General features: G+C 37.3%; 16 protein-coding genes, 2 long non-coding RNA genes and 4 other non-coding genes across 41 annotated transcripts; 10 read left to right on the top strand and 12 right to left on the bottom strand.

Moving 5' to 3' along the window:
• Nucleotides 1-16,448: 16,448 nt before the first annotated feature.
• LOC131438517 (diuretic hormone receptor-like) lies at nucleotides 16,449-94,050 on the bottom strand. Of its 3 annotated transcripts, none has more exons than XM_058608607.1 (13): nucleotides 93,502-94,050; nucleotides 66,445-67,622; nucleotides 55,101-55,300; nucleotides 54,941-55,034; nucleotides 54,757-54,855; nucleotides 48,239-48,319; nucleotides 41,851-41,933; nucleotides 41,671-41,781; nucleotides 41,031-41,216; nucleotides 33,456-33,586; nucleotides 33,118-33,156; nucleotides 17,266-17,358; nucleotides 16,449-16,916 (listed from the first exon to the last, which is right to left on the bottom strand). In XM_058608607.1, exons 2-12 carry the CDS (start codon nucleotides 66,749-66,751, stop codon nucleotides 17,316-17,318), a joined length of 1,374 nt encoding a protein of 457 aa, XP_058464590.1. In that variant the 5' UTR covers nucleotides 66,752-67,622; nucleotides 93,502-94,050; the 3' UTR covers nucleotides 16,449-16,916; nucleotides 17,266-17,315. The 3 variants fall into 3 exon arrangements, with proteins under 3 accessions (XP_058464590.1, XP_058464591.1, XP_058464592.1); XM_058608608.1 differs by having other exon boundaries at nucleotides 54,757-54,850; nucleotides 55,105-55,300; XM_058608609.1 differs by lacking the exon at nucleotides 33,118-33,156.
• A 5,354-nt stretch (nucleotides 94,051-99,404) lies between these two features.
• LOC131438513 (potassium/sodium hyperpolarization-activated cyclic nucleotide-gated channel 2-like) lies at nucleotides 99,405-106,926 on the top strand. Its single transcript, XM_058608602.1, has 9 exons — nucleotides 99,405-99,639; nucleotides 104,740-104,889; nucleotides 104,966-105,099; nucleotides 105,170-105,339; nucleotides 105,398-105,731; nucleotides 105,789-105,982; nucleotides 106,041-106,484; nucleotides 106,544-106,592; nucleotides 106,648-106,926. Exons 1-9 carry the CDS (start codon nucleotides 99,416-99,418, stop codon nucleotides 106,815-106,817), a joined length of 1,869 nt encoding a protein of 622 aa, XP_058464585.1. The 5' UTR covers nucleotides 99,405-99,415; the 3' UTR covers nucleotides 106,818-106,926.
• On the bottom strand, nucleotides 106,875-108,189 carry LOC131438520 (thioredoxin-like protein 1). Its single transcript, XM_058608614.1, has 4 exons — nucleotides 107,937-108,189; nucleotides 107,718-107,874; nucleotides 107,549-107,659; nucleotides 106,875-107,488 (listed from the first exon to the last, which is right to left on the bottom strand). The coding sequence occupies exons 1-4, from the start codon at nucleotides 108,029-108,031 to the stop codon at nucleotides 106,991-106,993; spliced, it is 861 nt and encodes a 286-aa protein (XP_058464597.1). The 5' UTR covers nucleotides 108,032-108,189; the 3' UTR covers nucleotides 106,875-106,990.
• A 14,843-nt stretch (nucleotides 108,190-123,032) lies between these two features.
• Nucleotides 123,033-124,814, bottom strand: LOC131438514 (bifunctional coenzyme A synthase). The gene is made up of 2 exons (XM_058608603.1): nucleotides 123,969-124,814; nucleotides 123,033-123,907 (listed from the first exon to the last, which is right to left on the bottom strand). The coding sequence occupies exons 1-2, from the start codon at nucleotides 124,656-124,658 to the stop codon at nucleotides 123,077-123,079; spliced, it is 1,521 nt and encodes a 506-aa protein (XP_058464586.1). The 5' UTR covers nucleotides 124,659-124,814; the 3' UTR covers nucleotides 123,033-123,076.
• Nucleotides 124,815-125,105: 291 nt separating this feature from the next.
• Nucleotides 125,106-126,527, top strand: LOC131438521 (non-structural maintenance of chromosomes element 1 homolog). 2 transcript variants are annotated; one of them, XM_058608616.1, is made up of 4 exons: nucleotides 125,106-125,319; nucleotides 125,381-125,473; nucleotides 125,529-126,007; nucleotides 126,064-126,527. In XM_058608616.1, exons 2-4 carry the CDS (start codon nucleotides 125,425-125,427, stop codon nucleotides 126,178-126,180), a joined length of 645 nt encoding a protein of 214 aa, XP_058464599.1. In that variant the 5' UTR covers nucleotides 125,106-125,319; nucleotides 125,381-125,424; the 3' UTR covers nucleotides 126,181-126,527. The 2 variants fall into 2 exon arrangements, with proteins under 2 accessions (XP_058464599.1, XP_058464598.1); XM_058608615.1 differs by having other exon boundaries at nucleotides 125,106-125,473.
• Nucleotides 126,528-132,093: 5,566 nt separating this feature from the next.
• Nucleotides 132,094-133,231, top strand: LOC131438522 (non-structural maintenance of chromosomes element 1 homolog). Its single transcript, XM_058608617.1, has 3 exons — nucleotides 132,094-132,288; nucleotides 132,363-132,844; nucleotides 132,908-133,231. The coding sequence occupies exons 1-3, from the start codon at nucleotides 132,177-132,179 to the stop codon at nucleotides 133,022-133,024; spliced, it is 711 nt and encodes a 236-aa protein (XP_058464600.1). The 5' UTR covers nucleotides 132,094-132,176; the 3' UTR covers nucleotides 133,025-133,231.
• Nucleotides 133,232-133,634: 403 nt separating this feature from the next.
• LOC131438516 (NADPH:adrenodoxin oxidoreductase, mitochondrial) lies at nucleotides 133,635-135,754 on the top strand. The gene is made up of 5 exons (XM_058608606.1): nucleotides 133,635-134,139; nucleotides 134,199-134,355; nucleotides 134,415-134,630; nucleotides 134,685-134,856; nucleotides 134,914-135,754. Exons 1-5 carry the CDS (start codon nucleotides 133,931-133,933, stop codon nucleotides 135,603-135,605), a joined length of 1,446 nt encoding a protein of 481 aa, XP_058464589.1. The 5' UTR covers nucleotides 133,635-133,930; the 3' UTR covers nucleotides 135,606-135,754.
• A 3,362-nt stretch (nucleotides 135,755-139,116) lies between these two features.
• LOC131438519 (UPF0605 protein CG18335-like) lies at nucleotides 139,117-158,574 on the bottom strand. Of its 2 annotated transcripts, XM_058608611.1 has the most exons (7): nucleotides 158,335-158,574; nucleotides 153,613-153,639; nucleotides 152,064-152,202; nucleotides 151,704-151,997; nucleotides 151,353-151,524; nucleotides 139,417-139,657; nucleotides 139,117-139,246 (listed from the first exon to the last, which is right to left on the bottom strand). In XM_058608611.1, the coding sequence occupies exons 1-7, from the start codon at nucleotides 158,400-158,402 to the stop codon at nucleotides 139,177-139,179; spliced, it is 1,011 nt and encodes a 336-aa protein (XP_058464594.1). In that variant the 5' UTR covers nucleotides 158,403-158,574; the 3' UTR covers nucleotides 139,117-139,176. The 2 variants fall into 2 exon arrangements, with proteins under 2 accessions (XP_058464594.1, XP_058464596.1); XM_058608613.1 differs by lacking the exon at nucleotides 153,613-153,639 and having other exon boundaries at nucleotides 158,335-158,566.
• Nucleotides 158,575-163,009: 4,435 nt separating this feature from the next.
• On the bottom strand, nucleotides 163,010-196,676 carry LOC131438525 (uncharacterized). 2 transcript variants are annotated; one of them, XR_009230944.1, is made up of 3 exons: nucleotides 196,547-196,676; nucleotides 196,262-196,479; nucleotides 163,010-163,255 (listed from the first exon to the last, which is right to left on the bottom strand). It is a non-coding gene; the product is annotated as an uncharacterized LOC131438525 (long non-coding RNA). The 2 variants fall into 2 exon arrangements; XR_009230943.1 differs by lacking the exon at nucleotides 163,010-163,255 and adding an exon at nucleotides 196,141-196,261 and having other exon boundaries at nucleotides 196,325-196,479.
• On the top strand, nucleotides 165,533-166,541 carry LOC131438524 (MIP18 family protein galla-2). The gene is made up of 3 exons (XM_058608619.1): nucleotides 165,533-165,654; nucleotides 165,707-165,849; nucleotides 166,148-166,541. The coding sequence occupies exons 2-3, from the start codon at nucleotides 165,732-165,734 to the stop codon at nucleotides 166,498-166,500; spliced, it is 471 nt and encodes a 156-aa protein (XP_058464602.1). The 5' UTR covers nucleotides 165,533-165,654; nucleotides 165,707-165,731; the 3' UTR covers nucleotides 166,501-166,541.
• Nucleotides 166,505-168,077, bottom strand: LOC131438518 (mitochondrial inner membrane protein OXA1L). Its single transcript, XM_058608610.1, has 3 exons — nucleotides 167,881-168,077; nucleotides 166,808-167,822; nucleotides 166,505-166,743 (listed from the first exon to the last, which is right to left on the bottom strand). The coding sequence occupies exons 1-3, from the start codon at nucleotides 167,944-167,946 to the stop codon at nucleotides 166,577-166,579; spliced, it is 1,248 nt and encodes a 415-aa protein (XP_058464593.1). The 5' UTR covers nucleotides 167,947-168,077; the 3' UTR covers nucleotides 166,505-166,576.
• Nucleotides 171,570-173,077, top strand: LOC131438523 (sugar transporter SWEET1). The gene is made up of 3 exons (XM_058608618.1): nucleotides 171,570-172,313; nucleotides 172,376-172,495; nucleotides 172,556-173,077. Exons 1-3 carry the CDS (start codon nucleotides 171,858-171,860, stop codon nucleotides 172,664-172,666), a joined length of 687 nt encoding a protein of 228 aa, XP_058464601.1. The 5' UTR covers nucleotides 171,570-171,857; the 3' UTR covers nucleotides 172,667-173,077.
• On the top strand, nucleotides 182,090-183,078 carry LOC131438527 (uncharacterized). Its single transcript, XR_009230945.1, has 2 exons — nucleotides 182,090-182,357; nucleotides 182,415-183,078. It is a non-coding gene; the product is annotated as an uncharacterized LOC131438527 (long non-coding RNA).
• On the top strand, nucleotides 196,478-198,575 carry LOC131438515 (gastrula zinc finger protein XlCGF57.1-like). Of its 2 annotated transcripts, XR_009230942.1 has the most exons (3): nucleotides 196,478-198,029; nucleotides 198,098-198,328; nucleotides 198,449-198,575. XR_009230942.1 is itself a non-coding variant. In XM_058608605.1 (2 exons), exon 1 carries the CDS (start codon nucleotides 196,552-196,554, stop codon nucleotides 198,016-198,018), a length of 1,467 nt encoding a protein of 488 aa, XP_058464588.1. In that variant the 5' UTR covers nucleotides 196,478-196,551; the 3' UTR covers nucleotides 198,019-198,029; nucleotides 198,098-198,430. The 2 variants fall into 2 exon arrangements, 1 of the variants encoding a protein (XP_058464588.1); XM_058608605.1 differs by lacking the exon at nucleotides 198,449-198,575 and having other exon boundaries at nucleotides 198,098-198,430.
• A 2,630-nt stretch (nucleotides 198,576-201,205) lies between these two features.
• Nucleotides 201,206-373,880, bottom strand: LOC131437298 (serine/threonine-protein kinase mig-15). Of its 14 annotated transcripts, none has more exons than XM_058606554.1 (19): nucleotides 373,838-373,880; nucleotides 372,634-373,289; nucleotides 328,375-328,440; nucleotides 253,613-254,300; nucleotides 249,656-249,767; nucleotides 249,362-249,590; nucleotides 244,817-245,053; nucleotides 243,462-243,482; nucleotides 237,840-238,204; nucleotides 231,995-232,196; nucleotides 231,592-231,630; nucleotides 224,681-225,598; nucleotides 216,068-216,193; nucleotides 206,547-207,272; nucleotides 206,308-206,463; nucleotides 206,065-206,235; nucleotides 205,845-205,994; nucleotides 205,559-205,768; nucleotides 201,206-205,499 (listed from the first exon to the last, which is right to left on the bottom strand). In XM_058606554.1, the coding sequence occupies exons 2-19, from the start codon at nucleotides 372,700-372,702 to the stop codon at nucleotides 205,326-205,328; spliced, it is 4,659 nt and encodes a 1,552-aa protein (XP_058462537.1). In that variant the 5' UTR covers nucleotides 372,703-373,289; nucleotides 373,838-373,880; the 3' UTR covers nucleotides 201,206-205,325. The 14 variants fall into 14 exon arrangements, with proteins under 14 accessions (XP_058462537.1, XP_058462536.1, XP_058462535.1 ...); XM_058606553.1 differs by having other exon boundaries at nucleotides 373,585-373,876; XM_058606552.1 differs by having other exon boundaries at nucleotides 372,634-373,876.
• Trnav-aac (transfer RNA valine (anticodon AAC)) lies at nucleotides 263,822-263,894 on the top strand. The gene has a single exon. It is a non-coding gene; the product is annotated as a tRNA-Val (tRNA).
• Nucleotides 276,593-276,665, bottom strand: Trnav-aac (transfer RNA valine (anticodon AAC)). The gene has a single exon. It is a non-coding gene; the product is annotated as a tRNA-Val (tRNA).
• Nucleotides 373,881-378,828: 4,948 nt separating the features above from the next.
• Nucleotides 378,829-772,964, bottom strand: LOC131437353 (calcium uniporter protein, mitochondrial). The gene is made up of 7 exons (XM_058606628.1): nucleotides 771,918-772,964; nucleotides 664,341-664,422; nucleotides 414,167-414,395; nucleotides 398,468-398,573; nucleotides 391,468-391,569; nucleotides 391,196-391,399; nucleotides 378,829-391,128 (listed from the first exon to the last, which is right to left on the bottom strand). Exons 1-7 carry the CDS (start codon nucleotides 772,068-772,070, stop codon nucleotides 390,793-390,795), a joined length of 1,212 nt encoding a protein of 403 aa, XP_058462611.1. The 5' UTR covers nucleotides 772,071-772,964; the 3' UTR covers nucleotides 378,829-390,792.
• Trnah-gug (transfer RNA histidin (anticodon GUG)) lies at nucleotides 717,165-717,236 on the bottom strand. Its single transcript has one exon. It is a non-coding gene; the product is annotated as a tRNA-His (tRNA).
• On the bottom strand, nucleotides 735,043-735,114 carry Trnah-gug (transfer RNA histidin (anticodon GUG)). Its single transcript has one exon. It is a non-coding gene; the product is annotated as a tRNA-His (tRNA).
• Nucleotides 772,965-784,220: 11,256 nt separating the features above from the next.
• LOC131439167 (bifunctional heparan sulfate N-deacetylase/N-sulfotransferase) lies at nucleotides 784,221-941,137 on the bottom strand. The gene is made up of 6 exons (XM_058609864.1): nucleotides 940,568-941,137; nucleotides 929,144-930,147; nucleotides 860,127-860,330; nucleotides 789,559-791,404; nucleotides 789,143-789,495; nucleotides 784,221-786,026 (listed from the first exon to the last, which is right to left on the bottom strand). The coding sequence occupies exons 2-6, from the start codon at nucleotides 929,845-929,847 to the stop codon at nucleotides 785,924-785,926; spliced, it is 3,210 nt and encodes a 1,069-aa protein (XP_058465847.1). The 5' UTR covers nucleotides 929,848-930,147; nucleotides 940,568-941,137; the 3' UTR covers nucleotides 784,221-785,923.
• LOC131439168 (leucine-rich repeat-containing protein 15-like) lies at nucleotides 910,967-912,788 on the top strand. Its single transcript, XM_058609865.1, has 2 exons — nucleotides 910,967-911,551; nucleotides 911,615-912,788. The coding sequence occupies exons 1-2, from the start codon at nucleotides 911,529-911,531 to the stop codon at nucleotides 912,552-912,554; spliced, it is 963 nt and encodes a 320-aa protein (XP_058465848.1). The 5' UTR covers nucleotides 910,967-911,528; the 3' UTR covers nucleotides 912,555-912,788.
• Nucleotides 941,138-941,792: the final 655 nt, after the last annotated feature.

The following is a 941,792-nucleotide window of genomic DNA, read 5'->3' as shown; positions in this document are numbered from 1 at the left end:
TTCGTCCACGCTTGGCGAGTAAATATCAATTCTAATCTATCGTTTTAGAAGATGACAGCTTCTGGTTTGTGGATACTCTTTCAAATCGCTATACAGTTTATATTATCGAGACGGTTTTTACAAGTGAGTCATTGAAATTAATATCATATTAATTCCTAACTTAAATTTAAAGATCCTATATGGCTACAAATGATGTGTTATGGATTATTCAATTCACGAATGAATTTGAACATTGTATTGTTTATTGCCGTTTATGAATTTGAACATTGTATTGGTATTGCCGGGCGAGAAATGCTTAAGGAGTCTAAGTTTTGGTCCAGTTTTATCAGTTTTATTCGATAAAACTACCACAGAACGAGATAAGCAGCAAATCAGTTATTTCTGTTTTAGTTTGTGATTTAATAAAAACATCCTATACTGTTTATCAGGGCCGGTGCAAGAGGTGGGTATGGTGGGTAGTAATCAAATTTATCGAATGCTTGTACTCAAGGTAGAGCAAGGATGTAAAGATATTCAATAGAAAGGTGAGACCTTCAGCCAGAGGAGTTTAGCTTTAGCATCTCATCAATGCAAATCACTCGAGTATCTGGTATGCCGGAAAGTACCTTTTTAACCATTTACTATCCGGACCGGCAAAAGAAAAGTTACCAGAAGTTGTCACTTTCTGTTTGCGACGGCATTCTCATACACAATGAGTTCCTCACTGTATGGATATTTTTTATCTATCTCTTTATAGCTATAAATTCGTCTCCTCTGGTAGAATGTGAAAGTTAAGTTACTAAAAGATTTCTGCTTGCTCAAATGAACCTTGGACGTCTCACCTTTCCGTTTTATATCTTCGCATAAATAAAATCACTCAACATCTTTTGACGTAGGTCTACGCCTTTGTTTTCGATACCGGAGTGCAAATCAAAATACAGGAAATAAAACCGTACAAACTGTGGTCAGATTTTTTATTGTTTACATCTCAACCATTATTTAACTGATTATTGATATATTTTACATGGAAATATTTCTACGCATCGATTCGAGTAGATAAATCCATATATTTTAGGTAATTGGTGAATAAAAGTTCAATTCAATTTGCATTTTCAGATTCAGTATCCAATCGACTTACACTCTGTGCGGTTCGATACTGCCGTAGAGAAGGTTGTTATTGTACAAGAATGGGTCCAGATAAACATCATTTTTTGAGCAAAATGCAATTGAATCGTTCTTGTACTTTTCGATACCATACTTATAGAATGATTTGCCAAGGCTTCAAAATTTTTTGATGGTGCTTTCCTTTTCCAGATAGTCGATGTTAATTACACCTCGAGCATCTAAAAACTGACGTCATGATTATTCTAGCTACATGTTACATTCTCAGCTGGCTTTCCCCGTCTGAATGCTGATATGACTCCGAAAAATGATGGATCCATGTTTCGTACACTGTTTCATACCAACGCACAAAATTCTTTTTCATTGCGACTAAACAGTGCCGATCACAAACTTTGATGTTGCGTTCATTTATGACGATTTTCAAAACTTTATTTTTTCCAGATGAATGTTTTATTTCGCCATGTTCCAAATCAGAATACCACAAATCTTTATTTTCAGTAGATCCGGGTAACATTTCTCAAACCATTTCTGGGCTGGCACGGTTTTCTCCTTTTAAAAAGCAATGTTTTACCAACACACGGAATTCGTTATTTCCATTTTTTTCAGAAATGAATATGTAATGTCACTTATATGTCGGTAGGTACGATTGACGAGAAAATTTGACATATGTCATCTGAAGGTTGGTACTTTCGAAAAATGAGGTTAGTTTGACATTACAAACGTCATCTCTGGATCAGTCCCGGGAGTCAGTTTTGAACAATGTGTTATAGATATCAGCGGTTATTTGTAGATTTGTTTTGTGCGCCGTTCGATTCTCGCCAGACACATTTTGATCGAAAATTCTCAAAGAATGATTTTCGCAGACACAAACAAGTTTTTGCGGAATACAAAAGACTGCTGATTTAATATTCAAAACAAATATTGGCAGTGATTTTGAAACTAGCTGGGTAGTTCTACGTCAACAGTTCGAACACAATAGTTTTATGTCGTATTTAGTTCTTAAATACGCCTTATTTTGTTTCGAAACAAAGTACGGAAAACGCTTCAAACTTCTAATTTACGCGATTTACGTTATGTCGAAACAAAACATTATAAAAAATCGACCTTACGCTTTTAAGGGATAAATATTATTTCAATAATATCGTTCTTCACGGTACGAAAAATTACCCACCTGGGCATAACGTGTTTCACCGGCCCTGCTGTTTATGAAAAGTGCAGTCGAAAACTAAAACCGATTTCTTCTTCACACTAAGTCACTCGATCAGCTACCAAAAATTAAGATTCACTTACCTTTTATTAGCTTTCCAATAAAATAGCATCAATTGTTTTATTATGACGAAGGCACAAGTTGGAAAAAAAACATAAAACTCTCATACAAAAATACTGAAACAATGTTGTTAGAAAAGTTTTACTTTGATTTGCATCAGAGTTAAAAATTTGTGAAATTTTCCATTAAATAATGATAGAATAATGTAAAATTCGAATTATAAACCTAGAATTAGTGCTTCAGAATGGTTTTTGTAAACATTATTTGAAAAACAAAATGTTTTTTTTTATATATCACTTTGATTAACTGGCAGCGCGGAAAATATAAACTTGGCACCAGCGTTGTCAGGTCATTTTTCCAAAAATCTGTATTCGGCGCAAAAATCTATCTGTACCATATCGGTAACAGAATCCTTTCTACAGGAAAATGTCAGTAAAACTCATTTTGGCTAGCAAAAAAATGTCCCACTAAAACCTATTCTCATGTTTATCTTAGCTAAAAACTGTATCTGTATTTATTTGTATGATCCATAAATTATCGGTATTTTGGGAGTACATATCTATATTGTGGTATAGAGGTCAAAAATCTGTATAAATACCAACAAATCGGTATACCTGGCAACGTTGCTTGGCACAGCCAGCAAATTGGCACAGCTGGCACAAAAATTGTCACATTAGTGGTAGTGTGGCATGCCTCATGTATCACACCATCAAAGTTATCAGCTGGTAGCTACGTCTTTATTCCGAAATCACATTGAATCCGCATCTCGAGGCGTTAGACTATACATGAATTTCATGAATGAAAATTAATTTCGAGGTTGAAGGTTCTATAATGCGAATACTTTGAAAGCATACAGTGTTGTAAAACTACATTTTACGAAGCATATTCCGAAAAGTTATTATTTTACGGAGTAAATACTCTGTAATGAATTTTCTCCGAGTTTATTTCGTCAAAAAATATTCATGCGCATAATAATACTTAACATTCATGCGCATAATAATACTTACATAATAATATTTGATCCTTAAGAGGTGGTAACCCTAATAAAACTACTGACAATTTTAATTATACCAAGAGAAGGGGGCAATTCCAATCCAAAATTTACCTGAAAGCATTTAGGGCATGTTCAGGAGTGTTTTAGTTCTAGATGCATAATTTATGTCAGTTACAAAATTTAAATCTGGATTTTATAACAAGAAAAACTGGCAGCCCCAACAGTGTTTTACTCGTGTTTCAAATATACAAAAAATAGAACATCCTCATTGAACATAACTCAAAATTGAGTGACACATCACTCAAATCCATATATTCAAATTTTGACATATTGTTCCAGTTTATGAATTTGAGTAATCGCAACTCAAGCCATGAGTTATGTTCAAAGAGCGTGAACGGCATCGTAGACCAGTTTTGACAGAAGAACTGGTCGAATAAATTTGCTGGGTTTGCTGGGGACACGTTTGTTCAAGTTTCTGTTCTATTATAGATCTTCCATATAGAACTTTTAACTGCTGAATTTGCTCTTAGGATCCAAAATAAATCCCTGAAGCACAAACAAAAAACGTGTTTTGGTTTAGTTGGGACCACTGTGCACTGGAATAGGGGGAAAAGTCGCTTACACAAAAATATTTATATATACTTTAAAAATGGACGGATTTCCACAATCTATGTCTTATTTTAAGGCTATTACCGTGTAGAATTTAGGTCCCAAATCATATTTCGTTTACAAGGCCAACTGTGACAAATATTGTCAAAAAACTGCAATTTTTCACACACAAAAATTGTGTAACTCGGAAAGTAATCATCAGATCCATAAATTCAAAATACAAGAATCAAAATTTTGGACCAAAATTTAGGAAACTTAGTTTACTTAAATTATAATGATGGAACTGAACTCATTTTCAGAATCCAGGCTCCGAATTCGGCTATAGAACTGAATTCCGAACTTGAATTCCAAGTCTGTATAGAGAAACTGAACTCAATTCCAAGCAGGTTCTGAGTTCTGGAAATGAATTCTCATGTTCACGAATTGAATTATAAACCTGAGTTTAGGAATTAAATTCTGCTTCAGAAATCATTCCAAAACTCATGTTTAAGAACATTTAGTTCTAGCATTCAGATCTAAAATTCATATAATGTTTTGTTACAGAAATCTCAGGTTGAAATCCAAAATCAAAATTCTGAATTCAAATTGCGAAAATAAACTAAGGAACTAATTTCAGTTTACAAAATTGATTCCATGGTAGATTTTTAGACTGGATAAAGTCCTATCTCGTTGACCGCTAAATGTCGGTAAAATTGGTGACACTATTTCTAATTCGTTTACCGTTACGTCTGGTGTGCCACAAAGCAGTCGCCTTGGACCTCTCCTGTTCCTGCTTTACATCTACGAATTCAAACTGTTTAAAATTGATAGTTAAAGCGGAGCTAAATTTCTTCAACAACGACTTGATACTTTCGGAAATTGGTGTCAGGTCAACAAGATGATACTAAATACTTCAAAGTGTTCTACAATAATGTTCAGTTGCAAAAAGAAAACAATAATTTTCATCCTTTCATCCAATCGCTTCTTGGGACCGAGTTAAATAGAGTAAGCTGCATTAAAGATCTAAGAGTCCTACTTGAAAGCCATTTTTTGCGATCATATATCGTTTGTAAGACATGCAAACAACTCGGATTCATCTTCCGAATGACGAAATCATTCAGTTCCCTCAGTTCTTGAGTTTTCTGCAGTTGTGTGGTCACCTTATTACCATAACGGGGTACAACGGATTGAAACTGTGCAGCATAAATTTGTCCGTTTTGCCTTACGTCGGCTGCCTCAGAGAGACCCCCGTCTAATCTAATCCAATCAATCTAATTGGACTTGAGTTGCTTAGTGATCGGCGCAATGTTTCGAAAGCAATCAGACGCAGAACTCTCCAGAATAACCCTTGTCTTGTATTTAATTATAATTATTTAATGTTTCATTTGGAACAGATAATCTGTCGGTACAAAAGATGAGGAGGCTTTATGCCTACTGGAGAGAGAGTGACTTAATAAGTATCATTTCCAGTGGGTTTTGCCCTGCTCCAAATAAATAAATAAATAAATAAGAACAATTTGAATTTCTTTTGAAAGTTTGAACTGCCCGCTTATGATTCTTTTCACTTTATAGATATCAATTTCTTTAGATCAGAAGTTCAACGATTGTTGTACCGATTTCAAACACGAGATACCGTATATAGTACAATTTCCAGCTTCCCGCCGATGACGCGACGAGAGAGATCCGAATTTTCAAGGTGCGTGCGCAAATTGTTTAAACTCCGCTGTTGGTCTTCCGGCTACATCTTGGTTACGATAATTCCGGCATCTTTTTACGAATAGCTTCGCGCAAATGGCGCATAACACTCAAATAGTATTCCTTATTGACAGTTTGGCCGGTCGTAAGAAATTCGGAGTGCACCACACCTCGATAATCAAAGAAAACTGTCAAAACTGCCGTCCTGGACGTGATTTGTCGTCAACGCATTCTAGACCCTCTTTGAACAACTTGTACCAAACAAAACCACTTCGATATGCAATTATCACCGAAGGCCTTTTGTAACATGGTGAAGATTTCGGCAACAGAAATTTGATTCCGCATGGAACTTCATTGTTGAACAATATTCATTGTAAAACTCACCGATTGCACTCTTAATACTTCAGAAATACAGACATGTACTAAATACTAATGAATAGTTTGATGTGACACTCGGCACAGATGTCACTGACAGTCATAACAAACAATGAAAAAAAATATTTCGACGAATAAGGTTTCCGCAAATTTGAATGTTAGTTTAAATGAGGTTCGTTTCTTTATTTTTATGGAAGCTGTTCGTCTCGACCTAAACGACAAGATGTCGAAGGATAATTTATTCGACCAATTTTTCTCATTTCTCGAAACGGCTTTCGAGGAACTCTGACTCAGTGGGAAAATTGTCCAGCTTTACAAACAAACTCTGGCAAACGTGAATAGATCAATTAAAAACTGTTTCTAATTGAACTGAAAACTCGTGCTACTAAAAACTAAGTTGATTGTTCAGAAACTCTTGTTCAGTAAAAGAAACAATTTCTCTAAGTGCCACCGCAACAGTTGCACACAAGTTTATTGCCAAACGCGCGAAAGAAATTGTTGAATGCTTGATCCAAACTGTAGCAGTATTTCACTGAAAATAATTCGCACGTTAGAATCCTGTGCAAAGCATTTGAACTACATGTAGAACACATGAAATTCATGAAAATATACATTTATCTCAAAAAATGAGTGTAAAAACTGTTGATATTTAGGAAAAATCATGTTAAGTTTATTTGAAATGCACATCAGAACGATAAGATATATCATTACCTTTAGATTCTATATGAATTTCATGTGAATGTCACCTTGCTATTTGCAATATTTGCACATACATTTGTGCTGTACTCATTTCCACTAGAAAATGAAGTGTTTGACACGTGAAGTTCAAATCAATAGCACAACACATCACATCTAAAAGAAAAATACATCTGCGCTGTCAGTGAAAAATAATATAGTCTTGAATTATAGTGAATTAACACATGAAATCTTAAAACAAATCGATTTGGTTATGCATTGAATTGAAAAAGCATATTAAATTGAAGATTCATTTACATATAAATCTATCATGCAAATTTTTATCAGTGTACGTTGTCGGTATTCCCCTCCGGAATAGTCATGGCTTGCTTAGTACCGAATGTTAAGACAAGCTTTGTATCTACATGGGTTCCCCTGAGCTTCACCGATTTCTACCAAGCAATAGATCGGGAAAGGTAGATAGCTTTAATTGTTAATTCGGTTCATAATTCAATAAACTCCTGACAGTGTTAGCTCTCGGCGACAATTTCCCAATCACGCTCGAGTAGCAGCATATGGCATAACACGTTCTGATCATAATAAAATATATTATACGAATGTATTTGCTTTTGGTCACCTACACCGGAAACGGTCATCAAATTTTATTGATATGTACTATCAATGCGCATTTTGTTCGCTTCATTGGCGTTAATTCGTTTCAGTGACCCTACAAAAGGGTGGAAGTGGAGTAATAATTATTTGAAGAGCAATTGGTTTTAGTCGGTGCGTGATTTCCGTGTTTTTTTTCGATAATAACTTCTCATACAGTTTAGCGAAAAAATCAGAGTGTTATGATGTTATTCTATTTATAGAAAATCCTTCAACAATCCACTGCAAAGCATTGCTTTTCATTAGTTGTTTACACTTTATGCCCAAGAGTAAATATTGCACACCCTCACTTGATTTGAACCATCCGCAAATTGCATCACACTTGACATAATCAAATTGTTCCTCTTATTTACCGGGCATTCAGCGAGGCTTGCATCGACGCTCAAGCGCAGACGGAACGGGGAATGTGCGGGTTTTGCGGTTGACGTCCAGTCACCTCGGCTCAAGTAGAAATAACTTGGCCGTCCTCCGAGAAGGGGTCCGCACAGGCAGGGTAGGCACTTGACTATCCCGGTCGATGAGCAAATATTTGACATACATGTGTTCCTGCAGGCATTAGTGCGTCTAGCTAACTGTTTACACTCATCAAAGGGTAGAATTAGTCAGACGAGCCGCACCTAAGCCTCGACCAGTCAACAGCAGGAGAGAAACGGTCAGCTAATGTAAAGGTTCAACAAATATTGCACTCAGGACTGTTCTCGATGATGTTCGATTTCATGGGAATGTGGAAAATAATACACTATAGAGACAAAAGCCGACACTAGCGAAACTTTCAGTCTCTTTCGGATGTTTGAATTGTGCTATTGAATTATATTTCTTAAACTTTGCTTAACATCGGTGGTGGTGAGTTCAATTCGTTAGCGTACGTTATCGCATTTTTTTCCGTGCGACGATTCGTCAGCAAAACACTTTCTTGTGCCCTTTGAAAAAAACGTAGCAAGCTTGATTTTCGGTAGTAAATGCCACATCTGGATCACGTTCCTGTCAAAAGAAGAGACTTTACTACACTAGAGTGACTATAATCAGAGTGACGGCAGCTGTTCGTTTGGAATAACAGCTACCAGTTCCAAACGAGCAAACCAGCTGTCAATTCAATGTAAAGCTAATGGAATGTTTTAAATTGTTGCCAGCATTACGGATGAGAAGTCGTCACTCTGGTTATAGGCACTCTATACTACACAACAACTTTCGAACATGCTACAAACTGTAATATTCACAACATGAATCTCGGCAAAATAATTGCCGAAATTTGCACCGCCAAGTAATCATCTTGGCAGAAGATAAAACTGCGGAGTCTCGGCTAAAATTTGACAAACGTCAGTAATTACCGAAATTGTCAGCCAAAAGATCACTGTCTATTCGGTATAACCTTTACTGAATGTTCGGAAAAGCAACGAAGAGAAATGTATGAATTACTGAGCCTAATAGTAAATATTCAATTGAGGATCGAGTTTTCATTTTATTTCCGTTTTAACATACAAAAAATATGCACTACATTACTCACAATACAACCGTAAAATATGCAATGCAGACTAAACGCGGAATGACTCGACATGTTGGTTGACATGTCGTTGAAGTTCTTCGACATATCCTACAATGCGGCTTCCCGACAGGTAAAGTAGGATCTGTAAGGAGCTTTCTATAAATAATCAACAATACTCTCCATCTGTACAACATCTATTTTGGCCCACTTTAGGATTTATTTTATTTTGGCCCACTTTTTAAAAATATCCACCAAATGTTGAAATATCTTTGAAAAACACTTCCGCAATAGGTGATTCAATGTGATTAGCTTCAAATTGATGCAATATAGCTTACTTAACATCAATTAAATTCATAAAGTTTGTTAGGTGGGCCAAAATATATGAAGTGGCCGAAATACCACTGTTATCCTACAGCTCAGACAATTTTGTATCAATTATTAATATTAATTCACCATTTGACTGGAAATATTTCTAAGCATCGATTTGAATGTATCAAGCCACGTAGCGAGCAGTGTCCTATTTTGTCAGCTACCGTCAGGATTTCCCTTACGGAGACGACGGTTTTGAAGGAGTATGCGATATATCAGTTGGAAAGCATCGCTCTGATTGGTCAATTGATGAAAAAGCGAAGCTGTAAGGAAACACTGCTAGACAAAAAGACACAAAGCGCTAAAAAACGATTTGAAGCTATAGTTGGTTGTGTCATGCGAGTTCGGATAAAATGCTTTGTTATATCGTTTTCACCTGAGGTTCTGCAAGTATTCCAAGGTAAATTTTAAGTACCTAAATTTTTTTTTTTAATTTAAATAAGATGAGCTCGATTGATCATCGAAATCAGAATGGTAGTAATGGTAGACAACTTAACTCTAAAAAAAATAACTGCATGCAAACAAAACATGAATACAAGCTTGGCGAAGAGTAGCTTAAATATCGAAATCCGTTACGGTAGTATGCATGTAAGTATAATTGCATATATTTGGGCTATTGATGAAACTTCGTCGGATACAAGACAAACAAGGTAAGCAGACCCTTGGTGCCCGTGTTCGATGTTGGTTCTTAAAACACTGAGGTCTTTTTTCACGCGGGGGATACTTACCACGTAAAAATACTGCAAAAAAAAACTGCGTAACTTTAGGAATCTGCATAAAAAACCGTGTAGCTTCGGAAATCCTCCTAAAAATCAATATTTTAATTTTAGTTGGTTTGACGTTTTGCCGCCTAAATTAAAATTTGACGTAAACCTGGAAGGATTTGACCCGACCTGGAAGGATTCGTAGTGTCAGTAGAATCGTAGCACTAACCATGCAATGGTTCTGTACACTCTAAATCGGCTGGTCTGTTGAAACAGAAGGTCAAATTCCACTACAAAAATGTAATACCAAGGCTTTGCCTTTTTGGTTTGACGTAAAGCCGCCATAACTAAGCTCAGTTTTTGCAATGATTGAGCGAAAACATATGTTGGAGAAGCCCAATGAATGAAAAACTAAAAGAAAAGATTATTTATTGGAAAAAGAACTCGAACCTGCGTTCTGATGCATTCCATTCCATTAAGGGCTGAGGACAGTATCGTAAAGTGGTAGGTTTTTTGCTATTTTCCCGTTTCAAATCAAATTTTCTTGGAAACGGTGCAGAATATAGAAAAACCCACCTGACAATGTCTTCAAAATTTTCGTTAAGAATATTCTGTGAAATTTTCAGAATGCTTTATTGAGTTTAGCGGTCGTGTTGTAGGTTTTTCTGGCTGAAGAACTGCTGAAAATTGGAACGCTCGGAAATGCATACCTTTACTTGTTCATCAAATATCTCGGCTTTGAAGGCTTGTATCATAAATCTACCGTGACAAAGTCTAGATAATTTAGTTTAGATGCGATTAGTACATACAAACATATATGTTATCGCGATAAAAATAAAGTCTTGTATTTTTCTGTGAAACAAAGTCAGTTTCAATGCATTCACCATTTTTTTCGCTTTGGTTTCCTGATAGCATTCTGGAAAAGGAGAGAGAAAAAAAATTGGCTCGACAAGGCTGCCAAACACACAGACATTAAATCTTTGTGTAAGTTGAACATTTTTTCATTGTTCTTTGGAATCCATGTAATGTCCAACCCATACGATAGATTAATGTGATAAAACTTCTCATCAAAATAAAGAAACGTATGCTGGCAACCCGGTACAGTTTGCTCATATACGAGAGAGTACAAGAGAAATACGATGCGCAAAGGGAATTGAGCGAGCCACGTGGTCGATTTAAAACTCAACACGTGACCCTCTGTCCTCAGACCTTAAAGAAGGTAACAAGCGATTATAAATACACTTGCCTACTCAGTACTTGAACGAAAAATAGGTATAAAGCGAGGAGACTAGTGTTTGATGGACAGAGAAGATGTGTGAATGTATGCGACGAATGTATCGGTCAGGCGACGGTCAGGATGTAGACCATGTTCGATGTACGTTCTACCATGTCTGATTGGCGTTTTACAGTGAGATTCAGAGTGGTGAAATGGTAGCGCGTATGCACGGAATGCATAAGAACGCAGGTTCGAGTCCTGTCTGAGCATTTCTATTTCCAATAAATCATCTTTTCGGTTAGTTTTTCATTCATTTTGCTTCTCCAATACACTGAAGTCTTTTTTATGCGAGTTTACGTACCGCATAAAAAAAACCGCATAACGCCGAAACTTTGCATAAAAAACCGTAGAAAGGAAACCACATAATTCTGAAAATTCGCATAAAAAACCGCATAACTCTGAAACTTTGCATAAAAAAACCGCATAACTCTGAAAATTCGCATAAAAAAAAACTGCATAAAAAAGATCCTAGTGTATATGTTTCCGCGCAGTCATTGCAAAAACTCCTTAAAATAGCCTCGTAACAAACGCATATAAAAAATCGCATGTAATAGATTAATCGAAGAAGACTCTCGTGTAATCATGCATTCAAGAGCAAGGCAATTGGTTGAACTGTTTGATTGAAAATATCAATCATTAGAAATTCTGGTTACCTTGTTCCTAATCAATAGCTCGAACAACCCCATGGGGCTGTTCTTTGTAGTTTTTTGCCTTTACTACGTTTTTCACTCCCCCTTCCCCCGACTCTTCTTCATCTCGACGACAACTAAATAGATCTTTGTCGTTCTTTGTCATTTCGTTCCCATACCCTCTTTCTTACTCCGTTCTCCACAACATCTCTATGTTTCTTTCATTTTCTTCCGTAACATCACCATCATCGCCCACGGAAGGCCGCTCCAGTCGATCACCAACATGCGGGCCACCTGCCGGGTCTTCGTAGCCGCGCACCCACAGGAACAAACGGATACGGCCACCATCGAAGTATCCACACCATCTGGATAATCCCATTGTAAGATTTAACTAACCAGCTACTACCGACAATATCAACGTCGTAAGCGAAACTGAAAAGCTATACGAACTTTCAGAAGATCGTGCCACTCGTGTCGATCCTTGCTCTTCGGATTACACCTTCGAAAGCAAAATTAAACCAGCGACATGATAGACATGCAAGGAAGACGTGAGAATCTACGATCTATCCAGTAGGTATAATAACTACAAATTGTTTTTGGTTATTATTTTTAATTTAATAGGATAAGAGCTAAGGCACACTGCCTTAGCTCTAAGGTACCGAGGGCATTTCTTAACAGCACTGAGGCCTAGAATAATTTATTAATTTATAATAATATTGTATAATTCCCATTGTCGTGTGCTGATCACCGCAAATCTCGGCTACCAAGTGCCACTGTATGGATTTATATGCATCAATTATTCAATGAACAGGTATGAGCTCTGTATTCAGTTGAATAACCGATGTGCTCGTAATCTAATGTTTCTCGGTCCAAGTCGCGCTGCTGCTAACGATCTTTGGTTTTTTTATTTCGTTCGAAAGCAAGCCATGTAATTTTAAAATCACATAATTTTGCATATTCTTGAAAGAAAATTTGTGTAAAATTCGACGCTCCATTTAATGTGCATCTTATAAGATGTAAAATCACAAGATTTTTCGAACTGTGTTGGTAAAGACTGTCCCAGAAAGTATGGACGCAATCAAAAACCGCTGCCATTTCGCAATGGATCAGAATCTGTCATTTTTTATGGCTGCGTCCTGTTGTTTACACTCTTCTCTAACCACTTGTGCAGTTGTTCATTCGTTTTCATTAGTTTGTTTCGAAATGCGTGGACTTTCAGCAGAACAACGTCGAAAAATTGTGTACAAACTTTGCACAGAACGCGGACTGTCACTGAGAAAGATAACAAAAATGGAAGAAGTAAGTGAAAAGCCGTGCGAAATGCAATCAGGAAGTTAGGTGAGGATAACACCTTTGAGGATAAACCGAAAACGGGTCGAAAAAAAGGTCCTGCTAACCCTCAGTTGGATAAACGTATACTGAAGGCGTTCGAGCAAAAGAAGGAGGTTTCAGTTCGGAATGTGGCCAAAAAAGTGAGCACTTTGAAGTCAAATGTTCTTCGTGCTAAAGTACGTTTGAATCTTTGAATCTATAAGAAGCAGAAAAAACCAAAACGTAGTCCGAAACAAGAAGCATCGATCAGGCCGAGGGTTCGAAAGCTGTACAATACGTTTCTTGCTGGAATTTTGAACTGCATAATCATGGACGACGAAACCTACGTGAAACTCGATTACAAATCCTTGTCGGGACCACAATACTATACGGTGCGAGAAGGGCAAGTGTTAAACCAGTTCAAGACATCGATTTAAGTCAAAAAAATTGGTAAGAAAGCTATGGTTTGGCAAGCAATTTGTAGCTGCGGTAAGATTTCGAAACCCTTCATCACCACTGCTACAGCCACAAGGATCCTGTTGTCTTCTGGCCAGATCTTGCTTCTTGCCACTACTCGAAAGCAACGGTAGAATGGTATACTACCAAAAATGTCACTTTCGTCCCAAAAGACATGAATCCACCAAATTGCCCACAACTTCGACCAATTGAGGAATTTTGGGCATTAACGAAGGCACATCTTAGGAAACATGTCTCGGCAGCCGAAACCATTCAACAGTTCGAAAAAGATTTGAAAAAGGTGTCAAAACTTGTCGCCAAGAAGTCTGTACGGAATTTAATGAGGAACGTTCGCAAGAGTGTTATAACTAACTGTATGAGAAAATATCAACACAATGAAACACATTGTGTGAGAAACCGTCGTGGGCAGAATGTGACAACTTCTCGTAACTTTACTTTTGCCGGTTCGGACAGTAAATGGCAAACGACCTTTGCCTTTACTTTCTGACATATCAGAGACTCGGATAACTCGTATCGCTAAGATGCCTAAGTTCGACTCCTCTGGTAGAAGGTAAAAGTTTAGATACGAGAAGCCTTCTGCTTACTTAAATGACCCTTGTCACGTCTCACTTTTCCGCACTTTATTCTTCAAATCCTTGCTCTTCCTTGAGTACTATGGCTCTATGATTTCATATTCTTTCTCCTCTTTTAATCTCTAGTTAGTTTGATATCGTTAAAAAACCGAAAAAAGTAAAAAATACTGACTGACCAGAAGTCATAAATAAAAAAGTAAAAAGTTCGCAAGAAGGTGCGCCAGCTAGTCTACAATGGCTAAGTAGCAAATGTTGAGAATAATATTCTGTTGTTGTAGTCTAATATTATCAGTATATCGAATAAAATTTGATTATCTAACACTTGTGAATTATTTACAGCGAAATCAAAGTGCGTCCATACTTTCTGGGACAGTCTTTATGTTCGCAGAGGATCAACGAGCTCTTAGTGTTTTCGAATGAAAGGAGCTAAAGACCATCTATAGCGGTGTACAGATGGAAGACGGAACGTGGATACGGCGTATGAATGTCTTTTTACCAATTTGTTTTCCTTATTAGATACTGACCACCTTTGAAACTATGTTTACAAATCAAAAACAAATTATTGATCATGTCTACTGTTTAATTTTGATATTTATTTCTCGGTTGTTAAAATGACACCAATGCAAGAGTAGCAGCGTTTTAAAGTGTTGCTCTCCTATAGCGAAAATCCAAGCTACTCGCACGTAAAGTAGTCGAAATTGATGATTGTGACAAAACAAACTGTTGCTAACGTTTTTCGATTGACAGGAAGACTGAATCGGGAGGGTTCGTTTACAGGGTACAGGATGATAAAGTCTACATATGAAATGTCAGATTTTTAAGACTTTAAGCTTCCTGAACAGGACTATTTAACCCCTCAACGCTCAAGGGAAATATGTTTCCCTTTTATAAAAATCGTTATAGATTCTTCAATTATTATTAAATCGATGTTTTTTTTACTGAATGTTAAAGAACACTTATTTACAAGGCGACGAATGTGTACAAAAGAACTATCAATCTTCATTGCACTTAAAAAGTTTGTGCAAACTCACGTACAGAAAATAAAACTCTTGTCTTGTCCTAACATATTTCGTCCTGGACATCTTATGGTCGTAAAGGGGTTAACGGCTACTGGCAGAGAGATTTTCAAATATCTTGAACCAAGGAAATATCGCGTGTAGCGAGTCATCTGTTCCAATGGCGACATTGAAATCACTACCGGAATCATTAAGGGCTGTGGACAGTATCGTAAAGTGGTAGGTTTTTTTTGCTATTTTCCTGTTTTAAATTAAATTTTCTTGGAAACGGTACAGAATGTAGAAAAACCCACCTGACAATGTCTTCGAAATTTAGTTGAAAATATTCTGTGAAATTTTCAGAATGATTCATTGAGTTTAGCGGTCGTGTTGTATTTTTTTCTGACTGAAGAACTGCAGAAAAATGAAACGCTCGAAAATGCATACCTCTACTTGTTCATCGAATATCTCGGCTTTGAAGGCTTGTATCATAAATCTACCGTGACAAAGTCTAGATAATTTATTTTAGATGCGATTAGTACATAAAAACATTTATGTTATCGCGATAAAAATAAAGTCTTGTATTTTTCTGTGAAGCAAAGTCAGGTTCAATGCATTCGCCATTTTGTTTGCTTTGGTTTCCTGACATTCAATCTTTGTGAAAGTTGAATATTTTTTCATTGTTCATTGGAATCCATGTAATGTCCAACCCATACGATAGATTAATGTGATAAAACTTCTCATCAAAATAATAAAATGTATGCTGGCAGCCCGGTACAGTTTGCTCATATACAAGAGAGTACAAGAGAAATACGATACGCAAAGGGAATTGAGCGAGTCACGTGGTCGGTTTAAAACTCAACACGTGACCCTCTGTCCTCAGACCTTAACCAAAAAAATTATGTACCGGAGCATCTGGACAAACTTTTGTGTTCCATTCTCTTTTGACCGGAACTGTCTTCTCGACATCATGGAATGGTATTCCTTGAACAACGTCCTGCTCAAGAAATTAACCCTCCAGCGAATTGCAGCTCAAGGAAAACTATCAAGATTAAGTTCTTCTGGTGAGGGATGATACCAAGGATGCAGTACAAAGCTTGATGGGAAGAGTCGCATACACTGAGGTCTTTTCTACAAGGTTTTTTAAGCGGTTGTTTGTTTACGCGGATTTCCGAAGTTACGCGGTTACGGCATGAAACGTCCAGATCTGGTGTTATCCCGAAATTAGGCTATATGACGATTTCTTTCCATAAATAAAATACACACAATAAGAGCTAAACATTTATTAATGGAATCATTAGAAGTACAGAAACTTTGGTATAAATGTATGATGTTAACTGAACCGTACATTGTACAGAATAACGACTGAGATTATCATTGCGTACCACTGATTTCGATACTTTGCTAGCATTTATTTACAGCTGATGTTTTCACCAGAAAAAAAACCCTGCTCACGAAACATCTATTCTACAAATATTTACAGTTTAGCTATTTAATGCAATGATTTTTTTTTCACTTCAAACGACTCAACCGAGACGCACGGGAACCTGAGTTAGGTAGAATTTGATTCTATATCAAAAACACATTCGAAAGGCACTCGATTCTGCCGGAATCCGTCCGTCTCAAAAATGTCTTCTAATACGTTACTAATGTTATAGCATCTTTCAATACAATACAGCTAGGACAGTCTGAGTGCATCCAACCATTACTTAATTGTGCTCCACCAGATGCCGCTTCTGAAAAAGAGAAAACAAAATGAGCAAATTATTTGCTATTCTTTACTGTACTTCTCTCACTCGGTAGAAATTTTATGTGAGGAAAAAATTCGCAATAATTGTTTATCTATCTTTCCGGTATATCAAATCTAACAATAGTTGCGATATAATACCTAATTGGTAAGTTTCCGGAACGTACGATTCAGTGAAACGAATCGAATAGTGGAAGATCATGTCAGAAATCAAGCGTCAAGAACGGTTTGCCGATTAAAGCAGGGTGATGCGCTCTCTAACTTGTTGTTCATTGTGACGCTTGAAGAGGCGACATGAAGATTCGGTGGGTAAAGCAATGGTTGCTGGGGAAACTTACTTTTATTGATGATGACCGGAGAAGCCTACTCGGAGCCGCTTTCGTTCTCATTAGCACTCCACCAGAACCAAAGGAGCAGTTGTTGTGGTTAAACTATGGGAGTAAGCAAAGATACAAAAATAGACAGTGATGAAATTGATTATGTTATATTGATTTGATTTATATAGTGGTTAAATCAAAAGCTTCTTAGAGCTGGGTGAGATTTTAGAGCAATACATATTAATCGAGATAATATACCGTCTGATGAGTCCCGCATTCAATCGCAATTCGAATATAATCGGAAATATTGAACAAATGTTGGTTACCAATTAGAATGCAATGGTGCAGAGTGCAGAGCCGCAGGGTAGTGGCCAACCTGCAGCCCCCAGGGACCGTATGATGTGTTCAATTCATGTGGTTTCATGAATGGAATCCAATGGGTGGTATGGTGCATTTGCTTTGGAAACATCGACTCGAATCAACTAATGGTATTATTATGTTAAATGACTGCTACAGATGTTAGAGCGATTATTGAATTCGTTTTCAATAATATTCGGATTGTTTTGCATTCACCCGAAAACCTTTGCGGATTTGGCTTTTGAGAGAGTTTTGAAACCATTTCTAAACAAACAGTGCAATCAAACTAAACTACAGGGTGATTTTTTAAGAGCTTGAGAACTTTTTTAAACAATAAAACGCATAAAATTTGCAAAATCTCATCGGTTCTTTATTTTAAACGTTAGATTGGTACATGACATTTACTTCTTGAAGATAATTTCATTTAAATGTTGACCGCGGCTGCGTCTTAGGTGGTCCATTCGGAAAGTCCGCTTTTTTATCGACAAATTTTGTTCAGCGATGAGGCTCATTTCTGGTTGAATGGCTACGTAAATAAGCAAAATTGCCGCATTTGGAGTGAAGAGCAACCAGAAGCCGTTCAAGAACTGCCCATGCATCCCGAAAAATGCACTGTTTGGTGTGGTTTGTACGCTGGTGGAATCATTGGACCGTATTTTTTCAAAGATGCTGTTGGACGCAACGTTACAGTGAATGGCGATCGCTATCGTTCGATGCTAACAAACTTTTTGTTGCCAAAAATGAAAGAACTGAACTTGGTTGACATGTGGTTTCAACAAGATGGCGCTACATGCCACACAGCTCGCGATTCTATGGCCATTTTGAGGGAAAACTTCGGAGAACAATTCATCTCAAGAAATGGACCGGTAAGTTGGCCACCAAGATCATGCGATTTGACGCCTTTAGACTATTTTTTGTGGGGCTACGTCAAGTCTAAAGTCTACAGAAATAAGCCAGTAACTATTCCAGCTTTGGAAGACAACATTTCCGAAGAAATTCGGGCTATTCCGGCCGAAATGCTCGAAAAAGTTGCCCATAATTGGACTTTCCGAATGGACCACCTAAGACGCAGCCGCGGTCAACATTTAAATGAAATTATCTTCAAAAAGTAAATGTCATGTAGCAATCTAACGTTTAAAATAAAGAACCGATGAGATTTTGCAAATTTTATGCGTTTTATTGTTTAAAAAAGTTCTCAAGCTCTTAAAAAATCACCCTGTATAATCAATGATGAAGATATGCCATTTTGTGAGATCCGATAATCATATTGACAACACTAGAAAAATATTGTTATGGTGATCAAGACAACAAATTGAAAACTCGATTGTTTGTAACTTTTTGAAGTTGAGCTCATGCTTAAGTTTAGCTTGATTCTAGTTTGCAGTGCAAGGCTATTTATTTTTTATAGTGTAAAATTCATGCTTAGGTGCTAGAATTTTTTTGCAAAACATCACATCCATAAATGGCATTCATTTTCGACGGAATGATTCTTTTGGCGAAACAGTTCTAGATTGAAAGACCCGCTCCCCTTTCAAAACTCAGATGACATATGAAAATGTCAACATTAAAATTGATTTTTGAGGCAACTGACAAGTAGCAGATAACATAAAATAATAAATGACTCGAGCTGCTGACAGTGCGCCGTAAACTGCAATCGAGAAATGAATTCACACTAAAATTTATTGACCCATCATCATCATCATAGATGGCTGTGGTTAAAGCCGGTAAATTCTGTGGCCCAATCTGTCCTCGCTGTCACAACAAATTCGTGCCCCCGGCCGTGTTATCGGAATTACTGTCAACAGCTGGCGCCTCCGACGACTGGATAATCAATCATTTGGTTGTTACCGGTCAGACAATAATTTACCACCCGCTCGGTCGGTTAGCCGGAGTGGTTTTGGCACGCTAATAAAGGTGTGTTTTTCATTGAACTCTTAACTAGATTATTTAGGATTAATTAATTCAATTCGCATGTTTAACCAGCGTGGGTAATTTAATTCTTTCCATAAATAAAAAAAGCGTTTTGTTTCCAATAATCTGGATCAAATGTACCTCAAACAGAATTGTACCTGTCCTTGAGTCTAAAAGTTTTAACTTACTAAGGAAATCATACAGGGAAAAATGTAAGCATTTGATATATTTGTAGGACAAATGACTTATTTCTTTTGACAGTGTTACTATTCCACTGTGTATCCCGGAAAAGCTCAATAGCAAGAGACCCCTCGAGCTGGGTCTCAGGGTCGGCTTACTACTGGGTACTCGGAGGGGCTTCGCGAACAACTATTGTAGGGTACTGTCACCTGTCTGAATATGGGTTGTGAATTAAAAATGAAATGTATTTGGACTAACAAAACGGATTTATTGGATTCACTTTATTTTATTTATTTTTTTCAATCTGTAAGTGTGAGTGTATGTGAGTGCTGTGGGGTTTTCCTGGTACGTACCAATGCTGTTGTTAGGTGAATTGGGATGGTCCGGCGAGCGCTCGCGTGGCTGCTACAGACGGTGCGGTTGTACGGGAACTATGGCTGGCGTAGAATTCCGGTTGGTCGAAATTGGTGGGTTCTAGGTTGAAGTTACGGCTAGTACTGGCGTCTTCCCTCTTTGACGGAGATCGACAGGCCCAGGACGATACCGGAGTGACCGTGCCGAGAGGGGTATGTTCTCCTTTGCAGTTATGGCCCAAGGCCAGAGAACAATCGCTGGTCTTTGACGGGTTAGACGTAGTGAGCATCCAGGGCTCACTAGGCCGAATCGTGTGCTACCTTGGGAAGATTTTCCTTCAGTCCAAGGCGATCAATAAATATACCAAAAAGGTCCTGAACGAATTATTATCACACCTCACAATTTATATAAAATACCACAATCTTCACTGCTCTACTGAACCTCAGCACACGAACGCCAGATTAATTCTGAACCTTTGCTCTGGGTTCGATTGCTCTTCTCCTTCATATTCACTGAAATTTGGCGGTTGTTTTTACCTCCTTCCAGGCGCGAACAATTAGTGTGCCGCGCAATCGTACTTCATCAGCCGTAGAACAGCTTTCCGCCACCTTACATTTTCTGTTATACGCTTCGGTGTTCATTTGTACCCACTGTGTTGTTTTAGTGTTTTGACAATTGTGTTTTTTTATTTATTTAACCCTACTAACCCTAGTTTTACAATTAACATATAATCTAACAATTTTTAAAACATTTTTATTTGACTAACCCTACTAACAATAAACCCATGTATTAACATTTAGAAACGTGACAGTACAAATAACATTTAAACATATAATAAAAATAATCAGAGGACTTTGTAACAAACGGTTACACTATCCCCCCACAACGATAAAATAAATGTGAAGCATTTATTTTTATTTCATTTAAAATACTATTGCTTTTAAGAACATGTAAGGTATTTTTCATAATCAACAATAGGTTTTTTTTTTGTATTACGCGTAGCAGTTAAAAAATTCAAACAAGTCTGAGTGAACGTACAACACTTTAAAATCATGCGTAACTAAAAGCTAGATTTCAAATAAAATTTGCCATAATTGATCACATGTGATTTTAATCCTGTGCTTATACATCACCTTGAACACCAGTGGTGAGATTCTACTACTGTAATTTATTATTTGATCGATTCTCTTATCGGGCAATACCGTCGATGACAAGAATAATCAATTCAGTCTACCTACAATCTTGATCGTATGTAGTTTAGTAACGTGATTCATCAGGCGAGATCACAATGGCGTTTGTTCACGGAACAAAAATATAAAAACTGTGTAAATTATTGGAAGCGGTGAATCAAGTGGAATACAAGATAAGTAAAAATATTTCTGTATCCTAATTTGTTGGGCTGATTGAAACTTTTTATTTCAGGATTCGTTCCCCCAGTTGGCCACCTGGGTAATTAGGAACAACTCCAGAAACATGTAAGTTTCAGGAGGCTAAATTTTATCTGACTCTAATTTGGGTAAGTATTGATCAAGGTTCTCCTAGTAGGGGAAAGATTATTATCTTCGACCTAATTTATCTAATTCGCTTCTGTTCGTGCACTAACAAAAGCTATCATCGGATGTCTACTCATCCTTCAACATTCTATGTTTTTGTGACGTCACTTATAAATTAGACTACATTCAATGTCTCGTTGTCTCTTTTCAGCAATTACATCAAACCAAAGCTAAATATGACGGATAAGATCGGCAGCCAGAGATATTCACCACCCTCGTGAATGAACCTACTTGAGAGTGATATGATGAACTGCTGCGTTATGTCACGTGCTATTTTGATGCGATGCTAATTCCTGAAATGTGATACATAGTATTGTATGTCCAACGACGACCACATTCAGGGTCCTCTTATGACAAGGATATCTCTGTTTATTTATTATTATTTTTTTTTTTGAATATATATATGAGTATATGGATATATGGCTTATTTTTAGTTCGGCAGAAATTCATGACTTGGTCGGATGTCCTTAGCAGAAAATATCCCAAGGTGTTTGTTATGCTCATCCATGAGTTCGTAGGAGCTACTGCCACGCTTTGCAACTATTCTACATGGAGTGAAAAGTGGTCCATACTTCGCATTGTAGTGGTCAGTTGCTGATGATTGGCGGAAATTCCGCTTGTAGACTTTCTGCCCTACTTGGTAAGTTGGCGAAAATTGACGGTGTCTAAGATTATACACTCTTCTGTGCTTCTCGTTACTTTTCTCTAAGTTCTGTTTAACTTTTTCAAGCATTTTTCCACCAATTTCCCTTCTGTACTCATCTCTTCTTTCCATCGATAATTCCCCTTCATCTCTTTCCAAACGATGCTCTTCTCCTTTGACAACTTTTTCATGTCCATACAAAATGCGATACGGCGTATACCCTGTTGACGAGTGCACCGTTGTGTTGAGCATTTCTTCGACTTCAGCAACCCGTGTATCCCAAACTCGTTGGTCTGGTTGCATATATGTCCTCAAGCAAGCATTTATCGTTCGGTTAATTCGTTCAACCGGATTCGTCTGGCTATGATGCCTTGCATTGGGCCAGTGCTGTATTCCGCGCAGCTTCAATAGATTCTGGAACTCTTTGCCCATAAAGGTGGTGGCGTTATCGCTTATCACTACCTCTGGCGTTCCGTAGCGTCTAATCCACTGATCCTCCACCATTCTACATACGGACTTAGCTTCAATCCTTTTGACCGGAATGAGCATTGACCATTTAGAGAATATATCCATTAACACTAATAAATGGCAATTCCCATTCCGACTCCTAGGAAGATTTTGAATAAAATCCAACGCTAAAATTTGGAAAGGTCGATCAGTAAGCTTCTGCTTTCCCATCGGTGCAACTAACGGTGCCACCGAGGGCTTACATTGCTTGCACACGTCACAAGCCTGAATGTATCGTTTGGCTTCTATCGCCATCTTTGGCCAGTAATACCGAATTTTAAGTCGCTGTAATGTTTTCTCATATCCGGGGTGCAAACTATCATCATGCTCCTCCTTTAGTACAGACCTTCGCATGCTTTCCGGCAAACACAGCTTCCATTCATACCGGTAGTCTAGCATATCTGACGCTACCGATACAAACTTGTACAATTTGTTCTCTTCGATCTTGAAATCTGCGAAACTTTCCGGATTCTCTTGAACCTTTCGAAAAAGTTTCGAGTACCAATCGTTCTCCACGGAAACTTCCATCGACTCCATGGCTCTGGACAGGGCATCTGCGACCACATTTTCAGACCCCTTCCGATGCTGGACTTGCATGTCATGCTGCTGCAGAAGAATGCTCCATCGACTGAGTTTGGACGACGGTTTCCACTTAGTGTTCATTATGAATGATAATGCGGATGAGTCCGTAACTAAGGTGAATCTTGCACCCTCGACGTATGGACGAAACTTCTCAATAGCCTCCAGCGCCGCTAAACCTTCTTTTTCTGCGGCTTTCCATGACCGTTGAGGAGTCGTCAACTTTCTTGAGAAATATGCCACCACGTGCTCTTTTCCTTCGTCCTCTTGCGTCAAAATTCCGGCTATAGCGATGTCGCTGGCATCCGTTTGAATTTTGAAAGGACGATCAAACTGTGGGTTGGCTAGAATAGGTGCGGTTATTAGTTTCTCCTTCAGTACATTGAATGCATTCTCCGCATCCTCGCTCCACGATACGACCTTCGGTTTGCCTTTCAAAAGGTCTGTCAAAGGTGTCGTTAATTCACTGAAATTTTCTATGAACCTGCGGTAATAATTTACCATACCTAAGAAACGTCTCAATGAACGCACAGAAGAAGGTCGTTCAAAGTTGACAATCGCTTCCACTTTGTCGGGGTTTGGTCTCACTCCACCCTCAGAAAGAATGAATCCGAGATACGGAACTCGGAGACACAAAATCTCGATTTTTCAATGTTTATTGAAAGGTTGGCAGAATTTAGTCGATTGGCTACTTCTTTCAGACTTTCTAGGTGCTCTTCAAACGTGTTGCTCGCGATCACAATATCATCGAGATACACAAACACGTTTGGCTCCAATTCGCCGTAACCGAGAACTTGATCCATAAGTCTCGACAAAGTCGCTGGACTGTTGACCAGTCCGAAAGGCAACCGAGTAAATTGAAACAATCCCCGACCAAAAACTCGGAAGGCTGTGTACTTTCTCGAAGCAGTATCCAACGGTATCTGCCAGAAAGCTTTCGATAAATCGATGGTGGTCAGAAATTTGGCCGGTCCCAATCTGCCTAGAATTCTATCCTGGTGTGGCAATGGGTAAGCATCCTTCCGTGTCCTATCGTTCAATTTTCTGGCGTCTAGGCACATTCGAACCTTAATATTTTCTCCTCCGTCTTCGTTAACGGTTTTTTTCATAACTGGTACAATCAGCAATGCCCAGTCACTGTTGGATCGTTCCACCACTCCAGATTAGACCCATTTATCGAGCTCTTCATTAACGGTTTTCTGAACTTCCGGTGACCACGGGTAAGGATTTAGCCTAACCGGATCAGCATTCTGATAATTTTCGGTGAATTCTATTGAATGCGAAATTAGCGGTGTGGTATCAAGTCTTTTTCCCTCTTCGAAAACCTTAAATTGCTTTTTCACTTCATCAAGCTGGCTCCTTTGTTCCAAAGTTAGACGGTCATTTCCTTCCATTTCTGCGATTTCTATCTCTAATGCATCAACTACTCGTCCTGGCGGTCCTATGATCGTGGGTTCTATTTTGAATAACCGCCAGAAATTAATACCCAATATCAATCTCCGTTTCATTGAAGGTGCTACAAGGGTAGTAAGAATTTTGGTCTGCCCATTGAACGTGATTGGCAAGTTTACATAGCCTGTTACTTCCAATCTGTCACCCCCAGCAGTCGAAAGTTTAGTTTTGGTACGGTACATTTTTAACTTTAGTCTCTTGACTAAGTTCTCGCTTCCGGTTCCTAAAATCGATACTTGGGCTCCACTGTCCAACAAGCCTATTATTTCTACTCCCATAACTCCAATTTCAACAAACGGTATATCATCGCCTTCCAACTTTAGTTTCAGTTCGCTAACTTCAGAACAGTACGGAACAAACACAGTTGAAGGCTTTGTTGACTGCAATCGGCGACCTTCTACACCGAACTGCGTCCGTTTTTTGCGCAATATGGACATTTCTCTTTCGTGTAATCATGAAACCCGCATACTGTGCAAAACACTGCTTTTTCTCTCAGACAAGCTTCATAGTGGTGGAATTTTCCCCTACAATTAAAACACACCATTTTGTCCGGAATTTTGTAGCTAGCTATCCGCTTTTCTGTATCCCCTTGGCTCGATCCTGGACGATCGTTTTCCTTCTCTGAGAAAGGTTTCCTTGGAACAAAGGGTTTTGTAGTTTCCGGTTTCTTTTTCCAATCTGGCTTTATTTCCCAGCGATTTGTTTTCCACGGTTTTGTTCCAGAGTTCACTTCTCCCTGATGCGACGTGTTTTCCACTTCATGCACATGAGCTATCTTCGACGTGACATCAGTATCTTTGCTACGATACATCCACATATTCGCGGAGTCTAGTTTTCTCCCCCACTGCTTTAACGCTTTCAAATTACGAACTCCTTTTACGACTAGGACATTCTTATAATCATACCGAAGATTCCGGAAAATTATGTCGAATTTTCTTTGTTCACTCGGTTGAACTGCCATGTAACGAAATATTTCCAATACTGCATTATAGTAGTCCTGGAACCTTTCGGATCTTTTCTGTCTCCGTTGAGCAGCCTGTTGCTCATAGTGGAAATCCATATCCGGTAGTTGAAACTCCAGTTTCAGCTCAGTGACCAGCTCTCTCCAATTCCTGAAGTCCTTGTTACTCTTTCCTTCAATGTACCAAGTTCTTGCTTCTCCGGTGAAGAGATGAATGGCTTCATTAAAGAGTGCTCGTTTTCCTATGTTCTCAGCTTCTGCCATGAACTCAACTTCTGCCAAAAACTTATTCAATTTTTTTCCATCATCCTTACCATCATACTTCATCCTCCAATCTGCTACCGACCGTGGCCTCCGCCTCGGAGCACCTGATCTATCGCTGTCGCTGTCCGAACTACTGGTGTTACTACTTTTATCACTATCGCTTATTTGTTTTCTGCGGCTGATTTTATTTTTATAAAGCTCATGTTTTCCGTAATTTTCTGCTTTCCTCTGACGTTTACCCTTCGCTTTTACTCTTTTTCGATGAGCAGTATCTTCGCTTTCTACTTCAGAAGACTCACTTTCCCGGATATCATTTTCAATTTCAAGTTTACTTAATTTTGCTTCTATATAACTGTTCACATGCTCTAATATTTTTTTGAATAATTCCTCACCTTCTTCTGCTTTCTCGTCTTTCTGAGCCTTCTTCTTGGGAGTACTGGTGTTTTTGTTCTTTTCAGTTTTCTCTTTTCCTGTATCAGATCCTAGATGACTTTCATCACTACTAGAATGAGACTCCTGCTCTAAATCTTCCAATTTATCCTGATCTTGCTCACGGATACTCAAATTACTTACATCAACTCTAATTTGTTCCTCTGTCCTTTTTCTTGCATCTGGATCTGTCGATAATAATGTAAAGTGATCACGCAAAAGTTTCAAAGCTGTTGATTCCAACCCATCTGTATCGTAATTCTTTTTTAAACGTACTAATCTAAAAAATAGATGAATTAACCTCGTTTTCAGCACGGGTAATTCTGTTTTTCTAGGTTTCCTGTTATCTAACTGATCGCGAATTTTGGCTAATTTTTCGTCCACTTGATTCAGTTCTTCTTCGCATTTATCTGGTGACTCTAGTAAAACAACGGAAAAATCATTAGTTTCGCGTTGCTCTTTGAGTTTATTTCTAAGTTTCCGTTTTTTCGCATCACCAGATTCACCGCTTTTGAACAAGACCCGACGAATTACAAGCTCATGCTCAACTTCATCTATCAACAAATGTTCAACATTCATCAAACGATATTGCATCCAAAATTCCGAATTCATTTTTTTTTACAATTAACAAATCAGTGAAGAATTGATCAAAATAAATAAAACACGACTACGACTCGAAAGTTAATTATAAATATCAGAATAAATAAATATGTGTGAAACTTTGTTCTATGTCTGTAAAAATTTTCATTCAGGACCTTTGTATTCTGTTTTTTTTTATGGCAAATTTGTAAAAAACCAGCTTTTACTTTAAATATCCGAAAAACTCCACTCTTTTTTTTTTGAAATTTTAACTGCTGTTTCGTTGTTTTCCCTTTGCACGATATCAAAATTCACTGTTACCGTTACCTACCAGGTTCTTAAATGAAACAGTATGCAAAAATTATGCCGTGGGTCGCTTTAGGATCCTACACAATCAGAGAAAGCTGACTGTGTACTCTCCTGCCGCCTGGGAGAAAATCGTCTGATTTTTGCCTTTCTCTATAGAAAGGTATTAGAATTGCTGGAAAAACCGACTTTCGAACGGAGCCTCGGAGACCCATAGTGTTATATACCATTCGACTCAGCTCGACGAGATCGGAAAATGTCTGTGTGTGTGTGTGTGTGTGTGTGTGTGTATGTGTGTGTGTATGTATGTGCACTTTTCGAAGATATTTGAACGCGCTCAATTTTCTCAGAGATGGCTGAACCGATTTGAACAAACTTGGACTCGTTTGAAAGCTACTATCGGGCCATTGATCAAGTTCGAAGATCAAATGGCTGTGACTTTTGGTTCCAGACATATGATGGTATAAGTGACGTAACCGACAAAACACGTTGATTTTTACCGCTCTTGTATATATAAGGGTGCCAAAATTTTGGGATCAACTCTATTTTCGTAAAGTTCTAGTGCTCAAAAGTTTAAGCACCTCGAAAAAAGCCTTCATGCAAAATTTGACCTAAATCGGACATGCTTAAGGGGTGCTGCCCGGTGGTAAAGGTTTGACAATTATCGATCTTGAAAAAGCACCATAGGGGGGAGTACATGAAATTTCCAAAATCGAAAATTTTTTTTGATGCCAAAACTCTTAAAACTGCATAAAACATCGAAATTTAGTGTCATCTCAAAAAAAATTTTTTTTTGAAAAAATCAACTTTCTGGGACTTAGAAAAATTTTCATATTTTTTCTAAGTCCCAAAAAGTCGATTTTTTCAAAAAAATTTTTTTCCAAGATGACACTAAATCTCGACGTTTCATGCAATTCTAAGCCTTTTGGCATCAAAAATTTTTTTTCGATTTCAAAAATTTCATGTACTCCCCCCTATGGTGATTTTTCAAGATATATGAAAATTCCACTAAGTGGACTAAGAAGGCTTTTTTTTAGATTAGCATCACTGATTACAAATAGGCAACGCAAATGTCAAGCACTAATTTGGAAAAATGATGCTGACTGTGTGACATAAACACTGAAGCATGCTTTTGTGAACTACTCGAATCAATCTGAATCAATTAGTTTCGAAATTAGTATCCGAAATTATTTAATAAAATTATGAAATACATTTTCATGAGACTGTTATGAAAGAAGAGAAAGGCATTATCACACCACTAGGTGGATTAAGAAGGGTTTTTTTTTATTCTACTCGGTTCCTCCGATTACCTTTCGTGTGTTGTGGCTGGGTGCCAAGTGTAACTATTTTACTGTGTATCCCGGAAAAGCTCAATAGCAAGAGACCCCTCGAGCTGGGTCTCAGGGTCGGCTTACTACTGGGTACTCGGAGGGGCTTCGCGAACAACTATTGTAGGGTACTGTCACCTGTCTGAATATGGGTTGTGAATTAAAAATGAAATGTATTTGGACTAACAAAACGGATTTATTGGATTCACTTTATTTTATTTATTTTTTTCAATCTGTAAGTGTGAGTGTATGTGAGTGCTGTGGGGTTTTCCTGGTACGTACCAATGCTGTTGTTAGGTGAATTGGGATGGTCCGGCGAGCGCTCGCGTGGCTGCTACAGACGGTGCGGTTGTACGGGAACTATGGCTGGCGTAGAATTCCGGTTGGTCGAAATTGGTGGGTTCTAGGTTGAAGTTACGGCTAGTACTGGCGTCTTCCCTCTTTGACGGAGATCGACAGGCCCAGGACGATACCGGAGTGACCGTGCCGAGAGGGGTATGTTCTCCTTTGCAGTTATGGCCCAAGGCCAGAGAACAATCGCTGGTCTTTGACGGGTTAGACGTAGTGAGCATCCAGGGCTCACTAGGCCGAATCGTGTGCTACCTTGGGAAGATTTTCCTTCAGTCCAAGGCGATCAATAAATATACCAAAAAGGTCCTGAACGAATTATTATCACACCTCACAATTTATATAAAATACCACAATCTTCACTGCTCTACTGAACCTCAGCACACGAACGCCAGATTAATTCTGAACCTTTGCTCTGGGTTCGATTGCTCTTCTCCTTCATATTCACTGAAATTTGGCGGTTGTTTTTACCTCCTTCCAGGCGCGAACAATTAGTGTGCCGCGCAATCGTACTTCATCAGCCGTAGAACCTTACATTTTCTGTTATACGCTTCGGTGTTCATTTGTACCCACTGTGTTGTTTTAGTGTTTTGACAATTGTGTTTTTTTATTTATTTAACCCTACTAACCCTAGTTTTACAATTAACATATAATCTAACAATTTTTAAAACATTTTTATTTGACTAACCCTACTAACAATAAACCCATGTATTAACATTTAGAAACGTGACAGTACAAATAACATTTAAACATATAATAAAAATAATCAGAGGACTTTGTAACAAACGGTTTAGGAGCATACCAACTTTCAGTTAGCTGATTTCCGTATTGTAGTGTTTTTACTGATAAGTTCAACCAAATATTACATTCAACTGCGGCAAAAAGTTGCGCTACATCGAGATATCAGAATGATTCGTATCGAATCTCTAAAAAAAAAGCATTTAAATTAATGAGCTAGCGGTGAAGTTTAATGTTGTCGATCTAGTGATAATAAAAGGCCGATTATTATTCCGAGTTAGAAAATCGATTTTACCTGTGTTAATAGCATAAGATAATTCCAATCTTATACACTACAGATTGTCTAAATTGCATGGAAAAAGTTGCTCTTAAACTGCTTCAAAAACTACTCTGAAAAACTGTACCAAAAAATTGTTCTTGAAAAACTGCTCGGGCGAACTAGTCTAACGAAACTGATAAAAAAAACTTCTCTAAAACACTGCACTAAAAATACTGCTTTGAAACATCTGCTCTAAAAAAACAGCTATAACAAAATGCTTTGAAAATTTACCCTAGAAAAACTTCTCTAATAGAAACTGGCCAAAGAAAAACTACTTCAAGAAAACTACTCTAAAAACTGCTCAAAAACTGCTCTAAAAACTGCTCAAAAACTGCTCAAAAACACTAAAAAACTACTTTAAAAACTGCTCCAAAAAAACTACTTTAAAAAACAGCTCTAAAAATTTGCTCTTAATAAGTTGCTCTTAAAACAGCTCCAAAAAACTGTTCTACAAAGATTGCCCTTAAAAATTACTCTAGCAAACTAGTATAACAAAACTGCTAAAAAAAATTCACTAAAAACTGCACTAAAAAACTGCATCAAAAAAACTTCCCTGAATAAATTTCTCTAAAAATACTGCTTTAAAACAACTAATCTGAAAAACAGCTCTAACAAAATGTGTTAAAAAATTGTTCCTATAAAAATTAACTTAATAGAAGCTAGTCTAAAAAAACTGCTTTAAAACAACTACTTCAAGAAAACTGCTTTAAAAAACTTCACTAAAACTGCTCAAGAAAACTTTACTAAAAACTGCTCAGAAAACTTCACCTAAAACTGTATTAAAAGAACTCCACAAAAAACTACAAGGATCAGCCCATGGGGTTGTTCGAGCCGTTGATGTGGAACAAGGCAACCAAATTTTCCAATGATTGACATTTTCAATTAATCGTCACACTTTTGAATTCGCAAATGCACAAGAGTCTGCTTAGATTGATCCTTATTAGCAATCAACACCGAACATGCGAACCCAGAATATAGACTCTATTTATCGTGATTTGTATTTGTTTCGTAGCCGACGAAATTACATCAATAGCCCAAATGTATGTAATTATATGTTTGTACATGCTTGCGATACAGATATCGATATTTAAGCTTCTTTTCGCCAAGCTTGTGTTCAAGTTTTGTATGCAAGTAGTTATTTTTATAGCGTTTCTCTACCATCCATTACTACCATTCTGCGATTTCGGTTGAAGCGATAAACTTTTTCTCATTATCAATCGAGTTCATCTTATATAAATAAGAAATTAATCTTATGCACTCAAAATTTACCTGGGGCAGTTGTCAATTTCTCAGGCGAAACGACATAACATGGGATTTCATCCAATCTTTCATGACACAAGATCAGGGCATAGCAATTAAAGCTTCAAATCGTTTTATGGCACTTTTTGTCTTGCTTTCTAACAACAACCTACCTCTAGCATGCTACGCGTAGAACTGAAACGTTAGCTATAATTTCGCATCTATTTATAGATTCGCGTGCTTCCCTACAGCTTCGCTTTTGCATCAATTGACGAATTAGAGCGATGCTTTCCCTTTGATATATCGCTTACTCCTTCAAAACCGTCGACTATGGCATTCAAATGCTATGAACATTCAAATCAATACGTAGAAATATTTCCAATCAAATGGTGACATAATATTAATAATTGATACAAAATTGACTGAGCTGTAATTGTTCAAAACCTGACCACATTTCTACGTGTATTTTTCTTGAGTTTCTAGTTTGCATCGCTATATAGAAAACAAAAATGTGTTCCACATTAAAAACTTCTTTAAAACACAATTTGTTCTAAACCAACTTCTTAAAGTAAACTGCTCTACAGAACTGCTCTAAAAATTACTTTAAAAAACTGCTCCGAAAAACTGCTCTAAAAAACTGCTCCAAAAAAGTTCTGAAAAAAATCTACTCAAAGCACTGCTCTAAAAAGTGCTCAGAAAACTGCTCCAAAAAACTGCTCTGGAAAAACTTTGAATAAAAACTACTCAAAAAACCGTTCTAAAACTGCTCTAAAATTACTGCTCAATATAAACTACTCTAAAAACTGCTTTAAAAAACTGTAAAAACCGAGTCTAAAAAAAAATTATTACTCAGTCCAACTGAAAAACAATGCACAGTGCTCCGAAACGGTAAATTAGTGTAACAACATTATTTTTACTATTAAATAGTTGTGTTTTGCAGATTGTGTGTTCACTAAAGTTGTTTTCCATCAACTGGCGCATTTTTTATGAAAGAGGTCATTAGGGTGGTCCAAATGCGGATTGAAAGCTAGATTCTAACTTTTTAGCATTTGAAAATTATTGTTCTTCACAGTAAAGTTGTAGGGAATTTATTTTGAGCAACTTTGCTGAAGAAGCCACTTTTCTAGCTCTTCATTTGATTGAGTTACATCAAACTTTCAGAGTAAAAGTAGAAGTGGACTCTTCAAAATCACTTTTTTATACTATTTTTTTGTTAGCAAGTTTACAAGAAAATCGTCTTCCAAAGAGTTGTCAAGCTAATTATTGCGCACAATTTTGGTAAACTAGGTTAATAGAAACTACTATTAAAATCTTATGATTGCTTTTTCATAAAAAAATTAGAAGGTTAACTAGTTTTTGATTAAAAAAAAACAATTATATATTTTTAATGGTAGCTTATATTTAAAAAAATTGTCAACCAAAATTGTGTACAATAATTAGCTACCCAACTCTTTAGATGACAATTTTCTCGTAAAACTGCTCACAAGAAAGGTAAACTAAAAAAAGTGATTGGCATTGGGTCTTATTAGGTCCTTTTAACGGAAGTTGCTTCGAAGAAAAAAGTGATGACTAGGATGAGCCTAATGTTAACAATTATGAACATCACGTCACAAACATTTTGTAGAAAATACATTTATATTTTACTACAGTGACCGCTAATAGGTAATAGGCCAAATTAAGTGAAGTGAAGTGAAAGTGGAAGTGAGAACAAGTATAGGGGCAAAAACAAAAACACATACACAAAGTGAAAAACCAAATCAACCACTACGACATGAGCTGAAACGATGAGATGAAGATATACTAAACTACTATTCTAAAATACTAACCGTATGCTTTCCGTTCGCGAGCGATGTAAATAATCTTTGCTGATGGAGTTCCGTTCAAATGGTTGACAGTTGAAATTTCATATCGGTTTACGCATTGTTTCCAATGGAAAAAAAATCGACACCAGATGTGATGTTCCCCAACAGGACGATCCCCGACATGGAATGATAGTGAAGTTTCATGCGATTAACGAGAGTCGAATATTTCGAAAAAAATGAAAGGTGATTTGCGAATAGTGGAAATATTAGATTCGTTTTTACCATTATTTGGTACGTGCTTTTTTTTTAACATGCATCCTATAATTAGTACAATCGTGGTGCAATCGGGCAAACAGCCTTACCTGCGATGATGGTTGGAGCCCTTGCGGGGTCGTAGAATATTCCGTTCGTCTCGCCAGCGGTAGAAGTGATGCCGCAAGGTTTGCCGCACTTCCGAGTTGAGAAAACAGTACAGCAGCGACACAACAAAGCCCTGTAGAGTGACGAATAGTGGAATGTCAAATCATGGAAATTGTTATAAGTTTTATAATTAAGTCAGTGAAACACTTCGTAAAAAAAAGAAACTGTCACTTGTTCTTACGGCCTTTTGAAAAAACAACCAAGAAATGATTTTAACTTTTCGGTAAAATTTGCCATTTTTACGGATTGTTATTGCTCATGATATGAACCATTTTGCTCATAGAATCATCAGTAATAGGCATGATCTCATAAGAAGACATTATTCATGATTTTCATAATTTCTTAATCATGGTACCGACAATGGATTTGTATCCGTGTATAAAGGAAGAAACGAAACATGATTCAATCTTGGTAGGCCTGAAAATTTAAAATTTTGCGAACAACGTTTTGAGTTGAACTCAAATCAGTGATGCCAACCCTACGGATTTCTATCTTTTTTACGGATCTACGGAAGCAGGCGCGGCAACTATGGGGGGCAAGGCACTTTTTGCCTCCCCCCCTCCCCAAAATTTTTTGGAGGGGCCATGTCCCCCCAATATTTTTGAAACTGGAATAAATATTAGAAAATATGCTAGAAATATCTTATGATATAACACCTTTTCTGTTATACCCGTAGTTCGTCTCCGTAATCATTCATATTTCTTAACTAAGTTACTAAAATTTTTAAATCCGTTTACTGCAATGTGAAATGTCCTATACTTTACCACTTCCAAAAATTGGTTATTACTGGGATAGTAGGGAAAATGTTTGTGATTTTTACTTGGTTGCTTTTTATTTGCTCTATCCTATCCGTTTTCTTTATAAATATGCTTTATATATTGCAAAGTTCAATGATCTGTAGTAATAATTTTTTGTGCCCCCCAATATTTCATGGAACTTGCCGCCCCTGTACGGAAGAACCTTTTGACATCTACGAATTTTTATTATTGCTTCTGAAACCTCTAGATTTCTCATTGTTCCAGTACATTCCAATGAAAAATAACAAAATACTGGTAAATTATGTCCATAAATATTTGAGATAACCCAAACCGCCAAAGATTCCCCATCGATCACTTAATTTTGGGAGTCTGCATTTGTGGTTTGGAACTCCAAGCTGTTAATTTTACGTGAATATACGAGTATAAGAACACTTGAAACCAACTCTACGGAATATACATTAGCGAAAAGTGGCATCACTGACTTCAATCGAGGCAAGCGTGAAAAAAAAAGATTCTGAGCAACGTGTTTGCGAGTCAGTTTCTTAGATTGTTAGCAACGCTGTTTTATTACGTATGGATTGATCTATTTTAGATCTACGACTAAACCATGTAAATCGCAGCGCTGAGATCTAGTTCTATTTTTCGAACACAAATTGGAAACAGATTTGAAACTGCTCGACGATTTTTTTTTCAAATTAATAAAAATTTGAAACACGAATAGAACACTGTTTTAAATTTCTTGCGTGAGTGTATGTAGCGAGATCTGACAGGCGAAACGTCAAAGCGTCGAATGACATAGCAGAAATTGTCAATGTAAGCAGGAAATGCTTTGCACTGACTAGTACAATATTATTTAAAAGCACTGTAGCTCACTATCATCGAGAAACGTTCTCTAGAAATTTGTGACAAAAATTTATATTGTTTTCGAAATCATTTGTTTGTTTGTTTCTGTTTTGAAACATCACAGTGAGTTGACATAACACCAATACATTAACAGACAAGTGTAGGACAGATTTGAAATCTTCGCGTTGAGACCATCAAGCTCGAGTTTTATTTTTGACAGTTTTAAATTATACGACAGCCTGTCAGTTTTATAACAGATATCCATCACAGCGTTGCGAATAGCCTTAGTTGAAGTTGAATGGGAAAGTCGTTTTAATATCAATTATCGTGTGTATTGTAAAATGGAGGATGCCGACATTTGGGATGTGCAACTTTAACTGACTTAGAGCGTTAAATAATCAATAACACAAGTGTCACAGTAAAGAAGTGGTGTTAGTGAGGCGAGGTGATGATCGGGATTTATCTACGATCGATGTAATACGATCTAATTATTTGAAAACCCACCTGCGATGTTCGTAACATAAACGCTTATGTGTAAAAGAACTCATATATTAGTTATTATTTATATTATTTATTAAAATACCGATTCACAATTAATTTAATTAATACTTATAGTTTTCGTTTCTCAATCTCTAGGCAGCCGGTAGCCAGAAGAGAAATATGCAGTTATTTTAATCGAATTTATATTTGATTATTTTCGCATTTAATTATGCTCTGAAGCTACTCTCATCCTAACAATTCCAAGACAAATTCTGAACTTATTTTATCCTAATCTCCTATCTCATATCTGGCTATCACAGTAGAAACCTAGATCGTTCAACTATCAAGGAGAATTCAGACTTGGCCATTCGAAGTGGATCCGAGATCTACTCAGATTATAAAATTCGTATTTCTCCCGGACAGATTCCTAATTAGTTATACAAACACTAAACGAAGGAATAAAACAGCATATTTAGTAAGAAGATATGTGTGCTAGATCAATAAAAATACACATATTGTTCTAGGGGAACAATTTCATTGCTAGCGAATCATCATATTCTAAAAAAGAGACACAAGACGCGGACAAATTTAGCACACCACACAATCTAGATGACTTAGCACTAGAAAACTCAATTAAAAATGTAAGTTAGAAAAAAGCGTGTGAAATAAAGAAAACTGCAAATAACTTAGTGAAATACTTTCAATGAAAGCCTCGCTAACGAATCACCACATAAGAATAAACGATGAGAAACGCGTATGAATTGAGCTCATCAGAACCAGAGAGATAACACGAAAGAAGCAAAATGTTTTTTTTTTCAGATTTGACTATTCTTAAAAGCTCGAAATAAAAGCACTTTGTCAGACGAAGTGAGAGTAAAGTCAAAAAAAGTTCTGGTAACTAAAAAATAGTAGGAATAGAGAAACTTCTGCAATTGGGACCTTTTACGACTGGGAAGCAAGTTACATTTTTCGTCGCCTGATTCCCCACGGCCTCTAGGCTGGCCCTGTCCGGAGAAAGATAATTAAGGGTTATTTTTTGCAGGCATCTCTTTGGCAACACTGTTTTTGATAGATCATGCGTGAATCGGATCCTGTGTCATTGTCAAATTTGTTCACTTTGGTCTATAATTTAATCATGGATCGACTAACAACGTCTAACATTTGGTGAATGAGAGCTGGAAAAGATGGAGGAAAATCCACTTTTTTCGAAAAATTGTGCTTTCATCGACGAAGCTCATTTGTGGTTAAATGGATACGTTAACAAGCAAAATTGCCGCATCTGAGTGGAGACTAGTCAGAAGCATTGCAAGAGCTACCAATGCATCCCAAAACAGTCACTGTTTGGTGTTGATTATGGGCCGGTGGCATCATCGGGCCGTACTTTTTCAAAGACGACGATTGGCGGAACGGTAGTGTGAATCACCTGCGCTACCGTGTGATTATCGACCGTTTTTTTTTGTCAAAAATAGAACAATTGGACACGCCTGACATATGGTTTCGACAAGACGGTGCCACATCCCACACGGCACGCGAAACAATGACCAATCTGAAAGCGACCATCGGTGAACAGCTTATCTCACGTTTTGGGCCCGTCAATTGGTCGCCTAGATCGCGTGATTTAACGACTTTGGACTATTTTTTGTAGGACCATGTTAGGGCTCATACCTACAAGGATAAACCAGCAACGATTGATGCACTGGAAGCCAATATTGAAGTATTTAGTTGTGAAATACCGGTCGATATAATGGAAAGAGTGTGCTAGAATTGGACCTTGTGCATGGGCCATTTAAAGAGGAACCGCGGCCCACATTTGCATGAAATTATCTTCAAACATTAAATTCCAAAGACCGTTCTATGAATTCCAATAAAGATTCCATAAATTGTCTCGAATTTTTTGTGTTGTTTATTTTTGAAAAATCATATCCTATACCTTTTCAAAAATCACCCTTTAGATTACAAGCCCGTATGAAAAATAAAAAGTTTAGTGTTGACTAAATCAGTACTTCAACAATCTTCCGGACATTACCAAAAAGGTTTTGATGTTACTTTAATTTTTCCTGAAAGAGTCAATCATCATCGCAATGAATTTCGTTTCAAATCTCGAACGATTTCAATCAGTACAATTTCGATTCGACTCAGATTGAGGGGAGGCCCTCCATAACTTTGAAAATATAGAAGAAAGGTTTCAAAATACCAGTAATGAGATTAAAGCAGGTTTTCAAGAGTCGATTCAATCTTCTTTGAGATATTATTGATAGTTCCAATTCAAAGTATTTTGACAATTCCTTTCAGAAATTCATTTTTAATTGCTATGATCGGGCGAAACTCCTACCAAAACTTAGAAAAATGATCTATAAAAGTCACTTTGCATACTTTGTTTTTCCAGAACTCCAGACTGCCTTTTGAAAGGGCTAAACATTTTGAACCAAATTATTTTTTCAAAGAGTTATAGTCGAAAAAGATAAATCCTACAAAAAAGTGTTGTACTAGTGTTTTTAGTAAAATGAGTCTAATTTCTCAATAACCATACTAAAAAATCGATTTTATCGAGTCCTACACTGGAAAAAAAATTGATTTCAGAGATTTGAAATTTATTAACAAAGCAAACCCGTTATTGTTTTGATAGAATTTTGTCCTAAGTTAAGCGATTAAGTTCCCTACCAATCGATCATACATTGCAAGATGGATTCATTCAAGGAAAATAAGTTTTTCAAACGAAAACTATTTCTCGTTCAAACTAAATTTTTAATGTAGTGTTTTTTCATTAAAAATTAAACTCAACTGAGAGTCATAATCGTCCAAGATTACAATAAATCTCAATTTGTGGGAAAATTTAACCCAATACCCTATTTGCCAGTTGCCCGATATTTGCAGAAAATATCAGTGCTGGATAAGAAAAAGTTTTTCCTAGAAAAACTTTTTGCCTTCAAACGCTCCGTTTTTTTTTTTGTTTTTTCTACTCTAATTGTTTGCAAAAAGTTGGTAAAAAATCCTTTTCAAAAGATGTATTCATGTAATTCGTATATTCGAATTCTACTTTGAAAAAAATCGCTTTTCGAAATTCAAAGTTAATTTATAAAAAAAATCACTTTCGATTTCAACAAAACTTTTTCACAATGTAAGGTATTATGTTCCCTTTCAACCATCCATGTATCGGAAGGCGGGCAGTTTTTGGAAAAAAATTGTTTTTAACTAAAACTGTCTGTTGTCCATTACTGTTACTTTTTGCAAATATCGGGCAATCAGTATTTTTTGAAATCTCTTCTCAAATTGAGATTCATTACATTTTTGGATGACAAATACTTTCAGTTTAGTTTAGTTTTCGATAGTAAGACACATTGATTGATTGTGTGAAAATCACTAGTATAAGTACTTTTTTTGTAGATTTGATCACTTTTAGTCTCAACAATTAAAGGAAAAAAATTGTAAAAAAGTTTAGCCCTTTTTAAAAGATAGTCTAGATCAAAGTATGCAATGTGACATCCCTCTTAAAAAAAAACGTTAAACGGTGGTCCTTCGATGGTCCGATACGTTGGATCATTGGTCCAATGAACGTCCAATCAATCGTTCAACGGGAAGTCAACACGGGACCTTCGTTTGCCGATTTAGAAACAGACCGTTGAACTGAATGCCATTTTTTTCGTTCAACAAACCCGGCAGACAGAGGTCCATTGTTGAGCCATTTTTAATATGAGGAGTACATACCTGCACAATACGAGGTCTGTTCAAAAAGTACCCGGAATTCTCATTTTTCTAAAAAAAATATTTATTTATTCGTCTACATCTATATGGTCCCCTTCAAAGTAATCCCCCTAGATATAATACACTTATGCCAGCGTTTTTTCCAGTCTTCGAAACACCCCTGATAGTCACTTTTTGTAATGCTCTGTAGCACTCTCAGCGATTCTGCCTTTATCTCTTCAATCGATGAAAAACGCTGTCCTTTCATGGGTCTCTTCAACTTTGGGAACAGGAAAAAATCACACGGAGCGATATCTGGTGAATAAGGAGGTTGGGGCATGATTAAAGTCTTGTTTTTAGCCAAAAAATCACGATCAAAATTCAGCAGTTTTGGAACGAATTTTGCTGCCACTCGTTTCATGCCCAAAACATTTGAAAAAATATGATGGCATGAGCCAACTGATATGCCAACTTCATCAGCAACTTCTCTAATAGTGATTCGGCGATCATCCATAATCATTTTTTCCACTTTTCCCACATTTTCCCACGTGCTGGGTCGACCGGAGCGTTCGTCGTCTTCAACGTCTTCGGCGCCATCTTGGAAACGCTTATACCACTCGTAAACACTTGTTTTTTTCATAGCAGACTCACCGTAGGCTCTCTGTAACATTTCGCACACTTGGTTACACTTTATTTCATTTTTCACGCAAAATGTAATACAAATTCTTTGACTCTTCAATTCTTCCATTGTTTAAACTAACAAAAATCGCCGATCTCAAAAAACACGTCTACACCAGCCGCTACAAGACAGAATGTAAACAATGAATATAGCTGAAAATTTCACCATACGTTAGGGACATATGTACCAACACAATAAAAAAAAATTTTGACCACCGGACTCTCCAGACGCGCGCAATCAAAAAATTCCGGGAACTTTTTGAACAGACCTCGTACTTCTACTTTACGTAGAATAACAACAAATTTTCTTTGTTTATGAATGTTACACCTAATTTACACACTATTTTAGCAAGAGAAAAACAACAACAAACCGTTCCGGCAAACTGAACGAATATTTCGTGCAGTATGTCGTTCAGCAAGCGCTCAACGACCAACAAAATAGAACAGCCTACTGAGAGGGATTTCAGGACAAAGTCTACACATACATAATGTTTCAATCAAATCTGAGAAAATTAACACCCAACTGCGAATACGATTTAGCGCGAAAGTCGTCATATTTAAGTCAATTATAAAAGGAATAATTTTCAACAAACTACTTTATCAAAAAAACATTCATGTGATTAAATACAGATTTCCATGCGGATGGAAATTAATCGTCATGTTCTGAAACCTGGGTTTTTCTGGGTACACGCCTGGCTATGAACATCCAATTGAAGCAAGCTAGTGCATATTGCAATTGTAATCAATGCTAATATCCTATCCATTCTGACAGGAATTTTCCAATTTCGTTAAACTAGGTAAAAGGTTGTGTATGACACAGAGAATGGTGCAGAAAGCACACAGATTCTCGTAATTGAATTTATTGAATAAATAAAAATCGAAAACTGAATGTTGTTTATTAATGATGTTCACTCAATATATCTCAGCCCCCGTCCATAGGCAACAGGCCAATCCGAGCGGAAATGGGTTTTCCTAGTATCCGCCCAATCCCGCCTTCCTTTTTTTCCGAAATAAAAGAAACACGACCCCACACCTACGACGACATGACATTCAGCCATCTTTTAACCCGTTTCTCACCTGTGTACTCAGCAAGATAGCTCTCGAGACCGCAAAGATCTGACTACTGACGCCCTCGTCCGGTCCGTAGATCACGATAAGATAGGTGATGCCCAGCAGTGGGATAAGTACCAGCAGTGCCTTCGATGCTTTACGGTATTGCCTCGTTTCCACCGTGTTGGCCGAGCGGAGCTTCGTGATGAGAACCTGTCGTTGGGAGCACAGCGAAAAATGGTCAATTGCGTAAAAGAAAGTAATTCTGCTTTTAAATTGTCCAGTTTCGACTGTTTCATAACTGTATAAATCAATAATCGAAGCAAGCCATTCATGACTAGACAGAGTATGTCAAATTATGTGATTTTTTTTCTCAGTGTGTACTGTCAAGCAGAGCAAGACCACAGGAGATAAAGGATTACAAAATTCGATTATAATGTGGAAAAAGCAGCTTTCTTCAATCGAACCGCTTGAAGTGATTTGATTCCGTGTTTGCCGGGAAACTGAGTGGATGCTTATGGCAAAAAAGGGGAACACGCTCCAACGAAGCTGTGGGTTGTGGGTTGAAACGATTAGCTTACTCGGCGGAAATAAAAATCCAATCGAATTCAAAACAGTTGTCGATTGACAGCAAACTGACTTAACGTGGTTTCGACTCTCTACTCACCCACATGATTCGAAGAAGGAACATAAGATTGATGATCAGCACCGCACAGGTTGGTCCTTGGATGATCCAATCGATGTGGGACTCTCGCATCCAAGAACATTCAATTTCCAGCTGATATTAGAAGAAAGAATAAAATGAAAATCCACGTGTCAACGTCGGACCCGAAATTGTGATACTCACTTTTGTTGGAACTACCGGGGGCGGATCCGGTAAATAGAAACACTTTGTGATGGCCCACGCTATGACGAAAATTAAAGGACCCCCTGAAATGAGCAACACATGCTTTTATCAGAATTGAAAGGAGGCGGACGGCGATTGAGTGAAGGAAAAATCCAAGTCGTTTTTTTTCTCCGGGGCTAAACGGTTAAATCAGAGTAGCAGTTTGTTCGTTGTCATGGATTTGCTCAAATGATTTGTCATTCATATCAAACAATGGTGGTAGCAACTGGGGCGAAATTGAAACGGTTGACAAATTACCCTTACAAATCTTCGCTTTGTCTGAAGCAGTGAGTTTTGTTTTTGTACTGACTGTTGGACCAGCATCTGACAATGTATTTGTTGGAAGACGTCTAAAATTTTGAGATTGGAAAACGCTTATTAAATTCCTCTAAGAGGTTGTTCCCTCTATAAATAAAATCAAGATATATAAAAAAAAAGTTATGTCGTTTCGTATGGTTTCATCCTCAATCTAAATGAGCTTCCAAATTAATTTTGAGAAAATGAAAACAGCGATCAAATGGGATACAATAACACAAAATCAAAAATAGAAAAAGACGACAAAAAAATTAATCGTTCATAAAAAAAAGAAAATGGAGACGGACAAAACAAAGAAACGGGTAAACATTTATACAAAACAAATATGACAAACACAACATACAACTAATGCAGTAGAAGAATCAAACAAAAAGATTTTAAAAAAATTGAAAACACAATAGAAAATAGAATAAAACAACAGAAACCAAAGTAATAAACAGTTAAAAAGGACCGACTAAATAAAATGAAACACCTCTGCAAACAGAAAAATAATAGTATAAGATACAACCAATACAGTAAAAAGTAAATAAAAGGGTCTATAAAACGAAAACGCGATAAACAAAATAGGCTAAATGGGAACAAAACGAAGAGGGAAGAGAATCTGGAATCAGGGAAAAGAATGAATAGAAATAGGTTCAAGAAAAAATGGAAAAACGATTAATAAAAAGAAATGACGGAAGTTGGAAAACGAATCTACGGACTAAATATAAACATAGGAAATAGGACAAGAGTATTGAAACTACTATAATAATAAAAGAGGAAAAACTAAAAAACAATATATCAAACCAGAAAGAGGGAAAATGAGAGAATGACGAAAATAATTGTAGCAGACAACGGGAAAGAGCAAATAAGTAATGTATAAAGAAAAATCAATATAAACACACGGAAAAAGACAGGAAAAATTACGAAGGAGTTCTGAGAAAACGGTAAATGATAAATCGTAAAAGATCAAAGAAAGTTAATCGAAAGGTAATAGTTAAAAGATAAAAGATAAATCGAGAATGGAAGTCCGGAAATTTAGTAAAGGTCATAGAAAAAATCCACTACTGAAAAACGAAAATTTAGTACCTAAATCAAAAGCAAAAAAACCGAAAAGGTTTAAACGAAATCAGTACTACGAAAAACTAGTATGAAAAATAATTTAAAGGATGATGCCGAACATTGGGAAATAGAGAAAGTGAAACAACAAAAGACAAAAAAAAAGATAAGAATCGAAATAAATACGAATAAGACAAAGAAATATTGAAACTGACGATCAGAAAATAAAATTTCTAGAGAGTGAGAGAAAAAAAACTGAAAATGGGAGAAAGAAAGAAATTGAAAAAAAACGAAAGAACGATATAGAAATTTTTTAAATGTTAAAAGTAAGACAGCAGAAGATAAAAACATACGGTAGAAACATTGTTAACCAAAAAAAAGAGATAAAATGGAATTTGATCAAATAAAGGTAAAAAAAGAGAGGCGGTGAAAAACGGAAAAGTACAAGAAAAAATTAAAACGAAAGGAAAATGTAGAGAACTGGATAACGTTATAAGTGAAACAAAATGAAAAAAAATACTCCATAATTAGGTTAAAGCCTGGGTTGAATAAATCGACATAAAAAATGCTAAAAGATAATAGGTAAAAAGTCAAAGACAAACACACGGAAAAACAACAGGAATTGCGAAGGAGATATGAGAAAACGGTAAACGATAAGTCGTGAAAGGTAAAATAAATTAAGCAAAAAGTAATAGATACAATGTATAAGGTAAATCGAGGATTGAAATCCAAAAATTAAGTACCGAAACCGAAAGCATAAAAAGGTAAAACGAAATCAGTCCTACGAAAAACTAGTATGAAAAAAATCTAACGGATGATACAGCAAACCGTGAAATAATAAAAGTGAAACAACGAAAGACATAAAAAGAAACGTATTGAATACAAATTAGGCAAAAATATTGAAATTAAAGATCTGAAAAAAACTTATCTTGAGAGCGAAAGAAAAGAAAACCTGAAAACGGGAGATAAAAAAACGAAAGAACGATATAGAAAATTTTAAAATGTTATAAATGGAACAGGATAAAAATATACGGAGAAAATTGACCTAAGTAAAACGAAACGAAAGAGACAAAGTGGAATTTGAACGAATAAGGGTCAAAGGAAAGATAACGTGAAAATGAAAAAAAAAACAGTAAAAAAGAAAAATGAAAATAAAAGAAAAATGTAGAGAACTAGATAACGTTATAAGTACAACAAAATAAAATAAAAAATTATAAAAAGGTGTAAGTTAACAGGTCACACTGGTGATCGATCATAGTTTGGTAAAACAGTGCTGAATAAACAGATATAAAAACCTGTTTTAATCCCCCTAGTGGTGTAATGATGCCTTTCTCATATCAATCATACTATCATACCTATATAATACTGTGGTATTCTTCAAAATTATTTTTCTTCGATTCTTAAAAGAATAATCGAAATAGATTTGTTTGACCGTCTACTGATAAAAACTATCAATTGGAAAAGATTTGAGGTCGATTTAGAAAACTTTTTACGGTTTTTCGCTCTTTTCAGTGATGGTATAAAATTTTTAACACACTTTACCCTATATTTCCGGATCCGGAAGTCGGATCCGGATAAAATTCAGGAATTACGTATGGAACCACAGGAACTTTCGTTTGAACCTAAGTTTGTGAAAATGGCGCGACCGATCTATGAGAAAAGTTAGAACACATATTTTCATTTTTTTGCACATTTTACCCCATAAAGTTAGTGCAAAAAATGTTACATACACACATACGCACATACACACACACACACACACACACACACACACACACACACACACACACACACACACACACACACACACACACACACACACACACACACACACACACACACACACACACACACACACACACACACACACACACAAACACAGGCATTTTGCGTACTCGACGAACTGAGTCGAATGGTATATGACACTCGGCCCTCCGGGCCTCGGTTCAAACGTCGGTTTTCACAGTGATTGCATAACCAAAAAATAAAGCGAAAAAAAAAATTTTCTTCGATTCTCAAAAGAATAACCGAAATCGGCTTGTTTGACCGTCTACTGATAAAAACCATCAAATTGGAAAAGATTTGAAGTCGATTTAGAAACATTTTTAAGGTTTTTCCCCATTTTCAGTGATGGTGTACAATTTTTAACACACTTTACCCTATATTTCCGGATCCGGAAGTCGGATCCGCATGAAATTCAGGAATAACGCATCGGACCACAGGATCTTTCATTTGAACCTAAGTTTGTGAAAATCGGTCGCGCCATCTATGAGATAAGTTAAAACACATATTTTCTTTTTTTTGCACATTTTACCCCATAACTCTTGAACCGAAAGTCGGATCCAAATAATATTCAGGAATTTTGTATGGGACAACAAGACCTTTCATTTGAATCTAAGTTTGTGAAAATCGGTTCAGCCATCTCCGAGAAAAATTAGTGCAAAAAAACATTACATACACACATACGCACATACACACACACACATACACACACACACATACATTTTGCGTACTCGACGAACTGAGTCGAATGGTATATGACACTCGGCCCTCCGGGCCTCGGTTCAAAAGTCGGTTTTCACAGTGATTGCATAACCTTTATATATGAGAAAGGCAAAATGAGTTAAAAGGTAAAAGGTAAAAGGTAAAATGTAAAAGGTAAAAGGTAACTGAAAACTGAAAACTGAACACTGAAAACTGAACACTGAAAACTGAAAACTGAAAGTTTAGTTTAAATGCTACGAAAAACTAGTAAGAAAAAAATTCTAACGGATGATACAGAAAATTGGGAAATGAATTTTTTTTCAACGGCAGAAAATGAGAAGAGTCGTAATAAATACAAAAAAAGTGAAAAAATAATATTGAAATCGACGATCAAAAAATATATTTTCTATAGAGCGAAAGAACAGAAAACCTGAAAATATGAAGAAAAAAAAACGAATGCAAAACAGGAGAAATAAAAACATACGGCACAAACTTTAATATTAACAAACTGAAAAGAAAAAGATAAAATGAAATTTGAACAAATGAAGAGAAATGTAAAGAACTGGGTAACATTATAAGTGAAACAAAAAATAGAAAAATTAAAAGAAAAAGAACAGAACCGTTGAAGAATACAAAAATGAAAAAAATAAGCATATAAATAATAGTATTTTAAAAAAGAGAACAATAAGACACTAAACGAAAAACTCATACGAATATAGAAAACATAAAAGAAGAACTGAAAAAGTGAACGATACGATGAAATCAGAAAGCGAAAAATAATAAAGGAGTACAACTGAACATGAAAGGAAAAGTAAAAAGCAGTATAAGGAACAATGAAAACTGAGGAAACATACTGCAAATTGGGCAAAACTATTTGAGGACCACGAAATGATGAAATTAAAAAGAAGAAGAGAAGAATCATTGAACATTTGAAAAAGAGAATAAGTACATTGATATTAACAAACAGAATAATTTGAAGGAGAGTAACAAGAATTGTATTTAAATGAGAATAACAAGAAACTAAAAGAAAAATCCAATGGGAAACAACTACAAAAGAAAATAGAAGAAAGAGAAGAAAAAAGCGAAATGAAAACAGAAGAAAGATTATTACTTTTATTATTAATATTATTACTATTATTGTTATTATTATTATTATTATTATTATTATTATTATTATGATTATTATTATTATTATTATTATTATTATTATTATTATTATTATTATTATTATTATTATATTATTATTATTATTTTATTTCACCCCGGTTTCAACCGTTAATGGTCATTCGCTGGGGCGATAGGAAAGAAAGATGAAGGTGGACGCGTTGATTATAAGTGAAACAAAAAAGGAACAAAAAAGAATCGTGACGAAATTTATTATTAAAATTAGCAAATCAGCATCTGACGGAACAAAGTAGAAAATGAAGATATATTCAGATGGGTTTCCATAGAGATAGGACTATAATTGAATGCTGTAGCGGCCAAGTAAAGCGTAGCACCCTTGGTTTTTCTAGTCAATTAGGTTGTCTCTTCATAAGTTTTCAAGTGCAAGGTAATTTAATTGCCAAAACAATTTCCCCGGTTAGGAGCTAGCAACGGACTCGAGTCCTGTCACCGTGGCAACATTCTCGCGGTTTTCATTACATAGAATGTCATTTTTCCAATCTGCTTTGCTCGTTAGATACTAATCCAATTTAAAACTAGCTCAAGGTGGCTCTACGTCTTAACATGATTAAAAACAATTCATTAACAGCAAAATAAATTTTTTAAATGAGAACTATAAAAAGCTAAGAAAAAATCTGAGAGAAGAACTATAAATGTGAGAGTGAAGATTAAATTGAGATTAAGAGAAAAGATCAAGGAATAGAAAAACTGAACATTAAAATGGAGGTAAAGCAATATAATAAAAAACGATAACGGAAAAAGATACGGAAAATGCGAAACAGGAGAATGAGAGGCATCGTAAAACATAGTAAACAGGAAACAATATTTTCAAAATGTGAGTCATAAGAAGCTAATAGAAAAAATAACAATCACACAAAAGGAAGAAAAACAAGTCCTTGAAAAATTAAATGGGAAAAGAGATAAAGGAAAACGGTATATGTTATAGGTGAAATAGGCCAGAATAAAAATCGAAAAGAAATTAAACGAAACATGAGAATAAGTAAAAGAAATTTTTAGTGCGGTAATAACGCTGTAGAACAATGATTTAGAGATCAAATTATTCATTTGAATTTCAAAAAGTTTTTCATCTCGTTACTCGAATCTAACATGTTTGAACTGCTGAAGTCGTACAGAGCATATTCATCGTATTCGTAAATCTGCTATCATTGTCCTAGACCAAATGTTTAACGATGCATAATTGATTTTGCTGTTTTATTATTGCATGACATTGTCACAATCCCATGAGCATGGCATCGCAATCAGAAACATTTGGACTAGGAACACTTAGCCGATTTTCACAAACAGACTTCATTAATCTTACCGATCGCAATCAGAGACATTAACTCACCCCAACCAATGAAGGCGTACTTCCGAAATCGTAAATTATCACCGGAGAATGTCTGCACCACTAGCATATATAGATAAAGACCTACGGAAGGAAAGAAACAGACAAACGATAACGGCATCGTCATTAGAGATAGTTATGCACGAGACGATAGTTCCGAGACAGTTGAAATGGTTTGAAATGATGAATAGGAGTTCTCACAGGACCCTAGAAATGCGATGATGACGTTAGTGGTTTGATGATATGAAAGATGCTGGAAGCCAACCAAAGCACACATACGATAATCTCTTCTGTTCTGTGGTGCCTTAATGTGCTGCATATTAATTGGACATTGTAAATTAATTGAAGTTTCTGGTGCTCCTGCTGGGATAATCGCTCTCCCGGAAGCGCTGCACAGAAGAACCATACGATGATCGTAAATTTCCTATATTTGCCATAGAGAGCGACACACGTTTTCTTGGCCCAGTTGTGAGGTTAAGTGTGTATTGGTAAACCTCATTTGAAATTCATGAGATAACATCAAGGCTACTAGATGCAAGTCCTAACTCATCCGGGTCGTCTGCCAACGCATTAGACTGCGTCCTTCGTTAAGGTGTTTCAACTGTATCGGCTGATATCACTGGTATGGATTATTTTTGAACCGTTCTATATTCTTCCTGCCAGCCTTCTATCAAAGCCCGTAACGAGCATCACCATGTCGTATCAAACTTGACTAGCAAATGTTACTAATGGAGAAGCTTCATTCCACATGGGGATTAACCGGCAACTTTCCAGTTTAATGTAGTTTGGCAACGCCTGCTCTTCAAGGTACAAAATTTATTTATCAACTTAGGCTTTCGAACTAGGATGACAATGACAGTTATTAACATCAAAGCTCATCGGTTCATATTTAATGCCTTAATTGAAAAACAAAATTACTGACAATGTGAGGAAAAAACAACACTCCACAGTCCAATGGTGTTCTTTCCGTTCCGCAAAAAATTAATTGCTTCATAATTACTGCATCATAAATCTGCGCTTGATAGCTTACCCGGTCCCGGTTGATAAACAGTGAATTGTTCGACCAATCGAGATCAAGACCGTTCGAACGGGGAGTAATAAGTAAAATCAATTAGACCGGCAGCAGTAAGCCATTAGATTTATCAGCGGACAATGGAAATAAATTCTGAACGAGAAGGAAGTTGATTTTCTTCTGTCGGACAAAGCCAGTCTAAAGTCCGGTTTTGCCAACTGGAGGGTGAGATGTTCCAAGTCGGAAAATTGACCGGCGTTCTTATCTTTGGTTACAGAAATCGAGACTATCAAATTCGAATCATATTCTAATATTATCTATTGAAATTTTTAAATATTTTTGAAGCTTTGATTACCCTTCTTATATAGAATTTCTCTTTGATGCCTGCACGGCGTTTCGGCAATTCAACGACGGTTGTCAATACCAAAATGACACAAAATGTCATCTAGTAACCCGCGAGTTTCCACTAATACTATGTTCACACCTGCAGAAAATAACATGTTTTACCGTTAATAATATAAAGTTAAAACCGAACTGTTCACACTTGGATTACGTTATACGCATGACAGATTGTTTGTTATTGAGTTTGTTTAGAAACAAACTGCAAAAATGTCTACCACGCAGAAATTAAGCACTCTCCAAGAGAGAGAGTTGCGGTTGATCTTTACTTTTTGGGTTCTGGAAGTTTCGTAGTATAGTTTGTAATACTTCGGAATGGGAAAATCTACAGAGAAAAGTTAAAGATTGGATTTCCAGCTTCAAGAGGTGTGGTTTTCCACAATGTATTGGACCAATTAGTATTACCATTAAGTTAATCGCTTATTTCTGTGTATAAAAAAGTCCTTTTTGATCATGCGTTGGTTTTAAATATTCAAATAGTTTTGAGCAGCAAGCGACCAAAAAAGTAATCAAGTAAACAAAAGAACAAAAATGATTGAACCAGTTTCCAGTTTTGTTTTATTATGATTACATGGTTACTTTGATGGAAAACTACTGTTGTTGAACAGCTTGTCAATTGACATAGTCGAAAAGTGACGGAAAATGCTAGCAGGGTTGTGCTTTAATGACAATTATATCAAGTTATTTAGGGAAAACATGTTTTAATATGACGTTTTTGAATATGAAACAACGCATAGCTCGTAGTGTGAACGTGGTATAACTGTTTTCGCTACACACGTTGGCGAGAGAAGTGCAGTATATTGTTATCAAGAAAACATGTGTGTTGGTTGATAGATAAATATCACTAGAAGATTCTGTAAAAAAATGTTTTTTCAGACTTGAATAAAATAAGAAATTTTCTTTGGGTATGATCAAACATTACCTTTTCAATTTGTAAGTTAATAAACAATTTACTTTATTTTGCATCGTCACACTAAATGACTTAACACACTTTTCCCTATAGTTCCGGAGCCGAAAGTCGAACCCGGATGAAATTAAACAACAACCTATGAGGCTATAGGAGCTTTCATTTAAACTAAAGTTTGTGAGAATCAATCAAATAATCTCTGAGAAAATGTAGTAAGCCTCGTTTTAGAGATTTCGTTTAATAAGTAACCAAAATAGCCTCCAAGCTAAATCAGTTTTAAGACAAATCTAGAAGAATTTTACCCTTTTTTTCATCGTCACTCTAAATGACGGCGTGCAATTTCAAACACAAATTGAAATTCAATGAAAACTTATGGGACTGTGAGATTTTTTTCATTTTAGCCCAAGTTTATGAATATCGGTTAAGCCATGTCTGAACAAAATGAGGTACATATATAAACACAAACTCACACACATACATTCAATTTTCTCGGAAATTTCTTACCCGATTTTTACAAACTAAGGAGTGTATCGAAAATAAGCTATCCACAATTTTTTCTTTCAAATTATAATAAAAAACGATATTTTATTCAAACTAAAAATTGACCCTTTATTGTAAGAGGTGAGCATCATGAAAACCAGATGAAATTTAAATTATACCTTCACGAATTTTCGAACTTTTGATCGAACGCTTTTTATCAAGTTCCGGACAAGTCTGGCATCGCATTTTTTTGACGCTTGAGCCCAAATTTTTTTGAACTCCTGCATGTTCCCAGCTGCCTTACCAGTCTTCTTGAAGACCCACTTCACGATTGCCCAGTAACGTTCGATGGGTCGAAGCTGAGGGCAATTTGCTGGATTGATATTTTTCTCAACGTAAATTTCCCTTTTTCGCAAGCCAATTGAGAGTGGTTTTGGCATACTGAGCCGACGCTAAATCCAGCCAAAACAGTGGAGGGGTACTATGCTTTTTATATAAAGGCAGCTATCTCTTCTGGAGACACTCAGATCGATAGATTTCTGCATTTATTGTTCCGGTAGTGTAAAAAAAAGGTTGACTTCAAACCACAGGAACATATTGCTTGCCATACCAGTACCTTTCGACCGAACTTCTCCACTTGAATCGACCTATCCGCATCGCTCACATCCTCCCCAAAGACGACAGTAAAGTATTGTGGACCTGGAAGGGTTTTTGAGTCCTCCTTGTAGACCTGGAAGGGTTTCAGTCCTTCTTCAAAAGACGCGAATACAATTTCAGGGTCCTAGTTGCTGCTCGCTTCTCCTGTTCTACACTTTGATTCGAGATTTTCTGTTTCTTGTAGGTCTTCAGATGATTTCGCCTCTTGATACGCTGGATCATTCCGACACTTGAATCTGCTTTTTTGGCAAAATCATGTATTGTCATTGAATTGTGCTTCATGATTAGAGATACCACTTTCTGGTCTAGTTTCGGGTTGGAAGTACCGGGTTTTATGCCTCTTCCTGGTAGCTCATCCAAAGAATAGTGTTCCCTAAACTTATTAATGATGGTTTTAACACTGGCATGATGAATTCCAAACCGCTTCGTCAATTTCCGCATAGTAATACCCTTCTCACTTTGCCATGTGCCAGAATCTTAATTTTCACTTCCTTTTCAATAAGCGACATTTTGAAAACGCAGAATTTCAACCGCATAAACAAGCAAACAAACGAAAGCTGACAGCCAAACGCACAGCATGCTGTGATCTGAGCATAAAAACCATCACAAATACATGCGTACAACACAAATGTATGTGGATAGCTTATTTTCGATATACTCTTTATAGAAAAATGGGTGTAAGTTTGTATGTTTATAACGCCATAACTTCGGAACTACTGAACGGATTACCATCAAACTTGGTACAAGTACTTCTTGCATTTCAGAGATGGTTTGAGGAGTATTTTTATAGGGGAGGGAACGTAGCAAGTGTCATAAACAAGGGGGGTCATGGAAAAATTTATATAACTTGACACGAATCGATACGTTTTGAAGACCATAGAAACATTTTGCATATCTTAGATATGACTATACAGGGGGTGGATGTAGCAAGTGCTTTAAAAAGGGGGGTGTAATATTTGAAGCAGCATAACTCCGAAACTACTGAACGGATTGCTACCAAACTTGGCACAGATACTTCTTGCTCTTTTGAGAAAGTCATAAGAGTATTTTTATAGGGGAGGGAACATAGTAAGTGTCCTTAACAGGGGTGATCATGAAACAATTTGTCTAATTTGACGAAAATCGATACTTTTTAAGACCATAGAAACAGTTTGCATATATTAGATATGATGTGTACCACATGTACCAATGGTGGGAATCGATTTTTTTTAAATCACAGATACTTTCTACACTCTCAGAGTAATCATGGGTAAAGTTCACTGACAAAAAGGAAGTGTGAGGGAGTGTAGCAAGTGCCCCGTACATGGAAAGTGGAAGGGAAAATTGATCGGGTTTCACGAAAAATTAGTACTTCTTCTCGAGTACAACATATTTCTAGCAACTAAGTGAGGTTCACAAAAATATTCACAAGAGGGAGGAAGAATAAGTATTCTCAACATTGATCTCAATTGACGAAATCATACAATCAAGGGGCATTTTATTATGTAAATTGGGAAAACTGTCGACTCAAGGTGATGGAAATAAGTTTACAACAACATTTGTATTAACTGAATAGTTATTCTATAGATTTTCCTCCCCGGCGAACGAACAGAATGGTTAAAGTCGGGGTAAAATAAATGATATAAAAAGTTATTCTATAGTTCGAATGTAGTTAACATATGATGTTAAACAGCCTTTCGTTATAAAATAATCATTGGAAAACTTTGAGCAATTACGTGGAAATAATGACGTCATAAAAATTTTTATAAACTGAAGGGAGTAGCAAATGTTTATAGTCATGGAAGCCAGAGGTATTGTAGATCGAATGTGACGAGGAAGTATGGAAGTATGTTACAAGCACATATACGTATGAAACTCGGAGGTTACAAAAAAGCTATTTATAGAGAGAAAGGTGTTCTAAATGTTTCTAACAAAAGAGTTCAAATATAAAACTGACCCAATTTGTCGAGAATACCATGAAAATTATGATTATTGTGAGATCTGAGATGCGAAATTTATCATTCGCAATTAGAACATGAACAGAGTATTGTTCAATCGGGTTGCCGTCTAAGTTGTGTTTCATTACAACCAGGACATTTCCGAGCAACGCCTAGTAAATCAGCTAGTATTTCAATAAAACTGTTCCGGCTTCGAGTATTACTAGAAAGTGCGTGTTAAATACTAATGAAAGAACCATTATGGTAAGTCTAGTAGCACTGGTTTTATTCCGCTATACGTCAACATAACTCTGTTAAGTGTGTGTGTGTTTCATCGGCTGTGCTTCTGATATTTTCATATTTTTAAAAGGACCAATCCAGATTAACCTTACAGTAAAATTTTAAATGTGAAACGAAAGGAAACGAGAGCGACCCGATAATGTTTAAAAGTCGAATTGGTTCTAAACTGGTTCAAAAATATCATGTGTTGTCTATCAGTTGGCATTAGGCCCTTTTAAGAAGAATTTTGTACCTGAGACTGTAATAATGCAATATTTTGTTTTGATTGCTATCGCAATCGCTAATTTATAGGACGACTATAGGACCAACGATAGGATGAATAAAAATCCATTGAGATGAAATTAGGAACAGAGTAGTGCACATTTCAGAAGTGTTTTTAGCTGTTTTTCTTAATATTAGTTAATTTTCCAATAAATGAAAATCAGTTCTCAATATAGAACAAGGTAGTGGTTAAATCATGTTTTTGATGCAACGTCCTTACAAATGAGATGAAATAGGGAACCGGGAAACTGACCCAGGGTAGTTTCATCACACAAACACTTTTCACGAAACTGTGTTGATTTCGCACTTAGCAACGGTTGTTTGATAAATAAGTAAATAATTCGGCGACATAAATAATTAGCCCTTTTCGAGCTCTACCGATTCATGTTAATCAAAGTAACCATGAACAGAACAACACCTGAATATAGTCCACAAGCAATTCGATTATCCCTGGCCTCGTGAAGTAAATAGCAGAATGCACTCAGTAATCAAATAATGTGTGATGGTGGCTCGAAACAAGTAAATACCGGTGATGGAATAATGGAAGGAACGAGAATGGATTGAACACAACACAACCGCTGAAACGTACCTTCCACCAGCATCCAGAAGAAGTTGGTCGTACTGAAGTAATGGAAGATGGTGACCAAAAATACGCAGCCCACTAGTTCCTGTTTGGTTGTCATCTGTGCTAAGGCGAGGCACCGTTCGGGCGAAAGTGAACACCAGAATTATTCGCTTTTGTTTGAACTGAACCGAGAAACGTCAGAACCTACCTGCAGAGAGAGTATGAGGATCCAGAGGCCGGATGACATGATGTAGGTCAAGAACAGATTTACATGAATGGTATTTCGAAGACATCGGAGATCCCTGTGGGAAAATCAACGAGAACAAACTTTACTTTGATGTTATCGAACCCTTCGCCTTCGGACGTACGCACTTAAAGTAGATGAGCACCATGACGGCTAAAACCAGTGCTCCTAGACTAATGGTATATCCTACGTAGTAGATCATCGTCGGTAGCTCGATAACCGGTTCGAATTCCGCAACCGTTGCCGTTTCCACTATATGATGACAGGCTTCGTAGTTGGTGTTTTCCCACGTGCCATCGATGTTGCAGTAGCGGGTGGCATTTTCTGGAACGAGTTGAAAAGTGAATGAAATAAAAAACCGAAATTTCTGCTTTTAACTTTTCCTCCTTCAACATGACCCACATTTCGCGTCACTTAATTAAGAGCGATCCTGTCGGCAGAATCGTTAGTTATTCAGCTGCGGTAGATTTCACTCCGAAGCCAGATTGCGTAAATTGACATTCAGCGATGAAAGCTACTCAACGCTCGTGTCAGCAATAAGTGATTTTTTGTCGTGAATATTTTATTCTGTTTCTGTTCGGTCGCTTTGCACCTTGATGAAAGGTTGAAAAGGTACACGGGCGAAGATAGCTCATCTCACCTAAATTCCGGTTAATGAATTTTCCATTCGAGATATCCAGGTTATTTTTAGAAAGGAGGGGGGGGGGGGTGGTGCACGGTTCATTGAGATCATTATTATGATTTAACAACTTTCGTTCCCAGCAGAACGAGCAGAAGTTTCTGTTCAATCGAGAAATATCGACTAATTAGGTGATGCTGTTTATTCGCAAGTCGGTAGTGGGAATTGCCATACCGTACTTTTCGGGTCTTTGAACAATTACTTTCGGTCGCTAGTGCCGTAAACTGTCCTCCTGGCCCACTAACCGTATGTGTCAGCCCGTGTGGACATAATTTTACTCACAGTTGGAAAAATTACCCGAGTCAACATTCGCCAAACGCCATGCGTAACGTTGCCGTCCAAAGCCCCATCCGCCCACAACGAAGAAGAGGCAAAATAAACTACAGTATTTAATTAAGATCAAATTAGATCAAATGGTAATTTTAGGTAACGTGAACCAGCTTCGGACGGAGAAAAATTGTTGACCAACCAATAAAAAAATCCATGCTGGGTAAATTTATTTGCGCCAATAATAAACGTGGTGGCGTCAGGATCATTTCTCAGAGGGAAGCGAGACAGCAAAATTGTAATTGAATTCGCTGAAATAACTTACCGATGTGTTTGATAAATAGGTCAACCATGCAATAGCAATCAAATCAATTAGTTTTATATGTTGTTATCATTCTCTACATGAGAACGTCATTAAAATTAAAGCGACGGCGTGTGCTTACTAATGAGAAATTCATTGGCATGGAGGAAACCCGACGTAACGAGAATACGTGCACCACACAAAAAGGCGTAATGTGAAAAGCGCTTTTGCCGATTAGTGCACATTGAATAGCAAAACAATTTCTTAATTTTTCCATGGCAATCCCAAGCGGTATTGATATTCTTGAAAGATAAATATTTGTAGTTTTAGTTACGAGCGAAGCGAAGGATTGTCAAAACATCTAGTAGTCCGTCAAGTTTTCTTCCTTTTCTCAGTTTGCTGGTTATGACGCCGGTTAATAACACGACAATTCTCAGACTACAACGCACAGTGGTCCGAAACGGGAAATTAGCGTGACAAAAATATTTTCACTATTAAATATTAGTTTTTTATAGTTGGTGTCTTCACAAAAGTTGTTTGCAATCAAATGGCACACCTTTTGACGAAAAAAGTTACTAGGGTGATCCTTATTTAGATTGAAATCTGAAATCTAACTTCCTTAATTGTACTCAAAAATGATTTTGTTGTACAATAAAGTTGTAGGAAATTTTATTGCGAGCAACTTTGCTGGAAAAAAGCACCTCTCTCGCTCTTCATTTTCCCGAGTAAAAATAGGGTGACTCCTGAAATATCACTTTTTTTGTTCTACCTTTTTGTGAAACGTTCCAATGAAAAGTTGTCTTTAGAAGAGTTGTTGAACTTGTCATTGCGCACTATTTTGTTCAACCAAGCTTTTTCATATGAGCTACCAGTAAAATGTTATGATTGTTTTTTCATCAAAAACTAGTCAAGTTTCAAATATCATTATTCATTAGATGCCAGATCGATAAAAATGTATCCTATGCGGTTCCTGAAACGTCATAATATAAGTAAAAATTTAAGAGAAAATTGGAAGGGTGTTATTTTTTCAACTTATTTAAATTAGGTTTAAAAATACCTTCAAAAAACTCAAACACATTGCATAACTCTTAAACGCGTTAACGTATCAACATACTTTCTTCAGCAAAATAATAGTGTCAAATTAGTTCTACAAATGTTCCATACATTGTCCTTTCGAGAAATACTCGGGAAAATTGATGTACTACCCTTGTAACTTTTTTCATCAAAAGGAGCGCCATTTGATTGCAAACAACTTTTGTGAAGACACCAACTACAAAAAACTAATATTTAATAGTGAAAATATTTTTGTCACGCTAATTTCCCGTTTCGGACCATAGTGCAATGTGTGGAATGGAAATTTGTTTAAACACCCACTTTTGCCTTTCTCTATAGAAAGGTAGTAGAATTGGTGGAAAAACCGACTTTCGAACGAAGCCTCGTAGACACATAGTGTTATATACCATTCGACTCAGTTTGACGAGATCGGAAATGTGTATTTGTGTGTGTGTGTGTGTGTATGTGTGTACTTTTTACTAAATTTTCTCAGAGAAGGCTAAACCGATTTTCACAAGCTTAGGCCCGTTTGAAAGCTTTTGTTAGACCATTGATCGAGTTCGATGATCGAATGGCTGTGACTTTTGGTTCCGGAGATATAATGGTATAATAACGTAACCGACAAAACACGTTGTTTTTTATCGCTCAAATGTAACAAATGTAACTTATTGAAATTGAAACTTGTTCATGTTTCTTTAGTAGTTCTAGAATTTCTGCAAAAAAAATTGACTATAACTATAACAATAGTGCAACTTATTAAAAAAATTCCGAACGGCTCACAGTGGTGCGAATCAATAAAAACCCTTCTTAATCCACCTAGTGGTGTGATAATACCTTTCTCTTCTTTCATAACAGTCTCATGAAAATATGTTTCATAATTTTATTAAATAAATTTGGATACTAATTTTGACACCAATTGATTCAGATTGATTCGAGTAGTTCACAAAAGCATGCTTCAGTGTTTATGTCACACAGTCAGCATCATTTTTCCAAACTAGTGCTTGACATTTGCGTTGCCTATTTGTAATCATTGATGCTAATCTAAAAAAAGCCTTCTTAGTCCACTTAGTGGAATTTTCATATATCTTGAAAAATGACATGAAATTTTCGAAATCGAAAAAAAAGTTTTGATGCCAAAAGGCTTAGAATTGCATGAAACGTCGAGATTTAGTGTCATCTCAAAAAAAATTTTTTTTGAAAAAGTCGACTTTTTGGGACTAATATGAAATTTTTCTAAGTCCCAGAAAGTTGATTTTTTCAAAAAAAATTTTTTTTGAGATGACACTAAATTTCGATGTTTCATGCAGTTTTAAGAGTTTCGGCATCAAAAAAAATTCTCGATTTTGGAAATTTCATGTACTCCCCCCCTATGGTGCTTTTTCAAGATCGAAAATTGTCAAACCTTTACCATCGGGCAGCACCCCTTAAGCATGTCCGATTTAAGTCAAATTTTGCATGAAGACTTTTTTCGAGGTGCTTAAAATTTTGAGCACTAGAACTTAACGAAAATAGAGTTGATCCCAAAATGTTGGCACCCTTATATATAAGAGCGGTAAAAATCAACGTGTTTTGTCGGTTACGTCACTTATACCATCATATATCTGGAACCAAAAGTCACAACCATTTGATCTTCGAACTTGATCAACGGCCCGACAGTAGCTTTCAAACGAGCCCAAGTTTGTTAAAATCGGATCAGCCATCTCTGAGAAAATTGAGCGCGTTCAAATACAACGCTTTTTGTCGGTTACGTCAGTTATACAATCATATCTCCGGACCCAAAACTCACAGCCATTTGATCTTCGAACTTGATCAATGGTCCGACAGTAGCTTTCAAACGAGCCCAAGTTTGTTAAAATCGGTTCAGCCATCTCTGAGAAAATTGAGCGCGTTCAAATAGCACGATTTTTGTCGGTTACGTCACTTATACAATCATATCTCCGGAACCAAAAGTCTCAGCCATTTGATCTTCGAACTTGATCAATACCCCGATAGTAGCTTTCAAACGAACCCAAGTTTGTTAAAATCGGTTCAGCCATCTCTGAGAAAATTGAGAGCGTTCAAATATCTTCTAAAAGTGCACACACACACACACACACACACACACACACACACACACACACACACACACACACACACATTTTCCGATCACGTCCAACTGAGCCGAATGGTATATTGCACTATGGGTCTCCGAGGCTCCGTTCGAAAGTCGGTTTTTCCAGCAATTCTAATACCTTTCTATAGAGAAAGGCAAAACGTGGACCTTAACCATTAGCTGCCAAACCGTTATTTTAAGGGCTGAGGACAGTATCGTAAAGTGGTAGGTTTTTTGCTACTTTCCCGTTTCAAATCAAATTTTCTTGGAAACGGTGCAGAACATAGATAAACCCACCTGACAATGTCTTCGAAATTTTCGTTAAGAATATTCTGTGAAATTTTCAGAATGCTTTATTGAGTTTAGCGGTCGTGTTGTATGTTTTTCTGGCTGAAGAACTGCTGAAAATTGGAACGCTCGGAAATGCATACCTTTACTTGTTCATCGAATATCTCGGCTTTGAAGGCTTGTATCATAAATCTACCGTGACAAAGTCTAGATAATTTATTTTAGATGCGATTAGTACATAAAAAACATTTATGTTATCGCGATAAAAATAAAGTCTTGTATTTTTCTGTGAAACAAAGTCAGTTTCAATGCATCCGCCATTTTGTTCGCTTTGGTTTCCTGATAGCATGCTGAAAAAGGAGAGAGAAATAAAATGGGCTCGACAAGGCTGCCAAACACACAGACATTCAATCTTTGTGAAAGTTGAATATTTTTTCATTGTTCATTGGAATCATGTAATGTCCAACCCATACGATAGATTAATGTGATAAAATTTCTCATCAAAATAATAAAATGTATGCTGACAACCCGGTACAGTTTGCTCATATACGAGAGAGTACAAGAGAAATACGATGCGCAAAGGGAATTGAGCGAGCCACGTGGTCGATTTAAAACTCAACACGTGACCCTCTGTCCTCAGACCTTAATGCATAAAGTTGCTTTTAAGAAATTATTTACAAATATATACCGCGTAATTTGATTCTATTCCTAATTGTTCATGGGCTACTTTGACAAAAAATGTAACTATAACTTTTTTTCTGAAGAGATTGAATTTTTTTTTCTTCTACAAAGTTTTAGAACTATTGAAAATAATTTCCTTTGTCGAATATACCAAATGTACAGAGTGTTTTTGTGGCAACCCCCTTAAAATCAGTCCATACTTTGGTAGGAATAATTGAAAAAAATAAAAATCCCATATTTTTGTTTAAGGTAGTGCATAGGTTTGTTGTTTCCTGACAAAGTTATACAACATTTTTAACTATGATAAAACCTTAACAGATCGGCTGAAAAGTTCGTATCGTTTCTATGAGAGGGCGCCACTAGAATTAAATCCATACCATTTTCAGTTAGTACCAACCTTCCAAATATACGTGTATAAATTTGACAGCTGTCTGATTATTAGTTTGTGAGATATTGCATTTTGAGTGAAGCTACTTTTGTTATTGTGAAAAAAATGGAAAAAAAGGAATTTCGTGTGTTGATGAAACACTACTTTTTGATCAAAAAAAGTGCCGCCGATACCAAAAAATGGCTTGATGAGTGTTATCCAGACTCTGCACCGGGCGAAGCAACAATTCGTAAGTGGTTTGCAAAATTTCGTACTGGTCATATGAGCACCGAAAACGATGAACGCAGTGGACGTCCAAAAAAGGCTGTTACCGATATAAACGTGAAAAAATCCACAAAATGATTTTCAATGACCGTAAAGTGAAGTTGATCGAGATAGCTGACACCCTAAAGATATCAAAGGAACGTGTTGGACATATTATTCACGAATATTTGGATATGAGAAAGCTTTGTGCAAAATGGGTGCCGAGTGAGCTCACAATCGATCAAAAACAACAACGAATTGATGATTCTGAGCAGTGTTTGGAGCTGTTATATCGAAATAAAACCGATTTTTTCGTCGATATATAACAATGGACGAAACATGGCTCCATCACTTCACTCCGGAGTCCAATCGACAGTCAGCTGAGTGGACTGCACGCGAGGAACCGAACCCAAAGCGTGGAAAGACTCAACAATCGGCCGGTAAGGTTATGGAGTCTGTATTTTGGGTTTCGCATGGAATAATTTTCATCGACTACCTTGAAAAGGGAAAAACCATCAACAGTGACTATTATATAGCGTTATTAGAGCATTTGAAGGACGAAATTTAAAAAAACAGCCTCATTTGAAGAAGAAAAAAGTTTTGTTTCATCAAGACAATGCACCGTGTCACAAGTCGATGAAAACCATGCTGAAATTGAACGAATTGGGCTTCGAATTGCTCCCTCATCCACCGTTTTCTCCAGATTTGCAACCCAGTGACTTTTTCCTGTTCTCAGACCTCAAGAGAATGCTCGCTGGTAAAAAAATTTAGAAGCAATGAAGAGGTAATCGCTGAAACTGAAGCCTATTTCGAGGCAAAGGACAAATCGTACTACAAAAATGGTATCGAAAAGTTGGAAGATCGCTATAATCGCTGTATCGCCTCTGATGGCAATTATGTTGAATAATAAAAACGAATTTTGGCAAAAAAATGTGTGTTCCTATTAAACGATACGAACTTTTCAGCCGAACGTTACACCGAAGCGAAATATGCATCTTTACGCAGCTGATTTTTACAAATTTTATAGGAAAAGATATGCTCAATACTATAAAAAAATCTAAGTGGAACTCGATGGAACTTTTTTTAGGCCTTTTCAAAGTTAGTTTTAGTTAATGAATTATGACAACCCCTTAAAACTAGTTTTCTAATCATAACTTGTTTCAAGTTATTTTGTCGTGAATACGACTTACTTTACTATGGGGTGCCTTTTCAAAATTTACCCACTGAGAGAGTGATAAGTTTTTGATCGTGAATATCTCTTGTTGTATCTAACGAATCAACATAATTTTTGCTACATGCCATCGGAAATATGGTCACAATTGTATGATAAAATTTTCAGTTGTGTGATATAATCTCAAATAATTCAAAATTAAACTTTTCTGAAATGTTTGGTATAAACGAGTATCAAAGAGGATAATTCATAAGGCGCGTTTGCCTTTCTCGTATTTTTAAAGCTCATAGCTCAGTGATCTGTGAAAAAATTTATATAATCTAACTACCAATAGAATCGAAATTTTTCAACTTAAACGTGCAAAGAAAAAGCTTTGAAGTATTTCAATAGTGCACTATTGAAAAACCTGTCTCATTTGACCCATGTCAACACCAGCCAATCAGAACGCGTTCTGAGGAAGAGAACAAAATATCTGCTGCTGTACAACAAATCGTTCGAGAAAATGTTCCGAACAGTGCTTAATATCGTAGTGAGTTCAACAATTTGGTCCTTCTGAAAGGCAGGAATGAATCCCGTACAGCATCCGGATAGTTTATTTCAATGAAATGCAAATCCGAAATGAAATAATCGGAATTAAAATTTTATATGCTGTTATTTTTATAGCCGTTAGGATCGTCCATTAGTGAAAAAGCTACAGACGAAATCAGGTAAAAACAAACCTCTCAACAAAATTGAATCAGTTTGGATTCTATCGCCACTGCGAGCAGATGTATTTTGTGTCGTTTGAAAAGCTAGTTTCGCTTTCGACAAGAGCGATTAGGTCACACCTGCCAGTCATTTGCATTGATGAAAAAACAACGGTGGAGAGCATTACACAAAATCAGCCGTTCTAATGGCTCTAAAAGTTTTCTAAAGAACTATTAGGATTTCTTGTTCGCAAATCGAAGAGAAATATCCTCAGTTTAGTGCAAATCTAGAACAGTTTGTTTAGATTTGTGCACTTTTCGCTGTGTGAAATTCACAGTAATCGAAATCAAGTGAAGCCTTCGGGGCTGTCCATAAAAGACGTCACGCCGCAAGGGGGAGGGGGGTGTTTCATAAAACGTTACCTTTTGTGACAGAGGGGAGGGGAGGAGATTTTTGGAATGTGACGTGCAACATTTTCAATGAGCGCATTTTTGAAATACCTAATTATATTACTGCTTTGCCCTGTTTCCTGAAAAAATCTCCACAATAAACGTTTACATTCTGTAGGAAAACGTGTATTTGTTGATGTAAAAGCTTCTTCTTGTAAATTCGGGAATGAATGATGCAGGAAATCATTTCTGTTGTGATCAGCAAAAGTGCACGGAGGAGTGAGTAAATTAGCGGAATTAATAAATTTTGCCTAATATGAGTAAAAAAAAGAAAAAGATGCCTTCAAACGGTTTAACTTAAGTTATGCACTGACAATTTTTTCAGTAATTTGATTTTCTAACAATGATAATAGTATATCATAAGAATTTCTCTTATCTGATTCTGATGCAGTTTATTCAATTGTACTCCATTTGAAAAAGGACGGGAGATCAACGATTTCAGATCATGTCATGTCTTATCTTGATCATATGTGATTTTCCTCCACCAACATCAAAGCTTATCGAATCATCCAATGATTGAACTTACATAAATCAAGAATCATTTTAGCTCAAAATCACTACCCATTGTGTGACAGAAGATCAGTACCGATATTGATCGATGTGATTTAAAATTCACTGATCAACTGATCTTCTTCGGCAGTGATCTCGTTTTGATGAGGTTTTGGTCTTGATTTTCTCAGGCCTGTATCCTACACTAAGGAAATATTATTCTTTACCTAAAACAATAATATTTCTGTGTACCCCTAGGAGGAATAAAACAGTTGATTTAAATGTTTCATCAATTCCAACCAAATACTTTGAGTAATTTATATAATTGATATTAATAAAATAATTCCGATGATTTTGTAGTTTTAGGGATATTTTTTAATCTAATGACAGCATGTAATAAATCGGTTTTCCCTCATATTTGTATGGTTTGTCATACATATTGAGATGAATTTTATTTATTTTGAAATGTGACATAGGGGGAGGGGGGGGGTCTTTGCTTCTGTGACGATTTGTGACAAAGAGGGGATGGGGAGTCAAAAATCGTCAAAAAAAGCGTGACGTCTTTTATGGACAACCCCTTCTTTGTTTTTGCGAAAAATGTGGAAAAGGGTAATGCTTGCATAATTCATACAATTGATCAACTAATTGATATTCGGATGTGTTAAGCAACATGTCAGTTGTTTTCGTATTCACGACATCCAGTTATGTCTCTGACATTACCCGCCTTTGATTTTTTAAATTAATTTCATTTTTTTTAAAATAAACACGGCAAATTTTTTAAACCCGACACTCGGCCCTTCTCAGCCTCAGAAAAGTTTTCCAAAGTTTGAACGAATGTTATACCTATTTCTTATATTTATAAGAAAAAACGTAAAACCAATCACCAAGCATGTGTTTAAAAAATATTACCCTATTTAGTTTGAATACCATACGCAGAAGTATCAGGAGCGCCGGTTTTCGCTACGTCAACTCAAACGCTGCGCCTGCTGTGTGTTCGAGACATGCAAAATTCTGCGCTCCTGTTACTTCTATAAATCAAATATATGCTAAATAGTGCAGTGTAAATCGACCAGCTGGAATTGAAACAGCCTTTTGTCGCTATAATCACCAATTGGAATGTGGAAAAAATAATGTTGTTCATATTGACCACCCAACGTGCATCGAAAATATCGCAGTCATTATTTCTCGCGTGCTGATGTCGTTCTGCTCGAATATCACACAGAGTAGTTTTCATCATAGAAAAGGGTAGTTTCAGACTAATCAAGTTTAGATAATTGAAATAAAACCCAAATTCCAACTGCGATTCCTTTCACTGTGCATTCAAACAGAGAAGTAGTATGAAATAAGATAAAGCTTTTAAATTAAAATTAAAAGGAAAGCACCGGTTGCCGTTGATAAACCCGCAGAGCAAGTGAAAAGACGTACACACTCCTGTTGCCTGTCATCATAGAAACCACATACCATGGCTTCATATCAAATGTTGTCTGACAGTCGTCATAAACCTGAATGCGTCCTCGTCCGCCCACGCTTCCAATCGTTTACCGTCTTCCTCCGAGCACGCTTATCCTTTTGTGCAGGAAGACAATCGACACCCCGGACACAGAGGCAGCGTGTGCGTCGTGATAGCAACGCAATCGGGAATTAGCTGGGTTGTGAAAGCGAGACGAAGCGGAACTAAAAACGAGGGCAGGTACGGTATTCTTTGGTAATAGGATTTTAATTTTTCGTGATGGAATAATTGAATTTTTTTGCTTCGAATGGATCAAAGAATGTTACGTTAATGGAGTCCATCCAATTTCGAAGATGCGAAAATTTCGCTGGATAGCATTAGGTCAATCTTGTTTATAAATTAGTTTAAGCTTCGGCATTCAATGGAATCAAGCGTCTAAGAAAAGGACACTGAAAACGGATTTTAAATCAACACAAAATACACGAATTCCTACGTGGTTCGTCGTAAAACTGGCATGATGACGATATTTGTACCAATTCATTGTGGCAACATATTTACAGTTCCATTGCTACGAGCGTTAATGAAATCTAATGGGTAATGCCCACGTTTTGTGTGTGTGTCGAGCAGGCGCGTACCCAGAAAAAAATTTTGGAGGGTGTTTCATAATATATTAATCGATTTCCATATGTATGGAAATATGTATATGACTGTATAATTTTTGGTTATGAAGTCTTTTGCTGCAAAATATTCATTGTATAATTGCCTTGATTATTTAAAGAGAAGAGTGTTCATAATATTATATTTTTTTTTAGTTTTGGAGGGGGTTTGAACCCCTAAAACACCCCCCTGTATACGCGCCTGGTGTCGGGTGTCACAACGAAAGCAAAGCATTCAAAAGACGTAATCTTTTCAAACGTTTAAAAAAGTACCGCTCTTTTTTTCTCTTCTCAGAAGTGAGCTGCAAATCGAGCTAACTAAGCGCGAGCATTTTTCTTTCTTTTTTTGCGGTTGCGGTCAACTTCGTGGGTGTGTAGTAAAGGTTCCGCAAAGTGCTAAGTGATTTGAGAAGATGTCAGATTGATTACAACTGCTTTGCGTTAATGAAGTATTAATGGGATAAATTTTGTGATTTGTGCTGGCTTGCGTATTCGTCAACTAAGTTCTATTTGGATTGAAACTGGAGAAGTGAACATAATTTAGTCATGATGATACACCGAAGCAATTACTCACGTGTGCTGTCGTACTGCACTCCCTGAAGCTCGGAGAAGCATGGCAAAACGGCCAACGTCTCTGGAGGAGTCCGGGGCCAACAGGAAACCTTATCGAAAAACGTCGGGCAGGCAACGTCCGTCAGGGAAGATTCTGATTGACACTGCAAGACACAGCGAAGCCTGACCGATTCATTGCCATTCTCCTCCATTTGTTCCTCGATGGACGAATATGTGTCGTTGCCACAGTCTCCCGAACCAAAACCAGAACCCGTTTCTGTCATCATTGAGGATAAAAATTCCTTCATTCTGTTAACTGTTTCACTCATTAAACACTAACTTTGTTTCATTTGTTTTAGCCCTTCTTACCGGAAAGTACAAATATTGTTCCGGAAAAATAAACTCTGATCTTCACCACTTATAACCTATTAACCACTTGCTTCAACCTGTTGAACTGTTTTCATTTTCAATACACAAACTCGCACAACGCATCCGAATTCATTTTATGCCGGAAACAAAAACTGTCCAACTGCGTATCCGTTCCGATCGAAACTGAATCGAGCCGGGTTTGGCAGACCTGTGTGGACCCGCACCCGCACCCAACTTCCAGCAAGGCTGACACATTCAGCGCGAGAGACGATCATGCGAAAAGAAAACTCGCCCCAGAAGATTCAATGTGGGTGCGGAAAAAAGACCCAACGCGCGAACATCGCGCCACGTTTATGTTTACAGCAACCCCCGCCCCGCCGGTTCCGTTCGCATCCTATTATCGGTTATATTTTTCTAACTTCCTTTAATGTTTACTCTTCCACTGGCACTGGCTACAGCCGGCACGAGACTTGCTACACGATACGAAGTAATATAAGTTTAATGATTATTCTGTCGTTCCTGGCCGTCCATTGTTTTCTGCCTTCGATATCCGACGTGGAACAGCGCACACTTCGACCAGCTGCGTATTCGATTGAACCGAGACGGTTACCATGCGTCTCCACTGTTTTTTTTTTTGGTGTGATGCAGCAATACACGAATGATCGCAGCAACCTGACGATTTCCAACTGGTGGTAATGTAATGATGTTCGTGTCACCACGCACCGGCAACGCTGTGCGAGATGCGATGTGACACTAAATAATTTACCACGCAAACACCATTTGTTGACTGCCCGTGATGTTACTGGCGAAGGTGGGTTATCATTAATTGGCCTGGAATGCACAGGGAAACAAAATTGGACACGTTAAAAATAACTTATTGAGAGTTTTAGTGAAAGCGATATAATTAAGTAGACTGGCCACGTTTAGGATGGGTCCGGGTTATCGTAACAAATAAAAACCTAGGGTGGTACCTTTCGTTTCGTGTTCCACAATGTGACAACCGTTTGATAGATGTTATACTTCTTGTTAGAGACATATGGACTTTATGGAGTATAAGGGCATGTTCAGGAGTGTTCTAGTTCTAGATGCATAATTTATGTCAGTTTTAAAATTTAAATCTAGAAATTATAACAAAATAAACTGGCAGCCCCAGCAGCGTTTTATCTGTGTTTCAAATATAGAAAAAATAGAACGGCAGTGTATAGCAGTTTTAAATTTGACAGTAGTACTGGTCGAATAAATAAAAGTAAAGCGGATTGCTGGGGATACGTTTATTTCAGTTTCATTTACATTATAGACCACCCATATGAAACTTGCAGCTGCTGAATTTGGTCTAAAATTTGGAAACTAATGGCGTCGGCTCTTTGGATTTTGAACATCAAAATCGGGATTTGGTATACAAAGCTTACTTAGAATTCGGGACTTGGGACTTGGGACTTGGGACTTGGGACTTGGGACTTGGGACTTGGGACTTGGGACTTGGGACTTGGGACTTGGGACTTGGGACTTGGGACTTGGGACTTGGGACTTGGGACTTGGGACTTGGGACTTGGGACTTGGGACTTGGGACTTGGGACTTGGGACTTGGGACTTGGGACTTGGGACTTGGGACTTGGGACTTGGGACTTGGGACTTGGGACTTGGGACTTGGGACTTGTGCAGAGCTCATTGTGTACGAGAAAGCTCTCACAAGTAGAAAGTCTGAACTTCTGGTAACTTTTCTTTTGCCGGTTCGGATAGTGAATGGTTCCAGAGACTCAAGTGATTTGCATTGATAAAATGTTTAAGTCGCCTCTGGGGTGAATGTTGAGTAACAAAAAGATTTCTGCTCACCTTTTCGTTCTATATCTTCACATAAATAAAATCACCTAAATCTTTTGACGTAGGACTAAGACTTTGTTTTCTATACCGGTGCTCCAACTCCAAACACAAGAAATGAAACCGATCGTGGTCAGATTTTGAACATTTACATCTCAACCATTTCTTAACAGATATCATTACTGATACTGCTTGAAAATATTTCTAAGCATCGATTTTAGTAGATAAATACATATATTTTAGATAATTGGTGATCCAAACTTCAATTAGTAACGAACAATGTCAAATTTTCCAAACCTTTGTCTTAGATTCCTCCAACAGAAACGACAGCTCACGGCTTCCGTATGATTTCTGCTCTTCAATGAGTACATTCGCATTTAAGAAAATCATCCACAAAACCAAGATTCAGTATCGAATCTACTTACACTCTGTGCAGTTCGATACTGCCGTAGAGAAGGTTGTCAATACATCATTGAAAAAGTTCAGGCACTAACTAGGAAAACAACACTTTTTATCAAAACACAATACAATCGTTCTTGTACTTTTCGATACCATACTTATAGAATGGTTTGTCCATGGTCTCAAAATAAGCTAATAGGGACAAGTAGTCGCTGGGGGCTACGTTCTTGAGAATATGGTGAGTGAGGGAGGACATCGGAGCCCTGTGCGTTCAATTTGGCTTCCATTGACTTGTGTCACGGTGCATTGTCTTTGTTAAATTTGATTTTTTTTCTATTTCATATGAGACCGTTTTTCTCGATTTCGCACTTCAAACGCATCAATAACTCAATGTAATTATCACTTTCCTTTCCGAGATAGTCGATACCTCAAGCATCTAAAAACTGACGCCATGATTGTTCCAGCTACTTGTTGCATTTTTGAATGACTCTCCCAATCAGAATGCTTATACGACTCCGGAGAAAAATGATGGATCCATGTTTCATCCACTGTTTCATACAGACACCAGAAATTCTTATTGATTGCGACTAAACAGTGCCGATCAGCTCTCTGGATCCTTGATTCGTTGTTGCTTTTGTTCGATTATAAGCGAACGAGTCACCCATTTGGAAAAAATCTTTTTCATGCCAAGATTTTCGCGTAAATCTATTCATCTCAGCACATATAATCCACGCAAATCTTTGTTTTTTTATGGATCCAAGCGCAGGTAACATTTCTCAAACCATAGCAGGGCTTGTACGGTTTTCTACCTTTGAAAAGCAATGTTTTATAAAAATACCGAATTCGGTATTTCCATTGTTTTCAAAAATGAATAAGTAACGTCACTCATATGTCGGTAGGTTTAGTGTGTGGGGTGCGATTTACGAAAAAAATTGCACACGAAAATTAGTACTTTCGAAAAATAAGGTTAGTTACAAACGTCATCTCTGGATCAGCGTTATGGACTTTTTGAACAATGCGTTATGGACATCAGCGGTTGAACTGTTTATGTATTTGTGTCTTGCGCCGTTGGAATCGGCTGTCTCTTCGAATTCGAAGAAATACAGGATGATTGCGATCATGCAGTACTGGATGAAGTGAATTTAGCACCTTCCATCATCAAGCCCAACTAACTAAACGGTCAGGGTAACCAAAATTCTCAATGTAATAATTTCTAAAATTCACGGAACACAAATAAGTTTATCCGGAACCCTAAAAACTACGGCCCTTAAATTAAAAAAATATTAAAGCAGTGATTTTGGAACAAGCTGGATAGTCCTAAGTCAACAGTTTCCACAACCCAACAATATTTTATGTCGTATTTAGTCCTGTAATGCGTAATTTTGTTTCAAAATGAAATACCGAAAATGCTTCATACTTCAAATTTTACTGGAACAAAATATTAATAAAAAAAATCGGGACTTGGGACATGAGACTAGTGGTATGTCGCAAGTTACAGGTGGATCGTTTTTCTTAAACATTTCTTTTCTAGCAATCGCGTATGAGTATGTAAAAAAATGGGTCAAGATTTCAAATTGCATCAATATCTAAACTGAAACTAATGAACAAAATAGTAGAAAATAGTAATAGTGAATAAATGGTTTAGCAGATAAAAATCTGCTAAAAATTATTAGCTCAGATCCTTTTGTTGTCATCCTACAACTTATTCTCGGATACCCTTGAAATGAATTAGTTTCTCCCTCCGTGCAAAATAAATGGTTTGCCATACAGAAGTCTTGCGCAATGTTTCATCCAAATCGAAGCAAGTTGATCTTGATTTTGTTACATCTTCTAAAATTAATATCTGGAATTGCTCTACAAATCAAAGGCAAGACTCGGTCCAACAATGTTTCACATCAATAAATATTTTCCAAATACTCCAAATGAATTAATTCAGAAAGCAACCCAATAGTGGTGAGCTAAACACAGGTTCAGACTTTGCAAGATCAGTGCGGGGTTAAATTTTCAATTCACCGTTCTGTTATCAATCTGCAAGGTATAACTTCAATCAGAATCACTAATATAATTGCGGAGATGTACTTTAGTTGTTTTTGGTTAGGTTTAGAGCCAAAATTAGGTAACGACTGCACAGTGGTTTCACACTCTTAATTGATAACTCATTAAAAACGTCGTTTTCGAAGTACAGTATCTTCAGTAAAGTTGCTCAAAATGATAGGCGCCATATTTTGAAAGAAATTATTTATGTGACTAATCCGCCTAAAAGTTAGATAAAAATATTAATTTTGCTCAGGGCCAACATAGGGGCTAAGTAACATCGACAAAGTTGTGCAAAATGTAATTTCAAACAATTTTGCAGAAGGTACTATTCCCGTAACTTGAGTGTAATTCATGATATAATGTAAGTGCCTAAAATCAGTTTTTGTAAGCAACCTTGTATATTTTCAATTTATACTAGCTTTTCATGTTCTACAAAGTTTTTCGTCATTAAAAATTATACAACTATGCCGCTATCATTTCAGTTTAATGAAATAGAACGCTACTTCATGTTTTTTTTACAGAATTCCAACTTGTCTATCATCAAAATGCGCAGAAAGGTGCAGATGAGACCACTTACATATGAAACTACTTCAAAAGAGCTTTCATGCCGTGGTTGAATTACTCGTCTGTGATCGTCTGCAGGCAAGAAATGACCAGGCCACCAGAACCATATGCGATTTTTCCATAATCTCTTCTCGGGTGCTGAAATGCGTTTCACGGAGCGGTTTCTTGAGTCGACCGAATAGGGAAAAGTCGCAGGGAGCCAAATCAGGTGAATTCGGTGATTACTGAATGGTATTCGTTTCGTTTATAGCCAAATGTTCACGGATAACGATGGCATTGTGTGACGGTGCGTTAACGTGGTGCAAGATCTACGAGTTGTTTGTTCACAAATCTAGTCTTTTTCGGCGATTAGCTTCACGTAAACGTCTCATCACACCCAAATAATACATCTTGTTAACGGTCTGGCCTTGTGGAACGAATTCATGATACACAACACCATTTTATTCAATAAAAACTGTGAGTAGTAATGTCGATGGCCTACCGCTTCTCTTATCATCACTCACAGACTCACGAAACTTCTGAAACGTTCGTGCCACTGATAAACGACTGTTTTCTTCAGAGTTTTGCTGTCGAAACACTCTTCTAACATTTGCAATGTCGTCGCACCATTAAAACCGTTTTTAAAGCAAAATTTAATGCAAAATCGTTGTTGGCAAATTCAATTCCCTTTTGAAAAATTGTACAAAATCGAGGACACGCACAATCGCAGATGTACTCAATACAGCTTAATTTTTACAAATATCTAGATATCAAACTGAAAATTTGACCGAATATTAATGACATATGTGGCAACCAAAAAAAATCTAATCGGATGACTGAGAGCACCACACGGTGGTGATTCGGGGAACTTTTTGATCAATGACGAAAAAAATTATAAAAATGCAATTGGGTTAGCACTTTCTTACACCTAACAATATTTACAATGTAGTTTTTGTACAGCAATTCCAGTAATTTACAACAAATTGGGTGGCGAAATCAGGATCGACTAGCTCCGATTCAGATGAAACTTTGCCAACGATTCCATTACGGCAAGCTAATGATTCTTCACAAATGGAAAGAATAATTCGACACAAGACTGATTGTTTTAAAATATGTAAATGTATTTTTGAATGAAATTACTTAAAATCGTTGTAACTACTATTACTATTAGAATACTTTTAATTGTATAAAAAATTATGTACAAAAACTTCAGTTGTAGGAAATGAATTGAGTATTTCATTAAATATACACTGAAGAAATGGAACCGAAAAACCGCTTCTCTACACTGAAAATCATTTCTACCTATTTTTGAGGAGTATTCACTCATTGTCGAGCTCTTCTATCAGCTATACCCAAAATTAGGTCGTTATCTACTCAAACTTTGAGTTGATCGGTAAAAATGGGTAGCGTGCTTTGTTTTAGCATAACTACTTGAATTTTAAATAAGTTATTGAAACCAATACTTCACGAGTAATACTATTGGTGTTTTTAATGTTAAAATATAACTGAAAAATTTACAAATATTTTTCAAACGAAGAGTTCTTGACGAAACAATCAATCTTTTAGACATTGGAGCATGATTTCACAGATCAAAATCAATAAATTAACCGATGTGTTTTTCTCTTTTAGTGTATTTAAACAATGTCGAACTCAGTTTTTGGTTGAATTAACCTTCAATTTATTGTAACTTGGAAATTGCTTTTCCAAGAATTAAGATCTAAATCAAAAATATAAAATTTTCAAAAATTAAATTTTTCACCTTTAATTTTATGAAGAACTAGTTATTAAAACTTTAATGATTTTGATACAATTAGTGTCTTTCCAAAAATGGAAAAATATACAATTGTAATGAAAAAGCCTGATAAATCGACGCTTACAGTCTAAACCAAATAATACCTTGCTCCCTCCGGCTTCAATCATTCAGTTCTTGTCAGTTGATGAGGCTGTGGAAAGCTTCAAACGTTTTCTAAGTTACCGCGTAGTACTATAAGAATGTGGTTTTTCTATCTGAACCACACACATTTAGAAAAATCGTGTAAATTTACGTCTTTATAGATGCACATAAAAGGAGCGTCATGATTCACTTAAATTCACTATTAAAAGCATGTAAAAATGCTATTATTTCGAACAGCACTGTATGCGTGTAAAAGAAAAGCGCTCTCGTTGACATTAGGTTTTTTATCGTGACGACACAAATGAACAAGTATTCATCCTTGACAGTTCAGCGGTACTGTTTACAAACAAGCTTAAACAAAAATCGAAGAGCACATCTAAAACAATCATCTTTACACTTTGCAACTAGTCACTTTTATTTAATAAATCTCAAGAACGAACCGTATTCAATCGTGAACAAATGTTTTAAAACTTTATTTAGGCGATACGGACCGTAAATGGTCTGATCCAATTTGTCAATAAACGAACAAAAGAAATTTCTGTTTACAAACAGCACTGCTGAACTGTCAAAATGTGTTCATCCGATTGAGGTTAGCAGTGACGGTAAAAAACCGTGCGATGTCAGTGCGATGAAAAAAATTACATTAGCTCTTCGTCTGCCTGACCGTTGTGTACTGGTGGTACCATCTATAGTATTATGATGTAAATTCAGCTTAGCCTTTATTTTTTACCATTTATGAGTGTTTTCGTTTATCTTTTTGCCTTAGTGTTTATACTTCAAGACCAAGCAGGTTGCGGCTCAACTCTTCAACGGTAAATCATACAATGTACGCACCATCAGAAAATTATATTTCTCTTTCATGAAAAAACAGTCATTTTCTTTTATTATTAATCACTTCCATGCTTCGATAGCTCAACGGAATTCTTCATCCGATTTGAAAGGCATAAAAAGAACAACAGAAAATTTCTGACAATTATCCAACTATTTTGAATACCCTTGTCAGCGTTACTGACGTGCGAAGTGCGAAAAATCGAATCAATCGATTCGATTCAATTCACTCCGAAATATTTCTTTTGTTGTAAACAAACGAGACGGCTTTTCAGGGAAATGTCGAAGCAGATAGCATTGCGTGTGCAGCCGACTGATGGTGGAAAAATTTATAACCACGTCAAACGACGGAAATCGTGCGGGCAGCCATAAAAAAAGAAGCACATAGCTATAAACAGAGTTTCCCAACTTTTGCTAACCGCAGCATGCCGTGCTTTCCTAACCGTTTAAATGAGTGTGGAAAAAAGTTGCTAATTATCAAGCGTTTGAATGGGTTATGAATGGGAGATATTAGAGAATTTTTTTCGATGAATAAGCAATTACTATAGACCATAGCAGAAAAAAAGCAAAGATTCTGTTTCAGTTTTGGAAACGATAGTCCAGCGATTGCTGAAGATACAAAAACATTCAGTGCATTCATTCTGATCGCGTAAGGTTGTTTGGTTTCACATGTATTTGTATTTGATCAAAGCAACCAAACATAAAGTAGCTGACGGTTGCCCAAATAAAGATAAAACAACGAAAATAAACAGAAAATAGGAACCGTCCTAATTAGTTTGTTTGAATTTTGATAAACGAGTTGAATCAGCCAGTTGGAACACGAAACGATTTACGAAACGATCAACGAAACTCACTGTTTAGCGGTAGAGAGGCAATTGCGTAGGATTGAGTAGATTGTTTAAAAAACATTTCCCTGTAGAACTTTCGTGTCATAAATTCAGTAGCCAATAAAACCAAAATACTAACAGTTCGGCTGAAAAGTTCGTATCGTTTAATAGAAACACACATTTTTTTGCCAAAATTCGTTTTTATTATTCAACATAATTGCCATCAGAGGCGATACAGCGATTATAGCGATCTTCCAACTTTTCGATACCATTTTTGTAGTACGATTTGTCCTTTGCCTCAAAATAGGCCTCAGTTTCAGCGATTACCTCTTCATTGCTTCTAAATTGTTTACCAGCGAGCATTCTCTTGAGATCTGAGAACAGGAAAAAGTCACTGGGGGCCAAATCTGGAGAATACGGTGGATGAGGGAGCAATTCGAAGCCCAATTCATTCAATTTCAGCATGGTTTTCATCGACTTGTGACACGGTGCATTGTCTTGATGAAACAAAACTTATTTCTTCTTCAAAAGAGGCCGTTTTTTTGAAATTTCGTCCTTCAAACGCTCTAATAACGCTATATAATAGTCACTGTTGATGGTTTTTCCCTTTTCAAGGTAGTCGATGAAAATTATACCATGCGAATCCCAAAATACAGACGCCATAACCTTACCGGCCGATTGTTGAGCCTTTCCACGCTTTGGGTTCGGTTCATCGCGTGCAGTCCACTCAGCTGACTGTCAATTGGACTCCGGAGTGAAGTGATGGAGCCATGTTTCGTCCATTGTTATATATCGACGAAAAAAATCCGTTTTATTTCGATATAACAGCTCCAAACACTGCTCAGAATCATCAATTCGTTATTGTTTTTGATCGGTTGTGAGCTCACGCGGCACCCATTTTGCACAAAGCTTTCTCATATCCAAATATTCGTGAATAATATGTCCAACACGTTCCTTTGATATCTTTAGGGTGTCAGCTATCTCGATCAATGCAACTTTACGGTCATTGAAAATCATTTTGTGGATTTTTTTTCACGTTTTCATCGGTAACAGCCTCTTTTGGACGTCCACTGCGTTCATCGTCTTCGGTGCTCATATGACCAGTACGAAATTTTGCAAATCACTTACGAATTGTTGCTTCGCCCGGTGCAGAGTCTGGATAACACTCATCAAGCCATTTTTTGGTATCAGCGGCACTTTTTTTCATCAAAAAGTAGTGTTTCATCAACACACGAAATTTCTTTTTTTCCATTTTTTTCACAATAACAAAAGTAGCTTCACTCAAAATGCAATATCTCACAAACTAATAATCAGACAGCTGTCAAATTTATACACGTATCTTTTGAAGGTTGGTACTAACTGAAAATGGTATGGATTTAATTCTAGTGGCGCCCTCTCATAGAAACGATACGAACTTTTCAGCCGATCTTTTACAAGTTCTTTGAACATAACTCATGGTTTGAGTTGCGATTACTCAAATTCATAAACTTGAACAACATGTCAAAATTTGAGTATGGATTTGAGTAAAATAAACTCGTTACCATGAGTTCTCTCGCATTTATTCTTACATTAGAGTAAGCGTTGAGTTTTTAAACATTTGAGTGAAAAAAATACTTCTTGCAGTTCGGTGCGTTTTCATTCTCGGAATATTCTTATCGAAATAAAGAATGCAAGAATACGTCGTTTTCCATTGCCGTTTCTAGATCCGGTTCTGAAAACATGAATCAACGTCAATCATTTATGTTTTGTGGTTTCAATTATGCTTGGTGAAAAGCGCAACATAAGGATATCAAAATAATTCAATTTTTACTCCAAACCGTTCAAAAAGAAACGGGTTTGAATCACTATTTTGCGCATTCAAAAGCAAGAAGAATAACTTTGTATATGAAAATTAACGAAGAAAAATTTCTTCATTTTGAGAGCAAGGAACTCAAATTTTGAGTTGAACTTACTCAAATTTTGAACAAAATATTTTTTTCTTATTTTGAGTAAAAATTACTCAAGTTTTGACAATTTTGTCCCTTAACGCAAAAATGAGTAGATAGGTGGTAACTCAAGTTTAGAGTACGTGCACTTTTTATGAATTTGAGTGATGTGTCACTCAATTTTGAGTTATGTTCAATTAGAGTGTATAGATCTCTACCGTCTCCGTTGTCTTTACACACAGCCTACACGCTAACCTAATCATACTCACTCGTTGTAGCTAACACATAACTCAAGATACCAACAATAACGTCGTAAAGTTCTGTTTCTGCTTTTCACCTTCAAACTATGTGAGTTTTTTTCATTCATTATTTTCTTAACGAAGGAGACCCCATTTTCGATCGATTCCAGATTTCATACTAGATTTACACGAACATATCATAACCTCACATAACGAACGTCGTTTTGACGGCTACCAGTGGTTTGTTTATTTGTTAAATCTAAACGCGTGTGCTTAGGTATTTAAACCTTAGGTTTGTATATCAGCAGATATCATAAATAAGTTGCAGACATGTGTTTGTTGTAAACTTTTGAAAATCATGTTTTTTGCAGACATTTGTCAAAATCAATATTACTACATCGTACCGTAACATGTTTCAACTTGAACAGCCAAGTAGAGGTTTGAATGGCCAAATTAGTTATCTCACAATCATGTATGCTTCACATGATCAAGAAGCCGCAACAAAAGGAGATAATAATGATGACAACCAATAGCTTACAACTGAATGATGCTAGACATGATTGTTGTGAGAAAAAAAAACTTCCAAGAGTGTCACAAATTGTGCTCAATGATCGATATTTGATTTGTTTCCGCTTACATACTTTCGAAGAGTACAAAAATCGCAAGCGGATGCAACGCTTTCTAGCAGGTGACAACCGACCGGCTACGGTAAATGTTGACTTTTCTTTTATATGTCATTCCAGCTCCAACCCCCGCTGGCTTCGGGAGTGGTGCAAAGTTACTGCAATTCTATCTCCTCCAGTGAGTGCACTTTGCCGTACTCCGGAGTGTGTAGTGACAATATGCTGTCGTTCGGAAGTCCTGTCACTTTAGTTCATTGTGAATTGGTATTGTTATCAACATCGCAATGAATGGGGGCATGTGCTAAGTACAACATACGATGAAGCTCATTTTCTTTCACCATGTGGTCATCTAGCTCAAAACAGCAATGTAGATAGTTGATTTCACTTTTTTCATACTTTACCGGTCGTCATCGACAATGATAGGTGAGGTATCCAATTTCGTTTCCCTTACGGGACGAAGAACACGTCAAAAGCAGAGGAATTCCTTTCGAATTGGAATTGCAGAGCTATTTTAGATTCAGCTTTAACTAAACTCCCTGACCTCACCTGATCCCACATGATACGTTTGACCTGAGTTGACAATTCTTTTATAAGCATACATGCCATCGACAGGTGATTGCTTATTGAAAGTCAACTTGCTACTGCGAAACACAAAGATGAATTTTCGATTTTTTCAACGTTTTTTTTGAGATGTAACACTTTATTAGTTCATGACAACAAAAACAACAAAGCTGCTCAAGAAACTCTTTCGAGTAATTTATATATTTTTTTTTCATAAATACGTTTATTTCTTAAGGCAGTTTACATAACTTTTTCTTCGCTGTAGCATCACTTTTACATAAAATTCCTATCCTAATTTAATTCTAACATAGTCACAACGATTTGAATTTATTAAAACATATTCCTCTTATTACTTAAATATCATCTTAGGTAACTCGTCATTAATTATGAAATCTACTCGAAAATATTATTTGAACCAAACGATTAACTTCTATAAATTATAAAATAAGCTGTTATTTTCAGACATTTTGTTGATAATTTCATAAACTGTTTCGAGTTTGTTTGTATCATTACATAATTTTTGTTCTAATTTAGCTATTGGTTGAACTCATGGACGCAGCTGGAATCAGAACTAAGTATTAAAAGGGGCCTTTATTAAATTGAAACTCCAATTTTCTTTATGAAATGATAAATAAGTTTCATGTATGAAAGGTCACGACAAGCAAGAATGTCTCGAACTGGGACATTGGATAGTCTACCTTGGGTACGCAAAGAATTTATTAGTTAAGATCTGACATCACGATACTCCACGCATATCCAAACGACATGATCAATACCCCGATAACCTTCTCCGCAAGCACAATGATTAGTCTCGGAGAGCCCAATTCGAAGGAGATGTGCATCTAACGTGTAGTGATTGGACATGAGTCTGGACATCACACGAATGAAATCCCTACTCACATCCAGTCCCCTGAACCATGCCTTCGTCGATATTTTTGGAATAATTGAGTGCATCCACCGACCCAGATCATCTTTATCCCAAGAAGCTTGCCAGCTGGCAAGTGTTCTTTGGCGAGACGAGCTATAGAATTCGTTGAAAGCAATCAGTCTCTCATAAATTTCACCCTCAATAGCACCACGTTTGGCTAAAATATCGGCTCTTTCATTGCCAGGAATGGAGCAATGAGCCGGGACCCAGACTATAGTGATTAGATAATTATTGTTCAATATGTCGTTCAGGCACTGTTTTATTTTGCCCAGGAAAAACAGTTCAGTCTTACCAGTCATGTTTGAGCGAATGGCTTCAATTGCACTCAGACTATCTGTGAAGAGGAAATAATGGTTTGGAGATAATGTGACGATTACACTCTAGCTATAATGAACTGCTGCTAACTCTGCTGTATAAACAGATGCAGGTTCTTGAAGCCTGAATGATGCCGAAAAATTATTGTTGAACATACCAAACCCTGTCGCTTCTTCAATTCGCGATCCGTCCGTGAAAAACATTTTCTCAGAGTCAATATGCCTGAACTTACTTGAAAATATTTTTGGGATTTCCGTCGAACGTAGATGATCCGGGATTCCACGCACTTCGCGCTGCATGGATGTATCGAAAAATAAAGTTGAGTCAGGGACATTTAGGAGGCTGACACGGATAGGAATATATCTTGAAGGGTTGATTTCCTGTGACATATGGTTAAAATATACTGTCATGAATTTTGTTTGAGATCGAAGCTCGACTAGTCGTTCGAAATTATTAATTACCATGGGATTCAGCACCTCACATCTTATTAGCAGGCGTGATGAAAGCTCCCAAAATCGATCTTTTAATGGAAGAACTCCCGCTAGAACTTCAAGACTCATTGTATGTGTCGAATGCATGCAGCCTAAGGCAATTCGCAAACAACGGTACTGAATTCGCTCAAGTTTGATAATATGAGAGTTTGCAGCGGAACGAAAACAAACGCATCCATATTCCATCACTGAAAGTATCGTTGTCTGATACAATTTTATTAGATCTTGCGGATGAGAACCCCACCAAGATCCTGTTATTGTTCGAAGAAAATTTACTCTTTGTTGGCATTTTGTTATCAGAAACCTAATGTGTCCTCCCCACGTGCATTTGGAATCAAACCACACCCCAAGGTATTTGAAAGTCAAAACCTGTTGGATCATTCTTCCCATCATATGAAGCTGAAGCTGCGCGGGATCATGCTTTCTTGAAAAGACGACTAACTCTGTTTTCTCCGCAGAGAATTCGATACCAAGATGAACAGCCCAAACGGACAAGTTATCTAAGGTATCTTGCAATGGTTTTTGCAGATCAATAGCTTTGGGTTCAGTAACTGAAACTACGCCATCATCTGCCAATTGTCTTAGTGTACATGGGGTTACTAGACAGCTGTCAATGTCATTCACGTAAAAATTATAGAGGAGCGGACTGAGGCATGAGCCTTGCGGGAGACCCATGTAACTAATTCTGAGTGTTGCCAAATCGCCATGTGAAAAATGCATGCGTTTCTCTGACAAAAGGTTGTGCAAATAATTATTTATAACCGCTGGGAGTCCATGTTGGTGGAGCTTGTCTGAAAGAACATCAATGGAAACTGAATCAAATGCTCCTTTAATGTATAAAAATACAGATGCCATTTGTTGCTTTTGAGCGAAGGCAATTTGGATGTCAGACGAAAGTAATGCAAGGCAATCATTCGTCCCTTTATTTCTACGGAAGCCAAACTGAGTATCTGACAACAAACCGTTCGTCTCGACCCAAGTGTCGAGACGTCGTAGAATAATTTTTTCGAACAATTTTCTGATGCAGGACAACATCGCAATGGGTCTATATGAGTTGTGATTGGAAGCTGGTTTCCCCGGCTTTTGAATGGCGATAACTTTCACTTGTCTCCAGTCAGGTGGAACAATATTTTGCTCAAGAAACTTGTTGAACAATTCCAACAAACGTCTTTTTGCGAGGTCAGGCAAATTCTTCACCAAATTGAATTTAATTCTGTCCAACCCAGGAGCGTTATTGTTACAAGACAAGAGTGCTATAGAAAATTCCATCATTGAAAATGGGTTATTAAAAAAACCATTATTTGGAGGAGATTCCCGTATAATGCTCTGCGTAGGAACAGAATCTGGGCAAACTTTCCTAGCAAAGTCAAATATCCATCGGTTCGAGTATTCATCACTCTCATTGCCCACGTTACGATTCCTCATTCGTCTGGCCGTATTCCAAAGAGTGCTCATTGAGGTTTCTCTTGCCAAACCTTCGACAAAATGTCTCCAATAGCTACATTTTTTTGGCTCGAAGTATGCTCTTGTACTTGGTTTCTAACACCATAAGTTTTTCAAAATTCTGAGGAGTTCCTCCTCCCCGTTTTAGAAACGTCTTGCAAGCATTTTGTTTTGCGAGTTTAGCCTCTGAGCACTCTTTGTCCCACCAGGGGTTGGGAGGCCTTCTGTTAGTCGTTGGCCCAGGAAAGCGTTTAGTTTGGGATTGTTCTGCGGCCTCCAGAATCGAACAAATGAGGAAGTCATATTCTTCAAGTGGAGGGAGCTCTTCCATTGAATTCAGAATACTAGAGATACTACTTTGACATTTAATCCAGTTGATATTTTTTGTCAAATCATATGGAATACTAGCTGAAGTAGCAATGCAATTGCTACTGCTAATTGAGATGATGATTGGTAAATGATCGCTACCGTGTAAATCCGGCAATATTTTCCAGGTGCAATCTAGTCGAATTGATGTTGAGCAAAGAGATAGATCTAATGCACTTGGGCGTGCAGGATCCACACCGTCATATTATTGGATACAATTATTTTAAGCATTATTTAACTGGTCCCACAAATCGATATCTGTTTCCATGAAAATGATTGAATCGCCACTGAAATAATTCATCAAGCCAGTGAGTAAACTATTAAACCGAACATGTGCGTTATTCGTCCCACATGAGATTCAATGATATTTGTCGTTATTCTGCTAAACCTTCGCATTCCAAGTCAGTCCTTTTTAGGATAAACAAAACGACCCCAAAGAAAATAGGGTGATATTTTTTTCTATTAAAATGATGAAATCAATATTCAAATAATTATTCAATGAACACTTCGTTATGTTTCTTTTAAGATTTTAACTGGTGTTGGCTTTGCCTTAATTGGTGACAGTGTCTAGTGATGCTAATATTTAAACGAAGCCCTATTGCGCCACCAACAGTAGTTTTGAACCTATCGCATCGCTGATTTGATATTGTGAAGTAAATTATCTCATTGACGTGTACTGATCTACTTGCATGGGTGATAGTTATTTGACCATACAATTTTGAATAATAAATACTATCAAGTATCCACACAAATCAAACAAGCAGAAACATTATGTTCTAGCAATCTCAAGCTTCATACAAACCAAAACTACCTATACATTCTCTATATTGCAGCATAAATTTTCTAGCCGACGAAGAAATTCGATCAAAACTTTTCCCCAGTCAAACTATCTCTGGTGGAGGAATGAAGCACTCGCATTCGCATCAACAGTATAAAAATCTTTGATTTATTTTTTGTGTCTGCCTTGCTGTTTTTCATCCTTACCGAGAAAATATCTGTTAAGAGAAACAAAAACAAAAAAACAGTGCCTGTGAGGTTTTTATGGTACAACTTTTACAGTTCCTTGAAACGATAGATGGGCAAAAACTGTTAAAACTCAAAGTAAAACAGTTTGTAATGGATAAACCGACGACGATAAACTGAAGCAGATTCTCTGTCTAGTCTAGCTAAGATTGCGTTTGCATATTTGCTTCATTACTTTTTGAAATGATGTACTGAACTAGTTTAGATAGGAACCGGCCAGTGTCTGTGGATTTCTTATCACATTGAAAAGTGACAGTCGGTAGCACAGTAGGCTATGTAAAAATCAGTTCATCAAAGCTCACTGAACAATTGTGTTTTTGCAATATTGTAAGTGCTTATTGCACCACCGAGAGGAGAGTTGGCATCACTGGGAGTAGGATGCTGAGCGTAATTGTTGCTCTGAAAAAAGTCCAATTTCAATGTGTATCAAACAACTTATAAGTCGTTTTCGCTTGATGTCAAACCTAACCCAGTTTCCACCCTAACTGCTGTCAAACCGTTTGTTTGAAGACAGTTTCGAACCTAGTTTCAACGTTGTTGAACTGAAAATCAAGTCAGTTTCGAACCTGATATTTTTTTCTATGCTAGGTTTGCTCAAACCCCCGTTGCTAAGTGCGAATCCAACACAGTTTTGTGAAAAGTGTTTGTTTGATGAAACTGCCCTGGGTCAGTTTCAGTTTTCTCAAGCGAAAACGACAATAGTAAAGCAATTGGTCGAAACATTTATTATGAGTGATAGTGCAGCTGTGGTAAGTGTGTGTGTTGATTAGTGAAAAGTGTTAATTATTGAATAATGCGGATTTGCGAAACTAAAACATATGTTCTAGCGACGGAAACTGCGAATTTACCGTCCAAAATTAAACAATGTTATCCGATCGAAGCACCTTCTGCGTATCATTGTCGGTGTTATCAGATTTATGTTCTCAGATTTATATGGAATGTGTAAAAATTATTTGCAATGTCTTATTATATTTCTCTTTACTAAAACTCGGGCTAGACTAAACTCCGTCGATTATGTGGGGAACGTTTGATAAATGGATCTTTTTTTCTTTGGATTTGACGCTGAGTTTAGGACGCGCGTGTGAAGTTCATAACCGTGCAGATATTTCTTGCTATCGTGCTTTGCAAGTACGTATGTAAATATAGTTTAGACTGCGAGGAGGATTCATTTGATGTTCTATTATTTCAGTGAGGAAGTAAAAATCGACATTCCTTCGTATCGCGTAAGGCGTTGTCGTACGATTGATGGTGATCGAGTGATATCTTACCAGTATTACGGCAGTCTATTGAAAAAAAACAGTACCCAATGAATTGAAAGTATGAATTGATAGCTAACCTCCCGACAGCCGACTGTCCGGAGTTTTACGAGTTTCGAAAGAAATTTCGTAGTTTAGTAGTAGGCACATACTAAAACCAAACGCGATAAAATTGCTACGTATTCTCGGTAGCCGGCTACCCAGAGCAATGAACACATGATAATATTCGATGTAACAAACAACCCCTTCCTGTGATGCATGTGAAAAGTCAGAGGACTCCTCGGTTTCTAGTAGCAACATGCATTGAACTAACAATCTTTCTCTCCTAAGTAGATCTGCATTCGGACAATGTGAAACTACGTGATATTCTCAAGCAAGTTGTTTCAGAAAAACATTTTGCAAGCTTAATTGGTTCTGATGAATAAAAGAGCAGTAACACACGGGTGGTCTCTAATGCTATTAAAAGTGCTTTGTGTGCCACCTGATTTGTATATCTAAAAAAATTAGACGGATCGAAAAAACATTTGATTTGTCGATTACGCCACTTATAAGAAGATATACTTTCTGAGCTTATTCGGGAAAATCGAATGGACAGTATGGTTTGTCGGTTAAGTCACTTATACGATAACAACTCAGAAAACCGTAACTATTAACCATATGCCTTCCAATGGTTCTGATAAGTTTTCAAACGAACTTGAATTTGTCAAATTCGGTTTAGTCATCTTCGATCAAATTAAGCGTATAGAGAAAAGTGTGATTTGTCGGTTACGTCACTTATGTCATTATATCTCCGGAACCGGATTTCAAACGTATCAGTTCCGATATTTTCTGACCTCGTCGAGTTTAGTCGAATGGTATTTTACAATTGGGGTCTCAAACTTTGTTTTGAAGCACTCATGCCTATAAATAAATCAACATTTTTGGTATTAATTGCTACGAAAACTTAAAATATCTACTCACTAGAATGCAGTGCTTTCCAAATAGGATATTTTTTGGAAATTTTTGATTTGATGCTTGCATGTTAGGATTTTAAAAGCATGTTTTATATTTAATGCTATGTAATACTCTAGTCCTGAAAAATACCTAGACCTTTTGAAGCAAAATATTTTGTCATCCGCTGTTAGAATCTGTCCTTCCTGAAGCTTTCAGCAGCGTGTTTTTACTGCTTGTTGTTTCACAACTATTCATAAGTAATTTGAACCCAACATCCTAGTTGCAATCGAAAACAAAACTACAAAATAATTCCATAGGCTTTTGATAAAGATCCAGGAAACAAGACAGATTTCACAGCTGATTGAGCAACGTTACACGTTCATACGTCCAAAGGAAAACGAACAAACAATTCAAATCAATTACTACAATCAACGGTCAACGGCAGTATCGCGTTCAATCATCAGCCGCACTTCGTTGAATTGTCAGACGTCACAACAAATCTCGTTCGGATCGCCATTCGGTAAACAGTGATCGTAGAAGCACTTCTACTGCGGGTATGTAAGGTAATATACACACTCTTCTGTTTGAAATGTCACAGTGATTTGTTGACATTTTGACCGCTGAACTTCGATTGGCACCTTTAGAGCCAATGCATTAAACAAAGATATTAGATTACTTAGTTTAAGTTGTGAAACCAAAAAGAAACCGTGTCTCAGATAAATATGGTAACTGTCACCCTACATATAGCAACATAATCCGTCAGTTAACCCTCTTGTGAGAGACGACAATTTCTCACTTACTTCCAGCATCATCACACCGGTCATTGTAACTAGGTTTCGTCGTACTCAAAAGGCTACTACGATTGCACCACGCTCGGCAGCATTTGAATACTTTGTCCACGCGTATGAATTCAACTATTTTCATTATCAGTGCCAAGTCCGACACAGCAGATCGCACAGGCGTCTGCGATAAGAACCGCTGTTCATTTGATATATCAATGGCATTATGTTATTGCATTATCACATCTCACATCTCACGTTGTGTTTGTTTGGGAATGACTAGAATAGAATGACGTTGATAGAGGGTAATCCATAAACGACTCGGATTTGACCAATCGTAGTGAACTTTGCGCGAACACGAGAAGATGACAGCGCTGTGTTAAGGTGACACAACTCCTGGCTTTTGCTTTGATTCGATCGAACAAAATACTCAATCGAACCGGCAGTTTCATTATTCACATCATCGTCACAAACAACCGATCTGTTTTGGTAAACTTTTGCTTATGATTGCACCTAGCAAAGTGAAAACAACTCCTACGGGAGGAAAATGACACCATCGACAAAGTGAAAATATAGAAGACAAAGTTAGAGCCGGTTCCTCGCTGGTTTTAACTTTATGGGTTGAATAACGGTCATGTTATTTTCGTATCGGCACACTCTTTCAAACAAAAAGATGCTCCTGTGCACCGACAGGAAACATCAAGTTCACCTCGAGAGATAATTCATTTACTGTCCTATAATTATTGTACAACCTGAACCAATATTGCCAACATGAAAGGAAAAAAAGTAGGAAACCATCCGTTAGTTGGTAGTTAAAACAAACTGCTGTTAATAACTGGGAAAGTTACGATCATTTGATTTCCGTGTCTACCGGTTCCGATGCAGGTAAACTTTATCACTATTTTAAATTAAGTCTGGTCATCTGCAATGACCAAAATACAGTTTTTGTATCAGGTGTTGGAATTAATTCGTAGCGTTTATTGGCAAAGTTTTGTGATTTATCAAAAGAGTATCATTACAGAAAGAAAGTGATCAAATGAAATCAAAATAATCATTTTCACGTTTATCGCAGAATCCTAACCAGGTTTGTTAGAAACTTATAAACTCTTCAAAATGTTGAATGATTTATTACTAGAAAAAATAGGATGAAATATTCGTTAATATGAGTATAATTATAGGAATTATGCAATAAATTATCATTGTCAAATCCATATGCCGTTTATGAAGCAGCAACTTTCAAATTACTATGTGTGAAATTTCATGACATTTGGATAAGTCAGAAAAAAGTGACAGCCCTTTAGCTACTTTTGTCATTTTCGAAACAAAGTAGATCCATAACAATTTCGAGTAATAATTTTTCATTACTTCTTGATGAACAAAATACTGCACATACTTATTAATAGCTTCAAAAGTGTTATCCGGACACTGTTCAATTGGAAAGAGCCATTTATTATAGGTTTGCTGAATTTAATCGTGATCGTACAGACATCGATGATGGTAAACGATTTGGCCGTCGAATTTAGGTGGTTACTACAGAAAACAAAAAAGGCGGAAGGGCAATGTCAGAGACATAACTGGATGATGTGAATACGAAAAAAACTAGCATGCGTTTTTCACACATCCCAATATCGATAATCGTACTAGCTGAACGGTTCTGATGGTGTGAATTTCGAAAACTTTCAATACTTCAATATTTTTCATGCATAATTGTAACGGTACCACTATAAAACGAAACAAATATATCAGAAGGCAGTGTGTATACAATTGTACAGGAACATTTGACCATGAGAAAGCTCTATCCAAAATGAGTTGCACGTTTCCTCACAGTCGATGAAAAACAATGATTCAATTCAATGATTCAATGTTTGGTCATATTTACGAATAACAGGTCAGATTTTTGCTTCGATATGTGACAGTGGATGAAAATTGGATCCACTCCGAATTCAAAACGAGCATTATCTGAGTGGACTGCAGCCGATATGAACCACATCCGAAGTGTTCAAGGGTACAGAAGTCAAATGGGTAGGCTTCAGTAAAACCGTTTGAATGCAATAATCAAGAAAAAAGGATATATTGTGACAAAATTACTGTTCCACCAAGATTCACGTTTCGCTGATCGAAAAAACGATCGTCGGTAAGAAATTCAACTCAAATGAAGAAGTAAGTACTGAGTATGAAGTTAATTCCGAGGTAAAAGAAAAATCCTTCTAGAGGCATGACATCGAGAAGAAGGAATGATTGTATTGTTCTTAAAAGGTAAATAAATCGATTTTAGACAAAAATATGATTTTCTTAGTTGGTTACATTTCTACTTGTGAAATGTATGTGAAAACCTGGGTTTATTTGGTTCAGTTGATAAACCTCCATTGTTGTGTCCAATTTGAATGTTGGGTCCGACAAACTTCTTACCTGTGACGCGGTCGGGGGCGCGAAGTGAACTGGTTAGAAGGGTTTTTGTTCCTTCAAAAATGGCGCTGGCAATTTCAAAAGTCTTTGAAATTTTGACGAAAATCTGCGATAAACTAGATTTTCAAAAGTCTGCACAACAAAAAATGTCTGCAGCACTATCTACGAAATCTGCAGATTTACAGACAAATCTGCAGATCTGGCATCTCTGCTCACAACCAAAGTTGGGTTCAGCTCCCAATACACTGGCGTTAGAGCATGCCGCACAATGTGTTATATGACACTTGAATTTTTTTAAGCTCATCACTCTGCAATCACTAAACCGGAGCTCGGATTCGATTCAAACTCAATATCAGTCGATGGGATCGTTAGTGAAAATCGGTTTGGCCACTTCTAAAAGTACCAAAACTCAGGGACAGGTACATATCTTTTATTATTATTAATTACGTCAATACTTAAGCCTTGAACTCAAGTTGTATATGGAAACGCATAGTATTTAGTTCTAATGGCATGTGATATATGATTTTAGCAGTAAATATCATGCGTCTCCATCGGATGATGACAATTTGATGGAGACGTATGGTTTTTAGAATGATTTATTTTTTTAAAAGTCTGATATTATACCCATCCTTATTTTTTTAAATCTTATAAAAATACAGCGTAATGTACTCATAAATGATTTATTTTTGATGTAAAATCTAGACTGGTACCAAAATTGTAAGTGCGATTGAAAAAAATTCGAAAATGTTGAACATTTTCTTTCGCATGAAACACATTTTGAAAAATTCTGAAAAAAATCAGGAAGGTCTCCCATAACTCCTAAAATATTCCTGATTTTTTTCAATTTTATTGCTAAAGAGGTTTTTGAAAAATTTAAATAAAGTGAAAATCAGAAGAACCACCCGAACTCCACCAATATGGCAGGTGAAGGATTAAAATTTTAGGAAAATCATCTCCAATATATCAATTTTTTCTGTTTGAGGGCAGTTTTTATATGCTAACCCGGCTACACCCTTTTTCCCCTTTTATCTTGTAATCGAACTATCGAATCTATTGTTGTGAAGATCGGCTCTGGCAGTCGGATTCGCATAAAAATAAGACGTTTCATTCGAATGTGAATGTTTGAAAAACGGTTTACGTTCTTAGAAAAAAATAAACTTACACTTGACATAAATTCTAGCATGCCGCAATTTCATGGGTGATAACAGTATATTACATCTATCAGCATGGAAAAAAAATACGTCTGTTTTGATGTGAATGTACGTTAATTTAGCAAGTTTACATTAATTTTCTTAGTGTGTAGCTATCTTCGAGAAAGTTCGTGTTACACACAAATACAAAGTGTTCTGTAAACTCCACTGCTAAAAATCAACACTTTTTTTCAAAAGTATTTCTCTACATGAATTTCATGTTTCTAGTCGAACTAAAAGATCAAAGACGCTCCATTTGTCTTTCAAAAGTTTAATTCATAAATGCGAGTGTCATCTCATTTGAAACTTAAGTGCGAACAAGTTGATATCGAATGCTTCGATGTAGTTTTATGACATAGATCAATGTCATAACATGTCAGTTTGAAGTGTCGCCGTATTGATGTATATATATTTTCTCAATAATCCTTATACTCTCTAACAATTAGGTTATAATATGATTTTACTTTAATAAGATTTGAAGTGATTTACACTTGCAATTAAAGTGTCGAGTCATATGCGGCGAAATTAAGTGTGAAACACACTCGGACCAACGTGTCGATTTTTATCAGTGTAATTTGAACGGCTTTGCAACACAGAAAAAAAAACTACCTATTATTCTACTTCTTTTTACTTAATTTTGAGTTCTTTTGAACCTTTTCTTTCATTCGCACCTTCCATAATGAAATTGAGTCATTACGACTCAACTGTAGAGTAAATATAACTCATCTGTAAGTATTTTTTTGCACGTGCCTTACGAAAACTACATAGAGTCACTTTACCTAAAACAGACCCTGTCAGCTTGGAGCTAAATCAATTTTCAGTTCAGCAACGCCATCGCACGGCATTACATTCAACATATCACGTCAATTGTATGGGTGCGCAGTGCTGCTATTTTGGCGCGCACGAATTTGACATTTCTCTCCCATACTTCTATGTACTAGATTCGATGCGAACTCGTCTGAGGGCGTCATGCTCGCAAAAAAGGATGTTGCCAATGATTTGTTCGAAAAATGTGAGAGCTGGATATCTTGTTAAGTTTTTCGTCATTATTTACGGTACTTCCAGGGTCGGTATTCAGGAACCAGCATAACCCAAAACGATTGGTATGACCATAAATTAATATGACAAATAAATTGCAATAGTTTGGAGTCTAACTTTGAAGCTTTTTGGGATTATCATCTTCTATATCGGTTTGAATTTTAAAAACTCATCACCCTGTACTTCCAGAATCGGAACTCAGAATCGGATAAAATTCATCAATTTGGTATTGTCATAAGTCCTTTAATTAGAATTTGGATTTTGGTTTTTGGATTTCGTTTTGGTTTTTTTTTAAGAAAACGATTGAACTTGGAAAAACGATTCGATACCGGAACCGGAGTTCGAAAATCGGTGTAGCCGAAGTCAGTTGAATTCACCTAAGGAGCTCTATAGTTTACATATGATTTAAAATGTTTAAAAATCAGTGTAGACATCTTTGAGAAATCGTAGTGCGAATTAAATTTTCGGGTACCTTCCGAATCGAAAACTGAATACCGCTAAACCTGAAATAATTGGTTATCGACTATCCAAATCTGCAAACCCAATAAACCTGATTAATTTATGTGAAATGGATATTTTTATACTAATCAATCTCCTAAACCGGAACTCGTATCTGACTAAACAGCAATATTTTTATGGCGTCTTAAGACCTTTCATTTGAATCCTTGATGATTCTTAGATTCTTCTACGAGAAAAATGAGTAACATTATTTCAATTTCGGAACCAGAAATCGGATCCAAATGTAATTCAGGAACCTGAGTTTGAGAATATACGACTTTTCATATAAATCTGAGTTAGTAGAAAACGGTTGACCCATCTCCGAGAAAATTGAGTGAAATTATTTATCACACACGCATTTGCTGATCTCGACGAACTGATTCGAATGGTATATGGGTGTTATGTTCTTCCAGTATTTATTGATGTAAATAGTTCAAATTGAATGTAATAGTATAAAAAATCGTGTTTCACGTTGCTCTCAAGCATCGCTTTATCATACAGTGCTCAAAACACCTACTGCTGCATTAGGGGAAAAGTCGCTTACACAAAAAATATCGATATCTTCATTAAAAATAAACAGATTTCAACAAACTATGACTTTTTGGAAAGCTATTACCGTGTGAAATCTAAACCTCAAAACATTTTTTTTTTTAAAACGGATAATTGTGGAAGTTATTGTCATAAACCATTTTTTTTATAAAAGATATTTTTATTCAGGCCTATTTGCGTACAAGCTTTACGTGGCCGATTGAGCTGAGTTTTTAGCTAATTTTTTTTTTTTGTACTGGATCTCGTTGTCACCCTTTTTCTAGGGGGAGAGGAGCTTCCATTAACCTCCTGCGAGGATTGAGGGACAGTTTGTTCGTGGTTCGTCTCGTCATCCATTGTCGTGGTATTGTTGTTGATTTCGTTGCTAGTTGCTGTAGATGCGCCTTGTTGTACATTGTTTGCAGTTGCTGGTTGGTTGGATGGTAAGCTGTTAACTGCAGCTGGTATACTTTGTTCTATAGGGGATACGTTGGATGGTTTCGTTGAAGGGGATGCTTCACTGTTGTTGGTGACTGTCACAGGTGTACTGGGGTTGCTTGGGGTTGGTGTGAAGGAAGCACCATTGTCCTTTGGTATAGTTATCTCCTTGTCCGGTTTATCACATGGCTTACCGTAGTGAACAGCTTTTTGGCAATATTGACATGTGGCCATCTGATTGTCATAGGTAACAAGTGATTTGCACGGGATTCTTGTGTCTTGACCGAAAGTTACATAAGAAGGTATAGGTCTCCTCAAGCGCATGCGTAACAAACGTACGCCATTTAGAATACCGGGGAAAAAACCTTCCACTTTTCTTTTTCGATAGAGAGAATCTCTCCGTATTGGGACATAGTTTTGCGAATATATGAATCGATGACGCTTAAGGGAAGATCATGCACACGCACTTCTACAGCACTATCTTTCATATATACTGGAATGTTGTACTTAATGTTCTCGTGCTCCACATAATGCAAGTTATTATTGTCTTTTGCGAATTGAATTGCATCCAACTCTTTATAAAACTGGATGTGAACAACATTATTTGTCTTATTGCATTGAAGTAAATGCACACGTTTAATGTCAAAATTCATTTGCTCCTTAAGCAAACCTTCAAGTTCTCGTATCGAAGGTCGAATTTTGCATTGCCTGAAGTCAACAACAAGTGTATTCTTTCGTGTCGGCGGTAGCTTTTGTTCGTTTGGTTCACTCATTTTCGAGGTCGTTCTATTGTTCACTACACAATACTGTAATTGGTTTCTTTCGTCCCGAACGTAAGCGGTTTTGTTTTATCGACTGACTTGGATGAGATGTGAAAGCGAACTGAAAAAACAATTTTGACTTAAGACGTATATCGTATAACGTGTTACGGATCTCAAAAACATTGAATAGCGTTCAGACCGACGGGGAGACCTTTCATTTTGATGAAAATCGGTCCAGTTATTTCTGAGATCACGACCTTTTTGTTGACAACACACATACAGACACACACACGGATATTTGCTCAGTTCGGAAAATTTTGCTGAAGTTTGAGCGAATTCTATACCATTTTTTATATTTTTAAAAAAGGTAAAACACAATTAGGGTTGGTATTGAAGTGGATTTCGAAACACAGCAAGTTTGGATCGATCCTCGCTGGGAATACACATCACCATTTGCTTCAATAAATGATTACTTATGTTACCAACAGCTGACTGATTCATGCACGGCACATTACATTTGTTGTGAGTCTATCTCCAGTAGTTGTTGTGAGTCCAGTAGAATGCATTGTGCAGGGTAATGCAAAGTTTAATTCGGAACGGGAACACAAGACATTAATCATTACCTTCCAATGATGTTGAGGAGCTTCCATCGCTGTCATTGGTCATATTGCAGTTTGAAAATCGAACAAAGCATGATTTATGATCATCATACAAAGATTATAACATTGTGACACTCGGTTCAATAATACAAGTTCCACACAGGCGAAAGTTTCAATTGCTTCCTTCTACAACGAAATACGTTCGCGATATCCGAAAAAATATGCGAAGGTCAGCTCGTTAATCCAATTATCTGCCTTCAGAAAGCGATTCCAAACACGGCACCGTACTTCAGTAATCTGCGAGCAAACAAACGCACTCCCCGTGTTTGACTGTTTACCCACCACTGCTAACCTGCGAAGATACTGTGGAGTCTCGAGTTCGCGAATCGGCCACGGACTGTAACAGCACAAACCAAACTGGCGTAGTGGATCAAACCGACAGCGAAAAAAAAAACTAAACCAAATGATGCTTCAACGGCACTGACAAACACTAATTCCTTAGAGCGAAACGACGGACGGAACGCGCGCGCCACGAGATTCACGAGACACGATAGCCCTATATGCAGATTCATCGGCGGCCATCTGGCTACTGATAAGAAACTCGAAGAATGATCTTAGTCTGCCGTTCGCAAGACGGATCACATTCACGCAAAACGGAGCATTGAGCAGAGCCAGGAGAGCGAGAAGCAGGTGTATGTGATTGGAAAATTGCCCCACCTCCACAGATCCTGGACCTAGATTAGGTACCAGAGAACAGCTTCTCGGAAATATGAAACACGCTTAAGCCTTGTTTTCCTCCAACCCAACCCAACCGAATCCAACAGAAACCCGACAGCATTGTGGCTTTTTTGTGGGGTCGTTTGTTTGTTGTAAAAACCACACAAATTTGATACAGAGATTCGGTAATTACTTACAGGTAGCGCATTCGGAGAGCACAACTGAAATTAACATTCAACTACTGGTGAAGCAATAAATATCCAACTCGCTTCCGATAAAAAAATATCCCGCGTATGGAAGTGTAAATAAATAAAAAATATACGGCAGTGCGAGATCAAATTAAATTCGCAAAAAAAACTCAATAAATATATTGAATCAGTATCGAAATACGCATAAAATAACTACATTTACATATGACAGGTTTAAATGCAATTCTTAATATATACATACCATTTCAGTTACAGCCAAAATAATTTGCATCTCGCTTATGATAGCATTCAAACGTAGGAATTTGAAATATGGACATGAGAAGTTTAAAGTGTGCAACTGAATCCAATAATTTTTTTTCCTGCTCCACGATTGATTCTGGGGGATTTAAATTCGCACGGTATTATGTGGAGTTCCGTTCACAATGATAGCAGATCATCTTGATTACAAAACATTTGTGACAATTTTAGCATGACGGTATTAAATATGGGTAGCATGACACGGATCCCAAGACCTCCTGCACGCCCAAGTGCATTAGATCTATCTTTTTGCTCAACATCAATTCGACTATATTGCACCTGGAAAATATTGCCTGATTTACACGGTAGCGATCATTTACCAATCATCATCTCAATTAGCAGTAGCAATTGCATTGCTACTTCAGCTAGTATTCCATATGATTTGACAAAAAATATCGACTGGATAAAATGTCAAAGTAGTATCTCTAGTATTCTGAATTCAATAGAAGAGCTCCCTCCACTTGAAGAATATGACTTCCTCATTTGTTCGATTCTGGAGGCCGCAGAACAATCCCAAACTAAACGCTTTCCTGGGCCAACGACTAACAGAAGGCCTCCCAACCCCTTGTGGGACAAAGAGTGCTCAGAGGCTAAACTCGCAAAACAAAATGCTTGCAAGACGTTTCGAAAACGGGGAGAAGGAACTCCTCAGAATTTTGAGAAACTTATGGTTTTAGAAACCAAGTACAAGAGCATACTTCGAGCCAAAAAAATGTAGCTATTGGAGACATTTTGTCGAAGGTTTGTCAAGAGAAACCTCAATGAGCACTCTTTGGAATACGGCCAGACGAATGAGGAATCGTAACGTGGGCAATGAGAGTGATGAATACTCGAACCGATGGATATTTGACTTTGCTAGGAAAGTTTGCCCAGATTCTGTTCCTACGCAGAGCATTATACGGGAATCTCCTCCAAATAATGGTTTTATTAATAACCCATTTTCAATGATGGAATTTTCTATAGCACTCTTGTCTTGTAACAATAACGCCCCTGGGTTGGACAGAATTAAATTCAACTTGGTGAAGAATTTGCCCGACCTCGCAAAATGACGTTTGTTGGAATTGTTCAACAAGTTTCTTGAGCAAAATATTGTTCCACCTGACTGGAGACAAGTGAAAGTTATCGCCATTCAAAAGCCGGGGAAACCAGCTTCCAATCACAACTCATATAGACCCATTGCGATGTTGTCCTGCATCAGAAAATTGTTCGAAAAAATTATTCTACGACGTCTCGACACTTGGGTCGAGACGAACGGTTTGTTGTCAGATACTTTCGATACAGATGGCTTTCGTAGAAATAAAGGGACGAATGATTGCCTTGCATTACTTTCGTCTGACATCCAAATTGCCTTCGCTCAAGAACAACAAATGACATCTGTATTTTTATACATTAAAGGAGCATTTGATTCAGTTTCCATTGATGTTCTTTAAGACAAGCTCCACCAACATGGACTCCCAGCGGTTATAAATAATTATTTGCACAACCTTTTGTCAGAGAAACGCATGCATTTTTCACATGGCGATTTTGCAACACTCAGAATTAGTTACATGGGTCTCCCGCAAGGCTCAAATACAAAATGAGCAAATACGATCTACAACAGTCTGGAACTTGATCCTCGCGACCAAATTCAATTTGTATTGATTTCAAGCGCTGCAAAGTGTCTAACGAAAACAGCGAACGGAATCTTGGAATCTTGCTAAAAGAACGAATGCATCTAGACGTGTAAATGATGTATGTGAAATACAATTCAACAAGGCTTATGATTCAGTGTATATCATGTTCAAACGTGAACCGGACACATTTATATTCGCTTCGGTTGACAACAAGGTGCACAGTGTCGAGCATGACGACGTTAAATACTAAATCACGTGGTGGATAGTGCCATAGAAGTGCGTGAACATTACCTTTCCTGTACGTCGGTTTACATTACATTCAAGGAAATATGTCACAGTACGGATAAATTCTTTCCATCGAAAGGAAAGTGTACCGGAATTTTTTCTCCTCCGAGATCCGGAATGGCGTGCGAGTGTTACGTAGGCGACTACATAATGCAGTTCCATCATACGTAATTTGAGGTGACGGTGGGAGGAATCCTTTTAAATCGCAGGTTACCTACAAGAATCAGCTGGGCCCCAAGAAAAAGGGTGCCGCGAGATCCAATATAAAAAAATATTTTGACCAACAAAATAACGAAACAGTCGGACACGTGAAGCTTCTATGCAAAAAGGTCTAGATAAAAATATGTATTAAATAGAAAAATAAACGCTGTTGGTTTCAAAATCAAAACAAAATGTCTACTTCAATGATTTACCGAAGTTTGGTTATATAAAAGTTGTTTATTGAGATTTCGGTGAATTAATATTTTAGATTTACTAATTTCGGCAACATGATCGATTGCTATTAAATTCTATAATTTACAAAACCAGTTGAGATGTTTTTTTCTAAATAAAATTTCCCGTGCCGATATTCTATTTTTGGATGGTTACAATTGAATTAGAGTAATTGAAATCACTGATTCCATCAGTGATACCTCTCCGCTTACAAAAACGTTTTTGAGCATAATTAGCCTGAATTTAATTTCCCTATTATTTACTATAACATCATTGAACGAGCACCGAACACCGAATGTTCATGCTTCGACTTTTATAGGTAACTAATTTTCATACCTTCAATCAGTGATGGTCATGGCTTGCTTAACTTTTTGGGTATTATCCTTTCACTCACCGTAAAAGGGTAAACAGATTCTGTGAGCTCTTGTTTGAGAGAGTGACACAAAAAAAAACACACCAGAAGCACAAATCTCAGCTCCTTTCTAATTATTGATGGATATTTTAGGCTTTTATCTTTTTCCAGTGCGTTTACCAGCTGTGGGCTGACAACAAACTTTACCCTGTCTCATTTAAAATTAGTATCAAGGGAAAGTCGAACCACGAGAAAGCAAATACGCGAACAGACGAGGGATTGGTTCAAGCTGAGTTGGATCCAGAATGTACAAAAACTGGGTCAACATCTTTAGACAGCCACTTGGAATAATAATAATAATGTAGATTGGTGTTGAATTACGTTATTTCCCGGCACAAAATCTTGTTTTTTTCTTAAATCACGCTCAGAAACGAATAAACACGTTTCTTTAGTCAACCCTAAAAATCCCAGGCCGCGTTACAACCTTTAGTGAAATAAAATCCTTTTTGGGATCAGTGTGGGGCACCCGTCAATGTGAAGGGTTGAAGTGCCTCAGGCTTTTTTGTGCAACTGGTGGTTTTCAGGTTCAATTTTGTATCCTTTAGTGTGAATGTTTGGGAAAAGGGTGGTCATTAGTACTGAATATATGTGGACACTAGCCGGTCCTGATTCGTCATGATAAAGCATTTTTGATTCCGGCTGACTGCTACTGACAGGCCTTGATTGTGTTCAGAGTTAGAAGAGCTCTTTAAACTTATGACATGATATTTTAACATTCAACCATCCAAATATATTTACGATTGCAGGAAAGTTTCTATGAACCAACTTATACGACACTGGCTAACGGAACGAATTGAAAATTTTCCGCTATGATGGTAACCTGGTTCACTAGAAATGATATCATATTAATATGAAGGCATTTATCTCGGTGCTCCATTTTGTCACTGAAAAAGTTTTGCTTGTATGAAACTCTTTATCTGAGTTTATTCGAGCTCAGCTTACTGAAGAATATTATGTTACCAATTTTTCTAGACACAGATGATAAATGGTTTTGCATCATTCATGCCCTAACTTACCGCTTTCTATTGTACTACAGACTTTTGGCTGACACTGAACTGTCGTCAACTTTACCAATAATACCACACGAGCAGCAGATTGAAAAAAAAATAGACCAAATTACTAAAATGAAATGTGTGGAATTCTGTCACCCGAAGGAACAACTCGAGCCAGCAAATCATTTGCCTAGTAGCTTAAATGGTAACTGATTTCTGCAAATGCACTTTCAACAGCTCAGAGTATTGTGTTGCAAAAGCAAAATAAACTAGTAATGAATTCAAGCGTACCTAAAAGCTAGTCATATCAGTTCTATTTACCTCTCGGATCAGCAAAACACGGACACTTTAGGCGAGCATTGAACCCAGGCTGTCTACTCGATTAACGCAAACTTTATTAGCAGCATGATCAGAATTTAATTTTTTTCGATCGGAGATGCATAATAAAACTAAAACAAGAAAAAAGTTCTAATGTCAAACTTACCAGATTTAAATTTGATATTAGAACTGTTTATTCAAATAAATCTGAGTCGGTTTTTTTGGGGAAACATTTCTTTTACTTTTAGCCAATCGTTCTAGTTTTTTTTTCAATATTTAAATCTCAAATAGATTTTTTTTAACTGAACAAACGATAAACAATACAAACATCACAGAATGGTGACTTACTTTTTTTTAAATTAATTTTGTCTAGTGAATTTAGAACTCATATACGGCTATGATCAATACAGTTTAATCGATGGAACGGACAACAAAACACGTAATCCACATTCCTTGAAAACAAAGCGTGACAACTGCGGCTTCTATCCGTGCATGTCGTCGTGTTTACGCAAAAGCAATTTCGAGTACAATGTAAATAACAGGAAACATTTTTATTCGCACGAATTCCACGTGTCAGACAAACAGACTTCCGCGAATCATAGTATGCGAGCTACCCGGTGCTGTTGTTCATAGTTGCATAGATACACAGTGAAGTTATCTGTCATGGAACCATCTCAGCCATCAGCTGATTCCAGTCAAAGAGAAGAAACCCGTTCAACGATTCAGGGAACGAATGAGGATGGAAGTGAACGAAGTACTTCTAGCAGTAGTTTCCCAGATGGCAGCCAAAAAGTGCCACCGTCGGTATTTGCTAATCACGATTGCAAAATCGGACACAATATCGACCTCTACAAAGCGTTTATGCCGGGAGAAACGTGGCAGAAAAGGTAAAAGAGTACAAAAAAATATTATTGAGTAGCTGAAATCGAATTGAAATGTAATTAATACTTCAACAAATGACTAGGCCTCTTTATCATCTTTATTAATGGGTTAAGAGTTTAAATTGAAATAATCAATGGCTTATTATGAGAACTATGCATCAGAGTCGTTCTAAGATAGTCGTTCGGTTTTGTTAGGCAGCTGGTTCTCTTTCTTTTCAAATGGAGTTCAGATCAAACGAAGCAAATTTTTCAAGTTGAACGTTGTTTCGGTTGTTTCTACCAATCTAAACATTGAAAATTCTTAAATGACAAACGGCTACCTCTAGAAAAGAGATTGCGATCTACAAATTTATTGCTCTTGAGCTGAAAATCATATTTCGTTAAGGAAAGTTAAACCGGCTATGTGTCCCCAGCACAAACAAAGGATAACCCCTAAATGACCATATTCTGGTGTTAAAACGACTAACTTTCATCACAAAATTGATGTTCGCAAATATATTTAAATTGCCTTAGCTGTAACTTCTTCATTTTTAGAACGACAATAATCTAGTTAAAAGGCATTGTTGATTGCCTGCTATTGTTGCAAAACGCGGAAATTCAACAAAGAAATATCAGTTCATTCAGTTCTAAATTAGCAGTAGCGGAGAAAACTGCTTTTGAGTTTTTAATAATTGGCAGTTTCCCTACGATTGTAAGCAGAATCTTGCCGCTTAATTTTCTTTACTTTACTTTTGTTCAAAATAAAAACCTGTTTTAATCCAGCTAGTGGCGTAATGATGCCTTTCTCGTATTACTCATAACATCAAAAATATTACTGTGGAATTTGCAAAAACAACTGTTCATTGAATAGAAATAGGAAAGTTTGTTCGGGCTTAACAATCTCTACAATCCTGTTTATCCTGTAGTTCCCGAACCGGAAGTAGTGTCCACAACAAATTTAGAAATTCCTTATGAAAGACTTTTCCTTTGAACCTATAAGTTTGTGAAAATCGATTTGGCCATCTTGAAGGAAAATGAGTGAGACCCATTGCAGTTTTTTATAATCACCATTTCCAATTCTTCCGAAACCGGATTCAGATGACCGGAATAGCCGAAGTTGGATTCCCAAGTAGCACGTTAAGTTGCTGTCCTGTATTTTTGTACTGATTGTGCAATTTATCAAGTTAGTTTATATTACTATTTAGATAACTGTTGTGTTATGGAGAAAGCGCAATTTTTCTGTGTTGTGCAACATATCTTCAAGTTCATCCGTTATTACGAACATTTATTCACAACTATTGTGCAACTAATACAAAAACTCATGCATCGATCCCATCACAAAGGCATTAATAAAGTCAGCGAAAAAACAATTGTGAAACTCGTGAGAATTACTACGTAATGTAAACAAGAAATGGAATGACTTCTACAAAAACATAACAAACATAATTTCTAATAAATAAGTTTCACATTTGATTTTCAATACAACTTCTCTCAACACAAACATGGATCTTGTAAAATAATCTGCACATGAAAAATGATAATCGCCCTTATTCTGAATAACGTCGTATCGTTTTTTCCCTCGTATTTCATTTGTATTCCCAATAACGCTAGCAAAATCAAAGTTAGCTATGATTCGATCGAAAAATTAATACGTCGTTATTCAGAATAAGGGCGAATCCTACATATTGTAGAATTGATCTTTAGTGTTTTTGTAATTGAAAAGTCGACAACGAACTGCATTTTTATGGTGAAACATGTACTCGTACGGCCGAAAATTTCAAACGCCTTTGAATTAACGTGTTTTACTGATTGTGCACCAATTACAATCTATTATTTTTATTGTGAAAATAACAGTCTATTATTTTTAATGAGAATCATCGGAATGGTGTTTAAAATACATGTATTCAAACATTCTTAAAAATCTCAGTCGATTTTGATCAAACTAATGTGTAATTAAATCTGAAAAATCTCGAAATGAATTTTGCTTGAATATTTTCCAATATGGCATCGATGGTAACAGTGAGTTGAATAGAAAATGGTTCACCCAACGTAATGACATAACAGGAAACATTAACATGTTAATATTTCGGAAAGAAATGCTCTACGTTTTGTTTTTTTTTTTTTTTGTCAGTAATCTTCTAGTTGCATTAAACAACAATACAATTTATTCACTTATCTTAGTGAACCCGACATTTGCAGAACGCACTGTAGGTATTATTTTGGTACGCTCATTTTTTTCGCGAGATGAAAACCGAGTACAAATTATCTGATTGATTTTTGTTTTCATTGCCGTATGTAATGCTGTATTCCTGCAACTTTTATGATAATAATCTCGTGTCTGCAAGTTTTACGTTCAATTCAAACCGTCAAATCTTGCACAACTTTTTTGCAAGTTCTGAATTTTATGTCATTGTTTTTTCTAAAACTGAAGAAAACTGCACACACTGACCTAAAAATTCATGAGGCATCCAAAACTATGCGGACTCAGCAGAAACATATTTTTTACAGCAAGGTTATCAATTCGGCTAATCATTTTTTGCATTGCGGAGAGCATCAATCATTTCACTAATTTTTTTTCCACAAGAGATTTAAAGCAATTTCGACGTATATTGTGTCCGGTACAATTATGACAGCCGTTTGGAAAGTTTTTGATAAGTTGCTCAATTGTTATAGTTACTCCCGTTTCACATGACGATGTGAATTTTTTTGCAGAACTTTAGTGAAACATAAGCAAGTTGGTTATTTACTGCACAATTATTTTAGATGTACTTAAAGTTGTTCTACAGTGATTTTTTCGGTAGTATTGTGAAACTTAACAGTGATAAGTTGCACAACCAATTTTAATATATTTCAAAATCTTTCTGAACATATATAACATAAATAACATTTCTAAATCAATTGTGAAACATCTTGAATGTTCAATAAGTTATATTTGCTACTTGGGTTGTTTGTCAGCAACAAATATGACCTCCAAATTGGAACAGTATTGAACCTAGTTAAACCTAGACTTACTATCTCATGCTTTATTTCGATTAAACCAGACAAAATCTAACAAACGAAGCGAACCTGCGTTTCTATTACTTCTGCATATGTAAGTCAAGCTAAACAGCATGAATCAGCAGCACAAAACATGTAGTAGGATTATTACTTTTATTATTATTATTGACATCATTACACCACCGACACGGTATTACTGCACTATTGTCTGTGAAAATTGCATATTTTTTCAAATAAATTTGAATTCAATGACATTCGTTTTTTCTTTCAATCGCACTTATCATAGAATAGCTAAACTTTTTATCAACCGCAGCACCGTCTTTTACCATAATCACACACCATTAGCAGACATCCGTCACCCTTTCGATTCCTTCATAGCGTGTACGAAATAGAACAAAGCACGCATAGCTTGTTTTGTGTTTTCTTCTTCTTTCGGTGCGGTACATATTGTTATTCTATATGGCGATCTGAAAACTTTGACACTCACCGCCCTGTAACTGCGAAACCGGATGAAATTTCACTGTTAGCTTTAAAGATAATATGAGCTTTAAAAAAAAACCACTTATTTGTAAAAATCGGTTCATGCATCGCAGAGAAATCGAAGTGAGTTCTATTTTTTAAGTTTTTCTGCACCTTTTTCGATGATTCCGGAACAGGAAAATGGACGATCAGTAGTGCCGAATTAAGCTTTTATACCCACAAACTATCAAGCTCTGTAAACTAGAAGATTTTATCAGATAGTATTATGGGATTTGTACCTGTTTTTGACCATTGTTTGTGAAAAAATACTAATGAAATTGGTAATTTTGCACTTATCACGCTTTGATTCCGGAACCGGAAATTGGATCTAGATGAAATGTTCGACAAATTTTTAGGAAACTATAAGACCTTTCACTTGAATCTTAGTTTGTGAAAATTGTTTGAGCTGTTTCAGAGAAAATTGAATGCACACTTTTTTTCTTATTTTCACATATTACCATGTAATTCCGGAACCGGCAGTCAGATTCAAATGAAATTTAATAGCAGGCTATGAGAACATAAAAAAATATACTGAACTAACCCCAAATTATTTTTGAAATTTCTGAAAGCAACGATAAAAACTATTTTTAATCCACCTAGTGTTGTAATGATGCCTTTCTCATATCAAACATACTATCATATATACTGTCCATACTCGCATATCTGTCCCATATCGATTTTCGCCAATTTTGAGTTAGCTTGAAGAATGAAATCTATCCTCAATATACTCTCAGAAATTGCAATAAAAGTTGAGGGTTTGTTCAGTAAAATGTGAAAAAAATATCAACTCATGTCTGTCCCATATGCAAAGTCAGTCCCATTCAGTGCAAATTTCAATGATTTCATTTATTGCAATATTGGAATAGCAAAGGTGTATTACCTATATTTCATGTAATAGTACCATGATTTAGCATAAGGTAGTACAATAAATAAAAAAATTCGGAAATAAAATTTTGATCGTCTTTTTCTCGACATGCCGATTTTCCATATGGGACTGATATGCATGTATGGGCAGTATAATACTGTGGTATTCTTCAAATAGTTTACTTCGATTTTTGAAAGATTAATCGGAATTGGTTCAGTTGCCCGTTTATAGATAATGACTACCGATTGAAGTAGTTTTTTGGCCGATTTAAATTTTTTCCACGTTTTCTATTTCGCCCCTCTAAGTGATGGTATAAAAGTTTTTACACACTAAACCCTATAATTCCGGAACCGATGATGATATTCAGAAGTTTTGTATGGGACTATAAGACCATTGATTTGAATCAAAGTTTGTTCAAATCAATCACGCCATCTCTGAGAAAAGCGAGTACATATTTTTAAATTGGAATTTTTACACTAATCACCTTATAATTCCGAAACCGGAAATCGGATACAGATGAAATTCAGAAGTTTTGTGAAGGATCATGAGACCATTCATTTGAATCTTAATTTTCGAAAATAGATGACGCCATCTCTGAGAAAAATTAGTACAATTGGCTTTCTCGTTTACTTGCACCCTCTCATTCTGCTACTACCGCCAACATTGGACATGAGATAGGAACTTGTGAGCTAGTACATATATTGTAAATAACGATGAAAGCTGAGTAGTGTTATTATTTCCTCTAGGATATCCCGTGTCCTCAGACGCATGAGTTACCTGGACCAGACGAGTGCCTTGAGTCAGGAAGTGTTCCGAAGTGACACTGCCATGAAGCGGGAGATATCCCGTCACATCAGCTTCCATTCTACTACCATTCATCCGTTTAGTTATCTGAGGTGAGTTGCAGAATGACTGGCATCAACCGGCTTCGGTTCGTGCATTTCTTATTATGTATATTCCAATCGAATTAAGATTTTGCTGGGAATGCGTAATGATTGCAACGTTTGCTACCGGACTGATCGTGCTGCCGTACGACATGGTTTACCTGTACTATCCGGATGAGTATAAAAGTCTGTCCTGGTTTAATGTGGTTGTCCTGATGGTTGGTAAGTCTATCTTAGATCATTATTGGTATGGAAAAGTTTTACAACCAATTCGTCGCGTTTTCTCTTCCAGATTTGATCTGTTTGATCGACATTTGCTTCACTGTTCGCACCGGACGTTACGAACGGGAGAACCAAAAGGTTATTCTGGAAGCACGCCAAATAGCCAACGAATATGTCGTTTTCTGGTTCTGGATTGATCTGTTCAGTTCTATACCGGAGTCCTTGTTCTTGCGCTATATGGTAGAATAAAAACGAATGTCCTTGTCCTATCTTATTCACAAAAATTGACTCATCGTAGGTTTCGGCACCAGTTCATCACCATTCGTTTGTCGATTGCTTGAAGAAACAAGAAGTTCACGTTAGCTGCTTCTGGGACTTCTTGAAGCTCTTGTCGATATTGAAATTGCTCCGGCTGAAAACTTTCCTTCGCTACATCAATAACGTATGCAGACGTTTTAGACTTCGTCGGACGATAATGAAGATAACGACGATCGGCACGGTCATCATCATTTCGCTACACTGGACCACCTGCATGATGTTTCTAGTTCCCCGTCTCGTGCAGGGCACGAACCCGGAGGTGATCGACCAGCAATCGTGGACTATGAAGGAAGGTTTGTGGGATGATCCTGCAAGTGCGTCAGAGGTTTATTCGATATGTTATTACTCACTCAAAACGCCCCTTTTTCCAGACATTCGTTACGCTCACTCGTTTTTTCGAACAATTAACTTACTCGGAGGTGTGACGCATTCGATTGACAATTTTATGACAAAAGAGGACATTATTGTAGACATGATGGTTACCATCCTTGGATATATTCTCAAGATCTACATTTTAGCGGAGCTCTTGATTTTCATTAGGATTATGTTCTCCAGTGGAAGCATGGTATCGAATCGATAACTGTTACCTAAACAAAATTCCATTACTCTTTTTTCCATTTCAGTACCATGAGCATCGTCACGATCTCCAGAACTACATTGATCACGAGCAGCTTCCGAAATTGTTGAAAACTCGAATGCTGCAGTACTACAACTACCGAATTGCGAATCTGTACAGCCGGAAGACTATGATCAATCGAGCTACCGGTGATCAGTTTGTTCCCATCATTCGACAGGAAAGATGCGGCGTAATGCTTTTCGAAGTTTCACTTTTTCGGGACACTTTTCCGCCAGAAGTTATGCATAAACTGATGATGGCTCTGGAGTACCAGCTCTACCTAAAGGATGATTTGATTGTGAGCGCAGACCAAGCCCCCGGAAATGCCAAAATGGTTTTGGTGCTGCGAGGCACGGTCGCCATATACACTAGTAATTGGCGCGAAGTTCTTCACCTGGAAGATGGGGAACACTTTGGCGAATATCAGCTAGCTTTGAATGGTCCCGAAATGGTAAGCTGCTGAGATATGGTTCCATACAAAAGTCTAACATTACAAATTCATAATCATAGAAATATTCCAACATTGTGGCGGTGGAAACAAGTGAAGTATACGTGCTAGGTATATCTCACAGTTTTTAGTCGTATGACGCGTTCAATCATAATTATTTTTACAGCGCAAAGTTCTTACATGGAAATTCTTTCAAATTATCCAGAAATCCGGGATCAGATTTCCATTTTAGCACGAGAGCGCTACGACAAGTTAGTTACCCTTGAGAAAAATGTAGTTCTGGAAACTATCGCCGAAGCGGAAACCATTCGAAGAACAAAGAAATTTTATGACTGAACAAACCTTCCACCACCGGGTGATCTGAAAAACCATATTGCACAATTCTGCTCAGTATTTTATTGAATAATTTATAAAAAAAAAGAAACGACTCTGCGCGTATCAACTTCAACCTCGTAACCGTACTTTTCACCACCATCGAACTATCCAGTTGCCAACTCTAGTTTCCTACTTCAGTGACTCTCGCCCTTCTTTCCGGCGACTCGTTGGAAGTCATCCATTTTGGTCGTTGCAATCGGTGACCCAATGAAGGCCAAATGTTCGATAATGGTCGTCTCGTCGCCCGATTGATTGTCCTTCACAAACAGCTGCATATTCTGCACATTCTGGAACTTCACGAAACGCAGTGGAATTGGCGATCCCGCTTCAAGATCCTTTTGTTCCAACACCAGATCTTGCACTGAAACTTGCGATTCGGCCATGTCGAAATCGATAGTCCGTGGTTGATTGATGAAGATTCGTACGTTTTTGGGACCGTGCGAGGGTGGTGCTTTGAATTTGAGGGCACTGATTTTCACCACCTGGTTGAAAGTAATCGATATAATCAGCTGTTCGTCACAGTCCGATGCCAGATGACCACCACTGGAACTGAGAGCGTTCACCATTGGATGGTCGTCTGATTCGTTCAAACATTCACACTGGTTCTTTTGGATGAACGTGCTTAAATCCAGCTGAAACATAAACAATATATATCAAATCATCTACACCATGGCCGTAGCAAATTTGCTCACCATTCCATGGCCATAATCCTCTCCAGACTCGTCTACACTAGCTACGTAATGTTTCTGAATTTTAGCCTCCAGTCCGTTAATGTCTGCTCCTTGCATACGGTCGATCTTCGTCTACAAGGAAATTATTGACAGCTCTGTAGTGAAACGGACAGTATTTGGTTCGACTTACTCTGGCTCGGTAAAAGATAAACGTCGGCATAGCCGACACTCCCTGAGATGAAGCCGTTTCGGCGCATTTGTCTACGTCCACTTTGAGAAAGACACCTTTAGGATATTTCGCCGGCAGCTGCTCGAATAAAGGCGCTATATTTCGACAGGGTCCACACCTGAAATATAATTTCGATATTTTTTTTCAAATAAATCTCGAATGTGGACGACAAACTCTCACCATGTTGCGGTGAAATCAACAACGACCAACTTCCCTCCAGCTGCAGCTAGTTCCGACTGAAAATGAGCTTCATCGTTTATTGCTTTAACAGCCATGCCGTACGTTCACTTTGCGCTGTTTCGCTTTAAAACCTGAATTAAGTATTGGAATACTATTTTCACTGCAAATCCTAACAACCTAAAGAAGATTCAACGATATACTTTACTCAGCACTAAATTCGACCGACCGAGAATGACGAGTATATTTTGGAAAAGTCGGTTGGTCTGTCAATAGCAAACTGTCAGACGGTGAAGTTAGAGGTTGTCTTGATTTCCAAGCAGTTGTCGTTGTACTAAAATACATCAGGGTTGGCAAAGGGCATGCACAGAGATTTGATACAATTTTATTGCAAAGTTCACACGAAATCGCAATGCATAGCATGAAAAGCTGCCCTTACACGAGACAATATTATTGTCAATACAAGGAGTATTGACAATACTTTTATTTGTTTATTTGTTTATTTGTTTATTTGTTGCTATATAATCCATCTGACAATAGGTGTCTTAATGAATAAAGTAAACTAAACTAAAATCATTCAACTTAGGCTAAATTATCATGAAACACAACACGAAAAAGGTCAAGTAGCATACGATAAAACAAATTGGACGACAAATTAAAATCAAAAAACTCAGCGAACCCGTTGAATTGTCGACATATGGATCTAAATGGCTCATGCTGTCGGTATACAGTATACTGTGTTTCAAGGAGCAAGAAATTACGCTGTCGAAGAGATCTTTCTGGAGCATACATATTCAGACGTTCGAGTAATGCGGGACAATCAACAGCACCAAGAAGCAATTTCGCTGCGAATGTAGCTTGAGCATATGTCCTTCTTAATTCCAGGGGTTCAATGCTTAAGAGACGGCAACGATCCTGATATGACGATAGCTGTATGGGGTCGTTCCAGGGTAAAAGTCTCAATGCGTATCTCACAAATCACGTTGCACTGCTTCAATCCTCAATATCCAATTTGAATGATATGGACACCAGACAATCGCGTTCGACTCAAGCACTGACCGTACCAGCGAGCAGTATAATGATCGTATGCACAAAGGATCGCGAAACTCGGAGGAAATTTTAAATATGAATCCCAATTGCCGATTTGCTTTGCAAATAATATTTTCATAGTGAAGTTTGAAGGTTATTTCGCGATCAAGAATCACACCGAGATCTTTCACATGTTCTGTTCGCGTTAGCGTGTGTCCAGCGATTTTGTAATCGAATACTATTGGTGCACTTTTTCGATGAAAAGATATAACACTGCATTTTTCGAAACTCAATTTCAAAAAATTCTTGGTACACCATATTTGAAATGTATCAAGCATTTTTTGCAACTCCAGGCAATTTAACAGACTTTCAATAATTTTGAAAAGTTTCGTGTCGTCAGCATAGAACAAACGGCATTCCGGCGGTAACAGCGTTGATACATCATTAATGAAGATAGAGAACAGTAACGGACCAAGGATACTACCTTGAGGCACTCCCGAAAGATTCGTGAAGGTCTCCGAAGTCGAAGATCCAATTTTAATCCGAACAAAGCGATTCGTCAAGTAAGACTTAAACCATGCAACTCCTCGTGTAGAGATTCCAAGTACCTCTAATTTTTTTAGGAGAATTCCGTGATCAACCCGGTCAAATGCCGCTTTAAGGTCAATATAAACCGCATCAGTCTGCAGGCCACGGTCCATGTTCCGTATACAGTTCGAAGTGAACTGTAAGAGATTCGTCGACACGGAACGATTAGGGAAAAATCCGTGCTGCTGGGTGTCAATGTAATTTCTGCAGCAGACGAACAAGATGTCGTTGACAATGATCTCAAACAGTTTTGAACATGCGCACAAGCAAGTAATTCCTCGGTAATTAGCAACATTGCACTTGTCGCCTTTTTTGTGAACCGGAAACATAAAGGACGACTTCCAACACGTGGGAAACTCACTTTGTTGAACCGAAAGATTGAATAGCATTGGTAACGGGTAACTCAAGACGAATGAACAGCGCTTAAGCACAGACGAAGGAATTCCATCGGGACCAGCAACAAATGATAGCTTTAGTTTGTTCAAGGCTGCAATAACCATATCCTGCGTTATGTATGGCAACTCGAAACTAAATACGTCTCGCGGTAATCCAGCTGTTGCTTTATCAATCTGCATCGTTGTGGCGCATCGTTCATGGAATGCATGCTTGAAATGGTGAGCAAACAGATAGCACTTTTCGATTTCATTGTTGGCTGTCTCATTTTCCAAGAACATTGAACGAGGAAGACCAGTTTCTTTTCGAACTGAGTTGAATGGTATATATAATTTACAAACGACCAAAACAGTTTGGGTTTACGACGAAGGCTTTGCTCAATCCGTTTAACGTACTGAGAATGAAGGAATAGATTGTAGTGACGATGTCTATTGCTTCTATTGTTGAACTGGTGTTTGAAATACGGAGACCGACAATTGCAGTATTTCCGGAGAGCAGCAGAACGAGCACGTTTTAATGCTCGTAAACGAAGATTTGACCAGGGAGGTTTTTGCGGAGGTCGTCTGGCAGTAACAGTACGGGAAACAGCGTGATCTATTACTGTACAGAAATATTCAACAGCTTCATTAACGTTGGTAGAGGAATCGATAGCATTCCAGTTAGTCCAAGAAAGTAGCTCGTTCAGTGCATTGTAATCAGCTCGACGAAAATCGGGATCATGTGAAATGGTGGGCTCTTCATAAACCACTGGAATTGGCAATCTGAATATGACTTTGATTGCTGGGTGGTCAGCATCGAGATTCGTTAGAGGTTCAGTTGGCAAGGAGATAGTAGATAACGGTGTGGCAGATTCGTTTGCAAAAACGAGATCCAGTAAGCGGTCATTTCTGTTGAGTACATTGTTAATCTGACTAAAACCGTGAAAATGCAAACCATCAAAAAGAGTGCTGCATGCAGCAGACATGTGTGAATGCAACGGATCAATGTCCGTAAACCACGCACATTTTGGTAGTAAATGGTAAGGTTGTTGAAAAAAGTAGCACTGCAATGTGAAGAATTTTCAGGAACAGCAGGCTCACAAAAACTATTGTACTCGCCTGAGATAGTAAACTGGAAGCCCCTGCTACCACCGTGTAGTGGAAAGTTCATTGGATTGACGAAAATATTGTCAAAAAATCAAAACTGCTCATCAATCCTACAATACTTTCTCTCCAGAGAGGAAACAGTTATATATGTACAATGACCTTTTCTCTCAATGTTTCAATATTCAGTTGCAATATTTAAAGCTCCAAACACTTGATTTTTTCGAAAAACGCGGACTCAAGTTACCAAGCCAATTGGATTGACGGTATTGACAATACTTTGGATTGACAATAATATTATCACGTGTAAGGGCCGCTAAAGTGTTCAGAAGTAAAAGTGTACTCAAAAGTGCTGCTGCCCTGATCGGAAAGAACATTTATTTATGTCACCACAAAACAATAGTTCTATTTTTACCTGCATTTCATCTCAACATATAATACCGGGAGTACATTTGAAACTAAGGACATCTTCAGAAGTGTTTTAGTTCTAGCTGCATTATTTAAGTCATTTGAATAAATTTAAATTTGGAAATCATAACACAAAAAGCAGGCAACCCAAGCAGTGTTATTCTCGTTTTTCAATTATCGAAATAATATACAACTCCTTGTACCTTGTACCGAAGAAATCGAGACCATGTACCAGTTGTTAAATTTGACACTACGAACTGTTCGAATAAATAAAACAACATGTTGCTCCTCCTTATTTCGGGTTCCACACAAGTAATTTTTTATTGAAATAGTGACAATAGAAAATCTGGTTTGATATAGAAAATATGATTCTAGAAACTACAAAACATGACAATTAATTTTGCTCAGTGGATTAGTTTGTCTCAAGCGACATTTTGATAAAAATAACAAATATTTTGCTTCAGCGTTCCTGTCAAACAAATTTACAAACAATTTTACAGTAAATTCAATTTGAAAAATTAGTTTCAAATAAACGAACTTTAGATGAAGTTATTAATTGTTGCGTTGTTTCAAGAAAACATTAGTTGATTGAAACCAGAAATGTTGTCACCACATCAACAAATAAATGTTTTGGACTACACGAAATTCAATTTTTTACATTACTTCTTTCTGAGCAAATTCAGCAGCTGAACTTCAAAATGATCTATTTTGAATAAATTCTATAAAACCTGCTATTTAAAAAATATATAAACACTTACTAGGGTAAGATGAAAACTGTAAAAACACATTACTGTACCTACAGGGTGTCCCACGAAAACTTTGAAATTTAAAAATGCAATAATAAAACCTGTTTTAAACCACCTAGTGGTGTAATGATGCCTTTCTCATATCAATCACACTATCATATATAATACTGTGGCATTCTTCAAGATAATTTTCTTCGATTCTTAAAAGAATAACCGAAATCGGTTTGTTTGGCCGTCCACTGATAAAAACAATCAAATGGAGAAGATTTGATGTCGGTTTAGAAAGTTTTTAAGGTTTTTCGCCCTTTTCAGTGATGATTAAAAAAAACTAACACATTTTACCATATATTTCCGGATCCGGAAGTCGGATCCGAATGAAATTCAGGAATTACGTATGGGACCACAGGACCTCTCATTTGAACCTAAGTTTGTGAAAATCGGTTCAGCCAACTCCGAAAAAAGTTGGTGCACTTATTTTCACATTTTTTTGCACATTTTACCTCATAATTGCGGAACCGGAAGTCGGATCCAAATAATATTCAGGTATTTTGTAGGGGACCACACGACCTTACATTTGATACTAAGTTTGTAAAAATCGGTTCAGGCATCTCCGAGAAAAGTTAGTGCCGAAAAACGTTACATACACACACAGACATTTTGCGTACTCGACGAACTGAGTTGAATGGTATATGACACTCGGTCCTCCGGGCCTCGGTTCAAAAGTAGATTTTCACAGTGATTGCATAACCTTTCTATATGAGAAAGGCAAAAAACGGTTTGAATGATTTCAATGATTATATATTTATTTGAAAGGTTGATTCATGACATTTATTTATGAAAAATGTTTGGTTTCAACAGGACGGCGCTACGTGCCACACTGTCAATGAAACAATCGATGTTCTGTGAACAATCAGAATCATCAGAAAGGGTGATGTTAATTGGGCTCCGAGAAACTGTGATTTAACGCCACTGGATTATTTTCTTTTGGAAGCGGTTAAAGATAAATGTCACGCCAACCATCCAGAAACAATTGAAGACCTCAAGCACGAAATGCAAGTTACTTTTGATGACATAAGGCCAGAAACAATTGAAAATGTACTCAAAAATTGGGTAGATCAGATTGGTTACTGCCAAGCCAGTTGTGGGGGTCATCAGTAACACTCGTTCGCAGTACATCAAACAACAACTGAATATAGTAACTAGACAGTATCGCCGTTACAACATTTTTCTATATCGTTGCTATATTAAACGTATTGGAATGAATCTTCGTCGAAACCCTAAACGTTTCTGGTCCTTCGTTAACTCAAAAAGGAGAGAGGTTGGCCTTCCGCACTCTATGTACTTAACCGATGAAACGGCCCGCAACGAAAAGGAAAAGTGCGATTTATTTGCCCGTCATTTTAAACAAACATTCAACGAAAGTTCTGCTACACTGATGCAAATAGACGAAGCAGTCACAGATGTGCCTCGTGATATTTTCAATTTCAATATTCCGCTTGTAACCGAAGAAATGGTTAGAGTCGCATTGAACAAATTGAAGTTGTCGTTCGCTGCTGGACCCGACGGTATTCCCTCATCTGTGCTGAAGCGTTGTGCAGGCGCTCTCAGTTATCCACTAGCAAGACTGTTTAACCTTTCAACTCTACAATGTGAGTTTCCTTCTCGATGGAAGTTCTCCTATCTGTTTCCTGTTCACAAAAAAGGTGATAAACGCAATGTCTCCAATTATCGAGGAATAACGTCTTTGTGTGCTTGCTCAAAGCTGTTCGAAATTATTGTGAACGATTCCCTCTTTGCCAGCTGTAGGAACTACATAGATAACGAGCAGCATGGGTTCTATCCGAAACGTTCGGTGTCATCTAATCTCATGTTGTTCACTTCGAAATGTGTGCAGAGTATGGAAGGCGGATGGCAAATCGACGCAGCATATATGGATCTCAAAGCAGCATTTGACCGAGTGGATCATGGAATTCTTCTATCAAAATTGCAACGACTGGGAATCTCATCGATGAGCGTGAAATGGTTCAGATCCTACCTAACAAACCGTTATGTCAGTGTAAAAGTTGGCTCCTCGACTTCAGAAGTTTTCTCAAACCTGTCCGGAGTTCCGCAAGGCAGTAATCTTGGACCGCTGCTGTTTTCGATTTTCATGAACGATTTTCTGCTACTATTACCACCGGAATGCAGACTCTCCTATGCCGATGACACAAAAATCTTTAAAGTTGTCAAATGTCTCCTGGATTGCATTGAGTTACAGGAAATGATTCAAACGTACGTTGAATGGTGCTCAAAGAACTATTTATGTTTAAGTATCGAGAAATGCTGTATCATCTCCTTCCATCGTAAAACTGATCCAGTCATATTCGATTATTTCATTGCGGGAAGATCTATGACACGAGTGGAGAATATAAAGGATCTTGGTGTCATTCTGGATCAAAAAATGACTTTTAGACTTCATTATGACGAAATTTTAGCCAAAGCCAATCGTCAACTCGGTTTCATCATGAAGATTGCCTCAGAGTTTCGGGATCCGTTGTGTTTGAGATCTTTGTATTGCTCACTTGTACGCTCTATACTCGAGTCAAACGCTGTGGTGTGGTGTCCTTACCATGCTCTCTGGAAAACTAGGATTGAAGCTGTTCAACGAAAATTTGTGCGATACGCTCTGCGACTGCTACCGTGGCGTGACCCCATGAATTTACCGCCCTATACCGATCGATGTCGTCTATTGAATCTTGAGCCATTGGAAACACGACGAATCATTGCTCAAGCTACATTTGCTGCTAAACTGCTTTTGGGGGATATTGACTGCCCACCTTTGCTAATGCGGTTAAATCTCTACGCACCGGAAAGATCACTTCGTCAACGCAACTTTCTGCTCCTGGAATCAAGGAATACGGTTTATGGACAGCACGAACCTTTTCGCTCTGTCTGTACGAGATTCAACGAGTTTTTCCAGTATTTCGATTTTAATGTGTCGTCCCGTGTGTTTCATCAACGTCTACTTGACCTTTTTCATATTGTGTATCGTGAAAATTAAATTTAGTGTACTTAGTTCATTAATTTTTATTCATTAAGACAAACTATGTCAGATGAATCATAAGAAACAAACAAATAAACAAATTTGAAAAAAATCACTTTTCATAATAAATTTTATGAATCAATCTTTCAAATAAATGTATAATCATTGAAATCTATTGAACTGTTTCTTTTATTGTATGTTTAAATTCGAAATTTTTCGTGGGAGACTATCGCTTTATATAATTCATCAATATAAAAATATAATCATCCTGATTCTGCAATCCGACGGATTTGTGACACGAACGAATCTACACTTTCGTTCGAGTTCGAATTTTGCATTCTTTATTCCGTTCGACTTGTATGATTCGATCGACTCTCGTTCGGGAAAACTTATTTATATTATTAATTTCTTAGTAAACGAAACCGTCACACTTGTATAAACAAATTAGAATGATTCTAAACCGAATATAAGTAATACGTACGCAAATCGATCGAGTAATGTTCGAAAATTTAACAACTCGAACGAATGATACTCGAGTTCATACCCAACTCGAACTGAATGCAGAATGGAAATTGCACATTCGATCGGAATATTTCAAATCGATCGACGCACAGAATAGCAGTGAATAATTGTGTCTTATGATCAGGGCCGTCGAGAACATAAAAGGGGCCCGGGGGGAATGCCATACGGGCCCCGTTCGCCTAGTGAAAAAAAACAAGACTCTATCTCCAGATTGAATGAATGTCTCTTTTGCTTATGATTTCATCATTGGCAAAAAAGTACGGGTGTGTAATGTCAGAGACATAACTGGATGTCGTGAATACGAATAAAACTGACACACTTTCTTTATACTTCCCAATTCGAATTGGTAACATTGATCGATTGTGTGAATTGTGCAACTTTCCCCTTTTTCACTACTAGCATTTCAAACGATGCGCCTAAACTAAATTACAGATTAGTTACATTAATCATTCTGAAACGCAATTAAATATAATGAATTAACTAGATAGTTCTTCATAATAAAAATGGGCCGTATAGAGTACAGTAAAGCAAAATTTCGCATAATTCTTTGAGAGTATTATTATGGTTCTAAAAAGAACCGAATAGAATTGTAGAATAATGAATTGGACCTGAGTTCAAGAACGAAATTTAGAACCAAGAACAAAAGTTCTGCTTTCATTGACGACTGCTCCACCTGACGATTGAAGTCCAAATGAGAGTTGCGACCTGAGCGTTTGAGGTTTTAAACCACGCAGTAGGTGCACTCTCCGAAGCTGCTGGTCCCACGACGTCTGCTTGCATCCAACGCACAAGAAGAAATGATCGAATTTCGCTTTTTTTTTTTTTTTTTTTTTTTGCATAAATATCTGTTTATTAATCTTATTTTTGTGTATTACATCAACATTTTACAGTACAAGTGTTTTGACCCTTTGGCCTTTCATCTTTGTTGTTCATACGATTCGTTATTAATATTAGGTGTGTTAGTTACTCTTGTTTTACATACTAATGTTTAATCATAATATTTATTTTAATTATTTATAAAATGTCTACCTACTTATAACTATCCCTAACCTAATACGTACAAATTTTGAATTATTTGTATTTCAGAGATTGAGCACCTCTCTTCAAATTTCGTGCAGTATTGTTCGAATTTTTGTTCTAGTATATCCAGTGAGGCCATCTCATGTACTTCACTAGTCCTTGTCCAAGGGGGTAGATTTAGAATCATCTTTAAGATCTTACTTTGAATGCGTTGAAGCCTAAGTTTGTGTGTTCGTGCACAACCCCGCCAAACAGGGACTGCGTATTCAATTGTGGGGTAGATGATTTGTTTATAGACAGCCATCTGATTCTTCAGGCATAGTTTAGATGTTCTACAAATCAGCGGATACAGAGACCTAATGAGTATGCTGCATTTTTGAACGATTTTGTCAACATGTGACCTGAATATCAGATGTCTGTCAAAGGTGAGTCCTAGATAGATAACTTCATCGGACCATTGAATGACCTCATCACCGAATCGTATTCTGCATTCGTCTGATGGAACAAGTTTTGGAGATCTTGAATGTGGAAACAAGATGACCTGAGTTTTTGCTGCATTGATCACAATTTTCCAGCTTGTAAAATATTCTGTTAAAGCGTCCAGACCTGTCTGTAGTTTATTTTTCAGAGCATTAATGACACGACCTTTGTAAAGAATGGCAGTATCATCAGCAAATTGTGACAGAACACCACCACCTGGAAGAGGTGGGATGTCTGATGTGAAAATGTTGTATAGAATGGGACCTAGGATACTTCCCTGGGGTACACCAGCAGGAATAGTAAATCTTTCTGAAAGTGCATTATTCAGAGAAACCTGGAAGGCTCTATCTGCAAGATAATTTTTGATAATTTTAATAAGATACATGGGAAAATTATACCGATGCAGTTTAAACACCAGTCCATCGTGCCACACATTATCGAATGCCTTTTCAATATCCAATATTGCCATGGCAGTCGTTTTGGACACTGATTTGTTTTGCTGGATGACGTTGTTAACCCTTGTGAGCTGGTGGATGGTGGATCTTCCTTTCCGGAACCCAAACTGTTCTTCCAGAAATATATCCTGTTCATCTGCAAAAGCAAGAATTCGCCTTTGTATTGACTTTTCAAACAGCTTGGATAGGGCAGAGAGTAAGCTGATGGGCCGATAGCTCTTGGAAAAGGAAGGATCTTTCCCCGGTTTCAAAACTGGGATAACTTTAGCTAACTTCCACATTGAAGGGAAGTAACCAAGCTCCCAGCACCTGTTAAAAAGTTTAGCTAAGAAGACAAATGAGCGAATACTCAAATGTTTCAGCTCAATGTTGAATGTGTTGTCGAAACCGGGGGCCTTCATATTTTTAGATTTTTTTCACAAAAGCCATCAGCTCATTCGCAGTGACTCTACTTTCCTCAGGAACTAAGCTGTCTGATTGGTCAACCTCAGCTACGCTATCAGCAACGGCTCTTTCATATGGACTAACAATGTTGAGTCCTAAATTGTGAGAACACACAAACTGCTGGCCTAGCGCATTTGCCTTCTCTACTGGTGTGATTAAAGGTATTCCTTCAGCTGCGTCCTGGGGTGACATCAGAGGAGGAATAGGCTTCGGTTTTTTCTTAAGCACCTTCGTTAAGGACCAGAAGGGCTTTGAATGTGGGAGAATTTCTCGAAGCTTTTGCTGGAAGTTCCTGTTGCGAAGCTCAGATATCCTTTCCTGGATTATCCTAGTTAAGTTGTTATAAGTAGTCTTCCTATCTAGGATGCCAGTTCGTTGATACTGCCTCCGGTAGATATTCCGAAGTCGGATGAGTTTCTTGGTGACACTGTCGATTTGAAGAGAGGAACTCGGCATATGTTGTACTGGAACCGTCCTATCACGAGCGACTGTGATTGAATGCTGGAAGGAAGATAGGGCTGCATCGATTTCCATCGGGGAATCAAGTGGTAAATCGATATTAATAAGTTGGTCGGCGATATGTTGAAATTGGACCCAATCGGTGCGATAATAGTTCCTCCGAGGTTGAATAGGCACTGTTTCTGGTGAAGATCCCAACGTCAATATTACTGGAAAGTGGTCAGAAGAGAGCTCGTTGAAGACAACCGGAGAGCTGTCTATAGCGATGTTGCTGATGAATATATCCAAAATGGAATGAACTCCCGATCTGGAAAGTCGCGTTGGTTGATCCGGAGCGAAGATGTTGTATTGTCCAGCTTCGTAATCTTCGGCAAGTACGAATCCGTTTCGATTCTGTCTTCTGTTTCCCCACAGCTCATGCCGTGCGTTCAGGTCCCCAGCAATGATGAATTTGTTTTGTCGTCGAGTGAGCATAGCCAGATCTCGCTTCAATGATGCACACGTACCATCTCGAAGATTGGTTTGTTTGGGGCAGTACGCTGCAATGATGATGATGGGTCCCATCGTCGTTGTAATCTCAATTCCGATGGCTTCTATGAGTTGCAATTTAAAGGCTGACAGAAGCCTGTGCTGAATGGATCGTTTAATGGCAATGGCAACTCCCCCTCTTCTGGTAGTTGCCCTGTCGAGCCTGTGAATCCTGTAATTGGAAATAAAAATAGAAATTTCAGGTTTAAGATGAGTTTCAGTTAAAATAGCAATATCGGCATTCTTCTCTTGAAGAAAGTCGGACAATTCAGCAGTTTTGCTCCTGAGTGAGCAAGCATTCCAATTTACTATAACCAACTCATTATATTGCATATTCGATGATGAATGTGCCTAAGGCGTTGATTTGCTCTAACCGCGTTCTGCAGTTTCGTAGTTTTGTTGTCATTGTTTCAAAAATGACGATCAGTTGTTCAGCAGAGAATAAATCACCAGAGTCATCCTTTGCTTGTGGTTGATTATTGCCCCATCCAGGAGGGATTCTTGAGGAAGATTCTTTTTGAGATCCAGCGGCTGAAGTCTTTGGATTGCTGCGAGGAAGTGGCGGCAAATTCGGAATATCCCTCTTCGGTGGGAGCCGTGGGAAATTAACTTCATCCTTCTGTGGAACATTCTTGCGCGTTGATTGTTTGCGGGACGCCTGTTGTCGAATTTTTGTGAACTCAGCACGTTTGGGACACGATTTGCTAGTAGATGGATGGTCGCCATCACAGTTCACACATTTTACAGCGATGTCATCTAGTAGGCAATCGTTGGTATTGTGTGGTTCGGCACACTTCCCGCACCGACTTTTCATGTGGCAATTCCTCGCTCCATGGCCGTAGTTCAAACAGTTCGTGCACTGTGTGACATCCCGATGTACCGGTTTATACTTTTGCCATTCGATGATTATGTGAAATAACGATTTAATCGTTTTCAGTTGACTCATGGTGATGGAGCCCTTCTCCAGATGAATCAGGTACAGTTGATCTCTAAAATTTTTGTCCGTATTATGGCGCTTCATTTTAAATACCATCAAAGGCTTTAGTCCAGCCTCCGACAGTGCCTGCTTTAGTTCGGCTTCCATCATGTCGGGTAGTCCTCGAAGTACAACCTTCATAGGTTTGTTGGCGGCAATATCGTGTGTGAAGTATTCCGCTTTTGTCTGCTTCAGAAAGCATTCCACTCCTTTGTAGTGGTTCAAAGCCGGAACAGTTATTTTGTAGCCTTCAGTACATAAACGGATTGTTGCCTGTAGTCCTTTGCTGATCAGTGTGTTGAAATCCGAGCGTAGAGTTGGTGGGAAGCCCTTCAGGTAGAAAGGCGGCATTTTTTCCTTCTTCTGCAGTTCCTCTTCGACATCTACTGGCAGATCAGCATATTGGTTTTTACTCAGCAAACGGTCGTTTACCTGTACATCACTTGGCTTCAGACGCTTAGCATCCTTTGGATCCTTCTCGGATCTATGGCGGTTTTTACCCATAGCTTGGGTAGGTAGACAACTGCGAATAAAAAATAAAACAAAATCGAAATTAGTCGTAGTAGGTTATTCGTCTATCCACATCGAGTGTTAGATGACGAATGATCGAATTTCGACCACGGTTCCCCTTTTATACGCATTCAGTTGAAGATATGTGCCTGACTATCTCAAAATCGTCGTCCTTGCGCGAAAAACCCAAGCAAAAGTAAAAAGTTTTCCGCGTTGTTTTCAAATTTTAAGAAAACTTAATTTTTGAGTTGTTTGTGGTTATCGCACACTGTTCAAAATATTATCCTGAATTCCTGATCATATTTTTGATGAAATGGTGAAAGAATTATGTTGCTACCATTAATACAAGTCGAGATATTCGCGATTAAGTTCTGCCCATTCTTCCATATGGCTAATTTTGAAAAGGCGCCCCATAGTAAAGTAAGTCGTATTCACGACAAAATGCGAACGAGGAGGGAAATTCGGAACTGAACTTTCCGGTTAATTTAAGACAGTCAGAATTAATCACCCTCATTCTTGTTTACGGCCGTATGCGATACGTTCGAAAGTATAGCAAATTCGTATTCCCGTTTACGTTCGAATCAATCACACTTTTAAACATCGTACATGCATAAAATCAACGCCCATCCAACTTTAAACTATCAGTTCTGGTACAGATTTGAGTTGTAAATAAAAATCTTTGACATCATTTGTTATTTGACTTGTTTTTTTCACTAATTTTGTATCATCATGTTCGCTTACGTCCGTATCGACCATACGACGAACACATGCTTTCGAACGAATGCGAACAAGCCATTCTTGTTTTCACTCGAACGTGTACGTACGCGATTCCTGTGCAAAAGAAGGATCGGTAGCGCAGGTAGTTTTTTAAGGTTGATTGCAAGCATCAAGGAAGTGACGAATGCTACATAATAAATAAATATCGTACTCAGGACCAATTTTATTCAAATCGGTAAATGAAATTTTCAAATTAAACTTCGTGCTAAGTAAAAAAAGCATTTGAAATAGCAGTCCGATCAGTAGTATCTGCGAAAAATATGTTGCATTTTTCTTGCAATTTTGTCATGTTTTCGATAGCCTACATAATTATTTCATTGGTAAAATCATGCATTTAATATAAAATAAAGCATGTTTACCCATGGCGTATTTTCCATAAAGTACTTGATAGATGCAAAATTGATGCGTAAAAACTTTGAACCTCGCATACATTCAAAGGCTCCCCAGAAAAAAACAGTATTTTACTATACTGCTATGCTTTCTAAATGATTTATGCAAAACACAAATTTATGATTTGATTACAAATCACCTTTAGATTCGAAAACAATGTTGTTAGAGATTGGTTAAACTTTTTTCAATGTGTTCGAACGGTTGATTCGCAACATTAAACTGACGAATCGAAACCACGGCATTTCGTCTATTCGTCCGTAAACGGGAATGGGACGTTCGTACGAATGATGTTCGAATACACGTTTCGTTTGAAACTAAAATGGCATACATTCTAGCGTTTCGCATATGGTTAATCACATGAATTGGACTGATTACATCAAGGCTTAGCATTTATTTTAAGAAGTTTACTGATATTTGAATATTTTGTGGCAAACGAGTCGCGTTCGAATTCATTCGAGTGAAAACAAGAATGGCTTATTCGTATTCGTTCGAAAGTACCCGTTCGTCGTATTGCGGATACGGACGTAAACAAGAATGAGGGTGAATAACTGAATTGATCTCGGAATTATGTCTATTCCAGCATTAAAACAAAGACATCATATTAACAAGATATCCAGCTTTCACATTTTCCGAACAAATCATTGACAACATCCTTTTTTGCAAGCATGGCGCCCTCAGGCGAGTCCATATCGAATCTCGTACATAGAAGTAGGGGAGATAAATGTCAAATTCGTGCGCGCCAAAATAGCAGCACTGCGCACCCATACAATTGACGTGATATGTTGAATGTGATCCCGTGCGATGGCGTTGCTGAACTGAAGATTGATTTTGCTCCAAGCTGACAGGGTCTGATTGAAACCAACTGAAATTTACTCTGGAGAAGATTTTTCGAGTCATGCATCAACGATGTGTCATATCGAAGTAGAAATCAATTTTCTTTTGATCAAGGCGAAAATTCTAACTCGTAGACCCTTGTCACGTGATCCACGAGTCGTCAAAATCGCAAATATGTTTTATGATTAGTTACAAGATTTTTTTTGTTTCAATTATAGATTTTAACCTCAAGAAGAAACTATCCAAACACGTCAAGAAGTTTGTTGTCAAAAGGACCATCTTCAGATGATAGAATAATTTAGTGTTGCATCACTCCTAGCGCTGTCAATATGCAAATATATTTAAATGAATGCCCCTGCAACATAGTTTGTTTGTCGTATTTCCGTTTTTTTCGTGCAGTAATGCAGATCAATAAAAAACATTGCTTGTTGATCACCAAAAGCCATTTTACTGCTAAGAAATAGTGTTACAAATTCAACTTTACAAATTTAGCTCATTTCTCAGTGTGTCCCATATCTTCTCCGCTTGCAGCTGAGAAAACTCCTGACTCCAAGCAGTGCAAAACACTACGTCTGATTGCCGCACTAGCTCGCTATTGCAGATTTGTGCTTGAATCCTTTTGAGGGAATCTTGCTCATTGAGCCCATTTCTCTCGAATAATCGTTTAACGGCTTCTTCCTGCGGAATAATACAGGTCCATATTTCGTGACATTCGGTTTGCCAACCTGCTTTCAGCAAAACGGCTGCCTCCATAATGATGATCTGTTTGTTCTCCTTCTCATACAGAACGGCGATTCGTTGTTTAGCTCGCTCCAGTATCGCGTCCCACAAGATCGTGTTCAGTAAATCCAACTTATCCGGATCCGAGAACACAATCGCTCCCAAAGCTTTGCGATTGATTGTTTTATCATCATTCAAAACAGCTACACCGAAATTGTTCAAAATTGCCTGATAACAGTGTTCACCCGGGAGATACAATTCATGTGCTATTTTATCACAATCAATTACTCCGGCTCCAAGCTTTTCGAATCGTTCAGCCATTTTACTTTTTCCCGCTGCCACACCGCCAACTAGTCCAATTATGTATGGCCTTGGACGTAAATGCGTCCCGATAGTACGCGGCTTTAGGCGAGTTCCTAGAAGATCCATTCGTCGATTACTTGAGCTGATTTTGTCCTCTTTGTCATCTGTGGTCAATTCCTCATCAAGTAGTTCAATAGTATGCACCTGCAAATGATTGAGACCATTTTTCTTTCGAAGTTCGTTAACTTTGGCGCCACCTCGTGCTGTTTCTGTGCTTACAACGATCATCTGTAATTTAAACACTATTAGTTTTCCAAAACAAAATTCATATTAAAAGTAAAAATATTACATCCATATTGGGGTCAGTTGCCGTTGGACCGAACGGATCGCTTATCGGAACTATCTCATGCTTTAGAGTCGGATCAATGTCTCTTAAAAAAGTTTCAACCTCGGCAATTCTTTGTTCTACTGGCATGATCAATTCCCACAATTTCTTGCTTTTTATCATGTTCTCATCCGTTACACCAACAACCAACCGTTCTTCAGCAAGTAAAGCAGCTTGGGTAAGTAAAACCTTATGACCGACATGCAACCGATCGAAGGTACCACCTAGAACCACATTTTTGCACGATTTTTGGATCGAATCATCCACATCGCAATTGTCGAGCGTAAATGGTTTATTGTTTAGCTCAACTACCTCTGATTCGTTATAAAACTTAGAGAAGTCTGCATTAGTTTCACATGTCGCAACGGTATAATCGAAAAAAAGAAAATCAATTTTTCGATTTATTGGTGAAAAATCGTTAGTTTTAAGAGTGCTCACGATGAAACGCAAATCCACCCCTGAACCGAGCTCTATTGGCGAACTTTGGTACACTCTGGCAATAAATTTTCCAAAAGCTGTCGCTCTGATTTTGTCTTTGATTTTTGGATGCAACTGGACGTACAAAGTTCCGAGTGCGTACTTGCGGGTAGCTGCCAAAGTGCTGGCGATGTTTGCCATATGAACTGCTGTTAGAAGACCGGTTTTCGACGTCATCACTGTGGTTTTATGCGTGTTCTTAGAGCAGGCAATGTTGGAGTATCACTGTTTGAACGGATTAGCACTTAATTGTTTGTACTTTCCTTGTCTGGCACTGTTTTCTTTTATGACGTTTGAACATCGGTCGTGGGGTGTTATCAGTTACTGTAGTAATTTGTACTAAAACCAGGGTTCTAAGGAACGGGTGTTTCCCTATAACGGAAATTACAAGTGATAAAACAAATGGCACATAGTCTACCTGTTGGACGATTTGCCATTTCCGGGTCAAGACACTTGGGATCTATTATATGTCAAGACATTTTTACATAAAATATTTAACTGCTCAATATGAGAACGGTTATTTTTGATGTAGCAAAAGTTCAACCCTGAAAATGCAAATGAAAGCTCCTGCAAAGAATCCGTTGTCAAATTTTTCGTATTTAAGTATTTAATTTAAATAATTTTGCGCAACACTCGCACATTAAATTTTGTTTAGAATAACAAGTTAAGGTTTTATCATCAGCTGTTCGAACATAACTTCTTGTTAATGTGATATCTTTGATGAAAGCTTCTTGGCTTCAGTTTATTTTTATTGATAGTTTGCCGGTTTGTTTTGTTTGTGAAAAGAGCGCGTTTTTGTCGTGACATTTGCTGTTATTTTTACTATCGTATCTTAAGTGTTAGTATAATATTTTTTCTGCTACATTGTGTTACAATGCCTTCTGAGATGCCTTACACAGATGTTCATCGAGCGTTCCTGCAAGCTTTGTCCCACCATGGCACAATGAGTTCTAAGCAAGCATACAAAGCGCTACTGGGTGCATATGCCAGATGTAAATATCGCTTACCTAGGGTAAAGTAGGGTTTTATGATATTGACTAATTTAAGATCACGATGATGAGACCGTACCAATGGAGGATCAAGTAGCAGACGTTGTTGCCTCGATTAATAATAAACTGCATCGATATAATCAGCGAGTAAAGTTTGTTCACTTTGAACTGATCAACACCGACTTCTACGTGTTCTGTAATCAGACAGAGTCTGCGATCGATCGGTTGCAGAATTGCTACACAGAATCAGAGCTAAGCTTGTTCCGATTGATGTTACGCGAACTGGCTTGCACTGAGGACAACAAAATTCGACCGATTGCTTGTCTCAATTTAACGACAGAAATTTCGGGAAAGGCAATCAGCATGATGCGTGCCGAGGAGTTACTGGAAGAATGGGAAAAAGCAGGTTATTTCGTACAGCTAGACGGTATGTGGTATTTTGGACCAAGAACCACGGTTGAATTTGAACGGTATCTGAGTCAGAATTTCGAAGAGCAAATGCAAAAGTGTAAGCTGTGCAACGAAACGGTGTTTTATGTAAGATTTACATGAATTGTGATTACCAGCATTTAAATGTTTGTTGTTATTTTCAGGGAATAAAGTGTGCAACATGCCCTTTATACTTCCACAGAGATTGTATGAGAAAGTACCTCAAACGGCTAACCAAGTGTCCAGGCTGCAAAGAAATGTGGTCTTTCCCAGTGTCGTGATAAACCAAGCACAATTATTATTATTTGATTGAGTATTTAGTATTGATGCATGCAGTGTACAAAATTTAACATATATCATAGGGAAGAAAGTAAAATCAAACATTAAACATTCATGATATGATTTGATTTGATATGATGATTGTACGGAAATCGCAGATGTCGGACTACGACTTAACACTCTGAAGTGGTAATGTTGATCTTAATTCATTATGCGAAATCTACCGTTTATTCAGAATGGAGCATTAAATTTGGTTTGATACGACTTTTCAAATGTCAGGAAATAACAAATAAAGTATTCAAAATAAATGGTACTCGTTCGTTAAACATTCTAGTACTCGAGAAATCAACATTACACTGGTTTCTGTTTAAAAAAATGTTGATCCGAAAAAACCTAACCTTACCCAATTTCACACATCGGGGGACGGGTATAGCGTGATGGGTAAGTCGAAGCCCTTTCACGCAGCCCACCTGGGTTCGATTCCCAGCCCCGCACATAGGGTCAGAAAATTTTTCTGGCCCGAAGAGGCGAATGACCTTAAGGTTAAAACCTCTATAATCGAAACAAAAAAAAATTTTCACACATTTCTGAAGATTTTTCATGTTTAATCGTAATTTGCACTAAAAAAAGTAGTAGTAATCACTTTGAAATTGAATTTCTTCTACTCCGAGTGTACTTTTATTGCTGATATCTATTGGTACTATTGAACAAACGATAAAAATGTTGCAAATCACTACAACCGATAAGAAAATTTTCGAAAGAATCCTCCTTTTCTTGGTTCCATTTTTCATTGGCAGGTGTCGCTACCGGTAATTTAGCTTTGCGACAAGCCACCCCACCCTCTCAGCAGGCCGTTCAATTTTGTTGGTTTGTGAGCGCTTGTTGAACGACATATTGCACGAAATATTTGTTCAATTTGCTGGAACGGTTTGTTGTTGTTTTTTCTCTTGCAAAACTAGTGTGAAAATTAAGTGTTACCTTTACATAGAAAGAAAATTTGTTGTTATTCTACGTGAAGTAGAAGTATTGTGCAGGTATGTATTGTTAGTTCAAACAAATAAGTGGAAAAAACTTCAGAAATTCTGCAGTAAAACTAGTCCAACGGGGCTCCAACTCCTCATTTTAAAAATGGCTCAACAATGGACGCCGGGTCTGCCGGGTTTGTTGAACGAATAAAATGGCATTCGGTTCAACGGTCTGTTTCAAAATCGACAAACGAAGGTCCCGTGTTGGCCTCCTGTTGAACGATTGATGGGACTTTCATTGGACCAATGATCCAACGTATTGGACCAATGCAGGACCACCGGTGAACGTTTTTTTCTAAGTTGGTGGTATTAAGTTTGCGTTTTCATTGCGTTACCAACTACCCTCTCATTTTTTCCTGTCAGTACTATTGGCAAATTGTCGTCACAATGATATATAGCGGGCGCTGTTTGTTTAGAGATGATACTTTCAGCAAGAGCTGTCAAATCGGTAGGAAAATTTCTAATTACTCCACCTTTTCAACGATTTCTTTTGAAAACTGGCAAATTCATTTGAAAAATCATAGTAGAAGTTGAAGAAAATGTTTTTACTCTGAGGTGGTAATGTTGATCTTAGTTCATTGGGCGAAATCTACCGTTTATTCAGAATAGAGCATTAAACTTGGTTCGATACCTTTTTTCAAAAGCCTGAAAATAACAAATAAAGTATCCAAAATAAATAGTACTCGATCGCTCTACATTCTAGTACTCGAGAAATCAACATTACACTGGTTTTTGTTTAAAAAAATGTTGATCCGAAAAACCTAAACTTACCCAATTTCACACATTTCGGAATATTTTCTATGTTTTATCGTAGTTTACACTAAAAAAAAGTAGTAGTAATCACTTTGAAATCGATTTTCTTCTACTCCGAGTGTACTTTTATTGCTAATATCTGTTTGTACTTTTGAATAAACGATAAAAATGTTGCAAATCGTTGGTTCCATTGGTGTCAAAGAAATTGGTTCCGCTACCGGTAAATCAGCTTTGCGACAATTTGCCAATACTATTAAAACTATCTGTGGATTATTTCTTTGACGGGTTTCATTCTCAGTGAAATTTTTAACGGGTTTCATTTTCAGTGAGCAAAAAAAAGAAAAAAAAGGTCACCCCACCTATCGTATAGAGACCAAAACCGTAAAGATCTAGCGAGATTTGACAAAATCTAGGAAAATTTCGAAAATTTGGAAAATCTGGCAAAAGATCTGGTTAGTATGAGTGTCTGACGAAACGAGGAAAATCTTACATTTGCCAGACAAATCTGGCAACCTGGCAACGCTGATGAGAACCAACATTTTTGTAACGCTGGGAGCTGTCAAGTTTTTACTCGGTTGCAGAGATGCCAGACATTTTCAGAGAAAATCTGTATATCGGAGTATAAAAAATCTGTATTTATCTGTATTCAAATAAACACAAAACTGTGTAAGATAAAACAAAAAAACCCATCCAACGAGTAGTGTGTAGATAATAACTGCTTTTAAACAACCTTTGTAAAAGAGTACAATAAAAATTCACTTTGCTTGACAGTTTGTTAAACATAGATATATAATCACGGAAGTTCTAGAATAAATAAAAAAGCAAATTATTTGGAATCCCTTTATATATACGTAACGTACCTTCTACTTTATTTATAAATATCTTTTGTCATCAGATTTCTGGCTGAAGCGGAGACTTCGATTAATCCACTTAGATTTTTGTGAGTCTTGACGTACTCCTTTGCTGATAAAATTCCCATCATAGATGCTGTGCTTAACTTATTTCTAATTTTAGACTTATTGAGATTATACGTAGAGAATATCCGTTCAACAGCTGCTGATGAATGAGGTAAAGAAAGTAGAGTTGGAATACCGCGTATCAGTAGAGGAAAAGCTACTTCCCCACTCATGCGACGAGTCGACAACACTTTGTTCCAAAATTCCGGGCCATTCACTAATTCTTTTTCTGTACTCCACTCTTGGATTGTATTCCTAACTTTTCTGAATTCATCATCCAGACTTTGTATTTCATCAGTGTGGAAAAATTGTGAAAATTGTTTTATTAATTATTTTATTACATTTTTCGGGTCGATTATAGCCAAATTCATCAGTACAACATTATTGAAATCAAAGCGTTTATACATTTGATTCACGATTGATGTAAAAAAGTTCATCACATTCATTCGAATATTTTTTACACAAATCTTAGTAAGCTTTTCTTCATCCGAGTATTTATCAATCAGTAATTGAACTTTAGTCCCCAAATAAATTTCGTCCAGCGGGATACAAGTGTGTGAATCGATTTGCATATACTTCTCAACATAATCAGGTTTCACGAAACAATCTAAAATTGTTTTCAAAAGACGGTTTGATTCTTCATGCAGTTTGTAGATTTGAAGAGTTTCTGATTGGAACAATTTGTTCAAATTATTGATTTTGGCAAAATGAATACCATAAATTCCAAGTAAATATGTGTTGACGGATTCGCCAAAATCGTATAAATCTGATTAATTTTTTTAGATTGTCGCGCATCTAAACCAACATCTCCAAAGCTGAAGTAAACCTTTAGAGCATCTAATCTATCCAACACACGCTTGACGACTTGCTCCAAAGCTAGCCAACGAGTGATAGATGGGTGCATCTTCAAAGGTTTGATATTCATCACACTTTGAATATCATTAAACTTTACAGTTCGCAAGAAACGAATAAATTTCTTTGCATACCCATTCTACATCCTCCGGTATATTTTTGCAGGAATGGGAAGCGCAAAGTGCAAACGAGTGACATACGCACTTCAGAACGAACAATTGTGTACAATCATTTTTCAATAATACAGCAACGGATTTATTACCACCCATCATCACGTTCGCCCCATCTACTCCAAATCCGATGAGATTTCGCTTGTAGGGAATTCCATCTTCTTCGAATTTTCCTACAATCAAATTATAGATTGTACATGCATCGGCTTCTACGAGTTCAAATACATGATAAAACTGATCACGAATTGTAAAATCGCTTTTATCCCACGCCTGAATTCTTACAACTAAAACTAGTGCTTTCTTTGCCGATATGTCTGTGGACTCATCTATTAGTAGACTGAATGGGTAGTTTATCATACTCGCCCTCAATTCCTCATCATGTGACCTGCCAAGAATGTATTTGGTTATTGCCGTTGCTTTAGTTCGTTTGAGTGATATATTACTGGCAATTTTGCTATCATTAAACACAGCTTTAGCTAGCTTTACGAATTCTTCCACTTCGGTGGCAGATTTGTTTCGTTCCGCGGCCCAGGCACAAATTTGGATTTCAACATCTTTAAAATTAGTACAAGGACTCAAGTACTATCCCATATTGGTTGATGAAATTTGCTTTTCTAGTTTAACATGGGCTTCTGTGCCTCCATGCTTCACAAGATCACGCAGTCCACCGTTACATTTTATATCTTTACTGCAAATCTTGCAGTAGGCAAAATTTCTACTTCTTGAACTAGAAGCAAGCCATTTTATTTTCGCCTCCCAAGATACGCAGTATTTCTGCGTTGCCCTTTTCACTGGTTTAAAACGTTTCGATGAACTTATATTATTAGTAGCTGCGCGTAGAATAAAAAAAGATATTTTATAGTATGTGGTATCATCATTCTGAATATAATATTGAGGTATTTTAAATAATCACCCAACTATACCTTTCTTACGATCAACATCACAATCTGTATCACTATAGGTTTCTGATGACAAGCAATTACCAGTCACCGATTCGGTACAATATTCTAGAACAAATCAAATAACACGCATTCGAATATCAAAAGACAAGAGTTAGCAAGAGGATATATTAGATTTGAACTATACCAACCATGGTCCCGAGAAATCATCTTAATGCTGGATACAGTTTCATTGTTAATTTTCATGTTTCTATCAGCTCCGCGCACAACCAAATTATTATTGCTATCAAAATTTTCTGAGAACAAATATTCAAATGAAAATTCATTATTTGTGAATATGAAATAATTTTCATTACTATAAGTAATGAACAAATATGATTCATAGATCGTAACAAAACGTGGATAAAAAAAGAAAAGGTAAAAGTGATCAGTTTGACATTTAGAACGACCCCGGTGGATGTTGTCGACCCGCATCGGACCGATCATCGGGCCGATTATCGGACCGATTGAGCACGATATAGGGCCGATTGTAGCGCTTCGATCGGCCCGTCATCGGACAATTCTGCACCATTTGCATCAATCGCGTCGACCTAAAAAAGCTTTATGTTTACATTATGTATCGCTAGAGAAACAGAGCGAAGGAATATCAAACAAGGCATTTTCGAGCCGACGTTTCCCCGATAGGGTGTGCAAGAGTGTTAAACATTCTTTTGTCTCGATCATGGAGGCTTTAACCTTTAGGTCATTCGCCTCTTAGGGCCAGAAAAACTCTGGCCCTATGTTTGAGGTTGGAAATCCAACCCCGATATATCTCATCACCTGAGTATTGGATATCCGCTCTCTGCTTTTGTATATCTTCACTCTTTTGTTCTACCGATACACTATGTAAGCTCGAAACGCAATCAAAAGCTTTCGTGCACGATGCGTCCGATGTTCGAATTTACTGGGTAAGCAGTGCACAACAACTTTACGCTTATCCGTCACAAACTACACCGCAAAAAAGAAACATAAAAAATTTCAACGCTTCAATCGTCGACGCAGTTTAATAATTGTGAGAGAGGAAAAAATTGCAAAATTCACTTTTCGCTGATTTTTTTAAAATCTGTATAAATCTGTATTTTGCATAAAAAATCTGTCATAAATCTGTATTCTGTATCAAATCTGTATGTGCATGTAAAAATCTGTATAATACAGATAAATCTGTATAAATGGCATCTCTGCTCGGTTGTGATCTGCGCTAAACGTACACTCGAGATTCAGTTGAATTTGAATCTATAAAATACTTATATTTGAATTTAGCTTTTTAATTCTAAAACAAATGTTAAAATAAGGTTCGCTAAATAATGACTGCTAACTTTTCTGACGTACATCGAGCTTTTTTGCAGTCATGTGTTCTGCATAGTGTTCTAACGACCGACCGGGCATTGAAGATTTTAATATTATTGCAGGCAAGACGTAAGTATTTAGGTCTAAGCCCCAAAACCTATAATTGAATGCATCGATCAATTCGCGAAATCGTTTTTTATTAGTTCAACCGGACGATCCAGTCCCCACTGAAAGCCGGCTGCAAGAGTTACTAGTGGACATTAATTCTCGTCTGGACCGATACCAACAGAAAATCGCACAATTTGATTACGGACCAAAACCTAAGCGCTATTTGGTGTTTGCAAATCTTTCCGATACTCCACTCGATCGCTTCCAGACTGCTTACCAAGAGGCAGAATTGAGCCTTTTTCGAGTGATCCTGCACGCGCTAGCCAAAGACGACGAGCATCGTTTGGATCAAATCCAGTGCCTCAATTTAACCTCAAAAATAGAAGCCGGACGTTATGTTTCCAAAAGCCGAGCGGAAACACTTATTTCTGAATGGCAAACGCAAGGATATCTAACCATTTTGGATGAGGATATTGGGTTCGGACCGAGATCAATGGTTGAATTCGATCGATATTTAATGAATCATTTCCCGGACCATTTGAGCTCCTGTCGATTATGCAAACAGGCACTGTTCTATGTAAGTGCGAAGTTTTATTACTAAATCTATTGGTGGTTAATGCATTTTATATTCATATTGCAGGGTGTAAAATGTGACCAATGTTCAGAAGGTTTACATAAGGCCTGTTTGAAAACTTATCTCTCCCGAGTGAAGAAGTGCCCTTGTTGTAATAAGAACTGGACCGCAACTTTAGAATAGCAGTAGTAATCAACTGTATTTCTTTATATATCGGTTCAATTTCCTTCTCTTGCTTTCATAATAATTCTAACTAAAAAACATTGATCTTATCAGTGTCGTTTAGGCAAAAATATTGTCATGTTTATTCAGGTTTCAGTTGCATAAGCATAACACCGGGTATCGAATTTGAAATCTTGATTCGGACTTATATAAATTCAAATAAATTTAAGAATGTTTATGTACACGAAATTAGATAATGTATAAACGTTATGAATATTATGTTGTATCGATTCGAAATTATTCCTAGAGAAAGGGTTGTGATACCATTGGTCACCTCAGCTCCACCATGTGCAGGGTAATATTTCATCGGAGTGTATGGTAGCTTCAAAGCATTTATGGTAGATTCGTTATTCATGGTCAATTTAACAATTTATTCAAAGTTTCTTCTACCATGACAGCGTTGTTTGAACTACTTTGTAATTCTTAGTTAGTCATTCGCCAGGGACCTTGTCAATCGTTTCAGTGATGCCATTCGCAGTTATGATAACACAGATTTTGAACAGACTAATTGTAGCGACAAGCTCAAATTTTTGAAAAACTGACATCCCTATTTGAAAGTTGCAAATGTAAATAAACCTGGAACACGTAAAGCAAAGTGTCATAAACAGTTTGCGACCGTTCATATTACTGTTTAGCAATGAATTAAGTAATTCAGGTGCATTGAACGACATGTTCTAATACAAGTGATTGTTGGTTATACATAAAGTTTCATGAGAAGAAATGAATGTTCTATTGTTTACCATTGATTGAACAACCTTCTGGTCGTTTCATGATGGAACATTTTTTCAATGATTAGAAAGTGATGTTTACTATAACTATAGAAAAAACTGTACTACCTCATATCAAAGCACAGGGATAAGACCAATCATGTTGCTCAACTCAAATCCGCTCAGATTTATTAAAACTGGATCAAGCCTGTACCGTTTCGCTCGTTCATTTAGCACGGTTCAAAAGCGAATCTGCATCGTCGGAGCAGGGCCAGCCGGTTTCTACGCAGCACAGTACATTCTGAAACATTTGGATAATTCACAGATTGACATCGTCGATAAGCTGCCGGTGCCATTCGGGCTTGTGAGGTATGAATCGGCACTATACTGGTTTTGTTCAAATATTATGATTTTTCTTTCGTTTCTAGGTTTGGCGTTGCGCCTGATCACCCCGAGGTGAAAAATGTTATCAATACTTTCACAAAGACCGCTGAAAATGGGCGAGTCCGTTTTATGGGAAACTTATCGCTTGGAAAGGATTTCACTGTTGAAGAATTACGAAACAAATATCATGCAGTTTTGCTAGTGAGTATTCGAACATTTCACGATTCGAACAAATTATACGGTGTTTTTTTCCTTTTTAGACATACGGAGCAGAAAAAGATCGCCAACTAAATATTCCTAATGAAACAATGCGGAATGTAATTTCAGCACGAGAATTCGTTGCCTGGTATAATGGTCTTCCAGGATTCGAAAATTTCCGGCCTGACTTAAGTGGTAGTACTCTCACTATATTAGGACAAGGTAATGTAGCTGTCGATGTAGCGCGAATTGTGTTATCCTCAGTCGATGACCTCAAGGTAAGGTGATAGGTAAAGTGTTAGTTATGTTTTTTTCAATAATGGTTTTCGCAGAAAACGGATATAACCGAATATGCGCTAGAGGCACTTTCCCAAAGTAAAATAAAAAACGTGCTGCTTGTAGGGCGACGTGGTCCCTTGCAAGCGGCATTTACTATCAAAGAGCTCAGAGAGATGCTTAAACTTCCTAACTGTAAGACTACCTGGAGGGAGGAGGACTTTCAAAGTATGTCTTTGAATACATGAAAATATTTTTATCTGATATCATACCCAATCGAAACAGATGTAGCCGAATCAATACCTGCACTTCAACGACCCAAGAAGCGGATTACTGAACTCATGTTGAAAAGCTTATCGGAGCAGTCAACATCCACAGGTTCGGTAGGTAGTTTCCTACCCATATTCTATCGGTCTCCAGTAAACGTCATTGGCAATGACTGTGTTGAGGCAATAGAATATACCATCAACAAATTAGTCGATAACAAAGCGGTTTCCACGGATGAAAAAGAAACGATTGGAACTGATTTAGTTTGCCGCAGTATCGGATATGTGTCGACGAATGTTGATAAGGATGTAAATTTTGATGATCGAAAAGGATGCATCGCAAATGTAGCAGGTCGAGTCCTCAAAAAAGCCCTAACTGGAAGCGACAGCACTATTGATGACATTGAAGACAAATATGAAAAGGGTCTGTACGCTTCGGGTTGGTTAGCAACTGGTCCCACCGGAGTTATACTGTCAACGATGAATAACTCATTCGGTGTGGCTGATCTGATTTGCAAGGATTTTCAAAACAATGTCATTCGAGCGACGGAAGTAAAGCCAGGATTGCAGGTAATAGGGCACCAAGTGGTTAGCTGGAATGGATGGAAAGCAATTGACCAGGAAGAATGCAGAAGAGGCACCGAAAAAGGCAAGCCTAGAGAGAAGATTGTTAGTTTAGAGGAAATGTTACGAATTGCAGATGGGAAATAAGCTGTACGTAATGGGGCTATGATTGTATAAGTTTTGTTAATTTTTGCTCTATGAGTCTCCGTTAAAAAAAAATCTACTAGGCTATGGAGCCTAGTCAAACTTTTTTTTCCATATTTGGTGCTGATTCTGATAGTTTTAATAAAACAGTATTTAATGATGAAAAGATGAGTAGTCGTTGTTCACGTATGTTCACTGATTTCTGCTGGAGAATGTTGTTATCGTAACGCTTCATTGAGCAGTTGTATATACATTTTTGAGTGTTTGTGGATTTCTATATTCCGTGCAAGGATTCGGCAAAGTTACCCGAAAATCAAAAGTTGCACGTTTGCATTGAAATATGGACATTTTCCGGATGATGAAAAAAGGTAAGACAGATAACAGATGACATGATAAATTTCCCATGCGGCATTGACTGCAGCTCCGATAACGGTGGACGCGACATGTATGTTCATATTCGACAGGTACTTTTGCACTGTTTGTCCAGTTGTACCGGTCCTGGACAAGCGCACCCAGTGATGTAGCCGCTTCTCCCTCGGTCTTTCTTTCCTTTGATAGTCTGATTGTTGTCTAATAGTTCCAAGATGTTGTAGATGCCGGAACGGGCACAAAGTGCCGCACAATGTCCGTTTTCGACGTCGCAGGGTGCCGTTCTTTAAATGCGCACACTTCTGAACGGAGTTGCTCCACGGATTTTGCCATCACGGTTAGTGTTCGACTGATAGAGCTGTCAACTTTTGTCTGCTGACTCATGGGTTACTATGATTTATGCGGCATTGGTATGTCGTCTTTGCTTGATGCCAAACCTAATGCCCCGTTTACACTTCTGCTGGCTGCCAGCATGCTGGTGTCAGTGTATTGCCCTCCTAGGAAAAAACGTTCAACTGTGGTCCAATGATCCAAAGTATTAGACCAACTAAGGACCACCGTTGAACCTAACTGCTGTTAAACCGTTTGTTTGAAGCTTGTTTCGAACCTAGTTTCAACGTGGTTGAACTGAAAATCGAGTCAGTTTCAAACCTGTTTTTTATATCAGGTTTGCTCAAACCCCCGTTGCTAAGTGCAAAGCCAACACAGTTTTGTGAAAAGTGTTTGCTTGATGAAACTACCCTGAGGCAGTTTTAGTTTTCTCAAGCGAAAATGACAGTAGTTTCGTCAGTGTGAGTGACGATAAACCCATGAAAAATCGGTTTCATCGAAAATAGAAGATGAATCGGAATAATTGAAAACAACCTAGGTCCTAGTCAAAGGCGACTACAGAGTATTGGAATTCAATCTAGAACTGAGTTTCCTCAAAAATCTACTGTTTTACAAATGACTCCAAATCATCAATGTGCGTTGGATGCGGTTAATTTTTTTGTAATTTAACTTTCGCTTGATTTGATACAAAATGTTATAAAATCGAACAAATTTAAATAAAGCAAATGTAATAAAGTCGAGCGAATTCAGTAGCTTGAAGTTTTAAGAGTTTTATATGGGAGATCTATAATAGACTTGAAACTAAAACAAACGTATCTCCAGCAAGCCGTTTTAGTTTTATTTATTCGAACAGTTCTATTGTCAAATTTAAAACTGGTATAATCGTGCCACCGGGGTGGTCTACAAAGCCGTTCTATTTTTTGTATTTTTGAACCACGAGTAAACAGCTGCTGGGGCTGCCTGTTTTTCTTGTTATAATTTCAAGATTTAAATTTTAAAACTGACATAAATTATGTATCCAGAAGTAGAACACTCCTGAACATTCCATAATGTTGTGGTGATTCTATGCTAAGAGCATGCTCAGGAATGTTCCAGTTCTAGATGTATAAAGTAATGACATTCCAAATTTGTATGGAGAATTCATCATTACTGCTCTTAGGGCAGTAGTGTTCTAGTTCTAGATGCATAATTTATGACAGTTACAACATTTAAATCTGAATTTTATAACAAGAAAAACTGGCAGCCCCAGCAGTGTTTTACTCGTGTTTCAAATGTACAAAAACTAGAACGGCATTGTAGACCACCCCGGTGGCACTATTGTCATCTGAATACAATTGGCTGGAAGCCGAAAATTTGTGTTCTTTGGTTCTATTTCGCTGTCAAATGCTGTGTTTAAGCAGTGATCATACGTTCACATTTTCAAACTATAATAAACCACAATTTCTTTTTCTTATTCAAAAAGAGGTCAAATTACTTGTTTTATAGAGAATACTAGACTAGAGTTATATTTATATTGGGTTTGAAGAAACTAACTTTTGACACCAGTGTGGTTTGATTGTATGGTATGAACGTAGCCTTACATATTGTTGACAACAACGCCACCAAAACAAAATGCGGTGGTTTCAGGAACCAGCTTCCATAGCAGGGAGGTGCTGTAGACCAGTTTTAAATTTAACAGAAGAACTGATCGAATAAATAAAACTAGAACGGCTTCCAGTTTCCAATGGGGCTCCAACTCCTCATGTTAAAAATGTCTCAACAATGGACCTCTGTCTGCCGGGTTTGTTGAACAAAAAAAATGGCATTCGGTTCAACGGTCTGTTTCAAAATCGGCAAACGAAGGTCCCATGTTGGCCTCTCGTTGAACGATTGACACCAACGATCCAACTTATTGGACCAACGAAGAACCACCGTTGAACGTTTTTTTTCTAAAAGGGGAACTAAAACATTATTTATTGCATTTTGCAGATGTTAGGGCCGCCTTTTTTAATTGTATGTCAGAATGAAAATTTATTATGTAAATAAGTCGTACTGTAGCATAGATGAGCCGTTTGAAAATCTAGTAATAAAGAATAAAAAGTGTAAGAGAAAGCTTGTCAGTGTTATTCGTACCCTCTTAGAAAAAAACGTTCAACGGTGGTCCTTCATTGGTCCAATTCGTTGGATCATTGGTTCAATGGAAGTCCAATCAATCGTTCACCGGGAAGCCAACACGGGACCTTCGTTTGACGACTTTGAAACAGACCGTTGAATCGAATGCCATTTTTTTCGTTCAACAAACCCGGCAGACAGAGGTCCATTGTTGAGCCATTTTCAATATGAGGAGTTGGAGCCCCATTAAACTAATTTTACTGGAGGATTTCCAAAGTTTATTCTACTTATTTTTTTAAACCAACATTACATACCTGTACAATACTTCTACTTCACGTAGAATAACAACATATTTTCATATATGAAGGCAACACCTAATTTTCACACTATTTTTTGAAGAGAAAAAACAACAACAAATCGTTCCAGCAAACTGAACGATTATTTCGTGCAGTATGTCGTTCAACATGCGCTCAACGACCAACAAAATATAACCGCCTGCTGAGAGGGTATTTACGTCCTTCAGTTACGTATCTGCCATTACACACCCGTAATACCGCTATAACTTGATTGGTCACTATAATCATCTCTTAGAATTTTTATTGAGCCATCGCTCAAGTTCGCACCGAGATGATCAACATGCTCTCTTTTATAAATTGACCTTTTACTATATGTGTGAATACAGAATACTATTGGGTGTCAGATGAATGAAATTAACAAACCAGCGTAAACAAAAATATTTATTTCCAAATATTGTATGGCAATTTTCATTTAACTAATGCATATCTCAAACTTCATAACATTTTTTCAGACACTTTTTAGCATCCCTACTGTCGTTACCGAATGTTTTACCATACCTGCAATCAAAAACAAATAAAAAGTTTGATTTTGATCAAATTCATTTACAATACTGAACAACGAATAACGTAATGTTAGGATCATCAAAGATCTAAATAGGTTAATCGTATCCCCGTGTATCACACTAATGACTCTCTGAAAGGTATTGCTACAATCACTGTGTACTCACCTGAACAAAGCTCCCGGCACATGTCCCATATAGCTGGGTACCAATCCAATATTTTTCATATATATCTGGTGAATTGGTGCACTTGGTTGGCAAGTCCCCGTACCGGCTGGGGCTATCGGAACCCATTCCGTGCTCTTTCGATGTTCGTAACTGTTCGTGAAGTCACAGAATGCTTTTTTCGTAAGTGTTATGTTTGGTTCACCGAAGCGCGGCCATAGGAACGGTTTGTGGCCAGTGTATCCTGCAAGAAGAAATGTCTTTGTGAATTGAATCCCAACAATAACTACTAAACACACGTGTGGCATATGACATTCTACAGCTGATAGCAGTAACTAATATGAAATGAATCTATTCGGTAAAGCTCTAGTTTGCTCCAAATATCAAAATAATACTTTGCTATCGATTAAACAATGCTTCTGACTCCAATACTTTGTTTACAACTAACTATGTGCCAATGCTTGTGTCCATTACGAACTGTTTCTGTATGAGATATTCTCGGATATGTGTTCTAACTTGAAGTTGATCTTTTATAACACTATAATAAATATGTTCAAGGGATAGCGTATTTTGTACAGATTTCTTAACTGAAAATGGTTATTTTCCCTTTCATGTATTAACATTCGATTTACACAGCCTCCCAAACCGCGGCCTAACGATCGTGAACCTTTTCTAGTCCGTCTAGTCTAGTTTCAAAGTCTCTCTAATTGAAACAAAGAAAAAACTGCAGTATACAAAAAACTTGTGAAACGATTGGCAGAGGTTCAGATTCATGAGTTTAAGATGACTCAATCAGACGCAATTCGCGCAAGGTCAACTTCAAGCCCTGATAACAGCAACAGCTTATAACTTTTTTTATAACTTCCAAGACTTTTGTAAAGCTTAGATCCTGTAATAAACGCAAGGTTAATCCATATTCGGGAACAACAGGAATACCCCTTAAACAGTTTCAAGAGCCTTTTTATCCAAGCTTCTTCTTTTTTGAGACCATTTTCAAACAATTTTGAAAAAAGATATAGATAATTTTAAGTGTTGAGCAATTTTAAAATACAGGGTAGCGCAAAGGAACCTGACACATTTTGTTCTCCAGTAACACTGGAACCAAACTTACAAATCGTAACGTACGAGCGATTCTTCAAAAACGAGCTATGAATTAAAACGCGATGACACTCCAGTACTCCGTGATGGAAAACTACTAAGGTAACGGAGGTATTTTGGCCCACTTTGTAAACATATCCACCAAATGTTGTAATATCTGTTTTAATAAATATTTTTTGAAACATGAGTTTCCTTATAGTTTCCTTATATTACATTTTGGTGGGGAAAGGGTTCCAATCAGCTTTTTACAGCCCTGTCCAAAATGTATTCCCCTCCCCGTTAATTTGTATCAGGCCGAATTAGCGCATGCGCGCCATATAAACGCCTCTTTCAATATGAGGAAATTATATTATTACCCAACAGTTTCTATTATTTATTCATGTTGGTTTTCTTACCTTTGGTCATAGTTTATATTCTGTTTTACCTTAATTCCAGTGTTCTATTCAATTGTGTTTCGTTAATGTCTTTTGTTGTCCTTCTATTTTATTTCCATTCCGTACTTTTGCTGATGTTATTTTATTCCCTGAAATGTAAAAGTTAGTTGTATGCAATGGTCTTTTTATTCTTACCGATGTTCCATTTTGTATCTAAGATTTCCTAAGAGTGTTAATTAAATTATTTTCCAATTTTTCAGCTCCACATTTATCACATTTGTTCCTGCTTTTCTTGAGTATCTTATTCTTTATTCCGAATTTCTTGGTTATGCTCAGTAATCCATTTCCGAAAAAAAAGAGAGACAAAATAGGATTAGTGTTTTGTCGTGAATACGACTTACTTTACTATGGGGTGCCTTTTCAAAATTTACCCTCTGAGAGAGTGATAAGTTTTTGATCGTGAATATCTATTGTTGTATCTAATGAATCAACATAATTCTTGCGACATGCCATCGGAAATATGATCACAATTTTATGATAAAATTTTCAGTTTTGTGACATAGTCTCAAATAATTCAAAATTAAACTTTTCTGAAATGTTTGGTATAAACGAGTATCAAAGAGGATAATTCATAAGGCGCGTTTGCCTTTCTCGTATTTTTAAAGCTCATAGCTCAGTGATCTGTGAAAGGATTTATATAATCTAACTACAGATAGAATCGAAATTTTTTAATTTAAACGTGTATAGCAAAAGCATTGAAGTATTTCAATAGTACACTATTGAAAAACCTGTCTCATTTGCTCCATGTCAACACCAGCCAATCAGAACGCGTTCTAAGGAAGAGAACAAAATATCTGCTGCTGTACAACAAATCGTCCGGGAAAAATGTTCCGAAAAGTGGTGAATATCGCAGTGAGTTCCTCAATTTGGTCCTTGGGAATGCTAGAAACGAATCCCTACAGCATATTGATAGTTTCTTTCAATAAATTATGCAAATCCGAAATGAAATAATCGACAATAAAATTCTGTATGCGGCTATTTTTATAGCCGTTAGGACCAGCGATGTCAGATCTACGGAAATCTCCGTAGATCTACGGATTCGACCATTTTCTACGGATCTACGGATCCGTAGGCAAAATCTACGGAAATGGGATTTTTTTCTACGGAAATCTAAATTTATCAACGGAGAACTACGGAAACTAGTTTGGTCTGAAGAGCAAAAAAAAAAAAAAGGTTTTCACCACGAGAGTTTTCGAGAAAAATGCCAATCTACGGAAATGACACTACTACTATCTGGCATCGCTGGTTAGGACCGCCCATTAGTGAAAAAGCTACAAACGAAATCACATAAAAGGAAATCTCTTAACAAAAATTCAATCAGTTTGGATTCTATCGCCCCTGCGAGCAGATGTGTTTTGTGTCGTCTGCACAGCTAGTTTCGCTTTCGACAAGAGCGATTACGTCACAGCTGCCAGTCATTAGCATTGGGAAAAAAAACAACGGTGGAGAGCATTGCACAATATCAGCCGTTCTAATGGCTCTAAAAGTTTTCTAAAGAACTATTAGGATTTGTTGTTTGCAAATCGTAGGGAAATATCCTCAGTTTACTGCAAATCAAGAACAGTTTGCTTAGATTTGTGCACTTTTCGCTGTGTGAAATTCACAGTAATCGAGATCAAGTGAAGCTTTCTTTGTTTTTGCGAAAAATGTGAAAAAGGGGAATGCGTGCATAATTCATACAATTGATATTCGGAAGTGTTAATGAACATGTCAGTTGTTTTCGTATTCACGACATCCAGTTATGTCTCTGACATTACCCACCCGCCTTTTTTTAATGACATCTTTGTACGGCCGGTCATGATGGTTTGACGGGAAAAAAAAAACTGAGAACATGCATTTTTATTTAAATTATATTGACTCTTGGGTCCCATAAGTATTGCTACAGCATGTTCACATTTAGTTGTCTTCAGTTGATCCTTGACAGTGGCAAGGCACAAATCTCCAAATATCAAGGGGAACGTGCCATTTGAGCCAATTTGTTCTGATTCCTGATTCCTGACCCACAATCGAAATGCATCACTACCAATTTGGTACAACGCACTCAAAGGCACGGCATTTGGTACAACGCACTTGTATATACACACAAAAACACATACATACACACACAGTCACACACATACACACATGCATACATACCCACATGTATTCCACACGCAAGCATTACAACATTGAGTTACTATTTCTACTCTGATAGATCCTAACTAAAACTAGTGTGCCAATAGTCATCTCATTAGTAGAGTCACCATGTTATTTTAGCGATCACTCGACTTTTAATAATTGATTTGTGATAAATACAAAGTCTTTGCATCGTCTCTAAGAAGCAATAACGCATAGCAGTAGTTCGGAAGTGGTTCAATACTGCTTTTTTAGCGAAGCAAAATGCTCCAAATTTCATGTTACTTCTGAAATTAATCTATCAAACAGAGATAACAGAGCTCACTATAACTAATGGTTCTCGTATATGAAATGACTAATGGATTTGAGATGAATGGAGGTACCGTTACCCAATTTCTATCTCTTCTAATGATCGATCGTTAGTCCTGAGCTGAAACGGTGGCCTTTATTACCATTCTTGCATGCACTTACTCTTACATTTCACTCACACATCATCTCACCCATCAGGTCCCAAACGATACATCCTCACAATACAAACTGGATGAACATCGTTTGACAGCTATCAGTGGTTTGCCCATTGGTTAAGTCATTATTATTCCGTTCTATTTTACAATATTCTATCTCATACCACAGTAATCCATTGTACACAAACCACCAATAAACGTCAAATATGGACTCGATTCACCGTTCACCTGTTGTCATCGTGTGAAACCCAATTGGGATACGTTCACTCCACTTAACTTCTACTTCTATAACACTGGTTATAGGAACCGGTAGTATGAAAATAAAACATAAAAAGAGCTCAGTTAAGCCCTACCGGCCTCTCCAACCCCGGATGTTGGAGCGTAATGCAATCAACATTTCACTCACAATCGAAAGGTATCATAATATACGGTTTGATACAACGCATACATACATACATGTATAAATATATACAGGCACCAAGGCATACTGACGTACACACATATATACATTCATATACACACATGTGTACATACATATACATATTTACAAATAAGTATTTCACACGCAAATATTGTAACATTGAATTAATAGTAAATTCTAATAGATAAATTCGAATAGATTTTATCTAAATTCATTGTGCCAATAGTCATTTCATTAATAGAGTCACCATATTATTCTATCGATTACTCGACTTTCAATAAATGAATTGTGATGAAATCAAATACAAAATCTTTGCTTCATCTCTGATAAGCAATACCGCATAAAAGTAGTTCAGAAAATGTACGATATCGCTGTTATAGCGACGCGAAATACTCCTAACCTCATCTCACTCTCGAAGTCAATCTATCGAACAGACACAACAGATCTCGCTCTAACCAATGGTTTTCATATATGAAATGACTAATGGATTTGAGATGAATAGGGGTGCCGTCACCCATTTTCTATCTCTTTTATTGGTCGATCGTTAGTCCTGAGCTGAAACGGTGGCCTTTATTACCGTTCTTGCATTCCACTTCACTTATACTTCACTCACATATCACCTCATCCATCAGATCCCACACGAGCACGACACAACCTCACAGAATAAACGTCAAAGATGAACTTAATTCACCATTCAACTATTCCGTTATCGTGTGAAACCTGAGTGGGGTACGTTCATTTCGCTTAATTTCCACTTCACATCGGTAATAAGGGCCGGTAGTATGAAAATGAAACATAAAAAAGAGCTCAGTTAAGCCCTACCGGCCTCTCCAACCCCGGATGTTGGAACGTATTGCAATCAACATCTTATTCAAATCGTTTCATGCCTCACTCAATAAACTCAATAATTAAACTAAAAGTTATAACACATATTTATATTAAATTGTAACAATAATTAATCGTATCTGATGATGTTTGCAATACCGTCAAGCCCATCAACCACGGAGGGATTTTGAGTGAAGCTACTTTTGTTATTGTGAAAAAAATGGAAAAAAAGGAATTTCGTGTGTTGATGAAACACTACTTTTTGATGAAAAAAGTGCCGCCGATACCAAAAAAATGGCTTGATGAGTGTTATCCAGACTCTGCACCGGGCGAAGCAACAATTCGTAAGTGGTTTGCAAAATTTCGTACTGGTCTCATGAGCACCGAAGACGATGAACGCAGTGGACGTCCAAAAGAGGCTGTTACCGATGAAAACGTGAAAAAAATCCACAAAATGATTTTCAATGACCGTAAAGTGAAGTTGATCGAAATAGCTGACACCCTAAAGATATTAAAGGAACGTGTTGGACATATTATTCACGAATATTTGGATATGAGAAAGCTTTGTGCAAAATGGGTGCCGCGTGAGCTCACAATCGATCAAAACCAACAACGAATTGATGATTCTGAGCAGTGTTTGGGGCTGTTATATCGAAATAAAACCGATTTTTTTCGTCGATATATAACAATAGACGAAACATGGCTCCATCACTTCACTCCGGAGTCCAATCGACAGTCAGCTGAGTGAACTGCACGCGATGAACCGAACCCAAAGCGTGGAAAGACTCAACAATCGGCCGGTAAGGTTATGGCGTCTGTATTTTGGGATTCGCATGGTATAATTTTCATCGACTACCTTGAAAGGGGAAAAACCATCAACAGTGACTATTATATAGCGTTATTAGAGCGTTTGAAGGACGAAATTTAAAAAAAAAAAACGGCCTAATTTGAAGAAGAAAAAAGTTTTGTTTCATCAAGACAATGCACCGTGTCACAAGTCGATAAAAACCATGCTGAAATTGAACGAATTGGGCTTCGAATTGCTCCCTCATCCACCGTATTCTTCAGATTTGGCCCCCAGTGACTTTTTCCTGTTCTCAGACCTCAAGAGAATGCTCGCTGGTAAAAAATTTAGAAGCAATGCAGAGGTAATCGCTGAAACTGAGGCCTATTTTGAGGCAAAGGACAAATCGTACTACAAAAATGGTATCGAAAAGTTGGAAGATCGCTATAATCGCTGTATCGCCTCTGATGGCAATTATGTTGAATAATAAAAACGAATTTTGGCAAAAAATGTGTGTTTCTATTAAACGATACGAACTTTTCTGCCGAACTGTTATTTTGCATAATTTTGTAGATTAAGCTTCTAGCTACGAGATTATATCAACTATTGTGTATATGAAAGTTGTAGAGCCGAGCAATAAGCATTATATTTGGTAACGATCGCAAAGGCCTCAAGATTCATTGAAGTGGAGTGAAGCTCCAATTATTCTATCTACCATAAACAATAACTTAAAATTTACTTAAAACAGTAAATTCAAAGCATTGGATAGTGCCAATTTCACTCTAAATAACGAACTTGGATGGATGAAGCATTTTAAAAAATTTGGATATCTTATCTGAATGCCATCCAGGAATCGTTTCATTCTTTTGGCTTGAGCCGCCTATAACTATCACCCTTCTTCTGAATAACGACGTATTGATTTTTCGATCGAATGTGGTTCGATCGAATCTTAGCTACCTTTGATTTTGCTAGCGTTATTAGGAACACAAATAAAATACGATACGTGAAATCGATACGACGTTATTCAAAATAAGGGCGTATGTTATGAAACATCTACAAAATAATAACTCAGAGACATGGTGCGAATTAAAGATGGGCAATTCGCTCGCGAACAGTTCAAAAGAACTAGTTCTTGTGAAATAATGAATGAGGAATAGTTCTTTTTACGAGAACGGTAGTTCTCTAATAAAAAAGCTGATCACGAAACCTCAGGTTCAAATTCGAGGGCCTTTTTTTTTGCTCGCTTAACGATACAAAAATGAAATTTCTCTATTTGTCTGTACAAATATACCGAACGAACGAACGGCTGTGGAGAACGAGTTATTTCAATAGAACTCCGGATCACTGAACGGTTCTTGAAATGAACTATTTTGCCCATCTCTAATACAAACCGACGAACTTTATTCAATCTATGGAACTGCTCTATCAATTAACTACTCTGGACTGGGTTATCTACATCTCCGAGGAAATTTGGTGAAACAAAGCGCCGTTTGATTTAAGGTCTGAGGACAGAGGGCCGCGTGTTGAGTTTTAAATCAACTCTTGTACTCTCTCGTATATGAGCAAACTGTACCGGGTTGCCGTTGTTGTCAGGTTGGATTATCTGTAAATCCGAGCAAAACATCAATGGTGCTTTTCACTCATCGTAGGATAATCACAGGAGCTCGTCCGTTGCAGTTCTTTGGTTCAGAGGTCACTGTGGTCGATCAAGTTAAATACGTCGGGGTTATTCTTGACTCAAAACTGAATTGGTCTGCTCACATTGAATTTAGGATTAAAAGAGCTTGCATGGCTTTCGGCCAATGCAGACGAGCTTTTGGAAAATCATGGGGACTCAAACCCAGATATATTCATTGGATCTACACAACTGTTGTTAGACCAATTTTAGCATATGGATGTCTTGTATGGTGGCAGAAAGGAGAAGTCGCGACAGTTCAGTGAAAGCTAAATCATCTCCAAAGGATGGTCCTAATGGCGATGACAGGAGCATTCACGACAACTCCTACTGCTGCTCTAGAGGCGCTACTGTGCATTAAACCACTACATGTGTTCCTAAAACAAGAAGCATTATCTTGTGCATACCGTCTTAAGGTTACAGGGCTTTGGAACAATAACCCATTGGATTATGCTACCAGCCACACTCGCTTGTGGTCTCAAATGGTTACGTGGGATGAGTATTTACTCGCTCCTAGTGACCTAACTCTCACATGCAGTTTTCCTTTCAAAACATTCAATGTGAGCTATCCTCTTCGTGAGGAATGGTTGTCTGGTTGTCTGAAACGACAACTTGATGAACACATAGTTTGTTATACGGACAATTCTCTGTTGAATGGTCGTGCTGGTGCCGGTGTCTACTGTCGTGAAATGAGGCTGGAGCAGTCTCATTCACTTGGTAGATACTGTACTGTGTTCCAAGCAGAAATCTACGCAATTCTGTGTTGAGTACAATCGGCACTCCAGCAGAGGATCTGTGGTAAACGTATTTATTTTTGTTCCGACAGTAAGGCAGCCTTAAAAGCACTCAGTTCGAATGACTCACGGTCGAATCTAGTGATCGCATATCGAACTCAAATTGAAGACCTCAGCATTTCAAATGCTGTTTACTTCTTATGGGTACCCGGCCATTCTGGTATTACTGGAAATGAATGGGCTGATGAGTTGGCTAGAGCTGGTGCAATGAATGATTTCGTTGGTCCTGAACCAGCTTTACCACTTTCAACTAGTTGGATGAAGCACAAGATTCGTTCTTGGGCTGCATCCAAACATGCCAGCCACTGGCGCAGCTTGCATACTTGCGCTCAGACAAAAGCATTTCTACCAGATTTAAATCTGAAAATGTCAAAGTGTCTACTGCATTTCTCCAAGCATCATTGCAGTATTCTGGTCAGAGCTCTGACTGGACATTGCAAACTCAATTATCACATGGCTACTATTCAACGTGCTGAGTATTATTCATGTGATTTGTGTGAATGCGATGACGGTACTTCATATCATCTGATATGTAACTGTCCCGCATTGACGCAGCTACGTATCCGGGTTTTTGGTTCTCCATACATGGTTGAGTCTGTGTATGCGGAGCTAAAATTGAAGGATATTCTCTCGTTTCTCACCCAATCTGGTAAGGAGCTATAGTAAGAAGGGTTCATCGTTCTTCCTGGAGTGAATGAATCCCTTCTGTATTCACCTTAAATAGGGTTTAGCAGATTGTTTGGCATCCTTTAGGGGGTACCGAATTTACTTCTGCTCGTACATACTGCGAATCGTTCTGCATTCTTCCGGGAGTGCAGAATGGTGTCGCTTTTGTAAGATCTCTAAATCCTCTCGGGGGTTGGAGGTTTTATTAACAGCAGACTGTTCGAGAATTTACTTCTGCTTCCACTAAATGTGATCCTCAGCAGATTGTTCAGCATCCCTTAGGGGTGCAGAATTTACTTCTGCTTTTATGTGTTTTTGTGTCGTCAATTTTTCCCATCCTCCTAGTCCAACCCTTACCATTTCCTTTCAATCCTTCCCTCTTATATATCGAGAAAATGATGCTAAAAACAAATTGATGGCAAGGCACAAATCTCCAAATATCAAGGGGAACGTGCCATTTGAGCCATTTTGTTCTGATTCCTGATATGAGCAAACTGTACCGGGTTGCCAGCATACAATTTATTATTTTGATGAGAAGTTTTATCACATTAATCTATCGTATGGGTTGGACATTAGATGGATTCCAATGAACAATGAAAAAATATTAAACTTTCACAAAGATTGAATGTATGTGTGTTTGGCAGCCTTGTCGAATCAATTCTATTTCTCTATTCTTTTTCAGAATGCTATCAGGAAACCAAAGCGAAAAAAATGGCGGATGCATTGAAACTGACTTTGTTTCACAGAAAAATACAAGACTTTATTTTTATCGCGATAACATATATGTTTTTATGTACTAATCACATCTAAACTAAATTATCTAGACTTTGTCACGGTAGATTTATGATACAAGCCTTCAAAGCCGAGATATTCGATGAACAAGTAGAGGTATGCATTTCCGAGCGTTCAAATTTTCAGCAGTTCTTCAGTCAGAAAAAAATACAACACGACCGCTAAACTCAATGAATCATTCTGAAAATTTCACAGAATATTCTCAACTAAATTTCGAAGACATTGTCAGATGGGTTTTTATATATTCTGCACCGTTTCCAAGAAAATTTTATTTGAAACGGGAAAATAGCAAAAAAAATACCATTTTACGGTACTGTCCTCAGCCCTTAATGCTTGTCACCGTTGAGGCATTTCGGAATCAATATATCACCATTACATCATTTTTGCCTTTCTCATAAAAGCAAAATGACAAACTATGATTCAAATGAAAGGCCTTACGGTCCCATATGGAATTCCTGAATTTCATCCGGATACGACGTCCGGTTCCGGAGTTATAGGGTAAAGTGTATTAAATATTGTAACAAAACCTGTAAAAACTAAACTTAAAACCGATATTCCCAATCTTAGGCTCAAATGAAAGATCGTATGGTCCTACCAAATATTACTGCATATTTTCGGATACAACAAAAATTTACATCGTCATTTTGAGTACGATGGGATTTACAGGTGATTTCTGCTATTTTCGAGAAAAAAATCCAGGAGCGATCTATACTTATGCCATAGCTTGAAAAAAATTTTTTGTCGTTTTGTAACTTACCATAAACTTTTGATTTTCAGATAATTTTATGCACAATGTCCTATATATGGGACAGACTGTTTTTTTACCCCTGACGGGGTTGTTTTGTCAAAAGATATTTTAGTATTTTTCCGTGTTCTAAACCCCTCAAACAGTCGAAAAAAATTTTTCCATCTGTTTTTGAAAAATCATTCAAATAAGGGTTCATTAATCATAAAACAGATATTATAACAAAGCTTCTGACACAGAACTTTTTCAATAAATATTTTTTGAAACATGAGTTAAACTTAAATTATTAAGATTTAAATTGAGTGTTCAACCTTTTCCGCCCTGTTATATACATGATTTGGTTATTATCATTACGACATCATTTGATTCCGCAATTCTGTGATTTTTGTGTAGAGAAAATTTTAAACCTACTTGTAATGGAAAAATCTTATATACTAACTTACTAAATAATACAGAGAGCGGAACAATTTTAACATAACTATAAAACTTATTTGAGACGTTTTTGGAATCGTCTGTTAGCAACACTGCTTCAATGGATTTGTATTAGATTGCGCTACACAAAATAAACAAAACTAAATATTTTCTGTTACAAAAACAGTTTTCCGGAGAAATAAATAGTTTTACGACAACATTCCATATCCATTGCCTTTCGCGTGTTAAATTGAAGGTTATACTATTTTGCGGCTTTACTTATAGAAGGTACGTAAATCTTTATTCGCAATAATTGCTGCAAGAGGAAATCCATATAGGAATGTGTTTGTTGCTAATCAAACGTGTGATGGATGTAAGCTGAAACTGAAATATTTTTTCTCGAGCAGTTTTGAGAAAAGCGGAAGAGTTTTAGAATAATATTTTCGCTTTTCTTGAATTGCAATTTTAAGCAGAATGATCCGATTGATTTATTTTTCAACCATATGGAAGATTTATTGATTAAAATCAGGAAAAGAAGCACCGTAATTTGTTTCTACGCACACATTGTTGACATTACTCATTCGCTAGCAAAGTCTTGTTCCTTAATAACGAATTCCAGAATTGATAGATTCAAACACTCATTTTATGACGATTACTCAGATATCTAGAGCTACTTAGCTATCATATACGCACTAAAACTTGGGAATAATTTTACCTAATATAGTAAACTTCTCTTTACTGCTGTTCTCCATGAAATGCGGAGGACTGTGTCGACTATATGGTAACTCTGGAAGCGGAGGTAGATTTTCCACCGGTACCTCTTTACTAACACCCAATGCATCCGGTCGAGTGGCTTCCAGTGGAAATCGGTAATCGTTTTTCAGGAACTGTTAATAGACAGATTATGGAAATCAATAGACATTATTCTTGCGGGATACTTTTCACGCGTATAAAACTACTATAGCCTAATTGATACTGTGAAACGTGCCCCGATTTTTGTTTTATATAAACAACCATTCCCGTTCTACATAACAAGATTCAGATTGCGTACGGCATCACAACATACCTTCATTCTATCACCATAGCTGAACTCAGAAATAGAAGAAATCGGTTGTGCTGTTCGATGCCTCAGCTTCTTTATCTGGGCTCTCGTTTGCTGGCAATCTCGTTCAAACTCATTCAAACCTTCGCTAGTAACAACGGCGTACCGTCGCCCAAATTTATTCTGCGTCTTTGGAATAAACCCTTCGTAGCCAGGCATGAGTGACTTTTGGTAAGTCACGTCACGACTGTCCATATCCTCGTGGCGAGGAACTATAGTTCCAGTGGCATCGATTTCTTTCAGCGTTGGACGATGTACCTAATAATAATAATGTGAATATTACTTTCCAATTAAGCAGTATAAGAAATTGCGATCGATAGTAACGTGATAATCATCCGTAGAGCGGTCAGAAAGTATCAATTTCTCCGAGTGAGAAACCGTCGGGTCAAGCAGTAACTTATGAGACAACGACGAGTATGTATTCCCTATTCGGTACATCAATTGTGGACAGTAGCCGGTGTAACTGAAATGCAAAAAAATAGTTGGTGTTAGGAAATCTGATCGAACGAAGAACAATCGTTACATTAAGATCATGGCCGTACAGTAATTATTTTTATGTTATTTGAGTTTCTGTTCATTTTTTTTTAATATTTGTGACTTTATTTTATCTGCATATATGAATACTTTTAGATTTCGTTATACACGCAAAGCTCAACTGCATATTTTGCACTCATTTCCCTAGATCGTCGCCGCCAGACCCTGTCAGCTTGGAGCGAAATAAATTTTCGGTTCAGCAACGCCATCGCACGGCATCACATTTAACATATCATGTCAATTGTATGGGTGTGCAGTGATGCTGTTTTCGCGCGCACGAATTTGACATTTCTCCGCCCTACTTCTACGTACGAGATTCGATTCGGGCTCGCTTGTTCGGGAAATGTAAGAGCTGGATATCTTGTTAATATGATGTCTTTGTCACCGCTCAGATCGACCACAGCTTTCATCAAATGATTTTCTAAGTTTTACGTACTGTTAAGATGTCGCTGATACATTCTAACCAGGGTTTGGAATATTCATTCACCGGTGAATGAACATATAGTTTCCATTAGAGTGCCTATAATCAGAGTGGCGACAGCTGTTCGTTTGGAATGACAGCTACCAGTTCCAAACGATCAAACGACCTGTCAATTCAATGTAAAGCTAATGGAATGTTTTGAATTGTTGCCAACATTACGGATGAGATGTCGTCACTCTGGTTATAGGCACTGTAGTTTCCATTGCATTGTGAGCGAACAATTCCACCGCTCACAAAGATGATGCTTTGCCAGCCAATAAGAACCACACAAACAAAACGTTAGTGGAAGCAGTTATATTCCACATATATACAGATGGTACAGTGTGCTGGTATTAGAGTCTGCATGAAGCACAGAAGCCGTGAATATAATTTTCTCTCTAGTGGTTTGAACGTCGTTCCTATTACAAAATAATTCATAACAAGCAACTGTCTTCATGAGGCTGGATAGTGCTCAAAATTAAATATTCAGTTTTCGTCAATAGGCTGATGATTGGCTCTTAACTGTTGAATGTTTCTGCGAGCTCCGATCGCTAATTACTGTTAATGATGACTTTATGCCACAAAAACTGTTGCATATAACTTATTTAATTTGGGTCAAGTTAATAGAGGGTTAGAATAACTAAGAATTATACTTGAATATTTTTTTCTGGGTTTACCGGGCGGGCAGCTGAATAGCGCAGATTCTAAACCGGGCCCATTTGTGGATCCAGGATATACAATCACAATTCCTTGTCAGATGAACTAGTCTATGTTGACCAACTGAACACTGGCGGCCAGGAATTGTGCTTGATCCTTTCACCATGTGCAAAAACGTTGCTGAAATATTTTAAGAAGATATTCAATAGAAATTATACTTACTAAATATGGCTTGATGGTGTATTTAATCTACAAAAGAAAGAGGAAATAAATATATGTTTTGTGTAGTAGAATATGAGTGATGATTGATGGGTGAGTGGATCATTAGTTTGGATCTAAGTAAAAATGTCGAATGTCTGAGCGTCAAGCATACTACAATGTAATCTAAGAGAGAGCTACTTTCAACAAGCAACTAAACTACTACGTGTGGATGTTTCGGGCGCTGTTGCTCACGCCATTTGCGGTTCCAAAAGGTAACAAAGAGTACACGATTCGGTGATCATATAACCAATTGAATACTGCAAAAGAGATCAAATTCGATTAGTAGATCGCTTCTTTTCCTTAGATCAATGTGTAGTATTTGTTGTAGCATGGACAATGCCATGTTTGGCACATTCAGAAAGAGGAACAAATCCATTTTATCGCTCCCATTCTGTGTATTGTTGCCTGTTCTTGTCAGACATTATCCATGGCACCATTAGTGTGCATCCTTCTCCATTGAGTAAGGATACAGACAAGCCCTGGGACCGCGACAGCATCATTCAATCTGTCTCAAGGTTGTGCTAACGCCCAGGGAACTAAGTATTATACTTGAATATTATAAACATGAATAGCAGGAGCGCAGAGTTAGCGATGGTGATCTGACAGTATTAGCAAATATTGCGAACAAACAAGCTCTTCGTCTGCTGGCTGCCAGAGAGAAACTAACTCCTGCTCTCCTGTTACTTCTATAAATCAAATTCCTGCCAAATAGCGTTTCATTGGGTTTAATCGAAATAGTGCATGAGAGTGAATTAAACAGCTGGATAAAATATTGGTCTTGTAATCAATATTTGCATGGAATCTTTTTTCATTGAATTTTCATTGCGTATTGCTATGGCTTATTGAGAGCTGTAAAAACACATGTCCTCGTTACATTTTTTTAATAAACGCTCAAGCGGTGACAATGCACGCAAAATGAATTCTGTATAAACGAATGTGAAGCGCGTTCGGATCTCAAAGAAACATTCGACAGTTAAGAGCCAGGCATCAGTCTGTTAGCGAAAACTGAATATGTAATCTTCATCACTTTCTAGTCCCGTGAAGATAGTTTGCTTGCTATGAATTATGAGGCTAGACGTTCTCTCTTACCGAGAGAAGGAGAAACAGTAGTAGTGGTGAATAATGTTCGCTCTTATCCATTCTCGTACATGGACAGCCATTCCAATAAAAAAACAAGGCTCACGCATCCTCAAAAGTGGCATGGTTCATAAAGCAGGTATATTCATGAATATCACACACCGTAAAGCATATATAGTCATCTTCACTGCTTCGTTTATCCAAATCCCGCTTCTAACTAATCCGAATGCTTGTTCTCGAATCGGTCACGCTTCCGTTGAGATTGTTTGAATTTCCTATTAAATGCTTTCCAAAAATTTTCAAACTTTTTATTCATATTCGAACGAAACCCACTTTCTGCTGCTGTTTTCATTTTTTTCAACGATTTTTGTTGTTTTATCGTTTCGTTCTGTCTTCTTTTTATACCGTGTCCTTGAAGTTAAAATCAGGCTATAGCACAGACTAACACTATTAATAGTGAAAATTCAAGATCCATCAAAACTGTTTTGTATTATGGATATCGAATTACTTATTCCCAACTGCTTATCCAGAGCTATTTCGTGGTCCTTATGAATGCTTTCGAGGATAACTTATATCAATAAATGTAATCGATTTGGCTTCATAGTTTTGATGCTTCATTTCATTTGAGAACAAACTAATTAATATTTCTTTCTTCATGGTATAACCCGCCTCTTGTTTCAGAAACTGATCTAAAGCTGTCTCGACTAATGAGATAAACATAGGAACGACTACCCTATAAATATTTGGATTAGGAAATATCGAAACACAACAACTAGGTTGGTATAAATAACACTTCATTAAAAAGATGCACAATTTCAACTCAAGACGCCGATATTATCCTCAATGTTTTGATCCAGCCGAGACTACGTTGGCGTTAGAAAAAATTACACATGCGGTATTTTTGTGAGCTGTATTACCTTCAGACAGCAAAACAATCATTGGCATCAATCAGAACATGCTATTGCGGTACACCATGCAAAAACTTGTGAGGATTGCGTGACCGCTTCCGAACCAACCGCTGCCAACACATTTGAATGTACTCCCATCAGACGGTTAATGATTTAATGATATCAGCATAGACTGTTAAATGGTAAATCTACTGCTGCGGTTTATTTAGAGTCATGCAGATTAAATACAGAAGTCATATTTTGATGCTGGTCATAGGAAAACATAGTGTATGATTTTGTACGATTGATTCACACATACCAGCTGAATTTCTTCCATACGTGTTAAAGGGTGTAACGATCGAAGATTGGTCAAACATGAATGTGTGTGAGCCGGTCATTTGGCAAGATGCCAAAACCATCCAAAACGGCACGAAACAATGCTGCACACAAATTTCATAGCTGATTGAAAATGAGATGTATATACATTTTATGGCCCAGTCGATCTGTAAAAGCCACGATATATTCCTATGCGAACTTAGACAACGTGGCTGTGTTGGAAAATCTCTGCATCCTTTACCACGCTATCAATCTACACCAGCTTTCACGATCGTACAATGGACGACTTGTTTTGCTCATCGATACAAGTTGGAGTTTAGCTCGATGCACGGTTATTGACGACATTTTCAGCCTGTTTGCGACATTCCGGAAGGAGAGGTTGGGTTTCTGCTTGACCACTTCGTTCGATATTGTTGCAGTCTCTAACATTTGATTTCTCTCCGATCCAATCCACATGGCTGTCGACAAACATTCTCCGTATACTTTTATTGTGTTGGTGACAGTTGATTAGGGCACTTCCAACAATTTTGTCAGCGTGGGGTGCGAGTAGTTCGAATTTTCGCGATGCATGACAGGAACTTGTGAGCTTGGATTCCTGGACTGAATTCGGAAACTGGATCTTGAGCTTTGGATTCTAGATTTGAATTTCAAACTTGTTTTTTTTTATCTGAACCCGATTCTTAGTTTAAGAATTCAGCTCCAGAATTCATTTCCAGTTCTAGTATTCTGAACTAGAATTCTGGAAACTGGAACCCAATTCTAAAAGTAGATGCTAAAACTGAACTCTGGACCTGGATTCTAATCTGAACCTGATTTTAGGTTGCAGATTCTGAATTTCAGTTCTGAAATCAAATTCAAAATTGAGTATAAAAAGAATTAAATATAAATATTAAAATTATATTTCATCAGAGGTTGGATTCTGGAACTGAATTTTGGTACTGATTTGTGGATCTAGATTCTGGTTCTGAATTTCGAAACTGAATTAAAGACCGAAATTTCAGTTCCGTAGTTCAGTTTCATAATTCAGGTCCAACATCAAGCGTTAAAATTTCCATAGCTTTTTGTACTTTGCTCTATAAATCTACACAACAATCATTTTCCTCGGATCGTTTCGCGAGTTAGATTTGATATGAAAACAATTCTAGAATTCAATTCTACAGTTCTGGGCCAGGATTCTGGAAACGGAACTCAATTCTGAAACTAGATGCTGAAACTGACTTCTGGACCTAGACTCTTATCTGAACCTGATTTTGAGCTCCAGAATCTGAATTTCAGTACTGAAATTAAATCCAAAATTGAGTATAAAAAGAATTAAATTCTGTTTATTCTGTTCAGAATTGAGTGTAAAGATTATATTATAGAATTTGGCTCCTGGAACTGGAACTGAATTTTCGAGCTTGATTCTGCCAATAAATTCTGGAATTGAATATTTGGTTGTTATTAAAGCTAGTTTTCCATCTGCGACTGAAGCATGAAAGGAACACCAAACTAAAAACAAAACAATCCTTAAATTGTAGCACCGGTTGTTTTTAGAAAGTGAAAAAAGTGCCATGTTCACAATCTCACGACAAGCAAGAATATCGAGCACTGGGTCATTGGAAAGTCTTCCATTGGCACGCAAAGAATCCATTAGTTGACAAGTGACATCACGATACTGGATGCTTGTCCAAACGACGTGATCAAAATCACGATAACTTTTACTAGAAGTGCTACGATTATTCTCGGTCAGCCAAATACGATAGGCTACCTTTATTAATAGTTTATAATTAGTTGAAGCCAGATCATCATAATTCTTAGATGTTATCCAGCGGGCAAGTGTTCTATGACGAGACGAGCTGTAGAAAAATGAGATGAGTAAGTTGGTGATTTCGCCAGTGAAGACGCAACTCTTGACTAAGTTGTTCACCCTTTTGTTGTTTGGAGTAGAACAATAGACTTAGGACCCCTTTTCTTTTCCTCCAGTTCCCGTAAAATGTTTTCGAAAAAATAACGTTTTCATCCGAATTACCGATTAAATCAATGTATAATAATGTTTTAGTATAAATTTAGCATCCATAACATACGAGTCTAGGGCAGAATGTATTAATTACACTCAAATTTCAGTAAAATCGGTGCCTTGTTGACTCACGAAAAATAAAAACAGCATTTGACGGGTCCCTCTTAGAAATAGAAAATCTATAAATGGTAAACAATATACGATTTAAATAAACGAGTTTGGCATGCGTTTTCAAAAAAAAATTACATCTGTCAGATCTCATAATTAAAGATAGTACATATCATGATTACTATAGTAGAAAAAATAATTGTTCAATGTGACGATCCAAAAACATTCAAATTGTATCATTGATAGAGTTGCAAGTAGAGTTGCTTGTTAGCTATTTACCCTGGAACGTAATGCGGCTCCGGTGTACTGATGTGTCCAACGTTGAGAAGAGGTAGTTTCATTGCCATTTCGTAAACTCTCAAAATACACTTAATTTGAACACAACAAAACAACTCCCAACACGTACGAAAATTTCGCAAAACTTTAATTTGAAAAAGCAATATCTCCAACAACCACGTCAAACCCAAGGCATCAGCCAACTGTGATTCGAAACAATTGCTTCGCTAGTTCATGCCCTGTTTACACTTCTGCTGGCTGCCAGCATGCTGGTGTCAGTGTACTGCTCTCTTAGGAAAAAACGTTCAACTGTGGTCCAATGATCCAAAGTATTAGACCAACGAAGAACTACCGTTGAACGTTTTTTTCCTAAGAGGGCAGTACACTGACACCAGCATGCTGGCAGCCAGCAGAAGTGTAAACGGGGCATCAACAAGCCATCAATAGTCGGTCGTTTGTTATGGTTGCAAATTTACAAACCAAAAAGAACAGAGTAAACTATGCTCCACACAGCATGGCGCCAAATTGCACTTCATTTTCCTGCTCATGCTAACGATTTCGAACCCATCCCACAGTCAAGAGGCGGAAATTTAGGCAGACGTCCTTGGCGAGCCTCCTTAATAACCTTCGACGTCGATGGATATATAATGCGATGCACTTCTAAACTGGTGAACCATTCGAACGAAATTGATAGCGTTTAACCTTTTCCTGCCATTAGAAACCTTGAAAACATCACTGTTGACACGAACGAGAAATCTGTTTCCTGAGTGCAATGCTAGTGTTATCACGGTGTCAACGGAGATTCCGTTAATTCATCATGCAAAGTGGTTCCACTGGCATCAGATAGCACCGTTTCCGGCGGCATAAGCATCATTCGATGTACACAAATCAAAACTGAAAATAATGCCCCAAAACAAATCATCGAACAAGTTCACGGTGCCGTTTTTACGACCAATGTATCACCATTCCCAGTTCTTGTTTTATGTCGATGGGGGTCTATCTATAACCCACGTAAACTCAAACGATGAAAGAAACGATTTTGTTTTGCTTTGGCTCGATAATATCTGAAAAATAGTTCTGGTGAGAGTTGCAGTCAATCTAGAAAAAACGATTCAGTTGAATGTTTCACGTTTGAAAAATTTCTCACATAATTTAGGATTATGACCTAAAACACGACTACCATTCATCCCTAGGCTTTGGATGATGAGCTACAGGGCGCGTACCCCCCTTTGGTGGATGGGGGTGGGAGTCAATTTACACTTCGCGTATTGACAAAGTCGGACCATACCGAGGTCGATCGTTCGCTTATAAATGTAAAAGATGAAAATTATTATGTTGTATGGATCGATCTCGGAGTGGACAGGACTAATACTGCTTGAAATTGACAATAGGTCATTAGGTGGTTTCGAGCATTCTTATGCCTGGAATTAGTCACCAATTTGAATTATCTTGATCCAGTTGGGATTAATGTTAATATATCATATTCGTCCTGAACTTGGTGAATTTAATTCAAAAAGGAGGACTAGTGTTATCAGGAATAGGAGTAAATTGATATCTTATGAACCGTTTAGGAACTTTCAAACCTCTCCGATCCGGTTCGGTATCGGTAATGCTTACAAATTGTCACGACGGCGAAACTGATTAAATAAAGAGTGTAAATACACTCTCAAATCGAGAAAGGTTTGAATGTACTTAGATTTCTCCAACTTGGACACAAATGTCACCTTCTAACTAAGAGTGTGAGATGTGTGTTTCTGGAAGAGAACGGTTCACGTGGACCATTTCATCCAATCACACCTAGTATTTCTTCACGAAATACATGTAGTTCTTATTTCCTGGATGCGTGTTCAACACAAGAAGGCCCAAAAATCAGTATAAACCTAAATTGCTCAAAATGATTGAAAGAAAGAAAGTCAAAACAAAAAACTGACAGAATAACTAAAAGCTGGTACAGAGTGCCTTAGCGCTTATAGAGTTAAATTAAGAGTTAAATGAAGATCACAGAATTTTAAGCAATCCATCCATTGTGTACATAGTGTGACTTTACTGGGCAAGCTAGTGTTAAATGCGCACCCTTACATTATATAATTTAACGAAATCACTAACATCTGATTTTATTTTATTTTATGTGCATCATGAAAAATAAATTAAATGGGTCGTCAAATGGTGAGATAACTTAGTCCTCACAAGTCCCTATCTCATGCCTCCTCGAGCGTCTATGATGACATTTGGTCAATAGAACGGCGTCGACTGGGTGCTATCGCCTTCTGCGTTAGTAGCAGAATGAGAGGGTGCGAAATGGCTTGTAGGTTGAAGCCCATCCTAAAATGCAGTGTTTATCATAGTATATTACAACATATAATTCTGTTGTTTATTACATCATGTATTATTATTATTATTATTATTATTAGAAGAGCGTAACTTACACTGCGACATTAACTGTTATATTGTATCATAGCATACTATTTCATATATTATCGTCTTACACTATTTTATGTTATTATATACTATGTTGTATGGTATTATACTGCATTGCATTATATCACATTATATTGTATTATATTATAATATATTTTATTATATTATATTATATTATATTATATTATATTATATTATATTGTATTCTATTATATTATGTTATATTGTATTGCATTATGTTGTATTATATTATATTATATTGTAGGGTTTATTATGAGTAGTACTACGTACCTCTGCGCAAAATATAAATTTGTTTTCCTTATAAGTTATCATTTTTAAAGTAACTCAATTAAATATCAAGGTCGTCACAAGGTGAGCTTTGTTCTCACTGGTTTCTGTTTCATGCCTACACGTGTGTCTGTGGTGACAAATGGTCTATGGAAGGCATTGATGGCAGAATGAGAGGATGAGAAATGACATATAAATTCAAGTAATATAATATCATAGCATATCGCAACATATCATTTTATTTATTCTATTATTTGTTACATAATTCATTGTACTATATTATATTGTCTTTTTATTGTTATTTTCATAATTATATTTATTGTTATTATTATTAATTTGTCATCAATAATAATAACATATATTATTTTTATAGATGTAGAGATTATTATTGTTATTAGAAGAGAAATATTCTACTTCCTGCAGTATTGCGAAGATAGAAGAGCATAACTGACACTCTACATTAATTGTTATTTTATATCGTGTTTTGTAATATATTATATTATATTGTATGACATTGTATTATATTATAATTAATTAAAATATATTATATTATATTATGTAATATTATATTATTTTGTAATCTATTATATCATTTTACGTTATATTAATTTCATTACACTATGTTTCATTGTATTTATCAATATAAAATATTTTGCACGGGGGCGTAAAGAGGAGGGAGCATCAGGGCATCGGACGAATTGATGACTGGACGAGGAATTGTGGATAGCCAGCCCAAGTCACTTGAAGGAAACTTGTTTCCTTCTGAAGGTTTGACATGAGTCTGACGCGCCCTTCTCAAACAAACCATCAGGCGGGTTCAAGCATGTATAGCGATATGCTTCATCCATGCACTGGATATTATGGTTGGAAGAGCATCTTTTATTCCCGCGGAATACGAGTAAGTGACTCTACTTACGTATCCGCCCAACCCTTTTTGTTCGCTTTTCGGTAACAGCTATAGTAAGAAGGTGAATGGATGAGTCATATCGGGGCTACTGTAAGTCTACCCGCATCCACTGGCAAGTCCTTGAACTGATGGTGGCTTCACTTCACATCACATCACATCACATCACTAAAACACAACTACCATTCATTTACTTTTGTTTGAATAATTTTACTATGGTTTGACTTGTCTAAAATATAATGTGCATTTTTGGTAGTCGTGTTTTAAGTCATAATCCTAAATTATGTGAGAACTTGTTCAAACGTGAATCTTTCAACTGAATCGTTTTTCTAGATTGAATGAAGGTTTTACTAAATTAACAAATATGCCTCGATGCATTTGCGATGGAACGAAAGTACCAGAGATCCAATTGAATATAACTAGCTGTGCAATATACATACAATTCTTTCTGAGATTGTGCCACAGATAAACAGACGTTTCTATAGATGCACATAAAAATAGCGTAACAATTCACTTACATTCATAATTCAAAGTTTAAAAAAATCTGTTTAAATCCACCTAGTGGTGTGATGATGCCTCTCTCATGTGACTTGTATTCACAGCAATATTACTGTGCAAACTGCTTATTGAATAGATACAGTTATACCTTTTACTTGGGCCCTTTGTTCGTAAAAATCGGTGGATCCACCCTCTTAGAAAAAAAACGTTCAACAGTGGTCCTTCGTTGGTCCAATATGTTGGATCATTAGTCCAATGAACGCCCAATCAATCGTTCGACGGGAGGCCAACACGGGACCTTCGTTTGTCGATTTTGAAACAGACCGCTGAACCGAATGCCATTTTTTCCACTTATTTTTTTAAACTAACACTACATACCTGTACAATAACAACAAATTTTCTTTCTATATGAAGGTAACATATATTTCGTGCAATATGTTGTTCAACAAGCGCTCAACTATCAACAAAATAGAACCGTCTGCTGAAAGGGCATTTCGGAGAAAAGTGAGTGAGCCGTGTTTTTGGAGATTTTGATTCCAATTTGCGGTACTTCCGGAACTGTATTTTTGGGACCGGTATAGTCGAAGTCGGTTCGTATGGCCAGCAACTTACATGAACCGGAAGTCAGATCCGGACCAAATTCAGGAGTTTTGTAAAGAATCGTAAGACTCATTTGAATCTAAGTTAAGCCATTTCGAAGAAAAGTAAGTCCCGTATCGGAGGTTTTTGACCACTGTTTCCGGTACTTCCGCAACCAGATTCCAGGGAGCACCTGTTTATGCGATGTGAGTTTGTGTGGTTGTCAAGTAGTCTGACCTGTGAAATAAAAGAATTTATTAACTATTTTTGAGAAATAAACTCATATTTACACAATTTTTTATAAAAACAAACTATTGAATTGCAGTTTTTTTTACTCGCCACCCTGCGAATCCGGAACCGGAAGTCAGATCCATATGCAATTTAAAAATTTTCTATTGGGCAATAGTGGCTATCATTTTAGCCTAAATTTTTTTAAAAGCGCAGTGGCGTACCGAGGAAATTTTGCACCCGGGGCAAAATTAGAGATTTGCTGCTTCACGATGGTTGGTTTAGTGAACAAAAAAGTGCTCCTTCGCAAAATTACGTCGGTGCATGGGTGACCGAATGCTCCACCAAAATCATTGTAGATGTCGCCGTTGCGCACGATAGCCTTTTCAGAAAAACTGCTCTGCCAAACGGCCGTTCGGCCAACTAGCCCCAGGCTAGTTCAAATATTTCGAGTGGAAGTGCAGTGCTTGCTTATGAAAACTTTCTGTACAAAATCCTAATGAGGTTTAAATTGAAAATATTTCACTGCACCCAGATATATGCGCTACGGTTCAAATTGATATTGATGCCATTCGAGGTTATGTAATCATTTTTCGTAATTGAAATTATTGGTTAAAGCAACTACAGTGCGGAATAATCGACCAGACCTATTATTTCAGTACAGAGGCGACAAGAAAAATCAATATTGTCAATCTTTAGGCCATTTCGAATATGTAAAAATATATTCTCAAGCGAAATTTTAAATGTAAATAAATTGATTGAAATTCTAATTAAAAGAAATAAATGTTTATTCTTCTATTCTAATAGAATATACTTCGAACGTTCGAATTTCAACCGCAAATGAATGGAGAATAAACATTCCTTTGTATTGTAACAAATTCATTCGCAAACATCATCGTTTGAACTACAGCGCTATCTCTTTGTCAAACTCTCCTTGAAAGACCAATAAAGCGAAAGGCATTGTTTTGATTGTTATTATTATTACGATCAGTATATCGGTTGAACATTGTTCATTTAAAATTTCTTCTAAAAGTGATTGATAACGTTATAAAGGTAGGATAATGTTTAATGTCTTCAAATTCCTGGTGGTTTAACTTGAGATGCAAAGAGATTCCCACAGTCCAATTTGAACTGTTAGGCATTGACGACTTGAAGACAAACGAAAAATAATCCACTTAGCAGAAATTGGAATTTCTTAATCGAACTTTCAAATAATTGCACACTAGTCGAAAATTTTTTTCAAGACAATCAGCCATTTCGTATATATAGTAAAAGACCTTTATTTCCGTAGCAGCATTGCCTTATTTCAACAGGTTCTGTTGAACGTTAATTTCGAAAATGTTTGTATGTTTGCAAGGCCGATTCACGGATTTAAAGTTTCAGGCACGATTTGCTGCCTAGATCTAGAAAATATTGGATCCTTCAGGAATTCTCGTTTAACAAAATACGAAAAAAGCTGATATTTCAACTCATGCGTAAAATTAAAATGTGCCTAAAACCATATAGGCACTCTAGTACAAGGTAGGAGAAAGTCTTATAAAGCGCCCCTGCCAGCCAAAATGCTCCCTTTCCTTTCTTAAGCATTGAAGACATTTCTGAACCAAAGTTTTATCACTAACACTATCTTTTCGTAAAATCTTTCTGCTATGCAAGTTTGATGGTTGTCGTTTGCAGGAAAGTATGACAAAACTAAAAATTTCATTTGGCAGCTTTTCGATGTAAAGGTTTGCTTCGACTAAATAGATGTTTTATCCGCCATTTCTTTGACATACTGATTATCTCAAAACAGTAACTTTTTTCAAGAAGCATAATGCATCATTGTTGTGGGATAAAATGTCTTTTGTTGTGTGTCATGCCACTGATTTGTTGTGAGACATATTTTACGGCTGCTGGGGCATTATGTCTGAGGCGAGCGAAAAAAAAAGCTAAGAATGTGGCCGTTTTGGAAAATGTGTTTATATCAATCAATTCTCATCTTTTCTATTGGAGTCATTGAAAATTATGTTCCTCATCCGTATTGCAATGAAATACTTACATTCTCGAGGAAAATATATCAATACACTTGGAAATATCTCAATGTTTTCTTAAGGGGGCATATTATAACATATAATATTTGTAGAAATAATTTCAAGTATATTGTAGAAATAATTTCAAGTATACGTACAAATAATAATGCGTTTCCATAAAGCAGTTTCCGAAAGCTCAGTTCATATTCCGGAAAATGTAACGTTGCATAACGTCATACGTATTCTTCCCTGTCGGTGCCGCTGTAACCGAATGAGTACCGCATATGCAGATTGCAAAAAACAAATATACGAAACGTCAACTTCAACGCGGTGCTTGTTTCGCAATCAAATCGATACAGAAATACAATGCGAACTCAATTCTACGCAGTATAATTATTTTAGGTAAGTATATCAATAGAATTTTAAATATAATAAAAAAACCTGTTTGTGTCAGGCACAACGATTGGTTAAAATCAAGAATGAGTGAGCTAGAGAACATCAACCCGAGTGTTTACGGGAAGTGCGAGGACCGTAAGATTACCAAAGATGATGAAAATGAAAAAGTAATTGATCCTTTTGACGAACGAGAAATTTTCGGTAAGTCGTCAGTTATTTGTGCAATTCCGTAATATTAAACAATAAACAACTTATTTGTTTTACGTTTCGCCTTCGGCTCATCACTGCATTAACAGGCTATATTAGACTCAATGTCACCTGGCGGATCAATATTATCTGATAAGCAGACGTAAAGTTACTTCTTTGTGCAAATCACTTCTTATGCACCAAATTACTGGCTTTGATGACCCGTAGGCGAAACGTAAAACCAAAGGCATGTGCACTTCATGAGCACAAGCCGGTACCAAAATCCCTCAATAACTTCTCACTGTTTCCGCAGATCTGATTCGCAACATAAACGATCCAGAACACCCTCTAACTCTGGAAGAACTTCATGTTCTAGAGCAAAGCCTAATAACGGTGGATAATGACCGAAATACCGTGAAAGTGTTGTTCACTCCCACGATTCCCCATTGCAGTATGGCTACGTTGATAGGCCTTTCTATACGAGTTAAATTATTACGAGCTCTTCCGCCACGTTTCAAAGTAGCGGTGGAAATTAATCCCGGCACCCATGCCTCGGAATATGCGGTCAACAAACAATTGGCGGATAAGGAACGAGTAGCTGCTGCCCTAGAGAACACTCATCTCATCGACGTCATCAATGAGTGTATAGCGGTTCCAATGAAATAACTGGTTTTAAACAATAAACTACTTCATTATATTATTGTTAAGATGGTTTTTTCTTATACAAATCGCCTAATAGCGATTACCGTTTCTTAGCATTGATTGCATTCCCTGGAACAGCCGGTCGTGGTACGGTTGGATCGTATTTGTATGTTTTTACCAAAGGACCTTTGCCTGCCTTCTGAAAGACGATCTCATCCGCTCGTGCACGTTCCTGTAATTCTCGAGTAATTTTCATGTTGGTCCACGCTGAAAAATACGTTATTGGTTACAGATAGCTGCGTACATAGATTAGTGTGTCTACAAAACTTACAATCCTTCACGCCTTCGGTAAACTTTTTCTTTTTCATCGGTAATGTTTCGGGCTTATGTACGATGAGTCGGTCGATTTTCAAGAAGTCCCTTACTTTTGGAATTCGTATAAAACCAACTTGCAGCAACGATAAGAAGTTACTACACACCCAGTAGCACAGAATGGCACCCGGGAAATTGATTGTGAAAGGAAAAATGAACAACGGCATCGCTCTTAAAACGTACTTTACGGTCTGCATATTGGCAGCCGACATTCGAGCGCTGTCCGTACCCACTTCAATTGTAAGGAACATGGTGATGCTAGTAATAATCGGTAGGGCGTAAAACTGATCACAAACTGTTAAATCTGTGAACCAGAAAAGTCCTCCCTCACGTAAAGAGTCCACCGGAACATTCGCCATCTGTCGTAATCCCATGAAGAAGGAAATGAAAATTGGAGCCTGGGCTAACGGGACTAGCATATTTTTCAGTGGATTGAGGTTTTTTTCCTTCATGAAATGCACCATCTCCTGAGCGTAACGGGCGGAATCAATTGCGTTTCCTGCTTGTCGTGCCTCAGTCATTTTCAGTTGTAGCAGTTGCATCTGTGGCATATGATTATTCATTTTTGCCGCATTTCGTTGACTAGCAATCACCAACGGAAACAGAAGTGTTCGCACGCAAAGCGTTCCTATCGCAATACAGGCCCACCACGGTAGATCCAAACCGATGTGTAGATATTCCATACAGTTCTGAACTATACCGACCGGGGTCCAACCACCCAGCCCAAGCGAAGCAAACGTAGGCTCTGCACCAGCGACCAACTCAGTGATTTCCGGTGCTGCAGGGATTGGTGGCGGTTCCGGAATTGTGTTTAGCAAACTGCTATCGGAATCATTTGTACTGATATTTCTTATCAGAACTGTTGACGCAACTGGATTGATGAATTTGTTTCGAATACTTTTGTTTGAGAGATTGTAAGAATTATGATTTACGATGTGGTAGCTTCGAATGGTACAGGTCGGAACTACAGAATCCTACGAAAACAAAACATTAGGGTTATGAAACCAACCGGAAAAATACAGCGAGACTTACCTTTATTAAACAAATTCCACCACCTACTGATCGCCTGGAAAGGAATGCTCCGGCTCGCGATAGCATGTTGGGTTATTTGGATTGTTCACGTTTAGATTTATAATGAAAATATGATTATTTTTCCGCCTGGTGTTTCCAGGCAAATCACGCAACAAAACAATCAGATGGTTCAGAACCATCTGTCAAAAAGAATGAATGAAACACTGACACAAGTTGATCTTTAATTTTTCAATGAAAATCTCATTGGAAATCGATCGAGTTAAGACTTGAGAATTTTCGATACTTTTTCAAAGACAAAGAACAACGGATTTGTAGGGAATGTTACATTAATGTAAAAATTTATATTTTTCTACTCTAACGTTTTATCTTCGACATATCTGATAGGGAAGCGAAAGTCTAATCGCGCACCTCTGGTAGTGATGACAACGTTGTTGAGACAACCGCAGGATATACCAACGACACATTTCTCGGTTGATTTTTCATTAGGGCGTATAAGCAACTGACAGTTTCTCTTTGTTTACTTTCTCTTCTATTAATTACCAAGCGGTTTCCACGTTTATCACTCAACTCTTTGCATGAAATGATACCCGAAACTTTCGACTTTCAAACAGAATAGTGATATCAAAGAAAATCTTTTTAATCACATCACAATAATCGAAAGAGAGAGTGATTAAAGAGAAACTGTCACTTGCTTATACGCCCTAATGAAAAATCAACCGAGATTTTCTATGCTTCAGTAACGGTTAGGACACAAATATAAAACGTGGTCACACAAATTCTACTGATAAAGTATAATTAAATCATAAAATTTCGAGATTTTATATTTTCCAGCTGAATAAAATCCAAAATGTTATTTATATTTATATGTTTCTTGAAATCAAAATAAACTTAAAATCTATTTGGAATAAATTTACAGCTTAAAGCTAGATTGAACAACCCCAATGAAATCTCGGTTGATTTTTCATTAGGGCGTATAAGCAAGTGACAGTTTTTCTCTAATCACTCTCTCTTTCGATTATTGTGATGTGATTAAAAAGATTTTCTTTGATATCACTATTCTGTTTGAAAGTCGAATTCTCAAGCGAAAACGACATTAGAGAGCAAAGTAGTCTTATGTCGTTTTCGCTTGAGGAAACTAAAACTGACCCAGTGTAGTTCCATCAAACAAACACTGGGTTAGGTTTGGCATCAAGCAAAAACGACATTACAAAAAAGCTATGTTTCTGTAATGTTTTTTTTTTTGCGAGCCTTCGAATATATACGCGGTTTCAAGTTTTTACGCATCAAATTCTACCATATCAAATGGGTACTTTATGGAAAATACGCCATGGGTAAACATACTTTATTTTATATGAAATGCATGATTTTACCAAACTAATAAATATAAAGCTTATGGAAAACAAGATGAAATCTATCGCAATGCTTTCAATTTTTTTCAATGTTTTTATTTTTACTTTGACGAAGTTTAATTTCAAAATGTTATTCACTGATCTGAATAAAATTGATCTTGAGTACGATATTTGTTCATTATGTAGCGTTCATCAATTCTTTAATATTTTGAATGTTCCTGAAAACTACCCGAGATGCCGATCCTACTTTTGCACAGGAATCGCGTTCGTACACATTCCAGTGAAAACAAGAATGGCTTGTTCCCATTCGTTCGAGAGTATGTGTTCGTAAAGAAGCATGATGATAAAAAATCAGCGGAAAAAAAACAATTTCTTTGCAACTCAAATCTGTACCAGAACTGATGGTTTTAGGTTCCATTGGCGTTGTTCTTATGCATGTACTATGTCCGAAAATGTGATTGATTCGAACGTATCGCATATGGCCGTAAACAAGTAAGAGGGGAATACTATACCATTTCTCATGAAGGAACTATGGATACTTTTTGTCCACGCTTGGCGAGTGTATATCAATAAATTATATTTTAGAATTCTTAAATTTGGTTTGTGAATATTCTTTCAATTCGCTATACAATTCATATTTTCGAAACTGGTTTGAAAAGTAAGTTAATGAACCATTTAGGGGTTAGACTATGATTGTGCTAAGGGCACATAATCGTTTTTACTGTTCTTTACGTTTCGTCTTAGACTCGTCAGTGAAGAGCAGTTCAACTTGAACCGCTAAGCAGACGTAAAGTTAATGCTACTTGCAAAACACTTATTTATTTAGTACCGAAACGCACGTCATTCCTGACGAACGAAAACATTGTTTGCGGCATATACTGGCCGATTCAGGTATGGTCATTTAGGTGTGCTCAGTGCCTATGTTTGTGCTTAGGCCACATAACCGTTTTTACTGTTCTTTACGTTTCGTCTTAGACTCGTCGGTACTAAATAAATCTCGGTTGATTTTTCAGAAGGCCGTAAAAGCAAGTGACAGTTTCTCTTTGTTTACTTTCTCTTCTATTACCAAGCGGTTTCCACGTTTATCACTCAACCCAATGAGACCCAAAACTTTCGACATTCAAACAGAACTGTGAAACCCACGAAAATCTATGTAATCACATCATAATAATCGAAAGAGAAAGTAAATAAAGAGAAACTTTCACTTGCTCTTACGGCCTTCTGAAAAATCAACCGAGAAATGAGTGTTCTGCATGTAGCATTAACTTTACGTCTGCTTAGCGGTTCTAGTTTAACTGTTTAAGTTTGCAATAAGTAGTTCAATTTAAACTGCTCTGCACTGACGAGTCTTAGACGAAACGTAAAGAACAGTAAGTTAATGTCATTTTATTTCCCAACTTAAATTTAGAAATCTTAGATGGCTAAAAACGATTTTTTTGTAGATTTATCAATTTATGAATGAATTTGAACATTCTATTTTTTTTACTTAATCGGTCTTATCCCCTACACAACCCCGCAATTTTTTGCTTTCGTATGTTTCGCCTTATAATTGTACTGTTACAATAATGCAAGCGGCGCATTGTACGTGCGATTATCAATATTCGAAAGTGTGGAAAAAGCATATCATTTTAGTTCGTATTTACGTCATCCAGTTATGTCTCTGACATTACCATGCCACCTTTTTTCTTGCAAAAAACGTGAAAATTTGATGTTTTCTCCATATAAACAAAAATGTATTGTTATTCTACTTGAAGTAGAAGTATTCTACATGTATTTAGTGTTTATTTGAAAAAGGTTGTGCATCTCTTCTGTTATGTACTTCGATCAAATCGGAATATTTCGATCGAATGTAAAAATTTGCATTCTGTATTCTTATCGAGTAATGTTTTTGTATGGAAAACTAGACCGAGATACGGAATGCAGAATTTCGTATCTGATCTTCCAGAATTCCCCAGTAAAACTAGTCAAACGGGCCCCAACCCCTAACATTTAAAAATGGAAAAAATGACGCCCTTTCGAATAGGTCTGTGGAAAAATCAGCTAACGAAAGTCCCAACGTATTGGACCAACAAAGAAATTCCGTTGGAGATCTTTTTTTCTTACAGGGTAACTTCGCCAAATGTGTTACGATAGAACCCATCGTTACCATCCGTTACTCTAATAAGGAAAGCTTTCAAATCAAAAGCTTCTCGTTTGCGTACGACCCCACAATTCAGCATGTTCAACAAGTGGAGGCCCCACGTGATACTGTTTGAAAACAAACATCCGAGGTATGGGGGAATGACAGAGACTTGAATCGAGTTCGTATCACAAACACTCGCTCGAAAATCGTGAATTAACATCTGGTGTCGGCCACATCGTCTTCTCTCGCACACCACTTCGGGTGCAATAATTTGAACGGTTTGATGCGTATAGCGCATACCTACTAACATGTTTGCATATTCGGTCGACCATCAGCCCAAATAATTCTCAATTACGGGTGCAGTGTTTCTTTTACCACCGTGCAAGTGTAAAGTATAATTCAATCTTAATTGTTACATAACACTGCACATCACACAGCAAGCGGCATCGACTAGAAAGATTTGTCCCCAAACCAACCAACTGAGCTGTAACTAGAAACAGCAAAACATGGAACCCTTGGCAGTGGCACTCGATCCGTTCAAGGACACCATCGGTCTGACAGCGGCTGCCATAACAGTGTTGCAGTTTTTTAGTGGTGTATTCGTATTGAACGACATCCGGAAGAAAGGAAATACCGATGGTTTCTCGGCTGGCCCGTTCCTTGGTGGAACGGTGTTCTGTCTGCTGAACATCCAGTTCGGTCAGATGTTGCAAGATGCTGCCATGATCAAGGTGAACTTCATTGGACTGGCGTTGAATGTGGTGTACGTGTGTGTTTTCTACCTGTACTCAGCTGGGTCGGCCAAAACCAAGGTTTGGGGACAAATCGGGATCGCGGGTGCCATTGTCGTCGGAATACTGTCGTACGTACAGTATGAAGATCCGAAGCTGGTCGAGTTCCGCTTCGGACTTATCGTGACGGCAATACTACTGCTCTTGGTCGGGATGCCGCTGCTGGGACTGGTATGTGGGAGGTTCGATTTTTTTCATTCGATAACAGTTGGTGAAGCTTATCTTTTTTCTAGGGAGAAATATTGAAAAACAAGAGTACCGAGGGACTACCATTTCCAATTATTTTGGCTGGTTCAATAGTATCTCTGGCTTGGTTACTGTATGGAGTTGTCCTTAGAAGTAACTTTTTAGTGGTAAGATATACAATTTTTTCATTATCGATTAAAATTATAGTGTTATTTTTTTTGTTTAAGATACAAAATTTGCTTGCACTTGCGCTTGGATTGGTTCAACTAGCCCTATTCGCTATCTTTCCAAGTACACCTACTAAAAGGAAAACCAAGTCGGATAAGAAGACGAACTAAGGCAATTCCAATGTATAGGACTGATTTGTGATGGAACGATTCTGCAATATTTTTACTGTTTGACAATAATGTGCAACGGGACAACTGTTTTAATGATGCGTAGCAATAGTAGAAAAACTAGTATATAAATCGTTAAATATTCATTAAGCAGAAATAATTCAAATGGCTCAAAGCGTTATCCGTTCACGATTCCGTGATTATTTACATAGTTGCAAAAATGCAGAAAGCGATATACACAGCCACTTTTACGGCGTTAGTCATTATTGAAATTTCAATAAAAGTTTCGATATATTAAGACAATAATAAAAACGTAACAATAAATATGTCCATACTAAAACATGTTCATAGTCATAAGATGCTTTTTTAATATTATGAGATGAAATAGTTCAATAAAAACTACATTTTCCGAGAGTTTCTGTATCATGCTGGTTTCGAACGTATCGATTCGAACGTATCACAAACCCGTCGGATTGCAGAATCGGCGATTGTGCGTGCCCTGGATTTTAAACAATTTTCAATTTGCATAAAATTTTGCGTTAAAACGGTTTCAATGGTGCGACGACATTGCAAATGTTAGAAGAGTGTTTCGGCAACGATACTCTGATGAAAACAGTTGTTTATCAGTGGCACGAACGTTTCAAAAGTGGCCGTAAGTCTGTGAATGATGATGAGAGACATCGTCATCGAAAACGAACGAAAACATCAACAAAATAAAAGAATGGATGAACGTAGACCGCAAATCGACTATCAGAGAGATTTTTTTTCTCCATAAAAACGTTTATTTCTTAAGGCAGTTTACATAAGTTTTTCTTCGCCGTAGCATCACTTTTACATAAAATTCTTATCCTAATATAATTCTAAAATAGTCACAACGATTTAAATTTATTAAAACATATTCTTCCTATTACTTAAATATCATCCTAGGTAATTAGTCATTAATTATGAAATCTACTCGGGTATATTATTTGAACCAAACGATTAACTTCTATAAATTATAAAATAAGCTGTTATTTTCAGACATTTTGTTGATAATTTCATGAAATATTCCGAGTTTGTTTGTATCATTATATAATTTCTATTCTAATTTAGCTATTGATTGAACTTATGGTCGCAGCTGGAATCAGAACTAAGTCTTAAAAGGGTCCTTTATTAAATTGAAACTCCAATTATCTTTATGAAATGATAAAAAAGTTTCATGTATGGAAGGTCACGACAAGCAAGAATGTCTCGAACTGGGACATTGGATAGTCTACCTTGGGTACGCAAAGAATTTGATAGTTGAGATCTGGCATCACGATACTCCACGCATGTTCAAACGACATGATCAATATCCCGATAACCTTCGCCACAAGCACAATGATTAGTCTCGGAGAGCCCAATTCGAAGGAGATGTGCGTCTAACGTGTAGTGATTGGACATGTGTCTGGACATCACACGAATTAAATCTCTGCTCTCATCCAGTCCCCTGAACCATGCCTTTGTCGATATTTTAGGAATAATTGAGTTCATCCACCGACCCAGATCATCTCTATCCCAAGAAGCTTATCAGCTGGAACGTGTTCTTTGGCGAGATGCGCTATATAATTCGTTGAAAGCAATCGGTCTCTCATAAATTTCACCCTCAACAGCACCACGTTTGGCTAAAATATCGGCTCTTTCATTACCATGAATGGAGCAATGAGCCGGGATATAGTCTGGGTCTGGGTCTGGGATAATCATTGTTCAATATGTCGTTCAGGCACTGTTTTATTTTGCCCAAGAAAAACGGTTCATTCTTGCCAGTCATGTTTGAGCGAATGGGTTCAATTGGACTGAGACTATCTGTGAAGAGGAAATAATAGTTTGGAGATAATGTGACGATTACACTCAAACTATAATGAACTGCTGCTAACTCTGCTGTATAAACAGATGCAGGTTCTTGAAGCCTGAATGAGGCCGAAAAATTATTGTTGAACAGACCAAACCCTGTCGCTTCTTCAATTCGCGATCCGTCCGTGAAAAACATTTTCTCAGAGTCAATATGCCTGAACTTACTTGAAAATATTTTTTGGATTTCCGTCGAGCGTAGATGATCCGGGATTCCACGCACTTCACGCTGCATGGATGTATCGAAAAATAAAGTTGAGTCAGGGGCACTTAGGATGCTGACACGGATAGGAATATATCTTGAAGGGTTGATTTCCTGTGACATATGGTTAAAATATACTGTCATGAATTTTGTTTGAGATCGAAGCTCGACTAGTCGTTCGAAATTATTAATTACCATGGGACTCAGCACCTCACATCTTATTAGCGGGCGTGATGAAAGCTCCCAAAATCGATCTTTTAATGGAAGAACTCCCGCCAGAACTCATTGTACGTGTCGAGTACATGCAGCCTAAAGCAATTCGCAAACAACGATACTGAATTCGCTCCAGTTTGATAATATGAGAGTTTGCAGCGGAACGAAAGCAAACGCATCCATATTCCATCACTGAAAGTATCGTTGTCTGATACAATTTTAGTAGATAATATTATAAGATTTACGGACGATACGGACGATTTTTTGAACCATTTTTTGCCTTTCTCTATAGAAAGGTATTAGAATTGCTGGAAAAACCGACTTTCGAACGGAGCCTCGGAGACCCATAGTGTTATATACCATTCGACTCAGTTCGACGAGATCGGAAAATGTCTGTGTGTGTGTATGTGTGTGTGTGTGCACTTTTCGAAGATATTTGAACGCGCTCAATTTTCTCAGAGATGGCTGAACCGATTTGAACAAACTTGGGCTCGTTTGAAAGCTACTGTCGGGCCATTGATCAAGTTCGAAGATCAAATGGCTGTGACTTTTGGTTCCGGAGATATGATTGTATAAGTGACGTAACCGACAAAAAGCGTTGTATTTGAACGCGCTCAATTTTCTCAGAGATGGCTGAACCGATTTGAACAAACTTAGGCTCGTTTGAAAGCTACTCTCGGGCCATTGATCAAGTTCGAAGATCAAATGGCTGTGACTTTTGGTTCCGGAGATATGATTGTATAAGTGACGTAACCGACAAAAAGCGTTGTATTTGAACGCGCTCAATTTTCTCAGAGATGGCTGAACCGATTTTAACAAACTTGGGCTCGTTTGAAAGCTACTGTCGGACCATTGATCAAGTTCGAAGATCAAATGGCTGTGACTTTTGGTTCCGGAGATATGATTGTATAAGTGACGTAACCGACAAAAAGCGTTGTATTTGAACGCGCTCAATTTTCTCAGAGATGGCGGATCCGATTTTAACAAACTTGGGCTCGTTTGAAAGCTACTGTCGGGCCGTTGATCAAGTTCGAAGATCAAATGGTTGTGACTTTTGTTTCCAGATATATGATGGTATAAGTGACGTAACCGACAAAACACGTTGATTTTTACCGCTCTTATATATACAGGGTGATTTTTTAAGAGCTTGAGAACTTTTTTAAACAATAAAACGAATAAAATTTGCAAAATCTCATCGGTTCTTTATTTTAAACGTTAGATTGGTACATGACATTTACTTTTTGAAGATAATTTCATTTAAATGTTGACCGCGGCTGCGTCTTAGGTGGTCCATTCGGAAAATCCGCTTTTTTATCGACAAATTTTGTTCAGCGATGAGGCTCATTTCTGGTTGAATGGCTACGTAAATAAGCAAAATTGCCGCATTTGGAGTGAAGAGCAACCAGAAGCCGTTCAAGAACTGCCCATGCATCCCGAAAAATGCACTGTTTGGTGTGGTTTGTACGCTGGTGGAATCATTGGACCGTATTTTTTCAAAGATGCTGTTGGACGCAACGTTACAGTGAATGGCGATCGCTATCGTTCGATGCTAACAAACTTTTTGTTGCCAAAAATGGAAGAACTGAACTTGGTTGACATGTGGTTTCAACAAGATGGCGCTACATGCCACACAGCTCGCGATTCTATGGCCATTTTGAGGGAAAACTTCGGAGAACAATTCATCTCAAGAAATGGACCGGTAAGTTGGCCACCAAGATCATGCGATTTGACGCCTTTAGACTATTTTTTGTGGGGCTACGTCAAGTCTAAAGTCTACAGAAATAAGCCAGTAACTATTCCAGCTTTGGAAGACAACATTTCCGAAGAAATTCGGGCTATTCCGGCCGAAATGCTCGAAAAAGTTGCCCAAAATTGGACTTTCCGAATGGACCACCTAAGACGCAGCCGCGGTCAACATTTAAATTAAATTATCTTCAAAAAGTAAATGTCATGTACCAATCTAACGTTTAAAATAAAGAACCGATGAGATTTTGCAAATTTTATGCGTTTTATTGTTTAAAAAAGTTCTCAAGCTCTTAAAAAATCACCCTGTATAAGGGTACCAAAATTTTGGGATCAACTCTATTTTCGTTAAGTTCTAGTGCTTAAAAGTTTAAGCACCTCGAAAAAAGCCTTCATGCAAAATTTGACTTAAATCGGACATGCTTAAGGGGTGCCCGGTGGTAAAGGTTTGACAATTTTCGACCTTGAAAAAGCACCATAGGGGAGAGTACATGAAATTTCCAAAATCGAATTTTTGTTTGATGCCGAAACTCTTAAAACTGCATGAAACATCGAAATTTAGTGTCATCTCAAAAAAAATTTTTTCTGAAAAAATCAACTTTCTGGGACTTAGAAAAATTTTCAAATTTTTTCTAAGTCCCAAAAAGTCGACTTTTTCAAAAAAATTTTTTTTCGAGATGACACTAAATCTCGACGTTTCATGCAATTCTAAGCCTTTTGGCATCAAAACTTTTTTTTCGATTTCGAAAATTTCATGTACTCCCCCCTATAGTGATTTTTCAAGATATATGAAAATTCCACTAAGTGGACTAAGAAGGCTTTTTTTAGATTAGCATCACTGATTACAAATAGGCAACGCAAATGTCAAGCACTAGTTTGGAAAAATGATGCTGACTGTGTGACATAAACACTGAAGCATGCTTTTGTGAACTACTCGAATCAATCTGCATCAATTGTTGTCAAAATTAGTGTCCAAAAATATATAATAAAAGTATGAAACATATTTTCATGAGACTGTTATGAAAGAAGAGAAAGGCATTATCACACCACTAGGTGGATTAAGAAGGGTTTTTTTATTTCAATTTGGTTGAAAATCACATCAAACAAAATCACATTCCATTTTACTGGCTGAATGCAAAAATTAGATTGGTGCAACCTTTTGGAACCTGTTTCATTATTTTTGAATGCGAAACCCGATCAAAACTTTAAGTGCTAAAACCCAGTTGTGGAGTAGTCGACGTGAAAGTCGTTAAAACATTTTTAGCACTAGAATGGAATGCAAATAAATAAGTTAGTTTATCAAGAACAAATGCTTTTATGCATTTTTGCACTGGTTTTCTTAGGCCTCTGAATCAAGCCTGGAAAGTTTCAGTTCAAAAACCGAAACAAAACATTTACTCTGAAAAAATCGGTAACGGTTGTATCCAACATTTTTAATGCAATGAAAAATCTTGCTATCAGAAACATCCTTTGCAATAAGAAAAATCAAGTCAGCTTGTTGCACATGAAGTTTGTAACCCATTTCCAGTAAAAAAAATGCATTATCCCTGGGTAGTCTCCTATTCTACAAGCCACTAACAGAGTAAAAATCAATAAATTCCATTGATTGGAATAGAAATTATTAAATTAAAATTGCAGGTTAAAAGAACGGCGGGCGATTAACAACTTGGAATGGATTGACGAAAAGTACAAAACAGGTTTGCCTCCGCTTTGTTGTGATCCAGCATCTGTTTACATCTCCGTTCTTTTTTCAAACCACAAACTTTCACCCCAATATTGAAATCACTACAAGATGAATTCGAGTTTCGAATGCGACGGAAACTGTCTCTCTGTTTAGCATTTAATGACGGAAATCGATGAACCAGTATTCTGCTAATAGAGTCGACATAAATTACAATGATCAAACCGAATTCGCCAGAATAGTTTCGCAACTGGATTTAGTGGTAATAATTTACATTTTATTAGGTTGTTGGATAGAATAGGCTAGTTGTGGGAGGATTACGAAGCGTAGGAAGTTGATTAACGTGTTGTTGTGATCACTCGAATAAACGAAAGCTGGATAATATTTTAGTTCTGGAAGTTGAATTCTAGTTCTGAGCAATAACCAAAAAGTGATTGTACACAAAAATATCACATACGGAATTGAAATCGTCCAAGCAAACCGAACACTGAAAGCAATCACATTGAACAACATCAAAATTTATTACTCTGTCGAAGATAAAGAATTGTTCTGCATGCAAAAAATAAATTGAAATTGTTCACTTTGTTTTATCTATCATTTATGTGTAAAAATCAAATGTGAAAATAGTATATTATTTGTGCATCCGCGCATTCTTTTTTGTGCTTTACGTCTGGAATTCAAGCACCGCAAATGACGGAACAGTAAATGGTGCAGTTTGACGGTCATTGTCATGAACGCTGACGGCAACAGTAATGACTATAACAGGTTATCATTAAAAACAACTTGCTCACTCAAAGCTCCTTCAACAATAACGACTGCGGTCGGTACTTGCTGTGATGCTGCGTATGCGTAGATACATCTGTACCTAGTCGTTTACACGTGACGATAGTCTTGAATCGACCCGCGTCACCCCTTCACCGTAATGGGGGTTGTTTCAAAGTAAAGCTCAGATTGATTTGTTGCAAACAGTTGTACGTACAAGAGAATTTACATCAAAACATTTTCCGTGCTGTGATGCCAGTTTGACTATAGAGCGTCTTATCAAAATTCGTCATATGTAAGAATGGGTAGAACTTAATCGTGAATAGTTGTACTAAACGTAACAACATAATTCTTTCTCCACGCCATCACAAACAGGGTCAGCAATTTATGATTAAATTTTCAACAGTGTTAGATAACCATAAATAGCTCAAAAATTGAGTTTTCAAAAATATTTAGAAACAATGAGGAAAACTGTGTTTTTGCATAAAATATTCTTCGGTGTTTCAGTTTTCATGACATTACATGACCGTCGTTTTAAGCGGCAATTTGAGATTTTAATCTCTCATTACTCTGTAATGTCGAAACTGAAAATCGGATCGAATTTGAATCTAAAAGTGTGACAATCGATTGAACATTCCATGATATGTCGAAGTAAGTTCCACTTTAGAGTTTACGGTAATTTAAGGTACCCCCAGAGCCGGTATTCAGGAAGCAGCATAACCCAAACCGATTCGTATGGCCATAAATAATTATAACGAATAAATTGCAATAGTTTTGAGTACAACTTCGAAGATTTTTGGGATTGTCATTCTGTATCTGTATCGGTTTGAATTTCAAAAACTCATCATCCTGTAATTCCAGAATCGGAAGTCAGAATTGGATAAAATTAATTAATTTTGTATGGGACTATAAGTGTATTTTATTTCGAATTTTTGTTTTTGGAATTCGATTTATCCTTTTTTGAGAAAACGATTGAGCTTTGAGAAACGATTCGATGCTGGAACCGGAATTCGAATATCGGTGTAGCCGAAGTCACATAAATTCACCTGAGTAGCTATATAGTTTACATTTATTTCAAAATGTTTTAAAATCAGTGTACACATCTTTGAGAAATCGTAGTGCGAACTAAATTTATAGCTATTACCGTGCGGAATCCAAGTCTGTGTTATCAACAAAGAGGTCGAGATCTTAGAGATGACTGGACTGATTATGATCAAACCAGTCGCAAATGAAAGATCTTCACGTCACCCTGAACGCTATTGAATGGTTCTGAGATCGGATGTTTACTTTTTGAGTTATACGAAGTTTTATGTAAAGTTTTCCAGATTTTTGACAATATCTGTCACAATTGACCTTGAAAACAGAATATGTTTTTAGAAGACTATGCACAGCACCCTTTTTCACGACGTTTCAATTTTAGCACGGCTCGTTTTTGGTAACATAATCCGAACATGACATACGTATTAGAAAGATGGCAGTATTTTCAAATTCGAAACAATTCCATATTTATATTGATGTATACTGCTTGCAACAATAATTGCTGGAAGAACAAAACTTCTTACACCCTTGTACCATTCGAAGAAGTTCGTCGAGATAAGCAAATTTGTGTGTGAAAAATAGTTTCATAATTTTTCTCGGAGATGGCTTAACTGATTTCTATAAACTTAGACTCATATGAACAGTCCTATGCTCCCATACAAGGTTTCTTTATTTCATTTGGGTTCGACTTCTAGTTCCGGAACTACAGGATGATATATTTAATGAAATTAAAATAATGTCACTCATTTTGCCAGTAGATGGCTGAACTGATTTCATTACTGATTAGTGTAAACATTTCACATAATTAGAAATTTTACATAATTTTATTTTTTATAATTCTATTCGAGCCCGGAAGGCACCCAAAAATTTTATGTGGAACGCACTACGATTTCTCTAAGATGGCTACACTGATTTTCAAAAATTTCGAGTCTAATAAAATGGTTAACAATCCATTAGGTGAATTTAACTGACTTCGGCTACCGAATTCCGTTTCCAAAAGTATCGGGGAATAGAGAAGCTAGAAGAAGGCCAAAACGAATTTAATAAACGAAAATTCAAATTAAAATAAACTTATGGTCCCATACAAAATTGGTGATTTTTATCCGATTTCGATTTCCAATTTTGAAATCAAAGTTAGACTCAAAACTATTTCAATTTATTCATCATACTAATGGCGTTTTTCTTTGATAAACACTGGTGGCGTGGATTGCTCTGGTTTTGCACTTTCGAGCAGAAATGGCAATGCAACACCGTCAGAATGTTGCATTTCTGCTCGAAAGTGCAAAACCAGAGCAATCCACGCCACCAGTGTTTCTCAATGAAAAACGGCATAATTCATGGACATACGAACTATTTTTGGTTATGTTGGTCTCTGCATACTGTTTCTGGAAGTACATAAATAATTTCTATCTTCGATTCGTCTTGTAGTTCCAAAATTTTAATGACAATTCATTTAAAGCGACGGTCATGAAAATAATTCCATGAAAACTAAACACAACGAAGAATATTCACGCGAAAAACTCATGGTGATTGCTAAAAAAAGGTATCATCTCACTGCTAGGTGGATTAAGTACGTTTTTGTTTTCGGGCGGGGTTTTGAGATAGTCAAGCACATATCAGACGAAACTAGACGTCGTGGTGGGGACCTTTCACTAGCAGCAACCTTCTACGTTCATTTGTATGGGATTCGGAAACTGAATTCTAAAGCTGAATTTTGGAACTGAATCCAGAAACTGGATTCCGGTCCACCTGAATTCTTAACTAAATTCAAGATTTACAATACTAATTTTGGATTTTGCAACTAGATTTTTATAACTGGTTAACAAAATTCAGGTTCGGAATTCAGGTCTAGAATTGAAGTTCTGTAAATTCTAGAACTGAATTCTCGACAGGATTCCGAATCTGAATTCTGAGCTAGTCTCAGGTTTCAAGTTTAGTTCTTGAATTCAGTTCCAGTTTCTAGATCCTGGACCAGGTTGTGAACATCCATCCATGATCCATGTGAATTCCAGAATAGTGATACGGTGGAGACCCTTTAGGATTTGACGAACATGTAAATATGGAGTGTAACACTAGCTTCGAAAAGGAAGTATGTATATCTCCAAAATTAATCAAACATTGGAAAAAAAATCAAATGGGCTTGCGATACTAATGCTGCCGTTACTTTGAATGAACATTCACCAAATGTAAGTGATCCTTGCTATAAATATAAATGGTCTTCAGTTATTATGTTTCGCCAGCAGTTCGAGGCAGATACCATAGGAGAGACGAAGAACTACGCAATCCAAAGTGATGCATGATCAACGGATACGGATACGTTGAATTTTCTAGTAAATAGGAATATTGGGATTCAAAAGAAGCCTCATTCAAACTGATTTCACAATGCAATAGAGTTTCTTGGCGCAATCGAAAAAAAAAGATACTGGCACCACGGCCATTCCAGACCGTTCCGTACATACCGTCAGCACCCGTTGCGATCGAATACTGAACTTAGTTTGAATTGTGTCGCGACTCCATTCAGATGCTGTAGAGCTTCGTAACATTAAATCCGTGCAGCCATGAGTGCTTTGCGTAGGGTGCTCAAGTTCTTACTCGGTGCTTTCGCATTCGTTGGCGAACTACTCGGCGAAGGGAGGAAGGTGATCTCGAGCAGGGCAATTCGACCTCATCATCGGATGGCGCTTATTGGAGAGTGACGGAAAGTTTGAAAGCATTGCGTGTGAACTTCCTGAGTTGAGCATGATACGACGGTCGTTTAAGCAGTTTAATTAGTCGTGAATGTATTTCGTACTTCCGGAGTAAATTGAGCGATGGAACAGTGAATTAAAACAAAAATATGCTTGAAAGAAAAACGGCATTATATGAATTAGTTATAACAAGAATAAAAATGTTCATCTTTACAATGTACATGCTGTTTCAATTTGTCTGTGAAGCGTCAACACAATCAACATGTATGGTAAAATACCACCCACATACATCATATTTATATGAAACATTCATAAGAGCAAGCAACTTCATCTTATCAAACATAAAATTTGAACGCTTATTCCTATGACGATAGATTTATCGCCAAGTGCTACCGAGATGAATACAAAAATGCGGCTCGTTGACCTCAAATGCAAAGCATATAAACAAACACCTCATATTAAGAATGCATTCATTTCTTTTAACTCACAAGTAAGGTGTAATGTTTAGCACTTTAAGTCCGCATCAAAATGATAAAAACTAATGTTGGCGCCCATTTCTTTATTATGTGTACGGCTCGGAAAATCGAATAATAGTACCTTTGTTTGGAAAACCCGTTTAAGTAGTTTTGAATGCAAATACCGGACAAAAACATTGAGTTCGAAAACCGGACAAAAACTGGAAAACTAAACCAAATGTTTTAATCGGAGTTTTGCATTCAAGAACACTTAAACGGGGTCCCCGCACATATCCGATTTTTGCATTCAGCCGTTCATGCATAAATACCACTTTGTTTAAATATACACTGAAGTTTTTTTTAATAGTATTCAAATAAAGAAATGGCTTGATTAGCATTTTCCGGGTTCAGCTCCAATCAAATCAACTATTATTGACTGGTATGCTGAATTTGAACGTGATCGTGCAAACACCGTTGATGCATTACGCTCTGGTCGACCAAATAAGGCTGTCAATCTGAAAATAGTCTCAAAAATCAAAAAAGTTAAGTTTTGGGAGATTGCTGACATCGTGAAGGTATCAGAAGGAAGTGTATCCGCAACTTCACATGATCACTTAAAAAACAGAAAATTGCATTCAAAGTGGAAGCCACGTTTTTCCACAGCTGGTCACAAATGCAGCGTGTCTCAAGTCGATCTTAACGATGGGTAAATTTCATTAGTTGGAATTCGAATTACCACCGAAACGGCCATATTGGCCATACTTATACCGTTTTCGTTTTTGAACCTACACGCGGACGACTCTGACTCCGAGTAAAACAAACACGTGATACGCGCTCTAAACAACAACAACAGGAAAAATAAACAAACTCGCATGGATGCGTAGTGCGACCCGAGAAAATTTTCAGAGCGGAACTATGAGATTGGAGTCCAATCTTGAGCGACACCAGGTTGCTAGAACAAACATAACAAAAGTTGTTTGGGCGGCTCTGGGTCAGCTCTCGGGCTGCTCTGATCAATAAACGAAAACGGTATTAGGGTGAATCCAGAGTGGGAGCGACAAGCGATGCGATGCGAATATTAAAGGACCGCATGGCGAAGCACGACCGAATTTTGTCCATTTAAAAAAACATGCATGCCACAGTAAACACGATACGTTGCGTAGCGACGAGCGATTTTCAGCGCGACAAGCGACCAAGCACCACGTGTAAAGTTTTTCACGCGATCTACGAGCGAACAGAGGTTGAATTGATTTTTGTCATGACGGCACAAGATAATTCGATTGATGTTGAAGCGATAATCGGTGCTATTTTTAAACGAAATGCGCTCTGGGATCAACAATATCGGAATTACCGGAAACAGGTTCCTGTGAAGAAGTTTTGGAAATATTAGCAACTACTGGTTAGTATAGTCATGAAATTTTTGAGAATTTTTGAGCAATTCTTTATAAAGATGGTGATATTCACCGAATTTTCTACTGTTTCGATTAATGGGATGAATTTCGAACTCTTTTATGACATCCGAAGAAATAGTTGCGTACGCCCTCGGACATAAAAAAAACTCTTCGTCCGAATCCATTCTTTTGAAACTTTAACAACGAATAAAAATGTCAATTGTTTTTCCTCTGGTGCTTTTGAGCATCACTTCTAGTTGTTTTTACTATGGCTACTATGTGGCATTGAAAATTTTTGCGTTACGCATCGCATCGCTTCGCGTCGCTTGTCGCTCCCACTCTGGCTTCACTCTTGTTGTTTTTCATTGATTCCACTCGCTCGGTGCCAGTGTTTTGCCCTGACAGTTGATCAATGAAACAGTTTTGTAAAGTTTGGTTTGCACGCTTGCTGCTCTGAAAAGAAAACGGGTGCAAAATAGTTGCCCGCGAATTGCCCCGAAAGTGCATTTTTTTCGTGCGGTGTAAATCAATGAAACACAGTGCACCTGTTTTGATTGTCCGACTGCACGAAAAGTGCACGAATCGAGAAAAACACTCCACGAGTGTTCTCAATGAAAAACGACATTGGTCTCCAGTAACTATTTCCTGTTAACAGGCCCGTGCTCAGTATTTAATTTCGGGAGGGGCCCTCAGATGAAAAAATAATGTCACTGAAGATTGCATAAATAGATAATGACCCTCATTCTTGTTTACGGCCGTATGCGATACGTTCGAAAGTATATCAAAATCGTATTCCCGTTTACGTTCGAATCAATCACACTTTTAAACATCGTACATGCATTAAAACAATGCCCATCCAACTTTACACTATCAGTTCTGGTGCAGACTTGCGTTGTAATTAAAAATCTTGGCTATCATTTGTTACTTATCGATTGATTTTTCGTTAGGGCGTATAAGCAAGTGACAGTTTCTCTTTAATCACTCTCTCTTTCGATTATTGTGATGCGATTAAAAAGATTTTCTTTGCTATCACTACTCTGTTTGAAAGTCGAAAGTTTCGGGTATCATTTCATGCAAAGAGTTGAGTGAAAAACGTGGAAACCGCTTGATAATTAATAGAAGAGAAAGTAAACGAAGAGAAACTGCCACTTGCTTATACGCCCTTTTGAAAAATTAACCGAGATTTGACTTGTTTTTTTTTTTCGCTGATTTTGTATCATCATGCTTGCTTACGTCCGTATCGCCTATACGACGAACACATACTTTCGAACGAATGCGAACAAGCCATTCTTGTTTTCACACACATGGTGTATTTTCCATAAAGTTCCTAATAGATATGTTAAAATTTGAAGCGTAAAAACTTGTAACCGCGCATATATTCGAAGACTCACCAGAAAAAAAAAACAAGGTTTATTTTCATAAACCAAAATTATCATTTGATAGCAAAAACCCTTCACATTCGAAAAGAAATTGGTTGGAAATCGGCTAAACTGTTTTCAATGTATTCGAACTTTTGATTCGCAACATCAACCTGCGAATCCAAACCACGGCATTTCGTTTATTCGTCCGTAAACGAGAATGGGAATTTTCATAAGTACGAATGATGTTCGAAAACACGTATCGTTCGAAGCTAAACTGGCATACATTCTAGCGTTTCGCATATGGTTAATCACAAGAATTGGAGTGATTTCATCATGGCTTAGTTTTAATTTGAAGAAGTACTGATATTTCAATATTTTGTGGTAAACGAGTCGCGTTCGAATTCATTCGAGTTAAAACAAGAATGGTTTATTCGTATTCGTTCGAAAGTATCCGTTCGTCGTATGATCGATACGGACGTAAACAAGAATAAGGATGAATTTCTGGTGCGCCATTTACCGGCGTTTTTAACAAACACCTTAAACTTTTACATTGGAACTATCATTATTAGGTGTTTAAATAAAATTTGTGACTGTGACCGAGAAAAAGTTATTGTAATACAGCGGTCTAAAATTCCAGGTTTGGAAACAGATAACAGTTCGAGGAGGCCAAATCAGGTGAACAAAGTGGATAGGCAACTAATTGGAAAACTAAACCATTGATTTTAACTATGGTAGCGATGCTCATGTGCTTCATGTAAGGCCTTTTCACTGCGATTCCACTTTACGTCTTTAATCACTTTAGTACTACTAAAGTATACTATGCCAATCCCAGAAAACCGGCATCACGATCGTTACGACCCATTGACCCATCGAGCGACGTTTTTAGTTCATTGTCGAATAATTATTTATTTCTCTGGCGTATAATAATGAATCCAGCCAAACATGTACGTGTGACAATCGATTGAACATTCCACGAGATGTCGAAGTAAGTTCCACTTTAGAGTTTACGGTTATTTAAGGTACTTCTAGAGCCGGTATTCAGGAACCAGCATAGCCTAAAAGAATTTGTATAGCCATAAATTAATATGACGAATGAATTGCAATAGTTTTGAGTCCAACTTTGAAGCTTTTTGGGATTTCCATCTTCGGTTTGAATTTTTCCCTGTAATTCCAGAATCTGAAATCGAAATCGGATAAAATTAATTAATTTTGTATCGAACCATAAATCCTATACTTTGAATTTTTGTTTTTGAAATTTGATTTGGTCTTTTTTGAGAAAACGATTGAGCTTTGAGAAACGATTCGATACTACAACCGGAATTCTAAAATCGGTGTAGCCGAAATCAGTTAAATTCACCTGAGAAGCTGTATAGTTTACATTTGATTCAAAATGTTTAAAAATCAATGAAGACATCTTTGAGAAATCGTAGCGCGAATTAAATTTTTGAATATCTTTCGAATAGGAAACTGAATAATACCACTAAAACTGAAATTTGGTTTATTTGGCTATCGACTATCCAAATCTGCAAACCTGATTAATCTGATTAATTTATGTGAAATAGACATTTTCATACTAATCACCCTGTAACCCCTAAACCGGAAGATCTGACTTATAAGCAAGATGTTTTATATGATATTAAGACTTTTCCTTTGAATCTTAGATCGGTTCAACAATCTACGAGAAAAATGAGTTGCATTATTTTAATTTCGTTTTACATATAATCCTGTGGTTTCGCAATCAAGAGTCGGATACAAACGTAATTCAGGAAACTTGTGTGGGAGCATACGACTTTTCTTATGAATCTGAGTTTGTAGAAAACGGTTCAACCATCTCCGAGAAAATTTAGTGAAATTATTTGTCACACACAGTAAATCTTGCTTTACTCACAATATAGTAGTTCCACTTTTAGTCAAAACACTTTAAAGTATTCACAAAATCTGACAACTGATGCCCCGTTTACACTTCTGCTGGCTGCCAGCATGCTGGTGCCAGTGTACTGCCCTCTTAGGAAAAAACGTTCAACGGTGGTCCAATGATCCAAAGTATTAGACCAACAAAGGACCACCGTTGATCGTTTTTTTCCTCAGAGGGCAGTACACTGACACCAGCATGCTGACAGCCAGCAGAAGTGTAAACGGGGCATGAGGGCTGGTTTTGCTTCAATTCCTGATTCGCTGATTTTGATAACTCCGTCCAGACAATAAGAACAATAAAAGTTTCTGGTGGGCGCATGGGCAATATTGCTAAGTATATGGGAAATCGAAACCGTGTTGAATAAAATACATACTTTCAATTCGTCATAAGATGCTTGCGTTTTATTTGAGTGTAGGGTGGAAAATATTCACATAATTTTTCACGTAACTATTACAGACGCTCATTAGGGCATATTCAGATGCATAATTTATGCCAGTTACAAAATTTAAATCTGGTTTTTATAACAAGAAAAACTGGCAGCCCCAGCAGTGTTTTACTCGTGTTTCAAATATACAAAAAATAGAACGGTATCGTAGACCAGTTTTAAATTTGACAGAAGAACTGGTCGAATAAATAGATCTAGAACGGCTTGCTTGGGACACGTTTGTTCCAGTTTCTGTTCTATTATAGATCTTCCATATAGAAATTTTAACTGCTGAATTTGCTCTTAGATTTTTTATCGTGACGTCACTAATGAACAAGAATTCATCCTTGACAGTTCAGCGGTACTGTTTACAAATAAGTTTAAACAAAATCGAGGAACACATCTCAAACAATCATCTTTACAATTCACAAATTGGATCAGACCATTTACGCTCCGTATCGCCTAAATAAAGTTTTAAAACATTTGTTCACGATTGAATACGGTTCGTTTTTGATATTTACTAAATAAAAGTGACTAGTTGCAAAGTGTAAAGATGATTGTTTTAGATGTGCTCTCGATTTTTGTTTAAGCTTGTTTACAAACAGTACCGCTGAATTGTCAAAATGTGTTCACCCGATTGAGGTTAGCAGTGACGGCAAAAAACCTAATTAGGTTTTTTACCGTCACTGCTAACCTCAATCGGATGAACACAGTTCAGCAGTACTGTTTGTAAACAGAGATTTTTTTGTTTGTTTGTTGGCAAATTGGATCAAACCATTTACGGTCCATATCGTCTAAATAAAATTTTAAAACATTTGTTCACGATTGAATACGGTTCGTTTTTGATATTTATTAAATAAAAGTGACTAGTTGCAAAGTGTAAAGATGATTGTTTAAGATTTGTTCTTCGATTTCTTTAAAATTTGTTTGTAAACAGTACCGCTGAACTGTCAAGGATGAATGCTTGTTCATTTGTGTCGTCACGATAAAAAAAATCTAATAAGCGGCCCTTACACGAGTCATTCATTTTAATGAACGTGCAATGGTGCAGTAATGACGAGATTTCTATCAAATTTGAAATACATCATTACTTAGTCATCTTTAAAAATGACAAAAATAATGCTCTTATAAGGGTCGCTATAGTAACAGACTGGCAAATACCTCTTAGGGAGCCAAACGAACCGTCAAATTCCCATGCTAGAGCATAGGAGTTTTACGGTTCGTTTGGCTCATTAAAAGGTATTCGCCAGTCTGTTACTACCCGCTTGTGAGGAATTCTGGCAACCGTCAGAAAACTGGCTGCATTCCGGCTGCTGTCAAAATTGCATCATTATCTCGCCGTACGTGTCTTGTTTATTTCCCTCCTTTTTCTTTTTTTATTCGACTTTATTTGATACTCGTCAATCCGGCATGTGCGTATAAAACAAATCTTGAGACGAGCTAAATGAGATTGAAATATGGGTATGTTTGGTAGTGAGAAAGCAATGTTATTGACAATAACATTTTCCATGATTAGTATATATGAAGGGCAATAACTTATTGCCTTTCATATGTATCTTTTATTGAAAAAATAAAACCAAGACGCTTAAAATGTAGAACCGATTCAAAACGGTTCTGCCAATCTTGTATGGTAAGAATCCGACTGAAACAGAACCGTTAATAACCGCTAGGCGAAATTCTCTGCCGGATACGGTTGTTGCATTGTTGCCAGACTTTTGTCGGAATTCTGGCATACATAGCCAGCCGTCTGGGGGGAAATCTGCCCGCCGCGTACAAGTGGGTCGCTCTGTACACGCTCATTCAATGTTACTCTCAAGTGAGTAATTTGTACTCACTTTTGCTTATTTAATTCAAATGTCAAAAAGTGAGTAATATTGATTTAGAAGACTGAGTAATTTCTACTCAGTTTTTAAATTGACAACAAGTTTTACTCACAGTGCTTTGAAAATGTTGTGTGAAAATTTACGTTCACTTAACTTTTCCCTTTGTCGGAGGCGGAACCAGATCATAAAGGCACATTATCGAAATGCTTACTATACACCTCAAAGCAATTCGCGCAGGTTGAAGACGATAAGAAAGTGTTCAGTCATATAGCAAGTATTTTATTTATTTTTTCTGTATAAGAATACATCAGAGCATTTCTACGAATGCTGTACAAAAGGTAGGAAGGTAGACGGATCCTTTCCAATGACCGATGAACAGGTAGCGGCTTCCTTCATTCGTTGAATAGAAGTAAGTTAGTATTTGTTTAAAGCAAAAAATTCCATATTCAATCCGAATGATATTGAGTAATATTTACTCCCTCGAACTAATTTTCCTATTGAAGAATCCAACGAACTCTTTTGCGATCGCTGCGCTGCCCAAGTGGCGAGCTTTGAACTAAGCGATGGTGATAATTTTCAGATTTTGCTTGAAGATTCGAACAAAATGCAGGGTTTTTTTTTTTGTGAATCGAATACTAACATACAAAAACGTGTGAAAATTTGGTAAAAAAAATCGATCATTAATGATTCAGTAACTTTCCGTTGAATGTTTGATTGATATTTATGCAGAAATCGTAACATGAAATACCATATTCGAAGAAGTGAGGTTGGGTACTGTTTTCATATCTGGGATATTCTTTGATTTTTGGGTTGGGTTTTGAGATTAATTGATAAATTATGATCAAAAGTTTTATGACTAGTCTATTTACTCATGTTTTATCATCTAAATCAAATCGGTATGTGAACTTAAAATTTCAAATTTCATCCGAGATTGTCAAGAGTATAGGACAATTTGAAATCATATGTTTGAGGACAACACGTGAATAATTGTTTTTCTTACCCATATTTGTAAGGTTTTGCCATATGCATTCTTTCAAATTCAAGTAAATTGAAAACTTCGTCAAAAATTCTTCTAAATACATGGGATAAGTCAAAACAATCACCATAACGCTATCTCGTGGTGACCACGCTGATTGGATTGTTCAATTTGTAGCACTGAGTAAATGTTACTCAGAATTTGACAAATACCATATTTACTCAAAAGTGAGTAAACAAGCTTTACTCACTATAGAGTAGTTACACTTCTAACGAAAGTGAGTGAAATTGTACTCACTTGAGAGCAGAGATGTCTATCTCCTCTGTGTGACGAAGAGCAAGCAAAATTTCTCCCCTCGCACTGACAACTTCAACGAGAGCTCTTCTCTTTCACATTTATACACCACTGTTGTGTAAAGTGCGCACGCATCATGAGTGCGTTTGTTTATTTCCTTTTACCTCTTCCACTGAATCGCACCAAAGTGCTAGAGCATTAGCTAATAAATTCTCTGAGGTGGATGCAGATACTTTCACAGAGGTGTACACGCCGGTGAGCACTCTGCTGTATGGTTTTCGTAGATGAAGCGTGGACACGCAAAATCAGCAAAATAAAACAATTTATCGTAAAATTTTCGGTTTTCCTTGCAAATTTTTCATAGCAAGGCCAGATCTACTCTCTATTAATTGAAGTTCACAGAAGTGTTCGCTCACCATCACGCGCCAGTGGTCACTTGGGTGTATTTAGACGAGAGCGCGTGTGAGCGATTCATGCGAAGAGAATGTGTTTCACTCGCGCCAGCTGCTTTAACCACAAGCACACACTCAAATGCTGTCTATTCGACACTGAGAAGAAGTGCGCTTTCCTCTTTGTGCGGTGCTTCGTATTTTTCATCCTCGGTGTGGCAAAAAACTGACTCTAGCGTGTATCACACTGGTGAAATGCCATCTCTGCTTGAGAGTAACATTGAACGAGCGTGTAGTAACTATGATGTGATTATTTTTTTGAGCGTAGACTTTATCCATCACGCTTAGAAAAAGTTATTCAGAGTTTGAGTACTAGTTACTCATTATCAGTACATGGAAACGTCAAAAATTGAGTAGTTACCTTCAATGATATTGAGTAACTCCTACTCTAAATTTGAGTTTAACGCAAGAGCTTTTGTTATTATTCGCAAGATCAGTTTAAAAGTTGTAATAATAATTTGTAGCAACAATTTTTTGTTAGTGAGATCGCGTATTTCAAGGGTGAATCGCTTAACACAAACGGTGTTGGTTGTGCAATCGACGCAGATATTGTGTCCAGGAGGGCTCCGTATTGTGCTTCAGATTGGAAACGAATATGCTCAAATGTCATTTATGAGTAATAAGTGTCTGATTGATGCCTGAGCATTACTAATATGCATGTATGTATTTTTATGCATATTTGGTACACTCAGAAAAATAGTATGGTAACTGTTACTATATAGAGGGCCAACTTGACCATGAGCGTATAGTGGTTTTCAGCCGACTATGAAATCAGATGATTTCAACAATAGTCAAGTTCATGTTTACTATGAATGGTATCGGCTCTAGAATGGTAATATTGAACAGTGTATTGTATGAATAACTAATACGATTGCGATGGTTAGCCTAACCATGACCGAATATATTTTTTGCTATAACCAGAGTCATGGTATTTTTGACATTTCACTTCTAGTTATTTTGAAACTAAAAGCAGTGGTTGATTAAACAATGCTGAAGATCAGCAAAACATGAGCTAATGTTGAAAAGTTTTATGAATTTAAATTTTAAAATAAGAACAACAAAATAATTTCATTAAACTCTATTTTATTTTCGCATCAAATCAAATGATAATATACCTGGTGAAATATTGTTTAGCATTGCTTGATAGCATCAGTTGATCCAAGGCTCTGTCCGGTGGAGTTTTTCCTGAAGCAGGAATTGGCAGCAGGAAAGAAATTATTAGCCAAGTCCAGATGCAAATCTCGATGCCCACCTGCGATTTTCCGTCGGATTCGAGCGAATTGAAACCGGGAATCAAATGATAATCTTCCTTTTCATCAATCGCTTGATGTTGTTTCTACAGCGACCGATAATGAATAATAAACCGTATACGAGATGTTGATTTCACTGGAAAACATAACCGTTGCCGGAAAATTGTTGAAAAATTAAATTTCAACGACGGAAACTAGTAAGGCTACAAACTTTACCTACCTGTAAGACCTACCAAAGTACACAGTCACAATATAGAATATTTTGTTCAAATCCATCACTGATGTGTTACCCGTGTTCGAAATTTTCTGCTAAATTGTAACTGTATGTGACAATAACAGTACACCCGTTCATTGACAATTTGTATAGTCAGCACAAATGTAATACATAGTATGTTGAAAAACACTATACGATAATGTGCTTCCTACATAAATTCTGTTGATATGGACTACATGAATAGTGTTTTAAAACTTCATAATCGTCTTTTAAACCATGTATCTATTTATGGTAACATTATTATATTGTGAACATGTTTACATGGTAGCGATAACTATTTTGCTCCTCATATATCAAGGCTCGAGAGCAATTTCACCTTACTAGAAATTGTGATTTTAACTATTTGTTCTTATATTTGAGATGACTACCATTGTCAGGATGACTATGCCAGAAAAGTCATTAATCAAATAGTTTAGTCAAGTCGTAGTCTTTGTTGTCTAGTAATTTATACAATACAGATGGTGAATAGTCATATATCATGATTGTTGCTACTATTTAAGCATATAGTTGAAATGACGATGGAAAACAGGCTACGGTTACTATGGTATTTTGCTCAGTGTATATGTGAAATAAAATTTTACTCAAAATTTAATTGCTGGTAACTCTATATTTAGCACATACACAAATAAAGTATTACTCAGTGAATGAGTAGATTTTACCCAAATACCGTTTCCAGTGGAAGAACTCAAATTTGAGTAACTGTGGAGTTACTCTAAATTAGAGTTGTTCCACTTTTTCTGTTGATGAGTGAGATCTCACTCATTTTTGAGTAACTATTTTTAAGCGTGATCATCTTGGGTTGAATCGATGCAGTTTCGCTTTCGCAATTGGCACATTGTCGCAAAACTAAAATGTAGAGGCGCTGCTTGTTTAGAGATGATACTTTCAGCAAGAACTGTCAAATCGGTAGGAAAATTTCTAATTACTACACCTTTTCAACGATTTCTTATAAAAACGGACACATTCATTTGAAAAATCATAGTAGAAGTCGAAGACAAAGTTTTTACTCTGATGTGGCAATTTTGATCTTAATTCATTGTGCGAAATCTACCGTTTATTCAGAATGGAGCATTAATTTTGGTTTGATACCATTTTTCACATGTCTGGAAATAACAAATAAAGTATCCAAAATAAATAGTACTCGATCGCTATGCATTCTAGTACTCGAAAAATCAACATTAAACTGGTTTCTGTTTAAAAAACTGTTGATCCGAAATAACCTAACCTTAACCAATTTTACACATTTCTGAAGATTTTTCATGTTTAATCGTAGTTTACACTGAAAAAAGTAGTAGTAATAACTTTGAAATCGATTTTCTTCTACTCCGAGTGTACTTTTATTGCTGATATCTATTTGTACCATTGAATAAACGAAAAAAATTGTTGCAAATCACTACTGCCGATATGAAAATTTCCGAAAGAATCCACCTTTTCTTGGTTCCATTATTCATTGACAGGTGTCGCTACCGGTAAATCAGCTTTGCGACAATTTGCCAATCTTTACTAACCGTCAGTGAAAATTGTAATTTTTCGCGAGAAAGCATGAGTTTTTATCTGTACTTTGGAAATTCGACGTTGGATTTTAAATGAAAACTATCGGGCAATAAAGCCTACACGCTTAGAAAAAGTTACTCAGATTTTGAGTACTAGTTACTCATTTTCAAATGATACATGGAAATGTCAAAATTAGTATGAGTAATTTTTACTCTAAATTTGATTTTTACGTATCGAGTCATTTTAGCATTACTGTTTCAGCGAACCGTCGAAAAATCGAACGAAAAATTTTGTGATATCATTCCCTATTTTCTATTGCTCAAATTACGTATCTGTGGTTAACTGTGGTTACCAACGAGGTAATTTTGTGGAAATTTTTATGGCTGCAATAATACAATGCAGAAAATATTTGATGATTGACGCTAAAACGGCGAGGAAATTGCGAGGTAAAGATTAAGAAATAATTTTGAAATCTAGAATTAGGAAAACGTTTTTAGTGTTTTCAAGCCACATTAAAAAGGTTGTGGCATTATAATTCATGGACACGCGAATAAAATTGAAAGAGTCATAATTTGAATACCAGCTGGAAATCAGACCAACCTTTCGTGTGCTCCGAGTGTAGTTCACTATACCTAAGATTCAAAAGCCTGAAACGTCACATAGGAAACGCCAATCCATTATTCGTGAAAGATACAAGTCACGAACCAATGATGGTTGATAATAATGAAGCACCAATTTCAAAAAACATTAATGAAGATCATTACTTATCGTGAATAATAAATCCAATGTTTTTAAATCATAACTTTCCTTGGCAGGAATCACTAAAAAAATAAGCGAATTAGCCGCAAATTTACGAAAAGATGTCTCACATCCAGAGGTAGAAGTAAATAAAGCTTCCAGAGATAAAAATGTAAATTATTAGTAGCAATAACACAATTTGCGGTTCGCCTTGAGTTATACATACTGTACTTATATTTAGCGTAAATGCTACAAATATAAAATTTTACTCCAAATTTGAGTGCTAATTACTCTATTTTTGGCACATGTACAAATAAAGCATTACTCAGTAAATGAATAGATTTTACCCAAACATCGTTTTCAGTGGAAGAACTCAAATTTGAGTAATTAAGTAGTTACTCTAAATTAGAGTTGTTCCACTTCTTCTGTAGATGAGTTGGATGCTACTCATTTTGGAGTAACTATTTTTAAGCGTGTAAGTAGCGGTGCCATCAATATGCATCATCTCGAGTGAGGAAGATTCATAGAAGGAAGAAGAAAACATCACACGGTTTCGTACCTGGAATAACATTACGGCAAGGTGAGTCTGTTTTTTTCCTGTCGTTAATAGAGATAATGGCACCTGAGTTCTTATTTTCAGAGCGTGTGATTTTTTCTCAGATAAATGAGTCCCAACTAGGTACGGGATGTCATCGAAGGACTATAGAAGAAAAACAGCCAAGTAGCTCAGTAGCATCTTCCACCACAACAAACGATATTCCAGATCAAAATATATACCTGATTTGTACAGAAAAAGTGTTATTAAAAGTTGCAGGATAAGTTATAATTTGAAGGGGAATCTAACCAAATATGTCCGTCGATACCGAAAAAAAGTCGTTCGTTAGTGATGTATGTGACAATGGAATTCGCAACAATCAAAAGGAACGCCAGCTCAATGTTCATACCGTCAAACGATTGTACAAATGCACTGAATGCGGAAAGAGTTTACACACTCGAATGAATCTTAACCGGCATATGTACCTTCACACTGGCAAGAGTCCGTTCAAATGCACTATATGCGGAAAAACCTTTGTTTCCAACCCTAGATTAAGCACACACATGACTACACATACGGGTAATTATAAGTATACGTGTGACGTGTGCGGTAAAGGATTCGAGCGAAGGTCACGCTTGATAGACCACAAATACAGTCATACCGGAGAGCGGCCATACAAATGCACTATATGCGAGAAAGATTTTAAAACCAAAGTGAATTTAGACTTACATATGATGTTTCACACAGGAGATCTTTCGCATGAATGCACTGTATGTGGTAAAAGTTTTGCCAATAAACATCGCCTAATTGCACACAAATACACACATACGGGCGATTATAAGTATACGTGTGACGTGTGCGGCAAAGGATTTGTGAACAATTCACGCTTGATAGACCACAAGTACAGTCATACTGGAGAGCAGCCTTATCATTGCAATATATGCGAAAAAGATTTTAAAACCAAACCGAATTTCGACGTACATATGCTGAATCACACAGGAGATCGTCCGCACAAATGCACTGTATGTGGTAAAAGTTTTGCACATAAATATACCCTGACTGCACACAAATCTACACATACGGGTAATTATAAGCATAGTTGTGATGTATGTGGCAAAGGATTTATGCACAGATGGCGCTTGGATTACCACAAATACAGTCATACCGAAGAGCGGCCTTACAAATGCACTATATGCGAAAAAGGTTTTAAAACCAAACCAAATTTAGACGTACATATGCTGAATCACAGAGAAGATCTTCCGTACAAATGCACTGTATGTGGTAAAAGTTTTTCCATGAAACATCGCCTAATTGCACACAAATACACACATACGGGCGATTATAAGTATACGTGTGACGTGTGCGGTAAAGGATTCGTGCGACGTTCACGCTTGATAGACCACAAATATAGCCATACGGAAGAACGGCCTTATCGTTGCATTATATGCGAAAAATATTATGCCGATAACAATAACCTAACCCAACACATGTTGCTTCACACGGGTGGTCGACATCAATGTGATGTGTGCGGCAAAGAATACTCCAGGGAATATAACTTGAAATTACATAAACGCATTCATTCATCTGATCAGTCGATTGATCCGTTACCAATCGAACCAACAGATCACGATAGCGACATTCTATCCAAGCAGAAGAACACAAAAAACGAATCTACAGAACTCGATAACATCGACAAGATCGATGAACAAACAAACGCCAATAGCAACAGCGACGCATTCGTTTTACAACCAAACCTACATGACCATGTTTGCAGCAATTAAATTGATCTAGAGTATGTTTATTTTTGTTGTAGAATGCATGGTTACAATCTATAACGACAATTTTTCTGCTATTTTTCAGTGAAAAAGTATCCTGCCACCTTCAGGATGTTATGTCAGATTTGTAATACATACTTTTCTAGCAAAGATCATCTCCATGAGCGTGCCTCAGTTCACGACAGCGTGATATGCATTGATGGATCACCTAACCAGGCATTTGAACGAGCATAATGAGAAAAAACGTTCTCCTGTCCTAGTGATTGCAAATGTGATGTGTGTGGCAGTGAATAAAGAACGAAACCTAAAAATTTTGGTAAATATACCTAAACTCTAAAAATAATTATGTTTTTGTATTGAACAAAAGATCTAAACAATTTTTATGTGCAACCCAAACGGAATTGATAACTACTAAAATTAGGTTTTTTTGTTTTAGGTTTTCCGTAAAATCTCAAAAAATCGGTAGAAGATCGGAAATTGATTTTATCTGTTTCAAAAAGACGTAGAATTTGTTTTTTATTAATAAAATAAATTTTGTGACAACACAAAAATTTTAAATTATTTCAATGGCTTTGTACAATAAGAAATAGAACGTAAAATTATATGAATTTCATATACTAACCCATGGCAAAAAAATCCAACTACAATTCAAAAAAATATATTGCTTGATTTTTGTTTTACAAATAATTATCTTAAACGTTCTCCTGTCCAAGTGATTGCAAATGTGATGTGTGTGGCAATGAATAAAGAACGAAATTTAACTTGAAAATGCACAAACACATTCATACAACTACGACCGTGACGTAGAAAGGCCGGCCGTTCAATTCATTCAAGTTAGTTAGTTATAATTTTATTTAATTCCGGTTTTAACCTTTACGGTCTTTTGCCGGTGGGTTAAGTGCTTAATATATCTCGGTCAAAGAAAATCTTTTTAATCACAGCACAATAATCGAAAGAGAGAGAGAGAGTGATAAAAGAGAAACTGTCACTCTCTTATACGCCCTAATGAAAAATCAACCGAGATATGAGATTTATGTTTCTATTCATACACGAATTCATTATTGTGTTTTTTTCTTACTGGGTCCATTCAATGCCATTTGTACATGTGGGACAAGCCGCCAGCGATGTCAGATCTATGGAAATCTCCGTAGATCTACGGATTCGAACATTTTCTTCGGATCTACGGATCCGTAGACATAATCTACGGAAATTGGATTTTTTCTACGGAAATCTACGGAAATTAAAATTTATCAACGGAGAACTACGGAAACTAGCTTTGTCTTGCGAGCAAAAAAAAGCTTTCCACAGCGAAAGCTTCCAAAAAATGCCAATCTACGGAAATGACACTACTACTATCTGGCATCGCTGCAAGCCGCATCATTTGCCTCATCGTCCACCGTCTCCGTTGTTTCGTTGTAAGGATGATCTGTCTTGTTTTCATTCTGTTTTTATTGACAGTGGTTGATTGTTCAGTTGTCCTTTGTTTATGTCTTTGACGTACTGGATTTACTCATAGTTGGAGTCAGTGCGATACACTTCATTTCAATCGAATATTTGATGACAATGAAATTGATGACCGTTGACTGTCAGCATATCCCTTCTCATTCATTTTACTTTCGTAACAGAAGCACCCAGAATTCATCGTCATTTGAATAACCGTCCCTAAGTCACTTGAAGTTTTGCTTGCTCAGTTTGTAGTGCCAAGTAATCTACCTGTTTCATTGTCTTCACAGTGGGAAGTGAGCATTGAAGAGGCATAAACATCAACTCGATAATGTTCTAAGTGTTCTAAACAAGTTGTTGTGAATTGGAGAAGATTTGTGGTAACTGATCGTCCGGGCATAAATCCATGTTGATCGTTCGAAATATAGCATTTGGCGTTAGCAAGGAGAGCATTGCTAACAATAATTTCAAAAATTTTGGATGCAGCTGAGAGACTTGTAATGCCACGATAATTTGCCATATTCCGTTTATCTCCTCTCTTGAAAACAGGAACTATAAACGTACACAATGGAAGGATTACCTAAAACTCTGCAATCTGTTTTTTTTTTATTTAACGATATATGCACTAAGACACTCTGCACTAGCTTTTAGCAGACCCTGTCAGCTTGGAGCGAAATCAATCTTCAGTTCAGCAACGCCATCGCGCGGCATCACATTCAACCTATCATGTCAATAGTATGGATGCACAGTGCTGCTATTTTGGCGCGCACGAATTTGACATTTCTCTCCCTTACTTCTATGTACGAGATTCGATACGGACTCGCCTGAGGGCGACATGCTCGCAGAAAAGTATGTTGCCAATGATTTGTTCGGGAAATTTAAGAGCTGGATATCTTGTTAATATGATGTCTTTGCTTTTAGTTATTTTGCCACCGTTTTTTTGTGGCTTTCTCTCTTCCAATCATTTTGACTGCTTTTGAGTAATGTGGGTCTCTATTAAGTTTTGGTCTCTCTAGTGTTAAGCACGCACCCAGGGAACAAGAACTACATGTATTTCATAAAGAAATACTAGGTGCGATTGGATGAAATGGTCCACGCGAACCGTTCTCTTCCAGAAACACACATCTCACACTCTTAGTTAGAAGGTGACATCTGTGTCCAAGTTGGAGAAATCTAAGTTCAAACCTTTCCCGATTTGAAAGTGTATTTACACCTGATCAATCAGTTTCGCCGTCATTGCCACTTGTAAACATTAGTACCGATACCGAACCGGATCGGAAAGGTTTGAGAGTTCTTTAACGGTTCATAAGATGTCAATTTACTCCTTTTCCTGATAACACTAGTCCTCCTTTTTGAATTAAATTCACCAAGCTCAGGACGAATATGATATAATAATATTCATCCCAACTGGATCAATATAATTCAAATTGGTGACCAGTTCCAGGCATAAGAATGCTCGAAACCACCTAATGACCTATTGTCAATTTCAAGCAGTATTAGTCCTGTCCACTCCGTGATCGATCCAGATAACATAATAATTTTCATCTTTTTACTTTTATAAGCGAACGATCGATCGATCTCGGTATGGTCTTACTTTGTCAATACGATGTATAAATTGACTCCCACCCCCATCCGCCAAGCGGGGGTACGCGCCCTGTAGCTCATCATACAGAGCCTAGGGTATTGCCACATTTGTTTTACTTATGTATAGGTAGCTTCCCACTTTCGGATGAATGAATAACGTCGCATATCGTTTTGATCACGTTTTATTATAAATATTCCTATTACTGTCTAAGTTTCTTTTATATCATCATACCCTCTTATCGTCGGTTTTCTTTTATTTGTTTATTTTTACCTTCTATGCCTCTGCTGTTTGTATTTTTAGTTTTCTTTTTAAACTCCTACCGCGTATTGTTCTGATGATGGTAATTGAGTAGGATTTTTTTTGTTCTGCCAAACTTGCCCTATTCCAAATTGCTCAATTCGAGCTCCGATTTTGACAGCATGCATTGTTTGTATTGTTTTATTTTCCTGCGCTCCACTTTTTTTTTGTTCGTGTGGTAATTATCGTTTTGTTTGCGGTTTCCATACTGTTTACCACCGCACCGCACCGATTCTCCTTCCAACCGAGCTGTCTGGGTGTGCTGTTTGTTTTCTAATATTGTTTCACCATATAATTACTTTCAATTCGTTTATATATATTTATAATTATATTTTTTTTTATTAAAAGACTTGTGTACTGCACTTGTCGCTTCTTTTCTTTAGTTTAACTTTTGTTCAATAATGGTAGACTGTAGATAAAAATGTGTGAGTGTTCGTATGATTGTGTTCGTGTGTGTGTGTGTGCTTATACTTTCACGATGTTTACTTACAAGCTTATAAAATCCTTACTGGTTTGCGTGTATTGTGTATGTGTATTTGCGAACGCATTCGTTTTCTTTTTCTTGTTTTGTTATTTAATTGAACAAAGCGTGCGACTAGCAATGAAGATATGACAGAGATAAATTTATTTCCTCTAAGAATACTTGTAAGTGTTGTTGTTGTTGTTCGTGTTGAAGGATGGTATGGGTAAGAGTAAATGGTTATAAATATGAGCACATGTGTTTTTGATTGTGGTATAAGATGACGAGTAACGTGTGGGAAAACTGGAGATGGAGGCTATTTTGATGTTAATTCATGTTTTTTTGTGTGCATCAGAATTTACTCGAAAGAAAATGATAATAAACGAATAGTATATGTAAAGGTGTGTAACGATCCTATCACTGTATTTTCTGGTTTTATTTTGTTTGAAGGCATTTCTTTACACGATTAATTTTGCTGTATGGCGACTGAATCCAGCAACACTTTTCCTTATCGTTTTGGTTGGTTGGATCTCATGCTTGATTAGAAAAAAATGTTTCTAGTTTGCTGTCTTAGAATTATCAATCGATTTATTACCTGCTAGTTTATGTTTTTTTTTCGTAACGGTTTTCTACTAAATGAATTCTTTATTTGCTATTGATCGAATTCTACAGTTTTATTGAGTGTTTTTTTTTGCTCGATTTAAAATTGTACGCATAAGATGCAAATGTAGTCCAATGTAAGATGAGATTTAGTGTTCAGACTTTTGCAGTTGAATCTATATTGACCCAAGCTAGAATGTTCTTGTTTTTTGTGTATGTGTGTGTGTTTGTTTCGTAAGTGGGAATATTTCGAGCGCCATCAGTAAAGGTTTCCACAGCTCACTGCTGTGAGTACGGAGGGTATGAGGGCGATAAAAATTGGCATGCATAGATTATTGCACATGTGAACTAGATTTATATAAAACAAAAACATGTCTAGGAAGTGAAAATGGCACTTGTTGAGCATGACAGGAAGTAAGGAGATATTGAGTAGATTCATTCGTTTGCTGATTGTAGTACATGCTTACTGGAGAACAGATTCAAAACAACAGAGTTAATCAAGAACCACATAAAACCTAAAAAAAAGCAATTTTCCAATAATAAACAATTTCATTATACATGTTTGCAATTCGACAATATTGTTCCATATTGTTTGATAGTAAATTGTACCGTAATTGAGTAGTGCGACATGTTACGAAACGAATTGACATTGATTCAATAAAATATTGGAAATATTCAATCGACCCACTCGAACATTTAGTCCGTTTAGGCTGGATTTGAATTTGATTAAGAGTCAATTTACAATCTTAGGATAACATCTAAACATGTTGCAAAACTCAAACAAACAGTTTTCTTCGCTGTTTGTTAGGTACAATTTTCGTAATAAAATGATGTTTTATTTCTTGAAAATTCATGTACCAATAGCGATGAAAACTGCTTTTGCATTTTGCAACAATGGATGTTTTCCTAAGATTGTAACTAGAACCTTAACAGTCAATAAAACAATAACCGATTTATCTAATCTGTGAATCTAAAGTGAAAAATTTTGGGTCCTAGAACATACCAGATGTACCAGTTAATGATACTGCATTATTTCCAGAGATGTCGCTGCAAACAGGGATTAGTTTCCCGTCGAAACATATATTTTGTTTTGAAACCACGTTCCATTAATAATTACAGGTTAGTGTCATGTACGTTTATTGAAGTGAAGATGTCGAAATTCTTGCCAAACAAGAACATTTGCATGAAATATTAATTCATTACTTTGTTCCAAAAAAAGTACTGCTTAATCCCATTGAATCCCTGTTGAAGCTTACGAGGAACATGCTCTATTCGTCGCGACATGTGAACGTTGAATTGAACGATTCAAAAGTGAGGAGTTGAATGTCTAAACAGCGAACGCACAGGTCAACCCAAAAAAAATTGAAGATGCGGAATTGCCAGGATTATTGAACGAACACATTAATTAAGCCCAAAAACAAATAACGGAACGTTAGTCGTCAAGCCATTTCTAATCGCCTATACAACATGGAAAAGATTCAGACGGTGGGAAAATGAGTTACTCATGAGCTGAATGAAAGACAGTAGCGGACGCGAAACATGATGGGCGATTTTGTTTTGAGAAATGAATTAATTTCGAGAATCTCAAGCTCAAGATCAAAGGTCGACCCTGGCCTATCACCGACATTAACTGCAAAAAAATACTGTGAATTCGGCGAGATCAAAAAGGTGTCTTGTACTACAAGTTTCACAAACCAGGGGAAATTGTAAACACTAATCGCGACCGATAGTAAATGATGAATGATGATGATGATTATGATGATGAATCAAGCATTACTCGAAAAACGACCAGAACGAACCGCAAAGCATGAGCAAGTAATTTTGCGGCACGAAAAGGCGTCCGCAATACTCCCCAGGCTTGACTCTTTCCGACTATCATTTGTTTTCATCGATGTATCACGCTCTTGCTGAGCAGCACTTCACTAGTTAAGAAGATGTGGAAAAAAGGCTTCTCGACTGGATCGCTTTAACAGATAAACACTTTTTTCGTCGTGATTTTGCGTGTTGGTGGAACGATGGAAAAAAGGCGGAGCTTTCCAAGACAACTACTTTGAACAAAGTACCTATTATTCAAAAAATCCCACAATATTAACTGGCACAATTGGGATTCTGAGCAAATCAAGTTTTCATCTTAAGGCATGAAGAATGTTGATAATTCACCGCTCTCACTTGAGTGAAAATACTTCAAATTATTTGGCGAATTTATTCTCGATATGCTTTACTACTCCAACCTAAAGCACGATGTTTGCAAAGACGAAAAATTATGAAATTACATCAAACTGAAACATTGAACAATACCTCGGAAAATTTTAACATAAACGGATTTACTCGATGTCAACAAACTGAGCAGGTTCGATTTCGTTGATTGAGTGATTTCGGAGTCAGTCGCATGAAAAGTCGGTCAGAACGAAACTTGGTGTACGTGGAAAGAAGTAGATGTTCGATTGAGTGTAAGCGACTGGTGTGGTGTGGAAATATGTCTTTTTATTGCCTCACCTTGGGATAGGTTTTTTTTTAGTTTTTTTTCAATCAAGAAGCAATTTCTAGAGATTGAAAACCATTTTATAAAGGACTATATTTTACCTTATTCGCTTACTGAATTAGTAGTATAATTACTATATACCTTTATTTTACTTTACACTTTGCTCATTAACACGATTTACTGTCTGTGCTTGTCTGTTCTATAATGATCTTCGTCTGCCTAAAGACGCGTGAAGCAAAAAAACCGAACTTCAACGGACTTATAAAACACCATCAAATGACTTACCTTTTACAGTGTTTTTCTTCTTCTTCTTTTTCTGTTTTTGTTAATATAGGGTAAACGTATTACTCTCACTATCTCGTGCATTCAACTATTTATGAATCTCATTCACACACGACTCCGTGCCTACACAGGAGAATGGGCAAAGGTGAGCATATTCCGCACCTTTACCAGTTGGCCATACCGGGTTTGTTCAGCGTCATAAAGTAGATCTGACAGGACGAACCACCTTTGGCACTGCTGAAGAATACCTTATCGTTCCGCTCGCACAGGAACTTGAGTCGCTGGGCCTTCTTGTGCATGAACACTCCGTCCAGGTGGCCAGTTTCGACCGAACGGATCTGCGATAGAAAAACAAACCATGTAATGTAAGTCTCTCGGTACGATAACAACAACTAACCTCAATTGCCTTGTTGCCCCAGCCCATGATCTGACCGGTACCGATATAGGCGACCGACGTTGGCATTTCACCCCACTGCAGAACAATGTTCTTCGACACGCGACCCATCGTGTTGACGTAGACCCCCTCGTTGTCGTAACAAAGCAGCAACTGCATGCCGTTGGAGTTGGGCAAAGTCACAATGCAGTGTGGCGAAATTGGACCCTGAGTCTGTTGGTGAAAGAAGAAAAATAGTCAAAGGAATTATTATGAATTGGTTATGTTACAATTTGACAAGAACACTTACATGTTTAGGAAGGTAGATATCATAAACGGTAGCCGAGTCGAGGTCGACTGCGTGAAAGCCTTCGGCCGAACCATAGATCACTTTAAGCCTAGTCTGCTCTTCCACGGTTAAATCGACGAGCAGTGGACGGTGCATCAGTTCACCGAAACTCTGAAAGAAAGAAAAAAAACAAACGACATATGTTTACTATTGAACAAATGCTGTGAGCCGTCGATCCTACCTTAAATGCCATAAATTTGTGGTACGGTTTGGGTGCCCAAGCGTAAATCTCAATTGAATCCTTGAGCGCAATCACCAGAAACTTGATGCGTTCATATTTGACTATTTTGAAGTGGACAGCACCCTGCAAATCACCGACGTTGATCCAACCGTTGCGACGTTCCACTTGTTGCTACGTAAAGATACGTAAAGATATTTGATTATTTCTCTTGGCAATTGAATTTATTTTCAGATAGTAACTTACATCACCCATGCCATCGGTTCGAAGAATCTTCGACTTCAGCCAAGACAAATAATACACCCGAACGCGGTTCTTCTTGCCGGAAATTGTGACCAGAATGTTTTGCCCCTCTAGCACTTCCATCTGCTGGAATCGCCTTCGTGATATCAGTTGGTAGACCTAATAGTTTTGTGGCGGGAATGTAATGCAACAACAACATCAGCAACTGCAGCTATTATCTCGATAAACATTCCCGGACTTACCTTTCCCTGTCCGGACCGGTCCAATAGCATAAGACCATTTTCTGTTCCTATCAGCAGATTAACACCCCACAGGGCGGCACACAGGATTTCCGAATTGAAACGTTTCTTGTACTTGCGTATTTCGGGCGTATCGCTGGCAGCATCGTGTGACGTCGGTGTCACATTTACGTTGACGTGGCTTTCCCGTCGAGCCGCTCCGGACCCACCGGAACCGGCACTGAACCCGAACGTGAGGAAACTTCGTTGCTTCTGTTGCAACGCCAGTGCGTAGGGAGGTAACGGTGTGGCAGCACCGATTCCACCGGAAACGGAGTTCAACGATGCCGGTTGTGATTGTTGATGGTGCAACAATGATGGTGGTTGTTGTAGTTGTTGATGGTGATAGGGAGGTAAATGATTGTTATTATTGCTACTATGCAAAAGATTATTGTGGTTGTTTAGATTTCTAATGTTAATCGAATGATTTGGACTATTCTGGTGGGAGGAAGAGGACGAGTTTGATATCGTTGAGTGCGGTGACGAGTTCCCATTGCCACTAACGCCACCACCACCACCACCACCGCCGCCGCTATGCAGTGATGGGTGATGGTTGTTACTACTATTATTGCTACTGCTATGGGTAAAATTGTTATTGCTGTTGCTCTTGTTGATGAGGCCGACGCTCGCGACGCCAGTGAAGGACTTGGATGGTGTGGAATGGGCAGAGGAACTGACGGCTGCTCGGTACTGTTATTTTGGTTTTTCAGTTTTCATTGGTGAACAAGTGGCAGTAATTGGCGGTAGTTGTTGTTGCAGTTGGTTTTATTTTCGTTTTGTTTTTGCGGTCAATTGAAGGAAACCAAAAAATAAATTAGTAAATCAAGCAAATTAACGTAAGCTGTAAACAGTAAAAGAACTATATGCTACATGCAAAATGATGCAGAATACGAGTGTGGTTTGAACATAAAACGAATGCTAAATTGAAAAGCTGAACAAATCAAGTCTAATGATGAATGATAAAGCATTAAGTACAAACAGAAACTTGCCTACATTTTTTTTACAAAACAAATTTATGTGAAAATGTTGTTAGCGTTTTTCAAAAAACTACCATTTGTTAGTGAATATTGTATTCAAGACGAATGCATGTCACTCGTTCAAAATACTTATCGAGAATATTTAAAAAATTTATGAAACAAACTTAGTACTACCAATATCGAAATTTCATTAAGAAGATACAATACAAATTGAATAGCGAAAAACAAGAATCACATAGCAATTCATCTTAATTTCATCGATTCTTAGGCGCGTATAAACGACATTACCCATGACACCGACCGAAGAATATAAACTAGCACATTTAAGGAGCTTTATTGTCTAAGGTTTTCAAACCTGGTTCATATACATGCTGATGAATCAACTGCGATTGAGATGATAATTGAGTATACGCAATGTGACTGTTAAAATTAGAAATTTCTTCACTATCCAATCGTTAGAACTGCTTTGCCATTAAGCTACCCTCGAAATGTAATGAAGCAATATTCTGAGATGAAGCAAAACGTCCGTACAATTACACTAAATGTAGAAACATTGAAAATGATAGATGAGTAAGTCTGTGAAGGTTATGAAGATAAATGTACTCAATCCACCACGCAGTGAGAGGACATCATTTTCTATGACTTCGGGTGTTGAAAATCAGTTTGAAATGACCTATGTTTTCACAAAAAATCCTATTGACCGTTTTACACAGTAAAAACTATTCCACAAAACGGAATCTAACATACGTAGATTGTTATTTATGTATTTGAAGTTGGTAACACTAAATGTTGCCCGGTGGATTTGAGTAAATTCGACAAAAGTTGTTCGCACTCGAAGCACTTCAAAGAATATGGTGGCTTGTTCTTTCGGTATAAACAGACATATCGCTACCGTTGCTTTAGAGGACCGTAAGACAGTCAATTCTGATTGGTATACCACCATTTGTTTGCCTGAAGTTTTTCGTGAAATTAAGAAAACAAACGCAAGACGTTTGAAATCATTCTTCATCACGATAATTCAAGCTCTCACACATCGGCTTAAACAACCGAATATTTGAGCAACCCGCCGTATAGTCCTAACTTGGCACCTAACGACTTCGTTTTCTTACTAAATTTCTGTTTGAGCTGTTAGTAGAATGTTCGGAATGCTATTTGCATCCTTCTTTAGTGTATCGGTTTTATAAGTGAAATTTCTTCCATGAAGAAAAAACTGCGTGGAGAGCGATGCAATAATCCTGAAGAAACTGTTGAAGCGTTTAAAAACCATGTTTTAGGGGTACCTCAAGAAAAGTGGAAAAAATGATATGAAAATTGGTTCAAGCGTATGCAAAAGTGTATTGATCGTCTAGGGGAATATTTTGAAGAACAATTAAACCATTTTCGATCAAATAATAATACATAAGTATCAATCCTCGTATACTCCCTGTGAGCTGTGAGCGAGGTAGGTAGTTTGACTAACGAGTGGATGACAAAACTTAAAGGTACAAAATCCATTTGCTCGCTGGATACTCGCACTGTGGTGGATGTCTCTTTCCGTCTGCTGTACACCGTGGTCACTTGAGTATATTGAATACCAATTAGCTGTTGATTTTGATTCCCCAGTATCTATCAGGTAAACTATCGACGATACATTTTTCGGACCATTTTTGTAGCTGTTGTATCTTGGTGATTTGTTAAAGAATTTACCACATTGAACTTAATTTGAAAACATTACTTCAATATTGTATGCTTGAAAATGGATTGATTTGTCGACGGGGTCGTTTGCATACTGGAATGGGACCGTTCATGAACTACGTAGAGCAAATTCTGGTATTTTTTAACCCCGTCTTCCCACTCGTAGCCTTTCGTAGACTTTCCAATAACTTTTCTTTATCATTAGACTTTTTCTTCGTCACAAAACAATTTTTTTAATCGTTTTTCAGTGAAAGGTTACTAAGTCTTCAGTCAGTGAAACATTTTTATAGTTTACATTCTGTAATAAGATTAAATAAAATCTGATCCAGTACCGTTGTCATAAAGTCTTAGTTATTTAAGATATTCAAGATGATATACAATAAATCTCAAACAGCTTCACTGGATGAACGATAGGAAAGCAAATGTGATTAAAATCACATATTATGTGAACAATCGTTCGTGGGCATACGATTTTTAAACGAGGAACTAAAGGGTGATTTTTTAAGAGCTTGAGAACTTTTTTAAACAATAAAACGCATAAAATTTGCAAAATCTCATCGGTTCTTTATTTTAAACGTTAGATTGGTACATGACATTTACTTTTTGAAGATAATTTCATTTGAATGTTGACCGCGGCTGCGTCTTAGGTGGTCCATTCGGAAAGTCCAATTTTGGGCAACTTTTTCGAGCATTTCGGCCGGAATAGCCCGAATTTCTTCGGAAATGTTGTCTTCCAAAGCTGGAATAGTTACTGGCTTATTTCTGTAGACTTTAGACTTGACGTAGCCCCACAAAAAATAGTCTAAAGGCGTCAAATCGCATGATCTTGGTGGCCAACTTACCGGTCCATTTCTTGAGATGAATTGTTCTCCGAAGTTTTCCCTCAAAATGGCCATAGAATCGCGAGCTGTGTGGCATGTAGCGCCATCTTGTTGAAACCACATGTCAACCAAGTTCAGTTCTTCCATTTTTGGCAACAAAAAGTTTGTTAGCATCGAACGATAGCGATCGCCATTCACTGTAACGTTGCGTCCAACAGCATCTTTGAAAAAATACGGTCCAATGATTCCACCAGCGTACAAACCACACCAAACAGTGCATTTTTCGGGATGCATGGGCAGTTCTTGAACGGCTTCTGGTTGCTCTTCACTCCAAATGCGGCAATTTTGCTTATTTACGTAGCCATCCAACCAGAAATGAGCCTCATCGCTGAACAAAATTTGTCGATAAAAAAGCGGATTTTCCGAATGGACCACCTAAGACGCAGCCGCGGTCAACATTTAAATGAAATTATCTTCAAAAAGTAAATGTCATGTACCAATCTAAAGTTTAAAATAAAGAACCGATGAGATTTTGCAAATTTTATGCGTTTTATTGTTTAAAAAAGTTCTCAAGCTCTTAAAAAATCACCCTGTATAAGATAGTGAGTTAACACACAGTTTTATTGTTTTTGTAATATCTTTCATAACCAATAAACTTTAAAAAAAAACGTAACCACTGATCGAAACGTCGGGCAGTATATAAAAGCCGTTCTTATTTAACAGACCGGTAAAGCCGAAACCATATTTATTGCAAAATTAAAATCAACAAGTCAAGTTGGTTGGTTCGATTTCAACCTCTGGGGTGTATTTTTGGGCAAATGTTTACTTTCGCAATTCCAATCATTTTGATTTTTCAAATCCGTTTTTGGTTGAAAGCTTTCACGTCAGAACAAAATTCATAATTAATTTCTTTATCATTTTATGTTTATGTTAGTACTTTTTTCACTTCGATAGGGAATAGAAGAATGAAAGAAAAAAAAACAATAAAGTCGCCTGTCTTTGAGTATACTTCTACTTGGTCATAGAACTACGGAGTTGTATCTCATTTGATAATCATTTTCACAGTACAGATTACAGTCGACGATGTTTTTAGCCAGTATGTCAAGGTCATTCGACGTGACAAATTGCATTTCTGCTCTCAAGCATCATGCATTTGGTTGAATACGAAATTTCAACTGTCTTTTTGATGAATCGAAGGAAACGCGCGGCCGGCCTATTATTGAACTAAGTAAATTGCTTGAAAAATTGAAAAAAAAATTATGAGACTACGTAGACTTTAGGCAAAACCCCCCGGCCCCCCTCGTAGACAAACGTAGACTTTTGTCAGACCGCCCCCCCCCCCTTTTTCAGAAGTCGCTAATATATACAATTACTACTGCATTCCTAAAAACTACGATCGTTTCGAAATATATGGTTATTAATAAACTTTCTTATAGAATTACTTTTAAAATAAAAGAACAAACGTTCTTCAACAAAGAACTGATGTTCACTCATTCTTCCAGAAGAACCAGTTCTTTTGAAACGTTTGCGAACGGATTGCCCATCTCCATCAATCTATATTTCTCGGTGATTTGAGGGGTGAATCAACTCATAATCGACTCGATGTAACTTAAAAGTTTATACATTTAACTAAATTGATCAATATTATATTATTGAAGTCAGAACTAAACCACTCCTGTTTGACAAAAAAAAATGAAATGTATAATTTTACTTTCGTATTTCAGTGATTATTAGCGATATAAGCACACTATTTCTCCACAAACATATAAGGATTATATTTCCATTTTCCCTTCAATTTTGTTTTCAGAAAGAGGTATTGAATTGATTGTATCGTATCGCTCAGATTGATGTATGATCCTCATGATGATGTATGAACTTGCAAAGCATTAAAGTACTTTCATTCGTGTATCAACTAGGCAAATTTTTACAGTACTTTTCCGTAAACAGAAAGCAAGCGAAAATTGATTAATGCTGTTCCGCTACATCGCTTCATTCATCTGCTCTTAGTCACCATCTATGATGATATGATATTTTCAAATTCGGGAAGCAGTTTTCGATAATTCATCGAAATGACTTTCTAAGCTGTCTCGCTATTACATTACTTTTGTGGAATATTACCTTCTGTTGTAACAGACTTCGTAGCCGATTGTGCGCCAGCATACTTCCGCAAATGCAAAACTATTTGTTTCTTTCTATTTTTTTGCAGTCCTTCAACCTTTTTTTTTTGTTTCGATTATAGAGTTTTAACCTTAAGGTCATTCGCCTCTTCGGGCCAGAAAAACTTTCTGACCCTATGTGCGGGGTTGGGAATCGAACCCAGGCGGGCTGCGTGAAAGGCATCGACTCACCCATCACACTATACCCGTCCCCCGTTCAACCTTATCCACTAAAATAGTTTTTTTCTATCCATCTTTTACACAGTGCGGCCATTAAGTTTCGAGATACTAATCATATCTCAGCAGATAATAGCGCCATCTAGCTTGAGCCTTCCTCTATTTACGTGTCTACATTTCATTACATTCGATTGACAAATGGAAACAAACACTAGAAAAGATCCTAAGCGCAAATGACAGTTTCTCTTTGGTAATTTGAAGGGAAAAAAAATTTTTACCCCCAAATTTATGCTAGGCGCACAAAAACATTTTCATATGTTTACGTTTCGTCTTCGACATAATCTGCTGACGCACTGATGAGTCGAAGACGAAACGTAAACACATGAAATTGGTTTTGTGCGCCTAGCATAAATTTGGGGGTAAAAACTTTTTCCCCTTCAAATTACCACAATCTGTACTGCCCATACTTGCATATCAGTCCCATATGGAAAATCGGCATGTCGAGAAAAAGACGATTAAAATTTTATTTTCGAATTTTTTAATTTATTGTGCTACCTAATGCTAAATCGTGGTATTATTACATGAAATATCGGTAAAACACCTTTGCTATACCAATATTGAAACAAATGAAATTATTGATATTTGCACTGCAAGGGACTGATATGCGGGTACTTTGCATATGGGACAGACATAAGTTGATATTTTTTTCTCAGTTTTCTGAAAAAAACAAACTTTTATTGCAATTTCTGAGAGTATATTAAGGATAGATTGTATTCCTGAAGCTAACTCAATATTGGCGAAAATCGATATGGGACTGATATGCGAGTATGGGCAGTGTACGGCCAGTAAGCCGAAACTTGTTTCGTTCGAGACGTCAGTTCAGACGTTACACTTTTTGTGTAATAAAAAAGTGTCTTGCAAATAGCATTAACTTTACGTCTGCTCAGCGGATTATGTTGATCTATGATTAATTATGATTAATCTGCTGACTCACTGATGAGTCGAAGACAAAACGTAAACATATGAGTTTCTCGATGTTTACTCTCTCTTTCGATTATTACGACCCCATCGGCAATCCCTCTCTCTAACATTTTACATAAAATAAATACTGTAGCCATTAGCTTTTGACCTGCACATATTATTTGTTGAAAAATACAGGAATATGCCGTAAAAATCGAAAGAGAAATTGAACAAAGAGAAACTGTCATTTGCATTTGGGACCTTTTCTAATGTTTATCGAGAAACAACTAGAATGTGACAGTTCTCCCTAAACACTTTTTCATTTGACGTCGAAATTCCAACATGGAACAAAGATACAACGCAAAACTTGATAAAAGTGCATCAGAAACATTCCGATTGATGCAGCTGTTTGTCTTTAGCAATGTCTGATCAGTGTTTGTCTCGAGCAAATGTTTTTATTTTTTTGTGGCACAAAAATTTCTTGGAGGGCCGAATGTCACTAGAGGATGATAAACGTGAAGGAAGACCAATTTCAGCTTTCACATCCGAAATGATTGAAAATGTTCGTGATTACGTTTGTGAATGATCGTAATGCTTCTCTAAAAATTATAGAAAAGGCTTTGAATATCGGCAAAGGATTTGGGCAAAACAAAGGTCTGTGCAAAGTTTGTCCCGCATACACTGACGGAAGAGCAATCGTTGCATCCGCCCGAAATGATCCAAATTTCCTGAAATCAATTGTTGCTGACGACGAAACGTAGTGCTTTCAGTACGATTCAGAAACTGAGCGCCAAAGTTCGGAATGGAAGTCAAAAAAACTCACTATAAGTAAAAAAACGCGAAATTCTCCCTCAAAAATCAAAACTTATAACTTTTTCGATAGCAAAGGCATCATCCACAAAAAGTTTGTTCCAAGTGGTCAAACGTATTCGACCCGAATATCGCGATCCAGAAAAATAAGCACAAATCAGTCATTGATCGTCAGTTTTAGACCCGAAATCTAATGAGTTGGATCACCCACCGTATTCACCTGATTTGGCACCGTGTGACTTCTCCTTGTTTTCAAAGTTGAAGTTGAACTTGAAAAGATGCTTTTTTGAAGATGTTGAGACTATCAACACGGCACCGACATGAGCGTTTGAGGGTGTTTCACAAAAGGAACTGGAGCACGCATTTGAATCACCATTGAATCGCTGTAAGAAATGTATTAAATCGAAGGTAGAATTCTTCGAATAATAAATATGGAAAACTCCAGAAATCTTGTTTATTTTGCGATTTATGGAATCAGTCTCGAAACTTAATGGACGCACTGTGTATCCATTCTTTCTCATCAGGAAAATGAAAGGAAGCTATGGCATAGTACAAATCTCCAAATAACCAGGGGAGCGCGCCGTTTGAGCCAACTGATTGCTGAGAGTTTCTATCTATGCAGATTACTCTTAGCGGAGTAAGCTTCATTATCATTTGGGGAGTCCATACTTTGCCTGATAAGATGGGCTTTGTTTTTTGTGCGAAGGAAATATGAAAAAAAAAAATTTCACAATCATGCCTCAAACTTAGGAAGGAAAGAAAAGGCTAGAAATTCACTGCTAAATCGAATGAGCTTTATACTTTTGTTACTTTTGTGAGCTATCCAATTTCATATATCACATATATTATATGTTTTACGATTCTCTAATCACAACACAAATCTATAGCATTTTGATACATGAAAATAATGTCAGGCAGTAGAGGAAAGGTGATCAAAACTACAAAACAAATTTTCTGATTAGTAGTAAGTATCGAGCTTGTTACGCGAATTGAACCGATGAAACAGTTAGTGTTTTGATAGCGGCAAGAGCCCGAACGGATCTTTACTTACAACCTGGAGCAGAAAAAGAAACAGTTCACAACGCAGCCATCAGTTCGTTTCGAATGGTTGACCCGAGAAAGGAAGGGAATATAACTAGTACAGAAATTTACAATTGATATCACGTTACTATTGCTAAGGAAATAAACTAGATTTTTTTTTCCATAAGTTGCGTTAAAACAAGGTTTTTGCTTGAAAAAAAAAACACTAACATGATGAAAAAATATGTACGAAAAATTGATTACAGTATTTCTCTCAATTCTTTCTCATCTAATTTGGTCTAATACGATTCAAAACAATAGTCTGTACCTGCCCGAAGGTTCGTCCTTTTTATTTTTTTGGTGAATATTGAAATTAAGACTACCAAAATTACTATCCTGAAACAATACCAGTACCAGTGGGCTGGTGTAAACGCGTACCTCGGTGCATATTGTAATTCACACGTGCTGGTTACTTTCACACAGCAAAATACTCGGCACTCATAGTTTAGTAACAAAATAAAGCGAAGTGGTTAACTAATATGGTAAGGTGTGTGTATGGGGTGGTAGTGATGTGGACTGAAGCAACTTTGCGAATCGTACACTGAGTTTGATTTAAGTACACAAACTAGTCGCATTCATCGTAGTTATTTACGATGGCTTTCAAGCATTCGGTTTTCCCGGTGTACGATCCGACATCATTCGACGCTTGGTCTGCAATAAATAGGCGCGTGGGAATAGTCAGACACACAACTCTGCCAAAAGCCAGAAGGTATGATGATAATTTGCTTTCGTATATGGACGCATGTGTTGAGGAAGGACTTGGAAGCGAATGCGTGAGTAAATTTTTTCTTTATTCTAACATGATAATAGTATTGAATAGGAACACTGACCTCTTCGCTGGCGGATTTGTCATGGCGCGGTGGTGTGGCCGGAGATGCCTGACTTAGTAGATCCGGCAGGACACTGCTGGTACGCTGGCCTGGTGTACCTAAACTGCTGTTCTCACCGGCACGGTTCTGCCATGTTTCAAGTGGGATGAAAAATGAGAATAGTGTTAGTTAATATTGATAGTATAATTTCGTTTTAGAATCAGGGGATCACAAATCAACTGTAAACTACTTTATTTTTGAGGTTAGGTCATAGCTAGAAAGAAAAATTGGAAAGGAACTAAACAAACAATAAGCTAATTTTGTGGACCAAACAATAACGGAGCTAGAGAAAGGAATTTGTTGATTATTGCGTTTGGGTTTCGTCGAATTGGATTAGTTTGCTGAAAAGCGCTAGGTGTGTTAAATTAATATTAGATAGTTAGAAGTTGCTTTTTAAGCGCATGAAAATCCCCATTAGTAGAAGATGTTGTTCGGAAAGGAGAAGCACTAGTGTTCAAATATTTTCTGCACAAACACAGGGTTTGCCATTGGTGGGTTATTTTGGGGATTATCGAAGCAAAAGTGATGTGCCACAGTACAAAACAACACTAGAAAAAAAACGATGAAAAAGTCCTGTTAAAAAGTTCAACAAATTGATTAGTCAAGTAGCATTCGTTGATCTGTTTTTGTTTTTGTTGTTCGACAATACAAATTGGTAATACAAATGGTAACGATTCGAAACATTTTCATGTATGTTTGCCACAAGTAAAAAAACAGTAAACGGCGACTATGAGTTCGAGGTTGGCAGGAATAGTGTAGTGAACTGCTAGGACATTTTTTTTTGCATCGCGGTTACCAACCAAGACGACCACAGTCCACAAACCATACGTTACACACACACAACGACGCTATATCCGGTTGAAGTTTTTTTTGTTGTATTCAGGTTAAACTATCCGCGCAAAAATAGTCTGGATTGACACTTTTTGACACTACTTTTCCTTCAGCTTTTAGCTAGTCGGCATACCGGTTAGTAGAGTTGCACACATAGCATTGTTAGTGACGGGAAATAGGTGTTCATCTATTTCCTACTAGAATTCATTCCGATTATTGACAAACACACACAGACACACTTATGTACAGAAGCAACCTATTTACAGTACTAAATAATATACAGTTATGTGCAAAATTTCTAGCAGTCCAGTGGCTCGGATCAAGCCACTGAGATTTTAAATCAATATCCTCAAAATATGCAAACTCAACAATCAATAGTTTACCACAGTTTCTGCAAAAATGAAATAACAAAACTTCATTTTTCTTGAGATAAGAAACGTTTCGTTCCAATGTAATAATCTTTAAATAATAAATTAGATTTTCATTCATTTATAAAATACCATGCAAGTAACTTTACTTCAACAAAAGAGAGTTCCAATGTCAACGTCACTCGTTTCCGTTTTACGACAAAACGAAACTAAAATATCATTTGTATGGAAATGTAGTTGAATTCAAATTCTTATTCTTTCATCAATGTATGAAAAATCTGTGAAGCTTAACTATAAAAAGAGTCTAAAAGTCGAGTAACAACAGGTAAAAATCATTATGTATCGTTTTCTGTCATTATCGATTCTCGAAGCTTCGGTTAAGCATCGAAATACTGCACAGAATACGATTTTCACTGAAAACCGTTAATGACTCCAAGGGTAAAAGAAACAAAGAATACAAGAATTTGTCGTTGACTGGGCATGGATCTCGTTCTCAAAATTTACAAGCGGAATAGTGAGTGACATTGTTTTTACGTCATTTTCGTCTATTTTGATTCAATGAAAATGACTTTTATTAGCCCCGATTGTCATGCTACCTATTGTCATTTTATTCACATTGCAAAAGACAAATTACTTTTCGTCTGCTCTAATTGAAAAAGAGCCGCATTTTATATTAAACTCAATTACCAGAGAGATCAACAAAATAAGGCTGCTCATTGTAATTTTTGCTCAAGTTACAGGGGCTAATTCTAAAAAATCAGTTGGTTGAACAAAACCACGCGTGAGAATGAAATAAATGGTTCATGGAATTAATATATTCACAAGTGAAATTGCCGCATCTGGAGTGAAGACCACCCAAAAGCTACCAATACATCCCAAAAAAGTCACTGTTTGTTGTGGATTATGCGCCGGTGACGATGGACGATATTTTTTTGCGCAAACCCGAAGAATTGAACATGCCTGACATGTGGTTTCAACAAGACAGTGCCACATCCCACACGGCACGCGAAACAATAACTAAATTGAGAGGCGCCTTCGGTGAACATAAAGCAGCAACGATTGACGCACTGGAAGCCAATATGGAAGCATTTGTTCGTGAAATACCAGCCGATATGTTGAAGAAAGTGTGCCAAAATTTATACTTGCGCATGGGCCATCTAAAGCGGAGCCGCGGCTAACATTTGTGGTTTTTTGAAAATCAAATCCTGAACCTCTTAAAAAATCACCTTTAATATTCAATTGTATTTAGTCAAAATACCCCATACATGAAACTACTCAAAAGAAAATTAACGAAACATTAATCTCCAGAGACAGAATGACCAGAACTTCAAATTATCATGCACTCTTAATGGAATAATCCAATCCAACAGCCTCATTTTTGTTATTTTACTGCCCCATTCGTAAATGACCGACACCAGAACAAACAAAGAGAGGCGAAGCATTTTCGTTTCTCATTGAAAAAAGAGAGTGTATAATTGTGAATCGTAATAAATATTCTTATTCATCTATAGGTACCACGATTTGTTTATTCATATCGATCTACTTATCGTTGGATATGGATAAAATGTGAAGTTAAGTTAATGCCGACTTCACTTTATAATGAAAGACATCACTATAAATCAGCATAACTTTTGGATAGTTGTATATTTTGATCATATGTAAACATACACACATAAATTGGATTATCGATCTTAGCTGTTCAAATCTTGGTAACTGGTATTTTCAGTAAAATAACATTTCATCACAGCGGTACCTTAAGGTACTGCTGTCAACAAATTTTTATTTGTGCTGATATATCAGTAGAATGTGAATGTTCGGTAGTTCGGCTGTTCTAAGCTTGTCAAAAGGTGCAAAAATTTCCGAACGAAGCTTAGTGTGTGGAATGAGAAACCGATTTTTTACCGTGAAAACTTTTTTATTATTCATCTAGAGCGATACAGTTGACCCATCGGTCCTTCAACATTTTGATGCCCTTTGAAAAAAAAAAAAGATTTGTCAATGCTTTTTTTCCGTTCCTATAATGACCTCAGCATTCGTCGAAAATTTCTATCCCTGGAGAAACCTTTTCAGATTTGGAATTAGGACCGGGATGTATATTGCAGAAACTTTATGTCTGCCTAGTGGTTTATTTTGAGCTGCTTGGTAACATAACAGTTCTACATAAACTTTTATGTACTGACGAGTCGAAGACGAAACATAAAGTATAAAATGTATACACGTTTATCTTTCTTATCACTTAAGTTGTTTCACTTGGTATATCTGTTAACTGGCAACTAGTGATTTTGCAGAAAGCCATTTTCCGGAAACTATTTCTCCAAGAGAGTCATTCAGCCCGGGAGCGGGTCATTGCGCCGAAAGCCTATTTGCCGAAAGTCGTTTCGCCGAATGCCATTTCGCCGAATAGGTCATTTCGCCGAAAGGGTCATTTCGCCGAAAGGGTAATTTCGAATACATCAAATTATTTTTTTGTGTTATTATGCCTCCTGTATAACTGATGTGTGTCCCGCGTTGGCGGTTCAATGCATAGGACGTCTTACAAGCCAGTTGTCGTATGTTCGAGTCCCGACCTGGAAGGATTCTTGGTGTCAGTAGGATCCATAGTTTTAGCCATGCAATGATTCTGTACACTAAGAATCGGCTGCGAAGTCTGTTGAAACAGAAAGGCCAAATTCCACAAAAGGAATGTAATGCCAAGACTTTGCTTTTGTATAACTGATGTGGCGCAGCCACATAACCGAAGCCAAGATGGCCGCCGACCCGCCGTCGGAAGCGGCGGCCTCTTGCATACAAACCTGTAACCGCCTCGTTTGCCCGGTCTACTCGAAGCTTGGTTTCTTTGCTTGGGTTAGGTCCGAACGAGCGGTAGCGAGGTCGGACAGCACACGAATCAAATCGATGTGGCGAAGCCGCATTAGATATTGTTTTATTTAGTAAACGGAAAATACCACATACATTTGCTTGGTAGATACCTATGGAATTGCTTTGATGATTAGTAGTCAAAAAGTTTCTTTGGGAACTCCGTTCTGAGGTTCATGAATCAATCTTTATTCAAGAAGTACAATTGTAGGTCAATAAAACCAGCGTTAACGTTATCATCTTTAATTTGTCTTTATTTTAAATCGATTCCCATTACGAGTTTAAGACAATTGCAGGAATCGGCGAAATGACCCTTTCGGTGAAATGACATTCGGCGAAATGACCCTTTCGGCGAAATGACCCTGATCCATTCACCCCAAATAATTTCATCACAAATATCAGAAGCGCCGGCTAACCACTGCAATAACGTGGCAAATACTTTATTCAATGATTGAATTAAAAGATGGCTTTCTCGGTCATTTGTTGTTTTTGAAATATTTATTTCGCGTTAACGGCCAACGTTTAGAAGGTTTATTCCTTCATCTTCAGGGCGTTTTGCCTACAAATATTTTTCGTCAAGTAGGTTGAAACATTAAAAATAACCGATGCAGAAACGACTAATCTACAACAAGCACTTCCCACGCACATCGACTCAGATTCGCATCTGATCTCAGTAAAACTTATTCAATGAGTTATGAGCAAAAATATTTTCATATGTGATAATTGGAAATTCTTAGGTTAATAGTCAAGTAGAAATTGTATGCTTTCGAGAATTTGCACCTGGAAAAATCGCATTTAGAGATGGTCGGGCTTCGAACCTGAAGTCTGACCCGGACCGACTGGCTTGAGTCAGGTTCGAATCTAGAATATATGTGTTGGGAAAAAATTACTTTTGGGCTCGGGTAGAGTACGAGTAAAGATTATTTATTTACGATCGGCTACGGGTCGGATTTAAGCTATTACATACCCGACCATCTCTAGCCGCAATCTCAGTTCTTTTGTTTGATAATGGTTCGATTTGTTTTTGTTAATGCTTATGAACTAACGTTGCATGTACTACCTGGACTCCTCGTGGAGCTTTTAGGTGTAGGAAAGTGTGGTTTGACATCTTTTAAAACATCAACACATCAATAAATTTCTTAAATTTTCTATCATTTCGTTGCCCTGCATTGAACATTCCATTTGTTCTCTGTTAAGACAATAATGGGGGATTCCATCGAAGAAGTAAATTTATACAGTGAAATCAATAATCATCTAAATACAATTTGCAACTACTCAATGAGATACAACTTGACCAAGAATTGATAGACAAATGAAATAGCAAAAATGGGAAGTATGAGGTTTGTTCAACGAAAAAGCCAAAACTAAAACACGTCCACGCACAAAAGCTGTCAAAAACTGACTGGACATTCGAAATGGTCGAAATTGTAAACATAAGTGAGTGTCATGAGTATCAACATAACGCCACCAAAAGATAAAAAAAAATAAATGAATCAAATCTGAAAAATACCTCGGATAACTCGGCTTCAGTAGTCATCTCACTAGAATATTTGTTAATAAAGGGTGATTTTTGCTGGTCTTTTTGGTAACACTATTTCTGACAGATCACGCGTGAATCGTGTCTTGTGTCATTGTCAAACTTGTTCATTTTAGTCTATAATTTGTTCTTGAATCGTCGTTTGGTCTATAATTTTATCATGAATAAGCTGTGCCAAAGTTGGAGCAAGATCTACTGCTTTTTTTATGGAGAAATTGTGTTCAAGGAAACGAAGCTCATTTCTGGTTAAATGGATACCTCAACAAGCAAAACTTCCGCATCTGGAAAGAGGACCAGCAAGAGCTACTAGTGCATCCAAAAAGGCACTGTGGATTATGGGCCAGTGAATGGTGAGCGCTACCGTTTGATGATTTACGACATGTGGTTTCAACAAGACGGTGCCACGTCCCACACGGCACGCGAAACAATGACCAAATTGAGAGCCGCTGTCGATTTGAAGTTTATCTCACGTTTCGGGCCCATCAATTGGTCACCTACATCTTGTGATTTAACGCCTTTGGAAAATTTCTGGTGGGGCCAGGTTAAGGCTCATGTCCACAAGGATAAACCAGCAACGATTGATGCACTGGAAGCCAATATTGAAACGTTTTGTTCGTGAAATACCGGCCGATATATTGAAGAGAGTGTGCCAAAATTGGACCTATCGTTCTATCGATTCCAATGATGATTTCATCAATATTTTTGTGTTTTCTTTTTACAATCAAATCCTAATCCTTTTGAAAATCACCCTTTAATATGTCAACTCTGGTACAATCGCCTTATCAGTATGTGTTTGAATTCTTATTTTACTTAAATAATCCTTTGTTAAAGAAGTTTTAAAACACCCAAAAAAAAGTTGTTTGAAACTGTTGCGAGAATACTAAAAATGGATGTTCGATCGTTAATTTTTGGGAACCATAATCGTTTGCAAAAAAAAACTTCATGTGACGTTTTCTAAATAACTCATATATTAAAGAAATAATACGACTTTCCAATTTTCACTAGATCGATTTTGAAAAGGAAATAAATATTTAACATGTATTTGATTTCACCTTTTATCTACTGCTTTGTAACAAAGAGAATACCATAAAATTTAACATTATAACATTTCAAAGAAATTTACCTTTACAATTTTATGATCTAAATAAGAGTCAAAATGCTGCAGTCAATAATGGTGGGTACAACAGGCACTATGAAATAGTAGTTTTTGCAATAACTGAGTGGAAACATATATTGGAAAAACCAATTGAATGAGAAACTCACAGAAAAGATGATTTTTTGGAAAAAGATACGCTAGAGACAGGAATTCCAAAAAATCATCTTTTCTGTGAATTTCTCATTCATTTGGCTTCTCCAATATATATATTTCCACTCAGGTAAGTGCAAAAACTGAACTTAGTTATGGCAACTGTAGGTCAAACCAACTAATATTAATAAATTGTTTAAATTGTACATTATTGATAGAAATTGTTGTTCTGTCCTTAGTCTGAAATCTTCGAATGAAGACGGTGATTATTTCACGGATAGCAAGAGCCAAAAACCGTAGAAATTCATCACGACCTATAACATATAAACTTGTTATCGCCCAGTCTATTCAAAGCCCGGTTTGTATCCTTTAGTTAGGTCCGATCAAGCGGCAGCGATGTCGGAGAGCACACGAATCGAAGCAATATGCGTCGAAGCCGTTTTGCATGATGAAATAATTTCTCCGAATGATACATCAAAGCATTATGGTTTTCAAGGTTTTGGATTTTTGAACCGTTTTTAACCGATTATGACTTCATGATTCGGTGGAATGACCCACGACCAAACGGTTTCTGAGGGGTGATTCGGATGCGCTTTTTGAAGAAAGAATCCTGCCGAAATATGACAGGCAAATTATGTTAAAAAATAGATCATACACGATAAGTCGTGGAGAACCTTTGTAGCAAAAGCGTTTAGAGACCATTAGCTGTGCCACGTTTCCAAATTTGTGCCCAAATTAAATATAACAGTACAGTCACTAATCTTCTAGACCTGTCACAGAAGTGACCCTAATTACCATTCAATAATTTATTCCCCCCATCTCCAATGCGTAATGCATCAGTAAACCGTGGATTAAAACCTGACATTTAATTAAGCACTAGATACACTGAGATTTTTTTTAGTAACAAATACATACGCATACAACAGAAAAACACAAACATGGCGACATACACTAGGAAAGCATACATGACACTAGCGATTGATTGTGGAGTGGATTTATTAGATTCAAATTTAATGCAGTCGATGAGCACACACAGTCGAAGGGCACAGGGATTCAAGCTGAGATAAAGTTCAATCATGAATTATCCGTCCTGGTACTACTGGTACATGAAAAGAAATTTCAAGCGGAGTTTTTTCAGTTTTGCTTCAATTATTGTCTCAAAGATTACTTTGAATTCGATTCAAGATAGTTTCGATTATTGATTTTTTGATTAAAGTTTTATTCCAATAACAATTTGTTGTAGATTCACGATACAATTAACTCAAAACGCAATTTATTTATACTCATGCTTGAAATTCCACTAAATTTAATTTCCGTCAGCTTCTCTATGATACACGGGAGCTATGAAAATCCGAATCTGTTCCGATGGGATGGTATTATGAAGTTACATTTAAGGTTGTATCTTCTACTCGTTAGCTACACATGATTGGGTATGAACAATGAAATGACCGTTAGGCAAAAGGCAACTGTCCGTAGAAAAGCAAGGCTAGCAGAAGCCATCTCTTCACAACCATTGAGTTTCTAGATCTTTTACGTTGGGGCCGCGAGGGGAGGGGAATAGCGTCAAACAAAACATTAGCCATGGGTCGTGAGGAGCAAGGAACTTCGTCATTAAGTCATGATTGGTCTTTGGCACGCGAGTACATTCATTTCAATCGAAGGATCGGTTTGATTTAGACAAATGGATTGATTGATTGATTGATTGTGTGAGCAAGAGGCAATCTGTGGGAGTTTACCTGACTGTCGACCAGTTGTTGTCGAGTTGGTGAATTGCGCACAAAGATCACCGATTCGGTTTTCTCCCGACGAGGTCGCCGGAAATCCAAATTTCGAGCTTGCGGAGTAGCTTGTCGCATTACTGCTTGACCAGGGCTAGATTGCTGGGCAGCACTAGAACCCGTGGCCCTTGGTGGTGTTTGTGATCTCATGTCTTCTCCATCGCCACGTTTGGTAACGGTGAAATCCGTAAGGATTGGTTCCCCCTTCGTTCGATTTCGAGAAAATATGGCACTTGAACGTTGCTGCTGCTGGATGACACTGCTGGACATTTGCTTGCCATTTCCGCCACTGCCGGGGGTAATCTGCTCCCCCAGGATAGCCGAGTGACGTTTGGAAAGTGGAAAGAAATCAGAGTTTTCTCGGCGGAAGCCACGTACAAAATTGAGCGAGAGCTTGGAGTCGGAGTCCTGGCGCTTATGAGATGATTGTTTAAGGAACTGTTGTTGTGGATGCTGTTGTTGCTGTTTGGACGATGAAGACGAAGCCGGACCAGCTTTCCCTGGTGACAGTTGTTTGTGGTACTGCCGGGCAAAGATTTCACTTTTAACGCGTTCTTCGAGCCTAATTTTGTTGTTCATCTCTTCGACTTTTCTTTTCTCAGCAAAGGCCAGATTCGAGACTTTACTGTTTTCTCGTTCCTTGCGGAACTTGTCCAATCCATTTAGTCGACTGCTGGAATCAGCCGGTGACGATGAGGACGATTTATCCGACATGGAGTGACGTTGCTGCGGCTTCGGGCGTTCATTGGACGGGAAAAATCGTTCGAAATCCCAATCTCTCAGCAGGACGGCTTCCTCACTTTCGGACGGAGTGGATCCCGTTGATGTGGATGACGTCGTTGTTCCCACGGACGAACTCGATTTATTGTCATAGTTCTGTTTAGATTAGGCGGGGTTCAGAAGTGATTGGTTTTTATAGCGTTTCATTTTCGAATCGGATTGGTTTTTTTTTGTAAACTGAAAGAAAGGAACTCCACGAGTGGGACACAAGAGTGAATCATCCGATGTGGGAGTTGAATTATTTGGAGGATGACTTTCGAAAGGGGGTGAATGCACTGTGCGCTTTGTGGGGTGGATGAGACTACCAGACTACAGCCAGGCAAATTGAATACTTCTTCAACAAGGCAAGCACTAGCTGCGTTAACAATGAACGAACATATTATCGCAAAACAAACACGAAAATCTTACAAACCACTACCATTTGTACCATACAGTTGTACTTGTGCACAGATCTGAAAAGACATTTACGTAAGTTTCGCTTCGGTTTTGTACACAGGCATTCCACCATTTGCATCTATGCGTGCGCATCGTTTTTTTTTTTGTAGCAGATACCCTTCTCCGAACGGTATATGAACTGACAGATATAAAGGCAATATTATGTGTAAGTAACAGTTTTTTTTCGCGGAATGAAAACTAATTTATTTAAATTCGCCAATGCAACGATTAAACAAGGCTTAATTAACAAGAACATGTGAATGTGATTGCTCCATTTTGTTATATTATTCAGTTGTATTACAGAAAGTATTGGCACTTTTTACACGAGACCCGTTCTCAAGGTAAGTACTTCATTAGCTTCATCAGTAAGGTTATTAGGAAAATTTTGGGTAGTTCGAGAGAGCAGAATTCGAGTAATGAAATGTGAAAGTTTCAAATGTGACGTTATGTTGTGAACCATCTTTTGTTACTGGCTTGTACGTGTAGTTTTTACTTCAACCGGCAAAAAGAAGCAGACATACGATTAGAAAATTGTCGTCAAATTTCCATTGAAAACAATAATGGAATGAAACAATGAAAAATAAACTACAACTCCGATCTGTGGAGCTGCTATGCCATTTGAGCCACCCCGGAGATTTAGGGAAACCAAGAGACAAAGGAGCTATTCAATTTAAATTCGACGTTCGATTTATTTTCGTATTTTTTTATTTGATTTAATTTTTGAATAAGCAGTCTTCATAGCAAAGAGACCAATTTACAACATCAGCACCCAATTTTGACCATAGCACAGTGGGTCAAAAGTTCAATTTTACGCTATTAATTGATAACACGTTAAAACATCGCTTTAGAGGTACAGTTTCTTCAGTAAAGTTGCTCAGAATGATAGGCGTCACCTTTTAAAAACGTTATTGATGTGATTAATCTCCTTGAATGTAAGATATTAGTATTACTTTAGTTCAGGGTAAAGATAGGGGCTAAGTAACTTCGACAAAGTTGTGCAGAAAGTCATTTTTAACAAATTTGCAAAAAGTACTATTTCCGTCACTGAAGTACCTTATGACAAAAAAAGAACCGAAATTTTCATTTTAAAATTCCCGCGCTTGTCCAATCGGTAAACTTTTATTCTCTCAACGTTGGCAACACTTTTATACACATTCTGTCAAATTTTGACGCATATCGTACGATTAGTTTTTGTTTGGCGTCTATACAAAGAAGTTGAAAATTTTTCGTGTGGCGATTTTTATAATGGATGAAAATTTAGAACAACGTGCGTGCATCAAATTTTGTGTTGCAAATGGATTTAAGTGTTCCGAAACGTTGAAAATGTTAGAATAGGCCTTTGGTGAATCGTGTCTAGGAAAAACACAGGCATACGAGTGGTATAAACGCTTCAAAGGTGGTCGTACAAGCTTGGATCATGATGAGATCCCTGACCGCCAAACAACATCTGTCACTGAAGAAAACATTGAATCGGCGAAGCAAATCGTGTTGCAAAATCGTTCTGTACCGATTAGAGAGATTGCTGTGGTGCCAAAAATGCTGAATTTCATTCAAAAACAGCGTCGTGTTGATGTGGCCAAAGAGATGATTTCCAACGCAGATAGTGACCCCACATTCATCGAATGCATCAGAACTGGTGATGAGGTGTGGATCTATGAATATGAGGTCGAAACCGCACAACAATCGACAAAAAATGAAAAATGACTCTATTTCATTAGACTGAAATGATAGCGGCATACTATATTTGAGAAAGTTGTGTAGTTTTTAATGATGAAAAACTTGTTATATCATGAAGAACTCATAAAAATTTAAAATATATGAGTTTTCTTACAAAAACTGGTTTTATGAGATCCTGTTCAGATAATACATTATATCATGATTTCTACTCGTGTTACGGGAATTTCACTTGTTGCCAATTTATTTAAAACGACTTTCTGCACAACTTTGTCGAAGTTACTTAGCCCCTATGTTGATCCTGAGCAAAATAAATATTTTTATCTCACTTTTAGGGAGATGATTCAAATGATGGCGCATATCATTCTGAGAAACTTTGCTGAAGATAGTGTACCTCTCAAATCTGGTTTTTAGCGTGTTATGAATTAAGAACGTTAAATTTAACTTTCGACCCACTGTGCAAAGGTCATTTTTTTAGAAGGGCCAAGGAAAAAAGTCCTTGGGTATTTGCAAAAATAAATGTCCAAAAAACGGTTCGTCCGATTGATTTGGTATCTTCGGTTATGTTCAGGTTCATGTTGGGGCTATATAATGAAAGAATACACTATTAAAAAATTTCTCCTAATTCCTTTGTCTAAATTAAACTTATGAATCCAATATCTCGAAAAATGTATTTTTGACGTTTTCATTTTTTGATATATTACATCGTTTTTGACATCGGTTACAAATTCATTGCACTCTAGGACAAAATGTTGAAATAACGAACAACAAATTTTTAGTCTTTTAAATATATGTGGATTATTGAAAATCGATGAATCCTTTGAAATATTTCTTCTCAATCATTTGTCATCCAATTTTATGAAATTACGTAGTTTTTAAATAAAAAATGGTGCTAATTAAAACGACACTAAAATACACGAGATACCATTTTTCAAAAACTGCTGAATTTTTATTTTATTTCGAAAATAAACCTCAAAATCAATTATCTCATGAAAGATATTTTCGATTGTTTTCATTTTATGATATTTTGTAACTGATAATGAAAGAAGAAGTTTATTGCACTCTAGGACAAGTAGGAGAAATAATGGACAAAACAGTAATAGTCTGTTACAGAGCATAAATTTGTCACGCATTCTTAACGAAAGCATCCAATCCAACAGCCTTATATTCGTTTTTCTACCATCTTCTTCGTAAATCATCGCAGACGAAGCATTTTCGTTTCGAGTACCAATGTTAACGTCACTCGTTCCCCAACGACAAGACGAACCAAAATAACGTCTGCAGGGAGATTCAATCGGATTTCAGTTCTCATTCTTTCATCGTTATAATTAAAATCTGTGACGCTGGTTATGAAAAGTGTCTAAAATATGATAAATCGAAGAAATTACACCCCAGAACCTTTTTGAAAACCAAAAGTACTATAGATACGAGCACCAGCAGGTACAAATCATTGTGAATCAGCACGGTTCTCTGTCATTATCGATTCTCGAAGCTTCGGTTGAACATCGACACTGCACAGTATACGGTTTTCACTGAAAACCGAAAGTGACTGAAAGGGTAAATAAAAGAAAGAACACAATTTGAAACAACTGTTCCGCTCTAGTCGTTGACTGGACAAGGATCTCGATTTTCTAATTTTCGTCTAAATTTAGTCATTGAAAATTACTTTTATTAGAATACGAAATCAGTAAAATATGCTAGTCTTCAGCACTTTTGCATAAAACTTGACGTTTTTCTAGCTTCTTCTGGTTTATTAAAACCCGGAATATTACAGAAATTACGGAAATTGCAGAAAAAAAAACAAAGTTTTCATTTTTGAAACAGCTGTATGTTCAGAATGGTAACAATTAGCTAAATCTCGATTAGCATTTTTTTAATTTGAAATTTTGGCGAAGTTTCGTAAAATTGGGTCAAAAATTATTTTAAACATGTTTCAACAAGTGCAACAATGCAGCTATTTTCAAAAGTTAATTTTTGTCCATTAGATTAAGTAATCTTAATTTAGAGTTTAAAACTTTATCGATTATCAGCATATGAAAAAAAAACAAAAATACATTTTTTTAGATAATCGATTTAAAAAAAATTCATTATGAATGAAATAAAATAAAAATACAACCGTATTTTTTTACAGTATATATTTTCTTCATACATTATAGAGAAGGGGAGTCGAGCAAGTTTTTTTCAAACCCGAATCCAATACCCGATCGAAAATAAAAAACTTTTACCCGACCCGAACCCGAGATTAATTTTTCTTCCGAACCCGAACTCGATTAAAAAATAAAAATCTTTACCCGTATCCGACCCGAACCCGGAAAATTTTTTAACACGAACCCGACCCGTACCCGTTGAAAATGAAAAAAATCGGCACCCGACCCCGACAAAAACATATCTTTTTCTGTACCCAAACCCGACCAATAACCGTTGGGTACTAATACAGTAGAGATGGTCGGGTTTCGGGTGTTTGCACCCGACCAATATCCGTCGTATTGTTTTGGTCGGGCTCGGGTCGGGTACGGGAGCCATTTTTTTTTATTTTCAGCGGGTTCGGGCTAAAAAATTTCGTCAGGTTTCGGGACTTTTTTCGGGTTCGGGTCGGGTACGTGTGAAGATTTTAATTTTTTGAATCGGGTCAAGTTCGGGTTTGGAAGAAAAATTATCCTGGGGTTCGGGTCGGGTACGGGTAAAAGTTTTTTATTTTCGATCGGGTACGGTTCGGGTTTTAAAAATTGCTTACCCGACCATTAATATCATGCAGCCCCAATAATATAAAGCATTGATGAAGACACCAAATAAATCTGATCAACCGTTTTTTGGGAAAAATGTTTTTAAAAAATGTCCACGGAATTTTTACTTAGACCCTCCTCAGTAAGGCTAGAGTCAAAATGGTGAACTGATGAAGTATTGCTCGTATGCAAAATTTGAGCCAAATTTCAAAAGTAGAAAATGTAAATTTTGGAGAAAAAAAATCGTTATTTCTAGAGGAATCACTAAAAACCAACATGGTTTAACTAAGCACCGTGCATGTACACTGTGTACAAACGGGGATGTGCTATTTTCTATCTTGCTCAAAAGTGAAAGTTAACAAAACTTCAAATAGTAAGTCAACTTAAACAGACTTAAAGTACTTTGGTTAATTTATTTAAGTTACTGCACAGCAATTTCAGACACAGTCGAATCCACGTTTTCGTTCGGCACGTCAGTCCATTTCGATGCAATACAAAAGAGTTCTGCAAATAGCAGAAACTTAACGTCTGCTTACTGTCAAATTGAACTACCGAGTTTTGCATTAAGCAATTTAATTTCAACTGCTATGCACTGATGAGTCAAAGATGAAACGAAAATATTGTTAAAAACGGTTTATGCCCAAGCACAAAATTTGGCTAACTCCTGAATGAGAACAAAAAAGTTCCGCAATTAAATAAGTCAAAATTGGTATCCCACTTGAAGAAATTTAGGAACTTAAAAGGAAAATCACAAACATTGTCATTGCTCTAGGCCCGGGAGCCGTTTTCCAATCAATACTCAACACAACATAACTTCACATTTGAATAAGTACAATTATACTAAAGTCCAATCGGTCGTATAAACGATGCAGAGACTCGTTTACCGGGAAAAGGTTTTCTTATACCATGAACCCTAACCTCAAATTCTAGCTACTTAAAAAGGGTTGGGTGTGAACGGGGGCATATTTAACAGAAAGAATACGGCATTCCAAAAAAATTACTTTCCAATAACATAATCAACCAGAATAGGGAAAAACAATGGAAAAATCAAATTGTAGAATAGAACTGTAACGGAAACTTATCATTCAAATAAATACGGCATTGTCTTTTTTTTTTTACAAATGTGTATAGGTATGCTATAGAGTGAGAGGAAGTTGATAAAACGGGAGAAACTTAGCAAAACTGTTTTTTTTTCACGAGCTTTCGAACCAGGGTCTAAATAGTAAGAAATGATGGTAAGAAACATTGGTTTATTACGTTTCGAGTCTCGGAATTTTTCCACTTTACATTAAAAATCTGGGAAGAAGAGAAATTTAAGAGAAAAGAAAAGAGAGAGAGAAACAGAGAAAATCCACTTTTAAAGACTCGCCAACAGCGTTCGGAACGAGGGTTGTTGTGGTAGTGGGCATAATCTGGTGAGTATGTTGTCTTTTGTTTTATTGATTGATTGTGTGTGTGTGGAAAATGTAAGAAAATGAAAGCACGGAGATAACAAATATGAGTGAAACTCAAGAACGGATACTAACTGGAACTAGAGAATAAAGAAAAACGTAATAATATAATAACTATCAAAACAAACACGAATGAGTTGGCAACAATGGTCACGGTCCCTGTTCGGTTCGTACGCCATGACTGGACAAAGGAATGATGAAGAACTTACCCTCTTGATCAGCGTCCGATCGCCCTGGGTATCGTCGTCATCCGGTGTCGGCGGAAGTGGTCGATTGGGGGGTCCACCTCCGCCGCTACCACTGCCGGGGGGCGAGAGTACGCTATTGTTGCTACCCCCGGGGGTGGTCGTCGAAACTGGATCCGACTCGGCCAGCACTCCCAGTCCACCAGGCCTATAGGAGAATTCGGGACTGAACATAATGGAAACCAAAAAACAAAAACAAAAAAGGACGAAACAAAAGACGAAGAAGAAAAACAGAAACGAAACCGAACGAATAGGTGCACGTAGGGTGAAGGTTTTGTTCGTAAACGATAAAAAAGTGACGGGTTACAGAAAAAATAGAACGTGTAGCGACACATGTTAAGTCAAACAAACAAAAAACAGTAAAAGAGCAGGAAAATGTAGACACAAAAAGATGGAATGGTTAGTGATGACGATGTATCGAATGAGGTTTATGTTCGTTAAGAATATGATGTTTCAAGACATATGCAAATTAAAACAGCTATTTTTGTTGTTACGACCAGAGCCGGGTTTGCGGGACATGGACATGCGAAATTTACGAATGGGAATTATTGTTTGATTACTTTCTATTCAGGGAATATGAAACACCCGGCCCCTACAGTGGTAAATCCGGCTCTAGTTACATCAACACGGTTCGATACTTACACAATGTCTCACGAATACAGACTTTTTTCTGAAAGATTTTCCGTAAACATTGTATTATGGTATTCTGATCATTCAAATATGTTTATGTAGCCTTTCGAAGATTTTCAAGAAATAATACATTGTAAAATTTTTGTATCACTTAATCGTAGTTCTTGAAAACTTAGCAAGACGGAAAAATACTATTATAAATATTTTTGTTTCTTTACGACGATTAAATCGAATTGCACTAAATTCATATATTATCAGCGCTTGATGATTTGGGGGGAGTAGGGTCTAACGAATGATAAAAACACTAATTTTTGAGGTTTTTTTTTGCAGGGCTCTCATATAAAAAAAAAAATTAAATGTTTTGCATAATACAAATTCGAACAACATTTTGTAATTTAGGGGTTTTGGTTAAAACCCCATTTATGTGCTGTAGGCGCATATTACCGATTTCAACATTCCTTTACGTTTCGTCTTAGACTCGTCAGTGCAGAGCAGTTCAAATTGAATTAGCTTAATGCAAAACTCGGCAGTTCAATTTGAACCGCTAAGCGACGTAAAGTTAACGCTATTTGCGAAACACTTTTCTTAATTGCGCCGAAGCGCAATGTCTAATCTGACGTCTTGACGGAAAACGCAATTTGGTTGATGTTGAAAACGGTAATGTGCGCCTAAAGCACGAAAATGGGTTTTTAACGAAAAAATGACTGGAAAAACACTGAAAGAATGAAATAGCAGAAATGAAGATTTGCAAAAATTTTGCCAATCTGCCAACTACTGCGGGTTCTCTTTGGGTACACCAATTTTCTCATCAACATAATGGGCTCACATATCATCTTAGTGAGAAACCAAATTTGATTGATGATTACGTATGGAGTATTCGAGTATTCATTTGCAGAAATTAATAATAGTAAAGATAGCAAAATCAAGATCGACTTGCTTCAAATTGAATGAAACTTTGAATGTGTTTCCAGTAAGGCAAAACCATTGGTTCTGCGCGTATTGAGAGACTAATTAACCACGTACATATTCTTACACGGAAAATCCTCCAATCAAAAAATTACGATCTCACAATTTTTGATTTTTGCAGTTGTTGTTTTAACTAATAATTAGTTGATTCAACCAATTTGCTATTTGATTTGCACATATTGAGGTAGTTGAAAAATATATTGTTATTAATGCTGCCTTATGTCAGAAACAGCCCAAAGCAAAACAAATGGAAAATCAACCATTACTTTAGTCAAACGCGTTTCTTAAACATTTTCATGCAAACGAAATTCGCTTATTATAAGTTTGTGAAACTCGTGAAGAGTAAGTTTTGAACGATAGTAAATTAATGTTTATCATAACACTAGTTGTCAGAATATTAATGTGATGATAAATTATCTACACTTTTACTGCTCTGATGTTACAAGAAGAAACGATTGATATAAAAGTGCTATGCACAAAATTGATAGCCGTTAGAGATATTGCAATTAACAAAACGTGTTTAACCAGAACTAGAACCCAGTGAATTGTATGCGTTTGAATTTTGGTCTTACAATCAACTTGGTTCTCCATCGTGAAATGCATGTTGATGAATAAGCATCATGTTATCTTTAAGTCATGTACAAAAATTGAACAAAGTGATTAAATTGAAAATGTTTAATATTCATTCATATCATCTGTTGAAACTGTAAGTTGCAATGGCTCGAATAATAAAAATCAGTGCATTCAGTTCGCCTTTTTGTTCGTAAGTAATATAGTGGTCACAATTAGAAAGTTTCGTTGGCACCAGCACTACTAAAAGACAGTATATTAAAAACAAAAAATAAAAATGGTTTCAGTGAATAATTCATTTAATATAAAGTAAGGGCTTAGAAAGGTTTTATCATACCGCTAGATGGAAGGTAATATCATTTTCAGCTTCATTAAAAATAATACTTGGCTTGATAGGATATGAGTGTGATCCTTTACCGAAAACTAAAAATTAAAAATAAATTTTAGGAACATAGAACCTCATTAGACTTTGAATTGATATACTAGTTTTTTCTCAAATCAGTTACCAATCATAGAAATCAATTAATTGGATGCGTTACTTCTGTACATGACCGCCGGTTTCAGTGCGTAGAAGCACTACGCGCAGAACTACAACAACTTTAACTTTTATTTATAACGTCATATCAGGTGTACAACTTTGCTTCCGCCGTTTTCCGATAGGTGGCTGTACCGGTTGAGGCTGGTTAAAATACAAAGATGATAATGCCTTTCAAGTGAGTGTGTACAGTGCCTAACGAATTGTCATCGCCGTTTCAGTGACAGTTGTTCTTGTTTTCGTATTATTCACGCTCGAAAATGTCTGTTTATGTGCCCAATTCTCGCCATTTGCGGGAAGTTTTACTTTTCTGTTACAAGTCGAAAAAAAATGCAACTGAAGCGCATCGAATGCTTTCAGAAACTTACGGTGATGCTGCTCTGAATAAAAGAACGTGTCGGGTGTGGTTTCAACGTTTTAAAAATGGTAATTTCGATGTCGAAGACAAACATGATGGTGGAAGAGAAAAAACCTTCAAAGATGAATAACAATTTACTACGAGCTCTTAAAACCGGGTGAAACCATCACAGGAGATCGCTACCGAACGCAACTGATGCGCCTTAGTCGCGCGCTAAAAGAAAAGCGGCCGCAGTATCAAGAGCGACATGGCAAAGTCATCATCCAACACGACAATGCTCGGCATCACGTCGCAAAAGTGGTCAAAAAGTACCTGGAAACGCTGAAATGGGAAGTCTTGCCCCACCCGCCGTATTCCCCAGATGTCGCCCCTTCTGACTTCCACCTATTCCGTTCGATGGCACACGGCCTGGCAGATCAACATTTTCAATCCTTCGAAGAGTTGGAAAAATGGATTGCTTCATGGATAGCGTCAAAAAAGGACTTCTTTTTTCGAGCCGGGATCCGAAAATTTCCGGAAAGATGGGAGAATGTTGTCGCTAGCGACGGACAATACTTTGAATAATACATCTGTAAGAACTTTTTCGCAATAAAACTTCAAATTTTGAAAAAAAAAACGGCGGAAGCAAAGTTGTACACCTAATAATATAATATATTATTTATATGAAATATTACATATATTTTTATATATCTTAACATATCGAATTTTCATTTAAAAAAATAAAAACGTATATCAATAAAGAATATTTTATTGTAATATCTAAAACAACTAAAACCGATTTGTTTTTCAACTCACATAACTGTTAAATCAAAAACAAGGTCGGTTGTTGTAACTAAAATCTTTATTGAAATTGAAAGGTGTGTGTCTTGACTAACTGACAGCATCTTTTTTTCAACCAAAAATTTTGCCATCACTTCTGTTGATCGAAAAACAAAAATGACAGTTTGAAAAAAAAACAATCGATTAGTTGTACCTAATTTTTACCAATCAAATTCAGAAAAAAACGACTAATATTTTGGTTGTTTCACGATAGCGAGGGTTTCTGTGTACAGTTGCGAGCATTGCTCAATCATAATCTTTAAGGCCATCGTCCAAGCACCATGCGCGAGGGTGGTTTTAGGAAATTTTCGATGGAAATTTTGAAAAATTTGACAAAACCAAAAACATACAGACCTTTGAAATACTTTTATCTATCTACAGGGTGAAAATGGCTGGAAAATTCGGAGGATTTTTCGAGTCTTATCAAAAATAGATCTGAAAAATGAGTGTTTTTGTGATCTTTCACAATTATCTGGAAAAATAATGCGATGACATAAATTTTTTTTTCAAATAAACCTTATGATGGATACAAAGATTACATTCGGACACATTTTTGGAAAACCTTTTCACGCTTTTCATAGAAAATCCACGAATTTCAAAAATTTCCACGAAATCGGTTATATGAAATTCGTTGATTTTCCATGAAAAGCGTGAAAAGGTTTTCCAAAAATGTTTCCGAATGTAATCCTTGTTGCCAGCATAAGGTTTTTTTGAAAAAAAAAATCATTCCATCGAATTATTTTTTCAAACAATTGTGAAAAATTACAAAAAAAGCTCATTTTTTCAGTGCTATTTTTGATAAGACTCGGAAAATCCTCCGAATTTTCAGGGTGAAAATGCCCTGTAGATAGATAAAAGTATTTCAAAGGTCTGTATGTTTTTGGTTTTGTCAAATTTTTCAAAATTTCCATCGAAAATTTCCTAAAACCACCCGCGCGCATGGTACTTGGACGATGGCCTTAAATTTCTCCAACATTGAAATAAACAACAATAAAACAGTGACAAACAATCAATGTTTCGGTATGACCTGACACCAGTGCAGTAAAACTTCATTCAATTTATTCGAAACCGAATGTGACACACACTGACGATCACTCTACTGCCGTAAACTTTACATTCAACTTTACTGCCGTAAACTTTACATTCATTACAAAAGTCAATCGAAGGGTTAACTTATCTTCAATATATTGTGTTCGAGATCACATATCAGCTGAGATCATCAAATAGATTATGACGCTGATGTACCCCATAGGTAACATGGCAGCAAAATAAACAGAAAAATTGCGAATCAGTGTCTGGCGGCAAAGCAGAAAGTGAAGATATTGACTTGTGACGCGGTGTGTTTTGTATTTCTGTCGGCTGTGTTTCCATAGGGATAGGATTATAATTGAGTGCTGGGGTGGCCAAATAAAGCGAGGCATGCTTGGTTCTTCTAATCAATTAGGCTATCTCTCCATGTGTTGCGTAGTTTAATTGGTAAAACAATTTCCTCGGTTAGGAGCTAGTTAAGAGTTCGAATCCCGTCTCTGCGGTAACATTTTCGCGGTTTTCATAACATAGTATGAAGACATAATATTCGCATGTCATTTCTTCAATCTGTTTCCCTCGTTAGATACTGACCAAAATTAAAACTAACTCACTGTATTATTGTCATACGCAGAAATATTGTCTCTTTCGGAAACATTTTCTTTCGGCGTTATAAAAGTTCATTTCTAAGCATTTACGAAAATTTTTTGTACGAAAACAAAAATCTTTCAATTGACTTTTCAGAGTATTCATGAGACACCGTATCCAATCTCACCGCAGCAGCTACCTAAAAACTAGCACAACTATGGTGATCTATGAGCTGTATGAATGTGTATGTGTAACAGAAACGACCGGTGCGCCCTTTCTTCAGGGTTACACTCGGCATCTGGATGCAGGGTACTTACAGTGGTTTCGGCGGATCGCTGGCCAGCAGCGTGCCGTCGTTACGTGCCCGATCGTTCGGTTCCTCCGGTTCCGAGTCCGAGTCGGAGCTTTCGATGGGATCCAGCGGATTGATTGGTTGAGCGTGGTGGTGATTGTTGTTGTTATTATTGCCAATACCACCGCCGCCACTGGTGCCATTGTTGTTGCCGTTGGCGGCGACGGCGGTCACGACCGGTTTACCACCGCCGACACTACTACTGCTGCTGCTGGACTGCTGCTGTTGCTGCTGCTGCCGATTGTTCCGTGGTGGAGCTTCCGGCTGTGCTTGCTGTGACTGTTGGGAGACGCCCAATTCATTTAGTTGTGCGGCTAACATGTCCAAGTCCTATGCGTGGGTAGGAGTTGGAGAATCGCGTTTGTGATGGGGGGCAGGGTAGGGTGGGTTTGTGGTTTGTGTGTTTTCAGTATTGCGTGAACAGGGTTGGTGGTGATCGTTGAACGTTGAACGGGACGAGGGGCGAGTGTCGTGGGCGGACAAAAGTGAACCGATTAGGAAAACAGTGAATCTTCTGCGACGAGATTACAGTTTTAATTTCAGCCTTTATTTTATGTTAGGTTGACTGATTGAAAGGGTTTTATTCATTGGATAGTTTTGATAGAACAACAAGCACGCGTTAAAAAAATAAAATAGAAATTTTCAAACAAGCTGTTATTCCACGAAAGCCGTTACGATTGGTGGGCTGATGGTACTGATTTTTTAAGCTACGTAACACTGAAATATTCATCATAAGAAGCATTAATCAAAATAATAAAGCGGGAAATTCGCATTTCGAGGGTAAACAAAATCTGAAAGTTACTGCAATTCAAATTATTTGAAGCGATCGAAACAACGATTTGGGCAAGCAACGGATGAGAGGCCATTCTTGGTAAATGATGGAAAGATCGGTTCGTTTAGTTTGGAAGACTCCAGGTGAAAAATAGGTGAAAAAGCAGATGGTGAAAAATCAAATTATTACAGTTGAGGAGACAAATTGAAATTCCGATGGTGAAACTAAATCAAGTATAGGGATGCTCTCTCGTTTTTCTGGTTCATCGTGCAATTTATCGAACAGGAATAAGCCAAAATTTGTTAACCAAACCGAAGGGCGGAATTTACATCCTCTCCTGTTCAAGATACAATTCTTGAAGGAAAAAGTGTACCAAAATGTCATCCCTTCTCTCGCCCGTTGATAGACTGCGTTAAGCCTCCCAATCGATTGTGTTAAATCCGATAGTGACGATGAGCAGAGGGAATGCAAATTGTTCATTGGGTGACAAATAGAGCCGAGCGATGAATCACTGATTGGTTCGTTATACGGTGGGAATTATTATGAACAGGTGAAGTAGCATAAAGGGAAACGGGAACAAAGATAGGCATGCTCTGAATATATCTAGAGCGTGAAATTATGATTGCAAACGGAGAGTACAATGAAACTCGAATATAATCAAGGGAATTGATAGTATTTTGAGAAGTGAAACTGTGATTATTGTCGTTGCTCTAGGGATATTTGTTTTCGAAACAATATATCAAGATTTTAAACTACTAAATAACAATCATAATTTAAATATCTGTTTATTTTCATAGCAAATACTGGAGTGGTGTAAAGGTCTGATAGTACTTATCTAAGGGTTAAAGTCGAGTGTGCATGAAAATATAAATCCATCTATTCCATTGTACTTCGGCGTAACATTCTTAAAGTCTGTACTAGAATTGGATAAACTTTGCCTCTGCTTAGTGATTCAAGTTATACTTCTAAGAAGTGGAATCGTAGTTGAAACTGCTAATGCACTGGTTAGTGGAAGACGAAAGGTAAAGAAAATTGAACGTATTCTGTGTAATTGCATAAATCAGTTACATGTGTAAATGTAACGAATCACACACATTTTTTTTTGTTTTTGTGATGAATTGTTCATTGTACTATGAATTTAATTTGAATTGAGGAAATTTTAGTTGAGTGTTCAATCATAAGTGATGACTTTTCAGCCTTATTATATACATGATTTGGTTATTACCATTATGACATCATTTGTTATCGAAATTCTGTGATTTTTTGTAGGGAAAATTGAATGTTCACAATCTGTAGGCCACCAGTAAGTCTCCACTCGTTTATGTCCGAGACATCAATGAAAAGACAAACGTCTAAAAGTCGATACTCAAATAGAGTCAACTTGGCATCAAAGAACGCAAAGCCATGGCATTACATTGCTTTTGGGGAATTTGGCCTTTCTATTTCAACAGACTTCGCTGCTGCCGATTCTTTGCGTACAGAATCTAGTACTACAATCGTATTGACACTAAGAATCCTTCCAAATCGGGACTCAAACATACGACAACTGGCTTGAAAGACCAGCGCCCAATGTATTGAACCATCAACCCGGGCATCTACTTAGCGTTTTTTTTTGTAAAACTGCAAGGTGGGAAAGGCAGTTTAATTGAAACTCTTAATGCACTGATGGGTCGAAGACGAAACGCTAAGGAAAATGACACAAATGAACTAAAAACCCCTTAATGCGCTTTGCACAGGTCTCTGAAGAATATTTGTTATACATTGTATGTTTGTTTTTTGTGCAGTTTTAGAAATTGGTAGAGGAACAAAGATTGACACATTTAATTTACAGTCAATTTTAAAAATGAAAAATGAAGAGTTCAAGTCATTTATTTATTCATAAGTTAATACAGTATATACGTCACAATTGATCTGCCCAAAGTTTAGGTAGGTGAAGTCAGTTGAGACCCCACTATGTGGTAATTCTTCTAACAGAACTTCGATACTTTCTTCCCTGCGACATTGGGAAGGGTTTCAGAGCACATTGGCTATTCAACTCAAAAGGGTTGGCCGTATGCCGACAGGGAAATCTGTTCTCCATAATGGGAGCGGCTCGAAAAAGCGTCTTACCCGGAGCAAGTGGTTGAAGAAGACATGTGAGACATCGTCGACTAAAACTTAGGTAGCGCCTTCACGAAATGGTAAAATTTCATTTTTAATGACTTAATGCACCATTTACCAAACAAGCAGATGTATCGCGGTTTTTTATTTCAGCTATCAGTTTTTTTTTTATTTCAACGACTTTCATGTCATGAAATTTTAAAATCACACAATATTCTTACACGTAAATTTGCGTGAACTGCGACGCTCAATTTATGGCTTTCGTCCCGCATTGACACCTACGTTTTTAGTTCTCCAGACATGGTTGAATCTGTGTATGGTGAACTAAAATTGATGGATATTCTATCTCACCCAATGTGGTAGAAAGCTGCAGTCAGAGAGGTTTATCGTTCTTTTTGAAGTGAATGAATCTTTACTGTATTGACCTTACAAGTTTAAGCGGATTGCAAGGCATCCCTTATGGAGTACCGAATATACTTTTGCTCATAAATATTGTGAATCGTTCTACATTCTTCCGAGAACGCAGTATAGTGTCTCTCTAAAATCTCTTATAAAATCTCTTTCTCATAAAATCTCTAAATCTAATTTAATCTTATCCTTCTCTTCCCATCAGGAAAATGATGAGAAGCCATGACAAGGCAAAAATTCCCAAATAAACAGGGGAACGTGTCATTTGAACTAATTTATTCTGATTCTGATAGGTGGTATATCGTAATATTAATACTTAGTTCCCAGTCTGTTCTTCTGGACATCTACCATGAAAATTTGAACGTGATTATGTTCAAGATCGCCAAAACACCCGCGCGCGGTGTCCTCAAACGTTTCCGTGAGTGGAGAACTATTGTTCGGAAGTACTAACGAATGAATGGCAACTGAATTGGAAGGTATTCATGACAATTTGAGTAAACTCAGACCTCGCGGATTCGCCGGATAGTTCGCTAGAAATACATCGATTTGGCATGCGATTTTAAACTGAGGACAATTAACACGAGTTTTCATTAAGGATGGGTCTGTGTAAATAAAAGTACCAGCAAAATCCAATTCTAACAATCATCAAAGTTCACAAAGGCTTGAATCTATACAAGATTTACTGACTGAAAAAAAAGCGTTTTATGAAATTATTGGTTGAAGTCGGGGTGAAAAAAATAACATTATTAATAGTTTCAACAAAGCGCAAAAAAACCTATACAGTTATAACTAGAGATAAAGTTATGGTGGAATTTGAAATATTCTCTGAAATTGACGAACAGAATGTCCAAGAGATGAAGTGGAGTATTCCAAGGAAAAATAACTGTTAAATTCAGACTGTGAGCCATTCTAAACTAAATGTAAATATTTGCATTTCAAAGGGTTATTTTTTTGCTGGTATTTTTTTGACAGATCACACCAGAATCGTGTCATGTGTCATTTACAAACTTGCTCGATTTGGCCTATAATTCAATCATGAATCGTCGTTTGGTCTATAATTTAATCATGAATGGACGCGGGCCAAGTTAGAGGTAGATCCACTTTTTTATCGAAAAATTGTGTTCAGCGACGAAACTCATTTCTGGTTGAATGAATACGTCAACAAGCAAAAATACCACATCGGGAGTGAAGACCAGCCATAATCATTTTATCAATTTCTTTGTTTTTTTTTTGGAAAATCAAATTACCTCTCAAAAAATCACCCTTTATTTGAAAATTAGAATGTCAACGAAACTCTTTCCTGGATATTTCACGCGTAATTACTCGTTTAATACAGTTGCAAATTAATGGATCATAATAGAAATATTTGATCCTTAATTTTGAAGATATATTCTAACAAAGAGGAATTCATATGCCATGATTTTATTATGTGGCAAGCAACTTGTGCATGCGGTAGATTGTCAAAAAACGTCATCTCTGACTTTCTCAAATCGGTAATGCCCAAAAGCTTTAGTATCCATATGCCAAATTTAAACCATATCGGACCATGGGTAAGAAACCCACCGGGCATCAAAGTTTTAAAATCGGCAATATTTTCAAACTTTCATAATTCCAGTCCCAGAGCCGATTTTTTTCCAAAAAATAAAACCAGTTTTTTTAATGATACGAAATTTCGATGTTTCATGCATTAATAAGACATCTGACATAAAAAAATGGTACTTGGTACTTTAATGTAGCAACATTGGAACTTCAAATACTGGAGCTTCAAACACTAGAACATTTCTCGGAAAGTTAAAAGAAATTAGGAGTTTTCTATGGGTTCGATTTTTTAGTGTTTCTCCGGGACACAAGATATCGCAATTTTCAGATTATATTCCAAGTAAGTGAGTCTAGTGATGAATAGGACATTCTTTATGGATAGGCAAATCAAGTTTCCGTAATCGAAAACGAACCCCTTTTTAAACCAGGATTTTTTTTCATGCACACTCTAGCTCCTTAACCCATTACACCGTTGGGGCCAGTAATTTGTCCAAACCCCACTGGGGCAACCAGCACGAACCATTTAGAGAATTCAGATCGCTATCAAGCGTGACAAACACACAATACGGGAGGGAGGTGGACAACGTTTTCAAAACACAAGTTCAAAACAAATGAGCAAATGCAACGATTCGGCGAAAAACATGATAAACTAGATGGGCAAATACAACGATAACCGGATAGCGGATAGCATATACTAGAGATAGACAATGATTAAACAGTGAATGACAGAAATGGCGGTAGTTGAAATAGTGAAAAACAATAGCTTACCTCGGGTCGCCGTGGCGGCAGCTGCCGTATTTATTTATTTTTTGCGTGTGTGTAGTGACAGAAGTAGCAGTGGTAGCAGATTGACCATTCGACACATACCAACACGTTCACATTCGACGGTGTGAACATGAGTCGGTGAGTATGTGTGGACAGCGTCCGGTCATTTTTTTTTGTTTTTCACAGACATTGATTTATGTACAGCAAATCAACAAAATTCATTCATCCATAATATGGGATCCCGATCCAAAAATCAACATAGATTCAAGTTTTCATAAAATAGCAAGTGAAATAACAGATGGCGGTGGTAGAAGTTGTAGTAGTGATAGCAATAGTGGTAGTAGTAGTAGTAGTAGTAGTAGATAACAAAGGTGTATTTTCAAACATTTTGCGTGTGATTTTGTTTGTAGCGGCAGCGTGTGTCCCAAGTTTTGCCGAATTGAGGTTGGTTGAGGTTTCATCATCATCACATTTACCAAATTCACCGTGTTCCAGTTTTGTATTTTTTTTTACATTTGTACAGTGAAATTACCGAACACGAAAGATACATAAAAAAGAAAGAGAAAAAGAAACAAATTTTTCACCGAAACCAATTTTTACTGTTTCATGGACGAAGTTCGAAAACAAAACTACTTAATTTTCTTGAAGGGGATCCTGGGAGGTTCAAATACAACAATCTTTGCACTTTGTTATGCGTATTAGAGTGAAGAGCCATTCAGTGCTAGTGTTAACCAGTGCTTTTCATTGAGTGTTTAGTTATCAGGGCAGATTGTTTGTATTTGAAGAAAAAAAAAACGATGCTATCGACATTCTTTGCGTGTGCTTATAGTTTTGGCAAATGTGCGTCATTTAAAGTTCATTGAAGTAATGGGGAACATTAGCGCTTTTCTGTGATGATGGGACTGTATTCTGTTGTAAATCAAAGTATATAATTACCATCGGAGTTTTGTAATTAAGAAAAATAAAAATCTACTACTGTTTACATAGGAATTTAAGCGATAGGTTGAAAAATAGTAGAAAATTTTAGAAACGCTATTGGTCTAGACAAAACACATTAACAGTGTAAACATCGATATATCGCAAGGCTTTCGCGCCATCGAATTGAAATGACGACATAGCAGGAACTAAACAACGAGCAGACGAAGAACAAAACGCTCTAGCAAATATGATCTTTGCATAATGGTCTAAAAAAAGGCGGGGCTCAACAATAAGTAGTTTGTTTTCGCGAATTCCAAGTAATAAGATATAAAGCATTAGACATAATATAGCGCAATTTTGAACAGTTTTGGCCTGAATGAGTGGGACGTTTTTCGGGGGGAAGAGCTCAACGTGCCAGGAAAGGAAACGGACGGACTTACCATTGGTTTGAAAATGTTCTGGGAGTTGCGTGGCGGTTGCTGAGGCGTCTGTTGCTGTGATGATGGCTGCTGGGGTTGTGAAGACGATCCGCTGCTGGATCGTGGCGTCGGTGGCAGTGGCCGGTTAGCATTTGCATTGGCTGGTGGGTCCGGGACCACTATCAAACGCTGAGGTAGAATTGGCCGCGAGGGAGGTCCCGGTTCTTCCACCGGTTGCGCTTTACTCCGCTCGTCCCGCTGGAATAAGATGGGTGGTTTAGTTTCGTTGTTATGTGAGCTATAATTTGTAATATATTTTTAGTAGTTTAGTCGTTCTGACGTAAAGTAAAATGCAGATAATTGGTTTCTAACACAGCAAATCCGAATCCTGGCTGTGTTTCGATACAATAGATAAAATAGTGTTATCTATACAGAGGACAAATTTTATGTATGTTGGTGGTTCAATGTCAGTACGTCAGCATGTTTAAACTCAGCATACCACTGACAAATGATTGTTTTTAATGGAGCAGAGTCTCCATTGCACTTGATCGTCAGAAGGTGAGATAAATGGGTGGTCACAAGTTCCTATCTCATGCCTTCCTGTGAATCTATGATGTCATTTGACCAATCGAACGGCGTCGACTCGGTGCTATCGCCTACTGCGTTAGTAGCAGAACGAGAGGGTGCAAATTGGTTTGTATTTAATCACTCATTTGAAACGCAAACAAAATTAAAAGTCATCCAAATAGGTCAAGTATTTTGGCTATAGGCTAATAGGACACTGAAGTGTATTTAAACCTCTTAATGTGGTTTTAAATTGCCTTTACATATCCAGACTTGTAGTCTACTTGCTTTGATAAAAACCGTATATAACATTCCTTGCATTATTCATTGATTAACATTTTTCATATAATAAAGCATAATATGTTAGATAAGTAAAAATAACTGTTTGGGTGTATATAAAATGTTATTCGCATAATTAGTGTAAGAAAAGAAAATCAGGTGTGTGCAATGTTAAACTGTGTTTCAAGAGCACCATTGTCTGGTTCCGAAGACAGAATATTTGGATACGATTGGTAAGAAACAGGATATAGGATGCAAACTGCTGGTACTGGTAAGATCGGAAAATTTGAATCGTATATACAAAACTGAAAAACATAAACTAAATATGCGTCAATTGCTTGCCACTTGCAAGGGATCTAAAATCTTTCTGTAATGTACGAATCCATTTGATGCAAACAATGCATTGAGGCGGGGTTTATCTTTATTGAACAGATACCTTGGAACACAATTTGTTCTGTATTCGAAATGGGTCATCTGAATTCGATTGAATTAACACTTGCTTGAGAATTTTTTAATACCATTTAAATCTACTATAGATATATAACGTCACTATACACATTCACTATGTATAAATTATGTAGAATGAAACGTCACAGCACAGATACGTATTAGTCAACAATGTATCAGGTACTAAACGCTCAAACACTGATAAATTAATGACTTCCCCGAGTCCTGGACTAAAATTATTTGCATGTATAAACAAAATACATGGAAACATATGTTTTTCTGTTAACTGCTGCCAAACAGTGGGCTTGGGATAGGTTAAACATACACACACCGCAGAGTTTCTATGGCACCTTTCAAGTCATTACTGAGCTTGTAAAGTGATTTTCTTTCATTAAAAAGCAGTGATAAATCAACACACGAAATTGTTCTATTGTTTCAAGATTATCGAGACTAGAGTCGTTTAAATCACTGTAACTTGTGGAGCACACATCAGAATTCCATGAAATTTTGAAGGTTGATACTCATGGAAAATAATACGGAATAATACGGACTTATTGTTCCACATCTTAATTATTATTACAAGACATACTTGAAGAGTCAGGGTCGTTCGCTTGTATCTCAAAGAGGACAAGCAGCACCACGCAGCAGCTTGTGCATATCGGTCGTACATCTATGTCAGGTGTTGGTTTGATTCAGTAATCGTTTGCCCTATTGTGCGTACAGTAAACTTTGTCCGCAATAATTGTTGCTTTCGTCAGCTGTGAAGTTTGTGCTGTGATAAAATTTTTGTGTGTGTGTGTTTTAACTACTAAAACGATTATTTCACCATTTGTTGACGGATTCGTAAACATTTAACTGTACAACATGTATTGAAACGTGCATAATTGAAAAGTCGATATCAGTTGACCTATGTTTTTACGAGCCAATCATAATATGCAATAATGATTTCATCCTTTTGATTCCTTTAACACGGCCAACGGTTTTGAACGTTACTTCACACCTCACATTTCATTTAGTAGCAGCTCAGCTTCGGTCAGTATTGGCATATTGACGTTGAATTCAAATGCAGAGGCGCTGCTCGTTTAGAGATGATACTTTCAGCATGATCAATAGGAAAAATTTCACATTAGTCCATGGTTTTAACGATTTCTGATAAAAACGTGCAAATTCAATTGAAAAATTATAGCAGAAGTTGAACAAAGGTTTTTACTCTGAGGTGGTAATGTCGATCTTAATTCATTGGGAGAAAACTAAAGTTTAGAATGGAGCATTATACTTGGTTCAATACCATTTTTCAAATGCCAGGGAATAACAAGTAAGCATTCAAAAGTAATTAAAGAAGAATAATAGTGCAATTTATATTCGGCTCCCTTCGGAACAACACTTAGAGAAAAAAATTAAGTAAAACTATTCTGAAACTGGTATTTTCAGTTGATTCAAAACATGATTGAGTTGATTCAAAACATGTTATTTTTAGGCGTTGACATACATAATATCACGTGTTTTCATAAAAAAAAGTATTTTTGTCACAGAATTTTTACGAATTACGTTTTTATGAATTGTGTCATATGTGGATTTGCGAGGACGAATTATGTTTAAATTATGTTATAAATTGTTCACATTTTCAACGTATAAACAAGTTTACAACATTGATTGATTGAGACCAGATAATAATTTACCTAGAAAATTAACAGAAAAACAATCATTGGTTCCATTTGTCTGTTGTCCATATCATTAGCATTTTTACAACCAACTAACGGGTGATTTTTTAAGAGCTTGAGAACTTTTTTAAACAATAAAACGCATAAAATTTGCAAAATCTCATCGGTTCTTTATTTTAAACGTTAGATTGGTACATGACATTTACTTTTTGAAGATAATTTCATTTAAATGTTGACCGCGGCTGCGTCTTAGGTGGTCCATTCGGAAAATCCGCTTTTTTATCGACAAATTTTGTTCAGCGATGAGGCTCATTTCTGGTTGAATGGCTACGTAAATAAGCAAAATTGCCGCATTTGGAGTGAAGAGCAACCAGAAGCCGTTCAAGAACTGCCCATGCATCCCGAAAAATGCACTGTTTGGTGTGGTTTGTACGCTGGTGGAATCATTGGACCGTATTTTTTCAAAGATGCTGTTGGACGCAACGTTACAGTGAATGGCGATCGCTATCGTTCGATGCTAACAAACTTTTTGTTGCCAAAAATGGAAGAACTGAACTTGGTTGACATGTGGTTTCAACAAGATGGCGCTACATGCCACACAGCTCGCGATTCTATGGCCATTTTGAGGGAAAACTTCGGAGAACAATTCATCTCAAGAAATGGACCGGTAAGTTGGCCACCAAGATCATGCGATTTGACGCCTTTAGACTATTTTTTGTGGGGCTACGTCAAGTCTAAAGTCTACAGAAATAAGCCAGTAACTATTCCAGCTTTGGAAGACAACATTTCCGAAGAAATTCGGGCTATTCCGGCCGAAGTGCTCGAAAAAGTTGCCCAAAATTGGACTTTCCGAATGGACCACCTAAGACGCAGCCGCGGTCAACATTTAAATGAAATTATCTTCAAAAAGTAAATGTCATGTACCAATCTAACGTTTAAAATAAAGAACCGATGAGATTTTGCAAATTTTATGCGTTTTATTGTTTAAAAAAGTTCTCAAGCTCTTAAAAAATCACCCTGTATAATCAGTTACTAGGTGGGGTGATTTTATTCGATTTGAGTCGATTGGTCGATCTGAATCAGTCGGACGAATAAGGTGAATAGAGAAGTAATTGAAGCCCTGAATCGTTGATTTTAGTCATGGTCGCGAAGCTTGTGAGTGTTAGCGCATTGCAATGCAAGAACAAAATTTTCCCTAGTGTTTTTTATGGCCAAGAAAGTTACTTTTGCCCTCATTAAGTACTTTCATTCTAGACGATTCTTTAACGTGAACAGTAGAGCCCATCTCGTTGTGTTATAATTATGTTTTTTTTTATTTATATTAATGACACTTTACCATCCTTGTGACATTCGTGTCAAGTAATCTTTCATTAAACTAGAGTGCATTCGTAAGATTTGATCCTGTTTTGTAGATCTCCTTAAAAATAAGGTTCAGTAAATTTGCATACTTCTTGAAAACTTACTGCTCACGATGGTGAATAGAGCAAAACAAACTCTTGTCATTAATTTGTAATTTCCTGTTGGAGCACAGGAGCAATATTTAATGCCTAAATATCGTTGCTCTTGGGACAATACTAGTGTTCGTACTAGAGAACTCTAGTTCCCATACACTCACCGGTTGTGGTTTCTGATTGCGGTTCGCATTCGGCGGTTGCTGCTGTTCGGCATTCTGCATCAACGTCCGACCCTCCTGAATCTGCTGAAAGTTCCGCCGTAACGTGTCACCGCCAGGTGCTTGAATAATGGACGATGGTTCACCCGCTGTCTGAACTTCTTCCTCTTCGTTCTCCGAACCCGAGTACCGGTAGTCATCTCGTTCTTTTTCCTGCTTGCGTTTCTTACACCTACAAAGGGTTTAAAGAACATGTTAGAACAAATAACGGTTTATGATCGTTTTTCCAACAAATACCTATCGATATGGTCTTTAAGCTGTATCCGCACTTGTCGTTCCGTGGGCTGCTCCTTGATGAAGGGATGCTTCAGTAACTGCTCCGTGTAAGGCCGTTGGTGATAGTCTTTCACTGTAAGTTAAACGAAGAGTAAAACATTATTAGATAATTATGTAAATTTTTTACTCGCTACAACTATTAAAAACATTGTAATTATATTTATCTATTATCCAGTGAAATTACTATAGAAATGGAACTTCAAGTGTTTTGAAGAATTACCATAGCTACCATTAAGAATTTTTGAATACTATGACGTTTCGTTGATTCGAAATTCAAATGGTATGGCTTCATCTCCTGGTGGAAGCTTGGAAGGATACAATAGATATATGCATAAACTTTACATATGCTAAACGTTTAACATTGTTAAGGAGCAAAATGAGAGCGAAATGCTCACACGAATCTTCTCTACAACAAACGCAACAACAACTGCTGTTTACTGAAGTACCTCAAAATTTGTGTAAAAATACATGTGTGAGTCCAGCTCAGTGTTTTTTTTTTTTTCAATATAAATGCTACCTACACCTTGCGTTTCGGTTGTATTTTACTACTTTACTTACTTTACTATGGGGCGCCTTTCCAAAATTCGCCCGGTGCAAGAATGGGTAGAACTCAATCATGAATATCTCGAGTAAATGTAGCAACATAATTCATTTTAAATGCCATTAGAAATATGATCAGCAATTTGTGATTAAATTTTCAACAGTGTGATATAACCACAAATAACGCAGAAACTAAGTTTTCCCAAACTTTTCGAAATAATGAGAAAATCTCATCATGCTTGCTTGCCTTTTTCGCCGACGGTTGTGAGGTAGTCGGGCACATATCAGTCCCGATTTTCAACTGAACCTACATGAAAGGTTATGGTCGGAAATCAATCATTTATTTCTGTGCTTTACATGGAACAGGACGTCGTGGTCTTCAGTAACAACAAACCGCATTTCGGATGTCGTGGCGAGCAGCCGCCTTCAATCAGTAGCAGCAGGAAAATGAATTATGGTTTAAATTTTAGGATTCTGAATTCAGAACCTGGATTCTGGTCTACCTGAACTGTGGCCCACATGAATTCTGAACTTAATATTAGGTTTAGAATACAGATTCAGACTTTAGTGTTAAAATTAATCAGATTAACACATTAATTTCATAATTATAAACTATGACTCTGCAACTGAATTTTAATTCTGGAACTGGTTTCTTGACTAGATTTTGGAACTGATTTTAGTTCCTTATGTTATGTCCAAGGATTCGCATGTAGAATTCTGATTTGAGATTTAAACCTCAGAATTCGAGACTAAGATTCTGGATATGAATTTTTGATCAGAATTCTGGAATTAGCTTCTGAACTCCAAACCTGAATTTTAGAATTATCTTCTTAACCAAAAATTAATTCCTGAATTCATTTTCAGAATTCGATTCCTAAATTCGGCTTCAGAATTCATTTCTAGAATTCAGAACCTGCTTGCTAGAACTAAATTCAGAACATGGATTCTAGAGCTTTTGGATTGTGGAACTGAATTCAGTTCCTTTATTACGTTTCGGAATTCAAGTCTAAAAATCAGTCCTAGAAATAAATTCGGAACATGGATTCTGAAAATAAGTTCAGTTCCACAATTCTAGAACAAAATTTACAACCTGAATTCTTGATCTTGATTCCGAACCTGGAATCAGGAATCAGAACTAATTGGCTCAAGTGGCACGTTTCCTTAGTTATTTGAAGATTTGTGCCTTGTCGTGGCTTCTCATAATTTTTCTGATGGGGAAGGAAGGCTATGAAGTGGATGAGATGGGAATGGAGATGAGATGGAAGAAAAATGTGAAGTGTATGAGATGGGAAAACAGCACAAAACGAAAAGAAATAAATCGCCTTGCATTCACGAAAGGATGCTGAACGATCTGCAGGTGCCTCGCAATATTCATGAATAGAAGTAAATTCGGATGCCAAACAATCTTCTAAAATCTTTTGTAGTAGAAACAGAATGGATCCTTTCACTCCAGGAAGAACGATGAACTCCTCTGACTATTGCTCCTTACCATGTTGGGTGAGAAACGATAGAATATCTTTCAATTTTAGCTCACCGTACACAGATTCAACCACGTATGGAGAACCAAAAACCCGGAACATGACCAGGATCCTGCAATGATACTTTAAAAAAATGCAATATACATTCTAACATTTTAACTGAACCTGGTAAAAATGTTGTTGTCTGAGCCCAAATTCGCTGCTGTGCCAGTAGCTGGCATGTTTGGATGCAACTCTAGAACGAAACCTGTTCTTTATTAAACTTGTTGGCAGTGATAAAAAAAGGTTTCTGTTTATTATTCTCATTTTCTTCACTATATCTCATTAATGAATTTTGGCTCTTCTCATTAGCAATATGAGTCCTGTCCTATCTGAGTTTGATTAATTCAAAATTCATAACTGAAACATTGCGACACATTTCTTGTACACGAGAAAGAGAAGTTTTCCTGGCAAATAACTCCAGTAATGAGCCGTATGCATATAGATAGTGCTCTTCTTACTTAACGTTGGCCCAAGAATCATTTATTAGGTTTCCACAGTCGTAGATTTGTGCTGATTACACGTAGTGCATTCAACGTAATTATAATAAATTTTTTTACAGCGACAAACATCTCTCGATAAGAAGAATGTTATAAAGTTATTCGTGGAAGTAAGGAATCGTTGTGGCCCAGATAGTGATATGGTATGCTTCACTAATGGAAATTTACCCGAAAGGAAAAGGGACGTAGGGTAACAGATTCCATATTTACTTCTACTGATTCATTCAATACAATATTAGACGAAAATAAAAAGGATCTAATCATATAAATTACATCGACGGTAGGCCGCGTACTCAGTAATGCGACGAGATGTTTTGACTAACAGGATCCATATAGGTACAGTTACCCTATGTTCATATTTCATTTTTCCAATTGTTAAAAGCTTTCAAAGTGTTCAACAAACACAATGATCTAGGACTTCTGGAAGTCATCCAATTCGACGATTCTCGTTACCAGTTTTATTGCGGAAGAAAAGAAGAATTTCTCACCAACAAAATAACTTCAATGAATTTTAGCAATTAGAACCAAATGAAGTGGAAAACCTTTAGGATAGTAATATTGAATAAATATCAGAGAAAAAAATCGTTCAATAAAGCAATAAAAATCGACATATACTAAAAACGTTTACTTATCTCAACGATAACTCGATTCGGAGAACACGCCTCTCAACTCGTTCACAATCAACATATGTTAAATAAGTTATAGTGATTAATGATTATTTAATGATTTCAATTACGCGGCGCCCGAGGGTATCAATAGGTACCCCCTTCCTGTTGCTGTACGATGCGGAATGAGCTCAGCCCGCAGCAGCGACTGCCATGTGGATTAAGTTGGCACCTGCCCGTACCCGTAAATAGCAGGGCAACATCGTAAAATTGTGCAAGTAATGCGCCGTGGTTTTCGGGTTTCAACATGTTCCGAAACTATCCCGTACACCGTAGAATAACAAATGTGGAACGTAGGTAATCTTTTTCCTATATTGAAAGCCGTGAAAACCAAGTTGACGAAATTGTTTAATTTGTTTATATTTGGGACAAACTAATTGTGAATTTGAAGAATTACTATCAACGTCACACGCCGAGTCGAAACGGAAATAATAATAGCAAAATAATTATATTATACTACTTCCCCGTGCTCGGGCAGGCCTGTTGACGTGTCTGGCAGCAATAAAGGAGTGTTTTTTTTACTTTATTGGGATAGCTCAATGTCCGTTCCTTTTTCGATCAGATTATCATTTATGGATCGTAAATTTTACGATAGTGATTCGGTTGCTTTTTAGTGCCTCGGTACGCGGAAGTTTAACCACCTCCGCTAACTCGACAGACAGAAATGAGATTTTTACTGTAAACAATCGCACTCACCTAGCACCGTGTCGATGAAGCCGTGGAATTTCTTCGACCACTTTTTGGACTTCAGTCGGGGCGGTGGATTTCGCGGGATAAGGAACAGAGCTCGCATCGGATGTAGATCACAGAGTGGCGGCTGTGATTCGGCCATTTCCAGTGCGGTGATACCGAGTGACCACAGATCGGACCGATTGTCGTAGGTGGCGTCCCGATTTTCGTCGCATGCAATCACTTCCGGTGCCATCCAGTAGGGCGTCCCGATGAACGTGTTTCGCCGACCGATGGTTTTATCTAACTGTGCTGAAACGCCAAAATCCACCAGTTTCACCTCGGCATTATCCGTCAGTAGAACGTTCTGTCCCTTTATGTCCCGATGTATCACTTTGTTCGTGTGCAGATAGCTCAACCCCCGTAGAATCTCCCGGCAAATGTAGGCGATCCATTCCTCCTTCAAGCTCTGTCCCTTGGTGGATTTGACCAGATCGGTAACGGAACCGGCACCGCAGTACTCCATGACCAGCCAGAGTTGATCGTCCTTGCCGGCCGACGTTTTCTTGATAAATGCACCATAGTACGTGGCAATGTTTCTGTGGTTGGAGTACTTTTTGAGCACGTTGATCTCCAGTTTGATCTCCTCCTCTTCCTCCTCGGTGACGTCCATCACCTTAATGGCAGCGAGTTGTCCAGTCTTTGTGTGGCGACCCTGGAGAGCAGAGAGGGAAGCAAAAAAAAAACAATTAATCAGTAGTGTTCATCAAGATTCAGTAAGATTTATGGGTAAAGGATGAACATGGAAAGATTCGATCGCACATTATTTATTATAATTTTGTATTCATTTTAAATCATCAGGAGCATACAGCACTTGCAGAAGTTCTCGGGAAACCCCGAGAGTTAGTTGAAAGGGTCCTCGGTGACGCGTCCTTCGAAGACGCACTACGACAAAATCACGTCTATTTTCACATAAATTTACAATGCAAAGCATGTAAAAATGAATCATATCATTTTCTTCATGATTGATTCAGCTAAAATTGAAATAAAAAAAGACGCAAATTTTTTTTTTACGAAATCATATCAGGTGTACAACTTTGCTTCCGCCGTTTTTTCCAAAATTAGAAGCTTTATTGCGAAAGAGGGATATGTATTATTCAAAGTATTGTCCGTCGCTAGCGACAACTTTCTCCCATCTTTCCGTCAATTTTCGGATCCCGGCTCGATAAAAGGCGTCCTCTTTTGACGCTATCCATGAAGCAATCCATTTTTCCAGCTCTTCGAAGGATTGAAAATGTTAATCTGCCAGGTCGTGTGTCATCGAACGGAATAGGTGGAAGTCAGAAGGAGCGACATCTGGGGAATATGGCGGATGGGACAAGACTTCCCATTTCAGCGCTTCCAGGTACTTTTTGACCACTTTTGCGACGTGAGGCCGAGCATTGTCGTATTGGAAGATGACTTTGTCATGTCGCTCTTGATATTGTGGCCGCTTTTCATTTAGCGCGCAACTAAGGCGCATCAGTTGCGTTTGGTACCGATCTTCTGTGATGGTTTCACCCGGTTTTAAGAGCTCGTAGTAAATCACACCGAGCTGATCCCACCAAATACAAATCATAACCTTGGCGCCGTGAATATTCGGTTTTGACTTCAACGAAGTAGCATGCTCGGGCTTTTTCATGATTTTCTGCGTTTAGGATTATGGTATCGAACCCACTTTTCATCACCGGTTACGATTCGATGTAAAAACCCCTTACGATTTTGTCTTTGAAGCTCACATACAAATAGACCGCGCTCGATGTCCTTCGGTTTCAACTCGTACGGCACCCAGTTTCCTTCTTTCTGAATCATGCCCAGGGCCTTGAGACGTTTTGAAATGGCTTACTGACTCACTCCCAACGATTCGGGAAGCTCTTCTAGGGTTTGGCACGAATATTCATGAAGCAATGTTTCTAGTTGTTCATCTTTGAAGGTTTCTTTTTCTTCCACCATCATGTTTGTCTTCAACATCGAAATCACAATTTTTAAAACGTTGAAACCACTCCCGATACGTTCTTTTACTCAGAGCAGCATTACCGTAAGTTTCTGAGAGCATTCAATGCACTTCAGCTGCATTTTTTTCTAATTGTAACAGAAAAGTAAAACTTTCCGCAAATGGCGAGAGTTGAGCACATAAACAGACATTTTCCAGCGTGAATATTACGACAACAAGAACAACTATCACTGAAAAACGGCGATGACAATTCGTTAGGCACTGTAGACACTCACTTTAAAGGCATTATCATCTATGTATTATGACCAGCCTCAGCCGGTACAGCCACCTATCGGAAAACGGCGGAAGCAAAGTTGTACACCTGATGTGATATTTTGTCATAAACTAATAAAGGTTTAATGGTTTGAACTTATGTAAAGAGTAAACTTAGTTTTTTTTTCTAGGAGTTCAGGCAATGATAACCTCTTACAATTTATTCCTAAGTTATTGTAATTTTTAACATAACCGGTTTGATTATTGTTAAATTTTGAGGAAAACAGTGTATTTACGAACTCTTTTTTTATGTGTAGTAAACAATGTGTTTGTCGTACAAAGACGTATTTAACTTATTCAAAAACAAAATGAACACGAGTGGTAAAAAAAAAGAAAATTATCTCTACAGACTTGGTCAAAGTTTCGTATTTTATGATATTTAAAAAATTAGTGCACCAAAAATTCTATAACTTGTTAATCGTATTAGTAAGACAACTGAACATTTGAGTAAATAATATTCATAGCTTATTGTTTACGTTTAAATAGTAGTTCCAGCCACATCGTATAAACAAACAATTGTCCGGGGAAAATTTTTAAACTTACAATCCAAATTCAGAAATGTTCCATCGATGCGATTGCTGAAAGGATTGGAATTGAAAATACAACTGTATCCCGTGTGATAAAAAAGTTAAAGGAGCATCTGGGTGCCCGAAGAAAGCATAGGATTCATCGTATAAGAGGTTCAATAGAAATTATAATGGCCAGGAAAGTGGAACAACATTACAAAAATTTAATCCACCTAGTGATGTAATGATGCCTTTCTCATATCTCACAAATTCTCATATGTGGTATACGTCAAAATAATTTCCTTTGATTCATATTCATTGTTTTTCATGATTTGTCCATAAACTAGTATAACCTATAGAGTGAAAAAGTACTCAGGTCAGCTAGGCCATCTCTGAAGAAACGAAAAGAGGTACTTCCGAAACCGGAATCTGGGAACCGGTATAATCGAAGTTGGTTCGAGAAAAGTGACTGGGATCCATTTTTGAGTCTATGGCTACAATCTTCGGTCGTTCATCAAAAACCCAAAAACAAGGAAAGCCAAATTAATGTTTGGCCGTCTACTGACAATGACTACCGATTGGAATAGTTTTGAGAGAAGTTTAGGAATCATTTTACTTTTTATTTCCGGTGCTTCCGAAATCAGAAACCGAGAACCAGCATAGCCGGAATCGGGTTGTTTGATTGTCTATTGACAATGGCTACAGATTGCAATAGTTTTGAGGCCAGTTTAGAAATTTTTTACGTGTTTCTTTTTTCACCGCTTCAAGTGACGGTATTCAATTTTTAACACATTTCACCCTATAATTCCGGAACCGGAAGTCGGATCCGGATGAGACCTTTCAATCTAAGTTTGTTGAAATCGGACACGCCATCTCTGAGAAAAGTTCCTCACTTAATTAGAAGACAGATTTTTTTTCACAAATCACACTGTAACTCCGGAACCGGAAGTCGGATCAAAATGAAACTCAGAAACTTTGTAAAGGAAAATTGTACCTTTGATTTGAATCTAAGTTTGTAAGAATCGGTTCAGCCGACTCTGAGAAAAATTTATTTTTTCACATATCGCCCTGTAGTTCCGGAACCGGAAATCGAATTCGAATAAAATTCAGGAACTTTGTCCGAGGTTACAATACCTTTTATTTAAATCTAAGTAGATGAAAATCGGTTCAGCCATCTCCGAGAAAAGTCAGTGCAAAAAATGTTACACACACATACACACATACACACACACACACACACACACACACACACACACACACACACACACACACACACACACACACACACACACACACACACACACACACACACACACACACACACACACACACACACACACACACACAGAGAGAGAGAAAAACTTCGCACGAAGTGATGGATGGGGAAACCGACGTCGAAACCGACTTCTGTTAACTTTTGGGGCAAGTAAATTTCGCAGTCAAGTCAAAATTGAACTATCGAAATTTGCAAGAAAGAAGTTCCTGATCTGGCAGGCGATTGAGGGACGTGGCTCTTCATTCCGGAACACTTAATGACACAATTTACATAGAAGAGTGCCTTCCGGCACGAGAAAAAAAGTCCATATCTTTCGATTAATTTAGAACATGCAAAAATGATTTTATTTCGAAATTTCGAAAAGCATCCAATTGTACATGCTTTGTTATGTTTGTGAAAAAAAAATATTATCGTAATAATTGTAAATTATACGGCCCATTCCCCAGAAACAATTTTTTGTTGCAATTCATTTGAGGCGACGGTGATATCACAAAAATCAATTAATCATTTAATCCCAAATCGTAATGCTAGCTTCTTTATTGCCATAAGTATACTTACTACTGATTTTTTTCAGTGACTTGTTTTTGTCAAGTACCAGTAACCATCTTAAAATTCAATGAAACTCAATTTGTGAGATTTTGTCTAATTCAACAATCAAATAATTCGCAAAAATTTAGTTTTCTTAGATTTTGAGACGATTCTGATCTCTACTGGTACTCAAGAAAAAAAACCTGTTTTAACCCACATAATAGTGTAATGACGCCTTTCTCATTTAACACTGAGGTCGTTTTTACGCGGGGGATACGTACTACGTAAAAACCGCGCAAGAAAAATCGCATAGCTTCGGAAATCCGCGTTAAAATGCGTAACTTCGGAAATCCGCGTAAAAAACGCAAAACTAAAGAATTTGTATATGCAAAATGTCTTAGAAAATGCATGAAACGACAAGATCTGGTGTAATCTCAACAAAATTTTTGTTGGAAAGAAATTAGTTTTTGGGAATAAAAATTTTTTGAGATTTCCGAGATCGAAATGTATTCTCGAAAAATATCATGCATTTCTAAGACAAAACAAGAAAACCGAATAACCTTGAAAATTCGCGTAAATAAAAGTTCGCGATTAAGTTCTGCCCATTCCTATATAGAGTGAATGGTAAAGTAAGACATACCTTATGATCAAAAAAGAACCGGAATTTTCATTTTAAAATTCCCGCGCTTGTCCAATCGGTAAACTTTTATTCTCTCAACGTTGGCAACACTTTTATACACATTCTGTCAAATTTTGACGCATATCTTACGATTAGTTTTTGTTTGGCGTCTATACAAAGAAGTTGAAAAATTTTCGTGTGGCGATTTTTATAATGGATGAAAATTTAGAACAACGTGCGTGCATCAAATTTTGTGTTGTAAATGGATTTAAGTGTTCCGAAATGTTGAAAATGTTAGAAAAGGCCTTTGGTGAATCGTGTCTAGGAAAAACACAGGCATACGAGTGGTATAAACGCTTCAAAGGTGGTCGTACAAGCTTGGATCATGATGAGATCCCTGGCCGCCCAACAACATCTGTTACTGAAGAAAACATTGAGTCGGCGAAGCAAATCGTGTTGCAAAATCGTTCTGTACCGATTAGAGAGATTGCTGTGTTGTTGGGCATATCTTATGGATCAGCCGAACACATTTTAACTGATGTTTTGAGTTTGAAACGCGTCGCTTCTCGGCTGGTGCCAAAAAAGCGTACACCACGATAATGCGCCGGCTCACACAGCGTTGGTTGTGTCGCAGTTTTTGGCCAAAAACTCAACCAATATCATCAACCAAGCACCGTTCTCTCCAGATATGGCCCCGTGTGACCTTTTCCTCTTCCCCAGACTCAAATTGCCATTGCGGGGAACGCGTTTTGAGACCATAGAGACCATAAAAGAGAATTCGCTGCGTGAACTAAAGGCCACACCTTCGGTGGCCTATAAAACTTGTATGGAAAATTGGATCAAGCGTTGGCATGCATGTATCGCCGCAGGAGGAGAGTACTTTGAAAACAATAATAAAGAAATTTATTAAAAATTGAAATTTTGCGTTTTTTAATAAAACTCCGGTTCTTTTTTGATCATAAGGTATACACGTCAGAAAGCTATGTAAAAACCGCATAAAAAACGTGTAAAAAGACCTCAGTGTACTGATATGTACTAAAGGATTCCGTCAAAAAAAATTATTTCAAACTTGAATAAAAATTAGAAAGTTATTAAAGTTTGGCCATTTTCAACATAAACTCTAGAAACTTTTTGGAGAAACAGAGAATGCAGAAAAGTTTTTTTTTTTTGGAACAAAGTCTACATGTAAATTCTCATTTGTCAAAGAGCAGACACCAATGCCAGTTCATCAGTTTTTTTTTAACGGTTATTTCGTGTTTGAAAATGTTGATTTGAAAGTGAGTTTCAATCTAGCATTGCACGCGTTAATTTTAACTGTTCGATTAACCCATCCAATCGGCGATATTTGTGAATGTTACGAATTTTCTATCATAAAACAAAAAACGAAAAACGGCAAACGTCAGTCCGAAAGTTTACGAATTTTTTAAACGAATTATGAATTCGTCTCTTTGTGCTCAAACTACGAATCCTTTTCACAAGAAGATCTACTTGTCGATTTGGCCGGTATTCGTCGATTTTCACAAACTCAGATTCAAATGAAAGATCTTATGGTAACATAGATCGCCATTGAATTTTATCCCGATCCGACGTCCGGTTCCGAAATTACAGGGTAATATGCACCAAAAAAATGAAAAAAATTGTCACTCAATTTTCTCAGAGATGGCGATTTTCTGATTTTCACAATCGAAAGGTCTCATCGTTCCATAGCTCGCTATTGAACTTTATATTTATTCGAATTCCGGTTCCGGAATTACATGGCAATATGTGTAAATCTATGAGAAAATGCGCACTCAATGTCTTAAACGATTTTTACAAACTAAGATACAAACGAAAGGTCATGAAATTCTTTAAAAAGTCCCCGAAAAGTTGATCCTGATCCGACTTTGGTTCCGGGAATTATAGCGCAACAAGTGAAATTTTTCAATTTCTTGAGGATTTTTTTCACAAGTGATGGCGAAACGAGGGGAAAATTTTTATAAAATGTACTGGTAAATTCATCTGCCGAGCTTAGCACTAAGCAGTTCAATTTGAACTGCTCTGCACTGATGAGTCAAAGACGAAACGTAAAAATAATAAAAACAGTTATGTGCCCTAGCACAAAATTTGGCTAACCCCTAAATGACCAAACTTGCATCGGCAAAAATAGTCGAAAACACGTTTTCGTTCGGCACGTCAGGAAAGACATTGCACTCCGTTGCAAAACAAAAAGTGTTCTGTAAGTAGCAGAAACTTTACGTCTGCTTAGCGGTTCAAATTGAACTGCCGAGCTTAGCACTAAGCAGTTCAATTTGATCTGCTCTGCACTGATGAGTCAAAGACGAAATGTAAAAATAATAAATTCATTTAGTTGGCAGACCTTGTTTCCGCTCCCGAACGCACCGGTAATAGTGGGGAAACGATCCAAGAACGGAACTGACTTCGATATCTCAGCAACGGTTAAACCGATTTTCATAAATCATGATTCAAATTAAAGCTCTCAGTGTTTTAGAAGATACTGTGAAATTTCATCTAGATCCGACTTCCGGTTCCAAAATTATAGAGCAATGGGTATCAAAACTTTCAAACTGTCATACAAAATGATGCAACATTGGTACGCATCGGTACGTGCTGGTACGAAAGAAGAATACGCCAGCGCCTAGCACACAGCGTACTTTGTTCAATTTTGTATAGCGTTCAGGGTTGCCAATTTTAAGTCTACATTAACTTGACATAACTGTTTACAAATTGAAAAGGTGATGATAGTTTATACCAAAGAAAGTTTTTGATTTTATTCAAGTTTGAAAAAAAAATCTTGACAGAATCTTCTAGTGATGTTCTTGAAAATATAAGTTATATGAGAAAGGCACCATTACACAAACGATTTTTTCTAAGCTTGTTGCTCAATAGCGGAGTAGCAGCACACAGGCGATCTCCAGTGCGAACCATAATGCTAAAAACAAAATAAAAGTTAGCTCTGAAATTTTCGAGCATTTTCCAAAACAGATAATTATTTCCCACGAACAAAAAACTATATTCATTATTCAAATTGAAAAAAACCTCGTTGATTTGAAAATAAAACTATCTGTTTATGTAAAAATCAACATTTAATTATCCATCGGATTAGACATTTCGGTGCTATTTCAAAGGGACTTGAGATAAGACAAGGGATTTTTCAAAAACCTGTGTAAATTTGCTAACGTTGGAAACAAAGAGCTTACTACGTTCAAAACGTTCCGCTACGTTTCGGAACGATAACAAAGTTCTCCTGCATGTTATGGAAATATTACAACTACAACACTTTGACACTTCTCACAATATTCTCATAAATGTAAAGGACAACTTTAGGTCCATGTCGTGTTAATCACACGCGAATTTATTTAACCCCAGTATTAGCCGAAAACAACGTTTTCGTTCGGCACGTCAGCAAAGACGTGGCACTTCGGTGCCAATTAAAAAGTGTTTTGCAAATAGTATTAACTTTTCGTCTGCTTAGAGGTTTAAGTTGAACTGTTTATGTTTGCATTAAGCAGTTCAATTTGAACTGCTCTGCACTAACGAGTCTAAGACGAAACGAAAAGAAAAGGAAAAATCAAGCGTGAAGTGAACATAGCATCCAAAATAGTGTCGCTCGCGGTGACATCTGTAATTTTTCGCCACGCTGAATGAGCAAATTTTACACACAGTTCATATGCGAGCCCGTATATCTGTTTTCTGTGGTTGAACTTTACGTTTACTTGGCGGTTTATGAAAAACTGATAGGTCGTCCTTAGGAGTCCAATATAAATTGCTGACGCATTGATGATAATTACATTACATATTATTCAACTTAAAGAATAACCATCAATATGTCAATGACACAGAAACAGTAACAAAATTTTCGATTTCATTCAGAAAAAGAAAAACATATACCACCAGAGTAAGTTGAACTTCCAAACAATTATAGAAATTTAGCAGTGCGCACCGAATGAAAACGAAAGGAGCAAGCACTGCCGATAGATTCAATTTTCTCACTTCATTCAGCTCATTTGCAAAACGACGACCGATGGGTGGGACGAAGTGAAGATTCGCCGAAACTAATCTGAAATCGGACTAATCATCTTTCCCGCAGTGTAAGCGAAAGAGCGAGCCCCGACGGGTTGCCAGCTCATGGTAGCGTAACTCTGCAGTACGTTATAATTATTTCTCTATTATTCCATTGACTAAATGATAATATAAAATTTCACTTTTCTTTTCAATCGCTCCTTAGCCTATCGCTAACCAACCATTCGACGTCTGCTCGTACATCTAGACACCCATCTACCGAACTGCGCCTTTTCCCACTAGGAAAGTGTTTGGCTCAACCGACTCTGGTAACGTTGGTATGGTAGATAAGCGCACCACTCGGGCGGGGTGATAATAAAAAAAAACTTTGCAATCACACAGCTCGCGTAACCAAAGCAGACAGGTAAATGCAACGTGGGAAGGTAAGGTATTGATAATGAATGAAAGAAGTTCAAAAACAATGGGTAAATAATAAGGAATTAACTTTACGGGCCTATGAATAGATTGTAAAGTTCAGTGAAAAAAATCTCCTTTCAACTCATTAAATTGGTTCAGTATACTTTCGAATGGTATTAGTTTTCCTTTAGTTGATTTTAGTACTGTTTTTTTACGCATAGAATATGTTAAGTAGTCGACAGAATATCGTACTTATCGTTCAGAAAAAAAATCCACTTTCAATAACTATGTTGTGGTAATCGTTGCTTTAAAAATAAACTCATTAGCAATGATGGAATTACAGTCTCACATGTAGACCGCACTCTCAACTGCACCGAACTGCAGTAGCTGGTCGTTAGCGGAATGACTGGCATTTATCACAAAGCAAAACATGAAAACTTGGCAGCTTGATTGGCAATGAGCTTGAAACGAGCCAAGCGAAACCAAGTCCAAAAATAAACGCTAACTAACGCTTGCTATCACTTCGAAACACAACACGCACCCGCGGATCAGTGAGTTGCTTTTCAGTGCCTCAAACATCATGTCAGTTTCCGTGGTGTAGTGGTTATCACATCCGCCTAACACGCGGAAGGCCCCCGGTTCGATCCCGGGCGGAAACAAATCTTTTTTTGCAATCGATTTCGCCGTAATTTGCTATGCGTAAATTTTTCTAGATAAAATTACGAGCACAGTAAGTTTTTTTCATGCTTATGAAATAGTTTAGAATAGAAAAGTTATCATCTAAATGAAATTGCTATATATGTAGGGGAATTGTATCAATAGTCATCTCATTAGTCGAGTCAGCATATTATTTTGTTATTATTGGACAATGTTCGACGCGATTGCTCCTATTTTCATCTTATCATTTAAGTTTTTCCATGGGATGAATTGAGGAGCTGAGATGATTGAGGGAGCATTGTCCTTATCATTAACTCCACGTATTAAAACCGCCAACTAGAGTGAGATCTTCCATCAGCGTTTCATACGTTAAAAAACAGAATGAAACACGGTGCGTCCGATTGCATTTCAGCTTCGTTTGAAACAATTATTTCATATCAAGATAGTGGTGATATTGCTTTTGCAAGCCTAACAAAGATGTCGGCACCAAGTACAGTGCAATCAGTTGACTGTAGATAGAATAATAAACAATACACGGAAAGAAATCCGTTACTGCTGTCATGATTAGAAAATCATGAAACCAATCATTTCAACTTATCATGAAACCATGAGCAATAACTCTTCTCCCATGAAAATTAATCATGGTTCGAAAGTGCGTTACTTGAAGAATGCATTTCTTTCAAAGCTCGTAACTCTAGTTTTCTACCCGGATATCACTTTGAACTGCCTCAAGTCATGTGATATATCTTAATAGATTAATGATAAAGCAAAAAAGCGGATATTGAACAGCAAGACCTACTGAAAATGTTTACTTGATCCTGAAAAATATTCATTTAATAATCGTGTTGTTCTACCCACCGCCTGATAGAGAATTAAACATAACATAAAAATAAAGATAATGAACCGAAAATTGACATCATAAGAGACTAAGCACGGCTACGTTTTACATTTGACAAACATCAATATTACATTTTGTTTGAATGTATTCTTACATATTTGATGTGACCATTGTTGCTAGAATAATATTCCGAGAGCTAGCGTAAACCAAAAAATAAATTCGACTGTGAATTTGGGACACCATCTAACGAAAATCAGAAAAACATTTTGTTCAACCACTTTGATTAATTTGGTACATAGATATAACATCACAAGCTGTATTGATTTACCTAAATATTATAAATAGGACGATTTTTTTTTTCAAAAATTTGACATAAAGTTTCTTTTTAAGAAGTTTGATTCACACGTGTTCTTTCATGCAGTTCGTTTAAGTGCTTAAATTCTGAAACACAAAATCAAAACTAAAGCAATGAACGCAACACGTTATTTTAGGCGTCGTCGTTTTTCAAAAACATAATATTTTAATTGTTAATGATTCTGATTAAAAGGAGTTCGTTGTGCTTTTCACTGAATTAATGTTGCAAAAATTAACATCGTTGCAAAAATCACTCAAAACGCCTGAATTTATGTCGCAAAATTCACCATCGTAGCAGAAACACGCCTGAAGTTATACCCAATAACGTCAAGTGCGTTACGTTTAAATTTCAGTGAAATCAGTCCAAATAGATGATTCGAGAAGTTTTAATCATGGTGTATTATCATAACATGAAAATATAATATTTTCTCCAAATCATGACTCGTTTTGCTCATTTCTAGAATCGCAATTTTGCCCGTGTATAATAAGCTACCTCTACCAACGAGATGGTTAAAAATTCTATCGACTTCCAGGATTTTCACGATCCATTTGAAAAAATTCAAGATAACTGATTTCAATAATGGAAACATTCATAATTGCTTTACTCTGTATCTTTATTCGATTGAAACTTCTTCAACGAAATATTGCTTTAATATCGCTTCGTCTCTAAGAAGTGTGAGTCATTTTACCGAAATCAGTCTACTCATTGGCATTGGATATTTTTTTCACTTAGTAAACGGAAAATACAACACACATTTGCTTGGTTGATACATATATCTATGCAATTGCTTTGATGCTTAGCGGCTAATAGTCAACAAGTTGCTTTGGGAACTCCGTTCTGAGGTTCTTTATTCAAGAGCCCAAGAATCAATCTTTATTCAAGAATTACAATTGTTGGTCAACAAAACGGGTGTTCAGTTGTGTTTATTTTAAATCTATCCCAATTATAATATTAAGACAATTGCAGGAATTGACGAAATGACCCTTTCGGCGAAATGGCTTTCGGTGAAATGACATTCGGCGAAACGGCTTTCGGCGAAATAGCTTTCGGCGAAATGACCCTGATCCGAAGCTTGGCCTGGTAGCTTAATTTCTCCAGTTATTACAACGAAACTCAAGAAACCACCAAGTCTTGTATACGCTTTGTACGTGCATATATAGCAGATATACCTTATGATAAAAAAAAGAACCGGAATTTTCATTATAAATTTTCCGCGCTTGTCCAATCGGTAAACTTTTATTCTCTCAACGTTGGCAACACTTTTATACACATTCTGTCAAATTTTGACGTATATCGTACGATTAGTTTTTGTTTGGCGTCTATACAAAGAAGTTGAAAAATTTTCGTGTGGCGATTTTTATAATGGATGAAAATTTAGAACAACGTGCGTGCATCAAATTTTGTGTTGCAAATGGATTTAAGTGTTCCGAAACGTTGAAAATGTTAGAAAAGGCCTTTGGTGAATCGTGTCTAGGAAAACACAGACATACGAGTGGTATAAACGCTTCAAAGGTAGTAATACAAGCTTGGATCATGATGAGATCCCTGGCCGCCCAACAACATCTGTTACTGAAGAAAACATTGAATCGACGAAGCAAATCGTGTTGCAAAATCGTTCTGTACCGATTAGAGAGATTGCTGTGTTGTTGGGCATCTCTTACGGATCAACCGAACACATTTTAACTGATGTTTTGGGTTTGAAACGCGTCGCTTCTCGGCTGGTGCCAAAAAAGCTGAATTTCATTCAAAACCAGCGTCGTGTTGATGTGGCCAAAGAGATGATTTCCAACGCAGATAGTGACCCCACATTCATCGAATGTGGCATAACTGGTGATGAGGTGTGGATCTATGAATATGACGTCGAAACCGCACAACAATCGACCGAATGGCGCTACGAAGGCGAGCCGTTGTTCTAAATTTTCATCCATTATAAAAATCGCCACACGAAAATTTTTCAACTTCTTTGTATAGACGCAAATAAAAACTAATCGTACGATATGCGTCAAAATTTGACAGAATGTGTATAAAAGTGTTGGCAACGTTGAAAGAAATAAAAGGCAATGGAATCTTATATCTGAATTTTCTATGCATTTAAAATTTATATAGAACTTCGTGGTTACTTGAGAAAAAATTACCCTTTCGTCGAAAGTATTGCGATATGGCAACACTTATTTCAAGACACTTAAGTCTTTTTGAGGTGATTTACTTTTTTATGCGAAGTTTCAGAGTTAATTATCTAAAGCTTCAGAGTATGAGTTTTTTAATCAAAGTTTCAGAGTATGCGATTTTCTGCGCGAATTTTTAATTTTCGAATCAGTTCGACAGAATGAGCAAATGTATGTGTATGTGTGTTGTTAACAATGCGGTCGAGATTTAAGAGACTAATCAAACTGGCCGCAAATGAAAGGTCCCTTCGTTAGCCTGAACGCTATTGAATGTTTTTGAGATTTTCAGTTTTTTGACAATATCTGTCACAATTGTCCTTGTAAACAAAATATAATAGCTATGCAACAGGCAACAGATTGTAAAAATCCGTCCATTTTTAACAGAGACATCGATAATATATATTCTCACTAAAACATTTGTAAGATTCTATCCTCGGCAATTGGTATTGTCATATTGCCTAGTGGTAGCTTTCAAAGGAGTGTAAGTTTATCTACCTTATGATAAAAAAAGAACCGGAATTTTCATTTTAAAATTCCCGCGCTTGTCCAATCGGTAAACTTTTATTCTCTCAACGTTGGCAACACTTTTATACACATTCTGTCAAATTTTGACGCATATCGTATGATTAGTTTTTGTTTGGCGTCTATACAAAGAAGTTGAAAAATTTTCGTGTGGCGATTTTTATAATGGATGAAAATTTACAACAACGTGCGTGCATCAAATTTTGTGTTGCAAATGGATTTCAGTGTTCTGAAACGTTGAAAATGTTAGAAAAGGCCTTTGGTGAATCGTGTCTAGGAAAAACACAGGCATACGAGTGGTATAAACGCTTCAAAGGTGGTCGTACAATCATGATGAGATCCCTGGCCGCCCAACAACATCTGTTACTGAAGAAAACATTGAATCGGCGAAGCAAATCGTGTTGCAAAATCGTTCTGTACCGGGCATCTGGGAAAATTGAGCGGTAAATATACGGTAAATATGGAAAATTGAGCGGTAAATACACAACGCGTTTTGTTGATTACGTCACTTATACCGTTATATCTCCGGAACCGAAAGTGCCAGTCATTTAATTTTCGCGCTTGAAACACAATTCAATAGTAGCTTTCAAACGAGCCTGGGCTTGTTAGAATCGGCTCAATCCTCTCTGAAAAAATTGAGCGGTGAAAACCTAACCAAAAAAAGAATATCAAGAAAACATCTGTTAACAGTTTTTAATAATTTGTTCTAAACATGAACTTAAAACCAACACTTGAAATTACAGAGATTAGTGTCTTTTCAAAAATGAAGAAATTAAAGTTAAAGCAATTGACATGAATATACAAAATTTCAAGACCATGATATTCATTTAAACACTAGAATGTAATTGAGATTAAAAACAAGTTCGCTTACATTAAAAATTACAAATGCCTTCTTTCTACAATTAGCCGTTGTTCTGACCACTACATGTGTTCCTACAACAAGAAGCATTATCTTTTACCGTCTTAAGGTTACAGGGCTTTGGAACAGTAACCCAATAGAATATGCTAATAGCCACACTCGCTTGTGGTCTCAAATGGTTACTTGGGATGAGTATTTACTCGCTCCTAGTGACTTAACTTTCACATGCAGTTTTCTTTTCAAAACATTCAATGTGAGCTATCCTCCTCGTGAGGAATGGTTGTCTAGTTATTCGGAACGATAACTTGATGAACACATAGTTTGTTATACGAACGGTTCTCTGTTGAATGGTCGTGCTGATGCTGGTGTCTACTGTCGTGAAATGAGACTAGAGCAGTTTCATTCACTTGGTAGATACTGTACTGTGTTCCAAGCAGAAATCTACGCGATTCTGTGTGGAATACAATCGGCACTTCAGCAGAGGATCTGTGGTAAACGAATTTATTTTTGTTCCGACTGTCAGGCAGTTTTAAAAGCACTTAGTTCGAATGATTCACGGTCGAATCTAGTGATCGCATGTCTAATTGAACCCGACCATTGTGGTATTACTGGAAATGGGCTGATCAGTTGGCTAGCGCAACGAATGATTTTGTTGGTCCTAAACCAGCTTAACCACTTCCAACTAGTTGGAAAAAGCACAAGGTTCGTTCTTAGGCTGCATAAAAACATTCCAGATACTGGCGCAATTTCCAAACTTGCGCTCAGACAAACGTACTTTTACCAGATTTGAATCTGAAAATGTTAAAATGTCTACTGCATTTTTCCAAGAATCATTTCAGTATTCTGGTCAAAGCTCTACTGTACATTGCAAACTCACTTGTCACATTCGGCTACTATTTAGCGTGCTGGGTATTATTCGTGTGATTTGTGTCAATGCGATTGCGGTACTCCATATCATCTGATATGTAACTGTCCCGCATTGACGCGCAACTATGTATCCGGGTTTTTGGTTCTCCTTACATGGTTGAGTCTGTGTATGCGGAGCTAAAATTAAAGGATATTCTCTCGTTTCTTACCCAATGTGGTAAGGAGCTATAGTCAGAATGGTTCATCGTTCTTCCTGGAGTGAATAAATCTATTCTGTATTGAACTTGAAAAGTTTTAGCAGATTGTAGCAGATCTACAAAATGAGATTATCGTTTGTTTCATTCTAAAAAATGGGCCGCAATCTGTCACATACAATAACAGTTATTCTAAATAAAAAAAAATAACAGTTATTCTATATGAAAAACACAATTACTTATAGTTTGCTAGAACTGCACAATTAAAAAAAAATACTTTCATTTGCGTGTCTTAATATCTTCTAAGAGTGAGAACATTATGAACAAAATAATTGCATTTGATTTACAGAATCATAGTCCAGTGTTCAAATGATTATTTTCCATCAAGAATTGGAAGTTTGACGAATAGGGTAACGTGTTCGATAGATTGACTTTAATGGTAAGATGAAAATAGGTACATTCACTTCGAGTTTTCGCGACACTATAACATCAATATTGAACAATTTTTGAACTACTTCTCTGCGATATAGCTTCTTAGAGTCGAAGCGAAGATATTGTATCCAATTTAGATACAATACAATATTTAGATGAATTTAGTTCACCACCACCAAAAGCACAACAATCATTACTGTAAAAATCAAACAAACTAGTAAAATGAAGCGCACATTTCAATTAAACACGCCATTTTCGCAAAAACTGTTTGAAGGGCTAATGGAAAAATATAAAGTTATTTGATGAAATCAGAACCAATTTTCAAAGATTTGCAATCATTACATTTTTATGTTTGAATTTCTATGTCATTGATGTATAAGTTGTGGAAGTTTCCTTGCCTAGAATGTCATTCTTCTCTACCCTGTGTAATAAAGTCAAATGCGTTTTGAGACAAGGTTTCATACATTATTTAATTAAATTCTTGAGTTCAAGTCGGGTTCAGTCTCGAAAACAAACAACAGAACCCAATAGCGTCTAGCTGAAGTTCAAATACCCAATTTGTGTATATTGATTCACCAGATGTAAACCACCCGTCAAAAAGTTGAATTCGTGATTCCATTTCGTTAGATTTGTAAACAATCATCGCTCTGCGTTTTTCTATTATTTTCTCCCTGCAGATCCCTTTTCCTCATGTTTGCTGCACTAAAACTGCACGCACATGAAAGATAGGCGCTCATCTTTGGCGTCGTGTGCCAGCTACATTTGCTACACACGAATGTCATCCAGCCAACATCAATATGTAACTTGATGATTTATTAGAACTGATCAAGCCACTCGCTCATGGTGTTTATTTCAAGATTTTAAGGCGTGGCGGCGTCTTGGCCGAATTCCTGCTCCGGTCTTTCTCCGACTGTGATGACGAACTACTCGATCAACCGTGCAAACGTCACAGAAAAAAACAAAACGCAGTAATGCTCACTGCACCAAAACAACATTTTGCTCGTATACTAAAGCGACGTTATGAAGTTGTCTTTTTCGGAGTGTGCGGTTGTATCGAGTAGATACAAAACAGCTCTCTGCCTAACATAAACATATGTCTTGAATATATTAATATAAATTGAAACAGCTGGCCGCGGTAGATTTTTTTCTGTATTTTGGTATTTGCAAAGCAGCAAGCAAAACTGCAGAAAGCAAACCGGCAGTGCTCGCTCTCTCTGCAGGAAACGGAACGAGGGTGCTATTTTGGGATATACTGTTTAGACTCTTAACCTTTGATTGGCGATGCTTCGAATTAGGCAATTTTATTTCGGAGGCCGAAAAGGCGGACGCTGAACGATGATCACTTAAGCAGTCAAGCAGGTCAGGCTCGGAAATTAAATATCGTATTCGCATGAATAATGGCGGGTTTCTAATCTCTATCGATGAATTATTGCCAGGCACTCGGACAACGACAGAACTGAATCGTTAGCTTCATAATAGTTTCACTGCTACCAAGACTATGAAATTAGAATAAGACATGAAACATTTTTCAAAAAAGTAACACTGTTTGTGTTTGAAAAAACAAATTAAAACACATTGATTAGTTAGTAACTTTTTGGCATGAGAGTAAAAACTGATAACATTTTGATAACAACATTATTTCAATTAACAGTGTAATCTTCAGGCAAGCAGAATTTTATTGTAATTGGCAGCTGTCGGTTATAGTGTTTTTAATAATTTACTTGACGCGGCTCATTCCCTCAAAGCTAAACTAAGTCGGCTTAACATCTTAAAATTTTTGTATAAATTTTAAAAGAATATATTTTTTAATTCTAGTTGTTATCCTTTTTCTAGTCACTATTCACGCCCTTGTGCGTTGGTTTGGTGCCGCTGTTGCTGGCAAGAGCCTTGTCGTGGGGTTTTTCTGACATATTACTGTTATTTTGCCAGGTGCTGAGCTCGTTGTTATCTGAAGCATTATTAGTTTGTACAATGGTTTCAGATGACGATTTCCGTTGATGAGAATGTTTTACTGTTTCTATGTTTAGTCTCAAAATTACTGGCTTTGTTTGAGACTGGCAAAGAAGAGGATCTATTACCTTTGGGTATAAATGGCTTCTTGTTCATTTTCTCGCAGGGTTTACTCTTGTGAAAAGCTTACTGACGATATTGTTATGTTGCTAGCTGATCGTCGTAGGGAATCACCGATTTTCATGGGAGCCTTGTATCCAGATTATCAATCCTGATAATGTCTCAATCGACGTAATAATCGAACGCCCTTATGGATACAGAGAAACGGAAAAAACCCTTCTCAATCCATCTAGTTGCGTTACAATGCCTTTTTCTTGCCATTTAAAAAGTCTCATTAAAACATTTGTAACATTTTATTCTACGCCATTAGCATTGTGAGCTTACCAAATAACCTAACAGTAGCTTAGTCAAACGTGTCTAAGTCTTTCGAAATCGATTCTTTCATCACAAAGAATTTTTCTTGCATTAAAAACATTGGGATTTGTCGGTTACGTCACATATAAAATTACATCGCACGTAGCTGAAATGTTCGCCATAACCCTACCAAATTTGATTGACATTGTTAGCTTTCAAATAAGTTTATCGAAATTCAAGAAAATCACTCGATGAAAAATGTGCAGCGAGTCGGTTACGTCACTTATACCATTATATCTCCTGAACCAGAAGTGATAGCCATTTGATCTTCGAACTTGATCCATAATTCAATAGTAGCTTTCACATGAGTCTAAACTTCTTAAAATCGGCACAGCCATCAATGAGAAAATTGAGCACGTTCTGTCGGTTACGTCACTTATCCCATTATATATCCGGAACCGGAGGTTTTAGCTATTTGATCTTCGAACTTGATCCACAATAGTAGCTTTTGAACGAGCCTTAGCTTGTTAAAATCGGTTAAGCCGAAGAGAAAGGGAGAGAAAAATGAGTGGTAAAAAGCAACGCGTTTTGTCGCTTACGTCACTTATACCATTATATCTCCGAAACCAGAAGTGCCAGCCATTTAATATTTGAAGCAAATGCACAAACTTGAAATCGAAATGTATTTGCTTCTTGAGCAAAATTTATCGTCGGTCGCTACACATTTTACATCAACAACGATTGTATTTTTCACTCGATTGTTTTTCGTTTGTTAGGTTTGCTCTTCTTGATATCGTTTAATATTAACACTATTCACAACAGTATAATTGGCTGTCTTACACTAGATGTGAAAGCCAGCTGTTGGTTGTGGTTGTTGGCACTCGACGATTGTACGTTACCAAAACAAAACCCAGAGGAAAACCTACAACAAAAAACCGATAACCACTGACCCGGTGAAGATCAGGAAAATGTTTTATTGATAATGTTCAAGCATCATAGATATAATCCAGAAAACGCTGAAACGTACCGACATTCACGTGTACAAGGTTCCAAGCTGGAACCAAATTCGAAACACGGTTGCCGAAAACAGGGTTGAAAACCTGCACTGGATTTTGTTTACTGGACCCTGATGAGTCGTGATTACTATGAATCTCATGAAATAATAAGCAAAGCGAGTTTTTCGCTTGCCTTCTAATGGGTGGGGGCCGTTACTGAGAAGAAAAAAATTTTATTAGTCAATAAATCATTGTTTGGCAGGCAATGTGTGGATGCGGCTGCGGTACTTCACGAGTGTCATCAACAGACAAGTTTAACGGGGCGAACACCCCTTCATGCGTCCTTGTAGTCTAAAAGAGATGAGACGCTATTTTTTTCTGGATGTGAATCCTGCCACTACAAGCAGCTGGTATTAGCCTGGTACGAAAACATCAATACCAAAAAATGTTACCCTTCGAAAATCGGCGGAACATCACCCGATTATGATATTTTAGAACATCATGAAGACCACATACCTAAACTCAGCTTCACAAAAATTTTATAAAATGAGTCAAGGCAAAAAACGTATAGCATGTTTGTGATCGAATCCGGACATGTATTTGCTATTTATCCATTTATATTCACATTTTAACAAATGCTACCTATAGTGTCAAGTGTCAAAGTTAGAACTAGTACAAATAAGTGATTGCGTCCGGGGAAAAAATCAGATTTATCAATCAGGTAATCTGCAACATCCTCGATATTAGAACCTAAATTATATAATAATTCTCGATGAACATCAGATTAGGTTATAAGTGCATTTTTTGTATGCTATTTTTTTCGATTATTATTATCCTTCTCTCTATTTGCAGTGAATAAATAACTAATACTATCATCTTTAAATTTGCACATATGAAGTTATTGATAAATACAGGAATATTCCGTAATAATTAAGGGAGAAAGTAAACTGCAATTTGCACTTAGGACCTTATGTAATGCTTATGGAGAATTATTTAACAATATATGAAATTGCAGAAATGGACAACGAAACGTATGTCATAGAAGGTTTTAAGCAGCTACCAGGTTTGAGTTTTTACACTGCCCTGCACAAGGATGCTGTTACCAAATATTTCTGTGAGAAAAAATTTCCGTAATTTAAAAAAAAAAAAACAAACCTTTGAATGGCAAACCATCAGGTCAGGAAAAATTTCTGTTTGTGTCCGGTCGAAAGCAACTGTATGATTTAAAGCAATAAACAATGAAACGTGTGTCGTTTAAGGGTTTAAGAAGCTATCAGGTTTGAGATTTCACACTGCCTTGCACAAGAACTCTGTAGTCGAATAGCTCTGTAAAAATAGGTCATATTTTTTCAATGAAATTAATTTGAATGGCAAGCCATTTGCAGTTGTGTCAGAAAAAGTCTCAATTTGTGTTCGGACGAGAGTGATTGTATCCGGTCGGTACGGAAATCCATACTACCGATAAGGCAGCTTTCCAAAAATTCTCTATACCATACGATAACAAAAATTCGGACAACTTACAAAAAATTCTCAACACAATCACGTAATATTTTCCAGAAAATATGATACGTACAAGAGAATTGCATCACAACTATTGAACATGATTTTGAAGTAAGAACGTACGTCGTAGAAGGTTTCAAGCAGGTACCAGGTTTCAGTATTTGCGCTGTCATGCACAAGTCTCAGTTTGTGACCGGTCGAAACGGAAATTCAGACAAAAATTGTAACGCAATTATTTGAGAAAATATGATTTTTTATAATCGACGACGGAAACTATGTTGTAGAAAATCGAAAGCATGTTGAAATTTCTACACTACCATACAAAGGAATCCTATAACCGAATGTTTCGGTAAAAAATCCAAATTCCCAACAACAAAATTTCTTTGCATGACAGACCATTTGCAACTGTAGCAAAGAAAATCGTTACGGACGGAGCAGTGAACACAGAAATATGTTTCGAAGAGAGATTTAAGAAGTGTACATTTGCATCTCTTATATCCGTAGGTTCGACGGAGTGTGCAGTTTTGATATCAGATTTAACATCAAGCTACTACGCTAAAGATGTATAAAAAAAATGAAGTTTCTGTTGTGAAAGAAACCGATCCAAGAACATGTTCAATGACTCACAATAGACGAAAATGATGACAAATAAATTTCAGCTCAACTTACAAATTATGAGAACGAGAGCCATGTCCAGTCAACGACATAAGCGAAACAGAAGTTTGAAAATTATGTTTTTTTTTCTTTCAGTTATTTTAGGTTTTCAGTGAAAATCACACACTGTACATTGTCGATATTCAACCTAAGCTTCTAGAATCGATAATGACAGAAAACTATTCACAATGATTTTCACCTGTTGGTGTTCGATTTCTATAGTAGTTTTGGTTTCAAAAGAGGTTCTGGGGTTAATTACTTCGATTTATCAAACTTTAGACACACTTTATAGTCAAATGTCACAGATTTTCATTATATCTAATGAATGAGAATTGAAATTCGACTGATTCACCCTGCAGATGTTATTTTGGTTTCGTCTTGTGGTACGAGAAACGAGTGACATCAACATTGATACTCTCTTTTCTTGCAATGAGACGGTAAAAAAGCGAATATGAGACTTTTAGATTCGATTCTTTCATTGAGAATGCTCTGCTTCCAACTGCCTGGAACAAGAAATATTGAGCTACGAAGAAACATTACCTGTTCAAATCTAAACAATAAGCTAATGATATAAAAACTGAAGTATAAACCATAATAATCCATAAATTATATTTTATCCCCTGAAAGAATAAGGAAAATTTGACATGAAATGATTTTTTTGTGAAAATTATCGCGAGTCAAATCAGTCTAGAAGGCAAGCATTTGAAGCATTTCACTAGCCATGCTCAGAAAGACTTTCATGGTACATTTACCAAAACATAAAACACATTCCACTGTTTGAAAGGTGAACTTGAAACTTGAGACAAATGCAATATCATACCACAGTATCACAAGCTAGGAAAATTGTTAGTTTGTTTCCCGTGGCATTTAAAAAACCGGCACAACAAAAATAGCCGCGGTTTTAGTATTTTACTTTTAGGGGTGAATCACAAAAGCACACCCGAAAAAAAAATTCTGTTTCCGCCCGGGATCGAACCGGGGGCCTTCCGCGTGTTAGGCGGATGTGATAATTACTACACCACGGAAACTCCACCGATCGGACAGACCATTTTTCACTTCTTCATCAGCTGTTGTCGGTTCCGATAGTATTTTTAGTTGCTCTGTGTGAGAAGCATAAATTTTCCACTCTTTTACCCCCGGCTGAATGCACGCGCCCGTCTACCCGTCTACACTGGAAGCCGAGAGCGTGGGTTGTGGATATGTAACAGATAGCATTAGCGGGCCCCAACGGAGAATTTATGGTTGACAGTTATGTGCTCTTTCTCAAACTGCAAGTGCGTACTGCAGAAACAAACGAGTTTTGGTTTTAATTTGATTATTTATTACATTTGCAGCGAGTTGTGTTCGGAATTCTCGGTGCTTTTTCGGGGCCCAATTGGGAGGAGAAAATGCAATATTGCTGCATCAATCAATGCGAAGGTCCAATAAATTTTCGATTATTCAAACAGCAGCGTGCAGGCGAAAAACAGTGCAACTACCGGGGAGATTTCTAAGCAAATAATTTATTGAGAGGACTGCAATATCGAGTAGGAAACATTCCATCTAGTATGCTCCAGCTTCTCGCTGGTCCAGATGAGTCATCGTGTAAAATGCGAAAGATTTTATGCACCTGCATGCACTTTACTTCTGTGACCCGTGGATGATGATGACTCACGGAAACGGACCGCCAAGATAGGCGACAAAAGTCGAATGCCTTGCCATGCGGCAGTACGCGTAAAGTCACAACTCAGCATGAATTTGAGACGTTGTTGTTTAGGCGGGCACAGTACGATGCAAACACCTTCTTTGTCTGGTGCAAGATTTTACAAGATTTGTTAGCGCAAAGTTACACAAGATTGGCGGGCGCAATTGCAACTGATTGGGAATTTCCGTTGCGTAATTCAACAACGAGGTTTGTTCTTGTTTGAAAATAACTTGAAAAGTAAGATTATTTGACTATTACTAATCTACTGACATTTTGAACCGGAAATAAACATTAGCAAGACAAAATCTTTAGTACATAGGGAATTTAATATGTCGTGCAGAGTGCTTTTATTTATGTCAAACTGCTGTTCTTCTTAGAGTGGAAAGGAATGTAAGTCCAATACATTTCGATACAAGAAACCGATGATGTGTCACTGGACTGAAAAAGGTTATTAGTCAACGTTCCGTTCGACACTCTGGGCAGCCGGCTACCGAAAATGTTTTGAATTATTACGTTAGTCCATAATCTGTAAAAAAAACTAAACGTAGAAAAAATGTAGAAAAAACAACTGAAATTTCGAACATTCATTTATCGGGAGTGTTGCAAATAGATTATATAAATATTTATTTTTTCCTTATGACGTAGAGTCGTTCGAACCGTGCTTATATAGCGTGTCAAATGAAAGCTGGTCAGTTGAATAAATGCAAACGAGTCGACGACGTTTCATAAAAAACAACAAGCAATAGGTAGATGAAAAGTTCAACTTCACTTTTATTAACAGTAAATTTCAACTACGGTGACACAAATTTCATTTGTCACTATTATGATGTCTCACAAGAGAAGTGTTGAGTAGCACTAACAGTTCTATATGAACTGCCAACGTACTGAAAAATCGAAGACGAAATATTAAAAAACTCAAGAGCGCAAATTTAGAACCATGTTCTAACAAAAGTTAATTAAAATTTAAATATCTGTAGGCAAATAGTGAACAGTTCTTAATTAACTTTATATCAGTATCCAACGAAAAATGTACTAAAAAAGAGTAAAAATGAAAGTTTGCGAGCGGACTAAAACCAGCAACGTTCTCCTAACCGAGGAAATGGCTCCACCAATTATACTACTCTGAATGCGATGCAACACAACTAAAGAAGTGATTGGATGTACAGAACTGCGTACATGTTACACACGTAGTCACGAATACAACTCATCCCAACTGCCCCCGTAGAATACTGATATGGAAATTTACGTTTCGTCTTTAACTCATCAGTGCATAGCAGTTCAAATTCCAGTTAATACTATTTGCAAATAGCCAGCAAGCCGAAAGTTTTTTTTTTTTTGTTTCAATTATAGAGGTTTTAACATCTTAAGGTCATTCGCCTCTTCGGACCAGAAAATCTTTCTGGCCCTATGTGCGGGGTTGGGAATCGAACCCAGGCGGGCTGCGTGATAGGCATCGACTATCCCATCACGCTATACCCGTCCCCAGCCGAAAGTTGTTTCGTCCAAGACATCAGTTTAGACATTACACTTCGTGTGTAACAGCAAAGTGTTTTGCAAAAAGCATTAACTTTATGTCTGTTTAGCGGTTTGAATTGATCTGACGAGTTTTGCATAAGGCAGGTCAATACGCACTGATGAGTCAAAGACGAAACGTAAGCATACAAAATGATTTTGTACGCCTAGCATACATTGAGGGGTAAAAAATAAATTTTTGCCCCTTCAAATTATCACTGATATGAAAGTTTGACTGAGATGAACTGCAAACGCACTGTAAAGTGGCGGATGCAACATAGAAAACGTAAAAAGTAATGGACACTTAGTGCAAGCACAAACATGCACTAATTTTCCATTCAAATTTACAATTTCGGAACTGAGATTAAAAAATCTGAGGACGCTTAATACAGTGCCTTTTGCTTTCTCCTCACTCCATAATGTGCTGTTTTCAATGCAACTAAGAATTGTGTCACTTAAAGTATTTTCGTAATATGGCTTACATCAGATAATAAATGAATACGAACTGTAAACACGTTGATCAATCAAAGACAAAACATAAAAAATCAAATAAATTGCTCTATTCCAAGACTTTAATGGTTTATGTTCGAATGAAAAATTGGTACAATTTTATTTTTCTTTCTACCAACTAAATCGCGACTCGCATGAAGAACGAATATTACAAGAAATGAGAGTGACAAATACACATTGAATTTCAGCATACTGCACTCCTCTTTTAAACGAAGAGATGCATTGAACAATAAATAAGAATAATAACATTCATTATTTTCAAATTTACCTTCATTTTACTTAGCGAAAATAAAAAAAATCAAATCTGATTGATCTTCAATGCAATTCGTGGAAAAAAAGAATATTTCAAGATTCCCCTTTTCCGGAGACGAAAAAGTTTGTTTCGTTTTTTATTTCATACATCCGAATGCCTTTTTGACGGAGCGTAAATTGTACCAATTTGTACAACATACGGTCAAATATGAAATTACTAAGGTGCACTAGCAGTATAGTTTAAACTGCTATGCACTGAAAAGTTGAAGAAACGTAAAAATTAGAAAATCACGTTTTGATTTATAAGAGATATATTGGGAAAGTAAGGGCCGTTTGCTTATATCTCAAAACCGACATACCGTAACACGCCAAACATTTAAAAAGTATCTGTTTATATGTTTTATTAATTGCAATTATGGTACTAGTTTTAAGTTGCATTGTAATTATTACAAAGTTTGATTTTTTTGCTGGTATCTTATTGACAACACAGTTTTTGACCAGATCACGCGTGAAATGTCAAACTTGTTCAGTTTGGTCTAAAATTTAATCATTAATTGACTTACGAACGAACAACGCTTGCAAATTATTAAATTTTACTATCAAAACTCACGTTTTGTTAAGAGATTAGGAGGAGATCCACTTTTTTAACGAAAAAATGTGTTCAGCGAAACGAAGCTCATTTCTGGTTGAATGGATACGTCAACAAGTGAAGACCAGCCAGAAGCATTGCAAGAGCTACCAGTGCATCCCAAAAAAGTTAAAGTTTGATATGCCGGTGGCATCATCGAATCGTACTTCTTCAAAAGCGACGATGGGCGGAACGTTACTGTGGACGGCGAGCACTGCCGTGTGATGATTGACGATTTTTTTTACCTAAAATGGAAGAATTGGACATGCTTGACATGTGGTTCCAACAAGACGGTGCCACATCCCACACGGCACGCCAAATTGAGAGCCTCCTTCGGTGAATAGCTTATCTCACGGTTTGGGTCCGTCAATTAGCCGCCTAGATCGTGTGATTTAACACCTTTGGACTATTTCATGTTAAGACACATGTCAACAAGGATAAACCAGCAACGTTTGACACACTGGAAGCCAATATTGAAGCATTTATTCGTGAAATAACGGCTGATATGTTGGAGAGAGTGTGCCAAAATTGAGCCTATCTAAAGCGGAGCTGCGGCCAACACTTGCACGAAATCATCTCAAAACACTAAATTATATTGATTGTTCAATCGATTCCAATAGAGATTTCATCATTTTCTTACATTTCAAAGTTTTTTTTCAATCAAATCCTATACCTCTTAAAAATCACTCTTTATTATTATTTTCGTTGATGTTTTTGAAAAGATGATGGTTTTTGCGCCCGTTTGGGAATGGCAAACAAACTGTTCAACTCAAATGGATTTTTTCACACCCAGATTGTTCTTTTAAATTTTGTATTCGAAGAACACAGTAATAGTAGGGGCTATTGTGCAACTTTTTGTCGAATACTCAACTTTCAATTAACGAATCGTGATAGGACCCGATATAATATCTTTGCTTTGACTCTAAAATAGTTCGAAAATCGTTCAACGCTGCTGTTAGCACGACACGGACACTCGTAGCGAATGCACCTATTTTCATCCTACCCTTAAAATCAATCTATCGAACAGAGACAGCAGATCTCTAACTAACTCATGGTTTATGTATATGGGATAACTATTGGAGCTGAGATGACTACTGAAGCTGTTACCTTAAATAAAGAAATAATTATCGTGCAACTATTTCAGATGATGTTTCAATTCAGTAATCATTTTCCTATCAGTGCGTACAGTAAACGATGCGCTTGATAGTCATTGCTCCCGCCTGCTTCGAAGTTAACACTGCGATAAGATTTTTTGTTTTGAAAAGCGATTTTCAACGGCTGAAAATAATCGAGATTTATGGTTAGTTCATGGATCTACTGCAATGACATTCAAGACTTTTTTTATTCGAAGATACGTACCGCATACGAAAACATGCATTGAAAAATCAAAGATTTTAAGTTACAAAGCAAAATCTCTCAAATTTAAAAAAGCAAAAATGTTTAAACTTATTACTATGTTTTAACAAAAGTTATTTAAAACTTTAAACACCTGTGGGTAAATAGCAAATAGTTTTTAATGAAGTTTACATCAGTATCCAACGAAAAATGAACTGAAAGAAAGACGCATAAAAACTTAAAATAAGGTCAAAAAAAAAAAAACTTCGGAAATTTGCATAAAAAATGAATAAAGCTTGCTTCAGATAGAATTGGAACAAAGATAATTGCCTGTTTTTCAGTTATTTATTATTGAATTCAAGATCTTTTTTTTATACAAATGTAGCGTTTTCTTCATACTTTTAAGAAAAAATACGGATAAAATTATTCGTCTCGGCTCGTTAGGCGGCGCACACCTTCTTCGTCCATCGTTTCAGCTATCTTATTCCACCAGGTCGTCATCTGATTGATGTCCCTTAGCCCTTGATCGAGAGCCCAGTATTTCTCGATAGGGCGGAACGGGGGGTAGTTGGGTGGGTTAAGGTTTTTCGGAACAAACTGGACTCCTTTCTCTGCATACCATTCTTGAACGACTTTGCTGTAATGACAGCTTACCAAATCTGGCCAAAACATTACGGGATGGTCGAGGAATCGAATGAACGTCAAAACTTGTCTTATTTGTAACGAAAACTTCCGTTTTTTGCCACAGCTGCAAATGCCCTGCCAAATCATAAATTTTCTTGCAAATTTGTATGCAAAAACAAATTTAAATTTGGCTGGAACATCCCCCCGAGCTGTTGTCAGGTAAAATTTTTGACCTGGGATTTGTCCGAAGTCAGCGTTGACATAGGCTTCATTGTCCATCAGAAGACACCCGTCGAACTTAGTCAGCACCTGGTCATATAGTTTCCGAGCACGAATTTTTACCACACTCTTCTGTTTATGGTCCTATTTGGCTGTTTGCTAGCTCGATACGACTTGATCCCTTGCCGGAGTCGAGTTCTCCTCACGGTACTATGGACAGCACCGAATTTTCTGGCCAAATCACGGTCCAACAGATTAGGATTCCTCTTAATCGTCTTCAAAATCTTACCACGCAGTTTCCAGTCGATAGTTCCACTCCGACGATTTGCTTGAGGCTTCCGAATCGTCGTCAATGTTTCCTTGTACCGTTTGATAACGCGCCATACGGCAATTTCAGCTGTTTTACTAGCCTAGCTGCAGACCACCATGGATTTTCCAAATAACTGTGCACAATTTTCTCCCTTCTTTCGGCTTCCATGTTGATTGTTTTCAAAGTACAGTCGATTTGCGGAATGTCAAAAATCATACATGAAGCTGACAAAATTCCCGACACGTGGGCGCCAAGAACTTCCTAATCCGTCCACCAGGAGCGCCACAATATAAACAAAAGTTTGTTCTAATTCTAAATGAAGCAAGCTTTAACTTTGAAAATTCGCATAAAAAACGCTTAACTTAGGAAACAAATTTGTTGTAGTAAATGTCTTAAAAAATTGTAAATAAATGATCTCGAAATTTATTTTTGAATAGCATCCTGTGAGATTTTCGGAATCGAAATTTTTAGTAATGCTTTTGAAATGCATGAAATGTCGAGAATTGGTCTTATCTCGAAAAACAATTTAAGTCGTACCCGACGAAAGATATAAAAAAAATTGATGTTGTTCCAGAGAGTTGATACAAAATTTTTATTTTCAAGATAACACTAGATCTTGACGTTCCGTGCTTCTCTAAGACGAAATAAGAAAACCGTAGAACTTTGAAAATTTGAATAAAAAATCGCATTACATTGAAAATTCGCATAAAAAAGTTGCGTAAAAAAACTATATGAAAACTACAGATTTGAGTATCAATGGTATCGTGATTAATCGTCAAAATGTTTAACTAAATGCTCACAAGTTCCTATCTTTTGCCTTCCCGTGTGTCTATGATGACATTTGGTCAATAGAACGGCGTCGACCGGGTGCTAACGCCTTCTGCGCTAGTAACAGAATGAGAGGGTGTGAATTGGTTTGCATGTAATAATTCATTTGAAAAGCGAAAAGTATGAAAATCTTTCAAATAGGTCAAGTATTTCGCCTTGACATCCCTTTGCTGAAGTGTATTAAACCACTTAATGTGACATAAAATTGTCAACTTGTTTTCATAAGCATTCGCTACAGCATTCCTTGCAAATTCATAAATTAGCATTTTTCATATCATCCTTATAAAATTTGATGTATAAAACAAAATACGTCCTATGAGTAGAAATAACTGTTTGGGTATAATTCTATTATTATAATTATGGTGCTCTATCCAGGAGCGTCTAAAGAAAAAATATTCAGTAGTGTGCACTACCATACTATATTCCAAGGGTGTAATTGGCTGGTTCAGAAAACAAAAGGTTTGCAAGGTTTTGATACGGTAAAAAGTGAAACATTGAATGAAAAATCGAGTATTAGTAAAATTGGAAAATGTTAATTATTCATACTAAACTAAAGAGCATAACCTAAATACCCGTCGATTGGTTACCAATTGAAAGGGATCGAAAGTCTTTCTGTGATGTTTGAATCTATTTGATGCAAACATTTCAATTAGGCGTTGCTGGAATCATATTTTTTTCTGTAAACCGTTGCCGGACTTTGGATAAGTTAAACACACCCTCACCTAACCGTTTAACAATGCTCTAAATTCAACATGATTCAACGGATCACAACAAATTGGGTTCAAAAGTCTTTGCATACGCATGATTCAATGATCAATTTAGTGAACATCACTTTCCAATATACTTCCTTTTAAACAAAATTCTTTTCCGGTTGGTCGGTTAATTACGGATGAGTCAGCCCAAATTAATTTGTGTTTAGAAAAAATCTCTGAAACGCACTGAAGCATGGACGGTTCGGCACCTTTTTCCAGTAACGAGAAAACTCCGCTACAAAGGGAAGTAGACAGACGAAGCCAACAAATGAGAAAACATTTATGAGTGCAATAAAATTAAATCAAATTTGTGTCACTTCATTTTCCTTTGCTGTGTCATTCTGGGCAGTCACAAACGAAGAATCCATCAGCGAGAAAGACTAGGCGGAACATAAAGAGCGACAGTTCAATATACATCCATACATACATACACAAACACGTTTAAAATAGTAGGTACACAATGGCGAGCAACATGCCCGCCACGGTTCGCGCCCATCAGCCAGCAAACTGGAGCGGATTAGGCACGTTGCCGCTGACTCCGGCTTGTCTATATTATAGGTCATTTTGGAGTGCTTGAAGACCTAAATGAAGGGTCGTTATGCGTGCAGCACTAAGTTGACAGGTTCACATCATAATATCTATAGTTAGGCACTGCTTCAAACCCGCAGACTGACAGTTTGTGTGACAGCAATATTAATTCAACTCCCCCTCTGGGCATTGATGGGCGCTGGCGATACTAATTGTGTCGAATAATACAGGGGGAACCTTCGATGGAGGCTTTATTGTTTTTTATTGATCGACGAACAACGAAAACTGTGCTTATTATGAGATTAAAAGAAGCTATCATAGATTGAGAGTTCATCTTTTGGATCAAAGGGATAACCAATTGATATCGATCTATGGAAATAGATCGCCGATGATGACTCACTTTCACTAATCTTACCCATCACCAGAGGGGAAAAGTCAACGACACTATGGTATGGTTGTTCAAACACCAATCAAACAACCGAGTAAATTTTCAACGTGTAATTTTTGATACAGTGTCACGTTCCGGCTACGAGGGACAATCACTAAAGCCTGGTTTTATGCTTTTCGTTTGACTTTGGGTGGAATTTAAAAATTGGGAAACACTTAAATGGCTGCTTATCCACAGTGACGAAAGGATTAAAATGCTACAGAACCCCTCGTCAGTAAACAAACAAAATTAAACAGTCTGCTAAGTTTGCTGCTCTAACATTGATCCTTTCTATCCCCTGGGCATACTTATCGCTGTGTAACGTAATTCATCCACCCCTTTCTAATTTGTTTATCGTTGGATATTGGTTAAATGGAGGTCCAACAAAAATTTCAGGAGAGGCATTGATAGAACTATTGAAAACGTAGTCTCTTAAGAAAAAGGACATAAACTACTAATATTCATAATTGCCAAATAATCTAATCTAAAACATTTGGACTGTATCATTCTTCTTTAGATTTTGTCGTTAACAAGTTGTTAATTATGAAAACAATATTCCTAGATTTTCCAGCACGGTTTTAAAAAATTCAAGAGATTCATAGCATATTTTTTGTTTTAATTTCGGTATTTTAATGGGTGTTTTTAGGAGGTATGTTTTTTCAATAGGGATTACTCTATTGTCTGAAAGTTGTGTTGACAGTGTAATGTGACGTCTCTACTCAGTATTGTTTGGCAAATCATTATGACTAGGTTAACTCCAGAATAACGTGTCCCATTCGAGGAAATTTATTTTCATAACCAGTTTTTAATCAAAACTGTTTATAGAGCACTTCGTGAATTTTATATTACATATAATCGTCCGCCTGAGACCACCATAAAGCACGCAATTACCAATTTTCGGTCTACATTCACTCTTTTGGATGCCAAATTTTCGACAAGAATGAGAAGAGTGAAAATGGAATTGAGGAAAGACGACGCGTTACCGTGAATGGAAATCGTTACAGAACCATGATCAATACATTTTTGTTATAGAATCATCAAGGTATGGATGTGGACGAAATCTGGTTTCAAACAGGATGGTGCCACTTGTCATACAGTGGCCGAAACAATCGACTTATTCAACGAGCCCTTCAACGACAACATTATTTCAAGAAATGGACCGGTGAATTGGCTTTCGCGTTCGTGTGATTTGTGTGAGAATTGGTTTATGTGGATAAACCAGCAACGATTGATGCTTCGGAAAGCAATTGTCATTGCTGAAATACGCCCTCAAATGCTTGAAAACGTGGTCGAAAATTAGATCTCCGGAATGGCCTTTGTGAAAAATAGGCCATATGCCTGAAATTATATTTAAATGTTAAATGTTAAGAAATTATCTACAAAATTAATAGCAAAAATTTGACCATCCCATAATTTGGCATGCGTTTTATTTGAATTTTATAACCACCAAACTTTAAAAAAGCACCTTTCATTTTCCTTCATTTCTTCAACAAAATAATTTTCTTTATTACTTTTTAAACAAAATTGAGCCGTTTCAACACCATCAAAAACCAATTTGCAGAATTTCTGGTTTGCAGAATATCTAATACTTAGTAAATATTTTTTAAATGAATATTCGCTTTTCTCATATAGAAACGCTATACAATCACTGTGAAAACCGACTGTCTGTGTGTAAGTATGTGTGTGTGTGGATATGCGTGTGTGTATGTATGTATGTGTGTATGTGAAAAATAATGTCACTCGATTTTCTCAGAGATAGCTGAACCGATTTTCACAAACTTAGATTCAAATGAAAGGTCTTATGGGCTCATAAATCGCTATTGAATCTTATCCAGATCCGACTTTCGATTCCGGAATTACAGGGTGATATGAACCAAAAAAAAAAATTTAAAAAATTGTCACTCACTTTCCTCAGTGATGGCGTGACTAATTTTCACAAACTTAGATTCAAACGAAAGGTCTTATGGTCCCATAGATCGCTATTGAAGTTTATCTTTATCCGACTTCCAGTTCCGGAATTACAAGGCTAAATGTAGAAATCTAAGAGAAATTGCGCACTCACTTTTTTTGGAAATTTCTTAACCGATTTTAACAAAGTAAGATGCAAATAAAAAAGCTCTTGAAATTCTTTAAAATGTCCCCGAAAAGCTGATCCAGATCCGACATTTGGTTGCGGTATTACAGCGTGATAAGCGAAAAATTTTCAATTTCATTAGTTTTTTCAAAATTTATGGCGATACGAGGTGCAAATTTTCATAAAATTTACTGTTAAATTGATCTAGTTGGCAGACCTTGTTAGTTAGTGGATGTATAAATCTACTTAGGGTCTGCTGCCAAAGTGCCTAAAACGGAACTCATTTCGATTTTTGAGCAACGGTTAAATCGATTTTCACAAATCAAGGTTGAAATTAAAGCCCTCATTGTCCTAAAAGATACTGTGCAATTTCGTCCAGATCCGGACTTTCGGTACCGCAATTATAGGGCGATGACTGTCAAAACATTCAATTGACATACAAAATGATGAAAAACCGGTACGCATCCGTCCGTGCTGGTACGGAAGAAGAAAACACCATCGCCTAGCATACAGTGTGCTTTGTTTAATTTTGTAAAGCGTGCAGGGTTGCCACATTTAAATCTATATTAACATGACACAACTTTTCTTTTGATTTTATTCAAGTTCTTGACAGAATTTTCTTTTGATGTTTTTGGAAACTAACGTTATATGAAAAAGGCATCATTACATCACTAGGTGGATTAGGGGGCGAGGTCTTTTTCTTAGTCCATCGAAATATGATTCCTCGGAGATAAATCTGGGTTAGACTGCCGAGAGCCACGGATGGCACCGGTGATGCAACGAAAGTCGCCAGTGATTCATCGTCGTAAGTTTCGAATACTTGGTGGAGAGGCGTCTCTCGCAGAAATCAAATCTGTTTATGTTTATTCGTTTTTTCTGGTCTACCCAAAGTTAGCTTCTACGGTTTCGAAAAATCTAAACAAGCGGCAACGAAGTCAAAGAAAAAAACCCTTCTTAATCCACCTAGTAGTGTGATAATGCCTTTATTTTTCTTCAAAATAGTCTGATGATATTTTTTTTCATCTTTTAATTAAATAATTTTTTACACTAATTTGGGCTCATTTTTGACAACAATTAATTCAAACTGAATCGAGTAGTTCACAAAAGCTTGCTTCAGTATTTATGCCACATAGTCGGCATCATTTTTCCAACCAAGCGCTTAGTCCACTTAGTGGACTTTTCATAGACTTTTCTAGCTTTTGATGACAAAAGTCTTAGAATTGAATGAAGCGTCGAGATCTCAAAAGTTTTCGAAGTCCCAGAAAGTCGATTTTTTCCAAATTTTTTTTGAGATGACACTAAATCTCGACACTTCATGCTAGCATCCCTTACCCGTATCCGGTTTAGCTCAAATTTTGCATGGGGACTTTTTTTGAGGTGCTCAAACTTTTGAGCTCTACCGCTTTACGAAATTAGAGGTGATCCCAAAATATTGGTACCCTTATATACATTAGAGCGGTAAAAAACAACGGTGTTTGTTGGTTACGTCACTTATACCATCATATCTCCGGAACCAAATGTCACAGTTATTTGATTTTCAAACTTGATCAATGGCCTAATAGTAGCTTTTAAACGAGCCTAAGCTTGTTAAAATCGGTTTAGCCATCTCCGAGAAACTTGCGCGATGAAATAACAACGCGTTTGGTCGGTTACGTCACTTATACCATCATATCTCCCGAACCAAAAGTCGCATGGGGTCTCCGAGGCTCCGTTCGATAGTCGGTTTTTTCCAGCAATTCTAATACCTTTCTATAGAGAAAGGCAAAAACTTATTCTGTTGTTGCTCCAAAATAAATTTCAAGAAATATGAATTATTCTCCAAAAAGGCTTTGATGAAACGACTTCGACGATACGTATAAATCAATAATAATCGAAAGAAAAAATATCTCTGATAATATCTCTGTCGTGCTAGAAATGCACGAAACGTCACGTCACGTTGGTGCTATCTCGAAAAAACAATTTTTTTAGTCTTACTCTCTTTGACTTTTTAAAAGGATTTTTTTTAAATGTCATGTTTGGCATCAAAAAAATAGTTTGATTTCGGAAATCTCAATCCCAAAGTCGGCGTGTAGACAAAAAATTCGAGATAACACAAGATCTCGACGTTTTATGAATTTTTAGGATATTTGAGGACGAATAATTTTTTCTTCAATTAATCAGCGCGCTATATGCCAATTTTCAAAGTTGAACCGTTTTTTATACATTTTTTATTTGAATGAAATTTTTTATGCGAGTTTTCTATGCGCAACTTATATTCTGCATAAAAAAAAAGATTTGAGAGTGATAATCATCTGAATTTGAATTTTTCTCTAATTCGAACAGAGATTCCCTAAAAATTCCAGGTTTTCCAAAGCTGCAAACAATTCCTTCATTTTTCAAGATTTTATTTCAGGAATCAACATCCTAGTTAATCCAAAGCACAAGGAATTGAGTACAACAAATTAATATAACCTACGATTAATGCGTTGGTCATTAATTTAGTTTGGTTCGAACGACCAATATATTTATTGATTTTGAAACTTTGATTTGCAAAATGTGTTGAGGTTTCTTCCGAAAATTTATAGCGTAATGTTTCCTAAAGTATGTGCTTTGTATTGGAAAACTGGTATCAGTTCCTTCGAGAAAACTGAAACTGAACTAGAAAAAGGCTGAAGAGAAAAATAACAATTTTTTCTTTGTTTCGCCTTCGGCTCATGCTTTAAGCAGTTCGAATTGAACTGCCATTGCCACCTAGCAGCTCAACTCAAAGGGCTAACACATGCAAGGCAAAGTCTTGGCATTACATTCCTTTTGTGGAATTTGGCCTTTCTGTTTCAACAGACTTCGCAGCCAATTTGTAGCGTACAGAATCATTGCATGACTAGTACTACGATCCTACTGACACTAAGAATCCTTCCAGGTTGGGGCTCGAACATACGACCACTGGCTGGTAAGACCAGTGCCCTATGTATTGAACCGCCAACCAGGGGACATATTTTGATGAAATTTCTTTACGTTTCGTCAAACTTGCGAACAAAATTACCATTTGGGACAGGACGTCAACCGTATCCCGGATGGGAAATGTTACGGGTCCGAGTTCTGTGCCTGTTGCAATTTTTTCGCAAATTTTCATTTCCTAATATTTCATGCATAAATCGTATTGCCTTTCTCTATGGAAAGGTAATAGAATTGCTGGAAACCCGACTTTCGAACGGCACCTCGGAGATCCATAGTATTATACACCATTCAGCTCAGTTCGACGCGATCGGAAAATGTCTGTATGTGTGTGCACCTTTCAATGAATTTCTCAGAGATGGATGAACCGATTTCAACAATCTTCGACTCGTTTGAAAGCTATTATTGAGCCCATTGAGATCAAGTTCGAATATCAAATGCATTGTTTATTCGTGCTCATTTATCTCAAAGATGGCTGAATCGATTGAAAACCGATTTTTCTTCGAACTAGCAATAATTGATGAACAGTCATTTGTTTTATTTCACGATTCGTGCCCACTGCTACTATGTTCAACGATATTAAGCATCCTTATCATTCTTATAAATCATTATAAATTCCACCTCAGAACATATATCTCCTTCGTACATCATACACATTGTCTTCCAAGCCCCTTCAGTGTTTCAGTACCTCAATGCTCTGAGAAACGAAATATCATATTACGGCTATCTACGGTGATTAAAAAGTAAATTCGATCCCGTTGTCTAGCTTAGGGGCTTTTCGAAACAACCAACTGTTGTGGGAAGTGGTCACACACATTTATGGTAAAGGCTGCCGCGACATTGCAAATCACCACTGCGTAGGTGCCGCCAGTTTATTGGTAACCCACTCGAGGCCGCCCTCGCGCGCTGTCTGTGGGAGGTTGGGTTCACTTGGTTCATGGTGGCGCTACGGACACGGAGTCTGTGGGGATTTTTTTTTCTATTCTTCACCGTTGTCGGGTCGGTATCCTTCGGATTGTGGCAGACGGAGAATGGGCTCGTGGATTACGATAGATTTTATTTTGAAACCATTCTCCGATTCGATTGATTCGCTTGAGCAAGGACTTATGGTTATTATTGTCACGTTTCTGTTTCTCCCTTAGATTTCCCACACAAAATGATCTAGTCACGAATATTTGATTTTGAAACTTAATGCCGTAAATATATTCGGTTACTAAAATTATCTTTCAATTGAAAAATCGTTTTTAAAGTCTACTCTTCAGAATAATTTGTTATTCTAGGTCGTTTTAAACATCGCTTTTTTGTTTTACTTTCACAGCTTTCATAAATAACCCTTTAGTTTATTGCAATGGAGCAAACCACATGGAATGCTTTTGGTGTGTTCCGAAAGAGGATAGAAAGTTACACTCTTCTGAACCTTCGCTCAATTCAATTTATACAAACTCAATTCAGCCACTACTAGCACAGCAGGCGTTCGTCTAATGCAGTTGATTTTCTTGAATAAAGTTCAAATCAAATTACGCTTCTTCGCTTTACCACACCAACCTCGTCGTCGCCCCATTGGTGGAAGTTCCACTAGACGGTTGAAATTTCCTGCACTTTACATTTCCCGCACAGTTTTGTCAGAATTGCTTGGTATGTGGGTATGTGTGTGTGTGGTGTGAGTGTGCGCTAGGCAGTTATCACTATATTATAGTCGAAACTTATCAAAGAACACAAACCACATTTCATGATTTGCTTCAACCGCACTTCACTGAAAGCTAGAAATAGCAAACTGCAGTAGCATTGTCCTAACACGCAGATTGAAGAGAGCTTCACCGATGGAAAATATGCTGCACAGGCGGGCGTTTCTGTTTTTTTTTGTGTGAAATGGAACTAGTCTATATTTGTTTTATGACAAGTTACTCGAAATCGTCTCGCTCAAACTGTTGAAATGTCGCGCTGAATTCCTCTAGTCTCTAGTTGGAAGGCTTTTTGCTTGATCATGATTTTCACAATTTTGTCTCTTTCGTAGGTGAAAAGAATCGCAACGTTTCTCGATAAAGTGGATGGGTTGGATAATGTTAGAAGATAGAGAGTTGAGCAAGAAAGTTCTACTATTCTTGAAATATTTCTTAGATTTATTTTGTTTGTTGTGGTGTAAAGTCGTCTTGAATTGTGTTCTACTTTTATCAGGCTTAAACGAAAAACCAAGACAGAAAAGGATCAACGGATGCAATAGTGTACTCATTTCAAACTGTTGTGCACCGTGAATGGTTAATACCGGGGTGAAATAAAATTACATTAATTTATTTGTTTATTTGGAGCAGGAAAAAGCCCAGTAGAGTTAGTTTCTGTTAAACTTGCTCTCCAACAGGCATAAAACCTCATTATCTTTAGCATCAACAGATTACAATCATCCAAATGATACATTTCACTCACACATAGCATTTATAAACTAACTAGAACTAATTGGATAGTAACCCTAGGAACAATTTTTTGACAACGTTTCGTGATAGAATAATAACTAGATATTTTTACGTAAAATTCACACTGTAGCAGTTTCTAATAAATGAAGGTTTTTTTTAATCCACGCTCGAAATGAAGAAACGAGCAATCCCGTTTACAAGAGAATCTCCCTTTAAGAATTCGTGACGTTTGGCTACGAGAGGCCGAACGTTGTCATGAAGTAGAATTACTTGTTCGTGCTTCTGATTGAATTGTGGCTTTTTTCGGATTCGTTACCTCATGTACTCAGTAATAATGAACTATTACGTTATTTGATAGGTAACACTTTTTGTTCCAAAGATATAGTAGTAAAAGTGACGTAACCGACAAGACACACTTTTTGCTATCCGCATAATTTTTGCCTTTCTCATATAGAAAGGTTATGAAATCACTGTGAAAACCGACTTTTTAGGCGAGGCCCGGAGGGCCGAATGTCATATACCATTCGACTCGGCTCGAAGAACTGAACAAATGTGTGTGTATGTGTATGTAACAAAAATGTGCACTCGATTTTCTCGGACATGGCTGGACCGATTTTCACAAACTTAGATTCAAACGAAAAGGTCTCTTGGTCTCATAGGGTGCTTTTGAATTTTACCCGGATCGGACTTCCGGTACGGGAGTAACGTGGTAAAATGTGCAACAAAAATTACGAAAAAGTGCACTCGCTTTTCTCAGAGACCACTCAACCGATTTTCTTCAACTAAGATTTAAATTGAAGGTTGCTATTGAATTTAATCTGGATCCGACTTCCGATTCGAGAGTTACGGGGTAAAATGAACTGAAAACGTTCAATCGATTTTTTCAAAGACCGCTCATCCAATTTCCACAAGCGTAAGTTCAAATGCAAGGTCTTATAACCCTATGTAATCCTACCAAATTTCCTCTGGGTACGATTTTCGGTTCCAGAATTACAGACTAATAAATATAAAAATTTCATTTTCAGCGACGTGTTTATTATACATGACACGGAAAATTCAATCAAATACATTCAAATAACCGTGTAATTCTTGAGTTGGACAGATTTGGCTTGTTGATGACCAAATACATTGATTTTGGGTATACCGGATCTTCGTTCCTGATTCCGGAAGTATCGGAAAAAAATGATCGTGTACTCCAAACCGGAAATCACTTCAATTTATCAGAAACGGCTGAACCGACTTTCATAATCTCAAATTCGAATGAAAGGTCTTTTGATCTCATACAATTTTTTGAATTTTGCTTGGATATGACTTCCGATTTCGGAGTTAAGGGGTAAAATGTGCAAAAAAATGTGTACTATTAGGTGTACAACTTTGCTTCCGCCGTTTTTTTCCAAAATTTGAAGCTTTATTGCGAAAAAGTGCTTACAGATGTATTATTCAAAGTAATGTCCGTCGCTAGCGACAACTTCCTCCCATCTTTCCGGAAATTTTCGGACCCCGGCTCGAAAAAAGGAGTCCTTTTTTGACGCTATCCATGAAGCAATCCATTTTTCCAACTCTTCGAAAGATTGAAAATGTTGATCTGCCAGGCCGTGTGCCATCGAACGAAATAGGTGGAAGTCAGAAGGGGCGACAACTGGGAAATACGGCGGGTGGGGCAAGACTTCCCATTTCAGCGCTTCCAGGTACTTTTTGACCACTTTTGCGACGTGAGGCCGAGCATTGTCGTGTTGGAGGATGACTTTGCCATGTCGCTTTTGATACTGTGGCCGCTTTTCTTTTAGCGCGCGACTAAGGCGCATCAGTTGCGTTCGGTAGCGATCTCCTGTGATGGTTTCACCCGGTTTTAAGAGCTCGTAGTAAATTGTTATTCATCTTTGAAGGTTTTTTCTCTTCCACCATCATGTTTGTCTTCGACATCGAAGTCACCATTTTTAAAACGTTGAAACCACTCCCGACACGTTCTTTTACTCAGAGCAGCATCACCGTAAGTTTCTGAAAGCATTCGATGCGCTTCAGTTGCATTTTTCTTTAATTTTAACAGAAAAGTAAAACTTCCCGCAAATGGCGAGAATTGGGCACATGAACAGACATTTTCGAGCGTGAATAATACGAAAACAAGAACAACTGTCTCTTAAACGGCAATGACAATTCGTTAGGCACTATACACACTCACTTTAAAGGCACTATCATCTATGTATTTTAACCAGCCTCAGCCGGTACAGCCACCTATCGGAAAACGGCGGAAGCAAAGTTGTACACCTGATAAAAATATGTGTACTATTTTTTCTCAAAGCTAAAAGACCGATTTTTACAAACTCAGATTTAAATTAAAGGTCCTACCATTATATACCAAACTTATGAATTTTATCAGGATCCGACTTCCGGTTTCGGAAATATAGAGTAAAATGTGTTAACAATTTTATACCATCACTTAAATGGGCCAAAAACACTTGAAAATTTATCACCAACTTAGATTCAAATGAAAGGTCCAGTGGTCCCATACGGGATTCCTGAATTTTATGCGGACCCGACTTTCGGCTCCGGAATTATGGGGTGGAAATTTTATACAATCACTTAAAGTGAAGAAACAAAATACGTAAAAAAATCTAAATCAACATCAATCGGTAATCATTATCAATAGACGGCCAAACAAAGCGATTCGAGTTATTCTTTCAAAAATCGAAGAAAATTATGTTTAAGAATACCACTGTATTATATATGATAGTATGATTGATGTGAGAAAGGCATAATTACACCACTAGGTGGATTAAAACAGATTTCCTCATAGTAATCAGTTTTCTAAAAATTTATTTCTCTTTGCTTGGTCACTTATGGGAAAATACACTTGAAATTAAAATTTTCACACACTATTGTTCGCTAGAATGATAAGCATTGGATTCTTTAAATATTAAAGACAATCAGAGCAAACCCTCCTGATGGCAACATTGCTATAAAATACAATTTGAAATAGAACACAGTCCGGATGCTCCACCTGGCATAATTTGGTTTTGCTGATAAATTCGCAAGTAAATTCCTGATTTGGTAAGCGTTTGGCAGATGTGTTTCCGTAACAAATGAGATTCGCTTGAACAAAAATTTTGGGCAATAACGAAAAGCACAATCGAATATCATTTCATATTTGAAATGACTGAGTGGAGACATATATTGGAGAACCAAATGAATGAGAAACTTACTGAAAAGATGATTGGAAAAAATACGCTCAGAGACAGGACTCGAATCTGCGTTGTTAGGCATTCCGTGCATACGCGCTACCATTTCGCCACCCTAAGCCTTGCGATAAACACAGCTATAAAACACGACTAGGTATGATAGAACGTACAGCGAACATTGATGTATGGTAGCGGTCGTGAGACGGCCATGGTGTAGACCATGTTCGATGTACGTTCTACCATGCCTAATCGTGTTTTATAGCTCTGTTTATCACAAGACTTAGGGTGGCGAAATGGTAGCGCGTATGCACGGAATGCATAAGACCGCAGGTTAATCTTCATCTTTTTTGAAAGTTTTTCATTCTTTTGGCTTCTCCAAAATATGTTTCCACGCAGTCATTGCAAAAACTGAACTTAGTTATAGCGTCTTTACGTCAAACCAACTAAAATTAATAAATCGACAATCGAATATGTTTTCTAATCTCATCAAAGCAATCCAGAAAAAGAGTTTTCTAATGTCGTTTTCGCTTGATGTCAAACCTAATCCAGTTTTCACTCTAACTGCTGTCTAACCGCTTGTTTGAAGTTAGTATCGAACCTAGTTTCAACGATGTTGAACTGAAAATTGAGTCAATTTAGATCCTGGTTTTTATATCAGGTTTACTCAAACCCTCGTTGCTAAGTGCGAACCCAATACAGTTTAGTGAAAAGTGTTTGTTTGTTGAAACTACCCTGGGTCAGTTTCCGTTTTCTCAAGCGAAAACGACATTACGTTCAGATTTAGGGTAAATTCCCCAGCGACAGTACGTAGACAAGTAAACCTTTTCCCATACGCATAATTGTTCTACCAATTGATTCACCTTAAAAGACAACCCGATCGAAAAAAAGCGTAGTATAAAATAGATATCCTTTTGCTACCAAGGTGTTTTCAGACACGCTTTTTAATCTATCACTCTGACTGTGACTCATATACAATCATCAAAATCAACATTCCTAAGTTACGTCAAACCTGATACCGTAAAGAAAACAAAAAAAAAAACAAACGCTGTAGATTGAATAAATTTGCCGTCTCTCACAATTATTTCCCAGCAAAGATTTCACCACCCTCTCACCCATCGTTCATTTGAGAGGTTGGTTCGGATGATCTGCTGACGGGGGAACGTGAAAATTCATCTATCAACGGAGGGAACAAAAAAATAATTGCACCAATTCTCCATGAAATCGCAAGCTACGTGAGTTGATTGACGTTGATTTGTGTGGGTGGGAAAATTGCCCGCTCATTGTTGTTTGGGTTGCATTCCGAAGTGAGCCTTGAGTGTACAAAGTGCGGTCTTACTCGAGGAGCTCTTAGCTGCGAGAGAGCCGGAGGGGTTCGGGAAGAAATTTCAAATGCATAGTTATGCGAACAAGTTTGGAGTACTTATAAATTCCACTAAGCCTGTTAAATTCGCAAAGACCTTCGGAAACAAAATTCGAGCCGAGTGTACCTTCTCGAGGCTAGCTGAAAACTTTAACGAAAATATGACTGTGTGGATTCGAAAATGGATTCCTGCTTTCACAGCCTTCGTTCAACCGACCGTTCTGTCATGTTGTTGATGATAATTACCATTTCTAGAATTTCGATACGTCAAAGTCTGCATCCGAAACTTTTCTGGCATCAACAATTCTGACCCATTTTTCTACAAACATCTCCAGACACAGACAGTGGTGATGGAAAATTGAAGCCAACCGTTGATCTTTCCCGTTGCAATAGTAAATTTTCCCCCAAAAAAAAACAATTTCTTTTCGTTGAGAATGAAATATAGCAAAAAAAAACGAGTGTTTTCCGCAGCTCGTCAATCCGTTCCTCTAATGATTTTTAGCGTTTAGCGTAATTATCCTAATCTTTGCAATCAGGTGCTTGGGATGAATTATTATAACACGCGATGCTACCGCATCTCTCGGAGGTTTGATGGGGAAATTTATAACCAAAAACGGAGCAAATTAGTACCAGTACCAGCGTTCGGCGAGTTTTGATTGAGTTGATTAAACAAGAAGAAATTCTTCCCCCGTGACCGACTGATACATTTTGGGAGCTATGGGCATTTCCGCTTGTTAACGTCAATTAGCACTTATCGGCAGAGACGGAACAAGCTTGGGACGCTTTGTGCTATGACTGTGCGGTTATAGATGCGATAATTGAACGAAACGAGATGCGGAAAGTCCGGAAATTTCTGTTGTTCGGTGAGTCACATTGTACCCGGTGTGTAGTTTGCTATTGCTATTTTATCTAAATCGAGAAAAAAAAATACTCACAACTTTGCTTTGCTAAGAATAACAACCAGGGATCTTGCACATACCTGAAAAAAAAGAAAATAAATTGTCAAACGATTGCTAAGTTTGAAGGAATTATTCATAAATCTAATTTATCATTTTTGTAGTATGTTTCGATCGAAAAAAAGCTTTTGAGTAACTTTACCATACACACAAAAAAATTGAATCTTACAGGTGACTTAATCCCTCATACGATGTAATTTATAAAGACCTAATTTGTCAAATGACGGAAAAAGTTCATTTGTAATGAATTAATGTTAGATTAGTATGAATTTTACTGGTTTCGACTGTAACATGCATTCTACTAGCAGGTGTGACTGTATGCATTTAAATGCACCTTTTACCAGCCAAGCAGATGTGTGCTTCTGTGGTTCAGTCGATAAACAGACGTACTTTGTGATCCAATAACTCTCGGTTCAAGTCGCGGCGGTTGCTATCAGGATTCATTTTGTTTTTATTTCAGTAAATTTCATGTCATGGAATTTAAAACCCAATATTGAATGTTCTTTCATGTGAATTTGCATGAGCTACGACGCTCCATTTATGTGCAACTAAGATGTAAAATCACAGGGTTTTTTTTTGAGTGTGTAGTAAAACCTGTTTTAATCCACCTAGTATAGTGGTGTAATGATGCCTTTCTCATATATAATACTGTGGTATTCTATTCAAAATGTTTCTCTACGATTTTTGAAAGAAACTAAGGGATTCTTTGTGCATTAACTACACACTTAAAAAAAATCCCTGTGATTTTACATCTTATTAGATGCACATAAATGGAGCGTCGCAGCTCACGCAAATCCACGTGGAAGAACATTTAAAATTGTGTCTAAAACTCCATGACATAAAATTGATTGAAATAAAAACAAAAATACTGATAGCAACCGCCGCGACTTGAACCGAGAATCATCGGATCGCAAGTACGTCTATTAATCGACTGAGCCACTGAAGCATGCATCTGCTTGGCTGGTAAAAGGTGCATTTAAATTCATACAGTCACACCTGCTGGCAGAACGCAAGTTACAGTCGAAACTAGTAAAATTCAAGCTCATCTAACATTAAGCCATTGCAAATAAAATTTTCCGTCATTTGACAAATTAAGTCTTTAAGAATTACATCGTATGAGGGATTAAGTCACTTGTAAATTTCAAATTTTTCTGGTGTAGTATGAAATACAGAATAAAACAGTGCTTGGCTCGCGTAGGTTATCCTTAAGAAAACGAAATGGGTTCACTATTATATGTACTTCCTGCACTGGAACCCGACAACCGGTTCTTAGAAAAGTGAGTAAGATCCACTTTTGAGCATATGACTACACTAAAAAAAATTGAATTTTACAGGTGACTTAATCCCTCATACGATGTAATTCATAAAGACCTAATTTGTCAAATGACGAAAAATCTCATTTGTAATGACTTAATGTTAGATGAGCTTGAATTTTACTGGTTTCGACTGTAACTGAAGTCGCGGCGGTTGTTATCAGTATTCTTTTTTTATTTCAACGAATTTCATGTCATGGAGTTTTAGACACAATATTAAATGTTCTTCCACGCGAATTTGCGTGAACTTCGACGCTCCATTTATGTGCATCTAATAAGATGTAAAATCACAGGGATTTTTTTAAGTGTGTATTTTCTCCCTCTCTCGTTAATTGAAAACCGGGAACCAGGATAGCCAGAATCGGTTTGTTTAGCTGCCTACTGATAATGACTATCGATTTGTGTAGTTTTTAGTATAATTTAGAAAAAAAAGTGTTTTGTTTCGTCGGCTCAAGTGACGGCGTAAAATATTTAACACACTCCGGAACCGGAGGTCGCATCCGGATAAAATTCAGGTATTCCGTATGGGACCGTGAGACCTTTCATTTGAATCTAAGTTTGTAGAAATCGGATGAGCGGTCTCTCAGAAAATCGATTGCACGTTTTTAGTTCATTTTGCACATTTTACATCATAACTTCCGAAGTCGGATCTAGATAAAATTCAATAGCAAACTATGAGACTACAAGGCCATTAACCTAAATCTTAGTTAAAGAAAACCGGTTTTGCGGACTCTGAGTGCATTTTTAATCATTTTTTTGTACATTTTATCCCATTACCTCCGAACCGGAAGTCCGATCCGGGTAAAATTCAATAGCACCCAATGGGACCAAGAGACCTTTCATTTCATTTTCTAAGTTTGTGAAAATCGGTCCAGCCATCTCTGAGAAAATCGAGTGCACAATTTTGTTACATACACACAGACAATTGCTGAGTTCGCCGAGCTGAGACGAATGGTATATGACATTCGGCCCTCTGGGCCTCGGGTAAAAAGTCGATTTTCACAGTAATTGCATATCCTTTCTATATGAGAAAGGCAAAAAACATTCTGAGCCGGAAATTTAAGGAATGGTGAGCGTAAATCCTCAAAGTAGAAATCTTTTATTTTTTTTAAATTAAAGTTTCTTTAATTAAAATTTGAATTTTCTAAATTTTCAATGAAATTGCAGCTCTTTATATGGTTGTTCACAAAAAAAACAACAGTAAACCATTTTCCACACTAATCATCTAGTTATTTCGGAACCGGAGATCATATCAAGATAAAATTCGAAATTTTGAATCTAAGTTTGTGAAAATCGGTTCGGCCACCTCTGAGAAAATTGTGTACACACACCATACAAGGTGTTCGACAAAAAAAAATCAAATTTAAAAATGCAATATTTAAAAAACGGTTTGATAGCTTTAAATGATTATACATTTATTTGGAAGGTTGATTCGTGAAATTTTCATGAAAAATAATTTCATTTAAATGACCCCAACGGCAGGCTTGGCAGTAGCTAATCCGATCCATCCAATATTTGAGTACATTTTCAATTGTTTCTGACCTTATGCCATCAATAGCAACTTGAATTTCGTGCTTGAGGTCTTCTATTGTTTCTGGATGGTTACGGTTGCATTTATCTTTAACCGCTCCCTAAAAAAATAATCCAGTGGTGTCAAATCGCAGCTTCTTGGAGGCCAATTCATATCACCATTTCTGCTGATTGCTCGGTTTTCAAAGATTGTTCGCAGAACATCGATTATTTCGTTCATTATATGGTACGTAGCGCCGTCCTGTCCAAACATTCTTCATAAATAAATTTTAGTAATCAACCTTTCAAATAAATTTATAAACATTGAAATCTATCAAACCATTTTTATTATTGCATTTTTAAATTCGAAACTTTTCGTGGGACACCCTGTATATTAGCAAGACAAAAAGAAAGATCGATGACTGTATATGGAAGTGAATGTTATTTGCGATACGAGGCCCCACTGAAAACCCGATCAGATGCAGATAACAAAATCATAACACAAGTATATCAACAGTTGATATGTATAACAATTTGTGTTATTTTGAGATTTTTAACGAATGAAAACAGTTGAAAGTTAAAACTTATGATAACAATATAATAACAAAATCAGTTATGATGTTTAATGTTCATTTGCAAGACTCATGATGAAGTTCATTTATTGAAAAAATGAGTTCTTCCGTAGCTTTATATCGAAATATAATGATCAGAATTTCAAATAACTAAAAGAAGAAATCAGATTACTAAATAAATTATTCATTTAATAAAAAAAATCATTCAACAATTTTAGATTGAAACGATGCTAAAAGTTAGTTAAAACTATTGTTATAAATTTCTGCTTTCGAACTTCTGTAGTTATATCAAATTAAATTATAATTGTGATACAAACGTTCCAAAATCTGTTACGATTTGGTTCCCGCTAGTATCTTTTTTGTTATGATTTTTGCTATTTTAACAGCTTACCAGCCAAAAATACGTCTAAATTTATTACAAAATATTTCTGAAATAAATTTCTCCAGTTCTTATAATTCTGTTATTACCATCTAATCGGGAATAGTGCAAAAATAGAACCTCATCGATTGAGCACCGCGTACTACGCATTTTACTCAACCTAGTTGCTTTTTAGTAACTAACTAGTTTTAACAGTCCAACCTTTCCAAGATGGCTCAATTCGTCAGTTTCAAGATCTGCCTCTAACGAGTTTATTTTTCATTTCCAGTTTCCGCTATTTCAATAATGTACTGTTCAATTTGTTTCTTGTTGAGTATTGCTAGAAACGACATTAAGTTGAAATCTAAGACACTCAAGTTACCAATTGATAATCATGTGAAATTTATGAAGAAATTAATTTATTCTCGATATCGAGAAATTGTAAAAAAATAAGTTTTTCTTGCTTTTCTGAAAAGGCGCAGTGACGACATCTATAGTGTTTTTGGTGGAGTATCAGGTCACCCATGTACCGACGTAATTTTGTGTTATCGTTTGTACAGGAGTTTTGTAAAGTAATACATGTAACGCGGATCAATTCACATTCGATTCCTAAAAACGTGATGACATAAACACTTTTAGATTTTAAGATTAAGATAAAAAGAGATTAGGGAAGTTTTTCACGTACCTATATAATACAAAATGGTGCATGCTAATTTTTTTTTCACTATTGAACGTTTTCCATCGATGAATTTTATGTGTTTCACATTTTGTTTTCTCCACATTTGATTGTTAATATCTATTTCCCTGATTTTTATTCAGAAAAATTTACATATGAGGTGTATTTTCATGATGAAACAAATCGTTTTTTAAAAAGTCTAACCAGAAAGTATAGAAATTCCGACAGCAAAACTCAGCCAACCAGCCCCGGTCTTCCCTATATGATTCCATTGTTGTTAAATGATGGTTACTTCTAAACTCCCATTCCACTCGGAACTCGAACATGTGGCAACTGGTTTGTAGGACGAATAATGTTAGTACGGAAACAATTGTCCTGTCTGATACACTACTTTCAAATCTATAAAACTTAATCCAAAACCAAATCATAGTTATGAGTTCCAGTATGCATTTGGACAAATAATCAGGATCACGAAAGTGGTGAATCAAAGAGAATTGAAAAGATTTGAAAATTATGTACCGAAAGCACAAAACTAGAAGTAAAGAGTAGTAATAAGTAGAAAGTAAATGGCTACGTGGTACAACATTCTAGAAAAGGGTCAGGCTCATTCCACCGGAAGCTATTGCACCGAAAGCCGTTTCGCTGAAAGGGTCATTTCGCCGAATGTCATTTCACCGAACACCATTTTGTCGAAAGGGTCATTTGGTCGAATTTTACGATTGTCTTGATATCGTATTGGAATTGATTTAAAATAAACACAAATGAAAGATGATAATGTTTACGCTACTAAGCATCAAAGCATGTGCTTTAGTGTATCTGTATCAAGTGAAAAAATATCTAAGGCGGTTTCGCAACATAGTTTTTGTTCGGGTGGTCTCCGATCTCGTGACCGCTAGTTCAGTACTAACTAAGTCGAAGAAACCTAACTTTGAGTAGACTGAGCAAACGAGGTGGTTACAGGTTTGTATGCGAGAGGCGCCGCTTTCAACGACTGCTTGAAATTTTCGGTGAAATGGATGACCCTTTCGGTAAAATGACCCTTTAGGCGAAATGGCCTTTTCGGCAAAATAACCCTTTCTGCGAAATTAATCTCAGCGAAACTGCTCTTGGCGAAACAACTTTCGGAAAAATGGCTTTTGGGCGAAATGACCCGCTCCCGTAAAAAAAGTATCACCCAAGTAGAGTAAATCTTCACGTTCCTTTATCATTGACTGCTTATAACTGAATTACTAAGTTCCAATCGTTTTTCAATTGGAACTGCTGTGCACTAATAAATCTAAGACGAAACGTAGGGGAAAAAGGAAGTAACGAAGCAAAAGTTAAAAGTGAATCCGTAGTAAAGAGACGAAAATCAAGAGTCCGTAATAAAGATTCGGAGTAATTACTCATGAATACCGAAATAATAATTTGATATTTAAGGAAACCAGTACTAATATGTTTTATTAAATACTAATCATTGTGACTATAATTGAAATACATTAGGGTAAAATATATGGTGGATTGTACAGCGAAGAAAAACTAGCGTATTTATAAAAAAAATAGTCGAACTCAACTAATCAAAAATAACCAACCGAAGCCAATCAGTTAAAAAAAGTCGTGCTTGTTTTAGTGTATTTTGCTAGCTTTGATGTGTGATCCGACGATTTTGTTTATTATAACAGGAGTGGATGTTATTTTTTTCTGGGATAATGATGTGGACTTTAAACTCAAACAATTTTTATTTTTGGGAGCATTCTATCTCAAATGCAATTTATAAAATATATTATACCTTCTCAGAATACCAAGATTAACTCACATTTATCATGCGCTCAAATTACCAGGCGCTCGGAAAATTCTTACTTTTCACACTTGTACACTGAATCATGAATAAGTCCTTTTGATTTAAGCAGGATACTGGAAAGAGCTTGCGTGTACTTGTTTTTACCATGTACATGCTCAAAGATTTAAAACGACTTTCATAAAACAACAACTAAGTGTCATTGAATTCGTTACTAGTCAAAGCAAATCGAGATGATGTTTTTAGTTTTACTAATAATTCCGTTAACAGTTTTAGAAAGTATGGAACAGATAGTATTAATAGTATAATAGATAGTAAGCTAATTGTCGATTATAAGGATTAGAACCGAACAAAAAATTGAAATGGCTCGAAATCATAGTATTATAGAAATACTGTAATATTCTTAACGCGCTGTTTAAAAAAATCAGTAAACCTAGTCTCCCCTGAGAATTGTTACAGCAAAACCTTTTCAGTGTTGAATTACACGTACCACCATAAAGAAAATAGAGTCTTTCTGCAAGCAACCTCCGTACATTTCTCGAGTCACTGATCCCTGCGGCTCCGATCGCCACCACATTGTAACGGTACGCGCGCACTCGTGTCTCATTCTGCCCCCGAACAAATTACCATTTTTAATAAGTCGATTCTATTCAACAGCGATCATAGCCCGTAACAGGCAAAGCTTGCAACGAGGTTGGGGAGAGAAACTGCATGCATTTGGGGCAACGATTGGCACGGAGATGAAATTGATTTTAAGTGCAGATATGCATATTCAAAAACCACCACCTCCTGGTCATCCCATCGGTTGCCACGCGCACACACATTTCATGACTATGGTCGTTAAGCAGTGGGGTCGATCTTTTCGATCGTTAAACGATGCCAAAGATGGGGAACACGACGGCCGTTTCTCAGCATCACGACCAGTTAAAACGACGCCATAAATACTGGGTTGGAAAAGAGATGTGAACGGATTCTAAAGTAGAACGAATGTTCAAAACGAATAACTATTCTGGGATAGTCGATTTAGGCTGTTATGCGATTTTAGATAAACAAGCCCAAACCCATTGACATGCAAACGACATTCCGTTGGAAACGTGTGTATTTTACTGTCGTACCTCGTCCGTATCATCATACGAACAGAGTATTGGCGTGTATGTATTGTTCACAGGGTCATCATCCGTGGACAGTGATGCATTGCCTGCGAAGTATTATTCATAAATCAAAACCAGAGCCCATTGATGCCGGCGAGAGTCTCACCGGGTGACCGTCGTATTCAAGCTCCAAGAAGAATTGAATAAATTCTCATTATAAAACCTACCTTGAATCACTTCTGAAGGTCATTTTATTCTTGAAGTTGAACTACAGTAACAAGCACGAGTATCAGATCAGAGTAGAACCAAAATAAATTCTTTTCTGAGAACTTCACTAGTTTATAAGGAACTTATTTTTGAAAGTGATAGATTGATGACACAATTGTCTAACGTACCACTAAGCGGTGAAAGAGATTCTTAGTTAAAAATAAAATTCGAACCGCAGCGTAAACCCCAGCCCAGTTCTGTCAGTAAGGTTATTTTGCCTAACCAGAATCGAAGTAAGAAACACATAAATGAGCTGGTTATAGCGACATATGAGGTTATTACAGTCGTCATATCGAAATGCATCTCTCGTCCAGCATGATTTTTTCTCTAGCAAGAATTTTTAGTATATTATTTAACTTTCCACTTTCAAGTCTAATCAAATGAAGTAATTGAAATACTGGAGTACTTGTGCTTTGTTTGGAGTATATGTAATCAAATAAGGATCCAATCACTGGAAGGTCAACGATGAGTGAGACATGCACATTGTTTTGTCTGAGTGGCTTCACTATGTTCTTAACAAAAATTTGAAAAGAGGGGAATATTAAATATTAATATTATTATTACGATAAAACAACTCGAAAACAACTTTCATTTTAGCATCTTGTCACAAACACCAGTCTCCCGATCACAATTGAATCTAATTTCAACCACATTGACAAAGGTTCAAAATGGAGACTTAATTGCCTATTTGCCATGTTTTTTCTCTAGTTTTTCTCCGGTTATTCCTTTCATTCGAGCTCTAAACAGTCTTGTGATTCCATATGAAAATCTGAATTACTTCGTTTCCTCAAAGATGGCCTAACCGAACTTTGTAAGTTATTATGTTAAAGCACGGACAAACTTATTTGTTTTCTATCAAGAATCTAAGAAAATCATTTTGGTATTATTCAAAATACAAGAATATGGGTGATATGAGAAAGGCATCATTACACCACACACAAGGTGGATTAAAACCAGTTTTTAGATATGAGATCTGCAGAGTGGAACTATCAGCTCTGCACTTGTTTAGAAACAAACATTTCAAAAGTTTGATATGATATCACTTTCCTGTTTCTTCGGTACGACAGCCTCCTTGTATCGATTATGTGAGTTTTTAAAAGCTATTTTTTTAATTACGCCCCAGCATTCAATATATCATTATGAATTTAGCCATAAGACTTTCAAAGCATTTTCGTGTGATAGTATGAAAGAATATTGTGTATGCGTGTGGATTTACTTGATCGAATATTTTAGATTTAAATAATGCTTGGAACTATGTTCAACAATTCCATTCCACAATGCCCAAAGTTTCATATTCTGCACTGACAATACCACCCAACTCAAGCTCAGAAAGTACGAATTCTCCGCAGGTTTCTATACAGTTTGTTTTCCATATAGTCCAACTAATTTATCTTCTAATCCTTTCACAATTGAGCTGATTATAACAAATGTATGTCACATATGTAGAGAAATGGATGATCAAACAGTCTCAAATGAAACAATGATTGACTTGATTATTTCTACATTCTGCCAACTTAGAACGAAGACAAAGCACGCACAGGACAACAACAAAAAAATATTCCGAATTATAAAGATTGTAGAACGAAGACGATAATCAAATTAAAAACAAATGGCGGAGAGGTTAAACGGTAGTCGCCAATTCATTTCTCATCGCCTACACGTCATGGGGAAGATTTAGAAGGTAGTTAAATGGGTTCCTCGTGAGCTGAATAATAGACCGCATGGAAAAGTGAAAAACGGAGAGTGGAGGCTTGCTTTGTCGGCATGAAACAAAAATTTTACCAGATGTCGATAACGAATAGTTGTTGTGAACGAGACATATTTTTTTTGTTTGATTGATTTTTAAATTATTAAAAAAACATCATACATTTTGATTATTTTACGTTTCGCATTCAGCTCATCAGTGCATTAGCAGATTATGTTGACTGCTAATGCCACCTCGCGGATCAACATAATCCGCTAAGCAGACGTAAAGTCATTGCTATTTACAACGCACTTATTTACACCGAAGTGCTATGTCTATCCTGACGTCCCAGGCGAAAACGAATTTACGACTTTATGGCCGCAAACATATTTTAGTCATTTTGGTTTTGGTACCTCGTGGGTACCGATTTGTGCAGAAGTGCACATGACTGTTTTGATTATTTTACGTTTCGCATTCAGCTCATCAGTGCATTAGCAGATTATGTTGACTGCTAATGCCACCTCGCGGATCAACATAATCCGCTAAGCAGACGTAAAGTCATTGCTATTTACAACGCACTTATTTACACCGAAGTGCTATGTCTATCCTGACGTCCCAGGCGAAAACGAATTTACGACTTTATGGCCGCAAACATATTTTAGTCATTTTGGTTTTGGTACCTCGTGGGTACCGATTTGTGCAGAAGTGCACATGACTGTTTTGATTATTTTACGTAGCACTTCGGTGTAAATAAGTGCGTTGTAAATAGCAATGACTTTACGTCTGCTTAGCGGATTATGTTGATCCGCGAGGTGGCATTAGCAGTCAACATAATCTGCTAATGCACTGATGAGCTGAATGCGAAACGTATAATAATCAAAACAGTCATGTGCACTTCTGCACAAATCGGTACCCACGAGGTACCAAAACCAAAATGACTAAAATATGTTTGCGGCCATAAAGTCGTAAATTCGTTTTCGCCTGGGACGTCAGGATAGACATAGCACTTCGGTGTAAATAAGTGCGTTGTAAATAGCAATGACTTTACGTCTGCTTAGCGGATTATGTTGATCCGCGAGGTGGCATTAGCAGTCAACATAATCTGCTAATGCACTGATGAGCTGAATGCGAAACGTAAAATAATCAAAACAGTCATGTGCACTTCTGCACAAATCGGTACCCACGAGGTACCAAAACCAAAATGACTATCATACATTTAAATCATATCAAAAATGTCGAATGTTGTACCCGAAAATGATGATTAGCGAAAAGCATTAATTTTTTGATTTTATTTGAAGAAAAGTGCTTCAGAGTCGCATAGAATGCTTGTTGAGGCAACGATCTAACGTCTGAATGGTCCAGAAATAATGATTTCAATGTGAGGAATGAAAAAACGTGGAAGACCATCAAAAAAGTTTGAAGATGGCGAATTGCAAGCAGTATTGGATGAAAATGATACTTCTAGTCAACAGCGAATGGCAGCAATGTTTTAAGTGTTGTACAACAAACAATTTCTGACCGTTTTAAAGTTATAGAAGAGGTCCAAAAACGTGCAAATGGGTGCCACATGAATTGAAAGAAAGACAGATGGAAAATTTAAAAAAAAAATAAATATCATGGTTGATCCAACAACATACCAGCAGTACCAGATCGATTTGGCAGAACGGAAATACTCTGTATTTGATGGGATCAGAAAGGTGTGATGTATCATAAAACATCTAAAACCGGATGAAAGCGTTGAAACTAATCGCTGCAGTCAACGATTGATCAATTTGAACCGCGAAATGATCGAAAAACGACAAGAATGGGCCGTAAGATACAGCTAAGTTACTTTGTTAAACAACAACGCACCTACACACAAAGCAAAACCCGTTTAAAATACAATCAAAACACTTGGCTGAGAGCTGATATCTCTCCCACCGCATTCACCAGTCTTAGCCCCTTCCGACTACTATTTATTATAATCGATGGGCCATGCACTAGCTGAGTAGCACTTCGATTCCAACGAAGTCGAAAATTGAGTGTCTGATTTGTTTCAAAAGACAAATAGGGTGAATCAAACCTTTGGACCAGTCCGACAACTTTTTCTAGGCCCAATATTATCGGGTGAGACCAATGCAGGGGACATCCACATAAGTTAGCGGATATTTACCTTCGAACTACAACCGGTTATGATAGTAACATAGACGTCGAAAATGCTTTTTCTATAACCAGATTTTCAACGAAACACATTAGATCAATTGATGACATAAAATATTTGCGAACTACAATTATAGAAAAGATTACATGCCATCATAAAAATTTGTCTTTCGTCTAAGTATCTTTGCTGCTATTGTGGACAGAGCTTAAAATTGTCTCGAATTTAAATGTAAGAATACAATCCAGCTACGTCATCTTCGATTTTTAACTATATCATTCGTAAATAAAGACTATCCCAGAAAGTATGGACGCACTTTGATTTCGCTGTAAATAATTCACAAGTGTTAGATATTCAAATTTTATTCGATATACTGATAATATTAGACTACAACAACAGAATATTATTCTCAACATTTGCTACTTAGCCATTGTAGACTAGCTGGCTCACCTTCTTGCGAACGTTCCTCATTAAATTCCGTACAGACTTCTTGGCGACAAGTTTTGACACTTTTATCCAATCTTGTTCGAACTGTTGAATGGTTTCGGCTGCCGAGACATGTTTCCTAAGATGTGCCTTCGTTAATGCCCAAAATAACTCAATTGGTCGAAGTTGTGGGCCATTTGGTGGAATCATGTCTTTTGGGATGAAAGTGACATTTTTGGTAGTATACCATTCTACCATTGATTTCGAGTAGTGGCAAGAAGCAAGATCTGGCCAGAAGACAACAGGATCCTTGTGGCTTCGAATCATGGGTAGAAGTCGTTTTTGTAAACATTCCTTTATGTGTAATTTGCTATTCATTGAAGCAGTGGTGATGAAAGGTTTCGAAATCTTACCGCAGCTACAAATTGCTTGCCAGACCATAGCTTTCTTACCAAATTTTTCGACTTCAATCGATGTCTCGGACTGGTTTAACACTTGCCCTTCTCGCACCGTATAATATTTTGGTCCCGGCAAGGATTTGTAATCGAGTTTCACGTAGGTTTTGTCGTCCATGATTATGCAGTTCAAATTTTCAGCAAGAATCGTATTGTACAGCTTTCGAACCCTCGGCCTGATCGATTCTTCATGTTTCGGACTACGTTTTGGTTGTTTCTGCTTCTTATAGGTTCGAAAATTCAAACGTTCTTTAGCACGAAGAACATTTGACTTCGAAGTGCCCACTTTTTTGGCCACATCCCGAAACAGGGCGCACCCATAAAAATTGACTGATTCTGAACCATTGCGAAATGGCAGCGGTTTTTGGTTGCGTCCATACTTTCTGGGACGGTCTTTAATCATCATCAAAACAAATGAAGTAAGTGGAAGCATTTTTGTCTCTCACTTCAACAAAAGAGAGTATCAATTCCAACGTCACTCGTTCCCCTATGACAAGACGAAATAAGATTTTATTTGAAAGGGAATTCAGTCGAATTTCTCATTATTTTTTTACGTTAATGAAAATCTGTGAAGTTTGGCTATAGAGTCAAAATATGATCAATCAATTATATTACACTCCAAAACCCTCTTTGGAAATCTAAAATGGTAAAATTCATTGTGTATCGTTTTCTGTCATTATTGCTCTTTGAAACTTCGGTTGAATGTCGATACTGCATAATACACGATTTTCACTGAGAACCCAAAATGACTGAAAGGGTAAATGAAAGAAAGAACACAATTTTGAAACTGATTATAGGGGACGATTAAACAATACAATTGGCAAATTATCAACCCCAGTCCGAAACGTGAATACACTTGCCATTTTCCATCATTTCTTTTTTAAATAAATTTACTCCTTCTAGAGGGAAAAATTACACCAACGCGTAGACAGTCACAGAAGAAAATCGATCCCACTAAATGCACTACCGGATCAGACACAAAGTTGCACGAGGGGTAACCGCAGCCGAAACGTGCCCCGAAATGGCAAAGCAAAGCGAGCAATAAGTACGTACATCCTAAGTGTGTGCGGGATTATACTTTGTGTAAAGTCTGGGTGAAGTATCCAGGCGTGCTGAATATCTTAAAAGCATGGATTAGAATGAAAAAAAAATGGGAACGAAAATGTCTGGAATGAAGCAAATTTAAAACTGACACTCTCACTTTGGCTCTCGGTTGGATGACCGACCTAGACCGGTGGTGCCGGGCCACCTAGGCAACGTCTGCTTTAAAAGGTCGGATACGAACGTCCCAAATTGGTTTCGCCCATGGCTATATCTGCACACCGTATTCGCTGTTAATTACAATGGGCTCAAGTTGAACAATTAATCGCATAAAAAAAATTTCAGACAGTAGACCAAGTAAACACGAACGATATTCAAAATCTTACAACAATATTTGCAACACTCGTCCGTACAGCGATTCGATAGATCTACATTTACCAAAGAAAAACTGTTTATTTCGATCGAATCATTCAGTTCCGTCCTACAGTTCGACGAATGCATCACTCCAGCACAGCACAGCACTATATGCCATTCGAGTTCGCCGGTCCGTAGGCAGAAGACGACCACTTGTCTGCGAACTGGCCGGTTCAGCAGTCCATTAAACTGCGTCGACACGTCGTCATCATGGCTGACCATCGATTGGATTTCCAATATGGAGCGGCAAACGTGGTTTGCGGTCACTAATAGATTCTCGGCTTCTTCGTTCTCATCAACAAATCACTTTTACAGTAACGGATTCACGAGACGAGAGGGAAGGTGGAATGGTTCCAATTATTACACAGTGCTGCACGGAAAGTTGTTTGATTGAATACAGGAACTAAAATTTTTGTGTAATACTGAATGTTAACCAACAGGAAAATCTGCTTTCTTTAATTGAAATCATTGTTGTTGATTTATGTAACTTTTAACTGTTCTGTCTCTTATGAAGATTGTTTAGATATATGAATAATATATTTCGTATTAGTTAAATATACACGCCACTGAGTCATTTCATCGAATCAAATATAAATTAAATTTTATAAAAAACTGAATTTTCAAACAAATTTCCTCTGATTTTATTTGCAGAAAAAGTACTTTCTTGATTGAAATTTCAATTTGTACCATTCTCTACAGAAAGGATATTGTTTGTTGTTTGTTTGTTGGCAAACCGACGTTTGATCGGAACCCCGGAGACCCCTAGAGTTGCATGCCATTCGACTCAACTCCCAGCTGACTGCTAACCTTCCCAGCTGACTGCTATTCCTTTTGACACATCGTACATGGTTCACCTGCAGTTCACTCTAATAATGATCGTTTTGATTCCGAAACAATATTATGGATCCATGTTTCATCCATTGTCACATATCGACACAATAAATCTGATTTCTGATTGATTACGACCAAGTTTAAATTCAACAAACCAATAACGAATGATTCTTTTCGATGGCACAGAGTCCAGATAGCACTATTGAAGCCATTGCTGAGTTAACACAATTTTTTTTTCAGCAAAAAAAAACAATGATAAATTAACACTCGAAACTAATTTGAATTCATTGTTCTGAAAAAAAAAATCGACTTTGTGACTTTTTGGGATTTCTTTAGTGCCAAATGTCTTAGAAATGCATGAAATCGAACATTTTCTAAGTGCCAGAGAGTTGACTTAAAAAAATTTGGGATAACATCAGATCTCGATGTTTCATGCATTTCTAAGACAAAGCAAGAAAACCGGATAACTAAACAAACGCGTAACTTCCGATTTCCGTGTGAAAAAAAAACCACATGATTTCGGAATCCGCGTTTAGTTGATAAAAATTTCTTATTTAGCAAACACTTTGTAGCTGTGGACACAAAATTTAGAGCCAAATTAGAAATGACATTATCAATAAAACCAGATTCTCATCTGTTGGTGACATCTTCTTGATTCGTGACCAAATGAAACTATTGTCCGGCAAGCCATTGGCGTCCATGACTATGCATTCTGAACACCTCGTTCACTTCTAAGCTTAAGGTTTTGTCATCCGGTTCACTGTACCAGAGTCCAGTTTAGGGCTGGCGTTATACCGTAGATGGATTTTTCAGATGGTGCTTCTGCTGAATTTGTATTTTAAGACAATTTCGCTAGTCCTGAGTTTGCTTCAACTGCACTCTCATCACCTTACGATCATAAATTCACACAGTGATCATTACAACCATAAAAAATTCCGTTCAAGTTTGAGGATTCTGCACATTGTAGAAAAAAGTTCTGGTGTGTAATGTCAGAGACATAACTGGATGTCGTGAATACCAATAAAACTGATACTGTTACTTCATACTTCCGAATATAAATTAGTTGATCGATAGTGTGAATTGCGCAAATTTTGCTCTTTTCACTACTAGAATTTGAAACGATACACCTAAACTACAGTACAGATTAGTTACATTAAACTTTCTGACACACAAATATTACGAAATAACCAGAAGAGTTTCTTATGATAAAATAATGGTGTTTCTGAAAAGAACCTTTTATGATGGCGTTCGTTTAGGAGAGTGACGAGTTGAGTTCAAATTCCGATGGATACCGCTGACTCCCGTCTTCTATTCCCAGGATGACGTGTTGTCCGTGAATGCGAAACTGTAAAGGAAGAAGCAGGAGACTCAATGTGTTCTGTTGGGTTCTCCTGCTTCTTCCGCTTGCGGTAACAAGCTTTGTATTGCGCTTGGAGATTCCTCGATCGCACCATAATCAACACGATGACAACGAAAGCCAAATTCGAAATTAATGGCTTCTGAGTCGGTGCTATGCATTTTATATAGCAAATCTGCAGAAAGTTTACTACAAACTACAACTGGTTGAAAAATGGGCCGTATACAGTATAGTGAAGTAAAATTGCGCATAATTCTTCGGGTAAATTATGGTTCTAAATGGCACCTTAGAGAATTTTGATGTCGATTATTTCATTTCGGATTTCAATATTTTAGTAAAAGATACTATCAAAATGCTGTACGAGAATAATTTCTGACATCCCAGAAGAGCCAAATTGTATAATTTTCTAAGATATTAAACATTGATTGGATATAAACGATGTTAAACACTGTTGCGAATTTAGAATTGTGAAAATTGCAAAAAACTGATCAAATTATCTTAGATTTACACTACACTGATAATTTTAATTTTCGATTTACAAAGAAGCAATCTTTATTGTAGTTCTTTAGGTAACATTTAGAGCCATTAGAAGGGCTGATTTTTCATAATGTTCCACATTGTTGTCCATTTTCCGTTGTATTTTGCTCCAATGCAAACGATCACCAACAGGATGATGTAATCGATCTTCTTCGAAGGGAAACAGGCTCTGCGACCTGAGCGTTTGACGTTTTGTACAACGCTAAAGGTCTGCTCTTATTATTGACGACTGCTCCACCTGACGACCGAAGTCCAAATGAAAGCATTGACGACTGCTCCACCTGACGATTGAAGTCCAAATGAAAGCACGACCTAAGCGTTTGAGGCTTTAAACCACGCAAAAGGCCTGCTTTCATTGCCATCTGCTCCACCGGACGACTGAAGTCTAAATGAGAGTTGCGACCTGAGCGTTTGAGGTTTTTAACCACGCAGAAAATGCACTCTCCGAAGTTACTGGTTGATTAAATCATTCCCACGACGTCTACTTCCACCCAACACACAAGAAGAAATGATCGATTTTCGACCACGGATCCCCTTTTAAACGCAGTCAGTTTTTTTTTTTTTTTTTTTTTTTTTTAAAGTTAAAATTAAATTATTAAGATTTAAATTGGGTGTTCAGCCACAAGTGGTGACTTTTCAGCCCTGTTATATATATATATATATATGATTTGGTTATTACCATGAAGACATCATTTGCTTCCGCAATTCTGAGATTTTTGTGTAGGGAAAATTCTAAACCTACTTGTATTGTGTAATGGGGAAAAGGAACTTATATACTAACTTACTAACTAATACAGAGAGCGAATCGATTCAATTGAAGATTGCATCGATTTTTGTCGGAATTTGCTTATAATATTATGTGACATTACATCTAATGGTTCTATATTTGTGAGTCTGTGTAACTCATTTGTACTAAACCAGGGAGGACGCTTCAGAATCATTTTCAGAATTTTATTCTGAATCCTTTGAAGCGTTTTCTTCCTGGTGGAACAACAGCTTGACCAAATTGGTACCGCATAAAGCATGGCTGGTCTGAAAATTTGTTTATAAATTAACAATTTGTTTTTTAGACAGAGCTTAGAATTTCTGTTTATAAGAGGATATAAACATTTAATATATTTATTACACTTTGCCTGGATTCCTTCAATGTGATCCTTGAAAGTGAGTTTTTTGTCATACGTTAAACCTAAGTATTTAGCTTGATCAGACCATGTCAATTCCAAGCCATTCAATTTGAGAATGTGATTATTGTTTGGTTTAAGAAAAGAAGCTCTTGGCTTGTGAGGAAAGATAATTAATTGCGTTTTTGCTGCATTTGGTTTAATTTTCCATTTTGACAGATAATCACTGAAAATATTTAAACTTCTTTGTAGGCGACTGCAGATCACTCTTAGATTTCTACCTGTGGCTAACAGACTTGTGTCGTCACAGAATAGCGATTTCTGACAACCAACGGGTAGATTTGGAAGATCAGAAGAAACGCAGTCAGTTGAAGATATGTGTCTGACTACCTCAAAATCGTTTTCCCTTGCGCGAAAAACCCAAGCAAAAGTAAAGATTTTTCTGTGTTGTTTTCAAATTTTGAGAAAACTTAATTTTTGAGTTGTTTGTGGTTATCTCACACTGTTCAGAATATTGTTCCAAATTCCTGATCATATTTTTGATGAAATAGTGAAAGAATGATGTTGCTGCCATTAATACATTTCGAGATATTCACGATTAAGTTTTGCCCATTCTTCCATATGGCTAATTTTGAAAAGGCGGTTAAAGGCTAAAAAAATTTAACGGTATCCAAATTATCCTTACTGAAAATGATGACGAATATCGTTTGATTTTCTGATAATGATATTGGGGCAGTATTATCACTTCTGATCAGTGTTGCGAAATTAGCTGAGAGTATGGAGAAAATCTCATCACGTTCAACTATTCACTATAGTGATGTTACTTAAACTCACACATGACAATAAATGATCATGCTCACGATTACTAGAACTTATGTTACATGATATTCAATGAGGTGAGTGAAGTCTTGATAGTTGAACCGAATATTAAATTACCCTACGGGGTATTTTTTTAATCGCTTTGATGAATGAATATCGAGTATCGCTATTGTAAAATTCAAGAAGGCGGTTTTCAATCTTTGTAAAATCTATTAACATAATGGATTTTTAAGAATTTCGAAAACCCAAAAGCCGCCATCTTAGATTTCTAAATGACTTATGACATTGATATTCGACACCCATTCATAATATCCAATCTAAACATACCCATAATATTATATGGATTTTGAAATATTTCGACCAGTCGGAAGTCGAAAGAAATCATTTCAAATATGTCTATATTGCATGGATTTTGAAACCACCATCTTGAATTTCAAAATGACTTCGGGCATCTTCAAATTGTATGAATTTTGAAGAATTTCAACGAACCGACAGTTGCCATCTTGGATTTCAAAATGATCTCTGACATCGATATTCGACGCTTATTCATCATACTCTTCATACTCATAGAGCTTAACTCTATTACCTTAATGAATATCATCAAGTTTTAGTGAAAATCGCTGCATGGATGATAATCGTGAGGATGATTTTAAATGATGGTCATTTCATTATCATGTGTGAGTTTATGGAACATCACAGCAGTGATTTAGAACTGGATGAGATTTTTCCCATACTCTGATAGAATGATCATAATTATGACTGATTTTGCAATCATCGGTGATATTTGATTATTTGATATTTTCGCAACAAAGCTTGAGATTTGGCGCCCTACTGTGTACGTTATCTATTTTTGCGGTTTTTGCAATTTCAGGTTTTGGGTTGGTGACTTCATTGCGATTTGGTACGAAACCTAATGCATATTTTTCCAATTCACAAATTGAAGATTGTAGCTAAAAGTTGCTTGCTTATAATTCACTTGCTAATATCAATAAGAAGGTAATTCCCAAATTGTGTACCCTCGATGAACGAAAAGGTATATTGATTCGAGTTTACGTATTTAAAGGTTTGTTTCGGAATTCAACATTTCAAAACAAATTGAACTAGGTCATAAAATTTAACTTCAGACTCTCCATGAATTAGGCAAATTTCCAATAACGAATAATGTTTATCTTGTTCGGGATAACATAACTAATATACACTTACTCACGTTCATTTAAAATGTAGTCATATTCAGTGTTTGCTAATGTATTATTCATCTTTCACGTAGAAATCGTTCATTTCATTCGCTTCAAACTCGATGCGTTATTTTTCCGTGTGAAAAAAATAAATGATATTGTGCAAACAAGAGCAACCATAATCCAATCTGCATGATTGCATTTGCGGCGGCACCGAGACGCGGTCAAATTTGAAAGTCGCAGCGCGGCAATAACAATCTCCGCTTAATGAAAAATAGGTTCAACGGGGCAGCATCATCGAACAAATCCAAACTGCTCAGTGTCTTATCGCAAAATCGGGTGTGGCAAAATGTGGCACCTCAACCTCGAAAGCCTCGAGCACACGACGAACAAACTACAGAAGCGCAGTATGCAGAAAAAGATAAACGCCCGGAGCGGTATGTTCTGTTTTTGCGTCAAGCCTGAGCCATGCGGAGTGGGAACAAGTTTGGCCAGTTCTGCTTATCGCAAAACTTCTTCGTCTTACATGCGCTGCCCGCTGCAGATTATCGTCGGCAATGGGAAACTTGTTTTTCGTGTTTTCTTCTCGCTGCACTTACTGAGGTACTTTCGTATGGATACACGTCCTCCGGTCCGGTTGGTTGTAGCAGCGAAAGGTCCTCTTCCTGCATTTCACTGTGTCGTCGTCGCCGTTCTTTTGCATGTGCTCTGGACAACTTGATTTATCGGGCGGCCAATATCTGGCAACAGATGGTCCGTTGCCTGAGGATAGCAACCTTCGGATCGGATTCATTCTACGCATGTGAAGATCAAGCAAAAGTTTTTCAATAATTTGCTCTCCTTCTTCCTTCGATTGGTTTTTTTTTTAGTTCCGAAAGTCTTGTCATAAATGTATATATTAAAGATTTTCGTTTGTTTGCTGTGCCTCTTCAGCGACTCAGTAGCGATTTATTCTTCACTAATTATGTCTTTCTCATAAGATTTGAGATATAATTTTGATTTTGAAAACTTGTGAAATAGTGAGTTTCATCTGATTCTTGATTCCTCTCAGGTTGAGGATTCGAACGTACGACTACAGATGGTAGGGAATGCAAATCCTTAAACCCGAACCGGCCTCGCACGACAAATTCGTTGGGTTCGTTTTCAAGCTTCGGGTTTAAATACTCAGAACCCAACCGACTCGAAATACAATATTTCATACCCGAATCCGACCCGTAAAACATTTTTTTCTCAGCCCGAAGATTACTTACAGCTCAGTTAACCCACATTACTTAGGCTGACCTGAAATATGCTACTGATGTTTGGTGACAGTTCACTTTCGTGTATCGTTCGATACAGTCATAAACATCTACTCGAGAATAATATAGTGCATGATTACCAGAAAATAACACCAAGCCAATGAAAGAGACGAACATATTTCAACGTTTTAAAAATGGTGATTTCGATGTCGAAGACAAACATGGTGGTGGAAGAGAAAAAACCTTCAAAGATGAACAACTAGAAGCATTGCTTGATGAAGGTTCGTGCCAAACCCAAGAAGAGCTTGCCGAATCGTTAGGAGTGAGTCAGCAAGCCATTTCAAAACGTCGCAAGGCCCTGGGCATGATTCAGAAAGAAGGAAACTGGGTGCCGTACGAGTTGAAACCGAGGGACATCGAGCGCCGTCTATTTGTATGCGAGCAACTGCTTCAAAGACAAAATCGTAAGAGGTTTTTACATCGAATCGTAACCGGTGATGAAAAGTGGGTTCGATACCATAATCCTAAACGCAAAAAACCATGAAAAAGCCCGGGCATGCTACTTCGTCGAAGGTAAAATCGAATATTCACGGCGCCAAGGTTATGATTTGTATTTGGTGGGATCAGCTCGATGTGATTTACTACGACCTCTTAAAACCGGGTGAAACCATCACAGGAGATCACTACCGAACGCAACTGATGCGCCTTAGTCGCGCGCTAAAAGAAAAGCGGCCACAATATCAAGAGCGACATGACAAAGTCATCTACCAACACGACAATGCTTGGCCTCACGTCGCAAAAGTGATTAAAAAGTACCTGGAAGCGCTGAAATGGGAAGTCTTGTCCCATCCGCCGTATTCCCCAGATGTCGCCCCTTCTGACTTCCACCTATTCCGTTCGATGGCACATGGCCTGGCAGATCAACATTTTCAATCCTTCGAAGAGTTGGAAAAATGGATTGCTTCATGGATAGCATCAAAAGTGGACTCCTTTTTTCGAGCCGGGATCCGAAAATTGCCGGAAAGATGGGAGAAAGTTGTCGCTAGCGACGGACAATTCTTTGAATAATACATCTGTAAGCACTTTTTGGCAATTAAGTTTTTAATTTTGGACAAAACGGCAGAAGCAAAGTTGTACACCAGATAGTAAAATTATAAGGAAGGATTTTTTGGATTTTTCGGATTTTTGCTTTATGAATAAGACGTTGCTTTCTACTAAGACACTTTTGCGGTTTCGATGTGGAACTGTTTGGATAGTAATTGATAAAAAATTGTATTTCATACACTTTCTAGTTCCGACTTGGAATCCTTTGACAACCACTACACTCGTGAGAATCAAAAATTGACTCGATTCAATCTTGGACTATAAAGAGGACAATTTTTTTTTGATTCAGAAATCATCACCAGAGTTCTATGAGTTCTTGAAATGAAAAATGAGCAACCTAACAATTAAATGCCTCAATTATTAGAAGGAAGACGTTCGAAATTTAACTTTTATCAGTCCTCAAAGAGAGATCACTTGATATGACGTCAAGTGACGAAACTGAGAATCGAACTACTTAGCGGCCGGGCAAAGCTGAACGGAGGTTCTGTTGAAATTAGTCGTTTTCGGGTTTGTGTTACAAATTCAAGATAGTTTAATTGTTCCGTCCCTGTGGTAAACTTTCCGAATATATTCATTTCCGAATATTTCATTTCATAGATATCTAAATGAACCAACAGAGTGGGGAAGTTGAATAATTTTCTTGCCATTCACAGACGGGCGCAAAGACCACTATCTTTTAAACAACAAACAGAAAACAGATAACAATTATAATACGTCTTAAGTCTAGTAAAACATATTAACACATAAAAAAATATCATTATAACGTAGTTTTTTTCATTTTTTCTGCGAAGTGACGGTAAGGCTTACCAAACTGAAAAATCTCCTTAACAAAAGTTAAAGTTCGTAAGCACGCAGTTATAGGTTCGTTACTTTCAAATATAGTTCGATGAAATTCGTTTTTCAGTAAAGTCGTATTTCGCAAAGATCTGTTTGATACCCTTAAATTAAAGGCTTTGAATTCTTCTTCGGGCTGTAGTGAATCGATTCCATATAACTGGCATCTGTCAGAACATGGTGACAAGTTTACAGGATCCCTCCAAGACTGATTTCGTAATGCCACGCGAACAAAGCGTCTCTGAACACGTTCAAGTTTAAGACTCTACGATATTTGATGCAGACATTCGATCGACCGAAAATCAGGTGATTTTTCAGAAACTAATTGTTCGATTATTACAGTAATTAGAAATGGAATTGCCATTCTGATCGTGCCCTCAAATACACAAGTATTTAAATAACAGATACCTAATTAAGATAAGGGTTCGATAACAAACAACGATAATTTTCGAAAACCCGCTTCAGTCAGCTCTAAGACCCCAACAAAGCTTCAAAACTCCAACTTGCCGTGATGAGGTCATGACAGTGGAATGCAAATACAAGAAAGCCGGTGCATTTCCAAAGCATCAAAACAAATTCAAGGTCAAACAGTTACACATCCGAATAATTTCAGTAACATGAAACAAGAAACACAATGCCAGCGTTCTTCGTATGTGAGCAATTATTTCACTCATGCAAGCACACAGAATCGATCTGACTCAACTCACCGCCGCCCGATCGACGACCTACCTAACTTACACAGCCCGACCATAATCCCGGTACCACTGCCAACACCCATACCCCCCATCCCCGCTGACCCCCCTTAACAGCAGAAGTTGTTCGTTTGTTCGCTCGTCCCATTCTCGTTCGGAGAGAAGGCTTTCTGCTGGATGCGAAAAAAAGGGTATCCTCCTTGGCTAAGCACACATACACGGCACGCCTCACGAACTGGCAGCCTCAGCATTTATGTTATTATTGAACGAAAGATGCGATGCTAAAGTGAGGCTGCTGCTGCGGCTGCAGCTCCGGCTGCCACGACTCTGTGTGTGACTGCATAAGCCGCACGGACAATGAACTCCGCGCTTGGCAAAATACTAGCCCCACAGAAGATGGTGATAATGAGTACAGGCGGTTCGGTTTCCCTACTTATTGCGTTCGCCTTTCTTTCGCTTTCCAACCATTCATTCAACTTTTCAGTTTGGCTACGAGAATCGACTGGGAGTGAGTCTACCTGCTGACTCGTCAGAACAGCTGCAGAGAATGTAAGGCAAAGTTTCGGGATGGATTGAAGAACCGCGTACGTTGTTTACATCAAGTTGTTAGCATTCCACATTCAAAGTTGTAATTTTGTGCCATCAATCCTTTTTTTCTTTCTTTTGTGGCACCACAACCACTGCCACCACCAAAAAAGAGACGTGGCGGTAAAGATGAGAATGTTCACTGAAGGAAAACGTGAGCTGAGTGAGATCTTTTATGGCACTGCTTGGTGTTAAACTGCTGGTGATATTCAATTGTGTTGTAATGAATTATAAAAAAAATGCTAATCGAGTCCGCCATAGTTTTGTAATGAAATCTGAGCATAAAATGATTGAAGATTGGCCTTATGCTAGTTACTTCCGTTTCCGACTTCCGGTTCCGGAGAGTTACAGGGCAATGAGTGTTCAAAATTTGAAACTGTCGTTCGAAATAGGGTTGCTCAAAACTGGTTTCAATTCCTAGTTTATGTTGGTTGATGGCCAAACGGACCAAAATAGACTATATTGGTTTCTAGTACACTTTAGTCTTTTTTGCGCGGATTTTCAAAATTACGCAGATTTCCGAAGATTTTTTCACGCGGATTTATGCGAATTTTCGAAGTTATGCGGTTATCTTGTTTTGACTTAGAAAGGCACGAAGTGTCGAGATCTGGTGTTATTCGAAAAAGATTCTAGATTACACTTAATTTCGACGTTTCATGCATTTCCAAGACATTTGGCATCAAAAAATAATTCGATTTCGGAAATCTGTAATCTAGAAAAAGATCCCAAAGTCAATTTTTTTTCAAACAAATTTTTGTCAAGATAACACCAGATCTCGGTAAATTTTTGAAGACAGTTGACAACAACAATCAAATTTCTATAATTTAGCGGTTTTATGCGGATTTCCGAAGGTACGCGATTTTTTGTGTGTTGTTTTTTAATGCGGTACTTATCCCCCGTGTTAAAAAGATTTCAGTGTACTCGGTTTCGGAAGTAGCTGAAGTTGTGGGAAAAAATTTAAAAATCACTTTCTCAGAGATGACTGAATCGATCTTCACAAACTTGAACTCAAAAAGATTTGCGGTTCCATAGGCTGTTATTAAATTTTATCTGGATAAAGTTCCTGGTTCCAGAGTTACAGGGTGATGAATGCTTAAAAGTTCAAACCGTCGTTTGAAGCAACGATGCAAAAAATGCACAAAATTTGTTAAATTTTGTAATTTGAAGAGAAAGAAAAAAACTATTTTTTACCCCAATACAAGAAAGTCTTACAAGATTAAAAGAAAGCTTCAAATTACATGAAATCTTTACAAGATTCAAATGAAAAGTCATATGGTTACATAGCCTGCTATTGAATTTCATTTGGATCCGATTTCCAGTTCAAGAGTTACAGGGTAATATGTGAAAAATAAAGAAAAAATGTGCACTCAATTTTCTCGGAAACGTCTTAACCAATTTTCACAAACTAAGATTCAAATGAAAGGTGAATGAATTTTTTTACGCGGATTTTCGAAGTTACGTGGTTTTTTCACGCTGATTTCCAAAGTTACGCGTTTTTTTTTTGGCATCAAAAAATAATTTTCGATTTTGAAAGTCGCAAAATGTCCCAAAATCGATTTTCACAAAAAAAAATTTTTTTAGCTTAACAGATCGGCTGAAAAGTTCGTATCGTTTCTATGAGAGGGCGCCACTAAAATTAAATCCATACCATTTTCAGTTAGTACCAACCTTCAAAAGATACGTGTATAAATTTGACAGCTGTCTGATTATTAGTTTGTGAGATATTGCATTTTGAGTGAAGCTACTTTTGTTATTGTGAAAAAAATGGAAAAAAAGGAATTTCGTGTGTTGATGAAACACAACTTTTTGATGAAAAAAAGTGCCGCCGATACCAAAAAATGGCTTGATGAGTGTTATCCAGACTCTGCACCGGGCGAAGCAACATTTCGTAAGTGGTTTGCAAAATTTCGTACTGGTCATATGAGCACCGAAGACGATGAACGCAGTGGACGTCCAAAAGAGGCTGTTACCGATGAAAACGTGAAAAAAATCCACAAAATGATTTTCAATGACCGTAAAGTGGAGTTGATCGAGATAGCTGACACCCTAAAGATATCAAATGAACGTGTTGCACGGAACGACCGAAATCAGCATTTTCGCGAAAAATTTAGTTGATTTGCTGATTTTAGTTAGTTATTTTTTGAGACAACTAAAAAAATCTTACTTTTGCTGATTTAGATTTTTTATTCTCATTCCCTTAATAATAATAAAATATTTGTTGAAATGACTATTTTTTTTAGTTGAATTCACAAATTAAACGTACTGTCATTTCTTAGCTAAGGCACACTTCATATCCAGTCAACTAATTTTTTAGTTGAATTAAAGAAATATAATGTTGTTTTCAACCAATATGAATGGTTGAATTGGCTTCTGCAATCTGCAGCTATATGGCGCCCTGTCACCGAAACGGTAACACCTTAATGACTACTAGCCACTAGATGGCACACTACTGCCGAAAAAAATTCAGACGCGGTTGTCTTTTCTATATTGGCAGGTCTAAATACGATGTTGTGTTGGAGAAAAAAACATAAACGAAACGTAAACATCTTTTTGAATTTTTTTTCTTCTAAATCACTGTTTTCTTCATTCTCACTGAAAACTTTGAGCACTCGGAAAACAAAAACCGAATACAAATAGTACACCGGACGGCGCAGCTCGGAAGGTTTGAAGATACAAAAAAACTTCATCACAATTAGAGTGAAACATTCGAAATTCACTTCACTGTTCCGCGTAAAAACATTATTACGCACAATCGCTTCAAGTGCGCACAAATTCTGAATAAATACGATTTCCACTAACAGTTTACGACATTTTTACATATCGGTTTAGAAATTTAAATAAAGATATATCGAACACATGCGAAAAACATCAAAACAATGTTCAATGTTTCGTGTTGGATTGAAATATTGCTGGTTTATGTCCAGGATATTCGCCAACTAAACACATTCTCTAAAAATAAGAGTTTTTTCAGCAAAGTAAATTCTCAATTTTAACTAATTTTATAGTTATTTTGAAAATTTTGATGTTGAAATCAACTAATTAAAAAACAGTAATACGAATTAGGCGCAGAGCTAATTTCGGTCGTTCCGTGTGGACATATTATTCACGAATATTTGGATATGAGAAAGCTTTGTGCAAAATAGGTGCCGCGTGAGCTCACAATCAAGCCAATGCACCGCGTCACAAGTCGATGAAAACCATGCTGAAATTGAACGAATTGGGCTTCGAATTGCTCCCTCATCCACCGTATTCTCCAGATTTGGCCCCAGTGACTTTTTCCTGTTCTCAGACCTCAAGAGAATGCTCGCTGGTAAAAAATTTAGAAGCAATGAAGAGGTAATCGCTGAAACTGAGGCCTATTTTGAAGCAAAGGACAAATCGTACTACAAAAATGGTATCGAAAAGTTGGATGATCGCTATAATCGCTGTATCGCCTCTGATGGCAATTATGTTGAATAATAAAAACGAATTTTGGCAAAAAAATGTGTGTTTCTATTAAACGATACGAACTTTTCAGCCGAACTGTTACATCAGATATAAACGTTTCATGCATTTCTAAGATATTTGACATCAAACAATTTTTTTTCTTTAGTTTGACGCGGATTTCCGAAGTTATGCGAATTTTTTACGCGGATTTCCGAAGTTACGTTACGAAGGTTTGTTTTTGCGCGGTTTTGTCGTGAATACGACTATCTTTACTATGGGGTGCCTTTTCAAAATTTACCCTCTGAGAGAGTGATAAGTTTTTGATCGTGAATATCTCTTGTTGTATCTAACGAATCAACATAATTTTTGCTACATGCCATCGGAAATATGATCACAATTTTATGATAAAATTTTCAGTTGTTTTCGTATTCACGACATTACCCACCCGCCTTTTTTTAAGCGGTACGTATTTCCCGCGTAAAAAGAGACCTCAATGTAGTTTCCTTAGAACATTTTATCTGAATTCGACTTCCGGTTTCGAAACTAAAAACCCATTTCATGAGTATTTTTCACGAACGATGGTCAAAAACAGGTGCAAATCACATAAAACTGTCTGATAAATTTTTCTAGTTTACAGAACTTGTTAGTTTGTGGACATAAAAACTTAATTCGGCACTACTGGTCCATCCTTTTCCTCCAAAGATAGAACTCGCTTCGATTTTTCAGTGATGCTTCAACCGATTTTCACAAATTTAGCTCCCATTGTCTCAAAAGCTACTGTAAAATTTCATCCGGATCCGACTTCCGGTTCCGCAGTTATAGAGCAATGAGTATCAAAGTTTCCAAACCGCCATATAGAATGACAATATGTACAACACCGGTACGTGCAACGTGGAGAAGAAAACACAACACGAACGTTGTTCTATTTCGTACACGCTATAAAGAAAATGAAACGGTTCCGGAAGTCTGCTACTGGTGTGTGATATTGGTAAAAGACGGTGCTGCGATTGATAAAAACTTTGGCTATTTTATGATAAGTGCGACCGAAAGAAAAAAGGATTTCAATGAATTGAAATTTATTTGAAAATATAAACATACATGGAAATTTCAAGCTTCGCGATGTAAATGCAATTTCCACAGCCGGTAGTACAGTAATACTGTGCCGGTGGTTTAGTGATGTCAATAATAATAATAATCATCATACCACATGTTTTATGCCGCTGATTCATGCTGTTTAGCTTGATTTACATATGTAAAAGAAACAGAAACGTAGGTTCGTTTCGTTTGTTAGATATCGTTTTATTGGTTTAATCGAAATAGAGCATGACATAGTAAGTCTAGGTTTAAGTAGGTTCACTAGGTGTTCCAATGTGTACGTCATTTTTGTTGCTGGAAAACGAGCTGCCTTCGGCTATTCCGGTCATTTGAATCCGGTTTCGGAGGTACGGGAAATAGTAATCTAAAACTGCAAAAAGGATCTCACGCACTTTTCTTCAAGATGGTCAAATCGATTTTGACAAACTCATAGACAAGGATGGCTTTTATCGTATCAAAGAACGCTCACCAGCAACTCTTCACACGATTGAATCAGTGCCATCAAAGAGAGACGGATATCATCGCAACAACAAAAACCCGGCATAGCTCATTTAACATAGAATAGACACCAGTGCGAGAACGAATTTCTCTCGATGACATTTCTGAGAATCAAAGGTTAGCACGCTGCTGTGGGGATCCTCTCTGAAGCAACAAACAGTTGCTTATTCTCGTTTCTCTTTCCGATTCATTTTACTATTGCCGCTTATTCTAACTATGTGCATATAACCTTTGTATAAGTTGTGTCTATGAAAATGTCTGTGAATGCTCCACACAAGGGTTTTGAAATATTGCAACCTAGTATGAGAATCATCAAGTTGAATCATCGATTCGATTTTCTGCGATAATTGTCAACTTGCGATTCTCTCTTGGGAAATTCCTCACAGCAACGATCATTATCAGACTGTAAATTTTTTTAAGGGCCGTGAAATACTCAGTGTATGAAGTGGAGCGAAGAAATGTAGAAAAATTCTCTCGCGGTTCATGCATTGAGAGACTCGAGTTCTTCTAGCATCTTCTACCGGATTGAAAAAGTTGTATACAATATAGATCAATATCGAACAGCTTCTGTCAAATTATCGGCAATCACCAACACTGCTCATAGATTCAAAGAAAAAGTCTTACAGTTTCATACGGAATTCCTAAATTTGTTTTGAGTACTTGTTGTTAGATTAAATTCGAGCAAACTTTTCTATTTCTATTCAATAAACAGTTATGTTTGCGAATTCCACAGTAATATTTATGATGTTATGAGTAATATGCGAAAGGCATCATTTTTTCCTAAAAAGTGCCTATCTTGCAATGTATTGATACGGAACATAATCACCTATTTTGGAACAAAATTTTATCAAAATTAAAAATTACTCGATAAGAATATTTTTTTTAGAATACTTTTTCGAAAGATTTTGTGAAAATAACCAGTACAACACAGGTTTTTCATTTTTAGACAAAAACTAATGGAAAAAATAGTTTGAAGGTTTGGCTCTTTGCAAAAAATTAGTCTAGATCTATTTTGGGAAAACAATTGCATGGTTTGTGGCTTTTTGTAACACAATCTACTTGTCCAGAAAGTGTCATTGAAATCTGAGTTTGTGCTGCCAACTACGATTTGGTACGAAATTGGAAAGCGAAATGGTCATAAAAATGTATAGTTCTTGATAATAAAAGTGTTCTATATTTAAACCGTACCTTATAAACCTGTCCGTAGGTTCCATTTCCGACCACTTCGATAAGTTCGAAGATTCCAGCTGGGTCCTATAAAAAAAGAAGAAAGCATAAACAAAACCGATTAGTACTATATTTTCTTACGATGATTTAAAAAAGTGAAAATCGTTAGTATAGTTAAATATTTCGCACTCGCATAAATCATAGATGCAATTTTCCAGATATTATATCCATTACCATTGCCTGGCTGGTTGGGATAAGTGTTTTTTCAAACCCACCGGAGCTCAATCCATTAGCAACCGGGTCGACGAATGGGTTAGTGCCGGGGTCATAAAATGTGCGCGCTCTGGCAGCAGTCAATCAGTGACGTCACGTGACTTGGTCTGGCAAGAATCGACTAAACCGTAAACTGAAGTGAACACAGTCGGTGAACCGTACTGTTATGAAATTGGATAACCTTGTGATCACTTGTTCTGCCGGTAATCCGTGCTACACAGCTGTACTAAAATTACTTCGCGGTTCGATCGTTTAACTGAACATGCCCTGCTGCTAACTAACATATGCACAGTCAGGTGACCCAGATCCGCCTGGCGTCTGGAATCTACTTCAAAGCTTACGAAATCGGTTAGCTAGTGAATCTAGTAGCAGTCAGTCAGTCAGTCAGCATATGTGCCTGGGTAGTAAGTAATTGACGGGCAATCACTGGCAAATGTCAGAAGGTGAAAGTATGGTGGCAGGCCAGTGCATTGGTCGTCGTCGCAATATCGATTCCAAACAATTTTCCGCGTCTGGCATAACCGGTGAATACGATTCTGTTATTGCTGTTATTGATGATGATGGTCGTGGTGGTGGTGGTGGTGGTACTTCTGACTCTGCCCCTGCCAGTCGTCATATATCGATTACGTAAAGCACGGAACCACCCGCTGAAGAAAATAATGTTGCATCGAACACGGTGAAGAACCCTCCAGGACCCCCGCAAGCTCAACTCGACTCGATAGCCGTCCGTGGCCGGCCACTGAAGACATGTCAGGCGTTGAAGAGTCTTAGGTTAATTTGGCGAAACTTGAGCCTTACCTTAGTGGCAATTGTTATCCGAGTCGGTGTTGCGTGGAAAGCACTGAGTGCGTGATCTCTCCGGGGAATGTTTTCATAATCTACTCCACTGACTATTGATGGTGCAGTTTGTGTGAGTTAAGTCAACAGATTGGAACCGTCTATGGGTACAGAATAATAAACACTCTAATAAATATTGACGCGTAGACGGGCGTTCGCTGATGAAATATTGTAGAACTGAAAGCGATGTTAAATGAACACTTCTCTGTTCGAATTCGTCTCAGTAAACTTGGACGAATTTGTATGCAATAAAAGTCTCTAATTATACAGATGATTTGGGTAAAACCTGCCGGATATTTCAAGGATACAGAATCGATTGCACCTGACGGTTCGCACAGTATATCCGATCAACGCCTGGCAGGAGATGTGTGGGTTAAATCAACAGCGCAACTGGTGTTTGGCATTAGTCCAATTCTGTGTTCGCCGGGCCATCAAAATTCGACTAGGCCGCAAATAATTTGAACACGGTGTGAAATTCAAGATCACTAGACCAAAAAATGTATGGGGAGGGGGGATGACGATGTCGAAGCCGGTGGCAGAGGCAGCATGTGTTGTTTTTTTTTTATTACTTTAATTCGACTCACAAATTAGTGCGCTCGACGGTCAGGGAACAAAAACAAGCCGATCGGTTGCCAGACCGATTGGAAGCCCAGTTGTAAACCGACTCGGATCGAGCATAAATATCCGGAGACAAACAAGGTGAATAGTTGAAACGATTTAAAAAGAAACAAATCAGATTTGAAAATGGTATGCAAATGAAATGATTTCATTATTCCGCTTCGTGCTGCCAGCAAAAAAAAATACCATCAGCAAATCGCAGGTCAAAACTGAGGGCGTTTCGGATCGTTCGAACAATAGCTGCTTGGCAAATTCAAGACAAATTCGACTACTGAATTAATCTAGACATTAGAAGTATATGGTGGGTTTTTTTATTTAAAAATATGAACGTCGTATCGAGAAGACTTTTGTTGATTGAATATATGAAGTTATTAGACTATGTTTTAAATTAATTTGGTGTTCAGTCACGAATGAAGACTTTCCAACCCTCGTATTCACACGACTTGGTTATTAGCATAACGATATCATCTTCATCCGTAGTTCATTGATTTTAACTACAAGAGCAGTTGAATACTTGTTAAGTGGAGGGAAAAGAAAGACTTAGTTTGCTAATTCTGACTGCGTTCATTTTTGTGGGTATTTATAATTTATCTTTTTTTCTTGTGAACGTGAAATACTAAAGACTGTCCCAGAAAGTATGGACGCACTTTGATTTCGCTGTAAATAATTCACAAGTGTTAGATATTCAAATTTCATTCGATATACTGATAATATTAGACTACAACAACAGAATATTATTCTCAACATTTGCTAATTAGCCATTGTAGACTAGCTGGCGCACCTTCTTTCGAAAGTTCCTCATTAAATTCCGTACAGATTTCTTGGCGACAAGTTTTGACATTTTTTTCCAATCTTTTTCGAACTGTTGAATGGTTTCGGCTGCCGAGACATGTTTCCTAAGATGTGCCTTCGTTAATGCCCAAAATTCCTCAATTGGTCGAAGTTGTGCGCAATTTGGTGGATTTATGTCTTTTGGGACGAAAGTGACATTTTTGATAGTATACCATTCTACCGTTGATTTCGAGTAGTGGCAAGAAGCAAGATCTGGCCAGAAGACAACAGGATCCTTGTGGCTTCGAATCATGGGTAGAAGTCGTTTTTGTAAACATTCCTTGATGTATATTTCGCTGTTCATTGAAGCAGTAGTGATGAAGGGTTTCGAAATCTTACCGCAGCTACAAATTGCTTGCCATACCATAGCTTTCTTACCAAATTTTTCGACTTCAATCGATGTCTCGGACTGGTTTAACACTTGCCCTTCTCGCACCGTATAATATTATGGTCCCGGCAAGGATTTGTAATCGAGTTTCACCTAGGTTTCGTCGTCCATGATTATGCAGTTCAAATTTCCAGCAAGAATCGTATTGTACAGCTTTCGAACCCTCGGCCTGGTCGATGCTTCTTGTTTCGGACTACGTTTTAGTTGTTTCTGCTTCTTATAGGTTCGAAGATTCAAACGTTTTTTAGCACGAAGAACATTTGAATTCGAAGTGCCCACTTTTTTAGCCACATCCCGAACTGAAACCTCCTTCTTTTGCTCGAACGCCTTCAGTATACGTTCATCCAACTGAGGGTTAGCAGGACCTTTTTTTCGACCCGTTTTCTGTTTATCCTCAAAGGTGTTATCCTCACCGAACTTCCTAATTGCATTTCGAACGGATTTTCTCTTACTCCTTCCATTTTTGCTATCTTTCTCAGTGACAGTCCGCGTTTTGTGCACCATTTGTACACAATTTTTCGACGTTGTTCTGCTGAAAGTCCACGCATTTCGAAACAAACTAATGAAAACGAATAAACAACTGCACAAGTGGTTAGAGAAGAGTGTAAACAACAGGACGCAGCCATAAAAATTGACAGATTCTGAACCATTGCGAAATGGCAGCGGTTTTTGGTTGCGTCCATACTTTCTGGGACAGTCTTTAACTTATAAGTGTATATATGACTTAAACAAATTGCGTTCTAAACAGTTGGGTGTTCCTTGCGAGATGCTGTAAAGTCACCTTAAAACCGTTTCTTAATTCACCTACTGTGATACTGTTATCCTCTTGCCATTCAAATAGTCTCATCATAAAATTTCTTCGGGTAAGTTACAAAAGTGTACTACGGAACACGCAAGTATCAACAAAAATAAATCTTAACTTGATCATTCATCTCTTTTTAACCTTCAATCGAGCTTAAATATGTCGAAGTCGGTTGAGTTTACTCTGAGCAAATAGTAAGGTTTGGCGGTTACGTCATTTATATAACTATATCTCCGGAATTGAAGGGTTCTGATAGAACGATTTGAATGTGATTTGTGATCACAATGTAGATTACATATGAACCCAAGTTCGGTTTAGACGCCTCCGAGAAAACTGATTGAAAAGGAAAAAAACCGTTTGTCGCTTACGCCACTTATACCGTCATATCTCTGGAGCCACAAGCGTCCGCCATTTGATCTTGTCAAATTCGTGCGCGCCAAAATGGCAGCACTACCTATACAATTGACATGATATGTTGAATGTGATGCCGTGCGATGGCGTTGCTGAACTGAAGATTGATTTCACTCAAAGCTGACAAGGTCTTATAATACACAATAATAGCTTTCAATCGAGTCCAAAAGAATCTAAATAGGTTTAGTTGTTCCCGAGTAAATTGGACGAATAGGTAAAAAAAATTTGAACTAATAATAGCTATCAAACAAGTTCTTGGTTCTCGAAGATGAGAACATAGAGCGTATCGCAAAAAGTGCGTTTTGTCGGTTACGTTACCTATACCATTATATCTCCGATACCAGTAGTGACAGCCTTTGACAACCCTAAGAGTAGTTTTCAAACGAGCATAAGCATGTTGAAATCGCAGGAAAATCTTTGAAAGGTACGTATACCCACATATACACACAAAAGCTAGCGATCGCAGAATAACTAAAATGTTAGTTGTTTTTCTGAATTTAATTCACTAAAATTTGGTACAATCAATCGATTGTTGTTTTAACTAAATTGTCATATTTTATTTTTAGTGTAGGCAGTTTAGTAAAGACACCCAGCAAAGACACACACACACCACAAAGAAGTAATGAAACTTTACAGTTAAGCAAAGACATACACCCTAAACGGAAAATGGAACGTTTCAATGAGGTGTCACTCGTGCAACTGAACAGTGACACACTCCTAGCAAAGTTACCTGTATGCATGCAAGCAAAAAATGCCTCAGTTGTTTCAACCAATGAGTAATCTGAACTCAAGACGCCTATTACAGTGAATATTTTTTACTCAACATTTAGGGGTTTCCTGGTTTGTACAAAACTACAATGATCAGCCCCATGGGGTTGTTCCAGCCATTGATGTGGAACAAGGCAGCCAAAATTTCTAATGATCTACAATCAAATAGTTCAATCAATCGTCACACTTTTGAATTCCCAAATGCACGAGAGTCTGCTTAGATTGATCTTTATTAGGAATCAAAACCGAACACGCGAACCCAGAATATAGACTCTATTTGTCGTGATTTGTATTTGTTTTGTAGCCGACGAAATTACATCAATAGCCCAAATGTATGCAATTATATGTTTGTACACGCTTGCGATACGGATATCGATATTTAAGTTTCTCTTCGCCAAGCTTGTGTTCAAGTTTTGTATGCAAGCAGTTATTTTTATAGCGTTTCTCTACCATTACTAGCAATTATATGTTTGTACACGCTTGCGATACGGATATCGATATTTAAGTTTCTCTTCGCCAAGCTTGTGTTCAAGTTTTGTATGCAAGCAGTTATTTTTATAGCGTTTCTCTACCATTACTAGCATTCTGCGATTTCGGTTGAAGCGATAGCTTTTTCTCATTATGAATCGAGTTCATCTTATATAAATTGGAAATTAATCTTATGCGCTCCAAATTTACCCTAGGGTAGTTGTCAAATACTCAGGCGAAACGACATAATATGGAATTTCATCCGAACTTGCATGACACAAGATCAGAGCATACCAATTAAAGCTTCAAATCGTTTTATGGCAATTTTTGTCTTGCTGTCTAGCAACAACCAACCTCTAGCATGCTACTCATAGGACTGAAACGTTAGCTAAAATTTTGTTTTTTATTAATAGATTCGCGTGCTTCTAACAGCTTCGCTTCAGCATCGATGGACCAATCAGAACGATGCTTTCCCTTTGATATATCGCTTACTCCTTCAAAACCGTCGACTATGACAGGGAAATCCGGTATGGCGGAGATTTTTTGCAGACAAAATAGAACACTGCTAGCTATTAATCAACATTTCAATGATATACAATTAAAAATACGTGGCTATGACTATGTACTCAAATCAATGCGTAGACATATTTCTAATCAAATGGTGACATAATATTAATAATTGATACAAACTTGACTGAGCTGTAAATATTCAAAACCTGACCACATTTCTACGTGTATTTTTCTTGAGTTTCTAATTTGCACCCCTATATAGAACTGTTGGGCGGAGATGGCGGTTCAATTTGAACTGCTTCAACCACTGATGAGCCAAAGGCGAAACGCGAAGAATTTTTTTTACTGTTAGTCTTTTGAGGGCAGTTCACAATTTAAACAACGAAGCTTTAACATCAAACTCACATATGATGTACATTAGAACTTTCAAGATGGAATGTTCACAAGGCAATAAGCAATTTTTACTCCACTTGCAGGATGGCTCGCTGGAAGAGCATTTCTAATTCCGTTTGTAGAAAGTCTAATGCTAGAGATGCACTTATAAAAAATTTTGAATTTTACAGGTGACTTGATTGCTCATACGATGTAATTCATGAAGACCTAATATGTCAAATGACGGAAAAAATTCATTTGTAATGAATTAATGTTAGATTAGTATGAATTTTACTGGTTTCAACTGTAACTTGCATTCTACTAGCAGGTGTGACTGTATGCATTTAAATGCACCTTTTACCAGCCAAGCAGGTGTGTGCTTATGCGGCTCAGTCGATTAACATACGTAATTTCGATCCAATGATTCTCGGTTCAAGTCGCGGTGGTTGCTATCAGTATTCTTTTTTTTTATTTCAAATGAATCATGGAATCTTAGACACAATATTAAATGTTCTACGACGTAAATTTGCATGAACTGCGACGCTCCATTTATGTGCATGTAATAAGATGTAAAATCACAGGTTTTTTTTAAGTGTGTGGATCAATTTCTACCTTCAAATAAAATGCAATTGAATAAACTGCATTAGAAACAGATAAGATACATTCTTATTATATTATTTAATTCTGAATGCTAGAAAATAAAATAACTGAAAAATTCTTCTTCTATAAATATTTTGTTCTTGGTTTGATATTACAATGACAGAATTTTATATTTTGTTGACATTTTCTCATGAAAACTTCGTTATGAACTCTTATATTGAACTAAATAATGTTAATTTCTACCATTGAGATGTTTGGTTTTAATACAAAAATTTGTTATTGTTTCACTTCTACCCGGGAACTGATGTTCAATTGCCATTGAAAATTTTCCACATGAAACGTTTCTGTTGAAATTAAGAGGATTTTTCTTTGCGTTTTGCTGTCTTCGTTCTTAGCCAAGTGACAGCATTTGAATATAGTAATTTCGTTAACCAGAGTGTTTATTACCAAATCATAGGATATGTTAACATTTTAGGTGAAACAATTGCAATATTGTAATTTTATGATTTGCGCGTTCTCCGTGTGTATAAACAATTTTAGAACTCGTCGAGCTGAGTGGAATAGCACATAACACATTATATCCGAATTCCGATTAATAATTCTAGTAAGTTTTCATACTCCAACCTTTCGCAGGGTTTTTTAATGGCTAATATAACAAACAGCGTTAGGCAACCAGTAACTGTTTTTCAAGTAGAACTGTAAAAATATTATTCTGAAAATTGCCTCCATTAAATATCTGATCAATGAATTTGAATTTAGAAAACATTACTCCACTTTGCTTGAATCTAGACATCCACTATCAAGGGAGTAGTTATTAGGGGCCAAAAATTCGAACCATTCGAATTGGTTCGTGGAGATCAGCAAATGTCAAATACACACAGTGTATAATTTTCTCATATGACTGAAATTTGGATTCAAATGAAAGGTCTTGTGGTCCCATACAAAGTTTCAAAGTTTTAAAGTGATATGTGCATAGAAATGAAAATATGTACACTAGCTTTTCTCAGAGATGGCTGAGCCGCATTTCACAAACCTAGATTCGAATAAAAGGTACTAAAATGCAAAATTCCTGATTTTTATCTTGATAACAACTTCCGGTTCCGGAGTTCCATGAAAATTGTTCACAAATTTGTTTATATTGAGCCGCGTAAAATAAATAAATTAAAAAAATCAATTGCTTTGTACTCCTTATCGAACTTGATGTATACCCCACCATTTGTCTTATTCAATTGAAGCAAATGCATATCAATTCAATATCAATATACATTTATTCCCCAAGCAAATCAGTTGCTTTTGTTCGTTTGGTTTGCTCATTTCGAACTGTTCACTACACAATACTGTACTTTTTTTTTCTGTCGTATTGAACGTAAGCGGTTTTGTTTTATTGACTGTCTCGGATGAGATGGGAAAGCGAAATGAATGGACTATTTAACACTCTGTCGAATGAAACCTGTCGGAATTTTGTTCTAATCTAAACATATGGATGCATACGGTACTTGACCAAAAATGATGCTGGAGAAGATCGAACTTTCTACTATGGTATTTGCATTTAGTATTCGCGATTGTACAATGAATGTGAGAATTCTGCCTATTCGAAGAAATATTTAGTAGTCATAAGATATGGTAAAAATACAATCGCCTTGTTAATACAGTGTTACTACAGTATCGTTTTTTTAAATACTCTGTTGAATTCAAATAAACACACATCGCATTCAAGTAGACTCACTGACACGCAGACCAAACCAGTAAAAACGAGTAATGAGTTTGTTGTTTCATTTGGGTAAGCGGATTTGGAAATGTTTATATTTACACGTATTTCTTATTGAATACCATCCAAACGAATCAACACGACGGGTTGTCCGACCGTAAAAATTTACTGCACCAAACGACTGCCTGTATGGAAAAAATGTTTGAGATGAACGATACGCGTAATATGTAGTATCGATTACAAATGCAAATTACGCGATATAGAATTATTTCGATTAAATGTAGAGATACTCTAACCGCAGTCATAAAGCAAATACTTACTCTATTTAAAATCTCATTTCTAGTTTGAAGAGGACACATCCATCATTCTGACATGTTCACCGACGTATGTGCGGCGTATCTTTGCCCTGCTACATCTACTTGTACTGCCAAAATAATTTTCTCATGTGACGGGCCGGCAGCAGTTCGAAAATTATTTCTGCTGGTGACATGTATTACCAACTGTGAAGCAAAGTTTTTTCTTTGTTTAAAAAAATATTTTGAGAAAGTTGGAAAGTTTTCCAAATGAAAAATAAAGAACTTCTTCATTAAATTTACCAAAATAGTTGAATGTTCCCGGTTCCTTTTTCTTTCAATATTCTAAATATTAACGACAACAACGGTAACGCTTATAGAGTCCAATCATTAACAGTATCCAAATCGAAAACTGAGCACCACTTCTGATTTTCCGCATCGAATGAATGAATACTATCATACGCACCATCGTACACATCAGCAGCCATGCCATGCCGCGAAGCAATCAAAACATGGCTACCTACAATCATGCAGTAAAACCGTTATACCATTCTGTCGGTCAGAGTGATGTGTGTGGCTTTGTGCGGCAACCGTCACTTCTCCTGCTTTGTTATTTAAGGAAGCTGTTATAGGTATTTCGTAGCTAGCCCCAGTCGCAAGTGAAGCGTGTGTAAACACAAATTCTTACACGTCTTGCGAAATGATACAGAATTTTCACGATCAAGTTCAATCACATTTTCCGTATGGCGGTTTGTTCGTGTGTCGGCTTACGTTGAAAACATAAAACGCAAACGCAGTGGCATCACTTGACAGTGCTTTGTGGTTTGTATGGTTTAGTCAAGCTACGTTTGATATTATTGTTGATTGTAACCCGGTGTTAAACGGTGCAAATGTTCAACCAGGGGTTGGTTTAAAATGAATGAATTGATTGGTAACAGAGCATTCCGAAAAAACCTCTTTTGAGAATCACGTTGCGCGGTGAACACGATAGCTCGGCGTAGAATTATCTGAAATCCAAAATGTTCATAAATTTACTTAAAGTACGTTACGAGTACGAGTGTGGCCATAAACTTACGGCTCCCACGCTAAATGTCTTCACAAATTCATGAAACATCGAGATCTGGTGTTATCTCTACAAAAAATTGATTGAAAAAAAGTACGGGTGTGTAATGGCAGAGACATAACTGGATTTCGTGAATACGAATAAAACTGACATTTTTTCTTTATACTTCTGAATATCAATTAGTTGATCGATTATGTGAATTGTGCAAAACTTTGTCATTTTCACTACTAGAATTTGAAACGATACACCTAATCTATTCTGAGTCGGTGCTATGCATTTTTTATAGCAAATCAGCAGAAAGTTCTACTACAAACTACAATTGGTTGAAAAATGAGCCGTATACAGTATAGTGAAGGAAAATTTTGCATAATTCTTTGGGTATACAATTACGGTTCTAAATAGTAACATAAAGAATTTTGATGTGAATTACTTCATTTTGGATTTGAATATTTCAGTGAAAGAAACTATCAAAAAGCTGTACGGGATTAATTTCTGGCATTCAGAAGAGTCAAATTATGTAATTCCCTAGGATATTAAACACTGTTGCGATTTTTGCACTGCAAAATTGCACAAAGCTAATTGAATTATCCTAGATTTACACTACACTGATGGTTTTAACTTCCGATTTGCAAAGAAGCAATATTTATAGTTCTTTAGCTAACATTTGGGGCCATTAGAAGGGCTGATTGTTGTCCATTTGGCTCCAATGCAAACGTGCAGCCGTAGGTTGATGCAATAGACTTTCTTTGAAGGGAAACTAGCTCTGTGATCTATGCGTTTCAGGTTTTGTACCACGCAAAAGCTCTGCTCGCATTACTGGCGACTGCTGCTCCCGACGATCCAAGTCCAAACGAAAGCGCGACCTGGACGTTTCACGCTTTATACTCTATTTGTTCTTACTGATGTTGGTGGGAGAACCTCACCCCGACATTCAGTTTCGTCTGAAGCACTAGAAGAAATGAACGAATTTCAATAGAAGTTTACCTTTTATACTCGTCCAGTAGATAATCGGAACTGATATGTGCTTGACAATCTCAAAACCGTCGTCCGGGTGCGAAAAAGACAAGCAAGCATGATGAATTTTCCTCATCATTTTCAAAATTTTAAGAAAACTTTGTTTTTCAGTTATTTATGGTTATCTCACGCTGTTGAAAATTTAATCACAAATTCCTGATCATATTGCCGATAGCTTGTATCAGGTGTACAACTTTGCTTCCGCCGTTTTCCGATAGGTGGCTGTACCGGCTGAGGCTGGTCAAAATACATAGATGATAATGCCTTTGAAGTGAGTGTGTACAGTACCTAACGAATTGTCATCGCCGTTTCAGTGACAGTTGTTCTTGTTTTCGTATTATTCACGCTCGAAAATGTCTGTTTATGTGCCCAATTCTCGCCATTTGCGGGAAGTTTTATTTTTCTGTTATTATTCCAAAAAAAATGCAGCTGATGCGCTTCGAATGCTCTCAGAAACTTACGGTGATGCTGCTCTGAGTAAAAGAACGTGTCGGGAGTGGTTTCAACGTTTCAAAAATGGTGATTACGATGTCGAAGACAAACATGGTGGTGGAAGAGAAAAAACCTTCAAAGATGAACAACTAGAAGCATTGCTTGATAAAGATTCGTGCCAAACCCAAAAGAGCTTGCCGAATCGTTGGTAGTGAGTCAGCAAGCTATTTCAAAACATCCCAAGGCCCTGGGCATAGTTGAGAGAGAGAAGGAAACTGGGTGCCGTACGAGTTGAAACCGAGGGACATCGAGTGTATGTGAGCAACTGCTTCAAAGACAAAATCGCAAGGGGTTTTTACATCGAATCGTAACCGGTGATGAAAAGTGGGTTCGATACGATTATCCTAAACGCAGAAAATCATGGGAAAAGCCCGGGCATACTACTTCGTCGGTGGCAAAACCGAATATTCACGGCCCCAAGGTTATGATTTGTATTTGGTGGGATCAGCTCGGTGTGATTTACTACGACCTCTTAAAACCGGGTGAAACCATCACAGGAGATCGCTACCGAACGCAACTTATGCGCCTTAGTCGCGCGCTAAAAGAAAAACGGCCACAATATCAAGAGCGACATGACAATGTCATCCTCCAACACGACAATGCTTGGCCTCACGTCGCAAAAGTGGTCAAAAAGTACCTGGAAACGCTGACATGGGAAGTCCTATCCCACACCCGCCGTATTCCTCAGATGTCGCCCCTTCTGACTTCTAACTATTCCGTTCGGTGGCACACGGCCTGGCAGATCAACATTTTCAATCCTTCGAAGAGTAGGAAAAATGGATTGCTTCATGGATCTCACAAGAGGACTCCTTTTTTTCGAGCCGGGATCCGAAAATTGTTGTCGCTAACAACGGACAATACTTTGAATAATACAACTGTAAGCACTTTTTCGCAATAAAGCTTTTAATTTTGGAAAAAACGGCGGAAGCAAAGTTGTACACCTGATAGAAAAAGTTTATTGTTGGGTTAAGTACATCAAGAGATATTCGCGATAAAGTTCTGCCCATTCTTGTACAGGGTAAATTTTGAAAAGGCGCCCTATAGTAAAGTAAGTCGTATTCACGACAAAATTACCTGGCAAACGAGTCTAAGTCTTTCGAAATCGATAGTTGTATCTCCTAGAAATTTTATTCCATTGAAAAACACTGGGATTTGTCGGTTACGTCACATATAACATTGCATCTCTCGAAACGGAAATGTTCGTCATTATCCTTTTAAATTTGCTTGACATTATTAGCCTTCAAAGAAGCCTATGTTTATCGATATTTGTTAAGTCATCTTCGAGAAAATTCAACCGATGAATAATATGCGGTTATGGGTTGTCCATAAAAGACGTCACGCCGCAAGGGGGAGGCGGGTGTTTCATAAAACGTGACCTTTTTTGACAGGGGGAAGGGGGGGGGGAGGTTTTTGGATTGTGACGTCCAATGTTTTCAATGGGCGCATTTTTGAAATACCTAATTATATTACTTTGCTTTGCCCTATTTTCTGAAAAAAAAATCTCCACAATAAAGGTTTACATTCTATAGGAAAACGTGTATTTGTTGATGTAAAAGCTTCTTATTGTAAATTCGGAAATGAATGATGCAGGAAATCATTTCTTTTGTGATCAGCAAAAGTGCACGGAGGAGCGAGTAAATTAGCGAAATTAATAAATTTTGCCTAATATGAGTAAAAAAGAAAAAGATGCCTTCAAACGGTTTAACTTAAATTATGCACTGACATTTTTTTCAGTAATTTAATTTTCTAGCATTGATAATAGTATATCATGGGAATTTCTCTTATCTGATTCAGATGCAGTTTTATTCAATTGTACTCTATTTGAAAAAGGGCGGGAGATCAACAATTTCAGACGTAGATCATGTCATGTCTTATCTTGATCATATGTGATTTTCCTCCACCAACATCAAAGCTTATCGAATCATCCAATGATTGAACTTACATAAATCAAGAATCCTTTTAGCTCAAAATCACTGTTTGGATGTAAGGTATCGGTCGGGTGACGGCCAGGATGTAGACCATGTTCGATGTACGTTCTACTATGTCTGTCTGGCGTTTTAGAGTGACTAAAACAAGATTCAGAGTGGCGAAATGGTAGCGCGTATGCACGGAATGCATAAGCACGCAGGTTCGAGTCCTGTCTCTGAGCGTATCTTTTTCCAAAAATTCATCTTTTCTGTTAGTTTTTCATTCATTTGGCTTCTCCAATATATGTTTCCGCTCAGTCATTGCAAAAACTGAACTTAGTTATGGCGGCTTTACGTCAAACAACTAAAATTAATAAATCGTCAAAATCACTACCCATTGTGTGACGGAAGATCAGGACCGATATTGATCGATGTGATTAAAAATTCACTGATCAACTGATCATGAGAAGATTCTCCGGCAGTGATCTCGTTTTGATGAGGTTTTGGTCTTTATTTTCTCAGCCCTGTATGCTACACTAAGGAAATATTATTCTTTACCTAAAACAATAATATATCTGTGTACCCCTAGGAGGAATGAAACAGATGATTTAAATGTTTCATCAATTCCAACCAAATACTTTTGTTAATTTATATAATTGATATTAATAAAATAATTCCGATGATTTTGTAGTTTTAGAGATATTTTTAATTCCAATGACAGCATGTAATAAATCGATTTTTCCCTCATATTTGTATGGCTTGTCATAAATATTGAGATGAATTTTATTTATTTTGAATTCGTGACATGTGACTTAGGGGGGGTTGGGGGTCTTTGCTTCTGTGACAATTTGTGACAAAGGGGGGATGGGGAGTCAAAAATCGCCAAAAAAAGCGTGACGTCTTTTATAGACAGCTCCTTATCCGATTACGTCATTTATACTATTATATGTTCGGAATCAGAAGTGACAGCCATTTGATCTTCGAACTTGGTCCATAATTCAATATTAGCTTTCAAATGAGCTTAGCATGGTTAAAATCGGCTAAGCCAACTCTAAGGAAATTGAACGATAAAAACAACGTGTTTTGTCACTTACGTCACTATCATATCTTCGGAACCGCCAGCCATTTGATCTTCGAACTCGATCAATAGCCCAATAGATTTCAGCTTTCCAATGAGCCTAAACTTGTCAAAATCGGTTGAGCCATCTATGAGAAATATCACATACATACACACAGACATACAGACACACAAATACACACACAGACATTTTTCGATCTTGTCGAACTGAGTCGCATGGTATACAACACTATGGGTCTCGAAAGTCGGACTTCGAATACCTTTCTATAGAGAAAGGCAAATGGTTCCAAGATAACACAAGATCTCTACACTTTGTGCATTTCTAAGACGAAACAAGAAAATCGCAACCTTGAAAATTCGCATAAGAAAATTGCGTAACTTCGGAAATCCGTGCGAAACAAGAAACAAAAAACTTAAGAAAAAAAAATTGTAATTCCAAATCTCTTAAAAATACATGAAATATCAGATCTGGTGTTATCTCGACAAAAATTTGTTTGAAAAAAGTAACTTAGAAAACTAGAGATTTTCGAAATCTGAATTACCTACACATTCAAAGCTCAAAAAGCAATTTTTTTTCGGTATGTAAATAAAAACTCATCGCGTGGCGAAGACCGACTAAAATACTGCTACAACACCCTTGTTGTTTTTCAAAAACAACTGATAGCCCAAAGCAGTCTGCTTACCGGTGAATAAATGAATGAATAACACAGTGGAATGTATAAACAATTTACACATACAAGCATGATTGCTCTTTAGATTCACAGGAAAATTCCTGACTAATCCTAATTCGACATAATTTTGTGACCGAATGGAACAGTGCTTCCTCTCGAGCTGACCGAACTTATTTGCTTACAATGCAAACTCGATTTGAATCTGTGACTACACTGTCACTTAACTACACTCATCAATGTACAATACAAACACAAAAACACTCGAGCCAGAGGGACGTGTGTTATCACGCATTTATCTCTGATGTGACATTCACACATTTCTCGGAAACGTCGTTCGCAGCTATCGGCAATTTACAGAGTGCTAGTTCAAGTGATATGCTGATGACATGCGAATGGGAGAAATGTTGTTTGTTGAAATTTGACGATTCCTCTTTTTTAGACCAAAAAAAAAAACGAACTGATAACATGGCTTTCGTAGTAAAGTTCGTGATAAAGGAACGATTTGTTTGCATGTGTGTGTTTGTAAGAGCAAATTGATGATTGGTTGTTTAATTATACATTTTTGCGAGCTCGTTTTTGGGTTATATTTCTGTGAAACCTTCCCAAGTGCAACATCCCAATGCAACGCATCTGCTGGCAGGGCGACTCGTCACACATCCTCGTTTGAACAACAAACACTTGAGTCTTCCTTCAAAGTGCTCACTCATGCTAGACTACCGACAGGGATCATCATCACCCGCTCAGGCTTGGCTAGACGCCCGACGGGCTGTCAACGGATCCGTCCTTTATTGATAATTACAACACGTACCCACCTACCTACCTACACCAACACACAAAACGCAGCCCGACAGAAAGACAACAAAAGAATATTTTGTACCCAATACCGTCTTCCTGTATCCCACTAATGGTTCGTGGTCTGCCAGCCCTACGGAAAGAAAGTCTGTCGGAGGACCTTGACAATGAAGAATAACTACGTTCGCACCCTTTTTCATCCGTATCCCTGTGGAAGTGGGACTCACATTAGTGGCATCGCCCTTCCGTTTCAAACCCCTTTCTTACCCGAGATAGTTAGTTGCTGCCATCATCAGTTTGATTTATTTATTACTTCCGAATGACGATGCGGTTGATTTATGTTTTGCTTGCATTGATTTTAAAACACAATGGGGTTGCTCATCGTCTAATTGCTGTTTTGGAAAGATATGCACCGATTAACATAAGAAATGAGGAACGTATATCAACAGTGCTTTTAGTCTAAACCTGTGGTCTAATGTTGAACCCGAAAAATCCATCCATTTACAGCTATGGGAAATATTCCCTCCCATTGCATCGTGGTGTGGGAAACCCATGAGCACAATCGAGCCCAACTTTTTCGGAAACCACGGTTTCCCCTCACGGGTGCGAATACAGTTTTCCCAGCCCTCAACCAGGGGGCCCAGGAAAAAAAACAAACGACTACCATTTTTCCGTTATACCAGAAGCAGAAGTGCGATGTGGAGTGGTCGCAATTTGAATTGCAAACAGCGTGACAAAACGAAAATTTTGAAAGGAGGAAAAGATTGCATTTCATTTTTGTGTTTTTTCTACTTCTTCTTCTTCTTTTTTTCTACTGTGGTCGGCATCTTCTTGGCGTTTACGAACGAGCGATGGGATTTTTCTTCTAGCGTTGTTGCGAGGGGACCATTAAATAGTTGTAAAGCCAAACAATGTAGACTGTTCGTAGCGATTGTGGTTCGAGGTTTGTATTTAAAAAATAGAGGCAAAAAGCAACATGATCACGCGTTGACTCGATTGGCGTAGTCTGCTTCTTCTTGTTGGCGGCCTTTTACCTTATCGTGTTGAGCAACAACAAAAAACAATAACAACAACGTCTCGAGCAACAAGAATAATGAACCAGAGGCAGCGCCAAGCTTCTTCGAGACGAACCAACCAACCAACCAACTGTGGGACCGACATTCGTGAAGTAATTAGCTGGGAATAAAAGTTATGACACGATAGTGTGTAATAAAATGAAAGTTAAATTGTGTTCCTTATTACATTCACTTGCTTTTTGACAGCGGGGAAAGCAATGACTCAACGCAAAGCTCGTTGGAAAGGAAAAACGGAAAGATGAAGTGATTTGTGATCGAGTTTTCAATGGGAGAGCTTAGTTCCACGATAGTTTCATATTGTTGCATTTACATAATCATATTTGAAGGTTTGAAAGAATTAGATCAGCTGAAAGGTGCATTTAGAGTATATGGCACTCCCAATCCATATAGTTACTATATGCTATGTACCTGCAAGGGTTCCTAGAGTCAATGTTGGATTCTAGCACTATCCTGCATACTTTTGAATTTGTTGCAATGTCTATTGATACAGAAGATAAAGTTTCGCATAACATTGAAGTACATTGAAGATATACAGGGTCCGGCACTCGAAGTGTAACCAATTAAAAAGGCCATAAATTCAGTTTGGAAAATTACTTTTACTTAACTCAAAGTACAAAGTGTGTAAAAATAATACAAAATTCAGAATCAATTCACTTTTGCTCGATATGACCACCTTTTGCCTTGATTATGGCCTTGAGACGGTCTAAAAACGAATCACAAGCTGCCCGAATGTGACTTGCAGGTGTATTTTGGCCCACTCGCGGATCTGGTGTATCTTTTAGTTCGGACTTTGCTCTCCAAAATGGCCCAAAGAGAATAATCAATTGGATACGCATCTGGTGAATTCGAGAGCCATTGTGTGGACGTGATGAAGTTCGGAACGTTGTTTTTCAGCCATTCTTGGTTCACTCGAGCTTTGTGAGACGGTGCCCAGTCCTGCTGAAACGTCCATGGTCTGCTACCGAAATGTTTGTCTGTCCACGGCTTCAAAGCAACCTCCAGAATACTTTCCCGATAATATGTCGCATTTACCTTGACGCCAGGCTCGAAGGTCTGAAGGGATCAGGGTCATGTCGCCGAAAGCCATTTCGCCGAAAGCCGTTTCGCCGAGTCATTTCGCCGAAAGGGTCATTTCGCCGAAAGGGTCATTTCGCCGAATGTCATTTTGCCGAATGTCATTTCGCCGAATGGGCCACTTCGCCGAATGTCATTTCGCCGAAAGGGTCATTTCGCCGATTCCTACAAATGTCTTAAAATCGTAATGGGAATCGATTTAAAATAAAGACAAATTAAAGATAATAACGTGACGCCCGTTTTGTTGACCTACAATTGTACTTCTGGAATAAAGATTGATTCATGAACCTCAGAACGGAGTTCCCCAAGAAACTTGTTGACTACTAATCATCAAAGCAATTCCATAGGTATCTACCAAGCAAATGTTTGTGGTATTTTCCGTTTACTAAATAAAAAAATATTTAATGCGGCTTCGCCACATCGATTTGATTCGTGTGCTGTCCGACCTCGCTACCGCTCGTTCGGACCTAACTAAAGCAAAGAAACCTAGCTTTGAGTAGACCGGGCAAACGAGGCGGTTACAGGTTTGTATGCAAGAGGCCGCCGCTTCCGACGGCGGGTCGGCGGCCAACTCAGCCGGCGTCGCCTCGGCAGCTTTATGCCGCCGAGCCATCTTGGCTTCGGTTATGTGGCTGCGCCACATCAGTTATACAGGAGGCATAAAAAATAATTATGTATTCGAAATTTCCCTTTCGGCGAAATGACCCTTTCGGCGAAATGACACTTTCGGCGAAATGACCCTTTCGGCGAAACGACTTTCGGCAAAATGACCCTTTCGGCGAAACGACTTTCGGCGAAATGACCTATTCGGCGAAACGACTTTCGGCGAAATGGCTTTCGGCGCAATGACCCGCTCCCGGTCTGAAGTTGGTTACACTTCGAGTGCCGGACCCTGTAGCTTAATTGCTTAGTGAACTGCCCAGGATGTGAGACTTCACGGGTTCGTAAATTTTCATCATGACAGCCCTGAGCCATATGCCATACACTATTAGAATAACAGTAATCGACATATTTAAGCAAACCTACCTTATAACTATGAATTAGTTCGTTGAGGAGATTTAAAAGAAGGGAAACATGTTATGATATATATTTTAAACGAAACGGAAAATTGCACGAAATTGTCGTTTCCGATGGGCAATAGTTTGAATAAAAATTTTGTAATCATTTTTAAACCTTGGAAAAAATGCAAAATAACTAGCTTTCACATCCAATAAGTAAAATTGTCAAATTACACACAATAATATATGATTCAACACACAACTAAAACTATCCTTAAGACTTTTTTTTCCAATATTTGATGCTCTAGGATCTATCAGTCTGTAATCAGATAACATTTTGATGCCAATATTATGGTTTTCGTACCTTTGTCACTCATGTGACGTTTTCGAAATTTACAGAAAACTATTTCACAATTCGGATAGATTCGACCAGAGGTCGGATAAGAATAGAATTCAACAGCAGTGGTCTGTTTTGCTTGGTCGTGGTCTATTCACGACTTTAACAATTTATGGTCATTCGCCGAATAGCATCAGTTGATGGAACCATGGAACCTCCGATCTGAATCTAAATTGGCAAAAATCGGTGAAGTTATCTCGAAGATATCGATGTGATTTTCATTTCGACGACTTTCGACTACTACCAGACGCGTATACAGGGGGGTTCGAAACTCAAGAAATTGTTATATTATGAAAACTCTTCTCTTTAAATTTAAGTCAATTAGAAAATAAATAATTTCCCTCAAACGAATTTTTACAAGTATTATTTACTTGTAAAAATTCGTTTGAGGGATAAATATTTCTATTCGTATGGAACATTTTCGGAAACATCCTCCTAAATTTTTGTCTGAGTCCAAGCAACAAAATTGTTCGTCTTTTGCAAGCTGCAGCATTATAATGATACGTCTTCTAATTCTGCAGATGAAGAAAGCGGTACAGTTTCTGTAAAGCGAAGCACGATCGATAAACTCTACCACTTAACCTGCTTAAATTCATACTAATTCGTGTTGACTGTGAGTAACAAATTCAAAACCACCGTAACTAATTAGCAACAAATTATCCTATCAGCCAATCGGTTTGTTTTTAAGGTTATTTTTTATCTCGCACACCGGGAAACCCGGAGAAATACGGAAAATTGAAATCGGCACCCTAAAGGCAATTTGATAGATAAATAAAAAAATAGAAAACTTCATGAAAACCTATTTCAATCTACCTAAAGACTGTCCCAGAAAGTATGGACGCACTTTGATTTCGCTGTAAATAATTCACAAGTGTTAGATATTCAAATTTTATTCGATTCACTGATAATATTAGACTGCAACAACAGAATATTATTGCCATTGTAGACTAGCTGGCGCACCTTCTTGCGAACCTTCATTAAATTCCATACAGACTTCTTGGTGACAAGTTTTGACACTTTTTTTCCAATCTTTTTCGAACTGTTGAATGGTTTCGGCTGCCGAAACATGTTTCCTAAGATGTACTTTCGTTAATCCCCAAAATTCCTCAATTGGTCGAAGTTTTGGGCAATTTGGTGGATTCATGTCTTTTGGGACGAAAGTGACATTTCTGGTAGTATACCATTCTACCGTTGATTTCGAGTAGTGGCAAGAAGCAAGATCTCACCAAACTTCCTGATTGCATTTCGCACGGCTTTTTCACTTACTCCTTCCATTTTTGTTATCTTTCTCAGTGACAGTCCGCGTTCTGTGCACCATTTGTACACAAAAACGAATAAACAACTGCACAAGTGGTTAGAGAAGAGTGTAAACAACAGGACACAGCCACAAAAATTGACAAATTCTGAACCATTGCGAAATGGTAGCGGTTTTTGGTTGCGTTCATACTTTCTGGGACAGTCTTTAGTGGTATAATGATACCTTTTTCATGGCAATTATGCTATCAGATATAATACTGTGATATTCTTCAAAATAATTTTCTTCGATTTTTGAAGGAATAACCGAAATCGCCTTGCTGGGCCTTCTACTGATAATGACTACCGATTGGAGCAGTTTTGATGTTGATTTGGAATTTATTTTTTAGTAATTTGTTTCGCCCCGTTAAGTGATGGTATAAAATTTTTAAAAAACTTTACCCTATAATTCCGAAACCGGAAGTCGGATCCAGATGAAATTCATAAGTTTTGTATAAAATCATAAGACCATTTTTTTTAATTTTAGTTTGTAAAAATCGGTCACGCCATCTTCGAGGAAAATCAGCACGCTTATTTCCACTATTTGTATTTTTTTACCCCATAACTCTGGAACGGGTAGTCCTATCCAAACAAAATTCAGGAAATTTATATGGGATCACAAGACCTTTTATTTCAATCTAAGCTTGTGAAAATCGGTTCAGCCATCATCTCCTAGAAAGGTTGGTGAACTTATTTCAACAATTTTTTTTTACACATTTTACTCCATATTTCAGGAACCATATGTCGGATCAAAATAATATTCACGTAGTTTTGTATGGGACTACAAGACCTTTCATTTGAATCTGAGTTTGTGTAAATCGGTTCATCCGCTTCTAAGAAATTGGAGTGATTTTCGCTTTGGAGAACACGATAACCTTTTTTTGATTTATAATTCAAGAATTATACGGCTATTTGAATGTATTTGATTGAATTTTTCCACGCTGTGTATAAGAACACGCCCATCAAAATGAAATTTGTACACCTATCAGTTTGTAATTCCGGAACCGGAAGTCGTATCCGGATGAAATTTGATGGGAATATATGGGGTTGTAAGACCTTTCATTTGAATCTAGGCTGAAATTCAATGGGATTATAAGACCTTTGATTTGAATCTCTGTTGAAGATTGAGCGGTCTCTGAGAAAATCGAGTGCACTTTTTCTTCATTTTTTGCGCATTTTACCCCGTTACTCCCGAACCGGAAGTCCGATCCGAGTAAAATTCAATTGCACTCTATGGAACCAAGAGACATTTCATTTAAATTTAAGTTTGTGAAAATCGGTCCTGCCATCTCCGAGAAAATTGAGTGCACATTTTTGTTACAAACACACACACAGACATTTGATCAGTTCGTCGAGTTGAGTCGGATGGTATATGATATTCGACTCCCCGGGCCTCGGTTAAAAAGTCGATTTTCACATTGATTGCATAGCCTTTCTATATGAGAAAGGCAAACATTATAATAGGGTAACAGAGGTATTTTGGCCACTTCATATATTTTGGCCCACCTAACAAACTTTCATCGGATTTTATCGATGTTAAGTAACTCATTTTGCATCAATTTAAAGCTAATCACATTAAATTACCTATTGCGGAAGGGGTTTTTAAAGATATTACAATATTTGGTGGATATTTTTATAAAGTGGGCCAAAAAAAAAATCAATCCTAAAGTGGGCCAAAATACCTCTGTTACCCTAATAGTATTATTTTTCATGAATACCGCGGTTTAAAATTTATGTTTTTTTTTCAACAAATCGTCCTATTTATACATAAATAATATAATTTTTTCATTAGCATTTTGTCTTCGGCTAATCAGTGCTTCAACCGTCCTAATTTTAATGTCATTGGCACATAGCAGATTACTTTAAACCGTTGTCTATTTAGCGATTCTAGTTAAACTGCTAGGTGTCAATGGCATTTCAATTTAAGCTGCTTAGCACTGATGAGTCGAAGACGAAACAGGCAAAAATCGAAAATAATCCCTAAATGTTTATGTAAATCATATAAGGTAGATGTGTAGAGAAATATGATTGTATTAATCAATAAAGCCAGTATTATCAGTTGTATGAAACAAATTAAACGAAGTGGTTAAGCAAGGCAAATTTGTATGACTTCAATTGTGTGGTGTTCTAAATTTATAAGCAAATTCATACTTCAACTTCCTTTAGCTTTCAGAATGGTAGTCTAATAACAATAAAATCAAAGAAACATACATGAACTTAGCGATAAATCATTTGTTGCTAATTAGTTACAATTGATTTAAATTTGTTGTTCAAGTTTTTTTCCACATGAAGTTAACGAAGCACATCTCCTGCAAAGTCTTGGCATTACATTCCTTTTGTGGAATTTGGCCTTTCTGTTTCAACAGACTTCGCAGCCGATTCTTAGCGTACAAAAATCATTGCATGGCTAGTACTATAGATCCTACTGACACTAAAAATCCTTCCTTCCAGGTCGGGGCTCGGAGCACCTCTCCTGATTAAGCTTGAAAACAAATCGAAACTCAATTAATAATTTGTTAAGGTGGTTTTGAGTTTGTTATTAAATTTATTTATTTTTTCACAAGATTCAAACCAATCGGAATTAGTTATGAATTTTCCTCAAGTAGCACATAATGGCAATGATGAATTTGTTCATAAAATAATGAAGAATTGTCAAGATTTCATGAGAAGCTAAAATTATTGGTTCCATAATTTTCAAATAATAACGGTAATGGATGTTTTTCGTGCAGTGTCGGACTCGGACGCTGATCGTGGTGCACATTGTGGTTTAAAATTACCCCAAATCAGTTTGAAAGTGCATTAAACATTGTTGTTCGCCTTTATTTGTTTAAACATTTCAATTAAAATTTTCCCATTATGCTTGGTTTTTGATCCTGCAGAAAATGTCCCAACAATAAATAACTTCTGAAATAGTGGTTTTAACAGATACTGAACAAAGTAACACCAAAATTGCACGCAAGCAGAGCCTCAACGATTTTCTTGTCGTCTCCGCAGGTGACTTGTTTTCCGAAAGCCTTTGAAGGTAGCAATGCTATTGAAGTAAAGTTTGTTTGTTTTTTTTTCCAAACTTTAGTCAACTACTGGGAATTGGCTAGTTGTACATGTACTAGTCGCTATTTCAGCTACTGTGGTATGACGAATAATGAATGCGAATAAAAACTTCTGAGAGATGTTCACGAACGTAATTTCACTGTCCGAAAATAGAATGTGGGGCATTACTCTTGGCCTGATAGCGCTTGTAGTAGGGAGTAGGCTTAACAGTCTCGAATTCGAAGTCAGAAAAGCTCATTGAGAGAGTCCTTCAATCTATTAATCGAACTTCTTAATAGAAAGGTAAATTGGTTTGAAGTAGTTTAATTGACTAGTTTTTCTCGAAGTGCAGTTATTGAATGTCATTAATTTTGCGTTTGTATTGCTTATAAACGTTTCTATTACGGATTTAGTAAAATCTTAATCTTTGGTGGTGAAGATTTCTCTGAAAATTGGCTGGTAAATTAACTAAAGGACGTTTTAAATAATATCTGGCGCGTCGCTGATTTTTTTCAAGAGCTCCTAGTGATCGATTTGGGAGATGGTTTGACAACAGATTGTCTGGGAAGATAATCTTTATAAGTGATCAATGTTTCGTACAATTCAATAACTTTTGAAAAACCTGTTTTAATCCACCTAGTGGTGTAATGGTGCCTTTTTCATATTACTCATAATTACAGGAAAGTTTGTACGGACTTAATCTGACAAACTCTACAAATCCTGTTTACGATTCAATTTCAATTCTTCCGAAACCGCAACTGGAACGGTTTTACTGCACTACCGATTGTGAAAATTGCATTTTTTTTTCAAATAAATTTGAATCCAATGGCATTCGTTTATTCTTTCGGTCGCACTTATCATAGAATAGCTAAAAATTTTATCAACCGCAGCACCGACTTTTACCAATATCACACACTAGTAGCAGACATCCGTAACCGTAACACGCATCGTTCGTTTTATGTCTTCTTCTTCTACCACCACGTATCGGTGTTGTACATAATGTCATTCTATATGGCGATTCGAAAACTTTGATACTCATCGCCCAGTAACTGCGGAACAAGAGGTCGGATCCGGGTGAAATTTCGCAGTAGCTTTAAAGATAATATGAGCTTTAATTCGAAGTGAATTCTATTTTTGGAGTTTTTCTTCACCACTTTGGGTGCTTCCGGAACTGGAAAAGGGGGGACCAGTAACGCCGAAATAAGTTTTTGTGCCCACAAACTAACAAGCTCTGCATACTAGAATAATTTATCAGACAGTTTTATAGAATTTGTACCTGTTTTTGACCATCGTTTGTGAAAAAATACTAATGAAATTTGTAATTTTCCACTTATCACGCTTTAGTTCCGGAACCGAAAGTCGGATCTGGATAAAATGTTTTAAGAAACTATAAGACCTTTCATTTGAATTTTAGTTTGTGAAAATCGGTTGAGCTGTTTCAGAGAAAATTGAATGCACACTTTTTCTCTAATTTTCACGTATTACCATGTAACTCCGGAACCGGAAGTCAGATCCAAATGAAATTTAATAGCAGGATATGGAATCATAAGACCTTTTATTTGAATTTTAGTTTGTGGAAATCGGTTCAACCATTTCAGAAAAAAAGTGTGCAAATTTTTTCCATTTTTTCGGTGTATATCATCCCATATCTCCGGAACCGGAAGTCGGATCGGGATGGAACTCAATAGCAGGCTATGGGACCATGAGACCTTTCATTTGAATCTTAGTTTGTGAAAACCGGTTCAGCCATCTCCGATAACACACACACACACACACACACACACACACACACACACACACACACACACACACACACACACACAGAGAGAGAGAGAGAGAGAGAGAGAGAGAGAGAGAGAGAGAGAGAGAGAGAGAGAGAGAGAGAGAGAGAGAGAGAGAGAGAGAGAGAGAGAGAGAGAGAGAGAGAGAGAGAGAGAGAGAGAGAGAGAGAGAGAGAGAGAGAGAGAGAGAGAGAGAGAGAGAGAGAGAGAGAGAGAGAGAGAGAGAGAGAGGAGGGAGTTGCTCAGTTCGTCGAGCTGAGTCGAAATTTTTTTATGCCGAATCGGCTGCGAAGTCTGTTGAAATAGAAGATCAAATTCCACTACAGGAATGTAATACCAAGGCTTGGCTTGGGTCTCAGCTCATTGCTCCATTCCGTACACTGAAAGAACTGATATTTTAGCCAAACGTGGTGCTGAGGGTGAAATTTATGAGAGACCGATTGCTTTCAACGAATTCTATAGCGCGTCTTGCTAAAGACCACTTGCCAGCTGGGGGATAAAGATGATCTGGGTCGGTGGATGCACTCACTAATTCCTTAAATATCGACAATGGTATGGTTCAGGGGACTGGATTTGAGTAGGGACTTCATTCGTGTGATCTCCAGACTCATGCCCAATCACTACATGTTAGATGCACATCTCCTTCGAATTGGACTTTCCGAGACTAATCATGCTTGTGGCGAAGGTTATCGCGATATTGATCATGTCGTTTGGACATGCGTGGAGTATCGTGATGTCAGATCTCAATTAATAAATTCCTTGCGTACCCTAAGTAGACTATCCAATGTCCCAGTTCGCGACATTCTTGCTCGTCGTGACCTTCCTTACATGAAACTTATCATCAGTCTATTAGAGTATCTTTATCATTAAGTCTATTAGAGTTCCAATTTAAATTTTATTTTATGTTAGACTCCTCTTCCATGAGTTCAACAAATAGCCAGCAATCTTATATTGAATAAAAGGGATGAACTGATACAAACAAACCTGAAATTGTTGTAAGATCGTGTACAAAATAAATGTACTTTATAAAATGTAATTTATAATAGCAAATCGCTTGATAAAAACAGTGTTTAGATTAACTAATGAATACCAACATACTGATGTGATATTCGAAATGTATTAGGTTTAAAGTCTAAGTATTGTGGAAGCCACGGAGAAGAAAAACGTATGTATATTACCTATGAAATAAACGTATTTATTAATAAAATATTTTAGACTTGGATTTGGTATACATTAAAAAAAGAAAATTGAACTGCGACTATTCTTCTCACCAAACAACATTTCAGTTTTTTGTTTTCCTAAAAAAACGAGTTTTTGTTGCATCGATTGGTGAAAATGCTTCGTTTCTGTCATTTTGTTTCGAATGGTATCATTTACAATTCACAGCTCTTATTGCTATAACTGATATCATTAGCAACCGCATATTAGCATAGAATAGTCATCTTATCATATTTGGTACTCTACTTCTTATGCTCGTGAATAATTCCTTATGGTATTAAATTACTGGATTTGGAAAGCCGCAATTCTGATCGGTAAACAATGCTCAGATGAGCTAATTCCCGTGGTTAAATTTTTAGCAGTTATACCATTCACTAGTCGTGTCAACACTTTCACACTGTTGACACTATTTCGCCGCTTACAACCCTTTATGACCAGATAACAATCTTCAAACAAGCCAGCAGCATGAATGAATCATCACGCACCGGTTGGTTGGTTGGCTGGTTGGCTGGCACCACCCGCACTGAAAACTGGTAGACAATTCGGTTTCTCGCGTTCATTACCACGGACTAATCTTGCCCAATTAGGTAACGTTTCTCCAGCTCCAGCTCAGTATGGAGTCCATGAGAGAGCCACGTTACGAATAGCCACGACCGGTCCAGTCCTTTCACAACCAGCACCAGCTTGGATCAACCGAAGACAATAATCCAAACAGCGTTATTTTGATTTATCGTCATTTTGCTATAAACGAACGTATTTTGTTTGCCCCATCGCCATGTTAGTGTTTGTAAACAGAACACTTGAGACGGATGATTGGTCAAAAGTACGCAAAACCAGCAGACGCCAGGAATCACCTCCCACTTGCCCAGCTCTTGCCTGTGTACTCGGATCGCACACCAACACGGACTGGTTTCCGATATTTGCTTCGACCGAGAACACGCTAGAAACAACGGAAAGTTTCGAAATTTTCCTCCATTCCAGGTTGCCACGGCAAAACAGCAAAATTGATCCGAAACAGCGAAACGGAAAATTGTACTAATTGATTGCTACCTGCCTGCTACAATAATAATCCCGCATGCAAACCCTGTCAATTTTTTTAAATTTTAGAATCAGCCATTTTTCGGTGTCCAGGTGCACATTTTATTTGGCAAAACAGTGAGGTAAAGAGGAAATCCTGCTACTGTAAAAAAAACAATAGTTAAAAGGGCTGCAGCAATGTTGATTAGAGCGTGCTGTTTGCTTTGGAATGAGAGCATTAGTTTGTCTCATGTTCAATTAGAATTATCATCCATAATCCATAACTCTCGGTAGTAGATATGTGATTGCTAGAAATTCTGATGATTTATTCTTGTCAATCGAATAGAAAAAGCTCTCGTTTCTAGCGTAACGTATTTCGTTAAAATAATTATGCAACATAGAATCTTTACAATAATGATTCTTTGGTACACAGATGAGGTTTTTTTAAACAAAAAGAGCGACAATTTTTCTACTTCCCAGAATACAGATAAAGTTTTTGTTACTACTTTTTCCAAGTAAATATACAAAATTCTCTTAGTGGCTTATGTTGAGCTGCTGAGTGACGTGGCAGTGCAGCATGAACTGCTATGCACTGGTGAGTCGAAGACGAAACGTAAAACAAAACAAAAATCTCTCCTTCTCTCTTTTTCTGAATTTGTGATTTCAAGGTCCACAATTTGTATTCATCAATGAAAAAATTCCAGGTTTAAGTTGCCTATAGATGACTGTTGTTGTCGGATTATTTTTTGTGCCATTTGTCTATTCCCAAGTTTAATTTGACTTTTAAACCAAATTTTTTCAGATTTTAAATTTTTTTGGCTTTCTCTATAGAAAGATAATACAGGGTGATTTTTTAAGAGCTTGAGAACTTTTTTAAACAATAAAACGCATAAAATTTGCAAAATCTCATCGGTTCTTTATTTTAAACGTTAGATTGGTACATGACATTTACTTTTTTGAAGATAATTTCATTTAAATGTTGACCGCGGCTGCGTCTTAGGTGGTCCATTCGAAAAATCCGCTTTTTTATCGACAAATTTTGTTCAGCGATGAGGCTCATTTCTGGTTGAATGGCTACGTAAATAAGCAAAATTGCCGCATTTGGAGTGAAGAGCAACCAGAAGCCGTTCAAGAACTGCCCATGCATCCCGAAAAATGCACTGTTTGGTGTGGTTTGTACGCTGGTGGAATCATTGGACCGTATTTTTTCAAAGATGCTGTTGGACGCAACGTTACAGTGAATGGCGATCGCTATCGTTCGATGCTAACAAACTTTTTGTTGCCAAAAATGGAAGAACTGAACTTGGTTGACATGTGGTTTCAACAAGATGGCGCTACATGCCACACAGCTCGCGATTCTATGGCCATTTTGAGGGAAAACTTCGGAGAACAATTCATCTCAAGAAATGGACCGGTAAGTTGGCCACCAAGATCATGCGATTTGACGCCTTCAGACTATTTTTTGTGGGGCTACGTCAAGTCTAAAGTCTACAGAAATAAGCCAGTAACTATTCCAGCTTTGGAAGACAACATTTCCGAAGAAATTCGGGCTATTCCGGCCGAAATGCTCGAAAAAGTTGCCCAAAATTGGACTTTCCGAATGGACCACCTAAGACGCAGCCGCGGTCAACATTTAAATGAAATTATCTTCAAAAAGTAAATGTCATGTACCAATCTAACGTTTAAAATAAAGAACCGATGAGATTTTGCAAATTTTATGCGTTTTATTGTTTAAAAATGTTCTCAAGCTCTTAAAAAATCACCCTTTAGAATTGCTGGACAACCCGACTTTCGAACAAAGCCTCGGAGACTCATAGTGTTAGTGTTAGCTGTCACTTCTGATTCCGGATAATAGTATAATAGCATAAGAGACGTAACCGAAAAAACGCGATGATTTTTGACCTCCCAATTTGATCATAGCACATTTTAATTTTTCAATTTTTTCGAAAAATTTTCAACTACTTACAGCTTTCTGTCACAGTCTATACAATTCGTAGAGAGTTTGGAATCCAAATTACCTAGGTTCGAACCAGTCCCCCTGTGGAGGTGATGATTTTACACCAAAGCGTTTTTTTATTATTGCAAGCAATATAGCCTAAACGTATACTATCCTGGGCATTTTTTGCCCAGTTTATTTTTAGCTTAGCTTGCGACAAATTGAGAACAAGTTTTGTTGCTAACCTGAAACATTTTATATCTTATTTAGATATCAGTTTGCATTCGCTGTTAGCAGAGATAGTTTTCTTTTCGATATTATCGGAATTTTGTTTTGCTTTCGATTTTGATTTTTCAACACTTAAAACGACCAAAACAAAAGCAAATTGAGTTATCAGTTCGCATTCACATCTCATCCAAGTCAGTCGATAAAACAAAACAGCTTACGTTGGGGACAGAAGAAACCAAGTACAGTATTGTGTAGTGAACAATAGACCTCGAAAATGAGTGAACCAAACGAACAAAAGCTACCGCCGGTACGAAAGAATACAATTGTTGACTTCAGACAGTGCAAAATTCGACCTTCGATACAAGAACTTGAAGGTTTGCTTAAGGAGCAAATGCATCTTGACATTAAACGTGTGCATTTACTTCAATGCAATAAGACCAATAATGTTGTTTATATCCAGTTCTATAAAGAGTTGGATGCAATTCAATTCGCTAAAGACATTAATAATGTGCACTATGTTGAACACGAGAACATTAAGTACAACATTACAGTATATATGGAAGATAGTGCTATAGAAGTGCGTGTGCATGATCTTCCCTCAAGCGTCACCGTAAAGCTTGTAGGCCTGAATAAAAATATCTTTAAAAAAAAAATTAGTTATCGATAAATCCGAACATCACAACATCAAAATGAGTTTTCTCACACTCTGCTTGGGAATTTCATTCGTTTTCATTTAAATATAAATTGTTAAAATCAGTTCAGACATGTCTGAGCAAATTGAGTGCATATTATTTGCAATTTTTTTGCCATATTATACTGTAATTCCGGAACCGGTTGTCGGATCCGGATAAAATTCAATTGCACTGTATGGGGGAGTATTTGTGAAAATCGGTACCATCATCTCATCATCAGTCAAGTGCATATTTCAATGTAAATACACACACACACACACACACACACACACACACACACACACACACACACACATTCATACGCACACAAACAGACATTTTGCTGTCTAGACGAACTAATTCGAATGGCATCAAGTGAAACTCGAAAAATCTTCATGTATTTCAGTAACTACCTGAGATTTTCGTTCCTATTCTAAAACAATTTCGGTCGGAGTCAATTCTAAATGGTCGGAGGCATTCGTGTTGGCTCGAAGGGCTTACAAAAATGCTCTTCGATCGTCTGAACGAAGTGGTTGGAAAAGCCTCTGCACAAAGTGTCTCTAGTCTCAACGAGGCTAGCAGATTAAATAAGTTACTTTCGAAGTCTAAGGACTTTAATGTCAGTTTTTTAAGAACTTCAGAACACTTGTCTGATGAAGGTGATGTACTTCACTATCTTTTTAACACTCACTTTCCAGGTTGTATGGATCCATCACCGACAGCTCTTCCCGAGACTTTTTCAGGTAGTTACGATTCTTAGGCCCTTGCTCGAAGCGTTGTGACGATTGAATCGGTCAAATGGGCAGTTGAGAGTTTTGCTCCGTACAAGTCTCCTGAAAGGATGGACTTTTCCCAGTATTACTGCTTTCTGCAGTGTGCAGTGCAGTGTGGGTATGAACATTTCAAACATGTTTTGAAGAAAATACTTACTTATAGTCTTGCGACTGGATATATTCCAAGAGCCTGGCAGGAAATAATTGTCAAATTTATTCCCAAAGGCGGTCGCGACACTTATGAGGAAGCGGAGAGTTTCAGGCTTATCAGTCTTAGCTCATTTCTTCTTAAAACAGTGGAACGCATAGTCGATCACTATATCAGGAATGTTAGTTTGGGCGCGCATCCGCTACACGGAATGCAACATGCTTACCAGCGTGGAAAGTCCACTACAACCCTGTGACATGATGTTGTGTACAACATTGAAAAAGCTTTCTCACAAAAGCAATCTTGCTTGGGAGTTTTCCTAGATATTGAAGGTGCCTTTGATAACGTGTCTTTCAATTCAATTCTGGAAGCAGCCCGTGGTCATGGCATACCTTCAAGTATCACAAATTGGATACACGCAATGCTTAGCAATCGACTTCTTTGTTCATCGCTTCGGCAAGCAGAGATTAGAAAGCTGAGTGTCTGTGGGTGTCCTCAAGGTGGTGTACTATCCCCACTTTTATGGAACCTAGTCGCTGATGGTTTGTTAAAGAAACTTAATAACCTTGGATTTCCGACTTATGGTTTTGCCGACGATTATCATATATTGATGACCGGTATAAGCATTAACACTCTCTTTGATTTAATGCAGCAAGCCCTGCGATCTGTTGAGCAATGGTGTTGTCAGGTTGGATTATCTGTAAATCCGGGCAAAACATCAATGGTGCTTTTCACTCATCGTAGGATAATCACAGGAACTCGTCCGTTGCAGTTCTTTGGTTCAGAGGTCACTGTGGTCGATCAAGTTAAATACGTCGGGGTTATGCTTGACTCAAAACTGAATTGGTCTGCTCACATTGATTTCAGGATTAAAAGAGCTTGCATGGCTTTCGGCCAATGCAGACGAGCTTTTGGAAAATCATGGGGACTCAAACCCAGATATATTCATTGGATCTACACAACTATTGTTAGACTAATTTTAGCATATGGATGTCTTGTATGGTGGGAGAAAGGAGAAGTCGCGACAGTTCAGTCAAAGCTAAATCATTTCCAAAGGATGGTCCTAATGGCGATGACAGGAGCATTCACGACAACTTCTACTGCTGCTCTAGAGGCGCTACTGTGCATTAAACCACTTCATGTGTTCCTAAAACAAGAAGCATTACCTTGTGCATACCGTCTTAAGACTACATGGCTTGGGAACAGTAACCCATTAGATTATGCTACCAGCCACACTCGCTTGTGGTCTCAAATGGTTACGTGGGATGAGTATTTACTCGCTCCTAGTGACCTAACTCTCACATGCAGTTTTCCTTTCAAAACATTCAATGTGAGCTATCCTCTTCGTGAGGAATGGTTGTCTGGAACGACAACTTGATGAACACATAGTTTGTTATACGGACGGTTCTCTGTTGAATGATTGTGCTGGTGCTGGTGTCTACTGTCGTGAAATGAGGCTGAAGCAGTCTTTTTCACTTGGTAGATACTGTACTGTGTTCCAAGCAGAAATCTACGCAATTCTGTGTGGAGTACAATCGGCACTTCAGCAGAGGATCTGTGGTAAACGAATTTATTTTTGTTCCGACAGTCAGGCAGCCTTAAAAGCACTCAGTTCGAATGACTCACGGTCGAATCTAGTGATCGCATGTCGAACTCAAATTGAAGACCTCAGCATTTCAAATGCTGTTTACTTCTTATGGGTACCCGGCCAATCTGGTATTACTGGAAATGAATGGGCTGATGAGTTGGCTAGAGCTGGTGCAATGAATGATTTCGTTGGTCCTGAACCAGCTTTACCACTTTCAACTAGTTGGATGAAGCACAAGATTCGTTCTTGGGCTGCATCCAAACATGCCAGCCACTGGCGCAGCTTGCAAACTTGCGCTCAGACAAAAGCATCTCTACCAGATTTAAATCTGAAAATGTCAAAGTGTCTACTGCATTTCTCCAAGCATCATTGCAGTATTCTGGTCAGAGCTCATTGCAAACTCAATTATCACATGGCTACTATTCAACGTGCTGAGTATTATTCGTGTGATTTGTGTGAATGCGATTATGGTAGTTCATATCATCTGATATGTAACTGTCGCGCATTGGCGCAGCTACGTATCCGGGTTTTTGGTTCTCCATACATGGTTGAGTCTGTGTATGCGGAGCTAAAATTGAAGGATATTCTCTCGTTTCTCACCCAATGTGGTAAGGAGCTATAGTCAGAAGGGTTCATCGTTCTTCCTGGAGTGTTCACCTTAAATAGGGTTTAGCAGATTGTTTGGCATCCTTTAGGGGGTACCGAATTTACTTCTGCTCGTACATACTGCGAATCGTTCTGCATTCTTCCGGGAGTGCAGAATGGTGTCGCTTTTGTAAGATCTCTAAATCCTCTCGGAGGTTGGAGGTTTTATTAACAGCAGACTGTTCGGGTCCTCGTAGAGGTTCAGAATTTACTTCTGCTTCCACTAAATGTGATCCTCAGCAGATTGTTCAGCATCCCTTAGGGGTGCAGAATTTACTTTTGCTTTTATGTGTTTTTGTGTCGTAAATTTTTCCCATCCTCCTTGTCCAACCCTTACCATTTCCTTTCAATCCTTCCCTCTTATATATCGGGAAAACGATGCTAAAAACAAATTGATGGCAAGGCACAAATCTCCAAATATCAAGGGGAACGTGCCATTTGAGCCAATTTGTTCTGATTCCTGATTCCTGATTCTGAAAACCGGTACAATCATCTCCGAAACAGTCAAGTGCATATTTCAATGTAAATACATATACACGCACACACACATTCATACGCACACAAACAGACATTTTGCTGTCTAGACGAACTAATTCGAATGGCATCAAGTGAAACTCGGAAAATCTTCATGTATTTCAGTAACTACCTGAAATTTTCGTTCCTATTTTAAAACAACTTCGTTGACCATTACAATTGCACGACTCTCCAGCAATTTAACTTCAGGTGGGCCTTTCGAGTCGATATTTGATGGCAGATTACGAAACATCGAGGTCTGCCTGTCGTGTTTTTTTTGTTTACTGCCGATTTCGATTGCTACAATTAAACCATTAGCTACCGACCTTCGTTCGGCCAGCAATCATCTGTTCAAGGAAGCACTGGAATTCGCCGCTGATTTTCAAATTTCTTCGCATCTCAGCCGCCGGTTCGGATTCTTCGGTCCGGTGTCGAATTTCATCATCACGACCGATCAAAGCGATCTTGATTTTTTCGTCTTATATATTGGTTTGTGCAAACGCCACAAAACAAGGCTGCGGCGAGTGCCTGCTGTACCGAGGCAAAAGCACTGACTGGCTGACGCTAGTGGTCTCAATAATTCGAGATCGTTCGTTCGGTACTGCGATTCTGCCTTGACTCCGTAGCAGAGCTCTACTGGTGGCCCGTCTGGCACTCACCACTTAGAGCTGTGCTCACACATCTGATTAGGATGTTTGTTTTTATTTCAACTGCCGAATGCGCGCAACAGTTGCAGGTACGACGGTTCTGATGGATACTTTGCCTGTTTTGCTCTCACCACCGCCGGTCAAACTTGCTAGCCTTCACCTAAAAATACTGTGTGAAATTTTGCGCAATATGTGCGTTTAGAAAGAAAGAAAAAAAACCCTTATGTCTTCTAGACAGTGACAAAACAGTTTCCAGTTTGAACGAATTTATTATTCTTAAAACTGTAATTCACCTCAACCAGATACCAAGCTTAATCTCTTCTCCATTCTTTGCGTCAATCCAATCAATCAATTTCGATTAGAATATTAAAGTAGACTAAGAAATTGAATTGGATATATTTTTTATCACTCACTATCATTATTCTAAAAGTATTTTCCATTAGTCGGTCGCTTTCTGTATTAACAAAAAGTTCCGTTGTGCTAGCTTGAAAGAAAAAAAACCGGTATGATGATAATCCCCGAAAAATCAAATCCCACGTCATCGTCGTTCAATGTCCCGGTGCCCGGTCCCGTTTGTTTGTTCGCGACTTCGGCCCAGCTGAGTTTGATTGAAAAATGGATCTCTTATTCAGTTTGCCTAGCAGAGCGGCTCCGCTCGAGTGCTTTACATTTCGAACATCTCGCGCGGCTCATCGTAGCCCGATATAACGATATAACGAACACTGAATGCACAGCTGGGGGTGCAGCGAAGTTCACAACACAAGGGGGACATTTGATCGTGTCATTAAATACATACTACCGATGGATACGGGGGATGGGAGGGGAAACGAGCAACTCTGATGAGCTTGATCGACAGAACAAACGCGTTTTTCCGTGTCTGTCAGTCTTTCGATTCGGGCTTGATTCATTTGTTTTTCATTCAAAAAGGTTTTGTCATCTCATTGAAGATTTGAATTCAGAATATGGCGTTGTCTAAATAATACTTAAATCATTATCATATTAGAGAAATGTTCAAAAAATGATCCTAAATTTCAAGCTCAATCTCTCGGGGGTTGACTAATAAAATCAATCCGTTCGCTGTTGTCCACGCGAGGGGGGAAGATATCTCACATGTGTGTGTGCCGAGTGCAGAGACATCGTGTGTTTTCAAATAATCCGCTCGGCTGTTCTGTTCCATATTAGGTATCGATTCCAACCTCCATTAGAGTGACCAAAGCCTTCGCCGAATCGCCGCCGACCCAGACATTCTCGAAGGGAACAATCGTTCGTTTGTTCGCTGTACTCCGCGCTTCACTCGTGGGAACGAACGGTTTCATTTTCTTTTCATATTAACCAAAAGATTTCAATTGTTTGTTCGTTGTCCGATGAAATACCTGAACATAGATAAGTTCTACATGCAATGGGTTCATTTGTTAGTCATTGCTAGTAGATTGGAAATTTTGTTGATTAAATCATCACAAAAAAATCGTTCAGAGGAGACCGGGGCTTGTTGGCCGAGTGATTTTATAGTGATTTTAGTAGAATATCAGGTAACACATGTACCGAATTAATGCAGCGCGAAGTGCATGGAATTCCGGAACACCTACGCTCGATAGAAATCCCAAAAATATTTACAAGTAACTTCAGGCATATTGACTCTGAGAAAATATTTTACACGGACGGATCACGAATCGAAGAGGCTACTGGGTTTGGTATGTTCAACAATAATGTTTTAACTTCATTTAGGCTTTCAAGCAGTTCATTATAGTTTGAGTGTAATCGGAAACGACCATGATGTCTTCCTTTGGCGCTTATCTCCAAACCATTATTTTCTCTTCACAGATAGTCTGAGTGCAATTGAAGCCATTCGCTCAAACGCGGCTGGCAAAAATGAACCGTTTTTCTTGGACAAAATAAAACAGTGCCTGAAAGACATATTGAATAATAATTATCAAATCACAATAGTTTGGGTCCCGGCTCATTACTCCATTCCAGGCAATGAAAGAGCCGCTATTTTAGACAAACGTGGTGCTATTGATGGTTAAATTTATGCGAGACCGATTGCTTTCAACGAATTCTATAGCGCGTCTCGCCAAAGAACACTTGCCGGCTGGCAAGCTTCTTGGGATAAAGATGATCTGGGTCGGTGGATGCACTCAATTATTCCTAAAATATCGACAAAGGCATGGTTCAGGGGACTGGATGTGAGTAGAGATTTCATTCGTGTGATGTCCAGACTCATGTCCAATCACTACACGTTAGATGCACATCTCCTCCGAATTGGACTTTCCGAGACTAATCATTGTGCTTGCGGCGAAGGTTACCGCGATATTGACCATGTTGTTTGGACATGCGTGGAGTTTCGTGATGTCAGATCTCAACTAATAAATTCCTTGCGTACCCAAGGTAGACTATCCAATGTCCCTTGCTTGTCGTGACGTTCTTACAAGAAACTTCTTTATTATTTCATTAAATCCATTGGAGTTCAAATTTAAATTTTATTTTATGTTAGACTGTTTTCTCTTCCATGAGTTCAACCAATAGCCAGCTATCTTATATTAAATAAAAGTGATGAACTGATACAAATAAACCTGAAATAGTTATAAGATCGTGTACAAAATAAATGTATTTCATTTAATGTGATTTATAATAGCAACTCACTTGATAAAAACAGTGTTTAGATTAACTAATGAATACCAACATACTAAGATGATATTCGAAATGTATTAGGTTTAAAGTACTATGTATTGTGGATGCCACGGCGAAGAAAAACTTATGTATATTGCCTATGAAATAAACGTATTTATGAAAAAAAATAAGCGTCATGAGTTTTTATCTTTTATATGTTGAAGCCAAACATTTATGAAAATTATAATTTGGAGTTATTTGTGATTACTTAATCATAAATTTCTGTTCACATTTCCGATAGTATGGAGAAAAAATTATCTTGTAGGGTTAAATACAACAAGGAAGGTAAATTTTGAATAGATGCCCCATAGTAAAGTGATGAATGATTTGCTTCTCCCATGCACCGTTTGTTGGTTCGCAGTGCATTTTAACTTTTTTGGTCGATCTCGAAGTGCAATTCTTGGCAATCTATTTCAGCTCTGCTCAACAAGAACCGGATTTTTTAAGAGAGAGGTATCATGAAGCCTAAAATGACAACAAATTATATAGCAAAACGGTGCATACTTAAATAATAATAATAATCTAAATCAGACAATCCGAAACATGGCAAATTTTTTCTATGTTCTTCTAAAAATATTGGAAATATTATTCCTTAACATAATGGAAAAAAAATCCGCGCCACTCTATCAAAACTAGATCAGAAAACGCACCAAATCCGCGAAAACTGCGAAATCCGCGCTACCGCTACAACCCTGAAAATGCTAACGGATCGAAGAGTCGAAGGTAAAACATAAAAAAAATTGCATAAAATACCAGAAACGAAATTTCGAATTATACACATCTTTAAATAAAACTACGGTCTTTCATAGATTACACCACACATCAAGCAATATAAAATAAAGTGCAAATTCGAATTCCTGTTGAAAATAGATATGATAGATGGATAGATAGATTGAAACCCCACCTATTGTAATGAGCCGTTGTTTTTCCACGTTAAGTTTTTTAGAATAAATAAAATATCTTCAGTTTATTTGTTTTATTTCTATTAAAAACAGAAAGTGTTTACATTTTGTATCTCGTTTACTTTCCTTCCAGTTCTAAAGCTGAAAATCAATATCTGCACTATTTTTGCCTCATCTGTCTCAAATCGTAGCAACTAACCTAAGAATTAAATGAACAGGAATATGTCTACGGGTAGTAAATTTAGCTATCAACAAACTGCACTACAATACATTTCAGCGTCAGCTCTGGAGTGCCTCAAGGCAATCACTTGGGACCATTTCTTTTTTTACCCTACTTCAACGATCTAAACTTACTATCAAAATGTCACAAACTATCATTCGCGGATGATTTCAAGTATCTCCAAAAAAACACCAAATTTTAGCAGTCACAGGTGAATTTGTTCACTCATTTCGTGCGCTCTGAGATCTATTCAGAGATCAAATGTTGGTTATAAAGAAACGTTTTCCAGTCAAACATTTAATTACTGCTCCAATGACTTCAACTTTCAATTAACCATTTATCTCGGTGTGTAGAAGCAGTGTTAGTTTTTAAAGGATAAGTATATGAAGGGTGTTTCTTTATTATGTTTCACATCTACCGATAGAGATAACTATAACTGACTGGTTATCTATCTTCTAGCACAGAGAACAGACATCCAAGGTAGGACAAACTTTTTCAAAAACAAATAAAAATCCGTTTAAAATCACCGTTGCGTACAATTTTGCAAGCACGAATTACCATTGTATGAAAGCTCGAACGCAAGAGCCCATAAGGGATTACTGGGCTGCTCGAAGCGCCTCTACAGGAGAATCGCTACTTGGTGATTGCTTTTTAAAACAACCGTTAAATTTCTTACACAAATTGAAATCTCTACTTGGATGTCTGTTCTCTGTGCTGTCAGTCACTGTCTGGTGTTCAGTTCAGTAGTTATCTCGAGAGCAATAGCTTTCAATTCGTGAAACGCACAGAGAATTGCAAATCTTGGAGCGATAGCGACCATCAAGAAGATTTCGAGACTCCAATACACTCAGAAAAGTGCGATGTTTGATATAGAATTGTCATAGATCATTTGGATGTAGACAATCATTTGGCACAAAAGTAGAAGGTTTTGTGCCTGTTGGAGAAAGAGATCAAATGAACTCCATCTCCAGTGGGCTTTTCCGAGTTTAAACATAAAAAAAATTGTAATAAAACAAACACTTTGTGAATGAAAAGAACTTATGCCGGAGGAATAACAAATGCGTATTACACCTGAAAATGTGAGCGCAATTTTCTAATATAAAAGCTGCATCAAATTTTTTTGCCGTAAATACGACTTACTTTACTATGGGGCGCCTTTTCAAAATTTACTTTGTACAAGAATGGGCAGAACTTTAGGGCGAATATCGCTTGATGTACTTAACCCAACAACATAATTTATTCTACAAGCTATTGGAAATATGATCAAGAATTTGTGATTCAATTTGCAACAGCGTGAGATAACCATAAATAACTGAAAAATAAAGTTTTCTAAAACTTTTGGAAATTAAGATAAAAATTCATCATGCTTGCTTGCCTTTTTCGCACCCGGACGACAGTTCTGAGGTAGTCAGACACATGTCAGTTCCGATTACCTACTGGACGAGTACTAAAGGTAATCATTGATTGAAAATCGTTCATTCCTTCTAGTGCTTCAGACGCAAATAGATATCGTGGTAAGTTTCTTCCTTCAATATCAATAAGAACAAACTAAGTATTAAGCATGAAACGCTCATTTAGTCCTCTCACTTTTACTTCGGCCGTCAAGATGGTCGGCAATGAAAGCAGACCTGTTGTGTGGTACAAAAGTTCAAACGCTCAGGTCGCAGAGCCAGTTTTCTTTCAAAGAAGATCGATTGCATCATCCTGTTGCTGGTCGTTTGCGTTGGAGCAAAATACAACGAAAAATTGACAACAATGCGGAACATCATGCAAAATCAGCCTTTCTAATGACTTCAAATGTTATGTAAAGAACTATAAAGATTACTTCTTTGCAAATCGGAAATTAAAACCATCAGTGTAGTGCAAATCTAGGATAATTTGATTAGCTTTGTGCAATTTTCGCAGTGCAAAATTCACGACAGTTTAATATCGTTTATATACAAAAAGTGGTTAATATCTTAGATAATTACACAACTTGGCCCTTCGGAATGCGAGAAAGAAAAAGTAAGCGTGTCAGCTTTATTCGTATTCACGACATCCAGTTATGTCTCTGACATTACACACCCGTACTTTTTTTGGTAGAGACACTATCATTTTATTTTATTTCGTGAAAAGTTTTGCCACCAGTATTATATAATTTGGTAGCCACAAATCAGACAAAAAGAGTCTTATTCTTTAACGTAAACACGTTTTACTTTACTATGGAGCAGCTTTTTCAAATTTCGTCCTATGGAAGAACAGTTTGAGATAACCATAAATAACTCAAAATTTGAGTTTTCTTAAACTTTAGGAAGCAAGGTGGTAGTGTAAGGCTACATTTGGATTAAATTCGGGAACTGAATTTTAAAGCTGATCTTAAAACCTGGATTCTGATCCACATAAATTCTGATCTTAATTTGAGGTTTAGAATATAGTTTCAGTTTCAGAATTCATTACCAGAATATAGGTTTAAAATGTAAAACTAAGACTCTGGAACTAATTTTACATTTTAAACCTATATTCTGGTAATGATTTACTAATTCTGAAGATAGATTTTCAGGAGCGGGTTAATTGAAAAGGTTTTGGAACATAGATTGGTACCCTAATTCAATTAAGAAGTTCGAATCCAAAATTCAGATTCAAGATTTCAAATTCTGGAACTAAATTCAATAGATTTCAATTTCCAATCGTGGTTCGGGAACATAAATTTAGAATCTGAACTCCGAACCTGAACTGATTTCCTAACCAGAATTTAAGTCCCGAATTCAGTTTCAAAATTTAAATTCCAGAATTCAGAACCAGGAATTGAATTCGGCGATGATAACGCAAATAGGTGAATAATTTGTTTGCTAATTAGTTACGGTAATTTTGAATTTGTTGTTCGATTTTTTGGAAAAATTTTTTTCTGTGTACTTCCAAATATGCTTCAAAACAAATCGAAGCCCAGTGTACAATTTGTTGCTGATTGGTTGCTAATTAGTTACGGTATTTTGAATTTTATGCTGAATTTTTTTTTCAATTTTTTTGAGTACTTCAGTAAGTTTATATGAAGTTAATGAAGCCTCTCTCCCAAATGTGATTCAAACAAATCGAAGCCGGGTGAATAATTTGTTGCTGATTGGTTGCTAATTAGTTACGGTAATTTTGAATTCAATGCTGAATTTTTTTTTTAATTTTTTTGAGTACTTCAGTAAGTTTATATGAAGTTAATGAAGCCTCTCTCCCAAATGTGATTCAAACAAATCGAAGCCGGATGAATAATTTGTTGCTGATTGGTTGCTAATTAGTTACGGTAATTTTGAATTTAATGCTGAATTTTTTTTTAATTTTTTTGAGTACTTCAGTAAGTTTATATGAAGTTAATGAAGCCTCTCTCCCAAATGTGATTCAAACAAATCAAAGCCGGATGAATAATTTGTTGCTGATTGGTTGCTAATTAGTTACGGTAATTTTGAATTTAATGCTGAATTTTTTTTTAATTTTTTTGAGTACTTCAGTAAGTTTATATGAAGTTAATGAAGCCTCTCTCCCAAATGTGATTCAAACAAATCGAAGCCGGGTGAATAATTTGTTGCTGATTGGTTGCTAATTAGTTACGGTAATTTTGAATTTAATGCTGAATTTTTTTTTAAATTTTTTTGAGTACTTCAGTAAGTTTATATGAAGTTAATGAAGCCTCTCTCCCAAATGTGATTCAAACAAATCGAAGCCGGATGAATAATTTGTTGCTGATTGGTTGCTAATTAGTTACGGTAATGTATTTTATGCTGCATATTTTTTCAAGTTTTTTGAGTACTTCAGTAAGTTTATATGAAGTTAATGAGGCCTCTCTCCCAAATGTGATTCAAACAAATCGAAGCCGGGTGAATAATTTGTTGCTGATTGGTTGCTAATTAGTTACGGTAATTTTGAATTTTATGCTGAATTTTTTTTCCAATTTTTTTTTAGTACTTCAGTAAGTTTATATGAAGTTAGTGAGGCCTCTCTCCCAAATGTGATTCAAACAAATCGAAGTCGGGTGAATAATTTGTTGCTAATTAGTTACGGTAATTTTGAATGTTATGCTGAATTTTTTTTTCAATTTTTTTAGTACTTCAGTAAGTTTATATGAAGTTAGTGAGACCTCTCTCCCAAATGTGCTTCAAACAAATCGAAGCCGGGTGAATAATTTGTTGCTGATTTGTTGCTAATTAGTTACGGTAATTCTGAATTGGTTGCTCAATTTTTTTTGAGTACCTTGCTAACTGCATATGAAAGCAGAGCACTAAAAAAATAAAAAATAAATTGAGCAACAAATTTAAAATTACCGTAACTAATTAGCAACAAATTATTCACCTATTTGCGTTGTCATCGACGAGAGGGGCCTCGCTAAGTTCATGCTCATAAATTCTGGAGCTGAATTCAGTTCCTTATTTCAGGTTCGGAATTCAAATTCAGATTTCAGAACTAAATCCAAAACATGGAAACAGTCTGAAAATGAGTTCAGTTTCAGATTTCTAAACCAAAATTCATGATCTGGATTCCGAACCTGAGTTTTACAACTGAATTCTGAGACAGTTTCCGAATTTAGTTTTTGGATTCAGCTTTAGTTCCTTATTCTTAGTTCAGGATTTGGGGTCTAGTGTAGACATCTGGCTTACGAAACCAGCGCCTTATATTTAAACCAGTACGATCATTATTAATGTAACGAGCTTAATACGAATCTAAAGCTTCAAATTATTAAAAACGTTTATACCAACATGCTGAAATCAGTGGAATTTTTTCCAATTGACATCACATGTCTTCTTTATATCGCGAAATACAGAATCGTTATTCCACTTCCAAAATAACAACAGACTTATCGTTGCCACAATCAACACTAATTCAACATACTGAACGAACAACGAAACGAACCCATACCAACAAGTCCCAAACTTAAAATATCAAACAAGGAATGACACCGAACTGGCCAATCATCAGACCTCCGGCGGCGACCTATAATCATATTCAGCGAAAGCCATCATCCATCGCACCGAATAGACACCGAATCGTTGAAAAAGGCGATCGTCGATGGCGGTGGATGTGGTCTCGGTGGCACCCAGGTTCAAGGTCAAACATAAACCATTTTTGGTGACAGACGACTATCGGAACCTTTGGCCGAATCGATCGAACATTCGATGCAATGATAATAACAAACCGGAAATGTCGGTTCCCCCCGGTTCTGGAGGGGGCAAACGCAACCGAGTCAACTGTGTGCATCATCAAACCATACAAAATCGAATAATCTGAATCAGTCGACGAGCGCGACGATAGAAGAACGATGTGTTGTATGGACGGGAAAAAAAACCACACCTTAATTCTGATTGTATTCGAGAATCCTGACTGCTTGTATCGTTCGTGTGCTGTGACTAGATATTTGATCGTGTTGATTTAAGGCTGGCTCCATTCGCGGAGTCAGGCGATTCAAGATCAATGAACGAGACGGGATTTGACAGTTATTGCGACTATTTGGCATGACGATTCGTTAGAAGTTTGACGGTTGTCTTGGGTTACACATGGTCCATTGGAAGCCCTGGAACGTACGGATGATATCTTAGTACTTACCTTTAATGCATTCAGATCGATATCGTCAAGTGAGCAGTTCACTGACTGGGGCATCATTTGATGCGCCATTTTGACGTAATCGTAGTAGTCGTCGTCGTCCCTCGATGATAGCGCTAACTTGGATGACGATGATAATGATGATACCGATGACGGTTTGAAGTTTCTGTCGTTGTCGTCGTTGGATAATTCAACCACGGACGATTGAAACTGTGTGAGTTTTGCGTACTATTGTATTATTTTCTTTCTTCAGCAGAATAGACAACGGGAGAAATATTTATTCACCAACAGAGAGCCAAGCGGAGGTCTGATTTGATTCGCAACTTTACACTCAGGTTTTCTTCTTTTTCCAGAGCACACCCGGAATCAATCACGATTCCGGTTTCTTGGTTCAGATTCAACACGGCTCCGAAGCATCCGCTGGTTCAACACTTTACTGGTTAATAACTTCCAAACTGTTACTCCACCCGATAGGATCACGAAACGGCTCCAAAATGCAAGAACATTTTTCAATTGTGAACTTCTTCTTTTTCCGTGCACCAGAAAAATACAAAAAAAAATGATTGAAACTACAAAAATATTTCGCAAAGATTTTGCTTTTTGCAAATCACCACATTCATTGAAAGATTAGTTGTTTGATCTGAGCGGCTTTACTGCACCTAGAAAACACAGAACACCTTCATTTTAACTTCATAAACACGCCGAAAATTAACTTTTCCAACCCGTCTCACGATACGGCAAAATTTCCCTTTTGATTAATCAGAAAATCTCTCGACGAATAAATACACTAACACCCCCACCGGATACTGGGCAGAGAACGGGAAAAGACCGATTGTGTGTACGGACGAGTGTGCTCACACGCACACACGCCTAACCAATACTTTTCTTTCTCAGCAGCAATTTGAGAAGAGAATGGGGGAAAATCAGCACTGATTTTTCGATCCACACCATCACCTGATAATCCGGGTTTAGACACGACAAAACGTATTCACCGATGAAAAACATCCACAATCGAGTGCACTGAATCCATTGAGACCGGCTTAGAACTGCAAAAATAATGATATCCAGCAATTTCCACCAACAACGGTCCGACTGAAAACCAGTTTTGGTTCGACGATGACGACTCCGCTGACGGTAACGCACACACACTCACAAGTACTCTCTGTGTACGACAAACGTCGGGAGCACAGACGAAAAACCAACTTACCCGACGGCTCGCACTTTGCTTTCTGATCGACTGAGCTCGTCTGTTCTGCCTGAGACGACTGATAATTGAACAATTTTTATGGCTTTCAGCAAATGAGAGAGAAAAAGGCCTTTCCGGTGTCCTGGTGTGAGTGAGGTGTGTTGTCAAAATTGACAGCTGTCACATTTATATGCTCGATTTGTTGTAGTCACTTATGAGTTTAAACTATTGTCGCTGCAGCACTAATCTGCAATTCGCTGGACAGTCCAGCGCAGCGACGTTGCCGAGCGACGTCAGTTGAACTGCCATTTCCTATACATCAGCTGATAGAATCATGTTACTTTATACATATTTTGTTGTCTTGTTTATGAACCACGTGCTTCAACATAAATGAATACATTGTCTTGCCTCCACTATCGAAGCACATAACGATGGAATATTACTTTCTGTATGCGCTTAAAGTTGATAATGTATGTTTGGGAATCAATGGGTTTGACACTGAACCTTACAAGGGAGTGAATTTTCGTACAATTATGAATGATTAATATATCGCATGGCAGTCTACATACCATTGTGGCACAGTGAACTTCGCTGGAGCAACATAATTAGGCGAGAGAGTCGTCGCTTCCGATTTTTATCTGCATGCACAATACTGAATCAATTTGAAATTGATGGAATTGAGAGCGAATTCAGCAGCTGCAAGATTCAAATGGGTGATCTAAAATGTAACTGAAACTGAAACAAACGTATCCCCAGAAAGCCGTTTTAGTTTTGTTCATTCGACCAGTTCTACTGTCAAATCCTGGTATACGCTGCCGTTCTATTTTTGTTATATTTGAAACACATCACGCCTTTTTTTTAGAACGGCCAATAAGCAATCCATCAACATTCACTTTGAAGAATAATTTCACTGACAGTAAGTCAAAATAATAAACGGCAGAGAAAAGTTTTCTCTTTCGTCAGGTGTTAAATTTAATACTCTATCTTTCATAGCTCGCTTGCAATTTCTTTCGAAAGTGGAAATTGACAGGAGGCTTATTGGCCGTTCCAAAAAAAAAACGCGTGACATAAAACGCTGCTGGAGCTGCCAGTTTATTTTGTTATAATTGCTAGGTTTAAGGTAGCGCTTCGCCGTGGTCAGGTCGAAGCGAGACAACTCACTGCTTCCTCTTGCTTTGTCGCCGAAATTTCACGCAAAATTGCAAATTTCTCCAATACTAGCCCGATTCACGAAAAATCAAAAACATACGATTGTAGGTAAATGATCTTACTATGCATTTGGCGAAAAATACCAGCTAGAAAGCTTTTCTTTCGCGAGATTTCGTGCGAGTTTTGTTAAACATTTTGTTTTCTTTTTTCCTTTTCTCCCTATAAACAACTCGCATATGTAGGGATGTGCTACGTTTTCAACAAAGCGTCAAAGCTAGTAGCGATGAAAATCATTACTGATTTCTGGTTCTACTGAAACATGAATAGAAATTATTTTACAAAGTAGTAACACTTAGTTACATTTTCTACTCATCTATATTCAACGTTTACGCAGAGAGAACGGACAACGAAAACAAAAGAAATGTTCTTAGCGTCTACCGCATGTGACATTTTACACACCCCAATGCATGCCTTGACATTGTGTGCGTGCGAAAGAATATGGAAAAACTCATTTAATTTCAAAAACTCGCACGAAATCTTTCGATAAAAACGTTTATCAGGCACAATTTATATACGAATCGATAGAAAAATTAATTATCTAGAATCGTATGTTCTTGGAATTTCTGTTTTCTTCCCCGTTTTCTCACAATTTTGGGTAAAGTGCGTGAAACCCCGAGATAGGCAGCGAACTCCCGTGACCACGGCGAAGCGCTACCTTAAGGACTATTCACACATATCCGGTCCTGTTCAGTGCCGGCACGACACCGTGCACGGATACTGATATTATTTCATTCGTTTTCTATGCGCGCATTCACACCTATCCGGCACCGTGCCGTTTCAGTGCAGCTCGCCGTCAGTGTAGCGTCCGTCCGGCAAACTCAAATTCGTCGTCACCGATATTTTTTATTTTCACTGAAGTCGGTATGTAATTCCATTGGCTGTGCCGGAACGGAAACAGCACGGAAACGGAACGGAAGGGTTCCGATAAAAAAAGAACACTGACGGCGCACTGAAGGCACTTTCACTGAACCGTCACGGAACTGAAATGTGTGAATAGTCCTTTAAATTTAAAAACTGACATAAATTATGCATCTAGATATATAACACTCCTGAATATGCCCTTATGATTCGCTATCTTGAACACACTTAAAACCGATTTTCGAACTCGGCATAATTTTTTTTTTTTTTTTTCATAAATACGTTTATTTCTTAAGGCAGTTTACATAAGTTTTTCTTCGCCGTAGCATCACTTTTACATAATATTCTTATCCTAATTTAATTCTAACATAGTCACAACGTTTTGAATTTATTAAAACATATTCTCTTATAGCTTAAATATCATCTTAGGTAACTCGTCATTAATTATGAAATCTACTCGGAAATATTATTTGAACCAAACGATTAACTTCTATAAATTATAAAATAAGCTGTTATTTTCAGACATTTTGTTGATAATTTCATAAACTGTTTCGAGTTTGTTTGTATCATTACATAATTTTTATTCTAATTTAGCTATTGGTTGAACTCATGGACGCAGCTGGGATCAGAACTAAGTCTTAAAAGAGGCCTTTATTAAATTGAAACTCCAATTTTCTTTATGAAATGATAAATAAGTTTCATGTATGAAAGGTCACGACAAGCAAGAATGTCTCGAACTGGGATATTGGATAGTTTACCTTGGGTACGCAAAGAATTTATTAGTTGAGATCTGACATCACGATACTCCACGCATGTCCAAACGACATGATCAATATCCCGATAACCTTCTCCGCAAGCACAATGATTAGTCTCGGAGAGCCCAATTCGAAGGAGATGTGCATCTAACGTGTAGTGATTGGACATGAGTCTGGACATCACACGAATGAAATCCCTACTCACATCCAGTCCCCTGAACCATGCCTTTGTCGATATTTTCGGAATAATTGAGTGCATCCACCGACCCAGATCATCGAACTCGGCATAATGAAATGCCGAATTAGATCGGCAACACGAAATTTTACTGCTTGTTCAGTAATTCACATGCTCATTGCCGAAATTCGTTATTGTAAAGTTCTGTTATCTCGGTAAAGCGCATTTTATTGCCGAATTTTTGCATAATATGTTGCTGAGCTTGTCCGTAAACAACAAATATACCGAAAACAGCAAATCCGCTTGCCGAGATTTCGAACAGTCTGTTAGCTTTTATTGAAATTCGGCGCGACACTTGTCATCTAATGTCACCTATCGATTTTGTACAGCACCGGACGTCGCCATTTAGCATGGAGCTGAAAAATATTTACGGATTTGGCGAATGAAATCTCTTTCAGTGTTACGTGAAAAGCTAAATGGAATCAAAATGTTCTTTTTATGTATACTTCTGAATATTTCTTTTTCCAGATAGGGCAAGCACTAGAAACAAATGTTTTTTTTTAATTTAAATGAATTTTCGGACTTAAGAAAACGGCACAGATTGTGTTTTTCGGATTTCGATATTTTTCACAGAAACGAGTGAAGCAAAGTTGAACCAGTGACCACACACTAAGATTTGATTCCGTTGTTCGGTAACTTTTTCGACGAAAACTTTCGGTAATCATTAAAAATAACCGATATTTCGGAACATGGGTTCTATTTTACAAAAATTATGTAAATTTTTACCGGATGATTGAGTTTTACGCAAGTTTGTATTATTATAGTATATAATTCATACGGTAAATCTGAATAGTTGCCGAGCACGGTAAAAATCGTACTGTCCATACGGTAGAATCATCTTCCAATAACCGAACTCCTGTAATTACTGATTGTCTTGAAAACTAACTTTCAAACAGTTAATAACATTTTCAGTAAGTCTTTTCATTGACCAAACGAAATAGATCTTGAAGGGTCGTCGAATGAATTGAGATACAGGTGCAGAAGTTTTTAGAACATTAGAACTACTAAAAGCTTTTTTTTACTTATAGGTACTGGAAGACGCTCATAATTCAGGTCAACCAGAACATTTTTTTCATTTTTAAACAACCGAAAAACCTAATCGTGAGTTGAAAATTTATGTTGCTTTTTGAAATCCGAAAATCCATTCAAATCCACAATTTTAACCAAAAGAAAACAAACACAAAAAATTACCGAATCTTCCGTTAGATCCATTTGGGTTACAATTTAAGGTAGTTGTTTGACAATTCAGCAATTACTGAACCATCGGCAATTAGTTCATTTACCGAACGTACAGCTGTCGAAAATTACCGAAATCTGTGTGTACGGTTTTAATGCCCTGCATATCCACGAAAAAAGAAAAAAATGTTTATCAGTATCAGAAAGCTTAGAAAAAATGTCCCGGTTGACCGGAATTATGAGGGCCTTAAAGAATACCGTACAATCCGTCGAGTTCACCGGAAATTACCGATATGCATTGGCAGCAAGTGGACATATTGATCTGAAGTTACTTTCTGCCTATAAGTAAAAAAATGTTTTGAAAACATGTGCACCGGCACCTCAATCCATTCGACGAAACCATCCAGATTTTTTTTATCATTTGGTTAATAAAAAGAAGCTCGGTATTTGGAAGACAATTTTACCATACGGACAATATGATGTTTATCGTACTCGGCAACTTTTCTGATTTACTGTAAGAATTGTACTTTTATTCTGCTATGAAAACATGCGTAAAACTGATTGTCCGTTAAAAATTTGCATAATTTTTGAAAAATGAGATTCATTTTTTTGTCAAAAAAATTACCGAACACCGGAATCAAATCTTAGTGTGAAAGAATATGTACGTTGTGTTGGATGTCGAATACTGCATCGAATGTATTTTCCAATGCATTTAAAATAAGGATGAAATCTCAATAGGAGTCCCTCTGAATGACCTCCCCCCATTAATAACAATGATCTAATTATCAATTTCAATTAAATTTGGTTTATATTTCAATACTTTATCGTTCACCTGGTTTGCTTGTTTTACAACACAATTGTATTTTCGCTTCAGCAGCTGTAAAGGATTGTTCTTACTCTCATTCAATACAGTTCTAGCGGCATAATACTAAACTTACATAAGTCGCACTTACTATAAGGTGTAAAATAGCTAACTGTGTAAAATAGTTAAACTCAGAAATTTCGATTCTGTTTGCCAAATTTGCGCCGCGGATTGCACCAAATTGTATGTTATCTGACAGTTTCAAACCAAACAATACTTTGACCGCTGAATTTAATTCGCCTATCGCTAAACATGGTTAACATACAACTCATTGATCTAAAATTGTAAATATATTTACAACACATATCTAAATTCAGCGATGATTCGATCACTCTCTGGAACAATTCCGACTACAACAGTTTATTCCAATTCACAGTTTTAATGACGCTTTTCTACTTCATACGACCTACATAGGAAATGTCGTCAGGTTTATAGTTTTGTGTTGAGAAATGTCAACTATATAGACTTACATTCGTTTCCGTAGTTTCGGTTTGTGACGGATTGCGAAAAAAAAATTATCTCCATTGTTAAGTTCACTACTAAATGCATTTTTAAATCAATTTTGTCTATGGTTGTATTAAAATTTACATTCGGATCGAATAATTAACTGACATGATGCTTATTTCCTGGTATTTTATCATTTTTTTGTGCCACCGTTTGGATTGGTTCATTAGTTTATATTTGCATTATATTTAGGGACACTGAAGGAAATAATTCTCGTTTGTTGTTGGGGGCTTATTCCAACCATTGCATGTTTTGATGTGTTTTCACTACGCATTTTCGTTTACTCTCGTTTTCATTTTCATGTACTTGGCACTTGTAAGTGGTAATTGTGAGTGGTATATCAACGCAACCGAACCAGGTTTTCTGTGGAAAATCGAACACGAGCTTAAGACTAGGGATGTTCAAGCATTCACATTTTAAAGCCGCACTGTATGAGGCATAACGATTCAGTTGATTAAGGGATTAAGGTTTTTCATTTCACTCATTTGTTTTGGGTAGCTTATATGAATATCTAAGGATGTCAAAAAAGCACGTGTTGGTTAGTGATTTCATGTGAGCGGAGTTGGAACCAGCTCATGTTTTTTTTCAGTGCATTTAAATTTAGTTTTATATCTTCTCGTCCAGTCGTCGAAGATTGAGTTAGATGAAAAGCTTGCTCACTTTTATGTTTAACAGATGGAGCAGATCCTGATTAGAGTAATTCGTACGTTAAAGCTCGAATAGTATTAAAAGGGCAATTGGAAATAACAAGGGATTCTATATTATTTATTGATAGATTTTTTCTAAATCAAATTTTTTTCGAGGATTTTTAATGGCTTTTGCTTGTAATGAATGTTTTCATAGAATAGATGGTTAAAAGTAGCATTTTGCTAATCATTTAAAAATGGTTGCATGCCAATATTGCAATAATACTTATCGTTATGAGTAGAATGTTTTTTTTCGATAGCGCTAGTAATTTTACCTATCTCTGTAGTTATATCTTGCGAATGCAAACGTCATTCGTTAACTGGGTTTCGTTAATAGCTCCACGGCATTAGTTTTCAATACTGTCTCACAGGCCTAGTGCTGATAGATAACCTATATGTATCATTTAATTTGTACATATTCTTCAACAATAGCTCTTCCTATCTAAATTAGGAAAACAAATTAAAAATTAATCCAGCCAACAATAAAGTGATACGAATGAATAGCAGTCAGTGATCCAAACCATCATACCAGTGTCAATGTAATTCAAACAGTATAGAAAAAATCGAAAAGTCACATGACGATTGAATATAATAATCACATTCTATCGAATTCTACTATACCGAAATTTCCTCTTAAGATCGGGTTATTTTGTTTATAGGGTTCCCGAGGAATGAAATCATAGGGAGGAATTTCGTCAACCGACAGACACCAGGCTAGACTCTGACAATTGTCAAAATAGCCGAAATGCCCATGCATTGCAAATTCACCTTTCTTCAATTTCTTCTCTCGTTTCATTTAATTTCCGTCATAGATACTTTATCAACTATGCGTGCACCAACATTCATAAAAGAATCTTGAAACTGTCAAAATTTCTACATTCTAGTTGCATGAAAATTGATATTTTGGTAGTAATTAGTAGAGTATAAACCATCTAATCCATGGATGCAAATGGATGTAATGTAAATACATATATTTAAACCGAAAAAGCCCCGGATTTGTGGAACCGATTCAAAATTGTTCTGTCAGCCTTGTCTAGCGAAAATCCGACAGGAATCGAACCGAGGGATGTGTGTTTTTAAATTGATGCAAAGTGTATTATTTAGAACTACTCTAACAAAACCATTCCGAGAAAATTCATTTGGTGCAAACTTTGATTTGCACATACCTGTAGAGAAATACTCAATAAAAGTTGTTTCCGTATAGATTCCGTGTTGAGATACCCGAAAAAAAATATTATAGAAAAAAAGGCGGGTTGGTAATGTCAGAGACATAACTGGATGTCGTGAATACAAAAACAACTGACATGTTCCTTAACACTTCCGAATATCAATTAGTTGATCAATTGTATGAATTATGCAAGCATTCCCCTTTTTCACATTTTTCGCAAAAACAAAGTAGGCTATACTTAATCTCGATTACTGTGAATTTCACACAGCGAAAAATGCACAAATCAAATCAAACAGTTCTAGATTTGCACTAAACTGAGGATATTTACCTTCGATTTGCGAGCAAGAGATCTTAGTAGTTCCTTAGAAAACTTTTAGAACCATTAGAACGGCTGATTTTGTGTGATCCTGTCTACCGTTGTTTTTTCACCAATGCAAATGACTGGTAGCTGTGACGTAATCGCTCTTGTCGGAAGCGAAACTAGCTTTGCAAACGACACAAAATACATCTGCTCGCAGTAGCGATAGAATCCAAACTGATCCAATTTTTGTTAAGAGATTTGTTTTTACGTGATTTCGTCTGTAGCTTTTTCACTAATGGGCGGTCCTAACGGCTATAAAAATAGCAGCATATAGAATTTTAATTTCGATTATTTCATTTCGGATTTGCATTTCATTGAAAGAAACTATCAGGATGCTGTACCGGATTCACTCCTGCCTTTCAGAAGGACCAAATTGTGGAATTCATTCAATGCTTTTGCTATACACATTTAAGTTGACTATGAGCTTTAAAAATACGAGTAAAGGCAAACACGTCTTATGAATTATCCTCTTTGATACTCGTTTATACCAAACATTTCAGAAAAGTTTAATTTTGAATTATTTGAGATTATGTCACACAACTGAAAATTTTATCATAAAATTGTGATCATATTTCCGATGGCATGTAGCAAAAATTATGTTGATTCGTTAGATACAACAAGAGATATTCACGATCAAAAACTTATCACTCTCTCAGAGGGAAAATTTTAAAAAGGCACCCCATAGTAAAGTAAGTCGTAACTATCGTGTTTGTGTTCAGTATATTGGAACGGTTCGTTATTGTGGGATTTCCCCTGATCGATAAGTGAAACTGGTACTTTTCCTACAGATGAAAATATTTTTTTTTGTTTTCTATTCGAGATACTAGTTTTCTGTGAGTACGTAGCCTAAATGAAGACTGTAGATGTAATTGCAGAGAAACTTTCAAAATCCTTTCGTTTCAATTAGTCCGACGGTGCTCTGGTATCTCATATTGTCGCTGCAGCACTAATCTGCAATTCGCTGGACAGTCCAGCGTTGCGACGTCAGTTGAACTGCCATTTTCTATACATCAACTGATAGAATCATGTTACTTTATACATATTTCCTCCACTATCGAAGTACATAACGATGGAATTATCATTTTCTGTATGCGTTTTAAGTTGATAATGTATGTTTAGGAATCAATGGGTTTGACACTGAACGTTACAAGGGAGTGGATTTCGTACAAATATGAGTTATTATTATATCGCATGACAATCTACACACCATTGGTGCACAGTGAACTTCGCTGGAGCAACATAATCAAGCGAGAGAGTCGTCGTTTCCGATTTTTTCCTGCATGCACAATTTTTTCCAAATTCTAAGAATAGACCTTTGTCTGCTGAATTTGTTAAACCGATTGAGCTGTCGAAAAATGCTTAAAGTGCAATAACCTACAGGGCTACGTAAAGGAACCTGACACATTTTGTTCTCCGGTCACACTGGAACCAAACGAAGGAGGAAGAAACCGAACATGACATCGGAAAGTAGAAAAAGAAAAGTTTATTTTCGATGGAGAGAACGATGAGAAATTTGAAGAGCAGCCAAAGGCGCGGATCAAACTCGTTCAACATTGAATACATTACATTACAGTGCTCCATGATGGAAAACTACTAGAGGAAAGTAAACCTTGATTCTTCTACTTTCCGATGCTGTGATCGGTTCCACTCTCTCCCTTGTCTGGTTCCAGTGCAACCGGAGAACAAAATGTGTCAGGTTCCTTTGCGGAACTTTACAGGTTATTGTATAGTGAGCAATTTTCGACAACACTTACCAATCGGACTAATTTTACGGAAGTATTTAGAAAATTTCTCTTCATTTACATTCTTAAATAGAGACTACGTACTTGCAGAATACTCGTACCTCGGATAGAAAAGAAAACTGTTTTCCTTGTCCTTCGTCCGGTTGTAATCACCGAGCACAAAGTTTTATTTTAAATATTTAAAGACGGAAATGCTTAATAACTTGTAAAGGACATACTCGAAAACATCATATATAACTCTGCAATAGGATTCTGAGCCATGTTTCGTTCCGATGTTTAAATGCATCGATTCCGAGTGTCATACTTAATTTTGTGAGAAAATTACAAACGCAATCTGAAACGGCGCATTACGTCACCGGTTCATGTATTTTCGCTTGCGAACAATTCGGACAGTTGGCAGGAACTGGATTCCTGTAGCTGTCATAATAACACAGGTAGAATTGTGTCATTTTTTACATTGTGTTTATATTGCTAACTCGTCATTCTTCCATTTCCCCTTTTTGTCTTGTTGATCGAGAAACGTTAGTGTTTGGATAGACTATAATTGTTTACTTATTTGCCCCGGTCTCTCCTACTCATATATTTTTTTCACATTGATAGGAATATAAAACAAATTAAAGTTAGAACTAATTGCAATGAATAATTTTAAAAAGATCCCTCATAGAAAAAAAAAGTTCAACGGTGGTCGTTCGTTGGTCCAATACGTTGGATCATTGATCCAATGAACGTCCAATCAATCGTTCAACGGGGGGTCAACACGGGACCTTCGTTTGTCGATTTTGAGCTATTTTTAATATGAGGAGTTGGAGCCCCGTTGGACTAATTTTCGTGGAGAATTTCCGAAATTTTTTCCACTTTTTTTCAAACTAACACCACGGAGAACAGACATCCAAGTAGAGATGTCAATTTGTGTAATTTAACGACTGTTTTAAAAAGCAATCACCAAGTAGCAATTCTCCTGTAGAGGCGCTTCAAGCAGCCCAGTACTCCCTTATGAGCTCTTGCGTTCGAGCTTTCATACAATACAATTCATGCGTGCAAAGTCGTGCGCAACGGCGGTTTTTGACGCATTTTTACTTGTATGCTTCACACAGCATATTTGACAAAGTTTGTACTAGCTTGGATGTCTGTTCTCTGTGCCAACACTACATACCTGTACAATACTTCCACTTCAAGTAGAATAACAATAAATTTTCTTTCTATATGAAGGTAAAACCTAATTTTCACTTGCAAATAAATATTCTAATAATAATTCTTTAGTTGAAATTATTTCCAGTGGAAAAACACCCAAATAACTTTTCGTCCGTCAAAAACTGAAATGGGCCGCAGTTTTAGTTAAATTTAACTACTCGACACAAAATAACACCTTAAGTGTCAGATTTCAACCAAAAGTTAAAATTAACCGCGAAATGGTTTACAGCCTAAATATATCGAAAGCTATCTGCTCCTCCTGTGAGAACCAGTAGAAGTTCCAACAAAACTGTTTCAATATTGCTTTTCTACTGGTCCCGTGTTGGGGTTATAAATGTTTGTTGCATCTGATTCGGAATCCATTCGAAAATCATTCCGAATCAAATTCTAGACGAGTTTACTGCGATACTGCTTTGAAAAAAATTTATTTAAGCTTGGATGTCTCTGTCTCTGTCTCTCTTTGATGATGCTATGATTTTGGCTAAATATAGACAAAGAGAATCGAGTGAAAAAAAACACGTAAATAACAAAAGAAAACAGAATGCTAAAAAAGATGAAATAAGTGAAACGAATAACATAAACATTAAAACAAGTTTATTTACGCAACTATCAATACAATAATGTTGAAAAAAAAATGTTGGTAACGAAAACTGTATATATCTACGTATTAGTGCTTGTTCTAACAATGCCTAAATTAAACAGAGCTTTAAAACAATCCACGTTACACATAAACTGAAGTAGATACTATTTCTTCAAAATGCTTTCACTGTATTCTGACTGGTCGTTCCAAAAGGTTTGTCCTAAACATAAACTAAAAAAATACAATTGCATTTAATTTCTACTATTCAAAGTGCGTCGAGCCGACTTTAGACGAACCATTCAGAGGGAAAGTCAGCATCGAGCATTGCCTGGGTGGAGACATCTGTAGTTGCAACGGGAAAAGTTCTATGAGATTCATAATCTGATATAAATAGTAAATCTACATAATACGTAATTCCGGTAAACGTGAACCGTTAAGTATCGACTGCAGTAGGGAAGTTGGAATTCCATTTCAAAAGCGTGTTCTTCATTTGGCTCCGAATCTACCCCTTAGAATTAAAGATAATCGTTCGAATTTTGCCTCAATGGACTGTTTCTTATCGAGCACAATGCCTGTTTTGGGAGCTGTCAAAACAATCCAAACAAAATCGTGTCATGACATCTGGGAGGACATGTCTTGCAAACTCGCCATTTCTCTGTTTCTTCTAATTGGCCTCATGTATTTTTTACTACTTGTATTTGTTCGACTGTTTGAGATATAAGAGCATGTTCAGTAGCGTTCTAGTTCTAGATGCATAATTGATGTCGTTTTTTAAATTTAAAATCATGTGGAATTCCGAATCAATTCCAACTCTAGTGCAACAACCGATTCCGAATGAATTTCGCCTACAACCGGTTGATTCGGAAATCTGCCGGAATTGAGTGAGAAGATTCGGACTGAATTGTCAATTCGTCTTCTTCCTCTTCTTTTCCGATTTTGTACGTTTTCTTGCTGATTTTCAATTTATTTTCAAATGCAAACATTACATAACTGAATATACAAATTTAAATCTTCATGTTTTTCGGATATACAGAACTAGTAAATAACCAGTTCTTCTTAGAATTCCAACATAAACTGTTGAAATTCGCTGGAAATTAACAAAACGGCCTACCTTAGTCAGCATCATCCATTTCTCTAGCTGGAGTGTAGTGAAATGGCTTAAGGCGCCTAAATTTTACACTAACACATTCATAAAATGAGCGAATATTCAATGACATTTATAATGTCACTGTCAATCGGGTTGATCGAGCAGCCAACTCAGGCGAAAATTCTAGCACTGAACCGATCGAGCACTGAAAAATCATGCAGTCGAGTAAGAATTCATTGCTCATTTCGTCATTTCGATAATGTAGGCAGCAGCGTTTTACTCGTGTTTCAAATATAGAAAAAATAGAACGGCAGCGTATACCAGTTTTAAATTTGACAGAAAAACTGGTCGAATAAATAAAACTAGAACGGCTTGCTGGGTATACGTTTGTTCCAGTTTCTGCTCTATTATAGATCATCCGTATAGAACTTCTAGCTGCTTAATTTGTTCTTAAGGTTTGTAGATCCTACTTGGAAGTGCAGAAGCAGTTAAATCGCTCTTCATAGACTCCGACGGCAAATAATCAAATAACAGAAAATGTCAAAGCGATTCTGTCATTCATTGTTCGGAAAAAACCCGTCTGGAACAGATAGGTTCACAATCGATTAGCTTAATTCTCTCACGGAAACGATTGCTGCATTGTTGACAGACTCCGGCAGACACAGTCAGTCATTTTGGGGGGATATCTATCCGTCTTGTACAAGTGAGCAGTACCGGCTCAGTTCTGCACATGTGCACCATTTCAATTCTTGTCCGGTTCAGTGCTGACATGAACTATGGACGGTACTGAAACAGATCGAAAAGCTGAGAATAGACCTCAATGATATGACAATTCCCTGGATTGTATTTATAAAAACTCACATATGCCATCACTAAAAGCAATTTAATGGAATATTGACAAATTTCATGTTAGAAAATCGACTGAAAAGTTAAACATCCACTCTGATAATTTGTTTGATGATGTTATTAAAAGACTCGAATGTATGCTATTGATCAGTTAAGGAATTCAATTGTCAGTTTCAACATTGACGTCATGTCCGAACTTTCTTGAAAAAAATATTAGTCTTGACGACTTTCAGTTTTAGGCTGTGAACCAGTTCGTGATTAATTTTAGCTTTTGGTTGAAATCTGACACTCGAGCGGTTAATTTGATGTTGTCAAAAATAACCCTGCTCGAGAGCATGGCAATATTTGACAGATCGATGGTTATTTTGCGACACTGAAAAAAATCTTGCAGTGAAAATTCTAATATTAATTTATTAGTTGAAATTATTTCCAGTGGAAAATAAACCCAAATAACTTTCTGGTCGTCAAAATTTGAAATGGGCCGCAGTTTTAGTTAAATTTAACTACTCGACACAAAATAACCACTCAAGTGTCAGATTTCAACCAAAAGTTAAAATTAATCGCGAAATGGTTCACAGCCTTAGTAGCCCAAATTTCAACCACAGAATAGCTAGAGCTAGAAAATCCTTAGCTGCAATGACATTGATATACAAAATCTAGAAAATAGGACCTAACACACTTCCCTGTGGCAAAATGAGTAAATATCTGAGGGAGCTAGACACGCCATCGTGGTGAACAGATGTTTGGGAACTGTCAGATAAATTCTATCAAATTTTTGTGTTGAAACCCGCACTGAAAATCGATTTTCATTTTTTTTAGAAGAAATCGCTCATTGTCGAGCTCTTCTATGAGCTACCCAATATTAGGTAGGAAATTAAAATTAGCTATCATCCAAATTTTGGGTAAATAACCGATTACTCTTTCTGAATTCAGAGTGGTTAGTAACTGAATCCGTTATCTACTCAAACTTTGGTTTAAGCGTGAAAAAAATGGTAACGAGCATTGCCAAAGTTGCCACATTGAGGTCATCGCTCATAAGTCTGGTGTATGTAAAATACTAGTTACTTGAAAAGTTTCGAAGAGGCATTTTAGTTAATTTTGAGTAGGTTTCGATTAGAGATGGGCAATCCGTTCACGAACAATTCAAAAGAACAAGTTCTTCTGGAAGAATGAATGAACAACAGTTCTTTGTTGAAGAACGATAGTTCTCTAATCTTTACAAAAGAAATAGAAAAGATTGAAGAAAATGTAGTAATAACTTTACATTTAGAAACGATCGTAGTTTTTAAGCTTCCAGTAGAAATTGTACATATTAGCGACCTCTGAAAAGTGAACGATTGTTACATAAAAAAGGTACTGCATTCCCATCAATAGTTCGTTACCAACGAAATATAATTAGGGGAAGATGTTCGGTTGCCGGCACCCCCCGTAACTTTTGACAGAAAGCAGACAGCGTCATTCCGACGTCATGTGTTTGTGTAATAGCACCACGTTCTTTTAGTGCCGAATACCAAAGCAAACAGACGCTTGTACTTTTTGCTACGCTCAAAACAAATTTTAATTGCGATTTTTATGACTTTTTTTGTACTATCATAAATTGAAAAGCATCAATCGAAAATTTGAATGAATTGAATATTTATGAGGTGAAATCGATCTATTTCGTGATCTAATAGCGGATGCTATCAACATTTACGCAACCAAAGTTTTTTTTCGTCATTTTCAAAATGTCTACCGATTTCGGTTATCGGCACCCCATTTTTTTCGACAAATGGCGAAACATTGTCAGTGATATGCAGAGATGCCAACTCTGCAAATTTGTCTGTAAATTATCAAATTTCTTAGTTAACATGTAAACCTTTTTTCAACTAGACTGTTTACAGACTTTTGAAGCTTCGATTGTTTGCAGACAAATTGATAATAAATTTTTTTTCAATCGTTGGAATCAACAAGGGGAACTATCTAGTTTTGATCCAAAATTCAGTAGCGGCTGATGAGAGTGCAAGCTTCTTGTTAAACGCTGATACATGGCTTGCTTTTGGTAATTTTCCAACACCTGATGTAGTTTTTTCCTTGTAGCCATACTTAACCTAATTGCCTCCCTAACTGTTGTCAAACTGATTGTTCGAAGCCAGCTTGAAATCTAGTTCCAACGCCGTTAAACTGAAATTCAAATCAGTTTCGAACCTGATTCTTAAATCGAATTAGCTCAAACCCCCTTTTCTAGTTGCGAATTTAGAAATCCCCGTTTATAGATTCGTTCGACGAAGCTATCCTGGGTCAGTTCCAGCTTTATCAAGCGCAAACGACATGAGTTACTCACGCTACGCAAATTGAGATTGAAATACTATAATCGGCCCCTACATCCCAACAGACCCAGTAAAACTTGATTCACTTGATCTGCCGAAGTATTACGGTTTGAGATATTCTGGTGAATTCACTTACATTTTGCTTGATATTGAAGAACAGTCGATAATTTTTAAATAAATACTATAGATTTCGAACCAAAAATTTGAAATTTGTGTAAAATTATAGGAAATATAAGTCAAAAATCTCAAGTATGGTCATGCCCTAGAAAGGTCATTGTTTTCCATTGAATCTGTTTTGAGTATGTTCGTTCTCGACTACAACTTTAGGTTCTCATTGGATGATAAAATAAAATAGATAAATGAAACTTTTAAATAGTTTGTGGTCAAATTGTGTTAGAGAAATCAGTCTAACTTTCAAGAGCACAAACTATAAAAGCTACAATCGTGAAAGCACTCACCGTCCGAAGCCGAGACACAAACCGATGTTTTATGTTCAGGCTAAGCTATGACGAGGCAAACGCTTTACCGTTTTTCGAGAAAAACAAACAAACAAACGCTTACCGATATGTGGTTTATACCTTGAGGAAAGACAGATGTTTGTACGATGTTACACTTTCCAACCCATAAATCGTCAACATATTTCAACCAATCAAAATGTATTACACAACTTAAGCTCTAATCTGATGTCTGGAAGCACTTTAAAATCTATCGCCACTGGCCGTGTGCAGAACAAAATGCGATGTTTTTAGCCGCATTGCGTCCTAAAATCTAACCTATGTCAAAAATTTCGAGAAACAAATCCGAAAGCACTCTTTACAATCACTTTTGCTTTTGATTCAAACAGGCAATTATAATAAACAAGCTAACTAAACTAGTTAATAATTAGCGTTTTCTATTTTTTTTCCTGGAAAATGCGCTTCGTTCGGTAATTTTGTTAGTATCCTACATAGTAAAAAAAATAATAGTTTTGGTTTTAAACGTTATCCTACCCGCGTGTGGGTTGTTGTGCTTATTCGTTACATTGTCTTGTGTTGTTGCTTCTGGTCGGTAGATGTAGATTGATTGAAGTTACACCCCCTTTAATGGTTGGATTGATGATTGTGATCTGTTTTTGTCGGTGACTAATTTCGTGCGATATTTTTCCTCCACCAAGCACAACAACGATTTATCATTGTTGCCATTGTGGTTAGTGTTTCGTTTGTGTATCTTTGTAACTATTTTTCGTAGTAGTATGAAATTGGACAGAAACCGGGGAAAAATTTAACAATTCAACAGGAACACTTTCGAGAGAAAGAGAGAGAGAAGAAGAAAGGAACGAAAACCGAAACACTAACACGCGTATGAAGGGTAGGCGTTCTCAACGACGAAGGGCGATCGGACGAGCGAAGGCCGTCAGCGGTTCAGGAACTCTTATTTCTTACTCCTGAATGGATTCCCGGTGGTCTCGAGCAGGGAGCTTAGTTTCGCTACCGCCTGCTTGTTAACGGTGCCTTTGGCTTTCTCCAGGGCTTCCTGTAGCATCTTTTTGGACGTTGCAATTTCGGTGGCACTGTAGGTCGACGATTTCGGTGGCGGTGCTGGCAAGTGCATATACAGCGGATCCCGTAGTCGGCGCAGGTCGTGCTCAATTTCGGCAATCTTTCGCTTGATGTCGTTGTACTCGGCTATGTTGACACCGGCCTTCTTGGCCGCCTTGTGCAGTGTGATAAGATGCTGACGATCTTTCACGTCCGGTAGGATGTATTCCTAGTTGAGGGTGAAAAAAAAAAACAGCGTGTTAGAAATAGAAGGTAATGAAAAAAGACGAACGAACCTGCTTGGTCAACACGAAGTACGCGTAGGCAGCCATGGCAGTGCCGTACGTGACAAAGTAGGTCACCGGTTCCATGATATCCCAGGAGTACTCCCACCAGGTCAACCGTGCTAAAACACCAAACTGCACCGACATCAACCCCAGCCCGATCCAAGTTAGAGCACTGGTTCGTCGGGCCGCTTTCTGATCAAGCTCCTGCTTTTTCTGCAAAAAGAACAGATCCGTTGTTTATTTTTACGATTTCATTTTGGTTTATTAGCATCGATACTCACAGCTTCCAGCGGTCCTAGTTTTTCATTCAGTTCCTCCAGCTTGCTGGTTAGGTCTCGTTCCTTCTTAATCTGGTGCTCGCTTACGTTTAGAGCTTCGTAAAGCTGAAAGGAAGGAATAGAATTACGCTTAAGTTTTGCTGTATTTTTTTCTATTTTTCATCTCAATGTGCTTCATGTTTCAGATTCACATTAAAGCCACTGGTCGGAAGTTTTCAGTTTCGGTACTTCATATTTGCATTTTTTGTCAATAATTCATTCTACGGAGCAAACTTTTCGTTTATATTGTGGAAGCAGTGGGTGCACTCGGGCTGGCGTAATGAAGTCAAACGATGAAAAATTTTAACCAATGTAAAACTGACGACAACGACAACGAATCGATCGATGGTACGTTAAAATGTACTATTCCTAAATTGCTGTAAAACAATTTCAAAAATTGAGTAACAAATCATCAGACATCCAACATACTCCGACGGTTCAAATGCTTCGACACTCATCGCCCTGTAATTGCGGAACCGGAACTCGGATCTGGATGAAATTCCACAATAGCTTTTGAGCCAATGAGAGCTTTAAATTGAATCGAGATTTATTGAAAATCGGTTCAAGCATCGCTGAGAAATCGAACTGAGTTCTGCTTTTGGAGTTGTACGTCACCACTTTCGGTGCTTCCAGAACAGGAAATGGGGGACCAATACTGCCGAATTAAGTTTATATGCTCACAAACTACCAAGTTCTGCAAACTAGAAGAATTTATCAGTCAGTTTTATGGGATTTATACCTGTTTTTTGAGATCGTTTGTGAAAAAATATTCATAAAATTGAAGATTTTTCACTTATCGTGCTCTAGCTCTAAAACCGGAAACATGATACGGATGAAATGTTCTAGTAATATTTCAATAATTTCAATACCTTTCGTTTAAGTTTTAGTTTGTGAAAATCGGAAAAGCGAATTCCGAGAAAATTGAGTGCACATTTTTTCCTTAATTTTTACATATTACCCTATAACTCCGGAACCGGAAGTCGGATCTAAATGAAATTCAATAGCAGACTATGGGACCATAAGACCTTTCGTTTGAATTTAAGTTTGTGAATATCGGTTCAGCCATCTATACGTGGGTCCGTGCATTGACATGCCGTCCACTCAGTTGAGCATCAGTAGTCGGTAAGTGCGAAAGTGTCGTTTTTTCGTCAAAACTAAAATTTTTCAGGACTGCTAATTAAAGCCCTGACATGTTTGTTTACATGTCATCGGCGTCGACGCGGGATTTGGCCAAGCAGTTCAACACCAGCATCGGGATGATTCAACGGATCAAAGTTCGGAACTCCCTGAAAACGTACAAGAAACAGAAGGTGCCGAAAAAGTCCCTGGTACAGCAAGCTCAGGCCAAAACAAGAGCGCGAAAACTGTATAACCGGATTCTACAGAATAAAGACGGATTCATCCTGATCGACGACGAAACCTACCCCAAGGAAGACTCTCGAGCGCTGCCCGGACCGCAATATTATACGAAATTGGTGTACCAGGACCTGGACGACGCTGACACCACGGTGGTGATGGAAAAGTTTGGGCAGAAGGTGTTGGTCTGGCAAGCAGTTTGTACCTGTGGTTTGCGGTCGTCGATTTTCTTCACGAAGGGCACAATTAACGCCAAGGTGTAGGAGAAAGAATGTTTGAAGAAGAGAATGCTACCACTGTACAGAAAGCATAAGTCTCTTCCTTTCTTTTGGCGGGATTTGGCTTCAGCCCACTACGCCAACTTCGTTCTAAAGTGGTTGTCAAAAAATAATGTACAATTCGTGGAAAAGGACATCAACCCACCGAACTGCCCGGATCTTCGGCCAATTGAAAGCTATTGGGCAAATGTCAAGCGGCACTTTCGGAAGGAAGGTACAGTGCCCCAAAACATGCAGGAGTTCAAAAAAAAACTGGGCAGCTGTCACCAGGAAAGTCACAAAAGTAACTGTGCAGAATTTAATGAAGAATGTCAAGTCCAAAGTGCGAGCGTTTCACAGAAACTAGGATTTTCTTCAATATAATCAGTGAAATGCATAAAAATGTAAGTTTTCTACAATATATCGAAAACTGATGTCAAAATATGTTTTTTTTTTCGCTTTTTTTATTCAATAATCAGTGTTGCTAACTACTTTTCGATACACTCCTTATACATCGGATTCGTTCACACCGCCGCACAGTGGTTTGAATCGATAAAAATGAAAATGAAAATTTTACAAAAATGATTCAGCCTTTCAAGCAGGCCTGTAAACTTACACCTTTCAACAGTTGAAAGTTAGTCTCAGAAAACGCAAATTCAAACAATGTTTTTAGGCGTTCAGTTAATGGTGTAAGATATCAATCATTAAATAAATTGGATTGAATTCCGGATTTTATAAAAATGAATCTGTAATCTTTGAATCATACCAAAAAAATAATTAAAAGAACGGATAAGGAATATTCTGTTAAAGGAGTAAGTAAAACTTGTCGAAATTTAATGAGCGCGTTGACATGATTCTTTAGTTTGATGTATTTGCAATCATTACCACCTTTGCACCAAAGCTACACTAATGACTGATTCCAATTCTTGAACATTTCCTACAAATCTCCTTTTAATGAACCAAAAAATAGTCTTTTTAGTAAAAGTTTTACCTCAGAAAAGCGTCAGAAAAGCACTCTGAACTAGAGATGGGCAATTCGTTCGCGAACGGTTCAAAAGAACTAGTTCTTTTGAAAGAATGAACGAGCTATAGTTCATTTTTTGGAGAACGGTAGTTCATCAGTTCAAAATCGAGGAATCTTTTTTTTTTGTTTTTTTAGCTCACTCAACCTCAACTCAACGGTACTAATAAGAAAGTTTCGTCACGAAACCTCAGTTCTATTTCGAGGGACCTTTTTTTCCTCGCTTAAGCTTACAAAAGTGAGTTCTCGTTCAGTCTTTGAACAAACAAACCAACTATGAAAAGAACGAACGAACGAACGGCTCTGGAGAACTAGTTCTTTCAACAGAATTCTGCCTCACTGAACGGTTCTTTAAAATGAACTGTTTTGCCCATCTCTACTCTGAACATAGAGTTGTGAACATATTTACACAATTTACAAGGGCCACGTTACGCACTTTACGTAACTTTACATTACTTGATTTAAGCTTTCCAAAAATTATATGTATGTACCTTTTGGTCTGCGACCTTGATTTTAATTAGTAGTATAAAAATAAAAATTAAAATGGAAAATAACTTTTCAAGGAAAAGGCCAAATCATACACAGTCATCAACAAAAATGTGTATTTTTATGTTTTAAGTCATTGCACAGTGGGGAAAAAGGGACCAAAAACGCGACGATTTTTTTGGAGGCGGGATACAGCTGACCACAAAGCACTTTTTTGGTGTAAAATGGTCAGTAAAATCCATGTATTTAGAAGCACCGCACGAAACGCTATCATGTTCATTTTACCCCAAGTTCCCTTTTTATACTGCATTGTATTCAAGCTTAACTATATAACATGAAACAGAAGAACTTGCAGAAGAGCGAATAGAGTGTTTCCGATGTGAAAAAGTCTAACAAATCGTTTGCATATAGTTTTATTGACAGCAGAAAACTCGTTGCACCGTTTTACCCCATTTCTTTTCTAGTTATAATATTCAGTTGAAATATGATCTACAATCCAAAAGCAGATCCAATACGATCTATCAATATTGGTTCATAATACGTGCAAAACATCTGTGGTTCAATTAAATACAATGGGAATAGCAGTACTAGCCTGTTTAACCCGTTTTACCCCAATTTATTTCATAAGCCGTATTTCTGGTTAAACTTTCTCTCGCATACCAAAAGCAGGCTGATTGCGGTTGATGAAAATCGATTGATATTACGAAAAAAGATTACAAATGAATTCAATGTGGAGCAAAATCTTCAGACTCAGTTAAAGGATAAATGGGGGTAAAACAGTATAACAAGATTCGTGCGGTCATTGAATTCATTTGTAATCCTATTTTAAGGTCTTTCTTCGTAATATCAATCGATTTGCATCAACCGCAATCATCCTGCTTTCGGTATGTCAAAGAAAGTTTAACCAGAAATACGACTTGTGAATTAAATTGGGGTAAAACGGGTTACACAGGCTAGTACTGTCATTCCCATTGTGTTTAATTGGACCACGGATGTTTTGCACGTAATATGAACCAATATTGGTAGGTCATATTGGATCTGCTTCGGGATTGTAAATCTGAATTCAACATAAAATTATATTTGTGGAGAAAATTGGGGTAAAACGATGTAGTACGAAGCATGCGATCATGAACACTATCTGTAAATTGATATTTGAGGTTATATGCGAAACATAGAACTGTCTTGTTTAACCCAAAATTGGTCCAAACACCGATCAGTAGATCATTTTTTGTTCTGTAAATTCATGGAAGAAGATGACTGTGGGTAAAACAGAATACAGTTGTTTGCGGTCAATCTTATTAAAAACAATCCATGTATCTAACTTATGATCATGTCAGGAATATCTTCCGATTGGTTGAATTGATTTTTTTCCTGAGTTTCACAGTTAGTTTTCAAAGTAAAGTCAGAAGAAAGAGGAATTGGAGCAAAACGGGCATGATAGTGAATTTTGCGGATCTTCTAACTATCATAAATCGATTCTACGGAAAAATTTGCATAAGAAATACTAATTTTGAAAATATTTTCTTATGTTTTTATAAAATTATTGAGCAAAGTGGCGTTTTTTATCGTTTTTTCCCCACTGTGCATTGTCTCGAACATAGTAGACATTGGAAACAATTGTGAAAAAAGTTATGTACAAAAAATTGATTTAAAGGGATTTCAAGCGAAAATGCTTCATATATCCAATACTTTTTGCGTTAGACCTATAGCTTCTTCGATAAAATTTTTTCTCGTTAGAAGTTCTAAAACTTTGCAGAAGACATCGTTATTCCATCTCTTGAGCAAAAAAAAAAACTTGTTAAAATGGACTTTTATCATAGTAAGCTTTGCATATTCAGTTTCAGATTTCTCAAACAACTGTGTCTTTTTCATAATAAAAAAAATTGAAAATAAAGGGTGATTTTTTAAGAGCTTGAGAACTTTTTTTAACAATAAAACGCATAAAATTTGCAAAATCTCATCGGTTCTTTACTTTGAACGTTAGATTGGTACATGACATTTACTTTTTGAAGATAATTTCATTTAAATGTTGACCGCGGCTGCGTCTTAGGTGGTCCATTCGGAAAGTCCAATTTTGGGCAACTTTTTCGAGCATTTCGGCCGGAATAGCCCGAATTTCTTCGGAAATGTTGTCTTCCAAAGCTGGAATAGTTACTGGCTTATTTCTGTAGACTTTAGACTTGACGTAGCCCCACAAAAAATAGTCTAAAGGCGTCAAATCGCATGATCTTGGTGGCCAACTTACCGGTCCATTTCTTGAGATGAATTGTTCTCCGAAGTTTTCCCTCAAAATGGCCATAGAATCGCGAGCTGTGTGGCATGTAGCGCCATCTTGTTGAAACCACATGTCAACCAAGTTCAGTTCTTCCATTTTTGGCAACAAAAAGTTTGTTAGCATCGAACGATAGCGATCGCCATTCACTGTAACGTTGCGTCCAACAGCATCTTTGAAAAAATACGGTCCAATGATTCCACCAGCGTACAAACCACACCAAACAGTGCATTTTTCGGGATGCATGGGCAGTTCTTGAACGGCTTCTGGTTGCTCTTCACTCCAAATGCGGCAATTTTGCTTATTTACGTAGCCATTCAACCAGAAATGAGCCTCATCGCTGAACAAAATTTGTCGATAAAAAAGCGGATTTTCCGAATGGACCACCTAAGACGCAGCCGCGGTCAACATTTAAATGAAATTATCTTCAAAAAGTAAATGTCATGTACCAATCTAACGTTTAAAATAAAGAACCGATGAGATTTTGCAAATTTTATGCGTTTTATTGTTTAAAAAAGTTCTCAAGCTCTTAAAAAATCACCCTTTACTCATGGTTCACACAATCATTCGGTTTAAAATTGCAATTCAAGAAAAGCGAAAATCGTAGTCTAAAACTCTTCCGCTTTCCTTAAAACTGCTCGAGAAAAACTATTTCAGTTTCAGCTTACATCCACTAACACATTTGATTAGCAACAAACGCATTCCATTCTGAGGATCATGAATAAACCTACAAAAATGATTCAAAACGGGAGTTAAAATAATTGTTCTTTTGTCTTTATTTTATCAATTTCAATCACGATATCAAGACTAATGAAGAATTCGGCGAAATGGCTTTTTGCGAAATTATTATTTCGGCGAAATGGTATCCGGCGAAATGGCATCCGGCGAAATAACTTTCGGCGAAAAGACCCTTTCGGTGAAATGACTCTTTCGGCGAAAAGGCTTTCGGTGAACTGGCTTTCGGCGAAATGAGCCTGATCCTTTATGATGTAATATATACTTAAAAAAAACACCTGATCCAATATAAAGGTCTTGTTAGTTTATGGACACACAAATTTACTTGGCTATTTCGATACCGAAAATAGTAGACCAAAATTTTAAATAGAGCTAGCACCAATTTATCATATTACCGGCAATGAGAAAGTCATCATTTCACCACTAGGTGTCATTTGACCTTCATCAATAGCCGATAACAGGATAAACCGCTGATCATCATTCAAACTGACCAATCTTATGTGTTCGTTGAGAACACTTGTAGACTAGTTCATCAAATGCTGTCGCAAAATCAAACATAAATCAAAATGATTGACTTATAGAAAAATTACTGCTAGAAGTCCGCCAGAAAACCATTTCTATCAATTTCCTAGATTTAGCTACCTGAACTTTAACTTAGCTTGCAAACGAATGCTACACAGCCCACAGATGGACGAAGACGGAATGGGCCACGGAAAGCAGTCCATCTTCCTTGGCCGCGTGATGCGTCGGTGAAAAACTTTTGGATCGAATCGCAACCGCGTCGCAAAGAGAACAAAAAAAACACACACACAGAGAGAGTTCCGGATAATATATTACCTGTGCCACCAGTGCCTGCACGTCGCCTAGTCTGGTGAGTTCTTCTGAGGTAATTTTTTCCCGTCTCGGTGGTTTCACGTAGTATTGTCGGTCGTTTATGTGTAACCTGAAAATAGAAACGGGGAAAGGTAAACGGGGGACCAATCAGTTTCGGTGGAAATGTGAAATGCAATCACCGCCGCAAACAACGGCGGGTTTTGAGACAAGAAACTTAATTATTCCATTGAAATGTTTAATTGGAATTTACAACTTCGGTAAGAATTTTCAAAGGAACAACTGTCAATTATTTGCAGGAGATCGCCACTTGTGCAAACTTTCTCAGAAACTTAATTTACATTAAACCTATACTGTTTGAGTAAATATTTGTTCTAACCAAGCTCTGGTTCGGTCCGGAACGTTCCCAGTGCTGTAACACCGATCTGACCAGAAGTTTTCTGTAGCTAACTGGTTGCTTGCTCTATTGACGGAATAAATTTTGTTGTTCATACTTTCTGAATGGTAAATGGAAAAGCTTACTGGAGCAAAATGATGCTCGGTACAGTTTCCCTGAGCTTAAACTTAACAAAATACTGCACTGGCAGGAACGCTTGTCATAATGAATCCCAAGAAAGAATGGTCCTACAAACAAAAGTTGGTAAAGTTTTTCCTTCTGATTTAGGCTCACTTTAGAGTGCGCTGTCAAATAACTTTCCTCGGTTGACTGTGATTTTTCACATGAACCCAGGTAAATAATTGTGCCATGATCCGAGATATGCTAGCAATTTTACCTGGGCAGCAAACAGTTCGTGAGAGTAACTGAAAGCCTCAATTGTTTCTCTTTTCACAGATGAATTTTGATAATAAGGACTTTTACGAGTTAAGTAATGCAATGTTTGAGTCCTTTTAAGGTTTCATCTTCAACTCGTTAGTGTACAACCAGGACTAAGACAGGCAAAAATCACCCGTCCGAATTGTAATACATTCGACGTGAGAATGCAATTTCGACATGTTTCCCAAGCGGATTGCACTAACTAAATTCTAAGCACCAAGTGCTTCCTTCTCTCACTCGAGGCGATATTTCCGGGTACACAACGACGATGATACGACCGCAATCGGTCCGATCCGTGCTGACTGAAGGAGTGAGGATAACGACAAAAGAAGACACCCATGTATTTATAGGGGAATGGAAGCAAGCCAATTTCACGCATCTTTGCTGCAGATTGTCTACTTGCAGAATTTGCACTGGTAGTAGAAGCAGCTTATCAAAACAAAAAAAAAAAAACAGTGGCATTGATGCTACTTGCAAAACGAACATACGGTGCTTCCTCTCTGGAACGGGTGCTCCTATGTCGGGTGGCGTAATGATAGGAGTCCACCGCAACTTGTGTGCATCTAGTATAACGAGGTGCTAAACGTCGAGTTCGGAGTTTAACGTCGGGAACTTTACCGGATCGGAAAACTTGGGTCGATGGTCTTGCAATTTACTATTACGTATTCGTTCTCAATTCGTACGTCGTTTGCCGATTTGTGAAACAGCAATGTGATTGACGTTAGGTCAATTCGTACTTCTTTATTGTGTTAAACTTGAATAGTTTATTTTATTTGTATATTAATTTATATGAGCTTATGAAGCAGTTTTTTTTTTGGTTAGCAAAAAGCAGTTATATGAGCCTATAAAGCAGTTTTTTTTTGGTATTATAGAGAATTTCCGATGATATAATCATAAATCACAAATAAAGGGTGCTACGATAAAACATTGGATAAACCAGAAGGTGAGAATTATGTCTCTTTTCAAGCGAAATTCATACAGAATAAAGTAAAAATGTTCACTCATGTATCGCTTTTAGCGACTGCGAACTGCTGAATCTTTTGTACAGTCTCTTTTTTCCGTAATGGCATGATGCCGAATCCAACAAAATCGCATACGGAATAGTTGTGATGTTTGAGGCAAATAAGAAAACACATTTTCACTGTACATTATTATCCTTCAGGGGCAGCGGCAAACAACCAGGTGGTATGGCTCACGCAGCCCGTCTGGCTTCGAGACTCGAATCGTACTGGTATTGCTGTGGATCCGCAGGTGAATTTCAGTTTTCTTGTTAGCGCTTAACGTTTCTGAATCTCATCATTCATTAAATGTCATTGATATTCACGAGGATTCTATTCGGACGGCAACCGCTTGTATGAAGGATTCTGCCTCTTGCCTGGCCCTGACGGCTTACCGACAGTTATTTCGAAAAAAATACTCGACTGGTGGTATCGCTCCCCTTTGTCCACTATTTCGGTTGTCACGAAAAAAGTACTGTGACTCTCATCACGACACATTTGTTTTTATTTAAACTTGTCAAAATGTCATGTCAACTGGCTCGTCGGAATATGATTTAACGTTTTTTAAGCCATTGAGAAAAAGGGATATTATTTGGCTCAAGTGATATAAGTCAGTTAGACAACCACATGACACTGAATTTCTAATGGCAATCTCTTCTTCCTGATAAAGGAACCTTTTCGACTCAATATTAATTTTTAGAATGTCGAAATTTAAAACCTCAACTAACCACTTCAAACATCGTTTTCCGTCAACTACTCATCAATCCTGTTCCGAAAATTCACACATTGTAAAGGTTTTTAAGGAATATCGACAAACCGGAAGTCGCCATCTTGGATTTCCGAACTACTTCAAACATCGTTTTCCGTCATCTACTCATCAATTTCGGTTCGAAAATACCCACGATGTAAGGGTTTTTAGGAATATTGATAAACCGGAAGTCGCCATCTTGAATTTCCCAACCACTTCAAACATCGTTTTCCGTCAACTACTTATCAATCCCGTTCCGAAAATACCCACATTGTAAAGGTTTCTAAGGAACATCGACAAACCAGAAGTCGCCATCTTGGATTTACAAACCACTTCAAACACCGTTTTCCGTCAACTACTCATCAATCCTGTTCCGAAAATTCCCACATTGTAAAGGTTTTTAAGAAATATCGACAAACCGGAAGTCGCCATCTTGGATTTCCGAACTACTTCAAACATCGTTTTCCGTCATCTACTCATCAATTTCGGTTCGAAAATACCCACATTGTAAGGGTTTTTAGAAATAATGATAAACCGGAAGTCGCCATCCTGAATTTCCCAACCACTTCAAACATCGTTTTTTGTCAACTACTCATGAATTCCGGTTTGAAAATACCCACATTGTAAAGGTTTTAAGGAATATCGATGCACCGGAAGTCGCCATCTTGGATTTCCGAACTACTTCAAACATCGTTTTCCGTCATCTACTCATCAATTTCGGTTCGAAAATACCCACGTTGTAAGGGTTTTTAGGAATAATGATAAACCGGAAGTCGTCATCTTGGATTTCCGAACTACTTCGAACATCGTTTTCCGTCAACTACTCATCAATCCTGTTCTGAAAATTCCCACATTGTAAAGGTTTTTAAGAAATATCGACAAACCGGAAGTCGCCATCTTGGATTTCCGAACTACTTCAAACATCGTTTTCCGTCATCTACTCATCAATTTCGGTTCGAAAATACCCACGTTGTAAGGGTTTTTAGAAATAATGATAAACCGGAAGTCGCCATCTTGAATTTCCCAACCACTTCAAATATCGTTTTTTGTCAACTACTCATGAATTCCGGTTGAAAATACCCACATTGTAAAGGTTTTAAGGAATATCGATAAACCGGAAGTCGCCATCTTGGATTTCCGAACTACTTCAAACATCGTTTTCCGTCATCTACTCATCAATTTCGGTTCGAAAATACCCACGTTGTAAGGGTTTTTAGGAATAATGATAAACCGGAAGTCGCCATCTTGGATTTCCAAACCACTTCAAACATCGTTTTCCGTCAACTACTCATCAATTCCGGATCGAAAATACCCACATTGTAATGGTTTTAAAGGAATATCGACAAACCGGAAGTTCGTCCACTACTCATCAATCCCGTTCCGAAAATACCCACATTGTAAGGGTTTTTAAGAATATTGATAAACCGGAAGTCGCCATCTTGGATTTTGAACCGACCCCAAACATCATTTTCTTGCACCCACTTATCACATCCTTTCCGAAAATGTCCATGTGATTGGGGGTTTCCACATTCATTACACAAAACTTTTTTTACGAAGTAAATTCCAAATAACGTAAACTTTTTCTACGAGCTTAGTTAGTAAATGGAGGTTTCGGTGTACTACACTCACAATTATCTTTAAAATGAACCGTGTTTTTTTTTCAATGCAAGATAAAAAACCTGTTTTAATTCACCTAGTAGTGTAATGATGCCTCTCTCATTTTCGATAATAGAAAAATAATTGTTAGTGTACCTTTATTTAGAAGTTTCTATGGCCCTCAATTAACAAAGCCTATGTATTCGAACAGTTTTGAAGATATTTAAGGTGAGATAACTAAGTGCCCTCCAGTTCCTATCTCATGCCTTCCCGTGTGTCTATGATGACATTTGGCCAATAGAACGGCGTCGAATGGGTGCTATCGCCTTCTGCGTTAGTAGCAGAATTAGAGGGTGCGAATTATTTTGTATGTAATCATTCATTTGAAACGAGAAAATGATTGAAAATCCCTCAAATAAGTCAAGTATTTCGCCTTGACGTCTTATAGCTGAAGTGTATTAAAACCCTTAATGTGACAACTTGTTTTCATGAAAACTGTCCGCAGAATTTCTTGCAATTGATGAGATAGCATTTTGCATATCATCCTTATATATTTTAACGCAAAAAGCAAAATACGTCTTATAAGTAATGATAGCTTTTTGTGTATACATAATAATTCTATTCTTATTATTAGTGTGTTATTCAGAAGCGTCTTCAGAAAAAATATTCAGAAATGTGCAATATCATACTATGTTCCAAGGGTGTAATTGACTGGTTCAGAAGACTGAAGGTTTGGAAGAATTCGATACGGTAGGAAATGAAACATTGAATGCAAACTCGAATGTTGGTAAGATTGGAAATTGTTATTATTCATACAAAACTAAAGAACATAAACCAAACACGCGTCGATTGTTTGCCAATTGCAAGGGATCGAAAGTCTATCTGTAATGTTTGAATCCATTAGAAGCAAACATTCCATTTAGGCGGGGCTGGTCGATGGAACGATGACCTCGGAACATGATTTAAAGTCATGTCCAGATAGTTTAATGAAAATCAAATAGAGCACTGCCAACATTTGTTCGAGTTGGCGCAAAATTCGTCTAATGATAATTTTTTCGTTGTGATCTTTTGCTTTTCTTGAACAAAACCCAGAGTTTTTCGACAATAAATACTGCTGTTTTTCACCAAGAATATAAAGTTTTGCAAATGCCTTCATATATTTTTAGCTATGAATTTTTCATTTTTAAATAGCAATAGAATTCAACTGAGATAGACTACGTGAAAGTCAACTTTCTAACACCATCAAGCTATGACCGCCCCTTTCACACGGTTTCCAGCTTGTACAAAAACAGTCGACAGATAGCTTCTGGGCCATAATCACAATCATCACCATCATTATCACTTTCAATATTTTTTTCTTTGACCAATGCGCGCACCCTACTAGACTTTACCACACCATTGCTCTGTTATTTCAATTAAGTCAGCAAATAATCGTAAGGAAAATCAAATCGCATCAAATATTCATGGCCATCAGGAGTGAAAGAACCGAACCGGAAATACACGTCCAGATTATTCAGACTCCGTTTGAATAATTCATAATGTAGTGTAGTGTAAAACCAAACTCCAACCGCCATCATGTTGAAATCTGTAAGCTGATATCCTAATGGGTGGAATACTTTACCGATTTTATTTCCTCTTTTATCCGGCAGGAGAACTATTGAACTACGTTTATTTGTTTCATTCACTCGTGTTCTTTTTTTACCGCATCGAATGGTCGAAGCAGTTTCGATATTTTGTTCGATTTGCTGTATACTCTACAGGCTCCAGTAAAGGAAATTGCTTCTCGTTTGTACAGTTTAAATAGATTAGATTAGAACACCTTTTAGGTTACTAGTTTATACAACTAGTGGCTTAACGTCGAGGACGGAACAAAAATGAGCTTCTGTCAGGCAAACCCCAAGCTAAACTTTGAATTGATAACTGACAATAAGGCCCCCTAAATACGCATAACTCTGAAAATACTTCATCAGTGCGTGAAATGTTTCGCAGATTGATGATGAACGTATATCTGTTCGTTGTGTGAAATCAAGTTTTGGTGATACTACAAGTTCTTAGATCGAAGACGGCGTCGAAAGAAGAGCGAGTAAGAAAAGCGGTCGCAATGAAAATCCAGATCTGTTAGGAAGAACAACTTGCAGATAAAATTTAGGTTTCATTGCAAGCACGTGCCTGCCGATTCACGTTTGATAACTGTCAGGAAGGCTGGGAGCAGAACAAAAACGGCTCGCAGGAACCACCAAAAGTACGGAAAGGTGAAACAAATATAGCAGAAGAGACCAGCTCTTTCGGTACGTACTGTGGCTAGGAAAAAATGAAAATGTCTTCACCATTCGTGCATACTTTCAAGCACCGGCAAGGTAAGAAGTCGTTTAAAGTAAAAATTGTACCAAACCATAATGATAAACAGAACAGGCTCGTAAGTTATATCGCGAATTTTGGACGAAATTTTTCTGCGTGATAATATAAGATGAAACTTATGTGTTGGAAGTCTTTAAACAGCTTCCTGGAATGTTTTTTTTTATATACTGCCATGTAATGGAACGGCGTAGAGGAGCGTTTTAGGACGAAGTTTCTCAAAAAATATTTGGTTTGGTAGGCAATCTGCAACTGTGGTCCAGCAAGCAAAATCTTAATTACAACCGGAACGATAAACAAATAAATATACCGGGAAAATGTCGAAAGAAGCAACTGTTAGCTTTCCTACGCAGCCAACACGCTCCCTTGCTATTCTGGCCGGATTTGGCATCTTGCCACTACGCAGAAGATGTTTTGCGAAATTTCGAAAATCTTGTACGAAAGTAGTAAAATCGGTTGCAGAGAAGTCTGCACAGACTCTAATAGGCCGGCAAGAGGATTGTCGATTTCAATTTCCCGGTACGCGAAATAAAATTTTCCGATATTTAGAAAAGATTTAGGCCCAAATCTTCTTTTGAGTATTTCTCAAATATTCCTTCCACTCAAGCTTATAACAGATATCTCATGTCAAAAAAAAAGTAATAGGCCCGCTAGTTGAGGATTGAAGTATTTTTCGGGTATCTCGATATATGAAAATGAAACATTTATTATTACTATTTCTTCGCGTTTCGTCTTCGGCTCATCAGTGCTTAAAGCAGTTAAAATTGAACTGCCATCTCGTGCCTAGCAGTTCAACTTAAACCGCTAAGCAGACGCAAAGTTTGCACTATTTATGCAACCCTTAAATAATATAACGCAGGTGTTATATTATTTCTGACGTCTCAGGCGTAAACGAATGACGGCCGTCGCAGAATGTGAACATTTAGGAGTTTTGTTTGTTAGTGCAAAAAGCACATATTTTGTTTCTATTTCTTCGTGTTTCGCCTTCGGCTCATCAGTGCGGCTGCTTAGCGGTTTAAGTTGAACTGCTAGGCACGAGATGGCAGCTCAATTTGAACTGCTTAAGCACTGATGATCCGAAGGCGAAACGCGAAGAAATAGAAACAAAATATGTGCTTTTTGCGCCAACAAACAATACCCCTAAATGTTCATTTATTATTACATTATTACAATCCTTAATTTTGTCATCCAAGGACGTTTATTACCGGTTTCTACTGAGCGCAAATGACGGTTTGTTTAAATTTTTGGTTGAAATTTAATCAATAAGAAATAACTTTCATCCCGAAAAACCGATTCCATCTAGCAACATATACGATATACGAATAGAAATTTTGACGCCACCTAACGAAGTTCTATCAAAATTCTTACATTGAAAGCATGTCGCTCTGGTAAATAACAACAACCTATGCCTGCAATTTCAAAGCGCGTACTGAGCTTTCTTTTTGGGGAAAAAATGATGGCACTGCGAACGTAACACAATACCGTTTTTGCCAGGGCTTCGGCCATGGTACCAAAAAATTTCATATTGACATACGCTGTTTAAATTGTGGTAATTCGCTTGCAAACACGCACAAGATATCGATTTATTTTATTTTCTTAATAGGGTTTAAAATGCTAAGCATTGCTCTTTCGTGGAGTAACCAGAAAAATAATCAGAAAGTACGAGTTCTTCATAATGAACTCTTCGCTGATTTCTAGCCAGTTTTATTTCCAAACAGCCCAACTAGTTCATCTTCTATAAGAGTACTTACGATTGATCTGGTTCTAGACGATCAATGTCACATTTGTAGTGAACAGATTTCTCGAACACACTTCGGTTCAGTTCATCTACCAATAATATTTAGAATTTCAAATTAATAATTCAATTAGTTCTTTTTTCAAATCATTTATTTTAACCCGGCTTTCACCATTTTGGTCGTTTAATTAGTTCCATATTCTGCCACAGGTGCCATACTGAAAGCATTGTGAACTATGAATTTGTTTTGGGATTGAAGTTAAGAGTGTATCAGTTCCAAAATTTCAAACTAAATTCAAATCTCCTATCATCGACAAACTTCAGCTGCTCCTTCATCGACATCAATATCAACATTATTGTGATTCTACTTAAGAACATATCAACTCCATGAACAAATCAAACCATATTCCTTGCAAGTCCTCAGAATCCAGTTCCAGCTCTCAAAGAAGGAGTCAAATACTCCCTGCAAACGGTGGATAAGGTCAAAGTCGACAACCTTTTTCAATTTTCTGAGTCCTATTAAAACCAATATCTCACACAAATATGAGCATTGTCCGAAGCTGACATGACTGAGAGAATTATGATGAAATTAGGACAAATCATATCCAGCCAGCGACTGGCACCAGTAGAGAAGGTGACAAGCGATTATAAATACACTCTCCTACTCAGTGCTTGAGCGGAAAATAGGTATAGAGCGAGAAGACTAGTCTTTGATGGACAGAGAAGATGTTTGGATGTATGGCACCGGTCGGGTGACGGCCAGGATGTAGACTATGTTCGATGTACGTTCTACGATGACCAACCGTGTTTTAGAGCTGTGCCTATCACAAGGTTCAGAGTGGCGAAATGGTAGCGCGTATGCACGGAATGCATAAGAACGCAGGTTCGAGTCCTGTCTCTGAGCGTATCTTTTGATATGGAACACATCTTTATTTTCTATATAGGGGTGCAAATCAGAAACTCAAAGAAAAATACACGTAGAAATGTGGTCAGGTTTTAAACACTTACAGCTCATTCTGTTTTGTATCAATTATCAATATTATTTCATCATTTGATAGGAAATATTTCTAAGTTTCGATTTGAATGTATCAAGCCGCATATTTTCAATTATACATGATTGAAATTTTGATTAGTAACGAGCAGTGTCCTTTTCTGTCTGCTAAAAATCTTCGGCATATCGGATTTCCCTGCCATAGACGACGGTTTTGAAGGAGTAAACGATATATCAAAGGGAAAGCATCGCTCTGATTGGTCAATCGATGCAAAAGCGAAGCTCTAGGGAAGCACGCGAATCTATAAATAGAAGCGAAATAATAGCTAACGTTTCAGTTCTACGCGTAGCATGCTAGAGGTAGGTTGTTGCTAGACAGCAAGACAAAAAGTGCCATAAAACGATTTGAAGCTTCAATTGGTATGCTCTAATCTTGTGTCATGCAAGCTCGGACGAAATTCCATGTTAAGTCATTTCGCCTGAGAAATTGACAACTACCCCAGGGCAAATTTTAAGTGCTTGAGATTAATTTCTAAATTATATAAGATTAACTCGATTGATAATGTGTATCGCTTCAACCGAAATCGCAGAATGGTAGAGAAACTCAACACTATAAAAATAACTGCTTGCATACAAAACTTGAACACAAGCTTGGCGAAGAGAAGCTTAAATATCGAATTCCGTATCGCAATTATGTACAAAGATATAATTGCATACATTTGGGATATTGGTGTAATTTCGTCGGCTATAAAACAAATACAAATCAAGACAAACAATGATCGGTGTTGATTCCTAATCGAGATCAATCTAAGCAGACTCTCGTGCAATTGCGGATTCAAAAGTGTGACGATTGATTGAACTGTTTGATTGTAGATCATTAGAAATTTTGATTACCTTGCCTTGTTCAATGGCTGCGAACAACCCCATGGGGCTGATCCTTGTAGTTTTTCCAAAACATCATTTTTTTCATTCATTTGGCTTCTCCAATACATGTTCCCACTCAGTCATTGTGGAAACTGAATTTTTCAAGTGTTTTGTATACTTATTTTCAAACTTGATAAGAATTCAACAGAAGCATCCAAGTTATCCTTTTTTTCGTTATGAGCTTTAATTGTGATGTTTTTTTTTTATTTAAAAGATATTTTTTATTCAGGCCTATTTGCGTACAAGCTTTATTTGGCCGATTGAGCCGATTTTTTAAATATTTTTTTTTGAGTTGGATCTCGTTGTCACCCTTTTTCTAGGGGGAGAGGAGCTTCCATTTCCCTCCTGCGAGGATTGAGGGGCACTTCGTTCGTGGTTCGTCTCGTCATCCATTGCCGCATCGATGGTATTGTTGTCGGTTTCCGTCTTCTTTTCATTGCTAGTTGCTGTAGATTGTTGTACATTGGTTGCAATTGCTGGTTGGTTGGAGGGTAAGTTGTTAACTGCAGCCGGTTTACTTTGTTCTATAGAGGATACTGATGGTTTCGTTGAAGGGGATGATTCATTGTTGATGGTGGCTGTCACAGGTGTGGTTGCTTGGGGTTGGTGTGAAGAAATCACCGTTGTCCTTTGGTGTAGTTGTCTCCTTGTCCAGCTTATCACATGGCTTACCGTAGTGAACAGCTTTTTGGCAATATTGACATGTGGCCATCTGATTGTCATAGGTAACAAGTGATTTGGACGGAATTCTTGTATCTTGACTTAAAATCGCATAAGAAGGTATAGGCCTCTTCAAGTGTATGCGTAACAAACGTACGCCATTTAGAATACCGGGGAAAAAGTTCTTCCACTTTTCTTTTTCGATAGAGAGATTCTCTCCGTATTGGGACATAGTTTTGCGAATATAAGAATCGTTGACGCTTGAGGGAAGATCATGCACACGCACTTCTATAGCACTATCTTCCATATATACTGGAATGTTGTACTTAATGTTCTCGTGTTCCACATAGTGCACATTGTTATTGTCTTTTGCGAATTGAATTGCATCCAACTCTTTATAAAACTGGATGTAAACAACATTATTCGTCTTATTGCATTGAAGTAAATGCACACGTTTAATGTCAAGATGCATTTGCTCTTTAAGCAAACCTTCAAGTTCTCGTATCGAAGGTTGAATTTTGTACTGCCTGAAGTCAACAACAATTGTATTCTTTCGTGTCGTGTTTTTACTTGCCACCCTGTGATAAGCAAGATGAAAAACTTTCTGACTAAAAATGGTCAAAGTACGGCGTAGTTCATGTAAAACATATATTTAAATCAAACGTAGTAAGTGTCCAAATGTCCTCGAGAGATTGAAGCTAATCAGAATTTGGAACAAAACTATTCATCTGGCAAGCTATTTGCACCTGTGACCACATCGCGAATGTCTTGTGGTGTGAAAGCTGCCTTTCAGCGAATAGCACAACCTTTTGGCCTGATGTATCAAGTGAGAGCAAGTGTCCCAGAAAGTATGGACGCACTTTGATTTCGCTATAAACAATTCACAAGTGTTAGATATTCAAATTTCATTCGATATTCTGATAATATTAGACTACAGCAACAGAATATTATTCTCAACATTTGCTACTTAGCCATTGTAGACTAGCTGGCGCACCTTCTTGCGAACGTTCCTTATTAAATTCCGTACATACTTCTTGGCGACAAGTTTTGACACTTTTTTCCAATCTTTTTCGAACTGTTGAATGGTTTCGGCTCATGTTTCCTAAGATGTGCCTTCATTAATGCCCAAAATTCCTCAATTGGTCGAAGTTGTGGGCAATTTGGTGGATTCATGTTTTTTGGGACGAAAGTGACATTTTTGGTAGTATACCATTCTACCGTTGATTTCGAGTAGTGGCAAGAAGCAAGATCTGGCCAGAAGACAACAGGATCCTTGTGGCTTCGAATCATGGGTAGAAGTCGTTTTTGTAAACATTCCTTGAAGCAGTGGCGATGAAGGGTTTCGTAATCTTACCGCAGCTACAAATTGCTTGCCAGACCATAGCTTTCTTACCAAATTTTTTCGACTTCAATCGATGTCTCGGACTGGTTTAACACTTGCTTTTCTCGCACCGTATAATATTGTGGTCCCGGAAATGATTTGTAATCGAGTTTCTCGTAGGTTTCGTCGTCCATGATTATGGAGTTCAAATTTCCAGCAAGAATCGTATTGTACAGCTTTCGAACCCTCGGCCTGATCGATGCTTCTTGTTTCGGAATACGTTTTGGTTGTTTCTGCTTCTTATAGGTTCGAAGATTCAAACGTTTTTTAGCACGAAGAACATTTGACTTCGGAGTACCCACTTTTTTGGCCACATCCCGAACTGAAAGCTCCTTCTTTTGTTCGATAGCCTTCAGTATACGTTTATCCAACTGAGGGTTAGCAGGACCTTTTTTTCGACCCGTTTTCGGTTTATCCTCAAAGGTGTTATCCTCACCAAACTTCCTGATCGCATTTCGCACGGCTTTTACACTTACTTCTTCCATTTTTGATATCTTTCTCAGTAACAGTCCGCAATCTGTGCACCATTTGTACACAATTTTTCGACGTTGTTCTGCTGAAAGTCCACGCATTTCGAAACAAACTAATGAAAACGAATAAACAATTGCACAAGTGGTTAGAGAAGAGTGTAAACAACAGGACGCAGCCATAAAAATTAACAGATTCTGAACCAAATGGCGAAATGGCAGCGGTTTTTGGTTGCGTCCATACTTTCTGGGACAGTCTTTAAAGTCACTACAATACCAACAAGTGCAATCAACTATAATGTTCTGAGCGTCGTTCCGTTGAGCAGTACTGGGAATTTACAATACAAGCCTCTCAAAGTCGACCATTGCACCAAAGTTTGTATATTTTCCTGATCACTCCAAATTGGAACTAACACATGGATCAATAAGTCCCGAGACTAAAGCAGAGATGGCGCTCGTAGTAGACCAGTAACCACGTCTTTCTAGAGTACTAACCTTTGCTTGAAACGGGTCAAAATTTTAAGTCGATCCGACCCGAAACAGCTGAGTTATCGAGGTTGGAGTAAAGTCGTTTTGTAGTTTGTTTTAAAAAATGGAAAAAACCGAGTTTCGTGTTTTGATAAAACATTGTTTTTTAATGGGTAAAAACACCGTGCAAGCAAAACAATGGAATGAAAAATGTTATCCGGACTCATGTTCATCAAAAGCAACGATTTGTCGGTGGTTCGCCGAGTTTAAACGTGGTCGTACCGACACAAATGACGCGGAACGCTCGGGTAGACCTGTGGAAGCCGTTACACCGGAAAATGTGAGTGAAGTGACAAAAATTATAATGAAAGATCGTAAAGTGAAGCTCCGTGAGATTGCTGAGATGACACAGATATCATATGGAAGTGTATTTACTATCCTTCATGAAAAATTGAGCATGAAAAAGGTTTTTTCCAAGTGGGTGTCGCGATTGCTTTCGATGGAACAAAAACAGCAACGAGTCGATGATTCAGAAAGCAGTTTATCGCTATTTACTCGCAACAAAAAAGATTTCTTGCGTCGTTACGTGACCATGGACGAAACATGGATACATCATTACACTCCAGAGTTGAAGCGGCAGTCATCTGAGTGGCGCACAGCTGGCGAAAGCCGTCAGAAGCGTCCGAAAATGCAGCAGTCAGCTGGCAAAGTCATGGCGTCAGTTTTTTGGGATACGCATGGCGTGATTTTCATTGACTACCTCGAAAAAGGTAAATCAATCAACAGTGATTATTATATTGACTTACTGGTGCGTTTGAAGGAGGAAATCGCAAAAAAACGACCGCACATGCAGAGAAAAAAATCCTTTTTCATCAAGACAATGCACCCTGCCACAAGTCGATGAAAACAATGGCGAAATTGAACGAATTGGGCTTTGATCTGCTTCCCCAACCCCCATACTCGTCAGGTTTAGCCCCCAGTGACTACTGGCTCTTTGCTGATCTTAAAAAAATGCTCCAGGGAAAAAGGTTTGGCTCAAATGAGGAGGTCATCGCTGAAACTAAAGCTTATTTTGAAGCGAAAGATAAATTTTTTTATAAACATGGTATTGAAAAACTGTAAAAACGTTGGAACCATTGTATCACCCTAAAAGGTGAATTTGTTGATGAATAAAAAAAATTTTGCAAAAAAATGTTATTTCCATTGTTAGTCTCGGGACTTATTGATCCATGTGTTATAGTTGGATTTGAGAAATCATAAAAATATGTAACTGAAATAAATATGAACAACCTCGATAAAAACCCGACTAAAACTATATTCATTCTCTAACAAGAACCAGTTTGTATAAACTGTCTGACTGACTGACTGACAGCTCATCTTTTCCATTACAAGCAGGAAAACCAGTTCCCGATAGCTGAGTGTTCTTGATTTTTCGAAATTAGCAGGCATTCTAATAGTGAGTCTAATGAATATACTGAAACTAATTTGGCACCGAGCGCGTCAACTCGACTCTCTTTTCATTCGCACGCGAAGCAAGAAACGGACCGAAGCTCAGCGACACAGCGAAAAACTTCTACTGACTGAAATCCTTTGGAAACAGATGCGACCAACCAAGTGGCGGAAGGGTGGGTGTGTTAAGCACTTCAGACATCATCCGAAAGCCCAGTAATGTGCTTTGTAAAGATATTGTCATCTCCATCCAACCACTGGCAGCCTCCTAACTGTAGCAGTAAAAGATTATTATGAACATTGTACAAAATAACCGTTATATTTCGAGTGTTGATAAAAGATAAACTGAATCGTTTTTTTCCCCATTTTTCCCCCTAGCAACCATTCTTTGAGTGGCAGCAAAGTGGTGAGAATGGTTATATCAGAATGGAATGTAGGACACGTAGTCTGGCACGAGCAAGAAGCACATCACTCAACATTTCCAACGATAACTGTATTAGGGTTTATGGATATCCATAATCCCATATTTGATTTAGAATGCTCGAAAAAGTGCGCGATGCTTTAATCGTTTAAGCTTCATTTACGACCTGTCAAAGGACGAGGTTCGTTGACCATTGTTCACCTTGACTAACCGCACACTCCCTCCAAACGCAAGCTTTCACGAGTTATGCAGAGCTTATGGTCGGGTGTAGTGGCATTTTGAAAAGGGCTGAAACTAACCCGAACAGCTTAAACTTATTCCACCTCACGTACGTCGGCACTTGCAGGAAAATATCAAAAACTTCCAGGCAGCGGAATGAACTGAAATCGCAAACATGTCACGTAGCAACACAACCCGGTAAACGAGCCTTCGCTGGCTCTATACAATGCATGTGGATAGCGAGGCGGCGCAGACTTTTCCGTTTCGCCGCCGGAATAGTGGAAATAGCAGAAAAGGACTGAACCAAAACAAAAAAAAAAAAAAACAAACGGAACCGAAAGTTAAGGCACAATCGTATCCCAAAGTCGAACGAAACAATGATGCTCTCTAGTGAAGGATATCGGTTCGCGAAGATAGTTCATTCCCACCGTATGCAACTATCGAACACAGAAAGTTCCTAGCTTACGAAATTCACTTACCAAAACTCATCGTCCATCAGCGTCTCGATCGAACAGGATGCCGCTATCCGGATTCCGTCCCGATTGAGTATCGCCGCCCGGTCCACACCGCGGTCCTCGAGCTTCAGCATTTCCAGAAAGTTCCCTACACTGTGTGTCACCGGTCGTAACGTGAACTGGCACCGTTCGTTTCGGCTTGGCAGTGGAACGGTGATGTGCGGCAGGCCTCTCACGTACTTGACGGTCACGTCTGGAAGGATAGAGCAGAATGGGTGCGTAACACACACACACACAATCAGTGAAGGCGTTTATTTGGCATTTATATGGTGCAATGCGGTTTCGGTTTATTGAATGAGCACAGAAAATGTGAAGCATATCGCATAAATCAAGGGAAAATTGAGCAGTTCCAGTACACCGTATTTCTTTACTCAGTATTTGATAGTATAGTGATTAGGCATTAGGTTGGCTATACTGCTGAAAATCAAACGATAAAGGCAGGCTATAATGGCAGTACACAATGGTTTAATGGTTTAATTTTTTTTGGTCTTTCGGTACAATATGGGCTCCATTCCAAAACATGTTTGGCGTAGTGACTAGATGCCAAATTAGGCCAGAATAGCGAGGAAGCGTCATGACAGCGTAGGAATGGTAACAATCGCTTTTTTAAACATTCTCCGCTGTATATTTCCGTTTCGGTAGTGATGAAATTTTGGCTTGCTCGACCACAGCTGAATATTGCCTGCCAGAATGAATAGGGTTAGGTTTCGTTGTTCGGAGATGAGTATGACTTTCAGTTTAGTATATTTTTCAATAAAATGAGACTAAAAGAAAAACAAGGATGGACCAGAATTTTTTTTTAAATTACTTAAAACTAATTGTTGTCTTGTACGACATGGAACCATAAAACATGGATCTATTCTTGGTAATTTTTTTCCCGCCGAATTCAACACTAGGCTGGTCCTGTCCGAAGCAATATCATACGTTCTATAAATCTCCTAGTGAACACCAGTCCCTCAAAAACGAAATCTTTAAAAATGATCTAAGAAATCTCTTATTTAGTTAGTTACCGGTAAATCAAATGCACTTCAGTTATTCGATTCGCAGCTTCGCACCATTTCGAGAGGCGAATGAAAAAGGTAACGATCAAAACACTTCGAAATAGAAATTTCAAAACTTTCTTTCATTATTGATAATAAGTAAAGCATCATTATAGCACTAGGTGGATTAACACAGGGTTTTTTTAATACTCGTTCAGTTGAATAGCAGAACTATCTTGAACATGACCGCATCAAAGTAGAACATATTCACGTAAATGTTCTTCAAAACGTACTTGGTTTGGAAGGCGATTTGCAACTGTGGAATAAAAAGCCGACTTTTCTGACTGACACTGATAACGACGACAATTATGCACAAAAAATCGTTCGTATTGTTTGTGTGAATTTTGAAGCTGTTACTGACGACAAACATATTCTACAACACAATTAAAACAAATGGAGGAACAAATGAAGGTAAAGCAAAGTCCTGGCATTACATTTCTTTTGTGGAATTTGGCCTTTCTGTTTCGACAGACTTCGCAGCCGATTCTTAGTGTACAGAGAATCATTGCATGGCTAGAACCACGATCCTACTGACACTAAGAATCCTTCCAGCGTCCTATGCACTCAACCGCCAAAATCCGGGAACTGGAACTGAATTCAAGGACTACATTCGGAACCTGGGACATGATCATCTGAAGATAATACCAGCTCAGAAGAATTCCCAAAATTCAGATTCGGAGTTCAGATCCCAAATTTAGGTCCAGACTCTAGATCTAAAAATCAGCTGATTGGTTATCAAATTGGATTCTGTCACATCTCACGAATCAGAGTCATTTCGCCGAATTCTTCATTAGTTTTAATATGGTGATTGGAATTGATAAAAAAAGACAAAAAAATGATGATGTTTTCTCCCGTTTTGGTGACCTACAATCGTACTTCTGAAATGATCCAGAAACTTGAATAATGTTTGTAGGTTGATCCTCAGAATGGAATTCCCAAAAAAACGCAATTGTTTGCGGTATTTTCCGATAACTGAGTGCAGATGAAAAAATATCTAACGCGGCTTCGCCTAATCGTTTTGTTCGTATGCTATCCGAACTCGCTATCGCTCGTTCGGACCCAATTGGAACAAAGAAACCTAGCTTTGAGTAGACCGGGCAAACGAGGCGGTTACAGGTTTTTATGCAAGAGACCGCCGCTCCCGACGGCAGGTCGGTGGCCAACTCAGCTGGCGTCGCCTCGGCGGCTTTGTACCGCCGAGCCATCTTGGCTTCGGTTATGTGGCTGCACCACATCAATTATCCAGGAGCTATAAAAACAAATTGATATTTTTGATGAATAATCAGAATTTGCAGTTTCCTAATAAATTATGTTATGTATTCAAAATTACACTTTCGTCAAAATGACCCTTTCGGCGAAATGGCCCTTTTCGCGAAATAACCCTTTCTGCGAAACGACTTTCGGCGAAATGGCATTCGGCGAAACGACTTTCGGCGAAATGACCCGCTCCCGTATCTCACGGGTCGTAATTGCTCCGTACGGATCGGATCTGTACTCTCGGATTCATTTCACGTTACCTCTGGTGTACTCCAAGGAAGCCATCGCGGACCACTTCTTTTCGTGTTAGCCGTGAATGATCATTACAAAGAGTTGTTGTCATTGAAGGGCTGAGGATAGTACGCTAAAGACGTAGTTTTTTTTGCTATTTTCCCGTTTCAAATTAAATTTTCTCAGAAACGGTGATGAACATCGAAAAACCAACCTGACAATCTCATCGGAATTAAGTTGAGAAAATTCTGTGGAATTTTTCAGAATGATTCATTGAGTTTACCGCTCGTGTTATATTTTTTTTACTGAAGAACTGCTGAAAATTGGAACGCTCGGAATTGCACACTTGTTCATCGAATATCTCGGCTTTGAAGATTTGTATCATAAATCTACCGTGACAAAGTCTAGATCATTTAGTTTAGATGCGATTAGTGTTAAAAAACATATATGTTATCGCGATAAAAATGAAGTGTTGTATTTTTCTATGAAACAAAGTCAGTTTCAATGCATCCGACATTTTTTCCGCTTTAGTTTCCTGGTGGTGTCCGGGAAAAGAAGAGGAGAGAAGAGAAATCAAATCTGCTCAACAAGGTTCCTAAACACACAGACGCAAAGGGAATTTAGATAGCCAGGGAGGAAGATTCAAAATCTATACGCAACCCACTGTCCTCAGACCTTAAAGTAAAGTATGCTGACGATCTCAAAATTTACCGCATCATTACAGGTCTTGTGAATTCCTGTGCTTTACAAATGGATATTGACCGAATTTAGATTGGTGTGACAGAAACGGGCACAGTCTCCAATTATATTCGAATACTCAATGATGATGGTTTCAGTTCAGCTAATTTCGTCTATTAAAGACTTGGGCATTGTTGCCGAGAAAGCGAAAAGATCAGCTCCAATTTAATAATTCATTTTACAGTGAAGCAGAATTAAAAAATTCCTGCAAAACATTGCGTTAGTTCATTGAACAATTAAAAACAATATAACTTACTTCTAGTGAGCTAGCTTTCTATAATAATAATGGCAACACCGATTAAATTCCAGTAACGTACAAGCCATTTCGCCGAATGACATTTTGCCGAATGGGCCACTTCGCCGAATGACATTTCGCCGAATGGGTCATTTCGCCGAATCCTGAAATCGTCTCAAAATCGTAATTAGAATAGATTTAAAATAAAGACAATGAAAGATGATAGCGTTAACGCCCGTTTTATTGACCTACAATTGTACTTCTTGAATAAAGATTGATTCTTGTACTCTTGAATAAAAATTGCTTCATGAACCTCAAAACGGAGTTCTCAAGAAAACTTGTTGACTATTAGCTACTAAGCATAAAAGCAATTGCATAGGTGTATCTACCAGGCAAATGTATGTGGTATTTTCTGTTTATTAAGTGAAAATGAAAAAATTTCTAATGCGGCTATGCCACATCGTTTTGGTTTATGTGTTGTCCGACCTCGCAAAGAAACCTAGCTTTGAGTGGACATAACATACAGGAGACACGACCCTTTCGGCGAAATGAGCCTTTCGGCGAAATGACCCGCTCCCGTTGTCAACAGGCATTATTCTCGATTACAAGCTTCGTTTCAGTTTTTATTCGTTACTGCGACGGCCTATGCAGTTTTGGGACTAATCAAACGAAACACTCAAAACCTGTATTGATTCTGGACAGTTTACAGTAATCTAGTACGCAGTATTCTGAAGTATAGAGTTACAATTTGAGCTCCGTATCGCAGTGTTCACATGGATCGGATCGAAAGGGTGCAAAAGTACTTCGTCCGATTCGCACTTCGAAGACGTACTCAACTGGATAAATCGTCCTCAACTACCTCGTTACGAGAATCTCTTCGCTCTCATCAACCTACCTACTTTGCACTATTGCACTAATAATATATGGGCTGAAAAGTCCCGGGTCTAACAAAGAGAACACGATTTTTTGGTTGAAAATTAACTTTATTCACCAACGTAACCTCCATCAAAAGCAACGCATTCATTTCAGCACCGCTCCAACATTTCAATACTACTTTTGTAGAACGATTTATCCTTTGCCTCAGTTTCAGCGATAACCTCTTCATTCGTGCGAAATTGCTTACCGGCGAGCATTTTTTTTAGGTCTGTGAACAGGCAGTAGTTGCTGAGAGCCAAATCTGGCGAATACGGTGGATGTGGGAGCAATACGAAATTCAATTCATGTAGTTTTGCCATTGTTTTGATTGACTTGTGACACGGTGCGTTGTCTTGATGAAACAAAATTATTTCCTTTGCCATATGCGGACGGTTCTTTCAAATTTCAGCATTCAAACAATCTTATAACGCCACTGTTAATGGTATTTTCTTTTGTCAAGGTAGTCGATAAATATTACCGAGGCCATAACCTTTCCAGACGATGGCTGTGTTTTTGGGCGCTTTGGACGATGTTCACCAGTTGCTGTTCACTCAGATGACGATCGTTTTGATTCCGAAGTGAAGTGATGAATCCATGTTTCATCCATTGTCACATATCGACGCGAAAATTCCGGTTTGTTACGTTTAAACACGGCCGAATACTGTTCAGATTCATCAAACTAGCGTCATCTATGTGTTTGGCCCGGGACTTTTCCACCAATGTATTCACAAATAAGTTCTACCCTTTCTTCTATGAAGCGAATTTTTAAAAGGTTACCCATACTAAAGTAGGACGTTTCCACGTCCAAAAAAATCTTGAGAAACATACTTGTTTACTCAGAAAAAAAATTGGGTAATCGTTAAGGGAAGCTTGAAAACAAGAAACATTTAAAAGTAAATTAGAAGGTCCAACTCAGCACAGAAATGCAGTACCATCACTTTATCTTCTTTATGTAAGGAAAGATAAAATCCTTTTACTTTATTTGTACCATAACCTCTACACCGAATCTGTCCAGAAAAAGACAAAAATGTTATCAATCTTCCAGTAAAGTCCAGACTATAACTAATGTCTACGACAGATACACCTTAGAGCTTCTCTCAAACTATGTCGTGTTAATAGAGAAAAGAGTCCAGTGAACGAAACCAATCGTTGCGAAAAGCACAATCTCAATTTATCAACCCCCAGCAGTCGCTGTTCCGTACTGGGCTGTTGACTTAATCCTGATAGTGTCGGCGATGGTAGATTCAAACGAAAAATGGATTACTTCCTCTGTGTGTTTGTATTTCGCCGCTATCCAAACTTTCGAATGAACAAAAAGGCCGATTTTTTTTGTTTCGACGAACCAATTTAAAACCCTCATCCTGCTGCCTCCCTTTCGACGTTTTTTTACGTGCAAACTAACCGAAAGCCTTGTTTGCTTCTTAACACTTCAGTTGTTTTTCGATGAACCCTGCTCGACGCTTTCGTCGGACAATCACCATCAATTATCCTTGGCAGGATACGAACGGAAACGAACGAACGAACAGAGTCAACTTACGTCTCTGCTTTCGGGCGGCGTGGGTGGAATCTCGATCTCCAGGATAAATTGAAAGTGGCTTCCCGTTTTTTTGTGTTTGGCCGTTTTCAAGCTGAAACCGGACCGGAGATTTTTATTGCTAATTATTATGCATTGACCAAACCCCATCGGTCTTGTTTTCAACTGAACCGTAATAGGATCCAAAGTACCGGAATCTCATTAAATCAACCTACTTCTTAGTTCAGTAAATTTGTCATATCCTATCTTAAAGAGGCAAGTTCGAAACCGAAGTGCTTGCTAGCTTTCCTCCATAATTAATTGGACGGTGTTTGTTTTAAATTAAGCTGTCAGTAGTAACTGATCCTTTCATCATTTCACAATTTCCACTTTCTACACCCAATTTATTTTTTGTCCATTTTTCATCAATCACGAATATTGAGAGACCTAAATCGGTGCATTGAACGGTAATGAGTCAATGTGGCGGCAGCGGCGGCGGCGGCGGTTGATTTTGCATTTGCTGCCGTGCAAACAGGGTGTTAACATGTGTGTCTTCACACTACCACTACCAGCTGGAAAGCAGAAAAAGGAACAATTAAAACTGCATCGGTGCAAGGAATGAGTTTATTTTTAAATGCACCGATTCAACGAAACAGTGTTTCGTTTGGTTGGGCGGCTCGCGAAGAAATTGTTTCCAACCTTCAACGATCTGCTAGTAATCGATATATAAACGAAACCGGCTTGTATCTGTTTAGTATATAATGTGGACAGTGTTGCCAGTTTTCTTATCTGAAAACACTTGAATCTGGTCGCACAGTAGCATGTCCCGATCATAAGGGAAGAGTAAACGAATATCATCACTGTGGTTTATTTAGTTATCATTGGCTATTAAGCTATCATAATGGATTGCGAAATTTTGCAAGAATTGCTGTAAATAGTAAAGCAATGAATAAATTTACAATGATAGCTCATTTTGTTTATTCAGACAGTGAGAAATGCATTAAAGTACCACTGTCAGCATTTTCTGTCATATTTTGAATATTTTAGTGAGAATTTCATAATATATACGAAAAACTCGAATTTTGGCAGAATAGTGGATTGAAGATTTAAATGATTTTGAGGGCCGATTAATTCATTCGAAGTATAATCTATATATATGAAAGAGGATGTAAGTTTGTATGTTTGTAACGCCATAACTCCGGAACTGCTTAACGGATTGCCATCAAATTTGGCACAGATACTTCTTGCGCTTCAAAGATGGTCATAAGGGTACCTTAATGGGGAAGGGAGCGTAGCAAATGTCCTTAAAAGGGGGACAAAATTATCTAATTTGACGAGAATCGATACTTTTTGTAAACCAACAACAACAGATCCGATTTTGTCCGTTTCCCACATCGTCGCTCCTTAACAATTGTTTGAAAGTTTGAGCCTATATCACCTTGTAATTACGAAACCGAAAGTCGGATACGCATAATGTTCACGAGTATCGTATAAAATTATAATACCTTTCAGTTTATGAAAATCCACCCATTCATTTCTGAGAAATCTCCACTGAGAAAATTCACTATTTTCCGGTACTTAAGGAGTGTATCGAAAATCAGCTATCCACAAATTTTTCTTTCAAATTATGATAAAAAACCATATCTTATTCAAACTAAAAATTGATCCTTTATTGTACGAGGTTAAACTTGAGCATAATGAAAACCGGACAAGTGTTGCATCGCATTTTTTGGACGTTTGAGCCCAAATTTTGTTGAGCTCCTGCATGTTCCCAGCTGCCTTACCAGTCTTTTTGAAGACCCTCTTCACGATTGCCCAGTAACGTTCGATGGGTCGAAACTGAGGGCAATTTGATGGATTGATATTTTTCTCAACGAAATTTATACCCTTTTCCGCAAGCCAATTGAGAGTGGTTTTGGCACAGTGAGCCGACGCTAAATCCGGCCAAAACAGTGGAGGTGTACTATGCTTCTTATATAAAGGCAGCAATCTCTTCTGGAAACACTCGGATCGATAGATTTCGACATTTATAGTTCCGGTAGTGTAAAAAATGGTTGACTTCAAACCACAGGAACTTATTGCTTGCATACCAGTACCGATCGACCGAATTTCTCTACTTGAATCGACTAGTCCGCATCGCCCACATTCTCCCCAACGACGACAGTAAAGTATTGTGGACCTGGAAGGGTTTTTGAGTCCTCTTTTACATAAGTCTCATCGTCCATCAAAACGCATGCATCTGGACACTGTAAAAGACGCGAATACAATTTCCGGCTTCTTGTTGCTGCTCGCTTCTTCTGTTCTACACTTTGTTTCGAGATTTTCTGCTTCTTTTAGGTCTTCAGGTGATTTCGCCTCTTGATACGCTGGATCATTCCGACATTCGTTCCTGCTTTTTTGGCCAAATCACGTATTGACATTGATTTGTTCTTCATGATTAAAGATACCACTTTCTGGTCCAGTTTCGGGTTGGAAGAACCGGGTTTTCTGCCTTCTTCTGGTAGCTCACCCAAAGAATAGTGTTCCCTAAACTTATTAATGATGGTTTTAACACTGGCATGATGAATTCCAAACCGTTTCGTCAATTTCCGCATAGTAATACCCTTCTCACTTAGCCATGGGTCCAGAATCTTAATTTTCACTTCCTTTTCAATACACAACATTTTGAAAACGCAGAATTTCAACCACACAAACAAGTAAACAAATGAAAACTGACAGCTAAACGCACAGCCTGCTGTGATCTGAGCATAAAAAACCATTACAAATACATGCGTACAACACAAAAGTATGTGGATAGCTTATTAAGGATACACTCCTTACGGAACCAGAAACTGGGGACCGGTATAACAGTAGTGTGAGTATTTGGCGATCTGTCAGCAAGATCTAGTAATTAGAGAAATGTATGATCAATTTTCAAGCGAATCGCAGCTCTCTACACGGTCACTTATGAAAAGCTCCCTTATAATCAAAATTTTTGCACTTGTCTCCCTGTAACTCCGTAACCGGAATTCGGATTCAACTAAAATTCTTGAGCATTGTATGGGATAACAAGACCTTTCACATGAATTTAAGTTGGAATCTCGTTTATGAAAATCGGTTCAGCCAACTGCGAGAGAAAGTGCACTCAATTTGTTGTGCACACACATACAGACTTTTCCGATCTCGACGAACGGATTCGAGTGGTATATGACACTCTGGGTCATGGGTCAATAGTCGATTTTTCTATATGAGAAAGGAAAAAACACAATAATCATTGTATGTAAATTTGTAAATCAATGCAAAAATCGGAGAAGTACTACTTAGTATGGAAAACTCGCGTAAGTATTTTTAAATACAAACATAGATAAAAACATTGGGTGTAAAAAACAGACTCAGATCGTATATATAATGCAAAAATTGTTGTAAAACATCTTTATTTCTAGAACCGTACAAACAAATGTATGCAAAAACAGGTTTATAACTTCTGGTTAGGTGGTTCATCCGAAATAAATGCCTATATCCGATTACTTTTGGGCCGACCGTCGTTCAGGAACGCAGCGTGGATCAGACCCCGCAACAAATCAACAAATTGTTCTTGGTTAGAAGCGAAACTCGGTCAAAACCAAACTCATTCTTTCGATATAAATGTTTGTTCTGTTCTCGTAAAATACATGTTTTTTACACGATTTTAGTAATGTTAAGTCCGTGTTCGGTTTCTGCATTCAAAATTCAATTATACATTCTTAAATAGATTTCTACATTTAATTGTGTTCATCCGATATTAACGTATTAAAAGTTGTACGGTAATTTAGTGACATGATAAATTTGTGCATGCTTTTGGTTGTAAATTTAAGTAAATTGAGACGTAAAATTACATGATTTTCTCTTAGTGTGTGCTTTCCTTATAAACATTTACAAAAAGGCCTCTTTCGAGATGGAATAGGCGAAATGGATTCCGGTTAACATATATTCTGTTTAGTCCTTAAAAAATGTGTTTTTTCAGATACGGGTCTTACGCCATGCTAGTTCCATGAACGTTCGAGATATTTCCTCGCTTTGTATTGTCGAATTACGGTCTGTAATATCCTCTTGTCATAAAATTATATCTGTTTTTCTGCTAAAAAGTTCAGCCTAATTCCTTTTCAAAAAGCCGTTATAATAAAGAAATCCGCACAAAAAAACTTCGTTTATCTGTCGATTCCAGAACTCTGACAACACATTCGAAACTACTGCGCAGTGTACCGCAAAATGGGTGACGTAGAATAGCATTATAATTTGTATATTTTTACATCACATTTCTTGATGAAAGAAAATGAGAACCTTTGACGCCGATAAACGTTTTTTTTAATACCCAACAAATAATAAGTGATAGTAATTAAACTTTGTGTTTCCACAGAAAAACCAGAACCATCCCGTTCAAATTCCACGAAGGATTAGAAAGTTGCTTATCGAAGTAAATTTAATATCTGTATCCCCGCATTCATATTTAACATTTGAAAAGTATTTTTTATACTCGAGAAATGATTGATTTTGTTTTTTAGATTAATAATAGTAAACGCAGGCCTGATTTTGCAGTTCGATTATTCATTACCACGAAAAGCGAAACGTCGAACAAAAAGAAATAAAAACATCTAGCCGGAAGGAAAGAGACAAAAAATTAAACAGTTCGAAGCAGCTATGGAAGCGTTCTCATATCTGTGTGACGAAGTCATTTAGTAGGGCTTACACGCTTAAAAATGGTTACTCAAAAATGAGTAAGATCCCACTCATCTACAGAAAAAGTGGAACAACTCTAATTTAGAGTAACTCCTTAATTACTCAAATTTGAGTTCTTCCACTGAAAACGATGTTTGGGTAAAATCTACTCATTTACTGAATAATGCTTTATTTGTACATGTGCCAAAAATAGAGTAATTAGTACTCAAATTTTGAGTAAAATTTTATTTCAAATTGATTAAATTTAATTTAAAGAATTGTAGCATTTACGCTAAATATAAGTACAGTATGAATAACTCAAGACGAATCACAAATTGTGTTATTGCTACTAATAATTTACTTTTTTATCTCTGTGAGCTTTTATTACTTCTACCTCTGGAGGTGAGACATCCCTCCGTAAATTTGCGGTAATTTACTTTTTTTTTTATTGATTCCTGCCAAGAAAAGTTATGATTTAAAAAAAACATTGGATTTGTTATTCTCGATTAGTAATGATCTTCATGAATGTTTTCCGGAATTGGTTCTTCATTATTATCAACCATCATTAACTTTTAAATCTTTGGTATCGTGAACCACACTCGGAGCACACGAAAGGTTGATCTGATTTCCAGCTGGTATTCAAATTATGGCTCTTTGAATTCTTTCGTGTGTCCATGAATTATCTTGCCACAACCTTTTTAATATGGCTCGAATACCCTAAAAACGTACTCCTTATTCTAGATTTCAAAATTATTTATAAATCTCCACCTCGCAATTTCCTCGCCGTTTTAGCTTCAATTTCATTTAAGATTTTCTGCATTGTATTATTGCAGCCATAGAAATTTCCACAAAATTACCAACGAAATTAACCACAGATACGTGATTTGAGCAATAGAAAATAGAAAATGATATCACAAAAATTTTCGTTCGATTTTTCGACAGTTCGCTGAAATAGTAATCCTAAAATGATTCGATACGTAAAACTCAAGTTTAAAGTAAAAATTACACATAATATTCACGGCTACTCAAATTTTGACGTTTCCATGTATCATTTGGAAATGAGTAACTAGTACTCAAAATCTGACTACCTTTTTCTAAGCGTGTATAATATAATGGCTGTATTTCTACTTATTAACAATTGGATGCCATGGCCTTGCGTTGAAGCTACCGACTTCCACATCAAAACCCTAGGTTATTTTTAGGTCAAAACCGTAGGTATTTTTATGGCAAATTTCATACGCCTAAATGTTGACTATAAATACATTTTGTTTGTGATTCTATTTTTAGATCAGCACGACTAAATCGTAGTAATTGAAATTGGGTACAAATAGACATCAAGAAAGAAATAGGGTATAAACTAATATTCTCGTGGTATTGTTTTTGTATCTTAAATAGCTCAACTTGTAGCGAATCTGGTATGAATGGTGTAAGTTTTCGGTATTCAGTTTTGATATTTTAGCTCTTAATTCAACCTAACCAATACCAAATAAATCTTTTTAGCTATTCGGAAAAAATGACATAATATGGTCTTCGTTGGATATTCTCTTCTGATCGGGGTAAGCCCTGATCCAAAGACTATATAAATCATAAACCGCCACAACCATCATTGCATATACCAATTAAATCATTAACTGTTCATGTCTGCAATTCAAATTCAAATTTTCGCTCTCGTAGAGGCATGCATCCTACGCTCTCTTTCGTCGTTGTTAATGCCAATACTTGGTTCAATGCATCGTATCACGTTCAATGCAAACACCCTCCGGCAGCCGTTATCCTCTTCGGTTCCTCTTGCCCCATGGAATCAGTACCCATCTTTCCGAACCGGAACACCTCGTCTGGCTTTTCTCGGTGCTGAATCGAATCATGTGGCTTTTCTATGTGTCCGGAACACCATAAACAACAAGACAGTTCTGCTCTATATTCTTCGCACAATGTCTGCTGTAACGATGATGCATCTAACCACACGCACACACACACAGCTAAGAACTTTTAGCTCTCTAACTGTTGACCACCGGCTGCGAATCGTACCAAAATAAAAACCTATCCCGCCGGTCTCCTGCATCATCATCCTCCTGGAGGAGTTTGATAGCAAGCTCTTGTGCAACCAATTGATTGCTGCAAATGAGTCTGAAAATATTTGAACTACGTTCACTTGCTTTCGGAAGCACTTCGAGCTCGTGGATAACTAGAGTTTGTTCTGCTGGTCGGTCAACAAGAATTTGTTTTGTATTTAGCAATTGGATGCAAACCACAACCGTTCTGGGTTTGGTCGGTTTCGTGCTGCAGGATGTGGTCTATGTTTTGGCGTACAGGATAATGGCCACATAATTCTAGAAACACTCGTATCGTATGTGTGCAGGTTTCTAACGATACGAGTGGGATTAGGTTTGAAAAATTACTATCAATAGTTTTAAAGCAAACATTAAAACCATAAATTCCAACTCAACTATTTTTGAAATGAAACTCAGCTATTTTTGGTTTTAATCTAGTAGTCATTCTTAGTTCCTTCTAGGTTTCCGATTGTCAAACCAATCCTGGTAGGCTGGGTGGAAGGCGTTCGAACTTTATCTGACTCCTAGGCAAAATGTAATCAATTCCTTAATAGAGTCCACCGCTGTTTGCAAAGCGCTGTTACTAGGAGCTAGTAGCAAAGTTTGTTTGAAACTATTCCGAATTTTATCATATGCCATAAACAGGGTACAAAATAAACCCAGCCAACCAAACTAATCGTCACTGAAGGCACAACCTTAATTTAGTTATCATCTCCTAACTATCTTTCCCTACCAGATTGTTGACTCAATCCGGCTTGTTATTGGTGGAAAGTTAAGACGAAAAATGGACCAACACGTTCATTGGCGGATTGATGTTTTATTACAGTATTGTGAACTCGACAGGCACCCGTTCGAAGAATTCGTTAGCGAGCAGGATATCGTTCTTATCGAGCCAGCAAGCATCCAAGCAGAACGTAGAAGCAAAGTTTCGTCAACAAAACTCGAGTTCGGAAATTGAAACCTACGTCAAAATGGATGTCGGACAGCCTTCCTGGTCGAAAATTCTACATGGCGACGGCATGAGGAGATGTTCCTGCAAAGTTTAAGTTTGCTTTAATGGACGAATTTACCAAAAAAAAAACTGATTATTTGGCAATGGATATGCAGCTGCGGAGCAAAGACCAAAGAATTCGTGACGAATAAGACGATGGACTCGAAGCTGTACAAGGAAGAATGCTTCAACAACCTTCCATTAAAGCCCATAAAGATCTCGTGAAGTTTTGGCAAGATTTGGCGAGTTGCCACTACAGCCGGGAAGTCATCCAGTGGTTCCGCGATAATAACGTAGATTTCATCGTTAAAACATAAATCCACCCAACTGCCCGCAGTTCCGGTCCATCGAGAGATTATGGGCAATAATGAAGCGGATGCTTAAGAAAAGCGGAAAAACGATTCGGGACCCGACTCAGATGACCAAAATGTGGAACATATGTGCTCGACGAGTTGAGCAAATGTCTGTGTGTGACAAATATTGTCACTCACTTTTCTCGAAGATGGATTTTCACGAACTTAGATTCAAATAAAAGGTCTCATAGTCTCATACAAAGTTCCTGAATATCATTGGGATCCGACTTTCGGTTCCGGAATTACAGGGTGATATGCACCAATAATGTGAAAATAATGTCACTCACTTTTCTCGGAGACGAAAGTTCTTAAGATGCCATAAGAATACCCTAATTTTCATTCCGATCAAATAAACCATTGATAGTCCCATAAACGGTTTACTGAATTTTATCCAAGTCTGACTACCGGTACATTTTTTTCCAAAATTCAAATCGTCATAGAGAATCGTAAAAAAATGTGTAGGTCATATTAGTGCATGATTGAAATGAACCGAATGTCACTATGCCGATATCAAGCTTTCGGTTCCGGAAATATCGGCAAAAATAATAAAATATGATAAAATGGAGCTCACTTCACTTTCCCATATATGATTGAATAGATTTTCAACTTAAATTCAAGTGTAGTAGTTTTATGCAACAGAAATCTTCAAAACTGTTTTCCAAACTTTATTAAATTGTAGTATTTCGGAGAATTTCTGCTGTAATATACAGGAGAAAATGAAAATGAAAAACACCACTAGGTGGAAATAAACTGGTTTTCCTTAGAGTACAGTGAATTACCTTTGTTTTGACGTATTAACCTTATTTGTACGTCAATTCGATACCGAGATACACATGATTTTTTTTTATTCCGGATTCTCAATAGACATAGCCAATTTAAAGGAAAGTTTTGTTGGTTGGATATTGTTTCATTCGGTTTGCTACGCTACTAGATCAAAAAAGTTGTACAGGGCTCCAGTCTCGTTTGTTGGAAACAAAGTAAAATAAGTTGATCCCGAGAAAAGGCAAAGACAAAAAGAACTGGATGGACAACCAAGGTTAACTGTTATTGATTTCAGAAACAGCAGTATTCGTCCTACAATAAGCGAAACTGAGTCCTTTTTGAAAGCAAAAATGCGCCAGGACCTAAACAAAGTACAGGAGCTGCGGCTGAACAAATTTGATAATGCAATATACATACAGTTCTTTGTTTAATATGAAGTACACTGAGGTTTCTTTTTACTCGAGGGAAAACCGCATAACTTCGGAAATCCGCATAAAAAACGCGTATCTTTAGAAATTCGCGTAGAAAAAAACGGCAAAATTGATGAATTTTTTCGATGTCGAATATCTCAGAAATGGTTTCATTCATTTCTGAGATATTCGACATCGAAAAAATTCATCAATTTTGCCGTTTTTTTTCTAAGCGAATTTCCAAAGATACACGTTTTTTACGCGTCCAGATCTGGTATGATCTCAAAAAAAAAAAATTTTGTGTGAAATCGTCTTTTGAATATGAAATTTTTTTGAGATTTCTACAATCGAAAAATTGTTTATGCCGTACTTAAAAATGCATGAAACGTTGAGATACAGTGAAATCTTTAGACAAAATTCGGAGGAAAACGATTCTAAGACTTAGATGATTTGAGACCGCGTAACTTCGGAAACCCCGTTGAAAAAAAAAGCAAAATTGAAAAAATTGTTTAATGTAAATGTCTTAGAAATGCATGAAACGTTCAGATCTGGTGTAACCTAAAATTTTTTTTGTGTCAGAGAGTTGACTTAAAATAAAATTCGGGATAACACCAGATCTCGACGTTTCATGCATTTCTAAGACGAAACAAGAAAACCGCGTAACCTCGGAAATACGCGTAAAAATAGTCGTGTAAAGGAAACCGTATAAAAAACCTCAGTGTAATTGTTTGTTAGTGTGAATTTTCAACTGTTACTGTTTTGCTTCCAGAATTGTAACAATGCATCTATACTAAAGTGTGACTTATTTACGACAAACATATTCTACAACACATTTAACTGTGTGGAATAAAGGAGGGTGCAAAATGCAAAAAAAAAACTATGGTAATTTCACTAAATCAAATTGAAAAACAATGTTTTTTTTTAGATTTATATACTCAATAGAAGAAAGCTTTGCATAGTTCTTCGGGATAATTTTAAAGCATTTATTTATCTGCATCAGAGCCTAAGTACTGAATCAGGATTCAGGAAGTGGAACTGAATTCAAGAACCACTTTCGGATCCTGGCGCATGCTCAGAATTCAGTTGCAAAATTCAGGTTGGGAATCCAGATCAAAAAATCATTTCATTGGGAGTATAAATTAGTTCGATTCGTTTTCAAAAGATGGCTCTGACTGTTATGGATATTGAACAGTAACAGTTGATGTTGATACTTTCAAGAGGTAAGATATCTGTCATTAATATTCAGTTCATATTGCTTCGAGCAACTTCGAGGAACTTACTTCGACATATCATGGAATGTTTAATCGATTGTCACACTTTTAGATTCAAATTCGATCCGATTTGCAGTTTCGACATTACAGAGTAATGAGTGATTAAAATCTCAAATTTCCGCTTAAAACGACGGTCATTAAAAAAATGTCACGAAAGCTGAAACACCAAAGAATATTCATGCAAAAAGCACATCCGGATTGATAAAAAAAGGTATCATCTCACTGCTAGGTGTATTAAGCACGTTTTTATTCAAAACGTTATTTTTCACTGTGTTAATTATGAGCAATTTTGCGTAAACTAAGTAGCATCTGCGGGAAGTTTTAGTTTTTTGTTTTAATTGGAAGAAAAGTACAGCTGAAGCGCATCAAATGCTTGTGGATGTTTATGATAATAATGCTTCAATTGATAAATCATGTAGGGAATGGTTAAACGCAAGAGGAATGTCTCCAAAGTAAAACGTACTAAATGTCTCTAAAATCGTGCCAATTTTGTTGCAGTACAAAGAAAAATTTCTATTTTTGCTGGATACAGTCCTTTACCATTCCTGCAAATTTGGTATGAAGCTAAATCCTGCCAAAATCAATGCATTTTAACCCCAAGAACATGAATCCAACCTGCTGTCCTGAACTATTGGGCTGAAGCCGTAACTCAGCGTGGTTCGAACGTATCGAGACGTTCAAAAATTTATCCAATTTATGCAAAATGAGCCTTGTAAAGTGTCAAGAAAATTTTCTTTTTTTTCAATAGATACCTGAAATTTTAGAGCAAATGCGTTGGATTAATCCAGTGTTCATCCTTCACGATGTTAAATAGAATTGTATCATCGAAATGTTAATCAAAGGGAAGTAGCACAATATATTATACATATAAGCATTCGCCTGTACATAGATTTTCAGGACACAGAGACTCATATCATACTGAGACAAGCAGTTCCGTTCAGTGGTAAACTTTTTCATTCATTTCTTCGAGTGGTGTTCTGACACAAGCAGAACCATCTATGCTTTTACTTTCGAATATTCCTTCCATGCTGCATTTACTGGTAAATAATTAACAGATGAGAGAGAAGCCGATTCCGAACCATAGGATGTGGTTGGTTTCCAACTGATCGTTTTCTCTAGAACGAGCGGATATCCTATCTATCTTTGGCACAACCTTCATACCTTTGTCCACTTCGCTCCCACCTGAGTAATCTTTTGCAGTCGAAAGCATCCCGAATAAGACCAGACTCAAGTATTGGGAGGTTCGATCCGAAACGATGACTATTGGCTATTCTTCTCTTTTTACGATGATGGTGAAGCCTGCATGGTTTTTATGTGCTATTTCTTGATCTGAAATCTAAAGGTACTAAAGAAGAAGCGTTACAATAATCGATAATCGACTTCTTATAAAAGTTGACCATGCAATGATGATAAGAAATTGGTTTCATATGGTGGCAGTTCAATAGCCTGCATTGAGGCTTTAAGTTTCTTCCAACAGTTACCTGTTACAATCGGAATAGCAGAACGTATGGATATATTTCTCTTCAATTGTGACAGGCGATTCCATACCGAACTGTGCACTTAACCAGTATATGAATATTAATATCGAATGCATGCACTCACTATTTCAAACCGAGCGGTAATCAAACCATTACCGCTGCATAATTGCCTCTCATTGGATATATTATTAAAGAGACCACTCTGGTTTGATGCAACTGGAGCAATGTTTGGTATCTTTTTGGCAACACTGGTTTTGATCACACGTGAATCGTGTCTTGTGTTATTGTTTTCAGCTCATTTCTGGTTAAGTAGATACATCAACAAGCAAAATTGCCGCATCTGGAATGAAGACCAACCAGAAGTAGAGGGGTTTCTTGACAATCAAATCCTATACCTCTTAAAAAATCATCCTTTGTAATGTTAGCAGTGCCATGCACAATCATTAGAATTGCTACCAAGGCCTCGAATTATTCGATCAAAGATGCATTAAAATCGAGAGAAAATGTCACTTCCATTGAAAAAACTCAAAACATTCTAAAAAAATGTTGCTCATTAAACAAAATATGCATTTTGGATTTTGTGCTGTAGGTTTCTTTGTAGGTGCACATAAACAGTGTTCATGTATTTGGCCGATTTATTGTTACATATTTAATGTAAATAAAACTAACAAAATTTTACGTTTCTTTCCCAACTCTCCAGTACGATAGCAGTTCATATTGAACTGCGAGTACAACTTAGTAGCTCGATATAAATCTCTAACCAAACATAAAGTTAAAAATTGCTTCAATACAACTTTTGACAGAGGAAAATGTTCTGTGGACATTCAATGAACAGTAGGAATCTGTACACTGATAGTAAAGCATCTTTAGTTTTCGTTTGAAACATCTCGTATAGTTTTGATTTCAGTGCAGTAGAAGCTTATGTCACTCAAAATCGAGTTGAATTTTACGCCTGCTCAACGATTACTGTTGAACTGCTTAGTTGCTCTGACTGTGATCCCATTGCTGAATTTAAGCCAGAATGTAAAAAATCTCCTTAATCTAATCTGCGATAATGGTGTGATACTGTCTTCTTCTTGCCATAGAAACAGTCTTCTTGAAACATTTTTTATCATTGAGCTATTTTTTAGTAATAATACATTTGAACTTGATCATTGATTCTAAAGGGCTGGGGTCCACTAGGAGATTGATAGTACCTATTAGCTCTCTCCGGACTGTACCAGCCTAGATGCCGTGTGGAATCCGGCGGAAAAAAATGAACCAAGAATAGATCCACTGGGTTCCTGCTTCCATGTCGTAAAAGGCGACAATTGCAGGAGTTTCTTTTTCCTTTCAGTTATCAGATATTTTCAATGTTTTACTTCTGATTACTCTATTTTACTAAATCATCTCTTTATTCAACCAATCAATTCCGTCTAGCTTCGGAGAAAAGTTTTATTAGGAATGATTTCTTCTTCCATGTTATTGATTGTCTTTCAGGATTATAAAATGAATGATAAAAATCAACCATTGCGCAAATCCGTTCATATTACAAAGTTAATAACAGAGATAACATATATCGGTATATTGAAAACATAGTAAAAAACACTTGATAATAATATTTCAAACAGTAAATTAATATTTTTCTCGGTAGCCGGCTGCCCAGATCAACTAATATAACCAATCAATAATTTTAATAAATAATTAAAATAATAAAGCGGAAATAATAAAGAATCAAGACGCGTGTGAAATCTGTTGACCTTTGTTTGGTGATTTAAAATGATTTTATAATAACTGTTCAGAATATTTCAATGCAATGAATCAACTTTTTTGCCTAAATCCTATTCGCTCGTTTATTTTGTATCACGTAGTTTCATTTATAAAAACGTGCTTAATCCACCTAGCAGTGAGATGATACCTCTTTTTTATCAATCCGCATGTGTTTTTTTTGCATGACTAAAAAAACGCGAAAGGTAGATGCATAAACGAGTGACTGCATACTCGACAGCCGGCTGTCCGGAGTTTTGTCAATTTCGGAGATTGACTGTTTCGTGCATTATATTGCCAGCACAAAGTAACACATAAAACGATAATACTTAAAAACATTCTTGGTAGCCGGCTACCCAGAGCAATAAACACATGATAACATTATTAAAACATTTACTAACAAAGTATCCTCTCCTGTGATGCATGTGGGAATGCAGAGGATACCTCGGTTCTTAGTAGCAACTTGCATCGAACTAACAATATTTTCCCTCCCAAGTAGATCTGCATTCGGACGTGGCCGGCGTCGGTATTGATCAGCATGCATGGTTCAATACAGTTTGCACAGTGTGAAACAATGTGTTATTCCCAAACATGTTACTTCAAAAAATCATTTTGCAATCTCAATTGGTCCAGATCAATAACGGAGTAGCAACACACGGGCGGTCTCTAATGCTAATGCTAATGCTAATGCTAAAATTTGAACTTGATCATTGATTCCCTCCGAGAAAATAGAATGTGTATAGAAAATTGCAACTTACCCGATTACATCTTCGAAACAAAAAGTGCTTCGCATTAGTATTGTCATTACCTAAAAGTAACTCTCAAATGCACCTAACATTTTCGAAATCAAATTTTTAGCTTATTGAAATATACTGTGATTTGTCGGTTACGTAACCTATAACGTTACATTTCCCAACTAGAAATGTTCGTCATAATCCTCAGACAGAGATAATTGATATTTGAAGAGAGCTAAGAGGCAATTACCGCACAGTTAGTTGCTTAGTCCATTCTGGAACCTGACTTTCGCTAGACTGTTTCGATAGGATCTATAAAGGCAAGCCTATCCCTGAAGTATTTTCAAACAACGTACATTGGTGAACTGTTTAGTAACTCTGAACAAAAGTCCTAAATATTTCGAGGCCTTAGATGTGATGTGAAAGCAATATGATTCTTAAAAGTAAGCTTTGAATCGAGGATAACACGTAGATCATTCACAGATGTTTCTCTTTTGATTGGAGTTTGAGTGATACGGTAATTTTTGATTCATCGCCTTCGAGCAAAAGTAATTACCGAACACTTTGAGGCATTCAAAATCATCCTGTTCTTGAAACACCAGATTGTGAAAGTTTCAAGTTGAGACTGCAGAAACGTAGCATCCGAAAGGTTTCTAACTATGCAGAATAGTTTATAATCGTCAGCATACGATAGTTTGAAGCAATGAAACGAGAGATTCACATCATTCAAATACAATAGAAATAAATATAGTCCGATATGACAGCCTTGAGCTACACTATATGTAACTTAGAAGATGGAAGATATGTGCGTTCCGATTCAACCAGTTAAGTAACGTCCATTCTTCAACCAGTTAAGTAAGATTTAAACCATTTTAGAAAGTTTATGTGAAAGCTTTTGGAATTTCGTGACAGCAATTTGGTGATTAATTTTATCAAAGGCGACTGACAGATCTGTATAAATAGAATCTACTTAGTCACTTAGGGTTTGGTACCTCGTGGGTACCGGTTTGTGCTGAAGTGTACATGACTGTTTTAAGTTTTGCATTCAGCTCATCAGTGCATTAGCAGATTGTGTTGACTGCTAATGCCACCTCGCGGATCAACATAATTCGCTTGATCCGCGAGGTGGCATTAGCAGTCAACATAATCTGCTAATGCACTGATGAGCTGAATGTGAAACGTAAAACAATCAGAATCTACTTGCAAATGATCCTGCATTGAACGAGCGATGGAAGATGTGTAAGCCACTAAATTATTAGTGCTAGTATATCGGCTAGGCATGAGCCGTGCTGAGCATCGCAGATATAACTAGAGCAGCAGTGTAATAAGAACTCAGGTATAATTAGCTCAAATAGCTTGGAGAGTGCACACAAAGAAGTAATTCCACGATAGTTTGACACATCTGTTTTTGAAAACGGGAAAGATTTGCGACGATTTTCTTATATAGGGAAATACTCTAAATCTCAAATAGTTGTTGAAAATGACGGACAAGGGTGTACAAAGCGCAGATGAGCATTTTTTAAGTATCAGTATCATTGGTGAACACGGTAATAAATTGTTTCCGGAAAAGTTCACATATGTGTGGATTTGAGTCAGCACCTCTAAAGCATCTAATATCATATATGACGGCCAACCTGATTCCCTTTTTTGCTCATTGACGTAATTCCAAAATCGTTTAGGATTGCTAGGTTGCGTAGGTTATTTTTGATGCGGTGTTGAGCAATGACATTTTAAGCTTCTTATAACGATTATTTATGGAAATACAACGGCTTTTTAACTAAACTGCTCGTTGTTTTGAAAACTTTTCCAAAGTTTAGCGGTTTTAAACCCTTTAAGAATTCGATTCGACCAATAAAGATACTGGATACATTGTAACGGACAGTAAATCGAAGATTTGTAACCTTTTTAGAGGATCATAACCTACTAGACAGATGGATCAAAACTCGACAACGCAGTAGGAATCGGAGTCCATGGTATCGGAACCGAAAGAGGTAGTGTTGGTCGTTTTCTCCGATTCGCTGTAAGTTATTTGAGCCCTACAGTCCGATGAATATTGATCAAATCGAAAACACATGTGGCCCACTCACCACGCATGAATTCGAGGCAATGAGGAGACCGACTGTTTAGCAGTCCTTTGGCGAAAATACATATCATAATTTTACGAACGAAGTCATAAAATTTTACGAACGGATATCATAAAAAAATTCAAGATGCATATCAAAAAATTGTACTGAGCACTGGAAAAACAGTACTGGTCACCTACAGAAAGTGTAGGCAGATCTAAGCAAATAGGTTGATCGAAACTTCCGAACGAACAGAGGACTCTCACGTTTAAGAGTGGACACACAAATGGTTTACACGTTTATTGCATATCAAAGTCCAATACCCCGCATTGTTCAACGTGTGGCACTTGAAATACCATCGAGCACACTTTAATTATTTGCTAAGTACATATACAGAATCATGTCGTCAACATAACCTTCCACTGAGATGTTTATTCTAACGATCCTGTCCAAGAAAAAGTAATTTTTTATCAAAGATGCCGACACATGAGTCTAATAGTTTATTATAAAGAAGTTGAAAAGAAATGTTTGAGCGAATCTTAAAAAGTGACCTTGATTTTTGGTGTACGGTTTGTAAAAGAATGTCCCTTCTGTATTTTTATGAAGAAAAAAAATTGGGGATCAATTCGAAGCTCCAGACATTTGCCTCCTACTAACACGTCATGAAAACTAACATAGGTCAGATAGAAAATAGATCATTGGCAATGGTTATGGCAATTGGAAAGCAGTGAGTGGCTCTACTGTACTGATACGAACATCTATTTATATTGCCACGATCGTAGCAATGCTACCCATTCTATAGTTTTTACCTGCGTCAGTATCATATCATTAAACGTAACTGACAGACGAGAATACGTTCCTGCTGAGATGGCGCTATCAAAGTCGGGAACAATTTCGATGAGGGTTAGATTTAGGCGGGTATGTACAGTATGGCCCATAAAAAAGAAAGCCTTTTTCACTAGTTCGATGCATACAGTGTTTGGATTCGGTTTTATACTCATATTACAAAAATGAACGTAACACGTTAAAAGGGCAAACGCGAAATTATTTCAACATAACGCATCGCTCTATAAGTCGTGTGGCTAACTAAGACAAAGCAACTTTTTAGTGCCAAAAATCGATTTTATTCATCAATGTAATCTCTTTCAAGAGCAATAGAACCATTCCAACGTTTCTTTCATCTCTCGATACCGCGCTTGTAGATATTATTCTGTTGTCTCCAAATAGGATTTACATGCAGCAGTTGCCTATTCAATTGAGTTGAATTTTTAACCGGTGAGCACTTTTGAGATCAGCGAATAGCCAATACTCACTGGGAGCCAGATCCGAATTATACGGTGGACGAGTAAGCAATTCGAAGTGTAATTCGTTCGATTTATCCATCATTGCCATCGACTTGGTTTTTTCTTCGACATATAAGGTCGATTTTCCTTGATTTTTGCATTCAATCGTATAAACAAAGCTTGATAGTATTCGCTATTAATTGTTTTTCATTTTTTCAAAAAAGGCGAAGATTCTATCATGTGCATTCTAACATACTGAAGCCTAAACCTTCCCAGATGACGGTTGAGCTTCGGACTTGGTTCACTAGCTGCAGTTCACTCAGATGATGATTGCTTTGACTCGGGAGTGAAGTGATGGATCCATGTTTAATCCATTGTCACATATCGACTTAAAAAATCTGATATATTGCTTGTAAACACGGCTAAACACTGCTCTGAACCATCAACACCTTGTTGGTTTCGATCGACTGTGAGTAAACGCGGCACCCACTTTCTTATGACCAATTGTTCATGGATAACTTGAAACACACTACCTTCTGATATCTTTACGGTCTCGGCTATCTAACGCAATTTCAAATTACGATTAGAAATTTGTGGACTCTTTCGATTTTCCTGTAGTAAACCTCAATTGGACGACCAGAACGAATATTTATATTTTAATGCAAAATTATTTACATTTCAATGAAAAACTAACACATGGAATTGTTTTGAATCCATTGTTTTGAAAATGACAAAAGTAGCTTAACGGGATTGGTTGTCACTTTTGTCTGACTAATCGAAATGTCATGAAATTTCACACATAGGAGAAGAGGGGGCAAAGTGGGGACAGTTTAATTCAATGATCATTTTCACTATTTCATTGTGATATTCATTGCGTATAAAAATATGCATTATCTTTAGTAACTAATAATCCGACTAAAAACTATTTTTATCTTAAACATTCGTTACGTTGAGTAGTTATTAAGAACGATCTAAATACAAAATTTGTTTGTTCCGCTTTGCCCCATGCCTTTAACATAACCAAATATTTATGAATATTTGAGGAACCAATATTCCGTCATCAATTGATGGTAAGATAACTATTTAATTCATTTTTACACTAACTGTTCAAAAATCACATTCAGTAGAATATTAAATTTTGCATACCATTCTGTCGAAAAAATCAATAATTCTCGGAAACGTAAAACATACTAATGTTATTAAAACGCAAAAGAGAGCACTACGAAATACAACGAAATTTTTTTTCAAATTGGTTTGAAATACCTCACGTGCAATTGAAAATTTCGAACGATTATAACATACACCGAAATAAAAGACAAGTATAATACTTTCACAAGAAAATTGACGAAAACACATGATAAAGTTCGAGAGTGTTTCAAAACGGAATTCCAAATGTTTTCTGTAGCTGGCACTATAAACCAGTAAAGATATCAAGAAAACCCCGCTTTCCCCTGCTTTTCTCAAGTGATTTGAATTTTGGTATTTTATAAACGTCATATCGATTTGACAATGTTAGCACCATCTGTTAGTCAGTCACATGACTTATTTAGTGAGCTGTTAGTTTATTTATTTTTAAATCCCCAAAATGTCAAATAAATAACCAAAAATTAAATTTTCAAATCAATTGATGGAAATTGTTTGGAAAAAGTTTAGTCATACAGTTGTACGGTACCAGGTATTATTTTATTTTAACTCATATTCTAAATGTTTCATTTAAAATTGTTTTATCCGTAATCCTTAATCGTATTGAAATCCGCGCTTCATCATGGCTTAATAGATTTCGATTGGACGTACTACATGAAATGAGAAGTCCCGGGCCTAACAAAGAAAAAGTCGGTTTTTTACCATGAAAACTTTTTTATTACACTTGACAAATCGGTCCTCCAACATTTTGATGCCCTATGAAAAAAAAAAAGATTTTTCAATTTCTTCAAAATAGGGTTCCGTTTCTGCAAAAACCTCAGCATTGGACGAAAATTTCTTTCCCTGGAGAAACCTTTTCAGCTTTGGAAATCGATAATAGTCGCTGGGAGCCATTTCTGCAGAATACAGGGGATGGTGGATCAATCCGCACCGCAAAACATTCAATTATACCGTTGCGGACACGAAACTCATCCTTTTTTATACCTACTGGAAATAGAAAACGAGGAGTCGTTTGACACGATCAGCTGTTATTCAAACACTAGTGGATAGATTGTCTTGAAATTTAGTATAGGGCCATCTAGAGGCTTGTTCTCAACAAAAATATACATGGTTCGAAACTATTCACGTCTTTTCGGTTAGAGTTCAGGCTAGTTAGATAAATTCATGTACTTTGAGATGAAATGCACAAAATTCGCCCATTTTTGTCCAGTGCCTTTTTGGCAGTTAAATTCAACCATGTTTTTTTCGGTACCAAATAAGACAAAATGTTGCCTGTTATGATGTTTTGGTTTCCGAATTTTAGTTTTGGTTTTTGATTTTGGTGTTTGATTTTTGGTTGTTTTTGGTTTTCGGTTCTTGTTTTAGATTTGGGGTTTGATTTCTGGCTTTGGTTTTTAATGTTGATGCCTAGTTTAAGTTCCTTGTATTGGTACCTCCTTATTGAGATTTAAATTTTTATTTTAGATTCCTGATCACTGCAACTTATGACCTTATTGTGATTTTTTGTGAGTTTTGCAATTTTAGTGATTTTTATATTTTTTTGTGATTTGTGTTATTTTTATTTTTGATTATGGTTTCTAAGTTCTGGTTTCAGGATTTAATTGCTGGTCTCTCATTTTGGTTTCTTGTTTGGTTGATTCGATTATGGTTTTTGGTTTCCAATTTAGGATTCTGGTTTTGGTTTCTTGTTTTGGTTTCTGATTTTGATTTCTGTTTTTGCTTTTGATTTTGATTTATGGTCTCTAATTTTTCATTTTGATTTTGGTTTCTGGTTTTATTTTCTGGTTTCTGATTTAGGCTTCTAGTTTCAATTTCTGGTTTCTTGTTTCTGATTATGGTTTTTGGCTTTTCACCTTGGATTTTTGTGTTGGTGTCTGTTTTTGGATTCTGGATTTGATTTCTGGTTTTGGTTACCGATTTTAATTACTGGGTTTGGTTTTTAATTTAGATTCTTGTTTTATTGTTTATTTTTTTTTCTGGGATTGATTTTCAGTTTTAGGTTCCTAGGTTTTGGATTTTGATTTCTGGTTTTGGTTTCTTTTGTTGGCTTCTGGTTTTGAGTTTTAATTTTGACTTTTTATTTTGGTTTCCGATTTTGATTTCTGGTTTTGTTTTTCGCTTCTGATTTTGGTTTTTGTTTTCAGATTCTGTTTTCGGTGTTTTTTATATCTTGGTTTTTGCTGTTTTTTGATAGGTTTTTAAATTTTTTTTGAATTTCATTTCAATTTTCTCAGAAATTGATATCGTGCAAATGAGATATTTCGATGCAAGTGAAATTTAACTTTGATTTTTTTCCAATGTAAAAATTCTGTTCTGAAGTTTTGAGTGCATGTAATGACCATTTTGGCAACATTGCCTATTGAAAAGTTGGAAGTTTGGGAGAAATTACCATTAACCATTGCTACTTTTTTTCTCCGTCTGAACTTCGCTTTTTCCATGCAAACGTACAAAATGTTTTCACACGTCTCTATTTGACTTACTTTCATTTTTTGGGTTGCGACTACCAGAGCCGGGAATTGTCTCAGGTTTTTTTTAAACACGGGAATTCAACCCAATAGTCTGAACACAGACTGAACTTGGATCTTGTAATTGCAATTTTCAAGTGGAGCTAAGAGTAATATTTGTTGTTATTTTCGTCTCTTTTGAACGAATGAAGATGACTTCCTACACTACACAATTCACATGATGTGAAAAAAATCACTTTAAAGTGAACCAGTGAAAATCGGTCAACATGTCATATCTGAAATATTTCTTGTTACTTGTTAGCAACGCAAGAAGCTTTGTTTTTTTTAACAACTAACGAAAAAATACTTCTATCCGCACGTGTAATGAAAAGTGCTTTTTATTGTAAACTTATTATTGCTTGATGATAGGAAAATGTAGAAATTTTTTATTCAGAGTTACTACCTGTTGTAAATGAAACGAAAATTCCGTGTTCACCCTTTAAAGGAAGTTTGGATCAGTTTATTTTATTGGCCACCCACGGAAGCATATCTATAGAGCAAATTGTGGGGTTAAGATTTTCACCTCACTGCTTCGGAAACCAGAAGCTGTACTTACACGGTCGATTGACACTCTAAGGATGCAAGGAAGGAGCATCTGAAGGTGAATCAGAATTCGATTAAATCGATGCGGAAAATGGTCATTGTTACGACACTGAAATCAAAGTATCTCGGAATTTATTGACCGCAGCGCATATGAAAAAGTAATTGAATTGGTCCAGAGTCACATCTGACCTAAAGTAAACCTAAACCTAAACCTATTATCGATGGTTTTTTGTCATTCTATTTTTAAGAATTTAGTATAAGGGCACAGGACATTTATTACACCGAGTATCGATTCAAGTTCAAAACGCCTTTTCAAGTGCAATATTATTGTAAAGAGCACCATATCAATATCAATTATGACAGGCACCATTGGTTTTGCAACCGGATTTCGAAAACACAGAACACTGAACGATGTATCCTCATGCTAATGGAAACCTTCTACGGAAAGGTCAAACCGTCATCGATTTTCCAGACTGGGATCAGCAGCATATCGGCCATCACCTGTTCGGCGACGCACGAGAGGGACTATATTAGCACAATTCAATATCCGCATCAATAGCTCTTGAACAGCTGGAGTGGTGGAAGAGACAGAAACAAAAGCAAACAGTGAGGGTCCCGGTTTGACAAGGTACTTACGGTTCGAGTGCGTCAAGGAAGCAAGGTACACACGTGAGAGGTGGCTTGATGTTTCCTTAGTAAATAGGATCACACCCATCCGCACCCGAGCGCCTACCGAGTGTAAGAAAATTTAGCAGCGCGCGTGATGGCGAAGACAACGTAAATAAAAAAAGTAAGAAAAAACTTAGGTCTAGCAGTGATAATGAAGGTACCGGATATACACAGGATGTGAGAACAAAGGGATGATGTGCCGGAGCTTGAAATGCAAACATGTAAAAGAACAAAATTCTGTTTACTGCTCCTTTCGAAACAATTGTGTAATTAGAAAACTTACTTGAATAAAAGTAGTTTGAAAAGCTCATTTTTCGGGGGAGGAAACAATATTTGGGATACTTAGGAAGCGTAGGTATGCATCCTGGTACACATGCAGGACAAATAATGAATAATGCAAATAACGTTACTCTTCATACAACGTCATGAAGACGTTTGACTGCATTTTACAAGAATAATTTGAATCAGTGGCAAATATAATCAGCCTATCATAATATGCTGGTGAGAGAATAAAATTTCATTTAACAGTACTCGAAGATATATCAGTAAGCATACTTTCGATCAATAATAAAATATGTTGATTTGGCACATGATCATTTCTCTCTTTATCAAATGATTCGAACAGGATAATTTTAAATTTTTATAACATGCCGTAATTAGTATTACCTACTCACAACAACTCATGGTGATTTCAGTTCCACTGATAGTTCAACTCACCTGAAAAGATACAAAACAAAGGGACGATTAGTAACAGCATCTAAATAAATACGAATAACATGGTTTCGCAAAAGATCCCCGTGTTAAAGCTAAACAGCAAAATTTAAAAGTAAAAACTGTGCCTCCTGGTTTGTCAAATTCACAAACCAATCCAGGATCTAGCAAAGACAAAGATAATAATCCAGTGGGTTCCATTTCACAGCCACCAGCAGGATTACTGAAGTTTTCGGAAATTGTTGAATGGATTTTCTCAGCATTCATTATATCTGAACCCTTAAAGACCCTCCTTCCAATAGCTAGAACCTTTTTGAAGCAGTTATCAGCTCAATGGCCAATTGTCTCAGGTTTTGTATCTTTTGATGGATAATTTATCATCCGCCGCAAATGATACAATCACTGTCCTGCAGTGGAATTGTCGAACCATCATGCCAAAACTTGATTCATTTAAGGTTTTGTTGCATAGTCAAAAATGTGATGTATTTGCTTTGTGTGAAACATGGCTTACTTCAAACATATCTTCAAATTTTAATGATTTTAACATTATACGTCTCGATAGAGACTTCCCGTATGGTGGAGTGCTTTTAAAAATTAAGAAATGTTATTCCTTTTATAGATTAAACTTTTTTCAAAATCTAGTATAGAAGTTGTTGCTTGCCAAATAAACATTAAAGGAAAAGATATTTGTATAGCTTCGGTTTATATTCTTCCAAAAGCACAAGTTGGACAGCGACAGCTTAATGAAATGGTTGAAGGCCTTCCTGCTCCACGATTGATTCTGGGGGATTTAAATTCGCACGGTATTATGTGGGGTTTTGTTTACAATGATAAAAGATCATCTTTAATACAAAACATTTGTGACAATTTTAGCATGACGATATTAAATATGGGTAGCATGACACGGATTCCAAGGCCTCCTGCACGTCCAAGTGCATTAGATTTATCTCTTTGCTCGACTTCAATTAGACTAGATTGCACCTGGAAAGTATTTACTGATTTACACGGTAGCGATCATTTACCAATCATCATCTCAATTAGCAGTAGCAATTGCATTGCTACTTCAGTTAGTATTCCTTATGATTTGACAAAAAATATCGACTGGATTAAATACCAAAGTAGTATCTCTAGTATTTTGAATTCAATGGAAGAGCTCCCTCCACTTGAAGAATATGACTTCCTCATTTGTTCGATTCTGGAGGCAGCAGAGCAATCCCAAACTAAACGTTTTCCTGGGCCAACGACTAACAGAAGGCTTTCCAACCCCTGGTGGGACAAAGAGTGCTCAGAGGCTAAACTCGCAAAACAAAATGGTTGCAAGACGTTTCTAAAACGGGGAGGAGGAACACCTCAGAATTTTGAAAAATGTATGTTTTTAGGAACCAAGTACAAGAACATACTTCGGATCAAGAAATGTAGCTATTGGAGACATTTTGTCGAAGGTTTGTCAAGAGAAACCTCAATGAGCACTCTGTGGAACACGGCCAGACGAATGAGGAATCGTAACGTAGGAAACGAGAGTGAGGAATACTCGAACCGATGGATATTTGACTTTGCTAGGAAAGTTTGCCCAGATTCTGTTCCTACGCATAGCATTATTAGGGAATCTTTTCCAAATAATGGTTCCATTGATAGCCCCTTTTCAATGATGAAATTTTCCATAGCACTCATGTCTTGTGACAATAACGCTCCTGGGTTGAACAGAATTAAATTCAACTTGGTGAAGAATCTGCCCGACCTCGCAAAAAGACGTTTGTTGGAATTGTTCAACAGTTCAGTTTCTTGAGCAAAACATTGTTCCACCTGACTGGAGGCAAGTGAAAGTTATCGCCATTCAAAAGCCGAGTAAACCAGCTTCCAATCACAACTCATATAAACCCGTTGCAATGTTGTCCTGTATCAGAAAATTGTTCGAAAAAATTATTCTACGACGTCTCGACACTTGGGTCGAGACGAACGGCTTGTTCTCAGATATTCAGTTTGGTTTCCGTAGAAATGAAGGGACGAATGATTGCCTTGCATTGCTTTCGTCTGACATCCAAATTGCTTTCGCTCAAAAACAACAAATGGCATCTGTATTTTTGGACATAAAAGGAGCATTTGATTCAGTTTCCATTGATGTTCTTTCAGACAAGCTCCACCAACATGGACTCCCAGCGGTTATAAATAATTATTTGCACAACCTTTTGTCAGAAAAGCACATGCAATTTTCATATGGCGACTTAGCATCATTCAGAATTTGCTACATGGGTCTCCCGCAAGGCTCATATCTCAGTCCACTCCTCTATAATTTTTACGTGAATGACATTGACAGCTGTCTAGTAACTCCTTGCACACTAAGACAATTGGCAGATGGAATGCAGATGGCAATGAAAGAGCCGATATTTTAGCCAAATGTGGTGCTATCGAGAGTTAAATTTATGAGCGACCGATCGCTTTCAACGAATTATATAGCGCATCTCGCCAAAGAACACTTTCCAACTGGCAAGCTTCTTGGGATAGAGATGATCTGGGTCGGTGGATGCACTCAATTATTCCGAAAATGTCGACAAAGGCATGGTTCAGAGGACTGGATGTGAGTAGGGATTTCATTCGTATGATGTCCAGACTCATGTCCAATCACTACATGTTAGACGCACATCTCCTTCGAATTGGGTTCTCCGAGACTAATCATTGTGCTTGTGACGAAGGTTATCAGGATATTGATCATGTCGTTTGGACATGCGTGGAGTATCGTGATGTCAGATCTCAACTAATAAATTCTTTGCGTACCCAAGGTAGACTATTCAATGTCCCAGTTCGAGACATTCTTGCTTGTCGTGACCTTCCGTACATGAAACTTCTTTATCATTTCATAAAGAAAATTGGAGTTTCAGTTTAATAAAGAACCCTTTTAAGACTTAGTTCTGATTCCAGCTGCGACCATGAGTTCAACTAATAGCTAAATTAGAATAGAAATTATGTAATGATACAAACAAACTCGAAATACTTTATGAAATTATCAACAAAATGTCTGAAAATAACAGCTTATTTTATAATGTATAGAAGTTAATCGTTTGGTTCAAATAATATTTCCGAGTAGATTTCATAATTATTGGCGAATTACCTAAGATGATATTTAAGTAATAAGAGGAATATGTTTTAATAAATTTAAATCGTTGTGACTATTTTAGAATTATATTAGGATAAGAATTTTATGTCAAAGTGATGCTACGGCGAAGAAAAATTTATGTAAACTGCCTTAAGAAATAAACATATTTATGAAAAAAAAACATGGTTTCGTACTTGAATGGGATGGAATGTGAAATTTCGAGATATTTTCGAATACTGTTTGTCAGTTGCTTTTCGGTTTTCGATATTCGTTTTGTTGAATTATATTTCGCCGTTTATTATTCAAGTATTCCAAAAAGGCCTAATCTAAGATTTACGATTACAAACGGGGATCTCATTGTGAAACTGTACTCAGTTTTCGACCACTTTCCGGAACCGGTATAGCTAAAGTCGGTCCGTTTCTAAGACATTGAAGTGATTTTCGGTTTAGAGCATACGAGTACATTCCCGGTACTTACGGAACCAGAAACGGTTGAGCGGTTTCTGAAAAAAATGAGTGCACTTTTCCTTCATATGGTTGCACATTTTACCCCGTTGCTCTCGATCCGTAAGTTGGGACTATGAGACCTTTCATTTGAATCTTTTTTTGTGATATCGGTCCAGCCATCTCCGAGAAAATCGAGGCTTGTAAAGGTTCATTTTTCTATTTTTGTATAGTGCTGCTGCTCCATCGGACATAAAATGAATTTTAGACACGGAACGACCGAAATTAGCTCTGCGCCTAATTCGAATGACTGTTTTTGAATTAGTTGATTTTAACAACAAAATTTCCAAAATAACTATAAAATTAGTTAAAATTGAGAATTTACTTTGCTGAAACAAAAACTCTTATTTTTAGAGAATGTGTTTAGTTGGCGAATAATCTGGACACAAACCAGCAATATTTCATTCCAACACGAAGTTCTCATTGACAACTAATTTTGTTATTAATTTGTTTCTATTTACCTATCACCATCATTACTGAAGGACAGCACAAAGAAAACAAAAATGAAATTGGTTTTATTAACAAGTTCAACTCATTAGAAGTGTCAAAGTTTTCAGTGAGAGTCGATTTCGCGAAATCGAATGAAGAAAACAGCGATTTAGAAGAAAAAAAATTCAAAAAGAAGTTTATGTTTCGCTTATGTCTTTTTCTCCAATACAACATCGTATTTATACCTGCCAATATAGAAAAGATAACCGCGACTGAAATTTTTTTCGGTAGTAGTGGGCCATCTAGTGGCTAGTAGTCATTACGGTGTTAACGTTTTTTCGGTGACAGAGCGCCATATAGCTGCAAATTGCAGAAACCAATTCAACCATTTATGTTGGTTGAAAACAAAGTTTTATTTCTCTAATTCAACTAAAAAATTAGTTGAATGGATATGAAGTGTGCCTTAGCTAAGAAATGACAACACGTTTAATTGGTGAATTCAACTAAAGAAAATAGCCATTTCAACAAATATTTTATTAATATTAAGGGAATTAGAATTAAAAAATTTAAATTAGCAAAAGTACAAATTTTGTAGTTCTCTCAAAAAATAACTAACTAAAATCAGAAAATCAACTAATTTTTTCGCCAAAATGCTGATTTCGGTCTTTCCGTGGAAAAATTTGTCAATTGTGTCATCAAATCAATCATTTTTGAGATGAACAACTAAACTGAAATCGAATCGTGAGTCATTACTTCTGATATGATAGTTAAGCTAACATTGGCAACTTTATCGTCTTTCTTATAGTAAACTTCAAATGGATGAATTGTTGCTTGAGCATTATTCCAATGACATCCTTGAGCAGCATTTTGAATAATAAATTAATACCAAGTTAGGCAATCTGTGAAATCTACACACAAATTAAATGGATTCTGAGATGATTATGACCTTTATTGGTTTAGTTTTCAATAAAATTACACTAAAAAAAATCAATTTGGATAAGCAAAGGTTTTTTTTTCAAAAAGTTTTTTTTCTTGCAAGTGATCAACTTGAATTTTTGACTGTAGGTAGGGAACATAATCACCTATCTTGTATAAACATTTCATTCAAGTCCAAAATGTTTTTTTATGCAAATCGATTATAAATTTTTAAAATCGATGTTTTTCAGGGAAGTATTTTTTTCCAAAAACTTGACTAACTTTGTAAAAATCACATAGGAAACTTTTTTCAGGATTTGTCAGTTTTCGACTACAGCCATTTGAAATGAATTGGTAAAAAAGTTTGGCCGTTTTTCAAAAGAAAGTCTAGATCATTTTTGGAAAAACAAAGTATGCAAAGTGGTTTTTTATAATAAAGTACAAATGTACAGCAAGTTTCATTCAAATCTGAGAGCCTAGTGCTGCCAACATTTGTTTGAGTTAGTGCGAAATTCGTCTAGAGTTACTTTTTAGAACATTTGCAGAGATGATGTCAGGGCCACTGCTCTTTCTCTGTTTCAATTTTTTACTATGAATCAACTTTAAAATCTGTTGAAAACAGAAGGTCGAATTTCACTGTATTTCAATGTAGTACCAAAGCGTTTTCATAAGAGTAACCGATTCGTCGTTATATCAAATCCATTACTCATGACCAACTCATGATTATCATCGACCGAAAATTCATCATACCGGGAAACCAGTTCCCTTCGGTTTTCCTTTTTTTATAGACTCCTGAAGCGATAATCACGCTATTTTCACTATCTAATGGTGGTGGTCATTGCGAATTCAGCACGTTTACACTTGGGAGGATATATCGAAGCACTTTTCACCGAATGCGGCATACTCAAATGATAAAACGCGGTAGCGCCGTCTAATGGATGGTGTCCTTTTACATTTTATGTCCTACGCCATACAGCTTTATAACCGCCGGTACTCATTAAAATTTAAAACTAATTGAGAGTTTAATACCCATCAGTTCCTTTTTCAAGCGAATTACCCTTTTGCCGTCATCCGCTCCTGAAGGAGCAACACAGCGATAGTCTTGTTTAAGTGTTGCGAACCACATAAACATTTTCGCTTTTCAAACTGCAGTACTCTTCTGCATGGAAGCTTTTGTAGAACGAGGAGACCGATTCAGTCAGCAGAAGCCGTTTTGCTATGCGACTATGGTTAACCCTCCGTTCTCCCCCTTAAATGTTTGATGAGTGTACGATCCGTGTAATTAAAGCGCTCATACATACGACTTTCATCTGTACTCCTCAGCAAACCACTCGTCGGTGGAGCCGCTCATCTCACCCACTTTCTACGGTCGGAGCTGCAGCACGGACAACCAGCCTGGTTATGCTGCACCAATTCATACGCCCATTTTTCCACTTTCCAACATGCGATTCAATGTTCCACGTATCACGACCAATGTAATATACTGCTTACTTCACTTGGCAAATGTGCAACGGGTACACCGGTAGACAATGCAGTCCGTCCAGTCGTCAGTAGGTGAGTTATGCTCCTGTAAGCTTCGGTAGCTTAAAAAAGAAACCAGGCTCCGATCGGGACTCCGAAGTGCCAGCCATCGTAAATAGAGCAGCATATTTCCTAGCGCCGATCAGAACACGGCGGCATAGCGGTTTAAGGCTTTAGTCTATTTCACACCACCTCAGCCCAGCTGAGACGTGACCTTCGTTGAAAATTTATGTTTTCTTTTTACGTGCTAGGTAGGGTAGCTCGTCTGTCTGGAATCGAAGAACACGAGGTGGTGCAGTGTTGAAATTTATCGACATAATGAAATCCTGTACCCATAACTCGGTCACACCGGGTCAATTGGGGGGCGAGCTTCCCGGTCCTGCGAGACAAGTAACACCGAAAATCCGAAAATCCGGTAACCGAAAATGCAACCAAAATTATTGCTCTAACACAGTAGATGCTTCTGAAGGATGCTTCCGTTTTCCAACATTGCAGCAAAAAAAAACATATTGTTGCTACTGTGGATAAAACTTTTAGTTTTCATTCTTTTACTACAGCTCGGTGACTGCTCGTTTCTGAAATGCACTTTTTTTATTTTTTGCTGTCCCGGAGTACTTAGTCGCTTTCTCCTACCGGATGGTGCAGTAGTCCAGATGTGCAACATCATTCATACACTGCTGCAGTCTGGCTGCATCTTCAGACGCTTTCGGGCTCATTGATGAGAATTAATGCAACACCTCTTCCTCCTCCTCCTGTTTCGCCACAGACAGTTCGGTTGATTTCTAACGTGCGAAATTTGCACCCAGTCAAACGGACAACGCCAGTGTCTACTACCAGCAACGGTTTTTCCTAGCGGTGTACGGAGAGGTAGGCTAGAAAATTGCGGAAAAAAAACTAGTGAAGGAGTGAAATTAAACACCGTAAAGTTTTCATTCATTCATTGCACTTTATGAGAACGGCACACGTCTATTGCAGTCAGTAGATTGAGTAGAGTACGAGCAATGTTTGGTAGGATTATATTATATTGCACGAAGGATAGATGGTGATTAATTAGAAATTTCTGCAGATATTCATCATTTAACGGCTTTTTTTACGTAATTACGTGTGTTTCGTACTAAATAACAGCCTTTCAAAGGAGGCCCGGAAAACCTCATTCATCTCTGCTGCGCCATTCATCTCATATACTAAAACGCATTAGTTGGAGTGATCTGTTCGATGTATTGACTCGAAATGTAATATAAAAATTGTAGCAATTGCTTTAAATTTTCGCGTCATATATTTGTCGAACGTTTTTTGTAATATTGTTTCTTAGAATCGAAACAATTTCAAGAAAGTCCTAGTTTGTTGAAGCAAGGATTGGAAATATTAAAAACCTATTCTTAATCCATCTTGTGGTGTGATAATGCCTTCCTCTTGTCATCGACATAGTCTCATTAAAAATATTTTATTAAGATAATTTCTGACTCTCATTAGGGCTCATTTTTACGTCACATATAGGGCAATATTTTTCAAACCAAGTGTATCAGCAATAATACATTTGAACGTGGTAACTTTCCGAAATGATTATCCGGATAGAAAAATATTAATTTGGCGATTACGTCACTTGTACGCAGTGTTGGTGATTGCCGATAATTCGACAGAAGCTGTTCGATAATAATCTATATTGTATACAACGTGTCAACGTGTGTACGAGGTCTGTTCAAAAAGTTCCCGGAATTTTTTAATTGCGCGCGTCTGGAGAGTCCGGTACATATGTCCCTAATGTATGATGAAATTTTCAGCTGTATTCATTGTTTACATTCTGTCTTGTAGCGGCTGGTGTAGACGTGTTTTTTTGAGCTCGGCGATTTTTGTTAGTTTAAACAATGGAAGAATTGAAGAGTCAAAGAATTTGTATTAAATTTTGCGTGAAAAATGAAATAAAGTGTAACAAAGTGTGCGAAATGTTACAGAGAGCCTACGGTGAGTCTGCTATGAAAAAAACAAGTGTTTACGAGTGGTATAAGCGTTTCCAAGATGGCCGCGAAGACGTTGAAGACGACGAATGCTCCGGTCGACCCAGCACGTCAATAATCGATGAAAATGTGGGAAAAGTGGAAAAAATGATTATGGATGATCGCCGAATCACTATTAGAGAAGTTGCTGATGAAGGTGGCATATCAGTTGGCTCATGCCATCATATTTTTTCAAATGTTTTGGGCATGAAACGAGTGGCAGCAAAATTCGTTCCAAAACTGCTGAATTTTGATCGTTGCTTATTCGTGTTTTTTTGGCTAAAAACAAGACTTTAATCATGCCCCAACCTCCTTATTCACCAGATATCGCTCCGTGTGATTTTTTCCTGTTCCCAAAGTTGAAGAGACCCATGAAAGGGCAGCGTTTTTCATCGATTGTAGAGATAAAGGCAGAATCGCTGAGAGTGCTACAGAGCATTACAAAAAGTGACTATCAGGGGTGTTTCGAAGACTGGAAAAAACGCTGGCATAAGTGTATTATATCTAGGGGGGATTACTTTGAAGGGGACCATATAGATGTAGACGAATAAATAAATATTTTTTTAGAAAAATGAGAATTCCGGGTACTTTTTGAACAGACCTCGTATACTCGTGTCTCTCAATGCATGAACCGCGAGAGAATTTTTCTACATTTCTTCGCTCCACTTCATACTCTGAGTATTTCACGGCCCTTGAAAGAATTACAGTCTGATAATGATTGGTGCTGTGTGGAATTTACCAAGAAAGAATCGCAGGTTGACAATTATCGCAGAAAGACTTGATCATTCTCATTAGAGGTTGCAATATTTCAAAACCCTTGTGTAGAGCATTCACAGACATTTTCATAGACACAACTCATACAAAGGTTATATGCACATAGTTAGAATAAGCGGAAATAGTAAATTGATTCTATCGCAATTATCCACTGCCCATACAGAATCGGATCGCGAAACGAGAATAAGCGACCGTTTGTTGCTTCAGAGAGAATCCCCACAGCAGCGAACTAACCTTTGATTCTCAGACAGATCATCGAGATAAATTCGCCATGCCGGTTTTTTGTTGCTGCGATGATATCCGTCTCTCTTTGATGGCACTGATTGAATCGTGTGAAGAGTTGCTAGTGAGCGTTTTTTGGTACGATCAAAGTCATCCTTGCTTGTACGATTATATTTCTGTCTCTTGAACCATGTCATCTTCGAACTCGATCCATAACCCAATATTAGTCTCGAACGAGTCTAAATTTATTGCAATCGGTTCAGCCATATCCGAGAAAATTGAAAAGAAATGAGTTTTGTTATTATATCACCAGAACCGTAAGCGGCAGAAACCACGAACTTCAAACATGGTTAATGAACCAGTAGCAATTTCCAAACGAGCCTTAGGTTGATGAAATCGGTTCAGCCATCTACGAGAAAATTGAACGGAGAAAAACGCACGTTTTGTTGCTTATGCCACTTAAACCATCATATCTCCGGAGGCGGAGGTGACAACCATTTGATTTTGGAAGAGGATCCACGACTCAAAAACAGAAATCGAGTCAGCTATTGAAGAAAAAAGAACGAAAAAAGAGCGTTTCGTCGTTTACGTCACTTATACCATAATATCTTCTGGACCAGAAGTGACCCCAGTTTGGTCTTTGAACTTGACCAATAATTCAATAATAGCTTTCAAATCAGCCTGAGTTTGTTTAGATCAGCCCAGTAATCTCTGAAAAATTGAGCGGTAAGAAAAAATGCGCTTTTTCGGATACATCACATCTCCAGAACCACTAGTGTCATCCATTTGATCTTCGAACTTAATCAATAACCCAAAAGTAGCATTCAAACAAGCCACAGCTTGTTGGAATCGGTTCAGCTATCGTCAGAAAAATTGAGCGCTCAGAAAAAAACGCTTTGTCGGTTCTGTCACTTATACCATAATATCTCTAAAACCATAAATAATAACCATTTGTGTTTCGGGCTTGATCAATGGTCTATTAGTTGCTTTCAAACGAGCCTAAGATTCTTGAAATCGGTTCAACCATCTCCGAGAAAAACAACGCCTTTTGTCGGTGACGTCACTTATACCATTATATCACCATACAGCAATTTGAACTTAAAAAATTGTTTAATGAACCGGTAGCAGTTTCCAAACGAGTCTAAGCTTGATGTAATCGGTTCAGCCTTCTACGAAAAAACTGAGCGGGAGAAAAAACACGTTTGTTTGGTTACGTCACTTATACCATTATATCTCTAGAATCGGAAGTGACAGCCATCTGATATCTGAACACGAATCAACAGTATCTCTAAAAACAGCCGAAGTTTGCTGCCATCGGAGAAAGAAAGGACGAAATAAAAGTGTTTTGTCGTTTACGTCACTTATGCCATTCTATATTGAGTGACTGCAGTTTGTTCTTTGAACTTGACCAATAATTCAGTAATAGCTTTCAAATTAGTCTGAGCGTTTTTGGCTTTCCCATATAAACAGGTTATGCAATCAAGGTTATACAATCGACTTTTGAACCGACTCGGGAAAGCCGAGTGTCATATACTATTCGACTCAGTTCGTCGAACACGCCAAATGTCGGTATGCATTCACTTTCCTCGGAGATGACTGAACCGATTTCCATGAACTTAAATTCAAATGAAAGGTCTTACAGCCCCATACAAAGTTCCTGAATTTTATTCGAATCCGACTTCCGGTTCCGGAATTACAGGATGATATGAGCAAAAAAATGAAAATAAGTGCACTAACTTTTCTCAGAGACGGCTGAACCCATTCTCATAAACTTAGATTTAAATTAATGGTACAATTGTCTTATACAAAGCTCCTGAATTTCATTTTGAACCGACTTCCGGTTCCGGAATTACAGTGTGATTAGTGTAAAATTTACAACTTCAAATTATTTCCTCACATTTCTCAGAGATGGCGTGACCGATTTTACCAAACCAAACGTTCCGGAATCATAGGGAAAGGTGTGCTAAAAATTTGATACCGTCACTTAAAGTGGCGAAAAAAATATTTTAAAATAATTCTAAACTGCTCTCAATACTATTCCAATCGGCAGCAATTATCAGTAGACAAATAAAATAAACCGACTCCGGCTATCCTGGTTCCCGGTTTCCGTTTCCGAAAGCACTGGTAATAATAGTCATATACTCCAAAATGAATCTCATTTACTTTTCTCAGTTAGGGATTGACCGATTTCCACAAACTTAGGTTCAAATGAAAGGTCTTGAAGGTCCCATATTGAGTTCCTCAATTTCTTCCGGATCCGACATCCGGTTGCGGAATTACAGGGTGAAGATTGTTAAAAAATTTATACCGTTACTCAAAGCGGCGAGTAAAACACATAAACTAATTTCTAAGCTTGCCTCAAAACTATTCCAACCGATGGTCATTGTCAGTAGCCGGGCAAAGAAATGAGTATCGGTTTTTCTGATTCCTGGTTTTCGATTAACGGCCGGAGCTTGTGACTATAAACTGAAAAATTCGCTTTTCTCGAACCGACTTCAGTTATACCGGTTTCCGGATTCGGAAGTACCTGCAATAGTGAAACTTAGTTCGTTTTCTCAGAGACGGCCTTACCGAACTGAGAATTATTTGAATCTGTAGGTTATACTACACACTTAGAAAATGTTACATCTTCATAGATGCAGATAAAAGGAGCGTCGCGATTCACTTACATTTACAACACAAAGCATGTAAAGATCAGTCATATCATTAACTTCACAGTCAATTAAACTGAAGCTTACATCAAATGAAGCTTACATCAATCTATATTTACATGTTAGTAGATGTAATATTGTGGCATCACCGAAGAAATTACGGCACATTTGAAGCGTAAATTTCATTTCTTCTAAGAGTGTAGTTGATGGAGAAGCCTTTTGTTTTTCGAGAATAAAAGAAAATTATTTTGTGAAAATCTACACATGAGAAATATGAGAAATGCATTATTACACCACTAGGTGGATTAGAACAGATAATTTGGGTCTATTTGATCATTAAAATGACATTCCAAAGTAACATAAAAAATTTCTTTTCTGATTGTTTGTTTCTCCCCTGTTACTTCCGGAATATCATGTAAATGATCTAACAGTTCTCAATTATCAACACTATAAACAAAATATAAAAATAATCATTTGTTTGGAGCGATTTTACGAATTCTGAGTCTTGTATGAACGAAAGACAATTTTTTTCATTTGTATATCAGATCATTAAGCATCTGATGGTGATTTGATTGATTACCTTTATACACTACAACCAATTGTAACTTTTTAAGATTGCAATTTTAGAATTGGCTTGGAAAATTAATACACCATTTTCCTGGTGACATGCGTGCTCCGTGATAGAGAAACTTCTCATTGGATCTACTCATTAGATAAACCATGTACCGACCTTTGAAACGAGTGATAGTCAAGTGGAGCTAAATTCGGAGAATACGATGAGTGGGGCTAAATATCTTGAATCATGCATAGAAACTACTAGGTGTGGTTTTTGGATGATGTGGTCCACGTGAATCGTAACTCTTCAGAGACACATATCTCACATTTTCAGTTAATAGGGGGAATATAGGTCAATTAGGCAATTTGACGTCTCTGTTACCGACACCGATGCAGAGTGCACATATCTATTCATATACGAAATTATAATGTGTGCGAGTTTGTAGGGGATTCAATCTTACATCGGAATCCCCATCGGAAGAATCGGAAAAAGCATACAGAGTTTCGTAAGCTATGAACGTAGGATCCAAGTAAAAAACAGTTCTATTACGTGTTATAGATTTTCATGAACCTTTCTCATCATTTCTCTTGGTATTGTAGTATTTTTGCCTTTCTCATATAGAAAGGTTATGCAATCACTGTGAAAACCGACTTTTGAACCGTATCATATACTATTCGACTCAGTTCGTCAAGTACGCAAAATGTCTCTCTCTCTTTCTCTCTGTGTGTGTGTGTGCGTATGTGTGTATGTAACTTTTCTCGGAGATGGCTGAACCGATTTTCACAAACTTAGATTCAAATGAAAGGTCTTGTGGTCCCATTCAAAATTCCTGAATATTATCTGAATCCGACCTCCGGTTCCGGAGTTATGGGGTAAAATGTGCAAAAAAAAAGAAAATATGTGTTCTAACTTTTCTCATAGATGGCGCACCGATTGGATAGTTTTGATCAGTAGACGGTCAAACAAACCGATTTCGGTTATTATTTTAAGAATCGAAGAAAATTATTTTGAACAGATCCAGAGAACATTATGACTTCCTATTATTAATAAGCGATCAATCTCGGTATGGTTTGACTGGGTCCAATTCCCTTACTTTTTGATTTGTGTAAGAAGTGGAAATTGACTGCCACCCCTATCCAGATCAATTGGTTCGTCGAGATTGCAAAATGTTTGTGTGTGTTCGTGTCCAAGTTCCCGAATTTTGTCTGGATCCAACAACCGGATCCAAAGTTCTAAGGTGTTAAGTGCAAAAAAAAAATGAAAATATTTGCACTAGCTTTTCTCGTACATGGCTAAACCGATTTTCGAAATTAAAGGGCTTAGAATCTCAAAGAACATATCCTGAATATTATTTAAGTCCGACTCCCGGTTCCGAAGATATAAGGTGTTAAGTGCTAAAGATTCAATTTCAAGAGCATTTTCCACTAAGTGATCATGCAAAAAGAAGCGAATTCTCAAAACTAGTTTGTAAAATCTTATAGTTTGCATATCCCACTTGTTAGCTAACGGCCGAGCAAACTCATTCCGGTCATATCGGTTCCCGGTTCCGAAAGTACCGAAAAAAGTGATTAAAAATTCCAAAATGGAGCTTACTTCGCTAAAGAACCGACTTCGATCTTACCGGTTCTCAGCTCCCGGTTTCGGAAGTACCGGAAATAAGGATCAGAAATTCCAAAAAGGAACTCACTTCATTTCCCCAGAGATTGCTGAACCCATTTTCATACGTTTCGTTCTAGACTCGTCAGTGCACAGCACCATTTATCATACGTAAAGTTAACGTTTTTCACGGAACAATTTGTTTCCTTTGTTTGGCTCAGTTTTTGTTTTCTCATTCACATCAATGTTAGTAGTTTCATGTATTATTTACCCTGGCAGAAATTTTTTTACAGGAATTTCATTGCTATCCGTAATAACAAAAACGCTAGTCTGGAAATGAAACTATTACCATCAGCCAAATAAAATGAAGTTGTTACAATGGAATATAAAATAAAGGCTAAAAACCGGTGTAGTAATCTCTGAAACGAATTAGTCAATAACACACACCTCATACTTGGACAGATCAAGAAGATATTCTCTATATCAGAAAGGCTCAAATTGTATAATTTCAACTTCCCCAATATGTGATGGATTTCCGATTCAGTGCAACTCTTCATTGATCGAAACAGTGTGAAACAAACCGTTTTGCTGAATGCAACACAACAATGCATCGCGCAACATAAGCGAGCCTCGTCTTCTCCCTGCCTTGGTCTCGTACGCTTGTACTGTGGGTCCAAATGCTCGTCAAATGGGCAAAGGCGCTCATCGGCTTTAAGCTTCGATATAGTGTCGGATAGTTAGCTGGTAGGTAGTTTAGTACCTTACGGTCACACTCGGTTGGACACCATCAGCTATTTCTTTCTGCAGCCGCGTGCACGCGGCGGACTTAACCGAAAGCAGATCTAGGCGGTGGTGCCTGTGTTTGTGCGGAGCGAGATTTGAAGAGTAGCGCTACGGAAGCAAGGAACCCATGGATCAGTCCCGGAGTGATTTTCGAACGAATTTAGTGTGTGTTTACATTTCTACTCTATCGGTGGCGGTTGGTTAGTTCGGTCGGTTGCTCGCGTTGCTGAATCCATCGTAAGCCCATTTTGTTATCGCAGCCGCAGTTTTTCGAAAAGTGCAAAATTTTGTGTCCCTCGATGGTACAGCAGAGCTTTTTCGGGAAACCCCAAACTCTGAAGTGTCGTGACGAGAAGGAGTGATCCTGCGTAGGCTTTTCATGTAACGGGATGCAGTGCTAAAGGATACCGGAAGAAGCAAAACAGTGAACGTTGTGTAAGTGTCCACGTCCTAAACGTTGCGGTGAGCGTTGGTTATTTGTTTAACGGAAGCATTTACAAACAACGAGAATGTGGTTTTAGTCTTTGAAAATTTTCTGCTCGACAACTGTTTTCGGTATTGGCTAGCAAACCCAGAAGAACATGGAAGCCCGGACGAAAAGTTAATTGAAAAGTTTTCATCCTAATCTGGCACCATTGTAAACATCCGCCGGATCTAAGAAGAAGATTAACGATTTAGGGGAAACAACCGGATGAACCTGTTGCCTCGTTGTTCAAATTCTCCAAAACCACGGGAATGGCACTAAATACTCTAAGCTGCACAATTAGCAACGTGCCAAGCATTCATTCTAGACGATTGTATTTCGGAACGAAGACTTCATCGCGGGTGAAATTAAATGAAAAGTGGAAATCAACGATCGAAATGTGGAAACTTCGTGGTGTGCCGACAGCTCCGTGAAGGTTGATTAAAAACAATGCAAACTACAACGATGTTAATTGAATTGATGAAATTGTTTTAGCTTGCAGAAACATTTTATTGCATGATTAAAAGTACGGCGGAAAGTTTTCTACATTCTGTTTCAGCATCATTGCACAGCCAAACAATGGGATTCGATTATTTGTTCTTTGAATCTAAGATAAAGTTTATCACCTAAGGATGAGACAAAATAGTTGCCGAAATTTGATTATGGTTTATAATTCCACTGTACAAATTTAAACAATCCTTCTTTTCAAACTAGTTCGGCTTGAACTTTTTTTAATTCTTCAATTAAATCTATGAAGGAATGAAAAAACTTTTAAAAATTGAAATTGCACGTCGATGTCAAATTTACAAAACAAATTTTCATTAATTCCAACACACGACTTTGTTTCTCATTCTCATTTATTCATAACATACGGGGAAATGACTATAACTTCCGCTCGCAGATTGACAAAACAAAAATCTATATTCAGTTGACAACGCAGTGGAACAGTGGTGTTCTTTCTTTCGTTTCCTCACTTATTCGTTTTTCGTCTTAGATCCAACAACGTTGTGAACTATCGATATTTTGGTGAAAGTCCGAGAAACATCATGACAAAACCATGATTCACATTTTACCTGTAGTTTGTATCTTATAAAATTTGTATCGTTTATTTTGTCGAGATTGGTTTAATGAGAAGGATTTATTTTATTTTAGATCTTTTTTTTCTGGCATAACACCATATCTGAAACATTTGGCACCCAAAAAACTCGATTTCGGAAATCCCTAAATCGATATTTTCCTATATTTATGTGGGTGTGGGTGTGTGTGTGTATATCAAAAATGTGCACTCGATTTTCTCGGAGATGATTGGATTTTCACAAACTTTCAATTAAATTAAAGGTATCTTGGTCCCATAGGTTGCTATTGAATTTTCCTTAATTCGAGCTTCCGGCTCGGGAGTAAGGTTACTGTCAGAGTGAGCGCGGAACACGGACCGAAGCGAAGCGATTCAATGCGATGTACTGTTTTCGCATCGCATTCACTCTGACAGGTTTGCTTTGATCCAATGCAACTAGTTCGAACAAGCGCATCGACGCTTCGCGTGACGTTTTCACTCTGACAGCATCCTAACGTAGTAAAATGTTCAAAAAATGAAGAAAAAGTGCACTAGATTTTCTCAGAAACCGCTCAACCGATTCTCTTCAACAAAGATTCAAATTAAAGGTCTTATGGCCCCACAGGTGGCTATTGAATTTCATCTGGATCCGACTTCCGGTTCGGGAGTTACGGGGTAAAATGTGCAAAAGGAACTAAAAACGTGGAATCGATTTTTTAAGACATCAATGATCCAAATTTTACAAGCGTAGGTTCAAATGAAAGCTTTTACAACCCCATATAATCATACCGTCCAGATACGGCTTCCGGTTCCGAAATTACACACTTATAGATATAAAAATTTCATTTCCAGGGGCGTGTTTTTATACATGACACGGAGAAAGATTTGGTTGGTTGATGATACATTGATTTTGGGTATACCGGATCTTCGTTTCAGATTCCGGAAGTATGAAAAAAATGATTGTGTTCTCCAAACCGGAAATCACTTCAATTTCTTAGAAGCGGATGAATCGATTTTTACAAACTCAAATTTCAATGAAAGGTCTTGTAATCCCATACAAAACTCCTGAACATTATTTGGATCCGACATCCGGTTCCGGAAATATGGAGTAAAATGTGCAAAAAATTGTTAAAATAAGTACACCAACTTTCTTCAGAGATTGCTGATCTGATTTTCACGAGCTTAGATTCGAATGAAAGGAATGAAATTTCCTGAATTATGTTTGGATAGGACTTCCCGTTCCGGAGTTATGGGGAAAAATATGCAAAAAAGGAAATAAGCGTACTAATTTTTCTCAAAGATGGCGTGACCGATTTTTACAAACTAAAATTCAAATAAATGGTCTTATGATTCTATACAAAATTTCTTAATTTCATCTGGATCTGACTTTCGGTTCCGGAATTATAGGGTAAAGTGTGTTAAAAATTTAATACCATCACTTAAAGGGGCGAAAAAAATTACTTAAAAAAATTCTAAATCGACATCAAAACTGTTCCAATCGGTAGTCATTATCAGTAGACGTAGACGTCCTAACGGAAAATCGAAATTCAACTTCTCAACGTGCCATTTGAGCCAATTTGTTCTGATTCCAGATTTCTGAAGTTCAAGTACGACAAATCCAAACGAACAAGCTCTTTGTGTTTAATTAACACATTCTTCGAAAAAGGCTCATGAGTGGAAGAGTTTGAAGTAGTAAATGAATTATACACCGGAGCATAAGAACCACATTAAGCAACCACAATCGCCTGTTATTCACTTGTATCGTATTTAGGTAGATATTAGATTAGAAACTTTGGAAAAATCTGCTTTTTGAATATTGTTCAGTTTTTTGTCAATTATCAAAAAACAATGGATCATTCCATTTGTACTAACTTTTTCTACAGCCGGGATTTATTTTTTCAAATGGCTACTCACCCGGTGAACGACCACGATAGGTTAAAGCCAGGTATAAATAAATGATATACAATACGAATGGCTTCTCTAGTGTGCGAGTGAAAATTATATCAAGCTTTTTTAAATTGGTCCTTCTCGCGAAAGAAAAACGGGCTTTAATCTATTCAACGAATGCGGTTAATTGGCTGGTCTACTTTGTGTACCATTTTCACCGAACAAGAGGGCAATTAGTTTCATCAATATTCAATAGCATAAACTGCACATTCAAAGATAATGTACTTAACCACGGGAAATGCAAAATAGAAAAAATTCAAAAATTTGTTCATTTGAGGACCAAAAATCGATCTAAGTATTAGAGTACTGAATAAATAAAAATACGGGTGTGTAATGTCAGAGACATAACTAGAAGTCGTGAATACGAATATGACACGCTTTATTTATGCTTCCGAATTCGAATTGGTAGTTGATCGATTGTTTGAATTGTGCAACTTTCCCCTCTTTCATTACTAGAAATTTAAACGATGCGCCTAAACTAAATTACAGATTAGTTACATTAAACATTCTGAAACGCAATTAAATATTATGAAATAAGTAGTATAGTTCTTTATAATAAAATAATGGCGGCTCTGAAAAGAACTTTTTATGAAAGCGTTCGTGATGAAGAGTGACGAGTTGAGTTAGTTCAGCACGCAGACTCTGAATTCTAAACCCATATTCCGGAACTAAGCTCTGAAACTTGAAGACCGCCATGACTACCAGAATGAGTTGTATAGAGTACAGTAAAGTAAATTTCCGCATAATTCTTTACGAGTATTATTATGGTTCTAAAAAGAACCGAATAGAAGAAGTCTGGAATAAAGAACTGGACCCTGAGTTCAAGAACTAAATTTAGAACCAATAACAGACTCAGTTTCAATTCTAGAACTGCAATTTCGAAACTCAAATCAGTTCCGAAATACAGTTCCAGAATCCAGTTTCAGCACGCAGGCTCTGAATTCTAAACCTATATTGCGGAACTAAAATCTGAAACTTGAACTTCTCGTTAAGACTACCGAAAAGCAAATGAGAGTTGCGACCTGAGCGTTTGAAGTTTTAACCACGCAGAAAGTGCACTCTCCGTCGCTGCTGGCTGAAGGTTTAACACTCGCGATGGCAGTCTTCTCTCGTCTTGATGGCCAGCAAGCGAATGAGAGTTGCGACTAGGGATGTCGTAATATCGATTGATTAATCGAGTAATCGATTAATAACCCAGATAATCGAGTAATATTTAGTCGAATAGCTTAAAACTAATATTCGATTATTGAGCTAACCAAATAATTTAAAAAATCCCATAGCAATAATCGAATGAATAATCGAGTAATCAATTAATAACCAAGATAATCGAATAAATTTCAATCGATTAGTATCAAAATTATACTCGATTATTAAATAACCGAGTAATTCGAAATTTCCGACATCCCTAGTTGCGACCTGAGCGTTTGAGGTTTTAACCACGCAGAAGGTGCTCTCTCCGTCGCTTCTAGTTGAAGGTTTAACTCTCACGACGTCTGCTTCCATCGAACGCACGAAAAGAAATGATCGATTTTCACCACGGTTCCCCTTTTATACGCGTTCAGTTGAAGATATGTACCTGCCTACCTCAAAATCGTCGTCCTTGCGCGAAAAACCCAAACGAAAGCAAAGAATTTTTCGCATTGTTTTCAAATTTTGAGAAAACTTAATTTTTGAGTTGTTTGTGGATATCTCACACTGTTCAAAATACTATCCTAAATTCCTGATCATATTTTTGATGAAATGGTGAAAGAATTATGTTGCTACCATTGATACAAGTCGAGATATTCACGATTAAGTTCTGCCCATTCTTCCATATGACTAATTTTGAAAAGACACCCCATAGTAAAGTAAGTCGTATTCACGACAAAAAAAACTCTGCTTCACGGAATTTTGCTCTCGTTAGCTTCGCCTTAGTGGATGCTATCGTGTAATTACGAGAATATTTAAATAGCAATCATTCGTCTACAGCTAGCGTCAATGCGTCCAAAGGCCAGCTCAGAAAACACACGCTGAACATAATGGCATAATGGTTTTGTTGGGTTTAATTTAATTGGCACCATGTGCAACTATGTGATCCGAGAAAGGACCAATTAGAGGGAGAATTTTCTTAGTGCGCAATTCGTTTTTTGTAATAAAAGCTCCGCAATCTAGGAAATCTTTCTATGACTAGAATCTTTCAACATTTCACTGAGGGGTACTAATATATTTAAGTACGAAAAAAGGTACAAATTCCACACAATTTCCACAAATTGACAGCAAAACGATTCTACCCGAATAGACAGATTGTCATGAAAAATAAAAAAAAACTTTCACATTCAAAGGCAATTCGGACAGAGTATTCGACTCTTTTTTTCAGTGTATATTGATTGTATTGACGTTCAAGTGATTTCTTAGAACTTTTTCTTAGACACCATATTTGTAAAAATAACAGTTTTCAAGCTACACCGATCAGAAGAAAAATGGTGCTATTCAACAAGAATCTGTGTTCTTGTCTTAATTTTTCGACAAACGTTGCTGCTGAATAAAATAAATTGCTATGCTTGCTATGAGTAAATTTATGGATTTTGACTTATGAAATAATTTTCTAGTGATTGATTGGCTTTGATTTTTCATTAAGAACTAAAATTCTTGAAAATAACTAACACTTGTTTCAGATATGACTACTTAATTTTGCAAAAGGCACGTATTGAATTAACGTTAATGTGTTAGTTTCAATAACAGATTAAGAATAAAATTATTTAAAAAGCAATTTAAAAGACGTTTTTTTAATTCTTGAAGAACTGTTCGACTTTTTATCAGTGTACATTTTTTCAAAGCGCTCTAGAGTTTTCTTAGACACAATTTTTCCAACATTAACAGTTTCGGAGTTGGAAGGATTTGAAGAAATTTTCATGCAAAAATACATACCTACTTTATAAAAAACAGTCGAGCAGTGTTGGAAAAAAAATCAAAACTTCGAAAATAGCGAATTTCGAATATTTCACAAGTGATATTCGGACAAAAAAGTACAGTACTGATTTTTAGCTAACGCAATTTTGGCTGAAACTGATTTCACATGGCAAAAAATCAGTAATGAAAAGTTCACTAGCGAACATTCTCCTCGAAAAGTTCACTAGCGAATAAATCCCGGGCCTAATAAAGAGAACACGATTTTTTTGATTTAAAATAAACTTTATTTATCAACGTAATCTCCATCAAGAGCAACGCAAGCATTCCAGCGCCGCTCTTACATTTCAATACCACTTGTGTAGAACGATTTATCTTTAGCCTCAGAATAGGTCTCAGTTTCAGCGATAACCTTTTCATTCCTGCAAAATTTGTTACCAGCGAGCATTTTTTGCAGGTGTGCAGATACGGCGGATATGGAAGCAATTCGAAGTTCAATTCATGTAGTTTTGCAATTGTCTTGATTGACTTTTGACACAGTGCGTTGTCTTGATGAAACATAATTTTTTTCTTTGCCATATACGACCGCATATGGCAAAGAAAAAAATTATGTTTCATCAAGACATAACATGTTTCTTTGCAATGTCAGCCTTCAAACGCTATATGATATTCACTGTTAATGGTATTTCCTTTCTCAAGATAGTCGATAAATATTACAACAATACCGCCGCCATAACCTTTCCAGCCGATCGTTGTGGACGAGGTTCACCAGTTGCTGTCCACTCAGATGACGATCGCTTGATTCCGGAGTGAAGACAAAATCCATGTTTCATCCATTGTCACATATCGACGCAAAAATTCCGATTTGTTACGTGTAAATATGGCCAAACACTGTTCAGCATCTACAACACGTTCTCGTTTTTGGTCAACAGTGAGCAAACGCGGCCCTATTTCGAACAGAGCTTTATCATAGTCAAGTCATGTAATATAAAGCCAACACGTTCTTTTGATATCTTTACGATGTCAGCTAACTCACGCAATTTCACTTTTCGATCTTTCAAAACGATTTTGTGGATTGTTTTCTATGTTTTCTGGTGTTACTGTATCATTTGGACGTCCACTGCGTTTTGCATCATCGGTGTCTTTACGACCACGTTTGAAGTCAGTAAACTAACGTTTTATTGTTGTTTCTGATGGAGCGGAGTCTCCATTACACTTTTTAAGCCATGCTTCACTAGAATGGTATATTATAACGGTTATTTCTAAAAATAACCAAAGTAGCGTCACTGTTAGCACAATAACTCATAAAGCAATGAATAGAATATCATGAAATTTTAACAGCTGTCTTTTAAAAGTTAGTATTGTCTCAGAAAAAAGGTGACTGCATTAAAACTAGCGCCATCTATGTGTTGGGCCCAGGACTTTTCAGCTCATGTGTTTTATCTGATATGATTCTCGAACAGATAATTTTTGGGAAATGAATTTTCATAGCCGATATGTTGCAGAATACATGATGGATAAATTCGCCACCTAACAAAAACTGAACCTTTGTGAAAATGTTCAGTGCGCGTAGGGTGGTTGAAATAAAAAAAAGCTAAATTTGTAGCTCTAACAATTTGATGATCTGTTGATAAGTGGATTATTTTTATGAAACAAACGAAAAAAAACTTGAAGGGTTCGTCGAATGGATTGTGGAACAAGATCACAAGTTTTCAAAACACTAGAACTAGTTTGTTTAATTACAGGCGCATTTTTTTTTTCGTAACATTTCGCCAACACATTTCGTTCGAGGATAATTTCTGGTGGACTCGACGAATCGTGCAGTGTTCTGGAAGGTGCTCAAAATTCCAGTCAACCGAGATATTTCTTTTTTCTCAACATTTTTATTTTTTCGAGGATTGCACTGTATCAATAAAATCATAGCCAAGAAAGAGCCCTTGGCATCTTAGAGCTTAAGCAGCGTGCCTTAAAAATTATATTATTGAATAAAAAAACATAGCGAAATGGTAACGAATGGTTCAAATTTTCTTCATTCGTTTTTGGGAACACAAATCCAATTTGAAAAACATAAACGCAAGTTGAAAATTTTGTGTCCAGTTTTTGCAATAACTGAGCGGAAACATATATTGAAGAAGCCAAATGAATGAAAAACTAACAGAAAAGATGTTTTATTGGAAAAAGATGCATATGCAAGGAATGCATAAGAACGCAGTTTTTCATTCATTTGGCTTCTCCAATATATGTTTCCGCTCAGTCATTGCAAAAACTGAACTTAGTTATGGCGGCTTTAAGTCAAACCAACTAAAATTAATAAATCGTAATTTTGTGTGGTTTTTAAAAAACCGAAAATCCATTAATCTAGCATTTGAACCAAAAGAAAACAAACATAAACAAATTACAGTTTACAGTTTACGGTACTTGATTGACAATTCAGCAACAACACACTGCGCCTGCTGTGTGATCGAGACATACCAAATGCTGCGCTCCTGTTGCTTCTAAAAATCAAATTCATGACGTTTCATTGGGTTTAATCGAAATAGTCCAGTGTAATCAACTAGCTGGAATTGAAACAACCTTTCGTCACTATAATTACTATTCGAAATGTGGAAAAAATAGTGCTGTTCATATTGAAAATCCTACGTGCATCAAAAATAGTGCAGTCATTATTTCTAAGTTGTAAATCTTTTCAGCTATATATCTGTGATTGAGAATACGTAATAATTTCCGCTGACACAAAAAAAAAAAACATTTGTGAAGTTTTTTGGATGCTTGTTTCATGAATAAAAGTCTCGGAAAAGATTGTTTCAGTCACTGAGTTTTTTTGTTAGAAAATCTCTTGAACTGATTTTATCACAAGTGACAATGAAATAAACTTTATCTGAGCATGATCTTCGCAACACTGGTCTTGAATTCAATTTGTCTCTCCATCCTCACAAAACAAATATTTTGCCTTACTGAAGGTATGTTCAAAGTTTCATCCTTATCGGAACAAAGCAAAGCAAAGTGTCCTGACATTACATTCCTTTTGTGGAATTTTGCCTTTCTGTTTCAACAGACTTCGCAGCCGATTCTTAGTGTACAGAATCATTGCATGGCTAGTACTATGGATCCTACTGACACTAAGAATCCTTCCAGGATGGCTTGTAAGACCAGCGCCCTATGCATTGAACCACCAACCCGGGCCCCCTTATCGGAACAAATCTGTCCTTATTTTGCCATTTTTGAAATGCTGTTAAACACTGAAATTGATCAGTTGATCATTGTATTGCTATAATGCGTTATTTTTGTTAGTCATCGTCTATTTTATTGTTAAATAGGTGCTGAAGCCGATGTTAGTCGTATCAGACATGTCTTGTTATGTGTTGGTAGTGAGCAAATTGCAGGAAGCTTTGGCATGTGGACAGTTCAGTTTCCTCAACGATTTTGAACCTGAACCATGAACCTGAAAACTTATTCATTAATTGAGACATTGAGCTAACTTGTGAATTAAATCATGATAACATATGATAATTCGATAAAATTCAGTGTCAATTTACTCCTTCAGGCATAGCATTTGCCTCTGATAACTCTGTAGCATTTTTCTATCGGTACAATTGTTTTTAGAAGTATTTATTTAATTCTATGATAATCAGTATTATTAGTTAGTGAAACTTCTGAGCACAATTACATTAATTGACGTCAGCCTGAATATAAAATATTTGCTGCAATTTACACGTATAAAATTTTGTGCTATAAATCTTTCAGGATTTATAATTGCATAACTGTTATTCTTTGCTGGCTCGAGTCTAGATTCAAATGAAAACTTTTTTTCTAAACTCAAACACGTCGAGTAGAGTTGAGTAGAGTTCAACCAGAAAATTTAGACAATAATTTATCTCATTAAAATAAGCGTGACACTATCACCGGTTGTTAAACTGTCATCTGAATTCTAGTTTCTGAAAGATGAATTTTTCAACCTCTATTCGAAAAGCGTCCCAAAATTCAGAGAGTCAACAGAGTTCGTGATCGATTCGTCTAATTTCAACCGATTCCACTAGCTCTCATGTTACTCTCGTTGAGGACAACGTCAAGCCTTCACTTCAGCATCCCCATTTTCATCGCTATCTCGGTGTGGGCTGCTTGCCGAAGATCAATATGTGCCTCGTTCAAACATCGTCAAGCTATCGATTCTCAGATTGCAATCTATGTTCCCTTTTTGGGGGCACTTCATCGACGATGGCGTACAAGTAAACACATCCATTCGACGAGTGGGAAGGTTCAAATCTAACGAAAAACTAATGAAATCATCCTTCGTGACGGCAAACCATTGCTGCCGGGTTCTTTAATTTAGTTATCCAGACATCAGCGACGCCCTCGATGTTTGCTAGAATACGGATTTCGCTCGTTCAGCACTGTGATGTGGCTGCTACAAAACCAATTAAGAATTTCGACCTAGTCACATCTAATTCAGTTTGGTCGGTCGTCCTTTAGTTCGATATCATTGTCAATCGTTGCACGACACCACGGCACTTTGAAACGCGAACCTGGGCACATAAACCATAGCCATGCACTCGAATTCTACTTGAAACAGTCCACTATGCTTCATACAAAAACTGGCAAAATTTCAACCAGGATGTAGCAACACACGCAGAGGTAACGAAATTCGAATGTGAATGGGATAACAGCGAGTGAATACGTGGAATTCATAACTAGAACAATGCCATCACATAAATATAGCATATAACTGTTTTATAGTTGCTCTGTTGTGCATATCCTAGAGTGTAAACGAATGAAAATCCTTCACATTCAATTTACTGGAGCGACATTTGAGTGATTCGTTAATTTATTCTGGAAAGAGTTTGATGGAATGTTTAGTTATTTTGGTTAGAAAATCAAAAAAGTGTCAAGTAGGAACGTTCGATGAATTAAGCTTCGAAATAATCTGAATATTACAGTTCGAATTTGATGAAAATAGTTACGTTTAGAATCGACTGCAAAGTATGTTGAAATCGAAATAAAATCTGGTTTAATCTGGGCAGTTAACTGGCAAGAGTGGGAAAAACGCTTCCAAACAAACTTTATAGAACTTCGAATAGCCTGCCACTCAAGCAGTTCCAGTCTATTTAACAAACATTTTTCGAAGGATTGGTAAAGTCAGAATGTTTTACTGAATCGATATGAACACTGACCTCTACGAAATAAAATAAAAAAAAAATCTTTTTCAATCTACTTAGTGGTGTAATGATATTTTCAAAAACATCACTAGAAGATTCTGTCAAGAGTTTTTTTTTCAAACTTGAATAAAATCAAAAACTTTCTTCGCGAATGAATTACCATAAACTTCTTAATTCGTAAACAGTTATGTCAAGTGAATATAAATTTAAATATGGCAACCCTGTACGCTATACAAAAATAAACAAAGCACGCTGCGTGCCCGGATGTGGTGTTTTCTTCTTCCGTACCAGCACATACTGATGCGTACCGGGTTTGCATCATTTTGTACGACAGTTTGAAAGTTTTAACACTCATCGTCCTATAATTGCGGAACCGGAAGTCGGATCTGGATGATATGGCACCATAACCTTTAAGTTTTAATTTCAATCATGACTTGTCAAAATCGGTTTAATTGTTGCTGAAAAATCTAAGAGAGTTCCATTTTTGGAGTTTTTCTTCAGTATTACCTGTGCGTTTGGAAGCGGAAACCGGGGACTAGTAGTCCTAAAGTAGATTTATATATCCACTAACTAACAAGATCTGCCAATTAGACGAATTTAACAGTAAATTTTATAAAAATTTGCACCTCGTTTCGCCATCACTTTTGAAAAAATCCTCATGAAATTGAAATTTTTTTTTTATACCGGAACCGAAAGTCGGATCTGGATCAACCAATCTGGATCAATCGGATATTTTTTAAGGAATTTCAAGATCTTTTTTTGCATCTTAGTTAGTGGAAATCGGTTAAGAAATTTCCGAGAAAATTGAGTGCGCGTTTTCTCATAGATTTGCACATATTGCATTGTAATTCCGGAACCGCAAGTCGAATTCATTTTTTATGCACCGGGAGTCGGATCGATTCAATAGCGATTTATGGGAGCATGAAATGTTTCATTTGAATCTGAATTTGTGAAAATCGGTTCAGCCATCTCTGAGAAAATCGATGTTTGTGTTATGTTATTAAAGTTATTTTAAAAACTCTTTTATTGGAAGATTCGATTTTTCTGCTTACCGAGAGTAATTTCAGAAAATAATAGCGGAAATGGTGTTAAAATCTTGAACAACCTTCTTTAATATGGATGAAACTTTGCACACGTCTTCAGTATGTCAAACTATTTTTTTTTTGTACGGATGGAGAGACCAATTAGACTCAAGTCTGATTTTAATGTATTTTTTGCATACAAATTTCTTCAAATCGTTGATGTAAGAAATCAATTTAACACTCTGAAAAAAAATGCTCTATATTTTAATAATTTATGTATGTGATTAGGATGAAGACTAGAATATGACTTTACAGCGAAGATATGATTGCTAACAATAACTTTTCCTAGAAGTAGTCGTTTTCGAGATTTTATAAAAAAAAATTCCGAGACCGTAGGGCTCATCGTCATATAGCAATCAACTCAGCTCGATGAAATGAGCAAATGTCCGTATATGTGTGTATGTGTTGTTACCGAAGAGTGCAAGATCTCATAGTCAAACTGGTCGCAAATGAAACGTCTCCTCGGCAGCTTGAACGCCATAGAATATTTTGAAGATGCATAGTTTTCGCGTTAAACGAAATTTTTTGTCCAAGGTTTCAGTTTTTTGAGAATATCTGTCTCAATAGTCATTGTTAACAAACTCTAAGACTTTGAGACTTAGATTCCACACAGTAATAGCTATTCAACAAGCTATACCTTGTTGAAATCCGTCTATATCTATATTTATATGTAAGTTACGTTTTCTCCTATTTCAGCAGTAGAAGTTTTCTTGGAGATGGCAGTACCAATTTTGACAAACTTAAATTCAAATAAAAGCTTTTGTGGTTTCATACGGAATTCTTGAATTTCATCCGGATCCTAATTCCGGTTTCAGAAATATAGAGTAAAGTATGCTAAAAATTTTATACCGTCTCTTTAAGCGGCGGAACAGAAAAACTGGAAGAAAAAAATTTATTACATCCATATAATTTTCGAACCAGTTCTTCGAGATCAGCAAATGTGTTTGTGACCAATAATTTCACTCAATTTTCTCGCATACCGATGTCAATGATAAGTCATATGCTCGCATACAAAATTCTTGAAATTTATTTGGATCCGGCTTCTGATCCCGGAACTACAGGATAATATGTGTAACTAATATCACTCACTTTTCTCGTAGATGGCGGACCCGATTCCTTCCATCTAAGATTCAAATTAAAGGTCTTAAGATCCCAAAAAAACTTCTCGTTATTTAATCAGATCCGATTTCCAGTTCAGGAGATACAGGGATGATTAGTGTGAAATGCGAGTTTAACATAAATTAACCCGGTTGGCAGATGACCAAATACACTTCTTTCAGTTTTATCGGCATTCGGTTTTCGATCCTGAAAGGTACCCAAAAATTTTATTTGGAACGCACTACGATTTATCAAAGATGGTTACACGGATTTTCATAAATTTCGAATGAAATGAATTTAACTGACATCGGTTACACCGAATTCCGGTTCCGAAAGTATCGGGAATAGAGGAGCTCAATCGCTTGCGCAAAGAAGGCCAAACTGAATTTCACAAACAACAATTCAAATTAAAAGACTTATGGTCCCATACAAAGTTGATGAACTGAATTTTGAAGCTGGCATTTAATAAGACGGTCATTAATAAATCTCATGAAAACTAAAATCACCGAAGAATATTTAAGCAAATAACACGGATTGATAAAAAAGCTATCATCTCACTGCTACGTTTATTAAGCAGGTTTGTTCCTTATAACTGGATACTAAATTTCAACAGTATGCTGACCTTTTCAGTTATTGACCGAATGAACTAACTACGGCTATACCGTTAATCGGTTTCCGATTCCGGAAGTGAGACAAATAGTGGTCGAAAAATCCAAAATTGATCTCACTTGTAATTCTTAGAGATCCGAGGCTAATCCGATTATCAGAAGCTTAGATTCAAATAAAAAATTTTCTAATCCCAAAGGTGGCTGTTAAATTTTATCCAGATTCTTTAAAGCGATGCGATGCAAAGTATGTAAAAACTCTGTCTTAAATGCTAAGTAAAGTTCGATTTGGATCGGTATGCCCGAAATTATATTTAAATGTTAAATGCCAAGAATCTACCAAATAAAAACAAATGAGACCATTTCATAATTTGGAATACGTTTTATTTAAATTTTAAATCAGTAAGCTCTTAAAAAACACCTTTAATATAGGAATTTTTTTTATTTATTTATTTAAAAGATATTTTATTCAGGCCTATTTGCGTACAAGCTTTACGTGGCCGATTTAGCTGAGTTTTTAGATAATTTTTTTTTGTATTGGATCTCGTTGTCACCCTTTTTCTAGGGGGAGAGGAGCTTCCATTTTCCTCCTGCGAGGATTGAGGGGCAGTTTGTTCGTGGTTCGTCTCGTCATCCATTGCCGTGGTATTGTTGTTGATTTCGTTGCTAGTTGCTGTAGATGCGCCTTGTTGTACATTATTTGCAGTTGCTGGTTGGTTGGATGGTAAGCTGCTAATTGCAGCTGGTGTACTTTGTTGTTGGATGGTTTCGTTGAAGGGGATGCTTCACTGTTGTTGGTGACTGTCACAGGTGTACTGGGGTTGCTTGGGGTTGGTGTGAATGAAGCACCGTTGTCCTTTGGTGTGGTTGTCTCCTTGTCCAGTTTATCACATGGCTTACCGTAGTGAACAGCTTTTTGGCAATATTGGCATGTGGCCATGTGTACATGTTGGAACCGCACAAAAGTTGACAGTCGCCTACGGAATAATATGACCTTCCGTTTGAAGCTAGGTTTTCGAATATCTGTTATTCTTTTTCTGAGAAATAGAAGTAAAGTTCGATTTGGAGTTCGTCATTTTGAATGACGCCACATCTATTTTTCACAAAAGTCATTCTATTTTGGTCTATTTTTCGACCACTTTTTCAAGCATTGATGGCGTATTTCAGCAATGACACGTTGGATATTGTTTTTCAAAGTATCAATCGTTGGTGATTTATCCACATAAACCAATGACTTCACGTATTCCAACAAAAAGTGGCACCATCCTGTTGAAGCCGCATTTCGTTCACATCCATATCTTGAAGATTTGGCAACAGAAATTCATTGATCATGGTTCGTTGTCGATTTCCATTTACGGTAACGCGTCGTCCTTCGTCATTTTTAAAGAAACAAGGACCGATGGTTTCACAAGCTTGTGGACCGCACCAAACAGTACATTTATCGGGATGCATCGGTAATACTTGAACGGCGTGTGGATTACTCTTGCTCCAAATACGGCAATTTTGCTTGCTAAGGTATCCATTGAACCAAAAATGTGCCTTATCACAGAAGAGAATTTCGCCGGATGAACAGTTTTAATTGAACACTGATTTTGAAAATAAATTTCCACGATTGCGAAGCGTTGTTCTGGAATTAATTTATTCCTGATGATTTGCCAAACAATACTGAGTAGATACGTCTCTTTACACTATTCCATGTTTCAGTTCCGAGAATGCTGGAAGTAGTGGCCTAGGGATGGTACTCGGAAGGTAAAGTATCGATACCTAGGGTATCGGGAGTTAGAAAATTTGGGTATCGATACAAGGTATCAAAAGGCAATAAAGTATCGATACCTGTAAGTATCAATTGATACTTGCGCAGCAATCATTACAAATAAAATTATTGTGGCATTATTTTATGATGTACATAAAGATGTTTCCACACAGCAAAAAATAAATTCAATCTCAATGTGATTATAAATCGATGTGAAAAAAATTAGACGTACTGAACATCAAAAGCAATAATTTTCTGTTTTCAAGAATATTGCAGATGAATCACACGTAAATTTCATCCGCTTAACTGAATACTTAGACGATTTTGATGTGAAATTATGCATCTTTTCGAGTAATATTACAACATTTAGATCGACACCAAGATTGTTGTGATATTATATTGTAAACGTTGTACATACGTAGTGAGCATAATTTCCTACCAGTATCGTCTAAGTTTTCAGTCAAGCTGATGTAATCTACTCAATACGTTGTTTCGATGTAATAAAGTGTGATTTTGGCGAAAAAATTAGTTGATTTTCTGATTTTAGTTCGTTATTTTTTGAGACAACTAAAAAACCTTACTTTTGCTAATTTAGATTTTTTAATTCTCATTCCCTTAATAATAGTAAAATATTTGTTGAAATGGTTATTTTTGTAGTTGAATTCATTAATTAAACGTGCTGTCATTTCTTAGCTAAGGCACACTTCATTTCCATTCAACTAATTTTTTAGTTGAATTAGAGAAATAAAACGTTAATTTCAACCAACATAAATGGTTGAATTGGCTTCTGCAATTTGCAGATATATGGCGCTCTGTCACCGAAAAAATGGTAATATCGTAATGATTACTAGCCACTAGATGGCACACTATTACCGAAAAAAAAGTCGCGGTTGTCTTTTCGATATTGGCAGGTATAAATACGATGTTTTATTGAAGAAAAAAACATAAACGAAACATAAACTTCTTTTTGAAAATTGCACTTCACCTTTCGCGACTTTTGGTCCACGCACGGAACCCCTCGCGATCGTGAAACAACCAAAATATTAATTGTTTTTCTGAATTTTTTGGTTAAAATTTGGTACAACTAATCGATTGTTGTTTTTTCTAAACTGTCATTTTTGTTTTTCGATCAACAGAAATGATGGTTGAAATAACAATTTTTTTGGTTGAAAATAAGATGCTGTCAGTTAGTCAAGGCACACATCTTTCAATTTCAATAAAGATTTTAGTTACAACAACCGACCTTGTTTTTGATTTAACAGTTATGTGAGTTAAAAAACAAATCGGTTTTAGTTGTTTTAGAAATTACGATAAGTTATTTCAACTTATGCAAAATTATTGATTTTGAATGGCGGTATGTTGATATATAAAAAATATGTAATATTTAATATAAATAGTATATTATATTATGACGGTATAAATAAAAGATAATACTGTTGTTGCTTTATATTAAATGAATTATTCATTGAAACCATTTTTATTTTTGTTTTTAATATACACGATGTTAGTAATGCTGATGTCAACGAAACTTTCTAATTGTGACCACTATATTACTTACGAGCAAAAAGTCGAACCGAATGCACTGATTTTTATTTTTTGAGCCATTGCAACTTACAGTTTCAACAGATTATATGAATGAATATTAAACATTTTTAAATTAATCACTTTGTTCATACAATTTTTGTACATGACTTGAAGATAACATGATGCTCATTCATTAACATGCATTTCACGATGAAGAATCAAGTTGATTTTAAGACCAAAATTCAAACGCATACAATTCTAGTTATGGTTAAACACGTTTTGTTAATTGCAATATCAGTTCTGTGCATAGCACTATCAATTGTTTCTTCTAGTAACACCAGAGCAGTAAAGATGAAGATAACTTATCATCACATTAATATTCTGACAACTAGTGTTATGATAAACATTAATTTGCTATCATTCAAAAGTTACTCTTCACGAGTTTTACCAACGTATAATAATTTCATTTGCATGAAAATGTTTAAGAAACGCGTTTGAATTTTAACTAAAGTAATAGTTGATTTTCCATTGCGATTTTTGTTTTGCTTTGTGCTGTTTTTGGCATTAGACAGCATTAAAAACAATATATTTTTCAACTACTTCAATATGTGCAAATCAAATAGCAAATTGGTTGAATCAACTAATTATTAGTTAAAACAACAACTGCAAAAATAAAAAATTGCGAGATCGTAATTTTTTGATTGGAGGGTTTTCCGTGCGTCGAAGAATTTCCGCACGCTACTTTGGGTTGATTTCACATTTCACTTATTTTCTCGACAATTTACATGTCATAATCTTTATGTCGATACACGAATACTACACTAAAAACCAATTCATATTGCTGCTATTCCATCGCCATTAGGCGCACTGCAAGAGAGTGCAACGAGTGTGATAAATTGAAATGATTGAATCCTCTGAGAGTATGACCTTTATGTGCGTGTTTCGCACATTGTAAAGTGAAATTATCGAGAACGAATTTCAACGACGGCTAGTCCACGTCATACCAATACATGTGCGAGCTTGGCGCTTCGTCGAAATCAAAAAAATAAAAATATTCCATTGGGGAACGGGTCCAAAGCTTAAAATTGTCACGCATTCTCAATGAAAGAATTCAATCCTCAGCCTCATTTTCAATATTTTACTGACTCATTCGTAAATGATCGACACCAGAACAAATGAAGAGAGACGAATCATTCTCGATTCTCATTGGAAAAAGAAAGAGTATAATTGCCAACGTCACTCTTTCCTCTATGACAAGACGAAACTAAACTAACGTTTTCGGGGAGCATCAGTAGAATTTCAATTCTCATTCTTTCATCGATGTATCGACAATGTGTTATGTTTGGTTATAAAGAGGGACAAATTGAAGTAGTTACATCCCAGAACCTCTGTGAATCTAAAACTACTACAAATTCGAGCAGTAATAGGTAAAAGTGATTGTGAAACCTTTTTCTATCATTTTCGATTCTCAAAGCTTCGATTGAATATCGACACTACATACTATGGGATTTTCACTGAAACCCGCAAATGACTGAAAGAGCAAATGAAAGAAAGAACACAATTTTGTAACTACTTTTGTAAGCCGAGAGTGACAGTAATTTATTGACATTTTCGTCTATTTTGGGTCAATGAAAATGACTTTTATTAGCTCTGATAGCGTCCCTTTCATGCAGCCCACTTGGGTTCGATTCCCAACCCTGCACATTGGGTTAGAAAGTTCTTCTGCCCCGAAAAGGCGAATGACCTTAAGGTTAAAGCGTCTATAATTGAAACAAAAAAATGTTCCGTCGTGATAGGAATTGTCTTCAATATGTTGCGATACTGTAAGTATCGAGACCAAAAGTATCGATACTAACAGTATCGCTCTGATGGGATATCGATACCAAAAATACCCTATTCCTGAAAGAAAGTATCGATACCTCAAAGTATCGACTTGGTATCGGACATCCCTATAGTGGACACACGTAATAAAATGGTACTTGCTTCAATTTCTCAGTACATCAACCACATCTGTTTTTGTTTATTCGTTTCGTTTGGTTATTTTCACTCTTCAATGGACTTTTTGATAAACAACTTGAAACTCTGTTGGGTTGTTTATAACAACAAGGGCTTGTCATTTGTTTACTGCGTATGCTTATTCGGATCGTTTTTGCTGGTCAATATGGTCAATATATGATGAAAAATTAAGTATATAAGTGGTAAAAAACAGTAGAAAAAGCACCGTTTATTTTTGTTATTCAATGTTCTGAAAGAAAAAAAAAACAATGCATTTCAATCAACTGTATCGTTCGTTTCTATCCAGTTTGTACAAGATCATAAGACCCTTGAAAAGTTACCAGAACTGAAAATTTTTCTTTTGACAAGTGCCGAAATTCGCAATAAATCAACCACTTTCGTTCACTCTCAATGATTACCATCTCAAGTTTATGATGGCTACTTTTCCGACATCCCCCGAGCCCCAGTACCTCGCAGTCCCCACAAAGCGCTTTACATTGTTTTCAAATCAGTGATCTTCTTAAAACTGATTACAACAAAACGGAAACGAAAACTACTTTTTTCTCTCCGATAAACGACGTTTCGACGTTTGTCACAATGCACAACAAACAACAACAAAAGCAGCAGCACGGGAAAACCTAGCCTCGGTTCGCAACTTCGTCTGCCTTCGCTCGCACCGATAGTAAAATACTCTGAACGAAATTGCATTGCAACAAAGCAGAGAAATGGAAAATCAGTTACCCGTGGGGCTTGCTTGGGAAGCAACAAAAACAAAAATAAAATAGAAGAAGTAAGATTGGCAAAGACTCAATTCGCCTTCACTATCGACCTAAAAAAAGCAGTTATGGTTCTTGCTGCTTCGCCATGGCCGCCGATACTTTCAGTGTCCAGCTCTAAGAAATAAATAAACAGTGCACCGTGTCTCATTCCGTAATGATAATACTGTATAGCTTCGTAGCGCCAATTAATCGCATACAACACAACCTACGAGGGGAAAGCTGATTGAACAGTTCACATACTAATTATGGTCGGAAGTAGAGAATGAAACGCAGCCAAGTCTAAAGTAGCAAAAAAAAAATGAATAAATAGTGGCAAACGCAAATGGGGAATGGAATATTGAAAGTGAAATTTGTTACAACGAAAATTGGAGCCTACGTGACTCAGTTGTTTTATGGTGTGATTATTTTGTCAACTTGTGGGGTCCACATGCGTGACAATGTTCGGAATTTTCGATACTAGTTCCAAAGTAGGGTAAGGGCTCCCTAATTCATCTGAGCTCCTATTTCCATCTCATCCCTTCACCTCATTACTTTGAACACGAATAATATTTTACAACCTACCTGAACCAAACTGTGAAATGTTTTAAAATGATTATAAATGCTATTGTCACACTTTCCCATTGAAAGAAATGGGTTTAAGTTCTTCGGTTATCGTTTTTTTTATTTAAAATGAACTCACTTTTCAATTTAGGACACATTTTCGTCTCAAGGTTTACAGTTCGTCATGTTTCTAAAAATCTACTAATCGATTCGTCTCAAAACATGATCACTATTTCGCACAATTACACTACCATTGAATGCTGGATGGCTTCATAATTAATAATGTTCACTTGCCACTTGTTTAATTAACGATTTAAAACGTAAAAAATTACCCGACAAACAATAAAAGTGTTCAAAAATATGAGATGAAAACTTTTCACTTAGTTCACTTGATTGCGCTTTGTTTTCATCTCATTTGGTTTCGCAAAGTTGCCAAGTTATCTCATCTTGTTACAAAAAATAAATTGTTTTTCTTCTTCAAATTATTATCAAAAAGTATGTTTTTGGTATCCGTGTCATTAGTTTAATTAGATTATTGATATTAATATTTCAATAGAACTGTTTTGGCTTCGAATATTACCAGAAAGAGCGTGTTAAATACTAATGAAATAACCATTGTGGGAAATCTAGTAGCACTGGTTTCATTCCGCTATACGCCAACATAGGGCTGTGAAGTGTGTGTGTTTCATCGGCTGTGCACAGAGATGCCAGATATTTTCATAGAAAATATGTATTCCGTTGCATAGAAAGTTGATATCTGCTATCTGTTTTCACTAATGAAATGATGTTAACAGATAGTTCTTTATATCTCCGTAAGTCATTGCCCCGCTCACGAGAATATTCAATTTAGGAAATCTGTATAAAATCTGCACTTTGATTTCAATCAGTATGCGAACGCAAAAATCTATACAAAACAAATAAATCTGTATAAATGGCATCTCTGGCTCTACACTTTGTTTTAAGAAGGGCTAATGAATGAATAGTAACAATTACATTTGGGTTGTTGTTTAAAGTTCACCAAATGAACTTTACAATAAAGTTTTAAATTCAAAGCGAAAGGTAACGGAAACGACCGAAAAATTTTTAAACGTTGAAATGATTTCAAACTGGCTCTAAAAATATCGTGTGCTGTCTCGTAACATAGTTAGCATTAGGCCGTTTTTAAGAAGAATTCTGACATTTTGAACCTGAGAGTGTAATAGTGGAATATTTTGTTTTGATTGCTGTCGCCATTGCTAATTTATAGGATGAATAAAGGATCAACGATAGGATGGATAAAAATCCATTGAGATGGAATTAGGAGCAGAGTAGTGAACATTTCATAAGTGTTTTTTGCTTTTTTATGGATATTAGTTAAATTTTCAAGAAATGTGAATCAATTCTCAACGTGGAGCAAGGCGAATGAAGCAGTAATATGAAATAGTTATTGTGATTTTAGTGGCTAAATCGGGGTTTTGAGGCGACGTCCTTACAAATGAGATGAAATAGGGAGCCCTTACCCTACAAAGTAGTTTACATTTTCAAGCGCAAGTGTTGTCATCAATAAAAATATTTTAATTGCATGCGACGAAACACTTCAAACTTCAAAAGAAGCCAATTTTATGTTCCTAAGCTTGTCACCAAAAAAAATGTCCGGTTCATGAATAGCGATTAAAGCCGTTTCCGTTGTATAAAGCTTAAATATGTTAATATATTTTCTCTTTTTGTTTATCGTTGCAGCCAAATGCCGCACCTTATCGTTGGATGACACGCGAGATCACTGGTTTTGACACGCTACGGGCACAGCACAAAAAGGATAAAACCGAAAAGAACCGAAAAAAAAATTAAAACGAAATCTGCGAACTGCTGCTTCTAACATTTTCTTTTCTTCCTGAACACAAAGGAAAAACAAACAAACAAACCAAAAGAACACAACACAGGAAAATTTTACACAATCGTAAAGTCGTGTGTCGGGTAGGTTGCCGTGCGCCCTGCAAAACGTGCAAAATTCGGAGGAAACACAAAAAACCGTCCCGGCTCCACTTCGGGTTCTCGTGGATCAGGCGCCGGCCCCTGTTCAACATAGGTTCTGGCCAGAGTAACTCACTCTGCCATGGAGGAACTGGAGTGGGAAATCTGCGCAACTCGACGAGCAAAAATCGGAGAAGGTAAGTTTTGGAACATTTTTCTTTTTTTTTATCGTCTGCTACCACGGGTGTCAATTGTTATGCTGGCACCGTTTTTTATGTGCTTTTACAAGTACAGTGGGGTCTCGTACAACGCGGATTCGGTTTTGCCGGTATTCGTTGTTACCGGATTCGTTATTGCCGGATAACCGCGATAAACGGGACCCAGAACATATGGGATTTCGACTGATTGGGGCTGTCAACGGTTGTCTCGCTTCGGTCGACAGATAGAGCCACACAATCTTCGGCAAACTTGTTGTAGATACTTAGACCAACAATTTAGTGTAGTTTGACAGACAATTAGTTGAGAACTGCTCCGCAGGGGCGCTTTGAAAAATGCATGATATAAATCATTCGCTTAACACAGACAAAAACGATTTGAGCTTCAAGTAACTCGCAAATTATAGTATTTTGAAGAATGCGGGAATTCAAAGTTTGTCAAACAGCAAAAGTATTAACTCGGACTTACGGACGGTTTACAAACTGGTTAGAAGATTGATAAAAGCTTGTGTGTGATAATTTAAGAGCAGTGTATCCTCCTCAACATTGCTTGGGATATCAAAAAGTATTCGATAATGTGAACAGTATTCGAAAAAAAGGTTGCGCTATTGCGATCATGATGACTTAGAAAGCTATTTATTGGAAAAATTATATTTGTTTGTTTCGTGATTTATACTAGTTGACGGTAGAGATTTCTTCTACAATGCTTGTGTAGGAATTAATAGCTGTCTGGTCGCGGACTAAATTGATAAGAAATATGATTACTTTTATGGGATTTCTCAAGTTTAGAAATATGCGGTTTCTATATAGTTTTCTGAATTTTTCTGTTTGCTAAAATAGCTGTTATTTCAGAGGATTCCCAAAATGATGCGAACTTATGTGCTTCCCTCCGTCATAAAATGATTTTGTGTCATGCGATTCTCTAACAAATCTACTAAGCTTACATCCTACGCGACGCTATCGTAACTGTGTTAGTGTGTTTCTGCAGAATTACTTTCTCGCATACATACTACTATATATTGGTTGAGTCGCGTTGGAAGGTAGAATATAAAAATAACTACAGTGCAACAGAAAGAACGATCGTAGGTTCTTTCTTTCGTTTCATTTGGTTGTGTTAGAGACGTGAATATGTAATTGATTCCTATAAATACGTTGTAGCTAACTTTCTGATCATCCAGTAGAAATCAAGCAGATAGGGCATTTTGGGCGCGTGAAAAAAAACCTGGAACGGGAAAAATCAAATTTTCATTGGTTTTCCTTTACCAATCGTCTGCTACAAAGTTTTTGAATCAATTTACGAACTTCACAGCTCGAAGTAACCGTTCCAACTTTTTTTCAGGTTTGGTATTTGGAGTGTTCATAATGTAGCTAATCCACGTGCTTTAAAAAATTTGCAGCGTTCGAATCTCCCAGTACACTTCCGAAGCAATGAAAAAGCCTGGAAGACTCGAGAAATTTTCCAAGATTGGGTGCAAAACTGTTTCATTCCCGAGTTAGAACAATTTTGCTTAAATCGCAACATCGGATTCAAGGCTCTCTTATTGTTGGATAATGCCCCTTCTTATCCACCTGATGTTAATCATCCAAATATAAATTTTTTGTTCATGCCACCAAACACGACGTCTATTCTACAGCCTTTGGATCAGGGAATAATACGAAATTTCAAGCCGTATTATGTTAAAGAAAGCTACAGGCAATTTTTACAAATTTTCTGAAAAAGATAATCTGTCATTAATCGGTTCGTGGAAAAAAATTTATCTCAAGAATTGCTTTGATTCCATTCAATCAGTTTTAGTACAAATTAGGTCATCAACGTTGGAATATTGCTGGAAAAAACTTATTTTTAATCCTGGTACACAAATCGATGATTTTCATAACGAAAGAATAATTTCTGAAATTAAGGATTTCGGTGAAAAGATGGGTGCTAAACATCTTTCTCGTGAGGAAATTAATGACATCATTGCTGATAAATTGATTACGGCAGAAGAAATTGTCACTGATGTTGATCCAGATACAGATGATATAGACGAAATTATTATTCCACAACCAAGCACTGACTTACTGTACGATTAATAATTTGAATAATATCTTTATTTTCGACTATTTTTGATACTATTTGTTATTCAAATAAATTCAACCTTCCACAACAATTCCTAAAACTAACATAAGCCAATGATTTTAAATTAATTAATCCTTTCAAAGTTCTGGCTTATACCAAATTCCCGCAGAAACAGTTCGATTTTTTTCTCAAATTGATGCGGTCTCACTAGAATGGTTTTGTATGGATCAAAATAATTCGTAAATTCTTTCTATCGCAAACGCTCAACAGTCGAATTCGACCATATCGTTTCCCGAAATGCTTTCGAACGAAATTGGACCGTAGAGGATTTGAGAGTCCTGTTGTAAACAAAACTTAATTTTGAGGATAACATTAAATACATAATTTTCGAAGAACTAGGGTTTACATTTAGTATCATAAAGGCCTTTAAAAACATAAAGACCTTATCATAAAGACCTTTAAACTTTTACATTTAGTATCTTAAAGACCTTTAAACTTTTCGGTTTTTGCTTCTTATCAGTTCACCGAAATATGTCTTTGGTCGTTTACATAGCAGCTTTTGTTATAATCTCGAATTGGGTCTCCGCACTTGTTACAAAAACTGAATTTATAGATTTACTGCCTGATGAAGAGTTTGACTATGAAATTTTCGCTCCATTGGGCTTTTCCCTGTTCAATAAAATAGGTTTAATTTCAATTAAAAAATAAAATGAAACTATATGAGCAATATATGTCACATTTTATGTACTTAACATTGTATAATTGTATAAATAATCAAAACATTAAGTATGAAATACGAGTTTTCACTCTATCAAGTTCCTCAGATTTCAGATGTCGATAGCTTATTCATCTTAATACTTTAGTAACTTACTAACGCCTTCTAGAAAAACAGTTCAAAATCTGTCTCTCCTTCATCAACTTATTCAAAAACTAATCGATAAGATCACTCTCATAAACAAGTATGGTATTCAGTTACAGAAGATCACATTGTAGATACAATAAGAGCTGTTTCATCAATCGTTCAATAGATATTGGAACCTTAAAACACCTTCTCGAAGAAACCATCTTAATAAGTCAACATGATTTTGAGTTGCAGGAATTTCGAACGCTGAATTGCGCACAACAGTCAGCCATGCGAGAAATTTCAATTACTGTTCACACCATTTGATCTGTTTTGACCTCCGGAACATTCTTTCCGAAAACACCGACACCACCGAAAGTAAAATATTCGCGATATTCCATGTTCAAACTGTTTTTCTATTGTGAACATATCAATTAATTCTTGCTCTTTTCAAAGCGCCCCTGGCGGATCAGTTCTCAACAAATTGTCGGTCAAACTACACTAAATTGTTGGTCTAAGTATCCACAGCAAGTTTGCCGAAGATTGTATAGCTCTATCTGTCAACCGAAGCGAGATAATCGTTCACAGCCCCAATCAGTCGAAATCCCATATGCTCTGGGTCCCGTTTATCGCGGATTCGCTTTTCACGCCCCCGATGTACCGCGTTATACGAGACCCCTCTGTATAGCTGCATTCCAGTGCTCTTCTCTATCCTCCCCACACTGGTACGAAAGTTAGTCAGATTGAAATTATATATTGAGAATCATATAAAAAGAATACCGTGAATAAATCTTTAACCTGTGATCCATAATTTTATCACAAGCGGTTTTAACTTATACGTATGAATGTGTGGGTGTATGTATGTGTGTTTGCAAAGGATGGCAAAAATTGAAGCTTGTTTTCAAAAATTCACAGCTTCACTTATGTATTATAAGAAAAGGATTATGTGATTCGAAGTAAACTTTTGTTCCACTATTGGTCCCAGGTAATCTTCTGACTATGGCTATTATTGAAGAGCGAAACCAGAGAATAACTCAAACGCCTTTGAGTTTTTGAACTGAGACACTTACACGAAATCGGCGGGCAAAAAAATGCATTTCTAGCATAATATTAAAGGCGTGATAGATCATCTTACTAACCTTGTTTGAACATTGAAATTTATTATTAAAATTGGAGTTTTTTAAAATGCGTTTCACAACGTTCATTTTACAGCCCCTGACGGTAGTGATTAGTAGCACGAAAGCTAATCGAGTTAACTGCTTTGTAGGTACGAATTAACCCCTTAACGCTCAAGGGAAATATGTTTCTTCTATAAAAATCTTTAGAACACATAATAAATGTGTTATATGCAAAGTCCACAATTACATGAAATCGTTTCGTAGAATGCCATAACTAACTATTTATTTTACTATTCTGATAATTAAAGCAATTAAAGCAACAAAATAAATTATGATATAAAAAACCTAACTCTTTTTTTATTTATTTCTAAGAATCATAGGGGAAAATATTTCCCATGAAATTATAATAAACTTATGCTCACTGCTATGTTTTTCTGGTGATATTCTTTTAATTTACACCCCCAATAGCTAAAATATTTTCTTCGTCCTGCACATCTTATGATCGTGAAAGGGTTAATCGGAAGCTTAATGGTAGTGTACAGATAGTTCAATCATGGCTGGATCAGACCTGAGAGGTGAATGATCACAAGGATAAAATCTATTGTATTTAAACAAAAAAAGCCCTATTCTTAACCCACCTCATGATGTAATAATGCCTTACTCTTGTCATTGATACAGTCTCATTAAAACATTTTTTGCCATTGTTCTATCAGGATAATTTCTGGCAAGAAATTGGATATATATAACTACTAAACGGATTACCACCAAACTTGGCACAGGTATTTCTTGAGCTTCAGAGATGGTCATAAGCGTATTTTTATAAGGGAAGGGAGCGTAGCAAGTGTCATTAACAAAGGGGGGGGGGGGGTCCATGAAAATATCATATAACTTGACGAGAATCGACAAATTTTGATGACCATAGAAACATTTCGCATACCTTAGATATGGCTATATGAGGTAGATGTAGCAAGTACATTTAAAAAGGAGGGTGTTATGTTTAGAACGGTTTATATAATTTGACGAGAATCGATACTTTTCAAAGACCATGGATACTTTTTGAACAAATTATATACGATTATAAGGGTATTTGTGGGGAGTGGATGTAGTAAGGGCTTCTAGAAGGGGAGTGTAATGTATGTAACGACATAGCTTCAAAATTACTGAGCGGATTGCCACCAAAATTAGCACAGGTTCTTCTTGCTCTTCAAAGATGGTCATAAGGGTATTTTTATAGGGAATGGAGCGTAGCAAGTGTCATTAACAGGAAGGGGGGTCATGACAAAATTTATTTAATTTGACGCGAATCGATATTTTTGAAGATTATACTTTTTGCACAATTACAATTAGATTATGACTATAAGTATTTGTGTAGTATGTGTCTCTGCATTTTCGAGGGGGAAAGTTTGAAGCAAGTGTACTTAACAAGGGGGGGGGGGGGGTGGAACAACGACAAAATTTATCTATTTTGAAGAGAATCGATACTTATTGAAGATCATGCATACTTCTTGAAAAACTCAAATATGATCTTACGGGTATTTTGGGGGGGTATAATGACTGCCTCTTAAAAGGAAGTTTGATGTGAACTTGATGGAATTTACCAAAAAACGATAATTCTTGCTTACCAAAAAACGATAATTCTTGCTAGGTACAGATATTATTTGCACTTAAAATGATCCCAAGAGCAAGCGGGGAGGGATGTAGTAAGTGTTTGCGTTTGAAAATCAATTTTCATTTTTTTGGTAAGACAAGGGAGGTGCAAAAATTTTAAGGTCGTGCTTTTTTATTTTTTTTAATTATTTCATCTGGTGATCTGGTTTCATTTTGCCAGGAAATTAAAAAAAACTAAGGGAAAATAATCTTTATCTGCCTATGAACGCGATTGTATGTTAGTTTTTGCATAGCTACGAAAAAACCAAAAAACGAATGGTCCATGTACCAAAGGTGGGAATCGATACTTTTTGATGAGCACAGATAATTTCTAAATTATTTAGAAGTGACCATAAAGGTGATCATGGAGAAGAACTGTAGCAAGTTCATTAAAAAAGGGTGATACTACTTTTATATCAAATATGATTAGATTATTTTAAGGAGGAGGGAGTGTAGGAAACCCAAACATGGGAAGTGTAAGGTAAAATTGATCGAATTTTACGGAAAACATTAAAATATAAAACTGACCCTATTTGACAAGAGTGCCGTGAGAAATCGTACCGGATTGGCGGTTCAATGCATAGGGCACTGGTCTAACAAACCAGTTGTCGTATGTTCGAGCCTCGACCTGGAAGGATTCGCAGTGTCAGTAGAATCGTAGCACCAGCCATGCAATGGTTCTGTACACTCTGAATCGGCTGCGAAGTCTGTTGAAACAGTAGGTCAAATTCCACTACCAAGGCTTTGCTTTGCCGTGAGAATTATGATTATTGTGAGATCTGAGATGGGACACTAACCGTGAGCAATCTGGACATGTACGGAGTATTGTTCGATCGGGTTGCCGTCTAAATTTCTTTACATTCAGAGTATTTCGATAGGCAGAACAATTTTTAGGATTTTTTTTTGTTTCGATTATAGAGGTCTTAACCTTAAGGTCATTCGCCTCTTCGGGCCAGAAAAATTTTCTGACCCTATGTGCGGGGTTGGGAATCGAACCCAGGTGGGCTGCGTGAAAGGGCATCGACTTACCCATCACGCTGTACCCGTCCCCAATTTTTAGGATTTTTTTGCGGCCTTGCCTTTACAAAACATTTTCGAGGAACGCCGGGTAATTTAACTAGTATACGATAAAATTGAGCGGTAGTTTTGTCGTTTACGTCATTTATACTATTATACCTCCGGAACCGGAAGTGACAGCCATGTGATCTTCGAACTTGATCAATGACTCAATAGTAGCATTCAAACGAGTCTAAGTTTGATAATATTGGTATAGCCATCTCGAGTGGTAAAAACGGGTTATTTGTCGGTTGTTTCATTTATACCATAATGTCTCCGGTTCCAGAAATGATAACCATTTAATATTCGAACTGGATCAATGACGAAAAAAGCTTTCGAAAGAACCTAGACTCGTTGAAATCGGTTCAGACATATCTGACAAAATTTTGCAGTGAGCAAAAAAGTGGGGTTTGTCGTTTACGTCACTTATACCATTTTATCTCCAGAACAAGAAGTGATAGTCATTTGATCTTCAAGCTTGATCAATGATCAAACAGTGACTTACAAACGAGCCTTAGCTTGTTGAAATCGGCATATCTATCGTCAAGAGAATCAATATCTTCAAGAAAAATGAACGTTTTGTCGGTTACTTCACTTTTAAATGCCAAAAACCTACTGAAATCGGTTCAACCATCTCCGAGGAAATTGTGCGGAAAAAGTGTTTTGTCGGTTACATCACTTTTGTTTTCACCGGAAGTGACAGCCAATTGATCTTCGAACTCGATGTACATCCCAAGAGTAGATTTCAAACAAGCTCAAGATTGTTAAAATTAGTTCATCCATCTGATTGCCGATAATTTGACAAAAGCTGCTCGATATTTATATATATTGTATACAACATTTTCAATCCGGTAGAAGATGCTACAAGAACTCGTGTCTATCAATGCATGAACCGTGAGAGAATTTTTCTACATTTCTTTTCTCCACTTCATACTCTTAGTATTTCACGGTCCCTAAAAAATTGACAGTCTGGTAATGAACGGTACTGCGTGGAATTTACCAAGAGAGAATCGCAAGTTGACAATTATCGCAGAAAATCGAATCGATGATTCGACTTAATCATTCTCATACTAGGTTGCTATATTTCAAAACCCTTGTGCAGAGGATTCACATTCATTTTCATAGACACTACTTATACAAAAGTTATAACAGTTGGGCTGAAAAGTTCGTATCGTTTAATAGAAACACACATTTTTTGCCAAAATTCGTTATTATTATTCAACATAATTGCCATCAGAGGCGATACAGCGATTATAGCGATCTTCCAACTTTTCGATACCATTTTTGTAGTACGATTTGTCCTTTGCCTAAAAATAGGCCAAAATAGGCGTGCATTCAACTCAGCTGACTGTCGTTTGGACTCCGGAGTGAAGTGATGGAGCCATGTTTCGTCCATTGTTATATATCGACGAAAAAAATCGGTTTTATTTCGATATAACCGCTCCAAACACTGCTCAGAATCATCAATTCGTTGTTGTTTTTGATCGATTGTGAGCTAATGCGGCACCCATTTTGCACAAAGCTCTCTCATATCCAAATATTCGTGAATAATATGTTCAACACGTTCCTTTGATATCTTTAGGGTGTCAGCTATCTCGATCAACTTCACTTTACGGTCATTGAAAATCATTTTGTGGATTTTTTCACGTTTTCATCGGTAACAACCTCTTTTGGACGTCCACTGCGTTCATCGTCTTCAGTGCTCATATGACCAGTACGAAATTTTACAAACCACTTACGAATTGTTGCTTCGCCCGGTGCAGAGTCTGGATAACACTCATCAATCCATTTTTTGGTATCGGCGGCACTTTTTTTCATCAAAAAGTAGTGTTTCATCAACACACGAAATTCCTTTTTTTCCATTTTTTTCACAATAACAAAAGTAGCTTCACTCAAAATGCAATATCTCACAAACTAATGATCAGACAGCTGTCAAATTTATACACGTATCTTTTGAAGGTTGGTACTAACTGAAAATGGTATGGATTAAATTCTAGTGGCGCCCTCTCATAGAAACGATACAAACTTTTCAACCGATCTGTTATGCACAAAGTTAGAATAAGCGGCAATAGTAAATTGATTTTATCGCAATTATCAACTGCCCATATAGAATCGGATCGCGAAACGAGAATAAGCGACCGTTTGTTGCTTCAGAGAGAATCCCCACAGCAGTGAGTTAACCTTTGATTCTCAGACAGGTCATCGAGAGAAATTCGCTCTCGCACTGGTGTCTATTCTATGTTAAATGAACAATGCCGGTTTTTTGTTGCTGCGATGATATCCTTCTCTCTTTGATGGCATTGATTGAATCGTGTGAAGAGTTGCTAGTGAGCGTTCTTTGATACGATAAAAGCCATCCTTGAATACAACCCACACTTACTACTGTAAACTTTACAGTCATGGGAGAAAACATTTGTTAACGGCTGTTACTATAAAAAAATTGTCTCCAACTTAACGCATTGTTTTTCTCGTCGAGCATTTAAAACCCCGCACATCCCTCATTTTAGAGATTTGTGTTTAACACCGTGACTATTGTTCAATTTTGACTTTTAACAGACTTCGCAGCCGATTCAGAGTGTACAGAACTATTGCATGGCTGGTGCTACGATTGGTAGTAAAGTTATAGTTATTATATTCAAAATTATGACGGAAAAAAAGTTGCGCGACGCGAGTTTTGATTTTTTCAATTGACATCCCAGCCTCGTTTAGTTTAGCGTATCGCATTTTTAATGCCAATACTCATGATTTATAAGCACACATAGGAAGTGCCTGTTTTACTTACGATCAAAACGTATCGTAAGCCTACTGCACTCAATCACTGAATATATTCCGTATTTCTATGTGTCCACCTTGCTCATTCATACCAAACATTTCAGAAACCTACAACCTACCTGAGTAATTTGTGATTATCTTATACTGCTGAAAGTTTAATCATAAATTGCTGAACATATTTTCGATTGTACGGAGACAAAGTTTTGTTGCTGACTTAAATGCAACAAGTGATATTCACGATTAAGTCCTGCCCACTCTTGTATAGAGTGAATTCTGAAAATGGCGCCACATAGTACAGTAAGACGTATTCACGTCAATAAATTAAACTCCTTAAAAAAAATAAAATCCTTATCCGATAAAAATAAAAATCCTCATTCGCATCCGAAAAACATTGTATTGTAGGCCTGAACCTGACTCGTACCCGTCCGGTTCGTTCCCTGGTTCATGCCCCTGAAACTCGATAGTCTCTACAGAAAAATTCTTGATCTTATTTTGCGACAATTGTCGTCTCTGATATGGGAAACCATTAGAGTTTTTTGGATTGTCTTGGATATGACATTAAGAATCCGATCAGTTATTATGAATCTCATAAAATTCTTGTTTTATTTTTTTATGAATTTCTAGTTTTCAAATGCAAACAGCCTAAACCGAACAGATTCTAAGAAATTTTGTTTTGTTGTATTCTCTTATTTATAACTTATGGCATACTATATGCTTCAAATGGGAGTGGGTCATTTCGCCGAAGGCCATTTTGCCAAAGCCTATTTCGCCGAAGGCCATTTCGCCTAAAGTCGTTTCGCCGAAAAGGTCATTTCACCGAAAGAGTCATTTCGCTGAAATGGTAATATCGTTTACATCACATAATGAATTAGAAAACAGCAAATTCTGGTTATTCAAAAAAATTAATTAATAAATTTTTATGTCTCCTGGATAATTTATGTGGCACAGCCACATAATCGAAGCCAAGGTGCGTTGGTCGCCATTGGACAGTCAACAAGTCAACAAGTTTTGTTGGGAATTCGGTTCTGAAATTATGAAATAAAAATAAAATAAAAAGGAAAATAATAAAATTATTCAATTCTTTCTGGATTATTTCAGAAGTACTATTGTAGTTCAACAAAACGGGAGTAAACATTGTCATTTTTCATTTGTCTTTATTTAAATTCAATGTCAATCACAATATTAAGACTACTGAAGAATTCGGCGGAATGACCCTTCGGCGAAATGGCATTCGGCGAAATCACCTTTTTGGCGAAATGTCATAGGGCGAAATAACCCTTTCGGCGAAAAGGCTTTCTGCGAAACGGCTTTCGGCGAAATTGCTTTCGGTGAAATGGCTTTCAGCGAAATGGCTTTCGGCGAAATGGCTTTCGGCGAAATGGCTTTCGGCGAAATGACCCTCCGTTTAGATATTAAAATTTACTAAATATGTTTGACACTTCCCAAAAAGTACCGATGAAAGTACTAAATTACGAATACTTTGCGTTTTAAACTGAAAACATTTTGTGTTTTTTCATGTTACGTCGGTCGTCGCCATAATTTTACTTACAGTATCATGAAAAATTCATTTATTCCAATTTTTTGTTTACTCGACATAATTGTATTAGTATTGTGTTTACTTACCTGTTTCAAAACAAATAAGTATAGAATTCTCTCAAACTAAAGAAAAGTGTTCCGAAATTCGAAAAGCATGTCAGTTTTATTCGTATTCACGTCATCCAGTTATGTCTCAGACATTATCCATCCGTATTTTTTGTATGATGATTTTATTTCCAGTATTTTGAACGGGTATCGCGGTATAGAAAACGAAGAAATAGTCAAAACTTATGCGGATAAGAAAAATGAAGATACGATAGGTACACCAACTGACCTTCAGCTGGGTGGAACCTTCAGTCTACTAAGAAAGTCATCACTTTGTGTGTTGCGAGGATCTAGAGTCGTTTCTAATATATAAAGGCATTGAAAGAAATATTGAAACATCTAGTTACATTCACATTACGTCCAATTTAAAAGAATCTGGATCATCGTGGGATGAGGAATTTCGGGAACTGCAAAGTAATTAAGACTCAAAGCAACGAGATGGTAGTTGAAAGAGTTCCAAACCAACAGAACGGACGTTGAACGAAACTTGATGGATTGGTTCAAAAAAGAAAGCAACGTTAAAAGCATTTGGAATGAGAATATAGAGCAATTATGAATTATCCTCGGTATTAAATCTTTGATGCACTATTCAAGTGGAGCCTTACTTCCTATTCCTTTTTTTCATACACAACAACAACACAAACACAATGAAATTGGGTTAGGTTGGAAAAGAATGGGGAATACGAAAAATGTATGAATCATCATAAATCTTGTTTTTTTTTTGCTGGTTGTTCTTTGAGACTGTTCCGTTTTTCTGTGGGACTAAGAAAACAAAATGATAAAAATTGTTTTTAATTACTCATTCTTATTCTTAAGCGTACTTCTCGGCATTGGAGGTCATTGATGTGGCAATTGTTATGAAAAATAGCATGGAAACAATATTCTTAAGTCTGAACACTTTGAGCTTGAGTTTAGAAAATTCCCGTCAATCCACGCCGAACACGATCAGTGAATTGTTTTCCATTAGCGACGCCAAATTGACGTTCATTATTCATAAGCTCGCGCACATGCGCTCAAATTAATAGGTGGGTGGTGGTGGTGGTGGGTGCGATTTCAATTCATATTTCTCCCGAGGGCTTGTTCGGTGCAGCCACCGAGGCGCTATTTATTTATTTATCACAAACGCTACCGCGACTGTTACTCTTCTTCTGTTCGCGAGCAAACGGAGCCACGGCACGCTCTTGGAATTAAAATCAAGAGCGTTTTGTATTCCTATTAACAATTAGTGTTTGCTCGGGTGGAATCTTGGAGCGATTTTTCCCTTTTTCTTTGGACTAACTTGCAGCGAACGACTTTGCACTGCCACGAGCTACGGTGGAATCAAAACGCTTTTACCATTTCACGCTTAATCACGGCCGCCGTTGATCAAGTCGCCGCCGCGTGTCTTCTCTTGTTCGCGTACGAACAACCCGGAGGCGACAGAGAAAGAGATATTATGCCGTCTTTTGGTCGAGGTACAAAGCGTGGGTAATTGCTTCAATTAGAGCCGTTGGTAAGGCGTGAATGGAATTTCTCCCGGTCCACGCGTTCGCTATTCCGATATCGACGGAGATTTGCGGTAATCCACAGTGATTTTTATGTCACTTTGTTGGCAACCGAGAGAGCTCAGTGATTGTTGACTTCTCACGCCCTGGTACCGCGTCGTGTTGACCATGCACCCGCTTGGTGGTTTTTTAAGAATGGAAACGCATGGTGGTACGAACGATTTCTAATACATGTTCGATAAACCAGTCTCCTTTTAGAACAACAATATTTTGAAAAATTTAGTTCAGTTGATGCTAATAGTTAAGGTCAACAAAATATTATCTCCGATACTGCAGTCAATCTGGCGCAGAAACAAATTTTCGTTACAAATTGACTCTGCCTTCGGAAATAACCAGAAATGCCCGTTACGACATTTCTGTCAAGAAATTAAACGTCAAACCGAACTTTTTGTGATTATTCAATTAAACTAAGAATATATTTCAGCTGGAATTTTTCGCAAATAGAAAAAAAAACTCTGCAGAACTTCGACAACACCGCAATGATTTTCAAACATTCCATCGGAATCGATGATTTATCACTGCAGCTTCTGCGATTTCCCACCCCTCCCCCCGTTCCCTCTCTGAACAGGCTTCGTCACTATTTGAATACGTTAGCCGAACTTTTAACATCTTCCAACGCAAGACACGGAACGGAACGGAATCGACCAGCCAATCCCTCTCAGCAGTTCGTAGATAGATAGCGACAGCGATTCATGGTCGAGCAAAAATTCACTCGGCAAGTGCGATGGCAAATCGAGTGGAAAGTTCTGGTGTGGTTTGCAGCCGAACTGGAGCGAGCCGAACTTTTTTGCCGGGGGAACGGCATCGAAAAGAAAACAGTAGGAAATCCTACTCCCGTGAATTTTTGTTCAAAACAGTTATCGGCACCGGCAGTGACGTTAAAGAATTCCCAAGAAGAGCAACTTTTAAAATCGATTCAATTAGGAAACTGTTTGATCTATTGTTACATGTTGTTTCGAGCCGATCGGAAAAGGTTGACGCTGTTGGGTAGCTTACACAAAAATCTAGGGCAATTTGGAGCCCGAAATATGCCAATTTCTCTAACGCCAAAGACATGAACTTGGCCTTTGAAATGGACCGAAAACTTCGAAAAGGGTTCCCTATTCAAATTTAATTGGGAACATATCCTAAGAATGTTTACTGCTTTAAAGGCGAAGGATTGTAATTTCGTTTTTTCTCATGAATTGAGAAAAATCTGGAATGAAAAATCGGATCTCCGCTCGAGATTGAACAGCCAAAATTAGAGCAAAAGGGAGAAGATCTTTGCCACCTTTTTCATTTTTTTTATTAGCAATATTTTTATACCAACCGACGTTTCGATCACTGGTTGTAGTCGTTTTAAACAGGGAAATATTTTATCGTGGATCAATAAGATATTTCCCTTGAAAAAGACATAACCCGTGGTCGAAACGTCGCACAGTGGTCCAAAACTGGAAAACGGTGGTCGAAAGTCTGTACTGATTTTCACTGATTTATAAAAGCTCACATGTCTTCGAAGAAGTTTTACAAGATTACATAACGCTTCTTTTGAAAGTGACACCGGGAGAGTACCAATTTCGAATGAAACTAATTTTTTTTTCACAAAAATTTTTTTTTCTGTCTCGTTTTGAAGAAAAAAAAAACATTTGAAGTATTTTTGCTGAAGATATGAATAATGTAAAAAATATTTTTTGAGATATATTCGCTTTATTTTAAACACAGTTTTTTTATATATCCACGTAGAATACCACTATTACCTAAGTATTTACTACAAAGTTTCAGATAGCATTTAAATGAGTAACTTTTCCAAATACTTTTCACAACCTAATCAATCAATTGGGTAATCAATGTTACCTAATAAATCATTACAATATGTCACTTAGTCGCATTGCATTCGATCAATCAGTATCGTCCGAGTTTTCTGTGTCGCTAATTTCATGCTCTTCATTTTCCTGTTCTGTTGTAAGTTCTAGCATATCAATTACTTCCAGTGACAATTCCTTTCCAGCTTTACCGTATGATCAAAAAAGAACCGGAATTTTCATTTTGAAATTCCCGCGTTTGTCCAATCGGTAAACTTTTATTCTCTCAACGTTGGCAACACTTTTATACACATTCTGTCAAATTTTGACGCATATCGTAGTTTTTGTTTGGCGTCTATACAAAGAAGTTGAAAAATGTTTTCGTGTGGCGATTTTTATAATGGATGAAAATTTAGAACAACGTGCGTGCATCAAATTTTGTGTTGCAAATGGATTTAAGTGTTCCGAAACGTTGAAAATGTTAGAATAGGCCTTTGGTGAATCGTGTCTAGGAAAAACACAGGCTTCAAAGGTGGTCGTACAAGCTTGGATCATGATGAGATCCCTGGTCGCCCAACAACATCTGTTACTGAAGAAAAGATTGAATCGGCGAAGCAAATCGTGTTGCAAAATCGTTCTGCACCGATTAGAGAGATTGCTGTGTTGTTGGGCATCTCTTATGGATCAGCCGAACACATTTTAACTGATGTTTTGGGTTTGAAACGCGTCGCTTCTCGGCTGGTGCCAAAAAAGTTGAATTTCATTCAAAAACAGCGTCGTGTTGATGTGGCCAAAGAGATGATTTCCAACGCAGATAGTGACCCCACATTTATTGAATGCATCAAAACTGGCGATGAGGTGTGGATCTATGAATATGACGTCGAAACCGCACAACAATCGACCGATTGGCGCTTCGAAGGCGAGCCGTTGTTCTAAATTTTCATCCATTATAAAAATCGTCACACGAAAATTTTTCAGCTTTTTTGTATAGACGCCAAACAAAAACTAATCGGACGATATGCGTCAAAATTTGACAGAATGTGTATAAAAGTGTTGACAACGTTGAGAGAATAAAAGTTTACCGATTGGACAAGCGCGGGAATTTTAAAATGAAAATTCCGGTTCTTTTTTTATCATAAGGTAAAATTAACTACATAAACAAGCGGGTTCACCAATTGCACGCGCAAGTTAAGCAAATTGTTGCGATTTTTATTTTGTTTACTTTTTGACAATTAACAATACTAGAAAAAATCTAATCAATGCAATTTTTTTAGGCCTTTTAATTATTGAAAATCCGAAAAATTATCAAAAGCTCAACACATATATTTAAAAAAATGGAAAAATGTTTTCTGAACAAAATATGATAAAGTATTTTAAAAGTACAAAACCCTTACGAAGAGATTCCATGTTTAAACGTGCACATAAATTGAGTTATCGCGAAGCAACAATTATTCCAAACAAAGTATGCATAAAAAATAACTCGTGTGTCGCTGTATGGATTTTTATGTATCAATTATTCATTAAGCAGATATGTGCTTCTGTGGCTCAGTCGATTAACTGGCGTGCCTTGTGGTCTAATGTATCTCGGTTCAAGTCGCGTTCGTTGCTATCGTTTTTTTTTGTTTTTAATTCCACTCTATCTCAAGCAATGTAATATTCAAATCACACAGCTTGAATATAGATTTGTGTTAAATACTAATTCGAACTGTGTATGCCAGGTATTTTGTTAAGGAAGGATTCTTAGTGTCAGTGCCGGTCATCTGTTGAAACAGAAGGACAATTTCCACCAAAGGAATGTAATACCAAGGCAGGTATTTTTAATGGCCTCCGCAGTCAATCAGTCGTTGATACGCGGGAACGAAAGAGAAGTAGAAAGTCACGAAAATTCGACCAAACCGACAACGTCTAGCTCGAAGCGAAGAAAGCATAATTGCGGTACATTAATGATCAATTAAATCACTCACTTCTCCATCACATCGTTTGAATACCTACACAATACCGAGTTCAGTTGTATACTTTTCCATGGCTGAAATTTCAGTTTGATCCAGCTTACCTGTAACGAGAAAACAAACAGAAAATGACACATTAAATTCTAGTTAGTGAGACAGGCTAAGTCTGCTTCGTCACTGCCACTGCCACCGTCTTTCTTATGAGCAGAGCTGATGGCTGATACGAAGAATATTTATCCAAATGCTTGACAAGGGAAACTTGTACGAGTTTCATAGAACCAATATAGATGTTGGTTAGTCAGGGAGCTACGATTCGAGGTAGGTCGAGGAACAGGAAAGACAGATACAAAAACTAGCATATTTTTTGTTACGAAACTTTGTGTTTTTCAATGAGTTTGCAGCATATGCTCGGACATACTGGATCAGGATTATTTCTGAACCAAGACGTAATATGAAGAAAGGTTATGATAAAACGTGGAAAAGTCGACCCTAATAAAATGTTTGTTCTGTTGTGATTTTTAGTTTTACGATAGTGAAAATTGCTCCGATATCAAATTTTGGTCACTGGGTGGCGTACGTCGTAGCTTTTCACCAACGTTAACGAGAAAACGAACCTGTCAACTCAATCTGCCTGAAGTCGGGGTGGCTAGTGGATTGGCGATTCCAATTTTCGGGTTGAAAGACAAAAATTCCCTGTTTTTAGAATAGCTTCAAATCGCCTCTGTTTAAGTTGTGGTAATTCCCTTGCAAATACGTTTGATCGATAAACGAAACCATAAATTCAATTATTGACAATGTTATATCCGACAAAAAGGTTCAAAATTTCACCGAATAAAATGCATTCAAAATCATTATTTTTTTGTTAATCTTTTTTAACTATTCATGTAATTAATAAACAATGTGTAACCCCAAAGATTTATAGTTATTCCTATTCCTGAGTATGCTTAAAAAATCGTTTGAATTACACGTAATGTACACGGCAGATATTCCATTGCAAATTCGATGTAGTTCAATAATAGCAACGTTTGTATCCATAATTAGCACGGCTAAGTGCTACAATAAAGTTGATATGCTGCTTGAAAGACAATTGCTTTCCTGAAAAATTGCACCAAGTTCCTTAACACATGTTGCTCTGTTGATTACTGCTTCACTAAGGTAGGAACATTTTTGCGTGTGAACGTAATAATTGAGCATTTTTTAATGTTCAAAGCCATTCGATATACCTCACACCACTTTGGACTAATTTCAAGTTGGTGTTGGAGGAAAACGGCATCTTTGTTACTTCGAACTATTTGGAATAACTTAAGATCATCAGCGATAAGATAAAGTGGACATTTTATAGCAAGATTCACATCATTGAAGTAAAGTTGGAAAATCAGAGGTTCAAGATGACTGCCTTGTGGAATCCCAGATGAAGCGATAAACTCTTTGGATACAGAGCCATTTATCTTGATTTTTAATCAGCAATTATAGAACCAAAGCCCAATCTGTCCAACTTAACGACTGTAACGCAGTGGTTAAAAAGCAGAAAGGTTCGTGCAGATAACGTCAGTTTGTAAGCCGCAGTACAAAGCATTTTATTAGAACAATCGACGAAAATGGAAATGACAGCTTATCTATAATAGGCGTCTGATTTGAAATAGTTGAAATCCATTGGTAAATTTCTAACAAAATGTTAGTTTTAAAAACATAGAGTTTTTGTTCCTCAATCTCTAGACAGCCGGTTTGCAAAGAGAGAAATATTCTATTATGTTAATTTAAGGTCAATCAGTCCTAAACTGAAGAACAATGATAATGATAGAATAGCACGATAGCTTATTTGAATTTGTATTTGATTATTTTCGCATTTAATTATGCTCTGAAGCTACTCTCATCCTAACAGTTCCAAAACAAATTAACTTGTCCTAATTCTCATATCTAGTTATTACAGTAGATACCTAGACTACTTCAACTAAAAATATCTAAGACAACCAGGACTTCTGATCAAGAAGAACTCAGACTTGGCCATTCGCAGGATCCAAGACCTACTTAGACTATATAATTCGTATTTTTCCCGGACAGATTCCTAGTTGGTCATACAAACACTAAACAAAAAATTAAAACAGCATATTTAGATCAATAGAATTACGCATATTGTTTCTAGTGGAAAAAAATTATTGCTGACGAATAGCCTCATTCGAACAATAGATAAAGGACTCGGACACATTTGACACACCACCGTCTAGACAGCTTAGCATTAGTAAATTAAATTCGAAATTTAAGTTGGTATAAGCGATAATGAACGCGTGTGAATTGAGCTCACAACAGCGTATAATTTAGATGAATGAATCTAAATATTTCTTCCAGATTAAATTATTTTTAAAAGCTCGAAGGAATAGCAATATAGAAATAAGCACTTTGTTGAACCAAGTAATAGTAAAGTAAATAGGTAAAGGTAACTGAAAGTAGGAACATAGAAACTCCTGCAATTGTGACTGTTTACGACATGAAAACAGGAACCCAGAGGTTCTACTCTAGGCTACATTTTTTCACCGCCGGATTCACGATCTCCAGACTGGTCCTGTCCGAAGAAAGATAATAGGTACTATCAATCTTCCATTGGACCCCAAACCCCTTTAGAAACTTTCGGACTTTAAAAACACAAAAACCCAAAAATTCCTGAATATCATTTGGATGCGACTGCCGGTTCCGGGGTTACAGGGTGGTATGCACCAAATATGTGAAAATAATGTCACTCACTACTCTTGGAAATAGCTGAACCGATTTTCACAAACTTAAAATCAAATGAAAGTGAAATGATCAGAAAGTACCAGTTCTTTATAATAAGCTTCCCGCTGGTTGCTTACCAGTTTTATTTCCTAACAGCCCAACTAGTTTATCTTCTATGACAAATGTTTCTACAATTGATCTATTTCTTGCGGATTAATGTAACATTCGCAATGAACTGATTGCTCTAACAGACTTTGATTTAGATCATCTACCATTATGTAGATTAATAGATTGTTTCAGTACATGATTCAAGTTAGGAGTTTATCACTTCCATAAGCTCAAACTAAATTTAATTACGCTATCATCAACTGCGTCTAAGTCGACATTAATATCAATATTGTTGTGACCCTACTATGGAATCCATAGTTGAGCACCCAAAAAAATTACCCAGTTACTGAACGAATCAGAGCATAATAGCAAAATTTCAACGGTTCTTTACAAGTCCTCAGAAACCAGTTTCAGCTCTCGTCGAACGACCGAAATTATTAAAACCGGGTATAAAAGAATGACATTAGAAAGTTCAGGTCTTAAAGAAAGCAATTAAAAACTTCCTGCAAACGGTGAATTGGGTCGAAGTCGACAACCTTTGTCGTGCATACGGTTCACTTTACTATGGGGCGCCTTTTCAGAATTTACCCTATACATGAATGGGTAGAACTTGAGCGTGAAAAAAATTCAGTTATTCAAAATTTTTGATCAGACTCAACATAATCGCATTTCTATTATGTTTATTTACCGTTTTTGTAATAAATAGGTATAGAATTTGCTCAAACAAAAGAAAAGTTTCCCGAAGTTCGAAAAAGCAGTTTTTTTTTTTCGTATTCACTTCATTCAGTTATGTCTCTGGCATTACCCACCCGTCTTTTTTTTTTAATTTTGTGAGTACTGTTGAAATCATTATCTCACACCAACATGAACAAAACACAAATAAAGAGTGATTTTTTGTTGATACATTTTTGGCAACACTGTTTTTGACAGATCACGCGTGAGTCGTGACTTGTGTCATTGTCAAACTTTTTCAGTTTGGTCTATAATTTATTTATGAGTCGACTTATGAACGAATAACACTTGCAAATGATTGAATTTTACTATCAAAGGGTAGATCCAATTTTTAACGATATATTGTGTTCAGTGACGAAGCTCATTTCTGGTTGAATGGATACGTCAACGAGCAAAATTGCCCCATCTGGAGTGAAGACCAGCCAGATGCATTGCAATAGCAACCAATGTATCCCAAAAAAGTTACTGTTTAGTGTGGATTATGGGCTGGTGGCATCATTGGGCCGTACTTCTTCAAAGGCGACGATGGGCGGAACGTTACTGTGAATGGCAAGCACAACCGTGTTGCCATTCACAGTAACACATTTTTACGGTTTCGTCTTTGACTCATCACTGCGTAGCAGTTGTTCTTGAACTACCAGTGCGACCTGGAAATCATCAAAATTTGTTCGGCTAGCTAGCTGAAACTTGTTTCGTCCGGGACGTCATTTTGCAAATAGCATTAACTTTACGTCTGCCTAGCGGTTTATGTTGAGCCGCTAAGTCGCGCTAGCAGTTCAACATAAACTGCTACGCACTGATAAGTCAAAGACAAAACGTAAAACATGTTTGAAAATGGGTTTGTGCACCTAGCATAAACTTGCGGGTAAAAAGTGAAATTATCCTGACAGAGTTTTGGAAGACTAGATCTTGAACCTTGACTCTCCGCCTGATTTCTGGCCCTAGTTTCAGAACATGGCCCTGAATTCCTTAGCGGAAAAATTGTACCTGGGTTCTAAACTTGAACTCCTGACAGGTGGACTGTGGACTGAATTCTGAACATGGATCTGGACTTCAGTTTTGGGCATGAAGTCTTATCTCAGATCTAGATTCTGGATCTGAATTCCTGGAGAAGTTTTGGATCTGAACCTAAATTCTGATCCGGGAAGCAGGATTCTGGACATTAATTCTGGATTTGCACAAGATGTTGGACTCGAATTATGAAAATTCAACAGAGCTCCAAAGCACACATCTGAATCATGAATGTGGACCGGAATTCTAATTCTGAATTCAGAACCTGTACCTGAATTTCCTTTCTATATTTTGTATGGATTGAAATTACTAATGAAACATTTAAACTATTTACACTCATTCTTGTTTGACCAATTTTTGGCCGTAACACCTATCTAGTATTCATCTACTCACTTTCATTTTTTTACTCGCGAATCTCACAAGAATTCAATGATTTATTAATGTAGCATGTTTGGAGGAGTCTACTCTATCGCGAACACAAGTATTTAAGTGACATAAAGCCTCATGCTTGCCGGCCCATTCCACTTCTGTTAACGACGATAACATCGAAAAAGTGAAGGAAATCGTTGTGTTAGAATTAGAGAGATGGCAGAGAATTATGGCATCTCCTATGGAACGACTCAGAACGTTTTAGTTAACGTTTTGAGTATGAAACGCTTCGATGCCAAGCTTGTACCGAGAGAACAGAATTTTTTGCATGATTGTGACTGAATTTTCGGCCAAACACGAAACGAAAGTAATCGCTCAGCCACCGTATTTGCCAGATTTGGCCCCCTGTGACTATTTTCTATTTCCAAAAGTAAAATATCCACTCCGCGGAACGCGCCTCGATTGAGGACATAAAAAGTAATTCGCTAAAGGAACTGCTGGCTATCCCGATTGAGGCCTATAGCAAGTGTATAGCAAATTAGATTGACCACTGGAATGTACAAAACCTGTACTAATCCACTTAGTGGTGTAATGATGCCTTTCTCATATTTCACTTATTCTCATATATAAATGTGTGGTATTTTTTAAAATTATTTTCTTTAATTCCTAAAAAACAAAAAGTTGAGTTGGTCCATAAACTAGTATAACCTACAGAGTGAAACAGTGCTCAGGTTGGTTAGGCCATACTAGAGAAAACGAAAAGAGGTACTTCCGAAACAGGAATCTGTCGGTATCGAAGTTGGTTCAAGAAAAGTGGCTGAGATTCATTTTTGAGTCTATGGCTACAATCTTCGGTCGTTCACAAAAAACCCAAGAACAAGGAAAGCCAAATCAATGTTTGACTGTCTACTGACAATGGCTACCGATTGAAATAGTTTCGAGTCAAGCTGATAAACTTTTTTACATGTTTTGTTTCGCTGCTTCAAGTGACGGTATCCAATTCTTAAAACACTTCACCCTATAATTCCGGAACCGAAAGCCGGATCAGGATGAAATTTGGAAGTTTTATATGAGACCTTGAGACGTTTCATTTGAATCTAAGTTAGTTGAAATTGGTTTCGCCATCTCAGAGAAAATTGAGGAAGTAATTTGAAGTGAGAATTTTTTCACTAACCACACTGTAACTCCGGAACCGGAAGTCGGATCAAAATAAAATTCAGGAACTTTGCATAGTGCATTTATACCTTTTATTTGAATTAAAGTGCACTTGCTTCGGTTTTCACAATGATTGCATAACCTTTTTATATGAGAAAGGCAAAAAAATCTAAAAAATTTTATTCTATTCCATCCGAGTCCATTTTGATCAGAAGGTATTTTTCCCGGTTTTGCACTAAAGTTCCCGGTGAAACCAAACTCAGAATTTTTTTCCGATTATCCCGGTCACTTGCCACCCTGCCTGAAATATTGCCACTTCATTCTAAACGTAGTTTGATCCATTAACAAGGAAATCGATACAACTGCGAAGGATTTGAACGATCTTACAACGTTCAAGTTCATGTCTGTGGGCTACAATCAAGACCAAGAGAGCCATTTTTCGGTGAAAAATGACTCCGACGACGACGTCACTTGGCCATGATTTATTAGGTATTTGCCTTCATCGGAAGGGCATGAATGTCAACGTCGAATGATGAAAATCAAGCCTTATTTGTCATGCTACCATTGGCTCGTGCTGATTAGAATTAGGGATCTCTTTCAATTTCCAACCAAACAGAATTATTATTCGTTAACACGCTATTTCGGTTGGGTCATTCATCGGGGAAAAAAACATTTGATTGATTACCGGTTTTCTCTCCGGTCGTCTCTTTTTGGCAGTTATTAACTGATCTTTTCTTGAAGTAACTTTATTCCTAATGCAAGCAAACTTTCGAGAGCCGAGTCATAGCTACAATAACCTACCTGTTTTTTTTCTAGCAATAATTTTCCCCCGCAAGCTAAAGTTCTTCCAATAGTAATGTGGAATGATCTACTTCTCGGTCATAAATTATGCAGTGTTAGTTTTTACCACTGAACTATGTGGTTATTTGGCTCTGGAAAGTGGAGCAACGGACCGGAGTGGAGTTTCCCCGGTTGGTAGGAGGTGGCACGAATGAAACTTATCTATAATTGAGACGATGCGAACGTCGTCAAGGATGAGGATGCTATTTTCCAAAGGCTTTTACAATAGAAGCTTTAGCTTTTGAATCATGGCCACGGCCTTTGTGTTATGAATTCCAGATCTTGTTGCCCCGCCGCCCAGTGGATGATAATATAGTAGCAAGGAACTTAATTAGACACGCAAAGATGGAGATAAGCCAGATAGTTTTGACAGCCAACCAAGAATAATTGGTATCTTATGAAATAGATTCCGTTGCACTAAGTGTTAGATGGTATTCATTTCTGCACAGATTAAATCAATGATTTACGAATATCCGTCGCAATTAATGCTTTCAATCAACATCCAACGGGATGATGCTGCTTTCCGATCGTCAAAAAACGACTAACAGAGATGAATTTCCGCCGGTCGATTCTAAAAATAGCACCAATGAGTGACATTTGCGGCAAATCGCTGGCTTCTCTCGCTGCCGAACACCGCCGGTTCTGATGAATGAATGAATTTCTAATCTTCCGTACCGACAATCAATTTCCGCTTCAATCGTTTACGGCATCCTGGTTTCCAGAGGACGACGGTGATGGGATGGCTACGAGTCAGTTTTAGATTTTAGTTGATGCTATAATTTTGCGAGCAGAGGATTGAGCTAATCTAATTGCTGGTAAAATGGAGCATTGACAACAGATGAAATTGATATTTGCATAAAGCAGCAATGCCGAGCATATTCCCATTGTCAATTTTACACTCTCCTTTGTGTCATCGCTTTGTGCTTTCCGAACATCTGGACTAATATTTATGAAACTTCATTTGCAAAATAATTAAAACTTTTCTAGTCCCGTCCTTCTCATTTTGCCTTTCGCTTCAGGAGCTTGCGTTTCTCATTTAGCAAACGAATTCATGATGTCGCCGCATTGGGTTCGCGATTTCACACATTTTCGCCAAAAGAAAAGAGCAATCGGTGCTCAAGCTTAATGTGCTTTCGCTGGTAGTTGGTTGGATAGCCCCGCAGGGAAATATGGAAAACGAAAATGTTCCACCCATCCCACCACAAAAAAAAAAACATCGTTGATTTGGCGTGCGAAATCTTGAATGGCTGGCCGGAGGGCAGCTGATTCCCATTACAGTCCACAGGATAGTAATAATCGAGGGAAGAAAATGATTCGATTTGAATTTTTTCGGTTCCAAAACCAGCTAAAACAGAACTCGAACGAACGAACGAACAAAGACGGCCGAAAAAAAAAATGAATGCCGAAGCCATTTAGCTTTTCCAATCTGAACACACTCATTTACTCGTAACTGTCTGGCATCAGAATTTATTGGATCTGCCAGTCTGGCCAACGAATTCGTAAATTATAGATAAAGTACCGTATTGCTGTTGCGAGCATTTTTGTTTTCAATTTCGCGAAACAGAACAACATAAGACACAAAGCGAAACTGCAAATATCTCAAGTCGACCCGGCAGAAAGAGGCAGGGTGGCTGGTTTTTCATGAAAAACTAGTCACACCGAGCCACGTCGCAAAGGACTGTCTATGTCTATGCACCAGCTGACGGAAAGGACGATAGATTATTATCGTGTAATAAATTTTCCCGAGCCACTACTCCGCCCACCGAACTCTCACCGGAGCATTGTATTGTGTGATTCTGTCAGGTTTCCCAACAAACACGATATTGTTGGCTTGACGAAGTATTGTGTGTTTTTATTTCGATATTTTGTATGTATGACAACGAAAATGCCACAGATGGAAACGATGCTACCGTGTTTTTTTGTACGAGTTTTAATAACAACTAGATTGAATTGTCACTGAATTCAAAGCCTACAATGAAAATTGCTACATTGTTAATATGCGGTACACGATCAGAGAAATAAACAGCATCGTAACAAAAACTGTTCCATCAAAAATCTACTAGTAGAGGACGAAATACGTAGTTGGCTTCAGAATACGATGGATAAATACACTCAAGTCTCTTTTTATACCGTTTTTGCGTTTCTCATATAGAAAGGCTATGCAATCACTGTGAAAACCAACTTTTGAACCGAAACCTGGAGAGACGAGTGTCATATTCCATTCGACTCATTTTGTAGAGTACGCAAAATGGCTGTGTGTGTATGTAACAAAACTGTGCACTTGATTTTCTCGGAGATGGCGGGACCGATTTTCACAAACTTAGATTCAAACGAAAGGTCTTTTGGTCCCATAGGTTTCTATTGAATTTTACCAACATACAACCAGGACAGGATAGAAAAGTGCACTCGATTTTCTCAGAGACCGCTGAACCGATTTTCTTCAACTTTCAATATTCAAACGACAGGCCTAATAGTGCAATATGTTTCTATTCAATTTCATCTGAATCCGACTTCCGGGTCCGGAGTTACGGGATAAAATGTTCAAAATGAAATGAAAAAGTACACTCGATTCAAATGACTCCACTCCATATATCCTATCAAATTTCATCCGGATACGAGCACCGGTTTCGGAATTACAGGCTGATTAGTTTAAAAATTCTATTTTTAAGAGTGTGTTTTTATAAACGACATGGAAAGAGCCAAAGAAGCCAAATACATTCGACCGATCTTTTCAAACACAAGTTTAAACGAAAAGTATTATGTTTTCATAAGTTGATTAAGCATTTTATCCCGATCTGGCTTCCGGGTCCGGTAATACAGGGTAGTGGGTATGAGATTGCAACCTGTTATATATAGCGATAATGCAAAAAACGTAGGAATTCTTTTAAATTTGGTCCAAACTGCTTCAATTTATAAGTTATGCTTAACGCTCGTATATATTTTTTTTTACAAAAAACAGTACATTTTGCACAAAAATCCAAAAAAAATACAGTACATCAACTTTGAATAAACAGTACAGGCGCTGTACTCATGTTTACTAACAATAGTGAATAAAAAGGCGGAAGTGTTATGTCAATTTTGTTAACTTTCAATGCGTAGCTTGCATAATTGTAACCCCGAGTAGAGTGTGAGATCAAAAAAAAAACTCAATTTGATGTTGTGCTGTTCGTATATATCGATTACCTAATCTGTTATCGTTTTGGTCGTTTTAACGGTTAAAAGATCAAAATCGAAAGCAAAAAAATGCTGTGTGACATCAAACTGAAAACTTTTTTTTGCTCTCAGTGAAAGCACATTGAAAACTTAATTTATGATGTAGATTTTCTCGAAATGGCACGTCACGAGCATAAGCAAAAAATAGAACAGTCTAAAAAGGTCCGGGATAGTATACATTTAGGCGATATACCTCGCAAGCAAGAAAAAAGATTTTATGCAATCTCCATATTAGTCGCAAGCAAGAAAAAATATTTCATGCAATCTCCATACACTACCGCGGAGAGAATCCGGTTTCGAACTTAGGTGATTTGGAATGCGAACTTTTTGTGATTGCTGAGGACTGTAAGTGCTATCAGGAGATGGAAAATGTTCGGTTATATGACAAGCAGTGTTGTTTCACAATGCTGCATACAAGTAGCTTCAGTCAATGCACACTCGTTGCATCGCTTCCATCCCGCATCCACCGTGAATAGCAGTGTGGCTATTTGAGCATAGTATAAAAATGTTTTCTTTGTAATTCTCATATCCAAAGCTGTAGCATTCAAACATTATAACATTAAATTGAGTTATCTACTTGATCTCACACAACTCGCACATATAATCACTTTGAAATACGAATTTAGAGGCTTTGAAGATCGAACGTTTTACAGTGAAGTCTTCTACAACACAGGGAACGTGAATTAGGAATTCGGCAATAAGGTATTCCAGATCATTTGTTTTTTCGACTAATTGGGACAATGAACGATTATCTCGCTTCTGACCACCGATAGAACCAGAATCTCTTCAGTAATTTTTTAGTTCTTGTGTAGACATTTACAATCAGTTGATGCAGAATTAGTCCTGTGACTCAAAATTATGAAGATTTAGTTAGACGGTTTCTTTAGAAAAGTGTATTAAAGTTCCAAGATCTACTAGATGATTGATAAAATACTTCTCATAGTAACTAGCGTTAGTGAGTATATGAAGTTCTAAGCATTTATAACTAGGAATGAGAATTGTTTTGAAGAGTGTCTTCGACACAGTTTGTGGACTACTTAGGAATATACAAATTAAACATATATTTTCTTGGTGGCTCCTCTAAGCCACAAAAGTATTATTAAGAATTAGCTCTAGGTTCTGTAATCTGAGACATTCAATGTTCGATATTTGAACTTCGTAAACAATTAATTTTTTATTTTTTATTGATATCCATTTGCCAAGCGTGGTCAAAAAGTATCTATAATTCCTTCAAAAGCCACGAGAAATGGTAAAATATTATTCAATAATAAACTGACATGATACGCACTTCAAAAACTTGATATTTTTAGTGAACATCTTACAAACCAGTTGTGATTTCATATACAGGGTCCGGCACTCGAAGTGTAACCAATTAAAAAGGCCATAAATTCAGTTTGGAAAATTACTTTTACTTAATTCAAAGTACAAAATGTGTAAAAATAATACAAAATTCAGAATCAATTCACTTTTGCTCGATATGACCACCTTTTACCTTGACTATGGTCTTGAGACGGTCAAAAAACGAATCGCAAGCTGCCCGAATGTGACTTGGCCCACTCGCGGACAATAACTTTTTTCAGCGTCTCGAGACTGGTGTATCTTTTAGTTCGGACTTTGCTCTCCAAAATGGCCCAAAGAGAATAATCCATTGGATTTGCATCTGGTGAATTCGAGAGCCATTGTGTGGACGTGATGAAGTTCGGAACGTTGTTTTTCAGCCATTCTTGGTTCACTCGAGCTTTGTGAGACGGTGCCGAGTCCTGCTGAAACGTCCATGGTCTGCCACCGAAATGTTTGTCTGCCCACGGCTTCAAAGCAACCTCCAGAATACTTTCCCGATAATATGTCGCATTTACCTTGACGCCAGGCTCGATGAAAACGAGTGTGTTACACTTCGAGTGCCGGACCCTGTAGAAATGATCTTGTTTGGAAATTATTCATTTTATAAAATGAATACAAAGTTGGGATCAGATGAACACACAATTTCGCAATAAGCGAGAAAATCAATTTTTCTTTAGGTTTTCCGTATTCCTATGTGTCGGTTTTGTACGATACGTTTTGTGCGATGGTTCGCTCAATTCATGCGGTTGTAATTTTGCTTACTTTGGCACTGAATTTTACCGTAATGCTTGTTCATACCAAACATTTAAGAAAACTTCAATTTTGAGTTATTTGCGATTATCTCATATTACTGGAATTTTTATCATAAATTCCTGATCAGATTTCCCATGAATGCTACAACAGATATTCACGATGAAGTTCTACCCATTTTGTACAGTGTAAATTTTGAAAAGGCATCCCATAGTAAAGTAAGTCGTATTCACGGCAAAAAACAAAAGCGTATTGTTATTATTTCCCTTGTTTTTTAATTTTTAGTTCAAAATAAACTTAAAAATATCACTAATTAATCATCAAACAATTTTTGCAAAAAAAAACCTTTTTTCTTCTAGGATCGGATACTTTTGACAACAATTTTTATTTAGTGTTTCCTTTTTTTCTGTGGTGACAATTTTCTTTTAATACCAATCAACGAAAACTGAAAAACGGAGTTTTACGGGTCGATTTTTACAAACTTAGACTCAAATGAAAGGGTAAACGTATATACAAATGAACTGCTATAAATGAAAAACTTGAAAACGTTATGCTATTGAAGAATTTAAGTTTTATCTTGATCTGATTTCCGGCTCCGGAATTACCGGGTGAAGGGTTTTAAAAAAATTTCTACGGTCACTTAAAGCGACGAAGCAAATGTGGGATTTTTTTTTAAATTACGCTCAGAAGTGTTCCAATTTTTAAGCCTGTTACTGGCCATATGAACCAATTTTAGTTATACTGGTCTTCAGAACCCGGCTTCAGAAGTACCGGAAATAATGGTCAAAAACTGCAAAAAGGATCTCACCCAATTTTCTCAGAAACCGATGGACTAATTTTCACAAACCTCAATTCAAACGAAAAGTCTTACGATGTCATATGGAATTCCTGAATTTGCTGCGGATACTACTTCCTATATCGGAATTGGAGCTACAAGCAGTGTTGGGAAAAAATCAAAATTTCGAAACTCGCGACCGATATTTTTAGCAAATGAAAACAAAAATCATCGATCAGCAAACGTACTGAGAAAAATTTCACGAACGATATTTTGTAAATGCGATTCTTCTGGAAACTTATCTCACATGGCGAAAAATTAATTGTATAAAATCGTTACGTCTCAACCCTTTGCAGAATACATGATGAATAAATTCGCCGATGTACAAAAACTGAACCTTTAAAAAAATGTTCAGTTCCCGTAGGGTGGTTGAAATGGGGTGAAGTAATAGCATTGATAAAAACAGCAAGTGCTATGATTATTAATTGTTATAATGATAAAAAACATTAATAAAAAACTAGTAACAACGTATGTTATGCATCTGTTCGAAAAATATCACCCAATTTAGCTTCAATATCATACGCATAAGCAACAGGAGCACAGGTTATCGCTACGCCAATTTAAATGCGCTATTAGAGCACTGCGCCTGCTGTGTGTTCAAGACAAGCAAAATGCTGCGCTCCTGCTACTTTTATAAATCAAATTCATGCTAAATAACGTTTCAATGGGCTTAATCGAGTGTAATCAATCAACTGGAATTCAAACTTTCTTTTGACACTATATTCATTATTCGAAATGTGAAAAAAAAGTTGTTCACATTGACCACCCTGCGTGCATCGAACATATCGCAGTCATTATTTCGATTCAGTTGCGAAAATATAATAATTAAATCCTGCAGGAACCACTTCTTTGTCGAACTCAACGTTAGTGGAAATTCAGTATCGAAACATCAATGGAGACTCTTCTCCCCTTTTCGATTATCTCTTTTGCGATTTTAGGTTCGGAGTTTTGTGTTTGCACAGATTTGCTCGATGTGCAGAGCGCCAAATGCTTCTATTGATACGGATGATACGACATAAGTCCAATAAAAAGTAAATTCCATCCAAAAGTATGTCAATATTTCACTGTACCGAAAAACTTAAGCGTAGATTAATTTCTCAATCGTTATCTTTCATTTACAACTAACTGTTACAACTGATTTCATACCACATAAACAGTGCACAACTCGTAAATGTCGTCACGAGACGCCACTGATATTTGCGAATCTTTTTTTATTTTTGACAAATTTTGGGTTTTCTATATGTATTGGCTCGTTTCTCAATATTCGTAATACCTTCATGAGATTCACGAAAAAATCTGAACATCCGAAATAAATGTTAGTGTTTCTATTTGTTCCACGACACTTTTTTGGCAACTATGACAGATACATACATAGACTGCGTACAAATACATAGATAATTGTATTGTGTCAGTGTTTAGCACCTTTGTGTTCGCTTATTGTTAGTAAAATTCGCCAGTAAAATGTGGTATACAGTACAGTATACTACTGTCAAAATACACTTTGGGTTATGCAAGCCTCAATTTTCAAGAGAACGAATCACAACTTGCGTCAACTGTTCTTGATGCCAAAAGCCACCTTCAATAGGAATTTCACGTCAAAAGCTGTTGTCGATCGAGAGATAATGCAGATTATTATTCTTAACAATTTACCATTTCACCCCAGTCTACCCTATGCTGGGCTTCAGTCATGACTTCCAGGATTCATATACCATTAAACTATCATGTGTTACATATGTCAGACCTGTTTTTGGAATATTGCAGCCTAGTATGAAATCCATATAATATTATTCACGAAGATCGCGTTGAATCGATCTAGAAACAATTTCTTTCATATGCACTTCGTAGATCCAACTGGACAGCATTCCCTCTGTCATCATATGAAGCGCGCTGCATGCCGATTTACATACAAACACTTAAAATAACGTCGAAATCTTGCAATGTTTCTTTTTATCAACGACATTGTTTCTACAAAAAAAAGTTTATATACCTGGCGAACGAACTCGGAAATTATTTACGAAAAACACAATAGAACAAATTAAACAATGAATGGTCCTGTCAATCGAACAATCCGTCGTTATAACAAATTTTGTAAGCATCTTGACCTTACTAAAGTAAAAAAAATGAAATTAAAACCTATTTTTCTAGCAGAAATAATGCATATTATAAGTAAACATTGTAAATCATCATCCTTCCATTGGTAACAAAAAACCTTAGTGTTCGATGGAGGACGATGAACGAAAGTTTCTCGGTATGAATGATAATCAGATCCGGGAAGCGAACAGCCATTCACAGTCAATTTAAGATTATGTCCAACAGCCAACTCAACAATGAATATACAATGACGGCCCCATTGAATTCCGGTAGTCAACTCCTGCAGCCTACTCTTGAAAACACTCGAATCAGCTGTTGCCTTCCCAAGATAGAGCTTATTTTCGTACCAGCCTTTTGTAGCCACTTCGGGAAGAGTGAAAAGAAACGGAAAGTATCGCCTAAGGATTTCCTTGTCTCTAGTGCTCATATCCGCTTCGAAATGATGCATTGTGACACCGACAAATGCTCGTTGAACACATCTCAGGATCACCCTTTCACAGCTGGTGCTAGAATAATAAATTCATGTCAACAAACTAAAGCATTTTTCTTGCGAGGTTTAATTGCCGCACCAACAAATCCACAACGAACCAGTTGAAAATCCCGTGACAAAAACTCAATCATCGAAGACCAGATCGTTTCCAGTAAAAAAAACCTTCATAAACTTCTGCACAGAAAACCGAATACGTCGCTAACGAACGAATGCAATGAATTGGTTGAAAAGTTCCGCAAAAAAAATTTCTCCCTATGGCACTGATGGATTGCAATTCAGGATAGATACTGAAAAAAAAATGATGCTGTCCAATTCGAAACATGCGGAAAATGTTGTTATCCAAACAGGATATCGTCACTTTTTAATATAGCAATGAGCGATTTCTCGTCTAGCCATCAGTCGGTTATCATTTCCTTTTCGCATTATGGTTTCAAAAGAAGCATGCTTCCTTCCTACGCGATGGCTCAGGTTCAGGAACCATCGTTAGTTCTCGCATGAAAAGAAAGATGCCAAAGAAGATGCGATGCATGCATGCCAGTATATTCACTCGCTTAGTGTACAGATTGTGGCAATGTTATTTCTTTTTTTGAGAAGTAGCTCAACTAGCATTCTCCAACGAGCTGGGTTTTTCATAATCTTTTCTTCCGGTGCTGTCACACGCGAAAATAACATTCATAACTTTGGTTGGCTTGGAAATATCGTTAGCAGAGCCAGTGACGTTGATGTGGAAAAATTGAGATTTCCAAAACGAGTAAAAGAATTAATTTCAAGCGCAAAAATGGATCAACTAAAGATCTTCAAATGTTCTTCATGGCAAGCGGTAGAGAAACGTACACTGTTTGTTAATGCTTCTTGCGATATAAGATCCTACTTCATACATGATTGTAACAAAGCTACATTAACTGAGTAAATGAAGGCAGTTTGCCAGGGTAACTCAAAGGCAGAGCGGTTTCGCGGATGGAAGAAATTCAATACGAAATTAGTTGCAATTGACTTTTCACAGCATCGATGTTTTCTGGCAAAACTACTGATTTTGGACGACCTTCGTAGAACTCATTGGCAAGCGAACTACGACCGTGATTGAATTCGTTATACCAGTTTTTTTACAGTCGCATAGGGATTTGCGCCACCGCCAAAAGTCAAACTAAGTTGATTGGTGCACGACGAGAATCGTAATAGACCATTGCACGAAAATGTTTACGATTCAATTTCATTGTTTTGCTGACGTAAAATTTTCAACTCACTGTAAACAAAACAAATAGCGCTCAAATGACAGAATGTTCTGAAGATTGTAGTGGTTAAAAAAGTCAAACTTTATGATGGAAGCGTCAAATCCATCGGGAAACCGGCCAAGGCTAAATACATAAGTAACAACCTACGTATTAGTTTATCAAGTGAAATCCTGAGCGTGATTGAATGAATGACCAACACAATGTAGTCAAATAGTCAAGTTGATTACATTGCATCGATGTGAATCCTACGCAAAACCACATCTGACTAGGTTTATTTGTTTTACCCGGTTTAACAATATACAAATTTATTGCCTTAGTCAAATTCATAGCATGACGTGATTTAAAACTAATAGTATCAATCAGTGCAGTAAAACTTCATTCAATTCAATTGAAACTGAATGTCGAACACATTGACGATCACTCTACTGCAGTAAACTTCAAACTCTGACACACACGCAACGTTCCCTGACGTACCAACGGGCAGCATTCTGTTCTTCATTCCTTTCTCTTCCAATCGAAGCTCAGTTTTACCACCGTCAGTTGATTTTTTGAAGTACCAAAATATCTCTTTCAATAGTGTGAGAGCGGCCTTCAAATGAGGTCCATGTATACGTTCCAATTGATTCAAGATAATAGATGAAAGACAAATTAGATAGCTGAAATATCATTTACAGAATATACATAAATCAATAGTTTCCTCCTTCAGTTTTCCTTTTTTATACTTTACTTCACTTCTATTCATTTGAACTTGTTCACTACCAAGAGCGAAGACAATGAAGCAGCTAGACTACTTGGCACTTGAAACTGAGCAAGCAAAACTTCAAATGACTAGGTACGATTATTCAACTGACGATGAATTCTGGGAGCTTCTTTTGAAAATGGAAGCAAAAGTCAAATGAATTAGTAGGAATATGCTGACGGTCAGTGCCCATCAATTTCATTTTCATCTTATATTATTCGTTTGAAATTTTCATTTTCATCTTATATTATTCGTTTGAAAATGAAAGTCTGCGAAAAACTCGATTTTCAAAAGTCTGCACAACAAAACATGCCTGCAGCAGTATGTACGAAATCTGCAGATTTACAGATATATCTGCAGATCTGGCATCTCTGATTCTGTAAATGTTCTGAAGTACGGGGGACGGGTATAGCGTGATGGGTAAGTCGATGCCTTTCACACAGCCCGCCTGGGTTCGATTCCCAACCCCGAACATAGGGTTCAGGCGAATGACCTTAAGTTTAAAACCTCTATAATTGAAACAAAAAATATGTAGTACCCTATTTATACCTTATATGTTAAAGAATGGAATAATCTTTAAAATTCGGAAACACGATGTACTTCATTTTGAATACACTCAAGTCTCTTTTTCAAAGTCATGCGATTTGTTTTATACGAATGTTCAAATTTCTACGGGTTTTTAGGTGAATTTTTTAAATTTCGATGTTTTTTATTTATGCAAATTTTCAGAATTATGCCATTTTTAAGCGAACTTTCGGTATTATGCGATTTTTTTTAATCGAATCTTCAAAGTTATATGGTTTTTCTATGCGGCACGTATTCCCCGCATAAATAGCTCCGTTACCCTATAGCGAGAATGCCGAAAAAAGAGATGGTATTCTGATGATGTGCAACAGAGATCCTAAATAGCTTGACAACCCTAGTATCTTGAGTTTTTCTTTTTCCTTAGTAAATCGCGTAGTTTTATGGAAAAAAGCATCAAGTTATAGTCACTAAACTCAACAGACTTTGCATTAGTGGTTGTAAGAGCGAGTGAAAATAGGAAAACTGCACAACAGCTCCATTTGCTGTCAGCTCTGGAGTGGCTCAAGGCAGTCATTTAGAACCGTTAATCTTTTTTCTCTGCCTCAATGATCTCAACTTGTATGTAAGTTCTGTTTCGAGTTAAACTCGAGTCTTGTTTTTTTTAAGCGAGGGATACGAATCGCGTGAAGAAAACCGCCTTATTTTGGATATTAGCTTTAAAAAACAGCATAACTTTTGAAACTCACATAAAAGAACTGCAAAACTAAGAAAAAAAGTTTGTGTTGCCAGATATCAAAAAACCATGAAACATTTAGAATTAGTGTTATCTCGTTAAAAAACTTTGGAAAAGCTAGGGACTTATTTTTTTTTTGATACGAATGTTTTACAAATGCATAAAACGCCATAATTTGGTATTATCTCGGAAAAAATTATGTTGAAAAAAAAAACAATTTTTCAACTCACAGAGAGTCAACTAATCATTTTTTTTCGAGCTAACACTTGATCTCGACGTTTCGTGCATTTCGAAGACAAAAAACCGAATAGCTTCGAAAATTCACGTGAGAATATCCCGCATAACTTTGCAAATTCGCATAGGAAAAATCCGCATAACTTGGAAGATCCGCATGAAAAAAACACAAAATTTTGAAAATTCGTATAAAATAAATCGCGCATAAAACCGTAGAAAAGAGGCTTGGTGTATCTTTAAATGTAAGCTTTTGGCAAGCTCATTCGCCGAAAGGTGTCACGCCTACTGGATGGTATCAAACACCTTCAAATATTCCCTCATTTTTTTCCAAGCATAAGCTCGATTGAAACTTTTTTTATATTTTTTCTTCTTCTTCTCCTAGTTACAATCTTTCGCCAATGCCCTTGTGAAATCGTTATTAATCACGGCGAACGACCGCAACTAGGTTAGAAGCGGATATAAAAAAACGATATGAAAAAAAAATTATTGATCATTAACTTGATTTATTCGACATTTGAAGAGAGACCAGAGTATCATTAACTTGATTTCAGGAAGCAAATTGATTACGTATTTTCGGAAGCATTCATACTTTTAGGCTTTCGGATCACTAAGAGTTTCATTAACATATACTGCTCGAAGACTTTTTATTGGCACTAACAAGATCGACATTCTAATAAGCCTAGGCCCTTCCCAAAAATAAGGTTGGCATCAAAATTATCCGTCTCAGTCATTAAGAAAGCTTATGTAAAATTCGAACCAAGTTATAAACATACAAAAAAATCGAATTTCGTATTCAAATTGGATATTTTCACTAAAACGGGAGACAGCTAACCAAATCCGACCAAAGTTCTACAGGGTCTTTGAGTGTTTTAATAAATGATAGAATGCCTTCTTTCAGGCACTTTTCTAAGTAGAGCTTTGCGTTTACAGGCTCACTTAAAAAAACTACTTGAGTTTTTGGATGCGACCCCGTCTTACTCTATTCCAAATTTTCCCTTTAGGAAAGTGATTTCGATTGTGACTTTTTGTTTCCAAACGTAACTATTTCAATCATTCGCACGCGAGGAAAATGCCTTCAATATTGCTAAACATCGAAGAGATTCAATTATTCGGCTCCTTCAAGGACCAACGAAATTATTCCAAAGAATTGAAGGAAATCGATAATTCAGATGGAATGGCAGTTGTGCTTGAATTTACGTTTCGTCAAACGGCCCAACAGTCCTCCTTGGACCACAGTAAGGCTTCGTGAATTAAAATGGGTTCGAAATGCTTGGGAGTGTTAACCATCGTCGTTGGCATAGCTCTGAAATTCCTGTGTGCCATCTTCGTTCACGAATCCGGTATACCTCAAGGCAGCCACATGGGTCCACTTCTGTTCTTACTGTTTTTAAATGATGCCGCTTTGCTACTCGGTGTTGGTTGCAAATTAGTTCACGCCGACGGTTCGAAATTATAACTTGAGGTACGTTCTACTGACCACTAAATAAATCAGTAATGAAATATTTAAATAAAAAAGTTCTACATTTTGCGCCATTATTCGCACTATTATACTACAGTGATGCTGATTTTAAAATGGAGCCTCCAATCGCAACAATCATTAGTATACGAAAGATTTGCACTGTGTTAAAATCGCATTGTGCTCATTTTGATATAAAGAGGAAATTATTTCCATCAATATTCTTCGGAACTGGGCTGAAATTTCGAAGTTAATGAAAGGTTCTCTACAGAACAGTTACTATTATAAAAAAAAACTATTTTTAAATGTTATTTCTTTACGTTGCGTCTTAGACTCGATCATGCAGAACAATTCAAATTAAAATGCTTAGTGCAAACTCGGCATTTCAATTTGAACTGCTAAGCAGCTTTTTGCGAAACAATTTGACCAAGCGCAATGTCTTATCTGACGTCCCGACGGAAAACAACAACACAATCAACACAAATCTACACATTCAATAACAACTAATTTGATTATCAGCTTTCTTCTTAATCACGTCATTCAGATCATGCTTCGGACATTACCCATCTGTACTTCATCTTCAGGTGCGAATCGCTTGCCAAATCAGAAACTTTAAGGCGAACTTATAAATGGAAACAAAATTATATTTGTTGGAAACATCTTTTTCTCGAAGCGTGTCTTTACAACACTTTTGCCCAGAGAGCTTCCCGAAATCTATCTTAGCATATGTTTAAAGTATGCACTCTGAGTATTTCCAATGCGTGTTTCGTCATTTCAATTTTGTTTTATTGACGGATGTTTGGTAAATGGAGAAAAAATGCGTAAATGTGGAAAAGACAGCATCCGAAATTCATGGTTTTGATCTAACTGTCCTCAACATTTTTAAACTCGAGTCCGATCCGTATTTGCTTGAAAATAAAAATTCTTCACCCTAACCCGATCCGAACCCGACACATTATGCTTTTCTCTGTAGAAAAGTATCAGAATTATGATTATGATGGTATAAGTGGCGTAACCGACAAAACGCGTTGTTTTTTCCTGTCAATTTTTTCTGAGGCTCAACCAATTTCAACAAGCTTAGGCTCGTTTAAAATAGCTACTATTGGGATATTGATCAAGTACTAAGATCAAATGGCTGACGTTTTCGGTTCTGGAGATATAATGGTATAAGTGACGTAACCAACAAAACACGTTGTTTGTATAACCGCACAATTTCCTCTGAGATGGCAGAGCCAATATTAACAAACCTAGGTTAGTTTGGATAATTGTTGATCAAGTTCGTAGATCAAATGGCGGGCACTCCCGAAGATATAATCGTATAAGTGACATAAGTGGCATAAGTGACAAAACGCGTTGCTTTTTTAACCTTCGATTGATTTTCTCAGAAATGGCTGAGCCAGTTTTAACAAGCCTAGGCTCGTTTGAAAGCTTCTCTTGAATTGTGGATGAAGTTCGAAAGCCAAATGATTGTCACTTCTGTTTCTGAAGATATAATAGTATAAGTGACGTAACCGACTAACCGCACATTGTTCATCGGTTGAATTTTTTCGTAAATGTCTCAACGAAATTCGATGAACTTATTTGAAAGGTAACAATGTCCGGTTCGAAAGATGTAATGTTACATGTGACGTAACCGACAAATTCCAGTGTTTTTCAATACGTTCACAATACTCATGACTGAGGATAGAATCTGACAAATATTATAATGAGAGAGACGTTATCACACCACTAGATGGATTAAGGGGGGTAGGGTCTAACACTTTTGAAAAATCATTTATTGTTTTCTTTATACTTTCTTGAAATGTTTCGTTATAATAAATTATAGAAGAAAAAATATGATTTTTTGAAAATGTTAAACCCTACGGACTTCCTGGAGTAATTAATTGTTTCCTTCGATTTTATAGACAAAAACCTTTAAACGCGTTTTTCTCGAAAGCAGGTTTTGAAAGTCCGTGTCCATCGTCATTCAGAAAATAATGCACCAATTTTTTTAAAATTTTGCACACACTTTCTAAAAAACCAGACCCCAACGTTTTCCTTTTCGTTGTTTGTTCCTTTGGGGTGGTTTAACCGCTACAAAATGGCGGATTTTTTCGTAAAAAATCGTAGTTTTCACTTTAAACAACGACCAAAAATAAAAAAATAAAATACAAAATCAAACAGAAACGTTGGGGTCTAGAAAAATTTCTTCTCTACCTATGCTGCGTTCATTTGTTCACTTCTGATTAGTCTGCGCTGAGATACAGTGGACACCGCAAATCATGATTTTTATGGAGCGTCTTCAAAAATATCTCTTCACCGACTTATTTCTCAATATTGTTCCATGAAAAAATTACAAAATGTTATTCGAATGATGCTTTTTATCATGCAAAACATTTGAATTTATGTGATTAAACGATAGTTCTGGAAAAAAATTTGCAAAAATGATGATTTTTTTCATCGTTTAGTCACACTGTCAAAAATGATATTCGAATAATCGAGCTTTGGAATAATAGAAGTCTATGGGAACGGCAGAGTAACTACCTACGATCCAGAATTATAAACTACTATGATTTAATCATTCGTCTTATTCCACTCCTTTCGTTAGTCACCATCAACTCAGTTTGACTGTTTTCATTACCCAGCGAGAAAAAGAATGACATTGATCAAATTAAATAAAATTGCCAGAAAACATCCCCCTATCCTAGGATTTGATTCGGCCTACTTTTCTCAAAACCATGGAACTGCTTCATCTTTAAGCTTCCCTTGAGATGTAAAAAAATTACATTCCCAAAAAAGAACATTAAATATAATGCTGTTCATGCACAGTTCCATTTTAATACTACCTGTTGAGTAGCTTAACACCGCAAACAACAGTTACAATTTATCCCTCATACGATGCAATTCATAAAAACCTAACTTGTCAAATGACGGAACATTTCACTAGTAATGATTTAATGTTGGAGAAGACTGAATTTTACTGGTTCCGACTGTAATTTCCATTCGGCTAGCAAATGCGACTGCATGTGTGCTTCTGTGGGTCAGTCGATTAACGGACGTACTTTGTGATCCAGTGATTCTCGGTTCAAGTCTCGGTGATTGCCATCATTTTTCATTTTTGTTTTATTGAATTTCATGTCAGGGAATTTTCCAATCACATACCATATTACATGTTCTTGCTTGTAAAAATACACCGACGCCGCAGATTGATCCAGTTTTTCAATTTCCAGCACAAGTGGAAATTGAGAACCGCAAGAAGATTGAAGATTGGTTTGGCATACACAAGCAAATTCATTGAATTATGCTATGCTTTTGACATATCGAGCTTAAAATTTTACATTATTCGCACTAGTGAGCACTGCTAAGTTGCTAAGTTGCTGAGTTGCACATGCATTCTGGCATTCAGTTGGAGTTTTCCTTTGCTCTCTCATTCGTCATTGTCAATTTTTTTTGTCCTCGATTGAGGTTAGGTTTCCATGCTTGAGCACCCACCATCTTTTAAAGTTATTAGAATCTTTATACCCCCCCTTTATTCAAAGCTTGGCAAGGAAGAGAATATTACCCTGCCATTATTCAACATCCGGCTTCAAAGCGATAAACATTTGCACTTCCTATCGCAGGGGCCAGCTAGACTAGATCACTAAAAGATTGCTATCGAAAAAGAATTGCATTTTTTATTATTTCACAAACCACATGAAATATTTTCTGTTCAGAATGAACGTTGATTTTGGTGCAGTATCAGAAAACAAAAAATAAATTACGATTCGTTTCCGGACTGTGATAAATGAAACACCCTAACGGACAGTAGGTGAAAGCTCTAGCAAAAACGGCTCACATAATGCATTGCTGTTTGTATGAAATGGAAGTCCACCGTAACTTGAAACTCGGGAAATGCATTCAGTGAATAATGAGCGAATATGGGCGTCGGATGTTTTCGCAGAAATCTTCTCGGAAGTTATGAGCAATGGAATCTATTCTACCTTTGCTAATGTTTTCATGACCTTTTTATTTCCTTTGAATAAAATCTTTAGGTTACATACTAATTCGTTATTTTCTCAATTCCAGGTTAGTGAGCCGCATTTAGTTAGTAAGTATTCTATCGGTTTAGGAATTTAGTTGAAACCATTATCAATGCTAATGTAACGTCAACCTTAACCGGTAAATCCTTTCGAAGCCCTATGACAAACAGCTGGAATGAGAAGCCAATCTGTTTTGATTGCGTAGAGACAGCAAATATCACGACCGACACTGATGATCCTGTTTGTACACATTGCGGACCGCATGTCAAGTAGCACGATTCACACCTGTATGACATGTGGTTTAGTTACAGGAAAAAAAATCGTATTCATACTCTATCCTGATACCATAGATTTGCTGCACGGCAGAGATCACACAGGTAGGCATATCAACGTCAATCTGTTGACACAGACGGTTGGACAAGCGTGGCAGAAAGTGTGATTTGCTAGTGGATATTAACACGATGAGTCGTAGAAAGTTATGCTTTCATGTTGTGTCAATAGTGCCTCTAGAAGTGCTAGTTGTGGTGTTCTTTGATAGTGCTGTGTCGCCAATTAAAAAATATACTGATGTACACAGAACACATTACACATTACACATTACTCAATTATGTCATAGAAACCCAAGAAAATATTTTCAAAATATACATTTCTCATGCGAAAATACTAGTAGAATCTATTAATGATAGTTGATAGATGATTGTTGAAGTAAATCGAACGCTTCAGGTTGGCCCAGAAATTCTTGATGGGACGCACCTGGGGGACGTTGGACGGGTTTGCCGATTTGGGCACCACATCGATATTCAGCCGCTCCATGTTTTCCAACGCACCTACCGCAGTGCGAATATAGATTCGGACCACTACTGTATGCATGGGCTCAAAACTTTCGACGGTGGCTACCCAACGTCGAAACCGAACGTCGCGATTTAACATCGCGCGGCTCCGGGATACTGGAGTAGCCCAAGATTACGCGCAGCAGTTGGCAGTGGCACTACCAACGGAAGAGCAGCTTGGTGCAGCTACTCTTGAAGATGGCTGGAGAGACATCCGTTCTGCCATAGGTAGCACTGCATCAGCAATGCTAGGTACGGCGGCTCCGAACGTGAGGAACGACTGGTTCGACGACGAATGTGAACAGTTAGTGGCCGAGAAGAATGCAGCTTGGGCGAGCAAGCTGCAACACCGGACGAGAGCAAACGAGGAGCGATACATACAGGCGCGGAACAGACTAAACTCGGTATCCCGTAGAAAAAAGCGCCAACAGGAAGACCGAGATCGCGGAGCGATGGAACAGCTGTTCCGTGCTAATGACACAAGGAAGTTCTACGAGAAGGTGAACCGTTCGCGCAGAGGCCATGTGCCACAGGCCGATATGTGCAAGGACACCAACGGGGATCTTCTCACGAACGACTGTGAGGTGATCGAGAGGTAGCGGCAGTATTTCGACGAGCACCTCAATGACGATGTGGCGGAATACGAAAGTAGCGGCGCGGTAACGAACTTGGGAACGCGTGCGGAGGACGATAGACTGCCGGTCCCAGACCTCCAAGAAGTGGAGGAGGTGGTAAGCCGGTTGAAAAATAATAAGGCCGCTGGCGTTGACCAACTACCAAGCGAGCTACTAAAACACGGTGGTAATGCACTAGTGAAAGCACTGCACTGGGTCGTTACCAAGATCTGGGAGGACGAGATTTTACCGAAGGAATGGATGGAAGGAATCGTGTGTCCCATCTACAAAAAGGGCGATAAGCAGGATTGCTGCAATTACCGCGCGATAACTTTGCTGAACGCCGCCTACAAGGTACTCTCCCAAATCTTATGCCGTCGACTTTCACCGATTGCAAACGAATTCGTGGGACAATATCAGGCAGGATTTATGGGCGAACGCGCTACCACGGACCAAGTGTTCGCCATCCGCCAGGTGTTGCAAAAGTGCCGCGAATACAATGTGCCCACACATCACTTATTCATCGATTTCAAATCAGCCTACGACACAATCGATCGAGAACAGCTATGGAAAATCATGCACGACTACGAATTCCCGGACAAACTGATACGATTGGTCAAGGCAACGATGGATCGAGTGATGTGCGTTGTTCGAGTATCGGGGATAAACTCGAGTCCCTTCGAAACTCGCAGAGGGCTACGGCAAGGTGATGGCCTTTCGTGTCTGCTATTCAACATTGCTTTGGAGGGTGTGATAAGAAGAGCGAGGATAGACACGAGTGGCACGATTTTCAGAAAGTCCGTCCAGCTACTTGGTTTCGCTGATGATATTGATATTATAGCACGCAACTTTGAGAAGATGGAAGATACGTACATCGGACTAAAAGCTGAGGCCAAGCGGATCGGACTAGACATCAATGTGTCAAAGACAAAGTACATGAAAGGCAGGGGCTCGAGAGAAGATAACGTCAGCCACCCATTACGAGTTCTGATTGGTGGTGATGAAATCGAAATGGTCGACGAGTTCGTGTACTTGGGCTCACTAGTGACTGCCGATAATGACACCAGCAGAGAAATTCAGAGACGCATATTGTCTGGAAATCGTGCTTACTTTGGACTGCGCAGGACGCTTCGATCGAGCAAAATTCGCCGTCGTACGAAGTTAACTATCTACAAAACGCTGATTAGACCGGTTATCCTCTACGGGCACGAGTCCTGGACAATGCTTGCGGAGGATCAACGCGCACTAGATGTTTTTGAACGGAAGGTGTTGCGAACCATCTTCGGCGGAGTGCGGATGGAAGACGGTACGTGGAGAAGGCGAATGAACCATGAACTGCACCAGTTGCTGAGAGGACCAACCCTCGTCCAAACGGCCAAGGTCGGGCGGTTACGGTGGGCCGGGCATGTTGTTAGAATGTCGGAGAACAACCCGGTTAAAATGATCCGACCGGTATAAGAAGAAGAGGCGCACAGCGGGCAAGATGGATCGATCAAATTGAGGACGACCTGCGGACCCTTCGCAGCTACTGAGGCTGGCGGCGAACAGCAATGAACCGAGTTGAATGGAGACGCCTCCTGTATACAGCAGAGACCCGCGTGGTCTACGACTGAAAGAATATGAATATATATGTTTTCCAACGATCGCTTCGAGTCAGATCCGACCAGAACACCGCGCCGTTGCCATCCAAAGTGAGATAGGTCTCGTCGTCTCGGTTCCCTGCGGTCTTCCTTTTCCGTTTTCTTTGGATCTTTTTGTTACCCAGGGTCATCTGGAACCAGGCTTCCTTTCAATGCTATGATTGTTGTAATGCCAAGATGTTCTAAATACCGGTGTCCACAATGTGCCACAGGTTGTACTTTTTCGACGCGGCGTGGTGCCGTTCTTTGAACGTGCACACGTCTGATTGGAGTTACAACACTGTTTTTGCCATCACGGTTAGAGTTCGACTGGTAGAGCTGTTCAATACTGTCTGCTGACTCATGGGTTACTATGATTTATGGTGCATGGGCAGTTTCGCCAGTGCGGGAGATTTTTCGTCGATTTAGTTTTTCATTAATATTTCGAAAATAACTGCTGCATCAACTTGTTGTCAATACATAATTTATTCAAAATTTCATGCGGATTACAAAAATAATAAATTTGACGATGGAGAAAGCAGACTAATTTATAAAAACTTGTTTCAATCCACCCAGTGGCGTCTCGTTCCCATGTGCACCTCGTGCACTGCACAACTGGTCAAATTGGAAGGAATTAACTGCATCCCAAACCGCATTCAAAATTTTTATATATTTTCTGTTTATTCGATGAAAGCATGCCGGATGGTACCGAATATAAAATAATGAACGATTTTGTCCACAGCTCAAATTCTCCCTGAGCTTGCTGATCAATAACAGCCAAACAATTTTTTTATATCTCTCCCGTACTTATGATTCACTGCACAAATTTAAGAAGAGAAGGAATTACTCAACTCAGCTCTGAGCCGTGACAACGCACCTTCAGCAGAGGGCTTTAGTGGGTTATGCTTATGGCAGTTGAAAACGAATTGCTGCCTCAGTTGCAACGTCCAAGCCGTTTTATTGATGAAATTATTGACAGATTTTCTCGAAGTGCAGAGCGTCGAAATCTTCTATTGTACGAAATAAGTTTAATGAAAAAAATCCTGTCCAAAAGTATATCGTTATTTCATAGTTTTGAAAAACACAAGAAAAAATACTTTTTACTTACAACGAACTGTTATATCTCGTATCATGTTACATAATCAGTGCACAACCCGTACATTTTGTAACGAGATGCCGCTGAAACCACCTAAACTTTTTCATTATAATTTTCTCCTTATATTACACTAGAAATTTCCCGAAAAAGGTTAGAACATAGTTTTGAATATTTCAGTTGTAAAATACAATTACAATGATATACTACATTTGAATTTAAGTTAGTGAAAATCTATTCAACCAAATGTGAGAAAGTGAAGAGAGTTCTATTTTATCACATTTGATTATTATTGTCCCTTTTGGCGAAACGACTTTCGGCGAAATTACCTATTCATGATTATATTCCTCTAGGAAAGGAACTCCTTGTGAATTCTTCGAGAATTATAGGATTCCTCAGCATTATAGGACTCCAATTTGCTTTAATTTACAGAGCATATGTAGCAAAAGTTTAATATTTAGAAATGATTTTTGATGAGTCATGCTGGAAGACGTCTTAATAAAACGAAATTTTTATTAGTGTGCCTTGAACAAAATTTAATTTTAATCAAGATATTTTGATTTACCTATCTCGTATAGAAAGGTTATGCAATAACTTAAAAAATCGACTAGTAAAAATTGACCCGGAGGGCCGAGTGTCATATACCATTCGACTCAGTTCGTCGAGCTAGGCAATGTACGTGTGTGTATGTTTAAAGTAATATCACTAGGTTTTCTCGGAGATGATAAAACCAATTTTGACAAACTAAGATTCAAATGAAAGGCCTCGTGGTCCCATACGGGATTCCTGAAAATCATCCGGGTCCGACTTCCGGTTCTGGAGTTATAGGGTAAAGTATGTTAAATATTGTACACTTAAAGCGGAGAAACAAAAATCGTTAATGCTTAAACTGAACTCAAAACTACACAAGTACCGGAAGCACCGGAAATAGTTGTCATATATTCTAAAATGAATCTCACTTACTTTTCTCAGCGATGCTTTGGCCGATCTTCACTGACCTCAAATAAAAGGTCTCGTGGCTCCATACGGGATACCTGAATTTCATCCGGATCCGACTTCCGGTTCCGGAGTTATAGGGTAAAGTGTAAGCAATTCTAGGCCAAATCGTCCAAAACTGGTAAAATTCTGTCACGACTCAATTCGTTTTGCATGTAAAATGTCTCTTCCAAACGAGCGTTGCATGTGTGATCGGTATCGCAAATAAAGTATTTTTCACTGGTCTAGAGATTTTTTTCACTCAAGATAAATTTTTCAAAAGGGCGTATGTGTTTTAAGCGATATTATATTTAAACAATTATAACTCGAAATCTATGACTTCCACGAAAAAATTTTTCTAAGAAGAAGTTGTAGGCATTCAATCGAACTTTAAAAAAAAAATATGCATTGAAAAAATATATAATATTTTTTCCAAAATTCAAAAATTAAGTTATTTTTTCAAAATTCTTAGTCATTCCACCGTATTTTTTTTTACATTTTATACCATCAAACACGTCAAATTTGAATGTTTAAAACCGTTGGAGAGGTGATCGATAAAAACAGTTTTATTTGGCTTTGTGTGCAGATGCATTTTCGTATGACAAAATCACTTTACCGTGTTTTCTGGCCCATTCTGGTTGTTTGCCATGGTTCGAATTGATCATTTGTTGTCTGTAGTGATTTGTAGTAACAGTTCCTTCAGGTTTAAGAAGCTCATGATACATTACACCTTTTTGATTCCATCAAACACAGAGCACTGTCTTCTTTTCGAATAGATCTGGTGTTGCAGTCGATCTTAATGGTTGTCCCGGAATAACCTATGATTTTTTTCCGTTTAGAATTCTTAAAATAACTCCGTTTTTCATCGTCAGTCACAATTCGATGCATAACTGATGATGAAGCTTACACGACATGTAAACCAATAGTACTATTAAATAGTTGAAACGAAAATCTGATTAAAAACCATGATTGATGGAAAATTACATTAAAATTCATTTAGTTTTTCATTGAACAAGACTGTATATTTACAAACCGCTTCGTTTTGTAATGTAAATTTCCATTAAATTGCCTGCTCCAAATATGCGCATGAAAATAAATGTAAATTCACAAAATATTTTTATCTGTGTTTAACATTGTTGCCATTCGCCATTGAATTCGGTGTCTTGAAAAATATTTTGATTCGTACTTCATTTCTCACATCAAAATCATCTCTGAACCGTTTTTTGCATGTGGCCATGATAACCATATGCCTCGACAAGCATTCGATGCGACACCGCAACACTTTGAATGAAAAACTATAATGTCCTTTCAAAGACTTGATGTATATTAAATATGTTTGGCAGATGTCATACCAACCAAACAAAATAAAAAAAAAGCCTTGTTCACACAAAAGGTTCATTATCGACACATTTGTATTTCAACGCATTTCTTCATTTCGGTAACTGATGGTGAATCGCTCACAGACACTTTTCATTCCGAATTTTCTTCTGTCTGCTCGTCTGCTTCGTGTCGTCGGCCTCTTATCGGTTTCCACCGACTGTTGTGGCAGCCCACTGTATCTGAACAAAACTTCGTCTGTGCCACAGTTATTAGAAGAATTCGTTTTTCAAATGCTTCTAATGAAGCTTCTGGTGTTCTACTGTGAAAGTATCACCTCGTTAAATCATCAGTTTTTGTACCCATGCATCTTCGAACATAAATTCACACCCGGTGGGGAGTGTTGAAACTGCTTCACTATTCTTGAAACCTAATCAGAAAACTTTTGAGTGTGCGGTTTCGACTATTAGTTCATGAAAACTATCTTGTAGTGGTTAAGTGACCCGAATCGAAAAGCAATAAAAATATTTCTCAAACAATCTACTGCCCTTTCAGATACTGGACTAGAATGTTTTTTTTTGTACACAGCTATTAATTTATTTTCCTAGATTTTTAATAGAAGTTAAATTTTATCATCTGCAGTACTATGAAACTTGCACGATAAATCGCCTTAAAGTATGCCACAGCACAAAAGCGACGCAGTGTTCTTCCTTAGAAGTCATTATTCAGCACCGACTGCCGTGCACTAATTACGCTCATGAATATGCAATGGAGCACGCATTTTTCTCAATTGTGAGCAGTTTTCGCCCGACCTGGAACATTATCGAGCGAACATCGCACAGTTGGATTATAAGCCAGGAGTGATCAGACCAAGCTAGTGTTTGGGCTTCCGTTGACAGGCAAAATGTACAGCGCACCGAGGAACAACGCAATCATGGGCAACCTATTTCATTTTCTTATCATAAAACTATGCATCTTAGAAGAAATGCATAACTAAGGTGAGAATACGTGAAAAAGGACAAAAAAAGGTTTTTGCAAATTTACATAATATCCTTTTTATACAGAATTTGACTGAAACATTTGATTACGTTTCAAACAGTGTATTCGTAAGGTAACAAATTTTTTTCAGTATCTACCAAATCATCCATAATCACTAATTGGACTTGTTCATTGACTGATGGGCCGAATACGATGCAGAACAAAACGTTATACACAGTTCGTTAGTTACAGTTAATTTATTGACAGATTTCAATTTTGTAAATGACTTAAAGATTTATTTAGTAACTGAATTATCAAGATTCCGATTACGATGTCGTACAAGTTTTTCAGTAGCAGACAAAAGAGTAAAGTAGAATTAAAGTATTTTTTCCTACTGAATAAAAACAAATATGTAACATAAAATTTCTCTCTTCAAATGCTATTGAGTGTTATCCGAACTTGAATTCCTCGAGCCCAAAAACCTAACTATCAATTATTCATAAGCTCGAAAGAATCTTTAATTCGCGGGAATACGAGTTCAAAGTCAAATAGCTCATGAATCTAGAAATCCAAAAGTTTTGAAGTCTTAAAAACCTTAAAGGACCAAAAGACTGACAGTTCATGAGCACAATGACTAAGAGGTTTAGATTCCAAATGTCTGAAATACCACGAGTACCAGATTTCTAGATTCCTAGAGTCCGCCTGTCGAAGAATCTAAGCGTCCAGAATTCCAAGAGTTAAATAATCCAGGGCCAGCAGTCCACAAAAGAATCCGAGAGACCGAGAATCCCAGAGTCCAAAAGTCCATGCTTTTAAGAGTTCAACAGTTCCTATGTACAAGAACTAAAGCGTCAAAGAGTCCAAGAGTGAATGAGTCTATGAGAGTTAAACAGCCCAAGAGTTCCAGAGTCCAACCGTTCAAGAGATCAAGAGTCCAAGAGTTCAAGAGTTCAAGAGTATAAGAGTGCAAGAGTTCAAGAGTCCATAAGCCCAAGAGTGCAAAAGTTCAAGAATCCGAGAAACCAAGAATCCAAGAGTCCAAGAGTCCAAGAGTACAAGAGTCCAAGAGTTCAAAAGTCCAAGAGTCCAAGAGTCCAAGATCCCAAGAGTGCAAAAGTTCGGGAATCTGAGAGACAAAGAGTCCAAGAGTCCAAGATTCCAAGATTCCAAGAGTGCAAGAATCCAAGAGTCCAAGATTCCAAGAGCAAAATGTTAATGAGTTAATGAGTCTATGAGAGTTAAACAGCCCAAGAGCTCCAGAGTCCAGCCGTTCAAGAGATCAAGAGTCCAAGAGTTCAAGAGTCTAAAAGTGCAAGAGTTCAAGAGTCCAAGAGCCCAAGAGTGCAAAAGTTCAAGAATCCGAGAAACCAAGAATCCAAGAGTCCAAGAGTCCAAGAGTCCAAGAGTCCAAGAGTCCAAGAGTCCAAGAGTCCAAGAGTCCAAGAGTCCAATAGTCCAATAGTCCTAGAGTCCAAGAGTTCAAAACTCTAAGAGTTCAAAAGTCTAAGAGTCCAAGAGTCCAAGAGTCGAAGAGTCGAAGAGTCAAAGAGTCCAAGAGTACAAGAGTCCAAGAGTCCAAGAATCCAAGAGTCCAAGAGTCCAAGAGTCCAAGAGTCTAAGAGTTCAAGAGTCCAAAAGTCCAAGAGTCCAATAGTCTAAGAGTCCAAATGTCCAACAGTCAAATAGTCTAAGAGTCCAAATGTCCAACAGTCAAATATTCCAAGGGTCCAAGAGTCCAAGAGCCCAAGAGTCCAAGAGTCCAAGAGTCCAAGAGTCCAAGATTCCAAGAGTCCAAGAGTCCAAGAGTCCAAGAGTCCAAGAGTCCAAGAGTCCAAGAGTCCAAGAGTCCAAGAGTCCAAGAGTCCAAGAGTCCAAGAGTCCAAGAGTCCAAGAGTCCAAGAGTCCAAGAGTCCAAGAGTCCAAGAGTCCAAGAGTCCAAGAGTCCAAGAGTCCAAGAGTCCAAGAGTCCAAGAGTCCAAGAGTCCAAGAGTCCAAGAGTCCAAGAGTCCAAGAGTCCAAGAGTCCAAGAGTCCAAGAGTCCAAGAGTCCAAGAGTCCAAGAGTCCAAGAGTCCAAGAGTCCAATAGTCCTAGAGTCCAAGAGTTCAAAACTCTAAGAGTTCAAAAGTCTAAGAGTCCAAGAGTCCAAGAGTCGAAGAGTCGAAGAGTCCAAGAGTCCAAGAGTCCAAGAGTCCAAGAGTCCAAGAATCCAAGAGTCCAAGAGTCCAAGAGTCCAAGAGTCTAAGAGTTCAAGAGTCCAAAAGTCCAAGAGTCCAATAGTCTAAGAGTCCAAATGTCCAACAGTCAAATAGTCTAAGAGTCCAAATGTCCAACAGTCAAATATTCCAAGGGTCCAAGAGTCCAAGAGTCCAAGAGCCCAAGAGTCCAAGAGTCCAAGAGTCCAAGAGTCCAAGAGTCCAAGAGTCCAAGAGTCCAAGAGTCCAAGAGTCCAAGAGTCCAAGAGTCCAATAGTCCAATAGTCCAATAGTCCAAGAGTCCAAGAGTCCAAGAGTCCAAGAGTCAAAGAGTCCAAGAGTCCAAGAGTCCAAGAGTCCAAGAGTCCAAGAGTCCAAGAGTCCAAGAGTCCAAGAGTCCAAGAGTCCAAGAGTCCAAGAGTCCAAGAGTCCAAGAGTCCAAGAGTCCAAGAGTCCAAGAGTCCAAGAGTCCAAGAGTCCAAGAGTCCAAGAGTCCAAGAGTCCAAGAGTCCAAGAGTCCAAGAGTCCAAGAGTCCAAGAGTCCAAGAGTCCAAGAGTCCAAGAGTCCAAGAGTCCAAGAGTCCAAGAGTCCAAGAGTCCAAGAGTCCAAGAGTCCAAGAGTCCAAGAGTCCAATAGTCCAATAGTCCAATAGTCCAAGAGTCCAAGAGTCCAAGAGTCCAAGAGTCCAAGAGTCCAAGAGTCCAAGAGTCCAAGAGTCCAAGAGTCCAAGAGTCCAAGAGTCCAAGAGTCCAAGAGTCCAAGAGTCCAAGAGTCCAAGAGTCCAAGAGTCCAAGAGTCCAAGAGTCCAAGAGTCCAAGAGTCCAAGAGTCCAAGAGTCCAAGAGTCCAAGAGTCCAAGAGTCCAAGAGTCCAAGAGTCCAAGAGTCCAAGAGTCCAAGAGTCCAATAGTCCTAGAGTCCAAGAGTTCAAAACTCTAAGAGTTCAAAAGTCTAAGAGTCCAAGAGTCCAAGAGTCGAAGAGTCGAAGAGTCCAAGAGTCCAAGAGTCCAAGAGTCCAAGAGTCCAAGAATCCAAGAGTCCAAGAGTCCAAGAGTCCAAGAGTCTAAGAGTTCAAGAGTCCAAAAGTCCAAGAGTCCAATAGTCTAAGAGTCCAAATGTCCAACAGTCAAATAGTCTAAGAGTCCAAATGTCCAACAGTCAAATATTCCAAGGGTCCAAGAGTCCAAGAGTCCAAGAGCCCAAGAGTCCAAGAGTCCAAGAGTCCAAGAGTCCAAGAGTCCAAGAGTCCAAGAGTCCAAGAGTCCAAGAGTCCAAGAGTCCAAGAGTCCAAGAGTCCAAGAGTCCAAGAGTCCAAGAGTCCAAGAGTCCAAGAGTCCAAGAGTCCAAGAGTCCAAGAGTCCAAGAGTCCAAGAGTCCAAGAGTGCTAGAGTCCTAGAGTCCGAGAGTCCAAGAGTCCAAGAGTCCAAGAGTCCAAGAGTCCAAGAGTCCAAGAGTCCAAGAGTCCAAGAGTCCAAGAGTCCAAGAGTCCAAGAGTCCAAGAGTCCAAGAGTCCAAGAGTCCAAGAGTCCAAGAGTCCAAGAGTCCAAGAGTCCAAGAGTCCAAGAGTCCAAGAGTCCAAGAGTCCAAGAGTCCAAGAGTCCAAGAGTCCAAGAGTCCAAGAGTCCAAGAGTCCAAGAGTCCAAGAGTCCAAGAGTCCAAGAGTCCAAGAGTCCAAGAGTCCAAGAGTCCAAGAGTCCAAGAGTCCAATAGTCCAATAGTCCAATAGTCCAAGAGTCCAAGAGTCCAAGAGTCCAAGAGTCAAAGAGTCCAAGAGTCCAAGAGTCCAAGAGTCCAATAGTCCAATAGTCCAAGAGTCCAAGAGTCCAAGAGTTCAAAAGTCTAAGAGTCCAAGAGTCCAAGAGTCCAAGAGTGCAAAAGTCCAAGAATTCAAGAGTCCAAGAGTGCAAAAGTCCAAGAATTCAAGAGTTCAAGAGTCCAAGACCTTGGACTATAGTCCAAGTCCAAGAGTCTAAAAGTTCAAGAATTCAAGAAACCAAGAATCCCAAAGTCCAAAAGCTTAAAAAATCAAGAGTCCATGATTCCAAGAGTTCAAGAATACCAGATTTCGACAGTAAAAGAATCAAACAATATAAGCACCCAATAGTGCAGGAGTACACTAGTCCAGAAGCCCAAGAATTCAAGAATCCGATAGTCCAAGGGTACAAAAATATGAGATATCCAAAATACCAGAGTGAAAGAATCCCAAAAATCAAGAGTCCGTGAATCCAAAACCCAACAGTCAAAGAGTTCATAAGTCCAAGAATTCAAGATTCCGACATTCCAAGAATCCACAAGACTAGGTGTTTCAGGAACCTAGATTGCTAATTGCGAAGAGTCCAAGAATCCGAACGACCACGACGAATCCCAGAGTCAAAGAGTTCCAAAAGACAGCAGACCGTGAATCCAAAATTCAAGGGTTCACAAATCCAAGAATTGAAGAATCCGTGAATCTAAAAGTCCGTGAGACCAAGAATCTCAGAGTCCATGTTTCCAAAAATCCTAAAATTGAAAAGTTGAAGAGACCAACAATCCAAATCCAAAAGTCTTAAATTTAAAAAGTCCGTGAGTCAGAAAGTTTGATAGTCAAACATTCCAAGAGTTCAACAGTCCAGATGTCTAAGAATCCAATAATTTCAAGAATCTGGGAAACCAGGCGTCCAAGAAACCAAAAATCCGATAGTCGAAGATTGCGAGAATCGGAAGATCTATAGTCCAAGAGTCCAAAAATATAAGAGTACAAGAAGACAGCAGACCAAGAATCCTTCAGCTCAAGAATCCGACCGTCCACAAGTACAAGAATCATCTAAGACATTCAAGACATTCAAGAGTTCAAGAATTTAAGATTCCGATAGTCCAAAAATCCGAGACACTAAGAATCCCATAGTCCAAGAGATCCAAAAATCAAGAATGCGAAAATCCAAAACATAAGGGTTCAATCAATGGTCCAAGATTTCAAGACTCCGAAAGTCTACGAATCCCAGAAAACAAGAGTTTCAGAAACCAAGAATCCTAGTTGCAAAGTGTTCAAGACACCAAGAATCCAAGTGTCCATGATTCAAAATATCCGAGAGTATAAAAGTTCATGAGTCCAGAAAACCAAAAATCCAAGAAGTATTCTACGAATTCCATTGTCCAAAAATATAAGAGGGCAATTGCACTTTTGTACAATCTACAATATACAACAATATACAAGTATAAAAAGCCAAGAATTTAAGAGTTTAGGAATCTTAAGAGTCTAAGAATCCGCAGGGCCAAGAATTAAAGAGTCTAGAATTCTAAGTGTTCAAGAGTCCAAGATCCTAGAAACCAAAAAACCTAGGTACAAAGAGCCCAAAAATAAAAGGGTATACAAGTAAGTCCAGAAATCTAAAAATTCAAGAGCCCAGATCAAGATTCCAGAGTTCAAGGATCCAAAATTTCCAAATTCAAGGGCCCAAAAAAATCAAGCATAATAACACGAAGAGTAAAAAATTCCACAGATTTTGGACACAAGATTCCTAGAGTCCAAAAGTCTAAAAATTCATGTTCGAGAATGAAACTTAGAGGACGGGTATAGCGTGATGGGTAAGTCGATGCCTTTCACGCAGCCTACCTGGCTTCAATTCCGAACCCCGCAGAATTTTTTTTTTGGTCCGAAGAAGCGATTGATCTCATAACTAAAACCTCTATAATCAAAACAACGAAAAAATTTCAAAACCTTCAAAGTCCAAGAGTCTAAGAATGCAAGCGTCGTATAGTACAATAGCTCAGGATTCCAATAGTTCTCAGTTCTATAGAGTGTCATCATTCATGGGGCGGCATGAGATAGTAACTTGTTCCCAACTAATTCTATACACCGGTAGCTTTGAAAGGTCCAGTTATTGTTAATACAGATTCGAATTCGAGGTTAGGCATATGGAAAGAACTGAAAATAAATTTTCCAAAAGTACCAAATACACAGGACTTAGTCAGTGGTCATTTCTTAGTCATTGGTACTTGTTTCGTCAGTGTTTGAGTACTTCACGTGACATGGATCATTAGGGCCACCTAACGAAAAAAACAATGATTTTTTTTACACAAACTGACACATTAGTAACTCAAGTATTGCTTTTTACTTTTATTAGTTCATGATGAATTATAAGTCAAAACGAACAAGATTAAAATAAATTGTTTACAAACTACATTTTTACTTTTAAAATGCCCATGTCGGGTTTGAGTTGAACCATGAAACCATGTAATCACTCCTAAAGACTGTCTCAGAAAGTATAGACGCAACTAAAAACCGCTGCCATTTCGCAATGGTTCAGAATCTGTCAATTTTTATGGCTGCGTTCTGCTGTTTACACTCTTCTCTAACCACTTGTGCAGTTGTTTATTCGTTTTCATTAGTTTGTTTCGAAATGCGTGGACTTACAACAGAACAATGTCGAAAAATTGTGCACAAATGGTGCACAGAACGCGGACTGTCACTGAGAAAGATAGCAAAAATGGAAGGAGTAAGTGAAAAAGCCGTGCGAAATGCAATCAGGAAGTTCGGTGAGGGTAACACCTCTGAGGATAAACCGAAAACGGGTCGAAAAAAGGTCCTGCTAAACCTCAGTTGGATAAACGTATACTGAAGGCTAGCAAAAGAAGGAGGTTTCAGTTCGGGATGTGGCCAAAAAAGTGGGCACTTCGAAGTCAAATATTCTTCGTGCTAAAGAACGTTCGAATCTTCGAACCTATAAGAAACAGAAACAACCATAACGTAATCCGAAACAAGAAGCATCGATCAGGCCGAGGGTTCGAAAGCTGTACAATACGATTCTTGCTGGAAATTTGAACTGCATAATCATGGACGACGAAACCTACGTGAAACTCGATTACAAATCCTTGCCGGGAACACAATATTATACGGTGCGAGAAGGCCAAGTGTTAAACCAGTCCGAGACATCGATTGAAGTCGAAAAATTTGGTAAGAAAGCTGTGGTCTGGCAACCAATTTGTAGCTGCGGTAAGATTTCGAAACCCTTCATCACCACTGCTTCATTGAACAGCGAAATATACATCAAGGAATGTTTACAAAAACGACTTCTACCCATGATTCGAAGCCACAAGGATACTGTTGTCTTCTGGCCAGATCTTGCTTCTTGCCACTACTCGAAATCAACGGTAGAATGGTATACTACCAAAAATGTCACTTTCGTCCCAAAAGACATGAATCCACCAAATTGCCCACAACTTCGACCAAGTGAGGAATTTTGGGCATTAACGAAGGCACATCTTAGGAAACATGTCTCAGCAGCCGAAACCATTCAACAGTTCGAAAAAGATTGGAAAAAAAGTGTCAAAACTTGTCGCCAAGAAGTCTGTACTGAATTTAATGAGGAACGCTCGCAAGAAAGTGCGCCAACTAGTCTACAATGGCTAAGTAGCAAATGTTGAGAATAATATTCCTGTTGTTGTAGTCTAATATTATCGGTATATCGAATAAATTTGAATATCTAACACTTGTGAATTATTTACAGCGAAATCAAAGTGCGTCCATACTTTCTGGGACAGTCTTTAATGTTATTATAATGCGTTTTTATTGATGTAAAACCAGTAGATATATGATAGATATGAAACAAAAACGAGGTACTCTCTTCATCTTTCAAACTAGGATTACAGAACAACAACAACAAAAAAGATAATTATCAACAATTTTTGCACAAAAAAAAAACCGCGCGAATTTTAATTTAAATTTTTGTTTGATCCATTTCACATTCATAGATAAAATGGAATGAGATCTAATAATAATCTTAACAATTTAATAATAAAAGTATTGCCAAATTGTCGAACTATTTTTCCTGTGGAATTGCTTCTTCGAGCCGAATCGAAGATATTGTATTCGTTTTTTTTTTCACATTTCGTTGAATGAAAGTCGAGAAATCCGCAAAACAGACGATTTAATTACGCTTATGTTCTTAGAAGCATGTACCATAGCATAATCTAATGAGCGTGTTTCAATTTAGATCCTCTTCGAAACAACGATTTCTCGTTCCAAGGTCGTTAAGTTTTATTTTCCTATCCATCGTCCGACCGGTGAACGCTTCGTCGTCTTTTTGCTTTGCCGGACCAAACCAACAAACTTGCGTCCGAGCCGAACGCGTAAGCCTTACCGGCTCACTGAATATTGTCTACATTCAGGAGGTGAAACAAGCTTTCATTAGCTTATTGCCAGAGCGTCGACAGTAATGGGAGCCATTAAAATTGCTAACCATATTCAGCATGATAACACAATCAGTGTTAATCCCATCCTATGCTTTTGAGCAACTGGTTAACAAATGATACAAATATTTACCACTTTTGGGAACGAATGGCACTTGCCCCGAATGCATATGCTTGATTTCGTTACGCCTTTGTGTATGCACGAAGCGGAATGAGTATGCAGTAAGACAATAAAAATGATGAAGGATAGAGATTTTTTTTGTGTGTGAAAGATAAAATGAATAAACATTCACGTGTCTTTCAGATAAGCTGAACATGCAGACATGAAACATACGTGACACAACCGAATATTCGTACCGTGTGATTTGAACGGTCATTGCAAATTTGGTAGTCCTCATTGTCGGAGTTATCTTTCAGCACGTGATAAAAGTGCGTCATCACGTACTCTGGCATACATTTAAAGCAAAATTTGAGCAAAACAAACACGAATATGACAAGACATTTTTGGGGTTTACGGAAAAAAAAGAAAATGGGTGAAGGATGAAACTGAGCGCTAGGCAATCAAAATGCCACAGTGATCCTTCGTCAGCATTGTTGTTCGGATCAGTGAAGTCTAATCGATAAATTGTTATCCGAAAGGATGACGTGCCTGTGGGTTTGTCAAAACCGACCGGACACAACTCTCGGAAGCACCTTGTCGACACACGAAACGCACCGTCGATGTGACGACGGACGGGTTTGACCACATACTCAGTAGTAGGCAGGGTTACAGCACACATGGGAATTGACGAAACTTGAGCTGTGACGTTGAACGAAGGTAGGCGGCAGCGGTACGGTGGCGGCTTGAACGCCGCTTCCGCTGGAACGGACTAATCATCAAATCGTGCTGCTGCTGGTATTGTGCCGGGATGACTCAATAGAAAAAAGGCTGTAGGAAAATAATTTTGACAAATCGTTGAGGGTTCGTGCCGTTGATGAATTGATTGATTGATTTGGGGAATAGGAAAAACAATTTATTTACCTACGACTAATTACACTTTACTGGATTCACTATTAGAGGTTATCTCCGAAGGTTATGTTGAGTGAAGAAGAGCCAAATACTATAAATTCAAGCTTCTGTTCGTAAAATTCCACTGCTTCGGGACTGATTTATTACTCTGATTGAACCGTTGTGTTACGGTAAGTCGCACTCTTGTTGATTTTAAAATTAAAACTCGATCGAACAAAGACACGTTCAGCTGGAGCTTGTCCAATTATGTCTCTTTCAACCGTGGTCAATAAAAATGTCCACTCGTCAGAAAACAGCACAAATCAATACCGATTAGGACCAAGCTTGTAGTCTAACCATTCACCTCCAAAAAAGAACAAACAACAACAAAAAAAAACGACTTTTCGTTTAGAGCACTTGTTGCGTTCCTTGTCGTGTCTGAATTAACCCGTTCAAGTGACCCCACAGAAAGAATTTTCCCCTTTCCCACCGGTTTTTCGTGCCGCCAGCGGCGCAGAATGAGAACATTCTCAACTGAGGCTAGGCTAAAATGCTGGCGATACAGTTTAATTAAGCCATTTGTACAGTCTACAGAATGTTTTGCAATGAAATGTTTCGCAAGCTCACATTGTTTCGCTTTCTCTATTTAGTTTTCCGAAATCATCGTTCTCAGTGAATGTTCGTGATATTTGCAGCCTTACTATTTTACTGTAGTACTTTGCATAAAGCAAGAATTTTATAACCTGGTAGCGAAAAATTCAGGACTATTGCCGTTAGTGCATGGCTTCTTTACTCACTATGGATGTCAACTAGTATTTTGCTATCTCGATTTAAAGACAATCAAAATACTGCTGGTAAAATTCAGCCAAGTTACGTACGGCAACCTACTTATGCTTCCCGAAAAAGCCTGTTTAAATCCACCTAGTGGTGATGCATTTGTCATAAAACTCATGCTTGCTAAAATAATGAATGATTAATTTTTTATGGTATTTTTTTGGCAACACTGTTTTTGACAGATCACGCGTGAATCGTGTCCTGTGTCATTGTCACATTTGTTCAGTTTGGTCTATAATTTAATCATGAATAAGCGCTGGCAAAGTTGGAGGTAGATTTTTATCGAAACATTGTATTCATCTACGAAGCTCATTTCTGGTTGAATGGAAAATTGCCGCATCTGGAGGGAAGACCAGCCAGAATCATTGCAAGAGCTACCAATGCATCCTAAAAAAAGTCACTGTTTGGTGTGGATTATGCGCCGGTGGCATCATCGGGCCGCACTTCTTGAAAGGCTTTCATTTGAAATGGTTGAGCGGTCTTTGAGTTGCACAGTTTACCTCTTTACTACTGAACAGGAAGTCGGGTAAAGATAAAATTCAATGGTAGGCTTTGGGATTAAAGGGCCTTTCATTTGAATCTTAGTTGGCGGGAAACGGTTGTGCAGTCTTTGTAAAACTCGAGTGCACTTTTTCCTTTTTATTTGCACATTTTGTCCCGTTACTCTCGAACCGAAAGCTCGATTCGAGTAAAATTCAATAGCATGCAATAGGACCGATAGACCTTGTGAATATAAGTTTATAAAAATCGGTCGCTCCATATTCGAGAAAATCGAGTGCACATTTAAAGATTGTCCCAGAAAGTATGGACGCTACCAAAAACCGCTGCCATTTCGCAATGGTTCAGAATCTGTCAATTTTAATGGCTGCGTCCTGTTGTTTAGAGTCTTCTCTAGCCACTTGTGCAGTTGTTTATTCGTTTTCATTAGTTTGTTTCGAAATGCGTGGACTTTCAGCAGAACCACATGGAAAAATTGTGTACAAATGGTGCACAGAACGCGGACTGTCACTGAGAAAGATAGCAGAAATAGAAGGAGTAAGTGAAAAAGCCGTGCGAAATGCAATCAGGAAGTTCGGTGAGGATAACACTTTTGAGGATAAACCGAAAACGGGTCGAAAAAAAGGTCCTGCTAACCCTCAGTTGGATAAACGTATACTGAATGCGTTCGAGCAAAAGAAGATGGTTTCAGTTCGGGTGTATGTCCAAAAAACTGGGCACTTCAAAGTCAAATGTTCTTCGTGATAAAGAACGTTTGAATTTTCGAACCTATAAGAAGCAGAAACAACCAAAAAGTAGTCTGAAACAAGCAGCATCGATCAGGCCGAGGGTTCGAAAGTTGTACAATACGATTCTTGATGGAAATTTGAACTGCATAATCATGGACGACGAAATCTACGTGAAACTCGATTACAAATCCTTGTCGGGACCACAATATTATACGGTGCGAGAAGGGCAAGTGTTAAACCAGTCCGAGACATCGATTGAAGTCAAAAAATTTGGTTAGACAGCTATGGTCTGGCAAGCAATTAAGATTTCGGTAAGATTTCGAAACCCTGCATCACCACTGCTTCAATGAACAGCGAAATATACATCAAGGAATGTTTACAAAAACGATTTCTACCCATGATTCGAAGCCACAAGGATCCTGTTGTCTTCTGGCCAGATCTTGCTTCTTACCACTACTCGAAATCAACGGTAGAATGGTATACTACCAAAAATGTCACTTTCGTCCCAAAAGACATGAATCCACCAAATTGCCCACAACTTCGACCAATTGAGGAATTTTTGGCATTAACGAAGGCACATCTTAGGAAACATGTCTCGGCAGCCGAAACCATTCAACAGTTCGAAAAAGATTGGAAAAAAAGTGTCAAAACTTGTCGCCATGAAGTCTGTACGTAATTTAATGAGGAACGTTCGCAAGAAGGTGCGCCAGCTAGTCTACAATGGCTAAGCAGTAAATGTTGAGAATAATATTCTGTTGTTGTAGTCTAATATTATCATTATATCGAATAAAATTTGAATATCTAACACTTTTGAATTATTTCCAACGAAATCAAAGTGCGTCCATACTTTCTGGGACAGTCTTTATGTTACATAGGAGAGACCGGGGCTAGTTGGCCGAACAGCCGTTTGGCAGAGCAGCTTTTCTGAAAAGACTATTGTGCGCAGTGGCGACATCTATAATGATTTTGGCGGAGCATTAGGTCACCCATGTACCGACGTAATTTTAGGTGTTTCTGTGTTGTCATTTGTGCAGGAGCAGGTTTTTTCTTTTTTCGGTACTGGTGAGTAAATTTCTGTTTTTGTAATATAATACGTGTAACGTGGATAAATTTATATTTGTATTGTTTTGGCTGCCTCATGAATTTTTAGATCAGTGTGCGCAGCTTTCTTCAGTTGTAGAAAAACATTGATATAAAATTTAAAACTTGCAAAAAGTTGTGCAAGATGTTTGAATTGAACGCAAAACTTGCAGACATGAGATTATTATCATAAAAGTTGCAGGAATACAGCGTTGTATACGCAATGAAAACAAAAATCAATCAGATAATTTGTATTCGGTTTTCATCTCGCGGAAAAAAAAATAAACAGACCTGACATCACTTTTCAAAGATATTGAACGGAAAGTTATTTTCATCATAGTTACTCCCATAGTTATATATTACCGCTTGTGCAACTTGTTTTTGCAACTCTAGCACATGGACTTGCCAAAATATCACCTTTTTCAGGTTTAATTACACATTAGTTTGATCAAAATCGTCTGAGAATTTTGAAGAATGTTTGAATACACGTTTTTTAAACACCATTCCGAAGATTCTCATTAAAAATAATAGACTGTTATTTTTACAGAAATTTGTGTACAATCATCTAAACACGACAATTCTAAGGCGCTTGGAAATTTCGGGCGTACGAATACATGTTTCACCATAAAAATGCAGTTCGTTGCCGATTTTTCATTTACAAAAACCACAAAAGATTAATTCTACAATATGTAGCATTATCATTTTTCATGTGCAGATTATTTTACAAGATCCATGTTTGTGTTGAGAGAAGTTGTATTGAAAATCAAATGTGAAACTTATTTATTAGAAATTATGTTTGTTATGTTTTTGTAAACGTCATTCCATTTCTTGTTTACATTACGTAGTAGATTGCACGAGTTTCACAATTGTTTCTTCGCTGATTTTATTACTGCCTTTTTGATGGGATCGACGCATGAGTTTTTGTATCAGTTGCACAATCGTTGTGAATAAATGTTCGTAATAACGGATGAGCTTAAAAGTATGTTGCATAACACAGAAAAATTGCGCTTTTTCCATAACACGATAGTTACTAGAATAGTGATATAAACTAACTTGATAAATTGCACAATCAGTAGAAAAATACAGGACAGCAACTTAACATGCTACTTGGGTGGTTTTCAGTATAACCATACTTTTATTTTTGTTTATCGTGATTGTTCTCGAAAACATTCATTGGGGCAGGTTGGCCGCGTTGTAATTTTGGCTTAGAGTAAAGTGCACTTGGATATTCGTGAAATGTTATCATTTTTTTGAACGGAATTGGATTGTATGTTTATATTGATGATCATAGGGAAAAATTTACATGAGAAATAGGTACTGGAAATAAATTGAAATCATTGACAAATAGAAATAAGAGATTAGAATCATTAAAGTGGGAAATTGTCGATAGAAAATACGATTCCAATATTTTAGGCATCAAATGTCATCAAAACTTTTAGCATTTAGAGTTCCTGACAGGATTTGTCGCAGATGGACCCAACCCCGAACAAAACTCGTCCATCAGTATGGAATCTGCTGCAGATGTAAAATAACAGACCTCTCCCCAGAGTGGATTCGGGGGAGCGTCAAGGTCGTGAATCCAGAATTAATCAAAAATTTTAACAATTCTCTAATAAAAGCAGCATTGAAGGAGTAAAAAATGAAACTAACGCTGGTGGAGGAAAAGGTAGAAAGGAAACTGAAGAAGTTCACTAATGCGGTCGAAACTAATTCCAGAAGAGTTAAAAAGACTCAAAAACCAAAAAGGGAAATTTTTTCACGTACTTACATAATCAAAATGATGCATACAGACTTTTTTAACTGATGGAAACGTTTATTGATACAATTGATGTGTTTCACATATTTTTTAAAACTCGGCCAACCTACCCCGACTCTGGGGTTGGTTGGCCGATTTTTTTTCTCCGCATTCGATTGTTAATAACTCTTTTCCTGATTTTCATACAGGAATGAAAAAAATAACACATGTGCTCAAAAGGTGTATCTTCATGACAGAGCAAAGCGTTTATCAAAATGTCTAACCAGAAAGCGTACAGAAATTCCGAAAGCGAAACTCGGCCAACTAGCTCCGGTCTCCCCTACACACATACGAATGGTATATGACACTCGGTCCTCCACGCGTCTCGGTTCATAAATCGTTTTTCACAATTATTGCATACCCTTTTCTATATAAGAAAGGCAAAAATCAAATGTTCAAATCAAATCAAAAGACGACGAAAGCCGCAAGCTTGTAGTTCGTAACAAGACGGTGCCACATGCTACACTGCACACGAGACCATGTACCATAAATTAAAACTCAGTTCGGAGATCAAATTGACTATGTTTTTCAGGGCTATTCCAGAAATTAACAGCAGAAAAGCTGGCAAATTCAGGAACGAATTGGGTGGAACTTTGCACACATCTCCAGTATGGCAAACCATTTGTTTGGCAGAGATAGGAGACTAATTTGATGTAAAACTGATTTTTTATAAGGGAGTATGCATTTTTGCATGAAAATTTCATCATTGGTAGAAAAATGGTTTACACTCAGGCAAAAGATCGCTTTATAAAATCACAAAAATTGGAATTTCAAAAAAAAAACCTAATGAAATTCATACGAAATTTTTAGGAACATTGTGCGAGATTTCTATGACCAACATAACTTCTCTTATATACTGTGGAATTCATAAGTTGTTCGTACGAAAACTATAATAGTGATAGATGAAATGTATGTTGCAGAGTCATAAACATTATAATAGCGGTTAGTGTTTCATATTAATCTTTTGAAATGGTGTTTTTTGATATTTTTGATGCATTATCAGATTTGCCTTATGATTTTTACTACTCATTTTGCCGGAGTGAAGAAGAAGTTCTAATAGAACAATTGAGAACGTCTACGCACTGGAAAAAAGTCGAACCATTTTTTTCAGGAATTAAAAAGTCGAACACTTTTTTCAGGAATTAAACGAATCGTTTTTCCGAATGCCATTTCGCCGAATAGGTCATTTCGGCGAAAGTCGTTTCGCCGAAATGGTCATTTCGCCGAAAGGGTAATTTCGCCGAAAGGGTCATTTCGCCGAAAGGTTCATTTTTCCGGGTTCGTTTCAGGCGGGTCGGAAGCGGCGGCCTCTTGCATACAAACCTGTAACCGCCTCGACCCAGAGCTACCCAGATCTAGGTTTCTTTGCTTTAGTTAGGTCCGAACGTGCGGTAGCGGAGCTTTGATGCTTAGTAGCTAATAGTCAACAAGTTTTCTTGAGAACTCGTTCTGAGGTTCTGTTTTCAAGAGTACGAGAATCAATCTTTATTCAAGTAGTAGAATTGTAGGTCAACAAAACAGGCGTTAACGCTATCATCTTTCATTAGTCTTTATTTTAAATAAATTCCAATTACGATTTTAAGGCGATTTCAGGATTCGGCGAAATGACCCTTTCTGCGAAGTGGCTTTCTGCGAAACGGCATTCAACAAAGTGCCCCATTCAGCGAAATATTATTCGGCGAAATGAAATATTATTGAATGAAATGAATTTTACAGATAAAACGGCTACCACTTCTAGTTCCGGAGATATAAAGGTATAATTGGCGTAACCGACAAAACGTTCGTTTTTTACCGATCAATTTTCTCGGAGATTATTTTGCTGGCGTCACAAGCATAGTGAAGTGAGAACCTTGCAGGACTTGCTAGTTAATAGCAAAACATCTCGCTTCGGAGTTACAGTTTACTCGTGTTTCAATTCCAGTAGCACTGAAAATTGTGGTCAAAATTCTTGCAAACGAAAGTTGACTCAATTTTGTTTTTGATTCCAAAATGGTTTTTCAGTCGGTTGTAATCATGTTTCCCTGAAGATGAAGGAATAACCTTCGAAACGTTGGCCGATCGTGTAAAATAAACATTATTACGAATCCAATGGACCAAAAAGTAATCTTGAAATGAAACAAAAAACAGAAGGAAGTCGTATCCGATTTCAAATAAAACTCGACTAAATTTCTTAAAGATGACTGAACCGATTTTCACAAAATCTAAATGAATTAAACCTCTTCTGTACCATCGGTTGATATTGAATTTCTACTGGATTCGACTTCTGGTGTCGGACTTACCAGGTCTTAAATGGTAAAAAATATCAAACCTCTATACGAGTGAACAAGCAATGTTCAGAGCTTTACAGGTTTATTTTACGTTTGGTCTTCGACTCATCCGTTCAGTAGCAGTTTATGCTAATGCAAACTCATAAACTGCTATTGCACTGATGAATCGAAGACGAACCGTAAAGCAATGCTTACCGAAAAATTTGAAAAAAAAGCTTAATCGGACGGTAACATCATTGGGTCTTACTAATTCAAAAATGATGAAGACCTCAACGGTGGGATGCGATGAAAACAGACTTCTTCGTATCAAAATGAATTAATTGCACTTGGTCGACATGTGGTTATAACAGGACGGTGCCACATGCCACGCTGGATGCTAAATCATGCACTAATTTAGAGATGACTTTTATGGGTAAATGGAGCAATTGATCGTGTGATTTGATTCTGTGTTGTAGGACTAAGCAAGGGAGCTTCCACTGCGGCAATTATTTTAGGATTTTATAAATATTTCTATATTAGTTTCATATAAAATCACTCTTTATGAAAGGCAGCAAAAGAGACAAAACAAAATCTTAAATCAGCGTCTGAGAGCAAAGCAGAAAATGAAGATTTTTTTTTGGCATTACATTCCTTTTGTGGAATTTGGCCTATCTGTTTCAACAGACTTCGCAACCGATTCTTAGCGTACAGAATCATTGCATGGCTAGTACTACGATTCTACTGACACTAAGAATCCTTCCAGGTCGGGGCTCGAACATACGACAACTGGCTTGTGAGACCAGCGTCCTATGTATTGAACCGCCAACCCGGGACAGAGAGTGAAGATAGACTTGTGAAATGGTATGTGTTGTTTTTAATGTTGGATGGTTTCCATAGAGATAGGACTATAATTGGATACTGTGGCGGCCAAGTAAAGCTAATCATGCTTTGTTCTTCTAGTCACTTAGGCTGTCTCTTAATGTGTTTTCGTACGTAGGGTAGTTTAATTAACAAAACACTCTCTCTGGTGCTTATGTGCTCCAGGTTCGAGTCCCGTCTCTGTGGGTTGAGTCTCGTCTCTGCGGTAACATTATCGCGGTTTTCGTTACATAGTTGTATTAGTATGTCATATTTCAAATCTGTTCTCCTCGTTAGATGCTGATCAAATTTAAAGCTAACTGCTACTATAATCCACCTAGTGGTGTCGCGATGTCTTTCTCATATCAATCATACTATCATATATAATACTGTGGTATTCTTAAAAATAATTTCATTCGGTTCTTGAAATAACAACCTGAATCGGTTTGTTCGGCCGTCTACTAATAATGACTATCGAATCGAATGAGTTTTTTCTAGTCAGTATAGATTTTTTTACGTTTTTGGTTTCGTCCCTTTAAGAGAAGGTAAAAAAAATTTAACACACTTTATCCTATAGCACTGGAACCGGCAGTTGGATCCAGAACAAATCCAGAAATTTGGCAAAGAGCTATAAGACAATTCATTTGAATCTAAGTTTATAAAAATCGGTCACGCCATCTTTGACAAAAGTGTGTAAGTAATTTGAAATTGGATTTTTTACACTGATTACCCTATAATTCCGAAACAGGATGTCGAATCCAAGAAAAATTCAGAAGATTTGTGAAAGAATGTAAGACCATTCATTACAATTTATGATTGTAAAAATCGATCTCGCCACCTCTGAGAAAAATTAGTAAACTTACTATTATTTTTTTTTTGCAAAATTTACCCCACAACTCCGGAACTGCAAGTCGGATCCAAATAAAATTCAGGATTTTTGCATGGGATTGCAAGGCCTTTCCTTTGAATCTAAGTTTGTGGAAATCGGCTCGGCAATCTCCGAGTAAAGTTGGTGCACTTATTTTTAACATTTTTAGCACTTTTTACCCCATAATGCCGGAGCCGGAAGTCGGATTCAAATAAAGTTCAGGAATTTTGTATGAGACCACAGGACCTTTCATTTGAATATAAGAAAATATCGGTGTGAAAATGAGTTCAGCCATCTCCGAGAAAAGTTAGTGCAAAAAAAAAATGTTACATACACACACAGACATTTTGCGTATTCGACGAACTCAGTGGAATGGTAAATGACACTCGGCCGTCCGAGCCTCAAAAGTCGGTTTTCACAGTGATTGCATAACCTTTCTATATGAGAAACTAACCATTAAAAAATTAGATAATATACCTTGGAATTGACAAATCATTCTTGTAGGTGCAGTACAGTACAGTGAGTGAATAAATCTTTTTAGTTTTTTTTTAATTTTATTATACGCAATCTCATTTAAGATCGATATACCTTCCTTGATTTATCTATTTTCTAAGTGCCCGAAAAGTAATTTTCCGGGAGGTTTGCAAATTTATTACTGAGACATTTTTTAAAGTTCAGGAGTAGATAACTCGAGAGAGCCAAACTTGACGAATTAGGTGGATGAGAAGGCATTCGACATTAGCCCTGGTTACCATTCCCTTTTAAACAAACTTCTTTTTGCTTCATTAGATATCATTTCGTAGTGATTTTGGCCTCAGTCAATCTATCCAAAGATGCGCAGTAATGTTTGCTGTTGGTGTTTTTTTCCTTTTCCTATTTCGAGCCCACGGAAAGTATGCTTAAACATAACAGAAAATTTTGACGCAATGTCCTTTCCAACCAACACATATGCCGGTTAATGTCCATAACCGGGCACTCATTCTGTTTTCTTAGTGAGTAATAGTAAATTCAGGTTTCAGTATGACCAAACACGCTTCCGAAATGCGCTTGCGCTCGTAATTTGTATACAGAGTCAGTTGCGCAACACAATCCCGTCCAAAAGCTTGCTAGCTTTTTTTTTTGCTAGCTCACACATTTCCACTTCATGATCGAGTATCACTTCTTTGATAGTGGAGTTTCGGCCATCACGAAATTCTAGAAACCAATAATTCACGGTGTAATCGGAAGGAGTACAAGCCTCACACAAACAAAAAATCGGCTGTCAAAATAGAACAAATGACTGTATCAAGACAAAATTTGACAATTGTTTAAGGACTATAAGCACGTTTTGGTGGCCAAGGAGGCTACTTTTCACCTCACGTAGTAAATATAAAATTTTCAAGTTTTTTAAATTTTATCCGATTTTAAATAATAACACATTTCTTATTCAAAGTTTTGTTCCTCGACAACTAGGACTAGTTTCAAGTCAATTTTCAGATCACTTAAATGACTTCATAGCGGGTAAGTCAGATTTACCCATCCACTGATTTATAAATGATTTTCACTGCTATCCAGAAACCGTCACACATGGGCAAGCGTAACCGTGATGAAAAATTACGGATTCGTGAATAATTTGATTTTAACCAAATCATTAGGAATATTCGAAAATAGGGGAGCATGTGCAATCAAAAACACTCGTAGGTCATAACAAAAATTAACTACGGAGTAGATAAAATTAGCATAACAATAATGAAAAACTCCCTGTATCTTTTCTTGTTTATTTCACGAGATTTACGGATTCCTTTTTCTCTGTCCATTCATTCGAGTACCATACCGTACCGTACACCGTGGCTCACTTCGAACGCAAACTGCCAACAAAGTACCAACAACTTCGATTGGTTGAATGAGCGGTCGACCGTAGCTACAAAACTCCTAACTAATTACACTGGAATTGCATGCGGCGGCGTTGGTTATCGACTAGATTGGACAACGAAGCACGCTAGTCTGGTACCAATTTACTCGCTAATTAAACGGGGTAACTCCCATGCTAGTGAGCGCGAAAGTGCGCAAATTTCGCACTTTCCACAGCCCAAAACAACGGCCGTAGCGTAAGCGGCTAACGACATTAAAAAAAAAACATGTCGGATTAGCACTCGCCTCGCCTGGTGGGCTTTTCGAGCCACTGGAAAGTCTTTCGTCATAAACCGTAATGGCTCGGAGGCCCATAAACAAAACTGACTCGTTTAGCATCGTTTCGGTTGCCGTCTGCGAACACAATTGTAATGCATAATATTCAAAGTAATTTGGCGACGAACCGTACCTATTTGCCTAGCGCCCCGGAGAGCAAGTCTGGAGCTGGTGTTCACCGAAATGCTGCATTGTGTCAACCGCACAATTCGGCCATCCGTGGGTTCCTTTATGCGGTACAGTTTCTATGTTTGTTTGTTTGTTTGTATGTATGTAGGCTGCCCGGAAATAACGAACGCATCAACCACCGTGGGTTGATGCAGCAGCTACCGGCGCTGCAAACGCAAATACAGAAGTCTCACTTTCTGCTTTGCTTGTGCATGTGAAGAAGAAAAACAACTCCCGTGAGAGCCATAATTCTATTCTTCCGGCGGCGCTGTGCTCATCCACTCATCGTGGGTTGAATTTGGTCCGATCTGCACGCGATATTCTGATGGTTGACTGTCACGTGCTTCGCATTGCTGACTGAATACAAAAGCGAAAAAAATAAATAAACCGGCACGGACGTCGTGTCTGATAGAATGATAATGATGCTAATTTTCACTGGGAATGCTCGTGTACTCTTGACATGTTTAAAGAATGATTTGTATTACATGCTAATTTCGATGACTTTATTGTTGAAAATATTTACACGGTATAATTTCAGGAAAAGACAGGAATATTTTTGACTGGCGATGGAAGCGAAAATTTGAGATGCTGTTTTACATTAGCTGATAAAAAATTCAATTAAAGTAAATGCATTCTTTCATGCATGATTCGCTGTTCATCGACGCTGTCGCAATGAAGGGTAACGAAATTTCATCGCAGTCACAAATAGCTTGCCGGATAATAAAGGGTGATTTTTCAAAAGGTATAGCATTTGATTAAAAAAAACATTTGAGAAAATTGATGAAATCTCTATTGGAATCGATATAACGATCAATATAATTTAATTTTTGAAGATAATTTCATGCAAATGTTGGCCGTGGTTCCGCTTCAGGGGGCCCATGCGCAAGGCCCAATTTTGACATACTCTCTCCAGCATATCGGCCGGTATTTCACGAATAAATGCTTCAATATTGGCTTCCTGTGCGTCAATCGTTGCTGGTTTACCCTTGTAGACATGAGCCTTTACATGACCCCACAAGAATAATCCAAAAGCGTTAAATCACATGATCTAGGCGGCCGATTGATGGGCCCAAAATTGGTCGCGTCGCCTGCCGTGTGGGACGTGGCACCGTCTTGTTGAAACCACATATCAGACATGTCCTATTCTTCCGTCAATCATCGCTTGCCATTCACAATAACGTTCCGCCCATCGTCGCTTTTGAAGAAGTACGGCCCGATGATGCCACCGGCCCATAATCTACACTGAACAGAGATGCGCTGGGATGCATCTGGCAATGCTGTTGGTTGGTCTTCACTCCAGATGCGGTAATTTTGCTTGTTGACGTATCCATTCAACCAGAAATGAGCTTCGTCGTTGAACACAAGTTTTCGATAAGAAAGTGAATCTTTCTTCAACTTTGATTAAATTATAGCCCAAACGACGATTGATGATTAAATCATAGACCAAATTGACAAAGACAATGACACAAGATACGATTCACACGAGACCTGTTAAAAACAATGTTGCCAAAAAGATCCCAGCAAAAAAAATCATCCTGCAGATTTTTTTTCTCGACTGGAGTCGACTTAGTGAATTTTATCTAAGTCCGATAATAGTAATAGTACGAGGAAGCAAAATCGGGTGAACGAGGTTGAATTTTCAATCACTTCATTAATGCACGCTAATGTTGGCTTTCCTTCTGATTTGAGGTAGTCCTCCTTCGATATGTCATTGTACTAATTTTGATCTGTGTATTCCGTGTCGTTGTAGAATCATCTCTAATCATTTAATATATTTGACATTTCCAGTAGATTTTGTAAATAAGGAGTGTATCGAAAATAAGCTATCCACAAATTTTTCTTTCAAATTATGATAAAAACGATATTTTATTCAAACTAAAAATTTATCCTTTATTGTACGAGGTTAAACTTGAGCATAAAGAAAACCGGATGAAATTTAAGTTATTCCTTCACGAGTTCTCGAACTTTTGATCGAACGCTCTTCATCAAGTTCCGGACAAGTGTTGCATTGCATTTTTTGGACGGTTGAGCCCAAATTTTTTTGAACTCCTGCATGTTCCCAGCTGCCTAACCAGTCTTCTTGAAGACCCTCTTCACGATTGCCCAGTAACGTTCGATGGGCCGAAGCTGAGGCCAATTTGGTGGATTGATATTTTTCTCAACGAAATGTATACCCTTTTTCGCAAGCCAATTGAGAGTGGTTTTGGCATAGTGAGCCGACACCAAATCCAGCCAAAACAGTGGAGGTGTACTATGCTTCTTATATAAAGGTAGCAATCTCTTCTGGAAACACTCAGATCGATAGATTTCTGCATTTATAGTACCGGTAGTGTAAAAAATGGTTGATTTCAAACCACAGGAACATATTGCTTGCCATACCAGTACCTTTCGACCGAGTTTCTCCACTTGAATCGACCTATCCGCATCGCTCACATCTTCCCCAACGACGACAGTAAAGTATTGTGGACCTGGAAGGGTTTTTGAGTCTTCTTTTACATAAATCTCATCGTCCATCAAAACGCATGTATCCGGACCATGCAAAAGACGCGAATACAATTTCCGGGCCCTTGTTGCTGCTCGCTTCTTCTTTTCTACACTTTGTTTTTAGATTTTCTGCTTCTCCAACACTCGTTCTTGCATTTTGGCCAAATCACGTATTGACATTGATTTGTTCTTCATGATTAGAGATACAACTTTCTGGTCCAATTTCGGGTTGGAAGAACCGTGTTTTCTGCCTCTTCCTGGTAGCTCATCCTAAGAATAATGTTCCCCAAACTTATAAATTATGTTTTTAACACTGGCATGATGAATTCCAAACCGCTTCGCCAATTTTCGCATAGTAATACCCTTCTCACTTAGCCATGTGTCCAGAACTTTAATTTCCACTTCCTTTTTAATACGCGACATTTAAAAAACGCAGAATTTCAACCGCACAAACAACTAAAGAATCGAAAGCTGACAGCCAAACGCACAGCATGCTGCGATCTGAACATAAAAAACCATCACAAATATATGTATGTGGATAGCTCAAAACTCTTGTTACGCTTTTTGACACATATAACTTACTAAAAGTAAGACATACAACGCTTCGTAACCCACAAAACTTACAAAAGAGTAACGGATGTACCGCCTCGTAATTATTATACCGTTTAAAAATGTAACACATGTAACGTTTTGTGACACCCAAAACTTACAAAAAATAAGTTACACATGTAACGATTTGAAATGCCTATAACTTAAAAACCAGTACCGCATGTAACGCTTCGTAACGCTAAAACTAACTCAAAGTAACGAATGAAACGCTTCGTAACGCTTTTAACTTACAAAAAAAGTAACGCATGTAGTTCACAAAAGAGTAACGCACGTAATGCCTACGACTAACAAAAAACTAATACATGTAATGCCTTGTAACGCTAAAAACTTATACAGAGTAACACATGTCACGTTTCGTAACGCCTGTAACCTACAAAAAGTAACACTTCGTAACACTTAATATAACTTTAAATTCTAAAAACGTGCTTAATCCACCTAGCAGTGAGATAATACCTTTTTTCATATATCCGCATGTGTTTTTTGCATGAATATTCTTCGGTGTTTCAGTTTTCATGACATTATTCTAATGTCCGTCGTTTCAAGTGGCAATTTGATATTTTAATCACTCATTACTCTGTAATGTCGTATCGAATTCGTATCTAAAAGTGTAACAATCGATTAAACATTCCATGGCATGTCGAAGTAATTTCCACTTTAGAGTTTAGGGTAATTTAAGGTACTTCCAGAGCCGGTATTCAGGAACCAGCATAACCCAAACCGATTCGTATGGCCATATGACGAATAAATTGCAATATTTTTGAGTCCAACTTTGAAGTTTTTCGGGATTGTCATCTTCTATATCACTTTGAATTTTAAAAATTCATCATCCTACAATTCCAGAATCGGAAGTCAAAATTGGGTAAAATTGAAATTATTTTAATTTGAACTTTTGTTTCTGAAATTCGATTTGGCTTTCTTTTGAGAAAACGATTCGATACTGGAACCGGAACTCGAAATTCGGTGTAACCGAAGTAAGACAAATTCACCTGAGTAGTTGTTTCAAAATGTTTGAAAATCAATGAAGACATCTTTGAGGAATCGTAATGCGAATTAAATTTTTGGGTGCCTTCCGAAACGAAAACTGAATACAACCAAAAATGAAATAAGTTTATTTGGTTATCGACTATCCAAATCAGCAAACCCGATAAACCTGATTAATTTATATGGAATAGACATTTTTATACTAATCACCCTGTATCCCCGAAACCGGAAGTTGGATCTGACTGAAAAACAAGATGTTTTATAGAATCCTAAAACTTGTCGTTTGAATCTTAGATCGGTTCAGCCATCTACGAGAAAAATGAGCTACACAGTTTTAATTTCGTTTCACATATCATCCTGTAGCTCCGGAACCAGAAGTCGGAACCAAACATAATTCAGGAACCTTGTTTGGGAGCATACGACTTTTCATATGAATCTGGGTTTGTAGAAAACGTTTGAGTCATCTCCGAAAAAAATTGAGTGAAATTATGTGTCACACACGCATTTGCTGATCTCGACGAACTGATTCGAATAGTATATGGTTGTTATGTTCTTCCAGCATTTTTGCTGTAAGTAGTTTAAATCAATATAATTATGGAATTGCTTTCAACTCGAAAATTCTGCCATCATCTGGGTTACATATGGCATATTCGAACGATTATGTTGCCAAAAACGAACCGTGCTAAAATCGGTCCGAAGCAAAATATCATACTGTACACAGTCTTTTGGGTACTTAGAAACAAATGTATGTAACAGTATAAAAAACCGTGTTTTATGTTGCTTCCAAGCATGTCTTTGCCAGATAGCGCTCAAAACATCTACTGCTGGAATAGGGGAAAAAGTCTCTTACACAAAAATTTCGATATCTCCGTTAAAAATGGACGGATTGTAACAATATACGGCTCGTTGGATAGGTATTACCGTGCGGAATCTAAGTCTGAAAATATATTTTGTTTTCAAGGTCAATTGTGACAGATACTGTCAGAAAACTGACAATTTTGACATAAAACTTCGTATAACTCAAAAAGTAAACATCCGATCTCAAAACCATTCAATAGCGTTCTGGGTGACGGGGAGACCTTTCATTTGCGACTAGTTTGATCAAAATCGGTTCAGCCATCTTTGAGATCTCGACCTCTTAGTTGACAACACACATACAGACACACACACATACACACATACACGAACATTTGCTCAGTTCGTCGAGCTGAATCGAAGAGCCCTGCGGGCCTCTGAAAATTTGTCTAAAGTTTGAGCGAATTCTATACCTATTTTTTATATTTATAAAAAAAGGTAAAAATAACGCATGTAACGTTTCGTATCACTTATGATTCATTAACAAATAACGTATGTAACGCTTCGTAACGCCTAAGATTCACAAAAACGCTTCGTAGCGCCTGACAAAAAAGTAAAGCATGTAACGCCTTTAACTTACTAAAAAGTAACGCTTCGTAATGCCTAAAAAATACAAAAAGTAACGCATGTAACACTTCGTAACGCCTGTGACACACAAAAAAGTAACGCTTCGTAACGCCTATAACTTACAAATAGTAACGCATGTAACACTACGTAACGCCTGTAATTCACAAAAGAGTAACGCACGTAACGCCTACGATTAACATTAAACTATGTAAAGCTTCGTAACGCTTAAAACTTATACAGAGCCGGGGTTTCACGTACTTTACCCAAAATTGTGAGAAAACGGGGAAGAAAACGGAAATTCCAAGAACATACGATTCTAGATAATTTATTTTTCTATCGATTCGTATATAAATTGTTCCTGATAAACGTTTTTATCGAAAGATTTCGTGCGAGTTATAAAAATAAATGAGTTTTTCCTTATTCTTTCGCACGCACACAATGTCAGCGCATGCATTGGGGTGTGCAAAAGGCCACATGCAGTAGACGCTAACAACATTTCTTTTGTTTTCGTTGTCCGTTCTCTCTGCGTAAACGTTGAATATAGATAAGTAGAAAATGTAAGTAAGTGTTACTACTTTGTAAAATAATTTCTATTCATGTTTCAGTAGAACCAGAAATCAGTAATGATTTTCATCGCTACTAGCTTTGACGCTTTGTTGAAAACGTAGCACATCCCTACATATGCGAGTTGTTTATAGCGAGAAAAGGAAAAAAGAAAACAAATTGTTTAACAAAACTCGCACGAAATCTCGCGAAAGAAAAGCTTTCTAACTGATATTTTTCGCCAAATGCATAGTAAAATCATTTATCTACAATCGTATGTTGTTGATTTTTCGTGAATCGGATTAGTATTGGAGAAATTGGCAATTTAGGGTGAAATTTCGGCGACATAGCAAGAGGAAACAGTGAGTTGTCTCGCTTCGACCTGACCACGGCGAAGCGCTACCTTAATAACTCATACGATTCGTAACCCTCAATTCAAGAAAATTATTGACCATCATATAACGCTCAAAACCTCTATCTCACGGTGTAATCTACAGGATCAACAGACCCATAATATTTCTCAAACTTTTTTTCGTTTCTGTTTCTGTGTACGTAACTGTAGGTTGATCAAGTTCGAAGATCATATGGCTGTCACTTCTGGAGATATAAGGGTATAAGTGATGTAACTGACGAAAAAAACCGTTGTTTTTTTTGTTATCGCTCAGTTTTCTGATTTTAACAAGCTTAGGCTCATTTGAAAGCTACTATTGAATTGATCAAGTTCGACTATCAAATGGCGGTTCCAGAGATATAATAGGATAAGTGACGTGAACGACGAACAGCACATTGTTTATTGGTTGAAATTTAAACTTATTTGAAAGCTTACAATGTCTATCAAATTTTGGAAGGGTTATGGCGAATATTTTCGGTTCGAGAGATATAATTTTATATGTGACGCAAATGACAAATCCCAGTGTTTTTAAAGCAACAAAATTTTTCAGAGATAAAAGATTTAATTTCGAAATACTTAGAATACTACTAGGTTATTTGATAAGCACACAATACTAATGACTGAGGATAGAATCTTACAAATCTTTTAATGAGACTATTTAAATGGCAAGAGAAAGGCATTATTACACCACTAGGTGAATTAAGAAGTGTTTTTTTTTGTCTAAAATTTAGCGACGTAACCGAACTTTCGACCAAGGTGACAAGAGTCTAGCGTTAGTAACATTTTCACAGGAACAAAAAGCGTTGTTTTGAAATTCATGATAATGGACGTTGTACGTCGATTGAAACTGCTATCAGCACATGAAGAGTTTCAGCCTATATAACTCCGATTCAGAAAAAAAAAACATGCTGCCATCGTCTGTTCACACCAGCTCTATTTACCACCGGGCGGAACAAATAGAAACCCTCGGAACACGATAACAAACTTTCGATGACCCACAATCGGGTTCTGTTAGCCATTATTTTCCATTTTTCGCCGCATTCGCATCTAGACCGGTGGTACTCCGGAGAAGGGGCGGCCGGCGCAAGGAAGTTGAAAATTTATATTAGTTAGGAAAACAATGATAATGGAACTTGCTGGCTCGTATCCATCACTTCGTTTGTCTCATCCAAGTTTCAATAAATCTCTTCCGCTTACCGGGTCAGTTTCTACATGTACCTGTGAGAGTTAGTCTCCAGGGGGACAGCGCACAACACCTTCACCTGTCGGACAGCAGCAAGCACGAGTAACAGATAAGCCACTTCCACCCGGTGTTGATGGGAGCAATAAAAATAGTCAGATAAGAATACATCATTAATAAAGCTGGGACTGTTCGAGTCTCTTGTGTGAGGTCGCCCGAAAGTGTTGATGACTTTCTTCCGTCGTCAACCGCAGGGAAACGGAAACGGATGTGTGGAAGGTAAATTGAACATTGAGCAACAGTAGATTGGTTTGTCGAGGGGGGGGGGGGGATTCACAATTTAAACCGGTTGTTAAATTGATGACGTTGAAATACGTGCTGAGGAAGAGCAATTTACTTAACCATTCAGTCAGGTGCGGCTTTGCATGATGCTTATAGACTTTAATGATTCCTTCAACTGAAACTCACGACAGTAGTATTTCGAAAATGCAAAGTCATTTCGCAACTGGTGATCAATTTTTTGTTCAGTTCTATTTTTGCATATCATGCATACGAATATGATAGTTGGTTCTAATTTATCTAGATAGTGATAGACAAAGAAACAGGGTTTTTCCAGTTTGAACACATTGAGAATAGCATGGTATCTTCGAGGTTTTTCCGCATAGCTTATAGGAAAGGAACGTCATATCTACAAATTCCCCAACATAGCAGTTTACCGTTGTGAATTCTGGCTTTCCCGCAATTTTTGCTCTTTATGCTGACACAAACGTTCTTGCATTTGCATTTGCATCGAGGGACTAGGAGAGCTAACCCAAGGTGGCAATGCAATTTTTCTCTTTTCTTTCGGGTAATCACAAATTCCAAATATCCTCTGAGCAGACTTCATAAATGCGATTCACTTTATTCCATTTCTTTTCGGCTCTAACATACTTCGTCGGTTTCATTCATATCTTAGTAGCCTTCGGGTAGCAGCTAAGATAAATGATGTTGTATTCTGGAAGTTTTTCGCTTCATCTGGGATTCCACAAGTCAGCCACCTTGACCCCCTGATTTTTTTTCCCTATACTTCAACCTTTTTTTCAAAATCAACTGCATTTTTTTTTTCAAAATGGTGTGAAATAAATTCAATGGCGTTGAACATTGACGAAAGCTAATTGATACAAATGAATTTCGCGCTAAACCGTATTCAGAATTGGCAGCATCCTCTCTGATTTTAATGTAACTTGCTGTACATGAAGACTTTGTCACAAAAAAACAATTCACATACCTTTATTTTCAAAGATGATGTTTTTTGGAAAGGGCTAAACTTTTTTACCAATTATTTTCAAGTCTTAACATTTAAGGACAAAAAATATTTGAAAAAAAATTTCCTTATCAAAAAAAATCTTTTTTCATTGTAATTCTATCGAAAAGTTATAATAATCGATATCAAAAATGGTTCTTTTTCTGAAAATCTACATAAAATTTTTAAAATCGATTTTTTCAGTGTAGGAGTCGATTAGGATTTTTTCCATGTTTTTATTCGAAAACTTGACTGATTTTGTAAAAATCATTCACATGTCACGTTTCGTAAAGCCTGTAACCTACAAAAAGTAGTTTCGTAACCCTTAACTTTAACTTACTAAAAATAACGCATGTAACGTTTCGTATCGCTTACGAGTCATTAAAAAGTAACACATGTAACGCTTCATAATGCCTGATTCACAAAAAAGTAACGCATGTAACGCTTAGTAACGCCTAAGATTCACAAAAATGTAACACGTGCAACGTCTATAACTTACTAAAAAGTAATGCATGTAACGCTTTGTAACGCCTGATTCACATAAAAGTAACACATTTAACGATTCATAACGCCTATAAAACGGAAAATTAACGTATGTAACGCTTCGTAAGACTTATAATTTACAACAAAGTAACGCATGTAAAGCTTCGTAACACATATGACTCACAAAAAAGTAACACATTTAACGCTTCGTAACGCCTATGATTCACAAAAAAAGTAACGCATGTAACGCTTCGTAACGCCAATGACTTACTTAAAAGTAACACATGTAACGTCTATAGCTTACTAAAAAGTAATGCATGTAACGCTTTGTAACGCCTGATTCACATAAAAGTAACACATTTAACGATTCATAACGCCTATAACACGAAAAATTAACGTATGTAACACTTCGTAGCACCTATAACTTACAAAAAAGTAACGCATGTAACGCTTCGTAAGACTTTTAATTTACAACAAAATAACGCATGTAAAGTTTCGTACGCATATGACTAACAAAAAAGTAACGCATTTAACGCTTCGTAACGCCTATTACTTACAAAAAAGTAACACATGTAACGCTTCGTAACCCCTGACGCACAAAAAAGTAACGCATGTGAAGCTTCGTAACGCATATGACTCACAAAAAAGTAACGCATTGAACGCTTCGTAATGCCTAATGATAATTTTTGGAAAAAATTTAGTTTTACCATCATCTGTTTAATGTGTTCCGTTTTTAAAACGCGCGAATCGAGATCTTAACCCCACCCATGACCTCAGGATCTATAGTTTATGCATATGAACTCAGAAGTATATCCATTTCTTCTACATTTTGCATGACTTACTATATTATAACAGTTCGGCTGAAAAGTTCGTATCGTTTAATAGAAACACACATTTTTTTGCCAAAATTCGTTTTTATTATTCAACATAATTGCCATCAGAGGCGATACAGCGATTATAGCGCCATCAGAGGCGATACAGCGATTATTTCGATACCATTTTTGTAGTACGATTTGTCCTTTGCCTCAAAATAGGCCTCAGTTTCAGCGATTACCTCTTCATTGCTTCTAAATTGTTTACCAGCGAGTATTCTCTTGAGGTCTGAGAACAGGAAAAAGTCACTGGGGGCCAAATCAGGAGAATACGGTGGATGAGGAAGCAATTCGAAGCCCAATTCGTTCAATTTCAGCATGGTTTTCATCGACTTGTGACACGGTGCATTGTCTTGATGAAACAAAACCTTTTTCTTCTTCAAATGAGGCCGTTTTTTTGAAATTTCGTTCTTCAAACGCTCTAATAACGCTATATAATAGTCACTGTTGATGGTTTTTCCCTTTCCAAGGTAGTCGATGAAAATTATACCATGCGAATCCCAAAATACAGACGCCATAACCTTACCGGCCGATTGTTGAGTCTTTCCACGCTTTGGGTTCGGTTCATCGCGTGCAGTCCACTCAGCTGACTGTCGATTGGACTCCGGAGTAGAGTGATGGAGCCATGTTTCGTCCATTGTTATATATCGACGAAAAAAATCGGTTTTATTTCGATATAACAGCTCCAAACACTGCTCAGAATCATCAATTCGTTGTTTTTGATCGATTGTTAGCTCACCCGTCACCCATTTTGCACAAAGCTTTCTCATATCCAAATATTCGTGAATAATATGTCCAACACGTTCCTTTGATATCTTTAGGGTGTCAGCTATCTCGATCAACTTCACTTTACGGTCATTGAAAATCATTTTGTGAATTTTTTCACGTTTTCATCGGTAACAGCCTCTTTTGGACGTCCACTGCGTTCATCGTCTTCGGTGCTCATATGACCAGTACGAAATTTTGCAAACCACTTACGAATTGTTGCTTCGCCCGGTGCAGAGTCTGGATAACACTCATCAAGCCATTTTTTGGTAACGGCGGCACTTTTTTTCATCAAAAAGTAGTGTTTCATCAACACACGAAATTTCTTTTTTTCCATTTTTTTCACAATAATAAAAGTAGCTTCACTCAAAATGCAATATCTCACAAACTAATAATCAGACAGCTGTCAAATTTATACACGTATCTTTTGAAGGTTGGTACTAACTGAAAATGGTATGGATTTAATTCTAGTGGCGCCCTCTCATAGAAACGATACGAACTTTTCAGCCGATCTGTTATAATTGGAGTTCAAAGGTATTTCGAATTAGTACTTCAGGTTATTTTCTAAAATTTTCTCTGTTCTAAATATAACTGTCCATTAGGGTGGAACAAGGTTGCAAGGGAAAAAATGAGAAGGATTTTCCCGCTCTATTTAGCTTTTCGTGTTTCTTTTCAGTACCATAAGAACCAAAAAAAATTTGAGCTCGATCGGTAAGGCTATAATTTCGCTCCCAAGATTTAAAGTTTGTATGAAATTTAGCATAAGGAAACTCATATTTTACAAAACAAAATTAGTGCATGTGTTATTTTCGTAGGAAATTTAACGAGAATCCTTTGAATCCGATATTTAAGGAAAAAGTAATTAAATAAAAACCGAAACAAGGTCCGAACAATGGTTCATTCCTTTATATATCTAGCACTTTGCTAGTGGTCGTAATGTGATGTGACTTTCTTTTATGGTGCCATACCGGTTGATATGAGATGTTCGATTTTTTTAAATAAAAAGTCAGTTTTTGAATACTAAATCCCATACAAACTTTAAACTCCGGAATCGAAAATATAGTTTCGCCGCTTAATAGTTGTTATGGGACCCGTAAGGAATACGAAAAGTTTCCCGGAGCTGATTTTGTCCCTCCATACAGTCCGTAAATTGTGCTTGCAGTAACGAAGGGTGTACGGCGCTCCGCAAGTACAAATCGCTGGCCAATTCTTGGCACTCTTCGATATCTTCTGTGTCCGTGTGTTCTCTCACACTTTTGAACCTTGAACATACAAAGTCCAGCTTGAGTTTTGCTATTTTGTACGAAAGTCTTGTTCCCGTGCAACTTTTACGTCACATCTTGAACTGGGGCGTTCGGCTTCCGTTTTTTACACTAACGAGTATGCCAGTCAGACGAGTTTGTGATCGACAGTCAGACGTTGTTTGAATCGTTTTATAAAAACAGACGTGAAGTTAAATAAATAAATGTAATGGGAGCTTTTCATGTAGCCCACCTGAGTTCGATCCCCAACCCCGCACATAGGGCCAGAAAGCCCGAAGCCGACTTTAAGGTTGAAACCTCTGCAATTGAAACAAACAAATATTTAAAAAAATGAAACAAAAACTCTTCCTCGTCCACTTAGTGAAGTGATAATATTGTTCTAATTGAAACATTCGTAGGATTCTTTTCTCGGCTATTAGTATTGCGAGTTTATCAAGAAACCTAATAGTGACTTTCGAACGAGTTTTGTTACATTGAAAAACACTGGGATTTGTCGGTTACGCCAGGTATACCAATACATCTCTCGAACCGGGAATGTTCGCCCTTTAACATTTGATTGTCATTGTTAGCTTCCAAATAAGCATAAATTTATCGAAATTCATTGAGTCATCTTCGGGAAAATTTAGCCGAATGAAAATATGCGGTAAGTCGATTACGTCACTTATACTATTATACCTTCAGAACCAGAAGTGACAACCATTTGACTTTCGAACTTCATCCCCAATTCAATGGAAGCTTTAAAACGAGCCTAGGCTTGTTAAAATCGGTTCAGCTATCTCGGAGAAAATTGAGCGGTAAAAAAACAACGTGTTTTGTCGGTTACGTCATTTGTACCATTATATCTCCGGAAGCAGAACTCACAGCCATTTGATCTTCGAACATGATTCACAATTCAATAGTAGCTTTAAAACTAGCCTAGGCTTTTTAAAATCGGCTCAGCCATCGTCAAGAAAATTGATCGGTAAAAAAAAATCGTTGTAAAATGCACACACACAGACATTTTTCGATCTCGTCGAGCTGAGTCAAATGTATGTAGCACTAGGGGTCTCCGAGGCTCCGTTCGAATATCGGTTTGGCCTTTCCCACATAGAAAGGCTATGCACACTATGCACAGTGAAAACCGACTTTGCAATCGAGACACGGAGGGCCGAATGTCATATACCATTCGATTCAGCTCGACGACCTGTGCAAATGTCTGTGTGTGTATATGAATATAACACAAATATGCACTGATTTTTCTTGAAGATGGCTGAACCGATTTTCATAAACTTAGATTCAAATGAAAGGCCTTAAATTTTTTTAAATTTTAAAAAACTTTTTATCCGGATTCGATTTTTGGTTTCAAAACTAAAGTGCGATGAGTGAAAAATTTTCTATTTAATGAGTATTTTTTCACAAACTATGGCAAAAACAAGTACAAATCTCATAAAACTAACTTATGAATTCTTCTATCAGGTGTACAACTTTGCTTCCGCCGTTTTCCGATAGGTGGCTGTACCGACTGAGGCTGGTCAAAATAAATAGATGATAATGCCTTTAAAGTGAGTATGTACAGTGCCTAACGAGTTGTCATCACCATTTCAGTGACAGTTGTTCTTGTTTTCGTATTATTCACGCTCGAAAATGTTTGATTATGTGCCCAATTCTCGCCATTTGCGGGAAGTTTTACTTTTCTGTTAAAATTCGAAAAAAAAAATGCAACTGAGCTCATCGAATGCTCTCAGAAACTTACGGTGATGGTGCTCTAAGTAAAAGAACGTGTCGGAAGTGGTTTCAACGTTTTAAAAATGATGATTTCGATGTCGAAGACAAATATGGTGGTGGAAGAGAAAAAACCTTCAAAGATGAACAACTAGAAGCGTTGTTTGATGAAGATTCGTGCCAAACCTAAGAAGAGCTTGACGAATCTTTGGGAGTGTGTCAGCAAGCCATTTCAAAACGTCTCAAGGCCCTGGGCATGATTCAGAAAGAAGGAAACTGGGTGCCGTACGAGTTGAAACCGAGGGACATCGAGCGCCGTCTATTTGTATGTGAGCAACTACTTCAAAGACAAAATCGTAAGAGGTTTGTACATCGAATCGTAACCGGTGATGAAAAGTGGGTTTGATACAATAATCCTAAATGCAGCAAATCATGGGGAAAACCGGGGCATGCTACTTCGTCGAAGGCAAAACCGAATATTCACGGCGCCAAGGTTATGATTTGTATTTGGTGGGATCAGCTCGGTGTGATTTACTACGAGTTCTTAAAACCGGGTGGAACCATCACAGGAGATCGCTACCGAACTCAACTGATGTGCCTTAGTTGCGCACTAAAAGAAAAGCGGACACAATATCAAGAGAGACATGACAAAGTCATCCTCCAACACGACAATGTTCGGCCTTACGTCGCAAAAGTGGTCAAAAAGTACCTGGAAACGCTGAAATGGGAAGTCTTGCCCTACCCGCCGTATTCCCCAGATGTCGCCCCTTCTGACTTCCACCTATTCCGTTCGATGGCACACGGCCTGGCAGATCAACATTTTCAATCCTTCGAAGAGTTGTAAAAATGGATTGCTTCATGGATAGTATCAAAAGAGGACTCCTATTTTCGAACCGGGATCCGAAAATTGCCGGGAAGATGGGAGAAAGTTTTCGCTAGACGGACAATACTTTGAATAATACATCTGTAAGCACTTTTTCGCAATAAAGCTTTAAATTTTGGAAAAAACGGCGGAAGCAAAGTTGTACGCCTAATAGTTTGCAGAATTTATTAATTTGTGTTAATGTATAGCGTCACTTTAAGCGGCGAAGTAAAAAATAACTTGAAAAAAATTCTAATTCAATTTGCAGGTCATGTTTGTTGCTGGCCATACGAGCCAACTTCGGTTATTCCGATATTTCCAGTTCCGGAACTATAGGCTGTTTTGATTCGTAGACTTTGCTCGATTACGTCCGAACAAACTTTCCTGTTTTGTAGAACTTCACAGCAGCCCCACTTTTACGTATTAATGGGCCTAGGGACAAAAATTTATTTGGGTGCCTAGAACAGACTGAATGACCCTTTTTTTTGCTCGTTTAGTTCCGTCAAGTGTCCCCTAAGACCGTGGGCCCGGGGGCACGTGCTCTCGCTGTCCCTCTGTAAAAGTGGCCCTGCTTCACAGTAATATTTATGATGGTATGAGGTTTTCCAGTAATTCTATTAACTTTCATTTAAATAGTTCATTCGGGGAAAAGCTTTCGGTAAAATTGCCTAAGACGAAATGAATTTCGTCTAAATGTTCTCAACCCCTTGAAAGGAGTGAAACATTGAAAATTAACAGTTAAAAACTGTTCCTGCTGCTTTTACCAAAAGCGAAGCGAAATAAAGCTATTCTCTGATCGAAAATCATCTACTCATTTTTCAAAAGTAACAACTGGACATAAACTTCCGAATGTTATAGACTTCCACAAAATCGCAACACTTTGCGTCAAATTTACATAGTAAGTGGCGGCAAAAAGTGTCAAACTACTTTCTGCTACCAAGCTCAACAGTTGCTTTCGTGCCAGGAGCACATTATTCAATTTGTCGGCAAAAGCTACAATTCTGCACAAATCGCATTCAGATAATCTTCAAAACTCTACCCCCGTTACTATAAATTGCAAATTCCAAACTTGGTGGATTCCACAGAGCATTTATTATGATATTTTGTTTGTGCCGAAAGCTGTATAACTGCAACTGTACGTAAACAACCCGTCAGGGTTCGGGTTAAAATGGGCAAGTTGTTGGGCAATCTACAGCCGCATCTTGGCACGGCAGTCACGCGAATCGATCTGAAAAAAGCGCTTTCGTTCACGATAGCAGTTTTTCAACAAGTTACTGACTGCGAAGAAAAGCGAAGGCAAGCTGGGGAGCTGCAAACAAGCAACGCACGAATATCCGAACATGTTTATTGTTCTATGTGAGATGTAATCCGAAAGAATACCGCTCAGTTAGGGTACTGTTCCGCCCCAATGGAATGGCTCTGCATGCGTTCATTGCGCCGTAGGAGGACAGGTCTTGAATAAAAAATGGAAATAACCTACAAAAAAAACATGCAAACTACCTTGGTTAACCTCAAAATTAAAATCGATATGAATATGAATATTTTCATGAGACCACACTGAATTTGATTTATTCCATCCCGTATATGCATATTGAAGATTCGAAAAACCTTCGATAAAATTTGAAATCCTGGCGTAAAATATGTTGCACATTACACGTAATCCCGATGTTTTCGCTTTTAAAATAATGACTAGCAGCATTATTTTGAAAAGCGAAACAAGTTTAAAATTGAAAACAGAATTAAAAATTCATTTGGAAAGAAAAAACCTCGCTACTGAATGTATGCATTCACTGAATCTGGTCCCGACAGTATTGAAAATGGTGACAGTTTTATCACTGTTCGCTTAAAAAAAATCCCCAGGTCCATACGGGGGAAAAACATCGCACTAAAAGCCATTAAACACGAGCTTGTAGTGAAATCCCTCCGTTTCCCGTTCCGGAAAAAAATATCATCTATCACACAACTATTCAACGGTTTCTGAGGCTGAGGTGGACAGCCGAGTTGGGTTTTTTTTGCAAAACTCTCTTCCGTTAAATGGAACTCGACAAGCGAACACAATTGTGAATCATCATGTAGATCACAGATTGAAGGGTCAGTTCACAATTCAGTTTGGTCCCGGGCGCGATGATCTGTCGGCCCTCGCTGCTGCTAGTGGTGTGGTGACTCATATGCATATGCGTTCTTGGCCCCAAACGAATACTTCGTATAGTTCAAGTTCACGGTCTGATAGTTCTCTTTGATACACAAACTTCCTATTTAGCTCCCGGAACAAGCAATTACTGACCGAGGACAGGTCCGTAGTGGAATCCGAACGAACGAGAACAAAAAAAAACAAGCAAATGTTGCGACGTCAAAAGGCCGGGAAGGCGGCATTGCATGTGATGAAAAATATCCGAAGGGAGTTGAGAATTAATTAAATATCGAGCTCATCAGTGTATCACCACTTGGGAGAGAAATAAACTCGAGACGGAGGGAAGAGGTCCCCTGCCCTAGAAGCTGAAGGATGACTATTTTTACCGTCCCACAGTCACGGATGGGTTCATAATTAGAAACATAATCAGATTGTCGTTTTTTTCTGCTAACAGGAGAAAGCTTGACAGGTAGCACAGCTAGAGGATATATGAACATCAGGGACTCACCGGTTTTCCTAGCCTTAGCTGGACTGGACGAAGGCTAATTTAACGAATGGCTTCACCTACCTGGAAAAGAAAATTAAAAACGAATACTGTTACTGTTACTGTTAATAGAGTTAAAAATTCAATTTCAACTAAAGATCACAATTCACAAGGAGATTTTAATCCAGCACATGGCCTCATTACTCTCGGGACTCATGTGTTGGTTGCTCATCAATTAACATCCCATCAGGAATCATGACATCATGACATGACCACAGATGATGCGGTCTTTTTGAGTCGCAAGGGAAGCACTGAGCTTGAGCAAGACTACGTCTGGAAGCATTCCGTTTTTGGGAAAATTGTGAATTTGCACTGTATCTCTACCAAGGAGCGGTTGCTTTTAATCGTTGAGGCTGATGGGAATTCCCCAAGCAAGCCGACAAAGAAACGGTTGCAATTTGACGAGTTTGTATGTGAAAAATTACCTTTATTACAACAGATTAGTCCATACAGTACGTTTTGAAGAAACGATCCGGAAAAAAATGTTCTCATAAATGTACTGGTTTGCTAAAACATTCATTCATTTAGTTTTCTTTAGATATTCATTTTCGAGCATTTCGAAATTTATACTCATATTTACATTTTGCCTTGCACTCATTAGCGCATTAACAGTTCACGTGGAACTGCTGGTGCAATTTAACACACGCAAAGACCGAAATCAGCTATTTGGCGAAAAAATTAGTTGATTTGCTGATTTTAGTTAGTTATTTTTAGGACAACTAAAAAATTCTTATATCTGCTAATTCAGATTTGTTATTTTTGAACCCCTTAATAATGCTAAAAAGTTGGTTGAATTTGCTAATTTTTCAGTTGATTTTGCAACATTTACATGCTGTCATTTCTTGGCAAAGACACGCTCCACTTTCATTCAACTAATATTTTTAGCAAAATCAGCAAAACTATGGTTGATTTCAACAAATAATTATTGTTGATTTCAGTAAAAAATGTTGTTGAATTAAGTGATATTGTTGTTAATTTCAATGAAAATTGACAGTTAATAATAACAATAAACCTTCTTGAGTTAAGTAAAATATATACTGATTCCAACTAATACGAACTGTTAATTTTAGCTACAGCCAAAACGAGTCCAATTAATTTATTTATTTTAATTGGAATTGTCAGTTGATTTGATCAATAAACTTTCTTGAGTTTTATAAATTTATTTCTGTTTATAATGTGAATAATTGATTTTGCACTATAAACTAATAGCTGCTTTCCTAAGTTTGTAAAAGGCCTCTTAACAAAAGAAACAATACATATGGGTACGGTCCTGATTATAACTCATTTTATCTAATTTGTTGAATGCACTGTAAAAATGATTTGCTTCTCCAAAGCAACATTTTGTTTGTTCATTGTAAACTCTCATTTACAATCACGAAGCGTAATTACAAACGATCTGGTTTGGTTAGGCACTGAATGTAATGAATGGCCAATGAAAATGTCTTACCTTTTCGGATAGTAGCTCTTTGATTCATGTGTCCTACTCTATTGTTGTAGATGCTGCTTGTAACATCACGGTAAATTTTCCAAATGACCGTACAGGGAAGTGTCAGTTTCGATTTGTTTACTTTCTTTTCTGATTATTGAGCGACTAAACGAGTATATTTTCGTTTATTTACGCATGTACTAAGCGGAAACCAAAGCATTCAGATGTCGTCTCATACAAAAAGTTCAGAGATAGAAGTCGGAATGGCAAAGCAAGCATAGAATATGCAATAAACATGTACTTTCTGCACTGGGCACAGAAATGATTGTTAGTTAATCTTTTAATAATTCACTGATAGCTTAAAGCACTCCACAAATAAACTTAAACCAAGCAACTTTACAGCAGTTTTACATATCGGTCAGTTAGAAATTTCAAAATCTATATATAAAATATATCAAAATAATTTCAACAAGACTATCCTGTTTTGTTTTTCAACGAATTGTGTTGCTTTGACACTTCTCATGAGTTTTTGACTAATAAACTTGTTAATAAAACCAATTGCATTCTTGTTTTCTTTGTGCTGTCTTTCTGCAGTGATGATGACAGCCAAACAGCGCCAAACTATTTGATTTTAACAACAAAATTAGTTGACAACGAGAATTTCGTGTGGGATTGAAATGTTGCTAGTTTGTGTCCAGGATTTTCGCCATCTAAAAATATATTCGCTAAAAACAAGAACTTTTTTCAGCAAATTAAATTCTGAATATTAACCAATTTATTAGTTATTTTGGCAGTTTTGATGTTAAAATCAACTAATTCAAAAACAGTAATACGTAAATAGTGAAGTTGGGAATGTGCGTTGAGTCACTCATAGAAAATTTGAGTTTTAACACATGGACTGAAAAATCCCAGGCCTAACACATAGATGGCGCTAGTTTTATTGTAGTCACCTTTAACCTTTATAAGGCAGCTGTTAAAATTTCATGGCATTCTATTCATTAGTTTGTGAGTTTTTGAGCTAAGAGTGACGCTACTTTTGTTATTTTCAGAACAATGCATCAAAAACAATTCCGTGTTTTAATTTTATACTGCTTCTTGTTGGGAAAAAATGCCATTCAGGCGAATCAATGACTTGAAAAGTGTTATGGAGACTCCGCTTCATAAGGAACATCAATAAAACGTTAGTTTGCTGATTTCAAACGTGATCTTAGAGACACTGATAATGCAGAACGCAGTGGACGTCCAAATGAGGCGGTAACACCAGAAAACATAAAATAAAAAGTCCTCAAAATCGTTTTGAATGGTTAAAAAGGGATATCAAAAGAACGTGTTGGCTTTATATTGCATGAGCATTTCACTATGAGAAAGCTCTGTTCAAAATGGGTGCCGCGTTTGCTCACTGTTGACCAAAAACGAGAACGTGTTGATGATTCTGAGCAGTGTTTGGCCATGTTTGAACGTGACAAACCGAAACTTTTGCGTCAATAGGTGACAATGGATGAAACATGGATTCATGACTTTACTTCGAAATCAAGCGAATGTCATCTGAGTGGACAACAACTGGTGAACTTCGTCCACAACAATCGGCTGGAAAGGTTATGGCCTCGGTATTGTTGCAATACTTATCGACTATCTTGAGAAAGGAGATACCATTTACAGTGAATATTATTTAGCGTTATTGAAGGCTGAAAATGCAAAGAAATGACCGCATATGGCAAAGAAAAAAAATGTCTGTTTCATCAAGACAACGCACCGTTGCACCAGTAAATCAAAGCAATAGCAAAACTACATGAATTGAACTTCGAATTGCTCCCACATCCACCGTATTCGCCAGATTTAGCTCCATGCGACTACTGGCTGTTCGCAGACCTGAAAAAGATGCTCGCCAGTAAGAAATTTCGCACGAATGAAAAGGTTATCGCTGAAACTGAGGCCTGTTTTGAGGTGAAAAATCAATCGTTTTACAAAAGTGGTATTGAAATGCTCGAGCGGCGCTGGAATGATTGCGTTGCTCTTGATGGAGATTACATTGACGAATTAAGATCGCAATAGCAGTTCAACATGAACTACTGATGCACTAATAGGAAGAACCAGAAATAGATGTAAAAGTAAAAGGGACTAAAGGGTAATTTTTGCTGGTATCTTATTGGCAACACTGTTTTTGACAGATCACGCGTGAATCGTGTCTTGTGTCATTGTCAAACTTGTTCAGTTTGGTCTATAATTTAATCAAGAATGGGCACTGGAAGTTGGAAGAAGATCCACGGAAAATTGTGTTCACGAAACTCATTTCTGGTTGAATGGATACGTAAACAAGCAAAATTGCCCCATCTGGAGTGAAGACCAGCCAGAAGCATTGCAAGAGCTACCAATGCACCCCAAAAAGTCACTGTTTGGTATAGATTATGGCCCGGTGGCATCAACGGGCCGTACTTCTTTAAAGGCGATGATTGGCGAAACGTTACTGCGAATAGCGAGTGCTACCGTGTGATGATTGACAATATTTTTTTACCCAAAATGGAAGAATTGGACATGCATGTGGTTCCAATAAGACGGTGCCACATCCCACACGGCACGCGAAACAATGACCAAATTGAGAGCCGCATTTGGTGAACAGTTTATCTCACGTTTTGGGCTGCCTAGATCATGTATTTTAACGCCTTTGGACTATTTTTTGACAACGATTGACGCACTGGAAGCCAATACTGAAGCATTTATTCGCTAAAAATCGGCCGATATGCTGTAGAGAGTGGGCCTAAATTGGACCTTGCGTATGGGCAATCTAAAGCGGAGCCGCGGCCAACATTTGCATGAAATCATCTTCAAACATTGAATTATATTGATAGTTTTATCTATTCCTATAAAGATTGTATCACATTTTTCGAATGTTTTTCTTTTGAAAATCACATCCTATACCTCTTAAAAAACACTTTTTGTAAAAATATTGCAGAAAACGGTTTATTTTGATTCGAGCGGCTAAATAAAAGAATATGTGCGAGTTGTCCCAAAATTTGTTGGGAGTACAAACTCATTCGGTCCGGTTTAAAAAAAAAACGCCGTTATGACAGTAACAGTAATTTGACGCTTCAAATCTGGTTTTCTCAGAAACGGTGACGGATATCAAAAAACCCAACTGACAATCTCTTAGAAATTAAGTTTAGATTATTTTGAAGGAAGAATTTTTTCTAATCTTTCAACTTGTTCATTGAACTTGTTCCTTCAAAAGCATGGATCAAAAATCTATCCTGACAATGTCTAGATAATTTAATTTAGATGCGATTAGTGCATAAACACATATATGTTGTCGCGATAAAAATGAAGTGAATGTTACTTTTGTGAAGGTAAGTCGATTTCTGTGGCGGCATTTTTCTGCTCTTGTTTCCTGGCAACGCAACGAAACATGAGAGAGAAATAAAATCGGCTCAGCAAGGCTGTTAAACAAGCGGTAGCTTTATTAGATTTTATGTGATGTATTCAAACTTGTAACCGAAAATATCAAAACTTTCTTGGCAACCCGGCCACAGGTTTCTTTTTCACTGTATTAATTATGAATAATTTTGTGTTAACTTAGCAGCATTTGCGGAAATTTTTTGTAAAAATTTCGTAAAAATTGAAGCGTTATTCAAAAAGCAATGGTAGTCGGATGGGGCCAGGTCTGGTGAGTAAAGTGCGTAAATTTTCTCACTGTAAATTTCTCAGCGAGTCGTGAACACTTCTCAACTTTTGCGATGGTTTATTGTCGTGTTGAAAAATCACGTTCTTCTGACAAAATTTTTCACACGGCCCATAGATGTTTGGAAATTGTTTACTGTTTAACTTTTAGTGCTTCTAGTCGCTGTCGTCGTGTTTGCGTGTCGTCGTTTTTCAGTAATGCTTACAATTCAGTATTATCAAACTATTTTCCCATGCCGTAGCGTACGAAATCGTAAATCATTGATTTTTAGCAAGCAACCACCGTCATTGAATTTTAGAAACAACGTTTCACATATTCAAAGTGTTTGAAGCACGATCGCTATAAACTTTACACAAGCGAACGGTGGTTCTCGGACACTTTTTTTAATAATTCGATGGAATATGAAAAATAATGCTCAAAATTTGATTCATACAATCATTCACATTCATCACAATGCAACTTCGACAATCAGCACAACAAAATTAAATGACACCAACACAAAAAAAAAAGATTGTCATCTATCGGAAGAAGTCGGAAATGTTATTAATTTTGGTTTCATTAATCAAGTTAATGTTGTAAATTTGTAAACAAAGAGTCACTTCTTGACTTCGGCAGACTTCGCATTCACTTATAATAATCCTGCTAGCTCTTCTAACTCTTCCAGGTCGGTTATTAAACATACAATATCTATCTCGTAGAACCGATAATTTTATCAATCGAACGGTGACAGAAATCACATCCAAAGCTAATATTTATCGCTAGCTATTAGTACTTTTTAATGAACTAGTTTAAAGGATGATACCTACGTTACGTTACAATAAAACGACATCGATGTTGACAAATCAAACGTCATAAAGCCATAACCGTCATAACCATAGCAAAACTGAAACACTAGACCACTTTATTGCAACAATCATCTGCCATAACACCAAGCACTGGAAACTTTGCACTCGGTTTTACGTATATATGACCAAGCAATTTTATGGCAACGTCTTTTTTTTTTTAATTGGTGTTTACACGTGCGACATTCAACGAAAGCTAGTATGATGAATGATGGCGAGGGATTCCGAATGGTGCCGGAGAGTTATTTTTTTCATTTGCAACAAACAACAAAACGAGGACCTGTTCAACACTTTCAACCTCAGCCCTTCTCCTTCCTGGTGGAAGAAGAGGGGCAACAAAAAGCTGTGTTTGTGCCCCATAACGATTATGTACGTTGTTCAATTGAGACAAGTTATTGTAGCTCACTAGCAGTGATGGTAAATGGGGATTGCAGGTGTGACGTATTTTATTTTCACGTGGAATGCTGGTATTTTTTTTTCTGGTACTAAAATACGTTAAATGAATACAACCCATCTAAAAACAACTTCACTCAAGTCCAAGGCCACGATCTGTGAAATCTGATCCGCCAATAGCAAAATGTAACCCTTTGGCTCGTCAGGTGATTAAAAAAAAACACCGCAGTGTGTTATTATGCACTCGTGCTAACTGCATCACCACCTCTGCGGCAAGCTCCGGCCCGTTATCGGAACAAGGTTAGATCGGACTACGGGAGAAGCAACGTCTGCCATTGTAGAAGATGCGGAATTGCTAACGATAAAAGTAAAGACAAATACGTGATGCGCGATTATTTCTGTTGTTTTTGTTTTCTATTTATTGTGCGGGAGCCCGGTTTTCGCGAAACCCGGTAACGACAGCCACTAGTTGGTGGTGGTGGTCGTGGGCTACGGCTACCACTGTATGCCGCATGCCCCGATCTGACGATGGCATTGTAATGGGTTCTGCGGTGAATATTACGATGAATCATGTGGTTCGGTTGTGCGGCGATCAACACCGGACATGGCGCCCGGACAGTGCAGGCAGGCAGGCGAATAGAGGAACACAGAAAACGATAGCATGGCTCGAGGGGTCCACGGAAATAGCTTTTTGTCTATTATTTAGCGTTGCTTTGGGAGGTTTGTTGATCAAAAGGTTCCAGATTAGTTCCAGAGAGATAAGCAATGTGTGCTGTTTTGGTTTTTGCAATGACTGAGTGGAAACATATATTGAAGAAGCCAAATGAATGAAAAACTAACAGAAAAGATGATTTATTGGAAAAAGATACACTCAGAGACAGGACTCGAACCTGCGTTCTGATGCATTCCGTGCATACGCGCTACCATTTCGCCACTCTGTATCTTGATTTAGTCACTCCAAAACGCCAGTCAGACATAGTAGAACGTACATCGAACATGGTCTACATCCTGGCCGTCACCCGACCGATACCTAACATCCAAACATCTTCTCTGTCCATCAAACACTAGTCTTCTCGCTTTATACCTATTTCTCCTATTTCGAATGTGTGCTGGTTGTTTGGATTTTGTAATGAGAAATATGTTGAAAGTGTTTGTAGTTGTAAAGGATTTCTATATTTGATCTATAAGATCTAATGAAACTAAGTTCGACGTGATTGATGTCCCGATATCTCGCAAACTTTCGATAACAATAAGTACAGTGGCGTCTCGAGCATCGCGGTTCACCGTGGGCATGAAAAACGAATTCGCGATATAGGTTACCCAGATCATATGGGATTCCGACTGATTACGGCTGTGAACGATTAGTTTGCTCCTGTAACCAGGTAGCCCCATACAGTCTTCAGCAAACTTGTTGTAGCTCCTAATTATAACTGGAACTGTTAATGGAATGTAAAACGAAAGTACTAATTCGGGGACGGGTATAGTGTGATGGATAAGTCGATACCTTCCACGCAGCCCGCCTGGGTTCGATTCCCAACCCCGCACATAGGATCAAAAAGTTTTTCTGGTCCGAAAAGGCGAATGACCTTAAGGTTAAAACTTCTATAATCGAAATACGACGCATAACAGGCGTAATAATACAGATACGTATTTCGGATGTAAATTACATCCTTCTTCAGTAATACTATGTAGTAGTCTGTGTTGAAAGAAAACTGTAATGTTATCCCTTTTTTATGAAACGAAAGCGGAAGTTTCACAGGTAAGAACTAGAAGAAAACAGGTAACTGGGACTGGGAAAGTGAGGCGACTGTAAGAAACAGTTAGCTAGAATTGAAGAGTTAAGTATTTCCAATGTTTGTTTGTGTATTGTATGTAGATATTAACTGGAAAAAGCCAGGAAGATCTATACCCCTGGTCTCAGTTTACTAAAGATGTGAAGATTTATTTATTTATTTCGTCAAGCATATGTACACTACATATAAATGGTTTAAAATGTTCATTTATATACTACGCATTATTTGTGCAACAAAGCTGAGATTTTATTTGATTTTTTGGCACAGTAAGGTCAAGATGTTCGCAGTATTGATTGTAGTGGTGCATTATTCGATTGACTAGACTGTATTTTGCATAATTTCTTCTAGTGTGTCTTTCTAGAAATAATTTCCTAGTTCGTAATTAACGTCTAGGTATATAAAAATTTGATTGCGATAATAATGAAACTGCTTGAATGGATTGAGAAAAAATAGCGTTGATAAAACTGCATTGCAAAGTCACGACGTTCTTTAAGTGTTAGTATATTAATGAGCATGCAGCGTGCTTCATATGATGGTAGAGCAAATGGTAGATTTCTCTGCGATGCTTGAACCGATTTTCACATATCTTTATTTGAATTAAAGCTCATATTGTATTTAAAGCTACCGTGAAATTTCATCCGGATCCGACTAGCGGTTTCGCAGTTACAGGGCGATGAGTGTCAAAGTTCGCCATATAGAATGACAATATCAGGGTGGCAAGTGAATTGCCGATTTCAATTTCCCGGTTTTTTCCCGGTTTTCCCGGTTTTTTGAGAAAAAAATTCCCGGTTTTTGGAATAGGCTCAAATCGCTCATGTTTAGTTTTTTTAAATATTTTTTTATTCAAACATTAAACAGAAATCTCATGTCCAAAATGGATCATTGTAATAGGCCCGTTAATTGAGGTTTCCCATACTTTCCAGCCATTTCGATGTATAAATAGAAAATATTCATTATAACATGTGCATATAAGACAAGTATAAAGCCTTTTTAAAGTCATTCAGAGGTTTTGGTTACACGTAACCGAGTGCACATGACTGTTTTTATTATTTTTTTGATATACATATGACTGAAAATAAATCAATAAGGAACAACAATTCCAAAAACGAACATTTTTTTTCTTCGCTCCTTCCGGAAGTGTAAGTGAAAATCTCAGTTTGGCGGGAAAATTATAATGCCGTTTATAATTATTATGGCCGAGGATGGCTTTTATCGTATCAAAGAGCGCTCGCTAGCAACTCTTCACACGATTCAATCAGTGCCATCAAAGAGAGACGGATATCATCTCAGCAACAAAACACCGTCATGGTTCATATAACATAGAATGGACACCAGTGCGAAAGCGAATTTCTCTCGATGACCTGTCTGAGAATCGAAGGTTAGCTCGCTGCTATGGGGATTCTCTCTGAAGCAACAAACGGTCGCTTATTCTCGTTTTGCGATCCGATTCTATACGGGCAGTGGATAATTGCAATAGAATCATTTTACTATTGCCGCTTATTCTATCTATGTGCATATAACCTTTGTAAAGTTGTATCTATGAAAATAGCTGCGAATGCTCCAGACCAGGGTTTTGAAATATTGTATATTGTGACCTGGTATGAGAAGCAAGTCGAATTATCTGCGATAATTATCAACTTGCGATTCTCTTTTGGTAAATTTCTCACCGCGCCGATCGTTGCCGGACTGAACATATTTTGTTAAGGGCTGCGAGTACTCAGAGTACGAAGTGGAGTGAATTCTCTCACGGTTCATGCATTGAGAGACATCGAGTTCTTGTAGCATCTTCTACCAGATCGAAAATGTTATATACAATGTAGAGCAATATCGAGCCACTTTCTGCCAAATTATCGGCAATAACAAACACTGATGATGGCACAGCGAATCTAACATAATATCGTCATTGTCAATGCTTCGACCATGACCGAATAACAATAAATTGTTATATGGACATATACTGTTTAATGTATGTCACTAGCAAGCACATCTGTTCAATGAACGATATCCTCAGATGAATTATCATGCTGTGATTGCGATGAAAACCATAAAACCAATTATTAACAAAGTCCTGTCTGACCAAAAATTTTAAATTTTCATGTAATAGAATTGAAATTAAAATCATTAGATGTATTAGATGTGTGTATTAGAAGATTTCGCAAAACCGTTCGGCTGCCACGACGTGCTCTTTTAAAACACCAATTTTTTCTAATGTATCTGTTAGTCAATAAACAATGTTTACGATTTCAATGCGTTGATGGACAAATAAATCAAATGATAGCAGTCAAAATGCACAATATATCGATCTGTTTTTTTCCCTAATATGATTCTAAATGCTCGTAGAGTAATCAGAAAGAACGAGTTCTTCATTATAAACTCTCCGCTGGTTTTAAACCAGTTTTATGTCCAATAGCTCAACTAATTCATCTATATGAGAAATTTTTCTACAATTGATCTGATTCTAGCAGATCAAGCAGATTGTTTTGGGAAGAATAGATATGACAGTATATGATTTAAATAATTACCTCATTGAAGCCCAAAAGCTCAAACTAAATTCAATTCACCTTTATCTACATCAATATCAACGTTCTTGTGATACTACTATAGAATAGTTGAGGACCTTTAAAAGAAAATCAAACATAGATTCACTGAACAAATCAATCCATTTTCTAAATCTTTCTAAGATTATAGTCCTCAGAAACCAGTTTCAACTCTCAAAAAGGAACTCAAATACTTCCTGTAAACGGTGAATAAGATCAAAGTCGACAACTCTTCCAATCTTGCGAGTCCTTTTGACATCTCACAGCAATATAAGCATAACACAAGTATTGCCTAAAGATGACATTACTGAGCCAAATTATGATGAAACTTAAAAACATGAAGGCTCCTAAAAATGTTCAATAATTTTATTAAAAATTTTCCCTATGTTACCTTAATATTTTGCCATAAATTTTGCAAGTGTGTTGAATACTTATTCAAAAATTTAATAAAAATCCAACAGAAGCATTCAAATTATCCTTATTTTTCAAAATGAGCTTTCATTATGCTGTTATTGATAACAACTAAAAAAAATTCTGATGCTTCTGTTTGATTTGAAACTGCCTGCAAGCCTCTAAAAATCGTTGGACGAGTCATGGGGTGTTGGCCCAATTTCCAATGAACAATAATTTATTTCAACACTTGTACTGAACATTTCGCTCAAACGCAAACTTGGGTATTGCCTCCTACTTTTCAATTGTTGAAAAAAATCATTATGCTAGCAACTGTTACTCATAGGTGAGCTAGTAATATTTTTCCCGGTTTTTCACTAAAATTCCCGACTTTTTCCCGGTTTTTCCCGGTGAAATCGAATTCCCGACTTTTTCCCGGTTTTCCCGATTTTCCCGGTCACTTGCCACCCTGCAATATGTACCACACCGAAAGAAGAAGAAAACACAAAACAAACGATGCGTGTTTTGTTCTATTTCCTACACACTATGAAGAAATCGAAACGGTTACAAATGTCTGCTACTAGTGTGTAATATTGGTAAAAGACGGTGCTACGATTGATGAAAATTATAGCTATTTTATGATTAGTATGACCAAAAGAATAAACGAATGTCAATGAATTAGAATTTATTTTGAAAAAATATGAAATTTTCACATCCGGTAGAGCAGTAATACCGTGCCGGTGGTGTAGTGATGTCAATAATAATAATAATAATAATAATAATAATAGTAATAATAATAATAATAAAAACAATAATCTTACTATATGTTTTACGCTGTGGATTCATGCTGGTTAGCTTGACTTACATATACAGAAGTAACAGAAACGCAGGTTCGCTTCGTTTGTTAGATTTCGTTTAATTGAATTAATCGAAATAGAGTATGAGATAGTAAGACTCTCTAAGACACTCTTAGAAAAAACGAAATTTACGCTTGATGTAAATTCAAATCAGCCGTAACTTCTTCGGTGATGACACAATATTACATCTACTAACATGTAAATATAAATTTGGCCTCTGTATCGATGTAAGTTTCAGTTAAATTGACTGTGAAGTTAATGATATGACTTGTATTATGAATGCAAGTGAATCGCGACGCTCCTTTTATGTGCATTTATGAAGATGTATTCTAAGTGTGTTGGTTCAAAACCCTTTAGATCCATACATTTCTAAATTTCTCGACTTTTACGTTTCCAAAATCTCAAAATATAGAATACCAAAAATACTTAAAATACTTAAAACAAATACTCGCATGGTTTACATTACGACATTTCGAAAAATATACATTAATTGAGTATTACAGAACATTCTCGATAGTTATCTCCTCAGAGGTACGTTTGAAAATTGTGAATATATGTATATATATTTTTAATGAACAATTTTGTGATGAAAAAATGCGGTTTTATTTTCAAAGGTCTCAAAGTCTCTGCCATTTTACAGAAAATCAATTAATTGAAAAACCCCTAGGGGCTGTCCACAAAAGAGGTCACGCTTTTTTTGACGATTTTTGACTCCCCATCCCCCCTTTGTCACAAATTGTCACAGAAGCAAAGAGCCCCCCACCTCCCCTATGTCACATGTCACGAATTCAAAATAAATAAAATTCATCTCAATACATTCTCAATATGTATGACAAACCATACAAATATGAGGGAAAATCGATTTATTACATGCTGTCATTAGATTAAAAAATATCCCTAAAACTGCAAAATCATCGGAATTATTTTAATTATATCAATTATATAAATTAACAAAAGTATTTGGTTGAAATTGATGAAACATTTAAATCATCTGTTTTATTCCTCCTTGACCCGGGTTGGTATGTTCGAGCCCCGACCTGGAAGGATGTAAACGTTTTCCTATAGAATGTAAACGTTTATTGTGGAGATTTTTTCAGGAAATAGAGCAAAGCAGTAATATAATTAGGTATTTCAAAAATGCGCTCATTGAAAATATTGGACGTCACATTCCAAAAACCTCCCCCCTTCCCCCTGTCACAAAAGGTCACGTTTTATGAACAGTTGTTTTTGCGAATTCCACAGTAATATTTTTGATGTTATGAGTAATATGAGAATGGCATCATTACACCCCTAGGTGGATTAAAACAGGTTTTTTACATTGAGTTGGAGTAGACTTTTGTATAGTAAAATTCAATAATTTGCAAGCGTTGTTCGTTCAAAACTCGATTCGTGATTAAATTTTAGACCAAACTGAACAAGTTTAACAATGACACAAGACACGTTTCACGCGTGAACAGTCAAAACAGTGTTGCCAAAAAGATACCAGCAGAAAAAAATCATAAACACTTTCAGCTTTTCGAGTATGAAGGAAATGTCGTTTATATGTAAAACGAAACAAAGAGGCCCTAGGTTATAGCCCTGAGATACGCCAGATGTTACATTGATTGGTTCAGAGTTTATGTTTTGGAAGCGAAAAACTTATACACGATTCGTTAAGTATGATTTGAGCCATTCCAAAAGCCTATGTTCTTTGCCATATTTGTGAGGATGGCCTAGTTTTAGCTTTGTCATATATGTGTGGACTAGAATGCGAGTGGTTTTTATGGAAGATTCATAACACATTTCATAGTTTTCTACAAATTTACGAATGTTATTTGTTGCTGACTAGATATTAGGTATTCTACGTATAAAACGTGTAGAAAGCTCGACACGGTTTTATACGTACCATCTCTAGACATGGTATTCAATCTAATTTGGTTTAAAAACACTCCATCAAAATAATCAAATCAAAATACACTCGAATACAGAATAGAATAGGATACGAAACAGAAAACTTTCAATGGAATAGTAAATAGTACAAAATTCATGACGAACCATTGCGGCACCCCCCGGGTACCCTGCATACTCAATAGCCCAAAAACCCTTCTCACGCTATCACCTGACCGTCGCTCGGTAAGCCACTGGAGCGGCGCAACATGTTGTGCGGGGGGGAGGGGCTACTGCCGACCGACGTCGTTCTCACTCACCGACGATGGCGGCGGGCCCATGTGATGACCAACAAAGCAAAACAAACGTCCCAAAAGCCGGTGCAGCGCTAAGTCACTTCAGTACTCGATCAACGTTTCGCGGGAACGGATCGCGCATACCGAACTGAACTGCACCTACTTTGGGTGGACCAAACCACTGACTACTACTACTACTATTGAAGTAGATTTTAGAGAAAAATCACGTGTGCGTTTCTTCGGTTACGGTTACAAGTGTTTCTTTTTTTTGCGAAATATTGTTTCGTTGTACCACCTTTCGACCAGTTTCGTTCGTCGTGTATTTCGCCCGGCAAAGAACATTGGCGATCGATTAGAAAGTGATCGGCTGCTGCAGCCACCGGTCGCCCACCCGCCCGCCTGCTCAAGGAGAAAGGATCGCATTGCTGACGCGCAACTGCGCGTGAAGGACTGATCACTCCAAAAACAAAATATTAAAAAAAAAGAGCGCGAGAGAAAGAGTGCGACGAACGAAAAAAAACTAAGCTTGTACTGGAACCCTGAGGAGGAAAAAGTATGTTTTATGGTGCTGAGGCGGATTCGCACAAAATATTAATGCTTTCTCGTCTGTCGGAAAATCGCAGCCAGGCTGGAAGTGTGTTGTGGGCCTCGCATTGAGGGGGGAAAATTGAGTTTGTAAACTGTTTCTTTTTTTACTACTGTCTCGATCGGGTGTGCCGGGAAACGGCTAATCTGCAATCTGCTGGTAGTGAGGCGGGTGGTTAAAGGCAATTATAAATTGTGAACAGTTTTCCCTTTTTTTCCTATGCGTTCGGACGATCCCGGAGCATGTTTTGTTTTTTAAATTTTTTCTGCAGCTGTGTTGTCTTATCAACGGGGTCTCACATGAAAGTTGTTATTTTCTGCGTTTTGTTGAAGGACATGGTGAAAATTTTAATTAAATTTTTCGAACTGAACATGATTACAGTTCATAAAACTCTCCAACGTAGGAGGTTGTAGTGTTCTGACTAAGGCAGGACTCGTTTCGAACGCAAGTAAGACAATGGAAAGTTACGTTCTCGTAACGCGGCAACCGTCCCTGGAATCGGTGGTCCAATCGGTAGAGCAGTGAAGTTTCAATACAGAAGAGCAGCATTTGAAATCCGGAACTAGCGAAGAACAAAGCATGGCAGAAAACAACGAAAACAAAAAAAACAATCCGCAATAATTAGCGGATCTGCGTGTTTAATGTGATTCGGGTGTGTTGCCTAGTGCCGCCAGTGAAGTTTTCAAGGTTATCTGCATCGTTTTAATGTTTCGTCGGAATCATTTTTGCTGTTGTAGACGGGAAAACAAAATCCGCGTGATGATGGAGTAGACTTTTTACGTTTGGAAGTGACTGTGGCTTCGCTGATTATCGAACGGGAAAGGAGAAGGCAGGGTGTTGTGAAGGTGACATTTTGACTGATGGATTTGGTTGGAAAATCGCTTAGTAGCAAAATCGTATCATCAACAAGCTAAGAACGTTACGAATACTGGTATCGCGTGTCTGGTATCGTACAGTAAGATTGATTGTATTATTTTCTTTTAATGAGGTTTATGGAGCCGGAAGTGTCATTATAATCTCAAGCACGAGTTATATTTCGTGAAATGAAATGTTGAAACAAAAAAATCGTTTCTCCGCGCACGCGAAACATTTCGAAGCTGTCTCACTGTGCAGTCACGCAAAAAGGACCGATATTGTCGTATTCTACGGTAGCTTTAGTTGTTGAAAAGTCCAACAGATTTATTGAGAAGTGACTGAAAAAATACAAAGAGACAAATAATGTTGTTGATTTTACTGAATGTGTGAAAACACGAGCGACTTCCAGAGTGATAGCACAGATGTTTGGGAATAATATTTTTTGCACTTGCCTGAAAGCAAGACAACACTTGCCACAAGAAGGTTCGATTCAATCTCAAACCGATTAGAGTTTTAAAAGGAACTAAAATGCAAGAGTAGAAGAAACCTGTGCTGAAAAAGATGTTTGAGCTGAACTGAGAGGGATAAAGATCACGATTGGTCGAAAAAACATTTCTTTTAATCGACTTTCTGGGCCTGAGTTTGAGTGAAGCGTGTCTGGTTGGGAAACATTACCGATTGAGTTTGGTACACTGTCAAACATTCGGTAAAAGTGAATATTTCAGAGTGAAAATATGATTGTTTGGTGCTTCTTGCGCGAAATTTGAATGCAGCCAAAATGATCGAAATCTATAAACGAGGCCTTATTACGTCGGCTAAGAAAATGTTTACGCGGTTGAAAGCAAAAAATCGGATAAGATAAATTCAGTTTTAAAAATCCGTTTAAGTATTTCTGAGTGCAAAAACCGGATAAAAACGTTGAGAGCAAAAACCGGACACGGATTTTGCAATGAAAGAATCGTTTGAAAACATCTTTTTTTTCAAGAACCGGCTAAAAACTTTGAATGCAAAAACCGGACAAAAACTTGACCGGCTCTTTCAAAACAAATATTTTTATCCGGTTTTAGCATTCAAAATTTTTACCGACTGTGAAAACGCAGCAAAGATCAGGTTTTCCGTAACAAACAAGCAGCAAACCATGCCTCGTCAACAGCAGCAGTCGGTAAAAGTTTGAATGCCAAAAACCGGATAAAAACATTTGTTTAGGAAGAACCAGTTTAGTTTTCATTCCAAGCGGGCTGTCCCAACTAAATTAATCTTATCCGATTTTTGGTTTCAGCTGCTCAAATATTTTCTTCGCCGACTCTAAAAAGCCTCATTTGTAAATTTCGATCGTTTTCGCTGCATTCAAATTTCACGCAAGAAACGCCAAGCAATCATATTTTCGCTCTGATATATTCAGTTTACCAAATGTTTGACAGTGTGCTAAACGAAATCGGTAATGTTTCCCAACCAGGCACGCTTTACTGAAACTCAGAGGCAGAAAGTCGATTAATCCGAGGAATCGGTAATCCTTGTCACTCTCAGCCCAGCTCAGACAACTTTTCCAGTAATGGTTTCAGGTACGCTTTGCAAAGGCACTTTAGTTTCTTCTAAAATCCTGATCCTGTTGAGGTTGAATTGAATCTTTTTTTTTTTTTTTTTTTATAATAAAATTTTTATTGGGCTCATTTGCGTTAGCTTAACGTGGCCGATTATCTTGTTGTTAGGTGGATATGAGTGGAAGCCGTATTATGGGGCGACCTGCTCCCTAAAGTTAGTAAAGGAGTGTCAGGAGGGTGGGACCTATACTGTATTGATTTTGAACATATTTTGGTATTACAAATCATTCATTAATAGCTTGCATCTTCTTAACACACTTTTCATTTCCGAGTTCTTGACGTTCTCCAGATTGTAACGAGGAAGAGACTGTACTAGACTCGGATGCTTTGTTGGTGTACTTTGATGTCGGTGTGTCATTTATGGATGGTTTCCAGCAATTCAGCTTGACCAGTGTTTAGTTCATTTGGGGTAGGACCACTGTAGAAGAAAGAAAGAGAAAGAGAGGGCACTAGATTTGCACGTTTATAGCTTTGAGGAAGTTATAGAGGTAGGTCATGTAAAGGAGATCTCGGGTTGCCAAAACGTCACGGACTGGAACATAAGGTGGTCTACCTCGGGCCCGAAGGGAATCAATTAGCTGGAGTCTGACGTCGCAATACTCGGAGCACACCCAAACAACATGCTCGATGTCATGATAACCGTCTCCGCAAACGCAATGATTACTCTCACTAAGGCCAACACGATGAAGATGCGCTTTGAGCAAAGAGTGGTTGGACATAAGTCTTGACATTGTGCGAATAAAGTCCCGGTTCACGTCCAACCCTCGGAACCAAGCTTTCGTCGATACCTGCGGTATAATGGAATGTAACCACCGTCCTAGATATCCATCATTCCAGGAGGTTTGCCAGCTGACGAGTGCCTCTTGACGAGAACGACTGAAAAATTCATTGAAGCAGATTGGTCTTTCATAGGTTTCACCTTGTAATGCGCCCACCTTGGCCAGTGAGTCCGCCATCTCATTGCCCCTTACGGAACAATGTGATGGGACCCAAACCAAGGTAATCCGATATGATTTTTCAGATAAAGCACTCAGTTGTTCCCGTATTTTCCCCAGGAAATACGGCGAGTACTTTCCAGGCTTCACTGAGCGAAGAGCCTCGATAGAGCTGAGACTGTCCGATACAATGAAGTAGTGGTCTGTGGGCAAAGTTTCAATGATCTCAAGGGTATACTGAATTGCAGCTAGTTCTGCGACGTAAACTGAAGCCGGATCACTGAGTTTATAGGAGGCGGTGAAATTTTCATTAAAAATACCGAAGCCAGTGGACCCGTCGAGATGTGATCCGTCAGTGTAAAACATTTTATTACAGTCGACTTCTCTAAATTTGTCATTAAAAATATTTGGGATCACTTGAGGGCATACGTGATCCGGGATTCCATAAATATCTTCTTTCATGGATGTGTCGAAAAACACCGTAGAATTAGAAGTATCATAGAAACGAACACTGTGAGGATTATATGAAGAAGAATAATTGTTACGTGACATGAAATCAAAGTACAATGTCATAAATCGGGTCTGAGAATTAAGCTCGACTAGCCGTTCAAAGTTATCGATAACCAACGGGTTTAAGACGCTACATCGAATGAGTTGTCGATATGAGAGATCCCACAAACGGTTTTTCAGCGGTAGAATTCCCGCTAGTACCTCGAGACTCCCCGTATGAGTCGACTGCATACAACCCAAGGCAATACGCAAGCAACGATACTGGACTCTCTCCAGCTTGATAAAGTGTATCTTCGCGGCTGAACGGAAACAGAAACATCCATACTCCATCACTGACAATATCGTTGTTTGGTACAGCCTTATAAGATCTGTTGGGTGAGCTCCCCACCAAGTCCCGGTCACTGTACGGAGAAAGTTGATTCTTTTTTGGCATTTTCGTTTCAGATACCTAATGTGACATCCCCAGGTACCTTTGGAATCGAACCAGACTCCGAGGTATTTGAATGTGAAGGCCTGAGCTATGGTTTGACCCATTAGTTGAAGCTGTAGTTGTGCAGGTTCACGCTTCCTGGAAAATACTACCAACTCAGTTTTCTCCGTGGAGAATTCGATACCTAGCTGTAGAGCCCATGTAGACAAAGCGTCTAAGGTAGTTTGTAATGGTCCTTGCAGGTCGGTAGACTTGGATCCTGTAATAGACACCACGCCATCATCTGCAAGTTGCCTTAACGTGCAAGAATTTTCAAGACATTCATCGATGTCATTGACGTAAAAGTTATAAAGAAGGGGGCTGAGGCATGAGCCCTGGGGAAGGCCCATGTAACTAATTCGTGAGGTCGTCAAGTCTTCATGTGTAAAAAACATGTGCTTTTCCGATAATAAGTTGTGCAAAAAATTGTTCAAATGTGGGGAAAGACCATGCTTGTGCAGCTTCTCCGAGAGAATTTTTATGGAAACTGAATCAAAAGCCCCCTTTATGTCCAAGAATACTGATGCCATTTGCTTCTTGTGAGCGAATGCCATTTGAATTTCTGTAGAAAGCAGCGCAAGGCAATCGTTCGTTCCTTTGCCTTTACGGAAGCCAAATTGTGTATCTGAAAGCAAGCCACTTGTTTCCATCCATTCATCGAGACGAAACAGAATCATTTTTTCCAGCAGTTTCCGAATACAGGAAAGCATTGAAATCGGCCGATACGAGTTGTGGTTGGAGGCTGGTTTGTCCGGTTTCTGAATAGCGATAACCCTCACTTGTCTCCAGTCTTGAGGAACAAAGTTCTGTTCGACGAACTTGTTGAACAAGTTTAACAGACGTTTTTTCGCGATATCGGGAAGATTTTTAAGCAAATTGAATTTAATTTTATCACACCCTGGGGCATTGTTGTTGCACGATAAGAGGGCTAGAGAAAACTCCGTCATCGTAAAGGGGGAATCGTTTTCACTGTATCGAGAGGACGCGACGCGATAGACATTCGATTCGCGAACAAAATCCGGGCAAACTTTCTTGGCGAAGTCAAATATCCAGCGATTTGAATATTCTACGGATTCGTTATTAGTGGTTGCATTTCTCATACGACGGGCTGTATTCCACAGAGTGGTCATCGATGTTTCCCTAGATAGGCCATTGACGAACCGACGCCAGTAACCTTTTTTTTTTGCTTTAATCAGATTTTTCAGGGTCTTTTCTAGTGATGCATATTTCTCGTAGTCTTCGCGCTTGCCACTGTTCCCGAATTTTTTATACGCGGATGATTTTGTTTTATATATTTCCGAGCACTCTTTATCCCACCATGGGGTTGAGGGTCGCGTAGTGATTGTAGTTTTGGGTACTCGTTTGGTCTGGGCTTGAATCGCGGCGTTGAGGATCAAGTCAGCTAGGTATTTGTATTCTTCTTCTAGCGAATCTGGTTGTTTCGTTTCGAGAGCTTGGGATATCGCGGTCGAGTAGGAACTCCAGTCGATGTTTTTCGTGAGATCATATGTCATATCGACTGATGTCGGTGTTTGTGCACCAGTGGATATTGAAACCAAAATCGGCAAGTGATCACTACCGTGGGGATCAGGGATTACCTTCCACTTGCAATCTAGCTGTAGTGATGTCGAGCAAAGGGATAAGTCCAGCGCACTAGAGCGGCCTGGCGGTCTTGGATTGCGTGTCATTTCACCCGTATTTAAAATTGTCATATTGAAGTTGTCGCACAGATCATAAATTAACGAAGAACGGTTATCATCATATAGGCAGCCCCACCCCGTACCATGCGAGTTAAAGTCTCCTAAAACTAACCGCGGGGTGGGAAGAAGCTCAATGATGTCTGCCAGTCGTCGATGCCCTATCGAGACTCTGGGAGGTATGTAGATAGAAGCTATACAAAGATCTTTGCCTCTAATTCTGATTTGGCAAGCAACAACTTCAATGCCCGGGATCGAGGGGAGGTTAATTCTATAAAACGAATAGCACTTTTTGATCCCTAAAAGAACCCCTCCATAGGAGTCTCCTCGATCCAGGCGTATAATGTTGAAATTGTGGAAGTCAAAGTTTATATTTGAAGTGAGCCATGTTTCACACAATGAAAATACGTCGCAGTTACGCGAATTTATCAAAAATTTGAAAGAATCTAATTTTGGGATGATACTTCTGCAATTCCACTGCAGTATAGTGATCATATTCTCGATTTCTGTAGGTATTTCAGCCATCGATAGATACGATCGCTGCAAGGAGGGGCCATTGTTCTGTCAACTGTTTTAAAAATGTTCTTACTGTTGGTAATAAAGCCGTTAGAATACTTTTAAGAGGATCAGTTATATTGAAGGCTGTTAATATCCAGTCCACGATATCAGAGAATTTTAGTAATCCAGAGTTTGTCGGATTTTCTGGTTGTGTTTTGGGATCACCTGGGTTTTTCGGTGTCCCTGGAAGCGCAGGAAATTCCTGGTTGTATTTTAGAAATCCAGGCGGTATTGGCTTGGGTTCAACGGAATTTTTCTGGTTGAACTTGAATGTTTTATTTTCATTTTGATGTAGTACTTTTAGACCTTTGCGAGGAAGGTTAGGAGAGGACATAATTGGTCTTTTCCTATTTGTTCCTAGCTGAAGAGAAGAAGGTCCTACGCCGGGGTCATAAGAAGCATCAGCGTCAGTCGACAAAAGAGCAAACGGATTGTTAGGGGTAGGGGGAGTGGCTCGTTTGAGGATTTCCGCGTAAGATCGTTTAGAATGCTCCCTTACGGTTCGCTTAAGCTTTTCCTCGCGTTGTTTGTACTTGGAGCATTCAAAAAGATCATGCGGATTCTCGCCACAGTAAATACACTTTTCGGTCGTTTTCCTGCATGAGTCATCCCCGTGTCCCTCGCCACATTTACCACACCGTGGTTTGTTACAACAGTATGGTGCCGTATGTCCCATCTTTTTGCAGTTCGAACAGTGCATTACCCTCGGTACATACAACCGGACAGGTAGACGAACCCCTCCCACTAAAACGTAATTCGGAAGTGCAGAACCGGCGAAGGTCACACGAAAAGAGTCTGATGGGTAGTACTTCCCATCTTGTGCCGATTTAGAGTGCAATTGCTTGCACTCCAATATCTTCACTGGTTGAAGATCGACATTCTTGAAGCGGCCAATCCCATCCTTCATAAGATCTTCAACCGTTAAACTCTCCTCGCGAACCACACCGTCGATCTCCACCATCCGAGAAGGTACGTAGACGCGATACTCCCTCGTGAAGATCTCATTGCTAGCAATATCGTTTGCTTGTTTCAGATCAGTCACGACGACGCGCAGTCTATTTGGTGACACCTTGTCAATGTGTTTCACTGCCGAGTAGTACTTATACAGATCTCGAGCTATATTAAGGACTCTAAGAGATTTAGCTATGGGCCGGAAGTATACCACCCACGGGCCAACCGATCCGTCATCCTGATAGGCCTTCCGACGGAGGGGTGGTTTTTCCAAAGGGGTTGCGGGGATATCCATGTAAGATGTGTCACCATAAGAGTATTCATCTAAATGTTCCACCTCTTCAGGTACATCATCATCTTCCCCGGGGTTCCCCCCATCGGAAGACATATCTCCCACAACAACAAGATAAATAGAGCAAATAGATAGGGTAGTAAGAAATAGAAAGATAAAAATAAGGAAAAAACTACTTCACCGGTATGGTTTGTTGAGCCGATAGATGAGTTCGCTTCGATTGTTTCCCTCGCGTGACCTTGATGAATCAACCACTGCTGGTGCCGATGCTATTCAAGCGACAGGTAGAAACGCTGAAGCACACAACTGTCTGCTGCCGGTGTGTATCACTGCCGGTGTGTATCACTGCCGATCACTTATTAGATCTAAGAAAGATCTCACAACAGAAATGTTTCCGCTAGCCCTTGCTAGGGAAACACCTTCGCACTCGAGATTTTGTAATTAATACCGTCCTGATACGGAGCAGAAAAAAAACAAGTGTATCGCGGACGACTGCTCGGACACGAATGAATTGAATCTTCTTCGGCAAGTACTGTCTTGGTTCCAGTCAAGTGCAAAATAAGTGCACAGTTTTATGTTCGGTTCTTGCAAAAAAATGTTCATTCCCTTAAAAAATACTTAAACGAGGTTTCCAAACTTAGTTGCACTTATCCGACTTTTGCATTTAGCCGTTCATTTGAACCTGATAATAAAAAGTAGGGTTTTGAAGAAGACAGTGATCCGAAGGTTTCGAGTTATTTCCTTTGGTGGTGGCTTTGGTGATTACGATTTCAATGTACCCACAAAATAAAAATTGGAAAGAATGCTTACCAAAAAGAATGAAAATTTCATAAAAATCTAGTATTTGAATAATAGCTGATCGTGTCAGACGAGTTCTATTTTTCCTTAAGCTATGGAAAAAGACTGAAATTGAATGATTTGCGGTATGGATTGGTCTACCCCATCCCCCCCATATTCTCCAGACCTGGCCCTCAGTGACTATTATCTATTTCCAAACCTGAAAAGTTTTCTCCAGGGAAAGAATAAATGCAGAAACGGAAGCCTATTTTGTAGGCCTTGACAAATCTTTTTTTTTAAGGACATCAAAATGTCGGAGGACCATCAAAATGTCGGAGGATGGGTCAAGTATATTGAATTGCCGATTTCAATTTCGCGGTTTTTTTCCCGGTTTTCCCGGTGCGCGAGACAGAAAAATTTCCGGTTTTTAGGTTCAAATCGCCTATGTTCTGTTTTTTTAATATTTCTAAGAAAATCCCATATTCAAAAGAAAATCAAGAGTTGAGAAAATAGCGAGGGAGCGTCATGGCTGCATAGAAATGGTACCTATAGCTTCTTTGGACATTCTTCACGGTATATTTCTTTGATAACTGTTCCGGTAGTGATGAAGCTTTGGCTTGCTCCGACCACCGCTGCATATTGCTTGCTGAACCAAATATTTTTTTGGGAAACTTAGTCTTTTATTCGTTCTGAAATGCTCGTCTGCTCCGTTCCGTTGCATGGAAGCATAAAAAGATATTCCGCAAAGCCGATAATCGTCCATTATCGTGCAGAAAGACCTCGTCAAATATTCGAAATACAACTTGCGAGTCTTGGTTTTAATGAAAACCTTTTAAAACCTCTTTTTGGTCGGTAATTCACCAAAATCCGTTTTTATCAGATATTCATTCACTTATATAGTCTATCCCCTCCTAGCCTAGCTAATTAATTCTAACTGTTAGGATCTCCGAGTAGATCCGGAAGGAGGAGTTAGAACGCGCAATGTAAATCGGGTTTAACCAATAGGACTCGTTGTGTCGTGTCGACCATTGTATATTTTGTTGGTAAGAGAGGAAGTAAAGTCGTTTTTGGGAGTTGAATAGTGAGCTTCTTGAAGAGCGTGAGCGGGTGTGATACGGAGCGGAGAGGGCGATATCATGTTGGGTTATTCTCGTGAGTGTCGGTTTGAATTATTGTGTGTGTGTGTGTGTGTGTGTGTGTGTGTGTGTGTGTGTGTGTGTGTGTGTGTGTGTGTGTGTGTGTGTGTGTGTTTGTGTGTGTTGCTGAGTTACTGTCATTCTAGGTCGTGCTGACCGGTATCGATTGTGGTCGACGGTGGGGCATGAAGGACGTGTAGAACAGGGAAGTGACACAGGCTGTTTTGTTTTGTGTTCTGTTTTCGATGACATAACAATTCGAAACTTGATGCTTCCTTGTTTCTGTAGTCGAATTTTACGACCACGGTGTTTTTCGCTGGGTTACTGAAAAGTGCAAGTGCTGACATTTTAGTTGGCTTCATGTAGGTGATGTTTTTATTGTATGTAGGTTTCTAGGTTTTCGTGGAAGGGTGCTTTCACGGGTTTTTGTTAAGTGCGTGTGATCTGGGTTGTGTGGAAGATTTAGTCTTAAATATTCATATTACATGGTCTGGAAAGCGTGAGAAAATTTAGTCCTAAAGGTTCACATAACATTAGCCCTCACATCCTTCCACTTCCACCTTGTACCTGTCATTGAAACCAACACATTGACGTAAATGCGATTCGTGCCTTTTGAAAAAATTATTCGATGTAGCTGAAACAAATTTTAGTTACTTCCAAGAATTCAAATTCTAGATTAAAAAAACCATTATTACTAGAAAATCGATTTGACAGATCAAAGACAAAAAAATCACAAATAGTGGGACAGAATTCGTATAATCGCTCGAAAAAAACGATTTATTTTTTATTTTTTGTTCAAGTGCTCATAATTTGGTTCTAACATATTTGATCACTAAAATTACTATTCAGAAGAAATATTTAAAAAAATGTTTTTTTCTAAATTTTATTGTCAAACGATATTTTTCGGATCCGGCAAACGACCGCAACTAGGTTAAAGCCGGGTGTAAATAAATGATATACATTTTTTTGTCGTATTTTTCCAACAAAACAATACACATATTGAAATAAAACTTCCACAGATAGCGAATAGTACAATAAACTTTAAAAAATTATGGAAAAGTTATTTTCCGTCACATTTTTAACAAAAATCATGCCATAAACAAATTACTTTTCAATTGTTGTATAAAAATTACGGATCAATTTTTTTAATATAATTAGTCCATACAATTTTTGAAAATGATGGATTTTTTTCAAATTTCAGGACCTTTTAAAAGTTGGGAAAAATTATCATATGAAAACAAAACATCGTAAAATTAAAATCCGTGAAATTTAAATTTGTGTACCAGCAATTATTTTAAAACTTATGACAAAAAGTATGACTCGCAGCAGCAGGGTTTATTTTTAAATATATGTGCCGGATGTTGTGAAAGCATAAGAAAATTCCCTGAGCGTTAACAAATACGCGCTTGGCAATACCCGGCGCGTACGATAAAACCATACCGCGAGTCATCCTTTCCGTCATAAATTTTATATTTGATGCGGATGCGACCAGTTAATGATGTTTCAAATGAAGAGATGGCTTTTTGGTCAATCGGTTTCTCGTCAAAACATTTATTTTTCGTTAAAAGGCAACGTTTCGAAGGTTATACCTTCATCTTCAGGGCAAAACGACAGAAAAATATTTGTAGGTGTTTTGCCCTGAAGATGAAGGTTGAACCTTCGAAACGTTGGCCTTTAACGAAAAATAAATGTTTTGACGAGAAACCAATTGACCAAAAAGCCATCTCTTTATTTGAAATAAATTTCATAATAATTGCCCATGAATTTTTTAACGAATTTAGATTTTACGATATTTTCTTGTGATATTTCTCCCAACTTTCCAAGTGTAGAAATTTGAAAAAAAATCAATAGTTTTAAAAAATTGTATGGAATAATTATATAAAAAGAAAATTCAAACGAGTCTAAACTTGTTAAACTTGTTGTTAAATTGTGCGGGGAGAAACATTTTTAAAAAGGTTCACACCCAGACGTACAGACATTTTCCGATTTCATCGAGCTGAGTCGAATGGTACATAACACTAGGGGTCTCGATCAAAAGCCGGTTTCTTCAGCGATTCTATTGCGTTTCTATGGAGAAAGGCAAACATTTTGTTTTCAATTTGATTTCGTCGTCAATACGACTTACTTTACTGTGGGGCGCCCTTTTCAAAATATACCCTGTACAAGAATGGGTAGAACTTAATCGTATATATCTCTTGTTGTATTCAAGACAGTAACATGATTTCTTCTCCATAGCATCGAAAATATGTTCAACAATTTATGTTAAAATTTTCAGTAGTATGAGATATCCAAAAATAATTTCAAGTTGAAATTTTCTAAAATGTTTTGGTATGAACAAGCATCAAGGTGAAATTCAATGCTAAAATAAGGCGTACAAAATTCCAAACACATCAATTGAACGAATCATCGCACAAAGTGTATCATGCAAAACCAACACATAGTTAGTTACCAAATATGTTTTGACACTACCCAAAAAGGGTACCTTAAAATACAAAAAAATGAAATTGACAATACACATGTTTTCAAGATTTCATAAATTGAAAATATTTTATTTCATTTGATATTTTTAGATGTTATTTGACGATCGACGCCGTCATTTTATTTTCAGTGTCATAAAAAATTCTATTATTCAGAATTTTTGGTAAGATTCGATATATGTGTTTCTATCATGTTTACAATAAATAGGCATAGAATTCGCTCAAACTTAGGAAAAATTTTCCGTGGAAAAACATGTCAGTTTTATTCGTGTTCACGTCATCCGGTTATGTCTCTAGCATTACCCACCCGTCTTTTTTCGATTACTTTGAAAATTTTTTTTATAGAAGTATGGAAAACCAGATGCTATACATTTCTGGAATTACTCAGATGCGAATAAATACAAAATTAGAGTACAACAATTACAGCGCGTTTTCAATAAAACAATCTAGCAAACACCTCTGCGATCAATGTGCTGCTAAAGAGGCGTGCTTTGAACTAAGTAATGGTGATAATGATAAGTGATAATCAGATGCTGATTGAAGATTTGAAAAAAAAATGCTAATATTGGGTTTGTATGTTGAATTCATATTTAGGTGCTGGAAATTCTCAGTTTAGATTAAGAGATTCGTTGCTAAATTATGATTGAAGTTTATTAATTCGTTCACAAAAATGCAAAAGTTTATGTGCATTCCTAAATGTAAATAGTCATAAGTGCTAAAATTGGGGTCAATGGGCTTGTTGTTGATTGTTACAAACAAGCAATAATTTTTACAAACAAGTTGGAAGCAACTCTTAATATTATATCGAAATTTCATTTCATACTTGAACTAGCACAATATCGATTTTGCTCAGCATTCCTATTTTTCCGTAACAAAATTAGCCTCTCCGTTTTCTATTCTAACTACACAACTGTTATCAAGCGTTCTGAACATTTACGAGGCACTTTTCGTCCCGTGCACTCCAAACAAAGTGCTGTTGCTGTTTGTATTCTGCCCGACCCTCTTTTCACCCACCAGTACAAACATAAACCAGAGAACATTTGCATGCAAGTGAGCCATCCGATCTGACTGTTAAAACATATTTTTTCCTCTGTTTATTTGTCAGATTATATTGTTTCGAATTGTCGCAACTGTGTTTGTTGTTGGTGCCGCCACCATCACAACCGGCTCCGGCAAAATACAATTTCGCCCGGCAACCAACGGACCAACGCACGGTAGCAGATAATTGCTCGGTAGACCTCCGGGCTGGACCGTCGTCGACAGGCCCCAAACCATTCACAATCACAGCGCACGTTTACCGAAGCGACACGAATGTCCGCTTCCATTATGACGCATGGTCTATCCCAATTTCTCCGGTTCAATTGAAAGCGACATTCGGGATTGCGTCCGTGTTCTATGCGATAGGAACACACCGACAAAAAACGGAATCATTCGTTGCTGGTGGTAGTACACTTCCTGTCCCTAATCCCACCACCAACGCACCCGTAGTAGGTAATAGAAACAGGTGCACAGGTCACGAGCTATGGCTTTGGTTAGACCCTATTAGCCCTCCCATTCAGTCGCTTCTTGCACCCTCCTTGCCCCTGCCTGTCTGCTGCTATCAACGACTTTGTTTTCCCGGGCGTTGAATTCAAGTGTATGGTCACGCAACCGGGGTCCGCCGCGATCGATGGCACGAAACAGTTAGCCAACCATGAAAAATAGCTGCCGCTTAGTTAGTGATACTGGACTTATTTTTTGCATTGCTTTGCATGCTTCCCAAATCAATTCACGAGTGCAACGAACGTCACGCGAACTTCAGCATTTCCAATAGGATAATTCTGCTGTTAGAAGAGCTGCGATGTGAGTCTGGTTGCAGATAGCAAATTGTTTTTTCATTCTAAGAAAATTCGCATTCGATTCCTGTTCTGCCAGATGCGCAAGGCAAGCTGCTTCGAAACTTCCAACTACCGACTCGTGACATATGTTTTTCGACCGAAGCACATCTGAATCGTTATCCTAAATGACCCTTTTTTACTGATTGGACTGAAGGGACAAACCTATCTGCCGTACAACCGACATCGAACGGGTCGATAGAAATGGACATTAAGTGAAATTAATAATAAAGTGTTGTGCTCGATTCGAATGGGTTCCGAAACGAGTACAAACTGTGTTGTTCCTTTTTTCCTGGTTTGGACATAATTGGTTTCGTTTTTTTTTGCTGTGTGTGCATTATTTTTATGAGGTAAAATCGGTTTAAATGAAAAATTCAGGATGTGCAGATGTCTGACATTTTCCTCATTTTATCATTCGTCCACCTGTTTTTTCGTTTATCTGTTCTTTCGATATTTTTTGATGCGTTTTATACCGTAGCATGTAAACATTTTTTATTGTTTTTTTTTTGCAATTTGCGTCAATTCTGAAATAATTATGCAAATAATTTCTTGCTATTTTTGCATAATTCGAAGCTGAGCTTTTAGTAGCAGTCATCATAATAAGATGATATCAAATTGGAAAGGCATGTACGTTCAATTGTCAGATTTTCGACGCCTGAACAAATTGTTCTATTAGTTAGTATTTATCTGTCGAAAATGATACTACAATGTTTGTGAAATACAGGGCCAATATCAACGCAATCGAATGACAAGACAGTCGCTAATTCTGGCTTGTTCATCTTTTCGTTGACACTTCGGCAAAAGTGTTTGAGGTCCTATTTCAGATTGTTTTGGAAGCCAATGAAGCGCTTTATTCGGGCATTTCCCAGGTAACCAATAAGCACATACTAATGCCGCACTACGAAGGAAAATAATCTCTAATTGGCACTTTAAACGCTCTTGAAACTGAATTAGGACTGATTTTGGCAAACTATACGGCTATTCATTTATCATGCTTATATATGACAGGTGAGCATTGTTTAAGCTAAATTCTGATTGTTTTACAACATATGAGCTTTCAGATTGCAGATATAGAGCTATGAGAATTTTCGGTGCTCATAAAAGGCTGTTTTACTGCCATTATTAAAGACTGTCCCAGAAAGTATGGACGTACTTTGATTTCGCTGTAAATAATTCACAAGTGTTAGATATTCAAATTTTATTCGATATACTGATAATATTAGACTACAACAACAGAATATTATTCTCAACATTTGCTACTTAGCCATTGTAGACTAGCTGGCGCACCTTCTTGCAAACATTCCTCATTAAATTCCGTACAGACTTCTTGGCGACAAGTTTTGACACTTTTTTTCCAATCTTCTTCGAGCTGTTGAATGGTTTTGGCTGCCGAGACATGTTTCCTAAGATGTGCCTTCGTTTATGCCCAAAATTCCTCAATTGGTCTAAGTTGCGGGCAATTTGGTGGATTCATGTCTTTTGGGACGAAAGTGACATTTTTGGTAGTATACCATTCTACCGTTGATTTCGAGTAGTGACAAGAAGCAAGATCTGGCCAGAAGACAACAGGATCCTTGTGGCTTCGAATCATGGGTAGAAGTCGCTTTTGTAAACATTCCTTGATGTATATTTCGCTGTTCGTTGAAGCAGTGGTGATGAAGGGTTTAGAAATCTTACCGCAGCTACAAATTGCTTACCAGACCATAGCTTTCCTACCAAATTTTTCGACTTCAATCGATGTCTCGGACTGGTTTAACACTTGCCCTTCTCGCACCGTATAATATTGTGGTCCCGACAAGGATTTGTAATCGAGTTTCACGTGGGTTTCGTCGTCTATGATTATGCAGTTCAAGTTTCCAACAAGAATCGTATTGTACAGCTTTCGAACCCTCGGCCTGATCGATGCTTCTTGTTTCGGACTACGTTTTGGTTGTTTCTGTTTCTTATAGGTTCGAAGAATTATGGCCACATCCCGAACTGACACAACTCCTTTTGCTCGAACGCCTTTAGTATACGTTTATCCAACTGAGGGTTAGCAGGACCTTTTTCTCGATCCGTTTTCGGTTTACCCTCAAAGGTGTTATCCTCACCGAACTTCCTGATTGCATTTCGCACGGCTTTTTCACTTACTCCTCCCATTTTTGCTATCTTTCTCAGTGACAGTCCGCGTTTTGTGCACCATTTGTACACAATTTCTCGACGTTGTTCTGCTGAAAGTCCACGCATTTCGAAACAAACTATCGAAAACGAATAAACAACTGCACAAGTGGTTAGAGATGAGTGTAAACAACAGAACGCAGCCATAAAAATTGACAGATTCTGAACCGTTGCGAAATGGCAGCGGTTTTTGGTTTGCCCATACTTTCTAAGACAGTCTTTAGTGCTTGTTGGTTATTTAGGTAATTTTTGAACTAAACCTAGTGTGATCTGAGCGTAAATTTGTTAAACGTTTGGTATTTAAAAACGGAATAAGGCGAAGATTGATTTTGGAGAATGAACCGAATTGAAATAGGTATTTTTCGATTCGAGTTGCTCTACAGCATACGACAAAAAGATCATCTGTATCACCGGTTGAAAAAATTTATTAATTATGACGAAACCTATCTATTCGGGATAACTCAGTTATGTCTCTGATGTTACCCTCTCTCATATTTTTGTCGTGAATACGACGCACTTTACTATGAGGCGCCTTTTGAAAAGTTACCCTGTACAAGAATGGGCAGAACTCAGTCGTGAATATCATTTGTTGTATTTAACGCAGTAACATAATTTTTTCCTCCATATCATCGAAAATATGGTCAGCAACTTATGATCAAATTTTCAGTAGTATGAGATAACCATAACTAACTTAAAATTGAAGAGCAGTAAGGTGATATTCAGTGCCTAAACAAAACGCACAAAATTCCAACCGTATGAACCGAACGAATCATCGCACAAAGCGTATCGCGCAAAACAGACATACAGAAAAACGAACCTGTTTAAAGGTTGAGTGCAGTTGGCTTACGAAATGTTTCGTTCGCTAGTGAAACAGACTCTAGCTATGTAATTTCTTAAATCAGAAAGTATTTTTAATTGACTACTATGAGGGAAACACATTTATGCATGTTGTTTAAGACGGTCAATTTAGTCATTCAATTTCTAACCAAAATGCTCTTATAATTGATTTTCTCGCCTATTACGAAATTGCTGATTGTTTGTTACAGATCAAAATATGGTGACAATAATTCACCTACCTGTTTCTAACTATGTATAATTTTATAAAAGAACTGAATAATATTCAAACAAGATCTTTTTTATATGGAATTACAACTGGCTTGTAAGATGTTCACTAAAAATATTTATGAACATGAACTTAGCGAGGCACCCCTGACCGATGATAACGCAAATAGGTGAATAATTTGTTGCTAATTAGTTACGGTAATTTTGAATTTGTTGCTCAATTTTTTTTAAATTTTTTTGAGTACTTCGCTAAGTTCATATGAAGTTAGCGAAGCCCCACTCCCATATATGCTTCAAAACAAATCGAAGCCCAGTGAATAATTTGTTGCTAATTAGTTACGGTAATTTTGAATTTGTTGCTCAATTTTTTTTTAATTTTTTTGAGTACTTCGCTAAGTTCATATGAAGTTAGCGAAGCCCCACTCCCATATATGCTTCAAAACAAATCGAAGCCCAGTGAATAATTTGTTGCTAATTTGTTGCTAATTAGTTACGGTAATTTTGAATTTGTTGCTCAATTTTTTTAAAATTTTTTTGAGTACTTCGCTAAGTTCATATGAAGTTAGCAAAGCCCCACTCCCATATATGCTTCAAAACAAATCGAAGCCCAGTGAATAATTTGTTGCTAATTAGTTGCTAATTAGTTACGGTAATTTTGAATTTGTTGCTCAATTTTTTTAAAATTTTTTTGAGTACTTCGCTAAGTTCATATGAAGTTAGCAAAGCCCCACTCCCATATATGATTCAAAACAAATCAAAGTTCAGTGAATAATTTGTTGCTAATTTGTTGCTAATTAGTTACGGTAATTTTAAATTTGTTGCTCAATTTTTTTTGAGTGCTTTGCTAAGTTCATATGAAGTTAGCGATGCCCCCCTCCCATATATGCTTCAAAACAAATCGAAGCCCAGTGAATAATTTGTTGCTAATTAGTTAAGTGTGTTCAATATTGTACACCGTCACTTAAAATATTTTCGGATCCAACAAGCATTTATATCGTAATTTAGAGTGCGTACTAGTAGAATTTGTGTGTCATGTTAGTTGGTGGCCGTACGAACCGACTTTGATTATACCGGTTCTCGGGTTCCGGTGCCGGAAGTGCATATAATAGTGAACCGACTTCGTTTTCTTAAGGATGACTTAGGCAATCAAAGCACTGTTTTATTCTGTATGTTATGCACAAACAATCTCTTGGTTTCTTTCAAAAATCGAAGAGAAAAATTTTGAATTGAATACCACAATATTATATGTACATGAGAAAGGCATCATTACACCACTAGGTGGATTAAAACAGATTTTTTTTAAAGATTGTTTGATGTAGAGATTGACCGGACTGATGAAGTACTAAATCATTGAATACTAATTAAAATACCAGGGCTTGGTTGTGGTGTGTAAATAATTAGATCGCCTCGCGACAAAAGAATCTTTAAATTTGGCAAATTAATTAATCCAAACCTTCGTTTATCTTGCAATTTAGTGTGAAAGAAATCGTTTTATTCCTAAATACAAGCAAATTAATGAATATATTAAACAAAAGCCTTAGTTGAAACAACTAAATTTAGGTTGATTTAGTTTATCTAAAAAGTTAGTCAATTTTATCTATACCTCGTTCATTTGAAACTATTATTGCCTTTCTCTTATAGAAAGGTTATGCAATAACTGTGAAAACCGACTTTTGAACCGTGGCCCGGAGGGTCGAGTGTCATGTACCATTCGACTCAGTTCGTCGTGATCACAAAATGTCTGTGTGTAGGTGTGTGTGTGTGTGTGTGTGTGTGTGTGTGTGTGTGTGTGTGTGTGTGTGTGTGTGTGTGTGTGTGTGTGTGTGTGTGTGTGTGTGTGTGTGTGTGTGACAAATAGTCTCACTCAATTTTCTCAAAGATGGCTGAATCGATTTTCACAAACTTAGATTTAAATGAAAGGTCCTATAGCCTAATACAATTTTCCTGAGTTTTTTTTTTTGGATCTCACTTCCGGTTCCAGAATTACAAGGAAATATGTGAAAATTTATGAAAAAATATGCAATCAATTTTCTCGGACACTTCTTGACCAGTTTTCACAAACTAAGAAGGAAATAAAAGGTCTTGAAATTCTTTAAAAAGTCCCCGAAAAGTTGATCCAGATCCGACTTCCGGTTCCGGTATTACAGTGCAACTGGTGAAAATTTTCAATTTCATGGGTATTTTTTCACAAGCGATGGCGAAACGAGGTGCACATTTTTATAAAACTTACTGCTAAATTCATCTAGTTGACGGATCTTATTAGTTAGTGATTATATAAAACTACTTTGGGACTACTAGTCCCCGGTTTCCCCTTCCGAAAGCACCGGTAATAGTGAAGAAAATCTTCAAAAACGGAACTCCCGTCGATTTCTCAGCAACGGTTAAGCCGTTTTTCACGATTCATGATTCAAATTAAAGCTCTCATTGTCTTTAAATATACTGTGCCATTTGATCCTGATCTGACTTCCGGTTCCGAAATTATAGGGCGATAAGTGTCAAAACATTCAAATTCAAAATGATGATGCAGGGGAACGGGTATAGCGTGATGGGTAAGTCGATACCTTTCACGCTGCCCACCTGGGGTCGATTCCCAACCCTGCACATAGGGTCAGAAAACTTTTCTGGTCCGAAGAGGTGAATGACAGCAATGTTAAAACCTCTATAATCGAAAAAATGACGATGCAAAACTGGTACGCGACGGTACGTGCGGCTTTGCTCCATTCACAGCGTGCTTTGTTCAATTTCGTATAGCGTGCAGGGTTGCCACATTAAAATTTATATTTTCCAGGTGAAAAATATGTAAATTTTTAATCCTTTTATTCAATTTGTACCTATTTCCTAGTGTTATTACAAGACCATGATAAAGATGCTTTTCAATAAAAGTGCACTTATTGCCTTTCTCATAAAGAAAGTTTATACAATCACTTGAAAAATTCGACACAGTTCATCGAGCTGAGCAATGTATGTGGGTGTGTGGGTATGTGTCAAATAATGTCACTCATAAAAAAAAAATCTCGTAGCCCTGTAGGTTGCTATTGAGTTTCACACCGTCATTTAGAGCGTCGAAGGGTAAAATTCTTCTAGATTTGGCTTTAAACTGATTCAATTTGTAGGCTATATTAGTTACTTACTAAACGAACCGACTTTGGTTATACTGGTTCCAAGTTCCTGGTTCCAGAAGTACCAGAAGTAGTAGTCAAAAAGTTTAAAACGAGACTCACTCAATTTTCACAGAGATAATTTGATCGATTTCCACAAACAGGCTCCAATAAAAGTTCCTACAGCCTTATAGGTTGCTGTTTAATTTCATCCGGGTCCGATTCTGGTTCCAGATCTATAGGATAAAGTGTGTTTAATCATTTAGTGCGACGATGCAAAATAAAGAAAAATTCTTATCAACTTGACATAACTGTTTACAATTTGAAAAGGTTATGTTAGTTTATACCCAAAGAAAGTTTCTAATTTTATTCAAGATTGGAAAAAAAATATCTTCACAAAATCTTCTGGTGATATTGTTGAAAATATTAGTAATATTAGAAAGGCATCATTACACCACTAGGTGGATGAAAACTATTTTTTCAAATTGAATTTTGTACTGTGAAATCGTTTGCCAAGAAATAGACAGAAACGCACAAGTAAAATATTTGTTCTTTTTATCAAAATATTGATTGAAATAGACTAATCCACTGAGAAATATTTTTTGTCATGTTTTGTAGTATCTTCAAGCAGCAATATTTGCTAGATCAAAGCAGATTTTCTTTTGTCGTTCAGTCCGTCAGTTTTCTTTTGATCAGAATAATGGGCCTCCATGAAAAAAACGGATGAAACTGACATGAAGACAAAACGCAACACTGAATAGTCACCACACACGCTCAGTTCAGTTAATCGTTCAGTTTTTCATTCCGTCCAAGGTTCATTTCGACTGTCCGGGAAACTGAAGGTGTATGTGCCGTTTATGGATTTAGGAATGTCGATCGAGTAATCGATTAATAATCCAGATACTCGAATAATATTAAATCGATTAGATTGAAACTAATATCGATTATTAAACTAGTCGAATGATTCGATTCGAATTCGATAATAATAATTGAATAAATTATCGAGTATTGGATAATTAATCGGGTATTCGATTATTATTTAATCGATCAATTTGAAAATTTTGCTCAATTCAAAAACTAATCGAGCAATTCGCAAATTCCGGACACCCGACTGTGCTCAACTTCACACTCAATACGTACACAATACAACATTCAAATATCTTCAGACAAAGTCTGTAAATCCGAAAAAAAAACTTCTGTGGACTTTCATTTCTCTATAAAGTATAAAAAACAAAACTGACTTAGCGAGTAAAAAAATGTTAATTTTGATAACAGTCTGCAGAAAAAATCGATTTTCCATGCGTCAAAGAGTTGAGAGAATGTTATTGAAGATTCGGCAGAAAGTCTGGAAATTTTCAAACATAATTCCACTTCTTTACTAAACAGAGACCAAGGAAATAGGTCTTCCTGGCTCTTTAAGTTACTACCTACACACAGGGGACAGACAAACATAGAAAACACTTAATCTCTCCCTACCCTAAAACAAATTAGATAATTTTTCGAGGTGTTTATACCTGTTGTAGGAATCTACCTACTTCCGTTTCATATAAAAGGAACAACATTGCAGCATTCTTTCAATAACTAAACAAAACTATCACACTGAAGAAGAATATAAATTGTATTCGAAATGTGCATATGTGAAGTGACGTTTATTATACAAGATTTATAGTGTCGTGAGATACATAGTGAATTTGTATAGTGACGTGATATACTTATAACAGAATTAAATGGTAATATTTAAAAATTTATCCTTGTAAAATCATTCTGTTCAAACACTCAAACGAAAAGTTAAAGATATATTCAAAAAACCTTTTACAAATTTTTATTTCAGCACTCTAAAAATATGAAGGGTGATCCCATATTCTACTGAATTGCATCCGAAAGATATCTGATCATTTTATTTGAATAAATTATTTCTGGAGAGCAAATGTAATTCAATTCATTCATCACACGCAAATAAATTAATTAATCGGATGGAAATATATTTTAAAAACTAAATTGCTCCTTCCTTTTCCAGATCTCTAATACAATTTACCAAAATACAGTAATACTTTACGGGTCAAGACGTTTACATATTTTTAGAATTGTGAAGTCATTAGAATTATGACAGATCGAAATTCAGTGGAACTGTACCGATCATTCAGCAAATAAAACTTTTACTGAACGGATTACCGAATATTCAGCTGTTTGAAAGTCAGTAAAACTGTACCGACATCCGTAAAAATAATTCGGTGTGTACAGCTTTTAAGCAGTGAGAAATTATTCTCAGAATCTGTTCTGTACGTTCAAGTTATCAAAAAGTACAATGCGTATTTTAGAGCTCTAATAAAGTGGATATTTTCAGGTACTGTGGAACTTTTAATTGCTTGGAGACGACGCTTAAATTGTAATTTGATATTGATCTTACCAGTTTGAACATTCTTCACAGAATATGCAACATGAAATAACAGTCTCAATTCATTATGGTAATCATCTTGAACATTGATATCTAAAAACCACTTACTGTGTGCGCTTAGTCTAATCTAATCATTAGAAAGAAAAATGCAAGGAAAATCTCTTAGTTTGACCTTAGCGCTTCTACAGCACAATCTTTTTATTGATTCATTAAAAAAATTTCTGATTTGTTAATCTTGCCATTCTCCATTCCCATCTCCATTGAACACAATTCAAATTTTGTTAGTTACGGTAATTTTGAATTTGTTGCACAAACTTTATTCGCGGAAGAAGAATAGTTCATATGAACTTAGAGAAGTACTCAAAAAAATAATACAAATTGAGCAACGAATTCAAAATTACCGTAACTAATTAGCAACAAATTATTCACTGGGTTTCGATTTGTTTTGAAGCATATTTGGGAGGGGAGTTTCGCTAACTTCATATGAACTTAGCGAAGTACTCAAAAAAATAAGAAAAAAATTGAGCAACAAATTCAAAATTACCGTAACTAATTAGCAACAAATTAGCAACAAATTATTCACTGGACTTTGATTTGTTTTGAAGCATATATGGGAGTGAGGCTTCGCTAACTTCATATGAACTTAGCGAAGTACTCAAAAAAATTAAAAAAAAATTGAGCAACCAATTCAAAATTACCGTAACTAATTAGCAACAAATTAGCAACAAATTATTCACTGGGCTTCGATTTGTTTTGAAGCATATATGGGAGTGGGGCTTTGCTAACTTCATATGAACTTAGCGAAGTACTCAAAAAAATTTAAAAAAAATTGAGCAACAAATTCAAAATTACCGTAACTAAATAGCAACAAATTATTCACTGGGATTCGATTTGTTTTGAAGCATATATGGGAGTGGGGCTTCGCTAACTTCATATGAACTTAGCGAAGTACTCAAAAAAATTTAAAAAAAATTGAGCAACAAATTCAAAATTACCGTAACTAATTAGCAACAAATTAGCAACAAATTATTCACTGGCCTTCGATTTGTTTTGAAGCATATATGGGAGTGGGGCTTCGCTAACTTCATATGATCTTAGCGAAGTACTCAAAAAAATTTAAAAAAAATTGAGCAACAAATTCAAAATTACCGTAACTAATTAGCAACAAATTAGCAACAAATTATTCACTGGGCTTCGATTTGTTTTGAAGCATATATGGGAGTGGGGCTTCGCTAACTTCATATGAACTTAGCGAAGTACTCAAAAAAAATTAAAAAAAAATTGAGCAACAAATTCAAAATTACCGTAACTAATTAGCAACAAATTAGCAACAAATTATTCACTGGGCTTTGATTTGTTTTGAAGCATATATGGGAGTGGGGCTTCGCTAACTTCATATGAACTTAGCGAAGTACTCAAAAAAATTTTAAAAAAATTGAGCAACAAACTCAAAATTACCGTAACTAATTAGCAACAAATTAGCAACAAATTATTCACCTATTTGCGTTATCATCGGTGAGGGGTGCTTCGCTAAGTTCATGCTCATCATTTTATTTTCAGTTATATCGCCTAAATCGACTTCATTTAAAGAAGCGAATGGCATTGATGGAATATTGGTAGGTAGACTGCCATTAGAAGAAGATGATTTGGCCGGTCTACCTATTAATAAATTGTTTTCGTTAGAATTATTTACATTAGAAGAAATAGGAGGTAGTTTTCTACCTAATATACCAGCATAACTGACATTAGAAGAAGATGATGACAAGGTCGATCTACCTGTCAATAAATTGTTTTCGTTAGAAGACGAATTGGCAGGCGTACCTGTTTTTTGTTTCAAATTTGAAGAAATCAGTGCCTTAGAAGAATTAGGCGTGGCATTTGTAACGGTTTTTTGATTTTCAGGTATGTTCTGTAAATTTAAGGTCGTTGATTTGACTTGTTGTCTAAGCGAACGAGCGTTTAAAATTTTTTCCCTGACAGGACATTTCAAATAATTGGATTTATGATTTCCATTGCAATTTGAACATGAAAATTTATCAGTGGTTTCATTCATTGGACAAACGTCTTTCGAATGCGATTTACCACAATTCAAACACCGTATATCCATATGACAATTTTTGGTTCCATGACCGAAGCCTTGGCAACGACGACATTGCGTTAAGTTTGCAATACGATTATGCCGTTTATAATGTTCCCAATGAATTTTAATGTGGGAAATGAAACGTACTTTTTCTAAAGTTTTCAAATTGTTTACATCACTTCGATTGAAGTGTATTAGGTAAAGTTCATGGGAAATTCCAGAGCGTGGTTTAGAAGTACCATTCGCTCTTTTTTTCATAAGTATTACTTGGGAAGGGGCAAAACCAAGCAATTCTTTTAGTTCATTTTTAATTTCATCAATACTTTGATCATTTGATAATCCTTTCAAGACAGCCTTAAAGGGTCTGTCTGATTTTATATCATATGAATAAAATTTATGAAGTTTCTCGGACAAATATCGAATAAGACGTTCGTAATCTTCCAATCCATCCACCAAGACTCGACATTCTCCTCTTCGTCCGATTTGAAATGAGACTTTTACTTCCGGGAGAAAAGTAGAAAGCTCAGTACGGAATGCTTTGAAGTCGGAAATCATCACCGTCACTGGTGGCATAGATTGATGTTTCTTCCCAGAACGACAAGCGTCCATTTTGGGAATTTTTGAAGAATTTTCTTCTATGTCGCTACAATCGGATTCAGGAAGAATCTCGTAAATATTGTTAGACGGCATAGGATCAGCGGAAGGGAAATCCGTCCGTTGTCTTTTATTTTTACATTCAGATTCTATAATATCGTGAATGTTATTAGAAAAATGTTGAATAACGGATTGTGATTTATTCCGTATTGAATTATTTTTAGCCTTAGGCTTGTTGCCTTTCCGGTTGGACGCAGGCATTTTTGAAATGAATGACATTTTAAATTAAATTAACTAGGCTAAATTAGTCTTCGATTAGACTCCTAGCTAGCCTTGAAAAAGGCTGATTAATTTCTTAGTCACTCTAATATCACTTTTTGTATCACTTAGTCACTCTAATATCACTCTTTGTATCACTTAGTTAGTAATTCAGGTAGTCTTGAAAAAGACTGAAGCCTTGAATCAATGAAACTCTAGGTAGCCAGAAAAAAATTCCAGGAGCCAAGAGCTATACGCGTGCGGTGCGAACGACTGTTCAACACCGACTGCCAGGGATCTCATCATGATCCAAGCTTGTACGACCACCTTTGAAGCGTTTATACCACTCGAATGCCTGTGTTTTTCCTAGACACGAGCCACCAAAGGCCTTTTCTAACATTTTCAACGTTTCGGAACACTTAAATCCATTTGCAACACAAAATTTGATGCACGCACGTTGTTCTAAATTTTCATCCATTATAAAAATCGCCACACGAAAATTTTTCAACTTCTTTGTATAGACGCCAAACAAAAACTAACCGTACGATATGCGTCAAAATTTGACAGAATGTGTATAAAAGTGTTGCCAACGTTGAGAGAATAGAAGTTTACCGATTGGACAAGCGCGGGAATTTTAAAATGAAAATTCTGGTTCTTTTTTTATCATAAGGTACATGCTATTATTTCAGGACTCAGGGAAGTGTTAACTTAATCGAGTTCCGATTAACTATTTCGTATACAGAAGAAATCGTGTTCCGAGGTCACCATTTCATCTACCAGCTTCGCCTCTTGCAATGTTTACATTAAATGAGTTCAAATATTTCAAATTACATTATTTTGATTTGACGGCCAACAATTCGCACCCTCACTGAGAGGCTTATCATGAGATAGGAACTTATGAGCACTTAGTTATCTCACCTTTTGACGACATTAACTAACCAGTTGTTTTTGCCTTTCTCATATAGAAAGGTTATGCAATCACTTGAAAAACCGACCAGTGTCATATACCATTCGACTCAGTTCATCGAGCTGTGCAATGTCTGTGTGTGTATGAGTATGCATGTGTATGTGTATGTGTATGTATTTGTGTGTGTGTGTGTGTATGAATGTGTGTGTGTATGTGTCAAATAATCTCACTAGGTTTTCTTAGCGAAGTACTCAAAAAAATAAGAAAAAAATTGAGCAACAAATTCAAAATTACCGTAACTAATTAGCAACAAATTAGCAACAAATTATTCACTGGACTTTGATTTGTTTTGAAGCATATATGGGAGTGAGGCTTCGCTAACTTCATATGAACTTAGCGAAGTACTCAAAAAAATTAAAAAAAAAATTGAGCAACCAATTCAAAATTACCGTAACTAATTAGCAACAAATTAGCAACAAATTATTCACTGGGCTTCGATTTGTTTTGAAGCATATATGGGAGTGGGGCTTTGCTAACTTCATATGAACTTAGCGAAGTACTCAAAAAAATTTAAAAAAAATTGAGCAACAAATTCAAAATTACCGTAACTAATTAGCAACAAATAAGCAACAAATTATTCACTGGGATTCGATTTGTTTTGAAGCATATATGGGAGTGGGGCTTCGCTAACTTCATATGAACTTAGCGAAGTACTCAAAAAAATTTAAAAAAAATTGAGCAACAAATTCAAAATTACCGTAACTAATTAGCAACAAATTATTCGCTGAGCTTCGATTTGTTTTGAAGCATATATGGGAGTGGAGCTTCGCTAACTTCATATGAACTTAGCGAAGTACTCAAAAAAATTAAAAAAAAATTGAGCAACAAATTCAAAATTACCGTAACTAATTAGCAACAAATTAGCAACAAATTATTCACTGGGCTTCGATTTGTTTTGAAGCATATATGGGAGTGGGGCTTCGCTAACTTCATATGAACTTAGCGAAGTACTCAAAAAAAATTAAAAAAAAATTGAGCAACAAATTCAAAATTACCGTAACTAATTAGCAACAAATTAGCAACAAATTATTCACTGGGCTTCGATTTGTTTTGAAGCATATATGGGAGTGGGGCTTCGCTAACTTCATATGAACTTAGCGAAGTACTCAAAAAAATTTAAAAAAAATTGAGCAACAAACTCAAAATTACCGTAACTAATTAGCAACAAATTATTCACCTATTTGCGTTATCATCGGTGAGGGGTGCTTCGCTAAGTTCATGCTCATAAAATATTTAGTCTGCTAAGTGCATATCATATCGTAATAATACTTTACCATTTCTCATGAGTTTTTGAACGAATTATAAATACTTTTTGTCTACGTTACGTATATCAATAATTTATATTATACAATTCCTAAATTTGGTTTGCGAATATTTATTCAAATCACTAAACAATTTGTATTTCCGAGACGGGTTTGACAAGTAACTTATTTGAATTAATGCCATATTAAATCCTTAACTTAATTAGTAACAAAGTTTGCAAAATCCACACTATCAATCAACTACTACGTGCGATTATCGAAATTTGCATTTTGGCATTTTGCGCCATTTTTATCAAAATATTCTCATATTTTTATTTCTATAAAAAAGAAAATGATGCTACTAGCAACAGAAGACAAAATTAAAAAAAATTAGGGTTGCTGGAAAACAAAATATAAAATGTTTTGTAGGGTTGCTCGAACTGTTGACGTAGGACTACACACACGGAGAACCCGCAGATCACAAAATTACAATATTGCAATTGTTGTTTCACGCCCTGGTTGTTTCAACTAAAATGTTGTTGATTTAACTAACATATCTGTTGATTTTGTCATAATCATTCAGGTAACCGAAATTGTTGTATTCAATGGCTGTCACTTGACGAAGAACGAAGACAGCAAAACGCAGAAGAAAAAACCTCTTTATTTCACGTTTCAGATTGTGGTTTCAGATTGAAAATTTTCAATGGTAAATGAACGTCATTTGTGTTAGTTACGTAGTGGTCGTTTTATGTAAGTGAAAGTATGCAGAAGAATATAACAGTTAATTGTAAAACAAGTTTTCCATGTGTTAAATAGATATTCCTACAGTATAAATGTTTTTATTTCATCGGAGAGCAATGTATTTTAGGACAGTTCATGCCAATGTTATTAAAACCGCTTAACGCTTAAATATTTGCTGATAAAGTGAAGTGGTACTATTTGTATTTTCTTGAAAGTGTATCTGTAGCATTGGGTTTACCAGCGAGCCATTCTGCAAGTGAAGGAAAAATTTCCTAACTCCCTCATCATTTTTCTGGTGAGTTTCCTTTTGAGAATTGTAATCTTTTGGTGCATTTCTGTATCCTTTGTGAGTTTAGTGATAAAGATATAAGCAGTTAATTAGGTCAAATTTCGTTGTTAAAGCAGTGAACGATTAGCTGCCCCCCGAAGAGGCTAGCAGTAAAAAATTTTATTGCAATTGGCGTCTTAAGTTCAAATAACTGAATAATTGGTTGAAACAACTGAGACATTTTTTTACTTTATGCATACAAGTAACTTTGCTGGGATTGTGTCTTTGCTCAATTGCACGAGTGACACCTCATTGAAACGTTTCATTGTTCGCTCAGGCTGTTAGGCATTGCTCAACTGAAACGTTTCATTACTTGTTTGTGGTGCCTGTCTTTGTTGGGTGTCGTTGCTAAGCTGCCAGCACGATAAATAACAAATGACATATTAGTTAAAACAACAGTCGATTAGTTGTACCAAATTTTAACCAATCAAAATCAGAAAAACAACTAATATTTTAGTTGTTTTGCGATCGCTGGCTCTTCCGTGCAACTATGGTCAAAACCACTGTTACTTTTTGTTTCGAGTATATACCGATAGTAGTTATTTATTGTACTCCACACATACTTCTTTTGATGTAGTACACCGTTTATTTATACTTCACTTGAATTCACACACGTTTATTTGTATTTAGATGAGACATAGTTTTACAATTCTCTGAGAATTTTTTGATGCCCCGGAATGGTGTTGTTGATGAACGATGATCGAGGTCGTTCAGCATTTTCCTCGAATGCAAAGAATCAGTAGAAACCCGATGAAAATGAGTCGGTTTATTACTAATCCAGGTTGTGTAAAGTGGTTCTGTTTAAATAGTAGCATCTATGTTATGCGAAATGCCAAATGTTCGAAATTGTTGTCTCTGCTAGGAGTGATGATTGATAATTTTTTGCCCAAAATGTAAGAATTGGACATACCTGACATGTGATTTCAACAAGACGGTGCCACATCCCACACGGCACGTGAAACAATGACCAAATTGAGAGCCGCTTTCGGTGAACAGATTATCTCACGTTTTGGGCCAAAAACTCTTAGGATATCCTGTCTTAACGGAGAACAGAGTAAGAGGAATGTTTAAAAAAAAACACACACACACACACACAATAGACTCCGACCGGCACGAGCATAGTATCATGCACTTGGTTCGGGTTGTTCAATCGGGTTGCTTTCTGGAAAATAGTCCCACATGTTCCAGAGTAGCTCAGCTAGTAGAGCATCTCGACGGTAATGACAAGGTGACGGATTCGGGTCCTGTCTCTGGCGACTCTATTTTTGATTCTTTCTTATGTTTCGTCTTCGACTCATGAGTGCATTGCCAGTTTATGTGGAGTAGCTAATGTCACCTCATCACATAAACCGCTAAGCAGACGTAAAGTAATGCTATTTTCTAAAGCCTGTTTTGCATTGAAAAGCAACGTCTTCACTGATGTACCGAACGAAATCAAATGGCAAATGTCTGGTCGCTAGCAGATAGTAATCATTTAATGGATTTGGTACTACTTGAGTTACATTAAGGCCGAATGACCTTAAGGTTAAAATCTCTATAATCGAACAAAAAATGGAAAATTTCAGTCTTTTATTTTCGTTTAAATGGATTTTCGCCGCTTCATCCTAATTTTACGGAAGATTAGAACATTTTGCTATACATTTCGTTTCCTACACGTCCGTGCAAGACAGTTCATGTTGAACTGCTAGTGCAACCTAACGGTTCAAAATGATTCTTGAACTTACTTGCGGTAACACAAACTCTTTCCTAACGCGTACTTCGAATGCTTTTCCTTATTCTTCCAAAAATATAATCTATACGTTTATTAATTTTTTTTTAAACATTTTAATATTCATATTAATTACTTTTATCGAAATTGAAATTGATCAAATTTTACGAATAGACGAATCCAAAAAAAAAAGAAAATTCCACAAAACTATTTTTTTTGGTTTCAACGATAGAAAGAATGAGAAAACGGTGATCAAAATATGCTGCACTTGCAATTTTTTTAGTCATACTACACCTTTCGTTTATACATTTTTAGCAAACAATCAACATTTTCTTAAATTAATATCCAGTTCTCTTGGAATTTGACCAAATAGAACCAATACATTTATAGTGATTTATTTAATTAACGAAACAATTATTTCTGTTTTCAAAATCAAACAATTTTGTTGTAGAATGGTTATAAAAGTTGTTTTGAATCCACATCTGCTAGTTCCTTGCCAGATCATCAGTTTCTGCACAATTGTTCTGGACGAAAATAAACTTGAATCGAAAGTTTACTGTTTTATTGATTCTTTTCGTCGAGAATTCAATTCTAATCGAAAAGAAGCAATGAAGCAGTAAAATTGAACCAAATTGTGGTCATTTAAAACAAACGTTGAGACATTTGAGACATCATCCAGGGGCTTGATCAGACAATTTATTCATGTCGATGTGAATTACATGAAACCTCAAGAACGTCGAGATAATACCAGATCTCTTCAACATTAAACACCGGGCGGCACCACTTCCCCATATCCGATTTTGCATAAGGATCTTTTTTGAGGTGCTTATCCTTTTGAGCACTACAGCTTTACGAAATTAGAGATGTCCCGTGTCCATATATGACATAAATAAAGGGTATGAGATCACTAAGAGTACGGTTTCCCAACAACAGCAATGACTTCACCGACCGTACATAGAGTACATGAACGGAGTGCTGTTTTATACTTTTAGAGAGAATAAATATTGTTAACGACTGTTACAAGTATTTGAAGGTTATGCATCGACTTTTCAGTCTGGAATAAGTTGAGAACCCATTTATTTTCTCTTCTTCCGACGTTTCGGTCCTTATTGGACCTTTTTCAAAGCATCGACAATTGTAGTGTTATTTTGTATGTTAGTACAAGCTGAACATATAGTGGTCATACGTTACCTAAATTGTATTCTGCGAAAAAATCGATATGTAGCAATTTATAACGTTGATTTCCAACGATACGAAAACCAGACACTATCATCGTCACCGTACAAATTTGCTTGATTGGACCGCACCACTTTGCTTGCTAAGGACCGAAACGTCGGAAGAAGAGAAAATATACGAGTTCTCAATTTATACAAGACTGAAAAGCCGATGCATAACCTTTTAAAAAGATTTTGGTGTTTCAATGTTGCTCTATAGTAGAGCAGTTCCACTGAGTGAAGCCGATTTGCGGCTTTGAACACTAACTGTAGGAGATACGTTTTTACTTTATTTATTCTTGTATTCTAAACAAGAAAAACCATCACATACAGTGCAAAATTTGTATCTGTATAATATTGATACTATTCTATGAACATCATCTTGGTTGTTTTGCTTACATTCATTGAAGAAGAAAACTTTTAACAATGAAACAGAATAAAGTAACTTTTTCTTAAGAGGAAATTTACGAAGTTAGGTCCAACCGCAAACAGCCAATGTTGCAAAACGGGAAAGCCATTTAATCCGTAACTGTTTAATGAATGTCCATGCAAAAGCATAATTGTTTTTAAAACAAAGTACTAGAGCAGGGGTTCCCAAAGTGGACGATATAGACCCCTTGGGATCGATATCCTTTTTTGCGGGGGTCGACGTAAAAGAAAACTGACTATGGGGGTTGACGAGGTCTAGAAATCGACCCCCTATTGTATATCAAACTTGTGTTTTGAAATATTTACACTAAAAAAGTTGTGTTCATTTGACCATCCGCAGAAATTGGTAAGAATTTTACATCAATAATAAAAAAGCAAGAAATTGAATTTTTAAAGGAATTGATAAAGAATAAATCTTAATCTTAGCCCCGCTCGCAAATTGTGAAAACGACATCCATATTCAGTCGACAACACAATTCATTCATTTTCGGTAAAGAGTACCAATATTCAATTTTCAATATAACATTGAAAATCATTAATGACAAAAATCTGCTGACAAACGAGTTTCACCAGTTTCTGTTCCTAACTTGTATTTTTAGCTTCGAACGGAGTTTCTGAATGTAGTGACGTTTACAATTCGATAGATTTTCGTGACATCAAAGCAAGCGTGAATATCGGGATTAGACTGATCATCTCGACATGTGATATTTTAACTTTCCGCCGAGAGCACCATGTTGTTCGCATTTATAGTCTTTGTTTTTTTTTTTTTTGAAGCTTTAGTCGAAAAATGCATCGTGTCTGTTCTTTTGTTTTAAATGTGAACATTTTCAAATGAGATAGTAAAAGAACGATAGCGAGACTGCTGGGATTGGATCCGTTAATTGAAAATACGAGATAATCCACGGCTTCGAGCAGGACATGGTCTCGAAACTTCTCTCGTGGATGTTCAATTTACTATCCGCTATGACAATAAGTAAGCGAAATCGGGAGCGGCATTGTTTTTTCGCCGAGTTTGGTACAAAAGAAAGTCACCTTTACTACTCTGAACTTGGAGTCGAAAAACGTTTTACCATTTGTGGTTTGCATTCTGAAAGGAAAATTATCACACAGTAGTTGGGTCTTGTCCGATTGTCTATGTACTTTTTCATGGGTTTTAGATTGTGAATTTAAGATCACCTATAAAAAATTTCAATAAAATAATCTCTCATATGAAATTGAGTGATCACGCGGGCGTAATGGACGAGGGCATAAATAGTGAACCGTTGCACTCCATACCTTTAAGGAAATAATCAATTATTTATAGCAATTTATACCAGAAATAATTTTTTTTTATTTGAACTGTTTTGAAACATCAAATAACTTCGTTAATTAAAGGTTAATTAAAGGAAAATTAATTTCGCATGTAAAGCATAGCAAACAAAATCTCCACCGATACATTAAATGTTTACACAACAAAAAACCATTCATCATCGAACAAATTCTGATGTTACAAAGCGACCAAACAAAAACTGTTCAACCAATGGGTCAACAACAGGTCCACAACAGTACTAGCTGGAATAAAAATTCATTACACACTTTTTCCGTTTTGTCGAACACCGTTTTATTTACCTCATACACACATACCCACCTCCCACCACTACCGTAGGCAGACTGGTTTAGCACAAGCCTCTAGACGAGCGTGAATCTACTAGGCTCGACTGCCAAGCAAAGACCGGAATCATGAAACACCGGTGGACATTTCTATGGAAACCATGTTTCACCGCATCGAGACAAGAGCCGTACATTTTTTTTGTCGAATTGGTCATGACATCGCACCATTTGGTAATTTTTTTTGGTGGGATGAGATGATCGAGAGTCAATGGCGCATGGAAATCCGAACAATTTCACCACCGAGGGTCAGAAGCAATGACTGTTTTGCGTTAGAACTGCTGGACCATTGGGAAATGGTTCATTTGGCACGGATTGAATGGTCTTTTCCCAGTGCAATTATTGACGTACTCTAAATCGAGATTTATGATTTCACCAGTCGTCAAATGAGCAGTGAGCAAAAAGCGTCGAAATGGAGTAATTTATTAGGGGAATTTATTGTACGGCTTTTCGCATCAGAAAAAGTTTTTGGGGACTTAAAAAGTTCAAATGAGACTTCAAAAATTCAATTCACAAATCAAAAAATTCAAAAGCCAAATTAGTGAATCGAAAATTACATATTATCGTTATGAGAATTATTTTCTGAACATAAATTAGGTAAATGCAAAATTGTCACAAAATTGTGCTTTTATCAAACGACAACAAGGCGGATGGCTAATGTCAGAGATATAACCTGATGACGTGAATAGGAATGAAATGTATGGCTCAGTTTCATTGATGTTTGAGAATTTGAATTCCTGACCTAGAAATCTGGAATCAAATTTTTGAGCCGAATACTAGAACTGAATTCTGAAACTCAATTTTGATGCTAGATTTGAGAACTAAATTTCTGAAACTGTGTTGTGGTACTGAATTCCAAGCACTGATCTCAGGACCTTGATTCTGGCCTGCAGCTGAATATAGAATTTGATGAAACACTTACTTATGACACATTTTAGAAAACTTTAATTTCGAGTTATTTGGAAAACTTTGTTTTCTCGTACAACTGAAACACTCTGTCACAAATTGCTGATCATATATCTGATGACGTGGGGAAAAAATTATGATCACACGTTGAATAAAACAAGAGATATTCACGATCAAAAACTTATCACTCAACCATATGCTAAAAGGCGAAGGCGCTTCGTAGTAAAGTAAGACGTCAAAATGTCTATAGTTTTGTGTTTTTTTATGCGGATTTCCGAAGTTATGCGTTTTTTACACGCCTAAAGAGAGCTTCTCGTGTAAACGGGAGTTTTCGTTCTTTCATTTCGAGCGTGAATTAAAAAAAATTATTCTGGAACAAACAATATTGCTTGTTTTAGGGTTTGTTTTTGAGCTCTCTATGGAACACCGTTTTAGTTTTCCAATTGATTTTTCAAAAATTACATCAAATTTGATTATAAGATGTTGGTAAAAAAATTCCCATCTTGAGCAGTCATATTTCCAGAACACCTCAACATTTTCACATAAAATTTACAATGCAGCAGTCTCTAATAAAGAATAACAATTACAATAAATTTAAGTTTAGCAACCCATAGTTCAATGTGTTTACGTTTCGTCTTTGACTCACCAGTGCATAGCAGTTCAAATTGAACTGCTTTATGCAAAACTCGGCAGCTCAATTTGAACCGCTTAAATGTCGAGATTACATCAAATCTCAAAAAAAAAGAATTTTAAAATCAAATTTTTTTCTTAGATCAAAAATTTTCTAAGTGTCAGATAGTTGACATAAAAAAAATTCGGATCTCGACGTTTCATGCATTTCTAAGACAAAACAAGAAAACCGGATAACTTTAAAAATTCGCGTATAAACCGCGTAACTTCGGAAATCCGTATAAAAAAGGCCGCGTAAAAAAGGACTTCAGTGTGTTAAATAAACGATATAAAAAAAACTTCAGTGTGTTACATTAATTTTACTGTATATATCTCACTATTTTGAGGATGGATGGAAGTAATGATCGCTAAAAGTGCCCCATACCGATAAGAATGGATTCCATGGAACTGCTTTATAAATTGAGCTACCCCTGAGATCACCTCAGAGAAGTTGTCATTTTTCAATTCTTGTGTACGAAATCTGCATCATCGCATTGCAGCTAGCTTTAGCCTTCCTCATATGGAAAGGCTATGCGTTCACTTTGAAAACCTTCCTTTGAACCTATGCCCGGAAAGTTGAGGAATATCATATACCTTTCGAACCAGCTCATCGAGATCAGCTAATGTCTCTGTGTGTGAGTGCGGATGAAACAAAAATGGTCACTCAATTTTGACAGACAGACTGTGACAAAAATGCTAATGGAAGGTATCCCATAGTCTGCTACTGATTTTATCCGGTTATGATTTCCCGTAATTTTTCGACTCAGCTCGACGAAATGAGCAAGTGTGTGTGTGTGTGTGTGTGTGTGTGTGTGTGTGTGTGTGTGTGTGTGTGTGTGTGTGTGTGTGTGTGTGTGTGTGTGTGTGTGTTGAGGTGACAAATAATGTCTTCGATGTTCTCAGAGATGGCGTGACCGATTTTCACAAACTTAGATTCAAACGAAAGGTCTTATAGTCCCATAGATCGCTATTGAAATTTATTTCAATCCGACTTCCGGTTTCGGAATTACAAGGCAATATGTGCAAATCTGTGAGGAAATGCGCATTCAATTTTCTCGGAAATTTCTCAACCGATTTTCAAATGAAGATGCAATGAAAGGTCTCGAGATTCTTCAAAAAGTCCTCGAAAAGTTAATCCACATCCGGCTTCAGGTTCTGGTAGCACAGTGAGATTAGTAAAAATTTTCAATTTCATGAAGATTTTTTCACAAGCGATGGCGAAACGAGGTGCACTTTTTCATAATATTTACTGGTAAATTCATCTAGTTGACAGAGCTTGTTAGTTTGTGGATATATAAAATCTACTTTGGGACTCTTGGTGCCTGATTTCCGCATCCAAATGCACCGGTAATAGTGACGAAAAGCTCCAAAAACGGAACTCACTTAACAATGGTTAAACCGATTTTCACAAGTCAGAATTCAAATTAAAGCTCACATTGTCTGGATACTCATCCAGATCCGACTTCCAGTTCAAACTGTCATACAAAATGATGCAAAATCGGTACGCATCGGTGCGTGCTGGTACGGAAGAATAAAAAAACGCACCCGCCTAGCACACAGCGTGCTTTGTTCATTTTTGTATAGGGTGCAGGGCTGCCACATTTAAATCTTTATTAACTTGCAATAACTGTTTAGAAATTTAAAAGGTTATGGTAGCTTATACCGAAGAAAGTTTTTGATTTTATTCAAGTTTCAAAAAAAGAAACTTGACAAAATCTTCTAGTGATGGTTTTAAAAATTTAAATAATATGAGAAAGGCATAATTACACCGTATTTCATAGTTAATAACTTTTCCCCGGATTTTTCTTCAGAAATGAAAGAAACACAGAAAGCAGCATCAGTTGAGAAAATTATGTAGATGTATGAGGCTGTCCTGTGCACCCCCGTGAATAACAAAAATAGTCAAAAACAAAATCTCGTATCAGTGTCGGCGAAGTAGAAGGGAAAAATAGACTCGTGATCGATGCACGTGTTTCTGTTGAGTTTATTGCCATAGATATAGGGCTGTAAAGTGAATGCTGTGGTGACCAAGTACAGCGAAGCATGCTTGGTTTAGTCTAGTCGATTAGACTTTCTCTTCATGTCTTTTCATATACAGGGTAGATTAAGGTCTGAGGCCAGTGTATTTTAGGGTGTTTTAGAGGGCTATTTTCACGCTTCAAATCTCATTTTCTCAGAAATGGTGACGAATATCAAAAACCCAACTGAATGCAATGACTGAGCGGAAATATATATTAGAGAAGCCAAGTGAAAGAAAAACTAACAGAAAAGATGAATTTTTGGAAAAAGATACGCTCAGAGACAGGACTCGAACCTGCGTTCTTATGCATTCCGTGCATACGCGCTACCATTTCGCCACTCTGATCTTGTTTTAGCCACTCCAAAACTCGAAACAGACATAGTAGCAACGTACATCGAACATGCTCTACATCCTGGCCGTCACCCGACCGACACCTTACATCCAAACATCTTCTCTGTCCATCAAACACTAGTCCTCTCGCTTTATACCTATTTCTCCGATCAAGCATCAGTTGAGTTTTTTTATATTCGTCACCATTTCTTAGAAAATCAGATTTGAAGCGTGAAAATAGTCCCCTAAATCACCCTAAAACACAGTGCCCTAAGCTCTTAATTGTTAAAATAATTTCACCGGTTAGGAGTTCGGGCTACGGGTTCGAGTCTCGTTTCTGCGGTAACATTTTCGCGGTTTTCATTACATAATTGTATTCACATGTCAATTTTACAATCTGTTTCTCCCGTAGCAAAGCTCGGTCAACCAGCTCCGATCTCTCCTAGAAAAATAAAATTCATCTATAGCACTTCGCCTGGATTCCTACTATGTGATCTTTGAAAGTGAGATTTTTGTCATACGTAAGACCTAAAAATTTTGCTTGATCGGGCCCTGCCAATTAGCCATTCAATTTTCGTAGATTTCACAGTCACAGAATAGAGATTTGTGACAACCAACGGGTAGATTTGTGAGATCAGAAGTAAAATTATTATATCAGATTAGAGCTACGCTCGAATCTCGAAATGTGAATTGATTCCCGCCTAATCGGGAGTACGCGTCCTAAAGCTGGTAGTCCGAAGGTCAGGGAATAGAACTACAATTTTTCTACAATAAAATGCAAAATCGCAGAAACGAATGATATTCTAATGGTACTATATTAACTATGTAACATTATAACATAATGCATCAAATAACAGTAAAAAAGGTAAAAAACTACCACCTTGTCTTTGTGTGGTCTATAATTGATTGAATTTATGGAAATTATGACCAACAGATGTTCTGTACTTTGGCTATTAATTAATACTGCAACAGAGCTCTGCATACAAGTAGAAAAAAATCCGTTTTGATCCGTTTTAATCACACCTATCACACAATTACTTGCACAGCTGGACACAAATGCGTTATAATAATGAATAATCCTGTGCTCTTCTTGCCCCGAACATTCCAAAGCGGCATTTAAAATTCGTTCCGAACCCGGCACGGACACGAATGAATTTTAAATTCCGACTTCAACTGAGCATATCAATCAAACATTCAACAACTATAGCAATAAAGTTCTGGTAGCTAGCATTTACTATCACTTTTATTCAATTTGCTCAACTGTCGGTTACGCCAGTTTCCAAGCGATTTCCCTGTTTCGTCATTCCACCGAATCAACTACAACGTGTTTCCTTCAATGTTTGTCGTTTTGCTCTGTTCATTTTTTTTGTTCCTTTCTTGGTCTCGGACTATCAACCGCAAAACCGTAAATCACCTGCAAAAGACAGCGGCTTCCAGCTAAACTGCGGTGGTTGAAACGTGTATCAACTTTTGATTTCGTTTAATAACTTCTGTCACATTCCGCAATCAATCCCCGTCGGCCGTCAATTGACTTTCGTGTTGTTTCGATTGGCGAAGGAGTTAAACTTTCCCATTATTGGCTAATCTTTCACGTGAGCCGCAATAAAACCATTTGTCAATAAAGCTACGATTTATTTGATTGTTTGGCCCTTTCGTCTACGTTACAGTGGAGTGTCATCGTAAACATGATATTAGATGACAGATGGGGTCTAGAAAAAAAGTTCATTTTTTTTCCAATGCGACTATTATTGCTTTGTTGTTATGCCGCAGTGGGTCACTGAATTGTAGCATGGTCTGGGTCCGGTAGAACCTTCGAACAGCCAGCAAGCAGAGGCTAATTAGCATGACAAACGAAGGCCACCACCATCGACCGGCCGGCTTGTTGTGCCAGTCAGTTTGCATGGTAAAAGTTCAATGGAACGGAAAAAGCTTGCAATTGACTTTTTCATGCTTCATCTGATGATCCCCAGCAAAACAGGTCAAGTAGTTTTGCATGTTGAAAGCAAGCGTGCTCTCAGATAGTTCGCACGAATTGTGCAGTGTTCTTCAATCCGCTTCGCATCCGGAGTAAACTTGAGACTCGATTCTTTCTCTTCCAATCTGTATCGTTAGAAGGTCTTACGGCCGTCTTTTCGGCATTGAAAAACGAAATGCAATTGAAAGTTGAAAAGTTATAAAATAGTAGAATGGCTTGTTGTGATGGTACGGTTTGTTTCAAGCAAATTTCTCGACATGAAAAAGCTAAGAGATGTACAAACTATTTTTTCATTGTGCAAGAGTCTTATGATTCTTATGACCATTTCGTAAACAATAAAGACACAGAATACATACGCAAATCCGCTTATTTTACCAAATACCCCGAAATTTTTCAAAAATGTTACGTTGTAATTGGAGTCAATATCGTCGCTTCGGGCCAAAGAAGCAATATCACATAAAAGTGAGTGTGATAATCTTTAGAGACAGTGCATTAAACTGAGATAGCAGATCACGCTCTAAATAATGGAATTAATATATGAGATAAGTGGAGGAAACTACTATCGTTTTTAATTGAGAACACTCGTGGATTGTTTTGCTCGATTCGTGCACTATTCGTGCAGTCGAGCAATAAAAACAGGCGCACTGTGTTTCATTGATTTGCATCGCACGAAAAAATGCACTTTCGGGACAATTCGCGGGCAACTATTTTGCACCCGTTTCCTTTTCCGAGCAGCAAGCGTGCACGCCAAACTTTACAAAACCGTTTCATTGATCCGCTGCCCGGGGAAAAACACTGGCACCGAGCGAGTGGAATCAATGAAAAACCACATAAGATGACTTCTTAGTTAAAAATATTGTATATATATATCAGAAAAAATGATATCTTAAAATGTCTTTACCGGTAAACGATGGAGAAGAAAACAGAATGGGTGTGAATGCGTACTTGCTAGGTGATAGAGTTTAAAAATAGATCCTCACCGACCGTACTGTGTATAGGGACGGTGTAGCTTCGAGATGCATTTACATTTTAGAACCGAGTAGCTTCGAGATGCATTTACATCTCCTGGCTAGCTCAAGTGTCAAAACATTTACCCGGATTGGAGGAATCTAACAGATTCGAATTATATGTCAAGAGGCAAGCTGGTATTTTTTGCAATTTTTCGTATCGTTTGGTGTTAATACATTAGTTAAAATAATTTGATGACAATTCTATATTGAAATATAAGGTAAACTTAAATTATTGAGATTTAAATTGGGTGTTCAACCACAAGAGGTGACTTTTCAGCCCTATTATATACATGATTTAGTAATTACCATTGAGACATCATTTGCATCTGCAATTCTGTGATTTTTTGTGTAGGAAAAATTGTAAACCTACTTGTATTGTGTAATGGGGAAAAGGAACTTATATAATAATTTACTAACTAATACAGAGTGAGAAATGAAAAATTGCATCGATTTTTGTCGGAATTTGCTTATAGTATTATGTGACATTACATCTTATGTTTCTATATTTGTGAGTCTGTGTAACTCATTTATATTAAACCAGGGAGGACGCTTCAAAATCATTTTCAGAATTTTATTCAGAATCCCTTGAAGTGTTTTTCCACCGCGTTTGTTGTCATGTTTTTGTTATTTCATTTGTTACGAACAAATATCGACAAAAACCAATGAAACACATAATCATTAGTGACAATCAGGAATCAGATCGAATTGACTCAAGTGGCACGTTTTCTGATCATTTGAAGATGAGTGACAAACACAACATTTCTTGAACCTTTTTTCAAACATTTGATAAAAAAAATAAACAGGAGGTATCCAGTAATCGTCGCTAATAATTTTATAAGTAATCAATAATTTTATAACTAATCAAGAAAATCATCATGCCACCATACCATGTTCGAGCTCGGTGCTACGGTTTTGTAACATTTAACAGACTGTAGTTTTAACATCTTAAAAGTATGGTTTCAAGTTTAGAAACCGCCTCCTAATCCACTTAGTGTCTTTCTCTTGCCATTCAAATAGTCTTATCATAGCATTTCATGAGCTAAACTTTGACAGGTAGATCCAAAAATTTTCAGATTGATTTGGGTAATTTACAAAAGTATCCTTCAATACTTACGTCATTTATTCGCTAACCCCAAAATTGTCGAAATTGGTTGTTTTTTATGTGAGTAAATAGATTATGTATTATGACTTGACCCGGGTTGGCGGTTCAATGCATAGGACGTTGGTCTTACAAGCCAGTTGTCGTATGTTCGAGCCCCGACCTGGAAGGGTTCTTAGTGTCAGTAGGATCCATAGTACTAGCCATGCAATGATTCTGTACACTAAGAATCGGCTGCAAAGTCTGTTGAAACAGGAAGGCCAAATTCCAAAAAAGGAATGTAATGTCAATACTTTGCTTTTTTTACGATTATGTATCCAAAACACGTGATCAATGACGCGATATATTTAATACACGTGATCTGTGTGGTCATACTGTAGCTTCAAAAGGAGTTCAAGTTTGTCGAAATTGGTTTATCCAGCTCTAAGATAACAGTACGTATAGGAAAATGTGAAGCTTATCGGTTATGCCACTTATACGATTATATCATCAAAACCGGAGCTGTTCGTCATTATTCTACCAAACTCAATCAAAGGCCTTATAATGACTTCCAAACGAGCCTGAGATTGTCGAAATCGATCTAGTCAGCTCTGAAAAAATTGAGCGGATAAAAATAAAATAAAAACAGTTTTAAACCTAGTGGTGCAATGATGCCATTCTCCTATTATTCATTATGTCTTGTATATGTATTATAGTTAGATTAATTAAAATACTGAAAATTAAAAAAGTTTGAAGACTTATTTTGCATAATACATTTAAATGTTACATCATAATTAAATTTAGCGAAAATCGATTCAATTTTATTTTGAAAAAAAGAAGCAAATCCATTTTAAATATGATCAGAATTAAACGGAGAAAACAGATTGGAAAATTGACATGCGAATGCAACCATGTAATGAAAACCACGAAAATGTTATCACAAAGACGAGACTCTACATCTTAACAAAGGTTAAAACACAAATCGTTGAAAGTCAATCGAAGGTTTGATCATCTTCAATATATTGTGTTTGAGATCACAATCGTCGCTGCTGTTACCACACATCAGTTGAGATCATTATAAATAGAAGTGAAAACTACAAGGATCAGCCCCATTGGGTTGTTCGAGCTATTGATGTGGAACAAGGCAACCAAAATTTCTAATGATCTACAATCAAACAGTTCAATCAATCGTCACACTTTTGAATCCGCAATTGCACGAGAGTCTGCTTAGATTGATCTTGATTAGGAACCAACACCTAACATTGTTTGTTTTATAGCCGACGAAATTACACCAATATCCCAAATGTATGCAATTATATCTTTGTACATACTTGCGATACGGATTTTGATATTAAAGCTTCTCTTCGTCAAGCTTGTGTTCAAGTGTTGTATGCAAGCAGTTATTTTTATAGCGTTAAGTTTCTCTACCATTCTGCGATTTCGGTTGAAGCGATCAACTTTTTTTCATTATCAATCGAGTTCATCTTATATAAATTAGAAATTAATCGTAGGCACTCAAAATTTATCCTGGGTAGTTGTCAATTTCTCAGGCGAAACGACATAACATGGAATTTCATCCGAACTTGCATGACACAAGATCAGAGCATACCAATTAAAGCTTCAAATCGTTTTATGGCACTTTTTGTCTTGCTGTCTAGCAACAACCTCCCTCTAGCATGCAACGCGTAGGACAGAAACGTTAGCTATAATTTTGCTTATATTTATAGCTTCGCTTGCTTCCAACAGTTTCGCTTTTGCATCGATTGACCAATCAGAGCGATGCTTTGCCTTTGATATATCGCTTACTCATTCAAAACCGTCATCTATGGCAGGGAAATCCGATATGCCAGAGATGTTTAGCAGACAAAATAGGGCACTGCTCGCTACTAATCTAAATTTCAATCATTTATAATTGAAAATACATGGCTTGATACATACAAATCGAATCTTAGAAATATTTCCAATCAAATAATGAAATAATATTAATAATTGATACAAAATATACTGAGCTGTAAGTGTTTAAAACCTGACCACATTTCTACGTGTATTTTTCCTTGAGTTTCTGATTTGCACCCCTATATAGAAAATAAAGATGTGTTCCACATCAAAAATAGACTCGTGATCGATTTGTGTGTTTCTGTTGAATTTGTTTCCGGTGACCAAGTAGATTGGTTTCGACTAGTCAATTGGACTTTCTCATGATGATGATGGTGATGATATGCAGGGTAGTTTAATTGATAAAACAATTTCCCCGGATAGAAGTTAGCTACGGGTTCGAGTCTCGTATTCGCATGTCAATTTTTTAATCTGTTTTCCCCGTTAGATACTGATCATATTTAAAACTAGCACAAGACGGTTTTACATCTTAACAAACAATAAAACACAAACCCTTCAATTTAAAAATTTTGACCACTATTTCTTGAATCTCCGGAACCGAAAACTGGATCGAATCATTAAACCATCAGACAATATGAACTACAAACTGATACAGTTTTAAGCCCAAGTTAAAAGAATATACAAAATTTTCTGCACCTTCGATTTAAATGGCAGTTTGAAATGAATGATCCAGTATAACTAAAAATAGTCATAAACTAGCCATAAACTAACATGACCTGAAAATTTGAGCAGTTTCGGGAAAAACTTAGAAGATATTTTACTGTTTTCTATGATGGTTTGAAATTTTGAAAAATTGTTACCTTGTAATGTTAGAACCGGAAGTCGGACTTGAATATTGTAGGACTATCCGATCTGTTAATTTCAGTTTGACTTTATGAATGTCTGACATAAGTGTGTGCAAAATTTGAAAAAAATGGCGCAGTAGTTTTTGAATGACTTTCGAGAAAAACGAGTTTAAAGTTTTTTGTCTATAAAATCAACGGAAACAATTTATTACTCGTAGGGTCTAACATTTTCAAAAAATCATATTTTTTCTTTTATAATTTGTTATAATGAAACATTTCAAGAATGTTTTCTCAAATTTTCAAGTCAATCGAAGCCGAAATCTTGGGCCTGTGTACCGAGCTCTCATTTCTTCTAAAAGCCCATAACTTGCTGAGTTTTGTTCCGATAGGCTTGAAAATTTCACAGAATATGGTTGAAATGTTTTACTTTAAAAAAATATAAAGACAATAATACATGATTTTTTAAAAGTGCTAGACCGTACCCACCTCTTAATGGTGCACATCCCGTCCTCGGAACATGACCGAACGAATTGTAGATTTCCAGGATACTCAATCTTGAGCCGCCGTTTACCAGTCGTTCTGTTCTCCCGCTGCGCGTGCATCCTCTTCGATTGCGCACAGCCAGTGAGTGCGAGGTCTACCCCGCAATTGGCGACCTCTCCCAGGTTCTCTACTAAACATCACGTAGGCCATTCTCTCTTCCGGCATTTTTGCTACATTTCATTTAAATCTCAATTCGTGAAAATCAGTTCAGCAAACTCCGAGAAAATTGAGTGACAACAATTACAGATACATTTGCTCATTCGGCCATTCGGGCCTCGGTTGAAAAGTCCGTTTTTCACAGTGACTGCATAGCCTTTCTGTGTGAAATAGGGAAACACACACACATTTGATCTTTAAAATGGATAAAGCACCCAACAGTAGCCTGTTTGAATTTTAATCTAAATCGTGTCGTTCCTAAAATATCAAGCGAATAGCAAAAAGCAACTTTTCGATTGTTAATATATATAAAATGTAAGCGACAGTCATTTCGTCTTCGAACTTGGTCTATGACTAGTAGTTTTCAAACGAGCCTTAGCTTGTTGAAATCGGTTTAGCAATCTCCTAGAAAATTGAGCGGATGGAACAAAAGCGTGTTTAGCCGGAAGTGTCATCCATTTAATATTCGAACTTGATCAATGACTAAGCATTACTGAACTCGGTTGAACCCTCTTTAATAAAAATGAACGAATAGGAAAAAAATGTGCGGCTTCTTCACTCATTCCAATATATCTTCGAAACCTTAAGTGTCGGTCATTCGATTCTCAAATTGAATCAAGAACACAATAGTAGATTTCACACGGATTTGTCCAAATCGATTTAGTCGTTCCTGAGAAAATAAAAAGCAACCATTTAATTTTTGACTTGATCAAAGCCGTAACGAGCCGTAAATTGTTGAAATCGCGCTCACCCATTTCTGAGACAACTGTGAGGTATAGAAAGCGTACATACATACATACAGCCATTTTTCGATCTCGTCGAGCTGAGACGATTGGTATGTGAAACTAGGAATCCCTGGGGATACGATCAAAAGTCGATTCCAGCAATTCTATATCATTCTTATGAGAAAAGCTAAAACCGATCGAAGTAGTTCTATTTTAAGTCTTGTACCACAAAGACACGAGAACACTAACATGCTATTGTCGGGTAAAGATATTTGAAATGTTTTCTTTTGTTTAGTGGTGCAACTTTTAACTATCACCGTTTCTTTAACATTTCGTTGTGTTTCTCGTTATGGATGGAAGATAAAACTAGTTGATGATGACTCCACGATATTCCTAATAAAAGGAAATCAAAAGAATTTAAAAACTATTTGTAAGATACGGAACTGCTATAACAAGTCTTAAAAACTGTGGTACTCGGCTCGGAATTTTCAACTAGTGAGATCTGAACTCCCCATAATATGATTTGGTGTTTTTGGTGCTTTTCTGTGTGTGTGTGCTTTGTCGTGAATACGACTCACTTTACTACGGGGAGCCTTTTCAAAATTTACCCTGTACAAGAATTGGTAGAACTTAATCGTGATTATCTATTGTTGCATTTGAGATAGCAATATAATTTCTTCTCCATACCATTGGAAATATGTTCAGCAATTTATGATAAAATTTTTAGTAGCTCAAACTCAAAGTTGAAGTTTTCTAAAATGTTTGTTATGAACGAGCATTAAGGTGAAATTCAATGCCAAAACAAGGCGCGCAAATTCAAAACACATGAATTGAACGAATCATCGCACAAAATGTATCGTGCAAAACCGCGATGCATATAAATACGGAATACACCTTTTGTTCACTAGTAAAACAGACACTAACTATGGATAGTTATAAGCCATGAGTATTTTTAATTGGCAAATATAAACGGGATAATTTTGAACATGTTGTTCAAGACGGTCGATTTCATCATTCAATTTATAACCAAAATACGAATATTTTATAAATTGAAAATATTGAGTTTCATTTGATTGATAAATAAATAAATATTTTACTCACAGTATCATGAAAGTTTTTTGGAAAGGTTCGACATAAATGTATTTCATTTATGTTAGTTTACCTTTTTCATATCAAATCGGTATAAGGAGTGTATCGAAAAGTAGTTAGCAACATTGATTATTGAATAAAAAAGCGAAAAATACATATTTTGACATCAGTTTTCGATATATGGTAGAAAAATTACATTTTTATGCATTTCACTGATTATATTAAAGAAAATCCTAATTTCTGTGAAACGCTCGCACTTTGGACTTGACATTCTTCATTAAATTCAGCACAGTTACTTTTGTGACTTTCCTGGTGGCAGCTGTCCAGTTTTTTTTAACTGCTGCATGTTTTGGGACACTGTACCTTCCTTTCGAAAGTGCCGCTTGACAATTGCCCAATACCTTTCAATTGGCCGAAGATCCGGGCAGTTCGGTGGGTTGATGTCCTTTTCCACGAATTGTACATTATTTTTTGACAACCACTGTAGAACGGAGTTGGCGTAGTGGGCTGAAGCCAAAGCCGGCCGGAAGAGAGGAGGAGCCTTATGCTTTCTGTACAGTGGCAGCATCCTCTTCTTCAAACATTCTTCCTCGTACATCTTGGCGTTAATTATGCCCTTCGTGAAGAAAATCGACGACCGCAAACCACAGGTACAAATTGCTTGCCAGACCAACAGCTTCTGCCTAAACTTTTCCATCGCCATCGTGGCTCTTGTTTTGGCCTGAACTTGCTGTACCAGGGACTTTTTCGGCACCTTCTGTTTCTTGTACGTTTTCAGGGAGTTCCGAACTTTGATCTGTTGAATCATCCCGATACTGGTGTTGAACTGCTTAGCCAAATCCCGCGTCGACGCCGATGGGTTTTTCCTGATGTACTCAACCACTTTAAAGTCCAAGCCGGGCTGGCTGAGACCCGTTTTCCTACCGGATCGGGTCAAATCCTTCATGGAAAGGGTCTTACCGAACTTCTCGATAATATTTTTGACACTGGCGTGGTGCACTTTCACCCATTTTGCAATTTCGTTGTACGTGACACCACTTTCTGAGCACCAAGTGTGCAGAATTTCCTTTCGCGTTTCCGGATCAATTCGACTCATCATTGAAACGATAAACCGTACCGAAACCAATCGATTGCGCAGCTGTTATTGACATGTAAACAAACATTTCACCGCAAATCACGCTGCAAAAAATTAAGCCATTTCAGAGTAATAACTGTTTGAATGTTGCTAACTACTTATCGATACACTCCTTAGGATTCGCTCAAACTGAAGCAACATTTTTCAAAGTGTGGAAAAGTATGTCAGTTTTATTCGTATTCACGTCGTCCAGTTATGTCTCTGGCACTACCCACCCGTCTTTTTGTGTACACAATTGTTCGGAAAAATGGGTATTTTTTTTCAGGGAGAGTCAACTACTTTAGAAATTAGAAAAAAAATACAAATAAATATACAGAGTTAAGCAAAAAGAGCTAAAATGGGGTTTATTCTAGTGATTGAAGTTCTCCTCTAATGTCATCACAAACGACACTGTGCACATTTTGCATTAACTGAGGCGATTCTTATAACTTCCTGCTGATAACCAAACTCAAAATATACAGAGCTTCAAGCTGTTATTTCTGTTAGCTGCTATACGTCGAGTTTCAGCAAGAACTCAATTCAATTTGCTGTACATCCTACACGACAACGCTTTAAATCAATGCCGGCACCTTTTTGTTTTCACCAGAAATATTTTTATGCTCATTATTTTTATTTCGAAATGACTTAATGACTACTGTATCGAACGAGACACGAAAGCGAACTGAAATCGAAGAAACTGTTTATTCTAACCAATACACTGAAGTCTTTTTTTATCCGATTTTACGTACCGCATAACTCTGAAAATTCGCATAAAAAACCGCATAACTCTGAAAAATCGCATAAAAACCGCATAAAATAAGACCTTAGTGTACTGGAATTGCTTACATGTAACAGGGTGATCTGACTAGTGAGGGAATTTTCGAATAATTGAAAATTTTCTCGTATTCACCCAATATTCCCTGATTGCGATGGACAAGGGATATCATACAAAGGCTCTTTGTCTAGTGCATCCAATTTTAATAATCTACAGGGTCCGCCATCTAGCTTTTTTTAAACTATCGATAATTTCAACATTGGTAACCTTAATGTCACTTCTAATTTGACAGAAACTTAGTTTTATCCTTCCGCTGAACGAAAATGGTTGTGTATACGCTTGAGGAACGCGTGAAAATAGTGCACTTTTACTTTGAAAATCAGCTTGAAGAAGACGCCAATTTTTTCCAAAAAATCATCTTCTCGGATGAGTCACATTTTCATCTCGGCGGGTATGTTAATAAGCAAAATTGTCGCATCTGGAAAAACCCGCACGTTATCATGAAGAAGCCAATGCATCCTCAGAGAGTGACGGTTTGGTGTGGATTTTGGTCTGGCGGCATCATTGGGCCATTTTTCTTCGAAAATGAGGCAGGAGCCGTCGCCACGGTCAATGGCGGAGCTGTGATTTGACGCCGTTAGACTATTATCTTTGGGAAGCTGTCAAAGATAAGTGTTATGTGGACAAGCCAGAGACAATTCAAACTTTGAAGGACAACATTCGTGCAGCCATAGCTGAAAAATGTACTAAAAAACTGGGCCAACCGTATGGCGTACTGCAAGGCTAGCCGAGGCAGCCATTTGAATGAAATTATATTCCACAATTAACCGGAAGGATCGTACTTAAATATGAAAAAATAAATTTGAAATCGGATGAACCGCATGTTTAAAAAAAAACAGTTACATGGCGGACCCTGTATTTTGTATTTTGTTCTCGGTTCATATGAGTATATGTTGCCACGATAATTCGATTGGTCGGGGTTTCATTATTGCCCAGAGTATTAGCAATTTTCAAAACATCAAAGTTGACTATTACAATTTTCATTATCGAAAATCATTTTCGAACTTTGAATGCATTCATTGCATTGTGAATATCCTGCTGGAGAACTACCATTTCCGAAAAATTCCCACACGTAATTAATGAAATGAATTCCTGAAAATTATATCCGAGACCCATTTGTTTGATTGTGTACCGAGCATAATCTCGCTGGGGACAGCAACAGCAAATTTCAATACCTGGAATAATTCTCCGCCCGGTTCCGATTTCCCCGTCACATGCCACCGTCGGTATCGTTCGTGACACATTGATTATCACATCGGTCGGACGTGCTCTCGCCGTTGACACCAATAGTAATTTTGCAAACTCAGACTCGGCCAGTGTCGAGGTGCAGTGGAAGAATGTGTTGGTTCGTGTCTATCGGCTACGACCAGTGGTTAAATTTGTCACCCCGGCCGACTTCCCTCCGGCTGGCATCGCCACGGGATCGTTCCTGTGGATGTGCGACTTGGATCGTTTCGGACGACATCGGAACGGCCGCAGAATGCGTTCGAATGTACCTGAAGTCACCGATTGATACCTTGTCTGTAGGTTTGTAGGATAGCCAATTGCATGTGTCTACATCATGCGAGCTGCCAACTCGCGAATAAATTAGTGGCGGAGTGATAATTTCCTTGGAAATGAGTTGGATTCAAATTTCTCCATTTCAAGGGTTAGCTGCATCATTTTGCGGATCAGCTTGACGTTGAAGATGTATTTCGCTGCGGTGCCGCATCACGTGCTTCCGGTTTCGTTGTTGCTTTCAAAATGGAAGATACTGTGCAACAACCTCACCGCGCTAATTAATTTCATGGTCTTGCTCAAGAGACGACGATAAGCACGGCTTCAGAGACGGTTTTCTGCGGATATGGGCCAATCCAAACAACCAGATACGGACTTTGTTGACAAGAGCCCGGGCCCGGGCCCGGACGGCGGTAATTGTGTTTGTTCAAGATATAGAATTTTTATCCGACAAAAATCGATGCAATCTTCAATTGAATCGATTCGCTCTCTGTATTAGTTAGTAAGTTAGTATATAAGTTCCTTTTCCCCATTACACAATACAAGGTTTAGAATTTTCCCTACACAAAAATCTCAGAATTGCGGAAGCAAATGATGTCTTCATGGTAATAACCAAATCATATATATATATATATATATATATATATATATATATATATATATATATATATATATATATATATATATAACAGGGCTGAAAAGTCACCACTTGTGGCTGAACACTCAATTTAAATCTTAATAATTTAATTTTAACTCATATTCCAATAAATAGTTATTTAAAAAAAAAAAAAAAAAAAAAAAAAAGATATAGAATTTCGTTATCTTCGAAGAGCATGTGGATCTCGGATATAATTAAAAACCATGATTTCAACCAGTTGGACAGTCTTGGTCTGCAGGCGCAGATCGGAAAACCTATTACTTGTAAAAAATTGTTTCGAGTAGCATCATCAGATCGATTTACGTATTTCGATTGCTGATTTGTTTCGGTGTAGGTACAGAAGTATCAATTTACGCCTCAAGGTAATAATTTAGTTAGACGTCAGCATTGATTTATATTTTCCAAAGCAACCAACAAACTTCATTCAGTAAAAACCATTCAAGCGAAGAGGTTGTGTTTCGATTGTACTGGCTCGTGAGTTAACGGCTGCTACCGAGACAATTCTAAGCTTCAGGTAGTTAAACTGCCCATAGCAAACGCAATATTCGGGGCGTTTCCCGACTGGAAAGCTAGCAACGAAGGCCATCCCGTTCATACGCACAGAGGTGTAGAGACACAGAGGTGCGAGAGCATAGAAGTGACGAGTCACAGAGGTGCCATCGCATAAAGGTGCGAAGACGAAGGGGTGCAAAGGCACAGAGGTGCTAAAGCAACCCAGTGCTGATCTACCAGGTACCAGAATTTGTACGCTGCGTAGGATCAAAAGAGACGGCATATATCGCGAGGTGCTACACTGCAAGCATCGCATTTGATCGCCACCAAGAGCAAAAGCACTGTACCTGGGGTCAGGTACAGCAAGTGCAGTGGTGTTCACAACGACGGCAGAGCAACTGAGATAGCAGTAAACGACAGAAGACTGCCAATTGGAAACAGCAAAAGACTGCCAATTGGAAATCGTTGGAAGAGCTTCACGTCGTTCTTCACGATAAAGGAACAGAGACATCAGCTACAAGGTAGATTTAATTTAATTTATTTTTTATTTCTTATATCTGAAATTTTACTAAACATAAGTTTTTATTTTGGTATTATTAATTTACAAAAAAAATTTAATGTAATGGATGATCTCATGGAAGATCATCCGAATCCGATTCCGGATACTAGTAAAAGTTTAAATACTCCGAGGGCTAAACATTATCCACAGGGTACCACTGGGCCATGGATAGTCTATCTTCGAAAAAAAGAAAAGATTTTAAACTTGATGCAAATTACAAAGGATTTGACATCACATTTCTCTGAAGTTAAAGAAATCTGTAAGGTTAATAGAGATAAAATTCGAGTTGTAGTTAACGACTTGAAACAGGCAAACGATATTGTAACCTGTAAATTATTTGCTATTGAATATCGAGTTTACATTCCATCGAAGGAGGTAGAAATTGACGGTGTTGTGACTGAAGCAAGTCTGACAGCAGATGATTTACTTAAAAATGGAGTTGGCCGTTTTAAAAACTCCATGCTTGAGGGAGTTAAGATACTCGAGTGCAAACAATTGTACTCAGCATCTATTGTCGATGGAAAAAAGTCTTATCGTCCCTCAGATTCGTTTCGCGTAACATTTGCCGGATCTGCATTGCCTAGCCATGTCTATATCGATAAAATTCGTCTTCCTGTTCGGCTTTTCGTACCGCATGTTATGAATTGCACGAACTGTAAAAAATTCGGACATACAGCTACTTACTGTAGTAATAAGTCCAAATGTATCAAATGTCAAGGGCCTCATAAGGATAATCTTTGCGATAAAGATGTTGAAAAATGTGTTTATTGTGGGGAAAGCCCTCATGATGATCTTTCAGTGTGCGCTGCATTTAAGCTGCGTAAAGACAAAATGAAGCTTTCTTTAAAAGCACGGTCTAAGCGCACATATGCAGAAATGCTCAAAACGGTCATACATGTCTCCCCTTTGGAAACCGAAAACGGTTTTTCAAATCTTGCGGAGCCAGAGGAATCTGACTCTGACGGAAATAGTGAAGATACCTCGTTTGTCACTCCTCAAGGGTCTGTTAAGAGGAGATTAACAAACCACAAAATACCAAAAAAGACACCTAAAATTATACCTTCAAAAAAAGATCCCCGTGTTAAAGCTAAAAAGCCAAATTTAAAACCAAAAACTGTGCCTCCTGGTTTGTCAAATTCACAAACCAATCCAGGAACTAGCTCAAGAAAAGACAATAATCCAGTGGGCTCCATTTCACATTCACCAACAGGATTACTGAAATTTTCGGAAATTGTAGAATGGATTTTCGCTGCATTCAATATTTCTGAACCTCTAAAGACCATCATAACAGCATTCCTTCCAATAGCTAGAACTTTTTTGAAACAGTTATCAGCTCAATGGCCAGCTCTTTCAGGTTTTGTATCATTTGATGGATAATTTATCATCCGCCGCAAATGATTCAATCACTGTCCTGCAGTGGAATTGTCGAAGCATCATGCCAAAACTTGATTCATTTAAAGTTTTGTTGCATAGTCAAAAATGTGATGTATTTGCTTTGTGCGAAACATGGCTTACATCAAACATAGCCTTAAATTTTAATGACTTTAACATTATACGTCTCGACAGAGACTCCCCGTATGGTGGAGTGCTTTTAGGAATTAAGAAATGTTATTCCTTTTATAGATTAAACATTCCTTCGACTTCTAGTATAGAAGTTGTTGCTTGTCAAATAAACATTAAAGGAAAGGACATTTGCATTGCTTCGGTATATATTCCTCCAAGAGCTCAAGTTGGACAACGACAGCTTAATGAAATTGTCGAAGCCCTTCCTGCTCCACGTTTGATTTTAGGAGATTTCAATTCGCACGGAATGATGTGGGGTTCCGTTTACAATGATAGCAGATCATCTCTAATATATAATATTTGCGACAATTTTAGCATGACGGTACTAAATATGGGTAGCATGACACGGATCCCAAGACCTCCTGCACGTCCAAGTGCATTAGATTTATCTCTTTGTTCGACTTCAATTCGACTAGATTGCACCTGGAAAGTATTTCCTGATTTACATGGTAGCGATCATTTACCAATCATCATCTCAATTAGCAGTAACAAAGGCATTGCTAATTCAGTTAATATTCCATATGATTTGACAAAAAATATTGACTGGATTAAATACCAAAGTAATATTTCAAGTGTCTTAACTTCAATGGAAGAGCTTCCCCCACTTGAAGAATATGACTTCCTCGTTTGTTCGATTCTGGAGGCCGCAGAACAAGCCCAAACCAAACGATTTCTTGGTCCATCGTCTAACAGAAGACCTCCAAATCCTTGGTGGGACAAAGAGTGCTCAGATGCTAAACACGCGAAACAAAATGCTTTCAAGACGTTTTTAAAACGAGGAGGAGGAACTCCTCAGAATTTTGAAAAATTCTTGGTTTTAGAAACCAAGTACAAGAACATACTTCGTGTTAAGAAATGCAGCTATTGGAGACATTTTGTGGAAGGTTTGTCAAGAGAAACCTCAATGAGCACTCTTTGGAATACGGCCAGACGAATGAGGAATCGTAACGTAGGAAATGAGAGTGAGGAGTACTCGAATCGATGGATATTTGATTTTGCGAGGAAAGTTTGTCCAGATTCCGTTCCTACGCATAGCATTGTTAGGGAGTCTTCTTCAAATGATGATTCCATTGATAGCCCCTTTTCAATGATGGAATTTTCCATAGCACTCATGTCTTGTAACAATAACGCTCCTGGATTGGACAGAATTAAATTCAACTTGGTGAAGAATCTGCCCGACCTCGCAAAAAGACGTTTGTTGGAATTGTTCAACAAGTTTCTTGAGCAAAATATTGTTCCACCTGACTGGAGACAAGTGAAAGTTATCGCCATTCAAAAGCCGGGGAAACCAGCTTCCAATCACAACTCATATAGACCCATTGCGATGTTGTCCTGCATCAGAAAATTGTTCGAAAAAATTATTCTACGACGTCTCGACACTTGGGTCGAGACGAACGGTTTGTTGTCAGATACTCAGTTTGGCTTCCGTAGAAATAAAGGGACGAATGATTGCCTTGCATTACTTTCGTCTGACATCCAAATTGCCTTCGCTCAAAAGCAACAAATGGCATCTGTATTTTTAGACATTAAAGGAGCATTTGATTCAGTTTCCATTGATGTTCTTTCAGACAAGCTCCACCAACATGGACTCCCAGCGGTTATAAATAATTATTTGCACAACCTTTTGTCAGAGAAACGCATGCATTTTTCACATGGCGATTTGGCAACAATCAGAATTAGCTACATGGGTCTCCCGCAAGGCTCATGCCTCAGTCCGCTCCTCTATAATTTTTACGTGAATGACATTGACAGCTGTCTAGTAACCCCATGTACACTAAGACAATTGGCAGATGATGGCGTGGTTTCAGTTACTGGATCCAAAGCTATTGATCTGCAAAAACCATTGCAAGATACCTTAGATAAATTGTCCGTTTGGGCTGTTCATCTTGGTATCGAATTCTCTGCGGAGAAAACAGAGCTGGTCGTCTTTTCAAAAAAGCATGATCCCGCGCAACTTCAGCTTCATATGATGGGAAGAATAATCGAACAGGTTTTGACTTTCAAATACCTCGGGGTGTGGTTTGATTCCAAATGCACGTGGGGAGGACACATTAGGTATCTGATAACGAAATGCCAACAAAGAGTAAATTTTCTTCGAACAATAACAGGGTCTTGGTGGGGTGCTCATCCGCAAGATCTAATAAAATTGTATCAGACAACGATACTTTCAGTGATGGAATATGGATGCGTTTGTTTTCGTTCCGCTGCAAATTCTCATATTATCAAACTTGAGCGAATTCAGTACCGTTGTTTGCGAATTGCTTTAGGCTGCATGCATTCGACACATACAATGAGTCTTGAAGTTCTGGCGGGAGTTCTTCCATTAAAAGATCGATTTTGGGAGCTTTCATCACGCCTGCTAATAAGATGTGATGTGCTGAATCCCATGGTAATTAATAATTTCGAACGACTAGTCGAGCTTCGATCTCAAACAAAATTCATGACAGTATATTTTAACCATATGTCACAGGAAATCAACCCTTCAAGATATATTCCTATCCGTGTCAGCCTCCTAAATGTACCTGACTCAACTTTATTTTTCGACACATCCATGCAGCGCGAAGTGCGTGGAATCCCGGACCACCTACGCTCTATGGAAATCCCAAAAATATTTTCAAGTAAGTTCAGGCATATTAACTCTGAGAAAATGTTTTACACGGACGGATCGCGAATGGAAGAAGCGACAGGGTTTGGTATGTTCAACAATAATGTTTCGGCCTCATTCAAGCTTCAAGAACCTGCATCTGTTTATATAGCAGAGTTAGCAGCAGTTCATTATAGCTTGAATGTAATCGTCACATTATCTCCAAACCATTATTTCCTCTTCACAGATAGTCTGAGTGCAATTGAAGCCATTCGCTCAAACGCTGCTGGCAAAAATGAACCGTTTTTCTTGGGTAAAATAAAACAGTGTCTGAACGACATATTGAATAATAATTATCTAATCACAATAGTTTGGGTTCCGGCTCATTGCTCCATTCCAGGCAATGAAAGAGCCGATATTTTAGCCAAACGTGGTGCTATTGAGGGTGAAATTTATGAGAGACCGATTGCTTTCAACGAATTCTATAGCGCGTCTCGCCAAAGAACACTTGCCAGCTGGCAAGCTTCTTGGGATAAAGATGATCTGGGTCGGTGGATGCACTCAATTATTCCTAAAATATCGACAAAGGCATGGTTCAGGGGACTGGATGTGAGTAGAGATTTCATTCGTGTGATGTCCAGACTCATGTCCAATCACTACACGTTAGATGCACATCTCCTTCGAATTGGACTTTCCGAGACTAATCATTGTGCTTGCGGCGAAGGTTACCGCGATATTGACCATGTTGTTTGGACATGCGTGGAGTTTCGTGATGTCAGATCTCAACTAATAAATTCCTTGCGTACCCAAGGTAGACTATCCAATGTCCCAGTTCGCGACATTCTTGCTTGTCGTGACCTTCCATACATGAAACTTCTTTATCATTTCATTAAATCCATTGGAGTTCCAATTTAAATTTTATTTTATGTTAAACTGTTTTCTCTTCCATGAGTTCAACCAATAGCCAACTATAGGATATTGAATATAAGTGGTGAACTGATACAAACAATCCTGAAATAGTTATAAGATCATGTACAAAATAAATGTATTTTATTTAATGTAATTAAAATAGCAACTCGCTTGATAAAAACAGTGTTTAGATTAACTAATGAGTACCAACATACTAATATGATATTCGAAATGTATTAGGTTTAAACTACTATGTATTGTGGATGCCACGGCGAAGAAAAACTTATGTATATTGCCTATGAAATAAACGTATTTATGAAAAAAAAAAAAACCAACAAACTTCCAGTCTGGTTGCTAATCTAATAATTATTGAATATAAGTGATTCAGTGATTCAGTATCGACATGCTCCGATTTGGATGAACGTCTTGCACACGTCTTGAGTATGACAAACCATTTGTTTTACACGGTTTAAGAGACCAATTTGAACCAAGACTGAATGTGGTGTTTTGCACGAAAGTTTATTCAAATCGACGTAACTCGGGAACTGTTATTGACAGAAAAAGGTGTAGAAAAAGAAGTGGTGGAAAATCAATTGTACATTTAAAAAAAATCTATACACTGAAAAAATTTAACGATTTTTTCTTCAAGAATCCAAAAATTGACCGAAAGTTTTTTTTTAATATTTTTATTTTAAACCTGCTATCGAATCCAACAAATTGTCGGTAATGCGTTTAGAGACTTCTGAAAAATTAAGTAACTAAAATAATATTTAGTACTTATGAAAAATAGTCATTCAAACATTAGAATATAATTTTACAAGACAAAAGCAATAAATTTACTCATAGTAATCTTTCTCCTAGAATAATCTTCTCCGGAAACTCAATAATTCAATGACAAAATGATATACGATCTCTCAGAAATTCGAAGTATTTGGAACAATCGATCTCCATCGAAAAGACTTTTTTTTTCAAATTCATAACTTCTATGTCACTAGACCGAATTCGCTAAAAAATTTCTAAAAATATACATAAAAAAATTGTATATTTTTGCTTCAATAGTTTTTCAATATATTATGTAAAACAAAACGCTAAATTTTCAGAAAATAATTCAAAAATATATAGCTATTTTACTTATCATACTGTAATTCCGGAACCGGAACTCGCTTCAAGATATAATTCAATACCGTTCTATGAAACCAAGAGACCTTTCATTTGAATCTGAGTTTTTCAACATCGGATCAGGCATCTCTGAGAAAATTGAGTGCATATTTTTAGCAATTTTCTGCGTATACCACCCTTTAAACCCAGAACCGGAAGTCGGATCCCGATAAAATTCAATAGCGCAGAAAATTACTAAGAATATGCACTCAATTTTCTCAGAGACGGCTGATCCTATGTTGAAAAACTTTGATTCAAATGAAAGGTCTCTAGGTTTCATAGAACGGTATTGAATTATATCTTGATACGAGTTCCGGTTCCGGAGTTACAGTATGATAAGTAAAATAGCTATATTTTTTGTATTAATTTCTGAAAATTCATCGTGCATCAAGTACACATTGCCAATATTGTTGGGCCATCTCTAATTTCGTTAAGCGGTAGTGCTCAAAAGTTTTTGCACCCCAAAACAAAGTCCCAATGTAAAATTTGAGCTAAATCGGATATCGGTAAGGGATGTCGTCCGGTGGTCAAAGTTTGAAAATTTATAACCTTGAAAAATCACCAGAGATGTTCTTGGAATTTCCGAAATCGGAATATGTTTCTTTGATCAGTTTTGCAATGACTGAGCGGAAACATATATTGGAGAAGCCAAATGAATGAAAAACTAACAGAAAAGATGATTTATTGGAAAAAGATACGCTCAGAGACAGGACTCGAACCCGGTCGGGTGACGGCCAGGAGGTAGACCATGTTCGATGTACGTGCTATTGTGTCTGACTGGCGTTTTAGAGTGACTAAAACAAGATTCAGAGTGGCGAAATGGTAGCGCGTATGCACGGCATGCATAAGAACGCAGGTTCGAGTGTTGTCTCTGAGCGTATCTTTTTCCAATAAATCATCTTTTTTGTTAGTTTTTCATTCATTTGGCTTCTCCAGTATATGTTTCCGCTCAGTCATTGCAAAACTGGACTTAGTTATGGCGGCTTTACGTCAAACCAACTAAAAATTAATAAATCGTCTCTTTGATGCCAAAAATCTTAGAATTCAAGAAGCGTCAAGATTTAGTATCATCCCGAAAAAAAAATTTTTATTTTAGAACTCGAACTTAGAAATATTTTAATATTTTAAAATCGAAAAAAAATTTGGTGCCAAATGCCTTAGGATTTTCTTAAACGTCAAGATCTAGTGTCATCTCGATTTTTATAAAATTTGACTTCGATTTTTTCGATGCCAAAATATCTAAGAATTTTAGCATAAAAAATATCGATTTCAGAAATTTTAAAATTTGTCTAATCTTAGAATCGAGATTAAAAAAAAATGTTCGAGATAACACAAAATTTTGACGTTTCATGCAATTCTTTTATAAAATTGCCCGAAACGTCGGGAAATTTAATAAAAGAGATTCTTATTGATTCGAAATGGATTTGTGAAAATTTCACTATTTGAATGTATTTTAATTCAACGAGTAATCGATTGATAACCCAGATAATCGAGTAATATTGAATCGATTAGCTTAAAACTAATATTCGATTATTGAGCTAATCGAACAATTTAAAAAATCCCATAGTAATAATCGAATGAATAATCGAGTAATCGATTAATAACTCAGATAATCGAATAAATTTCAATCGATTAGTTTCGAAATTATACTAGATTATTGAATAGTCGAGTAATTTGAAATTTCCGACATCCCTAGTTATGTTATTGAATAGTCGAGTAATTTGAAATTTCCGACATCCCTAGTTATGTCTATGAAAATGTATGTCTTGTAAAATCTAGGGTTTTGAAATATTGCAACCTAGTATGAGAATCATCGATTCGGTTTTCGGCGAGAATTGTCAACTTGCGACTCTATTTTGGTAAATTCCACACAACACCGATCATTACCAGACTGTAAATTTTTTTTAGGGCCGTAAGTATGAAGTGGAGCGAAGAAATGTAGAAAATTTCTCTCACGGTTCATGCAATAAGAGACACGAGTTCTTGCAGCATCTTCTACCGGATTGAAAATGTTGTATACAGTGTAGCGAAATATCGAGCAGCTTCTGTCAAATTACCGGCAATCACCAACTCTGGGACTATATGTATAAGTATTGACTAACATGCCAACATGTATATGTTTACTAATATGCCTGAGTTTAGTAGTAAGCATCTAGAGAACGATTGAAAGCAAGAGAACATAAACATATTTTTGGTTTGTTTACCAGTACCAAATAGTAATTCACCGCATGAGTTGAATTTCGTTATCGATTAAAAAACTTTTGAAATAAGAAGTTATTAGACAACGAAAATGTACCAAATAAACACATTTTGCATTACCGTATATATTTTTGAATTGTGTTTCAGGCACCAGGTTATACGAATGTTATATGTTTCAATGTTCTAAATGAACGATAATACTTGGTTTGTATTCATTTTATTCAGTAGCCTGTCAAGATTAAATTTTTAGTTTTTCTACAATCTGAAATAGTATCTATTATATGATATTACACAGCAAAGCATCATCATTGCATTGAGCCAAACAGAGTTGAACATTACAAGCGACAGTTATCTTAGAAAATGAAGAATTTCTTATAATATCCACTTTATTGTACTCAACTCGCTGTTATTTCATCACCCTATGTTGAATGAATTCGTGCTATTATTTTATATGTAACTTTTGCTCATGATATAACGCCACCGAACCCACCGTGCATTTCTCGCACCGCCACCATACCGAACAGCAACGTGCAATCAATGTAGAAAATGATGAACAGTTTATGAAATTCATTTGAAACTTTTTTCAAAATTCGGTTATTTCGGCTATAATTTTATAATTTTAAGCTGCCATTTCAGATTCTTCGTAAAATTTTGATTCTAACATTATTTTTCGGTTCTAAAATTATCCCGTTTATACATTTCAAAAACCAATTACGGCTCAGAACAGTAAAATTTCAAAACTCTAAGAATACTTAGTTGTGAATGATTTGATTGCGAAAACTTAAGTGTTTTTGGTTTTTCGGAATGCTGTCTAGTTTTTGAATAATAAATCAAAAATTTGTTTAACTGAAAACACGACTTCGATGTGCGGGTTTTTGAAGTTTTTGGTGTGCGGGTTTTTGAATTTATTTCTAGTCTACTTCTTAAGGTTTTCTACGTTATAAAGGGTGATTTTTTAAGAGCTTGAGAACTTTTTTAAACAATAAAACGCATAAAATTTGCAAAATCTCATCGGTTCTTTATTTTAAACGTTAGATTGGTACATGACATTTACTTTTTGAAGATAATTTCATTTAAATGTTGACCGCGGCTGCGTCTTAGGTGGTCCATTCGGAAAGTCCAATTTTGGGCAACGTTTTCGAGCATTTCGGCCGGAATAGCCCGAATTTCTTCGGAAATGTTGTCTTCCAAAGCTGGAATAGTTACTGGCTTATTTCTGTAGACTTTAGACTTGACGTAGCCCCACAAAAAATAGTCTAAAGGCGTCAAATCGCATGATCTTGGTGGCCAACTTACCGGTCCATTTCTTGAGATGAATTGTTCTCCGAAGTTTTCCCTCAAAATGGCCATAGAATCGCGAGCTGTGTGGCATGTAGCGCCATCTTGTTGAAACCACATGTCTACCAAGTTCAGTTCTTCCATTTTTGGCAACAAAAAGTTTGTTAGCATCGAACGATAGCGATCGCCATTCACTGTAACGTTGCGTCCAACAGCATCTTTGAAAAAATACGGTCCAATGATTCCACCAGCGTACAAACCACACCAAACAGTGCATTTTTCGGGATGCATGGGCAGTTCTTGAACGGCTTCTGGTTGCTCTTCACTCCAAATGCGGCGATTTTGCTTATTTACGTAGCCATTCAACCAGAAATGAGCCTCATCGCTGAACAAAATTTGTCGATAAAAAAGCGGATTTTCCGAATGGACCACCTAAGACGCAGCCGCGGTCAACATTTAAATGAAATTATCTTCAAAAAGTAAATGTCATGTACCAATCTAACGTTTAAAATAAAGAACCGATGAGATTTTGCAAATTTTATGCGTTTTATTGTTTAAAAAAGTTCTCAACTCTTAAAAAATCACCCTTTATAAACCGATTTTGATCAACCGCAGATTATGAAAAGAATTGGGGTGAAATGGATTAACAAATATAAAAGTCTTCTATTTGCCTGAGAAAGCCGCACTTCTTCCGAAAAAACTCCAAATCAGTCGATATATACAAATTTGAGATAAATTTTGGTAGGTCGTATTTGACCTGCTTCAGAATTGTAAATAAAAATTCAGTTTTAAACAAAGCTTACGGAAAAAATGGGGTAAAACGGTATAACGTGATTCATGCTATTTGTGAAACAATCTGTAATCCTAATTTGTGGGGTTTCATACGAATCATAGAACCATTTTGGTTACTTTCAATTGACCAAAAATCCCTATCAGTAGAATGTAAAAAGGTTATGTGGAATAAAACAGGATAGAGTTATTTAATGTCATTTAACAGGAATACCTTTCGATTAGATGCATTTTTTAAAAGAATTTCACAGCTAATCTTCAAAGTTTATTCAAAAATTTTATGGAAAAAGTTTATACATAAATTTATTCACACGTTTCAGAAAGCTGTCTTGAGTTGGATTGGTCTCTCCATCCGTGAAATCTGAACAGTTTGTAATATAACAGTTCGGCTGAAAAGTTCGTATCGTTTAATAGAAACACACATTTTTTTGCCAAAATTCGTTTATATTATTCAACATAATTGCCATCAGAGGCGATACAGCGATTATATCGATCTTCCAACTTTTCGATACCATTTTTGTAGTACGATTTGTCCTTTGCCTCAAAATAGACCTCAGTTTCAGCGATTACCTCTTCATTGCTTCTAAATTTTTTACCAGCGAGCATTCTCTTGAGGTCTGAGAACAGGAAAAAGTCACTGGGGGCCAAATCTGGAGAATACGGTGGATGAGGGAGCAATTCGAAGCCCAATTCGTTCAATTTCAGCATGGTTTTCATCGACTTGTGACACGGTGCATTGTCTTGATGAAACAAAACTTTTTTCTTCTTCAAATGAGGCCGTTTTTTTTAAATTTCGTCCTTCAAACGCTCTAATAACGCTATATAATAGTCACTGTTGATGGTTTTTCCCTTTTCAAGGTAGTCGATGAAAATTATACCATGCGAATCCCAAAATACAGACGCCATAACCTTACCTTGTTAATCTTTCCACGCTTTGGGTTCGGATCATCGCGTGCAGTCCATTCAGCTGACTGTCGATTGGACTCCGGAGTAAAGTGATGGAGCCATGTTTCGTCCATTGTTATATATCGACGAAAAAAATCGGTTTATTTTATTTCGATATAACAGCTCCAAACACTGCTCAGAATCATCAATTCGTTGTTGTTTCTCATATCCAAATATTCGTGAATAATAAGTCCAACACGTTCCTTTGATATCTTTAGGGTGTCAGCTATCTCGATCAACTTCACTTTACGGTCATTGAAAATCATTTTGTGGATTTTTTTCACGTTTTCATCGGTAACAGCCTCTTTTGGACGTCCACTGCGTTCATCGTCTTCGGTGCTCATATGACCAGTACGAAATTTTGCAAACCACTTACGAATTGTTGCTTCGCCCGGTGCAGAGTCTGGATAACACTCATCAAGCCATTTTTTGGTATCGACGGCACTTTTTTTCATCAAAAAGTAGTGTTTCATCAACACACGAAATTCCTTTTGTTCCATTTTTTTCACAATAACAAAAGTAGCTTCACTCAAAATGCAATATCTCACAAACTAATAATCAGACAGCTGTCAAATTTATACACGTATCTTTTGAAGGTTGGTACTAACTGAAAATGGTATGGATTTAATTCTAGTGGCGCCCTCTCATAGAAACGATACGAACTTTTCAGCCGATCTGTTAAGTCATATAAGTATGAGAAATATGAAAACCTGCTACGCATTTCTAAAATTGTTCATATCAATCCCAAATTTTCTGGACTGATCACGAATATTTTTCCCCTTAGAAAGTTACCGATTATTTCGAGGCTAATTATCTTCAATCTCTTCCTTCCGCAGGAACTCCGACTCAGCATCGAACTACGTGGACCGGGTGCGCATCCGTGACTCGTCCAGCTCATTTGGTGGACCAGGCCGAGGATCCGGGTGGCGTCAAAAGTCCCTGTCGAATATAGATCTTCCGACGACCTACCGGGGCATTGCCGGCGGGGTAGCCGGTACTGGTGGCCTTGTTGGTGCTGGTCAGTTTCGCTATCGCGATTATGATTCAGGACTGTACGATCTATATTCGCGCATAGACAGCCGACGGGAGGAGTACGACGATCTGTACGGCATCAATCCGAAAGCGTCCCGTGCAGCAAGCAACGCTAGCAGTAGTAGCAAACATCACCGGCAACAGCAGGAGAAACTGCAGAAGCAAGCGGACGGCAAGGACGACCCTCACCAGCATCCGCGGCAAGCATCGCAGAAACATCACCACCATCACCACCATCGCTATCAGGAGTTCTACAATCCGGAGAGCAACGAAGCTTGCAGTTTGCGACGGACTCGTAGTCTGGCGGTGATCCGCGAGGAGTCCTACAACGATCTGCATCTGCACGGACGTGGCGCCAGACGATCACAGCTCATCCCGAGGGCTAAACTAATTGATAGAAATTTTTTTAAAGATAGGTAAAATCCTTACTGACGACTGATGACAACTTCCTGCTAAGCAGTAAACATCTTGTATCTTTCAGATACAACTTCATCTACGACGACGGTGAACCGGCCGAGCCCGTAGACAACGAAACGCACTACACGCTAGCGAGACGTTTCAACGCTCACGGGCAACCGTTTCCGTGGCACACGGACAAAAGTGATTTGGACAGTATCGATTCGTCGATCTTCAAACATTCGCTTCATCAGCAGAACAGCTTCGATGGTAGTGGACGGAATTCGATCCGTAGCGGAGACTCAACCAAGTTCGTATCCAAAGTTGAAGTGCACAGTGAATATTCCGGTGCGTCCAAATCGGAAACCGGAGTCGAAGCCGACATCAAACACTTGGATGATCTGTCTCTGAAGGAAGAACGCCGTGCTACCAGTAAAACTAGCACACTAGAAACTATCAAGAACCGCTACCCGTTGGAGCAGAAGTTTAAGGAAGAGGAGGAAAGTGGCATCACTATCATAGAAATCAAGGACAGTCAGGTCTCGCAAAAAAGTTCCAGTGTTATTTCATACGATTCAATTTATTTATCGTCGGAAAGCGACGAAAAAGACGTACTCGACGAGTTACTGCCTGAGGTGCGTCTGACGGAGAATTCCGACTTGATTGATATTAAGATTGAAGACTACGACGATCTATTTAAGGAAAGTGATCTAGACAAAGCGGAAAGTACCATCGATACCTTGTACGGTCAGGTAACGAAACCCAAGCCAAAGATAGTGGGAGTTGAACCAAAGATACAACCAAACGATTCGCTGAAGCGCTACATCAAAAACACTAGTCGTGGTACCATTGAACGTTTGTCGCTGATATCGAACCTAAAGCTACGGCAAGAGTTTGCCGAAAACCGTGCTCATCATAAGGACAAATCACTGACCGACGCCGACTATCAATACAACTCGCTACCGGACGCGGCCGACGTGTGTAAAATCCTACGAAACTCGGAACGAATCGACGCGAAGCTCCGGCGAATTTGCGATAACGATCAATCCGGACGGTCGACGCGTAACGATAGCGACCATTACGATTCGCTTCCACGGTTGGACAAATCCAGTCTACACTTGACGCGACCTCCCTCGGCCGAAGATACTTCCCTTGAGGAATCGGATAAGGGAGCTCCATCGATCGAAGTAGTCGAAACACCGACCAAAGAGGTACTCAGCCAAGCGTCATCGAAGATCTATCTGAAGGACTACGGTGTCGAGCTTGATTACGAAAACTCGCTGGTGACCAACAGTGACCAGGACAGTGACATAACAATCGTCGCACCACAAGAAAGCCCCACAGTACCGATCATCACTCTCACGCCAGCGATTGTCGTAACACCGGCGGAGAAGTCTTTCACCGTTGGTAGAAAACCTTCGGTAACCTCGCCGAAAAGTTCGTCCAATCATCCCTCGGACACGGTAATTTATTCGACATTTGCAAGTACCGTCGGAAAACATACGACCAATAGGATTCATTTTGAAAGTAAGGAAAAATTCAAACCAAAGTCGGAGGCAATAACGGAGGTGAAGACTAAACTGAAACCGATTCCGATTGCGGTCGAACAGCCGGCGAAACTTCCGGTAGCGCTAGCACCAACCGTAAAACTTGGAGGCAAGAAAGTTATCGTTGACGAAGTAGCAGCCAAAGCAGCCAAACGCGAACGGGAACTTGAGCAGATTGTCAAAACTAAAGCAGTCGAAGAGAGATCCAATACAGGTGTGAAGAAGCCATTGACGAAGAAGGCCGGCGTAGACGGTGTTGTTAGCAAAGAAGAAACCAAACCGGAACCCATTCCAATCGGGAACAGTAAAGCACCGGATCCGAAGCCTCCGGAATCGAAGGAAGGCAGCCCCAAGGTCGACCATTCCAGCTTGTTCAAGGAGACCAATCCATTCAAGGAACAGGCCAGACGAGAGGTTAAGAATCGCATGATAGATCGGCCGTTGTTCAAGGGAGTTCGACGCTTCAACAGTACCGAGAACATTTACACGTCGGCACCGATCATAGTGACGAAAACTTTCAACAACTTTATCAAAACGAATGAGGTGAAGACTAAGTCGTTCGATTCATTGATTGTGGAAAGTAAGACCGAACCTAAGGAACCGGAAATGCCACGACCACAGGTTATTCAGATTGTAGACTCGAAGCAGCAGCATCATCATCATCATCATAACGAGGATGGAAGTGTTGGTACGCTTCGCAAGAACATCCAGGATGGTCAGCAGGTACAGAAAGAATTCCTTCATAAGGTAGATTCGGTGCGCAGTTATTGGTCTAAGATGTTGGAAGAAGCGGAGGCAAGAGATGATGGCGATGATCGGGTGGAAGATCAGTTGGATTGCGGGAGTTCGCCAAAAGTCGAAGATAAACCAATGCCATCTTCCAAACACGATGAGGACAGTGACACTAAATCCGGGAGTTCTGGTTCAACGGAACAACAGCAACCGTCAGTGCCACAGTCGAAGAAACCAGCAGCAACTCGTCAGAACTCGTCCCGAAATAAGTACTCAACCTACCAGTTCGACGAAGGAACCGACTTTCAGAGCTTTAGTCCAACGGTGGAAATCATTGAGCTCGACGGACAGAAGCAGGCCGCACTGGTGAAACCGAAAAACGCCAACAACATCGACTTTGATCACGTGCGCTACAAGGTCATGAAATCGGAAATGTTTCAAAAAAACTTGCTGGTGAACCATCGAAAAGCGGCTCAATTCGATGGTTTGATGCAGTATCTTCAAGATTACAGCTTTCAGGAATTGCTCGCGCACAATAACGTTGTAATCATTGAGCCGGTTCGGACCAAGATCGAGAAGATATCGGACAAGCCACCGCAGAACACTGCGGCGACCTGTCGGATAACGACTGGAGCTTTGTCCAGCGGAGAGAACAAACGGGGTTCCGGACTAAAGACGCACTTCTTCTACCATCCGATACGGGTGAACAAGGAGCTGCTGGACGAGGAACTGCCCAGTCCGGATACGGTCCGGAATGTACGGAAAATGTTCGAAGGTACACTGCGGCTCGGAACGAGCTCCAAGCAGATGTACGAAGACGCCAAGACGAGTGTGGGTTAGTATAATCGTTCGGGGACTGGTAAATCCAAAGAAATTGATCAAGTCTCTCACGCAGGTATACGTAAATGGGATTCAGCGAGTCTGTCCAGTGGTGTTTCGAGTGGCGACTTGAGTTCCCCGTGTGAGTGTGGTGAGAACGAAATCGACGGGTACTACGTGGACGAGAATCTCATCGGAGACGAAGAACTGGAATCGCACTACGTCAGTCAGGATGTGCTGGAGAAAATCCGAGAGTGTGGTTCCACGGTGACGTACTACGGCGGCCGTGTGGTAGACAAAAAGGGAGAACACGTCAGCACGATGACGAAGGCCATCATGAAGGAGATTCGTGGCCAAGAACGGAAAACCTGTCAGATCTGTCAACCGCAGAATTGCCGTGGCGAACAACGGCGCCATTCGAGCAGCCATCATCCGAGTGCGAAGCTGGACGGTTTAGGTAATGCTACCGGAGTGATGGTCACGTTCCGTCGGAAGCTCCCGCACAAGTTGAACAATTTCCAGCTAACCGCGTACGAACCGTGCTTCTACTACGACTCTGTCACGGTGCCGTCCTAGAACAAACTAGGACTAGGAGTGTTGATATTCTAGACTGTTTTACTTTGTGTGACTGTTAGGTAGATAAGCTTGTGCTGGTGGGAAGAGTCCTCCAAAACTGAACAGAAACTAAGGTAAACTGAAAATCGCTTCCTATTAAATATTCATGTATTCGTCGTGTAAATAACCATTGGTTGGGGTGAAAGGATTTCCAAATTAGCCATCACCAGTATACGCTTGCTGTCTAATAGTCATACAAAGCACACACCAACAGAATACAACGCTACGCTTGTCTATGCATTTGTAATTTACAGTTCATTTTTTTAACTCACCATTACACTCATCTAGTCAGCAGGCTAATCGGTGGACTTACTTTCCGCAGGTGTAAAATTCAAACTGGTTAAATCCAACAGTTGCAGTAGCCGTCTGGAGTTGGCCGGAACGGGAAAAACTCCACCAGATTTACTGAAGAACCAACGCAAAGCACCGAATGCGGGTCGACCGAAACTACCGAAGCCAACTACAGACGACAACAACAATAATAACGAATCAAGAGGTAACCCCCCATCACCAACAATAGAGGAACCGGAAGAATCGGTTCGGGACCTGGTTAGCCGATTGGAGAATAACACCCTGAACGCCCGCAGCAAACCGCGAATCATCGAATCCAAATGTATCGAAAAGACGGAGGAATCCAAAGCAGAACCGATCATAACCATCAACAGTCAATCGGCGGATGTCATCGCTGCTACTAAAATTTCAACTCTCGTCGAACATTCGACGACCCATCCGGAACCACCGACCCATCCGGTAACCGTGAACAATCACATCACCGTACCGGGTCCGGTGCTGATTCCAACCCTGCTTAAAAGTCGAAAGAATTCCACGGGCGAACGTCCGCCGAAGGTGTGTAGAAACAAAAACGTAGATCTAGCCTTCGCCGTCACCATCAACCGGGCAAACAACAAACCCGCCAAGGAGAAAGAAAATCTAGCCCGCAGATCTTCGCTGGCCACGAACTGTTCGGTGGATTCGGTTGATTCACTGGAAACGGCCCCATCGAGTGCTGCTTCCGTAGGTAAAACGGTGACTTTCAACTTTCAGGACGGTGACAGCGGCGGAGACGAAAACAACAACGAACGACGGATGACGGTTCGTGCCGAGGTCGAACAGTTGGAGAACCTTAAACCGAGCGTAATCGCCGAACAGCGCAAATCCGACGAACTGACCTCGCCGAAACTGGTCAACTGGAGTTCGATCGGGAAGGGTAGCTTCGACGAGAAGCACTACTTTGCGAACGACAAGAAGCTAATCGAGAAGCGTAAGTATGATGAGATGGAATTTGAGGAGTTCGAGGTGTTGGATCCGAATGCGCCTGCACAGCATCAACAACAGCAGCAGCAGCAACATCAGCCTGGTAGTGAATGTTATGATAGTTTGAATGGTGGCCAGTAGAGTGCCTCTCCCTCCCACCATCCCTTCCAGATCAAGCAGTGAAGTGTACGGTATTTACGTCTGTTACAGTTATTGGAATAGTATTATATTGTACTTATTATCTGTAGAATGGAAAATTATATTACTGTTAGAGAAAACGTAACTTGGATTACTTTAATGTGATGACTGTTTCTGGTAACATAAAATGGGTATTTTAAAATTAAATCTAAAAAAAATCACCTCTGCTATACGTAGAACCGAAATAATCAATTGTTTTACAAATAAAGTTGAACTAGAACGTCAGATTTTAGCGCTGCAGCTTCCGGCGAACAACCACAGAAATTCGGAAATTTGCACTAAAAACCTGTGTTAATTCAACTAATAGTGTACTGATTTCTCTCTCCCTTTCTAGGGTTACCACCTGTACAGGCCTCACATAGGGATATTGATCGATTAATCGAGCAATCGATTAATAACTCAAATAATTGAGTAATATTTAATCGATTACCTTAAAACTAATATTCGATTATTGAGCTAATCGACCAATTTAAAAAATCCCATACTAATAATCGAATGAATAATCGAGTAATCGATTAATAACCGAGATAATCGAATAAATTTCAATCGATTAGTTTCAAAATTATACTCGATTATTAAATAATCGAGTAATTCGATATTTCCGACATCCCTAGCCTCACCCTGCAGTTTAGAGCTTAGAAGAAGCTTTGTAAATCCAAAACACTACAAGGATCAGCCCCATAGGGTTGTTCAAGCCATTGATGTGGAACAAGGCAATCAAAATTTATAATGATCTACAATCAAACAGTTCAATCAATCGTCACACTTTTGAATCCGCTATTACACGATAGTCTGTCTAGATTTATCTTGATTAGGAACCAACACCGAACATTGTTTGTTTCACAGCCGACGAATTTACACCAATATCCCAAATGTATGCAATTATATATTTGTACATACTTGCGATACGGATTTGGATAATAAAGCTTCTCTTCGCCAGCGAAGCGACAAACTTTTCTCATTATCAATCGAGTTCCTCTTATATAAGTTAGAAATTAATCGCACTCAAAATTTATCCTGGGGTAGTTGTCAATTTCTCAGGCGAAACGACATAAAATGGAATTTCATCCGAGCTTGCATGGCACAAGATCAGAGCATACCAATTAAGGCTTCTATCATGAATCTACCGTGACAAAGTCTAGATAATTTAGTTTAGATGCGATTAGTACATAAAAACATATATGTTATCGCGATAAAAATAAAGTCTTGTATTTTTCTGTGAAACAAAGTCAGTTTCAATGCATCCGCCATTTTGTTCGCTTTGGTTTCCTGATAGCATTCTGAAAAAGGAGAGAGAAATAAAATTGACTCGACAAGGCTGCCAAATACACAGACATTCATTCTTTGTGAAAGTTGAATATTTTTTCATTGTTCATGGAATCCATGTAATGTCTAAACCATAAGCGGCCCTTACACGAGTCATTAAAAATGTCATTACTAAAAAATAATATCATTTTAATGAACGTGTAATGGTGCAGTGATGACGAGATTTCTATCAAATTTGAAATACATCATAACTTAGTCATAATTAAAAATGACAAAAATAATGCTCGTGTAAGGGCCGCTATACGATAGATTAATGTGATAAAACTTCTCATCAAAATAATAAAATGGATGCTGGCGACCCGGTACAGTTTGCTCATATACGAGAGAGTACAAGAGAAATACGATGCGCAAAGGGAATCGAGCGAGCCACGTGGTCGATTTAAAACTCAACACGTGGCCCTCTGTCCTCAGATCTTAAAGCTTCAAATCGTTTTATGGCACTTTTTGTCTTGCTGTCTAACAACAACCTACCTCTAGCATGCTACGCGTAAGACTGAAACGTTAGCTATAATGTTGCTTCTATTTATAGATTTGCGTGCTTCCAACAGCTTCGCTTTTGCATCTATTGACCAATTAGAGCGATGCTTTCCCTTTGATATATCGCTTACTCCTTCAAAACCGTCGTCTATGGCCCGATATGCCCGATATGCCCGATATGCCGGAGATTTTTAGCAGACAAAATAGAACACTGCTCGCTACTAATCAAAATTTCAATAATTTATAATTGAAAATACATGGCTTCATACATACAAATCGAATCTTAGAAATATTTCCAATCAAATAATAAAATAATATTAAAAATTGATACAAAATATACTGAGCTGTAAGTGTTTAAAACCTGACCACATTTCTACATGTATCTTTTCTTGAGTTTCTGATTTGCACCTCTATATAGAAAACAAAGATGTGTTCCACATCAAAATCTTTTTACCGTTGAGCCATTTCGCCGTAAGCCTTTTTGTTGAAAGCTAATTCACCGAAAGCCATTTTTTAAAATTATTTTTACGTTTCGTCTTCGACTCATCAGTGCAGAGCAATTCAAATTGAACTGCTTAGTGCTAAACTCGGCAGTTCAATTTGAACCGCTAAGCAGACGTAAAGTTTCTGCTAAGTAGCAGAATACTTTTTGTTTTGCAACGGAGTGCAGTGTCTTTTCTGACGTGCCGAACGAAAACGTGTTTTCGACTATTTCTGGCCGATCGTTCGGCACGTCAAAAAACACATTGCACTCCGTTGCAAAACAAAACAGTGTTCTGTAAATAGCAGAAACTTTACGTCTGCTTAGCGGTTCAAATTGAACTGCCGAATTTAGCACTTGTTAAGCAGTTCAATTTGAACTGCTCTGCACTGATGAGTCAACGACGAAACGTAAAAATAATAAAAACGGTTATGTGCCCTAGCACAAAATTTGGCTAACCCCTCAATGACATTTTTTTTGCCCGTCACACTTCCCCACACCAAACAGCTTCAACTTGTGAAGCACCCTGGTAGTGGACACAAACTAATCTCAGTTTTAAAAAAAATAAACTGGCAAAATACTACTAAAAGAGAAACGCTGCGATTTTTTGGCCGAAAGGGTCATTTCGCCGAAAGCCCTTCCACCGAAAGGGTCATTCTACCAGATGTCATTTTCAGGGAAGGATCATTTCGTCAAATGAGTCATTTCACCGAATACCATTCCACAAAATCACATAATAACCTCAATAACGCATTGAAATTGATTTCAAAAGGAGAAAAGTGAAATATGAGATGGCTTGAACCCGTTTTGTTCACCCAAAATTGTACATCTGAAATATAGCGTACTGAAATTGAAATTTCGTACACATCTTCTGTATGGCAAACCAAATGGTTTTGCACTGCTGGAAGGGTTAATTCGACTAAATATACATGCTATAAGAAAACTTATTAAAACATTTCAAATTGCTCTACAGGGTTTCTCATTTTGAGTCAGAATTCGTAAAATATATTAGAAAAAACCCTTCTTAATCCACCTAGTGGTGTGATAATGCCTTTCTCTTGCTTCAAAACAGTCTCATGAAAATATGTTTTGACTTTTTTATTGAATAATTTCTGATTCTCTTGAATAATTCGGAAAAGTCATGAAGAGTCATGAAACGTCGAGATTTAGTGTCATCTTAATTTCTGGGATTTCTTAAAAGTCCCAGAAAGTCCAGTTTTTTCAAGATTTTTTTTTCGATATGACACTAAATCTCGACGTTTAATGCAATTCTAAGACGTTAGGAATCAAAAAAAAATTTTTTTCAATTTCGGAAATCTGATTTTTCAAGATCGAAAATTTTCAAACCTTAACCGCCGGCAGCACCCTTTACCCATATCCGATTTAGCTCAAATTATGCATGGAGACTTTTTTCGAGGTGCTTAAACTTTTGAGCACTAGCGCTTTACGGAATTAGAAATGATCCGAAAATATTGCCATCCTTATAAGGAGTGTATCGATAAGTAGTTAGCAACATTCAAACAGTTATTACTCTGAAATGGCTTAATTTTTTGCAGCGTGATTTGCGATGACATGTTTGTTTACATGTCAATAACAGCTGCGCAATCGATTGTTTTCGGTACGGTTTATTGTATTAATGATGAGTCGAGTTGATCCGGAAACGCGAAAGAAAATTCTGCACACTTGGTGCTCAGAAAGTGGTGTCATGTACAACGAAATTGCAAAACGGGTGAAAGTGCTCCACACCAGTGTCAAAAATTTTATCGAGAAGTTCGGTAAGACTCTTTCCATGAAGGATTTGCCCGATCCGGTAGGAAAACGGGTCCCAGCCAGCCCGGCCAGGACTTAAAAGTGATTGAGTACATCAGGAAAAACCCAGTGGGTCGATGCCAGATCCGACCAGAATATCGCGTCTTCGCCCTTATGATATTTCTTGAAGAACGACGCAACTTCCGGCAGGCATTTCGTACTATAAATTTCCCCGTTCATGGCTACCCCGGACCGAAAAAAGATTGTCAGCCACAGCCGCACCTTCTTGGGGAACTTGGTGTGTGAAATGAACTTCACTTTGGAGCTCACTTCATTTGTGAGAAAAGTAAAATACGAAGTGCCCTGTCAGTCGTTGCCATCCAGGATGAGATAGATCGCGTCGTCCATCGCCACCGCCACTTTTCCCTCGGTCTACCTCTTCAGCTTGCTTGGGAGTTTCTTATCGTTCAGTGTCATTTGCCACCCACAACCGGGTTTCCTTTCGATGCTCTGATTGTTGTTTAATGGTACCAAGATGTTGTAGATGCCGGAACGGGAGTATCCGGTGTCCACAAAGTGCCGCAAAGCGCACACTTCAGAACGTAGTTGCTTCACTATTTTTGCCAACACGGTTAGAGTTCGACAGAAAGAGCTGTCAAATTTTGTCTCCTGACTCATTGGTTACTATGATTGATGCTGCATGGGTAGTTTCGTTCGTGTGGATAAAGGGTAATCTCATGGAAAATCTAAAATGCTCGTCTTTTTTTTTTTAATTCAACCGATATCGAATAGAAAACGTTAGATGATGAATAGGAAAAAAAGGAAGGAATATTTTTCCTCACAAATAATACTCGAGCTTCTCCTGGATTTGCTGTAACTCTTCTTCCAAATTGACTAAGGTTGAACTAAAATACGTCATTCAGAACTTCTATATTCGATATTGCAAGGGGGCTTATCCTTATTAGATTCATATATATTCCACTGGCATGACATTATTGGACAAGAGCAAATATTCTTTGGTTCTTCTTCAACACGTATTTTTCTGCACACACTCCAATAATTTGCCTAACGAGCCATCGTTTTCACAGTATGCTATCAGGGTTATAAATAAGTTCGAGTGTTTTTTGTTAATTTCAAATATTAACAACAACAAAATATTTCAAACTCAATATTCAAAGTATTAACCATACTTTTTACCATCTGTCGGGCAATCCACAGGTACCCTTTCCGAAAATTCGACCGGTTTGACCACGAATCGATCCATTTTTGGCTTCTATTCAATATTATAATATAATTTTAAGGCACACTGCTTAAGCTCTAAGATGCCAAGGATATTTACTAATCTTAATTACGACTATATTAAAACTAGAATAGTATCATTATGTAACCATTTTTGGCTTCATCATATGCATAAGAAAATATTTCGTAAATTTCATCTATTTTCATGCATATATTTGGAGCAGGAAATTGAATAAAAATTTACATCACATTTTTTTTACTTTTCAATATACTTTGAAAGCTAAACTAAGCGATAATTTAAGTCTGATGAATTTCAATCAAGATTCCGATTCAACTACTCTCCATTTCAAGTTAGTCTTGATTTACATATTGTGTTTTTTTTTTTTTTTTATAATAAAATTTTTATTGGGCTCATTTGCGTTAGCTTAACGTGGCCGATTATCTTGTTGTTAGGTGGATATGAGTGGAAGCCGTATTATGGGGCGACCTGCTCCCCTAAAGTTAGTAAAGGAGTGTCAGGAGGGTGGGACCTATACTGTATTGATTTTGAACATATTTTGGTATTACAAATCATTCATTAATAGCTTGCATCTTCTTAACACACTTTTCATTTCCGAGTTCTTGACGTTCTCCAGATTGTAACGAGGAAGAGACTGTACTAGACTCGGATGCTTTGTTGGTGTACTTTGATGTCGGTGTGTCATTTATGGATGGTTTCCAGCAATTCAGCTTGACCAGTGTTTAGTTCATTTGGGGTAGGACCACTGTAGAAGAAAGAAAGAGAAAGAGAGGGCACTAGATTTGCACGTTTATAGCTTTGAGGAAGTTATAGAGGTAGGTCATGTAAAGGAGATCTCGGGTTGCCAAAACGTCACGGACTGGAACATAAGGTGGTCTACCTCGGGCCCGAAGGGAATCAATTAGCTGGAGTCTGACGTCGCAATACTCGGAGCACACCCAAACAACATGCTCGATGTCATGATAACCGTCTCCGCAAACGCAATGATTACTCTCACTAAGGCCAACACGATGAAGATGCGCTTTGAGCAAAGAGTGGTTGGACATAAGTCTTGACATTGTGCGAATAAAGTCCCGGTTCACGTCCAACCCTCGGAACCAAGCTTTCGTCGATACCTGCGGTATAATGGAATGTAACCACCGTCCTAGATATCCATCATTCCAGGAGGTTTGCCAGCTGACGAGTGCCTCTTGACGAGAACGACTGAAAAATTCATTGAAGCAGATTGGTCTTTCATAGGTTTCACCTTGTAATGCGCCCACCTTGGCCAGTGAGTCCGCCATCTCATTGCCCCTTACGGAACAATGTGATGGGACCCAAACCAAGGTAATCCGATATGATTTTTCAGATAAAGCACTCAGTTGTTCCCGTATTTTCCCCAGGAAATACGGCGAGTACTTTCCAGGCTTCACTGAGCGAAGAGCCTCGATAGAGCTGAGACTGTCCGATACAATGAAGTAGTGGTCTGTGGGCAAAGTTTCAATGATCTCAAGGGTATACTGAATTGCAGCTAGTTCTGCGACGTAAACTGAAGCCGGATCACTGAGTTTATAGGAGGCGGTGAAATTTTCATTAAAAATACCGAAGCCAGTGGACCCGTCGAGATGTGATCCGTCAGTGTAAAACATTTTATTACAGTCGACTTCTCTAAATTTGTCATTAAAAATATTTGGGATCACTTGAGGGCATACGTGATCCGGGATTCCATAAATATCTTCTTTCATGGATGTGTCGAAAAACACCGTAGAATTAGAAGTATCATAGAAACGAACACTGTGAGGATTATATGAAGAAGAATAATTGTTACGTGACATGAAATCAAAGTACAATGTCATAAATCGGGTCTGAGAATTAAGCTCGACTAGCCGTTCAAAGTTATCGATAACCAACGGAGTACATATTGTGTTTATTTTTTTTCTGTGTTCTTGAAGAAGTGATGGTCAGCTAGGTCAAGTTGCATCGGCCGGAACAAATAGTAATCGGAAGGAGCAATTTCTGGCCTCAACGACGGGTGCGTAGGACTCCCTATTTGAGCATTTTTGAGTATTTCATTACAGGATGTGCAATATGCGGGTGAGCATTGTTATATTGCAAAATTACTTTGTTGTGTGTGTCGGTATATTGTGGCCGTTTTTCTAGCAATGCTCGGCTCAAACGCACTAATTGTCGTGGGTAGACCATGCATGTCTAAGTACAAACAGATTTAATGTGAAGCCGCATAAGGCTCAGTATAGCAGCTATACTTGACAAGATCATTCAACTGGTTAGTTGGATAATTGTGGAAAATGCAAAATACAGCGACCTCGCGGAACCTATTGAAACAGTTGCACACACGTAAAGAAACGATGTTCAACGTCCCTTGGCTTCAATTCATACGGCACCCAATTGCCTACCTTTCGGATCATGCTCATTGCTTTCAAACTTTGGCGAGTGGTTGGCAGAGTGACTTCCAGTAATTTTTCGACAAAACTTTGCGACGGGTTTTGATCGAGCAATACCTCCGTCTTCAAATTCAGATCAAAATTGCCACTTCTATATCGTGTAAATTAGTTCCGACACGTTCGTGTCGTGTAAATTAGTTCCGACACGTTCGTTATCGTGTATAGTAAAAGCATTGAAGTATTTCAATAGTACACTATTGAAAAACCTATCTCATTTGACCCATGTCAACACCAGTCAATCAGAACGCGTTCTGAGGAAGAGAACAAAATATCTGCTGCTGTACAACAAATCGTTCGAGAAAAATGTTCCGACAATTGTTGAATATCGTAGTGAGTTTCTCAATTTGGTCCTTCTGAATGCTAGAAACGAATCCCTACAGCATATCGATAGTTTTTTACAAAAAATTATGCAAATCCGAAATGAAATAGTCGACATTAAAATTCTATATGCTGCTATTTTTATAGCCGTTAGGGCCGCCCATTAGTGAAAAAGCTACAAACGAGATCAGATAAAAACAAACCTCTCAACAAAAATTGGATCAGTTTGGATTCTATCGCCACTGCGAGCAGATGTATTTTGTGTCGTTTGCAAAGCTAGTTTCGCTTGCGACAAGAGCGATTACGTCACAGCTGCCAGTCATTTGCATTGGTGAAAAAGCAACGGTGGAGAGCATTACACAAAATCAGCCGTTCTAATGACTCTAAATGTTTTCTAAAGAACTATTAGGATTTGTTGTTCGCAAATCGAAGGGAAATATCCTCAGTCTAGTGCAAATTTAGAACAGTTTGGTTAGATTTGTGCACTTTTCGCTGTGTGAAATTCACAGTAATCGAGATCAAGTGAAGCCTTCTTTGTTTTTGCGAAAAATGTGGAAAAGGGGAATGCTTGCATAATTCATACAATTGATCAACTAATTGATATTCGAAAGTGTTAAGGAACACGTCAGTTGTTTTCGTATTCACGACATCCAGTTATGTCTCTGACATTACCCACCCGCCTTTTTGCACCTAAAGACTGTCCCAGAAAGTATGGACGCACTTTGATTTCGCTGTAAATAAGTGTTAGATATTCAAATTTTATTCGATATACTGATAATATTAGACTACAACTACAGAATATTATTCTCAACATTTGCTACTTACAACAACAGGATCCTTGTCATGGGTAGAAGTCGTTTTTGTAAACATTCCTTGAGATATATTTCGCTGTTCATTGAAGCAGTGGTGATTAAGGCTTTCGAAATCTTACCGCAGCTACAAATTGCTTGCCAGACCATAGCTTTCTTACTAATTTTATGACCTCAATCGATGTCTCGGACTGGTTTAACACTTGTCCTTCTCGCACCGTATAATATTGTGGTCCCGGCAAGGATTTGTAATCGAGTTTCACGTAGGTTTCGTCGTCCATGATTATGCAGTTCAAATTTCCAGAAAAAATCGTATTGTACAGCTTTCGAACCCTCGGCCTGATTGATGCTTCTTGTTTCGGACTACGTTTTGGTTGTTGCTGCTTTTTATAGGTTCGAAGATTCAAACGTTCTTTAGCACGAAGAACATTTGACTTCGAAGTGCCCACTTTTTTTGGCCACATCCCGAACTGAAACCTCCTTCTTTTGCTCGAACGCCTTCAGTATACGTTTATCCAACTGAGGGTTAGCAGGACCTTTTCGGTTTATCCCCGTTTTCGGTTTATCCCCAAAGCAGTTATCCTCACCGAACTTCCTGATTGCATTTCGCACGGCTTTTTCACTTACTCCTTCCATTTTTGCTATCTTTCTCAGTGACAGTCCGCGTTCTGTGCACCATTTGTACACAATTTTTCGACGTTGTTCTGCTGAAAGTCCCCGCATTTCGAATCAAACTAATAGAATCGAATAAACAACTACACAAGTGGTTAGAGAAGAGTGTAAACAACAGGACGCAGCCATAAAATTTGACAGATTCTGAACCATTGCGGAATGGCAGCGGTTTTTGGTTGCGTCCATACTTTCCGGGACAGTCTTTAATTAATAGTACCCAACTGATTTTCACAAATTCATCGAAACTTGTAAGCATGTTGACGGAAAGTTAGGCTCAACCATAAAACAGTGATATTTTAAAGTAGATACCGTCTGTTTTTTCGCGAACATCAACTACTACATCACCACTTACAAGTTTTTGTAATATTCTTCATTTAAACATGCTTGGGAATGGAACAGTGTGCGCAAACAATTTATATTTTGCGTTAACTCTACACTGATATACCTATGAAATATGCAGAGTTCCAAACACATGAAGTCACAAGAACAGTTGATACAGATTGGGTCACAACGAGTGATGTTGAATTTTAACATTACACAATCCAATGTTTTATTTCAAAACTAATCCACAGGTATGTTGGAACCTATTTAAAATTCAAAAAATAAATACTTCCTGTTTACATGAGCATGGTTGTTTCCTCTAAATTCATCGTTATTTTATGTCATGTCAATACAGTGTGTTGTTTCGCCAGAGTTCTTTTTACGCTGTTATAAGTCGGTAACAAATTATACCCCCTGTTATGACTATTATAAGTCAGTAACAGTCGGTAACTGTTATAGGGCGGTAACAGCTCGTTAACAAATTATGCCCAGGCGAACCGAAGGAAGTGGCCATAGATATTTAACAACGCCATCTGGAAGACTCATGTAATATTCAATTCACGACCACTGCCGATCGCCAGCTGAAAGCTTGATTTTCGAAAATTCGAGATGACATAATCTAATGGTACTATTCTAGTTTTAAGTTAGTCGTTAATTAATATTAGAAAATACCCTTGGCATCTTACAGCTTAAGCAGTGTGCCTAAAAATATATTGTATTTTTTTTTCGTAACAGGTTCATTCTGGTAGCACTCTTTTTAACTGAAGTTTTGAATTAGTAAAGTACCACAATGGTTTCATTGGTTTTTGTGATGGTTTTGCTCAACTCTCCAAAAACATCCAGATTTTGGTATGAACTTAAGACCACCTTGCCGAACTAGAATTCTGGCAATTTGCTTATTGTTCTGTCCTTCAAACCGCATAAATTGCTTTTAAAATACATAGTTTGTTCAATACTCGAAACTGTAATCGAATTCGAGAGACCGCTATTAGATACCATGCAAAATTGTGTTGTTTTCCGGGTTGGTTCCGTTGTATGCCATAAATGTCACTTATTTTGTATGAAAACCAAGTTGTAAGCGACTATCATAATTTTCGTTCAAAAATATATAAATTCACAACAAGTTAACTGCAAAATATTTCGAAACAAGCTACAAGGATGTGAATAATAGGCTATTACATATACCTCGTATGAACATGACGCTGGCCGTCCCACTCATAAACCCAAGGACCCAAAAACTCATTTATCCGCAGTAATTTTCGATGGTGCGGTTAGCATTGAACGGTAAAATATTGGCAAGGAGTAGTAAAATGGACAGCAGCACACGTACCTTCACATTGATTACTGCTGGAGCTTTGTTCGCCTGCTGTGCTTTTGGTGCAATATCCTTTCGCTATTCGGTACCATGGATCCTGAAAAAGAAACAACCGTTAAAAAAAATAAGTGTACTGGTATAACGTTGGTACAACAGATATGAAAGTTAGTTAATAAGCTTTTCATTAAAGCAAGCACTCATGTTCGGTGCGGGTTTGAAGCACATGAATCTCAGTTTATACAATAGAGACAAATTCAACGAATTAAAACTCTTTTGGGTGCCATACTACTTTTCAATGTATATTTAATGGAAATCAGTTAAACTGTACGATCGAAAGCATTGTCTGTTCGCATCTTCTTATTTTGAAACCACAACAGAAGGCCAAAGCTCCCAGTTGACGTCGGTTTTGTTAACTAGTTGTCTTCATACACATGTGATAAGAACTTGGTGGTATTTAGTTATAGAATCTTTTGACGTGCCTACAATCAAACGATAAGCGGCATTCTCAATTTAACTCACTAAGGCAAACAATTTCCTTGTGAAATTGCCTGAAATCTCGGTCTTTTTATATGGCCCTAAAAAGGTCGTTTGACAAAAAATATAAGTTTGAAAATAGAACTTTATTGTAAATGGATTGCCTACATAAATTCAAAGATAAACGTAGATTTAACTTTAAATTCAAATTTTAGCAGGAATTCATCCTGCTCCCTTTAACAACTACGACCGTATACTCGTCTCGTTTTCCCTTTCGGCAAAACTACTAGCACGTCGTGTTTAAATTTACAAACCAGAGTGCCACCACCAGTCCTCACCACAAGCACAACTGATGAATCGCGGGATACGGGATCAGAACAGGCTACATATAGCGCTTCTGAAGTTTCCGCTCTTGGTGAAAGCACAAACCGAACCCTGTGTGACCGACTGCGGCAGGCGTTACGGAGTTCCTAATGTGCTGACGCGGAATGAAGACATAGAAAAAAAAGTTTGTTAGCTTAAACGAGATTTAACAGTTGAAATAAGAGCCAAGAGTTACTGCGAAGCAAGCGCAGTGCGAAGAATATATGTTTTGTTACACACTTAGAAAAAATTGTGTAAATTTGCGTTTTTATCATCTGCTCGTCAAAATCGATATCTATTTCATGTGAACAAAAGTAGATTTTAAACAATGAATCTTGAATTAGGTCATTTTCAAATCAGTTCACTCCCATCTCTTGTTGCAGTGTATCCCTACTTCCTTCTATGTGAAAAAAGAATGGGACGAATACGTTTTTATCATATAGCTAAGATTTTCCTACATAAGATAAATCAATTATGCTCAACCGCTTCATCAATCTTCTTGTGAAATGAAGAGGAACGCCTAGCTTGTGGAGTTACAATTAAGTTTTAAAATTAATGGAGCCACCAGTAAATTATTCTGGGCCGGACCGTCGGATTTATTGTATCATATTGAAAGTTTCTCTTACTGAGCTGAAAGCAAGCCAACGCAAGTACAAACGTACACTAAACTAAACTAAACTAAACTCAATTCAACTCAACTCAACTCAATTCAACTCAACTCAATTCAACCCAACTCAACTAAATTAAACTAAACTAAACTAAATGAAATGAAACGAAACTAAACTAAGCTAAACTAAAACAAACTAAACTAAACTAAACTAAACTAAACTAAACTAAACTAAACTAAACTAAACTAAACTAAACTAAACTAAACTAAACTAAACTAAACTAAACTAAACTAAACTAAACTAAACTAAACTAAACTAAACTACACTAAACTAAACTAAACTAAACTAAACTAAACTAAACTAAACTAAACTAAACTAAACTAAACTAAACTAAACTAAACTAAACTAAACTAAACTAAACTAAACTAAACTAAACTAAACTAAACTAAACTAAACTAAACTAAACTAAACTAAACTAAACTAAACTAAACTAAACTAAACTAAACTAAACTAAACTAAACTAAACTAAACTAAACTAAACTAAACTAAACTAAACTAAACTAAACTAAACTAAACTAAACTAAACTAAACTAAACTAAACTAAACTAAACTAAACTAAACTAAACTAAACTAAACTAAACTAAACTAAACTAAACTAAACTAAACTAAACTAAACTAAACTAAACTAAACTAAACTAAACTAAACTAAACTAAACTAAACTAAACTAAACTAAACTAAACTAAACTAAACTAAACTAAACTAAACTAAACTAAACTAAACTAAACTAAACTAAACTAAACTAAACTAAACTAAACTAAACTAAACTAAACTAAACTAAACTAAACTAAACTAAACTAAACTAAACTAAACTAAACTAAACTAAACTAAACTAAACTAAACTAAACTAAACTAAACTAAACTAAACTAAACTAAACTAAACTAAACTAAACTAAACTAAACTAAACTAAACTAAACTAAGCTAAACTAAACTAAACTAAACTAAACTAAACTAAACTAAACTAAACTAAACTAAACTAAACTAAACTAAACTAAACTAAACTAAACTAAACTAAACTAAACTAAACTAAACTAAACTAAACTAAACTAAACTAAACTAAACTAAACTAAACTAAACTAAACTAAACTAAACTAAACTAAACTAAACTAAACTAAACTAAACTAAACTAAACTAAACTAAACTAAACTAAACTAAACTAAACTAAACTAAACTAAACTAAACTAAACTAAACTAAACTAAGCTAAACTAAACTAAACTAAACTAAACTAAACTAAACTAAACTAAACTAAACTAAACTAAACTAAACTAAACTAAACTAAACTAAACTAAACTAAACTAAACTAAACTAAACTAAACTAAACTAAACTAAACTAAACTAAACTAAACTAAACTAAACTAAACTAAACTAAACTAAACTAAACTAAACTAAACTAAACTAAACTAAACTAAACTAAACTAAACTAAACTAAACTAAACTAAACTAAACTAAACTAAACTAAACTAAACTAAACTAAACTAATTTGAAGTCTCCATTATGGTACCAGACAATTTTCTCTAAACATCACGTAAATCTGTAATCACGACTTTTGCAACAAAAAAGTTTGATTGTCATCACGTTTGAGCAGCTTTCTTCACTTTGCATGCCTTCAGCCCCAACATTGCGAGCCGCATTTGGCAAAAAAAGATTGGGATTTTTCTTAATCATGGCTACCACCTTCTTGTCCATTTGTCGGGTGCATGCTATTCGATTTGTTCCACTTCCAACTAGTCAAGCTCTGGTCAAATGATTTTCAAGCACAAAACATGGTAATTTTCTGTAAATTTAGTTCCTTGGCAAGAATCGCGTACCGATAAATTTGGATTTTGCTTCCCTTTGTACAAAATGCTTTGCGTACGAAATTCTAGCAAATAGAAAAAGAATGTAAAGAGGTGCTGTCATATAAGTGAAACGTTTCAGTGAAATATTTCAAAGTCTATACTGAAAGAAAAAAGAGTCCGAAATTTTTTCGCGGACAAGCTTTAAATATAATTGCAGCCAACAGCACTTAAATATAGTATCTTTGTTTCCGTGTTTTTAGAATAATTTTAGGTTTTGCAAAATGAGAAAAAAAATCATTTATTTTCAGCTCAAACCTGTTTGACAGTGGCTGTCTCCAAATCGGAATATATTACTGCGCCATTGCTTTTCAATCAGAAAGTCGACTTAAGTGCAGTATTTTTGGTTCCCTTCATTGCGAACGAACGTATTTTCTTTCTTTTCGGATGATATCGATTTCGGAAAACAGACTCAATATATTATGTGATCTGGATTCATGTTCTGAATTTCCCAATTCTGTTTGGCTAGAAACACTTGAGAAAAGTATTTAAGAAGGCACCGATAGGAAGGAATGGATTTGTTCTCTTTTTGTTTTTATTTAGGTACTCCCAATAGCATTCAATTATCTTTCGCTACTTTTACGCTCACGGTTGACTTTTGGAACGAACATCGCATGTATAGGAAAGAAAATTACATTTTAAATAATACCATTTCGGCTTGTGTACGCAGTTTTCCATTCTACAAACCTCTTTTTGGATGGCTGGCATACTGGCAGCGACCAGCAAATGTCTTGTGTGGAGTAAAACAACATATCTTTCTTTCTCTCTCCCTCTCTCGAGTATCATCCTACGGAACGCCAAACACCCGTTAGCCATGTGCAAATTTATGCTACTGTCGCATACTATGTGCAGCAGCGCAACATTGGCATCGGGTAACGTCTGTCGGCGTCTTCACAGACTCGACGACGCCGCCTTGCCCCGGATGTCATCAGCGCAGTGTGAGTTTCGATGGAAGTTTTTGTTTTACTTCAGTTTAACCAGACCCTGTCAGCTTGGAGCGAAGTCAGTTCAGCAACGCCATCGCACGGCATCACATTCAACATATCATGTCAATTGTATGGGTGCGCAACCCTGCTATTTTGGCGCGCACGAATTTGACATTTTTCTCCCCTACTTCTATGTATAAGATTCGATGCGGGCTCGCCTGGGGGCGACATGCTCGCAAAAAAGGATGTTGCCAATGATTTGTTCGGGAAATGTGAGAGCTGGATATCTTGTTAATATGATGTCTTTGGTTTAACATAACTTGCTTTCGGAAATAATGTAATCAAGAGGAACTCTTTTTGTTTGACTTTCCAATAAGAATAGATAATACTAAGTTTCATTGTATGATTTCTCCATGTGCAATTAGTCGAAACAGTACCTTCTCCTTTTAGTAAAGGCCGACATGGTGGAATAACGAATAATTTAATTTGAAAAAGAAAAACTGCTTCCGACATAACAAGTCATAAGCATGTTTATATGAGAAAGAAACTGGTTTCAAATGAATCCTACTGACAAATAATAATGCGTTTTATGCTTGTACTGCAATAATTCATATCACTATGAAGCATCTCAGTCCAAGTATCTCGAAGAAAAGCTCTATTTGTTCTCTCTTCTGAACGCTAATTAAACGACAACTCTTAGAGCCCTTTTGATGTGAACTACTCAGCAAGTAACCCATCCTGGTTGCTGTGGAATCCTCTTTTGCCATTTATGCCTTCAGAAGTGGTAAGCTCTGAACGCCTCGCTGGCTGATTCGGTAAATCCTATGAATCTGGACGAAGCATTCCCGCTTGCGATCAACAGTAGAAGCATAGAGTTTTATGACTATATTCTTTGGTGGTGCCGTTTATGACCGTTTTTATCTTGTTGGCGTGGTTCACGTTTGAGAGACCCGTTCATCCTGCATCATGAAGAATGGATTCAAATGCAGACGCCTGGTGTTTCATCGGTACGACAAAGCTTCTTGCAGCCCCAATGTCAAACCAATTAGGGGAAAGTCTTATAAAGCGCCCCTGCTAGCCAAAATGCCCCCTTCCCTTTCTTAATCATTGAAGACTTTTCTGAACCAAAGTTTTATCACTAACACTATCTTTTAGTAGGATCTTTCTGCTATGCAAGTTTGGTGGTTGTCGTTTGCAGGAAAGTATGAAAAAACTAAAAATTTCATTTGGCAGCTTTTCGATGTAAAGTTTTGCTTCGACTAAATAGATGTTTTATCCACCATTTCTTTGACATACTGATTATTTCAAAACAGTGACTTTATGGACATTTCAAGAAGCACAATGCATCGTTGTTGCGGGATAAAATGTCTTTTGTTGTGTGTCATGCCACTGATTGGTTGTGAGACATATTTTACGGTTGCTGGGGCATTATGTCTGAGGCGAGCGAAAATAACCAAGAATGTGGCCGTTTTGGAAAATGTGTTTATATCAATCAATTCTCATCTTTTCTATTGGAATCATTGAAAATTATGTTCCTCATCAGTATTGCAATGAAATACTTACATATACTTACATTCTCGAGGAAAATATATCAATACACTTGGAAATATCTCAATGTTTTCTTAAGGGGGGCATATTATAACACTTTACCCTACTTCCACTCGAATCGCCACGGGGGATCCACCCACTACCCACTGAACCTGCACCAGTCATCTCCGTATTGGCTCATATACTGCTTTGAAACAAAAATACTTGCAAAGTTCAAACTAAGGGCAGTGGCTTTCGGTGAATGGATTTTTTTTTCTCGGTGATCTCTTTTTACAACGACTCACTGCTTTGAAAATATTGAATTCAAACGCTAATTGAAAGTGAAACCGCCGCAAGTCGAAAAATTCCTACTGGCAGATTTATTTTTGTTGGGAAAATTAGTAATAATTAGTTTCCAAATCGTTTGAATTTTGGTTACGGATTTATTATCTAATTCTTATTAATTTGCAGCTGTGATTGAATTGTATATGGTCTGAATCCTAGGATATCGAAAAGAAGAAATTCTAGGACCACCGATAAATTATTTTGTTTGTCGTGAATACGACTTATTTTACTATGAGGCGCCTTTTCAAATTTACCCTCTGAGAGAGTGATAAGTTTTTGATTGTGAATATCTCTTGTTTTATCTATCGAATCAACATAATTTTTGCTACACGGAGAACCCTTCGATCAAAAAATTGCGATTTTTTGATTTTTGCGATAGTTGATTTAACTCATTTCTTTTTGATTCAACCAATATGGTTTTTGATTTGCATATATTCAAGTAGTTGAAAAATATGTTGTTTTGAATACTGTCAAATGCCGGAGACAGTTGAAAGCAAAATAATAATCGCAATGCAAAATCAACAACTTTTTCAGTTGAAATCTGTTCGCGTCGCTTCAAAATGTCAATGAAAACAACATCGATGGTTAAAGCGTTTGGTGAAATTGTGTTCATTCGATTTGAGAAATTTATGATAACAAGTGCTTATCTAACAGCGGTGTTGTGATAAAGTTAACCTTGTTTAAGATGAAAAAGATTTGGTGACAAATTAGAAAATGTTAATGAATGATCATCTCGTAATCTTTCAGGTATGGGCATAAATTTTATGCTTCAAATTCGAGCTGTTTTACCTCCAGCTGTTTGATACCGATGATGAAGTTCATGCATTAGCAATAAAACGCTTTTTGACATGAATTTAATTTATAAAAGTATCAGGAGCGAAGGGTTTCAAACACACAGAACGCGCTGCGATTGAATGGCTCGTTTGAATTGCCGTCGCAAAATTCCAACTCCCAGCGGTTGATGCATCCAAGCTCATATAAATTGACTAAAATTATCAGTGCATAACTTCAGTTCACCCGTTTGAAGGCATCATCTTTCAATACTCATTTTAGGTAAATTTAATAATTTCGCTAATTTACTCGCCCCTCCGGGCACTTTTGCTGATTGAAAACGTTTTTATACATCAATCATTTCCGATCGAATCAGAAGTATTTTTTTAGAATCTAGATCTTCAATGATCTCGACTTGACATGATCATGATCATATAAAAATCAAAATCACTTAGAGATCAGATCAGTTCTGATTTCGTAATGATAATTTATTCCTTGGTTAAGATCACTTGAAATCAGCAGTGATCGGTGGTTTTCCCAGCCCTGTTTATAACTAATAAAATGTCAATATAAAATACTGTTTATTTTTTAACAACGATATTTATTTCATGAATCTCAACATACCGAACTTATTTCAAATAGATCATGACGTGTATCAGTATGTATATTTTGATTATTTTCGCAAATCAATAACATTGTTCGAGTTGATTCAACTGTTTGCAATGTCTAAAACAAAAAAAAAACGATTTATTTTTCAACTAACAGAATTTTGTTTCAATAACAACACCAGTTATTTCAACTAAAATATTTGTTGAAATTGAAAGGTATGTGTCCTCACTAATTGACAGCATTTTTTTTTTCAAACAGTTAAATTAGTTGTTTCAACCATCGTTTCTGCTAAACGAAAAACAAAAATGACAGTTTAGTTAAAACAACAATCGATTAGTTGTACCAAAATTTTAACCAATCGAATTCAGGAAATCAACTAATATTCTGGTTGAAATGGGATCGCGGGCGGTTCCGTGTACCGCACACCATCATATTCCCATTAGAACAAATGACCTCGTAATAGTTACATTTGCTGAACCTGATGGAGCCCGCCAGACCCACATCCACAGAACATTTCGTCACTTCCAATAATCGAAATTCAGTCGAGTCCCCGTAGACCCAATCAGAAACCAATTAATCCAGCCCAGTCTACTCAGGCATCGCTGTTATTTATTGGTGGCATTGTCCTAATGCAACTAATCAGTTCTGTCCATCGTGACTAGGTTAGGCCCCTAACCTAGAATGGGACTCTCGAATCGCCCGTCCGTCGGTGTGAAGCCGGATATCCACAGCAGGGCCAGACGTGAAGTCGTGAGCCATCCGTCCATCCAATCAATCTCTGCTCGAAACTGTGTGCTTTCGGCAAAGTGGGAAGCGAACACAGCGCTTACAAAACAATCAAAGCCAAGGCTGGCGGCTGCCATTACAGAATGAAGAATTTATTGCTCAGATTGTGTTTGTAAAGCGTAAAGCCACACGAACGAAAAGGCGAAACTTTCATTTCCACATAATCGCCTTAATGTATGTATCTACACTTCGATCGGTAACCGATGCCGATTGGGTTGCTTGTGTAGGCTCGCAGTAGATGACAAGCCTTGGTTCCAATAATGATAACGTACGAACAGGGGGTGGCCGAAATGAAGGCACGTTTGTTGAATATTATGAATATAACGTACGGGTAAACTTTCACCCGACGTCTAATCAGTGCCGACACCGAAAACGAAGCATGTAATCATCGAATAAATAACTTTTGAAACATATGGAAAAATCGACGGAAAAGCTTATTCATTCAATCGTTATGTTCTGGGGGCTTTCGGTGCTTTTGTGAAAGCGCGATGGATATTGGGGTGAATTATGAGCGGGTCTTATTTAGCATTCAATTGACGGGCCCAAGTCTGTACGATTTTTGAGTACGACTCTATGAAAGGATTTGCGATAAAAGCTGTTTGTTTGGGGACGGAGTTGACACCGGTATTTTCATGTTTAATTGTTTGGCTGTTTTGTTATCGTTCCATCTGTCACCGTTGAATGTTTAGAGGTAATCTTTTGCAAATAAGGCAGGCACTTTAAACATTCCGTTGAAAATTGTCCGAAATGACTTGATTCAAGAGTTTTGGCTACTACTAACCGATTTGTGTTGATGTGATGTCTGAATGGCGGCCGGCAACCAGTAAGTTGACATTTTGTTTCATTCGAAACATTACACGCCAATGATTTTTGTTTTATTAGTGACGTTAAAAATAGGGTAAGCTTCACAATATTCTTATCGGACAACGTTGAACTGCTAAATTGTATTACCAGTGCAAAATAGCTAATAGATTTTATCGATGTTCATTATGATAATGCTCCGACTGATAAATCATGTGATTCCGACGTTTCAATAATGAAAATTTCAGCGTTGAAGACAGGCCACGCTCTGAACAACTAAACATTCGAAGACAAACGCAAGAGGAGCTTGCAGAAACATTGGAAGTGACTCATCAAGCAGTTTCGGTACGATTAAAAGCCATGGGAATAATTCAAAAGCAAGACAGTTGGGTGCCTTATGAACGGAAACCGAGAGATATTGAAAGGCATTTTTTTTACTGGTGAGCAACTGATTTGAAAGGCTTAAAGAGGAAAAAATACTACGCTATGCCCGGTCAATTGTTGCCATCGACCTCAACATTAACACCAAAGCCGTATATCCATGGTTCGAAGATCATGTTTTGTCTCTGGTGGGACCAAAAGGGTGCTGTGTACTGTTATGAGCTGCCACAACCAGACGATACCTTAACGGACGATCGGTATAAGCTGTAATTGATGCGTTTTAGCCGTGCATTACGAGAACAACGGCCGGAATACAAGCGAAGATATGATAAAGTTATTCTCCTGCATGACAACGCTCGGCCGCATGTCGTAAGAGTTGTGAAAAAATATTTTGCCGCATTCACCGTATTCTCCTACCATTGCTCCATCTGATTATTGGTTGTTCCGACGGATGCAGCACGATCTGGCTTCAAACTTGGATCATTTAAAATGATGAAAATTTTTCATGCCACTGCTTAGTTTTCGTAGGTTACCAGTGATTTCTGCAGGCTATTCAATGTGTTTTTATATGAATTTCTTTTTGATGTTCCCTGTGATTTTGTATCAACTGCTGTGATTAACTATCGTCTGAAAGTTTTATTATGGAAATTATTTTCTTTGGAACATTACACCAAAAGTAAAATGAAAAAACGAATATTAGAGCATAAATAAGATCGCGAATTCTGAATTCTAGAAGCGATTCATGTTGCGGTACAGGGTCCGGCACTCGAAGTGTAACAAACTTCAGACCTTCGAGCCTGGCGTCAAGGTAAATGCGACATATTTTCGGGAAAGTATTCTGGAGGTTGCTTTGAAGCCGTGTGCAGACAAACATTTCGGTGGCAGACCATGGACGTTTCAGCAGGACTCGGCACCGTCTCACAAAGCTCGAGTGAACCAAGAATGGCTGAAAAACAACGTTCCGAACTTCATCACGTCCACACAATGGCTCTCGAATTCACCAGATGCGAAACCAATGGATTAATCTCTTTGGGCCATTTTGGAGAGCAAAGTCCGAACTAAAAGATACACCAGTCTCGAGGTGCTGAAAAAAGTTATTGTCCGCGAGTGGGCCAAGTCACATTCGGGCAGCTTGCGATTCGTTTTTTGACCGTCTCAAGGCCATAGTCAAGGCAAAAGGTGGTCATATCGAGCAAAAGTGAATTGATTCTGAATTTTGTATTATTTTTACACATTTTGTACTTTGAATTAAGTAAAAGTAATTTTCCAAACTGAATTTATGGCCTTTTTAATTGGTTACACTTCGAGTGCCGGACCCTGTAGATTGCTTGCAGTTTGAATCAGTTGGGGAGTAAGTTCGCTTTCGCATCTTATTCGACACAGTCCCTACAGTTGTCTACGATCAGGACGACAGAAGCTAAAAATAGCGAACAATAAGACACCTTTGAAATGAACAAATTTGATTACCAAAGGACAAAACCTACGTGTTCAACTTCATTCTGACTTCAAACGCTTCAGTAACGTATTTTTTCGTTCGGTACTTTGTACGGTGTGCAAATATTAGGGGCCGGGTGGGGTCTAAGATTTTTTATAAATTATTTTTCATTCTTTATATTTTCTTATAGAAAATAGTTTCTTCTAGTTATAGTTTCCTTCAATTTTATGGACAATAAACTTCCTATCGTTTCTATCAAAAGCACGTTTTTATAGTCCGTGCTCATCATTTAAAAACTACTTCAACAATTTTTTCCAAAATTTTGTACACACTTTCTACTTATAAAATACCCAACCCCAACGGTTTTCTTTTTCTTTCTCATACTTTGGGGAGATACTACAGCTACAAAATGGCGAATTTTCTTAGAAATGAAAATAAAAACGTTGGTATTGAAAACAAAACTTGTTGCTGTTAGAGTGAAAGCGTCACGCGAAGCGTCGAGGCGCGCGTGCGAGCTAGTTGCATTTGATAAAAGCAAACCTGTCAGAGTGAATGCGATGCAGTCCATCGCATTGAATCGCTTCGCTTCGGTCCGCGTTCTGCACTCACTCTGACATCAACCTTACGTTACATTTGATCAGGGACCCTTCCCCTTGTCAATCGCTGGTAACTTACGAGAATCAGCTAACGAGACGTCAATACTATGCCGAAGAGTACTGTATTCAATCTTTCAATCACTCAGAAACGATTGTAATGAAAATTGTGTCTAATTTTATGGTGCCTCGTTGTTGAACTGTTATGTAACCTAGCAGCTCAACATAAATCGCTAGGCAGACATGAAGTTTCTGCTACTTACAGAACACTTTTTTTAATTTGCACCGAAGTGAAACGTCTTTACTGTCGTGCCGAACGTAAACGAGTTTCGACTTAAACTGGCCGATTCAGGTAATACAATGTTTCCAGTTTTCCTTGAAAAAGGCCTACAGCTTTATTCCATTGATACACATGAATTTTATTGTACTTAACGTTGTTGTATTATAACTCTTACCGGGAGAAAATCCTGCATGATATAAGTCATGAAATCTAATGCCCACTGAATTTCGAGCCAGATCTTATTAAAGTTCTTCGATGATGACTGCATCAATGCGCGGATGCTACTTCAACTAAAAATTGAAACCTACTTAATCTTGGTTTTAAGCTTCACTTGAATAATGACACTCTTCCAACGCATTAGTCGAAAAAACGCCGGAATCACTATATTTGCGCTGCTAACTTTTTTCTTCACGGTTGAAAAGTAATGGAACCTTATTCGCCCCACCTATCATCAAAGTAAAAAAAAAAACGAAAAATTCTCTTCACTGATTCGGTCGTCTCACGAATTAAGTGCTTTTTCGTTTGGTCTATTACGTACCTTCCGAGTTTTGAGTGAAATATCCTGGTTTCAGAAATTGCCCTTCTGTCGTGGGGGGGCGGCACCTCTTTGTGGGAAACCAATCACATTTACCACAAATTAGTCACCGGTAAGCCAACCACAACGCCCCTGACAAATTTCAAACCGTTTCATACCCAACCGCACACACATACACACATACACAGAGAAAGCCAGACAAACTTTTTGGCAGCGAACCAGAAAACGAATCCATCTGCTTGTACTCGTTTACGTGTCCTGGAAGGATAAAAGTTGAAATTCGTTGTAACGTAACGAAGTTAAGGAAAAGTGTGCTCAATTATTCAGTATCTTGAGACCAGAGCCCAGAGTCAGACCACAGCGCAAACAACCAGTCGGTTGAAGAAGAGTAAATACACCGTACGGAAACTGGTTGATAATGGTCTTATTTCATACTTCTACTGCTCTGAGAATGAGTGGTTATAAATATTCATAAAAGGTCAACTTTGGGATACTTTCGGGTCCCGGAGCCCGCACGACAGACACACAGGGCTTCCGCTCCGGGGAGCATCAGTCCTGAAAGTCCCGAAACATTGATTTATCGTTGTCACGTTTTCTCGATCATCATCATTATTTTCCATGAATGAATGAATGCAGGTCAACCGACCTAGCCTGGCTTGACTCCCTGCAGGGGTGTAAGGGTTTAAAATTTTCTGGATCCATTTTTTTTTCAGTAAGCTCGGTGTAATTTGTTGTTAGTAGTTATTTAAGAACCAGTAGGTGAAATAAATAAACATCATTAATCAGGTCTTTTGAATTGGGATCAGTGAATGAATCAGGAACAGATTAAAGGACAATGATGGATTAATTGAATACACAATGTCATGTTGGACAAGGTATATAAACGGACACCGAAGTGTGTGCGTGCGTGTTTATGGGTTAGTTTGTGTGAGTTTTCAATCTATCCGATATACCACGATGCAAAACGTTTGTTTAGGCCTACGTTTCATTACTTGGCCCAGCTTTGAAGCAATGTTAGCATAAATTCTACAGGATTTAAATTCTGTAGATTTGTTGCCATTTCAAAAAGATTTAATTTTTTAAATCGAATAAACTGTTCTTTAGCTATAGTGCACATCAGTTTGACAAACATTGTCCCATCATATCGCAGAAATCTCTTCCTAATCCACCTAATAGAGTGATAATGCCTTTCTCTTGCTATTTAAATAGTCTCATTAAAACATCTGTAAGATTATGTCTATTCTTGTATTACGAGCTTATCAAATAAGTTAATAGTAACTTTCAAACGAGTCTGTTTGCTGCATTGAAAAACACAAGGATTTGTCGGATACGTCACATATAACATCACATCTCTTGAACCAAAAATGTCCGCCATAACCCTTTTAAATTTGATTGACATTATTTGCTTTCAAATGAGTTTATCGAAATTCGTTCAATCATCTTCGAGAAATTTTCAGCCGACGGAAAATATGCGGTTAGTCGGTAACGCCACTTATGCTATTATATCTTCAGGATCGGAAGTGACAACCATTTGATTTTCAAACATTATCTAAAATTCAATAATAGCTTTCAAATGAGCCTAGACTTGTTGAAATCGGAGAAAATTGAACGGTAAAAACCCTTCTTAATCCACCTAGTGGTGTGATAATGCCTTTCTCTTCTTTCATAACAGTCTCATCAAAATATATTTCATACTTTTATTAAATAATTTCGGATACTAATTTTGACACCTATTGATTCAAATTGATTCGAGTAGTTCACAAAAGCATGCTTCAGTATTTATGTCACACAGTCAGCATCATTTTTCCAAACTAATGCTTGACATTCACGTGAGAAGAGTGATGCTAATCTAAAAAAACCCTTCTTAGTCCACTTAGTGAAATTTTCATATATCTTGAAAAATCACCATAGGAGGGGGGGGGGGGGGGTGGTTAACTCTTAGAATTGCATGAAACGTCGGGATTTAGTGTCATGTCGAAATTTTATTTTTGGATAATATCGACTTTCTGGGACTAAATATCAAAAAGTCCCAGAAAGTCGATTTTTTCAGAAAAAATTTTTTTTTGAGATAATACTAAATCTCGACGTTTCATGCAATTTTAAGATTTTTGGCAACAAAAAAAAAAATTTTCGATTTCGAAAATTTCATGTACTATGGTACTTTTTCAAGATCGAAAATTTTCAAGCTTTAACCGCTGGGCAGCACCCCTTACTCATGTCCGATATAGCTCAAATTTTGCATGAGGACTTTTTAAAGATGCTCAAACTTCTGAACATTAGCGCTTTACGAAATTAGAGATGATCCCAAAATATTGGCATTCTTATACACATTAGAGCGGTAAAAAACAACATGTTTTGTCGGTTACGTCACTTATACAATCATATCTCCGGAACCAAAAGTCACAGCCGTTTGATCATTTAACTTGATCAATTGCCCGACAGTAGCTTTCAAATGAGCATAAGTTTGTTAAAATCGGTTCAGCCATCTCTGAGAAAATTGAGCGCGTATAAATATCTTCGAAAAGTGCACATACACACATACACACACAGACATCCGATCTCGTCGAACTGAGTCGAATGGTATATAACACTATGGGTCTCCGAAGCTCCGCTCAAAAGTCGGTTTTTCCAGCAATTCTAATACCTTTGTATAGAGAAAGGCAAAAACAATACGTTTTGTTGCTTACGTTACTTATACCATTATATCTCCGGAACCGGGAGCAACAGTTATTTGATCTTCGAACTTGAACTACAACTAAATAGTAGCTTTGAAACGATCCTAGGCTTGTTGAAATCGGTTCAGTCGTCTCGAAGAAAATTGAACAGTAAAAAACAAAACGTTTTGTTGCTTACGCCACTTATACCATTATACTTCCGGAACCGGGAGCGACTTTTATTTGATCTTCGAAGTAGATCAATTTTATCATATTGGCTTTCAAGCAAGCCTAAGCTAATTGAAATCGGTGGAGCCATCTTGGAGAAAATTGAGCGGTAAAAAACAACACGTTTTGTTGCTTACGTCGCTTATACCATTATATCTCCGGAACCGAGAGTGACAGCTATTTGATATTCAAACTTGAACTACAATTAAATAACAGCTTTCAAACCAGGCTAGGTTTTTTTTCAAGTCGATTCAGCTATCTCTGAGAAAATTAAACAGTACAAAAAACACGTTTCGTCGGTTACGTCACTTTTACCATTATATCTCCGAAACTAGATGTGGCAGTCATTTGATCTTTGAACTTGATAAATTTTATAATAGTGGCTTTCAAACAAGCGTAAGTGTATTGAAATCGGTTCAGTCGTCTCCGAGAAAATTGAGCGGTAAAAAGAACTACGCATTTTGTTGGTTACGTTACTTATACAATTATATCCCTGAAACTAGAAGTGATAGTCATTTGATCTTCGAACTTGATAAATGATATAATAGTGCCATTTAAACGAGCTTAAGCTCGTTAAAATCGGTTCAACCATCTCCGAAAGAATTGAGCGGTAAAACCTGTTTTCATCCACCTTGTGGTGTAATGATGCCTTTTTCATATTACTCATAACATCATAAATATCACTGTGGAACTCGCAAAAACAACTGTTCATTGAATAGAAATAGGAAAGTTTGTTCGGACCTAATCTAACAAAATCTACAAATCCTGATTACTCTGTAGTTACGGAACCGGAAGCAGTATCCACAACAATTTAGGAATTCTGTATGAAACTGTAAGGCTATTCCTTTGAGCCTATAAGTTTGTGAAAATCGATTTGATTTTTGAAGAAAATTGAGTGAGACCCTTTTCGCAGTTTATGATCATTATTTTCAATACTTTCGAAACCGGATAAAAATGACCCGAATAGCCTAAGTTGATTTGTTTGCTAGCTACAAATTGGAACAGTTTCGATTATAGTTAATCCTAGACTTTCTATCTCATGCTCTATTTTGATTGAACCAATTAAATGAAATCTAACAAACGAAACGAACCTGCGTTTCTGTTACTGTTGCATATGTAAGTCAAGCTAAACGGCAAGAATCAGCAGCATAAAACATGCAGTAGAATTATTATTTTTACTATAATTGGCATCATTACAGCACTATCGACATTATTTTATCCATTCTGTGAAAGATACTGTCATAAAATAGCGATGATTTTTAATCAAACACCAGTAGCAGACATTCGTAACCGTTTCGTTTTTTTTATATAGCGTGTACGGAATAGAACGAAGCATCAACATCGTTCGTGTTGTGTTTTCTTCTTCCACGTTTCACGGTATTGTATTGTCATTCTATATGCCAGTTTAATAAGCTTTGATACTCATCGCCCTGTAACTGTGGAACCGGAAGTCGGATCCAGTAGATTTTGATTTGAATCAAGATTTGTGAAAATCGGCTCAAGCGTCACTGAAAAATCGAAGTGAGTTCTACTTTTGGAGTATTTTTTCACCACTTTTGGTGCTTCTGGAACAGGAAAAGGGGGGGACTAGCAGTGCCGAATTAAGTTTATATGCTACAAGTTCGGCAAACTAGAAGAATTTATCAGACAGTTTTATGGGATTTGTACCTGTTTTTGACCATCGTTTGCGAAAAAATATTAATGGAAAAAATAAAATGTTCTATAAATTTTTAGGAAACTATAAGACCTTTCATTTGAACATTAGCACATTACGAAAATCGGCTAAGTCATTTCCGAGAAATTTGATTGCACATATTTTCCCTAATTTTCATATATTACCCTGTAACTCCGGAACCGAAAGTTGGATCCAAATGAAATTCAATAGCGAGCTATGAGGCCATAAGACCTTTCATTTGAATCCAAGTTTGTGAATATCGGTTAAGCCATCTTCGAGAAAAGTGAATGGATATTTTTGATACATACATACACACAGACATTTGATCGGTTCGTCGAGTTGAATCGAATGGTATATGACATTCGGTTCTCCGGGCCTCGGTTCAAAAGTCACAGGGTTTCACAGTGATTGCAACACGTTTTGTCGGTTACGTTACGTAAAAAAAACTACGCATTTTGTTGGTTACGTTACTTATACAATTATATCCCTGAAACTAGAAGTGATAGTCATTTGATCTTCGAACTTGATAAATGATATAATAGTGCCATTTAAACGAGCTTAAGCTCGTTAAAATCGGTTCAACCATCTCCGAAAGAATTGAGCGGTAAAACCTGTTTTCATCCACCTTGTGGTGTAATGATGCCTTTTTCATATTACTCATAACATCATAAATATCACTGTGGAACTCGCAAAAACAACTGTTCATTGAATAGAAATAGGAAAGTTTGTTCGGACCTAATCTAACAAAATCTACAAATCCTGATTACTCTGTAGTTACGGAACCGGAAGCAGTATCCACAACAATTTAGGAATTCTGTATGAAACTGTAAGGCTATTCCTTTGAGCCTATAAGTTTGTGAAAATCGATTTGATTTTTGAAGAAAATTGAGTGAGACCCTTTTCGCAGTTTATGATCATTATTTTCAATACTTTCGAAACCGGATAAAAATGACCCGAATAGCCTAAGTTGATTTGTTTGCTAGCTACAAATTGGAACAGTTTCGATTATAGTTAATCCTAGACTTTCTATCTCATGCTCTATTTTGATTGAACCAATTAAATGAAATCTAACAAACGAAACGAACCTGCGTTTCTGTTACTGTTGCATATGTAAGTCAAGCTAAACGGCAAGAATCAGCAGCATAAAACATGCAGTAGAATTATTATTTTTACTATAATTGGCATCATTACAGCACTATCGACATTATTTTATCCATTCTGTGAAAGATACTGTCATAAAATAGCGATGATTTTTAATCAAACACCAGTAGCAGACATTCGTAACCGTTTCGTTTTTTTTATATAGCGTGTACGGAATAGAACGAAGCATCAACATCGTTCGTGTTGTGTTTTCTTCTTCCACGTTTCACGGTATTGTATTGTCATTCTATATGCCAGTTTAATAAGCTTTGATACTCATCGCCCTGTAACTGTGGAACCGGAAGTCGGATCCAGTAGATTTTGATTTGAATCAAGATTTGTGAAAATCGGCTCAAGCGTCACTGAAAAATCGAAGTGAGTTCTACTTTTGGAGTATTTTTTCACCACTTTTGGTGCTTCTGGAACAGGAAAAGGGGGGGACTAGCAGTGCCGAATTAAGTTTATATGCTACAAGTTCGGCAAACTAGAAGAATTTATCAGACAGTTTTATGGGATTTGTACCTGTTTTTGACCATCGTTTGCGAAAAAATATTAATGGAAAAAATAAAATGTTCTATAAATTTTTAGGAAACTATAAGACCTTTCATTTGAACATTAGCACATTACGAAAATCGGCTAAGTCATTTCCGAGAAATTTGATTGCACATATTTTCCCTAATTTTCATATATTACCCTGTAACTCCGGAACCGAAAGTTGGATCCAAATGAAATTCAATAGCGAGCTATGAGGCCATAAGACCTTTCATTTGAATCCAAGTTTGTGAATATCGGTTAAGCCATCTTCGAGAAAAGTGAATGGATATTTTTGATACATACATACACACAGACATTTGATCGGTTCGTCGAGTTGAATCGAATGGTATATGACATTCGGTTCTCCGGGCCTCGGTTCAAAAGTCACAGGGTTTCACAGTGATTGCAACACGTTTTGTCGGTTACGTCATTTATACCATTATATCTCCGGAACTAGAAGTGACATCCATTTAATCTTCGAAAATGATCAATTTTATAATAGCGGCTTTCAAATAAGCCTAAGATTGTTTAAATCGCCTAAGCCATCTCCGAGAACATTGAGCGGTAAAAAACAACGCGTTTTATCAATTCCGTCACTTATACAATTGTATCTCTGAAACTAGAAGTGACAGTCATGTGACCTTCGAACTTGATAAATGGTATAATAGTGCCTTTCAAACAAGCCAAAATTTGTTAAAATCGCTTCAGCCATCTCCGAGAAAATTGAGTGGTAAAAAGCAACACGTTTTGTTGGTTACGTCACTTATACCATTATAACTCCGGAACGAGGAGTGACAGTCATTTAATCTTTAAACTTTTTCGTAAATTCAATAGTAGCTTTCAAACGAGCCTAGACTTGTAGAAATCGGCTAAGCCATCTCTGATAAAATTGAACATTAAAATTTGTCCGTTACGTTACTTATGCCATTATATCATCGGAACTAGAAATGACAGCCATTTGATCTTCAAATTTGATCAATATTATGATAGCAGTTTTTTAACAAGCCTAAGATTGTTTATATCGGTTCAGCCATCTCCGAGAAAATTTTGCGTAAAAAACAACGCGTTTTTTCGGTTACGTCACTTAAACCATTATATCTCTGGAACTAGATGTGACTGTCATTTGATCTGCAAACTTCTTCTAAAATTTGATAGAAGCTTTCAAACGAACCTAGACTTGTAGAAATCGTCTTAGCCATCTCTGGGAAAATTGAGCGTTAAAGTTTGTCGGTAACGCCACTTATGCTATTATATCTCCTAAACCAGAAGTGAAAAACACTCGAGCTTTCAAACTAGCCTAGGCTTGTTGAAATCGGTTCAGTCGTCTCAGAGAAAATTGAGATTCATGTTCGTAGGAGGAATGAATCATCAAACCATTAGGAGGATAGAAAACGACTCAACTAAGCGGGATCCCAACGAGCCATATCCAGCGGATAAATTGAAATGCAAACAGAGAAGAGACACTTTGGAAAAAACGAAAATATTGAAACTCATCAGCACAGAAAAAAAAACAGCCATTCAACAAGCAGAACCATCATACCATGTGACATTTCCGGCGACTGTGGTGTGGCATGTCGATCATTTTTCACTATTTCGGGGCTGTATTCTGTATGCTTTTTTTCACAAAGATCTGCTCCTCCCACTTCCTTCTACCTTCAGCAGATTCGGTTGGATGAAGTGATAGACCTATAAAAACCATCCGGATTTTTAATCTACTTATATTTCAAATAGGTGCCTTTCTCAGTTGCCAGCCCAGTCGGCTAAAGAATCGGGCTTGTGCTGTGTAAGAAAGCGTTTCACAAAAATATAGCGCAAAAGTAATGCTTATCATAATTTACATTTGGCTTTTTACCAAAAAGAATAGGTCCTTCGAGTTAGCGGCTTTTGATGACTTCATTAGGGAAGCAGCGAGGCGAAGAAAAAAAAATGCTAAACTCAGTCTGTTATGATGTTGATGACATTTTTGATCGTAATCGGAAAAAGTACAGCTGTTCCGACATTGAATGCGACATAATCTGGTTGGAAACGTACGTCAACTTTTCCTGTTCAACTTTCGAGCTTCGCAATCCAGAATAACATTGATTGATTTCCGGGAAATCAATCTGTGCTCGTCCTGACAACCAACGGAACTGCTGTTAATGATTTCCAGTGAAAAATTTCCACGGGCAAAGTTCAGAAGTAGTCACCGGAGAGGATGTTTTCCAATGACGACAATAAAATGGTACCGGCACCTCCTGGTAACCGGTGTCATCTAATCAAGCTGTTGCCATGGAAGAAGTGGCAGTTTGCAGCAAACTTGTCAGTAGAACTGTGAAGGATACTTTCCGTTGACGTTACCGGGACCCAGCCTCTCGGTTCCCAGCGGCAATGCATTGATGTTGTGAGTGGGCTCAGCACAGGTTTCGTTACGGTGACAAATGTGCAGCCATGGGCACGGGTTCCGGTTCTTTCGAAGAGCGCAGTGAAGTGCCATTTTTCAAGCACACCATTCACTTCAGGGACCCATTTGTTATTTGGCAAAATGTTAGAAAATATCGTCTCTATGTTCAAAATTGATTAATGTTCAAACTATTGATAGTTGGGAAATATTATTTAGGTGCCACACCCTCCTAGTTTGACTGACTAATGCATGTATTCTTCTATTAACATTAGGTCCATTGATTCCATGCATTATGAGCCATCCTTTTTCTATCATCAAAGTGACACTTTCATACCTTGTGCATCGAACGGATATTCGTTCTTCTACATCCGCTGGAAGAGATGGAAACTATCACAATAGTGTCTGTTATAGGAGCGTATGTCTCTTGACGGACGCTTTCATATTTTCCGGACTGTATATTGAACTAAAAAATGTATGAAAAAATAAGAGCACTTTTCAAAGTGAATGTGTTTTTAATTAATCAGAACTGAGTGAAGAGCTATGAATGGAGCTGTTGGATTGAAAGAAACATATTTTTTTTATGAGTGCCGTTCCAAACTAGCAAACTACCTGTCAAATCCAATATAAAGCTTAAGGGATTACCAACATTTCGGTTGAAAGTTTTGAGTCGTTTCCAACATTACTCTCCTTTTGCACCTAGATTCAGAGGTTTTGGGCCACTGCTAAGCGTTCGATGTAAAACACACCGCAATAATTTCCTCACGTTTCTTATTCAACTCTTCAGTGCATCACAGTTCAAATCGAGCTTGAGTTGAAATTAAACTACTAAATGGCACTATCAGTTAAATTTGAGCTGCTATGCTCCCGAGAGTGGAAGGAATGGTGGGGGTTTTAGCAACCTAATCGTAAGATGTCAAGTTGCAGCAATTCAATCAGACCTAACTCAATTTTCTACCGGCTCTCGTTGAAAAAACGCAGTAAAATTTTGTCTTTATATATTACCTTTTGATATAGATCAAAGTACATTTATCTCAATCTTTTAAATCAGTTTCAAACGGCTTTACCTAAATGTGATGTTTTCCAGAGACAAAATTGTGGCATGTTTACACTATTTAAAGTATCGATTTAGATTTCAGAAACTACATGTTACACCAAAACCTACATTTACGAACTAAACCCGCATCATATGACTATTTTCGGAACGGATGTGAAGAAAATGTGCAAGAAAATGATGCTTGAACTCGTTTCAAAATCTAAGATGGCGACTTCCGTTTTCTTGATATTCCTTGAAAAGCCTTACAATATGCATATTTTCGGAACAGAATAGATGAGAAGATGTCGGAAAACGATGTTTGAGGTAGTTCTGAAATTCAAGACGACGACTTCCGGCTTCTTGATATTCCTTTCTTCGGAACAGAATTGATGAGGAGATGTCGGAAAGCGATGTTTGAGGTAGTTCTTAAATTCAAGATGGCGACTTTCGGTTCGTTGATATTCCTTGAAAACCCTTACAATATGTGTAGTTTCGGAACGAGTTTGAAAAGTAGATGTCGGAAAACAATATTTGAGGAAATCCAAAACAGTGACTTCCGGTTTATTAGCATTTTTTGAAAGTTTTTGCCGTATTCCTTGAACTTGGTATCCCTTGAAAACACTATACCGGGAGTCGCCTCATTGAATTTTGAAACGAGCTCCAATATTGCTTATTGGTATCCAATATGTTCCGGAAATTTCTTTGTTTTAATGGTTTTAAGGTATATCGATAAACCGGAGGATGTTATATTGAAATTCGAGACAACACCAAACATAGTTTTGCGGCATCTGTTTATTAAATACTTTCCAAAAATAGCCGCATTATAAAAGTTTTCAAGTAATATCGATAAACCGGAAGTCGTCATCTTGAATTTCAGAACAACCTCAAACATCTTTTTCCGACATCAACTCATCAACCCCGTTCCGAAAATACCCATATTGTAATGGTTTTCAAGGAATATCAATCAACCGGAAGTCGCCATCTTGGATTTCCAAAATACCTCGAACATCATTTTCCGGAATCTACTCTTTAAACCCGTTCCAAAACTACCCATATTTTAGTAGTTCCCATGGAATATAAATGAGTCGGAAATCGCTATCGATGTATGCCAAAACCTCTTTTTACGAAGTAACAGTTCGGCTGAAAAGTTCGTATCGTTTAATAAAAACACACATTTTTTGCCAAAATTCGTTTTTATTATTCAACATAATTGCCATCAGAGGCGATACAGCGATTATAGCGATCTTCCAACTTTTCGATACCATTTTTGTAGTACGATTTGTCCTTTGCCTCAAAATAGGCCTCAGTTTCAGCGATTACCTCTTCATTGCTTCTAAATTTTTTACCAGCGAGCATTCTCTTGAGGTCTGAGAACAGGAAAAAGTCACTGGGGGCCAAATCTGGAGAATACGGTGGATGATAGTGTTATATACCATTCGACTCAGTTCGTCGAGATCGGAAAATGTCTGTGTGTGCACTTTTCGAAGATATTTGAACGCGCTCAATTTTCTCAGAGATGGCTGAACCGATTTGAACAAACTTGGGCTCGTTTGAAAGCTACTGTCGGGCCATTGATCAAGTTCGAAGATCAAATGGCTGTGACTTTTGGTTCCGGAGATATGATTGTATAAGTGACGTAACCGACAAAAAGCGTTGTATTTGAACGCGCTCAATTTTCTCAGAGATGGCTGATCCGATTTTAACACACTTGGGCTCGTTTGAAAGCTACTGCAGCAATACTTTGCCCGAGCGGCGAGAGGGGTAGTGTTTTTCGGAGCACTTATAAACACACAAATACCTTCCTTTTACTTTATTTTTCTTCTAATAATAATTTACAGTGGTTACACTTTACTGTCTTAACTTGCCTACAGCACATAATTTTGTGCCTGACCTAACTTCTGCCCTAACTTCTACGGAAATCACTTCTATCGGTTAACTGACAGTCGAACAAGATTCTAGTTAGAGATGTCCTGCGGCACAAGCCACCTCTAAGTCTAGATGGAATCTATAGATTGCAGCACCTGCGTAACAAATTGCTACACGCTTATAGTCTTTGGGGTGGAGTCCTTCGTCCAGTTAGTACCGTCCTGCGTTACAAGCCGATACTAATTCTGGTCGTCTGGTTAATCTGATTCCCCGCCTGCGGTACAAACAAGGAAGTAGATCGACCAACGGATGCAAAGTGGGAAAAAAACCAACGACGAGATCCGATGTTCTGGGTCCAACAGTTGGACCAAGAAGCCCCCGATAAAATCAAAAAACCGACCCTTTTATACTCAAATATATGTACCTAACAAAAACCTATATTTATATATATATGTCTGGTAGACTAACTACCACCTACGTGAATTCACTGCGATCGCGTCGCTTATGTACAAAATCAATTAATTCGATCGGTGATACAGTTTTTTCTGGCTGATGCAATATGTTGAAATAGCCAGCCGTGGGCTTTACAATGACTCAACTGTTCTACTGCCTGTACTAGCTAAGATAAAGATTTCTTTGGAAAAATTAGGGCTGCTGCACTACTCTCGTGCCATTGATCAAGTTCGAAGATCAAATGGTTGTGACTTTTGGTTCCAGAAATATGATTGTATAAGTGACGTAACCGACAAAAAGCGTTGTATTTGAACGCGCTCAATTTTCTCAGAGATGGCTGATCCGATTTTAACAAACTTGGGCTCGTTTGAAAGCTACTGTCAGGCCGTTGATCAAGTTCGAAGATCAAATGGTTGTGACTTTTGGTTCCAGATATATGATTGTATAAGTGACGTAACCGACAAAACACGTTGATTTTTACCGCTCTTATATATAAGGGTGCCAAAATTTTGGGATCAACTCTATTTTCGTAAAGTTCTAGTGCTCAAAAGTTTAGGCACCTCGAAAAAAGCCTTCATGCAAAATTTGACCTAAATTGGACATGCTTAAGGGGTGCTGCCCGGTGGTAAAGGTTTGATAATTTTCGATCTTGAAAAAGCACCCTAGGGGGGAGTACATGAAATTTCCAAAATCGAAAATTTTTTTTGATGCCAAAACTCTTAAAACTGCATAAAACATCGAAATTTAGTGTCATCTCAAAAAAAATTTTTTTGAAAAAATCAACTTTCTGGGACTCGACGTTTTATGCAATTCTAAGCCTTTTGGCATCAAAAATTTTTTTTCGATTTCAAAAATTTCATGTACTCCCCCCTATGGTGATTTTTAAAGATATATGAAAATTCCACTAAGTGGACTAAGAAGGGTTTTTGGATTAGCATCACTGATTACAAATAGGCAACGCAAATGTCAAGCACTAATTTGGAAAAATGATGCTGACTGTGTGACATAAACACTGAAGCATGCTTTTGTGAACTACTCGAATCAATCTGAATCAATTGGTGTCAAAATTAGTATCCAAAATTATTTAATCAAAGTATGGAACATATTTTCATGAGACTGTTATGAAAGAAGAGAAAGGCATTATCACACCACTAGGTGGATTAAGAAGGGTTTTTCTTCTTCAAATGAGGCCGTTTTTTTAAATTTCGTCCTTCAAACGCTCTAATAACGCTATATAATAGTCACTGTTGATGGTTTTTCCCTTTTCAAGGTAGTCGATGAAAATTATACCATGCGAATCCCACAATACAGACGCCATAATCTTACCGGCCGATTGTTGAGTCTTTCCACGCTTTGGGTTCGGTTCATCGCGTGCAGTCCACTCAGCTGACTGTCGATTGGACTCTGGAGTGAAGTGATGGAGCCATGTTTCGTCCATTGTTATATATCGACGAAAAAAATCGGTTTTATTTCGATATAACAGCTCCAAACACTGCTCAGAATCATCAATTCGTTGTTGTTTTTGATCGATTGTGAGCTCACGCGGCACCCATTTTGCACAAAGCTTTTTCATATCCAAATATTCGTAAATAATATGTCCAACACGTTCCTTTGATATCTTTAGGGTGTCAGCTATCTCGATCAACATCACTTTACGGTCATTGAAAATCATTTTGTGGATTTTTTTCACGTTTTCATCGGTAACAGCCTCTTTTGGACGTCCACTGCGTTCATCGTCTTCGGTGCTCATATGACCAGTACGAAATTTTGCAAACCACTTACGAATTGTTGCTTCGCCCGGTGCAGAGTCTGGATAACACTCATCAAGCCATTTTTTGGTATCGGCGGCACTTTTTTTCATCAAAAAGTAGTGTTTCATCAACACACGAAATTCCTTTTTTCCATTTTTTTGACAATAACAAGATACGGTTAGAGACAGAACTCGAACCTGCGTTCTTATGCGTTCCGTACATACGCGCTACCATTTCGCCACCCTAAGCTTGTGATAGACACAACTCTAACACACGGTTAGGCATGCTATTGCGTACATCGAGCATGGTCTACATCAGGGGTTCCCAAAGTGGTCGATATAGACCCCTTGGGGTCGATATCCTTTTTGCGGGGATCGACGTAAACGAAAACTGATTATGGGGGTCGACGAGGTCTAGAAATCGACACCCTATTGTTTAATATAAGTCGTTATTTGAAATATTTATGCTAAAAAAGTTGTGTTTATTTGACCATCCACAGAAATTGATAAGTACAAAAAGAGCAAAATACAAAAAAAGTGGACAACGGTGGGGAACATTTTCCAAATCAGCCCTTCTACTGGCTCCAAATGTTTTCTTAAGAACTGTAACGATTGCTTCTTTGCAGCTCGAGATAAAAATCATCAGTTTAGAGCAAATCTAAAATAATTTGATAAGCTTAGTGCTTAGTGCATTTGACTGCTTTCCGAACAGTGTTCAATATCGTAGAGAACTCCACAATTTGGCCCTTCTGAATGCCAGAAATTGATCCCGTGCTTCGGAAATTTTGTACAAAGTACAAACGAATCGCTACTCCTAAATGAGCTTGAAAAAAATTCGAAACCTAGTGAATGATATGTTTCCAATTGGTTACTAATAAGTTGCGTTGGTTTTGGATTTGTTGTTCATGTTTTTACCTTTTTTTATATGTATAAAAAATAGGTATAGAATTCGCTCAAACTTTCGAAAAATTTTCCGAGGCCCGGAGGGCCGAATGTCATATACCAATCGATTCAGCTCGACGAACTGAGCAAATGTCTGTGTGTGTGTCTGTATGTGTGTTGTCAACTCAGAGGTCGAGATCTCAGAGATGGCTGGACCGATTTTGATCGAACTAGTCGCAAATGAAAGGTCTCCCCGTCACCCAGAACGCTATTGAATGGTTTTGAGATCGGATGTTTACTTTTTGAGTTATATGAAGTTTTATGTCAAAATTTTCAGTTTTTTGACAGTATCTGTCACATTTGACCTTGAAAACAGAATATGTTTCCAGACTTAGATTTCGCTCGGTAATACCTATCCAACAAGCCATATATTATTAAAATCCGTCCATTTTTAACGGAGATATCGATATTTTTGTGTAAGCCTTATTCCAGTAGAAGGAATTTTGAGCGCTGTATGACAAAGCAATGCTTGTGAGCAGAGATGGCATTTCACCAGAGTGATACACGCTAGAGTCAGATTTTTGCCACACCGAGGATGCAAAAAACGAAGCACCGCACAAAGAGGAAAGCGCACTTCTTCTCAGTGTCGAATAGACAGCATTTGAATGTGTGCTTGTGGTTAAAGCAGCTGGCGCGAGTGAAACACATTCTCTTCGCATGAATCGCTCACACGCGCTCTCGTCTAAATACACCAAAGTGACCACTGGCGCATGATGGTGAGCGAACACTTCTGTGAACTTCAATTAATAGAGAGTAAATCTGGCCTTGCTATGAAAAATTTGCAAGGAAAACCGAAAATTTTACGATAAATTGTTTTATTTTGCTGATTTTGCGTGTCCACGCTTCATCTACGAAAACCATACAGAAGGGGTGCTCACCGGCGTGTACACCTCTGTGAAAGTATCTGCATCCACCTCAGAGAATTTATTAGCTAATGCTCTAGCACATTGGTGCGATTCAGTGGAAGAGGTAAAAGGAAATAAACAAACGCACTCATGATGCGTGCACACTTTACACAACAGTGGTGTATAAATGTGAAAGAGAAGAGCTCTCGTTGAAGTTGTCAGTGCGAGGGGAGAAATTTTGCTTGCTCTTCGTCACACAGAGGAGATAGACATCTCTGCTTGTGAGCAACATGAAACACGATTTTTTATACTGTTACATATAATTATTTCTAAGTACCAAAAAGACTGGGTACAGCATCCTTTTTTATGACAATTTGCCTCGGACCAATTTTAGCACGGTTTATTTTTGGCAACATAATCTTTCGAATATGGCATATGTAAACCAGATGATACCAGCATTATCGAGTTGGAAGTAATTCCATAATTATAATGATTTAAACTATTTACAGCAATAAATGCTGGAAGAACATGACTTCCATATACCATACGACTCAGTTCGTCGAGATCAGCAAATGCGTGTGTGACAAATAATTTCACTCAATTTTCTCGGAGATGGCTAAACCGTTTTCTACAAACTCAGATTCATATGAAAAGTCGTATACTCCCAAACAAGGTTCCTGAATTACGTTTGGATCCGACTTCTGATTGCGGAACCACAGGATGATATGTGAAACGAAATTAAAATAATGCAATTAATTTTTCTCGTAGATGGCTGAACCGATCTAAGATTCAAATGAAATCTAAGAATCATCTATGATTCAAATCAGAGGTCTTAAAATCCTATAAAACCTCTTACTTTTTAGTCAGATCCGACTTCTGGTTTAGAAAATGCAGGGTGATTAGTATAAAAATGTCCATTTCACATAAAATAATCAGGTTTATCGGGTTTGCAGATTTGGTTAGTCGATAACCAAATAAATTTATTTCAGTTTGAGCGGTATTCGTTTTTGGATTCGGAATGTTCCCCCAAATTTTAATTCGCACTACAATTTCTCAAAGATGTCTACACACTCCTCAGGTGAATTTAACTGATTTCGGCTACACCGATTTTAGAATTCCGGTTCCAGTATCGAATCGATTCTCAAAGCTCAATCATTTTCTCAAAAAAGACCAAATCGAACTTCAAAAACAAATATTACAGGACTTAAGGTCCCATACAATTACAGATGATGAGTTTATAAATTTCATGAAAATTGTTTGGCGTAATAATTTATGGCCATTCGAATCATTTTGGGCTATGCTAATTCCTGAATACCGGCTCTGGAAGTACCATAAATAATGACGAAAAACTCTAAAGTGGAACTTACTTCGACATCTCATGGAATGTTCAATCGATTGTCACACGCTAAGATTGAAATTCGATATGTTTTGCAGTTTCGGCATTACAGGGTAATGAGTGATTAAAATCTCAATTTGCCGTTTAAAACGACGATAATTAAAATAATGTCATGAGAACTAAAACACCTAAGAATATCCATGCAAAAACACATGCGTATTGATAAAAAAAGGTATCATCTCACTGCTAGGTGGATTAATCACGTTTTTTTTATCAAGTTGCAGCTGAGTTCATATGAAGTAAACAAAACATCACTCCTAAAACAAGCTGCGAACAAATTGGGACACAGTGAGTAATTAGGTGCGGTGGTGGCGAGTTTGTTACTTCATTTATATTATTTTTTAAACATGCCGAAACCCAGTTAAAGATTTGTTTTCAGTTAGATACGTTGGTTTCGAATGTGTCACTTATTTTTGTTTTTCGTTGTAACGAGGACTTTGCAAATTTTTGTATAATTTTTTTAAAACATCAACCCTGAAACAAGCGTCGAACAAATCGGAATGCAGCGAATAATTTGTGACAAATTAGTTGCGTTAGTTTCGAATAATAGTAACGATGGTTTGGAATTTGTTAGTTTTCTTTTTTAATTTTTATAAGTACCTCCCTATGTTTGTATGAAGTTAATGAAACTCCTAAAACAAGCTTCAAGCGATTCGAGAATTCAAACCCACCATTACTAAAGGGTGATTTTTTATGAAGCATAGGATTTGATTAAAAAAAACACACAAAATTTGTAAAAATGGATGAAATATTTATTGGAATCGCAGGAACGATCAATATTATTTAATGTTTGAAGATGATTTCATGCAAATGTTGGCCGTGTCTTCGCTTTATATGGCCAATGCGCAAGGACCAATTTTGGCACAATCTCTTCAACATATCGGTCGATATTTCACGAACAAATGCTTCAATATTGGCCTCCAGTGCGTCAATCGTTGCTGGTTTACCCGCAAAAAATTATCCAAAGCGTTAAATCACACGATTTATGCGGCCAATGGACGGGCCCAAAACGTAAGATAAACTGTTCACCGAAGGCGGCTCTCAATTTGGTTGCGTCGCGTGCCGTGTGGGATGTGGCACCATCTTGTTGAAACCACATGTCAGGTATGTCCAATTCTTCCGTATCGGGTCAATCATCAAATCCGGTTGCGCTCGCCATTCACAGTGACGTTCCGCCCATCGTCACCTTTGAAGAATTACGACCCGATGATGCCACTGGCCCATAATCCACACCAAACAGTGACTTTTTTTGGTTGCTTCTGGCTGGTCTTCACTCCAGATGCGGCAATTTTGCTTGTTGACGTATCTATTCATTTTCAGAAATGAGCTTCGTCACTGAATACATTTTTTTCGGTAAACACTCTCTTAATCGAGCATGAATTTTTATAGTGAAGTTCAGTAATTTGCAAGCGTTGTTCGTTCGTAAGTCTATTCATGATTAAATTATAGAACAAACTGAAAAAGTTTGACAATGACACAAGACGCGATTCACGCGTGATCTGTCCAAAATAGTTTTGCTAAAAAAATACCAGCGAAAAAACCCTATAGTTAGCAACAAATTATTCGCTGTATTCCGATTCGTTTGGCACTTGTTTCGGTAATGATGTTTCGTTATCGTCATTAGAACTGAATGAAACACCCGTAAAAAAAAAACAAAATTTTTTTAGGCTACTAGCTCGGGATCATTGCAAACAATAAGTAACTAATTAGAACACTTGGGGTGACTTGTTTTTAAGCTTGTTTAGGAGGAGTGAAGTGAAGTGAAGTGCACTCGACAAAATTGAAAAGAATAAGCAACAAATTCAAAACCTCCGTAAAATGAGCAGCTAATTATCTATCTATTCGCTTTATTATTAGAGATAGGTGCTTCGCTAAGTTTATGTTTATAAAACAAACATTATTTGATTTCTCAGAGATTACTCTGAGTCAATTAAAAAGTATCATGGTCCCATACGTGTGACTTACATTTTATCCGATTCTCATTATAGCGTAAAAGCTCTTCGAAACTGTGTTTGAAGTTATTTTAATTGTAGTATCCTGTTAGTTGATGGTCGAACAAACCCGCATTGACTACACAAGCTCTCAGTTTCCGGTTTCGAAAGTACCAGAATCATAAACAAAGTCACTTTTACGTATTGATCAAAGGTGACCATAATTAAAAAGGCATAATTAAAAATGAATTGATTAAAACAAGTTTTTGCCTCAAATTTTTACGTTTCGTCTTCAACTCATCAGTGCGTTAACAGTTCACGTTTGCTACGCATACGTTGACGTTGATGCTATTTGCAAAATACTTGATTTTGCACCGAAATGCAATATCCCTTACTGAAATAAAATTAGGCCAAACCCTAAAGTATCAAACCTGAATCGGCCAGTAAAAGTCTAAGAAAAATAAACAGTTCATTAGTTCAATTTGGCATTGACATTGAACTTATGTGCTAAACTAAAAGTAAGTGTTTCCTGGATCTGTTAGATTAACACTGAAATTGATATTCACGATGTCATCATTTCAACTCGAAAAATTCAGCCATGGCACGCCATTGAGCTAAAATGTCAAGTAGAAACAGAATAAAGTAAAAATCCGTTTTTCCAGCTGGATCGAAAACAGCTCATAAACGGGGGAATGAATTGAGGTTGACTTTTCAAGCAGTTATTTTTGTTCCGTTTAAGACCACGCATCTGTCGAAAGCCCCTGGGGGTAGTAAACCGTCGACGTCAGTCAATAAAAGACGCCATGCCGATGGTTAGATAAACATTTATTGTATCACGAAACACACGCTCTAATCTGGCCGAAGGCTTCAATCAATCCAACATCAGCGGAACATAAGGCACCATAAATTTGTCGTTGAATGAAAAAAGGGGGCGTTTGTCAGTGTCGTCATTCGTGTGACATTTCGTTCCATTCCAGAGATAATGCCATTTTCACACCAAACGCATTATTCGTTGGAAAACAGCACTTGAAGTGGATTAGTATTTTTTGTGTTAAAGTATTACCATTTCGTTATCATATTGGCAAATGTTACAAAATTGTACACTTCAAAACTTCCCAATCGAAAAATGTTGTTCCTTCCGACTCGGGCGAATCCTCCCCCGGGTAGCATCAGTAATTTAAACGAAATTATTTTCATTATCTTTTCATTAACGAGAACGACGGTGTTGTCTCTATGATTCTACGCGAACGGGGTTTAATCACGGGCCCGCGATTCACATCCAACGACAGGACCACGAAAGGGAAGAAAAAAAAACAGTGCTCCCCTGGGTTGTGTCGTTGTTCCATTCATGTGCTTGTCGAAATTGAATTCCTTTTGTAGCGTGTTATCTAAATACAACTGGGTTGAAACATTCCTCCCCCTTTCAGGAATGTTTAGCTTTCGGCTCGGAAACCCGGCACAAGAAAAGTTATTGGAAGCGATTTCACCTTCCAGATTGGCTGTGCAACTTTCGTGGAAACAAAGTGAGCGAAATTACATCGTATGTTAAATTTGCTCAATCATTCGGAATATTTCAAAGAAGAATAAAGCAGTCAGTACGACGTAGTGTAAAGAATATTGGACCATTGAAATTCAACGGAACAAACACTTTTCGGGAGAATCCGGAAAATGTTAGAAAGAATCAAACACAAATTCTTCTGACCTACTGGCGTTGAATAAAAAGTATAACAATAAAATTCTTCTGTATTAAAAAAATCTGACATTGATTGCTATCCGGTTTCAGGACTTGTATTGTATCTCTACTGAGAAAGTGACAGACAAGCATGCGCTAAAGACTGTCCCAGAAAGTATGGACGCAACCAAAAACCGCTGACATTTCGCAATGGTTCAGAATCTGTCAATTTTTATGGCTGCATCCTGTTGTTTACACTCTTCTCTAACCACTTCTGCAGTTGTTAATTCATTTTCATTAGTTTGTTTCGAAATGCGTGGACTTTCAGCAGAACAACGTCGAATAATTGTGTGCAAATGGTGCACAAAACGCGGACTGTCACTGAGAAAGATAGCAAAAGGATAGATAGGATAGAACAAGTAAGTAAAAAAGCCGTGCGAAATGCAATCAGGAAGTTCGGTGAGGATAAACCGAAAACGGGTCGAAAAAAAGGTCCTGCTAACCCTCAGTTGGATAAACGTATACTGAAGGCGTTTGAGCAAAAGAAAGAGGTTTCAGTTGGGAATGTGCCCGAAAAAGTGAGCACTTCGAAGTCAAATGTTCTTCGTGCTAAAGAACGTTTGAATCTTCGAACCTATAAGAAGCAGAAACAACAAAAACGTAGTCCGAAACAAGAAGCATCGATCAGGCCGAGGGTTCGAAAGCTGTACAATACGATTCTTGCTGAAAATTTGAACTGCATAATCATGGACGACGAAACCTACGTGAAACTCGACTACAAATCCTTGCCGGGACAATATTATACGGTGCGAGAAGGGCAAGTGTTAAACCAGTCCGAGACATCGATTGGAGTTGAAAAAATTTGGTAAGAAAGCTATGGTCTGGCAATTTGTAGCTGCGGTAAGATTTCGAAACCACTTATCACCACTGCTTCAATGAACAGCGAGATATACATCAAGGAATGTTTACAAAAACGACTTCTACCCATGACAAGGATCCTGTTGTCTTTTGGCCAGATCTTGCTTCTTGCCACTACTCGAAATCAACGGTAGAATGGTATACTACCAAGAATGTCACTTTCGTCCCAAAAGACATGAATCCACCAAATTGCCCACAACTTCGACCAATTGAGGAATTTTGGGCATTAACGAAGGCACATCTTAGAAAACATGTCTCGAAGGCACATCTTAGAAAACATGTCTCGAAGGCACATCTTAGATAACATGTCTCGAAGGCACATCTTAGAAAACATGTCGAAACCATTCAACAGTTCGAAAAAGATTGGAAAAAAGTGTCAAAGTCTGTACGGAATTTAATGAGGAACGTTCGCAAGAAGGTGCGCCAGCTAGTCTACAATGGCTAAGTAGCAAATGTTGAGAATAATATTCTGTTGTTGTAGTCTAATATTATCAGTATATCGAATACAATTTGAATATCTAACACTTGCGAATTATTTACAGCGAAATCAAAGTGCGTCCATACTTTCTGGGACAGTCTTTAAGACCTGTCACAAAAGGCGCTTCTTAATCCATATAAAGGTGTGATAATATTTTCCTCTTTTCATTCAAATGGTCTCATTATTACTTTTTTTCATAGATTTTGTTCTCGACTAAGATTTGGACAGATCCAATAATTTCCAGATTGATTCGTGTAGTTCGCAATAGTGTGCTGTAACGCTTATCACGCGTCACTTATCTGGTAACTGCTTCGAAATCGAAATATCAGCAATAACACTTGATCTTTGACCAATTAGCAGATGTCAAACGAGTCCAATCATGTCGAAATCGATTAAACTATCTTCTGAAAATTATGTGGATTCAAAAAAGTGCGACCATGCCATAGTTTTCACACGAACCCAAGCTTGTCGAAATCGGTTGATTTGTTTTTGAGACAATATTACGATTTGTCGGTTACGTCACTTATACGATTCGGAACCAGAAGTGTTCTTCATGGGCCTTCCAAACTTGATCAGTGCGCTCTGTGCTGTTTGTCAGTTACTTTACTTGTGCTGTAAAAAAGGAGCGATTTGTCGGTTGGGCCACTTTTACGATTACATCTAGCGTACCGGAAGTGTCAGCCATTTGATCCTCGAATTTGAACAATAACTCAAAAGTAACTTTCAAACGGACCTACGGCTTTCGAAATCGAAACAGTCATCTTCGAAAAAGATAAACGGATGGAAGTAGTTGCAGTTTGTTAGTTATGCCACTTATTCGATTGTATCTCCGAAACTTGAAGTTTACGTCATTTGCCCTTCGAATATGATAAATGTGCTAATAATATTGAAAGCTATTACTGATTATTAGCCTAAGATAGTTAAAATCGATTTAGCCATCTCCAAATAGATTGAGCGGATACAAATGTAATGTGGTTAGTCGTTTATGTCACTTCTACGATTCTATCTCTGGAACTGGAAATGCTCTCTTCGAACTAGATTAATGAACTAATAATCGCTTTCAAACAAGCATAAGATTATCGAAATCGGTTCAACCGTCACTGAGTAAAATGAGCAGGAAGAAAAAAATTGTTCCGTCACTTCTACGGTTAACTCCCGAACCGGAAGTCATTTGATCCTTGATCATTTTGATTTATGACCCAATAATAGTAGCTTTCAAACGAACCTACGGTTGTCGAAGTCGGTCAACTCAATTCCGAAATAGATCAGATGATTGACGAAAATGCAGTTTATCGGTTAAGCCACTTATTTGATTCTAGAAATAGAAATTTACGAGGGTTGTTACTTATATATTTAACCTTAAAATGAAAACTGTGTTAGATTTGATCGGAAATTGTTTTATAGTTTTTTTGAAATATTCCCCTAGATCAGGGGTTACAACCCATTTTGGGTCATGGACCCTTTTATTAAAATTAACTTAGGCCTCAGACCCCCATCAACAAATTGCTTTGAAAATTCGATTTCTTGCTTTTTTAAATATTGATGTAAAATACTTACCATTTTCTGCGGATGGTCAAATAAACACAACTTTTTTAGCGTAAATATTTCAAATAACAACTTCTTTCAAACACTACGGGATCGATTTCTAGACCTCGTCGACCTCCACAGTCGACCCCGGCAAAAAGGATATCGACCCCAAGGGGTCTATATCGACCACTTTGGGAACCCCTAATCTAGACGCTTGTTCTCAACAAAAATATACACGGTTCGAAATTATTCACTTCTTTTCTGTGAGAGAAACTTATTTACAGGTTCAAGGAGATCGTGTAGTATTAATTGTTAATTAATAAAAAAAACACTCTCAAAATTTAAATGTTCGAGATAATCAGCCTATTATTTCGAAACCAGATAAAATTAAGTCTGTGAGGTATTAAGACCATTCTTTCGAATCTGAGTTTGTGAAAATCGGTTTAGCCATCTCATCGTTTTACACATATCCTATAATCCTGGAACCAGAAATTTGTGAAAATCGTCTTCGACTCATCAGTGTATTAGCAGTTTATGTTGAACTATCAAAGCCACTTTCCGGTCAACATAAACCTCTAAACACATGAAAAATTAGTGCCATTCCAGAACACTCATTGGTGTCTTGCCTGACGTGCCGAACGATTAAGCACAACACAGATGGTTGTCATAAAGTAACAGTTCGGCTGAAAAGTTCGTATCGTTTAATAGAAACACGCATTTTTTGCCAAAATTCGTTTTTATTATTCAACATAATTGCCATCAGAGGCGATACAGCGATTATAACGATCTTCCAACTTTTCGATACCATTTTTGTAGTACGATTTGTCCTTTGCCTCAAAATAGGCCTCAGTTTCAGCGATTACTTCTTCATTGCTTCTAAATTTTTTACCAGCGAGCATTCTCTTGAGGTCTGAGAACAGGAAAAAGTCACTGGGGGCCAGAAGAAATACGGTGGATGAGGGAGCAATTCGAAGCCCAATTCGTTCAATTTCAGCATGGTTTTCATCGACTTGTGACACGGTGCATTGTCTTGATGAAACAAAACTTTTTTCTTCTTCAAATGAGGCCGTTTTTTTTTAAATTTCGTCCTTCAAACGCTCTAATAACGCTATATAATAGTCACTGTTGATGGTTTTTCCTTTTTCAAGGTAGTCGACGAAAATTATACCATGCGAATCCCAAAATACAGACGCCATAACCTTACCGGCCGATTGTTGAGTCTTTCCACGCTTTGGGTTCTGTTCATCACGTGCAGTCCACTCAGCTGACTGTCGATTGGACTCCGGAGTGAAGTGATGGAGCCATGTTTCGTCCATTGTTATATATCGACGAAAAAAATCGGTTTTATTTCGATATAACAGCTCCAAACACTGCTCAGAATCATCAATTCGTTGTTGTTTTTGATCGATTGTGAGCTCACGCGGCACCCATTTTGCACAAAGCTTTCTCATATCCAAATATTCGTGAATAATATGTCCAACACGTTTCTTTGATATCTTTAGGGTGTCAGCTATCTCGATCAACTTCACTTTACGGTCATTGAAAATCATTTTGTGGATTTTTTTCACGTTTTCATCGGTAACAGCCTCTTTTGGACGTCCACTGCGTTCATCGTCTTCGGTGCTCATATGACCAGTACGAAATTTTTCACAATAACAAAAGTAGCTTCACTCAAAATGCAATATCTCACAAACTAATAATCAGACAGCTGTCAAATTTATACACGTATCTTTTGAAGGTTGGTACTAACTGAAAATGATATGAATTTAATTCTAGTGGTGCCCTCTCATAGAAACGATACGAACTTTTCAGCCGATCTGTTAGTAGTCATTCAGGGGTAATGGTACTTATTAGTGTAATATCGAATACGAAACATATAAATTTGAAATCAGTCATGCGGCTTTGCACAAACTGGTCAGAAAAGGAACGAATGAGTGTTCTGCAAATATCATTAAGTTTACGTCTGCTTAGCGGTTTCTGTTGAACCGCAAAGCGGTATTAGCAGTTCAACATGAACTGCTAATGCATTGAACTGTGGAAAACGAAACGTAATATACTTTTTTGTTACATAAGCAGACTCGTACACACGAATAGAGATTCGCTGATTTCGACAAACTGAGACGAACGGTCCAGAGCACTCTATCAGCTCAGGTTCAAAAGACAAATTTTACTGTGATTGCATAGCCTTTCTATATGAGAAAGTAATAAGAAATAGAAATTCCATTCCAAACCAAAACCAATATAAATTGGATCAAATAAATATTAGAACTAATTTTGGCATCTGCGAACAATGTCTGCTAGTCAAATTTATGACGACAATACATAATTCAACGGTTTGAGGTTTGGACTGAGTACGAACGATGGAGAAAACATGAACACTATTCGATAAAGAAACCTCGAGAGTCGGGATGAGGCCACTGAAAAATGCAATCAACATACAAAACAAATAGCCTTCAATATAGAAAATGGAGAAACCCAATTTCTCGTAATCCTACTTCTTTATTCGTCACCTGACTATGAATATCTTTCTATGAGCTTCGGAAAAACTTCCCAACGTTCTGTGCTTGAAGTGTGTGTGTGTGAGAGATGGAATCACTTCCAATCCGCTGCCGAGCGTTTCCCTACACAGGTAGAATGTTTTCGTTGAATTTGTATGATAATATCAACGATAAGATTCTAATCCAATTCAAGGACTTTGTTATGTTTGACGCTTCCAAGGTTTCGTTCTTTGAAATACTGGTGCAGGGAAAGAAAAAAGGGGAATTCATTTCATCTAATTTTGATTGAAGTATAACAGACTTATGCAAACTTTTTATCTATAGACCGTGGTTTTTCAATACAACAAAGATGCTTATTTTATGACCGAATTTATAGGATTAACAGTGTATATCAAAACCATGCCTGCTATACTTCAAACTCCTGAGCCTTAAAATCGTGATCGCAATATATTAAAATTTATCAGAATCTTAACGGCCGGAAGGAACACGAAAACCTGTTCTGAATCCAGCAAGCTAGTCACAACACGCCGAGCATTCAAATTTATTCCTTCATCTAAATTTGTCCTATCGTCCCAGATATCCTATTTTTTCCCTGCTCCTGAACCGAAAACCGAAAAACAAGAATAATGATCCTTAGCCAGACTGGCAGCAAAACAGGGACACGTTCCTCCTCTGCAGCAGCCGGTCTCATCAAAGTTGTCGAAAATCAGCCTGTATCAGTCGCCCGAATTCTGTGCTTTCATTACGGAAAAGTTCACGCGGTGTCAGAGGTGGTTGTTTGGTGGGAACGAAATCTGAAATCGATAGCAATGTATGCTTGCTTGTTCACGACACGACCAACAGACACATCACAACACATCATAAAAAAAACTTTCTGACGAAGGGTTTGGGGTAAGCTGCTGGAATCGTCCTTCCCTGGCTGCCTAGGGAAAGAGAAGTTTTTTCGAGCTTAGGTATTATCCGTGTAGAAGGGCTTTTTATTCATATTTTTGAGTGGTAGAGTTTACTATTTCTTGCGGTTGTTACGTTATTTCCATAATTTTCTGTTTTTCAATTTTGTTCATTGATTTGACACGACCGATGATCTAAACAATATCAGATTATCAGTAGACTTTGCAACTAAATAAGATTAGTATTTGTTTTCATTACCGGATCGTTAAGAACCAAAAATATCCACCAAAGCTCTAGGGACAACAGATTCACTGGTCACAGTATCGTCCAAATTTTGTTTTTTTGCTGCTTTTAAGCAACTGCATTTGAGTCGACATTTTTGAATTACATTATTTGATTCTAATTTTCAATACACATTTTTCATAATTAAAAACGACAATTTGCATCATTAGACTTTTCCTTAAAGAAAGTTTGTTGATTTGCAGTTTTCAATCACTATTTTAAATTCTTTCGAATCCGATTCGATTTAGGTGACCGATATTTGGTTCATTTGCCAGCAACTAATATGAAACGACATTGACATTCTTTCAAATTTTTAATTTAATTTATTTTACCCCGGCTTTACATTCTTTTATTGTTTCGGTCTAGCTAAAACTTGTATCGTCTTTTACCAATATCACACTCTAGTAGCAGACATCCGTAACCGTTTCGTTTTCTTTATAGCGTGTACGAAATAGAACAAAGCACGTATCGTTCGTTTTGTGTTTTCTTGTTCCACCGTATCACCACGTGCCGGTGTTGTACATATTGTCATTCTATATGGCGATTTGAAAACTTTGACAATAATCGTTTTGTAAATGCGGAACCGGAGATCAGATCGGGATTAAATTTTCGCAGTAGCTTTGAAGATAATATGAGCTTTAATTCAAATCAAGATTTGTGAAAATTGGTTCAAGCATCGCAGAGAAATCGAAGTGAATTCTATTTTTGGAGTTTTTCTTTACCACTTTCGGTGCTTCCGGAACAGGAAAAGGGAAACTAACAAGCTTTGCGAACTAGAATTTATCAAAAAATTTTATTTGATGCCTGTTTTGGACCATTGTTCGTGAAAAAATACTAATAAAATTTGTAATTTTCCCTCTTATCCCGCTTTAATTCCGGAACCGGAAGTCGGATCCAGATCAAATGTTCTACAAATTTTTAGAAAACTAGTGGACCTTCCATTTGAATCGTAGTTTTCGAAAATCGTTTGAGCCATTTCAGAGAAAATTGAGTGAATACTTTTTCTCTAATTTTCACATATTACCATGTTACTATTGAACCGGAAGTAGGATCCAAATGAAATTCAACAGGAGGCAACGGGGCGAAAATACCTTTTTTAATAAACTAAGATTAAAAAAAGGTATTTTGTCCGGAAATCGGTTTAGCCATCTTTGAGAAAAGTGAGTGCATATTTTTTGTCACACACACACACACACACACACACACTCACACACACACACACACACACACACACACACACACACACACACACACACACACACACACACACACACACACACACACACACACACACACACACACACACACACACACACACACACACACACACACACACACACACACACACACACACACACACACACACACACACACACACACACACACACACTGCATAGCCTTTTTATATGAGAAAGGCAAAAACGGTTCTAGTCAAAATTTTGCCAAATGCTATCGTTCGACAATGATTTTAAAATGAAATTAAATTTTGTAATCAGAATAAAATAAAAATATTGCAAATTTTCTTTTGAAGAATATAATTTACTTTTGAAGAATGAGAATGAGGATGCGTGTGCGAAATTACTGCGAAGTACGAGAGTCGTCCTGACAAGCTTTACAAATATTGCTTACAGTCGTTAGTTTAATCTATGAAGAGTGGGATTTTCATCTGAAATCATCAAAGTATCGTATTTTGTGTCCAATTCAAGAGCCGGTATAGGAAGATTTCCGTTATCTTTATATAAAGAAGTTGTTTTTTGTGGATTTGTAATGCGCAGTTCGCAGACAGAATTGGAATTGGACCAACTGATTCTTGTAAGTGACCACAGCGACTTACACGAGTTTGTTTGCCTTTCACTGGAGACCAGAAAAGAAGGAATAAGAATTTTTATGCGGGGAAAAAATCCTATCTCATTTATATTTCGACGAAAAAAAAACCTTCGTACTGTTACAAATCCCTACGCAAAGGTAAACCTCGTTCGTGTTCGGAGGAAAATTATGCTCTCGCACTTCTATGCTATACTCATCTTCGTACACTTGAACTTTGTAAAAAAACTCATACACGATAGTATGCAAATTATGATTTAGAGCGGAGAGCTAACTGCTTCTACTTCGTGCTGGACAAGAAACTGTATACCCGATCAGATGCACATAACAAAATCATAACACAGGTATATCAACAGTTGATATGTACAACAATTTGTGTTATTTTGAGATATTTAACAAATGAAAACAGTTGAATGTTAAAACTTATGATAACAATATAATAACAAAATCAGTTAAGATGTTTTATTTTCATTTGCAAGACTTATGATAAACTTCATTAATTGAAAAATGATTTTTTCCGTTGCTTCATATCGAAATATAATGATCAGAATTTCAAAAAACTTAAAGAAAAAATCACATCACTAAATAAATTATTCATTTAATAAAAAAATCATTCAACCATTTTGGATTGAAACGATGCTAAAAGAGCTGATGCTGTGATATAGTTTTTCTGTGTTGTATTTGCTATCTAATTTTTTACAATTATTGTTTTAAATTTCTGCTTTCGGACCTCTGTAATTATATCAAAATCAATAATAATTATGATACAAACGTTTCAAAGTCTGTTACGATTTTGTTCCCGCTAGAGTCTTTTTTGTTATTTTAACAGCTCACCAGCCAAAAATATTTAAAAATTTGTTACAAAATATTTCTGAAATAAATTACTTCAGTTGTTATAATTCTGTTATTACCATCTGATCGGGTATCTTTCGATAGTTTCAAGATCTAACACTTGTTTTACATCATGAGATATTTGATCCTTTAGCAAATCATAAATTTTATTTACTGGCAATGGCAATGCCTTTTGTAAATCAGGTTTACTTATATCTAAATTATCTCATTACTGTCGACAAAAACATACTTTTTAATAAATTTTATTTTTATTCTCTATTTACTTAAAACTAGGATGATTTCCTGAACGAAAACTAAAGTGAGTAACAGTGGTCTACTGTGGCGGATTCTGCCTCCAGGTGGTGATCGACAATAGTTGTTTGGTTGGAACCTATCCATGTGACGTTGGTACATATCGATGGTGGCCGCATCCTTCCTTCCGTCCGTGTGGATCCGCCGGAAAATTTAGACAATGCCGTTTATTTAGATATTTAGATAGGATAATTGAAAATGGTTTTTTTATGAGTTTCGTCTTTGAAATACTTTTTGTCGATTTCCAACGAAAAAATTAAATTCCTTCTGTAAAATTTGACATTCTGTTTCAACAGACTTTATAGTGTACAGAATCGTTGCATAGCTGGTGCTACGATCCTACTGGCACTAAGAACCCTTCCAGATCAGGGCTCGAACATGTGACGACTGACTTTAAGAACAACGTCTTATGCATTGAACCGCCAACCCGGGCTTGAAACAGATAGATAAATAAATGAGTGATAGTAAAACTTGAGGAAAAGAATCGACATCGAACTTTCTATCAAAGCAACACAACGCAGTCGATGAGATTTTGTCTTTTATGTTGGCTAACATACATATCGCAATTAACATTCACAACCCTGCACAATCATCGAACTTCTCTTCCGAAACAAACATTTGAATTGTTTTGCACGGTGAATAATCGACGGAGAAGCCAATCGATGACTTTATGTGGTTGACAATTTAGTCTACGGTATTAGGTCACACTAAATATTGGCTAAAATGAGAGCTTTGCCTCAGCTCGGGTTTCGAACCTCCAATAAGTGTTTTGCAAAACCAGTGTGTTTCCTATATTACATTTTTTTTCATAAAATATATTTATTAAGGCACAATGCGTTAGCTCTATGATGCCAAAGGCATTTTGTAATAATAAGAATTGTGTAGGTGCTGGCCTCTCATGTTTTACTGGTGACGTTGCTACTCAATGGTAGTGGCCGTATGTTTGTCCGTATGGGTTCACGGAAGACACCCCCGAGTCAAAGACCCGGCCAGTGGCCCGCGTGCTAGTTATCGACAGGAGTGGTCCTCCGTTCTTGGAATCAGCCAGGTGACGTGAAAATGTATCAAAAATTGCAATTCAGTGGGTCCGCGGGAAACACCCCCAGGCTGCGAAGACCTGGCGGGTGGCCCGCATGTGAATCATCGACTGGAGCGGCTTTCCGTGGCAATGATGGTGATGTTGCCGAATGGTATGAAGAAAAAAAAATAGAGAAGTAATTGTTGTGGAAAACGGATTGTTAAAGGAGGGTATGGGAACGAAATAACTAATAACTACAAATATTTAGTTAGTTGACATCGAGATGGTGAATAGACTGGGGAAAGGGGAGCGAAAAGTTAATAACAGCAAAAAGATCTTGTTAGTATCGATGAAGATGGTAGACAGACGGGGGATTGGGAGAATCGGGCGGATGTTAGTGTCGAACCTATAGATGAAGAGTATTCTTAGTCTCGAAAAGAGTAAGGAAAACTTTCTATGCCAAATACAACGGATCACACTTGTATATTAATGTGTTTAATGAGAAGCATATAGGAACTATCCCGACTCGCCAACACATCCCGAACCGGAACCTCAGGCGGTCTACCTCGGGCCCTAACGGATTTCTGAAGCTCCGACCTGGCGTCACGATACTCTACGCACGACCACACGACATGCTCGATGTCCTGATAACCGTCGCCACAGGTGCAGAGACTGCTCTCCACGAGCCCAATACGCCGGAGATGTGAGTTGAAAGTGTAGTGATTTGACATGAGCCGTGACATAACACGAATGAAATCGCGACTCACGTTCATCCCCCTGAACCAAGGTTTCGTCGATACCCTAGGGATAATGGAATGTAGCCATCGTCCCAGTTCGCCATTGCTCCATGAAGTTTGCCAACTTTCGAGAGTTTTCTGACGAGAGATACTGAAAAATTCATTGAAGCAGATTGGTCTTTCATAAATATCACCTTCTAATGCCCACTTTAGCCAATGAGTCTGCCTTTTCATTTCCCGGAATGGAACAATGCGAAGGGACCCAGACTAACGATATTGAATAAGATCGTTCAGATAAAGTTCTCAAGTGTTCCCGTATTTTCCCCAGGAAATATGGGGAATACTTTCCTGGCTTCATTGCCCGGAGAAGTAATGGTCTTTGGGCAAGGTTTCAATGATCTCGAGGGTGTACTGAATAGCAGCTAATTCTGCGACGTTGACTGTTCTAAATTTATTATAAAAGATATTAGGGGCCACTCGAGGGCGTACGTGATCCGGAATTCCACGAATCTCTTCTCTCATGGATGTGTCGAAAAACACAGTAGAATCAAAAGTATCCAAGAATTATATTACATTATTATTTTTCTATGATGAACTTAAACAACAAACAGCGATCAACATTCAAGCAGACACAAAACTGTCATTCTTACATTTTATTCGTCCTATCTTGCATTCACTAACTTTAGTATATTCTGCTTATTCATACAAACTAGGCTTTATACAAAAAGCACAAACAGCAAACAACGCCCGTCGTTGAGAAAACATCAGCACATCCTTTCCCAGCGGAAATTCTCTCGCTTTCTATGTTTGACTGTCTGAGTTCAAAGTTGCTGTCAAGAGGAAACACGGCAATAACGGAAACGAATTATATTTATTCTTTGGGTGTCAGGATGCGGATTTTCCGTGGAAAATCCGGTGTTTTCCGTTGGATTTTGTTCGACTTCGTCATATTTGGTGACGGTAATTAGATGTACGTGACTGTGTGATAATCTGTCCGGCAGAAAGTGTTCCGGTTCCCCTAAGAAGAGTCAACATTCGAGCAGAAATCATATCAAGGGAACATTCCTGCCAAAAGTTCACTTCAAAAGATCGCATATTTGTTGACGGTTTAATTTATGTACCGGGTTTATATCCCAGACCTAAAGTTATGCTGCGAAAGTTTCTCAAATTTCGGAACGACGCTCGGGTGGTTGTTGATTGAAATTCTCCGGAACGCGAAATGGGGATGGTTAGTTAATCTATAAACAGCTCGGTGAATGAAACCGGAACGAAATTTCCAACTTGTTTCAGAAGTTTATATGAGCTTCACGTCCTGACTGCCCGCTGCCACTAAGTGGACGACGAAGCGAAGCACTGTCGTATTCAAAACTTGTTCAATCGGCAATTTTTAATGCAGCTTAGCGGGTCCAGTTCGATTCATCTTACCTGAAATGAAGAGAAGATAGGTGTTTTTAGTACGTAGTTTTTGGAAAATTTGTAAAAAAAGTGTATGTTTATAGTAATGAAAACCGTATTACGATATCACTTTGAACAATTAGTTGTTAATTAGTTACAGTAATTTTGAATTTGTTGCTCATTTATTTTAATTTTTTTGAATACTTCACCAAGTTCATATGAAGTTTGCTAAGCAGCCCTTCCAAATAAGGTTTAAAACAACTCGAAACCCAGTGGATAGTTTGTTGGTAATTGGTTACGGTAATTTTGAATTTGTTGCTTTTTTTCGAGTACTTTGTAAGTTCATACGAAGTTAACGAAGCACCCCTTCTAAATAAATTTCTCAGTGGATAATTTGAATTGATTCTTATCGTAACACTTCAAATCCACGTGCTTTGTTTTAAAATGTTTGTAACTTTGCTGCGATCACTAACTACTTGCTCAGGGTGAATCATCGATTTTGTATCGGTTCAAATGATCAACCCCGCGATACATAAGGGTAATTCAGATGAGGAGTCATCTTCCCGTTAAGTAGGTGTAGCAGTAGCTTGTACTCTATTCTGCCATGTTAACGATGGCCTTCGATGGGGCCAGTAATGATGTATATCATACTGTTAAAATGTGTAACCAGAGTTATAATTCCATTAATAGCATTCCCTAAGCAATTCTTCTTAACTAACCAACAAAAAACAATAGAATCAGTGCAAAATTCGCCCAGATCGAATAAGATAATTTACATAAAAGGCTTCCTTAAATCAAAATAACACTCCAATGGTTCACTTTCTTTTGCGTTTCGTCGTTGACTCCCCACCTGCCAGTTTAATTTTACCACTAAGTAGACATAAAGTTATATTTTACTGCCGACTGGTTCACGTCCGGGACATCAGAAAGGACAGTGCGTTTCGGGAACAACAGTCTAAATGTCAGCACTGAATTAGAGTGAACTTTGCATCTGCTTAGCGGTTTATGTTGAACTACTAGGTGGGAATAGCAGTTTTATTTAATTGCTACTGCACTGATAAGTCGAAGACGAAACACAAAAACAAAATGAAATTATTAATTGCATTTCGCACAAATAAGTTTACTTGCGTAACTGAAACCCCTAAATGCACACTCAAGTCTTTTCTAATATGGGGGTTATGAAGTGCATAAAACAATCGCAAGAAAAACCAAATAAGGCTTGTTCGTGACAAAATCTGGACACTACTAAATACGTATATCCCTGAAAAAACTTTATCAACGCGTGAAATACTTTCAAGCATTGGCAAGGTATGTCGTTCAAGATGAAAACTGTACCGAACTGTACTGACAAACAAAAAGTGACGACTGAAATATGAAGTTCTATAGCAAATATTTGACGAAGTTTTGAATTTTAGCAGATTCCCGGAATATTCTTTTATATTACTATGCAACGGAACGGCGTAGAGAAGTATTTCAGGACGAAAAAAAAGATTAAGTTTTTCAAAAAATATTTGGTTTGGCAGGCAATATGCATCTGTAGCTTGTTGAACAAGCCAAATCTTCATCACTACCGGAACGGTTAACAACAAAATATACCGTGAAAAATATCTAAAGAAGCATTTGCAACCATTCCTACGCAGCCATAACGCTTCCACACTATTCTAGCATGATTTGGCATCTTGTCACTACGCCATCGATGTTTTGGAATGGTATAAAGCGAATGAAGTTTATATTGTACAGAAAGAGGCGAATCCATCGCACAGCCCGGAGTAGCGACCTATTTTGGGATCTCGTGAGGTGACAACTCTCTCAATATAAACAAGCTACTATAGGAAAATTTCGAAAATCTTGGACATAAGCAGCTTTAACTACAAGAAAATCTGCACAAACTCTCAAAGCTTTGTAGTTTCTTCATGCAGCCTAATTAAGTTACTTCAATCAGTTTTATGATAACTAATAATGCACAATTAAATGAATAAAAAGTGCAAATTTAAGCTGTCCAGATTATGTCACCAACATTCCTTAACTTTGAAAATTCACATTGAAAACGCAGCATATCTTTGAAAACTAGCATAAATAACCGCCAAAATTTAGGAAAACATTTTTGTCAAATGTCTTAAAATTTCATGAAATGTCGAGATCTACCGTTATTTCGAAGATTTTTTTGCATAATATCGACTCTTCGGGACTTTTTGAGATTTCCGAGATAGTTTTTTTTATTGATGCCAGATGTCTTAGAGATGCATGAAACGTTAAGATCTTGTGATCGAGAACAAATTTGAAAAAAATGACTTATACGATTTTTTTTTTAAATACCACCAGATCTCGACTTTTCAAATACATTTGTAATGCAAGATAAGACGTACAACTTCAAAACTTGCAAAAAAAATCCGTGTTACTTTTAACAAAATTTTTGAAAAATCACATGAAAACACCGCTAAAAGGGAATGTTCTCAAATAGATAATATTTTAGTGATTGTGTATTAGTCGTGTATTGATGTAGAACTTGAGCCTTGTTTTAGATTGGACAGCGGCTGATGAATGGAGCAGTACAATTGAAAATTTGCGAGAAAGTTACCACAGAAACGGGTAAATTCTCCTGTCTCGCAACTGAGATTGTAATTTTTCCTATTCGAGGAAATATTTTTACCAACTGAATTATTCTACATGTAAAACACACGCAGAATATGCCTGATTAAACAGAAGAACCGGGTATGTTCAGCTGTGATCGGGTGTCTACGGTATTTTTTCCGCAAGACAACAATCCGCACATCGCCTAACCCGGGTCTAATTCACCTTACTTCTGCTGCCAAACAAATTTTAGGTTACATTGTAAATTTATAGTCTACGGTCGTCAAAACGTGAGATAACTAAGTGCTTACAAGTCCCTTATGATGACATTCGGTCAATAGAACGGCGTCGACTGGATGCTATCGGCCTTCTGAGTTAGTAGCAAATTAGAGGGTGCGAATTGGATTGTATGTATTAACTCTTTTGATAAGCAACAATTTGTAAAAATCCTTCAAGTAGGTCAGATATTTCGGCTTGATGTAAAATTGCTGCAGTGTACTTGAACCCTTTAATGTGCACTGGGGTCTTTTTTTTGCGTTTTTTTACGCGGATTCGATTTTTACAAAAAAAAAACCCAAAGTCGATTTTTACAAAAAAAAAAAATATATATAAAGATCTGGACGTTTGATGCATTTCTAAGATATTTGACATCAAAAAAGATTTTTCTTTAGTTTTGGGGTTTTTTTACGCGGATTTCCGAAGTTACGCGTTTTTTTACTCTGTTTTTTTACGCGGTACGTATCCTCCATGTAAAAAGAGACATCAGTGTAATTGTAAATTGGTTTTCCATATTGTCTGTAATATTCCTAGCATTGATCATGGATTAGCATTCTTCATCTCATCCATAAAAAATTCGTCGTATAAAGCGAAACGTCGAGACTTGGTCTTATCTCAGAAAAGGAATGTAAATATATTTGAAATCCCAGACAGTCGGTTTAAAAAAAACCATTTTTTTTTCACTATATTATTCATTTATCCATTGATCAATGAAAATTTAATAAAAAACCCTTTTCAACAAAAATGTAAGCGCCAGTATTTCGAAAGTATTGAAAGTTTTTATTTCAAATATTGAGCAAATAATTTTTCATCACAATTTGTTGGAGGAAAACGTCAAATCTTCCGCATTTGAGATAGTTGCATTGTTTTTGTTTCCTAGCCAGGCACGCTTCTCTCGAACCCAAGCACAAAACAAGGCTTCAGCTGAGAACTCAGAAGTTTATTCGCATCAGTTGCACGAATCATATGTTCCGAGCTTGTACAACGGTATTTCAATTTGGCTTCTAACTATTTCGAATTTGGAATACAACACAAAAATCAATATTTAAGAACAATTGAACAGGACATGCGAAATTTAGGATTCTTTCGCGACAAAATCTGGACACCCCTCAATACGTAAAGCTAGCTTCAGATAGAAATGGAACAAGGACAATTGCCTGTATTTCAGTTATTTATTATTGAATTCAATTTTTTTTTTCCAAAGGTAGCGTTTTCTTCATACTCTTAAGAAAAAATGCAGATAAAATTATTCGTCACGGTTTCAAAGGAGTTCTCGAATGTTTCCTGTAACACGGCTCATTAGGCAGCGCACACCTTCTTCGTCCATCGTTTTGGCTATCTTATTCCACCAGGTCGTCATCTGATTGATGTCTTTGACAACCTTTCCCTTTGCCTTTAGTCTCCTCTTCGTGATTGCCCAGTATTTCACAATAGGGCAGAACTGTGGGCAGTTGGGTGGGTTAAGGTTTTTCGAAACAAACTGGACCCCTTTCTCTGCATACCATTCTTGAACGACTTTGCTGTAATGACAGCTTGCCAAATCTGGCCAAAACATTACGGGATGGTCGTGGCATCGAATGAACGGTAAAATTCGTTTTTGGAGAGACTCTTTTTGGTATAGTTCCGATGTCATTGTCTTATTTGTAACGAAAACTTTCGTTTTTTTGCCACAGGTGCAAATGCCCTGCCAAATCATAAATTTTCTTGCAAATTTGTCGGCAAAAACTAATTTAAATTTGACTGGAACATCCCCCCGAGCCGTTGCCAAGTAAAATTTTTTCCCTTCTTTCGGCTTCCATGTTGATTGTTTACAAAGTACAGTCGATTTGCGGAATGTCAAAAATCATACGTGAAGCTGACAAAATTCTCGACACGTGGGCGCCAAGAACTTCCAAATCCGTCCACCAGGAGCGCCACGATATGAGCAAAAGTTTGTTCCAATTCTAAATGAAGTAAGCTTTATATCTCTGAAATTACCTAATCAACGCGTGAAAAATTTCGCAAACTGATGAACGTACTTCTGTTCATGGTGCAAAAGCAATTTTGGTGTTACTACAAGCTACTAAGTACTGTCCATAACGTTCGTAAATCTTTCGACACACGTTTGACAACAGTAGGGAAGGCTGGGAGCGGAACAAAAACGGATCTCAGGAACCACCAGAAGAACGCGAAGGTACTGTGGCTAATGTCCCCAACTTTCATGCATACTTCCAAGGGCCGGCAAAGCATGAAGTTAATCAAGGTAAAAACTGTACCGAATCGTAAAGATTAACAGAATGTGACGGATAAAACTCGGGCTCGCAAGTTGTATCGCTAATATTTGACGAAGTTCTCCTGCGTGAGAATGGACGATGAAACTCATGTGATGGAAGACTTGCCGCAGCTCCCCGGAATGGCTTTCTATACTGCCATGCAACGTCGAAAGGGCGTAGATGAGCATTTCGGGACGAAGAAAAAGACAAAATTTCTCAAAAAATATTTGGTTTGGCAAGCAATATGCAGCTGTGGTCGAAGAAGCAAAAGCTTTGTCGCTACCGGAACGATAATGTAGACAATATATCGTGAAGAATGCCTAAAGAAGAGATTGTAACCGTTCCTTCGCAGCCATTACGCTCCCTTGCTATTCTGATTGCATTTGGCATCTTGTCACTACGCCAAAAGTATTTTGGAACGGTATAAAGCACATGAAGTCCATGTTGTACCAAAGAGGTGAATTCACCCGGAGTTACGACCTATCGAGCGGTATTGGGCTCTCGTGAAGAAAGAACTCTCTGTAAGAACAACAAGCTACAATTATAGAAAAATTTCGGAAATCTTGGACAGAAGTAGCTGAATTGATAGCAAAGAAATCTGCACAAACCCCCAAAGGCTCGTAGTTTCTTCATGCAGCCTAATCAAATTACTTCAATCAGTTTTATGATGACTAATAACGCTCAATTAAATGAATAAAAAATGCAAATTTAATCTGTCCAGATTATGTCACCAACATTCCTCAACTTTGGAAATTCACATTGAAAACACAGCATAACTTTGAAAATTAGCATAAATAACTGCAAAATTTAGCAGAACATTTTTGTCAGATGTCTTACAAATTCATGAAATGTCGAGATCTAGCGTTATCTCGAAGATTTTTTTTGCATAATATCGACTCTTCGGGACTTTTTAAGATTTCCGAGATAGATTTTTTTATTGATGCCAACTGAGTCGTTTGCGTTTGGAATCTGTACAGACCCTAATGACTGGAGTAAACTCAAAATTTCGTAGTTACTTCATGCAGCCTAATTAAGTAACTGTGTAACGTGCATCTTAGATTGAACTATTGACCAGACTTTGTCACGAACAAACCTTAGTACGACCGCAACGCAGTTCAATGGTCGATCATGTCCTTGTGCGTTGTCTAGAATGCTTTACAACGGTATAAAGATGAACTTATTCAATTAGGATGTATTCTGAGCTAAGTTAGAGTAATTGTCAAAACGATTTAACCGGAAAGAAAAAGTTACGGGTTCGAGTCCCTTCTTTGTGTTTATTTTTTAAGCACTATTTCCTTCATCAATTTTTTTCAGATTATACCCAAGAGTACCCAGCGCGAAGGTAATAATAAAAATTATTTTACAGTATTTTATTTATTAGTATAACATTTATACTGGACAACCGCACAGGACCTGAAAATTGGTGATGTTCATAGAATTGAAGACAGCTTGATACTTCTGAGTTTCACTGTAACAAAACAACACAGTAGAAATTCTTTCACAAGATCCACATTAAATTAATCTTAAATCCAAATAAAACGTTGATCGCATCATTTTTGGGTTTTCCCGTTCGTCGTACATTCCAGCACAAATCCTTTGCTGATACCAAATTGACAGTAGACAAATCCCTCTGCCATTGTCTTTATTAAATCCCGTAGTTTTATTATTGCATTTGGACTCAGCCTTCGCCCCAGGAAGCTCCAGTCTCAAGGACCGGTGCCTCCAGCTTCGATTTCGAGCTCACTGAAGCGAGATTGATTGAAATTCGACGGAACATAGTAAAAAAGGTGACAGAATTTTCTATGCTAGCAGCAAAATGACAAAAGGCGTTTCTAGCCTTTGAACCTTACTATGGCGAGGTATTTATTTTTTCCCTGACTGACTGACTGAACGAACGAACGAACAAACAGCACCGGAAGTATCATCGTGCGCTCGATTGGCAGAACTTTGGATTCCGCACGGAAGCAGTCCCACCGGATTTTCCAATTACTCGTAGTAAAGTTGCATCGAAGGGGAAAAAGTTTTCCTGTTTGTCGAAAGCAAACGAAGTGATTTCCCGTTTGCACTACTGGAACTCTGCTACTGCTTTTGCTACTGCTGCTGGATGCACGAGAGACTCTACAAAAAGCCAACCGTAACAGGGAAACAAAAAAAAAAGAAAAAATTCTACTCCGTGCCATTTGTCAATCAGCAGATGACATTGCCGTGACCAGGATTCGAACCTGGGTTACTACGGCCACAACGTAGGGTCCTAACCACTAGACGATCACGGCTGTCGGGGTATCGTGCTGTGAAATTGAAAAAATAGAAAACCTTTTGGAAGATTGTATTTCGAAGGTCCGTGCGAGTTGAGCTCACGCAACACCACACTTCATAAATCGTGTTTATACAGGGCGAGCAAAACGAAACAAAATCATAAGTCAATGAATACGTATTCATTAAACACTTAGCCAAGCTGATTCGGTTTATCGCAATCGCACCCGGTACAAAATATTACCCATAAATTTTGGGGTAACAGAACAGTAAACTAAACTCACCAGACCAGATTGGTCGCAGGTGCTGACAAAAACACGGTAACATTTATATGCGTCGTAAAACAATGTGCAATTTTGCTTTCTCCCTGTAAACGGTTTTGTTTTTGTTGAGCTAAGAGCTATACATTTTTGGTCTTTGGATAGCACGCACTCAGCCAGACGAACAGACAAACAGCTGTTGGAGTTGGTCTTATCGTAATTGGAAACCACGTATATACTGCCAGTACTACCTTCTGAAGAGAATGTGCTGTGTCAAAATAGTAGTCTTAAGAAATGATCACTTTCTGTTTTATTTATGAACATTTTATGATTGATAAAATTGCTGACGAGTTAACGATTATTTGGGAAACTTGCATGCTTGTAGCAATGGAAAGTATGTCGGATTTACATTCTGTAAATATTTCTCGGAGTCACCGTCAAAACCTGACAACACTAATATTGTTTAATCATTGAATGTAATTTGATATTATTCCAATTCTATTCGGATGTTCCGCTATCGAAAGGCACTTTTATCTTGAATTCGCGTTTTATTGGAAACGTATATTTTTTCAATAAATTTAATGCTAGTATGTCAGATAAAAAACGATCACTCAACTGTTAAATGCCTTTTTCTAATAACTCGTTTTTCTAAGCTCCTGCTATGATATCTCGACAACTATATAATTAACATTCAGGGTTTTTTATTTGTACAAAAAAGTACATATGAAAAAAATCGAGCTGTATGATATTCTGCTCCCATTTGTATAGTTATCACCAGAAGATTTAATGAAGAATTTTTATAACACATGGATCAATAAGTCCCGAGACTAACAATGGAAACATTTTTTATGCAAAATTTTTTTTTATTCATCAACTTAATCACCTTTCAGGGTAATACAATGGTTCCAACGATTTTCCAATTTTTCAATACCATGTTTATAAAAAAATTTATCTTTCGCTTCAAAATAAGCTTCAGTTTCAGCGATGACCTCCTCATTTGAGCCAAATCTTTTTTCCTGGAACATTTTTTTAAGATCAGCAAAGAGCCAGTAGTCACTGGGGGCTAAATCTGGCGAGTATGGGGGGAAGGAAAGCAGATCAAAGCCCAATTCGTTCAATTTCGCCATTGTTTTCATCGACTTGTGGCAGGGTGCATTTTGTTCCATCGAAAGCAATCGCGGCACCCACTTGGAAAAAACCTTTTTCATGCTCAATTTTTCATGAAGGATAGTAAATACACTTCCATATGATATCTGTGTCATCTCAGCAATCTCACGGAGCTTCACTTTACGATCTTTCATTATAATTTTTGTCACTTCACTCACACTTTCCGGTGTACCGGCTTCCACAGGTCTACCCGAGCGTTCCGCGTCATTTGTGTCGGTACGACCACGTTTAAACTCGGCTAACCACCGACAAATCGTTGCTTTTGATGGACAAGAGTCCGGATAACATTTTTCAATCCATTGTTTCGCTTGCACGGTGTTTTTACCCATTAAAAAACAATGTTTTATCAAAACACGAAACTCGGTTTTTTCCATTTTTTAATCAAACTACAAAACGACTTTACTCCAACCTCGACAACTCAGCTGTTTCTGGTCGGATCGACTTAAAATTTGGACCCGTTTCAAGCAAAGGTTAGTACTCTAGAAAGACGTGGTTACTGGTTTACTACGAGCGCCATCTCTGCTTTAGTCTCGAGACTTATTGATCCATGTGTTACAATCTAGAATAAAATAAGAAACTTTCTTTGGGTATAAACTAGCATAACCTTTTTAAATTGTAAACAGTTATGTAAAGTTGGTAAGAATTTTTCTTTATTTTGCATCGTCGCACTAAATGACTAAACACACTTTACCCTATAGTTCTGGAACCGGAAGTCGGATCCGGATGAAATTTAACAGCAACCTATGAAACCATAGGAACTTTCATTTGAGCCTAAGTTTGTGGAAATCGATCAAATCATCTCTGAGAAAATTGAGTGAGTCTAGTTTTAAACTTTTTGGCCACTACTTCTGGTACTTCTGGAACCGGGAACTTGGAACCAGTATAGCCAAAGTCGGTTCGTTTAGTAAGTAACTAATATAGCCTACAAATTTAATCAATTCTAGAAGAATTTTACCCTTCGTCGATCTAAATGACGGTGTGAAATTCAATAGCAACCTATGGGACTACGAGATTTTTTATTTTATGAGTGACATTTTTTGACACATACTTTTCGGCGAATGACCAAACGGTTAAAGCCGAGGCTCTAAATAAACGAATAATAATAATAATTGACACATACTCACACACTCCCCTACACAGACACATACACTGCTCAGCTCGATGAACTGTGTCGAATGATATAGAACACTTAGCCCTTTGGGCCAATTTTCACTAGTCAATTTTTCAAGTGATTGCCCAAGCTTTCTATATGAGAAAGGCAATAAGTGTACTTTTATAGAAAAGCATCGTTATCATGATCTTATAATAACACTAACAAGTAGGTACAAATTGAATAAAAGGATTAGATATTTACATATTTTTCATCTGAAAAATAAAAATTTTGAGGTAGCAATCCTGCACGCTATACGAAATTGAACAAAGCACGCTGCGAACGGAGCAAAGCCGCACGTAACGTCGCGTACTAGTTTTGCATCGTCATTTTGAATGACGATTTGAATGTTTTGACACTCATCGCTGTATAACTTCGGAACCAGAAATCGGATAGGGATGAAATTGCACAGTATATTTCAAGACAATGAGAGCTTTAATTTGAATCATGATTCGTGAAAATCGGTTTAACCGTTGCTAGGAAATCGAAGTGAGTTCCGTTTTTGGACCATTGCTTCACTATTATCGGTGCTTTTGGAAGTGGGAACCGGGGACTAGGAGTCCCAAAGTAGTTTTATATATTTACTACCTAACAAGATCTGCCAACTAGATGAATTTAGCAGCAAATTTTATAAAAATCTGCACCTCGTTTCGCCATCGCTTGTGAAAAAATACTCATGAAACAGAAAATTTTCGCTAATCGCACTGAAATACCGGAACCGGAAGTCGGATCTCAATCAACGACGAATATAATATATTTTTCCTTTTTTTTTTCTTCTCTTAAGTTCCTAACAGAGTTTCGTGTATGGTTGTTTGGTTGCGGATGAATAGAACAGCCGGAATCCGGGCAGCAGTGGCAAAAACTGTTGTCTTCTTTCACGCTGTTTAATTTTATGCGGTTTTCTAAGCACCTTTTTTACGCGGATTTCCGAAGTTACGCGATGTACGCATCAGTTACTGTGTTTTAGGGTGTACGCATCCCCGCGTAAAAACAGACCTTATTGTATATGAATTTCTGTTGCTCGGTGTATCTCCGAAAATATTCTGTGTAATGAGTACAAAAAATATGATTTCAATTTGTCCAAGGAAGATATGAAATAAATTTTTTTTTCTGCATCAACGGTATTCCCCGAAAGAGGTTTGAAACACCAACTGACTCCCTTAATTCAGATGTATATTTGATGCATTACGTTTAGAATACAAATGATAGTATTGGAGTTTTCCTGTCATAATTTTCTAACTTATTCTAGGTATGTGAAATTACGATGTTTTCTGAATTCTCGCATTCTAAATTTCAAAGCGCATTTATCATCAGCAAGTTATAGGCTTATTATCACTTGAAAAATATTTTCTCAATTTTTATGAATCAGAGAAGCAGAAGGAACCAACACGGCATTTAATAGAAACGATTTGGATATGGAGAGTGGAAATGTCAACTACCGATTGTATCCAAAAAACCATTTAAATTGTCCTAGGAGACATTTGAATGAACACAGGAAAAGTTGTTTAGGCTTCAACTTACAAATTGGAACAATTTTGAGCCCAATTAATTTGTTTTTCCTTTCTACAGGGATGCGCAATGGAACCTGACTTATTTTGTTCTCCGGTAACACTGGAACCGAACAAGGGATGGAGAACCTGATTACGGCATCGCACCACTTCAATAACCCAATTTAACGCTATTAATCGAGCACTCATCAAAAACGTGCTACAGTATATTCAGTAGATTTGCTCTGAATGATAGACGTCATCGTTTGTTTATGTGATTAAGTGAGATAGAAATATTATTTTAGCGTGAGTGTGAGTGAGATAAAAAAATTATTTCAGCTCAGAGTCAACTTATTTTAACTAAGTAACTTCGACAAAGTTGTACAGAAAGTCATTTCAAACAAATTGGCAAAAGGTTTTATTTCCATAACTTTGGTATAAAGAATTCTCTGAAAAGGCTATTCTAAAACCAGTTTTTGTAAGAAAACTCATACATTTTTAATTTCTATGAGTTTTTTGACCGATGACCGATTTTCACAAACTTAGATTCATATGAAAGGTCTCTTGGTTCTATAGGATGCTATTGAATATTACCCGGATCGGACGACTGGTTCAGAAGTAACGGGGTAAAATGATAAAAAAAAAGAAGAAAAGTGCACTCGTTTTCTCAGAAACCGCTCAGCCGATTTTCAACTTCAACTAAGATTAAAATTAAATGTCTTGTGGTCCCATAGGTTACTATTTAATTTCATCTGGATCCGACATCCGGTTTGGGAGTTATGAGGTAAAATGTGTAAAATGAAGTAAAAAAGTTTCATCGATTTTTTCAGAGACCGCTCATCCAATTTTCACAACCGTAGGTTCAAATAAAAGATCTTACACCCCCTTATAATCTTACCAAATTTCATCCGGGTACGACTTCCGATACGGATTACAAACTGACAGGTATACAAATTTTTATGGGCGTGTTTTTATACATGACACGGAGAAATTCATTCAAATATTATTTGGATTCGATCTCCGGTTCCGGGAGTATGCTGTAAAACGTGCAAAAAATTGTTAAAATAAGTGCACTAACTTTTCTCAGAGATAGCTAAACCGGTTTTTACAAGCTTAGATTCAAATGAAAGGTCTTGTGATCCCATACAAAATTTTGTTTGGATAGGACTTCCGGTTCCGGAGTTATGGGGTAAAATGTGCAAAAAAAAATGGAAATAAGCGTACAATATTTTCTCAAATATGGCGTGACCGATTTTAAATTAATTGTCTTATGATTCTATACAAAACTTCTAAATTTCATCTGATCGGTTTCGAAATTATAGAGTAAAGTGTGTTAAAAATTTATTTTATACCATCACTTAAAGGGGCGAAACAAAATACTTAAAAAAATTCCAAATCGACATCAAAGCTGCTCCAATCAGCAGTCATTATCAGTAGACGGCCAAACAAAGCGATTACGGTTATTCCTTCAATAATTGAAGAAATTTATTTTGAAGAATACCACAGTATTATATATGATAGAATGATTGATATGAGAAAGGCATTATTACACAACTAGGTGGATTAAAACAGGTTTTAAATATTATTTCTCTTTTCTAAAAATTTGAAGTTATTTTATTTTAACTTCAGCTACTACATATCAAAAAAATACATTTTTTTGAGATACTCGAATTTCAAGTGTAATTTTTAAAATGAAAACGAAACAAAAAAATTTTTTTTTTCAAAAGTACTCCATTTTTCTATATAGTCCTTATATTTATCTAAAATATTGCAGAAATGGACGACGTCTCATGAATTTCTAAGACATTTAGCATAAAAAAAAAACTTTTCTTCAATTTTGCATTTTTTTTCTGCGCAGATTTCCGAAGTTACGTGGTCCCAAATTCTCCCAAATTCTCCGAGTCCGGAAGTGGATTTTTGAAAGAAATTTTTTTATTAGATTACACCAAATCTGGACGTTTTGTGTATTCTAAGACATTGGGAATAAAAAAAATCGATTTCGGAAATCTAAAAAAAATTAAGTCCAAAAGTCGATTTTTTTAATTACATTAGATCTGGACGTTTCATGCATGTCTGAGATATTTGGCATGAAAAAAATCTTTAGTTTTGCGGTTTTTACGCGAATTTTCAAAGTTACGCGGTTTTTTTACATGGTACGTACCCCCCGCGTTGAAAAAAAACCTCAGTGTAGTGTTAAAATGACAAACAGATGATGCAAATTGTTTCTTTTGACTAAATAACGCTTATGCCAAATCGAAAAATACAAAAATAAAGTTTCAAAAAAATCTGTCATTTGCAGTGAAATTGCTCAACAGCGAAATAAAGCGAACCCTGAAATCAAGAAACAACACAAAATTTTACCACTTCTAAGTGCGTACATTTCTTTCGATCAATCAATAGTCTTGATAGGAAATTTCATCTACCCAACAGCAGACTGTTTGCTAACGTGAACATGCATTTCAACGAACGAATTTCAACACAGGGAATCCATGTCAGGTTCGATGCATTAAATTGAACGTTGACATCTAGACATACGGGAAATTCCTACCGCTTAGCATGTTGCCTTGCCTGTGGGTAATTCAAATTTGCATTTATTTATTCGAACACACCGGCAGGTACCCTGACGTGTCTCGAGTCAGACAAGAGGACTTACGAAGCTTCCCGTGTGTGTCAGGGAGAGAGAGAGAGGTAGGATACCAAAAAGTTCGCAAGTGTCACTTTTTGCCCTGCCTTCAAGCGCGCAGCAGACTGGAAGCAAGTGGGACAGACCCGGATGTGTAATGCAAGTTCGGTAATGGAAAATAAGAGTTTGTCTGGTGTAAACTTTCGTCTTCTACAACGGGCGGTGGTGTAGCTTACTTTTGGAACCATACCTCGAACAAGCGGCTTGGATTTTGTGTTTCTGTTCACTTTTCCTGAACGTCCAATTAGGAAGCGTTTCGGATTAGGATTCCGGAGCTACCTTGACACTCGAGTAGTGCTTTGGAAAGTTGAATTTCATCAGAGTCGAGTGCCCTAAGCTTAGCCACTCCATCACAGAGTACGATGCAGTCATTAGAATCGGTTGCCGAAGTACCTTCAATGGCGCCTTCGCAGTTTCTGACAAGCATCACCGTCGTTGACGTCGCAAAATTATCAAGAACGAATTTTCGTTCCAGACATGGGACACACACTTTCAAGTTTACTCATTGGAGAGTGTTAGATACAGGAAGTGTTCGGGAAGAAACAGCCAACCTTTTCTACCGGGAATTATTGAGGGAGGGGGTGGTTAACTGTTCTCGATGTAGTCGGAAGCTAATTGCATACTTCACTAGTGAAAACAATATTAATGGGAAAATTTTACTTCGAGCTTGTTGGAAATTGCTGGAAACTAGACGAAAGTTACGATACGGTACAGGAGAAAATCGATTCAACTGCACCGGGTTGTTTCTCCCACTTGCATGCATCACTGCAAGGGAATGAGATTGTGAACATAAACTTTATTCTTGCAATTATTTTGCATAGTCATATCAAACAGAGGTTGGGATTCTACTTCGTTGCACTTCCATATGTAGAATAAAATATGTGATTTTAATGCAATTGATATTTCCAGTTGAACAATATTTTCACTTGTATTTATCCTTTCCGAGGAAGGAAATTGGAGTACAGATCTCCAATGAAACATTTCTTCCGGTCATATTAATAATTAATCATAATAAATGGCTTTTATATACTTTTAAATACTAAACGAACATAATTGCGAGTGTAGAAATGAGCTAAATAAATCATGATTTCCAGAAAAGAGTGAATATTTACGTTATTTTGCAAGCCTGATGTACATTGTAATGATGGGTATAACATGATCTGTCTTCAAATAAGAAATGGTTTCAAATATGAAATGAAAGCGTGTGATTAACGTGTTTTTTAATCATGATTTTTACATTTTCAGGACTTTTTCACTATCATTAATGTGTGAAATGCCATTTCGTCAATATGCGAAACAGCGACTAGCAAATAGAGTGACTGACAAACGGATGGTCAAATCTATATGACGTCTATGAAGTAGCTTTTTACCTTCTTTCAAAAGACTATGTTTGAAATTTCATGTTATTAAGATTAGCCAGAAAAAAGTGACAGTCATTTAAGGAAAGCAACTTTTGTCATTTTCAATACAATGGATTCAAAACAATTTCATGCGTTAATTTATCTTCGCTTCTTTATGAAAAAAATATACTTTTGATAAAATATTCTGTACAACCTCAGCAATGGCTATTGATTTGCTGTATTTGAAAGTGGTCGTACAGACACTGTTGATAGTGAACGTTCTGTTCGTCCATATCAGGTGGTTACTCCAAAAACCATAAAAAAGTACACTAATTATATCTAATCGTAAATTTAAAATTTTCGAGACAGCTGAGACCGTAAAGAATTTCAGAATGCATTGTGTTCACATTTATGCTCGAACATTTCACCATAAGAATCAGTTTTTTTGTGTCAATATGTGACAATGGATGAAACATGGATCCATCATCTCACTCCGAAATCGAAACGATCATCATCTGCGTTGACTGCAGTTAGCGAACTACGTATGAAGCGTCCAAAGACACAATAGTATGCTGGGAAGGTTATGGCTTCAGTAGTTTGGGATGCACATGGTATAATCTTTATAGTCTATCTTGTGAAAGGAAAAACAATCAATAGCGAATATTTAATAGCGTTGTTAAATTATGGCTGTATGTTGATTTTTTTCGGTGAGAATTGAAACACTGCTCCTAACGTTTTTTTGTTCAGCATAACGTTGCGGCTTACTATGCTTTAGTCATCGTCGGGCGCCTACAACACATAATTTTCGTTATTAACTACACACATTTTACAATTCAAATACAACTTAACATCAAATAGCAGTCACAATAAAAGCAATCGACTCACATTCAACAATTCTTCAATCACTACCGATGGCTGGTTTATTTCTTTCTAAGACAAATTATGTCAAAATTTAGGCAAAACAGAAATTACAATAAGAGAAAATTAAGGCAAAATTGAGGTAATATTGAGAAAATATTTGGACATAATTTAAATAAAATTACGACACCATAGATATCATAACCGCCTTACAGGATGTTGATGCGCAGCAGATTTTCAGATGTGTCACAATGGGTTGAAGTTTATTTGAAAACACAAGCGTCGGACTTCCATGCTTCGTAATGTATCGGAAATTTTTGCAACTGGATTAATTATAATAATAATAATAGTAATAATAATGAAAATCCAATCACGAGATATGTTTTATGTTGCTGGTTCAAAAGTATTACCCTATATAGTATGAATTTCATATACAAATGTAACAAGAGCGCAGGATTTCGCTCATTTAATTTGTTTGATCGAAATAGTGCATGAGATGTAAATCAACCAGTTTGAATCTAAAAAATCCCTCCGAATCCACATAGTGATGTGATAATGCCTTTCTCTTCTTTCAAAACGGTCTTATGAAAATATTTTATATCATTTTATTAAATAATTTCTGACACTGATTTGTGCTTATTTTTGACACCAATCAATTAAAATTGATTCGAGTAGTTCACAAAAGCATGACGCAGCGTTTATGTCACATACTCGGCATCATTTCTCAAACCAAGTGCTTGACATTTGTGTTACCTATTTGTATGAGAAGAGTGATGCTAATCCAAAAAAACTCTTTTTAATCCATTTAGTGGAATTTTCATAGATCTTGAAAAATCACCATTAGAATATGGTCGTCGTCGAAAACGTCGAGATTTAGTGTCACTTCGGATTTTTTTTTAAATATCGACATTCTGGGACTTCTCAAAATTGTTTGATCGACATTCTGAGACTTCTCAATTTAGTTTGTTGAAATTGGTTCAGCCATCTCTGAGAAAATTGAGCGGTAATAATATCTTTGAAAAGTTTTTCGATCTCGTCGAACTGAGTCGAATGGTATATAACACTATGGGTCTCCGAGGCTCCATTCGAAAGTCGGTTTTTCCAGAAATTTTAATATCTTTTTAGAGAGAAAGGCAAAAAGTCATTGTCTCTATAGTCATTACTCAGAATGGAATATTTTTACCTTTCTCATACAGAGAGATTATACAATCACTTGGAAAATTGACTAGTAAAATTGGCCCGGAGGATGTGTGTGTAACAAATAATTTCACTGGGTTTTCTCGGAGGTGGGTGAACCGGTTTTGACAAACTTAGGTTCAAATAGTGGTTATATATTCCAAAACGGATCTCACTCAGTTTTCTCAAACTTAGATTCAAATAAAAGATTTTGTGGTCACATACGGAATTCCTGTATTTCATTCGGATCCGACTCCTGATTCTGGAATTACCGTCCCTTAAAGCGGCGAAACTAGTTTATGAACAAAGTTTTTCGAATTTCAAAAATCAAAACTAAATATTTGAAGAAAACCATACATTTGTGTGTGGCAATATGATATGAGAAAGACATCATTAAGGAGTGTATCGAAAAGAAGCTATCCACAATTTTTTCTTTCAAATTTTTTATAAAAAACGATCTTTTATTCAAAATAAAAATTGATCCTTTATTGTACCAGGGTAAACTTGAGCATAATGAAAACCGGATGAGTTATTCCTTCACGAATTTTCGAACTTTTGATCGAACGCTCTTCATCAAGTTCCGGACAAGTGTTGCATCGCATTTTTTGGACGCTTGAGCCCAATTTATTTTAACTTCTGCTCCCAGCTGCCTTACCATTCTTATTAAAGACCATCTTCACGATTGCCCAGTAACGTTTGATGGGTCGAAGCTGAGGGCAATTTGGTGGATTGATATTTTTCTCAACGAAATGTATACCCTTTTCCGCAAGCCAATTGAGAGTGGTTTTGGTATAGTGAGCCGACGCTAAATGCAGCCAAAACAGTGGAGGTGTACTATGCTTCTTATATAAAGGCAGCAATCTCTTCTGGAGACACTCAGATCGCTAGATTTCTGCATTTATAGTTTTCCAATTTCTCCACTTAAATCGACCAGTCCGCATCGCTCACATCCTCCGCAACGACGACAGTGAAGTATTGTTGACCTGGAAGGGTTTTTGAGTCCTCCTTTACATAAGTCTCATCGTCCATCAAAACACATGCATCCGGACACTGCAAAAGACGCGAATACCAATTTCCGGGCAAGGGTCGTACTTCTGTTCTACACTTTGTTTCGAGATTTTATGCTTCTTGTAGGTCTTCAAGTGATTTCGCCTCTTGATACGCTGGATCATTCCGACACTCGTTCCTGCTTTTTTGGCCAAATCACGTATTGACATTGATTAGGTCGTCAAATGGTGAGATAACTAAGTCCTCACAAGTCCCTATCTTATGCCTCCCCGAGCGTCTATGATGATATTTGGTCAATAGAACGGCGTCGACTGGGTGCTATCGCCTTCTGCGTTAGTAGCAGAATGAGAGGGTGCGAAATGGCTTGTAGGTTGAAGCCCATCCTAAAGTGCAGTGTTTATCATGGTATATTACTACATATAATTCTGTTGTTCATTACATCATGTATTATTATTATTATTATTATTATTATTATTATTATTATTATTATTATTATTGTTGTTATTGTTATTATTATTATTATTATTATTATTATTATTATTATTATTATTATTATTATTATTATTATTATTATTATTATTATTATTAGAAGAGCGTAACTTACACTGCGACATTAACTGTTATATTGTATCATAGCATATTATTTCACATATTATCGTCTTACACTATTTTATGTTATTATATACTATGTTGTATGGTATTACACTGCATTGCATTATATCATATTATATTGTATTATATTATATTATATCATATTATATTATATTATATTGTATTCTATTATATTATGTTATATTGTATTGCATTATGTTGTATTATATTATATTATATTATATTATAGGCTTTATTATGAGTAGTACTACGTACCTCTGCGCAAAATATAAATTTGTTTTCCTTATAAGTTATCATTTTTAAAGTAAATTTTAACTAAATATCAAGGTCGTCACAAGGTGAGCTTGGTCCTCACTGGTTCCTGTTTCATGCCTACACGTGTATCTGTGGTGACAATTGGTCGATGGAATGCGTTGATGGCAGAATGAGAGGATGAGAAATGACATATAAATTGAAGTAATATAATATCATAGCATATCGCAACATATCATTTTATTCATTCTATTATTTATTATATAATTCATTGTACTATATTATGTTGTTTTTTATTATTATTTTCATTGTTATATTTATTGTTATTATTATTAATTTGTCATCAATAATAATAACATATATTATTTTTATAGTTGTGGATATTATTATTGTTATTAGAAGAGAAATATTCTACTTCCTGCAGTATTGCGAAGATAGAAGAGCATAGCTGACACTCTACATTAACTGTTATTTTATATATTGATTTATAATATATTATATTGTATGACATTGTATTATATTATATTAAATTAAAATATATTATACTATATTATTTTATATTATATTATTTTGTAGTATTTAAGTATTATTATTATTATTATTATTATTATTATTATTATTATTATTATTACTATTGTTACCATTATTATAATCTTTATCATTATTAACTACATTTTCATTTCCATACTACACATTTCACTTTACATATATATTATTAAATTGTATCATATTATATTACGTCATATTTTGTGGTATTATATAATATTACATTTTACTATATTATACTATATTATGGTACAATGTTTGGTATTGTTTTATATAGTATTGTAATGCATTTTTTTAATACACAATTATAAGTGTGTTATATTGCATTGTGATGTATTACATTTTTATATTTTATGCATAATAATATTTTATTATATTCAGTGTCGTATAGTGACCAAACTATATTATAATATATTATGGTATATTTTACTATATTATGTCACATAACATTATGATACTATTATATTCATCATAAAATATTATAGTAGACTATAATACACTGTACCATACGATTTTGCACCGTTTTATACTATATTGTGTTTTATTGTATTATACTGCCGGAAATTATATTAAAGTGTATTATGTTACATTATATAATACTATGCTCAAGTACATTGTAAGGGAAGAGGGATGGGAGTGCATCAGGGTATCTTACAAGTGAATGACTGGATGAAGGAGTGAAATGTCAACCCGATTCACAGGGGAAAGCTTTGTGTTTTCCCCAGAAGGTCTGAAATGAGTAAGACGCACCCTTCTAACAAACAAACCATCAGGCAGGTTTAAGCTGGTACAGCGAATTCTTTTATTATATGGCCGGATGTTATTGCTGGAAGGCGCCGGGTCCTCAAAGCCCATTTTGGCCTTCTTAACAGCAGTAATATGAAAGTTATCTAATAATCAAATTCGGATCTACTGTAAGTCTACCTGCATCTACTGGTAATGCCTTGAACTGATGTTGGCTTCACACATACATACATACATACAAATCACGTATTGACATTGATTTGTTCTTCATGATTAGAGATACCACTTTCTGGTCCAGTTTCGGGTTGGAAGAACCGGATTTTCTGCCTCTTCCTGGTAGCTCATCCAAAGAATAGTATTCCCTAAACTTATTAACGATGGTTTTAACACTGGCATGATGAATTCCAAACCGCCAATTTTCGCATAGTAATACCCTTCTCACTTATTTATGTGTCCAGAACCTTAATTTTCACTTTCTTTTCAATACGCGATATTTTGAAACCGCAGAATTTCAACCGCACAAACATGTGAACAAACGAAAGCTGACAGCCAAACGCACAGCATGCTGTGATCTGAGCATAAAAAAATACATCACAAATACATGCCTACAACACAAATGTATGTGGATAGCTTATTTTCGATACACTCCTTTACCATTAAACCATTAAACAACATTGGATTAGAACAGGTTTTTTCATAGATTTTATGTATTTGTTTATTCATTTATTGTTTTATTTATTATTTATTTATTTATTTAGGATAAAGCCCACTAGAGCTGAGATTCTTTCATTCTCTTTCTCCAACAGGCATAAAACCTTCTCATCTTTTGTATCAACAGATTACATGCATCCAAATGATGCATAAAAATCATCTTATCTTATACTATGATTATCAACGCTAGTCATGTATATTTATAACGCTATTAACCGTTGTGCACTCGAAAAAAAAAACACCTTTAACCACCCGAATGGGTACCCGGGTACCCATTTTTTTAAATCGCTGTAAGTTGAGCATTTTTCAACCGATTGAAGTAATTTTAGCACTGTTGGATTCAGGAACTTAAGCTCTTTGGGATTGGTACCCATAAAGATGGACATGGTGCTCCTGGTTCCCAGGAACCCGGATATCCTAAATGAGTTCCGACATCGAGGCATTTATACACGGATTTCACGTATTTTTGTAATCTTATCTAAGAATTGCTATATGAAATCAAGTGCTATGCTGAGTTGTTATGTTTATATATTTCAGGGGGCATCCGTTATGTACGTAACATAAAATTTTGAATTTTTCTACCACTCCTTTCCCCCTTTGTCGAGCATTTCTCAATCTTTTCACCATGTATTGTCACGTATTTTTGAAACCTCTCCCCCCTAAACGCGTGACGTACTTTATGTATGTTCCCTTATATACTTCACTTTCTTATCTTCAGTTTGAAAATTATTATGTACTTCAGGCCTATTGCGAGGAGCACGCAATACAATTTTTAATTCTGGCAACAAACATTTCGAAACATCACGAAGTTACTTCCCAAACAGTTTCGTTCTCATTTATATTTCCTTTTTTTCGTTCTATGAGAGTAAGTCCAGAATAGGCCAACTACCCTTTAGATGACGTCATTTTTCTACAAAAGGTTCATTTTGGTACGGCCTTTCTCAAATAGCTGGTTTGGAAAAGTTTCAAATTAGTAAATGACATTTATGGTGGAAAACACAAGTGTCGGAACATTCTACGGAAATCCGGATTAACGGGAACCAGAAGAACCTACTACAGCAATATACACGGCCATCGAAAAGTGGATAAATTTCTGAATTTACCCGTACTGAAAAAATTCAAATCGGATGGAATTTGCCTTAGTTACAAGCATTTTTATTTGTGGGTACCCGGGTACCCATTCGGGTGTTTACGTAATAAAAAAAATTTGAGCCCCCCCATTCGACCCCCCTTACTGTAAAATGAAAAGTCAAAGCATGAGAAGTTATGGTCCAACTAGTTCTTGGAATTGACCGAATTGCAGAATCTTAGTTTAAACCTAACTCAGAAATTTCTTATTTTGAAATTCGAAAAGGTACCCGGGTACCCATTCGAGTGCATAAGGGTTAAAATAGTAAAACTTATAAAGTTAACAGGAAAAGAGTCTACAAAATAGGTTTTCGACAGTATCGCGAGATAAATGGAGATCGAACTTTCTAGAGCAACTGTTGAATAAGCGGCACATACTGGAGACTGGTTCTATGAAACCGTAGTTAGTTCTAGCGCGAGGAACTCGGAGCAAAGAATTTAATCGCAAATTACGACGGTGGATGTCGAAAATCAGCAATTTTAGGAGATCAATCCAGGATTGGATTAAATCCGCAAAGAAAACAACTTTGATGGTATTCCAGCGAATAGACAGCAAATCGAGATTAATGAGTCTACATCGATTTTCGTAGCTTGGAAGATTTGCAGTATAAATTGAAAATAGTATTTTATGATCATTCTTCAAATAGGGAATGACCATTCTTCAAATAGGCAATGTTTTTCACGGACGGATCACGAATTGAAGAGGCTACTGGGTTTGGAAGACTCAACAATAATGTTTCGGCTTTATTTAGGTTTCAAGAACCTGCATCTGTTTATACAGCAGAGTTAGCAGTAGTTCATTATAGTTTGAGTGTAATCATCACATTATCTCCAAACCATTATTTTCTCTTCACAGATAGTCTGAGTGCAATTAAAGCCATTCGTTCAAAAGCTGCTGGCAAAAATTAACCGTTTTTTTTGGGCAAAATAAAACAGTGCCTGAACGACATATTGAACAATAATTATCAAATCACAATAGTTTGGGTCACGGCTCATTGCTCCATTCCAGGCAATGAAAGAGCCGATATTTTAGCCAAACGTGGTGCTATTGAGGGTGAATTTTATAAGAGACTGATTGGTTTCAACGAATTCTATAGCACGTTTCGCCAAAGAACACTTGCCAGCTGACAAGCTTCTTGGGAGAAAGATGATCTGGGTCGGTGGATGCACTCAATTATTCCGAAACTATCGACAAAGGCATGGTTCAGGGGACTGGATGTGGGTAGGGACTTCATTCGTGTGATGTTCAGACTCATGTCCAATCACTACACGTTAGATGCACATCTCCTTCGAATTGGACTTTCCGAAACTAATCATTGTGCTTGAGGCGAAGGTTATCGCGATATTGATCATGTCGTTTGAATATGCGCGGAGTATCGTGATGTCAGATCTCAACTAATAAATTCCCTGCGTACTCAAGATAGACTATCCAATGTCCCAGTTCGCGACATTCTTGCTTGTCGTGACGTTCCTTACATGAAACTTCTTTATCATTTCATTAAATCCATTGGAGTTCCAATTTAAATTTTATTTTATGTTAGTCTGTTTTCTCTTCCATTAGTTCAACCAATAGCCAACTATATGATATTGAATGAAAGTGATGAACTGATACAAACAAACCTGAAATAGTTATAAGATCATGTACAAAATGAATGTATTTTATTTAATGTAATTTATAATAGCAAATCGCTTGATAAAAACAGCGTTTAGATTAACTAATGATTACCAAAATATTATACCACGGCGAAGAAAAACTTATGTATATTGCCTATGGAATAAACGTATTTAGAGAAAAGAAATAGGCAATCAACATTTTCTCATGTGCGAGAAAGACCTCGTTCAGAAACTATCCATGCGTAAAACTAAAAGTCAACGAACGGATTGCTCCAGGAAGTATGCTATCTAAAGCCGAGCATATCGGAATAAGAAATAAAATATAATGGCTGGGATATGTGATTTTTCAGATCTGCAACGGCATTTGTTTTATCGAACCAACAATCGACTAGTTTGAGAATTTCAAACAATACAATAGTCACAAACAAAATAGCTTTTTTTACTAATCCGATGGCAACCATATCTGCGTTAGAGTAGAAGCGTTTCACCATACGTAAATTGAATAACTTTCCAATAGCCCAATACCCCTTTGATATTCCATGTGCAACTGGAGTGCTTCATTTCTAGATACATTTATAGCTCTTCGAATCCCGGTACGAGCCTGGAGTCTGGAATAAAGCTCAAATCTATATTCCACAACAACCCTCCGGTTTATGACTATTGAAAGATTTTGTGGGAAACTGATCGTTTTTCGATTTCCTGCGTGCCTGCATGTTTCCATTTTCCCGAACGGATTTGTTTTGAGGGCCCTATTTCGAAAATGGAAGAACGACTGAATGACTCGTACCCAAATTCCGCAAGCGAGCGCCACCGGGGGCCGGGTTTCGAATGTCTGCCTGTTGTACAAAATTGAACGCCTGCCGTCATTCATTTTTCATTACGGCTGGTTCGGAAGGTTCGGTATGCTGTATCTAACATTGTGATGAAGCAAATACTGATAATAGTTGACACCCAATCGAATTATACATTTTCTCTCTGAATCAGATTGTGTTAGTTATTTAGTCATTCAACGCTTGAAACATTCGGTTGAATAATTCAACGCCGAAAAAAAAATTACACCCCTTCCGTGACAATGCCTGCGAGCAGGCATTGCCGTGACCAGGATTCGAACCTGGGTTACTACGGCCACAACGTAGGGTCCTAACCACTAGACGATCACGGCTGTCGGGGTGATTCGATGCTTGGAACGAAGCGAAGCCATCACCAGCCACACAAAACGAGTGCTGCAATAAGCTCTACAGGTTTTACCCACGCAAGCGTTTCGTTTTTTTATCGTAGACTGATTGCACAAATATGTATCAAGTGGAATTTCTCCTTCCACCTGTTATCGACCGAACACAACCAACCAACTGGAGGACAACTACCACTAGGCCAATGTTCAACAAAACAAAAACCAAAATAAACTGTTTATCGCACTGCTCAATGAGCCAGCTTCGCTATTATTGGCTAGTCTGAACTGTGTTTGTGTCTAAACTTTTAGCGAAATAAAAAAACCCACCATTGAAAAAGTTCAGTCCGAAATTTGCTCGTGCAATGGTTGGTGTTTTTTTTCGTGGTTGCTGGTAATTTCTACGGTCACGCATATCGTGTTTACCTATTTGCATCCCCCGCATTCGCACTACCAGCAGATGCTGTTCGAGCCAATTGGAAAATATTGTAGCTTCGACATTGACATGTAAACAACTGGTTGGCGAGTGTTTCATTTTCAACACATTAAACGAATTGTATGGAATAGTTTATGTTCATGAGTTGGCATAGACAAAGTCGACCTGACAAAAAAAATCCATGCAAGTTAAACAATCGGTTTTCACCTACGCCAACGGTAAGATAAATTCAGAGTTAAAATCAGTCATTAGTCCAGTCACGTACCCAGAGGGGGGGGGGGGGGGTCCTCCCAAAAATCAGAAACCGAAGCGAAAGTAAGTTTGAGAAATATGATGGGGCTATTGAGCCTGTAAACTACACCGAGGAAACGAAGCAGAAACAGTGTCCACATAAAATGGAGGATGAAACCGGGGTAAAATAAATGACAATAATAAAAGTAATACATAAAATATACACGAAATAGTAGTTTAGTTTTTGAAGCTATAAGTATTCATAACGTATGAAGTTTTTTTGGGGCATATTTGAGTCAACGCCTGAGTTAAGGTACTATGGAAAAAGGTTGGGAATCGAACCCACGCGGGTTGCGTAAAAGGCATCGACTTGCCCATCACGCTATACCCGTCCCCAATATGGGAAAAAGAATGTTCCATTTAACGAAGCGTTTCACTCGAATTTATCGTGATTATCGTTACGTTAAGTTAAAGAAGCTAGAAAGCTTTGCGTACGACAATTTTCATAATTATAAGGTTACAAATCATATGACTTGTTTTGTGGAAATTATTAATGTTAAAAACCGCTATAAGGGTTAGATTCTTGAGGAAAACGAATTAGGATGCGTTACTTTTAAAGAAGTTATAGACGTTACGAAGAGTTACATGCGTTACTTTTCTGTAAGTTATAGGCGTTACGAAGGCTATACTTGATTTCGACTCGTGTAATAATCGTGGAAAACTGGAAAACGGCTGTCTCAGTCTTATAATACAGACGAATGTTGTTTACTGTCCGACGTTTCGGCCTTTGGTGTAGACCTTTTACAAGGAAAACTGGAAAATTTTATTGCGTTACATTGACAAAAACATAAAGCGTTGAACAAATAATACTTAATAACGTTATTAAGCTCATTGTTTTTTGATCACCATCAGAATAGTCGTTAAATTAAGTAGTTGTGACACTGTACGTAATTTATGCAAACAAAATATTTGTTATGTAGTCAATAGTAAGAGTTGTTTCGAGTAATTTTTGGTTCAGTTTTTATGTAAATGACCATTTGTTTGCGTCGTATCTTAAAGCATGTTCTAAAATTAACCAGACAACGTAGCGTCAGGCATCGACATTTTGACTATAAACGATAGACTTTAGTAAGTTTTTATATTATATTATTTGTTCAACGCTTTATGTTTTTGTCAATGTAACACAATAAAATTTCCCAATTTTTCTTGAAAAAGGCCTACACCAAAGGCCGAAACGTCGGACAGTAAACAACATTCGTTTGTATTATAAGACTGAGACAGCCGTTTTCCGGCGTTACGAAGCTTTACATGCCTTACTTTTTCGTGAATCATAGGCGTTACGGGGCGTTACTTTTTAGTAAGTTATAGGCGTTGTGGAGCGTTACGAAGCGTTACTTTTTTGTAAGTTAAAGGCATTACGAAGCGTAACATGCGTTACTTCTGTGTAAATTATAGCCGTTGCGAAACGTTACAAGCGTTACTGATTTGTAAGCTACAAACATTACATGTGTTACTTTCGTTAAGTTTTGGGCGTTACGAAGAGTTACATGCGTTAATTTTTGGTAAGCTATAGGTTACAAGCATTACATGAGTCACGTTTTTAGTTAATCATAGGCGCTACGCAACGTTACTTTTTTGTAAGTTAAAGGCATTACGAAGTGCAACATGCGTTACTTCTGTGTAAGTTATAGCCGTTACGAAGCGTTACAAGCGTTACTGATTCGTAAGCTACAAGCATTACATAAGTTACTTTTTTCAAGTTTTGGGCGTTATGAAGCGTTACTGTTTTCAAGTTTTGGGCGTTACGAAGAGTTACATGCGTTACTTTTTGTGAATCAGATGCGTTACAAAACGTTACTTTTTTGTAAGTTAAAGGCATTACGAACCGTAACATGCGTTACTTCTGTGTAAGTTATAGCCGTTACGAAGCATTACATGCGTTGCTTTTCTGTGAGTTATGACGTTACGAAGCGTTACAAGTGTCAATCACTTGTAAGCTACAAGCATTGCATGAGTCACTTTAAGTTTTGGGTGTTACGAAGAGTTACAAGCGTTACTTTTTAAGTAAGTTATAAACGTTACGAAGCGTTTCATGCGTTACTTTTTTGTAAGTTATAGGCGTTACGAATCGTTACATGCGTTACTTTTTTGTGTGCTAGTGGCGTTACGAAGCGTTACTTTTTATAAGTTATATAGTCGTTACGAAGCGTTACATACGTTACTTTTTTCAAGTGTTGGGCGTAACGAAAAGATAAGCTACAAGCATTACATGCGTTACTTTTTTCAAGTTTTGGGTGTTACGAAGCATAACATGCGCTACTTCTGTGTAAGTTATAGTCGTTACAAAGCGTTACATACGTTACTTTTTTCAAGTGTTGGGCGTTACGAAGCGCACTCGTTTGTGAGTTACAAGTGTTACGATGCGTTACTTATAGGCGTTACGAATCGTTACATGCGTTACTTTCTTGTTAGCTATAGGCGTTACTTTTTATGAGTTATTTACGTTACGAAGCGTTACTTGTTTGTGAGTTACACTGATCAAAATTAGCACGATGACGTATCTTATCGAAACGAAAACTTGTATCTAATTTGGAAGGAAAATGAGCATCGCGAGAAATCAGAAACAGAAACGAAAAAAGAGTTTTAAAAATTTTTAGGGCTGTTGATCCTGTAGATTACACCGTGAGATAGGGGACGAACGCAAGCGCATTTCGAGTACATGTTTGGTTCAAGCCATTATTATGACTGAATAGAACAGAATGATTACCCGACAATACACTAAAGTCTGCACGAGTGCCTCGAAGGGCCTCTCAATGGGGTGGAAAGATCACAATGTCGGTTTTCTGGGATCGACATAGTATACTTTTGGAGGACTACCTCAAATTAAAGAAAAAGCTAGTATTAGCGTGCATTAATGAAGCGATTGAAGACCGAAATCGCTGTGAAATGGCCTTACATGAAGCACTTCCGCATCGTTACCATGGTTGAAATCAACGGTTCAGGTGTCAATTATTTGGGAATCATCCTCGTTCACCTGATTTGGCTTCCTCGTAATATTCTTTATGCTCAAACCGTTATTTATTTATGAGAAATTTATGTGAATTTCGTTTTGTGAATTTCACAAATTTTATTTGAATAAAAGTGGAAAAGTTTGAAGTGTGTGTTAACAACGCCGGTGGAAAACACACCGAGAATTAGCAATTTTCAGTAACATTATTTTTTTATCTGAGGGCCCCTTCCGAAACGAAATCCTGGGTACGGGCCTGGTCATTACTAATGTCGTTAGTAGTCTGAAACCGAACCAAATTCATAAAATTGAGTAGAATTAGTACTACGCAACTGAAGTATTTGCAAACTCGATATAAGAAGCAAGATTGATCCGAATTTTAATTCAATGGCTTTGAAACTAGATTCCAAAAAAACTTCAAATAATAGTTGTACAGAAATAAATAAGAAATGTTGAATCCAACAACAACAAAAAACCGACGTACCAAATAATCTTGAGTTGAGTTATCAGCTTAGGTCATGTCAGTTGCACTAAAGCATTTAATAAACACGGTGTGTTCAAACTGGTAGCCTGGAGATAACTGGTAAATCGAAACAAAACATTAGCTCCGAATCAGCAGCGCAGTTTGACAAAAAAAATAAGAAAGATCTATGAACAATTGAACGGTCAAGAGTTGGAAACGGAGCCAAACAACATTGTACAGGCGGTAAAATTTAAACATATAATAAAAATAATGAAAGTTCAGTTGCTTGATGCGGTGCAATGTGGCCTAGGAAGTACAATAACCAGATTCGCGTTTAATCGCGAGTATTGTTCTCGTCGTTGCCAGTTTCTCGTTCCAAAAGCCATAGTCATTAGAAATCTCAACCGGTTGAATTATTTCCGATATAGTGAATATAATCGTTCCTTTGTTTTGATGTTGAGGAACTACTCTTTTGTATAATAAGGTTTCCTTTTGATTAACTAATAATGGGTGCTTAGGAAATTGCGCTTTGGAATTCATACCAATCGTACAATTTAATAGCATGATTGCCGCTCCATCGTTCTCTAGGAAATGATATGAAAAACAAAGAAATTCCCTATTTAACAGGAAAACAAAGACTCATCAGACTGATTTATGCACGCTCGTTCAATGTTACTCTAAAGTGGGTACAATTGAACTCATTTTGGCTAAAAGTGGAACAACTGGCCCTTATTACCGGTATCACTTTCACTTTCACATTTACTTCACTTACATGTCACTCCGCTTGATTTTTCCTTTTACCAGTATCACGCATAGTGAAGTGATCACTATAGTGAAAAAAACTTATTTTTTTAACTAAATGTTGGTGGCGTGATGTTCATAATGACATCAAGTGCATCCAAGGAATTACTTCTAAGAAGTTATCTTAATAGTTCTTTAGATAACACTTAGAGCCAATGGGACGGCTGATTTCGTATAATGTTCCCCATTGTTGTCCACTTTTCCTTTTTCTTTTTCTCCGATGCAAACGACCAGCAGCTGAATGGCACAATCGCTTTTATTTGAAGTTTTGCGAACGACCCCCAACACATCTACTCACAGTGCCTATTGATTCCAAACTGGTACCAAGCTTTGTTTTTACGTGATTTCGTTTGTAGCTTTTTTTACAAATGGGCGGACCCAACGGCCACAAAAACAGCAACATATAGAATTTTGATGTCGATTATTTTTTTTAGGATTTGCATATTTCAGTGAAAGAAAATATCAAGTTTCTTTTCAAGATTCATTTCTGGCTTTCGCAAGGACCACATTGTGGAATTCTCTACAATATTATGCGATACAGTCAAATGCTAGCTAACTTTATTTGCGCTCGTTTGGTGCGAATTTCGCACTTCGAAAAGTGCACAAAGCTAAACAAATTATTCTAGATTTGCATAAAACTGACGATTCTTGCCTATGATTTGCAAAGAAGTAATCTTAATAGTTCTTTAGACAATATTTAGAGCCACTGGTACGGCTGATTTTGTACATTGATTGAAGCACCAGTTGAATAATGCCGGGTGTAGTTCCATTGTCTTGACGTAGATGAAGTCCAGAGCACTCGATGTGTCTCCGTTCATGGACTATCATAGACTGAAGTTAGCAAACGTGCCACAGGGTCTATTTATAGATCCGGTTGAATTTCGGTCGTATTTGGACCTATTTTTTCACTATTTAATCTTACTCAATCTTACACCTTCTTTGATTTGTTTCGTGAAAGAATTAAAGAAAATACTCAAACATGGAAAAAGTTGTTAAGAAATCAAATCTGGAGTAATTTCGTTACACTTTCGTGTAGTGATATTTTGAAAATGCACCCAGGTGAGCATAGTAAAGAAAGGCGTAGTCCTACGTCAATAAGTGTTCAAAGTTTTAAAGTGCCAAGTGCGTATTCCTGGAACTGTAATCAAAACCGGGGGAAGGTTTATTAAATTAAATAACACTCTGATACTTCAATTTGTCATAGCACGTAAAGTTTATCACCTTGAGTTACACCAGTTTACAGGCCAATTTGTTACCGTTGGTTCCATCTGTTCAAACAACTCATTCTTGATTGATATTCCATTATAACTACGACATCCCGAATAAAGAGATATAAGAATAATAATATCGGAATCTCCTCACTAACAGAAAAACCGTTTATTCGAAAAAAAATAGTGGTAAAAAACTACACGCAATAGAATTTCAAAAACTGTTTTGACCATGGGAAGTGAAAGTTATTTATCATTGCAACAACAATATTCTAACATATTTATAAATGATTCTACCGAAAACAATAACATTGGTTCATTATTTTCACGTTTCGCCTTCGGCTCTCATCAGTACGTAAGCTAATTATACTAATTATGCCAAAAGTGTTCTGCAAATAGCATTACCTTCATGTCTGACTTAGTGGCTTGTGCAATTAATGCACGTTGAAATAAGAAATAGTTATTTCCATTTGACATAAGATCCCCAAAATAATTAGCCTATTTTTTATGTAGGACAGTAAAATTTAATAATAAAAGATCCAAAAACATAGTTTCGTAGCGGGTAAATTGAATGTTGATTTCTATTAGAGACTACAGGATGGCACTAGTATAATTCATGATTGATTAACTGTTTGGCTGGATCACAACCGTTCCGTTTCTGTCGACCATAAATCAACTTTCTTCGCTTATTTCATTACATCCTGTTCGGATCCGCCTTGACGCATCATTGCTAGTCCGATGACAATGATCAATTCATCATTCTGCTAATGGATTCAGATATCCTGCACTCACTAGTGCACTCGAAAACGGTGCGAAAAATCCAGATCCAGACAGGTCAAATATTACGTCATTATAGAAGTCACAACAATAACTGGGAGCAGATGAGTTTAAATAAATTTGCATAATTCAGTTTCACGAATCGGTCGACCGCTGATTGACCACTGAAATCGCATTCCAATACGTCACGAATAACCACACTTATTGGAACTGATTTATGCTAATACCTGTCGAATGATTCAATTTCATCAGAGCATTGTTGGCTAATATCTGTGTGCATATTTTCCTTCCTGTTGACCTGTTCGATTCGTTCCACATCAATGATTTTCCGGTACCTCAGTCACTCGTGGGCTTCATTCAATGATTTTCAACTGAAAGAAATCAATTTGCACTTAAATTGGATAAATGTTATAAAAATTACTCTGTAGGTTTTTATGAACATAAGCTCTAGCGAGTCAACTCTAGCCGAAAATAACTCAAAAAGGTAAATAATTTGTTGCTAATTCGTTGCTAATAAGTAATGATAATTTTGAATTTGATGAGAAAATTTTATTTATTTTTTCGGATACTTCGCTAAGTTTATATGAAGCTAACGAAGCACCTCTCCCAAATAAGCTGGAAAACTAAAGTGGATAAATTGTTTCTTATTAGTTGCTAATTAGTCACGTTACTTTGAATTTCTTGCTCATTTCTTTTTATTTTTTAAGTACTACGCTAAGTTACTATGAAGTTAACTTAGTAGATTTCCTGAATAAGCGATTTGTTCTCAATGGCAAGATACCAAATCAGACCAATCAGACAGAACGGAACAATTGTGTAATTTTGAATTTGTTGCTCAATTGAAAAAAAAATCTATTACTTCGTTAAGTTCCAACAAAAGAAATTGTCACTTATTTTTCGTCATTTTCGTGTCTTTTGATTCAATGCGTTTAACTGTTATTGATTCTGCTCAATTGTAACCAAAAACTAAATTTTGCGGATTTGTCGTCCGCAACTGCAAATCACTTGTCAAATCAGAAATTTTCTAGCGTACTTGGGCATCTTCTCATAGCTATGGGAAACTGCCGGAAGTCCATCATAACGTATGTTTCGTTCGTCAGTTTGCATTCTGAATACCTCTTGAAACAAGCCTTTTCATGACTTCCAAAATTGTATTTAGACCTTTTGGTTTTGTTTCAGTGTCCGGTTAGGATCCATGCTGGTACGATAGGTTTAGCCGAGTATGACTACTCTCGCATTAGTCTGCTTTCGTCTACGCACACTTTTTCGTCCGGGATCGGTTGGTATTGGACAATATACCAGATGTCGTATGTTCGAGTACTAACTTGGAAAGATTCTTAGTGACTTCATATGAACTTAACGAAGTAATAGAAATTTTTTTTTGAATTGAGCAACAAATTCAAAATTACATAATTTTTCGGTTCTGTTTTGTTCTGATTTGGTATCTTGCCATTGTGAACAAATCGTAACCCAGGAAGGACATGCCAGGAAAAAGTTTAATATTAAAAAGAAAATAGAGGTGAATTGGTGTGTCGTGAGACAACTGTGGTGATTTTAGCATTGAAGATAAGGAGCGATCCGAAAGGTCAAAATTTTTTCGAGGAATTGGAGACTATTCTACCTGATTATCCAAGAAAACAAAAGAAAGTATCTTTTTTTTTTCGCCATTTCCGTCTCTTTTGAGTCAATAAAAATGACTTTTATTGGATCTGCTCAATTGTAACAAAAACTATGATTTGTTGTCCGCAACTGCAAATCACTTGTCGAATCGGAAATTTTATAGCGTACTTGGACATCTCCTCAAAGCTACGGGAAACTTCCGAAAGTTCATCTTAACATATGTTCCGTTCGTCAGTAGGCATTCTGAATACCTCCTGAAAAACTTCTTTTCCAAATTGATCCAGACTGTCTTATGAAAAGGGCTAAACATTTTAACCAAATTTTGTTCAAAGAGTTTTTGTCGAAAATGACAAGTCCTACAAAAAAGTTTTATACTAGTGATTTTCACAAAATCATTAAAAAAATTTCAATGAAAATACTGAAAAAGTTCATATCGAGTCATGCACTGAGAAAAACTGATTCTAAAAATTTAAAATCGATTTACAAAACAAAACCATTATTGATTTTGATAAAATTTTGTCCCATGACAGGTACTTAAGTTCCCTACTGACCAATCATACATTGCAAGATGGGCACATTCATGGAAAAAGTTTTCAAAAACCAAAACTGTTTCATGTCCAAACTGATTTTTTTATTCAGTGTATTTTTATTACTTATCGAATTTTACACTGAAACAAATCGATCTTAAACATTTGAAGAAGTCTTGTCCCATCATCGATAATTATGTTCCCTACCAAGCTTCCATACATTGTTTGTAAGATGGGTGTTTTAAAGGGAAAAAAGTTTTTCTAACAAAAACTGTTTTCTTTTCCAGCACTGATACTTTTTGCAATTATCGGACAAACTGGCAGTAGGGTATTCGGTGAAATTTTCCCACAAATTGAGATTCATTGGAATCTTGGATGATTATGACTTTCAGTTTAGTTCAGTTTTCGATAAAAAGACACTGTAAACTTTTTTTATTAAATTAAAATGAATTCAATTCGTGAACCTTTTTCAGTATTTTAATTGAAGAATTAGACTGATTTTGTGAAAATTCCAAGTATAATACCTTATTGTACGCTTTGTTAGTTTTCGTCAACTATTTGAAAAACATATGGTTAAAAAAGCTTCGCCCTTTTTAAAAGACAGTCTAGATAAATTTTGGAATGACAAAGTATGCAATGTGACATTTTAGGACAAAGTATACATGTCCCGAAAGTTTCATTCAAATTTGAAAAATTCTGCCAACTGCGAATATGAGTTAACGCGAAATCCGTCTTTTTTAAGTAAATTATAAAATCATTTATTTTTATTTAATAATATAAGTTTAAAGGCACTCTGCTTAAGCTCCAAGATGCCGAGGGTAAATCAATAATGATCTCAAGCTTGGATGAATGAAACTTACGTGAGTAGAGATTAGAGGTGCAAGTGAGATATTATTGTCATATATCATGCACTCAAACTACAAGGTGTTTTTGTAAGAAAGTTCGAAAGAGTTTCAAATTTTGAGTCTACTATGAGAACAATAAAAAATGCCATTAATATTACATTAACCTTCACTTACGTACTTGCCGGATGCTTGGCCACCAAAAGAAATTGATCTTCAATGTAAACTTCTCTAGATAGCCGTGTAGTGTCGATAGCGGTCCTGAATTGGCTAAGAATACACGACGGCCAAATTGTTCCACCAAACAGATAAGCCGTGTGACATCCGGCAGAATTATTTCAACCAAGAATTGTTCCACCGTTTTCCTGTTCCATGTCGTAAAAAGCCACTAAAACGGGAGCTCGCAAGTCAAGGTGTATTTCCGTGTCGAGGACTGAAAGGCAGTCGTAAACGGAACATTTGAGGGCCTTGCCCTTTTGGAGCTCAAAATGCCGTGTCACAGTTAGGCTGATTAATTAGAGGCATAGACAGAAATATGTCTATTTTTCTGCATATTTGACCTCAAAAGATGATTGATGCAGTTGAGATTGCACAAATTCGGATACTAGAAATTGTCTGGGTTGAGTTATATAGAGCTGATACCACGAATGATAGATCTAGTTTTATCACTGTCAACTAGTTAGATAAAGCACAGAATTCGTTCTAGGGCTGCATCCAAACATGCCAGCAACTGGCACAGCTTGCGAACTTTGCGCTCAGGAAATAGAATTTTTACCAGATTTGAATCTGAAAATGTTAAAATGTCTATTGCATTTTCCCAAGCATCATTGCCGGATTCTTGTCACATGGTTACTATTCAGCGCGCAGAGTATTGTTTTTGTGTTTTGTGTAAGTGTTATTGCGTGATTCATAGCATCTGATATGTAACTGTCCCGCATTGACACAACTACGTATTCGGGTTTTTGGTTCTCCATATGTGGTTGAGTCTGTGTATGACCAGCTAAAATTGAAGGATATTCTTTCGTTTCTCACCCAATGTTGTAAGAAGCTATAGTCAGAGATGTTCCTCCTGGAGTGAATGAATCCTTTCTGTATTAACCTTAAAAGGCTTTAGCAGATTGTGCACATCCGAACTTACTTCTGCTCATACGTATTGCGAATCGTTCTGCCTTCTTCCGAGAATGCAGGATGGTGTCGCTTTTGCAAAATCTCTAAATCCTCTCGAGGGTTGAAGGTTTCATGAAATGCGCATTTTGGCACCTGCAGATCGTTCAGCATCCTTTCATGAATGCAGAACGATTTATTTCTTGTTGTTTAGTGCTGTTTTCCCACTTCACTCACTTCAAAATTCTCTATCATGTTCCTTTTATCCTTCCCTTCCCATCAGGAAAATGATGAGAAGTAACGGCAAGTTACAAATCTCCAAATAAGTAGGGGAACGTGCCACTTGAGCCTATTAGTTCTGATTCCTGAACTGTAAAATCTCCCCAAAATAGCGAAAAACCACATTAAAAAAAAAACAAAAAACGTTGGGGTCTGGTATTCTACACGAAGAAAGTGTGTGTAAAACATTTCAAGAATGTATTGTCAAATTTTCAAGTCAATTGAAGCAGAACTCTTTGTCCTGTGAGTTTACCTCTTGGCTCTTCGCAGTATGAGAAAAAAAAGATAAAGGCCCATAACTTCCAGAGGTTTGTTCCGATAAGCATGAAAATTTCACAGAATATTCTTGAAATGTTTTACTATAAGAAAATACTATGAAAACAAATAAATCTTTTTCAAGTGTTATACCCTACCAGCCCCTTAAGTAGCTAGATATTAGAGAAGCAAGTGAGATATTATTGTCATTTATCATGCACTCGAACTACTAGGTGTTTTTGCAAGAGATTTCGAACAGTTTTCAAATTTTGAGCCGACTATAAGAACAATCAAAAATGCCATTTACGTTACATTGACTTTTTCTTAGATAAATAAAAATGACACAGTCTTTTTTACGTGAAAGTAGGCTATTCCAGAATACCGCACTCGACTTCTTTTCAAGTTAAAGGGCTGAAAAGTCACCACTTGTGGCTGAACACCCAATTTAAATCTTAATAATTGAATTTTAACTCATATTCCAATAAATAGTTATTGAAAAAAAAGTTACAGAGCGAATTTTTACTTTGAGGGTTTTCATAGATTTTTTCCCACTGTGCAATGGGCGGTTATTATCGCGGTACCACTGCATGACTTCGCGGCTGTAGTGGCTACTCGCCAAATCTTGCCAAAACTTCACGGGACCTTTATGGGCTTTAATGAAAGGTAGTACGCGGCTTTTGAGGCATTCTTGCTTGTACAACTTCGAACCCATCATCGTCTTATTCGTCACGAACATTTTGATTTTTGCTATGCAGCTGCATATTCCTTGCCAAATCTTCAGTTTTTTTTTGGCAAAAATTGTCCATAAAAGCAAACTTAAACTTCGCAGGAATATCATCTCGTGCCGTCGCCAGTGTAGAATTTTTGGCCAGGAAGGCTGTCCGAAATTCTTTTTGACGTAGATTTTTTTTTGTCGATGAGCAGTCATTCTTGGTACTTCGTCAAAACCTACTGGTATAATTTCCGTGCCGCTGCAACACAACAAGAGATTCCGGATTCTAACTGGACAGAACTTCAAACTAATAGATTGTGAACATCGCTGGAAATAAATGCTACTCGCTACAGAAATTCGATGGCACATAGACGCATTTAAAGACTGTCCCAGAAAGTATGGACGCACTTTGATTTCGCTGTAAATAATTCACAAGTGTTAGATATTCAAATTTTATTCGATATACTGATAATATTAGACTACAACAACAGAATATTATTCTCAACATTTGCTACTTAGCCATTGTAGACTAGCTGGCGCACCTTCTTGCGAACGTTCCTCATTAAATTCCGAACAATTCATCAATTGGTCGAAGTTGTGGGCAATTTGGTGGATTCATGTCTTTTGGGACGAAAGTGACATTTTTGGTAGTATACCATTCTACCGTTGATTTCGAGTAGTGGCAAGAAGCAAGATCTGACCAGAAGACAACAAGATCCTTGTGGCTTCGAATCATGGGTAGAAGTCGTTTTTGTGAACATTCCTTGATGTATATTTTGCTGTTCATTGCTGATGAAGGGTTTCGAAATCTTACCGCAGCTACAAATTGCTTGCCAGACCATAGCTTTCTTACCAAATTTGTCGACTTCAATCGATGTCTCGGACTGGTTTAACACTTGCCCTTCTCGCACCGTATAATATTGTGGTCCCGGAAAGGATTTGTAATCGAGTTTCACGTAGGTTTCGTCGTCCATGATTATGCAGTTCAAATTTCCTTCAAGAATCGTATTGTACAGCTTTCGAACCCTCGGCCTGATCGATGCTACTTGTTTCGGGCTACGTTTCGGTTGTTTCTGCTTCTTATAGGTTCGAAGATTCAAACGTTCTTTAGCACGAAGAACATTTGACTTCGAAGTGCCCACTTTTTTGGCCACACCCCGTACTGAAACCTCCTTCTTTTGATCGAATGCCTTCAGTATACGTTTATCCAACTGAGGGTTAGCAGGACCTTTTTTTTCGACCCGTTATCGGTTTACCCTCAAAATTGTTATCCTCACCGAACTTCCTGATTACATTTCGCACGGCTTTTTCACTTACTCCTTCCATTTTTGCTGTCTTTCTCAGTGACAGTCTGCGTTCTGTGCACCATTTGTACACAATTTTTCGACGTTGCTCTGCTGAAAGTCCACGCATTTCGAAACAAACTAATGGAAACGAATAAACAACTGCACAAGTGGTTAGAGAAGAGTGTAAACAATTGGACGCAGCCATAAAAATTGACAGATTCTGAACCATTGCGAAATGGCAGCGATTTTGATTGCGTCCATATTTTCTGGGACAGTCTTTAATCCCTCGCATGTTTTTTAATTTCTTTATCATTATAAAACTAATTTGAATAAGTAAGAATACTCCAGACATAAGGCGCCAGACATGATATTACCTAACGACCATTTATCTATTTCATGTACCCCCACAGCCTGATCGGAAGGTTAAATACATATAATAACAATAATAATAGTAATACTGATAGTCCCCAGCCAAATCCGCCTTTGCACTAGATTTACGAACGGACTCGGTGCCACAAGAATGTTGGATTGTGGTTGCTTGATGCACCACAGCGAATCACAGTCTGAACCCAGATTTCTTCAGATTCCATAATGTACGTATGTCTGACTATAGGAAAGCAATTATACTCAAGCATGTTATTGCAGAAGAACGACGATGTTGAAATCTGATTCTGATCAACAGTAAAGTAGCAACAGAATGTCGCATTTGCTTAGATCAAGGAAATGATAATACGGGATACAGTCGGCTTCAAATCCAGTTTATCAATTTGAGACCAAAGTTTCTTGTCGTTAAAACATTCAGGTATTCGTTTCGATTGCTAACGAGGTCAGTGGCAACTTTTTTTTCAGTGCCCAATTTCACTCAGCGGAAAACTGGAGAATCCAATCATCGGTAGTCTTTGTAAGTGCATTATTTTTTATGCTGGTGCCGTTTCTATCTTCATCTTCCACCGGTTCGGTAGATACATTACAGACAGTCGCCGTACAACAGCAGCAAACTTGGATCCTTGGAACGCTCGCCAATGCGGCAGCAATAAAACGAGTAGCTAGTCGAGAGAAACAACAACAAAAAAGTACGTTCCACCATCTAGGCTCCAACAGTGAAGAATGTCGGATTTTGGAATTTTACCGAAATCCAACATTGTCGAACCGATTTTGCCAGCACCGTGAATGTGTGTATGTGTTTGTGCATTTGATTTTTTTATCCATAAGCTTGTAGAGGACTTTGTTCATGCATTTATTCACTACAATATACCCGTTGTTCACTATTTTTTTTTTCAATCGAAACCAAAACAAGCACATGGATTTTTCGTCGAGAGGAAGTTGTTTTTCGTTGTCAAGTGTTTAGTTTTACCAGGACGACATAGTTAGTGATATTGTCATTATGTACTGCAATTTTGGGTTTTCTTCCACTCCGCTGGATTTTCCAGTGAAAACAGCCTGGTTCAATTGATCGGTATTCTGTTGTCCTGCAATCTAACGATGCTATGCGATGCTATTTACCACCACAAATGACGGAACAAAATTGTGCTGAAATGGTGCCAAAAAACTAGATAAATGATGCTATGTGCTTCGAACATGTCTCGGAAATGTTATCGACTACCGTCTTCTATTCCTGTGAGTTGCCTTTCGTTGGGAAGACCGAGATCCTAGAATAATACATCAGACTGTTAGACATTATTGTTATGTCGCAGTTTTAACTCAGTGAAAATAATTAGCACCTGTCGGAATGAAATATTCGTCTGTTTCATGCAGTGCAAGTTCACTCGTCAACCACCATCTCACAGAACAGACATTCTTTTTTCGAAGAAACATTTCGAGCGTCACCGAACAACATAAAAATAGACTACAATTTTGCAAGTCGTTAGCCACCACCAGTTCGACACCGGACATACACTGGTGGAAACTCGAGCCGAAACCGGAAAGAAGCAGCACGATTTTCCACCGCCAGTCACGCGCACACACGTTCTGTAGCAACAACGTGCAAGCAAAGTGAAAGTACTGTTCTTTTAATCCGGGTCAATAAAATAAACTTCGAATTGGCTTTTCAGGTCTTTGCAGGGATACAGGTGTGATTATTTGTTGATTGATACTAGGAGTCAATTTTCGTCTAAATTAGAAATCAAAAATTCCAATTCCAATAGTGATATTCTAAGCTAATCAGTCTTTCTCAAGACTATTAAACTAATCAGCCTTTTTCCAGACTAACAATCTCCAGAATTATTCTTCGAGATAATCAGTCTTACTCAAGACTAAGACTTATTCAAACTAAGAGTCTACGCCAAGACTAATTTAGCCTAGTTAATTTATATTCTTAAAAAACGTCTGCACCCACTCGGAAAGGCAGCAGGTCTAAGGTTAAAAATAGATTAAACCGAAAGAACTCTCTTTCCGTTAATCCAAAGCCTTCTAAAAACATTCTTGATCTTACAGAATCAGATTGACAGCGGATGTTCGTCCCGTTCCGCAAATCCAATGCCGTCAAAAAAACCTGTTTTAATCCACCTAGTGGTGTAATGATGCCTTTCTCATGTATAATATTGTGGTATTCTATTCAAAATTTTTCTCTTCGATTTTTGAAAAAAAACCAAAGGATTGCTTGTGCATGAACTAGTATAACATACAGAATGAAACAGTGCTTTGCTCGAGTAGGTCATCCTTAAGAAAACGAAGTGGATTCACTATTATATGCACTTCCGGTACCGGAACCCGAGAACCGGTATAATCGAAGTCGGCTCGTACGGCCACCAACTAACATGACGTACAAACTCTACTAGTTTTTATTCAAATTTTGAAGATTTTATACAATTCTACCATTGCACTCTAAATGCCGATTTAAATGTTTGTTGTGTCCGAAAATAAGCAGTAATTTTTGGTAGAACAATAAGACCTTTCATTTCAGCCTAAGATTGGGAATAAGGGTTTTGAGCCCAGTTTACAAAATTTTTTACGATTTCGTTCCGCCAGTTTAAGTGACGGTGTACAATATCGAACGCACTTTACCCTATAACTCCTGAACCGGAAGTCGGATCCGGATGAAATTCAGGAATTCCGTATAGGACCGTGAGACCTATCATTTGAATCTAGGTTTGTGGAAATCGGTCAAACCATCCCTGAGAAAAGTGACTGAGATTTGACACATACACACAGAGAGAGAAAGAAAGAGAGAGAGAGAAAGATTGCTCAGCTCGATGAATTGAGTCGAATGGTATATGACACTTGGACCTCCGGGCCAATTTTTACTAGTCGGTTTTTCAAGTGATTGCATAACCTTTCTATTAGGTGTACAACTTTGCCTCGGCCGTTTTTTTCCAAAACTTGAAGCTTTATTGCGAAAAAGTGCTTACAGATGTATTATTCAAAGTATTGTCCGTCGCTAGCGACAAGTTTCTCCCATCTTTCCGGAAATTTTCGGATCCCGGCTCGAAAAAAGAGTCTTTTTGACGCTATCCATGAAGCAATCCATTTTTCCAACTCTTCGAAGGATTGAAAATGTTGATCTGCCAGGCCGTGTGCCATCGAACGGAATAGGTAGAAGTCAAAAGGGGCGACATCTGGAGAATACGGCGGGTGGGGCAAGACTTCCCATTCCAGCGTTTCAGGTACTTTTTTACCACTTTTGCGACGTGAGGCCGAGCATTGTCGTGTTGGAGGATGACTTTGCCATGTCGCTCTTGATACTGTGGCCGCTTTTCTTTTAGCGCGCGACTAAGGCGCATCAGTTGCGTTCGGTAACGATCTCCTGTGATGGTTTCACCCGATTTTAAGAGCTCGTAGTAAATTGTTATTCATCTTCGAAGGTTTTTTCTCTTCCACCATCATGTTTGTCTTCGACATCGAAAACACCATTTTTAAAACGTTGAAACCACTCCCGACACGTTCTTTTACTCAGAGCAGCATCACCGTAAGTTTTTGAAAGAATTCGATGCGCTTCAGTTGCATTTTTTTTCGAATTGTAACAGAAAAGTAAGACTTTCCGCAAATGGCGAGAATTGGGCACATAAACAGACATTTTAGAGCGTGAATAATACGAAAACAAGAACAACTGTCACTGAAACGGCGATGACAATTCGTTATGCACTGTACACACTCGCTTTAAAGGCATTATCATCTATGTATTTTAACCAGCCTCAGCCGGTACAGCCACCTATCGGAAAACGGCGGAAGCAAAGTCGTACACCTGATATATGAGAAAGGCAAAAACATTCATGATATTCTTCCTGAACCTGATTGCAGCGACATAGAAGAAAATTCTTCCAAAATCCTTAAAATGAGCGATTGTGTTTGTCCTTCTCATATAGAAAGGCTAGACAATCACTGTGAAAACCGACTTTTGAACCAACCGAGGCCCGAAGAGCCGAATGTCATAGCCAACTCAGCTCGGCGAATTGAGCAAATATCTCTCTCTCTCTCTCTCTCTCTTTTATATAGGAGGTGAAATCGCCGGATCATCAAGCTACCTGCACATAAGTGAACTTGGTATGTGGGATTCAAACCCGAACTAAAAAGCCCCCTAAGCTTCGTTCCCCTAATCCTACCGGGACAACCATAAGGTATTACTTCGACAGGGGGGCTGTGCTGAAGCACCACCGCTCTCGATTCGCTGGCGTCTCGACTACCCAGGACTGGTCTACGTCGCGAACTACCGAACTACTTAATCCCCGACGATGGATCTAGCCCACACCGACGGAAAAGTTCCCCGACGAAGGAAGTTTCCCCTGACCTAGGTTCCCAAAACCCGTGAACGGTTCGAAAGGCAGAGTGCCTGGGTCGGTCCAGTGATTCCGGTTGGAGGATGACTTCCGGTTCACTGGTGCCACGACGATCCATACCAGAGCTGCGTCGCCATCTACTCATCTAATCCCCGTCAAAGGATCTAGACTACGCCGTCGGAGAGCTCCCCGACGAAAGAGTTCCTCCCGACACCGAATCTCGTATTTCGCTACGCGGGACACTCGAATGAGTGCCGAGGTCGGTACTGTAATTTCGGTGCTCAGACTTCTACTTGGTTAGTCCCAGGTGAAAGATCTAACCTACACCGACGAAGAGTTCCCCGGCGAAAGAAGTTCTCCCGACCCCGATTATTCATGATTATGTTACCGGGACACTCGAAGGTCGAGGTCGATCCGGTGATTCCGGTTGGAGCCTGGCTTCCGGTTCACTGGCACCCCGACGGCTCGACTTCGGCGCTGTGGCTTCTACTCGGCTAGTCCCCGACGAAGAATTCCCCAACGATGGAAGTTCTCCCGTAACCGTCGCTTCCGATACCCGTGAACGGATCGATCGGAAGGATGCCTGAGTCGCTCCAGTGATTCCGGATGGAGGAAGGCTTCCGGTTCACTGGCGCCCAGACGATCCATACCGATGCTACGTCCCAATCCCCGGCGAAGGATTTAGACTACACCGACGGAGAGATCCCCAACGACTGAAAAACTTCCGAACCGACGCTTGTTCGCTGGTCCTTTAGCGGCCAGTGGTCGCGGTTGCCTGTTACTCTGCGCTCCATTATGTGTTGTTACGGACGACTTAGTCTTGTCCTCGGCGTATCATTCCTACCCTGAGTTCTCTCTCTCTCTCTCTGGTAAATTCGTCTAGTTGGCAGACCTTCTAAGTGGATATATAAATCACTTTGAGAATACGAGTTACCGATTTCCGCTTCCGAAAGCACTGGTAACAGTGAAAAAAAGCGTACGCTCCAAAATTTGGATGCATTCTTCGATATTTGTCTACAAAGCTTCATAAGTTCACAGCTCGAAAATATTTTGTGATAGTACATCTTAAGGAGCGTCGTACTTCACAAAAAAACTACATTCAAGAATATGTAAAATTGTGTGATTAGAAAATCACATGACTTGAAATCGAATGAAATAAAAAACAAAAGATTGATACCAACAGCGCGACTTGAACCGAGAAACATTAGATCACAAAGCACGTCCGTTAATCGACTGAGCCGCAGAAGCACATATATTTTTTATGAATAATTGATACATATATGCCCATACAGCGGCACTTGGTAGTCGAGTGCAGATTACACTCGGAGCCTGTAAATTTTCTGCACGACTGGAATATAGCGTCATTTGACGAGTTAAGTTCTTATAAATTGTATCGTTTGTAGAATTATGTCACCTGTAAAATTCATAACTTTTGGCATCGCTGACGACGTTGATATTATGACACGTAACCTTGAGAAGATGACGGAAAACATACATCGGACTGAAAGCTGAAGCTAGAAACACTACGCCTTCCACCACGAATATTGATAGACGGTGATGATATCGAGGTGGTTAACGAGTTCGTGTATTTGGGCTCACTGGTGACCGCCAATAATGACACCAGCAGAGAAATTCAGTGGCGTATTTTGGCAGGAAATCGTGCGTACTTTAGACTCAGAAAAACCCTTCGGTTGAGAAAAGTATGCCACCGCATGAAATTGCCCATCTACAAAATGCTCATTAGACCGGTTTTTTGTCTCTATGGCCACGAGACCTGGACTATGTTGGCAAAGGTCCAACGCGCCCTTAGTATTTTTGCAACTATCAACATAATCTCCATCAAGAGCAAACCAATCATTCCAGCGCCGCTCTAACATTGCAATACCACTTTTGTATAACGAATAATCTTTTCCTTAAAATAGGCCTCAATTTCAGCGATAACCTCTTCATTCGTGCAAAATTTCTAACCGGCGAGCATTTTTTTCAGATCTGCGAACAGCCAGTAGTCGCTAAGAGTCAATTCTGGCGAATACGGTGGAAGTGGGAGCAATTAGAAGTTCAATTCATGTAGTTTTGCCATTGTTTTGATTGCCTCGTTTTTGGTCAATAGTGAGCAAACGCGGCACCCACTTTGAACAGAGTTTTCTCATAGTCAAATGCTCATGCAATATAAAGCCAACACGTTCTTTTGATATCTTTACGATGGCAGCTAACTCACACAGCTTCACTTTTCGATCCTTTGAAATGATTTTGTGGACTTTTTTATGGTGTTACTACCTCATTTGGACGTCCACAGCGTTCTGCATCAACGGTGTCTCTACGACCACGGTTGAAGTGAGCAAACAAACGTCTTATTGTTGTTTCTAATGGAGCGGAGTCTCCATAACGCTTTTCAAGCCATTGCTTCGCTTGAACGGTATTTTTTCTCATCAAGAAGCAGTGTAAAATTAAAACATTGTTTTTGATCCATTGTTGTGAAAATAGCAAAAGTAGCGTCACAGTAACTCACAAACTGAAGAATAGAATAACATAAAATTTTAATAGCTGTCTTTTAAAGGTTAGTATTAACTGAAAAAATGTGACTGCAATAAAATTAGCGCCATCTATGTATTAGGCCCGGGACTTTCCAACCCATGTGTTACGCTGGTTATTTTTCAGTCTAATCGTCAAACAGTCCAACATGTTTCTCTTCCGTGTGAAACCCCTCTTTGACTCATACCATCTTCCTGTAACATTTAGAACTTCCAATAAGTAATAATGAATCCAATTGATTCTATATGCATATGATTTGAATGCAAATCTCCCATCCCCAGAAATCAAGCGAAACATGAAATTATTTCAGAAAATTCTGCGGACATCGACACCCCATTAATTGAAGCTAGGAATTTTTTTTTTTTTTTCATAAATACGTTTATTTCTTAAGGCAGTTTACATAAGTTTTTCTTCGCCGTAGCATCACTTTTACATAATATTCTTATCCTAATTTAATTCTAACATAGTCACAACGTTTTGCATTTATTAAAACATATTCTCTTATTACTTAAATATCATCTTAGGTAACTCGTCATTAATTATGAAATCTACTCGGAAATATTATTTGAACCAAACGATTAACTTCTATAAATTATAAAATAAGCTGTTATTTTCAGACATTTTGTTAATAATTTCATAAACTGTTTCGAGTTTGTTTGTATCATTACATTATTTTTATTCTAATTTAGCTATTGGTTGAACTCATGGACGCAGCTGGGATCAGAACTAAGTCTTGAAAGGGGCCTTTATTAAATTGAAACTCCAGTTTTCTTTATGAAATGATAAATAAGTTTCATGTATGAAAGGTCACGACAAGCAAGAATGTCTCGAACTGGGATATTGGATAGTCTACCTTGGGTACGCAAAGAATTTATTAGTTGAGATCTGACATCACGATACTCCACGCATGTCCAAACGACATGATCAATATCTCGATAACCTTCGCCACAAGCACAATGATTAGTCTCGGAGAGCCCAATTCGAAGGAGATGTGCATCTAACGTGTAGTGATTGGACATGAGTCTAGACATCACACGAATGAAATCTCTACTCACATCCAGTCCCCTGAACCATGCCTTTGTCGATATTTTCGGAATAATTGAGTGCATCCACCGACCCAGATCATCTTTATCCCAAGAAGCTTGCCAGCTGGCAAGTGTTCTTTGGCGAGACGAGCTATAGAATTCGTTGAAAGCAATTGGTCTCTCATAAATTTCACCCTCAATAGCACCACGTTTGGCTAAAATATCGGCTCTTTCATTGCCAGGAATGGAGCAATGAGCCGGGACCCAGACTATAGTGATTAGATAATTATTGTTCAATATGTCGTTCAGGCACTGTTTTATTTTGCCCAGGAAAAACGGTTCATTTTTGCCAGCAGCGTTTGAGCGAATGGAAAGCTAGGAATTTGTCAGTTATCATCGATGACAATTTTCAACTGCTCATTCGTTTGAAGAATGTTCGTCGACGACAATATATCAACGCTTTCGTGATCCTGCTATGAAAAAAAAAGGCGGGTGGGTAATGTCAGAGACATAACTGGATGTCGTGAATACGAAAAAACTGCTGCAAGTTTTCGCCTTTTTCACTAATAGAGTTTGAAGCGATGCACCTACATTAAAGTACAGATTAGTTACATTAAACGGCTACTATTCTACAACTATATATTCCAAACTTGAAACAACTCCTTTTTAATTTGCTAATATAGAAGGCTATGTACGACAAATTTGTAGTTTATTTATATTGAAGCTATTTAGTTCGAAGATATCTAATTCTTCTCGAAATTTCAGTGCGAGACAATTGCAATGGCCTGGTCTGAAATGTATCGACGATCTTCGGTATGCAAGAGTAATTTTAATAATAATAATAATGATAATAATAATAATAATAATAATAATAATAATAATAATAACAATAATATTATTATTATTATTATTATTATTATTATTATTATTATAAAGATTAATCTGTATATACGGCAACCCTGTTTCGCATGGCATATTTTCACATGACCCCATACTAGTTTAAAGATGTGTTCAACATCACCACTTCCACTTTCGCATTGCCGTTCGTAATTGAATGTGTTAGTGACGGTGCAAATTATTTTAAGTTTTATCTTGTTGAATCTTTTGGTAGGAAATATTGAGATCTGAGATGGTTCTCGTGTGTGTCTTGTTTCGGCAACAGTTGCTCAGAAAATGGTAGGAAAGCGACAAATGCAACTAGTTCCTTATGATAATCTTTAGCACTCAAAAGTGCTTTGAATTGTCTGAAAAGCACTCTGAAAAGTGCTTGAATGGGCCTTGCTTGACTTTTTGGCTGCCTTTCTACCGGTTTTCGGTGCCATCGTGCTAACGGTGTCTCGTGCGTTCAGAATAGCTGCTTTAACTTAAATGACGCTATTTCTCACATCACATTTCATTTTATACCTGCTACTGGCAGCGGTGTACGGACAGCCCCTTTGTCAAAATTCCTTTTCTTGTTCGCAGAACGGGAAACAGTGAGTCGACAGGTCTTCGATGTTGCTCTCGTGTGTCTTGTTTCGGGAACAGTTGCTCAGCAAATGGTAGGTAAAATGAACCACTCAACTTATATATGGATGCCCTTGTATAGATGCAGACATCTCGCGTTGTGATTGGCTGGTGCTGTCATGGGCAAGGAAGGGAATAATCGTATCTATTTTCACTCGGCTAGCACTCATAGACACGTTTCTACCTGATGCGAGTCACTCGATTTTATTCGTTCATAAGTGTGCTTCTGCCGAACACCCGATTGCCTCAAGTAACACCCGATCGGCAAAGCGCAATAGTTAATTCTCTCGCATTTATTCTCTCTTTCATTCGTTATGGAGCGCTGCCATTTGAATTCTGCTTAGTACATGTTCGGAACCAATCCGAACCAATGATGAGTTAACTCGCTCGGCAATCCGAATATTTGCAAGTATTTTGAATCGTGATTCAAGACGATCCATTCTTTTAACGCTCTGGAGTATAATGAAGGCAGGCGCAAAATAATCGTATCCGTGGGGTGATTTCACGAGCCGACGGGAAGTTTAAGTGCATTTTTGATTCATGCTGCAAATATGTGAAAAAAGTTGTTATTTTCTAAATTAAAGCGACATTATTTGCAGTTTTCACGATGTTGTTTCTAGTGGCCCGCTCACCTAGAAAATTTATGATACCGTATTTTCAGGTGATTGTAGTATCTCGATTTGCTATATTTCAGTAGAGGCTTGACAGTTGCCGAAAGGAACTAACATTTTCAACTGAAAACCTATTTTCTATGCACATTATATTTTCAACTTTTGTAACAGCATATTACAAGAGAGCAAAAGAAATGAATGAACAATGTTTGCTTCAATCGATAAATAATTATAAGAAATCATGAATGCAAAATTGGAAAATCAGTCTTACAATTCTTTCGGAGATATTCCCTTTGCGCGTTTTCTCGAAACCGTTAGGGAACACACGATAACAATAAAATTACTGGACCAAACTGAATATATTGCTTTTCCCTATAGAGAGGTAAAAGAATTGCTGCAAAATCCGACTTTCAAACGGATCCTCCGAGTCCCATTTTTCAGATATGGTTGAACCGATTTCCGCAAGCATCCCGTTTGAAAGCTACTAACAGATATTGAGTGGGGGGTTATATAAATATAACACATATCGAAAAAAATAGGAATAATTCTTTATAATAACGCATGCGCTATCCAAAATAATAAACATTTCAACTGTTGTTGTTTACAAATCAGCGGAAACATTCTGTTAACAATATTATTCCTTGTATCTAAAACCCTGAATCGTGATTTTTTAATAGTCTAAAATTATTAATATAACCGCTTGGTGTATGTTAGTCCCATCAGCACCCAATAAATTAAAATTCGATGAACATAGAGTAGTTCCCAATTTTCGTCTAATATGTCAATTATGGTGTTGTTTAAGTGAAACTAAATTTGTCCTCTGGGGTATCGGAGGAGGGATCACGTACGGTGATCAAGCGGTGATCACCAGAAATTTAGCAATCACAGAAGGTGATCGTGTATCACCAGTCTGGTGATTGGGTAATGGGGCAATAATTTTTTTATAATATGGCTAAGGAAATAAAGTTTTCCAACCAAACTTTTTCCTATTCAAACTAATTTATTTCAGTGTCTTTTTATCGAAAACTTCGAAAACAAAACTGAATAGAATGTCGTAATCATTCAAGAATTCAATGAAACTCAAAAAAGTATCAGTACTTGACAAGAAGTGATGATCCATAAACTCGAACGTGATAATAAAATCATAATCATTCAAAAACATTCTCACTATTATCAGTCATGCAGAGATTCTCACTGAAAATGCTGAAATTCAATATGGTGGGTGATGTATTGAAAATCAATTTAAATCTGATCTTAATATGCCACTCTGTGATTAAAAACAATTATAATGACAATTATAACTTCAATCACGAAGCATGTTTCATGCAGAGTAAATTGCAGGTACATTTTTTATGCAGGTTTAAAAAAATATGTCACTATTGCTTGCTTTTCATACACCGAAGTAACAGGAGCGGAGAACTTGGCTAGAGCGAACACAAACAAGCGCTCAAACCAGCTCGGTGGAAGAGTGCTGTAGCAAGTGTTATCGTAGCCAACAGGCTTCCCAGTAGAGGGCTGGTTCAAGTGCTGCGCACAAATATTTGCACTCTTGTTACTTCTATACACAAAATTCGTGCTAAATAGCGTTTAATAAGGGCAATAAAGTTACTTAGACCATGAGATTTAATCAACCCTAGAATTAAAACAAAGTCCTTTGTCTCTATAATCAATATTCAGATTGTATTGTTTTTTTCGCTGTATCCTATTGCGCATATTGCTATTGCGTACTGGACTTCCGACATCTGAATATCATCATCTGCTAGTGCAAATCGCTGCATGGCTGATAATAGTGAGAATGATCATTCATAATCATGTGTGTATTTAAATAATATTACTGTAGTGATATTGAAAGGAAAGAAATTTTCCCCATACTTAGCGGAGGTGGACTAGGTGATAATTGTGCAGCACTGATCAGCACCCAATATCAATCTCAGGAAATCAAAAACATTTCGTTAACATTATAATGCAAACACTGGTGGTATGAAGATTTTTCGAAGGAAGGTTTTCCCAGTGTTACTTGTTTGATCTTCCTGAAATGAGTCAGAATATGCATTGATTGATATGATTAACAGAAATGCATAAACTGTTGCTTGAGAAGATTGAGCAAGCAACAAAGGGAACAACTGCTTTGGAATATTATGCCTATTGAGAGGTTTTACATGAAGATACAGTTATGATTATGTCCAGATTTCCAAAACAAACTTATATGAAATGCACCGATGATCGGCGGACAAATTTGTTAGAGTTGGAACTAATTGATTTCCTCATTCGTCAACTAACAATCTCATCTTATTTGTCTTAAAAGACCTAATTAACTCTGACTAGAATAGCACATCAAACTTGTAACATGTTAACATAACTGGCAATGTAACGATCATCATAATGCACATTGCCCTTCAAGCAAAAACTTATATTCAGCCGACCGAACTCATCATGCAATCTTGCCATAGCCAGTTTTTTTCCACCCTTCCCTACAACAGATCGTTTCGATCTAACTCCTGCTGAATATATCCAGTCACACTTGTCAATCGTTCGGATTTTCGATTGCACACGAACAGTTGGTTCATTTTTACGAACGAACATAATCGCTTCCGATGATGTTCGCTGGCACTCTTTAACTCATGCATTGGCAATTGGGTTCGTGTTTCAAAATTTTGCGATTTTCAATTCTCTTATTCTCCGCCATCGCACGCAGTATGATACCGAACGAGTTTGAGTGACTCTGTTATGTATTATTGAGTACGCAATGGAACGATGATGCATAGTGAAAGATGATCGTGTGTATTCAGGGTGATGATTGATTTTTTCCGTCCTTGGTCATGGGTTAAATCAAACAGGTTTTTCAATAGTGTACTATTGAAAAACTTCAATATTGTTGCAATACACGTTCAAGTTGAAAATTTTCGATTCTATTGGTAGTTAGATTATATAAATCCTTCTACAGATCACTGAGCTATGAGCTTTCAAAATACGAGATTGGCAAACGCGCCTTATGAATTATCCTCTTTGATACTCTTTTATACCAAACATTTCAGAAAAGTTTAATTTTGAACTATTTGAGATTATGTCACACAACTGAAAATTTTATCCTAAAATTGTGATCATATTTCCGATGGCATGTCGCAAGAATTATGTTGATTGATTAGATACAACAGGAGATATTCACGATCAAAAACTTATCACTCTCTCAGAGGGTAAATTTTGAAAAGGTGCCCCATAGTAAAGTAAGTCGTATTCACGACAAAAAAAAACAGTTGAAGATTTACAAAAAGAAATTGAACATAGGTTTACTCTTTTGTGATTCGGCAAAATGTGTATTAGTTTTCGTACAAAGTCGCGATAAAGTGATCAACCCAAAATCCGATATTTCCGGATCCGCGAGGACTGTGAAATTTCACACAAAAAAGAAGATGCCAAATCTCAAGATTCCCTTAACGAGCAAGAAGAAAATGAAACCATGTTCCAATGGATTGCCTGTTGGTTTCAACCTTCCGTGAGACATAATTCTGCTCGCCGAAAATATAGGTACTGTCTCGAAACTTGACACCTTGCTGTACCGAATAATTAATGTCAGTTACTTTAGAGTCTTTACTGAAGACTATTTGATTGTTTCGCTACACGTTTAAGTTAACATTATAGTAAATCTCCTTTAAATAAGAGATGACATAGAACTAAAATTCCAAGTAATTTAACGCCATTGGTATCCACTATTAAAATGATCAGCCGAAGGGACCTCAAACAATTCAAGTGTCAGCTTCAGCCAAAAATTCCGAAGCGTTCGAAACATTTCAAAGCGAACATTCCATAGAGATTATTGAAAAGAAAACTAAATATAACAACGGTGATATTAAGTGCCGGACCAGCACAGCAGAACGAATCCTATTTTTATCCCAGACCATAAGATCTCCGCTTTTCTTGTCTTGACCTATTCATGCACGACTCACTTACTGAATGCACATGTGACAGAAAGTTGGTAAAATAAAAGAACTTACCGAGCACAGAGAGCAAAGCTCTCTGAATGCGTGCATAGACTTTGAATAGACAACCAAACCGAACACGTCTCATGTGACTCCATTCGATGTATTCTGTATTAATCAGATTAGGATGAATCACGCGATTGCGACATGACATCACTCGCTTATTTGGCACATGCTTCAGCAGCTACAAACTAGCTACTACTACGGAATGAAGACTAACGTCAGAAGTCAGCCTCAAAGCAAACAGAGCCATTAAACCCATTGCTCATGATTCTATCACGATGTCGATGGCAGGCGACAGGTGAACAAATTCGAGAACATAATTCAAGAATGCGTACAGCTGAAACCGGTCCTTTCGCTTTTAGATGCAACCATACGTCGGCTCCTAGCGGACGAGCACACAGGCCACACAGCCTATGAACAGACAAACGGACGCAAAGTGGTAGAACGTGCCACACGCGCACATGTCCGCAACTCGAAAAAATGCTACCCCCTTTAGCAGTGTGCAGGCTTACGCTCTTGTCTTATCGAAGTGACACACTCCCGGTTCAGCAGGAAGCCGGAATCAGAAGTCCACTGCTCTCATCATGATGATAATGGCACACGAGAGGATAGGATTTTTTCTGTCGTTTTGGACAAACATTGCTTGGCTTCAGTCGTTTGAACTTTTTAATTTGAGTGTCTGAAAGAATTCGATTATACGGAAATGTTGAGAAACACGATACCGTATTGTAGTACTTTGACACACGGGAGAGCGCACAGTGGACCATTTTCGATCACAAAATGGGTATAAACATAACACTAATCGTTCCATTTTAGAAAGGAAGCAAGCAAAGGGAAGTATGTGGAGTTAATGATTTTGGAGAAGTAGTAACTAAGCGTCACAAATATCATCTGACTTCAGCAGGAAACCAATTTAGAGTAAAGTTGCCAACGACAAACTACGATAAGTGACGGTTTAACATTACTTTCTCTTCCGAAAAATAACCAAATTGAGGTTTCACACAACGATTTATTTTATTGAAATAGTGACAGTAGAAAATTTGGTTCGAAAGTGTTGTTGCTAGAAACCACAAAACAAGACAAATAATTTTAATTTTTTAATCAATATTTTGATAAGAAATCCGTTACTGCGGTTATGGTCAGAAAATCATGAAACCAATCATTTTAACTTATCATGATATCATGAGAAATAACTCTTCTCCCATGAAAATTAATCATGGTTAGAAAATGCGTTACTTAAAGAATGCATTTCTTTCAAAGCTCGTAACTCTAATCTACCCAGATATCACTTTGAACCCTCTGCCTCAAGTGATGTGATAGATTAATAGATTAATGGTAAAGCAAAAAGCAGACATTGAAAAGCAAGACCTACTGAAAATGTTTACTTGATCCTGAAGCATGTTATTTAAAAATCGTGTTGTTTTACCCACCGGCTGATTGAGAATTTAACATAACATAAAAATAAAGATAATGAACCGAAAATTGACATCATAAGAGACTAAGCACGGCAACACTTTTCATTTGACAAACATCAATGTTACATTTTGTTTGAATGTATTCTTACATATTTGATGTGATCGTTGTTGCTAGAATAATATTCCGAGAGGTAGCGTGTAATTCCATTGTGAATTTGGAGCACCATCTAACGAAAATCGGAAAAATATTTTGTTCAATCACTTTGATTAATTTGTTTCATAGATATAACAACACAAGCTGTATTGATGCGCCTAAATATTATGAATAAAACGATTTTTTTGAAAGAATTCGACATAGAGTTTCTTTTTAAGAGGTTTTATTCACTCGTGTTTTTTCATGCAGTTCGTTTAAGTGCTTAAAACACAATTCTGAAACACAACATCAAAACTGAAGTAATGAACGCAAGTAAACACTTTATTTCTTGCGTCGTCGTTTTTCAAAAACAGAATATTTTCATTTCAACACTCCTAATACCAAGCCTAAAAAAGTTACGCGAAGCACCAAGCCTCAAAAAAAGTTGGAACGGTAACTTTGAGCTATCATAGCTCAGTTGTTACTTGACCAATTTCGATAAATTTTTCACCTTCGAATTTTGTGAAGTTTGTAAATTATTTTAAGTATATCATTATTGACGATCTTTTAGGAAAAACTAATGAAAATCAGATTTTTCCCGTTCCAAGTTTTTTTTTCAAGCTCAAAACGTGCCCTATCTGCATTCATGCGGCACCTGCATCGCGAATCGGATATTGAGAACTTCTACTTTACCGAGTCATAACTTTGTTGTTAGTCAACCGATCTTCAAAATTTGTTCACCATTGGAAAGGTACTACTTCCACAAATAAAATGCACTGAAAAAAAAACGAAAAATAGGGTTGTCTACCCAAAGTTATAATGAAAACTGTAGATAGTTGACCTAAGAAAAGGTGAGACTTTTTACAATGATCGTAAATATCTCGAAATTCAAAGCGATGACCTATATATTTTTACACATCATTCGATTGCTAGTGATACAAGCTACAATTTTCGCTCAACTACCATTCCTGCACAATCAAAAGAAAACATTAAACAATCGATGAATTTATAAATATATATGAATTTTTCATTTTTTTTCACATGTTTGTATATAACTCAAAAATTAAGGAGATGACATGTACATTTTTTTGATTCAAAATATTGGAATCATTACCAGAAACAATGTATTGATGACCAAAATTATATATCCGTTCAAAGAATCTCAAGAAATTTGGTACAAATACAGAGAATTTATATTATCGGGAAAATTTTGCCAAACAAAATCAAATCAAAACTTTTAAATTTTATGACTAATATTTTTTTATTATTTTAGTTGGAAATTATGAACAAAATTTACAAACAAACTGATACTTGGATTTCACTGAAAATTTTAAAAATTTTGGTAAATAACCTAAAACTCTAGAAATAGTTACATTTTTTGTATTGGACAAACGATCTAAACAATTTTTATGCACAACCCAAACGCAATTGATAAATACTAAAATTCTGATTTTGTTGTAGGTTTGCCGTAGAATCTCAAAAAATAGGTAAAAAATTAAAAATGTTGAAATTTCCGAGTAAAATTGCATTGCACAGTGGACCGGATCCACAATTTAGGGGGACAAAAACATTTGTGGCTTAACCTTATACTTTAGAGGTATGATGTCTTCAAAACAAATTATCAGTGAAGATAAGCCATATGTCAATGTACATGGTATTTGGGTGGCTCTTATTATTAAGGTGACTCAAAACTTTTTTTCCGGATGTATTGAGATAGAGAACTTCGGCAAAATTGTAGATAAACTTATATCGAGCAGCTTTGCTGAGGACACCATAGTAGTATCTGCAACGGTTTTAGTGTTACAGCTATTTTTAAAGAGCAACTTAGCGTGTTCCTCAAAAAATCAGATGTTTTGCTCTAGCATTTATATTTTTCTTTTTTCGTATAGGTATCTTTGAACATCTTTTAAAGTTTGTTAAAATCAATTTTTAATGATTGGCGTATTCAGGTAGCGTTTTCTGAACCGAAGTTATGAGCAAAACTAGTTCAAAAACAGGTAATTTTCAAACTGCTATATCTAACATTGAGGCAAACGAAAAAAAATCCGTTTCTTGTTTTTGACAGAAAATATTTTCGAGCATGTTTATAAAAAAAGGCGGAGGAGATATTTTTTAAATTTTGTTCAAACATTGGGTTTTTTCATTGAAAAATATTCGTATCATGTCATTTATTGGCTATATATGAAAATAAGGTATTTTTGTCTTCTAAAATGTCAAATTAATTCAAGTGCATATTCGGGAATAAATCGTTCTGCATTTTGCAGAATGGTGTCGCTTTTGTAAAATCTCTAAGGCCTCTCGGTGGTTGGAGGTTTTATCAACCGTGCATTTTGGCACCTGCAGATCGTTCAGCATCCTTTCGGGGATGCAGGACGATTTATTTCTTTATGTTTTGTGCTGTTTTCCCACCTCACCCAATTCCCAATTCCCTTCCATGTTCCTTTTATCCTTCCCTTCCCAACAGGAAGTTGATGTGAAGCTACGGCAAGGCGCGAATCTCCACATAACTAGTGGAACATGTCACTTGAGCCAATTAGTTCTGATAACATAGGTGCAGGGTTTCATTCAGAAAAAAGTATTCAAACGAAGAGGTTGTTTTTCGAGACGAAGAGCTGCAAATAGATTGGTTGATTGGTGCTAATCGCAAAGGCTGCTGCAAAGCCAATATTCGGGGCGATTCTAGTTTCATAAGTACCTGAAATAGTGGAACTCACTTCACTGCGAAAGATTGCCTAACCGATTTGAGAACTGTTTCATTTTGTAGTTCATGCACTAGCTTTCATGTTTTTCAAAAATCAAACAAAACTGTTTGAAGAATACATTTTTTATATGAGAATAAGAGAGATATGAGAAAGGCATCATTACACAACTAGGTGGATAAAAACAAGTTTTACTTAATTTCGTGTGATTTTTTGTGCTAAATTCAGAATTCTACTTTTTCTGAATTGTTTACTAATAGAAAATTCAAAAAATTTTCGAATTCTATACATTCCGAAATAAGTTTGTGATATTTAAATTTTAATATTCTATCGATTATAATTGATGTTGTTTAGGATAGCGGAAAATTTAAGATATATGTTTTTGTTCTTAAATGCTGAATCAAGCAATAATTATTTTTTAAATTGTAGTTGGTTTCTTTTGCCATGGGTTAGTATATGAAATTCATATGATTTTACGTTCTATTTCTTATTGTATAATAATTTGTATAATAAATTGAAATAATTTAAAATTTTCGTATTGTCACAAATTTTATTAATAGAAACAAACTCTACGTCTTTTTGAAACAGATGAAATCAAAACGGATTATAATATTTTCATTTCGATTTGCAGAAACGTTGGAACGCAATATATATCAGAAATTTTGAAATTTCCGATCTTCTACCGATTTTTCGAGATTTCACGGAAAACCAAAACCAAAAAACCTAATTTTAGTAGTTATCGATTCCGTTTGGGTTGTGCATAAAAATTGGTTAGATCTTTTGTCCAATACAAAAACATAATTATTTTTAGAGTTTAGGTATATTTATCAAAATTTTTAAGATTTTCAGTGAAATCCAAGTTTCAGTTTTTTTGTAAATTTTGTTCATAATAAATTTCCAACTAAAATAATAAAAAAAACATATGTCATAAAATTTCAAAGTTTTGATTTGTTTTTTTTTGGCAAAATTTTCTCAATAATAGAAATTCTCTGTATTTGTGCCAAATTTCTTGAGATTCTTTGAACGGATATATAATTTTGATCATCAATACGTTGTTTCTGGTAATGATTCCAATATTTTAAATCAAAAAAATGTCATCGCTTTAATTTTTGAGTTATATACAAACATGTGAAAAAAAAAATGAAAAATTCATATATATTTATAAATTCATCGATTGTTTAGTGTTTTCTTTTGATTGTGCAGGAACGGTAGTTGAGCGAAAATTGTAGCTGATATCACTAGCAATCGAATGATGTTTAAAAATATATAGTTTTCATTATAACGTTGGGTAGACAACCCTATTTTTATTTTTTTTCAGCGCATTTTATTTGTGGAAGTAGTACCTTTCCAATGGTGAACAAATTTTGAAGATCGGTTGACTAACAACAAAGTTATGACTCGGTAAAGTTGAAGTATTCAATATTTTCTTTGCGACGATTATGCCAAAGGAAAGAAAATTGTAAAGCAGATAGGGTATATTGGGCGCGTGAAAAAACTTGGAACGGGAAAAATCAAATTTTAATTGGTTTTCCTTTACCAATTGTCTGCTATAAAGTTTTAGAATCAATCTACGAACTTCACAAAATTCGAGGGTGTAAAATTTATTGAGATTCGTTGAAAAACAGCTGAGCTATGACAGCTCAAAGTTACCGTTCCAACTTTTTTTGAGGCTTGGTATTTGGAGTGTTAAAAGAAGTTCGTCGTGAAATTCGATGGATCATGGTCCGAGCTTTTCACTGAATTTATATTGCAAAAATGACCATCGTTGCAAAAATCACTCATAACGCCTGAATTTATGTTGCAAAAAATACCATCGTAGCAGAAACACGCCTGAAGTTATACTCAACAACTTCAAGTGCGTTACGCTTAAATTTCATCGAAATCAGTCCGAATGGATCATGATTCGAGAAATTTTAATCATGATGTATTATCATAACAAGAAAATATATTATTTTCCCCAAATCATGACTCGTTTTGCTCATTTCAAGAATCGGAATTTTGCCCGTGTAACAAATATTTTATTTGTGTGCGTTCCTGTCAATTTCTTGACAAGCAATTTCACAGCGAATTTAGTTTGAAAAATAAGTTTGAACTAAATAAACTTTAGAGAAGAAAAATTTAGTTGAAATAAATCATGCATTTTTGTTCTTAGAAAAAAAAGATTTCTTTCTAATTACCAAGATCTTTTTTATCCTACTTCTTTATCGATTTATATTCATTTTCAAATTGTCAAATGTTTTCAACAGCAGTTAAGCCCATTTCTCGTGGGACGATCCAATTGTTCGCATACCACAATCAAATCCTGGAACACAGTTCGAAAAAATCTTGTGATTTTACATCTTATATCAGGTGTACAACTTTGCTTCCGCCGTTTTTTCCAAAATTAAAAGCTTTCTTGCGAAAAAGTGCTTACAGATGTATTATTCAAAGTATTGTCCGTCGCTAGCGAAAACTTTCTCCCATCTTTCCGGCAATTTTCGGATCCCGGATCTAAAAAAGGAGTCCTCTTTCGACGCTATCCATGAAGCAATCCATTTTTCCAACTCTTCGAAGGATTGAAAATGTTGATCTACCAGCCCGCGTGCCATCGAACGGAATAGGTGGAAGTCAGAAGGGGCGACATCTGGAGAATACGGCTGTTAATTTTTTTGAATAGTAACAATGTTTCAAACTACTGAATAGTTTTTTCTTTGGCTCATCTGTAACATGAACTCGAGATCGATTGTCATAAACCGATTTATGTTAAACCGCGATGTGGCATTAAAAGTGCTAATGCGCTGACGAGTCTAAGACTAAACGATAGTAGAATGTGTGAACGTGATTGTGACAAAAAGAAAAAAAAATGTGCATTTTATTTTCACAAACTTGGATTCAACTGACATGTCTAGTAATTGAATTGAATTTTATACCGGTCAGAAATAAGAAGTTTCTCACCAAGGCTGGCTAGAAGAAGCTCATATGAAGCTTTACGCAAAATAGAGGGGAAATTTCTATAGAAGGTGAGCCGATAGCAGCCCTTACACGATCATTAAAAGTGTCATTACTAAGTAATGACACTTCTGCTCAAACGCTCGTCATTACTGCATTACTGTACATCAATATTTTTTAGCATTACACGTTCATTATTAATGATGAGTATTTGTAACTACTCCAGCAATAGCAATAGCAATATTTTTATTTTCGTTTAGCTGAAAATAAATTTGATTTGCCATTGAAACGTTAAGATTAATTGATTATTAACAATTCAAATCTACACTTTGTCATTTTTTCGCGTATAGTTCTAAAGATATTTAGCACTTCCACAAAAAATAAAAAGAAGAAATAATGTTGGTAATGATGGAAAATCCGGAATTCCATCATTACTCGTGTCATTACTGAACTCGTAGACCTTACACGATCATTAAAAGTGTCATTACTTTTTAGTAATGACACTTTTAATGATCGTGTAAGGGCCGCTGATAATTATTGCAATACTTTGGCTTGTTTACACTAGTTCAGTATGTTATTTTTTTTTCAATTCACATACGTTTATTCTTAGATGAGTTTGAGTAAAATGGACAGATTCTTTTTATTTCTTTTTCTTTTAGGCTATCTTCCTCGTTTGCTTCGATCATCCAAAGCAAAATGGTCCTTACTCGTAAAATATTCCTTTCCCGTTAGACTGATTAAAATCAGTTTTGATCAATGGCGCAGCATAAGCAGCGGTATTATTTCGAAAGTGTTTTCGGGAGCTCGTTTTTGGCATCACGAAAAAATCCAGAACTTTGCGTGTGAATGAACGGGATCTTTAAGCGATCCGTAGTCTGATTTTCTTCCAACTCGATCGGAACCTCACTGACAACTGGATGAATTCAAACGAAATGCTCTAAAGAGTGACCGAAGAAAAGAGAGGGGCTAAACACTGCAATTTTTCTTGGTATTGGTTCTGTCTGATGCCGTTTTCCTTGGGGGAGGCTACAGGTTCACCTATCGCTCCTTCACCCATGGATTCGTCATCGCTGTTTTCGTTGGCTGTAGTTGTTGGCAGCAACGTGATAAGTTTTTGTTTTAGATTTTCGTCTTCATTATTTTCTTGATTGTTGGTGTCTTTGTTTATCATGGCAGAAGTTTCAGGTAACGTTTTTCTAGTTGCCAATTTCTGTCAGATTTGCTTGAAAAGGGTATAGCAAACGTTTTCGATGTCATTGAATACTGGTGTCTCCTTTTTTACGTTCGTTATCTCCATATACGTACACGATTTCCGGAAAACACCAAACCTGAGTGTTCAGCAGAGCATAACGTTGCGTTGATCAGAACCAACACAGGAAAGCTGTATTGGCAAAGACACAGAAAGCCACGATGCGAAGTTATAGGAAGTGAGTCGGTATCAAACAAAGCAATGAGGCCATCCTTAAGAAGAAACTTTTCGAATTTGCCACAAAATTGCTTGTTTTGGCTAGCAATTTATGGATAAGAACAGAAAAAACCGAGTCACATCTAAAGCCACCATTAAGCACGTTTTGTGTTCATGTTCCCACCGTACTTCACAATTTGTCCCACTGTGCGAAACGCACTAAACTTCCCAATCGTCGATTTCTCTCAACTCTCTGCCGTATCTTGCTCATTTTTATTCATCAATTCCCATAAAAAGACTCACCGTGGCTACTACGATCCGAAACGCAGTCTGCTGGTATTGCTGTTGTTGGTGCCGCAGTTGATGAAAGTTGGCAGCGAGTGTTTTTAATCCACAACGGGACAGGTCAAGCTTCAGTAACATTTGACATTGGCGAACGCAGACACCAGGCGCCATTTTCGTACCCTTCGTCACAGATACGGAACACCGACAAGGAACCACAAAAAAAACACCTAGGATACTATCACACGCACTGGATTTAGCCTAAAATTGAACCGCTGCACCGGACTTTTTTTCTCCTTAAACGGCTGAAACGCGACGGGTTCTCACCAAAACGTGGACACACACTTCTCCCGCTTTCTCTTTCTAGGATTCTTATTAGAACTTCTCCCAAACACCAATCTGAACCGCACGGGCTGAATTCCACGGTTTTATTCCCAAATATTGCCTTCACAAATGCATCAATAATTTTTAACGATCGCACCAAAGCTCGCTCACTTTTACCTTAGCCCAACAAAAAATAGGTATCGATATTTTTCAACGATTTTACAATCACTTCGCCTGCAATTCCAATTCAAGACAATTTCCCTAAAACAAAATTCAACACTCTGCTGCCGTACACCACACAAAAAAAAATCACATTGGAACTCGAAAACCTGTCACGCCTCTGCGAAATGCCCGACCGATCGGTATCGTGTTTGCTTCTGGCACACGCACACAAGAAACGAGCACCTCACCGGACAATATTATTATTGGAAACACCAGATTATCCACCATCCACAGGAATTCACGGCCGCACGACCAAACACGACTACACGCCAGCAAAACTCACGCGGGTCCCGTTTCCGAAAGATGACTGACTGACCGTCGAGGGATTTTTGTATTCTGAACACGGTATTCTCGGTCGCGAACCGATCCAGGGGAAGAGCAAAAATAGGTATTCTCCCGAACTTCACGACAGGCAGGAGCAGTAGCGAAAAAGGACGAACCGATAGGAATAGCAGAATATTATTCTCACACGCGCTAGAGCAGCAGCCGGAGGTTTTGTTTTGTTGCTCTCACCAGATCAAAACATACGACCGCGAACCGCATACCAAACACAAATACTAACGCATAAACGGCAGCGATGAGCTCATGCTGAAAACGTCAGCTGAGTTGTGACTTGTGAAAGCAGGGATGCCAGATATATGGGGAATTCATTTCGGAGCAGAAAATCATCATCGCATTTCTATTTTTTTTAACACCCATTGCATCGTTTGTTAACAACCAATTCGTAAGTGAATTCTAGTTGATTCGGTGCTTTCTGAGAGTTATTCAGAACAGTAAACGAAAGAAAATCCTTTTCTTTACCACGGGCGTCCATGAAAAAAACATCATTTTTGCGATTTTTTCAGAACTATCGTTCAACAAAATAAATTCAAACGTTTATAAAGGCATCATACGAACAACATTTTGAAATTTTTTCTTTGAAAAATATTGAGAAATAAGTCGGTGAAGAGGTATTTTTGAGTACGGTTCTTAAAAATCATATCTACTGTATCTCTGCACAGACTAATCAGAAGTCAATAAATCAAAGCAGCATAGATAGAGTATATGTCTTTCTATACCACAACGTTTCTGTTTGAGTTTTTATTTTTTCAAATCCTGCTTTCGAGAAAAACGCGTTTAAAAATTTTTGTCTATAAAATCTAAGGAAACAATCTAGGGAGCCCGTAGGGTCTAAAATTTTCAAAATATCATAATTTTTCTTTTGTATTTTGTTATAATGAAACATTTCAAGAATGTTTTGTCAAATTTTTAAGTCAATCGAAGCAGAAATCTTGGGCCTATGCACCGAGCTCTTACTTCTTTGCTGTAAATGATAAGCAAATATGAAAACCCATAACTTGTCACGGTCATTTATTGGCCGCTACCACAGAAAAACTCGGAATTCAAGGAATTTCAAATCAGGTACAATAATTGATTCAATTGCTTAGCCAGGATATTAAAAAAAGTGGTATATAACTAATAAAATATTGTTGCGTTTGTAAAAATTCCATGTCTAACAATTTCACAAGGGTTTGGAGCCTACTGAAAAATTGGTAATACCTTTTACATTCCTGCTTCCGTTCGCAAAAAAAAGTTACGATATAATATACTGGATTTCTGCTTCCATATCTCAAATGGCGACAATTTCAGAAATTTCTCATAAATTTTTCTAAAGCTCTACATGTCGGTGTTAATACGTTCAACCAACAAGCGTCTCAAAGAATATTATTCTCAACTTTTCTAGGGAATTCTTATTTATCTGTTTCTTGATATAGCATGACTTTTTGTTAGCAGCATTTTTTATGATACTTTCATCGCTCATATAATAAAAATAAGTTCTCTGTAAAATCCTTTTCTATTATGAATAAATCTGTCATTAAGCGTTTTTATCACTATAGCTTCTTTTTATGTTTTTGCTACACGTGACACTACAAGTTAATACAGGATAAATCATTTCATTCCATTTATTTATTTCTTTACTTAGAGGCCTTTATCAACACACTAAAATTTAATTCCGCTTTTGGTGAAAATTTAGTGTAATCATTTTAAACAACCGTTATTTCGGTACAGAAATATTATTTTATTATTTATTATTACGGAATTCTGTTATGAAATACAAAATTCATACGGTAAATCTGAATAGACGCCGAGTACGGTAAAAATCGTACCGTCCGTATGGTGAAATTAATTTCCAATTTCCAAATTTCTGTAAATACTGATTGTCGTGAAAACTAACTGCCAGACAGTTATTAAAATTTTGAATACGTGTCTATTAATTCACCAAACGAAAAACAAAACTTGAGGAGCTCGGTGAATGGATTGAGATATAGATGAATAAATTTTTAAAACATCAGACTTACTTCCTCTAAGCTATTTATTTACATACATGAAAAAAATATTATATCACTATGTCTAATTGTTACCAACACATATCGTTCGAGGATAATTTCTGCTGGACTCGACGGATTATGCAATGTGCTGGTATGCGCCCATAATTCCGGTCAACCGGGACGTTTCTTTAAAAAATATTTAAATCTGAAGTTGTAAGTTGTAACTTTGTTCTGTTTTTTTAATCAAATTTAAATGAAGAATTTGAACTAAAAAGAAAAATAATAAGTTAATGAAGCATTCGTTAGATGATTCCACTCGGTTTACAGAAAAGTTCGGCAATTGTTTGAAAATTCAACAAAATTTCTATTACCGAATAATTAGTTTCATTACTATTATCGAAGTAATCCATTCAATTGCTGAACAGATTACCAATCGTTCAGTTATTGAAAATTCAGTAAAAAATTATCGAATTCAGCGAAATTTTCTTAATGTGAACGTTGTCATTCAGATTCGCGAAATACCATTATTGAAATTATTCTGAAGACTAACTCCACTTGTACGTGGCGGAAATGAAATACACGTCCTACAGCAGCACCACATGTTGGGCTAAGAATCCTTTCTATTTCTTAGCTGATAGTTCAGGCCTAGTCGGTGTCAAAACTGACCAATTATAATAGGAGTTACACGAAGTTCAACAATCAATAATGTTTGATCAGTTTTAAGTTTAATCATCTTGTGTTATTTGCATTGTAAGCTAATTATTGTTCGTTTTGAAGAAGCTGTATCTATTGTTGCACAAGCTACAAAGCTGAGAAATCTGATAAAAAAAACACAAAACTACGCAGTGTGCAGAATTTGAAATTTCAGAGACATTCATTGAGAAGCGATTTGTCCAAAATCTTTTTGGTTTCTCCAATGTCCCTTTGACATAAATATTGTGTCAACCTATCGAAACTAAATGGAACGATAGCATTTCTCAGAGCGTTATTTGGTCCATGTATGAAATAATTTAAACAGTTAACTAGCATCTTTATGGAAATCAAAATAAATAAATCCCGGATAATTCAACCGAATTTTGTTATAGTGGTAGTAACAATTCTGGTTTGACTGAACCAATGTTCTAATTTTCGGTAATGTGGAAGTATGCATTAAATGATCTGGCACCAATCGATACCAGGAACGATGCTTGAAATATGTTGACACTGTATTAATTTACTACAGGGAAGACGAAATGTCCAGAGATGCCAGTATTAATGTATAGAATGAAAACAAATAATCGCCTAAATCGTTCATTGATCAGTGCTCAAACATGATTACGGTTTCCAACAGGCAGAGCAAAACTGAAAGAAAATAAATAAATAACAAGCAATTCTAACGATTTGTAATGGTAATATAATGACACTAAGAATTCTGGTTAGATTCACCCAATGTTTTTTTTTATGTACGCTACCAAAATTTACTTTTCTTTGGGTTTCGTCTTAGACTCGTCAGTTTTTATGTAGGACTGCTCTAATTGGCATAGTAGTTCAATATAAACTGTAATGCACTGACGAGTCTAAGACGAAACTTTAAAATAAGCAAATTGGATTATGTGTCGCAAGCACAAATATTGGATAACACATACCAAAACTTGTTAAAAATGATCGTTTGCGGTCTGGTTTTAATCAACGATGTCTTGGTTTAAAACAACCATAAACTCATTGGATTTACATCGTTTATATGCACATATTTGCAGAACAAAATTTTTGTTCTTAGCTTTTAAATAAAATTACAAAGTAATCTCTAACTTGAATTTATTATTTGTTTATTAAATTGAAAATCAACGCATTCAACGTTTTTCAATCAAATTCTCGGTTTAAGTAATGTTTATTTCGTATTACCATTGATTGATAGATGTCGTGTAAATTTTATTATTTCCTCGATCTAAAATATTATCTATCTTATTTTATGTTCAGTTCAAGCTGGAATATCATAGTGGTGAATTAAAGTCTATGTTTATCTTGAACAAAGTCAAGGTAATCTAGGTTAAATCAAAATACAAAATAACATTATAATCTAATAATAAATAACATTATAATCTAATAATCACGTTAGTGACACAGCAAAGACAAAAAAAAAACTGAGAAATGTTTTCCTGGATCTAAAAAGTTCTTTCAGTTCTGTAACGTGAACTTTCAAGTAAGCATAATTACTTTAAAAGGAGATGCTTGTAATGCTATTCATGAACAGCTGAACTAGTGCTCCGCTTCGACTAATTACCCAATCTACTAGAAGTTCCTCAATTACTTAAAAAATATCCACTTTACTGCTTAAAAGTGCACGCGGAATGGTTGAATACTTGAAAGTACAGAACAAGATCCGCGAGAACTTTCTCGCTGCATAGAAACTAAACAATGTATTCTAGAAGCAGCGTACTTTTGACAAACGTAAGTTATTACAGCAATTGTCAGAAAAAGTTTACTGGCTGTCCGGTATAACCAATACTGAATGTTCAGAAAAAGCAACGAAGTAAGACTTACTAATTACTGAGCCTTCAGCAATTAGAAGTAAACAAAGAATACGTTTTTTTTATTTATTATACATTGCATTACTTATGTATGATGACTAAGCGCCGGTTGACACGTCGTTGAAGTTTTTCGACATAACCTGTAATGACTCTTCAACAGGGAAATTAGAATCTAGAAGAATGGATGAAAGCTTTCGATAAATATTGAACAATTATTTATAATAACTATACTTACTTAATAGATCGTAGATTTTCCCGTCTTCCTTTTGGAATTTCATTTTTGCCTTTCTCTATAGAAAGGTATTTGAATTGCTGAAAAAAAGCGACTTTCGAACAAAGCTTCGGAAACCCATAGTGTTACATACCATTCGACTCAGTTCGACGAGATCGGAAAATGTATGTGTGTGTATGTGTGTACACTTTTCGAAGATTGTTATGCGCGCTCATTTTTCTCAGAGATGGCTGCACTGATTTTAACAAACTTTTTCTTTTGAAAGCTACTATTGGACCATTGATCAAGCTCGAAGGCCAAATGGCTGTGACTTTTGGTTCCGGAGATATAATGGTATAAGTGACGTAACCGACAAAACGCATTGTTTTTTATCGCTCAAATGTATTTAAGGGTGTCAATATTTTGGGATCACCTCTAATTTCGTAAAGCGCTATTGTTAAAAAGTTTAAGCACCTCGAAAAAAGTCCCCATGCAAAATTTGAGCTAAATCGGATATGGGTAAGGGGTGCTGCCCGGCGGTTAAGGTTTGAAAATTTTCGATCTTGAAAAATCACCACAAGGGGGAGTACATAATATTTCCGAAATTGGAATTTTTTTTATGTCAAACGTCTTAGAATTGCATGAAACGTCGAGATTTAGTGTCATCTCAAAAAAAAATTTTATTCTTATTTTGAGCAAAAAATACTCAAATTCCCTTAATTCAAAAATGAGCAGATAGGTTGTAAATCAAGCTTAGAGTACGTGCACTTTTTATGAATTTGAGTGGTGTGTCACTCAATTTTGAGTTATGTTCAATGAGGGTGTAGATAAATATTACATCAAAAATAATAAATAATAATGATTTCATTCAACGAAAATGTAAGGTGAATTCACCTGTAATTTGAAAATATCTTTTAACCAACTTTACCTAAACTTCGCAGGTTTCAATTTTATTCGTTCAGCAAATTTACTTCCTCTTTTACATGTTTCGGACGTCAAAATTTCCCATCACGGTGACGTTGTGTGGGATCGTCTCCATAAGAATTGAATTCTTCTTATTTATTTATTTACTAGCTGCTCGGAAATGTTTCGTGAAGGCAAGGCTAGAAATTGTCCTCCCCATTGATACTCCGATTGTAATGAAACATAACTGACAACCCGATTGAACAATACTTCGTTCATGTTCAGATTGCGAATGATCAGCGTCCTATCTCAGATCTCACAATAATCATAATTTTCAATGTATTCTCGACAAATCGGGTCAGTTTTATATTTGAACACTTTTGTTAGGAACATTTGAAACACCTCGGTCTCTATAAATACCTTCCTAGTAACCTCTGAGTTTCATGTGTATATGTGCTTGTGGGTAATGTCAGAGACATAACTGGATCTCGTGAATACGAAAACAACTGACATGTTCCTTAACACTTTCGTATATCAATTAGTTGATCAATTGTATGAATTATGCAACCATTCCCCTTTTCCACATTTTTCGCAAAAACAAAGAAGGCTTCACTTGATCTAGATTACTGTGAATTTCACACAGCGAAAAGTACACAAATCTAACCAAACTGTTCTAGATTTGCACTAAACTGAGGAAATTCGCCCTTTTTCTGAATAACTTCGTATCGATTTTACGATCGTATTTCATTTGTATTCCTAATAACCAAAGACATCATATTAACAAGATATCCAGCTCTCACATTTCCCAAACAAATAATTGACAACATCCTTTTTTGCGAGCATGTCGCCCTCAGGTGAGTCCGCATCGAATCTCATACATAGAAGTAGGGGAGAGAAATGTCAAATTCGTACGCGCCAAAATAGCAGGGCTGCGCACCCATACAATTGACATGACATGTTGAATGAGACGCCGTGCGATGGCGTTGCTGAACTGAAGATTGAGATCGCTCCAAGCTGACAGGGTCTGTAATAACGCTAGCTAAATCAATGCTAGCTAAGATTCGATCGAGCCACATTCGATCGAAAAATCAATACGTCGTTATTCAGAATAAGGGTGATTTACCTTCCATTTGCGAACAACAAATCCTAATAGTTCTTTAGAACACTTTTAGAGCCATTAGAACGGCTGATTTTGTGTAATGCTCTCTAACGTTGTTTTTTCACCAATGCTAATGACTGGCAGCTGTGACGTAATCGTTCTTGCCGAAAGCGAAACTAGCTTTGCAAATGATACAAAACACTTCTGCTCGCAGTGGCGATAGAATCCAAACTGATCCAATTTTTGTTGAGAGGTTTCTTTTTACGTGTTTTCGTTTGTAGCCTTTTCACTAACGGCTCTAAAATAGCCGCATACAGAATTTGAATGTCGATTATTTCATTTAGGATTTGCATAATTTATTGAAAAAAACTATCAACATTCTGGAGGGATTCGTTTCTAGCATTCAGAAGGGTCGAATTGTGAAACTCACTGCGATATTAAGCACTGTTCGGAACATTTTTCCCGAACGATTTGTTGTACAGCAGCAGATATTTTGTTCTCTTCCTCTAGAACGCGTTCTGATTGGCTGGTGTTGACATGGGTCAAATAAGACAGGTTTTTCAATAGTGTACTATTGAAATACTTCAATGCATTTTCTTTACACGCTTAAGTTGAAAAATTTCGATTCTATTGGTAGTTAGATTATATGAATCGTTTCACAGATCACTGAGCTATGAGCTTTAAAAATACGAGCAAGGCAAACGCGCCTTATGGATTATCCCCTTTGATACTCGTTTATGTCAAACATTTCAGAAAAGTTTAGTTTTGAATTATTTGAGATTATGTCACACAACTGAAACTTTTATCATACAATTGTGATCATATTTCCGATGGCATGTAGAAAAAATTATGTTGATTCGTTAGATACAACAAGAGATATTCACGATCAAAAACTTATCACTCTCTCAGAGGGTAAATTTTGAAAAGGCACCCCATAGTAAAGTAAGTCGTATTCACGACAAAATGTATGACATCATTATTTCCACGCAATCGCTCAAAATTTTCTATCTGAAAATGATTATTTTATAACGGAAGGCTGTTTATCATCAAAACTACATTCGTACTATAGAATAACTTTTTTATACCATTTGTTTTACCCCGACTTTAATCATTTTGGTCGTTCACCCTGGGAGAAAAACGTATAGAATAACGATTCAGTTAATACAAATGTTGTTGTAAACTTATTTCCATCATCTTGAGTCGACAGTTCACATAAAAATGCACATTGATTGTAAGATTTCTTCGTCTATTCAGATCAATGTTGAGAGTACCTCCCTCTTGTGATTATTTTTGTGAACTTCACTTAGTTGCTAGAAATATGCTGTACTCCTAAAGAAGTAAAGAATAAAAAAGTAAAGAATTTTGTCGTAAAACCCGATATATTTTCCCTTACACTTTCCATGTTCGGGGCACTCGTTACACTCACTCACCCCCAAAATAACCTTATAATCTCTTTTGATGTGAAAGGAGTTTCTGTATTAGTCAAGAAGCATCGCTTTTTATCGAATAAATTTTATATTGAACTACCCTTTTGTTAGTGAATTTACTACAGATCTCCTCCATGATAACCCCGAGTTGTGTAGAAAGTATCTGTGCTTTTTAAAAAAATCGTTTCCCAACCTTGGTATATGTGCCAAACTTAATGGTGATTCGTTTAATTGTTTCGTAGTTATGCTGAGACTTACATACACTCGCGTTCATAAACAGGTTATTTCCCTTAGTTCTTTAAATTACCCGGCAAAATGGAACCAGATCTTTTGAAATTATTTAAAGAAAATTGCGTTGCATTCAAATTAACAACAGCAATACTATCTTCTACGACCTTGAAATTCTTGCCACTCTCTTGTTTTACGAAAAATGGGAGATGAAAATTTATTTTCAAAAACCCCTTCTAGTCTAGAGTTTACGTACCGCATAAAAAAAACCGTATAACTCTGAAAATTCGCATAAAAACCGCATAAAAAAATCGCATTACTTTGAAAATTCGCATAAAAAATTCGCATAAAAAACCGCATAAAAAAGACCTTAGTGTATATAGATAGATTTATTTATTTAGCAGGAAAAGCCCGATGGAGCTGATATATCACAATCTCTCACTCCAGCAGGCATAAAACAACACGTGATTGAAGCAGATCAGCAATGAAGACAGCCTTGCAAACGTTCTTACGAACAAACAGCGGATTTATCTCAATAATAATAACGATATTTGTAACTAGGATGGTTGAATGGGTCCTTCCATGGTCGATTGCGGAGTGCAAATCGAATGAATTGCGTTGAACAGCTTCGACACGATCGATGTCGATTTGATAATGAGGGGACCGACCATACGATTACTGCGTATTCTAAAGTTGATCGGACTAACGCACAATAAAGAGTCTTCAGGCAATGTGTATTGGCAAAGTTCTTAGTGATCCGAAATATGAATCCTAAGAGTTTGGAAGCTTTCGAAATTACATAATCAACGTGATTCTTGAAACACAATTTCTGATCGAAAATAACACCTAAGTTCTTTACCGAGGATTCACGTTTGAGGACATTTTGCAAGAGATGATAGTCGTACATAACTTATTGAGCGTTTTCGGGACAAAAATATAATGGAACATTTGGAAGCTTTTAGTACCATCCTGTTATCGTGGCACCATTTGGCGAATGTGTCAAACTGAGCTTGCAGAAAACGTACGTATTCTAGTTCCTTTATAGGATGATGTGGTTTGAAGTCATCAACAAATCAGTTGAGGTAATTGAAGAAGAGTAAAAATATGAACGGTCCTAAATAACTTCCTTGGGGTACTTCAGAGCTAACAATAAAAGGAACTGTTGTGCAGTTTCCTATTTTCACCGATATCTCGCGACCAGTAAGATATGAAAGCATCAAATCCAGTAAAGCACCACTAAAGCTTAGTTTGTCGAGTTTAGCAATTGTTATTTGATGATTAATTTTATCAAATACCGCTGAAAAATCTGTGTAGATAGCATCAACCTGAACATGCGATTGTAGAGATCGGATGATACAAGATGTATAAGCTACAAGGTTTGTAAATGTTGACCTCTTAGGTATAAAACCGTTTCGAGTTTTAGATATGTAGTCCTTGCATTTGTGAACAATGAAATTGAGAATAATTTTTTCAAATCAATTGGACACAGCACATAGTGAAGCTATTCCACGGTAGTTGATAATATCAGATTTGCTACCTTTCTTAAAAATTGGAAAAATATATGATTTCTTCCAGGGATCAGGAAAAGTCCCGCATTTAGGGAAGCTAATTCAAACTAATGATGACCTTAAAGAGCAGGGACCGTCTGAATCGTACATAAGTTTTGTTATTACTATAATTTTTCTCTATTAATATCTTGTAGAAAACTTTCGTGGAGAAAAGTTAACGTATACGTCAGTCACTTAGACATGCTTCACTCATGGTTTCATTAATAAGACTGGCTAGGTATCTCAGGAATAGCTTAATTTTTATTGTCTGTATCTTACTTGATCATACAACGGCTGTGACAACGTGACATCAAATTTTAACTATACACTTTTTACTACCCGTGGACGAAAAGCACTTCCATGTCAGCCAAGATTTCTCCAAAATTTCTCCATTTTCCTCCACGCAGAGCCTATCACGGATTTATTATCTTGTGGTTTTTCGGTAGACATTGCTAGTAAGAAGGGTATCTCTAGCAGATAAATCATAAAAACCAGTAAGAGCGCTTTGAAGTTCATGACTGCCGATTTAGACAGCAACTTGGTGAGCTGGAAGAGTCGAACGCAATATACATCACCGGTTTTATGTTCAACGGTTGCGATACAGTTTGTAGATTTAATCTTCGAATGTTCACAGTGGATTAGTTCAGCTTCGGTTCTGCTTAATCCAATCATTTCAACGAGTTTTTAGTTAAACATTTTTTGAATGTTAGAAGAATTACGGACAACACGGAACCTTTGTGGTTGAAATAACTTCAACAATAAATGTAAGAAGTTATTTTAGTTTCAGAGATTTTGAAAAACAAGTCCGTTCCAGCAGTCGTGCTCTAGAACGGCTCTGATAAAAGGCTGATCTGTGATCTTGTGATCGAAGCGACCATAGATAAAACATTTTAAATTAGGTTTATAGATGTTTACTTGTGATGCAAAGCCATATCTTTACCCTAACGATAAAACAAATCGAATGTTAGAAATCTATTTGTACCTTACATCGTAAAACGTTGGTTTCGGGAGTTTCGTGATGGCCAGAACTCCGCCACCGCATAAGTATGCAGCGGCATTTTCTCCGTTGCGGTTACACAAGAAAATGTGCAGAAAAATACTTCAAATGTTGTGGGTCGATCGGAAAGTGTAGCTAGCAGATGCCACAAGGATTAGTGCTGAACGTACACGCAATTTTTATGCGAAATTCTGCATATAGAAATCTTATCCTGCCACTGGATTCCGCGCATGCTGTCGCCGGATCAAAAACACGAACGCGAGCATACTTCGGATGCGTCTTTTACCTTGACAGTGCGAAATTGGGTGTTCCTTTGTAGTCAAAGGATGACTATTGATGAAACTTGGATACACTATTAGACGTCAGACATATCAAAACGACTGCCCGGCAATGGGCTGAAAGCGACACGAAAGTGATGATAGAACAACCATAATCGTACGCTAGTCCACTATTTCAAGAGATTTTCTTTTAACATTATTGTGCATTGTTACCTAAAAGTAAAAAGGATGTAAAGGGCATTCTTCAGATCAAAGAAAAAAACAGAAACACGTTTCGATTAATTCTCAGCTCAAGTTGATTTTTTATTCTGGCTCTGATAACATCCTTGCGCAATGTTTTTTTTTTATTATTTGTTGGATTCAGCTGTTGAGGCCTCTTAAAAGCACTATTTACACTTTTCTTTACTTTCCAGCTGCGGTGTCTCTCTCTCTACCTATCTAGGATTATAATGACAATAATAATTATCAACAAAACACTGGAAATGTGCCCGCCAGCGTCCTAGACGTCGTCGTCCTTGTCGTAGTCAGCTTCAAAATCTCGGACTGAGTGATTTCTGGATCTACGCATCGCTCTACTGGCTGTATATCTTATTAGACCGTTTCCGGAATATCTACATGCGTTCGAATCATCGGACTGATCGAAATTTCAAGCGTATTCTCGCAATGACCTTAGCTTCTCATAATTTTACTTTTCGTACAGCAGTTAAAAAAATAGACAATTTTCTTATTTCTCTCTGAATGTGAATGTGTTTTTCGCTGGGACAATAACTTTTTTTTATTCAGTATTACCATTTGTTAGATATGTTAAATTTTGCTTTTATTGCGTCCTTCAAAGATTTATTATTCCACGCACCTTTTGCTAGTATATGAGGATGACATTCTGAGTTCCGTTTTTGTTTCACCTCCCTCAATCAGTAAGTACAAGTTTCTGTTATCATCAGCATCATCATCGGGCCTCCGTTTATCTTAGAATAAGTACATCCAATGATATCAATAGAGCTTAAACGATTAGGAAGCAGGGTCTTAATGTTAGGAGGTTTCCTTAAACGTACAGTTAAAATATGGCAACAAAACAATTGACTCTAGAACGACTGTCAAAAATAGAAAACTTAAACTAAAATGTACACAATATACTGACTGCAGCCGAAAGGCCCCTCAGGTTTTTCGTCGTTCGATTTATTCTCGGTATAGCTATAAAAGTGAAAAACTAAACCCGTTTTACAATGGATATTTTACTCGATTGCTAGGCCGAATGTAATGTACATTCTAATCTTACCCCCACCCGATAGCAACCACGCAGGAAGCCACCTGGTGACGAACACTTTACGTTCTAGTATCCAAGACACAACCCACGAAACTAGATGTTCTTAATTTTTGTTCTCAATTTGATGAGAATTTCATATTAATAAATCAATTGAATGCAATCACTGTGAAAACCGACTTTTTTTTACTTATATTAAAATAGGAGGAGAATACTTTTAGTGTTGCAGCTGCAGATTATGACGCAGGTGAAGTGTTCTAGTGGATCTTATGTGGTGATTCGATCTACCGAAACAAGGTCACATCTTAACAAATTAAAATTTTGCTTCCTTTCCAAAGCAAGGAATGATAATCACAAAGGGTTAAACCGTACCAACTAAACTTAAAGCGTACCTTCAGGGAACAACGAAACGATCTTACTCTGAGTAACAAGTGGCTTTCGTTTTACCTACAATCTGTCGGCTCTACTACTAGCTATCCTAAAATTAAATCTCATTCGGTGTTTATAGTCTGTTCCGATTCTCTACTTGTAATCTTGATTTGTACAGCTGGACTGACTAATGACATAGCCTGCATATCGCAGAACCGTAATTGAATGACTATCAACAGAAAAAATGTACAGATGTGCCATTTTTCAGAGCATTTTACACTGAATGATCGGTTCCAGTTGCTGCTGCTGTTGCTTCTGCAACTGTTGTTGCTGTTGCCGCTGATGTTATGATGTCGTGGAGAGATCATCTTTCAACCACTGGGGAATGGGACGAGATCCGAGCTTCTTCAGGAGCTTGTTGAGGGCACTGTTGTGGTTTTGGTAATACCTGAAAAATAGGACAGATTTTGAATTAGTTTTCTGTTTATCAAAAGGATTTGAAGTTGAAATAAACTCAAAACATTACAAATGTCAGCCCCCTGTAGGAATGTACGAAACGAACGGTAGAGTAACAAATGTTTTCAAAATGATTGTTAGTTCAACCAACATTTGAATTATTCTTTCAGGGATGAACCTTCAATTTCCTGATGGGAAGGGAAGGATAAAAGGTACATGAAAGGGAATTGTGGGAAAACAGCTAAAAACATAAACTGTGCAAGCTGCAAAAGTTGTTGGCAAGTTTGGATGCAGCCCAAGAACGAATCTTGTGCTTTATCCAACTAGTTGAAAGTGGTAAAGCTGGTTCAGGACCAACGAAATCATTCGTTGCATTAGCTCTAGCCAACTCATCAGCCCATTCATTTCCAGTAATACCAGAATGGCCGGGTACCCACAAGAAGTAAACAGCATTTGAAATGCTGAGGTCTTCAATTTGAGTTTCAATGCAATCACTAGATTCGACCGTGAACCATTCGAACTGAGTGCTTTTTAAGATACCTGACTGTCGGAACAAAAATAAATTCGTTTACCACAAATTCTCTGCTGAAGTGCCGATTGTATTCCACATAGAAACGCGTAGATTACTGCTTGGAACACAGTACAGTATCTACCAAGTGAACGAGACTACTCTAGTCTCATTTCACGACAGTAGACACCAGTCTGTATAATAAACTATGTGTTCATCAAGCTGTCGTTCCAAATAACCAGACAACCATTCCTCACGAAGAGGATAGCTCACATTGAATGTTTTGAAAGGAAAACTGCATGTGAGAGTTAGGTCACTAGGAGCGAGTAAATACTTATCCCAGATAACCATTTAAGACCACAAACGAATGTGATTAGTAGCATAGTCTATAGGGTTACTGTTCCAAAGCCCTGTAACCTTAAGACGGTATGCACAAGATAATGCTTCTTGTTTTAGGAACACGTGTAGTGGTTTAATGCACAGTAGCGCCTCTAGAGCAGCAGTAGGAGTTGTCGTGAATGCTCCTGTCATTGCCATTAGGACCATCCTTTGGAGATGATTTAGCTTTGACTGAACTGTCGCGACTTCTCCTTTCTGCCACCATACAAGACAAGACATATGCCAGAATAGGTCTAACAATAGTTGTGTAGATCCAATGAATGTATCTGGGTTTGAGTCCCCATGATTTTCCAACGGCTCGTCTCCATTGGCCGAAAGCCATGCATGTTCTTTTAATTCAGTTCTGAATCCCTTCTAGAAGACTTGTACGGAGCAAAACTCTCAACTACCTATTTGACCGATTCAATCGTCACAATTCTTCGAGCAAGGGCCCGAGAATCGCAACTACCCGAAAAAGTTTCAGAAACAGCTGTCGGTTATGTCCATACATCCTGCAAAATGAGTGTTAATAAGATAGTGAAATACATCACCTACCAAGTACAAGTACTTACCATCTGAAGTTCTTAAGAAACCGACATTACAGTCTTCAGATTTCGAAAGTAACTTATTTAATCTGCTAGTCTCGTTGAGACTAGGAACATTTGTGCAAAGGCTTTTTCAACCACTTCGCTCAGACAATCGAAGAGTATTTTTGTAAGCCCTTCGAACCGACACGAATGCCTCCGACCGAACTCTGTGTCGGTAGTTTAAAGCTCTTCTGCATAGTTTCCTTAGTCTAGCAAGTTCAGCATTCCACCAAGCTAGTAGCTTGCACAATCCGAAGTGAACAAGCCTCTTCATATGCTGCAACTACGAGTGAGTTTGTCTCGTCGACAACATTTTCCAAATCAATTGGGGTTTCAATTGTTGGTTGGTACCCGTAAAATCTAGTCGCCAAGCCCTCTTCATAGAGGTCCCAGTTTGTAGATTTGGAATTACGATATGTTCGAATGATCAAAAATGATGTACTTATGATCAGATAAAGAAGGTTCGAGCTCATCGGAGACGAGCCAATTCAACAACTCATGCGCAATTCTATCAGAGCTAAGAGTTACGTCCAAAACTTCCTCTCTTTCAAATCTCGTAAAAGTTGGACGATTTCCTGCATTGGTATCAGAGCCTGTGGAATTTATATCTGTGCTGCAGCAAATGATATGGTGAGCATTTATGTCACTGCCGATTATAAGCGGTAAATCACTATTGCAGCAGTATGATACAACTTTTTCGAAGTCATCGCTTGGCAAAGGTTGGTTTTGAGGTAAATATGCCGAATAATAGACAAATTTACTGTCTATGCCATCAATAGTCAAACCAACTGTGACAGCACAAATATCTCGAGTTGTTAGCTGCGATATGAAAGAAACATCGAGAGCACTATTTGCAAGTATGCATGCTCGAGGCATTTCACGTGGATTAGTCATATCATTCTTGTAGAAGGCAACGAAAACTGGGTTTAACAACTTTCCAACGTAGAAGTTTCCTTTTTTTGGAAATTTGGTTCTTGAACCAAAGCTATAGAAGCTTTACCTTCTTGCAGAAGTCTGGATAAATTCATTATTGCTGGGCGTTTTTGCTGGAGATTGATTTGTGCTACTCTAACCATTATCAATTAAAGTAACAAATACTCCATCTCCAGCACTTATCGCACAACAACTAGAAGAAACCAAATATATTGGCTTATAACCGCCTATAGCGAACCATGGAAAAATTATTTTAAATGCTTTAATCATTTAAATCCCACGAGTTGCGAAGAATGAAATCGTCCACTGTGCCAGAGCTTCGCTTAACACAGTAAGGGCAAAACCCAAGATATTCCGATCACGACTGCATTGTTTAACCTCCTGCAACCATTCAGTCATCGGGCACGGAAATACACCTTGACTTGAGAGTTTCTATTTTTGTGGGAACAGGATACCAGTGGATAAATTATTGGTAGTCACACGGCTTACCTGTTTGGTAGACTACCACCGGGACAGGTGAACCGTAGCGTTATTCTTAGCTCAGTTAGGCAACCGCTACCGACACTACACGGCTACCTAGGCTACTCAGAAAGGGAAGTTGACATTGATGGTCAACTTTCATGGGTGGCCGCGAGCAGCCGGAAGACAGCCCAGACCAAACCAATGATTTCATGCAACGTAGGAAAAAAACCCCAACCCTACCTTTGCAGCCACTTGGCGCTCCGCTCGTCCATCGGCGGATACTGGCGTCCCTTCGATTTCCCCAGACACTTGTTTTTGTTCTCGTTGACAATCTGACAGTAGAAGCCCTTCTTGTTGTCGAACCGAAGGTGCTCACTGTAGTCGTAGATGGGCGAAAGTTTCAGGAACCGCTGCAGTTCCATCATCACCTCGACCGGATTGGACTTGAGCTGTTCGCCGTCGATGATGTGCAGCTGTTGCTGCGGATAGTAAGCCAACCACCGTTCCAGATGCTGAGCGTACTTGCCCGGGTTCAGACAGCGGTTGCGTAGATCCCGTAACGACTTGGGCGCCGAATCGGTGGCCATGATTACCTGGACGGAGAAATGTGACAATTAGAATGAAATCACTTGACCCCTAACAGTTAGTTAACTAACCTGGAAAAAAGTGTAATTGTTTGCGATCGGATCTCCGTGAGCTTTGATGTGCTGATACCAGGAGTAGGCTCGTTTCGCAGGCGAAATTAGTATCGTGACAAGTTTGGCATGCGGCAGCAGTGCATGTGCACGTTTCGGTACCAATTCCCCGTCGAAGTAGGTGGCCGATTTTTCAAACATATACCGTCCGCCGGTCCCATTCGCCTGAACCGGGAAAAAGTTCTGATACCAATCCAAACCACGATAGTAGTTGTTGCCATTGAAGAACTGAATCTCCTCGAAGGTATCCGGATTCGGGAGGTTACTCGCTAGCGATGGATGCAAACTGAGGAAGGTATACAGAGCGGTGGTTCCTGTTTTTTGCGGTCCAATTACTAAAAATTTTGGCAGTGTTTCGCAGCTTTTGTTCCGTGACCAGATCTTAATGTGTCGTTGATCGTCACATGGATTGCCCCACACGGGGTCCGTTTCGTCTGGATGTAGCTTGAAATAAGTTTCACCAAGCTGTAGCGGTGGAGCTGAAGTCAGCTTGAGATTCGTCCAACATCGTAAGAATTTGATTACGGATTCAAATGTGTACAGTGCAAGGCGATCGCTTCCGTAATTCGACATGTGAGTCATGAAAATGTTAATCGGATTGTAAACAATAGTTTGAAACAATTCTCCGCCTTGGATGGATTCGTCCAGTTTGTCGCGTCCGCCCGGGTAGCGATCGATGTACATTGTGTGAGTGAAAAGGCCGCAGGTTTGTCTGGGAAGCACCATGATATTTCGGTGGATAAAACCTCTACGAAGACGCGCTGGACGAAGATGTGGATATTCTTCGGTCGACGTTACCTTAATGTTCCACACCTTTTTCCATGCCATGTAGAGAAGCTCGTGCGCCGGATAGACTCCGGAGTGATGAGGCGAAACCGAGTAGCCCGAATCCGTCGGAATACCTTTCTCCTTGGCAAAATCCTTATTCAGCATCATGTCGTTCATCAGCGTTGTCACATTATCATACAAATGAGGCTGCTGGTGATTCCACATGTGCGAGAACCAGTTGAACTGATCTACGTTTCTCAGCAGCATGTCGTCTCCGAGATTTTCCTCGTGCGTTCCGTGGTGAAAGTACTTTCCCGAAAATCCCAGATTAAACCTAAACCCCGGAACCATTCGCGATATACGATTTTGGGTGGCAATCAAGGCGTGAACATCATCCGGTTTAAGTCGAGTTCCTTTTTCACCAACGAATATATCATCCACATCGATCAGTATCCTTCGTTCAAGGTTCAAACTGAGCTGTCCATGGCTTAAGTAGGACAAAGCATCCAAAAACAGTAACCTATGCAACCAAAATCGCAACCCAGCACCGAACAACACTCGCTGGATTCCATCCACCCGGCCGTGATCCTGAATTACCGTAGCCAACGGCGGTTGCACTCCGTCCGTCGGATAGTCCTGTGTGTTCCGTTGGGCCCATTCTAACGGTTCATATGTGCTATGATTATGCTGGAATACGGCCCAATCTCCTCCGGGTAGTGGGCCCCAGGCAGTATCGCCGGCCCGAGTTAAACGCAGCACCGGTGAACCAGGATTCAAACTAGCATCCCGCAGTCGTAAGTTCGTGTGCACATACAGTGGAAAACCGCGTAACTGAGCTCCCACCAGGGTCTCCTCACTGGCAGCTACGAAGCCAATAATTCCCACCGAGTAATCACGGCAGTACTTATCGAGCAGCTGCCGGTTCCAATTATCCATCTGCAGGTACTTTTCCAAGTTCTCGAACACGATCACACCGTACCGGCCCTTGTCCTGAATGGTCAGCACCGGGACGTTTTTGCCGGCGACTTCGACTTTGTATCTGAAAATGAGAGATCAAAAAAAAATGGTGAATTAGATGGTGCTATATAAGTGCGATTCACAAGTCCGGACAAATTGTCTGCCGGGAGCGCGGAAATTAAACTACACTTCAGCAAAGGAAAGGAAAACCGTCATTCATAGAGGCAAACAAAGTTGCCTTGCTTCGGCTTACAAACGATTCTTTGTCGAAACTTTACTATCTGGATGGCTTCCGAGAATTTGTTGGGAAACAAAAGTAGTAAAAAAAAAACGCAAGCTGTTGGGAGTTGGAAAAGTTAGATGTACATATTTTACCACCCCGGTCTCGGACCCGTTCTGGTTGCTTCGAAAGCCGACATAGGAGTATTCTCTCTCTATGGTATATGTACTTATATTCATTCCGGAACATCCGGAATTAGAACAAAAAACATAAAATTCTACGTGATTCTTTTAGAAGTGAACAATAATCAATGAATCTAGAATGCCATGAATTTAAGTAGTACCACGTTTGAAACAATGGAAACATGCACCATCATCCCTTGTTTCCGATTTTATTATTTTTTGTCTGACTTTCAATTGTTTCGAGAATAAAAAAGTCTGGCTGTATGTGAAAAGGTTAGCACAAGTGGTTCCAGAAGGCATCGGATACATCTGGTAATAGCACTGCGGATAATTTCAGTTACACAGCTGTACAGTTTTTGAAAAGGATCAAATAGTGCTAGTTTCTCACCCTCCTCCTCATATGCGCTTTAAAAAACCAAAGTTAGGTTTTGAACGAACAATACATAACCTCACAAAATGAGCAGAATGTACATCATTTGGCAGCTACCGGCGGTGGTTTGATTACATGCTCATTCTAACCTCAATTTATTTGACGATTCAGCAGTACTGTTAACCAGAAATGCCAGGTGAAAATTTCAAATATCTGCAGACAGGGTTTAAAAAGTCTGTAAATGTGAAAAAAAATCAGCAGTTAGCAAGCATGCCTTGCTGTCAGCAATTTCTCTATTAAGTATGACACGCAAAACTGATTTGGCATCTCTGCTGTTAACATGCTCGCAAGGCAACGTGGTTCAACATTCGCCAGATATACACACTTAAAACGAATTCTTGATTCTTGGTAAAGTAAAATGCCGAGACAGATCGGCAACACATAATTCTCGGTTGATTTTCCAGAAGGCCGTAAGAGAAAGTGACAGTTTCTCTTTGTTTACTTTCTCTTCTATTAATTACCGAGCGGTTTACACGTTTATGCCCCGTTTACACTTCTGCTGGCTGCCAGCATGCTGGTGTCAGTGTACTGCCCTCTTAGGAAAAAACGTTCAACTGTGGTCCAATGATCCAAAGTATTAGACCAACGAAGGACCACCGTTGAACGTTTTTTTCCTCAGACGGCAGTACACTGACACCAGCATGCTGGCAGTCAGCAGAAGTGTAAACGGGGCATTATCACTTAACTCTTTGCATAGAATGATGCTCGAAACGTTCGACTTTCAAACAGAACTGTGAAATCCAAGAAAATCTTTTTAAATCACACCACAATAATCGAAAAAGAGAGTGAACAAAGAGAAACTGTCAAAAATCAACCGAGAATTTTGCTCAGTAATCAGTGCACTTTCATTTCAATACATAACCAAAGCGATTTGTTTTAAGATTTAATGTTACCAATTCACTAAGATGCAAGATTAGATTATTTTTCACCTAGCTTTGATGTGTTTTTCTTTTGGATGCGATGTTTTCTGTTATTGAATCGAACTACAAGTGTTAAACAATTCATTTTCTAGTGGAAATGAGTACAGCACAAATGTATGTGCAAAACACTCCATTCGGTCGACCGTGTGTCAATTGCAATCTATATGGAAAACAATGTGACATTCATATGAAATTCATATAGAATCTAGAGGTAACGATATAGATTATCGTTTTGATGTGCATTTCAGATAAATGTAACATGATTGCCACTAAATATTAACAGCTTTTACACTCATTTTATGAGTTGAGTGTACCTTTTCATGAATTTCATGTGTTCTAAACAGAGCTTAAAATTGTCACGCATTCTCAATGAAAGAGTCCAATCCAACAGCTTCATATTCGTTTTTGACTGTCTCATTCGTAAATGACCGCACCCAAAACAAACGAAGAGAGACAAAGCATTTTCGTCTATCATTGCAAAAAGAAGAGAGTATCAATGTTACCGTCACTCGTTCCTCCATGACAAGACGAAATCAAACTAACATTTGCAGGGAGAATCCGACGAATTTCAGTTCTCATTCTTTCATCGATATAATGAAAATTTGTGGCGTTTGGCTATAAAAAGAGACTAAATCATAATAAATCGAAGTAATTACACCCCGAAACCTCTTTGGAAACCAAAACTACTACGGATTCGAGCACCAACAGGTAAAAGTCATTGTGAAACCTTTTTCTGTCATTTTCGATTCTCAAAGCTTCGGTTGAATATCGATACTGCATACTATGGGATTGTTACTGAAAACCGCAAATGACTGAAAGGGCAAATGAAAGAAAGAACACAATTTTGAAACTACTGTTCCGCTTATGTCATTGAGTGGACATGGATCTCGTTGTCTTAATTTGCAAGCGCAGCTGAGAGTGAAACATCTTTCTCGTCATTTTCGTATATATTGAATCAATGAAAATGACTGTTTTTAGCTCTGGTTTCTACATGTATCGATATTTCAAATACTGTGCACATGATGCTAGCGTGCAAATTATTTTCAGTGTATTATGTTTTCCGAAATTTGATTTAGTAGTAGGGATGTCCGATACCGAGTTGATACTTTGAGGTATCGATACTTTCTTTCAAGAATGGGGTATTTTTGGTATCGATATCACATCAGAGCGATACTGTTAGTATCGATACTTTTGGTCTCGATACTTACAGTATCGCAACAGATTAAAGTTCATTCCCATTACAACGGAATATTTTTCGTTTGTTTCAATTATAGGGACATTAACCAGAAAAAAATCATAAACCTGTGTGCGGGGCTGGGAATCGAACCCAGGTGGGCTGCGTGAAAAGAATAGATTATACCCGTCCCCAAAGGAACTTTTTTTTTCTTCGGCTTCGACGAAGCGCCAGGCTCGTACATGGATTGGTATGACGTGTACTAGCCGTCGTTGAAACACGTTCCCGACAATCTCGCTTCGTCCCACGAGTGCACTGAATGAGAGTTCAATGAGAGAAAACCATCAACAAAACACGCACATAAAGGCCATCATACTCTTAGATGATTCAATAAAATCATTTTTCACACTCATAGCATTTTCTCTCAGTGCGCCTGTGGGACGACGCGAGATTGTCGAGAACGAATATCAACGACGACTAGTCCACGTCATACCAATACATGCCTGAGCCTGGTGCTTCCAATTCGTTCGTCCCCGGTCCCGTCGTAATAGCTTTCTATTTCTTCGCGTTTCGCCTTCGACTCATCAGTTTTTAAATTCTTCTTCCATGTCGCGTCTAGCAGTTCAATTTATACCGTTAGCTTAGCACTGATTATCCAAAGGTAAAACGCGAATAAATAGAAAAAAATGTGCTTTTGCACATACCAACAAAATCCCTAAATATTCAATAGGAATTGGTTTCTAGTGTAGTATCCGTGCATCGACATAAAGGAATGAAATTTTTTGAAAAAAAAAGGTGAAATATGGAATCATCATGGCTCCAACACAAGGTGGCTTGCGGAAATTCTTTGACGTGGACCAAAAGTCTTGAAAGGCGAAGTGCAATCTTTGAGGCAAGAAACTGGTATACTGGTGACACAACAAATTTATGGAAAAACCTTACTGTACATCATAAAATCACGCCACAGTCAACAATTTTATTTTATTTCGAAATGATTGCTGCGCAAGTATCAATTGATACCTTCAGGTATCGATACTTTATTGCCTTTTGATACCTTGTATCGATACACAAAATTCCGGTATCCCGATACCCTAGGTATCGATACTTTTCCTTCCGAGTACCATCCCTATTTAGTAGATTTACTAATTTTTAGGCAAAGTGCATCTTTAGGCCCAAATTTGGCAAAATCTTGTGCTGAACTTATCGGTGATTAATAATTATTTCGAAATTAGTAAAGGCTTTTGACGAGATTTCGAAATATGTGTTAGCTTTTGCCGTCTAGTCGTCGTTTTACATTTTTGCTTGGTAATACACAGTTATTTTATGACGAAATATTTCAGAGAAAATTTCCGGTAGTCATTAGAAGAAATTGAATTAGTCTAAAAGGAAGACGTGAGAATCTACGATTCATGCAGTAAGTATAATAACTACAAATTATCGTTGACTATTTATAGAAAGATCCTTTCAGTACCTTCGTTCACTGTCGGGAAGTCATTATAGGATAAATCAAAGAACTTCAAAATGTCTTTCAACATATTCGTCAATTTGCGTTTAGCCCGAATTGCATAATTTACAATTATACGTCCTCGAAACATAAGTATTTTTTGTATGTTTCTACAGAAATAAAATTAAACATTGATCCCCGATTTAATGTTTACAATTAGAAAAAAAAAACGAATTCAATTGCTAAAGGCTCAGTAATTTTTGAATTTTACTTCGTTGCTTTTGCTGAACATTCAGTAAAGGATATGCCGAACAGACAGTCAACTTTTTTGCTGACTATTTCGGGTAATAACTGCCGTTTGTCACATTTGAGATTGCCGAAACTCCAAAATTTAATCTTTTGTCGAGACGATTACCGAGTACTCGGCGGTGCAATTTTTTTTGCCGAGATTCAGCTTAAAAAAGTGTGTAAGGCAAAGTCCGTAGAGGAAGAGCTGTTGAACTGTCAAGGATGAATGTTTGTTCATTTTTGACGTCAACATAAAAAAAACCTCATTGGAAATGTAAACAAACCACAAGCACATGTCAAACATGAACTTTATTCATGTTTGATATTCACAATTTGTAAAATATTTCTTTGGTTGAAGGTTCATATCATTGCAAAGTGCAACTAACTTCGACATTCTAAAACGGCCTTTTACTCTTGGTAGCCGGATACCGGCAAAACGATTACTTTCTGAAATTCGTTCAGTTAAAAAATAGGCAACCGTAACTGACAAGATATCACCACATCGAACTGACAATCGCACAACCACGCGTTTAACCATGCGATAGCCACCTCTTAACCAAAATTATAGAATGTTACATGGATATTCCTCGCAATTTGAACCACATCCACATACGTCCCAGTTGAACATGGTCTCAGGAATATCATCAGACAAAAATCTGCAAGGAAATATGCAATGCTTCAATGGTTTTTAGACATCACAAGCCCGTCTTTCATGTTTCAACTTGGAGATAATCAGCGGCATTGCTGAGTATGAAAAATCTTAATTCAATAGTTAATTCCATCATTTTGAGCAATCGAAAAGTTAAGTTGAAGGAGATAGGTAACGTCGAAAAGATAGTGTTGTTTATGCCTACTTGAAAATAGTAAATTCAAATGGCCTTTTTCCCACTCATTTAGACTGTAGTGTCCCATGAAAAAAAAAATTAAATGAGTAAATGAAAAATAAAAATGAAGAGTGTTCACATTTTCGCATGAGCACTTAAATATGAATAATATGTTTGCAAAATAATCGGACCAAAAACAACTTATCGTTACGATGCCTAGATTCCTCGAATAGAATTTCAAACTGCTTCGCGGATCCACCATATTCAACATATTTAACCCCTTCTATCATTTTCTGTGCTCTGATTTAGAAAAGAAGCGTTTTTCGAGGTTAACACTCCGAATATCAAGGGAGCAAAAAAGTTACGCGGACTGCCAAGGGTACCATGGAAAGTGGGAACGATAATTTAGACTGACTATATCTCAACTAGTTTTTTTACCTAATTTAAAAGTTTTATCTCCAATAAAAAGGTGAATTTATTGATAATGAAATATACTAAGAGTTATGAAAAGTTCTACTCAAAGTTACAAGAAAAAGTGCAAACCAAAGTCTTTTGAAAAGAAGTGGAAACACTGACTGATCATATCTCAGCCGTTTCTAGTTTGATTCACCATAATTTTCTATTTTTCATAACCCTTAGCATATTTCATGCTCAATGAATTCTCTATTCTAATAGTGATAAAACTTTTGAAATCATTCAGTAAAAACCATTCAAGCGAAGAGGTTGTGTTTCGATTGTACTGGCTCGTGAGTTAACGGCTGCTACCGAGACAATTCTAAGCTTCAGGTAGTTAAACTGCCCATAGCAAACGCAATATTCGGGGCGTTTCCCGACTGGAAAGCTAGCAACGAAGGCCATCCCGTTCATACGCACAGAGGTGTAGAGACACAGAGGTGCGAGAGCATAGAAGTGACGAGTCACAGAGGTGCCATCGCATAAAGGTGCGAAGACGAAGGGGTGCAAAGACACAGAGGTGCTAAAGCAACCCAGTGCTGATCTACCAGGTACCAGAATTTGTACGCTGCGTAGGATCAAAAGAGACGGCATATATCGCGAGGTGCTACACTGCAAGCATCGCATTTGATCGCCACCAAGAGCAAAAGCACTGTACCTGGGGTCAGGTACAGCAAGTGCAGTGGTGTTCACAACGACGGCAGAGCAACTGAGATAGCAGTAAACGACAGAAGACTGCCAATTGGAAACAGCAAAAGACTGCCAATTGGAAATCGTTGGAAGAGCTTCACGTCGTTCTTCACGATAAAGGAACAGAGACATCAGCTACAAGGTAGATTTAATTTAATTTATTTTTTATTTCTTATATCTGAAATTTTACTAAACATAAGTTTTTATTTTGGTATTATTAATTTACAAAAAAAATTTAATGTAATGGATGATCTCATGGAAGATCATCCGAATCCGATTCCGGATACTAGTAAAAGTTTAAATACTCCGAGGGCTAAACATTATCCACAGGGTACCACTGGGCCATGGATAGTCTATCTTCGAAAAAAAGAAAAGATTTTAAACTTGATGCAAATTACAAAGGATTTGACATCACATTTCTCTGAAGTTAAAGAAATCTGTAAGGTTAATAGAGATAAAATTCGAGTTGTAGTTAACGACTTGAAACAGGCAAACGATATTGTAACCTGTAAATTATTTGCTATTGAATATCGAGTTTACATTCCATCGAAGGAGGTAGAAATTGACGGTGTTGTGACTGAAGCAAGTCTGACAGCAGATGATTTACTTAAAAATGGAGTTGGCCGTTTTAAAAACTCCATGCTTGAGGGAGTTAAGATACTCGAGTGCAAACAATTGTACTCAGCATCTATTGTCGATGGAAAAAAGTCTTATCGTCCCTCAGATTCGTTTCGCGTAACATTTGCCGGATCTGCATTGCCTAGCCATGTCTATATCGATAAAATTCGTCTTCCTGTTCGGCTTTTCGTACCGCATGTTATGAATTGCACGAACTGTAAAAAATTCGGACATACAGCTACTTACTGTAGTAATAAGTCCAAATGTATCAAATGTCAAGGGCCTCATAAGGATAATCTTTGCGATAAAGATGTTGAAAAATGTGTTTATTGTGGGGAAAGCCCTCATGATGATCTTTCAGTGTGCGCTGCATTTAAGCTGCGTAAAGACAAAATGAAGCTTTCTTTAAAAGCACGGTCTAAGCGCACATATGCAGAAATGCTCAAAACGGTCATACATGTCTCCCCTTTGGAAACCGAAAACGGTTTTTCAAATCTTGCGGAGCCAGAGGAATCTGACTCTGACGGAAATAGTGAAGATACCTCGTTTGTCACTCCTCAAGGGTCTGTTAAGAGGAGATTAACAAACCACAAAATACCAAAAAAGACACCTAAAATTATACCTTCAAAAAAAGATCCCCGTGTTAAAGCTAAAAAGCCAAATTTAAAACCAAAAACTGTGCCTCCTGGTTTGTCAAATTCACAAACCAATCCAGGAACTAGCTCAAGAAAAGACAATAATCCAGTGGGCTCCATTTCACATTCACCAACAGGATTACTGAAATTTTCGGAAATTGTAGAATGGATTTTCGCTGCATTCAATATTTCTGAACCTCTAAAGACCATCATAACAGCATTCCTTCCAATAGCTAGAACTTTTTTGAAACAGTTATCAGCTCAATGGCCAGCTCTTTCAGGTTTTGTATCATTTGATGGATAATTTATCATCCGCCGCAAATGATTCAATCACTGTCCTGCAGTGGAATTGTCGAAGCATCATGCCAAAACTTGATTCATTTAAAGTTTTGTTGCATAGTCAAAAATGTGATGTATTTGCTTTGTGCGAAACATGGCTTACATCAAACATAGCCTTAAATTTTAATGACTTTAACATTATACGTCTCGACAGAGACTCCCCGTATGGTGGAGTGCTTTTAGGAATTAAGAAATGTTATTCCTTTTATAGATTAAACATTCCTTCGACTTCTAGTATAGAAGTTGTTGCTTGTCAAATAAACATTAAAGGAAAGGACATTTGCATTGCTTCGGTATATATTCCTCCAAGAGCTCAAGTTGGACAACGACAGCTTAATGAAATTGTCGAAGCCCTTCCTGCTCCACGTTTGATTTTAGGAGATTTCAATTCGCACGGAATGATGTGGGGTTCCGTTTACAATGATAGCAGATCATCTCTAATATATAATATTTGCGACAATTTTAGCATGACGGTACTAAATATGGGTAGCATGACACGGATCCCAAGACCTCCTGCACGTCCAAGTGCATTAGATTTATCTCTTTGTTCGACTTCAATTCGACTAGATTGCACCTGGAAAGTATTTCCTGATTTACATGGTAGCGATCATTTACCAATCATCATCTCAATTAGCAGTAACAAAGGCATTGCTAATTCAGTTAATATTCCATATGATTTGACAAAAAATATTGACTGGATTAAATACCAAAGTAATATTTCAAGTGTCTTAACTTCAATGGAAGAGCTTCCCCCACTTGAAGAATATGACTTCCTCGTTTGTTCGATTCTGGAGGCCGCAGAACAAGCCCAAACCAAACGATTTCTTGGTCCATCGTCTAACAGAAGACCTCCAAATCCTTGGTGGGACAAAGAGTGCTCAGATGCTAAACACGCGAAACAAAATGCTTTCAAGACGTTTTTAAAACGAGGAGGAGGAACTCCTCAGAATTTTGAAAAATTCTTGGTTTTAGAAACCAAGTACAAGAACATACTTCGGGTTAAGAAATGCAGCTATTGGAGACATTTTGTGGAAGGTTTGTCAAGAGAAACCTCAATGAGCACTCTTTGGAATACGGCCAGACGAATGAGGAATCGTAACGTAGGAAATGAGAGTGAGGAGTACTCGAATCGATGGATATTTGATTTTGCGAGGAAAGTTTGTCCAGATTCCGTTCCTACGCATAGCATTGTTAGGGAGTCTTCTTCAAATGATGATTCCATTGATAGCCCCTTTTCAATGATGGAATTTTCCATAGCACTCATGTCTTGTAACAATAACGCTCCTGGATTGGACAGAATTAAATTCAACTTGGTGAAGAATCTGCCCGACCTCGCAAAAAGACGTTTGTTGGAATTGTTCAACAAGTTTCTTGAGCAAAATATTGTTCCACCTGACTGGAGACAAGTGAAAGTTATCGCCATTCAAAAGCCGGGGAAACCAGCTTCCAATCACAACTCATATAGACCCATTGCGATGTTGTCCTGCATCAGAAAATTGTTCGAAAAAATTATTCTACGACGTCTCGACACTTGGGTCGAGACGAACGGTTTGTTGTCAGATACTCAGTTTGGCTTCCGTAGAAATAAAGGGACGAATGATTGCCTTGCATTACTTTCGTCTGACATCCAAATTGCCTTCGCTCAAAAGCAACAAATGGCATCTGTATTTTTAGACATTAAAGGAGCATTTGATTCAGTTTCCATTGATGTTCTTTCAGACAAGCTCCACCAACATGGACTCCCAGCGGTTATAAATAATTATTTGCACAACCTTTTGTCAGAGAAACGCATGCATTTTTCACATGGCGATTTGGCAACAATCAGAATTAGCTACATGGGTCTCCCGCAAGGCTCATGCCTCAGTCCGCTCCTCTATAATTTTTACGTGAATGACATTGACAGCTGTCTAGTAACCCCATGTACACTAAGACAATTGGCAGATGATGGCGTGGTTTCAGTTACTGGATCCAAAGCTATTGATCTGCAAAAACCATTGCAAGATACCTTAGATAAATTGTCCGTTTGGGCTGTTCATCTTGGTATCGAATTCTCTGCGGAGAAAACAGAGCTGGTCGTCTTTTCAAAAAAGCATGATCCCGCGCAACTTCAGCTTCATATGATGGGAAGAATAATCGAACAGGTTTTGACTTTCAAATACCTCGGGGTGTGGTTTGATTCCAAATGCACGTGGGGAGGACACATTAGGTATCTGATAACGAAATGCCAACAAAGAGTAAATTTTCTTCGAACAATAACAGGGTCTTGGTGGGGTGCTCATCCGCAAGATCTAATAAAATTGTATCAGACAACGATACTTTCAGTGATGGAATATGGATGCGTTTGTTTTCGTTCCGCTGCAAATTCTCATATTATCAAACTTGAGCGAATTCAGTACCGTTGTTTGCGAATTGCTTTAGGCTGCATGCATTCGACACATACAATGAGTCTTGAAGTTCTGGCGGGAGTTCTTCCATTAAAAGATCGATTTTGGGAGCTTTCATCACGCCTGCTAATAAGATGTGATGTGCTGAATCCCATGGTAATTAATAATTTCGAACGACTAGTCGAGCTTCGATCTCAAACAAAATTCATGACAGTATATTTTAACCATATGTCACAGGAAATCAACCCTTCAAGATATATTCCTATCCGTGTCAGCCTCCTAAATGTACCTGACTCAACTTTATTTTTCGACACATCCATGCAGCGCGAAGTGCGTGGAATCCCGGACCACCTACGCTCTATGGAAATCCCAAAAATATTTTCAAGTAAGTTCAGGCATATTAACTCTGAGAAAATGTTTTACACGGACGGATCGCGAATGGAAGAAGCGACAGGGTTTGGTATGTTCAACAATAATGTTTCGGCCTCATTCAAGCTTCAAGAACCTGCATCTGTTTATATAGCAGAGTTAGCAGCAGTTCATTATAGCTTGAATGTAATCGTCACATTATCTCCAAACCATTATTTCCTCTTCACAGATAGTCTGAGTGCAATTGAAGCCATTCGCTCAAACGCTGCTGGCAAAAATGAACCGTTTTTCTTGGGTAAAATAAAACAGTGTCTGAACGACATATTGAATAATAATTATCTAATCACAATAGTTTGGGTTCCGGCTCATTGCTCCATTCCAGGCAATGAAAGAGCCGATATTTTAGCCAAACGTGGTGCTATTGAGGGTGAAATTTATGAGAGACCGATTGCTTTCAACGAATTCTATAGCGCGTCTCGCCAAAGAACACTTGCCAGCTGGCAAGCTTCTTGGGATAAAGATGATCTGGGTCGGTGGATGCACTCAATTATTCCTAAAATATCGACAAAGGCATGGTTCAGGGGACTGGATGTGAGTAGAGATTTCATTCGTGTGATGTCCAGACTCATGTCCAATCACTACACGTTAGATGCACATCTCCTTCGAATTGGACTTTCCGAGACTAATCATTGTGCTTGCGGCGAAGGTTACCGCGATATTGACCATGTTGTTTGGACATGCGTGGAGTTTCGTGATGTCAGATCTCAACTAATAAATTCCTTGCGTACCCAAGGTAGACTATCCAATGTCCCAGTTCGCGACATTCTTGCTTGTCGTGACCTTCCATACATGAAACTTCTTTATCATTTCATTAAATCCATTGGAGTTCCAATTTAAATTTTATTTTATGTTAAACTGTTTTCTCTTCCATGAGTTCAACCAATAGCCAACTATAGGATATTGAATATAAGTGGTGAACTGATACAAACAATCCTGAAATAGTTATAAGATCATGTACAAAATAAATGTATTTTATTTAATGTAATTAAAATAGCAACTCGCTTGATAAAAACAGTGTTTAGATTAACTAATGAGTACCAACATACTAATATGATATTCGAAATGTATTAGGTTTAAACTACTATGTATTGTGGATGCCACGGCGAAGAAAAACTTATGTATATTGCCTATGAAATAAACGTATTTATGAAAAAAAAAAAAAAAAAAACTTTTGAAATCGGTCAAAAACTAGCTGAGGTATAGTCAGTCAAAAGTATACTATATAACACTTGGATCAATAAGTCCCGAGACTAACAATGGAAACAACATTTTTTTTGCAAAATATGTTTTCATTCATCAACATAATCACCTTTTAGGGTGATACAATGGTTCCAACGTTTTTCCAACTTTTCAATACCATGTTTATAAAAAAATTTATCTTTCGCTTCAAAATAAGCTTCAGTTTCAGCGACGACCTCCTCATTTGAGCCAAATCTTTTTCCCTGGAGCATTTTTTTAAGATCAGCAATGAGCCAGTAGTCACTGGGGGCTAAATCTGGCGAGTATGGGGTTTGGGGAAGCAGATCAAAGCCCAATTCGTTAAATTTCGCCATTGTTTTCATCGACTTGTTTTTGTTCCATCGGAAGCAATCGCGGCACCCACTTGGAAAAAACCTTTTTCATGCTCAATTTTTCATGAAGGATAGTAAATACACTTCCATATGATATCTGTGTCATCTCAGCAATCTCACGGAGCTTCACTTTACGATCTTTCATTATAATTTTTGTCACTTCACTCACATTTTCGTTCCGCGTCATTTGTGTCGGTACGACCACGTTTAAACTCGGCGAACCACCGACAAATCGTTGCTTTTGATGGACAAGAGTCCGAATAACATTTTTCAATCCATTGTTTCGCTTGCACGGTGTTTTTACCCATTAAAAACAATGTTTTATCAAAACACGAAACTCGGTTTTTTCCATTTTTAAACAAACTACGAAACGACTTTACTCCAACCTCAATAACTCAGCTGTTTCTGGTCGGATCGACTTAAAATTTTGACCCGTTCCAAGCAAAGGTTAGTACTCTAGAAAGACGTGGTTACTGGTTTACTACGAGCGCCATCTCTGCTTTAGTCTCGGGACTTATTGATCCATGTGTTATATGTTATACTCTCTAGATATTCTGAGTGTTAGGGAGAAATCGTGGTATAAAAGTTAACATATCTAATTACAAGCATTTAAATTTGAATGAACATTAAAACAAATCACTGGTAACTGCCAACCGACGTTCGTACTGCTCATATTGTGAAAATTTCGGACAAAAATCGGACAGGTAAAACTTAATTTAGGAAACCCGATTTAGTATTATTGAATGCAAAACGCCGGAAAAAAATTTACACGGTTATTCCGAAACAAACGTTTTTATCCGGTTTTTGGATTCAAAGTTTTTGAAGCATGGTTTACTTGTTTGTGACGCGGGTTGCCTAATCCATGCTGCATTTTTATCCGGTTTTTGCATTCGAAATTTTTGTACAATTCTTGCAAAAAAGGTGTACTCAAACGATTTTTGCATCTGCGGCAGTGTATCCACCATTTCAATGCACTGATAAACCTTTTTTTCGTTCAACGAATTTAGCAGTTGCTGATTTCATGCAGCTCAGAAAAAAATCCCGTTTTCCAATGCTCGTTGGGAAAGCAAATAATATGATCGCAAACGCATAAACACGTTCTCAGAAACGGAAAAAGGTTGAAGAAACACGGCAGATAACAGTGGGCTGAACATGTAGTGAAAATGCCGGAAAGATTTCATGCTTAGCATAGAAGGTAGGATTACTTAGAGTTTAGAGTCAGTCATGGATCTAGGAGTTTTATTAGATTTCAAATTGACTTTCAAAAAGGACAGTGAATTTATTATTTCTAAAGCTTCTAGGCTTCTAGGCTTCTTGGCTTCATTTTTTGTATTTTCAAGAATTTTGACGATATTAACGCACTTTACTGAGGCTTGATACGCTCGACTCTACAGTATGCATTTGTCGTTTGTTCACGTTTTTACCTTCAAGATATTCAACGCCTTGAATCAATCCAACGCAAATTCGTCCGTTTTGCACTTCGTCGTCTTCCCTGGAGAGACCCATTAAAGCTTCCGAGCTACGAAGATCGTTGCAAGCTGATTGACCAAGATTTGCTTTTTGTTCGACGTGACGTCTGTAAGGTCATGACACTTAGATATTAATCGCCGTACTCTTCGTTTCCACCCATTTATTAGAATATCCTCATCTAGTACTAACTATGGTTTTTACGAACCTTTGACTAGTATGTGCCGCCTATTTAAAAATTGCTCCAATGTATTTGACCTTCATCATTCTCGTAATGCTCTAAAAAAGCTGTTTCTTAGTTATCTGTCTCGATAGGTTCTAGTAACTAGAATAGTATATTTAGTATTAGTTTTCTCTCATCATTGTATAATTTCTGAGTTTTAGTTTTAAGTCATTATGTATCATTGTAATCTGTTGATGCAAAAGATGAGGAGGTTATATGTCTGTTGGAGAGCTTAACTAAACTAGCTCCACTGTGCTTTTCCTTGCTCTACAATAAACAATATTATTCGGTTTTTTAAGAAGGTTAAGAAGGTGACAAGCGATTATAAATACACTCTCCTACTCAATGCTTGATCGGAGAAATAGGTATAAAGCGAGAAGACTAGTGTAAATTTTTTTTTATTTAAAAGATATTTTTATTCAGGCCTATTTGCGTACAAGCTTTACGTGGCCGATTGAGCCCATTTTTTTAAATAATTTTTTTTTAGTTGGATCTCGTTGTCACCCTTTTTCTAGGGGGAGAGGAGCTTCCGTTTCCCTCCTGCGAGGATTGAGGGGCACTTCGTTCGTGGTTCGTCTCGTCATCCATTGCCGCATCGGTAGTATTGTTGTTGATTTCGTTGCTAGTTGCTGTAGATGCGCCTTGTTGTACATTGTTTGCAGTTGCTGGTTGGTTGGATGGTAAGCTGTTAACTGCAGCTGGTGTACTTTGTTCTATAGGGGATACGTTGGATGGTTTCGTTGAAGAGGATGCTTCACTGTTGTTGGTGACTGTCATAGGTGTACTGGGGTTGCTTGGGGTTTGTGTGAAGGAACCACCGTTGTCCTTCGGTGTGGTTGTCTCCTTGTCCACTTTATCACATGGCTTACCGTAGTGAACAGCCTTTTGGCAATATTGACATGTGGCCATCTGATTGTCATAGGTAACAAGAAATTTGCACGGGATTCTTGTATCCTGACCGAAAATCACATAAGAAGGTATAGGCCTCTTCAAGCGCATACGTAACAAACGTACGCCATTTAGATTACCGGGAAAAAAGTTCTTCCACTTTTCTTTTTCGATAGAGAGAATCTCTCCGTATTGGGACATAGTTTTGCGAATATATGAATCGGTGACGCTTGAGGGAAGATCATGCACACGCACTTCTATAGCACTATCTTCCATATATATGTATATTGGAATGTTGTACTTGATATTTTCATGCTCCACATAGTGCACATTGTTATTGTCTTTTGCGAATTGAATTGCATCCAACTCTTTATAAAACTGGATGTAAACAACATTATTCGTCTTATTGCATTGAAGTAAATGCACACGTCTAATGTCAAGATGCATTTGCTCCTTAAGCAAACCTTCAAGTTCTCGTATCGAAGGTCGAATTTTACACTGCCTGAAGTCAACAACAATTGTATTCTTTCGTGTCGGCGGTAGCTTTTGTTCGTTTGGTTTACTCATTTCGAGGTCGTTCTATTGTTCACTACACAATACTGTACTTGGTTTCTTCTGTCCCGAACGTAAGCGGTTTTGTTTTATCGACAGACTTGGATGAGATGTAGAAGCGAACTGAGAAGACTAGTGTTTGATGGACAGAGAAGATGTTTGTATGTAAGGTATCGGTCGAGTGACGGCCAGGATGTAGACCATGTTCGATGTACGTTCTACTGTGTCTGACTGGTGTTTTAGAGTGACTGAAACAAGATTCAGAGTGGCGAAATGGTAGCGCGTATGCACGGAATGCATAAGAACGCAGGTCCTGTCTCTGAGCGTATCTTTTTCCAATAAATCATCTTTTCTGTTAGTTTTTCATTCATTTGGCTTCTCCAAAATATGTTTCCGCTCAGTCATTGCAAAACTGAACTTAGTTATGGCGGCTTTACGTCAAACCAATAAATAAATATCGTTAATATTATTCGTTTAAATTTCGGGTTTGTGTTTGAAATAGTCTGATCGTAATTTGTGATAGGAAGCCAGCAGCAGGTAGGTGAAACAAGATAAACTTTAACCGGAAAGTACAAGGTATCGTGCACGTGTATCGCGCTACTTAACTGGGTTTCCTTCTGAAACGTGTTACCACATGTGCTAATTCTCTCAAAATGAGAAAAAAAAATTACTATTCAAATGTATACTGCATTTATGTGACGCTAAATATATTGCACAGTGCGCACTTTTTTTTTTACTTGTCAAGGCTTTTTGAAATAACTTTGAAATTTGTGCAGTTCATGAAATTGTACACCGATTGACGTTCGCAAACGAACTCTATGGAAGGACAAAAATAATGTTTGTGCAGTATTGATGTGAATTGATTTGTTTTTTTTTTTCGTTTCAACATCTACAACTTGGAATCAACCTAAAAAATTAATCAATCGTAAGAGCGTTTCATAACATTGCAAAGTTACACAATCGATAGAAACGTTTTACTCAAATTAAAGAAGATTACAGGTCAAGTTTAACTTGATTGGGTAATATCTTCGCATTAAAATTTGTAGAGAAGAGAAGAGATCAAACAAAAAGAAGAAACAAGAGAACGAAAACACAGAAAAGTAAAATAAAAGCCAAAGCAAGCTAAGGCAAGCTAAGACAAGCCAACACAAGTCAAGACTAGCCAAGACAAGCCAAACTGAAACAAGACAAGCCAACACTAGCCAAGACAAGCTAAGACGAGCTAAGACAAGCCAAGACAAACCAAAATAAGACAAGACCCAAGACAAGCTAGGACAATCCAAGACGAGCTAGAATAAGACAAGACAAGCAAGATAAGCCAAAATACGACAAGACCCAAGACAAGACAAGTCAAGACGAACCAAGACAAACCAAAATAAGACAAGACAAACCAAGGCCAGCTGAGACAAACCAAGACAAGCCAAGACAGGGCAAGATAAACCAATACAAGACAAATCAAAACAAGCTAAGACATGCCAATACAAACCAAGACAAGCCAAAATAAGACAAGTTAAGACAATCTAAGACTGCTATCAGTCAATTCTATGCATAAACCGCTGAACTTTGTACAATTTCTTAGCACACCACAGCAGCCGACTCAGCACATACCTAACAATTAAAACTGGTACATACCAAAAATCAAAATTCCACTCCAAATTGCCGAGGAATTAAATTAAAATTGCCAACCTGGTACCGGATTTCCCACGAGCAAACAACCGCCCATTCCGAACAGCAAATGCCACGTGGTCAGTTCCTACTGGTCTTGCCGCCATCAGCCTTCCACGGGCTGTCATTCGGAGCAACAATGCACTTACAATTCGCGCTAATTATAATTGAATACAATTTAGCGTGTCTGCTCCGTATTCCAAAAGAGCACAACTGCTGCAAGCGTTGAGTCCATTCTCATCCGCAGACATGTGTATGTTGATTCCTGCCCGCATCATAGTATTAAGGTTTGGCCGTGTCTGCTCACGTTACCGAGCCGTTCCGAGCGACGGAACCGGTGCCACGGCACATACACGCCGATCTGTTCCAACGAAGATTAGATCCAGGACAGCACCAGTCAGCAAGTGGCCAGAATCGTTCAAATTCGCCCCTGGAGCTGTAGTTAACACTAATAGAATCTGACACCACAAGTGCTACGATGGAACCGGCAGGAAGGAGAAACATTTTCCGCGGTCAGCTGCTGGAAAACTTTATCCTCCTATCGAGGCACCCGGTGTCGGTTCTAGCCTTTTGGGCTAGCGTGGAAACTAGCAAAAGGAAGGAATGATCTACGCGAACCGGATGCTCGGAATATCTCAATCGGTTCGCTACCGCACGTTGTCTGCCATGGAAGGTGTGCCATTCATTTTGCAATTTAGCAACTTCGGAATGGGTGTGGGATGGACAGCTTGCCACCTAGTAGGGCAGCAAGGCAGCGTTTAGATCTCCGATTGTACGTCGATGAGGTTACGGTGAGACACTAGCAATTTAATAATAGCTCATCAGTTAAGGAAGGAACGGAATTGTGCTGGAAGAGTGTGAGAATTGTCCTCATTAAGGTAGAAGATTCACCAAAATGACCTATTTTAAGATTAGTATCGTTTGGAAAATTTGAGGATTTCAAATTGAAGATGATTGCTTGGTCACACATTTGTTTTGATTTGTTTCCTGCTCAGATGTTTCAACATTGAAAAGCGAATTACTAATGTCAGAAACGTAACCAGACTAACGTCACTACGATTAAAACAAGAGGTTCAATTAGGTAAGTGAATAAAAATTTAAACTTTCTCTCAGTGAAGAAGTCAATTGCTTCAGAAGAAATGAAAAGTGTTACATAATTAAGGGCGAGTTTCAAAATAAGTATACGGTTGTGATATGCGTGAAGGGGATTAAAATATTTGAAAACTGATAATTGCTAATTAGATCCACCCTGTTAATCCACCCTTATTTCATACTCAATCTCTTGGTAGCTTTGTCATTACTCAATCACTGTTTTATCACATTTTTTCCTTTTTTTGTCATGTTTTGCCTTTTTCGTTGTCATTCTAATGTAATTTTCTGTCACTTTTTTGGCCTTCTAATGTCAAGATATTAACATGTTACGCTTATTTGCTTTATTTGTGAGTTTTGAACTTTTTTTGTTCAATTTGATCTAAATTTGGTCTCAACTCGACATGAATTTTCCTTGATTTTGTTTCAATGCTGTCTGAATTTCGTCAAAAGTTTTTATTCAATTTAGTCCAAATCTGTTTTATTTTGTCCTCAAATAATCTTAATTTTGTTTCTATGTTGTCACAATTTTTTTTTGATTTGTGTCTAAATATTTTCTCAATATTACCTCAGTTTTGTCCTAATTTTTTTCTAATTGTAGTTTCTGTTTTACCTGAGTTCTGATTTTATTTTGGCTGCATTTTGTCTTAGTTTTGTCGTATTTTTGTCAAAAGTTTCGTCTTAGTTTTGTATTATTTTGGAATTCATTCTGTCTAATTTAATTTTAGTTTTGTCCTTATTTTGTCGAAACTTCGTTTTAATTTTGTCTAGAAAATGTGCTAATTTTATCACAATTACCTGATTGTTGTCTCTGTTTTACTTGATTTTTTATATTGTTTACTTAAGCCGGCCTTCAACCATTATGGTCGTTCGCCGTTTGATTTTATTCGAATTTTGTCTAGATTTTGTTGATTTTTTGTTTTAATTTTGTTTAAGTATTGTATCAATTTTGTCCTCATTTTGTATCAACTTCGTTTTAATTCTGTCTAAAAAGGGTCCTAATTTTATAACAATTTTCACTCAATTTCATTTCAGTTTTTCCTGAATTTTGTTTGCATTTTTCGTAATTTTATCTAAATGTAGTCCCCATTTTATATAAATATATCTCAATGTTGTCTAAATTTTGTCTTGATTTGTGTCAATTTTGTTGCCATTGTGACCAATTGTTATATTTATTTTGTCTCCATTTTATCGTAGGTTTATCTAAATTTTGTCCAAATTGATCAATTTCTTTTCGAAAAGGTAATAATTTCAACACAATTTTGTCCCAGCTTGTCTCAATTTCGTCTCTACTTTCTCGCACTTTGACTAAGATTCGATTTGATTTTTTTTTCGTTTTTGTCTCTATTTTGTCAAAACAATGTTGAATTTTTGTATTGATTTTATCTAAATTTTCCTTAGTTCAATTCTATTTTGTTGCTATTTTATCTTAATTTTGTCCGAATGATGTTTTTCAGTTTCGCTCCAATTTTCTCTTAATTTCGTCTCATACAATCCTAATTTTGTTTTATTTTTGTCTCGATTTCGTTGGATCTAATCTAAATTTGTCTTAGTTCTGTATTAATTTCAATTCAATTGTATCTTAATTTTGTTTCAATTTGTCACTATGTTATCATAATTTGATTTAAATTTAGTTTTAATTAATCTGCATTGGTTACAACTTCGTACTAATATTGCCATTCTTATTTTTGTCTGAAATTTGTTTCTATTGTGACTCAATTTGGTTTTGATATTGTCTCAATTTAGTCTCCTTTTTGTTGCAATTTCATCTAAATTTAATTGGTTTGTTGATTTTGTCACAAATTTGTTCTAATCTTGTTTTAATTTAGTATCCAATTTATCGTAATTTTTTCTCGATTTGTTTTAAATTTTTCTCAATTTTGCTACAATAACGTTTTTTGTTAACGTTTTCTCAATTTGTGTTAATTATGATTTTATGTTTTTTTTTTAAAATTTTGTCTTTTTTCTTTAATTTTATTTCAACTTTGTCCCAATCTTCTCTCAATTTTGTGTGAATGTATCCTAAATAGTGTCCCAATTTCATCTTAGTTCTGTTTCAATTTTATCATAATTTTGTTACCTTTTTATTACAATTTTCTCTCATTTAATTTTTGTTTCTATATAATAGCAATTCCATCTAAATATTGTCTCTATTTATCTTAATTATATCTAAATTTTGTTTAATTACAGTTAGCTCAGTGTTGACACAGTTTTGTCCCATCTTCTTCTGAAATTTGTTCTAATTAATTTCAATTATGTGTGTAAGTTTTGTGGCCACTACATCAAGTTTAGTTTTAATTCACTTCGATTTGATGTTGGTCATTTCGATCATTTTAGTTTTTCAGTTTCTATCTGACTCAAATTGGTCTCAATAAAGTTTATGTAAAGTGGAAAAAACCCGATTTGAGAACGCGTAAAAAAATAAACCTAGGTTAAAGCTGGGTATAAATAAACGATATAAATTAAAAAACACAATACACACAAACAAAGTAAAATTATCAAAGCATTTCTATTGTTTCGCTTTTTTCGTATTCCATTTTTTGTATTTACAATATTTTTGTAATATTTGAAATGTGTATTTTTTTAATTTTAATTTTTGTAATTTTAGCAAGTTTTGTAATTATTGTGATTATTGTAATTGTTGTAATTATTGTAATTATTGTAATTATTGTAATTATTGTAATTATTGTAATAATTGTAATTATTGTAATTATTGTAATTATTGTAATTATTGTAATTATTGTAATTGTTGTAATTATTGTAATTATTGTAATTATTGTAGTTATTGTAATTATTGTAATTATTGTAATTATTGTAATTATTGTAATTATTGTAATTATTGTAATTATTGTAATTATTGTAATTATTGTAATTATTGTAATTATTGTAATTATTGTAATTATTGTAATTATTGTAATTATTGTAATTATTGTAATTATTGTAATTATTGTAATTATTGTAATTATTGTAATTATTGTAATTATTGTAATTATTGTAATTATTGTAATTATTGTAATTATTGTAATTATTGTAATTATTGTAACTATTGTAATTATTGTAATTATTGTAACTATTCTAATTATTGTAATTATTGTAACTATTGTAATTACTGTTATTTTTGGATTTTGAAATTTTTGTAATGTTGGTAATGTTAGTAATTTATGTAATTTATGTAATTTATGTAATATATGTAATTTATGTAATTTATGTAATTTATGTAATTTATGTAATTTATGTAATTTATGTAATTTATGTAATTTATGTAATTTATGTAATTTATGTAATTTATGTAATTTAAGTATTTTATGTAATTTATGTAATTTATGTAATTTATGTAATTTATGTAATTTATGTAATTTATGTAATTTATGTAATTTATGTAATTTATGTAATTTATGTAATTTATGTAATTTATGTAATTTATGTAATTTATGTAATTTATGTAATTTTTGTAATTTATGTAATTTATGTAATTTATGTAATTTATGTAATTTATGAAATTTATGTAATTTATGTAATTTATGTAATTTATGTAATTGATGTATTTTTGTATTGTTTGTAATTGATGTAGTTGATGTTATTTTAGTAATTTTAGTAATTTTAGCAATTTTAGCAATTTTAGTAATTTTAGTAATTTTAGTATTTTTAGTAATTTTATTAATTTTAGTAATTTTAGTAATTTTAGTAATTTTAGTAATTTTAGTAATTTTAGTAATTTTAGTAATTTTAGTAATTTTAGTAATTTTAGTAATTTTAGTAATTTTAGTAATTTTAGTAATTTTAGTAATTTTAGTAATTTTAGTAATTTTAGTAATTTTAGTAATTTTAGTAATTTTAGTAATTTTAGTAATTTTAGTAATTTTAGTAATTTTAGTAATTTTAGTAATTTTAGTAATTTTAGTAATTTTAGTAATTTTAGTAATTTTAGTAATTTTAGTAATTTTAGTAATTTTAGTAATTTTAGTAATTTTAGTAATTTTAGTAATTTTAGTAATTTTAGTAATTTTAGTAATTTTAGTAATTTTAGTAATTTTAGTAATTTTAGTAATTTTAGTAATTTTAGTAATTTTAGTATTTTAGTAATTTTAGTAATTTTAGTAATTTTAGTAATTTTAGTAATTTTAGTAATTTTAGTAATTTTAGTAATTTTAGTAATTTTAGTAATTTTAGTAATTTTAGTAATTTTAGTAATTTTAGTTATTTTAGTAATTTTAGTAATTTTAGTAATTTTAGTAATTTTAGTAATTTTAGTAATTTTAGTAATTTTAGTAATTTTAGTAATTTTAGTAATTTTAGTAATTTTAGTAATTTTAGTAATTTTAGTAATTTTAGTAATTTTAGTAATTTTAGTAATTTTAGTAATTTTAGTAATTTTAGTAATTTTAGTAATTTTAGTAATTTTAGTAATTTTAGTAATTTTAGTAATTTTAGTAATTTTAGTGATTTTAGTAATTTTAGTAATTTTAGTAATTTTAGTAATTTTAGTAATTTTAGTAATTTTAGTAATTTTAGTAATTTTAGTAATTTTAGTAATTTTAGTAATTTTAGTAATTTTAGTAATTTTAGTAATTTTAGTAATTTTAGTAATTTTAGTAATTTTAGTAATTTTAGTAATTTTAGTAATTTTAGTAATTTTAGTAATTTTAGTAATTTTAGTAATTTTAGTAATTTTAGTAATTTTAGTAATTTTAGTAATTTTAGTAATTTTAGTAATTTTAGTAATTTTAGTAATTTTAGTAATTTTAGTAATTTTAGTAATTTTAGTAATTTTAGTAATTTTAGTAATTTTAGTAATTTTAGTAATTTTAGTAATTTTAGTAATTTTAGTAATTTTAGTTATTTTAGTAATTTTAGTAATTTTAGTAATTTTAGTAATTTTAGTAATTTTAGTAATTTTAGTAATTTTAGTAATTTTAGTAATTTTAGTAATTTTAGAATTTTTAGTAATTTTAGTAATTTTAGTAATTTTCGCATTTTTTTCAATTTTACAGCGATTTGAGTTTCTCGTCATGATTTTGATAGTTTGAGAAAAATCAATTTCCGTATATCTCACATCACTGAAAATTTATTTAAAAAATAACTGTTTATATTTTTGATGACTTGGAAAAATATTAATGTTGCTACGTTTGGTTTAAAGATTTTTTTATCAACAGCAACAGGTTTCGCATCGTTCCAACTTTGTAATTAGCATAAATTGTGTTATTAAAGCATTCGTTGCGTACCCGCATACATCCTGCTCGTAAAGCTAGAAAAGTTTTTTTGCTTCTACGAAACACTTACCACGTTTTATTGGCTACCATGTTCGATCCGGCCTTTCCGGTAACCGAGGAGACTAGAGTTCACTTTTCAAGCTACACTCAATTAACATTATAATAAATCAAAAGTTTTCCAATAATGGCCATGCTCTGTCCGTTCGTCCGTCTGGAGGAAAAACCCCGCTCTATGTTCGAAGATGGGGGCCGTTCTCACTGCACGTACATGCTAACTTTGCGGAAGTTTAAGTCGCTCGGGGATCATGTGCATTTTGCAGCAGATGTTACACTGTCGTGATCTAGCAGGATTTCCTAAGGCTTCTTTAGATTGAGATATGATGAAGGCGGTTCAAGGCTATCTAATGTTTGTTTGCTTCCAGCTTCGATGGAATTTATTATTGACTTTCGACGTTGTTACCGGTTGCCATGCCAGGGGAAGTTCGTTTGTTAGTCCCGAGCAGATGGATGTTTTCTTTTGGGACGCAACATATGCCTTACTGTACGGTGAGTGTGGAAACCGATCATCATCTCACCTGGATACCGGCGATGGAGGCGCAGGGAACGATTAATAGGCGGAAGATGCATTGATATTGATATATTGATTAAATTTGAAGTTGAAAAGACTTGCTTCACCACTACCAATATTCGTTACCATGCAGAGAGAGAGATTATACAAATAATTCTACCAAACTCAACAGGAAAGAACCAGCGGCCATCAATCATTTTATCTGTTGATTCTATGTCCGCACATGGTTTCCTTTAGCACATCGATGGACACGTCATCGTATGTTGGTGTTGGAGGCATTATATGTTCAGTAGAATGCTAGCTGAATGAAGCTCTTGGCATCAGATCGAATATCTAAATGATTCATACTCTCTTCACCACCGCAAAATACATTGGTTCTGGTCGATTTTGCCTTGGCACAAATGGCTGCGAATGGTTCAGTGTACGATCCATCGTACTTAGTCTTGTTACTGAAAGAGCCTGGGACAAAATTAACGTAAGATGTACGATGTTAGCTCGAGATTTGGAATGTACATACGGTCAGGGAGTCAGTCAGTATCCGGTACTAGTAGATATGTAAAGGTAATATGTTCTCTACCTGCGGCCCGCTCCATCAGAAGGACGAAGGGAAATTGAATGGAACTGGCTTTTCAGCTTGTAAATATGGTCAGCCAGACCGGGGTTCGATTTTGAGATTGGGAACGGCCCTTGTCTTCAGACTAGTAGCAGCAACAAGGTGAATGATAAATACGGCAGGTGAATGGTCGGAATCCAAGAAGTATGACTGCTCCGTAGCATACCAAATGGCTGCTTGCGTTGGTGAAGTCGTTATCCTTTCTCAACCCTTTGCTGCAATACAAACCATGCCGGCTTTATCGTTTCGAATTCGAGCCGGATACAATCAAATATATGAAAGTTGAAGGCAAGGATTACACCCTATTGAAATTATTCTCAGTACAATACCAGCAACATTGTTTGCCCTGATAGAGGATGTCTACCAAATGGTATAATGGCATTGTTGACGATATAACTCACTGACTCGGTTCTCCGGTGGTTTTGCGATAATCGTGCCAATGGTTCGTTGTATGTTTTCCGATTTACTAAATGAATGTCAGAAGCCGTGTAGAAGCTGTTGTCAATTTCATAGACTCTTCAGGCTCCAGTTTCAATGATAGCTGTTTGCCACTCTGGAAAACGCCTTACTCCCCCCAAGATTATTTGGACAAACAATGACCGTACCTTTAGGCAATTATACTGACTATCGAAATTGGAAGTCAAATTTGATGTGAGAACTGCAAACCCAACAGCGAGTGTTTATTTTATTTTATTTTTTCAGTGGTCGTGTGTCATCTCGCATTGTTTACAGCAATTCGAATAGGAGAAGTAGATGTTCCTTAGAGATATTGCCCATTTTTCTTATTTATAATATCGGTTTATATTTCTTCTTGCTAAAAGCCGGAGTTTTGCGAGTTTCGGAAGAAATTTCGTATCTCAGTAGGAAGTAAATATTAATACAAAAAGCGATAAAATTGCAGCGTATTCTCGGTAGCCGACTGCCCAGAGCAATAGACTCAAGATAATATTATACGAAAAGTTTACAACAAACAACCCCTTCCTTTGATGCACGTGGAAATGCAGAGAATTCCTCGGTTTCTAGTAACAACATGCATTGAAGTAACAATCCTTTCTTCCCAAGTAGATATGCATTCGGACGTGGCTGGCGTCAGTATTGATCAGCATACAAGGATCAATGCAGTTTTCACAATGTGAAACTACGTTCCATTTCCAAACAAGTTGTTTCAGATAAACATTTTGCATGCCTAATTGGTTTTGATAAATAACGGAGTGCAACACACGGGCGCTAATGCTAATGCTATTTACAATTTATTTACTAATCGTGAATCAACGGGAGGAAAAATCATATATATTGGATTGCATTTGAGGTATTTTAACTGTTTGTTTCAATAAAGATTTTTTTTACTCGTAATATCTCAACGCAAAAAGGAGCGTGGGTAATGTCAAAGACATAACTGGATCTAATAATAGTAAAGATATTTTTTTATTTTCATGGAAGAAATATCAAATAGTTCTTTGAGATCGATTTATTATCGGTTCTTAAAAGGATCAAATTGTTGAATTCCTTCAATAATAATCAAGATTAAGGGATTTTTTTCTACGATGCCAAATTTTAACGTCTAAATATCGATGAAAATAATTGCCATTGTAATTATAAATATACTCTCCTACATAGTGATTGAGTGAAAGAATAGGTATAGAGCGAGAAGACTAGTGTTTGTTATCTAATGAACAGAGAAGATGTTCGGATATGTGATACCGGTCGTGAGGCTGCTAGGATTTAGACCATGTTGGACGTACGCTTACCAAACCCAGTCGTGTCTATCACACTGCTTAGGGTGACGAAATGGTAACACGCATGCACGGATTGCATTAGAACACAGGTTCGAGTTTATGTCTCTAATCGTATCTTTTTTCCAAAAAATCATCTGTGAGTTTCTCATTCATTTGGCTTCTTCATTATACGTTTCCACTCAGTCATTGCAAAAACTGAATTGTCACTTTCCACCCGTCTTCAAAATTCGAATATGCCTTTATCTTTTATACTAAGTTGAACAGTGGAACTGATAGGTTGCTTAGTACTTCAAAACCGTCGTCCGAGATCGAGAAAAGCAAAAACACGTCAAGAGTTTTCTTCTTCGATGCTCGATGATTTCAAAACATTTGTCTCATGTTGATTCATATTTATTCATAAATTGTTGAAAAAAAATTTTGAATACATGAAGCAAAAACTTTGATGTTACCTTTATTAAAGCATGAGATATTAAAGTTCTAGTTCTGCTCATTTTTTTACCGGGGCCCTTATTACCGGTGTCACTACACGGTGAAAACCAAGTGAAGTGACTGTGACCCTTATTATCGGTATCACTTCACGATGGATATCAAGTGAAGTGAATGTAGGTCCTTTTTCTGAAGTCGCTTCAGAGACAAAAGTAATTACTGGGATGAACTTGATGTCATTATGAACATCACGCCACCAAAATTTTGTTGAAAAAATTAGTTTTTTACACCACAGTGATCACTTCACTATGCGTGATACTTGTAATATGTAAAATCAAGTGAAGTGACATGGAAGTGAAGTGAATGTGAAAGTGGAAGTGAGAACGGTAATAATGGCCAGGGAATTTTGAAATTGCCGACTTTTTATTGTACCATCTCTTCATTCTGAGTTGAGACCGATGGGTTAAGTGAAGCGCTCTAGATGGAGATTGAACTGAAGAATAAAAAAGTTTTCACGATAAAAAATCGGCTTTTTCTTCGTTAGGTCCGGGACTTCTCATTCCATGTACATATTTTGTACTTCGCGTTCTATTGCACTACACAGTGCATGTTGTTGTTAGCTGCAAATTTAATTGTCTCACTCTCAGACGAGAATTGAATGCACCCTGCACAATTATTTTTGTTTCGTTGTATTTAAATATTTTTTTAGGTCGATGAGTGTTCGATCCTTCAGGACTGAGGACAGTTCGTTTATGACGTAGGTTTTTTAATATTTTCCTATATCAAATCAAATCTGATGGTGTCTTTGAAATTTAGTTCAGAAAATGCTGTGACATTTTCAGAATGATTCTTTGAGTCAGTTGTATTTTGTTCCGACTGAAAAACTGTTGAAAACTACAATGCTTGGTATGACATACCTCTACTTGTTCATCGAATATCTCGACTTTTAGGGCTTGTATCATAAATATATCATAGAAAAAGCCTGAAAATGAAAACAGTATTATATTTCGATGGAAATGGTTTTATTGTTTTTCAAAACATTCCTCTAGAGGATGAATACTCTTTTACATACGCTTGAATCCATTTTTATAACATTTTTAACACTCTTCTTGAAGTAGCCCCAAAACATGATTTTTGAACGTTTCAACAACTTCTTCAGGAGTATTGAATCGCTCTCCACGCAGTTTATTCTTCACGGAAGGGAATAAATAAAAGTCATTAGGTGCCAAGTCAGAACTATATGACGGGTCGCCAATCAATTCGACGTTTTATGTACTCAAATATTCGATTGTTTGAGCCGATGTAGTGAGCGCTTGCATTATCGTGATGCAGGTTGATTTTGCGTCTTGCGTTTGTTTTCCTTATTTCACGAAAAACTTCTGGCAAACAAATGGTGGTATACCAATCAGAATTGACGGTTTTACGATCCTCTAAAGCAACAGTAGCGATATGGCCGTTTATATCGAAAAAAACAAGCCACCATTTCCTTTGAAGTATTTCGAGCGCGCACAATTTTGATTGGTTTTGGTTCTACTTGGAACACCTTTACAGTCGACTACTGTTTAGTTTCGGTTTCATATGAGTAAATCCATGTTTCGTCATCCGTGTAGATGTTATACAACCAATTTGAAGCACCACGATTAAAAATTTTCAGCATTTCTTTGCACCAATCGACACGTGTCTTTTTTTAACAATTGTCAAATTATGTATGATCTAACGTGAACAAAATTTTTTTCACGACTCAATGTTCATGCAAAATAACATAGAAGCTATGTTTTCTGGTGAAAGAACTGATTTTGGACGACCTCTTTGGATTCATCGGCAAGTGATCTACGACCACTATTGAATTCGTTATACCAGATTTTTACAGTCGCATAGGATGGTGCTACACTGCAAAAAGTTGATCCAAGTTGGATGGAGCACTTTTGTCTTGACGACGAAAATCGTAATAAATCATTGCACGAAAATGTTCACGATTCACGAGGCTAAATACATACATAATAACCTACGTTTCGTTTATTTTGAGTCAATGAAAATGACTTTTATTAGCTCTGGACTCAACAAGGCTGCCAAACACACAGACGCAACGGGAATTGAAAGATCCACGTTGTTGATTCAAAATCTATATGAAACTCACTGTTCTAAGGCTCTAAAGCAAGATTATTATTTATCCATAACCATTGACCGTTGTTCTTTACACACTTAAAGAAAACCTGTGATTTTACATCTTATTAGATGCACATAAATGGAGCGTCGTAGTTCACCCATTTTTTTTTTTTTTTTTTTGTATCAATTATAGAGGTTTTAACCTTAAAGGTCATTCACCTCTTCGGGCCAGAAAAGCTTTCTGACCCTATGTGCGGGGTTGGGGATCGAACCCAGGTGGGCTGCGTGATAGGCATCGACTTACCCATCACGCTATACCCGTCCCCCTCACGCAAATTTACGAGGAAGAACATTTAATATTGTGTCTAAAACTCCATGACATGAAATTCATTGAAATAAAAAAAGATAATACTGATGGTAACCGCCGTGACTTGAACCGACAATCATTGGATCGCAAGTACGTCTGGTAATCGACTGGGCCACAGAAATATGCATCTGCTTGGCTGGTAAAAAGTGCATTTAAATTCATACAGTCTCACGCAAGTTACAGTCGAAACCAGTAAAATTCAAGCTCATCTAGCATTAAGTCAATACAAATAAAATTTATCGTCATTTGGCAAATTAGGTCTTTATGAATTACATCGTATGAGAGATTAAGTCACCCGTACAATTCAAATTTTGTTGGAGTGTAGGCTTGCTCATTTTGAAAGCATCCAATTGTTCACTCTATTGTTCTTGATTCTGTCGTTCCGACCAGAGTCGTTGTCTACCAGAGATGCCAGTTCTACAGATTTGTCTGTGATTCTGCATTTCTGAAAAAAGATTCAGATAAGTTTTTGTTTTTTGTTGCAGAATTTTGAATTCATATTTTCGGAGACATTCGTCAACATTTATAGACTTTTTAAAACGACGCGGTTTTTTTTACTCGCTGAACCGATTTCGAGAACTTGAAGCCCGCCGACTTTTTTCCCGAGTTTATAGATTTTATCAACCCTGCATGACATTGCCGTTTCAACCTTCCGAGCGAACGGACGTGCTTTGTGTTTACTGCGAAAAAAACCAGTGCCGTGTGTGATAACGCGAAAAAAACCAGTGCCGTGTGTGACTCTTATCGTGTGACCTTCGCCGGCTCTGCTTTGCCCAACTACATCCTCTTGGACCGGGTTCGTCTGCCTGTTCGTCTTTTTGTACCTCGAGTAATGAATTGTACCAATTGCAAACAATTGGGGCATACAGCTTCTCATTGCTGCAATAAGCCCCGGTGTGCTAACTGTGGGGAGGCTCATGCGGATGGCTCTTGCGGTAAGGATGCTGAAAAGTGTCTCTACTGCAAGGAGGGTCCGCATGACCTAATGGCATGTCCTGCGTATAAGCTGCGAGGAGATCGGATGAAGCGTTCCCTGAAGGCACACTCCAAGCGTTCCTTTGCCGAGATGCTTAAGAGTGCCACCCCTCCTAAACTGACAACGAACCCATATGCCTGCTTGTCAACTGACGAGAGCGATTCTGATGACCCTTTGGAAGGTCCATCATCGGCGGTCCCTCATAGCTGTAGGAAAAGAATGAATAAATCCTCTCATAAGCTACCTAGTAAGGGTTCGAAGGTGTCTTCTGAAGGGCTTCGAAAAGTTACAGCTAACGGGAATCGGGACAAACCACCGAAGCAAAAGGCTCCTGGTCTCGGAAAACTCAGTTCCGAGATGGAATTCCCACCACTTCCCGGGACAACAAAATCCCCAAACGTCCCTGAAAATCTACCAGAGAAACAACTAGGTGCTGGACTTATCAAGTTCTCTGATGTTGTGGACTGGATTTTTACAACTTTTAATATTTCTGACCCTCTTAAAAGCATTTTAATTGCTTTCATGCCAACAGTAAAAACATATTTAAAGCAGTTGACTGCAAATTGGCCCCTCCTCTCAGCGATTGTATCCTTCGATGGCTAAATCATCCATCGAGGTCACGGATCTAATCACTGTTTTACAGTGGAATTGCAGAAGTATCATTCCAAAAATAGATTCTTTTAAATTTTTAGTAAATAATCTGAAATGTGACGCATTTGCATTGTGCGAAACTTGGCTAACTTCTGAAATATCCTTAAACTTCCACGATTTTAACATTATTCGCCTGGATCGAGATGATCCCTACGGAGGAGTACTTTTGGGGATCAAAAAGTGCTATTCTTTTTATCGAATTAACCTCCCCTCGATATCAGGTATTGAAACTGTCGCATGTCATGTTACAATCAAAGGCAAGGATCTTTGCATTGCTTCAATCTATATTCCCCCAAGAGCCTCGGTTGGGCATCGGTGGCTCAGTAATATCATTGAGCTCCTTCCCGACGTTGGTTTTAGGGGACTTTAACTCACACGGTACGGGATGGGGCTGTCTTCACGACGATAACAGATCAGCTATGATCCATGATATCTGCGACAACTTCAATATGACAATCTTGAATACGGGAGAAATGACACGGATTCCTGCACCACCAGCAAGACCAAGTGCGCTGGATTTATCACTTTGCTCGACATCGCTACGGTTGGATTGCACGTGGGAGGTAATTCCTGATCCCCACGGTAGCGATCATCTACCGATCGTAATATCAATCACCAGCGGCTCAAAACCATCGAAGACAATCAATGTTTCGTATGACCTCACACGAAATATTGATTGGAATAGCTATGCGACCGCGATATCTGAGAAACTTGAAAGAACTCAACAACTTCCTCCGGAGGAAGAGTACACGTTTTTGGCTGGCTTGATTCTCGACACCGCGACTCAAGCTCAGACGAAACGTGTACCCGGCGCGAAAACTAACATCCGTCCTCCCAACCCGTGGTGGGACAAAGAGTGCACAAATTTAAACGCGGAGAGAGCCTCCGCGTATAAAATATTCAGAAAAAATGGAACACCTGATAATTACCGGAATTACGCGGCGTTAGACGTTAAAATTAAGAACTTGATTAGAGCTAAGAAACGCGGTTACTGGCGTCGGTTCGTAGACGGCCTAACAAAAGAAACATCTATGAGCACTCTTTGGAACACAGCCCGACGAATGCGCAATCATAACACAACGAATGAAAGCGAGGAATATTCTAACCGCTGGATATTCGATTTCGCTAAAAAAGTATGTCCAGACTCTGTTCCGGAACAGAAGATCACCCGCGCCGCGACACCAAATACAAACGAAACACCGTTTTCGATGGTAGAGCTCTCACTTGCGCTCTTGTCATGTAACAATAAAGCCCCGGGATTAGACAGAATAAAATTCAACTTGTTGAAAAATCTGCCTGACCCCGCCAAAAGGCGCTTGCTGAGTTTATTCAATAAGTTCCTTGAGGACAACATTGTTCCACATGACTGGAGACAAGTGAAAGTGATATCCATTCAAAAACCAGGAAAACCAGCCTCCGATCACAATTCGTATCGGCCGATTGCTATGCTTTCCTGTATCCGGAAATTGTTCGAAAAAATGATTCTGTTTCGTCTAGACAATTGGGTCGAGACTAATGGCTTACTTTCAGATACACAATTTGGTTTCCGCAGGGGCAAAGGAACGAACGATTGTCTTGCGTTGCTCTCAACAGAAATTCAAATGGCATTTGCTCGTAAGGAACAAATGGCGTCAGTTTTCCTAGACATCAAGGGGGCTTTTGACTCAGTTTCTATAAATATCCTATCTGAGAAGTTGCATCAGCATGGTCTTTCACCAATTTTGAATAACTTTTTGTACAATCTATTGTCCGAGAAATACATGTATTTCGCGCATGGTGATTTGTCGACAATACGATTCAGTTACATGGGTCTTCCTCAGGGCTCATGCTTAAGCCCCCTTTTATACAATTTTTACGTAAACGACATCGATAAATGTATCAACACATCTTGCACGCTGAGACAACTTGCCGACGACAGCGTTGTGTCTATTATAGGACCCAAAGCTGCCGATCTCCAAGGACCATTACAAGATACTCTCGACAACTTATCATCATGGGCTCTTCAAATGGGTATCGAGTTCTCTACGGAGAAAACTGAGCTGGTTGTATTTTCGAGGAAGCGAGAACCAGCACAATTACAGCTTCAACTAGGGGGTGGAAACATAGCTCAGGTCTTCACATTCAAATATCTCGGGGTCTGGTTCGACTCCAAAGGCACCTGGGGATGTCACATTAGGTATCTGAAACAAAAATGCCAGCAGAGAATCAATTTTCTTCATACAATAACCGGAACTTGGTGGGGTGCCCACCCAGGAGACCTGATCAGGTTGTACCAAACAACGATATTGTCCGTTATGGAATATGGATGCTTCTGCTTCCGATCCGCCGCGAACACCCATTTCATTAAGCTGGAAAGAATTCAGTATCGTTGTTTGCGTATTGCCTTGGGTTGCATGCAATCAACTCATACGATGAGTCTTGAAGTGTTGGCGGGCGTCTTACCGTTGAAAAACCGGTTCTGGGATCTCTCATATCGTTTGCTCATTCGATGCGACATTTTGAATCCTCTGGTGATTGAAAACTTCGAAAGGTTAGTTGAGCTTAATTCTCAAACCCGTTTTATGTCCTTGTATTTTGATTACATGGTTCAGAATATTAATCCTTCTTCGTTTGCTTCCAACCGTGCTCATTTCTTGGATACTTCTGATTCTACTGTGTTTTTCGACACATCCATGAGAGAAGAGATTCGTGGAATTCCGGAACACGTACGCCCTCGAGTGGCCCCTAATATATTTTATAATAAATTTAGAACAGTCAACTGTGAAAAGGTGTTTTACACTGATGGATCAAACATCGACAGGTCCACAGGCTTCGGCATCTTCAATCAAAACATCACCGCTTCTTACAAACTCAGTGATCCGGCTTCAGTTTACGTCGCAGAATTAGCTGCTATTCAGTACACCCTCGAGATCATTGAAACATTGCCCAAAGACCATTACTTCATTGTCACGGACAGTCTAAGCTCAATAGAAGCTCTCCGGGCAATGAAGCCAGGAAAGTATCCCCCATATTTCCTGGGGAAAACACGGGAACACTTGCGAACTTTATCTGAACGGTCTTATTTAATATCGTTAGTCTGGGTCCCTTCGCATTGTTCCATTCCGGGCAATGAAAAGGCAGACTCATTGGCTAAGGTGGGCGCATTACAAGGTGACATTTATGAAAGACCAATCTGCTTTAATGAATTTTTCAGTATTTCTCGTCAGAAAACTCTCGAAAGTTGGCAAACTTCATGGACGAATGACGAACTGGGACGATGGCTACACTCCATTATCCCTAAGGTATCGACGAAACCTTGGTTCAAGGGGATGAACGTGAGTCGTGATTTCATTCGCGTTATGTCACGACTCATGTCAAATCACTATACATTCAACGCACATCTCCGGCGTATCGGGATCGTGGAGAACGGGCTCTGCACCTGTGGCGACGGTTATCAGGACATCGAGCATGTCGTGTGGTCGTGCGTAGAGTATCGCGACGCCAGATCGGAGCTATTGGAATCCCTCAGGGCCCGAGGTAGACCGATTGAGGTTCCGGTTCGGGATGTGTTGGCGAGTCGGGATAGTTCATATATGCTTCTGATATACCAGTTCCTCAAACACATTAATATACAAGTGTAATCTGTTACATCTTGCTTAGAAAGTTCCTCCTATTTATCGACGTTATTTCAACTGTGGCTAAGAATTATTTTCACCTGCAGGTTCGACACTAACTTCCGCCGATTATCCCGATTCCTCATCTGTCCACCATCTTCATCGGAACTAACAAGATCTTTTTGCTGTCACTAACCTTTTCGCTTCCCCCCTCCCCGTCTCTTCTCCATCTCGATGTCAACTAATTAGATCTCTGTCGTTCTTAGTCATTTCGTTCCCATATCCCCATTTTACTTCGTTTTCCGCAATATTTACTTCTCTATATTTTTTCGTTATATTTACATCACCATCATCGCCCACGGAAGGTCGCTCTAGTCATGCGGGCCACCCGCCGGGTATTCGTAGCCTGGGGGTGTTTCCCGCGGACCCACACGGACCGAGGGATGCGGCCAACGTCATCTGGAAGACTCATGACATATTCCATCCACCGGCCGGTGCCGATCGCCAGCTGAAGGTTGGATCAGCCAAAGTCGACCACTGCGACCCCAATACAACATTATCCAATCATACTATCCTAGTTTTAAGTTAGTCGTTAATAAAATTAGAAAAAGTCCTTGGCACCTTAGAGCTAAAGCAGTGTGCCTTAAAAATAATTATATTATTGAATAAAAAAAAAAAAACCCTGCATGACAAAATTTTCACCGGGCATCTCTGCTTTTTACAGAACTTGGTATTGGCCACAGTCAAGTTCCTATAATCTTTTCCTAATCTTTACCTGTGGATTTTTGGACAACTGCAAAGAAAGCTTGTTTCCAAAGTATCAAACAGGAATCAGGAGTCAGAACTAATTGGCTCAAGTGGCTCGCTTCTCATCTATTTTCTGATGGGAAGGGAAGGATAAAAGGAACATGGGAGGGAATTGTGAAGTGGGTGAGGTGGGAAAACAGCACAAAACATAAAGAAACAAATCGTTCTGCATTCCCGAAAGGATGCTGAACGATCCGCAGGTGCCCAAATGCACAGTTAATAAAACCTCCAACCCCCGAGAGGATTTAGAGATTTTACAAAAACGACACCATTCTGCATTCCCGGAAGAATGCAGAACGATTCGCAGTATGTATGAGCAGAAGTAAATAAAATAGCTCCTTACCACATTGGATGAGAAACGATAGAATATCCTTTAATTCTAGCTTCGCATACACAGACTCAACCATGTATGGAGAACCAAAAACCCGGATACGTAGTTGCGTCAATGCGGGACAGTTACATATCAGATGAAGTACCGTAATCGCATTCACACAAATCACACGAATAATACTCAGCACGTTGTATAGTAGCCATGTGATAATTGAGTTTGCAATGTCCAGTCAGAGCTTTGACCAGAATACTGCAGTGATGCTTGGAAAAATGCAGTAGACGCTTTGACATTTTCAGATTAAAATCTGGTAAAAATGCTTTTGTCTGAGCGCAAGTTTGCAAGCTGCAAAAGTTGTTGGCAAGTTTGGATGCAGCCCAAGAACGAATCTTGTGCTTTATCCAACTAGTTGAAAGTGGTAAAGCTGGTTCAGGACCAACGAAATCATTCGTTGCATTAGCTCTAGCCAACTCATCGGTCCATTCATTTCCAGTAATACCAGAATGGCCGGGTACCGATAAGAAGTAAACAGCATTTGAAATGCTGAGGTCTTCAATTTGAGTTCGACATGCAATCACTAGATTCGACCGTGAACCATTCGAACTGAGTGCTTTTTAAGATACCTGACTGTCGGAACAAAAATAAATTCGTTTACCACAAATTCTCTGCTGAAGTGCCGATTGTATTCCACATAAAAACGCGTAGATTACTGCTTGGAACACAGTACAGTATCTACCAAGTGAACGAGACTGCTCTAGCCTCATTTCACGACAGTAGACACCAGTCTGTATAATAAACTATGTGTTCATCAAGCTGTCGTTCCAAATAACCAGACAACCATTCCTCACGAAGAGGATAGCTCACATTGAATGTTTTGAAAGGAAAACTGCATGTGAGAGTTAGGTCACTAGGAGCGAGTAAATACTCATCCCAGGTAACCATATGAGACCACAAGCAAGTGTGGCTAGTAGCATAGTCTACAGGGTTACTGTTCCAAAGTCTTGTAACCTTAAGACGGTATGCACATGATAATGCTACTTGTTTTAGGAACACATGTAGTGGTTTAATGCACAGTAGCGCCTCTAGAGCAGCAGTAGGAGTTGTCGTGAATGCTCCTGTCATCGCCATTAGGACCATCCTTTGGAGATGATTTAGCTTTGACTGAACTGTCGCAACTTCTCCTTTCTGCCACAATCCGTATGCTAAAATTGGTCTAACGATAGTTTTGTAGATCCAATGAATGTATCTGGGTTTGAGTCCCCATGATTTTCCAACGGCTCGTCTGCATTGGCCGAAAGCCATGCAAGCACTTTTAATCCTGAAGTCAATGTGAGCAGACCAATTCAGTTTTGAATCACGAATAACCCCGACGTATTTAACTTGATCAACCACAGTGACCTCTGAACCGAAGAGCTGTAACGGACGAGCTCCTGTGATTATCCTACGATGAGTGAAAAGCACCATTGATGTTTTGCCCGTATTTACAGATAATCCAACCTGACATCACCATTGCTCGACAGATCGCAGGGCTTGCTGCATTAAATCAAAGAGAATGGTAATGCTTATACCGGTCAGCAATATATGATGATCGTCGGCAAAACCATAAGTCGGAAATCCAAGGTTATTAAGTTTCGTTAACAACCCATCAGCTACTAGGTTCCATAAAAGTGGGGATAGTACACCACCTTGAGGACACCCACAGCCACTCAGCTTTCTAATCTCTGTTTGCCGAAGCGATGAACAAAGAAGTCGATTGCGTGTATCCAAATTATGATACTTGAATGTATGCCATGACCACGGGCTGCTTCCAGAATTGAATTGAAAGACACGTTATCAAAGGCACCTTCAATATCTAGGAAAACTCCCAAGCAAGATTGCTTTTGTGAGAAAGCTTTTTCAATGATGTACACAACATCATGTAACAGGGTTGTAGTGGACTTTCCACTTTTGAACAATTGCAAAGAAAGCTTGTTTCCAAAGTATCAAGCATTTTCTTAGAAATCAATTGGTTTTCCAGGGCTAACCCTCCCGATAGCTTCTTCATAGAGACGGTTAAGGAAACATTCAACCTTTATTTGACATCTTCGAACTCTTGTTTAGCACCTCACTGCTGTAATATAAGTCTGTCGTTTCGTAACACGGTTTGATATATAAAATTCATAATAATTAACTTTCAAAAAAGAAGTTCAGAAACCACTCGGTGGTATTCACTTGAGTGTTTGTACAACTAATCTAATAGTCGCTTGCTGGACTCAGAAAGCAAGGAAACATTAAAAGAAACTTACTGGTGCTGATCAAAATTTTCGATAGCATGGAATAATCACATTAACAAATTTCTATTGTGGTGGTGACCATAATGTACGGGAATCGTTCAGCTAATCCTTTAATCAACGTGTGGGTTAGCTTCTCGTAAAGTTGCCGGTTCAACAAACCAAACACTTCATTACCGGAATGCCGTACTCTGTCTGCTGTCTAAACTAAATCCGATAAGCTGCGCCTGAACGGTGATTCATATTTACGATGCAACATAGCGAAAACCTTCCGTTTCAATCATCATTTAGTTCCCACAATTTCGTATTGTATTTACTTTATGGCCTACGAGCTGAACGGTGGATTTACATAAATATTTCCGTTATCGAAAACCCGAAATGCCCAGTCTGCTCGGCGTCGATTCCGTAACGGATTCCCGGTCACCGAAGGATGGCAGTATAAACTCCATATATTCTTGTTGGGATCGAAATCAAATTGGATTTTCAAGATCCACTGAGCAATCAATCAATCCAATTCCTATGTTTTCCTAATGCGTCGCTTGGCGTGGTAACGAAGAAGGCGAATTGTAGAATTCAGGATTTATACAGTTGCTTATAGTAGCTATCGTGAATGTGAGCTCGCTATTGATGCTACATTTCCCTCCGCCTGGCCAATGTTCGAATTTGCATACGTTGCCATATTGGATATACTTACATAATGGTCGGATATCAGCTAGTTAGTGTTGAACACTGAATGTTGCATCTGTACAAATTAGAACATATCTGTCGTATGCGCAAAGTCCGCAACGTCGGAGCACAAATTGAATTTCATTTGCCATACATATTCTTGAACTCGCTAATAGCTTCCGCCCCCACACGTGCAACTGCGGCTTAATGGCATTAAAACGTTGGCGATTGTTTGCATCGGAAGGATAGCGTAGGAAAGAAGGTAGTAAAAAGCTCCACCATAATCAGACAGAGTGGTCAAATCGTGACCAGCTTAGGAACCGCAGGCACATGGCAATAAACGGGTGGGAGTAGAAGTGCTATGCAGCAAAAGCCCGGTAGCATTAAGTCTCGTGAAATATTTATTCGATTGCCATAAATTTCTATAGTGATAAAAAGATGTAATTGAATTGTTTACAACAACAAGTCCATTATGACCCTTGTCCGTGAGGCCACCGCCCTCGGAGTATAGGTGGGATGATGCACTTTTTCGAAGCACTGTCATTACGGTGCAACATTACGGAAGCAATTCTCCTTCGGATGAGGAGTGCTCTTCTCGCCTGACATGCCGTGCTGCAGTTGGTTTGGAAGCGAACAAAGACTTGAGTTTGGTGGTGTGTGTGTGTGGACATTACTGTTTCTTCTCCGTTCTCGTCCGTTTGCTTGCTTAAGATCAGCCTTTCGCCCACAAGAAAGGACGGGAAGCCATCCGGGCGAGCTAATTCGAACATACGTATTGGCAGATTATGGCAAACGAGACCGCTTGGGTCACGTTTCCTACCGCTATTCGCGCTATTCTCCACTATCCGGGTTCAGATTCTGAGTTCAATGGGTTAACTTTGGTCGTGCGGTAGGGTGGAAGGCGGGACTGCTTTGTCTTATCTACCTTCATTAGGAAATGGGAAACGACCATAGGTGATTAATTTTTACGATAATTGTTATTAGCTAGCTTGTTCTACTTCATTGTGTAATGCGAAATCAGTGCGCCGACCACTGCAATTATCTGTTGATTGTGTGTGGACTGTCAACTGTTCGTTAGTGATGTTTGTTTAAAGGCCCACAGGAGAATACCTATTCGTATACCAACAGTAATTTCTTTCAGTGGTCGACGAGTTTTAAAATTGAATCAAATCATATTTAAACAGGATCAAATGCCCTTTTTAAGTTCAGAAAATTTCTTTCACGATATTATCATATTTTTGGAAAAAAGAGGATAATTTAGCCATGTGTGGTGTTCTAGAGCAGTAAATAATTACCTTTGATTTTGAAAAATTCTATAGCGCGGCTGGCTAAATGACAATTTACCATTGGCAAGGATGATATGGGTCGATGGAAGCACTCAATTGTCCCAAAAGTATCGACAAAGTATACATATCTGATCATAACACGTTAGACGCACAGAGTAATCATTGTGCTGGTGGTGAATGTTTAATAACTTCCTTTTTCAGTTTAAAATTTTTAACGATTTCCAAGAGGTCTGTCAGTAATAAGTAAATAATTTTCAATTGAAAAGATGTTGGAAAACAAACCAACCTGGAATAACTTGTGAGATCATCATCGTTGGAGTAAAATAGGAATAAGGTAGATTTTATTATCTAATATGTTACTCAATAATAGCCAGTAGGAAAATACAATACAATTAGTTCGAATAATAAGAAACTTTTATTATTGCCATCATGTAAAATAGATGCTTTGACCAAAAAATACTGATGGATATTGTCAGATAAAATAAATGTATTTATAAGGAAATTGCGGATGAGTAATGTTACTGACATAACTGGAGGACGTGAATACGAAGAAAAATGAATGCTCGTTTTAGTTGATTGCGTGAATTTCGCAACTTTTACTGCTTCGCTTCCAGAATTGTAACGGTGCATATTAAATACTAAAGAATGACTTATTGGCGACAAATATTTTCTACCACACAATCAAATAACGCGGAACCAATGAGAGTAAAAAAAGCAACAAACAGAGTTTTGATGCCGGTTATTTTATTCCGGATTTGCATATTTCAGTGAAAGAAACTATCAAAATGCTGTACGGGATCCATTTCTGGCATTCAGAAGGACAAAATTCTGTGGAATTCATATGCTGGCTTTATTCGCACTCGTTTGGTGCGAATTTTGCACTGCGAAAATTCTAAAGATAGTTCGTTAGATAAGATTTGGAGCCATTAGAAGGACTGATTTTGCATAATGTTCCCTATCGTTGTTCACTTTTCTTTGTAATTTGCTTCAATGCAAACGACCAGCAACAGGATGACGCAATCGAGCTTCTTTGGAAGGAAACCGGTTCTGTGATCGTCCCGTAATTGATTCAATACGGAACTAAATTCTGGAGACTGAAACTGAGCTTTGGACCTGAACCAACTGGCATGATAAATTTACATAGTAGCAAAACTTCGTATAATTCTTTGGGAATATATTAATAGTTCTAAAAAGAACCGATTTATAGAATTCAGAAACTTGGTCTGAATTCGAGGAGCAAACACTTCAGTTGTAATTTAGTTCTAGAACTGAATTCTCAATTTGAATTCCGAAATTGAATTAATCTATAAAATCTAGTTCCAGAATTCAGTTCCCTCATGCAGGTTCTGAATTCTGTAACTAAATTCTGAAACAGTCCAAATGAGAGCACGACCTGAGCATTTGAGGCTTGGTACCACGCAAAAGGTTTACTTTCATTGTACATGGATTGATTAATTGTTGGTTTTTCATATGGCTACTATTCAGCGTGCTGAGTATTGTTCGTGTTATTTGTGTGAATGCGATTACGGTACTTCATATCATCTGATATGTAACTGTCCCGCGTTGACGCAATTACGTATCCGGGTTTTTGGTTCTCCATACATGATTGAGTCTGTGTATGCGAAGCTAGAATCAAATGATATTCAATCGTTTCTCACCCAATATGGCAAATACCTATAGTCAGAGGTATTCATCGTTCTTTCTGGAGTGAATGGATCCTTTCGGTATTGCCTTAAAAAGTGTATAACTGATTGTTTGGTATTCCTTATGGGGTACCAAATTTACTTATGTTCGTTCATTCAGCATTCTTCCGGAAAAGCAAAATGGTGTCGCTTTTATAAAATTTCTAAATCCTCTCGGGGGTTGAAGGTTTTATTAACTGTGCATTTGGGCACCTGCAGATCGTTCAGCATACTATCGGGGGTGCAGAACGATTTGTTTCTTTATGTTTTGTGCTGTTTTCCCACCTCACCCACTTCACAATTCCCTTCCATGTTTCTTTTATCCTTCCCCTCCCATCAGGAAAATGATGAGATGCCACGGCAAGGCACAAATCTCCAAATAACTAGAGGAACGTGCCACTTGAGCCAATTAGTTCTGATTCCGGACTTTAGTGTAATGATTTCATATCGCTTTCCGCATTCGTCGTGATTCAAAAAGATTCAATGAAGAAAAACAGATAATGATTAAAATAAGAATAATAAATACAGTGTTGATTAAATGTTTTCTTACATTTTCCCGGACAATAACATTACATCAATAAGTAAAAAAAAATACTCAATTCAAAAAGAAATAGGAAAAGTTGAGTCTGTGCTTATTCGATACGCGGAATTCCGAAGATTTCTTTTCGGTATTTGTGCAAAACAAACTTTGTTTTTTAGAAGTATATATTGTCTACCAAAGAGAATATTTGCACGTTTTACCACGGCAGTGTATGTTTGGAAAAACTTATGCAGATGGCTACCATTTTGACTAGTGAATTGAATATCCATTAGATTACTGAATCAACCATTACACACTGGGGTCTCCTTTTACGCAGTTTTTTTTCGATGCGGTTTATTTTTACGAAGATTTTCGAAGTCATGCGATTTTTTACGCGGTTTTTTTACGCGGATTTCCGAAGTTACGCGGTTCTTTTAAGCGGATTTCCAAAGTTACGCGTTTTTTTTTCGGCATCAAAAAAAATTTTTTGCTTTTGGAAGTCTCAAAATTTTTCTATGTCCCAAAGTCGATATTCACAAAAAATTTTTTTTTGAGATTGCACCAGATCTGGACATTTCTAAGATATTTGGCATCGTGGATTTCCGAAGTTATGCGGTTTTTTACGCGGTACGTATCTCCCGCGTAAAACGAGACCTCAGTGTATTCATGGTATTTGGTAAGCCGTATTAACTTGAATATATATGAAAAACAAAACTTACAAAAAAAATCTATTTGAATACATTTCGATTTTTCAGTTCCAATTTTCATATGACAGAAATAGAAGCAAAGGCACAAATCTCCAAATAACTAGGGTGACGTGCCACTTGAGCCAATTAGTTCTGACTCTGAACTTCACCTTAAATATCGCGCAGCGCACAGGTTTTAAGTAGATATAGGAGGTTTAGACAAGCTTGAATTATATATATATATATATATATATATATATATATATATATATATATATATATATATATATATATATATATATATATATATATATATATATATATATATATATATATATATATATATATATATATATATATATATATATATATATATATATATATATATATATATATATATATATATATATATATATATATATATATATATATATATATATATATATATATATATATATATATATATATATATATATATATATATACATATTTCAGTTTAGATGATCGGTTACCAATATTTGGTCATAAATGTAGAATAAAAAAAAATCATCAACAAATTGTAACCTGACACAAACGTATGTTTTTTTTTGTTTCATTGTGATTGAAGTGCGCACTGGATCAAATAAAATATTCTTTACTGCGAACTTGTTTGGTAACCCTCGGTAAGTCGCACAAGCTCCGCGTCTTTTAGGTTACATAGCAGTTATAATGTTACACGGCTGCTCGGCCATCCATGGAAGTTGACCATCAATGTCAACTTCCCTCTCTGAGCAGCCTAGATGGCCGTGTAGTGTCGGTAGCGGTTTCCCAACTGGCTAAGAATAACGCTACGGTCCACCTGTACCGGTGGTATAAGTCCACCAAACAGGTAAGCCGTGTGGCATCCGGCGGAATTATTTTTTACCAAGAATTGATCCACTGGTTTCCTGTTCCATGTCGTAAAAGGCCACAAAAATAGGAACTCCTAAGCCAAGGTGTATTTCCGTGCCGATGGCTTAATGGCTGCAGGAGGTTAAACAATGCAGTCGTGAACGGAATATCTTGGGGTGTTCCCTTACTGTGTTAAGCGAAGCTCTGGCACAGTGGACGACTTCTTTCTTCGCAACTCGTGGGATTTAAATGATAATAACATTTAAAAAAATCCTTACATGGTTCGCTATAGGCGATTATAAGCCAATATATTTGGTTTCTTGTAGTTGTTGTACGGTTGGTGCTGGAGGTGGAATGTTCGTTACTCTAATTTATAATGGTTAGAGTGGCACAAATCAATCTTCAGCATAAACGTACAGCAACTATGAATCTATCCAGACTTCTGCAAGAAGGTAAAGCTTCTATAGCTTTGGTTCAAGAACCAAATTTCCAAAAAAAGGAAACTTCTACGTTGGAAAGTTGTTAAACCCAGTCTTTGTTGCCTTCAACAAGATCGGTATGACTAATCCACGTGAAATGCCTCGAGCATGCATACTTGCAAATAGTGCTCTCGATGTTTCTCTCATATCGGAGCTCACAACTCGGGATATTTGTGCTGTCACAGTTGGTATGACTACTGATGGCATAGACAGGAAATATGTCTATTGTTCGGCATATTTGCCGCATAACCAACCTTCGCCAAGCGATGACTTCAAAAAGGTTGTATCATACTGCTGCAAAAGTGATTTACCGCTTGTAATCGGCAGTGACATAAATGCTCACCATATCATTTGGGGCAGCACAGATATAAATTCGAGAGGCTCTGATATGATGGAATTTGTGAGCAGTACAAACCTGCATATAGTCAATGCAGGAAACCGCCCAACTTTTGCGAGATCTGGAAGAGAGGAGGTTTTGGACGTAACTCTCTGCTCTGATAGAATTGCGCATGAGTTGGTGAATTGGCTCGTCTCCGATGAGCTCGAACCTTCGTTGTCTGATCATAAGTACATATTCTTTGATCATTCAAACGTTAAATTTGATATTATCACATATCGTAATCCCAAATCTACAAACTGGGACCTCTATGAAGAGGGCTTGGCGACTAGATTTTACGGGTACCAACCAACAATTGAAACCCCAATTGATTTGGAAAATGTTGTCGACGAGACAAATTCACTCATAGTTGCAGCATATGAAGAGGCTTGTCCACTTCGGATTGTGCGAGCTACTAGAGGAACTCCTTGGTGGAATGCTGAACTTGCTAGACTAAGGAAACTATGCAGAAGAGCTTGGAACCACCGACGCAGAGATGGGTCGGAGGCATTCGTGTTGGCTCGAAGGGCTTACAAAAATGCTCTTCGATCGTCTGAGCGAAGTGGTTGGAAAAGCCTCTGCACAAATGTCTCTAGTCTCAACGAGGCTAGCAGATTAAATAAGTTACTTTCGAAGTCTAAGGACTTTAATGTCAGTTTCTTAAGAACTTCAGATGGTGAACACTTGTCTGATGAAAGTGATGTACTTCACTGCCTTTTTAACACTCACTTTCCAGGATGTATGGATCCATCACCGACAGCTCTTCCCGAGACTTTTTCAGGTAGTTACGATTCTTGGGCCCTTGCTCGAAGCGTTGTGACGATTGAATCGGTCAAATGGGCAGTTGAGAGTTTTGCTCCGTACAAATCTCCTGGAAAGGATGGAGTTTTCCCAGTGTTACTGCAGAAAGGGTATGAACATTACAAACATGTTTTGAAGAAAATACTTACTTTTAGTCTTGCGACAGGATATATTCCAAGAGCCTGGCAGGAAATAATTGTCAAATTTATTCCCAAAGGCGGTCGCGACACTTATGAGGAAGCGAAGAGTTTCAGGCCTATCAGTCTTAGCTCATTTCTTCTTAAAACAGTGGAACGCATAGTCGATCACTATATCAGGAATGTTAGTCTGGGCGTGCATCCGCTACATGGAATGCAACATGCTTACCAGCGTGGAAAGTCCACTACAACCCTGTTACATGATGTTGTGTACAACATTTTCACGACGTTTATAACGGATGCTATGTCTAAAGGTCATCAAACGGACGTTGTCTACACGGATCTCTCTGCTGCTTTTGATAAAATTAATCACGCTATCACTATTGCCAAATTGGACAGACTGGGCTTCGGTTCCAACATTCTTCGGTGGATTCAATCGTATCTTTGCAATCGACGGCTGGCGGTTAAGATCAATGAAAATGTTTCCAAGGAGTTTTTTGCTTTTTCTGGTATTCCACAAGGCAGTCATCTCGGACCACTGATATTTCTACTGTATTTCAACGACGTGAACTTTTCATTGAAAGGTGCACGATTATCTTTCGCGGACGACCTAAAGTTATTCCAAATTATCAAGACTCTTGAAGATGCCTGTCTCCTTCAAAGTTAGCTTGAAATTTTCTCCGAGTGGTGTGAAATTAATAAAATGTCGCTAAATATCAGCAAATGCTCGATTATCACCTTCACACGAAAAAAAACACCAATTCGTTTCAATTATTGTCTTCGAGGATCAGTGATTGATAGAGTCAATTGTGTCAAAGATCTTGGCGTTCTTCTCGACGAACAATTGAATTACAAGCAGCATATTTCGTACATCGTGGCAAAAGCTTCTCGTTGTCTAGGATTTGTCATGAGAACCGCCAAGCAATTCACAGATATATATTGTTTGAAATCTCTCTACTGCTCGCTTGTACGGTCAACACTCGAATATTGTTCGTCAGTATGGAACCCTCACTTTCATAATGGAGCTTTAAGACTTGAATCAATACAGCGCAGATTCGTTCATTTCGCTCTTCGTCGTTTGCCCTGGAATAACCCTCACCAGCTGCCTAGTTATGAAAGCCGTGCGATGCTCATCGGACTCGATACTCTACAAGTACGCCGAGATCTGTTCCGTGCAATGCTGATTGCCGATATTTTGACGAACAATATTGATTGCCCTGCACTACTTAGTGAAATCAACATCAACGTTCGTTCTAGAGCTCTTCGCAACAACAACCTCCTCAGAATGCCTCTACGTCGTACTAACTACGGAATCAACGGTGCCGTTATTGGATTGCAGCGAACCTTCAATGGCGTATCGATGGGATTCGATTTCCATTTTCCTCGTAGCAGAATAAAAGCGAATTTTTTGAATATTCTTAGAAATAATCATTAGGACTTCAGTTTGTCTGTTGATTAAAATATATAAATAAATAAATAAATAAATTGAAAAAGCTTTCTCGCAAAAGCAATCTTGCTTGGGAGTTTTCCTAGATATTGAAGGTGCCTTTGATAACGTGTCTTTCAATTCAATTCTGGAAGCAGCCCGTGGTCATGGCATACCTTCAAGTATCACAAATTGGATACACGCAATGCTTAGCAATCGACTTCTTTGTTCATCGCTTCGGCAAGCAGAGATTAGAAAGCTGAGTGTCTGTGGGTGTCCTCAAGGTGGTGTACTATCCCCACTTTTATGGAACCTAGTCGCTGATGGTTTGTTAAGGAAACTTAATAACCTTGGATTTCCGACTTATGGTTTTGCCGACGATTATCATATATTGATGACCGGTATAAGCATTAACACTCTCTTTGATTTAATGCAGCAAGCCCTGCGATCTGTTGAACAATGGTGTTGTCAGGTTGGATTGTCTGTAAATCCGGGCAAAACATCAATGGTGCTTTTCACTCATCGTAGGATAATCACAGGAGCTCGTCCGTTACAGTTCTTCGGTTCAGAGGTCACTGTGGTCGATCAAGTTAAATACGTCGGGGTTATTCTTGACTCAAAACTGAATTGGTCTGCTCACATTGACTTCAGGATTAAGAGAGCTTGTATGGCTTTCGGCCAATGCAGACGAGCTTTAGGAAAATCATGGGGACTCAAACCCAGATATATTCATTGGATCTACACAACTATTGTTAGACCAATTTTAGCATATGGTTGTCTTGTATGGTGGCAGAAAGGAGAAGTCGCGACAGTTCAGTCAAAGCTAAATCATCTCCAAAGGATGGTCCTAATGGCGATGACAGGAGCATTCACGACAACTCCTACTGCTGCTCTAGAGGCGCTACTGTGCATTAAACCACTACATGTGTTCCTAAAACAAGAAGCATTATCTTGTGCATACCGTCTTAGGGTTGCAGGGCTTTGGAACAGTAATCCATTAGATTATGCTACCAGCCACACTCGCTTGTGGTCTCAAATGGTTACATGGGATGAGTATTTACTCGCTCCTAGTGACCTAACTCTCACATGCAGTTTTCCTTTCAAAACATTCCATGTGAGCTATCCTCTTCGTGAGGAATGGTTGTCTGGTTGTCTGGAACGACAACTTGATGAACACATAGTTTGTTATACGGACGGTTCTCTGTTGAATGGTCGTGCTGGTGCTGGTGTCTACTGTCGTGAAATGAGGCTGGAGCAGTCTCATTCACTTGGTCGATACTGTACTGTGTTCCAAGCAGAAATCTACGCGATTCTGTGTGGAGTACAATCGGCGCTTCAGCAGAGGATCTGTGGTAAACGAATTTATTTTTGTTCCGACAGTCAGGCAGCCTTAAAAGCACTCAGTTCGAATGACTCGCGGTCGAATCTAGTGATCGCATGTCGAACTCAAATTGAAGACCTCAGCATTTCAAATGCTGTTTACTTCTTATGGGTACCCGGCCATTCTGGTATTACTGGACATGAATGGGCTGATGAGTTGGCTAGAGCTGGTGCAACGAATGATTTCGTTGATCCTGAACCAGCTTTACCACTTTCAACTAGTTGGATAAAGCACAAGATTCGTTCTTGGGCTGCATCCAAACATGCCAGCTACTGGCGCAGCTTACAAACTTGCGCTCAGACAAAAGCATTTCTACCAGATTTAAATCTGAAAATGTCAAAGTGTCTACTGCATTTCTCCAAGCAACATTGCAGTATTCTGGTCAGAGCTCTGACTGGACATTGCAAACTCAATTATCACATGGCTACTATTCAACGTGCTGAGTATTATTCGTGTGATTTGTGTGAATGCGATTATGGTACTTCATATAATCTGATATGTAACTGTCCCGCATTGACGCAGCTACGTATCCGGGTTTTTGGTTCTCCATACATGGTTGAGTCTGTGTATGCGGAGCTAAAATTGAAGGATATTCTCTCGTTTCTCACCCAATGTGGTAAGGAGCTATAGTCAGAAGGGTTCATCGTTCTTCCTGGAGTGAATGAATCCCTTCTGTATTCACCTTAAATAGGGTTTAGCAGATTGTTTGGCATCCTTTAGGGGGTGCCGAATTTACTTCTGCTCGTACATACTGCGAATCGTTCTGCATTCTTCCGGGAGTGCAGAATGGTGTCGCTTTTGTAAGATCTCTAAATCCTCTCGGGGGTTGGAGGTTTTATTAACAGCAGACTGTTCGGGACCTCGTAGAGGTTCAGAATTTACTTCTGCTTCCACTAAATGTGATCCTCAGCGGATTGTTCGGCGTCCCTTAGGGGTGCAGAATTTACTTCTGCTTTTATGTGTTTTTGTGTCGTCAATTTTTCCCATCCTCCTAGTCCAACCCTTACCATTTCCTTTCAATCCTTCCCTCTTATATATCGGGAAAATGATGCTAAAAACAAATTGATGGCAAGGCACAAATCTCCAAATGTCAAGGGGAACGTGCCATTTGAGCCAATTTGTTCTGATTCCTGATTCCTGATACATAGCAGTTATAATGTACGTTACTATGTCTTCAGTTTGTTTCATCAATTTGTCATCAAACTGTCATTGAAGCGTAGTAACGTGTGCTACTTGGGATGAGATTAAATCAACGTAACGAATGTCAGAAAAAGTACCAAGTTTTCTGCAACGCAACCTATGAGAGAACTACATTTATCATGTACACAAACTACTAGGTGTGCGATTTTTGGATGATGTGGTCCATGTGATTTGAAATTCTTCCAAGACACACATTTAATTTATTTAATAATTCCTGACCAGCAAATGAAATTTATCTCTGTGTTAAGGATTACGTTTCATGAGATATCAATTTACCCCAGTTCCTGGATAGTTGTGAGCTTTCTCTTCGAAAGTCATTAGACGGGTAGTTTGAAGGCATTTTACGACGAGTCAAAAAAAATACTGGAAACTTGCTATTAAGTCTAATACAAGAATCTGTAATAATTGAATGTATTGAAAAAACGCACACACTGTAATTCCCTGTGGATCCCCCCGCTTACCATCTTCACGCTAAATATTTAACGTGTTGAATAAGGTGTATGTCATAACATTTATCAGATAAACGTGACTCTCAAATAGAAACTTTGTTTCATGGTATGAAATGGGCGAAAGCAGATTTTACGGTCTAACTCAGACGACAGTTTGGGAAGTAATATGCTCGGAACACAGTTTTGTGTGTGTGTTTACATAGATGAACTGGAAACAGCACGCAAACAGCAGAAACACTCCGTGACTCTCTATCGCTCTATCAAACTTTATCCAACTGACACGTGGCTCCCGACGCTGCACTGTGACTCGATGCCAGATCAGACACGTACCCACAATTTATGCATTCGATAATTTTGGAACTTATACTGCGGTTTTCGAACAAGTTGTGCATGAAGTGCTTTGCATAAATAGTTTTTCTGTTTAATGAAATGTTTACTTGTCTCACCCCTCTCCGGGTGCACTTCGAATCTAGATCAATGGCAAAGTTGAACAAGTGGAAAATCTGTTCCTTGAAAACTGCCACAGTCACATTTTACGTTGTGAGGAAAGCACCGATCATGGGATTATTTGTGTGCTGAGTTCTTTTTTGTTTGCACAGTGAATTCAATAACACAGTTATCATTCTCAAATCTATAATATATAATATCTCTTTCTTCAAATCTTTTCAAGCTTTGATTTTTGCATGGCGTAAAAAATCCATTAATCGATGTTCTCTTTTTTCTCGATGCATTGTTCACAATCCGACTTGGCGGTCCATAGTATAAGAAGCTGGCAAACTGTATTTTAATTTGTCATCAGTGAACTATTTAGTACAATTTAGCCATATCCATTGGTTCGAAGCGTTGCCTAGTCCGACCAACGATAAATGAAATTGTCGTTTTTCATAAAGAACAAATGCTCTCAGATGAACAAATGTTCTCAGTCCGAAAACAATGATGCGTTTTTCACACATGATTTTCAAAATCCCAGTATTCTTAAGATATTTTTCAATAGTAGTTTTTGTGTATATGATTTTTTCACTGTAAATTAGAGTGTTATGTTCTAAACTATATGTTACTAAAGGGAGAAATCCGTTCCATCGAAAGGGTAGTATTTTTTCTGGTAATCAGAAGGACGTTCACGGTTTGCTAATGGGTCCGAATGATCTCGCCAATAGGAACAGACATCGGAACATAGTTTTGACTAGACCGGACAAGCGAACAAGCGTGTTATTCTTCTTTGGTCAGTTAGATAATAAATTACACGAAATGATCCTTAGACGAAATAGTCAATTTGGCGAAACAGTTTTCGATGAAACAGCTTTCGACAAAGCAAAATTTGGTAAACCGGTATTATAAATGCAGCCAAATAACTCGCTTTCTTTGGGAATGCGTTCGAAAAAGCATATTCCTTCCTACGTAGTCTTCGGTCCGGACTATAAGTTTCTCTGTAAATGGCTGGTCGCCAACAAAAATCATCTGATTACATGCCAAAATTGTCGCCTGTTAGCTCACTACTGTAAACCTTGCGATAAGAATAAAACAATGAAAATAAACATAAGTTCTTTCAGTACTTCCGGAACAACCCGTAGTTACTGTGCGTTTACTAACAAACAACCATTCTAATTATCTAAACTAAACCATCAGCTGCGACCAAAGTATTACAAAACACTTCTGTTACAACTAACAACGATTCCAACGACCCGATTTAGAAAAATTAAAACTATTACATATTAAAATTACTTATTGTATCATTTAGGGATAAACCATTCGGCTCCGTTCGTTGACTACGAAAAATGTCTGTTTGTGTATGTATGTAACATTTTTTACACTCACTTCGGATATGGCTTAATCAATTTTCATGAATTTGAGCTCAAATGAAAGGTCTTGTAATCCCATACAAAGTTCCTGAATTTGATTAAAATCCGACTTCCGGCTCTGGATTTACATGGTGATTATGCAAAAAAAAAAAAGAATAAGTGACTTAACTTTTCTCATAGACGGCTGAACAAAACTATGATTCAAATGAGAAGACCTCTCATACAAAGCTTTATTTCGTTCCGATTTCGGAATTACAAGGTAATATGTGCAAATTTATGAGAGAATGCGCACTCAACTTTCTCTAACATTTCTTAACCGATTTTCACATATTAAGATGTAAATAACAGGTCTTGAATTTTTTTGGAAAGTCCCCGAGAAGTCGATTTGGATCCAAATTCCTGGTTTACTGGTATTACAGCGCGTTAAGTGACAGATCTTGCTGGTTGGTGGATATATAAATCTACTTTGAAACTACTAGTCCCCGGTTTCCGGTTCCGAAAGCACCGAAGTTTGAGGTTAAGTAAAAAAACTCCAAAAACGGAACTCACTTCGATTTCTCAGCAACGGAATAACCGATTATCACGAATCTTAAAGTTTAAAAAAATACTTTGCAATTTCAATCAGTTCCGACTTCCGTTTCCTAAAATATAGATCGATGAGTGCCAAAACTTTCAAACCGTCATACAAAATGATGACGCAAAACCGGTACGTGCTGATATGAAAAAAAAACACCACCGTCTTTGCGAAAGAAGCACACAGCGTTCTTTGTTCAATTTCTTATAGCGTATACGAGAGAACGAAGATACCACCCGAGGGATTAAAACAGGTTTTATACTTTATGTTTTGTATTGCGTCTTTAGTGCACTGACGAGTACAAAATAAAATATAAAATACCTATTGTTAATTAGTTTATTTAAATGTGTAATTTCACTACCAGTCCGGGTGAACTTTGATCAGTACGTATATCAAAAGATCACCTTCACGTCCAACTAAGTTTAGCAGTTGACAATGCATCCAAAGAGTATAACTCAAAAACTGAACTGGAAATTAAATTTTTGGTAATAACTCGCCGAAAATTTGTAATCTTTCCGCCAATTTTTTTTAACAAATGTACACGAAATTTTCTGAGGAAGGTCGTGATCGTAAATATATTGATTGCTTTTCAGAGTTTAATTAATACATTAATGTAAATCAGATTGAAGTGTTAGACATAATAGATGCCCTAAATAAATTTTACATCTCGAAAAGTGCTGGACCTGATTGAATTCCACCAATTTAGCATGAGATCTTACAACCTCTTTGCTCTGGCTTTTTTGAAAATTCGCTTCAGTCTGGGATTTTTTTTTCCAGACACGCGGAAAACTGTTTTCTTATACCAATCTTTAAAAGTAGAAGAATAGCAGAAATATGTCCTTGCACATCGGAGTTCGCGTCCCCTACTACTAATTTACTCGAGTTCGTCTTCTTTGAAGCTCTTTATACAGGTTTCAGCAAAGCATTCAATCGTATTGACATACCCATGCAAGTTACAGTTACAAAAACATGGGAATATTCCGGGTCAAAATAAACAATATAATAACAATAATAATGATAATAATAATAATAGCTGGAAATCTTGCCAAGTCTTCTCAAATGGTTCGAATCGAATCTATCGTCAAAAAATTGTAAAATTCAAGGGTAAAATCGAGCCCGTTCATGTTATTTCCGCGGTCACCCCAGTATCTCATTTGGGTCCACTCCTATTCATCTTTTTTGTTAACGACTTTTCTTTTGTTCTGAAAAATCAAATTATTGATATACTCAGACGATTTGAAACTGTTTTTAGAAATAGAAAATAATTTTGATGCCAAGGTTTTTTATCAAGAAGAAATTCATCTTTTTAAACTTGGTGTAACAAAAGCCTTCTTCAACTAAATGTGAAAAAATGTGGTCGAATAACTTTGGATAAGAAACGAAACAGACTCGACTTGAAACTCACTCTAGGAAGTCAACCAGCTTGAATCTGCGAGAGAATTAGGGATTTTTAAATAATACTAGATTCTAAAATGACTTTTGTTGACGATTATAATACAATCATAAACAGAACCATTAACTTAACATGGGATTCATTAAAAGGATTTTGTTACTGTTTTCACAATTCATGCTCAATTAAAACATTATACATTACCTATGTTCGCTTAGTACACTAAGGTATCTTTTTACACGGTTTTATTTTACACGGATTTTTTTAACACGGTACGTAACCCCCGTGTAAAAAGAGACCTTAGTGTATTAGAAAACTGTACTATTTTAGTTAGTCTGTCAAAATCATTCGATGTGACTGCAAATTGCAACTCTACCTACAAGAATGTTTTTGGCGAAGAACTATAATTTTTGTTTATCTCCTGAAGAAGACGCAGATCAACAGCTTCGAAACGTTAGTTTCAGAAACAAAAACAAAAAAATTGATTTAGTCCAGAACTGAAAAGCAAACAAACAAATTGACATTTCAATAGAATCCAGTCGATCCAGATTCCCAAAATTAATATATGAAGTTGGTCATCAAGAAGCAAAATCTCTTAAATGCATCAGGAAAGGATGAAATATGGTAGATGTTGTGAAACTTTCTAAATCAGTAATTTGAAAATTATTGCATTCTGTACGTGAAGCAAAAAATGTCAAAACATTGTGCGATGCTGGCAATGGATGTAAAAAGCTGTTTACCATCCTTGACTTCCTTTTTCCGCTATGAATACATTATTATGGGAATCACTTGCGGGTGATGATGTATTTACACATGCATTTATGCATATGCTACTACTGATGGGGTAAATAACAGAAGTTGCCATTCCTTCGTAGAAATGGAGCTCAAATGAATGGAATCATTCATCATTCACCGCAAACTTAACGGGGGGTTGTTTTTCCAAGTTGCAAGTGTAACGTACCTCTGACGAATGCAATATACGACCTTATTTCCAATGATTCAATTGAAAATTTCCAAAAATTATACCGAAGAAAATTTTTATTATGTGAATTGAGTATCATAACAATATTGGTTAGGTACAGATAAGAACAGATGAGATAAGCTAGAGTTTCATTTGCTCTATCATGTACTGGACACCGTTGATTATAAACTGTGCTGTCGTTCGAGTGCGACTGATACGAGGGTAAGGAGAATATTGTCAATTATTTCTATGAGCTACTTGAGATGAGTCGATGTCTTCAACTTGCCGGTGTGACATAATGGCGTGTAGAAAATCTAAACTATCTCCAGCTATCGTACGCCCAACAAGAGGCAAGTCGAAGAAAACTAGTCTCATCATATTGATGGAGTTCTTATTGTTTTGCTCGATTTTCCTGTACAGACGTAATTCTGTTAGTGACATGAATAGAACCACTGCACCTAGACTATCTTCATTGACCTCACTTGCATTCATAGTACACCCAAACCTCCATTTACGTAACTTATATATGTATATATGTATTAATATACGTGCACATGTGTGCACATATTTGTATTTCTTAGTACATATAAATATTGTTCAAGTAAAAGCGATTATTTATATGTATAAATATATACACATATATGCAGACGAGTGAGTGTGTAAGCATACATACATACATATATAAGGTTCGTAAAAGGAGGTTTGGGTGTACATAGGTTTCCTTCCGGCAACTGACAGGAATTTCGAAAGCTGCTACATTGCTACTTTTGTTATTATACTTGTGCAGTTTAAAACTTTTGGCAAAACAAGTATGCAACAGGCGATACATGAATTTACACTCTCGTCGAAGTGCTTGGCTAAAAAGTAGGAATAGAGTGAGATGACTGAGGTGTGTGTTTGATAAACAGAGAAGATGTAGTAGATAAACTTTGCTAATCGTCAGTCGACAAAACTTAGTGCTGTTCTGGAACTGTGTTTACCATAGCCCAAGGTGTCTAAACCAAGGTGTCTAAACTGGGAAATTCGTATGCATTGAATACATATTGCATACATATTGAATAGTCAGAGTCCTATCATTGCAATAAAGTTGCATATTCGAGTACTGCTAGTGAAATCAAGTCCAGTCAAGTCCAGTCAAGTCCAGTCAAGTCCAGTCAAGTCCAGTCAAGTCCAGTCAAGTCCAGTCAAGTCCAGTCAAGTCCAGTCAAGTCCAGTCAAGTCCAGTCAAGTCCAGTCAAGTCCAGTCAAGTCCAGTCAAGTCCAGTCAAGTCCAGTCAAGTCCAGTCACGTCCAGTCAAGTCCAGTCAAGTCCAGTCAAGTCCAGTCAAGTCCAGTCAAGTCCAGTCAAGTCCAGTCAAGTCCAGTCAAGTCCAGTCAAGTCCAGTCAAGTCCAGTCAAATCCAGTCAAGTCCAGTCAAGTCCAGTCAAGTCCAGTCAAGTCCAGTCAAGTCCAGTCAAGTCCAGTCAAGTCCAGTCAAGTCCAGTCAAGTCCAGTCAAGTCCAGTCAAGTCCAGTCAAGTCCAGTCAAGTCCAGTCAAGTCTAGTCAAGTCTAGTCAAGTCTAGTCAAGTCTAGTCAAGTCTAGTCAAGTCTAGTCAAGTCTAGTCAAGTCTAGTCAAGTCTAGTCAAGTCTAGTCAAGTCTAGTCAAGTCTAGTCAAGTCTAGTCAAGTCTAGTCAAGTCTAGTCAAGTCTAGTCAAGTCTAGTCAAGTCTAGTCAAGTCTAGTCAAGTCTAGTCAAGTCCACTGGAACTAACAAGTAACAACAAAACCAACTGGAAAAGGAACATTCTTTTTTCAAAAAACACCTAGCGAATCTCAGATTTTTTCACCCGTCGACATAATCAACAACGCGACTACAATAGAAGAGTCGAATGAGTCGTTCTCCTTCTGTTAAGTAGGGGGAACATAAACTCGTCGGTTTATTTCATTTACATTGTACGATGGCGATGCCGTTGGAATGTTCAATTTGAAGAACAACTGTTCAAATTCCAAGAACTGTTTATTAAGTTACTCATATTTGCTAATCAGTACATGGACAAATTTCGAATTATAGGAATGAGTAAAAAGAGTGTTGATTCGGGGGAAAAAGAAAATTTTCATATTTATCAAAATATACCTTCATAATATACAATTTTCATATTTACCATAACACTATGATTGAAAGTTCCCTGATCATTAAATAACGGGTGTTTTTTAGGTTTGTTTTTTTTACTCTATTGCCCAAAAGTTTTTTTGACAGTGTAAAGTGATGGTTCTACTCAGTATTGTTTTGCAAATCATCATGCATAGGTTAACTCCAGAACAACGCTTCCAAATTGACGAAATTTATTTTTTACCTTTTTACCTATTTTTATATATATAAAAAATAGGTATAGAATTCGCTCAAACTTTCGAAAATTTTTCCGAGGCCCGGAGGGCCGAATGACATATACCAATCGATTCAGCTCGACGAACTGAGCAAATGTCTGTGTGTGTGTGTGTGTGTGTGTGTGTATGTGTGTGTGTCCGTATGTGTGTTGTCAACTAAGAGGTCGAGATCTCAGAGATGGCGATTTTCATCAAACTAGTCGCAAATGAAAGGTCTCCCCGTCACCCAAAACGCTATTGAATGGTTTTGAGATCGGATGTTTACTTTTTGAGTTATACAAAGTTTTATGTCAAAATTTTCAGTTTTTTGACAGTATCTGTCACAATTGACCTTGAAAACAGAATATGTTTTCAGACTTAGATTCCGCACGGTAATACCTATCCAACAAGCCATAGATTGTTAAAATCCGTCCATTTTTAACGGAGATATCGAAATTTTTCTGTAAGCGACTTTTCCCCCTATTCCAGCAGTAGGAGTTTTGAGCGCTGTATGACAAAGAAATGCTTGGGAGCAACGGAAAACACGATTTTTTATACTGTTACATACAATTGTTTCTAAGAACCAAAAGGATTGTGTACAGCATTCTTTTTCATGACATTTAGCCTCGGACCGATTTTGGCACGGCTCGTTTTTGGCAACATAATCGTTCGAATATGACATATATAAACCAGATGATGGCAGAATTTTTTTTAATTATTTTGTTTTAAACTACTTACAGCAATAAATGCTGGAACAACATAACATCCATATACCATTCGAATCAGTTCGTCGAGATCAGCAAATGCGTGTGTGACAAATAACTTCAATTAATTTTCTCGGAAAATTTCTTTTCTACAAATTCAGATTCATACGAAAAGTCGTATGCTCCCAAACAAAGTTCCTGCATTATGTTTGGTTCCGACCTCTGGTTTCGGAACTACAGGATGATATGTGAAACGAAATCAAAATTGTGTAACTCATTTTTCTTGAAGATGGCTGAACCGATCTAAGATGCAAATGAAATCTAAGAATCATCTAAGATTCAAATGAAAAGTTTCAAAGTTCTATAAAACATCTTGCTTTTCAGTCAGATCCAACTTCCGGTTTCGGGGATTGTATAAAAATGTCTATTCCACATAATTTAATCAGGTTTATCGGGTTAGCAGATTTGGATAGTCGATAAAAAAAATAACTTTTTTCAGTTTTAGTGGTATTCAGTTGTCGATCAGAAGGCACCTAAAAATTTAATTCGTGCTATGATCTCTCAAAGATGTCTTAACTGATTTTCAAATGTTTTGAAACAAATGTAAAGTGTACAGCTACTCAGGTGAATTTATCTGACTTCGGCCATACCGCTTTTAGAATTCCGGTTCCAGTATAAAATCGTTTCTCAAAGCTCAATCGTTTTCTTAAAAAAAGCCTAATCAAATTTCAGAAACAAAAATTTTAATTAAAACAAACTTATATACAAAAATTAATTATTTTATCCAATTATGACTTCCGGTTCTCGAATTACATGATGATGAATTTTTAAAATTCAAACCGATATAGAAGATGACAATCCCGAAAAGCTTCAAAGTTGAACTCAAAACTGTTGTAATTTATTCGTCATATGGCCATACGAATCGGTTTGGGTTATGCTGGTTCCTGAATACCGGCTCTGGAAGTACCTTAAATTACCGTAAACTCTAGAGTGGAACTTACATATCATGGCATGTTTAATCGATTATCACACTTCTAGATTCAAATTCGATCCGATTTGCAGTTTCGACATTACAGAGTAATGAGTGATTAAAATCTCAAATTGTCGCTTAAAACGAGGGTCATTAAAATAATGTCATGAAAACTTAAACACCGAAGAATATTCATGCAAAAAACACATGCGGATTGATAAAAATAGGTATCATCTCACTGCTAGGTGGATTAAACACGTTTTTTATATATATAAAAAATAGGTATAGAATTCGCTCAAACTTTCGAAATTTTTTCCGAGGCCCGGAGGGCCGAATGACATGTACCAATCGATTCAGCTCGACGAACTGAGCAAATGTCTGTGTGTGTGTGTGTGTATGTGTGTGTGTCTGTATGTGTGTTGTCAACTAAGAGGTCGAGATCTCAGAAATGGCTGGACCGATTTTGATCAAACTAGTCGCAAATGAAAGGTCTCCCCGTCACCCAAAACGCTATTGAATGGTTTTGAGATCGGATGTTTACTTTTTGAGTTATACGAAGTTTTATGTCAAAATTTTCAGTTTTTTGACAGTATCTGTCACAATTGACCTTGAAAACAGAATATGTTTTCAGACTTTGATTCCGCACGATAATACCTATCCAACAAGCCATAGATTGTTAAAATCCGTCCATTTTTAACGGAGATATCGAAATTTTTGTGTAAACGACTTTTCCCCCTATTCCAGCAGTAGAAGTTTTGAGCGCTGTTTGGCAAAGAAATGCTTGGGAACAACATAAAACACGATTTTTTATACTGTCACATACATTTGGTTTTAAGTACCCAAAAGACTGTGTACAACATGATATTTTGCCTCGGACCGATTTTAGCACGGTTCGTTTTTGGCAACATAATCGTTCGAATACGACATATGTAAACCAGACGAATTTTCGAGTTTAAAGCAATTCCATAATTATATTGATTTAAACGACTTACAGAAATAAATGCTGGAAGAAAATAACAGCCATATACCATTCGAATCAGTTCGTCGAGATCAGCAAATCCGTGTGTGACCAATAATTTCACTCAATTTTCTTCGGAGACGACTCAACCGTGTTCTACAAACTCAGATTCATATGAAAAATCGTATACTCTCAAACAAGACTCCTGAATTATGTTTGGTTCCGACCTCTGGTTCCGGAACTACAGGATGATATGTGAAACGAAATTAAAACTGCGTAACTCATTTTACTCGTAGATGGCTGAACCGATCTAAGATTCAAATGAAATCTAAGAATCATCTAAGATTCAAATGAAAAGTTTTAAGATTCTATAAAACATCTTGCTTTTCAGTTAGATCCAACTTCCGGTTTAGAGAGATACATGGTGATTAGTATAAAAATGTCTATTTCAAATAAATTAAAGTTAAATCTGTCTATTTCAAATTAAATCTGTCTATTTCAAATAAATTAATCAGATTTATCGGGTTAGCAGATTTGTATAGTCGATAACCAAAAAAACTTATTTCATTTTTGGTTGTACTCAGTTTTCGATTCGGAAGGTATTCAAAAATTTAATTTGCGCTACGATTTCTCAAAGATGTCTGCACTGATTTTTAAACATTTTAAATCAAATGTAAACTACATAGCTATTCAGATAAATTTGTCTGAATTCGGCTACACCGAATTTTGAATTCCGGTTCCAGTATCGAATCGTTTCTCAAAGCCCAATCGTTTTCTAAAAAAAAGCCAAATCGAATTTCAGAAACAAAAGTTCAAATTAAAATAAATCCAATTTTATCCAATTCTGACTTCCGATTCTGGAATTGTAGGATGATGAATTTTTAAAATTCAAGGCGATATAGAAGATAACAATCCCGAAAATATTCAAAGTTGGACTCAAAAATATTGCAATTCAATCGTCATATGTCCATACGATTGGGTTTGGGTTATGCTGGTTCCTGAATACCGGCTCTGGTAGTACCTTAAATTACCCTAAACTCTAAAGTGGAAATTATTTCGACATATCATGGAATGTTTAATCGATTGTTACCCTTTTAGATTCAAATTCGATCCGATTTGCTGTTTCGACATTACAGAGTAATGAGTGATTAAAATCTCAAATTGCCACTTGAATCGACGGACATTAGAATAATGTCATGAAAACTGAAACACCGAAGAATATTCATGCAAAAAACACATGCGGATTGATAAAAAAAGGTATCATCTCACTGCTAGGTGGATTAAGCACGTTTTTTTAATTAGTGTTCAATTAAAACTGGTTATTGTGCAAAATTCTCTCCAGTGAAGAGGCGCATTTTTTGGTTGAATGGATATGTCAACAAGCAAAATTGCCGTATTTGGAGCAAAGATAATCCATACGCCATTCAAAAATTGCCGATCTATCCCAATAAATGTTCTGTTTGGTGCGGTCTATGGGCTGGTGGAATCATCGGTCCTTATTACTTTAAAAATAAGGAAAGACGACGCGTTACCGTGAATGCAAATCGATACAGAACCATGATGAATGAATTTTTGTTGCCAAATCTTCAATATCTTGTAGGTGGGCGAAATGTGGTTTAAACAGGATGGTGCCACTTGTCATACTGTGGCCGAAACAATCGAACATTGGAAGAACATTTCAACGAAAACATTATTTCGAGGAATAGACCGGTGAATTGGCCACCTCGACTTTGACGCCATTGGATTATTTTTTGTGGGGATACGTGAAGTCATTGGTTTATGTGGATAAACTAGCAACGATTGATGCTTTGAAAACCAATATTCAACGTGTCATTGCTGAGATACGCGCTTAAATGGTTGAAAAAGTGGTCGAATATTGGACCTCCAGAATGACCTTTGTTAAAAACAGTAGTGGCGGCCCATATGCACGAAATCGTATTTAATGCCAAGAAATTATCTACCAAATAAAAAAAAATGGGTCATTTCGTAATTTGGCATGAGTTTTATTTTAATTTCAAATCAGTTAGCTCTTGAAAAACACTCTTTATTTGGACTAATTTCGCAGGAATTTAAACGTAACACACCTTACATTGGCGGTTATAACTCCAGGCGTGTGTGCTACGATGATGATCTTTGCAACATACATTCAGGCGTTATGTTTAATTGTATGTAGATATTAAATCTATATATATAAAAATGGGTGTAAGTTTGTATGTTTGTAACGCGATAACTTCGGAACTACTAAACGGATTGCCACCAAACTTGGCACAGGTACTACTCGCATTTCAGAGATGGTTTAGGGAGCATTTTTATAGGGGAGGGAGCGTAGAAAGTGTGATTCACAGGAGGGGGTCATGAAAAAATTCATATAATTTGACGAGAATCGATACGTTTTGAAGACCATAGAAACATTTTGCATACATTAGATATGACTTCACGGGGGGTGGATGTAGCAAGTGGCTTTAAAAAGGGGGGTGTAATGTTTGAAACGCTACAATTCCGAAACTATTGAACGGATTGCCACCAAACTTGGCACAGATACTTCTTGCTCTTCTGAGAATGTCATAAGGGTATTTTAATGGGAAAGGGAGCGTAGTAAGTGTCCTTAACAGAGGAGGTCATGAAAAAATTTGTCTAATTTGACGAGAATCGATACTTTTTTAGACCATAGAAACAGTTTGCATATATTAAATATAATTATATGGGTGATGGATGTAGCAAGTGCCTTTAAAAAGGGGGGTGTAATATTTGTAATGTAATAACCCGGAACTAATTAACGGATTGCTATCAAACTTGGTACAGATACTTATTGCTCTTAAGAGATGGTCATAAGGGTATTTTTGTGGGGGTTGGAGCGCAGTAAGTGTCCTTAACAGGGGGGGTCATGAAAAATGTGTCTTATTTGACGAGAATCGATACTTATTGAAAACCGTAGAAACATTTTGCATTCCGTAGATATGATTATATGGGGGCTGTACCTTTAAAAAGGGGGGTGTAATGTTTTTAACGGTATAACTCCAAAACTACTGAACGTATTGCAATCAAACTTGGCATAGGTATTTCTTGCTCTTCAGAGATGATCATTAGGACATTCTCAGGGGAGAGAGTGTGTATCAAGCGTTCTTAATTTGAGGATGCCATGTCGAAATTTATCTAATTTAAAGAGAATTGATACTTTTTTAAACCATACATACATTTTGAAAAACTCAAACATGGTTTTAAGGTCTGAGGACAGAGGGCCACGTGTTGAGTTTTAAATCGACCACGTGGCTCGCTCAATTCCCTTTGCGTATCGTATTTCTCTTGAACTCTCTCGTATATAAGCAAACTGTACCGGGTTGCCAGCATATATTTTATTATTTTGATGAGAAGTTTTGTCACATTAATCTATCGTATGGGTTGGACATTACATGGATTCCAATGAACAATGAAAAAATATTCAACTTTCACAAAGATTAAATGTCTGTGTGTTTGGCAGCCTTGTCGAGCCAATTTTATTTCTCTCTCCTTTTTCAGAATGCTATCAGGAAACCAAAGCGAAAAAAATGGTGGATGCATTGAAACTGACTTTGTTTCACAGAAAAATACAAGACTTTATTTTTATCGCGATAACATATATGTTTTTATGTACTAATCGCATCTAAACTAAATTATCTAGACTTTGTCGCGGTAGTTTTTTGATAAAAGCCTTCAAAGCCGAGATTTTCGATAAACAAGTAGAGGTATGCATTTCCGAGCGTTCCAATATTCAGCAGTTCTTCAGTCAGAAAAAATACAACACGACCGCTAAACTCAATGAATCATTCTGAAAATTTCACAGAATTCTCAACTAAAATTCAGACTAGGAGAAGGGGATCTTGAAAATCAATTTTCATCTAGAATTTTTTATAAAATGAGAGAGGGGCAAGAATGTCAAGATTGTGCTTGATAGTATTGCTATCGTTAATTTGAATTAAGTAGTACTGCTATTGTAAATTTTAATCGATACTTTTTGAAGAGCACAGATACTTCGTACACTACTAAGAGGTGGTCATAAGGGTTATCATGGAAGAGAGCTGTAGTAAGTTCACTAATAAAAGGGAAGTTCAATATAAAATTCATTCTACGAGAAACGATGCATCTTGACAAATACAGATACTACTTTTATGTCAATTTAGATTAAAAGGTTATTTTAAGGGAGAGGGAGTGCATCAAGTGCTCCAAACATGGGAAGTGTAAGGTAAAATTGATTGAATAGCAACATAAAACTGCTCAGAGTATTACACTAAGTAGGACAACTTCGGGAATTTTGTTCGGCCTTTTCTTCCCGAAACATTTCCGAGCAACGCCGGGTCATTCAGCTAGTATTATTTAAATAATGAAAAACGAATATTTAAAAAAAAATCATAATTAAAATAACGTGTTCTCTCAGCAGCGTTCATTGCTTCATGTTTGATTTCGTAGTTGAGAACGAACTGCTTGAAAAAAACATATTAATCAAGCTTTATATCGGAATCTTGCTAATACTTTTGTTATTAACCACGGAATTGTTTTTTTTTGCCTTACTCTTCACTATACAGGGCCGGGTGTCATTAAAAAAATACGAAACTAGCCACGCAACATTTTTCTACCATAATTTTAAAAGCTTATAACTCAGTCATTTATAAATGGATTCCTATTATTTAACTACCAATCGATTTGGAAATATTTACCTTAAACATTAAAAGCAACGTCGTTTAAATATTTCAATAGTATATCATTGAAAAATTGGTTTGAACTCACCAATGTTTTCATTCCCTCGACCATACAAATTATCGCACAAAATAGAAAGCGCCTGGCTATGATCGAGACCAGTAGTTTGACTAGCGAGAGGATGACAAAACAGAAATTTACATTTATTTGCTCGATGGATAGGCACTTTTTGCACTATGTACGGTGTGTGGATGCCATTTTCCGTATGCTGTACAACGTGTTCACTTGAGTATGTTGAATACCAATTGGCTGTTGATTTAGATTCTTCGGTAACTCGAAGGCCAATTTAGAAATATCGGTGATAGATTTTTCGGATTTAATTTGAAGTGTTTCTATCTAGGTAATTGGATGATGGATTTACCATATTTAACTTGATTCGAAAGTATTACTTTAATATCGTACAGTTGAAAATGGGCTGTTTTGTCGACGGAATCGTGCGCATATTGGAATTGTCTTTTAATAGCGAGTCGGTGGCATGCCAGTCGGTGCGCTGTATGATAAAGCGATGCTTGGGAGCAACGTGAAGCACATTTTTTAATACTGTTACTTGCAATTGTTTCTTAGTACCAAAAAGATTATATACAGCAGCATTTCCCTGATATTTTGCCTCGGATCGATTTTAGAACGGTTCGTTTTTGGCAACATAATCGTTCGAATATGCCATATGTAAACCAGATGATGGCAGCATTTTCGAGTTGGAAACAATACCATTATTATATTGGTTTAAACTACTTACAGCAATAAATACTGGAAGCAGAGCTGCAAATTGTCAGTCATGTCAAATGACCTTGACAGACTGACTAAAATCATCGTCAACTGTAATCGGTACGGTCAAAGTGTCTGTCAAATGAGATACTCGATAGCTCAATGACCAAGTAGAAGTATACTCAGTCAAAGACAGGTGACGCATGTTGTTCTCTCTCTCATTCTCCTATTTCCTGTCGAAGTAAAAAAATTCCATGAGAGTACTAACATAAACACAAGTTGATAAAGTTAATTGTTCTTTGTAAAAAGTCATCGGATTTCGGATTTTATTGGTGTACATGAATTTAATTCAATGTTTATGCTGCTTGATTAATATTTAGTCACATCGTAATCAAGCAGTGACAGAAGAAATGAAGATGATATCAATCGCATCGGCAATCAATGAGCGTCCTGGTGAGTATAATATCAAGAGAATTTAAGTTATGACAGATCGGCTCTCAGACACTCAATATATGATGATTGGTAGAGCCTGGTTGGCAGCAGTCCAGTGACACAAACCTTCCAATCTTCATCGTGCAAAGTTGCTAGTTGATAGTGACATTTAGCAGCTCTGACTGGAAGAACATAACACCCATATACTATTCTAATCAGTTCGTCGAGATCAGCAAATACGTGTGTGATAAATAATTACACTCAATTTTTTCGAAGATGGCTACGAAACATTTTAAACAAAGTGGTTAAACAGAGTAATTTTTCTATCTTTCATAGGATGGATTCAGACATATTCATACAAATGGTAACGTTGATGTATGACAAATGAAAGGTGTAGCCGTGCTTAGTCCGCCACTTTTTGACCACGATTATTTTTATGGGAGAAGACGTATTGCTCATGACTTGAATCATTTTGATCATAAAAATATGATCAATCATCATGACTTCATGAGAAGATAAAAACAAATTGATTTCATGACTTTTTAATCATAACAGCACTAACGGATTTCTTTCCGTGTAGAAAACATCTGCAGTTCGTCGAGATCATATTTCAATGCAACGCTGCAGACTATGTTTTCATTTTATTATGTTCGTCAAAGTCTGGGAAAATCTAAATTTGCTTGCAAAACTCAACCTTCTGTTTCAACTGACCTCGCAACCGATCCATCAGTGTACAGAACAAATACATACAACATAGTAAGTAGGACGATTGCATTTATTCAAAAACAAAATCAAAAATTATATCCCACTTCCAGGAGGATTCAACACAATAAACACAAATCCGGAACAAGAGGCACCTTCCGGTCAGCTACTGTTTTGGGGCAACCAACACAGTCAAGTTGGCTAAAATATGTCTGGCTGCTTGGTTAGAACTTTATCCTTCCTGCCAATGCCAATGCGGACTGTGCGCAAGGCCACAACGACTAGGAGATTACCGCTCTCATTAAATCACAAGAGAAAGTTTCGGTTTCTGTGTTCATTTGTGTTTCTTTCACCGGAATTTAGTAGGGAAAATTCCCGTGACGACCGAAGGAGCACGCGGACGGGAACATCGCAACGAGACGAGGCACACACTGGTGTGCAAATGCTACAATGAAAAGGAGAGATCTTCCTGTTGATTACACTTGAGCTTTTTTGTTTTCGTTCTGATTTTTGTTAACACCGGATAGATAAGTTCGGGAACAAGAGGGAACTATTTTTTTTTGTTTTTGGCTGAAAAAGTGAACAGTTTACGGAAACGGCAAGAAAACTATAGAAAGTTAAAACTTTGTTCCCCGTTAGTTCCGAAGTAATCAATCTAGTTTATCTTTGCTACCACCGACGAGATGACTCTTTCGCTTTTGTCTCGTCTGTCCATTGATACCGTGTACCAAAGAGATGTTCATATTTCAGAAGAAGTTTGCACAGTGAAATCCAACGACATGTTGTAAATACTGGCCAATAAGCTGTGATTGAACGACAAACTTATCCGACGTTATGTGAGATGAAAAACAGTTTGCTTTTGATTTATGTTAATCCAAAACTAAGAGCATCATGACAATTTTCATTTTTGGGAAGCATTTGTTATTGGTGGCGATGAGCCGGAAACAGACACTAACACTAACGAGTATAAGAGATTTTTTATTTTATTTCTAAAACATAAATTTCCTTACTTCAACGAAGTGACACTCCGACGCAAAAGGTTGCGGCAAGCTGTCCAGCCAAACGAATTGAAGCGCAACGTAATTTCCTGACGGTTTGCAGGCCAGTTCCAGTGAGTGTTCAACATTTATCCCAGAGTTCCCCATTTATCAGTTCTGCAGTTGCTCATGCAGTAATCCCCGGGCTGTTTTATTATCCGGAGCTCCGGAGAACAAACACAGTCGGCACACACTGCGAACTAAATCCACACAGCTTAGTAAAGTAGTTTGTTCGCCCCCCGTTTGTTCTTCGCCGAGAGAACGAATTTGGCCTCCGGGTATGATGACCGTTGGCCATCCGGGTTGTGTAGACAGCCGTTCCCGGAAAACAAAAACAGCCATCGAATTCCATGTTACAGTCCACTCGGAAATCGCTTCAAATTAATAAAAGACATGAGCTTTCCCTACCTCTTCCCCCCCGGTGCAACTTTCGGGAGGTGAGGTGGGTGCAACCGCAGCCCCCGGGCCAGCACCGGCAGAGTGCAGTTGAGGGGAAAATGAGCTTCGAAAAGTTTCCTTTGTCTGTCTAATGGACTTGATTGCTTTTCCGGGGGCATCGTTGTCGTCGTCGTCGTTCATTCGGCTGGTCGGTCGGTCGGTCGGTCGGTTGCATCCCGCCCGTTGATCTCGAGTGTTGTTTGAACCAACCGACCGGGTACGGAGTAAACACGTAGTCTCCGGTGGTTTTGGTATTTGCGTGGGTACACTTTTCTTTATCTGTGCTTACACCGCCGGGCATTCAGCACTTCAGAAAGGATGCTACCGAGCGGGGCGAAAGCAGGGTACAACGATAGGACCCGACCGTTTGAAACACAGTCCGAGCCAATTCCCTTTCCTCCGGAAACTCGGCGAAAGCCATGCGGACTCCGACCGGGTTTCACAAGTAATAGTAATTTACTTCCTGAGCTCATGCAAATAACGTTCGGATTAAATAACCATATTTTCTGTCCTGAACGGGCGGACAGAACTGCACACAGATGCATCCCCAAAATGTTTCCAGACGAAGCGGGGATTGCTTTTGTTTTGAAATTCGATTTCACACACAGTCGTATAGTCGTTTGCGAAACGGAAAACGGACCGGTCCTTGGAACCAAACAAGGATGCCATACACTGTACGGCTGGCTGGGTCGAATCATTTACAATTCCCCACTCGCAAATGTAGAATCCTTTGAAAGTAGAATTCCCCAAACGAATCCGTTTGTCAGATAGTCATATCCCCGGTACCCGAACCCCAAGTAAAGATGACGGTTGACTCGTTATCACCCGAGGTAATTTTGTTCCCTGTTGTATCGTAGAGACCTCCACAACTAGGAATTAATCAACGAAGATTCCTTTGAGCAAATAAATATGCCACACTATTGAATCGGGGATGGTGAGGAGTGCGGAGTTAGGATACTTACTTGATTCGGTTGTACACGAGCAGTTCGGCAATGTCCCGTCCCAGCCGGGAGTAGGTCGTTTCGACAAACACCAGCACCTTCGGGTCGATACGAAGCCGGGCCTCCGATCGATGGTCCGGCGCCGGCGATGCTTCGATGGGAACCTTTCCGTTCAGCATCCGACAGTGGATCAACGGTGCGGGTCGAGTATCACGGTGCATAAAGCTGCATGGAAATAATGGAACGGTAAACATGAAATTTGTTAGTTTGGGTTTTCGATGTTCAATACTAATCGGTAATAGACATAATAGAGAGAGGGGAGGAGGGATTGTGAGTGGAATCGGAAAACTTTTCTACTTCCAATAGCAAATAGCGGAGAGGGAATTAGAATGCATAGCCTTTTCTCCTTTCGGTTGCAAAACCGAACTTTTGGTGTTGATGAAAGGATTAAGTCACAGTAGATTACGAGAGTTTGGTAAAAGCAGGGATTTGCTCGTTTGCTGCTAATTGAATGCTTTTAGGAGGGATGTTTGTGTTCGGTGTTAGCAGTGGTGCTGGAACAGCATTTACTACAGGATAAAACATGAATAACGCTTTCAGGAATGATTTGGTCAGTTGTTCTTGGGAGCTTGGTAGAAAGTAGTTTAATATTTCAGTGAAAAATAAACTTTGAATAGCTGTGAGAAGCGATTGGCGCTGTACGGCGTGTGATTGCTGGAGTAGCATTTTGACGTAGAACTACGTCTTTCACAACACGAAAGTGTAACGAAATTACTCCAGACTTGATTTCCTGGTAACTTTTTCCCTAAGAAGCGTATCGAAAATAAGCTATCCACAAATTTTTCTTTCAAATTATGATAAAAAATGATATTTTATTCAAACTAAAAATTGATCCTTTATTGTACGAAGTTAAACTTGAGCATAATGAAAACCGGATGAAATTTACGTTATTCCTTCACGAATTTTCGAACTTTTGATCGAACGTTCTTCATCAAGTTCCGGACAAGTGTTGCATCGCATTTTTTGGACGCTTGAGCCCAAATTTTTTTAAACTCCTGCATGTTCCCAGCTGCCTTACCAGTCTTCTTGAAGACCCTCCTCACGATTACCCAGTATCGTTCGATGGGTCGAAGCTGAGGGCAATTTGGTGGATTGATATTTTTCTCAACGAAATTTATACCCTTTTCTGCAAGCCACTTGAGAGCGGTTTTGGCATAGTGAGCCGACACTAAATCCGGCCAAAACAGTGTAGATGTACTATGCTTCTTATATAAATGCAGCAATCTCGTCTGGAGACACTCAGATCGATAGATTTCTGCATTTATAGTTCCGGTAGTGTAACAAATTGTTGACTCAAACCACAGGAACATATTGCTTGCCATACCACTGGCATAATGAATTCCAAACCGCTTCGCCAATTTTCGTATAGTAATACCCTTCTCACTTAGCCATGGGTCCAGAACCTTAATTTTCACTTCCTTTTCAATACGCGACATTTTGAAAACGCAGAATTTCAACCGCACAAATAAGTTAACAAACGAAAGCTGACAGCCAAACGCACAACATGTTGTGATCTGAGCATAAAAACCATCACAAATACATGCGTACAACACAAATGTATATGGATAGCTTATTTTCGATACACTCCTCATTCAACTAGTGCTTCAGGTTCCGTTCCTCAAATCTAAACGCAGTGTGAAACTGTTCTAGATTGGCACTAAACTGAGGATATTTACCTTCGATTTGCGAAGATGAAAACTTAATAGTTCTTTAGAAAACTTTTAGAGCCATTAGAACGGCTGATTTTGTGTGATGCTCTCCACCGTTGTCCCCTTTTCGTTGTTTTTTCACCAATGTAAACGACTGGTAGCTGTGAAGTAATCGCTCTTCTCGGAAGCGAAACTAGCTTTGCAAACGACACACAATACATCTGCTCGCAGTGACGATAGAATCCAAACTCATCCAATTTTTGTTAAGAGGTTTCTTTTTACTTGATTTCGTTTGTAGCTTTTGGGGCTAATGGGGGTCCTAACGGCTATAAAAATAGCAGCATATAGAATTTTAAAAATACGAGAAAGGCAAACGCGCCATATGAATTATCCTCTTTGATACTCGTTAATACCAAACATTTCAGAAAAGTTTGATTTTGAATTATTTGAGATTATGTCACACAACTGAAAATTTCCGATGGCATGTAGCAAAAATTATGTTGATCCGTTAGATACAACAATAGATATCCACGATTAAAAACTTATCACTCTCTCAGAGGGTAAATTTTTAAAAGGCGCTGCATAGTAAAGTAAGTCGAATTCGCGACAAAAAATCAACGATGAGGAACATTACACAACATCAGCCGTTCTAATGGCTTCAAATGTTGTCTAAAGAACTATTTAGATTGCTTATATGCACATCGAAGATAAAAATCATCAGTTAAGGTTAAAATATGTAGCGGACTGCGCGCATCGCGTTTTTGATCAATTATTCAAAAACAAGACCGATTTTCGAAAAACCAAAAACACTTAAGTTTTCGCAATTAAATTAATCACAGCTAAGTATACTTAGAGTTTTGGAATTTTGCTTTGCCGAGCCGTAAATGTTTTTTGAAACGTATAAACGGTTGTTGTTACTGAAAATATTTCTGGTTTCGATGTCTGTTTTAGTACCACAGTTCTATGTGTGTGCGTGTTAAACCTTATCTTACAACTCTCCCATTGCTGCTACCCACCGAGGTGTGATGAATTTACTAGATGAAGAATGCTTCGCGAAGAATGAATTTCAATGATCATCGCTATTAGTTTTTACACGAACATGACATAGTCTTCCAAATGAACAGCATAAACATTTTTTTACATCCGCCGGTGGTTTGTTTACAGTTTAAAAGTTCATCAGAGGTTCATCGTTTGAATTGGAAGTCTCTTAACACTGAACAAGTCTCCTAACACTAAACAGATTTATACAAATATCGCTCCTTGATGCCAGAAACGGATACAGGGCAATCTTTTTAACATAGTTCTATTCACACGTTTTTAACAGGCACTTTTTCGTCATTTTTTAATTTTTAACTGGCAGTCGTAAAACAAAGAAACCATCGGCAGCTGTCAAAGATGGACATTATTCATCGGCAGTTCATTTGTGTCGTCATCGTGTAAAACCTAATAACGATATTCGAACCAATTCGAGAAGGGGTAGAAAATAAACGAATGATGAATGAATGTATAAAACGTACATGCACGATGTATCCCAACAACGAAGAATGTATTTGTAGATTCGGGTTCTCAACACACCAAAAAATTGTGAGTTTTACAGGTGACTTAATCCCTCATGCGATGTAATTCATAAGGACCTAGTTTATGTAAGATTAGCATGAATCTTACTGGTTTCGACTGTAACTTGCATTCTGCTAGCAGATGCGACGTATGCATTTAAATACACCTTTTACTAGCCAAGCAAATGTGTGCTTCTGTGGCACACTCGATTAACAGACGTACATTGTGATCCAATGATACTCGGTTCAAGTCGCGGGTTAATGAATTTCATGCCATGGAATTTGAAACACAATATTGACTGCTATTCCACGTAAATTTATGCGCATCTAATAAGATGTAAAATCACAGAGTTTTTTTCGAAGTGCGCACGATTATTTCTTATTCATTTCCCGGTTTCGATCTTTTGTGCTGTGAACAATTCAACTAACTAATAGTACTGTTGTTGTACCGTTTAATTCTACTATGTCACGTCATTACACTCTCACAAAGTCACTATTTTCACAGTGACATAGTAGAATTAAAATGTACAGCATCAGTATTATTAGTGACAATATTCTACTAACAGCTCAAACGGAAATCTAGGAACAATTTAACGTTATTCGAGACGGATGTAAGTTATATAAGAAGTTCGCACTGAAGAATGATTTAGTTACACGAAGAATGTGTGCAACCTTGATCGCTGGCCTACTTCCTGGAAAACAAACGCAATCTTTGGAAACCTAATTGTCCCTTTCAGCAATACAAAATCTTAAACGGTCAATCAATATCAAATCAAGTAGGAATGCAATTTGAATACGATCGAAAAATCAATACGTCGTTATTCAGAATAAGGGTAAATATTTATACACATCCTGAATGCAGTCCCACGTCAATCTCGCGGCTATGTCTCTGACATTACCTACTCCTAGTTTTTTTCTTTACATCTTCTAGAATGTGAAACATTATATTCTGATAAAAAGAGCTTTGGTAATCATGTAGAAACTTTTTCTATAACATACCACTAACCATACAAAATACAACAGTATGGATAAACATAAACTTCAATAAATATTTAACGAAACGTGAACAAGTAACTCGCTACCAAAATATACTCTCTGAATTTAAACATGTAACATGTAAGATTTTTTTGAAAAATTATTTATTTTTTTTGTATCGTCTTATAGTAAAACATTTCAAGAATATTCTGTGAAATTTTCAAGCCTATCGGAACAAAACTCTGGAAGCTATAGGCATTTATCTTAACTTATCGCATACTGCAAACAAGCAAGAGCTCGGCGCACAGGCCCAAGAGTTCTGCTTCGATTGACTTGAAAATTTGACAAGACATTCTTGATTTATTTTATTATGACAAAATACAAAAAAATGATTTCTCAAAAGTGTAAAATTCTACGCGCTCCTCACAAAAATAAATTGTTTCCTTCGATTTCACAGACAAACTCGAAAGCAGGTTTTGAAAGTCTGTGACCATCGTCATTCGAAAACTAATTCACCAACTTTTTTCAAATTTGGCACACATTTTTTACATGTAAAATTCCAGACTCCAACGTTTTCTTTTTCGTTTTTTGTTACTTTGGGGGGGTTTTACAGCTACAAGAAGGCGGTTTTTTCGTGAAATATCGCATTTTTGAATTTAAACAAAAACCAAAAATTCAAAGATCTAAAAAACGTCGAGATCTATAAAAACATCTACTTTAACTACACTGCTTTGATTTGTTGACTTCTGATTAATCTGCGCTGAAATACAGTGGACACCACAAATCATGATTTCTAAGAAGCGTCCTCGAAAATACTTCTTCACCGGGTTATTTTCTAATATTTTGCAGACAAAAAATTACGAAATGTTGTTCGAATGATGCTTTGTATTAAGCAAAACATTAAAATTGATTTTGTTGAACAACAGTTCTAAAAAAATCGCAAAAACAGTGTTTTTTTTTTAACGTTAGACCCTAATCACTCCCCCCACGAAACCTGAAAGCTTGGAGAGTTTAGAAATCACATAATGGCTTCCGAAGTCCAGTTTAGTATCGAGAATGACTCCACGGAAGACTCACGTTTGAGAAGTTCGTGGGAAATGTCATAATTGTACTTAATTAGCGAGTGTTTGCAAGTAAACCACAAGACTGAACACTTTGGGGCATTTAAAACCATCCTACTGTCGAGGCATCAGTTCGCAAATAAGTTCAGCTGAGACTGCAAAAATAGAGTGTCTTCCAAATTTTTCACAAGGTAATATAATTTGAAATATTACGCGAAAGAGAGCTTGCGGCATTTTAATAAAAAGTTGAGATCGTTGAGATAGAGTAAAAATACCAACGGTTCTAAGTGACTCCCTTGAGGGACCCTAGTGCAGACTGCGAAAGGTGTTGAAATGCAGTGTTCTATTTTTACTGACATTTTCAGAGCCATTAGATATGGCTGTAACCATTTAAGTAATGATCCGCCGAATCCAGGTCTATTGAGATTTGCAACTGTTATTTGAATTCAGTACAGATAGCTTCGACTTGTAGACATCAACAATGAAGAATGTGTAGGACAGTAACTTTATTAAAGTTAACCGATTTGGCATAAACCTGTGTTGAATTTCAGAGGTGTAGTTGTTCCGGAATATAATTTTGAACGTTCCTTATTTGAGAGAGATGTTGAGTAGCATCGACAGTGGAATTCATATGTTGTTCGAGAACTTTTTTTATTACTAGAGAGGGAATTGCGTTGGCGGTTCAATGCATAGGGCTCTGGTCTTACAAGCCAGTTGTCGTAATATTGGCCGAACGACGACGGGTTTTTAGATTAATTATGGGATAAATCCTGGCTACTGTACAAGTCATCTTCTCCAACATAGGCATAGATTCATAGAGAACAGACTTCCAAGCTAGAATATACTTTTTTTAAAAGAAAGTTTGAAAGTGACAATTCTTTAAAAACCTCCATTACCGTACCGCAACCGCGAACACAAGTGCCCATAAACGATTGCTGAACAGCTCAAATAACCTCTATAGGCGAATTGCTACTTGGTGGTCATTTTTTAAAACGACGGTAAAATTTTGGCACACATTCAACACTTGACATTGCCTGTTCTCTTTAATAGACTTCCCTGGTTGACAGTAGCTGAGCTATAAATTTTTTCTTGTTTCAATTTTAGAGGTTTCAACCTTACGGTCATTCGCCTCTTCGGACCAGAAAAGCTTTCTGATCCTATGTGCGGGGTTGGGAGTCGAACCCAGGTGGGCTGCGTGAAAGGCTTCGACTAACCCATCGCGCTATACCCGTCTCCCTGAGCTATAAATTGAAATATGTTGTCGTTGTGAATTCGCGTAAAAAACTGATCTGCTGCAGCACAAAACCGTACACCTGGTAGTTTGTTTGCATGATAAACGTCGTTAACTTTGTGAACTATATGGTAAAATTATTGACCACCTGTAATACTTATTTAAAAAAATAATTTCTCCAAAGATATTCTTATTAGGCACATTGCGTTGTTAGTTAGGATAATTTTATTGATTTTACAAATATAAATTTAAGCAGGGTAACTGTGGTGTATGCGGTCAGTTAACTCTGTGCCAGAAGACAATAAAAGCTTCTGCTGAAGTCGTAAATCGTCAAACAAGCATACAAAATTGAAAATACGCAGTAGAAATTGTGTTTTTCCAATACAACTATTTCCTTCGCTAAACATTCGCCATTAACGAACTAAGTAAAGGGTGATTTTTTAAGAGCTTGAGAACTTTTTTAAACAATAAAACGCATAAAATTTGCAAAATCTCATCGGTTCTTTATTTTAAACGTTAGATTGGTACATGACATTTACTTTTTGAAGATAATTTCATTTAAATGTTGACCGCGGCTGCGTCTTAGGTGGTCCATTCGGAAAATCCGCTTTTTTATCGACAAATTTTGTTCAGCGATGAGGCTCATTTCTGGTTGAATGGCTACGTAAATAAGCAAAATTGCCGCATTTGGAGTGAAGAGCAACCAGAAGCCGTTCAAGAACTGCCCATGCATCCCGAAAAATGCACTGTTTGGTGTGGTTTGTACGCTGGTGGAATCATTGGACCGTATTTTTTCAAAGATGCTGTTGGACGCAACGTTACAGTGAATGGCGATCGCTATCGTTCGATGCTAACAAACTTTTTGTTGCCAAAAATGGAAGAACTGAACTTGGTAGACATGTGGTTTCAACAAGATGGCGCTACATGCCACACAGCTCGCGATTCTATGGCCATTTTGAGGGAAAACTTCGGAGAACAATTCATCTCAAGAAATGGACCGGTAAGTTGGCCACCAAGATCATGCGATTTGACGCCTTTAGACTATTTTTTGTGGGGCTACGTCAAGTCTAAAGTCTACAGAAATAAGCCAGTAACTATTCCAGCTTTGGAAGACAACATTTCCGAAGAAATTCGGGCTATTCCGGCCGAAATGCTCGAAAAAGTTGCCCAAAATTGGACTTTCCGAATGGACCACCTAAGACGCAGCCGCGGTCAACATTTAAATGAAATTATCTTCAAAAAGTAAATGTCATGTACCAATCTAACGTTTAAAATAAAGAACCGATGAGATTTTGCAAATTTTATGCGTTTTATTGTTTAAAAAAGTTCTCAAGCTCTTAAAAAATCACCCTTTAGAACTAAAGAATCCTGCAGTAAAAACACCAACCTACTGCATATTGAAAGGTTCCAGCTTTCAGTAAGTCGTTCCAGCGAACTCGATCCTATCCCGCGAACACAAGAAGAATTTCACTTCTTCGTACAGGAAAGTGCTTTCCCATCAGTCAAATTCTTAACCTCCCATCGAATCGAAAGCATCAACCAACAACGGCTCTAATTACCCCCCCGGGGGTCTTCGACCAAAAACATATCTGCTTTCGCGGACTGGCGTAAAGCTCCACGGATCCTGACAGAAAACGTCCCGTCATGGCGGAGATGCTATGGAAACTGGCGCTGGCTGCCGTCAAAGTGGGCGTGAAAATACACTAAAAATTCTTCAATTATCTCTAGTTGGCACTCGCCGATGCGCCCGGACTTGTCTGTTTCGCTCTTCAGAAAAGCGTTTTGTTTTTCCACAGTGCTCGCGTATAGATGACTTAATGGCAACGATGGCGACGGTGGCTGCCCGGCTGCTAATTGCTTATTATTGCAGTGAATAAAGCATAAATTTAAATTAATTATGCAATAATTAAGTCAAGCAAGGAAACGGTTCCCGCTGGTATTAGCTGTGCTGGCTACTAACCGGAAAGCCTCGGTTTTCTTGCAAGAAAAATCTTCAAAAGCTACTTGGTCGAACCACAGAAGCGCGTTATTTACAGCGCACTCAGTATTCCGATGGGAGGATTTTGTTTTATGGAAATTTCCGAACCGGCAAAAGTCACGCTTCCGCCACCCGTGCACTGGCACTGGCTGTGGCATTAATTTCTCTCGTAATGGACTTTTAATAAGACAGCTGAAAACTATCGAGTGAAGTTTGGAGTTTCCTCCAGCCAGAAGACGGCAAATCGCAGCGTTGAAAATAAAATTGAATTCGAATTGAATCTCAAGTAACTTTCAATGGAAAACTGTGTTCCGGACCGCAAACCAGGAATGAAGTGAACAAAAGCGCACGATATACTGAGGCGAATAACTAGTGGCAAGTAAAATTGTAACGGAGAACATAAATCCGGATGCTGCGGTACGTGGAAGAACGTTTGTCAATTTTGGAAGTGAGATCTTGTACAAACAAAAAATCTATTCGACTATTGAAGAAAGGGATGATTTGAATAAGAGAATGAAGTTTTTGGTAGTTTTTCGATACTCGGCAAGTGATCGATTGAATGAACGGAACATGAGAATTTGTGAAAAACGTGAGATATGAAACTAAATTCAAAATTGTCCCCTTCAATTTTCCAAGGAACACATGAACAAGATGCAAGGTCGATGAAGTTGCGAATAGCCTCACATCGCTGTCAGTGATCTCACATCATAATAAACCTTCAAGAGCTTCACGCTGAAGCTGTTTAACTTTTTAATCGGTAAAAATAAGTGTTGCCTGTTTCGAGCTCCAGCAAATGAAATCTAAGATTCTCTAAAGAAACAAATGCATTTCGATGGAAAACCGATGCGAGAGATTCAATTGAACAAAATTTTTAGTGCAATATACCACAACTCTTTCATTCGTAGACCACGCGGGTCTCTGCTGTATACAGGAGGCGTCTTCTTCTTATACCGGTCGGATCATTATCGAGAATCATTTTAACCGGGTTGTTCTCCGACATTCTAACAACATGCCCGGCCCACCGTAACCGCCCGACCTCGGCCGTTTGGACGAGGGTTGGTCCTCCCAGCAACAGCAGGCAGTTCATGGTTCATTCGCCTTCTCCGCGTACCGTCTTCTATTCGCAACACCTTCCGTTAAAATACACCCAGTGCACGTTGATCCTTCACAAGCATTGTCCAGGACTCGTGCCTGTAGAGGATAACCGGGCTAATCAGCGTGTTGTAGATAGATAACTTCGTACGACTGCGAATTTTGCCCGATCGAGGCGTCCTGCGTAGTCCAAAGTAAGCACGATTTCCTGACAATATGCGTCTCTGAATTTCTCTGCTGGTGTCATTATCGGCAGTCACCAGTGAGCCCAAGTACACGAACTCGTCGACCATTTCGATTTCATCACCACCAATCAGAACTCGTAATGGGTGGCTGACGTTATCTTCTCTCGAGCCCCTGCCTTTCATGTACTTTGTCTTTGACACATTGATGTCTAGTCTGATCCGCTTGGCCTCAGCTTTTAGTCCGATGTACGTATCTTCCATCTTCTCAAAGTTGCGTGCTATAATATCAATATCATCAGCGAAACCAAGTAGCTGGACGGACTTTCTGAAAATCGTGCCACTCGTGTCTATCCTCGCTCTTCTTATCACACCCTCCAAAGCAATGTTGAATAGCAGACACGAAAGGCCATCACCTTGCCGTAGCCCTCTGCGAGTTTCGAAGGGACTCGAGTTTATCCCCGATACTCGAACTCGATCCATCGTAGCCTTGGCCAATCGCGTCAGTTTCTCCGGGAATCTGTAGTCGTGTATGATTTTCCATAGCTGATCGATTGTGTCGTAAGCTGATTTGAAATCGATGAATAAGTGATGTGTGGGCACATTGTATTCGCGGCACTTTTGCAACACCTGGCGGATGGCGAACACTTGGTCCGTGGTAGCGCGTTCGCCCATAAATCCTGCCTGATATTTTTCTAGGAATTCGTTTGCAATCGAAGAACGTCGACGGCATAATATTTGGGAGAGGCGGCGTTCAGCAGAGTGATTGTGCGGTAATTGCAGCAATCCAGCTTGTCGCCCTTTTTGTAGATGGGAACCACGATTCCTTACATCCATTCCTTCGGTAAAATCTCGTACTCCAGATCTTGATAACGACCCAGTGCAGTGCTTTCACTAGTGCATTACCACCGTGTTTTAGTAGCTCGCTTGGTAGTTGGTCAACGCCAGCGGCCTTATTATTTTTCAACCGGCTTACCACCTCCTCGACTTCTTGGAGGTCTGGGACCGACAGTCTATCGTCCAGCGCACGCGTTTCCAAATTCGTTACCACGCCGTCACTTTCGTATTCCACCCCATCGCCATTGAGGTGCTCGCCGAAATACTGCCGCCACCTCTCGATCACCTCACAGTCGTTCGTGAGAAGATTCCCGTTGGTGTCCTTGCACATATCGGCCTGTGGTACATGGCCTCTGCGCGAACGGTTCACCTTCTCGTAGAATTTCCTTGTGTCATTAGCACGGAACAGCTGTTCCATCGCTTCGCGATCTCGGTCTTTCTGTTGGCGCTTTTTTCTACGGGATACCGAGTTTAGTCTGTTCCGCGCCTGTCTGTATCGCTCCTCGTTTGCTCTCGTCCGGTGTTGCAAGCTGCATTCTTCTCGGCCACAAACTGTTCAAATTCGTCGTCGAACCAGTCGTTCCTTACGTTCGGAGCCGCCATTGTAGATGTCCGAGAAAAATTTTCCGTTGATCAAAACGTGGTCGATTTGGTTTTCGGTCTGTTGGTCAGGTGATCTCCTACCTAGCTCTGTGGATATCCTTGCGGGGAAAGAAGGTGCTTCTGATTACCATTCCTCGGGAGGCCGCAAAGCTAACACATCGTTGGCCGTTGTTGTTCGATGCGGCATGCAGGCTGTTCGGCCCGATTACCGGTCGGTACATTACCTCCCTTCCTACACGTGCAAGGGCAGCTGTTATAGGCTTGTTCCAGCTGCACGTAGAACGCTTCGTTCCTTCGTGTGGGCAGCGCACGTTAAAGATGCTGTAATTGAAAGAAAACGGCCTCTAATTCCCAATTTCCATATCCTAGCGTTAGTCGGCTGCCACCCAATCACTTGCTGACGCATCTTGCCCAGCACTAGAAAGCCAGTTCCCAGTTCGTTCGTTGTGCCACAGCTTTGGTAGAAGGTACCCGAGTAAAGTCTAACATCAAAATTATAACAAATTGATATTTGATTATGATAGCAACATCAGATTGAAATCCTAATATGATATCGACTCATCAAATTTTCAATTAATATCACATTGTGTTATCATTTTGCTGTTTAAAGGCAAAAGTTTGGCAAAAGATTGTTTTAACATTTTTTCAACTTTTACGCAAATAATGCTCTATCTTTTTAACCACGAGAATATTAGTGTCAAACCACACGTCTGTGAGGCATTAGATAAATTGGCGATCATCGGTACCACGTTTGTCTGAAGCAGGTCAATCTGAATAGTGGCTTTGGCATCCCCATCTCGCTGATGGTCTGCCGTAGAAGGAGCTTATTTCAGAATTTGATACGAGAAATATATTTGACGTCATCTATTTCCTTCTAGATACGTTAAGCATCCGATCCTGTAACAATTTTTGCGTTCAGTTTTAAAAAAATGTTTCGATATTTGTAATCATACGACGTCGCGAAGTTCATTCCACAGTTTTTAGACCATTATTCTCAGTGCATCAAGAAATCGTTGTTTGTTTGTTTGTTTTATTTTATTAGCGACTTTAACCGTTTCTGGTCATTCGCCGCACTTGAAATCGTTGACCTGGACGGCGAATATAATCTACTCGCCAAATCCGTTCTGAAAATGTCCATAACTTTATATCCAGCAGTATGGAAAAATTCATTGCTTACGAAGTTCGAACATCGAACATTGATGATCTCAGATTTCAGAACCTAGAGCTAATTCTCAATAATACTTTAGTGGCTTAGAGGAGCCACCAAGAAAATATATGTTTAATTTGTATATTCCTAAGTAGTCCGCAAACTGTGTCGAAGAACCTCTTCAAAACAATTCTTATTCCTAGTTATAAATGCTTAGAACTTCATATTCTCACTAACGCTAGATGCTATGAGAAGTATTTTATCAATCATCTAATAGATCTTGAAACTTTAATACACTTTTCTAAAGAACCCGACTAACTAAATCTTTATAATTTTGAGTCACAGGACTAATTCTGCATCAAATGATCGTAAATTATAAGTCTACCCAAGAACTGAAGAGATTCTGGTTCTATCTGTGGTCAGAAGCGAGATAATCGTTCATTGTCCCAATTAGCCGAAAAAGCAAATGATCTGGGATACCTTATTGCCGGATTCCTAATTCACGTTCCCTGTATTGTAAAAGATTTCACTGTCGGTTCGGTTCGGTCTTCAGAGCCTCTAAATTCGTATTTCAAAATGATTACATGTGCGAGTTATATGCGATCAAGTAGATAACTCAATTTGATGTTATAATGTTTGAATGCTACAGCTTTGGATATGAGAAGGACATAGAGAACATTTTTATACTGTACTCAAATAGCCACACTGCTATTCACGGTGGATGCGGGATGGAAGCGACGCAACGAGTGTGCACTGACAGAAACCACCTGTATACAACTTTGTGAAACAACACTGCTTGTCATATAACCGAACATTTTCCATCTCCTGATAGCTAGCGCTTACAGTCCATAGCAATCGCCTAAAATTCACATTCCAAAACACCTAAGTTCGAAACCGGATTCTCTCCGCGGTAGTGTTGGAGATTGCATAAAATCTTTTTTCTTGCTTGCGAGTAATATCGCCTAAATGTATACTATCCCGGACCTTTTTTGGCTGTTCTATTTTTAGATTATGCTCGTGACGTGTCATTTCGAGAAAATCTAAATCATATTAAGTTTTCAATGTGCTTTCACTGAGAGCAAAACTAGTTTCCAGTTTGATGTCACACAGCATTTTTTTTTGCTTTCAATTTTGATCTTTTAACCGTTAAAACGACCAAAACGATTGGCAAATTAAGTAATCGATATATACGAACAGCACAACATCATATTGAGTTTTCTTTTTAATCTCACACTCTACTCGGGTAGCCGCTCGATGTCCGCTTTTTCACACCTTTTGTTCCATCCAACAAAACTCCTGCAGGGCTACGACGTCGAAGTTGCGAGGATTTAGTTCGTCGTATATTATCATGTCGCAGCCTGCGAAACCTAGCGACTTGCAGTTCCATGTTCCAAGTTTCCATTCGTAGTCCTTATTTCGTCACGTGGGTCCGATTGTTCCGGGTCGTATTCTCTCCTGTATTAATCGCAATAAATATTTTACGGGTGGCTTAGTAGGCCTACACCAACCCCCGTACCTCGCCGGAGGATCATCGGGCTTGCTCTGTTTAACGTCCCAACTATCACTAGGACGATCCCGTTGGTGGGGTTGCCACCTTGGATTTAGTTGGACGGGATGCAGCATTTCATACTCAGCCGCTGGATACCAGAACAGACGCTGTTTGAAGCCGCTCCTAACATGGAGTACAGACGCTCCGACATCCTCCTAAGAGGACCCCCTTCCCTGTCAGAATACGACCAAGGTCCCATCGGGGTTGGTTACCCGATCTTTTCCATAGTTATTCGTACCCGAGCCGGCACCGCGGGGAGGTAGGGATAGGAGTGACTGGACAAGAGGCTAAGAGCCACATTGGGGCCTGAATTGCGCATTGTCCAGTTGTGCAATATACATTCAGTTCTTATTCTAGAACGAAGCGGAATCAAGGAGATATGCTAATAACCATGTTAATTGCGTCTGATAGGAAAACGTTGTATACTAAATCTTTTGTGTACAGTTTATTCCAAAGGATTAATAGAATAGCAAGGATTATGTCCGAAGAAATATGTCGCAATAAGGGGAGATTCTTCTAGTTCAAACACGGAACGACCGAAATCAACTCTGCGCCTAATTCGTATTACTGTTTTTGAATTAGTTGATTTTAACAACAAAATTTTCAAAATAACTTTGAAATTAGTTGAAATTAAGAATTTACTTTGCTGGAAAAAACTCTTATTTTTAGAGAATGTGTTTAGTTGGCGAATATTCTGCACAAAAACGAGCAATATTCAATCAAACTCGAAATTCTCATTGACAACTAATTTTGTTATTAAGTTTAGAAAATTTGTTTCTATTTATTTATCACTATCATTGCTGAAGGACAGCACAAAGAAAACAAAAATAAAATTGGTTTTGTTAACAAGTTTATTAGCCAAAAACTCATGAGAAGTGTCAAAGCAAAACAATCCATTAAAAGGCGAAAAAGGACAGTCTTGTTGAAACTGCTTGCAAATTATTTTGATATTTTTCGCATGTGTTACGATATATCCATATATACATTTCTAAACCGATATGTAAAAATGACGTAAACTCTTAGTGGAAAGTGTATTTATTCAGAATTTGTGCGCATTTGAAGCGATTGTGCATAATAATGTTTTTACGCGGAACAGTGAAGTAAGTTTCGAATGTTGTACCTTAATTGTATATGTCAAATGATGTTTTTTGTATCTTCTAACCTTCCGGGCTACGCCGTCCGGTGTACTACTTGTATTCGGTTTTTGTTTCCAGAGTGCTCAAAGTTTTCAGTGAGAGAGTCGATTTAGCGAAGTCAAATGAAGAAAACAGCGATTTAGAAGAAAATTTTTCAAATAGAAGTTTATGTTTCATTTATGTCTTTTTCTCCAATATATCATCGTATTTATACCTGCCAATATAGAAAAGACAACCGCGACTGAAATTTTTTTCGGTAGTAGTGTGCCGTCTAGTGGCTAGTAGTCATTACGGTGTTAAAATTTTCTCGGTAACAGAGCGCCATATAGCTGCAAATTGCAGAAACCAATTCAACCATTCATGTTGGTTGAAAACAACGTTTTATTTCTCTAATTCAACTAAAAAATTAGTTGAATGGAAATGAAGTGTGCCTTAGCTAAGAAATGACAGCATGTTTAATTGGTGAAATCAACTAAAAAAATAGCCATTTAAACAAATAATTTATTATTATTAAGGGAATGAGAATTAAAAAATCAAAATTAGAAGAAATAAGATTTTTTTAGTTGTCTCAAAAACTAACTAACTAAAGTCAGGAAATTAACTAATTTTTTCGCCAAAATGCTGATTCGGTCTTTCCGTGAAGGGGAATGTGGAAGGTTTAAGAAGCTTATTCTTCGCTTCAAAAGAGAACAAAATTTCATCTAATTCCGCTATATTAAAATGGAATTCACTTTCTTTTAAAGCGATAACGAAATAATTCCACTATTCGCTCAAAAAAGGAATTTTTGAGTCTATTCATTTTTACGGGGTTTTCGAATCGAACAGAAACTGTCAATGTGAATTCGATCACATACGAAAATTATTCTTTATAATTTATTATTATCTTTGAAAGGAAACGACAATCGTAATATTTCTTAAATCAGATTCCAAGCACCGTATAGACAAAAAAAAACGAATGATTGCTTCTTCCGAATCTGAGTAGTCCTGTGAACTAAAATTGGATTGTTTATTCACTGAGGTCTTTTTTTACACGGGAGATAGCTGCCGTTCTACGCATAATTGTCCATGTTCTATGGGATTCCCTAAATATGTGGGACAATTATGCGTAGAACCGCAGATAAGTACCGTGTCAAAACCGTGTCAAAAAATGTGTATCTTTGGAACTCCACGTAAAAAAATTAATCGCGTAGCTTTCGAAATCCGCGTAAAAAACCGGAAAACTAAAGAAGTTTCTGGTGTAATCTCAGAGATGATTGTTTTGAAAATATCGACGATTTAAGATACCCGAAATCGAAATTTTTTTTATGCCGAATGTCTTAACCCATTATGTCCTAGCGTATGATATATCATATGCAGAAATATCTATTTTTCAAAAAATGTTTACTGTGGAACTGCACTACTAAACAGCTTCATGATAACAAAAACAAGTAAACTGCACTACGCAACTTCTTTGTGTGTTAAATCTGCTCTTTGTTTTTTTTTAAATTTAATTGTATTTTGATCCTTGGCCTTTGACCTACTAACGACTATAAATGGCAGTGCAAAAGTAAGTTATATATTGCTTTGTATTTTTTGGTCAAATTATGCGCTAATACTTATATCTTGTGAGAAAACATTAGCAGAGGCTCTAAAAAGGTTATATCTATAAAAAAAACCCAAATTATGTGCAAAATAATGTAGAATTTGATGCTAACGTTTGTGTGTATGATATATCATATTTTCGTTTAGATAAGATTTCTAACAGTTGCGTTTCCCATAATCTTCAACACACAATATGATGGAACTGATGATATCAGTTCATTTGATTCAAATTTTAAAACCCCCGGGTTATAATGGATGAAGAACGCATGAAACGTCGAGATCAGGTGTAATAAAAAATTTTTTTTTAGAAAAATACCGTAAATTTTTTAGAAGTGTCAGAGAGTTGGCTTGAAAAAAAATCGAGAGAACACCAGTTTGAATGAAGCATGTCAGTTTTTTCTCGTATTCACGTCAACCAGTTATGTCTCTGATATAATCCACCCGTCATTTTTTAAACCTTTTTTTTGTTTACAACAGATTTGAAAGCTTCATAAATTTTTAAGTCGTTTGGTTTTTTTCAGCTTTGTAGTTTTTTTATGCGAATTTTCAAAGGTGTACGTTTTCAAGCGAATTAATGAAAATTTTGAAGGTTTTTTTATGCACAAAATATAAAAGTATATGGAAATTGAAGACGTGTGGAATGAAATGTATGTGTTCAACTGCTCAAAAGAGTTCACGCAATATGTACATGAATTTGTCGTAATAACACATCCCAGAAAAATAGGACTGCCACCGATCGCATGATGTTATTTGGAAGAATATGTATCTAATATGACACTGAATAATACAGAATAATTGAGTACGCTATGTTCAAGGTAAAGATTGCTTCACTATGAGCGTCATAAAATTTTTATGTTATTTTGGATTGTGTACCTCAGAACGACACTCATAAAATAATAAAATTTGTCATTCGGCTGAATTTCTTTGACCCATGTGAATGGGTATGAACATTTCTACATCAATTAATCGGGGGCGGTTCATTTCGCCGAAAGCCGTTTCGCCGAATGCCATTTCGCCGAAAGTCGTTTCGCCGAATGCCATTTCGCCGAAAAGGTCATTTCGCCGAAAGGGTTATTTTATCGAAAGGATCATTTCTCCGGAAGGGTCATTTCGCCGAAAGTCGTTTCGCCGAATGCCATTTCGCCGAAAGTCGTTCCGCAGAAAAGGTCATTTCGCCGAAAGGGTTATTTTACCAAAAGGATCATTTCTCTGGAAGGGTCATTTCACCGAATGGGTAATGCCGATTTGCCGTCGGATAGCATACGAACAAAACGATGTAGCGAAGTCGCATTAGGTATTTTTTCATTTTCACTCAGTTATCGCAAAATACCGCAAATAATTGCCAGAAGGAGACACTAATAAAGTCAACAAGATTTTTTTGGGGAATTCTATTCTGAGGATCATGAATGAACCTACAAAAATCATTCAAGTCTTTCTGGGTTATTTCAGAAGTACGATTGTAGGTTCACAAAACTGGAGTAAACAAAATCATTTTCCATTTGTCCTTCTTTTTAATCAATTTCAATCACGATATTGAGACTAAATAAGGATTCGGAGAAATTACCCTTTCGGTGGAATGGCTTTTGGCGAGATGACTTTTTGCAAAACGGCTTTCGGCGTAATGACCCTGATCCAATCAATCTGATAATACTGTAACCTTACTGTTGGTTACAGTATTATCAGATTGATTGGATCAGGGTCATTACGCCGAAAGCCGTTTTGCAAAAAGTCATCTCGCCAAAAGCCATTCCACCGAAAGGGTAATTTCTCCGAATCCTTATTTAGTCTAAATATCGTGATTGAAATTGATTAAATCTAGCAGTTGATACTTTTTGCCTTTCTCATATAGAAAGGCTACACAATCACTGTGAAAACCGACTTTCAAACTGAGGTCCGGAGAGTCGAATGTCATATACCATTCGACTCATCTCGACGAACTGAGTAAATATCTGTGTGTGCGTGTGTGTATGCATGTATGTATGTGTGTATGAGAAAAATAATGACACTCGATTCTCTCAGAGATGGCGTGATCGATTTTCACAAACTTATATTCAAACGAGAGGTCTTACAGTTTTATAGTGAATTTTATTCCGATTCGACTTCCGGTTCCGGAATTAAAAGGTAATATGTGCAAATCTATGAGAAAATGTGCATTCAATTTTCTCGGAAGTTTTTCAACCGATTTTTACAAAATTTCCTGAAATTCTTTAAAAAGTCCCCAAACAGTTGATACGGATCCAACTTCCGGCTCCGGTAATTAGTGAAAAGTATTTTTTCACACGCGATGGCGAAACGAGATGCACATTTTGATAAAATTTACTGGTAAATTATCTAGTTCGTAGACTTTGTTAATTGGTGGATATATAAATCTGCTTTGGAACTAATAGTGACCGGCTTCCGCTTCCGAGCGCACCGGTAATAGTGAAGGAAAGCTCGAAAAACGGAACTCACTTCGATTTCTACGCAACGGTTAATCCGATTTTCATAAATCATGATTCAATAAAAGCTCTCAGTGTCTTAAAAGATACTGTGCACTTTCATCCAGATCCGACTTCCGGTTCCGAAATTATAGGGCAATGAGTATAAAAACTTTCAAACTGTCATACAACAAGATGCAAAATCGGTACGTGCTGGTACGGAAGAAGAAGAATACGCACCCGTCTAGCACCTTTTTTTTACTCTCCGAAAATTCTTTCCGGATTTTTGATTTTTGCTCACTAATCCAACGATGGGGGCGGCTAAACTCTTGTTTTGCCCCGGGCGTCAAATTTCCGCGGTACACCACTGAAGTTTAATATATGTATTTTTATCTGTAAAAAGTATTATTTTGAAATATTGTTCAAACAATAAGCAGCTTTTTTTAAAAACCTTTTTTGGAGGCGCTTGGCTGACGCTAAGGTTTACTTTAAATACGGTGTCAATACAAGTTAACTGTCAATAAGGCGGATCTAATGAGAGCAGAAATATGTTCAACTGTACAACTGCACACGGAAAGCGATCAAAAACAGTGATACACTGTTCTACAAAGTAAATTTAAAAAAAAAACATCTACATCAAAAAAGAAACAGTTATTACTGTCAAAAAGGATGATCTGGTTGCGAAACATGGATCATGAAACAATCAGCAGTGTATTTCAAAGCAAAAAAAAAACTCAAAACCAACTTGCTAGTGAATTTGATTTTTGGAAAGTTAAAAAGTTGTTTTTCAGCTATGATAAACCTATTCATTATAACAGAGTTACTCTTCAATATGATTCAAATATACAGCGTTATGATCGGTGTTGTCGGTAAAGGAGTTCGTTTCAATTTACCCCCACATTCCAACAGGCGCCCATGCACCTTAGCTAGTTTTTATTACTAGTTTTGTTACGATTGTGATACGAGACAGTATGACCTATAAAACTTTAAGCAGGGGTTTCGCGATGAAGAGGAAATTTACGACCAATTTCGGCTCAATCTGTATTCAGCTTTGGTCGCTTATACGGAATACTTCGGAATCCGGTATCACTCTTAGGAGGTTTTTTGTTCCTTCTGAAAACTCTGGACTGTCACAAAATGCTGCTCCGTCGTAAATAACCAAGCGAAATGAATAATAAATTCGAGATTGCTTCCGTCCGGATGAGCTCCGGCTTTGAGTTACCAACTAAAGGTTCAGATGATTCAGGCGTAAAAATGTATGCAAGAACCGGGTGGAACAAGATTTCGGTGAGGGCAGAAGACTGCCAGGATGACACAAATCTACCGAGGACGACATTTTTCTTCGCCAGGTTTTTTCCTAATTTCACCTGTAGCCGAACTACCATTTAGTGATAGTGCACCAGCGCCGTAATGAAAATTTGCACATGTATTATTTATTTCGCTCACTTTCTTGACGGCACTGCTCGACGCGGTTCTGTCACACAATTTAACGAGTCACCTTTTTCAATATTCAACTTCCGTGTACCGGGGCGGGGTACCAAAACAGTCAGCTGCTATCTGAGACTTCCGGTTCACTATTTCATGTACAATATTTCCAACGCTTACCGAAACATTCATAAAAAAATATTTATTGCGATGTTCCTCCCGAAAGGATCGTTCAAGGAAGGGCAGGTGGTTACTGGCGGAAACGAAAAGTTGCTTCAGTTATCGGTGTTCGAGTTCAGCATAGTTTTTTTTGCCGCGCGGTACAATTTTCTTGTCATACATTTATCACCTAAAAATGGTTAGCACTGAAAAATGCAATGCAATATTTGGGAACATTTTCACGATGCAGAACCGGACCCAGACAGATAAACGTAGCGAAAAATAATAGGATTTTCACAACAAGGAAAGAAAAAAAGCATTTTACAAATTTTCCGTTCACATCCAGTAGTGAAACATTTTAGTTCATTTCCTCGTCGAACTTTCTCCCTTGGTGTAATGTTGTACAGAAAATCTTCCGTAGCACAAGCTCTCGGCTCGTGTTGGCACGAAAATAGCTGCTAACCTTCAAAAGAACAATGGAATGATGCTTCTCTTACCACATATTTGAAATGTCTTCCATTCCTCCCGTGCTATCGCTCAACTAAATGGAGCCAAACTCGAGAGAAATTTCGCATTCCTTTCAAGTTTCTTCGCATCTTGAGTAGCTCAAAACGGTAGTAGCTGATATGACGGAAACGGAATGAAAAAAAAAGAAAATAATACATCAAGCAGCGATTGCGAGGAAGTTTATGAAGAATAACTGCGACGATTCGTCCGTTTTCTGCACAACGGAATCATTCACAGAGGCAAATCACAGTCAGGATAGGATGCACACAAAATGCACATTCCATGTGATTTCGGAGCTCCGGTGGATGCATCATCAAAGGTCAGGAGATACGAACCACCTTCGTACGCCCACGCAACGCAACAAACCGGAACCTGCACCAGTAAACGTATCATGAAATAAGTCCGATTTTTTTCTACTTCTACTCCTTCATGCAGTTGTTCATGAACTTCTTTTGGCTCTTTGAGTAGCAACGTGGAATGCACCAAGAAAAGAATGCAGATATTTTTAAACGTCCCCCCCCTTTGACATCCTCGACTATGCTTCCCAGCGGTCAGAAGCACCTTGAAAGAAATAGAAAATAATTTTCTATTTTTTTTTGTGTTTCACTTGTTTCGAGTTGCTCGTTTGCAAATTTCAATTTTCACTTCAGTCCATTCCCACCGGGGTACAGGAAATGGCCCACACACACAGACTTTAAACTCCACTAACGGATGCCCCCGAGCTGGGGAAAAAGTGCAGCAAGCAAATTTCTCAAGACAAAGTTCACTCGAGCACTATTTTGCTGTCCTAACGCTTTTTCCAGAAGATGCTATTACGGTTCGGAACCGTTTTCAGGGGGAACACAAAAGAAAATAGCTTTTTGATTTTGTTGAAAGTTTTTTTTTCTCTCCGCTTTCGGATGAGAATAAAAGTAAATTAGATTTGAGATTTATGAGTTTCGGTCTGTTTGGCGCAAAATTGAAACTAATTATGCAATCCATGTTCAAACTTCACACTTCTCGCTGGGTGAGCTGTTGTTCTAGTTGAAGGAGTCTTCAATTAGTGGCGAAGCCGATCAGGCGAATCTGTAAACGAATCGAAAGCTTTTAGCGGTTAAAATTTAAGTAATTGTGGATTGAGTTTTTTTTGTAACAGAAGGGTAACAAATTCAACAACTACTAAATTAGATTAGAAGCAAAACTAAACACGGATAAAAATCCATTGCCGGAGCCATGATCAAAAATCATGAAATATGTCCTCTCATAAAATCATGATTTCAAAAAAAGCAAAATGATTGAGATCATAAATAATTACTTATTTCCCATAAAAATTTCCAGGATATCAAAAATATTGCTCATGAAAATGGATGAGAAGACATTATGCATGATTTTTAATCGTGGGACCGGCAATGAATTTTTATCCGTGTAATAACGTTTTTTAGTTTTTCGCATCAAAATGCGCTACCATTCAGACTCTAGGCGAAGAATTTTGTTAGAATCCAACACCTTTCCTGATAGGGAACGTACGTTTCAGAAGCCGTTTAACTGGATATATTTTAAGTTGTTGTTTACTTTACCAATAAACTAGACTTGGAATTTGCCTATCTGTGCGCACGATAAACAATGTCCGTGAAAATCGTTGTAATGGACTCAATATTCGGTGGAATGTTAAGATCTAGCAATAAGCCAGTTTCTTCGACACCAGGTAACGAATTCACCCAGAAGATTTTGAAGACGGATACAGTCGTTAATGGTGCGTACCTCTTGGTATAGTCGGTATCGTAGGTGTAAACTAACACCGAGCAGCAAAGCGGCCTCATTGAGAAACAGTGAGAACAAAAGGGGACCCACATTGCTGCCTTGAGTTTCATTAGATATGTTCGTGAACGAAATTTAACACACAGGAATCAAACTTGTCTAGTAGGAATCAAACTTGTCACAGATTAATCTGTGTTTCACAGATTTTGAGTTTTGTGCACAGATTTGAAAACTGACACAGATTTTCACAGATTTCTGAGAATAAACACAGATTTTCACAGATTCTTGAATAAATCACAGATTTTCACAGATTTTGGAAATGGAGTACAGTTCACCACCAAAAAGTACAGAGTGGTTGAGGAAAAAGGTACAGAGCGTGGTGGTAGTGAGACCTTTTTTTTTTTTTTGCTCATTAAACTGAATTCGATCTGCTGAAATAGTACGGGAAATGGGTGGTGAGACCTTTTTTTTTTTTTTGCTCACCAAATTTGTTTTTGAACTGCTATTGGGGTACGGAAAACGGTCACAGATTTTCACAGACAGGTTTTGGGTTTCAACACAGATTTTTGAAAAAATGACCTGGCATCTCTGGATATAAGAAGATTTTTATGTGACTAAAACTGAAGTCTGATCGTCGGTTGACGATTATTGGCCTGCCTGATGTAATTCTTTACCTTGAACGCACTACTTTCTACACAATTGCCACTTGAAAAAACATGGATTGACGAAGAGCTTCATTTCAGAGGAGTTAAGGAAGGTTGAGTAGCCATACGAGAACTGCTTAGGACAATGGGCAATGATTCTGAGTGATAGTGAAATAGATTTATGGGCAACTAAATATGCTAAAAATACGATTATAATTTGATTTCTGACGAAACAGCCCTTACTTTTCGAATATGCCTTGCAATTTTGATTTTCAACAACGAAAAATACACCTAGAGAAAAAATAGATGAATGAAATTGTTAAAACAATTGAATTTGGAATAAAACATTCTCATAGACAGGACCTTAAGGTCTGAGGACAGAGGGTCGCGTGTTCAGACCACGTGGTTCGCTCAATTCCCTTTGCGCATCGTATTTCTCTTGTACTCTCTCGTATATAAGCAAACTGTACCGGGTTGCCAGCATACATTTTATTATTTTGATGAGTGGTTTTATCACATTAATCTATCGTATGGGTTGGACATTACATGCATTGAAACTGACTTTGTTTCACAGAAAAATACAAGACTTTATTTTTATCGCGATAACATATATGTTTTTATGTACAAATCGCATCTAAACTAAATTATCTAGACTTTGTCACGGTAGATTTATGATACAAGCCTTCAAAACCGAAACCGAATGTAAACTTTGTCATAAGTGTATTTTTTACAAACATGATAAAACCAGCAAGCCTACAAATTGGATTATTTAAGTTTTGAGGAACTCGTTCCTCACATACGGATCTGAAAGTTGGATCCAAACAATAGCAGACCGTCCAAATGAATTTGACTAAATGAGTACCGATCCAGTCCAGTCGGAGAAATCGATATTTTTCGAATTTGAATTTTTCGATAAGAACTTCCGGAATTGAAAACAAACGTGAAAAATGTTTCATATTTCTATAGATTTATCACTGCTTTTGCAGTCATATATATCATACTAATTGGTCGATTACAAGCAAGTGCATTTGCTTCACATGAACAAAATTATCAATGTGGTACACATTCAATTCTATCAGTAGTTGAAAAGAAATACGTTCGCTAATAACAACAAAGTGCGCTATACTGAACACGATAACGTAAAGTACAACCCACCCGTCTGTATGATATTGGTGCGAAAGAAGTACCTTCCACCGCTTGCGACGATTTTTTACGAAGATCTATATCACAGTACCGGGAAATTCTCTCCATCGAAAAGGAAGAGGCGCATTTTTTTTTAGTTTCCTAGACGATGTACGTTTGTAGCGCGTGCATTCGAGAAAAAAAATCTTATCTTGTCATGTGACTTTCGGTAAGGTTACAAGGCTCCCATGAAAATCTCTAATAATCTACGACAATCAGCAGGCTACATGTCAATACTGACAGAAAGCTGTTCACTACGGAACATCCTGCGTCAAACCCAAAAATGTAGTCATTGCTGAATCAATCCATTATAAATAATTTAAAAAAAAACACCAAGTTCAATCAAACTACTTCTTTACCGATCTCAAGCAACCCCAGTCCCCAGTACTTTTGAGACAGAGCTAAACAATAATAAAAAAATTTAATCAACAAAATTATCATTTGTAAACAATGTAAACGAGGTACGTCTACTCCAGCAACAACACCAACAACCCAACGCTTGGAAAAATGACAGCAATAAGACTGTAGAACCCCACAACGATGATCCCATTTACAACAGCGACGCGGAACCAATGGACAAGGGCGTGAACAGTGAACCATTTCTCATGCTTAATTTACTGATCAGAAATGGGAGCTCCTCTTCCCCAAATAAAAAAGATAATAACGAGATCCAGTGACAAAATTTTTATTCGGATTCTTGCTAGCCGTGTCAAATACATTAATAAAAATAGGTCTCAATTTGAAAGGTATTTTGTATACAAGTAATCGTTCGAAAAGACTGTAAACATTAAACAAAAACTCCAATTACAAACAGTAATTACAAATAATCGACTCAGAAGTTAGATTCCATTGTTTGTAAGTTGATTATAGATTTTTCATTTCAAGTATTTTTCCTACGGAAACTAAAAATTTTTCGACAATTTATAAATTCCGAATCAAGAATCTCGTCTTTTGGAAAAATCGCGACAGTATTCGTTGCTCTCGAGCAATAAGAAGTTCATTCCGATTAGAGCATTCTACATCGATCGAAATAAATGGTTATCGTATGGTGCTGAGTCTAAAATAGCTTCTAACTAAAGTTGCAATATGTGGGCAAGCGGCGTCGTGATGAAAAATTACGGACTCGTTACACTTCGACCTTTTTTGCTTCAAAGTTCGCTTCAAACGAATCAGTAGGGATTGATACAGCGATTCTTTGATAGTTTGACTATTCAGATGCAGAACATGCCCACTTCGAAAAAAAAAAACATTGTGATTTTACATCTTATAAGATGCACATAGATGGAGCGTCGCAGTTCACGCAAATTTACATGTTATGTTGTCTGACTGAAAAGTTCTATGCCATGAAATTTATTGAAAAAAAAAGCGAGAGCGGTGACTTGAACCGAGGATCACGAAGCACATCCGTCAATCGACTGAACCACAGAAGCACTAGCTACACACCTAGAAAAAATCGTGTAGATTTACGTCCACTGAGATCGACATATACTAAATAACTCATTTTTATAGTAGATCTAACAGAGCAGAATGCGAAACGAAAAAATAAAAACTAGTCATGTGCACTTTAGCACAAAACGGTACACATGAGGTACCAAACCCCTAAATAACTACAATCTGTTGGAGGCCAGTATGCCTTCAATTTGTTTTGCTCTTTCGGCATGTCAGAATAGACATGGCACTCCGGTGTCAATAAGTGATTTGTAAGTAGCAAATACTTTACGTCTGCTCAGCGGTTTATGTTGAACCGTTAGGTGGCGTTAGCAGTTCAACATAAACTGCTGGCGCACTGATGAGCTGAATGCGAAACGTAAAAATTGAAGTTAGTACTTTTTGCACTGGTTTGCAATTTAGTAAAAACCAAGGAATGACTTTCCGCCAAAAAATATTGAGGGATCATCAATATAACTATGATCAAAACGCCAGTTCGCTGTCACATCTCATCCAAGTCAGTCGATAAAACAAAACCGCTTACGTTCGGGACGTAAGAAATCAAGTACAGTATTGTGTAGTGAACAATAGAACGATCTCGAAATGAGTGAACCAAACGAACAAAAGCTACCACCGGTACGAAAGAATACAATTATTGTTGACTTCAGACAGTGCAAAATTCTACCTTCGATACGAGAACATGAAGATTTGCAAAGGCATCTTGACATTAAACGTGTGCATTTACTTCAATGTGATAAGACAAATAATGTTGTTTACATACAGTTTTATTAGGAGTTGGATGCAATTCAATTCGCAAAAGACAATAACAATGTGCACTATGTGGAGCACGAAAACATTAAGTACAACATTCCAGTATATATGAAAGATAGTGCTATAGAAGTGCGTGTGCATGATCTTTCCTCAAGCATACGAAGAGATTCTCTCTATCGAAAAAGAAAAGTGGAAGAATTTTTTCCCCGGTATTTTAAATGGCGTACGTTTGTTACGCATACACTTGAAAAGGCCTATACCTTCTTATGTGAATTTCGGTCAAGATACAAGAATTCCGTGCAAAACACTTGTTACTTATGACAATCAGATGGCCACATGTCAATATTGCCAAAAAGCTGTTCACTACGGTAAGCCATGTGATAAACTGGACTAGGAGACAACTACACCAAAGGACAACGGTGCTTCCTTCACACAAACCCCAAGCAACCCCAGTATACCTGTGACAGACACCAACAACAATGAAGCATTCCCCTCAATGAAAGCAACAGTATCCCCTATAGAACAAAATACACCAGCTGTAATTAACAACTTACCCTCCAACCAACCAGCAACTGCAACCAATGTACAACAAGGCGCATCTACAGCAACGAACTCAAGACGGAAATCAACAACAATACCATCGATGCGGTAATGGATGACGAGACGAGCCACGAACAAAGTGCCCCACAATCCTCGTAGAAGGGAAATGGAAGCTCCTCTCTCCCTAGAAAAAGGGTGACAACGAGATCCAATACAAAAAAAAAATATTTTATTTTAAAAAATCGGCTCAATCGGCCACGTAAAGCTTGTACGCAAATAGGCCTGAATAAAAATATCATTTAAATAAAAAATATATACTATGATCAAAAGTTACTAGCTTCCATACGCGCTGTACTAATACAAGGAGGCAATAGCCAATAGTGAATTTCATTTGAGGAACTACAAATTAGATATGCAGGAAAAGCGTATACACTCAAGTCTTTTGTTATGCGAGGGACACGTACCGCTTAAAAAATCGCACAAATAATCGCATATCTTCAAAAATTCGCATGAAAAAAATTCTATTACTATTAAAAATTGGCAAAAAAAGGCGGGTGGGCAATGTCAAAGACCTAACTGGATGTCGTGAATACGAAAACAACTGACATGTTCCTAAATATTATTTAGTTGATCAATTGTATGAATTATGCAAGCATTCCCCTTTTCCACATTTTTCGCAAAAACAAAGAAGGCTTGACTTGATCTAGATCACTGTGAATTTCACACCGCGAAAAGAGGAAAAAATAAAATCAAACAGTTCTAGATTTGCACTAAACTGAGGATATTTCCCTTCGATTTGCGAGCAAGAAATCCTAATAGTTCTTAAGAAAACTTTTGAGCCATTAGAACGGCTGATTTTGTGTAATGCTCTCCACCGTTGTTTTTTCATCAATGCAAATGACTGGCAGCTGTGACGTAATCGCTCTTGTCGGAAGCGAAACTAGCTTTGCAAACGACATAAAATACATCTGCTCGCAGTGGCGATAGAATCCAAACTGATCCAATTTTTGTTGAGAGGCTTGTTTTTACCAGATTTCGTTTGTAGCTTTTTCACTAATGGGCGGTCCTAACGGCTATAAAAATAGCAGCATATAGAATTATAATTTCGATATTTCATTTCGGATTTGCATTTCATTGAAAGAAACTATCCGGATGCTGTACGGGATTCGTTCCTGCCTTTCAGAAGGACCAAATTGTGGAACTCACTACGATATTAAAAACTGTTCGGAACATTTTCTCGAGCGATTTGTTGTACAGCAGCAGATATTTTGTTCTCTTCCTCAGAACGCGTTCTGATTGGATGGTGTTGACATGGGTCAAATGAGACAGGTTTTTCAATAGTGTACTATTGAAATACTTCAATGCTTTTTCTTTACACGCTTAAGTTGAAAAATTTCGATTCTATTGGTAGTTAGATTATATAAATCCTTTCACAGATCACTGAGCTATGAGCTTTCAAAATACGAGAAAGTCAAACGCGCCATATGAATTATCCTCTTTGATACTCGTTTATACAAAACATTTCAGAAAAGTTAAATTTTGAATTATTTGAGATTATGTCACACAACTGAATATTTTATCATTAAATTGTGATCATATTTCCTATGGCATGTAGCAAAAATGATGTTGATTCGTTAGATACAACAAAAGATATTCACGATCAAAAACTTATCACTCTCCCAGAGGGTAAATTTTGGAAAGGCACCCCATAGTAAAGTAAGTCGTATTCACGACAAAAAACTAGAAAATTATGTTTTTTTTTTCAGATGTCCAAAACATACGTCTGTTATTTCGTAAACATTTGTTTTAAATATCGATTCTGAGACCTAGCAAAAATTGGGAGATTTCCAATAATCGTAGAAAAGCACGAAACGTCGAGATCTGGTGTTATCTCGAAAAAAAAATTGAAAGAAATCGATTCTCTAGGACTTAAATTTTTTTAAAAGACTTGGAAATTTGTTTCCGCGATAACTCCAAATCCTGCACAACTTCTAAAACTTAAAAAAAAACTTTTAGTTTTGAAGACTCGCATAAACAGTCGCATTAAAACTACACAAAAAACCACTTGAAAAACTGCATTCGTATTGAAATCAATCTGTTCGTATCTGTCGTTTATAAAATAATGTCATTCACAATAGTTCAAACATTAAAACATTAACAGCGATAGAGGTCTTGCAAAGCAGACCCAGAAAACTCACATCAATTTGTTTGAAACTCAATTGCATCAATTTAAGTTCTCTTATAGGAATAAATTGAGTTAAGCTTAAGTAGGAACAGGGGATTAGTCTTTCACCCTGATTACTTCCTTGATCAACATTTTTACATATTTTTCATCCTCGTCTGATTAAGTCTCGGTTTCACCCTCTGAGTTGACTTTCTTATTTTTTTTCCAAGCAATTCTTTTTTCCATTTAATTAATTTTCAGATTAACAGAAAGAATCTTCCATTCGATCTAACCGAAACAATGCGGAAACATTTTTCAAGTGCACTTTCGAAAAGCAGAAGCAATTCCCAGAGAAGATTCCTTTTTTTTAAATAAACTCTGCTACTTTTCTCAGTCGAGTGGCCTCCAGTGGGCTGGGTTCGTGGATAGTTTCCGAATAAAATTTGCTTGAACCATTGCCAAATTTATTTGCCGGTTTCTAGCGTTGCCGAACTCAGACGAGAAGCACAAACTGACTCGTTCCGTGCAGTGACTCGACTCGGGTTGGCTTGTCGACAGGCACAGTTCCTAATAGCTTTAGTGGCAAACTCATTTTCCGTTCGCCGTTCACATTCCAGGATGCAAAATAGTGCGCACAGTAGGGTGATTTCGGAAAGGATCTTACTTTATCGTTTGTTCCCATTCTGCTTCAAACGGGCACCGAGAATATGTTGCCAATCGAGCTTTTGTCGTCGCATCAAGTCGCATTAGGGTACCCCTTCAGTTTCGGAGAGGCCGGTTGATGTCTAACTTGATTTCGATCTAAATCTGGACCACCCTAGGCGGCGTCCGTTCGGGTAGTTAATTAAGCGATGCCCGAGGTAACATACGGAGTCCGCATGAGGCATTCGCCACTTTACGGATTTGAATAATAGCGGGTGAAAAGTTTCACTGAACTTGAGCTTTAAAGTGGTCATTCTTTTCAATGGTACTCATGTTAATCATAGCAGAATGCATCTAAATTCGTGGCAGCTGAACCGTGACTGTAGATAAGCTAGATCCGAAAATTTCGAATTCTCTCTTGGTTCAGTTCAACATCTAATGGAAAAATGAATAGTGCTCTCTACCATTCCAGAATCACATATTTCCAAGAATTATGATTGAAATATACCAAACCAACTCTGAAGCCGACTGAAAGATGTATGCGACTACTACTGTTACTGATGCAGGCTAAGGAACGTAAATTAAATTCCTACCTGACATAAAATGCATGTTCGGAATAATTTACAGCTCATCGATCCACAGTGACGTTCGTTTGCAACAGTTTCTTCTGCATCCGGAGAACTTGGTCGGACACCCACAAAACCGAGCTTCATAAATGCTAAATGCATTTCACCTAGTCTGAGGCTCTTCCAGGCTAGTAGTTTACTTCCTCTTACTGGGAAAGGATTTGACCGACAGCGGGAAGAACAGTTGGTCACATTCCTGCCGCATCATGCTATCTAATTGCATTTCGTACCTTTATGTTCGCTAAATGTTGGGAGGATAACGGAGGATAACCGGGTCGGTCTTCTACCTGCAGTAACGCAGAAGACGGATGGTCGGTCCAGGGTGCACCATGCGCGGAGGTAGTCAGTCCTGACGTGACAGCAGGGTGGTTGGTATGAATTTCAATAACCGCACTCATTTCTGATAGGACATAACAACAATCACCACTACCACTACCAGCATCATCAGCAGCAAGTTGCATCCTGTTCTGTCTTTCCAGTTTCCCTTTCCAACCCATTCCAACTGTCTAGTGACGGAATCGAGTGGCCTACGCATCGAAGATAGTCGGAGTTCTGGTTTTGACCAGCCACTTCCGGGCCATCCCGGGCACCACGTTGAAGCGTGAAGTCATGCAACAACGGAGCTGATGATGCTTCATTGCTCCACAATCGACAGGCTAATGGTAATAAAATTGTGCTGCATCTTGTTTCGGGTTTTAATCAAAATTGATTCGGTAAGTGAAGTAAAATGAGTGATAAATTTAATTAAAATTCGATACGGTTGCAGTTTACCTCGAACGTTGTTGCAACTGGACCAGAACTAAAAGGTCGACATATTACCTGGGCCTGCTCTGAACTACCGATAGCAAGTTAATAACTGCTGTAGTGCTAGTCTGAGCAGAATTTATGATGCTTTCAGAGAGTAATCTGTGCATTCTGGTTTGCATGAAAATTCGGAACAGATTTTAGGACGGAAAGTTGCGTACTGGAACTGGAAGCGAAACTAGCCCTACGATGCGGAACTATTTGCATTTAATCAAATTATTTAAACACAAAATATCTTCTCGTTTATCGTTTAATTATTAGTATACAGATTAAACTTGAAAAGAACAGAACATATTGTTAAAACAGCTCTCATCACACTTGACTATAATTGCAAGGTACACCGACAACAATAATGAACTACGAGAATCAAATTGCAAAACGACGATGAGCTATTGAAGAGCGGGTAGGATCCAACACTTTTGAAAAATCATTTACTTTTTCTTTGTATTGGCATTAAAAATGCCTTACTCTTCACTACATGGGTCTGGGTTAAAGTTCAATTAAAGGTTTCAAAAATAGCCGCGTAAACTTTCTCTGTCATAATTTGCAACGATAATAACTCAGTCATTTGTTGATGGATTCATATTTTAATAATAACTTCATGTGTTCAAGTTTAAACAAATAATCATGTTTTATTTAAATCAATCACTTATTTATATCCTATCCTCTCCTAACTTAGCTAATTGATTTTTACAGTATGGATTGCTAAAAATCCGGGGGGAGGAGTTAGAACGCGCAGCGTAAATCTGATTTAACCAATAACATGTCTCGGTCATTGTATTGTATTTGAGTAGAAGAGAGTGAGTAATGTTTCTAGACAAGTGTGTGAGTGTGATACAGAAAGGGGAGGTTGAGAGTAGTCAGGTTTAACTCTCGTGAGTGTCGGTTCGAGTCAGTGTGTTTTCCTGGGTTACTGTTATTCTAGGTCATGTCGTATGGCACTTGTTTGAGAGAGGTGTGGGACGTGGAGAAACGGGAAATGACATAACTGTTTTGTTTTGGGTGATATTTGACGCTGATGTTTCTTTATTTATTGTTGTCGTATGAACGCGGTGTTTTCGTTGAGTCGAAGTAAGTGCTGACATTTTAATTGCTTTATGTAGGTGAAGTATATATTTCGAGTGGGTTCCTGGGTTTCATGACATGGTATCGAGTGGAAATTTGTCGAGAACGTGTTTTATGGAAATTTGTCAAGTGCGTGTGGTCTGAAGTGTGGGAAAGATTTAATCTTGAATATTTTACGTGGTCTGAAATGTGTGAGGAGATTTAGTGTTACATGCTCATATTACAATATAATTTAACAACCAATCGATTCGGAAACATTTAACTTAAACATGTATGGCAACGTCGCTTCAATATTTCTATAGCATACTATTGAAAAATTGGTTTGAATCGAACTATGTTTTCACGAGCCATTCACAGCATGTCATCATGATGTCATCTGTTTGATTTCTCTCGCACGGCCGACGGTTTCGATCGTTGCTTACACCTCGAATCGCATTTAGTAGCAATTCTGCTTCGATCGGTATAGATAGGATTCACGTCAGGCAAGAAAAAGTTTATCGCTCCCTTCTTCGCACAAAAGGGAATCTATAAATATATAAATGCCAAATGTCAACTTTAGTCGACAGCCACCAACGAAACAGAACGCTTGTCTAGTGAGTGAATGACGAGACTGAAAGTTACAATCATTCGCTGGCTGGACAGTCGCTTTTGTATGTGTGCGGTGTGTGGAGATCGTGTTCACTTGAGTATATTGAATATCAATTAGTTGTTGATTTTGATTTTTCGGTAACTAGCAGGCCAATTTAGAAATATCGGCGATAGATTTTTCGTACCGGAATCAAAGCACTTGTAACTCGGTGATTTGTTTATGGATTTGTCACATTTAACTTGATTCTAAAGCATTACTTTTAATACTGTACTCTTAACAATTGATTGATTTGTCGCATAATATTGGCATTGAAAATGGTTGAAATACGTCTTGTCTTCCACTGTACGAGTAATTATCTATTCGATGTGGTGACGCCACTTTGCCTAAGACCAAATCCGTAGATTTGGTTACATCTGTACTTATACTCGTACATTTACATAAAATTGACGGCTTAGAGCTCTAATCCATAAGAACAGACTTCTGGAAATCAGTGATCGGTGGCGAATAGATGCATGATTACTTCTCTAATTGGACATGTCAAAAACTATATGAGAATAACGTAAAAATATTTGTTTTCCATTGAAATCTAGAAAAATAATGCGGAATCTGAAGAGTTCTGTGAAAATAATACTAAATCCGGTCGGGTGACGGCCAGGATGTAGACCATGTTCGATGTACGTTCTACTGTGTCTAACTGGCGTTTTAGAGTGACTGAAACAAGATTAAGAGTGGCGAAATGGTAGCGCGTATGCACGGAATGCATAAGAACGCAGGTTCGAGTCCTGTCTCTGAGCGTATCTTTTTCCAATAAATCATCTTTTCTGTTAGTTTTTCATTCATTTGGCTTCTCCAATATATGTTTCCGCTCAGTCATTGCAAAACTGAAGTTAGTTATGGCGGCCTTACGTCAAACCAACTAAAAATTAATAAATCACTAAATCCTTAGATTTCATGTGATTCATCCGTAGATCGACGGTTGTACCGCGCAAAAAAAAACGCGTAACTTCGGAAATCCGCGTATAAAAAAACCTCTAAACTAAAGAAAAAAAAATTGATACCAAATATATTAGAAATGCATGAAACGTCCAGATCTGGTGTAATCTCAAAAACAATTTTTTGTGAAAATCGACTTTGGGACATAGAAAAATTTCTATGTCGAAATTTTTTTTGGATGCCGAAAAAAAACCGCGTAACTTTGGAAATCCGCGTAACTTCGGAAAATTGCGTAAAAAGAGCCGCTTAAAAAGAAACTGCATAAAAACTGCGTAAAAAGAGAACCCAGTGTGCATTATTACTCGGTAAACATTGGATTAGGTCCTGAGTGCAACTGACAGTTTTTCTTTCTTCATGTTCTCGTGTGAATCCAGTTTTTGCTGATGTCAATATGTATTGAATCGAAACATAGTTCAATGACAATGACCATTATGCAACGTTATCCAATAACATGCAACAAACAAACCACCGGTGGCGCCTGTCGTGGGCAAAAACCTCTAGCGGAAATTTTCAACAAAACATTTTGTTATTATTATTATTGTAAATACCACAGTGGACACCGCAAATGATGGTTTCTAAAACGCGTTCTCGAAAATACTTCTTCACTGATTTATTTCTCAATATTTTTCCACGAAAAAATTACAGAATGTTGTTCAAATAATGCTTTGTATTATGCATCAACGTTTGAATTTTTTTTAACGATAGCAGACATCTCCCCCTTGAATCAAATGAAGTCGGTTAGTTGACCGGTATTTAATAAATCGATTTAATCTTCACAGACATTCTTGTATTTTTCCAGTCGCATAACAGTTCAACACAAACTGTTAGGCACTGACTAGTCGAGGACGAAATGTGAGGAAAAGGAAAATCAATTATTTGCCCGAAGACCAAAAAAGGTAGAATTGTAATTCATATGCGAAAGGAATATACTTGCTATTTTCGTTACTGTTGCAATTTTTTGTAATTTTATATTTCATTAGTTTAGGACAGATTAAGGGGAAGATTTTATATAAAAATAGCTAGTTGTTCTCGAGATACGGATGCTCAAAGTGGTACTAACTGTCAAATTGGTGTGCACGATAACTGAAGAACAGCCAAAAAAAATTAATTGAAAAAAAATGATAATTTTGCAAATTTTCTATAATTTAAAAAAAAATATAAAAAACGGCGTTACATAGAGAATTCGAATAGAAACGAAAATATATAATATTGTTAGTTCCAGAATCAAATCCTTAGTGTTTACAATGCACACCGTTTACTTATGCGAAAACAACATGCCCTAAGTAACCATATTTCAGTGACAATTCGATATTTAAACATAAAATTGACACCCGTAATTTTTTAAAATCTACATTCGAACTGAAGGAACGTAAAACCTAGTTTACAGGAGAAGCTCGATTATCTCGGAGATGACTGGATCGATTTGAACAAATTTAGAGGCAAATGAAAGGTCTCTTGGACCCATAGGTTGCTATTGAATTTTACCCGGATCAAACTTCCGGTTCTGGAGTAACGGGGTAAAATGTGCAAAAAAAAATTGTTTTAATCTACCTAGTGGTATAATGATGCCTTTCTCATATCAATCATACCATCATTTATAATACTGTGGTATTCTTCAAAATAATTTTCTTCGATTCTTGAAATAATAACCGCAATCGGTATGTTTTAAGTTTCGCCGCTCTAGCAGTTTTGTAAAAGACCATTAGACCATTCATTCGAATCTAAGTTTGTGGAATTCGGTCGGGCCATCTCTGAGAAAAGTTAGTTCACAGATTTTCATTTATTTGCACATTTTACACTATAATTCCGGAACCGAAAGTTAGATCCAAACAAAATTCAGGTATTTAGTATTGGTTGAGCCATCTCCGAAAAAAGTTTATGCACTTATTTTTACATTTTTTTTGCATATTTTACCCCATAATTCCGGAACCGGAAGTCAGAGCCAAATAAGCCTCCGGGCCTCGGTTCATAAGTCGATTTTCACAGTGATGGCATAACTTTTCTATATGAGAAAGGCACAAAGCTCGTTCGATTTTCTTAGACACCGCTCCACAAATTTTTTTCAATTCAGATTCAAATTAAATACCATAGTCTGCTTTTGAATTGCATATGGATTCGACTTCCGGCTCCAGAGTTATGGGATAAAATGTGCAAAATGAGCAAAAAAGTGCACACGATTTCCTCAGAGACCGCTCATTCGATTTCCACAAGCGTAGGCTCAAATTTACAATTTCCTATAATCCCACCATATTTCATCCGGATACGACTTCTGGTTCCAGTATTGCAGACTGATAAATATAAAAATTTCCTTTCTGGGAACGTGAAACGTTTATACATGACACAGAAAAATCGAAACAAATACATTCAAATAGCCGTATAGTTCTTCAATCAGGCAGGTATGGCTAGTTTATGAGTGAAACGTTGACTTTTGGTATACCCGCAGATAACAAATAAGCACCAATAATGGCATTAAAAAAGCCTTTTATGAGCACCAAAAATGCTTGCAGCTCAATATCTGCAATCTGAAAGCTCATCTGTTGTAAGTCAATCAGAATTCAGCTTTCAGAATTCAAACCAGCCTTAAATAGGAATACAGTCTCAAGTGCGATTGAAATGAAAATTAGCGATTATTTGCTGTCATAATACGGCATTAGTATGTGCTTATTGGTTCCTGGTTCCAGAAGTACCGGAAAAGTGCTCGTGTGCTCCAAACCAGAAATCACTCCAATTTCTCAGAAACGACTTGACCGATCTTCGCAAACTCAGATTCAAATGAAAAGTATTATGTTTCCATACGTTAATGTAAAATTTAATCCAGATTGGGCTTTCGGTTCCGGAAGAACAGCGTGGTGTGTATGAAATTGCAACCTGTCGTATTGAACAAGAATGTAAAAAAACTAAAAACTCTTTAAAATTTGATTAAAAATGTTTCAATTGGTAGGTTTTTCTAGTTGTTGACCAAACGAACAAATTTCCGTTTTACCGGTTCCCAGCTCCTGGTTCGGGAAGTACCGGAAATAGTGGTCGAAGAATTCTCAGAAACGGCTGTGTAGATTTTCACAAACTTAGACTCAAATGAAAGGGTCAACATCTATAAATATAGACTGCTTTTGACGTTTGTGCGGATCTCACTTTCGGTTCCGGAACAACAGGGTGATATGTGTTTAAAATTTCAAGCTGTCATTTAGAGCGAAAATGCAAAAAAAAACGAAAAATTGTTAAAAATTAAAAAGCTTACAATATTCAAAGAAACGCAAAGATAGTGAAATTAACCCCTAAATGACCATCTGAATCGACCAATATAAGCGGATACTTGTTTTCGTTCGGCACATCAGGAAAGACTTAGCACTTCGGTGCTTATTACAAGTGTGTTGCAAATAGCAATAACTTTACGTCCGCTTAGCGGTTCAAATTGAACTGTTAAAGTTTGCAGTACGCAGTTCAATTTGAACTGCTCTGCACTGACGAGTCTGAGACGAAAGTTTTTTGAAGAATCCCTTAGTAATATTCAGGGCCAGTGAAAGAGGTGGGTACGGTGGGTAGTACTAACCACCCGAAAATTCCAAAGGATGGTAATTACCCACCTGAAATTTCGAGCGAAAAACAACGGTAACATTAATATTATTATTGTAATTCGGAATAATAAATAAAATCCAAATTATAGAATGCTAGTTCTCAAGGTAGAGAAAAGATGTGAATTTTTTTAAAAATATATTTATTAAGATGAGACTTGACAAGGATCATTTGAGCAAGCAGAAATCTTTTAGTAACTTAACTTTCCCCTTCCAGCCGAGCTTAAGCATCTCATCAATGTAAACCACTCCGATATACCGGAAAGTACCGATAAAGGTATTTTACCCTTTACTATCCGAACCGGCAAAAGAAGAATGCAATAGAAAGTAACAACTTCTGGTAGCTTTGACGAATCTAATAGTGAATGGTAGAAGTGCTTTATCGGAATTTTTCCGGCATGTTTAAGCTCGACTTCTTTGGTATAAAGTGAAAGCTAAGATACTAAGGTACTTGTCTCGTGCCAGCTTCTATATTTTCACATAAATAAAATCACTCAAAATCTTTTGACGTAGGACTACGTTTATGTTTTCTACGCCGGTGTGCAAATTCAAAATACAGAAAATAATACCGTACAAACAGGTTTTGAACATTAATATCTCAATTATTTTTAATTGATTTTCAATATCACAAACACAAACTGCTTGGAAATATTTCTACGCATATTTCAGATAATTGGTGATTGGAACTTTAGTTAGGAACGAAAATCATTGTCATGGGTTCCTTTGGCAAATAAGACAGTTTCGTTTGTACACGGTTTTCATAAGATTTCTGGCTTTCAATGAGTGCGTTCGCATTTAATAAAATTACTCATACAAAGCAAGATTCTGTATCGAATAGATTCCATCCTTATAGAATTATTTGTCAATGACCTGAATATTGACTTCAGTTGTAGTGATGACTGTTTCGTTCGAGCCAAATATTTTTCACTTGCGTGTCTTTTTCTGATCAGTAAAGGACAAGCAGCCCCCTAGGTTATTGTGAATAAGGTGGGTGAGGAAACAGATTGCAGCCCAATTCGTTTAATATTTTCATTCATCGTGACTTATGTCACGACGCATTGTCTTGGTTAACGGTGATTTTTTGGTTCATCTAATGAGGCCGTTTTTTACGATTTCGCACTTCAAACGCATCAATAAATCAATGTAATGATCACTTTTGAAGGTACTTATTAGCTCAAGGTAGTCGATGTTAATGATATCTCGAGCATCTAAAAAACAGACGCCATGATTGTCCAACTACCTGGTACGTTTTTGGGCGACTTTTCCAGTATGAATACTGGTATGACTCGGGTGAAAAAAAGTGGATCCATGTTTCGTCCATTGCTTCATACAAACGCTTTGTGAGCGAATGCGGCATCCATTTGGAAAATATCTTTTTTATGCACAGATTTTCGTACAAGATCGTAAAAGAACTTCCAGTTTATGTGCTAACCATCTCAACACATCTAATCTAATGAACTTTATGAAAACTTGCCTAATTTTTCCCGGTTGACTGTTTCATTTGGCCATGTTCAAAATCAGAACACCACAAGCCTTTATTTTTTAATGGATCCGAGTGGGGGAAATACTTCTCAAGCTAGTGCTGGGTTTGCGCTGATTTTTTCCCTTTAAAAAGCTATGTTTTATCAATACACGGTTTTATCAATGTTTTATCGTTATTTCCATTTTTCATAAATGAATTAGTAACGCTGCTTATATGTAACGTCTTATATTCAGTGTTTGTGATGCTATTGATGTGAAAATTTGCCACATGTTCTCTAAAGGTTGGTACTTTCGAAAAATGAGATTAGTTCGACATCACAAATGTCATCTCTGGGTCAGTCCCGCGACTTATTAATCAATGCGTTATGTACATCAGCGGCTGGATTGTTCATGGATTTGATTTATGCGCCGTTCGACTCGCGCCACATTTTGATTGAAAATCGGTTGTTTCTTTGTATTCGAGGAAATGCGGGATGACCTGGAAAATTCTCAAAGAAATAATTTCGAAAATTCGCAGACACGAATAAGTAAAAACAGATTACGGAAGCCTGCTGCGTTTGTATTGAAACTAGTTAGGTAGTCCTTCGTTACATGTAATGTTTTATAGAAACAAAACATTTAGAAAAAAAAAGACCTTGCACTTTTAAGGGATAAATATAATTTACGTTAGAATAAAGGAGTACACTGGACCCTCAATTTACGCGCAGAGCCCCCGGCGTAAATAAAATTTCGCGTAAATTAAATAAAACATCGCGATAATTCAAATTTCTCGGGTAAAAAAAGGTTTTTCAAATTTCATTTGATTTTAGTGTAAATAACATGAACAATCCTACTACGTCCAATGCTTTAGCGTCTGAGGACCTTCTAAGTATGTTCTGTGACTATGGAAATGCTTAAGAGATGTTCCAAGATCCAAGAACTACTTGGGGTACTGTCCTTAGAAACTACACTGTGTCACAACAAGAACTACAACGGCTAATACATTTTTTGTTTGTAGTTCAAACTTTTGAGCTACACATTGTTTACTTGTTTATTTTAGCTGTTCCAGGTAGGTTCCCAGTCGTCCAAGAACTTCAGTGAAACCAGATCTTAAGATCAATACGAGCATTCAGCAGACCGAGAACGGTAAGTTCGTTAATGCATTTTGTTACGCTGGTAGGAGGTCCACTAGGTGGATTAAAACAGGTTTTCTCCTTAATTTTTATTTTGTCCAGTTTATTTTAAGTTTTGTTGAACATATTGTTTAATAAAACCCCTTATGACTACCATCTGTTGATAACCAGTAAACCGAACCTAAGCCTTTTTTCTTTCGGCACTTCAGCAAAGACTTCACAGTTCGATACAGTATATCAGTGCGATAAAATTTCATTTTCAATCGAAAATTATTAGATTAAAATGAAATTTATGGCCATCGACTGATTGTCAGCATATCCTTTCTCATTCATTTGACTTTTGCTGTCATACTCAAATGAGGCTACTAGAATTCATCGTCAATTGAATGATCGTACCTACTCATTTGAAGTTGTGCTTGCTCAGTTTCCAGTTGCCAAGTAGTCAACCTGTTGCATCGTCTTCGCTGTTGGTAGTGAGCAAGTTCGAATGAATTATAAGTCGAGGACGGCGGTTCTCATTTGAATTTTCTATTATCACCAGCAAGTTTAAATCGATAATTTTCGACTGTTTGAAACGTAATGAGATGTGTTCCATAGTATCGAAAATGAAAACAGAAAGAGGAAACAATTAATTTATGCTCATTCTGTAGTTGATATTTTAGCTACCTTGACTGATTTACCTTTCATACCTTATCTTGAACCAATTCGAATGTTTCCATGAACCTCATTTTAAGGCCGCTCTTTCAAACAACAATTGAAAGAGATATTTTGTTATTTCAAGAGATCAACTGACGGTGGTTCAACTGAGCTTCGACTGAAAGAGAAACGAATGAAGAACTGAATGCTGCTGCCCGTTTGGTACGTCAGCGAAGCTTGTGTAAAAGGAGTGTGAAGTTCACGACAGTAGAGTGATCTTCAGTGTGTGCCACATTCGGTTTCAATTGAATTGAAGGAAGTTTCACTGCACTGATGTAGATAGTATTAACTTTACGTTTGCTTAGAGGTTTATGTTGAGCCGTTATGTGGCGCTGGCAGTTTAACATAAACTGCTGATGCACTGAAACGTCGACGTCGTCGTCGTCGTCAACAGTTTGATTCTGATAAAGTCAACTAAAAATAGTAACACTTCAAAGTTAGAGAAACGAAGATTCTTGGAGCAACATGCCCCGAATCTAATCTCTTTCGAAGTTCTAAGAGTCGCAAAAAATAATTTGTCATTTTAAAAAATCGGGGAGAATTTCGAAACACTTTGCAAGTTGTGACAATTTCAACAAATATTGATGTTACATGTTTACTTATAACTTCGTAATAGACAACATGAGATTTTATCGGAAAATATGGATAAAAAGTCGATGTTCATATTCGATCATATCGACCATATTGTTCAACGTAACGCGATATATTGGCAATAAATAACCCATTTTTTAAAAATTATTTAAAACCACCTTACTATTTTTTTTTGTCGATAATTTACTCATTTAGGGTTTGGTACCTCATGGGCATTGGTTTGTGCTATAAAGTACATGACTGTTTTTAATTGTTTTACATTTCGCATTCAGCTCATCAGTGCATTAGCAGATTATGTTGGACTTCTAATGCCACCTCGCGAATCAACATCCGCTAAGCAGACGTAAAGTCATTGCTATTTGCAATGCACTTATTTCGTACCGAAGTGGAATGTCTATTCTGAAGTTGCAGACGAAAACAAATTGTAATATAATAATTTACTAATTTAGTATTTTTACTCACAAATAACGACTTTAAAGATGCTCGGTTTTACGTAAAATATTGAAGAACCAATGTAGTTTTTGAAACACAAAAACAATTTTGGTGTCTCAAAAAGCACTTGACTACCGCAGAGAGCATAAAATACGTCTAATCTGTTTTGTTGTCAATGAAAAATAGTGATGGAATTCCCCATGTAATTTAAAAGGACATTTCCTAGGTAAGAAAATAAGTTTTGAAGATTGTAAAATAATTTTACAATCTCTTCGGATACGTAATACTGCAGCAAGTAAACGAAAGCCGACATTCATGTATCCGCAACAACATCACTGTTTGATAAACAGTGCGCTGACTGATGCGCGGTTAACGCCCCCAAAAAAAACGCCCCATCCATCGAAACCGTGTGCCATCCGTCAGATTAGGCGGCTGTCAGTGCTGGCAACTGTTTCATCGCGTCATACATATCATTAGTCATCTTTGTCTGAATGTGAATAATTTATGATGGCACGTTTATAAATTAATCAACTGCAAGCAAATACAACTCTAATCATTACTCTCGAGTGGATGTTATTCCGATGGTGCGGACTGACTGCATTTGCTGGATCATCGAACGCTTTGATGTCGATGGACTGCAGTAGGCACCTTCCGCAAATTGCCCACAGGCGTTAAGAGCTACGGTTACCGGATTGACAGGATTAGACAACTGTGCTGGATAATTGAGCCAATTGGCAATTCTGCTAAGCTGACAGCTCTCCATTATCCTACTTGATGGGCTTTAATAAGGGAATTTATTAACATGTAGAAACAGCAAATCCTCAATTCTTTGCGAAACGTTTTGTTGAAAGGAATTTAATTTTAAGTTTCGGATCATTACACGTAAAACTATAACATTTTAAATTGACAATAATTTCCACTCTACCAACCCGGGCATGGTTCATTCGCAACAGAACCACCACGAATAGCGAAGAAAATAATTTTTAATTGAATTTAATAACAATTTCGGTCTAAAGACGGGCGAGAAAAACTTTATCATTTCCGACAGGGTACACATAAAAGTGTAAAAGTTGGCAATCTTTTGCTAGTTTTTGAACGGCATCCCGGAACGGTATCAGGAATCAGAATTCCAAAATAGTAAAAGGGTAAACAAAAACTCAATTTCGTCTCAGGCTCATTGCTCAGCCCCTCCGCCACGTCTGTGCGCTGACGAAGAAAACGGCAAGGCCTGGATTTGAAGCGTTGAATGCAAGAGGGCAACAGCAAACAAAAAAAAAAACAAAACACGGACCTCATCCCACCATTCCAGGCGATAATGTGTGAAAGTAATTTTTGGCTTCTCGGAACAGAGGAATGTTCCACGGCAGCCGAACGGTTTGTTGGGAAGTCAGAACAAGTTACGAGGAAAACTTTACCTAATGTATTGCCTGCCTTCCGGGACAGAAATAAAGTTGCACGACGGGATTGGAATGGAAAACATTTCTAATTATGTTTGCTGGCGCTGAGCTGGTTTCGGGAAAATTTATTTTCGTTGGGGTTTTCGGCGAAGGATGATAAGAAATATAATTTCTGGAGGTGTCAGTTTTCATAATTTAGTTTATGTCGGCAAATAGAATGTGATTGTTGGATGGGTGGTACTTCAATCATTGGTGAAACAGCAAAGAATTCAGTTTCAGTCTTTTTGTATAATTCCTCTTATTACTTTTCATTTAAATTTCAGAGATTTTTACGAATTTTTCATTTTTTTTCATTGAAAAAATTCAACGCTTTATTTTTGGTTTTTTCACTAGAAGCTCTTAGTCTTAGAAGCAGACCGAAAGAGCACATTAGGTCACAAGGAGAAAGTTTTCAATTATCAAGACAATGTTTAATCTATTTTTTTTAATCTGATGAAACATTGTTGTTGTAGAGTTGTGGAAAAATGCATCGAAAACAAGAGATCCAACACGACAAAATGTTACTCGTGCATTGCGAAGATTCGAACTACTCGCATGTCAAGTTAGCAAAGCTATAAAACAAATCAACTGTCACCAACAATATTAAAGTGTTCGGAGGTCGATTGTCGACAGTCTGAAAGATTAGATCGAGAGATCCGGAAATCACAAAAGTGTTGAAAATTGTGACCAGTAGTTTGCAGTTCTTCCGGGACGTCGAACGTAAGCTGACATTGTCATCTTCAACCAGACTGTCGACTGTCGATTTACAAGAAGCTGGTGGCACCAAATCGTGACGATAAGTAAAACCAATCTGTCAGAGTATGATCGCGGGAATTGCACATGAAGATGTTGACGATGCTTGATTGCATGGTGCAGGATGATGGAGCTTACTACTGTGGGCAAAAAGTAGTGAGACTTTTGAATTATATTTCAGGCAGAATTTGCCTATGCAATCACTGTGAAAATCGAATTTTTAACCGAGGACCGGAGGGCCGGATGTCATATGCTAACAGTTCGGCTGAAAAGTTCGTATCGATTAATAGAAACACACATTTTTTTGGCAAAATTCGTTTTTATTATTCAACATAATTGCCATCAGAGACGATACAGCGATTATAGCGATCTTCCAACTTTTCTATACCATTTTTGTAGTACGATTTGTCCTTTGCCTCAAAATAGGCCTCAGTTTCAGCGATTACCTCTTCATTGCTTCTAAATTTTTTACCAGCGAGCATTCTCTTGAGGTCTGAGAACAGGAAAAAGTCACTGGGGGCCAAATCTGGAGAATACGGTGGATGAGGGAGCAATTCGAAGCCCAATTCGTTCAATTTCAGCATGGTTTTTCGTTGTTGTTTTTGATCGATTGTGAGCTCACGCGGCACCCATTTTGCACAAAGCTTTCTCATATCCAAATATTCGTGAATAATATGTCCAACACGTTCCTTTGATATCTTTAGGGTGTCAGCTATCTCGATCAACTTCACTTTACGGTCATTGAAAATCATTTTGTGGATTTTTTTCACGTTTTCATCGGTAACAGCCTCTTTTGGACGTCCACTGCGTTCATCATCTTCGGTGCTCATATGACCAGTACGAAATTTTGCAAACCACTTACGAATTGTTGCTTCGCCCGGTGCAGAGTCTGGATAACACTCATCAAGCCATTTTTTGGTATCGGCGGCACTTTTTTCATCAAAAAGTAGTGTTCATCAACACACGAAATTCCTTTTTTTCCATTTTGTTTCACAATAACAAAAGTAGCTTCACTCAAAATGCAATATCTCACAAACTAATAATCAGACAGCTGTCAAATTTATACACGTATCTTTTGAAGGTTGGTACTAACTGAAAATGGTATGGATTTAATTCTAGTGACGCCCTCTCATAGAAACGATACGAACTTTTCATCCGATCTGTTATTTGACTCAGCTCGACGTGCGTGTGTCCGTCACTTTTCCCAGAGATGGCTTAACCGATTTTTACAAAATTAGACTCAAATGGAAGGTCTCAAGGTCCCATAGCCTGTCTTTGAATTTCATTTAGATCCGACTTTCGGTTCCGGAGTTACATGGTAATATGTGAAATTAGAGAAAAAATGTACTCTCAACTTTCACTGAAACGGCTTAATCGATTTTCACAAACTGTGGATTCAAGCGAAAGGTCTTATAGTTTCCTAAAAATTTCTAGAATATTTTATCCAGCGTGATAAGTGATAAGTGGAAAATTGCCAATTTCATGAATATTTTTTCACGAACGATGGTCAAAAACTGGTACAAATCCCATAAAACTGTCCGATAAATTCGTTTAGTTTAGAGAATTTCCTGTTTCCTGTTCCAAAAGCACCGAAAGTGGTGAAAAAACTCCAAAAATAGAACACACTTCAAATTCTCAGCGATGCTTGAACCGATGTTCACAAATCTTGATTTGAATTAAAGCTCCCATTGTCTTTAAAGCTGCTGTGAAATTTCATCCGATTTCGAATTCCGGTTCCGCAATTACAGGGCGATGAGTGTCAAAACCTTCAAACCGCCATATATAACGACAATACAACACCGGTACGTGCAATGTGGAAGAACAAAACACAAAACGAATAATGCGTGCTTTGTTCGTACACGCTATGAAGAAAACGAAACGGTTACGGATGTCTGCTGCTAGTGTGTGGTATTGGCAAAAGACGGTGCTGTGGTTGGTAAATATTTGAGCTATTGAATGCCAATGAATTGATTTTTTTTTAATTATATGCAATTTGGTAGTTTTTTTTTTATTTTAATAATGTTTGAAAGGAGAAATTTTGACCGAATTTTCTGGTGATGTTTCTGAAAATGTATGTAATATGAGAAAGGCATCATTACACCACTAGGTGGGTTAAAAAACGTTTTTTTCCTAGGTTGGTATGACTGTCAGTGACATCTGTGTCAAGTGTCACGTCAAAATATTCATCAGTGTTTAGTAAACGTCTGTCTTTCTGAAGTATTAAAAGTGTAATCGGCGATTTCTTCAATGAGTGAAATTATTCAACGAAGAAGTTCCATTAAATTTTGTGTGCGGAATCAAATCGAGGAGTTGGTGCTCTGGTTAATTGACGAATCACAGTCACAGTTACAGGGAATCGTTGGAATATCGGAGGGATCAGTAAAAACTGAATTATGGGCCGACAACTCTTGGTCTTTTCAACCAATATCATTCCAAAACCACCGACCGTATTCGCCTGATATAGCTCCGTGTCACTTCTGGCTATTCAGTAAACTCAAACGACCGCTCCGGGGAACCGTTTTGAGTCAATTGAAGACATCAAACGTGAATCGTTACGCGTATTGAAAGCTATTCTGGAAATTGATTTTAACAATTGTTTCGAGGTTTGGAGAAAAACGTAGGAACAAGTGCATTGGGGCCGTGGGGGATTACTTTGAGAGAGGACAAAATAGATTTCGAAGAATAAATTAAGAATTTTTAAATTATGAACAAAGTCTTATTGTTTTTTACCCATAGTAGTAGACAGAAAAAAAAGATGAAACTTACACGACATGTAAACCAATAGTAGTATTAAACTGACATCAGTTGAAACGAAAATCTGAATTAAAACCATGATTGATGTGAAATTACATTGAAATGCATTTTTTATTCAAATACAAGCTCCAAATATGTGCACGAAAATAAATGTAAATTCACAACATATTTTTATCTGTGTATGTCAAAACAGACTTTAATTATCTTCCTGGTATGGAATATTATACGATAACCGCAAGAAGAAAATCGGTAAAAGCCAAGAAGTGCATAATAAGCAGTCGTGGAAAGAAGTATTTCGAAAGGCAGGTCATGCGTTCTTGTGGCTAGAATTCCATTACCTTTCTTCCGTAATAGCAAGATGCCAAATTTAGCCAAAACAGATCAAAACAGTTGTGTGGCGTGAGGAAGGACAACCGACGATTTTACAGACATTTTCGCTTATAAATTTCCTGATTGATGATCCCTGTCACGATGAATAATAATAATAATAGGACAGGGATCAGCCTGGATAGGAGGAGGTGATAGGAGAGCCTATTCAATTTGTAAACAGTTATGTCAAGTCAATACGATTTATTTTTTAGTTTGCATCGTCGCACTAAATGATTAAACACATATAGTTCTGGAACCGGAAGTCGGACCCGAATGAAATTAAACAGCAACCTATGAGAATATAGAAACTTTTATTTGAGCCTAAGTTTGTGGAAATCGATCAAATTATCTCTAAGAAAATTGAGTGAGTGTCGTTTTAGAATTTTTGACCACTATTTCCGATACTTATGGGACTGGGACCTGGGAATCAGTAAAGCCGAAGCCGGTTCGTTTAGTAAGTAACTAATATCGCCTACAAATTAAATAAGTTTCGTGCCAAATCTAGAGGAACTTTACCCTTTTTTTGCATCGTCGCTCTAAATGACGGTGCGCAATTTCAAACCCACGTTACCCTGTGAATGCATGATGAAATTCCATAGCAACGTATGGGACTAGGAGATTTTTTATTTTATGAGTGGCATTTGAAACATACTCACACACTACATACGCACACAAAGACATTGCTCAGCTCGATGAACTGTGTCGAATGATACAGAACACTTAGTCCTCCGAGTCAATTTCCACTAGTCAATTTTTCAAGCGATTGTATAAACTTTCTATATGAGAAAGGCAATAATGTATTTCTATAGAAAAGCATCGTTACCATGATTTTGTAATAACACTAACAAGTAGGTACAAATTGAATAAAAGATTTACAAATTTACATTTTTTCCACCTGAAAAATATAGATTTGAATGTGGCAACCCTGCACGTTATACGAAATTGCACAAAGCACGCTGCGAACGGAGTATAGCCGCACGTACCGTCGTGTACTAGTTTTGCATCGTCATTTTGAATGACGATTTGAATGTTTTGACACTCATCGCACTGTAATTTCGGGAACCGGAAGTCGGAGCTGGGTAAAATTGCACAGTATATTTAAAGACAATAAAAGCTTTAATTTAAATCATGATTCGTGAAAATCGATTTATCCGTTGCTGAGAAATCGAAGTGAGTTCCATTTTTGGAGCTTTTCTTCACTATTATCAGTGCGTTCGGAAGCGGAAACCGAGGGCTAGTAGTACCAAAGTAGATTTGCTATATCCACTAACTAACAAGGTCTGCCAGCTAGATGAATTTACCAATAAGTTTTTTAAACAAGTGCACCTCATTTCGCCATCACTTTTCAAAAAATACTTATGAAATTGAAATTTTTTCACTTATCGCGCTGTAATTCCGGAACCGAAAGTCGGATCGGAATAAAATTCAATAGCGATCTTTGAAACCATAAGACCTTTCGTTTGAATCTAAGTTTGTGAAAATCGGTCACGCCATCTTCGAGAAAAGTGACAATGTTTTTTTTATTTTTTTGGTGCAATCACCCTGTAACTCGGGAACCGGAAGTCGGATCGGGATAAAGTTCAATAGCGACTATAACAGCTTTCATTTGAATCTGATTTTGTGGAAATCGGTTTAGCTATCTCTAAGAAAATCGAGTGACATTATTTATCACATACACACACATGTACACACAGACATTTTGTGATCTCGACGAAATGAGTCGAATGGTTTAATGATTCTGGCTCTCCGTTCAATAGTCGGTTTTAACAGTGATTGCATAGCCTTTCTTCATGAGAAAGACAACAATTGTGTAAATTTACGTCTTCTGAGACCGACATATATGAGGAATGACTCAACTTTACAGTAAATACAACTCATATTGAATGCATTCTGACATATTTTTAAGCATTAAAACATATAAATTTACACGTCTGCTGGAAAGGCCGGGTATGTTAGACGTATATTTATATCATACTTGTAAAATTCAGTCGTTCCACGAATTACATTCTTTTGAATTGTGTCATATGTGGATTTGCGTCACCTGTAAATTTCAAAATTGTTTACTGTGTATGTAAAATTGTGTGTACTAAAGATTTCTGTCTTTACTCACTAAATTTCTGTTTGGGCTGTTAGTAGAATATTTTCACTAATAGTACTGTTGTTGTACCGTTGAATTCCACTATGTTACGTCATTACACTCTCACAAAGTTACTATTTTCACCAGTGCTGTAAAACTTCATTCAATTCAATTGAAACTGAATGTGGAACACATTGACGATCTCTCTAATGCAGTACACTTCACTCTCTGACACACACAATGTTTGTTGACGGCCCGAACGGGCAGCATTCAGATCATCACTCGTTTCTCTCCAATCGAGGCTGGTTAAACCACCGTCAGTTGATCTCTTGAAGTAACAAAATATCTCTTTCAATAGTGTGAGAGCGGCCTTCAAATGAGGTTCATGTAAACATTCGAATTGGTTCAAGAAAATAGATGGAAGACAAACCAGATAGCTGAAATATCAATCACAGAATACACATAAATTAATTGTTTCCTCCTTCAGTTTTCATTTTTAATACTTTACTCCATTTATAATTCTATTCGTTCGAATTTGCTTACTACCAAGAGCGAAGGCATTGAAGCAGGTAGACTACTTGGCAGTCGAAACTGAGCAAGCAAAACTTCAAAGATACGATTATTCAACTGACGATGAATTCCGGGAGCTTCACTTGAAAATGGCAGCAAAAGTCAAATGAATTAGTAGGGATATGCTGACTGTCAGCGGCCATAAATTTCATTTTCATCTTATTTAATTCGATTGAAAATGAAATTTTACCACACTGATTTCCACAGTCACTATTTTTCCGAAAGTGTATCGAACGTTGTAATACAGATATGTATTTCGGAATATTATTTACATCCTTCTTCAGTGAAATAAACTTATAAAACCGGCACACTGAAGAAGAATGCGAATAACATTCCGAAATACGTATCTGTATTATAACGTTTGATACACTTTCGGAAAAAAGAGACTGTGAAAATAGTGACTTTGTGAGAGTGTAATGACGTGACATAGTGGAATTCAACGGTACAACAACAGTACTATTAGTTTGGCTTTACTGTTTAAGTCAACATCGAGATTACATTATATTTAATTTTCAGATATTTTCACTGTGCAAGAACGAATTAATTATTTATTTCTTTGAACTTGTGAAAGAAGCATACATTTTTTTTAAATTTTGACCAATTTACAAAACGATTATTTGTGAGCATGAGCCTGATAAAAAAACATTCTCTTACGAACGAACGCGAAACACGAGATCACATTTATGCGAAACTCGTTTCAATAGTCGCCAATCAAAGCTAGCTTCAATACAGTGTATTTACTATGAATACAAATATGGAATCACTTTGGAAAATATTAGCATGCTCATCTCAGTATCGAAGCCTATAGAAGCTGGAATAATAAATAAAAACGAAATTCCCGTTGTTCTTTTGATGTTTCCACCTAAGACGTACGAAAGCCATAGCCTCTATCATGTACTGATACCGTGATGTCAGTCTAGTTAATATTTACGGAGCACACTCTCTTTCCATTGCATTCCAGCCGTTTTTTTTGTTAGTCAGCACAAAACGATAACAGCACGGTTGTGGATACAAAAACAAACTAGAACTAACCGGAAACCCGAGTCGGTCGCGGAGTTCGCTATCCCGCTCGATTCGGGACTTACGGAGACGGTCCCGTTCTAACCTCCCCGTATGCAACATTGTGTATCCGTTGGGCAGGCGACTGCTCTGATAAGAACCAGTCGAGTTTTATCTTGCGACAAATTCCAGTCGACTCTATTCAGTCTTTCGTTTACTGCGGTTGGTTGAAGCTCGAAAAACTGTAAACATGAGACAACTCAGAGATATTTGGTAAGAAAACGATTGCAATCGTCATTCCATCACCTGTTAACTGTTAATGTTATCACTTTTTAGCTGGTTTGGATTGGTGCTGGTCTTCACGCTTGCAACCGCAGCCTCCAAAACTTATAAATGTTCGGTCATTAATGAGGCGGGCTTTTGCTTTCTGGAGAATGTCATCATTGACAGTTCAACGGCCGCCCAGCAGATTGAATTCCCCAAGCATCCGATTCTTCTGATCAAGTCCGGTTCGATTCCAAATTTTTCCAAGGATGTTTACAGTCACTTTGCCGGTGTTCGACTGTTGCACATGTACAACAACACCAATGTTCGAAAGTTGCTGATTGCCAACAGTAACCTCACCGAGATAAATCTCCAACGCAACGGACTGCTGGAATTTGAGGTGGAACCGGTGGAACAGCGGAACCTTAAAACGCTAACCATCGTTCATAACGAGCTTACCGGCATCCCCAGAAACATCCGCTTTCTGGAGGGTTTGGAAAAGCTGTATCTTTACAACAATTCGATCGAATACATCGACCTGGAACTGTTTTCCAACGCCAGCTCCCTTAAGGTGCTCTCGCTCTACGACAACAAAATTAAGACTCTCGATTCGAAGCTGGGCCTGCGGTTCGGAAATCTGCAAACGTTGTCACTCAGCAAAAATCGCCTAACCTACATTCCGTACTTCTTCGATGCATTCCCGGTGCTGAATGCCATTTCGTTGCGTAAGAATCTCTGGAACTGCCGCTGGTTGGAGTTTGCGGTGGAATTCATGCAGCAGCGCAAAATTCAAATCGCTCGCAAGGATGCCGTCTGCCGAGATCGTTGGGTCGGGGACATTTGCTGCTACAAAACGATACTGGACTTTTTGTTCCACCAGCAGCACGAAGAGCTCGCCCATGACCGGGAACAGCTACGGAAATTGTCCCAGCAGAATCAAGATCTGAGACATTTGGTCGAGCGGTTGACCGACACCGTGCACAAACTGGAGGAAGGCAGCAATAGGATGTGAGTGGGAGGGAAGCGTTGTAATGATTTTTGTTGTTGCGAATTGGAACTGCACTTTTGGATGTCTTGCAGTGATTATTTTTTATCGCGTGCCCGACGCGGTGAAATGTATGGTGTGGTTGCTGCTGTTACTGAGAAGCTAAGTGGGCGGCTGACTTCGACGATAAATTGTTTTGGAATGTGGACAAGTGTTACTAATTACCTATTGCAAAAAATATAAAAACAAAATCATTTCTAACACGAGTTTTATCAATTATTTTCACAGCCACATTCATTTGTATCGGCATCATCCACAGTTTGGCTAAAGAGCAAATGAGAAGAGATTCTTTTCCAAACAATTGTCAACTATCACTCTGGGATGTTTTGTCCTAGTCTGTTGAATAATCCAAACTAACCGGCAATCATCTAGAGCAGTGGCTCCCAAACTTTTTTAGTCAAATTTACATTTTAAATGTATTATTTGAAAAAAAATATTAAAATTCCACGACAATCAACATTTTTGCAGTTAACTCGAGATTCAAATATAAAATAGATAGAAATGATCCAAAAAATAATTTGCTCCCCAATCCCAACGCGGTAGAAATTAATTGTTAATTAAGGACCAGGGTTTGGAATATTCATTCACCGGTGAATGAATATATAGTTTCCATTGCATTGTGAGCGAACAATTCCACCGCTCACAAAGAGGACGCCTTTCCAGCCAAAAAGAACCACACAAACAAAACGCTAGTGGAAGCAAATATATTCCACATATGCACAGATGGTATAGTGTGCTGGTATTAGAGTCTTCATGAAGCACAGTAGCCGTGAATATAGTTTGCTCTCTCGTGGTCCTGAACGTCGTTCTTCTCACAAACACTTCATTGCAAGCTAACGATCTTCACGGGGCTAGTAAGTGATGAAGATTATATACTCAGTTTTCGCTAACAGGCTGATGACTGGCTCTCCGACGCGAATGGCTGTTAATGATGACTTTATGCCACGAAAACTGTTGCATATCACTTATTCAACTCGTGTCAAGTTAGTAGAGGGTAAGAATTCTTAGTTATACTTGAATATTATAAACAGAAGTAACAGGAGCGAAGCAATTCGCAATGGCGATCTGGTGATCTCACCAAATACTGCAAACAAACAAACGCTTCGTTTGCTGGCTGTTAGAGAGAAACGAGCTCCTGAACTCTTGTTACTTGTGTAAATCAAATTCCTGCTGAATAGTGTTTAATTGGGTTTAATCGTAGTAGTGCATGATAGGTAATCAACCAGTAGGATGAAAAATAAGTCTTTAATTAGTATTCCGCATTGAACATTTTTTCATTGAATTTTCATTGTGTATTGCTATAAGATTCGAGAGCTGTAAGAAACACATGTTACCATTACAGCAAAACCTTTACTCTAATGAACGCTCGAGCGGTGGCAGTGCACACCTGTATGTGCAATCCTGTATAAACAAATGTGAATCGCGTTAGGACCTCGAAGAAACATGCGACAGTTAAGAGCCAGTCATCAGTCTGCTAGCGAAAACTAAATATTCAATCTTCATCATTATCTTGCACCGTGAAGCTAATTTGCTTGCAGTGAATTATGGGGCTAGAGCTTCTCTCTTACCGAGAGAAGGAGAAACAGTAGTAGGGGTGAATATTGTTCGCTCTCTTCTATTCTCGTGCATGGACAGCCACTTCAATAAAGCAACAAGGCTCACGCTTCCTCAAAAGCGACATGGTTCATAAAGCAGGTATATTCATGAATATCATACACTGTGAAGCATGTATACTCATCTTCACTGCTTCATTCATCCAAACCCTGTTAAGGACCCTTCCATCAAACATTGGGTAAGCAAAACAACAACAAAACCTCACATATCATTGCTCAACCGAATAAATAAAATGGAGATCGACTGGTAAAGGAATGCAATTTTTTAGTGCGAAATCGGATCACAGATCAAATGCCAAGTTCTTTTCTAGCCGAAAGCCGGGAGCCTCTGCGTTGTGTATCATAACATCCACAGGAGTTTAGTTGGCAGAACGATTTGCCCCGGATTGGAGAAGGTTGCGGACGGATTTATAACTGTCTCTTAAAAGCTTATGACGCCAGTTTTTGGATTTCATTATTTTCATTAGTCTTTTCGTTGGATAATGGAGCAAAGTTCTGCATGAGGCGTGTTTTCTTGTGGCGCAGGTGGACAACACTATGATTTTTTTTTTGGAGCTCGCTTGAAAGTAACTTTTCGAGTCATTTCTAGCTCTACTTTCTGTGTAAGAGACAAAAACGAAAACATTTTAAATCAAACAGTTTATTTGAGGTCAAACAGTTTATTCGCTACCCTCAAACGACTTTCCACAGGGGAAATTACGACAAAAATTAAGTTTTGATGATAAAGACTGCATGACTGTGTTTATTACATTTGTTAGTACACCCAAACCTCCGTTTACGTAAACTGTTTTTTTAAGTTACCTCTTTTTACGTAACTCTTTTTACCAACAAAATCCCAAATGACATAATCTTTTTTTACGAACCAAATCCCAAATAACGAAATCTTTTTTAACGAGCCTACTTCGTAAAAAGAGGTTCTTGCATACAATGAAAATCATGTCCGACTCATTTATATTCCATGGAAATTACTACAATATGGGTTTTTCGGTACGGGTTTGATGAGTAGATGTCGAAAACGATGTTTGAGGTGGTTCTGAATTCCAAGATGGCATTGCCGTCTGCTCCAGCTCTTTCTATTAAGGATTCCACTTTTTTTAGGGTACTTGTTCAGCAGCTTTAATAGTCTTGATAATCTGAAACTGATTTGACTGGTATTTTAGTCTTTATTTTTTACTAAATCAGGCTATAATTAAGATCTGCCGCAGATTTTATGCTACTGCTTCAAAAATGTAAGCGCTTACTAATGAAAACCGGTCCGAAAATATGCATATTGTGAAAGTATTCGAGCAATTCGAGTAATATCGACACGAATTGTAAGGGTTTTCAAGGGATATCAATAACCCGGAAGTCGCAATCTTGGAATTCAGAACCACCTCAAACATCGTATTCCGATATCTACTCATCAAACCCGTTTCGAAAATACCCATATTCTGATGGTTTGTAACGAATATCGATGAACCGGAAGTCGCCATCTTGGATATTTTTTTTTTTCAAAGTTATATTTATTAAGGCATAATCCATTAAGGTTTACGATGCCAAGGGCTTGTCTATGTGGGTCCTCAGGAAACACTCTTGAGTCCTCGATCCGGCGGGCTGCCCTCATCGATGGTAGTGGTTCTTCGTGGCGGTGGTGTTGAAATATGACGTGGAAACGTTTCAAAAATTGCCGCATCCTTCTGTTGGTCCGCGGGAAACACCCCCAGGCTACGAAGGCCCGGCGGGTGGCCCGCATGTTGGTCATCGAATGGAGCGGCTCTTCGTTGGTGATGATGGTGGTGTTGCCGAGGAGAATAAAAAAAAACACAGAGAAGTAAATGCTGTGGAAAACGGAGTGAAAAAAGGGGGTATGGAAACGAAAAGACTAAGAACGACAGAGATCTAATTAGTTGACATCGAGATGGTGAAGAGACATGGGAAGGGGAAGCGAAAAATTAGTGACAGCAGAAAGATCTTGTTAGTTTCGATGAAGATGGTGGACAGTCGGGGGATGGGGAAAACCGGGCGGATGTTAGTAACGAACCTGTAGGTGAACTTAGCCTCAGTTGAAGTAGCGTCAAGGAAAAGGAGCAAATTAATGAGTAATATAACAGATTACACTTGTACGTTAATGTGTTTAAGGTACTTATAAATGAGGAGCATATAAAGACTATCCCGACTCGCCAATACATCTCGGATCGGAACCTCAGGTGGTCTACCTCGGGCCCTAAGGGATTTCTTAAACTCAGACCTGGCGTCACGATACTCTACGCACGACCACACGACATGCTCGATGTCCTGATAATCCTCGCCACAGGTGCAGAGACCGTTCTCCGTGAGCACAATACGCCGGAGATGTGCGTTGAACGTGTAGTGGTTTGACATTAGCCGAGACATCACACGAATGAAATCGCGACTCACGTTCATCCCCTTGAACCAAGGTTTCGTCGATACCCTAGGGATAATGGAATGTAGCCATCGTCCCAGTTCGCCATTGCTCCATGAAGTTTGCCAACTTTCAAGAGTTTTCTGACGAGAGATACTGAAAAATTCATTGAAGCAAATTGGTCTTTCATAAATATCACCTTCTAATGCGCCCATCTTAGCCAATGAGTCTGCCTTTTCATTGCCTGGAATGGAACAATGTGAAGGGACCCAGACTAACGATATTAAATAAGACCGTTCAGATAAAGCTCTCAAGTGTTCCCGTATTTTCCCCAGGAAATATGGGGGATACTTTCCTGGCTTCATTGCCCGGAGAGCTTCTATTGAACTTAGACTGTCCGTGACAATGAAGTAATGGTCTTTGGGCAACGTTTCAATGATCTCGAGGGTGTACTGAATAGCAGCTAATTCTGCGACGTAAACTGAAGCCGGATCATTGAGTTTGTACGAAGCGGTGATGTTTTGATTGAAGATACCAAAGCCTGTGGAACTGTTGATGTTTGAACCGTCAGTGTAAAACATCTTTTCACAGTTGACTGCTCTGAATTTATTATAAAAAATATTAGGGGCCATTTGAGGGCGTACATGATCCGGAATTCCACGAATCTCTTTTCTCATGGATGTGTCGAAAAACACAGTAGAATCAGAAGTATCCAGGAAATGAGCACGGTTGGGAATAAACGAAGAAGGGTTAAAATCCTGGGCCATGTAATCAAAATACAAGGACATAAAACGGGTTTGAGAATTGAGCTCGACAAGCCTTTCGAAGTTTTCAATCACCATTGGATTTAAGATTTCGCATCGGATTAGCAAACGATATGAGAGTTCCCAGAATCGGTTTTTCAACGGTAAGACGCCCGCGAGCACTTCCAGACTCATCGTATGAGTCGACTGCATGCAACCTAAGGCAATACGCAAACAACGATACTGAATTCTTTCCAGTTTAATGAAATGGGTGTTCGCGGCGGATCGAAAGCAGAAGCAACCATCTTCCATTACGGACAATATCGTTGTTTGGTACAGTCTGATCAGGTCTCCTGGGTGGGCACCCCACCAAGTTCCGGTTATTGTACGAAGAAAATTGATTCTCTGCTGGCATTTTTGTTTCAGATACCTAATGTGACATCCCCAGGTGCCTTTGGAGTCGAACCAGACCCCGAGATATTTAAATGTGAAGACCTGAGCTATGGTTTCACCCCTTAGTTGAAGCTGTAATTGTGCTGGTTCTCGCTTCCTCGAAAATACAACCAGCTCAGTTTTCTCCGTAGAGAACTCGATACTAATTTGAAGAGCCCATGTCGACAAGTTGTCGAGGGTATCTTGTAGTGGTCCTTGGAGATCGGCAGCTTTGGGTCCTATAATAGACACAACGCTGTCGTCGGCAAGTTGTCTTAGCGTGCAAGATGTGTTGATGCATTCATCAATGTTGTTTACGTAAAAGTTGTATAAAAGGGGGCTTAAGCATGAGCCCTGAGGAAGACCCATGTAACTGAATCGTATTGTCGACAAATCACCATGCGCAAAATACATGTATTTCTCGGACAATAGATTACACAAAAAGTTATTCAAAATTGGTGAAAGACCATGCTGATGCAACTTCTCAGATAGGATGTTTATGGAAACTGAGTCAAAAGCCCCCTTGATGTCTAGAAAAACTGACGCCATTTGTTCTTTACGAGCAAATGCCATTTGAATTTCGGTTGAGAGCAACGAAAGACAATCGTTCGTCCCTTTACCTTTGCGGAAACCAAATTGTGTATCTGAAAGTAAGCCATTAGTCTTGGATATTGAAGCGACTTAGAACAACCTTTTCCAGCAAATATTGATGTTTCTTGTTCTAAAATTATCCAAAATATTATAAACATCCAATAATCTATATGGATAGGGAACACTTTTTTTACGTTGAAAATTCCAAATAACCTAAACTTTTTTTACGTCATAATTCGATTCACGAACCCCAGATTATTACGTAAATGGAGGTTTGGGTGTATTTGGTTTTATGATTGTTGGAAAAACTTCCACGTCCTCTCAACCAGTAATAACTAGGCAATATCTAGATCTGGATTTTGGTTCAGAATACTGGATTAGAATACTGAATTTTTGAACAAGGTTTCTGGATCAGAATACTGAATCTAAACATGGATTCTTAACAGAGAGTCTTTATACGAATATGGAATCTGAACTTGAAGCAGAATTCAGTACTTATATTCGGAACATAGCTCTGGATTCTAGACCTGGAGTTAGATTGTGAATCTGAACTCCTGACAGAGACCTTAACCTAGTTTCTGGACCTGTATTCTGCGTCAGAATTCTATTTTCTGAACTTCTGACAGATTTTCCGAAACTAAAATATGAATCTATTTGTATTTGTAAAATTTTGGGGCATATATAAGAACCTGCTCTCTGGATCTATGTTTTGGACCTGCATTCCGACCTTGAATCCTGATTCTTTACTTTAAACCAGATAAAGAATTCTTTATTTGGATTCTGAATCCTGGATTTCGTACATGGATTCTAAGCCAAGATCTGAATTCGATCCTGGCCTATAATTGGAACTCAGAACCTAGACTTGAATTCAATAACTTGACCTAACCTCTGAACATGAATTTGTGATTTGGGTGCAGAACCTAAAATCGGGAGATTCTGGAACGGGATTCTTAGTCTGAACCTGAATTCTAAAAATGGACTCAGATTTTAGAACAAAATTATTGACAGAGAGTTTTTACCGGAACAAGAATTCTGCATCTGAATTCTGGAATTTAATTTTCAACCTGGACTTGGATTTTGGTTCTGACTTTTCACCTGATTTCGGGATCCGAATTCTAGGCCTGCATTTTGGACCTGGGTTATAGACCTGAACTCCTGACAGGAATAAACAGGTTTTCGTATATTTTGGACATGAGTACTTGACCACAGGCCTAGATTCTGGGTCTAAATTCCTGACAGAAATTTTAGATCTGAACCTAAATTCTGAACCGGGAAGCAGGATTCTGTGCCTGAATTCCGAACATGATTCTGAATTCTGGATCTGACCTCAGGATTCCGAGCAAGATTTTGGACTTAAACTCTGAAAATTATTCTGACCATATGGAATCTGAACCTGGACCTGAATTTCTTTTCTGTATATTGTATGAATTGAATTTGGGATATAGACGCGATATGAAGTTCTAATGAAACATTCAAACTATTTACACTCATTCTTATTTGACCAATTCTTGGTCGTAACAGCTCTTAAAATTTTATCTTCTTACTTTCGTTTTCTTTCTCACAAATGTCACAAGAAGAAGCAATTGATAGATTGAAATGGAATTGTCTTTCGCAATGATATATCGTCCACATGTCTATATAAATTTGTCATGAATACATTCTAGTCAGGGACTTTCTCAGAAAGATTTTTTCAGTATCGAAGGCTATTTAATTTACTATTTACGACTCATTGCCCACTTGTTAATAATTTTAAATTTACTACCCACTGAAAATTAGCTAATACCCACTAGTGGGGACCATTTTGAGAATCACTGTTCTAGAGGTTTGGTTACAAGTAACCGGTTTGTACTGAGCGCTTGGTTTTTTTTTTTAAATCAATTATTACGTTTCGTTTTCGTCTTATTAGTGCATAGCAGTCTATGTTGAACAACCACGCTACTCAGTAGTTTGTCGGAAACTTATTTACGTTCGGGACTTCACCAATAAAGAGACTGTGCCTTAACTTTACGCCTTCTCAATGATTTCTGTTGAACTGCTGAGGGGAGTGGTAGTTCAACATAAGCTGCTATGTACTGATGAGTCGAAGCCGAAACGTAAAATTAAAAAAATAGCCGGCAATGTATTTTTCCCAGTTGTAAATTTCCCTTCCAATTCCAATTAATCAAAGCGGTTCCACAAATGTGTAATGTTTTCCCAGCAATCGTACATAACAAAACCAGCAGTCAATAAACAGTTTTTGTATTCTGCTCCACCGAGACCAATTCCCGAGCCGGAATGTCGACCGAGACACAGAGCCTATAAATAATACCAGTTGTCATAAAATAACAACAACTCGCCATTTGTTATGGACCCTCGTCTGTTGCTATCTGAAAGGGGAGTAACCGACGCTGATGACAACCGAACCGGTCGACTACTACTACTACTACTAACTATTGTATGTAATTACTCCGAACGACTGTCTGGTCTGGTTGGACAATAGTTTAAATCCCCAGTTATTCCGAGAGCATCATCCAGGCGCACACTTCCGTGTGAATGGCCGCGGCATAGGGTGGTGTTGATTATTTTATCAGCCGAATGGTCTCTAATGGGTGATCGCCACAACATACCGAACCGATAGCAAGGCCAGTCAGTAGTGTTATGTGAGACCGACGACATGAATTTAAAAAAAAATCCTCCGAACCAGCCCCCGTTGAAACGGAATACCCGGACCGTTGTTGGACGATGGGTCGGCTGTCCGGTAATTGAGTGCCATTTTCCCCGATAACCTCGACCAGGCTAGCTCCAAAAAAGGGGCAGTCTTTTGATGGGTCTGTTCCTGCCAGTTTCGTCGCCACGCTGACTGGTGCTTTTGGCTGCACGATCATCACAGTCAGGGTAATAAATAATGTAAATCGGCCGTGTGTGTAAACAAAAGGGTGGTGAAACTGATCAATACGATGAATGAATGGCGGTGTCAACTGAAAGTGATGAATAATATTGTCGGAAGCGGTGAGGCCAATTTGGAAGTAAAAACTTGTTGCTTATGTTTATGCTAAAGATTTTGAGTACGATTTTCTTTCTGCATCAGAAGCGGATGCCACTATGTATCCAAGTTTTCAGTTGTTCACGGGGATCAGATTGATTTCACTTAGGGGCTGTCCATAAAAGACGTCACGCCGCAAAGGGGAGGGGGGTGTTTCAGAAAACGTGACCTTTTGTGACAGGGGGAAGGGGGTAGGGTTGTTGGAATGTGACGTCCAATGTTTTCAATGAGCGCATTTTTGAAATACTTATTACTGCTTTGCCCTATTTCCTGAAAAAATCTCCACAATAAACGTTTGCATTCTATAGAAAAAAGTGTATTTGTTGATGCAAAAGCTTCTTCTGGTAATTTCCGGAATGAATGATGCAAGAAATCATTTCTGTTGTGATCAGCAAAAGTGCACGGAGGGGCGAGTAAATTAGCAAAATTAATAAATTTGCCTAATATGAGTAAAAACAAGATGCCTTCAAACGGTTCAACTTAAGTTATGCACTGACAATTTTAGTCAATGTATATGAGTTTGGGTGCACAAATCGCTTGGAATTAGGGATTTTTCAACTTTCGGAAATCTAATGATAGGTAGTAAGCAGATGTGGATTATGAACCACATAAAGAATGAAAGAATTTCAAAAAGTTTGTTTGGTCGGTCGCATCGAAATTTCATGCTTCTTGGTGTATTTAAAATTCATTCAGGCGGAGTAATATTAATAAAAACCAGCAAATAACATTAGAATATATGCTGTGATTATAAATAATTATAATGATAAGAAAAACATGTTCAATCATAAAGATCATGTCATGTCTTATCTTGATCATATATGGTTTTCCTCCACCAAGATTAAAGATGATCGAATCATCCAATGATTGAACTTACATGAATCAAGAATCATTTTAGCTCAAAATCACTACCGATTTTGTGTGACGGAAGATCAGTACCGATTTTGATCGATGTGATTTAAAGATCACTGGACAACTGATCTTCATAAGATCAGATCAGAAGTGATCTTTATTGGGAAAAATCACAAGCGATTTACTTCGGCAGTGATCTCGATTTGATGAGGTTTTGATCTTTATTTTCTCAGCCCTGTATGCTACACTAAGGAAATATTATTCCTTAGCTAAAGAAATAATATATCTGTGTACCCCTAGGAGGATTAAAACAGATGATTTAAATGTTTCATCAATTCCAATCAAATAAATTTTGTTTAATTTTATAATTATTATTAATAAAATAATTTCGATGGCTTTGTAGTTTCAGTGATATTTTTTAATCTAATGGCAGCATGTAATAAATCGAATTTCCTCTCATATTTGTATGGTTCGTCATACATATTGAGTATGTATTGAGATGAATTTTATATATTTTGAATTCGTGACATGTGACATAGGGGAGATGGGGGGTCTTTGCTGCTGTGACAATTTGTGACAAAGGGAGGGTGGGGAGTTGCCAAAAAAAAGCGTGACGTCTTTTATGGACAGCCCCTTATGAAGATTAGTTAATATAGAAATAGAAATGCAGCACTTACATCTTAAAATTTGTCTATTTTAGTAGTCAGCTTATGGTAAAATGAAATTGCACAGCAAATACACCCAAACTTTCATTTACTTGATAAACCGGAAGTCGCCATCTTGGAATTCAGAATTCAGTACCACTGACAACATCGTTTTCCGAAATCTACTCATTTAACTCGCTCCCAAAATACTCATGTTTTGAGGGTTTTCAAAGAATATCAATAAACCGGAAGTCGACATTTTGTATTTCCAAAATACCTCAAGTATCATTTTTTCGAATCTACTCTTTAAACCCGTTTCAAAAATACCCATATTGTAGTAATATCCATGGAATATACACAGCAAAAAAAAATTAAATTTTACAGGTAATTTAATCATGTAATGTGCATTCAGCTAGCAGGGATTGTATGAATTTAAATGCACCTTTTATCCAGCCAAGCAGATGTGTGCTTTTGTGACTCAGTCCATCAATGGACGTACTTTGTGATCCAATGATTCCGAGGTTCAAGTCGCGGCAGTCGCTATCAGTGTTCTTTTTTTTTTATTTCTATGAATTTCATGTCATGGAATTTTGAACACAATATTAAATGTTCTTCCACGTAAATTTGCGTGAACTGCGACGCTCCAATTATGTGCATCTAACAAGATGTGAAATCACAGGTTATTTTCGAAGTGTGTAAATGAGCCGGAAATCATTTTCATTGTGTGATGTGATGTGATGTGAAGTGAAGCCACCATCAGTTCAAGGGCTTGCCAGTGGATGCGGGTAGACTTACAGTAGCCCCGATATGACTCATTCATTCACCTTCTTACTATAGCTGTTACCGAAAAGCTAACAAAAAGGGTTGGGCGGATATGTAAGTAGAGTTACTTACTCGTATTCCGCGGGAATAAAAGATGCTCTTCCAACCATAATATCCAGTGCATGGATGAAGCATATCGCTATACATGCTTGAACCCGCCTGATGGTTTGTTTGAGAAGGGCGCGTCAGACTCATTTCAAACCTTCAGAAGGAAACAAGTTTCCTTCAAGTGACTTGGGCTGGCTATCCACAATCCCTCGTCCAGTCATCAATTCGTCCGATGCCCTGATGCTCCCTCCCCTTTACGCCCCCGTGCAAAATGTTTTATATTGAAAAATACAATGAAACATAGTGTAATGAAATATATAAAACATGAAAAGATATAATAGATTACAAAATAATACAATATAACATAATATAATATAATATATTTTAATTTAATATAATATAATACAATGTCATAAAATATAATATATCATAAAACAATATATAAAATAACATTTAGTGTAGAGTGTCAGTTATGCTCTTCTATCTTCGCAATAATAATATCCACATCTATAAAAATAATATATGTTATTATTATTGATGACAAATTAATAATAATAACAATAAATATAATAATGAAAATAATAATAAAAACCAAATCTAATATAGTACAATGAAATATATAATAAATAATATAATGAATAAAATGATATGTTGCGATATGCTATGATATTATATTACTTGAATCTATATGTCATTTCTCATGCTCTCATTCTGCCATCAACGCATTCCCTCGACCAATTGTCACCACAGACACACGTGTAGGCATGAAACAGGAACCAGTGAGGACCAAGCTCACCTTGTGACGACCTTGATATTTAGTTAAAATTTACTTTAAAAATGATAACTTATAAGGAAAACAAATTTATATTTTGCGCAGAGGTACGTAGTACTACTCATAATAAACCCTATAATATAATAAAATATAATATAATATAATACAATATAATATGCTATAATGCAATGCAGTATAATACCATAATAACATAAAATAGTGTAAGACGATAATATATGAAACAATATGCTATGATAAAATATAACAGTTAATGTCGCAGTGTAAGTTACGCTCTTCTAATAATAAAAATAATACTAATAATACATGATGTAATAAACGACAGAATTATATGTTATAATATACTATGATAAACATTGCACTTTAGGATGGGCTTCAACCTACAAGCCATTTCGCACCCTCTCATTCTGCTACTAACGCAGAAGGCGATAGCACCCAGTCGACGCCGTTCTATTGACCAAATGTCATCATAGACGCTCGGGGAGGCATGAGATAGGAACTTGTGAGGACTTAGTTATCTCACCATTTGACGACCATGAGCCGGAAATCATTTTCATTGTATGCAAAAACCTCTTTCTACGAAGTAGGTTCGTAAAAAAGTATACGTTATTTGGGATTTGGTTCGTAAAACTAGTTACGTAAAAAGAGGTACCGTAAAAAATATGTTCGTAAACGAAAGGTTGGGTGTAAATATGAAACTAACATATTGTACGCAGAAACGTAAAATTGCATGTTTCAACATGTACAAATAATCCAAAAGACATGAACATTGTATTAAATTATCTATAAAAAAATGTGTTATTTTTTATACTTAAATATGACGTAGATTTACATGAATTCTTTTCTAAGTGTGTAATGAACAAATTTTCTAAACCTACACAAGTGGAACAAATCGTGTGGATTTACGTCTCCTAAGGTCGAATATTCGAGCATCAGAAATGACATATTTCTACAGTTGAATTGATGCAATACTTAGCATTTTGATTTATTGTAATTTTACAACTGCGTGAAAGACTAGGTATGTTAGACCCAGATTTACGTCAGTTTTGTAATATTTAGCCATTTAACGAACTACCTTATAATAAATTGAATCAAACATGGATTTACGTCACTTGAATATTTCATATTTTTGCTGTGCATTTTTTATGATAAGATTGCAGAAGTTATAAATTATTGTCAATTTTTCATTTGGAAACTGTTGGTCCAACAAATGCATTGCAAAGCAAAGCAATGTATTGGCATTGCATTCCTTTTATGGAATTTTGCCTTGTTTATCAAAGTGGCTTGAACGATTGCGTTTGAAACAATCTTTTTTAGCAATTATTTATTCTCAAATGAATGTTAAGCCTGACTTTTTGGATAAACGGTTTATGTTGAACTGCTGGGTTACATAACAATTCAACATAAACTGTTATGTACTGACGAGTCGAAGACGAAACATAAAGTATATAAATCGGTTATGTGCCCTATGCACAAAATAGGTGCACCCCTAAATAATCATATATCAGTTTTGATGGAAAATTGCTTACATCGGACACATTTTATTAATTGAAAAAAAAAATCCATTAAACTGGGTCATCTTCTAGCGCGTTCACAAAGTCAATCCATGAATCAAAATTAATAGCAGATATTTAAGTTGTCCGGTTTAACCACGTGTCCGGTCTGGCCCCTGTTTCTCCTAATAATTTCTTGAGTTTCGGGAGTAGTTTGAACCCCTAAAGCCCCCTGCATACGCGCCTGTATTTTATGAATGTAAATACACAACATAAACAAAACTAAATATTTTCTGTGAAAAAATCTGTTTTACAGAAAAATAAATTGTTATACGACAACCTTCCATGTCCATTGCCTTTGGCGTGTTAAATTAAAGGTTCCTATTTTGCGGGATTACTAAATCTTCTGGTACGTAACATAAATCTTCATTTCTTGAATTGATTATAATCAGCATAAAAGGTGCAGGAATTTGTTTTTACGCACACATTCTTGCAATTACTTATACGGGTGCAAAATGTCTTTCTGCTTAGCCGGCGGTCCTACGATTGACCGAGTGTTGTCATGATGGAAATCAACACTTTTGCTTCTCACCAGTCAGGGGTTCCTGGTTTTTAATGCCTTTCCAATTTGGTTCACTGATGACAGTACATCTTCGAGTATGATCTGGTTTTGTGGTAGAAGTTTGAAATGGATTTTCGGAAGGCCTTTTTTGAACAATGCACTCCTTCGGTTAACATAGGTCTGTAATGCGATTTGCGGCGACTTATTTTTTTTTGTCAGACGTTCGTTTTCGTTTCAAGTTACTATAACTGAAAAATGGGCCTTCATCACCAGTTATAACTCGATTCGACAAGTTTTTAGCTTTTTAAGTTCAATTGACAAAAATTAATCGCAATTGTGAGGTGAATTTTCAAGCGAATCTCAAAAATCTAGCTTTTCACGTTGTGTTATGGAGGTTTTATTCAATCATGGAGTTGATTTGCTCTTTAATTCTTCAACTTTAAGATCGTCGAAACGAAATTCATAGAAAAAATGCTTTAGTCATCACCGTAAATATCACACACCTTTTTCCTAGCTTGCGTTTTTCAATCCATTCAGGAAATAAAATTGAAAAATAGGTTGAAAATGCTAACTTCTGCTGTTCTTTTTCCATTTGCCGTCAATGTTCTCTAGTAGAGTTATAGTTTCTACTTATAGTATCTCAGATCCTTAGCCTTTAAGCATTTAGATGTTGAGCCTCAAGACTAGTAAAGGGTGTGTTTTAAAAGCTTGCTGATTTAAAATTTAAATAAAAAAAAGCCAAAATATTTTTATGGTCGCCGCGACTATTTTTCACAAAGGTCGTTCGGGAGGTACAATTTTCGACAACTTTTTCAAGCAATGGAGGGCGTAGTCCGGCAATTACACGTTGAATATTGGTTTCCAAAGCGCAAATCAAGACTGGCTTATCCACATAAACCAATGACTTCAGCTGTTCCCACAAAAAATAATCGAGTGACGTATAATCGCTAAAACGCGGGGGCCAAATCATCGGAGTCAATGTCTTGAAATAATGTTGTCATTGAAATGTTCTTTCAAAAAGCCGATTTTTTCGGCCGCTTTATGACAAGTGGCACCATCCTGTTAAAACCATCCTGTTTTTTCCACATTCATATCTTGAAGATTTGCACCAAAAATTCATTGTTCGTGGTTCTGTATCGATTTTCATTCATTGTAACGCGTCGTTCTTCCTCATTTTTAAAGAAATAAAGCCGATGAATCAACCAGCCCATAGACTGCACCAAACAGTACATTTATCGCACTCTTCTCAAAGAGTGAATGTGGACCAAAATTTGGTAATTACATTCTTTATGGTGGTCTCAGACGAACATTTATTAACCTACTCATGACGATTTTCCAAACAACACTGAGTAGAGACGTCACTTTACACTGTCAAAACAATTTTCAGATAATAGAGTAATTTCTATTGAAAAAACAAGTTATGCTTGAAACGGCAGTAGAAAACTTAAACGAATAACATCTACTGCATTCGGCGAAGTGGTTCATTCGGCGAAATGATCCTTTCGGCAAAATGGCTTTCGGTGAAACGGCTTTCGGTAAAATGGCTTTCGGCGAAATGGCTTTAGGCGAAATGACCCTGATCCGCTACAAACAATCGCAATCTACGCCAAGTGAGAGAAAACAGTTTAATTCTTCTCATCAGAGGAAAATGCACTCAAGTTATTCAAGCGTCGATTGAGGCTAATTGTTTAAATTTACTTCTATTTTTGGTCCTCCAGCTACTGAAATAAGCAAACTTAAGGTGAATTATTTAACCAAGGATTTCTGTTTGTTGAATATTTACTACCGCAAGCTCCGCCTTTTCCGATGAAAAATATGTAGTGACGAGCATATTTAAAGAGATATCTTTTACATTACTAGCCACAGTATTGATATTGATTCAAATTGTACGTAGTTCAACGAGGGTAGCATTTCATTATACCTTGATAACGACTGGAAGGTGGACACAAGAATTTAAGGCAAAGTCGTGGTATATTCCTCTGGTGGGATTTGACTATTTTGTTCCAACAGAGTTCGCAATCGATTCTAATGGCGTTTTTCATTGAAAAACACTAGTGGCGTGGATTGCTCTGGTTTTGCACTTTTGAGCAGAAATAGTAATGAAACACCGTCAGAATATCGCATTGTGTTTTTCAATGAAAAATGGCATAAATGTACAGAACCTACAGGGCTCGAATGAGAACCCTACGCAAATTTTCCAAATTGTTGCTTGTTCAAACTTTCTCATCTCAATGTGTGGTATAGTTTGTGAACGAAACTTGAACTTACTAATATTAACTATGAAAACTACCTCAGATTTTCATCTCATGATAGTTGGATGCCGTCGAAAGTTCAGCAATATGAAGATGAAGATTATAAGATCCGATCGAAATACACATATTTTGATACTGGTGTCATCGTGAGTGACGGGAAAATACACTCTGAGCGACAGTGATGATATTCTACTGATAGCAAAACAGTGCAGATAGGAACCAATCCTAATAACAATTTATCAAGCAAATCCGAGCAGATGAAATAACGGACGGAATGAAAATGGGGGGAAAGCACTGTCATGTACAACGGAAGACATTTAGTTGTGCACTCACCTAGCTATCGGCGAACTATCCATATAGTAGTTATAATACAGCATGGAAACTATCGTAACTATCACCAGCGCCACGGCACATATCCGCAGGTTCAGTCCTTTGGTCAGGTAGATGCAGCACCGTGCGAGAATGTTTGCATTCCCGGATCCGCCCACACCGTACACTCCTCCGCTGTTGCCACCGAAGAAATAATTACCCCTACTATTACTATTACTACTACTACTACTGCTGCTACTGTTGCTGCTGCTGCTGCTACCGTTGCCGCCACAGCCGTTTGTAAAGTGGCTGCTGTTGCTGCTGATATTTACACCTCCTCCCGCACCGTTAAAGCCATGGATCGTGCAGGACGATGTCGAGCGCATCACTGTATATCCGTTGTGGCTGGTTTTGTCAGCTGAAGTTGAGCTGCTCGTCAGTTTCAGTCCACCCGTGGTTCCCCCACCCGGACCAGGACCGTCGCTGGTTGTGCCGAGCAGTAGCAGGGTTGAACCCATCTCCGAATTGTGGCTGCTGTTTAGCGAACTCATCGCCAAAGACTGTTGCTGCTGCTGCTGCTGATGATGATGATGATGATGGGTTGAGTGAGGAGGAAACGGATGTTGGTGGAGCTGCTGGTGGTCGCTGGTCATCATCAGATCGTGACTGCTGGTTGACGGCGAAGATGAGGCGCTCCATAGTTTTGTACTGGAGTCGGATCCTTTCATGGTGCGAGATTACTGCTCACACCTCCAGGATATTTTGGTTCGGTTCGTTTTTTTTTCTTTCTATGCGGCCTTTCCCGAGGCCGTCACTGATAACAAGTTCGAGCTAGCTTTTATTTTCTGCCCCCCTCCGAAGCGCTTCGAGCTTCCGAACTTTTCGGAACCAGAATGGTCAGACAGGCAGTGTCTCGGTCGGTGTGATGATTAATCCGATGTACGTGATGTAATTTTTGGTTTACATTCTTGCGTCGGCTGGCACTGCTGCTGGCGATGCGTCTGATGGTTTTGTCGTAGTTTGGTACCCTGTGGAGGAAAGAATAAGATAGAAATGGTGAAAAAATATTTAAAAACAGATACACAATTGTTAGTTCATAGTCCGGATTCGACTTTCGGTTCCGGAATTACAGAACGATGAGTAATGATGTGAAGAGGAGTTCTGTACGTTCTTACAGTTTGTCAGTTTTGTTGATTATTTGTCGAACAAATTTAATTAAAATGTTGCGGTTTCCGGAAGAGCGGTCAAAAATTTCGAAATAGAACTCACATCGATTGCTCAGAGATAGTTGAACCGATTTTAACAAACTTCCATTCAAATGAAGTTTATTTGTTTATTTGGAGTAGGTAAAAGCCCGGTGGAGTTAGTTTCTGTCAAACTTGCTCTCCAGCAGGCATAAAACCTCCTCTTCAGTCCTAACCTTCAACAGATTACAATCATACAAATGATACCTTTTACTTAACCAAAGTAGTGGAATTGGAACAGTGGTTTAATATGCGGCACATGCTGGTAAAAGGCTGGTTGTACCCTTAGTTAGTTCTAGCATAAGAGCTCCGAAGAAAAGAATAGTTACGGCGGTGGTTATCTATTTGTAAAAGCTGTAAGAGCTCGGAGCTTACTCTTGGTAAAAATCTACCACAAAAGTAGTCGCGACGGACAGATAACAAAGATCGAGATCAATCAGTTTGCATCTGTCTCGGTAAATTGGATGGCTCCAAGGGTATCTCCGAGGAAGTTCGTTGGATTGCTTCAATCCGTTGGATATCGTTTTGGTAGTACGGTGACCAGACAATCGAGGCATATTCGAGCGTAGAGCGAATTAAGGCACAATACAACGATTTCAAGCAATGTACATAATTGAATTCTTTAGTAACGCAGGAAATGAATCCAACTAGCTTAGAGGCTTTGGAGATGGTAAACTCAATGTGCTCCTTGAAGTTTAACTCCAGAAGGACACCAAGGTGTGAAATATTATTGTCGAAACTGACTGTAGACTGTTTACGACTAATAGAGATGAAGAAGCATTTGGAGGCGTTCAAAACCATCCTGTTGATCTTACACCAGTTAGTCAAATTATTCAACTGCTCTTGTAGGAATTGTGCATAAGCTGTGGATTTGATGACATGAATTAATTTGAAGTCATCGGCGAACGATAGTTTCATACTTTTGATCGAAAAATTAGATTGTTGAGATAAGTAAAATTATAAACGGTTCAAGGTGACTTCCTTGAGGAACTCCAAAGGTAACAGCGAATGGTAAGGTTGCACAGTCTTCTATTTTCACTATCACTTCGCGACTAGTAAAATATGAATGAAGCCAATTAAAAAATGACCCGTTAAATCTTAGTCTATTTGACTTTGAGATTGTTATGTGATGATTAATCCTGTCGAACGCAGCGGATAAATCGGTGTAGATAGAATCTACTTATAGCCGTGATTGTAACGAATGTATGATAAAGGAAGTATAGGATCTGAAGAAAAATTAACCATATAATATTTATCCCAAGTTTGACACCCAAAAAAGTTTTTTCAAGAATGAAAGTCTCTTTGCCTCTCTTATGTACAGGGACCTTTTTAAATGTTCAATAACTCCACCATTTTTCAGCCAATCTTCTATTTGGCTCGAGTTGATGGCAAGCAAAAAACTCATTTCGACTTTATTGATTACCAGTTCCGGATGTACCGGAAATAGTGGTTAAAAACTCATATGATTACTAAGAAAATTTATTTAGATCAGACTTCCAGTTTTAGAATTGTATGCTGAAAAATATCATAATTTTCAACAGAACTTTTTCACCAAAAAAACGCAAAAATTCTACGAAACTGTATTAAAATTTATACGTTATGTAGGCCTTACTAGTTAATGGCCAAACTAAGTGGTTTCGGTTATATCGGTTACTCGGAACTCATCTTGATTTCTCAGGGATAGGTAAACTGATTTTCACGAGCTTAAGCTCAAATCAAAGATCTCATAGTTTCAGGGGTTGCTACTAAATTTTATTCAGATTCGACTTCCGGAATTATAGGACGTAGAGTGTATAAAATTCAAATTGTTTTTAACGATACGGTGCAGTAAGTTTAAAAACCTTGAATCTGTGTTGGAGAATGTTACAAGATAGGTTTTGTCCATTGCTGGTTATAGCTAAAGCCAGTCATCGGGTCTCGCTTTCCGGTTCCGGAATTACCAGAGATAGTGATAAAAAACTAAAACGGAACCTTTCAATTTTTTCAATAAAAAGTTCAATCGATTTTCACAATCTTAGGCTCAAATGAAAGGTCCTATGGTCTCAACGGATTCTATGAAATTTTATTCTAATCATACTTTCGGATTTATGAATTTTAATGAAAGGTAACACGCGACTTTTTAGGCATTCTTCCTTGTACAGCATCGAATCCATCGTCTTATTCGTCACGAACACTTTGGTCTTTGCTCTACAGCTGCATATCCCTTGCCAAATCATCAGTTTTATGTTTTTTTGCAACATCTCCTCGTTCCGTCTCCCTATAGAATTTCTGGCCAGGAAGATGTCCGAAATCCTTTTTGATGTAGGTTTCATCGTCGATGAACAGGCATTCTTGGTACTTCGTCAAAACCTGCTGGTACAATTTCCGAGCTCGAGTTTTGGTGACGAAAATTTGCTTCAACGTTCTGTTTAGTTGCTTGCTGGCTCGATGAGAACGATGTCCTGCTGGCAAACGAATTTTCGAACGGTACTGCGAGCATCAGTGTATTTTTGTGCGATTTCATTATCTGATAGTTCAGGGTTTGCTCAGACGGTTCTCAACCCTTTCTGGTTCAGCTTGCGGTCATATGTCCCACTACGACGCTCACCTTGAGGCACTCGATCCACGCTTGATTTAGCGATTTTCAACGTTTTAGCTAATTTTATTGCGGATCACGTTTGATTGTAACAGTAGGTGCGCAAACTTTTTTCTCTCCTCTCTGCTTCCATCTGGAAAAACTTTTGACTCACTGCACGAAATACCGTGAAATTTATACACAGAAAGTGGATGCCTAGGTGAAAAAACCGTTGAAAAACAATTCCTGCAGCGGTCACTTTCCCTGCCGCTGCAACACATTAAGTGATTCCGGATTCATACTGGACAGAACTCTAGGTGACGAAGAACCTAAAAACTCTTTGGAACTGTGCTAAAGACTGTTCCAAAATACAAATCTTGTTAGTTTAAGGCTTTACAAATTTACTGTGGTAAAATAAATGATCGAAAAAAAAATTCTAATATGAATCTTGCATCATATTGCATAGTGCTCATATTGCAAGTAGTGAGAAAAGCATCATTACACAACTAGATGAATGGGAACAGGTCCAGCGAATGAAGGGGAAGCAGTTGTTCGCTATTCAAGCTCCCTTCCATTGCATCGGTGGTGGTGGCTGTTGTTGATGAAAACATCGTTATTACTGTGACTTGCCCTACTGTTACAAGACTTACCGTAGTGAACAGCATTTTGGCAATAGATGACATGTAGCCATCTGATTTTCGTAGGTAACAAGCGATTTACTTGGTATCCTGGTGTCCTGACTGAGGGTCACATAAGAAGGTATACCCTTCTAGGAACGCAAGCGTAACAAACGTACACCATTCAGAATATCGGGGGAAAAGTTCTTCCACTCTTCGTTTTCGATAGAGAGAATCTCTTCGTACTGGAAGATAGTTTTTAGAACAAAATGGGTATGCGATGTCGGTAGCATTTGTTCAGTTGGTTTGCTCATTTCGAAATCGTCCTATTGTCAACTACAGAATACTGTACTTGGTTTCTGCCATCTCCAGTAGTTCCAGTTGATACAAGAAATTGTCCGTGTACTTTTAATCCAAATCCTGTGGCACCTGTGAAAAGCGCCTGAGTATTCAAAAGAAGAAATGGACAGTAAAATGGTCGGGAAAGTGGTGAAACATTTCGAGAATCGTCCAAACAAGTAATTTCGAGATGACGGTGAAACGTTTACGTTGTCAATCGGTTTTGTGCTGAATTACATGTTTACAAGGTGCAAAAAACCTCAAATCGAAATGAAAAACAAAACACCACGGCGAAAACCCGCTCCCAGAAACTTTAGACAAAGTTCGTGTTGCTTCGTGATGGATAGGGGAGACCGGAGCAAAATGACCACTCGTAATAATACGTGGGCCCGAGTATTAGCTAGAAACGGCTTGTGTTCATTTTACTGGCCGTCCACTCTGTTGAGCCTCAGAAGTCGGCGAATACGAAAGTGTTAATTTTTTCGTCAAAAGTAAAATTTTCTAGTTCCAGAATTTCTGTGATTTAGAATATATTCCCAGGAACACTGATACTGATTTTTTGTAAATATGATTCTCTCCATACTGGAAGATAGGAGGAACCGATTTCACATCGCAAAACATCAGATGTGAAAAGTTTACTAGCGAACATTCTCCTCGATGATATCCAAGAAAAAAGTTCGCACATTGAGTATATCTGATATGATTCTCGAACAGAAGATTATTAGGAACTGAATTTTCATAGCCGTTATATCTCAACCCTTTGCAGAATACATGATGAATAAATTCGCCGATGAACACAAACTGAATCTTTCTGAAAATTTTCAGTGCACATAGGGTGGTTGATAAGTGGATCGATGATGGTTATGTATTCGAAATTTAATCAGCAATACCGTGGTGGTGGATCAATATCGTTAATAAAAGCAGCAAGTGATGTTATTAATAATAGTTATAATGGTAACAAAAATTTTTTTCGAAGGGGTTTCAGAACATAATGATTAGTTTCCTTACGCTTGGAAATATGAACATAATTATATAAAAACTTTTTATATAAAGTCGTTCGTTGAAAATTTTTGATTTTATAATTGACTTAAATATGATGAATTTCGCTCTAATTCATATTCATAGTTGGCAAAACGGACATGTAAACATTGTCCAAAAATGTCACATTCTATACTTTGTTTTTATCCGAAATTGATCTAGACTGTCTTTTAAAAAAGATTAAACTTTTTTAACCATTTTTATTCAAATAGTTGACGAAAAATGAAAAAGCCCACAAAAAATATTATACTATTGATATTCACAAAATAAGTCAAATTTTTCAATTAAAATGCTAAAAAGTTTGCATATTGAGTGCTACACTGAAAAAAATTTGACTTTAAAATTTTAAAATCAATTTACAGGGTCCGGCACTCGAAGTGTAACCAATTAAAAAGGCCATAAATTCAGTTTGGAAAATTACTTTTACTTAATTCAAAGTACAAAATGTGTAAAAATAATACAAAATTCAGAATCAATTCACTTTTGCTCGATATGACCACCTTTTGCCTTGACTTGATGACTTGAGAGAGCGAAGGAGTTGCTTCGTTTGGCCGAAAGCGGTCAATTTCCGAGCATTGTATTTTCTGACGAGAAAATTTTTCCAATTGAGCAATTCTTAAACTCTCAAAACGATAGGGTTTACTTGACCGACCGTTCATACGAGAATTTGAGTCATCGATTGGCCACCAGGAGGCAGCACCCGCAACAGATAATGGTTTGGGCCGCTGTAACCGCAGATGGGCGCTCTCCAATCGTTTTCATCGAGCCTGGCGTCAAGGTAAATGCGACATATTATCGGGAAAGTATTCTGGAGGTTGCTTTGTAGCCGTGGGCAGACAAACATCTCGGTGGCAGACTATGGACGTTTCAGCAGGACTCGGCACCGTCTCACAAAGCTCGAGTGAACCAAGAATGGCTGAAAAACAACGTTCCGAACTTCATCACGTCCACACAATGGCTCTCGAATTCACCAGATGCGAATCCAATGGATTATTCTCTTTGGGCCATTTTGGAGAGCAAAGTCCGAACTAAAAGATACACCAGTCTCGAGGCGCTGAAAAAAGTTATTGTCCGCGAGTGGACCAAAATACCTGCAAGTCACATTCGGCCAAACGAAGCAACTCCTTCGCTCTCTCAAGTCATCAAGTCAAGGCAAAAGGTGGTCATATCGAGCAAAAGTGAATTGATTCTGAATTTTGTATTATTTTTACACATTTTGTACTTTGAATTAAGTAAAAGTAATTTTCCAAACTGAATTTATGGCCTTTTTAATTGGTTACACTTCGAGTACCGGACCCTGTACAAAATTGATATTTTTTTTATGAAAAATGAATTTACATTTAAAAACTTTTTATATTTTAATCAAAAACTAAACTAAACTGAAAGTCATTATCATTCAAGAATTTAATGAATCACAGATTTCAAAGAATACTGGTTGCCCGATATTTGCAAAAAGTATCATCAATGGGCAAGAAAAAGTTTTAGTTTTCTGTAACTGCCTGCTTTTCGATACATGATCGGTTGGAAGCAGTGTTGGTGATTGCCGAAAATTTGATAGAAGCTGCTATATTGCTCTCTATATTGTATACAACATTTTCAATCCGTTAGAAGATGCTACAAGAACTCGAGTTATTCAATGCATGAACCGCGAGAGAATTTTTCTACATTTCTTCGCTCCACTTTATACTCTGAGTATTTCACGGCCCTTGAAAAAAATACAGTCTGATAATGATCGTTGCTGTGTGGAATTTCCCAAGAGAGAATCGCAAGTTGACAATTATCGCAGAAAATCGAATCGATGGTTCAACTTGATGTTTCTCATATTAGGTTGCAATATTTCAAAACCCTTGTGTGGAGCATTCACATACATTTTCATAGACCCAACAAAGGTTATATGCACATAGTTAGAATAAGCGGCAATAGTAAAATGATTCTATCGCAATTATCCACTGCCCATACAGAATCGAATCGCGAAACGAGAATAAGCGACCGTTTGTTGCTTCAGATAGGATCCCCACAGCAGCGTGCTAACCTTTGATTCTTAGAAATGTCATCGAAAAAAATTCTCTCTCGCACTGGTGTCTATTCTATGTTAAATGAGCCATGCCGGGTGTTCGTTGTTGCGATGATATTAGTCTCTCTTTGATGGCACTGATTCAATCGTGTGATGAGTGAAGAGTGAGCATTCTTTGATACGATAAAAGCCATCCTTGGTTGGAAGGGAACATAATAACCTACCTCGAGACAAATTTTCCTTGAATTTGAAAGTGGTGTCTTTGACTTTAATTTAATTTTTGAAAACCGATTTTTTTCTGTGTAGGGTTCTAATGTACGAATTTCGCGCAAAATCGGATTCGGAGTTGCCAGCATACAGATTTTTTCACAAAAAAACACTTTGCTCACTTTAGTTAAATTTGAAAAGGACTAGAAATTTTTACCATTTTTTTGCAATTAATTAGGAAAGAAAAATGACTAAATGTGCTGGTGATATTCCCAAAATAGCTCAAATTTTCAAATGAACCGATTACACTGAAAAAAATGGATCTTAAAAATTTTAAGTCAATTTACAAAAAAAAAACACCATTCTTCACTTGAACGAAATTTTGTCCCAACAAAGATAAATATGTTCCTTGCCAACCTACCAAATATTGTGAGATGGGCGTTTTGAAGAGAAAAAAAAGTTTTTCTAACAAAAACTTTTTCTTATTCAACACTGACACTTTTTGCAAATATCGGGTAAAATTTTCTTAAAAGTTGAAATTAGTTGAAATCTTGGATGATTATACCTTTCAGTTTAGTTATCAAAACTGGACCAAAAACTCAATTTGGACAAGAAATAGTCTTTGGTTAAAAACGTTTTTTCCTTGAATTTGGCCATCTTTGCAATGTATGATCGGTTGGTAGGGAACTTGATTATCTATCGTTGACCAAAATTTTATCAAAATCAATAATCAAAGTCAAATTTTTTAGTAAAAATACTGAGAAAATCCTTATGACTTATGATTTACAAAACAAAGCCATTATTCATTGAGTCATAAGGATTTTTTACAGTATTTTTACTAAAAAATTGACTGATTTTGTGAAAAACGAAAAACATTAGTATAACAGTTTTTGCAATGACTGAGTGGAAACATATATAAGAGAAGCCAAATGAATGATAAACTTAACAAAAAAGATGGTTATGTGTTCAAACCTCTCCCGAAAATTAGAAAAATAATTATGTTATGAAAGCTCTAAACGATACGACGAATTCGAACAACCGAACAAAGAGCTCTCTCATCTCACTCTCTCTCCTCTCTCTTCTCTCTCGTCTCCTCTCTCTCTTCTCCCATCACTCCTATTATCTCTCCTCTCTCTCTTCTTCTCTCTTCTCTCTTCTCCTCTCATCCTCTCTCCCTCTCGTCTCTCTCTCTCTCTTCTCTCTCTCTCTCTCTCTCTCTCTCATCTCCTCTCTCTCTCTCTCTCTCTCTCTCTCTCCTCTCTCTCTCTCTCTCTCTCTCTCTCTCTCTCTCTCTCTCTCTCTCTCTCTCTCTCTCTCTCTTCTCTCTTTCTCTCTCTCTCTCTCTCTCTCTCTCTCTCTCTCTCTCTCTCTCTCTCTCTCTCTCTTTCTCTCTCTCACACACACACACACATGCGCGCGCACACATGCGCACACACACACACAGAGCTATTGTCGTAAATGATAAATCTAACAAAAAGGTGTTATACTAATGATATAATTTTCTGTTAAATTTTCATTCATTTTGCTTCTCCAATATATGTTTCCTCTCAGTCATTGCAAAAACTGAACTTAGTTATTTGGCGACTTTACGTTAAACCAACTAAATATTAATAAATCATTAGTATAACACTTTTTTGAACGATTTATCATTTACGACAATAGCTCTTTGAAAAAGATTGGTTAAAATGTTCAGCTCTTTTCAAAAGACAGTCTGGTTCAAAGATTTATATTAATCAGAGAGAGAGAGAGAGAGAGAGAGAGAGAGAGAGAGAGAGAGAGAGAGAGAGAGAGAGAGTGCTGCCAACATTGGTTCGAGTTGGCGTGAAATTCGTCATATTTCTAGAGAAGAGCTTTCATGACATAATCATTTTTTCGAATTTCGGGAGAGATTTGAACCCTTAAAGCCCTCTTTGTATACGCGCTTGATCGAAGATATTGTTTACTGATTGACCAAAGTTAAAGAATAATTGAAATATATACTTTCGTTGATTTCGCGATTTCTTCCTCTTTCTTAGTGAAAAGAAATTGTATGAAAAAAAGTTGTGATGTCTAGAATTCATTATGATGTACAAAGAGGTTTTTAGGAATACTGTCTTTCTTCCACCATAAAAAAGTAACAGGGCTCAGAAGTGATGTCGTTTGGACGAGAATTGAAATAATAGCTGCAATTTAGAGTTTTGAATGATCTATAGTTAAAATTGGAAACTGTTATTTTCTAATTGCAGATAACACTAACCAATTGTTAATTTTTCTATACCACAAATTTATGACTGTTAACCGAAGTTTACGGTGTACGGAATAATTAAACGAACATTATTGAATTTCGAATCGCCTGTAAACAAAATGTTGTGTTGTTATTCGGAAGCACAAAGCTAATCAGTGTTGTTTGCTTTATGTTAAAATCACTAATGTTTACCAATGTCACTTCTCTGCTGTAACCAGCAGCAGCCTTCATGGACCCAATCTGCATAAACTAATGCGCCATCTAGCAGAATAACTCAATTAACCATTGACCGCATCAACCGAAAGTTTTATTTAGTTCAAATATAACTCTGCAGAATGGACAACGTTACTTGGTTTGTTTAGAACCGGGAAAGTTCGTCGTATCACAACTGTATTCAACGGGGTTGGACATTTCTCGAAGCACCGATTCCTGCTGCTCTCGAACAATAACCATTGTCACTGCAGCTAACAAACGGCAGCAAAACTTCATTTTCTGTTCGCACAGCGTAAAACTTCTGCATCTCGATGTCATGGTAAAGTTTTCTTTTTCTTTTTTTTCGTCTTTTTATCGTTCTGGTGGTTGTTAAATGTTGTCTTTGATTTCTTCCTGCTGCCACTCTGCCCGGCAGTGGCGCACACTTGTTTGACGGACAATCACACCGGAAAATAAATAAAAGCACTTTTTGCTGTTCGATTCTTGAATCCACTTTTTAGTTTCTTCTCGACTGTCCCGTCAGTTGAAAAGTTTGTACCGGCTTTTATTTGTCCGGTTGTTGGATGGTTCCGTTATTTTTTTACTTGTTCTGTGTGTGTGTGTGTGTCAACGGCGGCTACTACCAGTTTTGGCCATTTGTGACTGCAACCCATTGTTTTCGACGCTTCGGGAAGAGAATTTTTTTTATCTTATCCTAACCGCTTGGACACCATGTCAGAATAGGACAAAGTTATATTCATTCCATTCTGTCAGTGGTGATAGTGGTGGTGGTGGTGGTGGTGGTGGTCTTTTGCCGTCAGCTTGAACAAAAGGAAAAAAGGAAGCTGCCGAAACTAACAACTGGGTGTTGTTCGGAAATGACTTCATTTTGAATGGGGAAATGTAGAAGGAGTTTATTGGAGAATTGTCACGTTGTTTATCGTGTATCTCCATCAATGCAAGCAAATTATGGAGACGCTTGGTACATGTTGGTTGTAGTTTGAACAAAGTTTACTCACCTTTTGAATCTCCCTTGGTTACATTACATTCCGCTCTTCGCCAACCATCAATTTCAGGAATCACCAAACGTCAGATTACTTGGTGCTGGTCATACGATGCAGTGATTTGTCACTTAATTAAAACATCTAATTAACTTTCGACGCAACCACCATCACATTATGGGTCGATCGTTCAAACCAAAATTACGGATCTCGCTACCACACAGGCCACCACTTCGAAATCACTCCAATCATTGCCAACGATGGAGCTTCCCACGCCGTTCGGGAGCTGCTGACTACGAATGAACATCGTGGCGTAGAGCACAGTTTAGCATACCAGAAATGGTAATAACCGAATGTGTGGAAGCAGGTGTGAGCACTCCAAACTGATGACGATAGCGGATGGTATCCGGTTACCCAAATAATGTGAATGCTTAATTGCACGCCAAAATAGCATCGAAACTGAGAGCGCGCTGCTTGAAATTCTGCGGTGCGAGATTTAGTAATTTTGCGAATGTGCTGCCACTCTGGCACTCCTAGAACTGTTCAGGCTGGAACGTTACTGCAAAAAAAAAATAGATAATAAAGAGAGAAGTATAAATACTTTTTATTGAGCAAAGTGTTTCCAATAACTCAAAATTATGGCATTGCATTTTCATGCCTCGGGTGATAGTTCACTGAGAAGAGAGTGGAAAACAAAAAAAAAGCTGATCACTTTTTCATGAGTTTGCACTACTCTGAATCATTTTGCCAGCCCCCCGCAAGGCTAGTGGCAATGCAGTTTAAGTTTGAATTTGCATTAGTTTTACAATTTCTTCTACTCCCCAGTCGTCGACGCCAACGAAATCCAGTCTTTTATCCATGAATTACATTGCGTCGCGTTCGGTCAGAGCTCGGTTGATGCAGATCAGTGCAGCAAAAAAAAAAATCCTTCGTCAACAGAAAATTGCTCGAAATGGACGTTGCAAGTCATTTTAACTTCCTGTGTAGTGAACATAAACACAGCCGCACAATAGTAATCAAATTACGGTTTCTTGCAAATAGTTTGTCGGAAGTTTTTTTTATTCGCCAGTGAAACAGCAAAAGTTTTTCTGTGCAATCAAGTTGAAGGATGGAGTTGGTGAAGAATGTAATATCGAGCCTTTTTAATCCACCTAGTGATGATACATTTCTCATATCTACACAGAAAGAAAAAATGAAACTTACACGACATGTAAACCAATAGTACAATTAAACAGACGTCAGT

The sequence above is a fragment of the Malaya genurostris genome, chromosome 3 (assembly GCF_030247185.1).
Source record: "Malaya genurostris strain Urasoe2022 chromosome 3, Malgen_1.1, whole genome shotgun sequence".
Classification (NCBI taxonomy): Eukaryota; Metazoa; Arthropoda; class Insecta; order Diptera; family Culicidae; genus Malaya; species Malaya genurostris.
This window is presented reverse-complemented; position numbering and strand designations above follow the sequence as displayed.

What these genes read in the sequence shown, in the direction of transcription:
- LOC131438517 (XM_058608607.1), bottom strand. Translation starts at nt 66,751, where the DNA reads ATGAGTGAAACAGTTAACAGAATGAAGGAATTTTTATCCTCAATGATG. An exon ending in GTACGCCTTCATTGGTTGGG is followed by an intron (nt 41,934 to 48,238) that starts GTGAGTTAATGT and finishes TGCTCATTTCAG; the next exon opens with GGGGTCCTTTAATTTTCGTC. An exon ending in GGCTCCAACCATCATCGCAG is followed by an intron (nt 33,157 to 33,455) that starts GTAAGGCTGTTT and finishes GAACTCCATCAG; the next exon opens with CAAAGATTATTTACATCGCT.
- LOC131438513 (XM_058608602.1), top strand. Translation starts at nt 99,416, where the DNA reads ATGGAACCATCTCAGCCATCAGCTGATTCCAGTCAAAGAGAAGAAACC. An exon ending in GGAGAAACGTGGCAGAAAAG is followed by an intron (nt 99,640 to 104,739) that starts GTAAAAGAGTAC and finishes TATTTCCTCTAG; the next exon opens with GATATCCCGTGTCCTCAGAC. An exon ending in TGTTCTCCAGTGGAAGCATG is followed by an intron (nt 105,983 to 106,040) that starts GTATCGAATCGA and finishes TTTCCATTTCAG; the next exon opens with TACCATGAGCATCGTCACGA.
- LOC131438520 (XM_058608614.1), bottom strand. Translation starts at nt 108,031, where the DNA reads ATGGCTGTTAAAGCAATAAACGATGAAGCTCATTTTCAGTCGGAACTA. An exon ending in GTTGATTTCACCGCAACATG is followed by an intron (nt 107,875 to 107,936) that starts GTGAGAGTTTGT and finishes ATTATATTTCAG; the next exon opens with GTGTGGACCCTGTCGAAATA. An exon ending in TTATCTTTTACCGAGCCAGA is followed by an intron (nt 107,660 to 107,717) that starts GTAAGTCGAACC and finishes ATTTCCTTGTAG; the next exon opens with ACGAAGATCGACCGTATGCA.
- LOC131438514 (XM_058608603.1), bottom strand. Translation starts at nt 124,658, where the DNA reads ATGACGTCGAAAACCGGTCTTCTAACAGCAGTTCATATGGCAAACATC. An exon ending in CAACTGACCCCAATATGGAT is followed by an intron (nt 123,908 to 123,968) that starts GTAATATTTTTA and finishes TTTAAATTACAG; the next exon opens with ATGATCGTTGTAAGCACAGA.
- LOC131438521 (XM_058608615.1), top strand. Translation starts at nt 125,356, where the DNA reads ATGCCTTCTGAGATGCCTTACACAGATGTTCATCGAGCGTTCCTGCAA. An exon ending in ACTGGGTGCATATGCCAGAT is followed by an intron (nt 125,474 to 125,528) that starts GTAAATATCGCT and finishes GACTAATTTAAG; the next exon opens with ATCACGATGATGAGACCGTA. An exon ending in GCAACGAAACGGTGTTTTAT is followed by an intron (nt 126,008 to 126,063) that starts GTAAGATTTACA and finishes TGTTATTTTCAG; the next exon opens with GGAATAAAGTGTGCAACATG.
- LOC131438522 (XM_058608617.1), top strand. Translation starts at nt 132,177, where the DNA reads ATGACTGCTAACTTTTCTGACGTACATCGAGCTTTTTTGCAGTCATGT. An exon ending in AATATTATTGCAGGCAAGAC is followed by an intron (nt 132,289 to 132,362) that starts GTAAGTATTTAG and finishes GTTTTTTATTAG; the next exon opens with TTCAACCGGACGATCCAGTC. An exon ending in GCAAACAGGCACTGTTCTAT is followed by an intron (nt 132,845 to 132,907) that starts GTAAGTGCGAAG and finishes TTCATATTGCAG; the next exon opens with GGTGTAAAATGTGACCAATG.
- LOC131438516 (XM_058608606.1), top strand. Translation starts at nt 133,931, where the DNA reads ATGTTGCTCAACTCAAATCCGCTCAGATTTATTAAAACTGGATCAAGC. An exon ending in GTGCCATTCGGGCTTGTGAG is followed by an intron (nt 134,140 to 134,198) that starts GTATGAATCGGC and finishes TTTCGTTTCTAG; the next exon opens with GTTTGGCGTTGCGCCTGATC. An exon ending in GAGGGAGGAGGACTTTCAAA is followed by an intron (nt 134,857 to 134,913) that starts GTATGTCTTTGA and finishes CAATCGAAACAG; the next exon opens with ATGTAGCCGAATCAATACCT.
- LOC131438519 (XM_058608611.1), bottom strand. Translation starts at nt 158,402, where the DNA reads ATGGCAATGAAACTACCTCTTCTCAACGTTGGACACATCAGTACACCG. An exon ending in AGAGAAGTTTACTATATTAG is followed by an intron (nt 139,658 to 151,352) that starts GTAAAATTATTC and finishes TTCTTCTTGCAG; the next exon opens with GATACACTGGCCACAAACCG. An exon ending in GTGCCGGGAGCTTTGTTCAG is followed by an intron (nt 139,247 to 139,416) that starts GTGAGTACACAG and finishes TTTTGATTGCAG; the next exon opens with GTATGGTAAAACATTCGGTA.
- LOC131438524 (XM_058608619.1), top strand. Translation starts at nt 165,732, where the DNA reads ATGAGTGAGCTAGAGAACATCAACCCGAGTGTTTACGGGAAGTGCGAG. An exon ending in TGACGAACGAGAAATTTTCG is followed by an intron (nt 165,850 to 166,147) that starts GTAAGTCGTCAG and finishes CTGTTTCCGCAG; the next exon opens with ATCTGATTCGCAACATAAAC.
- LOC131438518 (XM_058608610.1), bottom strand. Translation starts at nt 167,946, where the DNA reads ATGCTATCGCGAGCCGGAGCATTCCTTTCCAGGCGATCAGTAGGTGGT. An exon ending in GTGGAATTTGTTTAATAAAG is followed by an intron (nt 167,823 to 167,880) that starts GTAAGTCTCGCT and finishes TTGTTTTCGTAG; the next exon opens with GATTCTGTAGTTCCGACCTG. An exon ending in TACCGAAGGCGTGAAGGATT is followed by an intron (nt 166,744 to 166,807) that starts GTAAGTTTTGTA and finishes CGTATTTTTCAG; the next exon opens with CGTGGACCAACATGAAAATT.
- LOC131438523 (XM_058608618.1), top strand. Translation starts at nt 171,858, where the DNA reads ATGGAACCCTTGGCAGTGGCACTCGATCCGTTCAAGGACACCATCGGT. An exon ending in GGATGCCGCTGCTGGGACTG is followed by an intron (nt 172,314 to 172,375) that starts GTATGTGGGAGG and finishes TCTTTTTTCTAG; the next exon opens with GGAGAAATATTGAAAAACAA. An exon ending in TTAGAAGTAACTTTTTAGTG is followed by an intron (nt 172,496 to 172,555) that starts GTAAGATATACA and finishes TTTTTGTTTAAG; the next exon opens with ATACAAAATTTGCTTGCACT.
- LOC131438515 (XM_058608605.1), top strand. Translation starts at nt 196,552, where the DNA reads ATGTCCGTCGATACCGAAAAAAAGTCGTTCGTTAGTGATGTATGTGAC.
- LOC131437298 (XM_058606554.1), bottom strand. Translation starts at nt 372,702, where the DNA reads ATGGCGCATCAAATGATGCCCCAGTCAGTGAACTGCTCACTTGACGAT. An exon ending in AGAACATTTTCAAACCAATG is followed by an intron (nt 243,483 to 244,816) that starts GTAAGTCCGTCC and finishes TAAATACGGCAG; the next exon opens with CTGCCGCCACGGCGACCCGA. An exon ending in AGCGATCCGCCGAAACCACT is followed by an intron (nt 232,197 to 237,839) that starts GTAAGTACCCTG and finishes CATTATGTTCAG; the next exon opens with TCCCGAATTCTCCTATAGGC.
- LOC131437353 (XM_058606628.1), bottom strand. Translation starts at nt 772,070, where the DNA reads ATGGCGCCTGGTGTCTGCGTTCGCCAATGTCAAATGTTACTGAAGCTT. An exon ending in CAGCAGTAATCAATGTGAAG is followed by an intron (nt 414,396 to 664,340) that starts GTACGTGTGCTG and finishes CTATCCTTCCAG; the next exon opens with ACGTGACCGTCAAGTACGTG. An exon ending in CTGATGGACGATGAGTTTTG is followed by an intron (nt 398,574 to 414,166) that starts GTAAGTGAATTT and finishes TTCTATTTTCAG; the next exon opens with GTTACACATAAACGACCGAC.
- LOC131439168 (XM_058609865.1), top strand. Translation starts at nt 911,529, where the DNA reads ATGAGACAACTCAGAGATATTTG. An exon ending in AGACAACTCAGAGATATTTG is followed by an intron (nt 911,552 to 911,614) that starts GTAAGAAAACGA and finishes ATCACTTTTTAG; the next exon opens with CTGGTTTGGATTGGTGCTGG.
- LOC131439167 (XM_058609864.1), bottom strand. Translation starts at nt 929,847, where the DNA reads ATGAAAGGATCCGACTCCAGTACAAAACTATGGAGCGCCTCATCTTCG. An exon ending in CTCGTGTACAACCGAATCAA is followed by an intron (nt 791,405 to 860,126) that starts GTAAGTATCCTA and finishes TCTCATTTTCAG; the next exon opens with ATACAAAGTCGAAGTCGCCG. An exon ending in AGCGCCAAGTGGCTGCAAAG is followed by an intron (nt 786,027 to 789,142) that starts GTAGGGTTGGGG and finishes CCTATTTTTCAG; the next exon opens with GTATTACCAAAACCACAACA.